This window comes from Polypterus senegalus, chromosome 2 (assembly GCF_016835505.1).
Source record: "Polypterus senegalus isolate Bchr_013 chromosome 2, ASM1683550v1, whole genome shotgun sequence".
Lineage (NCBI taxonomy): Eukaryota > Metazoa > Chordata > Cladistia > Polypteriformes > Polypteridae > Polypterus > Polypterus senegalus.
Genome location: NC_053155.1, coordinates 185,512,731 through 186,559,329, shown reverse-complemented (window position 1 = coordinate 186,559,329; position 1,046,599 = coordinate 185,512,731). Strand labels below are relative to the sequence as shown.

General features: G+C 38.3%; 4 protein-coding genes and 1 long non-coding RNA gene across 15 annotated transcripts in view; 3 read left to right on the top strand and 2 right to left on the bottom strand.

The window, feature by feature from the left end:
- The window catches only part of scml2 (Scm polycomb group protein like 2), a 216,729-nt gene extending 53,972 nt beyond the window's left edge, over positions 1 to 162,757 (bottom strand). Inside the window, exons 1-8 of one of the 6 annotated variants that reach the window (XM_039745029.1) lie at positions 162,658 to 162,757; positions 118,127 to 118,234; positions 98,045 to 98,110; positions 94,679 to 94,755; positions 86,679 to 86,913; positions 78,140 to 78,228; positions 67,575 to 67,818; positions 19,487 to 19,761 (exon numbers count right to left, since the gene is read on the bottom strand). In XM_039745029.1, the coding sequence (XP_039600963.1) occupies positions 19,487 to 19,761; positions 67,575 to 67,818; positions 78,140 to 78,228; positions 86,679 to 86,913; positions 94,679 to 94,755; positions 98,045 to 98,110; positions 118,127 to 118,148 (1,008 nt within the window). In that variant the 5' untranslated portion in view covers positions 118,149 to 118,234; positions 162,658 to 162,757. Of the gene's footprint in view, positions 1 to 19,486; positions 19,762 to 67,574; positions 67,819 to 78,139; positions 78,229 to 86,678; positions 86,914 to 94,678; positions 94,758 to 98,044; positions 98,111 to 118,126; positions 118,235 to 132,397; positions 132,443 to 162,657 lie in introns of those variants that run through there. The other 5 variants (XM_039745026.1, XM_039745027.1, XM_039745028.1 and 2 more) reach the window with 5 other exon arrangements.
- An 85,234-nt stretch (positions 162,758 to 247,991) lies between these two features.
- On the top strand, positions 247,992 to 744,883 carry cdkl5 (cyclin-dependent kinase-like 5). 3 transcript variants are annotated; one of them, XM_039745022.1, is made up of 20 exons: positions 247,992 to 248,082; positions 366,865 to 366,939; positions 406,296 to 406,521; positions 448,089 to 448,123; positions 595,077 to 595,122; positions 616,091 to 616,227; positions 638,228 to 638,348; positions 642,536 to 642,595; positions 664,222 to 664,312; positions 672,888 to 673,077; positions 689,745 to 689,825; positions 693,207 to 693,370; positions 698,597 to 699,656; positions 718,900 to 719,007; positions 719,612 to 719,717; positions 721,120 to 721,243; positions 724,737 to 724,842; positions 727,755 to 727,877; positions 737,933 to 738,190; positions 741,808 to 744,883. In XM_039745022.1, exons 3-20 carry the CDS (start codon positions 406,458 to 406,460, stop codon positions 742,177 to 742,179), a joined length of 3,246 nt encoding a protein of 1,081 aa, XP_039600956.1. In that variant the 5' UTR covers positions 247,992 to 248,082; positions 366,865 to 366,939; positions 406,296 to 406,457; the 3' UTR covers positions 742,180 to 744,883. The 3 variants fall into 3 exon arrangements, with proteins under 3 accessions (XP_039600956.1, XP_039600959.1, XP_039600958.1); XM_039745025.1 differs by lacking the exon at positions 727,755 to 727,877; XM_039745024.1 differs by lacking the exon at positions 366,865 to 366,939 and having other exon boundaries at positions 247,998 to 248,082.
- A 20,760-nt stretch (positions 744,884 to 765,643) lies between these two features.
- On the bottom strand, positions 765,644 to 816,093 carry rs1a (retinoschisin 1a). The gene is made up of 6 exons (XM_039746295.1): positions 816,054 to 816,093; positions 785,347 to 785,372; positions 784,986 to 785,079; positions 778,238 to 778,379; positions 772,390 to 772,585; positions 765,644 to 765,796 (listed from the first exon to the last, which is right to left on the bottom strand). The coding sequence occupies exons 3-6, from the start codon at positions 784,990 to 784,992 to the stop codon at positions 765,644 to 765,646; spliced, it is 498 nt and encodes a 165-aa protein (XP_039602229.1). The 5' UTR covers positions 784,993 to 785,079; positions 785,347 to 785,372; positions 816,054 to 816,093.
- Positions 816,094 to 816,658: 565 nt separating this feature from the next.
- LOC120524652 lies at positions 816,659 to 817,292 on the top strand. Its single transcript, XR_005632804.1, has 3 exons — positions 816,659 to 816,771; positions 816,852 to 816,956; positions 817,044 to 817,292. It is a non-coding gene; the product is annotated as an uncharacterized LOC120524652 (long non-coding RNA).
- A 31,775-nt stretch (positions 817,293 to 849,067) lies between these two features.
- Positions 849,068 to 1,020,608, top strand: ppef1 (protein phosphatase, EF-hand calcium binding domain 1). 4 transcript variants are annotated; one of them, XM_039745018.1, is made up of 18 exons: positions 849,068 to 849,259; positions 871,100 to 871,282; positions 884,563 to 884,637; positions 913,891 to 914,018; positions 920,564 to 920,624; positions 938,811 to 938,968; positions 942,735 to 942,849; positions 944,355 to 944,401; positions 962,997 to 963,163; positions 977,709 to 977,745; positions 978,375 to 978,524; positions 986,111 to 986,464; positions 990,677 to 990,862; positions 994,007 to 994,149; positions 1,006,177 to 1,006,283; positions 1,013,277 to 1,013,440; positions 1,017,112 to 1,017,196; positions 1,017,775 to 1,020,608. In XM_039745018.1, the coding sequence occupies exons 2-18, from the start codon at positions 871,228 to 871,230 to the stop codon at positions 1,017,963 to 1,017,965; spliced, it is 2,223 nt and encodes a 740-aa protein (XP_039600952.1). In that variant the 5' UTR covers positions 849,068 to 849,259; positions 871,100 to 871,227; the 3' UTR covers positions 1,017,966 to 1,020,608. The 4 variants fall into 4 exon arrangements, with proteins under 4 accessions (XP_039600952.1, XP_039600954.1, XP_039600953.1 ...); XM_039745020.1 differs by lacking the exon at positions 871,100 to 871,282; XM_039745019.1 differs by lacking the exon at positions 884,563 to 884,637.
- The last annotated feature ends 25,991 nt before the right edge of the window (positions 1,020,609 to 1,046,599 follow it).

The window sequence follows — 1,046,599 nt, the reverse complement described above, 5'->3', positions numbered from 1 at the left end:
AGCATTTTATTTGTTACTTCCTTTCAAGGAGTTTCAGACTTTAATCTTTCTTACTAGTAGACTGTTAATTTAAATCTCCTCCAAAAATGTGACTCAACTGTCTTATGGTTGGGAGGAAGCTTTAAACTCAATCCCAGGATTTCTTTCAACCAATAGTCAAGGACAATTTTTCATTTGTTTCAGGAATGACAGGCTAGAATGCTCTCTAGCAGATCCTGGTGTGTCCCTGTACCCGTGAGCCTTTGGTTTGGTGTAAATGCCTACAAAGCAATTCCCCAGAAGCTTGCTGTGTTGGAGGAATCATACACACCCTCTACATTTCCATTTAGGTGTGTATACTTTCTAGCAGCCAAGGAGGCACTAATCTGATTTTCCTGTTTTGCCCTAAATGGCTTTACAAGAAGAATGTCAGGCTACCCTGGTAGCAGCTGGCTACCTAGCTACGTAGTGTCCTGGGGAAATGCTACATGCTTCTTCCAAGGCCACACCTCTATCCCTCAATCTCTCTCTCTCTCACCCTAACACCATCATCAGGGCACACAACAGTAACAATGTTCTGTAGCTTTCTGTCTTCGGGAAGCTACTGTATATGCTGGTCTTCTCAATGTCCTCTACTATCCTGATGGTGCCCGTGCCCTGTAATCATAGACACAACAGAACTCCTCCCAATATAGTGGAAATAAATAAAATAAAATTATACAGACTAAACAGGCAAAGACAAAACCTTACAATTCTAATAAGGCACAATGAACGTTTGAGTCTCACTGCATACACAGAAGCAGACAAAAAATAAAGCAAACAACTTAGTTGCCCTCAAGCATAACTGTGCAAATAAACTGTCCTGATTTATCCAATAGGGTTGTTTACTTAATTAAATTATAACACACACTGTACTTGCTTCCATCAGACCATCACCCATAACAATCGCTTAGTACCATGAAGCATCTATCAAGTGGTGTTTACAATAAAAGAAAGAGGCAGTCATGATACTGATTACAAACTATGCTAATCATCACTGACATTAAATCTCTATAAATCATGCGAATGTTGCATCTACATTTAAAAGAACAATTAATACTGGCACCTGTGCTATACATATTTTTATTTTGGGGACTACAAACTCATTTGCAAAATGTCAAAAAATCAAAATAAGCAACAAGTCAGCTAAATGTATAAAACACCATAAGGGCTGCTCTCTAAGAAAACAGATGCTATACAAAGCCTTCCAGAGTGACAGAGAAAGTCAATTAACACAACTTTTATAATGGCGGTTACTGCACATTTTCAGAAACAAGCCTGGTGTTTGCTAAACTTTTTAAATCTTGGCTAGCATACCTAATTCTTTATATTTTTTTCCAAATGGAGGATGGTAGGAACTGAAAGGTGGTAATCACCCTGGAGGGAAATTTCCTGTTCAGACAGTGTGTGTCACCAAGAGTCTTGAATGAGGCTCCATAGATTGTTAGGAAGAAGCAGCATTATTAAGCTATAAGAGTTAAGATTTCTGCAAAAGATCCAGCGAATTTCAGTTAATGTATTAGCCAGGGTGACCCAGAAGTACTTCAAGGTAGACACCAGCAATCCTTATAAAGCCATACACCCTCATGCAGAATAGGATGCATTACATGTAAAATTATAAAGAATGGAGCAACAATCAGTGGTCTAACCATTATTTTGCCGTGTGGTGTTTTTTGCCTTTCTGTTACACTACCTTTCATTTCCTACATCCTGTATAGTGATGAAAGAGTGAATGAGTGTCTCAGTATCTTTCACACTGAGGAAAGAATGAAGATGAGCAATTTTGTGAAGATGAAAAAAGGCTGTCTGTACTATTGAGCTAATGTGTGATTGAAAAGTAAGAAGCTGATGACACCTAAATTACAGACTGATGCTGAGGGTTGAACCAGGATCCTATCAATGTCAATTTTTATCTTACGAAGGGTGGAGAGGACAGATTTGGTATCAACTAATACGTTTTTTCAGGACTGACTTGTAAAAAATTTTCTGTAATACAATGATTGATTTCCCGAATGCAGCCAGTCAGTGCAACAGGTGAAGATGTTGCAGTTGCAGCAACGCTTACATAAAGTTGTGTGTCATCAGCATAGCAGTGGAAGCTCGGACGATACCGACGAATAATCTCACCTAATGGGAGCATATCAATGTTGAAGGATTGGACTGAGAACTGACCCTTGAGGGATACCTTGTGTGAATGAAGTAGTAGCAGATTTGTATTCCCTAATGAAGACATAATACTGGTGATCACTTTGGTATGATGTGCACCAAGAAAGAGCGGCACCAGAGATACCAGTAGCTGAAAGTCGGGACAGTAAAACGTTATGGTTAACTGTATCAAACGCTGCTCTCAAGTCAAGAAGAACTAGAATAGCGGCAATCACAGAATCTACAGTTATAAGTCATTGGCTACCTTTAATAAAGCAGTTTCAGTGCTATGTAGGGCTCTGAATTCAGATTGAAAATGCTCAAGCAGGTTATGCAAATTTAAATCACTGAGTTGAGCAGCAACAACCTTTTCTAAGATCTTTGTTATAAATGGAAGATTAGAAATTGGGCAATAAAATTTTAGCTGTAAGGGATCTGGGACTGGTTTTTTTAAGACAGGGATTACAGCAGCAGTTTTTAAATCACTCGGAACACAGGTGCGGAAACTACAGTTGATAAAGTGAGAAATGGGGGCAGAAAGTTTGTCAGTGCAAGCCTTAGTCAGTAAAGTAGGGGCAGGATCTAGGTGGCAGGTAGATTGATTTAATTTAGATATTATTTCAGCAATATAAGGTGGTGTAGTGGAGTTAAATTTAGATAAACTATAGATTTGGAAGTATGACCAGTCGACAGAGATGAGGAATGATTAGTAGAGAAACTTTGATATATGGTCATAACTAGCAAAATATCCGGGCTTTGCAGCGGCGAAGTACTGCCTTAAAATTTTTATTAAGAAGAAAATTAAACCTTTTTAAACTGAGGGAAAATATACCAATAATTATTTGTTAAGGATCTCTTTGTATACCACATTGTGAGTTCGGCCCTCCGGTTGTAATTATGACCAAGCTGTGCGCTGAGCTTACTCTTGAGCATGCAACGTACAGTTGGCCATGTGAACAGTAATCTGGTTTCAAATCTCACAGCTTGGATTGCTGCTGTCATAATAGGTTTGAGTTTCATGGTTTGTTTCAATTACGACAGTATTTGTAGGACTTGTGTTGAAGAGACATTCGGCATCTGTCAAGCGTTGTAAGTATACAACCAGTTACATCGATAACTTCATATCCAGCTTTTAAGAGTTTAAACATTCATAAACATCAAAGTGTCCACTACTGAAATCGTCACCTGTGAATCTAAGATGTTTAAGAGGCATTGGCGGTTGACGAAAGGTGTAAAATATTTGGCCATTTCGGTACACTTGAAAGCGACAACTGAACAATTCAGCGGCAGCCATCAACTCACATGCAGATCCATAGGTGAAGGGCTTAAGCATTTCACTCTTATAGTGCTCCTGTGTAGTATAATTATCTCCTGTACCGTCATCAGTCCACACTCTGAACCTGTCCCAGTCATTCAGTACATAAGACACAATGTTCCTCCGGATATCAAAAGTGAGCCTGGGATGAGATGGGTGTGCTCTAGGTGACGTCAGACGCCAGAGACTTGGCGGAAAAATTTTGAATGAACAGCGAGGAGAATTTGGAAACTCTCCAGGAATACATTGACAGATACTTCAAGGCTATAGTCATGAAAAAACACCAAAATACACCGTCCCCAGCCAAAGACGGGACCCCGTCCTCCAAAAGAACTCGTCCAGCAGACTCCCCTGGATCAACATCCCCGACAGGTAAAGACTTTGCCGACATTCTGGATTCAATCGACCAACGGTTATCCAGCTTCGAAGCGAGGTTGTCTCTGGTCGAGATCTTACATCGTGAATTCAAATCCCTGAGGGAATCATTGGAATTCAGCCAGCAGCCGGTGGAAACACTGGCTGCAGAAAACACTTCACTACGGGACTCGGTCAAGTCTCTAACTGAGAATATGACCCATCTGAATGAAGAAAATAAAAAAATTAAAGAGACTGTCATAGATCTCCAGGCCCGCAGTATGAGAGATAATCTGGTGTTTTGAGGCATCCCCGAATCTGCTGAAGAGGACACAGAAGCTACGGTTAAAACCTTTATCAAGACTCACCTGAAAATACCGGAGGACTCCGTGAAAAACATCCGCTTCGAAAGAATCCATCGGCTGGGAGCCAAGAGGCCTGGAGCCCAGAGGCCGCGTCCAATCATGGCTAAATTTGGATATTTCAAGCAGAAGGAGCAGGTGAAGAGCTGCGGCAGGGAGCTGAAAGGAACAGACTTTAGTGTAAACGACCAGTTCCCCAGAGAGATCCTGGAGCGACGCAGAGTTCTGTTCCCGATCCGACGCAGCTTCATCCAGAAGGGCTCCCGAGCGGTCATCGCCGTGGACCGGCTCTACGTGGACGGGCAGCTCTACCGCGACCTCAACACCACTCCCTGGTTATATTAACACCAGTCCAGATAAGATATACTATTATTATTATTGTTATTATTATTTCTTTTTACTCCTCTCCTCCTATTACGCTAATCTAGCTTATCCATGTCATTTCGCTAAGTTAGTGCGATACATTATCGTCAGTCTCCACAGCGTTCAAGTGCTGATAATAATGATGTTTTCGTTTCTTTCTAGTTTTTTTTTCCTTCATCATTCCCCACTTGCCCCTTTGTACATTCCTCTTATTTCTCCTTTCTTTCACTGCACCGATCACCTGCTTTCCTACTCAGTCACACACAACATCCTATGTATTTACAAATCTGCAAGGCACGACCACGAACATATACACCCAGCGTCAACGCATCCACTCCGACCTCACAGCGCAAACAGACATACAGGACATACACGCACACTCGCTCATATCTCATTCAGTTGAGCATCACACGCAGCGTGCAACATTAGCTACACACACACACACACACACACACACATCTATGGGCACCCTAAGGTTTGTCACATGGAATGTGAATGGAGCTGGCTCCAGAGAGAAGAGGTTAAAAATGTTTAGCCAACTTCAGGCAGACGTAGCTTTATTACAAAAGACTCATAGACCTACCTCAGCTGCAGATGAACTTAAAACACCTGAGTTTCCTAATGTGTTCTCAGCCTGCTATAACTCTAGGCAAAGGGGGGGTAGCAATCTTAATACATAAAAATGTTAATTTTAAAGTAATGTCTGAGTGACATTTCAGACACAGAGATACACACTATAGCTATCAGCAATCATGCTCCTGTATCTCTAACTCTAATAAATAAGAAGGCCATTCCACCAAGTAAAAACTGGAGATTTAATACATCATTGCTTAAAGATGTAGATTTTATTAACTATTTCAAAAAAGAGTGGGCTCTGTATTTAGACTATAATGACCTGCCTGGAACATCAGCATCAGTTCTCTGGGAAGCAGGCAAAGCTGTGATGAGAGGTAGAATAATTTTATTCTCATCACATAAAAAGAAGAGAGAAAATAAACGTATTCAGGAATTGGAAGAAACCATGAAATCCTTAGGAGAAGCCTACGTATCCTCTCAGGAACAGGAAATGCTGAACAAAATATGTAAAGCAAAACTAGAATTAAATGAAATTATCAATAAAAAAACTCAATTCTTAGCACAAAGACTTCGATGGCAAAACTTTGAACATAGTAATAAGTCAGATAAATTTCTAGCTAATCAGTTAAAAATAAATAAAGAAAAAACAACTATATGTGCTGTTAAAGACTTATCTGGGGAAACAGTATATGACCCTGAAGGAATTAACATCACTTTCAGGGACTTTTACAAATCTTTATATTCACCACAGATAAACCCATCTAAATATGAAATTGACCAGTTTCTTGATAATATAACTCTTCCAAAATTATCAGATTTACAAGCAATGGCATTGGATTCTCCTCTGACCTCAGATGAACTCCAGGAAGCCCTGAATAGTATGCCCTATACAAAGGCTCCAGGTCCAGATGGTTTTCCAGCAGAATTCTATAAAGAATTCTGGACAATTCTGGCACCAATATTCTACATGATGCTGCAAGAAGCCAAGAGGGATGGCAGTCTACCACCAAATATGAATTCTGCCAACATTAATCTCTTGCTAAAACCAGGCAAAGACCCACTATTACCTACCAGCTATCGACCAATATCCCTTATTAACTTTGACCTTAAAATAATCTGCAAAGCTCTGTCAAAAAGAATAGAGAAGATAATGCCTCTCATAATTCATCCTGATCAAACTGGTTTTATAAAAGGGAGGCACTCCTCAACAAATACATGTAGATTACTTAATTTGATCGACTATTCGTATAATAAAAACCTTCAAATTACAATATTATCTCTAGATGCAGAAAAAGCATTTGATAGAGTTAACTGGAATTTTTTATTTGCAACTTTACAAAAATTTGGTTTTGGAAACTCTTTCTTAAATTGGTTAAAAATAATATATAATGCTCCAACAGCACGCGTCAGGACAAATGACCAATCATCTCCCAGCTTCTGTCTCAAGAGGGGCACCAGGCAGGGATGCCCTCTCTCTCCCTCATTGTTTGCAATTTTTATTGAACCACTAGCAGCAGCAATTAGACAGGCGGCAATGATTAAAGGCATTAAATATAAAAATATAGAACATAAAATCAGTCTTTACGCAGATGATGTGTTACTTTTTCTCCAACATTCACAAACCACGCTCTCTGAGGTAATCACATTAATAAATTCTTTCTCAAGTGTCTCAGATTATTCGATAAACTGGTTAAAATCTACAGTTCTTCCGATTAACTGCTCCTTCCAGAACTCTTCTTCCACTGCACTTCAATCTGGAAATATTAAATATTTAGGTATTAATATTTCACCTAGGCTAGCGGATTTAACTAAATTAAACCACATCCCACTTTTAAAGAAGGTGGAAGATGATCTGGCTAGATGGAAGTCTCTACCCATATCACTCATGGGAAGAGTAGCCTCAATAAAAATGATGATTTTACCAAGAATTAATTATGTATTTGCAATGATCCCAAGCAAACAAACACCGGACTGGTTTAGATCTCTGGACTCCTCCATCTCTAAATTCCTTTGGAAAGATAAACCCCCTCGTATTAGCCTAAAAACGCTACAAAGGACTAAAGATAAAGGAGGACTAGATTTGCCTAACTTTAACCACTATTTCTTAGCCAACAGGCTTCAGCACATCTCAGGGTGGTTTAAACATACCCTCTTAGATGAACCTTGGCTAGACATAGAAAAAGCACTATGCAATAAGATAGAGATCTCCGATCTGCCATTCCTTAGCATAAACATTAAACGACACATATGTTTCAAAAGCATCAGCATCTCTCTGATGGCTTGGTGGGAGTTTCTAAAATTGACTAAGTCTTCATTAATCCCATGCAAACGCACCCCCATCTGGAACAACCCTGACCTACTACAAAACAATAATATGATAAACTTCCCAGATTGGAGTTGTAAAGGTATTAAGTACTTAGAACATATATTCGAAGGAACAGACTTTATTCCGTTTGACAGATTAGTAAAACAATATGGGATTAACAAGAATAGATTTTTAGAATATCAACAAGTAAAATCTATAGTAAAAAGAAAATGTAAGTTAAATCAAATCGAATTGCAAATACCATCAGGTGTGGCAGAACTATTAAATTTCAAACCCCCTAAATTACTGTCTAAAATATACAGGACACTCTCCAAAATAGATGAATCGGTATCCCTTCCTATTTGAAATGGGAGGCAGATTTATCAATTAGCTGGGACCATAATTTCTGGTCTCAGATAAGTTTAAAAGTCTTTAAACTGATTAGAAATCCCAGTTTACAATTAATACAATACAAAATCCTATATAGAGTGCACTATACAGGTCAACGGATGTTCAGGATGGGTTATACGTCTTCTAACAACTGCTCTCACTGTCAAGGCACACACCTGACATCTACATCCATGCTCTTTGGTTCTGTCCACCGTTCAGAGGTTCTGGAGCAGGATTTGTGAAGACTTATCAAAGTGTCTGAAATGCACCATTCCAACCTCTCCTTCAGTCTGCTTGTTGGGCTTACCTAGACTGTGTCACCACGGAGATTAATACAATCCATATGGCTTATATCGCCTTATGCATTGCTAAGAAGACTGTTCTCATGAACTGGAAAAATAAAACAATCTTAATATCAACCAATATAGAGACCGTTTGTTGGACTATATTAGTCTTGATACAGCTTCTGCCACCACATTAGATCAATCTCCCTGGGCTCCTTTGATCGGTTCCATTACTTAGTGGGGGTGGGGATCGGCTCTGTCCCACTTTGGTCTTTGTTGTTGATGTGGGGGGGACATACGGGCCTGGGGCATCTGGGGGCTCACGGGGGCAGGTTTCTTGGGGTGTCAGCGTGGGGCTGTTGTCCTGGCCTGGACGGGGCATAGGGGCTCTTGGATGGTGCGTCTCTGGTAGCTGCATGCTTCGCTGGCGGAGCCTGTGCTGATGGACGGGCTGCCAGCCTGGTAGCCGTGCGCGCCGGGAGGCTCCGGGCGGGCCTGGGGTTCTGGGGCTGCTCCGCCTCTGGGCTGGGGTTCTGGCTGGGTCTGGGGGGCTTGGGTCCTGTGGGGCATGTCGCCGGGGTTGTGGGTCAATGAATGTACTTGGGCCCGGCCCTGGCGCGGGGGCTCTCAGCGCATCGGCGGAACTGGGGGCCTCGTTAGCTGGCGGGGAAGTTGTTGCCATCTGTCTGCAGGTGGTCCCTGCTTATGAGGTGCCCACTCTGCAGGCGGGGGGAGCCAACAGGTGGAGGATGGACTCAGCCTGGGTTTCTATTGTCATATGTAGTTTGGGAGTTGACTGAATGTTGGGATGGGCATAGTTTTTACATGGTGGTGGGGACCGGAGGGCTGCGCCGTTCTCCGGGTCGCCTGGTGGTACCGCTGGCGTGGGCCCTGGGCCCCCTGCCCTGGATGGTTTCTGGGGAGCGGGGTGCCTATGGGGGTCAGCAGGTGAGCTGGCACGGGGTGGGGGTGGCTTCCCCATTCTTCCTTTCCTTCCCATCCCTTAATGCTCCCCTTCTCCCGCTCCATCACACCAACACTCATGTAGGGCCTTGAGGTGCAGGTGAGTCGCTGGGGTGCAGGGGAGGTATTCCTCCTTTGTCCCCTAGTGACCACCTGTATCTCTATTTTAATTCACAACTTAGACATTCCCATTACCTACCCTTTCATGACACATACATATAGGGCCTTGGGGGTGGACACACTGAATGGTGTCAAGAGGGCGGTCTGTTCATTCAGCCTTACCTCTGGCGCCAGTGTCTACTTCTCAATTTTAAATCACACATAGACAGTGAGGGTTCTCGGGAGGAGAGGTGTTTAGAGCCATATCCTCCTCCTGTTTTAAAAGCACTTCAGAACAACACTCACCAACATCATATTAGAGCGGGAGAGGCGGGGCCCCGCTCTTTCTGTTCGCCATCTGGGGCTGGGGGCTGAGAGGAGGAGCTGGCCGTCAAGTCAGGTTCTGGGCTGGTGGGCCTCCGGACTACTGCGGGAGCTGGGGCGGTCCTCCTGGTCTACACCCCAGAGGTAAACTATACATGGGGAGTGTGAGTGTGTGTACAGTGTTCATTTTTGTATGTCTCCATGTTGGATGAGTGTGTGAGCGTTTGTATACGTGCACATGAAGGTGGGAACGTATGCTTGTGTATACGTGTGCCTGTATGTCTATGTCTTTGTGTCAGGTCAGATCTTAGACTCCACCTCACTCAAAACATCGCAAGCTCCCTCAGGGGAGGGGGCCTTTCTCTCCCCCACTCCCTGCCGGTGGATGATCCCCCAACCGCTGTTGTGTTGGCGGTTCTCGATGTCCGGGCTGGATACTCGGGTGGGTGCTGGCTCACTCCCGCATTGCTTGGCGGGACCTGGACCTCACAGCTGTGTCAGGCCCCTGCTGGTGGGCGGGGGGCTCTTGGATCCCGGGGCACAGGGCCCGCGGGCTCGCCACCATGGCCCCCCAGGGCTCTGGCACAGTGGCTGCTGGATGACCTTCCTCCGGGGCTCTCCTCTGCTCTTTTCTGAGTGGGGGCTGCAGTCATCCCTGCGTGGATCCACCTAGGACTCTTGTGTCCGGGGGTTTCTCTGCATGTCTGGGGCACGGGTCTCCTACATATCTGCTTCGGGTCCTGGGGAGCGGGACTGCTGTTCCTTACACACACTATTACACTATTAGACATTTACATGGAAGAACCTTATGAATACAAGTGCTCACATATACAGGTGTGCACACAGGTGAACACATGTGTGTATAATCAGGTAATCACAGACACACACTGTCTTGCCTAGCGGCTCCCACTAATCCTATCTTGTAATATTAGTACTATGTGCTGTTCAATAGCATTTAATATTTATAAATCACTGTGATTGATACAGATGTTGGTTGCTGTGTTTTTGCCTGTTTTTTTTTTTTCTCTCAACAGGTATTGAAGCAGATTGTCGGTGTTTTGTTTTGTCTCCCCCTCTCTCTCTATCCTCCTTTTTATCTTTTCTTCCATTGTCCACCATCTGACTCTTTCCTCATTTTCTTCCTTTTTCTTTTGTTTTTGTTTTCCCCCGGTCCTGTCTGTGACTATATCAAACCTATTTAAAAGAAAAATAAATATATATATATTTAAAAAAAAAAAAAGAAAAAAGCCATGAATGATGACAGCACAGCTACACATACAATTACATACGCATGTGTCATCTGTGTTACTGACAGGCTGAAGAGAAAAAAAAAAAAGTGAGCCTGCTATGGCCGTGCATTATGTAACAAAGAGAATGGAAAAGGTAGGTGCCATCTCCGGGCATGGAAACCACTCGGTAAGTGACAGTTCTTTGATCGATGGTGATCACCTCGATAGACATGTTAATGGGGGTACGGTTGGAATGATAAAGGAAATGAGTACCTGAACAATGTAAAGTAAGTCTAAAATACCTACACAATAACTACAATCTTAAAAATGAACAATAAAACAGCGGAGAAGTTGTGGATTAAATAAAAAGACTGTAGTTATAAGCAGGGAAACGTGAAATCACGTGGCGAAGCAAGGAAGGGAATGTAGAGACAGGAGTTGAGCATCACACGCAGCGTGCAACATTAGCTACACACACACACACACACATCTATGGGCACCCTAAGGTTTGTCACATGGAATGTGAATGGAGCTAGCTCCAGAGAGAAGAGGTTAAAATGTTTAGCCAACTTCAGGCAGACGTAGCTTTATTACAAAAGACTCATAGACCTACCTCAGCTGCAGATGAACTTAAAACACCTGAGTTTCCTAATGTGTTCTCAGCCTGCTATAACTCTAGGCAAAGGGGGTAGCAATCTTAATACATAAAATGTTAATTTTAAAGTAATGTCTGAGTGACATTTCAGACACAGAGATACACACTATAGCTATCAGCAATCATGCTCCTGTATCTCTAACTCTAATAAATAAGAAGGCCATTCCACCAAGTAAAAACTGGAGATTTAATACATCATTGCTTAAAGATGTAGATTTTATTAACTATTTCAAAAAAGAGTGGGCTCTGTATTTAGACTATAATGACCTGCCTGGAACATCAGCATCAGTTCTCTGGGAAGCAGGCAAAGCTGTGATGAGAGGTAGAATAATTTTATTCTCATCACATAAAAAGAAAAGAGAAAATAAACGTATTCAGGAATTGGAAGAAACCATGAAATCCTTAGGAGAAGCCTACGTATCCTCTCAGGAACAGGAAATGCTGAACAAAATATGTAAAGCAAAACTAGAATTAAATGAAATTATCAATAAAAAAACTCAATTCTTAGCACAAAGACTTCGATGGCAAAACTTTGAACATAGTAATAAGTCAGATAAATTTCTAGCTAATCAGTTAAAAATAAATAAAGAAAAAACAACTATATGTGCTGTTAAAGACTTATCTGGGAAACAGTATATGACCCTGAAGGAATTAACATCACTTTCAGGGACTTTACAAATCTTTATATTCACCACAGATAAACCCATCTAAATATGAAATTGACCAGTTTCTTGATAATATAACTCTTCCAAAATTATCAGATTTACAAGCAATGGCATTGGATTCTCCTCTGACCTCAGATGAACTCCAGGAAGCCCTGAATAGTATGCCCTATACAAAGGCTCCAGGTCCAGATGGTTTTCCAGCAGAATTCTATAAAGAATTCTGGACAATTCTGGCACCAATATTCTACATGATGCTGCAAGAAGCCAAGAGGGATGGCAGTCTACCACCAAATATGAATTCTGCCAACATTAATCTCTTGCTAAAACCAGGCAAAGACCCACTATTACCTACCAGCTATCGACCAATATCCCTTATTAACTTTGACCTTAAAATAATCTGCAAAGCTCTGTCAAAAAGAATAGAGAAGATAATGCCTCTCATAATTCATCCTGATCAAACTGGTTTTATAAAAGGGAGGCACTCCTCAACAAATACATGTAGATTACTTAATTTGATCGACTATTAGTATAATAAAACCTTCAAATTACAATATTATCTCTAGATGCAGAAAAAGCATTTGATAGAGTTAACTGGAATTTTTTATTTGCAACTTTACAAAAATTTGGTTTTGGAAACTCTTTCTTAAATTGGTTAAAAATAATATATAATGCTCCAACAGCACGCGTCAGGACAAATGACCAATCATCTCCCAGCTTCTGTCTCAAGAGGGGCACCAGGCAGGGATGCCCTCTCTCCCTCATTGTTTGCAATTTTTATTGAACCACTAGCAGCAGCAATTAGACAGGCGGCAATGATTAAAGGCATTAAATATAAAAATATAGAACATAAAATCAGTCTTTACGCAGATGATGTGTTACTTTTTCTCCAACATTCACAAACCACGCTCTCTGAGGTAATCACATTAATAAATTCTTTCTCAAGTGTCTCAGATTATTCGATAAACTGGTTAAAATCTACAGTTCTTCCGATTAACTGCTCCTTCCAGAACTCTTCTTCCACTGCACTTCAATCTGGAAATATTAAATATTTAGGTATTAATATTTCACCTAGGCTAGCGGATTTAACTAAATTAAACCACATCCCACTTTTAAAGAAGGTGGAAGATGATCTGGCTAGATGGAAGTCTCTACCCATATCACTCATGGGAAGAGTAGCCTCAATAAAAATGATGATTTTACCAAGAATTAATTATGTATTTGCAATGATCCCAAGCAAACAAACACCGGACTGGTTTAGATCTCTGGACTCCTCCATCTCTAAATTCCTTTGGAAAGATAAACCCCCTCGTATTAGCCTAAAAACGCTACAAAGGACTAAAGATAAAGGAGGACTAGATTTGCCTAACTTTAACCACTATTTCTTAGCCAACAGGCTTCAGCACATCTCAGGGTGGTTTAAACATACCCTCTTAGATGAACCTTGGCTAGACATAGAAAAAGCACTATGCAATAAGATAGAGATCTCCGATCTGCCATTCCTTAGCATAAACATTAAACGACACATATGTTTCAAAAGCATCAGCATCTCTCTGATGGCTTGGTGGGAGTTTCTAAAATTGACTAAGTCTTCATTAATCCCATGCAAACGCACCCCCATCTGGAACAACCCTGACCTACTACAAAACAATAATATGATAAACTTCCCAGATTGGAGTTGTAAAGGTATTAAGTACTTAGAACATATATTCGAAGGAACAGACTTTATTCCGTTTGACAGATTAGTAAAACAATATGGGATTAACAAGAATAGATTTTTAGAATATCAACAAGTAAAATCTATAGTAAAAAGAAAATGTAAGTTAAATCAAATCGAATTGCAAATACCATCAGGTGTGGCAGAACTATTAAATTTCAAACCCCCTAAATTACTGTCTAAAATATACAGGACACTCTCCAAAATAGATGAATCGGTATCCCTTCCTATTGCGAAATGGGAGGCAGATTTATCAATTAGCTGGGACCGTAATTTCTGGTCTCAGATAAGTTTAAAAGTCTTTAAACTGATTAGAAATCCCAGTTTACAATTAATACAATACAAAATCCTATATAGAGTGCACTATACAGGTCAACGGATGTTCAGGATGGGTTATACGTCTTCTAACAACTGCTCTCACTGTCAAGGCGACACACCTGACATCTACATCCATGCTCTTTGGTTCTGTCCACCTGTTCAGAGGTTCTGGAGCAGGATTTGTGAAGACTTATCAAAGTGTCTGAAATGCACCATTCTAACCTCTCCTTCAGTCTGCTTGTTGGGCGACCTAGACTGTGTCACCACGGAGATTAATACAATCCATATGGCTTATATCGTCTTATGCACTGCTAAGAAGACTGTTCTCATTAACTGGAAAAATAAAAACAATCTTAATATCAACCAATATAGAGACCGTTTGTTGGACTATATTAGTCTTGATACAGCTTCTGCCACCACATTAGATCAATCTCCCTGGGCTCCTTTGATCGGTTCCATTACTTAGTGGGGGTGGGGATCGCGGCTCTGTCCCACTTTGGTCTTTGTTGTTGATGTGGGGAGGACATACGGGCCTGGGGCATCTGGGGGCTCACGGGGGGCAGGTTTCTTGGGGGTGTCAGCGGTGGGGCTGTTGTCCTGGCCTGGACGGGGCATAGGGGGCTCTTGGATGGTGCGTCTCTGGTAGCTGCATGCTTCTGGCGGAGCCTGTGCTGATGGGACGTGGGCTGCCAGCCTGGTAGCCGTGCCGCGCCCGGGAGGCTCCGGGCGGGCCTGGGGTTCTGGGGCTGCTCCGCCTCTGGGCTGGGGTTCTGGCTGGGTCTGGGGGGCTTGGGTCCTGTGGGGCATGTCGCCGGGGTTGTGGGTCAATGAATGTACTTGGGCCCGGCCCTGGCGCGGGGGCTCTCAGCGCATCGGCGGAACTGGGGCCTCGTTAGCTGGCGGGGAAGTTGTTGCCATCTGTCTGCAGGTGGTCCCTGCTTATGAGGTGCCCACTCTGCAGGCGGGGGGAGCCAACAGGTGGAGGATGGACTCAGCCTGGGTTTCTATTGTCATATGTAGTTTGGGAGTTGACTGAATGTTGGGATGGGCATAGTTTTTACATGGTGGTGGGGACCGGAGGGCTGCGCCGTTCTCCGGGTCGCCTGGTGGTACCGCTGGCGTGGGCCCTGGGCCCCCTGCCCTGGATGGTTTCTGGGGAGCGGGGGTGCCTATGGGGGTCAGCAGGTGAGCTGGCACCGGGGTGGGGGTGGCTTCCCCCCCCATTCTTCCTTTCCTTCCCATCCCTTAATGCTCCCTTCTCCGCTCCATCACACCAACACTCATGTAGGGCCTTGAGGTGCAGGTGAGTCGCTGGGGTGCAGGGGAGGTATTCCTCCTTTGTCCCCTAGTGACCACCTGTATCTCTATTTTAATTCACAACTTAGACATTCCCATTACCTACCCTTTCATGACACATACATATAGGGCCTTGGGGTGGACACACTGAATGGTGTCAAGAGGGCGGTCTGTTCATTCAGCCTTACCTCTGGCGCCAGTGTCTACTTCTCAATTTTAAATCACACATAGACAGTGAGGGTTCTCGGGAGAAGAGGTGTTTAGAGCCATATCCTCCTCCTGTTTTAAAAGCACTTCAGAACAACACTCACCAACATCATATTAGAGCAGGAGAGGCGGGGCCCGCTCTTTCTGTTCGCCATCTGGGGCTGGGGGCTGAGAGGAGGAGCTGGCCGTCAAGTCAGGTTCTGGGCTGGTGGGCCTCCGGACTACTGCGGGAGCTGGGGCGGTCCTCCTGGTCTACACCCCAGAGGTAAACTATACATGGGGAGTGTGAGTGTGTGTACAGTGTTCATTTTTGTATGTCTCCATGTTGGATGAGTGTGTGAGCGTTTGTATACGTGCACATGAAGGTGGGAACGTATGCTTGTGTATACGTGTGCCTGTATGTCTATGTCTTTGTGTCAGGTCAGATCTTAGACTCCACCTCACTCAAAACATCGCAAGCTCCCTCAGGGGAGGGGGCCTTTCTCTCCCCCCACTCCCTGCCGGTGGATGATCCCCCCAACCGCTGTTGTGTTGGCGGTTCTCGATGTCCGGGGCTGGATACTCGGGTGGGTACTGGCTCACTCCCGGCGATTGCTTGGCGGGACCTGGACCTCACAGCTGTGTCAGGCCCCTGCTGGTGGGCGGGGGGCTCTTGGATCCCGGGGCACAGGGCCCGCGGGCTCGCCACCATGGCCCCCCAGGGCTCTGGCACAGTGGCTGCTGGATGACCTTCCTCCGGGGCTCTCCTCTGCTCTTTTCTGAGTGGGGGCTGCAGTCATCCCTGCGTGGATCCACCTAGGACTCTTGTGTCCGGGGGTTTCTCTGCATGTCTGGGGCACGGGTCTCCTACATATCTGCTTCGGGTCCTGGGGAGCGGGACTGCTGTTCCTTACACACACTATTACACTATTAGACATTTACATGGAAGAACCTTATGAATACAAGTGCGCTCACATATACAGGTGTGCACACAGGTGAACACATGTGTGTATAATCAGGTAATCACAGACACACACTGTCTTGCCTAGCGGCTCCCACTAATCCTATCTTGTAATATTAGTACTATGTGCTGTTCAATAGCATTTAATATTTATAAATCACTGTGATTGATACAGATGTTGGTTGCTGTGTTTTTGCCTGTTTTTTTTTTTCTCTCAACAGGTATTGAAGCAGATTGTCGGTGTTTTGTTTTGTCTCCCCCTCTCTCTCTATCCTCCTTTTTATCTTTTCTTCCATTGTCCACCATCTGACTCTTTCCTCATTTTCTTCCTTTTTCTTTTGTTTTGTTTTCCCCCGGTCCTGTCTGTGACTATATCAAACCTATTTAAAAGAAAAATAAATATATATATATTTAAAAAAAAAAAAAAGCCATGAATGATGACAGCACAGCTACACATACAATTACATACGCATGTGTCATCTGTGTTACTGACAGGCTGAAGAGAAAAAAAAAAAAAAAGTGAGCCTGCTATGGCCGTGCATTATGTAACAAAGAGAATGGAAAAGGTAGGTGCCATCTCCGGGCATGGAAACCACTCGGTAAGTGACAGTTCTTTGATCGATGGTGATCACCTCGATAGACATGTTAATGGGGGTACGGTTGGAATGATAAAGGAAATGAGTACCTGAACAATGTAAAGTAAGTCTAAAATACCTACACAATAACTACAATCTTAAAAAATGAACAATAAAACAGCGGAGAAGTTGTGGATTAAATAAAAAGACTGTAGTTATCAGCAGGGAAACGTAAATCACGTGGCGAAGCAAGGAAGGGAATGTAGAGACAGGAGCGACGGACAGCCTTATGGAGGCGTTGGGATGGGGGACCCAACACCACCTCACACAGTGACCGAGCTGCAGGCTATGGACGTATATATGTACGTAAGTAGGATTCAGTTAGCAGTGGGAACCCGTGTACCAAATTTCTTGAAGATGGGCCCATAAGTAACAAAGACAGTTGAAAAGTTCAATATGATGGCCGACAGTGGCATCATACCACCGAAATAAGTACATACATTAGTTTCGGTTAGTGCAGGGAAGCCGCCTACCAAATTTCGTGAAGATGGGGCCATAAATAAGAAAGTTTATCTAAAAACATCATGGAGACAGGAACCACCAACAGACATAGTGAAGGATATCTGATCAATGTTCTTGACATTACGATAGGTTATTTTAGATTTTAGACTTCTTTTAGGGAGGGAATAAGTGAAGCTAAATTCAATCAGCTTGTGATCGGAAATACCAATAACAGTATCGGATGTACAGACATTTTGGAGACCAGTGGAACATACAAGATCCAGAATATGGCCCTTAGCATGGGTTGAAAAACCAACATGCTGCACAAAATTGAAACAATCCAGTACTGAATGTAGCTCAAACAGCAGATGGACAGTCAGAATCAACATGAATTTTAAGGTCACCAAGTAAAATAACAGCAGTAGACATGCCACAGACAAGAGTGAGTATTTCATAAAGTTCAGAGAAAAAATCTAGCTGAAGCTTAGGAGGTCTGTAGATTAATATAATGTGCAGCGAAGCAGATATTCAAAAGACGTAATGTTGTGAAAATCAACAGTGGTTGCTTTAAGACAATAACGCTGAACCACCGCCAATCCACCACCTCAGCCTGTCAGACGGGGTTTAGACAGCTAACTGTACCCAGCGGGGGTAAGCAGATTTAGTTGTAAGTAATCACCTGGATTTTTCCACGTTTCTACAAGGAAGAACATGTCCAGTTTTTAAAAGTTGATTAAGTCGTTAAGGAAAGTAGTTTTATTAGTTACTGATCTGCAGTTCAGGAGAACACAGTGGAGAGTTACGTCAGATTGTAATCCTTGGTTACTCCAGTCTGGCAATTGCGGCAGGTGTCTCAGCCAATTTGTCTGCCTACTCCATCATCTTGCGGATTGTCTTTTTGAGAAAACAGGTCTAACAGACCAAATCGTGGAAATAGTATTGGTGGATACAGAGGTGATATTAAAATGACGCCGAGAGGAGCAGTGTAAATACCGTGGACAAGCAATGCCAAGCTCCATACATAAGCCGTAAGTCACCATATCTAGTCTGGAGTGCATACGGTAAGTGCATAATTGTGTTGTAGAGTAGGTAATCATCTTCAGCAAAAGCAGTAACAGCTACCACCACATTAGCCACAACCCATATAACTGAGCAGAAAACGTCAGCTAAAAAAGTCTTAATCCTAGTCAACTAAGAAAGTAAAAGACTTACTCACCCACCATGCTGGCTCAGGGAGAGTACAGGGGAGAGGGCTCGTGTAATATAGGAAGCGAACGGAATAAAACTTTACAAAAGGACCAGTATGCATCCAGTCAGAATCCGTCCAAAAAGCATGAGCAAGGCAGAGGATGTGGTAAAATAAACAAAGCAAAACGACAACGGTGAGAAGTGGCAGCCAGATCGTGCACAGCGTACTCTCATCCGGAAACCGGAAGACAAAATGTTTTCTCTCAGGGGCATTGAGAAGGTTTATGAATTCATAACAAGTATATTTGTGTTTATTGGAGTTTTACTGGAAAACTTGCTTTGATTTCAGGAACACAAAATGTTTTCTCTCAGGGGTATTGAGAAGGTTTATGAATTCATAACAAGTATATTTGTGTTTATTGGAGTTTTACTGAAAAACTTGATTTGATTTCACTTGTGTATTTCTTTATAGGCCAGGCTCAAAATTTGGTTTTATTATCTGTTGTGTAGATTATATACACAGAATATTATTTATATGACTAACAGATTAATCAATGGATCAATATTACTCTAGATAAGTTATTAACAAAGATCTTTAGAAAATAAAACATTACAAATGTAAGTGAAATTACACAGGAACTTTGCAACTATAAGCATTCTAGTTCTCTAAATATCTAATGTATTTAATTAAAATACCTACCTTGCTACCAGGTTTTGGACCTTTCTTTTTCGGTATAGCCTTCTCTGTATTTGAGGTAGTTTTGACTGAAGAACTCTGAACAGAAGAGTTTCTTTGCTCTGCTGCACTTGCCTTTATTAAGGCAGCAGTTTGGCTTTTGGGTCGTCGTCCCCGAACCCCTTTCCTGACCGGGAGGGCAGGTGGAAGGGTCACAGGTTTTTGCAGTGACTGCATGGAACGCCTTGTAGTCTTCAAAGGGGAAGAAACAGGCGCTGAGGCAGTCTTTGGATTATTTACTGACAGAAAGAAAAGGAAAAGAAAAAGAAAATAAATTAAACTCTCAGGTTGAAAAAGTCTTTCCAAAACTAATTATTAAAATACATACATTAAGTCCACAATTGAACAGTTATTTAAATGAAATCCACACATAGACTTTATAAAATCATTAGAACAAAATAATGCTGAAAGGGGCACAAAAGGAGAATACAGATATAAGTAAGAAAACTGCTTATAAACAGCTGATCAAGAAATGGAAACGGCAGAATGAATATCACATAAAAAGGGGGGCTACAGAGGCCTTCTCTTTTATGCATTTTGCTTTGTTGCAGCCTTATACTACATATGTAATCATTTATATTAATTTTTTACGTGTCAAATCATACTCAATACATTAAAATGACTAAGCACAAAAGTAGATTTTATTAATAAATGCAAATGAATTAAAACACTGAAATATCACTTTGAAGCAATTATTCAGATCCTTTGCCAAGACACTTGAAATCAGGCTCAGGTGCATCCCATTCTATTGACCATCATTGAGACATTTGTACACCTTACTTGGAGTTCACCTGTGCATAATTCAACTGACTGCTGACGATTAGGAAAGGACCGGTAAATATAAAAAGCTCCACAATTATCAGTGTAGGTTCAAATAAAAATCAAAAATGAGGTGGAAGGAATTGCCAGCAGAGCTTAAAAACAGGATTATATCATGGTGCAGATCTGGGAAAGACTAAATAAAAAAAAATGCAGCACTGAAGGTTTCCAAGAGCACAATGCCCTCCATATTTCCTAAACAGAACTAGTTTGGAACAACCATGACACTTTGATTGGCTGGCTATAAGGCCAAACTGAGCAAATGGGGTAAAAATTGCCTTGGTAAGTGAGGTGACCAAGAACCCAATGGCCAATCTGGCTGAGCACCACAGAACCTGAGTTGAGAAGGGGGGGTTGGGAAACCAGCAAAACATAAATGCTTATAAAATGACACCCAAGGGAATCTCAGCCTATGAGTAACATGATTCTCTGGTCTGATGAAACCAAAACTGAATGGTCTGGCCATCAGGGTGAAACCAAGTAATAATATTCACATGTGCAATACCATTCCAATGTTGTTATAGGGTTGTTCTGCAGCAGCTGGGACTAGGAAACTAGTCTGGGGGAGAGAAAGTGAAACAGACAAAAGTACAGAGATAACTTTAATGAAAACCAGCTCCAGAATGCTCTGGACCTCAGACTAGGCTGAAGGTTTACTTTCCAACAAGACAGTGACCCTAAGCACAAAGCAAAAACAACACAGGAGTAGGCTAAGGGTCAAATCTGTGAATGTTCTTGAGACCAGCCAGAGCCTAGAACTGAACCCAATGAAGCATCTTAGGAGAGACCTAAAAGTAGGTTTCCATTGACAGTCTCCATCCAATCTGAGCTTTAGAGGATCTGCCAAGAAAAATGGCGCAAAATCCCTAAATCCAGGTGTGTGAAGCTTGTCATATTATACAAATGAAGACGTTAGGCTATAAGTATTGCCAGTGTTACTTCAACAGAGTAAATGGTAGGAATATTTGTGTTAATGCTGTATTTCAGATTTTATTTTTAATAATTTAGCAAAAATTCCTAATGTCTTATTTTTACTTTATCCCTTTTGGTACTGAGTGCTATTTGAAGAGGGAAAAATGAATTTAACTGATTTTAGCATGAGGCTGCAACATAAAATGTGTATATAAAAAAAAAAACTATGAAGGGATCTGAAAACTTTCTGAAGTCACTATAAATTTGGTTCTAACCTTGCCTTTGGTTTACCTTTAAAAAAAAAAAAAAGAAAGGTTCATAAAAATGTATGGCAGAAGCACAGCTTCTTCAAATATCAATTCAAGAGTTTTGTAATGTGTTTGCACAATGTATTTCGTACTTGTATGTTTCGTTAGAGCAGGTGACAAAAATACAATTCAATGAATAAACAGTATACCAAGCAAAGAACAAATGCAAATCTATATCGTATATAGTTATGTAAATAGTATATATTTATACACACTGTATGTTGCAATATTTGATTTATTTTGATAGACTGTTCAGCAACTTTATAACTTATGGGTAGAAGCTATCATTGTATCTACTACTGCAAGCAACAATGGTCCTGTTCAGTCTTCCAGAAGGGAGAGGTAAGAAAAGTGAGAAGACAGCTGAGGTTTTAAATTACACTTTGTGCCTTTCTAAGGCAACAAGTATTGTCAATGCCATCAGGAAAATATTCTGTGCTGCACTCGGGACCAGATGCATGGCTTTACAATCTTGAGCTGAGTGTGCCATACCAGGATGCGATGAAGCTGGTGAGGATGGACTCTACCATGCTCCTGGAGAAGTGCAAGAGAACAGATGGTGAAGCACTGAGAGGTCTTTAAACAGCTGAAGAAGTAGAGGCTGTGGTGAGCCTTTCTGACTAGAGCTGAACTATACTGTGTCACTTCTCTGGGTATAGTCATTTATAGAAATTTACAGTTGCTCACCCTCTTCACAGTATCTGACACAGTGCATCATAGTCTGCCATTTTTCCCTGAGGTTTATAACCAATTCCTTGGTGTTGCTGACATTAGGGATGAGATTATGGCCCTGGCACCAGCGAGTCAGCAGGTAGACCTCTTCTCTGTAAGCCCTCCATTACTGTTGGAGATAAGCCCTATTATTGTGGTACCACCAGCTAATTTAATTATAAAGTTGCAGCAGTGTCTACTGACAAAGTCAGAGTAGGGGTACACTATCCTGTGGAGTGAGTGCCTGTGCTGATGGTCAACTTACAGAGGATGTGATGCCGCCAATCTGCATATACTCAAGTCTATTGGTTAGGTACAAAGTCCTAAACTGAAAATGTTAGTGGTCAACTTTTCTGTTACATTAGTATTAAATGAGGAGAAGCAGTCTGTAAACAGATGTTTGGCATAACTGCTTTTATTATCCAGATGGTCCAAGGTGTTATGGAGTACAAAGAATATGGCATCCTCTGTGAAAGGGCTGTGATAATATGCAAAATGAAAGTGATCATTAAAATCTGTTTAATGTGTCCCAGCACCAATTTCTCAAAGCACTTTTGAAGTTGGCAGGGAGAACAGATTCACTAAGTGATACATTAAAGATATCACTGTAGACATCTGCTAATTGGATGCTAAAACACAGGCTGAAATTTCCTTCTGGCCAGACTCCTTATTGACATTGACTCAATTAAAAATACTCCTTACATCATGAACAGAAACAAAAAAGAATGAATGATGTGGTGCTAAAGGTAATCAAATGATGGGTGGCTTGTTGTCATAATCAAAACAGGCGTAAAAATAATGAAGCAGGTCTGGAAGGAAAAATAAAGATACTAAAAAAGGCTTTACTTTGAAGTCCGTAAACATCCTTAATTCCTGCCAAAACTCACACTAATTGGTACACTTGCTAAACTCTGTCTCAAGTTTACTCCCATACCGACACTTAGCTAGTCCGACTCCTTTCCTGAGTTCGTATCTGCATTTGTTGTATGGTTCCACATCACCTCAATGTAATACATTGCTGTGCAACTTCAGTAAATTCCTGATATCATCAGTGATCCACAGTTTCTCATTAGGAAATATGCAGACTGTTTGTTAGGCACACAGTCGTCCACACGTTTGACCTGTTGCAATGTCTGCCTTGGGACAAACTTCTAAAATGCGCATATGTAAAAAAGCCCGAAATGTGCATATGCAACTTAATATAAAAGAAAACTGTGACCCACGTGCACACAATATTTTGAAGAAACTGAGGACACCCTTTGACCTGGTAGAGAACTGCATCCAAACGAGCTAAATGACAACTCATGCATGTAAGAATTCATATCATCAAGACAGTTTTATAATGTGCATCAACGTGACAAATATATTAAACCTCAACAGTCACAAATATGACATGTAGACTACTTTAATTACCCTTTAAGATGGTCAATGTTTTGTACTTGCACTGAAGAACGTACTTGAGCTTTCCTCAGTTTATATAGGCTATCTGTTGTCATGTCTCAGGATTAGAAACCAACGCAATCACTTATTGTCAATAACTGCAGAAAGTAAAATTATAAGTGCGAGTCAATTCCTGTTTAAATAAAGCTACAATTATCATACCCTATAGCCTATTCAAGCTTAATGGTTGGACATAATATCGCTTGTTTGGTGCTATTTAATGCAAATGGTCAGGAATGAAAAGAAAACTTTTAGGGACCTGCAGGATTTTTGTTGCCTATAATGTTGACTGGCTTATGAATCGATTTAGGCTCTTTGAGAGAATTTTCTTGAAACTATGTGCAGATTTGGGCCCCACAATACGAGGAGAGACTACCAGAAACTGGGCTATACCTGTTCATATTTAGGTTTTAACAACAGTTGGTTTTCAGGCAACAGGTACCAAAGTAAACTGCTCAAAAAAATTAAAGGAACACTTTGAAAACACATCAGATCTCAATGGGAAAAAGAAATCCTCCTGGATACCTATACTGATATAGACTGGGTAATGTGTTAGGAACGAAAGGATGCCACATCGTTTGATGGAAATGAAAATGATCAACCTACAGAGCCCTGAATTCAAAGACGCCCCAAAAATCAAAGTGAAAAAATTATGTGGCAGGCTAGTCCATTTTGCTAAAATTTAATTGCAGCAACTCAAAATTGTACGCAGTAGTTTGTATGGCCCCTGTGTTCTTGTATACATGCCTGACAACATCGGTGCATGCTCCTAATGAGACGACAGATGGTGTTGTGGGAGATCTCTTCCCAGATCTCGACCAGGGCATCACTGAGCTCCTGGACAGTCTGAAGTGCAACCTGATGGCATTGGATGGACCAAAACATAATGTCTCAAAGGTGTTCTATTGGATTTAGGTTAGGAAAGTGTGGAGGCCAGTCAATGGTATCAATTCCTTCATCCTCCAGGAACTGCCTGCATACTCTCACCACATGAGGCCAGGAATTGTCGTGCACCAGGAGCCACTGCACCAGCATAGGGTCTGACAATGGGTCCAAGGATTTCATCCCGATACCTAATGGCAGCCACGGTGCCTTTGTCAAGCCTGTAGCGGTCTGTGTGACCCTCCATGGATATGCCTCCCCAGACAATCATTAACCCACCACCAAAGTGCTCATGCTGAATGATGTTACAGGCAGCATAATGTTCTCCATGGCTTCACCAGACCCTTTCACTTCTGTCACGTGCTCAGGGTGAACCTTCTCTCATCTGTGAAAAGCACAGGGCACCAGTGGTGCATCTGCCAATTCTGGTATTCTATGGCGAATGCCAATCGAGCTGCATGCTGCTGGGCAATGAGCTCAGGGCCCATTAGAGGACATGGGGCCCTTGGGTCACCCTCATGAAGTCTTTCTGGTTGTTTGGTCAGAGACATTCACACCAGTGGCCTGTTGGAGGTCATTTTGTAGGGCTCTGGCAGTGCTCATCCTGTTCTACTTTTCCCAAAGGAGCAGATACTGGTCCTGCTAATGGGTTAAGAACCTTCTATGGCCCTGTCTAGCTCTTCTACAGTAACTGCTTGTCTCCTGGAATCTCCTCCATGCCCTTGAGACTGTCCTAGAAGACACAGCAAACCTTCTGGCAATGGTACATATTGATGTGCCATTCTGGAGAAGTTGGACTACCTGTGCAACTTCTGCATGGTACCAGTAGTGACACTGACTGTAGCCAAATGTGAAACTAGTGAAAAACAGTCAGAAAAGATGAGGAGGGAAAAAATGTCAGTGGCCTCCACCTGTTAAACTATTCCTGTTTTGGGGGTCCATCTCATTGTTGCCCCTCTACTGCACCTGTTGTTAATTTCATTAACACCAAAAGCAGTTGAAACTGATTAACAACCTCCTCTGCTACTTAACTGACCAGATCAGTATCCCAGAAATTTCATTGACTTGATGCTATACTTTCATTAAAAAGTGTTCCTTTATTTTTTTTGAGCAGTATATTTATCTACCTACCTACCTACTAGGGTAATTGTCTGACAGGCCAGGAATCTCTCAGCCAAGTCAATATTAATTAAGCACTACATTCAATCTGTATGGTGCACCTGCACAGGCCAACATAAAAGGGTAATTTGCAGCAGTGTCCGATTTTCCTAATGTAATCATGGCAATTCACAGCACTCACATTACAATATGGGCAGCTAGTGAGAATGAAGCTGCCTTTGTTAACTATATGCAGTTTTATTTTCATTAACGTAAAAATACTGTAAGCTATGATGCCAAGATGAGACTGAAACACCGTTGCTTAATGGCAAATCTCATTCCATAATTAATTTAAATTTGAGACAAAGTAGCATTGGCACATGACTTGCTGATGGTGCTATACATGATGGCTAACCTGTTTGTAAGGCAACAAGCTGAACCTTCAGTTTTTCCTATCCTATACAATTTAATTGTAACAGCAATCATGTCATTATATGTGCCAGGTGAGAGGGGTTACACGCTCAGATGCTAGCGCCCAGATGCTAGCACGCCTTATGCCTTTCCCTGACCCCACAGCACAGAGGAGAGATGGAATAATGCTATGAGGAGCGCAGCATATAACCTCTTAAATGCAGGTGGTGGTGTCTAAATGCATCACTTGGGAGGTAGTCCTACTAGGCAATGAAGGTCTGCACATTGTGAATGCATATGCATGAAGTTGATTAGCATAGTCTATACATGGTTAAATCACGGTGGCAACCAGGCAGGGTTCAAGTCACTGTCAAGTATACACATTTACAAATGATTATGATTTATAAAGGGTAAATTGCATAAAAATGTGCATTTGCCAGCTTTTATAAATCAGATTTTTTGGCACAAATTCTTTTTTTGCTGTACGCAAACTTTCACACTCAAATCTATGCAATGTTTTATAAATGACACACCTGATGAGGAATCTAAACAGTCCAATTTAGAACAATCAAAGCAGTCCTGTAGCTTTTCCTCATTCTTATGCCCAGCACTGAACAACTTGAGGAGGACGGTTGCTGTGGTATTTTGTTCTCACTTGGAATGTATAGTGCATTAATATTATAAAGTACATACCACAAAACACATTCAAAATAAAATAGAAAATCATTATATTAGCACACTGGTTTGTGTCAACTTTAAATCATACTGGATTTTGAATATAACCATCCATCCATCCATTCTCTTCCGCTTATCCGAGGTCGGGTCGCGGGGGCAGCAGCTTAAGCAGAGAGGCCCAGACTTCCCTCTCCCCGGCCACTTCTTCCAGCTCTTCCGGAGAATCCCAAGGCGTTCCCAGGCCAGCCGGGAGACATAGTCCCTCCAGCGTGTCCTGGGTCTTCCCCGGGGCCTCCTCCCGGTTGGGCGTGCCCGGAAAACCTCACCAGGGAGGCGTCCAGGAGGCATCCTGATCAGATGCCCGAGCCACCTCATCTGACTCCTCTCGATGCGGAGGAGCAGCGGCTCTACTCTGAGCCCCTCCCGGATGACTGAGCTTCTCACCCTATCTTTAAGGGAAAGCCCAGACACCCTGCGGAGGAAACTCATTTCAGCCGCTTGTATTCGCGATCTCGTCTCTTTCGGTCACTACCCATAGCTCATGACCATAAGTGAGAGTAGGAAGGTAGATCGACAGGTAAATTGAGAGCTTTGCCTTACGGCTCAGCTCCTTTTCACCACGACAGACCGATGCAGAGCCCGCATCACTGCGGATGCCGCACCGATCCGCCTGTCGATCTCACGCTCCATTCTTCCCTCACTCGTGAACAAGACCCCGAGATACTTGAACTCCTCCACTTGGGGCAGGATCTCTCCCCAACCCTGAGAGGGCACTCCACCCTTTTCGGCTGAGGACCATGCTCGGATTTGGAGGTGCTGATTCTCATCCCAGCCGCTTCACACTCAGCTGCGAACCGATCCAGAGAGCTGAAGATCACGGCCTGATGAAGCAAACAGGACAACATCATCTGCAAAAGCAGTGACCCAATCCTGAGTCCACCAAACCGACCCCTTCAACACCCTGGCTGCGCCTAGAAATTCTGTCCATAAAAGTTATGAACAGAATCGGTGACAAAGGGCAGCCCTGGCGGAGTCCAACTCTCACTGGAAACGGGCTCGACTTACTGCCGCAATGCGGACCAAGCTCTGACACGGTTGTACAGAGACCGAACAGCTCTTATCAGGGGTCCGTACCCCATACTCCCGAGCACCCCCACAGGATTCCCGAGGGACACGGTCGAATGCCTTTTCCAAGTCCACAAAACACATGTAGACCGGTCGGGCAAACTCCCATGCACCCTCCAGGACTCTGCTAAGGGTGAAGAGCTGGTCCACTGTTCCGCGACCAGCACTAAAACCACACTGTTCCTCCTGAATCCGAGGTTCACTATCCGACGGACCCTCCTCTCCAGAACCCCGAATAGACTTTTCCAGGGAGGCTGAGGAGTGTGATCCCTCTATAGTTGGAACACACCCTCCGTCCCCTTTTAAAGAGGGTGACCACCACCCCGGTCTGCCAATCCAGAGGCACTGTTCCCAATGTCCATGCGATGTTGCAGAGACATGTCAACCAAGACAGTCCTACAACATCCAGAGCCTTAAGGAACTCCGGGCGATCTCATCCACCCCGGGCCCTGCCACCAAGGAGTTTTTTGACCACCTCGGTGACTTCAGTCCCAGAGATGGGAGAGCCCACCTCAGAGTCCCCAGGCTCTGCTTCCTCATTGGAAGGCATGTTAGTGGGATTGAGGAGGTCTTGAAGTACTCCTCCCACCGACCCTAACGCCCGAAGTGAGGTCAGCAGCGCACCATCCCCACTATATACGGTGTTGACACTGCACTGCTTCCCCCACCTGAGACTCCGGACGGTGGACCAGAATCTCCTCGAAGCCGTCCGAAAGTCGTTCTCCATGGCCTCTCCAAACTCCTCCCATGCCCGAATTTTTGCCTCAGCAACAACCGCCGCGTTCGCTTGGCCTGCCGGTACCTATCAGCTGCCTCCAGAGACCCACAGGACAAAAAGTCCTATAGGACTCCTTCTTCAGCTTGACGGCATCCTCACCGGTGTCCACCAACGGGTTCGGGATTGCCGCCACGACAGGCACCGACCACCTTGCGGCCACAGCTCCGGTCAGCCGCCTCAACAATAGAGGCACGGAACATGGCCCATTCGACTCAATGTCCCCACCTCCCTCGGGGCGTGGTTGAAGTTCTGCCGGAGGTGGGAGTTGAAGCTACTTCTGACAGGGGACTCTGCCAGCCGCTCCCAGCAGACCCTCACAACACGCTTGGGCCTACCAGGTCTGACCGCATCTTCCCCACCATCGGCCAACTCACCACCAGGTGGTGATCAGTTGACAGCTCCGCCTCTCTTCACCCGAGTGTCCAAGACATATGGCCGCAAGTCCACGACACGACCACAAAGTCGATCATCGACCTGAGGCCTAGGGTGTCCTGGTGCCAAGTGCACATATGAACACCCTTATGCTTGAACATGGTGTTCGTTATGGACAATCCGTGGCGAACACAGAAGTCCAATAACAAAACACCGCTGGGTTCAGATCGGGGCCATTCCTCCCAATCACGCCCTTCCAGGTCTCACTGTCATTGCCCACGTGAGCATTGAAGTCTCCCAGCAAAACGAGGGAATCCCCAGAAGGTATGCCCTCTAGCAACCCCTCCAGAGACTCCAAAAGGGTGGATACTCCAAACTGCTGTTCGGGCATACGCACAAACAACAGTCAGGACCCTTCCCCACCCGGCGGAGGGAGGCCACCCTCTCGCCCACCGGGTAAACCCCAATGCACAGGCTCCAGTGGGGGCAATAAGTATGCCCACACCTGCTCGGCGCCTCACCGGGCAACTCCAGAGTGGTAGAGAGTCCAGCCCCTCTCAAGGAGATTGGTTCCAGAGTCCAAGCTGTGCGTCGAGGTGAGTCCGACTATATCTAGCCGGAACCTCTCGAACTCGCGCACTAGCTCAGGCTCCTTCCCTTCAGAGAGGTGACATTCCACGCCCCAAGAGCCAGTTTCTGTAGCCGAGGATCAGACCGCCAAGGTCCCCGCCATCGGCCACCACCCAACTCACACTGCACCCAACCTCCTTGGCCCCTCCCATAGGTGGTGAGCCCATGGGGAGGAGGACCCACGTTACCTCTTCGGGCTGTGCCCGGCCGAGCCCCATGGGTGCAGGCCCGCCACCAGGCGCCGCCATCGAGCCCCACCTCCAGGCCTGGCTCCAGAGGGGCCCGGTGACCAGCGTCGGGCAAGGGAAAGCGTTGTCCCAGTTTTATTTTTCATTGGAGGTTTATTGAACCGCTCTTTGTCTCATCCTCACCTAGGACCAGTTTGCCTTGGGTGGCCTACCAGGGGCATAAAGCCCCGGACAACATAGCTCCTAGGATCATTGGGACACGCAAACCCCTCCACCACGATAAGGTGACGGTTCAAGGAGGAGCGGTTCAGAGTTGTGGCTCTGAGGCTAAGGATCTGCACTGGCAATCAGAAGGTTGCCGGTTCGAATCCCGTAAATGCCAATAGGGACTCTGCTCTGTTGGGCCCTTGAGCAAGGCCCTTAACCTGCAATTGCTGAGCGCTTTAAGTAGTGAGAAAAGCGCTATATACATGCAAATTGAATATAACCTTAACATTTATTATGTTAATGTTTTCTCTTTCCGTATGAGACTTGACAATGCAACCCACCAACTGAGGATGGATGGATAGATAGATACTATTTATGACTGACTGTAGCCAGGAAGCACTTCTGGGAAACTGGACACACAAATGTGACTATAGTTTAAACAGAAACCTTGATAACCTTTAAGAAGTATCAGGATATCAAGACAGCTCAGCTATTAGCCTAATAAAAACCCTTGATAGACAGAATGGAATCCTCTCGTTTGTCAAATTTCTTATTTTTTTAAGCACAGAAGTTTGCTATATACTAGTTTAATGGTAATGTACACAACAATATGACATAGTGGGTGGCTGAACTTACACACACACACATATATATATATATATATATATATCTGTATATCTGTATATCTGTATATCTGTATATATAAAATACTCAATTAAAAGTTACAATCTAGTGATCCACCCAAATTGAAAAAAACCACAATTAAGTGGTCAGTCTGGATTTGTGGTAGTGCATGCAGCAGACCTATTGATTACATATAGTTTTACTTTTGGAAAGCAATTACAAAAATAAATTGAATAAACATGCAATGTTGCTTAACTTTTTCACTTTCTCAACTCGCATATTCTGGTACATTGTTGCAAGACGGGGAAGAGTTTACTGAGTGTTTAGGAATAACACACAACTGGACGGGAAACTAGTTCATTGTAGGACATGTATTCTTAAATCAATGTTCACTACTTCAGAGCAATGAACCTAGCATGAATTACTTTGAGATGTGGGAGTAAACCAATATACCTCAAGAAATACCCATGTTGAAGATGCAAAGAGAATGAACTAACCCCACAGAAATAGTCAAGAGGTTTAAAATCAAAAAGTACAACACACCAAAATTTTAATTAAACAAACTTGAAATTAGACCTCCTGAAGATAGTGTGATATTACAATTTTGATCACAAAACTAATGAAGAAGAAGAAAACACAAGCTCTAAAATCTGTGCAGAGCGCGACAGCTAACATCATTCCTGGACTAAAGTGAACTGAACATCTTTAATCCAGAGCAAAGACAGCTGCATGGAGACCCACTATTATTAAACTGATCCTTAAGAACTGTGTCAGCTTAACAGTGAATCACACACTTAAGGACAACAGTGAAAGTTATGGGGAAGTGCATTATTCACAGAAGCTAAATAAGCACTAATTTGCATAAAAGGTTTTGGGAATCTAAAAACAAAACTACTATTTTATGAAATTAAGGAGGGAATCTTGACAAAAATATCTTGGATATTTTAAAACAATGTAGCTAAAAGCACACAAAAAGGTTGATGAAATAAAGGAGTTTCCTATTTGTGAGACATTTTGATTGTATAAAACATTACTTACATTTTATTTTTGTCTTCGTCAAATGGTTACAAAAAATGTAAATGATATTTTTTCATAAGCTCATTAATTTAGCAACCTTGACTTCTATAATTGCTTAATTTCAAACATATTATCATAAAATTCTTATTATAAATTTCAAACTGGAATGTATTTGAGTTTAGACCACAAGAACATTGCTTTAAGATCTCATATTACATTGTATGCAAAACATACTTTCCTATTTAACAGCATTTTAGCATTACAAAGTAGTTAATATATTTAAAGTTTCAACAGTATTTCAATAATTTGACCAAAAAGTATAAGTAATTTTTTTTCAAATTAAGTACTTTATTTTTCATTAACTTTATAGTGTCTTTAAATTCCAAATCAAGCAGATTAACTGACAAACCTCTCTGTAGAACAGCCTATGACGAACCACAATAGCAAATGGGGTTTTAAAGAAGGTTAAATCACATTGTGTCACTTTAAACAATATTATTCCTCTGGTATCAATTTACAGGTGAGTTGTGTCCAACCCATCTTTCATATAATCAAGTTATCAAATTATCATGATCTGTAATTTAGTAGCATTACAAACAACTGGCATCCCTTTAAGGTTTAATACCTGCCTTGCTTAAAGCTACTATGATAAAGGATTTTACAATCCTGAATTATAACGAGGGGAGTTAATTAGCGGGAAGAAATGGAAAACTTTGATGTCGTCATTTTTCATAAGGCACTTCATATACCCCATAATCTTGAGGCGGTTCAAAACAAAGGGTGGATGTTTAGATATTTCAAGAAGGCCTTGCTTAAAAGTTAAAACAATTTTTACAACTTGACTGCCTAAACCATCAATGGGAAAAAAAAACAAAAAAAAAACAACTTATTCAGTGACACTGCTGTATACTTATTGTCAGTGTTGGGTTAGTATATCAAAAGTGACATGTAAACTTTTTAAATTGACAAGTAACCTATAGCAAAACATACCTGCATTACTTTATTATATATAAAAAAAGGCACAGATGTGATATTATAGAATATTATTCCCAACATCCGTAAAAAAATACATATGGATGTAGATATTATATATATTATAAATATAAATAAATATACTGCCTTATGTTGTAGAATTATTGAAGGTTTCACAAAAGCATTGTCTGCTGGGATTATGTGTGTATGCGTATGTTCCAGCTGTTATAAGCATGCATTTAATCCTGTATGTGCTGCAGGGTAAATACAATTCATCCAGATTATGGTCACAGGAAGCCAGTGATTACACTGCGTGTAAAGCTATAAGCAAATGTGGTGGACTGCATGCTGGTCCTTTGCAGTGCTTAGTCACCAAGAAAACGGTGTGCTCCATGTAATCCAGTAACAGAAACCTATTAATAAGTGTCAGTTTAGTTTCAAGCAGCCACTTGCTATTGATATATTGAAACAGTGTAATCTAGTGGTGCAGTGTCCAATGCTAATACCACGAATCCTCAAGGGTTGGTGCTGGAATGGAAAATAGTGGATGTTATTTCCTTCACAGCACATGAAAGACTGAACATATTCATGTAACACAAAAAATGATAAAATCTGGCTGTGTTTCTGGTCAGTTTTATGAAAGTTCATATATGGGTTTAGGATTAAATAAATGCTAACCAGTGAAATGTGTAGTTTTTCCATACAACAGAAGAAATAGTACATTAAATTTTATAATGACTATACCACTTATGAATAATGTAACTAAATTACTTTTAAAAGTAACATTCCCCAACACTGCTTATTGTGAACATTAATATGAGCAAAAGAGAGTCTGTCTGTATATTTTTGTTTTGCCTCCACAGACCAAAAACAAACTAAAAATAAATCTATACAAAATAATACAAAGAAATTAATCTTCTGATATAACAACTACATTTTTCTAATGACTCATTTCAGTGTTCAGAAAATTTTCTGAACACTGAAATGAATCATTAGGAAAATGGAAGAGTTTAAATATATTTTAAATACATTTAATATAATATAAACTTCATATACTGTGAAAATGGGAGGATGCTGCTTAAAACAACTACCTTTAGAGTGCTGAAGGTTGTTGACAGAAAAGCTAGCAAATCAAATCATACAAAAACAGTAATCATTAAGAGCAACTAATTTAATAAAAAAAAATATATATCCTGAAAAAGAAAGAAACTACTACAAGTATCAGTCATTAAGAACCAGGTTAGCCAGGAAAACTTCAGGTGAATAAGGAATTATCAGAATAAAAACTATACATCATCTAAGAATACAAAGTACACAGCAAATGTTCATTAAAATCCCCAAAAGCTGTACACAGCAGAGGATATTGTATCACAATCTAACTTCTGAAAAATAACAGAAATAAAAAAGTCATAGCACAAGATGCAAACCACTTAACAGTACAATAAAAAGGTCAGTGTCCAATTTCATAAAACAGAAGTAGATAGAAACTATAGAAAAAGCTAAAAATGACCAGAATAAGGCTAATTAATACCAAGTCAATTTCCCAGATATAAATGCAAACAAGATTCATTTGCAAAAAGTGACATGTCAGTCATAAGTCACCATCCCTTTCATTAAGCAATGAAAGCATTAAAAAAACCATGCAAAATGGCTACACAAAAGGCTTGGTAGGACACATCAAAAGAACATACCAAGACTTTGGAGATATCAATAGTTCAGTCTAGATGTAATTTGTACTATGTTTACAGTGTACTGTATTTCTTCAATTCTATTACTAGTTGTGCGTCACTAAAAATACAGACACCGTAAAACGTGTGTACAAAAAAAGATAATAGTGCCCACCTTTTCTATGTACTGACCTTTTAGCTGCTGATTAATTGCTGTTAATACATGAGATTAATTTGTGCGATTAAAATGTTAAAGATTTCTATAAGTAAATTTACCACCACCCTAAATACATTAATTAAATCTGGTTAACTGTGCTTCCCACATTATGAAGCAGCGGCAAAATAATCCAAGTCTATTAATAGTTGTGATGCTGGATAGTTTCCTATGTTGTCATCCTCAAGCACTAATAATGTTGCCACTTATCCACCATATAATGGAAAAGTACAGAACAAGATGGTGATGTCTGCTAATCCAAGTGTGCTTGTAAAAGAGGCTGTTGAGGTATAGGTCTGAGTGGAAGATGAAATATCAGTGGACCAGCTCTGTTCCTGGTGACAAATACACTTGTCATCAAGTTTTTTTTGACACAACTGGAGCGATATCTCACCTGAAGAAGTGCTGTAAATATGATACACATGTTCAAGCAGTTAACACTAGAATCCCTGAAGCCAACAAAAAAAAAAAAAGCCGTAATGCTGGGTCACCTTAAATTTCTTCGCACTTCTCCATCTTTGTTTTGCAAATGTGGCAGTCAGCACAGGCAGAAAGCAGCCTGCTATCCCATCCCCCATTAATGCACCTGAAAGTTTCCCAGCTCAAGTGTATTTATCTGGGTGTGAGGTGTTTGTATTATCTACCCTATATAATTCCATTGTTTTTTTGAATACACACATTTCATGTGTGTTTCGTATCTACAATGATCTGGGTAAATGTAGGATGGCAAGAAATGTTGAACATATAACTAAAAGAGAAACTTTTTTCATGTTATAATAATAATAAAATGCTGACAAGAAGAGTATAATGTATGTAAACTAAAATTCAAAGATCAAATACTTTCAGAAAAATTTCCCCATGGGATTAATAAAGTATCTATCAATCTATCGATCTAAAAGGTATAACAAAACAAGTGTGCCTTTATTTAAGAATATAACCAAGGAAAAAGAAATAATTCACTCACTCAGACTTTCCCCAAAGCAGACATGGTACATTTTTGTTGTTCAATTAATTGTATGTTGAAACCGTAGCCTATATTATAAAATACATTGGCCTACATATAGTGTAACCAATTAAACTGGATAATCAGTGCCAATTGATCATGCCAATATCTTCTTGTATTTGTGCAGAAAGTTAGACTTCTTTTATAATTTAAAAATTATACATTATTCGACAATGTGCAGTTTAAACATATGAATAAATAACTATCAGATACTTGTTTTTTTTTTGAGTCTATCCTTTGCTATTTAAAGCCTAATCTATATACACTTTCAATCTAATTAATGACTCCTCCTCTCCAGGTAACAGCTGTGGAGTTGACGTGTATGCATCATGCACTTAACAACAATATGAGCTATAACAGTGTTAATTGTGCACAAAATATGAATCATGATTTTTAATATTTAATTGTCTGTGTAATTGTTAGTGCTTTTGCAACACAGCAGTCCAAACTATACATACAAGATTTCCCAATATTGTAAGAATCCATGGGGGAGTTAGGGAAGGGGTGTTTAGTGGATGTTGGGCGTGGTTTTTACACAAAATTGTTCAATAAAATAACTGAAATGATTTAATACACATAGGCAAGTGATTATTAAAACGGTTTTGTTTAAGGAATTAATCACAGAGTTATTTCTGCTTTATAGAAAAAATATTAATATGCTTGAAGAAAATATAATTGTGAAGAAAACACAGCTAATTTTGAATACAAATTTTAATTGAGCAGTTATTCTTGATCAATTTTTTTAATCAAACAGCAGTCCTAAAAATATGAATACAGTCAAAATAAAGGTGTTTAGCTTGGTAAAAGACAGATTACAAAGAAATCCAACACTTTCCACCACTTTGTTACTAATATAGGTTTTATTTATTTTTTTAACTTGTCTATTGTCTAATGATCTCCCAAATTTGATTTGTGCAGTTGTTCCTAATTATCTGCATAATAAAAACTACTGGATTGAATTATTTTTTCTTCTGTTCTTTTTTTACACATTTATCTTGTTAATTTTGTCATGATTTTGCCCTACTGTGAAAACACAAATCATCACCAAATTGCATATCTTCTAGAGTTGTTCACGTGCACTTTGCCAATAGTTGCTCTACAGCGGTACTTCTAATAAGGCAACATCTGTCTAATTTTGATATCCTGTAATAATATGAATGCTACAGATGGGTCATAGTAGTTAAGTACACAGGGCACAGTAAACCCTTAATTGAGGTTTTCCAAAATATTAGAGTAGGTTAACATATCAGTATCAAAGTAGATATATTAAACCAATAATTGGCCATTGAGCATTTCAAGGTAGAAATATACAGTGTATATACATTTTTTAAATAAATAAATATGTATCCAAAGGGAATGTACATGCATAGTGTGTGTGTGAGCTTTTGTTACTATGGCAATATACAGTTTCTTATTTTGTCAGTTATTAAAAATATACATATATAGTTTTTACAGGTAAAACTTGTATTTGGATAATATTACAAATTGAATATTTTATACTACAATTATTGTTTAACTATTAAAATGTGCCACACCTTTTAAAAAATAACAAAAATGTAATTCATGTATGTGTCCAGCTTCTACTGTGCGCATATACAGTATTCTTAATTCTTTTTCAGCATATTTTACAGTGCAAACATGCATCTAAACATAGTTTGATTTACCAAATCTTAGTTTCAGTCTGAGCATGTTTTATTTTTGTTTTGTAAATGTGTCTAAATCCTATTGGTACAATACAAATGATTTAAACTATTTATACAGCTTCAATAACTATTCAATAATCACTAACAATTTATTCACTAATCATTCAGAAACATTTAATCTAATTTAATAACTGACTTAGTGGTTTTAACTATGTGACCTTAGAATTGTTCAAGTTTTAAAATGATGAAACAATAATCAACTTAAACAGAAAACTTATAACATACCTAACATAAAAGCAACCAAGAAGTCAGAGGCTTTACAAATCTGCTGGTTTATATTTTGATTTGCATTTCCACAGAATTTGTAAATTAGCTAACTGGTCCTAATTGTGGAATTGTTGTTTCCGAATAACTATTTTAATGAATGTTAACAATCAATTAAAATTTTTATAAATGATATGGTGATCTTACAGAAGAAAACTTTGAAATTCAAATATATATAACATTTTCAAACAATAAGTCAGAAGGCACAGAATCACCTTCAAAGTGAAAGAGTGATAATGTGATTTTTGTTCCTCCTAATTGCCACAAACTGTTTGCCTGCACGGTCATTAGTATGTTCTCTCTTTGTCTAGAGGTGCACTTCCTCTGTTCACCAAGGGCACTAATGAGTTTTAAATCTCTTCTCCCTTGGGCATCCTTGGCAAGACCTACTTAATATAGCTGTGCTCACACTAAACACAATCTCAGTGGTCAGATTATTATCTAACTTTTTGCCTTCTGTACCACACAGTCTATAATCTCAGAGCCTTCAGTATGCCCATGTACATTTAATATTACCTTTCCATTTTCTATACACTTTTCTTCTATATCTTTGTAAAATTAATGTTACAGCTAACATCTCAGAAAAAGTAAATAAAAGCGGGAAAATTCTCATCAGTACAAGAAATAAGTACACAAATAGAAATATAGGATTATAAACAGCCATGTTGAAAACACTAATCTCTAATTGAGCTCAGTTTAAAATGACATTAGTTTATACAGTTTTTTTAAATACTTATTTGTTAATGTAACACTTCAATAAATCATTGTTACATACCATACCGGACACCTCAATGTACAAAACAAAACTATACCGGTGTATCAAAAGCCACAGATTTTGAAACTGAACAGCTTATACTTTTAAGATCAAAAATCCTCATTATTAACCCTCTCCTATATTAGACAAAAACACACCATCTGGGATCTTATCAGTCAATGCTGATTACCTATATAAAGAAAAGAATAGTCAAGCAGTGCCATGATTTGATAAGATTCCCTAATACAAAGGTGTAAAATAGGCGGATTTAAGCTCTACAGAATTCTCTTTGTTGCCTGTGCCTTCTGTGCAACAGAATAGCTAAATACACAAATTAGAAAAATGTTAAAAATAAAAAAAAGAAAAAAAAAAAGAAAAGCAAACAAAAAACAGATGAATATGTTTGGTGTGCAAGTAATTCCCCTTCACTGAATTAAGGCAGCATATGGAGCAGATGACAAGGACAACTTTATTCCCAGTCGACCTAGTGACCTGCATTTAAAAAAGGGGGAAGGGGAACAGACACAGTAGGAGGAGTTAAGGAGGCTTCTGTGGCTTTTTGAATCCCCCCAAGCAGCAAATAACAGGGACATTGTTTTATTTTAAACCTTCTCTGCAAATATATACACTTTTTCTTTAGAACAAAATTCTAATACGCATACAGCCATTGTCAGTGTGCAAAATATATAAATAAATGTTTACTACAAGAGCAAGTTTCAGTGAAATGATCTAGCAGTTCAGACTGAATCATTGTGTACCAAAAACATAAGTATTACACAATAACATTGAATGTTACAGGAGACATGCACCATGTACAATTTGCCTATTTACAAAATAATGACAAATAAACATTACATATCACTATATATACATGCATAAACAATTTCACTTTTTTAGAAGATCTAACATAGAAAGAAAAGCTACTGACAAACCCTAAATGTTTCAGAATTCTATATAAATGCAGCCAAAAAACAGGATATACATAAATAGATACCTGCTCTTGCTGTAACGTTTAAATAATAATGTTTCATATAATGTAAAGTACTTAACATGTACTTTGAAAAATAACTGGTTGCATATTATACAATAAGCAATGCACACATTCTTATGTTGAAGTTTGCCATATTTAATATACTGCCTCATATTGTATTTTGTTTTGTGATTAATAAAATTGAGACAATAAAAAGCAGACATTGTTTTCAACATTATTTAGATGGCCAATTCATCTAATTGATAAATGTCTGCACACAAATATACAGTTTTAGTCAAAAAATTAATAAAACCACAACGCAAACTTTCATTACCCTTAAAACTACACTGGCACTTGAATAGTTTTGCACATAAAGCAGCTGCAATTATTTGTAAAATGATACATGACGTGGTTAAAATTTATAAAGCATACATCAGAAACAGATCGTAACTAAAAAACTGACATCACAATATATGTACAAACAAAATGGAACGTTCACAAAGCAACAAGTATTACACTTCCAAAAGTTGAACAGTCAGCCTTATAAAACACTCCCTAAGACTACTATGTCACTAAAAGCTGGTGTGCTTTATTACATATACACACATTCACTTTACTGTTAACTAGATATAACTGAATAAAAAGAAGTTTCTAGAGAAAATCAGTTAAAAAAAAACAAAAAAAAAAACCTCAAATATAACACTTGGTGGATTAACACACAAAGACTTAACAAAACCATTAAAATTTCATAATCTTATATTTCTCACCTTGCCTGATGAAGATGTATTTCTTTGTGAGAAGCGGATTTCAGTTAGTCAGACTCCTTTCACTGCCTTCTAATAAAGACACTGCACCTTGATTTTCCCCCTTTTTTTTTATTAAGTAGCAAATCAACAACAAAGCCCATGCTGACAGGGCAGCACTGCAGTTAACAGTGAAAGAGCACAGGATTATTTGCATGAGAGAAAGGGGGTTGATATGCATATTTGGTGACAGTGCTCATCAGTCACCTGCTCAATCCAACTCCGCCTCTGCCTTCAAAAGGGGACCAAGAGGTTAAAATGGGTCAAAGAATCCAAAGCAAAGAGAGGCAAAAAGCCTCCCAGCCGTTTGCATTAGCAGGGGCTCTGTACCCCAGAGGGGTACATGCACAGTAACCCTAGCCTATTCAAAAGTCCCTAGAGAAATAGCTTAAAATGCAACTTCAAAAAGCAGGAAACTCTAGAGGAGAGCTGAATTAGTGTGCTTTAAAAGTATGAAAAAGAAAAAATAAGAAAAGACAAGCAGTTATATGAAGACAACTCTTAAAATGTTTATTATAAAAAAAAATTTAAAAATTACCAACAATCACAGAAAAAAATATATATTTTCACACTATTTCTCAGGAATGATGATAAAGTGAAACTAATTTATCAACATCTTCAATTTGTTTTATTTATAAAAAGAAAGGTAACACAAACAATTACTTGGGGGGGGGGAAATATTTTTATTTTTGAAAAAATGAATGCCATTATTATACTGTTTTCAATAAGAGGTATTGCTAATTAGGAAGAGAAAGAACAGACTAATGATTAAAAGAAAAAAATTTCTACAGTATATAGTTATATAATATAAAACATCTTGCTGGCAACTAGCTACTTCACATAAATGATTTAGCATTTGGGCTGTCAAATTTGCAAAAAAATAAATTTCAAATATTCCAATTTAAAATATTTACATATTCGTATATACAGTATTCAAGGTTACTGATTCCGGGTGTTATATATACACATTTGCACTTTTTTATTATTATTATTACAGTAACGGCTGTAGCAAGAACAAACACAAACAGTACCAAAACATACTAGCGGTTCTCAGGAAACTGTTGTGTAAATACAGAGTAGAGTACTACAAACAGGATGCATGCAACATTGTCATAAGCACTTCAAGCTTTTCAGTGGAACAATAAGTAATGAAAAATTAGTAATAATGTAGAGAACCATGCCATGGCTCATAAGAATTTATGGTCCTGTCCTTTTCATGGCTGATTTATGTCTCACTGCCCTGACAAGGTTCAAGAGAAATACGGATTAAGACGTATCAGGGTGAGGATGGCAAGGGAAGTAAACGACCAGGAAAGGGGAAGGCAATCCGAATGCAGATTTGTTTTTATTATTTTGGAGGTGTCCAGTAAGCAGCGGCAGGGTACCATTTATGTCATGCCATTCACAATAAAAATCCAGTCGGCACCTATGTACGGTGTCCATTTTAGGACATAGTAATTTTTTTACTTCTCCAATCATCAAACATCAGTATTACTCCATATAATGCATCTGTAGTCATTTAAAACCTCATTATTTTTTATTTCTCCAGTCATCAAACATCGGTATTACTCCGTATCATATATTAGTAGTTACTCGTCACTCATTGTACATCACTGCTTAGGAGATGCTCATCATGCATTACTATTCACTTATCATTTGCAAAGTCATCACTCATAAGTACTCAGTTTTTGCTCATCAGGCAAAAGTCGTCACTTTTCATTTTCCATTTGTTTTTAAAGAAGACAAAAAGGGATGTGAAGATGACAAGGGGCATGTGGAATATAGATTAATAACATAATGGAATCCATTGGTTTATTGAAATATCAATCAAATATTTGCAGATTGTTGATGCAGCTATACTCTCATGGTATTAATGATAGGAAACACAATCATTGTAAATAAAATTTGGATTTAGTTACGAGCTTGCAAAATCAGAGACAGCTGTGAAACCGAAAAATCGGTTTCCTAAGTACAACATAATATAGCGTACACCAAAGATAATTTCTCATACATACGAGTTACTATCTCACACATAGTAATTCTTATAAGGTTATATCCTATCTTGAAATAAAATAACATTAAAAAATCTCCTTTTTCAGATATAGTAATGTTTTAATAAAGGTGGAATGAATATTTTAATTACACTTCATTGCTTTAGGTATTATGTGGCAGAGACTAATTGTGGGGAAACATCATTTTGGCTCTTCAAAGTAGGGATTTAAAAGCATTGTAATAAAGGGAAAATTAGAATTATGACCATTACATTTTATTTGTGTTAATTAGAAAAAGATCATAACATTAAACATTAAATCTGGGATATATGGGTTAAGAGTGAATAGGACAGAATCAGATGCAAAATGCTACTTTTAGGATACCGGAAAAGTGCAGAGTAGTGAGATGGGCCAAAGAAAAAAAAAACCCTACATTGTAAAGGGGTTATATGTTTTTACAAATGAAGATAACAAATTAACCATTAGAAATTATGAATTGGCTGACTGTGGAAATGATATGCAAAAAACATATCTGTAATATACTAAAGCTTTGCATAACAATATTTGCATAATACAATCGAATATCAGCTTTAGTGTTTGAATAGGACATTTTTAAATAAATTCAAATTACATTCGAATATTGAATTTCGATCTAACAGCCCTAATCAGCATTATTTTATCCTTCAAGAAAAACCTTTAGAAAATATTTTTAATATTAACTGTAAATCCTAAGAATAACTGTCTTACAGTTCCAGAGTTTTGCATCTTAATGTGTAGTTTACATATGCATGAATATCTGAGTGGATTTCTCTCTAGGTGCTCCAGCATTCCTACCATATACTAAAGAAAACCATGTTTAGTTAACAGGCTACTTTAAATTGAACCAGTACAAATTATTTCTGTGTTTGCACCTCAAGATGAATTGGTCAACCACAAATAAAAAAATGGATATATATGACAGAAAATGTATAGTTGTATATGCTTTGTTGCTGGTTAGATAACAGAAACTTGGAAGCAGCGACTACATTACATGAAGCACATTTTACACAGTTTTCATTTAAAAGCAGCCTTAAATAAAATACAAATGCTAACCATGCACTACAGTTTAAATACCAGCTGTGCTTGAGAGAGTATTACAAATAAAACATTTCAATATCCAATAAAATAATCGCACACAATTAAAAAGAAATTAAGTAAATTCAACTTATAGATTTCACCAAAGGTGGCTTAGTACCATAAAAATAATTCACAACAAATATCACTTTAAATGATTTATTAGCACAAATGCCATTACAATTTACAAAATAAATATAGCAAAACTTAAGAACAAACTAAACAAGCACCACTAACATACATACATATAGCCATACAGGGTTTTGTGACCTAAATTTTGGATTCACCTGAAAATATATTAATATCAAGGACCCAATATGGAGTCTTCATGATACTTGAAATAGTTTTTTGAATGCTGATTTAGAAATCTACATTTCACTTTGTGCTCCAGAACTTTTCAAAGGCTGAATGATGTATGGTGGTTTAAGAAACTACTCTGAAATTAACTTGGTAATGTGCATAGGGGCATTATCATTCTGGAACATCATGAGGGGAATGTGCTTACAACAAAGGGTAAATCTGTTCCAAATGGTCTAACATTCATTTGACATTATATGACCAGGAAGATCAATTACTGGACTTAACTCCAACAAAATGGCTAAGAATGCCATTATAAATACCCAACCATATTTTACAGTTGGCAACAAACATTTTGGGTTAAATGCTTTGGCTTTTATCAAATATCAACCAGTCTGAATGGAGGAAAAAAGATGAAAGATGAATAAACATCCGACCATATTAATTTTTTCCATTGCTCAGAGATCCACATTTTGTAGTCCTTGCACCATGTAACGTATCTTTGTGTGCTGGCCCTTGATATAAGAGGTTTCTGAATATCAGCCCTGCTATAAATTTGTTTTATAAAGATCATTACATTCAGTGTTTGTTGCTCACTCTATTGTGGTGGTTTCTGAGGCAGTGGCATTTAGCAACTCTCTCAGAAAGTGTCCTAACTATCATTGTTGGTGTGCTTTGATTTATAATCACTACTTCTTTATGCAAAAGCAGATTTCTTGTATTTGAAATATGATGTCATTATATTTGAGAGTGTTCCCTTTCACCTAAGAAATTACTTTGTAGTTTTTGTGACCAATACCCCCAGTTATCTGGGTACTGACTATTGGGCCTGTTTGGTACCGTTAGTTGTCTCATTTTGGTTTGAAAACACATACTGTATATCACAATTCAAATTATCAGACCCCTCTTACAGCTAACACATACTGCTAATTAGAAATTAAACCATAGGACTCAAGTTGCAGTAGCATTTGTAATTGTTATGCAGTTACTTCAAAGTTAAACTCCTTTTTCATGTGGTGTTTTCATTATTTTGTACATTCCCTATGTAAGTGTTGATACTGGAAACCACTCCAACTAACTCAATGTACCAGAAAATGTTTTGCATTTTCAAACGCAGCATGTCAAAACATCTGAACAGTAAAGTGATATGAAATGAAAGTTAACCTACACAAACAAATGTACGAAGTCAATTCTGCACTTTTGTCATTTCGATCCAGAAACACAAACACAAAGAGAATATTTCTATATTCATCAAGACAACTAGAAATAGTGGTACAGTATAGTGTAAAAATATTCCAAATGAAAGGACTGAATAAAACAAGCACATGCTTAAACAAATTATTTTATCAAATTGCCATCCAGCATACGTTTTGCCTATCCTAAAACCAAACATGTTTTGGGTCGATGCTAGAACAAGATTTTAGTTGGCTATTAAAAAAAATATGAAAAAGAAAAGCAAATTGTTTTGATAACCAAAGCAGGATGGGTGAAGTTTCAAAACTTAGCATTTTTTATATACACTTTGCATTAGTAGTGTACAGTATTCCGTTTAAAACTGTATATTTCTATAAGAATCATTTTGGATTCAATATACCTTCACAGCTTTTTCAACATTAAAAACTGTGCTTGTATATTATGAGAAAAAAACAGATATGGATAGCAGAATTAGGAACATTTTTCAGTTTCACTTCTCGCATTTCTATGTAGTTCTGCCACTTCAGAAAATAACTTTTACTGACTCATTCCACATTTTGAATGTGGTTTTACATTTGTGACTGGAATCACTATACAAGTTGGAAAACTGATAATCTACTCTGCAGAGAATCAAAAACATTAAAAGCTACAGAACACAGGTCTTTATACTAAGTAACACTGCTGCACATAGCAAACCAAACTCATCAGGTGAAACACTGTAAAAAGCGTAACAGCAGAAAGAATGAGATTGTTCTATGAACAGTATTATAACTTTCAGCCTTTAATCCACTATACTAAGAAACTTATAATTAAAAAAGAGTCTGAGTTAATTTCTGGCAATAACAAACCAATAAAATAAGGTAATAATCTGTGTGGAGTTTGAACATTTTCTCAGTATTTGCACTAGGATGTTCTCTCACATATCGAAAATGTCCCTATTAGGTTAACTGTCAAGTAGTTAACTGTCAAGTAGTGAGTAAGGGTATACACATGTACGAGTTTACCAAGATCCAGCATTAGTTTCGATCGTGAACCTTAAACCAACAGAGCAGAATCCCCTTCAACCCCAAAACTGGATTAAACAGATCTAGTATAAATAGGCAGATGGGTAAAATCCATCCTTCACATCACTCAAGAAATTTGACTGAGCTATTTTAGAATTATTTTTTTACTGTGAAGGTTAAAGGTAATGCAAAATTAAAATTGGTTCATGCACGTTCTTATTTTGTGCTTTTTCTTTTAAACTTGATGACAGAAATACAATGTCTGTATTGTTTCATATAATGAAGACTCCCTGCGTTGATTGTACTGGATAGATTAAAAAGAACTAACCCACTAACTGCACAGAATGGAATAAAAGGTTAATGAAGAAATAGTTTTTAAACAATTAAATGATTCAGCAGAATCAGGATAACTTAATTTAATTGCATTCTACAGATCATGTCATAGCTGGCTCTTGGCCACCAGTGAATCTGGGGCTGAGAGGAGGAGAGTTTGAAAAGGGAGCAACTTTTTAACTGAGTCTTGTCATCAAAAACAGAACATGTAAAACCTGCAGAAAGTGGCATCAGCTGCCAGCAGTAGTGAGTTGCTTTCTTTGGAGAAGAGCTGCAAGATTATTACTATGAAAGGAGAGGTTGCCAACAGTACTCAAAGGTTTGGAGTTATGAGTTTAAAGATATGCACTGAAGGGTTTGGCTACACCAGCAATGCAGTAGGGAGAGTTGCACCATGTACAGATGCAGCCATACAAAATAAGTGAATAATACTGTGCTACATGCAGCAGACAAAACAAAATGAAACTGCTTCAGATTTCAGTAATGTCACTGCACTTGTTTGAAAAACAATCAGAGGGAGCAGTAAAAAGCTGAAAAGACAAATAGATCACTTGAGTTGCTACCAATAAAGAGACCTTCATCTGACTCAACAATCTTTTATATTATAGAAATTAAGCTGTGCACTGTTTAGACTTTTACAGATTAAATAATATTTTATTCAATTGTGAAACACTTAGATCTACAGTATGGTCCTCATAGAAAGAAGGTTCACGTACTTCTACTTCTTCCGGGTCACTTTGCCAAGGGTGCCATCACCTTTTCGTGCCCAAACAATGTGTATAACTTGCGTGTGCAATGTAAACAACCAATCAGTCTGAGCAATGTCCTTCACTGTCAGCAGATGTTGCTGCACTTCTTTTTTGCTTAGCCATGCTGCAAGCCTGCACTACTGTTCAGTTTTATACAAAGCACATTTTAAAAAAAATAATATTTTATTTCAAGAAAACTAAAATATTGTACAATAAAATACTCTGTGTGCCACCATCACTGCACCATTGACATACCTTGTAAGCAGAATTACAGCCCAGCTGCACACAATATCATTAATGCTTATAATGGTTAAAGCATCATGCACTCACTGAAATCGACAGCTTTTATAAATGATGTTAATCATTTCTTATTGTACTTACAGTATTGTGTCCCGAATGCAAAAAATTTCGGACACATTTTCTTAGTCTGAACACCCATAATACACATTCCTATATCTCAGTCTCAGTTCTTTGTGCGCTGCTCGACTATAAGGAGCACTAACTGAAGAAAATAATTTTTTTCTGATCATTTATATTATTAGAACATGCAAAATTGGGAGGTCCAGCAAGGAAGGGTTTCAAAACACATTTTACCAGGGTCTGTCAGAGGTTACTTTGTTGTTACACTTGATTTGATTCAGTTGTGCATATTTGACTTATAGAATCAACCTGAAATTTGACATCCCTACCTCCCTGCCACTTAAAATTATCAGAGACATTGAGGCTATCACAGTAAGTGCAATTACCTAACTGATTGAGAACTCAAGGCTAATGTATAACCCCCAAATCAGAAAAAGTTGGAACAGTACAGAAAATGCAAAAAAGAAAAAAAAAAAAAGCAATGATTCTTTTATTTACTTTTACTATAATTTCATTTCAGATAGTATGAACCCAAGATATTTCATTTTTGGTCTGTTCAACCTCATTTCATCTATTCCTGCATTTCAGACCAAAAAAAGTTGGGGCGGTAAAGAATTCACCATTTCTCACAACACTTAAGATGTTTTGGCACTGAGCATACCAAACAAAGTGTTTCAGGTGTTCATTTGTCCCATTTTTTCCTGCAAATACAGCTTACAGTGTGCAACAGTATGGGGTCTTTGTGGTTGCATTTTTGGTTTCAAAATTCTCCACACCTTCTCTATTGGGGGGATAGGTCAGGACTACTGGCAGGCCAGTCCAGTACCCGTACCCTCTACTTCTGCAGCCATTCCTTTGTAATGCACATAGAATGTGGCTTTGCATTGTCTTGTTGAAAAATGCATGGACATCCCTGCAAAAGACGTTGTCTTGAAGACAGTATATGTTGCTCTAAAATCTCAATGTACTTTTCTGCATTAATGCTGCCATCACAGAAGTATAAATTACCTTTGCCAAGGGTATTGACACAACCCCATAGCTCGCCAGACTCTAGCTTTTAGATTTGTTGCTGATAACAGTCTGGATGGTTCTTTTCATATTGGTCTGGAGCACACTGCATCTATTTCTTCCAAAAAACATCTGGAATACTGGTTTTTCTACATACAATACACATTTTCATTGTGTGACAGTCCATCCCAGATGCCTCCGAGCCTAGAAAGTTGATGCCGCTTCATGACATGGTTAACATAAGGCTTCTTTTTGGCACAGTAAAGTTTTAAGCAGCATTTGTAAATGTAACTCAGTATTTTAGTGCTTGATGAAATGTTTGCCCAAGTAATTTTTTGCCCACATGGTTATATCAGCTATCGATGAGAGACGGTTCTTCATGTAGTGCTGTCTAAGAGATCAGAGATCACAAGTGTTCAGCTTAGGCTTGCGCCGTTGCCCTTTACACACTGAAATTCCTTCAGATTCCTTGAAATGTTTAATGACACTATGCACAGCAGAGGGAGAAATATGCAGATCCCTTCCAATCTTTCTTTGAGGAACATTGCTTTTAAAATTTTCAATAATTTTCTCATTCATTTGTTGACAAACTGAAGATCCTCTGCCCATCTTTGCTCGTCAAAGACACAGCCTTTCATGGATTCTCCCATTGTACTAAATCATGATTACAATCATCTTTTGACATCACATTAGTGATCCCGCGCTATATCGCGCTTTAACTTTCACAGCTTCACTCTATCGCGGATTTTAAATGTAAGCATATCTAAATATATATCACGGATATTTTGCTGGTTCGCGGATTTCTGCAGACAATGGGTCTTTTAATTTATGGTACATGCTTTCTCAGTTGCTTTGCCTAGTTGATTTCATACAAGGGACGCTATTGGCACATGGCTGAGAAGCTACCCAATCAGAGCACGTATTACATATTAAATAAAACTCCTCAATGATATACGATATGCTTCCCGTACAGTGCTTTGCATACTTAAAAGCCCAAACAGCCCTATTGATTTTTGATTATTTGCTTTTCTCTCTCTGAGGCATTCTCTGCTCCTGATGCACACTCCTTTGAAGAGGAAGATATGATTGCATTCTTTTAATTGTGAGACGGAACTGTCATCTCTGTCTTGTCTTGGAGCACAGTTTAAACTTTTGACTAAAGGGTGTTATTTCATGTCTAGAAGGCTCTAATAATGTAAGAAAATGTATTTAGAAGGTCGTGAACAGGTTTTCTATGCTCTAACTACGAAAATATTCGATTTATAAATAAAGAATCCTACTTCTCGGAAATTCATTTATCGCGGCAGAGTCTGGAACAGATTAACTGTGATAAACGAGGGTTGACTGTATTTTTTATTTTACCTCATTACTAGTCATAATTTGCCCCCATCCCAACTTTTTTTGGAATGTGTTGCAGGCCTAAAATGCAGGAATGGATGTATATTAACAAATTAAATGAAGTTCACCGGACAAAACATGAAATGCCTTTGCTTCATATGGTCTGAAATGAAATAAGAGCCAAATTAAATTTAAGAATTGCTGCTTTTTTTATTTTGCATTTTCCATACCATCACAACTTTTTCTGATTTGGGGTTGTAAATAAACAGCAGTAGAAACAATTAATAAAAAAGCTAACATAGATAAAATATATTAAAATTTTTTTTGTTATAATTATTTCAAAAATAAACATCAAAATGTACATAACAATTCAATTCCTATCACAGGAGGGTTGCCTTTTTTGGGAAATTGAATAGCCTTGTGTCTCAATAAGAATATCAGCAGGTACCCGAGATTTTGTGAGACAGCACAGTGGTGTTTTTAATTTACAGTTTCTTACGAGCGGTCACAAAAAAGGAATTGAACAAATTGCATGTCATTGAAGACAAAATAACTTAAAGCTTAAATTTAAACAAAGTCACAAATCCCAGTTGTTAAATCAAAGAAAGCTGCATTCATCAAGACATCTGGCCCTGTTAAAGATATTATCAAGCTAAATTTCAATTTTAGATATTAATGTACGATATTAATAAATGTAAAACTGTAAGTAATGCATCAATACTTATTTTATACAGCCTACCATTTTAATTGAAAGTTTTCGTGGTCTAGACATCCTGTATACAAGTGTCTAAATGCAAGATCTCAAAAAAATCTTCATGCAACTTGTTGGAAAAAACCTTGAACACTAGAATTACCAGAGCCTACGAAAAAACTCGTAATTCCGTCCCACCTTAAATTGCTTCTTAAATCCCTTCACACCTCTCCGCCAGCATCCTTTGTCTTCTAAATGTGCTGATAAAGAGAAGCTAGGAGCAGCCGGCTATTCCATCCCCCCACCAATTTAGAACATGCACGAACTTCTCTCAGCTCATGCCTTGATTGAGTATCTGGGAGTGAAGTGGAGTTTTAGAGTGGAAATAATAGATCGTTATTTGGAACACACGCATTTCATGTCTGTTCCGTTTCTACAGTAATCTGTGTCAACACATTGTTAAAACAGAAATGTTTTTTATATTCTAGTAGTAGATGACAAAATGTAGGCATAAACTATATAATGTAATGAAGCCTGAAGTCCAAATAGCAAAGAAACATTTTCACAAGAATAACACAATTGCGCTTTTATTCAAAAATATAACTGCAGAAACAAAAAGCCGCCTTAACATGCGACATTGACAGCCATTTATTGTAACTGCTTCCGAGGTTCAATAAAATCAGTTCCCGCTTGGGAATCAAAAGGTCGCGAGTTCGATCCTGTGCCTCTCCGTTTTGAGAAGTAAACTGCTCTTAGTCTTACTATCTACACTAATAAACGGCAAAGCCCTCACTGACTCACTCACTGACTGACTCATCACTAATTCTCCAACTTCCCATGTAGGTAGAAGGCTGAAATTTGGTAGGGTTATTCCTTACAGCTTCCTTACAAAAGTTGCGCAGGTTTCATATCGAAATTCTACGCATAATGGTCATAACTGGAAGCTGTTTTTCTCCATTTACTGTAATGGAGATGAGCTTGAAACCCGTGGGGGCGGAGTTTCGTGTGACATCATCACGCCTTCCACGCAATCACGCAGTACGTAGAAAACCAGGAAGAGGCCCAAAAAGCGCTTAAGAAAACATGCATTATATAATTGAGAAGGCAGCGAAATAATAAGAAGCGAGCGAGTGACATATCTATACTAATAAAAGGCAAAGCCCTCACTCATTCACTCACTCACTCACTCATCACTAATTCTCCAACTTCCCGTGTGGGTGGAAGGCTGAAATTTGGCAGGTTCATTCCTTACAGCTTCCTTACAAAAGTTGGGCAGGTTTCATTTCGAAATTCTACGCGTAATGGTCATAACTGGAAGCTGTTTTTCTCCATTTACTGTAATGGAGATGAGCTTGAACGCCATGGGGGCGGAGTTTTATGTGACATCATCACGCCTCCCACGTAATCACGCAGTACATAGAAAACCAGGAAGACCTCCAAAAAGCGCTGAAGAAAACATGCATTATATAATTGAGAAGGCAGCGAAACAATAAGAAGCGAGCGAGTGACATATAACAACCATATTCATGAGTTCTGCTACTTCGGAAACAAAGCACGATGTAAACCTACACTTTAAATTAAGTTCATAGACAGGCTGCCGCTGGCGTTTGTAATTTAGTGCCTGCCCATAAAAGGCCGTCCGTCAGCGGCAATCCAATAGCAAACTCCCACTAAATATTCACGGGTGAACGACTTATGTAGAGGAAGATGAGATGGTCAGGGTGGTGTTTGGCACAAACTCAGCGAAACTGCGAGAGAAAGTTTTAAGTGCCAGGACTAAGGTAACATTAAATACAGCCATGGACATAGCACGAGATGGCACCAGCACAGCTGGGAACCTTCGATGCATGTACACCGAGCGGCTCACGTGAACTGACGCAGTGCACAGATAAAAGCAACAGTTCCAAAGAGCGCTGAACAAAAACGAATTACACAATTGAAAAGGCAGCAAAAAATATGAAGCGTCTGATACATACAAGCATATTCATAAATCCAGCTACTGCGGAAACAAAGCACACGGTGGAAAAAGTCAATGTCCCGCTAAAGGAAGACAGTGTAAAAAAAACCTGTGCATGCAATGTGTCAGGTCTCAGATAAAGAAGAAGACGAGCTGTTTATTGATGCAGTAAGAAACAAATCGATGAATGAAACCTGTCATCTTTACAACGATTGACAAACATGGAATGTAACTTGAACACAACACATCCTACAAATACGAACCTGATTGAAAGAAATAATGATAATCAAATCCTTGATGACAGCAACACTCAGTAACACTCACAAAACAAATACTGTATATTGACAGTCATGTTACGTTATTTTTAAAATGTTCCCTTTTCTTTTTCATAGCTTTTTTAACACACTACTTTTCCGCTGCGATACGCTGGTATATATATATGTATATATATATCCCGATCTACATACTCGAATAATGGATACTTTATTCGCCATCAATGATTGTTTTGGTAAAGCCATACTTAGTGTATTCATTAGATGAACGGTAAAAGAGTAAGAGCGAGGGGAGGATGACTTATTGCGGCATGCAGGCTGTAGTGCACGTCAACTCTATCTGAATTGTGCAATCACATTTGAAAAAAATATATCTTTTCAAGTTCTATTTAGTCCATATGTGTCAAACTCAAGGGCCGCGGGCCACATCCGGCCCGGCATGTAATTATATCCGGCCCGCGAGATCATTTTATATACTGTATTATTGTTATTGATGGCCCGGGTATATGAAGCGCTGGTAACACAATAAACTACAGATCCCATAATGCAGCGCTTCAGCTGCCTTGGCCGAACACTTACCGCGTTAATCAAGTCTAGCTTATGATGCTGCAAGTTATTGCGAAGCTAGCTCACACGATGCTGAAGAGAAAAGTTAATTCTGAAAATAGAGCCTTTAAAAACCGATGGGAGGCTGAGTATATGTTTACTGAACCCGTGTGTCTCATTTGTGGAGCTAATGTGGCTGTAATTACAGAATTTAATCTAAGACGGCACTATGAGACAAAACATCACGGTAACCTGAAAGACCTGAATGCAATGCAGAAGATACATAAAGCAGAAGAATTAAATAAGAATCTGACACTTCAGCGGACGTTTTTACCCGTGCACAATCACAAAGTGATTTCAAGTGAAGCTGCTTTTATGGGAGACACAAATGCACTAGTGCAACTTGCCCCACTTTCCCTGTTGCAAAGTAATGTTAAACCAAGTCGTCACTACGGTGTTCCCAAATACGCACTTTGCTGATAAACTGAGCGCACTGAGTTTGCACAGCGCTTTGGTGACTTTGAAGAACAAAAAAAGTCCGTCTACATGCGGCTCGAACCTTGTGCATGTTTGGTAGCACATATCTGTGTGAGAAGCTCTTCTCAGTGATAAAGACTAACAAAACAGCACACAGGAGTCACCTCACTGATGAGCACCTGCAATCCATCCTGAGAATCTCCACAACACAGAACCTCACACCAAACAAACGAACCTGTTACCAAAAAAAGATGCCAGGCGTCCAGCTCTAAAATGAAATTTGAGCAAAGACAACTGAATGATTTGATTTGTTATTGCTGAAAGGAACACATTTTATTTATATTTCCAGGTTTTGTTATGCAGCATGTTCATATTTGAATTTGTATAATTTTGACAGGATATATTTTTATGGAGAGCAAAATCTTTTGGGACATTTAAAATCTAAGTTTATTTTTTATATAAAATTACATAAGAGTAAAGAAATTTGAATATTTGTTCTTTTAACGTTTACTTTATTTCTAACTTGTATAATTTAGACAGGATATATTTTTATGGAGAGCAAAATATTATAAGTTGTTTAAGGTTTGAGTTGATTTATTCACGAATAATATTCCTGTCTGTTTTTACCATTCCTACCAAAGATATTTCTGTCGACTAAATAAAAATTCCTTCTATTTAAAATTTAAATAGAACTTGAACAAATCTGATAGTTCATAATATCCACGCAGACTTGCACATAAGAGCGGGAGTTATCCGTTTTAACAAGCAGCGTACTGCACGGATACGAAATAGCTGTGTGTGTATATATGCAGATATGTATGTATATGTATATATATGTTTATATGTGTGTGTGTGTATGTATATATATATATATATATGTTTGTGTGTGTGTGTGTAAATATATATATATATATATATATATGACAGCAACGCTCATCACTCACAACAGTGACAAAACAATTACATTGACAATCATGTTACGTTATTTTCAAAATGTTTCCTTTTCTTTTCATTGCTTCTTTAACACACTTCTTCTCCGCTGCGAAGCGCGGGGATTTTGCTAGTTTTAGAATAAAGCATACATTTGATTTCAGTCTGTAACAGCTGGTGCAATTTATGATCCTTGTAAAGGTTAGCTTTTTTTTTTTTTTTTAATTCACTTTTCATTCTCTCAGTCGCGTTCAGAAACAATCCATACAACCCCATCTGACACGGCTGTTTTCACTAAAGAAGCGCTATAGCTCTGCAGTGTACCATGATGCATACTAACGTAAAGTACTACTTTTATTCAAGTGCACTTTTTCCATCGCATTTTCCTGTAAGCAGCAATGTACACACTTCTCTCTATGCTGTGGTTTCTATTACACATCTGAAAGAAAGAGACAATACATGTGAAAATATCCAGCATACAGCAACATGCGGGGACTAGCAGGAACACTCAATAAAACTGAATAAAAAGAAAAGCAAGTGACGGTGAGATACGAAGAAGGCAGCTTCGCTAGCGTTTGTGTGTCAGAACCCGGTTGGTGGGTTGTTTGGGTGGGTGGGGGCGTTAGTATGCATCGTGGTACACTGCAGAGCTATAGCGTCTTTAGTGAAAACAGCCGTGTCAGATGGGGTTGTATGGATTGATTCTGAACACGACTGAGAGAATGAAAAGTGAATTAAAAAAAAAAAGCTAACCTTTACAAGGATCATAAATTGCACCGGCTGTTACAGACTGAAATCAAATGTATGCTTTTATTCTAAAATAGTAAGACTAAGAGCAGTTTACTTCTCAAAACGGAGGGGTGCAGGATCGAACTCGTGACCTTTTGATTCCAAGGCAAGAACTGATTCCATTGCACCACGGAGGCAGTTATAATAAACTGCTGTCAACGTCGCATGTTAAGGCGGCTTTTTGTTTCTGCAGTTATATTTTTGAATAAAAGTGCAATTGTTGTGTTATATTTGAACCTTTTATGAAAATGTTTCTTTGCTATTTGGACTTCAGGCTTCATACATTATATAGTTTATGCCTACATTTTGTCATCTACTACTAGAATATAAAAAACATTTCTGTTTTAACAATGTGTTGACACAGATTACTGTAGAAACGGAACAGACATGAAATGCGTGTGTTCCAAATAACAATCTATTATTTCCACTCTAAAACTCCACTTCACTCTCAGATACTCAATCAAGGCATGAGCTGAGAGAAGTTCGTGCACGTTCTAAATTGGTGGGGGGATGGAATAGCCGGCTGCTCCTAGCTTCTCTTTATCAGCACATTTAGAAGACAAAGGGCGCTGGAGAGGTGTGAAGGGATTTAAGAAGCGATTTAAGGTGGGACGGAATTACGAGTTTTTTCGTAGGCTCTGGTAATTCTAGTGTTAATGGAGTGTTAAAGTTGGGGTGTTCTTTGGGTTCAAACCATAAATAGGGGACTAAAAGTATGATCTAACAACAACAACAACAAGTAACAAAAGTTGGACCAAGGAAAAATAATCTCAGAGAATCTAAATAGCTCTATAAAAAAACGTGATTAACAATTCATATGAAACAAAACCTATGTAAACTGTTCATCTTGATTAAATAGGTTCATTATCTGGATACGCAGATGGATGACTGAATGTTGTACTGCCAGAAGAGGCAATCATTCATCCTTTTCAAAATGATAGAAAAAGCAATTATTTAGAAGTACAGGTAATGCAAACAAAGTGAACCCAATACATCAGTTATTTTCAGAGTACAGTCAATATTAGAAAGAATGAAAATCTGTGCAATACCCTAAAATACAACTTAGAACATCAATTAAAGAAAATTATTTTGAAGAATGCCTTGTCTTAAAAAAAAGCCACAAAGAACTCAGTTTTACCATCATCGAAAATGTCTTCATTCTTCTTATCCTGATGAGGGTGTTAGCAGCAACACACTGAGCTGTTCTAATCAGGCCACCCTAACCCCAGCAACTTTTTCGAAGTCCAGCCTAACTCGATATAATTGTTCTAGCTTTTCCTGGGTTTGTTCCTGTGTCTTCTCCTACTGCGCTAGGCCTTGAATACCTCTTGCGTGTGGCACCAAGGTGACACTTTAACCTCATGCTGAAAATCATCTTAAGAAGGCCCTCTCAGTATGCAGTTCTCATCCTTGCTGCATTACATTTAACTGTAAATCAAACCAGCGTGCACCAGGGGTCACTCTGATGACACCATGAGGACATCATGTTTAAGCAGTAGAGATAAAGCCTGGAAAGTATTACTCTCCAGTTCTTTTTGACATCTTAATATCCCACCCAGGAAAGCGATGAAAAAGAGACAGCAAAACACAACCCTAGATATTTCATATCAAATTGACTCAAATGTACTACAAGTATGCAAGAAAAGCTTTACTGCAACAAATAAATGGTCTTCACGACATGCAGCAATACTGCAGGAACCCCATACTCTTGCAATAAATGCAACACCAAAACAGGATACATGGTCATAAGACCTTTTCCAAATTCAATATGAATATGTGAAGAATACAAGACTGAGACTTTGGTAATTGAACAGTGAGGATAGGTTCAGAATTAACTCTAACATTATCACAACCAACTGCCACTTCACTCTATTCAGTGTAACATTTCTATCTAAATGCTATAGTCATATCATAAGCGCATAATGTGTAACTTGGCACAGTGGTTTGATATGTCTTTGGAGTTAGGAATAACTTACATTTAAAAAGATTGTTATTGTTGTACATAAAAACTGAAGATCACTTAAGAAAACTGTAATTTGATTAAAGACTCGGCATGACAAAGACTGAGTAGACACTGCATGACAAAGACTGAGTAGACACTGCATGTAGTTTTAAAAAGTCTACTGCAATTTGTAATCTCTAGTCTAATAATCTGTTTTGTCAAACTAAACATTAATAAATAGGCACAAGATATACAATTAAGGCAACATTTCAAATATAAAAACACAAAAGTCCATATAACCTCATTAACCAAACTTCCAAAATAATAAAAGGAAAACCATTTCATGGTTACAGTCTTACAGAAACAAAATGCTTCTCTAATTCAAATAAAATGGTTATTTCATCCACCTAGTGGAGAAAATGAAGTACTGCACTCTTAATAGCTACATAAGTGTATTAATCTGCTAAATGAGCTACACCAGGGGTGCCCACACTTTTTTGGCTTGCGAGCTACTTTTAAAATGACCAGGTCAAAATGATCTAACTACATTAAAAATGTTATATGTATATCTTCACTTACAAGAAGCAGATCATACCCTTGGTTTACTGTTATTGCTATTACTGCATTAAGACTTGTTATGGACACATCTTTAACACCATCACCTGGGTTTATTATCTGGGGATATCATCTTAATGCACTAAAATTGCTGAAGATTATATGTATGTGTATATATGTGTGTGTATATATATATATATATATATTAAGTGCAAAATTCTTTTTTCTTTTTTTCTTTTTCCTCTTTTAAAGACTATATTGGTAACAGATATCTCTATCTTTTAACCTTAAAGCGCCACTGCATGGGGGCTTGATGTGCTTTGGACGTGCTCTGTCTCTGGGTATGTCAGAGGACTGGGACTGCATGAAGTGGGTTTTAGCCTCACCTGGGGAGGCAAAAAGGGAGGGTGGGGGGTTAAGGGGGGAAGAGAAAGAGAGCAGGCTTGATCTATATCTAATCTATCATCTCAATCTTTATAATTATAACTATCAACGTAATAATAAGCTGCATGGCAACAACTCTTGGGGGAATAGGAAATTAAAACCTAAACTATTTCACTTCCAGTTAAGACTATAAATGACATCAAAAACTCAGAATCAGTGTCTCCATGATGGGACAGTTAACTTCGTAAGCTGGAATGTTAAAGGCCTGAATCACGAATTAAAGAGAAAGAAAGTACTTTCTCACCTAACAGGTCTAAATGCTAAAATAGTATTTTTACAGGAAACCCACTTACTAAGTAAGGATCAGTTCCGCTGCAAAAGACTGGACTGGCCAAATGTTCCATTCTAGTTTTACAAAGAAAACTAGAGGGGTGGGAATTCTCATACATAGAACAGTACCATTTGTAGCATCAGATGTAGTATTGGATCCTGAAGGGAGATATGTGATGGTCATGGGAGACTTATCTAACTGTAAAATGATTTTGATAAATGTTTATGCACCTAATGTTGATGATAAGGAATTTATACAAAATTTATTTGCATCCATTCCCAATCTGAACACTCATAAACTTATAATGGCTGGGGACTTTAATTGTGTTCTAAATCCACTTTTAGATAAGACTTCCTCCACAGGGGAACGCAACTAACACCGCAAAGATAATTACAAAGTTTATAACTGATCACAACTTATCAGATCCCTGGAGGTTTTAAACCCAAATTCAAGAACATATTCTTTCTACTCACCAGTACATCATTGCTACTCAAGGATTGATTACTTCTTTATAGATAATAACTTCTTGCCTAAGATTAAATCTTGTAAATACGATGCTATTGTTATTTCAGACCATGCTCCATGATCTTGGAGCTGAAATTACTAAGCCCCATACACTCACCCCGCAGATGGCGCCTCAATCCGCTTCTATTAGCTGACGAGAATTGTACTGAATTTATATCCAAACAAATCGAATTCTTTCTAGAGACAAATACATCCCCTGAGATCTCTGCAGGAATACTCTGGGAAACTCTTAAGGCCTTCTTAAGAGGACAGATTATCTCATATCTTTCCCACAGAAATAAATCCGCAAGAAAGTAGCAGAGATAAAAAGTAAATTACTAAAATAGATGAAGAACATGCCAGACTACCAAGCGAGACTCTACATAAGAGGAGGCAGGCTCTACATTCAGAATTAAACCTCTTGACAACTAAAGAAACCGAACAACTAATTTACAAATCCAGACATCATTATTATGAACATGGAGAGAAAGCTAATAAGCTTTTAGCGCAACAAATTCACAAGCAAGATGTATGCAACGCAATCTCGTAATTACTAACACTAATGGAGATAAAATCATCGAACACAAAAATATAATGTACACTTTTAGAGACTACTATAAATCCCTATATACTACTGAGTTTAAAGAAGACAATATACAATCTAATGCATTTCTGGATAAATTACAGATACCACAAATTGACGCTTTTAGTGTGGAGGAACTCGATAAACCTCTGTCATTATCAGAATTACTGGATGCTATAAAGTCACTCCAAGGTGGAAAAGCAGCAGGCCCTGACGGCTACCCTGCAGAGTTTTACAAGAAATTCTCCGCTCAGCTAGCTCCCCTCCTATTAGCAACATTTACAGAAGCCAGAGATAACCAATCTCTTCCACAAACCTTTCGCCAAGCACTAATCACTGTCTTTCCAAAACAAAATAAGGACTTATTACAATGTGCATCATACAGACCAATTTCACTTCTGAATAACGACGTTAAAATACTCTCTAAAATCATAGCTAGAAGGATGGAGAAAGTGCTCCCCTCAGTAATATCACAAGACCAAACTGGATTTATTAGGGGCCGACACTTATCTTCAAATCTTCGACGCCTGTTTAATGTAATATACTCACCAACTAAATCAAACACCCCAGAAATATTATTATCATTGGATGCAGAAAAGCATTCGACATGATTGAATGGAAATACCTTTTACTATTTTGGAGAAGTTTGGGTTTGGCCCAACATTTGTACATGGATTAAATTACTGTACACTAACCCAGAAGCTTCAGTTTGCATCAATAACATTTGCTCAGACTACTTTAAACTAGAACGTGGCACAAGACAAGGATGCCCTTTGTCACCACTGCTGTTTGCAATTGCCATTGAACCACTGGCAATACATTGTCGAAATACTGATCAGATAAAGGGGATTAGCAGAGAAGGACTGGAACAGAAAATCTCATTATATGCAGATGACATGGTACTGTATATATCGGACCCAGAAAATTCTGTGCCTGCAGTCTTAGCAGCACTCACAGAATTTCAAAAGCTCTCTGGTCTCAGAATTAATCTGAATAAAAGTGTACTCTTTCCGTGAATTCGCAAGCATATAATATTAGATTAGACACCCTTCCTTTTATCATTGCAGAACAGTTTAAATACCTCGGGGTAAACATCACAAGTAAACATAAAGCTCTTTATCAACAAAATTTCGTGCCTGCATGGAAAAAATTAAACAAGACTTGCATAGATGGTCAACCCTTCATCTCACACTAGCTGGAAGAATTAACACTGTTAAGATGAATATTCTTCCTAAGCTCCTTTTTATTTCAAAACATACCAATATACATTAATAAATCGTTCTTTAAGCAATTAGATTCAACAATAACCTCATTTATTTGGAATTCTAAACATCCACGCATCAAAAGAGCGACCCTACAAAGACAAAAGGCAGAAGGTGGCATGGCTCTACCTAACTTCCAGTTTTATTACTGGGCGCAAATATACAGTCGATAAGAACCTGGACACAAATAGAAGAACATACACAGGCATGGACCGCAATAGAAGTAAAATCCTGCAGTACTTCTTTGTATTCCTTGCTTGTGCTCCAATAAACACACGCTATCGGCAATACACTAATAACCCAATTGTGCTCCACTCACTTAGAATCTGGAACCAATGTAGAAAGCATTTTAAGACGGAGAAGCTTCTTTCTGTGGCACCCTGCAAAAGAACCACCTCTTTCAACCCTCACAAACATATGCAGTTTTAATATCTGGAAAAATTTGGAATTAACTTGCTTAGAGATCTTTATATAGACAACGCCTTTGCATCCTATGAACAATTACATTCCAAATTTAACATTCCAGCTACAAATTTCTTTCACTATCTTCAAATCAGGAACTTTGTTAAACAGAACCTTCCAGATTTTCCTCATCTTGCACCCTCATCCACGCTGGAAAAATTATTGCTCAATTTCAAGGAGTTAGACTCCATCTCTACAATATATAAAATCCTTTTACAATCCCTTCCTTTCAAAGATCCAAGAGGACACTGGGAAAATGACCTCTCAATTAATATATCAGAAAAGGAGTGGAAAGTAGCAATGCAGAGAATTCACTCAAGCTCCATATGCAAAGCATACAATTATACAACTCAAAATTATATATCGAGCACATCTGTCTCGACTAAAACTCTCCAAAATGTTTCCAGGGCATGATCCAACCTGCTAACGTTGCAACCAAGCCCCAGCCTCACTAGGTCACATGTTCTGGGCCTGCACCAAATTAACATTATTCTGGACAAAAATTTTAATTACCTCTCAGACAGTCTTGGACTCACAATCCCTCCTAACCCATTAACAGCTGTGTTTGGGGTTCTTCCAGAGGGTCTTAAAGTGGAGAAAGACAAACAAATTGTGATTGCATTCACTACACTGTTGGCACGCAGACTTATTCTGATAAACTGGAAGAACCCAAACTCTCCTCTTTAAGTCAGTGGGAAACTGATGTGTTATATTATTTAAAATTGGAAAAATCAAATACTCAGTTAGAGGATCTGTGCAGACTTTTTCAAAATCATGGCAGGATCTAAACAATAACATTTTGAAATGAGTTTATAAAGCACAGAGAATTTGTTGATTTAGGTATTTTTAAAGCCTTAAATTTTACACCTTTGGCTTGCTCTCTCTCTCAAGGGTGGGGATCGATCTGTTCTTAGCATAATTCTTTTTTTTTTGTAAAACTTGATTGCTATGTATTGATTGTAATAAAATAATAAATAAATAAATAAATAAAAAAAAAAAAAAAAAGAAGCAGATCATAGAATGTTGCATAGTTTTACTGCCAAATAATGCAAAGAGTACGCAAGGACACCATGGCGGATGTTTGCTGACTTCAGGCCAACCACAAGCGGTACCCGGTAGGTAATCACCCATACAATCAGATTGTGATTCAGACTACGAATGCCATGAATGTAATTACCCCGATCTATATGCTGTCAAATAAACGAACCACACGCTGTGGTGCAACATAAAGAGGCTTTGCCACTGACGTCTGATGTTCAATCCCCGAGAGGGGGTGCAGTGAGTGTGTATGCCTGATGAGCCTATAGTTATGGTGAAACACGTGCGTCATTCATTACACACAGACTGATGTATTTCAAATGTTTATTTCTTTTAATTTTGATGATTATAACTGACAACTAATGAAAGTCCCAAATTCAGTATCTCTGAAAATTAGAATATCAATTAAGACCAATGCAAAAAAAGGATTTTTAGAAATGTTGGCCAACTGAAAGGTATGAACTTGAAAAGTATGAGCATGTACAGTACTCAATATTTAGTTGGGGCTCCTTTGGCCTGCAGCAATGCGGCGTGGCATGGAGTCGATCAGTCTGTGGCACTGCTCAGGTGTTATGAGAGCCCATGTTGCTCTGATAGTGGACTTCAGCTCTTCTGAATTGTTGGGTCTGGCGTATTGCATCTTCCTCTTCACAATACCACATAGATTTTCTATGAGATTAAGGCCAGGCGAGTTTGCTGGCCAATCAAGAACAGGGATACCATGGTCCTTAAACCAGGTACTGGTAGTTTTGGCACTTTGTGCAAGTGCCAGGTCCTGTTGGAAAATGAAATCTGCATCTCCATAAAGTTCGTCAGCAGCAGGAAGCATGAAGTGCTCTAAAACTTCCTGGTAGATGGCTGCGTTGACCTTGGACCTCAGAAAACACAATGGACCAACACCAGCAGATTACATGGTACCCCAAACCATCACTGACTGTGGAAACTTTACCCTGGACCTCTAGCAATGTGGATTCTGTGCCTCTCCTCTCTTCCTCCAGACTCTGGGACCTTGATTTCCAAAAGAAATGCAAAATTTACTTTCATCGGAGAACATAACTTTGGACCACTCAGCAGCAGTTTTGTCTTTAGCCCAGGCGAGACGCTTCTGACGCTGTCTCTTGTTCAAGAGTGGCTTGACACAAGGAATGCGACAGCTGAAACCCATGTCTTGCATACGTCTGTGCATGGTGGTTCTTGAAGCACGGACTCTAGCTGCAGTCCACTCTTTGTGAATCTCCCCCATAGTTTTGAATGGATTTTGTTTCACAATCCTCTCCAGGGTGCGGTTATCCCTATTGCTTGTACACTTTTTTCTACCACATCTTGTCCTTCCTTTGCCTCTCTATTAATGTGCTTGGACACAGAGCTCTGTGAACAGCCAGCCTTTTTAGCAATGACCTTTTGTGTCTTGCCCTCCTTGTGCAAGGTGTCAATGGTCGTCTTTTAGACAACTGTCAAGTCAGCAGTATTCCCCATGATTTTGTAGCCTACAGAACTAGACTGAGAGACCATTTAAAGGCTTTTTCAGGTGTTTTGAGTTAATTAGCTGATTAGAGTGTGGCACCAGGTGTCTTCAATATTGAACCTTTTCACAATATTTTCCGAGATAATGAATTTGGGACTTTCATTAGTTGTCAGTTATAATCATCAAAATTAAAAGAAATAAACATTTGAAATACATCAGTCTGTGTGTAATGAATGAATCTAATATACAAGTTTCACTTTTTGAATGGAATTACTGAAATAAATCAACTTTGTCATGATATTCTAATTTTATGACCAGCACCTGTACTGTATATCGTTATTTGGTACACATGCATTTCATGTGTTTTCCGTGTCTACAAAGATCTGGGTAAGTGTAGGATGAAAGTAAATGTGAAGCAAGGAATGCTGAACACATACCTAAAGCAGAAACCTTTTCCATGTTATACTAATAATGACGTGAAGTGTATAATGCATGAAGACTTAAGTCCAAATATCAAATAAACATGTGCGATTTTATTCAAGAATATAACCAAAGTAAAAGAATAAATCATTCAATTTACATGTTGCTTTTAATGAGTTACAAACACAAGCACAAATGTCAATTTGACAGAAAGGTAATAAGTATTCCTGGAAGGTGCAGTGGTATAAGGTGCTGCCTTACAACCGAAAGGCTGCAGTTTTCAGTCCAGGCGCTCCGTGTTTTGAGCAGTGAGCTGTTGTTATTATTATTACTATAATATAATAAAAACATACATCTGATTTGAGTCTGTAACACCCAGTGTAAATTGTGGCTACTTGTAAAAGTTAGCGCTTTATTTTTTATTATTCAGTTTTATTCTATCAGTGACATTCATGTGTTACAACGTATGTGTCCAAAAAGATGCAGCCTTTGATTGCACTCTGTAACAGCCGGTGTAAAGTTTAGCTGCCTGTAAAAGATATCTCTGAAGGTTTGTAAGCAGACACACTAACTTTGAATCATATCTGCTTGGTATCTTGTTGTCACTTTAATTTTTTTTTATTCAGTTTCATTCTTGAATAAAAGCACACTTGTTTCATTATACCTTTGCGAAAATATTTTATATTCCAGTAACCACTTGAAGAAAATTGGATAAATATCAGGATAGGTCAGGGAGCATGTGCTGGTACAGTACATTCCTGCATCCACCACATAATGAAACAACTCGGGATCCCAGTTGCCAATGCCCCAGACAGACACACGGTCCAGTTCCACACCCCAGAAATGACCATCTATCTGCCTCAGCCAGGAGTTACGTGGGCTTCCCCTTGGCCTAGTCCAGCCTTTCGGGTCCTAAACAAGAAAGATCCTGTGAGCTGGATCAGTAACAGAGAATCACACCTCATGGCCGTAATGTGCCATAACAGACGTTCCCTCACAAAGCAGGTAATGTGCCTCATTCAGGATTACGTGAGCAACTGCTCATTTGAGACACTAAGTCAAACCTAAGGTACCTAAGGAATCTCCGAAGAGACACAGTACTGAAGGAGTCCAGTATTCGTCTCAAGTCACTGGATAGCATTCACGTCTCATACCCATATAGCAAAACATAAAGCACCAGGACTATAAAGCCGTGGACCTTCATCCTTTATCAGAGATATCGGGAGCACCACAAACCCCCTTTTTCAGCGACCTCATGAACCCCTTCTCTCCCAATCTATCTGCTGACTTCAAAGGAAGAGTCACCAGAGACATGAATGCAGACAGACGCACTGCTGATTGCTGTGTCCAAAAGGTCATTAAAGGCCTGGACCTTGGCTTTTATCCAGGATACTCACAAGCCCAGACAATCAAACTCCTCTCTCAGTTTCACAAGAGCCCAGAGTAGGAGTAAGAACATACCCCTGCTGAACCCCAGAATCAACTAGGAAAAACACAGGGGTTCTGCCTCCACTCTGCACAGCACTCAAAGTACCATTGTACAAGCCGGTCATGACATCCAGCAACTTCGGTTTGGTTGGACAATTGCAAAGTCTTTGGGTGTCAGATCAATCAATTGAATCGAACACTTTACGATCAACAAAGGCAGCAAAGAAACTCTGCGTTTGCAATCCATGAGAACCCTTAGTTACAGGATGTAGATGATGGTATACTTCTTAGGCATAAAACCAGATTGCTGCAGTTGCTGGTAGGTGAGCAAGTGATCGCAGATCCTACTGAGGATGACCCTAGCAAGGACCTTACCCGGCACCGAGAGCAGTGTTATCCCCCTGTAGTTGCTGCAATCCAGGTGATCGAACACCCTTCCCTTTCCAGACAAAAAGTCCAGTTTTCTAGTCAGTTGGGATGACACCCATCTCCCAAATGGAAGCAAAGATTGATTGCAATGCCAGGAGGACAGCCTTATCACTAGCCTGGAGAAAGGGAGTGACTGTAAAATGGTTTTATCAGTCCTCAAGACTGATCAATTTTTTTTCAGGCATAAAGGTAAGCGGGACGCGAGGAAAATTGGGTAGATTTTGTTTAACAAAGTTACTAATTTGAAGGTAGTGAAAGAAATGTGTTGCTGGAAAGTTAAATTTGGAGTGTAATTTTTCATTGGATGCAAAGACGTTATCTATGTACAGATCTCTAAGTGATTTAATCCCTAATGTTTTCCAGACATTAAAAAGCTGCATACATTTGAGAGGGTGGAAAAAGGTGGTTCTTGTGCTGAGGTGCCACAGATAAAAGCTTCTCTATCTTAAAATATGTCCTACACTGGTGCCATATTCTGAGTGAGTGAAGCACAATTGGGTTGTTACTATATTGGCGATGACTTGTACTTATTGGGGTACAAAGCAAGGAATATAAAGCAGCACTACAGGATTTTATTTATATTGTGGACCAAGTCTGTGTATGTTCATCTATTTGTGTCCATGTCCAGATTTTTATAGAGATTAAAAAAAAAAAATTTGATACAACATAAGCCTAACTAAACAGTCACAAAAAAAAAATCTCATGTTGCCCGTGTCTATAATCAGCATATGAAGTCATCAAGTCATAAGTTCTAAATGTCCCAATACTAATACTAAAATATTTTTAAATAAGTAACTTCTGAAAAACACCCTTGTGAAATAAAAAGGAATGCGCTCAGTCTCACCAGAGTATACTGGTGCCGTCACGTAACAGCTTATTCAATGGCTAACTTTGATATCAGCAGTACTAAGCTTAATGAGATGTGTACAACCAAAAATGAAAAGTTTAACAAAAGCAAATAAACATTATTAAGATGAGAATAAGCCTCGAACTGGTGCATTTTCAAGATGCTTCAACAAGCAGAAAGCCAATTTATCACAGTAATTTTATAGTCTGCTGCTAAGTAAGTCCTAGGCAATCCATTTGTAGATGAAAACATAAATGTAATGGCTGAAGGCAGATCTACAATTCAAATGCTGTTTTGCATCTGAGCAAGTTCAGTCTTACTTCAGATGAGCATTTTCCAGAAGTGACTTACTTAATATTTTAGTAAAAACACATGTATTTGGAAAGTTGTGAGGATACAAGTACAGCCTTAAGAGTAAGCTTGTTAGCTCTACCTGTAGTTTTTTTTTTTTTTAATTTAGTTAGTTGTGAACAGTTATATCCCACCGTTGATTGTTGTTCTTATAATACATGAAAAACTGATATCATTGGATGTATACCATAACAGAAATAATTAAATACTACAACCATTCACTCAAATGCTGGAAAGGAGAATAGATAGAAGAGTAAGAGTAATGAGTATCAAGTAGGCATGTCGTTTAACAGTCCAAAGACAAACTCTGTTGCAATTATTTTAAGGAATGATAGAGGGAGAGACAGACAGCACATGTGTAATACAAAATCTTCTGATATTTGGATTAGGTGAAGTAAAAATGATTCTATTAGTTTTAACAATATCATACAGGATAGGAACAAACTAAAACTTACCACTGTTTCCAGGAGGTTGCAGACAGTGTTTGGTCAAAGAGCACCATCCTACAGGGAAAATGTCTCGGGAATCATATTTGCACCAATAGTCAAATGCACCTCTCCAGCCATCAAACATAACAAAGATTTCATCGCCTTTAACTTCACCAATTGTAGCTGGACATATTAAATAGGGATTTTTTCGATCCACTGCCTCCAACTTCATTCCAGTCTTAAAATTGTTATGTGAGGGTTTAGGAGGTTCCTTTGAAAAGAAATTAAAAAAAAAATTATGTACTACAGCTAGTTATGACTGAAATAACTGATGCATACTATATAATGAAAATTTAATAAGGTTAATTTTACTGTCCATTTAACTCTGGTTTCAAGATAAGATTTAATACTCAACCAATTCTTCAAGGATTTCATTAATTGTCATCTGACATATTTTCATAAATCTTAAGTAAACTAACCATTATTATAGAATTCAGCTGACACAGAAAACAAAATACAGCTGCTACACTATTTTTAGTAGTTTCAGGGAAAGGTGAAAAGGACTTGGTGATTAACACTCTGGCTCTAAGCCTAAAAGGGAAAAGCTAAAGAGAACACTACAAACTAATCCGCAAGGGTCTTCTTCACTCTTTCCACCTGGAACTAGCTTTAACCGCATATTGCAAGCAACACCATGTATAGTACAAAAATAAATAAATAAAAGGACATACTAAAGAAGAAAAAAAAGCATTGTAAGCAAAAGACAAATAGAAGGCACTAGCATGAACAAAATACCTTTAGAATCTCCAAATAATAAATAAAGACAATGTCAATCAATTTCAAAACAAGATCAGAAAAAAACCAACAACTCACCTTCTGTAAAATGCCTCTTTTAAACACCATCTACTATCTATGTCATATGCAGCATTAACAGCAAGGGGTAGAGTTCCTGGATTCAGTCCTGAGTATGACATTAAACTGCATCTGCACTGAAAACTGTTCTCCAATTTGCAGGGAAAACTTATGGGTGGGTGGCAGGATTGGCACTCCAGGCACCATAAAAAAAACTTCTTGTTACTACTCTGAAGATCCAGCCTAGGTCCAGTAGGCTATACCTAATAGGAGAATGAGGCCACACCTGGCCAGACTCCAAGATCAGACTGTTTGTAATGAGTCTGCAGCCAGTTTGTGTGAGGAACGTACAGACATGGGCAAGAGTGCTGATCCTAATGTGATGTGGGAGGCCTTCCATGACAAGACCCTGAAGGTTGCTGAGGATTGTTTTGGTGTTACCAGTGTGCCCAGAAGGAGGTGTTTCATCTCACAGGGCACCCTGGATATCATCAAGAGAAGTCATAGTGCACGACATGATGGCAACTCCGGTCTGTACCGGGAACCAAGAAGGATGACTATGAGGGTTCTGAAGGAAGATAAGAAGGCATTTGTTAGAGGAATCTGTAAGCAGGGGACATACTATCTGTGGTCTAGTGACCCACATCCTGCTTACAGAGGAATCAAAAAACATTAGTTATTAAGGCTGATCCCCCAATTATCTGTGAACCACCCAGTCTCACTGATATTGCACAGGTGCTGAACCAGCTGAAGAAAGGGAAGGGTGGTGGTAAGGCAGTCCTCCTTGCATTGCAAGCAATCTTTGCTTCAATTTGGGAGATGGGCAGCATCCCAAATGACTGGAAAACAGGACTTGTCGTTCCTATCTGGAAAGGGAAGGGTGATCGCCTGGACTGCAGCAACTACACAGGGATAACACTGCTAATGGTGCCGGGTAAGGTCCTTGCTTGGGTCATCCCTCAATGGGATCCTTGCTCGCCTACCAGCGTCTGGAGAAGTCTGGTTTTATGCCTAATAAGTATACCATCGACCACATCCTGGCACTGAGGGCTCTCATGGAGCTCAAAAGCGAATATGGGCAGAGTTTCTTTGCAGACTTTGTAAAGTGCTCATCTCAGTTGACTGAGCTGCCCTGTGGAACGTCCTGAGACTTCCCAGATCCCCCTGAAGTTGCTGGATATCATGGCCGGCCTGTACACTGGTACTGTGCCAAGTGGAGGCAGAACCTCTGTTTTTTTCTGGGGTTTGTCAGGGATGTGTTCTTGCTTCTCCTCTGATCAATGGTTGCATGGTCTAGTTGTTGGGCAGGATCGTGGGGTCCAGAGGCTGTGGGGCATCGGTTGATGAAGAAAGATTCACTGATCTTGAGATTGCTAACGATGCTGTGATCTTCATGGAGTCAATGAAGGCTGTGATCAGGGTGCTCAAGAGACTGATCGAGGAATTTTTAGTGTCAGGGCTTGCGAATGTCCTGGATAAAAAGCAAGATCCATGCCTTTAATGACCTCTTGGGCACAGCCATCAGCAGTGTGTATATCTATAGAGAGAGCGTCTACCTCGTAGAGAGGTTTACTTACCTCAGCACAGACATTCATGTCTCTGGTTACTCTTCCTAAAATGTCAGTAGACGAAATGGGAGAGCAAGGGGGTGGGTTAGGTCATGAGGTCACATAGGTCCAAGTCTTTAGAGTTCTGGTGCTTCCTGTTTTGCTATATGGTTGTGAGACATGAAAAGTATCCAGTGACCTGACAAAGACTGGACTTCAATGGTACTGTGTCCCGAATAAGGCACATTACCTTTATCATATGTGAACATAAGTTACGGCACTACGGCCAGGTGGCACGATTCCCCGAGGATGATTCGGCTCAGAGGATCATCATTATTGAGGATCATGTGGCTGGACTAGGCCAAGTGGATGCGCACATAGTAAAGACATGGCTGTGGCAGAGAGATGGTCATTTCCGAGGGGAGGGACTGGACCACGTGTCAGCCTGAAGGGTTGCTAACCAGGACCTCTATATATACTACTATATAATAAATGAATAAAAAATAAAAAACAAGGAAAAAAAACATGCTGCTGCTAATTCTGCCAACTGCTGGCTTAAAAATCTCTATAGTCAATAGAAAATTACCTGCATAGTTGTTAACCTTTTTAGGTTAATAGAGGTATTAAAAAACTTTCACATACTTTGAATAATTAACAGTAAACTTCATCTGTGACTGTTTAAGGAAAAGGGCATAAAATAAGTAAAAATGCTTTATCATACTAAATGTGTGAATCAATGCCATATTGATTTTACAGTGGGATTACCAAGGTTCTAAAGCAGAGATATAAAATTAGAACTTAAAGCCAAAAAAAATGTCCATACCCATTGTGGAAAAAAATAAATAAATAAATGATGCATTCAAAGTATAATTTCTTATTTCTAAAAACATTAAATGCATAGTACAGCGGGTTGACAACTTTACTGCAAGTATGAAAGCTGTTTGTTGCTCTGGTTGGAAATCCAGAAGCCCCACCAAGTCCACCTCTACTGGAAACAGCCAATTTTGACAATCTTTGTTCTGGTAGTAGTTTACTAGCCGCTGGCATCTGTCGGGTTTCCCATTCTGCTGCCACCTAGCAAACTTTTCCCACAATATGGTCAACTCTGGTCATTAATGATCATATTCCTTTTTGTTGACCAAATAAACACATCTGAACTCAGGGTTGTGAACAGCACTGCCTCATCTCCCATTCATTGGCGGAATGAAGTTCGGTTGGTTTGACAGACTAGCTGACTAGCTGGTAGTAGGTTTTCCTCATTCGTTCACAAAAGTGATGCAATGGAATGATTGTGCTTTAAACTGATGTTTCTTCCTCCTTTTCAGTTCCAAAATATCTGCAATTGTCATGGTGCCTTCTGTATCACGTGTACCATGGTTCCTCTCCAACCAAACAAGTTTTCACAGTGAGCCCTCCCTCATTCCCCACTACTGCAAATTTACTAGTATAAAGAGTGTATCATATACTGCTCTTAATTGGAAGTATATGCGGAATGGCTCCAAACAAATTAGTCCAAGTCATGGTTGTTTAAGGGCGCTCCCACATTGTCCAGGATCCTTTTTTCCCCAGCTTGACAACTCTTACTCTACTCTCTTTATACTCGAGGCTCCTCACTTTTGCTTGGATCATGATCCACTGCTTCCTTGGATTAGCCTTTGCCCACTGCTGGAACCACTGGGAAATCCAGAGGCTTTGTCTCCAAATGTAAAGGAGTTCCAATTAAAATCTCTCATCCTGAGTAAACACTTTATATTTATACAAGCTACCTGAAAGGCTATTTTAAAATATTAAGCATCTGAGTGATGCTGTTGCCCTCTTGTGGCTAAGCAGAATTTTAAAACATTTCCATGCATTTCTTTATTGTGCCTCCATACAGCAAAACCATTTGTTCATTTAGCAGAGCAACATAACCTACTTTTATGAGGAGAACTCTTAAAAGTATGATAAAATGACTGGATTCATAAAATCGTACGATAAACCTGGTACAATAAGAATGACTTTTAAATGCAGTTTAATTTTAAAAAATGTAGTTGGATAGCATTAAGCTCTTAGATTGGCTTTAAAAAAAATTAAAGTGTCCAAATAATTATTAAGAATAACAATTTTACTCGGGAACAAAAAGCTGATGACCTAATTTAAACGAAGTAAAAACATAAAAGAAAATGCAAGATATTAACATTAAAATGTACAGTATATGTATAAGCATCGATAAGCTAACTGTGTTTATGTGTTTGTAAGTAGGACTGTCTCGATTACAAAATAGAAAATTTCAATACAATGCTTAGTATTTAAATTTGATACCCATTTTCAATACCCAATACAATATATAATGTAATTCCGTAAAAAATCAAATACAGGTAAAATTCCATTACAAAGAACTCCCAGGGACCTAAAAAAATATTTCGTTGTAACGAGATTCTGTATCTGTTACTATAGTGCTTTCTTTAACTTGTGTCCAGGCATTTGCAATCACTTCAATAGCTTCTTTCGCATTCATTTTAATCTCCTTCTGCCTACAAGTTATGCGGATGAGCCTCCTATTGCCCTGTACAGATGTGGAGATCGCACTTTGGACGCTCTTCGGCATGCTGTCTAGTTGGTGGAGGTCCCAAAAGAGTTTACAAACCTCACATTTTCTTGAATGACTGCTGCATTAATAGGAACGTTTCTTGAACAAGCATCATTGAACCACATAAAAACTGCTTTGTCAACGTCTTCAAATGCAGCAGTTCACATACGTTTGCAACCCGAGGTTTTTTTTTTTTTTTTTTGTCTTTCAAGAAAGTTGACCGCGTCGATGGCGAAATTCCAAATTCACTGGCAACATCTTTTTTCTTTTTGCCACAATCGAGAGCTGCAAAAAAAATTGAAGTTTTTTTTTCCCTAATATGAACTGTTATCATTTTTCCGTTTCTGCCGTTTCTATAGGAGGGTGACAATGAGTTAAATTCCAATAGATGTTTTTCAAATGTTGATGAGCAATAAGCAAAAGGTATCACTGAAAACCACAGGAAACAAAAAAGAGGCAAAAAAAGAAACAGTACAAGGAAAGTTCGAAGAAAGAAAAAAAAAAAAAAAAGAGTGTTTCTGTAATTAACTGCTAGAACTGCTCTGTGGATGATTCATTCAGGCATTTCAAGGTCTTTTGTGCACTTCATTGTAATGAAAGTATCTGGTGAATGTACTCCGGAGTAACAAGATTTCTACAGACTTGCGTCATATGGGGAAGCTGACGGGACCATAAAAATACTTTGTTGTAATGAAAATTTCACTGTAAAGATATTCGTTGTAACTGAATTTTACCTGAAAACTACAATTCTCCATGCATTAAAATCTTCACAATGATGAAAACAAGTAGTTATTTTAATGCTTTAATAACTAAAATTTCTAACTACAGTAGTCATCAATAGCATTGCCTTTATCCTTAATACGCACTATAACCCATCACAAAAGCGTCAGATCTGATCCACCTGCAGTCATATTCTTATGTACGCAGATTTTAATTTGAACTAGTTTCAGCAAATGTATGAGGAAGCTACAACAAATCAGAACTGTCAAAGTATATATATATATATATATATATATATATATATATATATATATATATATATATATATATATATATATATATATATATATATATATATATATATATATATATATATATATATATATATATATATATATATATATATATATATATATATATATATATATATATATATATATATATATATATATATATATATATATTAATTACACACACACACATAAAAATAAAAATCACAATTACACTGAGTATTTTGACCATATCATCATTTTTAATGCGTATATTCCAACTCCAAGCTGTATTAACTTGAATGCTTATTGGATTTAAGCACGCCAGGTGATGTGTATTTGTGTAATGAGGGAAGGTGTGGCCTAAGGAGATCAACACCCTATATCAAGGTGTGCAGAATTATTAGGCAGCTAGTTTTCCTCAGGCAAAATGGGCCAAAAAAGCGATTTAACTGACTCTGAAAAGTCAAAAATTGTAAAAAGTCTTTCAGAGGAATGCAGCACTTTTGGAATTGCTAAGATTTTGGTGTGTGATCACAGAACCATCAAACATTTTGTTGCAAATAGTCAACAGGGTCGCAAGAAACGTGTTGAGAACAAAAGACGAAATTAGCTGCCAAAGATTTGAGAAGAATCAAAGCGTGAAGCTACCAGGAACCCATTATCCTCCAGTACTTTCATATTCCAGAGCTGCAACCTACCTGGAGTGCCCAGAAGTACAAGGTGTTCAGTGCTCAAAGACATGGCCAAGGTAAGGAGGGCTGAAACCCAACCACCACTGAACAAGAAACATAACTTGAAACGTCAAAACTGGGCCAAGAAATATCTGAAGACAGATTTTTTCAAAGGTTTTATGGACCGATGAGATGAGAGTGACTCTTGATGGACCAGATGGATGGACCTGTGGATCAGTAATGGGCACAGAGCTCCACTCCAACATGGAGGTGGGGTACTGGTATGAGCTGGTATTTTTAAAGATGAGCTAGTTGGACCTTTTTGCATTGAAGATGAACTCAAAATCAACTCCCAAACCTACTGCCAGTTTTTCAAAGACACTTTCTTCAAACAGTGATACAGGAAAAAGACCATGATTTTTATGCAGGCCAATGCTCCATCACTTGCATCGAAGTTCTCCACTGCGTGGCCAGCCAGTAAAGGCCTTAAAGATGAAGGAATAATGACATGGCCCCTTCCTCATCTGACCTAAACCCTATCGAGAACTTGTGGGCACTTCTTAAACGCTAGATTTACGGGGGAGAAAAACAATACACCTCTCTGAAGAGTGTCTGGGAAGCTGTAGTCACTGCTCCACAAAAAGCTGATCGTCAACAGATCAAGAAACTGACAGACTCCATGAATGGAAAGGCAAGAAGGGTGGCTATATTGGTCATTGATTGATTAGATTTTTTTTTTTTTTGAAATGTCAGAGATGTTTATTTGTACATTTTGAGGTGTTTGTTTATTATTCTCATTATAACAGATGAAAATAAACAAGTGAGATGGGAAAATTTTCATTTTTCCTTTAGTTGCATAATAAATCTGCACACTAATAGTTGCCTAATAATTGTGCGCACATATGTATTCCCCTGATGATGTTCACACTCACATTTCCGTTGTGAAACATTCAGGTTTCAGGTTTATTAACATTTTGGATTGACTGATAGCACTGTGTTTGTTCCATATTAAAATTAATCCTCAAAAATACAACTTGCCTAATAATTCTGCACTCCCTGTAATGCCTTGCCGAGCAGCGCATTCCACAATGCACCTCAAAGAGAAATGCACCACCATGCTGCATTCACGCTGACCCCATCTGTGAAGCAGCCGCCACAGCCAGCCATATTCAAATAGCTTTCATCCTGCAATTAATTTTCTAGTAAATTACCCAGAGTAGTACACTAAGGTATAGCACCACTGTTTATGCAATTGAGCACTAAAATATAATACCTTGTATTATGTAGTAAATGTTATAAAGTATAATTTTATTTTAACGTGTGCAATTTTAAAGTAACACACTAAGGCATTTCACTGCAAGGATTTAAATACTGACGGAGCAACAGAGCCCCAGGGATAAAGAGTGTTGTGGCAGAATGAACAGCACAAAAATAAAATAAAATTGGATGGCAGATAAAAGTAATTTCAGACCCCTTTCTTAATGCATTACATTTTTGACTACAAAAAGCATTTTAACTTGTAGATAAAGTAGGAAAAAAAAAAGTCAAAAACACAAGTTTACAGTATTCAGCCAGTTTATCATCATAGGGAGCTAGTGATCAATGCAGCAGCACTGGGTGTAAGGTAAGAAGGAAACACTGGTCTTTTACAGGGCTAAGTTGCATAGCCAATTAGTAAAGAGTATGCTGCATGCAAACCTACAATGTATCTGTTTAGATTAGATCCAGTTATTTGCTACTGTTAGTTTGAAACAGTATGATCTGGTGGCGCATTAGCCGGTGTTCATATGGGGAATCTTCAGAGCTTGTGTTGAGTACCAAAAAAGGTGGTGGAAGTTGTTCACTTTGTGGCACATTAAGGACTAAACATATTTTCTTAATTGAGAAGTAGCTGACCACTACATTAATATTAAAACATGTTTTTATTCTACTGTACCCAATGGTAGAAATGACATCAAATGAAATAACAGGCTTAAAATAAAGAGCACTAAAAGCTGCATAATACAATTAATGTCACTAAATCCTGCTTTATGTTTTCTTTTTGACCTGGAATGGAATAGTAAAGGTCTTATTTTTCATCCTCATATACATTTAAAAACAGCATTTTCAGCAGAATAAATCGAAGAGTAGGACTAATTTGCATTATGATGTAGCTTAAAATAAAAACTTTCTTCTGTTGACTGATTAGTGCTTCAGTGTTAATTCAATTGTATCTATTACATAAAACTGTTCAGTAACCTAACTGGAATAATTTAATGTGCCTGGAGAAGTGTTTATTAAAGCTCTTTGCATTAGAAAGCAGTTATAGTTATTTCTGCATTATAGAAAAACATTAATATGCCTGAAGGAAATACAAACAGAATTGATTAAAATTAAATTAATATGCAGTTAATTTTGATAAATTTTAATTCTGTGATTAATTGCAATTAAAGTTTGTGATTGAAAAGTAGCATTAAGTCTTTCCAGACATACAGTACTTAACCTCTATTTTACTAGGTATCACCAGATGGCCAGAGCATATGTGTTCAGAATTATCAAAGCCAGCAGCCAATGGACTTTGCAAAAAAAGCCAATACTTTTTGTAATGTAACTCACCACACGAACGTTTAGTTTTACAGGCACCCTCACTCTCTTTCTGCGTAGAAGGGTTTTCTTTTTCATGTTCAGCTGAATACAATTTATATGTGCCCTGTTAGTTTTCTGCTTTTAAAATTAAGATCAATGAAACTGAACATACCAGCATCCTTGCAGGCAGAGAGTTGGAGTGTTCCTGAAGGGTGCTAAACAGTGTTGAGGTTGTTTCTCTTTGAAAGGCTTTAAGGGAGATGTGTTGTCCATTACCTTTTCACTTACTTTAGAACTGCTCGCTAACTGGCGCTAGATTGCAAGCAGCAAGAAGAGAAAAGCTGGCAATGTTTTGAAAGGTGAGCTTTTGAGGATTTATTGAAGCGTACCAGCTGAGGATTAAAAAAGGAGCTTAAGCAAGTGTGGGAAGGGAGGTGCTGGAGCCAGGAGACGTTTGTGGGCATGCATTGACGGCGTCTTGTGAGCAAACTTAACCTGAGAAATGAATGTGTTAATCGCATGCATTAACTGTGATTAATCAGCAGTCCTAAAAACCTCCTTAGAGGTTAAGCACTTTTTCACAGAAAACCAAACTGGATGCAGTAAATTTTCAAAAGGGAATAATTGCACTTTACTGTATGTTTATTGCAATGTATCATAGTTTTCTAAATATCACACTTTCTCTAAATCATACTATTTCTATTATATGTGCAATGTAACTTATGTATTTCTAAGCAGCACACAAAGATTAAGAGTCAAAGATATTTAAAACTTTCAGTATAAAAATCTTCTTTTACTGATCTGAAAATCCCAAGATTACTGTTATTTAAAGAGTTGAAAAATAAAACACAGTTCATGAGAAAGGAGAAAAGAGAACACAGCGACAAGTGTAAAAGAGAACAGGAAAATGTGGAACTGTTGCACATGAATTATATTTTTTTTAAACCAAGCACAGCTTGCTTGTTGAAATGTGATGTGCATGCAAAACATGAGTTATGCATCAAAGAGTTGAAAGAATACCGCATGGAGGAGGGTGGAAAAACTTTAGCCCAGTCAATGTCAGTGACTGATAGACAGTTATAGGAAACAGCTACTTGAGGTTGTTTCTGCCAAAGAGAGCAATACGAGCTTTTGGAGACAAAGGTTTATACTTCATGCTCATTTTTCATTCAATAAATGATTACAAAGTCAAATTTCCATTTTTTCCCCCAAATTACATCACCTTTATCTAATAATACTGTTAAAGATAAAATGTTTACATTTCCACGTGTTAGAAAAGAAAATCGTGTAATTTCTTTTTCAAATTACTGTATAATAATTTTTTTTTTTTTTTAAACTCAGAATGATTAATGCCGATAAAGTTTTACAAAAACAAAAAAGTGAAAGAGATACAGACCTTTTTAAAAGCACTTGAAGGAGCCATTTCTGCTCCACTTAGTGTCCTCAGAAGAAACATTGGCCATGAAGATGCATTCATCCGAAATCCTGTTTGCAAAAAACAAAGTTAAACTTATAGTTGGTATTTAAATCATTTGATAATTGAGCAATAAATCTAGTAATACTTTACAACACTGCATAAATGAGTGGACCCTTTCAAAAATTTGTTTTTATTAGGGATACAATAAATTGACATGTAATCATAATTAATAGTAATGATCAGACAATAGGCTTATAAATGATAGACTACTTTTATAAGGTTAAGATATAGCCACATGTCCTAAAATGGGCAAATAACAAAAATGTCTATCATAAACAGTCATGCACAGGCATTTAGAAGCACATGTATAATAAACAAGTATATTGTTATACAATCTTATTTACAAAAATGTTGTGCACAATGTACAGTAAATAAAAAAAGAATGATGATTTGCAAATTATTTAAACCCACATTTAATTGAAAATGGAACAAATATATCAAAATATTGAAACAAAGAAATTCTGCTTTATGAAAAATATCTGCTCATAAATGAATTAGATGCCAGGAACACATTTCAAACAAGTTTCAAAGGGGCATGTTTACCACTGTGTTGCATCACTTCATTTGTAAATGCTTGATAACTGAGACAACCAATTGCAGTAGTTAGGAAAGTGAAATGATGAATTCTTACCTGATAGAGGATTTCAGCACAACCCAAATAAGAGACGATGAATATAGCACCAAACATTAAACACTACCACAGACTATAGACTGTATTGGCTACAGATGTGAGCCACATGGAGCAGTGCCAATCAAAACAAACCTTAAAGGGCACTCCAAGAGTCAGTAATAATAAAAATGAAAGATTCATTATTCTTCAAAAGATACTTCTATCTTCAAAAAAAAAAAATGCTGCATAGCATGGCCATTCAGTGTCCCAGGGATTGGAACTCTGTGAAAGCAATGATATTTTTTTTTTCCACCACCACTTTTCTCACTGCTTCAATGCAGAGTGTACCATTCTATGGCTGGCAGCACTGTCGCAATACATTACATACAAAAGGTGCACAACCTTTGTGGCCTGTAGCAGGTAATTTTGGCAATTTCTTAAATACCCTACTGTTTTCTTATGGCCTAATACCAGAAATTTAGATGGCCTCAATTTGGTTGGTGCATAACTGTATTTGAGTTATTGTGGAAATTATATCTAAAGAAACTGAGATTTTTTCATTTTGGAAATCACATGCAAGATCTCCTGTTCTGTCATTAATTTAATTCACCAAGGTGACTGTTAATAGCAGAAACATGGTATGATTTGTTGTTACTAAATTAGGAAGATGACTGTCTAGCTAGTCATGTCACTGTAAATATATTAGTATTAATTTTTGATATTAAGATATCTAATAATGGCTTTATTATTGATAGGTTACCGACTTTTAAATTTTTTCTTTTTGACCACTAGGGTTTGCAATAGAAACACAGATTAAAAAACATGTAAACTAACATTCACAACACTTTTGATTCATTGTAGGGTCGCAGAGAGCTGGCACAACAGTACCATTCCACTTCAGGGGCTATACACAAACACTCATACTCAGAATTACACTTTGGAAATTGGAAGCCAATTTAGATTACCAATTAATCCAAACATGCATATTTTAGGGACGTGGGAGAAAAACTGGAATAACTAGAGATAAACCTACATATTCATGGGAAGAAATATGAAAACTCCACAGCTTGTGGCCAGGCCAGAAGTGGGATTTAAAACTCGGGACCCTGGATCTGTTAGCTAGCAGCTTTCAAATTTAAGTTTATTATGCTGCTAATGGCTTACCCTGTAAACATTTTAATACAAACATCATGGAAAAGAAACTGACTATAGAAAAATAAAAAAGGGAATATATATGTATAACTAAGGCTTTCCTAGACAGGCACAAACACAGAAAAAGATCTACAGAGAGCTCCATTGCATGAAGTTTGAAAATTGTCCGGTATAGTCTGCATAAGAATTAGAACTATGAAAATGAATAATAATATAAACTAAAAATTATAATAATAATATAATATATAATAATTAATATTCTTGTTCTCCAGCATGAAAGTAGGCTTCCAGATGAATGGCCAAAATTCTAGTTGTCAGTCAGAAAAATCTGCATAATAGGATAGACAGTATTCCATTTCCATATATGTTGTTCTTCTATAAAGTTCCTAAAAGCATCAGCTAAATCACTGGAAGTACCATCACACACAAAACTAAATAATGGGGGTCTTATGCCATGTTTACATTACAACTTATCTTTCCATCTATCTATAGACTGGATTTTGGGGTGAAATCGGATACAAGCCCCTTTCATGTGTGATAATGAATTTCAGTTAAATTAATTAAGCCCGTATCTGATCTGAATTTTTAAAGATAAATCAGATTTTTGTTTATTTATGCGGGTTGATTACATTAGCGTGGATCCATTTTAACACCTTTCCTAGGTCTCTTCATCATAACACATGTGGAGTATAGCCATCAGAGCCATGGAGTGGAAGTAGCCATCAGAGGATGGGTACATGGTGGTCATGAAGGGATGGACATGGTCAGAAACAATGCTCAGGTAGCCCGTGGAATTTAAACGATGCCCAATTGGCACTAAGGGACCTAAAGTGTGCCAAGAAAACATCCCCCACACCATTACACCACCAGCCTGCACAGTGGTAACAAGGCATGATGGATCCATGATCTCATTCTGTTTACGCCAAATTCTGACTCTACCATTTGAATGTCTCAACAGAAATTGAGACTCATCAGACCAGGCAACATTTTTCCAGTCTTCAACTGTCCAATTTTGGTGAGCTCGTGCAAATTGTAGCCTCTTTTTCCTATTTGTAGTGGAGATGAGTGGTACCCGGTGGGGTCTTCTGCTGTTGTAGCCCATCCGCCTCAAGGTTGTGCGTGTTGTGGCTTCACAAATGCTTTGCTGCATACCTCAGTTGTAACGAGTGGTTATTTCAGTCAAAGTTGCTCTTCTATCAGCTTGAATCAGTCGGCCCATTCTCCTCTGACCTCTAGCATCAACAGGGCATTTTTGCCCACAGGACTGCCGCATACTGGATATTTTTCCCTTTTCACACCATTCTTTGTAAACCCTAGAAATGGCTGTGCTTGAAAATCCCAGTAACTGAGCAGATTGTGAAATACTTAGACCAGCCCGTCTGGCACCAACAACCATGCCACGCTCAAAATTGCTTAAATCACCTTTCTTTCCCATTCTGACATTCAGTTTGGAGTTCAGGAGATTGTCTTGACCAGGACCACACCCCTAAATGCATTGAAGCAACTGCCATGTGATTGGCTGATTAGATAATTGCATTAATGAGAAATTGAACAGGTATTCCTAATAATCCTTTAGGTGAGTGTATTTTTTTATATATATATATATATATATATATATATATATATATATATATATATACTGCTCAAAAGAATTAAAGGAACACTTTTAATCAGAGTATAGCATAAAGTCAATGAAACTTATGGGATATTAATCTGGTCAGTTAAGTAGCAGAGGGGGTTGTTAATCAGTTTCAGCTGCTGTGGTGTTAATGAAATTAACAACAGATGCACTAGAGGGGCAACAATGAGATGACCCCCAAAACAGGAATGGTTTAACAGGTGGAGGCCACTGACATTTTTCCATCTTCATCTTTTCTGACTGTTTCTTCACTAGTTTTGCATTTGGCTACAGTCAGTGTCACTACTGGTAGCATGAGGCGATACCTGGACCCTACAGAGGTTGCACAGGTAGTCCAACTTCTCCAGGATGGCACATCAATACGTGTCATTGCCAGAAGGTTTGCTATGTCTCCCTGCACAGTCTCAAGGGCATGGAGGAGATTCTAGGAGACAAGCAGTTACTCTAGGAGAGCTGGAGAGGGCCATAGAAGGTCCATAACCCATCAGCAGGACCAGTATCTGCTCCTTTGGGCAAGGAGGAACAGGATGAGCACTGCCAGAGCCCTACAAAATGACCTCCAGCAGGCCACTGGTGTGAATGTCTCTGACCAAACAACCAGAAAGACTTCATGAGGGTGACCCAAGGGCCCCATGTCCTCTAATGGGCCCTGAGCTCACTGCCCAGCAGCATGCAGCTCGATTGGCATTCGCCATAGAATACCAGAATTGGCAGATGCACCACTGGTGCCCTGTGCTTTTTACAGATGAGAGCAGGTTAACCCTGAGCACGTGACAAAAGTGAAAGGGTCTGGAGAAGCCATGGAGAACACTATGCTGCCTGTAACATCATTCAGCATGAGCAGTTTGGTGGTGGGTTAATGATTGTCTGGGGAGGCACATCCATGGAGGGTCACACAGACCGCTGCAGGCTTGACAAAGGCACCTTGGCTGCCATTAGGTATCAGGATGAAATCCTTGGACCCATTGTCAGACCCTATGCTGGTACAGTGGCTCCTGGTGCATGACAATTCCTAGCCTCATGTGGTGAGAGTATGCAGGCAGTTCCTGGAGGATGAAGGAATTGATACCATTGAGTGGCCACCAAACTTTCCTGACCTAAATCCAATAGAACACCTCTGGGACATTATGTTTTGATCCATCCAATGCAACCAGGTTGCACTTCAGAATGTCCAGGAGCTCAGTGATGCCCTGGTCCAGATCTGGGAGGAGATCCCCCACAACACCATCTGTCATCTCATTAGAAGCATGCACCGATGTTGTCAGGCATGTATACAAGAACACAGGGGCCATTCAAAGTGCTGCAATTTTGAGTTGCTGCAATTAAATTTTGGCAAAATGGACTAGCCTGCCACAATTTTTTCACTCTGATTTTTGGGGCATCTTTGAATTCAGGGCTCTGTAGGTTGATCACTTTCATTTCCATCAAACGATGTGGCATCCTTTCGTTCCTAACACATTAGTCTATATCAGTATAGATATCCAGGAGGATTTCTTTTTCCCATTGAGATCTGATGTGTTTTCAAAGTGTTCCTTTAATTTTTTTGAGCAGTATGTATGTATGTATGTATATGTATATATATATATATATATATATATATATATATATATATATATATATATATATATATATATATATATATATATATATATATATATATATATATATATATATATATATAAGAGAGAGAGAGAGAGAGAGAGAGAGATTATACATACCTGTAGATCATAAAAATTCCAAGCACATAGCTCACTGAAAATTTCTGAATGCAAACAGTTATGATTAAATTTCCTTGTATCAGCAGGAAAGTATCATATAGGACTCACAAAATACTAGACCGTGTACTGTAGGGCAGAAGGCATTCAGTTTTGACTGTCAAGGTTATCCCTTAAATTCATATCAAAAACAAACATTTGGTGTATAGTGAGTCATTATATAATTATAATGACTTGTACGTTGCCTTGGAGGAAGTTGAAAAATAAGTGAAAAAACAATCAAATCCTGCAAATGTTTTGCTAAAGACATTATGCAAAGTGTGAATACTGTTTTCTATCGTCATACTTTCCTTGGGGGGGGGTAAAGCAAAACAAACTCAAAATGTTTAAAATGCTGAAAGCTGTTTTCTACCATATTCAAACAAGCGCACAGAGAATAATTACTTTTAGCACTCTAATAGCTTACCACTGATACCAATTAACTGGGTATCTTAAAAGGCAATGGGTAAAAGGGTTTGAATGAAATATTTAAAGAAAGAAAAAATAAAATTAAATAACTGAAAATGGGTCAGAAAATGATGCACAAGCAGACCCCATTCCAGAAATAATTGTCACTGCCATTAAATATGAGCCATGATCTGAAATAGCAACTGATACAGCAGTACATGCAGGTTATCTTCTACCCTGTTGTTCGAAATATATGTAACTATATACTGTATAAGCACGACCAACAATACACAGGAAACAACCCCCTTTGAATGGGATGCTTTTTATACCGCATTGAGAGTAGTAAGAAGAAGCTGACAGAATAGGGAGTACTGCATGTAACCAAGGAGGCAACTTGTCTACTTTTAAGTTTCACAAAACTTTCATCCTTCCTCTTCACTTCTAGAAGGAGTTTTCATTTGCATAAAGTGGCAGCACCACTTTTCTGCATGATTCCTTCCTTTCCTTCGCAGCACTCACCAGAAAAAGGTCCCTCAGAGTAGCCCATTCATAAAGCATTATTACAGAGAAATATGGATTAAATAAAAAACAACAATGTTACCATATTTCAATTCAATCCATCAAGGTATTTTTGACATTTTTGGGGCATATAGTTTTTCTTATGCAGGGTGGTTTATACCTAAATATTGATATATAACAATTTCCTTTCTTTAGTGATGTCTACTGACCTATTACGATTAACAGTATTTCTTAAAGTGGCCAATTTTATTATCTATACACAGCAAAGCATTAAAGTTTATTTCTCATATACTCCTTATAAAATTGTAACTAACAAATTTAAATAGATGCATGAAATTCAAATGCAAAACTGTTTAGTTAAGTTTATTATGCTTCTGAAATACTCTTGTAGTACCACTGCATTAAATGTAAAATATACAGTGGGATGCAAAAGTTTGGGCAACCTTGTTAATAGTCATTATTTTCCTGTATAAATCGTTGGTTGTTACGATAAAAAATGTCAGTTAAATATATCATATAGGAGACACACACAGTGATATTTGAGAAGTGAAATGAAGTTTTTGGATTTATAGAAAGTGTGCAATAATTGTTCAAACAAAATCAGGCAGGTGCATAAATTTGGGCACCACAAAAAAGAAATGAAATCAATATTTAGTAGATCCGCCTTTTGCAGAAATTACAGCCTCTAAACGCTTCCTGTAGGTTCCAATGAGAGTCTGGATTGTGGTTGAAGGTATTTTGGACCATTCCTCTTAACAAAACATCTCTAGTTCATTTAGGTTTGATGGCATGGACAGCTCTCTTTAACTCACACCACAGATTTTCAATTATATTCAGGTCTAGGGACTGAGATGGCCATTCCAGAACATTGTACTTGTTCCTCTGCATGAATGCCTTAGTGGATTTTGAGCAGTGTTTCGGGTCGTTGTCTTGTTGAAAGATCCAGCCCCAGCGCAGCTTCAGCTTTGTCACTGATTCCTGGACATTGGTCTCCAGAATCTGCTGATACTGAGTGGAATCCATGCGTCCCACAACTTTGACAAGATTCCCAGTCCCTGCACTGGCCACACAGCCCCACAGCATGATGGAACCACCACCATATTTTACTGTAGGTAGCAGGTGTTTTTCTTGGAATGCTGTGTTCTTTTTCCTCCATGCATAACGCCCCTTGTTATGCCCAAATAACTCAATTTTAGTTTCATCAGTCCACAGCACCTTATTCCAAAATGAAGCTGGCTTGTCCAAATGTGCTTGAGCATACCTCAAGCGGCTCTGTGTGTGCTGTGGGCGGAGAAAAGGCTTCCTATGCATCACTCTCGCATACAGCATCTCCTTGTGTAAAGTGCGCCGAATGGTTTAACGATGCACAGTGACTCCATCTGCTGCAAGATGATGTTGTAGGTCTTTGGTGCTGGTCTGTGGGTTGACTCTGACTGTTCTCACCATTCGTCGCTTCTGTCTATCCGAAATCTTTCTTGGTCTGCCACTTCGAGCCTTAACTTGAACTGAGCCTGTGGTCTTCCATTTCCTCAATATGTTCCTAACTGTGGAAACAGACAGCTTAAATCTCTGGGACAGCTTTCTGTATCCTTCCCCTAAACCATGATGGTGAACAATCTTTGTCTTCAGGTCATTTGAGAGTTGTTTTGTGACCCCCATGTTGCTACTCTTCAGAGAAAATTAAAGGAGGAGGGAAACTTACAATTGACCCCCTTAAATACTCTTTCTCATTATAGGATTCACCTGTGTATGTAGGTCAGGGGTCACTGAGCTCAAGCCAACTTGAGTTCCAATAATTAGTTCTAAAAGTTTTGGAATCAATAAAATGACGACGGTGCCCAAATTTATGCACCTGCCCGATTTTGTTGACATTTTTTATCGTAACAACCAACAATTTATACAGGAAAATAATGACTATTAACAAGGTTGCCCAAACTTTTGCATCCCACTGTATGTACTTCTAGTCAAGACAACAGATAATGAATCTCTATTGGTTGCAACAACATGTCAAATTTACATTCTTGATAAACCTCATTGAAATAACTTATCAGAAGAAGATGCATCATGTACTAGGAAGATGGTAGAAAATTCACACAGCAGGTATCTTATGCCAACTTAAGCCTGGAGACGAATGCCTGGAGACAGCAGCAGCCATTAGAAATTAAGGCCAATCAAAATGTAACTTTCAATGTTATCAATGTTTTTGCATTTCTGGCAATTTGAACAAGGTTATTGTTTCTTCTGTTCTTTTAAACAAACTTGTTTTAAACTCTTTGTTGTGTTAAAAACCTTGAATCAATTTCTGGATTAATAATTTAGGTGCTGTGCAAAAACATTGGCCATGTCCTATCTTGCATTGTTTTGGGAGTTGCATACCTAGAGGCGGCTGTAACATTCCACCATTTCTCTCACAAGTTCCTATTGGTTGGATGTCAGATGAGTCCACCAGTCTCCAGAAATCATTCTTGTTGTCGCTGCCATCAAGTCTGAGCCGAAGCCTGGCACCCGTTACTCCCATGACGGTTGCAATACAGACAGAGGTAAAGTTGCGTGGGTCATGTGCCTCTAGCTTCATGCCTATTTTAAAATCATTGCTAGGTGGGTTCCTAGACTAGAAAGAAACAAAACAAACAGAAAGAAGAGTTTGTTCCCTATGAATCACTCATAACCTCCACAATTTATGCAGATTAAATCCATACTTTATATGTTCATTTTATAATCAAAACACAGTACAGATAAAAGCTGAATAATTCATATAGGGTGAAGTCACCAGTGCTGCCCAAAAGGTATGTTCTTGAACTGCTTAATGACTCCAACTTGTGAAATTCACAGATGACACCAAAACTGGAGACATAGTAAACACCAAAGACTGCAAAGCACCTCTAGTTGTTCTTTAACAGTGGCAAATGGATGAGGTTTCTTACTAAGCTTATTGCTTGATAAAACTAAAACGTTTTTTCACTTATCAATGACCACTGACATTTACTGCCAAGTGACTAATTTAATGAAGTTAAAATTGTGAACTTTAGAGTATTCTATGTTATTTGAACTTGCTTTTGGCAACAAACAAGTCTTTCAATTCAGATACAATATGTTCTGCTGTCTTCAATCTAAATGGCTGTGTTGGCTAAAAAAGGCAAGCTGTAGTTTGAAAAAGTCTAACATGTATGCTACATTTGAGAGAGAAAAAAATACTTAAATTACTTCAATCTAAAATTTTATACTCATATCCCCAACATTGTCAAAACAACCCATTTTAATGTCAAGGTGAAAACAGATCAAACAAAGTTAGAATTCAATGAGTGAGGGACAAAATAACACTCCTATGAGAAGGCACTTGATATAAAGTCTTGCACAGTTACAGATCATGGACCAGAGGTTAGACCTTCCTTTAAAACAAGCTGCATTCATGTCTGAACTCTCTACTTGCATTTTTGGTACTCTCTGAAATCCACTCCTCCTGAAAGCTAAAAGCTGGTGAGCCACTCTGAGAATCCAATAGTAGACAATCTATTCTCTTTGTGGACCTAAAAGCCAAGATCCACTCTGCCAAAACAAGAACTGTACGAATGGCTGAACACAATCTGAGAAGATTGAGAAGCAGCTATTACTTCAAGAAGAGTGATGCTTTTTTTTCCCTGTCAAGTTGCAGAGGACACACCAGAAAGTTTAACTGCAAGTTAAGAAAAGCACAGCACAAACAATCACATCGCAAAGAGAAACAGTGAACCTCCAAAGTGAGGAGAGGGGGTGTTATAGAGTTGAGGGTTTATAGCATTGGGTTTATAAAGAATGACAAACATGACCATTATACAATATAAGATTTATGATATTAAATAAAAGTGCAAAATTTATTCACTAATATTTTGTGATATGTAACTAAAAAAAACACTGCTTAAGGGGGAAAAAAAAAAAAACTAAAAATCAAATTTTCCATATTAAGCCACATGAATTATTGAACACCAAGGAAACACCGAACATTTGTATTTACATAAACTCTTTTAAAGCTGATTTTTTTTTTTTAACAACACACTTACAATCCAATTAATCTGAGAGTACTACATATCACAAACCTGACAAAATGATTTTTCAGATTAACACAAGAATTACAAGAGCCTACAAAAAAACTTGTAGATCCGTCCCACCTTAAATCGCTTCTTAAATCATTTCGCACCTCTCCGCCAGCTTCTTTTGTTTCTAAGTTTGCCAATAAAGACAAGCTGCAAGCAGCCGGCTATTCTATCCCCCTACCGACGTAGAACGTGCATGAACTTCTCCCAGCTCATGCCTTGATTGATTGATTATCAGGGAGTGAAGTGGGGAAATAATAGATCGTTATTTGGAAAACACGCATGCGTGTTCCCATTCTACAGTAGCCTGTGTAAACAGATTGTTAAAACAGAAACTTTTTCATATTCTAGTAGTAAATGACATAATGTTTGCATAAACTATATAATGTGTGAAGCCTAAATTCCAAATATCAAAGTAACACTTTCACAAAAGGTACAAATATAACAGAACAAATGCACTTTTATTCAAAAATATACCGTAGATCCCGTTATATAAGCCGAGAATTTCGTCCTTGATTTTTGGCTTGGAGTATGGGGGTCGGTTTATACAACGAGTATCGTTTCAGATTCAAGATTTCCAGCGCAATGCCGGTTTTGCCGATGAATACTGAAGTAATTAATGACGAAACCACAGCGCCATCTTTCAGACGAAGAAGAAACTTTGCATGCCAGTACTTTAAATTAAATAAAGAATTTATTCAAAAAAGTGTTTTAGTTGTTGATTTTATTAATAAAATTTATAATAAATTATCGGGAAGTTTGAATTAAAAATTTTTGTTTTGATTTACGATCAACATCTTGCGTTACGACCCGGATGCGGTCACGTGTATCGGCTTGCGCAATTGTAAACAAACAACCGAGAGCGTTAGTACCGTCAGTCGGAGCCCAGATACATGTGTTTGTGGATGTAATTTCTGTCATTGCAGTGATTTACCTATACAGTAATCCCTCGCTATATCGCGCTTCGACTTTCGCAGCTTCACTCTATCCCGGATTTTAAATGTAAGCATATCTAAATATATATCACGGATTTTTCACTGGTTCGCGGATTACTGCGGACAATGGATCTTTTAATTTATGGTACATGCTTCCTCAGTTTGTTTGCCCAGTTGATTTCATACAAGGGACGCTATTGGCGGATGGCTAAGAAGCTACCCAATCAAAGCATGTATTACATATAAACTAAAACTCCTCAATGATATGCTTCCCGCGCGGTGCTTGATTGTTTGCTTTTCTTTGTCTCTCACCCTCTCTGACATTCTCTGCGCCTGATGGAGGGGCTGTTTGCACAGAGGATACAGACGCTCCTCTACAAAATGCCGCTTTATCGCGGTGCTTCAGCATAGGCTACTTAAAAGCACGTATTGATTTTTTTGATTATTTGCTTTTCTTATCTCGTGCTCTCTCTCTTTGACATTCTCTGCTCCTGATGGTGCTCCTTTGAAGAGATGATGTTTGCATTCTTTTAATTGTGAGAAAGAACTGCCATCTCTGTCTTGTCATGGAGCACAGTTTAAACTTTTGACTAAAGGGTGTTATTTCATGTCTAGAGGGCTCTAATAATGTGAACAGTGTGGGAGAGTTTATAAGGGCTTAAAATATATACAAATAACCATACAAACATATGGTTTCTACTTCACGGATTTTCACCTATCGCAGGGGGGTCTGGAACGCAACCCCCGCGATCGAGGAGGGATTACTGTATATATAATTCATTAAGACCATGCAAGCAAGACACATAATTGCTAAGGAAGGAAGGAAAAGAAGGTAAAGAAAGCGATCACAATCAAAACGAAGATGGAAATTGTGTGGAAATATGCGAGTGCTGTTCGTGTGACCAATCTCGCTAATATGTACAGCATGTCGAAACCCACCATCTCGACAATTTTACAAAGAAAAGATTTGCATAAGGAGGCTCCTTCTGAACAATAACCACCTTCCTTTTCATTCTCCTCCTCCTGCCTTCCTGCAGCCCAAAGATGTCAAATTAAATGGTGAGTACAGTATGAAATTGTTGTTTCTAGAATAGAATGCCTTTTATTGTCACTATACAAATCTACAATGAGATTAAAAGCAGCTCCTTCAGTGCAGAAAAAAAGTTCTGTATAGGGCTTGTATGGTTGTTTTTTTAGCCTTAGCATAACGCCGGATCTGTGGCCCCGCTTCTGCTTACTTTCCCTCCTCCATCCGTGTCGTCTCCTAGACCCGACAACAATCCATGGAGAGCACGCTGGTCTCGCTATGTTGTGCGTGTAATGAAAAACACTCAAACAGATGTCTGGCCCTGGACACCGATGTCTATAAGGTTCTGACGGATGTAGCGGTTGTTCGCCGAACTGATTGTGCACAAACAAGGAAAAAAAAAGGACAAAAACAACAAAAAAGTGCACTGAAAAGGAGAGCCCTGAGCTGCTGCGACCATGCGTCCGCCATGCTCTAGTTTAATCTAGCCTACTTCTGGTAGGCTAGGCACTTTTTATAACTTTTTGGTTAGCACATTAGAAAAATTATTGGTGTTTTGGTAAATTATGCACATTATACAACCCTTTTTTATTATAAAAAGGTTAAGTAAGTGTTGCAGTGCGAGGTTCGGAATGCATTATGGGTTAGCCTTTGCGAACGAATTAAGTTCATAAGTCAAGGGTCCACTGTATTGCGTATTTAAGTTGATCAAATTTATAACGAATATAATCTCCGGAAATCAACCTGCCAATGTACCGTATTTGCGTATATAGTTTCAACACAAAGGTTTCACTTTACCAAACTTCTCTGCACTTCTTGGTTTCCATCAATTCTCGCCGATAAACATGATAAAAATACCTGAAGAGACACTTTTAAGGAAATTAAGAAAATTTTGCTTGGAGAAGGGGGTCGGCTTAAATACCAGTGATCGACAAATACATGTAATTTAGTAGGTAGAGAAGGGGGTCGGCTAATATACCGAGTCGGCTTGTATTCCGGAATCTACGGTTACTGCAGAAAAACAACCCACGTTTACCTGCGACATTAACATGCATTCATTATCACAACTTTGATGGTCAACAGTATCAGCCATTGACTGGTAATCTAAACTTCACGGGTTTAATCCCAGGTGAGTCAGTTTTGAAAACTGAACTGCTCGTATTCTTATTATTTTAGAATAAAAACTTACATTTGATTCCAGTCTGTAACAGCCGGTGTAATTTATGATGCTTGTAAAAGTTGGCTGTTTTTTTTATTCAGTTATTTTCTCAGCCGCGTTCGCGATCCCAACTCCCCATACAACCCCGCATTTGACACTGCTGTTTTCAGCAGTAGAAACGCTATAACAGAGGTAAGCTTAAATCATGATGACAATTCTACATCGGATCAAGAATTCACTTTTGCCATCGCTGTACTTTGTATATGTACATGGGAAGCCCTGCACTTGTGACTTAACGCTGTAAATAGGTAAATAAAATAATGAAAACAGCAGTGTTACTTAAAGTCAAATCAGGAGAGGCGGGGGGGTTTTGGTGGGTGTTAGAGCGTGATTGTCATTGACAAAATTAAACTGGAGCTTATTCAGCGCAGCCCCCCAGTCTTATTGTTTGATTCACGTTCAAGCTTCCAGACACACCCAAGTTCCAATCTGACGCCGTTTTCAAATAAAGACTCCCTATAACAGAGGTGAACTCAGATCGGAAAAAACAAAAGCCCTCCCCACAAGAAACATCCACTCACATAAAAGAACAACGCAGATGCTCCAGGCGTAAAGTCGAAAGTCCGGCATCATCCTGCCAATCACCTGTCCTTGAAAGAAACAGCACGGCTTATAGAGCTCGCCAATGCTAGACCGTCCAGATCTAAACACTAGCGTGGTGTATGTCCCCAAAAAAGACTAACTGCATTCTCGTACCATTGCTCGCGTACTAAAGTGTCAGCAGGTATTTTTCATGGCATTACACATGTAATTTGTGAGCATGCCCATGACGATCAAACAGAGGAAGCTCTGCAGTAAACTAGTGACTTTATGCTGTACGAAGTAAATAAAGTTTAACTAGTAAAACTATATACTATATAGATCGTTGTAGACACAGAACACACATGAAATGCAAGTGTTCCAAATAACGATATAGTATTTATAAAAGGTGTCATTTTGCTCGACTTCTCACTCTATACAACTCTAAGCAACTGACACGCAGGTAAACAAATTTGAGCTGAGAAAACTGTGCGGGGTGGGGGATGTGATAGCAGACTGCTTGCTGCTTATCAACACTTGTAAAGTACAAAAGACGGTGACAGAGACGTGAGAAACATTTTAAGGTGGGATAGATCTATGAGTTTTTTCATAGGCTCTGGTAATTCTAGTGTTAATGCTTGCATCACTATATAAAGAAACATTACCTGGTTAATAACACTGACTGAATAGCATCATTCAGTCAAATTAATAAAAATCTCAAATGTCACAAAATTCTCATGCTTTCACTTTATAAATTTTGCTCTTTGTGAAATCAAGCTTGTTGTTTAAAGATGAATCCCTTTAATAAATTAGGGAAAAAGTAGCAATATTTAAAGCTTTTTTGCCATTAAAGCACAGCAGGATGATCTTGCTTTATTACTGTAAGTTAAAAAAGTGGGATTTTAAAATAGGTGCAATTCATGCACTACTACACAAAAATTCAAGCCCTGTGTTATACATCCAGTTTCCTTTTCAGTGGGGCCGGGACTCTTTTTAAAATCTGTATCTATTAAAACACCATTTCATACTTCTTTTAGGTGAAATTTCCTTTGACGAAAGTTTTTCTAACTGTCTGATCAGTCTTGGAGAATCAGATAGCATTTCAACAGCATATAGAATTACCTCAAAGATTCTTCCCTTCAACAATCCTTGGGCGGGAAAAGAACCTTTAAATAGGTATCTCAGAAAAGGAGTGGGTCAGTCTATATATGCCAAGCACTCAAAAATTCAACACAGAGCAAGATCCACCTTGCAAGTGTTGCGATTTAGCTCTAGCATCACTAGGCCACATGTTTACGTAATGCACCAAATTATTATTTTGAACAAAAATACTTATTAAATAGTACTGGTGTGACAATCACTCCTAACCCATCAGCATTTATATCTGGTGTACTCAAAGATGGGCAAATTTTAATAGCCTATATCACACTACTCATACATAGACTTATCTTGCTTACTTGGAAAAATCGCAACACACATTTTATAATTCAATGAGAAACTGACGTTCTCTATTATTTGAAATTGGGGAAAAATCTAATTCTTGTTTATAGGATCTGTCCAAAACTTTTTTAAAAAAAACATGGCAAGACTTAATAAAAATATTTTACAATAGGTATTTTATTACTTGTGTAACCCCACCCCCGTTTTTATTAATTCTTTGGTGTTTTTTCTAAATTAATATTGAAGGCATTTGCTGCAAAGGTCCTGCTGTTTCTTTTCTTGATTGTATACTATGTTACTTACTTGAAATAAAATTAAAATATTTTTAATTTGTCCCTGCTGTCTGACCATGGTGTTTGTGGAAACTGACAACAGAAAATAAGCGGCACATATTTAATTTCACTTATGTTGTATAAAATTTCAAAACTTGCATTATCAAGATGAGCAATGATATACCCCATTGACTACTGTTTGCACATACTGAAAAAAAACAGGTGAAGTTGTAGCTTTAAAACTATTCAGATTTATGCAGTAAACAAAAAACAAATTTTAAATACACAGATTCATTTAGTCCCTTATTTTACTCTTCTTTCGCTCACAGCATATTAAAATTGAGTTTCAAATATACATTTGTACATCTGTATTTGAGTTCTTGGTAAACAAAGACAATTAGAAATTTTCACTTTGCAAAACTATGGTTATTTTCAAATTAAATGCTCACTTTGCCCAATCAAACTACTAACTTCTCCATTTGTTTGTAATTCAAAATAACATTCAAAACACACAATAATGTTTAATGTGTTAGTCTAAAGCAGTAAGCACTTTTTCAACACTATACAGGCAAAACCTTTTTCCATCTCACATAAAAACTAAAATAAAAAGTATGTCAAAATCCTTATTGTATAATGCAGTGAAAACACACAGAAAGGTATATGCTCCGGAAAATGACAACATTGTACAAAATTCAAATATTGTACAAGATTAAACAAACAAAATTCCAAAAATAAAATTTAAAAATAACAAACACACTTGAAACAACAAAAAAGGATTACAAATGATGTAGAAGGATTGATGCAGAAGTTAGAAATAGTTAAATTAGCTATACTTTTCTTTCATGTTTATATAAAGAAAATGCTGTGTTGAACAATGAAGAAATTAAAACTTACCTGTTTAAAACAGTGAGAAGGGGCAGCAACTGCTCCAGTTTCCTTCAAATATTTATCCCAATTGAAGCTTTCTGAAACTAAAACACAAAAAAGACAGTGAGAGATTTAATTTTTCATGTGTGTCACCTACAATTTTCCTAGAAGACAGAAGTTTGAAAAACCTGCATGTATTAAAGAATACTAAAAAGTATAATGTTTTTAAAGCACAAAGCCAACAATATTTATAGCAGCTCCACTAAAAACTGGTAATCTAATTTATTATTTGTTTTAAAAGAACAATTGTAAGAATAATAATAACTTTAGCTTCTGTCATCCAAATTATACAAGACTAAATGACAATAGTCTTGCTCCTCTGATCAGATTGCACTACAATCAGCAGCTACTAATTCCAATCTTAAATAAATACATATAAGAAACTATTTGAGATAATACAGTCCTAAAATGAATTTATTTGATTGTATTTATCTGGATTTTATGTATCAGCTGTCAGTTTGCTTCAAGTTTTTGTAAAACTTTGGGCTCAAAAGTGGACTCAAATAAATCTAAATACAGCTCCTCTGTCTCCTTCTGTCTTTCAGGTGAGGACTGGAAGCCATGACTAGGAAGGTCAAGGAGGCGACCCGCAAATGGATCCACCCAATGAGGTTTCCAGAAGGAGCAGACCGGACTATCCCTTCCAATTAAGTAATCCAGAAGAGCTGCATACAAGGATGCCCTGAAAGAGAGGTAATTAATTTTGGCTTGGCCACTGACAGACCACAAACTCCATCCTTGAATAAATGTGAGATTTGTCTTATATGGGACCATGCCAATACAGATAAAAGAATTCCCAATGAGACTGATTCAATAGAGTTGGTTGCTACAAGTCTATAGGGAAAGCAAGGATAAAACGTAGTAAAGCCTAAGGCTGTTCCTGGAATTAATGGTAATTCTAAAATGTGCATTTTACATGGTTTGGCTGCGTTTTTACTTCTCTGCCAAGTGCACTTAGAACTCCCATGGAGTCATACAATGTATTTATTTATTTCTTTGTTGATTTTAAATTTCAAAGAGTGCAAAAATAGAAAACAAAGAATGCAAATGCTCAGACTTTGGTGTCTAAAAGACTAGATGCAACAAAAGCTTGAATATACCACATGTAAATAAAGAGTTCTATAGGTAAATAATGAAACTTCAATGAACGAACGATTGTTTTATTTTTGTAAATTGAAAAAAAAAAAAAAATGAAAAGCTATGTTACCGACCATTTTGATGACCATCACGTCTGGCTGGTGTGTTTATAGCTAATCCAGGAAAACTGACAAGAACAAAGCCCACTAGCACCTTGATACACTCTTCCTGCCAATATCATAATGACTGAATCCATACAGGGATCCTAATTCTACTTGCTATCACTTCATTCCAAATAGAGATTTTCAAATATGCAATTATTTTGAGTTACACACACACTATATATATATATATATATATATATATATATATATATATATATATATATATATATATATATATATACAGTCATGTGAAAACATTAGGACACCCTTTGAAAGCATGTGGTTTTTGTAACATTTTTAATAAATGGTTATTTCATCTCCGTTTCAACAATACAGAAGATTAAAGTAATCCAACTAAACAAAGAAAACTGAAGAAAAGTCTTTTCAAGATCTTCTGTAAATGTCATTCTACAAAAATGCCTATTCTAACTGAGGAAAAGATAGGACACCCTTGCCCCTAATAGCGAGTGTTACCTCCTTTGGCTGAAATAACTGCAGTGAGACGGTTCTTGTAGCCATCTACCAGTCTTCGACATCGGTCTGAGGAAATTTTACCCCACTCCTCAATGCAGAACTTTTTCAGCTGTGAGATGTTTGAGGGTTTCTTGCACGCATACAGCCCTTTTCAAGTCACCCCACAGCATCTCAATGGGATCCAAATCTGGACTTTGACTTGGCCATTCCAGGACTCTCCATTTCTTCTTTTCAGCCAATCTTTGGTTGATTTACTAGTATGTTTTGGGTCATTGTCATGTTGCATGGTCCAGTTCCGCTTCAGCTTTAATTTTCTAACTGATGGTCTCACATGTTCTTCAAGCACCTTCTGATACACAGTAGAATTCATCGTGGATTCTATGATGGTGAGCTGACCAGGTCCTGCTGCAGCAAAGCAGCCCCAAACCATGACACTTCCACCTCCATGCTTCACAGTTGGTATGAGGTTCTTTTCTTGGAATGCTGTGTTTGGTTTACGCCAAACATGTCCTCTGCTGTTGTGTCCAAATAATTCAATTTTGGACTCATCTGTCCAAAGAACATTATTCCAGAAGTCCTGGTCTTTGTCAACTTTATCTCTGGCAAATGTCAGTCTGGCCTCGATGTTTCTCTTGGAAAGCAAAGGTTTCCTCCTTGCACACCTCCCATGCAAGTTAAACTTGTACAGTCTCTTTCTGATTGTAGAGGCATGTACTTCTACATCAACAGTAGCCAGAGCCTGCTGTAGTTCTCGAGATGACACTTTAGGGTTTTGGAGACCTCTTTTAGCATCTTGCGGTCTGCTCTTGGGGTGAACTTGCTGGGGCGACCAGTCCTGGGCATGTTGGCAGTTGTTTTGAAAGCCCTCCACTTGTAGACTATCTTCCGGACAGTGGAATGGCTGATTTCAAAATCTTTTGAGATCTTTTAAATCCCTTCCCAGACTCATAGGCTGCTACAATCTTTTCTGAAGTCCTCTGACAGCTCTTTTGTTCTCACCATGGTGCTCACTCTCACTTCAACAGTCAGGAGCACACCAAACTAAATGTCTGAGGTTTAAATAGGGCAAGCCTCATTCAACATGCAGAGTAACGATCTACTAATTATGTGCACCTGGTGTGATATACCTGTGTGAGATCTGAGCCAATTTAAGAGGGAATACATGTGAGGGTGTCCTATCTTTTCCTCAGTTAGAATAGGCATTTTTGTAGAATGACATTTACAGAAGATCTTGAAAAGACTTTTCTTCAGTTTTCTTTGTTTAGTTGGATTACTTTAATCTCTCTGTATTGTTGAAACGGAGATGAAATAACCATTTATTAAAAATGTTACAAAAACCACATGCTTTCAAAGGGTGTCCTAATGTTTTCACATGATATATATATATATATATATATATATATATATATATATACACACACACACATATACATACATATACATATATACACACACATACACATATATACAGTATATACTGTATGTGTTTATATGTGTATATATACAGTATATATGAATCCTTTATGCAATTCCATATACTGGACAGTAGATGGAGACATACACATGCTTAATATTCCTATGGATAATCAGCTTTAAAGTAATATATTAAATTGATTACCTTTATTTGGGGACAGACAAGAAGTATAATTTTTTCCTGTTTTTTCCTTTTTGGCATCTTTCTGGTCTAAATAAAATGAAACAATATTAAAAATGCACCCGGGAACTATGTATTACTTTATAAACACAATTGCACATACTGAGTGAAATTATTAAACAAATTTCAAATGTACAAGAGTCACAAATGTATCATCTGCAACCTTGACCAAGTAAAACAGATCTTGTCTAATGTACTACTAAAAAAACCTTGAAACAATAAATGGATTTCATACAAAATCACATGCTCACTTGCCTCAAAACTCTTTATGATAGCTTATTAAACCTTAAAATATCCTCAAATGTAGACAAAGCACAAATATCCCAATTCTGAAACCCCTTTTTCAGGGCCCTGGATGAAAGAGTTTTTCCACCTCAAACCTATTTTATATTGATTGACCTTCTTAACCTGAAGTACCAATGATCTTATATTTTACAGTAGGACCGACAACATTTAGGTGTTCTTATTGGCCGGGAACAAACAAAGTGCCCTAAATGTAGATTATAATCCACTAAAAAGTATGCAGTATGTCAAAATTGACGCAAAGGACAAGACACTGCTCAAAATGTGTAACAACTGTAAAAAAAAAAAGTGACATCTTGAATTCCTGTGTATAGCTTTTTTAAAAGTTAGTGTACTGTGCTCAAAGCCTCCACATTTCTGTGCTGAAAAGATTAACTTTAGGATGTTTTTAATGGGAGAAACCAAACAAACTACACAAAATATAGTGGAAATTCCATTAAGACCATGGCGAGTCCACAGTTCACTGTATGTACAGTGATCCCTCGCTATATCGCGCTTCGACTTTCGCGGCTTCACTCCATCACGGATTTTAAATGTAAGCATATCTAAATATATATCACGGATTTTTCACTGGTTCGCGAATTTCTGCGGACAATGGGTCTTTCAATTTATGTTACATGCTTCCTCAGTTTGTTTGCCCAGTTGATTTCATACAAGGGACGCTATTGGCAGATGGCAGAGAAGCTACCCAATCAGAGCACGTATTACATATTAAATAAAACTCCTCAATGATATACGATATGCTTCCTGCGCGCTGCTTCGCACACTTAAAAGCTCTAACAGCCCGTATTGATTTTTCATTGTTTGCTTTTCTCTGTCTCTCTCACTCTCTCTGAGAAAAACAGGCAGATACTTATCCATCATGCAATACCATCAGGGAGGCATATGATTGGCCCCATTATCTGCTCCTGACGGAGGGGCCATGAGCAGAGGGGCCGTTTGCACAGTGGCTGTTTGCTTAGACGATACGTACGCGCCTGTAAAAAAATGCTGAAAGGCTACCTTCACATGGATCCCTTCATTGCGCCGCTTTATCACGGTGCTTGCATACTTAAAAGCGCAACAGCCCTATTGATTTTTGATTGTTTACTTTACTCTCTCTCTCTGACATTCTCCGCTCCTGACGCGCACCTTGAAGAGGAAGATATGTTTGCATTCTTTTAATTGTGAGAAAGAACTGTCATCTGTCTTGTCATGGAGCAGTGTTTAAACTTTTGACTAAAGGGTGTTATTTCATGTCTAGAGGGCTCTAATAATGTTAAAAAACATATTTAGAAGGCCGTAAACAGGTTTTCAATGCTCTAACTGCGAAAATATTACATTTATAAATAAAGAGTCCTACTTCTTGGAAATTCATTTATCTGTATGGAGCGGATCAACCACTATAAACGAGGGTTTACTGTATAACTGTGCGGAGAATATTTATAAACAGTGTGGGAGAGTTTCTAAGAGCTTAAAATATATAAAAATAACCATACAAACACATGGTTTCTACTTCTCGGATTTTCACCTATCGCGGGGGTTTCTGGAACAACCCCCGCGATCGAGAAGGGATTACTGTATAAAAAAGAAAAATATATTTGAGAAGGTATAGTGTAGCAAAAACTGCAAAGACATTGTCTTGAGCGTGTGATAAGACTCCAGTGAAAACAGAGAGAGCCCATAATATTTGGATTAAAGAAGATCTAACAAAATAAAATCAGTCACTAATTAACTAATACAAATAAATATGCCTATGAATTTTTAGCCATGCATTTATTAAATATGCCTTCAACATTTCATTATTTAAGATTTCTATTAAGTATTAAGTAGGGGCTTGAATTTCAAAGTGGTACTACAGGTATTGTGCCAGTTATTTAAAAATCCCACAAGGCAAAATAGCCTTCAGTCCTGCCATTTTAATCTTATTTTGGAATCGGTACAGAAATTTGAAAAAATGATTAAATTATGATTTAAGTGCTTGGATAAAAGGATTTGTAATACACACAGTCATAATTTTCCATTCAACCATCATTTCATTTTCTGACCAACTTAACCGACAGTATTTTTATTTGGGGGGTACATTAGTTGGATAGAATGACTACTCCCAAGGGATACACAACAATGATCCCTGTGCTCTGCAGCACCACATGGCTAATTTGTGTGCATAATTAGCCACAAAACCAGCTACAATCTCAAAACAAGCCTTAAAAGGAGCCCTCCGCCCTCATCAGAAAACACAAGAAACCCTGCAAAATAACAAAAACAAAAGATTTACTACTGTCAAACAATACAAGTTAGGCCAACGCTACTGCTTTGTGGCATGACCAAAGTGTGTCCCAAGATTGGAATTCAGTGATCAACATTTTATTTACTTATTACTAGTATATGGATATTTGTTCTACAGGTACAATGCATCCAGAAAGTATTCACAGCGCATCACTTTTTCCACATAGTTATGTTACAGCCTTATTCCAAAATGGATAAAATTAATTTTTGGCTCAGAATTCTACACACAACACCCCATAATGACAACGTGAAAAAAGTTTATTTGAGATTTTTGCAAATTTATTAAAAATAAAAAAACTGAGAAATCACATGTACATAAGTATTGACAGCCTTCGCTCAATACTTTGTTGATGCAACTTTGGCAGCAATTACAGCCTCAAGTCTTTTTGAATATGATACCACAAGCTTGGCACATCTATCCTTGGCCAGTTTCACCCATTCCTCTTTGTAGCACCTCTCAAGCTCCATCGGGTTGGATGGGAAGCGTCGGTGCACAGCCATTTTAAGATCTCTCCAGAGATGTTCAATCGGATTAAAGTCTGGGCTCTGGGTGGGCCACTCAAGGACATTCACAGAGTTGTCCTAAAACCACTCCTTTGATATCTTGGCTGTGTGCTTAGGGTCGTTGTCCTGCTGAAAGATGAATCGTCGCCCCAGTCTGAGGTTGAAGCGCTCTGGAGCAGGTTTTCATCCAGGATGGCTCTGTACATTGCTGCAGTCATCTTTCCCTTTATCCTGACTAGTCTCCCAGTTCCTGCCGCTGAAAAACATCCCCACAGCATGATGCTGCCACCACCATGCTTCGCTGTAGGGATGGTATTGGCCTGGTGATGAGTGGTGCCTGGTTTCCTCCAAACGTGACGCCTGGCATTCACACCAAAGAGTTCAATCTTTCTCACATCAGACCAGAGAATTTTGTTTCTCATGGTCTGAGAGTCCTTGAGGCACTTTTTGGCAAACTCCAGGCAGGCTGCCATGTGCCTTTTACTAAGGAGTGGCTTCCATCTGGCCACTCTACCATACAGGCCTGATTGGTGGATTGCTGCAGAGATGGTTGTCCTTCTGGAAGGTTCTCCTCTCCCCACAGAGGACCTCTGGAGCTCTGACAGAGTGACCATCGGGTTCTTGGTCACCTCCCTGACTAAGGCCCTTCTCCCCCGATCGGTCAGTTTAGATGGCCGGCCAGCTCTAGGAAGAGTCCTGGTGGTTTCAAACTTCTTCCACTTATGGATGATGGAGGCCACTGTGCTCATTGGGACCTTCAAAAGCAGCAGAAATTTTTCTGTAACCTTCCCCAGATTTGTGCCTCGAGACAAACCTGTCTGGGAGGTCTACAGACAATTCCTTTGACTTCATGCTTGGTTTGTGCTCTGACATGAACTGTCAACTGTGGGACATTATATGGACAGGTGTATGCCTTTCCAAATCATGTCCAATCAACTGAATTTACCACAGGTGGACTCCAATTAAGCTGCAGAAACATCTCAAGGAGGATCAGGGGAAACAGGATGCACCTGAGCTCAAATTTGAGCTTCATGGCAAAGGCGGTGAATACTTATGTACATGTGCTTTCTCAATTTTTTTATTTTTAATAAATTTGCAAAAATCTCAAGTAAACTTTTTTCACGTTGTCATTATGGGGTGTTGTGTGTAGAACTCTGAGGAAAAAAATGAATTTAGTCCATTTTGGAATAAGGCTGTAACATAAGAAAATGTGGAAAAAGTGATGCGCTGTGAATATGTTCTTGATGCACTGTATCTCTTGTTTAACGTGGTTTTATTAATCGCGGGTTTTGAATAACACTCTTATTTTGATTGAGAAAGCCCATTGAACACTGTGGCTATAAATTTGATTAGCGCAATTTTTTTAAAATTGTGCGAAAGTGGAAACGAAAGGTTGCGAACATACAGGTGTCACTATCTCCCCCCCAAGCCCAGCACAGCGGCCATAATGGGCATTCGAATTCTGACGGAGTCATGAGTCACCAATTCAGTTGACAACAGTCACCATAGAGAGTCGACGTTTTTTATTGCATATTTTCACCAGTTGTTCACTTTATCTTTTTTTTTTTTTTTAAGCGCTTGTCCTTTCCAAACATGAACAAGCAAAACCATGAGTCCTCATTGGAAAGTGAAAAGAAGGAAAGAAAGCTAATTACTTTATATGAAGCTTGAGATAATTAAAAGATACAATTCAGGCGAAACAAAAGCAAACATTGGCAGGGAAATCGACTTCAGTGAATCGACTATCAGGACAATGTTAGCAAAGGCAGATACCTTAATTACTGAAACGGATCCAGATGTTGGCAGAAGTGCACTTGTCTGCCGTAACTTTGAAAGTCAAATTGCTTGCTACAGATGGATCTATGAGAGCCAGAAGAAAGAACGAACAGTCCAAACGACCCTCCATATTTTTTGTTTGCATTTTGACTTTTATTTTCTACACACAAATACAAGTACTTTTTCCATGTAGGTTTTTCACATTTTAAATGGATTAATTATATGTTTTTCCATATATTTTTATATTTAATTAGCACAGCTTTGCATAATGTGACAATATCAATGTTTTAATTAATCTCGTTAGTCAAGGGATATCTATATTTTGTTTGTGGTAATGGTTCTATCTGCATCTGTTGCAGTTTGAGGCACAGTGTCGCAGTGGTCAGTGTCTTTTGTTTTGTAAATGTGTCGATCAGCACAAGCAGCAAACAGCCTGCTGTTCCATCACCACCACCGCAACAGTCAACTCGGGCAAAAATTTCTCCCAGCTGAAGTCTTGTTTATCTGGTTGTGAGGTGCCTAGAGCTACATGCTGCTTATGTTAATCAACAAATTCACAAAACAAAAGATGCTAATGGAGAGGTGTGAAGAAATTTAAGGTGGCCAGGGATTAAGAGATTTTTCGTAGGCTTCAGGGATTCCAGTGTTAATTACTATTCTGGCCCTAATGCAAGACTTGTTGCCAGGAAGAAATGCAGAGAAATGTTCATTGGACTAGTTGCTGCATCTAAAAAATGGGTCGGGTTTGTTTGCCAAGTATAGGGAAGGGGCCCCCACTAATAGGTCCTGTGAACTTTCTGGTTATTTCCATATAGTTTATATAGTTATTTATTGACTGCTCAAGTTAAGGAACACAACGGTGAGGTTATCTGGATGTTATTGAAAGAGAGAGAGGGGGTGAAGTTATACAAATGTATAAGAACTGCCTGCTTTAAGCAAGGTTCCAGGTCCTTTGAGAAGATGTTGTATGTCACAGCTGATGCTGCAAAATAGCATCAAGATTAAAAAAAAAAAAAAGTATTCAACGTGAAAAACATAATAAAGTAGTGTCTCTCTCCTCCAAAATTCAGTACATAATACACTAATTAAATTTGCTTGAGCACCTACTGCAACTCTCTCTGTCCACATGAAACAACTCAGTCCCCCCATTAAAGAATTTTGTTGAAATGTGGCACACTTAATCTTTAAGAAAACTTGTCAAGACAGTTCAATTTTCATTTTTTTCAACTCTGTGTAAGGCAATGTTTTGCAACCACTAGGTTGCGGATTGTCATCATTGGTTCACAAGTGGGTCACCTAAGCCAATCTGTTTTGTGACAAAGGTTGCCAACCGAGTGGGTCATAGTGGGTCACTTAAGTGATCAGCATCGCTCCTTGATATACTTTCCTTTTTCCAAGTGACCTCATTTCACCAAGGGGCAGTTTGCTGTAGCTGCTAGTGGGCAGACAGTGAATTTAAAAAGGTAAAACTGGATCACAGGTCCATAAAAGTTGAGAAACACCGGTGTAAGGAAGGTGATGTGGACTGAATGTGTAAGAATTAGCCATGTGGAGCAGCCTTTACTCTGTGATTACTAATATTTTTAACTTTAATTATTTAATTAATTTTAATTTTAAATATTTCAATATTTTAATTTTTGCGATTTACTAGTATGACCAGATATAACAGGGACAGTTCAGATTTCAGGCTATGCATCTCGATTAAAAAAAAAATTGGAGAAAAAAAAAAAAACCTGAAGAATATCAAAAACACCCAGTTTTAAAGGCTGCCCACTTAAAACAGTGCTGAGCAGAGCTAAACATCTCACAATATATTTGTAACACCATGTACAACCTTTATACCATCCCCATATCCCTGGCCCTCCTCCCTCTCTTGAAAACAATAAATTTAAAATGGTGTGGTACAAATCTTTATTTCAAAGATGTTTGTGTATGTTGCAATAAATCCACAATCAATTCAATCAAGGGAATCATGGTATTTTTATGTACCCAACAGAGTCTTCTTTCAAATACAGTAATCCCTCCCCGATCGCGGGGGGGTCTGGAACGAGGTGAAAATCCGCGAAGTAGAAACCATATGTTTGTATGGTTATTTTTATATATTTTAAGCCCTTATAAACTCTCCCACCCTGTTAACATTATTAGAGCCCTCTAGACATGAAATAACACCCTTTAGTCAAACGTTTAAACTGTGCTCCATGACAAGACAGAGATGACAGTTCTTTCTCACAATTAAAAGGAAGCAAACATATCTTATCTTCAAAGGAGCGCCGTCAGGAGCAGAGAATGTCAGAGAGAGCGCTCGCAAAGAAAAGCAAACAATCAAAAAATCAATACGTGCTTTTAAGTATACAGAAGCACCACGATAAAGCGGCATTTTGTAGAGGAGCGTCCGTGTCCTCTGTGCAAACAGCCCCTCTGCTCACACCCCCTCCGTCAGGCAGAGAGAGTGACAAAGATAGATAGATAGATAGATAGCAAACAAGCACCGCGCGGGAAACATATCTTATAGCATTGAGGAGTTTTAGTTAATATGTAATACATGCTCTGATTGGGTAGCTTCTAAGCCAACCGCCAATAGCATTCCTTGTATGAAATCAACTGGGCAATCAAACTGAGGAAGCATGTAACCTAAATTAAAAGACCCATTGTCCGCAGAAAGCGGCGAACCAGCGAAAAATCTGTGATATATATTTAGATGTGCTTACATTTAAAATCCAGCGATAGAGTGAAGCCTGAAAGTCGAGCTGATATAGCGAGGGATTACTGTACAGCAATCCCTCCTCGAGCGTGGGGGTTGCGTTCCAGAACCCCCCGCAATAGATGAAAATCCCCAAAGTAGAAACCATATGTTTCTATGGTTATTTTTATATATTTTTAGCCCTTATAAACTCTCCTACACTGTTAACATTATTAGAGCCCTCTAGACATGAAATAACACCCTTTAGTCAAAAGTTTAAACTGTGCTCCATGACAAGACAGAGATGACAGTTCTTTCTCACAATTAAAAGAATGCAAATATATCTTCTATTCAAAGGAATGCGTGTCAGGAGCAGAGAATTTCAGAGGGAGAGCGCGAGAGAAAAGCAAACAATCAAAAAATCAATATGTGCTTTTGGGCTTTTAAGTATGCCGAAGCACCTCGATAAAGCGGCATTTTTTAGAGGAGCGTCTGTATCCTCTAGGCAAAACAGCCTCTGTGCAAACAGCCCCTCTGCTCACACCCCCTCCGTCAGGCGCAGAGAATGTCAGGGAAAGTGAGAGAGACAGAGAAAAGCAAACAATCAAGCACCGCTCAGGAAGGATATCGTATTTCAATGAGAAGTTTTAGTTAATGCGTAATACATGCTCTGATTGGGTAGTTTCTAAGCCATCTGCCAATAGCGTCCCTTGTATAAAATCAACTGGGCAAACAAACTGAGGAAGCATGTACCATAAATTAAAAGACCCATTGCCGCAGAAATTCGCGAACCAGCGAAAAATCTGTGATATATATTTAGATATGCTTACATTTAAAATCCGCGATGGAGTGAAGCTGCGAAAATCGAAGCGCGATATAGCGAGGGATCACTGTAAATCTTAAGTTTAAATGTTGTCTACTCTTTCCATTAGCAAAATATGCAATTTACACATTTATATACTGAGGCAAGCAGCACATCACAGCTGAGTGAAACTGTTATTATGCTTATATCGAGTTAAATAGATAGATATGTATAGATTAAATTAGGGTTAGATAGAGAAGGATTAGACACGCAGATAGGAGATCTTTTCCTGTCCCCAGAAGAAAATTTGGGTGTGTACATGGTCCAGGCCTGTTTATAGTTTTGGTTTAAATTGGATTGAGATGGTTATAGAATTAACTGAACTCAATCTATTGAGAGCTACAGTGCGTACATTTTCTAACTTGTTTTAAACAACTGTGTCCTAAAACATTAGAACAACAATCATGCTGATGGCATGCATTGAGCTGTAAAAGAATATCCATTGCTACTAAATGATCCAGTGTTTTAGACTACTTTTATTTAGCCTGACAACTTCATTCTATGCTAACAATTTTTCCCTCAACCAGCTTAATCGTTTTATTTTTTTTTTTTTTTTTAATATTAGGTGCTGTGGATTCTTCACGATCATGCATAAAATCAAGGGCTAATCAAAAGAAAATTAGGTGATAATTATGGTCAAATGCTAATATATTATTAGGACAAGGATTATATTGAGCTATAAATCACATCATTTAAAAATTATTATTCTAAATATATATTTACTATTGTATGAAATAACACTATAAAATCAATAGCCACTAACCACATCACTGACAGTCCAGCAGAGATCACAAAGACCTCATAACCACTTACTAAGAAATATGATAAACAAATCACTTGTTAGAACATTTGTCAACATGAGATACAATCTATAACTTGATATAGGCATTTCAAGGAGTGCTCTATTCAAAAGCAAGGGAAGGCTACAAAAGAATGTACTTTTTTTGGTAAAACTAACTTCTGGTAGAAAGAGACAGTTCTTTAAACAGTAGAAAAAAAAAGTATCTTTCTGCACAAAAACAAACTGACACGAGCTGCCATTACTGCACTTTGTATAAATAGAATACATGAAACAATATTTTAAAATGTTAATAATTTTAAAACTACTGAACCACAAATAATGGGCGTTTAAACAGGCCCAAGTATGTACAAAAATAGAATATCTTAATTGAAATCCACAAAACATGAAATTGACAAATTCCACTTTTCACTTAAGGAAGGAATTGCCAGGAATGATTCTGACAACATATTATCCAGTTATCTGGGTCACAATATGATATTATTGAGATGTTTGCTTTAAAATAATTGTGATTCACTTCTGCAGTATATTTCTATATGTCACTCCCTTCATAAATGGTTAAATCTAAAAGTAATATTTATAGAAAAAAAGCATCTCTTACACCTAATAAGAAAAATCTTTGACGTAACTCACACCATTTCAGTCTTTTTTTGTATTATCGACTATGACTATGGTATATTCCCACACATGGTAAACCTGAGATATACAGAAACCTAAGCAACAGTGCCAACATGGCACAAAACTGGGAGGAGGTGACAAATGACTATACCTTAATCAGTTATATATTGCAACATCTGTATCATTTCACCCCAACTAGTTTTGACCTCACTACACTTAGAGAAATGCAACATCTCGAGCAATTTACGCAATCAATTAAATTTAACAAAGTGATGCACATTTTTAATATGAAATTTAAAACTTCATTTATATTAATTTCAAATTTTTAATACCATAAACCGAACACATGCAGTTTGAATCAATTGACAACTTTAAATAGACTCTCTGGAAAGATGCATAAGAGTGCCCTGTGGTAACATATCCAGAGATGGTACTTGCCTTTAAAACCACATCTGTTGCATGATATTAAAAAAAAAATCAAATAATAAACATGACAACAACTGTTTTAACTTTGTAACTAACCAGTATAAGGAATTATATAAAAATAGATTGAGCAGACTGGGTAGGGCTGGGTCCATTTTTATAATTTTTCACACTTGTGACTGCCTACTTAAACTCTTCTTTTCAAATTCACCACCATTCATTATATGATGATATTTCAAATACATACACAGAAATCTGATTTAGCTTTTTAATTTCAGAAGCTCTGTGTGTAGACACATGAAGATAAAATATGTTCTAATCATGCTTTTCAACTAGAGAAGCAATGATGCCTTCTGTAGAATATACTACCAGTAAAAGATCACCCAACTTTTTAGCTTTTACACATGGCAATCAAGTTCATGCTTAGCAAGATAAATACAGTGCACTGGAGGCAAAGACTGCCAATATGATCACACCACGCTACATCAGCAAGCGTTTCAACTACTAATTTATATTTTAGAGGTATTTACAAATATCTAGGACTTCTTGGTAGTAATGATGGGGTGCTACTTGTGGAAATGAATGTTTAACGGTGAGAATTAAATAAAAACAAAATAATGATGAAAATGGGCGATTTCAGTACAGAGTCTGAAAAAAAATCATTTCCACTATTACCGTATGATTCCCCATCAGTACAAGTCTGCAGGCAACATAACATGCTTGAGAACCCACTGCTGCATCTCACTGAGGAAACACCAAAGGGATCAATGCATACTTGAGAACTTACTTCGAGCACAGATGCATACTTTTCCGACAGAGAATAAAGTATTACATACTCAAAATCAGCCAGGAACAAGTGGAATTGAAAAAAAAAAAAAAGCACGTCCAATCAGGCTCAGAATTAAAAGACGAAGAGTAAAAGACAAAGTAGAACTTCATAAAGATGTTCAAAAACGTTGGAGCTATACACTTGCAGAGCAGGTTAGAGATAATGAAAGCTGTGGATTTTGAAAGGTTCCAAAAAAAAGTTAGCACAATACAAATGTAGAGAAAGTTAAAGAATATGAAAGCAGGAAAATCAGAAAGCATCAAAAAAAGAAAGCAAATATCACAGTAGTGCAAACAAATGGAAATAATTATTCAAAAAAAGGGAAAATAATCACCACAGACCAGGTGTCATTAAAAAAAAAAGCAGGACAAAGCAAGGACAGAAATAAAGACAAAGAGCAAAAAAAAAAACAAAAAAAAAAAAACGTCATAAAGAGGTTAAAAAACAAGGAGGCCAAACAGATGCAGAGCAGGTAAAAGATAATGAAAACAGTGGAATTCAAAATACTCAAAAAAAAAAAAAAAACGTAGGCACGATACACATGCAGAGCAAGATACAGAATATGAAAGCAAACTAAAAAAACAAAAGTGTCAAAAAATAAAGTAAAGATCGCATTAGCGCAAACAAAGAGAAATTACTCGGAGAAATAACAAAAACGCAAATAAAGATTGAATATATGGATATAGGTGATACTATATGTCAGAAGTATGTAAATATTGTAAGGCTTTGAAGTTTAAGCCAGAGAATTTCAAAAATGGAGATTACCTCACATGTATTTATTGGTTACTTTACAAAAAAAATTATCAACTGCTGATAATGTAGATCATTATGTCTGTGCTGAAATTCCAAACAGAGAAGCCAATCCTGAATTATGGTACAAAGTCATTAAAGACGTTTCATGGAAATAAAAAGATTCAGCATGTTGGGACTTGAAAAATTCCAAATATTGGTTTTAATGAAGTTCTGAAATAAAAGTGAAACTAATGAAATAGCAACAACTCAAAGAAAAAAAAAAAAAGCTTAAAAGTGTGTATCTGGAAAACCAAACACAGGGGTTGGCGAGCAAAGGAAGCGGGGGCAAACAACCCTAGTATAATAAATTTAAATGATTGAAACAACTGTAGAGTTTGAATGTACCGCTAAAGACTGACTTAACTGAAATAAGCATCAACTAAATGGGCATAAAAAATATACACACAAGATTTACTGTATTATAAATACATTTTTATCTAAAATCTTCATCTTCCAAATTTAATTATTCAAAATAGTTAAAGGTGTAGTAACATTTTTAGTCAAAATTTGAGTGAAAGTAATACAACAGAAAAACATGTAATCAAACATGTAACATTAGGTAAAAAGAATATAAATCTGGAACTATTAGGTAATGTCAGTTTAGAAGAAGCTGAAGAACTAGAAACACTGATCACAATTCATAGTTAAGGGACCATAATTCATCACTCTTTTACTCTCATTTAACATGATTCTAGAACTGCATCATGAGAAAAGGCTCAAGACATTTTGATAAATATTTACAGTACAGCCAACCATTAGAAAGACACCAGGCAATTAAGAGTACACTACTGTAATATAAGTATAGTATAGTTAACCAACTACTCTAAAACAAAAGCTTAGGATTTCTGAAATTGGTTGCAGGGCTCATCTGTAATGCAGCTGGTAAAACAATAACCATGTCTGTAGAATATGGAATAAAAAAAAAAGAACAACTATTAACATCTGTGTCAGCGCTATTGCTTGATCAAAAATGGAATCTAGGAAGCTGCCATAGGATATTTATTTAAAGACTGTGGAATTCTCCAAACGAGCCAGAGTTGGCATATAAATGAATGAAGTTGTAATTAGATCCACTACATTAGGAAGGCAGTGTTGTCTACTGGGTAAACAATAAATGAGAGATTTCATTCTCACCTCATTAGCAATAACATATCTCAGTTGTCAGATTTACTATATCAAAAGTAAAATAGATTTTGTTACTAATTCCCCTAATACAAGGAGCTCTTATTAATGAAAAAGTGTCACTCAAAAATTAAATAATAATGTACATTTATTTATATTTCTTTGAAATGCAGACACTCAAGCAAATGATTAGCAGTCTCTCGATATACAGTCATATGAAAAAGTTTGGGAACCCCTCTCAGCCTCTATAATAGTTTACTCTACTTTTAACAAAAATAAGATAACAGTGGTACATACAGTATATCTTTCATTTCCTAGCAACATCTGAGTACTGGGGTGTTTCCCGAACAAAGATTTTTAGTGAAGCAGTATTTAGTAGTATGAAATTAAATAAAAATGTGAAAAATTGGCTGTGCAAAAATTTGGGTACCCTTGTAATTTTGCTGATTTGGATGCATGTAACTGCACATTACTGATTACTTGCAATACCAAATTGGTTGGATTAGCTCGTTAAGCCTTGAACTTCATAGACAGGCGTCTCCAATCATGAGAAAAGGTATTTAAGGTGGTCAATTGCAAGTTGTGCTTCCCTTTGACTCATCTGAAGAGTGACAGCATGAGATCCTCAAAGCAACTTTCAAAAGATCTGAAAATAAAGACCGTTCAGTATCATGGATTAGGGGAAGGCTACAAAAAACTCTCTCGGAGGTTTAAACTGTCAGTTTCAACTGTAAGGAATGTAATCAGGAAATGGAAGGCCACAGGCACAGTTGCTGTTAAACCCAGGTCTGGCAGGCCAAGAAAAATACAGGAGTGGCATATGCGCTGGATTGTGAGAATGGTTACAGACAACCCACAGATCACCTCCAAAGACCTGCAAGAACATCTTGCTGCAGATAGTGTATCTGTACATTGTTCTACAATTCAGCACAATTTGCACAAAGAACATCTGTATGGTATGGTGATGAGAAAGAATCCCTTTCTACACTCATGCCTCAAGCAGAGACACTTGTTGTATGCAAACACTCATTTAGACAAGCCAGATTCATTTTGGAATGAAGTGCTTTGGACTGATGAGACAAAAATTGAGTTAATTCATCATAACAAAAAGCGCTTTGCATGGTGGAAGAAGAACACCACATTCCAAGAAAAACACCTTCTACCTACTGTCAAATTTGGTGGAGGTTCCATCATGCTGTGTGGCTAGTTCAGAGACTGGGGCCCTTGTTAAAGTTGAGGGTCTGATGAATTCAACCCAATATCAACAAATTCTTCAGGATAATGTTCAAGCATCAGTCACAAAGTTGAAGTTACGCAGGGGTTGGATATTCCAACAAGACAATGACCCAAAACACAGTTTGAAATCTACAAAGGCATTCATGCAGAGGGAGACGTACAATGTCCTGGAATGGCCATCACAGTCCCCTGACTTGAATATCACCGAAAATGGGATGATTTGTAGCAGGCTGTCTATGCTCGGCAGCCATCAAATTTAACTGAACTGGAGAGATTTTGTATGGAAGAATGGTCAAAAATACCTCCATCCAGAATCCAGACACTCAAAGGCTATAGGAGGCATCTAGAGGCTATTATATTTGCAAAAGGAGGCTCAAGTAAGTATTGATGTAATATCTATGTTGGGGTTCCCAAATTTATACACCTGTCTAATTTTGTTATGATGCATATTGCATATTTTCTGTTAATCCAATAAATTTAATGTCACTGCTGATATACTACTGTTTCCATAAGGCATGTCATATATTAAAAGGAAATTGCTACTTTGAAAGCTCAGCCAATGATGAACAAAAATCCACAGAATCCTAAGAATTTTCATATGACTGTAGATAGTTCTTCACTAATACACAGGCATGTCAGATTATTTGCTTTGTAAATAAGCCATCAACAATGTGCTGTCTAATAACAGTGCCCTCCATAATGTTTGGGACAAAGACACATTTTTCCTTTATTTCCCGCTTTGTTCCACAGGTTAAAATAACAAATCAAACAATTCAGACATGATTAAAGTGCACATTAGTCTTTAATGTAATGGTATTTGCATACATTTCGTTCACACCACAGACAAATGACAACACCTTTTAAACACAGTCCTCCATTTCAGGGAAACCAACTTGTATGGGACATAGCAATGGTAGGAATTCTACAGCACTCATATTTAGTACGTTGAGGCATATCACTTGCATACTATGTCTGCTTGAAGTCTGTGTGTCATAGAAATCATCAGGTGCCAAGTGTCTTCTCTGCTGATGCTCTGCCAAGACACTAATGCAGCCATCTTCAGCTCCTGCTTGTTTCGGGGGCTTGTCCCCTTAAGTTTTCTCTTCAGCATATGGACAGTATGCTCAATTGGACTTAAATCAGGTCACTAGCTTTGCCATTAAAGAATTTTCTTTTTTTAAGCTTTGAAAAATGCCTCTGTTGCCTTAGTAGTATGTTTAGAATTATTATCTTGTTGTCGGATGAAGTGCCATCAAATGTGTTTCATGGCATTTACTTAAACTTAAGCAGACATTTATATACACTTCAGAATTAATTGTGTAATAGCCATGATGCAGTTCCAACATCAATGAAGATAATTGTGCCTCTGGCAGCCATTCTTGCCCTAACTAAAACACCTCCAACTTTGTTTAACAGATGAGGTAGTAAGCTTTGGATCTTGGGCAGTTCCTTTTAGTCTCCACACTTTGCTCTTGCCTCCTGAAGACAGATGCTAATCGGTCAGACAGGCATTTGGGACTTTTTCTTTACCAGAGTGAAGATTCTAATGTCATGAGCAGTGGAGGTCTTCCTTGTCCAACCAGTCCATTTGTGATTACTGAGCTCACCAGTGTGTTCTTTATTCTTACTGATATTCCAGTCACCTGATTTAGATAATCCTAAGGTTGTGCCAATATCTCGAATGGTTTTATTCTTGTTTTTCAGCCTCATAACGTTCACTGGCACAGCAGTTGCCATTGTTCAACATAAGACTCTAAAGGTATTATGCATTCACTTATTAAGCAATGAAACACACCTGAGTAATCACAAACATCTGTGACACCAATTGTCTCAAACATTATAGTACCCAGAAATGCGGTGACCATGTAGAGAAAGTGTTCTCATTTTTACATGGCGATACCAAAATGTACGCAAATAGCCTTAAACGAAAGTCTGCAATGTACGTACGTACACACACCGACACACACACATACATGTGTGTGCATGAATTCTTTCCGGATGCACTGTGTGTCCAGAAAGAATTCACAGTGCATCACTTTTTCCACATTTTGTTATGTTATAGCCTTATTCCAAAATGGATTAAATTCATTTTTTCCTCAGAATTCTACACACAACACCCCATAATGACAACGTGAAAAAAGTTTAAGAATTTTGCATATTTATTAAAAATAAAAAAATTGAGAAAGCACATGTACATAAGTATTCACAGCCTTTGCCATGAAGCTCAGAATTGAGCTCAGATTCATCCTGTTTCCCCTGATCATCCTTGAGATGTTTCTGCAACTTAATTGGAGTCAACCTGTGGTAAATTCAGTTGATTGGACATGATTTGGAAAGGCATACACCTGTCTATATAAGGTCCCTCAGTTGACAGATTATGTCAGAGAACAAACCAAGCCTGAAGTCAAAGGAATTGTCTGCAGACCTCCAAGACAGGATTGTCTCGAGGCACAAATCTGGGGAAGGTTACAGAAAAATTTCTGCTGCTTTGAAGGTCCCAATGAGCACAGTGGCCTGCATCATTCATAAGTCGAAGAAGTTCGAAACCACCAGGACTCTTCCTTCTACTGCTCTTAGAGAGAGCATTGTTTTCTGTGCAGCTTAAATGCACAGTAATATTGCAGCTGCACAATTATATCTGTTGATAATACATTAAAATGATGCGTTAATAAAACATTTAAAGAATTTCATTTTTGTCCTGCATTATTTAATAAATGCTCTGTTAGTTCTAATTTGTAGAGCATAAAATATACAATTGTGTTTAGTTTCCAAATACTGTCTTAGTAGTTAACTAAACAGTAATTAATAAAACAGAAAATATGTTATTAGAACAACATATTTAACTGACACGATTTTTTTTTATTTGAGCCAACATGGTAAGGATGGAAACCACAACTCAAAAAAAATCAATTTACATAACTTCGAAAGGACAATTTTTTTTTACAGTCTAGAAAAAGTTGCACTGGACCGATTTAGAATTACAAATTGCCTTCCATGCACATGTGGGGTGAAAATTGAACCTTTCAAGGCATTTAATTTGAACCCAGGACACTGGATCAGAGTTAGTATCACACTGCTCTACAAATTACTTGTGTCACATCCTGAGTATCATATGAGCTTGTTTTACAAGATGCCTGCTGTTAAATTAATCTGTATTTATCAATTTCATACACCATATTTTCCCAAGGTACTCAATAGACAACAATGGGATACACAAGTGAAAACTTCCTAAATGTTCTACTTTAAAGCAGCAAATCTTCTAGTGTAATAAATTATTTTTTGAATGTGAGAGACATGCTTATAATAATACATTTTAAAAACATATTAAATATATTTCTGGCACTTTTCACAGAAAAGTTTTATTGTAAATGGTGCATGTGAGAGGCAACGGGGAAACAGCTAGATGAATTCTATGGCATGAAATTACTAATGGCCCAGAAATAATGTGTCTGTATCTATTTACTTGAAAATATCTGTAAAGCTAAAATACTGTAAAACGACAAGTCAAGTTAAGTTGGGGAGCATGCACTGGTACAGTGCGTTGCTGCACCCACCACATGACGAAACAACTTGGGATCCTGGTTTGCAACCCTCAAGGTAGACACGTGGTCCAGTCCCACCCTCTGGAAATGACCTATCTGCCACAACCAGATGTTACGTGGGTGCCCCCTTGACCTGGTTCTGCCACTCGGGTCCTCAACAATGAGGATCCTGCGAGCCAGATCACCCTCAGGGAATCGTGCCACATGGCTGCAGTACCATAACTGGCGCTTCCTCACAATGCAGGTAATATGTCTCATTTGGGACTCCATGAGCATCCGCTCATTCGACAGAAAGTCACACCAATGGTACCCAAGGATTCTCCGAAGAGACACAGAACTGAATGAGTCCAGTCTTTGTCTCAGGTCACTGGATAGCATCCATGTCTAACAACCATATAGCAAGACAGGGCGCACCAGGACTCTGAAGACTTGGACCTTCGTCCTTTTGCAAAGATATTGAGGGCTCCACACTCTCCTTTCCAGTGACCTCATGACCATCCCCCATGCTCTCCCAATCGGACTACTGACTTCATAGGAAGAGTCACCAGAGACATGAATGTCGCTGCCAAAGTAAGTAAACTTCTCAATAAGGTTGACACACTCTCTATAGACACACACATTGCTGAGTCTGAGAGGTCATTAAAGGCCTGGATCTTGGTTTTTAACTCGCGAGCCCGGACACACTGACTCTTCACTCAGTCTCTCTTTTCGATATAGACCACACACATATTATAACCTACTTACTTATTTTAATGTAATTTGAAACATTTTAAATTACCTCCTGTTCTCTTTGTGGAATAGGTGTTGCACTTTTTACCTGTAAGTCACTCTGAATAAAAAAAGTCTAAATAATCATTTAATTCATTCAGTCACTTGATATAGTGTAGCTATAACCATCACTAATTTCAGCAACTTTTCTTTTTTTTATTTTGATGCTCATGTATAGTAGTAAGCTATCAGTAACACAAGAGTTTTACAAATTAGAGTCACATAGATTGAAGATATACACAGTCTAAAGGATTCATGAATGCCTAATGGCTAAAAGAAAAACAAATTCAGAGAAGTTATTGTTTAATGTGAGATGCCCCCATGTCTCAGTATACACATTTGCTCTCAAGAGAATCATGACCATTAAATATGCTGTTCACATTTACATACGCCAGTATTAAACTCTCATCCTACATCCAATGCACATTTTTGTCTGTATATCCTAAATGTGTTAAGTGCAGCTAAAAGGTGCAAGTGCTGGTGCTGTCATATCAATGGTGTAAGTGAAATGTTACATTAATATCTGACAATTTAAAAAAATAATACTTCAAAGCACTAGAACTGCTATCAAAGCATGCTTTTTACTTTAGCTTACAGGAAGATAGCTCCTATTAACCATAAAAACAGATCAGAATATTGCTTATAAGAAAGAACTTAAATGAAAAACACAAAATCACTTTGTTTAATGATGTAGGACTGATACAAAACTAGAACATGCTTTTGTAAAGCACACTGTATTAGCTGTCAAGAGTTAAAACAATGCATATTAATATTCCCAAATTTTACATAGAAATGCGTGGGTATGCCCCACTGGCATGCACTTTAGGCCTCCTAACACTAAAAATAGAGAAAATTCCACTTGCTTTACATTAGACAGCTACAAGCTAAATTCTTTGTCTATTGTTTTATAGACCTTTCCAAGATCAAGAACTTCAGTCTGTTTTGGATGCACTTATTTTGCAAAATACATAATACCTTTTTTTGACCTGATAACCAGATACTTTCACACCACTGAGCATTTAAAAAACTTTGCTGCTACTGCATTCAGTGTTTTCAAAATGGCAAATTAACTACATTCAAATTTCTAATTATTAAAATTAAAATTATTTTTATAACATGTTTGTGTCTTATGATAAAATAAAATTGTAAAATGTTAACAATGTGCCCAGGGTCTTCATTTGAAAAAGCAATGAACATGAACTAACCAGAGGCAACAAAATGAACACCAGTTGCTGGGATATGGATCTCTATTACAGTATTCATGACCAAATACGTGTTTGCAAACTGAAGTGCTTTCACTTGAATCACCTGGACAACTATTAGAAATTTTGCCAGGTGAGCAAATTCACAACTATTTCTTCAATGAACAAAAGCAAACAGTTATAATGGACATGTATAAAAGCAAAAAAACAAAAAAAAAAACTGATATCCCTGTAAAGAATGCTAATAATTAGTAAATATAGTACAGTAAAGTTTAAATCCTAGATTATTTTCCATACAAAACACTAAATACCTTGCACTCACCTTTTGCTGATGGTCTTCCCATAGTGACTGCTTGGGTCTCTTCTCTCCTTTTCCAGGAGCCACCACTTTAATGTCTTAGTACAAACAGAGACCAATGCTGCTAGCCTACTGGAAAACAAAAATGATTACCAGTATTATAAAAGCTAAACATCAAACATATCCACCATAAGTTGACAATGTATCTGTTAGATAAAGGAGAGGCTGTAACTTGATAATGGATGAGGTGGAAAGTACAAGTCTTTGTATGCCCTAAAGATTGATTTTCTCCAGACCTCATAAAAATTTGAAGGATAATTTAAAAAGTCTGCTTCTCAATAGCTTACTGCTGTTGTATGAGAATCTTCTAGTTGTGCTTTATATCCAGTTGTACTTGTCTTTATTCCTTTCCTTTGACGCTGTGCAAAAGTACAAATAATTTTTATACAAGGAAATTACAAAAATTTATTGTCTCATTATAATGTGAGCCTTACATATAGGTGTTAAAGAATTGTGATGTGTCATACAGACTAATGTTACACAGTATACTGAAGTAAGCCGAAGAAGGTTAAAAACAGGCAATACGATAGCAGAGAAAGTGCATGGGATGAGGGGATATCTTCTTTTATAGTATAAGACAATAGGAATTTGGTAAACAAGAAACTTTGACTATAAAACACACTTTTTCCCAAAAATGCTTTGTAATTAGGCTAATCGATCGATTTTATATTTCCATCCATTGCTTACTTGTAAGGAACCACAGCCTATTCCAGCAGCAGAGGGTGCAATTTAGTGTTACCAATTAACCTAGGCCTGTTTTCTCTCACACATTCCAAAAATGTGCGAGTACCAGCAGAAATACCAACCAGACGTGGAAAAAAATGTGCAAAATCCACACAGACAATGCTCAGGATAGAATGCAAACCCAAGGCTCTGTAATTGTGAGGTAGCAGCAGCGCTAACCATTAAACAACATCATGATACCTCCTAGCTTCTTAAACAAATACATTCTTAACAAAACCCAGAAAATGAAAAACAGAATGATGGTTTTCTGTTAATCTGTTGCAAAAGTGATGCTAACTGATCTGAAATAGATCTGTAGTGGGCTGGCAGAGCTAGGGTAAATGGCCTTTGTTATCAGAATCAACTGCAGATAAATAAATGTAAATTGTTACTCAGAAACAAGAAAAAAAAATTGCATTTTATAAAAATAAGTATTATAGACCTTAGGTGTTTAAAAGAGTCACTAAAACCAAAAATAGGAATAAATAGATTTTATAATCCATGCTGAAAGTCTTTGATCTTAACCTGTTAGCAAATACTTACCAGAGGCAGATTTAAAAAGGCATGTTAATGAGGGTAATTGTAATTTAGATACTCTAAACAAGAGCCAACACTGAGTAAGAACCAACAGGTAATACTCAAAAACTCAAAGGCATGTAATACAAGGCATTTTTATTACTTAACCCACTCATTTTTTAGTCCAGTATCATATGTTATCACAAGCAAATTCTGAATGTGCTCAAATATATAGTACAGACTAAACATTCAAAACTGAATTGAAAAGATTTTATGTTTGGATAGTGAGCACTCAAACTGACATAACCAAAAGGCAAAGCAGAAAGGTACACAATTTAAACTATGAGTCTCTTTCCGCCTATCACTCAAAGTTCAGTTACGACACAGAAGAAATGTCGGTAAAATTACTAATGACTGGTTAAACATCAGCCTAATTAAGATATACAGGTAAACTTCCCTTACAACGAATATGTTTACAACGAAATTTTTATTACAACGAAGTATTTTTATGGTCCCTACAGTTTCCCCATATGACATAAGTCTATAGTAATCTTGTTACTACGAAGTACATTCAGCCGGTATGAAGTTCCCTAAAGAACCTGAAATGCCTGAATGAATCATCCACAGAGCGGTTACTTCTGTGGTCGCAACTCAGTAGTGCGCAACAATTCCCAAACAAAAACATTGTTAAAAAAAAAAAAAATTTTTCTTCGAATTTTCCTTGTATTGTTTTTTTTTGCTGTTTGTTGTCTGTGGTTTTCAGTGATACCTTTTTTGAAAAACATCCATTGGAATGTAACTCATTGTCACCCTCCTATAGAAACGATAGACACGAAAAAATGCTAACAGTTCATATTAGAAAAAAAAGTAACATTTTTGCAGCCCTCGATTGCCGCAAAATGAAAAAAGATGTTGCCAGTGAATTAGGAATTTCGCCATCGACACTGTCACCTTTCTTGAAAGGTCAAGCAAAAAAAAAAAAATCTTGCATTGCAAATGTATGCGAACTGCTGCATCTGAAGACATCAAAAAAGCAGTTTTTATGTGGTTCAGTGATGCTCATTCAAGAAACATTCCTATTAATGCGGCACTCATTCAAGAAAATGTGAGGTTTCTAAACTCTCTTGGGACCTCCCCCAACTGGAAAACACACCCGAAGAGTGTCCCAAAGTGCGATCACCACATCTGTGGAGGACTGTTTATCTGTTGCCGGAGCAACAGCAGGCTCACAACTCTGCTGTGTCTCTTAACTGAAGCAAACAGAAAAGTTCTCGCTGGGTGATGCAAAGAACATTGTAAATGCAGGGAACATGATTACTTGGCCACTAACCTGGTCACAACCCTGTCTGACTGCTGTGTCTGTGTATAGAAGAGTGGCAGATCCCGCTACAATAAATAACCGTGCTGTTCCTGTTTCAAGCGGAATAAAGCTGGTTTTGCTAAAGTACTGAGACTCAGCCTCATGTTTTGTGGTGTAAGACAGGGACTTATTTCAAAACCACAACCTTTTAGGATTCGCTTCTGTGGCGCCTCACTGCACAGCAGTGAGCCTGCTGTTGCCCTGGCCCGGCGACAATCAAACAATCTTACACAGACACGGCAATCGTGCTTCAGGATGCACTTCAGTGTGACATTTCCGGTGGGTGGGGGGATCCCAAAAGAGTTCAGAAACCTCACAGTATGAAGAAGAAAAGGATGATTCAGCATCTGATTGATAACTGTGCTGCCCACAACATGCCTCCGCATTTATATAATGTTCGCATTGAATTCCTCCCATCCAATTGCACAGCAGTGCTTCAGCCATTGGATTTGGGCATCATTCGCAACCTGAAAGTGTATTATTGCAAGGAAATGTTGAGAAAAATTCTCGTCAGTATAACTTGTAGACTGGAGAAGATTAAAATTAACGCAAAAGAAGCTATTGAAATTATTGCAAACACCTGGATGCAAGTTAAAGAAAGCACAACAGCAACAAATACAGAATCTCATTACAACAAAATATTTTTTAGGTCCCTGGCAGTTCATTGTAATGGAATTTTACCTGTATTTCTGTTGCCTACAGCTACATTCCTCTGGGTCCTCAATATACCACCATTACCAGTATCTATAGAACGGCAGCACTAAAGCAGTAGCCAACTCTAAAGTGTTGATCAGTATGTTTTAATAACCTTGTTATTAGTGCTGGGCAGTATGACCAAAATTATATCAAAGTATTTTTCAAAATTATACTGGTTTCACTGTATTCAACGGTATTTATTTCCCCATGCATGAGTGGATGTTAACCACATTTTCCATTCCAATTACGGCAGTAGACTGGCTAAGAATAACCTATTCTACCGTTAAGAGAATTGTACAAAAAAACATTTTAGTGTGCACACAAGTATTAATACAGGTTTGCAGGGCCCCATAAAGTGGAGTTGGAGGCATGCTCCCGTGAAGTCTGTCATGTAAGTGCACAATAACACTTGCCCACCAATCTAGAACTTGCTCTTTGATTTTGTCTTTAGTCAAAAGTGCTGGGCGGTATGACCAAAATTCTATTTCACAGTATTTTTCTAAATTATACCGGTTTCACTGTATTGAACAGTATTTCCCCAAACACCCCCAACCCATGCATGAGTGGATGCTAACCACATTTTCCACTGCAATTACTGCAGTAGACTGGCTGAGAATAACCTATTCCACTGTCATAAGAATTGCACATTGTACAAAAAAACATTTTAATGTGAACACAAGTATTAATAAAGGCTTGCATGACCCCATAAAGTGATAGTTTTCAATGGGTGGCACAAATAAAGAGAAGAATTCACACTGCATGACAGTTGCAGTCAAAATATAGAACTATTAATTGAACAAATTTTGCCAGCATATTTTCAACCATCGCATTTAGACTTAGTAAAATATCCAAAGGTGCTTGTCAAAAGTTGTACTGCACTGAACATGTCTTAGAATAGGAATAAAAAATATTTTTTTTTAAACCAACTACACTTTCTGTTAATGTTAGTAACCTCTGTCCACTGACACATTAGCTATATGGATTGTAATGGCATTGGTTATCTCGATCCACCTCTTGCTTTTTTTTGACATAGGCAGTACCTCTAGCAAATGCGTCTACAAGTGACGTCTGACTGGAGTGTCCTCTAGCTTTACAGTTTTACCTGAGGACATAGAGGGTGTCAATCTTAGTTCCATACATTCATGGTACTCCAAAGCATTTTTGCGGCTAAGGTGGTGCAGCAAATTGCTTGTTTTGCAGCCTCCGGCGACAACTTTAGCTCAACAGCATTTGCAGTAAATAGCTGTTTGGTCCAAATCCAACCCTTTTAAAACCAAAGTATCTCCAGATAACAGACACGGCTTCTTTTTTCGGCAAAAGTTCTTCTGTGTCGTCATGTTCAACTTTATCGTCTGCTACAGCTTCAGTTTCGGAATGTCAGTCAGTCATTTTCCAACCCACTATATCCTAACACAGGGTCATCGGGGGGGTCTGCTGGAGCCAATCAATTGATCTGTCTGATTTTAATTATAATCTGTGTTTTATCTATTGTTTGGTGTCCTTGAGCGTTTAGAAAGGTGCCTACAAATAAATAAAACACACACACAGACACACACAAACACACACTAGGGACAATTTAGGATCGCCAATAGGGCTGTTCGATATAACGATATATATTGGATGACAATATGAAAACGTCTATCGCTGCACATTACGCTATCGTTTGTTTCGTGGTGTCTCAAAATAAACTGTTTACGGCAATGTTTTTTTCATTGTTTTGATGGCCACCACGTGGATGCAGACACACGAGCATGGCTGATGAAGACGAGGCAACACCAGGTAGCTCCACACAGAAGGACCTTGTTCCTAAACGAGGGGCTACCTCTGTAGTATGGAGATGGTTTGGATTTGAAAAGTCTGACACGGACCAGAAAACGGTACTGTGCAAATTATGCTACAAACCGATCGCTACCACAGACTCCAACACGACAAACCTCTTCTACACCTCCGCAAAAAGCACGTGAGCGAGCATGCAGAGTTTACAACTGAGAGGCAGGCCACGTAGGATATTACAGTTGTAAAGGTACTATTTAAACGAGCATGTTAAAAGCTTGGAAGATTAATTGCTACCAAAACAATTTGCTTAAGGCATCATTTTCCCTGCAGCGTTTGCTGTCAGCGTTAATCTTGTTAAAATTACGTTTACGCCACAACTGCATTAACACGGCAAATCTCCGTTAACGAGTTACAGCGGATCGCCCGTGCTTGGGGCTGGGCGGCATCAACACGTTAGCGCCGTCCAGTCCCACGCACGGGGCGATCAGCTGTAACTCATTAACGGAGATTTGCCACACTACGATGTGCAAATTAACATTTTACTAGAATGTAGCCTAAAAAATATTATATTTAATATTATATATTTAATATATTTTTGTCGTAAGCCTTATTGCTGCTACAGTTTGAAGTACAATGTTTACATTTGGTTTTGACAGTTAATGTTAGACTTGTATTTATTTTGTTTAAAGGGTTTATTGGCCTTATATAGTTTAGTTGTTAGTGCTTTGATCCTTTAATATTTAATATATGTTGTGAGAGTTATTGTTGCTACAGTTCACATTTTGTTTATGTCAGGCATTTTATATAGCAGTATTTTATATTGGGCCTTTAGTAATTTGTTTTTGAAAAGTGTTTTAGATTTGATACATTAACATTTTATGTTTACATTCTAAGTCAAACATTTGCTCAAATGTTCTAAATAAAAGAACAGAAATAATTACAAATTGAGTACTTCTCATTTTTGATTTTTTTAATTTAAATGAAAAAAAAAAGGAGTGGTGATTATATAAACTATTCACTGAATACAAAGAAAATGTACTATATCGTGATATGAAATATCGGGATATAAGATTTTGGTCATATCGCACAGCCCTAATCGCCAATGAACCTAACCTGCATGTCTTTGGAATGTGGGAGGAAGCCCACACAGACATGGGAGAAACATGCAAACTCCATGCAGGAAGGACCTGGGAAGCAAACCCAAGTCTCCTTACTGCGAGGCAGCAGTGCTACCACTGCGCCACAACTCTCTGTCCATTTTCACTGCACAATACCTCCACTAACTCATGCATGCGTTTAGCGGTGCATCAGTGAAAAAGGTCCCCCCTTAAACAGTTTCCCACTGACCCATACTCTGAACGTTGTTTAGGCTATTTAAACCAGTGTTGCCGTAAAAGAAAAATCCATATCATAACAAAAATAAAAAAACAGTTTTCGGTATGAACCGGTATACCTCCCGGCACTACTTGTTATTCACAGATTATAAAGATAAATTTACTGAGGGAAATGCTCAGCTGATTACATCATTCTCTTTCTCCTGGTTGCAATAATCTCCGTATTTTAGAAATCGCTACGTAGCCAAGCAGAAAACAGTGTGCTCTGTAAAATCATTTAGTTTTCATCTAGTTATCTGCTATAGATACAGTATGTTGAAACTGAGTGGTCTGGCCACTTCATATAGTGAAATCATCACTGGTACCAGCTGGGTGTCTAAAACAAGACTAGGTGTCATTTACTTCACAGCACATGAAGGACTAAAAATACTTATAAAACACAAGATTGTCATGAAAGGCTTTATGCTTGTTTTCAGATTCATGGTGGCCAATGATAATTTAACTTTTTTTGTGCAGTTAACCAAGTATTATGGCAAAAGACAACTTTAGAAAATTTACACATGTACACACAGATTTTTATGAAACCAGGTTTTACCGTTTATCAGGTTATTAAAATTACCCCAGGTTTTCCATGTGCATGTAAACACATTCCGTGGTTAATGGAATGTTGGGAAGGAGGAAGAAAGGGAAACAATTTGCTACAAAAGTTATAGTGTGTTAAGACGCTCACTGTGTTTGATGCAGGGGCTTCACAGTAGCAAATACACTGATAAACTAAAAATATACCTTTGCTCCTCCATTTGCTGCCAAAACAGCTCTAACCCACTAAGGATCTGGAGAATATGAATTCCAGAGAAACACCCTGACCTGTTCATCATGTTCCTTAAGTCATTCCCAAATAATGTGTAAAGTAGGCAGAGAACAGTACCCTGCTGAAAGATGCAACATCGATCGGGGAATACCAATGCCGTGAAAGGATGTACCTGGACTGCAACAATGGGTGGAATGCACCAAATAAATAGCCACATGAATACCCAGCATAAGTATTTCTCAGCAGAACATTTCCCAACAGCATTATACTACATCTTCTGGATTATCCACTTCCCACAGTGCATTCTGGTGCCATCTCTTCTCCCAGTAAACTACACACACATACCTGGTCATCCACAGAATGTACCAGAAAACAGGACACATCAGACCAGGCAAAATTCTTCCATTGATCAAGGTCCAGTTCCTACATTTGCATGCCCATTGTAGGCACTTAACAGTGGGGGATGGGGGAGGGGGGAGATATCATGAGCATTTTGACTTGCCTCAGGCTACACAGACTCATATACAGCAGGGTTTAACGCATTGTGCCACCTTAATCATATAACCATCAATAAAATTATCTGCAACCTGTGCAAAAGTAGCCCTTCAATTTTTTCTTACTAGATGGGATTAGGTTTTAGTGGCCCCTCACATCGATGAGTCTTGGCCACCAGACACCCCATCTGTGGTTCATGTTTTTCTTTTTGCTTCTCAGACCACTGTCTGTAAGTGGCTACCATGGCTGACTACGAGCACCCCAGAAGCTTGGTCTTTTCAAAAATGCTCTGACTCAGTCATCTGGCCAAAAGGATTTAGCCCTTACCAAGGACACGGGCCTTTACACCTGCCCATACACATGCCAATAAAGAATTATAACCAAACAAAAAAACGCATTGGTTTCTTTGAATACTATTAGATACTAGGCATGCTGATCAGAGTTTGAGATTTTTTCTCCCTCTCATTTTCAATCAAAAATCTTCCTGAAACCAATGACAAACCATGATTGTGTATTAGCTCAAAACAATCATATCAAGCAAAAACTGATGCTGCCAGTTATCAAACATTATGGTACAGGGGCTGATCTTACGGAGTCTCTGTTCTTTGAGAGGATGCACCTTCAAGAACATGAAAAGTAACATTTTCTTGCATGATTTTCTTTTAGCAAAAAACACAAATTTAATCCCACGTAAAACAAATCCAAATTGGTTCAACTATTCCACAGACACTGTAATCAGAAGTGAAGATGTATATGGTCATATAGCTTCTTTAAGCAATGCACAAAAGAAACACAGGTGCAACTAGAAAAATGTACATTTGAGACCTAAAAGATTACTTTAAAAGAAATTAATGACACTCTGGGGAACCAAAGACAGATAAAAGGGTAATTGAAAACTTGCTTTGCATCTTCCAGAATACAATAACCCATGAAGTTGAACTATTTCCTTTAGCAACAAAAGGTCAAGAGTAATATTATTTCTATATTTAATGCTTCTCGTGTACTTTGTTTCCTGTCATTAATAATTACATTTATGTCTAACATATGTTTTATTACAAGTCATCGTTGTAAAAAGGAAGTTTGATAAAGTTTTATTTATGCCATGTCATTCAGGATGAAGATTTACACAACTATGTTATAGAAGTATGAAGTGAGGCATACTTTCAGTTTTAAAATAGTCATTTGAAAGCTACAAGAGTACATTTTAGTTTAAAATTAACATTTTAGCTACAATTACATATAATATATAGCACAAATTGTATGCTGAATACTTCAACCATCAAATAAAACTATAATGCTAACAACCACAAAAAGCCTACAAATATGAAGCTAAGCTTGTTTAATCATTATTTGCAGAAATTAAAGCACTCTAAATTTAATAAAAGATCATCTGTGGGTGAGTTTATTATGTTAAGTTTTCAATGGAAGAAAAGACGAAAGAAAATAAACGCATATATTTGTACATACCAAGATGTCTTGTGAACTGAAAGTCATGATGATAACACTTTTCATGGTTTATTTCAAAGAACACATGCATACATCTGCTATGTATAAAAATAAATGCATTTAAAGTGAAGTCTCTGAACCGGTCTGGCATTTTAAACTGCCTTGCCATTCAGAGTGATATACTGTACATCTACTATAGAAAGCCAAATTTTAAAAGACATGCAATTATTTTTAAATTAGACATTGATTCAGAAGAAAATCAAGTAACACTAGAAAAATGTATCATTTAAAGAAGCATCACCATTTAACACTGTATAGTTCAAAATTTATTTTTTCTCCACAAAGTGAGGTTGTGGTAGTACATTTTACAAATAAGAAAGAAAATATATGCTCGTTCAGCCAATTACATATTTTACTGTCACTTCATTATCAACCTGCTTTACTACAGTGTTGTAGCAAACAGAGTGTGCTGGCAGCATCATACTCAAGGTAGGAATGATTTGTTGATGGCACGCCAGTTAGAAAGAATAAGCTAAATTTAAAAAGAGAATAAACTAATCCAGCATTTAGGAGATTAAAAAAAATTTCCAAGGACATTTTGACTAGTCAAGAATCAGAATTACTGTGATTCCTTTGAATTGAGAAAATGTACTGATAAAATGCAATTTTACATTTACTATTACATTTCAATATTATTCAATTGAAAAAAATAACTGCATATCATATTCTGATTTGAAAAAAGATAGTTTAGATATTTAAAATGTAATATTTATTCAAGAATATGTAAATTACATCTTGTCACGAGAATACATGTGTTAAAAATGTTAATCCATAATCCTTGGTCCTCTGAAAGGGTAATAGTGAAAGCAGTCTAACTCCTTTGACTGGAGACCCCTAGATCCTTCCTCATCAGTACAAATGTATTCTGCCATCTGTTTTTTCCTAATGCTCCAATATTTTAGACGAGCAATTAGTTGCATTCTTAAACTATTCAAACTTTTTCATTTTTGCTTAGGTCATAACATGGCCCTTTTAAAACTCAATAAAGTAACAGCCAGGTTAGTGACAATACTACTATCGCTAACAACTCATCTCCTCCTTTGAATATTGTAAAGGCCAGCCCTGACACAGACAGGCATAGGACACAAGTTTGATTTTCTTTATCCCTTGAGGGAAACAAATTCCCCAATCCCTACAAGTATAATACACAGTCTCAAGCACAACACAACACTTTTCTTCTTCCTTATCTCTTTTCATCTACAGCAAGCTTTGTCTCCCTCCTCCCGACTCTGGTTCTCGGTGAAGTGGCTGCTGGCTCCTTTTATGGCACACCCGGAAGTGCTCCAGGTGCTTGATGACTTTTTCCGGCAGCACTTCCAAATGTGGCGGAAGAGCTGCTCTGTAGGGCTCAGCAGCAGCTACAGCACCCCCTGGAGATGCCCAAAGATCCCAACAGGGCTGCACCAAACTCCAACTCCCATGAAGCCCTGTGGGAGTCCTAAGCACCGCTGCAACCCAGAGGGGCTGCCATCTAGCGCTTCGGGGGAGGCAACGCACTGGATAGGCTGGCTCCCTTGGTTCTCCCAACATGGAGGCATCCAGGCCGGGCAACAGCCCCAGTCATCTACCACAAAATGTATTGCCATTTAAAATATCAGCCAATGTTTAGCATACTAGATTATTCAGTTGTCTGGCTTTGTTTTTTGTGGTTACAACTGAATATTCGTCTTTATTTCTGAAATGGAACTGGCAATATAGACAGATATTTACAAAAAAAAAAGTCTGCAATCAGTATCAGTCTTGGAAACCAGCATCAGTACCATCCCATAACGCTTGCATATAACATTAGTCAAGATTTCATTTTGTGTGCATTTTTTATAGTTAAACAGAAAATTTTCAATTGGCCTTAGGATATAATTTATTGTTTCCAATTTTTTGACCATCATGAAAAACCAAGACAGAGCTGGATAAATTAAAATAAAGATAATACATCATTATCACTGCAAGGATTTGTTCTTCATTTGGAATTACAACACTATAGGAATTTACCCTCTAGGGATTTAACACAATGAATTAAGTTTAAGCAGCATTTCATTCAACCTCAGAATTCAGAAAAAAATGGGCTGTTAGAGAAGGGATGATGTAGTTACTACATGATATTATATAAATCACAATATTTAGTCTGAGATCTACTTAATGACATTTTAAATCAAACCAGGAGACAGGGCTAAAAATTAGGAATCAGCTTAAAAAAAAAAAATATTTTAAACCTTGTATATTTATTATGCACCTTCAAAAGGGGAACCAATTTCAGCAGAATTCTACCCATGACATAATTTGTGCAACACATGAAACAAGAAAATCTGCTGATGCATTTCACTATTTCTCTTGCTTGTGGAAATGAGGCAAGAGTTACTGAGAAAGTGCGATGGAATGTTGTTTGCCCTTTAGGTAAGCTTTCACCTAGCAGATTGTAAACACTACCAACTGAGGTGGAATTGTATATGCTGGTTCATGGTAAGCCATGTTAGCCACATACATTTTCCAAAGAGGCAGGAGATATTTCTCATGTAACCACAACCGAAGGAATATCTGGTAGGGCTATACAATTAATTGTATATTTTTCATGATTACAATGATAGCTGCTGCAATATGCTAACTGCGAAAAGTGTGGATTACTTCATTCTATTTAGTACTCCTGCTCTGTCAGAGATAGATCTAGATATATACTGTTCTACACAGCAAATGAGTGTTATATTCAAACACAAACACGTTCATGGAGCACAAGTAATTTGTGAACTAGAGGAACCAACATAATGTGAATAATTAAAGGTAATACTGAAGAACACATTTTTATGAACAGATCCCTCACAACCACCTTTAAAATGTGTTAAATTCTTTCCTTTTCTGTAGCAGCCCCCCAAAGAAATGTTGAACATACTATAGATCACCTGATACTTTAATATGTTTTAGATCCAAAATGAAGAGAATAATACAGAATATGGATTTTTACCCCCCCAATAGCAATGGCATTGATCCAAAAAATATACATATACTGTTGGTTATATAAATGAGTGCAATTCTCCCATCTACAATTAAATTACATTGTCCAAAAGACAACATGAAAGCTAAGCAAGCAGGATTAAGTCCTAGTAACATTATTTCCATGACACAAATATCCATTAATTACTTGCTTACGCTGATTGTATTCGGCATTGTGTCTACTGGTCCCAAAAAAAAATAAAAATAAATTAAGTATTCTTATTTATAGTCAGAAAAGGATGGAGGGATAGAAAGATCATGGCTACGATACATAGCTAAAATATACTTTGACAGGCTGAGGGTCTTGGTACCCAAGGAGAACTTATAACTACAACATTTGCTACTATAGCATATTTGCTACTGCAGTTCCTCCATAGTAAAGAAAATTAGCGGAGGGCAAGAATTTCTTACAGACACCTACCTAGAGACCACCTAACAGAAATGCGGATTCACCATGAAAATATTGACAAAGATCCACAGAATTTGCAATCTGATGAACAGCTGGTTATTCATGACAAGAGTTTTCAAAGCACTTGATATGCTGAAAGCTTGAGCATGTCTTTGTATTATGTTTGCATACACTATGCTTTCTAGAGATTGTAATGGATGGCCCAGTATCCCAGCCAGGATGGACCCCATTCCCTTACCTAGCTGGGAGTCCACTATAACGAATGGTCAGGAAGGGAGGCATGGAAAGACACAAAGACTGAAATCCCAGCAGCAATAATCCTGTCATGAGAGCTGAACAATACAACAACAACATTTATTTATATAGCACATTTCATACAAAAAATGTAGCTCAAAGTGCTTTACAAAATGAAGAATAGAAAAATAGAAAACACAATAAAAAATAAAAATAAGTCAACATTAATTAACATAGAATAAGTAAGGTCCGCTGGCCAGGGTGAACAGGAAAAAAAAAACTCCAGACGGCTGGAGAAAAAAAAATAAAATCTGTAGGGATTCCAGACCAAGAGACCGCCCAGTCCCCTCTTGAAGACATGCAGGACAGTGGGAGCCTTGCAAGCACAGCTTATCACAACCCCAAACCTGCCCCAAATGACTGGGTAGCAGCATCAATTGCGGCAAGTGCCTTTACAGATGCCAGCAGTAAAGCACTGGAGTTATGGACCCCCGTTGTGCTCCGCGGGGGCTGACAGTGGAGTTAGTTTCAATTGAATGCCTTGCTCCTGTTCCACCTGGCCCAGAAATGCTTCCTGGAGACAATGGTTTGGACTCCGAAAGTTCTCTCAGGTCACATATAAAAAACAGCCTTCCACTTTGCCTGGTCAGGAGATGGTAGACAATGCTTGCTTGGAGGTATGGAGGAAAAAAAAAGCACTGGAGTTGAGCGTTAAACAAGCCTATCAAATGTACATTTGGGAAAACAAACTTATTTTATTTGAACCCAGGACTGTAGTTCTGGCTGGTATTTGGGACCCAATGATAATCCCGTGATGATAACCCCGGGATTTGTTGTTTTTTTTTTTAATACAATTGTTTAAATGTTTTAAGGCACAAACTCTGAAGTACATGAAGACAATGCATGTTAAGTACATGGGAAAAGTAGTTGCAGTTATCAATAGTTCATAAGGCAATCAACAATAAACTGCTTGTGTTGGTAATCCTTTGTTACTTAACATGGACACTGAGCACATTAAATGATTTAGACCACTTCTGAAGTTATACCTGTACATTAGAACATATAATTTAAAAGGGAAGACAGCACAACGAGAGAAATTCCAGTCCAATAAAAACAGCATTATAAGCCAACAGTAACATGATACTGCACAGTAAAAAGGTTTTCTCATCTACTTTAACCCAAACTCATTAAAATACATTAGAGCAACGTTTCCTAGGAAATCTGAAGAAACTCCTGTTATACCCTTTTCTAGATCTGTTAAGCCAAGTTTACAACTGGCACATCCAGCAAATAAATCATTTCACATTAACATCTGGCTTTGTTCATATTACACATCCTTAACCAAACAGACTTACAAATTAATCACACTTGCATCTTCAAAAGCACTACTTACATTTTCAGAAACCACAGACCTGTTAGAAATGGAGGCCCCTCTGACCACAACTTACATCAAGTCTAAAATTAAAACCAAGGCAGCAGAGTTAAGAAAAAGATAAACCAAGAAAAAAAACAATTTCACTTCAAACTTAATACTTCCAATTTAAAAATTCACAAGACAGTCCAACAGATTTTGGATGGTTATTTCTCTCTGCTCTGCTTTTTTAAATCCAATATAAAAAAAAAAAGTTTTTTGCATGAGGAATAATTGGAAAATATACTGGATAAACTGAAAATATATTTACATACAGTACATACAAGTTAATAAAACAAATCTACTCAATGGCCTAAAACTATGGTATGCATTGTATAATACTAGCACACCACGTGCGCTTCGCTTCAGTCGCTGTAGTTGGAATAATTATGTATCTACATGCAACTTATAGAGCTTCTTTATATACAACATTTTTGGTTTGTCCTCCTGGAGCCAAAAATATATACATTTTCTCTATGACTAATTCGTGAACATGCTACATAAAAAATAGAAACGGGAAAAACGGCAACACCGCGTCTACTAAACACTAAAAAATACTAAGTAGAAATACTAAAGGAAAAAATACTACTCAGTAAAGTGCTGCATCTAGTAAACAGTAAATCAGTAAAGGAGAGAGGACTGAGCGAAATGAAGTGAATGAAATGAGGTGAATGGGAGAGAAGATGATCGCATGACTCCCCCACCCGCCTTAACTCTCAATCCCTCCACAAACATACAAACACAGTCTCTCGGATCCCAACTCTCTAATATATGTATAGATTAAAATATGGATAAGGTTATTTTAATAAAGAAATTGATTCTGGGCTCATTTCAACACTCCTTGGCCTTACTTGACTTCTACGATGAGGATCAGGGAACCCTGGTATTTGTACGTTTGAATGCCATTTACCATTTTCAGTGAATATATATACCAGCTCTCACCAGGCTGCAACTTACAGCTCTGATTAATACCATAGTACAGCACCCAGCACAAATGCAAGATCACATCACTCTATGGTGGATTCCAAGTACTGTACCCATTCTTCTCTTTATCTACATTTTGCTGGTGTAAGTCTGCACTGCCCTGCAGTCCTCACCTTGGTTTTAGTAGGATCTCAGGGACACTGAATATTGGGACAAAGGGAGCAATACCAGAGAAAGAAACAGCAGGTGTAGAATGCAAAAAGTGCATTTATTGTGCAAAGGTAAATACAATAAAAAAGGTGCACTTCAATAATTTTAGGTGAGAAAAAAGCACAAGAAAATTAAAAAAAAAATAATAATAATAATAATAAATATTGCCTACACTCAAATTACTTCTGGCTTGCACATGGTAAAACGGGAATACCAGTTCAGCAATCAAGAGGTCACCAGTTAACAGCTCTAGTCTCTTCACACTTAAAGGCAACTACAACACTTATTTATATAGCACGTTTTCATATAAGTGATGTAGCTCAAAGTGCTTTATAAGATGAAGAAAGAAAAGTTTATAATATATATATATATAAATAAGATTAGGCAATACTAAATACTAAAAAAGGTTCGATGGCCAGGAGGACAGAAAAACAAAAACTCCACATGGCTGGAGCATGCTAAAATAATGGGTTTTTAGCAGTTATTTAAACTTTTCCACCGTATTAGCCTGGCAAATTTCTATCGGTAAGCTATTCCAGATTTTTAGTGCATAAAAGCAGAAGGCTGCCTCACCACTTCTTTAAGTTTAGCTCTTGGAATTATAAGCAGACACACATTTGAAGATCTAAGGTTACGATTTAGAGTGTAAGGTGAAAAGCATTCCAAAATACAGGATAGAGCAAATTTATTTAAGGCTTTGTAAACTAAAGGCAGTATTTTAAAGTCAATTCTAAATGGCATGAGTAACCAATATAGTGACATCAAAACGGGAGTGATGTGGTCAGATTTTCTTTTCCTAGTTAAGATTCTGTCAGCTGCATTCTGCACTAGTTGCAACCGATTGATGTCTTTTTTGGGTAGTTCTAAGAGAAGTGTATTACAGTAATCTAGTCAACTAATAACTAATTTTTCAGTGTCTGGCAAAGCTATAAGGGATCTAACCTTTCCTACATTTCTTAATTGAAAAAATGCTGTTCAGGTAATCTGAATAATATGCGATTTAAAATTCAAGACAATAATTACCCCTGAATTATTTTACCTCTGTCTTGACTTTTAAGCCTAATGGATCAAGTTTATTTGTAATACCCTCACTATATTCATTTTTGCCAATTATTAAGATTTCTGTTTCTCCTTATTTAGTTTGAGAAAATTACTACTCATCCATTCAGAAACACAAATAAAAAACATTGGGCGAGTGAGACAAAAGATCCTGATCATCAGGTGCTATTGATAAATACAGTTGTGCGTCATCTGCATAGCTGTGGTAGCTCACATTATGCCTTGAGATAATCTGACGATTGAAAAGAGCAGTGGACCCAGGATTGATCCTTGTGGAACACCATATAGAATATCATATGTCTTTGAAGTATAATTACCACAACTAACAAAGAATTTTCTAACTGTTAAGTAAGACTCAAACCAATTTAAGACATTGCCAGAGAGGCCCACCCACTGATTAAGGTGACATAAGAATACAGGGGGTCCTCTGGTTACAACGTTTCGACATACAGCGTTTCGAGTTTACAACGCTCACTCCCATAAAAACTTAAAAAAAATTGAGACATGAGAAGGAATAAAGGTAAGGATTTTTTTACACTTATTTTTTCTGTTACTACAGTACAGTATATTTATGTCCTTTTCTTTTTTCTCAGGCTTAGATTTTGTGTTTTTAGGTTCTAGATTATGATTTTGCAAATGTGTCAAGATAGGTAAGTGACTTAGGCTAGAGTGTGTTTCGACTTACACCAAAATTCGGGTTACATCACTGATGCAGGAAACAAAACTGTGTTGTAACCCGAGGACCCCATGTACTGTGGTCAATGGTATCAAATACTGCTCTTAGATACAAGAGGATGATAACAGATGAACAGCCTCTATCTGCATTAACCCTCAAGTCATTTACTACTTTAACAAGTGCAGTTTCTGTACTGTGATTTGTTCTAAACCCTGTCTGAAAATTGTCAAGATAGAATGTTTATTCAAGTGATCATTTATCTGCGTAACAACTGCCTTTTCTAGGATTTTACATAAGAGAGGCAGGTTAGAAATAGGTCTAAACTTGTCAAAAACAGAGTCGTCGAGATTATTTTTCTTGAGCAAGGGTTTCACAACAGCAGTCTTAAGACAGTCTGGGAAGACTCCAGTATCTAATGATAATTTTACTATGTCAAGCACACTATCAATTAGCACACCGGATACTTCTTTGAAAAAACTTGTTGGTATTGGGTCAAGGACGCAGGAGGAGGTTCTCAGTTGAGAAATTATTCTACATAGATTGGGTAAATCTATCCTGGTGAAAGAATGAAATTTGCTTAAAATAGAATACCAGGATTTAATAGGAGGCCTATACTGACATCTCCTCCTCAACCCACAATTGAACTAATCTCATCATAGTCCAAAACTTCTCAACACACTAAAATTTCCAGGTATCTAGCCTGAGCCTAAGTTCATCTAAACCATGGGTGTCCAACTCCAGTCCTAGAGGGCCTCAGTGACTGCAGGTTTTTATTCTAAACCTTTTCCTAATCAGCGAGCAGTTTTCACTGTTAATTAGCTCCTTTTCCCTTCATTTCCATAACCCTGTTTTTAAGGATTCAGTCCTTTGAATTGATTTGTTTCTTTATTAAAGGGCAGCCAAACAGAAATGAGATGTGAAACAAGCCAAACAGATATCAGATAAATTGGGACGAGGGGTGCGGAAATCCAATGCCCGACTCGTCCGACACAAGTAAATCGACTGTCGGACAAGCGTGTTTTTCTGGTTTCAGTTGTCCGTGGACAAGTGCAATTTTCTGGATAAAAAAGAATTATGTGCGCTATGCAGGGCACATTTTTACCACTACTTTCAAATTTTAAACATTTGGATACGTACTTTGTGTGGAAACAGTCTACTTAGACATGTTCTTCATGTCTCAAATTGGTCTTCAATATTGTTTACAAAATGACGGATGATTTTTCAAAGGGGAAGCACTCTTACAGTCTTACATAAGTATTTTACCCTACTATTTGCACGCTTAGAGATGCGGTAATTTTTTTCATGCTGACATTATGATGTAATCTGATGCTTTTTCATTATAATCAATAACTTTTATATACCGGTATTATGTAGAAACAATGAATTTTATCAATAAAAATGTGGTCACTTACTTACAATGCAAATGTTTTCACCACATAAAGCTTGTTAGGCAGTTAATCTTTCCTGAAATTTGTGATTTCATGTAGGTTGTGATATATTGAGGGATTAAGAAATTTATTGTGTGACAGCATTTGATGAGCCGTCCATATATCATTTTTGATTAGAGAATTTTTCATATAAAACAAGTTGGTTTCACGCTGTCAGTTTATTAAAAATAAAGGAGAAAACATTCTAACGGTTTCCAAATGTTATGAAATATCTATAAAAATCTTCACTTAGACGCGATTATTTTTTCCCCCGACAACATCGGTAATATTTACTTCTTTGGAAATGTACCATCTTGCGGAATTTCGAATATGTCTTTAGGAATTCCCTGCGTAACCCAAAATGCACTGCGGGAAGAAGGGCAGGGCAATATGGCCAAAAATATTTATCACGATATAGATTTGAACATTTGCGATAACGATATAACTGATGATATGATTGACGCGAGATAAAATACTTTACAACTCCACAAATTTATTAGTGCAAAAAAAAAAAACCCCTTCAATTTATTTTCACCTAAACAAGCAGCTGGTTTTTATGTGCATTAAAGCTATATAAAAATTCAACAGTCCAATTGCAAATTCCTTGCTGACAGTTTAACCAAAAGGCATTTCCAGTGGAAATGGGCCAACATATCCTGAGCATAACCATGTATACTCAGCAAAAAAAGAAACGTCCTCTGACTTTCAACTGTTTTTACTTTCAGTAAACTTAATGTGTAAATATTTGTATGAACACTAAAAGAGTCAACACCATAAGACATAAACTAAAAATGTTCCACAATGTGTCCCTGAGTGAAGTGAGGCTCAAAATCAAAAGTACCAGTCAGTATCTGGTGTGGCCACCAACTGCTTGAAGTACTGCAGTGCATCTCCTCCTCATGGACTGGACCAGATTTGTCAGTTCTTGCTGTGAGATGTTACCCCACTCTTTCACCAAGGCACCTGCAAGTTCCTGGACATTTCATGGGGGAATGGCCCTAGCCCTCACCCTCACCCTGCGATCCAACAGGTCCCAGACGTGCTCAATGGGATTGAGATCCGGGCTTTTCCACTGCGAGGATGATCAGCTGTCCTTCCTGTCTCCCTGTAGCGCTGTCTTAGGCGTCTCACAGTGCGGACATGGCAATTTATTGCCCTAGCCACATCAGCAGTCCTCATGTCTCCCTGCAGCATGCCTAATGCATGTTCACGCAGATGAGCAGGGACCCTGGGCATCTTTCTTTGGGTATTTTTCACAGTCGGTAGACAAGTCTCTTTAGTTTCCTGCGTTTTTAGAACTGTGACCTTAAATGCCTACTTCTGTAAGCTGTTAAGGTCTTAACGACCATTCCACAGGTGCATGTTAATTAATTGATTATGGTTAATTGAACATGCATGGAAAACATTGTTTAAACCCTTTACAATGAAGATCTGTAAAGTTATTTGGATTTTTAAAACAATATTGTTGAAATACACAGTCCTGGAAAAAGGAATGTTTCATTTTTTGCTGAGTATATAATTCCACAAAACTTAAAGAGTTGCTTTGCAACATAAAACTGCAGTGTGCCAAATAAATAAGTCAAATAATAAAATTGCACAAACTCTTGAGTAAAAACAAAACAAACAAAAAACATGGATAAATTATTGCTACTGCTCATGGAAGTTTTCTACTGTACATTTCAAGTTTTCAGATTCTTTGTCAGAAACACTAACATGTTCACAGATGTCGGCTTAAGGGAGGACCTTTGACAAGTTACAACGTTTCCACCTGTGCTGAACAACCTTTCAGATGCAGAGCTAGTTGCTGGAATGCAGAGGTATTTCCTAGCTAATCTGTTGATGTGGGGAAAGTTTACTGTGTGAACTTTCCACCGCAAAAGAGGATCACACTCACTGTCTGCTGGTGGACTATTCACATAACTTCTCAGTTTTAGATAATAACCTTTCTGCAGTTACATCTGTCTTGCCACTAACTGGTCTTTTTAACAGCTCCCTGACTTGTTTGCTCTCCACAAGATGTAGGAAGTGTTTCTGGAAAACCTGTGGCTGCGCTACCCTGGTGTGACACAAGATGCTCTAGTTCACTCATGACTTGAACTTTGATGGCTTCGCTCTCACTCTCACTGAAATATCCTGTATGAAAACATTGATCAAGGAGAGAAGCCATGTTAACAAGCCTCTCTGTGACACTGTCTTTGTAGCTTTTGTTCATGTAGTCAAGTATTGCTGTTATGATGTCTTTGGTCAGCTGAGTGTCACTCTCTTTTACTTTTAACATGTCATTGTTAAACATCTGAAGAACAGGCTTAACACATGAAATGGTCACATACTCTTCAGCAGAAAAAGCATCTGTAAACTCCAGAAGTGGACTCAATGCAGTGCTGACCGAGTCAAGCACCTCAATGTCTTGCAATGTCAACATGAGGTGCCTTGTGGTTTTATTAGCAGCTAAAACCTGTGTTATAGCCTTCTCTTGTTCCAGCAGCCGCTGGATTATTCTCTGCTTTGAACCCCAACGAGTGCAACATTCAGTTATGAGTTTGAGTTCTGGTAGGCCCAGTTCTTTTTGGGCAGCCCAAAGAGCTCGCTGGCGCACCCGGGTGTGGCCAAAAGCAGCAACAATCTTCTTTCCCACTCCAACTGCTCATTCGATCCTTGGGTCCTTCACACTTCTTTCTAAAAGACATACATTTAACACTAGAATTACCAGAGTGTACGAAAAAACTCATAGATCCGGCCCACATTAAAACCGTTCTCACTTCTCCGCCATCGTCTTTTGTCCTGTAAATGTGCCGATTAAGACGAGCAGCAAGTAGTCGGCTATTCCATCCCCCACCGTCGCAGAACATTCATTAAGTTTTCCCAGCTCATGGGTGTTTGATTATCTTGGAGTAACGCAACTGCTGGTGTTTTAGAGTGGAAATAATAGATCGTTATTTGGAACACATGCATTTCATGTGTGTTCCGTTTCTACAGTAATCTGTTTAAAAGCATTGTTAAAACAGAAACTTTTTCATATTTTAATAATAAATGTTACAAAACTCAAAATCAGTGGCATTTCTGCATTAAGGGACTGCTGTGCAGAGTAATAAGCTTCCCTCAGTAATTTAACTCATTAAAATGCTTATAACCCCCCTCAGGTTTATATTCTTAACATTTTTTTCTATTTTGTTTCTAATAAAATTTACTCAGTGTAATTACTTAGAGAAAAATATTGCTTCTTTGAGTGCGTGTCTTCATGGTGAGTGCTAGAAGCCTGTTTCCAGCTAAAATGTTAAACCAATGGCCATGTAGTGTCCTCTCTATCCTTGGTTATATGTGCTTATATGCAACTTGAAATTTGCAATTTAGTGATGGAGTCTAAAGGTCAACCCCAGACAATCTGAAGATTGTTTCAAAATTATCCCAGTTGAGATCATGCAGCACAAACCATAAAACAAAGATTTAAACAAGTACTAACATTTGTTCCCTAAATAGCAGCCACTGAACTGCATTTTGATTTCCACCACCACTGAGATGGACCGTGCTAAATTTGACAAAGTCACCAAGAAAGTCTGTATGTGCGCGTTTTCTTCTTTGTGGAAAACAAGCAAACAGTACCCTATCAGACATACAGTGTGCAGATCAAATTTTGCAAGTACAAGCATTCTGCATATTTGTTCCATGTTATTGAGGCATGTTCCTTTTCACTTCAAAGCTGTTCAATTTAAGTTTGAGGTGTTGCCATTTCAATTCAAGCAGTTCACAGCCAATGGATTTTATATGGCTATATTATGTCTGTATGAATTTCAAATGGGTATTCACAATAATCTCTGATGCTGTCGAGAAAAACCAGGCCTCAGCATCCCATTGTTTAAATGACACCTGTGATGTGAATGGTGTGTGAACTTTAATGTTTCACTAGTCATTAGTAAAAGAAGGACATATACACTCACCTAAAGGATTATTAGGAACACCATACTAATACGGTGTTTGACCCCCTTTCGCCTTCAGAACTGCCTTAATTCTACGTGGCATTGATTCAACAAGGTGATGAAAGCATTCTTTAGAAATGTTGGCCATATTGACAGGATAGCATCTTGCAGTTGATGGAGATTTGTGGGATGCATATCCAGGGCACGAAGCTCCCGTTCCACCACATCCCAAAAGATGCTCTATTGGGTTGAGATCTGGTGACTGTGGGGGCCATTTTAGTACAGTGAACTCATTGTCATGTTCAATAAACCAATTTGAAATGATTCTAGCTTTGTGACATGGTGCACTATCCTGCTGGAAGTAGCCATCAGAGGATGGGTACGTGGTGGTCATGAAGGGATGGACATGGTCAGAAACAATGCTCAGGTAAGCCCGTGGCATTTAAACGATGCCCAATTGGTACTAAGGGGCCTAAAGTGTGCCAAGAAAACATCCCCCACACCATTACACCACCACCACCAGCCTGCACAGTGGTAACAAGGCATGATGGATCCATGTTCTCATTCTGTTTACGCCAAATTTTGACTCTACCATTTGAATGTCTCAACAGAAATTGAGACTCATCAGACCAGGCAACATTTTTCCAGTCTTCAACTGTCCAATTTTGGTGAGCTTGTGCAAATTGTAGCCTCTTTATCCTATTTGTAGTGGAGATGAGTGGTACCCGGTGGGGTGTTCTGCTGTTGTAGCCCATCAGCCTCAAGGTTGTGCGTGTTGTGGCTTCACAAATGCTTTGCTGCAAACCTCGGTTGTAACGAGTGGTTATTTTAGTCAAAGTTGCTCTTCTATCAGCTTGAATCAGTCGGCCCATTCTCCTCTGACCTCTAGCATCAACAAGGCATTTTCCCCCACAGGACTGCCACATACTGGACGTTTTTCCCTTTTCACACCATTCTTTGTAAACCCTACAAATGGTTGTGCATGAAAATCCCAGTAACTGAGCAGATTGTGAAATACTCAGACCGGCCCGTCTGGCACCAACAACCATGCCACGCTCAAAATTGCTTAAATCACCTTTCTTTCCCATTCTGACATTCAGTTTGGAGTTCAGGAGATTGTCTTGACCAGGACCACACCCCTAAATGCATTGAAGCAACTGCCATGCGATTGGTTGATTAGATAATTGCATTAATGGGAAATTGAACAGGTGTTCCTAATAATCCATCAGGTGAGTGTATGATCACTTAAGTTAAATATTTAAGTTATAGAAATCCACTCTAAGAATGTGCTGACCAGGTTTTTGTTTTTTCTTTTTCTTAGCGGATACAAATCATCAATTTCATGTTACTGAACTGGCAGATTCAGATTTATTTTCTTCCTTCTTTCTCCCTTTAAAAACATTTTCCACCAAGTTCTTGCATGACCAGACACATAGAAGCCATATGTTCTATTTTAAACACTTAGCTTTGGTATTTTTATAATTAAACTTTAGAGAACATGCGTTACGTGTTCATTTTTTATAAAAAAAAATTAAATTCTGTAGGTTTACTATTCAGTAACCATAAAAATACTAACAAATAAAATTCCCTTAAAAAACATACTTTAATTAAATATGTAAAGAAAATATTTACCCGTAATACAAATGGCATACAAGAAAAATAACATTCTGATTATTCATGATTATGTTATTATTATTGTGTGTGGGTATTTTGAATATTTGTTATGAACTGTTTGTCATGATTGTAGTTTTTATATTTTTGAATTGGTTCTTTTTGCTTATGTTGTACTACACTTTGGATCAGTTTAAACGGTTTTAAATCTGTTTTAAATAAAGATTGACTTGATAAATACATTACCATTTAAATTATGCATTACTTGTTTCTTACTAAAACCTATACTGTATGACACGCACACATCCATAAACACAGTACAAACCTTAAAAAGCTGCAAATAAAGAAAATGTTCATAAGAGGTTTATCAAGAAGATACTGTACAAGGCTATCATGCTTAATAAGTAAAACAGACACATTTTGCTATTAAACTAACTAAACTATTGTTTACTAATCAGCAATTATAAATTCTTCTTTATCTCTTTTTCTAATTGAGAATGTGAGCTGCTGTACTTAACACAGACTTGCACACCATCCTAACCAAAGCAAGCAGTATTCATTTTAATTGAAGAACAAAATAAAAAGATATGAATTCATTAAAGAATTCACTCACTCTGATGAAGTCTGCCTTACTGATCTTTGTTTACAGAAGTTTGCAGCAACTACCACAATACCGCGCATAAAGCAGTGCTACAAGGGGTGAAAAAATCATCTTTGTGATCATGAATCAGGTCTGCTGCAGTGAAAATAGGCAGATTTAGATCTGCAGCCGATTGATCGGAGTATTATTAACTAAAACTGAATGAAGTGGGCAGTAGTTGACAGTTGTACATTATGTCAGAAATAAAAGTTACCCCATGAATAAAACAAAGGCTGAAGCAGACACAAGTGTGACTAAAAATAATGTGCAAAATGCAATTATGAATTAATGCTGGTTATGTACAAATAAAGGACAAACACAAGAAAAGAAAAATTACTTGTTCTGGATTATTTCATTTGCATGTGGGAGGAGAAAATAAGGGAAGCTTATTTGGTTTCAAAAAGTCAACAACTGCTGTAAGTAAACAATTTCGTAATTCATTTCTAACAGTATTCTGTTTTGTAACCAAATAAAGAAGAGTCTTTGTAAATATACGAGGTCAGTCTATTAAATAATGAGACTGATGCAATAACTCCCTTTTATCTATATAACAATTCTAACGCTTGTCCCCATTCGCAGTTACGCACCGATGCAGTCTTGGCTTCCATTGCTCAAAGGCGTGGAGCAGACCAGTTTCTGTCAGCTGTTTCAAGACCTCAGATGTTTTCTTCTTTACTTCACCCATTGACTCAGAAGGTGTCTCTTTACACACCAATATCAATTTAGGAGAAACACACAAGTGCATGAGACATGCAGTCTTCCCCGTAAGCCTCAGTAAGCATTTGAAAAGATTCTGTTGGTGTTTTGCTCAATTTGGCCAAATATTTCAAACAGACACGTTGGTCCACTTTTAAACAGCAGGATTCTGACACACGAGGGGAAACACAACTGCATGAAACGGTGACTGACCAACTAAACGGCAGAGAGTGCTGTCGCATTTAGTGCGAGTTTGGTCAGGTTTAAACCTGAAAAGCAAGTGCTCAGAATCTATTCTTACTGCTTTGTTTAATAGACAGACCTCGTAATCTACAAGTAATGCATTATGTACTGTATATACCATTAAAGAAGTCTATATTGTGCTTTAAAGCTGCTATTGAAACTTGCCTTGATTGTTTACTTACTCCAATTCCCCATGCATTGCCTATCTGGATCAGACACACTTTGCCTACGTCTGCAAGAAATTGGTACTCGACTACTCGAGTCTTCCCCACAAATGCCAAAAGCACAGAGGTTAACTAATTATTCTAAAATGTCCCTGTATGAGTAAATGGGGGCAATGTGCAGAAGAGTGCACTTCAATGGAGAGATGTCAGATGCAACATTGTTTCCCATTCTCCTCCCAATGTGGTTCCCCACACTCAACCTAGGAATAGGTATTAGAAAAAGGAATGACTGATTAATGGACAAATGTAACCACATACAATACATTCAGGTAATGAATGCAAGTATGTAATTTCATTATCAGTAATAATTGTGGTGTTTTTAGAATCACTTCATTATTATTTCTCATTAAACTGCAATGTGCTTCATATCAATCAGCGTACTCTGGAAGTAGGCAGGAATCATGTATTTTTATTTTAATACTACAAAGGATGTTAAAATAAATTGCAATATTCCCACAGTTTCAGTCTGAAAATCCAAGCTTTGCTGGTTAATAAAAACTGCCTGGGTAGAGTACTGTTTATAAGCACCACCTCTCCATTTAATACCATTATTCAACAGAAATGAACACTGGGCTTTAATGCTCCTCTCTGCAACTGGATTTTTTTTCTTTTTAATTGATTCACAGTGGAGTCCATCTTTACTTGCTGCATAGTACAGTATTCTTGAACAGCACCCACTTAACTCAGGGCCACAAAGCATTATATAGGGTATTGGTGTCAGCTCCGAACATTACTGGTATACATCTCCCTTTCTGTTCAGGAGATACATCACCAGCTGCCTTAGAAAGGCCAATAGTATTATTCAAGACCTTTGCCTTTCTGCATAGTCACTTTTCTCCTTCATACTTTCTGGTAAGCAATACAAATTTATTATTAGTACTCGCATCACTAGACTCAGGAAAAGATTTTACCCTTGGGTCATAAAAGCTACAAAAACAATGGTTGTGCCGACTGCAGCATATGAATATCTAACTTGTGTCTGGATATCTGTATTGCCAGGAGTTGCATTCTTTGTTGTTGCTGTTATATTACCACTAGTCTGAAGGAGGCACATAGTTAAAATTCTCTTTGTAATATGCACATATGGCAAACTACAACTTATTTTAATAGGAACTAGAAATCTCAAAAAGGTTTAAAAAAAAAATATGGATTTAAATAAGGGTTGCTAATCAGTGTGTAACTGCCCATTTCCTATAACAATCATAATTTATGAAGCAGAGCATCTTAGGGCGTTGCTGTATTTTCAGTGCAATTATAAATGTACAGGCAGTTTTAGTTCATTCATACAGCTGTTTGTTCATCCAAAATTCAAGAATGCTTTTTTTACATGTTATGAACATAATACATATTGTATCCAGTGATGGTTTGCTAAGCCACATATACAGCAAATCCAGACTTTGCATTGTTTGTGGTTTAGCAGTTACATACTTTTTGGATTTGCCAAACTAACAATGATGATTTTGTAAGTGTTTTGTGACTTTTAAGCATAGTATAAAGAAAATAGAATAAAAAGGTGCATTACCTATAAAAAGGCATCAACCAAAATTTGCTGATAATGACATAAAAATGAAATGCAGAAAAAAAGAAAAGTGATTCACATAAAGTATATACAAAGAATAGTAATACCACAAGTTCAATAGGTTCTAAATATTAACAATTCATAAAAAATGGCTACATTATAAAACTTCTGGATGTTTTAAATATTACAGATTGGAAAAAACTTACTTATATACAAATCTTTAGATATACAAATAATTTAAAGTGGAACAATTTTACCCTCACTGATAAAACAATTCAAATCATTTTCTGTCAATATTAAAAATAAAACTTAGCTAGGATTTAAAAATTAAAAAAGCAGTGAAATGGTTTTAAATACTTCATAGCAACATTATTCAACTTCTTTTAAAAAGAGTCTTCACTGAGTCAATCAAGTCATTTTAAACACACAAATCCTATTTCCAATATACATTATGAAGTTTGCCTAATGGCCTCTAGAACTGGCAAAAGCCTATTAACTATAAATCAATCTCTCTCTCTATGCAGGCTACTCCACCACTGCAAAGTATGCCCAATCACTTGAGTCTAGGAATAAATGACAAAGTGACAGAGGAAACTTAATTTACGAGTATGCAAGACAGAAAACAGGCTATACACAATATATGCAAAATGCTATAAAATTTAAAATATTATATAAACTAATTTTGAATAATTGTACATAATGGCTAAAAGAACAACTTTTTTGGAAATTATACTGTTACTATACCCATTTAAAAAAACATGAAAAAATGCTGATAATTTTCATGAGAAACAAATTTCAAAATCAATTGCATACAGTCAAAAGACATCATTTCAAAGGGACATAGTCAGTTCACACGGCATTTATTATCCCACTGATTTTTCCGTTTTTGGCTTTTCAAATTCCATTGAAAGTTGTATCTGCAGTCAAATACTTTATACTTGCAATACTAAATTCACAACTCTTAAGTATTAATAGCTTAAAAATTAGCTCATATTGCTCCCACCAGAACAGGCACTGCTTTCTGCCAACATAAATCTCACAACTGACAGTACTACTGTATGCCATCTTTCTATCCAGTCCCAAACAACTTTTAAGACTCGGTAATTCCTGAAGTTATATATACCCAAAAATATTTGCATAAGCCCTGATGTGATGGTCCTAAATATGAGCAGCAACAACAAAACAAGCACTTGACAGATGTGGTCTTTTTACAATGAACAAAAGAACAGCATTTACCATCAAACAGTTATACAGTATGAAATATACACAGCTTTAAAGGATAAGTTCAGTAGTTTTCAAATCAAAGTTATTTCTTCACAATCACTGTATGTATTAATTTGCCACATGCAATTTAAAAAGTACCTTGTTTGTTCTTGCAGCTTACAATAAGCCTAAAAGGCACAAGGATCCACAGATGAATGAAAAACCTTAAAAACTTACCAATAAATCTACTCTGAAACAGCAAATGTTTTGATTTAAGAAAACATGTCTTGTATAATTTTGATAAAAAATATTTCTAGTTTCCTTTCATCAGTGTTTACTGGAACTATTTTTAATGAGTGAAAAATATACTGCTTGCTCTCTTTTTTGTTGAAAGCTGCCATGGTGGGTGCAGTTATGACAATCCTAACAAGCCCCCAGCATCAAGCTATACTCTGCTTTTAATCCTATTTTTGTTCCTGTAGTTGTTTTTCATTTACAATCAGGTCCATAAATATATATATAACAGTAACTCAATTTCATAATTTTGGCTCTGTATGCCACCACAATGGATTTAAAATAAAGCAATCATTATGTGATTGAAGTGCAGACATTCAGTTTTAATTTAAAGGTTTTACCAAAAATATTGTATGAGCTGTTTTCTCAGCCATTTCTCTCCAACAACGACTCAAAAGTATATGGACATTTGACTGTTCCATAGCCAGGTGGGGGCAGTTCCCTCATTTTTTTCATTAACTATTAAGCAGGGTAAAGGTCTAAAATTGACTTCAAGTATGGGATTTGCATTTGGAAGTTGTCACTGTGAACTGTCAATATGAGGTCCAATGAGCTGTCCATGCAAATCACAACAGTCTATCATTTGGCTGAAAAAACCCTTCAGAGAGATGGCAGAAACACGAGGAGTGATCAAATCAACCATTTGGTACATTCTTAAGAAAAAGAAACACACTAGTGAATTCAGCAACACCATAAGGTCTGAAGAACCACAGAAGACAACTGTGCTGGATGATTGCAGAATTATGTCCCTGGTGAAGAACCACCCCTTCACAACATTTGGCCAAACCAAACACACTCCGGGAGGTAAACCTGTCATTACCAAAGACTAAAATCAAAAGATGACTTTTGAAAAGTAAAGATAGAGGGTTTACTAAAAGGTGCAAACCAGTGATAAACCAAAAAGTATTGGACCATAGAGGAAAACGCAGCTTGGAATGGTTGAAGTAGCCAGTCTGACAGTGTTATTCATTTCTCCTTGCTGCTGCCCTGTAACGTATCTCCGGCAGATGCAGCCCAGCATTCCCGCATCAGAACTGTTTATTGCATGTAGCTATCTCAAGTGTTCTCGTGTTTTTCGTTTTGTTCTTCTTAAAGCCTTAAGATACTGTCCAAACACCCTGCACGTTCTAAGGATTCTGGCAATTAACCTAAGCACCAGAAGAAGTTTAAGACACTCCAGGAAAAGGTTGAACTACTGGATTTCCTCCAGGAACTAAAAAGTTATGCCGCAACTTCTCATTACAATGTTCCTCAAACCTATCAAGAAAAACCAGCACGAAACCCCACCAGAAGACCACCTGTCAGAAGATAAGACTCCTCCTAAAGCGCCTGAAGAAGAGGCACCACTTGAGGAGCTGTAAATCCTCTGCTTTGCTATGCAGTCATTATCTTCATTACATACCTTCGTCATACTGCACAGCTAATTCATCATCATCATCTTCAATCAATATCATTCATTATTGGCAAGTACCCGTACACATATTTACCATACAGTGGAACCTCAGTTCACGACCATAATTCGTTTCAAAACTCTGGTCATAAAACGAGTTGGTCGTGAACCGAAGCAATTTCCCCCATAGGATTGTATGTAAATACAATTAATAACGTTTCAGACCGTACGAACTGTATGTAAATATATGTAAATCTATACTAATAAAAGGCAAAGCCCTCACTGACTCACTCACTGACTCATCACTAATTCTCCAACTTCCCGTATAGGTAGAAGGCTGAAATTTGGCAGGCTCATTCCTTACAGCTTCCTTACAAAAGTTCTGCAGGTTTCATTTAGAAATTCTACGCATAATGGTCATAACTACATCATCACGCCTCCCACGTAATCACGCAGTACGTAGAAAACCAGGAAGACCTCCAAAAAGCGCTAAAGAAAACATGCATTATATAATTAAGAAGGCAGCGAAACAATTAGAAGCGAGCGAGTGACATATAAAACCATATTCAGCGGCTCACGTGAACTGACGCAGTGCGCAGACAAAAAGCAACAGTTCCAAAGAGTGCTGAACAAAAACCAAATTATACTGCTACACTCAAATAGACAAACCACACGCCGTGGCGCAATAGTAGAGGCTTCGCCTCTAGCGCCGACGTACGAGGTTCGATTCGAGAGGGATGCACGAGCATGTACGCGCGCTTCCTGATTCATTTTAGCCTCGCATCCCCTTGGTTTGAGACGTATGAAAAAATATGTGGTTAACGCAGAAAGACAGATCACCAATTGAAGCTTTATGAATAATGGATACTTTATTCGCGATCAATGATTGTTTTGGTAAAGCCATACTCAAGTGTATTCATTAGATGAACGGTAAAAAAGTAAGAGCGAGGGGAGGGTAACTTATTGAGGCACGCAGGCAAAACCACTATAGCACGTGGGCTCGATGTACTGTAGTGCGCATCAACTCGATCTGAACTGCGCGATCACATTTGAAAAAATATATCTTTTCAAGTTCTATTTAGTCCATATGTGTCAAACTCAAGGACGCAGGCCACATCCGGCCCGGCGTGTAATTATATCCAGCCCGCGAGATCATTTTATATATTATTGTTATTAATGGCCCGGGGATATGAAGCGCTGGTAACACAAACTACAGATCCCATAATGCAGCGCTTCAGCTGCCGTGCCGAGCCCTTACCGCATTAATCAAGTCTAGCTTATGATGCTGCAAGTTATTGCGAAGCTAGCCCACACGATGCCGAACAGAAAAGGTGATTCTGAACATAGAGCCTTTAAATACCGATGGGAGGCTGAGTATATGTTTACTGACATTGCCGGTAAACCCATGTGTCTCATTTGTGGAGCTAATGTGGTTGTAATTACAGAATTTAATCTAAGACGGCACTATGAGACAAAACATCAAGATAACCTGAAAGACCTGAATGCAATCTACAAGATACAGAAAGCAGAAGAGTTAAAGAAGAATCTGACACTTCAGCAGACGTTTTTACCCGTGCAAAATCACAAAGTGATTTCAAGTGAAGCTACTTTTATGGGAAACACAAATGCACTAGTGCAACTTGCCCGACTTTCCCGGTTGCCAAGTAATGTTGAACCAAGTCGGCACTACGGTGTTCCCAAATACGCATTTTGCTGATAAACTGAGCGCACTGAGTTTGCACGGCGCTTTGGTGACTTGGAAGAACAAAAACAATATGTATCCCGCATTACCTGTGGGTATGTGAAACGCCAGCGGTAGCCTGTCTATGAACTTAATTTAAAGTTTAGGTTTACACCATGCTTTCTTTCCGAGGTAGCAGCACTCATGAATAAGGTAGTATATGTCACTCGCTCGCTTCTTATTGTTTCGCTGCCTTCTCAATTATATAATGCATGTTTTCTTAAGCGCTTTTTGGAGGTCTTCCTGGTTTTCTACGCACTGCGTTGATAGTCAGTTCACGTGATTACGGGAGGCGTGATGATGTCACTAAACTCCCCCACGCCTTTCCAGCTCAACTCTATTACAGTTAATGGAGAAAAATACCTTCCAGTTATGACCATTAGGCGTAGAATTTCGAAATGAAACCTGCCCAACTTTTGTAAGTAAGTTGCAAGGAATGAGCCTGCCAAATTTCAGCCTTCTACCTACACGGGAAGTTGGAGAATTAGTGATGAGTGAGTGAGTGAGTGAGTGAGAGCTTTGCCTTTTATTAGTATAGATATATATATATGGATATGTATATATATGACAGCAACACTCATTACTCACAACAGTGACAAAACAATTACATTGATAATCATGTTACATTATTTTCAAAATGTTTTCTTTTCTTTTTCATTACTTCTTTAACACACTACTTCTCTCGCAGCTGGTATGTTGCTAGTCTATACTAATAAAAGGCAAAGCCCTCACTGACTCACTCACTCATCACTAATTCTGCAACTTCCCGTGTAGGTAGAAGGCTGAAATTTGGCAGGCTCATTCCTTACAGCTTACTTACAAAAGTTAAGCAGGTTTCATTTCGAAATTCTGAGCGTAACGGTCAACAACGTCCTCCATGTTGAACTTTCTTATTTATGGCCCCATCTTCATGAAATTTTGGTAGGCGGCTTCCCTGCGCTAACCAAAACCAATGTACGTACTTATTTCGGTGGTATGATGCCACTTTTAGCCACCATATTGAATTTTCCAACGCCACTAATTCTCCAACTTCCTGTGTAGGTAGAAGGCTGAAATTTGGTACTTATTTCGGTGGTATGATGCCACTGTCGGTCGCCATATTGAACTTTTCAACAGTCTTTGTTATTTATGGGCCCATCTTCAAGAAATTTGATACGCGGGTTCCCAACACTAACTGAATCCTACTTACGTACATATATACATCCATAGCCTGCAGCTCGGTCACCGTGTGAGGCGGCGTTGGGTCCCCCATCCAAACGCCTCCCACGTTGTTGGCTGCCAGCCTATATAAGGCCATCCGTCGCTCCAATCTCTACATTCCCTTCCTTGCTTCGCCACGGATTCACGCCTCCTGCTGATAACTACAGCCTTTTTATTTAATCCACAGCTTCTACGCTGTTTTATTGTTCGTTTATTGTGATTATAGTTATTGTGTAGGTATTTTAGACTTACTTTACATTGTTCAGGTACCCATTTCCTTTATCATTCCAACCATACCCGCATTAACATGTCTATCGAGGTAATCACCATTGCAGGAGTCCATGCTAATAGCCTTATAGCCTGATCGCTGTAAACACTTTTTTAAAAATGAGTTTTAAGCACAGGGGAAAAAAACGAACATTTGAAAAAAAAGAGAAAAGTAACATTGCAACAATTCACGCTACGAACTGAAAAATTAACTTTTGAAAAATCCGTAATACAAAAACCACCAAGAAAACTAACCTTGCATGAGTCGAGTTCTGGCATGAAGTGAGGGGGAACTGGGTGGAGAGGAGGGAGAGTCTGGCTCCGCAATGGAGGGATGTTTTCCTTCAGGTGTTTTCTCGGGTTTTTGATGTTTTTAGCTGTTTAGCTGGTGGGAGCGAAAGCCTCATGCAGCCATTCCAAAAACAAAGTCCTTGTGACCCAACCCTTCATGTTTGACCTCCACATTACTGGCAATCTGGCTTTGTTTACATTGTGCTGCTCGAAAGCACGAGGGTTCTCAAATTGGTAAATGAGTAAACTGGTAAACAGTTTTTCCACCTCTTCCAGCACTTGAAGCCTCTGCCTGGTTAACACTGTAACTCCTTTTGCAATATCAGCTGTTTTAATAGATTCTTGTTGCTTTAGAATAGTCAAAATCGTAGATTTTGACTTCTTGTACTCATCGGCAAGATCAGTAACATGAACGCCACGCTCAAACTTTTCAATAATTTCTTTCTTTACTTCGATTTCAATTTTCTTCAAAACTTTCTTCTCACCACTCTTCACTTGCTTAGAAGCCATAGTTAACTGCAAAAGCACACAAAATACTGTAGAGCACAAAGAGAGCGCAAGTAAAGCACGCACATCTGACTGAGAACAATGAACAGGGAGCGGCTCTGCTTAACACTAGAATTACCAGAGCCTACGAAAAAACTCGTAATTCCGTCCCACCTTAAACTGCTTCTTAAATCCCTTCACACCTCTCCGCCAGCGCCCTTTGTCTTCTAAATGTGCTGATAAAGAGAAGTCGGCTATTCCATCCCCACCAATTTAGAGCGCACGAACTTCTCTCAGCTCATGCCTTGATTGAGTATCTGGGAGTGAAGTGGAGTTTTAGAGTGGAAATAATAGATCGTTGTTTGGAACACACGCATTTCATGTCTGTTCCGTTTCTACAGTAATCTGTGTCAACACATTGTTAAAACAGAAAAGTTTTTTATATTCTAGTAGTAGATGACAAAATGTAGGCATAAACTATATAATGTATGAAGCCTGAAGTCCAAATAGCAAAGAAACATTTTCACAAGAATAACACAATTGCACTTTTATTCAAACATATAACTGCAGAAACAAAAAGCCGCCTTAACATGCGACATTGACACCAGTTTATTGTAACTGACTCGTGGCTCAATAGACTCAGCCCCGCTTAGAATCAAGGGTCGGGTTGATCCTCGCCCCACCATTTTGAGAAGTAAACTGCTTTTGTCTTACTGTTTTAGAATAAAAGCATACATTTGATTTCAGTCTGTAACAGCCGGTGCAGTTTATGATCCTTGTAAAGGTTAGCTTTTTTTTATTCACTTTTCATTCTCTCAGTCGCGTTCAGAATCAATCCATACAACCCCATCTGACACGGCTGTTTTCACTAAAGACGCGCTATAGCTCTGCAGTGTACCACGATGCATACTAACGCACAATCACCCACCCCGTTCTGACACACAAACGCTGGCGAAGCTGCCTTCTTCAGATCTCACCGTCACTTGCTTTTCGCTTTATTGAGTGTTCCTGCCAGTCCCCGCATGTTGCTGTATGCTTTTTCTTTGTATTACAGGACATGCAGAGGAAAGAATGGTAAAGACCAGTAACTTCGGGCGCTTATATGCAATCATCAGACACTCCCCATCTGCCCGTGTCGCTCAAGCACAGGAACATATATTGGTGTAAAAGTATAACAAAAGTGCACTTTTATTCAAGTGCACTTTTTCCATCGCCTTTTCCTGTAAGAAGCAGTGTACACACTTCTCTCTATCCAGCATACAGCAACATGCGGGACTGGCAGGAACACTCAATAAAACTGAATAAAAAGAAAATCAAGTGACGGTGAGATACGAAGAAGGCAGCTTCGCCAGCGTTTGTGTGTCAGAACCTGGTGATTGTGTGTTAGTATGCATCGTGGTACACTGCAGAGCTATAGCGCCGTTTTAGTGAAAACAGCCGTGTCAGATGGGGTTGTATGGATTGATTCTGAACGCCACTGAGAGAATGAAAAGTGAATAAAAAAAAAAGCTAACCTTTACAAGGATCATAAACTGCACCGGCTGTTACAGACTGAAATCAAATGTATGCTTTTATTCTAAAACAGTAAGACAAAAGCAGTTTACTTCTCAAAATGGTGGGGCGCAGGATCGAACCCGCGACCCCTTGATTCCCAAGCGGGGGCCGAGTCTATTGAGCCACGGAGTCAGTTACAATAAACTGGTGTCAATGTCGCATGTTAAGGCGGCTTTTTGTTTCTGCAGTTATATGTTTGAATAAAAGTGCAATTGTGTTATTCTTGTGAAAATGTTTCTTTGCTATTTGGACTTCAGGCTTCATACATTATATAGTTTATGCCTACATTTTGTCATCTACTACTAGAATATAAAAAACTTTTCTGTTTTAACAATGTGTTGACACAGATTACTGTAGAAACGGAACAGACATGAAATGCGTGTGTTCCAAACAACGATCTATTATTTCCACTCTAAAACTCCACTTCACTCCCAGATACTCAATCAAGGCATGAGCTGAGAGAAGTTTGTGCACGTTCTAAATTGGTGGGGGGATGGAATAGCCGACTTCTCTTTATCAGCACATTTAGAAGACAAAGGGCGCTGGCGGAGAGGTGTGAAGGGATTTAAGAAGCAGTTTAAGGTGGGACGGAATTACGAGTTTTTTCGTAGGCTCTGGTAATTCTAGTGTTAAATACAGTAATTGGCCCGTATGAACCAGCCAGGCAGGCACGCACAGTCTCTCTCTCTCTCTCTCTCTCTCTAACAGCCAGGCAGGCACATGCACGCACCCTCCCCCTCTCTCTCAGCAGCAGGCAGGCACGTCTGACCGAGAACAATGAAACATGTGTGGAAATCCTCGGCGTGCACAAACCGAAAGGGAAACTGGCTTGTTCATATACCGAGTGTGTGGTCGTGAACTGAGGTAAAAGTTTGGCAAACTTTTTGGTCATGAACCGAGTTGTACGTGAACTGAGACGTTCGTGAACCGAGGTTCCACTGTACTTATACCAAAGAAAAAGACAGCGCATACCAAAGAAAACGTGCTTGCACAAATTACAGTACATATAGGGGTATTTTACGTTCTAGCACTGCAGGAGACATAGCAGTATAGTACTGTACAGTATACGAGTTTACCGTTACATTCTTTTTTTTAGGGTAATGTATTAAGTGGAGTTTGAAATGAAATTAAAGTGTTTTGGGGGTATATTTAGTGGTTAAACTATACAAATAGGCATTTTTTTTTTACCACATCCAAAATTCACAGTTTTTCACAATTCGCGGGTCCTCTAGGAACATAACCCCCGGGAATTTCGGGGGTCGTCTGTATACCAGAATGTTGGAAAGTGTATGGAGAAGAAACAGCTCATGATCCAATAAAAACCACATTAATTGTGACACATGATAGAAGCAGTTTTATGGCATGATCATTCATGGAAATCAGTCACTGGTATTTATTGACAACATGACCACCGACAAAAGTTATAGAATGAATTCTGAAATGTACAGGGCTACATTATCTGCCAAATGATGCAAAACTGATAGGACAACACTTCACAGTACTGATGGACAATGAGGCAAAACATACTGTGAAAGCAAACCAAGTGCTTTTTAATGCAAAATAGTGGAATATTCTTCAATGGCTGAGTTAATCAACTGACCTAAACCCAATCAGACAGGCATTTCACTTGCTGGAGACAAAACTTATAGATAGACAGACACTTTATTAATCCCCAAGGGGAAATTCAGATGGCATACGGTCATGGCCAAAAGTTTTGAGAATGACACAAATAATGGTTTTCACAAAGTTTGCTGCTTCAGTGTTTGTAGATATTTTGTCAGATGTTTCTATGGTATACAGAAGTATAATTACAAGCAAAAGTTTCAAAGTCTTTTATTGACAATTACATTAAGTTTATGCAAAGAGTCAATATTTGCAGTGTTGGTCCTTCTTTTTTAAGGCCTCTGCAATTTGTCCTAGCATGCTGTCCATCAACTTCTGGGCCAAATCCAGACTGAAAGACAGCCCACCCTTGCATAATCAATGCATGGAGTTTGTTAGAATTTGTGATTTTTTTGTTTGTCCACCTGCCTCCTGAGGATTGACCACAAATTCTCAATGAGATTAAGGATTGGGGAGTTTCCTGGCAATGGATCCAAAATTTCGAAGTTTTGTTCCCCGAGCCACTTAGTTATCACTTTTAGCTTATGGCACGGTGCTCCATCATGCCGGAAAAGGTAATTTTCATCACCAAATTGTTCTTGGATGCTTGGGAGAAGTTGCTCCTGGAGGATGTTTTGGAACCATTCTTTATTCATGGCTGTGTTCTTAGGAAAAATTGTGACTGAACCCACTGCCCTGGCTGAGAAGCAACCACACACATGAATGGTCTCAGGATGCTTTACTGTTGGCATGACACAGGACTGATGGTAGTGCTCACCTTTTCTTCTCCAGACAACCTTTTTTCCGGATGCCCCAAACAATCGGAAAGTGGATTCATCAGAGAAAAAGACTTTACCCTAGTCAGGGCCGATCCTGGCGACGGGCAAAAACGTGCCCTGCACGTGGGCAGCCGAACTCTAAGGCGGCCGTTGAGGAGACGTGCAGCAGCTGGCGACGCTGAAACGTACGTTATGATTATGATATGCTGTTTCATTGAGAAAGTATGTACAGATTTTTTTAACACTTTGAGCCCACGTTTTCACCGGCAATGTATTTTTACATTTAAAATGACCATCGGTGGCGACGGGGCTCAAAGTGTTAATGAAATATTTCAGAAAAATTACAAACTTTTACATGTTTACTTATTGCCCAATGCACACTGACATGACATTAGTGTTTATTGTGTATATGTCACTTGTGTGAATTAGGCCCAAGATTATTACAAAATTATTATTATATTTGAATTAGCCCTTTATTCTACCTATTTTGTAGAATGTCCGAGAGAAAGACAAAACGTGAAAGCGGGTGGTACTACAAGCAAAATAGAGAAAAGAAGCAAGAAGAGAGGAAAAGTCTACAGGGAGCTCTAGACAAATATATTTTTCATCCAAAAACTTCTGAACTTTCTAGTACGAGCTTATCACACTTCGGACGACCTGCGGCTGATTATGAAGTACAGCAGGGTAACCATCTACCAGATCCAACCCCGAACACCTCCAAGGAATCAACAACTCATGAAAGTCACGAGGAACAGGAAGAAGCAACAGAAGAACATGGATGTGACAACACGGAGAGAGAAGTGGTGCCAGGACACAGCTTAGAATATTTGAGAGATCCAGGCAAGTGGCCCAATCCACTGACAACCAAAATCGTCGACTCACTTATTGAAATAGGCCCCGTACAACCTCAAGCATCAATCAAAAAAGGCAGAGTATGTGACTGAAGTGCCACAAACAAATTTGTTTTTTTTAAATAAACAATGTGTCACTCTTGCTGAAAATATGATAAAAGAACTTAGGACAATATGTTTGAGTGAACAAAGTCACAAGAGTCACTCATTCCAATTAATCCGCAAACATAGAGAATCTGTAAAACTTATGCAGATCCTCTCGCTATGATGAGGAATGACAGCTCTGTCTTTTTCTACCTGAAAAAGATGGCAAGAGCAGCAGAGGGAGGGAATAGGGGAATGGACAGAGAAAAAAATTATAGAGTATGTCAGACATCTCCCAGCTGCTAGAGTCGATCAGCCCTGATGGGTGAACTCTGAAGTGGAGTAAAGTCCTCAGCTAGCCTCCTTTAAAAATGGGTTAATGTCACAAAAATGTTTTGCTTTTTTCCCTTTTTAGAACAACATCGATATGCAGTTTTCAAATAAGTATGCAACCTGAAGATGCAAATCAATACTTGATAACATTTTTGGCTTGAAAAAAGATAAACACAAAAGAGCACAAAACTCTTTACACAGTGAAACACATTGGTGCTGAATTAGCGAGACGAGATGCTGGGTAATGCAAAGCGAAACTGAATGCTGCTCTCAGTCACTGAACCAATCAGCACCAAGGAACTTAACCGCATGCTCTGATTGGGTAGCTTTTCAGCCATCTGCCAATAGCGTCCCTTGTATTAAATCAACTGAGCAAACACGTACCAGAAATAAAAAGACCCATTGCTCACAGAAATCCGCGATATATATTTAGATATGCTTACATATAAAATCTGCGATAGAGTGAAGCCTCAAACGTCGAAACGCAATATAGGGAGGGATTATTGTAAATGAAAGCTGCTTTCAGAACACTATTCTGTACCTTGGAATAAAAATGGCATATGCACATTAAAGTAAATTTAAAAAAAAAAAAAAATGGAAACTTAATTAAAAAGTCAATTAATGAAGCACAGTTTTTTCTACAGCTAATGGAGATGTTGTTTGTCAGACCATGATAAGTGAATAAGTTGTTGCTTTTGAGTAAAAGTAATTAGTAACTTTTTTTTGGAAGACTTATTCAGAACCACTGAATACTGAGAAAGTACTCATTTTAGACTTCAAAGCTAATGGAAAGTCAAGAGTTTTACCTTGAAAGAAATCAACTTTAAATCACCTTCATAACATTCACAAATACCACTTTTTGCACGGAGTTCTGCAGAAATCTCTTCCACAACACCACCACCATGGCCGGAATATAGCAAAATCAACAGTAAGCAGCTCTAATAAAATTAGACCCTGGTTTATAATAATAATAAAAACGTTGCACACTGAAAAGTACTTGATTGGTTACATAGTACTTTTCATACATCCGATTATCCGATGTCACTATAAACGGAGGACTTTGGAAATTTCCCTGAGAAAAAAGCCAGGTAACATCCATCCATCCATCGTCTAACCCGCTGAATCCGAATACAGGGTCACGGGGGTCTGTTGGAGCCAATCCCAGCCAACACAGGACATAAGGCAGGAACCAATCCAGGGCAGGGCGCCAACCCACCGCAGGACACACACAAACACACCAAGGCCAATTTAGAATCGCCAATCCACCTAACCTGCATGTCTTTGGATTGTGGGAGGAAACCGGAGCGCCCGGAGGAAACCCACGCAGACACGGGAGAACATGCAAACTCCACGCAGGGAGGACCCAGGAAGCGAACCCGGGTCTCCTAACTGCGAGGCAGCAGCGCTACGACTGTGCCACCGTGCCACCCGCCAGGTAACATAGCTAGAAAAAATATATTTGCTAAATACCTTTGCAAAGTAAAACAATCTTGAATTAAAGGTTTCTGCATATACACATTAAACTTAGAAACAATAAAATACCATGTCCGATCACAAATGAAGAATTCACCATTTAAAATATAAACAGCATGCAATACAATGACCAGAATTTACAACACTGCAAAAGCAAAAAAATAAAAACCAAGTAACATGTAAAATATACGATATGATTTGCCAAATGTTTAGTTAATTTCACACTAGTAATCACACAATTACAAAAACAGCGTTAGTCCCCAAAAATGAAGCACCAATAGAAATAGTTACATAGACTTAAAAAGGCAAGAGTTATAACCAATGCTCAAGTGCCAGATGGTCCTACAGGGGCTTCAGAAAACAAGTGCTTAAATCCAACTTTATTCAAGAGTCTAAGTGTATTTTAACATACTGTACTTCTGCAACCAAATCAACGAACTATTACTGAGACAGAAGATCACGTTTAGATGTATTGACAACAACCAGTAAGTGTTTATTTTGAGGTCCCATGCAGAATGTTTAAGAAGTTGCTCTGTAAATATTTCCAGTGTCTTACATAATGCTGCCCATTAGTGCAAAAACCAGTATCCAATTCTTGGCAGTACTTTCTGCATCTGGAATGTGTATATATTTCTAGTTGTGAGATACAGATTTACCTTTTTTCCCTCCAATTTGAACAGTCTAAGTACTATTATTTCTGAACCAGGTGGGTTTTTTTTTCTTTTTCCATTTACTGCATAATTTCCCTTCATTAATTCCGGTAAAGACATTAAACCCTGACAGAAAATAAGATCTGTCCAATACTGTACATCTATACATTTAAAGTCGGAGTGTTTAATAAGGTGAAAGACTCATGTCCTGGTTGTTACAACCAAAGTTTTCCAAAGACTTGGTATTTTAACTTTATTATGCCCAGTCCCATCCAGGATGTTACATTAGGCAGATAGTGTAGTGTAAAGGCCAAGTCACCTTTAAACCCCAAGTTTGCCAGTTTAACTCCCAACTGTGTGATCTTAAGCAAGTCACTTGACTTGTCTGTGCTCTGCAGATAACAATAAAAAGAACTTTGTAAATAGTTGTATATCCTAAACTTACAAAAAGCCTTGGATAAAGTCATCAGCCAAATGTAAAATAATGATAATAGCCCATGAAATGTTGTTAAGTGAATCTATCAGCAGCTATAATCACAGCAACTATAGCTGAAAGGGGTCAATAGGAAAGTTTTGAAAGGGGCCAAGATGATGCCACAGCCACCAATTAGTGGACCATGTCATCACACAGACGATTGCCTTCATAGGTATTATTGCTTTTCTGACTGGATTTTGCATACAACAAATCTAAAGGATCACAGGAAATGCAAACACTTCAGCAATTTGAGCCAACAAGAGTATACAATGTGACCAGTACATTTTATTGCTAACAAGAAAGTACTTAATATAGGGATTTCAAACAAAATAGGAAAAAAAAATATTGGGAGCTGTGACAACAAACTAATTAGTTATTTTACTTCATAATAAATACCATCACATTAATTTCCTTTATGTCTTCCACATGTGTAAGTTCATACATATTCTTTCTTCCCTTTGGCAGTGCGACATAGAGATTAAGGCTGTGGACTTTAAACCTTGAGGATGTGGATTCAAATACCACTACTGGCACAGACTGACGAAGGGCAAGGCACTTCACCAGCCCGCAACCCCACAAAAACTAAATAATTTTAGATACAATCGGCTACAAAGTTATAGGTCGCATTGGATGAAGTCATCAGCTAAATAAGTAATAATAAAAGTAATTTACATTTGATACAGTTAGTTATGACTAACTGGTCCTTTAGTATTCTGGTGTGAAAAAAATGAATCAAATCTTTAGTTATTATATTTGTTTTCAACAAGGGGGGCACTCCCAAAATTTACTTTTAAAACAAACTGATCGACTTTATCATTGTCCAAGCCATAAATATCTGTCGTCACAAAGGTCAGCAAACCCTGACAAACCACTTGAGCAAAACAATGGAAAATGTTCAGAAGGAAACGTTGTTAGACCAGTACTTACTGATAATCACAAGTTTTATCACCGCACCGTTTGAAAAAGCACCCAAAAGAGTGTCTTAACTCAGATTAAAGGATTCGCACCCGTAAAGACAGAAGATGAAAAATAAATACGCCCCATGCGTAAAAGTCGAAGAATTTCACACTCCTGTTGCATTATAAAAAATGGTTACTTAAGTTTTCGTGCTGCCGATCGTTAATTCAATTAACGTTACCTTCTTATCTACCGGTATTGTTGGTCTCACGTAATGCATTTCAGGCTAGCGTAGAACCGGACCCTAACCCAGCACTGAAGCACCTCAAGGCAGGAACCAGCTTTGGAAAGGGTTACAGTCCACCACCGGATCCACTTCCACCACAATGCCAGATCAATTTGTCATCGCAAATCCAAAATAGCTGCACACCATCCGACGTTTCGAAATTTCGCACTTTTGGTAAAGGTACCTGCCCAAGTACAAATAAGCGCCGCTGGATAACAAATTCACTTGCCCCGAATATTAAAGGCACAATTATGTACCATGTGAGCCACGCGGTAACAACGGCGATAAACAAGAGTATCTCTGTAGGATGCCCGGTTGCGTTATTTTTGCTTTTCTGTTATTTAGGCCACGCTTGGAGCTTGTAAAACGTGAAGGAGGGTGCCCTTCACCTCTTGAAATCGTAGCGTATGTAAAGGGACACTATAAACTCTGCAAGATAGGTTAAAGAAGGATCGATTCCGAGGTAATCGACAGTCCCTTATCCGAAGCACGTGAGGGAGTAAAGCAACTCGACTACATCTCACTACTTCAGAGGCGGGAGGGGGCGTGTCGCCGCCGACAATCCGTGTCTAAACACACGCACGCCTCCGAGAAATAAAAAAAAACGATCCCGCTCTGTGTATATTGGTCTTATCATTGATGCAGCACACGTTCAATTAACGGAAAATAAATGTGTATCGTAATGGAATTTCTGTGTTGACGCACTCGAAGGAAAAAAAAAATAGCCTGACGAATCCAGCCATCCAGCCTTAAGTTATCCAAACAAATGCGAGTAGTTTTGTGTATTCCTTCAGGGTCCCGGTGTGCAGTGTAAGCTGCAGCTCCAGTCAACGGTATCGGGTGCGATTTCACCGCCGGCTCCCGCCCTGTTTTCCCATTATAGCAATAAAGTATATCGCCTGTGGTTCACCCCACTCTCTTGCATGGAGTATTTTTATTTGTTTGTTTGTTCTCTCATTCCTTGTATGTTTAGTTATGGAAAATAAATTCTTCCAGCAGGGTGCGGAGCTGTCCGATCCTGTCATAAGTAAACGTAGAATAAAACGCTCCAGTTGAGAGTTCAGCTCATCATCGCCACTCTGCAACTGCCCAGGCGCAGCGTATTTCATTAATATTTCTCATTCCCTTTTATTTTCATCGACTCAAGGCTGTGTGGCAGCTTTCAGGTAAGCAATCAGGCAACTTCGAAAAACTATAAATATTCGCTTAAAAGGAAAGAGGAACGATAACTGTGTAAACTTACCTTGGTTTCGCTAGCTCATTCGAGTACTGATACAGCAGCAGGCCGCCATGTTCCACTGTGCTGTGCGCATGTCCATGAGCCAAGCCTCTCCTTTCAGCGAGTCCCACATGTTTGGCTATTGTCACTCCGCCCTCCGCCGTTACTCCAGCTGAAGCATTTGGATGTGCGAATGGTCTCGTCTCTTGTGCTGAACCAGAGTGCGCATTTAAACCTTTAAAATCAAACTTTGTGTTATTTGAAATTAGCGTGTTTGTTTGACGGGTGGCATATTCGGTCATGCAGCAATTTCACGGAGAGCAGTTCTTTGCTGAAATCTATCATTCTTTACCTACGATTAGATATAAAATAACTTTATTAATCTCGAAGCAAATTGCAAGGTTACAGCAGCGGACAGAAAACGCACAAATACACTTATGCAGATTAACGTAAGTTGCCCTGATTTGGGGTGTTAATATGAAATGTAATGTTTTACTTCATGAAGTAGAAGTGCATAATAAATAAAAATAGCTCCATCGAATATTTATGTGTAAAATGTGTGCTTCAGTTTAATGATTTAAAATATAAATATTCTCGATTTTAATATAAATTTTTCACCCTGTGATAAAGGTCCAATGTGGACTAGATCCCTAGCAAAGGATCAAAAAGAACGTTGTAAGCACCGACCTTGAAATAGTCCAAAATGAAATCCCCATACAGGGCCATTTTACCAGCATCATAGATCCCCAGGCAAAGTAGTGCACTGGATCCCCTGTTTTGACAGCAAAGGGCATCAGAAACATCATGGGCACCTATGCTACTGGGGCCCCCAGCCAGTGCCTATACAGTATGTTAAGATGGCCCTGTGACCCTCCCACATGCTTATTTTTGAAGTTTGTTATTTTTAAACTTCTTGGAGTCTGGCTGGGCTAGAACCACCTTTAAAGAATCAAACATCAAAAATATCCTATTTGTGATCAGCCACCTTAAAATAGCATCAAATGACACTCCACATGTCTATACTACCAAACTCTATTTTTTTGAAGTCTTGTGAAAAGGAGTAACTTTGAGTCTACCTGCACCATTGGGGGTGAACCTCTGGAGTCAGTTGATGTGGTATGCACAATTTCAATTCCTTGTGATCATTTCTGCTGAAGAACTCTTTATCATAAGGGTGTATTTTCCTACACAAAATATGGCACAAAAATAACCTAACAAATTAGAATTTTTTGTTTCTACATTGCCAAAAATAGAGTGTATCATATGTGGGAGTTTTCTCGTACCCATGAATCAGGAGGTGCTGAACAAAAAAACTGAAGTGATTTCAAAAATGTTCATAAGTAATTTACAAAAGATTTCTATAAAACAATTAACAAAGTGTATGTATTTACTAAGTGTAAAGTGATTAGAATTACACATATTTATAAATTACAAATGTACAGTACAGGATGTCAGTCATTGGCACAGTTTTTTACAGAGCATCATTGTTAAGAAAGCAAGCAATGTGGAATAGTGGTTAAGACTTTGGACTTCAAACTCTGTGTGACTATCAGCAAGTCACTTTACCTTTCTGTGTGCTAATTGTAAAAACAAAAGAAATGCAACAAATTGTATCTCAAATCTTGTAAGTCGCCTTAAATAAAGGCATCAACCAAATAACAAGTAATAAAATAACAAGATTATTTAGTATTGTATCTGAAGTCTGAGGTGTACAGGGCAAACAGGAAGGGGGCCAGTAAAGCTCTCTTTGGAATGAGCAGTTTATTGATTGCTTTTCTATTATTCAAGCCACCGTTGATTTTAGATCAAAGGGGTTTAAGTTGAAAAATGTAAGTATTTCTGTTAGCTAAATCATAATAGTTTTATTCCTGTTAAATTCAGGTCATAAACAATGGGCCCTTTATTACCAGTTTCCTGTTACATGTCCCTGTGTCAGTGGGCTGGAGATTATGTCTTCAGCAGACAGGAATCAGCCATAAACTTGGCTGAAGTCCATCACAGGCTCATTCTTGCACACACATTTACAGGTTGCCAGTGTAAAGCTAGGCATTAACTGGCATGCCTTTTGACTGTAGAAGTACTCAAAGAAAACCCCATTGTTACACATGTGCATAGGGGGACTACTTCACAGGTTCAGTCGAGGTATGCAATAACCTGCCGAGATGAGATGGGGAGCTGCCCCTAACTTTATCTTCTCTTTCTTCCCTCACGGTGCCAAGAAACCACACAGTGAGGGCACCTAGCCCTGTCCCTTCCAGTTTGATCGCTATAAAAGCCAGGTGTCCTAGGAAGAGATGTCTTTTAAGGCCAGTGCATGCCACATGACGGAGCTTCATGCAGCCAGACCCATTTGTTTTCTTTTGAAAGCCCTAGCCCAGGCAGAAGCTCAATGATGTACTTTTTATTTTCCTTTTTTTGTTGTTTTAATATTGTACAGAGACGAATTAAAGGGAAGACCCAGTTGGCATCCCAAAAATCTATTGTTTTTGAGACTGTCATTGAACCACCCAACCGTACCATGCTAACAATATAGGAATATAAGGAAACTTCAGGCAAATAAAACAGGTTTACACCATTACATTTATAAAAATGTTTTAGTTATGAATAGTTATTTTATTTGCATTCATGGTCACAATAAAGCATATAATTAGAATGTTTCCACCACAGTTAAGTATAAAATTGAAAAGAAATGTAAGTAAAGTTTAACAAAATCACAGTTTATTCATATATACATTATTCTTCTAAAATAATTTAATATAAAGTATTTATTAAATCTAATATTTTAAGCATCTATGTAAAGAAAGCATCAGTCATATTCAATAACTTACATATAACTTCTCTAGTTTTTGTCATTTATTAATTTGTTTTGATACCAAAACTACATTTTGTGTCCATTCGTTTGTACACTTTTTCTGGTGTGTCTCTATAAATCATCCATTAGTAGTCCATCATCATACAGATATCACAGCATCTCTGGCGCCTTTTTTCCAGGTCCCTGAAATCCTGATGAAATCTTTTTCCCAGTTTTTCATTCACCACTAAAAGATTTTTAGGGAAAAATTCCAAATGCAAATCCAAGAAGTGAATTTTGAGTCTCATGTTGCAATCCAGTTCATTGAACTTAACCAATATATTTTTCACAATTGTTTTATAACTGGGCGCAGTGGGTAGCGCTGCTGCCTCGCAGTTAGGAGACCCGGGTTCGCTTCCTGGGTCCTCCCTGCATGGAGTTTGCATGTTCTCCCCGTGTCTGCGTGGTTTCCCTCTGGGTACTCTGGTTTCCTACCACAGTCCAAAGACATGCAGGTTAGGTGCATTGGCGATTCTAAATTGTCCCTAGTGTGTGCTCGGTGTGTGTGTGTGTGCGCGCCCTGTGATGGGCTGGCACCCTGCCCAGGGTTTGTTTCCTGCCTTGCGCCCTGTGTTGGCTGGGATTGCTTCTTTGAATGATACCCAAGCCTCTCAATCCAAGTCATTCATTCCACCATCAAATTCTGCATCAGAAATTAGTTTTTCAATATCAGTTCCGGCAAAAATGTCCTCTTTCAATTTTTCCTCAGACAAACCCAGAAATGTTCAGCAAATATTCATAATACAGGCTTTTGACGAACTGCTTCATTGAACCAAGTTTATTACAAAGTAGTGGTAACAGCACTTCATCTAGATCCACCAAGTTAGGTCCGATGTTTTTGGCACCCATTTGTAGCATTTTTCTAGATGGCCATTTCAAAATGAATGAAGTGTATCACAGGAGGGGGATAGACAGGTCAGACATGTCTCTAATGGCTTCACAAGCTGCTACCTACTGCTATGACTCATCACCATATTCCATTCCAGCTACATTCAGACCTTATTATTGAATAAAAATTAATTTTACTTTAATATTATAAAAATGCAAATTTAATTATCATCAATATATATATAAAACTGACAGCTAAAAAATGTGTTTTGTAAAAAAATGTTACATGATGGAAAAAAAATAGTTTTCATTTTTGAACTTTTGAATATTTAAAAATCATCTGATCTAATCAAAATAATTTTTTCATTGTATACATGTGTAATGATCGAGCCAGAAATCAAATGCAGTTCATGTTTACTGTCATCTGTACACAGTAAAATTGCATTTTTACTTGCGTGTCTCCTCTGAATGGTGACAGTGACCAAACCCAGGGACCTAGAACTGTGGGGCAGTGCTGCCAATTGTGAAACCCTTGATTAAGTTTAACTTATTGTGCACTTAACTTAAAGTACGAGTACTTATGCATAACATACATAAACTTACATAAACATAGATTTATGTGCTACCATATAGTACTTGAAAGCTAGTTATGTATTTTACTTAATTAAGTAAAAAATGGGAGTTAGTACGTTGTGAAATATCAATTAGAACTCTTTAAAATTCAGTCATTTTTCAACCAGATCAATAGACATGGGTCAAGTCCTTTTTTAATTAGAAGCCAATTTTTGGTATTATTAAAATAATTTAAAACTTTGCTTTAATATATTTACAGCAGTTTCCTCCCACAGTCCAAAGTCAATGCAGTTTAGGTAACTTGGCATTGTTAAACAGGCCCTAGTGTCAGTTAATGCCTTGCTCCCCAGTACTTACTAGAAAAGGCTCCAGTTTTCCCCCCTACCCTGCTCAGGATAAATGGGTTTGCCTCATCCAAGGCTGGTTCCTGCCTTGCAACCAGTATTGCCAGTATAGGCTCTGGCCCCCTTAGATCCCTGAACCTGATTAAGTGGGTCTGAGAATGCTGTTATTATCCAATGCATTTTACTGAAAATTAATATGTATTTGATACATGAGAGTTTTTTGCATACATGCAAGGATAACAATGAGTAGAGAATTAATTTTAAGGAAAATCATCCTAGACCTACTGTACATAATAAAACAGCACTGTAATAGTGGATGGCTGATTAGGCCAGGGTAGGGTGAGCAAAAGTATAGAAAGTCTAAGTATCGTGACTGTTGAGGTGCTTTGTGAAGATTTGTATCTTCATGAGGTGCTTGACTTTCCACAGAATCAATGCAGTTTGTAAGGTCAAAGGAAACAAGTTTTATGGCTTGCGAGCAAGAACTGAGGAACAGCATGCATTTTTAGATGAAGACTGCTGGTATCATTACCAGTAGATTTGTGAAGAGACTTGAGGTCTGAGATAGTGAGCAGTATAACCATGCAGGGTCCTATAGGCTACAAAGGATTTTTGGTATGGATCCTAAATTGACCCATCCAGTCTTCTTTGTACTCTTTTTGTAAACATCTTCTCAAATTCAAGGTCATGGGAAGCCAGTGCCTATTCTGGCACAAACTGCTGCAAGATGGAAACTGACCATGGACAATGAACCATACCATTGCTGGAGGCAGTCATCAGTTCAATTTATTCTTATGAAATGCACTTCCCCAGAAAGCCATGCATGCTATACAGAAATTAGTAATACAATATCTCTCTATTATAATAAAAAAATCCTGAGACGCGACAAGAATTTTTAGTCTGGGATGAGACATGACTTTTTCAGAGAGATACTTTCACATTCCACAAATTGAGACTTTGCGCCAAGAGATTTAACTACACCTGGAGCCAGAAATAAAAGACAAAGAATAGATGGCAAAGTAGAATGTCGTAAAGAATTCAGAAACGTTGGCACAATACACATGCAGAGCAGGTTAGAGATAATGAAAGTAGTGTACTAAAATTCAAAAGTCTCAAAAAATGATAGTAAAGATTTCATTAGTGCAAACAAACAGAAATTAATACTCAGTGAAATGATGGAATAGCAAAAAGATCGAATATATTATTCGGATTTAACCTTTAAATCAGAGACTTGTAGATCATCTAATTTGTGTTGCTATCAGGGAAAAGTAGTGTTTCTTCCCAATAAAGAGGCATATCTGCGAGGATTAAAAGATTTGTTGTTTGGTGAAAGTGAAATCCCGCGAGAGAAAATTTCAAGCCCTGAGAGACAAGACTTTATGCAAAGAGATTTGGAAAAGTCCTGCCCACATCTAAGAACATTTACAATCATGCACACGGTTCAATCATTTCTCAGTTTTGTGAATGCTATTGTCAGACACAGTTCGTGTAGAGAGAAAGAAACGATATTCACTCACGGGCAGTTATAAGTTGCTTTGTCACAATGTAATTCCAAACATGGAATCAAAATTCAATGTGACACTGACGAAAAGGTAAAAGTGAAAAAAGATTGAATATATGGACATAGGTGATATGACAGAAGTATGCAGATATTGTTTGGCTTTAAACATGCTATTGTCAGACACAGTTCGTGTAGAGAGAAAGAAACGACATTCACTCACGAGCAGTTATAAGTTGTGTTGCCACGATGTAATTCCAAACACGGAATCAAAATTCAATGCAATATTGACGAAAAGGTAAAAGCAAATAGAGATTGAATATATGGACATAGGCGATATGACAGAAAAGGGGAAAAGTAGTGTTTCTTCCAAATGAAGAGGCATATCTGCGAGGATTAAAAGATTTGTTGTTTGGTGAAAGTGAAATCCACATACGCGAGTGGCAGAGACACGAAGTGGCTGGAGCGTATCGCAGGCTGGGGGGTTTGGCGAGCAAAGCGAGCAGGTGGCAAAGCTCCCTAGTATTTAGTAAATAACACACCATGACATGCAGAAAAGTGAGCAGAAAAATGGACAAATAAATCTGTTTTGTATGGCATTCTCCCATATAGACTACTCTCCTAATGTGCTTTAATGGTACATTACAACAGTTTTACTCATTCCAGTCTAAGAAAATCATATACATAGTTGGCTAGAGTATACTTGTACTGTATGTATGAAGACAGATTAAATACTCCCCATTGTTTATTACAGCTCTTGCCAAGCACTACCTCATGAAGATTCACAAGAAATTCAGCCCAAGATTACTGAGAAGACTAATCTTGTAATGGACGTAAGGGAATTCCAATGGCAAATTACCAAAGAATACCAAAATTCAATGTAAAGAAATGCATAAAATGCTGAATGTTGTCCTTCAGAAATGATTAACCAGCTTAGGAGAAAAGCAGTCATTGAGGCCACCAAGGGGTCTATGTCAACCTTAAAGGAATTACATTGATTCACAGCTGAGATCAAGACAGGCTTTTTTTATACAACAGCCATTTCCTAGCTCTTGAAAATGAGTGGTTTTAGGAGACCAGTAAAATGAAAGTGTTTGTTTGAAAATAAGAATGCATAAAATCAAAGGAGCTTACTTGAAATTACAACTATAGTTTTCTAGAAGGCATGTGGGAGAAGGTTTTATTGTTTGTAATAACTAAAAATGAACTTTATAATGCCACAGCTCAGTGAATTATTCCATCTACCATGAAGCATAATGATAATGATAGCATCATAGCATATTTAGCTTTTCTTTGTTAAGACTTGTGTATTCAGAAGGCAAAATTAATGCAGAAAAAAGCAGAGAAAATGTAAACGGGGAAAGAATTTGCACTTTATAAGAGACTTGAGTCTTATACAATAGGAAACGTGATATTTAAATAAAATGTATTATTATTATCCATCCATCCATTATCCAACCCGCTATATCCTAACTACAGGGTCACAGGGGTCTGCTGGAGCCAATCCCAGCCAGAACAGGGCGGAAGGCAGGAAACAAACCCCGGGCAGGGCGCCAGCCCACCAGTCTGTCTGATTAATATGACTTAAATTGAATTGAAGTTATATTGTTAAAATTAAGAAAGAAATGGTTGCAAGCATGGAGAAATAAATTAATTTGCAAGTCTACTCCTTCATGTTCAGATTCTAAGTGTTTACAATACACCCTAAAACAAATGATATCGAATGGGTTTAAATGGCATCAGGGTTCATTTAGAAACACTTAGTGCAGTGTACTGTGCAATCAGAATTCACAGAGCTGCAAGATCACAATTGGGTGGAATTCAGTAAAAAAATAAGTAAAAATGAGAATCAGAAGGCATGCTGCCAAGGAGGACAGATACAGCTGGCTCAGAAGTGCACAGACATTAATATATTATCAACTCACATTTCATTGTTATAAGACAGTGTGGCAGATGGCCGGGACCCATGCCGGCCGGAATGTCCCTTTGACACTGGGACCAGGGGAGCAGCCACAGACGTGGGACTTCAGGGCTCAGACCTGTTGGGCTCTGTGGCCACCACCTGGAGGAGCTGCACAGCTTAACGAGCCTGTGTGGGCTGGAATGCAGCCACACCCGAAAATGCAGTCTAATTAGGCCAATTACAGTTTAGGATCGGCAATGCACTTAACCTATATGTCTTTGGACTGCAGGAGGAAACCAGAGCATATGGAGGAAACCCACATAGACACGGGGAGAACATGCAAACTCCAGGCAGGGAGGCGCAAGGAACTGAACCCGGGTCTCCTAACTGCAAAGCAGCAGCGCTACCACTGCACCACCGTGCTGCCCTATTATTATCCATCCATCCATTTTCTAACCCGCTGAATCCGAATAGGGTCACGGGGGTCTGCTGGAGCCAATCCCAGCCAACACAGGGCACAAGGCAGGAAACAATCCTGGGCAGGGTGCCAACCCACCGCAGGACACACACAAACACACCAAGCACACACTAGGGCCAATTTAGAATCGCCAATCCACCTAACCTGCATGTCTTTGGATTGTGGGAGGAAACCGGAGCGCCCGGAGGAAACCCACGCAGACACGGGAGAACATGCAAACTCCACGCAGGGAGGACCGGAAGCGAACCGGGTCTCCTAACTGCGAGCAGCAGCGCTACCACTGCGCCACCGTGCCGCCCCTATTATTATTATTATTATTATTATTATTATTATTAGATTCACCTTGCCCCAATGCTGTATGCCAGAGCATATGCAAAGTCACAATGAAGCATCCTAAAATAAGAATAATGTTCTGAAATCTTGAAGCCAATAACTTTATAAGATTATAAAGTTTGATTGCAATTTTTCTTCCCAATTGCCTGTCATCCCATTTGTGGGAATTTAAATAATTTAAAAAAAAGGAAAAAAACTGTAGTAAATAGTTTTATCTTATATGTATAATAAATATGATATATTAATGGAATTTATTACTTTCTATTTTTTTTCTATAATGGAAGGTAGTATGGTGTCACAGTAGTTCTTGTACTACCACACAGCTCCATTAACCTGGATTCATATAGTTCCCTGTTCACTTTCCATTTGTGCATGTTTCTGGTGTCTTTCTGCTTTTTTACTGGTTACTCCAATTTCCTCACAACCTGAAGATGTTTAGATTGATTTGATTTGCAAATCTAAAACTGACCATATGTGGGTATGTGTTTTGCAATGGACACTCCTTTCAGGGATGGTCTGTGTGTCATCTACAATGACTCAGGCTTGTGTAACACTCCAATAGCACATTCTGTATAATATTTTACTTAATATATGTACAATATCTCAAATGTCAGTTCATATGCCCTTAATTAGCCTATTTTGAGCTTACAATGAGAGTGTTCTACTACATATTAGAATTCTAGTTATTAAAATTTTTCTGTTTCAGTTTCATCTTATGCACTCATATTTGGCCTTTTCACAATATTGGATATTTGTATTGCTTTGACATGCCTTTTAGTGAGTATTGTTTGTCCAAGATGTGCTATTTTAGGACTTCTAGTTTGCCTTCATTGACGGTCAGCATTGACAGGCTGATAAATTGATATGCATGCACCTCACATTAGAGTTCATTTAAGAAAAGTACTTTGTTACTTAAACCTAATCAAACGGAAGCTTATAGATGTGGAATCAATGCCTGTACTGTGGTCAATCTCATTAAGTCTTATCGACTGAGCTTCCTTCAGGCAAAGCTAGTTTGAAACCATGGTGGGACATACTGTACCTAATGACAAGATGTCCATCACCAGACTATGAATTTGACTCAGAACAGAAAACTAAATGAGTCTAAAAATATTGTAATGTATTTATTTAACCAACATGCACATAAGGGAATATTTCATTCCAGGAGCAGGCATTCCCGAAGTGCCTAGGCATAGGTCTTTTGCCACATGTATTCTGCATGGAGGCCATACACTTTTCCTTCTTAAAGCTGTACAAAATAGAAATGAAAATAATACTCTTGTTCTTGAATTTGTTCAGATTCCAAATATGAAGGTGAAGGGTGTTAATTTAAATTAAGCAGAACTTATGCAAAATATTTGTATCTGATTTCCTGGGGACTGGGGGATATTTAAGGTTTTTTTATGATAAAGTTCACATCATTTACGTTAATTAGATAGTGTACATATCTTTACCCATGGCTAGCAAAACAACATTCTGTGTTTTCTTGACATGTTAGAGAACAGTCCCCTTTATCTCAGCAAAGCATTTGTGACTTTATGGTAGTTTTGCAGTGTTCAAGATGAGAGTTAAAAAAGAATTCTTTGAACAATTATATTTTTCTGTAAGTAATGGGTAAACAGAATTAAACATGTACATGCACCCAGTCAATCTTTAGTCATTCTTTATGTCTTCTTTCACTTTTTAGTCTGTCTTCAAATGAACAGGTTAGATTGCAGTTCCTCCAGTTGAACCTTGACTCCACCACACTTCTTAGCTGTAGCCTTAATGGCTCCTGGCAGTAAGCCCGCATTTATTTCCCTATTCAAGGTTTAACAACCCACTTGTGTAGTCAAGAGATTCTTTTCAAGGGCTTTGGGCATGTTAGCATAGAGCTTTCTGACAGCCTTGATTTCACCAAACTCTGGAGCCTCAATCAGCATTTAAAGGGTCAAGCGCTCCCAAATGGTCCTAAGCTAAGCTCTACCACCATAAAAAAAGCAAAGTTCCAGTGTTTGCCTTCTGTTGCTCGAGGCAGAATATTTCTGCTAATCTAATAAATCTCCTTCCCGTACTGGTAAAAGGGTTACTGCCCTCTGGCAGTTCTAGTGTACACACACTGCCATTTGGAGGGCCTTGCTTTTCATTAATGCGTGTAACTCTTACCTAACATACAGTATAAACAAGAGTGAAAAATGGGAACTAAAGAGACAGGACACATGCCAAGTGGCTGGGAAATCCGCAGTGTATATAAAAAGTCTGCCAATGGATAAAAACAATTTGCCAAAATCACAGATTTTGTGTAATAAAAAAATAAACCAAGATAAATTCTGTCAGAACTTATTCCACCTTTATTGCAATAATATGGTGTTGTACCATGTTAGCCATTATGGATGCAATGAGAAGTCAAGCAAAATGCCTGAAGAAGGGGCCTAAGCTTCCTTGAAAACTTGCATAAGGTAATCTTTTTAATTAGCTAATAAAAGGTGTCATTTTGCTTGATTTCTCGTTGCCTCTTTATTGCAAAATTGCAATCTATGCAGAGAAGGTGAAAACAAATCAGAAACTGTTTAGTGAAAAGTGAAGAAAAATATCATACAAACACCTCATTGTATTAGTGTGCACACCCTTTAATAAACAAGGATGTGGCTGAATCAATGAATCACAATAAGTCTAATCTCAAATAATAGTAAATATACTGTACACCTGCCATCAATTAAAGGAGCTCTGATTGATCTAAGATAAAATGTTGCTGTTCCTGTAGGATTATTCTGATACCCTGGTGGTTGCAACATACTCCAAAAGCCAAAAAGGTCCACAAAGAGCTTTTAAAACATGAATGGGATTTCATCATTGAAAGGTATCAGTCAGGTCAGGGGTACAAAAAAGTATCCAAAGCATTAAACATCCCATGGAGCATGTTGAAGACAGTCATTAACAAGTGGAGAAAATATGGTTCAACAATGACTCTACCAAGATCAGGATGTCCCTCCAAGATTAATGAGAAATCTAAGAGAAAACTGGTTAGAGAATCCACCAAGAGACCTACAGCAACATTAAAGGAGCTGCTGGATTTCCTGGAAAGTACTGGTTGTTCCCTACATGTGATAGCAATGAGTCATATTCTTTATATCTCTGGGTTGCTGGGTAGGGTAGCAAGATGAAAGCTTTTTTTCACAAAGAAAAACATCCAAGCCAGGCTAAACTTTGTAAACAGGCATACCCAGTCTCCCATAATCATGTAGAAAAATGTATTATGGTCTGATGAGACCAAGGTTGAACTATTTGGGAATAATTCCAAAAAGTATGTTTGGCATAAAATTAAACAGCACATCATCAAAAGAACACCATACCCAGAGTGAAGCATGCTGGAGGCAGCAGCATGATTTGGGGCTGCTTTTCTTCACCTGGAACTGGGGCTTTAGTCAAGGTGGATGGAATTATAAATAGCTCCAAGTATCAGTCTATGTTGGGAAAAAACTTTCAAACATCTGCTAGGAAGCTGATAATGAAGAGGGACTTCACCTTTCAGCATGACAATGACCCAAAGCATACATCAAAATCAACAAAGCAATGGATTCACTAAAGAAGGATCAATGCTCTGGAATGACCCAGCCAGAACCCAGACCTTAATCCAATTGAGACTTTCTGAGATGACATGAAGAGAGGTGGACATAGAAGATGTCCTCATAATTGGACAGATCTGGAAGTTTTTTCCAAGGAGGAGTGGGCAAAAATCATTATGTCCAGATTTGCCAAACTGATAGAGTCATACCCAAAAAGATTGAGTGCTGTAATAAAAGGTGCTCCAACTAAGTATTAGTTTAGGGAGTGTGTGCACTAATGCAACCAGGTTTTTGTAGGATTTTTCTCTTCCTTTTTTCACTAAGCAGTTTCTGATTTGTTTCCTCCTTCTTTGTATAGATTGCAATTTTGGAACTAGTTTAATTATTTTTTATACAAAATCTGTGATTTTGGCAAGGATGTGTAGACTTTTTTACATCCACTCTAGATTTCCCAGCCCCTTTATTTTTCACTTTTATATCCCTTTACTTGACAAGTAACTTCTTTTGTTATATACAATAAAATTTGTAAGGTACTGTCAACACTTTTTGCCATTCAGAGTGGCAAATTTTTTTATCAATAAGCTAAGCCATATTATGAAGAATACACAATTCAAAATCTGCCCCTCTCTGATTCCACCTGTTAAGATAGAATTTGTCTGTTGTGACAAAGGCACTATACAGGCATTGACCCAACACAGACTGACAACGGAGGCACAGGTAAAAATAAACGAAAAGATTATATTTTGTCTTCGCGGTGTCCCCCAGGCCCTACACAGCCCTAAAAACACCAAAAGAAAAACACCCAAAAACACACTCTTCTTTCCTCCTCCCAGGCAGCAGCAGCAGCAGCAGCAGCGTTGTCATTGTCGTCGTCGTCGTCGTCATCTCCTCCCAACCCTGGCACCCTGAGTAGTGGCTGCAGGCTCCTTTTGTAGCCCTCCCAGAAGTGCTCCAGATGGTAATTGGCCTAATTAGACTGCACTTTCGGGTGTGACTGCATTCCAGCCCACACGGACTCGTTAAGCCGTGCAGCTCCTCCGGGTGGTGGCCACAAAGCCCAACAGGTCTGAGCCCTGTAGTCCCACGCCTGTGGCCCTGATGTAACCCAGGAAGGCTGCCACCATGCATCCCGGGGATGTAGTGTGCATGCCATGGCTGCTCCCCTGGTCCCAGTGTCAAAGGGACATCCCAGCCGGGCATGGGTCCCGGCCATCTGCCACACTATCTTATAATAATGAAATGCGTGTTGATAATATATTAATGTCTGTGCACTTCTGAGTCAGCTGTACCTGTCCTTCTCGGCAGCATGCCTTCTGATTCTCATTTTTATTTATTGTTTTACTGAAATCCACCCAATTGTGATCTTGCAGTGCTGTGAATTCTGATTGCACAGTACACTGCACTAAGTGTTTCTAAATGATCCCTGATGCCATTTAAACCCATTCGATATCATTTGTTTTAGTGTGTATTTTCAACACTTAGAAACTGAACATGAAGGAGTAGACTTGCAACTTAATTTATTTCTCCATGCTTGCAACCATTTCTTTCTTAATTTCAACAATATAACTTTAATTTAATTTAAGTCATATTAATCAGACAGACTGCAGCGGGCTGGCGCCCTTCCCGGGGTTTGTTTCCTGCCTTGCGTCTTGTGTTGGCTGGGATTGGCTCCAGCAGATCCCTGTGACCCTGTAGTTAGGATATAGTGGGTTGGATATTGGATGGATGGATAATCAGACAGAATGTATATTTTACAATCTTGTTTCCCAAAGCACTTAGAATCAGCTATTTCTCATTATTCAATATTTTGAAATTGATTGTTTTCTGTGTTTGGGAAAAGGGAACCACTAGATCATAGCCGTAGAAGAGTACAGAGTTCTCGGTTTTCTCAGACCACACTCCTAAATGAGACTGTGAATCTAATCAAATATTGATGCTTATGAAGTTAAGTCATTTTTCCATATTGATTTCAGGATATCATAATGCCCTTTTGACATACTAATTTTGTCTAATAATGTCAATAATAGAAAGCAGACATTACTCCAGTTTCTCTGAAAATGGTGACACACTTTAATTCAATGTTGAATTTAAATATTATTTGTTTATACTTATAACTAAAAAATATATATGTTTGGGTTTTGATCCTAATTACTTACAAACATACACTAACTTCATACACTACAGCAGTCCTGTCCTGTGGACCCTGTGTAGCTGCAGGGTGTTTTTTTGACCAGATTCACAAATCAGTGGGTTATTGTGCCTCATTTAATTTTCTGATCCTTTTCATCTTTTCTTTTTATTCCACATTCAGTAAAACATGGCAGTGTGAAATTTTGCATTCATATGACATTTAGAAATATTTGTATGTTTGCTATTGCTTTAAATGCATGACTGTTTCTTGTTGTATTCCTATTAATTTGACTTTTGTTCTGAATAGTTGCTCTCTTAATTGTTTCCTTCTTATTATTAGGATACAGTCAAGGGTACATGTCACTCAGCTCTTCAGATCACTATGCTGGCTTCTTGTAGCGGCACATATTAAATTCAACATCTTGACGGAGTAGTCAGTGGACATTCACCTATATGTATGATGATGGAGACACTTCTGAGGTCCTATGATCCTTCTCGACCATTCAGATCTGCTCATGAATTGTGTCTGGTGTTGCCACCTCTGCTTGGTATCTAATCTCAGGTCAGACTCTTTTCATGTGTAGCGTCTGGCTGGAGGAAACGAGCTGCCCACCTCCATTCAAAACTCTGACTGCCTCAATGTGTTTAAGAAGCATTTAAACACTCTCTTGTTTGGTGAATTTCTATCTAATTAGCTGTTAGGGCTTTGCACTTGTGAAAATCAAATTTGTACACTTGTCCTGTAATGCTTGTTCCCAAACAGTCTCCTAGACTGATGTTACTCGATTATGTTGATCTCTTTTGTATGTTGCTTTTGATAAAAGTGTCTGTTAAGCAAATAAATGTAAATATCATTGTAGAATAAGCAACAAGACCCACTAATGTACCCATTGTTATATCATTTATTAAATACGCTGAGCACCTGTTAAAGCGGATGGAAAAATGTGATGTTGATAAAAATCCTGAAAGCCAAAAAAATCTCAATGCAATATACATAACCACAAAGTACATTCTAATAAAAATTTACCAATCTTAGTTTTGTAATTTCTACATTGATCCTCAAAGCATAGAACCTGGCCAATAACAGCGTTCTCAATTAGGCTAGGAGTCTTTTGAAAAACAGAAAATGGTGAGAGCAAAAGCCTGCAGCCATATGGAGTCCCTAGGACTGAGTTTGAGAACCACTGCATTACAGTTAATGCAGTTGCTAGAAAAAGTCAGTTTTAGTTTAGGTTCTGCAAAAATGCATCTATTACTTATTTAATATTATACACCAAGACCTTAAGAAAGGCTTCTTTGGATGTTCATAATACTTCAGAGCATATGTAGAGTGTTTATTCATCTCTTCAATGTTACCTACTAACAAAGCTTCACTTTGGAATGGTCTGAGGTAGCTTAACTGAGACACATTTCTCTTGATATTACATATTTAGTGTAAAAATTGTGACTCCTTCATATTAACAAGTAATTTTGCCATCATATCAATATGTAACACTGCGCAGAGATGAATAACCTAGCTATGCATGTTTTATAAATGTTATGAAAACCAAAAGAAGCCTTTGTTAAGGTGTTATGTAACAGTAAATGAGTAAAAGAGGCAACTTTGCAATACCTAAAGTGTTGCCAAAGCTTTTTTTCATTTATATTTTCCTTAAAATATTAATTAAAAATGATATACACAGTAATCTAAGTGTTCATTTGATGAAATTAAAGCTTAGCTAATTTGACCCGTCAGGAGCATTCAAGAGGCAATTATCTGCAGTGGTTTATTATTTCTAACTGAACGACTATTTCTCCTTACCACTACAAGTAACTGAAAGAGGTTCAGCAGATATCATGGGTAAGGTCATTTTTCCCATCACAAAGGGTATACTGACTCAAGTATGTTTTCATTCTAACTTGAGTGGTAAATGCAAGACCACAAATTTTAAAAACAGAACATCACACTGTAACTGAGTCATTTCTTTATTTGGTCTGCTTCAAGAGGCAGGCCTGTGCCTTGAAATTTACGTGATTGATTGAGTTATCCTTGGACTGGTGTTGTTCACAGTCAAGTGGTAATTTAATCTGACCTTTTAAGAACAAACCTTGAACTCATCCTTATTTCATATTAATGACTAAAGACATATATAGAGTTGCAAATGAGGCAAAAATCATTCTAGCAAGATGTAAAGTTTTTTTTCTACTTTATTAATCCTAAATTCATGGGATTCTCATCTATAGAAATGTATTTTTCACATTGATAAAATTGTAGCTTTAAACATTTTGACAGTTGTATGTCTAAGAAGTTAACTGCACACCTGAGTGTATAACATCTGTTGCTATTTGATAATAATTAGTAAACAGTACATTGCTGTGGTCTATGAAATTAACCTAATGCCCATGCATTCATGTACATACTGTATATGTACTGTACATTTATATGTACAGTGTATATGTGTATTGTGAAAGAAGCTCGGACACAGACAGACACTGAGACAGCCAGATGTCCAAAACACACACATTTAATTACAGTTCTATTCAACACAACACAGTACACAATGCACCACAATAATGCTCACAGTCCTTTCCTTTCTTTTCTTTTCTTCTGCCACCTCCACTCCACTCTCACAAGCTTTGTCTTCTTCCTCCCTACTCCGGCTCCTCAAATGGAGTGAGGCAGCCCCTTTTATGTTGTATCGGGATGTGCTCTAGGTGTGCCTCGATGAACATCCTGCTGCACTTCCTGGTGTGGTGTAAGTGCTGCATGGGCACCCGGAAGCACTCCAGGTCTATTTGGTTCCTCTTCCGGCAGCACTTCCTGGTGTGGAGGAAGTGCTGCCATCCAGGGCTCCGGGATCGTCCAGATGCCCCGTGGCAGTGGCCACGGACCCCAACAGTGTTGAGCTTCCAAGCTCCCCATCCTTCCCTTCTCCAGGCGTTCTGGTGGGGCAAGGTCCCCAGTCATCTTCCACACTATCTATCTATCTATCTATCTATCTATCTATCTATCTATCTATCTATCTATCTATCTATCTATCTATCTATCTATCTATCATGCACACCAGAGGAAAATCTTCCAGATTCTCCTCAAAAAAGTAGTACCACACCTGGATGATTGCTAAACTAAACCATTAACACTCGTTTGACATTCCAGCACGGACAACGATGCTCATTAAGAAGGCGCAATGAAGCACATCATTTTTGTTTCATTTTCTGTTTTTTGTTCCAATTGTTTTGACTGTTTGGGACCCCAAGCATTTCAGTTTGTCCTGCATCTTCTTTCACCCTGTTCCAATATATATAAAATGCTTGGGGTTGTCCATCTGTCACACAAAAACTCTCAAACCACTGGACATTGAACCTTGATCTTGGTCTTAATCAAGATCTTGTGATATTATACATGGTACCACAGAAAAAAAGATGGAAGTGTGGTTACCCCAGCAATGAAATTAGGCCACAGGTTCTTCTCACGGCAAATGACAGGGTAGCACACATCATGTCTGACAGGAACAGAACAGCCATGTGAACACACACCTTGGCTGCCAGAAAAAGAACAGTGGTAATATCCTCTAAGAGAACTATGGAATACATAATGCAGCTGCCTACACAAGCTGATGTCTGCTCAGGTCTTTATAGCAGAGTTGTTGTTTACATTAGAATTGAAAGCCATAATCAGTTTGCAAAACAAATCATCCACACTGTCATGAGAAACAACATGATCTATGACCTAAGCTCTGCATCAAGTGAAAGACAGGAGCCATTTCATTGACAGTGAACAAGAAAAAATGAGATGGCAGGACACTGCTACACATACCAAAGTGAGAAGTCAGCCAGGATATAGAGCAATTGAGCAGCTCGCTAACACTATGGCCCATCATCTTGCCGTACTGAGTGCATGGCATGAATTTAAAGGGTAACTTTCAGGAGAACTCTGTGATAGAAAGCAAGTACAGAATGCATGAACCATGTGAGGTCTGAGTGTTTCCTAGAATATATACAGTTTATTGAGTAGCTTATGCAAGTAAGAATTTCACTGCAGCCTGTAATGTGACAAGAATGTCCCTATATATATATATATATATATATATATATATATATATATATATGAACTGTAAATAATATTAGTGTAAATAAAAGTGTGTATCTTTATAAATATATATATATATATATATATATATATATATATATATATATATATATATGGAACGGAGGCAGGCAACTACGGGCGGGAGTGTGAAAGCTTGAACGCATGTAGGAGGTCTGACACACACACAAACGGACAACTCAGCTGAGTGCTATATATATATATATATATATATTTATATATATATATATATATATATATATATATATATATATATATATATATATATATATATATATATTAGGGCGCCTCCCTATTTTGAAAGCTTGAGGACAGGAGGCCAGGAAGGACACACACAGGCAACTGAACGGACAATATATATATATATATATATATATATATATATATATATATATATATATATATATATATATATATATATATATATATATTGTACCCACACACTGTTTATTTACACTATTTACAACTATAAATACGTGCACTCACAACCCCAGTGCCTTCAGCACCGATTTCCCCAAGTCCAGGCCACACAGTCCTGTACCTCTTTTCTCCTGGCCGCCTCCAGTCCTTCCTCTCGCTCAGTCCTCTTCTACCCGACTTCCGTCTCTGACTGTAGGGAGGCGGCCCCTAATATAATGCTCCCGGATGAGCCCCAGGTGTTCCCGGCATTCCCTCCTTAGCCACGCCCCAGCGTGGCGGAAGTGTCGGCTGTCCTCCTGGCAACTCTCCAGGCGCCACATAAAGTCTTCCCCCCAGCACTTCCTGATGTGGCGGAAGTGCTGGGCTCCAGGGACAATTAGGCACTGGGGCGCCGCCTGGCGGTGGCCACGGGTCCCTACAGGGCTGGGCTTCAAAGCCCCTACCCGAGGCCTCCTGCATAACCAGGACGGACGCCCACTCGGTCTGGAGGAGGCCCATGCCCTCCTCTGGTCCTCCAAGGTGTCCCGGCCGGGCTCCAGCCCCGGCCAAGGACCACACAGGATAAACCGGCATCGGGGCGCCGCCTGGCGGTGGCCACAGGCCCCTACAGGGCTGGGCTTCCAAGCCCTCCACCCGTGGTCCCCAACAGAACCAGGACGGACGCCCCCTCGCGGTCTGGAGGAGGCAGAAGCCCTCCTCGCGTCCTCCTATATATATACAGTGGTGTGAAAAACTATTTGCCCCCTTCCTGATTTCTTATTCTTTTGCATGTTTGTCACACAAAATGTTTCTGATCAACATACACATTTAACCATTAGTCAAATATAACACAAGTAAACACAAAATGCAGTTTTTAAATGATGGTTTTTATTATTTAGGGAGAAAAAAAACCCAAACCTACATGGCCCTGTGTGAAAAAGTAATTGCCCCCTTGTTAAAAAATAACCTAACTGTGGTGTATCACACCTGAGTTCAATTTCCGTAGCCACCCCCAGGCCTGATTACTGCCACACCTGTTTCAATCAAGAAATCACTTAAATAGGAGCTGCCTGACACAGAGAAGTAGACCAAAAGCACCTCAAAAACTAGACATCATGCCAAGATCCAAAGAAATTCAGGAACAAATGAGAACAGAAGTAATTGAGATCTATCAGTCTGGTAAAAGTTATAAAGCCATTTCTAAAGCTTTGGGACTCCAGCGAACCACAGTGAGAGCCATTATCCACAAATGGCAAAAACATGGAACAGTGGTGAACCTTCCCAGGAGTGGCCGGCCGACCAAAATTACCCCAAGAGCGCAGAGACGACTCATCCGAGAGGTCACAAAAGACCCCAGGACAACGTCTAAAGAACTGCAGGCCTCACTTGCCTCAATTAAGGTCAGTGTTCACGACTCCACCATAAGAAAGAGACTGGGCAAAAACGTAGATGGATATTTTGTAGATGGATGAGACCAAAATAGAACTTTTTGGTTTAAATGAAAAGTGTTGTTTGGAGAAAGGAACACAGTGCATTCCAGCATAAGAACCTTATCCCATTTGTGAAACATGGTGGTGGTAATATCGTGGTTTGGGCCTGTTTTGCTGCATCTGGGCCAGGTCGGCTTGCCTTCATTGATGGAACAATGAATTCTGAATTATATCAGAGAATTCTAAAGGAAAATGTCAGGACATCTGTCCATGAACTGAATCTCAAGAGAAGGTGGATCATGCAGCAAGACAACGACCCTAAGCACACAAGTCGTTCTACCAAAGAATGGTTAAAGAAGAATAAAGTTAATGTTTTGGAATGGCCAAGTCACAGTCTTGACCTTAATCCAATCAAAATTTTGTGGAAGGACCTGAAGCAAGCAGTTAATGTGAGGAAACCCACCAACATCCCAGAGTTGAAGCTGTTCTGTATGGAGGAATGGGCTAAAATTTCTTCAAGCCGGTGTGCAGGAAAGATCAAAAGTTACCGGAAACGTTTAGTTGCAGTTATTGCTGCAAAGGGTGGTCACACAAGATACAGAAAGCAAAGGTTCACATACTTTTGCCACTCACAAATATGTAATATTCGATCATCTTCCTTAATAAATAAATGACCAAGCATAATATTACTGTCTCATTTGTTTAACTGGTTTCTCTTTATCTACTTTTAGGACTTGAGTGAAAATCTGATGATGTTTTAGGTCATATTTATGCAGAAATATAGATGTATGTTTGATTTTCTACAAATATATTTTGATGTAGCTTAAGCTTTAGAAACTAATATAAGTAGGCATTAATTAATAAAGGTAGGCACCTTTCACCAGGACATGAGAGGTTTTCGGAATGAACAGCATGTTGGGTGGTCAGCTGTTTGTTCTAGTCACATTAAAAAGAGGAGTAAGCAAATTTTAGCTAGAGCAACATGCAACTACTTGTAAAATGTGTCTTCATTTCATTAGTGGGAACAAAGCCTGCTCTGAGAACACGAGTGCAGATTCACCCATTTATGACTTTGAAACTCATCCATGGACAACAGATAATCATCCCACAACTGTAGCTGTGCTGTACCTGTGCCTTCTGTTTTCTCTGAAGCTAGAACATGAATGAATTCAGGACCATCACTATAAATATCTGATTGTCTTGCTAGGCTTCTCTTCAGTTGTTGTTTTTTTTTAAATAAAAGCCAATTTAAAAACTTAGCTAATTATATCTGTCTATCTGCGTCTTATGTTATCTCTCTGATGTGGATATGGGGGTGGGGAGTGGAGGAATTTATTGCTTTCAGCAGGCCTACAATTTAAAAAGAACAGATGTCCCAGGAACTATGTGCCCCATGCTGGATACAAAGGCTAACAAGAAAAACTGCCCAAATGTCAGACTAACACACAACAATGTCCCTTTCCAGTACTGCTTCTTTAGCTACATGACTGATATCACTGTGATTCTCCTTGGAGACAAATGTAGATGAATGACTTTAACTGGTGAAGAACTATCAAGGTTGTTGTAGAGTGAATTCATTAACACAGGGCAATTTGCTAGAGGATGTGAAAGCGCAGTTTTATCTAGTGAAAAGAAATGACCAAATAAAAACACACTTATTGCAGATGGTCTAACCTTTATAACAGATTGTCTCATTCTTGAAATAAATCCATAAATACAAAAGAATAAGATAATAAATGAGTTTGAGAGATTTAGCATACAACCAGTAACAATCTGTTCAAATGTGTCCAGATAAAAGCACTAATAAGCTCAAAAATATCACAATTTGTGCTGTATACATTTTTGCTCTGTTCACAGAACACATTGCAAGAATACATTTTGCTTGTTCCTTAAAAAACAATTTGCTTTTAATTATTGTTCTTGTTTGGGCAGAAAAGAAATTGTATTTGTGGACAAAATGTAAAAAGAAGTATACTGGTTTTGTGGAAAATAGAGATTTGTTTGTGGTTTCATTAGATTTAAAACAAAGCTACCTGTGGTGTTGAATATTAAGAAAGACACGAGACAAGTTGCTTCTCCCTATTGCAAGTCTTTACTTTCATTTTCTTACAATCCACATCCCAGAACTGTCTTCCAACCACCAATCCCATCTGTGTATTTTAATGACCCTCCCATCATCCCACTAGCCTTTTCTTTTGTACTGTTATCTCACATTAGGATTGCACCGATGGACTGAGAGTAGGAGATCCATAAAAAGAGTCTAAGGCTATTGTAACTATTTTAGTCTTGGTCTATTTACCATCTAAGAAGTTTAGGTCAGGCGTATACTATGCAATTTTCTTATGTGTGACAACATTGAGGTTATAGTCCCCTCTCACATTTGACAACATTTAGCTGATTGAAGTCAGGCATGCACTACGTAATATTACATTCTCAAAAAGTGTTGGAAATTTTTAAAACATTTCACATGAGATTATAGATGAGACCATATGATGATGAGGCAATTTAACACTGTAAAGAAATGTGAACATTTCATTGCATTCCTGCTTTTACAGTAGGCTAACAATAGCTTACCTCTATCATTATTTGTTTAATTAGCCTTTATTTTAAGACCAGCAGATTACATTACTTAATTAAATCTGTAAAACAAACATGTATTGCTGCTAGGAACTTTTAGATGTTTAGCAATGTTCATCATTATTTCTTCTTTGAAGTCCCAGTCAAGGCATTTCTTAGAAGAAATATCATACAATGGATTTGGCATCCAATGGTTTGACATTTACAATTGTCAGGTTGCATTTGGCCAACTTTTTGGTCCCTGGTTGACGAGAATATCAACCACTTAAATAATACACCAGTTTTTCTGCAGTGGATCAGAAAGTGCCAGTTTTTGCTCATTATGTGTAATCATCAGTCAGCATATAACTTGCCAATCACTAGTCAGTTTTACAATTAAAATGTGAGCTGGGCTCATGTCACTGCACTGTACTTTCTGGCTTTACTTTATGCAGGTAAAGCAAGTAAAAAAAACCCAATGTAACGACTGGTTGCCATGCAAGCACGTAAAAGCAATGTGTGCATATAATAGGAATGATAAAAGGCCTTAAAAATTCAACAGAACCTGCAGCCACTACAACGTGTGCTGTGCAGATATACAAGAACATGTGTGAAGATGAAAAATTTATACTTCTTATAACATGTGCCAAGAGATGGCCAGCCATGAGAAAATAAAACAAAGACATTTTGCAATACAAATTTGATAAGACATTTGTAGCTGCACAACACAGCAGAAAACAATGACTCTCAACCACTTACATTACATATGATCTGGGACGTCATTAGGATTTGAAGATATTAAGGTCTTAGCCCCCTTCTGTTATTTTCAAAGAGTTTGATTTCCCCCTAGGAGTTATGCACTTGTCATACATGTATGACAGATCCAAGAACATGGAGGAGGGGAATCATGAAGATCAAGGTTCAGCAGCTTACACCCCTAAAGCCCCCCTCACGCCACTGCATAAAGTAAAAACAATGTTCTTTGGATTTGTGTTTGTTCCTTTTTGATTCTTTCTTCAAATAATTGCAATGTTAATAAAATTCAATAAACAATAATATATTTTAGTAGTAATCATTTTATTTAAATATAAAACACAAGGATCAATATTTTAGAAAGAAAATAAAGGAACAGAACATTTTATGAAAAGGATATAAAACAGGTGAGCAGGCAGAGATGACATGCACAAGCATCTGCTGTTATATTTATTTTACATTAGTTGTGCTACCAGGAAATTTCTTACGTCAATTTGCCTTGGTTAGTGTGCTGTTATTCAGATGCATCAGAAATACTATATAACTGACTACTTTTCTTATACAATATTTGTTTTGGTTTTTATTTTAACCAGGGATTAATATTATTAGTACACTGGAGCTCCTTACCCCTGAAAATGTTACATTTCTTCGTGCTGCAGATGAATTCTTGTCTTTTCCTAGTGACTGACCCTGGGTTTTATTGATGGTTTTTGGAAAAATACAGTTTTACAGTAATAGGTAATTAAGAAAATTCAGAACTGGGGGTATAAATATAATTTCACTTGCCTGTATCACATCCTGTACAAAAAGGTAGCTTCAATCAGAATATAATCTTGTACAGTTACAAAGTTTTGGAGGGATTAGACCAAAAGCAATAGAATCTGAATCATGGTTTACTTTAACTTATTACATACAACACTGTCGATTTGTCGAGGCCCGGGTTAACAACGGCCACCACCAGTACTCTTAGCCAACAGGGTGCCATCGGAAATTGGGCTACTGTTGGCCAAAGAAGGAGAAGAAGAGTGGGGAGGCATGTCCAGAGGCCGGAGAAGAGGAGGAAGGTAAAGAAAGTCGAACTGAGGGTAGGAACTTTAAATATTGTCTTTATGACTGTTAAGGGAAGAGATTTAGCTGATGTGACATAGAGAAGGAAGGTTGATATGTTGTGCGCGCAAGAGTCTAAATGGAAAGGGAGGAAGGAAGGGTGGATCAGAGGTGGTTTCAAATTGTTCTATCTTAGTGTGGATGGGAGAAGAAATAGAGCAGGGGTTATCCTGAAGGAACAGTATGTCAAGAGTGTTTTGGAGGTGAAAAGAGCATCAGAAAGAGTGATGATTATGAAGCTGGAAATTGAAGGTGTGATGATGAATGTTGTTAGTGCACATGCCATGCAAGTTGAATATGCAATGGATGAAAATGAAGATTTCTGGAGTGAGATGGATGAAGTGGTAGCCAGTGTACCCATGGGACAGAGAGTGGTGATTGGAGCAGATTTCAATGGACATGTTAGTGAAGGAAACAGGGGGGATGAGGAGGTGAAGGGTAGGTTGGTGTCAAAGGTGTCAAATGAAAAAGGTCAGATGATAGTGGATTTTGTGAAAAGGATGGAAATGGCTGGGGTGAATACATATTTTAAGAAGAGGGAGGAACTTAGGGTGACGTACAAGAGTGGAGGAAGATGCACACAGGTAGATTATATCCTATGCAGTAGGGTCAATCTGAAGGAGATTGAAGACTGCAAAGTGGTAGCAGGGGAAAGTGCAGTTAGACAGCGTGGGATGGTAGTCTGTAGGATGACATTGGAGATCAAGAAGAGGAGGAGAGTGATGGCAGAGCCAAGGATTAAATGGTGGCAGCTGAAAAAGAAAGACTGCAAGGTTGAGTTCAGGAAGGAGGTGAGAGAGGCACTGGGTGTAGTGAAGAGTTGCAGAAAGCTGAGCAACTTCAGCAGTGTTAGTAAGGTTGACAGCAAGAAGGGTGCTTGGCATGACATCTGGACAGAGGAAGAAGGAAAAGGAAACCTGGTGGTGGAATGGGAAAGTCAGTGGGGAAGAAGTGGGATAGTCAGAAAGATGCAGAAAGTAGAGTTCAAGGAAATAAGGTGTAAGGTGAAAAGAGAGGTGGTGGAGCCTAAAGAATATGGGTATAATGAGTTGTATGAGAGGTTAGACACTAAGGAGGGAGAAAAGGACGTGTAACGACTGGCTAGACAGAGGGACCGAGCTGAAAAAGATGTGTAGCAGGTTAGGGTGATAAAAATAGAAACATACTCACAAGTGAGGAGAGTGTGTTGAGAAGATGGAAATGGTACTTACAGAGGGTGATGAATGAAGAGAATGAGCATGAGAGAAGATTGGAAGATGTGGTGATAGTGAATCAGGAAGTGCAACGGATTAACAAGGAGGAAGTAAGGACAACTATGAAGAGGATGAAGATAGGAAAGGCTGTTGGTCCAGAAGACATACCTATGAAAGCACAGAGGTGTTTAGAACAGATGGCAGTGGAGTTTTTTAACCAGATCATTTAATGAAATCTTAGAAAGTGAGAGGATGCCTTAGGAGTGGAGAAGAAATGTACTGGTATTGATTTTTTTTATTGTTGTAACTACAGGTGGATAAAATTGATTAGCCACAAGTTATGGGAAAGAGTAGTAGAAGCTAGGTTAAGAAGGGAGGTGATGATTAGTGAGCAACAGTATGGTTTCATGCCAGGAAAGAGAACCACAGATGCGATGTCTGCTCTGAGGATATGTTGATGGAGAAGTTTAGAGAAGGCCAGAAGGAGTTGCATTACATCTTTGTGGACCTGGAGAAAGCATATAACAGGGTGCCTAGAAAGGAGTTGTGGTATTGTATGAGGAAGTCGGGAGTGGCAGAAAAATATGTAAGAGTTGTACAGGATATGTACAAGGCAAGTGTGACAGTGGTGAGGTCTGTGGTTGGAGTGACAGATGCATTCTTCATGGAGGTGGGATTACATCAGGGATCAGCTCTGAGCCCTTTCTTATTTGCAATGGTGATGGAAAGGTTGACAAACGAGATTAGGCAGGAGTCCCCATGGACTATAATATTTGCTGATGACATTGTGATCTGTATAGAGTGTAGGGAGCAGAGTAGGTTGAGGAGAACTTGTAGAGGTGGAGATATGCTCTAGAGAGGAGAGGAATGAAGGTCAGTCAGAACAAGAAAGAATACATGTGTGTAAATGAAAGGGAGATCAGTGTGAGGTGAGGATGCAGTGAGTAGAGTTGACAAAGTTGGATGAGTGTAAATACTTGGGATCAACAGTACAGAGTTACAGGGATTGTGGAAGAGACGTGTAAAAAAGAGTCCAGGCAGGGTGGAATGGGTGTAAAAGAATGTCAGGAGTAATTTGTGACCGACGGGTATCAGCAAGTGTGAAAGGGAAGATCTACAGGACGGTAGTGAGACCAGTTATGTTATATGGGATGGAGATGGTAGTACTGACCAAAAACAGGAGACAGAGCTGGAGGTGGCAGAGTTAAAGATGCTAAGATTTGCATTAGGTCTGACGAGAATGGATAGGAATAGAAATGAGTACATTAGAGTGACAGTGGGAGACAAAGTCAGAGAGGCGAGATTGTGTTGATTTGGACGTGTGCAGGGAGAGATGCTGAGTATATTGCGAGAAGGATGCCAAGGATAGAGCTGCCAGGCAAGAGAAAAAGTGCCAGGCCTAAGAGAAGGTTTATAGATGTGGTGAGAGAGGACATGCAGGTGATGGGTGTGACAGAACAAGATGCAGAGGACAGGAAATATGAAAAAAAGATGATCCACTGTGGCAACCCCTAACAGGAGCAGCCAAAAGAAGAAGATTACATACAACACTGACTTTTACAGGCTGAACAGTTATGTGGGACATACAATGAATAAAATGTTTTAAGCATTGTACAGGGAAAAAAACAGGCGAAAAGAAATAATATTGTAAACTATGCACAATGTCCCAGTGTTTGAAGTGAGGCCAAATGCAAATACTTGTCCTTACTCTGTCTTGCTTCTTCTTTCCTTTTGTTATTACTTTTATATGACAACATATTCATTGAATGGGAGAGAGGAATCACAGTGGTTGATGGGGTAGATGGGATATGTTCTGTCCATGGGGGATCTCCTTTACTGAGCTGAGAAAGCATTTAAATGAACCAAGGCATGCTGTCGATCCTGGCTTGTGTTGTACCCAGAGCTTGAAGTGAGCTGGTACGCTTTAGCTGCCTTTTATTGCTTCATTCCTGCTTTGACAAAAGGAAAATAGTGGTACAATGCAGTCTGACATCCAAGAGGACACCCCAGTTCTCTGTAAAACTAAATATATATTTCACCACCAAGATTCTATCATCTCTCAACCCATTGTTTAAAGTATACTGTATATACTACATATAAGCACAATCAACTATACATGGTCAAATTTGTATATATTTTATTGCAAGGAGTAAGAAGAAGCTGACAGAATAGGGAATACTGCTTGCACCTAAAAAGGCAGCTTGCTAAGCATGTCTTCTTTGAGATTCACAAAACTTTCAACTTTCCCCTTTGCTTCTGGTCATGGCCTTCACTTGCATTAAACGGCTACCCCACTTCTCTCAAGTCAAGTCAAAATTTATTTACAAAGTGCATTTCAAAAGAGCAGACTAAACTGAATTAAAGTGCTATATTTCTCTGCATGATTCCTTCCCTTCTATTTTGTTTCTTGTGGTACAAAGAAAATACGAGATGTCCTTTAATAGGTAAAGCAAAGGACAGTGGCAATCAGACTTGAGTGCAGTTGGTCCATTGGTCCAGTGGCAAATACTCTTCATTTGTCGGCTATGTCTCCTTCCAGGCCAGATGAGAGTAAGGATAGGAGAACAAGAATTTGTGTGGTTATGTATGTGTATGTGAAACAAAGAATCTGGGCATGACAATAAAAGTATTTATGTTTTAGGACAGGGTCACTCCAAAACCTTTCCTTGATAAAACAATACTTATCAACTAGGCCATGGTGACATCATGGTCACTGCTTGCTTTCACACCATGTTATCAAGCAGTTTGACAAGAGTATGCTTGAAGCCCAGTATATCATTGTACTGTATATATTTAAAAAATTCATTGTGACTTGGAAACTTTGATCCACAACAAAATACTTGTTATAGGTGAAAATCAATGAATTTGTCCAAAAATGGCCATCCTGCTCATCATAAAACACTGCTGACAAGTTAAAAACTCAAACAATAATACACAAAGTACAAATTGAGAACAGTAGTAACTTCTATTACATAATGATTTTGCTGAAAATGAGCAAGTGACTGAGGTAGGTTTGAAAGAAAAATGACCAAGAGATGAAAACACCAGATCTGGACGGAAAACTTAATTTTTAGACAGCGTTTTTTCCCCAGACTTATGTGAATGTTCCTTTTTTGCATCTTCTTTGTTCATTTTTTATTTATGTTTTATGAGTTTGTCTGTTTTTGTGATTATTCTGTTTGCTTATTATTTATTATCTATGTATAATGTGCTCCTTATATTTTGTGGGTTGAATCCCAAGAGGCAGGGCCACCTTTATGCCATTGCTAAGGGATGATATTCAGCTTATAAAATGAGGTTGGGAAGCGAGTATACTGGCATTTCATCCTTTGTTTGTTATTGGAGTGTGTAAGTATTGCATATGCCATGAGATTTTGCCATGGATTTTTTTTTAATTGCTTGCTGTTGTGCAGTGTAGGTCACCATAGACTTATGTCAGAACGTGTATTATATCCTGTGTGACAAAGATAGATGGAGTAGTAGTCACTCAACCTGACACACAGACACAGGAGGCACACTGATAAAACACAAATGCTTTATTTCTTTTTTTTCACTTGTGGCCAGTGTCTTCCCCATTTCCCACAGACACAATACATTCCCAAAGCACCAACACCACAATACACAATACTTTTCCTCTTTCTCTCTTTCCTCCTCCACTCCTCCTTGGAAAGCTTCATCCTCCTTCCACTTGACTCTGGCTCACCAAGTAGTCTCTGCTGGCCCCTTATATAAGTCACTCATTGCCCACTTCTGGCTGCACTTCTGGGTGTGGTGGAAGAACCGCCCACATGGGCTCAGGAACAGCTGAAGCACCCCCTGGTGGCACCTCCAGATCCCAACAGGGTTGTTTTCAACTCCCATGAAGCCATGCATTCTGGAGGAGGTAATGCTCTGTCCATTCTTGTTCCCCTGGACCATACAAGGAAGCGGCATCCATGCCGGGCAATAGCCCCGGTTGTCCGCCGCACCATTCATGATTTGTTTCCATGCTGCTTTTCTGCAAGGTTCTTGTTTTGTTTTGCAAAGTCTTGTAATCTATTTTGGATCCTCAGATGCCACCATTTTGATTCCCGTTGTTAGGTTCACTTTCTGCGTTTCTTGGGGTGTCGTCTCTGAGGTTGTGACCATGACTATCAACACAATGGGATAAAAGGAGAGCTATGAGCTCATTTCCTTATCCAATCTATGGATGCCAAAACCATTTAATAAAAAAAAAGAATAATCAACTTTGTTAGCTGTTTTCTTGCGAATTACTTTCAGTTGTGACCCCTTTTTGTTCCTTTGAAATTGATTTCTAGTTTGTATTGTTTTGTTTTCTTTTCTTTTCTTACACTCGTCATTTCTAATACTTTTTGGTCACTGAGCTGACAGAGCATGTCCATTCTGCATGAAAACTTGAGACTAAAAATATTTGTTGGCTATCTCTACAAACTACAGTACATGGGGTAAGTAATATATAAAAAAACTTTTTGGGTAGAGTGTTACTTTAATTAATTAATACATTAAAATTACTTTATTTAACTATTAAAACTTTATTTTAGTGGATTTTTCTGTGTTTTGGGAAGGGTTTTCTTATTTTTGGCCTGTCCATATGGGAGAGACTTTCTCACTAGCTTGAAGAAAGCAGATACTGAGCAAAGGACGGCATTGCTATCATAGCACATACTTCACACAGCTGCCCTTTTGTGGGTCTTTTTGGTGGCCTTTCACCCTTTTTACTCTTTTGTGTACACTTATTCTGAACAGGCTTCGATGGAGCATTTGCAGTCTTGCCCTTGTGACAATCATTTCCTAGAGCTTGAGTTTGTTCAGACTTTAGTGTGTTTTCTGAGTTTTAACTTTGTTTTTCTGGATTTTGAGTTTTGCTTTGGTGCTTGGCGAATGTGTTGATCCCTATTTTTCATATTATTCCATGTCTTTTGAGTAACACTTTTGGATTTGCCCTTTTCTGAGTAGAACTCTCTTTCAACATATTGTTTTTTGTGTAGGACCTATAGTTTGTATTTTGTACTATATCTTTTTTGGATTATGGACTTGTTTAAATACATCACTTTTTTGGCATATCTGCTTCCTCACATTCTCATTTCAGTTTGCATTATTTTCTACATATCGGAGGTTAGCTGTTGTAAGAAAAGGCGCTATATTGCGCCCGACCTGACACAGATTGACACAGAGGCACGTGTAAAACAAATAAACTGTTTATTTTTCTTCAGCTATGAACTTACTGCTTACTCTTTTGATCTCAGTCAGCACTTCTGCCAGCCTACACATAAGGGAGGACACGCGCTGGATTTGGTGATTTCAAGAGGTTTAAAAGTTCATGTGAGGCAGGTCATTGATACTGGTATATCAAACCATTTTTGCATATTATTTGATACAGAAATACTGATAACTACAACTAATGAGAAGCGTACTGTTAAAAAACATTATTTTGATACATTTGCAGCTTCAATGTTTGCTGATATTCTAAATAGTCAGCTCAATTGTATTGCTTACCTTAATAATGCTAATGGTGTAACCAGTAATGTGGAATATTTTAATCCTAAAGCGAGAGCTGCAGCTGACATAGTGGCCCCTGAATGCAACGCAAAGATTTTAAGAAATCCTCCAAAACTATTTTATCTTGGAAGACCCAAAGAGTGTCTGATTTAGAGAGAACATCCCAGAGAACAGCTAATCCACTATGAAATACTGAAGACAAAAATAGATATAACAACGCAGTCCACCTTAAGAGGCAGTCCTATTTCGCTAAAATTATAAATGATAATGCTGGTAATCCAAGAGATTTATTCTCAACTATTGATCATCTTCTAAACCCAGCTCTCTCAATGGAATGGATACATATTGAAGAATAAAAACACAGAATTCATTCAGATGAATTGGTGTTCTTGTAGTTTCAAGTGCACACTTCCTACAGTTCCCAAGCATTAACTGCCCAAGGTTTGCTTAGTTTGATTTTTTCTTTGAATGTTTTTCTTTGTGCTTCAAGTTTGTTTTTGCTCATCTCTTTGTACTTCTTGTATGGTCCAATCTATGTTTGTATTTATTATTATCATTATTATTATTGGCGGCACGGTGGCACAGTGGTAGCGCTGCTGCCTCGCAGTTAGGGGACCTGGGTTCGCTTCCTGGGTCTTTCTTGCGTGGAGTTTGCATGTTCTCCCTGTGTCTGCGTGGGTTTCCTCTGGGCGCTTCGGTTTCCTTCCAAAGACATGCCGGTTAGGTGGATTGGCGATTCTAAATTGGCCCTAGTGTGTGCTTGGTGTGTGGGTGTGTTTCTGTGTGGCCTGCGGTGGGTTGGCACCCTGCCCAGGATTGGTTCCTGCCTTGTGCCCTGTGTTGGCTGGGACTGGCTCCAGGAGACCCCCATGACCCTGTGTTCGGATTCAGCAGGTTGGAAAATGGATGGATTATTATTATTACAAAGATGTAGAGAAAGATGTAGACTGAAGCTCATTTAATAGTTTAAGAGTGAGAACTGAGAAGTGCTGCTCAGTTTCAGCTCAACTAGTGAGCAGGCAAGGCCTAAGCAGAACAAAAACTTTTTGCAGCGTCATACAAAGAGATCAAAGACTGGAGGTATTGAAGTACTGAGGAGCAGACCGCAAGACAAGAGTTTTGAATTAGATCTTAGCTGTAAGTGGAAGTCAGTGGGTAAAATGAGGAAGAGAGCTCACCTCTCTTCCTCATTGTACCAAGTCATTATTACACTATTCAAGTACAGTCACAAAATGTGAACTCACTCAGACAATGAGTAATCATGGGATTCCAACCCAAAATCCTGAAACTGTGGGACAATAGTGCTAGCCACTTTGCCACTGTCAAATGTGTAATAGAATGTTTTTTATTTTTTATTTTTTTTTAATTCTGCCTTTAGGTTCAAAAATATTGTGATCTTGTGCTTGTGTGCTTCCTGGTACTGTTTAATTAAAATCCTCTTAGAAGGATTCTGTGTAGATCAGATTGTCTTTGGTATTTATAACTAATCTACTCATAAGAGAGAAGCCAGTCCACCTAACTACCACTCCTGACCAGATTTTGCCTATGGTCACCTATCAAGTGTAATTAGGCTTTATACTACTCAGGGGAATAGATGAAAAGAAAATAGTCATAGCCAACCAACTAAATGAGTAGATGGCAAATTTTTTTTAAAAAGAAGAACAGCATGATCACAAACAATTCAAAGAACTGATTAACTAGAGTGTGGAAACAATTGTATTCTACCTAGGAATGGTGATAATTAAATTAACGTTAGCAGGCCCATACATTGTTAGTTGTCATTTCTGGGTTTTGCTCTGGTAGTTTACTGCCACATCACAAACAAGTGATTGCCTAGAGACATCAAGTTGGCTTTGTATCGGTATGAGTGGAGTTGTGCATCCCCATTGATGGACTGGCATTCTCACCAGGGTTAGTGCAATCCATATTTGTGGCCTGGGTGAAATAAATGGTGCCTTTTCTCAAGTGTACAAATTCCAAGTAAAAAGGTCATTCAAGACAGGATTCACCTTTTTATCACGTCTTAGTGTTATCTTGAAGTATACAGCATGAGAACACTCAACCTTTCACGAGCCATTAGTTAAACATATACATTTAAAGTTCCATAGACACACCAAACACACAACCAAGAAAACATGCTGTGAAAATGAACAGACTTGACACATGTAAAAAGATTTGGGGCAGCCACCCGTATAATGTTCCTGGCTGCAAATGTTTTATTCATTCAATACAGAGCTGTTGACAGTACAGAGTCCAAGACTGAACTGATGAGGGCTGGGAAAGATGGCGACTTTAAGTGATCAGACCGGAAGTGATGTAGGGTAGCCGGAAGTGATGTTCTTCTGGGCGCCGGAACCGGAAGTGACATTCTTGATTCAGACAGGTTTTCCCACAGCTGGTCTGTAGAGATAACAGGAGAAGGTTAAGTGTATCCTGCCCTCCCCTGGCCTGGCACGGAATTACCTTTACTTGGTCCACACAACGTCCCCTACTCGTCCCCCTACTCGTACATGTACAATGCATAGTAAACAATTGACTGCGGCAAAGAATATTTCTTATGCAATTGATTCCCAAGGTGAACAAGAATGTATAATTAACTTAAGACATTAAAACGTACAGGCGGTCAAGCTGGCACAACAGCTAAATTAATAGTGTGATAGTTGGATAGTTAAAAAATGACTGGACCTGCAGCTACATTAATTTGCCCAAGAGTGACTCGTGTTTCATACAACTTCAACATTCTTGCCACATGGGATAATTATGAATTAAGTGGCTTCAAAAGTTCAAAATGAGAGAGAGATGTTGCACAGGTAATGACACACTGTAACAGCAGTCAGCATGAAGCATTCAATGGGCTGATTAGCGAAATAGAAAATGAAATTATTTATGCAAGAGTGTCAAAAAAAGATGGAGATGGATGAGGAAAGACCTGCAGAACATCATGAAGCTCTTTAAATATACTGAGTGGTTATCTAGAGCACAGGTGTCGAACTCCAGGCCTGGAGTGCCGCAGCAGCTACAGGCTTTCATTCTAACCCTTTTCCTAATCAGTGACCTGTTTTCACTGCTAATTCACATTTTAATAGCCCCGTTAGAAGGATTCAGTCCTCTGAATTGATTTGTTTCCTCATTAAAATGCAGCCAAACAGAAATGAGACGGTAAACGAGCCAACAGATGAGCAGCTAAACTGGGGCTTCAAACTCCAACCAGTTTCATAATGAGAAGCCAATTTTTGCTGTTAATTAAACTCGTTATTTAATTCCATGGCTTGTTGTTGCTCTCGTTCTGCCACAACTGACATTTCCAAAACTGTTGATTTTCTGTTTTTCATAAGAACATCGTCAAAGTGCTTTGGTGAGTTGAGAGATCAACCTTACTGAGACCTTCACCATTCTTTATTGTCAGATATTATGTGATGGACACAGGTGAGCTGGTCATGTGGCGGCTTGTTTTGTGTCTTATTATTGTTTTTCTGCTAATGAAGGAAAAAGAAACAACTAAAGGGCCTGAGTCAAGTTAATTAAAAGAAGTAATTAGCAGCTAAAACTGGTCACTAATTAAGAAGATGGTTAGAATGAAAACCTGCAGCCACTGAGGCTCTCCAGGACTGGAGTTTGACACCCCTGAAGAGAATTTTAGATTGTTTTGGGTTTAATTGTAACATATCCTTAATCTAAAAATGCATTGACATTTTCAGCACCTTTACTGAAGTCTACAATTGTGCAGACAAATTTCTACTTAAGGAATAAGCTAGGAATTTTTAAATAATTCTTTCTATATAAAATAATTTATATAGTGCTTTTCTCACTACTCAAAGCGCTCAGCAATTGCAGGTTAAGGGCCTTGCTCAAGGGCCCAACAGAGTAGAGTCCCTTTTGGCATTTACACGATTCAAACCGGCAACCTTCCGATTGCCAATGCAGATCCCTAGCCTCAGAGCCACCACTCCGTCTATATAGTAGGCGGAGAAGTAATCTCTTCACAATAATGGCATGTGTTAATTTACCACAGAAAACTGTGTTCTAAAGTAAAGTATTTTGCATACATTTAAAAACCCCATAGCCTGTTATTGCATTTTAAAATGGTAGTGAAGGGGTTGGGGCACAAAAATGAAAACAAAAACCTTAAAACTTACCAAATACAGTGGAGCCTTGACTTACGAACTCAATTCGTTTGTGAGGGTTGGTTGTAACTCAAGTTGGTTGTAAGTCAAGACTATTTTTCCCATAAGAAATAATGGAAATACCCATAATGCGCTCCGAACCTCCCACAGCAACACTTACTTAACCTTTTCATAATAAAAAAGGGTTGTATAATGCGCATTAATTTCCCAAAACACCAATAATTTTTCTAATGTACTAACCAAAAAGTTATAAAAAGTGCCTAGCCTACCAGAAACAATTTCATACTGTACTCACCATTTAATTTGACATCTTTGGGCTGCAGGAAGGGAGGAGGAGGAGAATGAAACGGAAGGTGGTTATTGTTTAGAAGGAGCCTTTTTATGCAAATCTTTCCTTTGTAAAATTGTCGAGATGGTGGATTTCGACATGCTGTACATATTAGTGAGATCGGTCACACGAACACCACTCTCATATTTTCGTACAATTTCCTTCTTCATTTCGATTGTGATCGCTGTTTCTCAAGTTAATAATGACAGTAATCGAGCACTCAGTTCAAAGCTGGTCGTGTTGTGAACTGCTGTAATAATACACTCCAAAGCAAGCCGGTGCTGACTTAGCCTGATGACATCATCATGTGTCGTGCCAGCCCGCTAGCTAACATCCCTTAACAATCGCTTTCTTTACCTTTGTTACCTTCTCTTCCTTCCTTAGCAATTATGAGTCTTGCTTGCCATGGTCTTAGTGAATTATATATATAGATAAATCACTGCACTGACCGAAATCATGTCCACAAACACATGTATCTGGGCTCCGACTGATGCTTACGAACGCTCTCAGCTGTTTGTTTACAATCGCACAAGCGGATACACGTGATCGCATTCGGGTCGTAATGCAACATGTTGGTTGTAAATCAAAACAGAAATTTTGGTCGTAAATCAAATTGTTCACATATCAGGTCGGTCATATATCAAGGGTCGACTGTATATCAACTTTGAAGTAGCAAAGGTTTCAGTTTAAGAAAACGTGCTTTCTGAGTTTCTGGGGAGTGCTTTGGACAACAAAAGAAAACTGGAAGTAATACATTTTATTGTAGATTCTTGGTACTGTTTTCTTGAGTTACGTATATGATTCTTAGAGTAGAGTTTAGACAAATTTCAGAGATGCATCCCCAATCTGCAAAATGTCTGATGCTTCATACAACATATTAGCCTATTTTTGCATTTGCAGTTCTGCTTCTTCTACGGTTATTTTCTTCCATGGCTTGTAATGACTTATATTCTTCACAAAAGTGAGCCGAGTGTCTGATATAGTGTGTGGTGGATGGCCAGGACCCTTCCCCAGCTGGCATGCTTCTGTAGTGGAAGAACGTAGTGTAGCAAAGGGAAAGAGTTTCCCACAGCAAAATAAAAGTCTTGTGTGTTGCAGAGACTTGTGCCTGTGTCTGTCTGTGTCAGCTTTGGGGAGCTGGTTTGCCCCTTGCAGGCTACAAATCGCAGAGCTCTCAATATGCCCTGTTGATTTGAGGACAATTCAAAACAAGCATAAAATCATATTATTTTCTTATACCATGTGGACTGTAAATCGTATTTTTTATAGACTGGCACACATAGTGAATTACATAGAGATATGGTGGTTTAATGACAGATGCACACTCATATAATCTGATGAATAATTCTAAATGGTGGCTACTTTTCCTTTACCTCCTTCCTTATTTACCTCTAAAGCAAGATTCATGGTGAGTGGCAGCATGGTGCATATTAGCGACGTGTGCACATCTGAATGGATCTGATTAAACTGCATTTTATTTTTTATAAAAAATCTTTTTTTGTAAAATTCATGTTCTTACTAAGTTCACAGGGCTAATCAACACTCAGCATTATACCCATTCTGTGGCAAGTGTGGTTTGTACACACAATAGAAAAAAAAGAAAAAAGGACACAATGAAAATACAGATAATTTAAAAAAATCTAAACAATAGTGAAACAAATCAAAGTGTCTTGCTGAGTTGTTGATATGTTAATAAAAGAACTTAGGACAGCATTTTTGAGTGAGGAAATGTAATTAATAAATTTCACTGTTTCTTCCTGGTAAACACTTGCTCAAGCCGATGGTAAGGTAGTGCTTAGCAATTTTAAATAAACTTTTAATTATTTTTATCACATGAAATGCAAAACTGCAAGTGATTGTGTGACATTTCTCAGTGATTATCGTCCCATTGTCTATGGAACAGAGACCTCAATTCACATCTCAGCATAAATATTCAATAACATTAGTAACAGGCCTTTGAGATGACTTCTTGAAGTGAAACTATGTGAGGCAGACAAACAGCAAGGTGAAGTGCACAGGCGGTCTTATTTTAAAATGACTAAATCTCAAAAAAAATTTTACTTTTTGCATTTTCCTTCCTAAAATCACATGGATAAACTGGTCTGCAATATATGTGTGAATCTTAAGACACAGATTAATACTTGATAAAACTCTTGACTTGAAAAAATTGATATACAGTATTCAGTAATTTGTATGGCTTTTATTTTTACATTTGGAACCCTCTACTTGGACTTTTTAAAATATAAGAACAGTCATTCATTTTTCAACCTAGCACAGGGGTCTGCTGGAGCCAATTCCAGCCAGCACAGGGTGCAAGGCAGGAACAAATCCCAGGCAGGGCATCAGCCCACACCATGGACAATTTAGGATTGCCAATGCACCTAACCTGTATGTCTTTGGGAGGAAACCGGAGCACCCGGTGGAAACCCACAAAGACATGGGGAGAACATGCAAACTCCACTCAGGGAGGACCCAATAAGAGAACCCGGGTCTCCTAACTGCGAGGCAGCAGTACTACCGCTGTGCCAGTCATATAAGAACAGGCTAGGTATTTTTTAAATGTATGTAAAATGCTTCCCTTTATAACACACTTTTATGTGGCAAACTTATATACCATGACTGAGGAGAAACAACTTTGACTTAAAACACACCAAACGTATTCCTTAAGCACAAATATTTTGACATAATTATTAAATTAAGAAATAGACAGGGCGGCATGGTGGCGCAGTGGGTAGCGCTGCTGCCTCGCAGTTAGGAGACTCTGGTTCGCTTCCCGGGTCCTCCCTGCATGGAGTTTGTATGTTCTCCCCATGTCTGCGTGGATTTCCTCTGGGCACTCCGGTTTCCTCTCACAGTCCAAAGATATGCAGGTTAGGTGCATTGGCGATTCTAAATTCTCCATAGTAGGGTGTGGGTGTGCGCGCCCTGCGGTGGGCTGGTGCCCTTCCTAAGGTTTGTTTCCTGCCTTGCGCCCTGTGTTGGCTGGGATTGGCTCCAACAGACCCCCATGGCCCTGTAGTTAGGATATAGCGGGTTGGATAATGGATGGATGGAAGAACTAAATAGGTTACAGTTAAGCACAAAAAAATCTGAAACATTTGAAGCAGTCACCTCTGAATGAAGACACAGTACATTTAATGAGCTTCCTGAAGTTCTGCAGGTTTTTCTTTGACTTGAAAAATGATGAAGTTATCCTCTGACGATAAATGTGTTCCTTAAAACTTAACTTATAAGCCTGAAATAATCTTAGTATGTTTATTACAATCAATATTGTAATATCACAAACTTCCAGTTTGCTTGTAAGAAGTGTTGCTTTATCTATCTATCTATCTATCTATCTATCTATCATTTTTCTTTATCTAAATAATTGATTAATTTTATCAGGGAGCATGGTAATTAGTAAATCTATCTCAAAGTTCCAAAGTTAACATAATATTTTTAAACCTGCTCAGACCAATTCCAGGTCACGAAAGGGCCAACCCATATCCAAGCAGCACTGGGTGCAAGGCAGGAAAAAAGCCTGCACAGAGCACCAGTCCATCACATGGGCAACACACATACACTAATGCAGTTCTACAATAGTGTCCTTGTTTTATTACATTTCTTTTCTTGTAATTTTTTTTATTTGATCCTACACCCTTGTTTATCCTCCAGTTACATGTTTTCTGTTTTTCGTAACTCTACCCCAGCACACCCCCACACACACACACACACTATCAGATGTGAACTAAAGAGTCCTATTTAAACACTTGTTGACCTCAGTAACTTTCAGAGACGTTAGCAACATTCTCCTTGTCATTGATTTACAGTTCCCTTTGTAATTCACATATTTCTAAGTTTGTTGGTCCTGTGACCATTTGTTCTTGTCGGTTTGGTTTTTATTTCATTCTGGGCTTTATAATAATCATTTTTGCCTTGTTTCTATTCTATTTTTTCATTCTTGATCATTGGTTATTTTGAATTCTCTTGGACTTTTGATTCTTTAAAGATTGAGGCTTTTGTTGAAGTGTGTAAGTCTTATACACAGCAAACAGGGTCCAAGTGTTGTCATTGCTGGCTCCATAAAAGTTAAAAGCAGGCCTTAACCCTTTGAACCCAACAGGCCAGTTTTTGGGCTATATATGGGACAGGTATATATGTCAAAAGCTGGTATAACAGCTCATTTATCTACAGTGATATCTTTGCTGGTCTGAATTAAGGCCTTCACACAGCTGTTATGCTACACTACTGCCACACTACATTGTGCTTTAAATCTTGCAGTCCGCTGTCATTGAAGGATATTCCCAAAAGTCTGCTACACCTATCTGTCGTCATAACCTGGATGACCAGCATACCGGCTTTTACTACATTACCAGACTATGCAAATAATATACTCCTGTCTAGCTATGCTGTTACACTATTTACATTAGTTGTGCTGCTCTTTTTGTTTTTGCTGCATGGCAGTTTTGTTTTTGCTTGTAGGTTTGCAGAAGGGAAGACAAAGGATTACAGTTATATTTTATCATTGGTTTGTTTGTCTCATCATATCAAAATTATAGAAAATATAGTGATGCCAAAAAAGCGGTTGGTGGTGAAAAATCGAAATAAAAAAAATGGCATAAAAGACAGGGAGTCCGAAAACCCCAGACACACAAAACAGTTCCAAGAGCAAAACAAAGGTTTTAATTGTACAAAACACCTTCTTAATTACCAATCCATTCCACAGCCTTCCAATAAAAACTCCTCCTTTTCCACTTCTGGGTAAGCTTTGTTGTCTCCCACCTAACTCTGACTCACAGGAGGAGGATGTACAGCTCGTTTTTATGTCAGACCCTGGAGAACTTCGGGTACAGGGGTATAGCACTTCCAGGTCAGATGGAAGCATCCTGAAACAGGGAGTTCGTCTCCCTGCATTGCACTCTGAAGGCACCCAAAGACCCTGACAGGGTTGTCCCTTGGGACTACAATTCCCATAAATCTCTGTGGTGTCTTTACTCTGTCCACACCATTGGAGCATTGACATCTATCGTACTGAAGGAGGAACTGGTCTTGATATCCCAGCTCCCCCTGTTGTCCACAAATCTATCCCTTTGCATGGGATGTCGATTCAGCCCCATAACGGTTTATGCCTCCTTCCATACTGTCCTTCCATTATGGCATCCTGGATGAGAAAGGGTCCAGTGCACCCCTTACAATTTTTAATCTTTTGATATAATGGAAAAAATAACATATCAAAGATTCAAACTGAATAGGACTCAGTGTTGATCAACTGTGGACAACGGCAAACGATTTGAAAAATGTCCAAGGAAAAAAGAAAATGCTTGTGTAACTCATGTCACATAATCCATATATCCATTATCCTTTTTCACTTTCAAAATGTGCACAATACATACATTTTTTGTTAAAATAATATTAATACTGATTTCTGGAAATCTCATTTTCATAATGCAGTGTATTTAAGTTGAAATCCTAAGTGAAACCTCCATTGAAGAGGTCTACTCAAAAAAAAAATATCAACCCCCATATAAAAAGGGAATAGCTATGGAGGAAGAAGAAGAAGTGTTCCCCTGAGGTGTCTATGGAAATGTATGCGTCCATTCTGTTTTTATCCACCTAAAGGAATTTGAATCTGCCAATTATCTTTCACTTGAAGATGTTCTGAAGGTGATGAATAATTTTAGCATTATGTCACAATGTAATTTTTGTTTTATTATGGGTGGCACCATTTTAGAGCAATCACATTTGCAGCTGCTATGGCAATTTTATCCAGAACAGCTGAATGGTGCATGGCATATGATGTCAACCAGAGTGACCATATAAAGGTTACTGCCTGCATTTCCAGGTCATCCAAGATTAAGGACAACTCTTTGAGCTGGAGTGTAAATTTGAAGTGTGAAAATTCTGGTTTTAGAATTTAGCTTTTCAGTGTTTATTACTTTGATTTTTGGTCAAAGAGTTGGGTTTAATGACAGATCAGTTTGATCTCTAATAGATGGGCTTGGCAGGATTTTGACTCTGTCTTATCTCCTGATCATCTTTTATTAAAAAAAGCTTACTGTCTTACTCTGTGTCAGTAACACTTTGAAATAAGATTTATGGAATTGAACTTTTTCAGTTTAAGCAAACAAAAATTAAGAGGAGACATAACTGAAGTCTTTATAAAAATTCTAAAGGAATTAGTACAGTGGTTTCAGGCAATTCTTTTAAAGTGAAATTTTCAAGAAGAGCACAGGGACACAGTTGCAAACATTAGCTTTTCTTCATACAGAGAATATAAACACATGAAATAAGATATCACATAGTGTGACAGCTAGTGGTAATATGAGGACTTTTGGAACTCAACTTAATGTTTTATTGACTGTTATTTTCAAAACGTTTAAAATACTGTAGGGCCAGTATAGAGTTAGCAGTCAACATAACCTGTTTGTTCCTGGAATGTGAGAAGAGAACTGGAGTACTCAGGGGATATCTCAAGAAGACACAACGAGAAAGTCAAAGTTCACACAGACAATGATAGGACTGGCATTTCAACACTGGTTTATGGAGATTAAGGTAAGAGAATTAGCAGCTAGAACAACATGCTGCTCAAATTCATTAGCCACCATAAAAAGCATGAATTGTCCCTCTGGTTGCTATATTAGAATTTTACCACCTTTAATATACATAAATACATATTATATCCTCTTTAATAAAACCCCTGTGTGCGTCCAGGTGTTTGTGTGTGTGTCTTCTGGTGAAGTGCGCATGTGCAGGGCCACACGGCACGTGTTCAGTCTCTTTCTGTGCATTCCCTGTGCAGAGAGAGAGACACACACAGGTATGTGCGCGCGATAGACAGACACACACACAGGCACATGCGAGACAGACAGACACACACACACACAGGCGCACACGAGACAGACACACACACACAGACGTGCGTGAGACAGACACACACACAGGCGCACATGAGACAGATAGACACACACACACACAGGCCCGCGAGAGAGAGACACACACACACACACAGGTGCGCGTGCATTGTTGCAATGTTACTTTTCTTGGTTGTTTATTAAGTCGTAAGGCTATAGAGCAAACTCTTGCAATGTTAGTTTTCTCTGTTGTTCAAGGTTTTTTTAGTGTTTTTACATTTAGTTTACTATTACGCTGTGCATTCAATGGTATAATTAACTATATTTGTGTTTAAAAACTTTAAAAAATACATATTTACATACAGTTCATACGGTCTGGAACGGATTAATTGTATTTACATACAATCCTATGGGGGAACTTACTTTGGTTCGTGAACCAAGGTTCCACTGTATTACTGTCAGACAAAATTACAGGCATTTTATGAAAATACAAACCAGTATTACTGAGAGAGAAAATGAAAGGCACACAATACAGTGACACATATTACAGCCACATACAAGGTCCCTTGCCATTTAATATAGACTGTTCCTACTAATGTTTATGCACTACTGTTCTAGCGCCCGTTATTGTAACGGGCTTAATGTCTAGTATATATATATATAAGAAAGGTATTGTAAGAAAGGTGCTATATTGTGCTCGACCTGACACAGATTGGACACGGGAGGCACGTGTAAAACAAATGCTCTTTTATTTTTCTTCAGCTGGAGGGCACGTTTTCCCCATAATCCTTCCAGCCACAACACAGTCCCAAGCACAAATAACACCCAAGAACTATCCTCTGTCTCTTCTTCCACCACTCCTTCTCAAGCTCAGTCCTCCTCCTCCCAACTCTGGTCAACGAGTGGTGGTTTCTGGCTCCCTTTTATCAGGCACCTAGACGTGCTCCTGGTGGTTGATTGCTGGCCTCCAGCTGCACTTCCAGGTGCGACAAAATCAGTGCCCAAAAGGAGCCAGTCGTTCCTGGTGCAGCACCCCCTGGCGGCGCCTGTGCAACCCCACAGAGCTGCACAGAACTCCAATTCCCATGAAGCCCTGGGGGAGTCCGAGGCACCGCTGTAACCCAGGGATGCTGCCATCTAGTATTCAGGGAGAGATACTGGGCTTTCCACCCTGGCCTGCCTGGCAGATGTGGTGAAGGGGTGTCCCGGCCAGGCATGGGCCCCCAGCCATCTGCCACTATATATATATATATACAGTCTTTACCTGTCTCTCACAGTGAGTTCTTCAGCTCTACAAATGAATGGGCAAGATCAAATGTGAAGTGGTTTTAGGGTACACAAAAAGCATGGCGGTAAGTGATTAGGAAGAACACAGTACTTAGTTTGAGAAGCAGAAGTAACTGGCTTGTTATCTGTTAATGTGGATGATTACACAAGCTTCTGAATAATCTGTTAACAGAAAATGCATGTGCAAAGCATCCAGAATCCACAAGGGGGCATCATTGAGCCAGCTAAGCCTCTAGTTCCTTATTTCCTGGGGATTTGCAAACTGCACTGATGGTGTACTCAGCACAATTTTTCTTCGTTTTATCTGGTGACAGCAAACATGTTACCATTTTCATCTATGTGGGATGAGAAAGTAAAAAATATTTATAAAAAATAGACAAGGCAGGGGGATTTAGGGCTCCCAGTCCACATACTGATTTTTTCAGAGATACACTGATAGGACTTTGTGATGCAGCAGAATAAGAACAGGAAGAATGAGAAGAACATATGATAACCACTAAATAAGAAATTGGTAGTAGTGTACACCTTCAGACATTCTGGCCCTTAGTCTTCAAGTACTTCCATCTTTGAATGAAGTGTTCAGTAGATTGCTAGGTTTACATAGTATGGCAAAAACATATTTTAGTGTATTTTTGATGTATTTGTGTTTAAGCATATATTTCTATACATTCATAATGAAACAGCAGAGTATGAAAGGAATGGAATTTTTCCTTTTTTCGGCTGCTCCCATTAGGGGTTGCCACAGCGGATGATCTTTTTCCACATCTTCCTGTCCTCTGCATCTTGCTCTGTTACCCCCATCACCTGCATGTCCTCTCTCACCACATCTATAAACCTTTTCTTAGGCCTTCCTCTTTTTTTCTTGCCTGGAATGGAATTACTGTTCAGAAATCCATCCATCCATATTCTGAACATGCGTTATATCAAGTGTTTCCCAACCTTGGTCCTGGTGTACCCTTGCCTTCTGGTCTTCACTCAGACCAACTCTATTTTATTTAATAGTAAACACAGATCAACTTACTATATGTACTGTACTCTTTATTCCTTTCCTCCCATTGCCTTAAACCATATGGAAAAAGCCTTGAGAAAAATGAATTAAACAGATTGTTATTACCGCTTTCTTATTCAATATGCTCATACATAAATTCTCCATTTGAATGATTAGGATCACTCACCCATTGAAAGCTCTGGGATCATACTGCATAGAACTACACTGATTAAGGACCATTATTATAATAATCCATTCTACTCTACTGGCATACTTTTAACCATTTTACAATAGTATTTCTGACTGACTTTTTGATACTGCCTGGAATGGACTGGCAACCCATCTAGGAGTAGCTGCTGCCTCACACCCAATGCTGCCAAGATATGCACTAGTCCCATTGCATAAAGTCCCAAAAATTATTCAAAATACCTACTGGGGGATCACCATCACACCCTGGCTAATCACACAAAAAGAGCAACAAAGAATCTTCATACTGTAATAAAAGTTCTGTAGAACAAAATACGCTCTTAAGAGCTCAAAGGCACAGAAGACAATGTCTTCAAAAGGTAAACCCAAAAGCAAACAAAGTCCTAATCCAAATTCAAAATGTGAAGTCAAAAAATACAGAATATCAAAAGAACACAGAATACACACTAAAGAGAACTCACCACACCACAAACACATTCACAATGAAGCATAAGGTTTTGCCTGCCTTTCGGATTCAGGGAAGTTCCTCGACAGTGATGGAAAGTGGTCCCACCTGTTGGTGGATCACCCACAAAGCACTCAAAATATAAAGGAAGATGAATATATAAAGTACATAGAAACTAAATGACAAACACTATTAACGTAAAGGAAAAGTGAACATAACAGATGTTAAAATAGTATTTGAACCCCTGTCAACAGAGGAAATATAGCACATTCTCCCATGACCCTGTATTGGACTAAGCGCTTTTGAGAAAGCTATGTAATGTTGTTTGTTGTTGTGCTCTCTTCATTTTTGGCTGGTACTTAAGTGGGATATGGCTGTGCCTGTTTGACACTCAGTTTGCACCTATTGGGATTTGGCTTACTGGCTTAAACTTGAATTTTTAAAATACTAGGGGGCTCTGCTCCAACCCCCAGGTGGGCGCTATGCTCTAGCCACTTTGAGGCTCTGCTGCTCACGCACAGGGACGCAGATATACAATTTAAACAGATCTGTTATTTTCATGGCAATTGTTACATATGCATAATAGACCTAACTAGTTTACATTACAGCTAGTAATTAACCATAGTAAAACTAGTAAAATGTAATAAACTGAAAGAAAATGATGTTTCATGTTGGGTTAGAGGTATTCGTTGCATTATACATTTTCGTTCTCTTTGGCTTTGAAATTAACATGCAAATATTTTTTACACTTACACTTTTACTGTAAAACTTCAGTAAAAACAATATTTGGAATTAACTTTTCATCAATATCGCATTGATTTGATTCTGTGTTTGGAATTACATCGTCATAACATAACGTATAAACTGCCTGTGAGTGAATATCATTTCTTTCTCTCTAATAAATAAACCAAGTTTTTCTAATGTTTGTCCCTGTGATTTGTTAATTGTCATAGCAAAAGCTATTCTAACTGGAAACTGTAAACGTTTTAATACGAATGGTATATCAAGATCTCCTTTGGTGTCTAATGTTATCCGCGGAAGATGTACTACATTAACTTTCTTGTCGCCTGTTAAAAGTTTACATGTCAGAATGTAAAATGTCAGAATTGTTCGACCAATTTTAAATACAACTAATCTTGTCCTATTGCATAGCCCATCACTGATACATAAATTACACAATAACATTACGATACATCTTTCTTTCAAAGTAATTTAGCCGGTAGAAGATTGGACGGTGTTAACGGTTGTAGATATTCTATGGGATATTGTAAGTTGATTTTAACATCGTCCACAACAATCACCAACAACTGTTTCAGCATAGTCTATTGATACATCCATCCATCCATTTTCCAACCCGCTGAACCCGAATACAGGGTCACGGGGGTCTGCTGGAGCCAATCCCAGCCAACACAGGGCACAAGGCAGGAACCAATCCTGGGCAGGGTGCCAACCCACCGCAGTCTATTGATACACATTTAACCAATTTGCCAATTTCATCGTAAAAATGTATGAGTTGAGAGCACAGGAACTGTGTCTGACAAAAGCATTCACACGAATGAGAGGTGAGTGGACCGTGGGTGTGTTTAAAAATGGTTGAGAGGAGGGCAGGACTTGAAAAAATCTCTTGGCAATAATCTCGTCTCATCTCAAGATTTTCTCTTATAATAGAGAAACAAAAAGATGTTCCTTACCTGAGTTTGCATTGAATTAACATGGAGTTATGTTACAATTTGGAGTTTCAGTTGCAGGAACTGATTAGTATTAGTATTAGTATAAACCATATGCCTTCTGTTCAGAACATACAGTGTTTAACACACTCTCACTTAAAAAGGCAAACAGTATAAATTATTGACCTCAACTATCCTGCACAGTTGTATTTCCTTATTTCTGCAAAAGGTACAGGGCCATTGGCACTTGCAACAGTAGATTCAGGGATGGATTCTACCCATAGGTTGTAAGGTTACTGATCAGCCAGTCATAACAAAATATCATGAACATGTTTTTGCATACATATATTGTATATATAAATATCAACTTAGATTTAAACCTTACAGGTTACCCTTATGTTTATTTCACAGTGACAGTTATCAAGGAAGCTGATTTGATGGTGAACACACAGAGGCACATTGGTGTTTGCAGGAGTGGTTCTGCTTTTGTACTTTCCAAATATAAGAGAGAGTAGTTATAATTAATTATCAGAACAGCAAAAAATATTCATATTGAAAGAAAACTATAGAGACTCTGCTATGACAGAGTTTCTCAGATTTAGTACTGGAATTATTTTTAAATGCTTTTATTTGTATCTTATAATCATAATAAAACCACCCACAGGGGCAAAAAAATAATGCATCCTAAAAAGAAACAGTCAGTTCATATGTATATGTTTATTAGACTGATCAGATCTTCATTGTCCCACAAATCAAGTAGTCAAGCAACTTTATTAGATATAGATTCATTTAAAGAGTGGGTTCTTCGTTGAGGCTTGTTCCCATTTAAATCAAAGGGAACCATTTTGAGTTTTGATTACAAAGGAGAATTTTGTACAATTACAGGACTTAATGTATATAGAACATAAAGCATAAAAACAGGACTGTCCCCCAAAAAATGGAACCTCTGGTCACCCTAATGTTTATCATCAGATGGCTATTTTTAAAAACAGAAAATGAAGAAATAAGACCATAAGTCTTAAATAAGTTCAAGTAAACCAATTCATTAGTGTAAATAAGAGTTCCAAGTCAATGAGATGGTTTCCATATGATCATATTAAATGTAAAAACAACAAAAAAGATATTTATATTGAAATTAGAAATTCATTTAAAATGCAGAAACTCGATCCCTGATTTGTAAATTAGTTGGAATGACAACCAGAAGGCAAAGCAGTATGTCCTGGATTTTATAATACAAGTCAATTATGTGTATTGTATTTCATTTTTTTGTGTTTATGTGCCATGAATGACGGGTCACATGACCCCAATTCATTGCTTTGATGATGTCACTGGATGTCCTGGTATAAATATGTTTGTGGTGCAAGTAGAAAATATCCTTCAGTTGGATAAAGAAACACCTTTACTATCATTGTTCTTAGCAATGTTCTGGTTCACTGTTCCATCATGTGCTTAGATTTTGACAATCCATAGCCCTGTCCTCACCTTCAGTAGTCATATCAGCTCTTGTTACTCTTACTTCACACTTACTGCAGTGTGAGGAGCAGTTGAAAAAGAAGGTTCTATGCTGGAATAAAGAGGCAGAGCGAGAAAGAGAGACAAAAAAGTTCAGATTCTGTCATCTGGGACATGCTTATAGATTGTTCATCACATCTGAATGATTATGTGACGAAAATGGATATTGAATGCAGCAGCACTCTTGTTAATGTAAAATGTGACAAGGTATACAAATGCTTACAGATTACAAACCAAAGTCTAAATCACATCAGCATTTTCTCTTCAGAATGAGCATAATATACAATAAAGAAACATCACTTCCATGCAAATGCCTGTATGCCTCTAATACCACATATGCCATCCTGGTCTTTTTGTTTGGATGTCACAGAGAGCATTTTTAAATTAATGCTCATAAGACATCCAGTCCAGATAGAATTTCACTATGAGTTTTGAAAACCTGTAATGACTAGTTAGCTGGCATTTTCAGTGGCGTCTTTATTATCTCACTGGGACAGTTTGTTGTACTCGCCTGTTCCAAAAAGACAATCACTATATATGTGATAAAGAAAACTAAGGTGGACAGTCACAATTGCTACAGAATTGTGGTACTCACTGCCACTGTTGTGTAATGTTTTGAGAGGCTAATTCTGGGACATGATTAACAGTTGTATATCATTATCATTATTGACGTTAAGCAGAGAATGACATACTGTAATAAAAAACTCTCTTCTATAAAACTGAACATTTGACACTGGTGTACCATCAAAGGCTGCTCTCCAAGCACCTGATTTTGGACCTCCTAATTAGCAGAGCCCAGGATGTCCAGATTGGCAGCTTCACTGCCTCCATGTTAATACTAAACACAAGCATCTTACAGAGCTGAGTGTTGGCCCCAGCTATATGCCTTGTTCACCTTTGCCCATGGGTTCAAACACAGTACTGCTTCTATCATTAAATCTACTGATGACACTATCCATTATATTCCTAGTTGTTAACAATGATGAGACAACTTACAGAGAAGAACATCATTTTAATAGCCAGTGGTGGAAAGACATTATTCTCTACTGTAATGTCACTAAAACCAAGTAACTGCTCATGGACTTTATGAAGCAGGAGGAATACCACATTACCATCTACATTGCTAGCTTTTAAAATTGTAAAACTGGGTAAAATGCATATCATATTTGTCTGAAGGTTGGAGCATGGATAGGTCATAGTACTAGCAAATGGGCTTTTATTTAAACTTGTGTATGGGCCTCATGAGGTATCTGTGTTAATACAATGTTTTCAAATAAATAACAGAGAAGGGAAGGACCAAGAATTACATATTTGCTCCTGACCACAAAACATATAGATAATGTTCTCAGAAAAGGAAAAATCTACAATGTGATGAACATTTGTTTTGAAAGAATGAAAGCACTCATAAGCCATTTAATTAAATACCACTTTTCATTATCTGTTTTCTAATTACAAAGCTGGTGGGAACAAATACCTGCAAAGACTGCGGCCCTCCAGGACCACAACTGAGGACCTCCTGCCCTAGCCTGAAAGATGGGGTTTCACATCAACAGGCGTCTTTGACTACAATGGTGCCAAGAATGCAACTAATGGTTTGCTCATATTACGTGAAACAAAAAGAAGGAACGCTTCCCTGGACATGTAGAGCAGAGCAGAAGTGGATTAGGCTGTCATTGACCATTTCAGCAATAGATGACATAAGTAAAGATAGCTAGTGTTGCGCATTAGAGTTTATAGACGAGACAGAAGGACTGTGAGCCCCAAAAAGATGAGATTTGCTTAATCAAAATTTACTCAAGTAAATCACAGACCAGTCAAAAAGGGAAAAAAATAACAATAAAGAAAATACCAAGCAATACATAGGACAAAATAACAAAATATGATTAGATGGAATGGACTAAATACTATGAATGCCAAAAGGCAAAATAAGACAAAAATGTTTAAAAGCCAAGAAATACAAAAGGCAACATTTCAAGACCTAACAAAATCTAATAAATATTCAAAAAAATAATCCAAAATTATGGAAAGATAGAAATGGAGAGCACAACACAAATGACATAGTTCAATGTCCTAAAGGTTAGCCTGGAGCCTGTGCAACCTTTAAAAAAGGTCTAATGTCAGGCCTGTTAGTATAATTATTATTATATGTATACTCACCATAGAAAAGAGAGGGGGATAACACAATAAAGAGACATTTCCAGTAATGAAATAATAAAATAACAAAATAAACAAAAAACTCAATTATTCCTTACTCGGCCAGGAGGCCACCATACTGAATGGCCAAGAACAAAGGCAGACTGTTCCCTCCTTTACCAGGAGGTTGGCAGGAGGTGCCAGCCTCTGAGTGAATATGCTGGCGTCCCATCAGGGATGTCCCTAAGGTCCTTACCTGGGTGGAAGGCCAGTGTAACAAAGAGACTGAAGGGAGACAGCCTGCTCAGGCCATTTACTCCCTCGACTTGATGGATGGCAGCAGTCCTGGGATATGGTACTCATACTCCTATGGGTAGTCCTATGGGGCAGGCCTGTTTGGTTACGTGGCTACAACCAGAAGGTGCTGCAGGGATCTGTGGTCACTACTTTGGGGAGTTTTGCAAGATCAGGAAGTGCTTCCTAGGGGTAATGCCCTGGCACCGGAAATGCTCCCAGGTCTTCCATAAAAGGAGCTGCACTGCCTCACCTAACTGAGTTTTAGTCAGGTGGAAGTGAATAAAGCTTACCAGGAAGGAGTGAAGGAAGAAGAGAAGAGAAGAGAATTGTGGTTGAACAAACCATGTTAAGAAGCCTTTTTGAAGATATTGCTGAAATAAATCATTTATTTGCACTCAGGGCTTGAATTTGTAAAAATCAGTCTTAAAATACAATACTATAATACAATAATACAGTAAGAAAGCACAAGCATGAAAAGATAAATTAATATTTATGTAAGAGAGGATTTAAATATGTGTCTGCTTCAAGCAGGATATTATACAGTACCTATGAGGAGCATATTGGTGCAGATACTTCGGTTCAGAAGATACCTGCAATAATTGAGGTATTACACTGTGATGGTGCTATAGATCCAAAACATTTATTGAAGTGTCTTTATACAACCTAATTCATCCATCCATTATCCAACCCACTATATCCTAACTACAGGGTCACATGGGTCTGCTGAAGCCAATCCCAGTCAACACAGGGCACAAGGCAGAAAACAAACCCTGGGCAGGGCGCCAGCCCACCGCAGTACAACCTAATAATGTGATCAAAAATGTAATAGTATTGTATGATTTTAACTACCCAAATATTAACTGGGAAATTCTAATAATTAGGGGACCACACAGACAGAAATTCAACATAAAATCAGTAATAACTCAGCATGTCAGAACAACATCAAGAGTGAATGGCTGTCCAGAAATAAATTTGGTTATACTCAACACAGAATAAGGAGATTACTTGACCTTTAGGATGTGATAATGATAATATATTTATTTTTTGAAAGGCAAACTTTGGACAAGTAAGACTAAGTAAAACTGAGATGATCATATGTACCTAAATGTGTTGACAATGCTCTGCCAATAGGTTCAGAATGTATATATGGTGTCCATTAGGGCTCAGCATTTGGATCTTTAATGTTTGTATGAAGAATTATTATTACAAAACATAATATTCTCCTGTATTTGTATGCATTTGACATTCAGCTACAGTATACCTTTCTTTCAGAACAAACAAATGTTTCTTCGACAGTGTCCTTATTCAGTTGTGTAAATACAGAAAAAAATAGACATGTTATTAATTTGGGGAATGATGCAGACTTTTTAACTCAAGTTAGTCTAAACATTAGTTTTACTAAAATATCACACACCCAAGGCGTTATCTTTGACATGAGCATTGTCTTTTAAAATGGACATTATAAAACTAAGACCTGTTTTTTCCAGCTTATCAATACTGGTGAATTTAGATGAATTTTAAATATGCTGCATACTAACAAATTTCAAGCAGGATGGATAGTGCCATACAAACCATTCTATATGCAGCTCTTAGTTAATTCATAATGTTGCTTCAAGAAAAATTATAAAAAATAAAAAGTAAGAACACATAACTCCAGTTTTCATGCCTTTACACTGTTTTCAGTAAAGCTTTGGGCTGATTTCAAAATCCTTTATCTGACATAACAAGCTGTAAAAGGCTAAAGCCCTACTTACCCATTTAAACGTATTATTACATACAATTGGGGCACACAATAAGAACTGAAGATTATTGGCTACTTAAGATACCAAGGATTAATAAAATAACAGTAGGAAGTTGAGCTTTTAGCTACAGGGCCCCAAAGCTGTGGAGTGATATGTCTTCTTGTATAAAATATGCATCTTTTAAAGCCAGGCATGAAAACTCACCCTGGGTTCACTTCCCAGGTCCTCACTGTGTGGAGTTTGCATGTTCTCCCCATGTCTGGGTTTCTGTGGGTTTCTTTCCTGCCTTGTGCCCTGTGTTGGCTGGGATTGGCTCCAGCAGACCCCCGTGACCCTGTAGTTAGGATATAGCAGGTTGGATAATGGATGGATGGATGGATGAAAACTCACATCTAGCATTTCCTTATTAGAGCTGCTAATGAGCTGTTCATTCTGCATATTGATTTGTTAATCATTTGTTCATTAATACAATGATCATATCAACATATTTAGGAAGTACTGTATTACTAACCGTCATCTGTTTGGCACTTGGTGCCATTGCTGTATTTAGAAGTTGTTTGCCCATTGGAAAGATGCCAATGACATTGGGACCATTAAAATCTAAGAATGAATTTAAGGATGAAAGGATTTTGTCCTCCTATTAGACTGCATAGCACAAACGTATACTACAGAGTGTTGAGGAAGAATTAGCTGGCCAGTTGGCTGCACAATCAAGACCATGACTGATTTTGTTTGTTATAACTGACCATCTTTCTTTGAGGAATTCTCAGACTTAATGTCAATTTTAATTACGAACTATGACACACTCTTAATAGTCGGCAACAGTGTGACCTAAAAGTAAAGGAATTCATGAACCTCCTGGACTCTTTTGATTTGAGACAGCTCGTTAATCAGCCTACACATAAAGCAGGTCATACGTTAGACTTAGTAATTACCAAAGGAATAAAAGTTGATGTAAAGCAGGTCATTGATACGGGTCTATCAGACCATTTTCTTTTACTATTTAATATAGAAATAATGATAGAAAACATTCACGAGAAGCATATTGTTAAAAAACGCTTCTTTGACTCATCAGCAGCTTTAAAACTTACAAACATTCTAAGCAATCAGTCCGTTTATAGTGGCAACTATAATAGAGAAGATTATGTAAATAGTAAGGTGGAAAGATTTAATACTAAAGTAAGAGCTGCTGTTGACATAGTTGCACCTGAAAAGACAGTTAAAAAATCTTCTAGCATTGCTATACCATGGAAGACCCAAAGAGTGTCTGATTTAAAGAGAACATGCCACAAAGCTGAGCGTAAATGGAGGAAAACTAAACTGATTATCCACTATGAGATATTGAAGGTTAAAATAACAGAATACAATAACGCAGTCCATCTTGAGAGGCGCTGCTATTTCTCTAAGATTATAAATAACAATGCTAGTAATCCCAGAGTTTTCTACAATTGATCGTCTGTTAAACCTAGGTAACACAAAGGAATGCCTCCAAAATACCTCCAGTGAAATCTGTGATGGTATTGCTGTATTTTTCAATCAAAAAATTAATGATATTAGAAATAACATAGTATAGCTCCCCAACACTGCAGATCCTCCTGAGCCCCAGTACTCCGTTATAAACAAATTAAATTCTTTCACCAGGATAGATTTACCTGATTTACATAAAATAATCTCTCAACTGAAATCCTCCACCTGCGTCCTTGATCCAATACCAACAAGTTTTTTCAAAGAAGTATCGGGCGTGCTAACTGATAATATTCTTGACATAGTTAATTCGTCATTAGATACGGGGGTCTTCCCAGACTGTTTTAAGACTGCTGTAGTTAAACCCCTACACAAGAAAAATAATCTTGACCCCTCTGCTTTTGAAAATTTTAGACCCATCTCTAACCTGCCCTTCTTAAGTAAATTCTAGAGAAAGCAGTCATTATGCAGTTAAATGACCATCTCAATAAACATGCTATTCTTGATAAATTTCAGTAAGGTTTTAGAACAAATCACAGCACAGAAACTGCACTCGTTAAAGTAGTAAATGATTTGCGGGTGAATGCAGACAGAGGCCATTTATCTGTTCTCATCCTCTTAGACCTGAGTGCCGCATTTGACACCATTGATCATAATATTCTTAGAAATCACCTTAGCCAATGGGTGGGCCTCTCTGGCAGTGTCCTAAATTGGTTTGAATCCTACCTGGCAGGGAGAAAATTCTTTGTTAGTTGTGGTAATTACAACTCAAAGACACACGATATTCTATACTAGCCAACCCGCGGCGTACCATACGCCGCATAATCAGGCCGGTTTTTTAATGATTTTTAAGCACAGGGAGAAAATTAACATTTGAAAAATCGGTAATGTAATAAATCAGCAAGAAAAGCAACATTGTAACAATGCACAGAACGAACCAACACAGTGGAACAGTTTGCTATGATGCACACGGTCGTGCGTCGTAACTGAAAACTCGGTTTTTAAAGACTGCTTACTTCATTGTGTTTTAACCTCAGTTGTAAAGGATTGTTTTGAGGATCCAATGGGATACCCCTCGTAAACCATTTTACACTTTGCATATGGCAATTCACCTCCGCGAGAAACATGCCTCTATGAACAGTCAACGTGGCTCGGAGGTGCCAGGAGTTGGTGGGCGTAGCTCCTTCTGTGTGCGCCATAGGTGTCTTACTTGTCGGCGGCTCAATGAGTCCACGCCCCTTCCAGCATGCTTTCCATGGTTGTCTTGCCTTAGTGAATTATATATATAGATGGTGTCCCACAAGGCTCTATCCTGGGTCCGCTGCTCTTCTCAATCTACATGCTTCCGTTAGGTCAGATTATCTCGAGCCACAACGTGAGCTACCACAGCTATGCTGATGACACACAGCTGTACTTATCAATAGCACCTGATGACCCCGACTGTCTGGATTCACTAACACAATGTCTTACTTTTATTTCTGAATGGATGAATAGCAATTTTCTCAAGCCAAATAAAGAGAAAACTAAAATTTTAGTGATTGGCAATAATGGATTCAATGAGGTTATCAGAAATAAACTTGATGCATTGGGATTAAAAGTCAAGACGGAAGTAAAAAACTGAGGGGTAACTGTTGACTGTAACCTGAATTTTAAATCGCATATTAATCAGATCACTAGGACAGCATTTTTTCACTTAAGAAACATAGCAAAAGTTAGACCTCTTATATCACTGAAAGATGCTGAGAAATTAGTTCACGCTTTTGATTTAAATCTTCTAGATTACTGTAACGCACTCATCTCAGGACTACCCAAAAAAGACATAAATAGTTTGCAACTAGTGCAGAATGCAGCTGCTAGAATCCTAACTAGGAAAAGAAAATCCGAACACATTACTCCAGTTTTGATGTCACTACACTGGTTACCTGTGTCTTTCAGAATTGACTTTAAAATTCTGCTTATAGTTTATAAAGCCTTAAATAATCTCGCTCCATCTTATATATCGGAGTGTCTGACACCCTATATTCCAAATTGTAATCTTAGATCCTCAAATGAGTGTCTCCTTAGAATTCCAAGAGCAAAACTTAAAAGAAGTGGTGAGGTGGCCATCTGCTGTTTTATGCACCTAAAATCTGGAATAGCCTGCCAATAGGAATTTGCCAGGCTGATACGGTAGAGCACTTTAAAAAACTGCTAAATACACATTACTTTAACATGGCCTTCTCTTAACTTCACTTTAATTTAATCCTGATACACTGTATGTTCAATTCATTATAATAACTATTCATGGTGGCTCTAAAATCCGTAATAACTCCTACTATCTGTTATGTTTCTTTTTCTGGTTTCTTTGTGGTGGTCATGATGCTCCAACATTGATGGAATAAAAGCCAGAAGTCTGCATGACCATCATTATGAAGTCCTTCCGTGAGAACCCTAAATACAAAGAGGACTGTTTCATTTATGTGAGATAGAATGCCCAGAGGGGACTGGGCGGCCCCATGGCCTGGAACCCTTGCAGATTTTATTTATTCTCTCCAGCTGTCTGGAGTTTTTCTTGTTTTTTCTGTCCTCCCTGGCTATCAGCCCTTACTCTTATTCTATGTTAATTCTTCATTATGTAAAGCACTTTGAGCTACATGTTTTGTATGAAAATGTTCTATATAAATAAATGTTGTTGTTGTTGTTGTTGAGAATCCCCCAGAGGTTTTCTTTCACCAGAGATGCTGCCAGCTGGAGTTTCTGTTTTCCTTTCCTCTGTTTTCACCTGGCCACAGCTCAATGATAATATTAATGGACAGATATTTTTAAGATCCTTTCATGTGAATCAGTTTAAAATTGCTTTCTTTTACTGTGTGTTTTAACAAATTTGTATCATTATGTCTTTCCATTATGTAATTAATAATTTGTAAAGTCTGTAATTGTATTTATCTTTAATCTTGATACAGTGCTCTGGACCTGCACCCAGTAAAGAGCATTATTTAAAAATGAACTGAACTGAAATGAATCTTCTAGTTGTGGAGATGGTCTAGGATCAGTGGGGTAGATTTATCAGAGTTTGAGGGGCCATAAAATGAAAGGAGTATTCTATGGTTCTGATTTGGTAAATAATTAGTTCCCGTGTATTAAAATATACAAATAGCAAATTTCTAGCAATTACAATTTATATATAAGTTATATTATAAGTCAGCATGGATACCAAACTGCATATTATTGAATTTTTAATGCTAGGGAATAACAGACATAGAAGGTGTATTCTTGTGTAGTCATTGTGTATAAGAACCAGGCACCTTTGTATAGTATGTCACAATCAACAGATGGGTTACAGAATTCTGATATGGTAAGATGTCACTGAACGGTGATCCAAGGCCCGACTAATTTTCAGTATCAACAACAGAAGAAAATATTGCCACACTGGAGTGATGGAGAATGGAAGACTGAAATTACAGATACTAAAGTGATTAATTATTTGACCGGGTAGAACATTATTCATGAACAATTAAAAATGAGTGTGATCTGTGAAAACAATACATATCCTGAAATTTATGGGGGCATGCCATTACCTAAGATGCTTGTGTGAATCACCTCTTGAACAGAAAGCATCACTCAATGCTTAAGCACACCCAGCAACAGATTTGCAGCACATGTTAGTGAACTTTGCATACCACCTGATATATTTAGTGCTGAATTAAGGCACTGTTTTATACCAGGCCCTTATTTAAGACTGTACTTTATAGTAAAAAACACAATAGTGCATAATAACCACTTTTCTTTTTAGGCAAGATTCCTACCTTAAGCATCTTAATTACCATATATACTCGCGTATAAGTCATGCCTTGAAACCCGAAAATCGATCATAAAATCAGACCCCGACTTATACGCCTGTTCAAAAATATGACACTTAATTTTTTTTCTCCTTGCCTTCTCCAATCTCGCACCAGTTTCTCAGACACATCGAATTTTGTTGCAGCCGAGCAGTTATCAATTTCTTTCACCACCTCAGTGACTTTTAATTTTAAATCAGCTTCATATTTTCTTCTGACCAAATTCTCCATTGTAGATAAGGGATGCTCTTATGATAAAGGTGTATGAGGGTGTGAGGTACAAAAAACACAAAACAGTGCAAAAGTAGCTTCTTAATAGTTTCGTTATTACCGTGTGGACACGTAGGCATAATACATAGAAAAGAAAAAGCCAGTGTGCTCTGTGGTTACTCTCTCAGGTGGGCGTTAGCATATCATAATCTCTCGGATCAATGGCGTGAGTTTTCCGCATTCGACTTATACGACCGACATTAAAAAATACCAGAAATTATATGGTAAAATCAAGCCCATATATACAGTAATAACTGTAGCGTAGGTTTCAAGGACTGCACCTAAAATTGAAGTTCATGAAGTTTCTGTAGGGAGGTAAAGTCTTGCCTGATGATGAGGCAGTGTGGATGAAGTGTAGCAAAAGTAAGGGAGAGTTTGCATGGTGAGTTGGATTGTTTTGATGCCTGTGAGCAAATACAGGGTACCTTTTGTTTATTTATTCAATAATGTGCTCCTACAATCACGGTGATGCCATAGGTGCCCATAACCTGGCATGTTCCTATTCCCAGGGCTAAACTCATGAAGCTCAGATGTACAAGTGCAATGAGGACATACAAACAAGCAAGCACATTGCAAAGTACATTGTGCAATTTATTCAAACCAATTACATGAATCCATGTCCAAAGAATAAGTAAGGCGCAAATACTTCAGTAAATAATCTAATAAATAAGCCATTAAACCAGTGCATTTGTATGAGATAAACTCAGTCCATAAATAAATCCAAAAGAACATGAAAACAGGACTAAAATTACAATTAAATTCAGATTGCTTTTCTCTCTATTCCCAGGAAAGCCACAATGCTTCTCTCTCTCCCTCCACTCTTCCATTGGGTCTTCACAGCCTGGCTGAGACACTGGCAAGTGCAATCAACTATCATATGGCTTTTGTCCACTTTAGCTGGTCACCACTGGGAAACCCAAAGCTCAGCTCCATCATTTCATGAACAACCTGGGCATCAGCAGGACAATCTGCAAAAGCCATAGGTCACTTCTGCTCCTTCAGTGCTCAACAGGAGGACCTTGTGGATACGTCATTCCTCTCTCTCATTGTGTTGGGCCCCCCAAATGTCTTGTCACCTGTCCACTGCACTGGTTCACACTCTTGGCCTAACTCTTTGTTTCCACTAAGCTGTCACCCTCTCAATCTACTCCCAAATGTTTTCTCTTTCTGTTCTTGAGCTTTTCTCTTCATTTCTTTCCTCTCTCTCTCTTATCAATACTCTGTGGGTGGAGGTGCTTTGCTTAATGACCCACGGAGTGTCAATGAAGAAACCGGCTAGGCTAATCGTGTTTACACGTGAACATACAATCAGCCAGTTTCCCCACTACACACCCCACAGCTGCATGGCTTTCTAGCGACATATACCCACAACTACCAAGTCTGAACCAGTGCTTTTATTTTAAAAATCTCGTACCATTACAGTCCCCCCTCTATCTTGCTTTACCACAATCACCTTTCCCTTGATTTATGTTGGCTTTTGTATGTGGCAATATAAAAGTGTCCGAATCACAGAATATCCACTTTGATTATTGTGCTCTTAGGGCTCAGCTATGTTTCCAGTAACATCCATCCATGCATTATCCAACCCGCTATATCCTAACTACAGGGTCACAGGGGTCTGCTGGAGCCAATTCTAGCCAACACAGGAACCAAACCCCGGCCAGAGGGCCAGCCCACCGCAGGGCGCGCACACACACAGCACAATTTAGAATCACCAATGCACCTAACTTGCATGTCTATGGGAGGAAACTGGAGGAAACCCACGCAGACACGGGGAGAACATGCAAATTCCATGCAGGGAGGATCCGGGAAGCGAATCCGGGTCTCCTAACTGCGAGGCAGCAGCGCTACCACTGTGCCACCATGCCGCCTTTTTCAGTTAACATGCACACTTAAAATAAAACAAGGCCACAATGCATAAATAAAACACACAAGCTATAAGTAATTGGGCCAATCAAGAATTTGTAGTTGACTTTATCTAACAAAGCTCCATCAAATATTTAATGGCCCTGCTCATTCTCTCTACTATAAATTCTATTTCAGCAGTTTGACAAGGGATAAAATCATGCAATTCCGAATTCATTTGTACCTTGTACTACTGATAAAAGGTAAAAACTATAAAATTGTTTACTCTTTTAAATGACCATTTTTCTATTGCTTCATATGTTTTCTTTCTTTTTTCTGATGTTGTTCAGTTGCATCATAACAAAATTGACTAAATGAATTTCCCATTTAGAAGCGAAGTTCACTTTGACCTGGATATCTTGTTAATTTCTGTCTAATGTCATGTTCTGATGCTTTCTTATCATTTTAATTTTGTTTCATCCTTAGTGCACCTGACTCCTCAATGTTCTTGTCAAGTTCTTGTATTTGCTCTGATGAACTGGCCTTCACCTCTGCCAACCACATCTTTGTTTGTCCCTGAGCTGCACCCTTTCTTCTATTTGAGTACAAAATAAAAACACAGCTGAATGTTTCCATATATTCCATTTTAAGTCCAGGCACCAGAGCAGTAGCTGAAAGTCTAACTTGCAATGTTCAGCTTTTGATAAAGATCCCCAAAAAGTGTCAGAAGGTAGAATTAGATCTTATGAATCCTGTCAGAACAAATGAATTATTAACAGCATGAATATGAGGAAAGAAGAAGGCTCAGTGCCACAGTTTCAGGTAACAGTTTGTGATTGACCTGACTGTAAAAGAAGCACAATGATTTGGCTGAGACTTCAGAATGGATGTGTGGAATGTTTTAAGAAAATCCTTTAAAACAATTCAAGTATCATTTTTTCAGAATATAGCTAATTTTTAACAACATTCTCAAAAGTTTTACCAAGATTTAGAATTCATACGCTTGTGCAGCGCTGGTGCTTTAAAAGCCATTGGGCAAGATTTGATTTTGGCTGCAGTACCTTTGTTTAGATTTTTGCGTTCTTCCTTTTTGGATTTCCTGGCGACATCCACAATATTTTTTATAAGGTTGATTGGTGATTCTAAAAATTTCCAGTGTAATTTTGTATATTGCCGGTGATGCTCTGACATTTTATTCTGATGTTTTCTTAGCTTCTGTTCAGTGATGCCCCGAGTGAGTTTAAATTCCAGTGAACTTGAATTATTAAAGCGGGTAAGAAAATAGATTAAAAGAAAGAAAAAAACGTTATTGGTGGTATAAAAGACAAACAGTACTTTAACAGCCTAGTAGTGTAAAAGTTCTTGTATGTTTATGGAAGTAAAAATGTAACCATACACTTCAAAAATCGTACTTTTCTATATACACAAGATTATTTACATTAGTTTCTTGCAGCATACTAAACTGATATTATAATAGTCAATAATTAATGTGTTGCTATGATTTATACTTTAAATTGTTTTATGCTAAGCTAAAGGATACTCTTTATATGAACTTTTTTTATTTTAGATATTCTGCCTCATTTACTTAACCACTGAATATTGGCCTTTTAACCTTTTGCTATGACCTAATCTGAAATCTGTCCTCACAGGCCAGATTCAGAGTTCAGAGTTCATTTCTTTTGTTTTTCTGTTATAAAAATAGAAAAAACTTCCAATGGTTTTCACAATTCGCACATTTACAGTGTCAGGAAGGAGTGGACCTTGAGTAGTGTCATGGTTTCCACACTGTCAGTTGCTCTGCTTGGATGTGTCCAGGCACTCACACTCCTGGTGCCTACCTGTATGTAGAGTGAAATGGACATAAGCAGAGACATTCAGAGTCTTCAGTCTCCTTCAAAGTGTTCAGCTTGAGGAGACAAACCAAACTGTCACAATACATAGACACTATTTTTTTCTATAAAAATACGAGGGACGTTCAAAAACTTTCCGCATTTTCATATGAAATGGTGAAGGTGAGAGGAGAAGTAACTGGGCATTAAAAAGCTGGTATAAAGCTGCGAAAATTGGATCACAAAGGATGGTGACTAGGTATAAAAGTGATGTAGTTTGCTTTGAAACTCTTAATAAATAAAGTTTAAAAATGCTGAAACTTTTTGAACGTCCCTCATATATATATGACGTATATATTCATCCATCCATCCATCCATTATCCAACCTGCTATATCCTAACTACAGGGTCACGGGGGTCTGCTGGAGCCAATCCCAGCCAACACAGGGCGCCAGGCAGGAAACAAACCCTGGGCAGGGCGCAGACAATGAACACATATTTATAATTAGTGAACACTTGTTTAAAGTTAAAAAAATACACATTTTACTAAAACTTAGATAGCATGCATATATAGTCAGGCTGCCCAAGAAATGGCATGTGGACCTACAAGTCTTGCAAGGTATCTTCAAAAAATGACACATTTAGATTTTCTAATGCTTCCTATTCAGAGTTTTTAACATTGTGTATATAAGCCATTTTCTCTGCAATAATGTTATAGAGTATTAGGAGTTAAAATTAGTGTTCTTTTTCCCTCAATATTTCTAAAGCAATGTGGCTGCTACAGATCATAAATTCAGAAAATGGAGTATGATAGAGCGAGCTAAAGGAACATTGAAAAGCACTGGCTTAAAGACAATTGTGAGAGTAAATTTTTTTACAGAAGTGGAAGGAAAATAATGTCTATATATACAAGGAAAATGAGACAGGCTTCATGTAGTGAAAGATTCAGAAGCACTAAATACGCTAACAGTATTTCAGAGTTATTGAACTAAAATTAAATAAAATTAATCCATATTTCCCTATACAATCCTCTTATCCCTAAAAACCTTTATATGTGCAATACTTTATTTACAAATAATTTATTTGTTAAGTTATATATGTAGAAATTACACTGTGCTATATTTAACTGCCAATTACATCTATTGAAAACTGTGAAGCTCACAGGCTGGGAACAAAGTAGTTTTAATAGCAATGCATGTGCTGGACAGATGCTGTATGAAACATCAGTTTGCACAGAAAATAAAGACTCAGAAGGACCTGCCCAGCGCCTACAGCCAAGAAAGAATATTTTTAAGTTCAGATCTGCAAATTATTGCACATCTGGCTAAGATGCTGTTAGTAACTGATTCTGATGTTTGTGGTTGCTGATTTGCATCCTGTGAGGTGGTCTGTGTTATGTTTCAGCTATTTTTATATTTTATTTTCCCCTTTTTTCACTAATTTTGTTTAATGTATTTTTTATAAAAAAAACTACTTTTACATATTGTGTATTATTGCATCATGTAAGCTATATTATTTCTGTTTTGTAATGTTGTGATGCAGGGAGTTCCTCTTCTTCAAATTCACAAACCTTGGCAGGGGAGAAAGCCAGGAACCTCACTGGTGCACCCAGCAGAAGTACACTTGATTCTGCAAAGACCTAAAACTCACCTGCTGGCTTCAAGGGGAGCAAGCTTTAGTTTGACTCCCCATCATAATAGACAAAATAAAACTGACATAAAGCACATACTTACACAAATAATATAAACAAATAACAATATTAATGTAAATTATAGTATTAAATAAATTTAGCACGAATAAACAAAAACGACAGGGATGAACCTTGGCGTAAACATTACATTGGACTTGTTCGCCTTAAGTTGCCTTTTTAGACATGCCTTTTTTGTCTATTTTTGCTCTTTTTTCATTTCACTGACATTATTTTCTTTTATTTATCTATTTTTTAATTTAAAGAATGTTTTCTTTTTAATTCTTAAAGCCACAAAGTTTATGGTCACCCTCTCCCGTGAGGGGCTTTTTTGAGTATTTAAAGTATCTTTGAACTTTTAAAGCCAATGCCCTATTTTGGGTTTCTGTAGGACTGAAAGTCTGCCTCTTGAGTTTGGGATCTGGCTGTCTTGGGTGAGGTCTATTTTGGGGCAGGCTATTGAGGTCCTGGGCATCATTTATAACACTGTGTGGACTGGAAAAGGAAAATATGTGTATGCCAAAAAAGAGGAAAATGTGAACAAAAAAAAAAATTTATAAAACCTGCTTATTCACATTTCTACACAGCTTAGCCTTTATAAATTACAATTATCTTGTAAATGTGCATTTGTGAACATGCCCTGATGCTAATCAACCTCATATATGCAATAACAATGCTGCAGATGTCTGGCAGAACAGGCTTCCATCCTGACATCTTGGGACTCCACCACCTTGCTGTGTTCCACAACTGTGTGCAGAGATCATTCATGTCATTTTAGTGCCTCTCCTCAAATTAGGGTTATATCATATTTATGATTAGCAACCTCGAAATAGCATAAAATAACCCTCCATTTTCCTATATTACCCCCATTTTGCAAAGCATAGTAACTTTGACCCCTCAAATCCCATTAGGGGGTGAACCACAGGGGTCAGTTGATGTAGCATGCACAATTTTAAGTCTTTCTAAATTATGGTCCAAAATTGCTTTAAAACTGATTTTTTTTGGGACTAGAGGGACAAAAAAATGAAAGAACCCGAAAAAAACCCAACATCTTGAATAACCAGAGAACAAAATATGTCAATCTGTATATTATATATGGTTTTTTGTTTTTTTTTTTTGCGGTGTTGAGTCAGGAGCACTGAACCAAAAAACCTGAAGTGATTTCAAAGCATTCACAAGTAATTCTTATGAACACAATAACCAGTGTTGTACACATGATCACTGTAAGTGTCTATGGGGACTAATTTAAAGATTGACATTGGGGAGGATGTAAAACTGACCACCCAGTTGCACTGGGGACTACGGGTGCAGAGATTGGAAGCTCAACCCTGTAGGGACTCGTGGCCACCGCTAGGGGGCGCCCCGGTGCCTGAAGAACCCTGGACCTCAGCACTTCCGCCACACCAGGAAGTGCTGGGGGGAAGAAGACTGGGGACAACCGGAGGGCTTCCGGGTGTGCAGTCGGCACTTCCGCCACACAGGGGAGTGTCCGCAGAGGAGTGTCGGGGAGCAGCTGGAGCCCATCCGGGCTGCTATAAAAGGGGCCGCCTCCCTTCATTCAGAGTCAAGAGTCAGGCGGAAGTGGACGGGAGACTGGAGAGAGAGGAGTGGAGGCGGCCGGAAGCAAGGCACTGGGAAGAGAGGCCTGGACTTTGGGGGATCGGTGCTGGAGGCACTGGGTTGTGCACAGTCTTGATCTGTAAATATTTTATATAATAAATGTATGTGTTGGGTGACAAAACGATGTCCGTCTGGGCCATGTTCCACAGTGGTGTAGTCGGCAGGTTGCTCTTCCTGGTTCAAGGCAGGGACCTGCAGTTAAAAATCAGTCTATGGATGGCCCGGCGCAGCAGCAGAACCCACACACATGCAGTGGGAGCAGCGCATGCACAACCCCGCAGGAGCGGTTCTCCCCATGGACCGCCACCAGTCCACAAAAGGGCCATAATCCCCTGGTGCGGGAAAATAACAATGGACATTGCAATGCAGCGGGCTCCAGCCAGCACGCTGTTGCTGAAGACGTCCGGGATGGCATCGCAGCAAGGAAGGCTGTGCCTAGGCAAGCGCCTAGGAGAGACAGGACCCGGGAGGTGAGTGCTCTGCCCAACAACGGTCGGCCCTGCGGGGTCGGACCTATGGCTTATCTTTCGGGCAGAGGCTGCCTGGATCCACGTCAGTGGCAACGGTATGCCGATCCGCGGGCGTTCGTCGATGCAGAGGCAGCAGCTGTGGGAACTGCTGAGGAAATGCTGCAACTGGAAGAGCCAGCATGCCGCCGCACCAGGAGGAAAACAGCCGCGGACCGGAAGACCTGCCCCGTGACTGACACGGGATTGGTCGGTGTGTCTTGTGTGCCCGCCGATGATTGGATGGAGGCGTGACCAAGAAATGTCTGTCTCATGCCAGAGAGAGACCCGCTTGGGCCAGAGGGAAAGGCCCACAGGAGGCAGTCGACGTGTGTTGCTGATGGACAGGTAAGCTTACCGTCGGCTGTCTTCCTGTCCTAGCCGGTGGCTCTGCGCGAGCCGAAGGAGCGCCTTCGGCCTGTAGAGCCACCTTTGTCACAGGTGCTGAGTGCTCTCTGTGCGGAGTTGCAGAAGCTGAAGGGGAAGGCTGTCGCGTCATCACAAACGCTGTGTGCTGTGGAGGAACGGCACAACACTGGAACCTTTGGCCGGAGGAGTACGGCGGGGAAGGTGAGTACAGCCGTCCCCGTACAGCATAACGGAGAATCCGCCGAAATTGGCTGTGATACAAATGACCAGCATCGAGTAGGCGGTTCTCCGATAACAGACGCGGCGGTGCAGGCTGTGCGCGAGGTGAGGAGGTAGAGATCGCAGGGGCTGGCAGGACAAGGGCTGATGAGGGCCCTGGGTCCTAGCGCCCTGTGCTCCAAGCCCGCAGCAGTCTCCCATCGCTCTGTAGGGACGCAGACGGGATTGGATTTGAGGGTTTGCCATGCTCAGACCCAGATTGCCGACGCGCCCAAGAGGAAAAGGAGGAATCGAGGGGTGAATGCCGGTTCCTCCGATAGGAAGGGAAATGTTGCTGGGTGCACACGTCCAAGGAAGGGCCGTCCTCTGTGGAGGCATAGGGAAATACCAGGGCAAGTGGAGGAGCCAACTGTGAGAGCGGACCCGTTAGTGACGAATGGATGGGCATGGAACCCACAGAGGAGGTGCCAAACAGGCAAGTCGTGGGGTGCCGGTGGGGGGGAGAGCGCTGCCCATACGTAAATCGGAGGGACGCCCGGTGCTGGTGTCCAGGCAGTGCTTCTGGCCCTCTTTTTCTTTTCTTTGCAGGACTGGAGCCCCGTCGTGCAGTAGGACCTGCTCCATTGGGGACCTGCCCTCCTGGCACGGGCTGCTTCATGGAAGGACTCTCCACCGGCGATGGGGCAGCACCATGGCTGGCAGGGACTATGGAGGCGAGAGCAGCGCAGACCAAAAGGGCGCGACGGCCTTGGCAGGGGTGCCGAAGTGGTGCATTCCAGGGTGCCGTCTTGGGCCCTGGATACGTAGTAGGACCCACTCCGAGGATGAACCGCCCTCACAGGTTGTGTCGCTCGGACCGACGAGTCTTTGCTGGCGGTGGGGCAGTGTGGCACGTGGCTGGGTGCGGTACCCAGCTGGGACACCCAGGAGGACCGGAGGAGGGCTTGCGCCTCCTCCAGACCACGAGGGGGCGACCACCCTGGTTGCACTGGGGACCACAGGTGCAGAGCTTGGAAGCTCAACCCTGTAGGGACCCGTGGCCACCGCCAGGGGGTGCCCCGGTGCCTGAAGAACCCTGGACCTCAACACTTTTGCTACACCAGGAAGTGCTGGGGAGGAAGAAGACTGGGGACACCCGGAGGGCTTCCGGGTGCGCAGCCGGCACTTCCGCCACACAGGGGAGTGTCCGCGGAGGAGTGTCGGGGGGCAGCTGGAGCCCATCCGGGCTGCTATAAAAGGGGCTGCCTCCCTTCATTCAGAGTCAAGAGTCGGGTGGAAGTAGACAGGAGACTGGAGGTGGCCGAAAGGAAGGCACTGGGAAGAGAGGCCTGGACTTTGGGGGATCGGTGCTGGAGGCACTGGGTTGTGCACAGACTTGATCTGTAAATATTTTATATAATAAATGTGTGTGTTGGGTGACAAAACGATGTATGTCTGTCTGTCTGTTTCCGGGCCACGTTCCACAAGAACAATGGACTTCTTGATGCTGATGTTAAAGAAGTTAGCTCTGTTGCTTTGCCACCTTTAGGCTGATCAGACCATAATTTGGTAAAACTCATACCTGCATATAAGCCCATTGTCCAGAGGTTGGAAAGCACCAACAGGACTGTGCAGGAATGGATAATGGATGCTGAGAACACAGACTGGGATATGTTTTGTGAATCACATGGCCAGGACATTGATGGAATGAGACACTGTATCACTGACTACATCAAACTTTATGTGGATAAAGCCATTGTGCTGCTTTGCCAACAACAAGCCATGGATCAGAACAGATGTGAAAGCACTACTGAACATGAAGAAGACAGCCTTCTGGTCTGAAGATAAGACTGAAATCAAAAGGGTGCAGTCACAACTGAAGAAGCTGCTCCATGAGTGGAAAGCCCACTACAGAGACAAACTTGAGCACCAGTTACAATAAAACAACATGAAGGAAGTGTGGAATGGGATGAGGACTATCAATGACTACAAGCAGGCTGGAAAACATGAAGAGGAAGGGAACAAGAACAAAGCTAATGAACTGAATGAGTCTGACTCATTCTTGTCAGTATAACCCTCCATCATCACTGCTAGCCTCTGTGTGCAAAGTTAGGAGGTTCCAGAATCCCAACTGCCATCTGCATCCTGCATAACGTTCCCCTACAATGATATCACGTCTATGGTCTCCAGCCCCCTCCACTCCCTGGACTGTGTGTGACTGCTTATCAAGTGAGGAACACAGCATAAATAAGGCTTCAGGACTGGCTGGAATCAGCCCCAGGGTGATGAAAACATGTATCAGCCAGCTCTGCAGGGTCCTTCAGCACCTATGCTCCCTTTCGCTGAATTTGCTCAAGGTTATCCAGCTGTGGAAAACATTCAGTGTGGTCCCAATACCAATAAAAGGGCATTCCAGTAATCCCAAGGAGTTGAGATCAGTTGCTGTTACTTCAAACATCATAAAGACCTTTGAGAGGCTTGTCCTAAAACAGCTATGAACATAGGTATGGAGGATGCTTTCATCTATATTCTCCACAGAGCCTACTCCCACTTGGATAAATCCAGTACCATATTCTGCATAATGTTCTTTGATTTGTCCAGTGTTTTTAACACCATTTTGTTTCATTGACTGGGGAAAAAGCTCAAGGCTTTGAATCTCAATCCTCCCACAATCTCCTGGATCATGAAGTACTGTACATGATCAACAGAGAGCATTTTGTGGGGCTGAGAGACTGTGTGTCAGAAATGGTGGTATGTGAAACTTAAGCACCTCAGGGAACTGTCCTATCACCCTTTCGGTTCACTCTCTGCACAACAGTCTTAGAGCACAATTCCAGCATTTTCCATTTACAAAAATTTTCAGATGACTCATCCATCATAATTTGCATTGATAATGGAGACAAAGAGACAAGTCAGAGTACATGAAGGTTGCAGAGGACTTCACCTTGTGGGACAATAACCTGAAGATCAGCATCAGCAAGACAAAAGAGCTGTTGATGGACTCCCAGCATGCCAAGAAGCCTCTGAGAGCACTATTCATGTTGAAGTGGCGCAGAGCTACAAGTACCTGGGGGTTCACATATACAACACATATACAACAAACTGGATTGGTCTTACAACACAGTGGAGCTGTACAACACAGGCCAGAGCAACTCAGGTGTTCTAAAGTGCACAATAAGCTGCTGGAAATGTTCCACCAGTCCATAGTAGCCAGTGTGGTGTTCTGTGCTGTGGTCTTATGGGAAGCATCTTAAGCTCAAAACAAGCATAATGCCTGAACAAACTTATCAGGAACGCTTGCTCCATCACAAAGTGAATCCTGGACATACTGGAAGCTGTAATGCAAAAGACGATGATGGCATAACTGGGTTCCATCAAGAACAATCCCCTCCATTCCCTCCAGGAGGCTCCATCATGGAACACTTTTAGTCATAGGCTCATTTTACCACAGTGTGTTAAAAGGAGCCTCTGGGGGCCTTTACTACCCAGTGCTATCAGGCAATTCAATGCTTTCACCCAATGTACTTCTTTAGCTTTTTTTTATTAAATGAAGAAGTGAAACTTCTTCTTCTTCTAGTTCTTGGTTGCCCTTTAGCTGCCTATTGGAGGATGAGGGATCAGAAACTACAACTAAACTTACAGGAAATCAACATAAGAAAACATAAGATATACAGAAGTAAACTCAGAAACACAAAGAATCGTTAATTTCTGTATGCTGCTTTATCCTACGATGTGTTATGATTTTAACATTTATTAAGATGTGTAGTTTTGGCTTTTTATAACATTATGATTATAATCTACATCTTTATTATTAATGCTTATCATTTTCCTCCAATGAAATTTTGAAACTATTTGCACAGTGTGGAAACTGGCCCAGACACAGACAGGCAGACACATTCATGTCATCCAACACACGTTTATTACGAACCATATCTATACTAATAAAAGGCAAAGCCCTCACTGACTGACTGACTGACTGACTCACTCACTCACTCACTTATCACTAATTCTCCAACTTCCCGTGTAGGTGGAAGGCTGAAATTTGGCAGGCTCATTCCTTACAGCTTGCTTACAAAAGTTAGGCAGGTTTCATTTTGAAATTCTACACGTAACGGTCATAACTGGAACCTACTTTCATCCATATACTGTATACGGCCATAGCCTGCAGCTCTGTTGCCGTGTGAGGCGGAGTTGCGTCTTGCATCATCACGCCTCCCACGTAATTGAGTGCTTGCCCATATAAGGTAAATATTCGCGGGTGAAAGACTGTGCTTAGCATATTCATTAGAGCAGCTACTGCAGAAACCCTCTCTCAGCGAAAGTGCGAGAGAAACTTTTAAGTGCCGGGTCTGAGCTAAAATTAAATAAAGCCATGTACACCGCAAGATCGCTGAGAACATAGAAGGACAAGTTCACATTATACACAGAACTTGCAATGCCGGAGGCAGAGGAAAACACTAAGGTCAGATTATTCCATTATCTTATTGGAGAGAGCAGCAGAGAATTGTGTCAGGCGCTGACAGGTGATGTAAGACCTGATGAGTTAACCATGAGCTTGAGTGGTGGGCCGTCAGGGCCTGCAAGGCCTTCTCTAATAGCCTAAAAAAATATCTGAATCACAAACTGATGTTAATTATATTTTGTCCATGAATACTTATTAAATAATTCCAAATAGTCTGTTTGCTTCCTTTCATAGCTTTTCCGATGGTTGTGCTGCTTCCAGACCGGTATTTTCGTATTAAAGCATTTAACCAATCACATTTCAGCCATCATTTGTTGCCAGGCAGAGAGGCCTTCACAATCCATTCTGCAGGCCCTCTAACACAGAATAAATGTCAATTAAACTGTTACTTCAACCAATCAGATTTTGAGTTGGTGTCAGTAGGGCCCTCTAGCAGGCGTACGACAACGTCACCGTATTCAGACCCATTGATTGGATAGAAGCCGATATGAGGAACTCTACGAGGCCACTGAATGCACCGCAGGCGCTCCGAGCGCTAGATCCTAGCGCGCACTACGGCCAACTCCATGGCAGGATTCTGGACAATATTATTTGCCAGACACAGACCAGATTTCAAGACCGCGAAAAACTGATGTTTGTCACGCTCCTCGACCCCCAGAAGTTTTGGGAATACAAGAAATATTTCCCGCATGCAGCCTTCTCCAGTTTAACACAGAGCCACGGAGCAGTTTTTGATCTGTCTTGGTTAAAAACAGAACTGACTGTAATGTATGCCATGGATGATTTTGCAGGAAAATCTCCCACTGATCTCCTTGACTTCCTTCATCAGAAAAATCTGAATGAGAACATGGGGCAGCTGTACACATTGCTATATTTGGCGGTGACCATTCCCGTGTCCACTGCTTCTGTCAAGCGGACATTTTCAGCCCTAAAGTGAATTAAAACTTATGCCAGAAATATGACAGGGCAGGTTCGACTTTCAGCATTAGCTTTGATGGCGATAGAAAGGGATGTTTTGATGGAACTGAATTGCACGGATAATCTGTACGACAGAGTAATTGAACTGTTTTTGTGGAAAGAGAGGAGGATGGATTTTGTTTACAAATAATCCGAATTTTTGGTGAGTAAAATGTTGCGATTTTCCTAAATAATATTGCAAGTTTATGAGTTATTATTGATGTTTTTTATGTGTGTCGCGGCTGTAGCTGCAGTAGAAAGGAACTTGTTCACCCCTGGTTTGTCTATTCAATAAAGGCATTTATTGTGGCCACAGGAGTTAGCTATCTGAGATGCAGCGGCTCTTAATACTGTATTTCTGCATATTAATACGGTTTTTATAACCATAAATTAGTTTTTGAGGGGCGGGTTGATTCAGACGGAGCAGTACTGAAGGCCTAGGTGTGAGATGCATGGTCCGCCACTGGACATAAATTTGATGAACATTACAACCCGAAAATAAACAAAACTGTAGAGGGGTTCAGATTATACTTCTCCCAGTGCGTCTCTCTAAATCCTCCGTGCGGGAACATTATCATAAGGCTTAACAATCCTATTGTTACACCTTCTACGTGCAACGAACCGTCCTTATTACGAAGTCTTCCTTGCTTTACCGCTGGCTGCTTCTTTCCATTCAAACAGTTTTCCTTCTCACTTTTTCCGCTCCTTCGCTGTCTTCTCCCTTTTCGTTCAAAAACGCGCCTCCTATCCTTTTTACAGTCAGCTCCCCTTACGTCACACCATGGTACGTTTAGCACAAGTTAATACCGGGAATGCCTGTTAAACATCTTACATTCACGAGTAGCGATTTGTGTAGTGAATACTTCAATGAATGAAACCTGTTATCTTTACAATGGTTGACAAACACGGAATGTAACTTCAAAACAACACGTCCTCCAAATACGAACCTGATTGAAAGAAATAATGATAATCAAATCCTTGATGACAGCAACACTCAACAGTGACAAAACAATTACATTGACAATCAGGTTATGTTATTTTTAAAATGTTTCCTTTTCTTTTTCATAACTTCTTTAACACACTACTTCTCGGCTGCGAAGCGCGGGTATTTTGCTAGTTTACAATAAAGTGCTCCCAAACCCCACAAGTCCCCAAAGTCCTGGCCACTAAGCACAATGCCTTCACTTGTTCAGGCCGCCTCCTGCCTCCTCCATCAACCTCTGTCCGCTTCTCTTCCAACTATTGTCTGAAGGTAGGCGGCCCCTTTTATAGCCACCTGGATGTGCTCCAGGTGCTTCCCGGCAATCTCCCACCGACACGCCCCAGTGTGGCGGAAGTGCCGGCTGCGTACCTGGAAGCACTCTGGGTGTCCCCAGTCTTCTTACCCCCAGCACATGGCGGTGACCATGGGCCCCTACAGGGTGGAGCTTCAAACCTCTGAACCCGTGGCCTCCAAAGGTACCAAGGCTTTCGCCCCCACATGGTCTGGGGAAGGCGCAAGCCCTCCTCCGGTCCTCCTGGGTGTCCCGGCCGTTATTTCCCGCCTGGCTCTGAGACTCACATGTTTTTTAACGCTCTGTTTGTTTTGCTCCTATAACGCTTCACATTCTGGTCAATGCTGATCTTCCTTCCAATTTTGAACTCACTTTTCTCACCTCAGGGCATTTATAAGATCTTACTTTAAAGCTAGACTTTCAAATCACTGTTCAACAATGGACAGATTAGGTGAGCGTTAACTGACAATGGTGGGTTCTTATCAAAACTTGTTCTTGAGGGTTATTAAGATTTTGTCTGTCTCAAATATTACAGGCAACTGCATTGTCTTTGTATTCCGATGTAAATCTAGCTGGCTAGCACAGATTATTACTAAAAATTCAGCATGCCACTGAGTGTGCAACATTTTTTTCATTTTTCTTTAAACCTACTTTATTAGTCACTATCTCCTTGCCCTCCTATTCCTTTCTCTGTCATATATAAGAGTTGCTCCAAATAATATGTGTCAGAGCCAAGAGCATCTTTTGTCTAAGTCTAAATTATAATGCTTAAGCATAACCTCCTCTTGATGGCTGGGGAGCCATTTATAAAATACTGTGTGTGTGATGTAGATTTAAGGTGGATTTTCAGTCAGGAATAACATTGAATGATGGATATTACAAATTCACATTCTCTTTGGCCTTTTAAACACTTTTTACATTTGAATTTTTCATGCTCCCTGCAAATCCAAGTTAGTAAACCGTCACTTCTTGTTAGTGTTATTGTTTTGCTGTGCTCAAAGAAAAATAAGTTAAAATGTATTTTCATCTGCTATAATAAGATCTAGCACAGGTAAAGTAACCACTGACCTAGTTAATATAATTGATATTTATATTAGTAAATTAATTACGTGTCATTTTCAATGTACTGTTGTTGTTATATAAATATGCTTACAGTATTTGTGTTAATTTAGATACAATCCATGTATATTATACTGCCTGAATCATTTAAGACATGAAGTATTGTACTCTGCTGCACAAGTCCTGAAATTACTATTGAATGAGTAGGACATGTTCCTGAGGAACATCAAAAACGACATACACTGCCATGTCAGTGCAGGTGGAAGACACAATCTATAAACTGGGTGAACATTTTGTAACAGGCACAATGACACCACAATGGCCCCATCCTAAAAAATAGCAATGTACACTACTGGTCAAACCTTTAAGAACACCTTAGTTATTCCAGTTTTTATGGAAATGCATGCAGTTTAATGTCTTAATGTTTCATGAAATAAAGGCATAGAACATATAAACAATGGCAAATAAAAAAAAAGTCAAAGAATCATTAAGTGTACAAATTTTTGGTTCATCAAAGTAGCCAATTTATACTGATATAACAGCCAAATTATGGTAACCCTTTTTTATTCAGAATACCAGAAACTTTATGTAAGTCACCAACTCTGCCTTCAGCAAAAGATCCCCAGACCATCACACTTCCTTTTCAATGTTTGGCAGTTGGTATCACACACTGAGGAACCATCATTTCAGCAACTCAACAGCATACATATACCCTATGTGATGAACTGAAGATCTCAAATTTTGATTCAGCAGTCCATAAGACTTTTTTTCAGTCTGCAGTAGTCCACAGCTGGTATTTCAAGGCCTTATTTTGTCCTTTAAGGAATGGCTTTCTTACTGACACTCGTCCTGTCAGAGTTCCAGCACGGTCTCCTCTTCACATTAGGAACAGAGACTTGCTTTTTTCAACCAGTGTTAAGCTGGGCTTGAAGCTGTTGTGCTGTGAGGCACATATAAAACAAGCTGGTGACCCTCAGAAACTTGCCTTCTGATTGGGTTCTGACTTTGGGCCTGCCAGATCTCTTCCTATTAGAGTTTCTTCCAGTTTCCAATTGCCTTTGGATTGTGTAGGACACCATACACACTGAGACTTTGATTTTTTTTGCAGTTTCTCTAAATGAAAGGCATACATTTCTAAGGGTAATAATGCTATGTCTCATTTCATTTGTTAGTTGCCATTTTCTTGCCATTATCATTGGAATGTACACCTTTCTAGTGTGAAGAGTTTATAGTAACATTGTCTGTTCCAACTCTGCTTTAAGACAGATAGAGGGTTTTAAGTAATCAACAGAAGTTGGGACACCTGTGCAAATTGTTTACTTCAACTTGCAAGGCTTCAGTAGTTTGTAACCTATTAGTTCTTCCCATTTGTAATATTCTGAAATTTCCTTTTTTCGGTTTTTGCTAACCTAAGCTTTAAATTTAAACCTCTGCCTTTTCACCTTTTAGGTCATTCGTTGTATTTCAACTGATTAAATTTGAAAAAACAAACTGGAAAAACTGAGGTATTCTAAAACTTTTAACTAGTAGTGTAAGCCTTGAAGGTTGCAAATCTTAACTATGCAGACTATGCATGCGGTTTGCACAATGAGGAGGTATGGCTGGTACATTGTAGAGCAACTGTGTCCCAAAGGGCGGTCTGCTTGTGGTGGGAACTTAATGAACGACATTATCTTAGCCCTTAGCCCATAATCTAATTTCCAAACAATTCAAATTAACACTTTATTCTTTAGAATAATGTAGAAATTTGTATTTAATTTGTATTATTTTTGAGGACTGGGCCTGCATATAACTTAAACCACAGAAGATCAGAGTGGGTCTGCCTTGTTCACTACCACATTGACCCTTCATTTATTTCCTTAAGCAACACTTTACAGCGTAGTGTAATTGGTAGGTACAGCCTGTCTCTACATGGCCATCAGCAAGGCTTGAATTGAACTGCAAATCTTTGTAATATACAGTAGGATGAAATGGGATGCCTGAAGTAAACCCACACAAACATCAGAGTTAATCACTATCTTTCCTTGTCAGATGTCTAAGTTTTTGTCACAATTCCACCACTGCAGTTCTCTCTTCTTTATTCTCCAATCAGAATCATGATGTTTATAAAAATCAACTGTTTGAATACTCATTTAATCAGTTACACATCTGCCAAAATGAAAACCCAATGTCTCTAGTCCTTATCCTGTATCAACCCAGAGGACAACAAGAGATCTTCTGTCATCAGTCTTTTTAATGATCCCAAATATTTAGCACATAACTCTTATTGAATGCTCTTTTAGTTGTATAGCAACTGCTCTATGATTCCATGCCTAGTTCTATTTGTGTGGCTCAATCAGATTGTAAATCAAGGCTGAAAAATCACTTCTTCCCTCTTCCGTCATAAAGCTATTCTTCATGTAATCATATTACAGAACAGGATTTGCTCATCTTTACTCCACCAAACATACAGCATAGTTTATGCATTACGTCATTTGAAGTCAACTTTTTGACATCATAGTGTCTACCAGAATGCTATGGGAATAGCATAAAGAAGATCTACTTTCACATTAATGATATTAGAAATAATATAGTACATCCTCCCAAAGCTGATCCTCTTAAACCATGGTATTCCATTTTAAGCAAATTAAATTCTTTCACCAGCATAGATTTACACGGTTTACATAAAATAATTTCTTAACTGAGACCCTCCACCTGCATCTTTGATCCAATACCAACAAGTATTTTCAAAGAAGTATCTGATGGGCTAGCCCTGCAGTGGGCTGGCGCCCTGCCCGGGGTTTGTTTCCTGCCTTGCGCCCTGTTTTGGCTGGGATTGGCCCCAGCGGACCCCTGTGACCCTGTAGTTAGGGTATAGCAGGTTGGATAATGGATGGATGGATATCTGATGTGCTAACTGACAGTGTTCTTGACATAGTAAATTCATCATTAGATATCGGGGTCTTCCCAGACTATCTTAAGACTGCTGTTGTTAAACCCCTGCTCAAGAAAAATAATCTCGACTCCTCTGTTTTTGAAAATTTTATACCTATTTCTAACCTGCCTTTCTTAAGTAAAATCCTAGAAAAGGCAGTCATTATGCAGCTAAATGATCACTTGAATAAACATGCTATTCTTGACAAGTTTCAGTCAGGTTTTAGAACAAATCACAGGACAGAAACTGCACTCATTAAAGTAGTAAATGATTTGCGGGTTAATGCAGATAGAGGTCGTTTATCTGTTCTCATCCTCTTAGATCTGTGCCGCATTTGATACCATCGATCACAATATTCTTATAAATCGCCTTAGTCAGTGGGTGGGCCTCTCTGGCAGTGCCTTAAATTGGTTTGAGTTTTACTTGACAGGTAGAAAATTCTTTATTAGTTGTGGTAGTTATACTTCAAATACACATGATATTCTATATGGTGTTTCAAAAGGATCTATCCTGGGTCCAATTCTCTTTTCGATCTACATGCTTCCATTAGGTCAGATTATCTCAAGGCATAACGTGAGCTACTACAGCTATGCTGACGACACACAACTATATTTATCAATAGCACCTGATGACCCCGACTCTCTTGTCTCACTGACACAATGTCTTACTTGTGTTTCTGAATGGATGAGTAGTAATTTTTCTCAAACTAAATTAGGAGAAATCGGAAATCTTAGTGATCTGAAAAAATGGATTTAATGAAGGTATTATACATAAACTTGTGATCCATTAGGCTTGAAAGTTAAGACAGTTGTAAAGAATTTAGGGGTAATCCTTGACTCTGACCTAAATTTTAAATCAAGTATTAAAAAGATTACTAGGACAGCATTTTTTCACTTAAGAAATACAGCAAAAATTAGACCCCTTATAACTTTGCAAGATGTTGAAAAATTAGTTCACGCCTTTGTTTTTAGAATAGATTACTGCAAAGCACTCCTCTCAGGGCTACCTAAAAAAGAAATAAATCAATTGTAACTAGTGCAGAATGCAGCTGCCAGAATCTAAACTTAGAAAAGAAAATCCGAGCACATCTCTCCAGTTTTGACGTCACTATATTGGTTACCCATGTCATTTAGAATTGACTTTAAAATACTGTTTATGGTTTCCTCTGGGTACTCCGGTTTCCTCTCACACTCCAAAGACATGCAGGTTAGGTGGATTGGCGATTCTAAATTGTCCCTGTGTGTGTGTGTGTGTGTGTGTGTGTGTGTGTGTGCCCTGCGGTGGACTGGTGCCCTGCCTGGGGTTTGTTTCCTGCCTTGCACCCTGTGCTGGCTGGGATTGGCTCCAGCAGACCCCTGTGACCCTGTAGATAGGATATAACGGGTTGGATAATGGATGGATGGAAATGTTTATGGTTTACAAAGCCTTAAATAATCTCACTCCATCCTATATTTCGGAATGCCTTTCACCTTACACCCCAAATCGTAACCTTAGATCTTCAAATTACTGTCTGCTTATAATTCCAAGAGCTAAACTTAAAAGAAGTGGTGAGGCAGACTTCTGCTGTTATGCACCTAAAATCTGACTAATACGGTGAAGCACTTTAAAAAAACACTAAAAACCCATTACTTTAGCATGGCTTTCTCACAGCTTAATTTTAGTGTAACTCTGATTTTCTGTATATGCATTAAATTATCTTTTTTTTCATGTCTTCAAAATCCATACTAACCCCTACTTTCTCTGCTGTTCTCTTTCTGGTTTTCTGTGGTGGTGATCTGTGCCACCACCACCTGATCAAAGCACCGTGCAGTCCCTAAATTAATAGATTGAAGACCAGATATCCACATGACCATCATTGTCTAATTCTTCTATGTGAAGATTGAAAACCATGAGGACTGAGTTAGGTAGAATGCCTAGTGGGGGATGGGTGGTCTCATGGCTTTGGAACCCCTGCAGATTTTTTTTTCTCCAGCCATCTGGAGTTTTTTTCCTGTTCTCCTTGGCCATAGGACCTTACTTTATTCTTTGTTTATTATTATATTAATAAATTTGTATGCATTTTTTTTCTTTATTTATTTTGTAAAGCACTTTGAGCTACATCATTTGTATGAAAAAGTGATATACTGTATAAATAAATGTTGTTGTTGTTCACATTAGGGGAAAGAATGCAGTAGTTGACACTCTTTTTAATAGAAACAGGTTATAGATCATACAGCTTTTACTTTTTTTGGTAAACATCTAATGCACAAGATTTAATGGTTATATACTATACACAAAAACTATTCTCATGTTAATTTATATGACTCATGTTAACATATATGACTCAGGTGCTGCCACGAGTGGCAGCCTTTCCAGCAGCTCCGTGTACGACTTTGTCTTTCTACCTTTTTCTCTATTTCACTGATCACTCCTACCACTTTCTTTTATGTGAACTTGTTCCCTGGACACTTTTTACTACTTGGACATGGATTTTTACACGCTGAGACTCGTCTATTCAGGAAGTCAACTTCAAGTGCTGAGAACAAAGGCCCATGCTGGTGTGGTTCCCTATTTACCTGACGAGGTAAGAAGGCGGTATTGTGGCAGCAGAGCCAGCGCTAAGCTAAAAGCTAAGCGACTAACGAGAAAGTGACGTTACAAGCCTTCGGTGCCTTCTGTGATCCTGGGAAATGTGAACTCACTACCAAATAAGATCGACGAACTGGCCGCGCTGGTAAAAAATGTCAGGACCTATAGAGAATGCAGTTTGTTGTGTTTTTGTGAAACGTGGCTAACAACTAGCATCCCAGATGCTAACGTGGAGCTACCAGGGTTTAGCACAGTTACAGCGGACAGAGACACAAATACCTGCGGGAAGCGGAAAGGAGGAGGGCTCACTCTCTCTGTGAATACAAGGTGGTGCAATCCTGGACATGTAAACGTTGCTGCAGGGACATCGAACTGTTGGCTGTAAGTCTGCGTCCCTATTACTTGCCCAGAGCGTTTGGACACGTCATTGTTTATTGTTTACATCCCTCCTCGGGCGGACATGGAAATAGCGGGTGACATCATCCATTCCACTGTTGCTAAATTACAAACACAGCACCCCGAGGCGCTTGTGCTAATCGCTTGACATTTTAACCATGTGACGCTGGACAAAACATTACCTGCCTTCTCCCAGTATGTGGATTGTAACACCCAGGGTAATAGGACTATTGACCTACTGTATGCAAATGTTAAAGATGCATACAGCGCCACCCCGCTGCCTGCAGATCATAACCTGGTTCTGCTTCAGCCTCACTACAAACCAAAAGTAAGGGAGCTACCTACTACCACACGCTCATTCAGGAAGTGGTCCCCTTAGGCAGATCAGGCTCTGAGAGACTGCTTTGAAACTATGGACTGGGATATCCTACAGGGTCACATAATGAGAACATTGAGGAGGTTGTTGACTGCACTACTGACTACATCAACTTCTGTATGGACATTGTAGTTCCAGTAAGAACAGTATGCTGCTATGCTAACAACAAGCCATTGATTACAAGTGACATCAAGGGCCTTTTGATCCAGAAGAAAAGGGCTTTTAAAGGCGGAGATCAGCATGAGCTCAAGCATGTGCAGAAGGAACTCCGAATCTAGCTCAGGGTGGCGAAGGAGTAGTACAGGAGGAAACTGGAGCAGATGTTGCAGAATAACAGCATGAAGGAAGTATGGGATGGGATGAAGATCATCACTGGCTGCAGCTCGAAGCGGGGTGCCACTATCGAGAGAGACATGGAGAGAGCAAACCAGATGAACACCACCTTTAACAGGTTTGACCACCCTAACCCACTCTCACCTTGGAGCACTGCACCCTCCACCCATCCTTCTGCTGATACCAGCATAGGAGAGAGTTTTCCTCCCACCCACAATTACAGGAGCCCAGGTAAGCAGAGCTGAGGAGACTTCGAGCCTGCAAAGCAGTGGGTCCAGATGGAGTATCGCCACGGCTGCTGAAGGCCTGTGCGTTGGAGCTGGGGAGTCCTCTACAGCACATCTTCAACCTGGGCCTGGAACAGGGGAGAGTCCCGAGGCTTTGAAAAACATCTTGAATCACCCCAGTCCCAAAGGTATCATGTCCTAGTGAGCTGAATGAGTTCCGGCCTGTCGCTCTGACGTCACATGTGATGAAGACCATGGAGCGGGCTTCTTCACCACCTGTGGCCACAGGTTCGCCATGCTCTCGACCCTTTACATTTCGCATACCAGGAGAAGGTGGGAGCGGAGGATGCCATCATCTATATGCTACACCGATCCCTCTCCCACTTGGACAGAGGCAGTGGTGCTATAATAATTATGTTTCTGGACTTCTTTAGTGCCTTCAACACCATCCAACCTCTGCTCCTTAGGGACAAGCTGACAGAGATGGGAGTAGATTCATACGTGGTGGCATGGATCATGAACTATCTTACAAACAGACCTCAGTATGTGCGTCTCGGGAACTGCAGTTCGGACATTGTGGTTAGCAACACAGGAGCACTGCAGGGGACTGTACTTTCTATGGTCCTGTTCAGCCTATGCATATCAGACTTCCAATACAACTCGGACACCTGCCACGTGCAAAAGTTCGTTGATGACACTGCTATCATGGGCTGCTTCAGGAGTGGGCAGGAGGATGAGTATAGGAACCTAATCAAGGACTTTGTTAAATGGTGCGACTCAAACCACCTACAACTAAACACCAGCAAAACCAAGGAGCTGTTGGTGGATTTTAGGAGGCCCCTCATGGACCTCGTGATCATCAGAGGTGACTGTGTGCAGAGAGTGCAGACCTATAAATACCTGGGAGTGCAGCTGGATGATATATTGGACTGGACTGCCAATACTGATGCTCTGTGCAAAAGAGGAGAGAGCCGACTATACTTCCTTAGAAGGCTGGCGTCCTTCGACATCTGCAATAAGATTCTACAAATATTCTATCAGACAGTTGTGGCGAGTGCCCTCTTCTACACAGTGGTGTGCTGGGGAGGCAGCATAAAGAAGAAGGACACCTCATGCCTAGACAAAATGGTGAGGAAGGCAGGCTCTATTATAGACATGGAGCTGGACAGTTTGACATCTGTGGTAGAGCGACGGGTGCTTAGCAGGCTCCTGTCAATCATGGAGAATCCACTGCATCCACTGAACAGTATCATCTCCAAGCAGAGGAGCAGCTTCAGCGGCCATCTGCTGTCACTGTCCTTCTTCACTGACAGACTGAGGAGATTGTTCCTCCCCCACACTAAGGAACTCTTCAATTCCACCCGGGGGGGGTAAACATTAACATTATACAAAGTTATTGTCTAATATACCTGCATTTTAATTAATCTTTAATATTGTTTATTATCAGTATGCTGCTGCTGGAGTATGTGAATTTCCCCTTGGGATTAATAAAGTATCTATCTATCTATCTATCTATCTATCTATCTATCTATCTAATCTAATCTAATCTAATCTAATCTAATCTAATCTATCTAATAGTTTCCTGAATATTCTAACTTCTAATAGTTTCCTGAATAGACAATTTTTGGTTGAAAAGAATCTTCGAATTTGATGTCCTATCATGGGAAATCTTATTTGTAAAAAGTAAAAGTGAGTACAATATTTAATTAGACAGTGTTTTTTTTTATTTGCTCTGTACTCTTTTTAAGAAGTATTTCAAGAAAAGAAACTATATGCCCAGTAGAAAGGTAGTAGAACCACTGCATACCAAAAGGTCTTTGCTACATGGGGTGCACAACAAGGATCAAGCTTATATACAGCAGTCCTTCAGAAAGGTATGGGAAAGACTAACATCCAGATGTGTAGACTTGTGCCTCAGTGGTTAAAGCAATAGTCTGTAAATCATATAGCTGTTTGTTCAATTTCCACTACTGCTAACTGTATGTCAACTTGTAGGGAAATTCAGGGGTTGGTGGTAGGATTGGCACTCCAGCCACTGTAAAAAAACTCACAATATTCCAATCCATTCAAATTATTGTGGTGTTGAGGTGTCACCCATTGCACAGCTGCGATCAGGTCCTAATTTGGGATCCAAAGGCAGTTCGTCATGTGGTGAATGTGGCAACGCGCTACATCAGTGCATGCTCCCAACCTCTCATTCTCCCTTTCTCTGTCTCTGATTGTGTCACCATGAGCAAATCACTTAATTAGTCAAACTGTACAGAAAAGAACAACAAAGTGAATTGCTGGAATGATGAGCATGTCTTAATATAGCAAGCTTTCAGTCCAAGACAGAGAATGCTACAGTACATGAGAGCCTAAATCAAAACTTCATAACTCCCAAATTGATTAATAAACATTGAATTACACACTTGCAGACTGACAACTCAGAGAAAATAAGAAGCTCTTTAGGAATGGAAAACAGAAATGACTTCTTTACATAAATTATTGTGGGAATCAAGAACAAAAATTCAAGTCATGCAGCTAAAGTGGAAAACCTGATGAAAGTTAAAAAATGTTTGGATGGAAAATTGGCAAAATGAATGTTTCAACTAACCAAATGACCTTAATTGAATGGTATCCTTTCATTTATATTGTTATGCTCTAGTACACTATCAAGTCCAATACATCTATTTTCATATAGAATAATAATTGTTATCATTATAAAAAAAACAAAATAAAAAAAACTTAATATTCACCAACCCATGGCTGTGGGGTGTTGGAGCCTATCCAACAAAGTCAGTGCTAGGCAGAAGGCAAAGATACCAGCCCATCATCACAGGGCCTGCTCACGAACACATCCGCTCTCAATTAACTTGACCTCCATCTGTCTGAGGATGGGAAGGACAACCCACAAAGGTACTGGATGTACATATCAGTTTCACAAAGACAACAACCAGGTACAGGATGGTAGATAAGTGGGCACCAATGGTATAGCCATTAAAATATGCTGGCAAAACTTATCTGAATTCCAAAACCTTGCACATTCACCATCCAATGCACAGATTAAAAAAAGTTAAAAGGGTATGGATGTTTTCAGGCGTAATCATTCATATAGCACCTTTAAAGGGTTTCAGATAAAGGGTACACTGTGAAAATACTAACAGTTTCTGGTTGGACATTAAAAAAGCCTTGACAAATAATTAAATGTATATAGCATTGAACAGATCTTTTAATTCATAAAGCCCCATGCGTATGGAAAGAGTAATATGACAATAATGAGGCACATTAAATATTCCTCAAAAAATCATATATAAGGCAATACAACATCTGTTCCTGAACTATGGTGCTTAATAGTCCTTGGGAATTCCCTACGTCTGGTTAACCTAGACTGACCTCCTATCTAGACTGTCAAAAATGTTATGTCTTATCTCCAATCATTTTCTAACTTGTTTTTCTAGTTTAGGGTTACGGGGTAAAGCTACCACCCACCGGACATGATTGGGACCAACATGCAGCGGAGAATACCCTCACGTACCGGCACATACACTCTCATAGCGAGTCGCCAATTTCCCTAACACGAATGTTTTGTGCTGTTGGAGAAAAACAGGAGTAAACAGATGTATCCTCACAGAAAACGTGCAGTAATTAATGCAACACGTCACAACATGCATACATGCTTGGTCTCAACGGATACAGTAAAGAAGGTAGAATAGGTCAGTTGCCCCTTTTCTTTCTTTGATCCAAGGAATGCAGTGCACTGAACAGCATTTGCTCTTATACGAAAATGAAATAAAAAATGTACTGAATAAACGTTGAGCGTAACTTGTTATTGCTCCGCCAAACAAGCCAAGCCGCCCCCACTAGTTTAGACCCGGCTTGCGCCCGCGCACACCCCTTGGCTCTCGCTCCTCCGCTCCTACCGCAACCTACCAGCGCGAGAGAAAAGTGGGTGGAGAAAAGTGGGCGAGGCAACACGTTGGGAACTGTCAAACTGAAGAGTTTCTCCACCTCTCATTGGAACATATTTGAAAGAGGCGTGAATCAAAGAAGTACAGCTTTGGCCTCCTATTGGCTGAGTCCTCTAGCATTCACTTGGTGCTTGATGCAGGTTGCTAAGCTGAGTAGGTTGTAGCAGTGAAGGGGTTTGGTTACTGTTGCTGCTGCAGCAATGAGAACATCAGCGAGAGAGGAGGCGAGGGGAATAAGCCTGCAACGTTAAGAGCGCTGAGGTGAGTACTGTATCGGGGGTTGGCATCTGTTGCCAGCGCACAGTCTCGGCCTCTTAAGTAATACAATTTGTTCAGCTATGTATCAAGCAAATGTAGTGCTTAGTTTTTCCACTAAAATAAGACATTATTGCAATATCCATATTGGTTGCTTGTTTTACAGATTCTGCGTGACTAATATATTATTTGCGTTGTATTTGAGAGTTGCAATGTAACTAAAACAGTTTGCTTCTGTCTTTAATGGAATTTTTTAACTAAGCACACTATTTTTTTTATTAGCAATCAGAGTAACGAATATTGATCATCGATCATTCCAACCACTCCTGTTGCCTGGTGCCCGAGTCTCTTATGTAGCATCAGCCAGTCTGCATTTTCAAATCAATGTGTCACGCGTCATGCAATTACATATATAATAATGAATAAATAAAACTGTTAAAGTCAAAATTGATCATAAAAATGACAAGTAGTCTATACAGCTATCATCGGAGCACCGACCGCTTTGCGCGTTTTCGTTTAGCAATTGTTTGTTTTTTTGCGTGCAAGGCGCTATATAACCACACTTCCCCATCTACCACCTTGCCATCCCACCTATTTGAGGAAAATGAGAGAGGGAAAGAGAGAAAGAGTGAGAGCAAACGACAGGAATCCGATGCTTACAAGGCTGTGTCGATGCTGCATTTTTGCGTCACACATAAGGTAGATAGAATGATGACTGCCTGGGTGGTGGACCATTTTGTTGAATTAGTTTTATAAGATGTTCAGAAAGGTGAACATTGTCAAGAATAATCAACATGCCATCGTATGCAGTGTGTGGAATTGGAAAGTCGTAAATGAGTAACTCTTTAAAAGGGGCAACTGCTGCCCTGGGCACTTTTCCTCCTTCTACCATTTTATGCATTCCTAAGTACATGTAAAGTGCATGTTAATTATTTTAAAGGCTCAAGTTTGCTTCCTGAAGTAAAACTCGCAACTCTAATTGCCAGCAATGCCCAGTGTGAGGCAGTTTGGTTCTTTAAAAATTTTAGCCTACTTAGAAGTATTAGTAAGTTAAAAGTTTTGACAGCAGTGCCGAAGTCATATTAAAAAAAAAAACCATAAAACACATTTACATTATTTAGAGATTGCTGAAATGATTTTTAGACCTTAAACTGTAATAATAATATACTCGTACTACTTAACCAGTGATTCTGAACTCAGTCCTATCAGCTTTTTTTTTTCTTTTTTGCATGCATAGCTTTAGCCTGGGGCCCTTAGAAACTGTAACAGAGGGCCACAGGGAACCAGCAATGCCCATTTTGCACCAGACAGTTTTTGGCTATTGCTTCTGTTTTCTTGTCACCATTCGCAGTTGCCTGAAAAAACAGTTAAAGGGAAAGTTTTTTTTCCAATAAATTTAAAAGCAGTCAGTGCATTTAAATCCAGGAATAATTTATATTTTGGGATAACTAATAAATGCTGTATTGGTTATTTATGATCTGCAACATGCAATTTGGAAGAAATCATATAATATGGAGAAATGATGGTAGTATAACACTCTCAGGCTCCGTAATTAAAAAAAAAAAAAAATTACTTTTGACTCAAACTGTATTGTCATTTGTCCGTGAGTAAGTTGAAACTACTGTTTACGTAGCTATAATTTGACTTGAGAATCTGGCATACAAAATCTAGGGGTAATTTGTGAGTAGGTAGACTTCTAAAACAAAGAAAACAGAGAATACTTTCATATTTGCAGTTTTTCATTACATAGTAATATGTATCATTTATTTATTATTACAGTAGAATTAAAATACATAATACAATTTTATATATCATATATATTAATAATAGTATTACAACCATGTATGCAGCCTTGACCAGTAACTAAAACATTGGACTGTAAACTACCAGCTAGATTTGATCCCCAATACTGATTTACTGTTTGACCCTGAGCAAGTAATTGTACCTTCAAGAGCTCAAGTATTAAAAATATCCCAATCATTCAATTATACTGCTTCAGTTTAGGGACCTGTTAGAGGTGTCAGTGAAAGGCGCTATATTAAATAGAGAATCATTGATTGGATGGTCTCTCCTGTCTGTGTGTTTCAGTAGCTTAGGCAGTATACAATAAACCTCAAGGCTGCCAGTTCAATTCCTATCAATGAGCCACTTAACCTGTACACTAATGCAATATGCACTAACCATTTCTACTCTGCTTTTAATAAAAGAGTCAGCTAACAATGGATATGTATAAAGCACCTCATTTTTTTCTTCCAGTCTATATTTCGGTTTGCTGTCAACTTTTGGAATTTTGAAAAAGAAACACATAAAAATGTATTGCTACTTGTACCAGGATAACACGTGATGAATGTCATATACTTTTATGAAGATACCATAAATATTTTAATGGCTGATTAGGCATTTCCCGGAGCACTAGCCTTAAAAAGATGAGCCCATACCATAAGTCAAAAGCCACTATTGGAATTAGTCAACCCCATTTTAGCCTTTCATACTTACAATATGTTTTTGGTGACAATAGTAAATGACACTGTTTGTAGTTGTGTTTTTTAGCCTATACAATCCTGTAAAATCCATTTGCATATAAAGATTGTTGTTAAATCGTAAAAGCTTAATACTTTGCACTTGCTGTCAATCTGTAACAGCACTTCGTTTTTTTAAATATGAATTTTTCTACTAAAATTTTAAGCTTGATTGAGTTGTTACTTCTGTTATATTACCTAAAAACTATGCATCATCACAACGAGCTGTCAAATTGCATTTATACAGTAGTTCCCTTTTAAAGAAGACTTCATCAGATAGTGTTCAGAAAGGTGGCGCCAAAGTTCACGAGTATTAATAACGTAACAAAAACCATTACTGGGTCTCCTGCACTCATGCTTTGATTTTTGAACTGTGAGCCTCTCATTAAATTGGTTGTGTAAAAATAGCAAAAGAATGTGTGTCTTTATGTTCTCAGTTTTCCCGAAAATTTAGAAGAGTGTCAATCATGGAGCATAATTGCCTTAAGCTTATGTTTTCTGTGTGAAATTAAAATAAATAATAATGAATAATGTTTTGAAAGTTTGTGATTAGGCCCGGTGTTAGACCGACAACCTGTCTAGGGTTGATTCCGTCAATTGTGTCATCTTCCATAATTCTGATCTGGATTAAATGAGTTTGACAGTTGAAAGATGGGTAAAACTTTTTTTTTTATTTTGCTGTAGAAGTATGTAACAGGAATGAGACATGATCTCTAAAAGGCCACAGTGACTGATAACGTTTAATTGCTAGCTATGCCTTTTGTCTTTCTGATAAATGAACACATTGTCCTCTTGCCTTTCCACTTCCAAAGGTTATTTGTTTATTTATTTATGCTAGATTGCAATGTGTGCTTTCTCCTTTTTATAGGCATATTAATTCTTATTGTATATTGTTTTGTAACATTTCTTGTCCCAGATAGTTCTTCATTTCTGCCACTTTTCTCGGTCTAAAAATAAATTTTGATGTTGCAGAGACACAGGTGTGAATGACAATGCGCTGTACTTAGGATCAGTAGTCACATTGTCACACATCATTTAAATCTAACTACTTAGTGCTCTTCTAAATGGTTCCAAGCACGAACCAGCTGTAAACGGAAGAGCGTGAGTGGGGGCATGAACTCAAAATGCTAAACAAAAAGTCAGATCTGCACATATTTCTTAAGAGAGGCAAATTTAATAATTCAAAGCATTTCTGAATGTGAATTACCGTAAATAAAAACAAGAAATTAGTTCAGCCCCAGAGAAGTGGCAGACACACTAGAAAAGATTAACAAAATCACCTTAGACAAGTTCATCAACCTGAAGTGACATAAAATTTTACATGAATTTAAAAGGTTTGAAATATACATGTAGTATTTGATTAAACTCCTAAATCTTGTTGTATGTTAGTGTATTTTCTATAAGGAGTTTTCATATTCTGTCCAAGCATGTGGTTTTCTCCTGGTTCTTAAGTTTTTCCCCACACCCCAAAAGGTAGGTGTTGATTCTAAATTGGCCCGGTGCGAGTAAGAGTGTATACATAAATTGGCATTACAATGGACTGCAGTCCCATCCAGAGTTTTGTGCTTAGTGTTGCAGGGACAGGCACCTTCTTCCCATGACCTTGATTTTAATAAATGGATCAGAAATTGGGTAAATGGTTGTCAGAGCTAACTTTACAAGACCAGTTTAGAAAATAATTTGATTCAAAAAACTTTTTTTTTTGATATATTTAAGAATTTAGAACACTTAATCTGGACCAATATCTTCAGTGTTTTGCCTAAAAGAATTAACAGAATGACGTGCTTTTATGTGGGTTGCTTATCTGTTCTGTTTTTTATGTGTTTTTTTGATTCTGTCAAACTATTTGCTTGCGTTAATGGTGGGCTGCTGAAGCATTTGCGTGGTTTAACATTCATCCAGCTCCTGCTGTAAGATATTTCTGGCAACAGGCTGTAGATTGAAGAAGAGATAACATCTCTGGCTGCAGAGATATATGAATTAATCACCAAATGTGATTCATAGTCCTGTGTGGAAGCAGAAAATACAGTGTAAGAATGCATCTTGTACATATCTTAGTATTAATTAACTGCATTATTTTTTGTATTCCTTATGTGAAAAATGAAATACGGTTCCATCTGTGATCAGTTTTTGTCTGTTTGGGTGTAGTGTATTATATGGGTTCTGCTACTCGATTGCATCTATTTGTTATATAACACAATGTATTGATATTTTGTCTAGCTTTATACGTTAGAATCCAGGTATTAAACATGTGTACAAACATTAAATGTTAACAAATACACTAAATGTTAATACATATTATTATATGCATAAACATTTTATTGACTGTACAGTTAATAATAATAAGTTACCATTAAACATGAAAGTCTGGAAACATCTTACTGTTATTTTTCATTGTTTTATATAATGCTGAAAAGAATGGTCATATGTTTAATAAGATGGAGACCATAAAGGAGCTTTTTATAAGGATAACCTATAGTTAAGTAATACCATATATTTTTGGTATGTGGATCTTTATGTTACTGTTTATTTGAAGGAGCTAACATGTTGTACCATACCGTTTTCTAAGTCTGCTTAATCTTAAGCAGGGTTACAGGGGGCTGGAGCCTGGCCCTGCAAGCACAGGGCACTAAGCAGGAACAATCCTGTAAACAGGGTGCCAGTCCATTGCAGGGCGAATACACTCACATACACATACACACACACGGGTCAATTTAGCATTGCCCATCCACTCAGCCTGCATGTCTTTAGACTGAGAAGACGTGGGGATAATATGCAAACTCCATGAAGAGGACCCAGGATGTGAATTCTGCCTTCTTACTGTGAGGTGGCTGCACTAATACTGTGCTGCTGTGCCCCCCCATTTCAGGGAGCTTTGCAATGTAATGTATAGCTGTGTCTAAAATATTGCATTAGATTAGTCCAAAAAACAAGAGTGCTGTACAATCATGGGGGTAAGTTCGGCAATTGTAGGGAGAGACTTAATGAAAATTTTTATTGGGTGAAATTGTGTTGCCTGTCTTTGGAACCTTGTGATCTGCCATTTAGGAAACCCAGTACAGTATACCATTACAATTGGAGTTGCATAAGCCTAGACTTTTTAAGTTTCAGGACCAGATTAGAGTGGACAATTATGGTGAAGGCAGACATACAGTATGGCAAGTAGCATCCTTGCATAGGGGTAATGTCAATGGCATCAACCATTTCGCACACACATAGGAATGGGTCTGAAAAACCCATCAATAACTTTTCCAAGCATTCTACATGCTGAGAGGACTAGAATGCCTGGGGGTTACAGTTATTAGTGAGTGCTATTTTTGTTTACTTAGACAAAGTCTCTGTAGAGGTTAAATTAATTTATTGTGAATACAGCTGATTACGTTAATCCATATTCATACTTTATGGAAATATGAGTTAGCTGTATAATTCACTGGTATGTTTAAAACCTAATCATATTTTTTACTGCTGCATTGTTTATAGAATGGAATGTGTAAATTATCTTACCTCTGTTTGACTTGTTCAACCTGTCCCATGATGCTCTCTTACTTTTTATATATACTGATATATTTTTTTAGAAACAATGATTTATTTAATTTTCTAAGTTAGTTTTTTTTATATGAATTAGCATTATCTGAGCTGGAGTAAATAGTGCCCTTGTTAAAAAAAAAAAAAACTGCCATCACCTAAATAACATAACTGTTAGGGTTTTGCTAGGGCTTGGACCCTGACATTGATGATGTTTTATATTTTTAATTTCTTAATTGCCTTCTATCATTTTTCTTCTTTTTCACAATCGTTCTACTTGTTTTTGTTAATTTCTTTGTGTTATTTTTTGGTTCCATTTTTGCCCCAATTAATGTTGTAATTCCCAGTTACACTAGTGGACTGTCACTGGGGCAGTGTGTGTTTTCATCTCCCCTTTCCTTCATTCTTAATGATTGCCCCTTTCTTGAGTTTTGCACTCAACTCTCAGTAGGAAAATTATTTTGAAGGTAGAGTTCTTCTTTTGGGTTTTTCCTCCTTTTTTTTTGGTTTATTTTCTTCATGTGACAGGTTTGAGACCTGTTTTAAATTTTTTTAAATATTAGAAAACCGAAAGAAATGTAGCTTATTCTGTCTGAAATGTTGTACGTCACCTTGGATAAAGGCGACTGTCAAATAATAAGTAATAATATTATTAGGTCACTGGAGCTGCTTACTCTTCAACATGATATACACAATTGCCCATGAGCATATCATTTCTGCAATACAGTAATCCCTCCTCGATCGCGGGGGTTGTGTTCCATTTTTAGGCGAAAATCCGCGAAGTAGAAACCATATGTTTGTATGGTTATTTTTATATATTTTAAGCCCTTAGAAACTCTCCCACACTGTTTATAAATATTCTCCACACAGTTATACAGTAAACACTTGTTTATCACGGTTAATCCGCTCCAGACAGATAAATGAATTTCCACGTAGTAGGATTCTTTATTTATAAATCTTTATTTATAAATATTTTCACAGTTAGAGCATATAAAATCTGTTTACGACCTTTTAAATACGTTTTTTTACATTATTAGAGCCCTCTAGACATGAAATAACACCCTTTAGTCAAAAGTTTAAACTGTGCTCCATGACAAGACAGAGATGACAGTTCTTTCTCACAATTAAAAAAATGCAAACATATCTTCCTCTTCAAAAGATCTTCAATCTTCTAAGCAAACAGCCTCTGTGCAAACAGCCCCTCTGCTCACACCCCCTCCGTCAGGAGCAGAGAATGTCAGAGAGAGTGAGAGAGACAGAGAAAAGCAAACAATCAGAAATCAATACGGGCTGTTAGAGCTTTTAAGTGTGCAAAGCACCGTGCGGGAAGCATATTGTATATCATTGAGGAGTTTTATTTAATAAGTAATATGTGCTCTGATTGGGTAGCTTCTAGGCCATCCGCCAATAGCGTCCCTTGTATGAAATCAACTGGGCAAACAAACTGAGGAAGCATGTACCATTAATTAAAAGAGCCATTGTCTGTAGAAATCCGCGAACCAGCGAAAAATCCGTGCTATATACTTAGATATGCTTACATTTAAAATCTGCGATGGAGTGAAGCCGCGAAAGTCGAAGCGCAATATAGCGAGGGATCACTGTAGATCAATTCCTGTTTTTCCTAGTGATTTGGTTTTTGTTCATGGTCATTGCAAGAAATAAGCAATGATCCCTGCAAACCAGGCATACACTCGATGATTTTCTTGTTAGGTCCGATTGACATGTCACAACGTGGGTGCTCAGACAATACATGTACATGGCTCCAATGGACAACTTTAAAGTTGACAGTTACTTTATTCTTTATTTGGTATTTTTTATTATTATTAATTTTTCTTATTTTTTAACTAATGATTTAATATTCACTTGTTTTGGGACATTCACAGTATTTTCCTTTATACCCCCAGCTGATTAAATAATATTGTTTAGCCTGCTTTATACTTTAAAAAAATAAAATCTTATTGCCATAAACAACATGACATAACATAATACTGTCAGACCTGTTCAAGGAATGTGAGACATAGCAGGAAGAAAGCTGCCTCTCAGTACCTTTCAGGTTGTAAAAAATCAGAGGGCCATTACAGATGGGGTGTATTTTTAAGGGAAGAAAAAGAAATAGTAGATAGTGAGATGGTAAATTACACTTGATCGGAAAAATTAAGCATTATGAAAGAGAACTGGACAGCAGACCAGACTGTATGGTATTTTCTGCCCTGTTTGAATGGTTGTGGAGAGTATTCCCTAGATGGCTTCACATAATAATAGGAGACTGCCAAGTGGCAAGAGATGGTGGCTGTGGTACAAGCTCCTCCCCATAAACCCACTCCTTTTATATTAAGGAGCCTATTGTGTTGACAGAGGCACCTGGGGCTGCCAGGGGAGGATTCTGGTGTATGGAGTCCAATAAGTACATCTTAGGAGGGCAGATGTGATAGTGAAAGGGAGGATAAGAAAGAGCTCATTTGGTGAGATGAAAGAGGAGCAGGAGGAATAGGAGGAGGAAACACTGGAGTATTGGAGTAAGGCTAGAGGGAGGAAGGAATGGAACATATGTGTACAGTTAGGTACTAAAGGAGTACAGTCTTCATTTTCATTGTCTTTATTCATCTTTTTTTACTCCGTCCTGTTATTCCCTTCATGGACACCCAATATCTGCTTTGAATAAAATTGTCTGCTAAATGCATTTTGTTGAATTCTGGATGAGTCTTTGAGTGTAAATCTGGGTGTTGGGCTATCTCAAAACCACCACCCCCCAAAGTACTAAAATAGTATTTTATATATTCAGTCAGTAAGAATTGATATTCAGCGATAAACTTAAATAGAAAAAATAGAAAAGTATTCAATTTAAATAATTGATTAAAAACTAATAAATACATTTATTTTCAAAAGGGCTTATAGCTCCATTTGTTTCTAATAATGGCTAAGCAGAGCACTAGAGCTTTTTTGCAAAAGCATTGTGTGGAATCACATTTTCCTTTCAAACTTTGACAAATGTCTACCTTCTTTTCTTTTAGTAGCAAAGAGTTAAAATACAACTAAGAAAAGGATTCCCAAACCTCATTGCTTCAGATTGTTTGTTGCCTAAAATAACTGTCCTAAGTGAGCGCATCCTGCCTACTGTAGTCCTGCTGTGTGAGATTGCAATTGAATACATTTGTTTTCTATAAAACAGCATTATTCCAAGTAAAGGAGTATGCTGAGGGTGACTATTACACTGAGAACATTCTCTTTTATAATATTTTTTATCTTAAAATGAAATAGGTGATAAATCACCAGTGGTAGGACTGATCTAAAAGATGAGAACTGCGATATCAAACAATAAGAAGCTGATGTTATATGAAGAATTTTGGAAATTTTGTAGCGTTAGTACAGTATTTTGACATGTTTTTATTTTTATTAATATAAAAATTTAAAAATTGGAAAATGTGATAGTCACCAGACCTGATGTACTGTATGATACCAGAATTCGCTAGGTCCTCATCAGTGAATAGACAGACAGGGATAGAAAGATAGATAGATAGATAGATACTTTATTAACCAGGGGCAAATTCACATACTCCAGCAGCAGCATTCTGATAAAAACAATATTAATTAAAGAGCAATAAAAAAAGCAGTGCAAGTTAAAAAAATGCAAGGTGGAAAATATATAACAAGTATAACGGTCTATAATCTTGTATAGTGTTAACGTTTACCCCCCCGGGTGGAATTGAAGAGTCGCATATTGTGGGGGAGGAACGATCTCCTCAGTCTGTCAGTGGAGCAGGACAGTGACAGCAGTCTGTTGCTGAAGCTGCTCCTCTGTCTGGGGATGATACTGTTCAGAGGATGCAGTGGATTCTCCATGATTGACAGGAGAGGACTCTGTCCTCTCTTTTAGTACATGTTTTAGTAAAATTGTGGTCTTCAGTAAAGAAGAGTTTTTGAGGAAAAACTGCAAGATTGATAGAAAATCTTCGTAGTGTGTTGATCCTGTCAGATCATAAAAATATGGTTAATGTTGAAAAAAAAAAATGGTCACAGATTGCAGTATAAAACATATTTCTGTAGATGCTTAGAAATTGTCTTGGAAGGCAACTTTGTAATCACAAAATTTACTGTACTTGGGGCATGTGCAGGCAGAGCACGAGTGTGCATTTGATGTCCTCAGGTTAGCTGAGATTGATTGAAGATTAAGTTGCCTCTGCAGCCTCTCTGATATGTTAGCATTTATTCCAGATCCAAACATAATTTAAAAGCAACTGCTGTCTTATTGTTAATATGTATTTCCTGTCTTTGTCCTCTGCCCGAGAGTTAAGTTGTGACACTGAAGATGAATAAACACACTTTTTATTTTAAAGTCATTTAATGATATATTACATATATTTCATTAATGCTTTCAGAAATAGAAATATCTCTTTTTTCTTTTCATTTCGTGCCAGGTTTAAGAGTTTTATGATTTGTTTAATTTGTTTGGCTGCACTACAAAACATTTTTTGAACATTTTTATATTATTAAAAAATACCCATTTTTAAACTTGAGTTAAGCAATTAAAAGCTGTCATTTTGATTGAACACTTTTATTTAAATGATTTTAAATATGCAGTAGATTTTGATATATAATGGATTTAGTTTTAAAATTTGTTTGGAAGAACAACACATGCACAATATATGAAAACATTGTCTATAATAAAACAGTGATTATATCAATTAGCTTTGTTTTATTAATGTACAGTTCATTCACTTGTAATGGAAATGTGTTTTTTTTGTATTTTTTAACAAAGATACAGTGTATTTATTCAAATTAAAAAGACATCCTTTATTCATAATTTTGAATTGTCACCATTTTAATTAGAGTGTTATTGTTTAAAGATTGTATTATTTTTGTTATCGTTTTATGAATTTAAATGTTTACAACACCTGATAACTTAGTGCAACATTTTTTTTTCTTTAGTGTTATTGCTGTTCATTTTAGTTTACATTGAATTTTAGCATTTTCCATGATTAGTTGTTTATTTTGTGGGATAATTAACCTGACTCAATAGAAGCCAGAACTACAATGCAAATGATTATAGGCTGAATATATGATTATTGTGAATTCTTTAGGTTCTATAAAGGGCTGTTTAATGTAAAGTCTCAAACTGCAGCTCTTCATAAAAGCTGTATGTTTTTCTTTCATTCATAAAGGGAGGTTATAGTATGTTAGCATATATTCTTCAATTAGTATTTAATAGAGAATGCTTTAAAGAATATGGACTTATACTTGATAGCTGAGCATTGGCTCAAAACACTATCTCCATGCAGTTATGTCATGTGTATGCTGGATATTTTTATGCATTTTTTTTCTTTAGTACTATTGAGTTTTGCTATACTTTAGCATAACAATAGTTCAGAATGTTGGCCCAGACAATGAACATTATTCTAGTTATCTTATTATTTGTCACCACAGTGAGGATGCAGAATGTTAACATCAAAGATGAGCTCCTTTCATCAGGTAGCATGACTTACTCTCTTTTTTGTGTGTTCTGTTTCATTGTTTCTCAGGCTGCTCATCTTCATTCTCTCAGGCTACTCATCCTCATTCTGTCTTTTCTAGAGACATTGACATAGATCTTACTCTATATCTTCGTACTGTATTCCCTTGTTTGACAAGTGGGAGGCTTTTTTACTTTTCTTCTTGAAGACACATCTTAGTCAGGTGTAATCATAAGAGACGTGATGCTAAAATGTAGTATTGTTTTGTAATGGCTGTAGATATCTGGAAGCACCAAATACTGATGTCAGTGCAAAGCACTTAGATGTCACTACTGTGAATCTCTATGCTTAGGACTTCTTCATGTTTGCTTAATAGAATGTCACTGTACTTAATGTGTCTACAGCATTTTAGTGAACCTAGTGTTTGGAGTTCATATTGCTTTTTCAGAGTTGTGATATCCTTACATACAATTCCATTTGCCATTTTTTGTCCAATTCTTGAACATGTATAAATATAAAGTAGGCTTAATACCTTTATCCCAAAAAACTCAGTACATCAGAAAGTGGATGTGCCCAATGTATCTGCCTATGTTTAATATGATTTATACATAGATTGATAGATAGAATTTTGTGTAGTGCTTTGTTGTAAGTACATTTCCATAAATGCATGATTTAGGGTAGGGAAAAGTGCATTGAAATTCACACTAAGTAATCTGCTTTCATTAGGATTTCAGCAAGAATTGTGATAAGGCTACAGTTTATCAACATTACTATGTTTTCATTTAAAAACGGTATTTCTAAACAAAAGTGATCTCCATCCATGCTAGCATTTTCTCATCATTTATCAAAGTATCTCCATCCACACTAAAAAACATAAAAAAATTGCATATTATATAGATGTTTGCCTACAATGTGCTTTTGCACTTAGGTGGAAATATCCTTGAAGGGATTGTAATGGCACCAGCCAGAGGATTTATCATAAAACTATAGTGAATGGTAAATTATTTGCCTTTTGTGCATGTGCACAGCATACAGACTGCAAAAAACAAAAGTGCCGTAAAAAACAATTCTTCTATGTCTGCTATGAGGGAGTATGATTTTCCTCCATGAAGGGTGACCAGTTAGGGAATGAAAAATTGTAATGAGCAGGTTCCAATCAGGGAAGGGCTACAGAATAAGCAAGAGCAAATCAGATTGATATTAGAGTTGATGTTTTTCGAAGTGTGCATTTTTGCCCATTCACATTGCAATTTTGAGCCAGCATTTTCAGAAGGGCATAGATCTGCAGAGCGTTTTTAAAACTCTTGGCTTTTCGGCCAGGTGGAGCCCTCCTTGCAGCATGGAGGTTCCCAGAAGACCAGCAGGGCATCATGGACAATGGAGTTTTTATGCACCGCCCTGCTGGATGCCATGGGGGCCACAAGAGGGAGCTGCAGGGAGGACCGAAGATTTCTTCGTACCCTATGACCCGGAAATTCGTCATAGGAAGAGCGACGGGCTTCCGGGTTGAAGAAAAGAACTTTTACCTGACCCGGAAGTGATTGAGAATCACATGGACTGGGGATTGGGAACACGTCCGGGTCAGGAGATATAAAAGGACTGTGGGAGCTCCCAGACGGCGAGCTGAGCTGGGTGGAAGGGTGGCAACGCGTCTGGGAGCTGGAGGATTTTATTATTGTGTTTATTTGTGATTAATTACATGAGTATTTTTCAGCCGCTTGTATTCGCAATCTCGTTCTTTCGGTCACTACCCATAGCTCATGACCATAGGTGAGGGTAGGAACGTAGATCGACTGGTAAATTGAGAGCTTTGCCTTATGGCTCAGCTCTTTTTTCACCACGACAGACCGATGCAGAGCCCGCATCACTGCGGATGGCGCACCGATCCGCCTGTCAATCTCACGATCCATTCTTCCCTCACTCGTGAACAAGACCCCGAGATACTTAAACTCCACTTGGGGCAGGATCTCGCCCCCAACCCTGAGAGGGCACTCCACCCTTTTCCGGCTGAGGACCATGGTCTCGGATTTGGAGGTGCTGATTCTCATCCCAGCCACTTCACACTCAGCTGCGAACCGCACCAGAGAGAGCTGAAGATCACGGCCTGATGAAGCAAACAGGACAACATCATCTGCAAAAAGCAGTGACCCAATCCTGAGTCCACCAAACCGGACCCTTCAACACCCTGGCTGCGCTAGAAATTCTGTCCATAAAAGTTATGAACAGAATCGGTGACAAAGGGCAGCCCTGGCGGAGTCCAACTCTCACTGGAAACGGGCTCGACTTACTTCCAGCAATGCGGACCAAGCTCTGACACCGGTTGTACAGAGACCGAACAGCTCTTATCAGGTGGTCCGGTACCCTATACTCCCGGAGCACCCCCACAGGATTCCCGAGGACACGGTCGAACGCCTTTTCCAAGTCCACAAAGCACATGTAGACTGGTTGGGCAAACTCCCATGCATCCTCCAGGATCCTGCTAAGGGTGTAGAGCTGGTCCACTGTTCCACGACCAGGACGAAAACCACACTGTTCCTCCTGAATCCAAGGTTCGACTATCCGACGGACCCTCCTCTCCAGAACCCCCGAATAGACTTTTCCAGGGAGACTGAGGAGTGTGATCCCTCTATAGTTGGAACACACCCTCCGGTCCCCCTTTTTAAAGAGGGGTTCACCACCCCGGTCTGCCAATCCAGAGGCACTGTCCCCGATGTCCATGCGATGTTGCAGAGACGTGTCAACCAAGACAGTCCTACAACATCCAGAGCCTTAAGGAACTCCCGGCGTATCTCATCCACCCCCGGGGCCCTGCCACCAAGGAGTTTTTTGACCACCTCGGTGACTTCAGTCCCAGAGATGGGAGAGCCCACCTCAGAGTCCCCAGGCTCTGCTTCCTCATTGGAAGGCATGTTAGTGGGATTGAGGAGGTCTTCGAAGTACTCCCCCCACCGACCCACAACGTCCCGAGTCGAGGTCAGCAGCGCACCATCCCCACCATATACGGTGTTGACACTGCACTGCTTCCCCTTCCTGAGACGCCGGATGGTGGACCAGAATCTCCTCTCCTGGCAGCTGAAATAAGTTTCCTTCGCAGGGTGTCTGGGCTTTCCCTTAAAGATAGGGGAGGGAGGGGCTAAGAGTAGAGCCGCTGCTCCTCCGCATCGAGAGGAGTCAGATGAGGTGGTTTGGGCATCTGATCAGGATGCCTCCTGGACGCCTCCCTGGTGAGGTGTTCCGGGCACGTCCAACCGGGAGGAGGCCCCGGGGAAGACCCAGGACACGCTGGAGGGATTATGTCTCCCGGCTGGCCTGGGAACGCCTTGGGATTCTCCCGGAAGAGCTGGAAGAAGTGGCCGGGGAGAGGGAAGTCTGGGCTTCTCTGCTTAAGCTGCTACCCCCGCGACCCGACCTCGGATAAGCGGAAGAGGATGGATGGATGGATATATGAGTATTGTGGTGGAGAGAGTGCTTTGTACACTGTGGCGATTGAATAAAGTCAAGGATTGGACTTTTACCTGGTGTCTGGGGTCGTGGACGGGGTTTCAAGGGAGCGAGAGCGCCCCCTATCTACCACAGGGGTTAAAAACACAAGGTGTAATGCTGATGAAGTTGAAAATGGAGACTAATGTCTGAATTTCCAAGCAAAGATCTAGTAGTGTTGACATTTAGCTGACAGTTTACTCTGAAAAAGTATCATTGGGTCACAAGGAAAGATGCATACAATTAGCCATTGTTTGATTAACTTACAAATTTAATTTGATTAATTGTATTGATTATAAGACAAGTTTTACTTTGAGGTTTGAAAATCTAGCTGCCTTTTTGTAGTGGAACACCTTATAAAGAGACCTATTTTATGACATTTTCATTTAAATCAACAGTTGTAGGCAGTATTTAAGCTGCTGTTGAACACAACAGATCACTTTGCATCCAGAAGAAGAAGAAATATTTAAGCAGCATATCCACAATGCATTACCACATATAAAACAATCATATTGATGTCAGACTGCTACAACCTATTGACAAAACAATTGGAAAAAAACTGCTGGTCTGAGGAAATAACACAGAGGGTACATACAATGATTAAACTATAGTTGTTACATATCAACATAGATGACAGCAAATACTTTCAACAACTATACTCTGATCAGTTATGTTGAGCCAGGGTACCACATTCTACCTAAAGACACTGTCAAAAACATTTTACCTGAAAGACCTATCTAGCCACATGTTTAAACTCATACCTGACATTTAGATTACTCTAACAGTTGAAAGCTACATCAAAATAATGTGTCCCTACACAGATTTGGACTGAAAATAGCAGTACTACAGACATAATATTTCCCAAGCCAAAAATGCAGCTGACAATATTCTTGAAAAGCTAACTCCTGTATGGGAGTTACACGCAGAGTGTTTGCACTGTGTTCATGATAACAAATGAAACATAGTGGCAGTTTCTCTTCCCCTGTGAACTGAGCTTCCGTAACATGTGTCGTTCATAAATTGCAAGTTGCAATCAGAGATGGATTTAACTTTGGCGAGAGACTATCTGGGAATATCTGTAACATCAGAACATCAGGATTGTCATGCAGATATTCTTTAACAGACTGTTCATACACCTGATTCCTGAGCACGCCAATATGCTCTAATTCCTAATCTCATTAAATGTTTTTAGTAACTAAAAAAACAGTTTGGAACATATTTTCACTTAAAATGTTAGAAACATTTTTACTGTGGAATGTAAGACACTTGTAAGTCAAACATACACAAATGAAGAAAATTTAAGACACAGTAACTACAGTAATCCCTCGGTATATCGCGCTTTGACTTTCGCGGTTTCGCTCTATCGCGGATTTTATATGAAAGCATAACTAAATATATAACGCTGGATTTTTCGCTGCTTCGGGTTCTGGACAATGTGTCTTTTACTTCCTGTACATGCTTCCTCAGTTGGTTTGCCCAGTTGATTTCATAAAAAATTGGGATGACTGAGAAGCTATTGGCAGATGACTGAGAAGCTAACCAATCAGAGCACACAGTTAAGTTCCTGCTTGCTGAATGCAGTGTTAACCAGGAAGTCTCGTCTCGCTCATTCAGCATCAACGTGTTTCGCTGTGTAAAGAGTTGTGCTCTTTTGTGTTTATCTTTGTGCATAGTCAAGCCCTTCATTATGGCTCCAAAACGATCTGCTACTGCTTCAGGGGCCGTGCCGCTAAACGGAAGATGTTAACGATTGCCGAAAAGGTAAACGTTTTGGATTTGTTGAAGGCTACGATTCTTTTTATTTAAAAAGTAGGAAAGGAATATAAAATCTACGGCCGCAGTGTCCTTTTAACCAGGGTGCAAAACAAGTTGTAAGTGGATGTAATAAGGCAGTAGTCTGGATGGAATCTGCTTTAGGGATTTGGATTGAAGATTGTCAGAAGAAGAACAACGGCAGTGCTACACAATCGCCTGAAGTGGCTCCTTTAAGGGCTGTAACGCTCTCCTTTGTTGTGCAGTTAAATAAAACTCATTGTTATCGGACAAGTCATCGTGTCATTGTTGGTGAGTAACCATAATTAATTTTCTACTTACAGTACTTAGTACATGTACGTACGTTTAGTGTCACTGTACACACAGATTTACTGTATACTATTTTTGTTACATTGTACGAATTTATTGCTGGTGGCATGTCTATCGTAATGGCTGTAACATGTGATATCGGAGACACTAAGTATCTTTAAAATAATATTTAGCTTTTACTGTATATAAACAGTGTGTTTATATACATAATTTCAATGAATCTTACCTAATATCTAAGAAAATACAAAGGGATTATGCTTTATAACTCTGCGGGGAATATTTATAAACAGTGTGGGAGAGTTTATAAGGGCTTAAAATATATAAAAATAACCATAGAAACATATGGTTTCTACTTCGCGGATTTTCACCTATCGCGGGGGGGTCTGGAACGCAACCCCCGCGATCGAGGAGGGATTACTGTATTCTTATATATAGTAAATTTTCAAAATCAGCTACAGAGAAGTGTTTCTTAACCTTTACTGTCTCACAAACCAAGTTTTACGTTTTCATGTTTATTGATGACTAGCAAAATACCCGCGCTTCGCAGCGAAGAAGTAGTGTGTTAAAGAAGTAATGAAAAGGAAACATTTTAATAATAACGTAACACGATTGACAATATAATTTTGTTGTCATTGTCATGAGTGTTGCTGGCATATATATATATAGCAAAATACCCACGCTTCGCAGCGGAGAAGTAGTGTGTTAAAGAAGCAATGAAAAAGAAAAGGAAACATTTTGAAAATAACGTAACATGATTGTCAATGTAATTGTTTTGTCACTGTTGTGAGTGATGAGTGTTGTTGTCATATATATATACATAATATATATATATACACATACACACACACATATAAACATATATACATATACATATATATCTACATATATACACATACATATACACACACACATAAATACATACACACATACACACACATATATACACACAAATACATATATATATATACATACACACACACATATATAAACATATATATACATATACATACATATCTACATATATACACACACAGCTATTTCAGTATCAGTGCAATACGCTGCTTGTTAAAACGGATGACTCCGCTCTTACGTGCAAGTCTGCGTGGATATTATGAACTATCGTATTTGTTCAAGTGCTATTTAAATTTTAAATAGAAGGAATTTTTATTTAGTCGACAGAAATATCTTTGGTAGGAATGGTAAAAACAGACAGGAATATTATTCGTGAATAAATCAACTCAAACCTTAAACAACTTATAATATTTTGCTCTCCATAAAAATATATCCTGTCTAAATTATACAAGTTAGAAATAAAGTAAACGTTAAAAGAACAAACATTCAAATTTCTTTACTCTTATGTAATTTTATATAAAAATAAACTTAGATTTTAAATATCCCAAAAGATTTTGCTCTCCATAAAATATATCCTGTCAAAATTATACAAATTCAAATATGAACATGCTGCATAACAAAACCTGGAAATATAAATAAAATGTGTTCCTTTCAGCAATAACAAATCAAATCATTCAGTTGTCTTTGCTCATATGTCATTTTAGAGCTGGACGCCTGGCATCTTTTTGGCCACAGGTTCGTTTCTGTTTGGTGTGAGGTTCTGTGTTGTGGAGATTCTCAGGATGGACTGCAGGTGCTCATCAGTGAGGCGACTCCTGTGTGCTGTTTTGATAGTCTTTATCACTGAGAAGAGCTTCTCACACAGATATGTGCTACCAAACATGCACAAGGGTCGAGCCGCATGTAGACGGACTTTTTGTTCTTCAAAGTCACCAAAGCGCCGTGCAAACTCAGTGCGCTCAGTTTATCAGCAAAGTGCGATTTGGGAACACCGTAGTGACGACTTGGTTTAACATTACTTGGCAACAGGGAAAGTGGGGCAAATGCACTGGTGCATTTGTGTCTCCCATAAAAGCAGCTTCACTTGAAATCACTTTGTGATTGTGCACGGGTTAAAACGTCCGCTGAAGTGTCAGATTCTTATTTAATTATTCTGCTTTCTGTATCTTCTGCATTGCATTCAGGTTACCCTGATGTTTTGTCTCATAGTGCCGTCTTAGATTAAATTCTGTAATTACAGCCACATTAGCTCCACAAATGAGACACGGGTTCAGTAAACATATACTCAGCCTCCCATCGGTTTTTAAAGGCTCTATTTTCAGAATCAACTTATCTCTTCAGCATCGTGTGAGCTAGCTTCGCAATAACTTGCAGCATCATAACTAAGTGTTACGGCAAGGCAGCTGAAGCGCTGCATTATGGGATCTGTAGTTTATTGTGTTACCAGCGCTTCATATACCGGGCTTTAATAACAATAATACAGTATATAAAATGATCTCGCGGGCGGATATAATTACGCCGGGCGGATGTGGCCCTGCCCTTGAGTTTGACACATATGGACTAAATAGAACTTGAAAAGATATATTTTTCAAATGTGATCGCGCAATTCAGATAGAGTTGACGCACTACAGCCTGCATGCCTCAATAAGTCATCCTCCTCGCTCTTACTTTTTACCGTTCATCTAATGAATACACTGAGTATGGCTTTACCAAAACAATCATTGATGGCGAATAAAGTATCCATTATTCGAGTATGTAGATCGGGTATATATATATATACATATATATATATATACCAGCGTATCGCATGAGAAGTAGTGTGTTAAAAAGCTAGAAAAGAAAAGGGAACATTTTAAAAATAGCGTAACATGACTGTCAATATACAGTATTTGTTTTGTGAGTGTTACTGAGTGTTGCTGTCATCAAGGATTTGATTATCATTATTTCTTTCAATCAGGTTCGTATTTGTAGGATGTGTTGTGTTCAAGTTACATTCCGTGTTTGTCAATCGTTGTAAAGATGACAGGTTTCATTCATCGATTCGTTTCTTACTGCATCAATAAACAGCTCGTCTTCTTCTTTATCTGAGACCTGACACACTGCATGCACGGGTTTTTACACTGTCTTCCTTTAGCGGGACATTGACTTTTTCCAACGTGTGCTTTGTTTTGGATTTATGAATATGCTTGTATGTATCAGACGCTTCATATTTTTGCTGCCTTTTCAATTGTGTAATTGGTTTTGTTCAGCTCTTTGGAACTGTTGCTTTTATCTGTGCACTGCGTCAGTTCACGTGAGCCACTCGGTGTACATGCATCGAAGGTTCCCAAGCTGTGCTGGTGCCATCTCGTGCTATGTCCATGGCTGTATTTAATGTTACCTTAGTCCTGGCACTTAAAACTTTCTCTCGCAGTTTCGCTGAGTTTGTGTCAAACACCACCCTGACCATCTCATCTTCCTCTGCATAAGCACAGTCCTTAACCCGTGAATATTTAGTGGCAGTTTGCTATTGGATTGCGCTGACGGACGACCTTATATGGGCAGGCACTAAATTACAAGCGCCAGCGCAGCCTGTCTATGAACTTAATTTAAAGTGTAGGTTTACATCGTGCTTTGTTTCAGTAGCAGAACTCATGAATATGGTTGTATATGTCACTCGCTCGCTTCTTATTGTTTCGCTGCCTTCTCAATTATATAATGCATGTTTTCTTAAGCGCTTTTTTTTAGGTCTTCCTGGTTTTCTATGTACTGCGTGATTACGTGGGAGGCGTGATGATGTCACACGAAACTCCGCCCCACGGCGTTGAAGCTAATCTCCATTACAGTAAATGGAAAAACTGCTTCCAGTTATGACCATTACGGGTAGAATTTCGATATAAAACCTGCCCAACTTTTGTAAGGAAGCTGTAAGGAATGAACCTGCCAAATTTCAGCCTTCCACCCACACGGGAAGTTGGAGAATTAGTGATGAGTCAGTGAGTGAGTCAGTGAGTGAGTGAGGGCTTTGCCTTTTAATAGTATAGATCCATAAGCCGATTGGTGAAAAGAGTGTAAATGTAAGATTGGGGGTATTAGGAGTATCCTTGGAGAAATGCATGTTAATAAAAGAACATGGGGTTTGGGGTGCCCATTTTTGAGATGAGCCTGAATGTGAGAGTGGGGGATGCGGTGGTTTCCGTTGATGAAATGAACATGCAAATGTAAAGATTAATGTAAGAACCACCAATGGTAGCCCTCAAACCCAAAGTGGATTATGAACCAGTGTTTGAGAAACACTGCTATAGATCAACCTAATGCCCCAGAGAAACTTAGGATCACATCCAAAGATCCCCAGACTTTACTTGCTACTGCTGACATTTTCAGGCATCAACAGTAGAACACAAGTAGAATGGAAATAACATTCTTTGGTTTAACCACAAACAAACCTATTTGCTCTCAAAAAAACAACAATACTACTTGTGCTGATTTTTTGTTGAATTCGTATAGATTTCTGTAAGACTTTTTTGTTTAACTAGACTAGACTTCCTTATGTGCTGCTTTTGACACTTACAACCGCATCACCCACTTAAGGAAAATGTAGTATAATGCTTGACTAAGAACATCTTTAGATAGATAGATAGATACTTTATTAATCCCAAGGGGAAATTCACATAATCCATTTACGAGTGTTGCTTCTAATGCCACATACAGTACAGTCAGTTATCTTGAAGAGTAAGTCAAGGTCTTTGCAAACTCTCTACTCTCAAATGTCTGCTCTTGTTCAAAGTCTTTTAAATAGTTGGACTCTTTTACTGGGCTTTTTAATTTGCCATTATGACCTCATGTTCATCTCATATGCTGAGTATGCCAAACCTTATGTCAAAATCACTACCATATACACATCTGCCAAAGAAATGATAACTGTCTGCTTCACTGATTTTCTGTGCCTGAATATCAGCCAAGTTCCTCCAACTCAGTACTACCTAAATTAAACTACTTCACATGTAAATCACCTGACTAACTCATGAAGTGTGATTCTTTTTTATTAAATGTTCTCAAAAATTATTATTCTTTGTGATCATCAGCCATTGACTCACATTTATAGTAGCATGACCTTTGAATTGCACATCTCAAATGTAGTCAAAACTAAATTTTATTATGTATAAAACATCACCACTGTCTGACCCTAACTCATTAGTGCTGATTCTGAAGAAATCGACCAAGCTTCTATCATTGTGTCAGGACTGTAGCAGTACTCTTTTAAAGGTCTTCTGGAAGAAAATGTCAGCAAGCTGTAAGAAATTCTGAACGTTATTGCTGGATTCTATACTCAACCAATCTCTGTAATCACTCTGTACCTCAGCTTGCCTATGCATACCCCTTTATGTCTATCTATCTATCTATCTATCTATCTATCTATCTATCTATCTATCTATCTATCTATCTATCTATCTATCTCTATCTATCTGTCTGTCTGTCTGTCTGTCTGTCTGTCTGTCTGTCTGTCTGCTGGCTCAACAATCTACTTAAAGTGGCAGAAGAATAGCTGTATAATTACTGTATTTTTTGTAAAGTGACCAATGGAAAAACACCACTGAAATTGAAATAAGCAAGAAGAGCTCATTTTGAGAGTTGCAGTAGTATTTTTGGTGAAGATTTTGTTAGATGTGCAACATTGTTTGGAAGATATAGCTTCTGTATTGATCTCGACAAAATAGCTACAAAGTAGTAATTAGTGATGTGATTTCCAAGTGTGCATCTGCCTGCTCATGGGTATGATAGTACCACAGAAGGCTTTAAAATAAACATTCTAACACATATTCCAATGCTTCAAAATGTAAACTAAACATGAAATAATTTAAATAATACATCAGTGTCAACTCCAGTTAATGTTGGGTGTTATTCTTAGGATACAATTAGGGGGGCAAACTCCGCAGAAAAGAGTTGAATTAATAGGAAAATTAAAAAAGACAATTAAAAACCTGCGGTGGGTTGGCACCCTGCCCGGGATTGGTTCCTGCCTTGTGCCCTGTGTTGGCTGGGATTGGCTCCAGCAGACCCCCGTGACCCTGTGTTTGGATTCAGCGGGTTGGAAAATGGATGGATGGACAATTAAAAACTTAAGTCTATTGTAAAACATGATTTTTTTTACTTTCTTTTGAAAGTAAATCTTACACTACTGCTCTTTTTTAAAATGCAGAATAACAGATGAAAGACCAGCTACTTAAACAACAAAATCAATTAGAGGTAAAATGATTCACTGATCACTGATGGGAGACTAGTAGAACAAAAACTTCCAACCAGAGGGATCTCCCAGGACTGGGATTTATATATATATTTTGTGGACTGTACAAGGCGCTTCAACTCCCCAAACCGAACACAGACAGGCTCAAACACCTGTATTAAATGAATAGGGAGATTCATGGGAAATACTTTCTTTGTGTTTCCTAACACATCTACAAGTACAAACAATGTAGCAGAAGCACAGTACAACAAGCACACAACACATTTTTGCCTTCTTCTTCTTCTTCTTCTCCTTTCTCTCTTCAACACCTCTCTGCCTCCCCCCTCCTCCTGGCAAGCTTTGCCCTCCTTCCTCCCAACTCTTGGCTCCCGAATGAAGGCAGCAGGCGTCTTTTATGTTGCGCCTCAAAGTACTTCTGGTGGGACGTTAGCATGGTCCAGAAGTACTTTCCGGGTGAGTTGGAAACTCCATGAAGTAGGGCTCTGCAGTTCCCACATACCAGTCAGAAAACCCATGCTGACCCTTGTCCAATGGCAATGGTGGAAGGTGGCCTAGACTGATGAGTTACATTTTCATTTAGATCATGTGGATGGCTGGGTGCTTGTTCGTCATTTACCTGGGATAGAGATGATAGCAAGATGCATTATGGGAAGTTGCCAAGCCGACAGAGGCAGTGCGATGCTCTGAGCAATGCTGGGACGCCTTGAATCCAGGCATTAATGTGGATATTCCTTGGACATGTACCACCTACCTACAGATTGTTGTAGGTACACCCTTTCATGACAACAGTATACCCTGAAGGGAGTAGCCTCTTTCAGCAGGATATGGCACAAATTGGTTGAGAATGGTTTGAGGAGCATGGCAAAAGTTCAGGGTGTTGAGTTAACCTCTTCATTCTCCAGATCTTAATCTGATCAAGCATCTGTGGGATTCCCAAGAAAAAAAGTCCAATCCATGGAGGTCTCACCTCACCGTTTACAGGACTTAGATGATCTACCGCTCACGTCTTGGTGCCAGTTACCACAGGACACATTCAGAGATCTTGTGGTGTCAGAACTATTTTGATTGCATAAGGGGGCCTACACAATATCAGCCAGGTGGTTTTAGTGCTGTTGCTGATTGGTGTATCCATAGTGAATGAGTATATATAAATATAATATAGCTTTTCTTGCCAGATTCTTAAATAGATTTCTCTCCATTATTAGGTAGTCTGCAAAACTCTAATTTACAAAGTTTACATCATTTAAATCCTGTAGACATTTGGGATTTCCAGTGCTGGCTTCTTACTGTGCCAAAATGCTGTTATGTACCTCTTAGGAAGTGGTCTTCCAAGTTTGTCTTTTCTGGATATTTAGAGCTGAACAGAAAATCCATTTGGTCTTTTTGACTGTTTTATTAATGTGCCTTTATTTATAAACTTTCAACAATCTCTGAACTCAGCTGACAATTCAATATTGTAAATGAATCTGGAGTCTCTACAAATTTCTGTTTTGCAATTATATAATTTAACTGTGTTTTGTTTGTAAAGCTCCTTTGATGTATTAAAATCTGCTGTGTATACTCCCAAGTTGCCCCCTAGAATCTGACACTGCTGCACTTTTAGTTTTCACTTATACAGTTAGGTCCATAAATATTTGGACAGAAGTTCTCTAATTTTGGTTCTGTACATTACCACAATGAATTTTAAATGAAACAACTCAGATGCAGTTGAAGTGCAGACTTTCAGCTTTAATTCAGTGAGTTGAACAAAAAGATTGCATAAAAATGTGAGGCAACTAAAGCATTTTTTTAACATAATCCCTTTATTTCAGGGGCTCAAAATTAATTGGACAAATTAAATAATTGGAAATAAAGCGTTAATTTCTAATACTTGGTTGAAAACCCTTTGCTGGCAATGACAGCCTGAAGTCTTGAACTCGTGGACATCACCAGATGCTGGGTTTCGTCCTTTTTAATGCTGTGCCAGGCCTTTACTGCAGCGGCTTTCAGTTGCTGTTTGTTTGTTGGCCTTTCTGTTCAAAGTTTAGTCTTCAACAAGTGAAATGCATGCTCAAGTGGGTTAAGATCAGGTGACTGACTTGGCCATTCAAGAATTTTCCACTTCTTTGCTTTAATAAACTCCTGGGTTAATTTGGCTGTATTTTTGGGTCATTGTCCATCTGTATCATGAAACACCGCCCAATCAATTTGACTGCATTGAGCTGGATTTGAGCAGACAGTATGTCTCTGAACACCTCAGAATTCATTCGGCTGTTTCTGTCCTGTGTCATAACATCAATAAACACTAGTGTCCCAGTGCCACTGGCAGCCATGCACGCCCAAGCCATCATACTGCCTCCACCGTGTTTTACAGATGATATGGTATGCTTTGGATAATGAGCTGTTCCACTCCTTCTCCATACTTTTTTCTTACCATCATTCTGGTAGAGGCTGATCTTGGTTTCATCTGTCCAAAGAATGTTTTTCCAGAACTGTGCTGGCTTTTTTAGATGTTCTTTAGAAAAGTCCAATCTGGCCTTTCTATTCTTGAGGCTTATGAGTGGCTTGCATCTTGCAGTGCACCCTCTGTATTTTCTTTCATGCAGTCTTCTCTTTATGGTAGACTTGGATATCAATACGCCTACCACCTGGATAGTGTTGTTCACTTGGTTGACTGTTGTGAAGGGGCTTCTCTTCACCATGGAAATGATTCTGCGATCATCCACCACTGTTGTCTTCCATGGATGTCCAGGTCTTTTTGCGTTGCTGAGTTCACCAGTGCTTGCTTTCTTTCTCAGGATGTACCAAACTGTAGATTTTGCCCCTCATAATATTGTAGCAGTTTCTCGGATGGGTTTTTTCTGTTTTCGCAGCTTAAGGATGGCTTCTTTCACCTGCATGGAGAGCTCCTTTGACCGCATGTTTTCTGTTCACAGCAAAATCTTCCACATGCAAGCACCACACCTCAAATCAACTCCAGGCCTTTTATCTGCATAATTGATAATTACATAACGACAGACTTGCCCACACCTGCCCCTGAAATAGCCTTTGAGTCAATTGTCCAATTACTTTTGAGCCCCTGAAATGAAGGGATTGTGTTAAAAAAATGATTTAGTTGCCTCATATATTTATGCAATCTTTTTGTTCAACTCACTGAATTAAAGCTGAAAGTCTGCACTTCAACTGCATCTGAGTTGTTTCATTTAAAATTCATTATGGTAATGTACAGAACCAAAATTAGAAAAAAGTTGTCTCTGTCCAAATATTTATGGACCTAACTGTATTTGCTCTTTTATTTCTATTGTATGGATTATGTACTTCCCTATACATTACATTTTTGCATTGTGGTATTTTACTGCATATTATGTTTTTATGTTGTACTTTTGTATGCTATTAATGCTATTAATAATAAGTTAATGATAGATTGATTACTGATACTTCCCTTGAAACATCTAAAACCTTGCTTACAGCTGTGGCAAGCTTTCAAATCTTCTCATTATGCTTCCACACAGTCAGGCTCTTCTCTTTCTCATACTGCTGACTAAATGGTCTCCTACCAGACAGTTCAGTAATGCGCATCCTTTCAGAATCATTCTTATATTTTCCTGTTTATTTGCCTCAAACAACATGGTAATTAATCTCAATCCTTGCACTATTGTATTAGATGGGAAGGGTTATTATCTTCACTCATTTCTTGTTTCACATGGTGTTACACAAATCAAATTCTACTACACCACAAAACATGAGAAACCTATCATCTTCAACATTTCTTCTTCCAAGTCTGAAGTCCCTTATAGCCATTAGCAATGACTTCCACATGTGTATTCAGGGCTCATTGTAAGGCACCCCTGATGTCATCAGCAAAAATATGTCCCCAACCCCATATTCAGTGTTTCTTACAGCAGTGGACATAAGCAACAACTATGCTCATCATGAAATATAAAACTGTCTTCCTTTACCTCAGCTGCTTTGTCCCTTCATTTTGTGAATTTAAGCATACCACCTCTCTACTGCTATTAGTGCTATCCAGATAGAAAGAACTACTTAAACTTCTGGCTTTGTTTGTTGTAAGCACATAGGAATGTCCTCAAAGTGCTTTGCTGTATTTACATGCTCTTGGAAATTTTAGCGTTGCTATTTGTACATCGCACCTTCCATTTCAATTCTGTTCATATGAATTTAATATCAGAGTCTTGAGAGAAATGTCAGGTTATGGATGATTAGCTGCATAAACTGCACAAAAGCAACTAAAAAGCACCTTTATTTTTATTATTTTAAAAATAAAGAGTAAACAAATTGCATAAAGGAAGAACTCTTTGCTTCAGATGCAATGAGAGCATCAAATACCATTTGAAGTTATACATGCTGTTGGAAATAGATCTGATTATGTTTTATTTACATAACGGAATGAGATGAGTAGTCACTTTAACTTTACAGCTCTGTGAATTTGTGTAAAAGATGTTACTCCAAATTGCCTAACTATTAACTACAACCCTACTCTTACTTCAGGTATGGGAAACTCTTTTGGGATGAGAAATATCACATATGCAGTCATGGCTGTCGGTCAATCCAACAATGACGCTGTCCATCCATTTGTCCATTTCTGTCACTCCCCCTCCTGTGTTTACACTGATGGGAGAGCAGGCCAGTTCAGGAAAGGCACAACCAAGGGCATGATAGACAATGGAATTACCCCCCAGGTGCAGTGGGTTGGTTTCAATGGTGATGTCTTGCCATTCTCCTCTCAAAGTGATCGATTCTTACATTTATTGTTCATCTCCAAAGTGTTGCGGTCCTCAGCAAGTGTCTTAAGCTGCATATGTAGAATGGAGCAGGCCTTGAGAGAACACTTCAAGTAGTCCTTCTAGTGTTTTTTTGGTCCACCTTGAGGTTGGGATCCTTCAGCGAGTTCACCATACTGGACCATCCGGGGAAGCCAAGACTCATCCATGTGGATAATGTGCCTGGTCCTGAGCAGAATGGCCTCAATACTAGTTGATGACCAGCATTCCAGAATTTTAGTGTGTGGAACCCTGTCCTCCCAAGTGATGCCCAGAACCTTCTGGAGGCAGCAGATGTGGAACAGTTCTAGTGTGATGATTAGCTTGCGGTAGAGTGTCCAGGACATGCATCCATAAAGGAGTGTTGATATACATACTGCATGATTGGTGCTATGAAGAGATTTTTGTTACAGAAGACGGCCGAATGCAGAGGGTGCTAGTTGGAGACTGCTTGAAACTTCCTTAATCACAGAAGCATCACTAGATATTATGCCTCCAAAGTTAGGGAAGGATTGTTTGTTTTCCAGTATCTTGTTGCCGATTTTGAAGTCTGTGGGAGGGTCTGTATGCTGGAAAGAAATCTGAAGGGTCAATGTCTTGGAGGTGCTGATTTCTTTGGCCATCCTAGACTAGGCAGAATGTAATGACTCAATGGTCCTCTGAAGGTTTTCTGGGTGAAGACCTATGCCGGCAACATTGTTAGCATACTGGAGCTCCTAAATTATTGTTGAGGAAGATTTTGAGTGGGCTGACAATCTTCGGAGGTTGAATATATTGCCATCTAGTCTGTACCAGATTTGCATTCCATCACTGGCATCCAACGCATTTCTAGAAAGAAGAGTGACAACGACAAGGTGAATGTTTAAAAGCACTGGAGCCAGGACACAGCCTTGCTTGACACCAACAGTGATTTTGAAGGGAGCAGATTTTTCCCTGCCAACAAGGACCTTTGTCCTCATTCCATCATGGAAGAAATCAAGCATAGTGAGTTTGGAGTTCGTGGAGAGTTGGACACTTATCTAGTTCAGGGACCGGGGCAGTTTGGGGATCTTCTTAAGGACTGAAGGATTCATTGGATTCATTTGGTTCAACAGTTCTTGAAAGTGCTCTGCATTCAAGATATTTTGCTTGTCTTTGAGGATTGTCACGCCATCTGCAGTCTGGGCTTTAGCTACATTACGTTGAGAAGGACCATAACTCCTATGATGGCATTGTAGAACTCATAGGTCACATTTTCATCTGCGTAGCGTTGGATTTCAGTGGCATTGTTAACCTGTCAGTTGCTCTGGATTTCACGGAGCCTGCTTTGTGTAATTGATCTAGTTTTTTTCCACTTCTGCAGGAGGGAAACTGATGATGGATTTAGAAGATGAGCATGGAATACAGCATTCTCTGCCTCTAGGAGGGAGAGAATCTTGTTTGTGGCCTTCTCAAACCAGTCTGAACTCTTCCTCTTAGAGAATCCAAGGGCTTTCTTGGAGGAAGACTGTGGGGCTGTGGTTGGGTTCTGGATATGTTCAGGCTGCTTGTGAAGATGACTTGTCAGTGCATTTCTGATGTCAGGGGTTACAAGTGATGTAATGCTGAAGTGCGGCTTGGGGAATTTTCTTCTGACAAGTCTATAGTCTATCTAGCATTCTTCTCCTTGCAACGCTTGTGTGATCAAGACATGCTGTAGATCACACCAACAGACAATCATATAGTCCAGGAGGTGCCAGTTGTTTGATTGAGGATGCATCCCTGTCATCTTGTGTTTGTTGGGGAGCTGAAACACTGTGTTGGCAATGGACAGTTGGTGCTCCATATAGAAGGACTAGCAAAATACCCGCGCTTCGCAGCGGAGAAGTAGTGTGTTAAAGAAGTTATGAAAATGAAAAGCAAACATTTTAAAAATAACGTAAGATGATTGTTAATGTAATTGTTTTGTCATTGATATTGAGTGTTGTTGTCATATCTATCTATTTATATATATATATATATTTATATATATCTGTATATATATCTGTATATATATATATATATATATATATATATAGCAAAATACCTCGATTGGCAGGAGAAGTAAAAAGAAAAGGAAACATTTTAATAATAACGTAACATGATTGACAATGTAATTGTTTTGTCATTGTCATGAGTGTTGCTGGCATATATATATATAAATATATATATATATATATACATCTATACACATATATATACACAGTTATATATATATATATATACATATACACACATACATATATATACATACTGTATATATACATACTGTATATACACATATACATATCTACATATATACTGTATATACACATTTATATATACAAATCTACATATATATATCCACATATAAATATATATTAGGGGTGGGACTCGATTAAAAAAATTAATCCAATTAATTAGAGGCTGTGTAAGAATTAATCTTGATTAATCGTATGTAATCGCACACGTAAATTTGCCCCAAATCGCAAATGTTTTTTTTAATTTAAAAGTGTTTTAGTGGGCGACAGAATCAAATAATAGACATGTACATGAATATTGTAAATCGAAGCTTCTCAGCTGTGCTTGTGCTAAGAAAGGGAAAATTTTAAAAATAACGTAACATGATTCTGCGTTAACCGAATATTTTTTCATACGTCCCAAACCAAGGAGATCGAAGGTAAAATGAATCAGTAGCGTACATAGTCAGTACACCCTCTCGGAATCGAACCTCGAATGTCGGCATTAGAGGAAGAAGACTACAATTGCGCCACAGCATGTGGCTTGTCTATCTTGAGTATGTACTGTAGATAGGGTATATATATACATTTAAATATATACCAGCGTATCGAGTGGAGAAGTAGAAGTTATGAAAAAGAAAAGGGAACATTTTAAAAATAACGTAACATGATTGTCAATATACAGTAATTGTTTTGTGAGTGTTATTGAATGTTGCTGTCATCAAGGATTTGATTATCATTATTTGTTTCAATCAGGGTCATTATTTGTGCGATGTGTTGTGTTCAAGTTACATTCCGTGTTTGTCAATCGTTGTAAAGATAAGAGGTTTCATTCATCGATTAGTTTCTTACTGCATCAATAAACAGCTCGTCTTCTTCTTTATCTGAGACCTGACACACTGCATGCACGGTTTTTTTACACTGTCTTCCTTTAGCGGGACATTGACTTTTTCCACCGTGTGCTTTGTTTCCACAGTAGCTGCACTTATGAATATGCTTATCAGACGCTTCATATTTTTGCTGCCTTTTCAATTGTGTAATCGGTTTTGTTCAGCTCTTTGGAACTGTTGCTTTTATCTGTGCACTGCGTCAGTTCACGTGAGCCACTCGGTGTACTTGCATCGAAGGTTCCCAGCTGTGCTGGTGCCATCTCGTGCTATGTCCATGGCTGTATTTAATGTTACCTTAGTCCTGGCACTTAAAAGTTTCTCTCGCAGTTTCGCTGAGTTTGTGTCAAACACCATCCTGACCATCTCATCTTCCTCTCCATAAGCACAGTCCTTCACCCGTGAATATTTACCCGTGGCAGTTTGCTATTGGATTGCGCTGACGGACGGCCTTATATGGGCAGGCACTAAATTACAAGCGCCAGCGGCAGCCTGTCTATGAACTTAATTTAAAGTGTAGGTTTACATCGTGCTTTGTTTCCGAAGTAGCAGAACTCATGAATATGGTTGTATATGTCACTTTCGCCGCTTCTTATTGTTTCGCTGCCTTCTCAATTATATAATGCATGTTTTCTTGAGCGCTTTTTTGAGGTCTTCCTGGTTTTCTATGTACTGCGTGATTACGTGGGAGGCGTGATGATGTCACACGAAACTCCGCCCCCACGGCGTTGAAGCTCATCTCCATTACAGTAAATGGAGAAAACTGCTTCCAGTTATGACCATTACGCGTAGAATTTCGATATAAAACCTGCCCAACTTTTGTAAGGAAGCTGTAAGGAATGAACCTGCCAAATTTCAGCCTTCCACCCACACGGGAAGTTGGAGAATTAGTGATGAGTCAGTGAGTGAGTCAGTGAGTGAGTGAGGGCTTTGCCTTTTATTAGTATAGATAAGAGATGAAGCCCGTTGGTGTTTATGTTTCCAGTTCCATGTTTCCCAATCACATTATTCAAAACGTTAAAGATTCTTCCAACTTGTACATTGAAGTCTACAAATAAGGCGATCTTGTCTGAAGTAGGAACATTCCGGACTGCTTTTTTAAGGGAAACACAGAAGTTGTCCTTTTGTTCCTCTTTTGAATCCAGCATACGAGCATATGCGCTAATGATTGTCAGATGAGACAAACTTTGTTTAGGTCACCTTTTATTGTCCCATCTCCGTCAGAGGTAGACAGTGCCAACTTTGAAAAAATGCTGGCAGGACATGGTCTCAGGTATGCATCTGAATGATCATGACACCAACGCCACCATACGTGTGGGTTTCATACTAAAAACATAAACCATCATCCAATGGTAGTTCTCTTCATCTGTTGCCCATCACTGTAGGAATTTGATGCAGGAGAAAGGATGAAGTGTGTTCAAAGGAGTTGTTGATATCGGTTGTAGTGAGGGTACGCAATCCTTAATCACACTGCTTCACTTCCTGTCGGGAATCAATGTGGCAAGGAAGTTGCACCACTTTGAAGGGACCCTTGGTGAATGGGGTGTGGGTGGCTGAGTAAGTCTTAGTCACGACTTCACCTCTGATCTTGCCACCATGGGTGGCCCAACCAGGAGTACACAAGTCCTAATGCTATTGCTCAGTCAGGGGATCATTGCATCACGCAAACCACCCTGCCACATTAAGGCACTGACACAGTGGAGGGACATATGTAGTTCTGGAGATTTTAATGTAGTATTTAATTTCTGGAACTTTCACAGTTATTTGTTGTATCTACAAAAGAATACATTCCTAAAGGATCGCTCCATTATTTTACTCATTCTACTGTGAAACAGAGACAAATATGAATCATGTCCACATGTTCTAATTATATTTGTAAAAATATTTAATGTGCTCTCCAGTGTTAACTGGTGCCCTTCAGGGCTGTTTCTTGCATTGGCCCCATTTCTTGCTTAAACCCCTTGGCAACCCTCAATTGGATTAGGTAGGTTTTAGAATGTTATTGTGCATTCACTACATTTTTGGCACGCAGACTTACTCTGATAAACTGGAAGAACCCAAACTCTCCTCTTTTAAGTCAATGGGAAACTGATGTGTTATACTATTTGAAATTGGAAAAAATCAAATACTCAGTTAGAGGATCCGTACAGACCTTTTTCAAAACATGGCAGGATTTAATCAGTAATATTAAAATAAGCTCATGAAGCACAGAGAATTTATTAATTTAGGTATGTTTACAAGCCTTAAATTTCACGCCGTTTGCCTTGCTCTCTCTCTCAGGGGTGGGGATCGATTTGTCCTTAACTCAATTTTTCTTTTTGTAAAAACTTGATTGATTTGTATGGGTTGCAATAAAATTAATAAAATAAAAAAAATAGAATGTTATTTTGTGTTGCCTGTGCTACCTACTCTTTAAGGAAACTTGGGTGTTATAAAAATTACTGCAAATTTTTACATTTTTTAAATTCCACATAAAGCAGTTTCTGTTTTGCAAGGGATCTTCTGGCAGCCTTCACAAATTGGCTAAAACTTCCACAAATGCACATACACATCTGTAAATAGGGAACTGAAGAGCAAAGCTCTTAAACTTTAGATAATAAATTAGCAGTTAGCTTTCAATTCTGTTTTTTGAAAACAAATAACTGTCAATGGAGAAGCATACAGAACATCATGAGAATAATAGTGTCTGGTACAGATGGATCATCTGTTATGAATTCTTGGCATTTTAGGTGTGTCTAGATGACTTGCCTAGACAAAATGTCCAAAGTCTGGATGGCTTTGTGAATTACAACAGGACAGCATTACTAAACTATTGTGATACAATAGAAAGACAGCCAGTGAGTGACAGGGTATTTTTATAATTTGAATCAAATATGGTTTACATGAATGAGTCCAGAAATGAATAAAATGCCCTAAATATTTTGACATATTTTTGGTTACTTAAGAGATGCTTTAATGACCTTCACTTCTGCCTTGTTTTGTAATTTGTCATTTCAAAAAAGATTTGTCTCACCACCTAAAGAGTATTTTGATATAGTGTCTGCATTAATTAATAGGCTTTTACTTCTAGAATCTACATTTTTATGTGCATGTAGAAATGCAATATAAAGTTTTTTTGATTAAAAATGTTAGTGTAGCAAAAACACAGGTTACATTTTTATAAAACCATGTGAACCATAAATTATAGGGATACCCAGATTATTGATTACATTTGCAAATGCATTGCAGAATTTGGTTGTTTTACTTCTTTTAATGAGGCATGCTAAATAGTTGTTATTGATGGTACACATTGTAACCTGTCTAACCTTGCAAAGAAATCTTTCCATATTCATGTGAATACATGTTTTTTTTTTCCTAAAGAGGATTTATTGCTTTAAGCGCAGCATGCTTATTTTCTACTTTGAAGTTCACATTATGGGATTTTACAGTAATTACCTATGTATCTCTGAAGAATGTCCCATCCCCTCCATCTTCTCCAATTTTTCACAGGCACTTTGCCTTTGTATCTGTGAGATAAAGTGCAGTTCATACCAATCTTTAGAGCTCATATCTAGTCGTGTTCAACTCTTCAATTTCATTTTTTGCATTGTGCACCTGTAATAACATTGAACTATTTTTTTATTTATGCAAACTTTAGTCTCTTTATATTAGGTCCAGCCTAATTTTCTGAATTTTAAGTATGTGTTCCACCAGGCAGATTTTAATAAGTCTAAAAGTGAATACATTTGCAAGTTTAAATCCACCATCTATGAAATGTCCAGCAATAGGTGAATAGTAAAATAAAGAAAAAAATTGCTTTTTGATCAGATGTTATGCTATGCTGAAAAACATCCCATCAGCAATTATTAATCTGGGAAAATTTGAATTGAAAGGCTGAAAATATTCACAAAATTTGTAATTACTATACATGATAGTTTCTGTCATCAATACACATTCAAGAAAATGTTTTTGTACAACCTGATTCTTTTAAGAATTGAGCACAAAGTGAATCTTTAATGGATGCCTTAGAACTAGGGCATACAACAGGTGATACATAGACCATCTGCTATTTAATCTGTTTAATGTTAATAAGAGGATGTTGCCAGTGGATAGCCAATATCTACTAGAGTGCTGTTATGTGCCTGCGAGTGCAGTCATTTAGTTGGACATTGCTAAAATAATTTGATTTGCCTGATCAAGAATTGTAAACCAAGCACACTGTTTTTTTGTGTCCTGTTCAAACTTGTGTAACAGTCATGCAATGCATTTGCATCAACAATTGCATCAAAATGTATTACTGCCTTTAATCTTAATGCATTAAAATTTCTACATAAACATTAGCAAATTTTTCCAGGGACTGGTGGGGGGTATGGGGGCTAGTTCGGGGCGGGTTCGTAGGGCAGTTTTATACACAATATACATTACATTTCTATTATTATTAAGTTATAATATTGTAATAGAAATTATACATCAGTGGGAGCCCTGAGCTTGTTTTCCTGCAACCAGATGACCCCACAAGGCAAAAGCGAAGTGTGTTAATTATGTTCAGTCTACTCTGTAATCTCACTTTGGTTGCTGTCACTGCAGAAAATGCTGCCTAACAAAGATAGGATGTTGGAAATGGGAGCACACTTTTCAGTGCTTTTGTGGTAACCTTAGGATATTCTTTCCTTGACTTTAATCCAAAATGTATGAAGATTTGAAGTTGTTTCAAACATACTTTTAAGCCCACCATCATTTCCAACCTCAAGCAGTTGATCCTCTTCAAGCACAAAGTTGATTCACCTGGCTTATTCACAAATGAAAGCTGAGATAGGTGATCATACACCAGCTGGGAGAAAAAAGGCCCTGGCTTGGTATCTTTAACAAACTCTGCTAATGTTTGAAACATATCAAAATTCCCAGTGTTCACTCGACTGCCCCATAAATCAAGTTTGGCTTTGAATGCAGCCACTTTATCTGCCAACTTGAACAATGGGTATCTTCTGCCACTGCTCCAAGTGGTGCTGCTCCATTGCCGTCTCAGATTTTAATCCTCAGGCTCCTCCAGCACTCCTCCAGCCTGGCTGGTTATTGAGTCTGCAGAGTGGGTAAAGGTGGGGGGCCCAATAGTGCCTGTATGCCTGTACTGCAAATATAGATAAAATTCCATTACAACAACCTGCCAGGGACCTAAAAAAGATTTCATTGTAATGAGATTCTGTATTTGTTGCTATAGTGCTTTTTTTAACTTGCTTCCAGGCGTTTGCAATCATTTCAATAGCTTCTTTCGCGTTAATTTTAATCTTCTCCTGTCTACAAACTATGCTGACTTGAATTTTTCTCAGCATTTCCTTGCGATAATACACTTTCAGGGTGTGAATGATGCCCAAACCCAATGGTTCAAGCACTACTGTGCAATTGAGGGAGGAATTCAATGCAAACATTATCTAAATGCGGAAGCATGTTGCGGGCAGCACAGTTATCAATCAGAAGCCAAATCATCCTTTTCTTCTTCTTCATATGGTGAGGTTTATGAACTCTTTTGGGATCACCCCCACCCAAAGGGAACGTCACATTGAAATGCATCCTAAAGAGCGATTGCCGCGTCTGTGTAAGATTGTTTGTCTGTTTTCGGTTCAGGGCAACAGCAGGCTCACAGCGCTGCAGTGAAACTCCATAGAAGCGAATCCTAAAAGATCGTGGTTGTGCTATAAGTCTCTCTCTTATACCCCAAAACATGAGGCTGAGTCTCAGTACTTTAGCAGATCCAGTTTTATTCAGCTTGAAATAGGAACAGTACAGTTATTTATTGTAGCAGACACAGCAGTCAGACAGGGTTGTGACCAGATTAGTGGCCAAGTAATACTGTTCCCAGCATTTACAATGTTCCCTGCATCACCCATCAAGATCTTTTCTGTTTGCTTCGGTGAAGAGCCGCAGAAGAGCTGTGAGCCTGCTGTTGCCCCGGCAATGGATAAACAGTCTTCCACAGACACGGTGATCGCACTTCGGGACGCTCCTCGTGTGTTGTCCAGTTGGGGGAGGTCCCAAGAGAGTTTAGAAACCTCACATTTTCTTGAATAAGTGCCACATTAATAAGAATGTTTCTTGAACGAGCATCACTGAACCACATAAAAACTGCTTTTTCAACATCTTCAAATGCAGCAGTTCGCATACATTTGCAGCCTGAGATCTTTCTTCTTTTTTTGCTCGGTCTTTCAAGAAAGTTGACATTGTTGATGGCGAAATTCCAAATTCACTGACAATGTCTTTTTTTGCTTTTTGCTGCAATTGAGAGCTGCATAAATTTAAAGTTTTTTTTCCAATATGAACTGTTATCGTTTTTTTGTGTCTGCCGTTTCTATAGAAGGGTGACAATGAGTTAAATTCCAATGAATGTTTTTCATATGTTGACTAGCAATAAGCAAAAGGTATCACTGAAAACCACCGATAACAAAAGCAGCAAAAAAAACAGTTTGAGGAAAGTTTCAATCAATCAATCAATCAATCAACATTTATTTATATAGCACATATTCATACAAAAAAATGTAGCTCAAAGTGCTTTACAAAATGAATAGAAAAATAGAAGACACAATAAAAAATAAACATAAGTCAACATTAATTAACATAGAATAAGTAAGGTCCGATGGCCAGGGTGGACAGAAAAAACAAAAAAAAAACTCCAAAATCTGGAAAAAAAAAAATAAAATCTGTAGGGGTTCCAGACCACAAGACCGCCCAGTCCTCTCTGGGCAATCTACCTAACATAAGTCAAACAGTCCTCTTTGTATTTAGGGTTTTCATGGAAGAACCTGATGATGATGGTCACGTAGACTTCTGGCTTTTAGTCCATCAATGTTGGAAAGTTTGAAGAAATACATTTTTTTTACAATGTTTCTGTTTGGGGTTTGTTGTGTAAATGTGTACAACTGAGCTGCAAGTACAGAACTAACTGCTCTGTGGATGATTCATTCAAGTATTTCAAGGTCACTTCGTTGTAATGAAAGTATCTGCTGAATGTACTTCATAGTAACGAGATTTCTATAGACTCGTGTCATATGTGGAAGCTGTCGGGACCATAAAAATACTTATGAAAATGAATGTAATGAAAATTTTGTTGTAAAGATATTTGTTGTAATGGAATTTTACCTGTAGTATGTGCTTGTATCTCTCCTCAGCTCGGTCTCTCTTCCTTCTCTCCGCTGCTGCAAAGCCCCGCCCGCCTAGCGTTCTGAAAAGTGTTCTCAGTGAAGGGGGCAGCCATTTTGCTGTAGCCCTTCACTGAGTGAGTCTCCGTTGCCGGCAGTTCTTTCGTGGCCCAGCTGTTGGGGACCCCTGCCCTAGATCATTCATCAGCTTGAGTTTGAGAAACAAATTAATTCAGACATCACTTTAATGTTTTAGGGAGCTGCTGAGTGCAGTTTTTCAGTTCTGCATCCAGTCAATGGAACGTTTTGCTCCTGCATAATGAGTAATGGAAATGGCTGATGTAAGTTTTGTCAAATATCCCACAGCATTACCTACTCAGAACTCTTCCACTTCTGTATCAATCTCACAAGATTAATTCCAAAAACCTGAACCAAACAGCAACTTTAAAAGAACACACAACTCAAATTTTCTCAGGTATACAGTCAGGTCCATATGTATTTGAAATGTGACACGATTTTCATAATATTGGCTCTATAAGCCACCACAATGGATTTGAAATGAGGAAATAATTACATGATCGAAGCATAGGCTTTCAGCATTAATTCAGAATGTTTAACAGAACTTTTTATAAAATGTCCTCCAATTTTCAGGGGCTGAAAAATATTTGGACAATTGATTGGCAAGCTTTCCAAAGCCAAGTGTGAGGACATTAAATATTGAGCAGATAGAAGGTCTGGAGTTGATTCCAAGTATGTGAATGTGTGTGTGAATTTGCATTTGGGAGCTGTCACTGTGAACTCTCGATATGAGGTTCAAAGAGCTGTCCATGCAAGTAAAAACAATCCATCATTAGGCTGAGAAAACAAAACAAACCCATCAGAGATATAGCAGAAACACCAGGCGTGGTCAAATCAACCATCTGGTACAGTTTTAAAGAGAAGGAACACACTGGTGAGCTCAGCAACACCAGAAGGCCTAGACAACTATGGAAGACAACTGTTCTGGAGGATCACAGAACAAGCAGCAACTGATGACAGCTGCAGTAAAGGCCTAGCAAAACATCACTAGAGTTGAAACCCAGCACTTGGAGAAGGCCATATATTCTGGACTTCAGGCCGTCATTGACTATAAAGAATTTTTGACCAAGTATTAAAAATAATCATTATATGAAAATGTGGGGGCCATATATAAAAATGTCTGTTTTTTCTAAATGGATCATGCAAGGTTTTTGACAAACGCCTTAAATTAAAACTGTACGTTTACCCTTAAATAACATCTTGATTGCTTTGTTTCAGATCCATTGTGCTAAGAGCCACTATTTTGAAAATTGCATCACTGTCCATATACGTATAGACCTAATTGTAGATTTACCATTACCATGAACCGTGACAAACAATGATCATTATGTGTTATCTGTAGTGTGTTACTACCAAAAAATAGCATAAAATCTTCCTGACTATAAACACATTTGGAAAGAAAGCATGGGACTAATCGAGATAAATTGCTTGAGTTTTTAAAATGAAAAGATGAAAATCTTGAGGCTTCACAATAAACAATCTATTGTGTTTGTACATTAAGTCAACAGGCACTCTGGGCTTCTTCTTCTTATATGAAATTGCCAAACAGCTCATATTTGAGTTAGTATTAAACACAACCTGTCTCAAGTTATTTTTGGATAAGTAATCCTATGTATTACTGTTTATTGTGTATGCAGTATTTAAACTTTGGATGTGTTATTTATTGTTATTTGCTAATATGTGCTATTTGGGGAAAATGTTGCCTAGTTTACATTAAAAATACTGCTAATGAATGGTTGTTACTGACAGAAAACAGGTACAATTGGATTCCAAGGCCAAAAAGTTTGAAAACCAATGCAAATAATAGCTTGTGAGCCTTTCAAAACTCCTTATCTTCTACATTCAGTTTGCCATTTAGGTGGAAAAGTGAAACTAATGTGTTTTAAGTGGCAGTAAATGGACTGAAATGTATGTCTTCTGATAATCAAAGTTCTGGTGCCAGTTGCTATAAAATTATTCTCCATGAAAAACACAGTTTCACCAACCTCCCTCATTCAGGTAAATGAGTCACCGAATTAGGAATTAAAGTAGCAACTACGCATTGATTATGTAGGGTTTGTACTAAAAAAGATTAAATGTACAGTCAGATATTGTAATCTTATATGTCCATTCACATGCAGCATAAAAATGAAGGTGATGACATAAAGTGAATATTAAAAAGGTGATCATGTTAAAGGCCACAGTTGTTGTATCTCCCATGGATGTTAAACATTTTTGAAGAAGTGTAGTGTGAACAGGGCATTAGAGGGGGCTGACGCTTTTCTGTAGCTTACAGTTGATTGATTGGCTTACACTATTACTGCAGTTGTTTTTCAAATGCAAAGCAAGTCTAAATTTCAATAAAGATGAACTGAAAACTTGCATTCACTTCAGCGCTCAGAAATGTCTTAGTTAATTTCTTGATTAGTTATGTGTGGTTGTCAATACCTATTGGATAGTTGGGATAAATGCCTAGCAATGTTTTCATTTTGATATTTTACAATAAAAAAATTAAATTTCCAGCTCATAGTCCCTGAGACGCCAGTGTTGTTCAGAGACAGGAAGCTTTATTATCATGTAAACTTGTACTGTATTGTAGAGGTTATCACCTGTATGTAATTAATATCCCTCCACTTCAATTTTCTGCTATAACAGATTAGCTGCAAACAAATGGGATTTTGCAGACAAACGAGAAATCTTCTAGAGTGCTGCTAAGTAATTATACGTTATGTGCCGGATGTAAGGCAGAAAATGGCCTCTATAATATAGAGCTGAAATACAAAACTGTCTCCAGTTACAGACTTAACCACAAATAACATTAAAATAACCCATGTGTATTAAAATAAAAGCATGTATGACCCTTGTAAGTAGCACATTGTTTCTAAGAGCAGAATTAATGACTTTTTTTAATGAGAGGTACTATTGTGTCTCATTTTTTTACCTTTGTATTTTACTCATTATTATTCATTCAATTATTCTTGGGTGGTATGTTGGCTCAGTAGTTAGAACTGCTGCTTCAGTGCCGCAGTGTCCAGGATTTAAATCCTGTTCCCAATCATTGTTTTTTTGATTCCTTTGTCTGTGTGGGTTTTACTGATTTACTGCCTACATCTTTAAAGGTAAGTGTATTCATTGGTGACTCTGCATTAATCCTGGTGACTGCATTTATACTAATGTAATGCATATAAATGGACACTGACCAGAGCTGTTTTATACTTTGTGCCTAGTGCTGCTGAGTTAGGTTCCAGTCCCGCCTACTGGGATGAAGTGAGTTTGAATATATTTTGCCCCATTATCTAATTTACTTCTGCTAATTAATAAATATTTACTTGTTCTTCTCCACATAGGCATGCTCCATAATAATTATTGAATTACATATATAAAACTGTTAAAGTACAGAAAAAAGCTTTTGGTCAGTCAATTAATTGTTTTTATAACATGTTCTCTCTGACTTTTATAATGTCCACTTCTTCATTTACAAGTTTTTTTAATTCCTGCTAACCTAAATGAGATTGCACTGTCCCTCCTGCACTGTACAGTATGTTAGCTTTGTCTGCTAGCCTCAGAGGCTCTACCTGTAATATCTCAATTTATCCTGTTATGTTACTTTGGAGTTTGGACCCAGCTTTGCAGGTACAGTATATACTACAGCTGACCTTTATTTGTATAGTTTCATTTGGTATTTGCTTTTTAAATTTGTAAAGGATACTTCCAAAGTCCTTATGATATCTGTTGTTGCTGCATTTTCTTACATTTTATATATCTGATACTGTAAGGTTATCTTGTTTACTCAGTAATACACCTTGAAGGTATTGTATACTGTGGATGGTACTATATAATATAAAGAATGTATGATTGAAGGTTCCCTACTATTTTTTCATTTTAAAGAGTACATTGCTTGTTCATTCTAAAAGTTAATAAATTACCAGAGAACTTTAGTTAATTCAGAAACCCTAATGAACATACAATCAAAAGTATTAACCGCAATTCTGTATGTCTTATTTTTTATGATGAAAAATAATGAGAAAATATTATTTCATACATCATTTTGTATTCTGTGCCCTTTTTGATCCTGAATTTAATATAAGCTTCTTTAAAATGAACTGTAATGATTTTTTTTGTCTGAGGCTAATTAAAAAGTTATGAAAAAAGTATACAAAAGTTGAACATCTTCAATAGCTTTGAGGGTTTTTTAAGGAAAAGATGCATATGGCATCTTAATATCCCATACATTTGTTTTCTGCAGGTGAAGCTTGGGCACCCACCTGCAAAGAACAGTGAACCGTGAACTACTCAAAGCACAAGAATCCTACAAATTGTGCCATTACTGGCCTAACCAAACAGTACAGTCAATGTTATCTGCGTTGGGGGTGGCTGCACATTTTCTCCTGCATACCACATGATAAGAGTATTTCTCTTGCCACTAAAGCTATTTAGAGATCAAGGCACCTGATTGGAATATTCAGATAACCCAGTAAATTAAAGTGAAGTCTTTCCTGTTGGGTCCAATGGAACTGGGAAACTGCTGCCTAAAACATTTAACTTAATGTTAAAGGTATACTCCTCCTAAAAATTATATATTTAATTTTAATATGTTACTTCCCATGGCAAAATGCTGGTTCAGTGGTAGTGCTGCTGCTTCTCAGTAAAGGGACCAGGGGCCTCATGTATAAACGGTGCGTACGCACAGAAATGTTGCGTAAGAACTTTTCCACGTTCAAATCGCGATGTATAAAATCTACACTTGGCGTAAAGCCACGCACTTTTCCACGGTACCTCATAGCTTGTCGTACGCAAGTTCTCCGCTCGGTTTTGCAAACTGGCGGCACCCAGCGTCAAAGCAATGGTACTGTTCTTGTGTGATTACTCATTATTTTCATGACGGCTTTATAAACACACAGAAACTAACCGCATATTGTTTATTAGTGTAATGCATCTGATTGTAATTAACTCGTAACAATATAATGGTCCAGGGAACAGCCATAGTATTCCAAATACCATAACTGCTTTAGCGTTGTTACTCTCACTTCTTCTTCTTTCAGCTCCTCCCGTTAGGAGTTGCCACAGCGGATCATCTTTTTCCATATTACTCTCACTGCACGACTCAGAGTATTTATATCACTGTATCTGAGTGTGAATCACAGCAGCAGCTGATCGGAAAGAGAATTATCGGTATACAGCTTTAAGGACACGCTGTCTCAGCCACTGCAAAATGTTTTAAAGCCTTTCCTGTACAGACCTCGCGGTTCAGAAACAGTTTAATCCCAAGAACTTTAAATGCACTCAATCAATTGCTCCTTGTAGAACGGTTTGTACTTATAAGTACAATCACCAGACTGTAAACTTGCACTACAGTTATAATATCTCACAACCTGGGCCACTTTATAAAGCGTATTTACATATGATGACGATATCATTTTTAAGGTGAAATGCAGCAAAATATGTTTGTTAAATTATACACATAAAACTTTAACTTCATTTAAATAATCTATATTCTTCACTGGGAGTGTCGTGAAGGATAGAATAATTAAACATGTACTACGAAGATATTTCAATGTTCTTTAAGCGTTTTGAAGAATCGGCGCTAAGCTTACAGATGGCTTAACGTCTATTACAGAGCTGATTGTGTGGCGATCGGTTACTTGGGAGAGAAAAGCAAGGACTCTTGGGCGCACCAATATATATTGAATATAAAACAGAAAGAGAAAATAACAACACAGCTAAAAACGCAGCTACAAATTTCGACAAAAGATAAATGCTTGTCATGAGCACGAGGCTCATGAAACACATGTTTAATAGAGTGCTTTAGCTCCTATCATCATGAAAATGACATCACGTATACATCTCAGTATTTTAGTTATTCAGAGAGCTGTAATATCACAAATGTAATGGACTCTGTGTCCAGTTGGAGGAAGAGAGCCAGTTTAAGAAGCAAGTAGTGATTCACACACATAGATCACATACGAGTAGAAGATCAAATACAAAACAAAGCATTTAACGTGCTACTTTAATTACGATGTGATTTGAGAAACTGGTTAATTAAACGATTTTAAGATGAAGTTTATAATGTTCTACTAAATGACAAAATAAACTACGTGATTAAAGTGGAAAATTCGAGATTAAAGTTGACATTTTGTGCTTTTTCCCCACCGTGTGCCTTTTTTCTCTGTACCCTAATAAGCTTTCATATGACACTCAGACAGTGGGCTTACAACTCGGCTTTCCACGGCAACTTTGATATGTGACTTCTTTTTTATTTCCGGCACTGTGCGATTTTGTGAATGTGAGCTTTCAAGTTTCTCCAACACGCTATGTCACTCGATCAACTTCATTTTGTTGATTATACCACGGTTTATTTGAACAAATAGTATGTTTTTCCTTTGCCTCCACTTGGTATTTGCTGAAATTCTTATATTTTCCCCGTGCTTTTCCCATTGTCTTTTCACAGAAGGCTGCGCTTAAGTGCGATTTATATTGATTTGCATATTCAAATAGGCGTAATTCTGGGAGGATTTGGGGCGTTACATAAAGCGCGTGCACGAGAGTTAGTTTTCACGCTGATCGGGATTTATGTAGCGGAAGAACGTGGAAGTTGGAGTACGCACAGATTCCTGCATCTGGATTTTTCTGTGCGTAAGCACATTTCGGCTTTTGTGCTTACGCCATGTTATAGTGCGAGTTCTACGCACGGCGTTATACATGAGGCCCCAGGGCTAGTGTTCCAGGTCCTCCCTAAGTTTGAATGTTCTCCCCATGTCTGTGTGGGTTTCCTCCCACCATCCAAACACATTAGCTTAGGTGAACTGGCGATGCTGAATCGACCATTGTGTGTGTTTGGTGTGTGGATGTGTGGGTGTGTATGTGTTTGTGTGTGTGGTGTCCAGGGTTTCTTCTTGCCTTGCACTCTATGCTAGCTGGGATAGCCTCCAGCACTCCCCACAACCCTGCTCTGGATTAGGTGGGTTAGAAAATGATATGACATGTTACTTGCTCCATATAGTTTGTAATGATGACAGAGAAATATATTTAATCCATTTTTTTTGTGGAGAACGAACATAACAATGTTTCAGATAGAATGCAACCCAATAGTGACCAAAGCCAGTCAACAGCAAACCATACCAAAAATGTTCATAAAACATGCCACCTTACTCATGTAGCATAATACATAAGTCACCCAGTTGTATGCGCACAATGGGCAAAAAGCATTTATCTATCTGTATAAAGCACTTTGAGTAGCTAGAAGAATGCCATATAAATGTAACTAATTATTATTATTAAAACATGGTTAAGTAATAACTCTGGAAAATTAAAGTAGTTCACAAACAGGAAGCCCCTTCGAAATAGATTGTGTTTTTGAATTGAAGATCCACCCATTCCTTCCTCTCATTCTTTAGTCAAGAGTCCAGTCTGCAGTTCATAAGCGTAATCATGTGTGAAGTGGCTTCCTGTTTGTAGGCTACTTTCATTTTTCCATTTGCATTTTTCTAAAATATTTACCAACACAATAAAACATTTAACAATTCAGTTATGGCACACAAGTAATGTAAGATTTTTTTCTTGACTTTTGTGATATTGTTTATTTACTGTTATCTGGCGTTAGTCACCATTGGAACTGGTTTTATCAAAAAATTTTATATCCATTCTTCAGGAAAACATGAAATTAAAAATTTTCCTCAGCTATGACTACAAACGACATAATGGGGTAAAAATAACATTAAAAAATTGTTTTGGGAGTATTCCTGTAACAAGGATCGTAATCAGCTAAAGTAATATTAGCAAACATAGAGGAAGATGTAATAATTGCTGAGTTTTTAATTACTATTTTTATTATAAAGGTGTTTGCCCTCTTTCTTCTTCCTGCTATTCTTGCCAAATTTTTGACAATCAATGTTACAGCTTTGATGGATTGCCTGGCAAGTGTTTGTCAGGGTCCAGTGCATCACAAAGATGGCACAGTACTGGGATATTATCGATACATTATTGTTCAAATACCTTTAGAGTTTAAATTGAATAATCTTAACAGTTTCACTGTGTCAAAATAGTATCCACTCTTGTGGAAATTTTCAGATTTTATTGTTAGACAACATTGAATCATAGTGGATTTGTCTTTTTTGACACTGGTCCAATAAACTAGGTTCATGGAAAAGGCTTCGGGCAGTTTACCACTTGCCTCGAGACAGGGTTCAACATTATTTCTAGAAGCACCTTTGCCTTCCTTATAGAAAACATTTAACAGGCATGCCAAAAAAGTTAAAAACATTAAGATAACCTTGGACAATAGGCTAATTTTTACAACTGACTTTTTGACTGCACTGACATTTCTCTTTATCACAGTATTATGGCACTAAATAGAAGAAAGATGATAGATAAAATAGAAAATATTGCATACACAATTTTACATACAGTCAAGACATTTTCTGAGAAGCCAACTGCTGCTGTGTAGACATGGGTACTCACAGGCAAAGTGGTTATTTGTGTAGTTATGATACCATACAAAATATTGTGGCTGTGAATTTATCTGTCTCATTGAACCAAACCTTGGTAGCATTTTTTTCTTATAAACTTGAAACGTCAGTTGTTGGCACATCTAACATGCATCTTAACTGCAGCAATAGATTCTCTGTGTATATCTGTTACATTGGTGCTATCAAAGTAACTTCTTGGTTTGGAATGTGAGATAAAAGGGTGCGCACATGACTCCCAAGCACATCAAAATGCACCCAATTCTAAACAGAAACGTATGAAATGCTCTTAACTTTTACAGGGATGGTTTATGAAATGCTTTCACCCAAAATTAAAATAAGCTTGCGTATGTAATACACAAATAGTACCTTTCTTGGAATGTTTAATCTTGCATTATTTTTTTGTTATTAAAATTCATACATTTTTAATGATTAACAGTTATTAATTGAGGAAAGTAATTTTTTTTGATAATTATGAAATAGTAGGAAAGGTTAATGTTCCAGGCTCAGTAGTGTGTGAGTACAGAAGGTTGCCACACCACACATGCTTGACGGCAGAGGATGCCAGAGTTGTCATTCTTCATCTTCCTATCATGTAATCGGCTTCTGCAATTTGTACATGTCACTGCCATGTCGCTTTCTTGACCAGTGTTCCTATGCTGTTTGCCGTAGGAAAGAAGCAAACCCAAATAACTTAGCAGAGGTTTTCACCAGCCACAGTTTTTGCTTTACCAGCATGTATCACATCATAAGCTTTCAATTAAAACCAAGAACAAGTTTCAAGGCCCGGTGGTTTGTGAGTAGTGGGACGACAGACAGACAAAACCCTTAGCATTTTATATATCTATCTATCAGTACTGTTTTTCAGTCACTTGTTGATGCCAGTGGGTTGCGGGTGTGCTGCTTTTTGGTGCCTGAGTGGGTTGCGGTGGGTCACGTGTAGGTAGTGAGGGGATGCCGCTGAATGTCCAAAAATGTGTAGGAGGAGGACAGGCATCCCGGCTGGGAAAGGGGATAATTTTGTACCTGGATGGGAAGCCAGAAAGAAATGACAGTCAGAATGTCTGGCGGAACAAGATATAACTTTGTGACCGGCCGGCATGCAATAATGGAAGGACCAAAGATAACCGCAAGTTAGGAGCAGTTCAGCCCCCTATATGCCAGGTGGCAGTGGTCCTTACATGGGAACCCAATCAGGACAAGCGCAGGGATGCTAGGGATGTGGAGTCTGGAAGCGCAGCCTTGTCGGGGTCTCTATGTTCCAATACAGGGCACTGTCGGGGAAGGACTTCCCTACATTCGTTATGTTCTGGAAATGCTTCCCAGAAGATATTGCATAGCCCCAGAGGCATTCCCGGGGCTGGCATGAAAGGGAGCCCACAGAAGAAGTTTTATTGTTTATTGTATCATTTTGACTGATCTTTAGAGATGTGATTGTGGAGAAGTGTGATTGTTGAAATAAATATTCTTTATTTTTAACTCAAAATTGTTCTGGTCATTACTGTGTCTGTGGTTTGGGGCTCAGGGGTGCCCCCTACAGGTTACACCAACTGTTACAGTTGCTCTTATTACACCAAGGGGAACCAGACAATGTTACGATCATGCTTGTTTCTCTGAGGGGGATTTCTCTTCTGATCACACCAAGGGGGACAGACCATTGTGAGTCGTCAGTGAACGATAAGTTAAAACTGGGTTCTGATTACCGTAAAGGTTGAGAAACACTGCACTAATGAACCACCACTACATCATACAACATGGTGTTGTTGACTCCCTGTAGCACCTGTACATCCATACTGTGTGTTTCTCTTGCCACTGTGAAGTATAATACCGTTCCAAATAGATTCTAATACTTGTCAGTGCACTGTAGTTACCTGTGTCTGCATTTGAAACACTGACAGATTGCATATCATTCCCAGACCATTTTAATGTCAATCTTTTTGTTAATCAGATTCCAGTCTTGTTTGTATTTTGATGACTTCTGTTTTGAAAAAGAAGGTAAGACATTTATTTGTACATGGTATTTTTTTTTTGCTGCATGTGTTTAATTTTAAATGAAATACATTTTAGGCTTCATAAATATTAAATAATGAAACAGTAAAGCCATTGTAACCCATTACAAGGGTACTCAGTTTCGCCACTTCATTGTGTTTCTCATAATAGCATGAAATGAAAAATTTCTGAAGGCAGACACCCATCTAAAATGTTTTAATGACATGCATTAGTTATCATACGCTGCAGATCCACTAAGGATCCAATTATATTTTCATGGAAATAGTGTTTAACATGTGCAAGACTTGCTGTCAGACAGAGTTTGTGCATAGATTCTATGTCATCCTGAGCTTCTGGCAAGTATGTATATGTAAATTTTCAGTACTAGATTGCCTCACTGCCTTCAAGTTAATGCATTTAAAATCATTTACAAGTTTTACAATTGTTGACCTTGGCATTTGACTTTAAAAATGGATGGAAACCCTTGAGTGTTATTTTCTCTATAAATTGAATAGACTCAAATTAGAGTTTTTCCTTTACCATTTGACCTTAAATTATTCTAGCTTTAATTGTCTTTATATTTTTATATTATCTTTGTGTAGTTTGTGCCTTCTTCACTTGTTTGTGTGGGTATTTGCCAGGTGATTCTGTTTTTACCTCCCACATTCCAAAGAGAAATGAGTTGTATCTATTAACAAATCTAAATTGGTCTTGTATAAATCAGTGTGGGTGTGTGAGGCAGTGTGCCCTGTGATGGACAAGCACAGAGTTTGCACTTAATAAACTTTGACTCAGTTACGCTTCATTGCTTTCAGGCCACTGTGAGACAAACATTTGATACAGCTTTGTTCCTTCCTGCATTTAAAATGTACATTGGCTGACATGCCATGGTCCTACAAACTTGCACTTCTGCTTGTACCAGGCATACTAACATGGACAAAAGATTCTGCTCCATGTCAAAAATAAAAAATACAGGTGTCCCTTTACACTTTGTTTAGCAGAGTCTATGCTAAAGAACAATAAAATAAAAATGTAAGTAGTCCCTAATAAGTAGTTTTGATAGGACACATGACTAAAGAAATTGATGGCTTTAACGGTCACTGGAAAAAAAGATGCTTACAGCCAGGAGACAGAGAAGATATCTTTGAAGGCAGTAGCGATGCACTAAACGAATCAATCTCAAAATCAGGCAAGAAGAGTTAGGAATGAAGTGATCATAGGAACAGTGGTTTAAATACTGCACCATGAAGAAAAGCTTTCTGTTGCACATTTCCTATTTTTGATTCTGACAAACACAGGGTGCACTCCTTAACTTGTTAATATTTGCTTTGTGGGTATGGGCTGGATGGACTTATCTTGCTTAGTGTGAAATCATATATTCCTGTGTTTAAAACAGCTATTAATATGCAAAAACAGTGTTTGATCATGCCTGCTGTAAGACCTCTTTGTGATGTTATTATGTTTTCAGGCTCATCCTGGAGGTTTTTTTTTCCCTCATTTGTATTAGTGTTTCCTTTGCCTTGTTGTTAGGGCTCTGTTCCTGATTTTTTTTATCATTTTTTTTTGTTTTCCTTTTTATTTGTGCATTTTTTGTTAATTTTGTTATTGAAACATTTTGTTAACTACATTTTGTGTAATTGCTTTTCATTAAGCTTTCTTGTTTTTATATATCATCTTGTAATTTTATTTTATTGTAAAGGCATGGTTTGTTTGTTTTAAATATCATGAGTTTAATCAGCCTAGAAATGAGTTGCATAGGGAGAAGTGAAATCCAAGAGTTAAGAATTGAGGAGGCCCAGAACAAAAGGGATGAGCAAAGCCACAGTGAGCAAGAAAATAAGGTCAACAACACTTGACAAATTTCCACTTGGAGACACATAAAGTTCTGTCTGTCAGTCTGTCTATCTAGAATAATTCATTGATAAAGAGCAGGTTTGTTTTATTTAGTGATTAAATGGAAAAGAGGATGGTGACAAAATTGGTTGCCATCATAAAAATCGCCTACATCCCCTCATGGAGGCACACTTTCTCCAAAGTGTGCTATGAATTCCCTCCTAGGATCTTGTTCTGAAATCATCAGACTTAATGCTGACATACAGTTTTAAAGGTTTCACTTACCATTTTCTGTACCATCGTTTTTTATTATTTTTATTTGCATCTATTTTTTTGTGGAGTGGATGCTGAAATGGACAGACTGGCATCCCAACTGGACTGGACTGCAGTAGCTTTCCTGGCTGGGAGGCATGATGGAAGGATCACTTGAATGGAGATGCAGTCCGGCTGAATTGGTTCCCAATTCTAATCCAAGTTAGGGTGAGGGAATAATGGATGGATTGGAGGAGTCTAAATATTGGGGACAAATCATCCCTCAACATGAGAGGTGTCCCAGTTTTGACACCTGCAGGTTTGCCTGGGACTTGTAGTTCAGAATGATGACCCTATTGTGGTCCCTGGTTGCTGCAAGGGATGTTGCCAGGAGAGGACTGTTTTGCCAAACTTTTGTGTGACTCAGAAGTGTTTCCACAGTGTAATGCCATGACACCGGAAGTACTACTAAGTCCAACATAAAAGGAGGCATCTCACCTCTCTCGGAGAGTCAGAGTCATGAGGAGGTTGGATGACACTCGCTAGAGAGAGAGGAAAAGGAAAGACAGAAGGAATTGCATTTAGGGAATCCATTCCCGGACAGGTTTATCAATTCCTGGGAATCCTGGGCATCTCACATGTGAACGGTTTTAGAACAACCGACACTTATTTTTAATAAAACTACTGCAATATGTTGACGCCAATAAAAGACTAACCTTATCTACAAGTAGCTCATGCTGTTATATAAGTACATGTATCTAGTTCAGGGGTGTCCACACTTTTTCGGCTTGCAAGCTACTTTTAAAATGACCACGTCAAAATGATCTACCTACATTAAAAATGCTATATATATATATTTATATTTATATATTTATATATTTATATATATATATATATATATATATTGCATAGTTTTACTGTCAAATAATGCAAAGAGTATGCAACATGTGTTTCGCCCTTTACATTGCGCCACAGTGTGTGGTTCGTTTATTTGACAGCATGTAGATCGGGGTAATTACATTCATGGCATTCGTAGTCTAAATCACAATCTGATTGTATGGGTGGTTACCTACCAGGTAACGTTTGTGTCAGCAAACATCCGCCACGGTGCCCTCTTCAGTTGCGAGAAGCAGATCATATAATGTTGAAAAGTTTTACTGTCAAATAATGCAAAGAGTACGCGACATGTGTTTCACCCTAATTCTGGGCTCATCAGGCATACACATTCACTGCACCCCCTCTCAGGAAGTGAACCTCGGACGTCAGCGTCTGAGGCAAAGCCATGGCGTGTGGTTCGTTTATTTGACAGGATGTAGATCAGGGTAATTACATTCATGGCATTCGTAGTCTGAATCACAATCTGATTGTATGGGTGCATGTGGGATGACCAGTGTGTTAGAAGAAAAGAGATCTCAGACTGGCCGCCCTGTATGTCAATCAAGTGGCAAATGCCATAGGGAGGATATATGATAGACTAACGTTTAAAAAAAATTTTTTTGAATGCAACGCGATCTACCTGATCAGATACTGATACACTTGTTCTAAACAACGCCCGCGCTTGCTGTTGCTCTGAAACACTGCCATTTCAGCTTTTACTGATGCATCCTGTTTCTTGTCATCATTCTGTGATGGCAAGTTTATTGGCACAGATAATAAGGATGCAACAGACTGACGCATTGCAATTTCAAGTTGCTGTTCAAAGCTGTTGTCTGACAGACATCAATGAAGTCTGCCCTGTCCCGGCATTCGTGAGCTGCAGAGTGCAGACTCTTCCCAGTACACTGTACTCAGTCTTAGTTGGAGCCGGGAGACTGACGACTGCTGCTGGTTGACTGAATTAATCTGCAACACACTACACTGTGGGCCAAAAAAACGTGCCACTTAATTATTTTCAACTGCAACTCTGTTATTTCTTGATTGATTTTTACACTTTTACACGCTATATATGCGAGCTTTGCCATTCCCGGTTTCCCAGGAATTACAGTAGTTTCATTCCCGGGAATGCGGGAATGAAAATGTCTGGGAATCCCGGGCTCCCGATTCCTGTGTCTGGGATTCCCTAATTGCATTAATTGTATGGTTTGCCAAAGAAACAAACCTGTGAAGGTAGCTTTGTGAAAACAAAATCACTTAGTTTAAAGCTGAGAGTGTCTTGGAATTGTTGTTGTGTTAATTGGGTTTGGGGTGCTGTTACACTCTTTACAGGTCACAGTCGATGGTTGAACCATTATGACAATGCCACAGTAATCATTGTGCTTGCCAATTTCTTGACTGGGGGAAAAATTGACTTTATTTGGAGGAATCTACTCAGTTTTCCTTTTATAAGAAAACATGTTGCATTTTTTTCATCTTTAATAAGATCTTGTAACCAAAAGCCTTTCAGTAAAATTCATTTAATAATAATGTTTAAAGGCTTGATTGTGTAAGTGTTTACATTTAAAATGGAGGTTCAGACTGTGTTCATTGTTAGCCAATCACATTCCAGATCACATGCAAAGACAATTTGCTTTTATCTGACATCAGTTGTAGTGATTAGATTAGCTCTCAATTAAGTCACCTATTGCTGTAGGACTTCCCTGTAGATTCCCTGCTTTCATAAAAAAGTCAAGGGTTAGATTCCAGCTCTAATGTTGATATGTAGCAGCATTTGCCAGGAAACAGTCTTTCCTGGTAAAGATGGACCAGTTTTCTTTTTATTAGTTCCTTACCAATTGATCCCTATTCCTTTGATACTAGAAAAAGTAGACCAGTACCTGGATACTTCTTTAGTGTTGCACCAGTTGGTAAACATCTGTCAGTGTTTGTTAAGATTCCATATGACATATGTTAGGAATCTGCAGGAAACTGACTCATTTTATAAAGCTTTTTTTAAAGGTGACTTGGAAACCATACAGTTTAAGAGGCATAGTAGCCTGGATTGCTCCATTGAGATGACAATTTAGAGTCAGCATATTTTGACAATTTGTTCTAGTTTTTATTTTTAGCTGAAAAAACTCTTTAAAGTATTCCTTAGAAACGTTGAATACCATTCATATACATAATCTTAAATAATTTTCATTCCTGTCATGGATTCATTTTCCTATTTCTGCAGCCAGTAAGGCTGCCTTATGACTGTTATAATCAAGAGCCATTGTTGTTATGCTTTCCTCAAAGATACCAACATAGAGCCCTTTCCACTCAGATCAGAAGAAGAAAATGATTGTTTGGATTGTATCCATACCAAGCCTGCCAGTGAGTAAAAGGTGTGTCCCAAATTGAGTGCAGGGCAGTGTTGATAATTAGAACTCAAAATTGATGCCAAAAAAAACTGGAATTCTAAGAGCATATTGAATGAGATAAGAAAATCATAATAATAATAATAATAATAATAATAATACATTTTATTTATATAGCACCTTTCCCATGCTCAAGGCACTTACAGAATATAAGAAAGAACGGCAGGGTATACAGTATATGGCATTGTACAAACCAAATAAATAAATAAAGAAGATTAGGACAGTAAATTCAGAGAAAGCCTAACAGACAACACAATTGGTGGTCTAGCACACACACATACAGGTTACATGAGCATCTTGACAGAGAGGTAAACTGAGAGAAGGGTAATAAAGTCAAGTAGAGCTAAAAGCCTTCCTGAACAGATCAGTTTTGAGTTGTTTTTTAAAAGAATTCATGAAGTCAGCTGATCTGATTAATTTTGGTAGGTCATTCCAGAGTCTGGGCGCTATACAGCTGAAGGCCCTGTCACCTATGGAGTGTAGATTAGTGTGGGGTACAACAAGATTGCCAGAATCAGAGGACCTTAGTGGGCGGGCAGGCACATAGTGATGGAGAAGGTCAATGATATAGTTTGGCGCAAGGTTTTTTAAGGCTTTGTAGGTTATTAGCAGGATTTTATATTCGATTCTGTAAGACACAGGGAGCCAGTCAAGACGGAGCAGGATAGGTGTTATGTGCTCACTGCTGCTGGTTCGAATATCAGCTAATTAATATTTTATTTTGTACCTTATGAACTGAATTGTTTATTTAAGCAAAAATATATTCCCACAGTTAAAGAATTTTTTTTAAATAATAATAAATGTTTGTCCATTTTAAATGTAATTTAGTTGACTTTCAATTTGTTGATTCTGCTTGAATAGCTTCTGGTTCTCCATGATTATTAAGTTATTTTGAATATGATTTCACTGAAGTATGATTACAGGTAATGAACAGATTTTTATTTAAAAGAATCAAAATGGTGGTGCAGTGGTAGCGCTGCTGCCTCGCAGTAAGGAAACCTGGGTTCGCTTCCCGGGTCCTCCCTGTATGGAGTTTGCATGTTCTCCCTGTGTCTGCATGGGTTTCCTCTGGGTGCTCCGGTTTCCTCCCACAGTCCAAAGACATGTAAGTTTGGTGCATTGGCGATCCTGAAATTGTCCCTAGTGTATGCTTGGTGTGTGTGCGTGTGTGTGTGTGTGTGTGTGTGTCCTGTGGTGGGCTGGCGCCCTGCCCAGGATTTGTTCCTGCCTTGTGCCCTATGTTGGCTGGGATTGGCTCCAGCAGACCCCCATGACCCTGTCTATAGGATATATATATATAAAGTGCATCCGGAAAGTATTCACAGCGCATCACTTTTTCCACATTTTGTTATGTTACAGCCTTATTCCAAAATGGATTAAATTCACTTTTTTCCTCAGAATTCTACACCCCATAATGACAATTTGAAAAACGTTTACTTGATGTTTTTGCAAATTTATTAAAAATAAAAAAACTGAGAAATCACGTGTACATAACTTTTCAGAGCCTTTGCTCAATACTTTGTCGATGCACCTTTGGCAGCAATTACAGCCTCAAGTCTTTTTGAATATGATGCCACAAGCTTGGCACACCTATCCTTGGCCAGTTTCACCCATTCTTCTTTGCAGCACCTCTCAAGCTACATCAGGTTGGATGGGAAGCGTCGGTGCACAGCCATTTTAAGATCTCTCCAGAGATGTTCAATCAGATTCAAATCTGGGCTCTGGCTGGGCCACTCAAGGACATTCACAGAGTTGTCCTGAAGCCTCTCCTTAATATCTTGGCTGTGTGCTTAGGGTCGTTGTCCTGCTGAAAGATGATCCGTCGCCCCAGTCTTTGGTCAAGAGCGCTCTGGAGCAGGTTTTCATCCAGGATGTCTCAGTACATTGCTGCAGTCATCTTTCTCTTTATCCTGACTAGTCTCCCAGTTTCTGCCGCTGAAAAACATCCCCACAGCATGATACAGCCACCCCCATGCTTCACTGTAGGGATGGTATTGGCCTGGTGATGAGCGGTGCCTGGTTTCCTCCAAATGTGACGCCTGGCATTCACACCAAAGAGTTCAATCTTTGTCTCATCAGACCAGAGAATTTTGTTTCTCATGGTCTGAGTGTCCTTCAGGTGCCTTTTGGCAAACTCCAGGCCTGGCTGCCATGTGCCTTTTACTAAGGAGTGGCTTCCATCTGGCCACTCTACGCTGTGAATACTTTCTGGATGCACTGTGTATATATATATATATATATATAAGTTGTCTGTGAGCTACGGTAGCAGTCTGGCAGTTTTCTGAGGATCAGGAATCTGTGGTATCTCACAGACTGATATCTCTCACAGATGCATGATGTTTGCAGCTCATGGCTGTCTATTCCGCAGTAGGTTGGACATTTCTCATATTCCTCAGCATGACGTGCAGGTCTAGGGCAAGATGTTTGGCAGTGGTACCACAGATCAAATTACTGGCAGAGAACATATTGTTTTTGCTCTCTGGGTTTTTTTTTTTTCATTCCAGAAGTGTGTAGAAACTGGGGTGGTACAATGGCTCCCAGTTTGACGTTGCCCTTGAAAATGTATTGCCTTCAGGTTATGTGCTGTCCTGTCCTGTCACTTGGAAATGCCTTTTGACATTAACCAGCAACTTTCAGGTTATATAAAAAAAATGATTGTTGTGCTGAGCAGTATCAGAATTTTGTCATCCCTTGCAGACAGTTAATCTTTTCCAGTGTTCCTCAGGACATTTTCTTCCATGTTAACAGTTGAATATCATGAATCAATCTTTGATAGCTACTGTTTCCTCCTTAACTGTTCTCTTTCACAACACCTCCAAAAGAATTGTCATGTTTCATTTTTGTTTTGTGTTCTTGATACTCAGATAAAGAGAGCACCTGATCTGCCTGCTGTTTAGTAGTAAGTTAGTCCAATTAGATAGATTATTTTTTGAACTGACTCAAAAGACCCAAATGAGTTATAAGGATGTCCTGGGAACTACTAACAGTTTAATTCTGGAGGAGATTCTGTTGTATCTAGGATAAAGATCAGGATGTAGAATTTTTATGTGGCCCCTATGTCTTGCTAACGTCTTGCTAGTGGCAAAGCCACAATGATCTGTGACCAAAAAGTGTTTGTCACGACAACAACCTCAGAACCCATTGATGAAAACGTTTGTTGCCAGAACATGTCATGGGTGCAGCAAACGAGTCCACAGGTTTGATTTGGAAGCCAAGAAGATGCATTTGTCTTCATGTACAAATCAAGTACCTATGTATAAGAGGAGTTTTGTGAGGGTAAAAATAGTCATTTTCAAGTGGCCTCAAATAGATAATGACAGGCTGTTCAATTAATCATAAAGAGTAGATAATGTGTCACCCAGGTTTTTCATTATTAGGTTGGAGTAAATGTTGACCATTCTGTGAATTCCTTTGACAGTTTGAAGGATCAGTTTCAGGAAATTATGAGCTTTTTCGATGCACCCTTTTTTGAAAGACATATTATTTGAAGCATCTGGTAAGATAGTGTTTATTTTTATGACTGTCCCTTTCTAAAAATGAGGACCACCCCAATCTGCCGTTCCCTTTCTTACAACGTGTGTGAGCCAGAACACCCCCACAATATTCAAATTGTGAATTGTTTTGTGTCTGCCCATATCTCCAGACAGCATAAGTCTTAAGTTTAATTGAAGCACCCAAGCCACCCGACCAGTACAGTGATACAACTGTAGGAAGTGGGTAGTAATAAAGTGGTAGTTAAATACTTGGACAAGGTATATTTTGTATGTGATAATTTATTCCTATATTCTCACCTGTTTTCAGGAGGTTTGGTTAGTGACTACGATGAGATTGCAAATGCTAATGCTATGTTCATGTGCTAGTAGAGCTTTTAGAGTTCTCATAATTGTGAAGTTTCACCTTTCCACTTCAGTGCCTTATATGAGTTTCTGTTTTTTTGGCAAAAAAAAAAATTTTTTTACTTGATCTACAAAAAATAAGTTAAAGTTACTTTTTTGTGAAAGTAAAGAGAAAAGTAAACACAATAAAACTATTGTGTCACTCCAAATATAATTTGATCACAAAAATTCATTTTCTGGCTGCCCAGGTTATATTTTTTATTTTATATTATTGTCTGAGGTGAAAGGTCAGTGTTACATCACATCTTAGAGAATTTATGCTGGATTGTCTTCTCTGAAATTTCTGACTCAAATTCGTAGCGTGTTCATCTGACTGGGAAACTTGTATTTTATCTGAACAATACCTTTGAACATGGCACAACGGTTAACATTACAATTCAGGGTAACAGAGAGAGAACCTTCACAATCTAGGAGAACTTCAGAATAAAGGTGCCGCATCATCGGATTTCAAAGACCCAGATGAAGTTATTTTGGCATTCAGTGAGGATATGCCCATGTGCGTCCCACAGAAAGTATAGTGGGTACAGATCATTGTGATGAGCACCAGGCCAGACCAAGAGCATATCTATCAGCTAGCCTGGGAACAGGAAAGATGTTCCTAAGAGGTTGTGGTGATTGTTAGTCATTCTACTAAAACTGGTGTGTGACCACAGCAAAGAAATAATTTCAGAGCTGCCAGTGAACAAATGTTATTGGGGTGGATTAACTAAGCTCATGTCACTTTTGTGTGGCCCCTACCCATTTGCATTATTTAGCAAAGCAGCTGGCTTATCAGTACATGAAATAGCCATTATTAATAACAAATCTTGTAGAGATTCATACTGCAGCATTAATCATCTTGAAGTGGAAGAGCAATGGGGCCCACATGAAAAGAAAAAGTTGGTTTTGGAGCTGCATTCTTTGTCCACCTAGAATTCATAAGCCCTTTGACTTGCGTTGGTTTCTTGGAGACTTTTAAGCCCCACAGTTCAGTAATATTGACAACATTGCACCAGAAGTAATTAAAAAAAATCATGCAAAAAATGTAGCTGGATAGCAGGCACTGAGTGTGTAATTTGCAAATAAACTTTCAAGTCCCAAATACAGTTGCAACATCCCCACAAAGGTGAAGGATCACAGTCACCCTACTGCTTGTATAAGCTACGTGGAGCACAAAAGACACAGAAGACGTTGCCTTAAAAATAGCCAAACAAGTCCCAATGCACAAATCCAGAGAGTGGTTAAAACAGAGCAAAAAGGGCAAAATCCAGTACATCAACTGGAAAGCAAAGCAATTATCAAAGAGAATGCACCTAAGAGACTTGTTTTTGTCATAGTAAAAGCATTACTCAGCCTTGTATATATATATATTTGATTGAATGCAGAAGTATCAGTGTTAGAAACTATGTGGTTTAAATTATTTCCTTCATTCTCTGTAATGTTTTCTTGGCTAGTAAAGAAGCAAATGACTTAGCTGTCTATTTTAAATGTGAACAGTAGGGATAAAGACAACTAATGAATACGTGTATCCCTAAAATAAAATGAAGTAATGGATAGGAAAATGCAAACTGGTCATAAATACTTCTTTGTATTTGGCTTGAATACACTGTAGTATGCAGATACAACAAAGAGTAACTTCTTTCAGTATTATGCATATTATTGGTTTATTTATTATTTCCTGCTACCACATACCAGAGATTTTTACATGTGGCATGATAGGAGGAGGCCTTCTTGGCAGTCCTCCATAACCAAAATAAATGCCAAGAAAGGGGGAAGGGAAAAGAATATAGTATGTCCATCCATCCATTTTCTAACCCGCTGAATCCAAATACAGGGTCACGGGGGTCTGCTGGAGCCAATCCCAGCCAACACAGGGCACAAGGCAGGAACCAATCCTAGGCAGGGTGCCAACCCACCGCAGGACACACACAAACACACCCACACACCAAGCACACACTAGGGCCAATTTAGAATCGCCAACCCACCTAACCTGCATGTCTTTGGATTGTGGGAGGAAACCGAGCGCCGGAGGAAACCCACGAGACACGGGAGAACATGCAAACTCCACGCAGGGAGGACCCGGAAGTAACCCGGGTCTCCTAACTGCGAGGCAGCAGCGCTACCACTGCGCCACCGTGCCGCCCCGAATATAGTATGTTTTCTGAGAAATTAATACATAAAGATTAGGGCAGTAGAAATTAACAGAAGACAGCAACAGAATCTCTGAAGAAGCTGTCTGCGTATGTGAGCTTTGACATTTGCCTATCAGATGGGGTGGTTCAGGCACTTGCCCGCATCCAAAGTAGCACTAGGGAACACTCCCTTCTCACCTCATGACATACTCTCTTTTTTACCCATTTTTATTTGAATGCAAAACATTACAACAGATCTCAACTTACTCATGTGTCTTTACTCTGGTGCTTTCACCAACTCTTAAATTTCCTCCTAGCTCTAAACTCAGTGGGATCTCCTGTTTGAGGTAGCATTAAACCCCATTTGGAGTCACTTTGTCCAAATATTGGGCTGATTATCAATATTGTTAAGGCTTTCCTTTTGCATTATGTTCACCAAGTAACAAGTTCTTCTTAAGTCACCTTTCATTTGCTCTTATTGTCCTCGGTGTCCAAGGCAGTATTGTCCCTTTCATTAAACGAATATCACACACATCACATAGAATGTGTAGTGACCTCCATGGGTTACGTAAAAGAAGGCTGGCCTCTTGTCAGTCCTTCCTAACCTTTCTACTGTCTTTTTCACCTTAACCGTGGTGTTTTTTCTCTGGTAGTCTCTTTCCAAGCAGATGCCCCTTCATATTGGGTTGCAAAAATACAAACCGGATTCCAAAAAAGTTGGGACACTAAACAAATTGTGAATAAAAACTGAATGCAATGATGTGGAGATGGCAAATGTCAATATTTTATTTGTAATAGAACGTAGATGACAGATCAAACGTTTAATCCGAGTAAATGTATCATTTTAAAGGAAAAATATGTTGATTCAAAATTTCACGGTGTCAACAAATCCCAAAAAAGTTGGGACAAGTAGCAATAAGAGGCTGGAAAAAGTAAATTTGAGTATAACGAAGAGCTGGAAGACCAATTTACAGTAATTAGGTCAATTGGCAACATGATTGGGTATAAAAAGAGCTTCTCAGAGTGGCAGTGTCTCTCAGAAGCCAAGATGGGTAGAGGATCACCAATTCCCACAATGTTGCACAGAAAGATAGTGGAGCAATATCAGAAAGGTGTTACCCAGCGAAAAATTGCAAAGACTTTGCATCTATCATCATCAACTGTGCATAACATCATCCAAGATTCAGAGAATCTGGAACAATCTCTGTGCGTAAAGGGTCAAGGCCGTAAAACCATACTGGATGCCCGTGATCTCCGGCCCTTAAACGACACTGCACCACAAACAGGAATGCTACTGTAAAGGAAATCACAGAATGGGCTCAGGAATACTTCCAGAAACCATTGTCAGTGAACACAATCCACCGTGCCATCCGCTGCCAGCTGAAACTCTACAGTGCAAAGAAGAAGCCATTTCTAAGCAAGATCCACAAGCTCAGGCGTTGTCACTGGGCCAGGGATCATTTAAAATGGAGTGTGGCAAAATGGAAGACTGTTCTGTGGTCAGACGAGTCACGATTCAAGTTCTTTTGGAAATCTGGGACGCCATGTCATCCGGACCAAAGAGGACAAGGACAACCCAAGTTGTTATCAACGCCAGTTCAGAAGCCTGCATCTCTGATGGTATGGGGTTGCATGAGTGCGTGTGGCATGGGCAGCTTGCATGTCTGGAAAGGCACCATCAATGCAGAAAAATATATTCAGGTTCTAGAACAACATATGCTCCCATCCAGACGTCATCTCTTTCAGGGAAGACCCTGCATTTTTCAACAAGATAATGCCAGACCACATTCTGCATCAATCACAACATCATGGCTGCGAGGAGAAGGATCCGGTACTGAAATGGCCAGTCTGCAGTCCAGATCTTTCACCTATAGAGAACATTTAGCGCATCATAAAGAGGAAGGTGCGACAAAGAAGGCCCAAGACGATTGAACAGTTAGAGGCCTGTATTAGACAAGAATGGGAGAGCATTCCTATTTCTAAACTTGAGAAACTGGTCTCCTCGGTCCCCAGACGTCTGTTGAGTGTTGTAAGAAGAAGGGGAGATGCCACACAGTGGTGAAAATGGCCTTGTCCCAACTTTTTTGGGAGTTGTTGACACCATGAAATTCTGAATCAACATATTTTTCCCTTAAAATGATACATTTTCTCAGTTTAAACTTTTGTTCTGTGATTTATGTTCTATTCTGAATAAAATATTAGAAGTTGGCACCTCCACATCATTGCATTCAGTTTTTATTCACGATTTGTATAGTGTCCCAACTTTTTTGGAATCCGGTTTGTAATTCAAAAATAGGAAACTGCAATTGATGATATAAATGGCTTTGGTCTTTACCAATTCTAATTCTGTTAATTCCCAATGTAGTCAGTGCACATAATACAGTGCTCCCTTGCTATATCGTGCTTCGACTTTCGCGGCTTCACTCCATCGCGGATTTTAAATGTAAGCATATCTAAATATATATCACGGATTTTTCGCTGGTTCGTGGATTTCTGCGGACAATGGGTCTTTAAATTTAAAGTACATGCTTCCTCAGGTTGTTTGCCAGTTGATTTCATACAAGGGACACTATTGGCGGATGGCTTAGAAGCTACCAATCAGAGCATGTATTACGTATTAAATAATACTCCTCAATCATATTCGATGTGCTTCCCGAACGGTGCTTGATTGTTTGCTTTTCTCGGTCTCTCTCACTCTCTCTGACATTCTCTGCGCCTGACGGACGGGTTGTGAGCAGAGGGGCTGTTTGTACAGAGGCTGTTCGCCTAGAAGATATGGACGCTACTCTAAAAATGCTGAAAGACTACCTTCACATTGCTCCCTTCTTTGCGTCTGCTTTATCGCAGTGCGCATACTTAAAAGCCCAACAGCACGTATTGATTTTTTGATTGTTTGCTTTTCTATCACGCTCTCTCTCTCTCTCTCTCTGATATTCTTTGCTCCTGACGGCGCTCCTTTGAAGAGAAGATTGTGGAAGCTGGCCCGGACACACACAGACGGACATCTTATGTTCACCCAACACACGTTTATTTACAGTACTATTTATAATATTTACTTCAGTGCACTTCCCAGTGCCTCCAGCACCGTTCCCCCAATGTCCAGGGCACACATTCAAATCGCCTTTCTCCTGGCCGCCTCCAGTCCTCTCTCCAGCTCCGATCTCTTCCACCCGACTTCCGCTCTCGACTGAAGGGAGGCGGCCCCTTAAATAGGAACCCAGATGGGCTCCAGCTGCTTCCCGGCACTCCTCCGCAGACACACCCCAGTGTGGCGGAAGTGCCGGCTGCGCACCTGGAAGCCTTTCAGGTGTCCCCTGTCTTCTTCCCCCCAGCACTTCCTGGTGTGGCTTCCAAGCCCTTTACCCATGGCCCCCAACATAACCAAGGCAGTCGCCCCCTCGAGGTCTGGAGGAGGTACAAGCCCTCCTCCGGTCCTCCTGGGCGTCCCGGCTAGGCTGGATGCCACAAGATATGTTTGTATTCTTTTAATTGTGAGAAAGAACGGTCATCTCTGTCTTGTCATGGAGCACAGTTTAAACTTTTGACTAAAGGGTGTTATTTCATTTCTAGAGGGCTCTATTAATGTTAACAGTGTGGGAGAGTTTATAAGGGCTTAAAATATATACAAATAACCATACAAACATATGGTTTCTACTTTGCGGATTTTCACCTATCGCGGGGGGTTCTGGAACGCAACCCCCGCGATCGAGGAGGAATTACTGTAATCTAAATTAGCCATAGACCTAAGATGTCAATTGTTGTAGTACTGTTGTGGCTTTTTAAATTATTACTCTTCTGCATGCCATTTATTTGCAGTGATGATGTAGTCAACTTGCATTGCTTAGCATAGAATTAGATGTTTGAAAAGAGTTCTTTTAGCAAAAAAATCTGTGCAATCCAGTGGGAAATAAGTAGGAGAACATCCTCTGTTTTCGTCATGCCATCAAAATAATTGTTTGAAATTTTGGCTGAGTTTCAGTTATACAGTAGCTTTTAACTTATACTCGGTTTGTTTCTTTTGTATTGTTGTTTATTGACAATTTAGAAGTTATGTGGCCTTTTGCATAACGCTGTTTTCTTTTATCAGCTCACAACAGCGAGCTTCAGACATCATAATGTTACTCCTACCAATATCTCCTCGGTAAAACTGCACTTACATTTAGTTTAACGTGGATTGTAATTACTTGATTTGGAGATCATTTAGTCAAAACCGGCAGGCACAAGTTGGGAAAAGAATACGGATCCTTTTAATACAGTGACTAACCTGAAACAGCATCAATTAACTTTAACTTTAAGTCATATTTATTGTGTGTTAAACTGAAAAACTATAATACATTTAACATACACTCACCTAAAGGATTATTAGAACCACCTGTTCAATTTCTCATTAATGCAATTATCTAATCAACCAATCACATGGCAGTTGCTTCAATGCATTTAGGGGTGTGGTCCTGGTCAAGACAATCTCCTGAGCTCCAAACTGAATGTCAGAATGGGAAAGAAAGGTGATTTAAGTGATTTTGAGCGTGGCATGGTTGTTGGTGCCAAACGGACCGGTCTGAGTATTTCACAATCTGCTCAGTTACTGGGATTTTCACGCACAACCATTTCTAGGGTTTACAAAGAATGGTGTGTAAAGGGAAAAACATCCAGTATGCGGCAGTCCTGTGGGCGAAAATGCCTTGTTGATGCTAGAGGTCAAAGGAGAATGGGCCGACTGATTCAAGCTGATAGAAGAGCAACTTTGACTGAAATAACCACTCGTTACAACCGATGTATGCAGCAAAGCATTTGTGAAGCCACAACACGCACAACCTTGAGGCGGATGGGCTACAACAGCAGAAGACCCCACAGGGTACCACTCATCTCCACTACAAATAGGAAAAAGAGGCTACAATTTGCACAAGCTCACCAAAATTGGACAGTTGAAGACTGGAAAAATGTTGCCTGGTCTGATGAGTCTCGATTTCTGTTGAGACATTCATATGGTAGAGTCAGAATTTGGCGTAAACAGAATGAAAAACATGGATCCATCATGCCTTGTTACCACTGTGCAGGCTGGTGGTGGTGGTGTAATGGTGTGGGGGATGTTTTCTTGGCACACTTTAGGCCCCTTAGTGCCAATTGGGCATCGTTTAAATGCCACAGGCTATCTGAGCATTGTTTCTGACCATGTCCATCCTTTCATGACCACCATGTACCCATCCTCTGATGGCTACTTCCAGCAGGATAATGCACCATGTCACAAAGCTCGAATCATTTCAAATTGGTTTCTTGAACATGACAATGAGTTCACTGTACTAAAATGGCCTCCACAGTCACCAGATCTCAACCCAATAGAGCATCTTTGGGATGCGGTGGAACTGCAAGATGCTATCCTATCAATATGGGCCAACATTTCTAGAGAATGCTTTCAGCACCTTGTTGAATCAATGCCACGTAGAATTAAGGCAGTTCTGAAGGCGAAAGGGGGTCAAACACCGTATTAGTATGGTGTTCCTAATAATCCTTTAGATGAGTATATCACTTGTATGAGTGTGTGCTAGACCATCAATTGTGTTGTCTATTCTCTGAATTTACTGTCTTAATCTTCTTTATTTATTTATTTGGTTTGTACAATGCTATATACTGTATACCCTTGCTGTTCTCTCTTTAACTCTGTGAAATGCCTTGAGCATGGGAGAGGCGCTATATAAATAAAATGTATTATTAACTTTAGAAATAAGATTACTGGACAGCTTTCTGGGAACACAGATTTCTAAAACATGAATTACAAATATTAATGTATAAGAAAAAGGTTCAAAATTTATCAAAATAATTTCTATTGATACCAGACACCAGAAGGGTGAATGTTTCAGAATATTAATACAAAATCAATAAAAAAAGAAATCCTCCTCAATCTCTCTGTCTAACATGTAGATCTGTCCATTTTGCAGTTTGGGTTTATTTTCTCTTTGCATGACTTTAAAGGGCTTTCTTCTGTCCCTGCACCCCTTGTTAGCAGAGAAGCTCTCTTGTTTTCAAACCTGAGTAAGCATCCAAAGCAATTTTTAAAAGCAGGACTGAAAGACCATGGCCTAATGTAATATGGTACTTGGGTGCATAATGATATAAAAATAACTTAATTATTGCAAGAGTTATTTACTTATATATTTTCATTTTTGAAGACATTGACTATGCTACACCCATGGGTCATTAAATTGTGCTGTTGTGTACTCATCTTCTGTTTTGATATTATATGCCTTAAAACAAATCACGGCAGCATTCTCCTGATAGCCAGCCAACATGACCCTTTCATCAACTTAATAGGCGAATAAATTAAACTGGTAAAAAATATGCCCCTACTTTTTAAATGGCAAATTTTAACATGATGTAGAACAGTATAGAATAGTAATTTCTATATCCAAACAACATTTTATGTTTTATTCAACAGGTTTCACTCCCTTTGCCCAAAGAAATCTCACTATAGCACGTTGTTCAACAATGGAGAAATTTTACAGCAGAGCATCCACGTTCAGTTCACCTTGGCTTCAACTAGACTAATAGCAGAGCACTACCCATATGCCATTGTGAATGTATTATATTGTGTCAGCCTCTATCTGTTGTGATTACCGTGTGCCCTTGAATATTTAGGAATGATAACCAGATGTCTAGTTGTAGTAAACAACAAAAAGAATGAATGAGGAATGTAGAGTAAAAAGTGTACTTGTGTATAGTACTGCAGTAGTGAATGTAACTGTTTCAGGCAATAATGTTTTCATTTTCTGGTATGTCAAATCATCATATGAAGTTTTTGGAAAAGTGTATCATAGTGGTAGCTACTTTCACCTTGGGAATGTGCAAACATGTTTTGGGAGTGATATATTAAAAAATATAAATATGTAACTAGTAGCCAGAGGTTATGAATGATAATGCATTATCATGCACGATGCCTTGGCTTTTTATAAATGTTCTTCTGCACTTCCTATGGGCCATTATTACCTTTCAACTATAAAGTTTATGACATATCCCATGTATAATTCTAATCTCTGTTTGGCAGTCATTGTTTGTAATGTATCATACCGTTGCCTGTTGTTGAGTACTTAAAATGATCAGTTTTCCATTTATTAACTCAAAACTCTCTTTACAGTAGGTTTTAGTTCAATTTTCATTATGCAAATTATGACATGTTTGAACATTGAAACATGTATTTCGAAGGGATGTTCTATAGTTTAAAGATAAGTTAACAAGTAATAATATACTTACATATTGTTCATTCATATAATATATGCAATACATTTCATGATTGGGGTGTATCCAAGTCCTGCAGCACCAAGCACAGAGTGTAACACAACTCTGGACAGAGCACCATTACAATATAGGGCCTGCTCTTGTACAGATCCACAAAGCACAGGGCTCATTTTGCCATTACCTATTAACTTATCATACATATCAAAATTAACTTCTTACAACTATGTAATAGTGAGGAAAGTTTGTGTTAAAATGAAGAAGATGTGGATGAATATCAACATTTGTCCATCTGAGCAAAATCAGTGTGCTTGTAAGGAAGAAAAGAAGTATGCCACACTACTCTGCAAACTTCAAAGAGTAACATAACTACATTAAAAAATAATGCACCTTAATGTATTGCGCTAATATTTTTCCTCAGTATCATGTTTTAAAATAAGCCAATGCAAAAAGGAATCATATTCACTAAATACAAGTCTATGATAAAAATGTACTTAACTTAATGGGCAGGAAGTGACATGGAATATGGTGCTGACTACTTTTTGCACCAGGGACCCACGTTATATTTCGGGCCTAGCTTGTGGAGCCCTATATTGAACAAGTAAAATTTTATAACGTAAAATGCAATCAAGGTAACGAACATACAAGTTCCACAGTACCTTCCTTCTTCACTGTCACAATGACTACTATAACAGAAAATCATAAATGAACAAGCAATGCAGAATACATTTTTGTTACGCCTATGTGCATGCGATAATAATGGAACAAAGTCATTTTTAAGAAATTATTGGGCTACCATTGGTTTCGGTTAACACTAATAATGTCAGTGGGAAGGATGTGCTTGCTTTGATTTGCACAAACTGTCAATTCTTGGTGCAACTTTTGAAAAGCTCACACGCAAGTCACTTTCAACAGCCAGTCTAGAGCTGTACTTGCTCTTCATATTCGTAAGTGCTGAAAATGCTGTTTCACACATATATGTTGTCGCAAACAGTAACAAAATCTTGACTGCCTTGTCGGATATCAAGGGATACTCGGAAGCCTTATCCAAAATGATGACAGTGATTGCTGCTTGAACTTATTTCGTAAGCTGCGATCGCAATTCAGCTAACTCCTCCTGCTCACGCCCAGCGAGGTCAGTCAATTCAACATCAAAGGGACTGTGGACCCAATCAAAATTAGCAATGTTACCATTCAAGAAGTGTACATCAAAATGGTCAGCCAGCAACTGCAAATGCTGCTCGATATCGCAAATTATGAGATCGGCATTGATCAACGAATTGTGGCAGATGTAATCATCCAAGACTGGAAACATGTCTAAAATCTTCTTGTTAATTCTGGTTTTCCATATACTGAGCTTGTTCTTAAATGTTGCAATCTTGTCGTGACTTCTTAAGATGTTTGAATCTCTTCCCTGAAGTGACAAGTTCAGCTCATTTAGTAAGTTGAATATATCGGCCAGATAGGCAAGTTTGTCTAGCCAAATGTTATCAGCCATGACTGAAGCTAGGTCAGCATTACATTCCGTCAGAAATACCAGTAGTTCTTCTCGAAGTTCAAATACACACTGTACTATTTTGCCTCGTGATAGCCATCATACTTCTGTATGGAGCAAAAGATTTGAATGCTCAGCCCCCAACTCTTCACAAAGAATTTCAAACTTGCAAGCGTGTACTGGTCTGGTTTTAATCAAATTTATAACTTTGATGCAACCAGCCAAGACTTCAGATAGTGATTGTGTCATGTTCTTCGCTACCAGTGATTGCCCATGAATCATACAATGTGTCGCTATGATGTTAGGTGCTTCTTTCTTCACATGCGCCACAACTCCAGAATGTTTCCCGATTAATTAATGGATATTTCACAACACCCTTGCGGACCCCCGCTGTATCGTTCCACAGTTTGAAAACCGATGGACTACAGGACCATTAGAGTACCCATAAAGTTTTCTGCTTTTTTTAAATTTCTCAAGTTTAGGTCTGGGTTTGTTTTATTTCAGTCACAAAGTTATAACTTTGTAGACAAACAAGTTTTATTTATTTATTTATTTATTTTTAGCACACAGCCAATGAACTTAAGAAGGAAATTCAATTTTTTATAAGATCTTTTAGATACTCACTAGTCATCAAGTTTTGAATCTATCATGTTACTTTGATCTAATTTTAAGTTCACTATTTTACACATACTGGCACAAAATTATTTTATATTTTAGATGCTTCTTGTCTATAATTGTTCTCTGTATTTTCCTGAGCATAAAATTGTTGCATAAATGCATACTGTGTCTCCAGAATGCAATGTTTTGAAAAAGTCATTCAAGTAGAAATACTGTTAAAAGGTAGGAAATAATAATAGACTAGGGGGCTTCGCCCCGTGCTCGCTTTGCTCACCCAACAAGCTGTGCTATGCGCCAATCACTTTGCATCTCTGTCGCTTGCGTTTTGAAGAGGGGGACTGAACACACCCCAAGGAGATACGATCGCTCCTCCGACACCCCGTCTTAAATGGTGATACAATGGGAAACACATACATTTTTTTTTACCTCCTCTTTGCTCGAGGCAGCTGTGCTGCGTGATCTGCATTTTGAGCGGCGCACTTCTGTCATATAACCTATGTCAATATATTTGATCTCTTTTTATCAATATCGCATTGAATTTTGATTCCGTGTTTGGAATTTCATCATTACTACGCAACGTATAACTGCCTGTGAGTGAATATCGTTTCTTTCTCTCTATAAGAAATGTGTCTGACATAACCACACAGGACTTTTCTAAATCTCTTTGCATAAGCTCTTGTCTCACGGGGATTCTGTCCCCGTGCATGGTTACATCGTTTGGGACGAAGAGTGTTATCGCGGGACGTGAAAGTGTCTCTGAGACAATCATGTCTCGTCTCCTTTCAAGATTTTTTTTTATAATAGAGAGAAATGTGTTAATTCTTTTGTGCTCATAAGAATTAGTTATGGGCACTTTGAAATCAATTCTGACTCATCTTAATGTTAATTTATGCAAGATGGGGTTCTTCCCTGTTTTTGTCACTTCATTTTAGGCCCTTTGGTGAACGAAATTTAACCCTTAAGATAAAGAATAAATCAGTAGGTGTCTATACCAGAAATGATCAGATGGATTTGAAATTGTATATGCCACACCAACTGACCCCAGGGGTTCACTCCTTAATGGAATACAAAGTTACTGCTTTTCACAAACTTCAAAAACACCGGGGATTGGTAGTATAGGCATTTCTGTTTTCATTTTATGTTATTTCGAGGTTAATTATCCTCAATATAATATTTTTTATATTTATTTTTTTACTGTTAGTCATAACCCTCCCAGAGCCACTGCTAGAAGGCTAAAAATGACAAATTTCTAACATAAGCAATGTTTTAGACTATTTCAAGGTCAATGATTACAAATATGTTATTTTTGATATTTGCTCCTTTACAAAGTATCTTGTCCTCTGTGGACCTGTATCAAGGGCGAAAAAAGTCAAATTTCTATTACAATTGAGAATATTTAGATTTTGAACATTTAAATTGAAACAAACATTTTAATATTTTAGATTTTTTTTGCAACTTGTGTATTATGTACTTCTGCCTAATGAAGTAAAATGTTACATTTCTTATGAACACTACACTAATGATGGATATTTCACAACACCCTTGCGGACCCCCGCTGTATCCTTCCTACACTTATGATGACCTACACTAATTCAGAAGTTTTTGATTTTGCATCTAAAATTATTATTTTTTATTTGTTTTGTATAATTTGTGATATAATACATTATGTTCATTGAAGTTATATTAAGTACCCAATAAAAATTTTGACACTATTATTACACATATGGTGCCTTCATAGAAAGACAAAGGACAAGTTAAATTAATGATTCTGGGCACATTTATTCTCTTCACACATCTGCATACAGTTCTTAACATGTGAATGTAATCTATGAATTTTCAGTATATAAATAGAACTTACATGTTTTCAAGCAGTCTTCACAGTTTTGGGGGTTTCTCATAATTTTAACATTTTTACTTTTTCTGTAAAGTAAAAGTTGCCAAATGAAACAAGTAGTCTTGTGTCAGCGCAGGTCCTTTTTCAAGCAACCTGCTCATAGAAAAATTTAACTTTGGAAAATGACAAACAATACAGTGTTGCAGTTGGTATGTAGTTGTTGTGTAGTTGGATGCTGTTGTTATCTTGTATAACCAGCCTGGGATGCTCTTGTGCAATCCCTGTAACCAAAACAATGTCACAAGAGTCCAATCAATGAACCTAACATGGGAATTATACAAAATAACTTACACACCAGAGACCATTATAGCTTCATGTCTTTAGACAGTGGATGGAACCCATGTAGACATAAGGAGAACATGCAAACCCCACGCATGGATCACCCAGGATGTGAACCCCAGTGTCCTGGTTGTGAGGTAACAGCATTATCACTGTGTATTCATGACCTTTTAGACCATCATCAAGGGTGTTTTGTTGTACGATAAACTGATAAATTGACAAAGGGTTGAAGCTGGTATGTTTGCAACCTCACTGTAGCTTATGTTTCTCCCTGTGTTTCTGTAGAATTCCAGCGCAATATCTTATTTCATCCCAAAAAATCAGCATCTCTAAATTTCACTGGTGTAAGTGTGTTTGACTGTGTTTTAGTATATCATTTGATAAACACCATTTTCGGCCTGGATAGGCTCTGGCTTACTAGGTTAAAATAATGGAGAGATAGAGGAAAGGATTTGGTTTAAGCAGACCTACTTTTTGCAGTTTCAGATTCAAGTATTGGTTTGGAGGACTGTGTGGCTGCAGCTTCACAATGGTTTCAACTGGAGAAAATGCACTCTGTCTAGTGATCAAAGACATGGGGTCAAGCTAATTGTAAGACACTAGAAAATAGTAATTTTGATGAGAAAAGAACATTCAGTCCAACATACCCTTTTAAGCCCTATTCATGTCACCTTTGCAGTATATAATTAACTCGACATTTCAGTGTTTCCAAAGTTCTCCTATCTACTACTTTTAAACTAGTAACTCTACATTCTAGCTGAAGAAGTAATCTTTAGTAACAGTTGGCAGCCACTGTATTCATTCACTTTATAATGTTAAATACTTCAATTATGTCACCTCTAAATCTCATTTTGTTTCAAATGAAAAGGCTCAGCTCTTTCAGTCCTACCTTGTAGATCGTACCTCACAGTCCTGAAATTAGCCTAATCACTTTTCTTTGTACTGTCTTTAATATAGATACATTTTTATAATGTGGGCATCAAAATTACATAAAATATTCTCAATTCACTAGTTGTGTATGTCTTAAGAATGCAGTCTTGTGCTTAACACATCATGCTTTGAAACTCATTATATAGTTCCATTCTTAATAGCATCTTCATGTGCTGTCTCACTGTGGACAGTGATCTCTAAGTCTTTCTCATAAGTACTTTCAATGGTGAAACCTTATGTTGTGTAAATGTACGTAATACTGTTACTTCATACAGTACGTGTAAAATTTTATTTGTATTGGACTTCATTTTCCCTAGTTTGATGTATTTTCAGTTCTATCTATTATGATTTAACCGACTTAGTGTATGCTGCCCCCTCCCCCCCATAACTTTTTGACAGCTGCAGACATAACTAGCTGATAGTTAATTATACAATGTGATGACATCTGCTGGCTTGTAATCAGTAGTAATCTCCCCACTTATCTCTTTTCCATCTCTGTTCCTGAAAACCCTTTATAAGATTAATCTTCATAATGCAAATAATATTAATTTAAATGTAAAACAATTTTAAGTATCCTCTAGCCTCAAAACAGTCGCATTTCTACTCACAACACAAAGATACATGAAAATTGAGCACAGTTTGATCTATACTAATAAAAGGCAAAGCCCTCACTGACTCGCACACTCACTCACTCACTCATCACTAATTCTTGTGTAGGTAGAAGGCTGAAATTTGGCAGGCTCATTCCTTACAGCTTACTTACAAAAGCTGGGCAGGTTTCATTTCGAAATTCTACACGTAATGGTCATAACTGGAACCTATTTTTCTCCATATACTGTAATGGACTTTAGCTCGATGGCCATGGGGGGGCGGAGCTGCATGTCACATGATCACGCCTCCCACGTAATCACGTGAACTGACTGTGAACACAGTACGTAGAAAAGAAGGAAGAGCTCCAAAGAGCGCTGAAGAAAAAGGCATACAAGCTTATTCATAAGTGCAGCTACTGCGGAAACAAAGCACGGTGTAAACTGTAAGTTTAAATTAAGTTTATGGACACGCTCCCGCTGCCGTTTGTCATGCCTTCGTCGAATACTTTATTTGCGAGATACAAGTTTAATGAGAAGACATGAGGTATAAACGAGACTTTGGATTACTTTGTAACGGAGTTAAAATTGCTGTAGCGAGAAACTTTTAAGTGCCGGGTCTTAGCTAACATTAAATAAAGCCGTGGACATCGCAACATCACACAAGAGAGCAGCTCACGTGAACTAACTGAACGCAGTATGCAGTGATCACTTCCATGCATCAAACCTGTTCAAAAAACACATTACACAATTGACAAGGTAGGAAAAGAATATGCTCCGAGCTGAGCTCCACAGCTAACACGGTCTTTCGGAAGTAACTTCGTCACGCTGCCACCAAATACTCACAGAAAAATCCACAAGTTAATACACACGCTGTCTCTAGAGTTTCTCCACACTCAATGTATTCCTCGCATCCCCATTATACCCTCTGATCTCCCATTTCAATTCAGATGCCTCCAACTTCCAGTAAGGCTCTGCTTCGCGATGACAAGTAATAAGTCTCAGGGACAGACCCTACAAAAGGTTGCCATTGATTTCAGGCAAGATTGCTTTTCTCCTGGACAACTATACGTTGCATTCTCAGGAGTGACTTCGTGCAGCTTCGTCATATTACAACCGGAGTGCTGAACTGTCAACGTGCTATATAAAGAGAACTTTAACAATTGTGATAAACGAACAATAAAACAGCGGAGAACCCGTGGATTAAATAAAAAGGCAGCTTCCTTGGCAAAGCAAGGAAAAAGGGTGGCCTTATATGGCGTTCGTTTATAAAACAGTGGAGAAGCTTTGTAAAGGCTGCTTCACAAAAAACCAGCGGAGCGCCTTATATGAGCAGGCAGTCAGCTAAAGAAGGGAATCAATAAATATCTATAATCGTAATAAACGAACAAAAAATAGCGTACAAGCTTTAAATAAAGGAAATGGGTACCTGAACAGTAAAGTAAGTCTCAAATAGCTACACAATAACTATAGCAATCGTAATAAACAAACAATAAAACAGTACAGAACCGCGAAGCAAGGAGAAATGACGGCCTTATATGGCATTCGTTTATTTGTACGTTGTTACCTGAAAAAACAAATTTACGTTAAATGTATATGTGTGGGTTGAACACAAAATTCAATATCTGTGAAGACTGACTTTTGCTCATTTATGCCACTGACATATAGAGGTGTTTGTGAGCCTTCTTCACAAGAGTTTTATGCCCATACACAGTTGTTTGTGATAGTGACTGCAAGACATTTGAAACTGCTGACGTTGACACTTTTCATGGAATCCCCAACCATTTACAAAGAAGTATGATATCTCTGCTGCTTCCTGAAATTAATGACCAGCTTGTTGATTTTACTGAGATTAAGGGTGATTTTTTTTTCTGGCACCACTGTCACAAGAAAAATATATGCTCTGTAAGCCATCTCAACTTTGTTGGCGATCAGGCCTACAATAGTGATGTCATCAAATTTAATGATGGAGTTTGAGCTGTGTTTGGCCACACATTGAGTTACAAACAACAAGTGCAAAAAGGGGCTCAGCATACCACTGAGTGAAGTGCCAGTGTTGACAGTCATCATGGAGGACATAATGCAGACAATCCCACCATAATGCAAGGTCTACAACTGAAGAAGCCCAAAATCAATTTACAGAGAATAAGCTCTATGTCCCAAGAGCCTTGATGATACAAAAGTCAGAACATGCCTGTGAATTACCCATAAGTTGGGTGTATTCACCCAGTAACACAAGTTAACATATGTCAAGAATGCTTGTATGTAAGGGCCCAAGCTCCATCCCCTTGCCCCCTTCTCTGACATGCTTTCTTCTTATCCATTTTGGCTGCTTTGCCTGGCAATCATGTTGCAATGTTCTGATTGATGTGGCAGAAAAGCAGCACTTCAGCACTGACTTGGATCACTGAACTAAGATATCCCTCTTCTGACTTAAAGTCTCTGGCATACTCCTGTGTTTTGCATTGTTTAATTTAGAGTTTAGTACCTTTGTTTAGTCTTTTTGCATACATCTCCCTGTTCTTTGTTTGCCCTCTCTTGTTCTGACATGTTGTTAGCTATTGGTTTACTTTTTCCATTGTGGATTTTAATAAAAATGTTTAATGTGTGTATTTTTTACCTGCTACTATCATAGTTTCTTCTTTTGGTTGTCCTGATTGTAAACCCCACCTTGGCACTTGCTTCCCACAAAGCATTATTTCGCATCATTCTGCTCTTTACTTTCAAGGTGCATTATGAAAAATGATGTTAGGTGGTGTGGTCAGACAGTGCGAATTGACAGAATATGTTCATTTTTGTTATTGCTTATAGACCAAAAGAGTACACCTCAGTAGCAACGGGATAATTTTATGTAGAAGGTATAACATTTCAGGTAAATAAATATTAATATACAGAAGTAGGCAGGCAGTATGGCCTAAGGGTTAAAACTGTGGATTATACATTATTGGAGTTTGACTTACTTTATGATTTGGAAGGAATCACTTCATCTGTCAGTTCTTCAGCTCTAGAACTGAGGAAACAACCCTGCTTTGGCATTGTAATTTATAAGTAACATCATTTAAAAATAGATAAATAATATAACAATGTGAAAGTTGAGATTTTGTTTCAAGTCCACTTAATTTCATTCAAGGTCATGGTGAGCATATATCACAAGCACAGTGCACAAATCAGGAAATAACCCTGGCCTGCTTACACAAACATCATCAATTTAGAACTAACGTAACATGCATTCATTTTTTCTTAATTTTTGTTATTTTTGTTAATTATCATCATTGATTTCTTCTATTTTTTTCCAACTTGGCAATTTTTTGAATTTTACATGTTTTATAAAAAATGTTTTAATGAAATGTTAAGCTTTTCATTATTCTAATAATGACTTTATCACAAAAAGTCATGCATGCTTTTAGGGCTAAAGGATAAAAACTAGAGTACCCAAAGGGAGAATTTCCAGGCAGGAGTAGGGCACAGTGTTCAAACCCAGGATATGGAATTCATAAGGCAGCAGCGCTAACTGGCATGCGACCATGGTGACCATGGGATAAATAATCAATTGCAAATTTAATATTAAAATGTTTCTCTACTCTTAAGAACACTCAGTGCTTGATTTGATTCATCTAGCAAAGCAAATTCTTTTCTAATATGATTTATGATGAGAGGTGCTATTGTGTATAAAATAAAGATAGACTGATTGATGCCTTGTACCATAGGGTAGCCTGGCATGTTCTTTTACATCTTACATTTTGCACGACACAGGGAACATCACGTGTATTAACACTGGAGTGAGTTGGAATTGTTTAAATTGCTTTTTCTTAGAACTACATGGTAATTGAAGTGCTGTGTGCAATCCCAGTGCAGCGAGCAGCACAGCAGGATACAAAACTGCGCCCACGTTTAGTTCAATTTTGCAGGAGGCTTGTATGTTACAGCTTTAGAAACTAGTTGTTTTCTACAATATTCTTGAAAAGTACTTGGGGTGAACAACACCGTGTTTGTGAAAAACTGACCCAAGAAAGAAGAAACTTTTTGCTTGTGTTTTAGGCTCTTGAGCTGCATTATCTTAGTGTCCAGCAATAAGTCTCTGGAAGTCTCAATGATTGTTTTAATCACTGTGATTTCTAATGTTAAGAAATTTTCAGCTTTATTTCCATGCCAAATTAATTTAAAATTAAAGAGCGTTTCCATAAACCAGCCTGTCCACCTGAATAAGTGGTCATATATTTTATATCATGAAAATATGTACTCCTTTAAAAACCTACAAACAGTACTCTTTACAGTCTAATGAAAGACTAAAAGACAGTCTAATGAAAGACTAAAAGAAGGACGTAATGTCTGTTACATACTTATTTAACTGAAAGAAGGCTTCATTTTAATTAATAATGAATATTAAATTTTTCAGTAAGAGCAGATAAAAATTGCAAAATGGTATCTTAATAATGTTCATATTTTTTTTTTCTTTAAGTAAAGTGCCTCTACTCTTACGGGTGCTTTGTCCATCCATCCATTATCAAATCTGTTTTAATTCAGTTTAAAAACACTTATACCAGAGCCTATTCTGGTAGCATTAGGCATATGACAAGACCACAGCCTATTTGGGTTATCACTGAATAAGTTTTTACTTATAACATTTTAATTTATATTTCCATTTTTCTTTTACAATTGGGTCACGGTGGCTATAAAATAGATTAACAAGACCATTTATTTCAAACCATCATGCCTGATGGTTGATTTTGCTTCCTGAATTGACAATATTAATGAGCTACATTTTTAGTTTTGTTTACTGCTGTGATGGAATCCCAATAGACCCAACTGGATGGTGAAGATGTCCAGGGGATGCCTAGTAAAGTGCTGTGTTCAGGATGAGTTCAGCTGTTGCCTCTAGAAGTGCTTGTCACACATTTTGTGAAGGTCAGTGAACTGCAGCTGAAATAGATCCTGTTGAAAAATAATATGGACGTTTTAGTGAGCTGTGTGACCCTAGGACCCATTTGGTGGATGCAAAATTGAAACTGAACTCACATTTAAGAAAAAGGCCTTTCTGTTCAATGTTAGTAGGACCAATTCTGAATTTAAATTAGGGATTCTACCTTTCTGTATAGGGCAGCAGCCGTGACATTTACAGAAATAAAGATTCATGTATTTAAAGAGATTAATGATGCTGAATTGCTGAAAACATTGGACATTGCAGTGGTGTTTTAGTTAATATCTATCTTAAACATCACATGAAAAGAGGAGACTATCAAATGAGGTTGGCATATGGATCTCAGTTTTTAAAAAAGGATACAGGAAGTCGTCAAGTCTCATTTTAAAGCATAAACATTTAAGTCAAATCTGAACATATAAATTCTGCTTGAACTGCTATTATGGTGGTTTCATATTACTCTCTAATATTGCGTTTTAATTAATTGTAATAATTATTTATGATTTGCTATTCCAGTTGTTTTTCTTTTCTCAGTTTCCTTTATAGAACTTGACCTACCTTTCAGATGTTTTCTGTCTGAATGTTTTTCAGAATATGTTTGACCTAAGACAGTTACAATTTAGATTTAAAATAACCATTCTGTGTACATGTATAGACAGGGCCTTGAAAAAGTTTTCAGCCCCGAAAACTGTTTTCACTTTTTATTGTCTAAGATGTTAAACTTACAATATATTGAAGTCAGAGTTTTTCTGAGCTGATCTAGAAAACAGTCTATATCAGGCATGTCAAACTCACTACCATTGGAGGGCCGCTTCGACTGCCATACGTGCATCAGCGGGCCGCACTGTAACAAATACTATTATACTATTATACAAAGTTACTGTAGCTTTCTTTCCAATACTGAAAACTTTAAAAACTTAAAGTTTAAAGAAAAGCAATTTATTTCCATACAATCTCCATAAAACAGCATACAATTAGAGCCTTAGCCTCTTAGCTAAGTTCTTATATTATTATATTATATTCATTGCTTATATAGGAGTCTTACAGTGTGAGATTTATTTCTTTTGTCCGGACACTTGGCAACTCTTGTTAGTAACCAGTTTGTCAATATCAGACTTGAAATCTTGTGCAGCTGCAACTTTTATGAGGGATGAAAAGTGCTCGGCAGTAAGTCTAGAGCGATGTGGGGTTTTGGTAGCTTTCATTAACAAAAACAATTGCTTACAAAGGTAAGTGCATCCGAACATAGACAGTACTCTCGATGTCAGCTTATGGATCTGCACATACGAGGGTGGCAGGTAAGCATACAAGCCTGGCACACCAACTTCGTTGTGTTTTGCCATCAGAATAGAATCTGAGTGCAGTTCAATCAGTTCCATTTGGATATTCTCAAGCGCATTCTCAATGTTGTAAGAGTATGGTGACGTAAACAGCACAAAGTCCTGTTCGTGTGAACTGAAGTTGCGAAAACGCTTACTGAATTCATTGCTCAGTAATACATGTTGTAAAACAAATCCTCCAAAAACCTAATTTTACTTTACTAAGTTTACTTCAAAGTTAATATTGTAAAATAAGCCGATATGCAAAAAGCCCCCTGACCTACACTAATTATACAATCTCAAAATCACAAAAATCCGTTAATAAACAACTCACCACCTTCGTCCACTTCAGATTTTCAGTTGTAGTCTGCACTAACTGTTCGTTACAATACTAGCACAAAATTACATAAAACTAGAGCAAAAAAACGTGAAAATATGTGAGCTATTACTACTCGTGATGGTCAGTTCTGCTCAGTGGCCAGTCTCAGCAGCCCAGCCAGTAGTGTAGCCCAGTGGTCCACAACCTTTTTGACACCAAGGACCGCTTTACTAGAAGCAAATTTTTCCAGGGATGGGTGGGCTGTTGGAGGTTGGAGTTTGTGGGGTGATTATGGGCGGGTTTGTAGGGCAGTTTTATACACAATTTACATTACATTTCTATTATTATTAAGTTATAATATAACAATAGAAATTATACAGCTTACCATAATGCAGAATCAGTGAGAGCCCTGAGCTTGTTTTCCTGCTACCAGACGATCCCATCTGGGGATGATGGAAGACAGTGACACACGAAGTGTGTTGCTTATGTTCAGTCTACTCTGTAATCTCATTTTGGTTGCTGTCACTGCAGAAAACGTGCATCACAAAGATAGGATGTTGGAAATGGAAGCAGCTTCAATAGCTTCTTTCGTGTTAGTTTAATCTTCTCCTATCTACAAGTTATGCTGACGAGAATTTTTCTCAACATTTCCTTGCGATGATACACTTTCAGGGTGCGAAAGATGCCCAAATCCAATGGCTGAAGCACTGACGTGCAATTGGGTGGGAGGAATTCAACGTGAACATTATCTAAATGCGGAAGGTTGTGAGGTTTCTGAACTCTTTTGGGATCTGGGACCCCCTCCCCCCCCACCTAATGGTAATGACACGCTGAAGTGCATCCCAAAGTGCTATTGCCACGTGTGAGATTGTTTTTCCGGGTCCCAAGAGAGTTTAAAAATATCATATTTTTCTTTTCAAAACGGCTTTTTTGGCGTCTTCAAATGCAGCAGTTCGCATACGTTTGCAACCCGGGATTTTTCTTCTTTTTTACATATAGCAAGTATGCCGTTTCTATAGAAGGGTGACAATGAGTTAAATTCCAATGGATGTTTTTCAAATGGAAATAAGGAAAAGGTATCACTTAAAACCACACAAAACAAAAACAGCAAAAAAACAGTATGAGGAATGTTCGAAGAAAGAACATTTTTTACAATTTTTCTGTTTGGGGATCGTTGTGCAAATGTCCACAACTGAGCTGTGACCACAGAACTAACTGCTCTGTGGATGATTCATTCAAGCATTTCACGGTCACTTCGTTGTAATGAAAGTATCTGCTGCTGAATGTACTTCGTAGTAACGAGATTTCTGTGGACTCGTGTCATGGGGAAACTGTCAGAAACATAAAAATACTTTGTTGTGATACTCTCTCACCGTGGTCTTTCTCCTCTCTCTGCGCTGCTGCAAAGCCCCACCCGCCTAGCGTTCTGAAAAGTGTCCTCAGTGAAGGAGGCAGCCTTTTTGCTGTAGACCTTCACTGAGTGAGTCTCCGTTGCTGGCAGTTCTCTCGTGGCTCGGTAGTGGGCCGAGACCGCAGCCTAGCACTTCAGTTGCGACTTCGCGGCTGCAACTATACTAGCAGATGACGTTTCCGGTACCATAATGCCATGGGAAAACGTGCTTTTGTCAGAAGGCAGAAGTAAGAAAAGTCAATAAGTAACACCGAAGATGCAGAATGATTCAATTACAAACGATAGTAATCATTTTGTACAAGTTTAGTGCTAACTAGGATCTGTCATGCTGGCCGCATGTGGCCCGGGGGCCGCGTGTTTGATATGCCTGGTATATATCATGTTAAATCAAAAGGAACAAATTAAAAGGAGAAATCAAAATGTTGAGATTTAATAAGGTGATTCATACCTTTTGTATATCCAAGGCTAACTTTGCTGAGGTCAGTATAATACCTTACCAATTCACTCAATTTGTTTATGGTCTAGCGCTGTGTAGGAAATACATGGATCATATGTTTTCAGTTAAGTTATTAGGTTAAATGTCGCATTCCTCTTTAAGGTCCAACATTATGTTAGAGATTTTACAAAAAAAAAAGACAAAAGAGATTGAACACACGGTAGGGATCTAATTAAAGTGAAGCAAGAACTAGTCAAGGGGAAAAGACCAACTGAATGACATTGATCATACTGTGCCTTGGAGCTCAGTGCAGTCCACCATACAGGGGTGCAAATATGAAATTACAGGCACATGCCTAGGATGGGCAGCTTCTCTAAACCTAAACAAGAATGGCATCTTCACTGAGCTACACAAATCAGTTACTTCCACTGGAGTGGATGTTTACAGCTCATCAGTCTCAAAGGTAGTGTACAAAGCAACCAAAACTTTTTGCAAAAGTAGCAAGGAAGAAATCCTGAACAAAAAATAAATCTGTCCTTACTCATAAAGAAATTGCAATACATCTCTAGGAAGATACTGCAAAGATCTGATAGAAAGTCTGGTGGTCTAATGAGATTAAGTGGAACTTTTTGTCTTGAACACAAAGCACTATGTATTGTGTAAAAGTGACAATGCATATCAGCCTAGCAATAACAGTCCCACTGTCAAATGTGGTAGCGGCAACACTGTGTTGTGGGGATGCTTTTGAGGATTAACGGGAACATGAATGCTAGACAATACAGACAGATCCTGGGGTATTTCCATGTCAAATCATAACACTTTTGGACCCCATCGTCACAGATTTTTTTTTTTTTTTTAATTAATTTTATTACAATCCATACAAAACAATCAAGTTTTTACAAAGAGAAAAATTAAGTTAAGAAAAGATCGATCCCCACCCCTGAGAGAGAGAGCAAGCCAAACGGCATTAAATTTAAGGCTTGTAAACATACCTAAATTAATAAATTCTCTCGCTTTATGAACTTATTTTAAAATATTACTGATTAGATCCTGCCATGTTTGGAAAAAAGTCTGTACAGATCCTCTAAATGAGTATTTGATTTTTTCCAACTTCAAATAATATAACACATCGGTTTCCCACTGACTTAAAAGAGGAGAGTTTGGGTTCTTCCAGTTTATGAGAATGAGTCTGCGTGCCAACACAGAATGAGTCTGCGTGCCAACAGTGTAGTGAATGCAATCACAATTTGTTTGTCTTTCTCCACTTTAAACCCATCTGGAAGAACACCAAACACAGCTGTTAATGGGTTAGGAGGGATTCTGAGTCCAAGGCTGTCTGAAAGGTAATTAAAAATGTTTGTCCAGAATAATGTTAATTTGGTGCAGGCCCAGAACATGTGACCCAGTGAGGCTGGGGCTTGGTTGCAGCGTTCACAGGTTGGATCATGCCCTGGAAACATTTTGGAGAGTTTTCGTCGAGACAGATGTGCTTGATATATAATTTTGAGTTGTATAATTGTATGCTTTGCGCATATGGAGCTCGAGTGAATTCTCTGCATTGCTACTTTCCTCTCCTTTTCTGATATATTAATTGAGAGATCTTTTTCCCAGTGTCCTCTTGGATCTTTGAAAGGGAGGGATTGTAAAATGATTTTATATATTGCATATATGGAGTCTAAGTCCTTGAGATTGAGCAATATTTTTTCCAGCATGGATGAGGGTGCAAGATGAGGAAAATCTGGAAGGTTCTGTTTAACAAAGTTTCTGATTTGAAGATAGTGAAAGAAATGTGTAGCTGGAATGTTAAATTTGGAATGTAATTGTTCATAGGAGGCAAAAACGTTGTCTATATAAAGATCTCTAAGCAAGTTAATTCCACATTTTTTCCAGATATTAAAAACTGCATATGTTTGTTAAGGTTGAAAGAGGTGGTTCTCTTGCAGGGGTGCCACAGAAAGAAGCTTCTCCGTCTTAAAATGCTTTCTACATTGGTTCCAGATTCTAAGTGAGTGGAGCACAATTGGGTTATTTGTATATTGCTGATAACGTGTGTTTATTGGAGCGCAGAGCAGGGAATACAAAGAAGTACTGCAGGATTTTACTTCTATTGCGGTCCAAGCCTGTGTATGTTCTTCTATTTGTGTCCAGGTTCTTATCGCCTGTATATTTGCTGCCCAGTAATAAAACTGGAAGTTAGGTAGAGCCATGCCGCCTTCTGCCCTTTGTCTTTGTAGTGTCGCTCTTTTGATGCGTGGATGTTTAGAATTCCAAATAAATGAGGTTATTGTTGAATCTATTTGCTTAAAGAACGATTTATTAATGTATATTGGGATGTTTTGAGATAAAAAAGGAGCTTAGGAAGAATATTCATCTTAACAGTGTTAATTCTTCCAGCTAGTGTGAGATGAAGGGTTGACCATCTATACAAGTCTTGTTTAATTTTTTCCATGCAGACGGCGTCACAGATTTTAATGAAACTTTCATGCTGATTTGGTCATTTGAGTAACCCATGGAGCAGAAATTGAAAGTGTCTTGGATCTGTATTAAGGGAGATTTAATCTAACAAAGTTTTAATTTATTTGGGGTAATTATGACTTTGACTAGCTATATCTCCCTAAATATAAGTTGCACAGAAATGTTTTCATATTGTTTTAAAGCTCCTTTCCAGCTCTATATTTTACCTAAATTCTTTGCTATCTGCAAAATGAAAAATGACTATGTTATGAGTCATTATAATGTGAAAAATTAAATAGCGAAAATAGTATATTTTAAAATTGGTCAGTTTTTTACTAAAGCTAACTTATAATGTAATGAACATCTCCAGAAAATTTGGTCTTTGATTTTTGAGTTGTTTGCTAAGCTATCATTACTTATACATGGCATCACATGGTTTGATATCACTGCTGGGCCTTTTTTATAGCAGCCATATTGACTTAAAATAGTATGGCAAGTGAAGGTGTCACTAATGACATTAATGAAGCTTCTGTTCAATTTCAGTGTAGCATAATTGGAACCTCAATTAATGAGGATACGGCAAGAAGGATTATCCACAAAGAATTTCACTACATGGCCATAATGCCGTAACTAACGCTCCCTCTCAATTCAGGTAATGTGCCTCATTCGGAACTCCATAAGCAATCACTTGTTCCACACAAAGTCAAACCAGCTGTACCCAGGGATTCTCTAATAAGAAACAGTGCCAAAGGAGTCCAGTGTTCATCTCAGATCACTGGATAGCATCCATGTCTTGCAACCATATAGAAAAACAGGGAGCACCAGAACTCTAAAGTCTTGGACCTTCGTTTCTTTTGCAGAGATATTGCATCCTTTCCAGCAACCTCATGACCTAAAGTATCAGCTAAAGCACTTCAAAATCAGTTATCATGTAAAACACAGGGTGAGAAATTTCAAGATAAACTAGTCATTGAAATTAAGTAAGCAGTTTGTGTCAGCTTTATTTATATAGATACACTGGTATTAGACCCTCTGTGACCTACAATCTCCATGTAAAAGAGGTAGTTTGAACAATTTCTTATGTGTTAATGACTGATTCAGCAAAGATGTTAATCTAGTGTATGCATTTGTCAAGAAAATGCAAAAGCTTTGAACAAATATTCAATGATATTAGTAGTTTTCCTTTCTTGATATCAAAAATATTCTTCAAGATTCAGTAATTCTAATACACACATACCAAATAAGTTGTATTTTGTCTCAAACAACTACTTTAACAAATAAGTAATTGCAATTAACAAGTAACGTTATACAGCAATACTCTTTAAAAAAAGCACGAATAAATATGAATATGGTTAAATCACTAAAATTGAGTAAAATCCTCTTTGTTTACTAGATTAGTTTTGATGCTTCAGTTCTGTCAACAAGATACTAAGATGTTGCCATTCAAGTAACAGTTATTTAATAATCACCTGAATTCTTTACTAAATTAAATAGCAGTTCTGTATTTATGGTTATTATCATATTAGTGAAAATGGTTCACATTATTTGGCTGCACGCAGTTCTCCATTCATTACTCTCAATTTTGTTTTGTCTTTTTAAATTTGGATGTTTTATGCTAATGTTTTTCTTGGATTGTCCAAGGAATCTTGGTTTAAGACTTTCTATTTATTCTTTTTTTTTTTTTTGGATGTGCACTTTACTTATAAGCTCATATATTAATTGCAAATTGCAAATACAGAATATTCAGAATACAGTACAAAATGATATACAACCAAAGGATAACATAACGCAAAATTCTCAGACCTGCTTAATCAGATTCTGAGTTGTGAAAGTCAAGATTTATCCTGGAAGCATTGTGCACAAGGCAGGAAAAAGTCCTGGACAGGGTGCCAGTCCATTGAAAGAACCAACTCACAGAAGAAGGCAGAAGTTGTAATGTGTGTTTCTGGCGTTTTTTTTTATATGAATATATATGAATACTGTATTTTTTGTGACCACCAGTGTGCGCACCAGCTCCCTGAAACAGACAGATGCTAGGCACAAGTCCAGCACAACACACATTTTATTTACACTGGGGAGACACTTTTCCTTTGTTCCCCCACCAATGCACAGTACAATAAAGCACAATATAAAGCACTCTGTTTTCTCCTTTCTCTTTATCCCAGTCCTTCTGCCGTCAACCCTCTTCCGGTAAGCTTCGTCCTTCTTCCTCCCGAGTCTGGCTCCTCAAGTGAAGTGAAATGGCTCCTTTTATGCTGTACCTGTGAACACTTCAGCTGGCTCATCAGCATTATCTGGAAGTACTCCCAGTTGTGGGGGAAACCTAAAGTAGGGCTCTGCAGCTCCACCTGGTGGCACCCATGAAACCCAACCTGGCTGTGCCAAACTGCAACTCCCATGGAGCCTTGAGGGAATCTGAAGTGTTACTGAAACCCTGGGGGCTGTCATCTAACACTCCGAGGGAGGCAGTGTCCTGTACACATCTGTTGCCCCAAGTCACAGATCAGAGGATGATGAATTTACTGGGCACCCATGGAAGCCAAAGGCAGTTCATTCTCCCACATGATAAGTGGTATTATCCCTCCAGGCTGGTCCTAATTAGGACTCCCAGGGTTGCGTGGGAGTTATAATGTAGAAGAGTAGCCCTGGTAAGGTCCTTGGGTGATACAAGAGGGCACTGCCAGGGAAAGACTGTTCTTGTTTCCATGTGACCCAGAAGTGCTCTGGATGACAACTACTACAACAACGGAAGCATTCCTGGGTAAAGTTTTCAAGAAGCCCGCCGCATCTCCTTAGGGATGTCAGAGTCCCGAGATAGTGGGTGACACTCAGAGAAGTGAAGGGGAAAAGAAATTGCTTGGTTGTTATATGTATGTGTTCATTTTGGCTGGTGCTCCGTTGGAAATGTGTTGCTGACAAATAACGTTGTTTATTTGAACCTGGAGTTATATATAAAGAAAGAAATAAAGGACCTAAACAAGAAAAATGAGAAACAACATCAGGATATAAAAGACCTGGAGAAACGTTTAAATACTAAGTTTGCTACAGCTTTTACAGAAATTGTACAAAAAATAGATGAAAAAATACAGGAAAATGTGAGTAAGTTAGAGAGTAAAATTAGAGTACTTGATGCTCAGCTTGAAGATGTTAAGCAAGCGTTTATGACTCATATTGAAGTAGTTGAACAATTAAAAAGCAATGACTGCAACATCAGAATGCAAAGTACTCGCTGACAAACTGTCTACATTGGAAGATAGATATAGAAGGAACAACATCAGAATTGAAGGTCTCCCAGAAAATCTTGAAAGTCCAAACCCAGTGAAATTCACAACTGAACTGTTCTGTAACAATTGAAGAGGACTTCAAATTGGACACCGAGATCTCAGTAGCCTACCGTATACGTGGATTGAATGCCTCAAAACCAAGATGCCTAAATGTATGTTTCGACAAACTACAGATTAAAGAAAATTTCTTGTCTCTTCTCAAACTGAAAGAGAAGATTATATTTTAAAATAACTGCGTTTGGTCTCGTCCGTTGCAAGAGATGGACATCTGAAGTGGAGCTCCGCTAGCAGGGGTGTTATTTTTCATATTATCTTCTTATTATCTTGAGATATCCTGTATTTTTCCAACCTGAGGACACTACTACAGTATATGCAAGCATATATTAACATGGCCAACAAGAAAGGGGTTCAGAAAGAAACGAAAGAAACGAAAACTAAAGCTACATCCAAGCTCAGATCGGCAAGCCCAAGTTCAAGGTGCGGCCTTTCAGAGACTGACATGGATCAAATGGGCGAAAGCCCAGACTCCTCGGGACCATGGTCCGCTACATCGTCTTCAGCTGAGAGTGAAATGGGGAGCGAATGTACGAGCGTGAGTGATGCAGGTCACGATAGCTTGCCGATTGGAGAAGATCATCTGAAACTGGAAAAGGCCTCACAGTCCGCGCTTTCAACTACTCCACGCGAGCCGGGAACACTGGCTACAACAGAGCCTGCCACCTCACCTACGGTGCAAGAAAGCAGAATTGATCTGTCTGAACTGAAGGTGATGATCGCTTAGCTCATTCAAGAGATAAAGAAAAATATAAAGAAAAGTGAGAAGGCAAATGAGAAGGCAAGAGAAAAGGCAAATTAGAAGCTGCGACTGGTGCTGGGTAAATTTAAAGAGCACATTCAGGAAACCTCGTTTAAACTGAGCACACTTGCTGATCAACTGGAGGATGTCAAGGAGACATTAACTACTCGGATTGAAACAGCCGAAAATCTAGCTGCCATTGCTGAAGAAAAAGCAACAACTGCCAACTCCTAATGCAAAAAACTCGGAGACAGACTTGCTGCTTTGGAAGATGGAAGCAGAAGGAATAATATTAGAATCGAAGGTCTACCTGAGAATCGAGAAAGTCCAAGCCCAGTGAAATTTATCAAACAGCGGTTACAGCAAGCCAATATCAAATACAGCCTCTTGTATCCTGCCAAAGTGAAAGTGGAATTGCAAGGTCAATTCTATGTCTTCGCCAGCAAAGAAGAAGCAGAAAAGGAATTAAGAAAGCTGATCCCGACACTATTCTGAAACACAATAGTGAGTCGTAGCCTGTTGTGACATGGCAAGGATAAATAACCTACTGCTTGATCTATTTGTTAAGATACGGGTTTTTATAATTATATATCCTTTTTATTACTCGGACGCTATCTGTCAATGTTTTAATTACAGTTACAGACGTTTGTGCTTAATTTCTTTTCTTTTTTTTTCTCTACCCTAAAGGAGACTGTTTAAAATCATACCCTTGGTTTATTGCTATTGTTATTACTGCATTAAGACTTACTGTGCTTATTCTGGACCATTTTCTAACACCAATCCCTGGGTTTATTACCCGGGTTTATTATCTTAATACATTAAGAATGCTGAAGATTATATAAATTTTAGGTTCATAGCTTGTCAATGATTATATTTTAGGCATATAGTATTTAGACTATATCGGCAATGGATATTTCTATTTTTTAATCCTAAAATGCCGCTGCGTGGGGGCTTGTTTTGCTTTGGACGTGCTCTGTCTCTGGGTATGTCAGAGGACTGGGACTGCATGAAGTGGAGTCCAGCCTAACGTGGGGAGGCAATATGGGAGGGTGGGGGGTTAAGGGGGGGAAAGAAAGAGATCACGCTATATCTATATCTAATCTATCCTTTTAATCATTATAATTATAACTACCAACGTAACAATAAGCTGCATGGCAATAACTCTTGGGGAAATAGGAAATTAAGGTTAAAGCTGTCTCACTTCCAGCTAAGACTACAAAATGACATCAAAAATTTAGAATCAATGTCTCCACGATGGGACAGTTAACTTTTTGAACTGGAATGTTAAAGGCCTGAATCACGAATTAAAAAGAAAGAAAGTACTCTCTCATCTAACAGGTTTAAATGCTAAAATAGTATTTTCACAGGAGACCCACTTACTGAGAAAGGATCAGTTCTGGCTGCAAAAGGACTGGACTGGCCAAATGTTCCATTCTAGCTTTACATAGAAAACTAGAGGTGTGGGAATTCTAATACATACGTAGAACAGTCTCATTTGTAGCATCAGATGTAGCATTGGATCCTGAAGGGAGATATGTGATGGTCATGGCAACTTATCTAACTGTAAAATGATTTTGATAAATGCTTATGCACCTAATGTTGATGATAAGGAATTTATAAAAAATTTATTTACATCCATTCCCAATGTGAACACTCATAAAATTATAATGGCTGGGGATTTTAATTGTGTTTTAAATCCTCTGTTAGATAGGACTTAGATAGGACTGTTAGATAGGGGGCGACATCGAACACTGCAAAGATAATTACAAAGTTTGTAACTGATCACAACTTATTAGACCCCTGGAGGTTTTAAAACCCAAACTCAAGAACATATTCTTTCTACTCATCAGTACATCATTGCCACTCAAGAATTGATTATTTCTTTATAGATAACAATTTCTTGCCTACGATTAAATCTTGCAAATACGATGCTATTGTTATTTCTGACCATGCACCTCTCCCAAGCGAGGCTCTACATAGGAAAAGGCAGGCTCTGCATTGAGAACTAAACCTCTTGACAACTAAAGAAACTAAACAACTAATTTATAAATCCAGACATCATTACTATGAACACGGAGAGAAAGCTAATAACGCAATCCCAGTAATCAACAACACGAACGGAGACAAAATCATCGACCACAAAAATATAATGCACACATTTAGAGACTACTATAAATCCTTATATTCTACTGAGTTTAAAGAAGACAACACATATACATACAGATACATTACAAATACCACAAATAGATACTTCTAGTGTGGAGGAACTGCATAAACCTCTGCGTTATCAGAATTACTAGATGCTATAAAGTCACTTCAAGGCGGGAAAGCAGCAGGCCCTGATGGCTACCCTGTAGAATTTTATAAGAAATTCTCCGCTCAGCTAGCTCCCCTCCTATTAGCAACATTTACAGAAGCCAGAGACAATCAAACTCTTCCTCAAACTTTTCGCCAAGCATTAATCACCGTTTTTCCTAGACAAAATAAGGACTTATTACAATGTGCATCATATAGACCAATTTCACATTTGAATAATAACGTTAAGATACTCTCAAAAATTATAGCTAAAAGGATGGAGAAAGTGCTCCCCTCAGTAATATCACAAGATCAAACTAGATTTATCAAGGGTCGACACTTATCTTCAAATCTTCGATGCCTGTTTAATGTAATATACTCACCAACTAAGTCAAACACCCCAGAAATATTATTATCATTGGATGCAGAAAAAGCATTTGACATGATTGAATGGAAATACCTTTTTACTACATTGGAGAAATTTGGGTTTGGCCCGAACATTTGTGCATGGATCAAACTACTGTATATCCAGAAGCTTCAATTTGTATCAACAACATTTGTTCAGACTACTTTAAACTAGAATGAGGTAGCAGACAAGGATGCCCCTTGTCACTGTCGCCATTAAACCACTGGCAATACACTGTCGAAATGCTGATCAGATAAAGGGGATTATCAGAGAAGGACTGGAACAGAAAATTTCTCTATATGCAGATGATATGGTACTGTATATATCAGACCCACAAAATTCTGTGCCTGCAGTCTTAACAGCACTCACAGAATTTCAAAAGATCTCTGGTCTCAGAATTAATCTGAATAAAAGTGTACTCTTTCCAGTGAATTCTCAAGCATATAATATTAGATTAGACACCCTACCTTTTATCATTGCAGAACAGTTTAAATACCTCGGGGTAAACATCACAAGTAAACATAAAGCTCTTTATCAACAAAATTTTGCTGTCTGCATGGAAAAAATTAAGCAAGACTTGCATAGATGGTCAACCCTTCATCTCACTCTAGCTGGAAGAATTAACACTGTTAAGATGAATATTCTTCCTAAGCTCCTTTTTTATTTCAAAACATTCCAATATACATCAATAAATCATTTTTAAGCAATTAGATTCAACAATAACCTCATTTATTTGGAACTCAAAACATCCACGTATCCAAAGAGTGACCCTACAAAGACAAAAGGCAGAAGGTGGCATGGCTCTACCTAACTTCCAGTTTTATTACTGGGCAGCAAACATACAAGCTATAAAACCTGGACACAAATAGATGAACATACACAGGCTTGGTCCGCAATAGAAGTAAAATCCTGCAGTACTTCTTTATATTCCCTGCTCTTTGCCCCAATAAATGCAAGAAATATACTAATAACCCAATTGTGCTTCACTCATTCAGAATCTGGAACCAATGTAGAAAGCATTTTAAGATGGAGAAGCTTTTATCTGTGGCACCTCTGCAAGAGAACCACCTCTTTCAACCTTAGCAAACATAAACAGTTTTTAATATCTGGAAAAAATTTGGGATTAACTTTCTTAGAGATCTTTATATAGACAACGTCTTTGCATCCTATGAACAATTACATTCCAAATTTAACATTCCAGCTACACATTTCTTTCACTATCTTCAAATTAGGAACTTTGTTAAACAGAACCTGCCGATTTTCCTCATCTTGCACCCTCATCCATGCTGGAAAAAATATTGCTCAATCTCAAGGATTCAGACACCATCTCTGCAATATATAAAATTATTTTACAGTCCCTCCCTTTCAAAGATCCAAGAGGACACTGGGAAAAAGATCTCTTAATCAATATATCAGAAAAGTAGTGGAAAATAGCAATGCAGAGAATTCACTCGAGCTCCATATGCGCAAAGCATACAATTATTCAACTCAAAATTATACATCAAGCACATCTGGCTCACCTAAAACTCTCCAAAATGTTTCCAGGGCAAGATCCAACCTCTAACGCTGCAATCAAGTCCCAGCCTCACTGGGTCACATGTTTTGGTCCTGCACCAAATTAACATCATTCTGGATCAAAATTTTTAATTACCTTTCAGCCTTGGTCTCACAATCCTCCTTACCCATTAACAGCTGTGTTTGGGGTTCTTCCAGATGGGTTTAAAGTGGAGAGAGACAAACAAACTGTGATTGCATTCACTACACTTTTGGCACGCAGACTGATTTTCCTTAACTGGAAGAATCCAAACTCACCTCTTTTAAGTCAGTGGGAAACTGATGTGTTATATTATTTGAAATTGGAAAAATCAAATACTCAGTTAGAGGATCTGTACAGACCTTTTTCAGAACATGGCAGGATCTAATCAGCAATATTTTAGAATAAGCTCTTAAAGTACAGAGGAAGCAATTATTTCTGCATTTCTTTTTCTTCTCCATTCATCTCTATTGGCTTATCAAACTCATCAATTTAGGTATGTTTGCAAGCCTTAAGTTTTACTCCGTTGGCCTTGCTCTGTCTCTCTCAGGGGTGGGTCTTAATCCTACTTTTTGTAAAAATTGATTGATTTGTATGGAATGATTGCAATTAAATTAATAAAATTAAAAAAAAAAAAAGAAAATAACTGCATTCGTATTTTCCCAGATGTCTTCCCTGCAACACCTGCTAAACGAGCTGCGTTCTCAGCTTTAAACAGCGCCTATGCAGAGCTGAAATTAGATACAGACTTGTGCACCCTCCCAAAATGAAAGTAGTTATTTCTACATTTTTACAGTTTTACATTTTTTGCTCTTTGAATGAAGCAGTAAAAGAGCTAAGAAGACGATCCAGACATCTTTTTGAAACACGATCATAAGTCATACCGTGTTCTGGCAAGGCAAAGAAGATTCTGATTGCAACTTGCAACTTGGACCATTTGTAATACAACGTTTGCCGTAATTATACATTCTGTTTCCTTTTTCGGCCACTTTTCTTCTTTTTTTTGTTAAACTTGAGTTATATTGAAATTTCTTTCATTGAATTTAAACGCATTTTGGCAACCACAAAGTAACTAGCTAATAAAGTGTTTTTTTTTGTTCACTCATATCCTTGGTGTATTGTATTTGTTTAAAATAATTCCCTAGGATTAATGTATTGTGACAGTTTAAGATCATAACCTAGGTTTGTTATATTCGGACTGTACTTTCAAAAGATCTCTCAGTTATAACCTGTTCTACACCACTGCTGAAGAGTTGGTTTTGTTCTGGACGTGCTGTGTCTCTTGGCATGTCAGAGGACTGGGACTTCATGAAGTGTGGTTTGCCCCACTTGGGGAGGTAGTATGGCAGGGTTGGGGAAGTTAGAGAAAGACATCATTGCTACCGTTTTTACTCTTGTACCACGCGCCCTTGTGTAATACGCTCACCCTAATTTTTACAAAGAAAATCACGAAAATCGTTTGGCCTGTGTATGACGCATGTTGTGATTGTATAGGAAGCGTTTAGGGCACGTTTTCTGTGAAATGCCCTTCTGTTTTTGTTGCTTGACGCAAGTTTTTCTTTCTTCCGTCGCCAATCTCGAACACGTGACTCTGGAACACTGTACTTGCGACCTGCTGCCTGATTTCCTATCTTCTCTGCTTCCAAAATCACTTTTAGTTTCTCTCCCACCATGAAGGAGTGTAAGCACTTGCTACTATCCATGCTGAATGACGACGCCAAACTGATTCAAAAACAAGAGTGAGAGAGAGCGAGAGCGAGTGAGGCCAATCAGAAGAAGTAAACATTACAGAATTACACTTCCTCGTGTATGACGCGCACCTGATTTTCTAATGCTAATTTTCGGGAAAAAATGTGTGCGTGGTACATGCGTAAATACGGTATTTCTGATTTATCCTTTCTACCCCAAAAACTGTAAGTGACAACATAACAATAGGCTTCATGTCCATAACACCTGGCAATAATATGAAATCTTTGTGAAAGCTATTATATATAACAATGTACTACCTTAACGTAAGACCACAAAATGTCAACAAAAGTTCACTTCAGTTGAACTTTGTGAGCTGGAATGTCAAAGGTCTCAATCATGAATCGAAGAAAAAGAAAGTAAGCAGGCTCACTTAATACCGTGTTTCTCTGAAAATAAGCCCTAGTATGATTTTCAGGCTGCTCTGTGATATAAGGCCTAACCCAAAAATAAGCCCTAGTCAAGATTGTCAGCTGAAAAGTAAGGTGCCTAAGGCCAGGTTTATACTTCATGTGATGCAACGTGTGTTCCCGAAACATCCATTAAATTCCAAGGACACCTTGCCACAATATCTCTGTAGTGAAAAGTCAAGCAAAATGACACCTTTTATTGGCTAACTTAAAAGATTACAATATGCAAGCTTTTGAAGCAAGAAGAAGGGGCCTGACTTGTCTTGAAAGCTTGCATGTTGTAATCTTTTTATTTAGCAAATAAAAGGTGTCATTTTGCTTGACTTTTCACTACATTCATAATTGCTAACACAGTACAACACCCTAGTACTACACACAATATCTTTGAAAAGGATGTTTAATGATTACATCTGTCAATTTGGGGATGCGCCCATTCCAGCATCAGCGCAAGACAGAAACAAAATCTCTGGACAGGGCATCAGCTCATCGCAAGGTGAACACAAGCACACACATACACTGGCTTAATTGTTGCTTCACCAAATCCCCAAACCTTCATGTTTTGAATGGAAAACTGAGCATACTGTGGAAACCCACCAGGAAAACATGCACACTCCAGGCAGGGATCACAAGGGATGTTACTCCCTGCGAGACAGCAGCGCTACCACTCTGCCACCATGCCACCCCATATGTGTAACTTCAGTCATATGAAAAAGTTTGGGAACCCCTCTTAATTTTTTGGATTTTTGTTTATCATTGGCTGAGCTTTCAAAGTAGCAACTTCCTTTTAATATATGACATGCCTTATGGAAACAGTAGTATTTCAACAGTGACATTAAGTTTATTGTATTAACAGAAAATATGCAATATGCATCATAACAAAATTAGACAGGTGCATAAATTTGTGACATTAAATTTATTGGATTAACAGAAAATTTGCAATATGCATTTTAACAAAATTAGAAAGGTACATAAATTTCGGCACCCCAACAAAGATCCTTAGATCAATACTTAGTTGAGCCTCCTTTTGCAAATATAGCATCCTCTAGACACCTCCGTATAACCTTTGAGTGTCTGGATTCTGGATAGAGGTATTTTGACCATTCTTACATAAAAATCTCTCCAGTTCAGCTAAATTTGATGGCTGCCGAGCATGGACAGCCTGCTTCAAATCATCCCATAGATTTTCGATAATATTCAAGTCAGGGGACTGTGATGGCAATTCCAGAACATTGTACTTCTCCCTGTGCATGAATGCCTTTGTAGATTTCGAACTGTGTTTTCGGTAATTGTCTTGTTGAAATATCCAACCCCTGCATAACTTCAACTTTGTGACATGCTTGAACATTATCCTGAAGAATTTTTTGATACTGGGTTGAATTCATCCGACCCTTGACTTTAACAAAGGCCCCAGTCCCTGAACTAGCCACACAGCTCCACAGCATGATGGAACCTCCACCAAATTTGACTGTAGGTAGCAGGTGTTTTTCTTGGAATACGGTGTTCTTCATCCACCATGCAAAGTGCTTTTTGTTATGACCAAATAACTCAATTTTTGTCTCATCAGTCCAAAGGACTTTGTTCCAAAATGAATCTGGCTTGTCTAGATGAGCATTTCCATACAACAAGCGCCTCTGTTTGTGGTGTGAGTGCAGAAAGGGCTTCTTCCTCATCACCCTGCCATGCAGATGTTTTTTGTACAAATTGCACTGAAATATAGAACGATATACAGATACGCCATCTGCAGCAAGATGTTCTTGCTGGTCTTTGGAGGTGATCCGTGGGTTGTCTGTAACCATTCTCACAATCCTGCACATATGCTGCACCTGTATTTTTCTTGGCCTGCCAGACCTGGGTTTAACAGCAACTGTGCCTGTGGCTTTCCATTTCCTGATTACATTCCTTACAGTTGAAACTGACAGTTTACACCTCTGAGATAGCTTTTTGCAGTCTTCCCCTAAACCATGATACTGAACAATCTTTGTTTTCAGATCTTTTGAGAGTTGCTTTGAGGATCTCATGCCGTCACTCTTCAGAGGAGAGTCAAAGGGAAGCACAACTTGCAATTGACCACCTTGAATACCTTTTCTCAAGATTGGACACACCTGTCTATGAAGTTCAAGGCTTAACAAGCTAATCCAACCAATTTGGTGTTGTAAGTAATCAGTATTGAGCAGTTACATGCATTCAAATCAGCAAAATTACAAAAGGACCCACATTTTTGCACAGCCAGTTTTTCACATTTGATTTAATTTCATGCAACTAAATACTGCTTTGCTAAAAATCTTTCTTCGTAAAACATCCCAGTACTCAAATGTTCCTAGGAAATGAAAGACATACCACTGTTATCTTGAATGTCTTTATGTTGAAAGTAGAGTAAATTATATTTCATATGATTGTATTAGCAGTATTAATTATTTACACAAAGTTAACGATTTATCTGTAACGTGTAACATACATATTTTTAATGCATTTCAAAAAAAAAAAAAAAGACAGCATAGAAGATGGTATGTGAGACTTTTAAAATGTATCGTGTCATTACTTTGGGGAATATGCGACACTTGAATATCAAAGCACCACAAATTCATTTGTACGTTGGCATTTTGCTTCACCACATCAAACCATTCATCAAACATCAAAGTGCGCACCTTGACCCTGGAGGATCCTAAAAGCGGCTGGAGTAGCAAGAAATTCAGGGTTTGAATGCGGAGAGTTATGATGACATTCCAGAAGAAGATGACATGACTGTATTTGGAGAAATGTATATTGTTGTACATGAATAAATATAAGATATTAATATAAGACCCTGTCTTATTTTTAGGGATACACAGTATGTAATGACTAGTTCAGTTGCAAAGGGAGTAGATTGAGCAAATGTTTCTCTACAGCTACTTGTGTGAATCTTAATACACAGAACAATTCCATTTGTAGCGTCAGACGTAAGCGATATGTCATGGTGAAGGATAATTCATACTAAAGTGATTCTAATAAATATATATGCAACTAATTTGGATGATATAAATTTTATTCACAATGTATTCATATCTATTTCTAATGTGAATATATCATAAAATATGCTCTAGCTTCATATGCGCAAAACACTCAATCATTCAACTTGAAATCCTCTATCGAGCTCATTTTTCTCATTTAAAATTATCCAAAATATTTCCAGTTCAAGATTCAACCTGTGAACATTACAATCTAGCTCCAGTCTCACTAGACCACATATTTTGGGCAATCACCAAATTAAAATTATTTTGGGCAAAAATATTTAAATGCCTATCAGACAGTTTTGGTGTCAGAATCACTCCTAACTCATTAACTGTTGTGTTTGGTGTACTCTCAGATTGGCTTATAGTAGAGAAGGACAAACAAATTGTAATTGCCTTTACCTCACTACTAGCACGTAGACTTATCTTGCTCAACTGGAAGAATCCCATCCCACCACTTTTAAGTCAGTGGGTAACTGATGTCCTATACTATTTGAAATTGGAAAAAAATCTAATTCTCATTTAGAGGTCTGTTCAAATTTTTTTTTAATAAGGCAAGATCTAATTAATTTAGGAAATAATGAATGGACCAGCAGAAGCTGAGATTTGGGAGTTGTTCCGTCCCCCATACACCAGGTTACAGTGGTCCTTATATGGCAACCCAGTTGGGACACCCGCAGGGTTGCCTGGGAATTTGAGTCTGAAAGTGCAGCCCTTTTGGGGTCCCAGGAGAGGACCTTCTTACTTTCTTTATGGACTGGAAGTGCTTCCTAAACATATGGAATGGCACTAGAAGCATTCCCAAGTCTGAAATTAAAGGAGCCTGCTGCCTCAGTTCCAGTGAATTAGAATCAGGAGGCAGTGGGCGAAACTCAGCGGGGGTGTAGAAGGAGAGAGAATTGTTAGTTTATTAGTCATTTATTATATAATTGTGGCTTACATTGGGATAAGATTATGGAAAGTACCTGGGCAAAGAATAAAAATCCTTTATTTTATTCTGTTAACGTGTGGGGTATTGCTGGGTCTGTAGTTTGGTGCACTCTGGCATCCTTTGTGGTTACATCTTCTATACCGGTGAAAAGGATACTCTTCCTTCCTTGCTGCTTTTAAAGATTTGCTTTGTTGATTGACTCTTCTCTCTTTATTTTGGGTGGGTGTTGAATTTTGGTTTGTTAAGTTTGACTTGATTGTATGGATTGTTATTTGCTTTTAATTAAAATCAATAAAAAACAGAATTGACCTAATGATTTAAAAAAGCTATATACTAAAATAATCAATTCACATTTACAAAACATTGCTCCTATTTCTTTGTAGGTAATTTTCATTAAACGTGATGTTTCTCTGAAGGTAATTTTCATTAAACATGATACGGATAGTGTAAAATGTAGGATATAGTGCATAAAAAATAACTTTTTAGTTAGCAGCTAAAATGAGCTTAACAAAGTAATTGTGAATTTTAAAGGAGTGGGTTTAGTAGTGGATACTGTTTTTGAATGGTCAGGAAAACAGACTAGTGTTCTACTTTTTTAATGCTGAAACAGTATTGTACTAAGTAAATTTCACATACCTAATTAAGTTTAGATTGTGAACAATATGAATGAGATATGATTTTTTAAGGCAGCAAAGAAATAAAGTTTTAAATGTTCATATATTTCTGTAAAATATAAAGCTTTTGAAAAAGTATTTAACAAAACAGAGCTAATAGAATTCTTGAATTTAATAGTACAGTGTTTCTAATTTGTAGTGTTGGTAAATTTAAGTGGTAGTTTTACAAAGGTATTGTTTTAGTATTTTAACACTATATCAGTATGTCCCAAACAATGCTATATTGTTCTTTTAATAGTAACTCTGTAAAATGCTTTGCAGCACAGACATGACTTATAGATATCTGATAATATGTATATTTCTAAATATCTTAAATGTATTTTTAGCTATCTTAATCTTAAACTGGCATCCTGGTCACATTGAGATGTATGAAATAATTTTTCAGATATCTCAGATGTATTTTGTGATATCTTGAAATAATTTCCATTGCATTTTTTCATAACTCAAATACACTTTCGACATCTTAAACAGCAATTATATGCATTTTGAAATGTATAAAGTCCAACTCCAGAGATCTCAAAATACCCAGCTGTAAAATGTTTTCAATATAAATTTCCTATTTTTGTCTAGCTTGAAAAGCTTTTTAGTTATATTGTGTATTACACAGGTGTTATGCAAATATTTGGGAATGCATTTCAAAAATCCCAAAATGCATGTGAGATATCTCAAATTGGTCTGGACGTGATTTCCTGATATTTCAAAAAATGTCATCAAGATGCCTTAAAATTCATTGCAGATGTCTTCACACTGATGAATGTTTGTGGTATTTAGGGTATATTTTATATATTTCAAATGTGTTTCCTTCTTCAAATAGATTTCTGCCCCGTTTCAGGTTTTTCTAAATGTACTTCAAGATTACTCTGATTTTATTGCAACATACGGTATATGAAATACATTTAAATAGAAATAGCAGTTGCTACCTGTCTAACATGGGCTGAAATCTAAGTAATCAATGTGGACCTCAGCATTAATGTTTGCAATGCACCATTCAATTCATATATCTCTGTTATGTGCCATTTGGTATGAGATTTCATTAAAGTAGTGTTGATGGTTGTGATGTGCCATCTATTGGAATGACAAATGCAATGCACTTTTACTAAAGATTTCTACAAATTATTGTGACGCTCCATATTTTGGAATGAGGGGAACATAGGAGCCAAATAAACACAAAGACACTTATCCTTTTATTAAAGTGGATTTAAAAAGACAAGGTTATTTCAGCATATCTGAATTTAATTTGTAGATTAAAATTCCTTTAAAGATGTCTCAGATGTGTTTCCACAAATCTCAATTCCTGCTCATTATGTAATATTTTAAATGTATTTCAATATGTTTTAAAATAGACAGGAAGTCCAATTAAAGGGATAGGAAAATGTACAGTAAGTGATTTCAAGATATGTCAAAATAAATTTCAGATTTCTTAGGCACAAGTATGTATTTGAAATGCACACAGTGTTATTTTGAGATATCTGAAAATATATATGTATATGTATATGAATTGAATTTCAGATATCTGTAAAGCAGAACTTCAATTTAAGATATCTGAAATTTATTTTGAGATGTTTCTAAATGTGAATCCAACTTTCCATATGGGAATAACCTGGCAACGAATTAGACCTTCTCATTATTAGTAGATTTTACATAAGAGTACATAGAAATAGATTCACTGTATAATTATATAAAATTATAATTAACAGTACAGTCAGGATAAGTTTGTTTGCTTAAAAGTCCTCAACTTTGATATAAGTAGATACAATAATAGGAGATCTAAGATTCTTCAAATAAATGAATGCATTTTAAGCATAATGCCAGCTTTTTCTCAGTGGTACCCTACGGTCAGACCTGGGGAGAGAAATGAACAGTGTGTGGGTAATAAACCATTATGGGCATTAACTTTGCATAAAGCGTCTTTGTGATAGCTTTCGAAAGTCCTTCATGTCACAATCAGTGGTGACAGGGTTGTTGTTACTTTGTATTTTCTTGTTTCACTTATAATATAGTAGCCCAATTTTTAAAGATTGTTTATGGTGGGACGGTTGTGCACTAGGTGTTGTTTTGACTCAAAGATCTGTCATCCTGGACCTGTTCTGTGCCTAGAAATCAAACATGGATTTTGTAATTCTTTACAATTACATATACATTTTCCAAAGCATTCTGGTTTTCCTCACACATCCTGAAAGGCATGCAGGTTAGGTTAATAGGCTATACCAAACTGGCTTGTGCATGTGTGGATATTGCTGTATGCATGTTTGGGCTCAATAATTATCTGATACGCGGTCCAGGGTTATTTCCAAACCTTGTGTCTACTGCTACTGGAATATACTTCAGCATCTGTAACTCTGAATTGGATTAAGTGCGTTTGATAATGAATGTTGAGTTGCTAAGCGTGTGCTAATTTTAATTTCAATAGCGTTATTCTTTGGCAATGCAGTTTTCATGTATTGCTGTCTGGTTTTTACAGACAACCTCGGTTATATTTTTGTGTCCAAACATTGTGTTTGGTAAAATATAAAATATAATACAGTGTAATTACATTTCGTGTCTTCTTTATTTTTGTACATTGCTCTTCACTAGTTACAGGTTCAGACTGCTTGCATTAATGTACAGATTTATTGTGTTTATGATAATTTGTTAATCTTTACCACATTAACATACGTGAGCACTCTAAATGTTTTCAAACACATGGTAGAACAACACAATTTCAGTTTAATTAACATAAACAATTCATGATGACATAAAGTCCTTTATGAGTAAAACATGGAATGAAGGACACCACACAAAGACTAGCATCCCAGATGGAGCTGTGTGGAGTTCCTTACCTGGCCAGGATGGCAATGACATGGAAGAATGGGGGAAGTCAGCTTGATCAGGATATTATCTCCCCTGAGCCACTAGATAGCTGCACGCTGGGTTATGGTGCCACCATGGATTCCCACAGGGCACACTGGGAATTGGAGTTTGTTGCTTTAGTCCTGGTCTGTTCCGTGGGTGCTCCCTAGCGCAGAAAGGACTAGTGAGCCCTACTTCATCAGGCTCCTGCCTTTCCTGGAAGTGCTCCTGCACTACATCTTTGGGACACTGGAAGTACTCATGGGTTTAATATAAAGGAGCAGCACCACTTTAATCTGGGAACCAGAATTGGGAGGAGTAGGACAAAGCATGTGAGAGGAGCAGAGGAGAGAGAAAGAGACAACTGCAGAAAAGAGCTGATTTGTGATTGTGGGGTGTGAAACTATTACCTGTAAGAGTTTCTCACAATAAGAACCCTTTCCTATCACTGGAACTTGTGTCCAAGCCTGTTGTGTTGGGAGTTTGGGCAGCTGCAGAGGAACACACAAACTCCTTTAAACAGCAGTTTTAGAGAAATAAAACCTATGTGGAAATGTCTACAGTCAGAAAAAGCAGACCCAGTCGCAGTCAAAGTCATATAGAGTTATAGTTTTGATTATCTTGACAAACTGGCTACGCTACCCTTTTTAGGAATTCTGTGTTATCCTAAGTATAAACTGAACAAGTATAAAAGGTCTTTATTCCAAGCCTGGGAATGTGTTAGGTGCTGCACTCCATGGGCTGGATTAGTAGCTTATTAATGCAGTAGTGGAGTGGCACCAAGTGCCACAATAGGATACCAAGAAGAGAAACAGAAAAATTGTAGCCACTAAAAATCCATAACAGTTTCCAATGTCTGAACTTTTTTACAAAAGGTTAATAGAAAGAGTCTAATCAGGAGATGCTAGACTATATGACTGATTATTTAGCCAGGATTTAAATGTTGAGACTGATAGGGTATCCCTTACATAAGCAGTCATATCACTTAACAGGTTTGGGTCTACTAGCTAAAGGCATGACCTCTCACAGTGGTTTTATTTAGTCTAGGAAAGTTTAGGACACCAGTGCCTTGAGATCATGATGTATTTTCCAGAATATTTGCACTAAGTGGGGCCAAAGCCATTTAAAAATGTATCTGAAGAAGGACTTTGGAGTTAACCATACACATACCTGGTTGTTTTTCCCATTCATGTTCTTCCATATGTTACCATCAGTCCCTACATGAGTGATGAAATCTGCCATTTGGAATACAGAATTTGCAGCTAAAGTCATGTTTTAACACAACCCACAATGTACAATAGTCAAACATCAGTTAGGTGCGCATACAAACAAAAGTCAAAGACCTAATAATGGGCCTAAACTCCAGTTTCGTTGTATACATCTGGGAGCTTGCAAGTATGAGCCACCTTTTTAAGAACTGTCCCATGTGTAATGCTTAACTGAGAGAGATCACCATGATGAAAAGTCTATTTCCAGGGCCAATGCTATTTGCTGAGATTAGCTTACTTTTTAAATCTTCACACATCTTTCCCATCAATAAGCTCATTTTTCTACATACGAACATTTATAGGCTCCAGCATCCCCTGTGAACCTGCTCAGGATAATTGGGATTGGAAAATGGATGGATGGATCTTTTGTTCTGAAAACTAATTTTAGATTCAGGGTCTCTTTTGCTAAAATTAGATATACAAAGTTTGATTGTTACTCAAGTGATGGTCTTTCCACCCCAAAAGGATATTTAATTGTTTATCATTAGTAGTAGAACAAATGCTTAGCATTATACCAGCTGGCAATATTACCATATCTAAAAAGAGAATGTTAAAGGTCCCATAACACATCCTTGTGGAATATCATATTTCATTCAGTGAGGTATGAATCTCTCTGAGCAATTCACACATATTAAAATCTGCTTTTAAAGTTCAGTCTTACCCATTAATCAAGTGTTTTTAGTTGAAGCAGGAGCCGATAATCAAGGGTATGAAATGCTGCACTCAACTCAAATAGAGCAAGGATAGAAGCTTTTCCAGTCAAAAGATTAAAAAACAAAGGAAACTGTCTCAGTTCTATTGCCTTGGCAGAATCTAAATTTATATTTTTCATAAATATTGTTAGCCATATGCATGCCTTATAATTAGGCAAACAGGATTTTTGACTGGAAGAGTAGACTTTTAAGTAATTGATTATATGTTTTCTAGTCTGCAGAATCATGTGTTTTCTTGCAGTCTTTTGCACAGAAGAGGATCTATCTTTTTATCTCCAAAACTGCAATATGGTCGTATATATTATTCTTATTTATATATTACAGTTTGCTCCCTGGTAGCCATGGTATCTCATAGTAAATTAGGCTTTCAAAACATGAACAGTTGTGTACTGCAGTTATGTTAAACAATGTATGTGTGCAGTGGGTCAAGAAAAACCGGCGTAATGACATGAAGAATTAAAGGATACAAGTGTGAAACATTTCTTCGTCAAAAAATGATCTACCCTTCCCAAAAACATTCAGTTATGCACATTCTAAATAAGATTTCACTCATTCTTCCACATTATATCACTACAGAAGAGGTAAGGTAAGGTTCTGGTGATCGCTTAACAAAATATTTTATGTGGCCAGTTGATTAGTCAAGCCTAAATCACATCTCAGATTAATTGCTTAAGATGAGGTTTCTGCTGATCCAGTGTTTTTCTTCTTTTGCTGGCTATTGTAGGACTGGTGCCAGTGTGGAATGCTGTAAACCAACATTCCACTTGAAAGACTGAGGGCTTTGCAAGTTTGTTGACGGTTGTAGAAATATTTGTCTGTGGTTTGTATGAATGTGTTGCTTTAGTTTTAAAGCTGTCGTTCGACCAGCTCCAGTGGAAACTTCATATCATTTAACCTACCGTCACTCCTACTCTGTGCTTATACAGTATATTATAGTGTAACAGATCAGCATGATCTGCTCTGCACAGTGGCACATTGATGAATTAAAACCAGTTTCCTATGTTGGACTGGGAAGAGGATCACTGGAAGGGGAGAGGCATTGCTTATGTCTGTATCAACAGTGCATTTATAGACCTTTTCATTTGTTTTAGATCGCTTGAGTGAGTGTGTGATTGTCCAAGAATTGTAAGGCTGTCATAATGTCTTATCTCGTATACAGTTGTTGCCCTATTCCTCTCCATCTGTAGCTTACCTTCAGGCTGTGACCTGTAGTAAGTGTGAAACACAAATCACTGAGCGTCACTTGATGCACAAAACATTGTTAACATACCAATGCAAAATTTTTATAGACCATTATAAAATGTGCACTGAAACACCACTGTTACATTTGGACCAACCATATAATATCTGCAACAGTGACTGGAGAAATAAAACACTGTAAGTCAATTGGATGCTCCATAATATGAGCATCAAGGACATTCCCATTAGTGAACACTATAGTTGTTTGCTGTCTGGCACAATGCAAATAGCACAACAACAAAATAGAATAATAGGGTTATATTCCCATATGTACAGAGTACAGTGAAGTTGTTAATTGTGTGTGCTAATCAACATACAGAAAGTTGCCACTCTGTAGCACCACAATTAGTGAATACTATTATCTCACCTCAAACTTCCTTACCACAAAATGTTTGTCCTCCTTATATGAAATGACTACCTTACATCAAAGTGGAACTGTAAACTGCAAATTTCACATTTGACGGTGACGTATGACAAAAAGCAACCCATCAATAACAGGTTATCACATTTTGTAACAAATCCGAAGAAATGCTGCCATGAACCCCCCTCCCCTTCTTATGCTAAAAAATGAGGGAAATAGCCTAAAGCCGTTGTTTTTCTTCTAAAGGAGGGCCCTGGTGTTAGTTGGGCCGTAAGCTACAGTTTAGAATAAACTATGTGGTAAACACTGTCTGTGTGTCGAGTGGGAGTATAAATGCAGAGAAATATGTCTTATTTCTTTTATAAAGAGTTGTCTGTATTCACTTACCTCTTTGAGAACCCACTTGGTTACTATAGCAATTCTGTGGAGAAAAATTTGCCACAAAATGATCTGAAGTATAAAATGAAATTCCCCAAATCCACACTTATTACAGATTTGTGATTCTTTTTGGAAAATATAATTTTGTAACCATGTGACAATCATGAGCACATAATTATAAGTATGAAGTGGCATATTTCCCAGCTTTGCATCAAAAAGCACTGTTGTCTTCTGTTTGTTGCTTTTTGATTTAGTTAGTAAATGTAAAACAGACATTACACTTTTAAAATAAAAAGACCATTTGTGGAGGTGGTGTCTATCCAACAAAAATATTTATTTACATTAAAAATACAGAGGAAGGAGCGGGCCTCCACAAGACTGCAGGTCAGCTAACAGTAATGAAGGCTGCACCTTTATACTTTACTAATAGCGTATGGCTTTCAGGCTACGTATATGCTATGTTTTGACCACTCATCTTATGACAACTGTGGAAATAAAAATGCAGGTGCTATTGTGTAATCTTTGTGTACCAAAATACATCATTCCAATATAGTCCATAATGAAGCTAATGATAAAATTAAACCCCCATGTGTCTGCATGCATGAGTGAGCATGTTAAAGAGCATTGTCCTAGTTCTATCAAACTTAAATAGACTGCGGTCAGAATCTGTGAACTAAATTTCAGCAAGGGGAATGTCAATGAAAAGTGGAGACCATAAGAATAAGGGCACAAGAGAAATAGCAATTTTTCAAAGTCAGTGAAAGGGTATGTTGCAGAAATATGCTTCATCTGCTGCTTAAATTTCTTTCCTCATCTGCAGCTAAAATTCCAAATGTAATTTTTGTCATAAACATAAAGTGTTAATAATGTGTTACATGTATTTATCAGCAGTGGAGCGTGATGTTATTTTCATTGAACTATGGAAGTCACAGGTACCAAGTAAAATTGTTTTTATGTTTACCTAATTGGAGTGTTGCAGGGTCACGCAGTGAATCAGAGCTAGAAATTGAACCGACAACACTAGGGATTAGGACTTTCAAACCTGATGGACTGAATAATCTCCTCTTATTTGTCATTTTATATTCTTAGCTCACTGAAACTAATAATTGAGTTTCAGATATTTCAATAACAAAATATGTTCATATGAATATATTCGTATATGAGTTAAAAAAAAGCTCTTGGACCTACATTTGTATTTCTGTTTGAAGTTGTCATCTGCAATGAGATTGTTAGTGTATTGTTTTAACAGTAAATTATTTATTAGGGTTTCATGCAGGCCAAATACTTTTTTAGTTCTCAATACTGATAAAAGTTCCAGTTTAATTAACCCTCTGCATCTAAGTATTTTTTTTTTCCTCAAAGTTCTTAAATACCTTCCTCTCATTTGCAGGCAGTGCTTCACTGCAGATGAGGCCTGCTTTTATCTTTTATATGAAGCTGAAAACAGCTTCAACGAAGTAGCCCATTACATTTTGTAAGTTTTTTCTTGAAAGACTGCTTTCTTTTTTCTTTTGACAGATTCACGCAGCTTTTTTTGAAACTGTGGCATATAAAGCAGTATTAGAACAGGTGCAGACAACATATACAGAAGAAATAAAGCTAAAAACTATCCCAAAAAATTGTAAGGAAAATTAATTGAATCTGTGAATTGTAATAAGAAATTGCAAAGATGGTGGAGTCAATACCTCGATGGCTCAGAGCTGTTTTGGTGGCAAAATAGATTGTAGCAAACATATTGTTCATGTTTGCTATGCTATTGCCTGTCATGTGATGTGAAGAGTGGATGATGTCAGTGCTCATCTATTTAAGATGGTAGAGCTATCTTCACCAGCAATTTTTTTTTCACTGGTTATTTGAATTTTTTTTAAGGGTTTCATATCTTTTCTGTATTTGTTTTGACTTTGATTCTGATTTATATACTGTTCATTGGCTTCCCTGGTCCCTGTGCAAAATATTTTTCTTTGCCTTTTTCTTCTGTTGCATAACATAGCTATTACCTGATACTCAAATGAAATGTGATTAGACCACAGAAATAGACAAAAATAATAATACTGCAGCAAAATAACAGGGAGGTGATGATAGAGTGATTATAAATATTTTGTATAATATTTATAAGAGACAGGAGATAGACATTCTTGCTTTCTGTGGAGGTTTGTCCATGTCAGCGCTCAATTATCATGCTTTCTTTCCTCCCTCTGACTTTCTTGCTCTGTGTCTCTGATTTACATATTTGCTTCTTCCAGGGAGATTTTTTTACCTGTCTCCTGCCTAAAGGCATCACTTTAAGCCATATTCCAGCCTCAATTTTAGGGCAAGCCTGGGTCAATGCATGCATACAGAGTTGTGGTTCCACTAGGCCACAATGTGCTCAGGTATTCCCTAGAATGATTGGAATGAAATATTATATTAACTGGCTATTGACTGAAAGGTCAAGAGACTCTTGAATGCTTTTTCTGCTGCCTTCTTCTGTCTGAATAATTAAATGATCTATGCTATGCTTATTGGTATCTATCTCCTTAATCTGATGCCTTTCTACTGCTTTGTGGCCATTTTACCCTATTCTTTTCAAAAATATAATGTTCTTGTTATGTTGTATTAACAAGTATACAGTAGTACAAATTATAAGAGTTAAAGGAGAAATAAAAGTCAAACCAAAATAATATAAAAAGAAGTATGAAGATAATTCATAACTCTAAATTATTTTGCAATTTAGTTTTAAGCCTTTTATTCTTAAAAGGTTCTTGCATTTTGTGAATGAAAGTTTTATTTTAGAAGATAGACTGAATGCTTAATTAGGTGAAATAACTGTTTACAATTGAATAATATTTGGGGTACTTTTGAGGCACATTTCATAGGAGCCTACTAATAATCCTCAGTTTTATGAAAAAAATTTGAATCATTTAGAATTCTTGATAATTCCTTCAGTTAGGACAAAACTGTGCTATCAACATAAAGCTGCTAGAGCTGATGGTGTTAACCCTTTGGTAATAAAGGATTGCACAGGGCAGCTATGTATAGTTTCGCATCATATCTTCAAACCTAGTCTGATCCTGCAAAGGGTTCCAACTGTTTGGAAAACATCTTGTGTGGTAAAAGTCCCCAAGGTAGTGCTACCTAAAGCCTTAAATGACTACCAACCAGTGTCTCAGACCCCCACACATTATGAAGACCTTGGAAAAGCTAATATAGCCTCACTTGCAACCCTGTGTTAGAACAAAAATGAACCCACTGCTGATTGCCCACTAGGGCCACATTGGGATGGAGGCTATCAACTACAGTGGAACCTCAGTTTGCGTGTAATTTGGTTTACGAGTGTTTTGCAAGACAAGCTAAAATTTTTAATACATTTTGACTTGATAAACGAGTGAGGTCTTGCAATATGAGTAGTATGGATATGCTTTGTCTGCTGAGCGTCATGTGATCACAACTTGGTTGTTCTCGTGTGCGCGGGTGTGTATGTCTCTCTCTGCATGTGTGTGTGTGTGTGTGTGTGTGTGTCTCTGCTACAGCGCTGGGAGACTGCGATTGCTTTGAGATGCTCTTCCGCGTGTCATCCCGTTGGGTGGAATCCCACAAGAGTTTAGAAACTCACTCACACTAGCCATGATTCTTTTCAAAGGTAAAGTGCAGGTTAATTTGTTTTATGTATTTTTACTTTATATTTTATATTAATCATTTTTATATGAAAAGTTTTAGGTTGATTTAAGTTTCAATTATTTCTTATGAGGAAATTCACTTTGATATACGAGTGCTTTGAACTGCGAGCACGTTTCCGGAACGAATTATGCTCGCAAACCGTGGTTCCACTGTATATGCAGAATAGAGTCTACTTCCATCTGGAGAAACATGGTAGCAGGGTAAGTATATTTTTTGTTGACTTGTCTAGTATGGATTGATGCTACCACTGTGTACTGGATAATTGACTACTTAAATGGGAGACCACAGTTTGTCTGGCTAAAGAACTGTTCATCCTGTATGCTCATGAGTAGCACTCCGGTTTCGCAGGGAAATGTACTGGCTCCCTTTCTGTTTACCCTCTGCACATCTGACTTTATGCACAATACTCGGTCATATCATTTGCACAAATTTTCCTATAACACTGCCATATTTGGATGCATTGGAGGTGGGGAGGAAAATAGTTACAGGACAATTATAACAGTCTATGTTGAATGGTGGAAATGAAACCACCTGCACCTCAACATCAGTAAGACAAAGGAGATAACAGTAGACTTCAGGAGGGCCAAGCCCACTCTGCTCCCGGTTCTTATTCATGGTGAGGATTTGGAGGTGGTGAGGACATACAGATACCTTGGCTGCATCTGAACGACAGGCTTGAGTGGAGTACCAGCACAGAGGCTATATACAAGAAAGGGCAGAGTCACCTCTAATTCTTGAGGAGGTTAAGGTTGTTTGGTGTATGCAGGCTACTCTTGCATGTTTGTCTACCAGTCTGTAGTGGCAAGTGTTATTTTCTATGTGGTAGTATGCTGGAAAAATAGCATTATTGCAGGTGATGTCACCACACTAAATAAAGTGATTAAAAAGGCTAGTTTAATCTTGGGAGTCAGGCTGGACTCACTGGAGGAAGTGATAGAAAAGAGATAATTTACGAAGCTGCTTGCTATCCTGGACAGTGACTCTCATCTGCTGTATGAGGTCTTGACCAAACAACGGAACACATTTTAGTAACAGACAACTGTGTTGCTGCAAAGAGCATGATTTAAGGTTGTTTCTACTCTCAGCCATCAAGCTCCGTAAAGAGTTGCCGTTTGGCTGAGGAGCTATGGTCCCTTTTGCACTGAATGGTACAGAGGGTGGTCTACAGACAACTTAACAGATAATTTCACTATGTGCAATAAACTGTGCCAATGACCAACATCTCCATCCATCCATCCATCCATCCATCTATCCATCCATTATCCACCGCTTATCCGAGGTTGGGTTGCGGGGGCAGCATCCTAAACAGGGAAGCCCAGACCTTCCTCTCCCCAGCCACCTTCTCCAGCTCCTCTGGGAGGACCTTGAGGCGTTCCCAGGCCAGCTGGGAGATATAATCCCTCTAGTGTGTCTTGGGTCTGCCCCGTGGCTTTCTCCCAGTGGGACATGCCCGGAACACCCCCAATGACCAACATCCAATATGTAAAATTGTAACCCATGTATTGTATGTGTGTTTAATTCTAATCACGTTGCACTTAGTACATTCCTACGCTTTACTAATTTACTTATACATAGTTCTTGTTATATGTGTATACAGTGAATCCGGAAAGTATTCACAGCGCATCACTTTTTCCACATTTTGTTATGTTACAGCCTTATTCCAAAATTGATTAAATTCATTTTTTTCCTCAGAATTCTACACACAACACCCCATAATGGCAACGTGAAAAAAATTTACTTGAATTTTTTGCAAATTTATTAAAAATAAAAAAAACTGAGAAAGCACATGTACATAAGTATTCACAGCCTTTGCCATGAAGCTCAAAATTGAGCTCAGGTGTATCCTGTTTCCCCTGATCATCCTTGAGATGTTTCTACAGCTTAATTGGAGTCCACCTGTGGTAAATTCAGTTGATTGGACATGATTTGGAAAGGCACACACCTGTCTATATAAGGTCCCACAGTTGACAGTTCATGTCCGAGCACAAACCAAGCATGAAGTCAAAGGAATTGTCTGTAGACCTCCGAGACAGGATTGTCTCGAGGCACAAATCTGGGAAAGGTTACAGAAAAATTTCTGCTGCTTTGAAGGTCCCCATGAGCACAGTGGCCTCCATCATCCATAAGTGGAAGAAGTTCGAAACCACCAGAACTCTTCCTAGAGCTGGCCGACCATCTAAACTGAGCCGGAGAAGGGCCTTAGGGAGGTGACCAAGAACCTGATGGTCACTCTGTCAGAGCTCCAGAGGTCTTCTGTGGAGAGAGGAGAACCTTCCAGAAGGACAACCATCTCTGCAGCAATCCACCAATCAGGCCTGTATGGTAGAGTGGCCAGACGGAAGCCACTCCTTAGTAAAAGGCAGCCCGCTTGGAGTTTGCCAAAAGGCACCTGAATGACTCTCAGACCATGAGAAACAAAATTCTCTGGTCTGATGAGACAAAGATTGAACTCTTTGGTGTGAATGCCAGGGGTCACGTTTGGAGGAAACCAGGCACCGCTCATTACCAGGCCAATACCATCCCTACAGTGAAGCATGGTGGTGGCAGCGTCATGCTATGGGGATGTTTTTCAGTGGCAGGAACTGGGAAACTAGTTAGGATAAAAGGAAAGATGACTGCAGCAATGTACAAAAACATCCTGGATGAAAACCTGCTCTAGAGCGCTCTTGTCCTCAGACTGGGGCGACGGTTCATCTTTCAGCAGGACAACGACCTTAAGCACACAGCCAAGATATCAAAGGAGTGGCTTCAGGACAACTCTGTGAATGTCCTTGAGTGGCCCAGCCAGAGCCCAGACTTGAATCTGATTGAACATCTCTGGAGACATCTTAAAATGGTTTGTATCTAACATGTTGGACAAGTGAGATTAGGCACACAAAATACCAAGAGAAGGCTCAGGGACAAACATTAGAACAGGTGGGCATATATCTCAACCAGCTGGTGTTTGGACATGACCAACTATATGTGGCTATATCAAGAGTCAAAGAGAAGAGAAGATGTGAAGGTGATGATAGCTGTTGAGGAAAGTAATAATGATTGAAGAAATATAATATATAGAGCAGTTGTATAGAGTCAGAAGTAGAACAGGGGCTGGGTGGATAGTGTAGGGGATATAGTAGCAGTAGAGTTTGGTCTCATTTATGTTAAGTTATAAGTTGGTATAGAAGTAGTCATACATAGTGTATTTAATAATATTGTTTGCTAAAGAAGATAAGTAAAAACTGTATTTTTATTATTTAAATACTAAGTATCCATGTTAATCATTTAAAAGATTAATTATATTTACAACTACAAATTATAATTTTAATAAAATATCATATAAAATATTAAAAATCTATTTTATAACCTGTTTTACATGTTACGTTTTGATTCTGCAGTATATTGCAATTTATTATTCTGTTTTATTTGACTGAACTTGAAACCATACCTCTAGAGTCAAAAAAGTTTCTTTGACACCTAATACGATAAACCCTTAACCTCAAAGATAAGTTTGGTAGTTTTCAATTCGAAGTTACTTCTAGACAAATATGGTATATATGCATTTACCATGTGAAATTGTTTTCTAAAGTTTTGTGTTTTCTGTAAATTCTAAAAAATATCTTCCCCACACTGGCGCTTTACAATGGAGACTAATAGGACATGGTGCACCACTGGAAAATAAAAACCTAAAACCTTATTGAATACGTCCAAGACAATTGTTGAGTATTTATCCACATATTGCAATTAGAAACACATTGTAAAATGGTTTTTACATATCATTTGAAAAAAAAAACAATATTATGAGATTCAGCCATTTTGAAAGAAGACCAGCTATGCATGCCACCTCAGCATTTGTCTTCTTCCACAGTAATTTTCACTCCCCAGTTTGTTGCTTCCTTCTGAAAGACCAAAATTACAGTAATTTTTTTTGTATCACATGGTTGGTTTTGTTTTGATTTACTTCTGCATTTGCAGTATGTGAGAACTCATACAAGCAAACAGAAAATGTATCCTTTTCACAAGAAAAATAGTACCAGGTATATATAATAAAATTATTATTTCCAGATCTCTTTTGTGCTCACATCCATGAATTGGAAGGCATGTTTTTGTATACCCAAACTTTTGCTGCTTCATCGGTAAGTTTTAAAGGTTTTTTATTTTGCAGTGGTGCTCTATCCCCCTTTTTCCTCTATTGTAACGTGCCAGTGTTGGCAAGATATATTTTTTTAACTTACAGAAAACACTTAACTTTGGAACACAGTTTCGCAAGGAAAATGTTTAATAGACCATGTTTGTGAAGAAATAACTGAATTGAAAAATACCAAACTTATCCTTTAATGTTCATAGTTAAGTTTCTTTTTCACTTGTGGAAATTGATTTCAGGTAACTGGAATAAATTGTAGTACATAACATACAGTACATCTTTGTACAATATATTGTCTAACCTGCCCTTTCTGAGATTTCTAGTGAGAATAGAACATTTTATATTTAAAATACATCAATGCAAGGTATATGAATATGTGTTTAAAATTCTGAGGGTCCATCAATGCTCATAATATTGTGTTGCGTATGTAGTCGTTTACATTTAGTATGCAAGCAAAACCATTTCTCAAAAATTAACTGAAATTCCATGCTAATTAACTATGCTGAGCAGAGGCCTTCTTTTGAGGCTTTTGCCTTTTCTTTTAAAATTTTTAACCTTTTTTCTTTTTTTCGCTGAGCTTTGGTGCAGTGTAGGTCAGATGCACACATTGGCTAACCATGATCAGGTGAGCAAGACACATGTGAACACTGCAGTGGATTCTGACAAGAGTTTTCATTTGACATTTATCCTATAGCATTAACTTTATTTATTTATTTATCCTATAGCATTGCTAACTGTATCAGTACACTATCTGTGAGAGTACAGAGACCATGTACTGCTTATGTGTCACCATAGATGGAACAAAAATATCTAGTTACTTGGGTTCTGATGGCAGTAATTGTGTATTATTGATATATTGTGATGAAATACATTGCAATACTACATCTATCAATATGTCCCCCCCTCCACCAATGTTCTAGCCTATAACTGATGAATTTCACTAAGAATTTAATAAGCACTATACATAATTAAATTAGTAAGGAGCCACAAACAGACATTGTTGAATGAAATACTCTGCTTTTATACTAATTTTATTTATTTATTTTTTTTATATAAATTGTTATTCAGTCTGAAAAAAACAGGTCACTGCAGCAAATGTGTTTTGAAAGGAGGTAGCGATTTTTGTTTCATTAATTTTAATTAAAAGCAAATGACAATCCATATAATAAAATCTAACTTAACAAACCAAAAGTCAACCCCCGTCCAAAAGAAAGAGAGGAGTGCCAGCCAACAAAGCAACTCTTTGAAGCAGCAATGAAGGAACAGTGACCTTTCCCCCAAAAAAGAAACTTATTCTAAAGTGTTATTGATTAGAGCCTGCCATATTTTAAAAATGTTTTGAACAGATCCGCTGATTAAGAACGTATTTTTTTCCAATTTCAGATAGTATAGGACATCAGTTACCCACTGAGTTCTTCCAGTTGAGCAATATAACGGGAGTTTTAACAGTTTACCAGTCTCAACATTGGTAATGCTGTGCAAAAGAGAAAAGAATTAGAGAAAAGCTGGGGGAAGCAAAGTGGGAGCAGGAAAAGGTTATGGTAATGAAAGAGGCAGTGGAAGAGTATTGCTGGCTTTGAGTGATAATGTATTCAGAGGCAGGTGTAACTACAACTCCAGAACAGAGGAGGAGACATTTTAAGTGAAGAGAGCCCAAGTAACATTAGACTTATTGCATGCAGCTCTGTATCTCACAGTTACTGAAAAGAAGCCTTTAAGCATGATTTTCCAATCTCATCAAATGCACCTTGAAATCATTGTGTAATCCTAAATCAAAACTGACAAATACCTTTACTTCCTTTTCTAGCCCAAATGAGACACAGAAAACCAGTGAGCTGAATATCTAAATATTTTTTGTGTCTCTAAGGGAAATGTTAAAATGACAATGCTTTAATCTAAATGTACCCATTTTCTAGTAGTTGCTTCAGGCAAAAGTACATTATAAGCATTGCATAATAGGATGTTAAAACTGGCCTAGATTGCACTGAGACTGACATGAAAAAGCACCTCTGACGTACTTTCTTCAGTAGTTTTGTGATCAAATCCTTGCAGATTTGGACTTTTAAAATAACCAGCCCAAAAATAAAAGCTAGTTTTCCGTAAAGGTCCTTTAATTTGAATAGTTTTTATGGGCTTTCTGTTTTGCAGTGTAATCTATAAAAATCTGAGCCTCAATTCCTGATGTATTCCCCCAACTCTTTTTTCATTTGAGGTCATTTGAAAAATCCTTTGAACGCTAAGGGACACACTTTGAAAAATTATCTTTCTTACCTCTTAACAGTGCATCTGTTTTGATAGAAAGAATATGAAGTACAGAAAGGTAATACTGATTTTCTCTTTATTTTAAATCTTCAGAGATGTTGTAGCTACCAAAGGGCATTACTGCTTATTGTTGCCTATCAATGGCGATCATTACCCTAAGTGTTTATAAAGAAATTAAATTTGAGTGAGCTTTAAGATGAAGGTACTGTATGTATTAGTCATATTCAAAAATAGACAGAACATGTGTGTTTCTCTGGGCCTCTGGTGCAGCTAAGAAAATCTTTATTCATTTTATCTGATTTGATGACAGTGCTGCTGTTTTATGAAATATAAAGTAGTTTGGATAGTGTAAGTTAACAGCTAGAATGTTGTGATTTATACTGCAGTGAAAGCATCAAGGTCTAGGGCAGCGTGTGGTAAAATACCTAATTGGTTTGATTCTTTGTATGTTTATACAAGTACACAGTTTGTTTTTTACTTGTTTACCATATATATGTATATTTACAGATTTCTTCTTTAAAACTAACATTTGGACAACTCTCTTTCACTATTATCATAAGTGGAAATCCAGCCAAAAGTGTATTTTTTAATACATAATGTTTGTTGTTCTTCAGAGTCTTTAACTAATTAGTAGTTTGCATTTTTTTATTAAATGATTTAACTCTGATACTAGCTTATCAATTTCCTCTTTCCACCTACATGTAAAAAAGTAATAAGAAATGTTCCCATTCTGCTACTGCACAACTTGTTACCTAATGATACAATTGAATCACCTGGAGAACAGAGTAATCATAACTTAGAACTGTCATTTTTAAATTTCCCAGAAAAACATCTGTCTAGATAATGATCAAATGGCAATTGGCTTTTAGCCTTTGATTAGACTTAAGTATAAAAGGAAGTGTGTGGGCAGCAGTTCTTTTACTTGAGGCATGTTCCTGAGCAGCTCATTGTGTGCTTTTAAAATATCTGTAGAGATCACTTTTTTAGACCTTTTCTTTGATTCTTTTTCTTAAAAATTGGAAAAGCCCTTAAAATAGGCTTACCTGGTAGTCTACCAGTACTTGCTCATCATTCAACTATTTAATTCCTGAATTTCAAGGCATTCATCAAATTCAATCCAAGATCTCTCATTAAACATTGTACATAGACGGACAGTATTATAAGTATTACATGGGGTAAATTTTGCTCTGTTTTCTTACCCGTATATCAATTATCTAACTATTCACAATTTTTTCTGTGTTTTACAAATAATTTTGTATAGGAAGAGTAGGAAAAAGTAACGTAATTAAAAAAGTTAAATAACAGTTTAAAAAATAAGTCTTCAATATACAGTATGAAAGAACTTTACTGCACTCTGTATACATGACAATCCTGTTACGATATTCCCTTGCACATAATAAACACTATGTAGTTAAGATTTTTTATTTTATGTAGACCAAAAGGTGGTTTCAAAGGTGATTTGTTTTGTCTTCTTAACCATTAGTTGTAGAATTTTAACTATCATTTCTAAACAGAGCATCAAGTTGGCATGCTATCAACTTGTATCTTATTCGGAGTTTATTCCTGCCTTGTATTGGTTCCTGTCATGATAAGTACTGGCTAAATAAAGTAAAGTTCTGTATTTTGACATCATCTTGTCTATCACTGCATTGGTGATTTGTAAAGTATTGCATGTTGGTTAGACATAAAAGAAAGAATTTCATTGTACTTTATGTGCATTATACAGTACTACTTCTACTAGACAAGAAACACAGGGGTTTTATAATATCATTATAATGGTCAATCAGAGGTCTAGTGAATCAGGATCTGTTGCATTCTTGGCTGCTGCACCCGGCTGTCTATGGACCTTACTTTCATCCTTTACCTTGTGGGTCGTGAGGTGCTCACCAATAAACATCTGCATCCAGGCATGGGCCTTGGTGTCCTTTCTCCATCTTTTTTCAGTGGTTTTCCATGATTTGGTCAAGGTTATCATTAGGGTCATTAATGAATTTTTCTTTTTCTGGGTCCTCTCTATAGAACAATTTGCTGTGGTTACCCCTATCAGGAGCACATACCTTCAGGCAGCATAATTTTAAACTTGTGAGAGACACACACATTTCCACACCATGGCAAGGTCACAAACCTAGGAGGACCCTTTGCAACTACTCACTGCTTGCCTGAAATAATAGATAATTTCTAAATCCAATTTCTACAAAATATAATATGAATTATTACATTTATTGCAATGTTTTTGCATTAATTTAACTATTTTCTGTTTTTAAATTCGTTAGATATTAAATTTCTTGATGTAATTATTTTTATCTAAATTTTGTAACTTTAGTACATCATACTTAGGTTGTAAAGTTATTATTGGGACTTAATCTTAACATTGGGACACGCTCTTATTTATCGGCTGGAGAAACTGGTAAATATTATTTTAGATTTATCATATTTCATGCTTAAATGTTTCTATCCTTGCTCATCATTTATTCATATTGCTATTTAAATTAATTTTTGTTAAGCAAAGTTAAAAAATTACAACATGCGGTTGTTCATGTGGATTTGCAGTTTTGTCAGAGACTTGATTATCTCTAAAGTCGTATCTGTTATCATTAAGAAAGGAAATTGCCAATAGTGTATTCTGTTCTGTGGAATTGGAAAAAACCAAGAACTCTTACCATGGTGAAACATAAAGCTTTTTATTAATGCCAGTAAAGTTCAAAGTTAAGTTTCAGTCTGCAAATGATCCCATTTGTAAGCCTATATAATATTGCCTGCTCTCAGCAGATGTCAAAGAGACTAAGATGCTTAAAGCTTTTGGTTTCCTTAATATTTGGGATCTATATTAGAAATTCCCTTGACTGAGTTAAGAGGATTTCTTTCCAAGTAGTTTCTCTGATGTTATTGCTGAGTCAGTCATGATTGTTAGTAAACTGCCTTTTACAGCTAATGTGCCATATTTTGTGCTTTTTAAAAAATCCAATTTATGTTACTTCTAGTTTGCTTTTATAATCAATTATTGTTTCATGGTATTTTTTTTTGTTTAACAGCATGCCTCAACATGGACTCTGTTATCATGTGTGACAGATACAGTAAAGGCTAGGGCCGAATGTACTGGATACTGAGTAAGTAGTACTCTACCCTTATGTACTGCAGTTGTCTGCTGAAGTCAGACAGAGTGTCTATTAGTAAGGTTTATTATTAGATGTATTATATACACTAAGCCATATTTTGGAAAATATACAGTATGTCTTGCTTTATTACCCTCTCTTTCTACTCCTTTTGTATTCTGTAATAGAAGCAACATAATATGAAATTTTTAGATTGTTCACAGGTTTTGAATCATGAGAGATAAATACTCACAATAAAATCATGTCTACAATCACCTGGCTTGGCTGTTGTCTGACATTTTAGTACAAACTTCAGCCTGTGTGTAGGTGTTAATGACTTTAACAGCACTAATCTGTTCATGGATAGGCTCTTCTATTATGGATGACCTCTAAACTTTTGTAGTGGAAAATCAGTGTGAGACAATATTGCTCAAAGTTCAGATGTTAAAATTTCCAGGTGCTCACTGTGGTAATGCCCTTATCTGACAAAATCAAATATACTAAAATTAAAATAATATTACTCGTTATATAGCTTAATGTTCTTTTTTGGGAAATATTTTTGATATATTGTATGGCAATTATTATAGCTTCAAGGCAAGAGCAGGTATTAGATCATTCAAAATAAAAAAATCAAATGATTTTATGATCTGTATTAGTGGTTATCAAACTTAGTGAGGTGATTTGTTTTACAGATACTTGAGAAAATGACACAAATTGCTGAAAGGCTGCAACCACTTTTGTGTCAGAGCCACTAATTTGCTCATTGGTAAATAATGGAGTAAATATCCAGAACACATGGAAAAGCACAAAGCAAAAATCATGATGAAAATCTTAAAAACCATTTTGAAAAAAACAAACGGTAAATCATCCTTAAGTAACACACATAAGTGATTGGTACACTCTAATAAAAATTCACAAAACTTGGTTTTTCAGTTAGTACATTGACCCCAATACACTGAATCTAGGAAGTAATAAATTACTCAGTTAGACTTGGAGTCCAATTCTGAACACAACGGTGGTTGGAACAAAAATGAGCAGCCATATGAAGACATTGTAAGTTGGAGAACCACTGCTCTACATGTTAAAGCAGAAAAGGATAAAATCTATCATGTGACTGAGTTCTCATTAAGCAAAAACCAAAACTAATAGTTTGAAAGAATTGTGCACAATTTTTGACATGAAATTGTGAAAATTTTCTTCTGTAGTAATAAAATGTAGTCCTACACCTGTCTTCCATGGTTTAGTCTTCTGCTATATTTTGCATAGTTTCTTCATTCTGCTATTTCATATTTTTCATTTTGAGAAATATTCAATAGTTGACTGAAGATTTGTCCTCCTTTTTTGTGCGCTATTTCAAAACAACCACCCTCTCTTGCAAAGCATGAGCAGACCACCATACATTGATCTGTTCTGTGTTTAGCTTGTGCTGGTACAGAGATACTGACTTCACCATAAAGCTCTTTTGTTCATTACAAAAGAATGTTGGTGCATAAATGCCATTGGTAGAGAGGCAAAATGAGCTAAAACTAAAACAGGACTCCTTGTGCCAAAACGTGTTGCAATTTTTGTGAGTGAAAAAGGTAAATGCTTTTCAAGGGACTAGAAGATGAAATGTATTCAGTATAAACAAGCAAGGGTCGAAACCAGAAAGTCAAAATATACTATCATCAAGGCCAAATAAAAATCCTAAATTCAAGCCAAAGGTCAAGGATAATGTTCTTGTACCAGGATGTTTTTATCCATATATCCATAACTTTAAATACCAGGAAGTGAATTATGCCAACCAATAAACTGGTGAACTAGCGAGTCACAAGTTTCAGCCTCCAAAAATCACACCTCTTAACAATGGGTCACTGCATCTTGGCAATAAATCCATAAAATGGCAGTATCTATAAAAAAACAAAACAGTGTCGGAAAAAAACATACAAATAAGTAAACTGTTTAAATACATTTTGAATCAAAAACGTATCCTGAGATTTAGAATCTGGGTATTTCAAAACCCAGGATGGTGACAAAACATACTAGAAACATATAGACAAGTCCACCTTATGGCAGTAATAACCCGCATCCACCTAACAGTGGAGAGGCGTAATAATGTGCATTCATTCAGCCAAACTGCACTCTTACTATATGTGGAGACGCCACCAGAAGTGTTCATGGCTTCAATGCTATCATTTGGTGCAAAGTTTCCAGTCCTGACATGACATTGCATTGGTTGTATGCAAATCAATAATCCATACAAATGTAATGATTTACTGATTCCAGCCTCTTTAGTTTGACAAACATCACTCAATTTATACAGAAGAAATTGGTCTACTTTTAGGGAAGTGCAGATGGAGGCCACAACAGTGAATTGAAGGCTTGAAGTCTTTGAGGACCACTATCCCAGTAATTCTTTTGAAAAATTACAAATAATGTAGTAGAAAAAACAAAAGTGACTAAATTTCCTAACCTCAGTGCGAGCCAGAGCATATTTTTGTTTTCAGTTTTTATTCTTTTTGTATTGACTAAAGTACACTTTACAAAGGAAAAATGATAATAAAAGTAAGGGTACTATTTTGTGCATGGTGTAAAGCTGAAATTTGCATTGAGCCACAACAAAACTCTGTTTAGTAGTTAAATGAATAGATGAATGGATTGGGCATCAATTCCCCTATAATGTTGTTTTGTCTAGAGTGTATCAGATTAAGTTCAGAGCCTTCCTACTGATTAACAAAGCTAATAATGCACCAATCATTGTTACTTTGTCTTTTGTACCTGTCAGATAGCAGAAATCCACTGACAAGCTGTTGCCTAATTTCAAAGAGTGTGTCTACCATTTTTGGTGAGCACCCTTTCAGCTTTGTGGTTTCTACTCTTGGGAACTCTCCTCTTACGGTATATCTGTTTGTGAAGTGCCATCAATGGATTCTTTCATATTTTTCTTAAATACTCTAATTTTCTCACTTTCACTTCAGTCATCTTGACTGTAATTGTATTCTTGTTTCATTTGTCTGTAATAACATACTGATTCTGATTCTATCATCCTGTCCTCTTGGGGTTTTCATTTACTCCATCCCACTATTACGTTGTTCTTTCTTACTTACTGTATGTACACATTTTCCTGTAATTGAAGCATGTAAACAAAATCTATTGTACCTATATTTACTGTTTATTTTGAAATGTATCCTTTGTCTTAAGAACAAAAAATTTATGAATGGTGCTTTATAAAACAAAAATAGATTGATTAATTGTTTGGTAAAGGTTTGCTTTGATAATTATTGAAAGGTATGCAAATGTAAATAGTTCCTACTCATCAGCCACCTTCTTTTTAGAACCCGAAATTGGCCTTTTGTGCAGTTATTTTTAAACTTGGTAGCATGCAACTGCAGAAAACAAAACAAACAAAAAATAAAGCTGGCGACATAATTTTATTATTTATTTTATTTATGTATTTTTTTCATATTTGTTTTAATTAGTAAACACATGCATTTATTAGAAATGCTATTTGAAAGTGTGAGCTCCAAGGGGCTGAGGTGTGGGTGAGGATGCCATCTGCACAGCACTGCATGATGAAAACATTGAAAAGGAGTGTGTACTGATCAAAATATTTGTCACAGAAAAGCCTTGAAATGTTTTTTATGTGTGTATCTTGCAGTGAATTACACAATTTTTATATAGTGTAACCACTAGGGTGAGCCACTGAGCCCCAAACACAGTCCCAGTTTCAAATAAAAGATTTTATTTGTCATCAACACATTTCCTAATGAACACAGCCCAAATACACAAGTACAAAACACGGAAACCAAGGCAGTCTTCCCTCGACAGCACCCTCTTCCGGCACCCAATTACACCAACAGGGCTGCTGTTCTAAACTCCAATTTCCATGCAGCCCTATGAGAATCCTAACAGAGACCAGTCTGGAGGGACACTGCCATCCTATTGTGTGGGGGAATGAACTGGCTCTGGCATCTACATTCAGGTCCATTTGGACAGTGATACAATTTTCATAATTTTGGCTCTACATGCCACCACAATGGATTTGAAATAAAGCAATCATTATGTGATTGAAGTGTAGCCTTTCAGCTTTAATTTTACCAAAAATATCACATGAGCTGTTTAGGAATGACACCATTTTTTTTGTGTACCTGCCCCCACGCATTTCCAGGGGGTGAGAAGTATTTAGACAGTTGACTGACAAGCTGTTCCATAGCCAAGTAGAAGCAGTTCCCTTCATTATTTCATTAAGTATTAAGATGGTAAAAGGTCTGGAATTGACTCCCATGTGTGGAATTTATATTTGGAAGCTGTCACTAACCAGGTTTCCATCCGAGGAATATTTAGCACTTCAAATTTTAGCTGATGGAAATGCTAATTATCGATAAAATGTTGTACATGTCGACATAATATTTTTCCGTTTAACTTTAGCGCATAAATTCCATATCGATACTTCAGATGTCGCAAAAACTACATTGGAAACACTTTTTGTCAGAAAAAAAGGGCTTTAACGCAAATAAATGTGTCACATGATACATTTTCATCACTTGCAATCAAAACGAGAATAGCGGAGCGGTTCGCATGGTCTGATGAAAAGCCTCATTATTTCTCGTGATGAGCCAATGCAGTAGCGGATAGGCTGGGTCTCCTGCTACTAAAAGGGGTACCTGAACTCCCTCCACATCAACTGTAGCTTGGGGGTGCCTCTCAGGATGTCTAAATAATACAAAAACCGCAAAGGTAGTTTACTGTCCCAGTCAAAATATTTAATAAACCGTGTGTTTCATTATCTAAACATTTTTTTCTTCTTATTAAATGGCAGATGTTTTAGCATATATGAGAAATTCTCTCATTAATATTAACATTATTTTGTATTAACTCAAATTTCAGTTTTAGTTAAAAACCTTAAGAGAAGCAGGTTACAGTACTAATTCAGTTGTTATCGCACAGAGAAGGGATGTTGAAAGGTAGGCTCACCTGTACAGATCCGATGCTGCAAACACAGCTGCATCATGGGCACTTCCAGGAGTGACAACGCAAATGTCTCGTATCATGCACCTGTCATCAACAAGGGCCTGGACAACAATAGATGGCCACCCTTTGCGATTAATGTAATCGCGGTAGCCTTCCATCGGGGGAAAGATAGGCACATGCGTGCCATCCAGCGCACCGTAAATCTGTGGCACAAGATGCACCAAGGAATTGCGGTATGCAATTTCATTGGCCTCCGCTACAGTCGGAAGTCTGATATAACGGCGCATTCATTTTTCTTTAATAGCGGTGCACAGTGCCCTTAATTTCGCGAACAGCTATCTCCCAGACAGAGACAGGAGCTCAAGCAGCACAGAGGTGGTAAGTGAACAACCATCGGACCTCTCTGATTGCCATAGTGACTGACCGGGGTGATCGTCCGTGAGCGACCCTACAGACTCCGGAGGCAAAGAAAGTAGAAGTGGAACTGGAAATCAAGCGAATGCTGGCACTAGGAGTGATCGAGGAAAGTAGTAGTCCCTGGTCCAGCCCCATCGCTTGATTGCTAAGCCTGACGGCAGTTGGAGGTTTTGCAATGACTTCCGTCGACTACACTTGACATGACAAAGGGGTACTGGCAGGTTCCTTTACGGAGTCCGAAGGAAAAACGCGCTTAGCACTCCTAGCGGACAGCATATACACATCGATGGACGGTAGTTTTACCAACCCCGAAAGTTTCTCCAACTACTCTATACTCGGCGCAGGTTGCCAGCTTGTAAAGGGCGATGGCAATCCGCTTTTGGGTTGGAACCGGTGGTCGGGGGCAACCTGTGATGGCCGCAACATCAGGACTGATGAATCCACACAACATCTCAAACGTCGGCCGTGTCATTCTAAAATGTTGCAGCCAGAGATTTTCTGTAAAGTGTCTCTCCACCACCTCCTCCCAGAAGGTCTTATTCCGTCGTCTCTCCCATATTCGTGGGTTTCGTCGCACTGAGGTACTTTCTTCGAGCTCTAGGGCTATCAGAAAAGCAACTGCTTCATTCTGCTGTCGTCTTCGGATATTATGTACAATTCCAATTATTTGTGAAACTGAAATAACAGTAAGCTGGCAAATTTCAAAAAACTGTCTGAATAATCTCTCCATTTCTTTGTTTCTTTGTTTAGTGGAGGGGGTGTAACGTGGAACACAAAAGGTAGATAATTTGTGACATACACAAAATTATGTATGGAAACGGCTCAATGGCAGATTTTTTTTCGCGATACAACAAAACTTATGCGACAGTTCGTTTTGGGGGTGATGACGTCATCACGCACGCCATTTTATCGATAAAAAGCCAGTTGGATGGAAACAGGCTGGAGACAGCAAATTTCGCACATTCTTTTTACGTATATTCTGTTTGTCAATAACAAAACGTCGCAAAAAACTGGATGGAAACTTGGCTATTGTGAACATTCAGTATGAGGTCCAAAGAGCTGTTCATACAAGTTAAAACAGTCCATCATTAGGCTGAAAAAAACAAAACAAACCCTATAAACAAGTAACAGAAACACCAGTAGTGGTCAAATCAATCATTTGGTACATTCTTAAAAACACACTGGTGTACGCAGCAACACCATAAGGTCTGGAAAACCACAGAAGACAACTGTACTGGATGATTGCAGAATTCTGTCCTTGGTGAAGAAGAACTGCTTCACAACCTTTAGCCAAAACAAACACACCTCTCCGGGAGGTAACCTATCATTGCCATAGACTACAATCAAGAGAAGACTTCATGAAAGTAAAGACAAAGGGTTTACCACAAAGTGCAAACCACTAGTAAATCAAGTATAGGAAGGACAGATTAGACTCCACATTTCTAGTTCTGGAACAATTTTCTTTGGACAAAGGAAAGTAAGAACAATATGTCATATATTGAAAAGAGAAGAGTATGAAGAACATGAGAAATGGCTCATGATCCAATGAATATCGCATCATCTGTGAAATATGGTGGAGACAGTTCTATGGCATGATCATGCATGGCTGCCAATGAAAGTAAGTCACTAGTGTTAATTGAAGACATGACTGCTGGCAGAAGTAGCAGGATGAAGTCTGAGTTGTATACAAGGCTATACTATCTACTCAGATTCAGCCAAGGGCTGCACAACTGATAGGATGACGCTGTTACAGTACAGATCGGCAATGAGCTAAAACATACTTTAAAAGCAAATCAAGTGCTTTTCAAAGCAAAGAAGTGGAATATTCTTCAATGGCCATGTCAATCAAGTGACCTCAACCCAACTGGACATGTATTTAACTTGCTCAAGGCAAAACTGATGGCAGAAAGTAAAACTATCAAGCAGCAACTGAAGACAGCTGCAATGAAGGCCTGGCAAAGTATCGCTAGGGTGTAAACACAACACTTGGAGATGGCCATGGGTTACAATCTTTAGGCAGTCATTGACTGTAAAGGATATTCAAGCAATTATTGAAATGATCATTATATTTATGATATTTATGATTATGTTAGTTTGTCCAAATAACTTTGACCTGCTGAAAACAGGGGGACCAAGTACAAAATGTCTATCTTTTCCAAAAAGCTCATACAGTAATTTTTTGAATCCCTTGAATTAAAGCTGAAAGTCTACACTTCAATCAGAACTTGATTGTTTTGTTTCAAATTCATTGTGGTGGTGTGGATAGCCAAAATCCTGAAATTTGTGTCACTGTTCAAATACTTATGGACCTGACTGTATGTTTGCCCAGTACATCCATTAGTATTTTACCCCAACTGGGCTAACGATTGCCAACCATCCCAGCCTGTTTGCAGCTCTTTCCATGCTGTCCTTCCATTATGGCATCCTGGCTGGGTAATGGTTCACTCGCCATTCCAGTCGGGATGTCATTCCATTTGCCTTGGCATCTACAATGGTTAAACATTTTCCTTGGATTGCAACATTAAGGTCATTGTTTTAATTTCATGTCATATACTACAACACATGTTGAAGTTTGGACAGGGTCAATAGTATATAATAAATGAAATAAAGAAATAATTTTTCTTTGACAATTGGAATTAACTTTTTGTTTTCTCTATTTTAAAGCACTATGAATATCTTTGGCTATTTCCCTATTTTTATTTTAAAAATTAAAAGTATTCATGAGCTGAACCTTCACATTATTATGTATGAACTCTTGACTTAAGGAAACATGCATTATATTTATGGTACTATGGGTCTGGCAAATGCATTGGTGAGCCATTGTTTAAAACTGGAGGCAAAAATAAATCAATACACACAATCAATCACTATGTGCAGTACATACAAGTGAAGGTCCAGTGCATGTAATGTAATATTTTAATGATGTGTTTTGTTTACTGAGTTCTATCTGTTAGCACCTTTAACATTTATAATTAGGCATATGCTAGATATGAGCTCAGTAAAGTCTTTTTGAAATCAGCTCCAGTGCCTCAAGTCTATCCTTAATGTATCATTAGAAACACACCTGGTCAGTGGTCACCTCTAAACCTTGAAAACAAAATCTGAGATTGTTTGAAAATAATCCATCCATCCATCCATTCTCTTCCGCTTATCCGAGGTCGGGTCGCGGGGGCAGCAGCTTAAGCAGAGAGGCCCAGACCTCCCTCTCCCCGCCACTTCTTCCAGCTCTTCCGGGAGAATCCCAAGGCGTTCCCAGGCCAGCCGGGAGACATAGTCCCTCCAGCGTGTCCTGGGTCTTCCCCGGGGCCTCCTCCCGGTTGGACGTGCCGGAACACCTCACCAGGGAGGCGTCCAGGAGGCATCCTGATCAGATGCCCGAGCCACCTCATCTGACTCCTCTCGATGCGGAGGAGCAGCGGCTCTACTCTAAGCCCCTCCCGGATGACTGAGCTTCTCACCCTATCTTTAAGGGAAAGCCCAGACACCCTGCGGAGGAAACTCATTTCAGCCGCTTGTATTCGCGATCTCGTTCTTTTGGTCACTACCCATAGCTCATGACCATAGGTGAGGGTAGGAAGGTAGATCGACTGGTAAATTGAGAGCTTTGCCTTACGGCTCAGCTCCTTTTTCACCACGACAGACCGATGCAGAGCCCGCATCACTGCGGATGCCGCACCGATCCGCCTGTCGATCTCACGCTCCATTCTTCCCTCACTCGTGAACAAGACCCCGAGATACTTGAACTCCTCCACTTGGGGCAGGATCTCTCCCCCAACCCTGAGAGGGCACTCCACCCTTTTCCGGCTGAGGACCATGCTCTCGGATTTGGAGGTGCTGATTCTCATCCCAGCCGCTTCACACTCAGCTGCGAACTGCTCCAGAGAGCTGAAGATCACGGCCTGATGAAGCAAACAGGACAACATCATCTGCAAAAAGCAGTGACCCAATCCTGAGTCCACCAAATAATGAAAATAATATTTAAACCATTTAGTAATTTATATGGTCTTATCTTAGGTTCATTAATTACCAAATAAAACATACAGAGACGTAACTGACCATTTTGTACTGTATTGGACAAAGAGTCTCATGCAGCTTCTGTATTCTCTGCAGCGTTCTTTCTTTTCTTTATTACTCCACTCCTTAAGAGCTTTATAATATGGTCTTGGTTTCTTTACCATTTAATTTACCACTGGAAAATTCCTAGTAACTTTATCTCTGTGTTATGTTACACCAGTAAAATGTATGCAAAGTATGAAAGCTTTCCAGAATGTAAGATGTAGTGCAAATATGCTTTTTTGAAAATAAATCTTCTTAAATTTACAATGTACACATTATTAATATTATGATAAAGAAAGTTTCACTAATGCATTCTTAAATATTTAACAGTTGTTCTGGTCAGTGCATGTGAGATATGTCTAGATATTATTTCAGGATATTTCAAAATGGAATTAAAATACCTTAAAATTCATTTCAGATATCTTTCTATAGATTCATGTTGAGATATGTGAAGTACATTTTTAGATATCTGAAATTCCATTACTGATATCATAAAATAGTTTTTTGCTACACTATAGATTTCTTAAAATGTATTTCAGGATATCTTAAATTTTATTTCTGAAGTATTTTTCGACATAGCAATAAAAAGACATGAGGTTATTTGAACATATCTGAAAAACATTTTTCAGACAGTTAAAAGTACAGCCAAAATATCACAGAATAACTTCCTGTGCATTATGAGATATTTTAAAATAGTCAGGAAGTCCTATTGAAAGAATAAAAAAATTTACAAAAATCAATTTTCAGTTTTAATGAATTTCAGATATCTTAAAATGCATACAATGCGAATTTCAAAAATCTTGAAATGCACAGAAAGCCATATGTGAGATTTAGAAATCTGAACATCTATTTTAGATATCTAATAAGTAAAGGTATTTATTTTGAGTTATCATGTGCTCTACTAAATTAGTTCAGTGATGTTTTAAAATGCCTAAATTTCACTTCGAAATATATTAAATATTAATTTGCTTTCCATAATACTGGCTGTAATTCATATAAATATCCAGGAGTAATTATATGAGGCTGCGTTTGAGGTTGTTTAGAGTGTGGGATCCAGTAATTCAACCCTTCTTACCTGAGATTTTCAAAAGATATTTTCAAAGCTGCTTAGTCACAATTGTTGCTTGAAATTTGTTAATTAGACAAACAAACCATAAAAAGACAAATGTTTATAGTATTACTGTACTTTTTAACTTAAGAAATAATAATACTTACAGAAGCAACTCTTATAACTGCAGTATAGTATGTAATCTGTTTAGCTATTTTGTATAGCAGAATTCATTTAGCATTACCAAAATTAATGGACTATGTATTTGACCAAATCAAGTGCTTTTCAGTGTTTTCTTTTTTCTTTTTTTTACCTGAAGAAATATTTTAGCTTTTAGCTTTCATGTTTTTATAATATTATTCATCTAACTATATGTGGTGCCTCATTGTGATTGCAAACTATGCCTGAATGTGACCATGTATATAGATTACTAGTCAACTCTGCATGTTTTGTCTGTATGCAATGTATTCTGTGTAGGAAAAGTCAATTAAAAAGGGAGAGTAGATGTATTTCACCATTACAGCTCAAAAATGCTGGTAATGCATATATATTTACAAAACAAAATTGAAAAAATTATAACAATTGTATAATAGATAACTTAGTAACAACTGTATTGACAAGTTCCTTTAGTGGAAAGTCCAAAGTGTAGGCAAATGTTTACAGAATCTGAAGAAGAGTCAAGGAAAAGAAAGAAAAAATGAGAAAGCAAATGGTTTTTAAAGAATATGATATGATAATAAACATACAGGTTCTACACAATTATTTTTCCAAATTTTGTGTTTATTAGTAAAGATAAAGCATTGTCCATAGAATATCATAGTTATTGTATTGTGTTGATTGATCATTAAGGGACAGTTGTTGGCATTTTGTTGTAGATTTTGAGGTGTGTTTAAGATCAGGACCCATCCTCTTTTTAACTTCACCTTTCTTACAGATGGTGTGACGTTTGCTTCCAGAATTTGCTAGGATTTATTTGAATCCACTCTTCCTTCTACCAGTGACATGTTCCTACTGCCACTGGCTGAAACACAAGCCCAAAGCATGATTGACTAGCCAGTATACTTGATAGTTGGACAGGTGTTCTTTTCCTGGAATTCTGCACCCTTTTTCCTCCAAACATACCTTTGCACATTGTGACCAAAAAGTTCTCTTTCGACTTCATCGGTCCATGGGACTTATTTCCAAAATGCATCGAACTTCAGGCACTACATTTTGTGGCTAGGACACAGGAAAGCTTTTCTTCTGCTGATTTTAACATGAAGGTATATTTGTTCAGTTGTCGCTGCACAGTAAAACAGTGCATCACCACTACAGAGTCTTCTAAACCTTCCTGAAGGTCTTTTACAGCCAAGTGGTGGTTTTTATTTGCCTTTGTATAGCATTCCATTGAGCAGTTCTTTCAGAAAGTTTTCTTGGTCTTTCAAACCTCAGCTTGACCGCTATCGTTCCTGTTAACTACCATTTTTTGATAACATTACAAACTGACGAAACAGATACCTGAAAAACGCTTTGCCATCTTCCTTTAACATTTTCCTGTTTTGTGAGCATCAATCAATTTTCAGAGTGCTAGGCAGCTGCTTAGAGGAGCCCATGGTTCCTGATCGTTTGGACAAAGTTTGAGGACTCACAGACTTTTTATAGCTTTGCATTTGCATTACCTGGGTTTTCGTAAAGATAACTGTGAACAAGCCATAGCCGTAATGAGTTAATTAAGGTCTGAGACCTTGGTAAAAGTTAACTGAGACGTCAAAAATCTTGGGATGCCCAAACTTTTGCATGGTGTTCCCTTTCTTTTTCCACTGTACAATTGCAAAAAAAAAACCAATACACTAATCTTGCATAAAATGCTGAAAAGAAAGGTGTCATCTTTAACTTTATGCCTTTTGATAATCAGTTCATCTTCTGCTCATTTAACTATTCACAGTAACAGACATTTTAAGCAAGGGTGCCCAAACTTTTGCATGTCACTGTTTATTCCTGGAGGCTTCACAGGCTTAAATACCTCAAGTTTTACACTTATTTTTTTATATTGTAGGCACAGATAAGAGGATATTTTGGGCTAACCTCCTTTTTACCCTACTCAGGGAAATATTACAGATAATCTCCTGAGTCCTCCACTCAAGAAGTCTAGTAACACATTTTTATAAAGCAGAAGCCCAATGTTACACTTGAGTGATATCTAAAAGGAAATTTAACATGTCTGTATGGCCAGTTAAAGTCAATTTGAATCTAGAAATGTATGATGGGGATCATTGATACACAGACAATTTTAAAGGCTCATCAGTATTTCACAGAGAATAGTTTGTCTTTGACATTTGTGCAGGCATTTATCTCCTTACTTGTTAAACTAAATTCTAAAGTTTGAATCAAAAGTGGTTATTTGCTAAATGTTCAAACATTATTGCCAGTAAAATTAAATTTATTTTACCTAACCAGGGTAGAACAGATGCTGGGACTCAAGTTTTATTTCATTAACCATACAGGATGTTTGTACAGTTTTCTAGCATCCATATCTTACTCCCATAATTGCAAACACACAAGATTAGTGAATTATGAGCTATAACTTGGAGCAGAGTGACTGTGAGTGATTGAGATGTGTGTATAAGTAATGCCTTGCAATAAATTGGCATATCATCTAGATATAATTCTTGCCTCATACCTAGTATGATGAGAAGAGAATTTTGGCCTGTAATGTAGAAAAGCATGTTCACACTGTGTCTGAATGGGTGCATAGAAGAGGCTAAATGCTTTTAAAAGTCACCTTATAATTTGGGATTAAGTCCAGGCAACCAGCCAACAAAACAAAGAACACTGGTGTTAGTCATTTGATTCCTTGCTGCAAAATAGTTGGTGTTCTTGTGTTTTCTCTGTGCATTTTTGTGGTCTCATTTTATTAGCTGTGAATGAAAAAAGTGGGTGATCATGAATGGCATGAATGATACATACTGTCTTTATTTTTGTTATTCTTATGGCTTTAGCTGTTTTTTGTGTTACATGCTAGGCAATGATGTTGGTTACTTTTATATGTATTTGCTTAAGCAGACATTTTTAGCAAAAGTGACTTACAAAAAAGAGGTCAATATAATTCTGGGGACAGTTTAGGGACAAGTGTTAAAGCACAAGGATACAAAATGAATCAATACAAAATATAAGTTAGTTACAATTCCTTAGTTTCAAGAACCAATCAAAACTATTATCTATTAGACAGACATTCACTGAACAGCAGATTTTGAAATGCTTTGTAAATGCTTCTTGGTTCATTTGATTTTTTTCGTTGATTAAAATTGAGTATGTAATAGTTTGATTTGAGAATGCATACATTTAAAAAGGCAAGTAAAAGACCTTTTAAAAATATTTCAAATATTACTTAGAGCAGTATCAGTCAAAATTGGAAAGCTTTAATGGAATAATCTTTTAGGAGAAAATAAATTTTATTTTCCTTAAAAAGTTTGGCAGTTTAAGAGAGAGCATACTTGGCTTATATAACAACAACATTGTCAGATACAATTTAGGGTTATAACACACTCACACAGGGCCAATATGAAATCTTTGGAACCTGCACATACTGTTTTTAATGTCATTAAATGCACATCTGGACAGGTCTAACCATCTTACTGCCACCTACAAGCCTGTTACTGACAACAGAATCTCTCCAGTGTCTAAGGCAGAAGTTATGTGTCTTATTTAGAGGAATGTTGTTTGTTATAATATGTGTATATATATATATATATATATATATATATATATATATATATATATATATATATATATATATATGGGGACTAATAAAATTATCTATCTATCAAGGGAAAACGTGCATTACTTGATATGGACAGTAACCATGAGCTGCTGCAGCAAGAATAATTCCAAAGAGACCAAAATATGCACAGGACAAAATAATAATATACATTTCAGGGAGGACTAAAAATATAAACAACACACAACAATTAAATGCTGTGCACATTACCACCTTGGGCTTACATAGTAAAATATTATATGCAGTAATTAAGTATTTCCTAGATTTGTTTTTGGATAATGCCGTTTTAACGGTTTAAGATTAATAAACAATACATGAAAAGTCTTTGTATTAGCTGAGAATTTAGGAGATGGCATAAGCTTCCACAGTTTTCCTTTTTTCACAAAGCCCTTTGAAAAACAGTCAGGACAGTTCAGTCTTTGATTGTTTACCAGTCATAAGACACATTATTCTTTGTTTAATGTATGAGCTGCATGTTTTCCATTTCCAACTCAATTAAGGACAGAAGAGTATTGTTATTTTTCGCTTACTGTATATTTTTCTGAAGAAAACAAAAAGTATTTTTTAAGAATCACTAATTTGTTCATGTTCTCTTTATAATAATTTAGTTACAGTTTTGCCTCAGTTTTGCTCAAACACTTTGCCTTCCAATGTGCAGTGTGATGATGGGGGACAACAAGCATCCTTTGTTTTTTTTTTAGTATAGAATGAGCAATTTTATTTGGAGTGTGGCCACCAGGGGGCACTCCAGCTCCCAAAACACCTGGCACAGACACTCTCTGACACAAGACACAGCAAACAAGATTTTTTTTTTGTGTTTTTTCATTGGAAACTCTTTCTCAATTGTTTCCTACAGCACCAACATAAGTGCAGCAATAAGCAGCATACAACAGCAGTTTCTTTTCTTCTTCTGCTCTCTCTGTGTCTCTCTGCCTCCTCCACTCCTCCCATCAAACTTTGCCTCCTTCCTCCCGACTCTGGCTCCTGGGGCAGTGGTAGGCAGCTCCTTTAATGTGAAACTTGGAAATACTTCTGGTGTCCGATTATCGTGGACAGACAAGGTAGGACTCGTTAGTCCCCACAGCACCCTCTTGCAGCATCCATGGAACTCAACAGGGCTGCCTAAAGAGCTCCATTTCCCATGAGGCCCTGTGAGAATCCGTGGTGCTGCTGCAGCCCAGGAGGGCAGCCATCCACTCCAGGGGATGCTCCGGGGGAGACAATGCCCTGCGCACACTAATTCCCCTGGTTCTTCCATTCTGAGGGTGTCTTGCTTGGGTAGGGGTCCTGACCATCCCTCACAGAAGAGATGTTAGGACTTCTTTTTATTTGGGAACATTAAGAAATTGATGAAGTTATTAAGTTGTTATTGCAGATACATTTGGAAATGTCTAGGAGTTTAGATAATTATTCTCTTTGGTGCACTTAAAATATAAGCGGTTATGTTCATAAAACTATAAGTTCCAAGTTTTTACATTATATTGTATATTACAATTAAATGAATATTTTGTGCAGATGTGGAAATAATAATGAACATTTATTTATTTTATAAATGTTTTTGTGTTAAAGTGTAATTTTAGTGAGTAGATTTCCTCACTGTAGTGCATTCTGTGTCCTGAAAGGTTCTGTACTACCACAGTATGATGACAGTTTGACAGTACCCTTGCAGCTTTGTCACTATAGAAGCCTGGTAAAGGTTTGTTAAGCATGATCTGCTGTGAGTTATCCCCCACTACTTTTAATAAACAGTGTTTTCTGCCTGAGCTAATGCACTCATAGCAGTTTTTGATTTCCTGCTCTGTTTATCATTAAGTGGTAAAGAGAAAGAGTTATAAGCCCTAACTGCTAGGATCCATATCCATCCTAAATCTAGAAAATCACAAGGACTCTACTACAAATGGAAAGAAACATGCTTCAAGCTTAATGTAGCCACAATTCTGTTTGCATGTCTGAGTTACACTTCACATATGGAAATCGGTAGGCAGCAGAGAAATAATGACCTATTAAAGAACAAGTACAGATTTGTGCACATTTCAATTGTCTCTGCAGTGCATTTGAGCCATTGTGTCTTCTTGCTTACATTTCTGTACTTTAACAGGGTTTGCATATATCAGATGTTAAGTGGCCTGTACTTGTCAACTTGTCACGTGCACCCCTTCATTTTTGCTGTTTTTTTCTTGTCTTCATCATTCATTTTGAGAAATGGCCTTTAGAAGTTTATAACATTAAGTTATGAGTCATAGTGAAAGGCACAATTGGAATGATTGCAGTCACAGCACTAGTTAAATAATCCACCTGTCATACTGTTGACATAGACTTGAATATTTGTCATAGTCTGGCAAAATTGACACTTTTTTTCTTTACTGGAAAAGGTCACAGCTTGTTTTTTTTTTGTGTTCCTTATGTTCATCGCGCTCAGTTTTTAGGATCGGAAATGATGTTTAAGCCCAAGTGGGTTTTGCTTTTGTGTGTGCGTGTTGTCCTTTTTCTTTCATATCCTAAGGCTCTTACTTTGAACCTTTTTCTTACCTGTAAGACCTGCTGCATTGCTTTCTTCTGAAGGTTAAGGCAGGATGACTTTTTTGATTCATGTTTTTCCTAATTTTGCTGTATGTGTATTTTCTCTGTTTTTCACTTTAAAACATAGCACCCAACACTCAAGTTTGAATCAAATTAACATTTGTTATAATTGATTGCTATCAAGTGAAATAATAGTGCAGTTGTTTAATAGCACCCAGTGGCAGGAAAGAATCTTAAGTATGAAAACTTTTTAAAACCATATTCATGCAGCATTTTGTCAGGTTGTTAACAGCACTCTTGAATGCTTCTTACTGATATTTCATATTAACAATCATTATGCATCTGTCAATCTCTTTTTGGTGCCAGCTACTGTAATGGGGATGGTGCTCTTTTTTAAAACCTTATTAGAACATTTGAAAGAGAACTGGCTGTTCTGCCTAAAACAGTTAGCCAGTCCTATTCACTTTATTTCTCCATTGACATCAAATCGAGTTGTTATTGTCCTTAAAATCTTACTGTTTACCACACTACTTGGTAACTTATTCCATGTGTCTATGATTCTTTGTGTGAAGAAAAACTTTCTAATGTTTGTGCAAAATATACCCTTAACAAGTTTCCAATTGTGTTACAGTGTTTTTGTTGAACTCATTTAAAAGTAAAAGTTGCAATCTACTGTATTAATTCCCTTCATAATTTTAAACAATTCAATCATGTCACCTCTTAATCTCCTTTTGCTTAGACACAAAAAGCCCTGCTGTTTTAACCTTTACTCATAACACATCCCCTGCAGTCCCAGAATCAGCCTAGTCACTCTTCTCTGGACTTTTTCTGGTGCCACTATGTCTTTTTTATAGCCTAGAGACCAAAACTGTACACAGCACTCCAGATGAGGTCTCACCAGTTTGTTATAAAGCCTGAGCTTAACCTCCTTTGACTTATACTCAACACATCCTTCTATATAGCCTAACATTCTCTTATCTTTCTCAATGTCTTCTAAACACTGTCTAGCTGTTGACAGTTTCAAGTCTACTATGACTCCTAAAACATTCTCATAACGTGTACTTTTTTCAGACCTCTCATTATGTATTCAAACATAACATTTTTATTTTCTATGAGTAACATCTTACATTTACTTATATTAAATTTCATTTGCCACAAATCTACCCAATCCTGTATGCTATCCAAGTCCCTCTGTATTGATAGAGCGGATTTTAGATGATCTGACAGTCCTTCTAGCTTGGCATTATATGCAGACTTAACCAGCTTGTTGTTTATATTCCACTTCAAATCATTTATACAGTATATATTAAAAATAGGAGCAGCCCTAGCACTGACCCCTGTGGGACACCACTCTTAAATACATTCAATTCTGATTTGGTTCCTTGCACCATTACCCTCTGCTTCCTGTGTTTTAGGCAATTCTGCACCCATCTATGCACTACGCCCTGAACTCCCACTTCATCAAATGCTTTCTGAAAGTCCAAGATAAAAAATATATGCACTATCATCATATTCTTTTGTTGCTTCCTCATAGAATTCCCAGATGTTAGTAAAACACAACCTCCCTTATGTGATCCATAAAACTCCCATTCTTACCATGTGTTTCTCATCCTTAATAATTCCTTCCAATAACTTGTCTGTGATGCATGGTGACTTATAATTACTTGGATCTGTCTGATTACCCTCTTTATATAATATAATAGTATTTACCATTTTCCAGTCCTTTGGAATTTCCTTAGTGCACAGTGACTTCCTAAAACTATGTGTCCAGGGTTTATATATTGTAAAATAGGCACAGAGACAAAGAAAAAGTTTTGGGGATCCACCCCATATACTTGAAAATGGTTGGTGTGAATGATAGGTCTTTGCAGACGTGAGCTCCAAACGGTACTGAAGTTGATTACAAATTGGCTGCTAGATATATGTGACAGACAGGAAATTATGTCAGAGATGGGTGTCATCTTGGAAGCGGAGGTGATGTCATGAGGAGGTGGAATCTGGTGCCATAGAAGAGGAAGTGGTAGGTGGAGACGTCTTTGGACGGTTTTTCAGTAGGTCTGCAGGGGCACAGGAGGAAGAGTTAAAGGGTAATTCCAACCCCCGGTTCAGAATGGAAATACAAGAATTTGAGCCCATAAGCTGTCTCACATGTGCATTACAATATGTTCACACTAACTTCATTAAATCAGATATTTTCTGGTCCTAGTGGTTTGCTTGATTTCAGCTTATTTAATCTCAGCAGTACTTCTGTCTCTACAATTTCCAAATCACTCAGTACCTCCTTAGTGGTCCCCTTTAACCCTGGGAGGTGACGTTCTCTCATGTGAAGAGATCAGAAAAATGCACGTTTACAGCATCTGCTATTTCACTGTCTTATTTTTAATTTCTCTTTACTATTCCCGATACCCTTCACCTTCTCCTTAACTGTTCTTTTACTACTAAAATACTGAAAGAATCTCTTTGGGTCGTCTTTCTCCTTATCTGCTATATTCCTCTCTAACTGCCTTTTAGCAAGTCCTTCTTAATGGTTGCCCTTTATGTTCATTCTCATTCTTTCAATCACGTTTGAGTTTCCAGTATTAAATGCCTTACAAGGCTGTTTTTTTCCTTTGCAGCTTCTTTTTCATCTCTTTTTTATTTACTACTAATTTTAATTTTTGGATTGTACCTGCTCTGCATTATGTGCAAAACATTTTTAAACCTGTTCCGCAGCTCCTTGGGGGTGTCTATAGCACACTCCCAAAATGAGGCTTCTTTCCGTAATGCTTTTTGAATTCATGCCAGATTAATTCAGATGTGCTCACTAAAATGTGGTTCATCATCCAAGTGAAGAAGACCTGCATTTAAGTTGTGTTTGACATAAACAGCAATCACCTACCCTGTTCTGTTTTGTCAACCTTTCCTAAAAAATGTGCACCCTATTTGTGATATTTTGCCTCTTCTGTATTATTCTCTGATAGAATATCACAAATTTGTATGTTTCTTCAGTGAAGTAATAACATGTAGGCTATAATGCAGGGTTTACTATGGGTACAAATAAGTTAAACTACTTCCTTTCTAGGCCTACCTGTTTGGGTCTGAAACTCTGCCTACCAGATCACACGGAATTCTGACTTATCAACAGAAGACCATCACTTTTGTTAGTTCCCAGATGCCCTGCCCTCAGTACTAAAAACATTGATTCTGTTCCTTACATGACAGTCTCACACCACCTATTGAAATGGAGGACTTATTCTATTCTGCTGTCCACCCGCTTTTCCCACTTCCTCTGTTCTGTGCCCTTGAAGTAATTACATGGCACTTTTTTCCACATGTATGTTATATTGCCCTCTGGCAAATTCATTATTCCTATGTTTGTATGAAAATCCTGAAACTTCATTGAATGAGTGCCTCTGTAGGTTATAGCCCTACTAGGCACTGCCCCTCTGTGATGTTGCTTTCTTCTCTGTCTGATTATATTGATCAAAATGTTGCGGTTTTATTTATTTTTGGTTATTTAAGGCATTCTTTACTAATGAACACATGTGGGTATAACACCAAGGCATTTTATTATGTTCCTCTTGATGAAGCTAGTGTTGTATCCTATGATGCTTTCAAGTTCAAAGTTTATTGTCATGTGCACAGTAAGGAAACACGTTTCCCTGTACAATGAAATTCTTTCTTTGCTGTCCACACCAAATGACAAAACCAACGTATAAAGATAAACATAAATAATAAGTACCAGATAGATAATATGTAACAGAGGCAGCATAAAGTATAAAAACAGAATAGAAATCTAAAGTGTAATGTGCAGGTAGGTGTGTGATGGACAAGTCAAATACAGTTGTGTGAGGTAGATAGAATGAGGTGAACCATGGTTATAAACTCCAGTCAGTTATTTAGGAGTCTAATGGCTTTGGGAAAGAAAGAGTTCTTTAGCCTGGAAGTCCTGCATTTCATACTTTTATACCTCCTGCCTGAGGGTAGAAGTGTGAACAATTCGTGTTGGGGGTGGGTGGGGTCCCTGAGTATTGAGGCAGTTCTCCTGCGGACTCTGCAGTTGTAGATGCTCTGCAGAGAGGGCAGTGGGGTCCTGGTGGTATTCTCAGCAGTCTTTACCACTCTCTGCAGGTGTTTGCGGTCCATAGCAGTAGTGTTGCTGTACCACACGGTGACACAGCTGGTCAAGATGCTCTCAAAAATGCAGCTGTAAAAATTGCGGAGGATCTTAGTCGACATACCAAACTTCCTCAGCCTCCTCAGAAAGTACGGCCGCTGTTGAGCCCTCTTGACCAGCTGTGTGGTGTTAAGTGTCCAGGTGAGTTCCTCACTGATGTAGACACTCAGGTATTTAATGCTGCTCACCTTCTCCACTTCAAACTCTCGAATGAACAATGGCCGGTGAGGTCTTCTCTCCTTCCTCATGTCCACTATCATCTACTTCGTCTTGTCTGTGTTGAGGGTGAGGTTGTTCTCCTCACACCCTGACGCCAGACTGTCCACCTTCCTCCTGTAGGCCGTGTTATCCCCACCAGTGATGCGTCCAATCACTGCGATGTCATCTGTGAACTTTAAGATGATGTTATCTTTGTGGGAGGCGACACAGTCCTGGGTGAACAGGGTGTAGAGGATGGGGCTGAGGACGCATCCCTGTGGGGTGCCTGTGTTTGTGATAATGGTGGCTAAAATCCTATTACCAATCCTGACAGACTGGGGTCTGCCAGTCAGAAGGTCTAGGAGCCAGTCACAGAGGGTGGGGTGATGGCCAAGTGCAGACAGTTTATGGGTGAGTTTATGGGGGATAACCGTTTTAAAGATGGAGCAGTAGTCAACAAAGAGCATCCTGATGTAGGAGTCTTTGTTCTCCAGATGGGAGAGGGAATAATGTAGTGCATCTGTGATGGCATCTGAGGTGGACCTGTTGGGCCGCTAGGCATACTACAGGGGGTCCAGAGTGCCCGGTATGCTGCTCTGAATGTGGGCCAGCACCACTCTCTCAAAACACTTCATGATGATTGGAGTGAGTGCTACCAGCCTGTAATCATTCAGGCAGGTTGGTGGGCTTATTTTAGCAAGGGGGACGAGGATTGTAGTCTTAAAGCAGGACGGAATGATGCGCTGACTGAGGGAAAGGTTGAAGATGGAGCAGAGAATATCAGCCAGCTCGTTGGCACATGCTCTGAGAGTCTGCCCAGGGATGTTGTCTGGTCCTGCTGCCTTACTGGGGTTGATCTTCCTTAATGCTTTATGTACCTGACCTGAACAGACCTTTGGGGGAGGGGAGGGGGGTTGTGTGGTCCAGGTGTGTGTGTGCCTCCACTCTGTGCTTTTGCTGGATGTCTAAAAGCGGGTGTAGAAAATGTTGAGATCATCTGGCAGACTGTCTGTGGAGCTGTTTGTGTTGGTGGTGGTCCTGTAGTCTGTGATGTGCTGTAAGCTCTGCCACATACATCCAGAGTCAGCAGTAGAATAGAAGCCCTCCAACTTCTCTCTGTACTCCCTCTTGGCTGCTGCGATGGCTTTTCTTAGTCCGTACTTCGCACCTTTGTACTCCGTCTCAGTGCCTGATCTAAATGCAAGAGAGCGGGCATGCAGCATGTGGCGTACCTGACTGTTTACCCAGGGCTTCTGATAGGGGAACTTCCTGACTGGTATTGTGGGCATGATGTTGTCAATACAGGTGCTAATGTACTCAGTCACGTACTCAGCATAGTCCTGTATGTTAATAGAAGAGTCCTCTAGAGTGGCTGCAACCCTAAACACATCCCAGTCTGTCTGAGCAAAACAGTCCTCAGGGTGCTCCGGTTTTCTCCCAAAGTCATGCAGGCTAGGGGAATTGGTGACAATAAATTGGCCCTAGTGTGTGGTTGGTGTGTGTATGTGTGTGTGCTTGTGTGTGTGTGTGTGTTTTCCCTGCAGTGGACTCAAGCCCTGTCCAGGGTTTGTTCCTGCCGTGCACCCCATGCTAGCTGGAATAGACTCTGGCCCCTGCAGTGACCCTGTTCTGGACTAAGTGGGTTAGAATATGAAAGACGAACTGACTGTTTTGTGTAATGCATATTCTTGGGAAATTTGTAAAGGGAGGCTATGAATAATCAAAGATGGAAAATACAAAGGCATATTCAAAGGATGTGCAATTCAGGAAGTTCAGGAAGCCAGGGAAAAGCAAAATAGCGACAAATGTCAAAGTCCAATACACAAAGCTAAAGTCAAGATTAAAGGAATAAAGAAGAGATCCCAACATTAACTTGAATTCCTCCGCCTTAACTGTATTGTATAAAAGAAAAACTGAAAAGATGTGTTATTTGAATTTATCTAAGAATCCCAAACTAGGAACCAACAACTTGGAGGCTGATGACATCATGGTTTAAATATCATGTGGCAAGCAATGAGGTAATTTCTACAGATAATACAGCAACACCAAAATTCACAAAATAGCAATTATTAAACAAGAAAGTCGTTGAACAAATTGGCATCACACTGATATAATCATAAAAATATATGTACAATTAAACAACTAAAGAAAGTATGTAACACATGCAAATATATTCCATCATATGTCCAATCAAGTTTCATTACATAGTCCAACTGAGAAAGTAACCCTGGACGAAATGCCTGTGCATCACGGAGTCTATATATACTCACCCTCATGGGGCCAGTTTAAAACTGTCAAATAACCTCATATACATGTGCTTTGGATATTGGAGGATAGCTGAAAAAAACCTGCAGGAAAATACAAATTTTGGGAGAATGGGATTATGACCCACAGAGGTGGATCAATGACGCAGCAAAACTAAGAACTGTGCTACTTGTTCCACCTTACTGCCCTTCTTATAGAAGCACCTATATTTAGATTAGATTAAATTAGATTAGATAAACATTATTAACAAAGCACTATCATTTTCAGAATCATTAACCAGATTTTTAATGGCTGTAGATTAGAAAAAATTGCCTCAGTTCATCCCATTAAATTTTATTACATTTGTCACTGCATTATTTACCGATAAGTACTGACACTCACAGAATTTATCAAATTTGGGTAAAACTGAACAAAACTGCCATTTTGATCAGCTTCTTTCTATGGTTGATAATATGGAGTAGTGGAGTATTTGAGGAGACATGTAAGAGCAATGTTTAATGCAAAATTTAAAAATCCATTTATGTGTATTGAAATGTCTAAGACCTATTGCTCCAAAAATCAAATATCCATCTAGCCAGTAGTCCTTTCATCAAAAAATATTCAATCACTGAGCGATTAAAATCTGATTTCATAAAAAAAAAAAAAGGATTTCATAAATCAAACTGAAAATTACAAGAGCAGTTGCTGTCTCCAAGAGCTGTGAAGCAGCAGCACTAACCACTGAACCACAGTGCTACACTTAATGCCCAAGCATTCCACTCGTTTTGGGTTAGGTTCTACAGTTAGCATAAAGTATTTGTTCATTCAAGTTGTTGCAAGTCTTCTCAAAAAACATTCCACAACATGCAGCAATATATTCATTTCAAGCTTGTACTGATTTATCTACAATAATCTCTCTCTTTCAGGACAAAGGCAATTATTTCTGTTACTTAATTACCACAGCACTTACTGAAATTTAATTCCAAAATCATGCTTTGCAAAATGCTTTGAAACCTAGCAGGACAGAAAGAAAGATTTAGAATATTTTGTTTAAAACACAAAATAACAATTAGCTCAGCGAGTGGTGTCAAAAATCTCATTTTTTTCCTACTATATAAAACATCTAGCCATATTGAATACAGTGGTGGTTTCTCAGACTAGCAGAGTCATAAATTTAATACTTCATTGATTTTGCTTCATGTCCCACCTTGATGACTTTTAGAGCATATTAATAACAATACAAATATAGTAGCTGTGTTAAGTATGTTTGTATGTATGTATTGCATAGCAGTTTGTTTTGGTTTTCATTGCAACTCTGTCAACAGTGTACTGAACTTGAATTTAATTGAAATTTCCAGGCTCTTCAGGGTTTCATATTTTCTTATATTTGGATTATTTTATAATATCCTTTGTATTTTATTTTGCTTTGTATTGTGCTTTGTAAATTATCTTAGGAAAATGATTACTGTGAATGGTAACATAACACAATATAACAATCACAGACCTGCATAATCTATTTCAGGATTGCGAGAAGGAGAAACCTATCCCAAAAGCTTCAGATACAAGGTAGTAAACAGCTCTGGATAGGACACCAGCCCATCTCAGTTTTGTAAATGGTAGTAAAAGATTTTATGCTGTATCTGTGTATACTAGAATTCATTAGCTCTATGAATGAACCAAGTGCAATGCTGGAAAATTAATTGTAGAAAGGTTGTTCTGCTTATAGTGCTGCTTCAGTGCTGCATTATTTACCAAACTAATGAAAATGACAACATAAACCAATGACAAAACAAATAATACTTAAGAAATTAATTAAGGATCATTTCTGTGTCCATTCAACAATAGGCACTGCCAGAAGACCTTCATTGGATAATGGGTAGGTGAATATTGCTGCAATACTCTGTGTCTGTTAGCTGAGACACACGTGGTATGCTGGCTGTTGTCTTGTCTAAGTGTCATCAGAATGGAAGGTTATGGAAGGCCTTAATTCAAAAAGTCCAAGGTTGTGCAGCTTAGTGATTATGCTGCTGCTACAGCATGTTCAGGTTTCAGTGGTTATGGAGTTCATAAGTGCCAGGGTGTGGTAGCACTTTTTTTTTTAATTTAAGATAATAGTTTTTGAAGCAATAAATTAAACTGTGTCTAACTAGGAGCTTTAACCCTCTGGTCCCTAATGCACGCTGAATCATTTCAGGTCCAGCATTCTTCCCGAGGCTGAGGTTCATATATCTCATATTTGTCTATTTGGTTTATGTTTTATGTTACCAGTGTGGATTATTTAGTTATGATATGTCAATGTGTATTCTGCTATGTTTCTTGTGTTTTGCGTGTGGTTCCTCAAAAGGCAGGGTCACCTGGCCATCACCACATGGGACTGCCCTCAGTCCTATAAAGGCTGGAGAAAACCCACAGTTTATTCTGTGCTTCTTGTGATTTCTGGATATTTTGAACCCTTGCTCTGTTTTTTAACTTCACTTTCTGAATTGTGTATTTGGACATTATTTGCCTCTGGTTTGCCTATTTTTGAAGGCATTGCCTTCTGTAACTTTGTGCTCCTCTGAGCTGATTTTCGTTAACAGAGCTTTCAGAGCAGTATTTCTCTACTAGTGGGCATTTTTGAGATTTTTAAGATTTTCATGCTTAGCAACTCTTTAGCTCATAACACATGGCGCATGGCTCTCAAAGAAGTTCCCAACCCTTTTCCTTGTTCTGTATGTTAAAATAAATACAAAAATGCATGAAAAAATGTGTTTGTAGCTTTGTAGCCTTGTAGCACAGAAGGCATCCTGGATTTGATTTATAGGCAGTGAACTCCTTGGTTTAACATTTTCATGTTTTCCTGGTATTTAAGCAGAATTTCCTTAGAATTCTATGGATTTCCTCCCCAATCACCAAAGACTTGTGCTGTAGGTTAGTTGTGACTCTAAACTGACCCCAGAGTAAGTATGAGTGTGAATGTTTGTGAGTTGGGCCTGTGATAGACTGATACCCATTTAGGGTTGTTTTCTGCCTTGTGCCTTGTGCTGTCGGCATAGTTTCTATCTTCTAGATCCCTGAATTGGACTGAATTGGTTTAGGATTACATGAGGCTATTTATTACTTTTTCAATATCAATTTTATCTGTTTATGCTGTAATATTTAGTTCTTCTCAGACATATACTGTACTGCAAACATTAAACAATTCAGTGCAAATTGAGTGAACTGCAAAATAGTTTGTATGGGTTTGTAAATCTTTCTACACCTGTATGGTTCACATTTCTATCTTTTTCATAGCATACTTAGAGTAGTTATTTCATTCTTGGTTGGTAGTATTGATAGATAACAGATGTGAAGCCTTCTTATATGTTTTCCACTTGGGTAAGTGAGTGAGCCTCTTCAAGTAGATGAATTGTCTTCTTATTTTGGCAGTCCATCGTGGCTTAGCTTGTTCTTTGAGTAATGTATTTGCAGAAAGACAAGCTTTTGTCCTAGTTTTAGACATTTCCCAAGCTGCAGTGTATTGCCCTTGATGATTTTAAAATCCAGCTTGATTTTCAGCCTTTTATGTTGGGTATTATAATGCTACCAGTGTTATGCTTGCCAGTAAAATGATTTTATCAAGGTAATAAATTATACTAGGTATAAACCAAATATGTAACATATTTATACCAGAATTTTTTTATTACATTCCATTTTTTTATTCCAAAATTTTTGGCACATATTTGCAATATCATAAACTAATCTTACTAGTACTTTGTTGAATTTCCATTTGGGATTTTAACTTTCTTTCCTCTTTGCCATATATTGCATACATACAGTGGGATGCAAATTTTGGGCAACCTTGTTAATAGTCATTATTTTCCTGTATAAATCGTTGGTTGTTACGATAAAAAATGTCAGTTAAATATATCATATAGGAGACACACACAGTGATATTTGAGAAGTGAAATGAAGTTTATTGGATTTACAGAAAGTGTGCAATAATTGTTCAAACAAAATCAGGCAGGTGCATAAATTTGGGCACCACAAAAAAGAAATGAAATTAATATTTAGTAGATCCGCCTTTTGCAGAAATTACAGCCTCTAAACGCTTCCTGTAGGTTCCAATGAGAGTCTGGATTGTGGTTGAAGGTATTTTGGACCATTCCTCTTTACAAAACATCTCTAGTTCATTCAGGTTTGATGGCATGGACAGCTCTCTTTAACTCACACCACAGATTTTCAATTATATTCAGGTCTGGGGACTGAGATGGCCATTCCAGAACGTTGTACTTGTTCCTCTGCACGAATGCCTTAGTGGATTTTGAGCAGTGTTTCGGGTCGTTGTCTTGTTGAAAGATCCAGCCCTGGCGCAGCTTCAGCTTTGTCACCGATTCCTGGACATTGGTCTCCAGAATCTGCTGATACTGAGTGGAATCCATGCGTCCCTCAACTTTGACAAGATTCCCAGTCCCTGCACTGGCCACACAGCCCCACAGCATGATGGAACCACCACCATATTTTACTGTAGGTAGCAGGTATTTTTCTTGGAATGCTGTGTTCTTTTTCCTCCATGCATAACGCCCTTGTTATGCCCAAATAACTCAATTTTAGTTTCATCAGTCCACAGCACCTTATTCCAAAATGAAGCTGGCTTGTCCAAATGTGCTTGAGCATACCTCAAGCGGCTCTGTTTGTGCTGTGGGCGGAGAAAAGGCTTCCTCTGCATCACTCTCGCATACAGCATCTCCTTGTGTAAAGTGCGAATGGTTGAGCGATGCACAGTGACTCCATCTGCTGCAAGATGATGTTGTAGGTCTTTGGTGCTGGTCTTTGGGTTGACTCTGACTGTTCTCACCATTCGTCGCTTCTGTCTATCCAAATCTTTCTTGGTCTGCCACTTCGAGCCTTAACTTGAACTGAGCCTGTGGTCTTCCATTTCCTCAATATGTTCCTAACTGTGGAAACAGACAGCTTAAATCTCTGGGACAGCTTTCTGTGTCCTTCCCCTAAACCATGATGGTGAACAATCTTTGTCTTCAGATCATTTGAGAGTTGTTTTGTAACACCCATGTTGCTACTCTTCAGAGAAAATTAAAGGAGGAGGGAAACTTACAATTGACCCCCTTAAATACTCTTTCTCATTATAGGATTCACCTGTGTATGTAGGTCAGGGGTCACTGAGCTTACCCAGCCAACTTGAGTTCCAATAATTAGTTCTAAAAGTTTTGGAATCAATAAAATGACAACGGTGCCCAAATTTATGCACCTGCCTGATTTTGTTTAAACAATTATTGCACACTTTCTGTAAATCCAATAAACTTCATTTCACTTCTCAAATATCACTGTGTGTGTCTCCTACAGTGGTGTGAAAAACTATTTGCCCCCTTCCTGATTTCTTATTCTTTTGCATGTTTGTCACACAAAATGTTTCTGATCATCAAACACATTTAACCATTAGTCAAATATAACACAAGTAAACACAAAATGCAGTTTTTAAATGATGGTTTTTATTATTTAGGGAGAAAAAATATCCAAACCTACATGGCCCTGTGTGCAAAAGAATAAGAAATCAGGAAGGGGACAAATAGTTTTTCACACCACTGTATATGATATATTTAACTGACATTTTTTATCGTAACAACCAACGATTTATACAGGAAAATAATGACTATTAACAAGGTTGCCCAAACTTTTGCATCCCACTGTATTTTGAGTAATTTGCAGAATAATGCCTTGTATTAGTAAAGAGTTGAGCATACTCTTTTTATATAATTAAGTGAATATCATGGACACCCAGCACAGTGGCATCCCTCCATTTCCTCAAACTGGCTTGCTTAGTTTAATTGGTGTCTTTTATTCTGCACTGTACAAGGGAGTGTAAGAGCATGAATGTGTATGCCTTGTGAACGAATGGTGCTCCATCAAAGGATGGTTCCTGCTTTGCAACCAGTGCTTATGGGATAGACAACGTAAACTGTAAATTAGAATAAGGAACTTTTCAAATGGTTGTGTTCATTAAATTGATGATTCAGTAAACCTAGTAATAACCTTAACATTCTAAAGCTTTACCTTTACTAATGAAGGCGACAAAACAAAATGATTAAGATGACCATTCTTAGTTTTAAATCTGCACAAAGCTGTATCCACATATTTAAAGGATATCAACTAACCACATATCCATATAGTAGGAAATGTTTTTGTTTTGAGCTAATGTATAAATCAATCCATTCATTTTTGTTCTTTTTTGGCGTAGTGTTCAGCATCTTTGGGCACACAGCAGATAGTAACTCTGATCTTGGCACACTTATTTATCCACACTGGGGCACTCCACAGTATCCAGTAATCTTAAATTTCTATCTGTGGATTGTTGGAAGAAATTCTGTGCTGAAAGAAGGAGAATATATTTTACAATCTACTGTACACAGAGTTGTTGGGTGGCTGGGATTCAGACCCAGTGAGGTGGAAGTGATAAACACTTCACCACCATGTCTTTCTTTCAGCGAATTCAAAATTTTAAATAAAAGGGTTATTTTTCATGATGTAATAGATTTTACACAAAAAAGTGTCAATTCTTTCTGTCCCCGAACATTTGAATATACCTAAATCAGAAAGTGACTATTTTTTCCTTTATACTATATTTGATAAGTGATTAATACACCTTTTACTAGGCTCTTTGTCTTCTGTTGTCAGACATTTTGCTAAGCACATAAGAAATGAAGCAAACAGATAAAGAAGACACACATGCTACAAAAGTAAGTAGCTCCACATCCATTATTAGTGTGATTGATACTTTGTGGAATGACGCAAAAGGCCATATGTTCAAGGCTGTGGCCTGATTCCATATGCTGGAAGTAGAGGGTTTACTTTAAGCAATTCTTGTTGTTTTCCCTGCTTTGAGTCAAGAGAAAGACATATTACTTTCATAATGCTTACCATTCAAACAGACAAATACCATGCAGACATTCCAGACATGTTATTTACTTTATATGGCTCATTTCATAACAGAATCCTAACACTAATAACACTCACTCATCCAGTATTGTTTAACCAGTCCAAGTTTCTGTACCTACTTATTCCTGGTTAGTGCCCTTGGCACCATAATTGTCACGTAACTAAAATTTAATCTTAACTCTTGCTTCACATGTGTTTTGCTGTTTAGCTTCATATACAAAGGTGGATTTAAATGTGAGTTTATTGTCAAATTTGTTATCCTTTTCTACCAATTTGGACACTTAACTGTCAACTGTGTGCTTCATTATAATGTGAACGCTGAGTAACTGGAGGCATCCAAACGAATAGATGGGGTGCCTACTTTGCCACCTCGTTTAACGTAAGTCAGTCCAAATAAAGAAAAAGTACAAGCTTCCAGTGGTACAGTTCAAAAACTGCCAGGAGCAATTTGTCTTAGGCTTTCCAAGCTGAGGTAGCTCTGAAAAGTGAATCTTGTTTGGGAGCTTCATCCTGCTGTAGGTTTGGGGCAAAAGCTGACACCCTCCTTCTGGAGATGGCCTGTTTTATATGGCTGTAACCAGAAGGGGCAAGTTTTCGCTTGGCATTGGGCATCTTCTCAGAGCTGTGGAGGGAAGAAACAATACTGTTAGTGACAGTGTCCACTCTTGTCCTGGGGTGGTACCAGCTACTTGTGTTAAGCCCATAAGGTGATGCTCAAACACTCATGTGCAACAATAAGTACACATATAATGGAGAATTATGAGTCTGTAGTAAAAAATAAGGAAGTAGTCAGTTTGATACCATTACATTGATATTCCATATACTATATGCTAATATCTATTCATAATGCATATACAGTAAAGATACAGCTGGAAAAAGTTGAATATCGTATATTGTGCAGTTCCTAATACTTTATCTTGAAGATTCTAAAAGTTTTGAGTGTGGTATGCTGCCATGTATAGTATTAAAGTGATCCCTCGCTATATCGCGCTTCGACTTTAGCGGCTTCACTCCATTTCGGATTTAAAATGTAAGCATATCTAAATATATATCACGGATTTTTCGCTGGTTCACGGATTTCTGCGGACAATGGGGCTTTTAATTTATGGTACATGCTTCCTCAGTTTGTTTGCCCAGTTGATTTCATACAAGGGACGCTATTGGCGGATGGCTTAGAAGCTACCCAATCAGAGCATGTATTACATATTAAATAAAACTCCTCAATGATATACGATATGCTTCCCGCGCGGTGCTTGATTGTTTGCTTTTCTCTGTTTCTCACACTCTCTCTGACATTCTCTGCGCCTGACGGAGGGGGTGTGAGCAGAGGGGCTGTTTGCACAGAGGCTGTTTGCCTAGAAGATACAGACGCTCCTGTAAAAAATGCTGAAAGACTACCTTCACATTGCTCCCTTCTTTGCTGCGCTTTATCACGGTGCGCATACTTAAAAGTACAAAAGCACATATTGATTTTCTGATTGTTTGCTTTTATCTCTCTCTCTCTCTCTCTCTGACATTCTCTGCTCATGACACACATTCTTTTGAAGAGGAAGATATGTTTGCATTCTTTTAATTGTGAGAAAGAACTGTCATCTCTGTCTTGTCATGGAGCACAGTTTAAACTTTTGACTAAAGGGTGTTATTTCATGTCTAGAGGTCTCTAATAATGTTAAATGTTAACAGTGTGGGAGAGTTTATAAGGGCTTAAAGTATATAAAAATAACCATACAAACATATGGTTTCTACTTCGCGGATTTTCACCTATCGCGGGGGGGTCTGGAACGCAACCCCCGCGATCGAGGAGGGATTACTGTATTTGTTATGGATCTTGCAACATTTACTTGACCTTGCGTCTTATTTTGACAGTTGTGCTATTTTATTCTGTAATCTCAAAAATTTAAAAAACTAGGGGGCTTCACCCCCAGCTAGCTTTGCTCGCCAACCCCCCTACCTGCGCTACGCGTCAGCAACTTTGCATCTCTGCCTCTCGCGGATGTGGATTTCACTTTCTCCAAATAACAAAACTTTTAATTCTCGCGGATAGGCTGCTTCATTGGAAAGAAAACACTACTTTTTCCTGATGGCAACCCCAATTAGATGATCTACAAGTCTCTGACGTAAAGTTTAAAGCCAAACAATATCTGTATACTTCTGTCATATCGCCTATGTCCATATATTCGATCTCTGTTCGCTTTTACCTTTTCGTCAATATTGCATTGAATTTTGATTCTGTGTTTGGAATTACATCGTGACAACGCAACTTATAACTGCCCGTGAGTGAATATCGTTACTTTCTCTTTACATGAACTGTGTCTGACAATAGCATTCACAAAACTGAGAAATGATTGAACTGTGTGCGTGGTTGTAAATGTTTTTAGATGTAGGCAGGACTTTTCCAAATCTCTTTGCATAAAGTCTTGTCTCTTAGTGCTTGAAATTTTCTCTCGCGGGATTTCACTTTCACCAAACAACAAATCTTTTAATCCTCGCAGATATGCCTCTTCAATAGGAAGAAACACTACTTTTCCCTGATGGCAACACGAATTAGAAGATCTCTAAGTCTCCGACTTAAAGTTTAAATCCAAACAATATATTCCATCTCTTTTCTTTCTTTTCTTTTCTTCTTTTTGAATGCCTTGTTGTCTTGTTTAGATGAAGTTAAATCTTGGCTATCCCAAAACTTCTTATCCTTAAATGAAGAGAAGACTGAGGTGATAGTCTTTGGCCCTTCTGAACATATGAAGGCCCCGGAATTTGACCTGGGACCTTTATCAGCTTTCAGGTCTTCACAGGTTCGGAATCTGGGTGTCCTGTTAGATGACTCATTAAAACTTGACAAACAAGTCTCTGCCGTGATCGGATCGAGCTTTTATCAGCTTCGCTTGCAAAAATTAAACCTTATCTCACTGACAAGACCCTGGAGATGGCCATACATGCTTTTTTACATGGACTATTGCAACTCTCATGGCATCTCCAAATCCCAAATTGCCCGTCTTCAATTGGTCCAGAACGCAGCTGCTAAACTTCTTTTAAAAAAGAAAAAAATGGATCATGTGACTCCGCTTCTGAAGTCCCTTCATTGGTTGCCTGTTCAATTTAGAATACATTTTAAAATCTTATTATTTGTTTTTAAAACACTACACCAACAAGCACCCATCTATTTATCTGAATTGCTTCACCAATATACCCCCCTGAGAAGTTTGAGATCCGGTGATCAGAACCTTCTTTTAATTCCACACTCCAGACTCAAGCGTAGAGGTGACCGTGCTTTCTCGGTAATTGGGCCTCGTCTTTGGAATGATCTGCCTATTGAAATCCGAATGGCTCCTAGTCTGACTATTTTTAAATCTATTTTAAAAACACATCTGTTCTCTCTGGCTTACTAGGCTTTATTTTGCCTACCTAGATGTGTGTAAGTGTAGATATATGTATATGTATACTGTAGATATATTTATACAAATTATTTTTATGTGTTTCTGCTGTGCTTCTTTTGGCTAAATCGTATATTTCTATTTTATGTTGTTGTTTCTAAATGTACAGCACTTTGGTCAGTCGTGTGGCTGTTGTAAATGTGCTATATAAATAAACTAAACCTAAACCTAAACCTTTTCGCTGTTCTGTTATTTCACCGAGTAATAATTTCTGTTTGTTTGCGTTAATGCGTTTTTTTGAGACTTTTGAATTTTTGTACTTCCATTATCTCTAACCTGCTCTGTATGTGTATCGCGTTAATGTTTTTGAATTCTTTACAACGTTCTACTTTGTCAACTGCTCTTTGTCTTTTATTTCCGGTGTTGGATGTGGTTAAATCTCTTGGCATAAAGTCTCATCTCGCGGGACGTGAAAGTGTCTCTCTGAGAAAATCACGTCTCATCTCTCTTCCCAGATTTTTTATTATAATAGAGAGATGTATTTTCAACAGCCCCAGAGTTGTTGTACTTAAACTTATATTTAATATAGTCATTATCATCATTATCATTATCACTGGTTTAACTGCCATTTCCTGAGTTTACTCAGGTTAAGTCTATTCTCCATGATCCTGGTCATTTTTTGTTATGTGACCTATTGTTTTATTATAGAATCCTACACCTCCAGGCATGTCTTCTTCAGCTTCTATCTTGGCCTCATCCCCTCCACTTCCATTCTGGACTTGGATGTTATTGCTGAAAGAAAGAGAAAAGTATTTTACTTCAGACATTGTCTTTATCTTGCTTTTAATATCATGTTTATTTTCTTAATGAAACAGAAATTTTAATGGACTTCCTTAAAGATCAGAAAATAGCATAGTTTTCCTAATGTGCACATATAGTCTCTAATGAGCCATATTATTTTGGAGTAGTTTGTCTGCATGTTGCCAGAAGATAAGACAGCCTGCCTATTGTGAGCTACTAAACCATCAATGAATACATGCATTTTATGTTGCTATTATTGTATTTCAAGTTTCAAAATGATTATCTAAGGTGTCTTAAAGCTGTAACATAAACAGCTGGGAAAAGTAGGACAGCCATAAACAATTAAATTCTCAAAGGAAAGCAAGGAACTGTAATCATTAGACAGACAGTTATTGATGTTCAAATTTTATGTGTAAAAGTCTGCAATGGGTCAGACATGTTAATAAACGAAAGCCACTACACAAAGCTCAACCCGTTCCCATTTAGCACATATGTAACTAATAATAGGCATTCTGAGAAACTCACCCCCCCCATATACCACATACAATCAGATAAACATGGAAGTGGAAAAATAAATGGGTGACATAATATTTTTTTTCTTTTCAGCATAAATCTGGAGTGAAAGATTTTGTCCAGAAAGTGAATTTACTTATTGTAAAGATATAATTTGAAGCAGTAGTTTTTAAAATAATTATTTCCTTTTTATTTGAACACATGATAATATAATAAATCACTTTCCTAATAAATTGGGTAAGTTAAAGCTCTAGGTTTTGCATTTAAATGGGCAAAATCAGTCATTAAGTCTTTGTTAAATTCCAGTTGCTGTGAACTCATTGTAATATGGTAAAGCTCTTTAGTAAATTTATACTTTTTGAAGTTACATAGGAAGACACCTAACAAAAAGCTCAGTATTGGGTTTTCGTGTCTGTTTTACTTTTGGCAAATAAAAATGTGAGTCAGACAGTAGGATATAAGCATTAGACAAAACACACTCTTGCTCCATTTGTTCAAGATTAGGGTTAATTTTTTTCAACATTTTGCATCTCACAGATGTCTCCTTCTCTCTCTCTTTCTCGACGCTTATTGCCAAAAATATACCCAGATTAGACCATACTCGTGAGAAAAATCTTTAATGCCTGCTTCTCTTGGTTGTATTTTTCGCCTATGACCTTGGTGTACACTTTCCTAGACTTCTGCTTTTGCTTATTTTTTGAATACCATACAAGGTTTACATTTTCCTTGCTTTTACTTATTTTTTTATAATAATACTGGATGGAACACCATTGCTTTATAAATACTATATCCCCGTAATTATATTAAAGTCAGAATGCAATGTATTTTACTACTGTAAATCAAATTAGAAATTATTCAGTTTGTGGTGGCACTTTATCAATTGTATTTTCTTTTTGGAAAGGAAGAGATCATGAATAGGCTTTCTTATAAATGTAACACAAAGTACAACTCTGCTGGTATTTCAATAACTTGTTCTTTTAATGTTAATCATATTCCCCCAAGGGATTAATAAAGTATCTATCTATCTATCTATCTATCTATCTATCTATCTATCTATCTATCTATCTATCTATCTATCTATCTATCTATCTATCAGACATTTGAAAATGGCAATACACAAGTTGTAATAACCTCCAATGAGGTAAATTTGAAAGAATTAATTGATCAATGGTTGAGGTAACACAAAATATTTTTGTGCTTTAAGACAAACAATTTTGAAAAATCGGCAATGCTTTTAAAAGGAAGGTTTTGGAAGGTTCAAGAATGTGTACCATGCACTCTATTCAAGAAATTGCAACTAAAACTGAATTTGTCTTCACGGATAAGTGTTCCAAATTTCAAGTGGAATCTGTCCACTGGACTCAGAGATGTTTGATGCCGACAGATGAATGGAGGAAAAGATGGACAGACACACATACAGTATATTCATGACAATGATAATAGCTGCTTTTACATTTTATACAAATGTTCTTAAAAACATTGTTGCCCAGTCCATAAAATATCTGTTATTTTGGCTATGTTAAGCAACTATGATATGTGATTTGAATGTGACAGTCAGTATGCTTGTGTTATTTTCTGTTGGTTTTGGTAACTGATGGGAAACAAGTGGTAATTCTCAAAGATAATCTTGTTAACACAACCCTGTGGGTATCCTATGGGGCTGCAGTTTTTCACTACTTTTTATAAGAAAAAAGAAAAGTTGAAGTGTATCGTCACAGACTATGAGTTTGTGTTTAGGAATATAGTAAAAAAATAGTTTTAAACAGGTGATTTTACACTACTCAGAACATGAGCTGGTGGAGCTTACATTGGCATCTCAGTAATTATTCTGATGTAAAAAGTTTCAGATCATGGGTTCCTGTAAGAATAAGGGAGGTACAGTATGTGTCTTGTTTAGAGAAGAAGCACATTCTTCCAGGATGCCAGATGACAGCTGAGACAAGTTTAGTTTACTTACTGCTGAATAAAGTAGTACCTCAAGAGGATGGTAGTGGGACCCCTGGAGTTAATTATTTCTAGGTCAAAAAAGAAGGCTAAGAGCAATGAGAGCTACAGACCTACTGACAAAAGTTCCTCAGTCTAGCAGGAGGCAGCCTGAGGGTTCTTTATAATTCATTACTGCTTTTCTAGGAGGATAGATATCCTGCATTTAATCTAGCCCTTTAAGTAAGGGCTAAGGTTCAAGATTGCAGAAACACCTTGCATCACTAGTAGGAGGTCTTGCTGGACTGTGTGAGGAGCTTTAAAAACCAGTCTTAACCTGAGAAATCGTGGGAAGAATTTGCCTCAGAAGAAGTATCTGGCTGAAACCGAAAGTGCCATTTAGATGTAACTCTAGTGAGCTTGGAGTTGGGAGTGGAGTGAGAAAGAGGGACTTGACTATGCATACAAGAAAGTCCAAGAATAGTGAGAGGGTTGAAGATATGAGTGGGGAAAGACCTTAGAAGAAGTTATGTTAAAGTAGGCAATGCAGCAATTAGGAACACCTCTGTATAGGCAGGCCCAAGTCGCCTAGAGGGCTTTTTTGTGCCTGTTGTGTCTTTTGGCTCTTATTGTCTGTACCTTTCTGATTATTAATTTATTTTGTTTTCTAATTTTGTTAATCTTCTTTGGCTTTATTTCTATCCAGGGAGTTCTAAATAAAATGGTATTGACTATTAATGTAACAAAAGAACTAGTGGTGAACTTTTTAAAAGGTTAAAGAACACTAACTTTTTACATCAGCAAAATTCTCTAGGGTCTGTTCTGTCTGGGGCAATAAAAAAAGTTAAGAGTACCACATAAATTAATGATCCTTCTCTACAGATCAGTTATTGAAAACGTTTTGACCTTCTTCCCACTGTGTGATATTCCAGTATCTCAGCTGAGGATAAAAATGACCTAGAGTGGTGTGCGCTGCTTCTAAAATCAAGTTCAACTTCAAAAGCATTGGAATTTGTACAGTGATATTCTTACTTGCTTTTATGATGCCGTTTCTCCCTCTGTATTCATTCTACTCTTAGAGATTGACAAATAAAACCCCAAACACTATTACCTGACCTGCTCCACTGTATCCATCCTTTGTTTACTGTCCTTCTTTATAGCAATCTGTGTGTCTACTAGGTTTTATAAGTTTACCAGTAACGGCAAACTGCACAATACAATTGACTTGAGCATTCATAGTTTACATACTCTATCTCTGTACATTTAGCATTCATTTGCTCAGAGATTGATGTGCTTACTGCTTCCTGAGCAGCTCTTCTTTTCTCCACCCTAGCAGCCCGCTTCTTATCTTCTTTCATCTGCATCTTTTCGCATTGAAACTGATTAAGTCAGTGTTTGTGTTGCAATTACTAAATACATTTTCCTTAATTTTTTACATAAGCTGCCACTTGTCTTTAATCTGCCTGAAGAATGATGTAAGATATGAAGAGTTAGGGGAAGTGATGGCAAAGGTGGTAAGGAATGAGAACAGTGCCTGTATGCATGCGCCGATAGTTGATTCTACAATAAAATAAAATAAAATAAAATAAAAATAAAAAGAGGAATGCCTTAGAGGTCATTCATTACCTCAAAATCAAATAGTAAATTTCATGCGGTATATGTTTACCAAATTTCAGGTCAAAAGTTCAAATGGTTTGCGGGCTACAGGTGATTTAAAATCCTGAACAGACAAATGGACAGCCACGGTAGCATATTATATAAGAAGACTGGCGAGCTGCATTAACGTATCATCATAAATTGACAGATTACTTTGATGACTGCGTCTTTAATTATTTTGTTAAACTGAATAATGTAGCCTGTTGGAGAAACATTATTATTCTTATACTTAAGTTTATATATGTGTTGATAGTTTATTTATATACGCTTCAGCCAGTCAAGCTCCATGCGACTAATCATGTCATGGCAATAGTAAAAGTATATCTGTAATTAATTTGCTCACTTTCTTTAAGAGTTATATGATATTAATTTAGTTATGGTAAAAGAAGGGAACTGGTTGGGATGTACTGTAAATTAGTGACAATTATTTCAGCTTATAAATTATTGTGAATAACTCGAATCTGGAACTGTTCAAATGTCTATGTCAGATATTCCTTAATCTTTTTATTTTGTGAGGTAAAGTTTTGCAAATGGTATCCATTCTTAAAACATTTGGTTCTGAGACTTTGATTCTATTGTTCTTGCTTCTCAAACAGTTTTTGCAATTAATTAGCCTGATTATTTCATCTTCTTTAATATGTTTGCTCTCACTCTTATGAACACATAATGTATCCTATTACTATACATTTGTGTACTGCATCTTGTGTAATAGTATACCAACGTGAGCCTAGTGTGTGTGGTGTATTATGCTGTAACTCTTATGTGATGGTCTAATAATTGTGTATCTTTACTAATATATTTGTGAAAACTATCCAGTACATATAATTCTTGTGTTTTTGTCTGTTTCAGGTAGACTCTTTTAAGATCTAGATACTAAGAACTGCTAAGTATGAAGACACTCCAAGCAGTCAAAGTGATTTTTTCAAAGGCAACTGGGCCCTGGTTACTACATTCCTAACACCCAACACTGAGCTGTGCTTGTGGACGTTATTGCAGCTGGAATTTGTATTCATGAAGATTCCTGACATTGGTAATGTGATGAATAAATTTGAGGTCCTTGGGATTGTAGGTGAAGGTAAGTGCATGCTTTTTATGCTGTAACTGATTGAATTGACAGGCCCAGATTTTTACAATCCTAATGCCCTGGAGACCAAACTATCAATACTGGTCAAGGTGCTTCAGGATATCTTGTTAATTAGTTTTATGACTTTCTCTGAGCTCTGGGAGCAGCTGGTACAGCACAATAAATTGGACTTGCCCTCCCTGCATTTTCAGAATTTACTCATACTCTTCCATTTTAGAATAATAATAAAAAAATCTAATAATAGAATACTAGGTCACATTCCTCTCAGTCTCAGGTGTCTTGTCCCAGTTCTAAATGACTGGTAAATTGAGGAGCTTTAAGTCTTTCTTTCTTTCCTTGAACTAAAATTTTACAAGATATAGTAAGAGAATGAAGTAACTTGTTATATAGCAGTGTTTAGGCTGAAGTATTTCATGTTTCTGTATTTTTTTTTAAGTAAAATGAGTCACTAAATATTTTCCATATATTAAAATGACCGCTCATTTTTGTGTGGATCATTACATAATGGATATTTTATTTACTGCATTTGGACTGAAAAAAGATGATTAGGGGCTTTTTACATGACCCCTGGAAAAATAATTTGTCTAAAAGGTTTTGGCAGTGGTTTCCTAGAGTTAAAATGTTCCTGGCTTTGAATTAGAGTCAATATTTTATTTGTGTCTTTTTTTATTTCTTAATGAATATTTTTTCCTTCATTATTTATGTCGAAATGTATCCAGAAAATGTAGACTATGAAGCATTTTGCTTCACCGCATTGTAATAAAAATGTACCTATTTGGTCTCCACTTCCTCCTTTCCATTTTTAAACATTTGAAATCTTTATGTATTGACCATGAATTAACTAATAGTCACTCAGCAAGGTTTTTTTTTTAGTATTGGACTGTAAAACCTATGCTTTATCACACATTGCACAAAAATGTTTTTCATACTGTAATATCTGGTAACTAATTTAATTTTACCAGTTTTCTTTAGAAACATAGAATTTCCAGATTATGGGCTTCATAGCTGTGTCTCTTCATCAACACATTTTTGCCATTTGGTGCTGATTCCTGATTACCTGCTGCTAACAAATTATTCACACTGAGTTTTTAGTGTCTTCAGCCTGTTCATGCATGTTGCTTCAATGCTCCAGGGCTGTTATACTTGCTATTCCAATCCGTCTTTGACCTTAATTAAAAAAAAAACAAAAACAGAGCAAGAGAGGGAGAGACAGAGAGAGATGTTCAGTGTTCATCTTGGTTTTAGTGCCTTATAGCTTTTGCTACTACTTTAATTTGGTATGAGTACATGGGAAGAGAATGCAAGTGCAGTGCCTGTGCAAGCCTGGTATTAACTGGGTAATTTAGTCTTGTCAGCATAATGCCAGCTAAATCTTTAGAATCAAATATGTTTTCAGGACACCAAGACTCAGTCTGAAAACAAAAAAAAAGTAAAAAGTGTCAGAAAAGAACAACTGATATTTATGTGGTATAAGTATCAGCCTTTTATTAGCCTCAACACTGAGATTACCAGAGAAGAATCCCTAAAGTACACTAAGAATAAATGAGTGGATGTACATTCTTTAACTCTTTGAAATTTGGAAACACCATTTAGAAAAGTACAAACATTCAGTGGTCAGTGTACTATATGCTTGGAGTGAGTTCTAATTATTGATTAATCTTCAGACAGTGTCAGTGTCCCATGCTTGGTAAATCAAATACACGACAGCTAGTAGTTGTCATTTCATTTCATGTGTGCTCAGGCAGCTCACTTTCATACCCAACTGGCCACACTCATATTTGGGAAAAAGTGACATTTGATTTATTGCTTTTGGGCAGAGTAAAGAAATTTCTTACTATAAACCAGTGTCAGACTCATCATGGACAATGTCAGTGGATTCATTACTTAAAACTAATGTCAAATTGTTATATACTGCATAGATTACTGTATATAGGTAGCTCTAAATAATAGACATTTACTGTCTTTTGTCTGAAGATAAATGCTATCTGCTAGACTACAGAGCTGAGAAAGTCTTATATTAGAGATGAATGTAATAAATGCAGCTACTATATACGTTATATTACAAGACTTGTTTTCAATAGTTTTACAAAATTGTTTGACATTACTATTTGTCACCTTTGAAATCCTGACTGATTATTATTTACTTCATTTTTGGATTATAGGAGATTGTGCTTTTTTCTCCAAAGTGTTTTTGGCTTTAACAGTCACTTTACTACAAAGATTTTAGAAATGATTTCATTAGCTCTCTTTTTGGGAACTCCGTCTCTCTATTTATTATTCCTGCCATAAAATGTATAAGGTTATTATATCTAATAGTAGTCCTGCATTAGCTAAGCTCTGAAACTGATCACAGTGAGTGTCTTTTTGGGTTGGCCTCACTATATAAATTCTTATGACAGCTAAGATCTTCAGATAAAGTTATTTTAGCTAGGGATGCTCCTGTCAGGTTTTTTAAGGCCGATACTGATCACCGAGTTCATGTTACTTGATTGGCCGATTCTGATTTTTTTCTTTATTCCTTGTGAACGGAACCCGGGCACAGACAGGCAGACATGTTGTTTTCCACCACCACACATTTATTTACAATACTATTTACAATAAAGTTCAGTGCACACAAACCCCAAGTCCCCAAAATCCTCTCACACATGTTGCATTTCTTCTGGCCGCCTCCACTCGCTTCTCGTGCTTCGTCCTGCTTCCACCCGACTCCAGCCTCGAATGAAGGGAGGGGGCCCCTTTTATCTTCACCCGGATATGCTCCAGGTCCTCCCCAGCAATCACCCGCCGACACGCCCCCATGTGGCGGAAGTGCCAGCTGTACTCCCGGAAGCATAATGGATGGTTGTATATTTATCCATAATATATATCAGGGTTCGCCAACTCTGATCTTGGAGGACCACCGTGGTTGCAGGTTTTCATTCCAACCCTTTTTTTTAATGAGTGCCTTGTTTGTGCTGCTAATTAGCTTCTTGTGAATTCATTTTAATTGAATTGCTTTTTTAAGATTTGTTCCTCTGAATTGCTTCATTTCTTTCCTTACTTGGCACCCAAAAAGAAATGAAATGTGAAGTGAGTGAGCAAACAGAATACCAACTAAGTCAGGGCCTCAAACTCCAACCAGTTTTTTAATGAGGTGCCAGTTCTTGTCATTAATTAAACCGTTCTTTAATTCCGTGGCTTGTTGCTGCTCTCATGATGCATTAGCAGACATTTCCGAAATTGTTGATTTTCTCTTTCTAAGGGGACTGTTAAAATGTTTTGGGGACCCGAGCAGATCAACATTCGTGAGACCCTTCATCTTTCTTTATTTTCAGATACTGTATGATGGACACCAGTTGTTTTGGCTCTTTTTTGGCTCTAATTAAGGAAAAAGAAACAATTAAGGGGTCTGAGTCTTCAAGAACAAATCAATTAAAATGAGTGCCAAACAAGTTAATTAGCAGCAAAGATAGGTCACTCATTAAGAAAAGTGTTAGATTGAAAACCTGCAGCCATGATGGTCCTCCAGGACCAGAGTTGGCAACCCCTGATATATATAGTATACAAGAAAATAATATTCTATAATTACAAGCTGTCATATTGTTTATTTTTTTTATAATATACCTATACAAGGCGTAATTAATAAAAGTAGTTTTCACAATTTTGCTAACAACAACAACAAAAAAAATAAATCTGATCACCAACAATGATGAGATGTCTTAGAGGGAAGAGGTTTGCCTTCTGCCACATTTTTGCCAGGACAGTACGTTATCCCTTATTATCAACGAAACCAAAGAGATGGTCAAAGACTTAAGGAAGGAGAAAACAGGCCACACTCCCATCTGAATCAGGTGGAGATGGTGGTGTGGACAGCAACTTGGAGCAAATTTCTTAGAGTGACTTATTACCAATGACCTGAAGCAAGCACAACACGTCTTAAATGTTGTCTAGAAGACAAAATGCTTTTGCTTTCTCAAATGTTTATGTAGTACTAAGGTGTTATACCATGCTAGTCATTATGAATGTAATGAGAATTTAAGCAAACTTACACCTTTTATTGGCTAAAAGGTGTCATTTTGCTTGACTTCTCACTATATTCAAAGGTTTATGGAAAGACTGTCTGTGTTCATCTTTGTTCACCAGCTTTTACAGGTTCACAGTGCACTTTCAGAGCTTTGTAAACAATATCACTCCCAACATTTTGAGGTCCATTTGTTGGTCTACATTTATGTCATAATTATTTTTTTTAAATCCTTAAGTCATAAAATAACTCAAAAGAAGGTAGTTTTGTGCCCTGCATAAATAATCTGTACAACTGAAGAAATGTGAATTGCATGAGGCTTTAATTTTTCTTGAGGTTATGAAATTTCACAATCAAGTACAGTATTAGTACAGGTAGTCCCCAGGTTATGGACATCTGACCTACGACATACGAACGGGGCTGCAGCTGTGACGCATGCACCTCAGTAACTGTCACTCCGTCATCTTCGGCCTGGTGATGCTGCAAGCAGTGACCCGGTTGTGGGGGGCGATTTAGCTTCTTGCGCAGTGTAGTGTCCCTCAGGTAGCTCCCGGCGGCAAGCGATTTCACTGCCCGCCCACCACACACGGCTGACCCCTTCAATCTCGGCGGGCAGCTGGTAATGCTGCAAGTGGTAACCCTGTTATGGCTGAATGGTGACCATTGAGGGTAAATGGGGCGGCGGGGGGTAGCATTGCACTGTGCCTCGGATGGCTACCTGTTGAATGGGGGCGGTGGTGGGTGATTCTCAACACGCCTTTCGCCACACTTTGTTTGTTCTCGGTGGGCGGACGCTTCGGGCAGCATACTGTAATGGAGGTGACTGTGAGGTGGGCTGGTGGTGAACCGCCCTCGCTGCCCCCATTCATTCTCAGTAGCAAACTTGTTTGTACTGTTATGCACATAGCAGGAAATTGTCTCTTGTCAGTACATCAGACGTGTTGATGACGGGTGCCTTCCTGCTGTGATAGCGTGGACAGTGCTGTGTAGAAGAGCTCATCTTAACCTTTTGTCTTCACCCTTCAAGAATGTCTCTGAAACACAAATCTGATGCAAGTGCTGGTGATACAGTAAAGAAGAGAAAAACCATCACCATTAAAAATAAAGTAGAAATAATAAAAATGTCAGAGAGAGGTGAAACTCCATCATCCATTGGCAGAGCACTTGGTTACAGTCGGTCAACAATAGCATTTATTAAAATAATGTACCTATTCCGACTTACATACAAATTCAACTTAAGTACAAACCTACAGTCCCTATCTTGTATGTAACCTGGGGACAGCCTGTATTGACAAAGCAAAGGTAACTTCAGTTTTGGATTTTAATTTCCCAAAAAGTCTTAAACAGTGTAAGGGTTTGCTGGGACACCCAGAAAATGGACAGACCTGAGGAGAGAGTTTGCATAGGGCATTATCTTCCCTGGAGCATTAGATGGCAACCCCCCTGGGGGTTCTGTGACTCATTCCTGTTTGGTGTTGTGGGTGTTGCCAGGAGGTGCTGCGGGGACTGGGGAGCCCTACTTTGTGGGCACCAGCCTTACCCGTACGTGCTCCCCGGCCAAGCCTTCAGGACACCAGAACTACTTTCGGACATTGCTTAAAAGGAGCTTCCTGCCACTGCTTCAGGTGGCAGAGTTGAGAGGATGATGGACAAAACTTGCTGGAGGAGGAGTGGAAGTGGAAAGACAGAGGCAAAGAGAAGATAACAAGACAAAGTGCTGAGAGCTTTATTTTTATTATTGTGATTGTGTGCTGTGCAGTGCAGTTGGGAAATGATTGGGAAGAGTTTCCCATTGCGAAATAAAATTCTGTGTTGTGCTGGAATTTGTGTCTGCGTCTCTTTGTATAGGTTTTTGGAGCTGATGTACCACCTGTCGGCCACAACAGGTTCAGCTTTTCATGAATTTTACTAACTGTTACTTCACCTCATCAAATATTTCAGTTAAAATTTCAGTTCCTAAGAAATCTACTAGAACTATTTGCTGGACTCCCAAAGCTCAGCAAGCTTTTGAATCATTAGACACCCCTATGGTAGTCCAAAATAATTTTCAGGTGAGTACAATAATATGGAATGGTTCAGTTACATTTTTGTCCCTTTTAGGTTGGAATTCAGTTCTTTGCTTTCATTTCTGTTTGATCACATAAAATTGTTTTTGTCCAAAATTAATACTTGTTTAACACTAGAATCCTTGAAGCCTACAAAAAAACTCGTAATCCCAGCCCACCTTAAATCCCTTCGCACCTCTCCATCAGTGTGGATTCTAGTGTTAATGCCAAGGATGCATTGCAAGTTAAGTATAGTAGAACCTCAACACATTTCTGCTGGACAATTTTAGGCATTCAGCATGAATATTGGCATTAAAGTGGCAACATTGCTTGGAACCCATTTTCCCCTTTGTATTACATATTTTCTTCTTAATTATTCCCTAAAATAATTTAGCACTAAAAAATAGGTACTGATGAAAAACTCTAACACTGGTATGTTTCCTGTGTATCATACCTGCCTCCTAATCCATCTGTCCTTAAACAGTATTAGTGAATATCAGGCTGCAATGAAGTTTATATTAAACACAGATTTTATAGATTAAAATCATTTCATAATGTTACTTTTTATAAAGTACAGATGTACTTATTTATTTTGTACACGTATTTGTTTGCTTTAGTAATCTGAACATATTTTTTCATTGCTGATTATGAGAAAGGTGTTATTGTTTTTGATTTACTTTGTTAACATTACTGAAATTGCTAAGCCATGTGTTTTGTCAGATCTGTGCTTTTTATGTTGTGGTTAAAGTTAATTATAGATTTCAGAAACCAATAAATCCTGATTTATAACTTTCAAAGTTAGACACATTCTCTTTGTCTTGATTACGCATGACTGTCAGAGGTGTGTCAGACATAACCTCAAGTGCTGAGATGTTAAGTTCACTTGGTGTGATACAGGGGCAAAGCACACAGCTCATTTGTAGAAATTGCAACATTTATGAGAAGCCCCTGATGTGGAAAATTGTCTTAAATTAGCAGTTTTGAAAATAACAGAAAAAAAATTATAAATTACCAGGCAAATTGATATGGGGGGAGGTCTTGCAATTTAATAAAACACAAGTAATTTATTATATGTACAGTACAACTAACCAAGAAATTCTGAAGGCATCTTAAAGAAGACAGATATCTATTCCACAAAAATAATTCAGAAACCAAGAAGGCATCAGAGTTAATCAGTGAAATTGCAAGAATAGATCAAGAACACACCAGGTTTCCAAATGAAGCACTTTATAGGAAAAGACAGGTTTTGCATTCAGAACCAACCTCATGAGAACAAAAGAAACAGAACAACTAATTTTTAAATAACAACATCAGTACTATGAAAATGGAGAGAAGGCTAATTCGATCTTAGCACAACAGATCCACAAGCAGGAAGTTTGCAGTGCAGTATCAGTAATTACCAACACAGACAGAGACAAAATCATTGACTATTTAGAGACTACTATAAGTGCTTATATTCTACTCAATTTAAAGAAGAAAAACACCATATTATGTGTTTTTGGATGCGTTACAGATACCACAGCTACCCACTCTCAGTGCAGAGGAATCAGATCAGCTTCTGACACTCTCAGAATTACTTGATGCTGTAAACTCACTTCAAAGTGAGAAAGGAAGAGGTCTAGATGGCTACCCTGACGAATTTTATAAACAAATTTCAATTAAGGTAGCCCCCCCTTTTATTAGCAACATTTACAGAAGACAGAGACAACAAGCATTAATTACCATCTTTTTTAAGAAAAATAAGGACTTATTACAATGTGCATCATACAGACCAATCACACTTCTGAATAATGATGTTAAGATACTCTCCAAAATTCTAGCTAGAAGGACTGAGAAAGAGCTTCCTTCGGTTATATCACAAGACCAAACTGGATTTATTAAAGGCAGACACTTAGCTTCCAATCTTCGATGTCTATTTAATATAATATTCATCCATTTTCTAACCCGCTGAATCCGAATACAGGGTCACGGGGGTCTGCTGGAGCCAATCCCAGCCAACACAGGGCACAAGGCAAGAACCAATTCTGGGCAGGGTGCCAACCCACCGCAGATTTAATATAATATATTCACCCACAAAGTCTAACACCCCCACGATATTATTATCGTTGGATGCAGAAAATGGATTTGATATGTTTGAATGGGACTACCTTTTCACTACATTACACAAATTTGGGCTTGGACCGAACATATGTGAATTGATCGAATTACTGTAAACCAGCTGCGGTGGACTGGTGCCCTGCCCGGGGTTTGTTTCCTGCCTGGTGTTGGCTGAGATTGGCTCCAGCAGACCCCCGTGACCCTGTAGTTAGGGTATAGCAGGTTGGATAATGGATGGATGGATAGATGGATGGACTGTATACCAGTCCAGAAGCTTCAGTTTGTATTAACAATGTTGTTGTAGACTGCTTCAAACTAGAACATGGTACTAGATAAGGATACCTCCTGTCACCACTGCTATTTGCAATCACCATTGATGCTCCTGAGATAAAGGGGATTATCAGAAAAGGACTTTAGCAGAAAGTATCACTATATGCAAATGATATGGTACTACATATAGATTCACAAAATACTGTGCCTGCAGTCCTAACAGCACCAACAGAATTTCTAAAGGATTTCTTGACTCAAAATTAATTTAAATAAAAGTGTGCTTTTTGCAGTGAATATTAGGTTGGACACCTTCCCTTTTATCATTGCAGATCAGTTTAAATACCCAGAGGTAAACATCACAAGTAAACATAAAGCTGTTTATCAACAAAAGTTTGCTATCTGCATGGAAAAACTTAAGCAAGACTTGCATAGATGGTCTACCCTCCATCTCACTTTAGCTGGAAGAATTAACATTGTCAAGATGAATATTCTTCCTAAGCTTCTTTTGCTATTTCAAAGCACCCCCATATACATTAACAAATCATTTTTAAGAGTTTTAGATCAATCATAATTTAATTTATTTGGAATTCAAAACATCCACGCATTCAAAGTGCGACCCTACAAAGACCTAAGGCAGAAGGTGGCATGGCTCTACCTGACTTTCAGTTTTATAACCTGGTGGCAAATATACAAGCTATAAAAACCTGGACACTGACATAAATAGATGAACGTGCATAGTCTTGGTCTCAAATAGAAATAAAATCCTGCAGTACTTCTTTATATTCCTTGCTATGTGCCCCAGTAAATACACGTTACCATCAATATACTAACAACCTGATCGTGCTTAATTCACTCAGAATATGGAACCAATGTATAAAGTACTTCAAATTAGAGAAGCCTTTATCTGAGGCACTTCTGCAAGATAAGCACCTTTTTTCACCCTTTCAAACGTACACCGTTTTTAATGTTTGGAAAACATACAGGATTAAATCACTTAGAGATTTTTACATAGATAACATCTTTGCATCCTATAAATATCACACTCCAAATTTAACTTTCTATTAACACAATTTTTCCACTATTTCCAAATTAGAAACTTTGCTAAACAAAATCTGCCCAATTTTTCTCACCTCCCATGTACTTCTATTTTGGAAGAAATATTGATCAGTCTTGAAGACAGCATTTCTATAATATATAAAATCATTTTAAAGTCCCTTCTTTTTAAAGATCCAAGAGTACAGTGGAAAAAGGATCTCTTACTCAACATTTCAGAAAAGTAGTGGAAGGCAGCCGTGCACAGAATTCACTGTAGCTCCATATGTGAAAGCATACAATTATTCAACATAAAAACTTTTATGAAGCTCATCAGTCTTGTTTAAAATTGTCCAAAATTTTCCCATGGCATGATCCAACCTGTGAACGTTGCAATCAAGCTCCAGCCTCATTGGGCCATATATTTCGAGCATGCACCAAATTAACATAGTTCCGGACCAAAATCTTTAAATTCTTTTCAGACAGCCTTGGTGTCACAATCTCTCCTAATCTACTAATAGCTGTGTTTGGTGTACTACCAGATGGACTTAAAGTGGAGAAGGACAAACAAACTGTAATTGCCTTTACTTGACTATTAGCATGTAGACTCATCTTGCTCAAATGGAAGAATTCTAGTCCACCTAATTAATGTTATATACTACATGAAATTGGAAAAAATCTAATTCTCACTTAGAGGATCTGTTCAAACCTTTCTAAAAACCTGACAAGAGCTAATCATTAACATTTTAGAATATACATTTATATTGGGTAAAGGAATTCTCTCTTCCTTTTTTTCTAGTCTTAAAAGTTTTACTCTGGCTGTAGGCCTTGTTCTCTTTCTAATGGGTAGGGAATCAATTGAATTTAGTTTTATCAAGTTTGACTTGCTTGTATGGAATGTTACTTGCTTTTAATAAATTCAATAAAATGGAAAAAAAATAAGATGTTTCCTTTCTTCATTATAATGTACTTCAACTACCTTCACAATTACAATGAGATTCTGAGTTCAAATATTACGGCACATAAACAAACTTATGTAATTTTGGGAAATTCTGGTGTTTATTTGAGTGGAGGTTATTGTTTGCTGTAATATATTATTTATAGTAATTAATTATTGAACTTCATTAAAAAGTCAAATTATCCCCTCAGGACAAATAAAATTCTATCTATCTATCTATCTATCTATCTATCTATCTATCTATCTATCTATCTATCTATCTATCTATCTATCTATCTATCTATATATCTATCTATCTATCTATCTATCTATCTATCCAACTATACAAACTCACCAGACCTTGCTTTAATGTACTTTTGTCACTGTCTTGCTCCACTGACAGACTGAGGAGATCGTTCCTCCCCTACATTATGCGACTTTTCAGTTCCACCCGGAGGAGTAAATGCTAACATTAATTTTAGTTTTTATTTTTTTCATTTTTAATTACTATTTAATTTAATATTGTTTCTTTGTATCAGTATACTGCTGCTGGATTATGTGAATTTCCCCTTGGGATTAAAAAAGTATCTATCTATCTATCTATCTATCTATCTATCTATCTATCTATCTATCTATCTATCTATCTATCTATCTATCTATCTATCTATCTATCTATCTATCTATCTATCTATCTATCTATCTATCTATCTATCTATCTATCTATCTATCTATCTATCTATCTATCTATCTATCTATCTATCTATCTAATGTGCTTGGACACAGAGCTCTGTGAACAGCCAGCCTCTTTAGCAATGACCTTTTGTGTCTTGCCCTCCTTGTGCAAGGTGTCAATGGTCTATCTATCCATCCAACCATACAAACTCACCAGACCTTGCTTTAATGTAAGGAGTGCACTAGAACAGAGTACTCAATTTTGGTCCTGTCCCCAGTAACTGTAGGTTTTTTTTTTATTCTAACATAGTTTCCTGTTTAGAAGTCCATTATTGCTCAAGCAGCATTGTTGTGCTTCATTATAGTTTACTTGCGGGTTAAGATTCACAGTTCTTCATTTTTTCTTTTAGTCTTGAGTGGCTTCAATCACTATTTTAAATATTTCTTGTTTTCTTAACCAGCTGCACATTAACTATGAAATAACTATGAGATACAAATAAGAAAGGAAACAGCCACTCATTAATATGGTATCATTTTCACATGTCATCTTATGTATCTGTTTTGATAATATGTTTGAAAAAAAAATGGAAGAGATGAAACTACAACAACAACAACAACAACAACATTTATTTATATAGCACATTTTCATACAAACAGTAGCTCAAAGTGCTTTACATATTAAAGAATAGAAAAATGAAAGACATAATTATAAAAAAATAAATCAACATTAACATCGAATAAGAGTAAGGTTCAATGGCCAGGGGGGACAGAAAAAACAAAAAAACTCCAGACGGCTAAAGAAAAAATAAAATCTGTAGGGATTCCAGACCATGAGACCGCCCAGTCCCCTCTGAGCATTCTACCTAACATAAATGAAACAGTCCTCTTTGGATTTAGGGTTCTCACGGAAGGGCTTGATGATGATGATGGTCACGTAGACTTCTTCCTTTTAATCCGTCCATCATTGTTGGAGCATCATGAAGCTTTGAGTAGGTGGAGGTGGCGCAGGCCACCACCACAAAGAAACCGGAAAAAGAAACAGAAAAGAGAGTAGGGGTCAGTACCGATTTTAGAGCCACCATGAATAGTTGTTATGATGAATTGAACATACAGAGTATCAGGATTAAGTTAAATTACGATTAAAATGAAGTTATAAAAAGGCCATGTTAAAGTAATGTGTTTTCAGCAGTGTTTTAAAGTGCTCTACTGTATCAGCCTTAAATGCACTACAACAAACTAAAACTAAAAAACTGAAGAAAATAATCTGCTCTTGGCTTCAAATCATTTGGATGATATTCTTAGAATAAAAAAAAAAACTTTGTGATATGAATTATCTGACATTGCAAAATGAAAAGATAAACAAGCCATAGAATTAAATACATTTTGTTATTGGCAAGGATTGTCTTTTAATTAAACAGTTGTGTTGGAACAAAACTTGCAGCCACTGTAGTTCTTCAGGACTAAACTTGAGCATCCTTTCTCTAGAGGTAACAATGGTTGGCCCTTAGATTAAACATCATTTTAAAAACAGAAACATAGCCATTTTGTCAACAACAGGCTTGTTTACACTTCATTGTTTTAGTAATATGGGTGGTTAAATTATGTCAACTTTTACATGGAGCCTAATATTCTGTCAATAATCCTATTAATTATTCATTTTAATAAGTCTCTTTCATAAAAAGGTCATAGTTAGTACAGAGCTGGTGTAAACTTCTGCTATATCACTAAATTAGGGGAATATTATCAAGGTTATGACACATAATTGCCGTTGCCAGTTTCATACATCTGATGCATGTAGAACAGTATTTTAGGGCAGTGTAAGAATATTGCTTCCATCAATTAATCCTATGATCCGAGGGCTGCAATACGGCGTTTTGATTTATACTGCGATTGGAGATGTTACATTCTAATTTGACATCTAGCCATGCTGTCTTATTAATGACATTTTTTTTATTAAAAGATATTCAGATATCATTATAACCCTTTTGTGGATGTCAAGCACAGTACACTTTACAGCTTCTGAAATTATGCACAGTAACACTCTTTATCATCCTAAAAGTATAACACTGCTATTTCAAATTGAATATGCTGCTGATGTGTTCAGTAGAAAGCATTCTTCTTTTCGTCAGATAGAGGATAACATTTGCTTTCTAACTACCTTTTTGCAGTGGTTTTTCAACTTGATGTCCTACCTTTCAGTGAGGATTCAGGGTAGTAGAAGGATAGTACCAGGTTTGGCAAAGTGCAAGAAGATATTTTAAAGCTAAGTTGTAGCTAACATCTTTTTCTGCAATTAAGGGTCAATATTGTAAAGTACTAGTTGAAGTCACCAGTTATTACCACAAAGCACAAAATATTGGCCTTTTTTACAGCATGCATTGCTTTAAAGGTCAAAAGAAAGATTTCCACATGTATTATGAGATTCTTAAATGCACTACAACAAGCATAAAAGAAAGAGTTATTCTTTAAGAATGTATATTAGAATTAGAATTAGAACAATCTAGACGAGAACAGGCCATTCAGCCCAACAAAGCTCGCCAGTCCTATCCACTTGCTTCCTCCAAGAAAACATCAAGTCGAGTTTTGAAAGTCCCTAACGTCTTACTGTCTACCACACTACTTGGTAGCTTATTCCAAGTGTCTATCGTTCTTTGTGTAAAGAAAAACTTCCTAATGTTTTGCGAAATTTACCCTTAACAAGTTTCCAACTGTGTCCCCGTGTTCTTGATGAGCTCATTTTAAAATAGAAGTCTCGATCCACTGTACTAATTCCCTTCATAATTTTAAACACTTCAATCATGTCACCTCTTAATCTTCTTTTGCTTAAACTGTAAAGGCTCAGCTCTTTTAATCTTTCCTCATAATTCAACCCCTGTAGACCTGGAATCAGCCTAGTCGCTCTTCTCTGGACCTTTTCAAGTTCTGCTATGTCCTTTTTGTAGCCTGGAGACCAAAACTGCACACAGTACTCAAGATGAGGCCTCACCAGTGCATTATAAAGGTTGAGCATAACCTCCTTGGACTTGTACTCCACAGATCGTGCTATATAACCTAACATTCTGTTAGCCTTCTTAATGGCTTAATTTACTGACATTAAATTTCATCTGCCACAAATCTGCCCAAGCCTGTATGCTATCCAAGTTCTTCTGTAATGATATAACGGATTCCAAATTATCTGCTAATCCACCTATCTTGGTATCATCTGCAAACTTGTTACTTATATTCCTATCTAAATCATTTATATATATTAAAAATAGCAGCGGCCCTAGCACTGACCCTTGTGGAACACCACTCTTAACATCGGCCAGTTCTGATGAGGTTCCTCGCACCATCACCCTCTGCTTCCTGTGTCCGAGCCAATTCTGCACCCATCTAGAAACATCACCCTGAACTCCCACTTCTTTTAACTTGATGCCCAACCTCTCATGTGGCACCTTATTAAATTCTTTCTGAAAGTCCAGATGAATAATATCATAAGCTCCACTTTGATCGTATCCTTTTGTTGCCTCCTCATAGAATTCCAGCATGTTAGTAAAACACGACCTCCCTCTTCTAAACCATGCTGACTGTTCAGAATAACTCCTGTCCTTGTCATGTGTTGCTCAATCTTATCCTTAATAATTCCTTCCATTAATTTTCCTGTGATGCTTGTTAAGCTTACTGGCCTATAGTTGCTTGGATCTGCCCGGTCACCCTTTTTATATAATGGGATGATATTTGCCATTTTCCAGTCCTTTGGAATCTCTCCAGTGCACAGTGACTTCCTAAAAATATGTGTCATGGGTTTATATATGTACTCACTAGCCTCCTTAAAAACACGAGGATAAATATTATCTGGGCCTGGTGATTTGTTTGATTTCATCTTATTTAATCTGAGCAGCACTTCTCCCTCTACAATTTCCAAATCCCTCAGTACCTCCTTAGTAGTTGCGTTTACCTCTGGCAGGTTATCCACTTGCTCACTTTTTATGTGCTCTTCATAAAACTTTTTCCACACATTGTTCTGATTTCCTCTCATTTTAGTTATCTGCGCATTGACATTTCTGATGATATCCTTTTTCTTATAGAGAAACCCAGGTGTTATTATTTTTCAAAGCTCACCCTTTTCTTTAGTGAATAATTCCGCTTATATTAATTGCTGCGTCAAAATTAGCATTCTTCTTGCAAAGTTAAATTAAACAGCACATTCGCATGCAGGCTTCTTCTTTCAAGATGTGCATCTTTATCACTGGGCATATACAGTTCCATCCAGTAAAGGTTTGGTTTGAACTCCACTGTCCTCCACCCTGGTTGTGATTTTGTGTTTTGCCTTTAATTGCTACTCCACCTTTTACTCTGTAAATCTCTTCTAATCACTAATGTGTGGCAGGAGATCTTTCCAGAAAGTAGTCAAATATTGGCTGGAAAATTATATTTCACAATGTGAACCAAGTCTTCTAAAATTGTGGTCATCACTATTCGTACTATTGTCAAAGACTTTAATTATCATTGCTCAATTTGCAGGATATGTACACAGACATTGACCCCCTCTGTCATATCTGTCGGCATATAGCTTTTGACACCTTTCTACTTTTGCTCTGTCTCTGTCCTTCAGTGTTTTCCTTTTGACGAAGTGTAAACTTTTTCCTCTGTCAACTCCTTTCGTTTTCTGTTCCTTACTGCCATATATTCATTTTGCCAAATCGAAAGCCTTTTTGTCATAAGAATCAGTGGTCTTATTCCTTTATCCTCTTGCATTAATCATCTTGTCACATTACTGTTAAACATCAGCCCAGAATCCCCTGTGTAGGAATATCACTTTGGCCATTTGTACAAGCAAGTTAATTTTTTCTGTTCCTACATTGAGATTGTGGTCATAGGTGTGGATAGCTAAAACCCTGATTAATGTTTTGCTTTACTAACTGCTAAAGTTTATTATTGTTAAATCCTGAGGTTCATAGTCTTGTTTTCTTCTCTTTAAAATCTAATTCTTATAATCAGGAGTTTACAGGAAATGTTTATTTAATTTTAAAACATGGCTTTCTATACAGTAATTCTTATTCTTGTAGGTCAAAGTTGGTTTTGATCTTTATTGCAGATGTCTAATGCATAGTCTCCAGTCATCTGTACTGTATTCATTGGATTAAATGGATCAAAGAATGTTATGTTGTGTTAAATGCTTATATTTGTGGAGCTGGCTCAGGTACAGCTTGAAAAGGTGATCAGGAAGAATTTCCTGCTTCAGTAGACTTGGATCAAAAATTATCTGCTGTAATTTGAGGATCCAAACAATAGAGATTAATATTCTTGTTGGGGAGTAAAGTCAATCCTGCTCTTATAGTATATCAGTTATGGTTTTGCTCCCATTGGAATTAAGATCTGTTTTCATTGTTTTTGAAATACTTGGTTAAGGTAAGAGTATGTGGGTGCTAACATTCATGGTTCTGTCATTGGAAGTTTATTTTTTGTTAATTATTTTTTATAACTAACATTTCTTTTTGTCCAAGTACACTACGGTTATATGCACAATGAAGAGAGTAACCTATAACAGGAATCTAATAGATGTTATTTAATAGCTTCCTGCTTCTTTTAAAATTCAGTTAGATTAGGTGAAGATACTCACTTCTTAGTTTAGGTGAAGATACTCACTTCTTAGTTTGTAAAAACATTATTGTTATTAAATCTTTAAAGATTAAACAAATTATCTGAAAATAATAGTTGACATCTTTATTTGCAAATAACAAAAACAGGGTAGATCAGTAAGAGATGTTATTCAGGTAGGATAATTATATTTTAATGTTTGTAATTAGTATTAATATATTATATGCCAATGAGGGGAGCATGCTGAGTGAAACTAAACCTGCTTACAAAAATGATAACACATAAGGCTAAACATCTAGATTTATAATGAAATACTTATGAACTAGAACATACTTATTATGTCCACATTTGTTTTCATTAGTCAGAGGTATTTTTAAAGGAATTTTATGTAATATGTGAATACAAGCATAAAAGAAAATGTTAAAAGTGCAGTTGTCTAACGCTATGTCAAGAAAATATGTAGAAAATGAATTCTATTATAGAATGCATTCTTTCTGATGCTGGGCAGAGACTTGAACTGAAGATGATAGCATAGTCCATAAGAATAATTTAAACATTTAGGACAATTATGGAAAGGTGATTTGAATAGTAACTTATTTTATTCTCAAATAATTGCTCTTTAGGATATTCTCCAGACCATAGCTCTGTAATTTTAAATTATAAAACATACATAATTAATTATTTAGTTCTGCAGCAGCAGTTATCCATAATCTCTTTGCAGGACACTCTAAACATGGTTTGTTCCTTCTAATTCAAAATGTACTGAAAGTATGTAGATCATACTTAGATTTAATTATAATTCAAGTGTTAATTTTCAAAATATATTTATACCTCCATTTAGGGTCACTAACTGATTACTTTTGATCTGATTCTACTCTTAAAGTCAGTAGTTAATTATAATTACAAAGCCTCTAAATAATAATAGTACCTCAAAATTTACTGATAGTCTGAGAATCACCAAATCTAACCTTTGAGATAAATACTTGTAAGTAAATGTATCTTATTTAAAAAAAAAAAGAAGTTCAAGTTAAAAGAGAACTGCTAAAGCTAATGTATCCATACTCTTTTAAATGGCAACTCTGAGCGTAAATTGAGAACAAAGAAAAAAATTGCAGTTTTGCCAGTCTGTATGGAATAAACCAGTGGTTCATTAGTTCAGTTCTAGTTTAGCCCCCTATGGTTGCAGGTTTTTGTCCCAGGCAAGTTCTGATTTTCACTGGATTCCAACCTTGATTACGCTAACAGTTATTTCAAAGTTTCTTTAATTTGGTGCTATTCCAGAAATAATAATTATCTTTGCTAAATTTTTGTTGAAATGCAGTAAAAATATATATGTTATACATAAAGATAATGGTTTTGGTTTAGGTTTTAAGATTTTCATAATCATTATTTTCATTCCACTTTTCCAGGTGTTTTGGGTATTTTAAGGCATTATTTACTAATGACAATACTACTGTTTCTGCTCCTGATAAACAGGCTAGGAGGCTAGCTATAGCCTTTCAACGTTCAGTGGCATTTGCTTTCGCATCAATTTGATCTGTTAGTCATCTAAATATTAATTGATTTAATTATAATATATAAAATAGCATACTGTACAGAAAAGGCAAATTAATAGAATAGTCAAAAAAGAGAGACAAGCATCTAAAATGTGAACATTCCTAAATATCTTATAAATGTAAATACAGGTGCCGGTCATAAAATTAGAATATCATGACAAAGTTGATTTATTTCACTAATTCCGTTCAAAAAGTGAAACTTGTATATTAGATTCATTCATTACACACAGACTGATGTATTTCAAATGTTTATTTCTTTTAATTTTGATGATTATAACTGACAACTAATGAAAATCCCAAATTCAGTATCTCGGAAAATTAGAATATCAATTAAGACCAATGCAAAAAAAGGATTTTTAGAAATGTTGGCCAACTGAAAGGTATGAACTTGAAAAGTATGAGCATGTACAGTACTCAATATTTAGTTGGGGCTCCTTTGGCCTGCAGCAATGCGGCGTGGCATGGAGTCGATCAGTCTGTGGCACTGCTCAGGTGTTATGAGAGCCCATGTTGCTCTGATAGTGGCCTTCAGCTCTTCTGAATTGTTGGGTCTGGCGTATTGCATCTTCCTCTTCACAATACCCCATAGATTTTCTATGGGGTTAAGGTCAGGCGAGTTTGCTGGCCAATCAAGAACAGGGATACCATGGTCCTTAAACCAGGTACTGGTAGTTTTGGCACTTTGTGCAGGTGCCAGGTCCTGTTGGAAAATGAAATCTGCATCTCCATAAAGTTCGTCAGCAGCAGGAAGCATGAAGTGCTCTAAAACTTCCTGGTAGATGGCTGTGTTGACCTTGGACCTCAGAAAACACAATGGACCAACACCAGCAGATGACATGGCACCCCAAACCATCACTGACTGTGGAAACTTTACACTGGACCTCAAGCAACGTGGATTCTGTGCCTCTCCTCTCTTCCTCCAGACTCTGGGACCTTGATTTCCAAAGGAAATGCAAAATTTACTTTCATCAGAGAACATAACTTTGGACCACTCAGCAGCAGTTTTGTCTTTAGCCCAGGTGAGACGCTTCTGACGCTGTCTCTTGTTCAAGAGTGGCTTGACACAAGGAATGCGACAGCTGAAACCCATGTCTTGCATACGTCTGTGCGTGGTGGTTCTTGAAGCACTGACTCCAGCTGCAGTCCACTCTTTGTGAATCTCCCCCACAGTTTTGAATGGGTTTTGTTTCACAATCCTCTCCAGGGTGCGGTTATCCCTATTGCTTGTACACTTTTTCTACCACATCTTGTCCTTCCCTTCGCCTCTCTATTAATGTGCTTGGACACAGAGCTCTGTGAACAGCCAGCCTCTTTAGCAATGACCTTTTGTGTCTTGCCCTCCTTGAGCAAGGTGTCAATGGTCGTCTTTTGGACAACTGTCAAGTCAGCAGTCTTCCCCATGATTGTGTAGCCTACAGAACTAGACTGAGAGACCATTTAAAGGCAGGTGTTTTGAGTTAATTAGCTGATTAGAGTGTGGCACCAGGTGTCTTCAATATTGAACCTTTTCACAATATTCTAATTTTCCAAAATACTGAATTTGGGACTTTCATTAGTTGTCAGTTATAATCATCAAAATTAAAAGAAATAAACATTTGAAATACATCAGTCTGTGTGTAATAAATGAATCTAATATACAAGTTTCACTTTTTGAATGGAATTACTGAAATAAATCAACTTTGTCATGATATTCTAATTTTATTACTGGCACCTGTATCACACAATTATGCTTTCTGGAGAATGAGGCCACCACTTAAATGATGAGATCAGTTCAGGAGAAAATGACTGTTTAATTATAAAACTGGCTAGAACCAAATTATGTGGCAACAGTGGAACCTCAGGAATATACTAGAGAACCATTGGAATACGCTTTTTAATAGTACAGCAAAGTTTGTTCTAACATCTACTCAGATTACTACTATAACTGATGACAACATTTAACATTATTTAACCTGACTAATAAGAAATCAGAACATTCTGACACAAATCAATATAATGTTAATTTCAGTGAGTGTTTGGACTTCTTAAATGTGTGGTTTTTTACACATAGCTTTTCATTCTAGTCATTCTGTCTTTATAATCATTTCCCCAGATCTGACAGATTACTAAAACTCTTAATGGCAGATTGCCTTCTGAGATTTTTCTTTTAAGGAAGGCAGGTAACGAATCAGGGTACCAATGAGTGGTGAAGTGTTGGTTAGTACATTTCACTGTACTCTGTATAAGTGACAGTAATGACTCTATAAATCTGTAATAGGTTGTCATCTGCTAAAATTGGAAGTACACTTCATATGAATAAATAGAAACTAGCCATTCATTTTTGTAGCATGGGTGTTACCATAAAATCTATTCCTTATGGAATTTTCTAGTGTTTGGTGGTGATCAACTGACAAAAATATCTTGTCTTGTGGCCAAAATCAAGATAAATCAAAACATGTTTAACACCAGTAAAAATATGCTATAATCTACTGTGGCTCTTCTGAAAATTTAAAGCTCTAGCTGCCTTTAAAAATTGCACATATTCTTTGGGAACATTGAAATAGGGTTGCCTTTAGACAATACCGTTGAAGTGTTTCTTGTAATTGTGTACCATCAACTTTATACCTAGATGTAAACTGAGTCCCCTAACCTCAAAAAAATTGTTATAATCAGTACTAAAGGAACAAACTCTTACTTATTTGACATATGCCTACAACACCACTGGTATAAAAGAGAGGAAGATCTTAAAAAACACATGACAGCAAAAGAATACAAAAGCAAAAATATTCCCTGTCCTTAAACCCTAACCGGCCCTGGATTAGACATTATATAGAACAGTCTAAGAAAAAGCAGTCATATTTTGGTTAAAATGGAAGGAAAGTAATGCTAGTTTTAATGCTAATGCTAAGAAAAGTCAAAAGTTAAAGGAAAACAGGTACAAAGACAGGTACAAATGAAGAAAATGATGGATGGATAGTATCATGGAATTATGGAAGATGCTACAATGCAACACTTAAGCATTGATAGACAACATTGTTAACCAAGACGCCTACTCACCTAGAACTGGAATTGACTAAACACATTAAGCAACAACAATTCAAAGATGATGTGATGGGAAAATAGGTGGGCTATGGCATGCCAGGTAGGAAACATTATTATGAGATGAGAATACAGCCCTGAAAAAGACATCAAAGAGAATGTGTGTGTGTGTGTGTGTGTGAGAGAGAGAGGGACAGATAGAGGAGATCATGTTTTGGCCTTGTTGATGCACATCATTATGTTACTGTGAAAGGAATGGCTCTCCTGCGTTGGGTTTGCATGTTCTCCCCGTGTCTGGATGGGTTTCCTCCTGGTGCTCCGGTATTCTCCCACAGTCCAAAGACATGCAGGTTAGGTGCATTGGCAATCCTAAATTGTCCCTAGTGTGTGCTTGGTGTGTGTGTGTGTGTGTCCTGCGGTGGGCTAGCTCCCTGCCCAGGATTTGTTCCTACCTTGCACCCTGTGTTGCCTGGGATTGCCTCCAGCAGACTCCCGTAACCCTGTGTTAGGATATAGCAGGCCGGATAATGGATAGATGGATTCAATGTTAACCTTTTAATAACATGCCAAAGGTTCACGGTCACCCTTCCACTTGTAGGACTTTTGTGATATATTTTGAAATTGTTATAGCTGTTTTACTAGCTCCTCATTTTGGGCCTAATCTAGCTGAAAGCAGCAGGTAGCCATGGAGCCTGACTGAAGTTAAGGTTGTCTCTGCTGGGCAGACCTGGTAGGTTTCTGGTCTGCATCCGAGATTCTTTTTAGAGGCTTTATCATTTTTCGCTCTGGAGGAAACTATGTTCATGACCGTCAGTATGCCACAATTATGCTAGGATTGTCCTGGACATAATTACTCAGTGGACATGATAGTAAAATAAATGAAATGGGACTGGTTGAACCTAGACCAACAGGTGATAACTATGAATTTCTAACTGGCCATATTATGAGGAGCAGCCAGCTTGAAGGTAAAAAAGAACCTGAATAAATTAGTAGCTTGGGCTATTAAATGCAGAAGTAATTATAGTTCGCAGTGGAACACAGTGAAGAAGGCCCTGGAAATTCAGAACTAATTTTGGGGATTGCCCAATTAAATACCTCCCCTCTCAGCTGGGTTTTAAAAGCCACTTGCTGTGAGAGGATGAAATGCCAGGATTATGACAGTGGATAAGAGAGATAGGTAAAGAAAGAGGCAGGAAAGCTTATTGTAGAACTGGGCAGGCAAGCCAGTGGCAGGTTACTCAGCAGTACATATAAGCCCAGAAAGGTAGAGGTGTTCTTGTTTTCTTACTATACTTAACCCCTTCCTCTCCTCATTCAGTGTCTGATTTATATTTAATAAACTCTACAACTTTTATAAAATATAGTCTCTTTGACATTACCATCTTATAGATGTCTTATATAGAGGGAGATGCTTGAGCCTCAGTCACAAACCCCACCTTAAATAATAAAATAACTCTTTAGAGGCGTATCACTTCGCAGTCTTTTCTATAGGCTTGTCACCATAGTCTTAGTATAGGTTGGGAGTATGCGCTGATTACAGCATGTTGCCACACCCACCACGCGTATATAGAATCCTACAAATATTTATATTAACCACACAGGATTTAGTGAGATTTGTTTGATTAGGTTTTTGGAAAACCCAGTAATTTCCATTATAAATATCAGTCACACATCCCAAAGGGTGTGCTAAGGTTTCATCACCCTTGACGTATCTCTTTTTATCAAAATAAAAATACTGTGGGGAGCAGCAGTGTACCAAATGGTGAATTTGTTCTTTGAATGGTGTTTGTTGTGATATTACCAGCTGATGATACTCAAAAATGGTAGTAAGCTCTGTTTTTCAATAATTTAGCCACATAAGCATAGGTGTCAGCAGCAATAGTAAGCCTGATCCCCATTCTTAAGGAAGCAGGCTTGCATTTCTAAAAAAAAAAAGGAAAGGAGAACCATTAAAAACCCTGGCCTAAGTAACAAAAACTATTTTCTGAAATACGTAAAGAATTATTATCAAAAAGGATAAACAAGTTCAGAAATGGGTCACAGAAAAATGGCAAAATTAAGAGCTACTGAATCCAAGTTCATGATTCAGTAACCAGAGAGAAAAGCAAAAGTTCAAAAAGCTGGAAAGTAAAAATAAAAAACACTTACAAAATCTAGAATCCAACGGTGCACTGAAACACACAGGCCAGAGAAAGATAGCTAATGTCACAACACACAAAATGAGGAATCAAAGGCTGTATGAAGGGTGAGAGTGGTCCCCACAGCTTTAGTGTTAGGAGGCCTGTCTTCCTTATGTTATGTATATGAAGAATAAGGAACCATATGTAGCAATAAGTGTTTAAAAACCCACAACATATTAAATGAAAATACCTAATGATGGGAATTAACAAAATATTTACATTGGAAAATAACTAAAGACAACAAACAGCAAAAGAAACAAAGCTAACAAAAAGAAGAAGAGGCCAAGGATGAAACCCTGGTTGACCCATATTGCTGTAGGTAGGCACATAACAGACCATCTCTTTGAACCTGAAATGTTTCCATCTCACCTTAGATATACAGTAGCTCCCTTATGTCAAAGTCCGCCCACTTTATAGGCACTTAAATAGCTAGCAATGCAAAAGAAAAAAACAGGATTTATAAATCAAACAATGCCATAGATATTTGTTTGAATTTCCTCAATTCTTTTGTGTTTATTTGCATCAGTGTTAGTACATTTTGCTTGTGGCCAATCTAATATTTTGTGTGTTTGAGTTAACAATTTTATTGTTTTAGATTTTGGCTCTCTCTCTGTAACTACACTGGACTAATTAAGGATAAATGTTACTCTTCTGCAATCATCATTGCCTGTTTATTATACTGTATATAGTATTCATCACTATTGGGGGATCAAATGTGTACTTCTGTTTCTAAATGCAGAAAAGTCATTTAGTGTAAATGAGTGGGCTACTTGTTTAATGTAATCAAATAAACTAAAATGACCGAAAGATACCTATGTTTTAAAATAATGATTGTGTTAATCACAGAAAAATAAATACAATGGAGAGTTAAAGAAAGGGCTAAACACAGAGTACAAAAAAATAAAGAAATAGAAAACAAAACTTAAGTCATTTTTTGGAAATCCTGTCTGTCTAACAGCGTGGCTCATCCACTTTCCCACTCATCACACATGTACCAGTACAGCTTGTCTTTTCACTTTCTTTCTTTCTTTCTTTCTTTCTTTCTTTCTTTCTTTCTTTCTTTCTCTCTCCATCCCAACAATTCTAGCTTGCAGCTCTCGCTCTCTTTCTTACGAGAATACTCCTTCATACTAACGTTTGAAGGTACTTAGCACCCCTACAGTGCATACTGCCCTTTGCTATTTGCCATTTATAGATTCTTTCCTATGACCATTGTGCTTTTTTCGTCCCATACAATTCTGTACAGAGCTATCTTGTCTTTTTCTTGCCCCTCTTTTCTCTTGTCATATTCGTGCAAGCTTATGACCCAATTTCATTATATAAAATTGGGCTCAGCTCCAAGTTATTCATTTTTTTCTATATTTATTCTAAGTCAAACTTCATATAATTAACAGGTTTCTATTCTAGGTGGCTGCATTAGAGAGTCTTTATAAGATTTTAAGATGTAACATACATGTAAATCTGGGCAAAAGCATAGTTTTTCTAGTGAAAACATCTTATGTAGTTATTAAAATTACTTCAACTTTTGAAGATGTATTTAAACTTGAGCTTAAAAAACAAATTCTGTCTTTAGTCAGAAGAATATATGTTTTTTTTCTGAAGCTTTTGTAGCTTGTTCAATGTATTCCCAGGTACCTGACTAAATTCTTATTAAAAGCATAGATAGGATAATTATTCTCATTTATTTGAAATATTAAATAGCCACCTTATAAATGTTTCAGAAGCACATATTTGCAGGGGATATTGGTGTCCAGATTTCATTTTTTTCCGTAGCTAATACTAAAGGTCTTTAATTTTTGGATAATTATCTATACCAATCCATCTACATCAGCACATCTTGTCATTCTCAATTGTGTGAACATCTCAACATAAATTAGAGCACATTCAGAACTCTCTGAAAATTTCAAATCCATATACTGCATCAAAAATTCAATTTATGTGAAAGTTTAATTCCAGTTCTTGCTTGTCTGTTGTGTAATATGAGATGATGCATATTTTCCTTCTTTGAAATAATTCGTGTACAGTGCTCGGAGTATTCATGGCATTACTTTTGAAAATGTTTGCATTGACAATGTCTCTACATTATTTTGATTGCTCGTATATAAATGTAACATCCAGCAATACCTTTTTATTCCACAGTAACTATCTGCTTCTCCCCATTTGTTGGTCAACAGTCTTATCTTCAATTAAAAAGAGCATCCCCATATGACTTGCATTTCCCATTTATGATGTGAGCTGATTTTTCTGGCAGAAAATTTTTAACAATATTTTAGTAAAAATGCATGTGTTTTGCACGTTTTGAGCATAGGAATGGATAACTGGTACTTGGATTATGGTACATGAGTAACGTGAGTTTTTTCTATCATTTCTATTGTTTTTGCACATTGTTTGCCATTGTACAGTATTGGTCACTATTGGCTTATATCATGATGATTGTATCTTCATTCTGCATGAAAACATGAGATAAAAAAAATTTCCTAAGCCATGACTAAAATTTACATGGTGTAACAAACACAGGAAGACATTTTTGGGTGGAGTATTCTGATTAAATTATTAGATAATAGTGAGAAAACCATTTTAATTAAAATTCAGTGTTCTTCAATTTGTCCTAAACATGAGCTAATATAATTCAGAACTACATAATGTTTTCATCTTTCAAAGCTAACACTTTACAAACTATTAGAAAAACTACTTAACCTAATGGACTGGAAAAAGACATCACAGCCCCTCATGCCTATAGGTCATGGCTTGGTCTCTGGTAGCCTATTGGGAAAACATTTTTACTTTTCTCTCAAATGCTCTAAATGCCTCAGCTGTTATGGTTTTTGTGTGTTATTAATTAGATTTTTAGATAATTGTTTTAACAGTTTTAAATCATGGAAAATTCAAATATACTTTGTTTCTTTTTTGATCTTGTTTATTTTGATTATTATTATTATTTTAGAATTTCTTGTGATGCAAATTTGTTTTATAGCCTGTGTAGCGATTTTAGTTTAGTTGCTGCCATGATATAACGGTTGTTCCGGATGTCGTACAGCATAACACAGTTGGAATGCAGAATGCATGTACTTCAGTGTCTGTGGATAATTTCTAAAACTTTTGTGTAAGTGCTTTTGGTAAAGATTAGTTGGATCTGACTTTTCATTAGGGAATTGTAATTTATGATTGAGGTTTTAGTATTGGCTTTGGCACATATAATTCAGTTATTTTGGTTTTGGTCCTCATTTTATTTTGTGGTTAGGTTTCATCTCCTTATCTGTTGTGCTTTCCAGCAATATATCCCAAATTGTGGCAGAACATCAACAGATCCACATCCACTTATAGCTCTTGCTCTCATAGTCATGCCAGACGGAACTGAGTTATGCAGCCTTTTGTAACCCTGATTACTAAGTGGAACCTTTGCTGAACTAGTGATAGATTCATCATTTTTCTCATCTGGGTAATTGCTAGATTTAGAATTCCTTGAAATTAAGCCTAAAGTTTGTTGATCTATTTGGTAAGTTAGAAGCAAATGCCTGGGATATTGTGCATGCATTAAAGGGGTTATTATGAGATACAGAAAGCTAATAAATGCAGCAACGTTTTTGCCTCATTTAAAAAGCATTGGTGAGATCTGTGTTGTCAAGCGTGATCTTTAATTCTACTTTTCCTATTTGTAGTAATTCAATTAATTTATAAATGTGCAAAAGAAATAATCAAAATGACTTACAAGAAGTAAACCATTCTATACAATATTCAGTTAGTAACCATATTTTTATTTTTTATTTTCATATAGTTTAGGAAACGCCTCATTTTAGGCAGAGTACAGCTTAACTGTTCCAGAATTGACGTAGATGAATATAAACGATCGGCTCTCCTGACACTTTGAAAGATGCAAAGCGCATTATACATAGTTACACCTAATCAAAGGCATAAGCTGATTTTTTTATGTGCTCTGAAAAGTGAATTCAAACAAGCCTTGGTACTCATTTAACAAGAATAATGTTTGTTGACAGTCAAGAAGAGGACAGGATCCATTTTTTAGTATTAGCATATTTTTATTCTCTCTTCCAAAATGTTTTTGATTTATATTAGACAGCTATTTTTTTCTTTTTCAGCAAATTCTTTGTCTGTTAATTATACACCGGCAATACATTTGGAGCCACGTCATTCATGAAATCAAAATGCTTTCCTGCTTCCTTTAAACTGCCTGCCTGTGTTCCTGCATTTACTCGCCTACGTATTCATAAAGCACAATATTCAAAGAAAACTATTAAGAAAAATGAAAAGCTTAAATTTTGTACACGTTTCAAGTTAGAAAGCAATTCATTTAAAAGCCTGGAAAATTGTATTTAATAATTGTATTTTTGCTTCTGGGAAAAATGTAAGCTCATAATTAAGACTGCAACTTTTGCATTCTTCTTGAAAAAATTTAAAAAATTGTCAAAATTTACTCTCAATTATTTGGGAGCTGTGTTAATGCTGGTACTCTCTGATATATGTCTCTATCGAGAGTATTAAAGTAATTTTAAGATGCCTTTGTCTTTCTCGACATCCCTATGAAAATCTTTTTATTTAATTTCCTCTATAGGCCTTTTCTAATTCTAGCAAGCACTTGCTCAGCTGGTTTTAATTTGTTCACTTATTCACCATCACAGTTAAAACGTGATGTTTCAAATAACAACTCTCTTTGCATGTCTCTTCAGGACTCTTCATGGAGCAAACAGATCTTACACTTCACCTCTTTCTTAATTTATTATCTGTTACCCTCTCCTGAGAGTTTTGAGTTTTTGCTCTTCTTACTTTTCTTCCTTCATGTGCCATTAACTTTAGTGAATTTAACTGAGATAAATATTAGCTCATTTACTGATACACGATTTACCTTCTTCTCCACAATTTGTGACCATTGTATTATAGCTGTTGCAAAAAATGCACGCTCTCATGGAAAATATTGTTCTTGTGTTGATACATAAGTAGCAACAAACATTGAGAAAAAAATTGCATAAAAAATTTAGAAGCAAGTGCATGAGATGAAACAGTCCGAGTGACGTCACCATGCAGTCCAAATCTCTTTCAATTTTATCTTGAGCAGTGTGCATGTAGTGCATCACCTTAAATTAAAATGTCAGCCAAATATATAAAAATAATAATAAATAATGGTCCATAAGAATTACTTATAAGGTTTATAGGGTCATTATTGTCAAAAGTATAGAGTATAGTAAAATTCTCACTTTCATTTGCATTTGCCAGTCTCAGGTGCCCTGATTAGTAAGTATAACTATGTCACCCAGAAACTACTACTTTCCTTACTTAAAATTTCATAGAACACATTTGTTATTATACATTTGTTAAGAACCTTGAAAACAACACAACTAATCCTGTTTTCATTCAGATATGTAGCTCAACATGCTTTTCAAATGGTAAAGTGGTAATTACAAAAATACAAAATACAGTTGTAAACACAAAAATAAGAGTGTGTGGCCTGCAGATGGTGCTCACCTCCCCAAACCTGACACAGACTTATGCAGACACAAGTTCTTTAGCACAACACCAGCTTTATTTAGTGGGAAATGCTTCCAAAATCATTTCTTCCCACCTGCACAGCATAGTAAAAAGTACAATAATAACAATAAAGCACTTTCCTTTCTTCTTCTTTGTTTTTCTGCCTCTACTCCTCCTGTAGCAAGCTTCGTCCCTCTTCCTTCCGACTCTGGCTCCTAGAGCAGTGGCAGCAGGCTTCTTTTACCCTGCACCCGGGAATACTTCTGGTGGCCCATTAGCATGGCCCAGAAGCACTTCCAGGTGAAGTGGAAGCTCAAAGATGTAGGGCTCTGCAGTTCCTGCAGTACATCCTGGCGACCCCCACGGAACCCAACAGGGCTCTGCCGAATTCCAACTCCAAGGAACCACCGCTGCAACCCGGGGGCTTGGGGCAGCAATTTAGCACTCTGGGGGAAATAATGCCCTCTACAAGTCCTCTCCCCAGTCCTTCCACTATGGAGGCATCTCAGCTGGGAAAAATAGAAGAATCATGAATAGAGGGGGAGCTGAATAGAACAATAGCTAAATTCAGGTAATCTTTTGCAGGTTTATGGTGAACAATCTTTTTCATTTTAGACTTTTAGAATTCATCCATCCAATTTCTAAGCTTGCTTTGTCTCTTATGAGGCCGTGGAGAGCAGAGGTCTCATTTTTAAAACTTTGTGTGGATTCAAGTGTAAGAGCATGTGTATGCCAAAAAGCAGGAAAATGAAAACCTATATTAGCAGACAAAATAAAAGAAACGTTTTTTCAGTACAAATACGCAACATTGGCCCTCTTCAAAAAGAACTAAAATTGAGTCTATACATCATATTAATCACTTTTGAGGTTTATTATGTTTATCACAACACATCATAAATTGGGTTTCTGTCTATTTTTCTTTTATAAATCCCGATTTTTGCTTTGAAAGTTATGTACACAAATTTTGGGCTTAATTTTGTTCATACTCAGGTTTTCTAAATCTGACCCCTGCAGCCTATACTAATTGCATAATATGCAAGGCATGAAATAACACTTGACTGGATGCCAGTCCATCCTTCAAAACAGGCAAATACAGAATTTCCGGTTAACATGCACATCTTTAGAATATAGGGATATCATTACCATGCTTATAGAAAACCCATTTCATTCAAAATCATGTCTTTTGGTTCCATAAAGTAGCACTGTTAAAAGCTGTGCCTCTAGATCACTGGGCATATAGGCAGTGTTGAATAAAAATAAAATATATTCTTCTCAAACATCCCCTAGTAAAACCACATTTGGATTATTGCTTACTGTTCTTCTCATTTGCTCTTTGAAAACACATGGAAACACTACAAAATTTTCAAAGATTTACAACCAGCAGTTTGTTTTTTTTTAATTAAAGGGTTATCACAGACTAAGGGAATTAAGCCTCTTCGGCTATAAATGCTGAAGACTACATGGGATTTAATCCAGATCTTTAAAATTCTGAAAAGCATCAACAAGGAATTTAAATACACAGAAAGACTGATAGGGAAACTCACAAATTGCTTGAAATTTAGGGAGAATATAGTGTGCAGCTTTTTTCATGGAAATCTAAAACACATTAGTTTGTCAAGTATTTATCACAAACTCCCTAGTAGCATTTAGGAACTAGTCCTTATAAATAGTTTTCTTCCGTAATGAAATTGTGCTAGATAATAGTGTCATTCATCTTATTAGTATTACTATTTCCTTGTGTTACTTTCATTGCATAATTATGCATACATAACAGGACATGGTGAAAGTGTAACATATTCCAGAATATTTTGCATACTTATCAACAAATCAAAAGCTGCCCGCATTGTCAGATATCTAACATTAACAGATTGCTTTTTGCACCAACTTTTCAGCAGAGCTAAGCTGCAATCATTTTGATCTACCAAGTCTATCCCAACTTTCATAATTTTAAAGTAATCTTCTTGTGTAGGTAACAGGAGTTGATGTATAGTAGTTCAAAATAGCTGCCAAGCAGACCAACTGTGCCACACTCGTAATGGAAATAATTTTCCAAAATTAACATTTCAGACTTTGATTTGAGTGCTAGAGTATGCATTGAGAGAATTCATTGATGATTTACAGCAGTGTAGCAAAATTTTGATTGATTTGAAAAAATAAATGACATAACTAAATTAAGATTTTAATGTTAGTGTTTGCATCTTTTAATTTTGAACAATAACTTGAAAATATTTATTGAAATATTTTTATTATTATTAGTACTGCTGGTTGGAGTGCAAACAATTTATTTTGACCTGTGTTTCTGTGCCTGGCAGCTCTATACTTAGCATCCTTCTCCCAATATACCCAGCATCTCTCCTCTGCACATGTCCAAACCAACGCAATCTCGCTTCTCTGACTTTGTCTTCCAACCAATCATCTTGAGTTGACCCTCTAATGTGCTAATTTCTAATCCTATCCATCCTCGTCACACCCAGTGCAAATCTTAGCATCTTTAACTCTCCCACCTGTAGCTCTCCAATCCATATAACATAGCTGGTCTCACTACCGTCCTGTAGACCTTCCCTTTCACTCTTGCTGATGAAAACAAGATAACATACAATAACATATAACTTCACCCTGCCTGCACTCCCTTTTTCACCTCTCTTCCACAATCCCTATTACTCTGTAATGTTGATCCTAATTATATAAACTCATCCACCTTCACCAGCTCTACTCTCTGCATCCTCACCATTCCACTGACCTTCCTCTCATTCATGCACATGTATTCTGTCTTGTTCCTACTGACCTTTATTCCTCTCCTCTAGAGGAAAAAACTTGCTACCAATTTAAAATAAAAAAAAGTTTATATTTTAGGATGTTTTTCCTATCCATGAACAATGTTGTCATTCTCAACTTGTTTATGGCAAAAGGCAGTGCTTACAATAATACACAAATGTGAAGTGTACTGTACTTCATAAATCAGTATGAATCATGACATTCTATTTTGCAATTTCTGAAAAAAAGAATAATCATTGTGCCTGTTGTGTTTGTGTCAAGCAGCTGTTTCTCTAGGGTGTGTTGCTTGCTGAAAAAAAGTAAAACTGGCTACATGTGACTCATGCTTGGGCTCATTCAGACAAATGACAAGAGCTGAGAACATAAGTAGGAGACAATTTATATCTGAAGTGGTAGGCAAAAGAGCAGGTATGCAGTTCAGGCAAATAGAATAAAAAATAGAAGACATACAAAATGCTGAAAAAAACAGAAGCACACAGGACAGTCACAAGGGTAAATCACCTAATGATACACCACTTAATAACTGAGACCTGCTTAAATATCCACACTCATTCCAATAACATTATCATCTAATGATCAATCAAAAAGGCTTGAAAGTTTCAACAAGTCTTACTCTGTGAGCCCTCCATAGCCTCAATTTCTCTTTTTCACCTGATGTTATATATTTTTATAAAAGACTGTAGTATCTCTCTTTCTCTGTATTGCTTTAGTCCCCCTTCTCATTTTACTTCTGAGACAAAATTCTTTCTCACACTGATGTGTCTTAAAACTGACAAATGACTCTTCAATTGCTCAGCCTACCACTGCATGCTGCTAATAAGTGCTGTTAGTTTAATGTTGCCTTAGAGTTACAATAAATGCTCTGCTTTAACTGACCAAATGAGTTCAATATAAATCCATCATTATTTTTCTGCTGTCATTACAATGGTTCGAGATTTTACAGGTAACGAAGACAGATGTTTCAAGGTAAAACAGCAAACCTCCAATCATGGCGATGTTGATTTGCACATGCAAATAAGATTCACTGGACACGTACATGTGACAGTAATGACCCTTTAACTCAGTAAACCTGTAGTTGCTCTTTCTCAGCAATGAAAATCTCTCTATCTTAGACATTTCATGGAGGAATTTGCCCTGTCTTTTATTATTTTGGAGGTTCCTTTGCCTGTTGCAACTACTGGCCAGCCAGATACTGCTGGTATCTTCACCTCAGAGATGACAGAAGAATTGCTGTTGTTATCTCCAAAAAGACACAACAGCATTAGACAAGTGTAGGGAAGAGAAACTTGACTGATTCCAGAACTGCAATGTATGAGCTGTAACAGAAATTGAGGAGTTGAACTTTTTCAGGTAAAGCAAGTGAACATCAAGTTATTTCATTAAAGACATTAAAAAAACTAAGGAAATTAGTATGGCTGTAAACTGTTAAATGTAACTTATAATAACAAAAACACACCCAGAATGAGATAATGAAAATGAAAAAGCATATGTGCAAAGCCATTCTGTCGTTAGGAGGAAACAGGGGAACACAAGCTTCAACTACAGATCAAACCAGAATATACTGTGAAAACAGAGAGTACTTAAAAGTCATAACAAAAAAAGTGACCTGTTTTATTAATCACATAGCACAGTGAAGTTTTTCTTGGTGTTAATACTTTTTTGCCAGCTCACAGTTTCCCTTTTATTGTAAGTTAAATTCTTTAATAAACATCTTTGAAAAAAAAAAAAAGGTTAATTGGACATAATGTGCATTCTTAGATGTGTGTTTCCTGTAATATTTGTTCATACTGTATGTTTGTCACAGAGTTTGCCTTTTGCTGCTGTCAGGTTATGATGCTTTGTATTCATTGTTACATGGCAACCCTCAAAGACAAAGAAACTATTCATCATTTCAGAATTATAGATGATAATTATAAGCTGTCTTATCACAAGTATACATTTGCAAATGAACCTGTGCACTTGGCCATCTTTATGCCTTTCATATATTACATAGTGTCAGATTAGTGCCATATTGTCTTGTCTTGTCTAGGATAAAATCCTGTTGTATACACATTTGCCCACAATGCTGTCTGACATGCAGTATGGCAGACAAATTCAAGTTCTGATTTTAGATTTAGACTTTGTTTTCTGCTCTTTGCCTTTTATTTCTGACTTCACTTTTTCCTGCTGTTTTTTCAATTACACCTGGTCCTGATGGTTAATTTCCTTTTGTTTGCACTAATGCGATCTTTGCTATCTTTTTTGATACTGTAGCGACTGACGTAATAAAGTGTCACAAAAGGTTTACTTGAACAATTGCCGACTTTGTAACCCCAAACACAACTTTCTAGCACACTCTCCAACCCCTCATCCCCCGGGTCTCGGGTCCCTTACCGCATCAATCAATACCCCACTTTCAGTCTTCCGTGCTGTACTCCGCCCTCCCTCAATCGGACCTAACAGTTAAAACAAAAAAGGCTTCAACCTGGCTGGTATGCTACAATACTTTAGAATTTTACTGCTTTCATATTCTTTACCTTTCTCTGCATATGTATAGCGCCATCGTTTGTTTGAGCCTTTTGAATTCCACTGCTTTCATAATCTCTTATCTGCCTTTTTTTCTCTCCAACGCTTTTGGGTCTCTTTTGTCTGTGCTGCTCTTTCTTCTTTGCTTAGTTGTTGACATTTCATTTAGAACGTATTGTCCTTATACGCTTTATATGTGCTGAGAGCACAGGATCTGTGTGTGCTACGTGCCTTTACACGACTGAGTGTTTTGCTGGCCATGCTCTTAATTGATATTGTTTGCGTCTCGCAGGTCTTTTAAGTGTCTTCCGAGAACTTCCGAAAAGATCACGTCTCGTTGCCCTGCTTTTCCTTTCCAGGATTTTTTTTTATAATAGAGAGAAATTAAATAAAACAAGAATATACAGTACATTGTTAATAAGTGCACCAGTAATTGTCATATTTAGGCTATTTTTACAGAAGTTTATTCTTTTTTAGATTTGGTAATTGGTCTTTTTCAGGTAGCAGTTGCTTTTTTAATTTATTTTTGCTTTTGTGCAAATTAACTTAATTATTTTAGTTGTTTTTTATGAAGTACGTTTTGTAGAATCACTAAAATACCCCAGTGCATTCTCTGTCCAATAAAAACAACTAAAACTCTGTTTGATAACGTCTCACCTTTTGGGGCACAGCTCAAGCTACAAAATTCACTGCTACAAAACTTGCTACTGTGTGTTTTTTGACTTCTTTTGATTTGTATATGTGTTTTTTTTTTCCACAAATAGATATGTCAGTTAATGTAAGCCTTAGTGTGTCTTAAAACAATTTTATTGATTCAGCATGTTCAGGATCTATCATCTACCACCATATACTTTTTATTAAGACCATTTTTCATTGTTTCTGTTAAAATATGATTTGTATTTTAGGTCAGAATGTAAAAGTAAAAAGTTATTTATGTGATATCTAATTGCTATTCAGATTACTGTGTTTAGTATCTGGCCTGTGGCATCCAATTATTTTATGCCATTTCTAGCAGTCAGTCACAGCTAAACCATAAACTTGACTCTGGTGGATTTGGTTTATAGTAATTATTCTCATGCTTGCCATAAAGATAAGCAATCTAGTAGATCTACTAACCATTTAATATTAACCTCTGTCCCTACTAGGGTTTAGTGGGTTCTGATGTCCTTACTTTAAACTGTTGTAGATTCTGTAGCACTGATGCACAGAATTTGGAAGCTGTCAGGATAGTAGATTCTATGTGTTATATTCTATGAAGTGCTTTCATGTGAGTGTTCAACTGAATTTTCCATGGCACATGATTAATATGTATCAACCTCATCATACCAATGCAAACTCTTAAGATCAATTATTAATTCACTGCTGTTTCCTAAAGCAAAGTAGCACATAAAATCTTTTGTAATCTATGTATTCACTGGCTTACTTATTAATACTAATTTCTTCCTAAACTGCCTACCACTTGCACCAAACTAAGTGATAGGCAGAAGTCACCAGACAGAGCACAATAAATTTCTCTGCAAATTTAGAATACTATTATTTATATTTGAATAAATGATACTTTCATTCACTGCTTCATCCACTGTTCTATTCTACATCTGTAGCTATGAGGATAATGTCACTATAGAGAAGATAAACATTTTTGCAAAAACAAAACCATGGATGAACAAAGAAATGAAACATCTTTTAAAAGCATGTAACCAGGCAATTAGATTTGGGGATCCCATAGCCTACAGTATTGTCAGGTCAAACCTGAAAAAAGATATAAAAGGCCAAAGACATCTACAGGAAATACGTGGAAGATCATTTTACAGCATGGATACCAGGGGCATATTTTATTTTGTCATTGCACTATTTTTGTCATCTAATGGGAAGATTATTGTTTTGTGGAGGAGTTGCACATTGAATATCATTGTACAGCGTACAATGACAGTAAAGGAGTTCAATTCAATTAAATTTTTACCAGTTGACAATTGTAACTTAACCCCAGATGATTGCTAAGGAACAATGCGACACATTACTAAACCTGTAGAATAGTGGAATGTAATATAGGCATATGGAAAATGTACTTTTACTGTCTTTATAGTCACTGGCTGGCATTAGACATTCACCTAAATGGTGATACACTCTGAAATTTGTATCTGCAGTGCTCCCAATGTGGAAAAAATATAACAGGCCAAAAACACAAAGGAAAGGACCAGGAGAAGTCTGGAAAGCAAGGTCATAACCAAACATTCTTAGAAAATGGATGTAACCCAAATTAAATCAAACTCTTAGTCGAAACAAACTTGGAATATTTTCCGTTAACGGGAAAATCAAAAAGGAGAGTAAGGTGGCATACCCTGAGAATTGTTTGTTTTATCCACAACTTTGGATGCCAGCTGTAACATGTCACTGTCTTGAATATTGGTACACCACTGATGTCATATACTGTGCCTTCTAATGAATTGAAGGATAGCAACTGGAGTGTTGTTTGCAAAACAATGATGTCTGCTGAGAAAACAGAATACTGTATTTCAAATAGTAGTAGTGAAAAACTTAATAAGTATAAATAAAAAAAATTGACAGGTTCAGAATTGCTGTTTTTATTCTCTAATGAGTTTAAATACAATTGATCTGTGTAAGTGTTGCTGGTTATATAACCTGCTGGATGTCTTGGGTGTGACAATGCCTAGTCTGCTTGCATTTGTATCCTTCTTTTGGAGATATAAGTTACCTTTATCTACTGATCTACTGATCTACTCTAGACATCAGTTTTTAAATTCTCTTTATGGTGATTACAGTTTTTCTCAGTTGTTTTGGTGCATTTCTCACAACAGAATTGCAGTTCTCAAAACTGCTCGTTCAATTCCCACAACCTTTAGTCAGTTGTGCACATCATAACAGCAATTTCTGGGTGTTTTCATCATTTTGCAATTGCTTTAGCTCACTCAGGCAGATGCTTATGTGCAATTCTCAGCTGTATCATGCATCAGTGGTTGCTCATGTCATGATGATCAAAATGCATTGTGTAGCCCTCTTTTGCATAGTCTTACACTCCCGACAAACTTGTCATTTTCTCATTGTGTAAGTCATTGCAGTTAAAAGTGTTCAACAAGATATCATTGGCTGTCAAGTGTATTTTATAGGTTTGTACAAAACTTTTTTTGTTTGTATTCACAATACTAATGATTCCTGCACCACCTTAAATTGCTCTCAGGTGACACATTATTCGGGGCAGGTGTGAGATCTTGGATCAATCAGTCTCAGTTGCTTCGGTGCATTTCTCACAACAGACTTAACATTTGCATAACAGCGAGTGCATTTCTCAAAACACTTAGTGCAAATGGCAAAACATCATCAATGGCAAACAACATCAAAATACAAAACACATTTCAGTGTGTATACTGTATATTGTTTTCAATGTTGTAATTTTTTTTCCTTCATTTCATATGTTATGCATAAAGTATTGAAATGCATTTTCTTGCTAGACTCCAAGTGCAGTGCATGGTATGTCACCATATGCCTGTGCAATCAATAAAATATTCTTCTTGAGTCAATCTCCTGCAATCGGTGTTTTGTATTTTTATGTTTCCTGCCCTTGTCATTCAGATGTTTTGTGCATCAGAAAATGTTTAGATTGTGCCAATTTTATATTGATAACATGACTTTACATTTTGTCTGTCATGTCTGTGGACGATGATTCATGGACTTGGCATTTTGATGGCACTGACATATTCGGCGATGTAAATACTTGCTTTTGAGGCATGGATTAAGGATTTTGAAGAGGTTATCAGCTTTTGCTGGTCATCCATGATGTTTTGCGGGATGCACTCGCTGTTATGCAAATGTTAAGTCTGTTGTGAGCAATGCACCAAAGCAACTGAGAAAAACTGTAATGTACGGACAATTTTGATGGTAATGAGTCAACCTGGAAATGTCCAATAGTATTCACAATTGATAAATCATTTTTTGCATCATTACAAAAATAATAATGCAACATATCTTAAATAATGATGCAACATATCTTATAGAGGAAAATTTCATAATCTGTTTTTAGATCAGGTTTTGAAATACCCACAGTATATTAAACATGTTGTCTATTAAAATCGAAGGAAAGGTTGCTCATATTAAAATATAATGATTTGTGATTTCCTAAAGTAAATGTCAGAACTGGGTGCCTATTTTACAATGTTTTTGGCAATGCTTTCTCACTTCTTTAAATAAAATTTACTTATATTTTACTTTCTCACATCCTTTTTGTCATCTCTCTAATGTTGTTCAGTATAAGCATTTCTCTGGTCCCTATGGGTGCTCTCCTGTTGTAGTGCTGCTTGATTTTTCCTTATTTAGAATCGGGGTGCACAGTGTTTTCTTGTCCAGTCTTAAAAAAACAAAGAAACTCTCTTGCAAAAAGATTTTTTAAGAATTTCATTTTTCCAAATTAAACTCTTATTTTTCCCCATCAGGAAATTTCGCCCAGTCAATTTACCCTTGCTTGTTTCTTGATTTCTGTTCATGATTAGTGTACCTTAAACACGGCTTCTCAGAAAAAAAAAACATGTTATTTGAATGGAAAGAAGTACTTATTGGTTAGTGAAACATTGTAGAGCCTATCATGTGAATAATGCTTGTTTTTTTTGGTGTACCCCATTTATATTGTCATTCCTGCCATTCGTATACTGGAAAATTGTTGCAAAGTATCTGTTTTTCACATTATTTTGATTATTTTAAATTTATGACCCTTGCTGTTTCTTTATGCTTGTGCATTTTATTTAAGTCTAGTAAATTTAATCAATTTGATTGCTAAAATACTGTAGGGGATTTTTTGCATCATAGATATGTATGGTGGGGCCAAAGTAGATCCACAAGACAAAGCATTTTTGAGACTGAGCTTCTCAAAACTCAGTCTACATATTCTTATGCATCAGATCTTCTAAAGAACTGAATGGCTGTCATCAGTGTATTATAGCTCTTGGTCAAATACATATCATACTGTTTTTTTGACAAGACAATTCCATTCATTACAAGGCATAAATCTGAATGAACAAGGCAGTAAGTGTCAAGTTCAAAATTCATAACCCCCTGTGACCTATAAACATTTCATGGTGTCCTTGAGTTAAAGGAACTCATCCCTGTTAAAATTCAGTAATATGCTAGTACCTGCAGTTTATTAAAAGGCTTGGAGATTTTAGAAAGATGAGTGCTGGCAAGATTAAATAAGCTAAAAGGAAATAAATTACTTACACCAGAAAATATTTACCCTGCAGAATTTAAAGAGCTTGTATTTACAAACCCCAAACCAGTTTAATTCCCCCAGAAGTCAGTACCTTCCAAGTAAATGTCTAAACACTGTGCTAGCTAATGTTTCACGTCAGTTATAAAAACACCTTCAAATGTAACATATACTGTACATCATTGGCAAATGAATGAAAGCACAGGGAAAACTCCACAGACGTTCTGCTTTCTATTCATATTTTGTTGGAATGGGTTCAGCAAACTAAAGGATTGGAAGATGGGGTATCAGCTATCTAGTACAGGTATATTGGAGGATAGTCAACATGGGTTAAGCTAATCAGACAATAAATTTTTTTTAAAGCAGACACTTTTAAGTTATCAAAGTCCCTATAGAAGATTCATTTCAATTAAAGACCAGGGGGCTTTGCCCCCTACTTGCTTCGCTCGCCAACCCCTGGACCTGCACTATGTGCTAGCCTCTTTGCGCGTATGGGGATGCGGATGTACAATTTAAACAGATCGATATTTTCATAAGAATTGTCACATATGCATAATGTAACTATTTTACATTACAGTGCATAATTAACCGTACGTATTAAAAAATAGTAAAACTTAATAAGTTTAAAGTAAATTATGTTTCATGTTGTGTTAGAGTCATTCATTGTCTAATGCGATTTTGTTTTGTTTGGCTTTGAAATTAACACGCAAATACGTTTTTGACTTAGTTTTTACTGAGGTTTTACAGTAAAAGTGTATTTTTTGAATTAAATTTTCATCAATATCGCATTGAATTTTGATTCTGTGTTTGGACTTTCATCGTGACAATGCAATGTATAACTGTCCATGAGAGCATTTTGTTTGTTTCTCTCTAATAGATTAAACAACTTGTTTGAATGTTTGTCTCTGAGATTTGTTAATTGTCTTTGCAAAAGCTATTCTAATGGGAAACTGTTAACGTTTTTAATACGAATGGCATATCAAGATCTCCTTTGTTGTCTGTTATCTGCGGAAGATGTACTACATTACCTTTCTTGGATACATCCTTCTTTCTACAGTAAATCGTGCGGTTGAAGACCTGACAGTGTAAACGATTGTAGATATTCTTAAGGATATTGCAAGTTGATGTTTTCATCTTCTGCACAGTCACCACCAACTGTTTCAGCATAGTCTATTGAGATGCATTTAACCAATTTGCCATGTAACCGATTGACAATTTTAGCGTTAATTTGTTTGACTTCATTGTTTCTCGGTGCTAGGATTGCCCATGTGATCATTTCTTCTGTTAATAATCCTTTGTGATGAAATTCTTCAACAAGGTTTGGACATAATACATCTTCTTTAATTGGGAATGTAAAGTAAGGAAAGCGTAAAAATTTATAAGCGCTGAGAGCGCAGGAACTGTGTCTATGAAAAACATTCAAACGAATGAGAGGTGAGAGGATCGTGTGCGTGTTTGAATATGGTTCAGGGGAAGGCGTGACTTGATAGAATCTCATGAGACAAGACTTGAAAATATTTCTTGAAAAAAGTCTTGTCTCTTCACAGGATTTTTTATATAATAGAGAGATTTGTGTAGCAGATGCAATAAATGCATTTGTTCACATGGATAATAAAATATTAAATGTAATTACATAATGGGAAAGTTGTGTTAGAAAGTACACCTTATGAAAAGACTCAGGAATCCCAGGTAAGTCATTGCTTATCACAAACGGGCATTTAAAAGGATAACAGGACTTTGGGTTATTTAGCATGATTGAAATTCTGTGTCTAGATTTTTAATACCCTTTAATAGGTTTTTTAAAAGTTGAGTTGTAGTATTTGACTCACTTAGTCAATACGCTGTGTACAGTAATGTGTATGGATCATGCGTCTGGTTTCCTGACTGGTCTTTTCAATTGTCTTTTGGTTATTTCAATGACCCTGAACATTAAATTCATGTTTACGCATATCTATTACATTGAAAATTAAATCCAATTATTACTTTCTCTGCTACAAATAATTAAAATTAGAAGTAATACTTGGTGATGGAGGGAAACTGGTGGTTAAATCATGTGACTTTTCCAATATAGAATGCAAGAAATAGAATTAGGACCACTTAATCCAAAACATGTCCACCAATCATTTAAAGATTTGCTTGTTTTTTACACTACTTATACACAAGCACAAAAATAAAGATTTTTTTGTATTCTTTTTCAGGAGCCTATGGTGTGGTATTAAAGTGTCGGCATAAGGTAAGAATTTTGTCTTCTGCCATTTATTTTCTTTTAGGATGTTGTGCTGTATTTGAAATGAGTATTATAAATTAAATTATTGGATGCAAAAGCCATTGTCATAGTATTTTAATTGCACTAAGGATGCCTGGCAGAAAAAAATGTGTGGAAGTCTTTTGCTTGTCAACTTCACGGGTGGGCAGTTTGACTTAGTGATTAATGCTTTGGACCTCAAACCCTCACACTGAAAGTGTGTTGTCATGATCAAGTCACTTCACTTGCCTAGGCTCCAACTGGAAAAACAAAATAAATGTAACCAACTGTATCTGAAAATCGTCAATTACTTTGAAAACAGTAGTCAGCTAAATAATTACATGTAATACACTATTTGAGGGGTTGTCAACCTTTTTTTGGGCATGGATGGTGGTGTTTTTTGGAAGAGGATAGTGCAATTGTTGATAAGCTGTTCATGGCAATGGATATAATCTATAATGAAGTTTCAATGAAAATAATGATAAACATCCCATGTGATCTGAGTGGTGTAGACACTCTCTATTAAGTAGAACCACACAATTCCACTTGGTTCCTATTTGCCTCTTTGCACAAATTATATTGTTGGTTGAACACTCATTTTCTGCTGGATCCAGCCAAGATACCTTTTCCTTACAGAGAGTATCGAGATCTTGATGTGTCCTTGACATTCTCACTGGTATTGAAAAATATGTCTAAGGGAAACAGCTTGTGCAGCATTATACAGTGGATTATTTAAAGAAAATAATTAGGTGTATTGTGTTATGGTAACAGAATTTGTTACGCTGAAGACACTTTTGACTAATGTTTAAGTCCAAATATGTGACTGTCTCAGTTGCTTGAATTACTTCTGTTATGTGTCTGTAAAGCTTGTGGCTTTTGTGGCACCTCACAAAAGCAACCACAGTCTTGAATTTTGTCTTGTTCAGTGAATGAAGTTATATAACATTTGATCAGCTCCCTCTTGTTTTTAGCTACATTACACCTTTTTAAATAACTTTACTGTTAAGGAGTTAATGTTAATTTTAATGGGTGTGAATAGATAGCCTATTCCTGTTAACCTCTTTGTGAAACATACAGACCTTTTGTGAAGGTCTAAAATTAGCAAGTTGCTTATAAAGTGTTATATTCCAATATAGAAACACTCAGCATCAAACATTTTATTTGGATTTTCATATCACTTTTAATGGACATATCTTGCTAATGAACAAGCTATGCGTGAAAGACATCATGACAGTTGTTTTATTTCATATTGGAAAGTAATGTTTTCTTGCTTCCCTTGCATTTATTGCAGAATACTAGAATTACTTTTGTGAAGTAGTCAGAGAGGTAGACAATTAGACACAGGGGATTAGGGAGCACAATGGATGAGGCCATGATTGGCAATTTAGTCAGGACATTTGGATAAATCCTACAGTTTTCAAAAGATGCCCAGGGATCTTTAATGACCACAGAGAGTCAGGACCTTGGTTTTAGGTCTTATGCAAAGGATGGCCCCATATTTACAACGGTTAGTGTCCCCATCCCTGCTGCATTGGGATTGACACAAAGACCCCAGGGTAAGAGGCCCTTGGCTGCCTCACCAACATCTCTTCTATCAGCAACTCTAGCTTTTCCTAGGTGGTCTCCCAACCAAGTACTGGCTGGGTCTGAACATGCTTAGCTTCAGGTTGATGACCTGTTCTGAAACACAGGTGGTGTAGCTGCTAACCAAAGACAATTTTAAAGGCAAACAGAACTAGTAGATTGTCTGGAAGGAAGTTAGCAACTAATAATACATTTGTTATTTTTGGAAAGACTTATTTTTTTTTAATTTTCTTTAATGAAGCATCTGTTTTCTTACACATGTTTACCCACATTTTAGTCACAGACACCCAGAAGCTGTCCTGTCTGCTCTGGAGAGAATTCCAACACATGACTGATGAAAGGACAGCCACTAACACACTCATACCTGAGAAATTAGCAACATAACTTGATGGTACAAAATGTGTTGGGCAAGAGATAAAAAACTTGAACCTCTTGAGCAAACTGATACAGAGATGGAGAGAATATTAAAACAATACTCAGAGGGCACATAAACACAGTCACTGTGACAAAGCTACCCACCCACACAATCTCAGTCTTTAAGTTGACATATATAATTTAATTGTCATGCTGATAGTTGATTATGTTGCATTTGATGCTGCTAAAACTGGCTTCAGTACTTTTTGATTAAGTGGGTTTGAGATGTTATGCTATCCAAGTTTTTATAGAAAAAAAATAGACTAAGAGACACTGCAATCTGTTCTGCATCCTACTAAGCCCAGTTCACTATTGTTTTATTTAGCCAGAGACAGTTTTAAAACTTTAATAAATATCAGGCCTTGGTGTTTCCTCTTTTCAAAAGACTGCAGTTTGTAATCTTATGGAAGTGGTACATGTTTGTCTTTTGAGACTGAGCAGTGATCCTGGGATAGAAATGTTTGGTTATAGCATATTTGGCATTACCTGTATTTATAAGCAAAGCTGGCAGAAGAATTTTGAAAGGAAGCCCTGTCTTCAAAACCTGTAATCTGGAAAGTGAATACTTACTTATGTATTTGGAGCAGAGATTCACAAGCATTCTATTAAAGCTTTGTTTTAAAGTGTTTGACTCCTCCTCTTCCTCCCCCTACTGTCTTCAGTACTCAGGCAGCATCTTTTGGTAGGTGTTGAGGCCTTCAGAGAAGAGATGTTTTGTTAAGCTTCTGGTAATTACAAATATTATCAGATAAATTATATATTTTAAATTTAAATTAAGATTTTCTGAAACCTGAGAATTTCTGATGTAGCATTTCAGCTATGATATGTGTTGCTATTATCAACTTAGAAAATACTAAACATGTAGTAAACATATATTTATTTCCTTTTATTGTAAAATTCTTTCCAAGTACTACTATAGTACTTCTTCCAAAAATGTCTGTCTGGATAAATATTATGTCAGTAAGATAGTGTTGATTATATCACCATGTTATATCCTGATGAACATTTTAGTCCTGTTCTGTATGTTGTTACTTAACCACTTTTATACAGTGTCACATTTGACATTGACTTTGTCCTCAAAACTCAGTTCCCATTAATGCCATTTGATGCAGTACAAACCTGCAATACAACATACTATATTTATGGTTAAGGGCTTGTTTGGATTTAGGATAAAACTTGCTTTCCTCATGATATCTAGCAGCTTTACTACTGTACCCATTTTTCACTGGCCATTAAATCAGTACACAAAGCCTATTAAACCTCGTTAAGAATTTCTTCAGTGTGAATGTAGCTGCAAGACTGAGAGATAAAATGTACTACAAGGAACTAATGAGTTGAAGACAAGCATTTGAAACATGTTCTTCTTTCTCAGCCTCAGAAACTGTTGTCTGTTAGTCAGGCAATCCACGATCCAGGAGATTGTGGGGGCATCAAGATTCCAAGCCTTGATCTTTTTTAACCAGTCAGTGAGAGCGAGTGGTGTTAAAGACACTGGAAAAGTTAAAGAACATGATCCTGACTGTGGTGCCAGCTTTGTCCAGGTGGGAGTAGGCTCTGTTGAGCATGTAGATAAGAGCATCTTCCACATCATTATGTGTCCGACAGGCAAACTGTAGAGGATCAAGGTGTTCTGAAATCAGGGGCCATAGTTGTTTTAGGACCAGCCTCTCAAAGGTTTTCATGATGTATGAAGTAAAAGCAACTAGCCTGAACTCCTTGGGATCATTGAAATGACCTTTCATTGGCACTGGGACTACACATGATGTTTCCCACAGCTGGGGAACCTTCAGTAAATTCTGGGAAAGGGACAATAGGTGTTGTAGAACCCTGCAAAGCTGGCTGGCTCATGTTTTCAGCACCTTGGGGCTGATTCCATCTGGCCCTGAAGCCTTGTTTATACAGAGTTTTCGTAGCTGCCTTTACTTCATCAGTAGAGACACAAAGTCTGGAGAGCGGAGAGGAGCTGGAGACCACAGGTGATGTCATTGTGGGGGAAAGGTCATGCAGGGTGCTGGTGACAGTTCGGATTCTAGAACTTTCTCAGCTCACAGGCTGTCAGTGTTCGGGAGAGCTGTACTGACAAGAATGAGTCAAATCTATTAATGAACTGGTTAAGTTCATTAGCTCTGCTATTGTCCCTTTCCTGTCCATGTATAACAGCCTGCTTGTAGCCAGTTATAGTCCTCAGACCCATTCTACACTTCCTTCATGTAATAGGTGATTCACAAATGATTTTCTCTTTTTAAGCAACTCTTTTCTGAGAATCATATGAACCAATTCGGGAGCATGAATTAATCGATTCTATGGAGCTCAATGGGAGTGCTAAAGTGCTTGCGTGTCCTTTCTTTATGATGTCAGCAGCATCTTTCTTTTCGCGGATACTGTAGCTGTTTAAAGTGCATGTGAAGGAATTACCTGAATCATGAGTTTTGACTGTTTTGATTTGTGAATGAGTTACTACTTGAGAATCAGTCTAAAGATTCTTGTTAATTGGATTCATGAACAAATCATTACATGAGAACCAGTCTGATGACTTTCGTCCATCTGATTCGTGAACGAATCATTATGAGTCTCATTCACTTATGATTCTGTAACAAAAAAGGGTACTTTAATTATGCATTGTGATAGATGGCCGGCAATTTATCCCGGCCAATACCCCCAAGCCACCAGATGGAGCCCTCACTGCAACATGGAGGTGCCCCGAATTCCAGCAGAGCATCATGGACCTTGGAGTTTTACTTCACAGCCCTGCTGGATACCGTTGGGGGCGCCAGGGGTCGCTGCAGGGAGGAACAAGGACTTGTATTTTCCGTATACCCCGGAAGTACTTCCCAGTCATGGGGACAGAGGAAATGACCTTCTTCCGGGTTGAAGAAAAGAAGGAATTTTCAGCTGACCTGGAAGTGCTGTGAAATCACATGGACTAAGGGATAGAAGCACTTCCGGGTCAAGTACTATAAAAGTACTGTGGGAAACCCCAGCAAGCTGAGCTGAGTTCGGAGGAAGGGTGACGAAGTGTCTGGGAGTGGAGGATTGTTATTATTGTATTGAGTATTGATTGTTTATTGTGTATAGTGGAGGTGCTTTGTGCACATTATTATAATAAAAAAGTCATTATTGGGACTTTTACCTGGTGTCTGATGTGTGGTCTGAGGGTTCAAGGGAACAATAGCTCCCACTATCTGTTACAGCATCTTAATATTATCGTTAACAAATTCATATGAGTTACATTGTTAATTGATAATTATACATAAATGAATATACAGTATATATTTATATATAATTAATTATATATAAATACAGTGGAACCTTGGTATACGTCCTTAATTCGTTCCAGACCCTTTGACTTATACCAAACAGGACGTATACCAAACAAATTTTTCCCATAAGAAATAATGGGAAAATGATTAATCCGTTCCCATGAAAAAAAATCCTATTGCTATTGGCATATTATACATTGATGGGGTTGTATAAAATAATTTAAACACTGCTTAATACTAAAATACATAAATACAAAAGCAATTAGATGAAATAAATGAAAATTTTACCTCACTTTACTTTTTAATAACATCTTTGTTTTTCACAATCGTAGATACCGTCGTTCTCGGCAAACGGTATGCAACAGCCATGTCCTGGATACGCATGTCACCTTCATACTTTTCAACAATCAATTCAAATTTACATGAAAAAAACACAAAATCACGTTGTGATGATGCAGGTTTGCTGTATGCTACCGTCTGCTGCCGGGGAGCCCTTGAACCCTACACCGTTGGTAATGTGCCTCACTGCTAACCTCATCGGTAACAACAAAGCAAGGGGATGGTGAAAAAGTGCAAAGTGCTTTTATTAAAACAATTAACAAAACAAGGTGTTCAAATTAAAGTGCAGTCTCGAAAGTTCCAATAAATAATCCATAAAATCAGAAGTGAAACGTGGAGGTTAAAAACAATAGAAAAAAGTCTTCTTAAAAACAATGAAGTTAAAATACAGCAGGAAGCATTCTTTAAAAATAAAAAAATAAAAAACAAGAAGAAGCCCGGTGCCTTTTTCCTGGCGCCCCCCCGCTTCTTTCTTTTTACTCCCCTTCAAGCCAACTTGCGCTTCTGTTTATCAAGATAAGCAGCCCCAGGAACAATCATGAATGCGGACGGTCCCTCACAAGTGCACTTTGGTGAGAAACGCCCACATCGCTAATCGCCCTGACAACCTTCAGCCACATAACCACCACGCCCCCTCACCAAGCTGCGAGCGCAGTGATTATTTATTTTAAAGCTGGACTTTGACAGGAGCTGTGGACCCGCTATATCACACACGTGAAAGTTCACAGAGAGTTATAGTGCGGGTTGTTCACTGAATGCTAGCAACTGGCGCACTAACGCTCGTGGGCAGTCGTGGCTTTGTCTCGAGAGAGGTAAACAAGGTTAGCACGCGAGTCGTATTTCAAACAAAGGTCGTATACCAAGCAAACTTTTTCGTGTCCAAACAGGACCTATACCAAGTTGGACTTATTCCAAAGCAGACGTATACCAAGGTACCACTGTAAGTATATATCATTAATTACATATACAAGTTAATAAACAATTATTATATAATAATGCAGCTAAAAAGTATTTGGCATCCAGAGGTGCATTAACCCCCAAGTATGTGTCGGTTTAAGGGTTAACTATCATTGTCAAAACCACATTATAGTACAAACATCAACATTAACACGTGACACTAACTTTACTCGCTAAAACTTACCTCTCAAGAGACGGCGGCATCACAGCTCCAGGATGCTTGCGTTTCAGATGCTCATGCATTGCAGTGGTGCTGCCGTGAAAATCTGCATTCAACGTTTTTTTCTTTTTCGGTGAAGTGCTCCCACACTTTAGAAAGTTTCTGTCTCAATTTTTTTCCATCTCCTTCCCCCTCCTCTAGCCGACTTGCCATTGCAACCATGTTTATTTTCCTCTACATTCTTCTTCTCCTCAGACGTTCTTCTTCGTTGTGCACAGTCTTGACAAACAATAACAAACGATACTGCCCCCAGACGTTCATGTAGTGCATTGCAGTTACTAAAACCAATGTGGTTCTTTGTGACTGGAGCCTCTATTGAAGGTTCTGTTTATGACGCGTTGACAATATAAAATCCGTGTCAATGTCGACTAATCGTTGCAGCCCTAAAAAAATAATACCAGTTAATTAAATGAGATCAGTGTTATCAGGCATTGTCACTGATTAGGAATCAGGTTGGAACAAAAACCTGCAGCCACAGTGGGTCCCCAGGACTGAGGTTGGGACACTGGCCTAAACTAAAGGATTACCAGTCATACATTTGTAATGCAATCAGAGGAGACCCTTTTCCCCCATCAAATATACACCAGACTTTAAACAAATCAATTGAATCAAAAGAATTGATTCACTTGTTTGAAAGAGTCAAATGTGTGAAGTGTGAATTGAAATGCCTGTCACTTTTAGGCAGTTATTTAAATTAATATCTTAGAGTATCAGACGGGACTTCCTCCTTTCTGACAATGAAGAACTGAAATAGTGTAACTTGTCTCCAGCACCCCCAGTGTCTTGGAATCAACCTTATCTCAAAACATCTTTCTTCTTTAATTTATATATCTACCTCTGTCTCCTTTCAGCTATCGTTTTTTTCAATAAGAAGGTGTTTCTTTGAGCAAATCTCTTGGCAGAACAATGTTATCTTATGTTAGTCTCAATTACTTTGATAACTTACATGCAATACACGCAATAGAAGTATAGCTGTTGATATGTTCAAAACTAATTTACAGTGATCGCAACTGTTCACTTGATATGAAGGTGGAAGTCTAACTGGGACTAGAGATGTAAATCAGGTATGCCTTCCTAATTAAGCCTCCCAAATGAATGACAGCATGTGAGAAATTTAAAGAAGAGAATGGAGAAGTGATAATCTTCAAAAGTGAGAAACTGCTTCATGGTCTGTAAGCCTAAGGTGCTTCTTAAACAAAGCCCTCCCTGTTACCGTACTATTACTATGTAGGTGCCGTAGGGCATAGTTTCAGAAACTGTATGGTCCCTTCCTATTGGATTTCTGCTCAACTTTAAATTCTGCATGCCTCAGGAACAACACTCTCAAACAAAGCATGAAATATTTTAATACCTATTGTCTGGATGAAATTAAACAGCGATTGAGAAAAGAAAATGAGCAGGTATCCGGTGGCAAATGCTCTTTGGTGTTTCAGGGCTTTTTATGGTTTTGGTTGAATGCCTGTGCATTACCAAAGTTAAGCACAAGTGAGATTTCTGATGCGGATATGATATATACAAAAAGCAGTCCAGAAACACATCTGTTTTGAGGAGGGTTTGATGTTTTGCATGCCTTCTATTGCACATTTTCTGGAATACTTGAAAAAAATGTAACTTGACACAACCTTTCTTACTTAATATGTTCAATTTGAACCAAAACTGGTATGGCCTCTTAAACTGAAAGACTGTCCTTACCTGACCCCAAAGAGATTTAAGGATATTTGTGTTTGAGCAGAACGAAACAAGATTGGAAGTATTATATTATGAGTGATAGGGGTGATAATATACAGCTTTATAACAGTATTATCAAAAATTATTTTGGACTGGGATATTATTGTAGTGGGTGAGTTTAATTGCTCAAATATTACCTACTAAAGCTAAAGAAATATTGAAGTAAAGGAACAGGAGTTTACAGATGTGCATCCATCCATTTTCTAAACCAGTGTGTTCAGGGCAGGGTTATGGTGAAGCTTGATTCCATCCCAGAAAGCATCAGGTAGAAGGCAGGAATAACCTCTAGACTGTATGCCAAGTGATAAATTTTCTCTTTGCTTTCTATGTCAAAGCACCAAGAAGATGAGGGTATTGAACTGTTAGAATCTAGTGAATGAGTAGTAAGTCGCACAGTGTTTGGAAGACAAATGTGATAAAGAATAGGATTAACATCTAGGTGTTGAGAAACAGGAGTGTAGACTTCATACAATGTAATACAAATTCCAGAATTTAATTACAATAGGAAATTTTATAGGCTTCTGTAGTGGATGAGTAAGAAGGATGTTATATAAGAATACTCTTAAGACAAAAAACCTCAGCAGTAGCCATAATGTTTATGAATACATGAAAACAGCAGTTAAAGGGAATAAAAAATACAGACAGGCACTTCGAGAAGAAATGTCTTTGAAAATGCATAAGCCCGCTTTAAAAGGTTCTTGCAGTATTTGTGTAGTTATTACAACAATCAACCAGGTGTGTATTAACAAATATTGAGGTTGAAAATATACAGAACAGAAAAAAGCAAATACTACAAACCTTTTTACTTACTAAACAGCTTGATATAATTGCCAAATTAAGGTTTAATGTACAGTAAATGAAGGAAAGACTTTCCTTATGCAAATTAAAAATATTAAATTTGATTACAAGGAATTGGCGGATCATAGGGGACTGTCTAGAAAGAAACATAATTGTACAAAAATGATTTACAATGCTAGTAGAATTTTTGAATGTCAAAACATCCTCTGTAACCCAAATACAAATCAAAGAAGATAATACTAAAATGATACTGTATGATGCACTAAAATTTTCAGATCTGGAAAGTTTGATGTACAGTACTTTTGGTTTTCCTAATACAAGAAGAACATCAGAGCACTGAACACAAGAACTGCTATACTCATTACAGTACTACTGCGAATGAGCTGTAAGGAACAATTGAAGGAGGAGAATATTTAAACTTAGTCAGAGATAACAAAATAGCAAGTTGAAGATTATAAAGGAAGCTATTATGGCATATGCTAGCTGTTATCTAAAGTTTTCAACAAGAACACTAGGCTCAGGTAAAATCTGGTTATGAGTAAATTTTTACACAAGCATGATGAAATACATTTTCATGCAGGTATTTTTAGAATACGTTTATCAAGCAATGTTGTTGATAGTACTTGTGAGACCCTCTAATTTCAACTGGGTAATATTTTTACACATAATAAGTGAATAAAGGTGGACAAGCTAAGTTAGTGCTTCTCAGATTCTCAGATATTCAGAGGCACTGAATTTTGTGTCCAGAGTAAAGAATTCCCTATTAGCCAAAAAAATTACCTATAATCTGACATTTTAATAAAGTTCTGTCTGTGTACAGGATGTAAAGTTATATACAGCAGCTTCTGACTGCTGACATTAAAAATGAGAAAACTGTTTAATAGGCATGAGCTTATCTTATTGGGATTGGCAGTGCTCAAAAATTCTTGTATAAAATGCCACCATTTCAGGCTATTTAACTGCTTGGCTGGACTTGAATTAACTGTCATTGTGCTTTACAAATGAATGAAAAAATCATTGCTTAGCTATGGCCTCCAAACTATATGACTCACCTCAGGCTAAGAACAGGACATTTAAATAATTTTACATTTACAGTGGAAGAATATTCTATGTTTTAGTCTGCATTATTTTAAATGCTAAATGTGGATGAGAAATAATATTCCCTTATAAAATGACTAGCATTAGGGTTAAATTTATCATAGAGAGCTTCATTAACAAATGCATAATGAGTCTTTTTGTATATACTTAGAATGCTCTGAAAAGTGGGTATATTAAATATGCTCCTAAATATATTGTCATGTATGGTGTAAGTGCTCGAGAGGAAGGATAGGCATCCCGGTTGGGATAGAGAATGATTTCATGAGGGTGGGATAGGACTTGGAGTCCAGAAATACAACCCTGTCAGTGTCTCAGTTGGGCTGAAGAAACACTGCCACTTACCGGGTGGGGGAATGAAGTGCTCCAGGCACTCATGTTCACCCAATCTAATTATCATCCTTCACTCTTTGCCGGGATGATAAATGCAAGTTATTCCTACCAGGCTGAGTCTCAACTTCCACCGTTCTTCCACTATGACCTCCTGTTCAGGCAAGAAATCATCCTCCACCCTGGCTGAGATGCCTGTCCTTCCTCGTGGCACATACATTGGGTATTTATTCTTCATTTCAACAATATTGATAGATAAAGATGATCTAATACAACAAGTAACAATGACAAATACCATTTGCAATTGTTTATTCAGTAAAAAAATGAGTTATTGATTTCTGTGGGAAATGATAAATACACTCCAGGGTTAAATAATTGGTGCTGCCCCATTCTTGTAGGCATCTCTTCTTGTTGGCTTTTCCTCGCTTCTCCTTTGCAGAACTCTTTCAACTGTGTTATGTATGAAGACTTCCTTGTATGTAGTGTTTGCTTCAAATCCTCCTACTTCCCGCCCAGCATTTTTATGAGCTGTAGATCTGGGATTGTCTGGGTTTATTTCCAACTCTCCATTTTATTTTTTGAGCTGTTGATTTGTGGTTTTGCTTATATGTTTTCAATCATTGTCTTATTGCCAGTTTCATATAGAGATCAGTTGCAGCTTTTTAACAGATGGCCTCATATTCTCCTTAGATACTCTGTAGTACAATGTGAAATTAATGGTTGACTCTGTGATGGCAAGTTGTTCAAGCCCTGAGGCAATAAAGCATCCCCACCTCATAATGATTCCGCCACCATTCTTTACAACTTATATGAGGTTCTTTTGGTCAATCACAGTTTTTGGTTTTTGACAAACATCATCTCTTCCATTGTGGCGAGTCTGTTTGTCTCATCTTTCCAGAGAAAATTGTTCTAATAGAGCTTTTCTTTTACTTGGAGCTTATTGTCAATCAGACTTCATGCATCTACAGTATATTCCTCTTGAGAGCAGAAACTTCTTTCTTCCTGATGTCACGTGTAGGGCAATGTTATGCAGTTTCTTTTTGGTGGTTCTTTATGTTGATTTAGATAGTGAAAATGAGTGCAAAAAGTGGCATTTCAGTCTTATTTTTTAATTAGATACCTACCAGCTAAATTGATGATCAAAAATTGTTTTGTCAAAAATGTAAAAAGGGAAATATGTTTTCATGGATTGTACTTACTTTGTCTTATCACTATAGTTGACATATCTGACTTCTTCTGAATTCATTTTATAAGACAAATATTTTATGCTATGTATTACCATATTTGCTTAACACTTTGTTGATTGTCTTGTTTGTAGCAACTTTTGTGTCCTGGGAATATTTTTACTTTTATATTCAATCGGGGTTTGCCAACACACTGTTTTGTTTCCTTGACATTTATCAACAAGAAATCACACTTTAAATTACTGAGCTATAGCAATTCAAGCCTTGACAGTGTTGCATGGTCTAAAACGTTAAATCTTTCTGTACATGGTGGGATTGCTCCATTGGATTTTGGTGAGAGGCACCTTGCTGATTAAACAATACTGGTGGCGGTGAATCAACAAGCAAGGTGGTGGATTACAAAGGCAATAAATACAAATTAAACAGCACCTAATAGCATGGCCATTAGCTCCCCTATCAGGATGCCAGGTAAAACAAATCTCTCTTATTATAGAAATAAATCTTGGAAAGAGATGAGACATATTTGTCTCAGAGACACTTTCATGTCCTGCGAGATGAGTCTTCGTGCCAAGCGATGTAACGATGCCCGGGGGCAGAAGCCCCGCGAGACAAGAGCTTCTGCAAAGGGATTTGGAAAAATCCTGCATGGTTATGTCAGATACCTTTCTTGTAGAAAGAAAGAAGCGATATTCACTCACGGGCAGTTATATGTTGCATTTTCACGATGTAATTCCAAACACGGAATCAAAATTCAATGCGATATTGATGAAAAGGTAAAAGTGAAAAGAGATTGAATATATGGACATAGGTTATATGACAGAAGTGCGCCACGCGAAATGCAGATCACGCGGCACAGCAGCAAGGAGGTAAAAACAAAAAAAAAACTGTATGTGTTTCCCATTGTATCACCATTTAAGAGGGAATGTCGGAGGATCGATTGCGTCTCCTTGGGGTACGTTCAGCCCCCCTCTTCACAACACGAGCAGCAGAGACACAAAGTGGTTGGTATGTAGTGCAGGCAGGGGGGAGTAGGAAAGGTGGGTGGGCGAGCGAAGTGAGCAGGGGGCGCCCCCTCGTATTGGAAAATTGAAATTCTTAGAGACAAATTGTCCTCATTAATAAAAGGACAAGTACAGTATCTCTGTGTGTGTATCAGTTTATCTGTGTGTCTATCCACTTGCTATGTTTTCTGGTGCCCACAAGAGGGCAAGAATATTTGATGAACAAAGGCAAGAGATTTGTGTAAGATAGTAAACTATGTAACATACCTCCATGCGTTTGGCATCCACAACAAGTTGCAATATTTGACCAAGAAAGGCAACAACACACACAATGAAAGGGAGCTGTTAGTGTTTGCATAACCAATGAACAGAGGTTCATAAATGCATGACATGATTGAAACAGACAGACTTACCATGTTACCGAAAAGCCTATTTCTCTATGCTTGTCATTAATAGATCACGACACTTGCTACATTAATTGTTACTTTTCCTATTTCCTCTATCATTTAAATAGATATAGATAGGTATTTTGTGAATTGTGTGTGACATAAATTTGTTGTTTCATCGTTACTTATCTTCTTAGCAAGCTGAAAGAAGCAAACTATGCACAGTGTTTGATTCTTTAATATTGAACAGATTCTAAATGTTTGCCACAGCTCATTAAGATGTCAGCGTCCATTGGTCAGCCATCATTGTTTGGTTTACTCTTCAATATGCTTAAGGAATACAATACTTAACCCAGAGCTAACAATCAAATATTTAAGTGAAGGCCCTTTGATACTGATTCTTATCAGATTTTCCATATTGGTACACTGAATATATTGTATTTTTATTTAATACAACTTTCAGCTAAATAATCCATGTCTATATACTCTCCCATAAACCATTGTCAATTCTATGAACTAACGTCTGAGTCTATACAATCTGGCTACCCTCATGTAAAATTTATAAACAAGACATTCATGTACTAGTTCACCCAAATGCCAATTTCATTGTCTTCAAACATGGTATCACCTTTAGGCTGTGCATCATGACAGAAAACAGTAAAGCATTGAATGAGGCACGTCTATTTAAATAGTAGTGCTCTGAATTTCACTTCATCAAACTTCATCAAATTTAGAAATTTTTATTTTCAAATTCATTTAGCATACTTCATCAGTTTTTCAATTTTCCCTCGATGTCCAATTCTATTGGCCATAAAGCTTGACCTTTTGAAATATAATGTCAGTACAGCTATTACATGTCTGAGGTCCGTAGTTCATGGTATTCTTCTCTCTGACTCCAGGCATTTGAATCAAGAACTAGAATGCACCAGAAATTGATGCATTCCAAACTTATAATAGTTTCTCCTTAAAATTTTTAACAGGCATAACATGGGTACTTGTACTGGGCAGACCAATATTAACCAGTAAACTAAATAGAAAAAATGGTAAACCTACGTTGACCACAGTTTCACTTTTTAATAGTGCATTTACACTTTGTTTAATGGGCTTGGTAGGAAGTGCATCTGCAGCAATTTTCTTAGTGCATAACAGGAGTTGGGCTGTGGGATGCCTGGGTGTCATATACAGTAAAATGAGAAAACTACTGGTGCTTTCAATTTCAATGACATTGGGCCACTATTGATATGGGGTTTGTATGCCCCGATACTGTGCAACTTCTGAGGCTCTAGTATATGTCTAGGGCACTGAGATTTGATGGATAAAATGCCTGAGTTTCCAGTAGGGAGACTGTTCTTCTAAAATGTGTTTCCTGTGCTCCACAGTATGATGCACAAGTGTGTAGTGGGGTTGACTGGTTAATAATTTTGCTACACGGAGATCCATGTATACAGGGAAACTTGGGCCTGGGGAAGTTCTGTCAGGATAACCAGAGGAGTACCCTTTGTCTTTTTTGACCCTGGAAGGACCCCCGAATGAAGTCATAGGCTGGGATATAAAAGACCCTTTTAATCACATGCCAGTGGAGTTAGCTGGAGAGTGGAAAAGACTTCAGCTTGTTTGACTTGTTTCATGCAATCTGTATATTGTTTTTTAAAATTTTGTGAATTTCCCCTTGGGATTAATAAAGTATCTATCTATCTATCTATCTATCTATCTATCTATCTATCTATCTATCTATCTATCTATCTATCTATCTATCTATCTATCTATCTATCTATCTATCTATCTATCTATCTATCTATCTATCTATCTATCTATCTATCTATCTATCTATCTATCTATCTATCTATCTATCTATCTATCTATCTATTGTAATAAGCTAGTTCAGCCAAGCCTATGAGGTGTTTTACTGCTGCACCTGCAGGGATGTGCCTGCCATGCAAAATCACGTTCTCTTTTTCTGACTTGATTGTGCTACAGCCTGTTATTATGGTCATGTAATTGCTGTTCTGTGCCTGTTTCAGTACGTTTCTCTTTATTTCAGTCCGTAATGCATCCAATTAACTTGTGTCAGTGTGTCATGGTCATGTGTCTTTGATACATTCAGGCCATTCCTTTTCAGTAGTACAATTTGAGAACTAAATTTAGTAAATGGTAATTCTTCAAGAGCAATAATAGCAACCAGTGTGAAGTTCATTTTCAGCTCTTTTTCTGTCTTCTTGTCTGGCGTGAAACAGAGATTGGGCTAACAGCATGTGCCGAGGTGCTCTTTTAGCAGTCACATAGTAGCTATCTTTATATAGTGTGAAACACTAATAAATTCAGTTCTTCTCACAATATTTCCACCCGCTTTAGGACAAAAGTTGCAAGGCATTGTTTGCTTCTTTGTTTCTTACATAACTCTCGCCAGCTTCTCCAGCAATAATGTTTTAAACATTTGACCTGTATGTCATGGTGGTTTATGTTCAGTTTCAGCCTTTAATTCACTCTTTATGTCATTTGTTGAGTTTGTCATTGATGCTGTCACAACAGTATTTCTAAAAGGAGACACCCAGGGTTTTTCTTTTTCTTTTGTGATCAATTACATATTTACCAAAATATAACAGACAAAAAAACTGAACCATCAAGAGAACAATGCAGTACATGTGTAACATCCCCCTGCCCTCAAAACATCCATCAAACATCCACCTCCAAACCATCCTAGTCTACTGAATCTCTGACTTGGATTAAATGGGTTTGGGATTGCCAGTAATTGGAAAGGTGAAGGAGAGAAATCGTGGAACTTAGCAAAATTCATTTTACTAATGAACAAGCATAATAGGAAGGGGTAAAAGCTTTGACCTCATTAAATATGCAAGGATAATTATGGGAAACTATCTTGCAGGTTGATATGTGATGTCTAATCCAAGATACAGTATCTAGAATAATGGGTATGTCAGAAGGGGCATTACTGATATAAAGGAGTATATAATGTGCATAGAGAGAATTATAGCTGTATTTGGAGATCAACAGCTCTGAGCTGAGAATCATTGTAGTCAGTAGTTCAAGGGATAAATTGAAAAGGTCGGGGAGTCAGCACTGTCTAGCATCTTCTCTCATGTTAGTCTATTGATAGTAAAGCTGTGCCTCCATTTCAGTTTATAGGGATCTTTCCTCTCTGGCTGAGGAAAATGATGACAATGCATTATTATTCTCATTCAAGGGAATACTGCTCAGGACATAGATATCATTCTTAGTTTTCTGGTGTTTGCTTTGTGAGAACATGTTAAATTCCAAAGCTGAATCTCGTTTTAGAAAGCAAATCTTAATACTCAGTTAAATGACTGAAAGCATTGTATTTATTTCTAGAAAGTTAAAAACATCACCTCTGCATTATTAATTCATTCTGTTTTTGAGATTTATTTTCTTATAAATGGAAGTTCTAAAGACACAAAGACTTGCCACATTACTGAATATTTGTTCATGGCTAATGCAGTCTTTGATGGTTGTTTAAAATGTAAGACTTGGGAGAAACACAGAAGAGGCGGCTAAATCTGTGTCTGCTGTTAAGGATGCATAAAGCTCTCAAGCGCACATCCTGGAAAACAATGACTCATTACGTTGGTGGGTAGTCAAGGGAAGTGAGATGTTAACACTTGCTTAGACTGAAGTGCTCCAAATTGAGTAACCATTTTGTGGTTGTGTTGCCTGTGTAGCAGAATTATAACACAATTGTTGTCTTGAGTGTTTCAGATTTTATTTTTAATTTCTTAAGCCTTTGTGGTGCTCCATTTAAATGTGTGAATAAATAGCAATACATTTCATTCTGAGTATAATGCAGTACTTCACAGAAGGAAATCCAATAGTTGAGGGATGCACCGTTATGCCCCAGCAGTTAACACTCTCCTTTTTCTCCTTGTCATCTTTTTAATTACATGTAATTAAAACCACAGAGTCATCCATCAATGTAAATAAATAATATTAATTTGCCTCTGATTATTTCTAAAAGAAATCATTTTTTTAACCAATATATTCAGAAGAATATTGCAGCTGCTTTCGTGACAGTGTTTGTTCTCTTATTATTTAACATGCGGGTTACTAAGCAACAGGCAGCTCAGATCATCAAACCTAGCTTGAGCACCGGGAAAGCTGCAAAGTCTTTATTCATGATTTTTAAAAACACCATTTAAAGAGATAACCCTCTGATGATCTAAATGTGAACACCTAGTATGTTCCCTGGCTAAAGACAACATCTACTGCAGTTTCAAGAGGATGCATTTTTAAGTAGAAACACCATCAACAGGAAATTTCAAGGGTGGGACTGGATTTCATAAAAGTTGTGTTTGATGTAAAGAAATAATCTTTGATGGTTTTGGCTACCATCAGAAACCTGAGGTGACAGGTTAAGGAAGTCACTGATACTCAGGGTGCACTTCATAAATGTTAGTAATGCTCAGTTGGCAACATTATTTAAAAAACTGAATTAATGAGCTGGCTAGACAATATGAAATTGTGAAAAAACGCTGTTGGTTAATTTTTTTGGACAAAAAAATTCTATATTAGCATTAGATAAAAATCAAAGGTGAACTGAATCACAGCTCTGAGCTATTGTCTAAATGCCATTGTGATAAGGAACATATGCTCAAGGAAGAGCAGACTGGCTGGTTTCTTATCTACATTTTACATATTTATTGACTAAATCTGATTTTTTAATATTTTTATTATATCTTATAAAGGTAGCCTTTTCCAAGGTTGACCCTTGATTACTGTACAGTATTGAATTTATGAATCACTTGCTCTATAACTTTAGCTGATCAAAGACAAGTGGTATTTTTATTAACAATTCTGTCTTCATTTATTATTCTCACAATGTTATGAAGTGAAACTTTAGATACAGTAGCAACAAAGTGTATCCTGTAGGAAAATGAGCGAAATAATACTTTCACAGGAAAAGCTGAAGTACAAGGGTTGCTCAAAAGTTTTCAGAACTGGGTATATTTGTATAATGGGTTAAGGCAAAGAAATTAATATTTACTTATTTATTTATTTTTTTAAATGTTGACCTTTTGATCAGTTCTGGCTGAGGTTCTAGTGTCCCACCCACCATCCACACTACCTCTCTTAGTTATAACTATCAATTTCTTTGTTCTCACAAGTCGAGAATTTGTTTGTTTTGTATATGATTGGAATCAATAGTTGCTCTAACTTCTTAACAGGTTTGAACAAAGAACAAAACTTTTTTGTACTGTATATCCTGCATTACTGTAGTGTGGTTCTCTTGAATATAGATTTAAATCCACATTAATAAACTGGATGGCTTGTTAAGTAATTGAATCCATGGACTGCTTAAGCATTTAAAGTAGAAGGTGGTGGGGGCGACTGGAGTTTACAGTGTTTAGGAGTTTTAACTGTATTTAAGGGCATTTGGAGATGGGTACATTTCTCCTTAAGGGTTTGACAAAACTGTACATGCTTTTTGGGCAAGTTTTTTTTTTTCAACATGGCTAAACACAACCTATGATGAGACATTAAGACATACTCATAGACAAAAGCTGTAATCCAGTTAGAAAATGAAAGTTTTTATCCAAATCAGTTGAGAAGAAAATTCTGTACTTGTGGTCTTAGGTCAGATCCTGCTTTAGCTGGTTCAAAATTTTGTTTGTGATGATACTGGTATCTTTCCATCAGTCCCATCTTCTCCTGCTGCATGATAGGAATAGTAGCCTGGTTTTGGTTGCACCCACTTTACAGCCCCTCTCCCCAATATGCCATATAGCCTATATTTTAAAGTTGTAACAATGGCAATGCACAGGCAGAAGTTTGTTAAAATTGATTCAGCAGTTTTATGTGATTGGTGAACAAACAAACAAACAGAAATACAAATAGCTTAAAGTTTTATCTATAGAGATGTATTATCAAGCTGTTTGAGAATATGCATAGGATAACGTGATGATGTGTTTGCCCGCTGGGCTGGAAGCCATGAACTGACTGGTGAGCTGCTACATTTAGTTTTATTTGATGTAGGGGTATTAGCCAACATGAAAATACAATTTGCAACAGTAAGCCATTTTCCTAATGTATCTGGGGCAATTGATTGTAATCACATTGCAGTAAGGGCACCTAGGAAGAAAAGTATTGCTTGTGTTAACCATAAACTTTTACATTTGATTAATGCACAAATCATCTATGATGCCAAGATGAGACTGACAACTGTCATGACTCAGTGATCTGTGTCAACCCATAATTAATTTATTTTGAGGCAAGTAGCATTGGTATGTTTGGTTTATCCCATTTTTTTTGTTTGTATTGTGTGTAATGCTTATTTAGGGTAATATTTTTTACTGACTGTATGTAGTGTTTATTTGTTGAGGGAACGAGGGAGGGTAATTCTTGTAGTCTATGTGAATAGTTGGTTGTTTTTCTTATTTTTTTAATCTATACTAATAAAAGGCAAAGCCCTCACTCACTCACTCACTCACTCACTGACTCACTCATTGACTCACTCACTGACTCATCACTAATTCTCCAACTTCCCGTGTGGGTGGAAGGCTGAAATTTGGCAGGTTCATTCCTTACAGCTTCCTTACAAAAGTTGGGCAGGTTTTATATCGAAATTCTACGCGTAATGGTCATAACTGGAAGCAGTTTTTCTCCATTTACTGTAATGGAGATGAGCTTCAACGCCGGGGGGAGTTTCGTGTGACATCATCACGCCTCCCACGTAATCACGCAGTACATAGAAAACCAGGAAGACCTCAAAAAGCGCTCAAGAAAACATGCATTATATAATTGAGAAGGCAGCGAAACAATAAGAAGCGAGCGAGTGACATATACAACCATATTCATGAGTTCTGCTACTTCGGAAACAAAGCACGATGTAAACCTACACTTTAAATTAAGTTCATAAACAGGCTGCCGCTGGCGTTTGTAATTTAGTGCCTGCCCATATAAGGCCGTCCGTCAGCGGCAATCCAATAGCAAACTCCACTAAATATTCACGGGTGAAGGACTGCGCTTATGGAGAGGAAGATGAGATGGTCAGGGTGGTGTTTGACACAAACTCAGCGAAACTGCGAGAGAAAGTTTTAAGTGCCAGGACTAAGGTAACATTAAATACAGCCATGGACATAGCACGAGATGGCACCAGCACAGCTGGGAAACTTCGATGCATGTACACCGAGCGGCTCACGTGAACTGACGAGTGCACAGATAAAAGCAACAGTTCCAAAGAGCGCTGAACAAAACCGAATTACACAATTGAAAAGGCAGCAAAAATATGAAGCGCCTGATAAGCATATTCATAAATGCAGCTACTGTGGAAACAAAGCACACGGAGGAAAAAGTCAATGTCCCGCTAAAGGAAGACAGTGTAAAAAACCCGTGCATGCAGTGTGTCAGGTCTCAGATAAAGAAGAAGACGAGCTGTTTATTGATGCAGTAAGAAACGAATCGATGAATGAAACCTGTCATCTTTACAACGATTGACAAACACGGAATGTAACTTGAACACAACACATCCTACAAATACGAACCTGATTGAAAGAAATAATGATAATCAAATCCTTGATGACAGCAACACTCAGTAACACTCACAAAACAAATACTGTATATTGACAGTCATGTTACGTTATTTTTAAAATGTTCCCTTTTCTTTTCTACCTTTTTAACACACTACTTCTCCGCTAATACGCTGGTATATATATATGTATATATATATCCCGCTCTACATACTCGAATAATGGATACTTTATTCGCCATCAATGATTGTTTTGGTAAAGCCATACTCAGTGTATTCATTAGATGAACGGTAAAAAGTAAGAGCGAGGGAGGATGACTCATTGAGGCATGCAGGCTGTAGTCTTGGCGTCAACTCTATCTGAATTGCGCGATCACATTTGAAAAATATATCTTTTCAAGTTCTATTTAGTCCATATGTGTCAAACTCAAGGGTCGGGCCACATCCGCCCGGCGTAATTATATCCGCCCGAGATCATTTTATATACTGTATTATTGTTATTAATGGCCCGGGTATATGAAGTGCTGGTAACACAATAAACTACAGATCCCATAATGCAGCGCTTCAGCTGCCTTGCCGAACACTTACTGCTTACTAGAGTTATTGCGCACTGAGTTTGCACGGCGCTTTGGTGACTTTGAAGAACAAAAAAAGTCCGTCTACATGCGGCTCGAACCTTGTGCATGTTTGGTAGCACATATCTGTGTGAGAAGCTCTTCTCAGTGATAAAGAATAACAAAACAGCACACAGGAGTCGCCTCACTGATGAGCACCTGCAATCCATCCTGAGAATCTCCACAACACAGAACCTCACACCAAACAGAAACGAACTTGTGGCCAAAAAGATGCCAGGCGTCCAGCTCTAAAATGACATATGAGCAAAGACAACTGAATGATTTGATTTGTTATTGCACGTAAGAGCGGAGTCAACCGTTTTAACAAACAGCGTATTGCACTGATCTGAAATAGCTGTGTGTGTATATATGTAGATATGTATGTATATGTATATATATGTTTATATAGGTGTGTGTGTATGTATATATATATATATATATATATATATGTATTTGTGTGTATATATGTGTGTGTATGTATGTATATGTGTGTATATATGTGTGTGTATATATGTAGATACTGTATATATGTATGTATATATGTGTATATGTATAGATATGTATATATATATATGTTTGTGTGTGTGTGTAATATATATATATATATATATATATATATATATATATATATATATATATATATGACAACAACACTCATCACTCACAACAGTGACAAAACAATTACATTGACAATCAGGTTACGTTATTTTCAAAATGTTTCCTTTTCTTTTCATTGCTTCTTTAACACACTACTTCTCCGCTGCGAAGCGCGGGTATTTTGCTAGTTCACTTTATATTTTGGGATGCTGTTATCTTGTATCTGTTGTCTTTATTTATATATTCATTTTTCTTTACAATATGAATATATTTTGTGTTTTCTGTCTTTTCACTGTTGATTGTGGAAGTAAGATTGTGGGATTTGAGGCAGTTGCTACAATGTAAAATTTGAATTAAATTAAAATACAGTATTGTCTAGAAAAGTAGCTACAGTGAGACAGCTTCGTACCTGGGAAGTACACAGAGTTTCATGGTTACCATTTTTTATATTCACTATCTTGTTCCACGCTTAAATTGTTCTGAGTGAACAAAACCAAATTTCTGAGTTAGCTCTATCCTTGTAACTACAAAAACAGCATTACATTTAATGATTTTGTTGTTCAGGATAATGCTGTACAGGAATTGTACTACTGCGGTGGGTTGGCACCCTGCCCAGGATTGGTTCCTGCCTTGTGCCCTGTGTTGGCTGGGATTGGCTCCAGCAGACCCCCGTGACCCTGTATTCGGATTCAGCGGGTTAGAAAATGGATGGATGGATGGAATTGTACTAAAGTGTTTTTCTTTGAATTTGAATGGACAGTGCTATCTGTATGCAATTGAAACTGCCATATATGAGCATTTTAAAAACGTCTCTGTCTTTCACCCGTTTTCTGAGTATTTGGGTTTCCTGGATTATATCAATCCAGCATCAATTGGTGGTCTTGTATGAATTTCATTTGATCGTCTCAGTCTTGTTTGTGCGAGGCTGTAAAATTCTGGATTATGCTTTTGCAACATATTCTTGTCTTGTCATTACAATGCACTGATCAACGAATTAGATTTGCCTACCTCTGTCTCTTTTCATGTTACATCTGCTGTATTTTATTCTGTTGCTGAGTTGCTACATTTGTTATTGCAAATGTACTTTTCCTGAAGTTCTGCACATTTATTTAGCTTAAAGAGAAGTTTACCATTTTAAATATGTGCCTTGGAGTAATTTTTAAGTAGCATTGTTCAACCTTTCAAACACCCAGATTATGACCAAAGTCTGGTCTGGGACTTAATACCAGCTAATTATTTTATGTGTCAATTTCTATACGGGCCACATTGACTTCAGATTAGGCTGCTTTTAAAAAACACAGTATTACAATCACTCTACTCTGGAATAATTCTGTAGCTATTGAAGACAATTTATTTGTAAATTGTGTTGACATTATGTGCTTCATTCTCACATGACAACATCCCTAAAAATGCGTTTAACCTAATTAAGATGCTGGCATTACTTGCTGTAAAATCATACTTAACCTAGTTTATTGCCCACTTTCAGAAATGATGGATCCTTCTGTGATCCAGTTAATATTTTTAAATAATTTAATTTTAAAACCTGTGGTTCCTTAATTATTGTTTTTTTCACATTTCTTGGCTTCCAAAGGTCTTCCATGTTTCTCTGTGAACAGCCAGAGCTTCAAACTAATAATATCTGTGTAGACTTTGAACACTAAACTTCATTTGAATGATTTGATTATTTGTAGGTTAATTTTCCCATTCAAAGTTGTGACCATATTCTGAATGCAGTTTTTATTTTTATTCAAAAATATAATTTGAATAGTGTAATGACTGTCTAAGCCCAGATATATGCAGGTGGATGAGCTTCTGTAAAAATTCAAATCCCCCCCGGGGCCAAATAAATTTCTAGGCTTATGTCTTTTATCAAGTCGTGTCAAGTCAAGTGGCTTTATTGTCACACCATCCATTCATAGTATTGAAACATACCGTGGCACGAAAATAACATTCTCCAGGACCACGGAGCAGTATATACATAAACACAGGACACGTGCTAGACTAATAACTAATATTAAGAACTAACAATGAAAAACAACAGTAGCAACAAGTATAACTGCATATAAATTAACTTCTAGGAGCAGATCTGAGGGCAGGGGGGCAGCACAGAGTAAAGGAGTCTGGACAGCAAAGGGGTAGAAGTTGTTGCTGTTGCTGGACTAGTTTGGATGCTAGAGTACCTTCTGCCAGATGGAATTGGGACGAAGAGACCGTGGGAGAGGTGGGAGTAGTCCTTCACAATGCTGTGGGCTTTGCAAATGCAACACCTTTATTGTCTATTTCCCATAACAATGGCACTTTGGTGAGCACACAGACACTTGTAAAAATATGAATTCTATAAATGCCATTCATGTTATGAATGTGATTCATGATTTTTCATTTCTCATCCTTTCTACATTGGTTGAAACTGACCTTGCTAGGAGTTGCATTACTTTATTTTTCCATGTATGGCCTTATTGTCATAAACATCTGTTTAGGTGTTGCTGGCAAAGTTACCTGGTGATGTCTGGGTGAAAAATTGTGTTATAACAACATTTATTTATATAACAAATTTTCATACAAAAAATGTTGCTCAAAGTGCTTTACATGAAGTTAAACAAAGAGTCACAATTACAAAGAAAGCAGATAAATAAATTAGTACATAAATACATACAAACAAAGTAAAAATAGAAGTGTCCCTATTAAAATTAAGCTTAACTTAAACTACTGTTACATACAGTATTCTCAGTTTTATGCCTGTAATAATTATAATGTTTAATGACAGAGTCTGATGCTATGGTCAGATGACCATGGAGTGAAAGAAACCAAAAACACAAGATTAAGATTTACAAAAAAACACTTTAAACATATCTCTCTATTATAAAAAAAAAAAATCCTGACTAGAGAGACGAGACATGATCTTCACGTGAAGATCACGGAAGACACTTAAAAGACCCGCGAGATGAAACAGATTGGCCACGGAGCGTCTCGCGAGGACCTTAAACATGAGACTTTGCGCCAAGAGATTGACCCAGGACCGTCTCATGCGGACATAGAACATGAGATTCTCGCAAGACATGCCCTACTTACAACGAATATCAAATAAGACCATGGGCAGCAAAGCACTCAGTCGTGTAAAGGCTTTGAGCACACACAGATCCAGGGCTTTCAGCGCATATAAAGCATATAAGGACTATACTTTATAGATGGAACGTCGACGACTAAGCGAAGAAGAAAGAGCAGCGTGAAGAAAAGAGACTCAAAAGCATTGGAGAGAAAAAAATGCAAAAAAGAAAAAGAATAATTTAGGTGCAAATTTAGAAAATAAGGAAAGTAATAATCAGCCCAGAACAAGTAGAAGCAAAAAAAGCACATCCAGTCGGGCTCAGAATTAAAAGACAAAGAGTAAAAGACAAAGCAGAACTTCATAAAGATGTTTGAAAACATTGGCGCTATAAACATGCAGAGCAGGTTAGAGATTATGAAAGCACTGGAATTCGAAAGGCTCAAAAAAAAGTTGGCCCAATACGAATGCAGAGAAAGTTAAAGAATATGAAAGCAGGGAAATTAAAAAAGTATCAAAAAAAAGAAAGTAAAGATCGCAGTAGAGCAAACAAACAGAAATTATTACTCGAATAAAGGGTAAAATAATCACCATGGACCAGGTGTCACTGAAAAAAAAGCAGGACAAAGTGAGGTCAGAAATAAAAGACAAAGAGTACAAAAAAAAAGTAAAACGTCATAAAGAGGTTAAAAAACAAGGGGGCCAAACACATGCAGAGCAGTTTAGAGATAATGGAAACAGTGGAATTCAAAAGACTCAAAAAAAATGTACAGTATGTGCGATACATATGCATAGCAAGATATAGAATATAAAAGCAGAAAAAAATGAAAGTGTCAAAAAAAAAGACAGTAAAGATCGCATTAGCGTAGCCAAAGAGAAATTATTACTCGGAGAAATAACAAAAAGGCAAATTGAGATCGAATATATGGACATAAGTGATATGTCAGAAGTATGTAAATATTGTATGGCTTTGAAGTTTAAGTCAGAGAATTTCAAAAACAGGGTTTACCTCAAATGCATTTATTGGTTACTTTGCAAAAAAATTATTAACTGCTGATGATGTAGATCGTTTTGTCTGTGCTGAAATTCCAAACAGAGAAACCTATCCTAAATTATGGTACAAAGTCATTAAACAACTGTGTCTCACTGACCTTATTAAAAAGATTCAGCATATTGGGACTCGAAAGATTCCAAATATTGTTTTCACAGAGGTTCTGAAATAAAAGTGAAACTAATGAAATAGCAACAATTCAAAGAAAAAAAAATTCTTAAAAGTGTGTATCTGGAAAACCAAACATGGGGGTTGGCGAGCAAAGTGAGCAGGGGGCGAAGCCCTCTAGTAATAATAAAGTTAATATTACTGTACTGTACTTTAAATAGCAATACAAATAGGTATTTACATAATCTTGACCTTATACATCCTATAGGTTTTGATACAGTGCTTCATGGAGCTGGAAAAAGCATAGTAATATGTTCATTCATATTTGTGGAACTGCTGTACATCAAGACCTACATAACTCCAGACACAACTATATTACCTACATTGTTAGAATTGGAAGGCTTCTTTGTATACAATATTTTGTATTTTCCTTCTGGTGCACTACAATCACAACCTCTGTGGTGGTGCTTCTCTGTCACAGTAGTTTTTCATGACACCTGATGTTACTAACTTAGAACACTACTAGGTAGAAAACTGCACTGGCCATGACTGAGTTTGTAAAAGAATTTAAATGATGCCACTACAGACATTAAAGGAACACAGTCTCCTAAGAAAAAAAATAACAAACTAGTCCAGCCTGTCACTGATGTGGACCCCCAAGCGTTTGTAGCAGTGCACCACCTCCATATCTACTCCCTAAATAGTGATCAGGTGTAGAAGCCCTTTTGATGAGGTTAAAGTCAATAACCAGTTCCTTGGTTTTGCCAATGTTAAGCTGCAAACAATTCATTTTGCACCAGGAAACAAAGTTCTTCACCTGAGTACTGCACTCTGTGCCTTCTTGCCTCAATACACCATATTAGTGCAGAATTATCTGATCTGTTGTTATATTTTTAAACTGAAGTGATCAAGGTGAACAGAGAAGCTGAAAGGACTGTTCCCTGTGGTGTTTCAGTTTTCCTCACATCCACATCAGAGACATACTGTTTCAGGCGTATTAAAACTGTCTCCTAGACAAATAGTCCACCATCCAGGACACCACAGAGTCATCCATCAGCATATCTCTGAGCTTACCCTTTAACAGGGATGGCTGGATGGTATTAAAGGCACAGGAGAAACGCACTATATAAATGGAAAATCCTTTATCTATATTTCTGTCATTACTATTATCGGTTTTAAATTTAACAGTTTAAAAAAAAAAATATTCCAAGATGGAATTCCCTAAACAGAAAATATACTTTTAAAGTCTGGGTATGGATAGATGGCCTAGTCAACATCATAGAATATCAGAAATAAATATAGCATTTAAGAGTATATGTATGTTTTGATCTCACAGCTTGCACGGGTAATTGTTCAAATAAAAATGAAAATGTTTTTGAAATTGAATAACCATTTGCTTAAATGTTTTGTAGATTAAAGTAACAGGTGACATCGGGGCACTCTACCTTCTCGATTGTTGTATACTGTAATTATACTGGAATACTTATACATACATATTATCATAAAAAAAAATTGAGCTCTGTCATAGATAGTAAAATGTTGACAGGTATACAACATGAATTCTATACAATTTGACAGCACTAAAGAAAACTGTGTTTTAGATTTGTAAAATAGTGCTCATGTGGATATTTTTGGAAAGAAAAACGAAATTTTTGTTTAAAATCTCAAAATGGTGAAAAACTAAAATTAGCTAAAATCTAAAAAATAGAATGAAAAACTGAATAAAACCTTAAACTAGACAATGTGAAAAACTAAATAATAGCTAAAAATAAACTAGAAAAGCACTGGTCATGATCTGGGACATAAGGGTCACACATCAGTACTCATTAGGTGATGAGATGCCTGCCTTTTTGGATCTGGAATGATGCAGGATGTACTACACTACAGCTGAACTTTCTGGTGCCTTAGTGACAGACTTAAATGGAAAAATGGCTAGACGGACTGATACATGTAGGAGATGGATTAATGGAAATTTTCTCCTTTAAAGTATATATTAGTGTTACCTTCATGTTTTCTAGCATGAGTAGCGGTTTTTGACTTATTACATACACTGGCCTTGAAAAAACACATAAAATTTACAACTACACTGTTAGACAAGTATACTGTAGCTTATGGCCTTTGCTGGATGTAAGCATTGTTTATGGACTGGGTGGCTTCAGTGGTCCAACAGCGTAAAGAGTAGAAAGACGGGAAACGTTTCAGAATTTTTGCCTCTATAAAAATCCTCCAAGCTCCAGTACAGTGCAGGTGTCAAAATACTTATTTTTTTATACCTTAGAGTGAGAATGTAGCTGTGAGAATTGAGCCTTTGATAGACATGAACTTACATTTATGCATTTGTAGTAATATATTCCCAAGTGTTTTAGGACAGATTGAAATGAAAATTGATATAACCTTAGGAAGCTGCTAATCTTTCTAAAGCATTTAATCTCAGAGTTTTCATGTGTAAGCTTAAGATAGTGACATCTACCTTCCTGCTAAATTGTCTTCTTGTTCATGTTTCATTGATGTAAAGCAGCATTAGCCTGTCAGTTGTGAAAAGCCTGCTAGGACTAATCTTTAATAGAGAATACAAAAAATAATGTGACTATTCTCTGTATAGCTTATAAAAACAATCATAATTAATTATCATTATCTTTTAGTTATTGTAATTAAAACACATAATGTAAAATATGTTTTTGGGTTAGCACAATAAGTGTAGGGATGGATGAACAAAATAGGTTTATAGGTCATTGTCACATATACAGAGCACATTGACATTTTTACTTGCACGCTTTAATCAATCTGTAACACTTAGTCACTCTCTTGAGCCATAATTACTGAATATTTACAGCAATTACATTACCTGAAAAACGTCTCTCTTCCTTACTTGATATAAAACTGTGCCCTCCTGGCTGGGATTCGCATTCCTTTTTTTATGTCGTCCTTGTTAATTTTTTATTCTTTTGTTTGTGTTAGTATTTATTTTATTTATGATCTGCACTGAACTTTACTTTTTATATATTTGTATTCATTCCTTTGTTATGTGCCTTGTGTTTTGTGTGTGATTCCCCAAGAGGTGGGCCACCTATTCCATCAATGCAAGGGCCGGCCCTCAGCCCTACAAAGATGGAGACAACTCACAGTCTCTTGCAGTTCATTTGAATGTGCTTGGGAGTTGGTGAGTGTTGTGATTATTTCTATACTTTGTTCTTCTGCAATTTATTGGATTATTTAAACTTTTTTGCTCTGTTTTTGACCACTCTTTGGATTTTGTATTGGTATTTTGTATGCCTCTAATTGCCTTTGATGGATATTCGTCTTTGCCTTTTTGTGATCCATGGAGCTTCATGTCATTACAGAGCATTTTCATAAAGAATACATATTGTAGTGTATATAAATCTTGCATTTACTCTTGTACATAGCTGGGTTTTCATGGATTCTGGCTGTAATGGGCATTTTTAGAATTATTTCGGACTTTGTACATGAGAACTCTCAAGTTGAAACAGCAACAAAAGCAGCTAAACATGCTATTTGTAAAAAAGTATTTGTTCATTGATCTTATTTGTACACACTTATGAGAGTTTATTTTATGTTATGTTTTAGTGAGTATGTCAGTTGTTAGTGAGTACTTTTTTCTTTTCATGCCACAGTCTTGAATTTGTATAATTTTTAAGATTGTTTTAAGGTTAATATTAGCATTTGCTGATATTTGTATTTTTACCTGATTATTGCCTTCAAAGGTGCAGTATATACAGTGGGATGCAAAAGTTTGGGCAACCCTGTTAATAGTCATTATTTTCCTGTATAAATCGTTGGTTGTTAACGATAAAAAATGTCAGTTAAATATATCATATAGGAGACACACAGTGATATTTGAGAAGTGAAATGAAGTTTATTGGATTTACAGAAAGTGTGCAATAATTGTTCAAACAAAATCAGGCAGGTGCATAAATTTGGGCACCGTTGTCATTTTATTGATTCCAAAACTTTTAGAACTAATTATTGGAACTCAAATTGGCTTGGTAAGCTCAGTGACCCCTGACCTACATACACAGGTGAATCCTGTAATGAGAAAGCGTATTTAAGGGGTCAATTGTAAGTTTCCTCCTCCTTTAATTTTCTCTGAAGAGTAGCAACATGGGGGTCACAAAACAACTCTCAAATGACCTGAAGACAAAGATTGTTCACCATCATGGTTTAGGGGAAGGATACAGAAAGCTGTCCCAGAGATTTAAGCTGTCTGTTTCCACAGTTAGGAACATATTGAGGAAATGGAAGACACAGGCTCAGTTCAAGTTAAGGCTCGAAGTGGCAGACCAAGAAAGATTTCGGATAGACAGAAGCGACGAATGGTGAGAACAGTCAGAGTCAACCCACAGACCAGCACCAAAGACCTACAACATCATCTTGCAGCAGATGGAGTCACTGTGCATCGTTCAACCATTCGCACTTTACACAAGGAGATGCTGTATGCGAGAGTGATGCAGAGGAAGCCTTTTCTCCGCCCACAGCACAAACAGAGCCGCTTGAGGTATGCTCAAGCACATTTGGACAAGCCAGCTTCATTTTGGAATAAGGTGCTGTGGACTGATGAAACTAAAATTGAGTTATTTGGGCATAACAAGGGGCGTTAGGCATGGAGGAAAAAGAACACAGCATTCCAAGAAAAACACCTGCTACCTACAGTAAAATATGGTGGTGGTTCCATCATGCTGTGGGGCTGTGTGGCCAGTGCAGGGACTGGGAATCTTGTCAAAGTTGAGGGACGCATGGATTCCACTCAGTATCAGCAGATTCTGGAGACCAATGTCCAGGAATCAGTGACAAAGCAGAAGCTGCGCCGGGGCTGGATCTTTCAACAAGACAACGACCCGAAACACTGCTCAAAATCCACTAAGGCATTCGTGCAGAGGAACAAGTACAATGTTCTGGAATGGCCATCTCAGTCCCTAGACCTGAATATAATTGAAAATCTGTGGTGTGAGTTAAAGAGAGCTGTCCATGCCATCAAACCTAAATGAACTAGAGATGTTTTGTAAAGAGGAATGGTCCAAAATACCTCCAACCACAATCCAGACTCTCATTGGAACCTACAGGAAGTGTTTAGAGGCTGTAATTTCTGCAAAAGGCGGATCTACTAAATATTGATTTCATTTCTTTTTTGTGGTGCCCAAATTTATGCACCTGCGTGATTTTGTTTGAACAATTATTGCACACTTTCTGTAAATCCAATAAACTTCATTTCACTTCTCAAATATCACTGTGTGTGTCTCCTATATGATATATTTAACTGACATTTTTTATCGTAACAACCAACGATTTATACAGGAAAATAATGACTATTAACAAGGTTGCCCAAACTTTTGCATCCAACTGTACAATATGTATATTGTAAAGCAGGTTGCCAATGGCAACCACTCAAGTAGTAAGTTGCAGGGCAGCCAAAAGACTAAAAGGAGACCATTCTCACACTGGCAGTAAAGAAAGATCTATGCATGTTGACATAAAAACACAAAGGTTACTTGACAAAGGTAAGCTCAGTTGCAACAACAAGAAGGGACACCAGTTTAGAAAGGGAGCAACTGTGGCCAAGGAGGGCCATCAAGAGATTGCAAAACAACTAGGCTAATTGGAGGTTGTTTGTGACCCCTAGCTGGGACACTGTAGACCAGACTGCTAATTTAGAGAAGTTAGGGAGACATTCTAGGAGGCCAGCAGAAGCATAATATTTTCCCATCTAAACACAAATGGAAAAACAAAAAAGTCACTGATTAGGAGAATGAAAACCATGTTTTACCTTGTAAGAAATGAGTCACCTGTGGATATTTTAGCTTAGTTATAGAGCATCCCCTGACCATACATGTACTGAGTTTATAGGAAGTGACTACATGAGGAGAAATGAAACAAAGGCTCAGTAAACTGGAGGTGCAGGTCCAGTGGATAGGGAGGTTATGGGGCAGAGTTGATGAGGTTGGCTTCTGCATCATGGCTGAATCTACAGTATTTCATATGATACCCTCACAGTTGTGGTAGGAGTCAGAAGAGTCATGAAGTTCCTTTTAGCACAGTTTGAGAAGCTTCTGCTTACTTATTTGGAGAACCCATGTAAGGACATGAAAAACACAAAGGGTTGGACCCCAGAGCAATTTCTCTCCTGAGACAGAGAGAGAAAAGGAGGAGAGGAAGGGATTGGTTTTGTGGGATTTTAATCTAGTCAGCTGAGCAAAGGTCTCTAAAGAATAGATGAAAAGTCAACATACATTGGGCAAGAGGGTTGTTGCTTTATCTGTTAATTTTGCCTGTTTACTCCCTACTGTGTAACCGACACTTGTGTGGTTTAGTTTTAATAAAAGGACCATTTTGCTATACTTTTGGTCTCCTTGGCATTACTGAGTGTAACACATGGAAGTATTGAGAGTTACTACAAGTGGGCCCTATCCTGTTAAAATATTTATATCAATATTTATAGTGCACATAGGCAGAGTGAATCAACAGTTAATTTAATTAAATATTAATTTCAGTGTGACATTCTAGGCATTTCACAGTGCTAACATTCATTTGAAAACCGTATTTCCTCTACCTTGCATACAATCCTGCTTTTGGATTTTGAGTGACTACTCCAGTTTCTTTTTATTTCATGAGACTTATAGGTGTTTATGTAATTGCTAGTTTTTAATTGTATTAGATATATGAGATGATAAAAACAATAAAAACATTTGACACCTAGACTGGTTTTTTTTTTCTCAGCAGAAAGAAAACCCAACCTGTGTGACATCTTATAGTTAGATGGTCATGGGATAAAATAGTAATGTCTGCAGTGAATATATCATTTTACAGGCCATTAATTTTTTTTTTAGCAATTTTAATAGCCTGTTAAGACTACAGAAATCCTGGAAGGACTTAATAAAAATAAGATGTACAATAAATATAACATAATGCAATACCAATAGGGTTCTGCTTATTAATATATATTTATATAAATAACATTGCACCCTTAAAAATATTGAGCAGCTCCATTAGGGAAAGTATGATGCTAGGGATCAGCAATACTGCTAGCCTGCTGTGCTGAAGTTAATTTCTGTTTTCTTATGTAACTGGGACAGAAGGCAGTCAAATCGCAAGCAAACAGCAAGACTTTGTAACTGACTTCCAGAGATTTAAGTGCTATTGCATGCATCAACATTTTTTTACTCAGACATACACAAGCTTTTTGAAGTCTTTTCTTATTAAAACCCCACACAAAATGCCTATACATCAATATATACATATTTAGTATGATTATTTATGTTAATATTGTTCTATTCATTTATCATTTAGTCAAAATGTTTAATGTATTATTGTTTTTGTTATGTTCAAAAATATTTAGGCACTATGTCATGCATACACCTTCCTGACAGAGAAAAGAGATACCACTCCAGGACGAGTGGGGTGCATTTTGCTAACAGTAATTTTTCCTCCACCAGCACCCCCGAGAAGACACCCAATGAGGGCACCCAAGCCTATCTGTGATGCTGTGAGTTGGGATGCCATAAAATTGGAAGGTTTGGAAAGTTGGCAATTGCTTCACGACCAGAAGTACAGTCTGAAGGACCACCATGTAAACATCAGAGTGAAATGTTTCAGAAAATGTTGTGCATGCTGATTTTAGGTCAGCTGCCTTTTTAGGTGTGTCACAGTGCACTTCTTTTGCTTTTGTTTTGTATACGCAGTAAGTGATGTTACCGGGTTAGTAAACCAACAGTTTTTACTGTCTTGCTCTTGTCTGTCCACTTCTCACATCCATTTCTTTAAATGTCTGAGTACCTTGTGTTTTGTGGGTGGTTCCCCAAGAGGTGGGGCCACCTTTCATCTCTGTCAAGGAAAAGGCTGAATGGGTTTGCAGCTCCTAGCCATTAATTGAATATACTTTGGAAGTATTTTTTAGCAGTGCTATTTTATTATTCTTTGCTGGTTATTTTGATCTTTTTGCTTCATTTACTATGTTCGATTATGATTTGGAAATTCTTTGCTGGTACTATTACTGGAATATTATCCAAATAGCCCTTCAGAGGGTGTAGTAACTCACTCTGTTCCAACAATCCTGTGTTTTTAAGTAATCCAACAGAGGTTCGGACACCTGAGCAAAATATCTACTTCTATTTGCAAGGCTTAATTTACTTTAATTTCTGCAGAACATCTGTAGGATGTAACCTATTAGTTGTTGCCAAAAGAAGACCCATGTCTAATATTATGAAATTTTCTTTTTTTTAGTTTTTGCTAACTTTAACTTTACATTTAAACCACTGGCAGTTTACTACTTACCTTTCCATTGATTACATTTAACGAAAAAGTGTAAAAACTGATGTGTTTTGACAGGGGGTGTTTGTGTGTGTTTATATATATATATATATATATATATATATATATATATATATATATATATATATATATACACAGTGGTGTGAAAAACTATTTGCCCCTTCCTGATTTCTTATTCTGTTGCATGTTTGGCACACAAAATGTTTCTGATCATCAAACACATTTAACCATTAGTCAAATATAACACAAAATGCAGTTTTTAAATGATGGTTTTTATTATTTAGGGAGAAAAAAAATCCAAACCTACATTATATTTCTTATATTATTTATATTAAATATTTCTTTTGACAAATATCAATGTTAGTATTGATGAAAATAACAGATTCTACACATACAGTAACTATGACTGAGTTAAGTGGGTCAGAAATGATTACATGGATTACCATTGTATACAGTATTTCCAGTAATTATTATACTTTGTTATAAAAATACATCATGCATAAGACACAGAACTTTTTTCTATCATTTTTATTAACAAAGTTCACCTAAAAACACCACAACAAACTGAGAGCCAGTGTACTGGAAGATGCTTAATGCAATATTTGAATTCTCGATGTTTAAGCAGGGAGTGCACTGAGAATGCAAAGGACAAGGATTAAAGTTGCCAATGTGCATCTACAGTATATGTGCTATTATATTATTACTTAGAATTCACTGTATTTCAAAGCTGTGTGATTTATGACATTACCTCTCTTACTTCTTTGCCAGTTTACCTTTTGATTCCTGAATGATCTTAAAGAGAAGAATGACAAATTAAACAACCCATGCACATTGTTATGCTTCAGTTTGCTTTTTTTGAATCATTATTTTACTTGAAGTTTCTCATTGGTGTTTGTCAACGAATAATTAAAGAACTGTTTTTCTACTCATGCCTAAAAAACACCCAGATGGTAAAATAAGCAGTTTCTCATTCTCTCTTCAAACTGCGGCTGGTTCGAAGTACAGAGGGATATGACTAGCAGTGGATATTTTTCACATTTATGTAACTTGCCATTCTGTTCTGTGAATAAATATGCACACTTGAGAAATGACATACTAGGGCAAAAAATATAGCTGGAAAATACAGTATATGTTAAATGATACTGATGGCACTATTTTCACTTTTATACAAGCAAATGTAACTTTGATTTCATCTATCCATGTTTTGTACTTTCCTCCTGATCAGTGTTGTGAGCAGCCAGATGGACAAGCTCTGGACGGGATGTCAGTCTTTCACAGAGTAATCTCACTCATACTGGGCAAAGCTTTTGTGATTCTTATAATAATAAAAGCAGTTTTCTACTTTTGTCTAAAAATGGTCAAATGTTTTGTAGATTTAGTGACCCTTTTTCCCATTATACCATCTTTAGTATAGCTTTTTTAGTTTAATGATTCTTTTTCTTTGTTGCCCTTGCTATTTTACATTTCTGCTGCTGTATTAAGTCAATTTTAAATGGGAAGAGAGCATAGTGCATGTGATTATGAGTCTTCAAAATCTAAAATGATTTTGGATTAAAACGCATTACACACTATTTTCATGGTGTGCTTGCTGGCAGCTATGATACTGTCCTTCGGGTTGACTTATACAATGTGCTTAGGCTTTCAGTTGCATTTAAAATCGGATTACTTTCTAACACCTTACAAATGAGACTGATTAGTATTTGCAGCTATTTTTCTACCTTATAGTTATACATTTATATTGGCTACACACAATTTTTGATGCATAATTGAAATCTGAGTCAGTGAATAATCAGTCGGTGTTGTTTTGTTATTCATGGCATTAACTTCTGTTTAACATGAATGAGTACAACAGCCCTATTCTCATTCACCATTATATGTCAATGTCAAGATAATTCAGAATAGCAAAAATCTTTCAGATCATAACACACAACTTTATTAAAAAAAGGTTTTAGTTCCCATACTTGTATTTAAAAGAAGAAAACAAAACAGTGTACGGTTCAGTCTTTTCTCGCTGACAGTTAACCGTTTCAAAAAGATGGTATTCAATGTCCATTAATCTAATGTGCGTAATCCAGTTAACTGTTACTGAGGCCAAAGTGTATACTATACCTGCCTGCCTGCTTCATTGGGAACTGTGGAGAAACCAACCGTGAACAAACACTTTCACACACTAATACACACACATATTCACTCACACTAACTCATAATCAGACTGGTATAAGTAAATCTAAATGGCACATATTTGGAATGTACAAGGAAAACCTATTCAGACTCCTGGAAGATGTACACACAGACGGTTCCTCAGTTGCTGTGAGTTAACATCATTAAAACCACACCATGTTTAATGCTACATGAAATGTATATCATCACTTGTCTGTATGTAACTTTACAACTTTAGACTTCTACATAAAAAAAATTACTGCAGTGACCCAGCTGAGGTGTGTGAACCTTCAGAGTGTTTTAGTTTACAGTCCAATGCCCTAACAACTAGACCATGCTACTTGAAATTTATATCCTTCGGTCAATTGGCTGCCTATCACCTTAAATGACTCAATTGGTGATTATTAACTTAACCAAACTTAAAAAAAAACAACTTTTTTTTTGCATAATCTGCTTTTCTAAGATTTTCGATAAATTAATTTTAGGGCTCATGAAAAAGAAGCAGTATGGTTACTTAGGAATTGCATGTGTCATTTGGCTGCCAAACTACTACAATCAGACTTCAGAACATAGTTGCTAGATGGGGCTATGTCACCTACATTTGGGCTATTTTTAAGTCGATTGTGCATCAAAATATCATTTTGGTGTGACTCCTCCTTTTGGCGTATTTTACTTGAATTGTGTGTGATTTTGGAAAGAATAAAAATGTCTGTTTGCATTTCCACACCCTTTTAAGCTATGAAATTGGCTGCTTTTCCTTCCATCTTTATGACAGTGAAATGCTGAGCTATAAAGTGTAAAAAGTCTCGTTTTCACAGTTTCTTACAGTTCATTCAACCATGACCTGACAGCCACAGCTTTTTCTTCTTCTTGAAGTTGCTCCATATCTACCTGTCCTCTCCATCTTGCTCTGTTACACCCATCACCTGCAGGTCCTCTCTCACCACATCCATTAACCTTCTCTTATGCCGTCCTCTTTTCCTCTTGCCTGGTAGCTCTATCCTTAGCATTCTTTACCCAATATACTCAGCATATCTCCTCTGCACATGTTCAAAACAACACAATCTCGACTCTCTGACTAACCGTTCAACCTGAGCTGATCCTCTAATGTACTCATTCTTATTTCTATCCATCCTCATCACACCCAATGCAAATATTAGCATCTTTAACTCTGTCACCTCCAGCTCTGTGTCCTGTTTTTTGGTCAGTGCCACTGCGTCTCCAACCCATATGACATAGCTGATCTCACTACTGTCCTGTAGACATTCCCTTTCACTCTTGCTGATACCCGTCTGACACAAATGACTCCTGACACTCTTCTCCACCCATTCCACCCTGCCTGCACTCTCTTTTTCACCTCTCTTCTACAATCCCCGTTACTGTGTACTGTTGATCCCAAGTATTTAAACTATAAAAACTTCATTCCTCTCCTCTCTATAACATATCTCCTCTTCAGGGTCTCCACAACCTGCTCCCTACTTTCACTATAGATCACAATGTCACCAACAAACATCATAGTCCACGGGGACTCCTGTCTAATCTTGTCTGTCAACCTGTCCATAGCCATTGCAAATAAGAAAGGGTACAGACCCGATCCCTCATGTAATCCCACCTGCCAGTCCTGACTTTTTCATATACTACCACAACTCCTCTTGAGGCACCCTGTCATGTACTTTCTCCAGGTCCACAAAGACACAATGCAACTCTTCTGGCCTACTCTATACTTTTCCATCAAAACCCTCAAAGCAAACATTGCATTTGTGGTGCTCTTTCATGGCATGAAGACCATACTGCTGCCCACTAATCATCACCTCCCATAATCTCATGCTGTGGTTCATCAGTTTGATCCCCCTGTAGTTACTCCAGCTCTGCACATCCCCCTTATTCTTAAAATTTGGTACCAGTACACTTCTTCTCCACTCCTCAGCTATCCTCTCACTTTCCAAGATTCCATTAAACAGTCTGGTTTCCAATGCAATCTCTCCTAAACACCTCCATGCTTCCACAGGTATGTCATCTGGACCATTCTTCATTTTCTTTATAGCTGTCCTTACTTTCTCCTTGCTAATCTGTTGCACTTCCTGATTCACTATCGCCACATCATCCAACCCTCTCTCTCTCTCTCATTCTCTTTGTCAGCCTCTCATTGTATTCTTTCCATCTGCACAACACACCCTCCTTGCTGGTGAGTATGTTTCCATCCTTATCATTTATCACCCTAACCTGCTGCACATCTTTCCCAGCTTGGTGCTTTCGTCTAGCCAATCAGTACAGGTCCTTTTCTCACTTCTTCTTTGCCAACCTCTTCATCTGCATATACTTTTGTATTTTCCCATTCCACCACCAAGTTTCCATTTCCTCCTTCTTCTTTCCAGCTGTCACACCAAGTACCCTTTTTGCTGTCACCTTTAGTACTTCTGCTGTAGTTGCCCAGCTGTAAGGTAACTCTTCATTGCCACCCATTGCCTGTCTTACCTCCTCCCTGAACTAAACCTTGCAGTCTCTGCCCTCACTCTTCTTTTCTTTTTGATCTCCAACGTCATCCTACAGACCACCTTCCTATGCTGCCTAACTGCACTTTCCCCTGCCACCACTTTGCAGTCTTCAGTCTCCTTCAGATTGACTCCACTGCACAGTGTATAATTTACCTATGTGCATCTTCCTCCACTCTTGTATGTCACCCTATGTCCCTCCTACTTCTTAAAATACATATTCACCACAGCCATGTCCATCCTTTTCGCAAAATCCACTATCATCTAACCTTCTTCATTCCACTCCTTGACACCATACCTACCCATTACCTCCTCATCTCCTGTGTTCCCTTCACCAGTATGTCCATTGAAATCCATTCCAATCACCACTGTCTGTCCCTTGGGTACACTGTCCATCACTTCATCCAACTAATTTCAGAAATCTTCTTTCTTATCCATCACACACCCAAGTTGTGGGGCATATGCATTAACAACATTCATCATCATATCTTCAATTTTGTAGCTGCATAATCATCACTCAGTCCGACACTCTTTTCACCTCCAAAACAATCTTGACATACTGTTCCTTCAGAATAACACCTACCCAATTTCTCCGATCCACCTGGCCTTACTCCCATTTCATTTTGTCCCTTTCACTCACAATATATCAACCTTCCTTCTCTACATCACATCAGCTAACTCTCTCCCTGTACCAGTCATACTGCCAACATTCAAAGTTCCCACCCTCAGTTCCCCTCTCTTTACCTTCCTCCTTTGCTCCTGCCTTCGGACATGTCTCCCTTCTCTTCTTCTCATTCTCTGGCCAACAGTAACCCAATTCCCACCAGCGCCCTGCTGGCTAACAGTACATCCTCGACCATTCCAGTATGAAAATCTGCAGTGTTGTCTGCATATTGATCTGGCAGAATTTTATTCTGGATGCCCTTCGTGACATAACCCTCCCCATTTATCTGGAATTGGGACCAGCACGATGGACCAGACTGGTTTGTGCATCCCCTGTATCAGTCACAGCTATTTCTACCCGATTATTGATAAAATTGCGCAATGTAATGTGAATCGACCAATTACATGTGGTTAAACACTCTGTTTAAAAAAAAGTAAAAGCACAAAAAGGTATTGAATACAGGGATATCAGCAGTGCAGAAAGTATTTTTATGGTAGCTCAACTACTGTCCGATCATGTTTTGTAAACGTGTAGAAAAACATACAAGATTAAAATGGAAAAACAGCATATTAAATGTGTTACCCCTGTTGCTTCTTTTGCTTGAGACACATATGAAGGTTAAAGCATAACTGGCATAGCTGGTAAGTAATTCTTTCTTATTTGACTGCAACATCTATATATATAAAAGTCAATGTGTGTATGTCTGTATGTATGTATGTATGTATGTATGTATGTTCCAGCATCAGTTCCAAACAGCTGGAGCGATTATCATGAAACCTGGTACACATGTTTCTCATTGGTCAAGTAAAAATACTGTAGGGTGAAATCAACCCTAAACCATCCCCTTCTGGGAGGGTTGGGGAGTAGATCTTGTGATCTTGTATGCATGTTATCATCCAGTTGACACTCGGAACAACCACCAGAGGGTGAACTGGTGGTGACTGCCAGCATTCTTTATGTTTGAGCACCACTGCGCGCTCCTGTTGCTTTTGAAATTAAATAGAGTTGGCCAGTTCCGGGTGTCAACTGGATAATAACATACATATAAGACCGCAAGACAAGTACATTAATGAGTCTTCATTGTTTGTTAAATTATTTTTATTTTTAAAGTTGTATGTGTTTTTTTAATTATATTTTTCTCGAGCAATTAAAAAAAAGAAAAAAACACTTTATTTTCCTCCCGGGCCACACTGGGTATTTCAGCTAGTTTATAATAAACCATTAAGCTGTGTAACAATGATGAGGCAATCATAAAGGTTTGGTGCAACCACCCATATATTGTTCCACTGCTGCAAAATGGATTTAAATATGAACAGAGGTGCTCACTGATCTGAGTCGAAAAACAGAACTGATTATATGGAGGCAAGATGGCGGCTTTAAAGGCCAGTACAGGAAGTGACGACATAATTGGTGGCAGAACTGGAAGTGAAGTCATAGTTGGGGTCGGAGGTGATGTCATCAGGACTGGAAGTGACGTTGTCATTGTTGATGTTTTTTTTCTTTTAAAAAAAAACACCACACCCACCCTTACCTACCCCCACCTCCCATCCCCGGATGATGTCATTGGGACCGGAAGTTACATCATAATTGGGGCCTCCTACTCGCACATATGTGACAGCTGTTAGAAACATTTATGCATTTGGTAGCATATTTTTAAAATGAAGAGTCCCGTGTGAAGAAAATGTGTTATATTTCACCATGATTATTGCTTGGTTTTAGCAGTGTCACGTTTTTCTAATAAGAAACAAAAACGTTTAAAGATTATATTCATACTGAACAAGACAGAAGGCAAGAGGCAAAACTTCTCACTGACACTCCTGATAAAGGCGATACTGCCAAATCATTGTGTCTCTTGCCTTATTTCTTGTTCATCATGGAAATAACTTTTTAACTTTTTTCCTTTTAAGATGCATGCAGTCATAGCGTTTCACTCTCCGTAATGTTTTACCTGAATGCAACACACATAGATAAATGAGCTCCAGTCATATCTTTATACACTGTAAATCAGTATTTAAAGAAATCCTTTTAAAGGCTTTGTTCTGTGAGTTGTACCCTTGGACAATAACCATTTTGGAAAAATAGTCCTAAAATGTAACTATTTGGCCCTGCCCACTCGTGCAAATTAAGGACCAGTTGGACAATTAGTGGAGTGATGTTCCAGGATATTTTTAGCTTGGAGGTTGGATGGTTTATTTGGGTGGCAATTTTCTTGCATAAAATGGCTAGTCAATATTGGGCGGAATTTTGACTGTAATTAGGCAGTAAAGTGCCTGTCAAACCTGGCAATCCTGCTTTAGATGAGTGTGAAAGTAAGAATTTTGCCTTTTACATTAAATAAATTGGACCAATAAACTGAGAAAAAGAATGTAAGAAAAGTGAGGCAAGTCTTTGGCAGAAATGTAAAGATAATGAGTTCAGATGTTTTCATTTTGTTTTGTAATTAAAAAGGACAGTCCTTGTCTGAATGTGGATAGTAATCAAACTTGTATTTAGTACAGCAGCTCACATTTATAATTAGAAGAACAGATTAAGAAGAATTTGCCCTTACTGTGTTAGTAGTCAGTAGGATATTTAACTTAACAGCCAAATATGTCGATTTTATATGTAAACTTGTTAAGCTTGTGTGGACTATGGCTGGCCGTTCATCCTTGGCCAATACCCTCGCGCCCCTATATGGAGCCCTTCCGGCAGCATGGAGGTGCCCTGAATTCCAGCAAGGCATCATGGATATTGGAGTTTTAATTCACAGCCCTGCTGGATACCATGGGGGCCACAAGGGGACGCTGCAGGGAGGCCCAGAGACATTGGTGTTCACTACAATCCGGAAGTACGTTATAGTCACGGGGACGGAAGGACCAACATACTTTCGGGATGAAAAAAAGAGGCCTTTTTATCTAACCTGGAAGTGATGGGGAATCATGGACTGAGGGATGAAACACTTCTGGGTTAAACAGTATAAAGGACTCTGGGAAATCCCAGACAAACGAGCTGAGCTGGGTGGAAGGGTGGCAATGCGTCTGGGAGAGTGGAGGATTGATTATTGATTGTTATTGTGATTGTTTATTTATGAGCATTTTGGAGAGATGGGTGCTTTGTGCACTGTATTATTATAATAAATCCAAACTTTGGACTTTTACTTGGTGTCTGACGTTTGATCCGAGGGTTCAAGGGGACGATAGCGCCCACTATCTGTCACACTTGTTAGCCTTGTATCCTCATGTTAAACATAAACATTTTATTAGAAGTGTGGCTTGTAATTTTGATAAAATATTTTACTTTCTTTTATAGCATTTGTATTATCTACTATATACTGTGTTATCTACTGTGTGTCCAGTCCCTCTAAGCAATCTGATTGGTCAGTTTGGCTTTGGTGAGAGGCAGTGCAAGTGAAAAAAGCAAGAGGAGGAGGAGGAGGAGAAATAAAGATGTAGGATGCATGCTGAGAAACGCCTTCAAAGACAGGAAGTATAAGACCGGACAGGACGCGAGAAAGGCGCCTCGAAAATAATGACAGAGTCAGAGAGCTTTATGGGAGTGTGCTCGAGAAAGGAGCGTCAGTGAAGAGAGGTTCAGACACACAGAGGAGAGGTGCTGAATATACACATAGGGCAAGAAATAACACATATTTTTAAATTATTCTATTTTACCTAAAGGATAAATATTTCACTATATGTTTCATTATTGAGTTTGAGAAAAGTATGTTTTAAGGGGATTGCATTTGGTTTAGTATTTTTATGGTCACTGAACAATAAGTATACAGAATTTCATAGGTAACAGGTGACACATGTAGTCTACAGTTTAATTATTAAAATACCACTTTAATAAAGAGCATAAGGCTTCTCCATTTCTGGTTAAGCAGGAGCTTAATGTACAGAAAATTAAAAGGATAAAGAAAACAAATTTGAATGATCAGAATTGGCCAGTACTAGTCATATGATATCTGTGATCAGCATCAGCCTTAAAAAAACAGATTGGAGCAACCCTAATATGCAGTGTAGTGCGTATCTTTTTCCAATGAAAGGTAGGCAGTTTGGGGTTTAACTGAAATGGCTGCCTATACAGTATTTTGCTAAATTTATTGAAGTGTCTGCATTTCCCATTTCTTCCTGCGTCACTGCACTATCTTACATTAAACATGCAAAAGTTGAACTGATTGAGTATTATATATTTTACTATTATGCCTTCTTATTCTTCTTACTAAAGTACCTTTTTGGCTTCTAATTTGGGAGAGGTTATGCCCAGTAGGCACATTTGTCATCTATTTTTCAAAAAATCCTCTTATTATAAATATGTCCTTGTCAGTGCAGCAGACTACCTAGATGGTTAAATAGATTAAAGAAGAATCACTCAGATATCCCAGGGCATTCTTTTTCACATTTCATTCTTCTTTTGCTCCATCATTTTTCACAGCTGTGCCAGAATTGCATCCACGTGGTAGCCAATATATCTACCAGCGCACATGAATTGGCATTTTTGTTAGCAGTAGTGTAATTGCACAAGGGCAGTTCAGCTACTGGAATTGATTGCCTGAAAGGTCATCTCAAATTGTGCAGCCTGTTACAACACAGAGGGATTGCAGGCATTTTGGCTTTGCCTCAGTATGTCACACGGGCACTGAACCTCATCATGCTGAGCATTAATGATCTGAAATCAAAGCTTCTAGGTTATGCACTTTTCTTCGCTATAGTGCTGAAGCCTTGCTGCAGTATAGATTTATAGGGAAATTTATTTTTTTTTTTTTTACACATACCGTTGTTGTTTGATGTGTTCATATGTTTATGAATTGAGCATATTTTAGATATCTTTTTGAAGTCTTTCTCTGCATGTTTAGTTATGCAATGTTTCAGTTTCGTCAGTTTCAGTAGAATGGTAATATGTATGAAAAAATCAATCTTTACATTGAATGCTTTTGGAAAATACTTGTCTGGTGTTCTACTCTTTTGTTTTACAATTTATTTTCTATTTGTGCCCATTAGCAGCACATCATAACATTTGACATAATTTAACGATCCCCAAACTACTAAGTCCAATTCAGCATCATGTAGACTGGAGTCTCTCCTGGTAGAAACAGGTGTAAGGAGGGAATTAAACATGGAGGAACACCAGTCCACTGCTGTTCCCACTCATTCCCACAATCCAACTAACAATGAACCTATTTTGAAGTGTCATTTAACCTGACATACTTCAGGATGAGAAAACCTGATTAACTGGAGATAAAAACACAGGCACAGGGAGAATGTCCAGATTCTTCATGGACAACAACTGGGTGTGGGCATCAAACTCAGCATGGTGGATCTGTGGTGGCACCTACCTTACTGCCCCAGAACTAAATACTACATGTAGTGTGTTTCTTTACAATATGTAAAAATGTTCCTTTTGTCTGAAGTCTTTCTTTTCTTGTCAGTTTTTACTTTCTTTTTTGCCTTTCTGGTAAAAAAAGTAATAATTTCAATTTCTACAGTTTTATTAAAAAAAAAAAACTTGAAAGGTTTTAATATTATAGTTTGGCTAATTAAGTGCACTGGTTCTTTTTTGTTATAGACAGTAAATTAACATATTGCATACAGTAAATTAATTAAAACTATTCAACAATTGTATATTTCTGAGCATTATATAAAAATGCACAAAATGTATGGAGATTTTCTCAGTTTACTCTGATTTATGCATCATCTTCCTCTTGGCAGTCTTAAGGGAGTCAGCTAGTGACAGCAGACAGTTCTGGAGGCAGTCACGGTGTTGCACATGATAGCATTTGGTAATAACCTGGCTACAAGTTTTGATGAGTTTATTGTTGAGCTGTCCTTCTAGCTTTCCCAGACATGATGATAAAGATCCTGTCTTTGTTGTTCAGTAAAAAGTATTGGAGGGGTCACAAAGGCAGGAAATGAACCGGATCGAAAATGAATACACGGCCAGTACTGTTAACCATTCAGGATATGTGCTGCTGAAGTGCTGTATTACATTTTGATACAACCTTACCTTGAAAATGATCTGCCCTTTGTTTCACCTTTGTGCCATTAGGCTCACTCTCTGTTGAAGGTTAATGAAGCTGTGAAGTGTTACCGAGTAGATGCTGCATTTTGGCTGTAATTCTGTCTGTATTTTATTCATTGGAAGTAATTTTAAAATTTGCTACACTCATTTTAGATAATTGAAAAGCATCGTCCTTGTCATATTTGGCTAAGATTTTGGAGAAGGACAACCTGTTCAAAGATGTCTTGTTCATTTCTATACACTTTAATTGATGAAAGTCTGAACTTTCCTTTCTCCTAGTATGTCATCTGCATCAAAGCCTTATGTTTTATATTAAAACATTGCCTTTGGTATTTTTATAAGTTAACCATAGATCACAGGTGTTAACTGTTTTTTAGTAATGAAATGAAATTCTGTAGACTTATTGTTCATTGACCATAAAAATACTAAAATAAATAATTTCCTTAAAATACATACTTTAATAAAACTTGTAGAAAAATATGTAACCATAATACATTTTACTAAAATGCTTTTTACAATTAAAAGCTGTCATATTGTTTATTTTGTCTGCAATGTACTTATCTAAAACAAGGCTTAAATAAAAAAGTACTTTTCACAATTTCTCTAACAAAAAATATATATTTATATCTGATCTGATCACAATCTGATATTTGGGTGGTTACCTACAAGGTAATTCTTGTGGTTGGTGGGCCAGCCTGCAGACATCTGCCACGCCATCTCAGTTACAAGAAGCAGGTCAAACTCAGGTTATATAATCCAAAATGTATATAGTAATAATTGTATTGTATATTTTATGTATATTGTGTGAAAGATGCCCAGACACAGACAGACACGGAGACAGCCATGATGTCCAAAAGCACACACATTTATTTATACAGCTACACAAACCAGCACAAGAACAGCTCACAGTCCTTTTCTTCTCACTCTCTTGCCACCTCTGCTCCACTCCTCACAAGCTCCATCCTCTTCCACCCGACTCCGGCTCTCGAATGGAGTGAGGCGGCCCCTTTTATCATGCCCCAGATGTGCTCCAGGTGCTCTGTGATGGTCTTCCGGCAGCACTTCCTAGTGTGGTGGAAATGCTGCCCTTGCACCCGGAAGCACTCCAGGTGTACACAGTTTCTGGTTCGGCGGAAGTGCTGTCCTGCAGGGCTCCAGGACTGTCCAGGTGCCCCCTAGTGGTGGCAACGGGTCCCCACAGGGTTGAGCTTCCCAGCTCCATCTCTGTGGTGCTGATGGAATCCAGGGAGGCTGCCCTCTTACGCCCAGGGAAAGATAGCACCCCTCTCCCGGTCTATCCTTCTTCCAGGCATCCCGGTGGGGCAAGATCCCTGGTTGTCTGCCACAATTGTCATTTAAGCAATGTTTATTTGCCAGTATTAGTTAATTGATTGTATGAGAATATACTGTACTTTATCTACTACCTGCCAAATAATACAAAGTATACGACATGTGTTTCACCTTAATTGGAGCTCATCAGGTGTATGCACTTTTGCTTCCCCTTGCGGGGATTGAACATTAGATGTCAGCATCTGAGGCAAAGCCTCATGTTACGCCACAGTGGCTGATTCTCTTACTTCACACCATGTAGATTGGAGTATTGCATGCATAGGTCTGATCACAATCTGATATAATAATTCAAAGAGTATGGCAGGTACCATATAAAATGTCTATGATCTGCTTCTCGCAGCTAAAAGGGCTTGGCGTATGTCGGCCGACTGGCAGACCAACCACAAGTGTTATGTGGTAGGTAACCACCCAAATATCAGATTGTTAGATATTGTTTTTTGCTGTTAAAAGCTTGACATTTGTAATTCTTGAGGTGCAATTCTAAAATTTGGATTTGCATTTTAATTATCTAGTTCTTGTTTCTTACCAAAATGTAAACTGTAAGACACAGAGAAATAAATAATATACACAGTATAAATCTTTAAAATGTTTTTTATCAAGAAGACACAAAACTAACATGCCTAACAGGTTTATAAATAAAAAAATACTTTTTGCTGTTAAGCTAACATACCTATTGTTTACTAAACAGCAATTTCAAATTCTTTTTTTATCTTTTCTTTTTTCCAGTTACAAATGTAAGCTGCTGCACTTAAAGCAGTCTAGTTATTCAAACTGAAATGGTGTCTGTTTCAAGCACAGATGACTTCTCCAATTCCCTTTTCTCAGTTTATTTCTCCACTTTCTTTAACATAAAGGCTAAGCTCTCTGATAAAACAAGCCTTGACTGCTCTTTATTTACACAAAGTAGAAAACCACACTGGCTCAACTACCGTATTACCTTGTGTAAAGTAAAATTACCGTAACACTTAAAAAAGCAGGAGTTGAAAAGATTGATGGTGTGATCAAGGGGTCTTTTTTAGTAGTGATAACTGTTAGATCTGGAATGGCGGCTGATCAATTGGTGCATCCCTAAAAGAAGGGAAAAGTAAAATTAAAATGAAATGTGTTATCGGGCCATATTCTTTTACTCTATGGTAAAGCCTAAAATGTCTCTTAACTGTGGACTTACCAGCAGATTGGAGAAGCAGCATCATCATGCTTTTATGGCATTGCTGGATTTACACAGTTTTATATTGTTAGAATATTCACGCAGATGTCTCATGTGCTGTTCTGCTTTGGTCAATTGCTTTTTTCTTGTATGCTGTACAGTATCAAGTATCTGGCCCCAAAATCTATTATGCTGCGTTTTTCTTCTCTTTTGCTACAAAACATTTTTCATAACCTGTTTCTTCTTATTAGCAACTTTAGTGTTTAGTTTAATGTCTGTGTAGCTTAATGCTAGGTAAAACATACATTGTATTCATCATGTCCAGTCTGAAGTAATGTTTTGTGTGTCACCATAAAAAAGAATAGAATTTGGGAAACATTTACCAGGTTTGATGAATATTTATGTTTATTGCTTGTACACAAAAGACTATACATAAACTATCCTGTTGCTTAGGCCTTTTTAGACAAGTGATCAGCAGTGCTATTACATTTAAAAAAAATGACTTCCTGATGAAGAACGTGTGAAATGATATTTTTAAGGATTTGGTTGACACTGTGACCTTATGCTTAAAAAGGCAAGTAAATAATGAGATAAAATGATTTCCTGTATGCCATAGCATGACTAATAGGCATGTCAGATATAACAAACTTTCATTAATGTTACTTGGATATTTATTTTTAAGGATTTGCTATAAGTATTGGCTTTTTTCCTGAAAATGTTCTGATTTCAAATGTAAAGCAAGGGTACTCAAACTCAGTCCTGGATGTCCACAATAGTTGCAGATTTTTGTTCCAGCCCAGTTGGTTAATTAAAAGCCAGTCTTTGCTGATAACAGAACTTACTTCATTTTATATCTTTTAAGAACGTTCATTATTTTACACAAGGTGATTCTTATTTTGCTTATTTTTCCTTGCCCAGCATATCATCTAAATGCTTTACAGCTCAGAGCAGATAAGTAATTCTCAGTCCTTCACATTTTTCTCATCAATTTCTTGCATATATGTTATTAGAACAGAAACATCATGTTTACTTGTTGCTTCCTTTTTATTTCCTTTTCATTTGTAACTGACATCTGGTTAAGAAAGCAAAAACCTTTTAAAAGCAGAAATTGTTGCTACTTATGATTGAAAGGACAAATTCACAGTCGAGAATCTTTACAAGCAAGTTAACTAAAATGAAGCACAAAAATGGTGCATGAGAAATGACTGAATCATTTGATTCTGATTCCAGGAATGAACTTGAGCATCCCTGGAGTAAAGCAAGGAAAAGTAAAGCAGGAGCCTTAAGAAAAGTCTCATCAATAATTGTCTAACTCAAAAATAAATATGATAATAAAATAATTTCCCACACATTTCGAGAACTGGCAGAGATAAACTGTCGATAGGTTAATTGATTAAAGGAGGTTCATTAACTGGTAACAAGAAAGGGAGTTTCTTTTCTACATAATTAGTTTTGTGTACATATTTTAACTTTAGCATAGTACTGGATAAAGTAGGTTATGAAATACTGAAGTCTTAATTCAAATGTTTAAACTTTATTAGAACCTTTCAGTGTGGTTTTCTTACACATATACAGGGTATTGAGTCAGAAGTCTTCTTTTTCATAAAAATTATAGTACTGTTTCAACTCTGATTATGTAGTGTGGTTCTAGCTTCCATCTGAGAATGAACACTTTCCCAAATGGGTTTTGATTAACTGTGTAAATGTTTTAACATAAAGCCCAGATGCCAATGAGTTTGGCAGATATGGGGACATTCCCCTCCATTTTTGGGACAAAATATTTGCCAACTTTAAATTATTTAAAAATACGCCTCATGGTCTTTCCTGTTTGAAATAAACCTCACTGTCATTCCTGTTTAAACATTTTTGCATTGAAGCACAGTGGAATTAACTGCCTTGCATTGTTTTCCTCACTGTTTCATATGTATAAGAAAGTATAACAATTTGGATATTTACACTTGTTCAGCTGATGTTGTCTTAGTCTTTAATTTGTAGTTTTGATTAAAATGCTTGAATCTTACAATGTGTTTATGTGCAACATGCATTTCTTTAAAAAATAGCTTTGTTTATAGTCATATAATCATAAGAGACAGTACAGGGTGGCCCAGATCTAATTATGCAGATCCAGATCGTCTGGATGACTTTAATTTATGTGGGGATGATTCCAGTTTGGTGCCAAGACGATTCTTCATGTTGTCAGTTCGCACACTTCTTGATGGTCCGGGATTTTTTGGGTGATTTTCTATGTAATAAACTTAATAAGTTTTAGAGTAATGAAAATTGCATGATTAGATCTGGACCACACTATATAGTCGTAGAAGAACACAGCTAGTTTAAATATGCTATGGATAAGTAGTCAAGAAATAAACACAGCAATCAATTAGTTTTAAAATCAGTCACTTGAAATATAGTGGCACAAAATTTAAGGCACTTATGATTTCACATTTGAGTGGCTTAGGTATTAAGTTACAACTGGCGTATACACTCACTGGCTGCTTTATTAAGTACACCTTGCTAGTACCAGGTTAGACCCCCTTTTGCCTTCAGAACTGCCATATTTCTTCATGGCATAGATTCTACGAAGTTTTGGAAACATGCTTCAATGATTTTGGTTCAAATTGACATAGTAGCATCACTCAGTTGCTGCAGATTTGTCAGCTGCACATCCATGATGTGAATCTCCCATTCTACCACATCCCAAAGGTGTTCTGTTGCAATTAGATCTGAGGACTATGGAGGCCATTTGAGTACAGTGAACTCTGAAATTAGCCATCAGAAAATGGGTATGCTGTGGTCATAAACGGATGGACATGGTCAGCAATAATATTCAGGTAGGCTGTGGCATTTAAATGATGATGAATTGGTACTAAGTGTGCCAAGAAGATATCCCCAACATCAATACACCACCACCACCAGCCTAAACCATTGATACAAGCCAGATTGAATCCATGTTTTCATATTGTCGAGATCAAATTCTGACCCTACCAATGTCGCTGCAGAAATTGAGACTCATCAGACCAGGAAGTGTTTTTCAATCTTCTCTTGCCCAATTTTGATCAGTCAGTGCAAACTGAAGCCTCAGTTGACTGTTCTTAGCTGACATGAGTGACATCCAGTGTGGTCTTTCACTGCATTAGCCCTTCTGCTTCAAGGTTCAATGTGTTGTACGTTCAAATATGCTCTTCTGCATATCTTGGTTGTAACAAGTGGTTATTTGAGTTATTGTTGCCTTTCTGTCAGCTCAAACCAGTTTGGCCACTCTTCTCTGACCTCTGGCATCAATAGAGTTGTTTTCACCAAGACAACTGCCACTCACTGGATATTTTCCCTTTTTTGGGCCATTCTCTGTAAACCCTAGAGATGGTTGTTCGTGAAAATCCCAATAGATCATCAGTTTCTGAAATACTCAGATCAGCCTGTCTGGCACCAATAGCCATGCCACATTCAATGTCACTTAAATGATCTTTCTTCACCATTCTGATGGTCGGTTTGAACTTCAGAAGGTCATCTTGACAATATCTACATGCTTAAATGCATTGAGTAGCTGCCATGTGATTGGCTGATTAGATATTTGAGTTAACATGCAGTTGAACAAGTGTACCTAATAAAATGGCCGGTGAGTGAATATATTCATATTAAACAAAGAGTGTTTATTGTTTACTGCGGTGGGTTGGCACCCTGCCCAGGATTGGTTCCTGCCTTGTGCCCTGTGTTGGCTGGGATTGGCTCCAGCAGACCCCCGTGACCCTATTCGGATTCAGCGGGTTAGAAAATGGATGGATGGATGGATGGATGTTTATTGTTTATTGGTTACCCTGTTTAATTGTATTATTGAAAGTGGCTTGTTTTAAGCAAGAAGGCTCAAAATATTAGTGTGTAGTCAATAATGTCGATCCCAATAATATTTTGTCAGTCCCAACCTGGTTTCCGTTACCTGTGTTATCTTTATGAGGGTTGAGATCTAGGCGGTGTGGACACGGCCCGGGCACAGACAGGCAGACATGTTGTTAATCACCACCACACGTTTATTTACACTATTATATGCAGAATAAAGTCAGTGCACACCCGAACTCCCACATAGTCCTGGCCACACAATGCCTTCTCTTCGGGCCGCCTCCACTCTCCTCTCTTGCTTTGTCCTGCTTCCACCCGACTCCAGCCTCGAATGAAGGTAGACGGCCCCTTTTATTTCACCCCGGATATGCTCCAGGTGTTTCCCGGCACTCCTCCCTGGACACGCCCCAGTGTGGCAGAAATGCCGGCTATTCTCCCGGAAGCTCTCTGGGTATCCCTGCTCCTCTTCCCCCCAGCACTTCCTGTTGTGGCGGAAGTGCTGAGGTCCAGGGTCCCCAAGGCATTGGGGCACCCCCTGGCGGTGACCACGGGTCCCTACAGGGTTGGGCTTCCAAGCCCCCTACCCATGACCCCCATGTGATCCAGGGTGGGCATAAACCCTCTTCCGGTCCCTCAAGGTGTCCCGGCCGGGTTGTTGCCCCTGGCATCCCTGACAGCGGCTATACTGTAGAAAGACATTAATTACTTTAAACAAAATAATCCCACTTTTGCCTTGATTATACAATTCCCCGTACTAATTTTTACAGATGCCAAGATTTTACCTGTCAGGTAGATGCATACTGCTTGCTAAAAAAATCAAGATTGGTAGATTATAAACTCAAAACTGTTATTTTAGCACCCACAATTGCTATCTTGTTGTTTTGTAAATCCTCTTTGTACATTTTTAACTTCATATTAAAGTAAAGAAAAGAATATCTGTGGAATTTCATTATCATTTGTTTTCCAAACTGCCTTTTTCTGTTTGTATAAGCGCAGATGCTGTTGCAGTACCTGAAGCAATGTGCTGCAGCAGTGTGATATGAATTTCCGGATATTTTTAATAAGTAATTGTTAAATCTAAAACACAGTTTTCTGAGCAAGTATCAGTTGCTTTTGGTTTTGAGAATAACTACCTTACCAACTTGTTCATTCATATTAATCAACATTGTGTTTTAGTTTGGTATTTAAACATGGCAGCTTGTTAATCTTTGAACTGAGAGATACACAAGAGCAGCCCTGTGTTTGTCAGGTTTGATTACTGTAATTATATGCTTACTTATATCCTACAATGTCAAGAAAGCTACATGGGTAAGGTTCAGATATATTTTGTAATTTGCTACATTAATTTTTTGCAGCTCAAGAAAAAATTCTACTCTTTTAATTGTGTCTAATCAGCTGAAGAAAGCTTGTGTTACTGTAAGTAATGATCCTTGATAATTAGCTCTTGAAAAACCCACTAAGGACAACGTTATAATTCAATATTTGTTGTTGAAATGCCAACAGTGACATACTTACAATACTGTAGTTTTTTAATTAATGTTCAATCAAGTATGGTATAGTTTTAATTATTAATTTTGAATAGCCAAACAATTACTAAAAGTAAATAAACATTTTTTTCATTTTACTGGTCATGGTTACAGGAATTTGACTATATAGGGAATTTGTGTCACTTAATGAAAAAAGTGCCACAGTTCTTACCTCATTGCTGTTAGCTGTCATTTTGTAATGAATTTGATTTTTACTGGGTGTCATTCGTTATCAGAATCCCTAAGTTTCATCTATGTATCAGCATATTACTTTGCCACACTGGTGGAAGATAGTCAAATATAGTGAGGCTTTTACACATCACTCCTATAACATAACAATATTCATAAGCATTAGAAAGTAAAGTTGACGCTGCAATAAACATTTGCACAACTGGCTCACCAGATTTATAAGAAAACCCCACGCAATCAATGTGAAATAAATCTGTTGTGCTGTATTTGCAGCAAAGTATAATATTGTTCAGAGTTTCACTAAAGTATTATGTGTATTGTGGATGCTTCCTGGTGCATTATATAAGGTTTCTATAAAAACCTGAGTAACTGTTTTCTGTTTGACATCTGAGCAAGTCTGCAGTGAAAATATCAGTTTTTTCACAAGCAAATTTGATGGTGGCCACAAAGTTTTGGAGTAACTTCAGCCACTGTAAAGAAAATGACAACAGGGAGACGATAAAGAATTGGCGACCAGCAGGGATCCCATTTAATGCACAAGATTGACTAGAAAAAGTGATGTAGGGTGTTAGTCAGTGCCTCTCTCTCAGGCTAAATTTTCAATTGGCTCTTGGCTGCGAAGTTCCATTCTCTTATGTATTTAGTCCAGAAAAAAAGCAGACGTCCAGCGCAGTAGCGCTGTTCTTTAAGTAGTGGTCGTAAGCAGTCATTGCAGGGTTTGTCCTGTGGTTTGCAGGCAAGAGAAGGAAGGCTTTTAGCGACTGTGCTTTCCCAGGAGATTGTGTTGTTGTGCTTAATTTAATAACGCCAATGGGATGCTCCTAAAACACATGGATGCAATAGCATATGTTAAATAAATAAATGCAAAACACAGAATTTTAAACAAGCATTTTTCATGTTTTGTATACACAACAAAAAAAGAAAATTCCCAAAATAATAGCTTGTTAAGGTCAGATTTACTTTTAATGTAATCAAATAAATATTGGTGAAAAACTAAAATAGATCCTAAAACTAGACTTTAACAGTCATTTTCCAAAGAGTATCTCAATTTGTATGATTGACTCAGTCCAGTTCGGTGATAATTGTGATGATTCTCTGAGTCATTTTGTATTAATTTAAAAATTTGAACTACTACATTTAATTAATACAGATATTACACTATGAAGACTTGGGAGCAATTCATATTAATATAACTGAAAAGCACTGGTCAAGACATGCAAAGATTTGTAAAGTGAAGGAACCCCATAATTTATGAACAAATAAAGGTAATAGTTTAGACTAGTGACAACTGAAGAAAAAGATATGAGTCAAGGAGATCATTAAAAACCATCTGTAAAGAAAATCTAATGGGAGACATTACATATGCAATAACTATTATTTTTGGGTGTTTAACAAATCTGGACATCTTTGAAAAATGAATGCTATTCTTGAAAAACCAAAAAAATCCCAAAAGATCAGGATTACTGTTTGTCATCAGGGAGAAACTGAAATTAAATTAAGAAGATTCTTTGGTCTGATTAAATCAATTTTCTGTATGTTTGTCTCAGTATCAAGTGTTATGTTTTGAACAGATTGTGTAATACAGAATATCATCCTGAGATGGTGAAATTCTTTTAAGAGAATGATTCTCTTCATCACTTCATAAACACCACATACTTACATTGAGGTTCAATGTCAGGGGTTATCATTTATTAAAACTATTTGCGGATTTGAGCATGAAAATATGAGCACAACAAACAAAAAAATAAAGGATTAAAATGCTTATGCCAAATAAAGATTTATGAAAACCTGGAGTATGCACATTTACATACAATTCATCCTTTATAAATCACAATCCCCTTGTAAATGTGAGTACATAAATGCACCTCATATGCTGCCCTGAAATATCCATATATGGAGCATGCTAATCATCCTCATACATATGCAGTCACAATGCTGCAGAACATCATTGGCTGGTAGAGCTCCCTCCCACCTGACACATTGAGACGCCACTACCTGCATTCAAATGTATCTTGCAATGCTCCACAACTGAGAGACCACAATCATTTGTGGCATTATAGTGCCCCCTCTCTGCATTCTGGAAGTCAGGGAAAGGTGTAAGATGCCAGTGTCTGAGCAGGTAACTGCTATTACTTGGCGCATATAATGACATGATTGCGGTTACAATAAATAGTACAAGCTTTATGAAACACTGAAGGTTTAGTCAGTTACCTTACCAACAAGCCAGCCACCAAATACAGTACTAACATGCCAGGTAAAGCTATTTTGCCTCAAAATAAATAAATCACAGTTTGACCCAGGCCACCAAGCCATGGCGTTTATCAGTGTTATCTTGGTAATAGAGGTGGCTTGTGTATGTACATCAACACCCAACGACAACTGGATATTGTGCCTCACTGGTCGATTAATGGCTTCCAGCACAGCAGACAATACAAGTAAAGCTTGGCTGAGACGTTCCTGATAATCCGTTTCCCTAATAAATAACAATAAGTAGACTTTATAAACTGAAGAAGCACCAGAAAAGTTCTTCAGTGCAAATACACAGCATTGGTCCTTTTCAAGGGAACTAAAATAGTGTCTGTACATCATAATTATCACTTCTGAGATGTAATGTTTGTCACATTAGTGCTTTTCATAACAGCCCTTTCATTAGAATCATTATCTGTGCAAGTTGTCATTTAGCTGATTTGGCTACATTTCTCTACTTCATCAATGGTGTCATCATTTCACAGTTTCTCAGAAATGTTGCGTACACATGGGCCAGAGCTGCTTTGTTCTCTCTTCAAGTTTCCTTTTATAAATCCCAATGTTTTTTCATGGACAGTTGCGTATACACATTTCAATCTTCTTTTTGTGTGTATGCAATCTTTATACATGAGGCTGTAGGTCTGCAACTCAAAATTAATGGCTCTTCTTTATTTTATTTTGTTTTAGCAACATTTGACCTTATGACAGTGAAATCTCAGTAGGGAGTTTATCAGTGCTCAATAACATGAAGAGACTCTTAATTGAGTTATGGATTTCAAGCTTTTTGTTTCGCCTTTTTTGTTTCTAACCAAATCTTGTTCAAATCACTATCTTGCTTCTTATCAGTTGATCTTTGTAACAACTCAATATTAGTCTGTGACCCACACCCATAAAATAATCATGGTGGCCCATCTTCACACTCTTTCCAGCCATTACCCTTTCATATTAGTGGGGCATTAAGCCAAAAATACACCTAACAAGAGCCACTAGTGGAAATGGCTGTCGGGGAGGATTCAGTCTCACAGCTCTCTGAAAACACAGGTTTGGAACCCATTGACATTAACATAATTAACTCAGAGAATTCTCAAAGAAGAAATAACATTATTGTTAAAAACTTGGCTAACCCTCACAATGTCTTCATTGCTGACTTGATACTGTGCCTCACAGGTCTTTTTTTGACCTAATTGTGAAACCCTTTTAAGGTGCCTGATTTTTCAATGCAGACCTATTTTATATTGACTGATCATCTTAATTAGGTTTTAGAACAGATGACATTTATGTGGTTTTTAATGGGTAAGGACCAAACAGAACACCTTAAACCTTCTTCTTTCGGCTGCTCCTGTTAGGGGTCGCCATAGCGGATCATCTTCTTCCATATCTTTCTGTCCTCTACATCTTGTTCTGTTACACCCATCACCTGCATGTCCTCTCTCACCACATCCATAAACCTTCGCTTAGGCCTTCCTCTTTTCCTCTTACCTTGCAGCTCTATCCTTAGTATCCTTCTCCCAATATACCCAGCATCTCTCCTCTGCACATGTCCAAACCAACACAATCTCACCTCTCTGACTTTGTCTCCAAACCGTCCAACATGAGCTGACCCTCTAATGTACTCATTTCTAATCCTGTCCATCCTTGTCACACCCAGTGCAAATCTTAACATATTTAACTCTGCCACCTCCAGCTCGGTCTCCTGCTTTCTGGCCAGTGCCACCGTCTCCAACCCATATAACATAGCTGGTCTCACTACCGTCCTGTAGACCTTACCTTTCACTCTTGCTAATAACCGTCTGTCACAAATTCTTCATCTCTCTTCCACAATCCCCATTACTCTGTACTGTTGATCCCAAGTATTTAAACTCATCCACCTTCGCCAACTCTACTCCCTGCATCCTCACCATTCCACTGATCTCCCTCTCATTTACACACATGTATTCTGTCTTGTTCCTACTGACCTTCAAAACACCTTAAATAATGAAGAAAATTCATTAAAGTATATGGTAGGTTGAAATTGAACTGAAGGACATAACTGTATTCAAAATGTGTAGCAATTATAAAAAAAATGTGACATTTGGGAACTTGTTTGCTTTTTGTAAAGTTATGGCAATTTACTAAAAGCTTTTACATTTCTGAGCTGTAAAGATTACATTTAGAATGTTTTTATGGGTTGTGGACAAGCTGCCTTAAATGCTGTGAAAAATACATTAAAGTCAATGATGGGTTAATTGGGTTTTTTTGGGTTAAAATTAACACAGAATACTAATATTTTTTTGGAAACTGTACAAAGTTTGGGATGTTGATATATTTGTTTTTACTGTTCATTAATTGTGGGATTTCAGAAAAGTTGTAAAGTTTCTTCATGAACTGGTGATATTAAAAGTGATTTTACTGATTTCAAACACAAAACAGAGACAAATTTAATACTGATACATTGACAGTTGTGGGTTCAGCAGGAGTCAATATTGAGGTCCAAAAGGTTGAAAGTACAGTTAATTGAACAATCACACATAACCAGAGAAACAATGTTTTAATTCATTATAAGGCACTAGGAGAGCACGTAGGTGATGATGCTAAACCAAGTCTTGCTGGGCATTGTGAGTGATCGAGGGTGTAACAAGGCAGTTTTGGCCTGTGAGACAGCCTGTCTCCTGGGGTCTCCTCCATGCTCTTGAGACTGTGTTATGAGACACAGCAAACTTTCTTGAAACTGCACGTGTGCATGTACCATAGTGGAGGAGCTGGACAACCTGTACATCCTGAATCAACTACAGTTACTGCCTCATGCTACCAGTGATGACAAGGCCACTAGAAAAACTCAAAGCTAGAGAAGAATCAGTCAGGAAGGATAAAGAGAGAACAGTTATCTGTGGCCACTACCTGCAAAACCATTCCGTTAATGGGGATTGTCTTCTTGTCGCCTCTCCAGTGCACCAGTTGTCACTTGCATTTGCACCAAAGCAGGTGAAGCTGTTTCCCAATCTCTTATGCTTCCTAACTGGACAGATTGATATCCCTGAAGCTTAATTAGACTTGGTGTTATACTATGATGATTAAGGGTTCCCTTTATTTTTTGTGCAGTATATATTTGCTGTAAACATCTAAAAGGATTTGTTCTGGAAGTCTTTTAATTCTTCACATCTTGGCAAACAAATTCAGCTAATTGCTTCAGTTATGAGAACTGTTGTAGGGTTAAGGGGCAAACTGTTAAATGTTAAATGAATGAAAGCAAGAGAGAGCCTGTCATTTTTCACCAAAAGAAGCAGATTGTGTAATACTCTACTGATTGCTTTAAGACTTATTCCTGGTGAAAGTCAAATGCAAAGCAATTTCTGAAAGGTACAGCTAATGGTGTTATGAAAAAGCTGAGGGAAGAAATGTGTCTTGATTTTGACACTAAAAGTGAGATGGATTTTGACAAAGATTCAGTACGTATTCACTGACTTGAGCTATTCTGTTCTTCTTTGTATTTGAATGAATGGCTGCATGTTATACTGTAATAATACTGCCTTTCTGTTCTTCTGGGGGAAAAAAAATAAGCCTGCACCTGAAAGAAATGTGCAACAGGGCTGATTTGGTAAAGGGCTAAGCGTAAGTGCCTATGTTCTAAAATATGTAAATTACAAGTTTCTGTCTCTTGTGGTTTATAGTCTTTTTTTGTTTGATTCTGGAATTTTATATTTTGCATGTGTTTTCTTTTTCTATTTATTTACTTTTTTTTGGAATCCATTTCGCATATTGCAGTTGCTGCTATTGTCATTGTTTTTTGCCATGGTGATAGCCATATTGTCATACACACTGAGCATCTGTAATCTGTAATGCTCCAAAGTGCAAAATTAAAATCTCTGTTGTTCAATTATGATGATAGTGTAAGAGGTACATGTAAAATGTAAAGAACTGGCAGATATGATTATGTAAATATGATTTGAAAAATTGTGAGTGACAAAGTTATAGAAACAAACATAGTGAGAGCATTTCCACCCACCTTCCACTGCAGCCTGGACAAATCATCAGTGATGTTATCTTAGGTCATTGGGTGTTTTGGGTTTTTCGAACATCATACACCTTCACCCAGGTGACCCAACCAGAGTTGATCAAACTCCAGTTTGTGTCCTGGTAGCCTGCGTACTCTGTGGATCCCCCCTCTTAATCTAAAGCCATTGTGAAGTGTTCTGTGCTGCTTCGGTGATGTTCTTCCTGTTGTTTAGTCCTGTATTCCCAAATATCTTGAGGGCCTGGTATAGAGACTAGCCTGCAAAACCTGTAGCATTCTCACCAGTTTACTTGAGCACTTGTGTTCCATTTCTGCTCGCACCTCTTTCTGGATCAATTGACGTCTCCGCTTGCCTAGTGTTTTATCATACGGTGGTTTTAGATCCAGACACCAGTACTCGCATCAGAGATTATAGCCGTGCTTTAGCCTGGATGACTGCCTGGTGGGCCTGCCGTTTTCGATGCCTGCTGCAGAGACTTTGTTGTCAGTAGAGCCTCTGTACAACAACAACAACTCTCTTGCACGGATTATCCTGAACTCTGACAGGCTGCTAAAAGGGAGCTGAAGAATGTTATGCCCGTACAAGGCTATGCAGCTAAGGCTCTGTGCCAGGCCCTACCACCTTCTGGTGGATACCATCTAATGAAAAATGGTACGCCGTTGCCAGCTGAAACTCTACAGTGCAAAGAAGTAGCCATTTCTAAGCAAGATCCACAAGCTTAGGCGTTGTCACTGGGCCAGGGATCATTTAAAATGGAGTGTGGCAAAATGGAAGACTGTTCTGTGGTCAGACGAGTTACGATTCGAAGTTCTTTTTGGAAATCTGGGACGCCATGTCATCCGGACCAAAGAGGACAAGGACAACCCAAGTTGTTATCAACGCTCAGTTCAGAAGCCTGCATCTCTGATGGTATGGGGTTGCATGAGTGCGTGTGGCATGGGCAGCTTGCATGTCTGGAAAGGCACCATCAATGCAGAAAAATATATTCAGGTTCTAGAACAACATATGGTCCCATCCAGACGTCATCTCTTTCAGGGAAGACCCTGCATTTTTCAACAAGATAATGCCAGACCACATTCTGCATCAATCACAACATCATGGCTGCGTAGGACAAGGATCCGGGTACTGAAATGGCCAGTCTGCAGTCCAGATCTTTCACCTATAGAGAACATTTAGCGCATCATAAAGAGGAAGGTGCGACAAAGAAGGCCCAAGACGATTGAACAGTTAGAGGCCTGTATTAGACAAGAATGGGAGAGCATTCCTATTTCTAAACTTGAGAAACTGGTCTCCTCGGTCCCCAGACGTCTGTTGAGTGTTGTAAGAAGAAGGGGAGATGCCACACAGTGGTGAAAATGGCCTTGTCCCAACTTTTTTGGGATTTGTTGACACCATGAAATTCTGAATCAACATATTTTTCCCTTAAAATGATACATTTTCTCAGTTTAAACTTTTGTTCTGTGATTTATGTTCTATTCTGAATAAAATATTAGAAGTTGGCACCTCCACATCATTGCATTCAGTTTTTATTCACGATTTGTATAGTGTCCCAACTTTTTTGGAATCCGGTTTGTCTGTCAATATCACAACACCAAACACAACCAGCTGCATGTATGCACAGAGGTAGCAGCACCTCCAGAAATATGTTCTGTCTAGCAAGTTAAGTACAATAGTATCTAAGGTAGCAGAGTTAGAGTTCATTTTCGAATGTAAAAAAATTTATGGCAATAATAAATTAATTTTGTGTTAATAATTGGTGTAAATTGCCATACTAAGAGGATGTTATATCACCAAGGATTAAAATAGAACCTACTGTGTATACAACTGTGATATTGATTATAATGTATTTTCACAGAGCCTCCCACAGTTTATGGTGAATTGTAGCCTTAATGGGCACGTATGTAACTGCAGGATCTTTGTGTCTGGGTTAATGTTTCTAGTGCCAGAAGGCATATCATCTTACTCTCTCTTTATTATTGTTATTTTTATCAACAGTGAACACTGTTTGCATTGGATAGTAGGGGTGCTTTGTTTTGAGTTTATATATCTCCCAGAGCTTGTTAAGTTTTCTCTTGTCGCTTTAGTTTTTTTTAAAATACTCAAAATGCATGTTATTTAGTTTTGATAGGGATAGACAGGATCTTTAAAACACATAAATGTTAAAACAATTTTGACAAAAGCAGGCTACTTAGCCCAACAAAGTGTGTGACAAGTATCTCATAAGTGCCTTTTGGTTTTTGAAAAAACTCTTTGTATTTAGATACCTTTTGGTAAAATAGCATATCTGTAATAGTATTTTACTTTTTGCTCACTATAAACATTTAAAACACCTAGAAGCTTCTGACTGCTCTCAGACAAATATCATCTGTCTGCTGCAGTCCCTGTAGAACCTTGCCTTTTTTGCAGCTATTATTCTCCATCTGCTATGAAGAATTTAATTTTGACAATCACGCATTATTTGTATGCGTTTATTATTGTATTTGGCCTATTGCTATGCATTTTAGCCTGAACTGCAATCATCTTGCTTGCATAATGAAATGCCTGAGGATGGTGCTTGCAGTGAATGGCTCTGAACAAAATGCAGACCAATTGAATGGTGGAGTGCAATTTTTACTAAAAAGCAGTGAATTACAAAAAATAACAATTTACATAAAATAATGAAGGATAGTGTTGCCTCATAGCTGCATATTACTGTCTGAATTCTGATCTGATTCCTGCATTTTCTTCAAATGTCTGGTTTTTGCCCAGCTCCTCTGGGTGTTCTCATCGCAAGGATCCATTTGTTAAGCTCATTGGCGATTCTGAGTAGGCCTGATTTGAGTAAGTGTGACTGGCACTCCTTCCAGGGGCAGTTCCTTACTCTTGTCTTGTACTTCATACATAATCTCTTGCTCCTCTTGAACCTGAAGTAGTTTAAGCAAGTTCAGAAAATCTGCGGGTAGGTTAAGAAAATAGTTTTAACACCAAACTAACACCCTCTTTGAGTCTATTCTGGAGTTTCCCTACGTAATCCCCTTCCAAAGCTGGAGAGCCATTTTAGCCCTTTTTTGTGCACCTTAGTTGTAATTGATAGTTGCTTTCAAAGCCTGCAAATTACATTCTGACTCTTGCAATTTTTCAATGTTAAATAAACAAAGGCATCACAATTGTGAAGTCTGATCAGAATATGCTTTAGAACAGCTAGTTTTATTGCATACCAATAGGATTTGCATTCAAAAGATAGAATTGTGTGTGAATTAAATAGAAGAATTTTAAACATGCAGTGTAGTTCGTTTTTTCTTGCAAGTCAGTAAAGGATAGCCGTATCACATAATGTAGAAAATTAATCTTTGTACAAGTAAATACAATGTCTTCCCCCTCTGTGTGTAAAGCCTTCTGGGCATGTTATTTCTAACTGTTTTCACAGTAGCATTATATCTTTGTGTGATACGGTTTAAGCAGTTAAGACCTTGCAGTTGTCATTTCTCATGGTGCTGGTGGATGCAGTGATCAGCTGATGACCTGTGACAGCTGCAGTTAGCTACATTATGTTACCTGCATGCCTGAGGTCCAGCTGAAAAAAAAAACATTCTCTCATTCCTCTAATTGCAGAACTGAAACCAGCCATCCAAAATAATTTGCTGCATAATCAGCTCTGAGATGTCTTTGCTGTGAAGGAGAACCAATGGCACTGTGTACACAATTAAATCAGTGAGCCCTGATCCTCCCAGTAGCAGCTGTTTGTATATAATCGGACTTGCTCTGCACTATTCAAATTGTTTTACAGTGTTTTTACCACCCTCAAAGTTAATTCACCAGTCTTTTGATGGCTTATTACACAGTCATATTCATATATCAAAGATTCAGACTCAGTGTAGATATGCAAGAAATGAGGGTGCATTTAGTGTTACAGTGTTTTCTTCATACTTGCTTTCTGTTTGTTAGTGATCTAAGCTATGTTATTCACAAAATGGTAGCTGGCAACTAATAAACAGTCAGTATGAAATGGAGCCCTTTGTAAGTGTAAAGAAAAAAAAATATTTTGGAGGAGGGAAGTGTAATGGGTGATTCCTTATATAGGTCCTGGCAAGGTCATGCATTAGTCGTGTTTAAGAGGACACCAAATGACAGTACCATGGAACTTTGTCACAAAGGCCCCACTTATCTATTTCTTTTGTTACACACACCTGTATACAGTTTAAATTATGACATATAGCAGCCCTATAATCTGGAACATTGTCGATGCCAGTCTGAAGCTTTACAGAAAATTGCAGTATTTATTAGGACAAAAAACATTGGTGGAGTGGTGGCTCTGAGACTAAAGATCTGTGCTAGTATCTGGAAGGTTGCCTGTTCAAGCCCCATTACTGCCAAATGGATCCAAAACAAGGTCCTAGCAACGCCGTTAACCTGAAAATTGTTCCGGGGTGCTAAACAATGGCTGACTCTCTGCTCTGACCTACAAAGGTCATAAGAAAAACACAGTTTTCCTGCTGTTTCGTTACCTTTTTTATGTTAGCATTTTTGATCATTTAGTTTGCATAAGTCTATGTACTGTATCTTTGTCTACGTAAAATGTGTTTTGTGGATGGTCCCCCATGAAGCGAGACTAGCTACCCTTAACCTTTGCTGAGAAAAAGCCACAGTCCCTTGTGGTTCATTGAATGTGCTGGATCATTCAATACACTGGCATTGAATTGTTTTGTTGGATTTTTGATTAACTGTATACCTTTGTGGATTTTTGGATTTTTTACTCCTTTGTTGTTCTTTCAGCCATTCTTTGTATTGTGTGTTGGGACTTTGTGTGCTGCAGGATTGCCCTTTTAGGCAACTTCTTTAGTTTTTGTGTTCTTTGGAGCTTCTTTGTGATAACAAAGCATTTTTTGTTTAATAAATATTTTCATTTATAAAGATTCTATGTTTACTCTCTAATTACTAGCTGGGGTTTGAAGGTCCACCCCCCCCCCTCTAGTGGGCATCAAAAACAAAAGAAATTCCTCAAAGATGGAGGACAATACAAAATAAACTACTAAATTAAAAGCAAAAATGGCAATTCTAAGTGAGTACAAACAAATCTGCTATAGGAAAAAAGTGAGTTGAGACCAGAAATCGAAACACATGAGAGAGGTGGAAAATGACAAAGAATTGAAGGTGTTGACTTGGCCTCCAGTTTGTCTGTATCTCAATCCAACTGAGCATCTGTAGGATGTGCTGGAAAAACAAGTCCAATTCATGGAAGCTCCACTTCACAGCTTATATGACTTAAAGGATTTGTTGCCAACATGTTGGTGCCACAGAACATCTTCAAAGGTCTTGTGGAAGCCATGCCTCAACAAGCCAGAGCCATTTTGGCGACATGAGGGGAACTATACACAATATTAGTTAAGTGGTTTTAATGTTGAAGCTGATTGGTGTATAGTATAATATTTTTCAAATATATTTTATTTTTAATTTAGTAATCTTTATGGTGAGATGTTAGCCATCATGGGTGGCGCAGTGGTAGTGCTGCTGCCTCGCAGTTAGGAGACCCAGGTTTGCTTCCCGGGTCCTCCCTGCGTGGAGTTCGCATGCTCTCCCCGTGTTTGCGTGGGTTTCCTCCCACAGTCCAAAGACATGCAGGTTTAGGTATATTGGCGATCCTAAATTGGCCTTGGTGTGTGGGTGTGTTTGTGTGTGTCCTGCGGTGGGTTGGCACCCTGCCTGGGATTGGTCCCTGCCTTGTGCCCTGTGTTGGCTGGGATTGGCTCCAGCAGACCCCCGTGACCCTGTGTTTGGATTCAGCGGGTTGGCAAATGGATGGATGTTAGCCATCATGTGTTTTTTAAAATATTTTTCTCTGCTTTGTCATATGGGTGCCATTTTTAGGATTTGGCTGCACTAAAGAAGGAAGAAATGCATGATTATGTTGTGATTTTGCCTAGTTTCAGAAACAATGTCCTATTTTAATATTTATATGGTATGATCATTTATTATTATATACGCTGTATTTTTTTTTCTATCATGGGCACTTTTATTGTGTAGATGATTTTTCATTGGCACCTCCACATTGTTAGCGGCTGCACTCTATTGTTGTGTCTTGACTCTTATGTGAGGTGTTGTATCATTGCTCACATACTATGTAAAATGGTGGCTCACATCTCTCTTCATACAAGTTTTGGAATAAAATGCAAACATATTGCTGATTTAAAGGAAATGTCTTGCATATCTTCAACTTTGCGTATGGTTTGACTAAGATGCAGAGGTGGAGAAAGTAGCCAAAAATTGTACTCCAAGTAAGAGAAGTGTTACTTTAAAATCATATTACTCAAGTAGAAGTAAAAAGTAGTCATCCAAAAAATTACTCAAGTAAGAGTAAAAAAGTATTTGGTGAAAAGACTACTCAAGTACTGAGTAACTGTTTGAACATAATAAATGATTTATTTTTTAGAAATGTTGTGATAAGACAGACACAAATATAAAATAATGTGAAAGTTCTGCTATTTCCAAATAATAAAATAAAAAAATTAATAAAAATAAATAACATCTTTACAAAATAAAGATGCACAAATAACACAAAGTTCCAAATCTCAGTTTTTCACAACAAAGCTTTTGAAGCCAATACCTAAAGTAGGTAACATGTATGTTTGAACAGTGCAAGATATCCTGTACACTGACAATATAATACTGTATATTCACTTTGTGGTGTAGTGGGTCTGCGGCTTCAAAAAAAAAAAAAAGGCCAGTTTCAAACCCATAAAGCCGTGTCACTCTCCGTGGGCGCAATTGCACGACTGTGGGGAGTTAATGAGGTAGTTGGAGCAAGTTGCACGTGCGGTGCGATTGTTCTAAGTTGCTTCATTGGCTTCCTGCGGTGTGTGATTAAGGCCCACAGAGATGGGAGTGTATATACACTGTATATGGGTCAGCACAAAAAAAGAAGGACAAAAAAATCAAAAAAAAGGACAAAAGAGCCAAGATGGAAGTCGGCCGAAAGGAGCTTGTGGCTGCTGAGTCTCCACCGGCTACACGAGCAATGGATGAGCCAGGAGAATGAGAAGGAGGTGGGCTGTGATTAGGAGGAGTTAGTCTGCATTTTAACCTTGGATTTTTAACAGATTTATTTATTGATTTTTTTTTATCCTTACATTTCACAATGATTTTTATGGATTTATATATTGTGAACGCTGGTGTGGCGGAAGTGCCGGGCTCCCGGGATAAACAGGCACTGGGGCGCCGCCTGGCGGTGGCCACGGGTCCCTACAGGGCTGGGCTTCCAAGCCCTGTACCCGAGGCCCCCTGCATAACCAGGACGGATGCCCCCACTCGGTCTGGAGGAGGCACTCGCCCTCCTCTGGTCCTCCTGGGCGTCCCGGCCGGGCTCCAGCCCCAGCCGAGGACCGTACGGGATAAACCGGCATCGGGCGCCGCCTGGCGGTGACCACGGGCCCCTACAGGGTAGGGCTTCCATGCCCTCGACCCGTGGCTCCCAACAGAACCAGGACGGACGCCCCCTCGCGGTCTGGAGGAGGCACAAGCCCTCCTCACGTCCTCCTGGGCGTCGACCACAATATGTATTGTTTTTTAGAACACTGCACCATTGACACTTTTGTTGATTTTATTTTTGTTTTGACTGGTATTTAATAAAAGCACTTGATCACTTTTTCCACCATCCTCTGGCCTCATCAGTAAATTATCCTCATATGTCAGCTCATCTCGGTCATAACTATTGACGGTGTGGGTTCAGCAGACTCCCATGTGGGAAGAGGGAGTCTGTGGGGGACCAGCATCGTCACACACTTGCCCTCCAAATAGCACAGCTGGTAGAAAATAACTTTAGAACAATACAGCTTGTGCACATACAAGAAGTCTCACTTTACCATGACTGTCTGTGTCTGTGCATGTCTGGTTAAAACGTGCTTGTTCTTCACTCAGTGAACTGATGGTTAAGCTTCTCAAGGTTCTTGTAGTGAAGCTGTGACTGTTTAGCAGTGAACAGGAGCCCCGCATGGCTAAAAAGTCTCTCGCAGGCTGCAGACACAGGAAGTTTGTGTGTGGTCATGCGACTGCATGGCTACGTCTGATTGGTGAAACAGAGTCCTGTGATTATTGTTGCTAAGTCTGATTAGTGAAACAGTCATGCAGTAGATCAACTGGTGACTTTTCTCTGGCAAAAATATAGTGTAATGTATTAAAAGTAACGAGTCGAGTGCTGCCCAATGTAGCAGAGTAAGAGTAGCGTTTCTTCTTCACAAATGTACTCAAGTAAAAGTAAAAAGTATGGTGCAGTAAAATTACTCTTAGAAGTACAATTTTTTTAAAAAGTTACTCAAGTAAATGTGATGGAGTAAATGTAACTCGTTACTACCCACCTCTGTTAAGATGGTCGATTAATTTTCACCTAGCACCTGACCCTGCCTGTTTTCTGACCTTGCACTTTTTTAAACCCTTTTGGTTTTTTGATCTTATTGCATTCCAGGTTTTTAAACATGCATACAAACTGCAGAACGTTTGAGCCATGCAGACTATGAGCTGTCAATGCAGGTGTTATTGGTGTGGCTTAATTTATATAAAACTAGCAATAAAAAAAGTTTCTCAATCTTGTTATCAAATCATCAGCATTAGTAGTAGTTTTAGTGGTAGCAGTACTTTTCTCATATAGACAGAGTATAGTGATATTCTTACTTCCATGCCTGATCAACATGTAACACAACTTCACTCCCCAGTGCGATGATAAAAAAGATTTATTAAAATGCACAACTCTGTTGCATTTAATAGGAAACACAAGTTAACTGACCTGATGTACTCCTTACTCCTGTTTCTAGATAGATAGATAGATACTTTATTAATCCCAAGGGGAAATTTATATAATCCAGCAGCATCATACTGATACAAAAAAACAAACAATATTAAATTAAAGAATACAAAAAATGCATGTAAAAACAGACAATAACTTTGAATAATGTTAGCATTTACTCCCCCGAGTGGAATTGAACGGTCGCATAGTGTAGGGGAGGAACGATCTCCTCAGTCTGTCAGTGGAGCATAACAGTGATAAAAGTCTGTCACTGAAGCCTGCTCCTCTGCCTGGAGATGACACTGTTAAGTGGTTTCTATACTCTTATTTCCTTCTAGGGTGGCCGGACTTATAGAACATGTTTTATAGGTACTGTAGCTGTGGACAACTGAGCAGACCTGAATCTTCAGTAGTACAAGGCAATCATCTCTAAGACCTGTAATATTTGGAACTTGTGTCATCATTTTCAGTTAACTGTTTTGCATTCATTAGGTTTCATTTAATTGTAGTGTCATAAGATGATGGGCGATTTATCAAGCAACATATATGGTCTTCAAATGTGTCCAAGAGAAGCAATAACTAAATGATTTTCATGCTGATGAAAGGAAGACCAACCTGCAAATTAATATGGACTAGGAATAGGAACCATGTAGATAAGGTAATATCACACTAATGAAGGTTGTTGTCTCTGATCCATATTCACTTTAACAGCCAAAGTAAGAAAAGTATAGCTTGTGTGGAACCTGGCTTGGACACAGACAGGCGGACATCGTTTAAAATCACCCAACACACACAAATAGTACGAAGGGCACAACCCAGTGCCGCAGCACCAATTACCCCAGTCCAGGCCCTCAATAAAATGCCTTCTCTCTCAGGACCACCTCCACTCCTCTCCTTCGACTTCCATCCTCTTCCACCCGACACCAGCCATTGAATGGAGGGAGACGGCCCCTTTTATATCCACCCGGATGTGCTCCAGGTGTCCTCCAGTACTCTTCCGCCGGCACTCCCCTGTGTGGCGGAAGCCCCGGCTGTGTACCCGGAAGCACTCTGGGTGTCCCCGATCCTCTTCCCCCTCAGCACTTCCGCCACACCCAGTCTAGGGCTCTCCAGGCATTGGGGCGCCCCCTGGCAGTGACCACAGGCCCTACAGGGTTGAGCTTCAAAGCTCTGCATCCGTGGTCCCCAACGCAACCAGGGCGGTCGCCCCTCGTGATCTGGAGGAGGTGTAAGCCCTCTTCCGGTCCTCTTGGGCATCCCGGCTGGGTACCACCCCCAGCCGCGTGCCACATTTTCTTAAGCTAGAAGAATGGGATTTTGCATATTTAGACACAGCCTATCCGAACAAATGTAAAAAAGATATTTCTATATTAAGTTAAAGCCTTTCCAACAATTGATATATAAAATATCATGATAGTGAATATTGAGAGATTTTGGGAGACTCAAAACCTAAACCAAAATAATAATTTTCTGCAAAAGTAAAAATACACAAGTGTTAAATATTTTACTTGCTTTGGAATGTATTTAATCAGAATTCAGTAATGGGTATCCTCTTACTGTACATCACAGTTTAAAAAGAGCATGTAAACTAAAGTGTATGTAACTCTTTCAGTAGACACTGCTCATTTACATAGAATCGTCAACCTGACACAGTGAGGAGTTCTGCCATCTCATGGATCTAACATTCCAGATTCAAATTCCACATCTGTGCAGGTTTTCCTATGGGTATTCCTTTTTTTTTTTTTTACAAAAGCTCTGAAGATGTTCAGGTTGCATTAACTGGTAATTCCAAATTGGACATCAGTAAGTTCAGTCATGAGTCAAGGAGCATTTTTCTGCCAGGAGATGGAAGTATGACAAGCCACAGAGGCTAGAGTGCAGGTGTCATGAACTGAGCCTAGACAATAAAAGTGCTAATATAACCCCACAATGCCCTGGCCATACGGTTTTTCTTTAAACAATTTATACTCTTAAATGTATATAAACAAACAATGCTTCAAGGCAAATTCTGTAAATCCAGGGGAATATACAGTATTATTTGATTCAAAAGGAAACGGATGGTAACAGCAATGACTTTTCCCCCTGCACAATCATAGCACAAAGCAACCCCCACAGTACAAATAATCATATGTACAGTAAATATAATCCCCAGCACCTCCTGAAGTACCCATAATAGTCCAGATTTTTAATCTTATTTTGCTGCGTGGACGATTTGTATGAGCTAGTCATTCTAGTAAATGAATCAGATGTTTAAATGTGAACTGACCTAACAAATAGTAATATGCCATATTAATGAAACCACAGTAGACTTACCCAGGACAGAAAATGCTCCACACTCCTTGTTCTTAACATTAATACATACATCAGTGCAACTCTTAAAATATTGCCACCAATGTTTATCCACTTCAAACACTGCTTTGCGTATACATTCACATCTGCGGACATTTAGACTACAAACAACTCATGAAAAACCAAAAAAAATACTGTACTTGAGCAAACGGTATAAGCAAATGAAAATTGTAAATAATAAAAATATGTTCAAAATTCACATTATTTTTACTGATTGCTTGTTTTAATTCAAAATAATGCAATTTCCTGTAAAACTGTGTTTTGCAATGTCCATCAACAAAAGCCAAGTCGCTATGAAAAGCAGGAATTGATCTAAGGCAGGAATGTTTTACTCATTAACAATTATATATAGCATGTTCAAGACTAAGCAGCTCCACTGATCTAATATTAATAATTGTTATTTGACTGATGCCTTTTATTCAAGGCAACTTGCAACATTGAAAATACAATTGTTTGCATTTCTTCTTTTTTTTTTTTAATTTGAGCACAGGCAGGTGAAGTGACTTCCTCTTCATCACACAGTGCTAGTACGACAACCTTAGGATTTGAAATCCAAAGACTTAACCATTACAGCACACTGCCTATTAATAATATCAACCCTTGGTATAAATAAATAAATAAATCTATTATTAAAAAAAATCTTGGGTCGAGACATGATTTTCTTGGAGACACTTGAACATCCCGTGAGACAAAAGGACAGCTGCTGTACAGGCTTTTAGATATTCGAAGCACTGTATGACATGCAGATCACGCGGCATGGCACAAGCAGCAGCAGCAAACCAGCTGATTGAGCAAAGAGGAGGTAAAAAATATGTATTAGTTTCCCATTGTATCATCGTTTAAGAGGGGGTATTAGAGGAGCAACTGCATCTCCTTAGCGTGCATTCAGCCCACCTCTTCACAAGGTGAGAATCAGAGACGCGAAGTGCCTGGTGCATAGTGCGCTCTGGGCTGGGGGTATTGGTTTGGTGAAGGGGGTGGGCGAGAGAAGCGAGCAGGGGGCTAAGCCCCCTAGTAAATAAATAAATAAATAAATAACTACAAATATTGTATACAGATAGCACTTAGTTGCATAGTATTTCTGATACATTCAATTTACCATCAGCACTATAACTGACGCCCATTGTAATGAGAAAATTCCTGGCTTACAGCTAGTAACATAAAACCAAAAACAGTGAAAAACTAAAAAAAAATGCTTTAAATGATACAAATATTTACAAATACAAATATGCATTGGCTGCTATACTTACCTTATTAATATGAGTCTATGCCTAATTTTACTGCAGTTAAATAAGATTATAAGTTCTTTGACACTTAAAATGCTACATTCATAGCAAGTAGCATGGATCTTAATTCTGACTCTGATAGATTTGTGATAGCTGTGCTTCTCTGTATAGCTCATGCTTCTCTTGCTGGTAGGATATCTGATGGATTTAATTTAGAATTAAGATTATTCATCAGGATATATTTAAAGTTTTGCACCTATCCACTGTGTTTATTTTCCTGCCATTACATACTTTTTCATGATTGTAGTCTTGTGTAGGAACTGACTTTTAAATTTCTTTCCAAGAAGCCAACAGTTCCATTGTTTGATTCATCTTAGTATATTTTTATGCCATACAGCTTTCTTCCTAGAACACAGGAACAGAGAATTGTATTTAACATTTTCAGATTACATGTAGGACCAAGTGAACATTATACTTTTATACTTGTGTTTTCTGTGGTATACTGTGCATTCTGAATTAATACAATAGAAATGAAATACTAATACAAAGCCTACTTTACCTTCTTTCTCCAGTCAGCATTTCAGATTTAACAAAAAACTTACAAATTATTTCTAAATTGCTGAACTGCATCAAAACCCTTCTTTGCCAAAATCCCAATATTATTGTTGTTGTTTTAGACCATCTTCTCAAGTCTGGGTTTGATCATTTTGCTTTTACAGAATTATTTTTTTGCCTGATACTGCCATAGGTAAAACTCATTTCTTTGATTGTTAGGAGCATGGTAGTGAAGTATAAGAAAGTAAAATATTGCTTCATGTTGACTCCTCTTGAAACAAATTGTGTTACATCTAAATATAAAAAAGGTCTTTTGTATCTTTGGATTGCTGCATAGCCTTATTGTTATTCTTGACTCATTATTATGAACCATTTAGCGGCTGCCAATATATTAATTGAAGAGTCCTGTCATTCCTCATTCTGAGAGCATCAAATACTCCTAGTACAGACTTAAGCAAGAACTTATTTTTTTTTATGAGGAATTGAGTAGTTTCCCCAGTTTCCATTGCTTTTCTAAATGTCTTTATCCTAGGAGTTTTTTGTTTTTCTGTTCAATGAAAAAAAGAAAAATATATTTTTGTTTTAAATGCATGTCTTAATATTTCCAGAAAAAAGCAATGGCAACAGTGTGAGAAGCCTAGAGTTAATAATACTGTGCAGAGGGCGCGTGGGTAGTGAAAATTAAGTAAGGTGCTAAAATATCCAGTATTTTAATTTTTTTTTTGCAAGAGCCTATACACATGATACAGACAGTAAATCATTACAACCCTTTTTCAACTAAAAATATGCTGTAAGGAATTCAGATGTTTATACCAGTAGGACAGAAACAAGCTAGGATCACAAAACTGTCTCCTCCATGGAATTAATTGCCTTGCTGTCTTTTTCCCTGCTGTAATGCAAAACTCATTGAGTGTAATTGTATGGCAGTCACTCAACATGAATACAGTGATGAAAATGGATGGTGATTGCTTTGACTGTGAGGAGCCATAATAAACAATAGGTGGAACATTTTGTATCTGTCATGAGTATTCATTTGTGCAGACCCTTTATGAAATGGTTTGGATTTTTCAGTGATTTCTATAGATATAAATATAGATGTGCTGTAGATATGAGGCTATGGAATCACCTTTGCAAGTGTCATCCATGTTGCCAGCCCTTCTGTCCAGAATAGCTTATGTATCTTAAGAAACATTGACCTTCAGACAACATTTGCAGACTTTATTAAAATTTGTAAGTTGCAAAATTAGGCTAAAAGGGATATAGTACATGAGCCTTGCATTCCTGGACTGGCAGTGAATGGCAGTTTGGGTTTTTAGGCTATGCTGAGGGTGTTTGTGTTTGTGTAAGCAGTGCCTTGCAATGGTGTTTGACCTCATCCCTTTGTGTATTTTTTAATGGGAAACACCTAATACATATTATAGCAATTAGTTTTCGTTAAAAGTTATATTGTGTAATAGGTGTCCTCCATAGAAAAAAACTACATTTCACCTTTGCCTGAAAACAAAATCAGAAATCTCTAGAAACAACACTTTGTGCAGGCACCTTTTGCTAAGTGTTTAAAGTCATTCATCTTTTTGGACAGGTATCTGTTAAATATAAATCTGTTAAATGAGTGTATGTGTTTTCCTTCTTCTTGACAAATTTTCTCAGCAATTTTCAAGTCACAGAATTTCTGACGGATTGAAACTGGGGCATTGACTGAAGTGCTCCAGGTCATTCACTTTATTCTGTTTTAGCCTTCATGCCATTGCCCTGGTGAATTCCAGTATTTTAATCAAGCAATATCTCTTTAGAAAGCTGAAGTAGTTTCTATTTCTTTGCTTTCTTTGTACTTTTTTTAATCTTAATTTTAGAAAGCCCTTCCACTTCTTGCTGATAACACATAGTTTTACTTTCTAGGCTTTGCAACATGTATGTATCAGAAAATTCTAATCTGCTGTCACATTTGGTACATTTGTGGTACGACATGCAGGAATGTTTTATGAAAATTCATTTCTTCAGCAGGTGCCCCTTCTCAACATTATGCTCTTGTAGTTGAAACGTGAAACATTTGATAGTGGTGACATGTTATTGCTGTCTTACTGTAGACTTCTGTATCTGTTTCTCTGTTACTGTGGCACTTTAAGTAGCAGTTGTATCTACTCTTCATTCTGACTACACTCTACTTTTGGTAATATTAGAATTTCTTATAAATCACTTAAGACACTGGCCTCAGCCATTGATTAACCTTTTTTTCTAAATCCATACAAGGTTGCATGGCCTTGTAGCCTATCCCATCTGCAGAGGGAACAAGATAGAAACCAGACCAGGGTGGTACTCAAACTGAAACAATGAACTACTATTGAAACTGGGTTCATGTTTAGAGACTGTAAGGTAAATCAAGACAACCTTATAGGAAACTATAGTTACCTCTTCAAGAGAAATGACCATGGGAACATGCCTTTTAGTGTAGACAGTTACTGTGGGCTTTAAGAAGAACACAGGCATACAATTCAGAGCATCGAAGTAATGGTTTCGAGAACTGAGGTTTAATCATAGAGGTTTTAAGGGAATTGAACCAGTAGCTCTGTATATTCAAGCTCAATTCCTTATCACACTAAGTCACACTAGATGGTGGCATGAAATCCCATGATCATTGCCCATGTAAAAATCTGCACATTCTTCTTGAGTCTGTGTTGGTTTTCCTTCAGGTACTACTGTTTATCTCACAAACTCATACACATGCTGTTGTCAGATTAGTCAGTGATTCTAGATGAGGGTGCATAAGTGGGATCTGTGGTGGAGAGCCCACTGGCCAGGACTGTTTCTTTTTTCTTGTATTGTGTGCAAAGATAAAGGGACAGGTTGAGGCCTCCCATGTCTCTAAATCAAATTAAGTGGGTTGGGGAACATTGGTGTGTGCAATTTTGTCCAAAGCGAGAAATGCTACACTGAAAAGAAGTATTTATGATACAGATTACAGACAATGTAGGAGTAGCCTCCAGTTGGCCTGCAGTTGGACTCATTTTTACAATATCACAGCCTTAGTGAGGAACTGAAGGAATAAAACGTATAAAAGAAACAGAGGCAAAGTTTTCAAATATATTTTTACAGGCAGTTTTGTATTTTCTTGAACGTTTTCAAGAAATCTGTCTTCTTGCTCTTTGGAAAAATGTGATGAATGAATGTTGACTGAAATCTCTAGGTTGATGACAGCAGAGAACATTCACTTCAGGTTTCCATGACCAAATGCTGTTAAGTACACCATACAGTGCTACAGTAAATCTGCCAAGTTCAATTTTGTTTCTCTAAAGTAGATAACTTGACTTGCAGTGTTGGGTCATGTTGCTGTAGGCTTAGGCTGAAATTTACCTCACACAAACCATGATTTTCTGCTTTTCTTTTTATTTCCCCCCATGCTCCCCCTACTCAACTCAGCTAGGCAAGATGATAAAGAAAATCCAGGAGGGCATTGATGGACAAACACTTTGGCAAATAATAGATTCACACAGTAAATTATAGCTTATTTGTTTAAAAAAAAACAAGCATTACTAGTGTGTTTAAGGTCATTGTCATGTTGCAAGGTTCAGTTTCAGTTGAGATTCAGTCTTTTGACAAATGGTCTCATATAACCTTCAAGCACCCTCTGGTACATTGAAGAATTTATCAATGGTAAGCTCCCCCTGCCCTGATATAACAGAGCAGCCACAGACAATAACTTTTCCACAACTATGTTTTAAAGTTTATTTCAGGTTCTTCTGATCAAATGCCATCTTTGGTTTTCACCAAACTTGTTTTCTGGTACTCAGGGTAATTAACTTTATCTTTAAATCATCTGTCCAGAATAGAATGCATTGTTCCAGAAGTCCTGGGGCCTCATATATAACACAGTGTGCAGAATTTACACTAAAATATGGCATATGGACAAAAGTGGAAATGTGCGTAGATACTAAAAAATCCAGATGCATAAATCTGTGCATACACCAAGTTCCACGCACTTCCCCTTTACAAATCCCAACGAACATGAACTTTAACGCAGTGCCTACACTGCCACCCTGACTCCTCCCAGAATTTAACATATTTCAATATGCAGTTCAATATAAATATCACTTTTTCATTCAGTGTTTGGTTAAAAAACAATGGGAAAGGCACATGAAAAAATTTGCTGGCTTAAGCAGTGGTATAAGAAACATAAGTGTGGTGGAGACACTCAAAAGTTCAAGTTCAGAAAGTCACACAGTGCCCAAAAGAAAAATGATATTACATTCAATGTTAAAATTCTGTTTCAGACAAATTACAAAAACTGACCCCCATGCGATGGCCATGTGCTGATGATGATGCTGCTGTGCTGAGCACATCTTCAGGTGCTGGCTGCGCACACACCTCTGCCTCAGAAACCGCTAGGAAGCCATCTGGCTGTGTGCTGACAGACTTTTCTGGAGTCAGATGCTGTAAGAGAGGTGGCCAATGAACTAAGAAATATAAGGGCTATACTATGTGACATTGAACACAAATTAAATGAATTGGTTAAAAAATAAATGCTGCATCTGATTTTTACATTCAGCTAATTAAATTCAAATTAAGTTGTAACACTGGCTGATCATTTGGTGGGTCATGGTCAGGTTTATCACAGCACATCTGTTCAGGTACGGGCAAGCCGCGATACACTTTCTGTGGACTACAGAGTGGTACATTAATAGGGTGGAAATGCTTTCCGTTTACGCAAGCAGATTCATTCTCTGAAGTTGTCTTTATAGCGTAGTAATGACACTGAGTGCCACAACGGACTGATTCTCTGCTCTTTATTTTGAGGTGACTCGCTATCCTTAAAAGGACTGCTTGCCTTTTACTGCACAAGTAGGAAAAAGCACCTGTGTCTGTGTGGAGCTGTTGCTTTTATAGGTTTTCCAGCTATATATGATGTAATGTCAGCCCATTCTTCTCTATGCAGTTGACCGCTTCGCTTATATTTGGAAAAGCGGAAGTTGCTGCAGATTGCCATTTTATGTTTGCCAGTTCAACCACAGTGTAAGGAAATCTTATTTATCTGGATGATAAGCAGATAATACCATCCTATACAGCTGGCATGGCACGACTCAGTGATGTTTCTGAAATTGGTTAGCCAGTTCATGTCGAAAAGCTTCTGTGGCTAAAAACCAGAGAGTGGACAGAACCTGCAAAGGAGCAGGTAGAGCACAATTCCTCAAAGTCTGCCTTTGTAAAGCCGACGCTAGTTCAGCACACAGCTCCAGGAGGATTGCTGTTGGAAATCGAAATCTATTTAGAAGCCAGTTGTCATCATCTGTAAATACACGCTCTCTTCTAATTCTTATATTTGCAATGTCTTCTAACAACATTAAAGTAGCCATGGTAGTTGGAATAGTTTGGTCATTCCGTGCACCATTATATTGTTACAAAGTCATTACAAGCAAGTGCAATAAATTTGCAAACAGTATGCAATTAATTTCAGTGTATTTGATAAAACTCACATCACAGATATGAATCTAAAAATGAAAAGTAGACCACAGAAACAGTAGCTCTGCTTTGATGCTGGGTGCCACCAGATTCCAAAACCGAGGGGGATCCTGCCATGAAAATGTATGTGGCTTTACAGCAAGTTTAGGGCGTGGGAACAGGTGTACGCAACATTTTCGTGTATATGCACCATTTATACATGAGGCCCCTGGTTTTATAACTAGTAAGCAAAGATTTGTTCCTGGTACACCTTCCATGTGGATCTAATTTGTGTGGCCTCTTTGTAATGGTAGACTCACACACTTTGACATGATGATGAAATTCTGGGATTCTTGGAGACTTCTTTCATAATTTTGCATTCTATTCTTGGACTGAATTTGCTGTGGTAACCTAGCCTGGACTAGTTGGCAGTTATTTGAAATCTAGTACATTTGTCGATAATCTTCTGGTCAGTGGAATGGTTGATTTCCATATGTTTGGAGATCTTTTTAAATCCCCTTCCCCTTGCACATCTATAACATCCTTTCTGAAGGAGTCAGAGAGCCCTTACAATCTAGAAAGTGTGATTAAAGACACTTCAACAGTAAATAAATGTCTTCGATTTAAATAAAAATCCAAGATGGTCTCTGCTTACTGACCGGAAAAGATCATCTGCAAGTTGAGGAGTTTTCAAACAACTGCCAACTTGTCCAGGCAAGCAAGTTCTGACCGAGAACAGAACAGTACTGTAGCTCCAAGTATCTTTTGGCACTGTTGATGTCAAAGTCCATGATTCTACAATTAGAAAAAGGCTTTACAAATTAAATATACATGGTGTAATGGATGGCCGGTTTCATATTCCGGCCCTCACCCCCAGGCCGCCAGGAGGAGCTCTCCCGAGAGCATGTACGGGCCCCGAATTCCAGCAGGGCCTCATGGACTATGTAGTTTTTATGCACAGCCCTGCTGGATACCTTGGGGGCCACTGGGAGTCGCTGTCGGGAGGCCAGTGGACTCTTTTGGGCACTATGACCTGGAAGTTCGTCACAGGAAGAGCGACGGGCTTCAGGGGTGAGGAAAAGCATTGTTTACCCTGACCCAGAAGGAATAAGTACTTGTGGACTGTTGGATTGCGAACACTTCCGGGTCGGGGAATATAAAAGGACTGAGGGAGCTCCCAGAGAACGACCTGAGCTGGGTGGTAGGAGGGCAACGCGTCTGGGAGTGGAGGATTGTGATTTATTGGATTGGTTATTGTTTATTGAGGATAGTGGAGTGGTGGTGCTTTGTGCACTTTATTATAATAAGTAATAATTATTGGACTTTTACCTGGTGTTTGGCGTGATACCTGAGGGTTCAAGGGAGCACTAGCGCCCCCTACTGCGACAATGGGAGGTGTGCCAGTAATGAACATTTGCTGTAGAATTTCAGCGAATACCAATTGGAGGCAAGGAAAAACGTACTATTTGTTGGTTTAAACAATGGTATAAACAACAAAAGGAAGTTGATCGAGTGACATAGCGTGTCAGAGAAACTTAAAAGCTCAAGTTCACAAAGTCGCACAGTGCCAGAAATAAAAAAGAAGTTGTTAGATATCAAAGTCGCCGTGAAAAGGCGAGTCATAGCCCACCGTCTGAGTGTCATATGAAAGCTTATTAGGGTACAGAGAAAAGGGCACGAAATGTCAACTTTAATCTCGAAATTTCCACTTTAATTATGTAGTTTATTTTGTCATTAAAGTAGAGCATCATAAACTTCATCTTAAAAATGTTTAATATACTAGTTTCTCAAATCCCATCGTAACTAAAGTAGCACGTTAAATGCTTTGTTTTGTATTTGATCTTCTACAGTATGTGCACTATGTGTGTGAATCACTACATGCTTCCGGGCTTTCTCTTCCTCCGACAAGACACAGAATCCATTACATTTGTGATATTACAGCTCTGTGAATAATTAAAATACTGAGATGTATACGTGATATCATTTTCATGATGATAGGAGTTAAAGCATGTTATTAAACATGGGAACACGGTGGCACAGTGATTGTTTATGTCTCACGCAAGATGCTTGCTGCGCCATGCGCGACCTTCGATGAAATACTTTATTGTAGCAGTACTGTCTCTTTCAAACGTACTAACCTCCAATTCCTGTCCTTACTTTTCTTTCTCCAAATACCCAATCGCCATACAATTAGCTCTGTAATAGACGTTAAGCCATCTGTAAGCTTAAAACGCCGATTGTTAAATTATTCTATCCATCTATCCTTCCAGTGTCGCGTCAGCACCAGTAAGAATACAGCGCGAGGCAGGAACAATCCATGAACGAAGCGCCAGTGGCTCGCTAGCACTGTGGCACCGTGTAGTTAAAGTTAAAGTTTTATCTGTATAATATAATAAACATATTTTGCTGCATTTCATCTTAAAAATGATATTGTCATATGTAAATACGCACTTTATAAAGTGGCTCAGGTTGTGCAATATTATAACTGTAGTACAAGTTTACAGTGAGGTAATTGTACTTATAAGTACAAACAGTTCTACAAGGAGCACTTGATGGTCTGATTAAGTGCGTTTAGAGTTCTTGGGATGAAACTGTTTCTGAACTACAAGATCAGTACAGGAAAGGCTCTGAAGCATTTGTCATATGAGAGCAGTTCAATAGACAGCATGGCTGAGGCAGTGTGTGCTTGATGCTGTATGCCAATAATTATTTTTCTGATCAGCTGCTGTAGAGCTGTGATTCACACTCAGATACAGTGATAGAAATACTTTGAGTGGTGCAGTGAGAGTAATATGGAAAAAAATGATACGGCAACCCCTAACTGGAGCAGCTGAAAGAAGAAGAAGAAGGTGCAGTGAGAGTAACAATGCTAAAGCAGTTATGGTATTTGGAACAGTTTGACCTTTCTGTGGACCATTATATTGTTACAAGTTAATTACAATCAGATACATTCAACTAATAAACAACATGCAGTTAATTTCAGTGTATTTATAAAGCCGTGTGAGGGATGTGGATCTAAAAAAGAAAAAGTAACCACACAGGAACAGTAGCACTGCTTTGATGCTGGGTGCTGCCAGTTTGCAAAACCGAGTGGAGAACTTGCGTACACCAGGGTATGAGCTGCTGTGGAAATGTGCGTGGCTTTACGCCAAGTTTCGATTTTATACATCGTGATTTGAACGTGGAAACATTCTTATGCAACACTTTTGTGCGTACACACTGTTTATACATGAGGCCCCAGGAGATCTGGAACAATATTCTGTGGTCAGAGGGCAAGTTATTTGGCTACAGTACCAGAAGAAAGGGTTGGTGAAAATGACAGAAATGGCATATCTTTTAATTTGTGGTTTAATTATTGAAAAGTCCAAATTTATTGTCCATCTCCAATTACATCACCTTCACGTGACAGTGTTTGCCCTCTGTCACGTATGGGAGCCTCTTGAACTCACCACCGTTGATGGCCATAACTGAGATGAGCTGGGCAGATGAGGAAACACACATACCGCAAGGGGTAGGTGCAAAAAAGTGATTAGTGCTATTATTTAAAATTTTAAATTATTTAAAATTCATTCAAATCAAAAACAAAGGTGCTCAATAGTGCAGTGCCATCTCCAATCATTAAATAAATAATTCAATAAAAGTCAATGTGATTGAACGTTAAAATCCAATAAATAAAGAGTCCATTGAAATCGAGATTAAAATCACTAGGCAGGACAGTCTATATAAAAACTCACAACCTTGGTGCCTCTTCTAAAATAGACGTCTCCTCTGCTTACCCCTTATCGGATCTTGTGGCAGAGGAGACACCCAACTGACAGGTACTGCTAACTTTCTTTTTTCAGGCTCAGATTCCTGCTGTTCATGGCTCCCTAGCTGGGCACCGTGCCAAGCCTCCCTTTGCTCTTTCAGCTCCCGCTCCCTTCCCTGGCTTTACATGGGCGCAAGCTTCATATCACTCTACACTTCCAGAAACACTCACTGAAAGTGACCCTCTGCAGCCCCAGGCATCGACCTCACACTTCCCCAAGGGGCTTTCCTCCCAGCTGCCTGCTTCCTCTCCTCTACAGCCTGGATTCTCCCATTCTTGCCACGTCTCTCTGTTTCTCTCCCTTTCCTACCATCTTTTAGCATCCCACTTTTTTCTGTCTCCCCATTCTTGCCATGCAGGTTCCTCTTATATTGCATGCCCAATCGGGCACAGGTGTGAACATGTTGCTCCCCCCGTGGTAATAATGAGGCACATGACTGATGCTCGCATTAACATGTATATGTGTGATCAGCCAGGCACTCCAACCGTCCCTGGAGCAAATCGTGTTTGCACACACCCACACCCAATTCCAAACCTGCATGTGCTCGGGCACCATTCTTTAAAATTTTCCCTGATGCCACAGGCGACTTATCACACAGATCTAAAGGTACTGTATAAATGAAGATCAAATCTTTATATGCTCTGCGCATGTTATAGAAAAACCATTTTTACATTACTGTATCTCATTTTCACAATGTTGCTATTTGGGTATTTCTCCATTTTGCAACAGCCGTTATTTTCCCACGACAAACTGATTTAAATACAAAAAAAAAATCTTGGTCAGTTCGTAGGCAGTCTCAAACAATGAAAGGAAGCATCAGGCATTGGACTGTGCATTTATCATTGGAGATGCCAGTACAGCACCATCTATTGATATGTGGTTGCTCTTAGCTGGCTTCCAGATTACATGGATTAAAATCATACAATAACATAACATTCTCAAACTCAGTTTATTCAAGTCTGGGTCATGGGGGTGGAGCCAATCCATCTGGTTTATTAGTTAACTTCCAATAGGCTTGATGTGAGAAGAAGAAAACAGAGAGCACTGCAGAAGCACCTAACCCAGTTGTTCAAACTTCTCAAAGGCATAAGCAAATCTGACCCATCAGAATTCTTTTGATTAAACAGAGAATCAAATTGTCAAAGACAGTATTTAAGACTAAAGGCAGGAAGCACTTCTTTACTCAGAATTGTCACGTGAACTGTTGAGTCATGTAATTGAAATGAAAATCTTGGCCACTTTTAAAAACCATTTGAATGGAATATTGAGACAGCTCATCTGTAAGCTAACCATACAGTGTGTTATAAATGGGATCTTTGCATTCTTTCAGATTTGAAGTAGTTGTCAGAGGTGGATCCTCATCCCACTACTTTAAATTCATTTGCAATTTGCAAAGACAATTTTTCCACTTTTTAATGCATTATGCACAAGCCTCAGTTGTCACTGATTTTTTTTTCTTTCTCTTGTAGCCAAATCACGGCTGCAAACATACAGTGCCATCTTTATTCATGTTTTTATGCTGAAAAGATGACTTAAATTACAGCAGTCTTTTGATGCTTTGTAATTGTGTGGTTAAATTCTGTATCATTAAGAGATCATTGACAAAAAACACAAAATAAGAATGCACATTGAAATTCTGTAGACATTTCTACCCTTTTATTGAAAGATTTTTACTTTCTTCTTGCCTTTGCTTTTGCAGTCACCTTTCCCTACATCAGTCAACATAAATCTGAGTAGAGTCGACCTTGGCAAATGTGTCAACAGACTGACACTTTGTCAGAATTGTGCTAATTTAGAGCCACTAATTTGCCTAAATGCATGTCTTCTGACTGAAGGAGGACACCCATAAAGACACAGTACAACATGCAAATTAACTTCAACCATGAAATGAATCCTAGCATTTTGATTTGGCTTTGTTTCCTGATTGGAAACCAGTCCTGGTTACATTTTCTTGCATAAATTATTTTCAAACTTACTAAACCCAATTTAAGGTTGTAGGGGGCTTGAGCCTACCTCCCGTTGTGTTGGATTCAAGGCAGGAATCAACTGCAGACATGATGTGGGTCCATCACAGTATCCATTAACCCACACAGCCACACAGGGAAATTGCTAACACTAGGCCTGATCTTTTTCTTTTTTTTTTTTGAGACTAGGTGGCTTCACCCCCTGCTCACTTTGCTCACCAAACTCTTGGGCTGAACGCACCCCAAGGAGACATGGCCACTCCTCCGAAACCCCTCTTAAACGGTGATACAATGGAAAACAAATAGCAGTTTGTTTTTTTTTTACCTCCTCTTTGCGCTTCAAACGTTTAAAAGCCTGTACAGCAGCTGTCCTTTTGTCTCACTGCCTTGTCTCTCTTCTCCTCCAGACATCCTCAAACAGTATTCGATCTCTTTTCGCTGTTTACCAAGTAATATTTTCCGTTTGTTTGCGCTAATACAATGTTTACTCTCATTTTTGTGCGATTTTCGAATTTTCTTACTTCCATTATCTCTAACCTGCTCTGCATGTGTATCACGGGACTTGCTTCCAAAGGTTGTAGGATGTGAAAGTGTCTGTCTCTCTTCACAAGATCTCTCTTCAAAAGATCACGTCTCGTTGCAAGATTTTTTTTTTATAATAGAGAGATTTGGGCTCCCCAACATGGAGAAAGCATACATGAAGATCTGGACATTTAAAGGTTTAACATTGAATAAAGCAGCAAGAGAAGTACAGACTTAATAGAAGGTCTAGAAAATGGGATTGTGATGAATTATGGTTACTCGTTACCCTCTGTGCATTATCAGCACTTTTAATGAGTTAGTTTGGCTCTCCAGCCAACTTGTACAGTACTTATTAGTTTAGATCCGTGTTTTATTTCACTACTAGCTATGGTACCTGTCGAAGACAGTTAATAGAACAACTTAAAAAACATTTCTCTTGCCCTCCATATACCTTTAGCATCCTTCCTCTGTATTGGTGTCTGTGAACCTCTAATAACCGGAACTCCATATGTTGAGTGTGTTCCCATAAAGCCTGCTTCTTAGATTCTTATTATTTTCAAGGCTCCTTTCTCACCCCATGTCCAGTTTTATACTCCTTATCTTTAATGGCGGCTCGAAATTCATCGCATCATCAAAGCCAAATAAACCTTTCAGATTATTTAGAGCAGCGGTTCTCAACCTTTCTAGTGCCGCGACCCTTTAATACAATTTCCCATGCTGTGGCCACCCCAACCGTAAAATTATTTTCGTTGCTACTTCATAACTGTAAGTTTGCTACTGTTATGATTCGTAATCTAAATATCTGATATGCAGGATGTATTTTCATTGTCACAAATTGAACATAATTAAAGCATAGTGATTACTAACAAAAACAATATGTAATTATATATTGTGAAATATTTATTTCTAATTAGAAATAAATGAAATTCTGTCTTTATGACTTATGTTTATTTGTTTTTCTTCATTGTGTATTGAGCTGTATTCACCGTATTCAAGTGGTGTACTTATTTGAAAATGTGAAAAGCATGGTGTAGCATGGGTAACAGTCTTAATATAACAACAGTAAACTACATTGCTACAAAATTGTTGCGACAGTACACGTAAAAAGCCAGTGTCAGTGCAAAGGTTGAGGCTGCTTCTTTCTCACCAGATCAGAAATTCTCGGGGCAGTCTTTGCAAGAGCACAATGAAGATCATCTTCTGCAACAAGTCTACTTCTGTATTTAGACTTGATAACCAACTAGCTGGAAAACCCTGTTTCGCAAAGATATGTTGTTGGAAATGGAAGAAGTGCGTAAATCCCTGCAACAGACCTCACACCGTTCGATGTACAGTAATGTAAACAGTTAAAAATAATAAAGTTACAATAATTAAAACGTTTGAAATTATTCTGATTCAATTGTCTGCAACATCTATCCTCGAATGACAATTATAGTAAAAAACTTGTAACTACCGATGGAAAAAATTTGTACAATAACAAGTTTTACACATTAGAATAGACAAAACCCATATTTCCAATGGTCTTAGGTGACCCCTGGCAAATCGTCATTCGACCCCCAATGGGGTCGTGACCCACAGGTTGAGAACCGCTGATTTAGAGGGACTGGACACACAGACCATAGTGTTTAATTTTATAGTAGATACTTATATTAACCAATGTGCTTGCAGGGTAGTGTGTGTTTTCAACAAATTCTTCTTTGAGAATCTTAAAAAATAAAGTGGAAAATCATTGAGATTTGATCTATTTAAGGACTACAGATAAGCACCCATTTTGAGATTAATTTCATTTTGTTATTCCAAAGTTATTTATAATGGTGTACCATTGAATTGGCTGGCTTTCAGAATGCATTTTTTTTAGGAGAACTAAATGTATCTCCACAATCTTACTGTAAATTAGTAACGGCTCTTTTTATACTTGGTATGTCAGCCCTGAAGTTGGCAGTTGGGTTCCAGATGCTTTTTTTTTTATTAAAGGTATTTTTTATAAAATCCTGAAATTGTCCATTAAAATCACAAACTGTGCACCTCTGGCATTTAAACTAGTCCAACATTTACTTTATCACTTCATTGTTGAATTACTTTGTAGTTCTTCTGCTGAGATTTGTTTCATTTTAGACATTGTGTGTCCAATATGTGACCTGTGGATCACCTTCTCATCTTTGTTTTGTGCTATTTTCACTCAGTCTTACATCTATCCATGTTTGTTCTGATTATACTTGCACCTTTTCTTTTGATTTCTGCCCCCTGCCTGTACGGTTGCTCCCAAGTAGCTTTTGTTGTTGTCAGCTTTAATCTTTTCATGACTAAAAAAAGCTCTTCATGTCTGTGGAAGATATTGCCTCAGAAATGAGCGAGTACATCCAAAAATACTCATCTTGTTGGAGTACATAATAATTCTTCTGGTGGGCACTGCTAGATCCTCCTCCTTATTTGCCATTACTGTTAATGTCAGTCAGTCAGTCATTATCCATCCATCCATCCATTTTCCAACCCACTGAATCCGAACACAGGGTCACGGGGGTCTGCTGGAGCCAATCCCAGCCAGCTCAGGGCACAAGGCAGGAACAAACCGCGGGCAGGGCGCCAACCCACCATAGGGCACACACACACAAACAACCACACATCAAGCACACACTAGGGACAATTTGGGATTGCCAATGCACCTAACCTGCATGTCTTTGGACTTTGGGAGGAAACCAGAGCACCTGGAGGAAACCCATGCAGACACAGGGAGAACATGCAAACTCCAAGCAGGGAGGACCCGGGAAGTGAACCCAGGTCTCCTTACTGCGAGGCAACAGTGCGGCCACTGTGCTGCCCCCCTACTGTTAATGTGTGTGCTATAATTCTACTGATTTATTTTATCATCTAGCTCAAATAACATCATGCATAACTATAAAGACTTAAAAATTGCATATAGCAATAGTTGTCTAGGTTATACTTAATTCTGTTAGAGACTTTTCCATTTTTATACAGGCATCTATCTGTGTTCTGTATATAGACATAAATATATAAAACATACGTACACAGGAAGTGATGGATGTGACGGGTTTAGAGTCGAGGCACCGGAACCTGGTGGGATTTCCCGGGGAAGGTCTGCAGGAAACTCAGAAAGAAAGTTAGTGCACCCTGCTGCCCCCTGGTCGGGTGAGTCAGTACTATTCTCTAAGCCCGTTAGTTGCCTCCTACTTGCACGTGTGTGACATTAAATAAATAAATAAATATTAGGGGGCTTCGCCCCCTGCTCGCTTCATTCGCCAACCCCCGTGTTTGCTTTTCCAGGTACACACTTTTAAGATTTCTTCTTTGAATTGTCAGTAAACCCTCGTTTATCGCGGTTAATCCATTCCAGACTCTACCGTGATAAATGAATTTTCGCGAAGTAGGATTCTTTATTTATAAATCGAATATTTTCGCAGTTAGAGTATAGAAAACCTGTTTACGACCTTCTAAATACGTTTTTTAACATTATTAGAGCCCTCTAGACATGAAATAACACCCTTTAGTCACCATTACACTCGTATTACCCAATATATTAGACAAAATAAGAGAAAATAAGACATATTAGATGTTACAAATATCATATTACTAGGCGCACTCGCCTTTTAAGGCGACCGACTTTTATCCTCGATTTTTGTGCCCTCCATGTGTACATCAGGCATGTAAGTGTAGGGAATGAGAACATCAAAGTGCCCATTCATAACATCTCCCGAAAACCGAAGTTTTTTATCCCTTCAAGTGTCTGTCCAAAGTCGTACAATGTCAGCCCGAATCTGTACCGCTAAAGATGGAGTTTCATGCACTAAATAAGCTATAGATGAGAATAAGCAAGCACCATCTCTCCCCTGATATTTACTACGTGGTGAGGCATTTTTACTCCATCAACATTAATTATTTCCAGTGACATAATTTTGTCTATTTTTCCAGCCTATCACGCACAAAAGCAAGGGAACGATGAGAGCAGCAGAACTCTGCTCAAATCGCGTCGCTTCGTACCTCAAACCGCAAGTAGTAAGTCTGTAATAAGCGGAATACCGCTACGCTTTGCACTCACGGGACGGAAGGACAATCCCGAATGCTTTTATATAGTAGATTATTGTACTGTACATTTAATTGCACACAACCACTAACCTATGAAGGCACGACCTCAGTAGGAGAGTCTTCAGAGGTGGTGCAGTATCTTCAGCAGGTGCGTTGTTGTCTTCAGTGAAGAAGTACTAGGCCGCGGGTGTCTGGGTGCGCGGCTGAAGAACATCTCGATAGGCAGTTGCTGGCACTGTCTTTTCATATGCGTGAGGAGGCTTTTGTAGGGTATTGCCATATTTAATCATATCCAAGAGTTTCACCTTCTCCTGGATAGTAAGCATCTTCCTCCGGCGCTTAGTTTTATTGTCAGAAGGCTTAGAAAAAGCAGCATGTTTAGGAGCCATCGAGTCCCAACGTGCTGAATCTTTTTAATGAGGTCAGTGAGACATGTGTTTAATGACTTTGTACCATAATTCAGGATAGGTTTCAGTGTTTGGAATTTCAGCACAGACAAAATGATCTACATCATCAGTAGTTAATATAATATTTTTTTTTTGCAAAGTAACCAATAAATGCATGTGAGGTAAACCCCATCTTTGAAATTCTCTAACTTAAACTTCAAAGCCTCGCAATATTTACATACTTCTGACATATCACCTATGTCCATATATTCAATCTCTATTTGCCGTTTCGTTATGTCTCTGAGTAATAATTTCTCTTTTTTTGCGCTAATGCAATGTTTCCTTTCTTTGTTTTGACACTGTCGTTTTTTTCTGCTTTCATATTCTGTATCTTGCTCTGCATGTGATTCACACCTATGTTCTTTTTGAGCCTTTTGAATTCCCTTTATCATTATCTCTAACCTGCTCTGCATGTGTTTGGCCCCCTTGTTTTTGAACCTCTTTATGACGTTTTACTTTGTTTTCTACTCTTTGTCTTTTATTTCTGACCTCGCTTTGTCCTGCTATTTTTTCAGTTGCACCTGGTCCGTGATGATTATTTTCCCGAGTAATTATTTTTCGAGTAATAATTACCTTTTGTTTGCGCTAATGCAATCTTTACTATCTTTTTTTGATACTGTAGCGACCTCCGCGTCCGGCTCAAAAAGAGAGATATATGTGTGTGTGTGTTTGCGTATGTATAAAAAAATATATACTGTATATAGTTATATATACTGTATATATGTATATGTGTGTATAAACAGTATACAGTATACTGTATGTATATATGTTTGGGACAAAGACACATTTTTCCTTGATTTACCCCTCTGCTCCATAGTTTAAAAATACAAATCAAACATTTCAGCCTTGATTAGAGTGTACATTGCAAACTTTAGTTTAGGGTATTTACATACATTTTTAAACATGGTCCCCCCATTTCAGAGCACCATAATATTTGGGACAATTGGCCTCACAGGTGTTTGCCATCAACGAAGCCTCCTTCATCCATTGCTCTGTGGTCCTGTTGTGACATTAATTTGTCAATTGTAAGGACTTTCTGCGCTGGACAGGGTCAGCATGAGCACTCAGACCAGTCTGTGGTTGTGTAGCTCCATACCTAGCAATCTGCAATACACTCTGTGTCCTGACATTTTTCTTGCATGGGCAGCATTGGGGTTTTTAGGAGTTTGTGCAGCATGGCATCGGGCCAGGTGGTCTAGCCGTCACTCCCTACTTGCATCAGTGAGCCTTGGGTACCCGTTACCTTGTTGTCGGTTCACTGGGTGTCCTTTTTTGGACCACTTTTTGTCCTGCCGCATACTATGTGTCTCTAGTGTTCTGAAAGTAAATATTTCACGGGAGGGCAAATTAAATTCTTCTTGAGGCTTAGATTATATACTGTTATGTTAAAAATTTGTGGCAAACCCATTTAAACACAAAACATGTCTGGTTGCAAAATGTGCAAATCAGTACATGCAGAAAGAAATGTGAAGCGAAATGGTAATGTTGTGTGTGGACTTGTTTATAAACTGTATGTAATAGGTGAGAGCACACTTTTAAGAATATTACCCAGTGTGCTATGTGACTCATCCTGATTTGTGAGTAAATGCACATGAGAAGAGTGAGGACAGGAAAAAGCTGTGTCTTGTGCTGAGTGAGAAGCTATTTGTTTGTCATTTCAAGACAGAAAGGCAAACACCTTCAATGGAATTTGTTTCAGTAACAGAGTGTTAACATGCTTTTCAACATATAAGAGGTGTGTCTGTGTGCACAATTACAGTGCCTTTGTTTTAAATTAAAAATTATGTTTCAGTCCGAAATGTATATGCAAATACATTATACCAGCATGTACTGAAACCTTCAGAAATTTTACTTAAACAGTGATATGAATTTTTGGTCATTCTGCCTAATCCTAACTGAATTTTGCCTTCATGATTGCCCTTAGTCACCCTAAAAGCAAGAGACAAGCTGGCTAGCACTTTCCTGAGGGCATTCATCCTATTTGAAGACAGAATCATAGATTTTCAGCAGCAAACACAGACATTTGTAGTCATCCATTGCTTCTGGTTGGCTTATGGGGCGATGAACTTGGATACAGTGATGTCATCGATGCCCTTGCTGATACATCTAGCCATGGAATTTGCATCCTCCTCTAAGTTAGTGAGATGGTCATAGGTAGCAGGCTCTTTGAACATATTCCAATATATGTCCATCTGTAGCCAAAGGTTCGAAGTGAGCCACTGTGATCTCCAAGTTTTATTCCACATTACATTATTTTACTTAAGACTGTTAACTGATGCCATGAATAAACATAGCTAAAGCATATATGCCATGTAAGCAAGCTGACAGGGAAAGGGGAAAACAGAAATAAATATAAACAAATGGAGCAACTCAGACAAGCTTGTAAGAGAGAACAGGCATACCACTTTATTCGTTGATGGTCAATTTATGGCCAGTAATTATTGTGTGCTATTTAAAATTTAACTGTGCTAGACAACAGATTGGTCCTCATGATTTGAAATTGCATGTTCTTATTTTGGAACCAAATACCTTGGGAGAACTATAAAGCTCTTGTAATTGCACTGGAAATTGAAGCTCACCTACGGATGGATGAAAGACATTGCTTCTGCCTTACCTTGGAAAATGCGCCCCGCACTCTCAAAATGGCCAGAGAGGATTGCAAGGAATCTCACAACTGCATTGTGCTTTGCCAGGAGATTCCTTTAAAATAAAAGTATTATTATTATGAGTGTCAGCCATGTATCCTTTCGTTAGTGTTTTCTTCTTCATCATTATTGCTTGTACCACTAGAAAAGAATAAAATAGCTATTAATGTTTATACAGTGGGTATAAAAAAGATTCACTCCCTTCGAAATATTCCCATTTTTTTGCTTTACAGTCTCAAATGTATTACTAGGGTGTTGTACCGTGTTAGCCATTATGAATGTAGAGAAAAGCTAAGCAAAATGACACCTTTTATTGGCTAACTAAAAGATTACAATATGCAAGCTTTCGAGGCAACACATCTTGCCTGAAGAAGGGGCCCGAGTTGCTCGAAAGTTTGCATATTGTAATCTTTTAGTTAGCCAATAAAAGGTGTCATTTTGCTTAGCTTTTCTCTACAGCCTTAGATGAAAACACACACAAAAAATATTTCTTTCCAGCTTTAACTTACTCAATGCAACCTATGACATCCAAGTGAAAGATATCACAACTACAGTTCAGAAAAATTATAAAAAATCAAAAAGAAGAGATACTGAGATTAATAATGGATTACAACCCCAATGTCAATGTCATTTTGTTGAACTACCTTTTGATTTAATGACAGCCTTGAGTCTGTCGGGATACTTCTCTATCAGCTTTGTACACCTAGATTGAGCAATATTTGCCCATTCTTCTTTACAGAACTGTTCAAGTTCGGTCAAATTGGATGGTGAGCGTTGGTGGAATCTTCAAATCTTTCCACAGATTTTCAATGGGATTTCGGTCTGGGCTCTGATTGGGCTACATAAGGAGATTCACCTTTTTCTCCTTCAGCCACTTCGTGGTCAATTTTGCTGTGTACTTCGGGTCGTTGTTGTGTTGAAAGGTGAACATTCTGTCCATCTTCAACTTTCTGGCAGAGTAGCAGGTTTTCCTCAAGAGTATTTTGCCCCATCCATTTTTCCTTCTAACCCAAAGAGAGCCTGAGGCCCTGCGGCAGAGAAACACCCCACAACAGGATGCTGCCACCTCCGTGCTTTACTGTAGGTATGGTGTGTTGTGGATGGTGAGTTGCACTGGATTTCTACCAGGTGTACCGTTTGGTATTGAGGCCAGATAGTTTGATTTTGGTCTCATCTGACCATAAGACCTTTTTCCACTTGGGATCAGAATCTTCAAGGTGCATTCTGGCAAAGCTCAAACGAGCCTGAATGTGTCCCATCTTGAGAAGTGGCTTTTCCCTTGCGACTCTCCCGAACAAGCCACAATTGTGGAGTGCTCGTGAAATTGTTGTCACATGCACACAATGACCACTCTTTGCCATAAAATACTGTAACTCCTTCAAAGTGGCTATTGGCCTCTTAGTAGCCTCCCTTACCAGTTTCCACCTTGCTTTTCCATCCAGTTGGAGGGACGGCTGGATCCAGGGAGGGTCCTAGTAGTACCAACCACTTCCCACTTCTTTATTATGGACTTTACTGGGCTCATTGGGATAGATAAAGCCTTTGAGATTTTTTTGTATCCATCTCCTGCCTTATCTTGTCTGTCCACAACTCTATCCCTGAGATCTTTTCAAAGTGGCTTGCCACCCATAGCCACTTGTTTGCTGTCAGTTGCACTACCAAGCAAGGGAATGAATGCTCCAGGAACATCTTCACTAATCACACTGATTACAGTTGATCATAGGTGGAAGCCAGTAACCATGGTCTATAATGGAAATGGTGGGCACTTACAACTGATTTTGCATCTTCTACTGGTCTTCCAGTCCTAAACTGTGTGAAGCATATTTGGAAATGAATGATTGGGTGAAATTCCATTCAGTAGCAGCAAACATAAGACAGGTGCCAACCCTGAACCAAGCATCATTCTATGACAAGATACATTCACACACACACACACATGTACAGCCACTTACTTAGTTAGTCATTCAGTGTGCGGTGGGCTGGAGCTTGTCCCAGTAGTCCTGTAAGCAAGGAGGTAAACAGTCCTGAACAGGGCACACATTTATAACAGGCAACATTTACTCATAGAGCTTCCTGTGGTATGTAGGATGGTCAATTGAATATCAAATCAAAAACACACTCAGATAGGATTTAAACCCAAGACTGATAAAAAATGCTTTTCCTTAACTTTTTACTTTGGTGTGCTTAGTTTAAGTCTGCTATATAACATTAAAATGGCATATTAAGTGACATGATATAATATGAACATATTGTATGTGAAGTCCTGAAATGCTACTAGTAAGTTTGGAATATTTTGTTCTAAGTGAAACAAGTAGAACATAAATGAGTAGGCATCTGAAATCTGCCCCCAAGAGCTGAACTAAAAGCACAATATCCGCTGAACAGCTCTGCCTGTAATTAAACTGAAGTAGAATGCAAATGACAAGTTGAACAGTTCAATGATATTTCTGGGAAGTAGGAAATAATTGCTATTTTAAGAAAAATGTAGGAAACCCCCTTTTTTAGTGGTGCCAGAAAATTGTTGAAGTACTAAAGTCTTTTTATTCTGATTTATTATAGTGTGGCCTTGATCTGTCTTTCAGCAATGTTCTGACTGTAAAAGTGGCAAAGTCTCAATGCTTTAGGGAAAGAAAATGCTCCAGGAATAATTTATTTTGTCTAAAAAATTAAAGCTATTGTTTAATTATTAGTCTTGAAATAGCCTGAAACAGAGCAATTCTTGTTTGGCATGTTTAAGCAGATTGTTAAGAAATGTATTCATCATCTATATATATATATACAGTATACAGTGCATCTGGAAAGTATTCACAGCGCATCGCTTTTTCCACATTTTGTTATGTTACAGCCTTATTCTAAAATGGATTAAATTCATTTTTCTCCTCATAATTCTACACACAACACCCCATAATGACAACGTGAAAAAAGTTTACTTGAGATTTTTGCAAATGTATTAAAAATAAAAAAATTGAGAAAGCACACGTACATAAGTATTCACAGCCTTTGCCATGAAGCTCAAAAATGAGCTCAGGTGCATCCTGTTTCCCCTGATCATCCTTGAGATGTTTCTGCAGCTTAATTGGAGTCCACCTGTGGTAAATTCAGTTGATTGGACATGATTTGGAAAGGTACACACCTGTCTATATAAGGTCCCACAGTTGACAGTTCATGTCAGAGCACAAACCAAGCATGAAGTCAAAGGAATTGTCTGTAGACCTCCGAGACAGGATTGTCTCCAGGCACAAATCTGGGGAAGGTTACAGAAAAATTTCTGCTGCTTTGAAGGTCCCAGTGAGCACAGTGGCCTCCATCATCCGTAAGTGGAAGAAGTTTGAAACCACCAGGACTCTTCCTAGAGCTGGCCGGCCATCTGAACTGAGTGATCGAGAGAGAAGGGCCTTAGTCAGGGAAGTGACCAAGAACCCGATGGTCACTCTGTCAGAGCTCCAGAGGTCCTCTGTGGAGAGAGGAGAACCTTCCAGAAGGACAACCATCTCTGCAGCAATCCACCAATCAGGCCTGTATGGTAGAATGGCCAGACGAAAGCCACTCCATAGTAAAAGGCACATGGAAGCCTGCCTGGAGTTTGCCAAAAGACACCTGAAGGACTCTCAGACCATGAGAAACAAAATTCTGTGGTCTGATAAGACAAAGATTGAACTCTTTGATGTGAATGCCAGGCGTCACGTTTGGAGGAAACCAGACACTGCTCATCACCAAGCCAATACCATCCCTACAGTGAAGCATGGTGGTGGCAGCATCATGCTGTGGGGATGTTTTTCAGCGGCAGGAACTGGGAGACTAGTCAGGATAAAGGGAAAGATGACTGCAGCAATGTACAGGGACATCCTGGATGAAAACCTGCTCCAGAGCGCTCTTGACCTCAGACTGGGGTGACGGTTCATCTTTCAGCAGGACAACGACCCTAAGCTCACAGCCAAGATATCAAAGGAGTGGCTTCAGGACAACTCTGTGAATGTCCTTGAGTGGCCCAGCCAAAGTCCAGACTTGAATCCGATTGAACATCTCTGGAGAGATCTTAAAATGGCTGTGCACCGACGCTTCCCATCCAACCTGATGTAGCTTGAGAGGTGCTGCAAAGAGGAATGGGCGAAACTGGCCAAGGATAGGTATGCCAAGCTTGTGGCATCATGTTCAAAAAGACTTGAGGCTGTAATTGCTGCCAAAGGTGCATCGACAAAGTATTGAGCAAAGGCTGTGAATACTTACGTACATGTAGTTTCTCAGTTTTTTTATTTTTAATAAATTTGCAAAAACCTCAAGTAAACTTTTTTCACGTTGTCATTATGGGGTGTTGTGTGTAGAATTCTGAGGAAAAAAATGAATTTAATCAATTTTGGAATAAGGCTGTAACATAACAAAATGTGGAAAAAGTGATGCGCTGTAATTCACAAAGGGCAAACAAGACAGTGAGCGCACGCAAGACAGTGTGCGCAAGTAAGACAGAGAGCCACGCCCGCCAACTCACAGAGCCCCGCCCACCAACTCTAAGACCATGATACGCTTGACAGAGCCCCGCCCACCAACTCTAACTAAGGGCACGCAAGAGAGAGAGCCACGCCCGCCAAAGCCTGCCCACCAACTCTAACTAAGGGCAAACAAGACAGAGAGCGCGCGCAAGACAGAGAGCCATGCCTGCCAACTCACAGAGCCCCGCCCACTTTCTTTGTGGTACAGAAAGTACAGCTGCAGATGAGTGTCAGTCTGTAGGAGATCAGTGAGGTTGTGGAGAACTTTAAATGTTAAGAGCGGTATTTAGTATTGTATTCTGTAGTTAACAGGGAGCCAGTGAAGTTGAGAGAGAATAGATGTAGTATGTTTAGTGGATTTAGAACAGCAGGTTATTATCCTGGCAGTAGAATTTTGAATAAATTGTAAGCGATGGATACATTTTTGTGGGATGACAGATAGAATACCATTAAAGTAATCTATACGTGAGGTGACTCGGGCATTAACCGATACTTTTGTACTGTGTTGCGTAAAAACAGGACGAAGTCAAGAAATGTTTCAGAAATGGAAGAAAGCAGTCCGAAGAATGTTACTTATACGGGAAGAATTATTTACTGTAATAATAATAATAATAATAATAATAATAATAATAATAATTATTATTATTATTACTATTATTTATTATTTAATAATTGCTATTATTAGTATGTAAATGGATATAAATAATTGCATGCAAATGATTCGCCAAAAATCTGTTGTATGTAAACGATACTGTTTAAAACGTTATTGTTTTTTCATCAGAAAACACAGTTTCCATGTCTACCTGTATTAGTTTAAATGGCACTTTTACCACTCACAACAGGGCGGACACGCTGACTTATCGTGTCAACTGGGCAACACAGTGAATGCAGTGTCTATCTATATATGTCTATATTTTCTGTAGCCTGCTACAGGAAGGTACTCTCTTGACCATTGGCATTGGTTTCGCTCCTTGCTATTTTCGTTATACTGCGACAATGGTTTCCTAAGCCTTTGTTATACTGAATTCCTTTCTCACTGTTTTCCATTCCTATTCTTATATCGCCATATGCTACGGGGGGCTTCGGCTAGTAGTCTATATTTGATTCTGTGTCAGCACTGGCTCATCCTAAGCTATGACCAGCTTCCTGAATGGTTCTAATCACTCTGTCACTCTCAAACAATACTCAATGTTATTTTGCTGTAAATTGCCGTGTTTCTTAGGATGCTTGAACAAGAAGCTTATTTTCTGCAAACTCTACATCAAACACAACACTTTTTCAAAATCCATAAGGGTCAATATTTAAACCACTGGAATCCTCACCAGGATTAGTGTCAACCTTCACCTTGTGGCTCTGTATTGAAAAAGAAGAGTAAAAAAATCAATGATTGGACTATATATTTTTTTTTTTTGTCTGTTACCACCATATACGCTGTAATTAATATGTTTTAGTCTACTTTACTCTGTAAAGTGTCTAATGTTAGTGCACACAGTTATTGGTGCTATACAAAATAAAGATTGATTACTATTGGAGAGTATAGAGGTGACCACTACTTTAACCCACTAGTTCAGATCCAGGGTCACTGGTGGGCAGAGCCGCACATTTTTGGAGATGTGAGAGAAAACTGGAAACATTGAAACATAACATATACAATCACAAGGACAATGGAGAATTGTCCACATGGGCAATGGTATGACACAGAATTCAAACCCAAGATGCTGGATCTGTGGACCTCTCTACTACCTTTACATTATTATTATTTTTTTTTTTAAACTGGCCCTAAATAGGTAAATATTGGTGTGTATAATATAGCAAAATACCCGCGCTTCGCAGCAGCGAAGTACTGCCTTAAAATTTTTATTAAGAAGAAAATTAAACCTTTTTAAACTGAGGGAAAATATACCAATAATTATTTGTTAAGGATCTCTTTGTATGCCACGTTGTCGGTTCGGCCCTCCAGTTGTAATATGGCCAAGCTGTAGCTGTGCGCTGAGCGTACTCTTGAGCATGCAACGTACAGTTGGCCATGTGAACAGTAATCTTGTTTCAAATCTCACAGCTTGGATTGCTGCTGTCATAATCGGTTTGAGTTTCATGGTTTGTTTCAATTGCGACAGTATTTGTAGGACTTGTGTTGAAGCAGGGCTCTAGAGTGCGACCAATTTGGTCGCACGTGCGACCTAATTTCTCAATGGTGCGACTAAAAAAAAATCAAAGGTTGCACCGATGCGACCAGCCGTTCGAGGGGGAAAAAAAACGAAACTCCGTGACTCTTAAAGTCTCCCTGTTGTTCAACAACAGACACACATTAGGCCCATATCGTGGTCTAAACCAATCAGAGATAGTGAAGGGCGGATCCCCCCTCTGATTGGCCGTGGTCCAGATATTCCTGTACGTGTGTGTACGTTTGAAAATGCATGTGATGCAGTCAGACAGAGAGAGGTGAGTAGCCCATCAGGTAAACAGTGGATGTAGCCGCGGATTATGAGAGAAGATGAAAAGAACAATTGACAGCTTTTTCGTTAAGAATGTTAAGTTAGGGCCTGATCCGTCCGAAAATCATAACCAATGCTCTGACACGGAGCCATCAACCTCCCAAGTTATAGCAAGCCCTGGTCCGGAGACGGCATTAGATAATGAGCCACATACGATCGAGTCCGAGCCCACTGAAATTAAAAGGGGTAAAGTGTATACATTTCGAAAAGAGTGGCTTGACCAGTTTCCCTGGCAAAGATACAGTAAAGCCGATAATATAATGCACTGTATTTACTGTAAAGAGTGTGGGAAGACCATGGCTGGCAGTAGTGCATTTGTGACTGGTTCTAATACATTTAGAATTGAAACGCTGAAAAAGCACAATGCATCTATAAAACACATTACATGCCACAATAAATGCACTGCTCAAGTGTCCCTCTCCCGCTGCCTTTCAGCGCAGGCAGCAGCAAACAGATCATCAGACGAGGCCGAGATGATAATTAAGTTTAACGTTGCCTACAATATTGCAAAAGAAGAACTTCCCTTCACTAAATTCAAGTCCGAAATAATTCTTATGAAGAAAAATGGCTTGAACGTAAACCCGACGTACAGCAATGATGTCGCATGCGCCCAATTTATAGGAGTTATCGCAGGTACATTGAAAAAAAAGACGTCTGTGCAAATTGCGAACAGTGCGTACATGGCATTCCTGATCGACGGAGACACAGATATCGCCACAAAGGAATGCGTCATTGTGTACGGTCGTATCTTCATGGAGAGGAAGACCGTGAATATACTTATTGGACACATTGAGGTCGAGCATGCTCATGCCCAAGTCTGGAAGATTTTGATGCTAGAGAGAGTGTGGCCAGCTGGTTTAGTCAAGGCCAAAGATCAAGAAGGCCAAACTACAGGAGTTGGCCATCCGAGGGCATGTGACTGCAATGGAGGATAGTCCATAAGACATTGAGCCATGAGATGTTCAGTTTGAAGCCCTTAAAACACTTAATTTAGATTTTCTTTTTAGTTAATTTATCTTGAGATTTTTTAAGTTTAAATTTCAGCTCAGTAAAGCACTTTAAGCACCAACACTTTTTCAGTAAGTTACCTTTCTTGTAGAATTGTGCTTGCCTTCAAATAAAGAACTTTATATTGACCAGATTGTTAGTTAATCATTTACAAGTCAATAATATTGACTATATGGACAGCGATTTAAAAAAAAAAAACAAATAAATAAATAAAGTGAACTTGTAAAACTGTGGTGTTAAATGTGATGCGGTTGAAAATTTGGGTGCACCTAACTTTTGTGCTGGTGCACCTAAGAAAAAAAGTTAGGCGCACCAGTGCAACCAGTGCAAAAAGTTAGTCTAGAGCCCTGTGTTGAAGAGACATTCGGCATCTTTCAAGCGTTGTAAGTATACAACCAGTTTCATTGATAACTTCACATCCAGCTTTTGAGAGTTTAAACATTTCTAAACATCAAAGTGTCCACTACTGAAATCGTCACCTGTGAATCTAAGATGTTTAAGAGACATTGGCGGTTGTCCAAAGGTGTAAAATATTTGGCAATTTCGGTACACTTAAAAACGACAACCGAACAATTCAGCGGCAGCCATCAACTCGCATGCAGATGCACAGGTGAAGGGCTTAAGCATTTCACTCTTCTAGTGTTCCTGTGTAGTATAATTATCTCCTGTACCGTTATCAGTCCACACCTTGAACCTGTCCCAGTCATTCAATACATAAGACACAAAGTTCCTCTGGATATCAAGAGTGAGCCTGATATGGCCGTGCAATATGTAACAAAGAGAATGGAAAAGGCAGGTGCCATCTCCGGGCATGGAAACCACTTGGTAAGTGACAGTTCTTTGATCGATGGTGATCACCTCGATAGACATGTTAATGGGAGTACGGTTGGAATGATAAAGGAAATGGGTACCTGAACAATGTAAACTAAGTCTAAAATACCTACACAATAACTATATTCGTAATAAATGAACAATAAAACAGCGGAGAAGCCGTGGATTAAATAAAAAGGCTGTAGTTATCAGCAGGGAGAAGTGAATGCTGTGGCGAAGCAAGGAAGGGAATGTAGAGACTGGAGTGACAGACGGCCTTATATAGGCAGGCAGCCAACAACGTGGGAGGCGTTGGGATGGGGGACCCAACGCGCCTCACCGTGACCGAGCTACAGGCTATGGACGTATATATGTACGTAAGTAGGATTCAGTTAGTGTTGGGAACCCGCGTACCAAATTTCTTGAAGATGGGCCCATAAGTAACAAAGACCGTTGAAAAGTTCAATATGGTGGCCGACAGTGGCATCATACCACCGAAATAAGTACCAAATTTCAGCCTTCTACCTACACAGGAAGTTGGAGAATTAGTGATGTTGGAAAGTTCAATATGGCGGCTGACAGTGGCGTCACACCACCGAAATAAGTATGTACATTGGTGTCGGTTAGCGCAGGGAAGCCGCCTACCAAATTTCATTAAGATGGGGCCATGAATAAGAAAGTTCAACATGGCGGACGTTGTTGACCGGTATGACCGTTACGCGTAGAATTTCGAAATGAAACTTGCTTAACTTTTGTAAGTAAGCTGTAAGGAATGAGCCTGCCAAATTTCAGCCATCAACCTACACGGGAAGTTGGAGAATTAGTGACATTGGAAACTTCAATATGGCGAGTGACAGTGGCGTCATACCACCGAATTAAGTATGTACATTGGTTTCGGTTAGCGCAGGGAAGCTGCCTACCAAATTTCGTGAAGATGGGGCCATGAATAAGAAAGTTCAACATGGCGGACATTGTTGACTGTTACGCGTAGAATTTCGAAATGAAACCTGCTTAACTTTTGTAAGTAAGCTGTAAGGAATGAGCCTGCCAAATTTCAGCCTTCTACCTACACAGGAAATTGGAGAATTGGTGATGTTTGGAAAATTCAATATGGCGGCCGACAGTGGCGTCATACCACCAAAATAAGTACGTACCTTGGTTTTGGTTAGCGCAGGGAAGCCACCTACCAAATTTCGTGAAAATGGGGTCAGCCTTCTACCTACATGGGAAGTCTGAAAATTAGTGACGTTGGAAAATTCAATATGACAGCCGGCAGTGGCGTCATACCATCGAAATAAGTACATACATCGGTTTCGGTTAGCGCAGGGAAGCCGCCTATCAAATTTCGTGAAGATGGGGCCATAAATAAGAAAGTTCAACATGGCGGACGTTGTCGACCGTTATGACCGTTACGTGTAGAATTTCGAAATGAAACCTGCTTAACTTTTGTAAGTAAGCTGTAAGGAATAAGCCTGCCAAATTTCAGCCTTCTACCTACACGGGAAGTTGGAGAATTAGTGATGAGTCAGTGAGTGAGTGAGTGAGTGAGTCAGTCAGTCAGTCAGTCAGTCAGTGAGGGCTTTGCCTTTTATTAGTATATATATATATATATATATATACAGTATATATATATATATAAGTATGGTGACAGGCTACCATCCCATCGAGAGTGTGTTCTTGGCTGTCAGGGTTAATTGCTGGTTCTCTACAACCTTATAGTGAGAAAAGTGGATTAAAAAAGAGGATTTATTAAGTATTTGGTAATCATTGTAATAGTCCTAGTGTACATAGCAGCAGGTGACTGAGAGAGAGCTGATCCTGATGTTACAGTGCACTACACACCAGTGCACTACTTGCAGCTTAGAAGTGGTCTCTTCCATAGGCCAGTGGGCAGTCATCCTTTGTATCTCCATGATACAAGAGCTCCAGGTTTCATGACTGACAGGGCTACAGACACAGAGTGAATTATAGGACTGAGACATTAAAGTTCAAAAAGTAAATAGAAAATATTCTAAAGAACTCAACCTAAAGCAAATACTGCTACTGCTTAAATTCCTTTTATTATAAATTACGTTACCTTGAGTACAACTAGGAAGCACCTTTACTCCCATTGCTAATTGATCTGTTTCACACACATACTGTAGCACTTATAATATACCATGAGACATGAGATGTCATGTGAATTTAAGAAAAGATATGGCAGGTTAAAAGGAATTTACTGACAAATAGTATTACAGATCTCTTTTTAAAGAGAAATTAAGTACATGGGAACAATAAATGGATACATTTGAATCTTTTCTTTACTACTTTACAGTTCAGAGGGGTGCCAAGGAAAAAATGGAAGGGTCTTATTATAATTTAACCTGTGCACCACGTTTTATCTTTCTGCGGTAAAAAGTGTTACCTCTGTGAAGCTCCAGTAGCACCACATGTTCAGATTATTGCTGTGTCTCACCCCACACCACATATGTTTGCAGTTTTCAGTTTCCTCTGCTTCATTCTTTTTGTTCTGTTTTCTGTTGGCCTTGAGGTTGTATTTTCTTTCCCAAAATTATGTGTGTCTGCTGTATGTAAGGGCAAGGGCATCTTACCAGTTAGGATTCTCAGTTGCTGTTATTAACTGAGAGTTATATATAGAACTCAATCAAAACGCTGTGGCATTAGCAGTGGCCTGGTGCCATGGTGTTTGGCATCATCTAAAGCTTTTCTAGGTTAAGTGCTTTTTTGAATTACAGTCTGAGGAACTTTGATTCTTTCAACAATATTTTTGCGCTATAATTAAGAGAATCATTATTTTGAATTTGCCACTCTTCTGTTATATAAAACCATCCATGCTCTAAATTGCCTGGTTTCAAAGTGATGCAATTTCACCATCATGAAAAGTTGTACTGAATAGCACTGACATCTCTGTTATTGTGTCTCATAATTTATTGTATTTGTTTTTATGACAATTTCTGTAGGATAGACCCCAAAATGTGTCACAAGCACACATTTTCTTCTTGTAGAACCTTGAATAGGCAGGAAACTATTAGTGTTGCAATCAAGTGTGTTCAATGTACTGTAGTGAGTCAGGCTCAGAAAAAATGAGGGGGCTGAAGATGAACAAAATCAGCAGGTTTTACTGCATGCAGGATGACAATTCATATGGCTTAGTGCAATGCTTATCACTGTTTAAAATGTTAATGGCTTCTATATCAAATCTTCGTTAATAGGGATGAATTCTCTTATAAGTGGATCATTTTGAAAATTAGTGTATTTGCTGAGTACAGTGTTGCCCTATATACTGTATTACTGTCCATTGCTATCTTCTAAATGAATACAAACCCCTGACATGGTGCAGACAGATTCTGTGTCAGCTTCTTGTTCATTTTATTGACATCTCGCTCACTGTGGATTTATGGTATAGTGAAACTAGACATAAATGACATAACAGGTATACTTCAGTCAGTTGTTCATTCTGGTTTACTTTATAGACTTACTATGAATGGTTTGGCTGAATGCACATCCCTCATATGTTTATCCTAATCTGTTGTTTCATTTGTTTCTTCACCTTTGTCTCAATTTCCTTTAAACTAAATTTGCTTTCAGTGCTGAATGTGTGCAACATATATATTCATAATTTTTCTGATTTTATTTATCTAGTATAAGGTCACAAGGTCAAAAGCGTATCCTAGCTGTGCTGGACACAAGGCAGGTGCCAACACTGGTCAATTTGCAAGTCTGTCACAGCACACATTTATAGAAACACCCACACTTGCACCATTGGTCACTTAATTTCTCTATTTTATTAAAAAAAATCCTGGGACGCAACGAGACTTTTCAGTCTGGGATGATACGTGACTTTTTCAGAGAGATACTTCCATGTCCCGCGAGACGAGAGTTTGCGGCAGAGATTTAACCACACCTGGGGCCAGAAATAAATGACAAAGAGTAGATGACAAAGTAGATTGCAAAGAATTCCAAAACGTTGCCGCGATACATGTGCAGAGCAGGTTAGAGATAATGAAAATACTAAAATTGAAAGTCTCAAAAAAATGATATAAAGATTGCATTAGCACAAACAAATGGAAATTATTACTCAGTGATATAATGGAACAGCGAAAAGAGATCAAATATATTGTTCGCATTTAAACTTTAAGTTGAAGACTTGTAGATCATCTAATTCGTATTGCCATCAGGGAAAAGTAGTGTTCTTCCAAACGAAGTGGCGCATCTATAAGAATGAAAAGATCTGTTGTTTGATGAAAGTGAAATCCATATACGGGAGCAGCAGAGACACAGAGTGGTTGGTGTGTAGCACAGGGTGGGGTCTTTGGGGGATTGGGTTGGTGAGCGAAGCAAGCATGGAGCAAGGCCCCCTAGTTATGTAATATTTCAATAATGATATTAAGACTGATAGGTCATTTGAACCTTGAGTTAACAGGACTGTTTATTGTTGAATGACCTTTCATGTGCAGCTGAAGGGAAAGTTTATATATAGTGACCAACTAGGGCTGCTCTTGAATAAGCCCTTGATGCAGAATATTGTTAGACAAGACCACACACACAAAAACACACAGGAGAATAACCACAGGGAGATGGATACAGGGCAACACACAAGGAATACAATTTTGTACATTTTATATGCATCACCATACAGTTGAGTTTTCTGTATTCTTTTATCTGTTCAAGCAATCACAATTCTCCTGATGAGTCGCATCCTAGGAGCTGACCCGTGAGTACTGTGAATGTTAAAAGGGATGTAACTGAGAATCATTTCTTGGCCAGCTGAACTCTTATAGAAATTAAAGATTTTTGGCCCCTGGGAGTCCTCTGCCAAGATGGCCACCTGTACTGCCTGAACTAGACAAAAATATTTTTGAAAAGGACTGGAAGTGAAATTGTAAATCAGAGATCTTCGAAGGTCAGAAACCAGGAGAACATCCCCTCTTTCATTAAAACAAAAGGAAAAAAAAACTAATTTGTAGTGAAAAGTTATTTATTTAGCAGACAACTTTATCTAAAGTGACTTACAAAGCAAGTTAAATGCAGTACATACAAGAATGAAGGTACAAGTATTAAAAGCAACAGGTGGAAGCTGAAGGAAGTCTCACTATGAGAGAGAGTTGCAATAGTCCAGCCAAGAGAGAACCAATGCCTGAATAAGGAGTTGTGTGTCATAATTTGTGAGGAAGGATTGAATCCTCTGAATAATATGAAGAAAGAACTGACAGGACTTTGTTGGTGAAGATATATGTTTTATGAATGTAAGTGAGGTGGCCAGAGTCACACCAATATTCTTGATAATGACTAATGGGTGATACTCCAGCGAGATGCTTACAGACAAATCTGAGGAAGAAAAACCAGAGGGCAAGTAGAAGATATCTGACTTTGAAAGGTCAAGTTTAAGGTGATGATTATTTATCCATGATGAGATTGCAGAGAGACAACTGGAGATCTGGGCTGAAACCTGTGGACAGTAAGAGGGAAAGGAGAGGAAGAGCATAGAGGTGGTAAGGAACCTAAGGAACAAATGTACAGAGAAAAAAGAAGTGGACACTGTGCTGATCCTTGAGGCACGCCTGTAGAATGTTTCCATGGAGAAGACAAGCAGTTAGACCAGAGTTTGAAACTTAGACAAAGTCAAGAAGAAAGAGGTCTTTTTAAACCAGAAACTTCAAAGAAATGGGCAAGAAAGAATTAACAGGTTTTGATCCAACCTGGGATACATTAAAATTAAAAAATAGCAATCCTAAAATAGTTGAGACAACGACATCCTGGTAAATTGTGGGAAACATTACCCAGGTAATGAACAGAGTGAAATCCACAAAGTAGTGGCATCCATTGCCCATTGGTGTTGGATCTGTACTAAAATGACTTTGGTATCGATACTAGCTTTTGACCTTAAGTACCAGTACCAAAAGTGTACTGAATAAAGTAGTGCACAACTATCCCTCACCCCAACTGGGTCACACACTCACTGGCCTGCCCGAGGCTCTGCATAAATGTGGGTTGCACCTGTTGTATGCATAGACTTTACTCCCCACTACTTTGCTACATGCTAAGGATTCTCTTTGAATTTTCCAGGTCAGGTCAGGTTGGGGAATATTCGCTGGTACAGCATGTTGCCGCACCCTCCACACAACAAAACAGCTCAGGATCCTGGTTGAGAAGCACCCAGGCACACACACGGTCCAGTCCCACCATCCAGAAATGACCATCTATCTGCTGCAGGCATGTGTTATGTGGGCATCCCCTTGGCTTGGTACAACCGCTCAGGTCAACAACAATGAACATCCTGCAAACTGGATTACCCTCAGGGAATTGTACCACATGGCCATAGTGCCATAACTGATGCTCCCTTGCAGTGCAGATAATGTCTTATTCAGGACTCTGTCTTATTCAGGGCTCTATGAGCAACTACTTATTCAACACAAAGTCATACCAAATGTATCCAAGGATTCTCTGAAGAGACACAGTACTGAAGGAGTCCAGTCTTCATTCATCTCAGGTCACTGAATAGCGTCCATGTTTTACAATGTAGCAAAACAGGAAGCACTAGGACTCTAAAGACTTCAACCATTTTCCTGTTGTGCCTCACACCCCTTTCCCTTTCCAGTGACCTCATGAATGCGCTTCGAATTCATCTACTGGCTTCATAGGAAGAGTGACTAGAGACATGAATGTTGCTGCTGAGGTAAATAAATCTCTCAACAAGGTTGATATTCTCTCTACAGACAGACACATTGCTGATGGCTATTCCCAAGAGGTCATAAAAGGCCTGGATCTTGGTTTTTACCCAGGACACTCACAAGCACAAACACTGAAGACTCCTTGCTCAGTCTCTAGAGAGTCCCGATAAGAGCCTCCATTGACTCCACAGAGATCACAGCATAATCTGCAAAGTCAAAATCAGTGTATCTTTCTTCAGCAACAGATGCTCCACAGCCACTAATACCCCACAAACCCTCCCCACCACCCAGTCCATTCAAGCACTGAACAGAGTTGGAGTAAGAACACACCCCTGACAAACCCCAAAATTAAATGGGAACAATGCAGCAGTTCTGCCTCCACTCTGCACAGTACTTACAATACCAGTGTACTGGCCAGCCATGACATCCAGCAACTTTAAGGGGATCCCACAAAGTCTCAGGATGTCACACAGGGCAAATCAATCGGCTGAGTTGAATGCTTTATGAAAATTAACAAAAGCTAAAACTCTGCTGATATTCATATTTGTGCTCAATGAGAACCCTCGGTGCCAGGATGCATTCGATGGCATACTTCTTAGGCGTAAAACCAGACTGCTCTAGTCGTTGATAGGTTAGCAAGTGATCACGGATCCTATTGAGGATATCCCTAGGAAATTACCCGGCACTGAGAGCAATGTTATCCTCCTGTAGTTGCCGCAATCCAGGAAATCACCCTTCCCTTTCCAGATAGGGACGACAAATCCCGCTTTCCAATCAGTTGGCATGATGCCCATTTTTCATTTGGAAGCAATTCCAGGAGGACAGCCTTACCACCAGCATGGAGTTGTTCACCCCAGATATCACAGATACTTGCAGCCTTCACTTCCTTCAGCTAGTTCACCACTCAGTGAGATTGGGTGGTTCTCAGCTAATTGGAGGATCAGCCTCAAGAACCGTTGACCAAGAGGTTTCCAACATGCTAGCCAGGGGATCAGCTTTAACCAGCTGCTCAAAAATGCCAGCCCAGCAGGTGTCAACTACAGCATCATTCGTAAGGACTGTTCCATTAACCACCCTAACTGCAGCTCTCCGAAGAACAGCTTCGGTAGTGCATAATGCCCTATTCCTCTGTAAGCACGACATGGGTCACTAGGCCATATTTGTTTTGTCACTTGTTCACAGATTCCATTAACAAAGACACCCTTATCTGCCATCAGAGCCTTTGCAGCCATTCTTCTCAGTTCCCAATACAGACCGGAGTTGTCATCAAGCCATACGCTGCATCCACTTTTTGTGACATCCAGAGTGCCCTGTGAGATGAAACACTTCCTTCTGGGAACGCCAGCAACACCAACACAACCCTCAGCAACCTTCAGAGTCTTGTCATGGACTAAACTAAAGATGAATACAATCATATTATACAGTAGACTAGCCTGGCCAGCCTTATAGGCATACTGTTTTCTGGTGAGCTGGGAGGGAATGTATAGCCTCTGTTTGTAGCCCCCAGTTGTCGTTTCTTTTCAGATTTATTTCATTTATTTTTGATTATCGTTTTGAGTTTTTTTAGATAACATAAATTTTGGCTTAGCGACCAGTGATCCCTCTCTTCCTAAAATTGGAGGTAATTGCCTGTTACTGGTGCATTATGCTGTTTTGCAAAGACTGAAGAATGCCAGATATTTCAGAGTTCCCAAATAAAAAAGAAGCAGGCTTTATTGAGTTTAAAGGTGAGTATAGTGTCATGTGTGAATAAACCCAATTTATAATCCAATTTACACCATACTCAGACTGTAAAGCACATCACCACTTGTAATTGTCTGCAGATTGAGGTTAAACCATGAGTGCATGGAAATCCAAGACAAAAGAGTCTAGTGAAAAAGTAAAGTTATTATTTTTGTTTCTGTTACACATATTATACACATTTAATGTTAATATAGTACATCTCTTACTGTTATGATTTGTACATGTGGAGAAAGTGAAAGCCCTCTCATTTAAATAAATCAAAGGGTTAAACAAATACATGGAGGAGTACTCATCAAGAAAAACACATTTTAAATATCAAGAAAAACAAGAATAAAAAATAAATCCAAAACACAAAGAAAGAAAACAAAGAACTTGAAAAAGGTACAAAACGGATACAAATAGGAAGTCAAACTTTAAATAAACAAAAAACCTGAAGAAATACAAAATTCCAAAAACAGCAAAGACTACTAATGTTAATAAAATAGGCAAAGCAAGATTCCAGTTCAGAATCCTGAGACAAAAGCCAGAAATGATCAGAGACTGCAAAACTAAATGAAATGAGACATAAAGAGTGAAAGCAGAAAAACCCAACACTGGGTTAATGGCACTGCATTTGAGGCAGTCACTGCTGAGACCTTTAAATAGCCCCCAGACATGAAAGTATTGCTAATTAATGCAGTCTAAGTAGTGGTCTCACATATTGCAGGATTGACCATTCAGGTGAATTGGGTGCACATCCTGTGGGCCTGCTGATAAAGGGACCTCAGCATATGGGAAAAAATCCTAATAACAGAAAAAGTTCAAGTGTTCATTGACAGTACACACCCAAACCCCAAATTGATTCTCATGATTATAAACCTGTCCAACCAGACCTAAATGTAAAAATTTAAAAAGAAAACAATGAGTTCTTATTGGTCATAGCCAGAACAGGTGTCTGATAGGTCCGTCTATAAGACTGTACATTGGATGTTTTACTGTGCTGTAAAAGAGAAAAAGTCCACATGGCCTGTCATTCAGAAAGGCAGGCTGATGTAGCGAAAAGAAAATAGAAATTAAACACAACATTTTCCTGAAAAACCATACCTGACATCTGCAGTGGGCTGGCGCCCTGCCCAGGGTTTGTTTCCTGCCTTGCACCCTGTGTTGGCTGGGATTGGCTCCGGTAGACCCCCGTGACCCTGTAATTAGGATATAGTGGGTTGGATAATGGATGGATGGACTATACCTGACATTTTCGAAAAATAAGTCAAATATGGATTTGAACAAAGACTTTGAGCAGGCTGTACATGCTGCAGTTGAAACTAATAAGAGTGGCCAATTCTATGGCGTCCCATAACACCTACATAGAGTTGAGCAACAGTGTGAAGGACAGCAAATACACTTTAAGGAATAAAAGGATAAGACACATCAAGAAACACCAAACCTGAATGAGATGTTTTTTATTTTATTTGATGCAAATATAACATCCCAAAACGCTGCATCACATTTCACCTTTTTTGCCATGAAGTCTCACAGACAAAAGTTTTGTGGATGTTGGTTAACTTGAATTCCCACAAATGTAGTGTTGCACTCATCAGTTAGTGTGTTAAATTAATTATAATGTGCAAATAAATAAAAAAGTTAGAGTTGGCCCAATATAAATTCAGCCTATTGAGAAAATGTGTGAGTATATGCATGTGCCTAGTGGAGTAGTGAGGTGAAAGGGGCCGTTCAAACATCCAATTCCCAGGTGTCTGAGAGGGACTTAATCTGGCCTTGGTCTCACCAAACCTCCATCAAATGATATAAGAGAATTAGTAAGAAACAGTGGGAACATAGTTATTTTAATTAAGGAACTTAAAAATAGAAAGTTAACAATAATAAAATTAACAGAAATAACAAAAACAGAACTTTGAAGTAAAAAGAAAAGAAACAGAAAACAAAGAGAACAAATCTCAAAATTCTAGGGCAAGATCCACATAACCCTGCACTTCTGCCTTTTCTCATTTTCCTCCTTTGACAACCTAAAAGTATTTTATGCCCATTATGCAGTATTTGCTGAATTTCAAGCCAGCACACACCCCACCAGAACCAGTAATGTGGGCTTTGACAAGCTGACCAAGAAACATTTGTGCCCAGCCATTAGTGGTGTTGTGATCTGTGACTTTATTAATTTTGATGGGATTTCCTGGATGGATTTGCACAACCTATAATCTAGGGGTTTTTAGAACTTGGGGATTATGATTTGTTCAGTTTTTATTATTGGGGTAAGTTGAGAAAGTTCTAAATATTTCCCTTTACGCAACAACGCCATCTTTGTGTCATATGGCTCATATGGCTCCAGGGTTTTTGAGGTCTCCTATTGTTTTAGCTGTTCTTCCACTCTTCCATGGGATGTGTGCCAACTGTGATGTCATCAGAGCTGGGATTTAAAGGTCATTTGAAACATCTCCATAGTACAGATGGAACTTGTGCTCAAATCTTTCTAAACCCTTTGTTACTTTTGACTTTTTTGAACTATTGCTCATGGTTCTGACTTCTGATTTTGGATTACACGTCTGGTTTGTTTGAAAGATAGGACTGAATTTCATCTCTGACCTTATCTTGCCTTTGACTATACGTACTGCATCTCCTGGTCCTCAAAATTAAAAATGCAGCTGTCTCACTCAGAGTCTGTATAGTTGTTTTTTTGTTTTGAAAGACACATACTGTATTTTAAAGTTTTCATCACCAGGTAAAGATTACATTTGTTTTGACAGTTAATTGTCTTGAAATCATTGAAATAACACCAGAGATACCCTAAAATACCTGCTAGTGCCAAGCACATTCTGTATTTACTGTATAGAATGTCTGCATTAAATGGGTTTCTGCCTGGTTTTCAACAGCTTGAAAATGTTGTAGTTAGTTCTTTACTAATGAGAACATTTTCTTTTTAAGGTAGTAATTTATTTATATTTAATCCTGATATTTTCAGTTTTTGATAACTGTAAATTCAATGAATTCTAAATTACACAAGAGATGGTAAAAATTTTTAAGTACTGCAGCAGAGGTGAGCACACACAGGTTGCCTAATGTTTGTGTAGGCTAAAATGCCATCTGCCTTTCCTTCATATGTGTAAGCTCAGTGGGGGTGATTTTCTTCTTTTAATTGTGTCCATGTGCTACACAATTACAGTATGTGACAAAGGGACATGGAAGCAGGCCGCAGTGGCATATAAGGTGCGACAGTTTAATGACCAGAATGGCTCATGTATTTTCAATTCCGGTTCATTTCGGGCACTAAATTGTCGCACCTTGTGCAGTGGGACATATTATTGGTTTATATAAAGCACCATGCACTAAGCAATGCAATTTTTACAAGAATTAATATCATGGACAAATAAGTGTTGAGCTTTATGTGTGCCATAGTGACTTAAAAACCTTTGCCTAAAAAGTCACTGTGTGACCCTAAGCAATTTGCTTACCAACTATGTGTAAAAAAGTAAGTAGCTAGTTGACCAATGTATCTGTACCAGTGTAGATGTGACACATCCAGTAATGCTTAGCTTACTGTATAATCATAGATGGAATTAAATATTCCTTTAATTTAAATAAAATTAAATATATTTTCATTTTTTATGCAAAAATAGAGTTGAGTTCTAATAATGAAAGTGTAACTTAAGACAAACCCCTGCATTCTAACTGAGATACTGTAATGTAGTAATTCTCAACCAGGAATATAGCTGGAAAATACACATTCTTACCGGTGGACACATTGTTAGGGAGCCAGGAGAAATATTTGGGGTATCAGCTGAGCTTACCTCTTTAAGTAACAGACTTCTAGCTTCCACAAACAAAAGAAAGTCACTCAAACTGTTAGAATAATTCAACAGAAATCTTAGCAGGTCTGGAACTTATGAAAGCATAAAGCAACAAGGTTGTTATCAACAGATGCTCCATCTCCATTGGCAGGGGTTCCAGTCCGAGCCATCATCTTCCAGGGATGGTTTTAATTGCATCCAGACTGGAAAGGGAGGGGAAAACTAGGGGGAAAGGCAGGCACTAGGTGTTTTCCTGGGGCTGCCCATCAGAACTATAGGTGAGAAAGAAGATGGTTTTAGCAACAGCACCCCCTCTTGTCCTGGGTTAGTACCACCAGGCGCACATGTGTGACAACATCATATTTTGCTTGGACAAGTCATCAATGTGATCTAAAGTCGTTCAAATCATCGCAAAATGCCCAAGTAGTAGTTTGATGCTTCATCTAAGTTTGCAGTACTGGCAATGTGTCGTAAGGCAGTTCTTGTCGGGAGACCACTATTCTGATAAATATCTGTGGGTCAAAAATATTTTGTAAGAAAATGGCATAAATCACTTTAAAGACTTGATGTGAAATTTTGCAATACATAAGGCTGTTAAGCTGATCTAGCCACTTTTTTCTTCTTATTAAAGTGATATACTTCAAAGCATGTAAGACCTACCACTAAAATCGTCCTACTGTTCTTATTTTAGAATCATCATGTTTATGTCTTTTTGATGTTCTGTTTTACTTTTTTTGCGTCAAGGGATCTTTATTGAGTTGCAAATTCCATTTAAAATAAGATACAATAGGTAGCAAATCCAGATGGCTTTATTCACGTAATTCATGCATTTTCAAGCCCACTTTACTAGGGGACCTGCCCATTACAGAGAGTCCTTTCACACACATCTGCACACATTTGTATTGGGCCAATAAATTGTGTCTTTTTGAAATCCTGCCATTCTTTGTTTGCACAGCCTGATTAGACTGGGCATGTTCTCTTTTAAAAAAACTAGTGAAATCATATAGCAGATAGAAAATCGATCTTAGCTTCTACAGGATATCTCCTTTTGAGAATGTAGCTACACATTTGATTTCTTATATTTAAGTAGGAATCCGCTCTGAACAAAACAAGAGCGTTCTTGTTTTTAATCCTCTATCTGTTGTAAGTATCACACATTTTCCTTACGATTAAATGCATTGTTTCACCTCTTGATTATTTTTGTTTGACTCATTAATTTTATTCATTTTCTAGTTCAGCAAAGATGCTATTGCAGCAAGCCAAATGTGCTCTGCTTTTCAAACAATATAACAATCTACAGTAAACACCTTTCTTGAAAATTTCATAAGTATCGATCAGCTGTAACATTATGACCACCCACCTAATATTGACTAGTAACACCCCTGAACTGTTAACGTGTGGACTCCACTGGACATCTGCAGATATGCTCTGGTATCTGACACCAAGCTGTCAGCTGCAGATGCTTGAAGTCCTGTAAGTTGCAAGGTGGGTCCTGTACTCCCACGGATGCTCAATTGGATTAATATCTGGAGAATTTGGAGGCTAAGTCAACACCGCAAACTAGTTGTTTAGCTCTTCAAACCATTTTTCAACAATTTTAGCAGTTGAATGGGCATCTTTCTGATACAGAGAGCAGTTTCTTAGACAGTATGTTACACCGCATGCAGAAACAGAAGGCTCCTTTTATGTACGCCGGTGCATCCCTGGGAAGCTAAATCAAAAGAAAGAGTGATTAGAGTTTTCAAATTATGTAAATTGCTGCCTCAAAGCATGTACAAACCTTAGTGAGAGAAAACTGTTAAAGTTGAAAAATAAGTTAATTTAGTTACTCTATAGTGTATTTAATTTCTTTTTTATGTCTATTCTACACTAGTCTGCTACATGTCAGGTGTCATGACTGGTTATTTTTCATAGTTTCATTGTTTTTTTCACAGGATTTATTCAGCTGTATACATTTTTTAGGTCATTGTTGCCATTCATTATGACAGTTTATCAATTTCAGGTAGTTTTAGGATATTTATTTATTTGCACTTCTTATGAAAGCATTTTGTTTTGCATGAGAGTCGCCATTTTGCATAGTTTTATTTGCTAGTTACTCTGCAGTGTGCCAGTAACTTCATGAGAGGTCACTGGTTATAATGTTTGTTTCCTGGGTTCACTTAATTGTCCAAGTAGTGCAAGAGTTATCAAATATTTTTACATTTATTCTATTAGATAGATAGATAGATAATCCCAAGGGGAAATTCACATACTCCAGCAGCACCATACTGATAAAAAACAATATAAAATTAAAGAGTGATAAAAATGCAGGTAGAACAGTCTATAATATACTTTTAACGTTTACCTCCCCCCCCACGGGTGGGATTGAAGAATCGTATAGTGTGGGGGAGGAACGATCTACTCAGTCTGTCAGTGGAGCAGGACAGTAACAACAACTTGTTGCTGAAGCTGCTCCTCTGTTCAGTGGATGTATTAGATTCTCCATGATTGGCAGGAGCCTGCTCAGCGTCCATCACTGCCACAGACGTCAAACTGTCCAGCTCTGTGCCTACAATAAAGCCTGCCTTCCTCACCAGTTTGTCCAGGCGTGAGGCGTCCTTCTTCTTTATGCTGCCTCCCCAGCACACCACCATGTAGAAGAGAGCGCTCGCCACAACTGTCTGATAGAACATCAGATGTTGCAGATCTGTTGCAAATGTTGCAGATGTTGAAGGACGCCAGCCTTCTAAAGAAGTATAGTCGGCTCTGTCCTCTCTTGCACAGAGCATCAGTATTGACAGTCCAGTCCAATTTATCATCCAGCTGCACTCCCAGGTATTTATAGGTCTGTACCCTCTGCACACAGTCACCTTCGATGATCACGGGGTTCATGAGGGGCCTGGGCCTCCTAAAATCCACTTTCGGCTGCTCCCATTAGAGGCTGCCACAGCGGATCATCTTCTTCCATATCTTTCTGTCCTCTGCATCTTGTTCTGTTACACCCATCACCTACATGTCTTCTCTCACCACATCCATAAACCTTCATTTAGGCCTTACTCTTTTCCTCTTCCTTGGCAGCTCTATCCTTAGCATCCTTCTCCCAATATACCCAGCATCTCTCCTCTGCACATGTCCAAACCGTCTAACTTGAGCTGACTGTCTAATGTACTCATTTCTAATCCTATCCATCCTTGTGACACCCAATGCAAATCTTAGCATTTTTAACTCTGCTACCTCCAGCTCTGTCTCCTGCTTTCTGGTCAGTGCCACCGTTTACTACCCATTAAAACATAGCTGGTCTCACTACCGTCCTGTAGACCTTCCCTTTCACTCTTGCTAATACTCGTCTGTCACAAATCACTCCTGACACTCTTCTCCACCCATTCCACCCTACCTGAACTCTCTTTTTCACCTCTCTCCCAGAATCCCCATTACTCTGTACTGTTGATCCCAAGTATTTAAACACCTTCGCCAACTCTACTCCTCGAATCCTCACCATTCCACTGACCTCCCTCTCATTTGCACGCATGTATCCTGTCTTGTTCCTACTGACCTTCGTTCCTCTCCTCTCTAGAGCATATCTCCACCTCTCCAGGGTCTTCTGAACCTGCTCCCTACTATCTATTATCTATTTATATTTTTCTATTAGCTTTTTATAAAGTAGTAAATAAAGTTTGCCCAGTATGTCACAAAACTGTAAAGCAAATTTTTAGAAAGTAAAATGCAAGTTATAAAGAAAATGAAAGTAGGAGAAAAGAAATACCATATAGCAGAATCATTATTTCATGAAAGGAGCTCCTTCAGAGTGTGGAAGAATAGGGCAGGGATAGGAAATATTTACCTGCAATCACTTCAGAGGTGCTTCTCTTTTGCTAAAGTTCAATAGAGTGGGTGCATGGCCACTGGTGAGTTTTCTAAAGGATTCTAGTTTGGATCAACTCAGAGTTGAGGGAAGTTAGGCCGATGTTGTTGCCTCTGAGTCCAGGTGAGGTGCGAGGTGCGAGGTGCAGCCAACTTGGAATAAATTGCTTAGCAAGTGATCTAGGCCATTGAGAGCATGTGGAGCCGCATGGAAAGAGCCGTGTAAAATCTGAGCACCAGCAGCAGCATTGTAGGCTGCCCAAAGAATAGATAAAAGGTGGCTTTAACCTCAGTTAATGGACTAGAATCCCAAAACACATCTACTAAGTAATCCAACTTAAAACAAATTGTATCAGTTGGTATACTCCTCATTCTTGGCTAGCTTTTTTAACACTCTAAGCACCTTTACGGCATTAAAGGCTTAAAATAAGTCATTTATAGCCTGTCAGCATGCCCCATTTTGTGTCTCAGACTTGCTAATAATTTCAAGATTTTTGATTGTCCTGTGTTCTTAATGTTTCTCAGTCTTTTTAAGGGCACATATCAGTGATGAGAATGCATGTCTAGAGATTGGCCTTCACTGTATTTCACTTAGTCTAAAATTCTTGCTGAAAAGACAGGAGGAGATTTTAATCCTCAAGGTATGATTTCAATGAGTTTGCATGTCCTAAATTAAGAGCATGTTTTAGAGTTGTAACGGTGCATGTGATGCTGCTTATCTCTCATTGTGAGTTCATTTATGCTTTTTGGCTAGTTGTAAAATACTGCAGCAGTGTGCACCCATTTCAATTCTTATAGTAGGTTTGGTTGAGTGGGTTTTCAGAAGTCAGTTTTAAAAGGTGTAGGTGGTCTTATTATGTAATTATAGCTAAAAGCATGACATGGTGACCCTTTGGATTTTAGGATGACTCCTGAACCCAATCATGTGCTTCCATGTATGGTAGATATTAAGGAAGCTGGAAGTATATGAGGGTCAGGAGAAGGCCAAGTGTGTGTAAGTGCAGTAACGTCAAACGAGTGAGGTGCAATAATAAGTGTTTGGAGACTTAAATTCCTTTACTATAGGGACCAATAGTCACTCACTCAGTCTTTTTTCTTTATGCTTGGTTACTGGTATGTTTGTTTATGTTGTCTTTTCTCTGAATTGTCTCAAGTCTGGTAATACAAGAAAGAATTGTTTTCCTTAACTGCCTATTGTCTGAATTAGGAGTGCATATCAAAGTAATTTTTATATAACTGGCACATCATGTGTCTGACATTTAGCACTAGTTTTAAATGCAACTAGGATAAGGAAGCTGCCATTTTAAAACCATCATCTCATTTAGGGCTCTTATTATCCCATCAGTAAAACTCTTCCTACAAGCCTAGACTTGCTTCTTTTTTTAGCTGGAAATTTTTTATGGCAGCATTTTCTAAGGGCTACCCCTGTCAGATGCACTGGAGTGAGACTCCTGCCGCTTCCTGTCAGCTGTTCTTTTGTCAGCTGTTGTGGATAATGAGAGCTCAACAGTCTGTCATTCAAATGGGTTATTAATATCCTTTCACTTGACAATACTTTGGCCCTGTGTTCCAGAAATCTGCCAGCTTCAACAATAGCAGCATGGTGTCATTGCTCATAACTTCTTTTTTCTCCTTTTGGCTGCTTCCGTTAGTTGTCATCTTCGTCCATATCTTTCTGTCCTCTGCATCTTGTTCTGTTACACCCATCACCTGCATGTCCTCTGTCACCACATCCATAAACCTTTGCTTAGGCCTTCCTTTTTTCCTCTTCCCTGGCAGCTCGATCCTTAGCATCCTTCTCCCAGTATACCCAGCATCCCTCTTCTGCACTTGTCCAAACCAACCCAATCTCGCCTCTCTGACTTTGTCTCCCAACTGTCCAACTTGAGTTGACCCTCTAATGTACTCATTCCTAATCCTATCCATCCTTGTCACACCCAGTGCAAATCTTAGCATCTTTAACTCTGCCACCTCCAGCTCTGTTTCCTGCTTTCTGGTCAGTGTCACCGTCTTCAAGCCATATAACAGCTGGTCTCACTACTGTCCTATAGACCTTCCCTTTTACACTTGCTGATACCCGTCTGTCACAAATTACTCCTGACACTCTTCTCCACCCATTCCACCCTGCCTGCACTCTCTTTTTCACCTCTCTTCCACAATCCCCATTACTCTGTACTGTTGATCCCAAGTATTTAAAGTCATCCACCTTCGCCAACTCTACTCCCTGCATCCTCACCATTCCACTGATCTCCCTCTCATTTACACACATGTATTCTGTCTTGTTCCTACTGACCTTCATTCCTCTCTGTTCTCTGTTAAGCATATCTCCACCTCTCCTGGTTCTCCTCAACCTGCTCCCTACTATCGCAACAGATCACAATGTCATCAGCAAACATCACAGTCCACGGGGACTCCAGTCTAGTCTCGTCTGTCAACCTGTCGATCACCATTGAAAATAAGAAAGGGCTCAGAGCTGATCCCTGATGTAATCCCACCTCCAATTTGAATGCATCCGTTGCTTCTACTGCAGAGCTCACCACTGTCACACTTCCCTCGTACATATCCTGTACAACTCTTACATACTTCTCTGCCACTCCCGACTTCCTCATACAATACCACAGCTCCTCTCGAGGCACCCTGTCATATGCTTTCTCCAGGTCCACAAAGACGCAATGCAACTCCTTCTGGCCTTCTCTAAACTTCTCCATCAACATCCTCAGAGCAAACATTGCATCTGTGGTGCTCTTTCTTGGCATGAAACCATACTGCTGCTCACTAATCATCACCTTACTTCTTAACCTAGCTTCCACTACTCTTTCCCATAACTTCATGCTGTGGCTCATCAATTTTATTCCCCTGTAGTTACTGCAGTCCTGCACATCCCCCTTATTCTTAAATATCGGCACCAATACACTTCTTCTCCACTCCTCGGGCATCCTCTCACTTTCCAAGATTCCATTAAACCATCTGGTTAAAAACTCCGCTGTCATCTCTCCTGGACACCTCCATGCTTCCACCTGGACCAACAGCCTTTCAATTTTTCATCCTCTTCATAGCTGTCCTTACTTCCTCCTTGCTAATCCGTTGCACTTCCTGATTCACTATCTCCACATCATCCAACCTCTTCTCTCTCTCATTCTCTTCATTCATCAGCCTCTCAAAGTACTCTTTCCATCTGCTCAACACACTCTCCTCGCTTGTGAGTATGTTTCCATCTTTATCCTTTATTACCCTAACCTGCTGCACATCTTTCCCAGCTCGGTCCCTCTGTCTAGCCAATTGGTACAGGTCCTTTTCTCCCTCCTTAGTGTCCAACCTCTCATACAACTCATCATATGCCTTTTCTTTAGCCTTCGCCACCTCTCTCTTCACCTTGCCTTATCTCCTTGTACTCTTGTCTACTTTCTGCATCTCTCTAACTATCCCACTTCTTCTTTGCCATCCTCTTCCTCTTTATACTCTCCTGTATTTCCACCACCAAGTTTCCTTTTCCTCCTTCCTCCCAGATATCACACCAACCACCCTTCTTGCTGTCACCCTTACTACATCTGCTGTAGTTTCCCAGCTGTCTGGTAACTCTTCACTGCCACCCAGTGCCTGTCTCACCTCCTCCCTAAACTCAATGTTGCAGTCTTCCTTTTTCAATTTCCACCATTTGATCCTTGGCTCTGCCCTCACTCTCTTCCTCTTCTTGATCTCCAACGTCATCCTACAGACCACCATCCTATGCTGCTTAACTACACTTTCCCCTGCCACCACTTTGCAGTCTTCAATCTCCTTCAGATCAACTCTTCTGCATAGGATGTAATCTACCTGTGTGCATCTTCCTCCACTCTTGTACATAACCCTATGTTCCTCCCTCTTCTTAAAATATGTATTCACCACAGCCATGTCCATCCTTTTGAAAAAATCCACTTTCCTCTGACCTTCTTCATTCCTCTCCTTGACACCATACCTACCCATCACCTCCTCATCTCCACTGTTCCCTTCACTAACATGTCCATTGAAATCCGTTCCAATCACCACTTTCTGTCGCTTGGGTACACTGTTTATCACTTCATCCAACTCACTCCAAAAATCTTCTTTCTCACCCATTGCACACCCAACTTGCGGTGCATATGCACTAACAACATTCATCGTCACACCTCCACTTTCCAGCTTCATAATCATTACTCTGTCTGACACTCTTTTCACCTACAAAACACTCTTGACATGCTGTTCTTTCAGAATAACCCTTACCCCATTTCTCCTCCCATCCACACCATGATAGAACAATGTGCATCCCCCGTGGCTGGCATATACTAGGCTTCTAAAATTAATTCATTTCCTAATTGCATCCACTTACAGAAATGTGTGGTATAGCAGGGAAATGTTTTAAAACGTGGAATAAAGATACTGTTACAACAGCTTTGATTTTATATAACTTTATATATATGTATGTGTGCATATGTGTATATATTGTATATATAATTTTTTTTTTTCTGTGGGATTTTTGTTTAGGGTCATGTGTATGTCTTCTCTTAGTTTAATGTATTAGGCCAGGTTTACACTTAATGTGTCGCGTGCTCCAGTGGATGCTACTGCTATGCAAGCGTTGTACTGTTTATACTTGCACGCACACTTTACGTTAATCTGGAAGATTCCACCTGGTGACAGTGCGAGATATCATCACAGTGAGAACAGGTTCGGCTTCACTGTGTTGTGAATTGCCTGAAGCACCCATTAAATTCAGAGGACATCTTGCCTCAATATCTCTGAAAAGGATGTTTAATGATTGAATCCATCAATCCAGGGATGCGTCCATTCCAGCTACCATTGGGCACAAGGCAGAAACAATCCCTGGATGGGGCATCAGCTCATCGCAAGGTGAATACAAGTACACAAGTATACTAGCATCATTTTAGCATCTCTAATTCCCCAAATCTGCATATCTTTGGAAAGAAACCAGAGCACACTGTGGAAACCCACCAGGGAATCATGCAAACTCCAGGCAGGGAACACCAGCGACGTGACTCCCTGTGAAACAGCAATGCTACTGCTCTGCCACTGTGAAACCCCCAAATGTGTAATTATTAACAGTACTCATTATTTAAATTAAGTTAACGATTTATCTGTAAAATGTAACATACATACTTTAATGCATTTCACCATGAAAGTGATATCAAGTATACATCTAAGGATTCTAAATGTTCAGAGAGTTGGAATATCATAAATTTAATGTGTTCTGTATGGCAATCACTGCCTGCCGCTGCTGTCAGTTCAGGAGGAAGCCCCAGCAGCATGTAGCTATTAATAAGTGGGTTAGTTTTAAAATGACGTTCACATCGGTCTACTTTAATGATAAAGTAAACTACAAGGTTAAAGTGGACATTTCGAGATTAAAGCCAATATTTTCAGAATCACAAAATAGACCTTTTCACCATGTTCTTAATTTTTTTCCTCTATTGCTAAAATATGCTGGCGTACGTTCTGATGCTGTTGTGAAGGTACAAAAAAAAAGATACGGCACAGAAGATGGTATGTGAGACTTTTAAAATGTATTGTGTCATTACGTTGGGGAATATGCAATGCTTGAATATAAAAACACCACAAATGCATTTGTATGTCGGCATTTTGCTTCACCACATCGAAACCATTCATCAAACATTGAAGCATGTACATCAATCCCAGAGGATCCCCAAAGCAGCTTTCTGGTCATATGTAGATAGTAAACATAGACTCTGACGTCACATTCTGACTTTTATTAGACTACGCCCCTAATCTTTTTGCTGGTACTGCAACTCGCGCATGTGTCACATTAATTTCTGAGGACGTGCTCAGAGGACGCATCAAATGAACACTAGGAACACGTGGCAGCCATAATGCGTGCGCATATGCGTTCTGACCGTGAATTATAAACAGGCCCTAAGACACCTCATGGTTTCAGTCCATTTATGGCTTTACACCTCATCTTCTGAGATTATCATCCTGAAAGGTTAACCTGGTTGTGGCACTCACAGTCCATTATTTCAGTTAATATATTCAAACATTATCATTCACTCTTAATCTAAAGAAAAATGGCCTCACAAATCTTTCCACTAATTTAAATTCTTGTAGTATTCTTTTGCACGTTCTGCTTGCCTTTAAGATGACTATAAATTGTGGCCAACAACTACTATACCTACAGTATTGTATATTTAAATTTCTAATAACTTATACTGACATTTTAAGAGGTATTGTTCATTTAAATTGAATCTCTTCTCATTTTCGCTCAGCTTTTCCTGATGTGGGTCACAGTGATAAAAGACTGAGTTGGCCAGAGCAGAAATCTCCAAAGTCACCAATGCCAAAGTTGCTAATGGTGCATTATTAGGCCAAATGAGAGGAATGACCCCTACAGTGTGCCCCGTGTCTGTCACTGTACTGTGCCTGGTTCGCCTCCTGTGAAAGACACCTGGGAGGATTCTCATTAAATAGCAATGCAACTCTATTAAACTCTGCTCTAAATGGCCCCAGTTTGAGGTCTTCCATCCCATCTATTGTTCTTGTTTTTAAATTCTAAAGTGTATGTGTCTAAGGTTATAGCTGCAATCAGTCTGTGATGTTCTTGCTTATGGAGAATACAGGCTTCCATGTGCTTTGGGCATCTCTATGCCTCACCGAGCCTGGCCTTGAATTCATCACATAAAATTTTAATTGTGGACATTGTGTTCTCAGGCATGAATGTGTTATGAGGTGTTCACTTTGAGAATTTATTTCTCTTAGAAATAGTTTTTCTGCATGTAAGTATACATGAGAATACGGGTTTCTTTATGTTGAGTACAATTCTGGGCAGTTACCTATCACACTGGGAAATATAATGTTTTTGATCATAGTGATTATTTAATTCATGGTGCCGAAACATTATTTTGTTTTGTATATGGGAGCTGTGTTATCATTGCTGTTACTAGAGCTCTGCTCCCAGTTGCCAATGAATGTGGTTTTTAAATGTGCGGTGTCTTACATCTTCAGCATGAAATCTTTATACTGGCAAGATCATTCATTTGTATCTGTGTACCCAAAGTGAATTAAATACAGATTACTTTCTTGAATTTTTAGTTTCTGAACTTTTGATTTTCCCCCTGACATTGAAATCTGATTAGTAGTTAGGATTCAGTGCAAAAGGTTTCATCTTCATGGTTTTAACTTGTTTCTGGCTTTAACAATATTTCATGTCCTGTTCCTCTTCCAGCCCTCAGGCATAATACAATGTAAAACATCTGGCTAAATCAGATAAGATTTGCACTGAGCACTCAGTTGTTGTCTCTGCCTAGGAAATGAATTTGAGCTTGTGCTAATACTCATGTCAATTTGCCAATGCAACACTCATGTGGCTGTACAAGTTTCTGTTGCCCGTATTGTCATGTTACTGTGGCAGCTAGTGAAAAAACCAGTACATCATTTGTTATGGATGCTTCTGAATAATCAAGACAAGAAGCGCCGATTTTGAAATCACTGGTTAGAGGTAACCATGCTGTCAGGTTGCCATATTGTTTTATGAGAGGTGGAGGAAGAAATGCCAGACCCTGGGACCAAAGAAAAGGACTAGGAGATAAAACACACAAGAGTTTGTTAACAGAACAGTCTATATTCAATATCAGTCCCAAAATGGCAAGTAAAATTGATGGGAAGTCAAGCCTTTAGTAAAAAAAAATGTATCATTTGCCTAAACCCAAAATATTAAACAAAACTCATAGTCAAATATTCAAAGCGCAGGTGAAATTCAGAAATCAAAAAGAGCAAAAGAGAAGTTGTGCTTTGAACATTTTATCCATAACCTTGAATAACCTAGGAGTGCACAATACTGATCTTTTGCCACTGTGACAATCACATTGTCATGAGTTCATGAGTGTGAACTTTTTAAAATTTTCTCGTGACATTACTCCATATTTATGTATTCTTTCTTTTTTTTGAAATTTTAGAATATGAGGAATCTATTGGTCTTGCATTTTGTTTATTTTCAGTTTGTTAAAATTTTTTGCATTCTTTTATGGATGCTATGCCTGTTGCTACCAGGTGACAAGAGGTTGTAACGTTTGATGTCACTAATGTAACAATATAAAAGATCAGCATTTCACTAACTAACTAACTTACTCTTGATTTGGAGGCTGTGAAGTTTGTAACCTTATTGCCAAGAGTAACTCTATGCAGGAATCTTATTTTGTCTGCTTGTCTTTACACTCTCATTTTTTCAGTCACTATCCAAAGCTCATGCTCTTAGGCAAAAGAATGAAAATTCACTCTAATAAAAGGATATTTGTCTGCGTGTCTGTCTGGTTGCTTTGTCTCTGTCATTCCAGTAAGCACATCAGAAACATTTGTAGGAATAAAATGCATCGAAGATGTCATTCCAAAAGATGGCACATCACAAACATTAACACTGACTGCTTTTACAAATTCCACACAAATGGCATATAACAGAGACATATGCATTTCATGGTGCACTACAAATTTTAACACTGAGGTCTACATTGATTACCTAGATTTCAGCTTGTCTTAGATGGGTAAAAAAGCTAATGAAACTATAAAACTGCAAGTGTTGTCCTTGGACTTGGTACTGGAGAGTGGTGATGAATTAGAGAAGTACTGCGGCTGCCTCACAAATCTCCTAGTTCATCTTTACTTTGACTCTTGAACATGGCCCAGAAGAACTTCAGCTCACCCTCATGTGGTAGCTTCTTCTTTCTGATCTCCAGTGATCAAGCCACTCTTATCCAGGAGGTGACCACATATTTAGATTTGAAAGTGCTGGCTCCCATTCTGACCTAATCTATTAAATCTGACAACTCTTAAGATAATGTCAGAGATCATATTAAGATGAAGCCAAGAGAACCTCTTCATCTGCAGATACCAAAGATTGAACCATCCAGTACTTATAGTTTATAGTCTGTAAGCTTTAGTTGCACATTGAATTTGAAAGAGTAAAGAAAATAAGACACATACTTGAAGGAGTCCTTTCCCAACCTTTAAGTAAAATCAGTGTAATGCTAAATATTCAAACAGAATTTTTGTTGACATAGTCTTGGAATACGTTTGACAAGACAGTTAGGCTACATAATCCCACGACTACTGTATGTCTACAAAACCTTAATAGATACAGTAAATGGGTATAGCAAATTTCCATATCCACAAACACCTGGTCCACATGATTATATCAATTAGTCGCTTTAGTAACCAGAAGACCTCTTCATGGCCAAGCCTTTTTTTATGTTTACCCATTGTGAAAAACCGCAGATTTTGGATGTGGTTAAAAAATGCACATTTTTAAATGCAAAGTTTAAACCCTAAATATGCCCCCAAAACACTTTAATTAAATTTCAAACTCAGCTTAATACATTACCTAAAAATAAAGAATGTAAAGGTAAACCCGTTTACTGTACAGTACTGTACTGCTATGTCTCCCGCAGTGCTACAATGTAAAATACTGATGTTACCGCTATATACATATACTTGGGGTTAATGTATTCCTGGATGGCAAATACTTTTTTGCTGCAATTTAAGTAAACATCACAATTAACAAAGAAAAAGTGAAATTTTAATGGAACACTTTTTTCATGCAAACAGAATCACAATTACTGCAACACTGATCATTTTACATACTACTAATGAACTGTAAAAACTTTTTTAAAAACTACTGGAACAATATGTATAAAGTGCAACGCTTGGGGCACAGAATTGCACAGAAACACAAGAGATTGTAGAGACAGGGACTTTATTCAAACACTTCAAACAAACATGGCTCTTTCAGGAGTAAGAGGAGCTCAGTATGCAGTTAGTTATCGATTAAACAATAGACTAACATCATAGAAGAGCACCACCCCCAACAGGAGCAGAGAATGTCTGGGGGAGGAGAGAGAAACAAAGCAATCAGCCAGAAAGGACAGGTGCTGTTCAGGCTTTTATGTAAGTGTAGCGTTGCGTGAGAAGCTGCAATCGAGAAAATGGTGATTTATTTATTTTTATGGTGGAGATTCCAGGGACACACCCAGCCTTGACCCGACCCACACACACTCACAAACAGAGACAAAAACAAAGCAAACCGGCAATCAAACAGCAAATAAAGAATGTAATGAAAACAAGTGAAATAAGAAAACAACGATACCACCCTTGTTCCTCTTATGGTGGTTACACATTAAATACAACAAACAGAACACACAGAGTAAACCATGAAAAAGTTCATGAAAAACGGCAACGGATGAAATGTAATGATGAAAATAGATAGTCCAGACATCTGCATGTTGAATGGAAATGTAAAGATAGTCCTACCGGTAGTTCCTGAAATGGTGAAGACGGGTGGACAGGTTCAGGAGCACTCTTTTCTTTGCAGGATGGCCATGAATCCACTTACAGTCCTCATGTACACAGGTAGACGGCAGACAATCCAGACGCACAAAACAATCCAGGACAAAATGAATAAGTACAGATAACCCAACAGAAGGCAGACAAACAGAAACTTGAAACACAAATTACAAAAACTTTTTTTTTTGCTTTTGGTCACCGGCCCCCTTTTTAAAAGCCGCGCTGACATCCTCAACAGCCCCAGCACCCTCAGCAGAAGACCAATCAGAGCCACTTTAGGGACTGCTGGGAGTTGCACCGTCAAATTCTATTGGCTACTTTTAACTTCCCAAGTCACGGTTTTCTCTACAGCTGCTTCCTGTTCTCTCTACAGTACAGTATTGCCATGAAAGAAGCCATAAAAATTGTGGAGGATATTTGCGGTTTCTGCTAACGATTATTAGTTAGGTTCTAAGGAAAAATCCGCGAATGACTGAGGCCGCGAACTCTGAACCGCGACTTTGCGGGGGTCTACTGTATTAGAATACTCACACCAAGCAATCAACACAAAGCTCAACATTAACTGCAGCGAGGCACTGTATCCTCTTTTCAAGCAACACTGAAGCTAAAATGTCCAGTGATTTGAGCATTGCAGGTGGAACTCAAACACTGAGCGTGTTAAAAGTATACATCAGTGATGTAGCAGAATGACAGCAAAATAAATCTCTCTCACTTTTTGGAACATTCCATCAAGAAAGAATTTTATCCAGATTGTGAAAATTGTTGAAATAAATCTGCATCCACTGATGCCTTCTGAAACTGAGTTTGAAACCCACTAAAACTAATCAAAATGTTTTGAAATGAAAGATCCTGTGATAGCTAACTCCTCTAATTACAAGAAATGTCTCTTTGGATGTCCATGAATGTACTTAATTTTGAATCCCTTCTAATGCATTCTAAAAGCAACATTCATAGAGTTAGGCTACAGAATGTTGCAACATTTTTTTCTTGTCCTGTTTTATTAACCTTTTGGACCAAACTGAAGCTGTTTGTATCTCTACCTCTATTGCATACAGTGCATCATTTCAATTTAGATTAATTGTATATTTCTTATAATGCTAATAATTTATGTCTTAACAAGACGCTATGTCAACATTAAAGATGTGTTTGCAATCACATGTGATATGGCAGGAAAGAGGCTGTATAGGTCTGTAATGAATTTTAAAGAGTTAAAACTGGTTATTTACGCTCATGCTAGCAATATTTTAGGATTAAAAGAATTCATTGTTTTATTTTATTGAGTTAACTTTCCTTTTTTGCTTTGTAATTTTAGAGACGTTCTCAAGCAAAAATGTGATTTATAACTTACCATATTATTCTGGTTTCACTAGATACATATTAATCACTTAATGTATTCTGTCTCACCTCATATTTACTTTTGAGACATATGTGCTTATTAGCCATAATGGACAGGAGCAACTGTAGCTCACTGTTGATAATTATGCTTATAGGCATTCAGAATTAAGAAAAGCTTAGAGATTAAGTGTGCAGTGTTGTTGAGGCCCTTTGAAAACAGCAACGCAGAACATTTAGTTTGCACTTAAATGATGTCCAAACACTAAGTTAATGTGTTGCTACAGCAGATGGAACCTTCTTTTACACATACTGTATGTAGCATTCTATCCTACTTTATTTGTTATCATCCTTTATTCAGTATGCATAGTGATTTTTAAATCAGGCCACAATTACATAAAACATTCATCTTCATAAACTTAGGAATATGCAGCCTACCTATTTTCCCCTACAACCAAACTGTCAATATATCTGATCTGCATCTCTACCTTATGTCAAAGGGATTACCTGCATTAAATATCAATTGAAAGCTGTTAATTATCAAACGTAACATGTATTCATCTGTGATTCTCCTCTTGAGAGGCACAAAAATATGCATACAAAACTAGATTTGATCAGGTAAAATCGTTTCAGGTTGCATACTTTTGTTTAGATTGGAACCTTAGATGACAATTTATGAACGTTTTAGTAAGAACCTGGTACCTACTGGGGCGGCACGGTGGCGCAGTGGTAGTGCTGCTGCCTCGCAGTTAGGGGACCCGGGTTCGCTTCCCGGGTCCTCCCTGCGTGGAGTTTGCATGTTCTCCCCGTGTCTGCATGGGTTTCCTCCGGGCGCTCCAGTTTCCTCCCACAATCCAAAGACATGCAGGTTAGGTGGATTGGCGATTCTAAATTGGCCCTAGTGTGTGCTTGGTGTGTGGGTGTGTTTGTGTGTGTCCTGCGGTGGGTTGGCACCCTGCCCGGGATTGGTTCCTGCCTTGTGCCCTGTGTTGGCTGGGATTGGCTCCAGCAGACCCCCGTGACCCTGTATTTGGATTCAGCGGGTTAGAAAATGGATGGATGGATGGTACCTACTGTATATATTGCAAATTTGATTGTACTGGAATAATTAACCACTGTTTAGAAAACAGCAGTTTTCAGGATTGATATGATTATTGTCTTTTTTCTCTTTCTTCATTTCTTCATTCTACATTGTTTGTATGAAATTTTGCTATATACCGTAATTAAATTGTGTTGTTGTTGTTGTTGTAGTAACAGTAAGCATGATGGCAACAGTTGACAATGAAAGAAAAACAGACAATTCTCAGAATTCTTTTTACAATTTTGATTGAGGTGCTCAGTTTGTTTGATCCCCTGATTTTGACTCCTGCTTTATTTTTTGGTGACTCTTTCATTTGTCAAATTTCTTATATTCTTACACTTCCCAAATTTATTTCCTTTCTTTGTGGATCCTTCATAATGGCCAATATAGTTAATAGTATAGACATTTGTTGTCATTCTAATAGACATAACCCATGATTTTGTGTAGGATTTGCATGTGACATCTGTGTGTTTCTGTTATTAAAGATGGTGGAGCACAAACTCTACTATCAAAGGATTTGATCTCTCTAACAAAAGCAGCAATTTTTGAGTAGAGCAAGTGCTAAGGATTTAAAGTTAATGTTAGGACATTTTGGCTTGTCTTTTTGGGAACAATTTTAGTTTTTTTGTGTTAAATTCTGATGTTTAGTTTTCTCACATTTACTTTTGGCTGCCAAGAATGACTGGGAAATGAAAAATGTGTCCTTTGTACTGCAGATTTCCAGCTAGTCATAAAAACTGCATGAGTGCTCATGGACCAATACTACATTCAAGAAGAGGAGAGGGAGGATGAGTGACTGGATGGATGTGGTCTTTCACAATGCAGTGTGCCAGTAATATTATTCAGTACTTTTATTTTTTTAATTATTGCTTTGTACCAAGTAACTTAAAAATAACATGAACATAGGGGTGTGCGATATTGGAAAAAAAAAATCTCAATATTTTCTGGGACTTTGACGATAACGATAATTCCAAGATAATGTAATGTATTATTTGAAATTATAAAGAATCATATTTTTGTCATCTATAGCTTTACTTATCAGGTCTTTTTGCATTTTTAAATGTCATAATAAATAAGATCAATTTAACCTAAACTGCATATTATAGAGGAACTCCAAATTACTCACCAATCGCAATATGAAGCTTCTTCCAGTTATTAATTCGTAGTGCACTGACAACGTTAGCCCCGCTGTCTGTTGTCATGCAAACCATGTGGTCTTCTCGCAGTGACCATGATGCCAGCGCATCTTTCAGACCTTAAGCAATGATGTCTTCTGGGAAGTAGGATGTTTGCAAAGAGAAGCTTTGCAGTTGCCAGTTTTCGTCAATGAAATGCACCGTCAGGGAGAGGTATGGCTCAGATGTTCGGCTTGACCATAAATCCTTTGTTTTGACAAAATGTGAAACCTTTTGCAGTTTATGCATCAGAGTTTGGCGACACAAATCATACAACTTAGGCAGAGCTGTTTGACTGAAATATTTTCAGTCAGGCAGTGTGTACCTTGGGTCTAAAGTATTTAAAAGTTGTTTAAAACCATCTCTCTCAACCACTTGAATCGGTTCCATACTTTTTGCGATGTAATTTGGTGACGGCGTTTGTTATGTCATGCCATCTGTTGCTTTTCTTGTCGTAAGGCACTTTTTTGCAGAATGAGTCCGCTAAAGTTTGCGGAGTGTGTTTTTGTGCTTGTACCTTGGTTACTTTAGACTTGTGCCGGACAGTTGACTCCTTAAGCTTTTCGTATTCTTCGTATTCTGTGCGGTGGTTAGTTCGCAAATGGTGAAACAAGTTAGTTGTCGATCTGTCTTTAACGGCAACCGATTTACCACATAGTTTGCAGATTGCCGTCTTTTGAGCAACATCAGTCTTTTCAAAACCAAACCACTGCCATGCGAGTGAGAATGAACGACGTCTGGCAATTAACTCTGACGACGTAGATGGCGAGGCTGTTTTATCATCTGGCGCTGTTTGTTCACTCATTTTGAGACAAGGAATGATGCTAACTTGTGGCTTGCTGGACATGCAAGCCTGGGCAACTCGCTTTGCGCACGCGCAGGTGTCTATACTGTTGCATTAATGATTAGTGAATGAACTGTTTCTTTTTTTTTGCAAAGCGAGTTACATACTCGATAATTTAATCTCGCACATCTTTAAAACAGCAATTAAGATATAATCATAAACGATGTATATCGCACACGCCTACATGAACATAGTTTAGTTCTTTTTGGTTTAGAATAACTTGGTCTTATTCAGTAGTGAGGTTTACCCTGACAAACATTAAAATCCCCACAGGCCAGTGGGTGACTTAATGAATGGAGCTGCTTAACAGAGAGTTGATCATACTGTAAACAGTGTAACATGTGAACACACTGTCGTTTAATGTGTGCAGAGATTCAAGGGAAGAGGGTTTTGGGGTTCTTTATAGTATGAGGACTCCTGATCATTTTATTGACTTCATTTTTGATGACTTTGGCACTTGGAGGGAGGATTGTGAATGGTGAAAAGGCCCCTGGCCATCACAGGCCCCGGGCATGCACCCAGAATGCCATGATGGTAGATCCTTCCATGGCTGGGTTCCAAGTCCCGTGTTTTAGCCAAAGGGGGACTACACTGTAGGTGTAGTTGAACGTGTTTTCTTGGTCAAAATGTGTGTTGCTTGGTTGGACTCTGGCTGTATCATTTAAGACTAGTCCAGAATAGAGAGTTACTGTCTTATAGATGTTCAGTAATTCAATTAAGGGTTAAGGAATTTGTTAAGAAGTATTTCTTCTAAGATAAATGGGTATAGTCAATCACTAGAGCTATTCTGCAAATTAAACACATTTTCTGCTGTTTAGCTAAAATGTCAAAGTGAAAGCTCCGCTTAAAGTCAAGAATAATTTGAATGTTTATAATGAAAATGAATGGCAGCATTTGACTGGATGAAAAAGCTTAAGACAAAATGAATTTATGTGTGGGACACTAAACTTTTTTTTTTTTTTTGACTTACGTCCTTTTATTTTAATCTTTTGATAGTCAGGCATCTGCAGTGGGCTGGCACCCTGCCAGGGGTTTGTTTCCTGCCTTGCGCCCTGTATTGACAGGGATTGGCTCCAGCAGACCCCCATGACCTTGTAGTTAGGATATAGCGGGTTGGATAATGGATGGATGGATAGTCAGGCACGAACTTTAAAGCAAATAAAACTGGGTTTCAACAAAGAGAAACATTCATGTACAGCCGAGTACGTTCAGAATCATATGTGACAGTTTTGAAATGCAGCAGTCTTAGTACATAGTGATTTAAGGGACACGACAAAGCTTTCAGAGCTGAAATCAAACAATAATTTTAATGTGGATGATACTTGATGGCAGCACATAAAGTACCATGGACCAGGTAAGGCATTGGCTATCAATATCAAATACAAAGACACATATTGGAGCATTTGTTGTCCTCCTACTGATTCATCAAAATACAAATGTATTTAAATGGAGTTCAACAACAGAGCTGGTCAGATTTGTATTTTTCTTTCACTAAGCTGCAGTTGCTACTGAAATGTTTACAGATTAAGTGCCACCAGCCTCATCTGTGGTCTGCACTTCAGAATCCTTGTAGAAATTATGGTTTGGCGTTTTCATGACAGTCTATGACCTTTTATCTGAGTAATAGCTGTAACAACTGTCTCACTTTTAGGCTTAGCTTGTGTATGTGGAATAATTACATGGCTTTTGAGCTTGTTTTGCTTCATGTCTATCCAAAATGTTTAAACCTTAGGCCTTGCTGGTGACGGTAAAGAATTTTAACACATCATTGGTATTTGCTTCAACATATTGTTAAATTTACATTTAGGCCTTATGGTGTTTTTAATTAGTTTAAGAAAAAAAGTAATTATTTCTGGTTTAAGTGTGTTCTGCTAGGCTTAAAATTCTATGGAACAATGCACCCTACAGATTTTAAGTTTAAAACAAAAAAGTGAGCAATTTTTTCTAGCCCCAGGAATGAAATGCCAAACAAAATCATCTCTCTATGTAGAATAATATCCTAAACTTATGATGCTGATGTTCTGCTAATATTGTAGGCGTTTCAGTGTAAAGGGCCAACTCTGTCTTTCTAACAGAAAACACTCAGAGAATAGCATTACATGTTCAGCATCATTTGTACAGGCCTGTGTCCTTAGTTAAAGTTAACTGACGTTTATTTATGAGTTGGCTAATGTATATGGCATATTTTACTTGTTTTAAATAAACCATTGTAGAGCAAACTAATAAGGTGCCATTTAGAATAATTTGCAGTCTGTTAATAGTCACATATGTGATCCTTGGTTTATTTTACATTTTTTTTTCTTTAGAAACAAAACAAGCTTCCCACATGTTGGCCTACTGTAAGTGAGGCAAATGTTTTTTAGCCATGACTAATAATATTCTTACTGTGCTGTAGTAAAGCTATAGTCGACCATTTGCTCATGTATCTCTTACAGTTGGTTCTTATCCACTTTCAGTTTCCCACTGCTTCTCTCTTTCTGTCTCGAATTCACATTCTTTCACTGTTCATGTTTTACGTTATGTGTGTTTATGTTAAAGAATGTGTCTTGAAAATCCCAATTGGGCCCCCACATAGCCTTTTTATTTTGCAGAAGCACATGCCCTCCATTCCTTCTCTGGACTTGGCATGTCTTTTATAAACTGACTGAAAATCAGTCAGAAGGGTTTTCTGGAATTGGTTTATTTAACAATATTTTAGCAAAAATATATGTGCTTGGAATGTTGCAAATGCCAAATTTCCCCTTTGAAATCTATCTATCTATCTATCTATCTATCTATCTATCTATCTATCTATCTATCTGTCTGTCTATCTGTCTGTCTGTCTGATGAATTAAGTGACATGAGTACATAAAAGTTTTTTCATGAATATTTCAGTACTGTTTGCTGTTTTTCCAGCATTGATCCCCAACTCAAGCCTGCTACAGTAACATATAAAAAATGACCTTTTTTGATCAGAGTATTTCTTTAAGAGAAAAATAAGTCACTAAGTTAATTACCAAATATATCATTTAAATCATGGGTTCATAATGTTTGACATCTGAGGACCCAAATAAAAAAAAGGTACCATATTGGGACCTAAGAAGAGAAATATTACCATAATGAAAGCAGAGCTATAAAAAGACACAAACAATGTGTTTTTATTTCCATTCAAACATATTTTTCATCTGAACATTACTTAAAGTGAAAAGCAAATATATTGTTAATAAAAAAAAGGTATCGTTAAAAAAAAGAGAATTGATTCATGAGCTATATCACTACTAATGTCATGTCATGTCATTGTCCAACCCGCTATATCTTAACACAGGGTCACGAAAGTCTGCTGGAGCCAATCCCAGCCAGCATAGGGTGTCAGGCAGGAACAAACCCTGGGCAGGGCACGCACACACACACCAGGCACACACTAGGGACAATTTAGGATTGCCAATGCACCTAACCTGCATGTTTTTGGACTGTGGGAGGAAACTGGAGCACCTGGAAGAAATCCATGCAGACACGTGGAGAACATGCAAACTCCACACAGGGAGGACCCGGGAAATGAACCCAGGTCTCCTTACTGCGAGGCAGCGGTGCTACCCACTGCGCCACCCTAATGGAAATGCTAATTGTAAATTGTAGTATAGATAAGAGAAATGAATTGTTTGTTATAAAAAGTGTGCCATCCTGATGTGACAGTTTATGAAAGGATAATATAATTGGTTGGATTGAGTTAGCAAACAGCAATGAGGTAGACAAAAAAGTTATTGATGCAGTTTATTTACTTCATCGTATATAATATTTTTTAAAGTTAACATTTTTCAAAATAGCTCCTCCATTAGCAATACATTCTTCTAAGTTCTAAATTATTTTGCACATTTTTCAGCATGTCTGAGTTTTTATTTAGCAAATTGGTATAATAAAAACAAACATTGAGTCACAAAGACAAGAAACAGCAAATAGCCCTGGACAGGGCACAGTCCATCAGAGATTTGGCTCATGAACCTGACAAGAACATCTTTGGGAGTGTGTGAGATGAAACATAAAACCCGAAGGAAAACACAAGGAGAATGTGCAGATTCCACATGGACAATGACTGGATGTGGAATTTCATGTCACCATCCAGTGTAACCCAGTGGATAAGGAGTTGAACTTTAATATACGGTGCTGTTGGTTCAATTCCGTCAAAACCTCTTTGATTAAATCTCAGTTCTCAAAACCTTTATTTTGATGCTCTGAATTGTATGCTTATGCAATAATAATAAAAGCCTATTGTGATTGTCTATTGTGAAAGATATGTTCCCACAGTAGTTTCTTTTAAATACACTATTTAAGTTTCCTCTGTGTGTAAACGCGAATCTAGTTTGACCAGTGCCTCTTACTTGCAATTCTAGATGGTGCAACAAACACATCTTTTACGTTATTAATATATTGAAATGTATTAAGCTACTTTAAATTAGTGTTATGAGAAGGAATTCTTCCTCGCCAAGTAATGTTAAACTTGATAGGAGTTCATTTTCCTTGTAACGCTGTTACAAATTTCAATTCAATAACTGCTGTAACAGTGAATGCACGATGAGGCACCAAGCAGTTGTTCATGACCACGAGACTGCATTTAGTCTATAACACTGCCATAACACTGTTTCTGTACCCTATTCACTCCTTCCCCCCTCTCCAATATCCCAAAAATTGTCATATCCACGTTGTGCACTTTGATTTTTTTTTTCTCCAAATATTTTGGCTGCTTTTCTCTAGCACTGATCTGTGTGGTTTCCTCACAGTTATGTTTTTTGAATGTTATGAGTAATTATTCACAGTACAGTGACATTATTTTGATTTACAATCCGGCGCCTTCATGTTACTTATTCCAGTTACTTTTTAAAAAAATTTGTGCATAAAATGTACTGTAAATGCACTTATTCTCAGAACCAGACAATCTAAAGTTTTTCTTGCAAGAAACAAAAGTCCTGGCTCTCTCCTCTAGTGTTAAGATATGGAGTCGTGTTTATTTGCAACCCAAACAACTGTTCCTCTTTAAATGTGTGGATGTGTGTGACCCAAAATGATTGGCACCTTATCTATATATTATTTCAGCTGCTGAGATAAACTGCAGTTCTTTACAACCCGGCGATGAATAAAGCAGATTCAGAGAATATACTGTGTAATAGCTAATTGTGAACCCCAGTAATAGAGAATTATGCGGAATATTCCAGAAGGAAACGTAGTCACAATACAGCTGGGTGACAGGCTGCAAAAATCATACGTCTCAAAATGTGGCCAAATACATTATGGTATGCACTTTAAAATAAACAGAAAGAATGTAGAAAAAGGTTTGGGTTAGCCACCCCGTATGCTTGGTAGCAAAAAACAGCAATATGTCTTTACAGACTTGAGTCCAAAACAGAACTGAGGCAGGAGAGATAAGATGGCCGTTTATATAGGTGACAGACAGGTAAGAGGAGGGCTCAATGGGGCCGGAGCTGAGAAGCGGGTTCATGGATACCAGAAATAGAAGTGATGTTCTCTAGGAAGCAAGTTGTTTTGATGGTCTGCAGAGGGATAGAGGAGAATGTGTTAGAATACAGCGCCAATCCCTGGTCCTGTGGTGAAACACGTTTATTCGAGCCAGTCAACTGTCTCCCATACACACGTGTGACAGCACATACCTTCTGATTCTAATTTATATTTTATCTAGTTTATTTAAACTACAGACTGATTTGTTAATTGCACAGATGACTCATTGTAAGAGGCTGAAAATTGCTACTTTTCTTGATAAACATACAGTGTCCTTACATCTGTGTCTAGCAAGAATCCTTAACAACATTTTGTTCCCTACAATTTTTTTTTTTAACCAAAGTTAAATGCCTTTCTTTGAGCTCCTAATCTACAGGCTCTGTAAAATGCATTTAATTTGGTTATGTTGGCCAATATATGGTTCTTGGTGGATGAAGGAACAACTGGTTTATACCCTTTACCTTTTTAAAGATTTCTTATAGATCTCTTGTGAAGTTGTCTGCAGATTTATTGTGTCATGGGCTGTGAGCCATTTTGCTGAACTTACAGTACTGTGGATCTTTTCAAAAGTTATGTGATTTACTGACCCACTTAATCCAGAACAGGGTTGTGGGTTTGAGGGTCTATGCCTATCCCAGTTAGCACAGGGCAGAAGGCAGGAAAAAAACCTGAACAGGGTGCCAGTCCATCGCAGGGTGCATGTACACACACACACACACACCAAAGGATCAAGTTAGCATTGCCAATTAGCCTGACTTGCATGTCTTTGGACAGTCAGTGAGAGGAAACCAGAGCACCTGGGGGAAACCCACGCAGACACAGGGAGACCAAGCAAACTCCAACCAGGGAGGGCCCAGAAGGCGAACCCTGGCCTCACTATTGCAAAGCTATAGGACTACCAGTGCTCTAACCCACCCTTTTTTAAGGTGTGCAAAGCAAAAAATTATATATTAGAAAATGTATAATGTAACTCAGGTTGTGATGCTGAGAGTGAAATAGTTTTAGGCAAAGGTCAGATGACTGCTCTTTGTAATAATATTTTAATCTCTTACAGTAACATTAACACCATATTTACATTACATGCTTCACTGGTGGGACCGAGCTGTCTATGTGTTGATTTTAGTTCTCTGAGCTTTTATTGCTGCTTCAAGCCGTGGGTTGCAGATACTGCTCAGTGTGTCAGCTTCATTTCAGACTGCCTGCTTGTTCTTTGTTTACCAAATGTACAAAGACACTCCTTTGTTTTTATATAACTGTGGTTTATTATCTTTCTTAGATTTGAAATATAGTACCAAACTCTTATCTCATTTTTCATTTTGACTTTGACTTCAGTTTGAAATCCTATTACAGTATTACTCTTTGCAGGTTAATATTTTATTCCTTAATCACATTTAGTGTTTTAGGGTGATTTTCGTCTTTTGCTGGTTTTCGATGGTGTCTTAACATTTTACAGTTCTCTTTAAGGGTTTTCCTAAAAGCTGTCATTCTTCAATACACATAGGGATACAATGATGTTACTGCCATACACGGGTTCACCATGAGCCTTATTCCATGAATAGTTACAGTTAACACCATAATTTAAACATCAGGTAAATGGGGAAATGTTTAGATTATGAAAGTGTAGAAGTATGGAGATGGTTACCCAGCCATGTTGCTGAATCTAATATGCTCTTTGACTTCAGTTAAAAACTGCATGAAAGCATTAGGTCATTTTGTTAACAGCGCTCATGCACTTTGGTTAGCACTCTGTTGTTCATTTTGGTAAAGTTTATTCTTTAATAATTACACTTGTATTAGGAGCCTGTATCATGTACTATAAAATATTAAAGGAACACTTTTTATTCAGAGTATAGCATCAAGTCAGTGAAACTTCTGGGCTATTGATCTGGTCTGTTAAGTAGCAGAGGGGGTTGTTAATCAGTTTGAGCTGCTTTGGTGTTAATGAAATTAACAACAGGTGCACTAGAGGGGCAACAATGAGACAACCCCAAAAACAGGAATGGTTTAACAGATGGAGGCCACTAACATTTTTCCCTCCTCATCTTTTCTGACTGTTTTTTCACTAGTTTTTCTTTGGGCTGTGGTCAGTGTCACTAATAGTAGCATGAGGCGATACCTGGACCATACACAGGCTGCATAGGTAGTCCAACCTCTCCAGGATGGCACATCAATACTATCCATTGCCAGAAGGTTTGCTGTGTCTCCCAGCACAGTTTCAAGGGCACGGAGGAGTTGCAGGAGACAGGCAGTTACTCTAGGAGAGCTGGACAGGGCCGTAGAAGGTCCTTAACCCTTCAGCAGTATCTGCTCCTTTGGTCAAGGAGGAACAGGATGAGCACTGCCAGAGCCCTACAAAATGACCTCAGGCAGGCCACTGGTGTGAATGTCTCTGACCAAACAATCAGAAAAAGACTTCATGATGTTGGCCACAGGGTCTGATGTCCTCTAGTGGGCCCTGTACTCACTGCCTGGCACCATGGACCTCAATTGACATTTGCCATAAAATACCAGAATTGGCAGGTCCACCACTGGCACCCTGTGCTTTTCACAGAGAAGAGCAGGGTCACCCTGAGCACATGTGAGAGATGTGAAAAGGTCTGGAGAAGCTGTGGAGAATGTTATGCTGCCAGTAACATCTTTCAGCATGACCGGTTTCATGGTGGGTCAGTGATGTTCTGGAAAGGCATATCCATGGAGGGACGCACAGACCTCTACAGGCTAGACAACGGCACCTTGACTGCCATTACGTATCGGGATTAAATCCTTGGACCCATTGTCAGACCCTATGCTGGTGCAGTGCACGACAATGCCCAGCCTCTTGTGGCGAGAGTATGCAGGCAGCACCCGGAGGATAAAGGAATTGATACCATTGACTGGCCCCCACGCTCGCCTGACCTAAATCCACTAGAACAACTCTGGGACATTATGTTTCAGTCCATCCGACGTCTCCACCTTGTGATGCCCTGGTCCAGATCTGGGAGGAGATCCTCAAGACACCATCCGTTGTCTCATTAGGATCCTGCCCAGACATTTCAGGCATACATACAAGCACATGTGGGCCATACAAATCACTTAGTACAACTTTTGAGTTGCTGTAATGAAATTTCGGCAAAATTGACTAGCCTGTGGCATCATTTTTTCACTTTGATTTTCGGGGTGTCTTTGAATTTAGCCCTCTGTAGGTTGATAATTTTAATTTTAATCAAACGATTTGGCATCCTTTTGTTCTTAACACATTACCCAGTCCATATCAGTATTGATGTCCAGCATGATTTTTTTTTCTCATTGAGATCTGATTTATTTTCAAAGTGTTCCTTTAATTTTTTTAAACACACACACATATATATATATGTATAATAGAAAAAAAGCATAATTACAAACACAGTAACACCAACCAATATAAACACATTGTAATAATAATATGCCAAAGACATCATAAAGGTTTGGGGCATCCACCCATATATTGTTTTTCCCAGCTGCAAAAGGGTTTGTTGTATTATAAATCTCAAGTGCATTTCTCAGAGTCCAAACTAGAACTGGCTATAGTAGCCCAAGATGGAGACTTTAAAGGCCTGGAGAGGAACTGATGTCATCAAAATGGCCGGAACCAGAAGTGACGTCAGCAAAGGGGCCGGCTTCGGAAGTGGCGCCAGCAAAGGGGCCGGCTTCGGAAGTGACGTCTTCTGAGGCGCCGGAACCTTGCAGGATTTTTCGGGAAAGGTCTGTAGGGAACTGAGAAAGACAGTCAGTGCACTCCGCCACCCCCTGGTGAGATGTTTCATTACACTTACTCAGGCCCTTTAGCTGCCTTCTACTCGCACGTGTGTGACAACATCTGTAAATCAAGGAATATATTATTCATAATTTGCCTAAATTTTAGTGATGAATGGGGAAATTCTGAATATATTGCAATAAGACTGACTGGCAAGAAAGAAAAAAAAATGAGAAGCTCCAGAATCCATTTCCTCTTGGTTAGCTGGTTATCTGGCCATTACTGGATTCTCTAACATTTGCGCCATAGTAAAAAAAATCAAATACCAGTGAAGACAGAAAAGAGTTGAAATTTTGACATTCAGTGTTTCATGATGACACATTGAATTTTATGACATTTTTAAAAAACCAGGAGGGGCAATGCTGTCAAAATGGCACTGACACCAAATTCCACCAATAAGAGAAACGGAAAACTCAGTAACAATTTGTTAAGCTCTAGTGCATCAGATTTATTCTGTTGATTTTTATTTTGCAGTTGTCTGTTTTTGTGTTTTTTCATATTCTGTATTCCCTTGAAATACAATGCACCTTCTTTTGTTTTCACCTTTAAGGTTTTTCGGTTAATGCAAGTGACTTTGATAATTACATTTTCGTATTCGAAAGCAGAGTAATGCGTGTGATTAAAATGTATTTTGTTAACAAAGATTAGTATAAGTTTTTCAGGTCATTATTGTCCAGGGCACAGTGGAATTCTTTGTTGCATTTTCTAAGAACCATACAACACCCTGCCACTCTCTGGCACCATGATTAGTGTGTAGAACTACCTTATCTTGAAACTTCTTTCATTGTTACCTGAAAATATGTCATAAACAGACAAGCAGGTTAAGGACAAGCATATGATACATATTAGGGTTCACTTCTCTTTTTTTTTTTGCGTAGCACTTGTTATAATCCAATTACTGGCTTTGGGGGTCAGTATACTCTGCTAGGATATGCTCTGACAACTAAATTGGAAAATGTGGGGATGGATAGAAAAGTGACAATGTAATATGTTTTTTTTTAACAGTAAAATGAAGTAGCCACATTTGTTATTGTTACTCCTTTATTTGGGATCTCTTTTCGTTATGCCCAACAGATTATCACTTGTTTAATTCTTTAGGATAAAGATGTATATAATCATCACCTTTAAAAATCAGTTGTACATGGCAGCAAGACTTATAAGAGGAGTTTTCCGTTTCCTGGGAAAACTAGAGATAAATACAACATTCAGAACACAGCAGGCAGCAGTATAAGACTGGGGGCGGTAGGGGGCGGTGGGGGGTTTAGGATAACAGAGTGCATTCAGATGCCCTAGTTTACTAATGGCTCAGGACACGTGTTCAAGTCGGAGAATCAAACCAAAAGAAAAATGCAGCTATAGCAACGGTAAAGACTGAGAATGAGCTTGAAATTACAGGGTATTGTTTGCCTCCTTAACTCTTGGAATACAATGCATCTTCTTTTGTTTTCACCTTTAAGGATTTCTCAGTTAGAGCAAGTGACTGCTGCTGGAATTTGTTTTTCTTGCTTGAAAAAAAATATTTTTGAACCTGATAAAGTCCTCGGATTTACCAGCAAGGTTGCTAAGCAGCCGTCTAATTGGTCTCCTGCTTTGACTAAACACATTTTTTATTGTCTTTGAATGAATGCTTTCTCTTAGAGAGCTTAATTATTTCCTTCTGTTCTTATTTATTTATTAATTCATTCATTAATTTCTTCATTAAATTATGCTGGGCTAATGTTTACTATTTGCATATGTCCCTTTGTGATTAGTACCTAGAAGCAGTGGTCCTCTTCTCATGAGGACTAGCAAGGCAGGCCTAAATGAGACATCCAGACTAGAAGGTCACACTTGCCACTAGAAGACTGTGCTTGAGGTTCTCTATTAAAAGGCTTTAAGCTGACAAAGTCAGATCATGGTAATACCAAGAATACTTTAGTAATGTTTTCAGCTGGACAAACAAATGAACAGCTTGATGGGGACAAAGGTGTTGGTCCTCACAATTCTGCTCAATCTGCCTAAAATATTGCAGCATGTTGTGCTGGTTATCCATTTGTGACAGTGGGATAATGCTGGTAAAGATCTGACCTATCTTCAAGGATGTGGGAGACTCATAGGAACATAATCATTTCAAAAATTAGCAGATTCTTTGGCAGACAATCAAAGCATGTACAGCGATATCAGTGCCTCCAACGTCAACAGAGGTGGAGTTTCCTAAATTAATCCCAGGGTAATGTCTCATAATAATGGGTTGTGAAATCCAAAAACAAAAAACAAATGAAAAGTTTGGGGTTCCAAATTTAACCCTGTTTAATATATGTTTTACTTTTCCAATTCAATGTAGGTTCCATCTGTGTGCTTTCCGGTCTGATCAGGGTTAGATGTTATGGACTGGTGGGAGCGCGGTCAGAGGCTTACTGCTCTTCTTCCAGGTTGTTGTTCTCTTGTCTGAGATCAGAAGAGGGAATGGAGTAAGAGACAGTATTACGCCCAAATCCTTCCCCTCTGCCCCCTTCAGACTATTCCCTGAAAGAAGAACAGTACGCCTATATACATGACAAGTTTTCCATTGTTAAGCTTGCTTAAGGGTCATGAAAGCCAGAGCCTCTCCTGGGAACATTGGGCATGAAACAGGAACTAACCCTGGATTTGCATATTAGAGGTTTGGTAAATAAATTGAAACACACGTTGTAGCTGTTTTTAGGCACATCCCACCCTGTCTATATGAATTAAGGGAAACAAGACACAAGGAAAATGAAACAGGTTGTTTGAACATTGAAAGGTTATCCTAGAGAAGTTGACGAAGTTATAGTAGTATTTCTTGGATATTTTAACAAAAAATATCAAATAATAAATTTCCAACACAGCGGTAACTGGTTGTCTCATGTGTCAGTGGCATGGTGGCATAGTAGCTAACACTGTTTTACTCATTCTCCCTGTGTCTGTTTGGGTATTCACTGTATACTGTATTTCAGATTTCCTCTCAGATTCCCAAAGACATGTTAAATGAAATGGTGATTCCCAACTAGCATTCTGTGGGTATGTATGTGTATGTGGTTTCAATGATGAACTATTTTCCGGTGTTGGGTAGGTTACTGCCTTGTGCCTGAGGTTGTTGGAATATACTCCAGCCCTATCACCCTGCATTGGATTAATTGGTTTGGGAAAGTTATGTTATATTGGCTTTTCATTCTGACATGACATAAAGGAATACACCACTCAAAAATGTACATTTATTTATTTGTTACTTAACCCGCATTGTTTGTCTTAATAGCCAAGAAAAAGTTTAAATCTCATGTTTTCATTGAGAATGGAGATAACAAAATAATATCAAAACATCCATGAAAAAAATCTTATTTTATTTGTGCCACATAATCCACAGGTTGTTAGCTCCAAACATGCATAATGTTTGGCGGAATTATTGTCATATAAACCACTTGCGGAAAATGTGCACACTCACAAAAGAAATACATTAAAATGGAACTGAGCTTTTCAATCTGCCTCTCCTCATCAGTTCATTGGTAAGCCACAAATTCAGGGTTTTTCATTGGCTGTTTTTCAAACTGCAGTGGTGAATTGATCTTCAGTTATACACAAATATGAGGCATTTTTCGACCTAATAATTCTTTCATTTGCCTTTCTTTATCTTTTAACCTCTAGTTGTAATGTGACATAGATAGTAGCCATTGATTGAGCTCTTACAGGCCAGGCAGGACCCCATGACCAAGGGGCTACATATCTAAAGCACATTTTCATTTTAGCGCACATCATTTTTGTTCACAAGAGGATGTCATCCTTTGTAACATTTTCAGTATGCAACTACTGTACAATATAGAAATTGTGTGACACCAGTAATTTGATATATTTTTGGATATTTTAATATTGCCTACTGTTGTTCAGCACAGATCCCCATTGACGCTTACTGAATTTGTAATTTTGTTATCTCTATTTTCCGGGAAAAATGATGAGATTAACAATTTAACTTGGTCATAACTACAAACAACATGGGGTAAGTAATTGATGAAAAAGTGTTATTTCTGGGTGGAGAGTTTCTTTGACGCTACATGGGGAATTTTTTATCAGAGCAGAAATTTTGTGTCAGTTCTTTTTGATGGCAGTGTCTTGCACATATAGTAACAGAGCATGTTATGAGTGAAATGACCAGAGAGCTTATTTTTCTTTTTGCTCTGGTTGTTAGTAGTTGTAACGCTGGTCTTTGATTAGGCATGGCCCTGGCTTTCTTTTTTGGTTTCAAAACACAAGTAGCTTATTACATCGGGTCTGGCAGACCATAATCAAGACTAATCAAAGGCAGCTACTATGTTAAGTCTCTGTTGGCAACTGCTCGTCAGTGGATCTTGTTGGCATTAGGCTGCAGGCAGCCAAGAATTGAGTGAAGTTAATAAAAGACAAAAGTAAATTATGTGAAATTAGGCAATAGTTCCGAGTTGGCATTAAGAAAAGGTTACTTAAGAAGCAAATTCTGTTTTTATTTGCTTTAACAGTGATGTTGCAGACTCTGAGCAGATATTTCATCACAGAATGTTAAAAGTAAAATGTCTCTTATGTAATTTTGATTACGGATGAATTTATAAATTCTGATCTGAAGTTACTTGGTGGCTTGCAAAATAAATGTTCTCAGTAGTTAATATTAACTATAACTAAACTACAACAGGTGGTTGCTGACATCTGTCATGACTGGGTGATTTAGAGAAGTTAACACTTATGTAACTGGTACTTCTAAAATCATGTTGTCACAGCTCCATGTCTTAGTGTTTGTTTGGTTTCCTTTCCTCTGTAATAATCCACTGAAGATTTACAAACGCTAATGCAACTTAAAATAACATTCGGCAAACTGGTTAACCATGTTTATACTTGCTGGTGAGCCAGAGCCTGTTCTGGCAGCTCAAGGCAGGAACAAAGCTTGAGAGGTTGCCAGTCAACCACAAGGTCAATTTGGGATTGCAAGTCAATCTATCTTGCACATCTTTGAGATGTTGGAGAAAAACTGAAGTACCCAGAAGAAATCCCATGTACCCGGAGGAAATGCCACGCACACACAAGCAGAATGTGCAAACTCCACGCAAACAATGGCCAGACGTGGGATTAAAACTCAGGGCACTGAATCCATTAAGCATTAGCACACTAAATGTAATGCAACCAAGCTTGCCTCATTTATAAATCTTGAAAATAGGTTATAAGTTACTGAATTAATTTTGAAAGTGGATATGAACTTGCACTTATTTTCTCAAGTTTAACTTTCATGTGTTCAAATGTGTTTTAATAATTACTTTTTTCATTTGTTTTAGTGTTAAAAAGTACTTTCAGGGTACTTATACACTCTTTTTGATGCCAATTTTGATTTTGTTAATTGTTTAAATTTTATCTTTGCATTGTATGGTCCTAAGTATATCCATCTTTCTATGTTATAAGGTTCCTTTTATGATCTATCTGTATATCGGTCCATCTGTATTAATTATTTTTTTATTTTTATTGAGGGTGTGAATGCCTGATGATAATATGATACAAGGCAGTCCACTTTCAAGAAACCTATGTCCTTACAGTTTATAATTAATTGACTATGCTCGTATTATAAGCTTATAAATAAGTACAAAGTTACAGTGTATGACAATATATGGTGAACAAAAAAGAACAATGCATTATAACCTCCTTGTGAATAAATTAAACAAGACACTGCTACCTGCAAAAATGCACTTGTTTTTTAAGTAGCATATAGTAGCCTGCATCACTCACCCATTTCGCATCCGTCATAATAGCTGGAAGTTCTTTCCTTACACATTGAAGACATTCTAAGGATAAAAAGCGCCATAACTGATGATGCGTACACCTTTTAAGTCTTTGGTTATATTCCCTTAAATTGTGATAATGTTCTGTTCAGTTCTATAGATCACAGCCTAGCAGGTTATTTGTCCACCACAGAGGCAGTGTCTGTGTTTCTTCCATTTAGTAAGTTCACACAGCATAGGTGAGTTTAAGTTCTGGACCTATCAGCAAATGCAAAAAAGAACAAAATAATAATAACAAGTGTTCACTTAGCTAGCCTGTGCTATTTCATAGTTGTTACACATTCACAAACAGAAAGGAAAATCAAACTGATTTGTACAGGGGACAGTGTGTGTGTGTGTGTGTGTGTTTTTAATCTCATGTTTCTGGTTGTGCCTTCACAGTATGAAATCTGCAGTTTAGTAACAAACTGCATGACTATAAGATTTCAAGGATACTACCTTTTTTAAGTCATCAAATTGATTGCAATTTCTAAGATTGTATTCTGTTTTGTTTTAGGAGACAAATGAAATTGTGGCAATTAAGAAGTTTAAGGACAGTGAAGGTAAGATACCGTAGTTTCCATTTTCTAAACAGAATTCTGTCTTGTCTGAAGGTATCAGACAGTGCATGTTTCTCGCATATTTTGTTTTCTTCTGTACCTTTATATTGGAAGAGGAGTCTTAAATTCTGGTTCTTATGTTGTGTGTTGTGGTTAATTGTGACATTAGTTGTACAAATGAATGTTAAGATATTAAATCTGTTTGTACATCTCATATCCAGTATCTGGCTTGTGGGGGACTGTTACAAAAGATGGAAATGGGTTCCTCAATACGACATTGCTTAATATTAAAAAAAAAAAAATTTTGGTACTGATTTAAAATGTATTTCTATTTTTTTGTAGTTTGTTGGTTATATTTTAGTTTTCTTTTTTAATTTAGAGTTGATTTCCGTAAAAAAAAGTCCCTGTTAAGGGACTGGTTAACAATGATCATATATTGTGGCATAGTTGTTTATTGATGTAATCAGTTCTCCTGTAACTTTCCAAATGTAAGACAGTTATTGACAGGATAGCATTTTAGCATACCAATTAAAAAAGCCAGGCTATTTTGTTAAGTTTGTAGTGTCAATTCATAAAAAATTGTTAAACATTTCCCATTTACCTTTATGCTGCTTTTGTTAATGAAAAGCTTTTGAGTGGTAGAGCTGTGGCAGAGAGTCAGCTGTTGTAGTCACACTTATTCACTCTTTCATTATTTGCCAGAGTAAGACATCACAGCTCATTGTTTATGATTGTTAATTCATGTAAAAACCAACCTTTTGGTCATCTGGAAAAGACAAAGTGGTTATCATTTTCAAAAAAGCATTTAGTATGTTACCTGCAAAAAACAGAACTGAAGAATCTAATTAACTGAACAAGGGAATCCTTTCTACATGTGCATGGTGCCTAGCAACACATTGTGCACGCTGTCACGTAGCTCACTTGGTCGGGCTGAGTCAGTGCTAGGAACTGAGAAGGTGTAAGTGCACTTCTAATTTGGTCATGTCACTAAATTTGTTCATACATTAACCATATATAAACCTTTCTTTTATCTAGCTAAAATTCTGTAAAACATTGCTTTGATGCATTTTTGAAACCCTGCACTAATGGATTGAATTTTACAAAAAATGTATGTGATGGATTCATGGAATATTAACTAGATACCTAATTTAGCAAAAATCAAAGATTGTATTCTTTTCTGTTGAATCAAAATCTCTTCTTACCGTTCATTTAACAAAATATATATGGAAGTTATTAGAAAACAAGATAAAATTTTAAGTGGAAAATGTGACAGTGTTTTGGAGTACTTGCACATGTGCTGTATTTAAAAACTCCCAGAATCATGCACACATAGTAATTAAATTGAATATAATATAAGCTGAAAAATAAATGACTATATCATTTTATATGTGGTGATTATATTTCTTACATTCCCTGTGTTTCTTTTATTTTTTCAGTTCTTTATAGCATTCCATTTTGATTTCAGTCAGTTCAGTTTTCAGCATTAAGTATTGTTCCTTGAAAATAATATTACAGTATCGCAGCATATCAATCTCTACTTCTGCATCCATTTTCCTTTACAGTGCTGCAAGGTGTCTTAGTCAGTTCTGTCAGCATCAAGGCAATAGCCTGTCTATTTCATGGCCACTCGTACACATCCACTCTCACTCATAGCCAAACAAAGAGTCAAGACATAACCTACCTAACCATATTTTTGGATTAACTCAGCAAACCATTGACTTGAACCAGAACCCCCACCCCACCTGGTACTCACTTCCTTATCACCACAAGGTGTCTGAAGGTGCAGCACGCATCATGGCCAAGTCAGGCATCAAAATAGCACACAAACCCACAAACAATCTGCGGATGGTCCTCTTTAATGCTAAAAACAAGAAATCAACAGCAGTAACACGAAATGCAGTTTATAGCATTCCATACAGTTCTTGCCCGGTGGTATACATGGGACAAGCATCAAAAAGAATCGCAATACGTATACATGAACATTGCAATGCCGTCAGAAGAAAGGACTCACGATCACTGATCTATACACATACTAAATCAACAGAACATATATTTAACTGGGACAATGTACAGGTAAGATTCAAGGCCAGTACTAAAAGTGCCAGAGAGCTGGCCGAATCTGGCTATCAAACGAGAACGCTATCAACAGACATTTGGACATAAACCCAGCATATGCAAACTTAAGAAGAACTTGTTCATAATAAATAATACTTTACATCCAATACCCCCCTCCTGATCACACTGACTTAGCCCCACCAACCCACCTCACTACCTCCACGTAATTTTTGCTATATATTGCCTTTGATTCTTGTAAGTCTAAGCATTATCCTCTGATGAAGCCCCCTGGCAGGGGCTGAAAGTGTGCAATAATTGTTCAAACAAAATCAGGAAACAGCATTCCTATGTTGTTTTAAATATGCTATATAAATAAATTGACATTTACGTTGACTTCCGGGTACCCTCTAAAAAGCGCCAGCTGCCACTACTCCTGAAGCCAGAGTTGGGAGGATGGGAGACATAGCTTGTTAGAAGAGGAGTGGTGGCAAAGAGGAAACAGAAAGTGCTGTGTGCTGCTGACTGTGCTTATAGTGCTTATAGTACTGTACTGTAGGAAATGATGACCTTGTGTCCTGGTGTCTGTGGTGTTGGATGTTTGGGGAGCTATGCTATGTTCGACAATGCATGTGTATGTATGTATATATATATATATATATATTTATTGTGACAGATTAGGGCTTTGTCAACCCCTTGAACCCTCAGACTATACATCAGACACCAGGTAAAAGTCCAAAAGTTGAATTTATTATAATAATAAAGTGCACAAAGCACACTCCTCTCCACAATTCTCATATAAACCAATAATCACTAATAAACAATAATCCTCCACTCCCAGACACGTTGCCACCCTTCCACCCAGCTCAGCTCGCCATCAGGGAGTTTCCACAGTTCTTTTATAGTCCTTGACCCGGAAGTGTTTCCCATCCTTCAGTCCATTATTCCTTATTACTTCCAGGTTAAATAAAAAGTCCTTTTCTTCACCCCAGAAGTACGTCACTTCTGCTGTCGCTTTGCCTGTGACTCACTTCCGGATTATAGGGCACAAACGACTCTCTGGTCTCGCTTACCTGTACCACCGCATTTTTTAATACGGGAGGCTCCAGACTGATCTGCCGCAGGTACTCGTTTACCTCCCGTATCGGCGCTTCAGCCGTATCTCCCAGTTCACCAACGATCTTCTTAATCACCTCCAATGTCTGCAAAATACTCCGTATGGGCTTGATTAATGTTTCGAGTTCCCGTATCTCAATAATATCAGTTAATTCGGCCTGGAGGCAGGTTCACTTCCTTACACTCCTTACCTGTCGGCCAGGAGCCAATGAACACGCCCGCTCCTGGCATGTGCTCTAACGGGTTCCGCAAGGGAGCATGGGATTTGGAGTTCTTTACGGAGGTCCACGGTACTGCTTTTGGCTGACTGCGATCCTTCGGTCTCAATTTATCGACGGACCAATCGGTCATTTCCCGGTCCTCCTTACCTTTTTGTAGGGACAGTGGTGCTTTGCTCGCCTCCCCTTTCCCCTTCGGAATAACCAAGTCCATCTTTTCCTGGGTGAAGCCACAAGCAGCTGTACACGGACCTTCTCCTTCCCACAATCCTTCGGGGTGGGTCACGTGTTCGTCGCCGGCACCAGACATCCGGAAGTCCTTTGTTTTACTGGTTTGCCTGAACGAGAGCGCGCCATCCCCTTTGGGATTTTCTTCTGCCTCCCGCAGAGACTCCGGGTGGACATCTGGGAGGTATGTGCATGGGACAAAATGTGTTATTTTAAAAAAAATTTTCAAACCCTTCCCCAGCATATACCTCCTTGAAGTCGTCCTCTTCCGGATGCTTCTCCCGATATGCGTAGCCGCTCCATGACTCGTCTTGAGCGTAGGCAAAGTTGAACATAGAACCTCCACTTAGGCTGCCGCTCTGCTTAAGCTTTTTCTTCCCCATGATGTCCTTGGTAAAGGTGGGATTTGGCGATTTTTCCTGTGTGTGTTGTGATGCTGTCTTCCCGGGGTATTCTGTCCACAGTAAATTTTTAAATACAGGTCCTCTGCCAAACCGACAGCCAGAGAATCCTGCCAAGACTACGCCGACTGTGACAGATTAGGACTTTGTCGTCCCCTTGAACCCTCAGACTATACGTCAGACACCAGGTAAAAGTCCAAAAAGTTGAATTTATTATAATGATAAAGTGAACAAAGCACGCTCCTCTCCACAATTCTCATATAAACCAATTATCACTAATAAACAATAATCCTCCACTCCCAGACACGTTGCCACCCTTCCACCCAGCTCAGCTCACTGTCTGGGAGTTCCCACAGTTCTTTTATAGTCCCTGACCCAGAAGTGTTTCCCATCCTTCAGTCCATGATTCCTTATTACTTCCGGGTCAGATAAAAAGTCCTTTTCTTCACCCCAGAAGTACTTCACTTCTGCTGTCGCTTTGCCTATGACTCACTTCCGGGTTATAGGACACAAATGACTCTCTAGGCCTCCCTGCAGCGTCCTCAGATAGATGGATGGATGGATAGATAGATAGATACTTTATTAATCCCAAGGGAAAATTCACATAATCCAGCAGCAGTATACTGATACAAAACAAAAATATATTAAATTAAATAGTAATAAAAATGCATGTAAAAGTAGACAGTAACTTTGAGTAATGTTAGCATTTACTCCCCCGGGTGGAATTGAAGAGCCGCATAGTGAGGGGGAGGAACGATCTCCTCAGTCTGTCAGTGGAGCAAGACAGTGACAAAAGTCTGTCACTGAAGCTACTCCTCTGCCTGGAGATGACACTGTTCAGTGGATGCAGTGGATTGACAGGAGTTTGCTTAGTGCCCGTCGCTCTGCTACAGATGTTAAACTGTCCAACTTTACTCCTACAGTAGAGCCTGCCTTCTCAACAAGTTTGTCCAGACGTGAGGCCTCCTTCATCTTTATGCTGCCTCCCCAGCACACCACCGCATAGAAGAGGGCACTCACCACAACTGTCTGGTAGAACATCTGCAGCATCTTATTGCAGATGTTGAAGGACGCCAACCTTCTAAGAAAGTATAGTCGGCTCTGACCTTTCTTACACAGAGCATCAGTATTGGCAATCCAGTCCAATTTGTCATCCAGCTGCATTCCCAGGTATTTATAGGTCTGTACCCTCTGCACACAGTCTCCTCTGATGATCACAGGGTCCATGAGGGGCCTGGGCCTCCTAAAATCCACCACCAGTTCCTTGGTCTTACTGGTGTTCAGGTGTAAGTGGTTTGAGTCGCACCATTTAACAAAGTCACTACTGATGCATCCCACAATAGCAGTGTCATCAGCGAACTTTTGCACGTGACAGGACTCCGAGTCATATTGGAAGTCTGACGTATATAGGCTGAACAGGACCGGAGAAAGTACAGTCCCCTGCGGTGCTCCTGTGTTGCTGACCACAATGTCAGACCTTCAGTTCCCAAGACGCACATATTGAGGTCTGTCTGTAAGATAGTCCACGATCCATGCCACCAGGTGTGAGTCTACTCCCATCTCAGTCAGCTTGTCCCTAAGGAGCAGAGGTTGGATGGTATTGAAGGCGCTAGAGAAGTCCAAAAACATAATTCTTACAGCACCACTGCCTCTGTCCAAGTGGGAGAGGGATCGGTGTAGCATGTAGATGATGGCATCCTCTGCTCCCACTTTCTCCTGGTATGCAAACTGCAGAGGGTCGAGGGAGTGGCGGACCTGTGGCCTCAGGTGGTGAAGTAGCAGCCGCTCCATTGTCTTCATCACATGTGACGTCAAAGCAGCAGACCGGAAGTCATTCAGCTCACTAGGACGTGATACCTTTGGGACAGGGGTGATACAAGATGTTTTCCAAAGCCTTGGGACTCTCCCCTGTTCCAGGCTCAAGTTGAAGATGCGCTTTAGAGGACTACCCAGTTCCAATGCACAGGCCTTCAGCAGTCGTGGCGATACACCATCTGGACCCGCTGCTTTGCTGGCATGAAGTCTCCTCAGCTCTCTGCTCACCTGTTCTGCTGTAATTGTGGGTGGGGATGTCTCACCTATGCTGGTATCAGCAGAAGGATGGCCACTGTGGTATCCACCAGGGTTGTAGAGGAAAACTCCATCGTCCATGGTTCCCTGCTGGCATTTGGGGCACCTCTATGCCACAGGGAGAGCTCTACCTGGCAGCCTTGGGGTGCTGGCTGGGATGACAAGCTGGCCACAGACCACTATATATATATATATATATCTGGTTAAGATATGTTCTTAGGCTTCTAATAAATATAGGCCTCATTGAGAAATAAATCCCATATTAAGAAATACGTTTTTTGCATAAAATCATGAAATCATGGGTTTTAGGCTGAACACACAAGGAGATGTGGACGGATCAGCTGGTGCTGCTCCTGCTGTTGAGCTGCGTGTTTTGCTTGCTGCGCTGCGCATCAATCATTTAAAAGCCTGTACAGCAGCTGTCCTTTTGTCTCACTGCTTCTTCTTGTGGGACGTCAAAGTGTCTTCCTAGAAGATCACGTCTCAATCAAAGTTTTTTTTATATTATATTATAATTATATACAAACATTTTAGTATATCAGTATTTAGAGGAACTCCCCCCACAATTGAAAAATTAAATACCCCTTGATTATAAAAATACTTTAACTGATTTAATTGAAACATGAAAACATCATAGAAAGAAGAAAATTAGTGGACCCTTGTTTTTTTATTTGTGAGTAATAATGTTGTAACAAGTGGGCTGTTGTTAGGCACCACATCCTTTTTCTATCTCAGTGCAGAGAAATGGGGCTTGCAGTCCATGCAAATTAACACCACTGCCAGAAGCAAATTGAAAGGAAGACGTGCTTATGAAGTTGCGTTACTGAGTACACGCAGTACTCCTTGTTTTGTTAGCTTCTTCAGTATTGCAAAGTACTAGGGTGTTCCCTTGGAGAGTAGTCCACATTGTACCACTATGTTCCTGTTTACAAAGCCGGCACAGTGCTGGTACAGTGTATCAGACCACTTCATGCCCTGGGTGCAACTCAAATTGGGAGTGATGGCATGCCTTGGTAAGTTGTGCAGCTCAGTTAATGGTTATACCAGGACAAAATATAGAGGAGGTGGACATTTTACATAGTTCACAGTATTATTTCTTTTCATTTGTTCTTTTTTGTACAGTGCTTAAAATGTTCAATTCATTTTATGGGTCCACATAAATGTGCAGCTTGTAGACATCAATGTTGAGGCGTACATTTTACATTTAGAAAAGGATTGTGTCTTAAAAATCTAGTAGGCTCTGATCATCCACCATGCAGTATTAAAAAAGGGTGCTCATCTTCAGTCCTGGAGGGCAGCAGTGTCTGCAGATTTTTGTTTCAACTCAGTTTCTTAATTAGAAGTCAGTTATTGCTACTGAATCTAGTATTGCTCAAGAGACAATTTTTGTACTTTAGTTAACTTGCTTGTTAAGAATGACAACTTGTAATTGCTTAATTTAGTCATAAACAGCTGCATTCTCTGTTTTTAATTGCTTCTTGTTTTCTTAACCAGCTACCAATTATCAATGAGATGCAAATGACAAAGGAATGAGCAGTTCACTATCTAATCTGGTCCTATAATAAAAGAAAGCAAATTGACAGACTATTCTGTTCCGGGCCATAAATCATTTGAATGATCTCAGAAAGAAAAATGGAAGATTATAAAAATGATCTGAGTGGCTGAATGAAAACACTAACAAGCCATAAAATTAGATAACAAATTTTATAATCAGCAAGGATTGTCTTTTAATCAAGCAATTTGGTTGGAAAATTAACCTGCAGCCTTCCGGTACCACACTTGAGCACCCTGTATTAATATAAGCAATGCAACATGCAGGATGGTCTTTGTCAGTTACTTTGAAAGACATAATAACAAATATAACTTCTAGGTGATTGATTAATTTGAAAGCTTAGTGATTACAGTTTTATGCAGTCATGCATATATGCTTTAGGAAGATAAATCATTATTGGAAGCTAAGATTTTTCTGAATTAAAAATATATTCAATTATTTCTGTAGAATGTCTTGTGAAATTCTCATGGTTAAAACATTTTTTCTGTGTTAACTGGTGTGTGCTATGGCCCTAATATTTTAGGCAATCTTGCAATATTTAGGCAAAACCTATTTCACTTTGTTTTCACCTGCCTTGGTTCTATTTGTTCTTTTTTTGGAATTCTTTAATAAAATCTGTAATTATTTTTTTTGTTAAACCAGAGTTTAATATTTTCCTTGTCCTCCATTCCTGACATTTTGTAAACTTATTATTTAAAATTTTTAGCCACGTTTCTGACTTGAGTTTGGGGCTAGCCTGCCTGAATTGGCACCACTTTTTGACATATAGTACCTCAAAAAACAATTCTTAATGCATAAATCTCCCCAACATTCCAGTTACCCAGAAGACGAGTTACTAATGTAATTCTTTATCAAGGGCATAAGATACCCTATGCTTGCTCACACTCCACCATGACTTTCAACTTCCTGGGTATATTCTAGTTTGTAACAGAGGTAGTTTAGTGACAGACTAAGAAACAGGCAAAAAAATGTAAAGTACAAAGCAGTGAGTTCTTTATTTACAATGAAGCAATCAAAAATATAAACAATCAACTTCCCAGGAGAAAAATATTTACAACAAAGATTCCTTTCTTTTATTCAGGAAACTGCTCATAAAAAAGGGTCTTGAGGAAAACTCTGTACGAAATCAACATAAACACACTGCTCACCCAAAATGACCCTACTATGCCATTCTGGGGTTTTTTGCATCTCTCCCATGGCACACTCCTCATTTCCTTTTTATCTACAGTACAGAGGTCAAGTCCCCTCCCACCAACCCCAGTTCGACCATCTCCACTGTCATGCGCCCACTCACATTCCCACAAGCATCGTTCTCTCTACCTCCGTTAAGCATTTACAACTTTCCTCAGCCCATCTTTCTTACCTATACACCATCCCACTATAATACCTTCTTTCATAACTTAGGTGTTTGATTGTCCAGTATGCAAATCCATGCCATTGAATCTATCTTTTTCATATTTTGGTCAGATTACCCATTTATATGAGGAAAAATTGTAGGCTGTTATTTGCTCTTGAATTTAGTCTGTGCCATTCCCATGCAACAGCTGTATACACCGATTATCCCCAATATTAAAACTCCTGAAAAGTTAAGTGAATTACATTAATTATCTTTTAACATTGGTGCCTGTCAAGGGTTGGAACATATTAGGTAGCAAGTAAACAGTCAGTTCTTTAAAGTGATGAGTTGGAAGAAGGAAAAATGGGCAAGCGTAGGGATCTAAGTGACTTTGACACGGGCCAAATTGTAATGGCTAGATGACAGGGTCAGAGCATCTGGAAAATGGAAGGTCTTAGTACCTACCAAAAATGGTCCAAGGAAGGACAACCAATGAATTAGTGACAGTGGAGGATAGCCCATACGGTCCTATCCCACAAAACATCTACTGTAGCACAGATTGCTGAAGAATGCAATCCTGGCCATGAGAGAAAGATGTCAGAACACACAGTACGCTGCAGCTTGCTGTGTATGGGGCTGCGTAGCCACAGACTACTTATACCAAATGTGCTTATGCCCTGTCCATGACCAAAAGTGCCTACATTGGCATATGAGCATCAGAACAGGACAATGGAACAATGCAAGAAGGTGGCCTGGCCTGATGAATCATGTTTTCTTTTAGATCATGTGGCTGGCCAAGTGTGTGTGCATTGTTTACCTGGTGAACAGATGGCAGCAGAATGCAATACAAACTGACAGAGGCATATGATGCTCTGGGCAATGTTCTATTGGCAAACCTTGTGTCTTGACATACATGTGGGTGTCACTTTGACATGTACCACCTTTCTAAAGATTGTTGCAGACCATGTTCACCCCTTCATAGCAATGGTATTACTTGATTGCAGTGGCCTGTTTCAGCAGGACAGTGCTCTCTGCCACACTGCAAAAATTATTTAGGAATGGTTTGAGGGACATAACAAAGAACTCAAGGTCTTGACTTGGCCTCCTAATTCCACAGATCTCAGTCTGATTGAGCGATGAAATTCATTGAAAAAGTCAATTTCTTGGAGGCTCCACTTTGCAACTTACAGGACCTAAAAGATCTAGTGCTAACGTCTTGGTGCCAGATACCACAGGACACCTTCAGAGGTCTTGTGGAGTACAAACCTTGACGTGTCAGCTGTTTTGGTGGCATGAGGGGAATCTACACAATATTTGGCAGGTGGTTTTAATGTTGTAGCTGATCACTGTATACATACTATATACGAGGTAAGAAACAAAAATAACCGGAATAGGCTTGGGGCTTTCCTGGAAAACTGTCTGGAGGTCGGCTGAATGTGAATCATAGAACTATATCCCCTCCTACCTATCCTCTCAAACTGCCGACCGTGGAGGTATATCCTGTGAATAGCCCAGTCAGTATCTGCACAACAATCGCTACACGTGTTGCCACTATAATGTCGGGTGAAAAAAAAACGGATCAACATCAAATATCTCGCGAAATCGAACAAAACGGCCACAGAAACTTGTGAAATGATAAAAACAGTGTACGGTCATAACAGTTTGTCTCGCACATAAGTTTTTGAGTGGCATATACATTTCAAGGAAGGACAAGAAAATTTCATCCATGCTCACCTTGGATGGATGAAAACATCAAAATGGTGAATCAAATTGTTTCAATTGATCGTACTGCTTTTTCCGTAAAGCAGTTTTTGACTGACAAAAACATTCCTGTCCTCGATCATCCTCCCTATTCGCCTCGTTTAGCTCCCTGTGATTTTTACTTGTTCCCGAAAATCAAAAGTGACCTGAAGGGAACACATGTTTCTTCAATGGATGAAGTGAAGACAGAAACAGCAAGCCTTTTGAAGCGCCTCAAGCACTGTTTCAATCAATGGAAGATACGTATGGAGTGGCGTAGAGATCAGGAGGGAGAGTATATAGAAGGTGACAATGTTTAGAATGCTGTAATTCAGCAATAAATACATATTTTTTACAAATCCGGTTATTTTTGTGTCTCACCTCGTAAGCTTATATAGGCCATACAAGGTTCTAATACTGCAAATGGTGCATATGCTGTCATTGAAATATTTTTCGCCGAGCCAGTTTGAAATCAGGGCAGTGCAAGGTGGTGGCATTTGTGCTGGGTGCAAAGATAAGTTCAAAATATTAAAGTGCCATTCAGTGAAGGCAAGAAGGGAATAACAGAAGTGGCAATACTCGCTGGGTGCTAGAGCTCTCCCAGGAAGGAATGATGTCACTTAAATAGATCAAGTTGGCAGCTGTGAGGCTGCTTGGATGTTTAAATCCCAGTGAACAGTTTGGGTACAGGGACCTGAGGAATTGCTAGGCTGCACTCTAGCCTATTGTCCCATTTACATTTATATGGTCATCCTTGTTTTCAGAAGTAATGCGAGGTGCTAAGTGGAGGTGATCATGTGTTAGAGGTTAAAGGTTGGTTAAAGCCAGAGAAATTTTGTCATAATTCATCAAAGAGAAAGAAATGAAACATTCTACATTGCTGGAAAGGAGGCAAGCCAGGTATCAGAGTGAGAGACAGAAGATAAAAGTATTCTGTGTGATTCCTTTTAATGGGCAATGAGTGAGGCACCTCACCTTTTAAACAGGGTTTTAAGACCCATTAACGCAGAATCAGCGTTGCATTAGCATTTTTGTATCCCTCTATCTATTTGGTGCTTTGAGTCCTCCCAAAGTGATTCTTTTCTTGTGTGTTTGCATAATTAAAAAATTGTACATCTTGGTTAAACTTCAGTTTTCATTGGGTACATGGCTGCTATGAGAGTACAGTATATCCAGTATCTATGTCTTGTGGACACCAGTGGGCACTCCAGCTCTCCAAACACCCAACACAAGCCGGCACAGGCACACGATAAAAGCCAAAAGAGTCTTTATGTGTCGGGAAACTCTTCTTTTTAAGCATTTCTCACCACCACAACCACAAGTACAACAAGCACCATATAGCACATAATAATTCTTTTCTTTTCTCTGTCTTTCTCTGCCTCATCCACTCCTCCACGCAGGCTTTTTCCCTTTTTCTTATAACTGTGGCTCCCTGATGTGAGGCAAGCAGCTCTTTTTATCCAATCCCCTGAAGTGCTTCCATTGATAAGACGCTGCAGTTCTGAAGCACTTCTGGGTGAGGTTGGAAACCAATGGAGTCCCCCAGGACTACAATGCCTATCATGCTTTGTGGGCACCCATGCAGGGATCTGAATCTGGGCTTGCTGCCATCTAGCATCTTGGGGGAGACAAAGCCCTGTGTAAGCTGTCTCCCCTGTCCTTCCACCTCGAAGGCGTCCCTCACACTGTCTATATCTTTATAAAATCTATATAAATAGATATATATATATATATAAAATGTTAAGGTTTATGTCTGTCTGTCATGCAATTACTTGCAAGGCACCGGGGCTAGAACCTTGATCTTGTTCTTAATTGAAAGCTTATGATGTGATCTGCAATGATGAAGGAAAAAATGTGGACCCTCCTCAAAGTTAACCTTGAGATATGTCTATGTTACGGCTAACTGCTCAAGAGGGTGATGTGGCAGAAAGGAAAACACAGCAGTGACATCTGCTGAGCATGAAGTACATTACTAAGGCTGCTCATATGAAGAAGAAGCTACACCATCTGTGTCAAATACAGGAAACAGAATGCACATGTAACAAACACAGACAAACACCTGCACAAACTGAACCTGTGCTCCTTTTCATGCTACACGTCCTGATGGCCTTACAAATAACTCCAGTGGCAACACAAAGTTCAAACACAGGAGGAGCTTCAGTGACTCAAAATAAGCCTTAATATAGAGCCATGGAGAAGCTGGCTGATATATGATCCATGCCAGTCTTTCTCCATAGTACAGAATGCAAGAATAATGGCAGCAAAGATATGTATGCTCACAAATGGGAAGATCGTCAAATGCTTACAACTTCCACCCATAGGAATATTTTGCTCTTCCATCCTTATATCATTGCTTTGTTGAAGAGTACTACTTTCCAAAGTTAGATAGATGATGAAGCTCATTGTGGGGTGACATTTGTTTATGCTGAAAACAAAAGAATGTATGGCCAAAATGGAAGTGTTCAGCTTCAGCTGCTGTATGTAAACCAAATTTATTTGAGGTCTATGTATTTCTTAGTGTGTGTAAATATGATCACCGTCAGTTTATGTTATTTAAGCCTCTCAAAGGAATTTAATTTCTTTTATTGTCTACTAGCCATATATATTTAATAATATTAATGGAAAGATATTGTTAAAATACTTTACTGTGAATCAATTTGTAATTGCTTTATTTTAAACTAATCTGTGTTTTTATGTTTGTGTAATATGTAATTAAGAGTGATATAGAAAATAATTTAAATTGAAATTGAATTTCAGCCTTTTTAATCAACAGTAAAGTAAGCCTTCTGTTTTAGCAATTTCCAAATTATTTAGTGTTCCATTAATGGGTTTCTGACCTATTCATAAGTGAAAAGATAAAAAATATTAAAATATTGTGAGCATTTGGTATGTTTTTTCTGTGTAATTTATTCCTCCCTGACTGTTCCTAATACACACACCTCCTCCTTAACAGATCTCTTCTGCCATAACCAAAAAGTGATTTTACATTTCTGTTGCTTCAAATTTTCCTATTTTCTTATCCAACATGTTTTGAAGTATACCTTTAAATCTAGTCCATTGCACCTCAAGTGTCCCCATTGCTAAACATTTGTACCATCTCATTTCTTTTGGATCTCCTCATATTAGCTAAACAATGCCTTATTAAAAATTAAATCTACAGGCACTTACTCCTGTTTGAGTTTGCACATACTATCTTAAGAAACAATCCCAGATTACGTTTATTAACTCCTGTTGTTGTGGTATATATTTCAGAGTAATTAAGATCTCCCCATTAAGGTGACTTTTAAACTTCATTTTCTATACTTGCTGTTTTTTTTTTTTTGTTTTTTGTATTTGTTTGGGAGAAGGAGTTCTCTGTGGCCGTGCTTGCAGCTTTCTCATGTGTACAGTATTTAAACATCTTTAAGCCATTTTACAGCTGCTTCATTACCTAACGCACATACCTTTGGGATATGGAAGGAAAATAACTACATTAAAGACTAGGGGGCTTCCCCCCCTGCTCGCTTCGCTCGCCAACCCCTGTGTTTGGTTTTCCGGATACACACTTTTAAGATTTTTTTTCTTTAAATTGTTGCTTTTTCATTAGTTTCACTTTCATTTCAGAACTTCTGTAAAAACAATATTTGGAATCTTTTGTGTCCCATTATGCTGAATCTTTTAAATGAGGTCTGTGAGACTTGTGTTTAATGACTTTGTACCATAATTAAAGATAGGTTTCTCTGTTTGGAATTTCAGCACAGACAAAACGATTCACATCATCAGCAGTTAATAATTGTTTTTGCAAAGTAACCAATAAATGCATGTGAGTTAAACCCCATTTTTGAATTCTCTGACTTAAACTAATTTTCTTTTGTTTGCGTCAATGCGATCTGTGTTATCTTTTTTTTTGATACTGTAGCGACTGACGTAATAAAGTGTCACAAAAGTTCTACTTTAACAATCACCGACTGCATAACCCCAAACACAACTTTCTAGCACCCTCTCCAACCCCTCCACCCACAGGTGTCGCCTCCTCCTTACCGCATCAATCATCACCCAGCTATCAGAATGCCGTGCTGTACTCTGCCCTCCCTCGAATGGACCGAACAGTCACTTAAAACAAAAAAGGCTTCAGCTTGGCTGGGACGCTAAAATACTTTCGACTGTAACTGCTTTCATATTCTGTGCCTTTCTCTGCATATGTATCTCTTTTTACTACTCTGCTCTTTCTTCTTTGCTGAGAGTGTGACTTTATATGACTGAACGTTTTGCTGGCTGTCCGAGCTCTTAATTGATAAGAAGAGTGTGTCTTGCAAGGCTCTTATGTTCCACTTCCCCCCGAGACTGCCCTGGGACAATCTCTTGGCACCAAGTCTCATGTTTATAGTCCCCGCAAGATGCTCCATGGCCCGGCTTTGTTGTCTTGCGGGTCTTTAAAATGTCTTTCGAGAACTTCCGAGAGTCTCGTCTCCTGGCTTTTACATCCCAGGATATTTTTTTATATATAGAGAGAAAGTTTCTTTCTGGTTTTAAGTTTAAAGAGGATCAAATTTTATTAATGTTATGTAGCATTTTGTTTTTCATGATCGCTACTATTCTATGGCACTGTTGTTGTGATGTGACAGTCCTTTGCTGGGGGCACGGTTCTGGAGATCATACACACAATGCTTTAAAAGCCATTGCCGCATGTCTTGTAGCAGTCAGGATTGTGGATATGCACTAAAGAGAGATAGTTTTTATAAGTTACCTGACATTTTTGCTAGGCTCAACTTCAATTTTTGCTTAATATTTTGGTTTTGGTGATTGTTCATTTGATTAATGCTATTGTTCTTAGTTTTTGCACATCTGCTGATCCTTTTCTCCTTTGTCCTTTTGACCCGACACCTACTTTTCTGCTGGCAGAACACTAGCCACCTCTTTGTGTTTTCTTCACAAGTAAAAATAATGGGAGCACAAGGGTATTGTAAAAAGCACAGGCAGGTATCCACTTATGTACACCAAGAGAAGATACTCGGATAACCAGCCATATCAGCCACCACTTCTTTCTCAAAAAAAACAAAACCACATTAGATCAGATACCAAAGAGAGAAGATGAACTTTATTCGATATTAAAGCAAAACTTGAAAAATAAAAAAACAATTGCTGAACAGGGCAGTGATTATATTCAAAATATATAAATCAACTGTTGACATGCTTCCAAAAAATGTTTGAAGCCCTGGGGCATCTTTTGGTCTTCCTAGCTGCCATCCCTTTCTCGTTCCTGTTCTCCTCAATTTTATTTCTGGAAATATAATAGCATGGAACTGTTTGGAAATTAAGCAGTACATGATTGACTGTCAAATGTTGATTTATATATTTTGAATACAATTCCCTCAGACTGTCACCACACCTGTGTTTTTTCCTCAGTACCTACAAATACAATCACGATATTTCTTCTGTCTTTGGTATCTGCTACTGAACGATGACAGAAAATTGTTTGCATCTATGCCTGGATTACTTTTCAACTCTACGTTGTGCCAATGTCCTGTAGACCTGTACTTAAAACAAGGAGTTTTGATATTGAATGAATAAACAAGTTAAAGAAAGTAATGTGTTTATGGGCAGTCTCACTGTAGACATGCAGTCAGCGGCCTTAACTGCATTTCATGCCCAATTTCCATCTTCTTACTCATCAGCCGTTTCTTTTAGCTACACTTTCGATCAGATAGGCTATGTTTTCATCTTCAGTACTTAGGCACAATAACATTATCAAACGTGCAAAAAGAAATCAAAACTGATCAGTATTTTGCAGTTGATAAGACAGGGAAGATGACATTTGGCGTGGGCTTTCACTGGTTTCAGATTAAGATGTAAAGCTGCTGAACTGTCTGAGCAGTGCTAAAAGCCCCCTGGCCTTAACCAAATTGTGTTTTTGAGAGGTGTGTTTCCTGCTATAAGTAGCATTAAGCAAGCAAATGTAAGGAATTGTACTGAACTTGCGTGTGAACATTGAAAAAATTCAACCCTGTGGTTTTGTGGCTGATTAAGGCTCAGTACTGAGTTGACACTGCTACAAAGTACGGTAGATTTGTTTTTCATTAAAAATAGAATTCTTCCTTAAAATAACAGTAGCGGATAGGAGGATTGAGGAGTACCTTTGAAAATGAGATAAAAAAAAATAACAAACCCGCTCACAGCTCTGATGTGCATATGGCAAGATATAGAGTATTCTGAAAGAATTGGTGTGAGGACTCCAAACAAAGACTGGGAAGTAGGCCAACACCTTGACTAACCTCACTTAAACTCAGCCAGGCCCCAAAGACAACCTGTTGGCTTCAAAACTGGACCCCAAAAGTGGGAAGCTGGGAAAACAAGAAAATGTCCACAATTCCTACACAAAGCCCTACAGGAAGGAGGATATCCATCAACTGCTGGCGTGTGGATAAAAGGGCAACTAAGGATATTTATAAAATTTTAGGTGAAATTGAAAAAAATGCCATAAAAAGGCTCAAAGGCATATGAAATACAAGTGTTGCATATTCCTCATTGTAATGATATGACACATTTAAAGGTCTCATTTGTTTTGCACCTTCACAACAGCATCAGAATGCAAAGAATTGTTATCTTTAACATCTTTCTTCCCTCAACTCACAACACAGTTTTCCAGTTTTCTCACCTTGATGATTTCTTACACTGCCTCCTGGTGGAATCCTCCATATTTACTTAAAGTACGTGTGCATAGCAGCAGTGTCCTCAAGCGCATGCGTCGCATAGCATTAAGGATATCCCCATGTGAATTTCCCCTTGGGATTAATAAAGTATCTATCTATCTATCTATCTATCTATCTATCTATCTATCTATCTATCTATCTATCTATCTATCTATCTATCTATCTATCTATCTATCTATCTATCTATCTATCCATCCATCCATCCATCCATCCTAACAGAACGTTAGGTTACATAGCAGGATGTGTAGAGTACAAGTCCAATTAGATTATACTTAGGCTTTATAACACACTAGTGAAGCCTCTTCTGAAGTATTGTGTAAAGCTTTGACCTTCACGTTACAAAAAAGACAAAGCAGCACTACAAAGTCTAGAGAAGCCTGAGAAGTCCAATTCCAGGACTGGGAGGTTTGAGCTACAAGCAAAGATTAAAGGAGTAGAATGTTTTCAGTTTAAGAAAATGGAGATTAAGTGGTGACATAAGTGACATTTTCTTGAATTATGAAAGGAATTAATACAATGGATCCAGGCATTTATTTTAAATTGAGTTAAAAAAAACAAAAACTTGGGAACATTTGGAAATGTGTTAACGGTAAATTATGCACAGACATTAAGTTTATCCTAAGCTCAGTCATCCGGGAGGGGCTCAGAGTAGAGCTGCTGCTCCTCTGCATCGAGAGGAGTCAGATGAGGTGGCTCGGGCATCTGATCAGGATGCCTCCTGGACGCCTCCCTGGTGAGGTGTTCCGGGCACGTCCAACCGGGAGATGGCCCCGGGGAAGACCCAGGACACGCTGGAGGGACTATGTCTCCCGGCTGGCTTGGGAAAGCCTTGGGGTTCTCCCGGAAGAGCTGGAAGAAGTGGCCAGGGAGAGGGAAGTCTGGGCCTCTCTGCTTAAGCTGCTACCCCTGTGACCCAAACCCAGCTAAGCAGAAGAGGTTGGATGGATGGATGGATTAAGTTTATCCTTACATAGAGAACAAATGATTGATATATAGATTGATAGATAGATAGATAAATAATTCCAAGGGTAAATTCACATACTCCAGCAGCAGCATACTAATAAAAACAATATTAAAGAGTGATAAAAATGCAGGTAAAACAGACAATAACTTTGTATAATGCTAACGTTCACCCCCCCAGGTGGAATTGAAGAGTCGCATAGTGTGGGGGAGGAACGATCTCCTCAGTCTGTCAGTGGAGCAGGACAGTGACAGCAGTCTGTCTCTGAAGCATGGAATAATTAATAATAATAATTTATGTGAATTTCCCCTTGGGATTAATAAAGTATCTATCTATCTATCTATCTATCTATCTATCTTGTAGTGGCCTAGACAGTAGGATTTAGAGACCTTCAAAACTCAACCTGATTTTATTTTGGAAAGATTAGGTAAATAGGATTGGCAAACCTTGTTAGGTTGACTGGTGTGTTCTAATGATTGTTTTTTAATGTTCCATTTAATTTAAAAAAGAAAAAAACGCAGCCGGTGAATTCGACATGCACAAGCTGAACGGATAGTTTGCAGAACAGGTTGCCAGTTGAACACTGGCCATAAATAAATAACATATGGCAATAAACTAAAATCAATTTCTAACTTTCCCTTTTTACAGTTCCAGCAAAAATGCAATACTGGTGACCTGAATGCTTTATGTCTTAGGACATTGTGTGTCAAGTCAGTCTGTTTGAATCTGTATATAAACTGTGCTGTAGGCTATCATTGAAGAGGCTCTTTAAAAGCTGTCATAATAACAAAAGGAAAATCAGAAATGCGCTAGTCATGTTCCATTGGTTTTAATGAACAAGAAATACTGCTTTTGCTTGCTTTGATGGATTCTTGACACTTCCAGCACAACTGCAGCAATAGGTCAGAGATCTCAGGTTTAAGAGTAGAAGTCTGTTCTGTAGTAATGAGACAAGCTAACTGGTAGGCTTAAACTTTCTTTTTTTTTAAATCCTTGCCCTCTGTGACAAACTTTTTTTGATGGTAGCAAAATACTCTTTGATTGGCAGTGTAGCATTTTCATTTCTTTTTTCTTGTTCTCTTGTATTATTTTGGCCTTTCTTGAGAACTATTGTATTTGGATTTTATTTGTGCCTTGAGGTTGGCGCTGTTGGGCAGACTCTAGGCTAGGTTACTTACAAGTGGATTAGATGTATTCAGTGAATGGATGGATGAAACATATTACTATGTATGTTTTAAAAATATTAAATACATTTCTGATTCTTAGTCATTTTTGGAAGTACAGAATTCGATGGCTTCCAGATTCAGGTAACACAATGATATGATTTCTAGTAATTTTAAATCAACTTCAGATTTTATTTTTTTAATATTATAATTGTCGGCAATGCACTGATTCAAAAAGTATATAGCCAGGTTACCTGTACATTATTTACAACATGAATGAATTAATAAATTGAATAGAAGTGAATTGTATAAATGAAAGATTTATTTATATTTATACATTCTGCAACACATTAAAGTTATTAAATATGAATAGATAATTATATTGAATAATATTAAGTTGTGCTCACTGGGCGATATTAATGAAAATGTTGGGTCACATTGCTCGATGTGTTTATTTTTTTCATCAATGAGCAGCATGGAGTTTTTGCTTTCTCCTTCTCCCTGGCCATCTGACCATTTTTTATTAATCTGACCATTTTGGTTTTCATTTCTACTCTCTGAAATAACTGTTCTTTAATTTTGATGTTCACTTTAAACTCTTTTTAACTATCATTATTATAAATCACTTTGAGCTTCTTTCATGTATGAAAATGTGGCATTAATGATATAAATTGTTATTGTGATAATTGGAGCTTTCTGTAATGGTTCTATTATAGACCACAAAAGTATGGAACAAGTCCTAAATTGTGGGGGGCTTATTACTGGGCTGAAAATAATGCAGATTTCTTTTTTCATTTCAGTTGTTGTGATGTATTTTGTAGTGGTAACCAGTAGCTCATGATTTCTTATGTCGCTTTCATCCCCGTCAAATTTTCCTGCATCTTTCTAATTTCACTGTATAGTGCCTTTTATCTTGGGTACCTCCGTGGCCACATGCTTTCCTTCTGGCTGCACCTTTTGGCCTTCATTGCCTGATTGAGTTGTCTCTTCTCATTTTACCATTGCTCGATTACCAAATCACCTCTTTTGTTTTATGTTTCTTTGTTATACTGATCTGTAGTTTTTGGGGATTTTTTAGCTTTTACTGTTGTGATTATTGTTCTACCTTATTACCATTATCTCACCAGTACTGCCTTTGCCACCTCTCACTGTATTTCACTGCCTTCCAGCAAGTCTTATTTTTATCTCACTGCCACTTCAGTTCTTTTTTCCAGCATATTCTATGATATTCCTGTATCATGTAGCTCACAATTTCACACCATGACACTATATAATTCAGACCTGGTAAACACAATGCATTGCTACTTTTCTCATTTGTGTATTCTTGCATTTCCTGTGAGGCTGCTCCAGTGTGATTGGTCCTGTGCACTGGGATGTACAGGCTACTTCCAGTATTTTGCATTGTCCTGGCATCCAGTAATTCTATCTTTGGTTTGTACCAATAGAAAATGAAGAGGTCAAAGAGACAACGCTTCGGGAACTTAAGATGCTTCGGACGCTGAAGCAGGAGAACATCGTAGAATTAAAAGAAGCCTTTCGCAGACGAGGGAAGCTCTACCTGGTGTTTGAATATGTAGAAAAGGTACGTTTTAATTAAGAACCTTTTAAAAATCTTGCGGTTATGCCTTATTCAATTTTTGCTTTGACCTAGTTATATTCTAATCTCAGAGCAAAAAAGCATTTTTGCTTAAAATTATTTCTAATTCAGCATTTTTACAGTTGAGAGTGTATATTTTTATGGTCAAAATTGTAAAAGCATACCTCATTTCTTGAGCTTTGTGAAAGGTGTATTACTGGAATGAAGTCATATATTTATGTGGGAATGCTGTTGTTGTCCCATGTCTTTATTCGTACATTATTAGACCTGGGTATAGGTAGAATCTGACTTTTATTTCTTTATTTATGTTAAAACCCTTTCACTATCACTACTCCAGGGATGGCTAATTTCATGTGCAGTGTTTTACTTATACAAATGTTTAAGGTTAACTTTAATAATTTTAGGTACAATCAATGAGAGCAGGTCCATATTAAATTGGCTAAACCATTGAGAGATGAATAAATCTAGTGCTTAAAAGGATTTGCCAATGAAAAATCTGAGCTGTTAGAAACACGGACCAGCTGCAAGGACCAGCACTGCATGCCTCACCCATTGAAATGTTGGATCTAGTATTCAACAGTTGACTTGTAGCCTGTTAAATATGGCGCTATCATCAGCTGTCTAGACATTAGGTATGAACGAAGTGAGGAAAAGTGAAAACAAGCAAGGGATAAGGCAAAGGTGAGGACACAACACTAATCACCAATTTCCTCTATTCAGCATTCTTTTGGGCCAACATTCAGTCACTGGATAGGCTTCATCAAGACGCATCTGGAACTACTTGCTTTTCTGAACCATCCATAAGACACCAAACATTAGAAATCCCCTCAAGTCAACAAAACCTCTGTGTTAGTTGTTTCATTAGGGAGAAATCTAGCCCACTGCCAGAAAATGTAATTCAAACACTGGTAACATGTCCAAGTGCAAGTCAGCAACATCATGGTTCAAGTCCTGCGAGTATCCCTTTTTTATTGCATTTAATGTATGTTTTTTTATTTAATGATTGTGTTGCTTTCACTGTTTGTTGTAGCTATTCTACTGTCAGTAATCTGTGGGAGACATGCAAGTAAGAAGTATGAATTTCAATGTATTGTGTAATTGTAACACTAAATTTAAACGTGAAGTCGAACATTTGCTGATAATAAGAATTGTGGTTTTCTGTCTTCATCTTTAAATCGTTTAATTTACTAGTTTCTCAAATACTATCTTAACTAAAGTAGCACGTTAAATGCTTTGTTTTGTATGTGTTCTATCTGCTATAGCTATGTGTGTGAATCACTACGTGCTTCTTAAACAACTGGACACAGAATCCATTAAATTCATGATATTACAGCTCTCTGAATAATTTAAATACTGAGATGTATACTTGATATCATTTTCATGATGATAGGAGTTAAAGCATATTATTAAACATGGGAACACAGTGGCTCAGTGATAGGGACGAGCTGGCGCCCTGTCCAGAGATTGTTTCTGCCTCCTGCAAGATGCTTGCTGAGCCATACGCGACCTTTGATGAAATAATTTATTGCAGCAGTACTGTCTCTTTCAAACGTACTAACCAATTCCTGTCCTTCCTTTTCTTTCTCCAAGTAACCAATCACCACACAATCAGCTCAGTAATAGATGTTAAACCATCTGTAAGCTTAGAACGCGATTCTTCAAAACCTTTAAGAAACATTGAAATATCTTTGTAGTACATGTTTAATTATTCTATCTATCTATACTTCCAGTGTCGCACCAGCCCCAGCAAGCATACAGCATGAGGCAGGAACAATCCCTGAACAACGCACCAGATTGTCACTAGCGCTGTGCCACCATGGCCTCACATGTTTAATCATTAACAATATAGATTATTTAAATGATGTTAACATTTTATCTGTATAATGTAATGAAAATATTTTGCTGCATTTCATCTTAAAAATGATATTGTCATCATATGTAAATAGGCGCTTTATAAAGTGGCTCAGGCTGTGCAATATTATAACTGTATCGCAAGTTTACAATGAGGTAATTGTACTTATAAGTACAAACAGTTCTATAAGGAGCACTTGATGGACTGATTGAGTACATTTATAGTTCTTGGGATGAAACTGTTTCTAAACTGCGATGTCCCTACAGGAAAGGCTTTGAAACTTTTACCGTTTGAGAGCAGTTCAATAAACAGTGTGGAACATGACCCGACACAGACAGGCAGACATGTTTGAATCATCCCACACACATTTATTTACATACTCCATTATGTACAAGTGCTCACCACAACCGCCAAAGTCCCCAAAAGTCCTGGCCACAACTATGCCTCTTTAGGCCACCTCCACTCCTCTCCTCCAAGACGTTGTCCTTCTCCTCCCGACTCCAGCCATCATATGAAGGGAGGCAGCCCCTTTTATATCCACCTGGATGTGCTCCAGGTGTCCTCCAGTACTCTTCCGCCGACACGCCCCTGTGTGGCGGAAGCACCAGCTGTGTATCCGGAAGCACTCTGGGTGTCCCCGATCCTCTTCACCCCAGCACCTCCGGGTGTGGCAGTAGTGCTGAGGTCCAGGGCTCCAAAGGCATAGGGGCACCCCCTGACAGTGACCACAGGCCCCTACAGGGTGGAGCTTCAAAGCTCTGTACCCATGGCACCCAAAAGAACCCTTGTGGTCACCCCCCACATGGTCTGGGGAGGACGTAAGCCCTCTTCTGGTCTTCCTGGGCGTCCCGACTGGGTCGCCACCCCAGTCACCTCCGACAACAGCATGGCTGAGGCAGCGTGTGCTTGCTGCTACATACCGACAATTCTCTTTCTGATCAGATTGCACACTCAGATATAGTGGGATAAATAGTCTGAGTGGTGCATTTAGAGGAACAATGCTAGAAGCAGCTATGGTATTTGGAATAGTTTGCCCATTCCGTGGACCATTATATTGTTACAGGTTAATTACAATCAGATGCCTTAAACTAATAAACAATATGCGGTCAATTTTAGTGTATTTGATAAAGCCACGTCAGGGATGTGGATCTAAAAAAGAAAGGGAAACCACATTGGAACAAAAACACTGCTTTGACGCTGGGTGCCACCAGTTTGCAAATAAATTTAGCGTGAAAATGTGCGTGGTTTTACACCAAGTTTAGGTTTTATACATCACGATTTGAGAGTGGAAATGGGAGTACGCAACATTTTTGTGCGTACACACCATTTATACATGAGGCCCCAGGTCATTCAGCCAAAGTCCTAGCTACTTAATTCTTCTAAAAAAACATCAAGTCTAGTTTTGAAAGTTCTTAAAGTCTTACTGTCTACCACACTACATGGTAACTTATTCCAAGTCTCTATGGTTCTCCTTGTATGAACATGAACTCTATCAACATTTGGTGACCTAGCTGTTAAATCTTAATATGTTGCCATAGACTAGTTCCATGTTTTCAAGCCCCTGCTACATGGACACATCCAAACACAAAATTCTGCTACTGATCAAGACATCCATGTGCCCTGAGGGAAAGTGAGATCGGCATTGTATTGTAACTATTATGATTTTTCTTTGTGAAAATATTACACTTTTTAATTACTTTTACAGTTATGCTTTATATGTTAAACATCTTGGATTTGACATATATCATTTATTGTCTATAGAACATAATTTGTATTAAATAATATTATTTACCCTTTTGTTTTGGCTATTTTCCGAGATGCCATTTTTGCTTTAAGCAGGTTCTTACCTGAGTACTGCTTGCCCAGATGCAATGGCTAGTTGCTAGGGGGCTATTGGAAGTTATGCTGAGTAACATCATATACGTGACTATATATATAAGCCAAATCCAAGACTTAAACTTTGTCCAAGTGTGTAGATATCTCAGGGAAGTGTTGCTGTTTTTCATTTGTTTGTTTGTTTCCTGGTTCACAAATGAGTTTTTATTTACTGTCTTCAATTCTCTGGTTTTACATTCTGACGAAAGATATTCTTGATTTACTGGCTCTGATTTTCTGACTACATTGAATTTCATAGTCCGCTCCTTTTTTATTTCCTGCTTACCACTCTGAAGGAAGTAGAACATGTTGTACATGGAGTGGAGTTGCTGTTTGGGTAGGATTCATTTGTTTTGAAATAACACTGAGGTCCACTGCTTTAAGAATGTACCACTTTTATAAGGATTGCAAGAACTATTAAAGTTCTTGATTTAAGATCACTGCGGTGGGCTGGCAACCTACCCAGGATTTGTTTCCTGCCTTGCGCCCTGTGTTGGTTGGGATTAGCTCCAGCAGACCCCCGTGACCCTGTAGTTAGGATATAGCGGGTTGGGTAATGGATGGATGAATGGATTTAAGATCAGAAAGCAATTACTACTACTCCCTGTTAACATTGTATCTGCACTTCAGAAAACATCAAAAGTATATTTTAATATTTTTTATGAAGTAAAGTAAAATTAACTCAATTTTTTTATTAACTCAGATTACCAGAATCCAGTAAGTATAGGTGCTTGTTTATGTTTTTAAAAGCCAAATCTAAAGCTAAGTTCACTCTAGTCAGATTTTTTGCTCAGATCAGATTTTACTATCTTGGCTGTTCACATTCACAAGTACAAGTGACCTGTTACTAAATGTAATGCGATCTGTGCATTAATGCAGATGCAAATAAAATAACAGTACTTTTTCTGTTAGACCTGTGTGCAGCATTCAATACTATAAATCATGATATTCTTATAAACTGGCTTAGGCAGCGGTTAGGGCTTTTGGGTACTGCCTTAGGCTGGTTTAAGTCTTATATAACTGGAAGGAAATTCTTTGTCTGTTATGCCGACTGTGCATCAAAAATAGATGATATTCTATATGGTGTGCTGCAGGGATCAATTATGGGACCATTATTATTTTCACACTACATTCTTCCATTATTCCAGATAATTTCAAAATGTAATTTAAATTACCATAGCTATGCTGATGACAAACAACTTTGTTTATCCATGGAGCCTGATGATCGCAAGGCTCTAAACCCTTTAATCCACTGCCTTACTAGTATAACAGAATGGATGAATATGAATTTCCTTAAATTAAACAAGGAAAAAACAGAATTGTTAGTTTTTGGCAGCAATAAACAAAGTGAGAATCTTAGAAACAAAATTAATCATCTGGCCTTGCAAATCAAACCAGAGGTCAAGAATTTAGCAATTATTATTGACTCTGACTGTAATTTCATATTGCATATTAATAATATTATCAAGATTGTTTTCTTCTATCTAAAGAACATAGCAAGAATGCGATCTCTTATAACATTTAAAGAAGTTGAAAAATTAATATGTGCTTTTATATTTAGCTGACTACATTACTGTAATGCTCTCCTATCAGGACTACCTAAAAAGGACATAACTAGACTACAGCTTGTCCAGAGTGCAACAACAACAATTTTAACTAAAAGGAAAAAATATGAGCATATATCTACAGTACTAATATCTTTATATTGGCTGCCAGTACCCTTTAGAATCGATTTTTAAAATACTTCCACTTGTATATAAGGCTTTAAGCAATATTGCCCCTACCTACATCTCAGAACGCCCATTTTCTTATGTACGAAATTGAAGTCTTAGATCTGCAAATTCTGGTCTGCTCGTTATTACGAGCGACCCTGTTCAGGACTAAGCACTTTGGAAAATGTTGTAACAATAAAGGATTTGTTGATTTCTCCTTTACCACTTTATTTTTATACATACTTTTGTTTCTTCTACATAAGTAAAAATATGTGTTGTCCTGTGGTGCTCTTTATATTAATTAACTTATTGTAACTCCCAGCCTAACATGTTGCTCTGCTTTAATTGTAGTTTCATGGATGATTGAATTGTGTTCAAGACTACAGTAGTAAAACGCTAGGTAAACGTGCACAGCAATAAAACATATTTAAATTATAGCCAGTGTGGATTTGGAAAGGGAAGATCCTACTAAATAAGTTACGGGCATCGCACAAATTTCAAAGTTCCACTTTACGAAAATGTGTGAATATGAGAAAATGTCATAGTTTTGAAGAGTGTGTCTGGGATGATTTTCACACATAAGAAATAGCGACAAAGCAGGCCAGCACCTTCACTGGCCATTCCAGCTAGTCACCCAATGGCTAGCTGCTGGCTTACAGCCTAGTAGGCCCAAAAATGGGAGAACTGGCCTTTAAAGTTCAAAACTTTCTTAACAGTGTCAGAAAATATAGAAATGCCTCAGCAGAAGGAGAAAAATGGGGGAAAGTCTGGTTTAAAACCAAATGGCAACACACACTTTTTATAAATGTATATATCAAAAATCAAGAATAACAAAAAGAATTTGAAAAGAACAGAAAGGAGTTGCATTAAAAGGTAAATGCACAAACCTAGAGAATTATCCAAAGACCAGAGTAGAAAATAGTCCAGTAACTTCGATACACCACTGCCTTAGCATCCTTCTCTTGGCGAGACAGAGAGTTCAGGAGTTGTGACATCAGGATGGCCCTTACAAAAAAATAAACAAAGGTGAGATTAATCACAAAAATACATTGGAAACAATTATTAAATTTCAGCAAATATAACAAGAAAACATAAAATACACACAAACTCTAGCTGATACATACACCTGAACTCAGAAGCTTACATACACTTTGGGTGAATTCACTTTATAACCCCTCTACAGATTTTATACTAACAGAGTATAAATTTGGCATATCATTTAAGACATCTACTTTGAGCAGGGCAAAAATATTTTTTCCAACAGTGTTCATAGACATAGCGTTTCCCTTTTTATTGAGTATATCACAATTGGGCTACAGGTTTGCATACACTTTGTATACTATGCCTGTTAACAGCTTGGAAAATTCCAGAAAATTATGTCAATCCTTTAGGCAAATAGACAATTAACTTCTGATAGCCAATTAGCCTAATTGGAGTCAAAATATGGATGAATATTAAGGCCTGCCATCAACCTCACTGCCTCTTTGCTTGACATAATGAGAAAGAAAGCAGCCAACAGACCAGAAAATAAATTGTGGACCTCCACAAATCCGGTTCATCTTTGGGAAAAATTTCTAAACACCTGAAGGTTCCATGTTCATCTGTACAAACGATAATACAAATAGTATAAACACCATGAGACCATGTAGCTCTCAAACCACTCAGAAAGGAGACACATTCTGTCTCCTAGAATAGAATGTCAATCCCAGAACAACAGTAAAGGAACTTGCGAAGATGCTTAAGGAAACAGGTAGACAAGTATCTATAGCCACAGTAAAACAAGACCTATATCAACATAACCTGAAAGGCTGTGCAGCAAGAAGGAAGCCACTGCTCCATAGCCACCATAAAAAAGACAGATTCCAGTTTGCAATGCAACTTACGGACAAAGATCTTAACTTCCGGCGAAATGTCCTCTGGTCTGATGAATCCAGGATCAAACTTTTTGCTCATAATGACCATTGTTATTTTTAGAGGAAAAGGGGTGAAGCTTGCAGGCCAAGGAACACAATCCCAACCATCAAGCATGGGGGTGGGAGCATCATGTTGTGGGAGTGCTTTGCTGAAAGAGAGACTGGTGCACTTCACAAAATAGATGGCATTATGAGGAAGGAAAATTATGCAGATATACTGTAGCAACATCTCAAGAGCTCAGCAAGGAAGTTGAAGCTCAGTCATAAATGGGTCTTCCAAATGGACAATGATCCCAAGCATACCTCCAGGGTTGTGGCAAAATGGCTTAAGGAAAACAAGGTCAGTATATTGGAGTGGCCATCACAAAGCCCTGACCTCAGTCCGATTGAAAATTTGTGGGCACAACTGAAAACGCGTGTGCAAGCAAAGAGGCCTACAAACCTGTCCCATTTGCAAACAGTTGTGTCTGGAGGAATGGGCCAAAATTCCTGCAACTTATTGTAAGAAGCTTGTGGAAGGCTATCCAAAATGTTTGCCTCAAGTTAATCAATTTAAAGGCAATGCTACCAAATATTAACAAAGTGTATGTAAACTTGTGACCAACTGGAATTGCGATTTGGAAAAAATTAATTTTGCCCTGCTCAATGCAGATGTTTTAAACGATATGCCATATTTATAGTCTGTTAATATAAAATCTGTGGAGGGCTTATAAGTGAAGAATTCGCCGTAAATGTATGTAAACTTCAGCTGTAACAGGGTCTGTGTTTGCCCCTGAGAATTCCAGTTTATTGACAGGACTTGAAGACTACAGCCCTTTAGCATTGGCATTAAAATGAAGACTGCCTTTTTTTCACAACTTTTTTTAAGCCGGGGACGAAATAGGAAATGTGCAATACTCTTTGCTTCCACAGTGGTAGCCACAGTAATATGAAAAGGAAAAGAAAGTGCAGATCAATATGAGGAACACATCAACCACAATACATAACACTAGTTTTTGGCTTTTCCAGATATTTCATGATTCTGTTTTAGCCAAGACCCTCAAGATAGTGTGAGAAGAATACACAAGCAACAAACATAAGAAGCTGACTGAACCACCATATGAATGCAGTGCCGGCTATGAAAATGACTGAGACTGTGACTGAGCATCACAGCATAGTGCACTTACAGTGATTGCAAAGATGACCTTGTGGTAGTACTAGCAGTGCAAGTGTGAGAATCTTCCAGACACAGTCTTCATAACTGTGAAATTGTAGCCTTATCATGGTTAATAAGACAAAAGATGGTATTGAATGATTTTCTTTGTATATCTGATTTATCATAAAGTGGTTTTGTTCTAATTCAGGGGATGCCCATATAATGATATTATTTCTCATCATAAAGTATGGAATCATCATATGTTTTCTTTAAGATTCATTTGTATAGAGGATGAAGTGAATAGATCATTTATGCAAACCTCATTATGTTCCTTTCAGCAAAGATAATTATGACAGGATATTGAAAAGACAAACCCGAAAATACAACTGCCATTTCAATTTTGGTAAGGTAATGGTGAAGCTGCATTTGGACATGTTAAGTAGTACATTAACCTTAAAATGCAGTAGATGTTTGCCAGTACCCCAGTCCTTTAATTTATTATAATGATTCCAAAGACAGTAATGGTTCCCGAGTTTTTATGGGAAGGATGTATGGAATTGGTGGGATATTTTGTTGTTTGTTTAGAAGAGCTTTACATCTTCTAAAAAGTAGCTTTGAAAGCCAATCACCGTATTTCTCAGGCTGTTAAAAATGTTTTAAAAGATTTAATCACAGGCATTGTGTCAAGTGCCATATGGTCAGAAGGTATCAGAAAAGAAGAATGTTCGGTATGAGAAAAAGGAAATATATAGACCTTGTGGCAATCAAGCGTTACCAACAGTCAAAAACACACTGATCATGACTTTGGCAACATTTTTCTGTCCACATCACAAGCATAAGTCCAGAGCTAAATTTAAAAAATAAATAAATAAATAATCATTATTGAAAGTAATTAGAGCTGGATTTGTTTATGGTATCACTAAAGCCATGCAAACATAAAAAAGTATTTTTTATTAAAATCTCACCACTTTCTTCACTCTTTGAAGTAACTAATGTAGAGTTTCATGTACCTAATAATGCCAAACTACTACGTTTTCACATCATTCATGAAATTAACTCTGTCCACACTACAACGACCAAAAGCGCATATGACGTAGATGTTCACCTACACTAAAAATGCACACATCAGCAAAAAAAATCCTTGAAGAGATGTTAACACCACCGGCCACAGGATTTATCGCAAAACTGAAGTGATTTGTAAAATGTTTGCCTTTCGTGCATGTATGCCTTTATTCAAACTTTACAAAACACAATTTTGATGCATTCAGGAACGTAACACAACAAGTGTTATGGAAAGCAACCCTTTTATTCCCTGTTATGTTGGAATATGTTTTTGTTCCATGAAGGGTTAACAATCAGGGAAGGGCTGCATAATAAGTTCAAACCAATCAGAGTGTGATTAAAGTCAAAAATCTACATTTTTACCCATCCACATTACAATGCTGAGGCTACATTTTTAGAAGTATATACTGTAGCTCTGAAGAGCATTTTCAAAAGTCGAGAGTTAAAAACTCTGAAGTAGTTGGATGAAAGGCGAAAATTGAGACTAATGTCTGTGCTCTTCAACAAAAATTTAGTAGCGTGGATGGGGCCTAATTTCCATCCATCCATCCATTTTCCAACCCGCTGAATCCGAACTCAGGGTCACGGGGGTCTGCTCGAGCCAATCCCAGCCAACACAGGGCACAAGGCAGAAACCAATCCCGGGCAGGGTGCCAACCCACCGCAGGACACACACAAACACACCCACACACCAAGCACACACTAGGGCCAATTTAGAATCGCCAATCCACCTAACCTGCATGTCTTTGGACTGTGGGAGGAAACCGGAGCACCGGAGGAAACCCACGCAGACACGGGGAGAACATGCAAACTCCACGCAGGGAGGGCCCGGGAAGCGAACCCGGTTCTCCTAACTGCGAGGCAGCAGTGCTACCACCGCGCCACCGTGCCGCCTGGGGCCTAATTTAATCTGAATAATATCCTTCCACATCTAGGATGCAAAATGATTTAAACTGATGGGATTGAGGTCAGACTCATTATGTCTTAGCCATCTTATTTTTACAAGTTGATGTCAAAAAGATTGAGCATCTAATTTCACAAAGACTACCTTCGACCCTTAGTGAGCAAATTAGTAGGATTGCTGAATTACGGCCAAGAAACTGGATCTTCTCGGTTTGTTGTAGGTCTTTTTTTTATAAACATACTGTAACCGTTATGGATGAAACAGACCATGACCCCACAATTGAAATAGTTTTAACAAAGACAATGCTTTAATGTCCTGGGGATGCTTAGTGTTACAAAATACAAATGTCTAATTTGCAATTTGTGGAAAGGTAACACATTTTACTGGGTCATTTTGTATTGTGCTTTGTTACTTAGTTTTACTTTCATTTTTAAGTTTTTATAAATTGTACTATTGGCTTCGTTTCAAGGTTTTCATCTTGTGTTGCACATTTTACTCAGATAAAGCATAATTTATACATTTAGAGGTGTTCAACACAGGATATTTCTTCATTTTTTTCAGTTTAAATTCACTTAAAGATTATTAACATCACATATTTGCATATATTCAGCTTAAGCACTAAGTGTTTCTTTTGAAAGGCTTTATGTATATTAGCTTGTGCTTTTTAGTCTTTTTAAGCTTTAGGGACTAATTGCTCAATTTAAAGGCCTTTTTCTTCACTACTTATTTCAAGGTCTTTTGGCACTTTTGTGGGCTCACTTGTATATTTAAGATAGCTTTTAAAATATGTACAATTAATGTAATATACTTAGTTTACCATACATTTTACAAAGGTGTTTCTTTTCTTAATTTAAAATGGCATGCTAATGCTTGTTCAGGCCTTGGACAAGGGTAAGCATTTTTTTCGTATGGGCTTCTGCATGCATAGAGAAGGTAGTCTGTTTCCTTCTGAGAGCTTTTAGAATCATTGTCGTCGTGTCCCTTTCTTTACACTATAAAAATTATTACTGTTTTATAATGACAGCACTTGTTACTTGGATAGTAAACCACACGTCAGAGATCACGCCGTATCTGGCAGCGTATGCAGCACTAGACTCTGGTCATGCCCCACCTGGACTACTGTAATTCCTTACTAGCAATAGTTCCTGCATGTACTGCCAAGCCAATGCAGATATCTCCAAAACAAAGTGGCACATCTTGTTATCAAGCAGATTTCCAGGTCGTACCACTGGCTTCGAATAGCAGAACACATCTTGTTAAGTCTCTAAATACTTTCCTACTGAGTAGTTGGTGGATCGGCACCAATTTATATGGCACACTTATCACTTGTTTAGCTCGATATTGTAACCTAGCCTTGTAACACTTTTTTCAAAACAGACGATGACTTGATTATGTTAATCTCATTTGTAAATTGCTTTGGATAATTTGGATTGATAAATGTAAATGCTCATCCATGTATGTGGCTGCATTATTAGTTATTACTAGTGGCATTTAGTCCATTGTGAATGCCAGGGTTCCATCCCACTAGCAAAAACTTACTTGAAAGTGAATGTTTGTTCTTTATAAATAAATACATTCCAAATAGCGTATTTGTTCAAAAAGTAAAAAAGAATCCACATTTATAAATTACAGACAGTCACAATCTGTGCTAGGTTTTTACATTTGTGCTGTTGAACGTCTTCTAACAGTGCCTTGAGGGGATTATTCCACATATACTGACTTGATTTAATGCACTTTTTATTAGCCAATCAGCATTGCAAAAACGTATAAAAGTTTTTGGCTACAGCTGTGAAGACAGTGCTGTGAATGGCATAGTTTATTTGGTGACATTCTGTTTGCATGAGGACAAGCCTGTTATTGTGATGAACCTGTGCCAAATATCACAAATAGATCTTCAGTTCTTATTAGCCAGCTGGAGTACATAAGGGTCAATAGGAGGAAAGAGTCAGCACACAGTTAGCCGGTGTTCAGCAGGAGGAAAGGATTAGAGTGTCGTCTGCATGTTCACACACAATGACTAGGTGTCCATGTGTCAATGTGGGTTCTCCATTTGATGGTCAGAAGTGCAAGGTCACATGGCTTTTGTTTGAGGAGTTGCTATCCATTGTAGTAAGGAAGGACACCAGACTTTGCAAAGGTTTGGGGTAGCCACCCATATAATGTGTTCCTGGCTGCAAAAGTAAAAGAAATTTAGAGCGAGTAGTGTTTTCAAGACAGAGTCCAAAACAGAACTAAAATCCAGTGGAAGGGAGTGAGGTTTTATAGGGAGTCTGGAGGAAATGATGTCGTCCTCGGTGCTGGGACAGGAAATGATGTCATCCTCGGGGCCATGACCGGAAATGTGTCCCCTGTTGATGTAGAGGCTCCTGGTGGGATTTCCTGGGTAAGATCTGCAGGAGACTTAGAAAAAGATTCAGTGCACCCCACCGCCCCCTGGGCAGATATGTTACTACCAGTCATTAAGCCCTTCAGCTGCCTCCTGTTCACATGTGTGTGACACCATGTATGATGTGATTCATCTACTTAAGATACAGTCATATGAAAAAGTTTGGGAACCCCTCTCAGCCTGCATAATAATTTACTCTACTTTCAAAAAGGAACATCTGAGTACTGGGGTGTTTTCTGAACAGAGATTTTTAGTGAAGCAGTATTTAGTTGTATAAAAATTAAATTAAATGTGAAAAACTGGCTGTGCAAAAATTTGGCTACCCTTGTAATTTTGCTGATTTGAATGCATGTAACTGCTCAATACTGATTACTTGCAATACCAAATTGGTTGGATTAGCTCATTAAGCCTTGAACTTCATAGACAGGCGTCTCCAATCATGAGAAAAGGTATTCAAGGTGGTCAATTGAAGAGTGACAGCATGGGATCCTCAAAGCAACTCTCAAAAGATCTGAAAACAAAGATTGTTCGGTATCATGGTTTAGGGGAAGGCTACAAAAATCTATCTCAGAGGTTTAAACGGTCAGTTTCAACTGTTAGGAATGTAATCAGGAAACGGAAGGCCCAGGCACAGTTGCTGTTAAACCCAGGTCTGGCAGGCCAAGAAAAAATACAGGACCGGCATATGCGCAGGATTGTGAGAATGGTTACAGACAACCCACAGATCACCACCAAAGACCTGCAAGAACATCTTGCTGCAGACGGTGTATCTGTACATCGTTCTACATTACAGCGCAATTTGCACAAAGAACATCTATATGGCAGGGTGATGAGAAAGAAGCCCTTTCTGCACTCACGCCACAAACAGAGTCGCTTCTTATATGCAAATGCTCATTTAGTCAAGCCCGATTCATTTTGGAACAAAGTGCTTTGGACTGATGAGACAAAAATTGAGTTATTTGGTCATAGCAAAAAGCGCTTTGCATGGCGGAAGAAGAACACTGCATTCCAAGAAAAGCATCTCCTACTTACTGTCAAATTTGGTGGAGGTTCCATCATGCTGTGAGGCTGTGTGGCTAGTTCTTGTTAAAGTCGAAGGTCAGATGAATTCAACCCAATATCAACAAATTCTTCAGGATAATGTTCAAGCAAGAGTTGTATATTCCAACAAGACAATGACCTAAAACACAGTTCAAAAAAACCACAAAGGCATTCATACAATGTTCTGGAATGGCTGTCACAGTTCCCTGACTTGAATATCATTGAAAATGTATGGGATGATTTGAAGCAGGCTATCCATGCTCTGCAGCCATCAAATTTAACTGAACTGGAGAGATTTTGTATGGAAGAATGGTCAAAAATACCTCCATCCAGAAACCAGACACTCATCAAAGGCTATAGGAGGCGTCTAGAGGCTGTTATATTTGCAAAAGGAGGCTCAACTAAGCATTTATGTAATATCTCTGTTGGGGTGCCCAAATTTATGCACCTGTCTTATTTTGTTATGATGCATATTGCATATTTTCTGTTAATACAATAAGCTTAATGTCACTGCTGAAATACTACTGTTTCCATAAGGCATGTCATATATTAAAAGGAAGTTGCTACTTTGAAAGCTCAGGCAATGATAAACAAAAATCCAAAGAATTAAGAGGGGTTCCCAGACTTTTTCATATGACTGTATGCATATACTGTACAATACCAATCTCCAAACTTGATTTATTGTATGTTCCATAGTACCAGATTAAGACTGTAATTTTTAGCCAACAGTGATTTGTAACAGGACTCTCTGATTACTAGAAGGTATTTTGAAAATACTTTGAAATCCAGTAATTTTAGGTATAATGAGGGCTACCAAATGTACTGTATTTCTTGGAAAAGTCACATATTTCCTGCCCCATTTTGGTGTCCTGATTTGTTTTATAAAAATCCTCCTTTGTCCCATATTTTAAACATGACTAATTTCCCAGTTCATCGACAAAGTAGTATGCAAGTTGTTATAGAAAGAGCACTTTAAAGCATGCATCCTTCAATGTATTAAAAATCATCAGTCATTACAAAACTATTCAAAACAGGTAATATCAGTCCAGTCAGATATTCTATATTTATGATGCGAAGCTTATGAAGTTGGAACTGCACAAGTGCAATATTCAAGTGCTTAGTTCTAAGATGGCTTGCTTTAGCTTCATGCTTAATCTGACAACATAACTATGGATCTGTTTAATGAAGAAATTGAGTGAGAATTTAAACATCTGATAAAAGATGAATTTGCAGTGCAAAACATGGAGGTTAGGGTTGCCAGATTAGAAAATGAGAAATACGGGACACTCTTAAAATCTCCCTCTATATTACTATATACTGTATATAAATTTATACATGCCCCCTACTCTCCCAGACCAATATATTATATAAAAGTAGAGACATAAGTTAAAAACATAAAGCAAGGATTTTAATGGGTTATAAGGAAAACAAAAGTAAAATCATTTGAAAATTATTTAATACAAGCTAAAAAAAATTCTGTAAAAGTGAAATCATTTGAAAATATTTATTTAATACAGACAACAAAGAAATATTACTATTATTTAATACAGGCAATTAGAAAAAAAAGTGGGCCGTGGCAAGTAGTAACAACACACTTTGTTGACACTGTATGTTGCAATGCAGATACAGAACAGTGCAGCGCAGTAAGAGTGTCATTGTCCTCAGCCAACCATAGCAACTGAATAAGTTGCAAACAGGCAGCAAACACTAGTTTCCTCGTTACATTTGGGTTATTTTCATTAAGGGAATCTGAGAAAAGAAAGTATAATTACTTATAAAGTTACAACTAAGTACCGTAAGAAGGTAATTTAAAAATGAACTAAATACGGGACATTTGGGTGTCCTTGAAAGGTCAGTATGGGACAGGGGACAAAATTATCAAATATTGGACATGTCCCATATATAAGGGACGTCTTGCAACCCTAGTGGAGGTAGATGTTCTGTTTTCCATGGAGGACACAAAGATTCTGCTCAGCTTTTCAATTCCAAAATAAAATAGAGATACCAAAAAGAGTAAATACGTCACATCACGCCACACCACACCAGGACTTGAAGCAGGCACAGTTTATGTAAACGCAGGGCTGTTCGCAAATCATTCATCAGCATAAATAAAATGCAATCTCAGTGATTGTATAGGAATTTATAATTCAATTGAGAGGGCTTTACAATAAGTTGAGTTACTGTATGTGCAAGCTTTGTCAAAGTGCAGTGGAACTTTGGGTCACGACTGTAATTTCCCCCATAGGACTGTATGTAAATACAATTAATCCGTTCCAGACTGTACGAACTGTATGTAAATATATTTTTTTAAAGATTTTTAAGCACAAAAATATTTAATAATACCAAAGAATGCACAGTGTTATAGTAAACTAAATGTAAAAATATTGAATAACACTGAGAAAACCTTGAAAAGAGAAAAAGTAACATTGCAAAAATTCAAGCTACAGCCTTACGAACCGCTCACTGTAAACACTTTTTTTTAATGAGTTTTAAGCACAGGGAAAAAATGAACATTTGAAAAATCCATAATCTAATAAACAACCAAGAAAAGTAAGATTGCAACAATTCACGCTACAAAACAAAAAATGAACATCTAAAAAATCCGTAATACAAAAACTAACCATAAACTAACCTTGCATGAGTCGAGTTCTGGCATGAAGGAAGTGAGGAGGAACTGGGTGGAGAAGAGATTACAGTTTTGAGGTAAAGTCTGTGACGATGCGGGTTCGCTGCATGCTCCCATCTCACTTCCGGAAGCCCTTAAACCTGTCACCGTCGGTAATGTTACTGATAAGCACAACAGTGAGGCACTACAATGGAGCAATCGGATGGTGCAAAAAGTGCCAAGTGCTTTTATTAAAATCAACAAAACAACAATCTAAAACAATGTACAAATTAAATAAAGTGCAGCGCTTTCAGAATCCTTCAATAAATAACTAATCCTATAAAAACAGAAGTGAAGTGGAGGTTAAAATCCAATAGAAAAAAGTCTTCATTAAATACGAGATTAAAACAATGCTCGAAGCAGTCTCTTTAAAAACATGCCCGGTGCATTCTTTATCTGCCTTACGCGGCCAGCCGTCCTTCTTCTGGTCATTCCAGGTCCTTGATCGCTCAGCTGGAGCGACTGTTTCCTTCTGCCCCACCGAGTGTCGGCCAAAACAGCCCTGCTTGGGCTCACTGCCTAGCTTGTTCACACCAGTTCTCCCCACACTGCTTCCTGTTTACTTCCTCACTCCGCAACCTCTGTCTTTCTCCTCCCTTTAGCTGCCTTGTGCTGTAGCAATCAACCACCACGCCCCCTTGCTAAGCTGCAAGCATGGTGATTATTTATTTAAAACTGGCCTCTTGACGTGAGCCGTGGACCCACTGTACCACAAAGTCCCTCTGCGTGATGCACGTCTAATCGAGAACAATATACTGTACAGGGAGAGACCGAACACGTGCGTAAATCACCTGTGCGTACGAACCGGAAGGGAAACGAAATAGAGCACAAAGAGTTCACAGCGAATGCACAGTTAGAGACTGAACATGTGCGGAAATCATCATCACATATAAACCGGAAGGGAAACTGGCTTGTTTGTCACCCGAGTGTGTGATCGTGAACAGATGCAAAAGTTTGGCAAACTTTTTGGTCGTAACCCGATTTGTACGTGGTCCGAGACGTTCGTGACCCGAGGTTCCACTGTAGTTGTAGATAGCATTGTAACACAGCAATGCATCTCCGGCAAGTGCATAAGGTGTTGTTTAAAGTAAACAAGTAATCATTTTCAAACCCAATTATCCTGAACAGGATCATGGGAAAGGGGTAGCCTGTCCCAGCAACATCAGAAGCAAGGCAGGAATAAACCCTGGAAAGGATGTCAGTCCATCACATAGTGGACACACTCACACATAAACATACACAAGTAATAATGTACCTTATTATATGCATGGCTTTGAGGGCTATATTTGTTTTGTTTTATTCTTTAGAGTTGTCGTGTGTATGAGAGGTGTAAACATGTTTGTATATAAAGCAATTTTAAAGTCATAATACACCCAGTCCCAACTCTCCAATAAGCATCCGCTTACCGGGAGGGACCGTCCCGTATTCATTGGTTACACATTGACTAACTATACCACCCCACTGGGTAAAGAAACCACACCACTGATTATTAGCTTTATACATAATCATTAATGCCAGTGTGATGTTTATTTAAAACATATTCGCCGACCCGCAGCATAGTATACGCCGCATAATTATTCATTGATAGGTGAACACTTCCTAAAAGACACAGTTCAGCAATCCCCTATTCAACATCGCGATAAGGCGGTGGCCATCACTCCGGGTTCGGTGTTGGTATAACAAAGGAAAAAAATAAGGGGCATAGAAACAACAGGGAGAACAGAAGCTTGCGGGGACAAAAAAAGATGGTAGCAATGAGAGAGACCTGTTAGCAAAGCAAAGCAGCACGAACCCGAGAAGAACAATGAAAAGTCAGTGTGGGTCAGAGGGCAGCAATGAGAGAGAGAGATCTGTTAGCAAAGCAAACAAAGCAGCCGGAACCGAAAAGAACAATGAAAAGTCAACGTGGCTCAGAGGTGCATGTGGACTGTAGCAGAGACCACAGCGACTGAGGATGTGTTTGGTGAGGTGTTGGGGGCGGGCACATGAGCAGGCTGTGCGCATGCCTCGAGAGCGGGGGTGGGTGCGGGAGGAGGGTTAGAGTTGGCGGGGGTGGGATGCTTCGTGCATACCCCATGGTCGGGCGATTTGGCGATTATATATATATATATATATATATATATATATATCTTCAAGATTTACTTTCAATTATAGTGCATTTAAGATTTTTTACTTAGATAATACAGTTTTACTTACACTTTTGAAATTTACAGTTGACACAAAAACTGGAATAATAGCAAATACTAAGAAGACATTTGAAAAATTCAGAAAGCCCCTCAGAATCTCCAGAAACCTGTAAAAGCTCCACTTTTTTAAACTAGAAGTTTTGCTAAACAGAACCTACCCAATTTTCCTCACCTCCCAACTACTTTTATTCCAGAAGAAATATTGATCAGTCACGAAGACTCAGATAGAATCTCTACAATTTATAAAAACATTTTATAGTCTTCCTTTCGACGATCCCAGGGTACAATAGGGAAAGGATCTGTCACTTAATATATATATATATATATTTTATTTTTAACTATTCTAAAGGAGACTGTTTAACATCATACCCTTGGTTTATTGTTATTGTTATTATTGCATTAGGGTTTACAATGCTTATCCAGGGCCACTTTTTAACACCAATCCCTGGGTTTACTGTCTTAATATTTCAAGACTGTTAATGATTATATTTTATGCTTATAATCTGCTAATGATTATATTATATGCTTATAGTATTTAGACTTAATTGGCAATAGATATCTCTACTTTGTAATCCCCAAATGCCACTGCTGGGGGGCTTGTTTTGTTTTGGACGTGCTCTGTCTCTAGGTATGTCAGAGGACCGGGACTTTGTGAAGTGGGGTCCAGCCTCACGTGGGGAGGCAAAATGTGGGGTGGGGGGATAAGGGGGGGGGAGAGAGCAAGCTATATCTAATCTATTATTTTAATCCTTATAATGATAACTACCAGCGTAACAATAAGCTGCACGGCAATATCTTGTGGGAAAATTGGAAATTAAGGTTAAAGCTGTCTCATTTCCAGTTAAGACTACAAAATGACATCAAAAATTCAGAATCAATGTCTCCATGATGGGACAGTTAACTAAGGCCTGAATCACGAATTAAAGAGAAAGAAAGTATTCTACAGCGTAACAGGTTTAAACGCTAGGATAGTATTTTTACAGGAGGCGCACTTACTAAGCAAGGATCGGTTCCGGCTGCAAAAAGACTGGACTGGCCAAATGTTCCATTCCAGCTTTACAAAGAAAACTAGAGGTCTGGGAATTCTCAAACATAGAACAGTCTCATTTGTGGTATCAGATATAGTATCTGATCCTAAAGGGAGATATGTGATTGTCATGGGCAATTTATTTAACTGTAAAGTAATTTTGATAAATGTTTATGCACCCAATGTTGATGATAAGGAATTCATGCAAAATGTGTTTACATCCATTCCCAATGTGAACACTCATAAAATTACAGTATAATGGCTGGGGACTTTGTGTTTTAAATCCACTCTTAGATAGGTCTCCTGTCACAGTGGGGATGACATCTAACACTGCAAAGATAGTTACACAGTCTTTAACTGACCACGACTTATCAGACCCCTGGAGATTTCTAAACCCAAACTCAAGAACATATTCCTTCTACTCACCAGTGCATCATTGCTACTCAAGAATTATTTATTTCTTTATCTATACTAATAAAAGGCAAAGCCCTCACTGACTGACTGACTCACTCACTCACTCACTCACTGACTCACTCATCACTAATTCTCCAACTTCCCATGTAGTTAGAAGGCTGAAATTGGGCAGGCTCATTCCTTACAGCTTCCTTACAAACGTTGGGCAGGTTTCATTTCGAAATTCTACTCGTAACGGTCATAACGGTCGACAACGTCCGCCATGTTAAACTTTCTTATTTATGGCCCCATCTTCACGAAATTTGGTTGGAGGCTTCCCTGCGCAAACCAAAACCGATGTACGTACTTATTTTGGTGGTATGACGCCACTGTCAGCCACCATATTGAACTTTCCAACAGTCTTTGTTACTTATGGGCCCATCTTCAAGAAATTTGGTACACGGGTTCCCAACGCTAACTGAATTCTACTTAAGTACATATATACGTCCATAGCCTGCAGCTCGGTCGCAGTGTGAGGCGGCGTTGGGTCCCCCATCCCCACGCCTCCCACATTGTTGGCTGCCTGCCTATATAAGGCCGTCTGTCGCTCCGGTCACTTCATTCTCTTCTTTGCTTCGCCACGGTATTCACGTCTCCCTGCTGATAACTGCAGCCTTTTTATTTAATCCACGGCTTCTCTGCTCTTTTATTGTTCGTTTATTACGATTATAGTTATTGTATAGGTATTTTAGAGCAGTTTCCATGCCCGGAGATGGTGCCTACCTTTTCCATTCTCTGTGTTACATATTGCATGGCCATATCAGGCTCACTCTGGATAACTGGAGGAATATTGTGTCTTATGTATTGAATGACTGGGACAGGTTCAAGGTGTGGACTGATGACGGTACAGGAGATAATTATATTACACAGGAGCACTATAAGAGTGAAATGCTTAACCCTTCACCTATGGTTCTGTATGTGAGTTGATGGCTGCCGCTGAATTGTTCGGTTGTCACTTTCAAGTGTACGGAAATGACCAAATATTTTGCACCTTTGGACAACCGCCAATGCCTCTTAAACATCTTAGATTCACAGGTGACGATTTGAGTAGTGGACACTTTAATGTTTATGAATGTTTAAACTCTCAAAAGCTGGATGTGAAGTTATCGATGAAACCGGTTGTGTGCTTACAATGCTTGACAGATGCCGAATGTCACTTCAACACAACAAATCCTGCAAATACTAACGTAATTGAAACAAACCATGAAACTCAAACCGATTATGACAGCAGCAATCTAAGCTGTGAGATCTGAGGCAAGATTACTGTTCACATGGCCAACTGTAAGTTGCATGCTCAAGAGTAAGCTCAGCGCACAGCTTAGTCATATTACAACCGGAGGGCCGAACTCACAATGTGGCATACAAAGAGATCCTTAACAAATAATTATTGGTATATTTTCCCCCAGTTTAAAAAGGTTTACTTTTCTTCTTAATAACAATTTTAAGTCATTTTAGATAGAAAGCAGGATGCACTTCTCCATCCTTGAGAAGAATGAATAAAGTACATATTTTATTTGAACATGACAGCTTAAGAGCAATCTCTCTTGACTTTAATCTTTGGTTTTTTTCCCTTTTATGAAAATTTGCTTGATGGATCATCTCGCTTGTTTTACATTTGCAGTCATAAGTGATTGTGCTCAGACCTTTACCACTTGAGAATTTCAAGGAAATGCATCAAATTACTTTGAAAGAGGTTGTTGTTGGTCATAGTTTGAAAATGAAATTGATTTTGCCTATCTGCTTGTTCACATTTACCATTATCTGTATTTTTCAGAACATGCTAGAATTGCTTGAAGAGATGCCAAATGGAGTTCCACCAGAAAAAGTCAGAAACTACATTTACCAGTTAATTAAGGCCATTCACTGGTGCCACAAGAATGACATTGTCCACCGTGGTAAGCATCCATCAGTGGATTGGTGAAATTGTTTAAAGAAAAATTACATTGTGGACTGTGGAATACAAATATGTGTTTATGTTCTACAGCAATTCACTCACCAAAATATTGAGTGTAGTTCCTATTAAAATTGTAAGAACATATTCAGGATACCCTGAAAGATCACACCCTAATACATTTTATGGCTATTGTGTGTGTTCCCATGCACAGGATGTGGAGCCCCTAAACCAAGATACGTCCATTCTACATTAAGCATGCCGTTAATTTCAGGGAAAATTGTTAGCTTAATATGTAGTAGTAAAGATCTTTAGGTTATATATTTTGATTGACTCATTTCCAAATTACTACTTTTTTATTATATTTAATGGGTTTTTCTATTGAACAAAATTCAAGCATTCTTGGATGTGTGTTAAGAGCACTATAAAAAATATTATGATGATTGAAATTAAGGTTCAATGCATTACCTTGATTGTTTTTAAACAAGACAAGACTGCATAGCAGACACAAACAATACCTAAGAGTATGTTGCAGTAGGTTGTTCTATTTGTACTGTCATTTCTTACTTGATTAATGTGCTCTTTTAAAGGAATCTTTCTTTTTTTTTTCTTGCATTGCACATATACGCCGTTCACATTTGCACTTAAGCTTGCCTCAAACACTGCTTACCTTGGGTGTGAACATACAAAAACCTTGAGGCTAGTTTCTGAGTCAGCACAATTTTGGCGTTTTCTTAATTACAGTATCCATGACAGCTCCTTGCTTTTATAACAGTGTATTTGATCAGATACACAGACCCTTTGACATATAGTTGAAAAATATGAAAAAACAAAAAATACAATTATACCTCAGGTAAAAATGCTACTTAATGTACAGAGTCTATAGACATTTTGATACCATGTCAAAAAGATAAGATTTTCTGGTTTAATATCCTTACCCTAAATTGATACACAGCATTAATTCACATTGGTTCCCAACTTTTTCTATACTCCACACCCCTAGAAAGTATTTGATTTCTGTTCGCACCCATTTCAACATTATTGCCACATTTGAAGATGGAATCAAGTTTCTAATTTTTGAAATTTCTAATTTTTGAATTACAACTACATAAGCTACTGCAGGTAAACAAATTGAACTAAAAATAAGCTTTTATTAAACAGAGGAATTTACCTTTAAAAATCTCAATAATCTTGTAAATGTGTTCCCCATAAATGTGAAGCATTCAATTGATTATCCCAGGGTTGGAGTGTCCCGCAAAGCCTCCAGTGGCACGTGGAAATGATACATGATACACAATCAACTATCAAAATGTTTGGAGGATTAGAGACTCCCGTAATGCAACTGGTGGCTTTCGCACTTCTAAGCAAAGAAAAACACAATCAATAAGCTTTGTCCCCCAATAACGCCCACACTGCAGTTCAAAAACAAATGTGCTGCACAGTTAAAATTGTGGCATCCAGTTCAGTCCTCCTCATCCCCCCTTGGCAAACATGTCAATCAAACCTCGAAATCAGTGACATTTCACAATCAGAACTTGTATAGAAATCAGTACTAGACCTCACCATTCTCAAAGGATCATAGCAAGGTCCAAATCCCATTCTCTTGGAGAAAAAAAAAAAATTATTCACCTTTACAAATGCTCCGCATCCGGTGGATTATTCACAGGTGACAGTTGCCCGCATGCAGTTCTTGAATCTTTTCATATCACAGAACAGGAACACAATCACACACTACAAGACACAGACTGCACCACGATAAAGTCAAGACAATGCACCTCACTCAGTTCTGGTAAGTCACAACACAGCCTTTCTCTTTGTAATACCCCCTGAACTGCCATCTTACAAACCCTGGAGGTGCTGGCTCCCCATGTTTGAAACCCTTGCTGTAGATGCTGCAAATACCTTATTTTTGAAAATGTGTATTTAAACTAAAACAGCAAAACAGGTTGGACTTTCATCAAAAATTGTCTGCATTTTGCCACATGTAGTAAACCCCCACCCCCGTATCTCCGGTTTTCCATTCTCCTTCATCCCTGACGAGTTCTCTTTTATCCCCACACTCCACTCTTAAGGTTGACTGACCAATCATAACCCTACCACCATGACACTCATTCCTGGGATACCATCAGATTGTGCCTTCTGGAATTTTAAAACAGCTTCACTGCAAATAATGAAATCTAAACAAGTGGAAAAGTATTTATATCATGACATTATATCTTGTTTTCCTTATTGGAAAAAATTGTAAAAGATTTGTATTTATGATTATTTAGTTTTCTTTAAGAACTCTTGTCAAGTAAATTTTGCGTACCCCATTGGCAGATTTTTTTTGCTAAATGAAAGCAAAACAACTCCCATTTTCTGCAGTGTTGGCCATGTTGAACCGCTGTTCTTTCACCTTTCATTATAGTGCTGGACACTAAGGGGAGTTTTGGTTTGCCCACCTTTTTCTGAATAAAGCAATGTCCTAGTATTTGCCTGTGGGGCTCTCATAGTAACACATGTATGCATTGGAAAAACGCTGCTCTTCCTATTGTAAGGTGCACCTTATGTTAAAGTTTATGCTACACAAGAAAAAGACATAGGGGAAATGTTCTGTTCCAGATCTTCACTACACACAGTATGGCCATGGTGATATTCTCACATATGGCCTGGCACTAACTACTTAACTCCATTTTCTGACCTAATTTTTTTATCTCTCCCTTTTGGGGATTTCTTTCTCTGTCTATGTGGAAGTTCCACTCAATATTTCCGTCATAAATAATAACACTTGCTATAAGAATAATAATGTACCCAAAAAATCAGTATTAGTTTGAAAGACAAGGTGCAGCACTTCTGATGGAAAATGTGTATTACCTTTGTTTATCTAGTAAATGAAGGTGATAAAAAATCCTCTTTCTACATATTAGATGCAACAAACAGATGTGTTCCAGTAATGGTGCAATCACGTGCTTCTTCCTCTCTCCTGAAACATCCCCACTTATTATCAGTATCTTTTGACTCGCCATAAACCAGTCTGCCGTCTGTGGATGTAGACCTCCTTAATCATGAACCCATTTAAGCTGTCAGAAAACTAGAAAAACAGGACAAAACTAAGGCAAGGCCTGATGAGTGTCAGTGCAATCCTGTTGAACCAGATACATTTCAATTAGATACACACTTTGAATCTGTTTTTTTCATGTATCTTTTTCTTATGGTGCTTTGCATTTACCGAAGGATATCACAACATGTAGCATTCTTAATTGATTAAGCTTCATGATGTACTCATTTGTGTAGTTGGTATTATTGCCAAATGGTTTGCAAAGCAAATTTGAATATTTTGACACATCCCCCACAGAGTTTTTCATGCTTGGATATGGCAGGAGACGTAAGGACAACTTTGTCCTCTTGCGTGATTTCAAGATTGTTTCTTGCAGTTTTCTGGCACCCTTGCTTTTTCTCTCAAAGTACAGTAAATATTAAGTAAGCTGTTAAAATAAGTCTCTGATTTTTTGTAAAGAATATTCATCCAACAGTTGAAGACAAAGATATTTCAGATTTATTCTTTTCTAAGCCCACACTTTCAGAAATCCTCATATAAAGTTAACAAAGAGTAAAACAAACTGGTTCAAGTGAAAGCCCACAGCAAATGAATCTCTCGAGGACTTGTGATCTTAATTAACAAAGCCTCTCGACTAATTGTTTTTTCTCTTCTTTTCTGTTCATACTGAAAGCAGATACATTTTTTAAAGATGAAACATGTCTGATTTTAATGTACAGCATGAAGTTTGGTAATATGCATGTGAAGACATTTTTCCCCCTTTGTTTTCATTCCTGGATAATTTATTCCTACTTCAAGGCTTTTCTGAAGTATATAATTTTGGCTTCTTTGGTGTGGTATGGTAACCTGTTTTTAATTATATATTGAATCTATGCTTCCTTTCTCATATGCTAGGAATCCAAGATTAAACTCAAATGATTTATGATAGCACCCCTAAATAATATCAATAAAAATGCATTTTTTATAGTGCTCTTCACAGATAGCTGGCTGGGAGTGCTGAATTAAAAAGGATCACATTATCGTTCTACTGCTTCCTGTGCCTTGACAGTTTTGAGAAAAAAGGTCTTAATATTAACACAATTAAATATGCTATAGTTCTGAAAATTCCCTCTAATTACTTCCTTTAATTATTTCATTTTGTGGTTTTATTTCAGATATTAAACCTGAAAACCTCCTAATCAGCTACGATGACATCCTTAAGCTCTGTGATTTTGGTAGGAAAATTCTACATTCTACATTCTAACAAGTTCTTTTCTTCTCCGTGAAATTACAAATAAGTTAAAAAACAAACAGAATTACCTGCTATAAGACTGTTTTGTTATACTGTAATGTAAAAACATGTAATTAATGGCCTATAAAAGTTGTTATTTCTCAAACACAGCCAGATCTGTTGAATATGGTTTGAGTTTTATTATTTATGTGGGGAAGCACCAGCACACCAGATGGAAACATTAGTGTAAGATGCATGTCATGTCATATGCACAATATTTCATGTGTGTCCTCTAATTTGCCATGTACTAACTTCAAAATAACCTTAAAATGAATGCAATGGTGTGTGTAAAAATAGAGTACTTTACTTTTTCAGGAAAACAATCTACAGTATGTAATGTATCTGTCAATTTATCTGTGTATATGATATATATATCATATCATATATATATATATATATATGTATCATATGGTTTATAATAATTGGTTTACATATATCTGTTAAGAGATGTACATTGCTTTCCATTGATCCATTCAGAGATGTACAAATTGGTTTGAATACAGCCAATAGAATATTTAAAAAATATTCACCATCTGTTGCCCTATGTGTACCTTTCCTCTGTATTCAAATGTGTCTGAACAGCTTTTCACTGGTGCTCCTTCTCTCAAGTGTGTTCCTGTAAAGTCTGCTTCTCAGACTTGTCATTATTTTCAAGTTGCCTTTCTTTCCTCCTGACCAGTTTTACACTTCCTATCTCCTATGTCTTTTCTCTCCTCCTTTTGTGTCTAACACTTGCGCTTCCTCATTTGATTACATCATCAAGGCCAAACTGACCAATCAGATTGCTCTGATGGACTAGCCATACACACAGACCTTAACGTTTTATTATATAGTAGAAGATACATTTTATATATATATACTGTATATATATATATATATATATATATATATATATATATATATATATATATATATATACACAGTACTGTGCAAAAGTTTTAGGCAGGTGTGAAAAAATGCTGTAAACAAAGAATGCTTTCAAAAATGGAAGTGTTAATCATTTATTTTCATCAATCAACAAAGTGCAGTGAATGAACAAAAGAGAAATCTAAATCAAATCAATATTTGGTATGACCACCCTTTGCCTTCAAAACAGCATCAATTCCTCCAGGTACACTTGCACACAGTTTTTGAAGGAACTCGGCTGGTAGGTTGTTCCAAACATCTTGGAGAATTAACCTCAGATCTTCTGTGGATGTAAGCTTTCTCGCATCCTTCTGTCTCTTCATGTAATCCCAGACACACTCGACGATGTTGAGATCAGGGCTCTGTGGGGGCCAAACCATCACTTCCAGGACTTCTTGTTCTTCTTTACGCTAAAGATAGTTCTTAATGAATTTGGCTGTATGTTTGGGGTCGTTGTCCTGCTGCAGAATAAATTTGGGGCCAATCATACGCCTCCCTGATGGTATTGCATGATTGATAAGTATCTGCCTGTGTTTCTCAGCATTGAGAATACCATTAATCCTGACCAAATCTCCAACTCCATTTGCAGAAATGCAGCCCCAAACGTTCAAGGAACCTCCACCATGCTTCACTGTTGCCTGCAGACACTCATTATTGTACCGCTCTACAGCCCTTCGATGAACAAACTGCCTTCTGCTACCGCCAAATATTTCAAATTTTGACTCATCAGTCCAGAGCACCTGCTGCCATTTTTCTCCACCCCAGTTCCTATGTTTTTTGTGCATACTTGAGTTGCTTGGCCTTGTTTCCACGTCGGCGGTATGGCTTTTTGGCTGCAACTCTTCCAAGAAGACCACTTCTGGCCAGATTTCTCTAGACAGTAGATGGGTGTACCTGGGTCCCACTGGTTTCTGCCAGTTCTGAGCTGATGGCACTGCTGGACATCTTCCGATTTCGAAGGATAATAAGCTTGATGTGTCTTTCATCTGCTGTTTCCTTGGCCGACCACTGCGTCTACGATCCTCATCATTGCCTGTTTCTTTGTGCTTCTTCAAAAGAGCTTGAACAGCACATCTTGAAACCCCAGTCTGCTTTGAAATCTTTGTCTGGGAGAGACCTTGCTGATGCAGTATAACTACCTTGTGTCTTGTTGCTGTGCTCAATCTTGCCATGACATGAAACTGTCTTCATGAAACATGAAACAGCATTTTTTCACACCTGCCTAAAACCTTTGCACAGTACTGTATATATATATATATATATGTATATACACAGCACTGCAGTGGGTTGGCACCTTGCCCAGGATTGGTTCGTGCCCTGTGTTGGCTGGGATTGGCTCCAGCAGACCCCCGTGACCCAGTGTTTGGATTCAGCGATTTGGAAAATGGATGGATGGATGGATATATATAGCACTTTAATCACATTATGGAGGGCACTGTATATAAAATATACCTGAAGAACAACTGAGATAATGATACAGAATTATATTTCATTTTTCATAGATTGGTTCAGATTTACAGGCAGCACTGCACTGGCTGACAAAGTTTAGCATCTCTGTTTCATTTCATGTTTTATGCCAGAATTCTGTATCACTTGGGTGTATTTTATTTGCAATTTCATATTGGTTGCGTTTATTGTACAGAACACTTTTTTTCATTATTTAAGAAAATGATCAAATCCTTACAAACACAGACCCCACATAAGCACCTCACTGACAATGTCTGCTTGTCTTCTACCTCCCATCCTTCTCTTACCTTATATCACCATTATAACCTGGGGTCATTTCCAGATAAAGGAATGACATTTTAAAATAATTTTGTCTTTTTTCTCAATATACCAAACCAAAGCCTGAAATAGTTTACATTTTGACAAATGGGGCATTGACATAATTTAGTTAAGCTCACATTTCCATTTCAGATTACATGTGTAACCCACTCACGACGTTGGATGTGTCTAAACACATCTCTGAGTGAAGACGCCAAACCCTTTCCACTCCAGTGATACGTGTAATCCTACTTTAATAGACAACAGAGGGACTCAAATACACATCTGCTCTTCTTCCTGATTCTATCATTAGCTCAGCATGAATACTTTAAAAATATACTCCTGTGTGAACTGCAGACAGCTTCCTAATTTTTCATCAACTATTACATGAGATAAAAAGAAAACATTTGTTCTTTCTTTTTTGTTATGTTATGGAACTATTTAAAAAACATTTGCATCACCATACAATGTCAAAGCCAGTTATGCCAGACCTGTTCATCTGTTTCTAGTTTCTTCACGAACCTGACTATTGATTGTTGATTGATTTTGGTGGCCTTAATTATTTTCAGCACACCGCAGCATTGCCCATATGTCCCTGTTTATAGGCAAGGACCCCTAAACATAACATTCAAAAAGCATTTGGATGCCACTGGCATAGACATGTGAGCCAATCGATCAGCCTGTCTGTACTGTTTAGTCAGCGCTTTCTGGCAAAGAAGAATTAACACATTTGTGGGCATTACTGGAGCCTAGGGAGAACAAGCTGAAACAAATCAATAAACTACCACAGTGGCTCACTAAATTAGAGCCAGACGGTCACCCTAATCAAACTAAGTTGTGAACAAAATCTAAATGGCTGTGGCTGGTTGTGGACTGTTCAGGGCTGCTTGTGCTTTACAGCCCAAATCCTTCATTCGACTATCCCTTTACAAGTGACACAGCATATAATGTGTCGGACAGAAGTGCAGTGCTCATTGCTAAGTTTTATGTTCTCCAAACCTTATTCTGTGATTTATTTGATGTCACCTTAAACAGTGTGTATTTATAGTGCTGAACCATCATATAATTGTGTCTTCTCATGGTAAAATAATTATTAGTATTTGCCTTATGCATAGTAGTGCCTTACTTTGTTTGTGCTTCCTTTAAAAACTACAATATACTTTTAGTTTGCAGAATGTTGTTTTTCTAGCTTTAATCCTTGCAACTTCCTTCTTAGCAAGGTATTTACACTGGTACTAATAATCGGAAACTGTACTTGCTCAGTTTCCCACTATTAAATCATATTGATGCTTCTCAAATGGACACCTAGTCAGGAAAGCGTGTATTCTTTGATTTATTGTGGTGTTGACAAAGTGGAGTTTTAATTCACTCTGCAAGTGGTCCCTTTGGATCATCCTACAATGTTAGCACTCCTAAAATAGAAGCAATAAATATTTTTAACTCAATCTAAGCTGATCATATTGTCTTTTGTAATTAAATCCTTAATTGCTTCATGAGAACAGCATGCCTGGCAGATTTCCAAATTCCACATTTTGCTGCACTGCATAAAAATGAACTGCGGGTTTAACTGTACATTTCAGTTAAATCTTTATAGTTTAATGTGCCACTAAACATGAGAAGAATTCATTGATCCTTATTTTATCTCACTTTTCCAATTCAGTGTCAGTTGTTGTCCATTGATGAAGCATCAGGCACAACACGGGAACCAGTCTCTGACTGGGCACCATCCCATGGCCTATACTAGAGCAGTTTTTTCAGCATATTGTTAACCTAAAATGAAGGTTCTACTAATAAATCCAGAGTACCCAGTAAAAAAGACAGAATCTTAAGTTTCATTCAGGCAGTGCCTCAGTCCAGCATTTAAACACAAGACATGGTAGCTGTGAAGCAGCAGTGTAAACCAGTGCACTTCCATTCTATTTTGTTACGAAACAGTGAATAAAAAACGCACATAGATTAATTAAATGTATTATTATACACTGAGATAAAATAATTTAGGTAATGCATACATTTTCAAAATGCCAAACTAAAAATTACCCTAAGAATAATCTCATCTCAGTATGTAAAAGAATTGAAGAGTGTTTCACCTTGAACCAAGGAAATCTTGCTTCTTTACTGAAAAGTATTATAAAGCCTTGTTATGAGCAATAATGTAAGCCCCAATAATATTGTGAGCTGGAGGGGAGATGAACATAACACAGAATGAGTGTACAGTAAACGCAGTCAGAAATATTCTGAGGTCAGAAGAAAACCGAAACGTTGAATTCAACAGGCAAAACAAGCACAAGTGAAGGTCAATACTGAAACGAAAAGAAAAGAAACTGAGCTAGGGAGATTGACAATAAAAGGCTGAGAAAGGCAACAATATATAAATTCAGAATCGGACAAAACAAAAACTATGAGGTTGCGTTGAATGTGGTCTGGTCTGTAATAAGACAGGTAGGCCTAGGCATCAGTAAATTATGATTAGGAGAATGAGAGATAACATGGGAGACACTGAAATGAGAGAGGTTATCGATCTCTGCTGCCATCATGGGCTTCAAGAAACGGATTAAATAGCTTCCATGTTAATCCAGGGTAAGAAACTAAATATCGCATTTATTCCACTCCTTTACTTTGCAATCACTTGTACTATGTGGATGTAATGGATGATATGCATTAGGACCATTACACTCCATTGTTTCTGCTTTAAGGGTTTATTTCTTTTAGTTTCATTATTTGTTAAATTTGTTAAATCCACATAAACTTATAGAAATCATTTTATTAAGTTAGTCATTTGGCTTTTTTTTCAGTTGGTGTTATCCATGTAATAAATACACGTCACATTATTACATTGGAAACAAAGGATTTAACCCTGTGTACATTTTTGTCCGGACTCTCTTCAGGATTCACTTTAATGTAATTGTCCTTAGTATTTGTGTCTGTTTCTCTGCTTCAGCTCTTGGGAGCTTTTCAAGTGCCTCTGATTTCAATGCTTTTCTAAGGTTGCAGTACGTCTCTGCACTTTTTTTCAAGTGATATTGAGTTGATGGTGGAGACAAGTGTGGGACTGGGAAAGATGTGTGTGTGTTGTCATTTGACTGCTGAGCTTGGCGCAATGATTTGAGCTTCACCTAATAGGAATAAAAAATTGCTTGGTAGTTAAAACCAAGTTTAAACAGTTGTGAGCAATGGACAATAATAAACAGCAGATGCTTGTTGTTTCTTGGGGGGCAGAATGAGCTAAAATAATAAAAATTATCTACTGTATATATTGCTTCTGTTGGTTTAAGCAGTAGAACAGAGCAACTAAATAGGTTTTGTTGGTTTTTTTTTTGTTTCTGTATTATTATTTTTACACTTCACAAGTATTTTCTATAGATAAGTGGTTTCATTTTATTAAACTGCATAGCTCTTGCCAGAAACATACCTATTCATTTTGAGGGCATGCAAATTTGCTGCATCTTTTGTCAGTGTAGTTTTTCTTTTAAGGTATCCTTCTCATTCTGATTTGTGACTGGGACTTAAAAACATTTCACTTCTGCTTTCATTTTTCAGTCAGGAGAGTGCAAATTAGTAGCTCTGCTGCCTCAGGAAACAGAGTCTGCATCCTGGTCCAAGTACTGTCTCAGTCTGCCTGTGTGGTTTTCTTGAAATGCTGAAAGACATCATGAAAAGGACATTTAAATGATCAGTTGAACAACAGCAACTGACCCTGTATGAGTGAGCACAAGTATATAAGTGATATAAATGTGCCCAGTAATGAATTGGACTCCTGCACAAGATTTCAAGTGATACTCAGATTCCACCTTCCTGTGGCCCTAAAATTAGATTATACAGGTTTGGAATAAATACTGTACCTGTGCAAGCCTTCATGTACAATGAAGTATATTAGATTTCTATTATCCTTGTGTTGCACAGTCAATAGTATGAATTTCTGAGGTCAAGGGTTAAAAAGAGTGGACTCTCGCAGTAGAGGCAGAGTGTCCGCCATTAGTTAGAAGCAGATGATTTTCTGACATTGTTACCTTATTGATTCTCAAAATTTTACAAACTGTTACTACAGTGAGGCATCCAGCCGGCCAAGACACAAAATCATGGACCACATTTTTCCCTGAAGAGCAGGAGTAGACTTACTAAATTAAAGACATAGTAAATAATCTACTGGAACACACTAGGTTTGCACTGAATTTTAGTCTCATTTGCAAATTCAGTAGATCAGTTTGTTCTATCTACTCTAAGTCTACCAGGTCATCTGTGATCGCTCCAAAATGTCAATTATTGAGCAGACTCCTTCGTTTACAGGATTAGAGTCCTCTTTCCATAGAGGCAATTAGTACTACAGTAGTTTGAGCTCCTTCTTTTATCATTTAATGAAGTTAACATCCAGCTCCCCATCTGGTTTCTCCTTTTATTAGGGTCTCCTGCAGCAGGTGACCAGAAGAGGCTATTCTCAGCTTCACTAGGCTGTCCTCACTCCCACGTTCCTCTGGTTCTCTTACTGAGCATGTCCATTATGGGCTATTTTCAGTACTGCCTTAGGAAAGAGAACAACACCCTTTGTATTACCTGGAGATCCTTGCCTGTTTTTCCAATGTGTTTCTCAGGTGTCACAAATGGAGGAGGAAGAGGACTGAATAGTGACAACACATGTATGCCATCATCCTTCTTTTTAGTCACTACTGTGGTTGATGCCCACAATAACAGTTTTTAATGTCCCCATCTATTTGCACTTTCAGTACAGGTCACAAAGAACAACACTGAATGCCCCCCTTTTGAAGATAGATTCCTTTTTAAAAACTTGAACACATAAAAAAAGAATTTCAGTTCTTTATAACTTTTGACTGGCGCACTGGTAGCGCTGCTGCCTCACAGTTAGGAGACCTGGGTTCACTTCCCGGGTCCTCCCTGCGTGGAGTTTGCATGTTCTCCCCGTGTCTGCGTGGGTTTCCTCTGGGTGCTCCGGTTTCCTCCCACAGTCCAAAGACATGTAGGGTAGGTGGATTGGTGATTCTAAATTGTCCCTAGTGTGTGCTTGGTGTATGTTTGTGTGTACCCTGTGTTGGCTGGGATTGGCTCCAGCAGACCCCCGTCACCCTGTAGTTAGGATATAGTTGGATACTGAATGAATGGATAACTTTTGACTGTAATTCTCTACATCTTGATGAAGGGTCTGAATTATTGGTCTAAATTACACTAACCATGTCAAAAGGATCACTACGGACTCATCTCACCCAGCTCATCACTTGTTTCAAAAACTACCCTCTGGTAGACATTTCAGGTCAATCAAAACTAAAACTAACAGACATCTCAATAGTTTTTTTTCCCCAGAGCCTTAGCTCTCTCAAACCAGTAATTTAGCTGGTCTTCTTGGTATATTCATGTGTTTTGTCATGCACTGTATGGAGGTGTGTGTGTGTTTGCAGTTATGTACATGTATGTGTGTGCACGTGCATATACACTGTACACTCACACATCATCATTTGCACATCTCCTTTATAAATGTACTATTCCACAACTTTGTCTGAAGTTTTTCTTTTTAACTTACGCTATATTTGTTATTTGTACGTGATGTTATGTTTCATTATAAGCAGCTCCAATTGTGCCAAGTCAAATTCCTGTACATTAAGTACCGGCGAAAAAAGTGATTCTGATCCTAATTATTGGTGTTAATAAGAAATGTAATGATTTACTTCATGAGGTAGAAGCACATAGTAAAGAAGAATAGTTGCAAATATTTGAAACATTTTTCACCCTCTGGTACAGGTCCGTAGAAGTCTTGATCCCAGGTAAAGAAACAGAAATCAAAAATAACATATTTGTAATCATTGACCTTGAAATAATTTAAAACTATACCCCATATGCTATGTTTGAAATTAGCCATTTTTAACCTTCTGGTAGTGGGTCTTAGAGGACTAGGACCACTGGTAAAGAATTAAATATCAAAAATATTATATTCATGATCAGCAACCTTGAAATAGCATAAAATGACAGTCCTGGGGGTCGTTTGATGTGGCATGCACAATTTCAAGACCTTCTGACCATTTTGGTAAAGATACCAACCAATTTACTCTTTATCATATGGGAGTCGTTTCCTACACTAATCATGGTCTAAGATGGCCTAAAAATTAGAGTATTTTTGAGTCTAGAGCAGGGATGTCGAACTCCAGTCCTGGTGGGCCGCAGTAGCTGCAGGTTTTCATTTTAACCCTTTAACGAATCAGCGAGCAGTTTTCACTGGTAATTAACTCATTTTCCTTTCATTTTAATAGCCCTGTGTTTAAGGATTCAGTCATTTGAATTGATTCTTTTCTTCATTAAATGGCAGCCAAACAGAAATGAAATGTGAAATGAGACAACAGATGACCAGCTAAACTAGAATTTCAAACTCCAGCCAATTTCACGCCAACCTATCTCTTAATGAGAAGCTGATTCTTACTGTTAATTAAACTTGTTATTTAATTCCATGTCCCGTTCATGCCCTAATTCTGCCACAGCAGACATTTCCAAAACTGTTGATTTTTCTGTTTTTTCTAAGAACTCAATCAAGATGTTTTGGTGTCCTGAGAGATCAGTTTTACTGAGACCTTCACCTTTCTTTATTTTCCGATATTGTGTGATGGGCAGGGGTGAGCTGGTCATGTGGTGGCTTGTTCTGTGTCTCATTGTTTGGCTGCTAATTAAGGAAAAAGAGACAACTAAGGGGTCTGAGTCAAGTGAATTAAAAGTAAGGCAAAATAAGTTGATTAGCAGCAAAAACTAGTGATGGGAAAATTAAGCCTCATGAAGCTTTCAGGCTTTCTTTCTATTTGTGCTGAAAAAGATTTGAAGGTTTGAAGCCTCAGCCCTAGTATGAACAGCGATATCTGGTGGTTGACTGAGGTCAAGGCAAACTCTCAAGAGTGAACTCACTGTTTCAGTTTCATGTCACCAGTGAAAGTTCAGAAAAGTTCGTGTTCATTTTATTCTGCTAAGGAACTTGTCCATTTATACTGTTTAACTTTTGAATGTCATTTTCAGCTGTTAGCCGCCATATGTCACAAAAGCTCTCCAAATCTCTCTCCTCACAACCCAACATTGCATTTTATATAGGCTACCTGTTAATTTAGTGCCAAAGATGTCAAACTGATGAAACGCTGTCAAGTCAATAAAGCGCCCTGTGAAGCACTGATGACGTTTGAAGTTTCAAACGTCACGGGTCAGCGGTGTTTTGACCCAAACTCCGACACTGTGATTGTGCTCACTGTGCTTCAGATTGACTAACACAAGCTTTGATGCTTCAGTATCATTTTCCCATCTCTAGAAAAAACAGATCGCTGATGAAGTAGATGGTTAGAATGAAAACCTGCAGCCACTGCAGCCCTCCAGGTCCGGTGTTCAACACCCATGGTCTAGAAGGACAAAAATAAGGAGGGGGACCCCATGAAGCTTAACACCTTCCATAACTAGACATCAAGATGAGTTGAACAATATGCATATGTGGGGGTTTTGTTGTATCAGTAAGACAGGAGGTGCCAGACTAGAAAAAAAAATCTCAAGTGATTTTAAAGTGTTTATAAGTAATTTGTTTGAACACAATAAGTAAGTTGCATTAAATACTCTCGAGTCCATGAAGAAGATTTCCTGAGCACTTGCTGGTTACTGTTTTTAGAAGTTTAGTTTATAGCATCTGAGTAGAAAACTTTCCATACTCTCTGGAATATCCATAAGTAAATATTTTTCTTAAGGTGTCAAGCATTCCACAATCCTCCTGTCATCTGAATTTCTTTATGATATGTTTTATCAGCATTCACCATTTCTAATGACAACAGAAATTTTACTGAAGAGAAGAAGTTACATTTCTTTTTACTGGCTTCCTGTCCTACTGAAAGAACCCATGCCATAAATAACATAGGGCAGATATAGTAACATGTTATGCTGTCTACAGTAGCATAAAGAAAGCATATGTGTGACTTCAGAAAGAACTGTTTGTTAGGGCTTGTTTGACAGGAGCTTCTAAGACTAAGTCTGCAGTACGTACTGATGTTATACAAGGGAACGGTGACTAAAGTGATGGTGCCATAGAGGATATAGAATGACTGTATCACCTAGGGGTAGCAGTGAATGACAGTCAGACTACTTGCCCAGGAAGTGTGAGCATTGATGGGATATGCAAGGAAAAACAGAGAGACAACATTTGCTGAGAAATTGTCACTCAGTAATAAAGCTAATCCTTTGAGAGTGTCAGTCTAAACTGAGAATTGGAAAATGTATCAAAAAATTCACAGACATGGATACTGTTGTCGGATGGCGGTGAATAATACCCTTATTACACCTTAAATTATTTTTTTAGTTGAAATCGTGCAAAGACCAAAACCCTATGTAGTGAACATGGTCACCTGTTTGCATAGGGTCCCTCCATTTGTTCTGAGCTAGTGGACGAGGACATGTGTGGCATGCTGAAGCAAGAACTCAGAGTTGAAACCTTGTTTTTTAAAGCAAAAGAGTCTGGGTGCTTCTAGGGTTATTTGGGTTGTGTGCCTCTGTGAAAGGTGGCACCCAGAAATAATGACATAGTTGTAACAAATAATTGAAGATTGTACTTTTACAACAAAACAGTAATTGACATTTTTTTAAATTAAATTGCAATAAAGGCACACCCACAAGAAAATACATGCAAATTTTAAACTGAATCACATTGACCTATTAATGACGCATAGAAAATGCACACACATCTTTAATTGAATTACATTTTGTAACTTTTTATAAGGCCGGGGTCAGAACACTGTTGTTTGCTTTGCATTGTAAGTTAAATTATTGGAAGGAGTGAGAATTGTGGGAATTCATTTGTTCTGAGAACGAGGAGGGGGAATCACATCATTGCAACAGGCAGGGTCAGGTTTATATCTTCAACCAACTCACAATGAGTTTCGATGGAAGGCATGTCACATTTAAAGACTGCAGTTGCTCCTCAGTCACATTAAATTCATTTCAAGATTGCTTCTGGGTTTTCATACTGAGTTCCGTATTGCAACATGAATATAGTGCAAGTTTAAGGATATTTTAGTAGTCAATTGATGTGTACTGTGAAGGTAAAGAAAACACCATGGACAGCTTGTGCACAGTGTGCACTCCTTCAAATATTCACAGTTATTTAATACGCTAATTCATTTTGCTTTAAGATTAGATGCTGTAATGTCTTTCCTGCCCCATCCAGAGTTAGCACCTACAGATTACTCGGTTAGTTATCAGGATTACTGGGTGGTCCTGGCCACTAATATTAATGGTTGGATGATCCTTGAGGTATTTAACAGTGAATACAGAACAGTTCTGAGTGACCACATTCATTTTATGGTGAGGCATATCTACCCTGATAAAAATTAAATTCTCAAGAACGACAGCACTGGAATTGGTCAGTGATGGTTTAAAAAGCTTTACAATGTGAGCCAGCATTTGAGGGGATGTTGTACGCTGGTGGCTGAGGAAGAGTCTCCATCATCCTAATCAGGACAGTTAGTGGTGGAATCATCTATTGAAGACCAGTTTCAAATCCACTCAGTACACTTCATACACTTACAAAATCAGCACCAAAGCACATTAAAGCTGGTGGAAAGGCTTGTAGTGGATCAATACCGTACTTAAACAAATCACATCGGTACTTCATTTATTTTGCCAGTTATTTCTATTTAGAATTTAGATAACGGATTGATTGGTGTATGTACTGCATTTTTAATCTACTCAGTGCCTGTACCACCCTGCCCAAGCACTCAAATCTCAGATACATTCATCTTCACAAGCAGACTGTCATGGTGGTGTCTCCTTAGAAAACTGAATAATACACAGAATGTATGTATATTGAACTGATTATACATGAGGTACAGTGTACACAGATTTGTACTTTGTAAATAATCTCTCTAATGAATAGATATGACCATCAGCAGTTTATTTTTTAAAACATTATTATTGTGCATGGTTCGGGGCAATAATTATAAAATGTGTTATGCAGATACTGCTTTTGTAGACCTTATGGAGTAGATGGACTAACCTGTCTTTTATACCTGCAAAACTAAAAGATTGCAAAGGTTGCTCATTATTTTCTTTACTTAAGCAGTGCATCTTTAGACACAGATTGGATTAATTTCCTGAATAAGTGGTGTGTTTCCTTTATGAATGTAATTCCTGGTATTTATTTGTTTTCCTAGAGGCATTGAAGATACTTTTGCCATCTTTGTTACCGAGTCATCTCAGAAGAAAATAGTTCTTTGCCTTCTTTTTCTGTTCCTTTTTTTGAAATGTGCTTGATTTGTGCTCACAATGCACTGAAGAAGCAAATTCAAAAAGCACACTGCCGCATGGCAATTACCGCCAATAAACAATGCGCATCCTAAAATATCGGCTGCCACTCATTTTGTTGAATAAACTAATTGTGGTTTTCTTTACATGTACCCATTGGCATGTATAGGTTTGTTCAAAGTCTTTCGGTTTCCTCCCACAGTCCAAAGACATGTAGGGTAGGTGGATTGGTGATTCTAAATTGTCCCTAGTGTGTGCTTGGTGTATGTTTGTGTGTACCCTGTGTTGGCTGGGATTGGCTCCAGCAGACCCCCGTCACCCTGTAGTTAGGATATAGTTGGATACTGAATGAATGGATAACTTTTGACTGTAATTCTCTACATCTTGATGAAGGGTCTGAATTATTGGTCTAAATTACACTAACCATGTCAAAAGGATCACTACGGACTCATCTCACCCAGCTCATCACTTGTTTCAAAAACTACCCTCTGGTAGACATTTCAGGTCAATCAAAACTAAAACTAACAGACATCTCAATAGTTTTTTTTCCCCAGAGCCTTAGCTCTCTCAAACCAGTAATTTAGCTGGTCTTCTTGGTATATTCATGTGTTTTGTCATGCACTGTATGGAGGTGTGTGTGTGTTTGCAGTTATGTACATGTATGTGTGTGCACGTGCATATACACTGTACACTCACACATCATCATTTGCACATCTCCTTTATAAATGTACTATTCCACAACTTTGTCTGAAGTTTTTCTTTTTAACTTACGCTATATTTGTTATTTGTACGTGATGTTATGTTTCATTATAAGCAGCTCCAATTGTGCCAAGTCAAATTCCTGTACATTAAGTACCGGCGAAAAAAGTGATTCTGATCCTAATTATTGGTGTTAATAAGAAATGTAATGATTTACTTCATGAGGTAGAAGCACATAGTAAAGAAGAATAGTTGCAAATATTTGAAACATTTTTCACCCTCTGGTACAGGTCCGTAGAAGTCTTGATCCCAGGTAAAGAAACAGAAATCAAAAATAACATATTTGTAATCATTGACCTTGAAATAATTTAAAACTATACCCCATATGCTATGTTTGAAATTAGCCATTTTTAACCTTCTGGTAGTGGGTCTTAGAGGACTAGGACCACTGGTAAAGAATTAAATATCAAAAATATTATATTCATGATCAGCAACCTTGAAATAGCATAAAATGACAGTCCTGGGGGTCGTTTGATGTGGCATGCACAATTTCAAGACCTTCTGACCATTTTGGTAAAGATACCAACCAATTTACTCTTTATCATATGGGAGTCGTTTCCTACACTAATCATGGTCTAAGATGGCCTAAAATTAGAGTATTTTTGAGTCTAGAGCAGGGATGTCGAACTCCAGTCCTGGTGGGCCGCAGTAGCTGCAGGTTTTCATTTTAACCCTTTAACGAATCAGCGAGCAGTTTTCACTGGTAATTAACTCATTTTCCTTTCATTTTAATAGCCCTGTGTTTAAGGATTCAGTCATTTGAATTGATTCTTTTCTTCATTAAATGGCAGCCAAACAGAAATGAAATGTGAAATGAGACAACAGATGACCAGCTAAACTAGAATTTCAAACTCCAGCCAATTTCACGCCAACCTATCTCTTAATGAGAAGCTGATTCTTACTGTTAATTAAACTTGTTATTTAATTCCATGTCCCGTTCATGCCCTAATTCTGCCACAGCAGACATTTCCAAAACTGTTGATTTTTCTGTTTTTTCTAAGAACTCAATCAAGATGTTTTGGTGTCCTGAGAGATCAGTTTTACTGAGACCTTCACCTTTCTTTATTTTCCGATATTGTGTGATGGGCAGGGGTGAGCTGGTCATGTGGTGGCTTGTTCTGTGTCTCATTGTTTGGCTGCTAATTAAGGAAAAAGAGACAACTAAGGGGTCTGAGTCAAGTGAATTAAAAGTAAGGCAAAATAAGTTGATTAGCAGCAAAAACTAGTGATGGGAAAATTAAGCCTCATGAAGCTTTCAGGCTTTCTTTCTATTTGTGCTGAAAAAGATTTGAAGGTTTGAAGCCTCAGCCCTAGTATGAACAGCGATATCTGGTGGTTGACTGAGGTCAAGGCAAACTCTCAAGAGTGAACTCACTGTTTCAGTTTCATGTCACCAGTGAAAGTTCAGAAAAGTTCGTGTTCATTTTATTCTGCTAAGGAACTTGTCCATTTATACTGTTTAACTTTTGAATGTCATTTTCAGCTGTTAGCCGCCATATGTCACAAAAGCTCTCCAAATCTCTCTCCTCACAACCCAACATTGCATTTTATATAGGCTACCTGTTAATTTAGTGCCAAAGATGTCAAACTGATGAAACGCTGTCAAGTCAATAAAGCGCCCTGTGAAGCACTGATGACGTTTGAAGTTTCAAACGTCACGGGTCAGCGGTGTTTTGACCCAAACTCCGACACTGTGATTGTGCTCACTGTGCTTCAGATTGACTAACACAAGCTTTGATGCTTCAGTATCATTTTCCCATCTCTAGAAAAAACAGATCGCTGATGAAGTAGATGGTTAGAATGAAAACCTGCAGCCACTGCAGCCCTCCAGGTCCGGTGTTCAACACCCATGGTCTAGAAGGACAAAAATAAGGAGGGGGACCCCATGAAGCTTAACACCTTCCATAACTAGACATCAAGATGAGTTGAACAATATGCATATGTGGGGGTTTTGTTGTATCAGTAAGACAGGAGGTGCCAGACTAGAAAAAAAAATCTCAAGTGATTTTAAAGTGTTTATAAGTAATTTGTTTGAACACAATAAGTAAGTTGCATTAAATACTCTCGAGTCCATGAAGAAGATTTCCTGAGCACTTGCTGGTTACTGTTTTTAGAAGTTTAGTTTATAGCATCTGAGTAGAAAACTTTCCATACTCTCTGGAATATCCATAAGTAAATATTTTTCTTAAGGTGTCAAGCATTCCACAATCCTCCTGTCATCTGAATTTCTTTATGATATGTTTTATCAGCATTCACCATTTCTAATGACAACAGAAATTTTACTGAAGAGAAGAAGTTACATTTCTTTTTACTGGCTTCCTGTCCTACTGAAAGAACCCATGCCATAAATAACATAGGGCAGATATAGTAACATGTTATGCTGTCTACAGTAGCATAAAGAAAGCATATGTGTGACTTCAGAAAGAACTGTTTGTTAGGGCTTGTTTGACAGGAGCTTCTAAGACTAAGTCTGCAGTACGTACTGATGTTATACAAGGGAACGGTGACTAAAGTGATGGTGCCATAGAGGATATAGAATGACTGTATCACCTAGGGGTAGCAGTGAATGACAGTCAGACTACTTGCCCAGGAAGTGTGAGCATTGATGGGATATGCAAGGAAAAACAGAGAGACAACATTTGCTGAGAAATTGTCACTCAGTAATAAAGCTAATCCTTTGAGAGTGTCAGTCTAAACTGAGAATTGGAAAATGTATCAAAAAATTCACAGACATGGATACTGTTGTCGGATGGCGGTGAATAATACCCTTATTACACCTTAAATTATTTTTTTAGTTGAAATCGTGCAAAGACCAAAACCCTATGTAGTGAACATGGTCACCTGTTTGCATAGGGTCCCTCCATTTGTTCTGAGCTAGTGGACGAGGACATGTGTGGCGCATGCTGAAGCAAGAACTCAGAGTTGAAACCTTGTTTTTTAAAGCAAAAGAGTCTGGGTGCTTCTAGGGTTATTTGGGTTGTGTGCCTCTGTGAAAGGTGGCACCCAGAAATAATGACATAGTTGTAACAAATAATTGAAGATTGTACTTTTACAACAAAACAGTAATTGACATTTTTTTAAATTAAATTGCAATAAAGGCACACCCACAAGAAAATACATGCAAATTTTAAACTGAATCACATTGACCTATTAATGACATAGAAAATGCACACACATCTTTAATTGAATTACATTTTGTAACTTTTTATAAGGCCGGGGTCAGAACACTGTTGTTTGCTTTGCATTGTAAGTTAAATTATTGGAAGGAGTGAGAATTGTGGGAATTCATTTGTTCTGAGAACGAGGAGGGGGAATCACATCATTGCAACAGGCAGGGTCAGGTTTATATCTTCAACCAACTCACAATGAGTTTCGATGGAAGGCATGTCACATTTAAAGACTGCAGTTGCTCCTCAGTCACATTAAATTCATTTCAAGATTGCTTCTGGGTTTTCATACTGAGTTCCGTATTGCAACATGAATATAGTGCAAGTTTAAGGATATTTTAGTAGTCAATTGATGTGTACTGTGAAGGTAAAGAAAACACCATGGACAGCTTGTGCACAGTGTGCACTCCTTCAAATATTCACAGTTATTTAATACGCTAATTCATTTTGCTTTAAGATTAGATGCTGTAATGTCTTTCCTGCCCCATCCAGAGTTAGCACCTACAGATTACTCGGTTAGTTATCAGGATTACTGGGTGGTCCTGGCCACTAATATTAATGGTTGGATGATCCTTGAGGTATTTAACAGTGAATACAGAACAGTTCTGAGTGACCACATTCATTTTATGGTGAGGCATATCTACCCTGATAAAAATTAAATTCTCAAGAACGACAGCACTGGAATTGGTCAGTGATGGTTTAAAAAGCTTTACAATGTGAGCCAGCATTTGAGGGGATGTTGTACGCTGGTGGCTGAGGAAGAGTCTCCATCATCCTAATCAGGACAGTTAGTGGTGGAATCATCTATTGAAGACCAGTTTCAAATCCACTCAGTACACTTCATACACTTACAAAATCAGCACCAAAGCACATTAAAGCTGGTGGAAAGGCTTGTAGTGGATCAATACCGTACTTAAACAAATCACATCGGTACTTCATTTATTTTGCCAGTTATTTCTATTTAGAATTTAGATAACGGATTGATTGGTGTATGTACTGCATTTTTAATCTACTCAGTGCCTGTACCACCCTGCCCAAGCACTCAAATCTCAGATACATTCATCTTCACAAGCAGACTGTCATGGTGGTGTCTCCTTAGAAAACTGAATAATACACAGAATGTATGTATATTGAACTGATTATACATGAGGTACAGTGTACACAGATTTGTACTTTGTAAATAATCTCTCTAATGAATAGATATGACCATCAGCAGTTTATTTTTTAAAACATTATTATTGTGCATGGTTCGGGGCAATAATTATAAAATGTGTTATGCAGATACTGCTTTTGTAGACCTTATGGAGTAGATGGACTAACCTGTCTTTTATACCTGCAAAACTAAAAGATTGCAAAGGTTGCTCATTATTTTCTTTACTTAAGCAGTGCATCTTTAGACACAGATTGGATTAATTTCCTGAATAAGTGGTGTGTTTCCTTTATGAATGTAATTCCTGGTATTTATTTGTTTTCCTAGAGGCATTGAAGATACTTTTGCCATCTTTGTTACCGAGTCATCTCAGAAGAAAATAGTTCTTTGCCTTCTTTTTCTGTTCCTTTTTTTGAAATGTGCTTGATTTGTGCTCACAATGCACTGAAGAAGCAAATTCAAAAAGCACACTGCCGCATGGCAATTACCGCCAATAAACAATGCGCATCCTAAAATATCGGCTGCCACTCATTTTGTTGAATAAACTAATTGTGGTTTTCTTTACATGTACCCATTGGCATGTATAGGTTTGTTCAAAGTCTTTCATTTTTACGATTCACTGCTTGCTTCAGAGCATCTTTTTGGCTGATTTGTTAAATTGAAACAAGTTTGCTTAATAATGAGAGCAGGAAAGTATGAGCATAGATTTTGAAATCTATTGTCGTGCTTTACCTAAAATCAGGTCAATGCTTGTTTAACTTTGTATTCTTATAGAAGATTGTGCTTCATAATGACTTGTTACCATTCATAGGAAGCCATAGGAGGTGCCTGCATTTAAATTCTCCTTTAATATAAGTAAAAAATTCTTCCACTATATTAACTATAAATGATAAACATCTACATCTTTAAGTACTGTAAATAGAATGTCTCACTTTCAAAAGACAATTTTTAAATTTGCCAGTTTATGCCAAATACTGAAAAAAATCCTTACAGCTGAAATTTTCTGCAAAGTGTATAAAAGTATAAAAATCATGGGCAGTATGCTTCCTGAATCTAAAAACTGAGATTTTGCTGGTTATGGGCTTGTGGTAATTTACAGTTTATATTGGCACCACAGTAAGCATTTTTTAAACAAAATAACAATGAGAAATAGCTTTGAAGCTACTTCTTCTGATTAAAAGACTTTTTAAATGGTAATTGTCATGAATCTGCATATAAAAGACAGCAGTGCACAGCTTCTGAAAGTTAGTGTTGAATTTGATTAAAACACACACACATACACACACACACACACACACAGAGACTTTGCAGTAGAACAGGTAGAAAAAAATTCCCAGTTAGCTTAGTTTTTAAAGCCAGCAGCCATACCACCTATATTTGCTGCAGATGGTGTATCTGTACATCGTTCTACATTACAGCACAATTTACACAAAAAAATTTACACAAAAACATCTGTATTGCAGGGTGATGAGAAAGAAGCCCTTTCTGCACTCACACCACAAACAGAGTCGCTTCTTGTATGCAAATGCTCATTTAGACAAGCCAAACTCATTTTGATACAAAGTACTTTGGACTGATGAGTCAGAAATTGAGTTATTTGGTCTTAAAAAAAGTGCTTTGCATGGTGGAAGAAGAACACTGCATTCCAAGAAAAACACCTGCTACCTACTGTCAAATTTGGTGGAGGTTCCATCATGCTGTGGGGCTTTGTGGCAAGTTCAGGGACTGGGGCCCTTGTTAAAGTCGAGGGTCAGATGAATTCAACCCAATATAAACAAATTCTTCAGGATAATGTTCAAGCATCAGTCACAAATTTGAAGTTGCACTGGGGTTGGATATTCCAACAAGACAATGAACGAAAACACAGTTCAAAATCTACAAAGGCATTCATGCAGAGGGAAAAGTACAATGTTCTGTAATGGCCGTCACAGTCCCCTGACTTGAATATCATCGAAAATCTATGGGATGATTTGAAGCAGGCTGTCCATGCTCGGCAGACATCCAGAATCCAGACACTCATCAAAGGATATAGGAGGCGTCTAGAGGCTGTTATATTTGCAAAAGAAGGCTCAACTAAGTGTTGATGTAATATCTCTGTTGGGGTGCCCAAATTTATGCACCTGTCTAATTTTATTATGACGCATATTGCATATTTTCTGTTAATCCAATAAACTTAATGCCACTGCTGAAATACTACTGTTTCCATAAGGCATGTCATATATTAAAAGGAAGTTGCTACTTTGAAAGCTCAGCCACTGATAAACAAAAATCCAAAGAATTAAGAGGGGTTCCCAAACATTTTCATATGTAGCCACCAAGAGAGAGGGGGTTAGTCTTTTCCTTCATATACCAATGAAAAATGGCAGAGAGAAAGGGACAGAGAGACCAAATGTATGCCAATCCTTTGGTTTCCTGTCTCACGTCATGGAGCAATATGGTAACATTTTACAGAGTGACTCTCCTGATTCTTCAACAACCAATCCTAATCAGCCATGACCCAGTTCTCCAATGAAAAGTGGAATAAGTCAACTCTCTACTTCATATTAGTTCTTGTTTCAGCATGACCTGCTTCCCTAGCCCAACCGTTCTTGCCCTTTCATCTCAGGTTGGCCTGGCCAGTTTCAAAGGTTTACTTGTTCCTTCCTGGGGGGATGTCTCATAGAATGTTTTTGTAAAAATGGTTACAAGTAGCTTGATGGATGTCTCCAACCTCAAGACCAGCAACAACATTCCCCAAAGTAGTGCTTAAAAAATGTTATCTGTGATGGCATTCCTAAAACTATTGGGAAGTTGACAGTAACTTGTGTAAATAGATCTGTTTATTTCTTTAAGTCTGTAATAATTCTTAAATAACCATTTACAAACAATAATCAAAAATTTAAATATGAATCTACATTACACCACTGTTATCATAGAATAGAAACTACGCAAAAAGACATGCAAAAACTCTCCTGGGAAATACGGCTACATTTTCGTCTGTATTTTCAAAACTGAATGCTGAATCCTCTGAGTCTGGAAAAGAATAATCTCATCATTTAAATGTTTAAGATAAGTATGTTTTTGTTTAGAAGTAGCTGACTATCCGACAACAGAAAGTTTTAATCAGTGCATGTTATAAGGCTGTGAACTGTCTGAAACTAGATATTCCTTAGAGACTTAGCTTGGTGAGGAGGTGCAATTAAAACAGGAAACAGAAGTCTACAGCAATGGAGACTTTAGTAGGGATGAGAAGAAACTGACAAGTGAGAATTTTCCAGTATTAGATGCACATTATCCACTAACAGCCTGGTCAACCAGTGAGAGGCAGTTATTGCTAATGTTATGACTTGTGAAAGCTTGGGCAGCTTGAAATAGTCTGTCAGCAACACACAGAGAGATAATTGGGGGATGCTTTTTAAGAAACCTGGGAAATGGTAGCTGCTGATAAAAGTGTTTGCAAAAATGCTGGTGACAAGGCCACTAAGTCACAGTGTATGTATCTTCATTCTGGAAATTCATGCAGTGTTGGTAGATTTGGCGACATACAGAAAACTCCCTAAGCTAATTCTCACCTGTTTGTTCACTTCACTGCAGGATTTGCTCGAAACTTGTCAGAAGGCAGCAATGCTAATTATACGGAGTATGTGGCCACACGATGGTATCGTTCTCCAGAGCTGCTCTTAGGGTAAGTTTAATTTGTTGTAGGAATGGAGAATTGATGATCTTGGTTCTTTTTTCATAAGGGAACATATTCTGTGTTGAAGAGCTAATAGGAAAACTTTGGATAGCACTAATCTGCAAAGACTGGAAATTATCATGGGTGATGTACTGTACATTCATAAGTACAAGTCACATAAAGTATCATTTTTTATTTCAGCACTTATTAATGACAGCAAGGGGTGGGATGGGATTGCAAGGTGTTGCACTTCCCAAAATTAGATGTTTTACCATCCCAACATATGCCTGACTGGGGTTGAGCTCAATAGAAACAAATATTCACCAGGCTGGTGGCATCATCCTACAGCAAGGGTTAAGATTAACGGAAGGGTTATATTTAAAGGAGTCCCAGCGACCCAGAGCATGGTAGACACCAGGAATATCCTTGGGAGCAGCCTTATGAGAGCATCCACCACCTCAGTTAGAGGAGAGGAGGAAGAGGAAGAGGAAGACAGAGCAGTAGGAAAGAGTTCTTATGTTTTATTTATGGGTAGTTATCCCATAGGTATATATTAAGGAAAACAGGGGCAAAGTCTGTGTTATTTTGGTTGCTATTTGCCTTATGTTGATCTTTTCTTCTTACCCTTCTTTTTATACTTTGTTTCACCCTTTCCATAGCTTTACTAGATTTGTGTCTTTCTGGGTATGATGTCCGCTAAAGAATACCTCACTTTTTCACACAGAGTTGAAGCACACAAGGACATTCTAACGAAAAAGGGACCAAGACAAACATAAAATGGTTAAAAAAACAATGGTCTCTGTAATCCTGCACTTATAGATGGTGTTTTACAGTAGCTTGTCTGCATACTTATCAAATAAACAACCACTATCTCTCCAGACAGGGTTTGCCTCTGTCTTTCTACCTCAAATCTAGCTGGCAGCTTTTGAGTGGTTCTTTTAAATACATGGAGACAGCTGACTTGTCATAGTTGACTTGAATATTTTAAGGTGTAAAGTGAAACAGCTAAACACTCCACAGGAAACTGATGCTGGCTGGATTAAAACTATACCCACTCTAAAATTATTTATTAGGAATGGCAACCAAGGTATGCTAATCGATGTTTGCAGAACACGAGATGTTGATAACTCTAACAGATGATGGCGTGTGTTTGTCTATTCTGTTGCCACACTCATTACAATGTACAAATTAATTATTTTAATTTCCTTGTGCTACTGAACTCCTGAATTGATAACAGCAGTCTTACCTGTCTATTTTCTCTTAGCATCAGGTTTTTGTGTTCACTCTATTTTTCTCTCTCCCTGCCTTTGCAAAGTTATTTCACATATTTTTCTAATACATCAGTAGAAATGGAACACCCTAGCCATTTAAAGTGCACAGACTAGAGGAAATTAGGGATGGGTTTTTAAGAATGAACCCTATGGGTGGAGCCTTGTGCCACAGTTCACTACAGGCCTTTTAACAAGTTGACCCCAGATGTGCATTCTCATTTGAGAATCACATCTACCCCTCGAGACTAGTGTTGCAGTGGTTGTCTAGCAAATTCCAGCAACACTGGGAGGCCTGAGACTAAAGTCTGCTGCTCACTAGAAGACCCATACCATTGGTAGTTGCTTGTAGAAGGCCCTCCATCTCATAAATGTAGCACCAGTGTCTGAATGACTTGCCTCAAATTTCAATGTAAGCAATACATTAGAAGGAAGCCCCTGATTTATTAGATATGGACTTCTACCAAGATCCTTAGGTAAGACTGAAATGAAAATAAATAATAATAATAAAGCAAGATTTAAGAAATGCTGTTCTTGTGTTTGGAGTAATTTGTTTTGTTGATTCTTGATCAAAAGAAAAGCAATCCTTAATTGTGGAATGATCTTTTTTTTTGTTTATGTAATTTTCTTTTGAACACTATGGTAATTTAAATACACTATTAAAAAAGGTGTGTAATATCGAGATAATTCAGAGGATAAAAAATGCTATATTGCACTGCACTGCTCTCTTTAAACATACAGCGTCAAGATAAAAGAAGAAGATAACATTAATAGTTTATTCGTTGGTGTCAAACAGAAAGAGCCTTGTTTAAGAAAAAATCAATAACAAGTAAAGTTAGAGAGGCCCATGTAACTTGAAGAATTACTAAGGTTTTATTATTGATGTTCTATAGAAATAAATATGTCTGTCCTCTGATTTTTCCAATAACCTTTTTCCCAATTTATGGTTGTGACAAGCCAGACTATCCCAGCAGCCTCAGGCACAAGACAGGAACTAAGACTGCTGTAATGGAGGCACCACCACCAAAGAGTACAATACTCAGTCTGAAATGAACACATAAGTGATGTGTGCATCCTAATTAAACTCTCTAGCAGTTTATACTACATCCCCAGATAACGTAATCTTAATGTCATAATATAAATGATTTACTTTCTGCTCCTGCTGTCTTTAACTGATGTTACTGATCTTTAACTATTTCAGATTCCTTTTTGAAATGAATTGCATGCACATAAGAGAAAAAAAATGCTAATTTCTTTTTACATTTTATTAAAAAATAGTTTAATTCAATATCCTGTACATTAACCCGATGGAGGAAAAACACAGCTTAAAAAGTTATGGAGTTCTGAGTCTGAGGCATGAATTGTTTTATAGTACAGGGTGGGCCATTTATATGGATACACCTTAATAAAATGGGAATGGTTGGTGATATTAACTTCCTGTTTGTGGCATATTAGTATATGTGAGGGGGAAAACTTTTCAAGATGGGTGGTGACCATGGTGGCCATTTTGAAGTCGGCCATTTTGGATCCAACTTTTGTTTTTTCAATAGGAAGAGGGTCATGTGACACATCAAACTTATTGGGAATTTCACAAGAAAAACAATGGTGTGCTTGGTTTTAACGTAACTTTATTCTTTCATGAGTTATTTACAAGTTTCTCTTTGTTTACAGCCATTGACATGTCGCAGAGGTTAACACGTGAGGAGCGGATAGAAATTGTGTTGATATCTGGTGAACGCAGTAACCGGGTCACCCTACGAGACCACCCATCTCCCATGCTACAGTTAGCAAACTGCTTACTAAGTTTCGTGAAACTGGTTCAGTGTTGGATTTGCCAAAATATGGACGCATGAAAACTGTCATTAATGAAGAAACATCAGTGGCTGTCCTAGCTTCATTCAGCAAAAGCCGACAGCGTAGCACTCGCCGCATGTCACTGGAGAGTGGCATTAGTCAAACATCCCTTCGGCGGATATTAGCTACTCACAAATGGCACCCTTACAAACTCCAGCTACTGCAGCATCTCAACGAGGATGACCCAGATCGGCGCACTGAATTTGCAGAATGGGCAAAACAAAAACAGAAGCAGGACCCTCAGTTTACGCAGAAGATTTTGTTCAGTGATGAGGCAAACTTTTATGTGAATGGTGAAGTTAACAAACAAAACCACTGCTACTGGTCTGACACTAACCCATATTGGATAGATCCCTCCAAGACTGTTGGAACAAAAAAATTGATGGTATGGTGTGGTATATGGGATACAAAGATAGTGGGGCCATTCTTCATCAATGGAAACCTCAAGGCCACTGGATATGCGAAATTGCTACATGATGATGTGTTTCCCTCTTTATGCACTGAAGCTGGCACGTTCCCTGAGTTTTTCCAGGCAGATGGTGCACCACCACATTATGGGTGTCAGGTCCGAGAATTCCTAGATGAACAGTTTCCTGGAAAGTGGATTGGTCATCGTGGGCCAGTTGAATGGCCCCCAAGGTCTCCCGATCTGACCCCCTTAGACTTTTATCTTTGGGGTCATCTGAAGGCAATTGTCTATGCTGTGAAGATACGAGATGTGCAGCACCTGAAACTACGGATACTGGAAGCCTGTGCTAGCATTTCTCCTGTGGCGTTGCTATCAGTGTGTGAAGAGTGGGAGAAGAGGGTTGCATTGACAATCCAACACAATGGGCAGCACATTGAACACATTTTATAAGTGGTCAGAAACTTGTAAATAACTCATGAAAGAATAAAGTTACGTTAAAACCAAGCACACCATTGTTTTTCTTGTGAAATTTCTTTGATGTGTCACATGACCCTCTTCCTATTGAGAAAACAAAAGTTGGATCCAAATGGCCGACTTCAAAATGGCCACCATGGTCACCACCCATCTTGAAAAGTTTTCCCCCTCACATATACTAATGTGCCACAAACAGGAAGTTAATATCACCAACCATTCCCATTTTATTAAGGTGTATCCATATAAATGGCCCACCCTGTAGTGAAAAAAGGGACTAGCAACAACTTATCTTGTTATAAACCTTGAGTAAATTGTCTCTTTTTAGCTCATTTCTTGCAACACTTTATATCAAAGTCATAACTGAGCACTTATGTCACACTATGTCACCCATACTGAGGAAGCATAAATATACAAAGAGGTGGATCACCAACTGATGCAGACCATCTTGACGCAACACATAAGGAAAACTGAGGAATGTGTCAATAATAGTCATTCTAATCATGTCTATTAGGAAAACATTTTTCAGTACACAGCAGTGCTTAACCCAATTTGAAGAGGGCTACATAGTTCATTTTGCTTTAAATTGAACTCCACAGTTTAGGAAGATTTAGCAAGTGAAAGATGGGCATTACATTGATATGTCAGAATGATGCTGGCACAATGTGTTAGACTTCCAGGCCCACTTGTCCTGCCTATGACTGGGAGACCACACTGCTAAAAAACTTTCTTTTTGCAGAGGTTTCTAAATATGCACGACCTACCATAAATTACGTTTGAACGATATAGTGCAAGCCAGGAGCATATTGGATTAACAACAGTTGTAATTTACCAGTAGTTCACTGTTGATAAATACATATAGTGCTGTGACAAAGCTGCACTTCCTGATTTCCTCTGTTATTACAAATTTATGTTATTGACTGTTTTGAGTCCTTCAGTCACAATCTAAAATTAGTGCAAGGACACTTGAATGAAGAAATAGCACATTTGTTGAGTGAAGAATGCTATCCAAAACCAAATCGAACTATGCAAAAAAGTCACTGCCTGCTATTTACATCAGTCTGGTTAAAGCGATTACCTGAGTGAACACATCCAGACTTCCTTCCTTCCTTCCTTCTTTCATAATAAACCTCATTCACTTTGACCCTTGCAATCTGAGTCAAGTCATTAACAAAGATTCAGAAAGCACATAATACTATGATCAAAGGAAATTCCTGAACAGACTATGAAGGAACTGGCCGATAATATTTGTCAGTCTAGAAAGGGATACAAAGCAATTTGAAAGGTTTTGGGACTTTCCTAAACCACTGAGGGAGCCATTATCTCCAAATGGAATGCATGTATTTCATGACACCGAAATATAACATTTTCACACTTACTTTATCTATCTTTGGGTCACAGGGGACTGGACCTTATCCAGGCAGAAATGGGAGCAAGCCAGGAAACATCCAAGGGGAAGACAGCAATCTATCTTAAAGACTACTTGTGCAAACACTGGGACCAATTCTGAATTGTTGAGTTAACCTATTACACTCCTATTTGGGGGTGTGGGAGGAGATGCAGAATGCCCAGAGTAAAACCCAGGCAGAAACAAGGAAAAGGAATAAGCTCCAGTTCCTCTGTCGCCCAAAAGATGTACATGTTATATTAACTATCAAATGTAAAAGTTGTGCCTGATTGGGGATGTGTGCCTCATGTTCTAATTTCTCGATTTCTGTCTTGTACTCATTGTTTTTGGTATAGATACAGAAACTATATCAAACAAAGTGGTTTCAGAAACTCAATGGATGGGTGAGTGGGTGTGAATCCCTGAGTGCACATAGCATGGGCCTCTTTTGTCTCCCAGGACATTGATAAACATAACTGAGGATGGGCTTCAGAAAGTGAGATTATAACAATAGTTATCAGTCTAAAAGTGCAAAGTGCATTTTATTAACATCAAAAGCTGTGTTCAATAAGTGCAGTGCAGGTCAAAAGTCTTCAATAAACAGTATATAAATTAACAGTGCAGTGAGAGTAAAAACAATAACTAAATTCAATAAATAAATTAAAGCCAAAAATGAAATCAAAATCAGCATCGGCTCCCTTTATCACATTCCATGTGCTCCAAACTCACTGTCTCTAGTCTCCCCTGCTCGCTCTTTAGTATACTCTACAGCTGAGATGCTGACAAACACCATCCAAAATCCAACTTCTTTACCAGCTACCTCCTTCGGTCACTGCTAGGATGGTCCAAGCCCACATCCCTCTTTGTACCACCTTTCATCTGTCCAGGAAATCCCTGGAGCCCACATCTCCCTCACTAAAACAGCTCTAATTATCTTCCTCAGTGGGTAATCTCAATAGCTTCTCCCTCATCTCTCAATCACTTGCTTGCTTGCTTGATTCTGTCTTTCTGTTTTCAATATCTTGGTTTTCTTTCTTTCTTCCTTTTCCTTTTCCCCTTCCTTGACCTTTTCTACTCGGATCTTTTATACACTTGGTGAGTGTAGATGCTCTAAACAATCTGCAGAGCACCAATGAGGAATAATTTTGCTGACTGTTCTCACACATGTGAATGAGCACTCAGCCAACTCCACATTTAAGTACTCTGCGGGTGCTCGTTTCTGCCACGCACACTTACATCCAGGTAATCTGAGACAAGGTATTAAAAATGAAACTACACAAGTCAGATGCACTAATCACGCCTTAGATCTGCCTTATCACAGTTGGTAATGGACTCTGTTTGCTCTATGCTGCACACCTTTTTTCTTGGTGCCATAACTCCTGAAACTGCAAAGAGGAAAACTCACCATTTGTGTATTGGTGATTAGCAAAGCTAGACACTCCACAGGGGAATCTTCAAGCGTCCTTTGCGGTGCTAAACAGTAAGTACCAGTTACACAACACAGTCCAGTACATCAGGTGTAGATGACGACGATGAGTAGAATGAAAAACCCCTGTGAACAGTACTCTGAATGAAATGTGTAGTTTTGTCCTACCAGGTTCCAGTTGTTACATCAAGATTTGGTGTGATTGGGAAATCTCCCCAGATGAAGACATATTCAACCAAGACAAAATCTCATAAACAAGTAGGCATAGGACAAGTATATAAATCCAGAAAGAACTGTAATCCATGGTGGTTCTCTTTGTAATTCAATAGAGTGTGAAGCGTAGAAATAAATAGACACAGAGGATCGCAATCTCTTTCAGTGTCTATCAGCTTCTTTTTAAAGATAGCACCTAATCGTCCTTCTTCCCAGCAAACCCTGCGCCACTCTGAAGCTGCCCAGTGATGTAGTACTATCGGGACTGTTGGAATTTCTAGGCCATTTAAACAATCCTCAGCTACAAATATTCAGGTTGACATGCATGAGTTTATTGAGTGCATATTGTATTATAAAGTAATTCCTCAACCAAATAATTATCATCTTTGCACCCGTTGCTGAGCCCTAATTCTTTATTGTGATGGTTAGAGAAAGCACGTTGCCACACCCATCACACGACAAACTACCTGGATTGGAACCCAAGTGCAGCTGTGCAACAGGTGACACCTCAGCACCACACTGGAACAATGTGGCATTTTTTTACAGTGGCTGGAGTGCCAATCCTGCCACCAACCCCCAAATTTTTCCTTGCAAGTTGGAGGGCTTGCTTGCAGGGCTAGATGCAGGTTAACATCATACCCAGGACGAAGAGGTTGCAGGTTAAGGGGCTTAGGAAAAATTGATAATTTCATGTGTCCATGGAGAATGAACATAACAAAACTCCTGATACTTCGGGCTTCAGTGTGGACCCAAAATGAACAATGGCAAATAAAACCAAAACATCCATGGCAAAATCTTGTGCCGTATAATACAAAAGTCAGGTATCTGCTCATGCTTACAACATCCCTAACTTGGAATTTTGCAAAACTATTGTAAAATGATATACTGTACTTCCAGAAAATCCTCACATACACAACAATAAAGCACACACAAACGGGAAAGATCTTTTGAATTAAAGACCTGCCAACCCCTCATTCATTGGTCAGGAATCCCACCCAGTAGTAGCTTGTGCATTGGCTAGCATTGCACTTCACATGATATCACTGTTACCAAGTATAGGCTGAGACAGATACATAATTAGAGATTAAAAGTTAAAACCGAGTGAAAAAATTATTAGCTGTACAATATTTGTTATATTTGTGCATATCCCTGGATTTTCAACACGCAGAAGGCTAGTTTGGCAGTGTAGCTTCAGAAAATGCTGTTGAAACTCAGAGGCCCTGTAGCTATGGCCCAAATAGTCAATCAAAATAAATGTGCAAGAAAGAATAGTGTTTGGGACATGGTAACCGTACTACTGGATACCAAACATTTGGATTATATAACATGAGTAGTTTCATTAAGTTTCATTTTGATACTTTTTGCTGTTGTTCAAGCTGGGTGTCTATTAAAGCTCATTGCTTCAGTATTTTTGTTATCTGCATTCTCCACTGAAACCTGAGAATAAACACTGCAAACAAAGTGGGATGAGTAGCAGATGTAAACATTTTTATGTGGACTATTCTTTTTAATAATTTTGTTTTCTTTCATATTTTTGTGTTTGTCTCTTACTATAGAGCTCCTTATGGCAAAGCTGTGGACATGTGGTCTGTAGGATGCATCCTGGGAGAGCTCAGTGATGGGCAACCACTTTTCCCAGGTGAGAGTGAAATCGACCAGCTATACACGATCCAAAAAGTACTTGGACCATTGCCACCTGAACAAATGAAACTTTTCTACAGCAACCCTCGCTTTCATGGCTTACGGGTAAGTTTTATGTTGATTTAGACAGAATGGGTTAGGCAGACTCCTTGAAGGGTGGTTAACTTGAAACATCTTGGAATGACTCCATTATGGGTGTCGATGTAAGTGTATTCAAGCTGTTCTTTGTAGCAATCATATATAAAAGTATAAGTTAATCTAAATGGTTTACAGTGTTGATTTCTTACTTTTACTGCAAGTTTGTTTACATTTATTTTAAGACAGTTAAAATACATGTGAAAAGGGTCATCTGCCTTTTATACATTAATATAGCTGTGCTATTCATATTCACATGTATTAACAAAAGGAGGAGACAGTATTTGAGTGCATAAAGCAGAGCAGGACAAAACAATAATTATAACATTCCATGTTACAAGTATACTAACTTACTTAGAGCTCAGATTGCCTCTTACCTTCACCCCAATATCTTTCCCTCTAACCTCTCATTCGTTTCTACTTCCTCTTGTAAGACAGTCAAAGCCTTTTGCCCATCTAACTAACGGTAAACGGGAGCCCGGGATTCCCGGACATTTTTCTTTCCCAAATTCCTGGGAATGAAATTGCTGTAATTCCCGGGAAACCAGGAAGGGCCAAGTTCGCATGTATAGCGTGTAAAAATCGATCAAGAAATAACAGAGTTATAGTTGAAAACTGAAGACTTCATTGACGTCTGTCAGACAACAGCTTTGAACAGCAACTTGAAATTGCAGTGCGTCAGTCTGTTGCATCCTGATTATCTGTGCCAAGAAACTTGCCATCACAGAATGATGACAAGAAACTGGATGCATCAGTAACAGCTGAAATGGCGGTGTTTCACAGCAACAGCAAGCGCAGGCGTTGTTTAGAACAAGTGTATCTGTATCTGATGACTGTGCTGCCTACTTCAGTGGAGGCAAAGCGTGCTTTTTCAGCAGCTGGCGTACTCTGCACGAAGTATTCTTTCGCCTGGACGACCGCACACTGGACAAGTTATGCTTTCTACGCTCCTATTACCGCAACTAACTAGATCGGGTGCCCACAGTTTTTCGGGTTGCGAGCTACTTTTAAAATAACCAGGTCGAAATAATCTGCTGTGGTAGATAGGGGGCGCTCTCGCTCCCTTGAACCCCTTTCCACGACTCTAGACACCAGGTAAAAGTCCAACAGTTGACTTTATTTTGTTGCCACAGTGCTCAAAGCACACTCTCCACCACTATACTCATAAATCAATCACAAATACTAAACAATAAATCAATCCTCCAGCTCCCAGACGCGTTGCCACCCTTCCACCCAGCTCAGCTCGCCGTCTGGGAGCTCCCACAGTCCTTTTATATTCCCTGACCCGGAAGTGTTCCCAATCCCCAGTCCATGTGATTCTCAATCACTTCCGGGTCAGGTAAAAGTTCTTTTCTTCACCCCGGAAGCCCATCGCTCTTCCTATGACGAACTTCCGGGTCATAGGGCACGAAGAAGTCCTCGGTCCTCCCTGCAGCTCCCTCTTGTGGTCCCTATGGCATCCAACAGGGCTGTGCATAAAAACCACATTGTCCATGATGCCCTGCTGGTCTTCTGGGAACCTCTATGCTACAAGGAGGGCTCCATCTGGCAGCTTGGGGGTATTGGCCGGGATAAACGGCCGGCCATCCTTCACACTACCTACATTAAAAAGTGTATGTATATATATATATATATATACTTGCATAACTGAATAACCTTTATGGCACAATAACAATTCAATACATTTATGGTCACTACAGTATTTGGATTTAATAATCTTCATGTGGGAAAAGGCTGACTCACATAAATAAGTACAGCCGAATAATGCAGTCAAGGAGCTTTTGAATTCAGCTGAGTGAAAAATGACGGCTGTCCAATTAACTGCAATTTTAGTTCCCTCTCTTTTCTCTTTCTCAGATCGCTTTTCGGAAGGAAGTCAGTTTCGTAGTTTTTATGAACAGTTCGAAAATGCCTTTCCACATGTTCCTTCTTTGGAATAACAATGATAGATTGACAGATCAGACAAACGCACTTCGATTGTGACATTGTGAGAAAAAAAAATCCTCTTCTAATTACACATAAAGCCCATACCCTCCCCAAATAATTTTTTTTAAAATCCCTTCTTTAGATCACAGCTGGAGTTTTGCAGTAGCTCGCACGTTTGATCGTGCGTGCAGGGTGACCAGTGTCTTAGAAGAAAGGAGATCTCAGACTGGCTGCCCTGTATGTTAATCAAGTGGCAAATGCCATAGGGAGGATATATGATAAACTAACGATTAAAAAAATTTTTTTTTTAATGCAACAAATGTACCTGCACTACCTTTGCGATCTACCGGTCGATCGGCGCATTGGGCACCCCTGAACTAGATAACATGTACTTATATGACAGCATGAACTGCTTGTAGATAAGGTTAGTCTTTTATTAGTGTCAACATACGGCAGTAGTTTTATTAAAAATAAGTGTCGGTCGTTCTAAAACCGTTCACATGTGAGATGCCCGTGCACTGTGTCATCCCGGGAAGCCCGGGATTCCCGGGAATGACATGCAGGATTCCCAAATTCCCGGGAATGGATAAACCCATCCGAGAATGGATTCCCTACATTTAACCTCATGGTTCACCAGACTGTGAGCTAGTGGCAGCCATTTTTTGCTAGCTGGGGTCATCCAGAATAGGCTCGTGGCCTCCCAGCATTGCTACTTCTACAATAATAGTCGAACCCTGTAGTTCACCAATACAATTGACATTTTGTCTAAAAATTATGCATTAGAAATTTGTCTTGAGCAATTTGTCATGTAACAGATTAACTGCAAAGCTTCCAGTTAGTGGAGATGCCTTGAACTCTGCAACAAGAAAAAGTACAAGGGCCACGTAGCCATTATTATACTTATCGATACAGACTGAAAGTTTCCCGTGTTCAGAGCAAAAGTTATGATTGCTGTCAGTGCATAAATGTGTCAAGCCAGATTGCCACTCACTCCTCTATTGAAACTGTGTTTCTCATATCTCACTCCCAAGTGCCCAAATTCTTGCAGTGTGCAAACTATGAACACTCTGTGCTTTCAGCTCTGAGTCAGAGATTTTCTGTTATTAGCCTGGCAAATCTTCTACATGTCCTGGAGCTTTCTGTCCCTTTGCCTTTGGGTTGGTAGCAACATATGTCCATATGCATGTGGTATGAGCCTAACATAAGGACTTTTTTTCCTAAAGGATGCAACCAGAAGGCATTTTGTGTCAGTAGTTATTGTAATTAATGTGAAGAATTAGTTACTTTATGCCACAATACCAGCTATCTCTTTTATTTAGCTTAGTTGAATGTGATGTCCAGATTACTGAATATTCTAAAATTCTGAGTGCTTTTCATAATATTTAACGTACTGAAGCAATGTAAAATATGTAGAGTGTTTATCAAGTTCAGCACAGTGATTGAGTTTGGACCTTACTTTGAAGCTTCTGGATTCTTCCATCTTCAATCAAACTAGTAATTACAACAAATGGGCAGTATTTAATTGAAGACATCATGACCATATTTATATCATCATATGGCGTCTTGCAAACATTCCGGTATTGCTCTTGTTTGATACTAGTCTACTCAGCAAACAGTTTTTATTTTTATTCAAGTATATTTTAGTATTTTTTTTAGTTCTGTAATATGAATTTACAAATTTGCATGAGCTTTGTCACAGCATCCTGAATGAACTTTTGCTTTGCTCAACATCCAGCATATAGTGCTTCATTAGCTCCAAAAAGCCACAAAACACTGTTAACATTGCCTATAATTGCAAAGACCCCTCACAGTTTTCTACACAATTACTATAAAGTAGTCTGTTTATAGTGGTCTAGTCTGAGCAGAGGGTGGCATAGTGATTATCTTTGCTGCCTCATGGATGTGGCATCCTCAGTTTGAATCCCGTACCCAGTCCTTGCCATTGTTGAGTTTGCATGTTCTCTGCAAGGTCCGAACTCCAAGCTGAGCTGTTGACTTCCTGAAAGGAGCTTGTAAGCCCAAGGCCAGGGACAACTTCTGAGACAGGAGTACACAGCAGGTTGTCTGTCCCTTTCATTTAATAGTATAGGACCTTCTATACCACAGAGGGACACCCTTGCCACTAACATTTGGATTGGGAGAACTCCTGCCTTAATGTGTTACAACATCCTTCCTTTTTAAACTACCTGACAAACTGCCACTTCCAGTGTTCTTCGTACAGCTTCCCTGCCTGAGCACTAATTATTAATAGTGGATTATCCAACCCTATTAAGTAATAAGTTGACTATCCTTTAGGATCCATTGGAAACGTTCCACTCTCAAAGTGGTGTCCTACATAATTATGGAGCACAACAACACTAGAGGAAGGCAGTCAGGTTCCTCTAGTGGATTCTTTGCCAGGTTGTCTTAAGGCTTTGATGCCCTTTCTAAACTGCATTAAAATGTTAAGGCTCCAGTCCCAACTGTGTCTCTCTTCATGTTCCTAGCTTATCAACACATATCTAGCTAATAACATTCTGAATGGCCCAATGACAATCAAATTCCTTGACTAAAATTAAAGACTCTTAATTGGTTGCAAGGTCAATAAAGTAAGGATTCCATAAATCATGGCATTTGTTTAAATATTATTGAGAAAAGATTTAACTACTGAAGCCTACAACAAAAGGAGCTTAATTGCATTTTCCTGACTCCTGCCTCCACAAATGCTTCACCTCAATTGATATGCCGTTTGGATATGCTTAGAAATCAATTATCTTTATTTATCAACTATCTTTTAAGTGGTTCAGTGTTCTATATTTTCTATAGTAACTAAATTACTTTTATAAATATGCAAGTGCTATAATGCCGTTCACTAAAAAATGCGGCAAAGTAACACAATGGCATGTTTCCTGTAGTGATGTATTTTTCTCCTAAAAGGAAAGAGGATGTTTAAATGTTTGTTCTATGAATTGGTTTCCTTTTGTTACGGTTGTGACCTTGCTTGAGGATCCTACTGCTCTGCATCTCTAAAAGAGCAGATGTTATTTTAATCCACGTTAATTGCACTTTTCTGCATGACGTTTGCTTCAGTTTTATGTAGAGTGCCTGCATCACTATTAAAAGCACCCTACAGGATAATGTCTGGTGGTCTCATTTAGCTGAGAGATGTGACAGAACCATCATTTGTGCTCATTGCTACCCTGAGGCTTAGCTCACAACTTTGTTTTTTGGGTTTGTGCCTCTAGGATGTAATTTGTAGGTTCTGTCTAAGCGAAAACAAGTCGGTTACTGTGTGTGGCTGTTCCATTATCCAATTAAATCCAGAACCTACTACAGCAAACAAGCCCCACATCACCTAACATGATAGACAGCAGCAAGAATTATTCAAATAATAACTAAACAATCACAATGGAAGATAAAATCCCAGTGAAGGCTACACCTGTTTTATAAGGGTTATGTTATGCAGTGATAGGTTTTGGCAATGTCTCAATATTTAACTCTTGACAAAATAAAATGGAGTTTATAAAATTAGCTAGAAAGTAACAGCGGGATATTATATAATATAGTATAAGCAGTAACGGCACACTGTACGATAATGTGCAGTAAATACACTTAACTTGAGCATTCATAGTTTTCATCCTCTTTCTTTCTCTGTACGTTTAGCATTTGTTCGCTCAGAGGTTGATGCACTTGCTGCTTCCTGAGCAGCTCTTCATTTCTCCACCATAGCAGCCCACTTCTTCTCTTCTTTCATTTGCATCTTTTTGTGTTAAAACTGATTAAGTCAGTGTTTGTGTTGCAATTACTTAGTACATTTTTCTTAATTTTTTACTTAAGATGGTACTTAAGTCTTCAATCTGTCTCAAGAATGATTTAAGATATGAAGAGGTAGGGGAAGTGACAGTGAAGGTGGCTGAAACTCAGAGGCCCTGTAGCTATGGTCCAAGTAATCAATCAAAATAAATGCGCAAGAAAGAATGTGTTTGGGATATGGTAAGCATACTACTGGATACCAAGCATTTGGATTATATAACATGAGTAGTTTCATTAAGTTTCATTTTGATACTTTTTGCTGTTGTTTAAGCTGGGTCTCTATTAAGGCTCATTGCTGACAACGGCTCCTATATGCAAGCGCTGCACAGCCTCCCTGGTGCGTGCTGCTGAGAGTTGATTCTACAATAAAATAAAATAAAAGTAGAAAGTGGAATAACCTTGGAAGTCAATCATCACCCCAAAAGCGGATAGTAGACATCACATAGTATAAAGTGCATCCAAAAAGTATTCACAATGCATCACTTTTTCCACATTTTGTTATGTTACAGCCTTATTCCAAAATGGATTAAATTCATTTTTTTTCCTCAGAATTCTACACACAACACCCCATAATGACGTGAAAAAGTTAACTTGAGGTTTTTGCAAATTTATCAAAAATAAAAAAACTGAGAAATCACATGTACATAAGTATTCACAGCCTTTGCTCAATACTTTGTCGATGCACCTTTGGCAGCAATTACAGCCTCAAGTCTTTTTTGAATATGATGCTACAAGCTTGGCACACCTATCCTTGGCCAGTTTCGCCCATTCCTCTTTGCAGCACCTCTCAAGTTCCATCAGGTTGGATGGGAAGCGTCGGTGCACAGCCATTTTAAGATCTCTCCAGAGATGTTCAATCGGATTCAAGTCTGGGGTCTGGCTGGGCCACTCAAGGACATTCACAGAGTTGTCCTGAAGCCACTCCTTTGATATCTTGGCAAGTAAACTTTTTTTATGTTGTCATTATGGGGTGTTATGTGTAGAATTCTGAGGAAAAAAATGAATTTAATCCATTTTGGAATAAGGCTGTAACATAACAAAATGTGGAAAAAGTGATGCACTGTGAATACTTTCCAGATGCACTGTATGTGAACCACATTTCAGGTCAATAGGTCAAACGGTTTGCAAGCTACAGGTGATTTAAAATCCTGGACAGACAAACGGAAAGCCACAGTAGCGTATTATACAAGAAGTTATTTTATTACATGACTTTAACATTCACACACGTAAACACTGACACCCTTAACAAAGTTGATTTTGTGGGGTTCCTTCTAATTGTGGGACAACCTACCCACTTTACCATTTATAATATAGATTTAATAGCTAACTATGAAAAATCCACTTCTCTTGTTTAATGAATTACTTTATATTTCCTCACCATCATCAGCTACTATAACTAAATAAGGGCAGCTTTGGAAGATTTATTGATATTCTGAGAGAATCGCACCTACTGTATGTTATGAGGCTATTGGAGCTCAGCTTACAAGCAAAGACAAGTTAAGAACTGTAGGCCAGGTTGCAGACATACCATTTTTTACACATTTTTCTGATACTTTTGAAATCTTACAGCTTTAGGCCTGTCTTAAACAAAGCATAACATTTATGAGTAACTACACTTCCGGAGAGCACAGAGAGATTGTTATATATTCTGATGAAATAAATGCTGCATTCATTAAGATTTTCGACTTAAGTGTGGTTTTCAACTGATCCATCAAGAAATGTTGTTCGTTGGATTCCTTCATATTTAGCACTTCCTTCTCATTTTGAAGACAGAGTCCTTAGGGACGCCATGCTGCGACCATTTATTTTTTGCTTTATACTGAATGTTGTCATTAAGAGATGTAATTTGGAGCCATAATATTAGTTGTTGACACTTATCTACTTGTATCAATCAAAGCAGATAACAAGTTTAAATAATCCAGTTATTTTACAGAGAAATAATTTGGAAAACATACACTCTTTTAGTGGTTAATTCTGCAAATAGCAAGACAATTCTGACAACTTGTAATGTTAAATGGCTTGAACTTTAGAGTGATTGTTCTTTGGTTGTATAAATCCCTCACTAATACTCCATTTCTCCTGATTAGAAAGTTCACATTTCCATTATATAGTTAGGCTGTGCAGAAGTGTAGTGACGGGACAGGCAATGGCCTGGGACTCCCAAGGACATCCATTTACATAGATAACGTCAAAGCTGTGGAAACCCCTCCTTTAAGAATAGCGTTGACACAATACAACAAAACAGTCAAAACCCACCCTAAGCAGGGGAACCCAGTCTTCATTGCGAGTGTATATGATGAACATTACGTTTTTAGTAATGGTAGATGTAGATGCACCATTTTCATAAATCATGAAGAGGAAGCAAAGAAGAAGCAGGACAGTGATAAGTAGTGATTATGTGTGCCTAGGGCATCCTTAGTTGGAAGGGGTATGGAACTGAATTGCCGGACAGGGCTGTTGGAGTAGAAGCAGAAACACACAAGCACCACACACACCCTGAACAAGTGAACAGAGTGTTTTACAGCAGCAGCTGTCATTGTTGCTTCTAATGAGAGACGTTTTTCATCTCTAAATAAACCTTCCTTGAGATCTACCATGCGCTAGGAGGGGCTTTCAGCTTGAAATGTAATTTCAGTAAAGCGCAATGTTCAAAGGTCTGTGGACCAGGAGAATGTAGTGACAGCAATTGCTGAAGCCAAAGGCTGCTGCACTCAGTGATTTTGAAAGTTACAGTAATACCCTAATGAGAGATTTTAAATTTTTTTCATTTCTATTATGTGTACTTTTTATTTATGTTTTTAAATATTACAATGTGTAATTTATATTTAGTTTATTACCATGTGCACCGGACATTTTAATTACTATTTTTTATGTTTTCTCCACAAATTTATTTATTGTGTGGTTTATATGATGTGTTTTTCACAAAATTAAAATAAAAGATTTGTGTTTATTGAATTCTCCCTGTGAATCTTATTAATTTAGACATTGCGTTAAAATAATAGTAATACATTTTACTATGTTAGAATTCTGAGAATGGTGAGTTGGAGGGCCCCATGAAGTGGTGACATGCTGCCATGTAAAATGTGGCTGGTATCATACACCTTGTTGCCATCATATCCACAACACAGTATTGTCAAAAAGAGGAGCTGACCTCCAAAAGACATGAAAACTCAGAGCCAGGATTTAACTGGTCTGCCTAAAAATGGCCTACCCTAGGCAGTCCAGTCACAAACTCAGTAGGTGCCTTTCAAGACCCAGTTAGGCCCAAAATGGAGCTCACGTTTGTAAAATTCAAAGATACTTAACTATACAAAAATGTCCTGCAAGAGAGAGAGAGAAACTGTAAACCTGTGGTTTTTGAGGTTAAATAATTTGTAGTTGTTTCTGAAAACATGTTTTCAATTTTTCATTATGGGTTACTGAATGTGGGTTGATTGGCAAAAATGGCAGATTTATCCTTGTAAGATTTAATTTACAACGCAAACTGTACAGAAAGTGAAGCGGCCCGAATACTTTCTGAATCCACTGTGTGTCTGGGTAAATGAAACTGAACATTTTTGTTGTAATCTAATTTGCGGTATTGCCCTTGTGTATCATGAAAATATCCTTTTATTTATTTTCAGTGTTTCACTACCACTAGAGGGCAACAGATAACAACAGTCAGTAATAGTTTCTTCCAGGATTGACCAACAGGTTTCCATCCATCCATTTTTGGGAGGCTGTTTTATCTGTCCTGCAGATTTAGGATGTTTGAACTTATCCTTGTAGTACGGGATGGCAGTCCATGGCAGCAGGCATTCATCCACATACCCACCCGCACTAGGTCAATCTACTGCAACAAGAGTGAGTTGGGATAGTGTGAGGTAACAGGAGTCATCCTGAGATAAACAACGGAAACATGAAGTACACAAGGAGACCCCACTCAGAATATCCTTCTGTTTAACAGCCAGCCAGACACACAGTCACAGTATAATCCAAAATTAAAGCTGTGATAAAAAGGGGTTTCTAACTAGCAGACACTAAATCTGCAAACTGTGACCTAGCATGAGCCCTAAGTTAATAACATGTAGCAAAACTGCAGTAGAATTATTTGTATCCTTTTTGTTCTTTGTAATCTTTTTGGCCTATGTACAATAAATTTCCTGGCCTTTGATTTTTCTCATTTTTTTCTTCAATTACTTTATGAAATATTTATGGAACAAATTGCAATAGAAATCTAACAAAATTGGTGACATTCCCACAAGAAGAAGGGTGTTTAGTCTTGTCTGCAAGCTTTTATGTGCACAAATTCGGTATGTCTGCCTGTCATTTAGTATTTAGAATAAAGATCTCTAGTAAAAAAAAAAAAAGTTCAACTTACCCATTTCCTGTTACATGACATTGTTTTGAGCTGCCAGACATGCTCTGGTACTGCAATCCTCACTTTGTTAATTGTGATGACAATTTTGATGATTGCAATCCTGAAGATGCAGAGAAAGCAGAAAAGAAAATTAAAGCTCCACAACACTTGGAGAGTGCAAATCTTCAGCTTCTACTGCCGGTATCAAGGAACTGGCAGAACTAGCGTTCTGGCATAGTTTGTCCGATGAAGAGAACCAGAGGCGACTGCTCTAAGACTACAAGGGAAGCTCCGCCTCCTCTAAAATGTCACCAAAAATTGTCAAGTTTGTACAGTTGTATTTACATAGCTATAACAAAGTGCATACTAGAACGTGTTCAACTTCATAGCTAGTTCATTCAGAATCAGCAATAATTTCTTGCGGGTCGTCTAATGTGATTTTTTTCTTATACATTCCCATAGTAGCATGATCCATTAAAAACCATTGAAGTGCAGCTTCCCATGACTTCAAAGGCATTTAAGAAAATAGTTTGTTTTCAGTGCAGCAAAGCTAGATGATTATTGGACAAATGCTTCAAAACGTCATTTCCAGGAAAGCTCAGCGTCTTTGGAAGTAAATGGGGCAGTGGGCTGGTCAGGATGCTGGGCTGCTGCATGATGATTGGAGGAACTGTCAAGGTGGCTGGACCTCTTTTTTGATTGACAGCATTTTGGCAGCTGAGCATTTCAAGTTCAGTCCCATGCGGATGTTTGGTAAGTGAAGTCGTGAGATAAGCGGCAGCTTATAGTCTGTTATTTGCTAACGATATAGCACACCATTTTCATTTGTACGTATCCTATTGTAACATAAAACATAATATTAGCTTTCTTGAGTTTGCTCCTTGTTTCATTTTAGTAAAGTTTGTTAGGTTATTTCAAACTAAGTTGTTTGGTGGGTGGGACTAGCCAGCCAGCCAGCCAGCTAGCTAGCTGCATAATGGCAGACGGAGTTATTATTGTTGACCTGATTTTGGCAAAGCCATTTGATAGTCTTCCTTATGAAGAAAGACTCAGAATTAAACAGCTGGGCAGATCAGTGCCCAAGATTTACTTGCTTCAAAAGTCAGGGAAAAATAACTGGGGCCTCATGCATAACGCCGTAAATAGAATTTGCACTATAACATGACGTAAGCACAAAAGCCGAAATGTGCTTACGCACAGAAAAATCCAGATGCAGGAATCTGTGCGTATTCCAACTTCCGTGTTCTTCCTCTCCATAAATCCCGTCAGCGTGAAAAGTAAACTTGTGCACACGCGTGCTGTCCCACCCCAATTCCTCCCAGAATTACGCCTCTTTTGAATCTTTCGGCCATGCCTCCTAACAAAACCATCTCAGGTTGTTTGGTCAGAACTGGACTAAGTAAAATCATGTCACTTAATTTTTTTTTTAGATTTCTATTAAATATTTTTATAGTAATGAATCATATTCAAAAATAATAGCGATAATAGGATGCAATGACATTAGAACATTACAACCTTAGAACAATCTAGACATGTGTTAGTAGACTACACTAAATATGTGCTTTTAAAGAGCACTTTACAATGAAGTTTAAAGTGGAGGCTTACTGGGGCTCAGTAACTTTTATAGATGGCAGTGAAAATGGCATTTATTGATGTATGCTAGTGGTGGAGGGTTTTTGAAAGTATTTTTTTTTTTTTGAGTATTATCCAATAATTAGCATTTGAAAAATATCTGTTATTATAAGATGACCAATACCAGCATAAAATCAGTATCTATATTTAAAAAAAATGCAAAAGGTAACAGTGATCTTAACAAGGCTGAAGAATAAACTGCGAATAAGTAACCAATATAAGCACCATGTAATCAAAGATTTTAATTCCAATCGGAGGATACAAGGAAGAACAGGCAGCTCTTCACGTATGATAAACCACACCACGTGCTTAGTTACCTTTGTGTATTTATACCACTAAGTAAACAGTACCATCCTTGCTATTAGTGACCAGCATGGTCCAGTCTTCTGTCTGCAGATTAATTGCAGTTCCATTTTCAGGGGTGTCTGTAGGATTTGCAGGGATTCACAGTCTTACCTCCTCTGTTATTGTCATGCAGTGTTACACAGGGATAAAAATCTGAAGCGCAAGATGTTACAGGACTCATGCATGTTTGTAAAATCCGTTCCCCTTGGTGTTTTGCGTGAGTCATAGGTGTGTCTTAAATGAAACATTTACCATTGTAAAGTTATGTTGCATGCAAAGGGCAATAAGTATTAGTTATGACAGCAGTAAGCTAACAATGCTGGTTTCTTACATTAATAATCTGTAAATAATATTGTTCAATTAATGCAGTCTTATTTATGGTTACATAATTGCTTTCTCCTTCCATTTATTTATTTATTTATTTATTTTTTGTATGTCTATGTTTATCTTATCAGAGCAGCAAGAAAAAGGTGTTGCTGTGTGAGCTGTTTGTGTGCACTCTGTGCACTGGATGACTCTCTTGCATTGGGCATCTGAGTGGTGTCAGACAAGTAAAAGATGAATATATGCCAAACAGACAAGTCCAAGCAGCTGCTCTCATGGTGAAATTGAAATAGTAAACTCATTTGTGGCTGAAGTTGCACAGAATGTTTCTCTGTTTTAAAACTAATGAGTTTGCAAATTTGCCAATGCTTTTCAATGGGATACTTAAAGATTTCAAAACCTTGCACAGGGTGAACTGTTGGAGCTATCTGAATGATAATTGAACTCTTTGTCTCAACAAATTTCTTTGAAGAATAAGCAGGCCACATTTCAACAAAATTGAGCCACGGGGGGCTGAGTTGTTACGTGCGAACAGACAGGCAGACATGGGCTATTGCAATAGGTGCCGCATTATATGCAGACGCACCTAAAACACACACCACATTCACGGTGATGTGAACTAGGAGCTTGAAAAACATTGAGTTTATTGTTGTGTGGCAGACTGCCTGCATTATACAGCTTCAGAGAAGAGCACAGGTAAACACAGAGATGTGAGCAAATTTTTTGGGAGCAGCGTTCCTTGTTTTCAATCCAGAACAAACTCTTAAAACCACCAAAAAAATACTTTCTCAATCGTGAAATTGCCTTAAAACAATTTTTAGTGTCAGTTTTGTGAAAACTTTATGCAGTTCAAAACTTTTCTGTTTCACTCATCACTACTTATTACCGTTTGAGCAAGTTTCATGATTGATCCTAACATTCAGTATTTATAGTATAATGCAGCAAAATAATACTGTGGATTAAGGCTGGAAATATTACAATAATATATTGCCATATTGCCTGTGTATGTCTAACCCACATTGCATGTTCCCCAAACCTTAAAATATTGCACGGTATGAGTAGATCTATGCCAGCTGCCTCCCACGTATGACACGCCAGTTGAGCTCCCCTCCATCCATCTAAATTTATATATATTTTTTTTAATCTTTATTTTGGAAGTTTCTGCACATCAATGTTTTTAATTAAGAGAGCAGAAAACAAAAACCGAGCAATCAGCTGGTGGTTACTGCCTTTGCAGTATGTACACATTTTGTTATGTTTGCATCAGTTTCATTAAGAGATTTAGGTTGCTAAATCAGTATTGGTATCCAAACAAATGTGAGAAGGATAAGCAGATTCAAAATAGATATTTTAAACAGATGTTGAACATTTCAGTCAGTCCATACATGTTATAAATATAAATAGGCAAACAAAGTAGTATGGTGAATGTTGCTGCATCACAACACCTTAGGACAGTTGTAATTTGTACATTCTGTTAGATTTTCTCTGTGTATTTTGGTTTCCTTTCACATCCATAAGACTCGATGAATTAATTAACTGCTATCTCTACAAAGACTCAGAATGAATGACTGTGCTCATGTACGTGTGGTCTGGCTCCTGCTTTCAACACTACTGGGCTAGGGTTTGAATTTTTCTCACTCTTTGACAGACAGGTGGGGTCAAAATTGGTGAATATTTAGTATTATTAGTATATTATAGTTTAAACTGATAAAAAATTACCTCAAACTGTATAAAAGGATAAAGAAAACAGTTGTATAAGTTGAAATTGAGCATGAAACATTGACATTATATAGGAGGTAAGATATGCGTTTGTAGGGAGGTAAGGCAACGCTGCACCATCTTGGCATGCATTTTTTGGTTCTGTTCAGGGCTTTAATTACTGTTGCATGTATAGCAAAGACTGAAAGACATCTGTACAAAAGTTTATAAATCTAATCTTTAGAAATAGCTGCAGAAAGTACAACACAAGGTGAGCTGCTTATAAATCATTCACAGAAGCAGCATTTTCAGGACTTTTAGTGACAGTTCCATTTCAGCACCAAGGATAGCACCTAGTAAGTGCAGCAGTTATCAGCCACCTCCAGATAATTGCTTTCTGTTGAATATGCTTTACCTTGTAGACTTTTTGATCTCAGATTAAAGTTGAACACTTATTCTTTCTTTGTATATACATTATCAGCACTTCCACTATAAGTACTGATAGTAGACAATCCATCTTGTCTGGTTTGGCAGACTGTGATTTCAGTCAGGTTTTAGCTTAGTTATTTTGTTAATATCTTTAAATTAAAAAAAAGCTTATACTCTTTATTTGAATAAAGAGCTGCACTGAAGTAGCAATCTGAATATGACAGAAAATCACAGCTGTCTGGGTAGGCTTAGTCGGATTGCAAGATTACATTATAATGGCTGATAGAGCTAACTGATTTGAGCTGACAAATGAGATTAACTGTCCATGAGGCAGGGGTCAAGCCGGTACACTTCTAAAATAATCATGGCTTACGGGTAGACAAAGATCTTTTAGTCTCTGTAGTTATCTAAAGCTAAATAGCATCTTAAGTAATGCATGCTCCTTTAAAAACTGATAAAATGAAGTTGAAGTAAATCCTGAATACTATTCTTATAAAAGTTTTTCTTATATGTACATTTAAAAGTTTTCAAAACTTGATATATTCTTTAGTTATTTCTGTAAGTTCATGACCCAACAGAAAACAAATCACTTAGATGTTCCTGTTAAGAATATCTTTATATTTTTGAAGTTGTATTCTGTCATGACATGTAGTCATGTTGTTTTAAATCTGCCCCTCTTGTCATTTGACTTACAACACTTTTTGTGCAGTGAGGTTTGGTATGAATCAGTCAGTCATCATCCAACCCGCTATATCTTTACACAGGGTCCGGGGGTCTGCTGAAGCCAATCCCAGCCAGCACAGGGCGCAAGGCAGGAACAGATCCCAGCCCACCGCAGGACACACACACACTAGGGACAATTTAGGAATGCCAATGCACCTAAGCTGCATGTCATTGGACTGTGGGAGGAAACCCACGCAGACACGAGGAGAACATGCAAACTCCAGGACCCGGGAAGCGAACCCAGGTCTCCTTACTGTGAGGCAGCAGCACTACCACTGCGCCACCGTGCTGCCCTGGTATGAATCAAACCTGCTTAATTTGTGTGTCCCGAATCTCATGGTATGAGGTTATTCCTTTACAACACTTTTTGCTGTGCTTTTTTGATGGTCCAGGCTTCATAGCTGGATATTGCTGTTGTTTTAACTAGTCCTACCTTTTTTTATCATTTTGTCTCATGTTGTATTATTATGTCCAAGTTTGTCATGGCTTTTATATTTGAAGGAGTTCACCTTGGTTTGTTAATACAATTTTTAAGGCAACATGAACAAATTAGGTCCATCTGCTATAGAATTACAGTTCCCAATCCGAAAATTCCAATCTTGATTTATATCATGCCTTTTAGAACTCTTCTGGATAAACAAGCCATTTTATGCTTTTATGAAACAGAAAACCAACAATGTCATTTGTCATAATTAAGCACACTTAAGGAGAATTCCCATAATATTGGAAGAAAATAACATTGTATGATAAGGCAAAGAGCACCCACACATTATTAACAGAAATTACTCAGACTGTCAACCAAAAATCTTGAAATAAAATATGTAAGTAATCGCTTCAGTATTATTTGTTTAAAGTGAGAAATGTGAAAAAAGTAGAAACACTGAAACTGTGAGGCCTTGAAGTCTCTGTGCTCTTTGGATCCTGCTGAGCTGTGGTAGGCTACACGCTTTATGTCCTGATTCTGTCAAAGGATCTTCCAACTGCCAACGATACAGTCATTTTTTGTTGATTTCTCTTGAGTATGTCTGTTACTTTGGATGGTATTCTTAATTTATTGGACTCCATTTCTATACTTTGAAATTAGTTTTTACAGTTTTAATTGTTACATTTATTCTTCTATATCTGAAAAATTAATATCAAGAAAGCAAAAATAGCCTTAAAGCTCTCCAGCTTTCCATAAGTTAATAACTGAATTCGTAACATCTTGGCTTTTTGACGTCGTACTATTTTTACATAGTTTATTTTATTCCACAATGAATGCTTTTCTTTGCAGAGGATTCTCTTACAGTATATCACCATGAATCCTTTCAATTATTTTGGATCTTATTTTTTGGAAACTTCACACCTTCAATTTAGCAATTAATGGAACAAATATGAGTAAAATTGAGTAAAATGTCTCATTATGTTTTTATTTGTTCACTTCATCTAGTTCCCAGCAGTTAATCATCCACAGACTCTAGAAAGAAGATACTTGGGAATCATTAGTGGTGTCATGTTGGATCTTATGAAGGTACGTTTTCCATAAAGCTTATTTTTATCATTTTATTTAAGTGACAAAACCTGAGTGATTATAAGTGATGCGTGTTCAAGAATGCAAAACTCTTTTTAAAGCCAGTTGATCCTCTGTCCAAGAGGACTATAAGTGGATGCTGATCTTTAATGGGAAAGTTACTAGAAAAACATCCATCCATTTTCCAACCCGGTGAATCCGAACACAGGGTCACGGAGGTCTGCTGGAGCCAATCCCAGCCAACACAGAGTACAAGGCAAGAACCAATCCCGGGCAGGATGCCAACCCACCGCAGACTAGAAAAACAGATATATTTTTTACACACTGCTAGTTATTTTCTAGGATATATGTATACAGGTTTCTTTTCTTTCAAGCATCTCACTTTACTAGATGGCAATACTGTATCTGTGATCATTTTCAGATTCGTGGCTTGCTTGAATCTTTTTAGACAGATATAGCTGGTCAGTTTCTGATAAAAAATAGTAATTTGTGAAATTTATCTATATCCTTAGCTCTGAAAGAATGTGTATATTAGTATTCACACATCTTTTCAAATTCAAATTCGTTCTGAAATAGAGATAAGACACCAGTTATAAGTTTTAGAAAATGATTACAGTTCTCTGCAGTGGACTGGTGCCCTGCCCAGGGCTGGTTCTGTCCTTGTACCCAGTGCCGCCATGATAGGCTTCAGCCCCTTAATACCCTGAAATGGATTATGTAGGTTTGAGACGGTTGGGTTATGACATAATTACAGTCCTGTCAGTTTTGCCATGGCCAAATTACATATTTTGATGATATTAGAATTAAATCAAATAGTAAATACAGTGTTGACAGCAAATAAACTAAAGTAAATGTGGTATTTGCAAAACGTGCTGTTACTCTTTCAGTTGTACTGTCTTAGAACTTGTTAGGTCATTCAACTAGTCAAGAATTGCCATTCGGAACTGTCAGCTGATGACAATTCTAATGGCTCATAAATCCCTTGAGTCTTCACACATTGTGCAACACTCGGTAACCCTGGGCTTTTCTAAGCAACTGAATGAAAATCAGAAAGTAAAACTAATTGATGCCTACAAAATGGGGAGGCAATTTAAAGATATCAAAGCACTTCCAGCTGGCAATTTCGACAGTCCTAAAGGACATTAAGAAATGGCAGTTAAGAGGAACTGTGGCGGTCAATACAGGCCCTGGAAGACGAAGAAAACTGACAGGTAGAACTGCTTGTCTGAATTGCAAAATCTGCACATGACTCCAAGGGTCCTGCAGGCAGGTTTAGCTGATAGAAGGAAGAAATGGAAGAGCCATCAGGAGGAAACTTGCAATCTCACCAAAAAAAAAAAACATCTGCAAAAGACACAGGAATTTTGGAAACAAGAGTTTTGAAGAGATGAATGTAAAATCAAACTCTTCAGCAACAACCACAAAAGGTTTATCTGAGAACAAAAATTAGCAGCACTTAAAGAAAAGGACACCTTGCCAACTGTGAACTATGGAGGCGGATCTGTTTGTTATTCTCTGGGTTTGTGTGGCAGCTTACTGACACATGGAGCTTTGTATAAGTACTGGAAAACTGAAAGCTGAAAAAAGGCAGCTTCTGCAGCAGGCAATGATCAAAAACACACTACTAAGAAGTACCTCAAGAGACATAAGGTGAACATTTAGGAATGGCCTTCACCATCTCCAGACTTAGTACATTTATGATCTACTCACAGATTTTCAATGATGTTTGAGTACACAAGAGAGTCCAAGGGTATCTCAACGCTGGAGGTAATCAGCAAGGAAGCACAGGGACAAATCCAGAACAAGTGTTTTGACCCTGTTTTCCCAATTAGACTCTTTATTGTGTAGACTTTAACAGAATGCCCCAATCCCAGATTTTTACTGCACTGTCAGGACTGACTGCTATTGTAGTTCAACACTTCCACATTTCTTTTTCATTTACATAATCCCAGGCAACTAAGTAGAGTACCACAACGGTCAGGAGAAAACGTTGCACATTTATTCATTTATTAAAGATAATATACTCAAAATATAGGCAAGCAGGCTACAAATGTAAGTGCCAGGAAAATAGTAATAATATAGCCTGAGTAATAGGCTGCCAGGTGCCTCTCTGTCTTAGTATGTTGTGATCTCTCTCTCTGGTCCGACATGATCTGGCATCGCCTGTGGATGGTGTGGAAATGGCCCGGACACAGACAGGCAGACATGTTGAAAGTCACCACCACACGTTTATTTTACAAACTATTTACAAGAATCAGTGCACACAACCCCTTCAGTCCCCAAAGTCCTGGCCAAACAACACCTTGCCTTTCTTTGGGCCCCTTTTATCCGCACTCGGATGTGCTCCAGGTGCTCCCCGGCAATCTCCCGCTGACACGGCCCAGTGTGGCGGAAGTGCCGGCTGTTCTCCCAGAAGCTCTCCAGGTGTCTCTGCTTCTCTTCCCCCCATCACTTCCTGGTGTGGCAGGAGTGCTGAGGTCCAGGGTTCCCAAGGCATTGGGGCGCCCCCTGGCGGTGACCACGGGCCCCTACAGGGTTGGGCTTCAAAGCCCTCTACCCGTGGCCCCCAAAGCAACCAGGGTGTCGGCCCCCATATGATCCAGGGCAGGCATAGACCCTCTTCCGGTCCTTCAGGACGTCCCGGCCAGGTCGTCGTCCGTGGCATCCCTGACAATGGAATGATAGTAACAGGAAGAATAGCCATCTGCATGTATGGAGCAGGGGAGACAGGAGAGAGAGAGTGAGTGAGCGAGCAAGCAGGCCTCTAAAGGCCTCAATTTTATCCATTTCTAAAGGTCCTTGACACACCTCTTGCACCACAGGGTGTGAAGTTCCTAAAGACTCAGCATAGGTAGACTCAGCTTCCCTCCAGTCCAGCGCTGGTCCATCAGCAGTCAAGTTCTGATTTGGTATTTTCTGATAGATGCTAAACATCTGAATGCAAAGACTTAGTTCAATCTGGTAAGTCATAAATGTCCCCAAGCAAGGACTGACTAATACAGCTTTGCTTAATTTTCTAATTCAGTTGTTATAGACATTAACTTTCGTGTCAGGTTAAACATATTAAAAATAGGTATTGTATGACATGAATTGAAAAAAATTATAATTTTATATCGCAAAAGAATTCAAAGACTCATTGCTGGCTGCAACAACCATTTGCAAGTTGTGATTTCTGCTAAAGGGCTGTTACAAAGTATTGACTTAGTAGGGTACCCAAACTTTTGCAAATGCCACATGTTACAAGTAATTAAATCCTTAGTAGCTAATTGATGTTATTTTTGTTACACCCCTTGAGTTACTCTGTATTTTAGGTTTCAGTTTTCCCATTGAGTATACTGCTGCAATACTATAACACTTCCTCTCTCCATTTTTTTTTTCAAGAATTTGCTGAAGTTAAATCCATCAGAGAGATATTTGACGGACCAATGTTTAAATCATCATGCCTTTCAAACGCAGCGGCTACTGGATCGCACTGGGGGCTCATCACCTTCACGCACGTCCAAAAGGAAATCATATCATGGAGAGAATAATGCCCCTTCAAGCAGGTAGAAAACAACAAAATGGTCAGGTTATATTAAACTTGACTGTTATCCATCCATCCATTATCCAACCCGCTATATCCTAACTACATTATGGCAGAAATACTTTGGCATGCAAGTTTTAAACTTTTTATTTTGCATTTTTCTGAAATCTCTACATGTTTTTAAGGGTAAGATATTATCATTAATTCACTTAATTCAAGCAATTTGTAAAAGAAAAAAACACTGCACGCCCGGAAACGGCTATTATGCTTTCCTTATACTTGCCTTAACAAGACAACTCCATGAAAAGACTTCTGAGCAACTGTTGTGTTCAATACAGTCCAGCTGCAGAAGAAGGCATCAATTTATGGACCTCATAGTGTCTGAAGTGCTTGGATCTGTCCGATACCTAAAACTGTCCTGACTGCAGCTGGACACTTCTCGTAATGTTTCCGAGTCCATACACATGCCTAGCTGAACTGGAAAGGATTTAACAGAGCAAAAGCAGACCCATTTGAAAAGTCTGCAGTTTCTACATGATAACAGATTGTGTTATAGATATTCTTTCTGCAAAAGTGTCCAGCTCTTAGTTTCACATTAGCGTTATGTACATGACTTTGAGCTCCTACTGCTTGTGGTTCAGTCTGTACACTTAAATCTTTTTATGCTATATTCTATATATATATATATATATATATATATATATATATATATATATATATATATATATTATGCTATATTCGTATTTCTTGACTATGATTTTTTTTTCTTAAAAAGACATGATCTCATCTCATAGTGAATCAACTCTTGGTTTCCCAAAGCAACAAGTAGTATTTAACCTCACATTGTCTTATACCACATTGGTCTCTGAATTTGATCGAAAAAATCCCAACCTGCAAAGAGAAACAGCAAGTTGATGTCTTGGGGTGATTTTAACATCAAGAAAGCCAACATCTAAAACATCTTTTGAAAGCATGGTGTTTAGAGCATCAAAATGATACTAGCATACAAAATAACTGAGTGGGACGCAGGTTTTCATTGTCTGTGATGCTTCATTAACTCGACTTCAGCTTTCTCAAGAGATTAAACGCATCACAGCTGTTTCAACAAATCTTTGCTCTCTGTTAGTCTGAGTTATTTTAGCATTACACATCTGACCTGTTCAATTCATATTTATGCTTGTGATTCACTGTCTTGTACAGTATACGAGGGGACAAAATGGGAACCCACTAAGTGGAACTGGGTATAAGCACTATATAAAATTAGTATTTTTTCCAGGAAATAATCATCCAATTCCATATAGAGATTCTTTTATTAACTGTTTTTATTACTTGTCTGCATATACCATTATTGGAAATATTTAGCAAGACAATTCCAGGAAAATTAAAGGGAGTGCCTTACTGGTGTTTCCCAACCTTTGTGGTTTGACGACCCAGTTTTTCACATGGGATCACAAGCCACGTGTAATTTAACAAGATCTCCTCCTGAGGGGGCGTGGGTGTTATTATGGGGGAATTTAGCACAATCCCCAGAGCGTTAGATGAGTCCAGCTCAATCGTCAATGCTTTTCCTTCATGGTGAATTGTGCATGAATGTCAGAGCTGGAAAGATCGTCCAGGATCCATCTGCGATGCTGCCTCTATGAATCGAACGTGATTGTCGGGGCCAGGTTTTGAGGGTAGTACTCGGGGGTAGACAGGTTTTCAGCTGGGGTCAGCCACAGCCCACATGCAATGCAAGGCATCGCTGCCTTGGACAATGGTTGAACATGAAGAAAGAAAGTAGACCCCTTTTTCATATACAGTACTATGTATACCCCATCTACACAGCATATAAAGGGAATATCCTGTGACAGGGTCAAAATGTTTCCAGCAGATTTACATGTTTTAGGTATCCCTGAATGTGGTTGACTATTTTTAGAATGGTGTAAAGTGCTAGAAACCTACTTATTTTGAACAAAAGCATTCTCATTCGTGTTACATATAGTTAGGTACACATAGAGGAGGCATTTACAAAAGAAACCTAACAGGGTCAATTTTCAATATATTTGCATGTTCTAGACATCTTTGAACATGATTTCACCACCTTTGAAGTGATCTGTCTGTGTATCACGATGTGAGCCTGTAGATGCAATAACTCCAAACCAAATAACTTAATCTAAGTGATTAAGACAAAAAAGGACAGATTTGAGCACCAGCAGGTTTAAGGCCAGTTAGTTGTAGTGTAAAATAAAAAAAAGAAAAAGGAAATGCAGGATACTTAAGGCATGGTGTCTTTCCTGGTTAGTCTCTGCTTTTTATAGACGTGTGTGCACTTGGAGCATTTAGTCCAGACTGACAAGGACTCCCATGGACAGGTGACTGAGGGGAGAAGATGCAGAAGTGATGTCATAGGTCCTCCAGATAGTTCTCCTCCATTCTAAAGCAAACAGAATCGGTGTTAATGTTGATTTTACAGTCAACTTCTTCCCTGTAATATTAGATGAGACATGCCCTAAGCTTGTGGGTCTTACTGAGATTATAAGAATAGAATTCAGTTAAGGATTTCTATTTTATGCAGTGTAATGTGGTCAGTTTACCCAAGTATGCAATAGATATACAACAACAACAACAATTTACAGTATTTCTTGTATAGAAAAGGAGTCGGACAAGTTCTGGAGACCTCGACCAACTGGCCACCCCAACCCCAATGGCCATTCTACAGCCGAGTCAGTGTTGGGCCCGTAAACAAAAAGCCACATCTTTTTCTATGTCTTGGCCCACTCCTCTTCTTTCTCCCTTATTGCAATATATTATATGCATCCTCATATTTACAGACCTTTGTATATTTACAAACCCTTGAGATTCTAAATCTTCACATTGTCAAGAGGTTATGGGTATAGAGCAAAATAAGGTGGAGTCAGTGGGGTGAGGGTCCCGTTTTTATAATTTAAATGGTCAATTTTCAGTATTTTAGTTTTTTTTTTTGTTAAAGTGTAGAATAAAAGTGTATAACACAAACTGTTTTTTGTCACAAATTCTCATTGTAGACTACATTACTTTTTCCTTTATGTTGTCTCTGCATTCATACATTGAAATATGTTTTACTTTTAGGAGAGTCAAACAGAAAAATGTTGCTAAGCAAGTTAGTTTAATAATTTAGATGAGTGGAAACTGTAAAATAAGCAAAGAACAAGATAAAGATTTGGGGTTGCCACCATGATAACCCCTTACACTTGAGAACATAGAGCTAAAAACAGAATTGACAACATATGGAAGAATGGCAGATTATAGGACCGGATGGCAGGAAGGGAGGGTCCAGAAGGAACTGGAACCAGGAGAGATGTCAATGGCGGAAAGCTGAGTCGGCTGCTATACAAAGGGAGAAAGAGAAAAAGCACTAACCCGTGGTCTGGCGGGTAATCATAGTTATTTGAGACCTTAAGCTGTCTTCCATGTGCACGTGTATGATAAAAAATGTAATGTAGCATATTGCAGTGTTGCCTTACAGCACCAGAATGATGGCTTTGAATCCCAGCTCAGTTTGTTTGTTTTCCTTATGCTTTTATGAATTCTTCCTCCCACATTTCAAAGATTTTTGTGTTAGGTTAAATATCACTCTAAATTCACCCAGTGTGACTGAGTGTGGGTATTTGATGGACTGGCATTCTATTCCTCATTGGTTACTGTCTTGCATGTGTTGTGGCCTAAATCGGCTCCAGCTCTCCACCTCCCTGAATTGGAATACGTACATGCAGAAAAGAAACGAATGGACAGATTTTTCAGAAGATCATTTAAATGCAGTGCCTTAATGAACTGTTCACTAAACCCTGACTATGAATCAAATGGACACTCGTATCAAGTATTCAAAAGCTGACTTACAGTGTAGAAAATGTAGTGTGAGCACATTCATTAGCTTCTCAGCATAGCTTGTAATGAAAAGTCTGGATAATTGCATTGCCTCAATGTTCCACTCCGGGATGGTGTAAACTTGCTTCTTCTGGAATTAAACTGAAAACAGAAAACTCATAAACACATATACAGACAGGAGGAAGCAGGTATGGAAGAAAAATATAATGACTGGTTATTTGTGATCTTTATAAAGGCTTTAAAATGTGTCCCTTCGACTTGTGCTGCTTCATAGTCGATAAAATCATCAGGAGTCTGCACAAGAAAATAATTGAAAAAACTGGTAAGCTAATACTAGACTCTAGATGGCTGTAATGAATATAAATCCTGTCACAAAAAGGTAGCGCAAGGTGAGTCCTGGATTGACAATGCAGGCGTTGCTCATTAGCTTTTAATACTTTAAAGTAGAATCTGGGAGCAGTCATTGTAAAGAAGCATGTTAAACGATAGGAGATTGTGGTGCTCAAGTGCGTCTATAGCAAGCACTGCATCTGTTGCTTAACATCCTGAACAGATGACAGGATTTTTATGCAAGTGCCCTGTGACATTATAAGTCCTTTGTTTTTTCTTCAAGTGTATGAAAGCCTGTTAGAAAAAAAGCATTTAGTATGCAAAAAATAAATCTGCATAAATCATCTCTGCAGGCTGTATAGGGTACATTCAAATGTCTTCTTTTTGCAATACTAGGGGGCTTCCTCCTCGACCTGCACTAACCACTTTGCGTCTCTGCCACTTGCGAATGTATATTTCACTTTGACCAAACAACAAATCTTTTAATTCTCGCGGATACGCCTCTTCATTGGGAAGAAACACTACTTTTCCCTCATGGTAACACGAATTAGACGATATACAAGGCTCCGACTTGAAGTTTAAATCCGAACAATATATTCGATCTCTTTTCGCTGTTCCGTTATTTCACTGAGTAATAATTTCCGGTTGTTTGTTGTAATGCAATCTTTACTTTCATTTTTTTAAAACTTTCGAATTTTAGTACTTTCATTATTTCTAAACTACTCTGCATGTGTATCACACCAATGTTTTTGAATTCTTTACGACATTCTACTTTGTCATCTACTCTTTGTCTTTTATTTCCGGCCCCGGGCATGTTTAAATCTCTTGGCACAAAGTCTCATCTTGCAGGACTTGAAAGTGTCTCTCTGAAAAAGTCACATCTCCTGCCAGGATTTTTTTATTATAATAGAGAGACAATTTTTAAGAAATAATATTAGGAAAAAGCATGTTAGCACTTTTAGTCAATGTGTCTGAATGTAATTTTGCTACCTGTGCTTACTCTTTGTGCTGACACCATTGTAGATTTGTCTGGTTCATACAGTTCTGTGCTTTTGCTTTTTCTTCCTCCTAGGAGCCATGGTAGTAAAAGTGGAGGGCTACAGTCTCACCACAGATCGAACAGCAAGGATGCTCAGACTCTAGCATCCAGCCTGCCCCGAGAAGAACACCATCAAGCTGCTGACGCCTTTCTCAATGGTAACCTGCCACCTGCAGCTGCACTCAGTCCCACCATGCACCCCAAGAACTATCAGCAGCAGACTCTCAGCCGCTCAGTGTCAAGCAACAAGGACCTGGCCAACAATAATTTGCCTCATCTTCTTAGTCCAAAGGACACCAAGGGAAAGACCGAATTTGACTTCAACGTGGGATCCAAAGCTTCTGAAGGCCCTGGAGCAAAATACCTGAAGTCCAATATTCGTTCACTACAGAACAGACATTCATTTATAGAAGGGAAAACGGGAACTCTGCAATCGGGAGAGAAACACAACCGACATAGCTACATGGATTCCATGCACAGCTCCATGCCTCCTCCTTCCAAAAACTCCCCTGCATACCTGACACTCTCCAAGAGCCACGGAGTCCTCACAGACTCAAAGTCTGTTGGAAATCTTAGCGATGCACGCATGCACCTTGAAGACCCTAATTCCCGCTACTTCCCGTCCAGCTGCATGGACCTTAATGCTCCTACGAGCCCATCAGCTCCAAGGCATAGCGACAGCCGACCTGTGATAAGTCCCTCTGGGCGCACTAACCGAATAGAGAGTGGCACCCTGGACTCTCGAAGGCCATCAACCCGACACTCCAAAGCTGTGGATGAATTGAAGTCACCTGACCATGTGGATGGTGGTGGAGGACACGCTCATTCACTTTCTGCTCCCCATGAGTCTTTTCCATATGGTCTGGGTTACACTAGTCCTTTTTCATCCCAGCAGAGACCTCATAGACACTCAATGTATGTCAGGAGAGAGCGACCGAGAATGCAGGGCAACGAAGGAGGCCTGGTTGTTGGCCAGGGCATGCAGTCCCGTGCCAGTAGTCTCCAGCTTCTTTCTCCACAAGTACAGCATCGAACTCTTACAAGACATTCTGCAGGATCCTCAAGGGAAGACTGCAGTGATGAAATGGCCAGGGTCAGTTTGGTGAAACTTTAGTTCTGCATATGGTATTTATTCTAACAATAACACATAGCAGAGTATATTTAACTGTTACAAATTGAACATGTGGTTAGAGGGGTTAAGTTGACAGTAGTGAGATGTAAGTAAGCAGTGACAAGTTTAGTTGGTACGATCTCTTAAGGTATTTAATAACAGAGTCCTGACATATGTGAGAATTATTTTAAAAAGTTTGAATATCCATTTTGTACTGCAGCTTTACACTATGAAGAGTAAATTATGTTATGAATTGGTTTAATCTTCAGAGGATGCTTTACAGTGTCCCGTACAGGACCCCCACTTGCATCAATTGTACACTTTCACTTACAGCTATGGAATGAAATGATTTAAAGTTCCTTAATGGAGGAGCTGTTTCAGTGCTCTCCAGCATACTCACATTTTCAATGTGAAAGATAGTTAGGGAGATATTCAGAAAGTAATTTAACAGAAGTCTTGATTTCATATGTCATGAGTCTTTTTTTTGCAGCAACAACAACATTTTTTGATTAAAAGACCATCAATTTTGTGTACCCATAGGTGGTATAAAATATCTCAGTCCTTTTTCAGGTTCACTTCCATGCCTTCAGTTCTAGGTCTGGGCTATTTTGAGGACTTTCGTTTTTTCTGTGCCTAATCATTACATTGTTATTTTTTCCTTTGTTTAAACAGGTGAATGTTTTCTGTAATTCCAGATCGTTGGCTGTCATTTGCATTCATTTATTAGATATGTTGATGCAAAGGGACACAGAAATGTAAGCATGGATGGACTATCCACCTAATAAATCATAATTAAGGGATTATGGTATTCTGCTCAACAACATATAGCACAGGTCAAATTAAACCAGGAGTAAAGTAATGCAATATTACTTCACATATCTGTTATATATGAATATTAGCAATTACAATTTAGGTTAGGAGTGCCTAAACATTTTTATGTTTTAATACAAATCACATCATATAGTCTTGTATAGTACATACATAAAAATACAAATTAGGTCAAATACACAGCAAAACAGAGCTGACAATCGTTAAGAGGAATAAGCTCTGCAGTGTGAGGTTTTCTGTTCTATTCCTTGATTCCAACAAGGTTTTCTTCACAGCCTGCCAAGGTGTAACCCCACACATCTTATGCTCAACGTTACAAGTCCATCTTCGCCACACTAAAGCATCCCCTACGCTATATCTTTGGCATTATGATAGCTGGGTGAGGTGCATCGTTTGGTTTATACCATGCATATCTCATCATACTTAAAACATTAAACTCATCAAAGGAATGCTCCACCCAATAATTATATTATTTTTATTTTACTTACCCCATGTAGTTTGTAGTGATGACTGAGAAAAAAATTTAATCTGATGTTTTTATGGAGAATATAAAGTTTATAATATATACTAGCAAAATACTCGCGCTTTGCAGTGGAGAAGTAGTGTGTTAAAGAAGTAATGAAAAAGAAAAGGAAACATTTTGAAAATAATTTAACATGATTGTCAATGTAATTGTTTTGTTACTGTTATGAGTGTTGCTGTCATATATATATATATATACACACACACATCCATCCATCCATGTTCCAACCCGTTGAATCCGAACACAGGGTCACCTGGAGCCAATCCCAGCCAACAAAGGGCAGGGCAGGGCAGGAACCAATCCCGGGCAGGGTGCCAACCCACCGCAGGACACACACAAACACACCAAGCCCAATTTAGAATCACCAATCCACCTAACCTGCATGTCTTTGGACTGTGAGAGGAAAGCCACGCAGACACGGGGAGAACATGCAAACTCCACGCAGGGAGGACCCGGGAAGCGAACCCAGGTCTCCTAACTGCGAGGCAGCAGCACTACCACTGCGCCACCGTGCTGCCCACACACACACATAAACATATATATACATTGTGGACTTGAACCCGGACACAGACAGACGGACATCTTAAGTTCACCACACACACACGTTTATTTTACAATATTTACAGTGCACTCCCCAGTGCCTTTTGCACTGTTCCCCCAATGTCCAGGCCTCACAGTCCTTTGTGCCTTTCCTCTTCCTGGCCGCCTCCAGTCCTCTCTCCAGCTCTGTCTCTCTTCCACCCGACTTCCGCTCTCGACTAAAGGGAGGCGGCCCCTTAAATAGGAACCCGGATGGGCTCCAGCTGCTTCTCGGCACTCCTCCGCAGACACGCCCCAGTGTGGCGGAAGTGCCGGCTGCACACCCGGAAGCCCTCCAGGTGTCCCCTGTCTTCTTCCCCAGCACTTCCTGGTGTGGCGGAAGTGCTGGGCTCCAGGGTTGTTCAGGCACCGGGGCGCCGCCTGGTGGTGGCCACGGGTCTCTACAGGGCTGGGCTTCCAAGCCCTTTACCCGTGGCCCCCAACATAACCAGGGCGGTCGCCCCCTCGTGGTCTGGAGGAGGCACAAGCCCTCCTCCTGGGCGTCCCGGCCGGGCTCCACAACATATACACATACACATATATACATACACATATACATACACGTACATATATATATATATATATATATATATATATATATATATATATATATATATATACACACTTACATCCACATATATACACATATATATATATTCATATCCACATATATACACACATACATATACACAGACATATATATATATATATATATATATATATATATATATATATATATATACCTTTTAGCGTGCTGAGCAGCTGTTGCTGGGGGTGCCAGAATCCATCGAGGAAGAAAAATGAAAAACATTTGTACAAAATCTTAATTTATCTATCCATTCCTAAATAATTAAATAGGCAGGCTATTTCTTATCAGTGCAATATGCTACTTGTTAAAACGGATGACTTCCGCTCTTACGTGCACTTAGTCCTGCATGGGTATTATGAACTATCATATCTGTTCAAGTTCTATTTAAATTTTAAATATAAGTAATTTTTATTTAGTCAACAGAAATATGTTTGGTACGAATGTAAGTTAAATTTAGTCATCATTACATAAATTTTTCTTCACCATAGAAATTTAAAGACTAAATTCAACTTACATTCCTACCAAAGATATTTTTGTTGACTAAATAGAACCTACTTATATCCAAATAGAATTTGAAAAGATATATTTTTTCAAATCTGATCACACATTTTAGATCGACTTGACGCGCACCACATGGAGCCCGCGTGCTATTGTTTTCTCGCCTGCCTGCCTCAATAAGTCACCGTCACTTCGCTCTTACTTTTTTACCGTTCATTTAATCATGGCTAGTCGCGAAAAAATTTGAAAATGGAAGGAGGATTACACTGAGTATGGCTTTACCAAAACAATTATTGATGGCGAATAAAGTATCCATTATTCATAAAGCTTCAATTGGTGATGTTTTTCTGCGTTAACCTCATATTTTTTCATACTTCTTCTCAAACCAAGGGGGTGCGAAATCGGCATCGTCCGTCACAGGGGGTGTGAGGGTAAAATGAATCGGGAAGCGCTGATACATTATGTATATGTGTGTGTGTGTATATATAATGTGTGTATATATATATATATATATATATATATATATATATATATATATATATATATATATATATAAATAGTTTTACTGTCAAATAATGTAAAGAGTACGCAACATGTGTTTCGCCCTAATTCTGGGCTCATCAGGTGCATCACTGCACCCCCTCTCGGGAATCGAACCTCGGATGTCAGTGCCACGGCGTGTGGTTCGTTTATTTGACAGTATGTAGATCGGGGTATATATATATAAAATACCCGTGCTTCGCAGCGGAGAAGTAGTGTGTTAAAGAAGTTATGAAAAAGAAAAGGGAACATTTTAAAAATAACGTAACATTATTGTCAATGTAATTGTTTTGTGACTGTTATGAGTGTCAATCAGGTTCGTATTTGAAAGGATGTGTTGTGTTCAAGTTACATTCCGTGTTTGTCAACCGTTGTAAAGATAACAGGTTTCATTCATCAATTCCTTTCTTACTGCATCAATAAACAGCTCGTCTTCCTCTTTATTTGAGACATCACACACTGCATGCACGTTTTTTTTTACACTGTCTTCCTTTAGCTGGACATTGACTTTTTCCACCGTGTGCTTTGTTTCCGCAGTAGCTGCACTTATGAATATGCTTGTATGCGTCAATCGCTTCATATTCTTTTGCTGCCTTCTCTATTGTGCAATGCGTTTTTTGTTCAGCGCTCTTTGGAGCTCTTGCTTTTTGTCCGCGTACTGCGTTCACAGTCAGTTCACATGAGCTGCTTGGTGTGCATGCATCGAAGGTTCTGAGTTGTGCTTGTGCTATCTCGTGCGATATCCGCAGCTTTATTTAATGTTAGCTAAGAGTTTCGCTGAGTTTATGCTAAACACCACACTGACCATCTCATCTTTGTTTACATAAGCACAGCCCTAAACCCACGAATATTTAGCGGTAGAGTGTTTCTATTGAATTGCCAGTGACGGACAGCTTTATATGGGCAGGCACTCAATTACGTGGGAGGCATGACGATATGAGACGCAACTCCGCCTCACACGGCGATCGAGCTGCAGGCTATGGCCGGTATATATGTACATAAGTAGGTTCCAGTTATGACCATTACTCGTAGAATTTCGAAATGAAACCTGCCTAACTTTTGTAAGTAAGCTGTAAAGAATGAGCCTGCCAAATTTCAGCCTACTACCTACACGGGAAGTTGGAGAATTAGTGATGAGTGAGTGAGTCAGTCAGTCAGTGAGTCAGTGAGTGAGGGCTTTGCCTTTTATTAATATAGATAGAGGCTAATAGTGACCAATGCTGTACAGCAGCAAAAGATGTGAAAAATGCCTCATGTGATTGACTTTTTGTACTAAAGACTGCACTCTTGACCAAATAAATTCTAAACTTCAATCTAACACCCTTAAATATAAAGGTGGTTCTCCAGAGCGATGCTATTGCGAACCATTTTTGGTTCCTTATAGAACCATCCGCATGAAGGTCCCAAAGAGATCCTTTGTTCATTTTACTCTGTAAATAACCACAAATAGATGGTAACAGGGTTTGTGAAATACTATTTGAGCTCACTGTTTTAAAAAGGCTCTCCTGCAGACAACAACACAGGCTAAGAACAGGTTTTCTTAATCTGTTGTATACTGCTAGGAAGCCTACTATACAACTATACATTAAAGATTTCTGTCTTGGACACATATTATGATCCTTTGCAAGGTCCAAAGAACCAACTTAAAGTGCAAATAACACCTCGTGAAATAAAATGGTTCTGTTTCAACCAGTGGTTCTACGAGGAGCCACACAACACCGTAAGGGGCCATTAAAGAACTGTTATTTTTAAGAGTACATGAGGTTTTAGTTTCCTGTTAATGAGGACCGATTATTCCAGAAGTAACAATTTAAGAATATTTTGGTAAAAAAGAAAGTGTTTAGCACGTTTTGTGCATATGACTGGATAACTGACGCCTATGTATTATGAGACATGAGTAACGTGATATTTTTTTTCTTTTCTCATTTTCTTGGTTGTTTTTTGCAGTGTTTGCCATTTTACAGCATTAATCACAATTAGCTTCTATTATATCAACATTTTTACTTTCCATTTGGCATGAAAACATGACATTAAAAATTTTTCATGGCCATCACTGCAAATTACATGGGGTAACTAACATTTAAAATAAATATCATTTTGGGTGGCGTATGCCTTTAATCTGAGACCTCTGTAGTTTCCTTAAATATTTCTCACAACTACCTCCCTAAGTTTTATGGGTAACCCGCAGATATTGGCTTGAGGGTGAAGTCTTATCAAGGCAGGGGTTTTTAGCTGCCAAGCTGTTTCAGTGATGAACCTGACGGCCTAATGGTTATTCAAAGATATTAAAAGTTTCTTCCTGCTGCTTTCTACCAATTTGTATCATTCAGTTAATTTGCTCTGAAGCGTCGGCACCTTGTTTGACATGTTATATATCCTTTGCTTCTGAATTCAAAAAGAAAAAAAAGTAAATCTTCATCCGTGAGTACTTATCATGTTAACATGAAATGGATAAACAAATCAGAAAATGGAGGGATGAACAGGTGAATACAATTGTTTGTCAAATGTGGATTTTATGTATCTTTTCAATGCAATTTGCAACACTGTTTCATAACTCTTTGGCAAATGATGCAAGTAGTGGGGCAATTAAGGTTTTTAATTACTTTGTGAATACTTCAGCATTTTATTTTTCACTTTTAAAGTGTGAAGCAAACTGTTTCTTTAATTAATCAATTTAGTTACTAAGAACTTGTTCCAGTTGATAATGTAATTTTTGTTTTTTATCTGTCATTTTAAAAAGGAAACCAGTATGAAATGTGGTCTTAGGTCAGGAATGTTTGCCTACACAATGGGAATACATGTCAACTATGTCTTCTCATCATGTGACTAGATTTCAGATTGCAGATTTCATGGCTACAACAACATAATACATTCGAGCAATGCTATTTAGTTTTTATATTTAATGTAAAAGAAGTCAGAAGTGTAGTTGTCCCTCAGTCTAATATAGATGTCTCAACTAGTTGTATTTCGGATTCTTAACACTTCACACACACATTTGATTGCACAGTAGGCTTGAATGGCTCCCTGTGTGAAGGCTTCATGGCTTCTCATTTTTTCAGTGTCTTTCCTTTTGAATGTTTTGCATGTTTTCATTTCAAAGTCCGAAGGTAACTCCATATTTTGCATCTGTATATAATCCCAGTAAGAATCTTTACAGGTGGTTAGCAACACAGTGGTACTTCACCTATTGTTGAGTTAGCCACCGGCACCTCACAAGCCTGAACAGAGAAAATGAGAAGTAATTGTGTACAGGTATCCGGCCTCTCTCAGGACATTTTCCAAGACAGTGGGCCTTTTTTATACTGAGGATGTATCAGACGTACTGCACTATGTAAATAACAGTACATTTCTGCATGTGACATCTATCTATCTATCTGGGATAATTTTTAGTCCAGTGTAAGCTCCTAACCGTGAACATGCTACAAAAAACTGGCCGTGAGTAAAAACATCCCTGCCATAGATCAATTCTTGCCTTTCCTTCTGAGTAAATTTGGTTTTTGTTGAGTCAAACACATAATTAGTAGGAACAGTGAGAATTTTGGGTATTAATATAATGTCACCCTTTGGGATATCCTATAACAATTATAGCTTCAATCAGAACACACTTGATACACTTTGATCTGTACAGTTGTGCCGTTCTGAAGTTTTGAAAGATTTAGATCGATAGCAATATACACTGCATCACGCTTTACTTGAACTTATTAGACTTATAACATTGACCTTTACAGGCTGCACATTTACATGGCAAGTGCAATGAACTGAACATTAAAAGCATTGTACAGAAAAGAACAGGGCAAAAGAAATATTACTGTGATCTGTGTACAGTGTCCACCTCTTGTATGCTCTGTCTGTGAGAAACCCCTTTAGTGAGCTTTGCATGAACCTAAACTGACCAGGGCATGCCGTCATTCCTGACTTATGTTGCACCCAAGGGTTGAAGTGGGCCTATATGTTGTACCACCACTTTCTAGTTTGTACTCTGAGAACCATAGCATAGCAGCACATCGCAGCCTGACCACCCCAGTTCTCCACAACAGTGCATGTATTTCTCACCAAGGGCCATCCATTCCCACACCATTTTTCAAAGTAATTATAGATAAGTGATAATCCAAGGGGAGCAGCCCCATAAATTTGTATGTGTTTATACTGCGTTGCAAGGAGTCAGTAGAAGCCAACATAATAGGGAGTACTACGTGTACCAAAGAACACAACTTAGGAAGCACATCTTCTTTGAGCTTTGCTGAACGTTTGTTCTTCCACTCTGCTTCAGGTAGCGTCCTTCATTTGCATACACCAGCAGCCCCATTTCTCTGTGCAATTCCTTCTCAGCGCACAACAAATACATAAACACAAGTCAGTTAGTTTTCTTTTTTCTATAATGTCTAAATCACTATCGTTCATGAAATCCTAGAGATCAGATGATCCCATGTTACTGTAGAAGTCTGTCATTTTCTAACCTGCTTAGTCCTAAACAGCTTCTTGGGCAGGGCGGTTCTGAAGCCCATCCCAGCCAGCATAGGGCACAAGGCAGGAGCAAACTGTGAACAGAGCACCAGTCCATCACAGGGCTAACACACACATCACACACAGGCCAGTTTAGCTTTACCAGCCTGCAAGTCATTGGACTGTGGGAGGAAACCAGAGCACCCAAAGGAAACCCTCACAGACTTGGGGAGAACATGCAAACTCCACAGGAGGACCCAGGACTCAAACCCTGGTCTCCTTACTGCATCGTAGTAGCGCTACCACTGTGCCATGGTGCATAATGTTACCGCAGGTTCCCAAGAAGGAAAAAGAGAAGTGGCTAATAACTAATGATAACATTAACTGTCACAAATTTTATTACACATTTGAGTGGCTGCTATATGTGAAGAAGGAACCCGTAAACCTAGCTCTGCTAAGCAATCTCAAAAGTTAAAGACATTTAAAGAATTAAAGTTTAGTTTTTTTAAATGAGCTGATGATACTATTGAAATGATCAAAAAAAATTAAAACACTGTTTTAGGGGGCTTGCTAGACGTGTCTGTATTGGTAAAACCTTCCAATTATTTGCAGCTTTTAAACAGGCAAGCCACTTCGCCCGTCCTTTTATATCTTGTTTTAGGTATGTTGAGGAGGCCAGTATTTCAAGATTGGAGAGAACCATTTGAGATATGCAGGATAGAGAAAAGCAGTCTTAAACACATGGCAGGCAAAAAGTTGTTAGATGTCTTGTACTTTATGTACTGTAATTAAGACTATTTTAAAATGAGACCCAGAGCACACTGGGAGCCTGAATGCAGTGCAGATAAAACTTGTGTGGTGTGTTTGCTCCTTGGTTAGAACTCTTGCTAATTTCATTTGAACAAGTGGTAGCCTATTAATGTTTTCTTTGGCAGTCTGGTTAGAAGTGAAGTGCAGTAATGTAGATAGCTAAAAACAAAACCTGGCAAACAAAATTCTTAGCATTCTACAATGACAGAAATGTTTGAACCCTTGCAAAGTCATGTGGGATTTGAAGTTTAGTTCAGAATCAATGATGGTACACAGATTCTTTGTTTTAAGTTTTCTTATTATTTTGTTTCACTCTAGCCTGTTAGTGGCATTTCATTTTTTTCCTTGTCCAGCTTAAGTAAAGTACTGCTGTCTAACTTTGTGGTGCTAGTGAGGATTGGGTCATTGGGGGCCACTGACATGTATAGTTGTGAGTCATTCCCCATACCTTATACAGTACAATGATAATAGTAACAGATTAAATATTGGTCTTTGTAAAGCACTTTGACAACTTGGCTATTTAGCAAAGGTTTTATTATTATCATTTTGGCACACCGTACTATATATTACATATTTCTGAATAAGTGTCTAATCTTTTAAAGAATTTCTCCCTTTTATATATGACAGAGACCAGCTTAAAGCAGGTCCAGAAAGGCTAATGCACGGTTTTACAAGGCGAATAAGAATACTGTGGTGTCCCAAACGGCACTCCAGTCAATATTAAGATGCCAGTTATCTCAGCATTAGGTCTACATCATTTACTGTACTACTACAACTAAAGTAGTTTCATTTTCTTATTTGCCCGACACTTTTACAACATTTATGAAACAGTTGGTTACATTTCTTTTGGTTTCCCAATTGGAGCGCAGGCAGGTCAAGTGACATGCTCATGGTCACCAAGTGTCAGTAGCAGGACTTGAACCTACAACCTCAAGGTTTGACGTCCAAGGCCTTAATCACCACTCCACACGGTTTGCCTGTTTCGCCATTATGATTAGCTTTAAAAGCTGACTGATACTTTTCTACAACTGATTATTCATTCAAGTAATCGCTGTTCCAAATCACATTTTCTAGAAAAAATGTCTCAAACGGTCTTAAACTGAGAAGTCAAGATTGCTCTTCTTAAAGACAGTTTTAACAACAGCAAATTTTAACATACATCACTAGGAATGTATTCAGATCACATTCAGGAAAACATGAAATGTATAAATACACTGAAACCTCAAAGTTGAAATTCTGACACCTTAAGGGTACTTTCTCTAAAGATATATTTCCGGTATTCAGTACAAGACACCTCCAATTGATTACACAGGGCTGTATACGATATATTTAGATGTCATTTGTTTGCCCAGCTGAGGCAGCAGCTTGCCTCCTTTTCCACAAGCCCACAAAATCACCTCCAGTTCTATCTACTATCACCTATTAGGAAATCCTCTCTTCTCTTTTAAATTTATGATGATTCCTCTGGTCACAAATTGCATCCTGGATGACTTTATAATTTTTGCATTGCTTGATAGATACTCAGTATTAGCCCTCTTCTTCTGTTAGTTGGCAGTCAGCAGTATGGGCACAGGCAGTTCTTGCACCACTGTACCCTGGTTATGCCCTTACATGAGTGCTTTCCTCTAGCATAGTAAAGCTGTTCCTTGTATTTCTAAAATCCTAATGCTGACCCTAAGCCATGTCTCTTAGTCTTTTCTAGAACAGGAAACCCATACGAACAGTTCTGGAAACATCTCATGGATGGATTATACCATGATGGTGTGTACACAGAAATGCAAAAGGATTATTCTCACACTTTTTATGTTTCAAATTTTGTTATACTGTATCTAAAATCTTAATACCAGCCTGTTTTTCCTTGCATGTTATAGAAATGTAAAAAAAAAACAAATGCCAGTGCCACACAGGACCTCCAACGTGGGCTGCTGCCCACAAATGTTCAGTTTCACACATTTTATTAAGATGGGTTAACCCCACCATACAGACTCGAGAACCTTACACGTACTTGTTCCTGTTGTAAACCATTACTGAATTCATCTTCATTCTTCTGACAGATTAACTTTGTTGTCCTCTCATCATTTGCTTGACTGGTATATTGACTGCCACATAAAGTCAAAACATGGAAGGCATTAATGAGGAGAGGGCGTGTTTAAGCAAGTCATTACTTTTTTTTTAAATCCAACTCCCTGGAAATATAATATTTGTCATAAAAGACTGATGTTACTTATTAACATTGATAAGTAAATAAAATCTACCCAGGATTATCTGTTTTATTTACAGTCAGCATATAAGAATATCAGAAATTTGACAAAGAAGAGGAGACCATTCAGTAGATCAAGCTATATAATCCGTTCTAATATTGCATCCAGATTTTTCTTAAAGGCCCTCATGTTTTCTGCCCTTACTACATGCCTTGGTAGTTTGTTATAGATTCTGACAGCACTTTATGTAAAGGAGTGCTTCCTGCCTTCAGTCCTAAATCTTCTTCCTCTTAATTTCTATTGGTGTCCTGAAGTATGTATTTTGCTGTTAACTTGAAAGAATTCAAAGACCTGCATTAAGTCCCCATGCAGTCTCCTCTCCTTGAGATCAAACAGCTTTAATTCTCTGAAGTCTTTGGGCTGCTCTTGGTTGCTCTCCTCTGCTCAGAGTCAAGTGCTGCTGCGTCTTTCTTGTAGTGTGGTAACCAGAAATACACACAGTTCTCAGATGTGGTCTTGCATGGCTTATATAGTCTGAGCATAAAGTCCATTGATTTATATTATGGTCTCACTAGTGCATTATATACAGTGATCAATGTCTCTTGAATTATATTCAACAATTTTTATGGTACATTTTATCTGCCATTTTAATTGCTTCTGCACATTTCTTAGACCAGGGGTGGGCAATGTCAGTCCTGGAGAGCCGCAGTGGCTATAGGCTTTCATTCCAACCCAGTTGCTTAATTAGAAACCAATCCTTGCCAATTTCAGACCTTATTTAATTTTATGGCTTATTAGTCTGCAATGCAAGGTTCTTGATTCATAGATTTATTTCCTTTCCAAAGATATCATCCAAATGATTTGATGCCTTAAACAGATAATTTTCTGTCTGTCACATTTTTCTATTAAGTGTTTTATTAAATCAAACAGTGCATGATGAACACACACAGATATAAATGGAAACAAGTTACATGCAGAACTGCTGGCTGCTTTGTTATTTACATCTTATTGCTAATAAGGAGACATTAACACAGCGAATGCAGCTTTTTAAGAGTGACATAAGAAATTAAGGTTGGGGACCCTTAACGAGCAAGACCACTAAATTAAAGCATCAAATGTCACTTGGGCAATAAGTGCTTCATCAGCAATAATTTTTTTCTCATTAAGAAACTAGGGCTGGAACAAAAACCTGCAGCCATTGTAGCCCTTCAGGACTGACATTGCCCATCCCTGGCTTAGACAATGAAAATGTTGTATCAACATCCATCCATCCGTTATCCAACCGACTATATCCTAACTACAGGGTCACGGGGGTCTGCTGGAGCCAATCCCAGCAAACACAGGGTGCAAGGCAGTGTAAGAACTGGAGACCAGAGGCGTGGAAAGGTTTGGGGCAGCCACCTGTTTAATGCGGTTTCCCGGCTGCAAAAGTCTTTGAGGCATTTTTAAACAGTGTATCACAATAGGAGTCCAAAACAGAACTGCCTGCCAGAGCAAAGGCAGTGTGCTTTATAGCACAGAGGGCGGAAGTGATGTCGTCCTCTGGGCCGGAACTGGAAGTGACATCATCCTTGGGGCCGGAACCGGAAGTGACCTCATTCTTGGGGCCGGAACCGGAAGTGATGTGTCCTTCCTGGAAATGGCGGGTCCTGGTGGGATTTCCCGGGTAAGACCTGCAGAGAACTCAGAAAGAGCGTCAGCGTACCCCGCCCCCCCCCGGGCAGATGTATAAACAGTATTGTCTAAGCCCTTCAGCTGCTTCCCATGCACACGTGTGTGACAAGACTCCCCCCTCAGCCCAGACCCGTCGGGTCGGGCGACCTGCACCGAGGTCGTGGGCCGGGAGAGGGCATCGGCGTTGGCATGAAGGGACCCCTGTCGATGAACGAGCGTATATTTGTACTGCTGCAGGTCAAGAAACCACCTCGTGACCCGTGGATTCGACTCCCTGTGAAGGGCCATCCACTTCAGAGGCGCATGATCCGTCACCAGAGTGAACACGCACCCAAGAGGTAGTACCGCAGCTGAGTCACCGCCCATTTGATCGCCAGAGCCTCTTTCTCCACCGCCGCGTACCTGGTCTCCCGGTCCAACAGTTTCCGGCTCAGGTACATAACGGGGTGTTCAACACCGTCGACGCTTTGGCTCAACACGGCTCCCAAGCCTGTGTCCGAAGCGTCCGCCTGGAGGACAAAAGGAGAGAGAAGTTAGGGGAGATTAAGATAGGTGCTGAAGTCAGAGCCCTTTTTAAGTCACTGAATGCAGCCCCCGCTTTATCAGACCATACCACCGTATTAGGAGCTCTTTTCTTTGTCAAGTCGGTCAAGGGCGCTCTCTCGAGAAGCGAGGCACAAACCGGCGGTAGTACCCGCCAAACCGAGAAAGGATTGGACTTGCCGCTTGGTTTTGGACGGGCCAGGCCATTATGGCTTGCAACTTGGAACACTGTGGCCTCACAGTACCCCGGCCCACTAGGTAGCCCAAATATTTGGCTTCTCTCAATCCGAAGAAACATTTCTTGGGGTTGATGCGGAGCCCGGCCTCTCCCAATGTCCGTAATACTGCTGTGACCTGCTGTATGTGCTCCTTCCAGGTGCTGGAATAGATGACAACGTCATCCAGATAGGCAGCACAGAACGAGTTATGGGGCCGGAGCACTTTGTCCACCAGACGCTGAAAAGTCGCAGGCCCGTGTAACCGAATGGAAGGACACGATACTGCCAGTGTCCGCTAGGAGTGCTAAACGCGGTTTTTTCCTTCGCGGACTCCGTTAAAGGAACCTGCCAGTACCCCTTTGTCATGTCAAGTGTAGTCAAGAATTTGGCTGGTCCCAGTCTCGAGGAGGTCGCCCACGAGGCATGGGATAAGCATCAAATCGGAAACTTGGTTGAGCCGACGGAAGTCATTGCAAAACCTCCAACTGCCGTCAGGCTTAGCAATCAAGGCGATGGGACTGGACCAGGGACTACTACTTTCCTCGATCACTCCTAGTGCCAGCATTCGCTTGATTTCCAGTTCCACTTCTACTTTCTTTGCCTCCGGGAGTCTGTAGGGTCGCCACGGACGATCACCCCGGTCAGTCAATATGTATGCGCAATCAGAGAGGTCCGACCTGGCTGTTCACTTACCACCTCTGGGACCGAGCGGATAGCTGCTTGAGCTCCTGTCTCTGTCTGGGAGATAGCTGTTCGCCGAAATTAAGGGAACTTACTTCCACGAAGAGAGAGCAGGGCTGTCCGGAGGAGGGATCGGGATCCCTCTCCTTCCACGGTTTCAGCAGGTTTACATGATATATTCGCTCAGCTGGTCGGCGATTGGGCTGTTTCACCAAATAGTCGACCAATCCCTTCCTCTCCTTAATTTCGTAGGGGCCTAGCCAATGTGCGAGCAGTTTAGAGTGTGAAGTAGGAACCAATACCATGACGCGATCCCCCGGTTGGAACTCCGGAGAGTCGTGCCACGGTCATACAGGCGGGCCTGTGCTGATTGTGCCTCCTCGATATGACTTTTTAGAATCGGTCTTATTGCATCAAATCTATCGCGCAATTGGGCATATACTCCAAAATATTAGTGGAGGGCTGTGCCTCCCCTTCCCAGCCCTCTTTTAAAATATCTAATAAGCCCCGGGGCTGTCTTCCGTATAGTAATTCAAAGGGAGAGAACCCGTAGAGGCTTGAGGAACTTCCCGGTAGGCAAAGAGGACAAGGGGGAGGAGTTGGTCCCAATTCCTCCCATCCTTGCTGACTACCTTACGTAGCATTTGCTTGAGAGTTTGGTTAAATCTCTCCACTAGCCCATCGGTTTGAGGATGATACACCAGGTTTTAAATGCTTTATTTTCAGTAACTTGGCAGTCTCCTTGAGCGTTTCCGAGGTGAAAGGCGTTCCTTGGTCCGTCAGGACTTCTCTAGGAATGCCCACCGTGAAAAGACTCCTACTAGTTCCGTGCAATATTTTTAGTGGTAGCCGAGCAATGGAGCGGCTTCAGGGAATCGGGTTGCATAATCCACGAGGACGAGTATATATTTATATCCTCGGGCTGAGGGCTCTAGGGGTCCTACTATATCCACCCCAATCCTGTCAAAGGGAACGTCAATAAGGGGAAGGGGAATCAGAGGAGCACGGTCCTTCCTAGGAATTTGCCGCAGTTGACACTCCGGACAGGAAATGCAAAAGCGGCGAACCTCCTCATTAATCCCCGGCCAAAAACGGAGCTTAATGCGCTCTAATGTTTTATCGGAGCGAGATGGCCTCCAAGAAGGTGGAGTGTGCTAACTTCGCAAACCTGCGCCGGTAGGTCAGCGGGACTAGCAACAACTTCGGACCTTCCCCTCATGTTCAGCAACCCGATACAATAATCATTATCATGACAAAGTGAGGTCCCTGTGGCATGGGCAAATCGCGCGTTGGCGTTAACGAGAACCACTGCATTCTTTATGTGCTTCAGAGAGTCGTCATTCCACTGTTCTCTCTTGAAAGAAGCCGGTGTTGCTCTAAACTGAAAGTGCAACTCAGAGAGGGTCGGTCTGACCTCAAGGGGCGGAGAATCCTCCCTCGCTGCGGGCGCTAGTGGATGGCGTAGTAGCCCGCGACGGTCCGGGAGTGCTTCGTCACTCTCTTGGCCTACCGCCCCACTCCCTGTCGGCTGATTACACGGTGTGGAAGCAGCTTGAGATGAATCTTTATCATCTATAACGAGGCCAAAAGCTTTTCGGGGAATGCTTTCTAAACTACCGCGGTTACTGTCAGACCAGTCCCGCCCGAGGATTACGGGAAACGGAGGATCCGGGTGTACCGCACGTAAGCTGCGAAGGGTTCCTCCGAGACATACGTAACACCGGGCGGTATTGTACGGCGGATATCTCCGTGTATACATTTTAGACTGGTCTTTTCTTAATCCATTGTTGCGGTAGAACAAAGCGGCGAGCAACGACAGACACGTTACTGCGGAATCAAACAGCGCTGTTATCATATGTCCATTAATAAGAAGCTCTCCCGTATGTTTATCCGCCAGGGATTGCTAAGGGCACACAAACAACCCGCCATTGTCCCCTACGGTCCGCCTTGTTCCCCGACAGGTCGCAAGCCAGATGGCCCGGCGACTTCGGAACAGGCTCTGGATTGCGTGGAAGGGACTGCTTTTGTAGGACATAACTCCCGGGTAGTCCACAGAGCGGCTGTTCTGCCTTCCCGGGTTTCACAGCCGGCCTCTGGGATTGCAAGAGCTGTAGCAGCTCGTCCATGGATGGAATTCGCCCAGGCGGCTGGGCAAATTCCTGGGGTATCGCTGTAGCAGCAAAAACAGGCCACTTGCTGCACTATTTGCAAGGGGTCAAATCAAATGGCGTAGCCACTCACCCACCTGTTGCCAGAGAGCCATAGCCTGCTCTGACAGCCCTTTGTTGGGTTAAACTCCCAGTCTATTATATTCTTCACCTGCCGGCCTGGGGACAGCCCATCGTTAACAGGGACCTTGGTCCCGATGGGGCTCGGCTTTCCTACCCAGAAGAGCATACTGAGCCACTCGTGTGTTTTCCCCAGAAGCCAGCCCACGCCTGTGGGTCCCCTCTACCTTCTCCACGAGATGGGTTGGTAGCCCCGGGTTATGCTCGTGGAGCAGAGCCTGCACCGCGTCCTTCCTGACCCTCCGGCGCACTCCCTGCCCCGAAACTCGGCCCCGGTACTCACCCACCTGGTTCCTTGAAAGTTCGTGTCCCGGGTTCTTCGGGGACACTATCCTGCCGACTACGCCACTGTAAGAACTGGAGACCAGAGGTGGAAAGGTTTGGGGCAGCCACCCGTTTAATGCGGTTTCCGGCTGCAAAAGTCTTTGAGGCATTTTAAACAGTGTATCACAACAGAGTCCAAAACAGAACTGCCTGCCAGAGCAAAGGCAGTGTGCTTTATAGCACAGAGGGCGGAAGTGATGTCGTCCTCTGGGCCGGAACTGGAAGTGACATCATCCTCAGGGCCGGAACCGAAGTGACCTCGTTCTTGGGACCGGAACCGGAAGTGATGTGTCCTTCCTGGAAATGGCGGTCCTGGTGGGATTTCCCGGGTGGGACCTGCAGAGAACTCAGAAAGAGTGTCAGCGTACCCCGCCCCTGGGCAGATGTATAAACAGTATTGTCTAAGCCCTTCAGCTGCTTCCCATGCACACGTGTGTGACAGCAGGAAACAAACCCCTGGCAGGGCACCAGCCCACCGCAGGGCATACGCATCCACTCCAAGCACACACTAGGGACAATTTAGGATCGCCAATCCACCTAACTTGCATGTTTTTGGACTGTGGGAGGAAACCGGAGCACCTGGAGGAACCCACGCAGAGATGGGGAGAACATGCAAACTCCACGTAGGGAGGACCCAGGAAGCGAACCCAGGTCTCCTAACTGCGAGGCTTGTATCAACATCTCAATTGTTTTAAAAGGTTGCTTCCTATAGGACATTGTCTCTCAACTTGTATGTGCAATTGACATTCTTTTTGCCCATGTGTAGCACTTTGAACTTTTCTGCGTTAGACTGCATTGTCCAAGTGTTTGCCCAGTTCTGTCCAAGCTTTACTGAATTGTTTTTGGTGCCTCCTAAGTCTCAGCCATTTGTCTAGTTTCAGCAGCATCTGCAAATTTCACAAGTTTACAAACCAAATGTCATTAATATAAATTAGAAAATGTAATGAACTCCTGAGGGACTCTACTGATGACCTCACTCCACATAGAGCATTCACCTCTTATCTGTACTCTCTGCCTTCTGCTGGTTAACTAATTTAAGATCCAAATTTGCAAGTTACCTCTGATGTCTACAGCTTCTAGGGGATAATAAATTTACTCTGCTCCATTTTAAAACTCACTGTATTAGTCAGCTGGTGATTATTTTATCTGTTTGGTCTAAGCAACCACTCATTTGTAATAATAATACTTACATGCTCTGTGTCTGGCTTTCTTATGATTCATCATTTATATATTTTATAAATGATCAAGTAGCTCAACATTAATAAAAAGAACAGTAGCTGAAGTTCACAGAAGTCAACAAGGAATGTGGCACATGAACAGACAGCATTTGACAACCCAGTTATGCAATGTGTGTTCACTCCAGTTTGACTTACCCTCGTCCAACCTTATAAAGTAACACTAAGCAGGTTTAGAAAAGGTGAGTTACCAGCCAGGTAGGAGTGAGAATGTAAGTATGGATGCAGCTGATATCATTGATAAATATTTTAGAAGGTCACTGCTGTAGCTAGCATACTGCCTTGGAGATCTGGAAGCCTGGATTCTGATTTCAGCATAGAAATAGTCTGGTTGAGTGGGCATATTCCCTTGGGTCTAAATGATATTTCTGTCTGGGGGCCTTACAAATTGAACAGAAGTGCATACTGTATTAGTTGGCACCTCTAAAGTTGCCTGGAGTGGATGCATGTGAGTGTGCTGCATGGTGGATTGGTGTCCCACGTAGGACAGACCCCTGTCTTGTGCTCATTGCTATTCTGATAGTCTCTAACTTCATTCATCTCTGTATTGCAGTAAGCATGCTAAAAATACAGGAATTTGAATTAGAATACAGATTTCCGTGTGTGTGTGTGTGATAGATGCATCCAGAAAAGTATTATCGGTATTTGTAATGTATTTTTGTCAGTTTAGATGTTAGGGATAGACTATTTTATTCTAGAAGTAATATCTTACTGGATTTGGTATAATGTGGTTTATTTTTGAAGGTTGCCACTTAGACTAAGCTGAAAAAGAGGGCTCTGCAGTTGCAGTTGCTCTTCAAACTTGACAACATTTTCATAGTTTTTGGAATTCTTCTATTGGAATTGTTAAGGGAACAAAACCTCCATGTATTTAGAAATTAAAAAGAAAAACGGGGGGAATGAATGTCCTCACGTATGCCAAAATCAACACTTTTACTAAATTTGTTAAGAAATGAGCAACGATGTTGTATTTCAGACCTTCATGTCTATCTAAGGTCTGATCTAAGATCTAAGGTGCCCCTAAGAAACTAATAACTATAAAGTAATGAGTTGATTGGAGTGAAACTTGACCATAAAAATCTTTCAGAGGAGACTGATAGTTTTAGGGTTGTTGTCTGTTTCCCTTTTTAAATGAAACTCTTTAGATGTTTAACAGCAGATTAATTCTTTTGCAACTGAAATTTTAAACACCATACTTCTTTTTTTCTTAAAAAAATGTACATGTTGCTACAACATATGTTCTGCCAACAGAGTGACCAGTCTCAAACCGAAGTGAACCATTCACGACCACCCATTAAGGATTCTACCAGGGATAACACAACGTCATTCCATTCACAACGGCAAAAATCAGACGTGCCGGTATGTATTATGTGGTGAAACTGCTACTGCTGTTCTTTTCAGTTTTTTCTAGCTGTCTCTCTGCTTGTAAATAACTTAAGATAATGGATCCATAAAAGTCTGTCTTAATCAACAATACAAAATGCAAATCCTTATTCCACAGTATTTTCAATTTGTAGCTAGTTTAGGCTTCCTCCATCACATATTGGAACACTTCGTAATCTAGGAGTGCTTAAGCAACTAATTGGTACCACTTTTGTTTTTGCCATGGGCATTTATCTAGACAGACATGATTGATACATATTAATTAGCAATAATACTGCAAAGGCAAGATTAATTGCTGCCTTCCTTGAAGGAGAGTGAGTTGACAAGCAGCTACTATGTAATATGTTTATTTGTGGGTTTAATTTAGCAGTCATTTGGGAAACAGAAGTATACGCTTGATGTCATATTACTAGTGTAATTATACCAGGATAATTATTCTGCTCCTAACAGGAAGACTGTGAAAGAAACCTGTTTTCTGAATGTGTGTACGCAGAGAGCATTTGAATATATGGAGATGCTTTGCTATGTCAGATGTTATGTAATACTGAGCCATAGGGTATCATGATTCAATTCATTTCAGGTCGGAGTTTACCATGAATCTCACCCTGACGATGGAGCATCATCAAAGGAAAACAGAATAATATATACTGACTCTATCCCAAGAAGGGTTGGAAGTTTTTATAGAGGTATTTTGAAAAAACTATACATATGCTTTTTATGTATCTTATAAATACATTTCAGTAATTGGCCACTTCAGAGCTTGAATATAACCTATTGAACACCTCTTATATTATCTAATAGCAGAGTAACAAGAATCTGTAGTAAACTACAAAGAATTCGTTTTTTTTTTATTTAGAAAAGTGTTTGTAGGAGAGAATAAATATTTAAGTTAAACTAAGCCATAGCGCTCTGGTCTATCATACAGATATCATATTTTAGTTACTCATATGGCTTATTAAATCCCATTTGAGGGCAAAGATCATCAGAACTGTTAAATAATAATAATAAATGTAAAGAGAACAAATATTGAAAAATCTACATGAGAACATAGTGTTGACAAATGAGAAGAGACTATTCAATGCATCAAGCTTGTTTGTCTATGTAATAGCTAAGACATCTCATTTAGATACTCCTTAAAGGTTGTCAAGGTTTCTGCTTCAACGGCATGTCTTGCTACTTTGTTCCAGATTCCCACAACTCTTTGCATAATGAACTGCTTTCTCGCTTCAGTACTAAATAAATTTCTCTTTAATTTCCACTGGTATCCCCGAGTACGTGATTCACCATCTAGTTGCAAGAATTTAGATATATCTATTGTAGTGTTGCCTTTGTGAATTTTAAATGCCTGCATTAGGTCCCCACGCAGTGTCCTCTGCTTGAAACTAAACAGGCGTAATTCTTGGAGTCTGTCATAGTACGACATGTCCTTACATTCTGGGATGCACTTGGTTTTGGTTGCTTTCCTCTGCACAACTTCAAGTGCTGCTATGTCTTTCCTACTGCCTGTTGACCAGAACTGCACACAGTACTCCAGATGTGGTCTCATTAGTGCAGTACATAGTCTGATTATAACAACCCTCAGTAGATTTAATGACAGAATCTAACATTTTATTTGCCTTTTTAATTGCTTCTGCACATTGCTTAGATGAGAGTGTTGTGCAAACCGCTATGATTGTTGGTTAAATAAAATTGGACATAGAATATTTGATTTTTTGTAACTCTTGTGATTCCACAATGACCCTCACCAGCACAAAAAAATAGAAAATATGTTTGTGAGTTGCTATCAGTTTTGCACTAAATAGAAAGTACACCTTCTGTACTGTATGTATAAGTTACTTCCTGGCCTTTCAAAAATGTATATATCAAATAAATATGTGCTTAATTTTATCATCTTTTTAGAATTCACTGTTTGTTCATTTTCATTGTTTTCTGATTGTTGCAAATGTTAAGAACTTTGTGTAAAAATAAAACAAATGTGCCGTTTTAGTTTATAACAAAGTAAAAGCTTGCATTTCAGAAGAACATTATGATATTTCTCATTTTGAAAACTGGCATATTAAAAAATGATTGCTGTTTCTCTAACCCTAGTTCCATCACCCCGACCAGAAGCAACATTCCATGACAGCGCAGTACAAAGCCGTGTGTCTGCTGTTCCAGGAGATACTAATTCAATGTCAAACCACCCAAAGAGACAATCTTCTTTTGATCCTTGGTAAGCTGATTTATTGTTTCAGAAATATCAACAATTATCAGCATTTCTTGCAGTCACTGATGCAAATTTTTTTTGCAGTGGAGAACATCAAAATTTTAATAAAAAAGATATGACTGTTAAATATTCTGTTACCAGATGTGAATCTGTATATTCTGTAAACAGCTACCATGGGACACATGCAGCACTGGTCCGCTAATCATGTCCTGATAGAAGAATCCTCCTTTTTAAAACCAACAGCATCATTAGAAAACAAATCAAATCAAATTAATTAATTTTCTATTTAAGACTCAGACCCTTTAAATCAAGGATGAGAAACATCAGTCCTGGAGGGTCGCAGTGGAGTCGGTTTTTTGTTCCAACCCAATTGCTTCATGAGAAATCATTCATTGCTGAGCACTTACTGCTCAAGTAACATTTTTATGCTACATTTTAGTTGTCTCGGTTGTAAAGATTTTGAACCCTTTATTGCTTATTTTAGTCTTAAAAGTCTGTGTTCATTGTTTTAACTGCTCCTTACTAGCAATAAGATGCAAATGACAAAGGAATCAGCAGTTCTATATCTTGCTTGTCTCTATTTCCACTCATGTGTATTCATCATTCGCTATTTCGTTCAATTAAGTACTCAGAAGGAAAGTGAAGAGAAAGTGAAGAACTGAAAATTACTCATCCATTTTAGGCTTCAGATCACTTGGATGATACATGTATCATTAGAAAGGAGAAAAGAATATGATTTAAGAATAAACTAACATGGTAGACTTAAAAAACTAACAAACCATGAAATTAAATAAAATCGGTTATTTGTGAGGATTGGCTTCTAATTAAGAAGCTGGGTGGGGAAAAAAACCTGCAGCCACTGCGGCTCTCCCGGATCGGAGTTGGCCACCAAGTGAATGCACCCCTAGAAGACGCGGTCGCTCCTCCGAAACCCCCTCATAATTATATGGTGATCAAATGGGAAACAAATAAAAAAATTTTTACCTCCTCTTTGCTTGATTATTTGCTGCTGTGCCACGTGATCTGCTTTTCGCACAGCACTTTGAACATTTAAAAGCCTGTACTGCAACTGTCCTTTTGTCTTATTGCCTTGTCCCCCAGACATCCTCTGCTTTATTCTTTATGCTTTATTATGCTGTTTACGAATAAAGTTTGTTTCTTAAAAACCCTGAATGAATCTGTGCAACTACTTCAGTTACCTCTTGTCATGCTTGGGTTATACAGTTGCACATATTCATTCAGGGTTTTCAAGAAACATAAACTTTATTCATAAACTGTAATGATTGTGATTAAGCACTGATTTGAACAGTTTAATGCAAATACATCAAGGTATCTTCAATGGCATCACTAACGCATTTTAACCAATTCAACAAAATTTTCTGTCTCAAACATTTCCAAACATTTTTTTCAATAAATTAGATTTGTTTAGGTAAGAGTTGCCATTTTAGCCAATACACTGTTCACATCAGCAGAAGAAGAAATATGTTAGATATAAGGAGAACTAGATCCTGTTCCTTTGGGCCCTTAAGTAAGTCTCTTAACCCTAAAAATGCTTTGGAGGCACTGACTATGCACTCTGACCCCTAAAGGTCATGCAAAAAGACAATTTCCCCTCTGAATTAATAAAATATGTCATCATCATCATCGACTTGCAAGGGGACATAACCTTGCATGAAAAGTAAGTTGAACTCCCACTGTTTTTCTTAAGCTTGTATTTTAGGCCATCCTTAATTGTCACACATGATATGTAGCTGTTTTGCAATTACCAGGTTGCAAAAATGAAAAATGCTTCCATTTTTCAGTCAGGTGAGTTATGTAAAGACAATGCTTATGCATTTAGACTGTCAATTTCATTTAAAATTGCAATTGTACATGCAATTTTAAATAAATTTAGAGTATTTTCTGTCTACACTTAATCATATTAAGAAATGATTGTGTGGAAGTTGTAGTCTTGGTGCTTGGTCCCAATCTATATATACTGTATATAAAAGCCAAATACCACTGATTCACTCATCACGAAATCTCCCGGACCATAAGGACTTGGGACTTGAAATTTGGAATGTAGGTTACCCTTGGCCCATAGGTGCTCGCTAGGAAACGGTTTTAAAAATTTCATGGTCCAAGCGTGAAATTTCTTATAGTTTTTTGTCTGTCCGCTTTTCACGAGAGAACTACTTAACAGATTTAGATCTGTTTTTTTTGTATAATTTGCTTGAGCATTCTGTTGATTTTGCAACTTTCTCATTGCACTAAGTATCATAGTTCACTTGCGGTAACGATTTATTAGCGCAAATCCGAGAGAGACTCATCGGGGGTGGGGGGATGCCCTCCTCACTCACTCGTCTGCCTTGGGGCATAACCTTAACTCCGCTTAGTTAGCGAACAAGATAACTGCTTAACTGATTTAGATCATTTTTTTTTCTATAATTTGCTTGAACATTATTGTTGATTTTGCAACTTCTCTCATTGCACTAAGAATCATAGTTCACTTGCAGTAGCGGTATATTCACACTAATCCGAGACAGAGGCTGTGGGCCGAGGGGAAAGGAAAGAGTGATGTCAAGAGTAGAGCGCTGGGCTGGGCCCTCCTCACTGTCCTGTTTCAGTAATACACGTGCAAAGCCGCGAAGGATGGCTAGTTAAAAGATAAAATTAGGCTTCTGTGGTGGCCATAGGTGCACTGCAACACCTACAGCTTGACATGTTTAACAAATGAGAGCAATGGCAGACTGAAGGTACTGCTTCTGTCCAAGATTTTTTTAGATAGATACAGTAGATAGATAAATAGATAGATAGATAGATAGTGTAACAAGGCGCTATATAAGCGTCCGACCCAACACAGATTGGACACGGAAGGAACATATAAAATCAAAAGACTTTTTATTTCTCTTCACCTGTGGGGCACGTCTTCCTCGTAATCCCCACAGGCACAACACAGTCCCATACAACACACAAACATAAATCATCACACTCCTCTCTTCTACCACCACTCCTCCAAGCTTTGTCCTCCTCCTCCCGACTATGGTCACTGAGTGGTGGTTGCTGGCTCCTTTTATGGCCCACCCGGAAATGCTCCAGGTGCTTGATCATCTGTTTCCGGTTGCACTCCCGGGTGGGGCTGAAGATTCATCCAGTTGGGCTCAGGAGCCCATGCAGCACCCTCTGGTGGCCACCTCAGATCCCAACAGGGCTGTGGAGAACTCCATCTCCCATGGAGCCCTGAGTGAGGCTGAGGGACTGCTCCAACCCAGGGGGTATTGCACCGTCCAGGACTGCTCCCCCTGAATATATAGTGAAGGGGCATCCTGGCTGGGCATGGGACCCAGCCGTCCACCACGATAGATACATAGATAGATAGATAAAGATAAGGAGTATCTGATCACAGATAGATAGATACATATGGAATTACTATAGACAGATAGGTACATCGGTATAAACATATTTGTTACTGAGCTTTTGATCTTGTGATGTTCTACATAATGTCCATGTTTATTTTCAGGAAAAACTCAGAGAATGTAAGTGTCAGCCCTCCAGAGCCATTAAAAGAGAAAGAGAAACAGGGATTCTTCAGAGCAATAAAAAAGAAAAAGAAGAAGTCTCAAACGGTATTCTTACAGTTTATATTAAATTAAGTTTTATAAATTAATTATGTTTATTCTTGCATTCTAAGTAAGAGGCTTGTCCTGACCAAAATATTTTAAATGTTTGTATGTTCTCTGGGCATTTAAATTTAAGGTATGAATGCAAATTATCCAAATTCCTAATTTTAAAAAAACCAACTTGGATGGATATGAATGTTATCTTTAAACATTACCTGATGTTCCATAAATCAAACAGTTTGACTGTACCACAAGTTTATAATTGGTTCTTATGGGTGATTCATGAAAATTTTAGATTTAAGAACCAAAATTTATTGGAATCAACCAGTGCCCCCCATCTGTTTAAGTATTTTCTAAGTTTAAGTGGTTTAAAGTTTAAGTAGTCTCCTCCTCCAAACAGCTAGTTACATGGCTAAAGGTCAGTATCTAAAACATGTAGGCTTTGAGTTCAACAGTAGTTGCTTTTACAATAGGCAAGACCTACAAATAGGGGAGATGCAACAGCCCTTTTGAGAGAAAGAGCATGAACCCAATAGGTTAGTAGAGCAAAGTATGAATGCTTTTGGAATGGGAGAAAAATGTCATGGAGTAAAGCTTACAGGCCTTGGATGACAGAGAAATCGGGATACCTGGGCCACTGAACAGGATGTGTTGAGAGTGCATATGAGAATGTAGCTGCAGCAATCGAAGGGCAGACTGAACATCACATTGGTATACTCAGCAATGGTTGAAAAACTAAAGACAGTTTGCTAAAACACGCATTGCCAGTAGCTACACCACAGGAATTAGTACAGTGGAGCCAGGCTGTTATTTTAAAACAAGTTTATAAAGAACACAGAGAGACAGGGGTAAACGTGTTTTGGGTAAATTTCACACAAATATTGGAAACTTCTTCTTCACACCGAGAATGGTAGATACATGGAATAAGTTACCAAGTAGTACGGTAGAGAGTAAGTCTTTAGGGACCTTCAAAACTTGACTTGATGTTAATATGGAGAAATTAGATGAATAGTACTGACAAAGTTTGTTAAGCAAAGTGGCCTGTTCTCGTCGAAATTTTCCTTTTGTTCCAAAACCCCTGTTGCTGATTAATAGTTGAGAGGGTTAAGGATTAAGGGAGAGCCGGCCAAATACAATAAATAACACAAAGACATCTGAGTGTAGTGAAGTGTCAAATTGTAAAATGTGTCTGAGGACCTGTGCAGATTATGCTTGAATCAAACAGAAGGTTGAGAGTGGGGTATTTGTCAGTTTAAATGACTGAGGCGGAATGGTGGTCTTCCTTAAACAGTTAATGTAAATGCTGTCATGCTCTTAATAGTATGTTCCATTACAAGTTGCTTTACAAAGAAAACAAGATTACAATAGGATGACAAACTGAAACCTAAGAATAAAATACATAAACAAACAACAAAATAGCCATAATGACAGTACAGCATTAGGACAAATGAGACAGTTTCACCAATAATGACTACAAGTAGTAGCAAGTAGATACAGGAACATGGTTTCGAAGTTACTAAGTAAAGCTAAAGAGGGGGCAGTAAAGTACAATGTGACCCAACAGTTCATGGAGGAAGTTGTGAGATACATCTTATAGTTGCGTTGGTACACATCATCAGTGATGTGACCTGGGGTCATCACTGGTGTGTCAGGCCTTCCAACCACACAACCCATCAGCAACTCACCCTAGGTCTGCCCTTTTAAATGACAAGAAACTAATGGCTCCCTCTGCAGAGTCCATAGACGATTGTAAGGCCTTCCTCTTCACCTCCCCTGAGATCCTCAGCAGCATTAGGGCCTTGCACAGTGAGCATGCCCACAAATCATTGCCACCCAACCTCAATGGGCTTGCACTATGATAGCCAGCTTTGCCTCTGACATCTGAGAATATTTACAAGTACTTTGAAAAGAATGGTTATTAAATATAAGGAAATAATTGACAGGATATGTGTTAGATTATATCATTGTTCCTTGGCGTCGAAGTGTCACAGGTTGGATCATAAGGTTTGAAGCATGAATATTAGGTGAAAGGTCACTATCCTAAGATTCACAAATTGTGTGTGTGTGTGTGTGTTTTAAATTGCTTATTTTATTTTGTGTATGTTATTCTATGCACAGTATAACATTTAAATCCCCTGCAGGAATTGGACTCCATGACATTAAGGGTCAAAGTGCCATCCTATACATACTAATTGGTTGGTGGGCAAGTTAAGGTGATGCAAACAATAAATAATAGGTGACATAAATAATAATAAAAGAATTTTCATTTCAAGTGACCACCTATGAAGAAGCAAGAAAAATCTGAGTGTGTGTCACTGTTCAGAGCCTGTTGGTCCTCAGTGTTTATTTATGTCTTCTTGCAAATTGTAAAGATGCCACTCTATCTTCACAGTGTACAGATGGTGATGTTTGTCTTGTCACGTGTTCAACTCTCTCTGGTGTTCCTGCCTTGTAAAAGTAATGGAAGACCGAATTTGAATTTGCTTCAAAGCAAAAAAGAACCTGCAAACAAAACACAGTGATTAAAGGCCCTAGGAGACTGATGTCACTTTGTAGTGGCATTTTGTGCAAGCTGAACTACTTAATGTATTATAATGATCAAATCATTTATTTAGATAATCTAGTCAGAATGTTTTTTTATTGTATAGTTTTCACTGCAAATGTAAGCAATACTTTAGCCAAGCATCTAATGCACATATTTGTACTCAGTACCTAACATTTATAAAAGTCAGTGCTGTTGTACTTTCAAAAGGATTCATTATGTTTTGTCTCAGTGACCATTTTTGTAATACCATTGTATTCTGCATTCATGTTGTTTTGATGTTGTTTTGCCATATGTCTGCTTTTTCAGTAATGAAAAACCTTTGTTAAGATCTGTTTTTGTATGCCACTAGTGTGTTTTGCATCTTATATTGCAGACGGAAAGCGGCGATGGAAAGAATCCAAGCATCAAGAAATGCCTATTTCCTCTTTTTAATTCAAAGAATAATATAAAGCATAGCTCCTCTTTGAAAGCTCTACCTGTAGTCACTTCACCCATGGTATTTCATTTCAATACTGAACCCTAACACTCTCCATTACTACTCCGTTTTGACTGATAATGCATGTTAACAGTTTTATTACTTTGACACAAACATAATTAGTTGCTTTGAACAGCCATGACCAGTTCCATAAAACATGTCGCCTGCTACTCTCAGAGTAGGTCTTCAGGTACAGCTGATAAGTCTGTTTGTTTTAATCTTGTAAAATATGACTGATATTTATGCCACAATTTTTTTAAATTAAGACGACATACAATGCTTTGAAAAAGTCTTCAACCATTTTTTCCACAGCTATTGCATCAAAGTAGTCTTTTTGGATAAGTCCTAATAAATTTTGCTCTGATAAAGATTTGCTCTGCCAGGTTATTTAGGAGTGGCAGTCGACAGCAATTCTGAGTTCTTACCACAAATCTTCTATGGGGTTAAGGTCATTACTCTGCCACAACCACTCAAGGACATCAGTTTTCTTCATTTTAAGCTACTCTTTGTGTTTTTGGTCATTGTCCTGTTGAAAGACAAACTTCCTACTCGGTTTAAGCTTTCTTCCTAAGGGGAACGGGTTTCCTTCCAGCATTCCTCTTCCTTGTAATGCTGGCCACACTGTCAGTCCATGCTGCTGAAAAACATACCCACAATACAATGCTGCCACCAACACATTCTACAGATGGAATGGCAGTACCTGACCAATATGTAGAGTCAGACGTATCACACACATACCACTTGGTTCCATATCTTTGCAAATTCTTTACAGGTGATGTCATGTTGATTTCTTTTTTGACACTCTTCCATAAAGGCTGTTTTGGCTCAGTGCCTTGGAAGATGTTAAGCCAGTTGCAGTCACTGACTTTTGTCACTTGGTCAGAATAAGAATCTCTCACACGTGTCATTCTTGTTCCATGACTAAGTTTAGAGGGGTGGTCTGACTCAGACAGTGTAACTGTAGCTGCATATTTATCCACGTCTGTATGATGGAGTACACTGAGCTCCGAGGTATGTTCAGTGCCCTTCCCAAATCAATGCTTCTCTTTAAGTGTGTACCCCTGACTTGTTTCGAATGCTCTTCCATACTTTTGGAACTTAGCAAGAGAGGGGCATTTCTCATCATAAATTGAGAACAGGTGATCCACCCATTTGCTACAGAGGTGGAGGCCATCAAGAAATTGGGCAAGATGGTAAAGTAATACACTGCACCTGAGGTAGTAAGCCTAACGTTCACAAAGGGATGTGCACTTGTTTTGATTGTTGCCATTTTAGCAGATTTTGAGTTAATTTCTTTGAATTTGGAAATATGTACACTGTCTTGGAGATCAGTTAGAAATTCTTACTTTAATAAGCTTAATAAGTATAGAATATTGAGATGCTAAAATGTGAAAACAGTTTTAGGGGCTGAATGCTGTTTCAAGGTATTGTATATTTAATGTAAGTATGGCTTTTCCTGGTTTGCTGTAGATAGTCGGTGTCCCCTAAATATATCCATCCATCCATTATCCAACCCGCTATATCCTAATTACAGGGTTACGGGGGTCTCCTGGAGCCAATCCCAGCCAACACAGGGCGCAAGGCAGGAAATAAACCCCGGGCAGGGTGCCAGCCCACCACAGTCCCCTAAATATATGTTTTATATAATTTCTTGATGCTTTTAATATCTCAAATTCCTGAGTAAACATTTAGAAATAATTACCACAAGGAGATCTTTGGAATCTAGATTTTAAAAAGAACACAATGAAGCTGACCAGAGACATAGACAAGAAGTTTACCATAAAGGGAAACAATTTCTTTTGCTTATGCAGAGAAACTGATACGTCAGCCACATAGTCAGTGTTTATTTAATATATCGCTTTTCACTGCAAGCACCAGCTATGCTAAGCCAGCAAAACGACAGGTCAGCTCACCACATCAGAACGTAGGCAAGAGGTAGTAATAAAGATGATGAAATACTGCAGTGCATCAGAGGTTCAAATGAATATGACATGACATAACCTAACACTTTTAAACCTGCTTAATCCAATTCAGGAGCCCAGACGCGCTGGGCACAAATCAGGAAACTGGACGGGATGCCAGTCCATCGCAGGACCAACACACATACCAACATCACACTCTTGGCAGTTTGAAACCAAGTAACCAATCACACTGACCCACACATCTTTGGAGATGTTCATGGAAAGGCAGAGTATCTGGAGGGAAACCTACAAAGACACAGGGTGAGCCTGCAAAATCCACATTGTTAACAACTGAGAATGGGGATTGAACCCAAGATGCTGGGTCCATGAACTATTCAAATAAACAATAATACAGTATTTCTATTACGTGAATAATGGCAAAAGAATAAAATTACTGACTGCCTTAGCCATGCTGATGACATTAAACCCTTTCATTTTATGCATAGAAAACAAAGGGTAAAAAACACCAGGTCACAGCACAGTGAGAGATAAAGAAGGGCATCTCAAGTTTAAACACATTTTAAATATAGTCTGCCTTGACTGTTTTTAAAATAGTAAAGCCATTATTTGATATGGAGATAAACAGACAGGAATAAGTAAGAAAAAAAAAAACTCAGGCTGTCACTGTGTCCTCCTGATCCCATTCACAGAGTGTCCCTAACTAGATCTGAGGCTTTATTTTTCTGCTTGCAGTCTATGGCTTGATGTCTGCCTTGAATGTCACTTTGAACGCCCCATCGTAATTGATCTTGGTGTTCTTCTTATTTAAGGACATATTTTAGTTACAGCATTTTTTATTTTATTGAGACCTTATTATGGCAATCTTAACTAACTAACAATCAAATCCAATAAATCTTAAGTACTTAAATCTGGTGAAAATCTCTTGATTTTCTCTGTTTGCATTCCTGCAAGCGGTACAAAATGCTTAATATAAAGCAACACTACATTTTATCTCCTGGGGGTACATTAGGAGCACAAATATTGTGGAGCTGGTTGTCAGATGGCCCAGTGTTCACATCCAGATGCCTTTAAACCAAAGTTTCAACTGCTACATATGTATTTCCACATTCACTGTTCTACCAACCAGTTACCATCCACCCATCTATTCGCCTTCTATACCAACTGAATTTGGCATCATCAGGCAAAATGCAGGAGCCAAACCTGGACAGGATGCCAGTCTTTAGAATTGATTCCCTTGCAGACACCAACACTCACTGATTTACACAGCTATTTAGAAAATTACTAGCACTGTGCCATTGTGCCTTCCAACACATAGGGCACCTTATTCTAACCAATATGTAATCTTTTAAGCAATAATCTGATTTAAAGGTTAAGACCTTCTATATTTATTCTTGAAATGTGTTGGCTATCAGTTCAATTAGGACATATTTTTAGTTCCAGTTTTTCAGAATTCGTACATTTTACAAATGACGTTTTGCTATTATGTACAGAATCACGACCTAAATTGTTTAGTACTAATTGACTGCAGGCTGCATTTGTATTTTTTCTCATACGTTCACGTTTAGGATTTAGCTTTTAAAATAATCTCAACACATAAATGGGTCAGTTAATGGATTTCATAAAAGATTAATAAAATGTTAAGCCATGTTAAAAATATGTCATGGGGCGTTATAGTCTAACACCACTGTGACCATCCTTGGAGGACTTTGTAGTCCAACCACAATAAAAAGTGACCCAGTAACTCTTAAAGCTTTCCAGAAAGGGGAAATCCTATGTGTCCCCAGACAAAAGGACAGTCCTGCTGTAGCCAGCTAAGAGAATTAAATTGCTTTAGTTTTGAGCAAAGCCGGATCTAATAAACAGTGTTCAGATTCTCAAATTTATAATGGAGTTGATCCAGCAAAATCCCTGCAATTAAACAGTGAATCACATACTTGGGCAATATAGTGTAAGGTAAGCAGTAAGATTGAATTTTTCAATGAGTGAGTTAAAGTTAGTTAGGCATATAAAGCTACATCTCAGTTCAGATCACATACCCCCCATCGTCTTTTGCTGTATGTTTGTGTTTGTCGGTTGTTGAAAAAAAGTGTGGAATCTGAAAGGAACTACAGAATGATGTACTTAAAGTAAAAACCACAAAACTGAAATAAAAAAAGTCTGGTATAAACTACACTATGCTTTGAGGGGCGGGCTTGGCACTACTTTCTGCTGTCAGTCCTCAATGCAGCCCCAAGGGAGGTCTGTGAGTTTCACTGCATACCTCCACTTGTAGCAGCTATGATTTGGCAGGGTTCAGTCTTCTATTGATGAGAAGGATCATAAGAGGCAGTAAAATGTATTGCTTGTGCTGTATCTAGGTCAACCAACTTCACAGCTTTAGAGGTGAGAAAAGTGTTTCTGGAATCCTGCAGTATGGCCTAGCTTTTATTACAGCAGCATGTGTTATAAATAAGTGTAGCTAACTTTAAAGTAACTTCACATGCCATTTTAAGCAAATCTCATTATGTTCTGAGCCACCTCTTTGTCATGAGTGGTTATACTATTGTATAACAGGAGGATGCCACAAATATGTCAGAAAAATAAACATTTAAAAGTGTATGATTTATTATCCAGAATTTTCTCCATTTCCTTAGATGTTAATAGTGTTGTTTTATTACCTTCTGCAGTATAATTTCAGTATCACTATCAAGTGTTTGCTATCTGTAACCCAAAGAATTTGAGGCGGTTTACATTTTTCACTATTTCTCCGAAGCTGCTGACTAAAATATGGCTCCTGCTGCGTCTCCTAAAATGTGCAATAAGTTAAATTTTTTTGTGATGTATAGAGGTTGTTGGATTAGTTCTGTCAGATTTACTGTGTATCACATAATTTCTGTTTACAGTCTCCAAGTTGTTGTTGGTTCATCAGCAAATCTGATGATGTGATTGCAACCATGTCTGGCCACACAGTCATAACACTTATATTGCATGTATGAACTAAGTTAGGATATTTCCCAGAGCATTACATCTCTTACAGTCAAAGCTTATTATCTTTACACCAATCAAAAATCAAAACTCCACAAAGTAAAACGCTGCACTTTGGTTAGAAAGTCCAGCAATGGTGTGTCATGTAAACTATGCTATTTCACATTTGGCTTTTCCATAATATCAAAAGGTACAATAAGTAAAGTGTCTTTGGAAAGTGCTTTCTTAACTTGAATGAAGTAAATTGTATTGTAATCGACAAAACCCGTGGTTATCAATGATTTTCATTCCTGAACAACAATTTAATTAAAGCGCTTTAAGTTCATCAGACTCAAAGGTGTGCAGTACATGCCGCCTAGAATTCTGTGGGTTGTGTTTTTGGGTTCAAGAATGTTGAAGACTTATATGCTATAGTAAATCTGTATACAGTAGAGTCTTGCTTATTCAACATTCCGTCCCACCGCAAAAAAAAAAAAAATATGCATCAATCGGCAACAAGAACTGCAAGTTGTGAGCGTGAGCGTACTCTATTCTTTGTTGCTCTCGACTCTGCCACAGCTAATTACAGTGGAACCTCGGTTTGCGAACATAATTCGTTCTGGAAATGTGCTCACGTCCAAAGCACTCGTATAGTATATCAATACGAATTTCCCCATAAGAAATAATTGAAACTCAGATGATTCGTTCCATATCCCAAAACTATTCGTATAAAAACGATTAATACAAAATATAAAGTAAAAATACATAAAGCAAATGAACCTGCACTTTACCTTTGAAAAGAATCATGGCTGGTGTGAGTGAGTTTCTAAACTCTTTTGGGATTCCACCCAATGGGACGACACGTGGAAGAGCGTCCCAAAGAAATCGCAGTGTCCCAGCGCAGTAGCAATTCGACGTAAAAGCCAATCCGAAAAGATCGCAGACATGCTATAAGCTCCTGCCGTTGATGGGTGATACAAGGAACATTATAAATGCGCAGGGCTCAGTATTACTTTCCCCCCGACCCTGCTTGACTGCTGTGTCTGTGTATAGGAGAATGGCAGATCCCGCTACAATAGATAACCGTGCTGTTGCTGTTTAAAACTTAATAAAGCTGGTGTTGCTAAAAGTACTGAGATTCAGCTTCGAGTTTTCGGGTGCAAGACGGGGACTTGCATATCACAGCACAAACACGCAGTCACAATGCTGTAGTAAACAGTATACGCTCGTACAGATGTTGAATATATTAGTGACGGAGTTAAGGCTACAAACTGCAATTAATTACATTGAGCAACAAGAAAGAGTTACAGGAATCGACATAATGATGCTGCAAAGATGGCGAGACTTCACAGCGAAGAAAAGGCACTTGTCAGGAAAGCAGACTACGATCAAAAATATCTTTAAATCATCACAGACGGAACTTTTTAAGTACAGTACATACTGTATTTAACGTCAGACAATTCTGTAAGTTCATTTTTTAAGTTAATTTATTCTGTTATTTTGTTGTAAAGCATGATTATTAGGTTCGTAATGTGTAAAATTATAACATAGTTTGACGTTTAATAGGCTTTTTCTTAACACCTGCTATTATCCAACATTTTCACTTATCCGACATTTGGCTGGCCCGTTTATGTCGGATAAGCGAGACTCTACTGTATTTAGAACATTTTCAGTTTTTATGTCTAGCCACGTAATTCTTCATTACTTAAATTAACTTTCTAATAAGGCAATATATTGTATAGATATAAATATATATATATATATATATATATATATATATATATAATTATAGTACAGGCCAAAAGTTTGGACACACCTCCTCATTCAATGTGTTTTCTTTATTTTCATGACCATTTACATTGGTAGATTGGCATCAAAACTATGAATGAACACGTGGAGTTATGTTCTTAACAAAAAAGGTGAAATAACTGAAAACATGTTTTATATTCTAGTTTCTTCAAAATAGCCACCCTTTGCTCTGATTACTGCTTTGCACACTCTTGGCATTCACTCGATGACCTTCAACAGGTAGTCACCTGAAATTGTTTTCACTTCACAGGTGTGCCTTATCAGGGTTATTTAGTGGAATTTCTTGCTTTATCAATGAGGTTGGGACCAGCAGTTGTGTTGTGCAGAAGTCAGGTTAGTTGGACGATCATTTATTTTTCAACAGGACAATGACCCCAGACACACCTCCAGGCTGTGTAAGGGCTATTTGACCAAGAAGGAGAGTGATGGAGTGCTGTAAATGGTCATGAAAATAAAGAAAACACATTGAATGAGGAGGTGTGTCCAAACTTTTGGCCTGTACTGTGTATATGTATATGTATACATATGTACAGGCTGAATCCTGGTTATCAAATGAGAACGCCATCAACAGACACTTGGACATAAATCCAGCATATACAAACTTAAGAAGAACTTATTCTTAATAAACAAGACTTTATATAGACAGATAGATATATGCATATGTACATATACACACACCCTTAAAATAAAGGTGCCAAAGCAATTCTTCAGAGTGATGCCATAGGAGAACTATTTTTCATTCCCCAAAGATCCATTCACATGAAGGTTGCAGAAAGAACCTTTATTTGTTTAGATTCATAATAAGTTCCATAAATAACCATGGCAGAATGTTAACAGACTTGTGAAATACCAGTGGGTTCATAATTTTAAAAGGATCCTTACTGCATGCATTAACCCAGGCTAAGTTCAGGTTTTTGTACCTGTTAGTATCGTACTAGGTAGGCAATAACCTATTACAGATTTTTGGCTTTGTCCACATATTTGAAACCTTTTGAAAGCCTCAAAAACCAATTTCATATGCAAAGAATCTTCTCTTGAATGAAAGGGTTTTTTGCCAAACAATGGCTCTATAAGGAATCCCATAACCCAGTAAAGAATTACGTTAGAATCATTATTTTTAGAGTGCATATAAATATTGTAGACTGCTGCAGAAGATCTGCTGTGCATTGGTTTAGAAAAATTGCATGTAACATATTAGCTGTTACTCTGTATCTTGCAGAATCAGAATATCTTTACTGTCATTGTAACAAATACAACAAAATTAGGTACAGTCCCTGCAGTGTCAAAATATAAATAAATATAATTACAAAAAGATAAGAAAAGATAAGAAGAAACAAGGTAACACAAACATTCAACATAAGACCTTAATTGCACATTAACACTATTGCACAAGATGTCATGTATCGCACTGCTGCATTGGAGGTGATTAGGTGACATTCAGTGCCCTAATAGCAACAGGTTAGAAACTGTTTTTCAGTCTATTAATCTTTGTTTTGATGCTCCTATATCTTTTGCCTGATGGTAACAGTTGGAACATGTCATGAGCGGGGTGTGAGGAGTCTTTTAAGATATTTTCTGCTTTCCCGAGGCAGTGAAAGCTGTGCAGTTCATCCAGAGAGGGTAAAGAGCAGCCGATGATCTGCTGGGCAGTCGTTACGATCCACTGAAATGTTTTCCTCTGCGCTGTTGTGCAGCTGGAAAATCACATGCAGAGGCAGTAGCACAGGATACTCTCAATAGAGCAGCAATGGAAGGACACCAGCACTTTTTGGGGGATGTTATTTTTCCTGAGGACTCTCAGGAAATAAAGTCTCTGCTGAACCTTCTTCGCCAGCTCAGCTGTGTTCACACCCCAGGACTTTGTTTTTGTGACTGCACTATAGATTTTAGACAAACATTTGTCACTCAGTGATTTGGACAGACCATTTTAGGCCACATACAGGATACAGAGTAGACCTTGGCAGACTAAGGTCACCTCCATCAGTACTGTGAATATTTGGCAGTGTGTGATTTAAATTACCCCTACAGCATTTTCTGCAAGTTTGAAAAATATGTTACTGCTTTATGTAAGCTCATGCAAAACCTTGTTGTGATTAATGATCTCTTAAAGTGGTTGCCTCATCTATCTGCCCTAAAGTATCTGGGCATCCCGAGGATGTTGCATCAGATCAGAAGATACAGTGTTGCATCGCAGGTTTGGAAGGTTTAGATCATAATGCATGAAGATGTTTTTTCTTGTATTTTTGGAGACAATATTGCAATTGTAAGAATGAAATATATGAAATGAATCTTGTAGTGACATGTACGGCACATGTATTTCATTAGTCATATCAAACTTTAAGATAAGAAAAATGATGGTGTATTGACTGAAGGAAAAAAAAAAGCATCCATTCACACATTGTAAATAGTTTTGGATTTTGTGGCTGTGACCAGGCTCTGACATGCCTGACTTTATACACCATCCGGAAAGGCGGTCATGAATCTTAGGGTTGGTTTGTGCAGATGTAATTGGATTCTTCGTAGTCCCCACTTTATAGATTAAATGTCTACAATGTGACACCCAGCCCACAATGATTCAGCTTGTAAATATGTGTGATGTAAAATACTTTTTATGGAACTGGCTCTTGGTCTACAAATGCAACTTTTCAACCAACATGGAATGTGAAATAACAACTTATCAATGCGTTCCGTATACTTCATAACATTTTTTTTCTTTTCCAGCCACTCAGTTAACCGCATGTAAAAGGTTATGGGGATGCAGATGTTTATCGGTCGTGCATGGTATCTTAATCACATGACCCAAGCTTGCAAATCAGAGGTGCACTTTCCTACGCTTGTATTGCCAAATCATGTTTAGAAGCCCATCTGATCCGGGAAAGGAGACAGTAGACTCTTCTTTTACTACCCTGCAGTACAACACAGCTCCTTGGTGGTACTGCGTCAGCTACTGGTTTATGTGAGAACCCCTCCCAAATCTTGGGTCATGTCCTGCCACAAGGATGCTAATATCTTTGGATTTTGCCAATAAAGAGTAGTGACAAACATATTAGAAATAGGTTGCTGTTTTGGCAAAAATACTAAAAGTATACTAATGGCTTAGTGAAATGATAAAATCCTGAGAAAATGTCTTACTGTAATACAGGTGGTCTTCCAAAAAATTAGAATACCATCTATTATTTAAAGTGAATTGTTTAAATTTCTCAGTATGTTTATTAAGGCCACGGGTTTCCATACTTTACTGAGAGCCATGTTGTTTTCACTTTTCCTTCTCCGCACTCAGTTTGGGCTGTTCTAGGAATTGGCTAAATATGATTTGGAATAAGGTGCATTGAAAACAGTTTGTTTGGCTTTTTGTGCTGGCCATCATCACTATACTCAAATATTCCTCCTGTTCCTGTTCAGGTACCAGGCACTGATGCTCAAGACCCTCTGCCAGTACAAAAGGCAATCCGATCTTCAAATCACCAGGGCAGCAGACACAGGAACAGAGATCGAGATAGAGACAGAGATCGGGACCGGGACCGAGACCGAGAAAGAGAACGGGACAGAGACCGGGAACGAGAGCGGGATCGAGACCGAGAACGAGACAGGGAGCGAGACAGAGAAAGGGACAGAGAAAGGGAATGGCTTCCCGAGAATATGACTGAAGCGCATTCTCAGGTAAACTGAATAAGTGGCATTTACAAGAGTACACCTCAGCTCTTCACTGAACTTAACTAACTGTCCAGAAAACCATGAAGGGACTCTGATATATTGCTTCTGCATCACAGATATGTCCCATACTTCTGCCCATACTTTCCATTACCTTACCTGGCAAAAAAATTGAGATTAAACCTTTCCTCAGAATATTATGATAAATCACTATTCCAAAAGACAAATTACAAATCACCTTAAAAGAAAATTAAGATATTCAAATATTTTACCATCTGCAGCAAAAGAGAGAAACTTGGAAAAAAAAAGACAAGAAGGACAATACTGAAAAATAATGCACCCTGTGTGGGCAAAGCAGTACAAGTGTTCAACCCTGTTATGTAAATTTTTAGATTGTCTTTGCAGTGGATGTGTAGAATGTCTTTCTGGGTCTGAAATAGGCGGCAATAAAGCCTAAATGATACTGTATAACACCATATTTACAAAAACATTACGTAAAGTTCTTTTAATTTCTATCATTTTCTGACTTTTATCAAGAGAAAATAATACTAATTTTTAATGTAGCTTCTATGGATAATGGTAGATGGTATTTTAATGTTGTCAGATTACATTCTCAAAGAGAGGAAGTTCTTCTTCTCCAATGGATTGTCTTGAAACAAACACCAAATATAAGTCATGGATGAATTCTCTGGATGCCAGAAAAAAAGAAATTTTCATAAGCTTTTAGCAAATTGAATACATTCACGAGTATTCATTTCATATAACACGTAAAAGATTATTTAAGTCCAAAAGTCCTTAGTACTTTACAGAGGCAGTGATCTGCCCAAAGATTTTCCTGATCTACAGCAATCATAGAGGCAGCTATCAAGCTCTGAACAAAGAAAACTTTACCAAAAGCTACTCATTCAAGTACGTGGTAGGTCTTTCACATGATAGTAAAAGGTTCTTACCAGTTCTCAGTTGGACAAACAGCAGTACACGGTCTGAACAAAAGGATCTGACTGGTTGCCAGTTGTGATGCCAAAAAAGGTCCAATGACAGAATGTCTGTTGCAATTTAAAGGAAGTTCTTTATCCCCAATGCTGTCTTGAAAAATCACCAACATATGTAAACTCAAAAGCTTTGAAAAATGCAGGAATTCCAACTTAGTATTTATAAGGTTTCTAAGTTCAGAAATTAGTTAATTTACTATACTACAGAGTTCCAAACACTAAACTGAAACAATTTGTCCATAAAGACCCTTTACTTCCTAATGGAGTATTAACACCTCAACATTCTTATTTCACAAACAGCAAGTCATTTTTGATTGACACCATTTTTTCTCCAGCTTAAAAAAGTAGAGGAGCATCATCAGAGACAAAATTCCTGATCTTACTAAAGTGCCAATCAGCTGCTCATCCTTCAAAGTCATCGGTGAGGTGTTAATCGTTGGTATGTTTCTTCTCAGAGTGCCTGCAGTGTAATCTACTCTTTAAAGCAGCATATCCTAACATTTTAATGGCCCCCTATTCATAATAATGTTCACACAGTCACTTTCTTTGAATATTGGAGACATCCCTCCACTGCCATAATGAAACACAAAATAGATTTTTCTTCATTTGCGTTGACCCCGATCAGCAGTTGAAGCAGAAAAAGGAACTGACGCTACTCTCTGCTCTTTTGGCTTCTTCGTCCTCCCCCTACACACAGTGTATAATGTTCATCACAGAAGCACTGCCGCTGTCATAATCACTTCAGAAACCGTGAGGAAGAGGGTGGTCACCACTGGAAAACTGAAAGCATTCTAATATTTTTGGAGAGCTTTAGTTGCACTCCTTGGAAGTCTGAAAGTGCACTGATATTCAGATGCAGTTTATTTTACCCCAGGTTTACAACCATTTTTTTTTTTAATACGGGTTGGTAGTGGGGCATACATTTAGATCCTCAAGGAAGGAAATACATTTATTTACTAAAGACACCATCTTTTAACAGCCTAAAATTTAGTTATCCTATACAGTAATTTAAAAACATTCCTCCTAAAAGCTTTACTGCAGTAAAATAAGCCCACTGATGAAAATAACATCCCAGTATTGAATTATGACAATGGTTAAAATTGTTTGTTTTTTCTAGCCTGGCTATTGCCATGAAACCACTGGACACTTTTCACTAAGAGCATAATGTATGATAACATAGTGTACAATTCTCCATAAAACCAACTCAATGATAGATGGCAGTATCTTCATTGATCCTGGATATGGCTCTGAATGTTAAATAAAATTGAAGCTCCCGACCACAAATACAATACCCTCCTGCCTACACTAAGGTAAGAAATTGTTCAAAGCTTAGAGAACATTGTCCTTTCCTCCACTTCATACATGGATTTAAATGAACGGCAAGCTTTGTCACCCATTTACACTTAACCTTTCAATAAACATCCTTGGGTTACAAGGTGTGGAATAAAAGATAAATCAGCAAGGCCAATAACAATAGTGTTTCATCTCGGTCACTGCCATCCACATCTGTGTGAATGTCCACTATAAAGAACATTTTAGAACATCTGAAGAAACACAAAACATGGATAGCAAAAGAATGTTAAAGTTAGATAACTATTAGGACAATAAAACAATGTGAAGTGGTCTTCTTTATTTTTTAAGATGTAATTTTCCCCCTTTCATTCCCAGTGCCATGCATTGTCTTTTGAACAGAAATCGGACACATTTCTGAATCTGCCAATTATTCATCAATCCTGATACTTTGTTTCTCTTATATACATTTCATAAAAGGTGTGATTCTCCCAGTGTTGTCCATCCATCCATCTATTATCCAACCCGCAATATCCTAACTACAGGGAACACGGGTGTCTGCTGGAGCCAATCCCAGCCTACACAGGGTGCAAGGCAGGAAACAAACCTCGGGCAGGGCGCCAGCCCAGTGTTGTCACCTCCTTCAATCTGAACTCTTGTAGGAAGGTCACTCGTGAAGGACTAGTCATTGTCTTATCCTACCTCGTCCACATTATTTATCCTGTGCTAACACACTTTTATTAGAAAATTGTTTTATAGCCCACCCATCAAACTGCAGCAATTTTGCATTTTTAGAAGTAAATGAGTATGACTACTAGTAAATGACAACATGAAACTCATAGTCAGAAGCATTTCGTGGGTCAAAACTGGGAAGCAAACATAATGTGTCAAAACATAAAGGGCAGAGAAAAATCAAAATGAGCAAGATAACAAAGTCAGCAACACTTGTCAAAGGTTTCCTTAAGCCAGTCTTGAAGATCAGAAGTTTTGTTTGTTTGTTATCCAACACTTAGGATACAAGAGGCTGCACACCACCGTCTTTTCTAGCTGTGGCCTGATGGAGCCAAAATTCAGTGACAGCATCGTTGGTGATGTGGCAACATCCAGCATAGACATCATCAAAAACATTTCTACAGCCATAGGGAAAACGCACAATGCCACTGGGGACAAAAATAATAAACAAAATATTATTTTCAATACATTAAATGCTATAATATAGGCCAAGTAAGGTATTATTCACAACACAGACTGTAGCAGTTAGGTGTTTTGTTATTGCTATTGGCCATGTTATCTATATTGATATTAATAACACTTCTTTTGGATTCTTCACTTTTTTCCCTGCAGAGCCAGCCATTAAAATCCTTAAGGAAACTTCTTCACCTATCTTCATCCTCTAACCACCCTACCACATCAGAACTGCGCTTCCAGCCGCTGCCTAACCAGCCATCGAAATCAGGGTTTGGAGAAGGACGTGGGCATCCAGGTGGTGGTGGCAGCAGTGGGGTTCCTTCACAATCCAAGAGCAGGCAGGGCTTCCAGCTCCCAGGACAGATGGAATCCAGCTGGCATGTGCCCCCTTTAAACCGCACCGGAGGTGATGGGACCCCATATTCTGACCAAATGCCTCCAAAAGGCAGCCAGAATGGGCATGGCTTTAGCCGATCATCTCGTTCCCGGATGCCAAATCTCAATGATCTGAAGGAAACAGCCCTGTAGTGATTACCATTACTGCTCCTTCCCTTCTAATGGAAAATTTCCAAAATTACACTGTCACGTCTGCTGCCTAGTAGAAACATTAAAATAAAAGAAAAGAAAAAAAAAAATAAGTCAGGTTTGTGAAGCAGGTGTTCCCTTTTCCCCAAAGGCTCACGTTCTAAATGTATGTCTTAATTTTTTAAGCTTCCATATTTGATAGAATTTGTATTATTTATGATGTTCTGATTATTACTTTCTTGTTATATGGTTATTATGTCACTGTTAAAATGGCAATTTAAAAAAGTGAAAAAAGTGCTGCAGCTTTTGTTTCTATACAAAATATGAAAAACAAATCTCTTTCCTGTATAACAATTATATATTTCATCAGAGCTCTTTTATTCTGAATGTCTTTAAATATTTCCCTGGGACTTAAAAACTCAGATTTGGTGTGATGATATTACGCCATGCTTTGTTTTTTTTATTTCACTCCACCTTTTTCTGATGGTATTTTCTAACTTGAACACAGTGTCTTAACATTTGTGGCTTAAGGGACCTGTTTTCTGTCCAGACTGGCAGATGGGGAGTTTTGTGGCTCTGAATGGGGAGCTAGGCACTGACAGTATAAAATAAGCACATTTTATTAGGTGGTTTTATGGATGGTGAGGTTCTCAGGAAGACAGATTATAAAAAGAGAATTCATAAAATTACCCAGCTTTAAATATGCACAATTCAGTCCAGTTTATGAGGTGTGACACCTTGTCAGGTCGATTGTTGTTTTCACATTTATATGGTGTCAGTATAGACACATAAAAGCTGGCACTGACGGGACATTCTTCATCCTGAACACTGCCTAGAAGTGGTTAACAACATGGCTACTGATTTTCATCATTTGGTGTTACTGTACTTCACATAGAAAAAAAAAAAAACAAGCCAAACACCTCTCTATTTAACCTTAACAGACACACAAACCCACCAATCAGCAGGCATTGTGTTATTAAATAGTTGATAAAGTGACCTTCAGGACTACCTGCTGCTTAGATTCCTCTTAGGGATCTGAAAATACAGTAAAATTTATTTCAGCAACTGCATTGTTACACACTTGTGCAGTCATGTAAATGATGTCAAGGGCGGATGACGCAAAACAGAATTCAGCATGGCAGATAAAGCAGGAAAGTACTTTGCTTTTCTGTCCTACTATGTGGACTGTGCTTCAAGAGGTTAAAAAATGAGCAAAACTTTCAAACAGTTCAGAAATATCCAATGATTACTATACATTGTACACTAATTTATTGTGGTGTCCTAATACAACTACACTAATGTAGATTTGGGGTGTGCGTAACCAGTGTATGTTCTTTATAGACAAAAAAAATATTTTTATATTACAGAAACCCAATTCTTAATAAAATATCCATTCATCTATCCTTTCCCCAAACCAACTTTCTTCATTTCAAGATCACATAGGGAGCCCGTGTCGACTGCATTCCAGGACCAGGACCAATCAGGCACCCATTCATCTTAACCTGGCACTTAGGGGGGCTAATTCCAGTCATCAGTCAGAGAAACGTGCACATCTTTGGAATGTGAGACCGAGGTCAGCGGACCCCCCTTGAGTATTTTTTACAAGTTCTAATATGCAATCCATTGTTGCATGGCTGGGTGTGCAAAGGCAAAAATCATACATGAATATTAAAATTGTGGCCATCTGTTTGTGTGACCTGGTAGCACATTATTCTGCATACTCTCTTGCTCTCCCTCTTCATATATAAAATATATATATATATATATATATATATATATACAGTAAAGAGATTTATATGGGGTAATGATCCATAAATAAGTGCCTATTAAATCCTTCCATACTGCTTCATAATCATGTTTCAGATCATGGGGGTTAAAGTCTATTTAAACTCATCAAGCAGAACCAATCCTGGATGGGGCACCCATCCATCTCAGGCCACACTTTCACTCACTCGTGCATGGCCAGTACAGATTCGCCTATCGACCGCAAGTTTGATGGAAGGAGGAAAACCCATGCAGTTACATGTGCAAACTCCACAAAGATAATTGCGCAGGTCTGGCTTTGAACCCAGAGCTGTGGAGCTGTAGGGCTAACCACTAAACAAGCGCAGTGTCTAACAGTGCAGTTGCTAAATCAAAGTGGGACTAGAAACGGGTGACACAAGAAGAACCGTCCGAGAACTCAGTGTCCAGTGTTGTAGGCCCATCTGCTAATGAAGTGACCTGTTTGTGACACACATTAAAGGTCGTGTTCAGACTTGCTTTGTTCAGCTGCTCTTTTTCCCTTTTTTTTCTTACAGTAAAGCATGGATGTGGTTTGAGGGCAGAGAATCACATTTGTGTCTTAAAAAAAAGCCATGTGAGTCCAGAGCACAATAAAGTGTATGCTTGTTCCAGGTTGAGCTTATCAGCGATACAGGAGTGATGGACATGTACTCCAGTTTCTTTTATTATTATTTTAGAACTTTTTTTGAACATATTTGCAAAAAATATTCATTTTGTGTTATTTCCTTATTTTGCTTTTCTAAGCAAAAAAAAAAAAACAAACAACTGAAATCTTATTTGGAATGAAGTGGAATAATGTGAAAAGCAATGCGTGAAAAGATTTTATTCACTCTTGTTGATGGGTAAGATTTGGAAAGATAACTGGAACTGTTCAGAGAATGTTTGTTATCATAAGATAATAATAAATCAAGTAATATCTCTATGCCTCTTTCAGTTCTCATAGTATGAAAATTCATTATTTTGGCACCTTTGCAAACATCATAGATTCCTTTATTTTGCAAAAAAAAAAAAAAGCCAATTCTAACAAGTTACTTTCTGTTTTGAGTATTCTTTTCAGCTCGTATACCAACTGGAACTGAAAATAACAGGGATTTCTTTCATATTTACTGTTCCTTATGGTTTATAATCATTTTCTTCGACAGCCAACATGTTCCTGCACAAGTAGAGTGTGCTGTAGATTTCCCTTGTCAGTATGATGCTAGCTCATCCTGTACATTTGTAATACAAGCTTAACTTGGATATCTTTTTCTAGTTGTTTTTTTTCTTTTACATGCAGTTTTAGGATCCATTAGTTCAGTATACATGGTGGTGTAGTGGTAGATGCTGCTCCCCCTTGGATGCAGATTCAAGGGATCAAATTCTGCAACCATAAATTGCCTGTTTGTTTCTTCCCTCCCATATCCCAAAAAGACTGGGAATTTTGGCCCTTTTTAGCCTTCTGCCTGATGCTGCAGAGATGAACAGCAGCACCTCAATGACCTGGCATTTGACAAGGTTGTGTGTATCTCTAGGAATGAGGAACTCGGTAACACTGCAGCTAAGCTCAGAATTAATTACTACTTTACTTTTAAAACTGTTCGTTCTATGGGTTTCTATAAAAAGTAAATTGTGAATGAGGTTACGAGTGACTTAAATACTGGAGTTAAATTCAGAAAAGGAATGTTCAAGAACTGCTTCTTTGATGATTTGTTGTCATACTGGATGAAGCATGGCATTCTCAACTCCTTTTAATCTAATTCAGGATTATGGGGGGCTAGACTCTATTGTTGTAGCACTGGGTGGTCGTAACTATGCAGGGGGAGAAAAAGTTACATTATAGTCCACACAGGCAGCAGCTTTCCTTGGGATTTGAAAGCAGAATGCTGAATCCACACAAACCACTGTGCCACTGTACCACCTTCATATGGATGTGATCTATCTAAACAATCTATAGTAGTCAATCACATTCACAAATCAGCAATTAATAAAATATAAAGAGAACTATGTGCACTACTGAAATTACCTGCCAGCACATCAGTTAGCCACACTGTTTATGCTATGCCTACATCTGTGTGGGTTTATCCTCCATGAACTTGTTTATTTCAACCTCCCAAAAACATGCTGGGTTGATTGGTGCCTCTAAATTGGCTCATTGAGAGTGAGCTGCTCTTTGATGGACTGGTGGCACAGTCAAGGTTGGTTCTTGCCTTGCACCAAATACAACAACTCATTATGGCTGTACTACAAAAATTGGTTTGAACAATACATACATGGATAGCAATACAAAAAAATAAAAAGCCCGTCATTTAACCCTTTAAAATGGCCAAAACATCATCATATGTCATTCAATACAGAATACATGTTCTATATATTAAAGTAAAAGGCAAACTTTTTTTTCAATATATTTAATATATATTATATTATATACAGGTATATATACTAGGAGGCTTCGCCCCCTGCTCGCTTCGCTCGCCAACCCCCGTGTTTGGTTTTCCGGATACACACTTGTAAGATTTTTTTTTCTTTGAATTGTTGCTCTTTCATTAGTTTCACTTTTATTTCAGAACTTCTGTAAAAACAATATTTGGAATCTTTCGTGTCCTAATATGCTGAATCTTTTAAATGAGGTCTGTGAGACTTGTGTTTAATGACTTTGTACCATAATTTAAGATAGGTTTCTCTGTTTGGAATTTCAGCACAGACAAAACGATCCATATCATCAGCAGTTAATAGTTTTTTTGCAAAGTAACCAATAGATGCATTTGAGTTAAACCTCGTTTTTGAAATTCTCTGACTTAAACTAATTTCCTTTTGTTTGCATCAATGCAATCTGTGCTATCTTTTTTTTGATACTGTAACGACTGACGTAATAAAGTGTCACAAAAGTTCTACTTTACCAATCGCCGACTGCGTAACCCCAAACACAACTTTCTAGCACCTTCTCCAACCCCTCCACCCACAGGTGTCGCCTTCTCCTTACCGCATCAATCATCACCCAGCTATCAGAATGCCGCGCTGTACTCTGCCCTCCCTCGAATGGACCGAACAGTCACTTAAAACAAAAAAGGCTTCAGCTTGGCTGGGACGCTAAAATACTTTCGACTGTAACTGCTTTCATATTCTGTACCTTTCTCTGCATGTGTATTGCGCCTTGGGTCTCTTTTCTCTGCGCTGCTCTTTCTTCTTTGCTGAGAGCACAGGATCTGTGTGTGCCACGTGACTTTACATGACTGAATGTTTTGCTGGCTGTCTGTGCTCTTATTTGACAAGAAGGGCATGTCTTGCAAGACTATGTTCCACGTCCCCATGAGACTGCCCTGGGACAATCTCTTGGCTCCAAGTCTCATGTTTACGGTCCCCGCGAGACGCTCCATGGCCAGTTTTTTTTGCCTCACGGGTCTTTAAAATGTCTTTCGAGAACTTCCAAGAAGATCACGTATCATCGCCTTGCTTTTCCATTCCAGGATTTGTTTTTATATATATATATATATATATATATATATATATATATATATATATATATATATATATATATATACATGTCACTATTGCAAGCTGCTATATAAGCACTCTCAAATCTCTTTTTGTTTACTGTAGCTTACAATAATAATGCCAAATATCCAGAATTGTGTTTTCCTGTTGTATCACCTTACTGAATTGAAGGAGGGTGTCTCAATGCAAGAAGCTCGACTTTCATGTGGAATACACTACTGGGAATCAAAGTGAATTTTTTCTTCAGTGCTAATGCCCTCAGGTTTACATTACATTCTTTGACTGTTTATATTAAGTTGACTTTTTATTTTTTTTAATTTTTAAGATTTAAATTGAAACTATCTTAAAAAAATCTTCAGAACATTTATGATAAATTATAACTCATATCTAAAATGTTTTAATACATCTCTCGCTTGGGATGAGAAAGTTGGCATGTGTTATGCTTACCAGCTCACTGTATTTTATATTATTGCCTGACCACGTTACCCAGATGATTATTAATTTCTGCATCCTTACCTGAAAAGAGTTATAACTGTAGCAAGTTAAGCAGAGTTAAAAGTGTGAAGATGAAAGGGATTAAGTGTTTAAAAACATACACTTTTCTTGAAAGTAAGTATGTTGTGAGAAGCACTTGTCTCTCTGCTTTGAATTCGACATTGGATTGATGAAGCATAGCTTTTAAAACTGTATGCTTGTTGTCGAGCATATGTGTATAGGGTCCACCCAGAAGGCTCTGGTAAGCCCAGCAATACCACTCCACAGCAAGAGGGGGCGCTGTCGCTAACCGTATCTCCTGTTTCCTCAACAGGCAAGCCCTGAGAGACGATGCCTAGTACCGCCCCTTCTGGCCTCAGACATATTTAAACAGGCAAACTGCAGCGGGAGGTTGTCATTCTTGGACCCAATAGTGACATTGTTTTTTTTTTAGCCTTGAGCCTAATTAGGATGATTTTTGTTATTAATTGGGGTGATCCAACCTGGTACCCTGAACTCTTCTACATATGTCCTCTGAGTTTCTCATATTGTATATTTGATAAGGTGACTACAGCCATTTTCCATCATGCAGGATAAACAAAAATCTTTCCGGTGTTCTTCTACATTGAGTACATATGTGAACTAAGGTCAAAAAGATATTCTTAGAAAAGCAACCTAGAAACTTGCCACATCAAGGTCTATGACAAACATAGAAATGGCAAGTCAAACAAGCATAATGTCATAACAGTCTTCATTAAGACACACAGAGTAGCTTGATGCTTTTCATAGACAGGCACAGTTTATTCAATAAGGATTGAATGAACTTTGGACCTTGGGAGATACACTCTCTCTGAGCTGCATAAAGAAGTTGCTAATCCCAGGTGTAGATGTTTAAATAGATCAGGCAGCACATGAATTCAGTGGAAAAAGGGCTTTGGAAAGTCTCAAGAGCACTCAAAAGACTGTTTTTGCTTTATGCGGGACTTGGCCATTCTACAATTCATCTTCAATTGGTTTTATGTTTCTTACATATCTTTGTGTCTCAGGTAAATTTTTCTCAGTGAAGAAGGAAAGAAACCTACAATGGTGGTCATGGATCCGTTATGCCAATTCCATGTCCACCACTCTCCTTTACATAGGATTAAATGCTCTCAACATTGAAACATGAGTTGCCCTAAGATGTGAACCTGGGAGTTCTAGTCAATTCTAAGAGTAGGTTTGGCATGTGAATGAGGCATATGATTAAACAAAGAAAGGCTAACTATATGAAACTTTCACCAAAACCAAAATGATGAAGTGCATAATCTTTCATTATGTAATGGAATGTATGTTTTCAGATACTGAGAAATGATTCATTTTTCACAGCTCAAAAGACTGACGACAAACAAACTGTCTGCTCCCTGAGAAAACATTCAGTGTGGCTTCTGGTGTGAGGATATAAAATGCGAGATAAAACTGTAGGGACAATTTTGAACAAAATATAGATAATAATGTTCCATGTTAATAGTACTTTTAATAACCTTAAGGAATGAACAAGTTAATCAGTGAATACTGATACGTTATATAGAATTTGTCAGGAGCCTGAATTCAGAAGAAGAAATGGGAAAAACTTTTAACTTGCAATAACTGCAAAAAATCGTTGTTTGATGTATTACTATTGCAAAATCGTTATTATTGAAAAGTGAGTTACAATCAGTCAGGTCTTTGGATAAGATGATTTGTTTGCATCATACACGGTGTACAAATGCTTCGTATGATACATTCGTTTGTATTATTGCTGAATACTTTCTTTTTTAACATACTAATATTAACACACATTTTGCAAAAACATGTATATGTGTCAATAAATACAGTACTCTATATACTGTTTGCATATATATATATATATACACACAAACATACACTTTTCATTCAATATTTATTGTTTGTAGCTCTAATATACATTTAGAATTAGAACGACTGGGAGAATCCCATGAAATTCAAGCACTGCTGCCAAGCTCTTCCACCTTTCTCTAATAGTCTGTGACAAAAAGCAACAACTAACCAAGTGCTTTGATTTTTGAAATAAGTGATAAGTAGTCTCTGTTTTTATATATTTTTATCTTTTTTTAAGATAAGTGTATCTTAATAAAACTGTTTAGTATTTTACCTTGAAAATGCACTTTATAAACAGTTCTAGTAGAGTCCAAATAGTAAACTTATGTATCTTTGTATTCCACGCTTATAGATCTGTATAAACAATATATATTGAGATAATATCTAAAATTAACAAAAATAAAAATATAGCCACTGCCTAGATATCAATATATGACAAATGTGTACTTTGTGTTGTGTGTATTTCAAATCTGTAAACTGTTCATCGTTTGTTACATTTTGCAGGGTTAATGTCTTTTCTCATTTCTGGACTTGTTCTGTTTCTTATAATAGTACTGATGCATGCTCATATCTTTAGGAATATTTTCAAACATTTCTAGAGGAACAAGAGTATGCAAATGATTTGAAATACAACTAAAGTGTTCTTTTTATTGTAGATTGTTTTGTTTTGAACTTTTTGTATTTATTATGGGTTTTTGTTTTGCTGTAAGTAGTCCTAAAGTAGTCATAAATATGCGTGGCTGTTGAAATGGTTTTTTCCCGGTGTCATTTTTAAGGAGATTGGACTCTTAGAGTCAATGAACAGCCTCTCAAAGCACTTTTGTAATGACGAGACTTTGAAGGAATTTTCTGTTTACATTCAAGCAGTTCTATCATATTTCTTTAGTGAGAAGTACAAAAACAGATTGTAACAGTTTGTTTTTTGTTATTTTCAATGTGCAGTTGCACAGCCTGTTCAGGGTTGGTTTCTGCTTTGTACCACATCTCAGAGATTTGTGTGTGTGTGTGTTAGGTCAACTGGTGACTTGTAATTGGCCCAGTAAAGTGGAATGTGCCAAGCAATGCCGCTTCTATTGGCTCTGGCAGTTTTATTTATGAATTGGTAAGGCAGAGAGTGGATGGATGGATGAATAAACAGATGAACATACAATTATATTTGAATTTTATATGTAGGTTTTGTAGGCCAATGTCTCATTTTTCTCAGGAAGAGATTGATTCTTAAAATGTGCTGTGGCTGAAAAGCTGTCTGCAGTTATTCACTGCTGGTAATACAGCAACGTGAAAGAGGAAAAAACAGAAGAAGCAATGGTCCACCACCAGGTTAACTGGAAACCAGTTCAGAGAGATTAAAACGTACCTTAGTAAAATATTCATTTCATGGAGTCCAGAGCTGAGAGTGAGAAACACAAAAGATCCAATAGATTTCAGAATGTAAAGTCCTTAAATGATAAGGTTGGCATATCTGAAGTCAGTTATTTTTTTCACAGTTGTGGCATACATTTCTTTTCCTCTAAAAGATTACGTTGTTAAATGAAACTGCACTTACTAACACAACCAAAACATTAGGATCCCTTAAAAGATTACAATTGCAGCCAAAGTTGCACCAGAAGAAACGTGAACTAGAACCATGAAACATTTCTTTGAGGAAACAAACATTCCAGTTTCAGAAAACACACATGCCACATTTCAGAGGTGAATTTCTGAAGTTGAAAATAATAATTTATCACAGATTTTTGGCACTGTCTTTCCTGAGTGATGGATCTGTGTTCTTATCTCACAGAGACTAATGTGGGTTTTATTTTCATGTAAGTAATGTAATCAGTGCTATGAAGGAACACTACAAAGTAAGGATGAATATTACTATTAATCCAAAGTATAGCATGTGGTTGTAGTTATGTAACACAAAATTAGATCATTATAACAATCTAGACGAGAACAGGCCATTCAGCTCAACAAAGCTTGCCAGTCCTATCCACTTAATTCTTCTAATAACATCAAGTATTACTTTAATGGTCCCTAACGTCTTACTTACTGTCTACCACACTACTTTGTAGCTTATTCCAAGTGTCTATTGTTCTTTGTGTAAAAAAAAAACTTCGTAATGTTTGTGCAAAATTTACCTCTAATAAGTTTACATCTGTGTCTCCGTGTTCTTGATGAACTCATTTTAAAATAACTGTCTCGATCCACAGGACTAATTTCCTTCATAATTTTAAACACTTCACTCATGTCATCTTCTTTTGCTTAAACTGAAAAGGCTCAGCTCTTTTAATAATTTTTCATAATTTCTTCATAATTGAGTCTAGTTGATCTTCTCTGGACCTTTTCTAGCGTTGCTATGTCTTTTTTGTAGTTTGGAGACCAAAACTGCACACATTATTCCAGATGAGGCCTCACCAGTGCTTTATACAGCTTTAGCATAACCTCCTTGGACGTGAACTCTACACATTGTGCTATATACTGTATAATCTAACATTCTGTTTGCCTTCTTAATGGCTTCTGAACACTGTTGGGAAGTTGATAGCGCAGAGTCCACTACGACTCCTAAATCCTTCTCATAAGGTGTACTCTCGATTTTCAGACCTCACATTGTGTATTCAAACCTAACATTTTTACTACCTATGTGTAATAATTTACATTTACTGACATTAAATTTCATCTGCCACAAATCTGCCCAAACCAGTATGCTATCCAAGTCCTTCTGTAATGATTTAACGGATTCCAAATTATCTGCTAATCCACCTATCTTGGTATCATCTGCAAACTTAACCAGCTTGTTACTTATATTCCTATATAAATCATTTATATATATTAAAAATAGCAGCGGCCCTAGCACTAACCCCTGTGGAACACCACTCTTAACATCGGCCAATTCCTCGCACCATCACCCTCTGCCTGCTGTGTCTGAGCCAATTCTGCACCCATCTAAAAACATCACCCTGGACTCCCACTTCTTTTAGTTTGATGCCCAACCTCTCATGTGGCACCTTATCAAATGCTTCCTGAAAGTCCAGATAAATTATATCATATGCTCCACTTTGATCGTATCCTTTTGTTGTCTTCTCATAGATTTCCAGCATGTTGGCAAAACACGACATCCCTCTTCTGAACCCATGCTGACTGTTCTGAAAAACGGTACTTGTGATGTGCTGCTCAAACTTATCCTTAATAATTCCTTCCATTAATTTTCATGTGATGCATGTTAAGATTACTCACCAGTAGGTGCTTGGATCTGCCCTGTCATCCTTTTTATATAACAGAATGATATTTGCCATTTTCCAGTCTTTCGGAATCTCCCAAGTGCACAATGACTTTCTAAAAATATGTGTCATGGGTTTATATATGTACTCACTAGCCTCCTTAAGAACTGGAGGGTAAATATTTTCTGGTCCTGGTGATTTCTTTGATTTCAGTCTATTTAATCTGAGCAGCACTTTTCCCTCTACAATTTCCAAATCAATCAGTAACTCCTTAGTAGTCATGTTTACCTCTGGGAGGTTATCTACTTGCTCACTTGTGAAGACCTCCTCAGAAAAATGCAAGTTCAGAGTGTCTGCTATTTCACTGTCTGTATCTTTTAATCCCCCTTTACTATTCCTGATGCACTTCACCTCCTCCTTGATTGTTCTTTTAGTACTAAAATACTGAAAGAATCTCTTTGGGTCATCTTTCGCCTTATCTGCTACTGTGTATTCCTCTCTAACTGTCTGAAGAATCCCTAATATCCTTCGTAGTGGTTGCCCTCGTGTTCTCATACGCCCTATGATTCACATTGGTGTTATTAGTCTTATGCACCTTACACGGGTCTTTTTTCCTATGCAGTTTCTTTTTTAACTCTTTATTAACCCATTGCAGTTTTTTTTAAATTTCCTATTAATTCCAAATGTAGGTATGTAACAGTCCTGTATTATATGTAAAATATTTTTAACCTGTTCCACTGCTCCTCGACTGTCTCCATACTTAAAAGCTTATCCCTGTCTATCCTCCTTAGACTTTGCTGCATTTGCTCAATATTTGCTTTACAAAAGTTAAACTTAACAGTTTTAGTTTTTGCATCTGAACTCTTACATAACACTCCAAAATCCATTTAATCCAGAGCAGGGTTGTGGGGAAGATGGAACCTATCCAAACAAGCACTGGGTGCATGTCAGAAACAACCTCTGGAGAGGTGCCAGCCCATCACAGGGTGCACACACAGCATTGCCAGTTTACCTAACCTGCATATCTTTGGACTGTGGGAGAAAACTGGAGCACCCAGATGAAACCCATATGGACATGGGGAGAACTTGCAAACTCCATGCGAGGAGCACCCAGGATTTGAACCCTGGCCTTCTTTTTACAAGGCAGCAGCATGCCACCCACAAAAATATATTTCTATGAAAAAGATATGTTTACTCATTTTTACAAATACAGTATACAGTATATGGGCATTCTCATGATGTGACTCCAGATGCATGGACATTCTCAGCTTTAAATTGGTTATATTTGGTAGTTTTTATTATTTTTGTTTCACTTTTCCTTTGTTACACCCACTGGCAGCAACTATAAGCCACTGGAGAAGACATTTTTTAAAATGTATAACTACAGCTTTACTGTAAAAAAAATGTACTCCTGTGCCAAATGAATGTATGTCCTGCATATAGAAAAAACAATTCTTGACTTCAACAATGCCAAATGTTTCTTTAAAACATATGAGACGATGCCCTTTTATCTCATTTTAAAGTTGGTCCTGTTTGATCACTGGAGGCAGTGGATCCATGATAAATGTTATGAACCAATTTATGACAGCCTCATTCATTTCATTTCATTACTTACTGTAATTTTTATTGATGAAGACCTTGCAGCCAACTATACATTTTTTAAACCTGGTTATCTAATTGCCTGCCACAGCACAAGAGCAAGAACCATCCCTTGGCAGGACACCAGCCCACCCCTCGTCATACTTGTTCCTAGAGGGCCAGTTTAGAATATTTGTGGGAAAACAAGGTATGGTATAAGGTGCTATATTGCACCCGACCCGGCACAGACTGACCCAGAGGCACATGTAAAAGCACAAAGACTTTTATTTTTCTTCACCTGTGGTGCACGTCTTCCCCATGAACCCCACAGGCAATACACAGTCTCAAGCACTTAAACAAAACACACAGTCCTCCACCTTGGCACCACCACTCCTCCCAGGCAACCTCGTTCTCTTCCTCCCGATTCTGGCCCTTGATTACCTGTTACTAATTGCACTTCCGGGCGGGGCTGTAGAGGGGTCAAGCAAGGCTCCAGGATCCATGCACCACCCCCTGGTGGCCACACCAGATCCCCACAGGGTTGTGGAGAACTCTCCCATGGAGTCCTGTGGGAAACTGAGGCACCAACGTCACCCAGGGAGGCTGCCACCAAGTGTCCCGGGGGAGGTACTGAGGAGCCCATGGCTGCTCCCCCGGAACATATGCAACAGGGGCGTCCCGGCCGCCCATTACACTGGATAACAAGGAGGAAAAAAAAGACATGGAGAAAACACACCCTACAAATAAACTCTGTAAACACAGTGAGAAACCAGATGTAGCATTTGAACCCAGGATTTTGGAGCCCTGAGGTAGCTTGCTTTATTTCTTATAGATCTAAACTTTGCAAGTGTCAATTTAACAACTATACATACTATGGACTGTGGCACAGTCATTGATGCTGCTGTTTTACTGAGGTTTATAAATCTTTTTCAGAAAACTGCAGCATTTCTTGGCTTATGAATTTCATGATACTTTAGCTTTATCGTTTCAGCCATTGTTCAGATAAACATTTTCAGCATTTTACTCTATCCATTCTTCAAAGCCCTGATGTAGAATACTATCCATAAATAACATGACTACCACTGCCACATCTCCAAATAGGAGCCAGTAAACAAAAACAGACATGGTCCTAGATAAGGCTAACTCAACGGAGCTCATGCAGACTTTACTTGTTAACTAAGGATATAAACTGTGTGAAGTAAGCAGACTCATGACTGAATGTCTTCATCACTGATCTTTTGGTTTTAGGTGTCCTGTTTGATCACACTCATTTTGAGTTTCTGGCCAGTCTATTATCAGGATGAAGCCTACTCCACTAGACAGTGGAATGCCCAAAGATTATGTTTTGAGAATTCACTGCACCCTGACTCCCTACTTGTCCCCACTGCTTCAATCTTTTGCAGATGGTCGATCCTGGAGTGTGGTGTCCCAGAGCTGTAAAAAATAGGACTTGTTAGAGCCATCACCTTGTTTGAAGGTCTAAATGGCCCTTCTTCAAACTGAGCCACCCATGACCACTTGGTATACTACACGTCAGCATGTTAGAATGTTCTTTAATAAAGAGACTCAAATATGCTTTTTAAATTTTTTTGCACATAAATGCTGGAAGAGAATAAGAGTCTTGAGTCTCATCTTGCACTTGTGCTTACCTCCCAATTGATAAACTATGTTTCTGTATTGCTTTACAAAGGTAATTACAATGCAGTCACCGGAGATCTTTTTAGCAGTTTGACAGCCTTACATTTTATGTCCTGCTTACATTTTCTTCCTTTGTTTGTGATTTTGCCACTTTGGGACAGTCCAAACATGTTTCTAATGTGTTTATAATGTGTACACTGCAAAAAATGAAATCGAAGCAAGTGAAAAGTATTTATATAATGACATTAAATCTTGTTTTCCTTATTGTAAAAATTGTTGATTTGTCAAAAAACGTGCATTTAAAATTATTTAGCATACTTTAAGAAATCTTGTCAAGTAAATTTTGCTTACCCCATTGGCTTATTTTTTGCTAAATAAAAGCAAAACAACTCCCATTTAAAGTTTTTTGTCTAGTTTTTGCAAAAGCATTTTTTGCAGTGTATTGGGTTACCAAGTCATAGGTGGCCTGTATGAGTGGTGCTGGACAGAAGAAGGACCCACCAAGTGTCAACACAAGATTTGTACTATCAATTGGAGAGTTCCTCTGATTGTGGACAAACAATGACATCTACGAACAGTATGCGCAGTCATTGTAGGGTGAGCCAGAAAAGGAAATACTCCACAAACACCCCTGGAAAAAAAAGGATCATGAGGCAACTGAATGAGGCCTACAATATTCTGCTGGGACACTACAGGGCAGGTAACACAGCAAACAACAGATTAAGATTACCCTATTTCTGTTTTATAAGATCATTGGTTCCCAGTGCTGTTAATGACAGTGGTCAGAGATATTTCAAGTAAGAAAGACAGGAATTCTGAGGCAAGCTGCTTACAATCACTAATCTGGTTGTCAGAGTGTGGCGACATAATGCATGTTGATTAGTACAAGCAAATCAAAATGACACTGCCCTCTGTACACGTTAAAAATGGGTTATATAATAAATAAGGCTGGATGTGTTTGTCTAGTATGCCAAGCCACACTGTTAAACCAAATTTTGCTCCGATTCCTCACTTATACACAGGAAGCCTGTATGCTTTGCTTCGCTCAGAAATCTGACCACATCTGAGCTTTAGGGAAGTACACCAGGAGGTGCTTTTATACCTTGGCACAGATAAGCCAAGTTGCTCCCCACAGTGGGTTTAATTTTTAAAATATGGGGCCCCGATCTAAAATTTCCCAATCATGGAGAATTTATTTAGTGACTGCACCTGCAATTTTTATATACCACAGGCAGTACTCCTGCTAATAAACCTGTAAGATCTTGGAAGACTTGGAGAAGGAGAATGTAACGTATCTATGTCAACAGGTTGGCAGCACAGAAAAACTGAACAAAGGGATGAGTTGAACACTAAAGCTTAAAACAAAGAGAAAGTGACACAGAAGCTACGCTGAAAACTTGTGCTTTCTTAAGACAACCTCTTAAGTAGAGGTTAAAGGGTGAAATACTGCTAAAAAAGCAGATGTTATGACAAGTGATAGTCATGCCAATGAGTCACCAAAAAGGAGAGCCATGATACTGCATAAAACCACTGAGCCAGTGCAGATTGTGAATAAAGAGACAAAAAAGGACATCTATATAAAGAACACATTGTAGATATAGTATTGGCACAGATTCATCATCTTTCCAAATTTCATAAAATAAAACCTTAATTATATTTCAGAGAGTAAAGGCCTAAACAAATCCAGATCACAACCCTTGGGTGCCACTACCAACTTCATGTTTTCTTGTCTTTTGTGCTGTTTCTAGGTTTACTTTTTACTATAAAAATAAACAATGTGGCAAGAAAAAGTCCAAGAATTCTCCCCAATCATCTTACTCTAAATGTGCCAAAGACCACCACAGAAGGATACAATAAATGAAAAAATGGATTAAGGAAGCACCTCAGGCATTCCCCAGAGTGATAACAGTTGACATAATTTTAATCATCCTATACAGCTAATTCATCAATTCAATTTTCTAAATCTAGTTTTTCCATGATTGGACTGCTGTGGCTCAACCAGGCGCACTCATGCACAACAGACCATATTAGGGTTGACAATCAAACTAACGTTCATATTCTTGGGATGCAAATAGAATACTCAGAAGAAATAAAATAAAATAACCCAGGAAGAATGTGCAAAATCACACAGACAGTCACATGGTCAGACCTTGAACCCTGGTTAACCAGCCATTTACCTTACTTATTTTTAGACTATCTTGTACAAGTAAAAGCTGGCCTTGTTGAAGTCTGGTGTGTGGGGTGCTCCCAAAAACAGGCTGTGTTACTGGGCCACTAAAATGGCAGATGATTTGAAAAACAATAGTCCCATGTTTATAGAGGCTCAATAACCTGGCGGTAGTTTATTTTTACAGTTTAGTAGACATCTATGCAGCATTTCTTAAGGGAGATAAACTTTGTCATAATAAAGTCATTGTAAATGAGACATGTGTAGACTTCAGCCAATGGACTGGTGTGGAAAAAGTAGGGACCGCCTAACTGCTTTCATATTCCAGACCGGGTTAGAAGTGGATGTTTCATCCATTATAAAGGTGACTGGAATGCAAGTTCAGACTTTATACTTCATAAATCTGTGAGATGTTCCCACAATATAGTTATAAAGAGAAGATATTTCTTCAATGCAGAGTCTCTTGACATGCTGCTGCTTTCACAGCTCTGATCAAAGTGAGTGGTCCTCTGAAAACCAAGCAGATACAGTGGGCCAAACTCTCAATCAATCTTTATTTTATACAGTGCCTTTTATAGTGAACCTCCTTTACAAAGCAGATGAGATCACAAAACATAGCAACACAATTTCAAATACGAGCTGGACACTTAAGTAAATCTACTATATACAGTCAGGTCCATAATTACTTGGACAGCGACACAATTTTTATAATTTTGGCTCTGTAAGCATCCAAAATGGGTTTGAAACAAAGCAATCAAGATTTGATTAAAGTACAGACATGGTTGCCATATTTTCAGTGGCTCAAACGTATTTGGACATTTGACTGACAAAACTGTTCCATAGCCAGGTTGGAGCAGTTCCCTCCATTATTTTACTAACTATTAAACAGGTAAAAGGTTTGGAATTGATTCCAAGTGTAGAATTTTCATTTGTAAGCTGACACTGTGAACTCTCAATATGAGGTCCAAAGAGCTGTCCATGCAAGTAAATGCAGTCCATCATTAAACCAACAAAACAAAACTGACCTATCAGAGAGATATCAGAAAACATTTGCCACATTCTTAAAAAGAAGGAACACACAGGTGAATTCAGCAATGCCAGAAGGTCTGGAAAACCACAGAAGACCGCTGAATGCTGGATAACTGCAGAATTCTGTCCTTGGTGAAGAAGAACCCCTTCACAATATTTTGCCAAACCAATAGGTAGGTAAACCTATCATTGCCAAAGTCTACAATCAAGAGAAGACTTTGTGATAGTAAAATCAGTGTGTTTACCACAAAGTGCAAACCACTGGTAAACCTCAAGAATAAGAAGGGCAGATTAGACTTTACCAGAAGATAATATATACCAGAACAATGGAAAGAGAAGAGTATGGGGAACAGAAGAAATGGCTCATGATTCAATGAATACCACATCGTCTATGAAACATGATGGAGGTGGGTTTATGGCATTATCATGCATGGCTGCAAATGGAAGTCGATCACTGGTGTTTATTGATTATATCACTGCTGGCAGAAGTAGCAGGATGAATTCTGAAGTGTTAAGAGCTATACTATTTGCTTGGATTCAGACAAATGCTGCAAAACTGAGAGGATGAAGCTTCACAGTAAAAATGGACAATGAGACAAAAAATACTGCAAAAGCTAACCAAGTGCTTTTCAAGGCAAAGAAGTGGAATCTATACTAATAAAAGGCAAAGCCCTCACTCACTCACTGACTCACTCACTCACTGACTCATCACTAATTCTCCAACTTCCCATGTGGGTGGAAGGCTGAAATTTGGCAGGTTCATTCCTTACAGCTTCCTTACAAAAGTTGGGCAGGTTTTATATCGAAATTCTACGCGTAATGGTCATAACTGGAAGCAGTTTTTCTCCATTTACTGTAATGGAGATGAGCTTCAACGCCGTGGGGGCGGAGTTTCGGGTGACATCATCACGCAGTACATAGAAAATCAGGAAGACCTCAAAAAAGCGCTGAAGAAAACATGCATTATATAATTGAGAAGGCAGTGAAACAATAAGAAGCGAGCGAGTGACATATACAACCATATTCATGAGTTCTGCAACTTCGGAAACAAAGCACGATGTAAACCTACACTTTAAATTAAGTTCATAGACAGGCTGCCGCTGGCTTTTTTAATTTAGTGCCTGCCCATATAAGGCCGTCCGTCAGCGGCAATCCAATAGCAAACTGCCACGGGTAAATATTCACGGGTGAAGGACTGTGCTTATGGAGAGGAAGATGAGATGGTCAGGGTGGTGTTTGACACAAACTCAGCGAAACTGCGAGAGAAAGTTTTAAGTGCCAGGACTAAGGTAACATTAAATACAGCCATGGACATAGCACGAGATGGCACCAGCACAGCTGGGAACCTTCGATGCATGTACACCGAGCGGCTCACGTGAACTGACGCAGTGCACAGATAAAAGGCAACAGTTCCAAAGAGCGCTGAACAAAACCGAATTACACAATTGAAAAGGCAGCAAAAAATATGAAGCGTCTGATAAGCATATTCATAAATCCAGCTACTGCGGAAACAAAGCACACGGTGGAAAAAGTCAATGTCCAGCTAAAGGAAGACAGTGTAAAAAAAACCCGTGCATGCAGTGTGTCAGGTCTCAGATAAAGAAGAAGACAAGCTGTTTATTGATGCAGTAAGAAACGAATCGATGAATGAAACCTGTCATCTTTACAACGATTGACAAACACGGAATGTAACTTGAACACAACACATCCTACAAATACGAACCTGATTGAAAGAAATAATGATAATCAAATCCTTGATGACAGCAACACTCAGTAACACTCACAAAACAAATACTGTATATTGACAGTCATGCTACGTTATTTTTAAAATGTTCCCTTTTCTTTTCTAGCTTTTTTAACACACTACTTCTCCGCTGCGATACGCGGTATATATATATGTATACATACTCGAATAATGGATACTTTATTCGCCATCAATGATTGTTTTGGTAAAGCCATACTCAGTGTATTCATTAGATGAACGGTAAAAAAGTAAGAGCGAGGGGAGGATGACTCATTGAGGCATGCAGGCTGTAGTGCGCGTCAACTCTATCTGAATTGCGCGATCACATTTGAAAAATATATCTTTTCAAGTTCTATTTAGTCCATATGTGTCAAACTCAAGGGCCGCAGGCCACATCCGGCCCGGCGTGTAATTATATCCGGTCCGCGAGATCATTTTATATACTGTATTATTGTTATTAATGGCCGGGTATATGAAGCGCTGGTAACACAATAAACTACAGATCCCATAATGCAGCGCTTCAGCTGCCTTGCCGAACACTTACCGCGTTAATCAAGTCTACCTTATGATGCTGCAAGTTATTGCGAAGCTAGAGTTATTGCGCACTGAGTTTGCACGGCGCTTTGGTGACTTTGAAGAACAAAAAAAGTCCGTCTACATGCGGCTCGAACCTTGTGCATGTTTGGTAGCACATATCTGTGTGAGAAGCTCTTCTCAGTGATAAAGACTAACAAAACAGCACACAGGAGTCGCCTCACTGATGAGCACCTGCAGTCCATCCTGAGAATCTCCACAACACAGAACCTCACACCAAACAGAAACGAACTTGTGGCCAAAAAGATGCCAGGCGTCCAGCTCTAAAATGACATATGAGCAAAGACAACTGAATGATTTGATTTGTTATTGCACGTAAGAGCGGAGTCAACTGTTTTAACAAACAGCGTATTGCACTGATACTGAAATAGCTGTGTGTGTATATATGTAGATATGTATGTATATGTATATATATGTTTATATATGTGTGTATGTATGTATGTGTGTGTATATATGTGTGTGTATATATGTAGATATATATATATGTATATATGTGTATATGTATATATATATATATGTTTATGTGTGTGTGTGTAAATATATATATATATATATATATATATGTATATATATATGTATGACAACAACACTCATCACTCACAACAGTGACAAAACAATTACATTGACAATCAGGTTACTTTATTTTCAAAATGTTTCCTTTTCTTTTTCATTGCTTCTTTAACACACTACTTCTCCGCTGCGAAGCGCGGGTATTTTGCTAGTATTCTATAATTGGCAAAGTCAAACAACTGACCTCAAGCCAACTGGACATGCATTTCAGTTTCTGAAGACAAAACTGTTGGCAGAAAGTCCAACAAACAAGCAGTAACTGAAGACAGCTGCAGTAAAGGCCTGACAAAGCATCAGTATGGTGGGAACCCAGCACTTGGAGAAGGCCATGGGTTCTAGACTTCAGGCAGTCATTGGCTGTAAAGGATTTTCAACTAAATACTGAAAATGGTCATTACAATTATGTTAGTTTGTCCAAATACTTTTCAGTCCCTTTTCTAAACAGCTCATACAATATTTTTATTGAACATCTTGAAATAAAGCTGAAAGTCTATACTTCAATCACATCTTATTTGGTTTGTTTCATATCCATTGTGGTGGTGTACATAGCCAAAATGATGAAAATTGTGTCACTGTCCAAATACTTATGGAACTGACTGTATGTTATTTATGCTTTCTGTGTTCCACTATTGACATGACAAGACAAAGCGAAGTTCTAGAAAAGCATCCATGAAAATAACTGTTAAACAAGATAACAACAAGTCCAAGAATTGACTCAGCAGCCCAAAGCACCAGCCTCATGTAATGCACAATGATTTTCAGTTAAAAAGAGCACAGACCTTATGAGTTTCAGGTCATAATGCAAACGTGTTTAGCAATAGGCAACTTGAGGGAAACCTCAGGAAAGCAGCATGCAGGGCAATGATTTCATAAAAAGAGTGAAGAGAAGCATCGTATTCTTCAGCCAAGAGAGACAAATTTAAGACAGCATTCTATCATGATGAATAAGTACATACACCCAGGTATCCCACCACCCCTGAACTGTCATTTTCAAAGGAAAAAAAAGGAATATTCCTGCCTCTCAACCTTCTTGATCCACACGGTGCTAGAGCCTATCCCAGCAGGAACCCACAGCAAACCATCACATTCACTAATCCACTCTCAACCCAGGGATATTTTATAGTAGTCTGAGATATGGGACTAAACCAGAGTACCAAGTGAAAAGTCCTATGTAGATATGGGTGAAAAATGCATTCAACACAGGTAATATGTAGCCAGGATTTGAACTTTAATGACACCTAGAGCAGTACTAACCTGCTACCTCTACACCAACACACATAAAAAACCTTGTTCTCAAAATGCCTTACAAGCTTGTTTATCAAAGAATTCCTTTTTAAGCAATTTGATTTTCTTCCCATAGTCCAAATGTGAGGTTAAATTGTTATTCTGAATGAACCTTGTGAATTTCAGTTTGATTTAATATAAATTAATCCCACATCCAGGCTGGCATTCTGCCTTTAATTTAGTCCTACTGGGATAGACTCCAACTCCCCAAGATGCTGAATTGGATTGAGCAGGTTCAAAAGTGGATAAATGTATTTATTTTATTGACAATCTTATTCGAAGCAACAAACAAATTGAATATAATTTCAACAAACAAATTGAATATAATTTCAATATTGCAACAATTTGAGCTCAAGCAGGTTAACTGAACTGCTCATGGTCACACACTGAATCAGCGGTGGAAAGTGAATTAAATACCTTGTTGTCTACAGTTCATATTCTTACTCACTAGTCCCCATTGACTACATTTTGCAACAGGCAGGTGCATTTGCTTCTTCTATACCGGATAGGCTGGATATTTTCTAATGACTATTTAGACAGAAATAACAGAAAAAATCTTAATTAGAAAGCTGACTTATGAATACAGACCACTGTGACAATTCAAGGCACACATGTACTGTAAACCTTTGATAAACAAGTTAGAAAAGGGAACCTTCTGGCATAGTTCTAAATGCACATACTCAAAGAAAATTAAACAAGAAGTTTAATTTAAAGACAGAATTTCTGCCTCTATACTTCATAAACAAACACATTTGCTTTTGTAACTACTGTTATTTAGCACTCTTCCATGTTCTGACAGTATTTGCTGCAGATCAATTTATTGCATACTTAATGCTTTGAGTTTCCTTCTTTTGCCTATATGATGTGATCACTTACACTACTGTAATGCTGCTTACATTGCATTCACTATGAAAGGAGCTACATACAGTATAATAAAGTAATCAAAGCTGTTTTTTAAACAGACCAATATTTTGCATTATGGCATTACTGGGGATTTTTCAACATGTGCCCTGGCCTTGGAGAAGTATTGCACAGGGTCTTGAATGTGACGAACAAAAGTGGTAGTAAATTCAGTGAGAACTCCTATTTTAGTTAAATTAATAAGACAAATGTTAATGTTGAAAAACATTACAAACCATTCAATTTGAGATAATGTGCCTTGGGCTAAATCGTGGACATTTTCAATGAGTTCTGCTCTACACAGTAATTTCCAAACTTTTGACCGATTAAGCCTCCTGATGTGCAGACAGATGTATTTATTTACTTTATTAGAAAGGTTTTCTGAAAAGGTTAAAAAGACAATGACACATAAAAATGGGAAGATTTCATTAAAATGTGATACAGGACTTAAAAATTTCCACATTCTGCTCTGCCCTGAAGTGGGCTGGCTCCCTGCCCGGGGTTTGTTCCTGCCTTGTGCCCTGTGCTGGCTGGGATTGGCTCCAGCAGACCCCCATGACCCTGTGTTAGGGTATAGTGGGTTGGATAATGACTGACTGACTTTCTGCTCTAAAAGTTTTTTCTAATGTCTTTGATGGATTTCCAAGCAAAAGAAATTAATGTGATAGACAGATGGCCAATCTGGAAAGAGGCTGCAGTTGAACAAACAGAAACAATTTCATTTAGTTTTGCTAATAGAAAAGCAGCTGTCATACTTTGCCATACAGTATATTATTGTACACTATCCATTTTGTCAGCAAATTTGGAGGAACACCAACCTCTAGTGTGTATAAAGTTCTGCAGTCTAAACAGCCATCCCCCAACTTTGAATTTGCTTTTCATACATACTGGAAGAGCAGATGTGAGTTCATCACAATTTTAAATCTCACTGTATACCATTACACAAACAGAACATACAGCAACAACTACATTTGTAGTAATATATGTTTTTTAACTCAGAAAATAAGTTCAAGTCTCTTTGGAAACCTGGACCAAGTCTGTACCTCTTATCTAATGAGTAAGTAAAACTGTTTCAAAGATTTTATTTTCTTATAAGGAAGTCACTGTTTGTTACACAAGGGAAAAATGTCCAGTTGAATTAGGCCTAAAGCCACTGGCTCAGGGGCATTTGCTTATGCACTCCAGCAATTCCATGCGTACAGCAATACGTGTGTGCCAACCCAGTGGCAGGAGCCGGATGTACCTGGCAATGATGGGTGGACGAAGCAGGTTCTGCACTGATGATGATCTATCTGAGTTTCCATAAAACACCTGTTCAGACAAAAATTCTTAATTAATGCAAAAACATTTTTAAATATACCAGCTACATTTATTCTGTACTAAGATATGGCCCAAACATAAACAGAAAATGTACCCAGTTCTTTTAAAAGACACAATTCCAAATTTCCCAGAGGGACAAATAAAGTTCTAGCTCTAATTCTAATTCATTTAGCTGAAAGAAATGTATTTTTAATGGAAATTATTTACTGTGCCTGTAGAAAGACTTAAATTACTTAATTTTCAATTCATTAATTGCTTAAATTACTAATCTCTTAAATCATAAGAGTTATGAAACTAGCAAAACTGTGGTGTTAAGAAATTACTCAGTCCTTATATTTTTTCTGATGTTCTTGTCCTTCAGTACATAATCTTTTTGCTTTTAGCTGAGATTTATTTGCTGATGGCCAACACAAAACATGACTAATGTCAAACTTAATATTAAATTCCACAGATCATTCTAAATTATTCAAAACTATAAAATAGAAAATAATATATTCATTAAGAATTTACCTTTTCTGTCAATTTGGTAGAAGCACCAACAACTGTTTTACCTAGCTGAACAAAGAAATTTGTTTTTTCAAAGAAATGCCATTGCTGAAGAACAGATTTCAACTGCTGTCATAAATTATCGACTGGACTGGCCCCTTACAGAACCACTTTATTTTTACACCACTGCAATTTTGCTTTGGCTGCACATTTTGAGTCACTGCTCTGCCAGAAGTTCAATCTTCTACAAAGGCACAGATCTCTTGCTGGCTGTGGTGGGTTTTCCTCCACAACTTCTTTCTACTTCTCTGTATTACTTTCACATTCTAGTTTCACAAATCTTCCATTTAGAGGAGAATTCCCACAAAATAATGCATTCACCACAAGGCCTGCTCAGAACAGCATGCTCAGAATGATCTGCTTCATACAAACAGCACTTAGCACTGATGCCAAAGTTGGACCTTATCAGCACATGTAATAATCTTTAGCTTGGCCACAGAGTTCCCCATAAGCCGTCTGCCAAGTTGTGGCCAATATCTGGTTCAAGCTTTTTTCAATGGCAACCTTACTGTATTTTTCTCCTTAGAAATCAGTTGCACAGAACTTTCCGTTTTAGTCGTGTTTTTCAATAATTGTTGTCTTACATTTTCCCTTTTCAATGCAATGAATGAAGGAAATTCAAACGATCTGCAAAAGTTTGTTTTCACAATTTAACCAATAAATGCATCAGAACTTAGTTAGTTGTGTTGCAGCAAAGGGCCCCTTTATACCTGTTGTAAAATATACATTGTTTTAGATCCAATGACGACTAGAAAGCATTCGCCCAGACTAAAAGCCAGATATAAATGCACATGTGATCGGATTATGGCCACATCATAGAAACCCCAGTCGGAGGTGGTCAGAAATGTACTGTGACCACATTGATGAATTGTAAATACTCATGTGTATTTTTTTTTTGTATGAGTAAGCAGATGTTGATTTTACATTTGAGCGCACTGCTGACAAAACATATGCATTTTTAAAAACAGGTGCAAATGCAGGCTAAATTATATTTAACCAGTAACGGCGCACTGCATGATAACATGCAGTGAATACACTTGACTTGAGCATTCATAGTTTTCATACTCTTTCACTGCACGTTTAGCATTCGTTTGCTCAGAAGTTGATGTGTTTGCTGTTTCCTGAGCAGCTATTCTTTTTCCACTCTAGCGACCCGCTTCTTCTCTTCTTTCATTGGTATCTTTTCACTTTAAAACTGATTAAGTCAGTGTTTGTGTTGCAATTACTTAGTAGTTTTCTTTGATTTTTCACTTAAGCTGTCACTTAAGTCTTCAATCTGCCTCAAGAATGATTTAAGATATGAAGAGGTAGAAGAAGTGAAAGCGAAGGTGGTATGGATGAGAACGGCCAACTCTTGCTGCCAAGAGTTTATTATACAATAAAATAAAATTTAAATAAAAAGAGGAATAACCTTGGAGGTCAATCATCACCCCAAAAGCAGACAGTAGCGGTCACATAGTATATGCGTGCCAAATTTCAGGTCAATAGGTCAAACGGTTTGCGAGTTGCAGGTGATTTAAATTCCTGGACAGACAAACAGACAGCCACGGTAGCTTTTTATATATAAAAATACTATTCAGATACAAAATACTTGTTCTATGTAAAGTACAATAAGCTAACAGTCACATTATCTTAATATATTTCTTCTTCAGTTAAATATCTATAGAAAATATTTTATTGCACTTTGGAAATGTATTGTTACATCATACATTATTTCACATTAAAAATATTGAATAGATAAATATGTGTACAAATCTTTTGTCATGCAGAAAAGTATGATGACTTGCATGGGGATTTAATACTTTTGCATGCCACTGTATAGTTACCAAAAGCAAAATTAGAAAAAGCAGCTATTATTTGTTTTAAAAATGGATAAGTTTGGCATTTTTCAAGTCAAAGTTATTTCCTCACAATCATTTTATTTATTAGTTTGCCAAATAAAATTGTGTTGTAAAGTAAAGAATTTTTTACAAAAATTTTTAAAATATTTTATCTGTTCTTGCAGCGTACAATAGGGATGAAGGATACACAGGTCCATAGGTGACAGTAAAAGCTTTAAAACTTATAGAATAAGTCAACTTGTCAAGCCAAACATGTTATCATGTATTGATCTGCATCTTGAGATTATATATTGAAAAACAGCATATCTCTATCATTTAAAAAAGGAAAAGAGAAAAACATTGTTTTAAGCAATTCACTTGCTTTATTGTGTCCTCCACTGCAATGACATTTCAGTCCAAAAGGTGTGGATTCACCCTGGAAAGTAATTGAAGTTACAATCCTTTACATTTTTATATTATACGGAAGCTTATTTCATTATTTTGTAAATACTGTATATACTGTTACTGGACTGATAATGGATGCATGTGTTTCAGTGATAGAGAATATTGAGCGAGCCCATACATATAATAAGAACTGAAGTGACATTATAGACAGTGCTTAAAGTGAAACCAAACTTCTAGCTGTACATTGTGTTGTTGGTGTCTTGGTATACAGTATTATTAACTTTACTTTTAAGCCCCCACAGAGATCAGAGCATGTTGACAGTAGTATATAATAGTATATAATATTGAGAAGGATGTCCCCTTTCAAAACTAGAGCTCTTTGGTATTAGTAAATGATATTACAGAAGAGATTGGATCAGATGGGAGCGCAAGATGCCTGTACGCACCGTTAAGCTACTTCAAGCTCTTGTTACTGGCTTACATCCATCCATCTTCTTAAACCATTTATAGAGGGCAGAATCATGGAGCAGGAACAAGACATGAATGATCCTTGGCCAAGGTATCAGTCCATCTCAGAGTGAACACACACAGGCTAAGGTTAATTTAGTAACAAGTTACTAAAAGTTTAAGAAGTTTAGTACTTATATTTTAACCTGGGCAACAGTTATAGTGTGTTATTCCAGCTGTAAAACAATAGGCCTGCATGACTTTTGCTTGTTTCCAATGCCTTTATAGATCAATTGGCATGTGTGAATGTCAATGAGTTTTCTCATGTAAACTTAAAATGTGGCATAACATTACTGCCACCAGTCGAACACATTGTTCTTAATTTTTTTTTATCACCATGGCCCCAGCAGGAGCCGCTCCTCTTGCATTAAAAATGTCAATAGTTGGTTTATGGCACTTCAATCTGCTCACACACTCTTACTTTTTTCAGAGAAAAGAGGGCTTGACTCTTTCAGAAATCTAAGACTTTTATTAAAAATACAATGTAGTGTAATCAGTTCACTTCAGATTTAGTATTTTCTGTAAAAAGTACAATGAAAGTCTTATGTGATCTTTCACTATGCTGCCTCTTGGCATGCATGGGTGAAAAATCAGCTCCATTAGAAAAAAATAATTATATTATTTAAGTGCACATCTGTCTGTTATTACAAGCCAAGTCAGGACATAACCGCTGATGAAGCAGAATTGCAGAAGCAAAGGATATTAAGTATAATATAAAGGTAGGGGTGGGCTGTCATAATTCTGAGCTGTCAGGCCAACAGGAAATGTATTCTTACCTTGCGAAAAACAGGACCAAAAATCTGTGATAAAATAGTTATTTCTAGTTTCCTTTTATCACGCACAAGGATGTCTTATAAACATGAAAGGCATGTTTTCTTATTCAAAACCTTTGCTACTTCAAAGTGGATATATTTGGTATGTTTTAGGGCTTTTCCTATCACTTATGGACCTGTGTACCCTTAAGCCCCATTGTAAGCTGCAATAACAGATAAGGTATTTTTAAAACCCTTCAGTTTAGAATACAGTTTTATGTGTCAAATTACAGGTTGAGTATCCCTAATCCAAAATTTTCGGACCAAAAGTATTTTGGATTATTTGGACTACTTGGTATATTTACATATACATAATAAAATATCTTGGGGAAACGTAATCAAGTTGGGAAATGCAGCCAAACCAGCTAAATAACAACTTGTGCATATGGTATAATAATTCATATCACTTACAATAATATATTTGACAAACATATTAAACATCACAAGTTATGAATATGATGTACAGACTCTACTGTAGTTCTCTTTTAACAGGGAAAATGCTGCATATCTGCACTGATAAACTTTCTATTTTGTTATCAGTTCATATAGGCTACCTGTTGCCACTTTCATGGAACTGGCCAGTAGGCTGGAATATTTCAGCCAACCTTCTCTCCATCATACCTGCTGTGCTGGAAGCTATTAATCTGACCAACATGATGCTACATTCAGTTTTTGTATGGGGTGTACTTAAAACATATTATGTTTTTGCCAACATAAAAAGGTAATTTGCAGCAGTGTCTGTTTTCCTAAAATAATCAGAGAAATTTACTGCACTCTCATATAGCAATAAGGGTACCTAGTAAGAATGAAGCAGCTATTGTTAACTGTAAGCAGTTACATTCCATTAACTCACAAGTTATCTGCAATAACATTATGAGTTTTGAGGCAGGTTCGCGTATGCACATTTACAAAATGATTGTGATTTATGATGATACACTGCAGAGAAATGTGCATATGCCAGGCTTTATAATTTTTTTTTGCATATGCATATTTTTATGGTTGGATCCAGGAAATTTTTTATTAATAGAACCCCTGTGTGCAGTTTTCCACTTGTTGCATCCTGTACTTTTTTTTTTTTCCTTTTACTGGCGCTGTGCAGCACTTTTGAAATGCACCTCAGATGTTATTGTTTTGCTCCCCAACAGCTTGTGCAGCACATTGAAACTATTGCACACCCTCTTCCTGATAGCTGATGGAGTGATGGTGCTTCATGCTACTTCACAGAAGACAATCATTTTACACCCACATGGTTGTCGATCATGTGTTGTACCTTTGTGGTATCCAATGCATCACAGGGGGCCAGGCCTGGCCTCAGAATAAATAAATCCATTTTGAATCTGCATATACGTTTCCCACATCTGTCCAACAGTAAAAAAATTTAGAGGCAACATACAAGTAAGTAGCATCATGTTGGCACTCTTAAAGTTTTTGATTTTTGTAGCATTTCAGATTTTGGAATTTCAGATTAGGGATACTCAATCTGTAATATATAACATGAATGTGAAGAACTTCAATTTGAAAAATATTAAACTTATCCTTTATGTTTAATCTGACCAGTAGGATGAAACTGTGTACACTCTTTTAATTTTTTCCACATTACCATTACACCTTGTTAAATTCCATGGGAAATGTAGCAGCACGATGATGTTTAATGGAGAAAACGAATATACTGCCAGTCATTTCATGATTATTTAGAATAGAAATAATGAAGCAAGTTGAGTCCAAGCAATCAAATGACAAGCTGTAGGACAGTTATGAAGGAAGAACTGACAGGACACATTTAAAAAAAAACAGTCCAATTCATTTAATGTCATGCATTATAAGTCTGTCTGAACTTGTACAGCCAACAGTGCCAAATAAAAACATGCACATAATTGGACAAGATGCCTGTTTATGTTTGCCAATTTTGGATAATTCAATCTTGATGTAATTTTATGTTAATTCATCAAAATAATTTATGCACACATGCTGCAATATATAGGCAGTTCCCATTGTACTTATGCTTAAATTATTCATTTAATTAATAAAGATAAATACAATTAAGTAACAAATGTTTAGAGTGAATATTTTAATAACTACATTTTCATTTGAAAAGTGAAACCTATGATCTCAAAAGTTCAAGTAAAGAGATATTTTTTTGCTATGATGCAATTACCTTTACGATTAGAGATAACATAACAGTTAGGGGTCAGAGCATATCCTGAAGTACTGGACAAAGTGCCAATTAAAAGATACCCCCTAACTTGCAAGTCCTTGGTTATTTATGAAAACTGGAATTTCCGGTAAAAACTGGAAACACATGCAGACACAAAATCAAGTGCAAACTCCACAAGGGCATAATTTTACCATTACTAAATTAAATTCACAAAATTTCCAGGAAGTATTAAAAGAAGGGACTCTGAAGGTGAAATTGCAATGTACAATCTCCTAAATTTGTATAAACTGATGTCATGTTATTCATGCCGTTATTGTCATTTTAGGTAAGATTACCTACCCTGTTGTTGCCAGTTTGGTCTTTGTAGTACACCCAGTTTAGATTCTCATCAGAGCGATACTGAACACTATATTTGGTCATCCATTCATCAGCATCACAACGACCTTGGGTGAGTATTCCAGAGATTACCTTGACATCTTTCAAGTCAATCTGCAGCCACTGACTAGTGTCCTGAAATTTGGACAGCCATGAACACCTGCAAATCCAATCAAAGAACAGAAATTGACAAAAACTATACCACTTACTGTCCTAAATGCCAAAGAGAGTGTTCTGTTTAAAATGACATTTACCAAATGTGACAAAAATACTGTGACTTTTGACATGAAAAGATACAGTATTGTAAATGCTAACTCTAGATGAATATTTTGATTTTTGCTTTCTCTGGGAAAACACATAAAAAGTTTATGAAATTAGCAGATGGCGAATTCAAAACTCCAAACATTAGTCATGCTCAATAAACAAATCTATATATATATATATAAAAGTCAATGTATGTGTGTATGTATGTATGTTCCAGCATCACTTCTGAATGGCTGGAACAATTTTCATTAAACTTGGTACACGTTTCTCATTGGTTGACTAAAAATACTGTAGAGTGAAATCAACTCTAACCCACCCCCTTCTGGGTAGGGTGGGGGGTGGTCTTATGGTCTTAAATACATGTTATCATCCAGTTGACACACGGAACGACCACCAGAGGGTTAACTGGAGGCAACTACCAGCATTCGTTATGTTTGAGCACCACCGCACCTCTGTTGCTTTTGAAATTAAATAGAGTTGGCCGGTTCCGAGCGTCAACTGGATGATGATTCATTGTTTGTTAATTTATTTTTATTTTAAAAGTTGTGGATTTTTTAAATTGTATTTTTCTCAAACAATTAAAAAAAAACTTTATTTTTCTCCCGGACAACACTGGGTATTTCAGCTAGTATTATAATAATATTATATTATAATTATAGCCCATCCATACATTATTTTTGTTAACATTTTACTTAGGCATTCGATTTGCATTTGGTGTTAAGAGTTTTGCTGAAATTAATTACATTATAGCTCTTCATCAACATTTGTGGATATTTTGTGAAACTCTGGAAATTCTGGAAAACAATATACAGTAGATCAATTCACAAATAATTAAAATGCATCTCTGAAAGAGACCTTAGATACACTAGTGCTACTCAAAATAAATATGAGTTAGAGCACAAGGACCATTTATGCTCTTAAATTAGAAGGCTAACACCTTAAGTGTACATGGAGAGTAACACACTTACCGGTATATGTCTTTGAAACTGAATGGACTGAGCAGATTAAATGGTATAAAAAGAGCTCTTTTTTCTGGTCTGCTCTGAATACTATAAATTAAAACAGAAATTACCCTTGTGTGCTATTTAGAACAGTTGCTAATTCAACAAATGGGAAACCTGATCTGACATTGCAAAAATACAACAAATATTAGCAACATAGATTTTATTAAATTCTTTAATCATAAAATTAATAATGTAAAATAACAGCCGTCAAAGTTATCTTTTACTAGCATCTATATATATAATTCACTAAGGCAAGACAACCATGAAAAGCACGCCGGAACGGGTGTGGATTCACTAAGCCGCCGACAAGTGAGACACCTATGGCGCACACAGGAAGGAGCCACACCCACCAACTCCAAGACCATTGGATACGACGACAACTCGCAGGGCCACGCCCACCAACTCGGATGCGACGACACAAAAAAAATGGCGTCATTTATGTTCGTCTGTCGTAGAGGCCACATGCAGTGCAGGTCAGGTTAATGTCATGTACCTCCGAGCTACGTTGACTGTTCATAGAGGCATGTTTCTCGCGGAGGTGAATCACCATATGCAGCGTGTGAAACGGTTTGCGAGGAGTATCCCATGGGATCCTTAAAACAATCCTTTAGAACTGAGGTTAAAGCACAATGAAGGAATCAGTCTTTAAAAACCAATAAGCCCTGTGCCTCTATTTCATTACCGTCTCTCCTGCTTCACCAATGCAGGCCCTGCAACAGTCGAGACGCTCTCAGCAGCTGACCTTCTCTGTGCCTGACCGGTTCACACAGAGGCAGCGCAAGAGAAAGCCGCGCCAGAGACAGACAGAGGCACACACACAGGCAGCTGGTGGGCGGCTCTCCATGAGTTTCTCTTGCGAACGGACACATGACCAGGTGGTGTGTATGCTTCGAGAACGAGGCTGGATGCGGCTTGCGACCGGGCACATGAGCAGGCAGTGTGTATGCTTCGAGTGCGAGGGTGGACGCGACAGGACCATCTAGGAAAAACCATGTCGCGGATGTGATTCGCTGTATGCAGTGTGTAAAACAGTTTGTTTGTCGCAGATGTGAATCGCTGTATGCGGCGTGTAAAACAGTTTGCGAGGGGTATCCCTGTGTCTTTCCAGAAGTGTTCAACCATCAATAAATAATTATGCGGCGTTTGTTATGCCGCGGGTTCACTATTGTGTTGTATTTTGCTCTCTCCAGAGTTCCATCTTTTCATTCACTTACTGTTGTATTCTCACACTAAACTGTTTTAGACAACCATGTCTTTCCAGAAGTGTTTACCATTCAATAAATAATTATGCATGAGATTGAGAGTGTGTCTAGGCGTGGGTAAGCCGTTGAACCCCATTCGGGCTGCAAACCGTGGAATTGCCACTAAGTGCGACTCATACGCTCCCACTGTTTTCGTCCCTACCCTTTGTACACACCCCCCTCCCACACGTTGACTGTTAATAGAGGCATGTTTCTCGCGGAGGTGAATCGCCATATGCAGCGCGTAAAACTGTTTGCGAGGGGTATCCCATGGGATCATTAAAACATTCCTTTACAACTGAGGTTAAAGCACAATGAAGTGAGCAGTCTTTAAAAAACGAGTTTTCGGTTACGACGCACGACCGCGTGCAGCATAGAAAAGTGTTGTACACGCTACATACAGCAATTCGCATCCGCGACAAACATGCGTCTTCTTAGATGCTCCTGCACTTTGTACACACCCCCCTCCCACCTCCTCGCCGCACGGACGATTGTGTGTTGGTTCGTTCCGTGCATTGTTACAATGTTGCTTTTCTTGCTGATTTATTACATTACCGATTTTGCAAATGTTAAATTTTCTCCCTGTACTTAAAAATTATTAAAAAACCGGCCTGATTATGCGGCGTATGGTACGCCGCGGGTTGGCTAGTAACTATTAATGTACTAAAAGTGACAGTTTTCTTGCCATTAGTGAAAAAAGGGAGCTAGACACAAATATACTTAATAATTATAGTAGTGTTTCAAATGTATCTTTTCTCTCTGAAGTACAAGAAACAATCTAGCTTTCATGCTAGTCATAGAACAGAAATTGCAATTGTTTTGTCTATGACTTTGTATTGTCTTTTACACTATAGTTAGTATGTATTATCTATTCAGCCTTTGATGATATTGACCAGTCATTTTCTTATACAGGCTTGAAAATGTTGGGCTCTCAGGTGCTCCTTTGCATGGTTTAGTTCATGCTCGTTAAATCAATTTCAGCAGGAACAGAAATGTGATGATAATGCCCAGTCTTTAATTACTAAATCTACACATTGTGTTCACCAAATCTCAGTACTCACACCGCTGTGTTTTTTGCTTTACATGCTACCAATGGGGAAATTTAGTTAGAAAACTCAACATCCTACTCAGCTGTATGTTTCCCTTTGACAAAACAATCTTTTTATTATTGTATCCTTAACTGAGTCAACATGTTAGAATACTGTATGACTGATACTTAGTTGTCTTTAAATGCAGGAAAAAAACTTACAATTGGTGGGAATGACAGCAACAAGGCCTTGTCACTTTTTAAGTCAATGGGCCCAAACGTTACTTTTACTGAATCAGCATGGTATTTAGGTGTTACCTTTGACACTTTGGCTTAACAATATGATAATATTGAGATCCTTTCTAACTATGGAGGATACAGAGATGTTCATTCATGCATTACTTTCTAGTGGAGTTGCATAATAAGTTATTCACTGGTTCTATTCGTAGCTGTCAGTTAATTCAAAATGCTGTAGCAAGAATCATTACTTAAAGTATAATCACATGAAACCTTTGCTTAAACTTCCATGTACAGTCAAAGTTAATTGCAAATCCCCTACTCTTGCATATAAAGGTTTTTATAGCCCTGCTTACTTATATGAACAGTGCCATGAATGCTTACCAAAACAAACATTATGATCAAGATGTCATTCTATGAACGTTCCAAGGAATAATAATAAAGTAACAGTGGGAGTTGAATACATGGTCGCAAGAGGTGTAGAATAATCTATCTGTTTATGCAAGAGATGCTCCATCAGTCTCAGCATTTAAATTGAGCCTGAAGACCTATTACTTTATTTATACCTTTAATTGCTTTTTTTTGCAGATCAAATATAACAACAACATGGTGTTTCTCAAAAAAAAAAAAAAAAAACTTGAACCAGAACTCATGTGAATGCACTGAATTGGAAAGGTAAAATCTCATAAATTGGAGCTTTGAAAACTGTGAGTGCACATAAACAGAGCGTAAAATATTATTAGCTTTTCATATTGCATTCTTTATAAACTGTTACTAACTTTTCTGTATTCTGTTTATCTTCTTGGTATCCTGCTATGGCACTGGGTGGTAATGCCACATTATCTTCCTTCTATTTCTGAAAAAAACTGGAAGCAATACAGAAATAGCAAGAGACTTGTGATCCAAGAATGTAATAATTTAATCTTCTTATTAGACTCTGTAGAATATATTCTTAATCGTTGGGCAGCCAAATTGCCTAGGTCACCAGAGCTGTGACTTTAACTAACCTGTGTAAAAATCCACCATGAACTCACAGAGGTCTACTGCCCTAGAAAAACCTTTGACTGGAATTTGTGTTTTCCTCTCCTCTGTTGTCAAATGGACACACTGCATTAGTTATTATGTTAATTGATGTACTGTTATGACTTCATGCTAATCCATTTGAAGTGCTCTGTTCTACATTGTGTTTAAACTAATCTTTTAGAGTTAATGTGTATAAATGATATTTGGTTTAAAGCATTATAGTAAACTTCTGTAAGCACTCTTGGCCAGTACTCAGAGAAAACAATTACACAAAAATAAATTGAACTGAAGTCAGAATTACAAATAAGATGAATATACCAGAAAGTAACTTTATTTCAACATTGTTATTATTGTTATTATTATTGCACAGTTAGCTGAGGACCGCATCCAAGAAATATGATTTTTTTTTCTAAAATTCAGTATTACAAATTAATTTCATATTTGAATATGCTGTAAATGTATGCTATCAAAAATATGCACCTATTTTAAGTTCAGTTTCATATTTTTGAAAATACAGTACTGTATTTTCTGAATGGCCTCCTTTTAGGTATCTCTCAAAATGAATGTATTATATCCCAAGGGTATGTTAATAAATTTCAGATTTATTTCAGGTGCCCAAAAATACATCAAGACAAGAAGTGCCATTGATAAGATAAGGGAAATACATTTGAATTTTTCTGAAAGGAACAGAAAATTATGTTCAAATATTTCAAAATTACACTGAGATATCTACATTACAGTGAGATATTTTAAAATAATCTGCATGTATCCTAAAACAGAGAAGATGCATCAAGATTTCTTTAAACTAATTTTAGATATCCTTAAATATGAATTTAGCTTGTTATATTTCCAATGGCAATGAGCAAAGGCTGAAATGAACCCCTCTATTATCTTATTGATAACTGGTTATCACATAGTGACAATAACTCAGTTATTTTAATTGTTGCCAGTTAGGGGGATTTTTAGAGAAAATTAGTAGGTCATATTGCACATTAGGCACATCAGTCTAGGCTTACCCAAATCCTTGTCCATTCAGCCTTGCCTTATTAGAGGTCCAAGACGAATACCAGCCCACATACTGATCTTCATTTGAGCAACTGATCTGGTCTGCAGTTACTGCTCCAGATTCAAATCCAAGTGGCCTGTGATATGGACATTCTAGAAAAAAAGCAAGCCATTACTAAAGTTAAATGCACAAGGCCTGATTCTTAAGACTTCACAAATCTATCTGTAACATATAGCAGGATGAACAGTTTCCTACAGTAAAATGCCAATACTGTATTTTTTTTTAAATGTACCCATTATGAAAGGTTTTGTAATTAAAAAGTAAATTATTTTTTAACAATTGCTCTATGTTGACATTTTTACTGGAAAAATGTTTCCTTTTATAGCCACCAAACAATTTCAGAAACAGTCATTTCTTTGCATATGAGTAACTATTGATCCTTTCAATCCCAAAACCATCTATTCCACTTTATTGTTGTAGGGAGCTGGTGCAAATTCCGGTAGCACCAGGTGCGAAGCAATAAACAGTTCTGGACAATGCAGCAGTCCATCACATATGACATTTATACATGCCAAGGTGACTTACAGCTATTTTTGGAAAATGGGGAGAAACCAAACACACACCCAGGACTAACATAAATTCGCACAGACATTGCCATGTCTCCTTGAGCTGTGAGGCAAGAACATTACGCTTTGGTATGTGGAGTATGTATAATATGTTTTATAAAATTAGAATATTTTAGTATTTGAATTTATAAAGGAAAAAGTAAAAAAAAACCTTTACACTTAAATAATGGTATTTGAAATCTATATAAATAGTTAACTCTTGAATTTTACTTAGAATGATTGCTAAGCTAACCAATTAGAAACTGGAACTGTTCAGCAAATTCACTTAACATTAGTAGTAATACATCATTTTTTTCAACAATAAAGTAGACAATTTAAGATTATAGATTTGTCATAGAGCTACTAAATATTGTACTATTTGTACAAAGTACATTTCTAAATTTAGTCTAACAGCTTTGCATGTTTTCCTTGTGGTTGTGGTGGATTACTTTGCGTACTCACATTGTATTTCATATTTGATTAAATGGTGAACCCATTTGGTGAACCTGTGGTAGTGTGGCAGTATATGAATCGGCTTTATGACAGACTACTGCTGTGTCCAGAGTTGTTTTCTTATCTTGCACGTGGTGCTGCTGGGTTTGGCTCTTGCCCAGTATGACCATAACTTAGATATAACAGGTCGTTGAATATTATATATTTTTAAGATAAATTCAACTGACTAGCTGTGAAATAATTCTTGCACAAGTAACTTATGCCTATTTTATACATAATTAATAAATCATTACTAAATGTCATTCAACTGATTTCAATAATTATAAACCTGATGTGGAATATACAATTACAGTATAGTTAAAAAGTACATTTGAAAAATTAAATTACATGCACCAAAAGCAAATAAAAAGATATGTACATTTTTTAAAATTATTTCTCCTAAAAGTAAAATTACTTTAGCTTAATACTGCTGGTTTCAAGATCTTATTAAAGGTGAAAATAAGTCTAACATAATTTACTTTGATTTCAGCATTTACTTCAACAAACTCTGAAGTCTCTGTCAGGCTGTTTTTTAACATTCTGACGCACACTGTATCTACTCTTTTTAAATACTGGTAAGACTCGAATTTCATTAAAAAGTCCAGTACTAGATTCAAACTGTCCTACATCTGCCCTACACCAGTTTGGACACACTAAAAGGCAGCACAGTGCAGAACAAATGATTTCAGCAAAATCTTAAAACAGATCTATCACTGGTGACAACAGGCCCACATCACTGTCTCTGAAGAAAAGAAATGTAATTTTAGATGGTTGAAAAATTCTGTAAATAGTAACTTAATATTAACAACTCCTAAGATAACAAAGCATGAATCATCTTGGCTGAATCCACAAAGAAATAGGATGTTATCATGGATAATCATTCAACAATTTCCTAAATCTGCTATTTCCAGTTTAGATATACAATATATACTGTATAACAACATTCTAAGATAGGCTTAATTTAATGCAGGGTTGCAGGGAAACAGCATCTATCACAGAGGTATAGGGTGCAAGGAAGGAACCAACACAGGATTGGATACCAGTCCACTGCAGGATCCACTCACGTTCACTCTCTCACTTATACAAGGCCAATATGGAATCACCAATCAATCTAACACACATTTTTAGAATGTGTGGGAAAAAAAAAGAACTGATTACTTCGGCTCTCTTAACAGGTAGAGAGTTCTTATATCCTGGGGGTTTTAGACCCACTGTCAAAACCTATTAGTTTGGAGGACCTCTAGTTTACTTTTTCCCTCTTAGCTAATAGGTTCTGGTCTTAAGGTACTGGAGTCCCCTTTCCTCTGATGCTTTATATGATGCACTGCCTAAGGGTTATGAACATTAATGTAGGAAGTAGGGCTTGCTGGCAGAGCTGCTCAAATGACAGATTGCTATTCCTGACTTTTAATAAGCTTTTGAGATCAGCTGCCTCCATCTCACAGAGGACATTTACCAGCCTTAACCCACTTACCAGCCTTGGCCAAGCCTTAAGCCAAAAACACTGAGAAAGCTATTTGGGCTACTGAGAAAAGTAAAGAGATGGACAGCAATGACAGTCATGCAGATATAGAGAAAAGAATGATCAGATGGCTGGTACACTTAGAATTAATGGAGGAAAAAAGGAAGGTAAAGAAGGTTCATCAAATGATGTCTTGTGAAATGAGACAAAACACCTAAAGAAAAGAATGCTAGATGGTGTGCAAAGAAAAGAACGAGACTGGCTACAGACAGGTCCGGATTAAGCAAAGGCGTGCAAGAGGCTCAGGTCATAAAGGGCTTGTAAAGCAAAAAAGTGGAAGGAAGGAAAGAAGCAAGAAAACTGGAGTAGCTGGAGAAAAAATGAAGAAAACACAGGAAGAATGCACAAATTCTATCCCAGTATGCTGAATTCATGAGGCAACCACACTGAAGTAATTACTAAACACTTAATGTCTATAATGACCACAAACAGAACAAGGAACAGCTCAAAACTACTACTCTATACTACATTGGATCAGAATTAAATGTAGAACTAATAATAAAATTCCCCAAAGAATAAATAGACCTACTGTGTTTGGTAAATATTTGCCAGGGTTTTCCCATTACCATTTATATATTTTACCAACACATACCCCAGTGGGAGCTGCCAGTGAGTTTGTTCATATATATTACAATAGTTTTGCCAAATATTCTGGTCCGATCAGAGTATTTATCCTTCTCCTTCTTGTCTATTTGTCCTATGGTGGCACTTGTTCTTGCAACTTTCACAAGATCTCCCTCCTGGTTTTGGAAAAGAATCTCAAGACTGATGGAAATTGATCATTTACTTATCTTACTGTACAAAAACTATACTAAGGGGGGACTAGGTGGCTATTTGGTTTCCATTAGTTGCACTTTAACTTTATTTTTAGGTTTTCAATTAGTTCTAGCTTCCTTCACATTGGAACAGTTCCATAAGTAAAAAATAAAGTGAATATACTGTATGTATTGGTGGAAACTACATGCCTAACAAGATTTTACTATCTTTCATTTAATAATTGATTATACCGATTGATTATAAAAAAAAAACAGTGTAAAGAGTAGTGAAATATTTTGCAAAGAATGTAACATTTACATGGTTTAGAGTGCTGTTTTGCTTCTTGCTTGAACTGCTTAGGTCATGTATCAAAAATGGAGCCTGAAACAGATTCTCTGACAGCTCAGAAGCACTAAAGCAGCAAAAACATTTATTCAAAGTACATGAAACATCCGTTATGGAATGAAATGGTGGCCTTATTCCAAAAGGGAATATCAAAGATGTTGTAGCAATTAGGCACATTTGCTATAATGAAGTGGGCTTGAGAAGAGAACTTGTAGGTGCTTTCCCACTGGCAAGGTGGGCAAAGCATTTGTTAGTCCATGCAAACTACAACAAAGATTGATCAAGCTGTCTTCATACAATAGACAACACCTTTTCAATAAGGAGAAAATGCTGATTGAAAAACTTTCCTAGCAATCAAAAACATGCTATGGACCAATGTTACCAAGATGCAGTATAAGTGCAAAAGAAAAGTGAGAACCAAAAGCAGTCTTTAAACTTTTAATTGGCAAACACTTAAACTGTACTGTAGTCAACAGTTTACTTCTGAAATAAAAGCTCATAAGTAAGAGTCTGACTGAACTTTTTAAAAGATCACCTTCTCTACAAATAAAAAACAAAGTTCACTTGAGAGAAAGAACAGCTTACTAAAAGTAATATAGGTGGCACTTACTGAAGATTTATGACTATTTGCATTATTACAATCTGCAATGTTTATTATTTCACACAAGTTAAAATGCTGGCCATATCTTTAGATTTTAATTATCTGAAATATGACTGATTGTTAATTCTTCAAGTTTAAGTTGTTAACTTTAAAATGATAAAATTCTCAGAATGATTGGTGTCTAATTGAAACCTAATTATTGCCTTGCACCCAACCTTCTGATTAAGGGTATGACCTTAATGATGCTGCAATGAAATAAGCAGGTTTATAAAAGGAATTCATGAATGGATTACTAAAGTAAGAACCCCGTTCTCAGCTAATATGTATTCACTTTCCAACTCACTGTCAATGTCAAATGACATGGAGCCTGTCCCAGAAGCACAGTAAACAATGCAAGAACCCATCCAGGATAGGATTCTAAAGCATAACAGACATTAGCATCTTTATTCACTGCCCAGTTAACTGGTGAACCAACAGAAAACCTATGTGGACACAGGGAAAGTATGAAGACTGCCACTCTTCTATAACTACATTATTTTTCAATAAACCAAGAGTGATTTGGTGACTAATAAAACTGAATATAAAACATCATCAACAAATCTCATCTGTAAAGCCTGAAATATCTTTCCCATGCTAGAAGATAAATGAGGATTTCCTTCCTAAGTTTTACAAATTCTAATGACTGGTCAAAGACATAAGAGTTTTAGCAGTTCTAATCCTCACAACGTTCTGTTATGAGGAGATAAACAGTTCACATTTGAGCACTACCTAAAGTACCAAAAATATTTTCCAAATGCTAAACAAAGGCTGCCCATCTCCCAGAAAAAAGTACAACAATGAGTTTCATATTGATTTTGAAAATGCTTTGTTTTGCTTCAAGGAAGAAAATATGAATGGTTATATTGGAATGTAGTCTGTGCATATTTGAATTATTTTCTGATATATTTACATTTGGTGGTCTGTTCAATACTATCAGTCACATTTACCATAATACATGTTTCAGTGTTACTTAAGCTTTTTTTTAAATGAACCTGAATCTACAACAGACAGGTACACATCTCTTTATTTGAAAATAAATTACACATTGAAACCCCATAGCAACACAAAAAGAATGTGCACACTAATACTGACTGGGCCATGAACCAAGCCCAACATCTTAGGGTATGTGCCAGCACCTTTAACCACCAATTAAATGTATTAAATGACTATTCAATAAGTATTAATTGAACAAACTCATTTTTAATAAGAATTTATCCTGTTTAAATGTTATTATAGTAAGGATGATAACAATAACAAGTGATCTTTGACTGCCATTTTCATATTCTAAGTTCAAAATGGCTGTGAATTAGTACTACACTTAAAAATGTATTAAAAACTTTTTCGCAAGTTGAAGTTTTCTGTTAATACCAGGTTTGCATGTTTACTATGATTGATGTGTACCATATAAAGATGAAGCAGCAATGCACTTTTGTCAGCTGCAAAATGTGGAAACAATTATATGAGATACCTGAGTCGCCTCTGGTATAAAATTACCTTTGCATTAGAGATGACCTGAGTTGCTAGGTACACCTTCTCTTTGCACTGTACAAGGTTTTGCTGAAGTAGATTCTATTAAGAGTTTACCTTATTTTAGTAATTTTACGTAGCTAATTGTATTTTACCAAGAAATACACCTTGAAAAAAATTACTTCTCTCACAATAACACCTACTGACTTATTTATTGATCTAGATATATTTTGTGTTTAAACGCAAGTAGAGATTTTAAGTTCTATATTGAAGGTTCAAATGAAGTATACAAAAGAAGAATATTTAATGTACTTTGCAGGATAAATGGCTTGGAACCTTTACAAAAAAGTAATCAATATGTTGTGTTTCTTTATTTTGTCTGGAGCTATCTATTATAGATCTGCATGTCTCAAATAATAAAACATCATGTGCAAAGGTCATTCCATAGCAGATATTACTAATCTTGTGACACATTTTATCTTACAAATTTATTTTAATGTAGTCAGGCCCTCTCTGTTACTGGCTTTAATAGTGTATTACATTATTAAGAGAAAAAAGTAATACTTTATAAAATAGCAAATTTTATACTCCAGAACCATGATGAGAAAGTGCATTTGCCAGATAAGAAAAAAAAACTTCCTTATACAGAAAGTGGTGAGAAGCTTGTGGTTTCTAATCATCTTTTTCAATTTGAAATTAATCATAACACCTTTTTTCAGAAAAAAAAACACATTTACAGTGTACAGTATTGTTGTTCAACAATGATTTGTACACACACAATAAATATAATCAAAAGTATATATGCCCTATTGTCAACAATGCAGCATTGCCTATTGTCAATTTCAAATGTGTCTTTAAGTAAGCACTGATTAATAATAAAAATAAGGATTTTCTGACAGTGTTTAAGACAAGCCTGTTTAATAATACTCACCTGGCATGCATCTGCTGCTCGTCCATTTTAAGGCAGATCCATTTGGACATTCATGCCTGCAGGCCTTCTCTTTTTCTTGGTCTGAAATGCTATCCTACATCATATAGTAAGAAAAGAAAAACTCAAAGTAAAATAAAATGTCAAGATTATTTTGAAATAATGGTGTCTTAGTGATCAATTTCATTTTTCCCATTGTTACACCATCAGTCAACTTTATGTGATTTTACCTAAAAGGTCCCCATATCTAGTAATAGGTAAAACATACTAAATTATTAAGAGTTGTATAATTTTTTATCTGCAATTATCAAAATAAAAATACACCTCTTCAAACAATTAAGTGTAGAATATGTAAAACACGTACCTCTTGTGCGTACAGTATACATAATGCTGTTCCAGGAGTGTGCATATTTAAGAAGGAAAACAAAATAGTATTATTAAAAATATTAACAAATCAGATTAATGGTTATAGGTTACAAGAATCACCCTTGGCTTTCTGTTTTAGTGGATCTGTACATACTAAAATACAAACAACTTAAATTTAAAAGTAAAATCTTGAGAGCACAACAAAATAACATGGTTACCACCCTCCAACCAAATGGAAGAATACAGAACATACATTTTGATAAGACAAGAGCCAACAGAATGATATTCCATGTCTTCATCTTCATCTTGCACTCTTGGTAATAGCACACAGTGAAACAACATCTGTTAGAAGGCAATTGGATTACCAAAATCCACACGTCACTAATTACCTTATCTTGTTTCAATTATCCTTTACAAAACCACCACTGTCTTATCCTGGGTCTAATTTCCTGATTGTGATATACTGTATATTGGCTGATAATGATAATGTGCCACAATTGGAAGCACATACACGTACATAACTATATACCTGTAAAAGTGATTAATACAAATTTAGTAACAAGAACTGCTGTATATATACCATATATATACCAAAGCTGCTGGAGTATGTGAATTTCCCCTTAGGATTAATAAAGTATCTATCTATCTATCTATCTATCTATCTAATTTTAAGGAAAAAGTAGAGTTTTTAACATACTGTTGAATAGTTATATGGTATTTCAAAAATATAACAAAAAACTCTGCATTCAATTGTTCAAAGGTTATCCTGCATATCCTCAAGACAACCTGACCAGGAAAAGTAGAATCTAGATATGTTAGAATAAATTAACTTTTGAAATGTTGGGAAGATTACATTTTTTGAAGATGGAGGAAGAGCTGTGTAGTCAGTAATATGAATGAATACATTCATAAGTATGTCAGCTCATTTCTTCCAGTGAAATATTACTTGCATGCCTGACCTAAGAATACATTTTTTATGAGAAAGAATCTCACAAGGTGAAATAAAGTTTCATTATTGGGTCATCAGGACTCAAACAGATGCTTAAATATATAACAATGGGAAACTTTTGTTTGTTAACTTTGGTGTTTCCTCCTTAATTCCTTTTATTCTTTAGATGAATAATTAACTTCACTTTTAACACTGAGAATCCTGACATACATGGGGATTGTATCTACTGTAACTGTTATAATAAGATCATGACACCTAGCAGTTATAAAATTCTTTTTTTTATTATTTTATTGAATTTATTAAAATCAAATAACATTCCATACAAACAAGTTTTACAAAACTAGGTTTGAAACAAATTAACCCCCACCCATGAGAAAGAGAACTAGGCCAACAGAGTAAGACTTTAATAGAAGGAAATAAAATAAATAGAGTAAAAACTGGGAAGAGAATCTGCTTCCTCGATTTACATGCTTATTCTAAAATTTTATTGATTAGATCCTGCCAGGTTTTGTACAGATCATCTAAGTAAGAATTTGATTTTTTCAAATTTCAGATAATACTGTATATAACATCAGTTACCCACTGACTTAAAAAAGGTGAGTTACGATTCTTACAATTGAGCAAGATAAGTCTATGTGCCAATAGTGAAGTAAAGGCAATTACAGTTTGTTTGTCTTTCTCCACTTTAAGCCCATCTGGAAGTACACCAAACACCAGTTATGAAATTCTTAAACCACTGTTTGTTTCCAGAAATCCATGGAAGTATAGTGGTTAGCACTGCTATGTCATAGCTCCATACAAATAATCACAGCCTTATAACTCTGTGTGGAATTTGCACGCTTTCCCTGTGTCAGTAAATAGTTCTCCCTGTATAATCCAGTTTTCCTTCCACATTCCAAAGACATGCAAGTTTGCTTCTTTGTTAGCATTAAACAGATTCCGTATAAGTGAAATGAAATGTCAACCCGTTCCAAGGCTGGTTATTTCCATGCACCCAGTGTTTTGGGGATACATGTACTGGATCTGTAGTAGAGGGAGTGTGTAGGGGTTTAGAGGTGGTGAACTTTATTATTAGACAGTAACAGTATTCAATAATATTAAAAATATGATTCAAATTTAAAATTGCTACAAATCACAATGCTGTACATCAAAGCATAAAATTTTAATTGCTTGGTCTCGTCCATTAAGGGAGATGGATGTCTGAAACGGACCTCCGTTAGCAGTGGCTTTATTTTTTTCACTTATTTCATATTATTTTGAGGTATCCTGTATTTAACCGACCCGAGGGGTTTCCACTACAATATATAAATATTAATAACAAGAAAGGGGGTCAGAAAGAACTGGAAAGGAAACTTAAAGCTACATCCACGACTAGACAGACATCAAGCCCAAGTGAGAGGGACGGCCCTTTTAGAGACTGACCTGGAACAGGCAGGCGAATGCACAGACTTCCCAGGACCCCGCTCCACTGCAAATTCTCCAGTTGAAAGCAAAAATGGGAGTGAAAATGGGAGCAAAGGTGCAAGTGATGCAGGTCACGAGAGCTTGCCGATTCCAGTAGATCACTTGAAGCCAGAGCATGAAAGCCGAAACGATTTCTCCGAACTGAAGGAAATGATCACAACATCGGCCATGGCAATAAGTGAGCTTAAGAAAGACATTCAGAAAAATATGAAGAAAGATATTAAAGAACTGGAAATGAGTCTATACAATCGTTTTGACATGACCTTTAAAGGTATGCTGGAGAAAATTGAGGAACACATCCAAGAAAATAAATCTAAACTGAAGAAACTTGCTGATCAGTTGGATGACGTTAAGCAGACATTCACAACCCGAATTGAAACAGTGGAACAACTGGCATCTAACGCCGATGGAAAAGCTTCAGCTGTGAATTCTAAATGCAAGACACTCTGAGACAGACTTGCTGCTCTGGAAGATGGATGCAGAAGGAATAATATTAGAATTGAAGGTCTACCTGAGAATCGTGAAAGTCCAAACCCAGTGAAATTCGCAATTTAACTTTTCTCTAAAATAACTGGAGAAGACTTTAAATCAGATAGCGAGATAGCAGCAGCTTATCGCATATGCGGATCTAATACCTTTAGACTTAGGTCTTTTATTGTCTGCTTTGAGAAATTATTATTTAAGCTAGATGTGATGGCACATCTCAGACACAAGCAAGATATTATATTTGAAAATAACCACATTCATCTTTTCCCAGATTTCTCTCCTGCAACAGCTGCTAAACGTGCAGCCTTCTACAACATTAAACAGTGGTTACGGCAAGCCGATATCAAATACACCCTCTTGTGTCGTGCCAAACTGAAAGTGGAATTGCAAGGTCAATTCTATGTCTTCGCCAGCAAGGAAGAAGCAGAAAAGGAATTAAGGAAGCAGATCCTGACACTTTTTTGAAACACAATAGTGAGTCACATCCTGTCATGGCATGGCAAGTACTGTGGATATCACCTGCTGTCTGATCCACTTGTAATGATACGGATATTATAATTATACATTCTTTTAATTATGTTTTACTTACAGTTATAGACGTGTGTGTGGAAGAAAATATATTTTTTTTTTTTTACTGCTCTAAAGGAGACTGTTTAACCTCATACCCTTGGTTTATTGTTACTGTTATTATTGCATTTGGATTTACTATGCTTATTCTGGACCACTTTTTAACACCATTCCCTGGGTTTTTATTATCTTAATACTTTAAGATTGCTGAAGATTATATTTTATGCTTATAGTTTATTAATGATTATATTTCGGCATATAGGGCGACACGGTGGCGCAGTTTTAGCGCTGCTGCCTCGCAGTTAGGAGACCTGGGTTCGCTTTCCGGGTCCTCTCTGCGTGAAGTTTGCATGTTCTCCCCGTGTCTGCGTGGGTTTCCTCTGGGCGCTCCGGTTTCTTCTCACAATCCAAAGACATGCAGGTTAGGTGGATTGGCGATTCTAAATTGGCCCTAGTGTGTGCTTGGTGTGTTTGTGTGTGTCCTGTGGTGGGTTGGCGCCCTGCCCAGGATTGGTTCCTGCCTTGTGCCCTGTGTTGGCTGGGATTGGCTCCAGCAGACCCCCGTGACCCTGTATTCGGATTCAGCGTGTTAGAAAATGGATGGATGGATATTTAGGCATATAGTATTTAGACTATATTGGCAATAGATATCTCTACTTTTTAATCTTAAAACGTCGCTGCGCTGCGCTGGGGGCTTGTTTTGCTTTGAACGTGCTCTGTCTCTAGGTATGTCAGAGGACCGGGACTCTGTGAAGTGGGGCCCAGCCTCACATGGGGAGGCAAAATGGGGCTGTGGGGTGATAAGGGACGGAGAGAAAGAGTGCAAGCTATATCTAATCTATCCTTTTAACCCTTACAATTACAACTATCAATGTAACAATAGGCAGAATGGCAATAGCTTGTGGGAAAATTGGAAAGTAAGGTTAAAGCTGTCTCATTTCCAGTTAAGACTATAAAATTACATCAAAAATTTAGAATCAATATCTCCATGATGGGACAGTTAACTTTGTGAACTGGAATGTTAAAGGCCTGCATCACAAACTAAGAAGAAAGAAAGTATTCTCTCACCTATAAAATAGGTATAGTATTTTTACAGGAGACCCGCTTACTAAGCAAGGGTCAGTTCCGGCTGCAAAAAGACTGTACTGGCCAAATGTTCCATTCTAGCTGTTACAAAGAAAACTAGAGGAGTGGGAATTTTCATACATAGAACAGTCTCATTTGTAGCATCAGATGTAGTATCTGATCCTGAAGGGAGATATGTGATTGTCACGGGTAACTTATTTAATTGTAAAGTGATTTTGATAAATGTTTATGTAAATGTTAATATCAATGATAAGGAATTCATGCAAAATGCATTTGCATCCATTCCCAATGTGAACACTCATAAAATTATAATGGCTTGGGACTTTAATTGTGTTTAAAACCCACTCTTAGATAGGAATCCTGTCACAGGGGGAATGACATCTAAACACAGTTAAGACAATTACACAGTTTGTAACTGACCACAACTTATCAGACCCCTGGAGGTTTCTAAACCCAAACTCAAGAACATATTCATTCTACTCTACAGTACATCATTGCTACTCAAGAATTTATTATTTCTTTATAGATAATTTCTTGCCCACAATTAAATCTTGCAAGTACAACGCTATTGTTATCTCCGACCATGCACCTCTGATCTTGGAGCTACAGTCATTATGCCCAACACTCTCACCTCGCAGATGGCGTTTTAACCCGTTTCTATTAGCAGACAAGAAATTTACAGAATTCATATCCAAACAAATCAGTTTTTTCCTAGAGACAAATAAATCCTCAGAGGTGTCTGCAGGAATACTCTGGGAAACTCTCAAGGCCTTCTTAAGAGGACAGATTATTTCATATCTTTCCCACAGGAATAAGTTAGAAACCAAGAAAGTATCAGAGCTAAGAAGCAAAATTACTCAAATAGATGAAGAACATGCAAGGCGTCTAAGCGAGGCTCTACATAGGAAAAGGCAGGCTCTGTATTCAGAACTCAACCTTCTGACAACTAAAGAAACTGAACAACTAATTTATAAATCAAGACATCAATACTATGAACACAGAGAGAAAGCTAATAAGCTTTTAGCTCAACAAATTCACAAGCAAGAAGTTTGCAATGCAATCCCAGTAATTACCAACACGAACAGAGATGAAATCATTGACAATAAAAACATAATGTACACATTTAGAGGCTACTATAAATCTTTATATTCTACTGAGTTTAAAGAAGACAACACACAATCTATTGCATTTCTGAATACATTACAGATGCTACAAATAGACACTTTTAGTGCGGAGGAACTTGATTTTTAAACCTTTGGCACTAGCAGAAATACTAGATGCTATAAAGTCACTACAAGGCAGGAAAGCAGGAGGCCCTGATGGCTACCCTGTAGAATTTTATAAGAAAGTAGCAAAATACCTGCGCTTCGCAGCGGCAAAGTACTGCCTTAAAATTTTTAAGAAGAAAATTAAACCTTTTTAAAATGAGGGAAAATATACCAATAATTATTTGTTAAGAATCTCTTTGTATACCACATTGTGAGTTCGGCCCTCCGGTTGTAATATGACCAAGCTGTGCGCTGAGCTTTCTCTTGAGCATGCAACGTACAGTTGGCCATGTGAACAGTAATCGTGTTTCAAATCTCACAGCTTGGATTGCTGCTGTCATAATTGGTTTGAGTTTCATGGTTTGTTTCAATTACGACAGTATTTGTAGGACTTGTGTTGAAGAGACGTTCGGCATCTGTCAAGCATTGTAAGTATACAACCGGTTTCATCTAGAACTTCACATCCAGCTTTTGAGAGTTTAAACATTCATAAACATCAAAGTGTCCACTACTGAAATCGTCACCTGTCAATCTAAGATGTTTAAGAGGCATTGGCGGTTGTCGAAAGGTGTAAAATATTTGGCCATTTCGGTACACTTGAAAGCGACAACATGTAGAACCATAGGTGAAGGGCTTATGCATTTCACTCTTATAGTGCTCCTGTGTAGTATAATTATCTCCTGTACCATCATCAGTCCACACCTTGAACCTGTCCCAGTCATTCAATACATAAGACACAATGTTCCTCCAGATATCAAGAGTGAGCCTGATATGGCCGTGCAATATGTAACAAAGAGAATGGAAAAGGTAGGTGCCATCTCCGGCATGGAAACCACTCGGTAAGTGACAGTTCTTTGATCGATGGTGATCACCATGATAGACATGTTAATGGGGGTACGGTTGGAATGATAAAGGAAATGGGCACCTGAACAATGTAAAGTAAGTCTAAAATACCTACACAATAACTATAATCTTAATAAATGAACAATAAAACAGCGGAGAAGCCGTGGATTCAATAAAAAGGCTGTAGTTATCAGCAGGGAGACGTGAATCCCGTGGCGAAGCAAGGAAGGGAATGTAGAGACTGGAGCGACGGACGGCCTTATATAGGCAGGCAGCCAACAACGAGGAGGCGTTGGGATGGGGGACCCAACGCCGCCTCACACGGTGACCGAGCTGCAGGCTATGGACGTATATATGTACATAAGTAGGATTCAGTTAGTGTTGGGAACCCGCGTACCAAATTTCTTGAAGATGGGCCCATAAGTAACAAAGACCATTGAAAAGTTCAATATGGCGGCCAACAGTGGCATCATACCACTGAAATAAGTACCAAATTTCAACCTTCTACCTACACGGGAAGTTGGAGAATTAGTGACAACAGCAACAATAACAACCTTTATTTATATAGCACAATTTCATATAAAAAAATGTAGCTCAAAGTGCTTTACAAAATGAAGAATAGAAAAATAGAAGACACAATAAAAAATAAAAATATGTCAACATTAATTAACATAGAATAAGTAAGGTCCGATGGTCAGGGTGGACAGAAAAAACAAAACAAAACTCCAGAGGCTGGAGAAAAAAAATAAAATCTGTAGGGATTCCAGACCAAGAGACCGCCCAGTCCCCTCTGGACAATCTACCTAACATAAATCAAATAGTCCTCTTTGTATTTAGGGTTCTCATGGAAGGACTTGATGGTGATGGTCATGTAGATTTCTGGCTTTCAGTCCATTAATGTTGGAGCATCAAGATGCTTTGAGTAGGTGGTGGTGGTGCAGGCCGCCACCACAAAGAAACCAGAAAAAGAAACAGAAGAGAGAGTTGGGGTCAGTACGGATTTTGGAGCTACAATGAATAGTTATTATGATGAATTGAACATACAGAGTATCAGTATTAAGTTAAAGTGAAGTTATGAAAAGGCCAAGTTGAAGTAATGTGTTTTCAGCAGTGTTTTAAAGTGCTCTACTGTACTAGCCTGGCGAATTTTTATTGGCAGGCTATTCCAGATTTTAGGTGCATAACAGCAGAAGGCCGCCTCACCACTTCTTTTAAGTTTAGCTTTTAGAATTCTAATGAAACACTCATTTGAGGATCTAAGGTTACGATTTGGAATATAGGGTGTCAGACATTCAGATATATAAGATGGAGCGAGATTATTTAAGGCTTTATAAACCATAAGCAGAATTTTAAAGTCAATCCTGAATGACACAGGCAACCAGTGTAGTGACATCAAAACTGGAGAAATGTGTTCGGATTTTAGCAGCTGCATTCTGCACTCATTGCAAGTGATTTATGTCTTTTTTAGGTAGTCCTGAGAGGAGTGTGTTACAGTAATCTAGAAATGCTGTCCTAGTGGTCTGATGAATATGCGATTTAAAATTCAGATTACAGTCAACAGTTACTGTTTTTTACTTCCGTCTTTTAATCCTAATGCATCAAGTTTATTTCTGATAACCTCATTGAATCCATTATTGCCAATTACTAAAATTTCAGTTTTCTCTTTATTTAGTTGGAGAAAATTACTATTCATCCATTCAGAAATACCAGTAAGACATTGTGTTAATGAATCGAGAGAGTCTGTGTCATCAGGTGCTATTGATAAGTACAGCTGTGTGTCATCAGCATAGCTGTGGTAGCTCACATTGTAACCTGAGATAATCTGACCTAACGGAAGCATATACAGGGTGGGCCATTTATATGGATACACCTTAATAAAATGGGAATGGTTGGTGATATTAACTTCCTGTTTGTGGCACATTAGTATATGTGAGGAGGGAAACTTTTCAAGATGGGTGGTGACCATGGTGGCCATTTTGAAGTCGGCCATTTTGGATCCAACTTTTGTTTTTTCAATAGGAAGAGGGTCATTTGACACATCAAACTTATTGGGAATTTCACAAGAAAAACAATGGTGTGCTTGGTTTTAACGTAACTTTATTCTTTCATGAGTTATTTACAAGTTTCTCTTTGTTTACAGCCATTGACATGTCGCAGAGGTTAACACGTGAGGAGCGGATAGAAATTGTGTTGATGTCTGGTGAACGCAGTAACCGGGTCATTGCAGCAGATTTCAATGCAAGACACCCTACGAGACCACCCATCTCCCATGCTACAGTTAGCAAACTGCTTGCTAAGTTTCGTGAAACTGGTTCAGTGTTGGATTTGCCAAAATATGGACGCATGAAAACTGTCACTAATGAAGAAACATCAGTGGCTGTCCTAGCTTCATTCAGCAAAAGCCGACAGCGTAGCACTCGCCGCATGTCACTGGAGAGTGGCATTAGTCAAACATCCCTTCGGCGGATATTAGCTACTCACAAATGGCACCCTTACAAACTCCAGCTACTGCAGCATCTCAACGAGGATGACCCAGATCGGCACTGAATTTGCAGAATGGGCAAAACAAAAATTGGAACAGGACCCTCAGTTTACGCAGAAGATTTTGTTCAGTGATGAGGCAAACTTTTATGTGAATGGTGAAGTTAACAAACAAAACCACCGCTATTGGTCTGACACTAACCCACATTGGATAGATCCCTCCAAGACTGTTGGAACAAAAAATTGATGGTATGGTGTGGTATATGGGGTACAAAGATAGTGGGGCCATTCTTCATCAATGGAAACCTCAAGGCCACTGGATATGCGAAATTGCTACATGATGATGCGTTTCCCTCTTTATGCACTGAAGCTGGCACGTTCCCTGAGTTTTTCCAGCAAGATGGTGCACCACCACATTATGGGTGTCAGGTCCGAGCATTCCTAGATGAACAGTTTCCTGGAAAGTGGATTGGTCATCGTGGGCCAGTTGAATGGCCCCCAAGGTCTCCCGATCTGACCCCCTTAGACTTTTATCTTTGGGGTCATCTGAAGGCAATTGTCTATGCTGTGAAGATACGAGATGTACAGCACTTGAAACTACGGATACTGGAAGCCTGTGCTAGCATTTCTCCTGCGGTGTTGCTATCAGTGTGTGAAGAGTGGGAGAAGAGGGTTGCATTGACAATCCAACACAATGGGCAGCACATTGAACACATTTTATAAGTGGTCAGAAACTTGTAAATAACTCATGAAAGAATAAAGTTACGTTAAAACCAAGCACACCATTGTTTTTCTTGTGAAATTCCCAATAAGTTTGATGTGTCACATGACCCTCTTCCTATTGAAAAACAAAAGTTGGATCCAAAATGGCCGACTTCCAAATGGCCACCATGGTCACCACCCATCTTGAAAAGTTTCCCCCCTCACATATACTAATGTGCCACAAACAGGAATATCACCAACCATTCCCATTTTATTAAGGTGTATCCATATAAATGGCCCACCCTGTAGATTGAGAACAGCAGCGGACCCAGGATAGGGCCTTGTGGAACACCATATCGGATATCATGTGTCTTTGAGATGTGATTACCACAACTCACAAAGAATTTTCTACCTGCCAGGTAGGATTCAAACCAATTTAAGACACTGCCAGAGAGGCCCACCCATTGACTAAGGCGATTTCTAAGAATATTGTGATCAATGGTGTCAAATGCAGCACTCAGATCTAAGAGGATGAGAACAGATAAATGGCCTCTGTCTGCATTTACCCGCAAGTCATTTACTACTTTAACGAGTGCAGTTTCTGTGCTGTGATTTGTTCTGAAACCTGACTGAAATTTATCAAGAATAGCATGTTTATTGAGGTGGTCATTTAACTGCATAATGACTGCCTTCTCTAGAATTTTACTTAAGAAGGGCAGGTTAGAGATGGGTCTAAAAGTTTCAAAGCAGAGGGTCAAGATTATTTTTCTTGAGCAGGGGTTTAACTACAGCAGTCTTAAGACAGTCTGGGAAGACCCCCGTATCTAATGACGAATTTACTATGTCAAGAATATTGTCAATTAGCACGCCTGATACTTCTTTGAAAAACCTTGTTGGTATTTGGTCAAGGACGCAGGTGGAGGGTTTCAGTTGAGAGATTATACTATGTAAATCAGGTAAATCTATCCTGGTGAAAGCATTTAATTTGTTTATAATGGAGTACCAGGGCTTTGGAGGTTCTGCAGTGTTGGGGAGATATACTATGTTATCTCTAATATCATTAATTTTTTGATTGAAAAATACAGCAATGTTCTCACAGGTTTCACTGGAAGTATTCTGGGGGCATTCCTTTGTGTTACCTGGGTTTAACAGACGATCAATTGTAGAAAATAAGACTCTGGGATTACTAGCATTGTTATTTATAATATTAGAGAAATAGCAGCGCCTCTCAAGACGGACTGTGTTATTGTATTCTGTTATTTTAACCTTCAATATCTCATAATGGATAGTTAGTTTAGTTTTCCTCCATTTACGCTCAGCTCTACGACATGTTCTTTTAAATCAGACACTCTTTGGGTCTTCCATGGAATAACAATGCTAGAAGATTTTTAACTGTCTTTTCAGGTGCAACTATGTCAACAGCAGCTCTTACTTTAGAATTAAAGTTTTCCACTTTACTATTTACATTATCCTCGCTATTATAGTTGGCACTATAAACGGACTGATTGCTTAGAATGTTTGTAAGTTTTAAAGCTGCTGATGAGTCAAAGAAGCGTTTTAACAAAATGCTTCTCATGAGTGTTTTCTATCTTTATTTCTACATTAAATAGTAGAAGGAAATGGTCTGATAGACCGATATCAATGACCTGCTTTATATCAACTTTAAGTCCTTTAGTAATCACTAAGTCTAACGTATGACCTGCTTTATGTGTAGGCTGATTAACGAGCTGTCTCAAATCAAAAGAGTCCAGGAGGTTCATGAATTCTTTACTTTTGGTCACACTGATTGTCGATATGAAAGTTAAAGTCGCCGACTATTAAGAGTGTGTCATAGTTCGTAATTAAAATTGACATTAAGTCAGAGAATTCCTCAAAGAAAGACGCGTTATATTTAGGAGGTCTATACACGGATAATACTAGAACGTGAGAATCTCCACTCAAAGGACTTAAATTTACCAAAACTAACATCTTTACATTTTAACCGGCTTGAGTAAATGTATGCCAAGCCGCCCCCCTTTTTTCCCTGGCGGTCTGCACAAGTAAAACTGTAATCCGGAGGCGCAGATTCGATTAAAACAGCCGCGCCGTCTGAGTTAAGCCACGTTTCACTTAGTGCAATAAAATCAATGTTTCTATCACTAATAAGATCGTTTATAAAAATGCCTTGTTAGTTAAAGCTCTAACATTTAATAGTGCCATATTTAATGTTTCGGAGGGGCAGAGCTGAATTCTATGCGCGTTATTAGTATTCGGAACAAAAACTAAGTTATTTTTGTTAATGCCGCTCTGTGTGTATTTTTTATGTAATCTACAATCTGTTTTTATAGTTTTAATGCATTGTTGATCTAAAGTAGTAATTGCAATTAAATTAGTGGTGTTTATGCCGCACTGCCTAGATTGTTTATGTGCATTAAGATTGGTTATTAGATTATTAATATTGTGCATTTTAACGGAAGACTGTGTTAAGCCATTATGTCCTATCAAAGCAGTAGCGGAAGGGGTTTAAAGTAGAAGTAGACAGTCAAGATAGACGAATTACCTTAGCGATGTTTTCGGAGAGGACCCGGCCAAATCTATTCGGATGCAGTCCATCCTGCTTGAAGAAGCACGTCCTTTCCCAAAAAAGATCCCAGTTGTCAATAAACCCGATGTCTTGAGTCTCACAGAAGCCTCTCAGCCAGTTGTTTAAACCCAGCAGACGACTGTAGTATTCATTCGATCGTCTGACGAGAGGTAGTGGACCCGAGATGAAAATTTTTGCAGACGTTGGAAAGTTCAATATGACGGCTGAAAGTGGCGTCACACCACCGAAATAAGTATGTACATTGGTTTCGGTTAGCGCAGGGAAGCCGCCTACCAAATTTCGTGAAGATGGGGCCATGAATAAGAAAGTTCAATATGGTAGACGTTGTTGACCTATATGACCGTTACGCGTAGAATTTCGAAATGAAACCTGCTTAACTTTTGTAAGTAAGCTGTAAGGAATGAGCCTGCCAAATTTCAGCCTTCTACCTACACGGGAAGTTGGAGAATGAGTGAGTGAGTGAGTGAGTGAGTGAGGGCTTTGCCTTTTATTAGTATAGATTCTCCACTTAACTAGCTCGCCTTTTATTAGCAACATTTACAGGAGCTAGAGACAATCAAATTTTACCTCAAACTTTTTGCCAAGCATTAACCACCGTCTCTCCTAAACAAAATAAGGACTTATTACAATGTGCATCATACAGATCAATTTCACTTTTGAATAATGATGTTAAAATACTCAAAAAAAATCATAGCTAGAAGGATGGAGAAAGTACTGTCTTCGATAATATCACAAGATCAAACTGGATTTATCAAAGGTCGACACTTATCTTCCAATCTTCGACGCCTTTTTAATGCAATATACTCACCAATAAAGTCAAACATCCCAGAAATATTATTATCACTGGATGCAGAAAAAGCATTTGACATGATTGAATGGAAATACCTTTTCACTACATTAGAGAAATTTGGGTTTGGCCTGAACATTTGTGCATGGATCAAACTACTATATACCAATCCAGAAGCTGCAGTCTGTATTAACAACATTTGCTCAGACTACTTTAAATTAGTGGTACCAGACAAGGATGTCCCTTGTCACCACTGCTATTTGCAATCGCCATTGAACCACTGGCGGTTCACTGTCGAAATGCTTATCAAATAAAGGGGATTATCAGAGAGGGACTGGAACAGAAATTTTCTCTATATGCAGATGATATGGTACTGTATATATCAGACCCACAAAATTCTGTGCCTGCAGTCTTAACAGCACTCACAGAATTTCAAAAGATCTCTGGTCTCAGAATTAATTTGAATAAAAGTGTACTCTTTCCAGTGAATTCTCAAGCATATAATATTAGATTAGACACCCTACCTTTTATCATTGCAGATCAGTTTAAATACCTAGGGGTTAACATCACAAGTAAACACAAAGCTCTTTATCAACAAAATTTTGCCATCTGTATGGAAAAAATTAAGCAAGACTTGCATAGATGGTCAACCCTTCATCTCACTCTAGCTGGAAGAATTAACGTTGTTAAGATGAATATTCTTCCTAAGCTTCTTTTTTATTTCAAAACATTCCAATATACATTAATAAATCATTTTTTAAGCAATTAGATTCAACAATAACCTTATTTATTTGGAACTCAAAACATACACGTATCCAAAGAGCAACCCTACAAAGACCTAAGGCAGAAGGTGGCATGGCTCTACCTAACTTTCAGTTTTACTACTGGGCAGCAAACATACAAGCTATAAAAACCTGGACACAAAGATGAACATACACAGGCTTGGTCCACAATAGAAGTAAAATCCTGCAGTACTTCTTTATATTCCCTGCTCTGTGCCCCAACAAATGTAAGTTATCGCCATTTTACTAATAATCCATTAGGCTTCACTCACTCAGAATATGGAACCAATGTAGAAAGCATTTTAAGATGGAGAATCTTTTATCTGTGGCACCTCTGCAAGAGAACCACCTCTTTCAACCCTCGCAAACATATGCAGTTTTAATATCTAGAAAAGATTTGGGATTAATTGCTTAGAGATCTTTATATAGACAACATTGTTGCATCCTATGAACAATTACAATCCAAATTTAACTTTCCAGCTACACATTTCTTTCACTATCTTCAAATTAGGAATTTTGTTAAACAGAACCTGCCCATTTTCCTCATCTTGCACCCTCCTCCAGGCTGGAAAAAATATTGCTCAATTTCAAGGACTTAGACACCATCTCTGCAATATATAAAATTATTTTACAGTCCCTCCCTATCAAAGATCCAAGAGGACAATGGGAAAAAGATCTTTTAATCAATATATCAGAAAAGGAGTGGAAGGTAGCAATGCAGAGAATTCACTCAAGCTCCATTTGTGCAAAGTATGCAATTATTCAACGCAAAATTATATATTGAGCACATCTGTCTCGCTTAAAACTGTCCAAAATGTTCACAGGTCAAGATCCAACCTGTGAACGCTGCAATCAAGTCCTAGCTTCACTGGGTCACATGTTTTGGGCCTGCAGCAAATTAACATCATTTTGGACCAAAATTTTTAAGTGCCTTTCAGACAGCCTTGGTGTCACAATCCCTCCTAACCCATTAACAGCTGTGTTTGGTGTTCTTCCAGATGGGCTTAAAGTGGAGAAGGACAAACAAACTGTGATTGCATTCACTACACTATTGGCACGCAGACCTATTTTGCTAAACTGGAAGAATCCGAACTCTCCTCTTTTAAGTCAGTGGGAAACCGATGTTTTATACTATTTGAAATTGGAAAAAATCAAATTCTCAGGTACAGACTTTTTTCAAAACCTGGCAGGATCTAATCAACAATATTTTAGAATAAGTTCTTAAAGCACCAAGGAAGCAGCTCTTTCCGCATTTCTTTTTCTTCTCCATTCATCTCTATTGCCCTTTTAAACTAATCAATTTAGGTATGTTTACAAGCTTTAAGTTTTACCATGCTCTCTTTCTTAGGGGTGAGGGTTAAGTTGTTTTCATCCGATTTTTTTTTTTGTAAAAATTGATTATTTCTATGGAATGATTACAATTATATTAATAAAATAAAAAAAAAAATTCAATTGCATCATCAAAAAATTGACTTGAGTAAACCGGGGCACCAGCGAGCCCCAAACCTCAAAACAATCACACAAATGCAGTACCAAGTTCAAATAAAATGGATGTTTATTAACCCCAAAGAAGTAACCAAAACACACTAATCTCTCTCACAATCTCTTCACAATTCCTCTCCTTTCACCAATGCACTGCCCTCCTCCTATTAAGTGATGCCTTCCTTCCTCCTAGTTCCAACTAGTCTGGATAAGGGAGTGCTGTCCCTATTATTGTCCCTATGCTGTCCTGGGAGTACTTATAGTGTCAGGATTGCTTCCTGTTGGAAGTACTTCTGGGTCATATGGAAGTCCAACAAAACATGAAGCACATCTCCCTGGAGTGCCCTCTTGTGGCACCTGTAGACCCCAGAAGGGCTGGGTACCAATATCCAGGGCCGCTTCTATCTCTGTATCTCTGTATTTCCCTCTGCAGTTCGGATACCAGGGGCCTCATGTATAAACGGTGCGTACGCACAGAAATGTTGCGTAAGAACTTTTCCACGTTCAAATCGCGATGTATAAAACCTACACTTGGCGTAAAGCCACGCACTTTTCCACGGTACCTCATGCCTTGTCGTACGCAAGTTCCCACGCTCGGTTTTGCATACTGGCGGCACCCAGCGTCAAAGCAGTGCTACTGTTCCTGTGTGGTTACTCATTATTTTCCTGACGCGGCTTTATAAATACACTGAAACTAACCGCATATTGTTTATTATTGTAACGCATCTGATTGTAATTAACTTGTAACAATATAATGGTCCAGGGAATAGCCATAGTATTCCAAATACCATAACTGCTTTAGCGTTGTTACTCTCACTGCACCTTCTTCTTTCAGCTGCTCCCGTTAGGAGTTGCCACAGCGGATCATCTTTTTCCATATTACTCTCACTGCAGCACTCGGAGTATTTATATCACTGTATCTGAGTGTGAATCACAGCAGCAGCTGATCGGAAAGAGAATTATCGGTATACAGCATCAGGCACACGCTACCTCAGCCACGGCAAAACGTTTTAAAGCCTTTCCTGTACAGACCTCGCAGTTCAGAAAAAGTTTCATCCCAAGAACTATAAACGCACTCAATCACTGCTCCTTGTAGAACTGTTTGTACTTATAAGTACAATCACCCCACTGTAAACTTGTACTACAGTTATAATATTGCACAACCTGAGCCACTTTATAAAGTGTGTATTTACATATGATGACAATATCATTTTTAAGATGAAATGCAGCAAAATATGTTTATTATATTATACAGGTAAAACTTTAACTTCATTTAAATAATCTATATTCTTCACTGGGACTGGCGTGAAGGATAGAATAATTAAACATGTACTACGAAAATATTTTAATGTTCCTTAAACTTTTTAAAGAATCAGTGCTCTATGTTTACAGATGGCTTAACATCTATTACAGAGCTGATTGTGTGGCAATCGGTTACTTGGAGAAAGAAAAGCAAGAACTGCATGGGCGGCCACGTCAATATATATTGAATATAAAACAGAAAGAGAAAATAACGACACAGCTAAAAATGCAGCGGCAAATTTCGACAAAAGTTAAATGCTTGTGTCATGAGCACGAGGCGGCTAGTGTCTGCAACGGATGTGGCTATCCGCCCGGCATAAGCTACCTCACTGACATTGGCGGCTTAAGGAGCCACGATTCTTTTTCTGCCCAGTGCCACCATAAACCTAGAGCCGCCCCTGATACTGCTGCAATAAATAATTTCATCGATGGTCGTGCACAATCGCTGCGCTGTAAAACCCATGTTTAATAACGTGCTTTAACTCTTAATGATATCACGTATACATCTCAGTATTTTAGTTATTCAGAGAGCTGTAATATCACGAATGTAATGGATTATGTGTACAGTCGGAGGAAGAGAGCCGGTTTAAGAAGCAAGTAGTGATTCACACACATAGATCACATAGAAGATCAAATACAAAACAAAGCATTTAACGTGCTACTTTAATTACGATGTGATTTGAGAAACTGGTTAATTAAACGATTTTAAGATGAAGTTTATGATGTTCTACTTTAATGACAAAATAAACTATGTGATTAAAGTGGAAATTTCGAGATTGAAGTTGGCATTTCGTGCTTTTTTTCCCCACTGTGCCTTTTTTTTTCTCTGTACCCTAAAAAGCTTTCATATGACACTCAGACGGTAGGCTACGACTCGCCTTTTCACGGTGACTGATATTTGAGCTTTCAAGTTTCTCCAACACGCTATGTCACTCGATCAACTTCCTTTTGTTGATTATACCACGGTTTAATTAAACAAATAGTATATTTTTCCTTTGCCTCCACTTGGTATTCGCTGAAATTCTTATATTTTCCCCCGTGCTTTTCCCATTGTCTTTTCACAGAAGGCTGAGCTTAAGGGTGATTTACAGTATATTGATTTGCATATTCAAAGAGGCGTAATTCTGGGAGGAGTTGGGGCGTTACCTAAAGCGCGTGCACGAGCGTTAGTTTTCACGCTGATCAGGATTTATGTAGCGGGAGAACGTGGAAGTTGGAGTACGCACAGATTCCTGCATCTGGATTTTTCTGTGCGTAAGCACATTTCGGCTTTTGTGCTTACGCCATGTTATAGTGCGAGTTCTACGCACGGCGTTATACATGAGGCCCCAGGAGAAGGTGGGAGCGGAGGATGCCATCATCTATATGCTACAACGATCCCTCTCCCACCTGGACAGAGGCAGTGGTGCTGTAAGAATTATGTTTTTGGACTTCTCTAGCGCCTTTAACACCATCCAAACTCTGCTCCTTAGGGACAAGCTGACTGAGATGGGAGTAGACTCACACCTGGTGGCATGGATCGTGGACTATCTTACAGACAGACCTCAGTATGTGCGTCACGGGAACGCAGGTCTGACATTGCGGTCAGCAACACAGGAGTGCCGCAGGGGACTGTACTTTCTCCGGTCCTGTTCAGCCTATATACATTAGACTTCCAATACGATTCGGAATCCTGCCACGTGCAAAAGTTCGCTGATGACACTGCTATCGTGGGCTGCATCAGGAGTGGGCAGGAGGAGGAGTACAGGAAGCTAATCAAAGACTTTGTTAAATGGTGTGACTCAAGCCACTTACACGTGAACACCACCAAGACCAAGGAACTGGTGGTGGCTTTTAGTAGGACCAGGCCCCTCATGGACCCTGTGATCATCAGAGGTGACTGTGTGCAGAGGGTACAGACCTATAAATACCTGGGAGTACAGCTTGATAACAAATTGGACTGGTCTGCCAATACTGATGCTCTGTGTAAGAAAGGTCAGAGCCGACTATACTTCCTTAGAAGGTTGTCGTCCTTCAACATCTGCAATAAGATGCTGCAGATGTTCTACCAGGCGGTTGTGGCGAGTGCTCTCTTCTACGCGGTGGTGTGCTGGGGAGGCAGCATAAAGAAGAAGAATGTCTCATGCCTGGACAAACTTGTAAGGAAGGCAGGCTCTATCTATACTAATAAAAGGCAAAGCCCTCACTGACTGACTCACTCACTCACTCACTCACTCATCACTAATTCTCCAACTTCCCGTGTAGGTGGAAGGCTGAAATTTGGCAGGCTCATTCCTTACAGCTTACTTACAAAAGTTAAGCAGGTTTCATTTCGAAATTCTACGCGTAACGGTTATAACGGTTAACAACGTTCACCATGTTGAACTTTCTTATTTATGGCCCCATCTTCACGAAATTTGGTAGGTGGCTTCCCTGTGCTAACCAAAACCGATGTACGTATTTATTTCAGTGGTGTGATGCCACTGTCGGCCGCCATATTGAACTTTTCAACGGTCTTTGTTACTTATGGGCCCATCTTCAAGAAATTTGGTACGCGGGTTCCCAACGCTAACTGAATCCTACTTACGTACATATATACGTCAATAGCCTGCAGCTTGGTCACTGTGTGAGGCGCCGTTGGGTCCCCCATCCCAAAACCTCCCACGTTGTTGGCTGCCTGCCTATATAAGGCAGTCCATCGCTCTACATTCCCTTCCTTGCTTCGCCACGGGATTCAAGTCTCCATGCTGATAACTACAGCCTTTTTATTTACTCCACGGCTCCTCCGCTGTTTTTTTGTTCGTTTATTACGATTATAGTTATTGTTTAGGTATTTTAGACTTACTTTACATTGTTCAGGTACCCATTTCCTTTATCATTCCAACCGTATCCCCATTAACATGACTCTCAAAAGCTGGATGTGAAGTTATCGATGAAACTGGTGGTATGCTTACAACGCTTGACAGATGCCGAATGTCACTTCAACACAAGTCCTGCAAATACTGTCGTAATTGAAACAAACCACGAAACTCAAACCGATTATGACAGCAGCAATCCAAGCTGTGAGATTTGAAACAAGATTACTGTTCACATGGCCAACTGTACGTTGCATGCTCAAGAGTAAGCTCAGCGCACAGCTTGGTCATATTACATCCAGAGGGCCGAACTCAAAATGTGGTATACAAAGAGATCCTTAACAAATAATTATTGGTATATTTTCTCTCAGTTTAAAAAGGTTTAATTTTCTTCTTAATAAAAATGTTAAGGCAGTACTTTGTCAGCTAAGCTGGTATTTTGCTAGTGTATATATATATATACTAATAAAAGGCAAAGCCCTCACTCACTCACTCACTGAATGGTTCACTCACTTATCACTAATTCTCCAACTTCCCGTGTAGGTAGAAGGCTGAAATTAGGCAGGCTCATTCCTTACAGCTTACTTACAAAAGTTGGACAGGTTTCATTTCGAAATTCTTCGTGTAATGGTCATAACTGGAACCTATTTTTTTGTCCATATACTATAATAGACTTCTGCTCGATGCCCGTGGCCACGTAATTTAGTGCCTGCCCATATAAGGCCGTCCGTCAACGGCAATCCAATAGAAACACTGCCGCTAAATATTCATGGGTGAAGGACTGTGCTTATGCAGAGGAAGATCAGATGGTCAGGGTGGTGTTTGGCACAAACTCAGCGAAACTGTGAGAGAAACTTTTAAGTGCCGGGTCTTAGCTAACATTAAATACAGCCGTGGACATAGCACGAGATGGCACCAGCACAGCTGGGAACCTTAGATGCATGTACACCAAGCGGCTCACATGAAATGACGCAGTGCACAGACAAAAAGCAACAGTTCCAAATAGTGCTGAACAAAAACCGAATTACACAATTGAGAAGGCAGCAAAAAAATATGAAGCGTGTGATACATACAAGCATATTCATAAGTGCAGCTACTGCGAAAACAAAGCACACGGTGGAAAAGGTCAATGTCCCGCTAAAGGAACACAATGTAAAAAAAAAAAACCTGTGCATGCAGTATGTCATGTCTCAGATAAAAAGGAAGACGAGCTGTTTATTGATGCAGTAAGAAACGAATCGTTGAATGAAACCTGTTATCTTTACAATGATTGACAAACACGGAATGTAACTTGAACACAAAACATCCTACAAATACGAACCTGATTGAAAGAAATAATGATAATCAAATCCTTGATGACAGCAACACTCATAACACTCACAAAACAATTACTGTATATTGACAATCATCTTACGTTATTTTTAAAATGTTCCCTTTTCTTTTTCATAACTTCTTTAACACACTACTTCTCCGCTCCGAAGCGCGGGTGTATTATATATATATATATATATATATATATATATATATATATATATATATATATATATATATATATATATATATATATATATATATAAACTGCTCAAAAAAATAAAGGAACACTTTGAAAACACATCAGATCTCAATGGGAAAAAGAAATCCTCCTGGATATCTATACTGATATAGACTGGGTAATGTGTTAGGAACGAAAGGATGCCACATCGTTGATGGAAATGAAAATGATCAACCTACAGAGCCCTGAATTCAAAGACGCCCCAAAAATCAAAGTGAAAAAATTATGTGGCAGGCTAGTCCATTTTGCTAAAATTTAATTGCAGCAACTCAAAACTGTACGCAGCACTTTCTATGGCCCCTGTGTTCTTGTATACATGCCTGACAACATCAGTGCATGCTTCTAATGAGATGACAGATGGTGTTGTGGGGGATCTCCTCCCAGATCTGGACCAGGGCATCACTGAGCTAATGGACAGTCTGAGGTGCAACCTGGTGGCATTGGATGGACCAAAACATAATGTCCCAGAGGTGTCCTATTGGATTTAGGTCAGGAAAGTGTGTGGCCAGTCAATGGTATCAATTCCTTCATCCTCCAGGAACTGCCTGCATACTCTCACCACATGAGGCCAGGAATTGTCGTGCACCAGGAGCCACTGTACCAGCATAGGGTCTGACAATGGGTCCAAGGATTTCATCCTGATACCTAATGGCAGCCAAGGTGCCTTTGTCAAGCCTGTAGCGGTCTGTGTGACCCTCCATGGATATGCCTCCCCAGACAATCATTAACCCACCACCAGACTGCTCATGCTGAATGATGTTACAGGCAGCATAATGTTCTCCATGGCTTCTTCAGACCCTTTCACTTCTGTCACGTGCTCAGGGTGAACCTGCTCTCATCTGTAAAAAGCATAGGGCACCAGCGGTGCATCTGCCAATTCTGGTATTCTATGGCGAATGCCAATCGACCTGCATGCTGCTGGGCAGTGAGCTCAGGGCCCATTAGAGAACATGGGGCCCTTGGGTCACTCTCATGAAGTCTTTCTGGTTGTTTGGTCAGAGACATTCACACCAGTGGCCTGCTGGAGGTCATTTTGTAGGGCTCTGGCAGTGCTCATCCTGTTCCTCCTTGCCCAAAGGAGCAGATACAGGTCCTGCTGATGGGTTATGGACCTTCTATGGCCCTCTCCAGCTCTCCTAGAGTAACTGCTTGTCTCCTAGAATCTCCTCCATGCCCTTGAGACTGTGCAGGGAGACACAGCAAACCTTCTGGCAATGACACGTATTGATGTGCCATCCTGAGAAGTTGGACTACCTGTGCAACCTCTGTAGGGTCCAGGTATCGCCTCCTGCTACCAGTAGTGACACTGACTGTAGCCAAATGCAAAACTAGTGAAGAAACAGTCAGAAAAGATGAGGAGGGAAAATGTCAGTGGCCTCCACCTGTTAAACCATTCCTGTTTTGGGGGTCATCTCATTGTTGCCCCTCTAGTGCATCTGTTGTTAATTTCATTAATACCACAGCAGCTGAAACTGATTAACAACCCCCTCTGCTACTTAACTGACCAGGTTAATATCCCATAAGTTTCACTGACTTTATGCTATGTGTTCCTTTAATTCTTTTGAGCAGTATATACAGTATATATATATATTTATATATATATATATATATATATAGTGAAGTATAATGGCCCGGACACACACAGGCAGACACTGGTTTAGCCATCACCACACATTTATTTACAAATATATAACAAAGTCAAGTGCACCGCCACCAAACCCCCCAAAGTCTAGGCTCTCAATAGCCACTGTCTTGAAACACAACACACTCGGGCCTCTCCTCGCCTCCTCTGCCTCGACCTTGTCTTCCTCCTCACCCGACTCCAGCCTTGATTGCAGGGCGGTGGCTCCTTAAGTAGGTAGCTGAATGGTGACTACACCCAGCCACCTGCGACAATATATACCCCAATCTACATACTCTCAAATAGACAAACCACACACCATGGCGCAATGGTAGAGGCTTCGCCTCTAGCGCCGATGTCCGAGGTTCGATTACCGAGAGGGGGTGCACTGAGTATGTACGCGCGCTTCCCGATTCATTTTACCCTTCCATCCCCTTGGTTTGAGACGTATGAAAAAATATGCGGTTAACGCAGAAAGACAGATCACCAATTGAAGCTTTAGGAATAATGGATACAAAGCACGTTCCTAAGACTGATCAGAGGCAAATTTCATTTCAAAAGACTACCCGCCGGAAGCCTTGATAAAAGCGTGGTTTTGTGCAAACTGTCCAAATACGAACCTGATTGAAAGAAATTATAATCAAATCCTTGATGACAGCAACACTCATAACAGTCACAAAACTATTACACTCACAATCATGTTACGTTATTGTTAAAATGTTTCCTTTTCTTAACACAAGCACAGCTGAGAAGCTTCGATGCATGTACTCCATAACGTGTTAAAAAAAGTAACGCATTTAATCACACTTTCAATTCCAAGCAAAGGGGAACTTTTGCCAATGCATCATTTCCTGGTAAATCGATTACTTTGATGCACACATCAGAGCTACAAAAATGTTAGAGTCGGAATAAAGTGCGTTCCTACGACTGATTGGAGGAAAATTTCATTTCAAAAGACTACCCGATGGAAGCCTTGATAAAACCATGGTTTTGTGCACACTGAAAAGCAAGCAAAATTAGATGCATTACAGAAAGCGGACTTTGTGGCTCTTACTGGGGAACATTGGACTTCCGTGACCGTTATTAATTTTAATTACATCTAATTACAAAATGTTCAATGATCACACTGTTTTAGCCTAATGTACAAAATAATTTTGGCTAAGGTTACTCTGAGTTTAAAGGTGAAACCGGTCAAATTACCTTTTATGTTTCTGCCTTATTTTTTAAGAAGAAAAACTGCAGTTTATGTTGAAATTTTTGTTATTATTATTAAAAGACAATACCATTCTGAAAATGTAGTTAAAGTACTTAAAATACCACTTTATTTTTAAGTCTGCCTAATTTTAGCCAGGGATGATATTTTTGTTTCTGTTTTGAATTGAAATGCAGTTTAAAAGCATTTTTTTTTTCAGAAATTAAAAGAGCTTGAGTTTACAATATTCATGTCCATGTCTATTATTTGATTCTGTCGCCCACTAAAACCCTTTTAAATTAAAAAAAAAAACATTTGCGATTTGGGGCAAATTTTCATGTGTGATTACATACGATTAATCAAGATTAATTATTACACAGCCTCTAATTAATTAGATTTTTTTTTATATTATATATATATATATATATATATATATATATATATACATACATACATACAATACAGGCCAAAAGTTTGGACACACCTCCTCATTCAATGTATTTTCTTTATTTTCATGACCATTTACATTGGTAGATTCTCACTGAAGGCATCAAAACTATGAATGAACACATGTGGAGTTATGTACTTAACAAAAAAAGGTGAAATAACTGAAAACATGTTTTATATTCTAGTTTCTTCAAAATAGCCACCCTTTGCTCTGATTACTGCTTTGCACACTCTTGGCATTCTCTCGATGAGCTTCAACAGGTAGTCACCTGAAATAAAACCATTTATTTCAGGTTAACAATGGCTGACACCAATACTGGTAGCTAACAGGGTGCTGACGGAAATTGGACTACTGTTGTCTGAAGGAGAAAAAGAGGGGGAAGTGTGTCCGGTGGCAGGAAGACAGGAGGAAAGTGTAAGTCGGGGTAGGAACTTTGAATGTTAGCAGTATGACTGGTAAAGGGAGAGAGTTAGCCGATATGATGGAGAGAAGGAAGGTTGACATATTGTTTGTGAAAGGGACCAGATGTATAGGGAATAAGGCCAGGCATATTGCAGATGGATTCAAATTGTTCTCCCATGGCGTGCATGGGAAGAGAAATGGGGTAAGGGTTATCTTGAAAGAACAGCGAGATAGTGGTGATTGGAGCAGATTTCAAAGGACAAGCTGGTGAAGGGAACAGAGGGGATGAGGAAGTAGTTGGTAATTATTCTGTTAAAGAGAGAAATGCAGAATGTCAGATGACTGAGGATTTTGTGAAAAGGATGTACATGACTGTGGTAGATACATATTTTAAGGAGAGGGAGGAACACAGGGTGACGTACAAGATTGGGGGAAGATGCACACAGGTGGATTATATGCTATACAGGGTCAATATGAAGGAGACTGGAGACTGTAAAGTGATGGGAGGAGAAAGCAGAGTTAGGGAGCATAGGATGGTGGTCTGAGCCAAGGATCAAATGGTGGAAGCTGAAAAAGGAAAACTGTAATGTGGAGTTCAAAGTGAAGGTAAACAGGCACTAGGCCTAAGTGAAAAGTTACAAGATAGCTGGGCAACTACAGTGGAAGTGGCAATGGAGACAGCTAGATTTGTGCTTGGCATAAGGAGATATGGCATAAGGTGAAAAGAGGGGTGCCAAAGGTTAAAGATAAGGTGTATGATAAGTTGCATGAAAAGCTGGACACTAAGGAGGGAGAAAAGGACCTGCACCGAAACAGAGAAACCAAACAGGGAAGGATGTGTAGCAGGTTAGGGTGATAAAGGATAAAAATGGAAACATACTCACAAGCGAAGACAGTATGCTGAGCTGATGGAAGGAGTACTTTGAGAAGCTGATGAATGAAGAAAATAAGAAAGATAGAAGGTTGCATGATTTGGAGATAGTGAATCAGGTAGTTTAACGGATTAGCAAGGAGGAAGTAAGGACAGCTTTGAAGAGGCTGAAGAATGGGAAGGCTGTTGGCCCAAATGACACACCCTTGGAAGCATGGGGCTGTTTAGGAGAGACGGCAGTAGTGTTTTTAACCAGATTGTTTAATGCAATCTAGGAAAGTGGCAGGATGCCTGAGGAGTGGAGACGTGTAGTGGTACCAATATTTAAGAATAAGAATGATGTGCAGAGCTGTAGTAACTACAGGGGTATAAAATTGATCAGCCATATGGGAAAGAAAAGTGGAATTTTGGTTAAGAATGATGATTAGTGGGCAGCAGTATGGTTCTGTGACTGGAAAGAGCACTACAAATGCGATGTTTGGTCTGAGGGTGTGGAAAGAGAAATATATAGAAGGCCAGAAGGAGTTGCAGTGTGTCTTTGTGGACTTTAAGAAATAATATGACAGGGTGTCTACAGAGACGTTGTGGTAGTATGAGGAAGTCTGGAGCGGCAGAAAAGTATGTAAAAGTGAAACAGGATATGTACAAGGGAATTGTGACAGTGGTGAGGACAGCAGTGGGAGTGATGGATGCATTTAAGGTGGAGGAGGGATTACATCAGGGATCTGCTCTGAGCCTTTTCTTATTTGCAATGGTAATGGACAGGTTGACAGACAAGATTAGACAGGTGTCCCGGTGGACAAGATGTTTGCGGATGACATTGTGATCTGTAACAATAGAACATTCGAACAAGCTAGACAAGCACAGATCAATCACCCCAACATAGCTTGTCAGTCATGTCTACCTAATTCTTCTAAAAAAACATCAAGTCTCATTTTGAAAGTCCTTAAAGCCTTACTGTCTATCACACTACTTGGTAGCTTATTTCAAGTGTTCTCTATGTGAAGAAAAACCTCCTAATGTTTGAATGTTTGTGCGAACTTTACCCTTAACAAGTTTCCAACTCTGTCCCCATGTTCTTGATGAACTCATTTTAAAATAAAAGTCTTGATCCACTGTACTAATTCCCTTCATAATTTTAAAAACTTCACTCATGTAACCTCTTAATCTTCTTTTGATTAAACAGAAAAGGCTCAGCTCTTTTAATCTTTCTTCATAATTCATCCCCTTTAGTCCTAGCTTCTAATGAGATGACAGATGGTGTTGTGGGGTATCTCCTCCCAGATCTGGACCAGGGCATCACTGAGCTCCTGGACAGTCTGAGGTGCAACCTGGTGGCATTGGATGGACCAAAACATAATGTCCCAGAGGTGTTCTATTGGATTTAGGTCAGGAAAGTGTGGTGGCCAGTCAATGGTATCAATTCCTTCATCCTCCAGGAACTGCCTGCATACTCTCACCACATGAGGCCAGGAATTGTCGTGCACCAGGAGCCACTGTACCAGCACAGGGTCTGACAATGGGTCCAAGGATTTCATCCTGATACCTAATGGCAGCCAAGGTGCCTTTGTCAAGCCTGTAGCGGTCTGTGTGACCCTCCATGGATATGCCTCCCCAGACAATCATTAACCCACCACCAAACTGCTCATGCTGAATGATGTTACAGGCAGCATAATGTTCATCTGTAAAAAACATAGGGCACCAGTGGTGCATCTGCCAATTCTGGTATTCTATGGCGAATGCCAATCGAGCTGCATGCTGCTGGGCAGTGAGCTCAGGGCCCATTAGAGGACATGGGGCCCTTGGGTCACCCTCATGAAGTCTTTCTGGTTGTTTGGTCAGAGACATTCGCACCAGTGGCCTGCTGGAGGTCATTTTGTAGGGCTCTGGCAGTGCTCATCCTGTTCCTCCTTGCCCAAAGGAGCAGATACTGGTCCTGCTGATGGGTTATGGACCTTCTATGGCCCTCTCCAGCTCTCCTAGAGTAACTGTTTGTCTCCTAGAATCTCCTCCATGCCCTTGAGACTGTGCAGGGAAGTTGGACTACCTGTGCAACCTCTGTAGGGTCCAGGTATCACCTCATGGTACCAGTAGTGACACTGACTGTAGCCAAATGCAAAACTAGTGAAGAAACAGTCAGAAAAGATGAAGATGGAAAAATGTCAGTGGCCTCCACCTGTTAAACCATTCCTGTTTTGGGGGTCATCTCATTGTTGCCCCTCTAGTGCATCTGTTGTTAATTTCATCAACACCACAGCAGCTGAAACTGATTAACAACCCCCTCTGCTACTTAACTGACCAGATTAATATCCCATAAGTTTCATTGACTTTATGCTATACTCTGATTAAAAAGTGTTCCTTTGATTCTTTTGAGCAGTATATTTTCTGGGCCTGGTGATTTGTTTGATTTCAGCCTATTTAATCTGAGCAATACTTCTCCCTCTACAATTTCCAAATTAGGGTTAAACCTGGCCGGTCCTAAACTCCCTGCCCCCCATTCCTTAGTTTAAACAATTCTCGTCTAGCCTACTCATATGCCCCTTAAATTCATTGGTGCCCCTTTGGTTCAGATGTAATCCGACGTGGCAGAACAGGTGACAGACAGGTACTAGCAAGAGTGAAAGGAAAGGTTTACAAGACAGTAGAGAGACCAGCTATGGAGGTGGCAGATTTAAAGATGTTAAGATTTGCATTGGGTGTAATAAGGATGGACAGGAGTAGAAATGAGTACATGAGATGGTCAGCTCAGTTTGGAGACAAAGCTAGAGAGGCAAGATTGCATTGGTTTGGACACATGCACAGAAGAGATGCTGGGTATATTGGGAGAAGGGTGCTAAGGATACTGTTGCCAAGCAAGAGGAAAAAAGGAAGGCCCAAGTGGAGGTTTATGGATGTGGTGAGAGGGGACATGCAGGTGGTGCGTGTGACAGAGCAAAATGCAGAGGACAGGAAAATATGGAAAAAAATGATCTGCTGTGGCAACCCCTAACAGAAGCAGCCAAAAGATGAAGAAGAATAAAATTCCAATGCACATTTGACCAAAAAGCACTATATTAGCACTGTTCTGAAATATACCCTGTACAGAGTCTGTAAAATATGACATCACAAAATATAACAGGTACTGATGAGCAAAAGAGCAGAGCTTCTTATCAAATACAGTTTGGCTAAATCAATGATAAAATTTATTGTTCATTCAATTTCACAAACATGAAAAGTTTTTTTTTAAGTATTCACATTTTTTTCAGGAAAGAAAGAAACACACGGCACCTGCAGGGTTTAGAAACACTGTACACCCCTTTTGGACCCGTATTTTTTTCTGGAAAGGGTCCAAAAACTGTATTTTGAAAATTCAACATGGCTAAACACAATTCACAATAAGACAAAAAGATTTATGTTCAGAAAAATGATGTAATACAAATTAAGTGAGAACAAAATGCTATAGCTTCAGTCTTATATGAGATCCAGTTTTTGCAAGTGATATTTAAACTGTGTCGCAGATGAGATGAAAACACAATGGGTAAAAGGGGTTTTACATATACTGTACTAAATACTTTTCTTCCTGGGTTAATTCCACAAATTTCAGTGGTCATGAAACATCATAGTTTTGCAATTTTAGCATTATTTTGCAATTTGCTTGAACAGCTGGCTTGTCACTAATAATAGGCAAAAAGTACGACCCCCTCCACAAACCAGGTTCCACAATTGATATGGGGAAAAGCTATCGGTCTTTAGGACAAAGAAGATTTCAGAAAGTTTAAAAACAGAAGAAAGAATGTTTCTCTCCACACCTCGTGTTTGGCTTTTATGTCAATTTTTTTTTTGTCATTTTAAAATTAACACCTTTTAAAGAGATGTACTGTTATCTAATATTAATTTTATTATATAAAACACTAAATTTTACAGCAGATTGGTTTTTCCAAAATCATTTATTAAAATAATACTCTACCCTCAAAAATGATATTTTTTTTTATTTGTTACCTACCCTACGTTGGTTGTAGAAATGGCTGGGAAAAATTCATAACAGATCTAAGAAAGTTTCTCATATAATGGGATACTGCTTAGGACCAAACCGGACATTTGCTGGGCAACTGCAAACAATATTAAAATGTTCATAAAAAATCTAAAGTTATTCATATCTCATAATTTGTCAGTTTTCCAGTCTTATGCACCCAACGTCTAAAACATTTATTTTACAGTAGTGCACACAATTGTGTGTAGAAGCAAATCTGAGCTTTTGAATTAAAGCTAGAACTCTTGTGCAATGAGAAATGTCATGATGAAATAATAATAACTAGTATTATTAGAGCAAGGAGGTCATATACAAAAAGAAGCAATATTGAGGATCAATTCTGAGAAATGATAGACAGATAGATAGATATTTGTATGTGCAAGAGGAAATTTAGGTTTAACAGAAGCTCAGTATAAAAATTAAATATTATAGGGTGCTTTCATAGGGGGATTCATATCTACCACTAACTCCACCCCTAGTAATGTAAAGTGAAAAGCCACAAAAATCAAAAGACATATTAATAAATAAACAGTGGTCTCAAGTCATAAGAACTTTCGTTATATTTATGTTTAAGTGAAGATATTACTAAAACTTAATATGTAGAGAGATAACTCACATTGGCATTTACAGTATATTGGCTTTAATTAAATGAAAGCAGCAGGAAATTACGTTACCATCTGCAATTCAGCAAATCAGCCATCTAAACAAAGTATACAAGATGCAGTTCTGCCAAAATCAAAATATTCTACAATGGAAAAAAGTGTTAACAAAACTGCTAAATTGCCAACTACTTGAATACAGTATACTGTTACTCAGTTAAAAAAACATGCAGCAAAAAATGATTTCACATCACAACAAAGAATCTACTTTAAAATGATGTAATACAAGCTGTCAATAAAGCTCTGTGGCATTTGTTATTCAGCTACTCTTTTATTTTTACTATCGTTCTCGTATTTGTATGGCGTGGTAACTACCACTTGATTTATAATTTACCTTTGAAAGGATTTATCTGGTTTCTCTTTTACGTCTTCACATACTTCCATCTCTTTTTTTTTTTCATACCATAACCACATACGAATTCTCATTCACACCAGGCCAATACAAATTAGCCAGTTAACATAACCTGTTCGTCTACTGAAGGAGAGAGCAAATCAGGGCGCCAACTAGAAATTCACACAGATACATGGAAAATGTGCAAACTCCATCAAGACCGTGGAACAGACACAGTCTACAGCTAATTACCTCATTCCGCACTTTTATTTTATTTGGATAAAAACATTCAATAATAAGATAAATAAATAGGGTTAATTGATCACCATTTATATGATGCCTCATCTAGGGGTAGTTCCCAATGGAGATTGCCTCCAGCCTAGGAAACTCGAAAAAACTGAATAACTAAAAAAATTAACTTTAATCAGATGGGAAACATGAAGGCCCACGCGCTCTAGCACGTGCCATAATAATGTTCTCAATCAAGCACATACACGCTCACGATTTAAAGACCATTTTCACGCAGTTAAAACATGAATAATCTGTAACAGATGAGCTTATTTGTTTGAGTGTTTATTGTGTTCAATGGTTTAATTGGAAGGTGAGAATCAGAGTTGCTGCGCTCAAGTGGCACTGACATAAAAGCTCGCTGAGTAACTAAAGTTAAGTACTCTTCATCAGTGAAGAACATCAAGTTTTGAACAGTGTCGGAGGAGCAAACGTATGAGGTTTTTTCTTTATTATTAAAATAACCACTGTCTTTTATTGTCTGTAATATATGAAGGGTGCTTTATTTTTAAGGAGGCGCTACCTGAAATGGCAAGAAGTGTGTTTATTTCGGTCCAGAAGCACATCGAAAAGAAGAAAGGAGTTTATTCTAGCCGAATTTATAAAGCTGTGAAGCAAGTAAGATTTTATGTGATGGCTGAATTGAGTCTTTTTTTTTTCTAGTCCACAAACCTGCGCCTTTTCTTCTACTCGTGCATTTTGTAGGGTTCTGGCATCACCGGCATTCTGGCGAAAACTACAAGCCATTCGGGCAATGACTACCTGCGCCTTGTAGCCTCTGAAGCCGCCCGTTTGGCCTTGGGGAACAAACGAAGAGCCATTACGTGTCGGGAAATACAGCGCGCTGCTCGAACCCTGGCACTTAAGGACGCCAAGTTGGATTCTGCAATTTAAATTTTAAATTTTGTGTGTGTGGTTTGTGTCCATATTTAAATAAAGCTTTTTATTTACTTACTCGTTAGTAGCTTTTTTTTTCCTCCTTCGGCTGTGTGCGCTCCATAGTGGGGAGAGTTGCAAATTAGTGTACTGCAGCAGGAACGTTCATCCTCGATGGGAAGGTGAAACTGAAAGGTCAACGGCGTAAGACCGGAGCAGTGCGCTTTAACTTTTTGTCGGGTTAAGTGTCCATGGAAAGCTTGCCCCACTATCAAACTAGTGCTGTGCGAATTTTTTTGTGATTCGGTTCAAAAATCTTAATTACTGATTGTGTTCACTTTAAAACCAACTGGCTATATTCTAGAATATTGCAACAACTTTAACCACCAAACAATATAGAAAGCAACAATTTTACACCTTTATTGAAATTTGACAACCAGACCAACCTGTGAGAGCCCTAAAATATTTGTAGTTTAAGATTACTCTTCCTTCTCTCATATCCCATCCTTTCTGAGGCAATCTGTCATATATAGTTCATTGGTGAACTGTGCCTCTTGTTTCTAGTTTGTGCACAAACATGCAATGGAAGAGTATACTGGTTCATTCAACCAGTTGGTATCCTGAGATGGTCCGAGTGAACTGATCAATGAGAGGTGCTTGGTGTCCTCTACCAAATCGGTCATTGGCTAGTTGTGTGTTTTTATTTTTTAATACGGAGTTGTATTTTTGCAACGATGGCTGCAATGTAAGTGAAGTTAAGCTGGAAGCTCCAGACTGTTGTGGAATGCTATATAAAACAAGATGCTGTGCCTGCCTTGAAGATTTGTTCTTTAATGTCAGTGGACAAGTACATTTGTCTAGAGACCAAATACAAAATGACTAGTTTGTTCTCTGCACATCACTACATTAGAATGACTTGGGTACACTCTCTGTGGCCTTGGGGGTTTGTTTTTTTAATATAGCCTTAATCCAGCTTTGCATCCATGTGCTTTTTGAATTATCTTGTGGTAGGCAAGAAAAATATACATTTGTGGTTTTCTTGTGAGGAAGGTTCCCTTGACCACCTGGGGCCATATTTATTAAACTTAAATACACAAAAAAAGCTGAAAAGCGTATGCAGCTTTTCACGCAAAAGCAAGGATTTTTAAAATAAAACTTGAAAGGGAAAGCTTGTGTATATTTGACCAATTTGTACACATTTTAAGTCTGGTACCTCATGTACTTGAACATTTTGGTGAAACTGTGAAATGCCAACACCCTTGATCAAGTAGAGAAATGCATCTAAATGACAACTCTCATGTAATTTTTTCTCAATTGCTTACAAACTATTACTAAACTTAAGTAAAAATCCCAAACTATACAGCCATCTACCAAATATTTTAATAAATGTAATAATTTAGCAATTCCAAAGTTGCAAACAGAGAGTCAAAATTGTTCACACATCAGTCATTGTCTTAGATAAAAGGGTCATGGGTCAGTTCATTTGATTTGGAACTAAGGATCAACCACTACAGAAAGAAAGATGAAGAGGACAGGGGAGGTAGAAGAGGGTAACAAGGAGACAAATGGTTTCAAAGGAAATTTGTGCCACTCTTGTTGGTGATGATCAATATGGTTATTGCCAACAATGCAATTCACTTGCAGTAGATACAACAGAAGGTTATTGAGGGCCAAGAATTTTTCTGAGGGATTGATGCAGTTACCATTTCCACAATTGACAGTTTTCTTTGAAAGAACAGGTTGATGATGAAACAGGATAATTGTGTTCCTTTTGAAAGAATCTCCAATGGAGTTATAAACCAACATTTGGAATATGTGCAGACATGATTTTGTTTTACTGTGTGAACTATCTGAGCATAGGTACAGTATGTATTACAGTACTATAGCACTATATCATGTAGAACAAAATGTATTTGTGACCTTTTTTGTATACTCTAGCCATGTGTTTAAGAGTAGTCATTTACTGTAGTCATCTTTGGTAGTGAAGCAAGACCCACTCCTCATTAGCTCATCTTTGATGAGGCAGGCTTCAACCTCACTAAAAAGAGGATGTGGGGGAGGAACATAATTGGCCAATGGGCCATTGTGAATGTCCCTGGCCAGTAAAGGGAGAATGTGACAGTGTGTGCCGCCATTAGCCAGAGAGGGCTCCTCCACCAGTATGCTATTAATGGTCCATACAACCCCATACATTTGTTGGCTTTCCTTGATGGTCTCCGAGATCACGTATACCAACTTGACCAGAACACCCATGCTATGTAGTAATTCTACACAATGTCAGCTTACACCGTGTTGCTCTGATTCATGACTGGTTCACCAACAACCCCCAATTCAGAATCATCTTTCTGCCTGCAAATTCTCCTTTCCTAAACCCTATACAGGAGTTTTTTTCCAGCGTGGCACTGGAAGGTCTATGACTGAAACCCCTACAATCATGTTCACCTCCCCCAGGTCATTGAGGAAGTTTCTTTGGACAGCATAGTTGATGCTTGCCAGGGATGTATAAGGCATCCAAGAGGTTTTTTCCCCCCACTGCCTGCCTTGGGCTTATATTGCATGTGATGTCAATGAGATTCTCTGGCCTGGCCCTGACCAAAGAAGGGATGCTGCAGGTGACTTAAGAATTCCATTTTCTTTACAATTCTTTATGTATTGTGTTGTACATTAATCATCTTCTACATTTGTTGTTTATATAGTATTCGTTATGTAAAGAGACAGTGGGGTGTGGGGGGCATAGGTAACAATGCTCATTGTAGTAACAGGCTTTTACAGTAGTCTTTTGCATTGATCTCAGCATGGGGGGTAAGCCTATGTTGCAGTGTATGTGTTTTGAGGGCCTTTGTGCAATGCCTGAAAGGTAAAGTTTGATTTTTATATAAGATTTCATTGTTTTGAGTAAATATTTGGTTTTGACCTGAAAGTTTGGAGTTGAGTGTGCAGTTATAAAATTGTGTTCAGAGTTTTGGGAAATAGAGCTTATTTTCAAAAAATGTGTCTAAACAATTGAAAAAAACTATAATATCACTGAGCGTTAATGAATATGATGTACTGACTTTAGTTCTCTTTTAAGATAGCCGATGATGCGTACTTGCACTGAAAATCATTTTTGTTTGTTCATCAGTTTATATTGGCTACCCTATTGAGTTTTCCTACCTAACTCCAACCGGGCTCTGTAGGCTACCTGTTATCACTTCACAGTGCACTATAAACAGTGGCAGGATTCTCTCCAGAGTTAAATATAAATGAATACAACATATGTTTAGTCAGTGGATCACCACTTTGTGCTAGATAACTGGTTGCGCATACTTGCATTTTGCAATTTTTTGTAAAATAACGCAAGTTTGTTTTGTTTTTCACTTATCACTGATTATGTGTTTATGTTCTTCTGTGTAGAATCCTGGAATTATTCAGGAAGCTGCCTTCTACATAGAGAGCCCAGAATTGACCTCTTAATTTACTTTGCTGCAGAAGAGAATGCAGCCAATATGTTTGGTCCAACTCTGATACCTCCAGTTCAATATTGTGATCACCAGGATTACTTGTATAATACACTAAAGTCATAGAATACATTCTGGAAACACAACAGTCACTTTACAAAATGACAACATCTCACAACCTCCAAAATGGAAATGATGTCATATCTGAAGACTATGCTGTTAGGGACCTGTCTTAATTTTTTGTCTATGATGATGACTGGCTTATAAGCTGATTTAGACTTTCAAGAACAATTCTCTTGGAATTATGTGTTGAGTTGGCCCTGGCATTAGAAAGACAGGCTGCCTGAACTGGAGCTACACCTGTTCATCCAGGTTTTCATAATATTTGGCTTTCTGACAACAGGCATCTACCAGCAACATCTGGCCAGCTGGTCAGGGATACCTCAGCCAATCTTCAGCTCCCCCATGCTCCTTTTGTTGGTAGCCAAGTCCGACAATGTGCTACATTCAGTTTTCACATGGTTTGGCTGTACGTGGCAACATAAAAAGGAAATTTGAAGCAGTGTCTGGTTTTCTTAACATAATAGTGGCAATTGACAGCACTCATAGTGCATTAATGGCCCTCAATAAGAATAATGCTGCTTTTATTAACTCTTAGCAGTTATATTTCCATTAACACACAAGTCATCTGTAGTGCCAAGATGACTTTATGGCATACGCATTTTCCTGTTTTTTTTTGGCATGCGCATATTTTCACACTCTAAACCATGCAAAGTTTTATAAATGAGATCCTGTTCCAGAGCCTGCATCAGAAGGTAAGACTACTGAATTATTTGCATGGTTGGCCTCAAAAATTAAGTGATTCTGTTATCATCTGTTCCAGAAACATGAGTTTGCCAAAATCCTGGTTGTTTCTGGAATAGAAATTAACTTGATTGCTGTGGATCATAAATTATATTAGCTAGATTTTTACAATAATCCTCCTTTCTGAGATTGACATCAGCAATCCTATTATATGGTCACAAACAGAGTACATGAAAATGTTGTACTGCTTTTCATGCTACAGAAAGGACCCATTTCATGTAGGTGACTTTACAGAACATTGCAAGCTCTGCTGTGGGAAGAAGCATTGTGTTTCAGTTCAAATTAGACAGTAGATGTATCGGGCACATTTCATTTTACTATATGATGTTGCATATTTAAACTTAAGTAATATGCTATGTGAATGTGACCTTTATCTATATATACCTTTATCCTATAGCTGCATTTTTTAGTGATTAATTGCTGTCCAATTCATGAAGAAAAAAGAGGTGCTAAGCTTGCTCTTATTGAATGGTACATGTGCATCTGTGAATTGTGTTAAATCTTTATGTATTTTTATGTTGAGATTGCCTGATGACTGGCCCAACCACAGGCTGCAGACATTTTACTCAAAATACACGGAATTTACTGTATTTAGATTGGTCCCATGTTTGATCGCCTTCATGCCTCTTGCAAGTCAAGCTTGGTACATTTCTGATATCACAGTTTCTAAAGGGCCTGGATCTAGTTGTTCTGGTCTGCACCAGAGTGGAATTGCCATTGTCACATCTTCCTAAATGAAACAATTTTTGAAACTCCAAATGAACTAGGCATAAAAACACCTTTATATTCTGTTTCTGGTGAATAAGTGTAAGTATTTTTCAGCTTTTGGGATTGAATGCTGTTAGAAAGTAGGCACATTTTTTCATCCTAGTATATTGTTAATAAGGCTTTAGCTCACTGCCTCTTTTATCTGAGAATGGTCTCAGATGCTCTGTACCAGTCACAACAAAATTTGCTTTGTCTTGGATCTGTTACTGTAGTTTATTTTCTTGCCCTACATCTGTGGCAGATGCACATGAGGGTTTCTACAGCTAGTTCTGTTCTGTGAATTGGGTTTGAATTTCTGACACACTTGATATTTACAAAGTTTTTATGGATTGGGAATGTAGAAGGAAGACTGTGACATTTTAAACTCCGTATTAACAAACTAGTACCTCCCGTAGTTGTGTCCATGATTAGAGTCAAGCGCCTTATCATCCATACTGAAATTTAAGAAGATTCTGGAAATGTGTGATTTTATATCTTTTCTAAGCTACAAAGCTTGATAGTGAAATCAAACAAAATATAGAAGTTTCATTGACAGGAATTTAACTTAATGCTTCAACTGAAACCAGATCTCCCCAGCTCATAAATATTACTAAATGAAGGTGTATTCTCAATATTTTATGTCCACATTTTTGAGTGTGTGGGTTAATTTTGGTTATAGTAATGTTATAGTGAAGAAGCCAACATAAACATGTGAAAATTGATTTTTACTGATTTTTTGCAAAAGTGAAATCCCAGGTGGTCCCAAACAGAGTGGCCAAAAAATGCCTTTTCCTGATCTTCAGCAAATCAAGACAAGCAAAACAAAAAAACGTTTAAGGAAAATGAAAGCATCACAGATTCCACCCTATTTCATAATTGATATGGAACTTGTAATACAGGCACGGAAAGTGATAAAGGTTTGGGGAATTTGTACTCTGTATACTTGAAAATATGCAAAAAAAGTGATGTCTTTACAGATAAGTTCAAAACAGAACTGACATAAATAGGCAAGATAGTGAATATATATGTTGGACAGGAAGAGGTGGGTGCTGGTGGGACCAAATCTGGAAATGATGTCATCAGGAGGACGGAACATGGTAAGTGTTAATGTTGTCATTAGGAGGCGGGATCTGATGAGGGTCTGTGGAGCGAATAGAGGAGAGAGTATTACTAGACAGTGCCACCCCTTGACTCAGCTGAGAAACTATTTTTGGGATCTGTAAACTGTCTCCTAATCACGTGTGTGACACTGCCCCCAACCTCAAACACCCCCCCCCAGCCCAGACCCATTGGGTTGGGCATGCTGAACCAAGAGATCATTAACCTGAGAAAGAGCAGCATTGTTGGCTTGGAGAGATCCACAGCAATAAATGTCAGTAAACTTTAAAGGATGTATTTCTAAAAACCACATTGTGACTGCTTGTGCACTTCCATCCACTGTAAAGCGGCATGATCAGTGACCAGGGTGAACTCACGGCCTAGGAGGTAGTACTTCAGTTGTGTAACTACCCATTTAATCGCCAAAGCCTCTTGTTCCACCGTCACATGCCTGTTTTCCTGGTTTAGACATTTCTGGGTCAGGAACAATGCTTTGGCTCAACACGGAACCCAGTCCTCTGTCTGAAAAGTTAGTCTGGAGGATGAAAGACAAAGAAAAGTTAGTAGCCATCAAAACAGGTGCCGAAATCAGGGCCTACTTAAGGTCACAAAATGTATCTTATTTGCTCTTATTTCTCTTTGACATCTGGTAAAGCTCTTTGAGCTACATTTTTTGTATAAAAATGTGCTATGTAAATGAATGTTGTTGTTTTTGTTATAGTATAGCAAAAGCTTTCAGAATTCAGATCTTATGATTTCCACCTAAATTTTAAGGTACACAAGAATTGCCACATAGTGCTTTCTGGAGGCTGCATATGCAGAAGCTACAAAATGGTAATATCTGTTACTCAGCCATGGTACATCACTTCCAGAAGCTTGCTGTCTTGGAGAAATTTTATATTCACCTTTCTGTGACACAAGCACTCAAGAACACTTGCCCTTTTAACATCTGATCACAGAAAATAGACATTCTGGTAGGTAATCGAAAAGGTTAGCCATCACCAAAGTGTCATAGATATGAAAAGTATGTTTACAGTAGGTGACTAAGGAAAAGAAGGAACAGAAGACAGGGTATTACAGTCATCACATGCTTCAACCCTAATCTCCGACCTTATCTCATAGTCTGCATAGAAAATAAAACAAAAAAATAGAACAATCAGTAAGGGTCAGAAAAAATGCATGCAGACTTAACACACCACCACATTGTGTGCAATCCAGATAAAGAACAATAATCTATTATGTAAGGGTGGAAGATAGATGTAATAGTTTGTGACTGTCCTTTAGCTTACAAGAGCAGGAACCATAACAGTTTTGCAGACAAAAGTCTTCACCTTTTGTCATCAGAAATATTCTAATGTGCACCTTAAATAAAATAATAGTTGACATATTTACTCAAGTACTCCACTAACACCTTAATCGGCATTCTTCTATTTTATAAGCGCATGCCTTGAATTTTGGATTCTTATGTTCAGTTGAGTAAATCCACCTTCTGAAGTGACAATGCAAGAAGTTGTTTATATTACATTCATAATGGAGGGTTCATCAAAGAGGGTTTTGTAGTTCTGACAGCACCAGACTCTTATCTTGAGTCCCTTTGTCGTTGGACGTGCACACCACATCTCGTGCCCACTTATACTTCTCGTTTTAGCATCGTTTTGATGAGATGTTTAAATGTGGTCCTATGTCAGATCACATCATTTAGAATTGGGTCTCTTAGCAAGATTTTTAGCAGTGGTTCTTTGCATCCATTTTGTGTAAGTCCCACACTTTGCATTCATAGATCATCACTGGTATTATTAGAGTGTTAAAGGTGTATTATTTTGCCTTGGTCTTCTTCATCTCTCTTTCTATCAGTTTCTCATATTGTAGTACTTTCATTTCAGGTTTAGGGCAGAATGAGTTGTGTATATGATGAACTTTCTTTTTTTTGATCTTTAGACCAATTGTTCTACTCCACTCATCAAATTCATTCTGACATAATTCAGCTTGCTTGATGCTTTAATTGCCGATTACATTGTCTATGGTGAACCAGATAGCGTGAGCTTCTCACCATTACTATTCATGCCTCTGTCTTGCCAGTTTAGCCCTTAGAAAGCTACAGAACTTTGAATGTTATGGGGAGCTTTGTGAGGATCATGTAACCTTGGACACTTTGACCATCTGGTACAGTATCTGCTACAGTGTTGATTGATCTGCAGATTACCATATGTTGGTTGAGCAGTCTTTGTTGACTTGGGGAAGAGAGCATATTTTTGTCAATGTCTAAATGCCTCAAGGTATTTTGTACCATTATTGTGTCTTTACTATTATACAAATATGCTGGCTTGTAGTCAGCTATCTTGGGTCATAGGGGCATGTGGATTTCTTATGCTCATTCAATCAACTGGTTAACTTGTTTGACAGTTGAGTTTGTTTCCATGGTGGTGCTTGTGTAGGGATTTTTGTTTTGTGTTCAGTATCACACAATGAAAAGCTTATAGGTCAAAGAATGCTGGCAGATTGGATGATAGTTGAACTTTCAGTCACCTTTTTGTACAGAAGAATTGTCTGAGGTTTTGCTCTGTTGATCAGCCTCACCTGAGTCTAGACAGTTATTAAGCAGTTTGATCAGTTAATTCACAAGGGCTAATCTGCTTTTGCAGTACACTTCTGAAAAGATTCCATCTGTCCCTTGGGCTTTGCCTGGCTTCACCTGTTTTTTATGATGATGTCTTCCACACAATATTTCATGAATGTCCTGGTCAATGATATTTCAAGACAAAAGCCTATGAGGTGCAAAGGTAGATGCAACAGCACTAGCATTCTTTCTCAATTTCGAATCCCTCTGTTACGGTGGTGTTGTGTCTTTATTTGAATCTTTCCAGAGCCATCTCTTGTACTGCATTTTGTTGTGGCAGAATATAATGTGCAACCTTCTCTTGGGCATCTTTACTGCTGCAATGCCCTTTGTTTTTTTGATTAGCTGTTTGAATTGTTGGGTTAATAACCTTTTATCCCTCCAATTTTATCTCAGGATTTTTTCTTAGATTAGAGTCATATCTATCATGATATTTCTTGGAACTCATAAGGAAGGGAGAGTCATGAGTTTGAGTGATGTTCTGGATGGTCTTGGGAGGCTGCTAATGTCAAACTAGTGCAGTACTTTAAGATTTATGAAGAAATTCAGATGTTAACGTTGGTTATATAGTTGATATCTGCATTTGTGTTTAAGTTAGCCACTTCACAGCTGGCTTGTCAAAGTAGTTGTTCATCATGCACATCCACTGTGACTCCATGAAGATCACTAATTGTTCACCCCTCTTATTACATTTATCATTGAAATAACTGCCCAAGAATCTCTTATCTATTTGCCTTGAGCCCACATGAGCATTTAGATACCAAAATAACCTCATTAGGGTTATGCTCCATAAGTAGTAAATTTAAGTATAAATAAAGATTGTAAAGAACTCAGAAACCTTCCAGCAGTCACTGGGACTATCAAGGAAGTAGTCAGTGATTTAAAAATGGTAGCAAGAAAATTATACTTGGATTAAAAAGGCTGTAATCAAGCAATTGCTGGGATCAGAAGACATTTATCCTAGACTGTTTAGGAAGGTAAATGAGTGTATGCATATACTGTATAGTATACAGTATATAAACACTTGAAAAGATTTTTTTTTAAATCAATGTACACTGGAAAAATTGACACAGATAGGAATGAATGCAGCAAACATTGGCCCATTACATAAAATTTGGATGTGGGGATCAGTAGGCTTTGCGCCCTAGTATCCAAGTTACCCGAACTATTCTATTAAATTTCAGTAATTACTGCTCTGATGATGATCTTTCTCATCATAAAATGGGTCATTACAATAGCAATTGATGAGATGAATTAATAATTAATTGCAGTATTACGGTATTTGAGGGTTCTTCTGGAGTGCCTCTTTCTCTTGCACAGTTTGGCTCAAAAAATAATGAGCACATCATCACCTCATAACAGGCTTAAGTTTTGAGTTTGGCATTTTTCTGTCCAGCCATTTTAGCTCTAGATCATCCTCAAGAAACTGTGACACACAGACAGACACACACCCATCATTGAGAGAACAATGTTTTCGGTATCGGGGACCCTAAAATGTTGAGATCTGTGGAAAACAGGAGATTGAAATTTTTGATGAATCTAAAGCTTTTGCTCCTCGTCCATAGACGATAGGTTATGGTATGGGCAGCACAAAGCAAAAGGTGTTTGGGCTGCTCCAAGTAGCTAAAGCCAATTAAACTTAATAAGCATCAAGGGTAGTTGAAACAATTATTATGGAAAAGATTGAGCCACACATATTAAGAGCATGAGTATTAGTGAGTAGTCAACATACGGTTAAGGGGCCTTTTCTCTTTTTAGTGTAATGTAAAAATACACAAGGGAAGAATAAGAAGAGTTGGGATATAAGCGGGAACCCTGTTTAATGTCTGGAGATGAGGAACAGTACAATAAAGAAAAGATGGTGCTTTTGTTTGGCATATCGGAATATCAACAGGTTAGGAGAGTGTTCAGTAGATGTGGCTCAGATGAAGGTCCAGTCTCAAAATGGCAAAATGTTTATAATGGATTTTTATGGTGTTGCAGAAGGGAAAGTGACGGAGCAGTTGTCATTCTTGGCGGAAGTGACATTATCAGTCTACTGGATAGTTCTCTGCCATTCTAAGGCAAACAGAAACTGGGTTAGTCGCGGTGTCACATACATGTTAAATCCTTCCCTGTAATAGCAGTACCCCTGACACCTATGAGACACACCCTATACTCTTCTGCTTGACAGTACATTAATGATCTTGGTAAGAATATAAATAACATTGGCTGCACCTCAAGTGAGTCACATTTAAATTGAGTCATTTTTTCTGATATACACTTGACAAATCTCAGTTTAGAATGTAACATCAACTAATAAAGGTGAACTTGTTTTCTCATAAATGTGTTCTTAACAAACTGAAGCAGAATTGCATGAAATTGGTTGTAGATTTTGAGGAAGATTCAATATGTGGGTTGCATCATTCCTAATATTGTCCCCAGGTGGCTGAATGGAAAGGTGAACTGACAATATTTCTCAGTTAACTCTCGTATAGTTTAATAGGACAGTCTTTGAAGGTATCCAAAAGTTTTGTATACATTTTTTGGTAGTTCTAGTGTAGACCAACACAAACATCTATATGTATTTTGTAAGTTGCTTCAGTTAAATAACATAATGCTTTTACATATACAGTAGTGTTTCTACAGTATGTGCCTGTCATGACTATGTTTTTAGTAAGTGCATTAAGAGTTTTATCATGTTTATTATTGACCCATGCATTGGTGAGCTCTGAAGCCCCATGGGTACAGCACCCATATTTGAGTCCTGCACCTGGTTTCTGTCCATATGGATTTGTATGCTCTCCCTATGTTTGTATAGGTTTTTCACCATGAATTAGATTTTGGTCCCACAATTACAAAGACAAGCTGGTTATATTAATTTCCAAACTGGTTATGTATGAATGTGTGCATGAATAGGAACTGTGTTGGACCAGCACCCTGTCAAAAGGTCTTTCCTAACTTGTGCTTAGTGGAGCTGAACTAGGCTCCAGCTCTCTTTGGCCTTGATATGGATTAAGCAGGTATAAGAGTGTTATGATTCTGTTTTTTCCTGTTTAATTTACTCTTTAGGTCAACCTAAAACAAATTATAATAATCATAAGTAAATTTCCCAGACGAGAAGGCTTTTGCATTCAGCTTTAGTTTTATTCATCACAGTAAAAGGTCATGGAGGTTCATTTTTTGCACTTGGCTGCCCTCTGCTGAGCTTCTTGAGGAGGCACCGAAACACTCTTAATACAAATAGTTTAGGTGCCTCCTCTTAAGAGCTGTGATATTTGCTTAGAAAAAAAAAATCACAAACATGCAATACTGTAATGTCATTTAATTTAAATAAATGACAGTTGACTGCAGAAAGAATGTTTCTTTTTGACACCTCTTATGCAACTCTAATGTGGTATACTGTATATTCAATGACTTCTTGGTATCCTTATGGATTTTTTATGTGCATTATGTGAGAGAATGTTTGGAGAAGTTGTACAAGGCTAGAACAGACAATGATTCTAAAAACTATACCATAATTTAATAATGTATTTCTACACTGAGAAAGGAATTACGTTTTGTATCACAATATAATTCTTTTCAGAAGAAAAGGCTTCTGACAAAAAAAAACTCCCTTCTTTGTCCAGGCTAAAGGAAATTTGCAGAGTCAGAAAAAAGAAATCAAATGATGAGATCATCTCAATCAACTGTAGTAAATGCAGGTAAGTACTTCAATTGCATAAATGAAGTGCAAATCCAAGTCTACCCTGCTTAGTAGATGACTCAGACACTGTAGATGGTACTGAACTGGGGTCTTGGTGTAGTTTGAATTTCCTAGTGGAATATATATGTTGTGTATATATATATATATATATATATATATACATATACAATGGACGCTTGACTTACGAACTCAATTCGTTCGCGAGGGCTGGTTGTAACTCAAGTTGGTTGTAAGTCAAGACTATTTTTCCCATAAGAAATAATGGAAATACCCATAATGCACTCCGAACCTCCCACAGCAACACTTACTTAACCTTTTCATATTAATAAAAGGTTGTATAATGCACATAATTTACCAAAACACCAATAATTTTTCTAATGTACTAACAAAAAAGTTATAAAAAGTGCCTAGCCTACCAGAAACAACAATTTCATACTGTACTCAACATTTAATTTGACATCTTTGGGCTGCAGGAAGGGAGGAGGAGGAGAATGAACCGGAATATGGTTATTGTTTAGAAGGAGCCTTCTTATGCAAATCTTTTCTTTGTAAAATTGTTGAGATGGTGGATTTCGACATGCTGTACATATTAGCGAGATCGGTCACGAACGTCACTCTCATATTTCTGCACAATTTCCTTCTTCGTTTCGATTGTGATTGCTGTTTATCAAGTTAATAATGACAGTAGTCAAGCACTCAGTTCAAAGCTGGCCGTGTTGTGAACTGCTGTAATAATACACTCCAAAGCAAGCCGGTGCTGACTCAGCCTGATGACATCATCATGTGCCGCGCCAACCCACTAGCTAACATCCCTTAACAATCGCTTTCTTTACCTTCGTTACCTTCTCTTCCTTCCTTAGCAATTATGCGTATTGCTTGCCATGGTCGTAGTGAATTAAATATATAGATAAATCACTGCACTGACAGAAATTATGTCCACAAACACATGTATCTGGGCTCTGACTGACACTTACGAACGATCTCGGCTGTTTGTTTACAATCGCAAAAGTGGATACACGTGACCGCATTTGGGTCGTTACACAAGATGTTGGTCGTAAATCAAAACAAACATTTTGGTCGTAAGTCAAGTTGTTCGCATGTCAGGCCGGACATATGTCGAGGGTCGACTATATATATATATCCGAGGTCGGGTTGCGGGGACAGCAGCTTAAGCAGAGAGGCGCAGACTTCCCTCTCCCCGGCCACTTCTTCCAGCTCTTCCGGGAGAATCCCAAAGGCGTTCCCAGGCCAGCCGGGAGACATAGTCCCTCCAGCGTGTCCTGGGTCTTCCCTGGGGCCTCCTCCCGGTTGGACGTGCCCGGAACACCTCACCAGGGAGGCGTCCAGGAGGCATCCTGATCAGATGCCCGAGCCACCTCATCTGACTCCTCTCGATGCGGAGGAGCAGCGGCTCTACTCTGAGCCCCTCCCAGATGACTGAGCTTCTCACCCTATCTTTAAGGGAAAGCCCAGACACCCTGCGGAGGAAACTCATTTCAGCCGCTTGTATTCTCGATCTCGTTCTTTGGTCACTACCCATACCTCATGACCATAGGTGAGGGTAGGAGCGTAGATCGACTGGTAAATTGAGAGCTTTGCCTTACGGCTCAGCTCCTTTTTCACCACGACAGACCGATGCAGAGCCCGCATCACTGCGGATGCCGCACCGATCCGCCTGTCGATCTCACGCTACATTCTTCCCTCACTCGTGAACAAGACCCCAAGATACTTGAACTCCTCCACTTGGGGCAGGATCTCTCCCCCAACCCGGAGAGGGCACTCCACCCTTTTCCGGCTGAGGACCATGCTCTCGGATTTGGAGGTGCTGATTCTCATCCCAGCCGCTTCACACTCAGCTGCGAACCGATCCAGAGAGCTGAAGATCACGGCCTGATGAAGCAAACAGGACAACATCATCTGCAAAAGCAGTGACCCAATCCTGAGTCCACCAAACCGGACCCCTTCAACACCCTGGCTGCGCCTAGAAATTCTGTCCATAAAAGTTATGAACAGAATGGTGACAAAGGGCAGCCCTGGCGAGTCCAACTCTCACTGGAAGCGGGCTCGACTTACTGCGGCAATGCGGACCAAGCTCTGACACGGTTGTACAGAGACCGAACAGCTCTTATCAGGGGTCCGGTACCCCATACTCCCGAGCACCCCCACAGGATTCCCGAGGGACACGGTCGAATGCCTTTTCCAAGTCCACAAAACACATGTAGACCGGTCGGGCAAACTCCCATGCACCCTCAGGACTCTGCTAAGGGTGAAGAGCTGGTCCACTGTTCCGCGACCAGGGCCGAAAACCACACTGTTCCTCCTGAATCCGAGGTTCGACTATCCGGCGGACCCTCCTCTCCAGAACCCCGAATAGACTTTTCCAGGGAGGCTGAGGAGTGTGATCCCTCTATAGTTGGAACACACCCTCCGGTCCCCCTTTTTAAAGAGGGGGACCACCACCCCAGTCTGCCAATCCAGAGGCACTGTCCCGATGTCCATGCGATGTTGCAGAGGCGTGTCAACCAAGACAGTCCTACAACATCCAGAGCCTTAAGGAACTCGGGGTATCTCATCCACCCGGGGCCCTGCCACCAAGGAGTTTTTGACCACCTCGGTGACTTCAGTCCCAGAGATGGGAGAGCCCACCTCAGAGTCCCCAGGCTCTGCTTCCTCATTGGAAGGCATGTTAGTGGGATTGAGGAGGTCTTGAAGTACTCCTCCCACCGACCCACAACGTCGAGTGAGGTCAGCAGCGCACCATCCCCACCATATACGGTGTTGACACTGCACTGCTTCCCCTCCTGAGGCGCGGACGGTGGACCAGAATCTCCTCGAAGCCGTCCGAAAGTGTTCTCCATGGCCTCTCCAAACTCCTCCCATGCCCGAGTTTTGCCTCAGCAACAACGAAGCCAGCGTTCGCTTGGCCTGCGGTACCTATCAGCTGCCTCCAGAGACCCACAGGACAAAAAGTCCTATAGGACTCCTTCTTCAGCTTGACGGCATCCCTCACGCCGGTGTCCACCAACGGGTTTGGGGATTGCCGCCACGACAGGCACCGACCAACTTGCGGCCACAGCTCCGCTCAGCCGCCTCAACAATAGAGGCACGGAACATGGCCCATTCGGACTCAAGGTGTGAGTTGAAGCTACTTCTGACAGGGGACTCTGCCAGCCGTTCCCAGCAGACCCTCACAACACGTTTGGGCCTACCAGGTCTGACCGGCATCTTCCCCCACCATCGAAGCCAACTCACCACCAGGTGGTGATCAGTTGACAGCTCCGCCCCTCTCTTCACCCGAGTGTCCAAGACATATGGCGCAAGTCCGGCGACCGACCACAAAGTCGATCATCGACCTGAGGCCTAGGGTGTCCTGGTGCCAAGTGCACATATGAACACCCTTATGCTTGAACATGGTGTTCGTTATGGACAATCCATGGCGAGCACAGAAGTCCAATAACAAAACACCGCTCGGGTTCAGATCGGGGGGCCATTCCTCCCAATCACGCCCTTCCAGGTCTCACTGTCATTGCCCATTTGAGCATTGAAGTCTCCCAGCAAAACAGGGAATCCCAGAAGGTATGCCCTCTAGCAACCCCTCCAGAGACTCCAAAAAGGGTGGATACTCCAAACTGCTGTTCGGCGCATACGCACAAACAACAGTCAGGACCCTTCCCCCACCTGAAGGCGGAGGGAGGCCACCCTCTGTCCACGGGGTAAACCCCAATGCACAGGCTCCAGTGGGGGCAATAAGTATGCCCACACCTGCTCGGCGCCTCTCACAGGGGGCAACTCCAGAGTGGTAGAGAGTCCAGCCCCTCTCAAGGAGATTGGTTCCAGAGTCCAAGCTGTGCGTCGAGGTGAGTCCGACTATATCTAGCCGGAACCTCTCGACCTCGCGCACTAGCTCAGGCTCCTTCCCCTTCAGAGGTGACATTCCCGTCCCAAGAGCCAGTTTCTGTAGCCGAGGATCAGACCGCCAAGGTCCCGCCGCCACCACCCAACTCACACTGCACCCAACCTCCTTGGCCCCTCCCATAGGTGGTGAGCCCATGGGGAGGAGGACCCGTTACCTCTTGGGCTGTGCCCGGCAGCCCCATGGGTGCAGGCCCCGGCCACCAGGCGCTCGCCATCGAGCCCCACCCCCAGGCCTGGCTCCAGAGGGGGGCCCCAGTGACCAGCGTCGGGCAAGGGAAAGCGTCGTCCAAGTTTTTACTCTTCATCAGAGGTTTATTGAACCGCTCTTTGTCTCATCCCTCACCTAGGACCAGTTTGCCTTGGGTGGCCCTACCAGGGGCATAAAGCCCCGGACAACATAGCTCCTAGGATCATTGGGACACACAAACCCCTCCACCACGATAAGGTGACGGTTCAAGGAGGATATATATATATATATACATATATATATATATATATATAGTGGGGTACAGCCCGGACACAGACAGGAAGACATGTTGTTTCACCACACACACTTATTATTTACACAAGTGAGCACAAACCCAGTGCCACAGCACCAATCACCCCTTCAAGTCCTGGCCTCTTCTCAATGCCTTTACTCCTCTCAGGTCCGCCTCCACTCCTCTCCTCCAAGCTCTGTCCTGTTCCTCCAGACTCCAGCCATTAAATGGAGGGAGGTGGCCCCTTTTATGCAAGCCCGGATGGGCTCCAGGTGCTTCCCGACATTCCTCCGCGGACACTCCCCTGTGTGGCGGAAGTGCCGGCTGTGCACCTGGCAGCACTCCATGTGTCCCCAGTCTTCTTCCCCCCAACACTTCGGGTGTGGCGGAAGTGCTAAGGTCCAGGGCTCCGAAGGCAGCGGGGCGCCCCCTGGCAACGACCATGGGCCCCTACAGGGTTGAACTTCCAAGCTCCCTACCCATGGTCCCCAAAGCAACCAGGGCGGTCGCCCCCACATGGTCTGGGGAAGGCGCAAGCTCTCCTCTGGTCCTCCTTATATATATAAACTTATTTTAAGATTGCGCTAAATATTCTACAAAATTAAATTCTGTATTTATGTATAGTGGGCAGTTTGAAGATCTCATTTTTTGACATATTTGATATAGGCAGTAATCTTTTATATGACAGATAGAAAAGTGATGGATGAAGTACAGAAATGTCAACAGCATTATTTGTGAAGCTACAGTAGTAAGATGATCCAGTAATTGAAAATACATACTAAAGCAAAACAGCAAATCTACAAGCATTGAGCATGCAGCCTTGAAAATATGATACTGGATAAGATTACATGCAAACAGTCATTCATTTTTCATAAGTGTCATAACCAGTTCTTTTGAAGGAATAGGACATATCAGTCACTGTAACATTGTTAAATAAGGACACCACCACGTGAGAAAGATCCATCTCCTATGCAGCATGGCTCTGTAACAAATAAGAGGAATGTGACTGTCTTAAAAATAATATTAAGGAGACACAAAATTGTTTCCACAGTGTTGCCTGGGTGATCGAAGAAGAGTAACTAAATTCTGTAAGAGGTATTAAACCATACATGAGAAGTACGACTTAAAGATTACTCCTGAAAGATCTTATTTCATACACTTGAACTATGAGTAGCTCCCAAAACAGCAAACAAAAAAGCACCATATAACTGAAAAAGGAAAAACACAGCAAATTCAATCAAAAAGAAAAACAAACAGTTGCACAAAAAGAAATATATCATGTGTTCATAAAATTAGGAAAAATAACGAGCAAATATATGGACAAAGAAGTAAATTTTATTTAAAATTTATTAATCTATTTAAATTAGAGCATCAAAATGTTTTCATATTGAATGTCATAAAGACGAAGAACATACAGGTAATGGTTCAAAATCTGAAGTGACTTAATACAGTGTGGCATCCCTGGTTTGCAGTGGTGCCTTGGACTCCCGCAGAGTTTCATTGGAGTTTGGTGCAGCCCTGTTGGGTTCCATAGGCGCCACCAGAGGATGCTGCAGCGTAAACTGCTGGGCCCTTGTGGGCAGTATTTTCACCACACCTGGAAGTGCAGCTAGGACTCGGCAATCAAGCACCTGGAGCACTTCCGAATGCCTAATAAGAGGAGCCAGCGGCCACCACTCGAGGCCAGAGTCGGGAGGAGTAGGACAAGGTTGCTTGGGAGGAGTGGTAGAAGAAGAAACAAGAAGAAGAGTGTGCTTTACTTTGTGTGGTGTTTTACTTTTGGTAATGTGTTAGGGCTTAGGGACACGGGGAAGACGTGGACCTCAGCTAAAGAAAATAAAAAGCATTTTTATTGATTTTAACGTGCCTCCATTGTCAGTCTGTGCTGGGTTGGGCGCATATATGGCACCTTTTATCACAACAGCTTTAAGCTAGTATATGCCACCAAAACAAAATCTATGTTCCATGCCGTGTAATTTCCCAGCAATTGGAATTTTGACTGTTGTACTATTTTTGCTGAAGAAGTCTTATTTATTCCTTTTTGCTGAATGTGAAAAAAACTATTCTTCTATGATCTCTCATAAATTCTTGGTTTAAATCTGCTCTGGGAATTGCAAATGACATAGAATGTGAACAATTTCTTATGATAATCAAACTGGTGAATGCGAGTATTACTGTCATTCAAGAAGTCTGCAGAAATGGTAGGCAAGGAGATAAAAGTAATCGCTCAGAATTAAATAATTAGTAGCACCAAGTTTTTCTATCTTAGAGAACAAGTGCAATCAAACTGTACCTTGCAAATACTAACCGTATTGTTATAAAGTGCCAGAAATCTTGACTAGTGAAACCAAAAATGTTTATGGTGAACAAGATGATGAATAACACTTTTTACAAATGGTCATTGCCCAAGTGTTTCTTAGTCTGTTGGTCTGTTGTCTGTATTCAGTAGTACGTTTATGGCATCATTCTCTGCATGATCCCCAATGGACAACTGGTGAGGAAACTGTCTGCTGCTGCCATAGACTGTAATTTACAGTTTACAAATGAGTCTATAGTACATATTGCATGGTGTTTTACTGCGTGATATTTTCTGTTTTTGTTTAATATTATTTTGTGTTTCAACTATATGATATTCTGTGATTGACTGGGCCCCTGTCCACGTTTTGTTTGGGCCTTGCGGCATATGTTAGCTGGGATGGCTCCAGCAGACCCTCGTGATCCTGTTCAGTAAAAGCGTGCTAGAAAATGACTGACTGGCTGACTGTATGAAATTTAAAAAAAAAGGAATTGTGCTCTAAGTTAATAATAGTGAAGTGTGCAATATAAAATTTATTAATTTAGCATTACTGTACTTTCCTCTTTAGTCTTTCACCTTAAACTAACATCACAGCCCTGGAGCAGGTGCTTACAGCCACATTTGCCTTTTGCTGATGACCGCCTACCCTGTGAGTTCATGACAAAAGTCAGCCTGAATGTTCATCTTTTTGAATGTCTTTCTCATTGATGTTCTGCAAAATGTGACTCCAAAATTGTCCTACTTTTCACAGTGTTTTATACAAGAAGCAAGTTTCAATCTCGTTAATTAAAAGCAATTGAATACACTGCTGCCATAATTTTTTTCCATTTATTTAGATTACACTTTTATCCTTATTAATCAAAAACATTTAGTGCAGTGATTTTTGTATTTTCACACTAGGCCAGCCTTAGTGTTGGCGGCATCCAGTGTAAGCACGCTAGTTGGTGCCTCCTACGCCTCTCAATCAAAAGTATGGTAGAGTGGAACATTATTTTTCTGATGGCAAAAAAAGATACATGTCAAGTGGAGTTTACTATTATCAATGACCTATTTTCACTTAGATTTATTATTATTTTACAAACAACTTAATGAACAATTTAACATTAGCATTTAACATTGAACAACATCTTTAAAAGTGTGAAGGGTTTATAATTATTTCATTTTATTCTCTGTTGGATATTTCTAGCTATCTACTCTATTTTTGATTTCCTATCTAAATTATTACCAATCCCTGTTACTTTGGGTAAGCACCACAGTCAGGATCATGTTTTTTGACATTTCCAGCACTTTTAACACCATTCTGCCTTATCGACTGGGAGAAAAGCTCAACGCTTTGAATCCTGATGCCCACACAACCTCCTGGATCATGGAGTACCTGACCAACAGACAGCAGTTTGTGAGGCTAAGGCACTTTGTGTCAGAAATGGTGGCATATAATACTTTACCCTTTACACAATAGACTTCCAGCACAATACGAGCATTTGCCATCTACCTAAATTTTCAGATGACTCGTTCATCCTAGGCTTCATTAATAATGGAGATGAGTCATAGTACAGGAAAGTTGTGGAGGATTTTGTCTTGTGCTACTGGAAAAGCAATCTGCAGCTCACCATGAACAACACAAAAGAACTGGTAGTTGACTTTAGGCGTGCCATGGAGCCTCTGAGACCATCCAGGGGGATGATGTGGAAATGGTGCAGAAGTACAAGTATTTGTGACCCGAGTTTTCATAACAGTTTTAATCGCGTCCCCCCCCTAACATTTTTTGAAATGTAGATGCATATTTTATTATACCTACTTAACTTTTATGGACATTTATCTAACTCTATCTTTATTGTTCAGAATGTAGTTTAAGTTAATTTGTTTTGGTTTCAACCGCTGTTTTTTTCATATTTTTAATCCTTGTTTTCTTTTTTTCACATCTTCGCGCCACCCTTTTTGTTACTTCGCGAACCCTAAGGGGGGCCCGCCCCACAGGTTGAGAACCACTGACCTAGGGGTCTGTTTTGTCTTGGAAGAGTAATATTTTACTCTACTTTCCCCTTTTGTATTATTAATATGTAGCCTTTGTCAGAATGCCTCAACTCTCACAGACCTACCACTGTTATTGTACCATATAACCTCTCCTCACATTCCCTTCTACATCTATAACCCCAAGCAATTAGGTGTAGTAAAAGACAAGAAGGAGTTAAGTTACTCTTTAAAAAATGTATTATTGATTAAATTCATAAATTATAACAATATGCAAAGTACATTTGAATATTGGCAACCATACAACCTGATAAATGGTGATGTGTAGTTTTAGGCGGCACACAGGCTTGCTAGTTACTTAAAATGTCTCTAGGTAAGGTATCATTTGTGGTCAGCTTTCTTCAGAACAGGCCACATTGCTATCTCAAAATTGCTGCAGAGCAGTGCTCATCATTGAATTGTCCTTTTCAGTTAATGGTGTGTGAGATGGTCTTTCATCAGTTTGGTAAGAGAGAGAGTGAGGTAAAATAAGCAAATTTATAGATTTTTCTGTCCAATCCCTAGAACCAATAGGGCATCATGGTACTTAAAGGCTTCTGATACAAGCCAGTTCCAAACAGCCGTACTTCATACCAATGGGAGACAGAATACCTGCCCTCCAAACCATGTGTTAAGGTAAAACTTGGCAGTTAGGCAGACTGGCTTTCCTGTAGGGATTGACTGAGGAAACTTCAGCAGAGAAATATTGACCACACTTGTTTAAGACACTTTCCCCAACCCTGCTGTAAAATTACAAAGGCCTCACTCTTAAAATGGAGAAGGGTTCTTAACCATCTAACCATTGCTGTTCTTACAAGTTACTGATAAAGACATACAAAATATTTATCAACTTTTATGCAAAATTTCACATCACAACAGGATCCATATAAACAAAAAGCCGGGCTGGTCTGACAACACAGTGGCACTGTTAAAGAAAGGCCAAAGTAGACTGCACCAAGGAGACTCAGGTCATTTGATGTGTGCACCAAGCTGCTGGAAATGTTTTCTCGGTCCATAGTAGCCACTGTGTTGCTCTATGCTGCGGTCCCCAGGGGAAGCAACTTGAGCTCAAAAGAAGCACAATGCCTGAACAAACATATCAAGAAAGCCTGGGTGAATCCTGGACTCAATGGAAGCTGTTGTAGAAAAGAGGACATTGGCAAAAGTGGATGCCATCATTAAAAATAAACCCTCCATCTCCTCCAGCAGGCTCTATCTTGGAACATTTTTAGCCACAGGCTCATTCCACCACAGTGTTTTAAGAAGCACCTATGGGGGTCTTTTCTGCCCAGTACTATCAGGCATTTCAGTGCTTCCTCTGAGGCACTCATTAAGTTTATTTTGAAATAACTGAACAAATATACAGTACATTTATTTATTTATTTATTTATATGTATTTATATTTATGTATTTATTTATTTTTCTTTACCTATAAATTGATTGATTGCCTGTATTATTTGTTTTGTGAGTCTGTATCCTTGTTTTTATGTTTCTGCTTCTGTATGCATGTGAATTTCCCCTTGGGATTAATAAAGTGCCTCTAATCTAATCTAAACAATGTACTTCAGTACTTATTTTTAATTCTTTAAGCTGTTAGTTAATAAGTGAAAAGGTACTTGAAACTGTTGGAAGTGAGATACAGAAAGTTTCCTTGCTAACTAAATGTTTTAGATATGAAAGTCTTCTATTTCACAGAACTGTTAGGTAAAATTTACTGAACTTGCTGTCATCTGAGCAAATTAAAAAGAAACCAAACAAAAGAGCAATCACTTAGTTACAGGAATCTAATGAACAATTCAATGCAAACTACTTGGTAGGAAATATTATTGGCAATAGTCAGGGTAAAGGAAGCTTTTATGCACAGTATAAAAGTAAAAGTTAGCCGATATTGCAATAGGATCTTCAGTTTATCCAAGCTCTCCTCCTCCATATCACTGGGGACAGCTGAATAGCTGAACTCTTGATGCAGTCCCAGCCCACACTGTTTCAGCTCATGCAGGGATGCAGTTTCCAGTAACTTGAAGAAGCAGATGCATCCACTGACTTCTTATCATGAGCCTTTCTTTCTCTCTGTCTCTCTCCATGTCTATTATTCAGTGACATCCATGGCAGGTCTTGCAAGGAAGGGAAGTGTGGTTTACTAGAAAAAACTGCATGGCAGGTCACTTCAATATACTCCATAGGAACATTATAATACTCAGATGTTGATCTTTGAGACTTTAAAAAGATTCTCATTTATATTTTATGTAAGACTCCTTTAGACAAAAGGGAGATAAGAGATACATCTGAGGTAAAAGGAGTTTGAAAGGCATGTTACATTTTGGGAGTTCTCTTTCTAATCTAGTTTTCATCTCATTCAAGATATTTTTTTTACTTATCATTATACAGATACCTTTTCCCAAGGTGTCTTACAACATCTGATATGTAATTGGTTCATTTCATTTTACAACTGGAGCACAGGCTGATGAAATGACTTGCTCATGGTCTCATTGACAGGATTGTGCAGGGTTTGCAATCCAACATCTTAACCATTATGTCACAATGCCTGCCTTTTCTCCCACAATGAGTATGACCTAATTGGAACACTGCAACATAAATTACAGCAACTAATAGTATTATGCACAAGTGAGGACAACAATTTTGTAATCATAGTAAACTGTTTTATTACCAAAGGCAACTGTCCGTACATTTCACTATACAGTGGTACCTTGAGATACGAGTGCCCCAACGTACAAGTTTTTTGAGATAAGAGCTGTCACTAGGTCGATTTTTTGTCTTGAGTTACGAGGCAAAATTCGAAATACAAGCCATCAAAGAGCTTGTCCCCGCACATTCCGAGGAACTGACGACAGAGGAGTTGACGGAACTACAGACGCAGCAACATACGGAGGTTCTGCAGGAGATCGGTATTGCGGAGGAGGTTATCTCTTAAAGTGAGATAAAGGAAGTGTTTGCAATGTGGGAAAAAGTTTCGAACTTTAAATAAAAGAAACACCCTGAAAAATTTACAACTGATCGTACAGCTGCGCTATTTAATGACACTTGCCTAACACTTGACTTTACTGAAAAGAAACTGATTGTGCAGCAGCGCTATTTAAAGACACTTGCCTAACGCTTGACTTTATTGAAAAGAAACTGATCGTGCAGTGGCGCTATTTAATGACACTTGCCTAACGCTTGACTTTATTGAAAAGAAACTGATGGTGCAGCGGTGCTATTTGATGACACTTGCCTAACTCATTTCAGAAACATTCTAAAGGGGAGCACTAAACAAAGCTCCTTGGACAGATTTCTATTGAAACGCCCTGGGAATGAAAGTGACGAAAGCGTGGCAAAAAAGAAAAAAATTAGTGAAGAAGAAAATTAAGTTAAGCAAAAGTGAAGTGAAAGAAAAAACATTACGGTACGCTAATCAGCTTCTCCAACATCTGTTTATTTCTTTAGATTCTCTTTTATGTATTAGGTTTTATTTTGTTTGTATACAATATTTATTCATTATAAATAGATTTTTCTTATGTTGAAAACATTTAACAAAAAATCGGGGTGTTTTTTGGGGGCTGGCACAAATTAATCTCATTTCAATTAATTTCAATGGAGAAAATTGATTTGAGATACGAGCATTTTGACTTACGAGCTCTGTCACGGAACAAATTAAACTCGTATCTCAAGGTATCACTTGTATATTGCTGAGCACACAATGCAAATACTTTCAAATTGTAAAAAATGTCAAGACACTTCTTGGGACATCTAAGCCCATGGTGTGACTTGGCTGAGATCTCTGTCTCTATCAGGAGAAAAATCACAGAAGCTTGAGACAAAAGAATATGCCTCAGTTTTATTTCTTTCTGATCTAATTTTTGTGTTGGATAAGCCAAAAAGATATTAAGGATCCCTTTTTTGATTTTTTATTCATATACTTGTTCTCGTATTCCTATACTCATTTCCTTGAGGGGCCCTTCTTGTAAAAAAAAACGTTGTGTTTTCACATCTGAAGCACATCCTAGAGTAAGTGTCTTACTGTATTTAGCATCACAAAGAGAATTAGTGGTAGGAGATTGAATTGTCAACTTTAATTCTGATTGTCCAATACATTGGTCATTACACTACACTTCCTAGAATAAAATGGGCTGCTTTGAATTAAACAGCAGTATGGGTGTGAAATGCTTATGTATGCATCAATATACTGAGCAGTGAAGCAGAGCCTGAATTTTCACCTTGTAAAATTGGTTTCATGTAAAGGAAGTCCATACAAAATGCATGGATTAGAGATCACTATGTTATGTTAATCCTCCAATTTTTTCACATTGTTATATTTAGTATTTTTGTTAGTCCGTGCATTTTTAAACTTTAATGTCCAACAGAGTCGTGGGATCTAACAGCTGTCTCAGTAGCAAAATATATAAGGCAGATATTAGTTCTTAATATCTTAATTTCTATTAATTGTATGTTAAACATAAATATGATCTTATCAGTGGCAAATTAAAGATGCCTTTTTGTCTAAGTGCATGTCTTCTAACAGTGGGAAGAAACCCACACAAATATAGTGAGAATATGCAAACTGCATACAGAAGGCACTCCATTTGTGGATCAAACCAGTGTTCAAGCAAAAACAAATGCTGTGAAAGGGAGCATTTGGCACAAATGCCATTCCCAGTTCTAGTAATGTTTACAGAATTTCTGAATCATTTCTCTGGCATCACACTTCAGAAGCTCTTGGCTAAGAAATAATCTCTGAATGCGGGTGCTTCTTAGAATTGGGATTGCAGGTACAGGCAGTAATTACAGTCCACATACTGTAAGTGTAATGTTGTTTCATACTCTTGTCTATCAAGCAGTACAGAGGACTTGTACAAGAGGGCACATTTTAATATAATTAATGTTAATCAAGAATGGCTCCCTGCCTGGGGTTTGTTCCTGCCTTGCGCCCTGTGTTGGCTGGGATTGGCTCCAGCAGACCCCCGTGACCCTGTAGTTAGGATATAGCGGGTTGGATAATGGATGGATAGGTGGATGTTTTTCTTCTTCATGTGGTTCATCTGTTTCAGATCTTGCTTGTCAAGTAAAAGCTCCAATAAATGACACAAAAATCTGATGTTCATGTGACCTTATCATAAAGGTAAATGGCTGCCATGGCAGCCTGGTTCTTTTGAGCAAGATTTAAAAAGGGGAATTCCAATATGTCAGAGTGATTAACAGGCTTAAAGAAAGGGGTGGAAAATTTATACTAAAAATCTAAAAGTGTGGGGTATAAAAAGGATTTGAGATTTTAGCAGGATGTTTAGGTCTTCAATGCAAAAGCTCAATCATGTTGGAGCATACTGTAATGCACAAAAGGTTTTTTCTAGAAACAGTTTATTTAACATTGCATGTATCTGAGACTTTATGAACATATGATTAGCTTTCTCTGACATTTGAATCATCTGACATAACAAGTTTTCTATTCTTTCATGGATGTATTCATGGAAGATTAAAATTTTTCTTGGAAATCATTTCAAATGAGGTGGGGTAAGTAACAAACAGAAAACGTATGATGTTTCTGTGGAGTATTCCTTCAACATAGATAGGAAGCCCTTGAAGAGAAACTATACATTATTTACAAGGAGTACCCTGTCTAGTACCCTGTACAACAGCATGAAGGAAGTGTGGGATGGGATGAAGATTATCACTGGCTGCAGCTCGAGCGGGTGCCGCCATCGAGACAGACGTGGAGAGAGCAAACCAAATGAACAACTTCTTTAATAGGTTTGATCACAGTAAACAACTCTCACCTCGGAGTACTGCATCCTCCAACCATCCTTCTGCTGATACCAGCATAAGTGAGACATCCCCACCCACAATTACAGCAGCCCAGGTGAGCAGAGAGCTGAAAAGACTTTGTGCCAGCAAAGCAGCGGTTTGGTGTATCGCCACAATTGCTGAAGGCCTGTGCGTTGGAACTGGGGAGTCCTCTACAGCGCATCTTCAACCTGAGCCTGGAACAGGGGAGAGTCCCAAGGCTTTGGAAAACATCTTGTATCACTCCTGTCCCAAAGGTATCATGTCCTAGTGAGCTGAATGACTTCTGGCCTGTTGCTCTGACGTCACATCTGATGAAGACCATGGAGCGGCTGCTGCTTCACCACCTGAGGCCACAGGTCCGCCACGCCCTCGACCCTCTGCAGTTCGCATACCAGGAGAAGGTGGGAGCGGAGGATGCCATCATCTAAATGCTTCACCGATCCCTCTCCCACCTGGACAGAGGCAGTGGTGCTGTAAGAATTATGTTTTTGGACTTCTCTAGCGCCTTCAACACCATCCAACCTCTGCTCCTTAGAGACAAGCTGACTGAGATGGGAGTAGACTCACACCTTGTGGCATGGATTGTGGACTATCTTACAGACAGACCTCAATATGTGCGTCTTGGGAACTGCAGGTCTGACATTGTGTTCAACAATACAGGGTGCCGAGGGACTGTACTTTCTCGGTCCTGTTCAATCTATATACATCAGACTTCCAATATGATTGAGTCCTGTCACGTGCAAAAGTTAAGCTGATGACACTGCTATTGTGGGCTGCATCAGGAGTGGACAGGAGGAGGAGTACAGAAAGTTAATCAAAGACTTTGTTAAATGGTGCGACTCAAACCACTTACACCTTAACACCAGCAAGACCAAGGAGCTGGTGGTGGATTTTAGGAGGCCCAGGCCCCTCATGGACCCTGTGATCATCAGAGGTGACTGTGTGCAGAGGGTGCAGACCTTTAAATATCTGGGAGTGCAGCTGGATGACAAATTGGACTGGACTGCCAATACTGATGCTCTATGTAAGAAAGGTCAGAGCAGACTATACTTTCTGAGAAGGTTGGCATCCTTCAACATCTGCAGTAAGATGCTGCAAATGTTCTACCAGACGGTTGTGGCGAGTGCCCTCTTCTACGCAGTGGTGTGCTGGGGTGGCAGCATAAAGATGAAAGACGCCTCACGCCTGGACAAACTTGTTAAGAAGGCAGGCTCTATTGTAGGATTAAAGTTGGACAGTTTAACATCTGTGGCAGAGCGACGGGCTAAGCAAACTCCTGTCAATCATGAATAATCCACTGCATCCACTTAACAGTGTCATCTCCAGGCAGAGGAGTAGCTTCAGTGACAGACTTTTGTCACTGTCTTGCTCCACTGACAGACTGAGGAGATCGTTCCTCCCCCACACTATGCGACTCTTCAATTCCACCCGGGGGAGTAAATGCTAACATTAATTTTATTTAAATTTTTTTCATTTTTATTACTATTTAATTTAATATTGTTTCTTTGTATCAGTATACTGCTGCTGGATTATGTGAATTTCCCCTTGGGATTAATAAAGTATCTATCTATCTATCTATCTATCTATCTATCTATCTATCTATCTATCTATCTATCTATCTATCTATCTATCTATCTATCTATCTATCTATCTACTCCTGAGAATATGTCTTTTTGCAGAATTGAAAACTTCTGCCATTTAAAATGGCAGAGTTCTTCAGTGTTTGAATAAATGGCTTCTTACTTTGTGACACATTGGAAGCTAAAACATATGTCCTTCATTTAAAGGATCTTTTTAGTTTCGTATCAGAGCAAACATCCAGAATGTTAAGGCCTTAGAATGCAATCAATTTCATAGACCACAATGTTATAACTTAGAAGAATGTGCTATTAAAATGAAATGCCAACAATATAATGATTAGGAGTGGAAACAGATGTGCACAGGTGTGGTCAATCAATAGAATTAGATACTGCATTGTTGTCTGTGAGACTAATCTATATGAATAAAATTGTAAGCTATTTTTATATTAATTTGTTTGTTAGCCAATCACGCAAAAACTGCTGAAATGATTTGCACGCCATTTTGCATGTGCGCTGCTGTCGCTCCAACTTAAAACATAGACTATCTGGCATATCAGGTAGAAAGGTTGTAATAGGAGGGGGTTGACCCAAACTACAGCACCAATGCGAGGACGACAATTTCCATCAGGCAGCAGGAGTGTACTGGGTCTGACGGGAGGAAATAATCAACAGCACGGACAAACACTTGTACCAGACAAATCACTATTTCATTTAAGACCATAGATTCAGGGTTTTCAACTCAAATAATTTTGATAACAATTTCATTGTCTTAGAATATGTCATTTTGTTCCCATTATGGGTTGTGTTTAGCCATATTGAATTGTGTAAAGATTGATTGTCCCCATCTTATTTGCTTTCTTATCTTTACCCGTTATACAAATTTGTCTAAACAAGTTTGGGTACTGCAGCTAGTTTAATGCATACAAATGGATGACTTACCATGCAAAAACTTTAGATACTTACTCAGTGTTTTAATAAATCTATGGCCTTTTTATCAAAACATTAGAAGGTTTGTAATTTTTAAGGAAGTTAAAGGTGTTATATGGAGGATACAGATACTTGCGGATAAATTCTCCCACAGATAAGTCGGAGCACACTGTCTTTTTTATTCTGTGTATTGTGACTACATGACCACACGGTAATACCCAAACTATTCTGAAGCAACATTTACAATGTTTTGTGTGTCTCACACCCTCATACACCTTTATCATAGGAGCATCCCTTATCTACGATGGAGCGTTCGATCAGAAGAAAATATGAAGCTGGTTTTAAATTAAAAGTTATTGAAGTACCAAAAGAAATTGGTAACTGCTCTACTGCAACTAAATTTGATGTATCTGAGAAACTGATGCGAGATTGAAGAAGGCAAGAAGATGTAAAAAAAAAAAAAATGTAAGTGTAAATAAGAATCCCCTTTGTGCATTCAAAAAATTAAAAAACAGTCACACTAAAGTGAACCTTGTAAAAATTGTTTTTAATTTCTAGAAACTGTTTGATGTTTTCAACTTTACATTTTTTCATATTCACCCTAACACAGGCTTTTTTTTAGAGCTTACTGCACTCGGTAGATACCATTCACTGATCTGTTTGAATTAAACTGAATCATTACCAACAAACATACTGCATGTTTCTCATTCACTTGATTCTCAAACTGAATCATTACCATCAAATGAGACACATAATTCTTGTTCACTTGCTTCTCAAACCATACAAATGAGCTGCATGATTTTCTCTTTTCCTAATCCTTTAGAATCTAGACTGAGTTATTATTCAAGAATGAATTGCACAATTCTCATTCACTTAATTCCAGTAATGTCAAAAAGGAGAGTGTGCAAGTTCATCACAACTAAAATAAAGTGAATTGTCCACTCATTTTTGATTATTAGTAAATGTGTCTCTCCCTCGCAAGTGCAATAAATAATTAAAAAATTCCACTATGGTAGGTATAAATCATTGTGATTTTTCCATAGGAGGATGGGCCCAAAAATCTTTTCCTGGCACCAGACCCACGTCCTAGTTGTGCATCAGATAAATCAAATAAATCGATTCAGAGAGTTTGAAAGAGCCAAAATCAGTAATGTTATTTGTAATGCCCATAACTAATGTTGAGGAGATTATAAAAATCAAACAGGTATAGAAGGATATCCTCCAGTGACGTATTCAGATCCTCATTGACTCTGTGCCACGTTGCACTCTTGTGTGCTATTCAGCTAATGGTGGACATACCGATTGGTGACTTTTTTGTAAATGCTTATGGAAGGGACCACCATCCATTTATGTTATGGCAGTTCATTATGAAAGCGGCCAATTGTCAATTTTTAGTCAATAGTTAATTTAATGGCAAGTCTTTGGAATATTGGAGGCAAGTTGTAGTCTCAGGATAAACCCAAATGATATATGGGATGTCAGGAATCACACTTATTTCCTGTTTCTAGAACTAATGATTTTTCTGTCCTTTACAAAGACCTAAAATTTGGTTTATTTTATCTTGACTCCATCTTGCAAACTGAGAGCAGGGTCAAGGGGAAGTTGGAACCTTTCCCAGCAAGTATCTGACACAAGGTAAGGCAGGAACAATCTAAATTTGAACAAACACACACAACCAATTTAGCCTCGACAATCCACTTAACCCACATATCTTTGGAAAGAAGCTGCAACACCTGGAGGAAATCCATGTGGAAACAAGGAGAAAAATCCACACAGGAAGCACCCAACGCTTGAACACTGGCTTTCCTGTTACAAAACAGAAATACTATAGTAAGTAAAATCTGTTTTGTTAGTTGCTGACCAAAGCTGAATGCATCTGTCTTTAGGACAAGGTGAAGACTAGGTAACTCTGATGTCTAAAATCATAAAATTAAAAAACTATGTACTAAGTGCTTTGACTTAGCAATGTGCCTTTTGGCTCAATGGCAATACACGCATTCTTCCTTCCCACTGTGATAATTTAATTCACACTTTAATAAGTGAAGAATAAGAAATCATCCCAGCATGCTGCATAAAATTTATCTAAATGTCCATGTAGAAATATTTATATTAGAGTTTAAGCACTTTCCTTACAGCTGTTTGAGTAAAATTACTCTCCTTCTTGATATCCCTTTAAAGTAGGGGTCCAATAGATCTGGACTCGAGCATCTGCTGTGCTGAGCTAATTTATTATAAACAAAAAAGATGGCCTATATTTGTAAGGCAGCTACAGTACAATACAGCCTCTGGGTGGGGGAAAAAAAAATCTTATATGCAAAAGCATAATTACTAACTCATTTCGAGCTGTTGATTGCTTGTACTCATACAGCACTAAAGATCCTTCAGCTTTTGGTTAGTAAGGAGCAGCTGTGGAGATCAGCAGTGTTTTCGAAAGAGAGACAACTGTCTGCATCACGAGGAGCAGGAGGAGGAGGTGGAGGTGGAGGATTAATAATGCAGCATGAAAGCTCAGGGTGGTGAGAGGGAGATGTAGATTAAACGAACACAGCTGGACTCGTAGAAGCACCTTTGATTAAACGGACTTTCCTAATCTGCTTAGACTTAAAATGAAGGTAATTGATGCAACTTGATTCTCTCTTCTTTGTCCCCAATCTGACTCGAGTATTTTTTTGCTAGCAGTTCTGTAGATTCAGAAATAGATACATGCTGGGGAGATAATCTGTCTCTTACCTGAAAAGTAAACAATGAATGTTGGGGAGATTATGCTGTCTATAGCCGGTTTAGTAGTTGTGTTAATATGTCTGGATTTCAAAAGAGAAAGAAGGCAAAAAACAGCTTTGGCAAAAGATTAATTCACTTTGTCTGTGTTTAAATGTAGGTGATAAGGCACTTGTATTTTCTACTGTCCTTCTTTTCTTCCTTTATTTTTTAAAATGTCACGCATAATGCTGTCTGTGCAGTCATTTGCTATCGTGCAAAACTGAGTTTGTACATTTCAATTTTTAAAAGGCATTATGTAAACTTTGTAATGAAAGTGTAAATATACTCCTCCTCTGAGAAATGGGTGTGGCAAAGTTCTGTTGGAGTGTTGATTGGTTAGCTACACAATATTTCAATGAATGTGTCTTTTGATATACTGTACAAAAAGATACAATCTGAGAAATCGAAAAACGTTTTTGAATAGGTAGGCAATGCTAAACAAATTAAACTGATTAATTCTTTGTCTTTACTCTCTTTGATGGCATTTATCTTTGCGGGAGCATTTTTAGCATATTGCATTGAGAGTAACATGCAGAACTGATTAAGTCAAGGTTAGGGGAGGCAGGCATAAATACACCCCTGACCTGTTGGACTGTTTACAGGTTTAGGAACATAGGAGCTTAATACCTGACTTTTAAGTCCAGCAGGACCGAGATCTCATCTGGGTGTTCTTGCTTTGGCCAGAAGTTTAGAAAAAAATGAATTTAGAATTGCTCTTATGCAGTGCTTCTGTGATACTTCACTTTCATTCTGTTCAGAGTCAGACTAGTGTACTCTTCTAAATGTAGCTTCTGCTGTTCAGCATAATTTCAGGATATTGTCCATATAATACATGTTAGGAATCAACTACTTTCTAAGACCTCCATAGCTCTAACAGATGAAACAACAATTACAGCATTAAAGGTCAGGTACATTAAAAAACTGAATATCTATGTGATTGCACCATCTGGTTGATCCTGGTAGTTGCCCATGTGCCTCACTGAATGTAATAATGCAAGTCAATTAGACAAACCGTGGGACAAACTTTCTGCACAAATTTGTGCATTCTAAAATGTATAGTGCAAATGATTGAGCTTTATTGGGATATTGTTCTGTACATGTCTCTGTTGAGTTGGTATGGAAGTGCAGTGGTAGCATTGATGCCTCATGATAAGTTTGCGTGTTGTTCCTGTGTCTGTGTGAGTTTGTCCTGGTATTCTCCTGGAGTCCATAGATAAGTGAGACAAATTAGGTGAATTGATGATGCTAAATTGACCCTAATGTGTGGCTGTGGGTGTGTGTAGGTGTTTGTGTGTGTATTCACCTGTGTGTGTTAGACTGATGGCCTCTCCAGGGTTTGTTCCTGCTTTGTGCCCTAAGCTAGCTGGAATAGGCTCCAGTATAAGGTGACTGAGGTCTAGATTAAGCAGGTTATAAAATGACATGAAATTCCTTGTACTGATTTCCTTTAATTTAGAGAGGTAGAAGAAAGAGAACATTATGGAATATGCCCAGTTCTAATGTGGGTCAACCAAAGATTCTGTTTTATTGACTGATAAAGATGGGCCTGAATGGTACAGCGGTTTGTTTACTATATGAATGCTCTCTCGTTTACCAGTCATTTTCATAACAATAAATGGTGTAGTTGAGGTGTACAAGGTGTGTTGTTCTGGAGCACTCTAGAGTAATGCATGAATGCCCAGAATGTTTAACCACCATTGCATATAAGGTGTCTCCCTTCTTGAGAGCATTAGGATGTTTTTGCAATGCTAATTTTGCATATGTATTCCTTTTTCTAACTCTTTTTGGGTTTTTGAGGTTTCACATTTGCTATTAAATCTTTTGTTTTAAGGTGGTTAAAATATATTTATGTTTTCCTTTGACACCATCTTGAAATTCTGTGTGTGTTGCTCCTTTGTTTATGCATCTTTAAGGAGTTGCTATGGTGTGATATTCAATAGGTGACGTCATTCATCCTTCGGTAGCTTCTTGTCCATTCTAGGGAAATGGAAACCATGTTAGAGACAGTGTTTCACTCTTTCTTCTCCCACAGTGAGAACCCCAACCCAAACCAGTGAGATGCTTAACAGACTGGTGTGTGTGATTTAAAAACAGTAAAAAGAAAAGGTTAAAATGGGCCAGAAAACACAGACATTGAAGGGTGGATTTCTGGGAGATTTCATACTTTTGCCCATTTTAATCTTTTCTTTTTATTTGGCCATTTCAGATTTTTTATTTAAAACTTGGACTGTAAGGCCAGCATCTCAGAGTTGTCTTTTTTGTGCTGCAGATGACAACCATATTTGTTGTATATTTAGGGAAGCAGCCAACTGAGCACATATAAGACGTCTGTTTCTTAAGCTACACACTCTGATGTTCTTATTCTCTTTTACAGTTGGGCATATGGCTCTTTTACCTCTTCTGTTACCTGCAGATTACCCTTCTCTCATAACAGTACTGGAAAGCATTGAATGGATTCACTTTCTTTTTTTTTTGCCACATCTGTCACATGGAATAACCTTATATTTGCAAAACAACAATAGGTTGATGTGTTTCATGAGAAAGCTGTTTTAATGTTGCCCATTTTAGAACCCAGATTTGAATTTTAGGAATGCCAGTACATTGAAACCCATGGAAAGACAACTGACTTGATTTAATGAACAGAATCGCATGTTTCAGCGGTGCTAACACAATTACAAAGGTTTCTCTAATAACCAATTAGCATTTAGGCATTATTAATTACGGATGAGCCAAAAGAATTCACCATTAGGACACTGGAGTAGTGGCTTCTGATAATGGGGCTTGCAGTCATATGTAATTAATAAATTATAAATCAGTAAATTCAAAAAATAATAGCCATTTGCAAATTAGCTATATTTTAAATAAATATAATGATACCTTTATGAAAAAAAGCATTGATTTCTATCAAAAACATGTAGTTGTGTTGTACTGTGCTAGAAATTATGGATGCAATGAGAAGTCAAGCAAAATGACACCTTTTATTGGCTTTCGGGGCAACTCAGGCCCCTTTTCAGGCAAAAACATGAAAATTTCTGGGTGATTCCAAGCTTATGACCACTAGCGTGTGGACGTGTCTGTGTGAGTGTGTAAAGGGTGGGCAAAACTAGGTTTATAGTTGTTAATATTGAAAAAGACATGAAGGAATGATTATTACAATAACTAACTCAATGGCTTTATTAACTTTATTAACTCAAAAGAATGGCACAATGGCACAGTGCACTCAGGCATGGTGATTGTAAATGCTCAGATTACTGGCCTTCATTATTTACATATTCTTGTAGTCTACTGGCTGATAACAACAATAATTATAATAATAATAATAATAAGAAGAAGAAGAAGAAGACAACAAATAATACAAATACACATAAAGAATACAATAATGAATAATAATACAAGAATAATATATATAATTATATAGATTGTGAAATAATCAGACTTGACACACTTAAAAAGCTTTGGGGCATCCACCCGTATAATTTCACTGGCACCAATGGGTTCTGAAAAAAAGACAGTTGTGTCCTGAATGGTGTCCAAAACAAGAGTGAAGATTGCTGGAAAAAATGGCAGTTTTGAATGCCAAAACCAGAAGTGATGTAGTGGACCCGGAAGTGACACACTTGATGGCGTTGGAAGTGGAAATGACAGAGTCAAATTAAATCAGCTAAATAAGCCCATTTGCATATCTTTAAGGTGATAATCAGACACCGAGTTCTCAGAGACACAGTCACCCAGATATATGAACAGTGTGTAAACTCCACACAGGCAGTGACAGGGAGGGCATTGAAACTCTGCAGCTGTAATTTAACCACAAAGTGCAAAATGAACCTTCACTCTTATTAGAAAAAGGTTTTCTGATAATTAAAATATTTATACATTAAAGATGACAGTAAAACAACCAGATCTACTTAATATATCTAATATATATATATATATATATATAGTAATAAATAAAGAGTCCTTTCAAATAGAAAAAGTTTTGGGGTTTTATCCCCGTATATTGTCGTCCAGACAACAATGAAAAGAATGATCCAAATATGACTTTTTCAGTACACAAAATGAATGAAATGCTGTAACAAAATGGCGTTTATATAGAAGATGGGATGATGGGAGGAAGTGGTTGGCAGGAAGTGACGATTGGAGGCGGGACCACGTAACCAACGTCACCAGGAGCAGACTGAAGTAATCGAGTGGGAACCGGAAGTGACGTCATCAGATGGAAACCGGAAGTGACGTCTTCGCGGCCATTTTGGATTTGTGCTTTTGAAAATGTTTTACTTGTCTTCCGGTTTTCTGTAGATAGAGAGTCAGGTAAGCACCACGTGATAAACCCTTGTCTCGCGAGATTTCACTCACCTTTAGGCTCTTTGACTGCCTCCAACTCGCACGTGTGTGACTATATATATATATATATATATATATATATATATATATATATATATATATATATATATATATATATATACTGCTCAAAAGAATTAAAGGAACACTTTTTAATCAGAGTATAGCATAAAGTCAATGAAACTTGTTTAACTTGGTTTAACAGGTGGAGGCCACTGACATTTTTCCCTCCTCATCTTTTCTGACTGTTTCTTCACTAGTTTTGCATTTGGCTACAGTCAGTGTCACTACTGGTACCATGAGGTGATACCTGGACCCTGCAGAAGTTGCACAGGTAGTCCAACTTCCCCAGAATGGCATCAATATGTACCATTGCCAGAAGGTTTGCTGTGTCTTCTAGGACAGTCTCAAGGGCATGGAGGAGATTCCAGGAGACAAGCAGTTACTGTAGAAGAGCTAGACAGGGCCATAGAAGGTTCTTAACCCATTAGCAGGACCAGTATCTGCTCCTTTGGGAAAAGCAGAACAGGATGAGCACTGTCAGAGCCGTACAAAATGACCTCCAACAGGCCACTGGTGTGAATGTCTCTGACCAAACAACCAGAAAGACTTCATGAGGGTGACCCAAGGGCCCCATGTCCTCTAATGGGTCCTGAGCTCACTGCCCAGCAGCATGCAGCTTGATTGGCATTCGCCATAGAATACCAGAATTGGCAGATGCACCACTGGTGCCTTGTGCTTTTCACAGATGAGAGGTTCACCCTGAGCACGTGACAGAAGTGAAAGGGTCTGGTGAAGCCATGGAGAACATTATGCTGCCTGTAACATCATTCAGCATGAGCACTTTGGTGATGGGTTAATGATTGTCTGGGGAGGCATATCCATGGAGGGTCACACAGACCGCTACAGGCTTGACAAAGGCACCTTGGCTGCCATTAGGTATCAGGATGAAATCCTTGGACCCATTGTCAGACCCTATGCTGGTGCAGTGGCTCCTGGTGCACGACAATTCCTGGCCTCATGTGGTGAGAGTATGCAGGCAGTTCCTGGAGGATGAAGGAATTGATACCATTGACTGGCCACCACACTTTCCTGACCTAAATCCAATAGAACACCTCTGGGACATTATGTTTTGGTCCATCCAATGCCACCAGGTTGCACCTCAGACTGTCCAGGAGCTCAGTGATGCCCTGGTCGAGATCTGGGAGGAGATCTCCCACAACACCATCTGTTGTCTCATTAGGAGCATGCACTGATGTTGTCAGGCATGTATACAAGAACACAGGGGCCATACAAAGTGCCGCGTACAATTTTGAGTTGCTGCAATTAAATTTTGGCAAAATGGACTAGCCTGCCACATAATTTTTTCACTTTGATTTTTGGGGCGTCTTTGAATTCAGGGCTCTGTAGGTTGATCATTTTCATTTCCGTCAAACGATGTGGCATCCTTTCGTTCCTAACACATTACCCAGTCTATAGCAGTATAGATATCCAGGAGGATTTCTTTTTCCCATTGAGATCTGATGTGTTTTCAAAGTGTTCCTTTAATTTTTTTTGAGCAGTTTATATATATATATATATATATATATATATATATATATATATATATATATATATATATATATGCGGTGTGCTGGCGCCCTGCCTGGGTTTGTTTCCTGCCTTGCGCCCTGTGTTGTGTGGGATTGGCTCCAGCAGACCCCCGTGACCCTGTAGATAGGATATAGCGGATTGGATAATGGATGGATGGATATATATTTATATATGTATACACTTTGTATACATTAGAGCTGTTGGAATTAATGCATTAACACACATGATTCATTATAAATGGTTTAATGTGTTATTTTTCCTTAATTATGTTAATTGCAACTCCTTGCTATCTAAGCAAATGGTTTTCAGACTGGGGGCATGGTCCTGGTGAGGTTAGTACAATTATAAAGATTGTCTTTAAATTGCCTGTTTTTTAAATAAATATACAGGTAACTGAAAATGTTCTGTGGTTGTCACATAAAGCAGTCATATATCAAATGGGTGTCTGGTTGCACTTGAGGGAACAAAAAAGAGGCTTAAAAAGACCATTGGTTACACAGCAGCTGAACTCTGGTGTTCACATTCAGCTTGCTTCAAATCCACCATGCTGTCTCATGACGCTCTGCCAGACTCCACTCCTGTCTTTCTAAATCAAAGCCATTCATTGCTCCCTTTGGCTCCAAGAGAACAGGCTCCCTTTCTCTTTTACTCCTCACAGCAGTGATTATTTTCAAAAAAGAGCCTTTCAGGGGAGTGCTGCCTTCCTCAAACACCCCCAAACCCCCCTGCACAAGTAGCCTGTATATTCCTGTCTTCCATTGTTAGATAATTTTTAGTTTTGGTGAACTTGTTTTTTGTATCTTCATTTTTAGAACAGTTTTTGATACTGTCAGACTAAGACAGAACAATATACATTATAGATTAATTTTTAACAGTTTTGAATTATACAATACATATGTCTAACATTAGGGTGACACGGTGGCGCAGTGGTAGCGCTGCTGCCTCGCAGTTAGGAGACCCGGGTTCGCTTCCCGGGTCCTCCCTGCGTGGAGTTTGCATGTTCTCCCCGTGTCTGCGTGGGTTTCCTCTGGGTGCTCTGGTTTCCTCCCACAGTCCAAAGACATGGTGGATTGGCGATTCTAAATTGGCCATAGTGTGTGCTTGGGGTGTGGGTGTGTTTGTGTGTGTCCTGCGGTGGGTTGGCTCCCTGCCCAGGATTGGTTCCTGCCTTGTGCCCTGTGTTGGCTGGGATTGGCTCCAGCAGACCCCCGTGACCCTGTATTCGGATTCAGTGGGTTGGAAAATGGATGGATATATCTAACATTACATTTTAGTATTATTAATATTAATCAAGAGCAGAATGCTTTTGTTTCAGACAGAGTTACCAGTGTTTGGTTTCCTTCATCCTTCCTTTAAAAATAAAGACAGGAGTAGGTTAAAGTTAGAAGCAGAGCTATGCTTAAAGTTATGAACACTAGAACCTGAAATTGACAATTATGACCATATAACATATACAGTGGTGTGAAAAACTATTTGCCCCCTTCCTGATTTCTTATTCTTTTGCATGTTTATCACACAAAACGTTTCTGATCATCAAACACATTTAACCATTAGTCAAATATAACACAAGTAAACACAAAATGCAGTTTTTAAATGATGGTTTTTATTATTTAGGGAGGAAAAAAAATCCAAATCTACATGGCCCTGTGTGAAAAGTAATTGCCCCCTGAACCTAATAACTGGTTGGGCCACCCTTAGCAGCAATAGCTGCAATCAAGCGTTTGCGATAACTTGCAATGAGTCTTTTACAGCGCTCTGGAGGAATTTTGGCCCACTCATCTTTGCAGAATTGTTGTAATTCAGCTTTATTTGAGGGTTTTCTAGCATGAACCGCCTTTTTAAGGTCATGCCATAGCATCTCAATTGGATTCAGGTCAGGACTTTGACTAGGCCACTCCAAAGTCTTCATTTTGTTTTTCTTCAGCCATTCAGAGGTGGATTTGCTGGGGTGTTTTGGGTCATTGTCCTGTTGCAGCACCCAAGATCGCTTCAGCTTAAGTTGACGAACAGATGGCCGGACATTCTCCTTCAGGATTTTTTAGTAGACAGTAGAATTCATGGTTCCATCTATCACAGCAAGCCTTCCAGGTCCTGAAGCAGCAAAACAACCCCAGACCATCACACTACCACCACCATATATTACTGTTGGTATGATGTTCTTTTGTGAAATGCTGTGTTCCTTTGACGCCAGATGTAACGGACATTTGCCTTCCAAAAGTTCAACTTTTGTCTCATCAGTCCACAAGGTATTTTCCCAAAAGTCTTGGCAATCATTGAGATGTTTCTTAGCAAAATTGAGACGAGCCCTAATGTTCTTTTGCTTAACAGTGGTTTGTGTCTTGAAATCTACCATGCAGGCCGTTTTTGCCCAGTCTCTTTCTTATGGAGGAGTCATGAACACTGACCTTAATTGTGGCAAGTGAGGCCTGCAGTTCTTTAGACGTTGTCCTGGAGTCTTTTGTGACCTCTCGGATGAGTCGTCTCTGTGCTCTTGGGGTAATTTTGGTCGGCCGGCCACTCCTGGGAAGGTTCACCACTGTTCCATGTTTTTGCCATTTGTGGATAATGGCTCTCACTGTGGTTCGCTGGAGTCCCAAAGCTTTAGAAATGGCTTTATAACCTTTACCAGACTGATAGATCTCAATTACTTCTGTTCTCATTTGTTCCTGAATTTCTTTAGATCTTGGCATGATGTCTAGCTTTTGAGGTGCTTTTGGTCTACTTCTCTGTGTCAGGCAGCTCCTATTTAAGTGATTTCTTGATTGAAACAGGTGTGGCAGTAATCAGGCCTGGGGGTGGCTACGGAAATTGAACTCAGGTGTGATACACCACAGTTAGGTTATTTTTTAACAAGGGGGCAATTACTTTTTCACACAGGGCCATGTAGGTTTGGATTTTTTCTCCCTAAATAATAAAACCATCATTTAAAAACTGCATTTTGTGTTTACTTGTGTTATATTTGACTAATGGTTAAATGTGTTTGATGATCAGAAACATTTTGTGTGACAAACATGCAAAAGAATAAGAAATCAGGAAGGGGGCAAATAGTTTTTCACACCACTGTAAAGGCACTCAACCTTCATTCACAATTTCAGTTACTTATAACGGGTTATTTTCTGCTTCATTTGATGTTGATTCATATGTAGCTGTATAATTTTTTTAAATTAAAATTATGGAAATTTTAGGCTTTACATTTTTTCCTTATTATACCTTGCTATTGTTCGTACATTAAAAAATAATTTTTTTAAAAAGTATTTGAACATTAGAGAAACTAAAAGACAGACACAACCAAACAATAAACTCTTTCTAAGTGACAGGGGTTTAGGAAATCTCACTTTTAGAATTAAAGTACTGAACAATTTAAGACTAAAAGGAAACAGGGATACTTTAAAATATTTCAATTCCTGGAGGTGGTATGCCAAGAAAAAAGACTGAAAACCCCTGCCCTAGAGATATCATGTGACGTTTAATCGCATATGTGTCAATTGTCTGATGTTCTTAAGGATATGCTTTGATTAACAGGTATACTATTATATAAAATCATGTGGTGTGACTACTCTTAGCAATAACTGAAACCCAAGAACATGCCCTACTTCATCATGTTAGGTTTATATTAGTGGGAGCCCTGACTTGATAATACTGCATTTTGGAGGGTCTTGACTTAAAGGTTTGGAACCTCTGATCTAAGCTACTGTATTCATTAACAATGTCTGAGAAAGAAGAAATTTATGATGTTTGCTTTTGATTTAAAACTCTCCCAGACACTTCAAAGGACAAAATTGTTGATTCTTGTAAAATTAGTGTGGGCAAATTTAAATATCAGAGAAGTGTAATGTCCTCGGCTTATCACTTAAGAGCAAAACTTCCCTGTTGCTGCAGTTAATAACTGTAATGTTAGGCAACAAAATCTGCAGCAGACTGCAATCCGTGAATGTACAATTTGACATTAACCACCACTATTTATTGTAAAATGGATCACATCAGACTGCAGGCCACTAATTATACAAGTAGTTGAAAATACAAGACTGAGAGACTTCATTCAGTGAGGTCTGACAAGTCTTACTCATTACCTTCACCGCTTTACGTGAGACGATTATGTCACACGTCAAGGATTTCTAGTGAAAGACACAAGTCTTTGCAGTTTGTGCAGGTAAGACGTTGCATAGCAGTCACATTCACAGGGAACTACTGAAACTTGTTGATTGACATTTTGCGATTAATTGTGATTTAAAAATGTAATCATTTGATGACACTGTATGACCATGAGGAAGTGACTTTGGACCTGCCTGTGCTCCAACTGGAAAACCAAAAGAAATGCAACCAATTATATATATATATATATATAAACATCCATTATCCAACCCGCTACTTCACAGGGTCTGCTGGAGCCAATCCCAGCCAAAACAGGGCACAAGGTAGGGAACAAATCCCGGGGAGGGCGCCAGCCCACCGAAACACACACACACACACACACACACACACACCAAGCACACACTAGGGACAATTTAGAATCACCAATGCACCTAATCTGCAAGTCTTTGGACTATGGGAGGAAACCCATGCAGACATGGGGAGAACATGCAAACTCCACGCAGGGAGGACCCGGGAAGCGAACCCAGGTTTCCTAACTACGAGGCAGCAGCGCTATCACTGCGCAACCATGCCGCCCTATATATATATATATATATATATATATATATATACATACACAAAATGCCATTCAAAAATTTTGTTTAAACAAACTGTATAACACAGAAACACATTCCTCACATCGTTGGATAGAGGAAAGTTCAAAGTTTGGTCCTATGGTCCTTCAGGTTGCATGCACTTAACATGAGCACCATGTGTAGCACGACAAACATCAAAACACTAGATCATTTCTTGCCACACACGAGTCAACTGGTCCCTATTTACTGAATTCACAGCTTCCTTAATTTGATGCCACAAAGCGGGCATAGGTTGAACAAACACTCTTTCTTTAATGTATCCCAATAGATAAAAATCGCATGTGGTAAGGTCTGGAGACCTGGGAGGCCATACAATGACCAAGATCTTGTTGTCCACCTCTTCCAATCCATCGTCCTGGAATGGTTTTGGTCAGGTAACGGCAGACCTCCAAGTGAAAATGGGGCGGGGCACCATCTTGCATGAAAATGAAGTCAGCGCTCGGTGGCATTCACTGGTACTTTTAGGCAGGCTTTTAAACTTTGAACTTTCCTCTATCCAGTGATGTGCGGAATGTGTTTTTGTCTTATGCAGTTTGTTTGAAATATTTTTTTGAAATCTGCTCTTTCATTTCGAATTGCCCGATATATTAGGTGTGTAAGCCCGTGCTGTAAAAAACCTGGGCTCCTAGAAACCATGGATCTGGCACTTCTGGCACAATCAATTAATCACATCGGTTGTGCATTAGCGGCTAAGCAAGTTTCTCTCCCTTTGGATGTTTTGTTTTGCTGATCTGCTTGCCTTGCTTGTATTAGCGGCTAAGTGAGTTTCTTTTTTTGCAGCAGTTTCACTTTAGTGACAGAGTCACTTTCTTTGAGCTTCATGCTATAACCTCGCTCTTTCGGGCCGGACAGACAGGCAGACACAGTTCTACACGTTTATATATAAGATATATATATATCTTGTAACCAGTAGGGCCCCAAACCTCAGATACAATCACACCCAACAGAGTCATAGTGACAAATATAGTGCCCTTTATTAAGCACAGTGCCTTAAGGAACAGGCAAACACAGCCAAAGTATCACAACCACAGATAGTTTAGAGATCCTTCTCTCTCCCCACACTCCTCTGACGAGATCCTTCCTCTGCTTTCCTCTTCTTCTTTTAGAAGAAAAAAAAGTCTTTAGGCATAAAAATCAAAGAAAGCACTAATTGACAAAAAAACTTTCTACTAAAAGTTACCTTGACTATGGGTTATCGAGAGTATTCTGCAGACATTTCTTGTTAACTTAGTGTCTGTGCTTTTTGTCTGAGTACTAGATAATTTCATGTTTCATTTTAATTTGCTTCAGTTTTTAGTAAATTCTTGTTTCCAGTACTGCCGAGACCTTTATTTTAAAGGTTACATATGGCCTTGTCTAAGTACTCAGCTCCCCTCATTTTCTGCTTTAAACATTTACAACTATTTGCTTGGCAGACATTTTTATCCAAAGTGACTTACAAAGGAAGTAAACATAATCAAGGAAAATTAGGCTGGAGACTATTTGTTCAGCAAGTGTAATAAGACAGTTAAGAAAGCTTATTGCCACAAGTGAAAAGATACAATAATTAATACATTTTCAATCATAGATTAACAATCAATAAAGCAATTAACCTTAATGTAACAACAAATCAACAGTATGAAAGAAAGTTTTTTTTCTTTTTAATCAATTAAACAGATATTCACAGAACAGATGGCTCTTCAATTGCTTCATAAATACATTCAGGGAGTCAGCAGTTCAGATGGACAGCTTGTTCCACCAACTAGGAACTACAAAGGAAAAGAGTCCGGATTAAAACTTGATATCCCATAGAGGTGGCATCACCCAGACGCTGTTCCCTGGTAGACATGAGTGGGTGAGAAGGAGCATTGTACCTCACCAGTGTCTCCATATACACTGCTGCTGATCCATTGTCTACTCTGTAGGCAAGCATCGGGGATTTGAACTTGATGCGTGCTGCTACATGGAACCAATGTAGTGACCTGAAGAGATCTTGGCTGGTTAAACACAAGATGGGCCTCTGCATTCCAGACCATTTGCAGCGGCTTGATAGCACATGCAGGTACTCCTGCCAGAAATGAGTTGTAGTAGTCCAGACATGACAGGACCAAAGCTTGGACCTGAGGTTGTGCTGCATATTCCGTCAGGTGAGGCCTGATCTTGTGGGTGTTTGTGGTAGAAATTGACATCTTAATTAAAGAAAGAAACTTGTCCTCTAACAAGATCTGATAAAACCTTTGAGACAGTAATCAGGAAGGAGAAAAGCTTATCCATCTGCGTCATTTATTACACCTGTAGAACCATGCTGAGGAGGGAGCATCTCTCACAGCATGATGAGAATGGTTGCAGAATAAAAGCAGAAGCTCATACTTACTGATAACTGAATTTACATAACAGGGCTGATTGATGCTTACATATCATACTCTGATTTGTTAAAAGACATGAGGTACTTAGCATAGAGCACAACAAGCCTAAATGAAAGTCTTTCTTCATTATGTCCTTGTTCTTAAACATCTCTTAGTTCAGATATTACCCTTGAAATCTCATTTCAAGTGTGTGTGACAACTGCCCAGTTTTGTTTACAAAATATCTGCTGATCTCTTAATCATAAATTTGTTACCCACTTGATCTTTGCCTGGTTTACTGATATGCCAGAACAGGTTTCTGACATTTAAAAAAAAAATTATACTTCTAAGGTGTGTGCTACATTTTAATATGGAAAGCATATCAAAACACTTTATCCTAAATGAATATGCAACCCCTAAGTCTAATTTTTCCTCCATATGTTGTGCAGCGTGAACCAGCATGAATGAGAAACAGTAGAAATGTGGTCAGAAAAAGATAGCTGCTCATCATTCACCTCCCCAAGATTGCATACTGACTTGGCAAGTGTTAGCAACAGTGAGCCAAACTGAGCCAACAGAGATGGGGAATTGAACAGACTGACTGGCCTGGATCACAAGAAGTGCAGTTTTTGCCAGGTTGAGCTGTAGCTGGTGGTCCTTCATCCAGGATGAGTTATTAGTAAGGCATTCAGAGACTCTAGCTGATACTGTGTTGTTCTGAGGAGGGAATAACAGGTACAGCTATGTATCATCAGCATAACACTGATAACAGAACCCAAGGGATTAGATTATGAAGCCCAGCAAGGTGTTGTAGAGTGAGAAAAGTAAAGGACCAAACACTGATCCTTGGGGCACCCCTGTACATGTCTGATGTGCTCTTGACAACTCTCCTCACCAGAATACACTGTAGGATCTACCCGAGATGTAGGAATCCGGACATCTGAGAGCTATCCCAGTGATGCCAAGGTCAGAGAGGGTGGCAAGAAGGAGGAAAAGACCTGGTTAGAAACAGCACATTCAAATGTTTTGGAAAGAAAGGAGAGAGACAGGCTTGTGATTTTTAACTTGGGATGGATCATATGTTATAATTTTGAGAAGTGTGGCTATCAGAGCATGTTTAAAAATGGTAGGAAATGTGCCTGAGCTGAGTGAGGTGTTAATGATGTGGGTAAGTGCAAGATCAGTTGAGGGGAAGATGGCCTGAAGGAGATGTGAGGGGATAGGGTCAAGTGTACAGGTAGTGGGGTGATTGGAGAGGAGGTTGGAAACATTAGTAGCAGAGAGTGGAGAGAATCTTGGGTAGTTCTTGGGAGGAGGCATAATAAGTGGTAGTGATAATGAAAATTGACTGCTGATTGCCACCTTTTTTGAGGATAGGGTGGCAGCAAAGTTGTCAGCAGATGACAAGGTGGATGACGATTAAGAAAGGAGATGAAAGGGAGAACAGAGAGCATGTGTCAGTGGAGCTGTTAGTTCTGGTCTGATAGAACCTTACCTTAGCATTGATGGTAGCAGAAGAAAAGGATGCAAGAAGGGATTGGTATTTAGCCAGGTCTGCCCGAGTCTTTGACATACTCCATTTCTTTTCCGCTCTCCAAAGCTCAGCCCAATGATTGTGTAGTTCTTCAGAAAGTACTTCCTGCCAAGGACAGGGAGGTTTTTTGTGTGCAGGCCTGGAAGAGAGAGGACAAACATTGTCAAGACAGGAGGACAGAGTCAAGCATAGGGTGTCTGTGGCAGTATTGGAGTCAAAGAAGGAGAAGTGGTCAGGAGGAGGGAGAGCAGAGGATACTATGAAAGAGAAATGTGTGGGAGAGAGAGAGAGAGAGAGCAGAGGTGATGGTGGAAGAATACAGTTGGGGGAGAGAGAGAAGAAGAAAGCAGCAGAGAGAACTAAATGAAAAAGTGGTCAGACATGTGTGGAGGAGTGACAGTTGCATTTGTGTGAGTGCAGTCTCCTGAGAGAACAAGGTCAAGCAGATTGCCAGCCTTGTGAGTCGGTGGGGTGTGGAGCACCAAGATGTTGAAGGAGGAAAGAAGAGCAAGAAAGTCAGCAGCAGGAGGGCAGTTCATGTGGATTTTCAGGTTCCCAAGAATTAGAAATGGGCTGCTGTCATCTGGGAGGGAAAAGAGAAGTCTAACCAGCTTAACAAAGAAGTTCCTGAGTAAACCCAGGGCTTAATAAATAACAATGTTCACGTTAATTGGAAAGGAGACAGTAATTGAATGGTATTCAAAAGTAGTGAAGTTGCATACATTACTGAGGGGGATGAATCTCCAGCTCTTGGTTTTAAGGATACCGGTCATCCCATCCTCACCAGTGGAGCAGCAGGAGTGGGAGAAGCTGAAGGCAGAGGAGAGTAACGTTGGTGTTACTGCATTTTTCAGTAAAATTTATGTCTGTCAGAGCCACTACTTGGAGACTCCTTTGGGTAGCAAAAGCTGGAATGAAGTCTGCTTTGTTGACTGTAGACTTGCAGTTCCACCAGCCAAAGGAGAAGAGGGTGTCTGAAGTTGTGGCTTGATACAGCAGGTGAAGGTTGTCTGGATTACTCCCTGTGCTGATAAAGTGGCACGAGAAGTATCTTCTTTTCAATAACAGGAATGTATTGTTGACACATGCTCAAGACAATATTGAAAGGAAAGGAAAACATAGTACCTTAGTTAAGTTGGAGTGTCCATTACCTTGTCTGGTGTCATTGCTCGGTGGTCTCACACAAGTAGGTCTCCACACAAGGAGGGCTGCAAATGTGGACTGATCTTGTGTGACAAGAGTCTCCTTAAGTTGAAAGTAGCTAAGTGAGTCCAGCTGCAAGACTTGAAGAATTAGCAACACAAAGCAAGGGGGTGGTACTCATTAAACAGATTGAAACTAAGCAGTAAGCGGACAAACAGAGATGCAGGTTGATTGGTATACTTTAAGCAGAACCTTAACAGTAAAATCAACTTAATAATGATAATAATTAAGCACAGATCACCATTTGCATTGCAAAAGTACAAGTCACTAATAGAAACTCAAACCTGAAGACACTTACTTCTGTTGATACAGATACCTATACACCCAGATATGAACAGTCTGCAAATGACCAGCTTTTATGGCTCACTCATACACCACTGGCTGTCTAGTTCAGATGCAATAATTCCAAGTGACATTGTTCTTATCTTCACAAAAGCCACTCCAGTGCCTCCATTAACCTGTTATGCACCAGTGAAGTCAGTCCTGGGTGGCCGTTGTGACTGCAGGGTTTTGTTCCAAACAAATTTCTTACTGAGAAGTCAGTTACTGCAGTTGAACCACTTATTGCTCAAATAATGTTTTTATTATGCTTCATTTCAGTTGTTTCTCCTGTCAAGATTCTCTCCCTTTTGTTGCTTATTTTAGTCGTAAACATCTACATTCATTCTTTTTATTAGTGACAAAGTAACCAACGGTTGTCCATCTAACTTGGTTCCATTTAACCCTGTGTGTAGTCATCCTTAACTATCTGGTTTAATTAAATATTTTGGAAGGACACTGAAGAGAAAAAAGTGAAGGACAGAGAATTACTAATCCACTTCAGGCTACAAATCATTTAGACGAGTGGTTCCCAAACTTGGTCCGAGGGACCCACTATGGCTGCAGGTTTTTGTTCCAACAAGATTCACAATCGGTGATAATAATCGATAAAAAGTGATCTCATTTAATTAGCTGGTCTTTTTTACTCTTCTCTTATTCTGCATTCAGAAAAACACAACAGTAAGATTTTTACATTTATAAGACATTTAAAAATATCTTCATTATTTTCTAAAGCTATAATGCTTAATTCTCTTTTGTTATATTCATATTATTTTCCCCTTTTCCTGTATAGTTTGCTCCCTAACCCTATTAGTGACAATTAATAACTAGCACAGCAGACACCCAGGATGATGAAAGCAGCAGCAACTTCAGTGTCAGACCAGCTAATTAGTAAATAATCAATTAAATAACAGAGCACCTGGAAAAACAGAATGAAAATCAGGAAGAAGATGATGTTAAAGACTTAAAAAAAACCTATATATTCCCCTTTTAACTGCTTGTTACATTTTATTAAAAATCTACCAATCTTAGTTTGTAATTTCTATATTGACTCCAAAACTCAGAAACTGGAAAATAATGACTCACTTAATTAGGCTAAGAGTCCAATGAAAAATGGAAGTTGGTTGGAACAAAAACCTGAAACCATCGTAGGTCCCCAGGATTGAGTCTGGGAACCACTGATTTAGACATATTCCTTGGAAAGGAAAAAAACCTACCATATACGAATGATCTGACATGGCAGAATGTAAACCCTAACAAGTCATAAAATGAAATAAGATCGAATATTGCGAAGGATTGGTTTCTAATTAAGCCATTGAGCTGGAACAAAAAAAAATGTCTCTACTATGACATCCCAGGACCTCATTTGCAGACCCATTGTCTACACCAAGAGTTCCCAAAGTGGTCGATATTGACTTTTTTGATAAAAACACATTACATACCAAACTTGCGAACGAAAAGGTAAAATGTGTCATTAAAAGAGTCACACGTAAGAATGCATGAAAATGCATGTAGCACAAACATGTCTGTGCATTGTCTTATTGAACGTATCAAAGCAAGTGTGGACGTAAAAAACCGTTGCATGTCCGCACTTGAACGCGGTGGGACGAGGCGATGGATATTCGATATTAGCAGAATCTATCAGTCTTGTACGGTTATGCAACGTATGTTAACGTAAGTTGCTAAGTTACTCTTTGTCCCTACACCAACAAGGATGGACACTGTGGATTTTGTACTATGTGATATTGTATATTATTTACAATATCATGAAAATGATGGGACGGCACGGTGGTGTAGTGGTAGCGCTGCTGCGGGGAGAACATGCAAACTCCACACAGTAAGGAGACCTGGGTTCATTTCCCGGGTCCTCCCTGCGTGGAGTTTGCATGTGGGTTTCCTCTGGGTGCTCCGGTTTCCTCCCACAGTCCAAAGACATGCAGGTTAGGTGCATTAGCGATTCTAAATTGTCCCTAGTGTGTGCTTGGTGTGTGTGATTTGTTCCTTCCTTGCGCCCTGTGTTGGCTGGGATTGGTTCCAGCAGACCCTCGTGACCCTATAATTAGGAAATAGCAGGTTCGATAATGACTGACTAACTGACTGAAAATGAATGTGTTGACAGACAAGCAAGGCATAAATATTCATCCTTTATTTACACTTAATCTACTTCATGGGCACGAGGGACAAGATTTTATCTGTAATACTTTACAGTTTTAATATAACATAACATTCATGCATTTCGGATGTGGGGAAAAACTGATGTACCCAGAGAAACCCAGTTGTAGACTTTGTGAAACAGTTCAAACTCCACAATTATAAACTGCTCAAAAAATTAAAGGAACACTATATAATCAGAGTATAGCATCAAGTCAATGACACTTCTGGGATATTGATCTGATCAGTTAAGTAGTAGAGAGGGTTGTTAATCAGTTTCAGCTGCTTTGGTATTAATGAAATTAACAACAGGTGCACTAGAGAGGCAACAATGAGACGACCCCCAAAACAGGAATGGTTTAAAAGATGAAGGTCACTGACATTTTTACCTCCTCATCTTTTCTGACTGTTTTTTCATTAGTTTTGCATTTGGCTATGGTCAGCATCACTACTGGTAGCATGAGGCGATACCTGGACCCTACAGAGGTTGCCCTATTCATGTACAAGTAATTGTAAATGATATATAATTTGAAACTAAACACATTTGGTCAAATGAAGTAAACAAGCTGCAGAGATAGATTGGTACAGGGGTGGCTTAATGCCTCTGTGCATGCCCTCCTTTGCAGATCTAGGAGTGTTTATGTGTACGTGTATGTGTGTTCATTTCTTCCTGTTCATCATCCAGCATGTGCTCTGCTACGGGAAACAATTGCTTCTTTAATTGTGTGAGTTCATGTGTGCGTGAGCTTCTTTATGCCTCTGTATGTGTGCACATGTATATTTCAATACATTATGTATCTCAAAATCATTTTGCAAGTCAATTTCCTGTTCCAACTGTATGTTTGAACAAAGCAGACTGCAAAAATCCGGGGTAAATCAAACAATTTCTACAGCAGTTATCTTTAGACATAAGTCAAACTGTTTTTGAAGGATAGAGAAATAAGTACCGAACCAAACTGGAACAAAAATAACTTGGAACTTGTAATAACGCAAGCACAATGCAATTTGTTTGATAATGATTTTTGGAGGATATCATTGAACATAGGTTTTCATAGTCACCATGCTAAAATCAGCTTTTCGCAAAGTTTTGAACATCATAGAATTAACATTTGAACTTCACTTGATGGCAATCTTTTGGCCCCATTAGGAAACATCCATTTATCTATACTAATAAAAGGCAAAGCCCTCACTCACTCACTCACTCACTCACTCACTCACTCATCATTAATTCTACAATTTCCCGGTTGAAGGCTGAAATTTGGCAGGCTTATTCCTTACAGCTTACTTACAAAAGTTAAGCAGGTTTCATTTCGAAATTCTCCATGTAACGGTCATAACGGTCGATAACGGTCGACAACGTCCGCCATGTTGAACTTTCTTATTTATGGCCCCATCTTCACGAAATTTGGTAGGTGGCTTCCCTGTGCTAACCAAAACCGATGTACGTACTTATTTCAGTGGTGTGACACCACTGTCAGCCGCCATATTGAACTTTCCAACGTCACTAATTCTCCAACTTCCCGTGTAGGTAGAAGGCTGAAATGTGGTACTTATTTCAGTGGTATGATGCCACTGTCAGCCGCCATATTGAACTTTTCAATGGTCTTTGTTACTTATGGGCCCATCTTCAAGAAATTTGGTACGCGGGTTCCCAACGCTAACTGAATCCTACTTACGTACATATATACGTCCATAGCCTGCAGCTCGGTCACCGTGTGAGGCGGCGTTGGGTCCCCCATCCCAACACCTCCCACGTTGTTGGCTGCCTGCCTATATAAGGCCGACTGTCGCTCCAGTCTCTACATTCCCTTCCTTGCTTTGCCACGGGATTCACGTCTCCCTGCTGATAACTACAGCCTTTTTATTTAATCCACGGCTTCTCCGCTGTTTTATTGTTCATTTATTTTACGATTATAGTTATTGTGTAGGTATTTTAGACTTACTTTACATTGTTCAGGTACCCATTTCCTTTATCATTCCAACCGTAACCGCATTAACATGTCTATCGAGGTGATCACCATCGATCAAAGAACTGTCACTTACCGAGTGGTTTCCATGGCACCTGCCTTTTCCATTCTCTTTGTTACATATTGCACGACCATATCAGGCTCACTCTTGATATCCGGAGGAACATTGTGTCTTATGTATTGAATGACTGGGACAGGTTCAAGGTGTGGACTGATGACGGTACAGGAGATAATTATACTAAACAGGAGCACTAGAAGAGTGAAATGCTTAAGCCCTTCACCTATGCATCTGCTTGTGAGTTGATGGCTGCTGCTGAATTGTTCGGTTGTCGCTTTTAAGTGTACCGAAATGGCCAAATATTTTACACCTTTGGACAACCGCCAATGCCTCTTAAACATCTTAGATTCACAGGCGACAATTTCAGTAGTGGACACTTTGATGTTTATAAATGTTTAAACTCTCAAAAGCTGGATGTGAAGTTATCAATGAAACTGGTTGTATACTTACAACGCTTGACAGATGCCGAATGTCTCTTCAACACAAGTCCTACAAATACTGTCGCAATTGAAACAAACCATGAAACACAAACCGATTATGACAGCAGCAATCCAAGCTGTGAGATTTGAAACAAGATTACTGATCACATGGCCAACTGTACATTGCATGCTCAAGAGTAAGCTCAGCGCACAGCTTGGTCATATTACAACCGGTGGGCCGAACTCTGTGGTATACAAAGAGATCCTTAACAAATAATTATTGGTACATTTTCCCTCAGTTTAAAAAGGTTTAATTTTCTTCTTAATAAACATTTTAAGGCAGTACTTCACCGCTGCGAAGCGCGGGTATTTTGCTAGTATGGAATAAAGTACTAAATAAGTAAAATTAGAGTTTAGATTCTGAACATCATATAGTGAACTGCATCATTGTGGTTGCAGTTCTACAGCCTACCGCTCTCACATATTCAACTCGGCTTGACTGTCAATGACACTGAGATCATTTAGGCAGGTGAAAACGTCACAAAAAGTTGAACTTGAAGTTCTGGGATTAGGTGTCATAATTCTCCTAAATGCACAAGGTCGGGTACATATCATTTTTCAGGATCACTTTAAAAATAGGTGTGGCATGGTTGTGCATTGGTAGTGCTGCTACCTTGCAGTAAGGAGACCAGGGTTAGCATCCTGGGTCATCCCCACGTAGACTTTGCATTTTCCACTTTCCTTCTACTGTCCAAAGACATGTAGGTCAGGTAAATTAGTGATGCTAAATTGGCTGGGTATGTGTTTGGTGTGTATGTGTGTGTCTGCTTTGCTATGGACCCTGTCCAGGATTTGTTCCTGCCTTGCACCCTGTTCTGGCTGAGATAGGTTCCAATACCCCCACACATGAGCCTTGTCTGGATTAAGTGTGTTAGAAAATGACATGGCTTTAAAAATACACAATGACAAGCTTAACCTCCCCTTTTGTAGTGTGTATTCAGTGTTACCTGTAAAAGTGTAAAATATCTACTGTTTATTTGATTCCAACATGGTTTTTTAGGGACAAGACTAGCTCTGCAGAATGTATCACAAAGAACATGAAATGTGAAAAACTGAAAGAAATATTTTTTCTGGACTGGAAAGTAATGGAGTCAACACACTGCAGATGAGCACACGGCTGCTGTCGTCATGGGATGTGGCACATCTATTGCCACTCAGCGACAAGGAAAAAAGTCGGAGAAGGGTGAGCTGTTGTCTACTTTTGTATCTTTTTTTCTCTTCAGTTCTGAAGAACCTGAAAAATGTAACAATTTATTACTTTGTTTATTTTGTTTTTATAAGTTCCAGAGGGTCTCATAAATTTCCAGACAAATATGAACCAATACAGGTAAAATTCCATTACAATGAACTCCCAGGGACCTAAAAAACATTTTGTTGTAATGAAAACTTCGTTGTAATGAGATTCTATATTTGTTACTATAGTGCTTTCTTTAACCAGTATACAGGCATTTGCAATCATTTCAATAGCTTCTTTCGAGTTAATTTTAATCTCCTCCCACCTACAGCTTATGCTGACGAGAACTTTTCTTAGCACTTCTTTGCGATAATACACTTTCAGGGTGAGAATGATTCCCAAATCCAATGGCTGAAGCACTGCTGTGCAATTGGGTGGGAGGAATTCAATGCAAACATTATCTAAATGTGGAAGCATGCTGAGGGCAGCACAGTTATCAATCAGGAGTTGAATTATTATTTCTTCTTCATATTGTGAAGTTTCTGAACTCTTTTGAGTCAAATGGGAATGACACACTGAAGTGCATCCTGAAGCATGATTGCAGCGTCTGTGGAAGATTGTTTGTCCATTGCTGGGGCAGGGGAATAGGAGGCTCACAGCGCTGCAGTGGAGCGCCACAGCAGCAAATCATAAAAGATCAGGGTCGCACTATAAGTCCCTGTCTTGCACCCCAAAACACGAGGCTTAGTCTCAGTACTTTAGCAAAACCAGCTTTATTCAGCTTGAAATAGGAACGGCACGGTTATTTATTGTAGCATGATCTGCCACTCTGCTATACACAGACATAGCAGTCAGGCAGGATCGTGGCCAGGTCAGTGATCAAGTAATCCTGTTACAGTATTTGCATTTACAATTACAATTGAGATCTTTTCTGTTTTCTTTGGCAGAGAGATGCAGCATATCTGTGAGCCTGCTATTGCCCCGTACAGATGCAGAGATCGTACTTCGGGACACTCTTTGGTGTGTTGTCCCGTTGGAGGAGGTCCCAAGAGAGTTTACAAACCTAACATTTTCTTGAATGAGTGCTGCATTAACGAATGATGAATGAGCATCACTGAACCACATAAAAACTGCTTTTTCGACATCTTCAAAGGCAGCAGTTCACATACAGTACGTTTGCAACCCAAGATTTTTCTACTTTTTTAGCTCTGTCTTTCAAGAAAGTTGACAGTGTCAATGGCGAAATTCCGAATTCACTGGCAACGTCTTTTTTTTTTTTTGCCGCATTTGATAGCAGCAAAAAATTAAAGTTTTTTTTTTCTAATATGAACTGTTATCGTTTTTTGTGTCTGCCGTTTCTATAGGAGGGTGACAAGAAGTTAAATTCCAATGGATGTTTTTCAAATGTTGATAAACAATAAGCAAAATGTATCACTAAAAACCGCAGGAAACAAAAACAGCAAAAAAACAGTACAAGGAAAGTTCGAAGAAAGAAAAAAAAATTACAGTGTTTCTGTTTGGGGATCGTTGTGCACAACTGAGCTGCGGCCACAGAACTAACTGCTCTGTGGATGATTCATTCATGCATTTCAAGGTCTTTTGTGCACTTCGCTGTAATGAAAGTATCTGCTGAATGTACTTTGTAGTAACGGAATTTCTATAGACTCGTGTCATATGGGGAAGCTGTTGAGACCATAAAAATACCTTGTTGTAATGAAAATTTCATTGTAAAGATATTCGTTGTAATGGAATTTTACCTGTATTAACTAGGTGAGAAGAGATTACAAAAGAAGATAAGAAGATGGCTTTTGTTTCCAGGGTTAAATTCCATAAATCTCATCTAATGAGTATTTTAGAAAAAATTACACGTTATAAGGAATACAGTATATGAAACTCAAACGGACAATTGCACACGTTCGGTTGATTGGCAACTCTAATTTGGTTCAGTATTAGTGAGTAGGTGTGTGCATGACTGTACCCTATGAGACACTAGAATCCTATCCAGGGTTTGTTCCTTTCTCGTGATTGATTGTTCTAAGATAGTATCTGTCACTCCACACTCTTCACCAGATTAAGTTGTGACTTTCATTGTCAGGTTCACATTCAAGATGGAAACTTGTGCAGTCTGCAAGTTGAATTGTTTCTTTATTCTATTTACAATACAGAGGACAATACATACACTTTTACTCAACTGCCATTTGTTTGCACACTGAATTGTCTGTGATTGTTAGTTATTACAAACATAAAAACTACTGATACTTCCTGCACTGTGTTGTTTGAATGTAGCATATTGCCATGTGGCTAATGATACTGTTTGGGTTGTCAGATCAGTTACAGCTATTAAAATACACCGTTAGTGATACTAACCAATCACCAGTAGAACAAAGCCACTGTTTCTGAATCTTATATAAATGTGAATATACAATGATCTATATTTATTGTGAATTCACTTGCAACAGAACTGAATTTGACACCGGACATACTCCAGGTTACATTTTACTTTAGAAGTACTGTATGTGCTTTCTTTTCCATATAACCTGTTCTAGAAAATGTCTGGAAAAAGGATATTTAGCTTGGCAGTGGATTAGGTTTAGGCCAAGCTCTAAGGGGTCATTTAGCTGTGCTAATCTAACCCCACATATGACCAGCCCCACAACCAAGCTGTCAGGTATAATGTTACTTGTTAGTTTTTTAAGACTTTATCACATCATACCCAACCAGTATTTCAGATGCAACCCCTTAATATTTTGCTCTGGAAATAGAGCTGATTGAATTGCAGAATGGATAGATCGGCTATTGCAGTAAAATCTTTCCTGGTCAGTCTTTGCAGATGTAGCATCATTTTTGTTACATTTCTGTTAATGTTAAACATGTGCGGGCTTAAATGTCAAGGCAGATATACATACTGTAATATAAACTATCACTCCTGGGTGAGATCTTAAATGCTTGTTTACATGCAGTGCACATCTGTACAGCCCTTTTCTGGAATCACTGCTCAGTATTGTCCGTTTTAAAATCCATACATTGATTCCCAATCACAACATTTTGTTCCATGCTTTATTTAGGTATTCAGGTTCACCTTCTTGGTGGCATGTGTAATTATTATAGAGAACATGACTGAGAGTTCATAAAGACTACCTATCAATCTGGGTCAGAGTTAGACCTCTTTTGAAGTGGATGCATTTCCCACTCACAGACCTGCAAACATGATAAAGTGTCTTTCAAATATAGACTATTATAAAGGCCCTCCATAATATGTTCATGTACTGTACTTCAAATGAGTAGGTCAGTCTCCCTTTGACAGATCAAGTCAAGTCAAATCAAGTCAATTGGCTTTATTGTCATTGGCACAAAATAACATTGCCCATGACCATTGAGCAAAAATGCTATAATAGATAAATAACTAATTAAAAAGAAATATTAGGTAAGCAAATAGTTAGAAATAATTCATGTAGATAATAATAAATAAATAATTAATCATTAATAACAGTAAAAGTAATAATAAAAAAACAGCATTAGTGACAAGTGTAACAAATGTACTACAAATAAATTTGCTACAAGGGGTGGATGTGAGGGCAGGAGGGCAGCACAGGGTTCAGAGTCCAGACAGCCAAGCTACACAGAATATGGCAGAAAAGCTACAGTATCTTCTACCAGATGGAATTGGGACAAAGAGACTGTGGGAAGAGTTGGAGCTGTCCTTAACAATGCTGTAAGCTTTATGGAATGAACCCTTTACAAATATGTCTTCAACAGAGGGAAGAAAGGGCATCTTCAATTTTTTTCTGCTATGTGCACTATCCATTGTATGATCTTACGGTCTGAGACACTGCAGTTCTCTAAATCAGACAGTGATACAGCTTGTCCGAATTCTCTTGATGGTGCCTTTGTAGAATGCAGTGAGAATTTGGAAAGGTAGTCTTTCCTTCTTCAGCCTGTATGGACTGTTTGGGGGTCTCTTTGTCAAGAAATCCAGGATCCAGTTACATAGGAAAATGTTTTGCCTAGTAGACCCAACTTTTTTGTGAGCTTCTGAGGTATAGTGGTGTGGAAAGGTGAACTGAAGTCAATGAAAAGCATCCTAGTATAAAAGCCTCTTTTGCCCAAATGGGACAGGCGCAGATGTAAATCAGTTGATATGGCAATATCAGTGGAGCGGTTCAATACGATTACATTATGTTGTATATGGCTGTCACTTATGGATGTGCTTTAATTCAAAATAAACTCATTGTGTATTCCACCTCTTCTGGGGAAGCTTGAGTCTGAGGAGGCATCCTGGAGTTATAAATCAATATAAAGTCTTATATCTTGGCTTAAGTTTATTTTTGGATTAAGAAATATTGGTCCAGGTCTCTGTCATCTTTCATATGGTTAACTTAACTCTCCTATTAAATTTTCTTTCAGTGAAAAGCACTAAGAAATGGTATTTGTAATTTTAGTGTAGAGTCTTAATGTGTATCAGAAGGTTCTCTCACTGAGCCCCTCAAGTGACATACAGTAGCTGCATTGGATTCTTATTAGTTTCTCTGTTAGCATTAAAGCTCTATTACATAATGTTAATAAAGAGCCCTGTGATCAAATGTCCAAGAATACTTTTTCATTGCTTGCACAATATAATGAGATGTTTTGAAGCCATAATCTGAATAATCTGAACAAATGTTAATCCCTCCTAATGGGGACTCATCTCTCTCAGTAGACCAGGTGAACACACAGCTTTAAATATTATTACCTAAAAATGAATATTCTTATTTTATCTATGTTATCAGATTTTTTTTCTTTCTGCCCTACTTTTTTCTCTCTTGATGTACTGACTGTGTCACATTTAATAATTTATATAAGATTTCTGTGCTTTGCATTCTAACTCTTCCACAATTGCAGAAAGTTGTGAAAGTAAATGGAGTGGTACAATGGCACAGTGGTTTCCACACAACTTCAAGAGAATGGATTTGAATCCCAGTTAACACACTGTCTACATGGAGTTTACATATTATATTCATGTAATTATATATTTATGGGTTGATCTTCTGGTTCATCAAGGTATACATCCACAGTAGGTTAACTGGTAACACTAAACTGGCTCTAAATGTTTGGACGCATGAGTGTGCTCCTGACAGACCAGTGCCTTTTCCATGGTTCCTACTTTGTGCCGGTGCTCTCTAGATAAATTCTGGCTCTATAGCAACTGTCCACTTCGGATTCTCCTGTGGGCATTGGGTGACTGTGAAGACCAAGGTGTGACAGCAGCATCCTGGGAAATTCAGAGAGCTAGATTGCTGCTGTCTCTATAGTGACATTCACAACTGAAATGAGACAGGCTTTTGTCCACTGCTATTGTTGGGCTCTAGACTTTTCTTTTCATAGAACTCGTATTAAGAACCCTAGGTTCTTCTCCCACCCTGATGGTCTACCAAGAATTGCAGTTCAGGTGGTGAGGTTGTTCTTGAACTTCTTCATGGGTTACTGACAATCCTGGTAATATGTGCCCTCTGGAGGATCTTGATGATGGAGAACCATTTATCTTGTTTACTCCCAGGATGGAGTAGAGCTTGTTTTGGTGGAATCTTTCCAACTCTTTTAGATGTCATCAGTATAGTGTCCAGGTCTCTGGGTTGTAGAGGATTGTGCTGAAGACAAATGCACATTAGAGTGAAAGCTACTGTAAGTCTTCATTCTTAGTGTGTGGTTGCACAAGACCAGTTGCGTTTCCCATACATTCAGAGGGATGCAAGTATCCTGCTTGTGATATCCTCATTGATGGTGAAGGAACAGGAAAGGATGCTGCTGATGTAAGTAAAGTGTGAGACCTTTTCTAAAGGTGCACCATTGACACTAATGGGCACCTCATTGGACAACTCCATCCGGCAATTGCTTGAAGTGTCTTAGTGATCTTAGTTTCTGTATGGTGCAAAATCTCAGCTTAATAACACACATCTGTGGTAAGCTGAAGGTACTGCATTGAGTGGCTGGCAATGACATTGTAATCTGCATACTGTGCCTTGGTGAGTTCCACTGTGGAGACATTAGTTTTTGGCACATGATGGGCTTAATTGAAAAGGCACTAATCCAAATGGAAATGCAGTTGGAGTAGAAAAATATTTTTTTCGAAAACTATGTTATTGATTAGCAAGATATAGGGAGAATGAAATTGCTTCAAACCAGTCTTGACTGGGAAAGTAGAAGACATTTTTCCATGAAACATGACTTGCCCCTTTATGTCGGGCCTGGATGATCCCATTCATTTTGGGAAGGATACCAAAATATCAAAGGACCTTTAAAGAATGTTGTGGACGAAGGTTCAAACAAATAGCAGGCAGACACCAATTCTAATAAGCAGAATCTTTTATTTCTGACTTCTTGGTGAGCAGAGTGGCTTTTCCTTACAGAGAGAAAATGCAAGGAAGGCCCCCGACAAGGGGGGTTCAGCTGCATTTATAACAAAATCTTCAAAGAGAATGGTTAGAAATAAAATAGAGCATTTCCATCCAAGGCCACTGAACATTCTTTACAAATTTTGCTGATTACAACGGAAGCATAAATTCTAGTCTTATATTTGGAATGAAGCTTATCAGAAAACCTGCCATAGTCACTGCTGAAACAGCTGGGAAGAGTCAAAAACTGCATTCCACACCAGCAGCTCTACCCTAATAAGCACACTTCTGTTAATAATAATACCTAGCCACACAGAGAACATGCAGATTTTCATACAGAAGCTAGCAATAGATTTTAAATTCCATTCCACAATGTCATAGCAGATTGTGTTAAAGGCTTTCTCCATTCAAGGACTATCAATAGAAGAGTATGGCAGTGTTCTCTGGAATTCTCTTGAATCTCTCAGACAAAGAATATCATATCCATGGTGCCATGGGTGCATCGGAATCCATTTTATGTTTCTGAGTGAAGTTTCTTGTCAACTGATGACAACTGATCATTGAAAATTCTAGGGAGTATTTTCCCAGTGATTGAAAGCAGTGAAATGTACCAGTAATTGCCGTAGAAAATCTTGAAATTGGGTTATAACAGTAACACATCAGAAGTCGGCAGGTTTTTGAAACTGTTCCCTTACCAGGGGGACCAGATGATGCAGTTGAGAAGCAAGGGATTGAGTGCCCACCTTCAGGACTTTCACTAGAATGTTATCAGGACCCAGTGATTTGTTGTTTTTCATTCCTCACATAGTGATTTTGACATCATAAAGGCTGGGAGATGCATCAAAGCACAGGGTCTACTGAGTTAGCCAGTTGATAATAGTGCAGTCGACTCCAGCTGTGCAGATCAGCAGTGCTTCAAAGTACTGAACGCACCTTTTAATAACTGACATATCAATCTAAAGGATAGTGGTCCCATCTGTACCTCAGCCATACAAAGTTGCTCAATGAGGCATAAGAGATGGATTTTATGAAAGTGTAGAAATTTTCTGATGGGTTTGATTGTATGCCTTGAAGCTTTTATAGTGGTCTCTCTTGGATAATGGATCATTCTCTTCTTAAAGCCTTGGCACATATTTCTGGTTGATAACATCAGAGATCTCATTGTTGCTTTAAATGAACAAGTCTAGATATTTTCAAGTCTGATACTCAAAGCATTCAATTGGGGTCTTTGTCATGGCATTCTTCAAGATGCACCAGTGCTAGCTGATGGAAGCTAACAGAGGTGGTGGTAAAACCTAAGAAAACTTGTCCTTAAGTATAGAATGAAACTAATACCTCCAAATGTTTATGTGCAAGTAGGCAATCATAACTTTTCTACAGATTGCTGTGAAGTTGTGGGAGTGCTAATATAGCTTCAGCTTCAGGCCAAGCTTTGGAAAGATCATTTGTTGATTCATCCAGCTGTCTTCGCTGTCCTTATCACTCAAGTGGTCATTACATCAGAGTAGTCGTGGTTTTCATGTTATAGTCAAGTAGATATCAATACCTTGAACTAAGGTGCTTCAGAAACATCTTATGTTTCTCTTTCAGTCAAAACATAATGTTTATAACTATCAAATTGGGCTCACAGTTCAATCTCAGAAGAAGAAGGCCAGATCAAGCTTGCAGTGTTTCTTGTTGACACATGCATTGAAGTCCCCAATAATGAAGACCTTGACTTGTTAACTAACATTACAGAGAACTTGCTGGAGGCTGTGGTGAAAGGAATCTTTGGTAGCAGTATCAAATTCTATCTTTGGGGCATAGACACAGCAGTCATCTGCTTCTGTCCAGTGAGAGGAGTACAAAGGGAGATTGTGACATCCTTTTGTTGATGCTGTTGGATGCAGGTTGAGGTCAGTAAAAAAAGATCTTAATGTCAAATCCTACCTTTCCAGACAAAAGTGTAGCTAGCTTTGACTTATCTTTGTTGACCAGTATCCATTAGTTTAGTTTTGCTGATGGCTGTTTGTTGAAGGTAAACCTTTATAGTTACCTGGTTGCAAGCATGGAAGATTTTCCTATCATTTCTGTCAAGAAGAATTCAGGCATTCCATGTCAGCAGAATACCTGAAGAACTGGAGTGTTTAAAATCCATTTGTTCGTACCACATAAAGTACAAAATGGCTTGGTGAGGCAACCCAGTCAAGCTTACTTGAGGACAACTTTTCTAGATCTTTTCTAATATAAGGTGAGTTCTGCTACACCTGTATAGTAACAATCAGCCATGAAAGCTAAACACAGAGTCCCAGTGCTGCCTCAGTTTATTGTCATTGTGCCTTCACCGTCAAAGTGCACACTTTGTCCTATGGGGTTTCTGTTGTCTCAGTCGCCTTGTATCTGTTGGCCTTGTTCTTTTCAAAAAAAGACATAGAGGACTTGAGGAATAGGAAGGTTGTAATACGTTGTTCACATTAATAATGGGGTTGGCTGGCTGCAGACTCCAGGACTCTATTAACTTCATTGTATAAACTCTGGATCCAAGGCACAGATGTGATTTCAGACAACAGAGGCTATCCACAACTCCAGTAAGTTGCTGTGATTTCATTTCTGCTGGGACATTGGTTCTGTTCATGTTTTCCTCCCAAATGCCAGAATAGATTACCACCTCATTCAAGCAGCTGGCATTGTAGATATTGTGGGGTCTTTATCCACCAAACGCTGGAAGACGGCTGGAGTCCCATGCAAATCACCTTGATGGACATGGTACTGCCAGTGTCTGCTAGGGGTTAGCATCTGAGAGATAAGGGTGTATTACTGTGTATATCTAAATGCAAATATACCATGTAATAATATGACAGTAACGGACACTTTTCACATTTCTGGCTGAGGCAAAGTAAACTACAATTTAAATGAACTGCAGTACTTATAGTATATGTTGCTCTGAATATATAATGAATATAAATTTGCAGTTTTAGAAAAAGTGTGTGTCCAAGCAAGTGGCTTTATATTGAACTTGAAAAATGGTTGTCAGAAATGCAGACTTGTTTGTAATATCAAGATATATGTCTTTTTTCTTCCACTTCTTTGTGGGGTCGATGTGTTTGATCAACTTTTTCCAAACAGCTTGGTCCTGCACCTCCTTCTCACTCAAACCTGTTACCTTCAGTTCTTCTTTAACTTTATCCATTCACTTCTGCTTTATCCTCCCTCAATTTCTTCTCCCCTGTACTTCCATTCCCATCACTCTTTTACCCACAAATTCATTGTTTCTCCACATCACATGTCCAGACCACTTCAGCCTACTTTCCTGTACTTTCCGAGATCTCTCTCCCACTTTTGTTGTACCTCTGATTGTCTCATTTCTTATTCTGACTTTTTTTTGTAATCCACACATCCATCTCAACATTCTCATTTCTGCCATATCTAACTCTTTCTCCTTTGCTCTTTTTACTTCCCATGTTTCAACTCCATGCATCATTCTTGGTCTTACCAGTGTCTTATAAATCTTAGCTTTAACCTTTGCCTTAATTCTTAGATCACACAATACTCCTGATACCTTCTTCCAATTGTTCAGTCCACACTGCTCTCTATGGGTTATCTCTCCATCAAATTTTCCATCATGGGTTCCCTCTGATCCTAGATATTAATATTTATCCACTCTTTTCAATAGCTCCCCCTGCTCACTAACTTTTGAATCCTGATCATCATTAAACCTCATATATTCTGTCTTCGTCTTATTTAGCTTTAATCCTCTATCTTCCAAAGCCCTTCTTCATTCTTTCAACTTCCTCTCCACTTCCTCTTTTCTAGTGGTACACAACACAATGTCATCAGCAAAAAGTATGCACGAGGGAGATTGGTCTTTTATTCCATGACTCAGCACATCCATAACTAGATCAAAGAGGTAAGGACTTAAAGAAGATCCCTGGTGCAGACTTACTCAAACTGGAATCTCATCTGTTACCCCAACACTGCTTTTAACCCAAGTCCCCATTCCCTCATGCTTATCCCTTACAGTCTTCACATACGTCTCTGGTACTCCTTTCTCTCTCATGCGCCTCCAGACCTTTTGATGTGGCACTCTATCCTAGGTTGTCTCCAAATCAATAACTACCATATGCAAACCTTTCTATTTTTCTTGATGCTTCTCTATGAGATATCTCAATGCAAGGAACGCATCAGCTGTTCCTCTCCAATGTCTGTCTGTCTGTGGTAATTTGCCTTCTAGACACCATCACTTTAAAGAGAAAAAAGGCCTAAAAATTGTGGACAACTTTCCCATAATAAAAAGAGAAGCACTTACCTGTTTAAATTGTTGAAGTGCTGAGTTCATTTTTGTTAGGATTTGAACTATGCCTTCAGCAGTTAAGCATGGTGCAGCGCTGGTACTCCTCAAGGTCAGGCCTGCTGGATGACACTGTAAGAACCCTGTCATAAAGGTAAGTGTCTCCCTAGCCCCTGCCATTAGCAAAGAGAAAAGTGAGGAGTGTTTTACTTTGGTTTAGTAACTAATTTTGTGCATGCATGCAAACAAAAAGTAACTTACATTTGGAGAGTGCACTTGTACTCATACTCGTGCCTGCTCACATGCATGTGAGGCTGCTAACCTATTTAATAAATGCTTTGCAGGGTCTGAGTGTAGCACCTGTGCAGAATGCACCTGTATCAGTCATGATTGGTATAAGTGAGCAGCGTGTCACAGGATTGGCTGTAAGATTTGTTCCTAGAGTATAAGAGGCTTTTCCTGCCTCTAGTGTTCATCATTAGACTCAGTGGTGTGGATAGTGTGGTCAGTATAATGTTTAAGGTTTCTTTATTTATTTTATTATACCAAACAGCAGCTTGGGCCTTACTTGTATATATCTTCTTTTGTTTAATAGTATAGATATCTCCAAGCTATTGTATTGTTTTGGTGGAGGTATTTATCTAGATTTTGGGATTGCGGCGCAATTTGCTTTTCCTGTAAATATTTTTTTGGGATTCTTTGAGCTTTTTGTGTGTAGTTTCTTCCTGATTGTTTTCTTTTTCCAGGAAGACTACTGTTTTGTGTATATACCTGTATATTTTTGTATTTATTTTTCATTTTGGGACTGGCAAAATTCACAGTAAATATTATTCACTATTTTTTATTGGGACATTATTTTTTTGTGTGTGCACCTGTAAATAAAACCCACTTTTGTTTGGGAAAATACCACCTTTTTGTGTCTGTGTCTCCATGTCCAACTTCTCTCAAGTCTGATCCTGGTCAGTCCCAAACTACAAGAAACCCAATGTATAGTCTGGTGCCAACCTTGCCACTACATGGGATGTAACACTATGTATCAACATAAATTAAAAATAATACTCAGTATAAGTTTAGTTTAGGTAGTGCAGAAATGCATCTTACTCATTTACTCTAATAGGTCTTCATTACACTTATAAAGCATAAGTAAATATGTTTTCATCTGTGTGAAGTGTGGCATATCAGGGGCCCTTGATGCACTGGAAAAATTACTTATGAATATGAAGGATTCACACTGAAACATGCAATACCAAGAGGACTATGCCTCAGTTTAGTCACTTCTGACCATTCTAAAGTGAAGTTATTTTACTAGTCCACACTGCACAGATGAATAACCACTTTCCTGAAGCATTGTAAATGTTATTGCCACCTAAAGAATCCTTTTCTAAGGTCTTGTTACATAAGAGCAGATTAATAATGGAGATGTTCTTGCATTACCTAAACTAAATTGTTATCTAATACTCAAATGGTATGTTGCATATTAGAAGATTAATTTACTTTACATGTTATTCTTCTACAAATCACATGAAGAAGATTAAAGAATATAAGTGTTAAAAACATGAAAGTGGTAAGAGTAATGCATTGATTGAGGTAATACAGAGTCAAAACATCTTTTAAAAACTTAACTTCAAGAAAATGATTTGTTAATTTGAAAAATGATGTTATATACAGAGGAGAAATTCTACTTTTACATTTAAGGAAAATACTGAAAAAAGCCAGAATCAAGGAAATGATGAAAGCAATCAACAGCATGTCTATTATCACTAGGAAATCCAAAAACTCATCTTTTCGTCCATTGTTTAACCTATTTAGAGTCAGAAGGAGCCACTACCTACTGCAGGAGCACACTGCAATGCAACAACCAGCCCTGCTGATCCCATTCACAGCTATAAGTGAACTTGACCTATGATTCTTGGTATGTTTGTGGAAAGTTAGAATCTGTGGAGAAAAGCTCATTGAGAGAAGATGTCAACTCCACACACAGAGTGACTGGACTGGGATTAAAATACAAAAATCTGGAGTTGTGGAACAGCAATACTAATTACTGCATCGCTATGCAGCACATTATTCCAAATAGATAGATAGATAGATATTTTTGCAGATTTTACTTGTTTTTCAATCACAATTAAATATATGTGATTTCAAAGTATTTCTCACAGTTACACTAAGTATGGCCACATAATTACAGTTTCCAAGGGTGTTCTTCCATTAAGGTTTTACACAGTGGCTCAACAGAACAGTAGAATAAAGGGAGCAATTGCTTTCTTGAGTTTACGCTGATGGTATGATTTTCTCCTATAGTAAGTAACTCATGGGATAATATGAAGAGAGCATTTCAGTGACTGGCAGTGCACCATAAATGAGCAATGGTGCTCATTTATTTTTCACCAGAGCTCATAACCATGTATTATTAATGTCATACAATAGTTTCTGAATAGAGTAAACAGATGCTCGGGTGATTATTAACACTTCAGGTTGTTAACACAGAAGAGGAGTGGTGTAAAATATTATATACGTTTCTTTACTTAAGCAAATAAAGTAAATGTGCAAAAACTGCTTTGTACAATGTATCAACACATTATCCATGCTGTTTCCTGTGTTCTGTTTTTGGTCATTCGTCTGTATCCTATTAATTTCTTCTTCTTTCAATCTCCTAGCACTGTCTTTCAAATTCTTTTATTCAATAATGCCACATGCTGATGAAGCTCTCAGGACTCCTTCTCCTGCAGTAGGTAAGAGGCTTTTCTGTTTTCTCTCAGCATTTATGGTACATCACGTTTTAGGACTCTTAGATTTTTCATTATTTTATTTTTTAGTCATCCTCATCATCAACACATTCCCATTGTTTCGACAAACACCATTTTGAAAGTATGTATGTTTAAGTTCTTATGTTGGAAATAAAAACCTTTTCATGCTGCACCAAAGTTCTTGTTATAGAAATGAGACATTTAATTTCTGCATTCTTACATATTGTAGTAAGGAAGATCTCTAATGGAGGCTTACTGTGGTTAGAATGACACCAAGTAAATCAAAAGTACATAAAGTTTGGTGCCTTTATTGACTAAATAAATAGAGGAAAGCATACTCAATAGATAAAACAAAGTACAAGGATAACATTAAAACCCCTCTGGAACTACTAGTAGCTGATGAACCCTATTTACATGTTAAAAGCGTCTCCTACTTTCCAACTTAAATGGTACCTTCTCACTTTCTTTCACTTAACCTTTTGCTTCATTCTCTCCTGCAAAATCCTGACTCAGAGATACCTTGGGGCTATTAGTGTGTTTTGCTCAGATTTTGATCATTTCTAGCCAAGCCCTGGAAACAGTTCTGGTGTCATCAGGAGTGTCGATTTTACTATAGAGCTGCCAGGCTGAGACTTCATCTATGAAAGGATCAAACCTGGGCCTTCAGTCATCCTTAAAGGGCTTTGTCTGTTAAACAGGAAACACAACCCTTACCTTTCCAGTCTGGGAGTATGTGCTGCTACTGGCCTCCTGCTGGTCTCCAACGCTGTTCCTAATTCATGTTGCTGAGGCAATGTGCTTCCTCGAGTCTGCCATGTGGTGTTCTAAACTCAGATCATCCCAGTGTGATTTTACTAACTTTCTAAGTATAACACCAAGTGCACATAGTGTCTGCTGCGTCTGCTGTTTACAGCATGCCATGCACCCTTTCACAACATACACTTTAATGTACATATACAGTATATTTTGCATGATAGTATGTACAGATAGTAATATGGATTAAAATGAATTATCATTAAGTCTTTAATTGAAACTCTTAAAAACAGCTCAACAAGTTCTTTGAAATTATTTGAAAGGTTGGTGAAGTTGTCACATACTCTTTCCTTGGCACAAGCTAGTAAATTTTAACATTATCATTTCAGAACTCTTCTAAATTAGGAATAAATGTACTGTTCTCTTTCCATTTGGTGTCCCTGGAGCCCTTAGGTGGGGATGCACAAATTTCTTTGGAAGTCAATCCAGATGCTGAAACACTTTTTGGAGCAAAGACTGCAGAATTAAATTATATTTAGCTGGAGGTGCTAAAGATTTTAGAAATTATTGAGGTACTATAGGTAAAATGTGTTATCAGTGATACATGGAATGTGAGGATGTCATAATATTGGCAAATGATGGATTAGGGTGGTGGTCCCCATTTTGGAAAAAAAGGGATCCAGGGAATGTGTTGTTGAAGAAGAGATAGTTGCTCCCATAAGCAAATAGCAAAACAACATCCTGTATGTGACAACAAAATGAAGGACTTTTTCTTTGAAAGTGAGACTTCGAAAGATTATAGAAATGTTTGAAACATTGCAATACAAAGAATGGCAGTTAATGGGGCATTAAAAGTAAACAATGCTTTAGTAAACACTTGGAGGGCACACAGATACTGCAGAGCAGTGTAAGGCCAACTGTTAGCTCCACTTAAGATACACATTCTGCAGAGCTTTGGGTTGAAAATGAGTACAGTATCAGAACAGTAGAGAAAATCTGAACAAATCCTATGAAATATTTATTTATGCATGTATGTAGATACAAGGAACAAATTGCAAGACTATTGTTACTTAATGTATATTGATCTTTGAAGATTTTCTTTACTATGTTTGCCACACTCATTCCTTACTTTAGTATTTTAGCTAATTATATTTATAATACTCTATACTGTACTTTACTGATATTATTTGTGCAATTAAATATTAGTGATATATTGATTTGCTTTGCATTTTGTTAGCTTAATCTACTTCTACATACCAAACAGAAAAGAGAAACCACTTCCCTTTTATTCTACAGTTCTTCCCTCTTGACAATATTTAAGAAACATTAAAAAACTTTAGAAGAGAACAGGCCCTTCAGCCCAACAAAGCTTGCCAGTCCTGTCCACTTAATTCCTCCAAAGTAACACCAGATCTAGTTTGGAAGGTCCCTAAGGTGCTACTGTCTACCACACTACATGGTAACATATTTAATGTGTCTGTGGTTCTCTGTGTGAAGAAAAACTTCCTAATGTTTGTGCAAAATTTATCCTTAACAAGTTCCCAACAGTGTCCCTGTGTTCTCGATTAACTCATTTTAAAATAACAGTCTTGATCCACTGTACTAATTCCCTTCATAACTTTAAACACTTTATTCATGTCACTTCTTAATTTCATTCTGCTTAAACTGAAAAGACTCATCTTTTTTAATCTTTCCTCATAATCTGAATTCAGCCTAGTCGCTTTTTTCTGGACATCCAAAACTGCACACAGTACTCCAGATGAGGCCTCACTGGTGCATTATAAAGCTTGACCACATTGTTCAATATAACCTGACATTCTGTTTGCCCTCTTAATGGCTTTTGAACACTGTTCGGAAGTTGATACTGACGAGTCCATTATGACTCCTAAATCCTTCTAATAAGGTGTACTTTCAATTTTCAGACCTCCCATTGTATATTTAAATCTATCATTGTTACTTCTTACATGTAATACTTTACATTTACTTACATTAAATTTCATCTGTCATAAATCTGCCCAAGCCTGTATGTTGTCCAAGTCCCTCTTTAATGATTCAATGGATTCTAGATTATCTGTCAAGTTTGGTATCATCTGAAAATTTACCCATCTTGTTATTTATATTCCTGTCAAAATCATTTATATATATTAATAACAGAACCGACCCTAGCACTGACCTCTGCGGGACACCATTCTTAACATCAGCCAATTCTGATAGGGTTCCTCACACCAACACCCGCTGCTTGCTGTGTTTTAACCAATTCTGCCCCCATCTACACACTGCACCCTAAATGCCTGCTTTTTTAGTTTGATGCCTAACCTCTCATGTGGGACCTTATCCAATGCTTTCTGAAAGTCAAGATAAATAATATTATATGCACTGCTTTGGTTGTGTGCTTTTATTGCTTCTTCATAGAATTCCTGCATATTCTATAAACACTGCAGTGATCTTGGGATGCCTTTCAGATTATTTACATAGCTCATTGTACTTTGTACATTCTTACAAAATTAGATAGACAATGCCAGTAGTTAGACATCAATGGATGGGTCAACCCAACAGAGTTTTAGCTTGCAGGCATGGTAAGGCAGCCATATACACAGACAATCCTTCTCCTAAAGTCTTAAATGCATGACCATTGTCCATGATACAAGATATGTGTGCATCTTTAAATGGTGTAGTAAAGGTGATGCTCTTTCCATGGTAATCCAGACAAAATTCAGTTCTTTTTCTAGTATTATGTAAACCTATGACATCTATGGTTGTTATAGTTGATTTGTTACAAGGAAACCTGTTTGAAGTTGTGCCAGTTTTATTTAGGAATGTTGGATGATCATTTTGGATGGTGCACTTGAGGCATTCTGTAAGTTTGTGTTTACATTGGTTTTAATATGTGCAATACCTTTATCTGCCAAGTGAGAAAACCCTAAACTAATAAGTGGATGCACTTTCTGGCAATCTGTCCGTAGCAAAAAGGTAACCCAACCCTTTAGTACTGGTGTGAGTGGTCACCCGTGAAAATGGCTACAAGGAATATAAAGTACTACACATGTGCCTAAATGGCCATTATAAAAGAAAGAGCGGAGTGTGTGGCTTTTTGCAGTTTAGGAAACAAGCAATCGTTTTTTTTTTCTTTTTTCTTTAGTGCCTTGGTTTGTGATGGGGCACCTGACTACATTTGTCCAACACTGTTTCACAGTTCCTACGAGTAATATCTGAATATTTGAGTCCAAAGATTTGGTGACCCTGGGATATAACTTCTTTCAACCAACCTAAATGATCTCTTACACCAGGATGCAAAATTGCCTCTTATAACATTAGGGTTGGCCATAATGAACATTTGAAAGTTTTTAAACATGCAGAGAGGCACTATATGTAGCTCTGCATTAGAAGCCTCTTGTACAATAGAGAAATGTGAAGTCTGCTATATCACTGTGACAGGCAGTGGCAGATTTTAAGTTTTAGTTTTATTGTTGCAGGTAGTTTAACCTCCATAATAATAAACCTATAGTAATGGGTTTGTGCTCTTGGCCAGTCATATTCTTCAAAGTATTGACAGCCATTATACCGTGGAGATTAAAAGGCCTAACTGCACTCCAGTGCTAAGCAACATTTATAGAAGTACCCATCACACAAGTGCTGTCAGATTTTCCAGTCCATCATGTATCTGTAAAGAATAGTGCCCAAAATAACAACTAAGGCATTTCATATTTCAGGATTAGACTTTATGATGACAGGATGTGACCATGTGCTGTTTAAGCATGTATGCTCTCTCGTAGTATGCCAGTCTTCATTAACAGAAAACTTTATTATTGAGGCATGTAGAAGTAACACTAGGACACAGTCGAGCCAAAAAAGATGCTGATGTTGAGTCTGACGAGAAGATGGGAAGAGAATCAGCTTGTGAAGAAACTTAAAAGTTTCTCTCGCACTTTCGCTGAGTTTGTGTCAAACACTATTCTGTCCCTGACCATCTCATCTTCGTTTGCATAAGCACAGTCCTTCACCAGCAATTTTAACTCCGTTACAAAGTGATCAAAAGTCTCGTTTATACCCTGCATCTTCTCATTGAACTTGTATCTCGCGAGGCAGTCAACTACAAAGTACATGGGAGGCGTGGTGATGGGTGACGCAACTCTGCCTCACACGGCAACCGAGCTGCAGGATATGGCCGTATATATGTACGTAAGTAGGATTCAGTTATGACCATTACAAGTAGAATTTCAAAATGAAACCTGCTTAACTTTTGTAAGTAAGCTGTAAGGAATAAGCCTGCCAAATTTCAGCCTTCTACCTACATGGGAATTTGGAGAATTAGTGATGAGTCAGTCAGTCAGTCAGTCAGTGAGGGCATTACCTTTTATTAGTATAGATTACCGCCACACAGGAAACCAAAGGCTTGCTCATGGATAGCCCATCCAAGAAGACATGATGAATAAGGATGTCTGACATTGTGGTCTGGTTTTTTGCAGAGTTATCACTATAGAGTTTGCATAGGCTAAACAGCAAATATTTGAAGTTAGCCCAGCCTAATGGAATAGGCCCAGTCAATGTGAACAAACACATTGAATTAGGCAGGTGTTGGATCTCTTCATCAACAAATATGGAATTTTTTTTCCAGTATTGCTACAATATATTTAAACAAACGTTTCCCTGATAGGGTCATTGGGTTTGCAAGAAACATGTTTCATACAATATGTTACCTTGGTCAATAGCAAAGCAGAATGTCATATAGCAGCCACAGGCGTTAAATGAACTGTATTGTCTGACTTGTCTACCACAGAAAAAAGAAACTGACTCAGAAAATGGTGCAATAGGAACTGAATCTCAAGTGGTTCCATAATTTGGCAAATCCTAACATTTTAGTTAATTACAAGATAATCCAGTGATTAGTTTGCATGCCAATATAATGTAAAGTTTTAAACTCTACATCGTGGTAAGCACTGAAAGGATTGGCTTGAACCCTTAATGACTCTCTTTTGAAATAAATGGATTATAGAATAAAAAATAAGGATTATATGGGTTATAGGTTTACACTCAATACTGCCAGGATAAACTCTGTGCACCTGTGATCCTGTATTGGATGAGGTAAATTTGACAAAGAAACTTTATGCTATGTAAATGTGGCATAGATTGGCTTTTGTTGGGGTTTATTTCATTAGATAGTTTTGGTGTAGTGATTACAAGTGCTGTAGTAACCTTATGCCCAGTCTCCATATCAGTGTTTCTATAGGAAAAAAATGGATTTTGCCTGATTAATATCTTTTGATACTCTAGCAGATTTTTTAAGGTGATACAAGCATAAGAGAAATCTAGTGTACTAAAAGAAACCCTGTACCAATGTACATAATGTTAATATGCAAACCTATTACAAGCAATGACTGAGTCAGGAACTTCAACTAGAATTTAATCTAAGGAGTTGTGAATCCATGGTGCCCACCATTCAACAACGTTAACGTACCTAAAAAAGTAACAGTTATGTTAATTTAGTCTGTTTTTCTATACATGTATCATCCCTGTCAGTTGACAGATTTTGCAGTCTGGTTCAGTTCCTTTACTTGTTGCTTTTCTTACCAACCTTGGGTTGAACCTCATTCACATTTGACTCTCCTGATGGTCTATGAAATGCTCTATTGTTAATGTTATTTCTTAGTTTTAAAGGGTTTGTATAGAATTGGTGTCATCATTGTGAGTCCAAATTGAATTTACTCAGTAATCCAAAGATTTACTGCACTAATCTAAGTGAATGGTAATCCTGATGTTTGTTTCCATATGTTATGCACAATCTTTTATAAACTCAGACTGCTTTGCTATTGACAATTTACAATATTTACTAGAACATTTTTTCCCATTAGTTAAATTCAATTCCTTTTGCACATGATCTGATTCACAGCTATAAATAATGGATTACAATTAATCAATTAATTTACTATAATAACTCCTTTTAATTTCTGCCTCATGTAGAAATATATACGGGGGAGGGGGGCACAGACATAAAATGATGCATTTTGTTAGATGGTGAGTAAATTAGCTATAAGAAAGGATAGATAATTTCAAGAGAACATGACAGTTTATGAGAAAGTGAAATATCAGAATCAGAATACACATACAAATAAGAAAATTACAGATTTTCTGTTTACATCATATCTCTTTCATTAAAGTCTTACGACCAAATATCAAGAGTGCCTTATACCATAACTGTTTATATTATATTTTGTTCGATTAGCTTAGAAAGTTGTGATAGGTGATTATTAGGTTATCCTTGACAAAGATAAGGAAATGTTCACAGCATGCTGATGAAATCTGAACCCCGAAAGTAATGTAGTATGTAGACTCCTCCATTGGGAGTTTGCAGCATCAGCCTAATATCTTTGACAGCTGCTAAGGTTAAAATGTGGAGATTTGTTTGACTCATCAGATGTTGTTCTCATCTATTTAAGGACCTGAGAGACAAGAGTCTGTTTACACGTGAAGCATGAAACATACAAAACAGCTTGAGGAAGAATATTGAGTTCATACTAAGTGCAACACATTATTCCACCTGTCACACCCTACATGTAAAACTGCCTTGTAACAGAATATGCTGTACACTCAGTATGATAAATGATCCTGGCAGCAAAGGAGATGTACACAGGGGACTACCAAAAGCCTTTCAGGTTCAATTAATTTTAGACCACATATCATGAAACAATTACAAATGTGGCCGAAGACCATGCTCTTCGAAAAGTGATCCTCACTGATGCATTATTTTATTTTTTTAAGAATCAGTTCTTACTCTTTTCTCTCTAAATACCTTTGACTCAGATATTTCATTGTCTTGTGTTTATTCCATTAATTTCTCTCTAAACATGTCCTGCTGTGTCTTTGACTGCTTTGAATCATGTTGTAATTTTTGTTTTTCTGTTCTTTCCTACCTCAAAAGTTTTTAACTCTAACTGTTGAGTAATTAAGGACACAATTTATGTGCACTAAGAAAATGAAGACAGGCTATGAAGATATGATATGAAAGCATAAAGTTGTGAACATGTGCTATGAAAATATGCTATGAAAACAGGCATCGATAAAGGGGTGAAGTATTAAAAGTTAAAACATGCAATATTCACTGTAGCTGTGACATTATTTTTGAGGGGAGACATTTTACTGTATGTTAGTTTTTATATAGTGTAAAGCAGGACATTATTCTATATGCAACCAATCATATCATGTAAAAAATAAATGAATCCCCATTTTGTTATATTTAACATCAAACAAAAATGTAGCTTTTGCAAGAATTGTAATGTTTCCACTGGCAAAGCTCACCGTGCCACTGGATGCTTTCATGAAATATCGGATGTGTTTTTTAAAATTCATTTTTCAACTGAAAATAGGTTGTTACTTCAACGAATATACAGTAGATAGACTGATTGGTATCTACTGCACCATAAAGATCTATCTAAAGTGCACCCATTCGTATTGAAATTTCAAGTTTGGAATTTTGAAGTTAAGACAGATAGTGTCAGAAGTTACATAATTGTGCAAGTTTACCACCTCTGTGGCTGATAATTAGAATTAATCAGTGAATTTCGCCAATTTGCAAAGTTCGCGTTTGCAACATACTGTTATGTTACATACTGTTAATTTGACCAGTTTAAGGGAACTTTTTCCCCAGCATCCCATAATGATTTGTGAGGCCAGTGAGGCTTCCTTCGGAGTGGTAACAGCCAACATTGGATGGAAACAACCCCTTAAGTATATAATGCTGATCATTTGCATTACAGACTCTGTGGGACATAGTTAGCTGTAGAACAGATAAGTAAATAATGCAGGTTCTCAAAATTTTATTTTTATGAAACAGATACAGCATAAATAATACGTTATCTTTGCTTATCTCCAAGCCTTCAGCTTGACTTCAAAGAAGGACTTCAAGCCAATGCACAGTTTCAATCATGACGTGCCACTTTGAATTTTCTGCCTTTAAAAGACCTACGTATTTTTCCAGACTTTTGACTACAATTTCGGCATTTCCGCTTTGTTTTGATGAAATATATGATTGCACATCTCTGGTTGTGTTCTTTCTTCTTTGATCTCACAGAGGCACGGTGGTGCAGTGGTTGGCACTGCTGCTGCACTGCTCAGGTCACCTTTTTGGCCACAATAATAGGTCTAGTATAGTTGGCAAATATTTCCCTAGCCCTCAGGGACACTTTAAAGATGACTGCACCACTATAATTTGGACAAATCTAGTTCAGATAGTCCTACCCCACCGACTTCAATGCATTTTGCTGAGTTCAGCGATATTTGCAAACATTTCAGTGATTTCTCTGAATTCGAGGCGAGGTGAACACTGTGGAGTTTGCTCATCACTACTGATAACAGACAAGTTTAGTTGTTGGGTTGTATGTCTGTGAGATCTGCATCCTTCTTTTTATAATGATCACCGGCCTCCTGTGAAACTGAATTAAAGTAGGCAGGTCTGAGAAAATGATGTTATCTTTTAATTGAATGAATCAACAAAAAACAGATAATTATTTTTTTGTTGCGCTTACAGACATTATTAGGTTGTTTCAATATGTGATGGTGTTGCTACTTTATGAATGCTAGGTTTTTCTCAGGTTCTATTTCTGTTTTAACCTGGTGTAAAGTCCATCCATTTTCCAACCTGCTGAATCCGAACACAGGGTCACAGGGGTCTGCTGGAGCCAATCCCAGCCAACACAGGGCACAAGGCAGGAATCAATCCCAGGCAGGGTGCCAACCCACCGCAGGACACACATAAACACACCAAGCACACACTAGGGCCAATTTATAATCGCCAGTCCACCTAACCTGCATGTCTTTGGACTGTGGGAGAAAACTGGAGCACCCAGAGGAAACCCACGCAGACACGGGGAGAACATGCAAACTCCACGCACGGAGGACCCGGGAAGTGAACCCGGGTCTCCTAACTGCGAGGCAACAGCACTACCACTGCACCCGGTGTAAGGTCTCCATGGCTTTATTTAAAATACTTTTAATTATTAACATAGTGACTATTTTCATACCCAATTACATACAATCAGAATAAGTAATCACTCTCTTAATTTTTAAAATGATATTGGACGGGTTTATGATTATTTCTCTAAGAATGTTTTGCAACGCAAAAGTGCATAGGAGAAACCAAAATACACAGTCAGATTTCACATTTACACACAAAAAACATGTAAACTCATTACAGGCAATAACCAAATCAGGAACTGAACCCAGATTCGTGGAACTGTTTTTGTGCTAACTACTGCACAACAATATCACCAAGAAAAGTCATAGTTATGTTTAATCCAGTCTGTTTTTGCATAGTGTTCTATGAAATGGACAGACAAAGAAGCCTTGTTCAGTTCCTAATCCCACTTTATTTGCTGTATTTCCTACCAGCTCAGGGTTGAAACTCATTGGGGTATCATCCCCTTTTACACTTGACACATTTTGTGCTTAATTTTTTATACACTTTAATTAACACTTCATATAAACACCTTTTGTTCTGATTACAATAGTAAGTCTTAGTTAGGTCTCTATCATTTTAGCACGACCGGATTATGCAATTTTATCTCGCTCTTCTTTCACAAGAGTTCATCCTTTCTTTAATTTTGAGGGGATGACCTGCACATTGCCCTTTGTAAAAGACTCTGCTGATGTTCTTTAGAATTGAGAGTCCAGGCTTTGACAGGGGTATTCACTAATGGGTGCTGGCATCTTTAAACATATTACATCATGTGCAGGGTGACAGATTTGTTTGGAGGTGATCAAGGAAAAAAAAACACTTTTAAAAATTATAGAAGAAGACCAGTCTTCTTTGTCCTCCAGCAGATCTCTATTTACTCCTACAAAAAACTTGCTTCATCCAACCTTATCCTACAGAAGCTAGAATTAACCACCTGCTTGTGATATTTGGCTCCGATGAACAAAGGTAAATAGCAACAACGTAAACAAACGAAAACAGCATTAACTTTTTTTTTTTTAAGTTTTTAACTTTTTATTTAAAGCAGAAACAAAAGCCCAATGATACTTAAACCAACAGTCTGGGACAGGGCCACAAGCAGCAATATGGTCATTCTTTCCACAGTTGCAGAAGTCTTAACAGCCTACTGCTACAGACTGGATGATTTACAATCTTACCATCTCTAACATCACTTTTGGTGTCAATCCACCTGTTCTCGCTTCTTCCTGCCTGGCCTGTACCACTACCAAATATGCCGACACTTGCAGGTCTCAGGAATCGCATGGGGTCATAATCCTAGAAACTTTGGGGCAGCTGAATGAGTAATTCAAATACACAACCAACAAAAAAATGAAAAGAAAAAGTACCAAGTAACAGAGGCAATACCTTGAAAAAAGAGAAATCTTTTTTTAAGCCCTTCTTTAGTTGATTTCCCCATATACTTTACAGTATTGTCTTGCAGAAAGGTGAAATTCAAATATTACCTTTCTGGCATGATGAAGCAGGTTTTGAGTCAAACGTTACTGATATCTGGGAAATTCACCTTTTTCTGTAATTTTAAAAGAACATCAGTAAGCAGTCCCATGTCATGATGTTTCCAATAGCATGCTTTACAGTTGGGGATGTGTTGTTTGAATGATGAGCTGTGTTGACCCTATGGCACACATATCTTTTGGAACTAAGGAAAAAAATAGTGCTTGCGTTATATTACACAAGTTCATGGTTTTGGGAGGGCAAATGTGTTTTTTGTGAAGTTTATATAGGGATGTTGTTCTTTTTTGTGAGAAAAGGCTTCCACCCTACTCCATAGAACATGCATAATCTTTAATTTTCTTGGACTGGCCAAACAATGACATAACTTCCTGCAGTTCCTTTAAGATTGCTAGTTTGCTAATTGGCCAATAGTAGGCATCTTAGAAGCCTCCCTCATGACCATAGTCCTTGACCATCATGAATTTTGCCATATTTCCTCCAGTTCTTAATGATGGTCTTTACAGTGTTCCATGATATTGATATCGATATGTATTTATAAAAGTAAAATTCTTTTATGTTCCTCTTCTGATCTTTACTGTTTAATAAGATCATTTGATTTCTTGTTAACTCAGAGTGGAGTATGGTCATCTCTGCAGAGTAAACCAGTAAACTTTCATGGAAATCATACAGGAACAAATGATGTTATTCAGGTTAATCAAAATCACTTCATTTCAAGCTAAATTACTTTTGTTCATGATTTGATTTGAAATTGGTTAAATCTGAACATCGTTACAACCCCCATTATAAAGGATGTTCACTTAGGCCACCAAGGCATGAAAAGTTTTATTTTTACTTTTATTCCTAGAATACACCCACTTCTTTTTCACTCAAGGCATTTTCTTACTCATGGTCTGTTTGCTTTGTGCCAATTCAGGAGATTATTAGTCACTTTGTTTCAGCCTAACCAGTCACACAGTAAACTTTCAAGTGTGCCAGAAGTAACAGTAAACAATTAGGTAAAAACAATTTTATCATAGGAAAGTCATCATGAAGCGTCGACAACAACTGTGCTTGTGTACCACTGAATTTGTATGAATTGTGTGAGTAGTTTACTAAACACAGCTCTGTGAACTGTGCCTGTTGCCTGATAACAAGAAGAGTGTAAATTATGGCTATTTTGCAAGCTACAGAAAGAACACATTTCAGCCAGGTGACTCTACAAGAAATGGCAAGCTCTGCTAAGGGCATACAGTGATGTACTGCAGTGTCATTTAAACAATAGAGGGGGTGGAAGAGGAGGTTGAGAGCATGCGCTGATTACAGCATGTTGCTGCACCCAGAATAGACATATCAGGTAAATTTAACTTCTCTGTTTGATGCAGTGTAAATATCCTTTAATAGTCTTACTATGTAAACAGCACGTCTGTTTGGTTTTGTTTTTTGTTTTTCTTGCACACATCATTCTTTTGTACTGGCTATGTTGTTAACAATGACAGCCCATTGTTAGTAATTAGTAGTGGCCATACAGTGCATCCGGAAAGTATTCACAGCGCATCACTTTTTCCACATTTTGTTTTGTTACAGCCTTATTCCAAAATGGATTAAATTCATTTTTTCTCTCAGAATTCTACACACAACACCCCATAATGACAATGTGAAAAAAGTTAACTTGAGGTTTTTGCAAATTTATTAAAAATAAAAAAACTGAGAAATCACATGTACATAAGTATTCACAGCCTTTGTCATGAAGCTCAAAATTGAGCTCAGGTGCATCCTGTTTCCCCTGATCATCCTTGAGATGTTTCTGCAGTTTAATTGGAGTCCACATGTGGTAAATTCAGTTGATTGGACATGATTTGGAAAGGCACACACCTGTCTATATAAGGTCCCTCAGTTGATAGTTCATGTCAGAGCACAAACCAAGCATGAAGTCAAACGAATTGTCTGTAGACCTCCGAGACAGGATTGTCTCGAGGCACAAATCTGGGGAAGGTTACAGAAAAATTTCTGCTGCTTTGAGGGTCCCAATGAGCACAGTGGCCTCCATCATCCGTAAGTGGAAGAAGTTTGAAACCACCAGGACTCTTCCTAGAGCTGGTCGGCCATCTAAACTGAGCGATCGGGGGGAGAAGGGCCTTAGTCAGGGAGGTGACCAAGAACCCGATGGTCACTCTGTCAGAGCTCCAGAGGTCTTCTGTGGAGAGAGGAGAACATTCCAGAAGGTCAACCATCTCTGCAGCAATCCACCAATCAGGCCTGTATGGTAGAGTGGCCAGACAGAAGCCACTCCTTAGTAAAAGGCACATGGCAGCCCGCCTGGAGTTTGCCAAAAGGCACCTGAAGGACTCTCAGACTATGAGAAACAACATTCTGTGGTCTGATGAGACAAAGATTGAACTCTTTGGTGTGAATGCCAGGCATCACGTTTGGAGGAAACCAGGCACTGCTCATCACCTGGCCAATACCATCCCTACAGTGAAGCATGGTGGTGGCAGCATCATGCTGTGGGGATGTTTTTCAGCGGCAGGAACTGGGAGACTAGTCAGGATAAAGGGAAAGATGACTGCAGTAGTGTACAGAGACATCCTGGATGAAAACCTGCTCCAGAGTGCTCTTGACCTCAGACTGGGGCGATGGTTCATCATTCAGCAGGACAACGACCCTAAGCACACAGCCAAGATATCAAAGGAGTGGCTTCAGGACAACTCTGTGAATGTCCTTGAGTGGCCCAGCCAGACCCCAGATTTGAATCCGATTGAACATCTCTGGAGAGATCTGAAAATGGCTGTGCACCGACGCTTCCCATCCAACCTGATGGAGCATGAGAGGTGCTGCAAAAAGTAATGGGTGAAACTGGTCAAGGATAGGTGTGCCAAGCTTGTGGCATCATATTTAAAAAGACTTGAGGCTGTAATTGCTGCCAAAGGTGCATCGACAAAGTATTGAGCAAAGGCTGTGAATACTTATGTACATGTGATTTCTCAGTTTTTTTATTTTTAATAAATTTGCAAAAACCTCAAGTAAACTTTGTTCACGTTGTCATTATGGGGTGTTGTGTGTAGAATTCTGAGGAACAAAATGAATTTAATCCATTTTGGAATAAGGCTGTAACATAACAAAATGTGGAAAAAGTGATGTGCTGTGAATACTTTCCGGATGCACTGCATGTCTGAAGTCACTGAGCCTCTGCTATTTAAACATAGTCTTCCTGGTGCTCAAGCTTGGGATTCATGTCTTAAAAATAACCTTTGATGATAGTGTAGTTAGGGAAAGAAAGTCCCTTGGGTTGTTTTTTTTTTTCAAATTAAAATTTTGAGTGAAGTATTGTGTTTTGATAATCGGTTCTCTTAATTGCTGTGGTGGGCTGGCGCCCTGCCCGGAGTTTGTTTCCAGCCTTGTGCCCTGTTTTGGCTGGGATTGGCTCCAGCAGATCCCCGTGACCCTGTAGTTAGGATATAGCAGGTTGGATAATGGATGGATGGATGGTTCTCTTAATTGTTCATGGATTCTTGACTCCAGCCTGTTGTTTGACTTCTCCCTCAGGTTGTTACCAAATATTTTTTCTTCATTTTGTGGTCCATCTTTCACAAAAATAAACAGCCTTTTGTCTTGATTCTTTTCATCTGACATTACAAAAGCATTACAAAGAAAATAAATCCTTGATGTCCAGCTTAGTCAAAATAAATGGCAGCATGTCAGTCTGTTACTCACAAGATTTTAAAACTCTTCATTTCACCTGTCAGCCTGTCATTTAGCAGTCTCATATCCATCACCTCCTTTTCAGTTGGTCTTGTGCTGTCTACCCAATTCCAAATTCACTTTTGCAGTTGGCAGTGATCACTACCAGACCTGTTTGTGGAGTCAGTTTTCAGTTCAGTGGCAACAAACTAGAAGTCATATTTATTTCTCAAGTGCACAAAATATGTTGTTTTATGATCCTGTATCTGGTCAGAAACAGGGAGAGAAATTCAAAGGAAATATAATTTGGTGCTAAAACTGTAAATTGGGCCAATACTAGCATGATAAAAGCATCTAAAATAATTTACGACAAATCAGCAGGAGATTACATTATTACCCTGGCCCTATATAGCCAGATAGAAGCACTAACCAATAGCATCTAGCTCCTAATTAACACAAATAAATGCAACCTTCCTAAAAAATGAAACAAAGAAACAGAAAAAAATCACAGAAAAACTATACTTAAATTTGTTCAATCATACCATGCAAAAACACAAAACAAATACATTTCTATTAAAATAACAAAAGGACAAAATGCCAACATTTCTTTTTTGCTTTTCAAAGCACATTAGAGCAGTTGACAATTTTTGACACAAACCCAGGCTGCCAATTATAAGCAAAAATTACCCGTTATGTTACATAACAACATGGTTGTGCCCTCAACCCTGCACCATCTCAGGCATCTTTGATTCTAGAAGGCCATGGAAGTTCATCAGTAAAATGAAAACAATCTGGAAAAGCAAACCAAAAGAAAAATAATGTATAAAGCTGTGTGAAATACCATGCAATTTGGTGTTGAACCTGACTAACAGTATTACTGCTGTTAGCTCTCTGTATGGACACTTGAATTCAGTGTTTTCCATGTATCAGACCACCAATGCCTTCTGCTGCTTTCAGGCAATCCTGCTAGCTTTGTGCCTTTCATAGTCTGTCTTTTGCTCCCAAAGATACAGTTTTGTGTTATCCTCTGTAAGTAAATAGATCAACACCACCACAGTTGGCCCTGCCTATCCACTATTGCTACTTTTTCTGTCAAGTGAGTTCTTTTTACAATGGGCATTTCCTGTTAGGCCTGTTTGGCCATTTTCTTCTTGCAAGCCTGAAGTACTGGTCACAAGACAAAAACATCTACTATTTTATAAACATATAGTATATAATAAAATGAACTAAAACGTAATACAGAACTTATAGGTTATTTTTTATTCTAGCCCACATTTTACAATAAACATGGTCAAATATTACTGGGAGAGGTAGTTCAATGCAGTTGAAAGAGCCTGCCACTGAGTGATTTAACACCTCTCAAGTTAAAGTAGAAGTCAGAAGCCCTCCTGTTTACCTTTACCTTTAGCTGATCTGGATGAACTGATTTTCAGTCTCAGTAGTGACAGTTGAAAGCTCTTCAGGGGTGACTTAAGTAAAGGGAGAGGGAGAGTAAACCTGTAAATATGAGCAGTGCAAGAATTAAAGAAAAATAGCATGAGAGCTCATACCGTTTGATATGATGCAGCAGAAGTTAGAGGGCCACTTGCTCTGTTGAGCAGGGGGACTTCCCTTAAGCTAAATATAGATAAATATTGACCTCTGAATTAAATGTGCAATTGAATGAGCTGCAGATTCTGTTCTTCAGACCCTCAATACGTGGCAAGCCAGTCCGGGTGAGGGTTTGAAACAGAGAAGGGCAAAACGTTGAACGTTTCCTCACCTGTGTCAATTGTATTAGACCTTTATATACATAACAGATGTTTTCAGTAGAGTGACAATGTGTGCACTGTTTCCTTTAACGTATAGACTAAGCAAGTCAATAAGATGAAGATTGTTATGATTTTAAACTCTACCTGATGGAAAATATAAAAGGGACTGTAATGCAGTGTTTTAGAGTATAAAATCACCATAAACTGAAACTGTACACTGCTTATAGTAAGTTTTAAGTTTGCTCAAATGAACCAGGATGAACTGTAAAGGAACTAATTTACAAAGGATTTCACCAGTCCCTTAAGGTAATTTACATTGAGATCATCCTCTCTTATACAGTCTTCCTGTTTTGTAATGCATCTGTTTCTGTCAGTTTACAACTTAATGGTAAAACAGATAAGCACAGGATCAAAGCCTTTTAGCAAAGGCATCCATCACAAGAATAGCTAGCCAATCAAATGTGTGTAGTATCCCTCATGGGATTTCAATAAAAGTAATGTCTGAAGGACTGAAGAGACAATATAGGAAGCGATGTCAGAGACTAAGAAATGTTGGAAAGACAGAAAGTGACCATCTCATCTAGATGTCAGAGAATGTACACTAATGCATCACGCAATTGCTGATTTAAAAAGCCACTCATGACAACATCCACCCTTGACATGGCAAGTTTTAAAAAAGCTTTTCTATGATGATATCCAGAATTTTGCTATTTTAGTTTATATTATACAGTGATCCCTCGCTATATTGCGCTTCGACTTTCGTGGCTTCACTCCATTGCGGATTTTAAATGTAAGCATATCTAAATATATATCACAGATTTTTCGCTGGTTCACGGATTTTTAATTTATGGTACGTTTCCTCAGTTTGTTTGCCCAGTTGATTTCATACAAGGGACGCTATTGGCGGATGGCTTAGAAGCTACCCAATCAGTGCATGTATTAAGTATTAAATAAAACTCCTCAATGATATACAATGTGCTTCCTGCGCGGTGCTTGATTGTTTGCTTTTCTCTGTATCTCTCACTCTCTCTGACATTCTCTGCGCCTGACGGAGGGGTTGTGAGCAGAGGGGCTATTTGCACAGAGGCTGTTTGCCTAGAAGATACGGACGCTACTCAAAAAAATGCTGAAAGACTACCTTCACATTGCTCCCTTCTTTGCTGCCGCTTTATCATGGTGCGCATACTTAAAAGCCCAAAAGCACGTATTGATTTTTTGATTGTTTGCTTTTCTCTCTCTCTCTCTCTCTCTCTGACATTCTCTGCCCCTGACACGCATTCCTTTGAAGAGAAGATATGTTTGCATTCTTTTAATTGTGAGAAAGAAAGAACTGTCATCTCTGACTTATCATAGAGCACAGTTTAAACTTTTGACTAAAGGGTGTTATTTCATGTCTAGAGGGCTCTAATAATGTTAACAGTGTGGGAGAGTTTATAAGGGCTTAAAATATAAACTGCTCAAAAAAATTAAAGGAACACTTTGAAAACACATCAGATCTCAATGGGAAAAAGAAATCCTCCTGGATATCTATACTGATATAGACTGGGTAATGTGTTAGGAACGAAAGGATGCCACATCGTTTGATGGAAATGAAAATGATCAACCTACAGAGCCCTGAATTCAAAGGCGCCCCAAAAATCAGAGTGAAAAAATTATGTGGCAGGCTAGTCCATTTTGCCAAAATTTAATTGCAGCAACTCAAAATTGTACGCAGCACTTTGTATGGCCCCTGTGTTCTTGTATACATGCCTGACAACATCGGTGCATGCTTCTAATGAGATGACAGATGGTGTTGTGGGGGATCTCCTCCCAGATCTGGACCAGGGCATCACTGAGCTCCTGGACAGTCTGAGGTGCAACCTGATGGCATTGGATGGACCAAAACATAATGTCCCAGAGGTGTTCTATTGGATTTAGGTCAGGAAAGTGTGGTGGCCAGTCAATGGTATCAATTCCTTCATCCTCCAGGAACTGCCTGCATACTCTCACCACATGAGGCCAGGAATTGTCGTGCACCAGGAGCCACTGTACCAGCATAGGGTCTGACAATGGGTCCAAGGATTTCATCCTGATACCTAATGGCAGCCAAGGTGCCTTTGTCAAGCCTGTAGCGGTCTGTGTGACCCTCCATGGATATGCCTCCCCAGACAATCATTAACCCACCACCAAACTGCTCATGCTGAATGATGTTACAGGCAGCATAATGTTCTCCATGGCTTCTCCAGACCCTTTCACTTCTGTCACGTGCTCAGGGTGAACCTGCTCTCATCTGTAAAAGCACAGGGCACCAGTGGTGCATCTGCCAATTCTGGTATTCTATGGCGAATGCCAATCGAGCTGCATGCTGCTGGGCAGTGAGCTCAGGGCCCATTAGAGGACATGGGGCCCTTGGGTCACCCTCATGAAGTCTTTCTGGTTGTTTGGTCAGAGACATTCACACCAGTGGCCTGCTGGAGGTCATTTTGTAGGGCTCTGGCAGTGCTCATCCTGTTCCTCCTTGCCCAAAGGAGCAGATACTGGTCCTGCTGATGGGTTATGGACCTTCTTTGGCCCTCTCCAGCTCTCCTAGAGTAACTGCTTGTCTCCTAGAATCTCCTCCATGCCCTTGAGACTGTGCAGGGAGACACAGCAAACCTTCTGGCAATGACATGTATTGATGTGCCATCCTGGAGAAGTTGGACTACCTGTGCAACCTCTGTAGGGTCCAGGTATCGCCTCATGCTACCAGTAGTGACACTGACTGTAGCCAAATGCAAAACTAGTGAAGAAACAGTCAGAAAAGATGAGGAGGGAAAAATGTCAGTGGCCTCCACCTGTTAAACCATTCCTGTTTTGGGGGTCATCTCATTGTTGCCCCTCTAGTGCATTTCATTAACACCACAGCAGATGAAACTAATTAACAACCCCCTCTGCTACTTAACTGACCAGATTAATATCCCATAAGTTTCATTGACTTTATGCTATACTCTGATTAAAAAGTGTTCCTTTAATTCTTTTGAGCAGTATATAAAAATAACCATACAAACATATGGATTCTATGTCGCGGATTTTCAGCTATAGCGGGGGCTTCTGGAACGCAACCCCCGCGATCGAGGAGGGATTACTGTACTTTCTTCTATTAGCATTATTATCTATACTAATAAAAGGCAAAGCCCTCACTGACTCACTCACTCACTGACTCATCACTAATTCTCCAACTTCCTGTGTAGGGAGAAGGCTGAAATTTGGCATTCTTATTCCTTACAGCTTACTTACAAAAGTTAAGCAGGTTTCATTTTGAAATTCTACACGTAACGGTTGATAACGGTCGACAACGTCCACCATGTTGAACTTTCTTATTTATGGCCCCATCTTCACGAAATTTGGTAGGCGGCTTCCCTGCACTAACCGAAACCGATGTAATTACTTATTTCGATGGTATGCCGCCACTGTCGGCCGCCATATTGAACTTTCCAACGTCTCTAATTTTCCAACTTCCCGTGTAGGTAGAAGGCTGACCCCATCTTCACGAAATTTGGTCGGTGGCTTCCCTGCGTTTTTGAATGAGTGAAGTAATAAAGTAAATATTAGGGCAGCTGGTGCAGGGCAGATTGCCATTTTGCTCATCCTGCAGGGTTCATCAAGGCTGAGAGGTCACAATTCAATTGAAGAACAAGCTGGACCCCATCAGTTGCTAAATGACATATAACCAAAGGGTGTTAAACCTTTGTGTGTTTTGTAGACACCCGTATGTTTGTTAATGGTGATGATAGTGAGTCCCTATGTGGAGTACTGAGGAGTGACAGGCATGAAGCATCACTTTTACATACTCTTGTGAATGGGATTCTATGTAGAATACTACAGAGTGACTAGTACTTCTGATACGTAATTGTGTATATAGGATCTCTGTGTGTGTATTGTGGCCTGTACGGGGTACTCCAGCCCCCAACACAGACATACACTGGCACAACTCCAACACAACACAGGCTTTTTATTGCATTCTTTCTTGGGAGACTCTTCCCCAATCTTTCCTACAGCAGTAAACACAGGCATGATCACAATACAAAGCAAAGTCAGTACTCTCCTTCTTTGTCTTCTTCTTCTCTCTCCACCTCGTCTTTCCTCCAGCAAGCTGCTCTAGGAGAATTTGACAGGGCTGTAGAAGGTCCTTAACCCATCAGCAGGACTGGTATCTGCTCCTTTGGGCAAGGAGGAACAGGATGAGCACTGCCAGAGCACTACAGAATGACCTCCAGCAGGCCACTGGTGTGAATATCTCTGACTAAACAATCAGAAACAGACTTCATGAGGGTGGCCAGAGGGCCCGATGTCCTCCAGTGGGACCTATGCTCACTGCCCGGCACCGTGGAGCTCGATCAGCATTTTCCATAGAATACAGTATATACAGTATATATATGTATATGTATGTTAAGCTTAAGGTTCAAGAGTAGACCAGCCTAGTAACAAGCCTGTTAAGTCTCACAGATCCATTGATGATACATACAGCAACATAACAATTGTCATAACTGTCCCTTTTGTTTCCTCCAAATCATCAACTCACCCAATATTTCACTATTGCCATGTTTATCATGCGCAACATTGAAACTTTTTGGCAAAAGATGAATTTCAGAAAACACTGGGAGAATGCTGAATACCCTTTTTCAATTATTATTTGTGCATTTCTTTTTGTGCCATTGCATAAGGCCGAAATTAAATCAATTTCACTTTTGAATTATACTTTTCAATTAAATTGAATTATAAAACATTCATTTTGATGAAAAACTCTTTTTTATTATTGAAGGCAGTCTTTATAAAGAGGACATATTAAACAAAAAAAAACTCAAGAGAAAATACATTTCTTGGCTGGTAAATCATATTGATTCACATTGCTTATTAAACTCAATTTGTTTAAATAGCACTGTACATTTGGTATTTTTACTGACTGGTTCAATACCAAAGATAAACACAGAAAAAAACAGTTAATACAGTATAACCAAAATATCCCAGTAACTAATATTTTCAGTTGTGTTAACCAGCTTCTTCAGTTCGGACGACTAGAAAAAACAGAATGCTTACAGTAGCTAAACACTTTACTCTTATAGCAAGGGTTCAAGTCAAAAGGTTTATGTGTCTAGACTGCACAAATCTGAAGTTACAGAAGGATGGCTATATTAGGAAAACATCTGGAGGTTTTCCTAATGATGGAAAATGCAGATACTGCGTCTATGATCTCTCAAACCTTATTTTAATAACAAATCACGTCAGAGATACAGTATCCACAGGTATTGGCTATCCTGAGAGAGAAGGACTGTAATAAACATTATGCTAGGCTTCTCATTTGCAATGTACTGTATATACAATGTCATGCTCCAAACAGGAACATTTACTTCAGTGTGTTCTCAAAATTCAAAATTTACCATATTATTTCTTTTTGAAATCAAGTTCTATAAAGCCTACTGCTTTATAAAAAATCCATCAATTCATTTATGAACATACAGCTACTTTGAGTGCAAGACAGGAGCTCTTTCTGGGTGAATAGAATGATATCAAGAATTGCACAACCTTTTGAATGGCTTAGGTAATCTAGCAAAATGTACACATAAGAAATGTATCAATCCTGAAGTGACCCAGTCTTCCAGCATGGAACTACAGATGTTGCACTATTAAGGTGGCATCAATGTTTGAATGTTTATCCATGATTGTTAAACTTTGTCATAGCTGAAAAAAACAACTAATGATCTGTTGCTATGTGTGAAATTAAGAGAGAGGCAATTCACTGCCATTGTCATTGTCTTATTAAAAAAAACAGAACTAAACATCCACTTGCCTTATTCAAAACAAATTTTCAAAGCTTAGATTTCATCAAGGTTGCCCAAAAATCAATCAGTGCACAAACTGAAGGGACACATACTAGCATCTATAATAAGATAATGGCTTTTGGACCTAGTAATGCTCTCATCTGATTCCACAACTAATACAAACCATCCTTTGGAAAATGTTGAGATTCATGATCCACATGATATTGTTGAAACATTCACATCTCCACTCAGCTTTAGATATCTGTTTGCTGTGTTTGAGTTTAACATTTTGCTGGATTTTTACCTGTCTGCTCAAGGTCCCTAATGTTCAGTCAAATGTGGAGACCATTCATTGTGCTTATACATCCACTGTTGCTTTCAGCTGGCCTGGTTTCTAGTTCTTGCCACACTATGCATCAGCCATGTCTTCCCTTCTTCAGCATCTAACAAAAGGAGGTGTTCTGGATTTAATCATCAGGCCATCAATGAATCTACAAATATGCTTACTACTCCCTGGCCTTGATCCATATTCACTCAGACAGTCAAGTCAGAATTACCTGTGATGTGTCTGTTTCTACACTGAAGACTATCCTTTTTCATATGAAGTTGAGAAACAATTGGGCTTTACCTCCGCTGGACCAAATACTACTTAAGTAAACTACTCTTTTGAAGAGTGGAAGGCAGTGGCGTGTATTTGGGCTTTTGAAAATTGTGCATGAATTACTTATGCAGTTACCTATTTACTTTAACCACTAACCACTAAGCTGTTTTATTCATAATTTGTTCTTTTAGGGCTAAGGCCACAAACTACTGAAAATGTACTGATGAATGTCAAGAATCTATGTTGTTTTGATATTTTAAATTGTATTTATTTTTTGGTTTGAATTACTTTGACTATTTAGGTATTTAGGTTTTGTCTGAGGGTCATGAATGGGGTCTGCCATATAGCTGACAGCAATGATAATCATTCACATGACCTGGAAGTCATATGAAGTGTGTTGTTGTCTCTGCTGAGAAATACACTCAGGGTGTTGCTTCCACCTCACAGAGATGATACTTCTGGGAGGCAAACTCAGGACGTTGGAATTACAATCAGCAAGTTCTACTATTGAGCTAAATGAAGATCAATGTTCATCCAGAGAGCAATCTCCCTGCTAGTTGTGGAGAGGCTTCTCATGGAACCGTGGAGAGGCTTTGCAGCTCACACCCCCTGCAATTACCGCTGAGTCTCCAACTGAATGAATCCAAGTCACAACCCAATTTTTCTCTGCTGAGGATTTTACTCAGGGTGTCATTCCATCCATGCTGCTAGGCTTCCTGTGGTAGCATTGCTGGGACTTGAATTTGGGAGTATAAGCCAAAGGTTCTACCATTGTGCCAAACAGTCTGTGACTCAGTTGTATAACTGCCCATAATTCCAAGATCATGCATCTGCATCCCAGTAGGGGCATCCATCTCAGAAAGGACAGAAACTAGGAGAAGGAGCAATACCCTTAGCAAATTCCTAAGCAGAGACAGATGTCCCAAATGCTGTTGTAAAGAGAGCAAGGAAACATCTTAACTTTGGATTAAAACAAAGAGAAAACACTAGCTTTAGTTTTGGTTAAGAGTTATTAAAATAAAGAATAATTAGAGTTTTTTTTGGCTTTCATTTAATTTTGATTTTTGCCTTTGAGTTGTGATTGACCATTTATTTTTTTTTGGTAACCTTCATCCTATCTCCTTAAGTAATTACTATCCTTTAGGAAAATCCCCAAAACTGCACTTCATTTATTTCAAAATTCACATGGACGCATGAATATAATCCTGAACTGATTACCTCAGCTGATATAACATTTCTCATTAACCTATTATCTGTTTCATTAATAATACTGTTACATCATTATTATTTGATAGGAGCTCATGCTGATTCATTCTAGTACATTTGTGGAATTACTACTGTTGTTACTTTGATGTTATTAATTTTTAAAATTATTATCATTCCAGTAACAGTTTGTTTAGGCCTTTTCTGAGAACCAGTGCCATATTGTACATGTCAGTGATGACTATTGCTAGCAATATCCGCACATGGTATTGTGCATGAAATCACAACAGGACTTCACATCACTAAAAGAAACAGCTTTGATAGCTTGGTGCTAAAGAACCTCATAAAAGAAAGAAACAATATAGTTTAGTTACTTTGATTTGATCTTTGACTAAAATCTTGCCTAATGCTTTGGTTTTGGTTAAAGACTTCTTCATACAAGAGTACTAAACTTATAGCTAATTTATGATGATGCTCTAGAACATCCCTAAAGCAAAGATGATTTATCTCTGCCACTCAGAGCACTTTTAGGTTTATTTGAAACAATGCAGTAACATAGAGATGCAGTTCACTCTGGGATGGGACGATGTAGTGGCAGATGCGACAGTCTGTTATCTGATAGCCTGTCACCTCAACTCACCTTTCACTTGGATTTCAACTGCTTATTTAAAAACATAGTATTGCTTCAACAGCTAGCATCCGTACTGTATGTCACCATTAAATGCATCTGTCGATAAAAGCTTTATTGGCACCGATGTTGAGAGTGTTAAACCAGAGTCATAAACAATAAACTTCCAGTTGAAAATAGAGGATAGGAAGGTGTGTGATAAAACAGAATGTGATAAAAAAATAACTATTTACTGCATTTTAGAGGTGGGAAAGAAGGCAGTGATGGTTTAACAAATGTGCAGGTAGACAAAGAGAAGCAGTAGATTTGGTATTTTCCTTTATTTTGTGCTTTGTGTCCTTCCTTTCTTCCTGACTCCCTTGAATGTTTTGAATAATTAATACAAGTCTTGTGTACATTATCATATTTCTTTGCATTAATCTTGGTAGGGCTGTCACTTATGTCAAACGGTTTATTTGTTCTTAGTCATACCTAAGCTTGCTCATTGCAATATTTTGGTTAAAGAAGAGATTGATATACAGTAAGAGTAGGTGTAGAAATGTACTATTGCATACCAAATGAAATAATGCATGTCTTAGTGTATTTCACATTTTGGTAAATCCAAAGACTGAGCAAACATAGCATTAAACTGTATTTTTCATGTGTTTGTCCTACAAGGTTTTACAGGAGTTTCTGAATTTGATTTGCTGCTTTAATAGTATGTACAGTCGATTCCTGTTAATTGGACCACATTGGGACACGATCATTTTGGTCCTAATAACCGGCTGGTCCGATTACACGAACATGCCCTATACAGGTGCAACCAAGACGGGACGTGCTATAAGTAACATTTTAAAATGTCACTGTGACTTTTATTGTGCTGCATACGCGTATGGCCAATGTGCAAACAAGAACTACGTACATGTACATGTACGGTTGCTTACAACTTTGTTTATTGAAAAAGAAATCTACAAATTCAAATGATCTACACAACACTCAGCATGCGAAGCACAATAAAAAAGGTTACATTACCAAATTCCAGTCAACGTTTGAAGAACTTGTCTAGTGTGATCTGACACATTCTGTTTACGCACTGCACTTGTTTACACTCGACTTCATGTCACCGGCTACTGGGCGGTCCGTTTTAGGAAAGAAAGGGCAGGCATGTTCACTCCCAATGGTTTGCACTTGGTACAAATTATCTGACTTCCTGACCTTTGATAAAAGCATACATTCTCCTGGGGAGCTCAGAGATCCTCCTGATGTCGCTGACCCGCTTTACATCCGCTTTCCGCGGGTGACTTGTGGCTTCTTTTTCTTATTCTCTGTCACGTTCTTTGGTCTGATTAAACAGAATTTTGGTCCAAATAAGCGAACAATATTAGGCTTATGTACTATGATCAGTTTCGGTCTGAATAAGTGGCTGGTCCGATTAACCGGTGGTCCAATTAACTGGAATCGACTGTTGTTATCCAACCCATTTTTGTGTTTTTCAGAAGTTTACACAGTATTTTAGAATACATTTTTATCAATATCAAAATGACATTATCTCTTACTCTTAATGGCATATGGCATCAAATTAACTGCTTCAATGCTGTCTCCATTAAGAGCTGAGTCATGCATTAAGTCAATTCAAATGTTTCATTAACATCAAGAATCGGCTATAAATTAACTTACTTTCTTCTTTATGTTTACTTATATAAAAGTAGTCCCGACTGCATTGTTTATCACTATAATTGCATTGTGAATTTCTTTTATATATAATAAAGTAAAATTGTATTCGAATTTTATCCATGTTAATAATAAGCAACTTAAAAATGGGAGATTTTGCAAGTTCTTGACTAGTCATAGAAACCTAAACCTCAACATCTAATTCTGATGCTCATATAGTTTTGTAATGCTTTTTATGCAAGACACATGGACTGATTCCCCCACTCTGACATGCTTTAAGTGTTTGTAAAGCATACCCACAGATACTGTATCTCTGGAATTAATTTGATGTAATGTTTGTCAGGTAATAATAATGAGTTAATACACTAGTTATAATTGGTACTAATGGAGCTTGATAGTTTGAGTTCCAGAATAAAAGAAACATGGTCAGAGATAACAATGGTATCCTAACTGCCATCTTTAACAGAGGTCAATAACTAATTATCAATAAATCAGAACTTAATGTTTCTGAACCTATATATTTGAGACAATATTTCTTTTATGTCAGTGCATCATATAGGGAAATAAAGCAGAAATGAATTAATGAATAACCATGATGCATTGATGTCAAAGGAATATTGTTTCAGATACAGGTGGAAAAACCTCCATGGTTCCAATAGGTTGGGTTCCTGGATATCTTTCTGTCAAAATCAGAACTTAATATTTCTCAACCCATATTTGAGATAATGTTCCTTTTACTTTAGTCATCATAAAGGGCAAAAAAGCAGAAATCAGTTTATGAATGACCATGATGCACTGATCTAAAAGGAATATTGTCTCAAATAACAGTAGAAGAACCTCCATGGGTCTAATAGGTTGGGATCCTGGATATCTTCCCATCAAGGGATTTCATCAGTCTATTGGAGTCCAGACAGAGTTTCATTTACTTATCCTTCATCACTACCAGGATTCTATGTAATGAGGCAAAATCTTCCTTTAAGCTCTGCAGGACCGAGTCACAGTGCGCAATTGAGTTAATTCCTTGCCTGTCTAGTGATGTATTTGAATTTGTAGTGTGATGAGCATGCTTACATTTTGACTTGTCTCATTTACTTCCTTTAAGGTAATCTCTGCCACTCACAAAACACAAAAGGTGTGCTGTTTAGATCTTACTTCTTTTAGGAAAGATCTAAACAGGTATAGTAAAATTTCTGATCATTTAAAAGTGAGCGTGCCAGGGAATAAACTAAAAGATGGTTGTTCTGCACAGTTAAATAACCTACATACCCAAGTTTCTGAACTTCCATACAGTTGGCATGAAAATTAGAAGTTTTGAAAGCTGTACTAGAATTTAAGAATTGGAGCTACTATAACAAAAATTCATTATTTAAAAAGCATCAGTTTCTATGTCTGTAGAGTTATGCATGTGATCCCAATAGTTACTTCCTTTACCAATGTGCATTGATCTTTGACTCAACCCACTTCTTTCCATTCAGATAAAGTATGTGTTCAAGGACAACACTTTGTATCTCATATTTGGCACAGTTTCTATTCTCAATTGTATTTCAAGTTAACCATTACATCCAGATATCAACCTGTGTCCAATGATCAAATTAAAAGAGCAAAGATATGAAAAAATAGTTGTGGTCCAAAAGTATGTGGTTTTACTCAAACTAGAGTAATACCTTAAATTGGAAGAATGTTAGATAAATGATTGTGCTAGTAGATGTTCTGTGTGAATATGTTTGAATAAAAACTACTAGTTTTATGAATATCATTTGAGTCAGTTACTGTACATGATTTTTTGGACTATTTGCCTAATCTTAAAATAGTACTGCTCCTTAAACTATGGGTTGCCGCCTTTCAGTCAAGTAAGGTCATAACTCATGATTACATTTAAATGAAATGAGTCACAATGGGTTGTTTATGCAGTTGACATTGCACTGCTAGGACATCCTGAGGCGAATCTCCAAGAGGGACAGTTCACAGTTGTCATGGACTGGGTCTCAAAGACACAAAGAAGGACAAGCCTGGGTCATGAGAAAAAAAAATTTAAGAAAACCTGGGCTGGAATATGTGAGAATTTAAAAAAATATATTGTTTGAGTAAAATAAATATATATATATACTGCATATACAGTATGTATGTATATATATATATATATATATATATATATATATATATATATATATATATATATATATATATATATATATATATATATATATATATATAATAGTTGATGCTGTAGAGAACATTGTAAATATGAAATTGGTCAAAAGGTTTGGCTGTCTGCAAGGGCCTCCAGTTAAAGGATTTTTTGCTAAAACTATCCCCAAAATAATAGGATTTCACACAAAAAAATACAACCAATGATACACATTAGTATGATCATATTTATGCATTGCTCATCCAGTTGAAATGGTCTCTTTAGTCCAGAGATGCTATGCTGGTTATTTTGTGACTCTCTTTCATTGTGCTTTCATTTTTAGCCTATATTGAACCACACATTTTGAGAATGTTGGCTATCTGCTTCACCTATAGCACTAAAGGGTGTCATGTCTGTTAGGAACAATGTGACAACTGAAGGATTTGTGTTTGTGGAAAACTTTAACACTTAATCAAAATAATTGTCTGTAGTCCTCAAAAATATGGAGAGGTGCAAATTATTGTTTTCAGGCTAATAATGTGTAAAAACTCCCTTTTACTTCTGAAAAGATGTGAAACACAAACAACCTTAAAAGTTTCAAATGAAATTGTAATCTTGTCTTATTTATGCATTCTCTTCCACTCTCTCATAGCATTAAAAGCAGCAATTCTGATTCAGCAATGGTTTCGGCGTTATATGGCTCGATTAGAGATTCGGAGAAGATACACCTGGAGCATCTTTCAGTCCATAGAATATGCAGGAGAGCAAGACCAGCTACAGGTTAGTTGCATTGTTTTTTTTTGTTTTTTACAGTTGCTTCACATATGAACCATCATATTACAAATAGAAAAGAGGTTTAATAAACTTACTTTTGTGAAGAGTTATAATTATTAGTAATTATTCATTTTTATTCTGACATTGAACTAGTACCTTTTTGAGTGTTGATTCCTGCTTTGGGCCCAGGATTGTCAGGATAAGCTCCTGCCCTGATTACATAAATTTGTATGATTATTAATAAATAATCAGTATTATAATACAAAATGGTCTGTATGCTGTAAAAATCCAAGGCAGAACAAACCTAACTTTAAAATCATTAAAATGCTTTGAATTTTTAGTTTAGTATGATTTGCACATGGATGCTGCTACTACAATGTAATGAGATGCCTTCTCCACAGTTTCAATTAAATTGAATGGATTCATTTTGCATAGCTCTCACAACACTAATAAAATAGCAGAAAGTTGCAAAAACTTATAATACATTAACAATACTCTTACTATGTTAAAAACACAGTTAAAACAGCACTTTCTGTTTGGTTGTATGTTGATGTTTCTTTGAGTGTATGCTGTAACAGTCTAGTACCTGTCCATTGTTAGTTCCTTCTATACAGCCAATGCTACCAGAGTAGGCCTTGGCCTGTAACTAGTGATGGGAAAATGATACCGAAGCATTGAAGCTTGTGTCAGTCAGTCTGAAGCGTAGTGAGTCAAATCACAGTGACAGAGCTTGTGTCAAAAAACTGTTGTCACATGACCCATGATGTTTGAAGCTTCGAATTTCATCAGTGCTTCACAGTTTGCTTTACTGGTTTGACAGGGTTTCATCGGTTTGACAGCTTTGGTGCTAAATTAAGAGATAGCCTATATAAAATGCATCATTCTCATTCAAAATTGTTGGGTTGTCAAGAGAGAGAGATTTGGAGAGCTTCGGTGACAGATGGCAACTAACAGCAGAAAACGCCGTTCAAAAGTTAAATCTCTCTATTATAAAAACAAATCCTGGAAAGGAAAAGCAGGGCGACGAGACGTGATCTTCTCGGAAGTTCTCAGAAGACATCTAAAAGACCTGCAAGACAAAAAAGACTGGCTACTGAGTGTCTTGGGGACCGTAAACATGAGACTTGGTGCCAACTGATTGTCCCAGGGCCGTCTCGCAGGGACGTGGAACATTAGATTCTTGCAAGACACACCCTTCTTATCAGATAAGAGCACGGACTGCCAGCAAAACACTCAGTCATTTGAAGGCACATAGCACCCACAGATCCTGTACTCTCAGCAAAGAAGAAAGAGCAGCATGGAGAAAAGAGACCCAAATGCATAGGAGAGAAACAAAGAGAAATAAGAGATTATGAAAGCAGTGGAATTTGAAAGGCTCAAACAAACAATGGCACAATACACATGCAGATAAAGGTACAGAATATGAAAGCAGAAAATTCGAAAATATTGTAGCGTTACAGCCAAGTTGAAGCCTTTTTTGTTTTAAGTGACTGTTTGGTCCGATTGAGGGAGGGCGGAGTACAGCACGGAAGACTGATAGTGGGGTATTGATTGAATTGGGCGAGACCCGGGGGATGAGGTGTTGGAAAGGGTGCTAGAAAGTTGTGTTTGGAATTATGAAGCCAGTGATTGTTCAAGTAGAACTTTTGTGACACTTTATCATGTCAGTCGCTACATTATCAAAAAAAAAAAAACATAGTAAAGATCGCATTAATGCAAACAAAAGGTAATTAAACATCAGAACCAGGTGTAACTGAAAAAATTGCAGGACAAATAAAGGTCAGAAATAAAAGGAAAAGAGTGGAAAACAAAGTCTTTAGCCTTCGCATCATTCAATGCACAAAACGTGGATTTACACAATAATGGACCATACCCTATGAGAATCTGTGGTCCCGCACCAGTCAAAGCAACGACATGTTTAATTTCATAGAATACACAGTCAAGTCAGGTGTATATTTATAATCACGGAGAAGCAATGTAAATTTTAACAGGCGACAAGAAAGGTAATGTATATATTCCACGAATAACATTAGACACAAAGGAGATTGTGATATGCCATTCGTATTAAAATGTTTACAGTTTACCGTGAGAATAGCTTTTTCTATTAACCAAACAAAGGGGTTGGCGAGCGAAACGAGCAGGGGGTGTAGCCCCCTAGTAGTATAAATGAACAAGGACCTTAGAAAAATAAAATGAACACCGACTTTTCTGACCTTTTACTGTACTGGTGACATGAGACCTAAACAATGAGTGCTGCTTCACTTGTGCTCTTGAGAGTTAGCCTTGACCTCAGTTAACCACCAGATGTCGTTGTTCATGCTGGGGCTGAGGTTTTAAGGCTTCAAATCTTTTTCAGCACAAAAAGAGCTCAAAGCTTCATGAGGCTTAATTTTTCCATCACTACCTGTAACATAATGAACTGGTTTATCGGGGTTCAGTGCTGATCAGTGGATGGATTAATGAATGGACAGCATTAATACAACTTATTTAGCGACTGATACCACCATTCACTGTACTCAAGCAAACTAAATTAATGTTATCTGTCACCAAGAACCCAAACTATTAGCACAAATGGTAAGTGGTTCATTTTCCGATCCCAGAGCCTATTACAGAGCCTATTCTATCAGCATTAGATGTCTTTATTTTGAATACCCATACTCACTGACCCAGGTCCATGAATTTAGACATACGATTCAATCTAACCTGCATATCTTTGGGTTGTGGGAGAAAAACTGGAGAAAACAGAGAAAAAACTCTTGGAGATAAACTTCAAGACAACAAAATCTAATAAAGCATCTCTGCGCTTCTCAGGGCAGTATTGTGATGTAGTGGTTACTACTGCCATTGCTGCTTCACTGTTTCAGAGGATAGATTTTGAACCCTGGCCAAGACACTGTTTATTCAGGCAGTAATTGGACATGGGGTTTGAACCTGCAATGCTGGAACTCTGAAGCAACAGATTTTTTGTTACAAGTTTTGAAAACTGTAATTTATATGATTAACTATGATTACTTTTGAAAATGGACTAAGTAGGATAAAAGAGAATGAATAGAACATTTCTACAGTGCTTGTGTTCATTTATTCATCAAACATTATCTAATCTTGTAAGTTTCTAGTACAAGTGTACTGTATTATTTAAACACTTAGATACTGATCACTTAAACCTAACTCTGACTAAGTACTATCACAGTATCAGGACTGATATGATAACTAAATAATTACAAAATGAAAGAAAGAACATTTTTGGTTTATAGTTACAATTGTTTAAAGACTTATTGTATGGTTTGTCTTTTACATTCCATGGCTAGAAAAGCAATTTACACTTCAAACCTTGTTGAAAGTAATATTGTGGATATATATTTTTCTTTTTTCCAAATGTTTTTTTTTTCTTCCCACATCCCAAAGACATTCTGGTTAGGTTGAATGTCAGCTCAAAATAATCCCAGTGCAAGTGACTGACATTATATATTTGAGCACACATAGCAATGGACTCTATGGTTGCTGCCGTATGCCTAGTGCTGCAAGGATAGGCTCCGACCCTGACACTCTGATCAAGTAAGCAGGTACAGTAATGGACAGATGCATTGCTACAACAAACTTGTTTAGTTATTGGTGATTTAATTTTCTGCCACTGCAACAAGTTAAATCTAATGATCTATAATTTACTTTTGGTTTGATCTATGCAGTCTTGACAGTGAGTGTGATCTGAATGAATTACACTTTTAAAAAAGAATATCTGTCAGCTTTCTTCTAAGCTGTATGAAGCAATAACACAAAATAGGGAGATATGCTACAGTCCAATAAATTGACTCATTATAATAAAAATATTTTAAAAATTATAAAACAAAAATAATTGAATGAATTATTAATGCCATAAGACCTAGATAAGTACTTTAACCCAGTCTAGGTCTATTCAAAATGAGGCTGTTGTTTTTATTTATTTGCAGTATTCTTTCTTTGATAAAGAATACTCAGCTGGATGAACGTTTGGAATTACTACTTCATAAAGTGTGATGTACAGTGGTGTTGACCCCATAGCAGAACAAGATTTGTCAGTTTAATAGTTGTAGAATGCTGTCTTTGAACTGGTACATGTATTGTTGTGAACCTTTAATAAAGTTACTTTACAGCACCCCATGTGTACAGCCTGATCTGCTTGTGGACAGCTGCTTTAAGGAAGCAGGACATCTCAACATAAGCAGACCAAATGATTAAGCTAAACCTGTTCCAATCACCAAAGCAGGTACCGTACCATGGGTGTCAAACTCCAGTCCTGGAGGGCCGCAGTGGCTGCAGGTTTTCATTCTAACCATCTTCTTAATTAGTAACCAGTTTTAGCTGCTAATTACTTCTTTTAATTAGCTTGACTCAGGCCCTTTAGTTGTTTCTTTTTCCTTAATTAGCAGCCAAACAATAATGAGACACAAAACAAGCCGCCACATGACCAGCTCACCTGTGCCCATCACACAATATCTGAAACTAAAGAATGGTGAAGGTCTCAGTAAGGTTGATCTCTCAACTCACCAAAACACTTTGACGATGTTCGAAAAATTGAAAATCAACAGTTTTGGAAATGTCAGCTGTGGCAGAACGAGTGTAACACCAAGCCGTGGAATTAAAAAACGAGTTTAATTAACAGCAGGAATTGGCTTCTTATTATGAAACTGGTTGGAGTTTGAAGCCCCAGTTTAGCTGGTTCATCTGTTGACTCGTTTCACGTCTCATTTCTGTTTGGCTGTCATTTAATGAAGAAACAAATCCATTCAGAGGACTGAATCCTTCTAACAGGGTTATTAAAATGTGAATTAGCAGTGAAAACAGGTCACTGATTAGGAAAAGGGTTGGAATGAAAACCTGTAGCCGCTGTGGCCCTCCAGGCCTGGAGTTCGACACCCGTGCCGTACACCATGTTGCTTTTATTATTGGAGGCATCCTACCTTCAGCCACTAAACCATGTGGGATTATCAAATCACCTGCACCAGGTGCTCTGATCACTATATTCATAATATATTATTATGCAGATTCCTGTGTTTGTTATTTTTCACTTACATTATAATTACTGTTAACTATGTTCTTTATATAAGTGTTAGGTATATCACTTTATTGCACCCCATGTATACAGCCTTACCTGCATGTGGATGGCTGCTTCAAGCAAAGAGACTCACTAGCTTTGAACAAGCAGACCAAACGGTTGCCTTCAGACGTGTGCCAATCTCCAAAGCAGATGCCCACTCACCGCACTGCTTTCTTTTGAAGACGTCTCTTCTCAGCCACTAACTCCTGTGAGAATATGGCAATCACCTACACCAGGTGCTCTTAACAATTTACCTTGTCCCAATCAAATAATATGAAGCCAACACTGTTATAAAGCAACATTAATAAAAACACAGTAAAATCGATAGTAGCAAAAGTACGAAATATGTTTGAAAAGAGTCTTAAAAAGTTAGGAAATGTATTTGAAAGAGAGCCTTATTAAAAAGCTTCAGATTTTCTTTAGCCTGCAGGGAGTCTGACAATTTCTTTAGATTCTTTTTTCTTTTGTTGTTCCCTTCTCTGTTCTCCATGCTTTGTTTTCTCTGGGCTGCTCAGCATGCATCTTGAACTTAAAGGCCTCGCTTGAAGTGGAATTAACAGATGACTACAAGAATAATCAATATGTGTTTATCTTTCTCAGGCTGATTGTCCATTTTGATCCTAATTACTCTGGGCTAATAAATTACAAAATGTATTTGTAGCCATTTGCTTTATTGCACTTTAAAAGAATGATTTAAAAGATACCCAATTCAAGTCAGTAAAAACACAGAGTTTAAAATCGATCTACTGCATAGCAGTCATTTAAAAAGTTACATAAGAGTTTGTTTGAAAAGAGTCTAGGGCTTAAAACTTTATGGACGCTCTGTTGAAGTAAAGAAAAATGTCTGTCCTAATTGCTGTCAGGTCAATCAGTGTTAGCTCACACAGTCTCACACTTGCTTGCAGTCCAAGTTCATATTTTACTGTATATATTGTTTAATTTACAGTATAGTTCAGTATTGTGAGGTTTGAACATTTGTGAAGTCGATAAATGGAGTCGAGAGGAGCCAAATGAGGTGTTTCAGGCATCTGATATGGTTGCGTCCTGGAGGTTGATTCCCTGTTGAGGTCTTTTACGGGTATGACCAGCTGGGAGGAGACCCCATGAAAGACCCAGGGATGGCTGGGTGGATTATATCTCCCAGATGGCATGGGAACACCTTGGGATTCCACAGTATCAGTTGGCAAGTAAGGCTGGAGAAAAGGACATTTGGGCCTCACTGCTAAGACTGTTGCCCCCATGACCCAGCTTTGGATAAGTGGTGGAAAATAAATGAATGAAAATCAGTTTAAAATATAATATAGAAAATTTGTTTGTGTGATTATTCATAAGTAAAACATATATGCTTTTTCAGTACTTGTATTGGTGTAATTCTATTTTGTAAGAGTTATTCAGAATATTAAATGGCATGAGGTACAGTAAATGTTTTCATCCAAATACACATAATGAAACATTCCAATGTTTTGTTTCTTCACAGCTATCTAGCTTTTTCACCTTTATGCTGGACAACTTCACTCACCTCAGTGGCGACAGTCCAGGTAAATTCATGATGTCCTTTCATAACAATGCTGTTTATTATACCAGTGACACAAAGTGCACTATTAAATTGTGTGCTAAATGGTATTATTTTGCTTTACTGTTGAAATGTTTTTATTTTCTCCCCTGTTAAGGTACCATGTGCAGGAAGTTCACATATCATTTAGGAATAACTAGCATAATGAGGTTCAGGAGAATATACTCATTCACTAAGAAGGAGCAGCTGTGACAGGTGCATAGGCTTATGAACAGCTTCAAAAGTTGGTAGAGAAGGAAGAGGCCTCAAAGTGGTTTGATAATCAGGGTAAAAGTCAATATGTACAATGGGAAACAAACTACTTTATGCAGCTTAACTTTCAAAAAGTGTCCCATAAAGAGATAGCAGGAATATGCCAAGGGGGAGGTAGTGGCAGAATGATTTTTTTTTTTGTATGCACTCGCAGCTGGAAATCAAAGGAAGGTATGAATGGCTTATTTGTCTCTAAGCTATCCTGGATTTAGCACTGTCGAGATGTTGTTTCGCTTCATTCCATGTATCTAAATACAATATTTTTATTTTCATTACTATTATTATTTTTATATAATTATTTATTTAACTAAATACATTTTACAGTTTTATCCAAGGTGACTACCAAGTTTAGGGTACTTTATCATTTTTAATATGTATGTAAGTTTTATAACTGGATCACATGCAAGCTAAATGACATGTGGTCACATGGCGATTTGAATGCAGAGACTGAGACTGCAATGTTGTGCTATAAAAGTGCAATGTCCTGGCCACTGTTTTCAATGAACAAGATGATGTATTCAATTTCTGCTGTAGCACAGGACCTCCTGTCAAGTGCAAATAACTTAATAAATTAACTTTCAAACTGAGAACTATACAATCAGTGTATGTGTGTTCCATCTTCCATTCTATTGAATTGTAGGAATAAAATGCTGACAGCGTGTATGTTTAATTTTTCATCTATAAATGACACATATCTTTTTTTGTTTTGGTAAAACTGGATAATCCTAGAAAATTGTTATTTCCTTTTTCCACTGTTTTCCAGACAAGGGGTTAAAACATAGCTAATAATAGTGAGTAATTAATCTCTGACCTATAAGCTTATATTTAAAAAAAAAACGAGATAATTGACTTTTGTACTTTTAAAGATCAAACCCTAAAGCACCAACTCCATGCACGTTTGAGAACACAGTTCATCATTAATGATAATATACAACAGTTCAATGAAAGTGCTCAAAATACTTCTATTGCAATGTTATAATAAATATTAATTAAGAGTAGATATAGGGAAAGTGTTGCTTAGCAACTAGTATTTTGGGCCTGATTTTACCAGGGCAGTCATTTGAATTGAATTCTGCTCCAGATTTACAATTAATTTATTTTCATTGCCACTGAGTACATAATCTGTAACTTTGTGAAACCAGAAGGAAACACTTAGTACACATGAATGTGACAGCACTGCATCCATAATTTTTTAATTAATTTTTCTTCTCTGTGGCCCTAATATAGTTATGTACAAAAAACACAGAAAATAAGCAAAGATGTAATATTTCCATATAAAGATGAATCATCAAGTGGTGACCCAGACTGAAAATCAGTCTGGGTTTTAAGTGTTATTTGCTTTAAATTGGTTAACTTAATATGTAAATATATATACAGGTGAAATTCTATACTATTATGACCAGCGGCTCAAGGATAGCTTCGTAGCTGCTCTGCTGCATCTGGTAAACAGTGAACCAAGAGCAAAGTGTCACACAATGTTTAACACTGAACACTCAATCTGGACTCATCTTTCTGTCTCTAGTACTGCTAACACAATGAACCAAGCTTGTCAATACCTATATAAAAAATAGGGATTCTTAAACTGCAAAAAATATTTTATTTCAGATATAACTTTTTTTAAAATAGAAATACAGGCATGAATACAAAATGAAAATTAGATATTAGATGTAACTTTTCTTTACAGAAATACAAACATGCTTCTAATGTTATTTTTTTGTTAAGGCCCCCAACGCCTGATCTTTAACTTCTTCTGTTTTTTCGATCCTTCAAAATTGTTGACAGTGGTGAAGGTGCCTATTCTGAATGCTTTTGCCACGTTATTTGTCTTCATTCTGGAATCAATCTTTTCCAGGATTATTAATTTTTCTTTCAGCATAAACTCACTTTTTTGTTCATCGCAAAGAAAACTTTGAGAAGTGCTATGAAACTGGGACAGTACAGTATCCGCACATGACACAACAACTTATACAAATGCTCGGTGGAGCAGTCAGTCAGTCGGTCATTGTCCAACCCACTATATCCTAACACAGTGTCACAGTGGAGCATCCATCCATCCATCCATCCATTATCCAACCCACTATATCCTAACTATAGGGTCATGGGGCTCTGCTGGAGCCAATCCCAGCCAACACAGGGCGCAAGACAGGAAACAAACCCTGGGTAGGGCGCCAGCCCACTGCACACAGTGGAGCACTGACTAAGAATTCAGCTATGTGTATGATGTCGTGCCTACATGCATCAGGCCTCACTGAGACTGCCTGAGACTAGAAATTTTACAATAGACTGTCAATTTCTTTTGGTGTAACAGGAAAGAGACAGCCTGTCACAGGTTTACGGAGACTCTGTGAAAATGTAGGCACGGTATTAAGTATTTTTTTCATTGCATTATAATCTTCTGTGGCTATTTTTGGTCAAAAAAACTTTTGTTATACTGAAATTTCCATTTTGTTAAAACAAACCCTGTTTAACATGATATTGTATGAACATTTGTTCAGGTCAACAAAAATGGTTTGTTAGTTCTGTATTTGACAGATTTGACCTGTATGTGTTCAGCTAAAGAGCTGAAATTTGGCAGAATAATACTCCTAGGGTTGTAGGTATCTGCTAAGGACATTTTGATATTTCTAGCATATGGGACATTCTAATAAACTGCATCCCTACAGCACTGACAGCAATCGCATGGAGAAATGGGACGTGTTGCTGTGGTTCGGAACATAGTCAGTTTAGCGCCACTAATCTAGTAAAAAATGTACTTAGCATATATTTCCCTATCTTATCTGCAACATTGTGACAAATGGTGATGTGGGGACTACAATTCCCATCAGTCAGTGTGCTCCACATGATTTCATCAATGCTGTCAAAGCAATTTTTCCACAACCAACACCCATAACTGTATATTACTTCTTTTCAACTGCCCTTTGCCATACACTGCTTATATGTTTAAGTCATTGCATGTGCCATGTAAATGTCCATCCTGTAATCATCTTTACTGTTTGTAATACACTCAAGTAGAGCACAACTCAGCCATAAACCATATTAATAAAATGATATTAATAATACTACTTGTTTAATTGTGTGCATCACCTTGTTTGAATGTTTGCATCACCTTGTTTAATTTTGCGTGTCACATCGTTACATTTTTTGTCACTTGCTCTTCGAGGCCACCGCATGGTAACAAACTTGAACACAAATTCCTGAGTGAGCAAAGTAAAATCCCACTTTGGAAGTTGAGTTTAGTTTAGTTTGCTTGCTACCATTGTATGATATGTACAGTACTTAGTGCTCATTACAAAGTTAGGATTTTTGGTTTGCTCTAGTTTTTAGTTCACTTTACATCATCTTCCATTTTGTAAGTTTATTTGGGTTTATTTCAGTTCTTACTAGTTCCATTTTTAGTTCCCCAGTTCCTCCAAGATAAGCTGTTGTTCCCATAGACTAGGCCTATTTCAATTTGTGTATTACTTTTGATGTAAATTTTCCAAAATGTTGTAACGCTAGAAGATTTCAGAGCGTTATATTCAAATCTGATTTAAGCTACCATTTTCACAGAGTGAGATTATATTTATACCAAATATTCCTATTTTTCAAATAATTACTTTTTAAAATTCAAAAGAATACAGTTTCCTCTAAAATCGTGTTTTGCAATAACCACCAACAAAAGCCAACATCAATCACTAAGAAGATCAGGAATTGATTTATGGCAGGTATATTTTACTCTTGGGCAGTTGTACGTAACATGTTCAAGAGTAAGGAGCTCCAGTGAACAAATAAATATGAGCTCCAAGTAAAAAAATGCTAGAAATATTGTGAACAGAAAAGTACTCAGTTAGTTACATAGTAATTCTGATACATCTGATTAACTGGTGCCACTTTAACCGAGACCCATTATTTTCTGTCTTCTAGAATAAACACCATCTATCCTGTATTGGATTCAATAATTGATGGGAAGATGTTTTTTCCACTTTTATATTAATGTTTGAAACTGCCCTTCTGATTTTCTTCATATGCCACATACAGCATACTATAAATGTAGCACATTATTTGAAAAAAAAGTGCATTGCAATTTGTTCAAAATTAAGGAAGCATTTAAAGACCATTCATTCAACTGTCCATCAGTTTGTTTTTCAAAGGCTTTGTCCAGTTCAGAAAGGAGGGCGAATGTCCATCATGGAACCATCAGACACAAGGCAGGATACCACGCTAAAAGAGATATAAAGTTTGACTCGTTAATTTTTAGTGTTTCACTTCACAGCCAAACAGGAATATTAAGATTCACTCCAGTACAGCTTGTCTGGTTGGTGAAATGGGCATATTCAGTATAAAGGCCATTTAGCATTTGACTATGTAGGCATGGTGGCACAGTGGGTAGCGCTGTTGCCTCACAATTAGGAGACCTGGGTTCGCTTCTCGGGTCCTCCCTGCATAGTGTTTGCATGTTCTCCCCATGTGGGATTCCTCTGGGTACTTCGGTTTCTTCCCACAGTCTAAAGACATGCAGGTTAGGTGCATTGGCAATCCTAAATTGTATGTGTTTGTGTGCACCCTGCGGTGGGCTGGGATTGGATCCAGCAGACCCCCGTGACCCTGTAGTTAGGATATAGCGGGTTGGATAATGGATACCATAAATAAGAATAAACATTTACCTGAGATACATTTACCTTGTTTGAGTCTATAAATGTATAGCTTGTGCACTTTAGGTAATGTACAAACCAAAAGTATTTTTTATAGCACATTAATTGTATATAGTGAATGCCAGCCTAGGGAACATTACAGTATAGAACCTGAAAATTATTGTTTACACATACATTTTTGACATGTATGTAGCTTGCTTAAGTTACACAGTATATCAGAAGTGGAGACTAAACCAGTAGCCTTTTCCAGTGCTTCAGTCAATAAGCAATACTGTGACCTATTATATTATACTAGCCAACCCGTGGCGTAGCATACGCCGCATATAATTATTTATTGATGAGTGAACACTTCCTGAAAGACACAGTTGTCCAAATAGGGAGTGTTTGAGGATACAACTGTCAGCGAATGAAAAGATGGAACTCTGGAGAGAGCAACATACAATTGTCCGTAAATGAAAACAGGTTTTGGCAGATACAGGCATATTTTTTTGAAAGTTTGTCCTTGTGCCTTATTAATAGTCATTGCAAACGCCAATCTAACAGGAAACTGTCTGCGTGTAAAAGTAGAAGGCAAATTAGAATCTGATGTGGTCAGGGAAATCCGGGGAAAAAGGAGAGTTTGTGAGGTAGTAGATGTGATAGTCTTACACACCAGTACATTGGGGTGAATGCTGGTAACAGAAAGTCTAGTGCCATTACAGAGTCCTTTTGCTGGCATGAGGTTCCTGAGAAGCATGATGACTGAATCAATTTTAATTTTGAGTTTAGGCGGAGGCATGCCAGTGGAAGAGAGTCAACGCTGGTGAAAGTTACTTCACCATTAGGAATAAGTTTCAGCACCTGTTCATTAAGTTGTAGTGAGTCTTCGTTGGTGATGCTTAATATAGCTCGTGTACTGAGTTGTTCCAGAGTGACAGTTGAGAAGTCGATGCCGCCACATAATTGCCTCGGGCGGGGCCTTGTCGTGCATTCCCCATGGCATGGGAGGAGGGTTAGAGTGGGTGTTCGTGGCTCTTTTGTGCGTAGCCCATGAGCGGGGCTCTGTTAGAGTTGGCGGGTGGGGCTCTGTGAGCTGGCGGTCGTGGCTCTCTGTCTTGCGTGTGGTGAAAAGTCAACGTGGCTCAGAGGTGCATGTGGGCTTTTGCACAGACGAAAGCGACTGAGGCTGTGTTTGGTGAGTTGTTGCGTCCGGGCACATGAGCAGGCAGTGCACATGCCTCTAGAGTGGTTACAGTTGGTGTGCGTGGCTCTGTCGTGTGTATCCCATGATGCGGTAGGAGGGTCTTAGTCTTAGAGTTGGCGTGTGGGGCTCTGTGAGTTGCCGGGAGTGGCTCTCTGTTTTGCTTGCGCTCACTGTCTTGCGTGCCTTTAGTGAATTATATATAAAGATATAGAAATTTTAATATAAATATTCACAGTGTGCAGATGGAACAAAAAGACATTTATTATTAATCACAAGATTTAACTGTTGTGAAATGGTGTAAGATGACATCATGAAAATAAGGATGAAGTTGCCTGGCACCTTTCTATCCAATCAGATCACAAACCTGAACATAGGCTTATAAAATCATAACAGTAAATTCATAAAGAGATATAAAACTGGGACTCAAAGAAGTCATTTTTTGCAAAGGTCACCAAGCTGTTTGAAATCTGTAATATTTTATTGTTAGCTTAGTGTTTCTATTTTTGCACACAAACAAGACTGCATTAATCAAATTGCACAGTGAGAATGAGTCACATCACACTCATTTGCTGCCTACTTCCTTCTCACTGCTGAAGAACAGTGCAATGTAGAATATCTACAGTTAATCTGTGGTACGCTCCATTTATAGTTGAGAAGCCATCTTAAATTATTTTGATTTTCCTTAATGAAATGTTTGGACGGGCAAGCGTAAAAACACTGCTATTGGCTGATGTAGTTTAAGTTTGTAAGACTACAGGGAAGCTCATACAAAGTATCTTATTGTCTACTGTGCTGGCATATTGTGAAATTGTACGTCAATCCATCCATTGCTCCCACTCAATTTAATTTTAGGTTTGTTAGCAACAACATTTTAACTCCACTGCAACAACAACAACAACATTTATTTATATAGCACATTTTCATACAAAAAGTAGCTCAAAGTGCTTTACATACTGAAGAAAAGAAAAATAAAAGACAAAATAAGAAATTAAAATTAAGACAACATTAGTTAACATAGAAAAGGAGTAAGGTCCGATGGCCAGGGTGGACAGAAAAAACAGAAAAAAACTCCAGACGGCTGGAGAAAAAAAAATTAAATCTGCAGGGGTTCCAGGCCACAGGACCGCTCAGTCCCCTCTGGGCATTCTACCTAACATAAATGAAATAGTCCTCTTTGTAGTTAGGGTTCTCACGGAGTCATTTGATGTTGATGGTCATACAGACTTCTGGCTTTTAATACATCCATCATTGTTGGAACATCACGGTGCTTTGAGTATATGGTGGTGGCTAAAGGATACCGGAAAAGGAAACAGAAAAGAGAGTAGGGGTTAGTACAGATTTTAGAGCCACCATGAATAGTTATTATAATGAGTTGGAGATATAGAGTATCAGGATTTTGATTACACTGAAATTATGAGAAGGCCATGTTAAAGTAATGTGTTTTCAGCAGTGTTTTACACTGCTCTACTGTATTAGCCTGGCAAATTCCTATTGGCAGGCTATTCCAGATTTTAGGTGCATAACAGCAGAAGGCCGCCTCACCACTTCTTTTAAGTTTTGTTCTTGGAATTCTAAGGAGACACTCATTTGAGGATCTAAGGTTCCGATTTGGAATATATGGTGTCAGACATTCCGATATATAAGATGGGGCGAGATTATTTAAGGCTTTATAAACCATGAGCAGAATTTTAAAGTCAATCCTGAATGACACAGGTAACCAGTGTAGCGACATCAAAACTGGAGAGATGTGCTTGAATTTTCTTTTCCTAGTTAGGATTTTAGCAGCTGCATTCTGCACTAGTTGCAAATGATTTATGTCTTTTTTGGGTAGTCCTGGGAGGAATGCGTTACAGTAATCTAGTCGACTGAAAACAAATGCGTGAACTAATTTCTCAGCATCTTTCAGTGATATAAGAGGTCTAACTTTACTTATGTTTCTTAAGTGAAAAATGCTGTCCTAGTGATCTGATTAATATGCGATTTAAAATTCAGATTACAGTCAACAATTACCCCTAAGCTTTTACCTCCGTCTTGACTTTTAATCCTAATGTATCCAGTTTATTTCTAATAGCCTCATTGTATCCATTATTGCTAATCACTAAGATTTCAGTTTTCTCTTTATTTAACTTGAGAAAGTTACTATTCATCCATTCTGAGATACAAGTCAGACATTGTGTTAGTGAATCAATAGAATCAGGGTCATCAGGTGCTATTGATAAATACAGCTGTGTGTCATCAGCATAGCTGTGGTAGCTCACGTTGTGCCCTGAGATAATCTGACCTAACGGAAGCATGTAGATTGAGAATAACAGCGGACCCAGGATAGAGCCTTGTGGAACACCATATCGGATATCATGTGTCTTGAGTTGTAATTACCACAACTAACAAAGAATTTTCTCCCTGTCAGGTAGGATTCAAACCAATTTAAGACACTGCCAGAGAGGCCCACCCATTGACTAAGGTGATTTCTAAGAATATTATGAACAATGGTGTCAAATGCGGCACTCAGATCTAAGAGGATGAGAACAGATAAATGGCCTCTGTCTGCATTCACTCGCAAATCATTTACTACTTTAACGAGTGCAGTTTCTGTGCTGTGATTTGTTCTAAAACCCGACTGAAATTTATCAAGAATAGCATGTTTATTGAGGTGGTCATTTAACTGCATAATGACTGCCTTCTCTAGAATTTTACTTAAGAAAGGCAGGTTAGAGATGGGTCTAAAATTTTCAAGAGCCGAGGGTCGAGATTATGTTTCTTAAGAAGGGGTTTAACTACAGCAGTCTTAAGACAGTCTGGGAAGACCCCCGTATCTAATGACGAATTTACTATGTCAAGAATATTGTCAATTAGCACGCCTGAAAATTCTTTGAAATAATTTGTTGGTATTGGGTCAAGGACGCAGGTGGAGGGTTTTAATTGAGATATTATTTTTTGTAAATCAGGTAAGTCTATCCTAGTGAAAGAGTTTAATTTGTTTATAATGGAATGCTGGGGTTTAGGAGGATTAGGGAGATATATTATGTTATTTCTAATATCATTAATTTTTTGGTTGAAAAATACAGCAAAAGCCTCACAGGTTTTACTGGAAGTACTTAGGAGGCATTCCTTTGAGTTATCTGGGTTTACACTGCAGGTACCATTGATTGGAAATATTCATCCTTCCATTATCAAACATGCTTAATTCAGTTCAGAGCCAGAGGAAACCAATGTTTACTTCAGAAGCAGGACCCAGCCCTGGATGGAACACCACTCCATCACAGAACACATTCACTATCATACATATAGAGACACAAATTTACCTACCATAAAAAAATATATATTTCAAACATGGCAGGAGAACAGGAGTCCCAGTAAAGACATGGGGTAATTTCAGGGCCGTCTTAACGCATGGGCACACTGGGCAGTTGCCTGGGGGGCCCACGAGCATAAGGGCACCATACTACTCTGTCTGTTTGTTGTGACCTGACCTGAGACCTAGGGGCCTCAGTGCACTGCTTTGCCCGGGGGCCTATAATGCTGTTAAGATAACACTGGGTAACATGCAAACTTTATTCAGTCAATGCCCAGGTGGGAATTTGAATTCAGGAATCTGAATCTGACCACCAACACTAATATGAGAACCACTGCCTTTTGCCTCTGATCATACACTCAATTAAACTAGGTGTCCAGTTGTGGTCCTAGGTGTGTCCCACCCTGGAATATACAGTAACCAAGAAAAGCGTCTCTAAGGCTGTTTAAGGTAATGTGCACCCCTAAGATGCCCTGTACATGGTGCCTCTGTTCATGGGATTAATGTGGAAATTTTATGCATGATTAGTATATTAGAATAAATATAGAACTTTACATGAACCTGATTCCAAGGGCTTAGGTCCATAAAGTTAACATAAATGAGTGGAAGTTAAATAAACAGCAAACTGAACCTAGCAATAATAACGTGGAGCAGTACTGTATGAAACACATTATATCATACTGTATTCTTACAAAAGTGTTTAATAGCTTAATCTAGTGTACTGTTACTACATATTGTTTATTTGGAAATACCTATAATATGAAATGTTGATTATTTTTGTTTAATTTTCACTGGATACAACCATTTATGAACGGAATTCATTGAATCATTTTTATCAAATGGCTTGACTATAGTAAACTGAATAAATGTACAAGATAAAACTATGTATCTCTATACAGAGAGGCAAAGGCAATCCTTGGTGAAGAGGAAATGAACATATGTAACACCATTAGCATATATCTAACATCATTTACTTTAACCACATTAATGCATCAATTCAAGCTTCCTCCTTGCTCACACAAAAGGCAATTTCCTGAAAGAGGCAAATACCCTGATACCTGTGTAAAAATGACATATGTCAAAATGATTTATTTTAATCACATTAACTCTTCAATTCAAGCCCTGTCTTTCCTCACACAAAAGGTAATGTTCTATCTGTGTAGAAATGTAATATTTCTGCCTTTGTTAAGAGAAAGCAAAGGTTATCAGCTAGTGCCTGTTTAATTCATTTAGGAATCACACTAATGGATTATGTGTGAAAGTAGCTAATAATTACAGGCTATTAACAAAAATGTTCTGCCTACAGATATCTATGATATTATTCTGCAATTCCCATTACCAGTTTTTTTTTATTTTATGTTAGCCAAATAACCAAGGTCTGCAGTGATGGAACATGAATATTTTTTTTGGCTTCCATCCATCCTCTTATTTTTATTTCTTTGGTCATTTGTTGTTAACTTTCTTTAAAAACAATGGCTGTTATTTCACTGTAGCCATCATTGTTATATTATATGGACCAATTCACAGTATTACTTTTAAAAAACAATCCAGCAACATTTTGAAATATAGTTCCCCAGAGGTTTAGTCTAGTCATCCTGTTCACCAGGTTTGAATGAGTTTATTGGAAATCTCAAAGCTTGTTTCACATATCCCTTTTGAGATATGAAGCAATTCAGTCTATCCATTCCTCAGCATTCCTCAGTTATCTGAACCTGCTTATTCCTTTATGGAGCACAACCTTGGATGGAACATAAGTCCTTCACAGGGCACACTCACACACAATCGAACTAACCCATGATCCGGTCAATTCAGAGTTGTCAGCCAGTGTAACCTGCACATCTTGGGTATGTGCAAATGTATTGATAATTACTGTATTTTATACATCAAGATTAATGACATCTTTTAAAAGGGGAAAAAGAGTTCCACAGAAAGCAGCAACATTTATTTCTGTAGCACATTTTTATACAAAAACTGTAACTCAAAGTGCCTTAGCTACTATAAAATAAGAATTACAAGCAAGAAAGCAATACGTTAGAAATAGATTATAAATGACTAAATAAATAATATATATTAAAAAAATGATAAAAAAAAATCAATACATACTTACATAACACAGATATACCAGTGTTAGAATCCATCCATCCATCCATTTTCCAACCCGCTGAATCCGAACACAGGGTCAGGGGGGCTGCTGGAGCCAATCCCAGCCAACACAGGGCACAAGGCAGGAACCAATCCTGGGCAGGGTGCCAACCCACCACAGTATTAGAATCCTAATCCTAAAAATATTATTAAGTCCATTAAGATATGTCTGATCAATGATCTGAGGGCCATGGAAAACAGAAAAGCCAAAATAATCTCAAGATGTTAGATGATGGAAAATAAACAAAATCTGCAGGAGTTCCAGGTCTAAAGACCACCCTGCCTCCACTGGGCATTCTACCTAACATAAAGGTGCTAAAGTCAATCTTATCATTTTTTTAATCTCCATGTTAGTCAATTCAATACAGTTGGTCTTGGAGACAGTTAGAGTATCTACTTTCCTTCCATCATCACAAGTGGCTACACAGTACTTTCATAAGGTGGTTGTGGTGTAACAGAGAGACCGGAAAACAAAACAAAAAAAAGTAGGGATTAACAATGATAGCACTTCCATGAAGTATATGACATAGCAATGCATATATAATCTATCAGAAGTAAAACAAAAATTAATTAATAAAAGGCCAAATTGAAAAAGTGGGCTTTCAATAGTTTTTTTAAATTGATCAATGGTATTAGCCTGGCATATCTCTTATCGGTAAAGTATTCCAAATTTTTGGTGCATAACAGCAGAAGACCTCCGCACCACTTCTTTTATGCTCCACTCTTGATATAATAAGCAAACCAATGTTAGACGATCTGAGGTCATGATTGGGAATGTAAGGGGACAGGTACTCCAAAATACAATCTGCAGTATATGTGTGAGTAAGATTATTCAGCGCTTTATATACCATTAGCAGTGTTTTAAAATCTATTCTAGAAGACACCAATGTGCTCAGGTTTTCTATTGTGGGTTAAGATTCCAGCTGATGCATTTTGAACAAACTGCAACCCGTTAAAGTCTTTCTTAAATTGTAGGAGAGCATTACAGTAATCTAATCAACTAAAAACAAAAGTGTGAATACATTTTTGACTTAATTTTTATAAGTGGTCTAACTTTTGCACTATTTCTTAAGTGAAAAAATTCAGTCCAAGTAATATTGGTAATTTGTGATTTATGGTTTGGATCAGAGTTCAGGATCACACCTAAGTTCTTATTTCTGCCTTGACGTTTACTGGCAACAGTCAAGTTAATTTCTCAGATTTATGATTTTTTCCTTACTTAGCTTGAGAAAACTACTATTCATCCATTCAGTGATACAAGACAAGCATTTGATCAAAGAACACAGAGAGTCAGAGTCATCGAGTGCTATCAATAAGTAAATCTGTGTGTTGTCTACATAGCTGTGGTAGCTCCCTGTGTTTTTTAAGATAATCTGGCCTAACGGGAGTAAGTAAATTGAAAATAATAGTGGGCCCAGAATAGATCCATGTGGCATCCAATATGAAATATCATGGATCCTTAACTAACAAATTTCCTGTGTGTTAAATAGGACTGAAAACAATTTAAGACATTACCAGAGAGACCCTCCCATATGCTAAGACAATTAATAAGAATGCTGTGGTCTACGGTGTTGACTAACAGAAATGGCCTGTGTCAGCAATAACTCGCAGGTCATTAACTACTTTAAATAATGTAGTTTCTGTACTGTGATCTGGTCTAAAACCTGACTGAAATGTGTCAGGAATGGTGTGTTTATTCAAGTAATTATTTGACTGGTTAAAAACTGCTTTTTCTAGAATTTTAATTAAAAAAGACAGGTTATGTGTAAAATTGATAAAGACAGAGGCATCAAGAATAAAGAATGGTGTAAATGGGAGCATTTTACATTTAAAACTACACTTTGTAATTCAGACATTGAAACTTGGGCTGTAAGCATTTCTCCATATTATTTGCCTATGGAGATGAATTAGATACAGTGGTGTGAAAAACTATTTGCCCCCTTCCTGATTTCTTATTCTTTTGCATGTTTTTCACACAAAATGTTTCTGATCATCAAACACATTTAACCATTAGTCAAATATAACACAAGTAAACACAAAATGCAGTTTTTAAATGATGGTTTTTATTATTTAGGGAGAAAAAAAAACAAAACCTACATGGCCCTGTGTGAAAAAGTAATTGCCCCCTTGTTCAAAAATCACCTAACTGTGGTGTATCACACCTGAGTTCAATTTCCGTAGCCACCCCCAGGCCTGATTACTGCCACACCTGTTTCAATCAAGAAATCACTTAAATAGGAGCTGCCTGACACAGAGAAGTAGACCAAAAGCACCTCAAAAGCTAGACATCATGCCAAGATCCAAAGAAATTCAGGAACAAATGAGAACAGAAGGAATTGAGATCTATCAGTCTGGTAAAGGTTATAAAGCCATTTCTAAAGCTTTGGGACTCCAGCAAACCACAGTGAGAGCCATTATCCACAAATGGCAAAAACATGGAACAGTGGTGAACCTTCCCAGGAGTGGCCGGCTGACCAAAATGACCCCAAGAGCGCAGAGACGACTCATCCGAGAGGTCACAAAAGACCCCAGGACGACGTCTAAAGAACTGCAGGCCTCACTTGCCTCAATTAAGGTCAGTGTTCACGACTCCACCATAAGAAAGAGACTGGGCAAAAACGGCCTGCATGGCAGATTTCCAAGACGCAAACCACTGTTAAGCAAAAGAGCATTAGGGCTCGTCTCAATTTTGCTAAGAAACATCTCAATGATTGCCAAGACTTTTGGGAAAATACCTTGTGGACTGATGAGACAAAAGTTGAACTTTTTGGAAGGCAAATGTCCCATTACATCTGGCGTAAAAGGAACACAGCATTTCAGAAAAGAGCATCATACCAACAGTAAAATATGGTGGTGGTAGTGTGATGGTCTGGGGTTGTTTTGCTGCTTCAGGACCTGGAAGGCTTGCTGTGATAGATGGAACCATGAATTCTACTGTCTACCAAAAATCCTGAAGGAGAATGTCCGGCCATCTGTTCGTCAACTCAAGCTGAAGCGATCTTGGGTGCTGCAACAGGACAATGACCCAAAACACACCAGCAAATCCACCTCTGAATGGCTGAAGAAAAACAAAATGAAGACTTTGGAGTGGCCTAGTCAAAGTCCTGACCTGAATCCAATTGAGATGCTATGGCATGACCTTAAAAAGGCTAGAAAACCCTCAAATAAAGCTGAATTACAACAATTCTGCAAAGATGAGTGGGCCAAAATTCCTCCAGAGCGCTGTAAGAGACTCATTGCAAGTTATCGCAAACGCTTGCTTGCAGTTATTGCTGCTAAGGGTGGCCCAACCAGTTATTAGGTTCAGGGGACAATTACTTTTTCACACAGGGCCATGTAGGTTTGGATTTTTTTCTCCTAAATAATAAAAACCGTCATTTAAAAACTGCATTTTGTGTTTACTTGTGTTATATTTGACTAATGGTTAAATGTGTTTGATGATCAGAAACATTTTGTGTGACAAACATGCAAAAGAATAAGAAATCAGGAAGGGGGCAAATAGTTTTTCACACCACTGTAGATAGATAGATAGATAGATAGATAGATAGATAGATAGATAGATAGATAGATAGATAGATAGATAGATAGATACTTTATTAATCCCAATGGGAAATTCACATATTCCAGCAGCAGCATACTGATAAAAAAACAATATTAAATTAAAGAGTGATAAAAATGCAGGTATAACAGGCAGTAACTTTGAATAATGTTAACGTTTACCCCCCCGGGTGGAATTAAAGAGTTGCATAGTGTGGGGGAGGAATGATCTCCTCAGTCTGTCAGTGGAGTAGGACAGTGACAGCAGTCTGTCACTGAAGCTGCTCCTCTGTCTGGAGATGATACTGTTCAGTGGATGCAGTGGATTCTCCATTATTGACAAGAGCCTGCTCAGTGCCAATCGCTCTGCCACGGATGTCAAATTGTCCAGCTCCATGTCTACAATAGAGCCTGCCTTCCTCACCAGTTTGTCCAGGCGTGAGGTGTCCCTCTTCTTTATGCTGCCTCCCCAGCACACCACCGCATAGAAGAGGGCATTCGCCACAACCATCAGATAGAACATCTGCAGCATCTTATTGCAGATGTTGAAGGACACCAGCCTTCTAAGGAAGTATAGTTGGCTCTGTCCTCTCTTACACAGAGCATCATTATTGGCAATCCAGTCCAATTTATCATCCAGCTGCACTCCCAGGTATTTATAGGTCTGCACCCACTGCACACAGTCACCTCTGATGATCACGGGGTCCATGAGCGGCATGGGCCTCCTAAAATCCACCACCAGCTCCTTGGTTTTGCTGGTGCTCAGTTGTAGGTGGTTTGAGTTGCATTATTTAACAAAGTCCTTGATTAGGTTCCTATACTCCTCCTCCTGCCCACTCCTGATGCAGCCTACGATAGCAGTGTCGTCAGTGAACTTTTGCGTTTGGCAGGACTCAGAGTTGTATTGGAAGTCTGAATTATATAGGCTGAAAGTATAGTATAGTATAGACCACAATGTCAGACCTGCAGTTTCCGAGACGCACATACTTAGGTCTGTCTGTAAGATAGTCCATGACCCATGCTACCAGGTATGAATCTACTCCCATCTCTGTCAGCTTGTCCTTAAGGAGCAGAGGTTGGATGGTGTTGAAGGTGCTAGAGAAGTCCAGAAACTTAATTCTTACAGCACCACTGCCTCTGTCCAAGTGGGAGAGGGATCGGTATAGCATATAGATGATGGCATCCTCCGCTCCCACCTTCTCCTGGTAAGTGAACTGCAGAGGTCCGAGGGCATGGCGGACCTGTGGCCTCAGTTGGTGAAGCAGCAGCTGCTCCATGGTCTTCATCACATGTGACGTCAGAGTGTCCTCATGTTACGCAGTCATGAAAAGTATTCCTTTATATTCTAATCAAAAATACTCTAAAAGCATTCTGAAACATGAAAGGTTGTTCATAGAATTTAGACTGGTAATTAGTAGTGGCTTACATCTTTACTCAATATTTTCTCTGCCATTCAGACAGACCCAACCACTGACTCAGAAATTGAGGATATTAATCGCTTATAAGTATCATATTCATTTGCACAAAGTATAAATGAATGAAACACCAAAGTATTTGCAGCTTATTGTAGGTATATAATGCTAGACAATACATAAATATAATGCATAATTTTCTTAATTCAAGGAGAAAAAAATACTAGGCACCAAATGAGCAAAGACTCTGGACTTTAGACATCCAGCTGTCAAACGTAAGCTGTAAGTGACAGAATTCTAATAGCCACCTATGCAGTGTTTAGAAAGCATCTGCATAACATTAAAGAAACATGTTGAGTATCACTACATGAAAAAAAACCACATTTGTCTTAAGCAGAAGAAATGTAAAATGTCTTACAAGAATTTACATTATACCTCCACAAAGAAAAATGAATGAATGATGCAAGATAAGAAAAATATCACTAATGCTTTTTGACAGAGTTATGATTTTAAGACAGTTTTGGACAAAATTAGAATGCACAAGATAAATAAATAGCTCCAGTCCCTGTGATTGATAGGTTCTAATATAATAAAAATGTAAAAAATATCTGAAAAGTGTTGAACAGAACAGGCAACTCAACCCATTATCTTGTCAATATTTTGAGATTTAAATGTCTCCAAAGCATTGCCTGTAATCTGCATGTAGCCATGGTTCTCTGTTTTTGGAAGTACTTTCCAATGTTCAATCTGTACTCTATATACGTAATTCAGCCTTTTCTTATATAGGGATATATTTTGTCTCTGAATGGCATTGGTCACATCTGAATATGGATGGAGTTTTTTTATATACAAACTACTGATTTCATTAAAAACCTCTTCCCCATCATATAAAAATAAAAAGGTGATTTTGAAAGGCAGGAAGTTACATGAACATATCTAAACATTACATATACATATAAATATACTGCACATATAACTTCATACACATTTTTATATATTTATATACTATTGGGAGAAGGATGCTAAGGATAGAGTTGACAGGAAAGAGGAAAAGAGGAGAGGCTAAGAGAAGGTTTATGGATGTGGTGAGAGAGGACATGCAGGTGATGGGTATAACAGAGCTAGATGCAGAGGACAGGAGGATATAGAAAAAGATGATCCGCTGTGGCAACCCCTAACAGGAGCAGCCGAAAGAAGAAGAAGATAAATATACACATACACATATACTGTAGGTCATTTGTGTTGGTTGAGGTTTCTGGCTCTACACAGTATTCTGTTCTTTTCAGAGTTGTAGATTTTTATTGGAACATTTTATTACTCTTTCATTCACTTAAATAGCTGTTTCTAGTCTTAGAAGTTGCATTGTCAGAATCAAATAGAGACTTGCAGTTTTGCTATTTCAATTGAACGGTAAAGTACAGGAATTCCAATATGTGACCGACTGTATCACCTTTAGGTTTCGATCTGTGAACTGTGCATTCAGCTGTACTGTACTTATAAAATAATGGCAAATCTGCCCTTGCCAACTCAGGTCCCCTGTTTGTTTAACTTACTATTTTATGCTGCTGTATAAATTATTACTTTTATCTTCTTCAATACATTCCTTATTTTTTTAAGTGAAATTTTGAAGAGTACTCATTTGAATATTCTTCATCAATTATATAATTCAATCCATTTAAAAATAAAAAGCTTTCTTTACCAGATTTAATCTCCCATGTTTTGGATCCAAATAATGAAGAGGCCAAGTTAGCAAAATATGAGAAGATTGAAGTTCCAGATTCCTATGCTGGTCCACGCCTTTCTTTCCCTCTTACTGTGGTACACACCAATGCTTTGCTCAGCGGGTTCAAGCAACAGCAAGTAAGTAAACAAATGGTGTCGATAAAATTATCTTCATAGATTTTCAGTAAAGGACATTCAATAATTACTTAACTAGCTGTGATACCTATTTAAGACGGGTTGAAATCTAAGTGGTTAACGTAGACCTCAGCATTAACGTTTGTAGTGCACAATGAAATGGCATTTGGTTTGGCACTCATAAAAGCAGTGTTAATGTTTGTGATATGCCATATATTGAAATAACAAATGCATGCATGTTAGTACTAAAAATGTTTGTAATATGCCATCTTTAGGAATGACAGAAACATAGCAACTGGATGGACACACAGATAAAAACTTAATCTTTAATTTAGGTGGATGAGTGTTATTATCTTCACTAATAAGGTGGTAATCTGTTTTGTGCATGTTCAAGCCAAAAATCAAAATTAGTCTGAAGTCAAAACTGCAGTATTCTGTCTTTTTACCTTCTATAATAATAAACTTTTCGTCATTTAGCCATTTTGAATTGCTCTGAGGCTAGAGATTTGCACTGGCAATCAGAAGGTTGCTGGTTCAAATCCCGTAAATGCCAAAAGTGATTCTTCTTTGGTGGGCCCTTGAGTAAAGTCCTTAACCTGCAATCGCTCCGTCCTGGGTATGACGTTAATCTGCATCCAGCCCTGCATGTAGGGAACCTGCAGGGAAAAACCAGGCGGTTGGTGGCAGAATTAGCACTCCAGCCATCATAAGAAAACTCACACTGTACCACTCCATCTGAACTAGTGTGGTGCAGAAGTGTCACCCATTGTATGCCTGCACTCGGGTCCTAATCTGGGATCCTGAGTTGGTTTGTCATGTGGTGGGTGCGGCAATGTGCTGTATCAGCGTGTGCTCCTAACCTCGCTCTCCTCTATTTAATGGCATCAGTTATGAAAAATAAAGAGGATATATATTCACATATGCAAATATACACACATATCAGAGTGCTGCTTTACAATCCCTGGACATCAGTTACGCTCTTAGTGCTTAGAGTTTACATGTTATTCTCATGATCCTAAGAGTCCAAAGACATCTAGTTAGGTTAACTGGCAGCCTGATATGATTAAAACGTGGAGATAGGCAGATAGGGCCCAGTTTCTCAAATGCCTTTCACTGGTGAGAGTGGACTTAGACTCAGGAGGAGAGCTTGCGAGACTAACTGACTTTCTTGAAACGAGTAACATACAAGATCACACTTTGGAATCAGTGTATAGAAGCTTTCGAATGGTTAAATCTATAGGGCAATTTTATTGGCAGACTCAAAAATTGTTGTTTTACTGCTGTGTACTTAAGACACCAAAATATTCTTCATCAGACAGAATGAATGATGAATACAAACAGTATTTAAAATACATATCGAAAGAATAAGTGACAAGGAAATGTAATTTTGTGTCTTTGTGTCCAATCACCAACTTGTTACACATTATTTAAATTAAATCAATATGTTCCAGCTGATATTCATTTATAATTCCAGGGTCTTAGAGCCTAGTCATACTTTAAGGTTCTTTACATTGAACATCTACGTGATTTTGCTAACTTTTTTATGGATATTGTGTCAAAGTGGACTGGGAATACCCACAATGCCTTCATCTAAGCCATTTTGATAGTTTATAGAAAGGTAAGAAAGTGCAAGTTTAAAAATGGTATTTATTGACATGTGTAACTAACTCTCAGACAGCGGCCCAAAGAACAATATGATTCAGAATATTAACATACAATCAGCTTGATAAATGCAAGGTATGGACATCTATGCACAACTGTATTGAAAATGTGCCTCCACTGCTGTCAATGGCATCAGATTTTCACCTCAGCCATACTGCACTCCGATTGTTTTGTGTGTTATTCTGCACAACATCAATACTAGAGCAGGTGTAGCCTGCCCAGTGCAGAAGGGTGGTTGGGGTTAGAAATACAAAAATTGAGTAGAAGGTCTTTACCAGGATGGTCATACTACCATTTTAAGATCATTATTTTGTTTTGTTCACTAGTTTCTGTTTCAGAGGCTTTGTTCGAATTTCATGTTATTCCATATATATTTGAGAAATGAACATGGTGTATACCATCCAAAGATGTGTGGGAATTTTTAATGCTGACTTTTGTTGCTCATTGTCACTTTCAGGTTATATAAATTAAATACATACTGTGACAAATAGGGGGCGCTATCGCTCCCGTGAACCCTTGGCCAAGACGTTAGACACCAGGTAAAAGTCCAATAATCGACTTTATTTAAATGCTACAGTGCACAAAGCACCCTCTCCACCACTATACTCATATAATAACTCCAAATACACAATAAACAATTCCTCCACTCCCAGACACATTGCCACCATTCCACCCAGGTCAGCTCGCTTTTTGGGAGCTATCACAGTCCTTTTAAAGTCCCTGACCCGGAAGTGTTCCAATCCCCAGTTCATGTGATCCTAATCACTTCCGGGTCAGATAAAAAGTCCTTTTCTTCATCCCGGAAGTACATCTCTTCTGCTGTCGCTCTGCCTATGACGCACTTCCGGGTTATAGGGCACAAATTACTCTCTATGCCTCCCTGCAGCGTCCTCTGTTGTCCCCTGGGGTATCCAGCAGGTTTGTAAGGGAAAACTCCATAGTCCATGATTCCCTGCTGGCATCCGGGGCACCTCCATGCTGCAGGAAGAACTTCATCTGGCGGCCTGGGGGTATTGGCCGTGAAGACAAGCCGGCCATAGACCACAATACATGAACAATTTACAGTTTGCTACCAAGCTCTCCAGGTGGTGTCTGTGTGTCTAAAAGAGAGTAATGTTAGGTTGTGATATGTGATAGGTCTTTTTCCATCCTGAATAGCACCTTAGTTGGGTAAATGCTGAGATCAATTTGAAAAATGTGACAACCTTAAAAGTTTATACTTCTTGAGATTAACATATAGATGTGTTCTTCTGAGTCATGAAAGACACAGAAACGTTGAACATGTGTAGGAAAATGTAATGTCTATATTAATAAGCACACGTTTTTCAAAATATCCCCGAAAATATCATTAACAAATGAAAGGCCTGGGATATTTGTCACCCCAAAAGGCGTAACCAAGTACTCAATGTCTCAATAAATTGCTAAATGCCATATTCTATTTGTCACTCTCTTTTATACATCTAGAGCTGTATATGCTTCTCAAGTCTGACTTGGTAAAATCTATAGTACTGGTTACTTGGTCAATTAAAAATGTAATTAAATAGAGAACACAGCTTTCTTAAAATTAATTTTATTTACCACCCTATAATACTTAGCCCCATCTTTTTTGTTCCAATTGGGCTGCTGGAGGGACAGGTGAAACAATTCTCAGTGTTCTCCTGAAGATAATCTTCTATGTCTTTTGCCACAGATTTTAATAATATGTGAATTCTACCTTTATGGAGAGGAAACTCTGTTATTTTTTGAATTCTCAAAAATAACCTTTTTCTTCTGGTAGTTTCCATTAAATAAATTGGCCAATGTGACATTATGCTCCAACTTATGCACTCACACAACTGGACTTGATATAACATTATAGTAATGGCCACTACGAGCTGAGAGTCAGGTGCCATCACTGTCACATGAAGTTCAGGTATAAAATGTAAACAGAATAGCAATAGAAATGAATTATTAGAATGAAATTAAAAGTGATAGCTTACCCTTTTTGATTTATTGCATTGAATAGCCCTGGAAGATATTATAAGTCATATCTGGTCCCAGACAAGACTTAATCTACACACTTATGAGTCTTCTAGTTTTGGTATTCACTCATAACCTTTTTTTTCAGACCCTCCATCCACGATATGTTCTGCAATTGTTACATGAAACAAAGAAGTTCCTGAAGCACATGCCAAATATCATTCATTTATCAACCACCTATACCAGGCAAATAACCGTCTGTGGTAGGTAACTGTGAGACTTTACACTGCTGCTATGTAATTTTACTTTTTCCTTAATTGGTAGACTTATTATTTGCTTTAGGAAAAAATGTTCTGAATTTTTTTTTTTTTTGAACATCAGTTTAATGGGCTCTCAGTGGCCAGTTGCTTTGGAAATTTATTCAGAACCAACAGTGTGACAATTAAGTAAGCACAATTGTACCTGGAGCAGTGTTGGGGAATGTTACTTTTGAAAGTTAGTTAGATACGTTACTCATTATTTGAAAAAAGCAACTAAATATGTTATATAGTTTCTTATTATAAAACATAATGCATAACAAATAGTGTGTCACTTTTCCTTCTTTTGTATGAAAAACTACACTTTTCACTGGACAGCATTTGTTAATAAATCCTAAGTCCATATATGAACCTTTATGACCAGAAACACAGCCACATTTGTCAATTGTCGTGTAGTTTATTTACTTGCCGTTATTCTTATTTAACATAAAGTAGAGATATGAAACCCACACTTGTAATCATAATACATCTGTTTCCGTAAACAATGAGAAAATCAAGAAAAAAATTCATGTACTTCTAAATTCCATGTAATGATGATAATATAAAGCAGGATTTAATTATATACATTTTTTTATGTAGCTTTTAGTGCTACTTATTTTAAGCCTTTTAGTTCTACCAATGGGTACAGAACATAAACTCCAATAATGTTTATTTTAGATTTAAATGTAGTAGTCAACTACTTTTTAATTAATAAAGTGTCAGTTTAGTTTTAAGCCAGATATTTGCCAGTGTTCGTATCACATATCTTTATGAGCTTACGTTGAGGATGGAAAAAGGGCATGGATGTTATTTACTTCACAGTGTTTGAAGTATGTATTTTCTTAACTCTTTGAGTAACAACACCACTGTATGTCGTTATAAGTCGACACCCACCTCAAAAGAGTTAATATGTTTCTGTTACTGAACTGCCTGCAAAACACTCTATTCTGATTGGCTGTGCAATTATGCCCTGCAAAGGAGACATACCCTGCGTCACATTTGCTTCTTGCCTTACAGTGCTGCTGCAATAATCACTGGCTCCCTGTGACCCTAAACTGGGTTGATTAAATTTACCCCCAGCACATGTAGGATTAAATCTATGCCATTAACTTTTGTTCAGTTATTTTCAGTTGATTGCATGCTACACATCTGCTTAACCTCTTCTTCACTAGCTGTCACCACACAGTTAGATCACATAGTAACACTATAAAGCATTGCTGATTTTTTTAAACAATGCAGATATTTTCACTTTAGTAAAATATGTATTACATTAAGTTACTCGTTGCTTTAAAAAGTTGACTATACATGCATGTTTCTTTTAACACATTACCCTAATACTTGCCTGGTGTGTAACATCCATCCATCCATCCATCCATCATCCAACCTGCTATATCCTAACTACAGGGTCACGGGGGTCTGCTGCAGCCAATAGTGTAACATTGTACATAATAATATTGTTTTTCTATCTTCAGGTGATCTACACGGAAAACTTGATGACTTACTGCTTATATTTTACAAGGTAAATGATTTGTGTCCTTTTTCTTGTCTACAGTAGGTATAATTTAACCAGACAGCTATACAAAGTCTTTTATTAATGGATAAGATACTGTATATTATTACTGTTTTTCTTCCAGAAAAGGTGCTGTCCACACACTCACTTTTCACTAAACCTCTTCAGGAACATTTTGATGTCAGGCTAAATATAAAAACACTAGCCAACCCACGGCGTAGCATACGGCGCATAATTATTTATTGATGGGTGAACACTTCCTGAAAGACACAGTTGTCCAAATGGTGTGGGTTTGAGGATATGACTGTGAGTGAATAAAAAAAAATGGAACTCTAGAGAGAGCAAAATACAATTGTCCGTGACTGAAAACTGGTTTTGGCAGATACAGGCATATCTTTTTGAAAGTTTGGCCCTGTGCCTTATTAATTGTCATTGCAAATGCTAATCTAACAGGAAATTGTCTGCATGTAAAAGTAAAAAGCAAATTTGAATCTGATGGGGTCAGGGAAATCCGGGGAAAAAGGACAGTTTGTGAGGTAGCAGCTGTGATAGTTTTACACTCCAGTACATTGCGGTGAATGCTGGTAACATTCAGGCGGGCAGGCAGGCGGGCAAGCCAACAAAAACACTATGCTCTTAGTATGTTATGAATCAGGTTTTTGTAGACAAAGGTTTTCCCTGTTCCTGCAGGACCATCTAAGATGAAGCATGTTTGTCGCAGATGGGAATCGCTGAACGCAGTGTGTAAAACAGTTTGTGAGGTTGGACGCGGGAGGAGGGTTAGACTTGGCGGGTGGGGCACTGTCGTGTGTATCCCTATCCCATGGTCTCTGTCTTGCGTGCCATGGTCGACTTAGTATATAGAAAAGCAGCCGGAACCGAAAAGAACAATGAAAAGTCAACGTGGCTCAGAGGTGCATGTGGACTGTAACAGAGACGAAAGTGACTGAGGCTGTGTTTGGTAAGGTGTTGCGAGCGGGCACATGAGCAGGCAGTGCGCATGCCTCGAGAGTGAGGGTGGATGCGGGAGGAGGGTTAGAGTTGGCGGGCGGGGCTCTGTCATGCGTATCCCATGACGCGGGAGGAAAGTTAGAGTTGGCGGGCGGGGCTCTGTCATGCGTATCTTATGGTCATAGAGTTGGTGGGCAGGGCTCTGTGAGTTGGTGGGCGTGGCTCTGTCGTGCGTATCCCATGGTCTCTGTCTTGTGTGCCATGGTCGGCTGCTTAGTGAATTATATATATAGACTAGCAGAATACCGCGCTACGCAGCGGAGACGTAGTGTGTTAAAGAAGTTATGAAAAAGAAAAGGAACATTTTTAAAAATAACGTAACATGATTGTTAATGTAATTGTTTTGTCATTGATATGAGTGTTGTTCTCATATCTATATATATATATCTATATCTATATATATATATATATATACACACATACATACAAACATACACACAGGTATATATATGTGTATATATATGTATGTGTCTATATGTGTGTGTATAGCTTTGGTCACTGAGTGCAAGGGAAAAATAATAAAATGTAGTCTATAAGTTATTAAACAGTAAAACATTAACGTTTTAAGAAGTACAGGTACATTGAGCACTACTGGAGTGGTCCGGGTAAACTACATTTTAAAGACTGTGTAACACAACAGTTAAGTAGTACTAACAGCAGCTAAAATATATATGGATCATCTCTCGGTAGTTGATCCCTTTTGAAAGGCGCTACACGACGGCTGTGGTATAGAAATTACATTTTCTATGTGAACGTTCAAACTTCTGCCTCTGGTAATGTGCCTTACCGGCATTTAAAGAAAATTAGTTTTGTGTCCTCTGCAGTGTTAAGAGAGAAAGGCTTTGGTTTGGGATAAAAGGAAAAAGGTGTAAAGAAAGGAAAGTTGCCTTTTTCTTTTATATAGTATAGAGAGATGTGTTCGCTGACGTTCGCGGTGGGTCTTGTGTAGACTGGTGAGACGTCCCTGCCATTAATCGGCTGTGATGGCACTGTCAGTCCTCCACTCCTGTGCGTGTCTTCATAATCCGAGCTGACGACCTCATAATCGTATGCGTGCAAAATAGAAAGTGCGAATTGCCTTAATATTAGTTTGCGCGTGTAGAAAAGGGGTCCCGTGTTTGCACTTGTCTGGGCTATAGCTCAGGGGAGGATGAAAAATTAAAAGTGCTCACTTTGACTTAAGGCAGAAGCGCAGTCAGCGTCTCAAAGGCCGGCAGAGCTATGCACGCGCGCCGGCTGCTCGACTTTTGCTGGGCAGGAGACCCCAGCTTTTGCAGACACGTTCACGATATCAAAAGTCTCAGCGCTCTTTGGAGGTCATTCATATATATATATATATAGCAATATACCCGCGTCTTGCAGCAGAGAAGTAATGTGTTAAAGAAGTAATTAAAAAGAAAAGGAAACATTTTAATAATAACGTAACATGATTGGCATTGTCATGAGTGTTTCTGTCATATATATGCCTGCCTAAATAAGTCACCCTCGCTTCACTCTTACTTTTTTACCGTTCATTTAATCATGACTAGTGGCGGAAAAATTATAAAATGGAAGGAGGATTACACTGAGTATGGCTTTACCAAAACAATTATTGATGGCTTAATCGATTATTCATAAAGCTTGAATTGGTGATCCGTTTTTCTGTGTTAACCTCATATTTTTTCATACTTCTACTCAAACCAAGGTGGTGCGAGGATAAAATGAATCGGGATGCGCTGATCAATGTAATCGGTGTACCAGGAAATCATGCATTGACAAAAGTTCCCTTTGCTTGTAATGCAAAGTGTTATTTAATGCATTATTTTTTAACGCGTTATGGAGCACATGCATCGAAGCTTCTCAGCTGTGCTTGTGCTAAGAAATGGAAAGATTTTAAAAATAACGTAACATGATTGGCAATGTAACCTTTTGTAAGTAGTGCCTGGAGGATTCAGTTTGGAAAAACTCTAGAGACGGCGTGTGGAATAACTTGTGGATTTTTCTGTGAGTATTTGGTGGCAGTCTGACGAAGTTGCTTCGGAAGACGGCGTTAGCCGCAGAGCTCAGCTCAGAGCAAAATGAGGTAAATGGGAGGGGAGATGATGACGTGACTCCCCCACCTGCCTTAACTGTCAATCCCCCACAAACACAGTCTCTCGGAATTTGCATAAGCACACCCCTTCACCTGAAATTTTAACTTAGTTACAAAGTGATCAAAACTCTCGCTTATATCCTGCGCCCTCTCATTAAACTTGTATCCCGCATTACCTGTGGGCATGAGAAACGCCAGCGGCAGCCTGTCTATGAACTTAATTTAAAGTTCAGGTTTACACCTTGCTTTCTTTCCGAAGTAGCAGCACTCATGAATATGGTAGGATATGTCACTCGCTCGCTTCTTATTGTTTCGCTGCCTTCTCAATTATATAATGCATGTTTTATTCAGCGATTTTCGGAGGTCTTCCTGATTTTCTACGCACTGCGTTGACAGTCAGTTCACGTGATTACGCGGGAGGTGTGATGATGTCACACGAAGCTCCGCCCCCCACGGCTTTCGAGCTCAACTCCATTACAGTAAATGGAGAAAAATACCTTCCAGTTATGACCATTACGCGTAGAATTTCGAAATGAAACCTGCCCAACTTTTGTAAGTAAGCTGTAAGGAATGAGCCTGCCAAATTTCAGCCTTCTACCTACACGGGAACTTGGAGAATTAGTGATGAGTCAGTGAGTCAGTCAGTCAGTGAGGGCTTTGCCTTTTATTAGTATAGATAATACAATTACTATATTAGACAAATATTACTTTATGTACAGAATGTGTGACATAATGTGTTCTAATAGAATGCTGCATGAAAGCTCTGTGTGAGCTGGTTAAATTAGTAGTTTTTGCTGTATGGCGATCCAATATAGAAGAAGGATCCCCTTTTGCAGCTCCTGTTGTTGGCTCTATTATTGAATTCAGATACTATAATAGTATCATTTCCTTTTTAAATGCTGTAGATACCCCCAATATAATGTTTTTGGTGATTAGAAGCCTGAATTCATTGTTCTTTTTCAGATTGAATACCATGGGAGAACAGCCTTGAAGCCTTTGTTGAAAAAGTGTAGCAATGGACACCCTATCTTGATAGATTTAAGTGCTTTGTAGCAGCTAACATTATCAGAGATAACAAAAAGTTAGCAGTGACGCACACTGTTTTGAAATACAAAATTTTAAAATTGGTTTGTAGTCAAATCATGGCAGAGGCAGTAGGAGAGAAAATTTACTGTATGCTTGCATGGCAGGAGTGTTACGGGTATTTTGTTCTCCAAAACCACTTGTCATCATAGAGCAGTTTCATTTCCACAGAAAAAAGCAAAATAAGGGGGAGGCAGTGGCCAGTATGTGGATGAAGCCACACCAAGCACCTTATAACAGAGGCTACACTCACATTCTGGAGACAAGTGGAGATACTCAGTGGCCTCACTGGAGACAGAACCACAGGAGTCTTGGCAACTTAGCAGATTGCCAAAGGCAGACATTATTCCAGTGCCTTCAAGTAAAGTCAAAATAGGTGTACAGGTCGTGGTGAAGCAAATCATAAATCATATCGATGAAAACCAAAGGTGTACATAACATGTGGCAAGAATGGAGATATTGGGTGTGTTTGGAAACCTAAAAAGGTTATAGTGAAAGAGAATAAAATTGGACAGAAGCCAAGAAACAATAAGATAAATGGCTATGATAAAAATAAATGTGTTGTAAAGAACAGACACAATAGCGTTAAACAGTCGAGGCAGCACGTTGGTGACCCCATATAATTGCAAAAATAGAAAACACAAAAAAGACATCCAACAAGTTGTGGATGCGTTTTTTCAGATGAGAGGTCAAAATAGAACTGAAGCCAACACGGCCAGTTCCGGGGGATATATGGTAACTCGATAGGAAAGAGCTGGTGCAGGAGGACGGAAAACAGAAGTGACTTCAGCAGTGGAGTGGGTGTTAGTCTTCTGTTTTGCAGTTGGAGGAAAAGAGAAAGCATTAGTCCAAAGCAACAAACCCTGGTTTGGTGGGTAATTACCATCACCAGAGTCCTTAAACTGCTTCCTATGTGAATGCGCATAACATTGTCTACTATGTGGAGACAAGCAAAATGATCAGTGATTCTGAGTTCACACTGTGTCAAGTGTCATACATAACAGATGTGACAGATAGGGGGCGTTGTTGCCCCTTGAACCTTGAACCCTCAGACAACACGCCCTGACACCAGGTAAAAGTCCAAGAAATTAATTTAATCTATACTAATAAAAGGTAAAGCCCTCACTGGCTCACTCACTGACTCACTGACTCACTCACTCACTACTAATTCTCCAACTTCCCGTGTAGGTAGAACGCTGAAATTTGGCAGGCTCATTCCTTACAGCTTACTTACAAAAGTTGGAAATTCTATGTGTAATGGTCATAACTGGAACATATTTTTGTCCATATACTGTAATAGAATGCAGCTTGATAGCCGTGGGAGGCGGAATTTCGTATAAAAATATTTAACCAATCGCATTTCAGCCGTCATTTGTTGCCAGGCAGAGAGAATAGACTGCAGCTCGATAGCCGTGGGAGGCAGAGTTTTGTATTAAAGCATTTAACCAATCACATTTCAGCCATCATTTGTTGCCAGGCAGAGAGGCTTTCACAATCTGTTGTGGAGGCCCTCTAACATAGAATAAATGTCGATTAACCTGTTGCTTCAACCAATCAGATTTTGAATTGGTGTCAGTAGGGTCCTCTAGGAGGCGTACGGCAACATCACCGTATTCAGACCCATTGATTGGATAGAAGCGATATGAGGAACTCTCCGAGGCCACTGACGCCCCGCAAACGCTTGCACTACGGCCAACTCCATGGCAGGATTCTGGACAATATTATTTGCCAGACACAGACCAGATTTCAAGACCATGAAAACCTGACGTTTGTCATGCTCCTTGAGCCCCAGAAGTTTCAGGAATACAAGAAAAATTTCACGCATGCAGCCTTCTCCACTTTAACACAAGAGCCACGGACCGCTTTTTGATCTGTCTCGGCTAAAAACAGAACTGACTGTAATGTATGCTATGAATGATTTTGCAGGAAAATCTCTCACTGATCTCCTTGACTTCCTTCATCAGAAAAATATGAATGAGAGCATGGGGCAGCTGTTCACATTGGTATATTTGGCGGTTAGCATTCCTGTGTACACTGCTTTTGTCGAGCGGACATTTTCAGCCCTAAAGTGAATTGAAACTTATGCCAGAAATACCATAGGGCGGGTTCGCCTTTCAGCATTACCTTCGATGGAGATAATAAGTGAGGTTTTGATGGAACGGATAATCCGTACGACAGAGTAATTGAACTGTTTTTGAGGAAAGAGAGGACGATGGATTTTATTTACAAATAATAAGAATTTTTGGTGAGTAAAATGTTGCAATTTTCCTAAATAATATTGCAAGTTTATGAGTTATTATTGATGTTTTTTATCTGTGTCGTGGCTGTGGCTGCAGTAGAAAGGAACTTGTTCATCCCTGGTTTGTCTATTCAATAAAGGCATTTATTGTGGCTACAGGAGTTATCTTTTATATTTATATATATATATATATGTATATACACACCCCGATCTACATACTGTCAAATAAACGAACCACATGCCGTGGCGCAACATGAGAGGCTTTGACTCTAGCGCTGACGTCCGAGGTTCGATTCCTGAGAGGGGGTTCAGTGAGTGTATACCCCTGATGAGCCCAGAATTAGGGTGAAACACGTGCCGCGTACTGTTTGCATTATTTGACAGTAAAACTGTTTCAATACATTCTATATATATATATATATATATATCAGCGCTTCCCGATTCATTTTACCCTCGCACCTCCTTGGTTTGAGAAGAAGTATGAAAAAATATGAGGTTAACGCAGAAAAACAGATCACCAATTGAAGCTTTATGAATAATGGATACTTTATTCGCCATCAATAATTGTTTTGGTAAAGCCATACTCAGTGTAATCCTCCTTCCATTTTATAATTTTTCCGCGAATAGCCATTATTAAATGAACGGTAAAAAAGTAAGAGCGAAGCGAGGGTGACTTATTCAGGCAGGCAGGCAGGCGACACCTCAATAGCTCGAATTTGGATATAAGTAGGTTCTATTTAGTTGCCAGAAATATCTTTGATAGGAATGGAAGTTGAATTTAGTCATTAAATTTCTATGGTGAAGAAAAATTTATGCAATGATGACTAAATTTAACTTAGATTCCTACCAGACATATTTCTGGCGACTAAATAAAAATTACTTATATTTAAAATTTAAATAGAACTTGAACAGATACAATAGTTCATAATACCCACGCACAACTAAGTGCACGTAAGAGCAGGAGTCATCCGTTTTTAACAAGCAGCTTATTGCACTGATACGAAATAGCCTGCCCATTTAATTATTTAGGAATGGACAGATAAATTAAGATTTTGTACAAATAATGTTTTTAATTTTTCTTCCTCGATGGATTCTGGCACCCCCAGCAACAGCTACTCGCATTCCAAAGGAGATATATATATATATAGATATAGATAGATAGATAGATAGATATATACAGTATGTGTATGTATATATATATGTATATATGTATGTGTGTGTGTATGTATATATATATATATATATATATATATATATATATATATATAACAGCAACACTCATAACAGTGACAAAACAATTACATTGATTACATTGACAATCAGGGCGGCACGGTGGCGCAGTGGTAGCGCTGCTGCCTCGCAGTTAGGTGACCCGGGTTCGCTTCCTGGGTCCTCCCTGCGTGGAGTTTGCATGTTCTCCCGGTCGCGGGTTTCCTCCGGCCCGGTTTCCTCCCACAATCCAAAGACATGCGGGTTAGGTGGATTGGCGATTCTAAATTGGCCCTAGTGTGTGCTTGGTGTGTGGGTGTGTTTGTGTGTGTCCTGCGGTGGGTTGGCACCCTGCCCAAGATTGGTTCCTGCCTTGTGCCCTATGTTGGCTGGGATTGGCTCCAGCAGACCCCCGTGACCCTGTATTCGGATTCAGCGGGTTAGATAATGGATGGATGGACATTGACAATCATGTTAAGTTATTTTCATTACTTCTTTAACACACTACTTCTCCGCTGCGAAACGCGGGTATTTTGCTAGTATTTTTTTTTTATTTATTAATTTTATTACAATCCATACATAGCAATCAAGTTTTTACAAAAAAAAGAATTATGTTAAGAACAGATCGATCACCATCCCTGAGAGAGAGAGCAAGCCAAACGGCGTAAAATTTAAAGCTTGTAAACATACCTAAATTAATAAATTCTCTGTGCTTTATAAACTTATTTTAAAATGTTACTGATTAGATCCTGCCATGTTTTGAAAAAAGTCTGCACAGATCCTCTAACTGAGTATTTGATTTTTCCAATTTCAAATAATATAACACATCAGTTTCCCACTGACTTAAAAGAGGAGAGTTTGGGTTCTTCCAGTTTATCAGAATGAGTCTGCGTGCCAAGAGTGTAGTGAATGCAATCACAATTTGTTTGTCTTTCTCCACTTTAAGACCCTCTGGAAGAACCCCAAACACAGCTGTTAATGGGTTAGGAGGGATTGTGAGTCCAAGGCTGTCTGAAAGGTAATTCACTAAATTTTTGTCCAGAATAATGTTAATTTGGAGCAGGCCCAGAACATGTGACCTAGTGAGGCTGGGGCTTGGTTGCAACGTCGAGGTTGGATCATGCCCTGGAAACATTTTGGAGAGTTTTAGTTGAGACAGATGTGCTCGATATATAATTTTGAGTTGTATAATTGTATGCTTTGCGCATATGGAGCTCGAGTGAATTCTCTGCATTGCTACTTTCCACTCCTTTTCTGATATATTAATTGAGAGATCTTTTTCCCAGTGTCCTCTTGGATCTTTGAAAGGAAGGGATTGTAAAATGATTTTATATATTGTAGAGATGGAGTCTAAGTCCTTGAGACTGAGCAATATTTTTTCCAGCGTGGATGAGGGTGCAAGATGAGGAAAATCTGGAAGGTTCTGTTTAACAAAGTTCCTGATTTAAAGATAGTGAAAGAAATGTGTAGCTGGAATGTTAAATTTGGAATGTAATTGTTCATAGGATGCAAAGACGTTGTCTATATAAAGATCTCTAAGCAAGTTAATTCCAATTTTTTTCCAGATATTAAAAACTGCATATGTTTGTGAAGGTTGAAAGAGGTGGTTCTCTTGCAGGGGTGCCACAGAAAGAAGCTTCTCCGTCTTAAAATGCTTTCTACATTGGTTCCAGATTCTAAGTGAGTGGAGCACAATTGGGTTATTAGTGTATTGCCAATAATGTGTGTTTATTGGAGCGCAGAGCAAGGAATACAAAGCAAAAGGCAAAAGGCAAAAATGCTAGTATTTCTATAATGTGCACAAAGCACCTCCACCTCCACAATAATTCCAATAATAAACAATAATCATAATAAACAATTCAATCCTTCACTCCCAGCAGCTCAGTCACCCTTCCTCCCATCTCGACTCTCTTGCTGGGTTCTCCCACAGTCTTTTTATAGTCCTTGACCCGAAAGTGCTTCTGTCCGTCAGTCCACGTGATTTCATAACACTTCCGGGTCAGGTGAAAACTCCTTCTTTTCTTCAGCCCGGAAGTGCTTCATTTCTTCCTTCCCCATGATTAAGGAGTACTTCCGGGCTATCTAGAAAATACAATTCCCTGTTCCTCCTTGCAGAGTCCCCTGGCGGCTCCCAGAGTATCCAACAGGGCTGTGAAGAAACACTCCAAGGTCCATGATGCCCTGCTGGAATTTGGGGCACCTTCATGTTGCAGGAAGGACTCCATCTAGCGGCGTGGGGGTATTGGCCAGGATAAACTGCTGGCCGTATACCACACAGAACATTCACAAATCACTGTAAGACCTAAAATTGATGGGTGTTATAACTTGCCTAGCACTCTTAACTCGAAAAAATGGTGGATTTACATACCCGGAAATCATGAAACACGGTTTTGGCCTGCACAGACCTACTAAACAGGAATAAGGGCTTTTATACTCAGAAAACCATGAGTGGAACGGTAACCCCTCCGATTCTAGTGACAAATAAGCAAAAATCAAAACAAGTCTACAATAAAGAAAACCCTTAATTTTAATTAAGTTCAATTTCAAACACACAAAATAACAGAAAAGAAACACTTACAAAAAAGATTTAAAAAATTAACTAACCAATGCTGAAGTACCTTACTGCAAGACTTGCAGGCTTTTACAAAACAGGAGTAGGTTACCCAGCTGTGGTGCCAGGGAGTCCTGCCAGTTAGGCACAATGTAAACACAGCAAGGTGTTACATAAAAAAATAATACATTTATCATTAACATAATAAAGTAAAAGGTCATAAAAAAAAAATAGTTATAGAAAAATAATCCTATATAAACAGAAAGAAAACTTAAAAAGAATTTTCAAAATAAAACTAAAGCAAAATTGAGCCTTCCTAGAAACAGTGAGATTCCATCAGAATCAGGGATATGTGGGGAAAATCATCATCCATTTGGGATTGTTTCAGCTCCAGCTCTACTTCAGAGAGCTATGGATCAGATGTTTGAGAGGCTACCTAAGATGCACTACAAGACAGAACTTTCTCATGCTAAGCACAGAGAACATTTGGATGCAATTGGCACATGCCTTGAAAAATATGAGTTGTAAGTTGATGAAGGAAAACCTGACTTTTTCACAGATTCTTTGGAATACCTTGCTTTTGAAGCTGCAATTGCTTATAAGACACCTGAAAACATAAGGACAATAGTCAAGATGCAATCTCCATACTACCTTACTCAACTGATATCTTTCCTAGGTCTGATTCAATACTATGATCTAGTAATGCCTAATCTGACACATCTATAATAATAAAAGGCAAAGCCCTCACTGACTCACTCACTGACTCACTCATCACTAATTCTCCAACTTCCCGTGTAGATAGAAGGCTGAAATTTGGCAGGCTTATTCCTTACAGCTTACTTACAAAAGTTAAGCAGGTTTCATTTCGTAATTCTACACGTAACGGTCATAACGGTCAATAACGGTTGACAAAGTCCGCCATGTTGAATTTTCTTATTTATAGCCCCATCTTCACGAAATTTGGTAGGCGGCTTCCCTGCGCTAACCGAAACTGATGTACGTACTTATTTCGATGGTATGACACCACTGTCGGCCGCCATATTGACCTTTCCAACGTCACTAATTCTCCAACTTCCCGTGTAGGTAGAAGGCTGAAATTTGGCAGGCTCATTCCTTACAGCTTACTTACAAAAGTTAAGCAGGTTTCATTTTGAAATTCTACGTGTAACGGTCATAACGGTCGACAACGTTCGCCATGTTGAACTTTTTTATTTATAGCCCTATCTTCACGAAATTTGGTAGGCGGCTTCCCTGCGCTAACCGAAACCCATGTACGTACTTATTTCGGTGGTATGATGCCACTGTCGGCCTCCATATTGAACTTTTCAACGATCTTTGTTACTTATCGGCCCATCTTCAAGAAATTTGGTACGCAGGTTCCCAACGCTAACTAAATCCTACTTACGTACATATATACGTCCATAGCCTGCAACTCAGTCACCATGTGAGGCGCTGTTGGGTCCCCCATCCTCACGCCTCCCACGTTGTTAGCTGCCTGCCTATATAAGGCAGTCCGTCGCTCCGGTCTCTACATTCCCTTCCTTGCTTCACCACGGGATTCACGTCTCCCTGCTGAAAACTGCAGCCTTTTTATTTAATCCATGGCTTCTCCGCTGTTTTATTGTTTGTTTATCACGATTGTAGTTATTGTGTAGGTATTTTAGACTTACTTTACATTGTTCAGGTACCCATTTCCTTTATCGTTCCAACCGTAATCCCATTAACATGTCTATCGAGGTGATCACCATCGATCAAAGAACTGTCACTTACCGAGTGGTTTCCATGCCTGGAGATGGCGCCTGCCTTTTCCATTCTCTTTGTTACATATTGCACGGCCATATCAGGCTCACTCTTGATATCCGGAGGAACATTGTGTCTTATGTATTGAATGACTGGGACAGGTTCAAGGTGTGGACTGGTGACGGTACAGGAGATAATTATACTACACAGGAGCACTATAAGAGTGAAATGTTTAAGCCCTTCACCTATGGTTCTGCATGTGAGTTGATGGCTGCCGCTGAATTGTTCGGTTGTCGCTTTCAAGTGTACCGAAATGGCCAAATATTTTACACCTTTGGACAACTGCCAATGCCTCTTAAATATCTTAGATTCACAGGTGACGATCTGAGTAGTGGACACTTTGATGTTTATGAATGTTTAAACTCTCAAAAGCTGGATGTGAAGTTATCGATGAAACCGGTTGTATACTTACAACGCTTGACAGATGCCGAATGTCTCTTCAACACAAGTCCTACAAATAATGTCGTAATTGAAACAAACCATGAAACTCAAACCGATTATTACAGCAGCAATCCAAGCTGTGAGATTTGAAACAAGATTACTGTTCACATGGCCAACTGTACGTTGCATGCTCAAGAGTAAGCTCAGCACACAGCTTGGTCATAATACAACCGGAGGGCCGAACTCACAATGTGGTATACAAAGAGATCCTTAACAAATAATTATTGGTATATTTTCCCTCAGTTTAAAAAGGTTTAATTTTCTTCTTAATAAAAATGTTAAGGCAGTACTTCGCAGCTGCGAAGCGCGGGTATTTTGCTAGTTTCATCATAAAAGGCAAAAGAACAGGTTCTTTCACAGAATTATTGACTTACTATTACACTGACTGGCAAGAGTGGCAGCATTAATACTTAGAAATAGAATACTTAGAAATTGAAATCAGAAGATAAAGCGAGGCCAAAAAACAAGTTAATCTAGTCAGGAATGTAAATAAAAAAGCCCAGGACATGCAACAGGAATTGTAGTAAAAGAAAAGAGTAAGAGGGGCAAAAGGCAAATTAGTACACATACAGTAACTTAAGTTTGGAACTGGCAAGACAGGGAAGTGCAGCAAAGTTTTAAGAACTGCACTCTTTTGATTGGGCATAGGAAGACAGTCCAGTGGAGTCAGGAGGTGTATGTGAGCATGAACCAGCGCCATCTCATGAGCAGGTGGGCATGAGCGTGCAGTTAACTCAGTTATTTAAAGGGACTTGATACACATGACAGGAGACTCGGTGACCAGGTCACTTGTCATTTGATGGCGGGAGAAACTGGCTGAAACTTATAGAACATGGGTTCCCAGTGTGTTGATCGTGATCGACTGGTAGATCGCAAAGGTAGTGCAGGTAGATCGCATTGCATTCAAAAAAAAAAATTTTTAAATGTCAGCCTATCATATATCCTCCCTATGGCATTTGCCACTTGATTGACATACAGGGCGGCCAGTCTGAGATCTCCTTTCTTCTAACACACTGGACATCATACACTCAGGATCAAACGCTTGAGCTACTGCAAAACTCCGGCTATGATCTAGTTAGCCTTCCAATTTATATCGACTAAAGAAGGGATTTAAAAAAAAAAATTTGGGGGAGGGTATGAGCTGGATGTGGAATTGGAAGAGGATTTTTTTCTCACAATGTCACAATCGAAGTGCGTTTGTCTGATCTGTCAGTCTATGATTGCTATTCCAAAGAAGGAAAATGTGGAAAGGCACTTTCGAACTGTTCATAAAAACTACGAAACTGACATCCTTCCAAAAAGCGATCTGAGAAAGAGAAAGGGGAGGGAACTAAAATTGCAGATAATCGGACAGCCATCATTTTTCACTCGGCTGATTTCAAAAGCTCCTTGACTGCATTATTTGACTCCACTTATTTATGCGAGTCAGCCTTCTCCCACATGAAGATTATTAAATCTAAATACTGTAGTGACCATAAATGTATTGAATTGTTATTGTGCCATAAAGGTTTTTCAGTTATGCAAGGTACGACAACATACATTTTATGTGTAAAGTATACTCAGTATATATATATATCTATATTAATAAAAGGCAAAGCCCTCACTCACTCACTCACTCACTCACTGACTCATCACTAATTCTCCAACTTCCCGTGTGGGTGGAAGGATGAAATTTGGCAGGTTCATTCCTTACAGCTTCCTTACAAAAATTGGGCAGGTTTTATATCGAAATTCTACGCGTAATGGTCATAACTGGAAGCAGTTTTTCTCCATTTACTGTAATGGAGACGCAGTGGGGGCGTAGTTTCGTGTGACATCATCACGCCTCCCACGTAATCACGCAGTACATAGAAAACCAGGAAGACCTCAAAAAGCGCTCAAGAAAACATGCATTATATAATTGAGAAGGCAGCTAAACAATAAGAAGCGAGCGAGTGACATATACAACCATATTCATGAGTTCTGCTACTTCGGAAACAAAACACGATGTAAACCTACACTTTAAATTAAGTTCATAGACAGGCTACGCTGGCGCTTGTAATTTAGTGCCTGCCCATATAAGGCCGTCTGTCAGCGGCAATCCAATAGCAAACTGCCACGGGTAAATATTCACGGGTGAAGGACTGTGCTTATGGAGAGGAAGATGAGATGGTCAGGGTGGTGTTTGACACAAACTCAGCGAAACTGCGAGAGAAAGTTTTAAGTGCCATTTCTAAGGTAACATTAAATAAAGCTATGGACATAGCACGAGATGGCACCAGCACAGCTGGGAACCTTCGATGCAAGTACACCGAGTGGCTCACGTGAACTGACGCAGTGCACAGATAAAAGGCAACAGTTCCAAAGGGCGCTGAACAAAAACCGAATTACACAATTGAAAAGGCAGCAAAAAATATGAAGCTTCTGATAAGCATATTCATAAATGCTACTGTGGAAACAAAGCACACGGTGGAAAAAGTCAATGTCCCGCTAAAGGAAGACAGTGTAAAAAAAAAACTGTGCATGCAGTGTGTCAGGTCTCAGATAAAGAAGAAGACGAGCTGTTTATTGATGCAGTAAGAAACGAATCGATGAATGAAACCTGTCATCTTTACAACGATTGACAAACACGGAATGTAACTTGAACACAACACATCCTACAAATACGAACCTGATTGAAAGAAATAATGATAATCAAATCCTTGATGACAGCAACACTCAGTAACACTCACAAAACAAATACTGTATATTGACAGTCATGTTACGTTATTTTTAAAATGTTCCCTTTTCTTTTCTACCTTTTTAACATACTACTTCTCGCTGATACGCTGGTATATATATATGTATATATATATATCCCGCTCTACATACTCGAATAATGGATACTTTATTCGCCATCAATGATTGTTTTGGTAAAGCCCTACTCAGTGTATTCATTAGATGAACGGTAAAAAAGTAAGAGCGAGGGGAGGATGACTCATTGAGGCATGCAGGCTGTAGTGCGTGTCAACTCTATCTGAATTGCGCGAGATCATTTTATATACTGTATTATTGTTATTAATGGCCCGGGTATATGAAGTGCTGGTAACACAATAAACTACAGATCCCATAATGCAGCGCTTCAGCTGCCTTGCCGAACACTTATCGCATTAATCAAGTCTACCATATGATGCTGCAAGTTATTGCAAAGCTAGAGTTATTGCGCACTGAGTTTGCACGGCGCTTTGGTGACTTTGAAGAACAAAAAAAGTCCGTCTACATGCGGCTCGAACCTTGTGCATGTTTGGTAGCACATATCTGTGTGAGAAGCTCTTCTCAGTGATAAAGACTAACAAAACAGCACACAAGAGTCGCCTCACTGATGAGCACCTGCAATCCATCCTGAGAATCTCCACAACACAGAACCTCACACCAAACAGAAACGAACTTGTGGCCAAAAAAAGATGCCAGGCGTCCAGCTCTAAAATGACATCTGAGCAAAGACAACTGAATGATTTGATTTGTTATTGCACGTAAGAGCGGAGTCAACTGTTTAACAAACAGCGTATTGCACTGATACGAAATAGCTGTGTGTGTATATATGTAGATATGTATGTATATGTATATATGTTTATATATGTGTGTGTGTATGTATGTATATATATATATGTATTTGTGTGTATATATGTGTGTGTATGTATATGTGTGTATATATGTGTGTGTATATATGTAGATATATATGTATGTATATATGTGTATATGTATAGATATATATATATATATGACAACAACACTCATCACTCACAACAGTGACAAAACAATTCAGGTTACGTTATTTTCAAAATGTTTCCTTTTCTTTTCATTGCTTCTTTAAACACTACTTCTCGCCAAGCTGGTATTTTGCTATATATATATATATATATATATATGAGAACAACACTCATATCAATGACAAAACAATTACATTAACAACCATGTTACATTATTTTAAAAATTTTTCCTTTTCTTTTTCGTACCTTCTTTAACACACTACTTCTCCGCTGCGAAGCGCGGGTATTCTGCTAGTATATATATATATATACAGTACAGGCCAAAAGTTTGGACACACCTCCTCATTCAATGTATTTTCTTTATTTTCATGACCATTTACATTGGTAGATTCTCACTGAAGGCATCAAAACTATGAATGAACACATGTGGAGTTATGTACTTAACAAAAAAAGGTGAAATAACTGAAAACATTTTTTATATTCTAGTTTCTTCAAAATAGCCACCCTTTGCTCTGATTACTGCTTTGCACACTATTGGCATTCTCTCGATGAGTTTCAACAAGTAGTCACCTGAAATGGTTTTATTCAAGAATAAATGTCTTTGTTCCAAATATTATGGAGGGCACTGTTTAAATTGTTCCCTATTTAAAGAAATACTGTTAACCAAATAACAAGTTTGCTCCCATTTCAGTGCACACTAAACCTTAGTAACACTAAACGTCTTCAGCTATTCTCCGGAAATTATTACAGGTTTTTGGGTCTCTCCCCATAGATTGAAACAAACTGAAAAATTTTGCGGACTAGAGGAGAGCCTTGTTTACTTACTGAAGGTGCCCCAGAGAACATCTTAAGTACTGCACATACCCATTAACTGGTACCCTCTAATCAGGAATATCAGCTTGCAAAGCTTTTTATTTTGTTGCAGAGGTTCATCTAGCATATGTTTTGCACACTACTGATATTTTGTGTTCATACAGTAGATATGGAAGGAAACATTCACGAATTGTTGAAGTCCACAGCTTTCTGTGAAAACCTAGATCCTACTTCATTACTACCACATAGTTTACCTATAATGCTTAAGTTACTACACTACATATTGTTCAGTTTTATAACATCCTCTGCCTTCCATTGTGAGCAATGCAATAAATACATTTCTCCTTGTCTCTTTTGTTGCCTCATTACTTGCAAAGAGCATATATTTTTTTCCCAGGAGAGAATCATGACTTTAAATATGGAGATGTTGATTCTGATCCCCAGCAGATAACACTCAGCTATAAACTACTACAGTCAGATAAGGCCACAAGACTAACATCTGGGAACATTGCAGATGCATCCCTTTTTCACCAAATAGAGCCATGCAATAGATACACTGTATAGCTCAACTGCACTTTGATATGCTGTTTGTTGATATCCTGTTCCTAAGGTGATTGTAAATTTCACAAACAGAAGAAACAAACCACACCAGAAATTGGGAAGTATGGGAGCCTTAAAACAACTGGATGGGCAAGCCATAAGCCATTTTTAAATTCTAAAACGTATTGTTTACTGTAACCAAGTTCCAGCTTGCCTTGGTTCTCCTTGAAGTTTAGAGCTGCTGGAATCATTGGCAATTGATCTAAGGTCTGGTTGGGCATGTCCTCCTGGAGGTGAGAGTCTCAAATGATTGACCATTTTATTTAAGTTGGGAACATGGGCTTTACTATCCTAAACACAATCGTAATCAGTTCGAGTTCAAGTTTGTTATCCTCAGTACGGTACATAGTACAATGAAATTCTAACTTGTATTTCTCCTCAGAGGAGTGATAATAATAGAAACCAGCAAAGGACAAATACAATCACATAAAAAATATTTAACTGTCAGCTCTCAATTGGCTGGATGTGAGTGAGTGTATCCTTTTTACTGTGTGTGACCCCTCCTTACTTCTTCACTTCATATCACAACAAAATGAGAATGCAAAATTAGTAAATATTCCAATTTATTACTAAATTTAGGGAGGAACAGTGGTACAGTTGTTGTACTGCTGACTCACTTTAAGAAGACCATATTTCACATCCCAGATCCTTCCTTCATGGAGTTTGCATGTTTTCCCCGTGTCTGCATGGGTTTCCTCTGGGTGCCCCTTATTCCTCCAACAGCCCACAGACATGCAGGTTAGGTGGATTGGTGATGCTAAATTGACCCTAGTGTGCACTTGGGGTGTGCGTGTTTTCACCCTATGATGGACTTGTACCATGTCCAGAGTTTTTTCCTGCCTATGGTAGCTGGAATAGGCTCCAGCACCCACACGACCCTGTTCAGGACAATGTGGTCTAGAATGACATGACATTATGAAACTTATGCTTAAGATTGTAGCATTTTACTTGTGAATTATTTAGCACAAGCCCATGTCATACATTGGTCTCATTTGTCTAATTTTGAATAAACAACAATACTTACAATACATTTTCTTTTTTGTTCTTCATCTCTACAGAATGGTCTGCCCTCAGATGAAAATCCTTACTTATTCAATGGAGATTTTGTTGATCGAGGAAAGAAATCCATGGAGATCATAATTATACTATTTGCCTTTTTATTGGTCTACCCCAATAACATGCACCTAAACCGAGGAAACCACGAGGACTACATTATGAACCTGAGGTAGAGTAACCAAATGGTAGAATGTAAAGTCACTTATGCTAGTAACATCTTGAAGCCCCCATATTTCTGACAGGTGAAAAATCCTGATTCTCTTTAAGTAAATCAGGGATGTGCATTTCTTTTCATAAATGTACTGTAAATGATCAAGTAATTGCTACAGTACATTCAAGGTTAACTAATACACCAAATATATTATTAGAAATATCAGCATTTTGTATTGGATATCTGATTCTCATTTACTCATTTAGCAGCAGACTGCAAAGCCCAAGTTTTATTTAATGAATTAATCTGTTTTATGATAAAAATATTTTTCAGCATCACCATGAAAAATGTTATTTTGCTTTCTCACTATAATTATTACAAATTGAATTTGCAGAAAAATAATGTAATACCATCTTGTACTTAACAGGGTCAGAATTTGAAAGATAGAAGCTCATTTGTCACTTGCTGACTCCTTCAGTATTTTTGTGTCATTTGCGATACAAATCATCACAGGACAGGTGTTGCTGCATTATGATAAATGATATAACACATTTGTTGGTTGTAACATATAAGTTCACGCTCCAAATGAAACTTATTAAGATATTTATTTTTCAGTTTTATCTAGTACATCCAAAACAAATAATTTTAATGCTGATTAATCCAGTTAATGGTCACGAGGATCAACAGCTTGTCCACGTAGCTCTATAAGAAAGGGTTTTAGAAAGTTCAATTCACCCGAAGGTACAACAAAATCAAGAAGCTGTTATATCTAAGAAGCAAATGTAATACTCTTTTATAGTAAAATTAATCAGTTTGAGTTGTGATGCAGTAGGCAGGGCTCATTCTATGTTTCAACATCTTCCCCGTATTTGTGTGGGTTTTTCCAAACAATCAAATGGAGCAAGTTGGCCTGGTTCCAGGTTTATTTTTTCATTTAACAGAAAAGGGTGGGCTCTGGGAGGGCAAAAAATCGAAGTGACATTAGCAGTAGAGTCGTTGTACGTCTTTCATTCTGCAGTTGGAGGATGAAAGAAGGAATTGGTCCACAATGTCGCCCCCTCAGTGGGTAATTACTATCACCAGAGCCCACAAGCTGCCTCCCATGTATGAAAATATAATCAGAGAATCATCAAAAAATAGAGAAGAAAGTCGAAAAACCAGAGATCTAATAAATTAACAAAATCACAATAAACACAATTACACTTAGCAACTCCCTAGTATATTCACAATGAACCACCAGGAACTGTGGGACACCCTCCAGATTTATAGGGTGGAGTGCAGTTCCTGGCAGGTGGCCCCACCCACAAAACACATAGAAGATAACATACATAAACAAAATCAAAAACAAAGAACAATACACATAATCAAAAAAGTAACATGAAACACAATCAACATAAATCAAAAATGAACAAAAGAAACATAAAATATAGAATTTTGAGCTCCAGCCAGGGTTCTTCCCCTTGACATGACATTAACTGGATTAAGTAGGTTCCACGATTTTATGTTACGTTAACTGTTTTCAAAAGTTGACTATTAAGAAAACTCAACAATCATTTATTTATACCCTCCCAAAGATATTTTTAATTAATATACCTCCAATCTTTCTTTCACATGGCTAATATGTTTTTGTATTTTGTGAGAAAAAATAAGGTTTGTAAGCCTTCATTAATTTTAATTTTGAATCAATGTCCAATTTTACATAAATTGTAAAAATCTTGAAGCTGTTAAATCATGCCAGTCATAACTAACTTGAAATCCATGCTTGTTTTAAGAGACAAGTAGGTTAGTCGTCTGGCAAAAATATGGAAGTGCTGTAAGGGGCAGAGGACCAGCTGCATGACAAAGGGGAGACTTGTCAGGGTATGTCACTTAAGAGAAGAATTTAAAATATCATCCCATTATGTCAGAGGAACGTCCTTTTTTGATGCCAGATATATTGCAGTGGTGAAGAAGATGAGGAGTCGAAAATCAAAATTATAAAAAAAATTAAATTGGAAAGTTACCTTAAAAGCTGGCTAAGGCATACACACAGCTGGCTTCCTCATTTATGATATGAATGCTTCTGGCAACAAGACAAAAGTATACGCTTCTGTGTACCCCAAGCTGGATATTCAATGTACTAAGTACAGGTGAAGATTGTATTGTAGCTCTTGTTGTTTCCAGCACATTTTGAGGTATATACAATTAACTTTCATGTATTTATATTTGCTCTCTTCCTCTATAGCTTACTGCACATTAAAACAGTCTACTATGAGCAGCTAAGTAACTCACAGTTACATGGAGGTGTCCTTGTGGAAATCTTATCACAACCTATTACACACGCAGTGAGTCACAGGAGGCACAGCAGATTTCCTGAAATGTATGCAGTTTTATAGAAGATCCAGAATAATGAGTATCAAATGCAAGGCATTATCCATTTCATAATTGAGCTTTCATCTCCCACAACAATGCGTTTTTGTTATTTTAAAAAGGGCAAGGGCTATTGTACAAAGGGTGCATTAAAGAAGCAATGCACCTGGACTCTGAAAAGGGATTCCCCCTCACAAATACCCTGTTTTACAACCTGTTTTATTAATTATTAAAATTGGTCATCATTATACGGAGTGTGTTTTAAAAATTAATTAAGGGACTATATCTGGACCAGCACCTTGTACTTTGTCTGACACTTTCATCTATCTTACTGAAAAGAGATTTTGTTTTACTTTATTTGATTTTATGTTTTACAATCTATTCATTTTACAATGCCGTTTAACCCATTTTTAGGGTTATGAGCCTATTTCAGCATAATAGGATGCACTATAGAAACTGACAATGGAAGCGCATGCATCCACTCACGCTTAACTCGCAAAGGGTTATTTAAGAGTTATTTAAGAGTCTCACTGGAATGTAAGCAGAACACTGACATACTCAGAGAAGAAAAAGCACAAAGATTCAGAGAGCAGATGTAATTTCAACACTGACATAGTCTTATGGAATTTTAAGCAGTACTATCGCACAACCCCGTATTATTTTTTTTATTTTATTATTATGATGTTAAGAAAAAATGCTGTAAGTCTGAGCATAATTGGAGGAAACCTAAATGAAATACATAATGAAATATTAAAGGCAAATATAGTTGAGGAAAACAATGTAGTTTTCTAAAATTATAGTTTATGCTGGTAATCAAAGAGTTTTTTTCAACTATTGATCATCTTCTAAATCTACTTCAATCAATAAAATGTGTCCTGATAACTTCTAGTGAAATGTGTAGAGGTTTTGGTACAAACACAAAATCTTATAATAAATGTTTATTAGAAATATAAGTCATCCCTCCAAAATTATTATTTATTTATTAATTTTATTGCTATACATACAAAGCAATCAAGTTTTTACAAAAAGAAAAATTGACTTAAGAACAGATCGATCCCCACCCCTGAGAGAGAGAGCAAGCCAAACGGCGTAAAATTTAAGGCTTGTAAACATACCTAAATTAATAAACTCTCTGTGCTTTATGAGATAATTTTAAAATATTACTGATTACATCCTGCCATGTTTTGAAAAATGTCTGTACAGATCCTCTAACTGAGTATTTGATTTTTTCCAATTTCAAATAGTATAACACATCAGTTTCCCACTAACTTAAAAGAGGAGAGTTTGGGTTCTTCCAGTTTATCAGAATAAGTGTGCGTGCCAAGAGTGTATTGAATGCAATCACAATTTGTTTGTCCTTCTCCACTTTAAGCCCCTCTGGAAGAACCCCAAACACAGCTGTTAATGGGTTAGGAGGGATTGTGAGTCCAAGGCTGTCTGAGAGGTAATTAAAAATTTTTGTCCAGAATAATGTTAATTTGGTGCAGGCCCAGAACATGTGACCCAGTGAGGCTGGGGCTTGGTTGCAACGTTCGCAGGTTGGATCATGCCCTGGAAACATTTTGGAGAGTTTTAGTTGAGACAGATGTGCTCGATATATAATTTTGAGTTGTATAATTGTATGCTTTGCATATGGAGCTTGAGTGAATTCTCTGCATTGCTACTTTCCACTCCTTTTCTGATTATTAATTGAGAGATCTTTTTCCCAGTGTCCTCTTGGATCTTTGAAAGGAGGGATTGTAAAATGATTTTATATATTGTAGAGATGGAGTCTAAGTTCTTGAGATTGAGCAATATTTTTTCCAGCATGGATGAGGGTGCAAGATGAGGAAAATCTGGAAGGTTCTGTTTAACAAAGTTCCTGATTTGAAGATAGTGAAAGAAATGTGTAGCTGGAATGTTAAATTTGGAATGTAATTGTTCATAGGATGCAAAGACGTTGTCTATATAAAGATCTCTAAGCAAGTTAATTCCAAATTTTTCCAGATATTAAAAACTGCATATGTCTGTGAAGGTTGAAAGAGGTGGTTCTCTTGCAGAGGTGCCACAGATAAAAGCTTCTCCGTCTTAAAATGCTTTCTACATTGGTTCCAGATTCTAAGTGAGTGGAGCACAATTGGGTTATTAGTGTATTGCCGATAACGTGTGTTTATTGGAGCGCAGAGCAAGGAATACAAAAAAAGTACTGCAGGATTTTACTTCTATTGCGGTCCATGCCTGTGTATGTTCTTCTATTTGTGTCCAGGTTCTTATCGACTGTATATTTGCTGCCCAGTAATAAAACTGGAAGTTAAGTAGAGCCATGCCGCCTTCTGCCTTTTGTCTTTGTAGGGTCGCTCTTTTGATGCGTGGATGTTTTGAATTCCAAATAAATGAGGTTATTGTTGAATCTAATTGCTTAAAGAATGATTTATTAATGTATATTGGGACGTTTTGAGATAAAAAAAGGAGCTTAGGAAGAATATTCATCTTAACAGTGTTAATTCTTCCAGCTAGTGTGAGATGAAGGGTTGACCATCTATGCAAGTCTTGTTTAATTTTTTCCATGCAGACGACGAAATTTTGTTGATAAAGAGCTTTATGTTTACTTGTGATGTTTACCCCGAGGTATTTAAACTGTTCATCAATGATTAAAGGTAGGGTATCTAATCTAATATTATATGCTTGAGAGTTCACTGGAAAGAGTACACTTTTATTCGTTATTTATTTTATTCATCCCTCCAAAATTAATCCTGTTGAATCTCAGCATGCTCTTTTCAGCAAATTCCCTTTCTGAAATAGGTTTACCTGAACTATTTAGAACAATCTCTCAGCTAAAACCTTCCACTTTTCTCCTTGACCCAGTCTCAACAGGCTTTTTTTTAAACAAGGCTCTGAGGTGTATAATGTGCCATGTTGATAGTGTACCTAACATAGTTAGCCCATCATTAGATACAAGGACCTTTCCAGATTGCATAAAGGCCCGGGTATTTAAACCGTTGTTTAAGAAAAATAACCTCAACTCCTCTGTATTTGACAACTTTAGACTGATTTCTAACCTACCTTTTTAAGTACAGTTCAACAAAAAGAAATTTTTCTGCAATTAAATGGCTATTTAAATAAACATTCTATCCCTGATACATTTCAGTCAGGTTTTAGAGTAAATCATAACACAGAAGCACTGGTTAACACAGTAAACGACTTGTGGGTTAATGTTGACACAGACCACATACTGTATCTGTTCTTATTCTATGAGACCTGACTGCAGCATCTGACACCATTGACCACAGTATTTTTATAAGTCAGTGAGTCGACCTTTCTGGAAGTATCTTAAATTGTTTTCAGTTTTATTTAACAGGTAGAAAATTCTCTCTTATCTGTAGTGTTTGTAGTTCATGATATTGTACACGGGTGTTGTGATAATGCAGGTTCACCGCATGCTCCCACTCAGCTTTTGGAAGCCCTTGAACTGCCACCGTCGGTAATGTTACCGATGAGTACGGCAGTGAGGCACAACATAGCAAGGGGATGGTGTAAAAGTGCAAAGTGCTTTTATTTAAAAACAGCAAACAAACAACAATCAAAAACAAATAAATAGTGCAGTGCATTCATAACTCTTTCAAATGAATAACCCATTAAAACATGTGAAAGGTGGAGGATAAAATCCATTAGAAAAAAATCTTTAAAACAACGAGGTTAAAATAACGGCTGAAAGCTGTCCTTTTAAAACAAAGCCCGGTGCATCCTTCTTCTACTACTGGCAGCTCCCCTGCTTCTCCCAAACGGCCCCCGCAACAGGGGAGTCACCCAGCTGCAGCTGACCTGCTCTGCTTGCTTCGGCTGATCGGTTTGCCTCACCAACCCCTGGCTCCGGTAGGCTCCTCCAAACAGCGACTTTGGCTCCCCAGCGACCAGGGTGCCCACGCTGGGGAATACACGTCCCGAGTCCCAACTCCCTCTGCCTTTCGTGACCTTACGTGGCGAGTCATCCGCCTTTTGGCACTCCCACTCTTCACAATAAACTCAGCAGGAGCGACCACTATGACTTCTTCCTGGTTGTCGGCCAAACACCCAGGCTCCATGCTCGATTGCACGCTCGCTCTCTCCTGCACTGCTGCTTGCTGCTGCAACCTCCCGTTCTATCCTGTTCTCCTTCACCCCATCCCCCCCAGCCGCCTTGCACTTCTATTTATTAAGAGGACGTGGCAGCTGTGGCAATCAGCAGCTCCTGGGAATAATTATGGATGCGGACCGTTTCTCACCTGTGCACTTAAGTGAGAAACGCCCACATCACAAACTCCTCAGGAACCGCTTCGACCACACACCACCACGCCCCCTCGCTAAGTCGTGAGTGCGGTGATTATTTAATTAAAACTGGCCTTTTGACGGGAGCTGTGGACCCGCTATACCACAGGTGTACCATAATGATCTATTCAGGGTATGCTGTCACTTTTAGTCTACTTGCTCCTGTTAGGCCCAATTTTTTCAAAACTAAAGATGAAGTACCACAGCTATGCTGAAGACATGCAGCTTTATTTATCTATAGCACCTGATGACCATGACTCTCTGGGGTCTCTTGCCCTGTGTCTTACTTGTATTTCTAAATGGATGAATAGTCATTTCCTCAAACTAAATAAGGAAAACAGTGAAATCTTAGTCATTGGTAAACACAGAAATAATGAGGGTATTAGAAATAAACTTGATCCATTGGCATTAAATATCATGGCAGATGTAAAGAATTTAGGTGTAATCATGGACTCTGACCTAAACTTTAAATCGCACGTTAACAGGATTACTAGGAGAGCATTTTTCCATTTAAGAAACATTGCAAAAGTCAGGCCTCTTATAATATTGCATGAAGCAAATAAATTAATTCATACTGTTGTTTTTTATCACCTAGATTACTGTAATTCACTCCTAACTGAACTAAAAAGAAATACAGCAATCAGTTGCAATTAATGCAGAATGCAGCAGAATGCAGAAAAAGGCAAATCTGAACACATCTCTCCAGTCTTGGCATACTTACATTGGTTATCTGTACTTGACTTAAAATACTACTAATGATATATAAAGCCTTAAATAACTGTGATCTTTCCTATAATTTGGAATACTTATCTGCATTCTAAGTGGTAACAGTAGATCTTCTAATGGTGGTTTGCTTACTATTCCAAGAATGAAGCATAAAAAAAGTGTGAGGCATCTTCTTTTTGTTATGCGCTAAAAAATCTGGAATACTTTACCAATTGAAATGTGCCAGGCTAACGCTGTGAGTCATTATGAAAATTTCCTAAAAATCCACTTTTTTAATTCGCCTTTTCTGTGCCTACATTTCAGTTCTGCTCATAATAAACTATATATGCTTAGAATTATTATATTTTTAATCTTCAATAACCTCAACTTTCCTTTGTTTTCTTTTCCATTTTTTTGTGGTGGGGTTTTGCTGTTATGTGATGTTTGCATGAAAGTAGATACTCAACTTTCCATGAGACCTACTGCCTCGATTCCCATAAGATGAAGCCTGGAAAAAAATATGAAACAACTTAAATGCATTTATGTTAGGCAAGATGCCCAATGGGAGCTGAATTCACTTTTAGCCTTGGAGCCCCTGTAGATTTAGTTTTTGTTTCCTCTAGCTTAACTGGAGTTTTTTTGCATTTTTTTCTGTTCTCCCATTTGACCTTATCATCTGACTCATCTTTAGAGACTTGAAGCAATTCTACTATTCTATTCATTTTATATTGTGAAGGCTACGGGGTGCCATAGAGCCCCCAACCCCACGAACCCACAAACACAGTTCCAGGTTCAAATAAAGGAGGCTTATTATACAAAATATCTTTCTACAAGCAAATAAACAAATATTTTCTCTTCTTACCCTTGCTCTCTATATATATATATATATATATTGCACTGGTTTCCTCCAGTCGATTGTTGCCTTTCTTCCTGCCAGCTCCAACTCTTCTGGACAAATAATAGGGAGTGTATCTCCCAGCAGCCCCCTCCTGTGGCCCCCATTGACCTCGGCAGGGCTACGCCACTGGACCACAATTCCTGGCATTCCCAGACGCTTTCCGAATGGGCATCAATATCCAGGGCCACTGGCATCTAGTTTCTTGGGGGAATAAACATCCCCTAGTGACAGTCATTCCCTGTCCTTGCCTTTTATCCCGATCAGGGAAAGTACTACAAATATACGCAGTCGGGACAGCTATCCAGCTGCTTGTGCTTTCCCGTCCAGGTTAAGGAACTTTCCTCTTCTTTGACTGGGAGGTCCGTCCATCCACATGGGGAGTCTCGTTCAGATTAGGCATGTCTCTCTCTGTAGGCTGGGATGCCTGTCTGTCAACCTGGGGTCTCCTGTCTGGGTAAGGAATCATCCCGTCTCCTGTTTGGAAATCCCATCCATCCCGTGTGGCACTTACAATATCTATTTTATGTAAGTGTGCATTATTTATTTTTTGTATGTTATTTATTCTTTATTATTCTTCTCTAATTTTAATTTGATTAGTTTTGTTTCTTGCTATTTTAAGACATCTTTTAAAGCACTTTGAGTTACATTCTGTATTTAAAATGTGCTATAGAAAAAAATATTTTTGTTGTCATTTACTTCTGTTCTTGATTTTTAGTGTTGAATTACGTGTTGGCATTTGTTTGCTATAGACTGCCTTAGGTGGGGCCTTTTTGCCATATTGTTTCAGCTTTTTGTGCTTCTTTTGTGACTTTTAAATAAATATCTTTATATATTTATAAAGATTTTGCATTGGCTTTGTCCTTCCAAGCCAGAGGTTTTTAGGGTTCCCTCTGTTGAAGGGATTTTTTCTTACATTTTACAACATTTAATTTATTTTTAAACTTTTAAAGGCACTATTTTTCGGCCTGTGTAAGTCCTGGCTGTAGGTCTTTTGAGTCTTCACACACCTTTCAGTATTTGAAATAAACTCACAACGTCACGTCAGTGTTTGACTGACGTAACCCAATTGACCTCTTTGTCTTTTCTGGACATCTTACACTGTCATACAGCATATGCTAGGGGTTCAAGACTGTGGTGTGATATTACTGAGGGGTTCCTAACCAATCCGTTGTCTCGTTCCATGGCTCCAACAAAGCTGCTGTGATAGTCCAACAGCAGGATACTAACAGGAAAGAACAACAGAAAAGTGTTAATAACAGCAGGTAATAATGTCTTCCACCATTTTAATTAAGAAAAATAGCATTTATGCAACATTAACAGTCAGCTACTCTAACAAAAACAAATTTTGCTAAAGTAGTGAATCTTCCATCAGGTAGTAAAGACTGTTGGATCATCTTTTATAGTAGCAGGCAAATCAGTCCAAGGTTGGGGTGTCTTATCCCTAAATATTTGAATCTCTATAGTAACTTTATTAATCTTATGAATTTTCTGAACACAGTCATTTTATGATTGCAAAGTATGTAAACTGTATTGGGCAGTGTTCATAGGCTGGTATCCCTGCTGTTATTGGCCCCATTTCCTTAACAGACTGGGATGCCAGTACAATGGAGAGGTCGTTTGAGGCTCTGTATCACGTCTCTATGCATCCCCCTACCCACAACATGGCAGCATCCTTGTGCTTCAGCACTCATTGGACACCCACAGGGTATCCTGTGAACTGTAGTCCAGTGGGGCAGCCCTGTTGGGGTCCGTGGGTGCTATCAGGAGGTGCTGCAGGGAGTTGCACTCCCAACTTTATGGGGCTTCCTTATGACCCAGAAGTATTTCAAATGGGCAATACCCTGGCAGTGGAAGTTCTTCCGGGTTTTCAGTTTAAGGAACTGCACTGCCTTATCCAGGCAAGTTGGAGTTGGAGTCGGGAAAGGTGACAGGCAACACTGATCTGGGAAGAGTAGCAGAGAAAGAAAGAAGAAGAAAACAGAACTATATTGCTGTGCTGTGGTATTCTGTTAAATAAAAGCTTGTGTTTTGAACTTGGGATTGTGTTAGTGAATTCATGTTTGGGGTTTTGGGCTCTGTGGCTCCCTCTGTTGATCACAAAACATTACTAAATTCTGCTAAGTAAAGAGGCCGAAGTTATTTAAATCTTTAAATAACAAAAAGAGGACAAAATCTAACTAAAACCTAAATGGAAGTTAAATTAGAGATTTATGAACCACAAGTCTTCTTCCTACTTCTGGTAATGTTTCCTGCAGCAGCATTTCTTATTGAAATTAATTTTATTTCCATCCATTATCCAACCTGCTATATCCTAACTACAGGGTCAGGGTCTGCTGGAGCCAATCCCAGCCAACACAGGGCACAAGGCAGGAAACAAACCCTGGGCAGGGCACATCCACACACCAAGCACATACTAGGGACAATTTAGAATCGCCAGTCCACCTAACCTGCATGTCTTTGGACTGTGGGAGGAAACCCACGCAGACACGGAGAGAACATGCAAACTCCACGCAGAGTGGGCCTGGGAAGCGAAACCAGGTCTCCTTACTGCGAGGCAGCAGCATTACCGCTGCGCCACCGTGCCGTCCTTTATTTTATTTGAAAACCATAAATAGAATAATTGCAGCAGTCTATAAATAAGAAATGTTAGTTCTACTTGGGGGCGGCACGGTGGCGCAGTGGTAGCGCTGCTGCCTCGCAGTTAGGAGAACTGGTTTCGCTTCCCAGGCCCACTCTGCGTGGAGTTTGCATGTTCTCTCCGTGTCTGCGTGGGTTTCCTCCCACAATCCAAAGACATGCAGGTTAGGTGGATTGGCGATTCTAAATTGGCCCTAGTGTGTGATTGGTGTGTGGGTGAGTTTGTGTGTGTCCTGCAGTGGGTTGGCACCCTGCCCAGGATTGGTTCCTGCCTTGTGCCCTGTGTTGGCTGGGATTGGCTCCAGCAGACCCCCGTGACCCTATTCGGATTCAGCGGGTTAGAAAATGGATGGATGGATAGTTCTACTTGAAACAAGTAATCAGTTAACGTCTCTGTATCCTGCGCAATAAGAAAAAGAGTTCATTATTTTATATTTCTTAGCTGGATAAAGCACTTTTTCAAAAGTAGTTGGTGTCAAAGTACTTAAGCCTATGATTTGAAAGTATATTGTTGCTTTTAATTTAATTTTCAACTAGTAATAGTATTTTCTTTTTCAATATTTATTGGACATGCATAACATTTCTTGTCATCATTTTCATGTATTAAGTCAGCTAAACAATTTATCTATTTAATTAAAGTTTCAGTATTAGGCCCTGAGTGACCCAATGTCTAACTTCCAAACTTAATGATGGAGTGCACTAGTGCCTCTTAATTAAAATGTAGTATATTTATTTTTCACTTTGTTTTTTAAGTGTAAGGTATAAATATGCACACTATTATATATTAAGCAGGTCTAAAAGAAGCTAAGGAAAATGTACTCTCCCTGGATTTTAGGCTAATAAGGTCACTATTATAAAAACTGGCTTGGGTAAGCTATATTTTAAGTCAGCTGGGACATTAGTAAGGAGAGAGCCAGGTGGAGAGTCTACAGAGACGGAGAGAGTCAGGAACGTATTGGAGGAGCTATTGTGTAAGCTGTATTAGAAAACATATGTTTATTTACCCGTGGATAACAGTCCAACAAGGGTTTTTTAATGAAGATAAATGTAGTGATTTCTTCTCTCAGACTTTCCCATACTTTACATCAACATCTGCAGTCAATACCATGGTTTCTGTAACAGAAATGCAAAAAAAAATATATATATATATATATAAAAATGATGAAATGTTCTTAAAACTGTACAGAAACTAAAATGATAATGAATTGACAAGTGAAAATAGTATAGTGACAGAATAATTTAAATAATTGGACTAAAATAATCTTAGTACGATATAAAGATATAAAAATGGGATTTGAGTTGTAATGGAGGCTTATTTCCAGAGGGGAAGACAAGGCAAAGAAGATGATGTGAGAATGGATGAGAGAGACAGAGACTGAGAGAAATCACTTCACCAGAAAGAAAATGACTACATCTCTGCCCTAAGGCACTGTGAGACTACTTGTCTGGTGACCAAATGCCACTCTTTTACCAGAGCAGTCTAGCTAATGAGCTGGGTCCCTTGAAGAACTGCAGCAAATTTGCTGATTATCCTTCTTCCACTTCGAAACACATTGGTGTCCTGTTTTTTGTTCTAAGACAGGCAGAATGAGGAATCAAACCTGTGTGCACTGTGATACAGTAACAATACCCCACCTGCTACCTACAGTATATCCATCTATCCATTATCCAACCTGCTATATCCTAACTACAGGGTCAAGGGGGTCTGCTGGAGCCAATCCCAGCCAACACAGGGCACAAGGCAGGAAACAAACCCTGGGCAGGGCGCCAGCCCACTGCAGCTACAGTATATCACTTATGAAGTTTTCAATCTGATAAATAAAATGCCATATATTGATTGATAAAAAAGATATAACTGCCTTACTTCCCATATTCTAATGAAAACACCAGTTGGCAAAGAAGGACAAGACACAATTGAGGCCAATTCATTCTTTTTTTTTTTGGATTTTATTAAAATCAATCAAGTCATGCTTAACAACTAAATTCAACCCCCACCCAAGAGAAAGAGAGGAAGGCCAGCAGCCAGAGTAAAACTTTAAAAGTACCAAAGAGGGAAGAGAATCCTTTTCACCAATATAAATGCTTATTCTTAAATGATATTGACTAGATCCTGCCAGATTTTTAAAAAGTTTTGAAAAGATCCTCTAAGTGAGAATTCAATTTTTTCCAATTTCAAATAGTGTATAACATCAGTTACCAACTGACTTAAAAGAAGTGGGCTAGGATTCTTCCAGTTGAGCATTCCATATAAATGAGGTTATGACTGAATCTAATTTCTTAAAAAATGATTTGTTAATGTACATGGGGATGCTTTTAAATAGAAAAAGAAGCTTAGGAAAGATGTTCATCTTGACAGCATTGATTCTCCCTGGGGGCGGCACGGTGGTGCAGTGGGTAGCGCTGCTGCCTCACAGTAAGGAGACCTGGGTTTGCTTCCCGGGTCCTCCCTGCGATGAGTTTTCATGTTCTCCCCGTGGGTGTGCTCCGGTTTCCTCCCACAGTCCAAAGACATGCAGGTTAGGTGCATTGGCGATCTTAAATTGTCCGTAGTGTGTGCGCACCCTGCCCAGGGTTTGTTTCCTACCCTGCGCCCTGTGTTGGCTGGGATTGGCTCCAGTAGACTCCAGTGACCCTGTAGATAATGGATGGATGATTCTTCCTGCTAAAGTGAGATGTAGGGTTGACCATCTATGCACGTCTTCTTTAAGTTTCTCCATGCAAACAGCAGAATTTCTTGAAAAAGCACTTCATATTTACTTATGAAATTTTCCCCTAGTATTTAAACTGATCTGTGATAATAAATTGGAAGGTGTCCAATCTAATATTGTGTGCTAGAGAATTGACTGGAAAAAGCACACTTTTAGTCAAATTAATTTTAAGCCCAGACATCTTTTGAAATTCTGCTATTGCTGTTTGAACTGCTGGCATGGAATTTTGTGGGTCTGATATATACAGTACCACTTCATCTGCATATCGTGATATTTTTCTGTTCAAGTACTTCTCTGATAATCCCCTTTATTCCGGAAGTGAACAGCCAATGGCGCAATGGAGATCACAAAGAGAAGTGGTGATGAGGGCATCCTTGTCAAGTACCACAATCTGGTCTGAAGAAGTCTGAAACAATGTTAATACAAAGTGAAGCTTCTGCATTGGTATAGAGTATTTTGACCCATGCACATATGTTCGGGCCAAACCCAAATTTGTACATTCTCCCTATGTCTGAATTGGTTTCCCTTTTTTGGTCTGGTTTCCTCCCACAGTGCACAGAGATGGGCTAATGCCCTGTCCAGGGTTTGTTCCTGCCTTGTGCCATATGCAACCTGGGACAGGCTCCAGCACCCCAAGAGCCTGGTATGAATTAAGTGTGTTAGATAATGACATGACATACAAAAACAAAAAAGAAATCCCATTTGTCTATATGTTAAAAATATGGTTACTTCAGCAACATGATTTGTTTTCACTGGACCCTTTCATTTATCCTTTCTTTATGTGGTTTCTGAAAATCTCATTTAAAAGAATTTTGGAGTATATTAATAATGAAAAAACAAATTGTAATGACAGTTTGTAATAGCCATTTTGTTCAAAATTTGTAAGGCCTCCTCATATTTATATTCAATTTCAGATACAAGTTAGATATTTCAGCTTCTTACTGTGCAGTGATTGATTCAAATGATGTTATTGCTTTTACAGATATGGATTTACTAAAGAGGTTATGCAGAAATACAAGGTAAATAATTACATAATTTAAAAAGGCTTATACATAGTATGTTTTGGAGATGTAGAGTACTGATCATGCCTCTTAACGTCAGGAAAAGGTTATTTGGTTAAAGTGTTCAGTCTGAGACAGATGACTGTAGCCAGTCAGTCATGAGAATTTATTTTCCAAGGTTTTAAATAATTATTTTGCAGTGTCATTTTCAGAAACTGACATAATGAAATTGCAGTTTGAGTAGATATTTCAATCAGATGTAGCAAGGACAGAAATGATCATGGTTGTTTTTCAAGTCAAAATAACAATTTTTGATCATTTATTCAGTTGCCTTTGACTCCAATGCCATAAATACATTAATAGCTCTAAACCCATAACAAAATATAGAAACCATTACTGGTTGAGATGCAAATACTTTTGTGGTAAATGTGATTATGATAGTTGCTATGATACACTGTATTTCAGAGTCTTGGATATTTTGAAACTGAAAGGATGAATAGATGTATTAAAAGAAAACTTACAACAGCACTTCTCTTTGGGCTACAAAAACTGCTATATTTTAATAAAAAGATTTTGTATGGTAACCAAATTAAACATTAATTTTCACAATAAAACCATTGATAAAACTTTTTGATTACTTATTTCAGACCCACGGGAGAGAAATCCTTCAGCTCCTGCAAGATGTCTTCAGCTTTCTTCCAATAGCAACAATAATAGATAATAAAGTTCTAATAGTACATGGAGGAATATCAGACTTCACTGACCTTGATGTTCTGGCTTCGATTGAAAGACACAAAGTGAGTAGTTGACATGATCCACAATTAAATGTTATTTTATAGTTCACAAGGAGTTAGAATTTGTGTTCACGTTGAAAAGAACTTACCGATACTTACAGATAAGTCGGGACATGATTTTATCGTCTAATTTCTGGTATTTTATGATGTTGTTGTATAAGTTGAATGCGAAAAGCTCATGCTATTGGTCCAAGAGATTATGATATGCTAACGCCCACCTGAGAAGCACAGTGCCTTTTTTTCTATGTTGGTGTGGCAATGTGCGGTATCAGCGTGTGCTCCTAACCTCTCCCTCTCTCTCTCTCTCTCTCTCACTCTGTTGTGCCTACGTGACCACACGGTAATATAAAAACTACTCCAAATCCAACGTTTGCACTGTTTTGTGTGTTTTGTATCTCACACCCTCATACACCTTTATCGTAAAGCAATCCCTTATCTACGATGGAGTGTTCAATCAAAAGAAAATATGAAGCTGGTTTTAAATTAAACATCATTGAAGTAACGAAAAGAAACTGGTAACTGCGCTGCTGCAACAAAATTCCATGTGTCTGAGAAATTGATGCGAGATTGGAGGAGGCAAGAAGATGTAAAAAAAAATGTAAGTGTTGCATTTTTGAATAGGTTATAAGTCGGGGTCTGATTTTGTGATTGATTTTTCGGCTTTCAAGACCCGACTTATACGTGAGTATATATGGTACTTGATTCAGCTGACTTTGCTTGAAAACACAGTATTGGCTATAGAATTAAACTTCTTGATTAGGTTGGTCTATCTTCTCTTTGGGAATTTCTGCCCCAGGAATGTGTGAGTGGCCATAAGCGACTTCAGCCTGCACATGGAGAAGATCTGACTTTTGTTTATGTACTTTTGACCACTGTCTGTGCAATCCTGCTACGTAATTTTAGAGGTTACGAAATGGAAGTGGTGGAAATATCAGGCCCAATTACTGAGTGACCATAACAAACAGCATATTCAAACAAAATGTTGCTTTTGCATGTGTAGCACACTAATACAAGCCAGACCACTATGACTAACTTTGTAATTGTGTCATCGGATCAGAATCTGTATGTTCTTTTGTTGAGACAGGCAGTACCTGATAACTGACCACCATTTGGTAGAGAGTTGACTCAAACAATCAGGATGTTAGCTGTACAGATCCAGGAGACCGAAGTGAACAATATTGTCACGCTTGGGTCACAGATTTGCACAGAGACACAGGTGGTTGTAGAAAACAGGAATTTTATTCAAACACTGCAAACAAACATTTGTTTCTTTTTCAAAAGCTTAAACGTGCTCCATGACAAGTCAGAGATGACAGTTCCGCTAGGAGCAGAGAATGTCAGAGAGAGAGAGAGAGAAAGAGAGATAAAAGCAAACAATCAATTCCAAAACTGACAGGCGCTGCACAAGGCTTTTAAGTCGGCGGAGTACCGTGCGAGGTTTGTATTACACATTATAGTGCAAGGATAAGGAGCAATGTGAGGGTAGTCTGTGTTTCAGGGTTTGTGGTTTTCTTAGGGGCGTCTGTATCTTCTTGGGGTGCGATCAGCACTCCAGCTCACAATATAAAAGGTGGGAGAGGTACCTGACCCTATCTTTGGATCAATGATCTTTTTTTCGTATAATGCATGTTGAGTCGCTGTTGTTTAGAATGTGGTATTGAAAAAGGATACAATTGAAGAAAGTGTTTGAGTCACCATAAATTATTAGTAATTTTTATGGTTTCTTGTCAGTGGACATTTATTCAAGTTGATAATCCATCCACCCATCCATTATCCAACCTGCTATATCCTAACTACAGGGACACGGGGTCTGCTGCAGCCAATCCCAGCCAACACAGGGTGCAAGGCAGGAAACAAACCCTGGGCAGGGCGCCAGCCCATCGCAGGGCACACACACCACTCACCAACCACTCACCAAGCACACACCAAGCACACACTAGGCACAATTTAGAATCACCAATCTACCTAACCTGCATGTCTTTAGACTGTGGGAGGAAACTGGAACACCCAGAGGAAACCCACGCAGACACGGGGAGAACATGCAAACTCCACGTAGGGAGGACCTGGGAAGTGAACCCAGGTTTCCTAACTGCGAGGCACAAGTTGATAATATGATGAGGTAATTTTGCTTTTAGACCTTAAACTTTGAAATTATAGAGTTGTAACTTTGAACATATTTAAATTAATTTGAATTATTTTTTTAATAATCTTTGAAACATTACCAAAAAGCACAAGTCCTGCATTAATCTCATTGTGTCCAAACCACAAATCTTTTCCATGGACTGTACTCTGTTCATTTCCATGTTTACTGATGCAGCAAAATGAGAAAGAGACTGACAGATTAGAGAAGCATATTTTTTTAACTCATGTCCATGCTGTCTCATAGTATGAACTTATTCATCAAGGATCACATAAACTGTAATCATTACAGAAAAAAATTACTTGTAATTGTCATCTTCTTTACTGTCTTGTGTTTGGAGAGAAAGATGCATTCTGTGAAAAGCTGCAGAAGAAAGTAAAGAAAACTTCCCTACATGAATTCAAATTGATTAACATCCACTTTGGTAAAGATGTGTGCACACATAGATGTTGTAGCATAAATGAGAACAGAGAACAACTTCCTTCGTTCTGCATCATAAAGAGTTTTATCTGCGAGGTACCCTATTCCCATATCTTGACATCAACCAACTGATATAGAGAAACAGAACCCAAATTGACTATTTGTTTATTGGTGGCACCTGGAGATGCTCAATGCTTGATGTCAAAATGATGAGAGGTGCCGATGTTGGTCATAATCAACAGCTTTTAGCAGCTTGTCAGAAACTGAAACTAATGTGTTCTTGGCAGAGAACTAAATTACAGAGTCATGTTGGTGCTGGTAAGTTAAGGGCCACTAAAGTAAAGAGTGAATTAATTCTTCTAGGTGAAAAACAAGCTTTAGGCATTTTAATACCCTGTGAATAATGTTTGTATTAGTAATGGCATCAACAAGGAAGTGGGAAAGGATAGTAGTATCAATGTACATCAAAAGCAGCAAGAACTAATAAGGATATAATACAAAAAAGAAATACAAAGAGTGGATCACATTGAAAACATGGAAGGCTAGCAACAGAATTTGTAGATAAACCTGTGGAATGCCAAGTCAGCAACACAATTGTAATGCACAATCAGTTATGAAGAAAATGGCAAGAGCAGACAGATGACTGTTTTTGGACCGCACTGCATTACAAGCAGAGGAGAGAACTAGTGCATAGGAACCAGATTACCAAAGTTACTGTATGTGTGGAAATTATAAAGCAATAAATGAACCAAAATTCAGGCAAGATTTCCTGTTTGAAGGAAAAAAGAACTTTGCCATTTACAAAAAAGTGTGCAAAACTTGTTATCAGTTAAATTCCTAAGGTATGCAGTATACCAAAAGGTTCAAATATCGTAGTTAGCAGCCGAGTTAGTTCACAACAGACAGTGCATTCTAAGCTTTTGAAATGAAAAGAAGGTGAAATTATTGGTTGGACGGAAGAGTCAAAGGTTAGCTTTTACATAACAACAACAGCTTTTGTAAGTGTTGGAGAAGCAGGGACAGAGCCAAACTTTAGAGACAGACTGATGAAGGGTGTGATGAATGGAGGAGGATCATCAGCAAAGCACAAGTGGAGGGGCTGGTACTGGACCCAGAGAGTTGGTGGTAGTTCTAGAATGAGTAAGAAAGTCAGAGGCTTCAGATAAAAAAGCAGGCTTTTCCTTGTGGTGAGTTGTTGTTGACCTTCTTTAACTTTGAGATTAACATGGCTTGGAAGGAGACAACTATTTATACTGTACGTTTTACTCGTGTTTATGTTCAGAACACCCCCAGGGCTTCTTACATTGGTCTTTGGACATGTAGAATTGCTATTTGTTTCCCGAACACTCTGGAAACTGCTTATTGACCACTTGCTTGTTTTTAACTAAGGGCAGCCCTTAGAGGAACTGGCATGTTATTTTGCCAGACCACAAAGCCTTCCCCATTGTGTATTGCCTCTTATATTTTCAACTTAATGCAACTGATTATTAATAATGAAACAGTTACATCAGTTAACAACAGTGAGTTTAGACTAGACACTGTGAAACACTTATATGTATATTTATATAAAACCATTTTAACATGTGTCCCCTAAGAACAACTCTTGAATGAGTTAATAGGGGTGCTTCTTCCTTGCTCTGATACATACTATATATTTTCCAATTTTATATAGATTTCCATCCTCCTGACTGCACAAAACCTTCTGGTTTTTCCAAATGTCAGGAAGTAAAATAACAAGCATGACACAAAAATGCAGCAGGATCAACACATGGACAGTCAAGTTGTTCAATTTAGAAAAATTGGCTGTAGGACCCAAGTGCTTCAAAATGCTTCTTGACAGACTAATGAAGTACTCTTACATTGAAATTGCCCTGTGGACTATTTCCGAGAGCAGAATACTAATTTACAACTTAAAATGTTGTAGCTTGACTGATTTGATTTTTGAAAAACCAAACAACCACTTAGCATTCCTCTGAGGATCTGTTTTATCTTAACACCATAAATGTATAGTAATTGGAAACAATGATGTATTACAGTAACTTAGATATCCTTTTTTTATCACCCTGTCAATGTTTCTCTTCCCCTCATTCCCTTTGACATTATCTCTCCATCCATCCATTTTCTAACCTGCTTATATTGACAAATGTGCATCTGGAACTATAATGCATAAGGCAGGTACAAGCACCTGATGGGTTGCCAGCAAATCTCAGGGCATGCAATCACAAAGCATGAGCCCTGTGTTGAAATTATAATGCTAGTCAATGGCTAACTGTAAATCATAAAACTATGCAAACACCATGAGTAGAAAATAAGTTAAGATGACATTAATTCCATTGCCGTTTTTTTGATTAAGGAAATTCCGTATAACTGTTCTAAAATACACTCTTCAAACCTATGACAGCTTTGTTGAACTAAACAGTATGGGAGGCCATGTAGCACAATCTGTACAGTACATAATATATAAAGTACACTGGGTGTTATTTTGCACCCTTATAATTTACATTTCAGTCTTTGAATACAATGTTAGCCCACTTTTGCAGGATTTTTAATTTTAATTTGGTGGTTAATGTAGGGGTGGTGCAGTGGTAGCGCTGCTTCCTCTCAGTAAAGAGACCTGGGTTCGCTTCCCGGGTTCTCCCTGTGTGGAGTTCGTGTGTTCTCCCCATGTCTGCGTGGGTTTCCTCTGGCCTTACGCCCTGTGCTGGCTGGGATTGGCTCCAGCAGACTCCCATGACCCTGTGTTAGAATATAGTGGGTTGGAAAATGACTGACTGACTGACTGGTTAATGTAATAGATTCCCCAAAGTTGGTACCTTGTACTTTTTGCTGTGGAAAAAGAAAATATAAGTAGAATGCACCAGATGCCAAAATCCTTGCTGCTTTTCATTACTGCCACTTCTGGCACCTTAATACTTCTTGTTCTTGGTCTGGGAGAACCTTCATGTTATATTTGTCTACACAATGGTTTTGTAACTCCCAATATTCAAAAAGATTTACATTTTCAGTTAATAAGAGAATTGTCCCTGTATGAATGAGTGTAGGTATGTATGTGATTGTGGCCTACAGTGCTATAGTTCCCCATCTAGGTTTGGTTTCTACCTTAAGCATGATGGTGCTGGAATAGGCTCTGACATACAGTAAAATGAACAGATGGGTGGATGCTTATCTAACCTGCACAGTGGCACAATTATTAAGACTGTTGTTTCTTAGCTAAAGGAATTTACATTCTCAAATCCTGTAGCCACTTGGTGAATATGTAAACTATTCTTGGAATGGTGTGGCTACAGTGCAGAATTCTCAGGCATCGGAAATATATGATTCTTTGATTGTGTCCTGGGAAATATCACGGACCTTCTCTTTGTGGCTATGCTTGTACGATTTCTGTGGGTGAGTGTCAAGGAGATCTCCTAGCTACATACTTAAACCAGGTCATCTGGCTCTCCTTGAATCTAATAAAAACTGATGTCCTGCCATATTGCTGAAGTCCTAAGCTTTTTTTCCGGCTTATGCCCATTACTGACAGTGAGAAAGCAACCCACCAAAGAAACCTTTTATCAACCATTTCTACTTGTAATCGCATTATCTTTATCATTACACAGAACTTGTGACCATTAATAAGAATGAAAATGTAGACAGGTAAACTGAACTTTGTCTAAGGAATTCCATTTTAACATTATAGTAAGATACAAAATGTCTGTAAACTACTGCTGACGCTGCACTGATTTATTAGTAAGTCTAATGAAGGACACATAGCAGCAACCTAGAAGTTATTTAATTACATAGCACCTTCCAAATGATACCACAAAGTACAGAATTCAAATACCTGTACCCCTGTTCCACACCCTGAAAAAATCTGTATTGATCATTCTTAATTTGAGGTTCAACTATTGGATGGTGTCTAAATTATAGTATCCTGCTGTGGGCCTTGGGCCTTGACAGGGAGGCGGAAAGGTGTGATTTCCTTGATAGCTGGAACACATTCTTTCTTCTCTTCCTTTCAAAGGTTGGGACAATACCCAAGTGTCCAGTTTTGAGACACAATTGTCTTCTTTCACACAAAACTAAAGATGTGTGTCATTAAAGACACCTAAAATATCCAATGGTGTCTTCAATTTCAGTCTGATATCTTCCAACCTTGCAGTTAATGGGACTTGATATTATACTTTGAAAACATTATGTTTGGGCACAAAACAATAGTACTATGCCACTGAATACATCACTTTTTCCATGAAAGTAAATGCTTATTTTTGTCACCAGAAGCCTACTAAAATCAATCTTTGATTCTGTCTTAGTATAATTTAATTCACCACACAATTTTAATCCAAGCTGACATATGCTTATATAATGAATTTGAAAGCTTTCCTAAACTGTAGTAGTCCATTGTTATGGAGCCATCTGGTAACCCTAAATCAAAACTTAACACAGTATGAATTGCACAGAATGTAAATCTCCATATACTGCCATGTATTTTTTGATGAGCTGCACATTTTCCTGTTTTACATCTGGAAAACATGAAGCTATAAACCTTATTTGTTTTTTTTAATCAGTCTACCTTTCTCTCCATTAGTTTTAGTCAATCAAATATTCATCGTTCCTAAAATTTTATGAAGTATTTTTTTGTTTTATCTGAGGTTGGCATGGTATCCCACAAATGTAACATTTAGGATGCAAATGCTCAGTCCAAAATTTGTTCTTCCTGTGTTTGTGTAGGTTGCCCAATCAGTACTAGCTGTACAGGATGTGTAAGGTTCATCTCAAACTGAACCTGTGTGTGTATGGGGGACCCTTGTGATCGACTGAGGGCCTACCCTTGGTTAGTGCCTTGGGCATAATGTTACTTACAGTAGTCTAATTCTTCACAACCCTAACTTGGATTAAGTTGGTTTCAGAATGTTATAATATTTCTGATGTGTTAACTGAAGAGTACTGCATTCCTCAAAAGACATAATCTTTGAATATTGCAATGACAAAAACGGGTTTTCAGTTCTTTTTATAATCTCAAAATTTTCACGAGTCTTCTCTTTTTCAGTTTAAGTCAGCACTGCGCCTGCCCAAGCTGAACACAGATGACAGTCCAGATAAAGGCAAAAAAAGAGTCCAGTTTTTTTCCCAGTGTATTGGAGTTGGCGGACTGAATAAAAATCAGACTACATTTCAAAGCAATGGTTTTCTGCCTTCCTCTGACCACTGTTCTTCCTTTCATACTAAACAATGCAAACCATGTTACAGCAAGGAGAAAGATGTAATGACAACTGGTGACGAGCATCATCCTCCATCACAGAGATTATTCAACCCCAGTGCAATACTAGAAGTACCATTTCTGGATTCTGGCATCAACTTTGTCGCTGAACAGCCAATCAGAGAAGAGCTGGAGTGGAAACAGGTTGGCTGCTCTAATGCAGTATAGAATAAAAAAAACTGAACAGCCATTGTCAATCTTGAAACATGTCCAGTATGTTATCAAATCCATATTTGTTTTTAAGCTTTAAAATATCTTATTAACAGTGTAATGAGGCAAATTTATTTAAATTTTATGATGTGGTGTACAATTATTACTTGCTGCAGTGAGTTTTTTTTTAAGTTTACCACAAATAACTGTAGTTTTAAACATAGGAAGGAATATCTTACATATGGTGTAGAAAAACAGTATTCGTGAAGTATTTTAAGGAAGTCTAATAAACGTATTACTTTTTAAAACCTGATGGTGTCCAAAAAAATAAAAAATAGGATCATTGTAATTATACACCAAGAAAGAGCTTACCTAAACTATTTAAAGCAGGTTTGTGGTTTCCTCTGTAAAATATTTTACAATTTCAGTCTCACTTACAAAACATATATTATATACTGTGGAACAACAAAGAAGAAAGTCCAAGCAGAGTAAATAGCATTATTACCAGATATACTGTAGATTCCGAATAAGACTGATGTTGAGCTGTATCAACCACTGCAAACAGAAACTTTCAGAGAATAAAGTGTGCAGAAAAATTAGGTAAATTAAAAAAAAACTTGATATTGATATGTTCAGCATTTTCTCAACATTTACAATTATATACTGCTCAAAAGAATTAAAGGAACACTTTTTAATCAGAGTATAGCATAAAGTCAATGAAATTATGGGATGTTAATCTGGTCAGTTAAGTAACAGAGGGGTTGTTAATCAGTTTCAGCTGCTGTGGTGTTAATGAAATTAACAACAGATGCACTAGAGGGGCAACAATGAGATGACCCCCAAAACCGGAATGGTTTAACAGGTGGAGGCCACTGACATTTTTCCCTCCTCATCTTTTCTGACTGTTTCTTCACTAGTTTTGCATTTGGCTACAGTCAGTGTCACTACTGGTAGCATGAGGCGATACCTGGACCCTACAGAGGTTGCACAGGTAGTCCAACTTCTCCAGGATGGCACATCAATACGTGTCATTGCCAGAAGGTTTGCTGTGTCTCCCTGCACAGTCTCAAGGGCATGGAGGAGATTCTAGGAGACAAGCAGTTACTCTAGGAGAGCTGGAGAGGGCCATAGAAGGACCATAACCCATCAGCAGGACCAGTATCTGCTCCTTTGGGCAAGGAGGAACAGGATGAGCACTGCCAGAGCCCTACAAAATGACCTCCAGCAGGCCACTGGTGTGAATGTCTCTGACCAAACAATCAGAAACAGACTTCATGAGTGTTGCCTGAGGGCCCAAATGTCTACTGCGCCCTGTGCTCACTGCACAGCACCAGGGAGCTCAATTGGCATTTGCCATAGAATACCAGAATTGGCAGGTCCACCACTGGCGTCCTGTGCTTTTTACAGATGAGAGCAGGTTCACCCTGAGTATATGTGAAAGACGTGAAAGGGTCAGGAGAAGCCGTGGAGAATATTATGCTGCCTGTAACATCGTTTAGCATGACTGGTTTGGTGGTGGGTCAGTGATGATCTTGGAGGCATATCCATGGAGCGACTCACAGACCTCTACAGGCTAGACAACGGCATCTTGACTGCCATTAGGTATCAGGATGAAATCCTTGGACCCATTGTCAGACCCTACGCTGGTGCAGTAGGTCCTGGTTTCCTCCTAATGCACGACAATGCCCGGCCTCATGTGGCAAGAGTATGCAGGCAGTACCTGGAGGATGAAGGAATTAAAACAATTGAATGGCCTTCATGATCCCCTGACTTAAACCCAATAGAACATCTGTGGGACATTATGTTTCGGTCCATTAGGCGCCGTCAGGTTGCTCCTCAGACTGTACAACAGCTCAGGGATGGCCTCATACAGATCTGGGAGGAAATGTCACAAGACACCATCCGTCGTCTCATTAGGAGCATGCCCAAACGTTGTCAAGCATGCATACAAGCTCGTGGGGGCCACACAAGATACTGAAAAGCATTTTGAGTAGCAGAAATGAAGTTTTTGAAAAATGGACTAGCCTGCCACATCTTCATTTCACTCTGATTTTAGGGTGTCTACACAATTGAGCCCTCTGTAGGCAGAAAACTTTTATTTCCATTAAAAGACTTGGCATCCTTTTGTTCCTAAGACATTGCCCTGTCGTTATTTGTATAGATACCCAACTTCATATTGAGATCTGATGTAACTAATGTGTTTCTTTAAAGTGTTCCTTTAATTTTTGTGAGCAGTGTATATTGTTAATAAAAGTTACTTTCTTGGTTTGTATTGTACCAAGATGTTAACTATCAGGCCAAACACCCCAAAAGAATAGTAAAAGAATCAGGAGATGAAACAGAGCATGTGTTAACACTGGGTACAGAAGTTTGGAATGGAAGGAGAATGAGGAGAAGTTGCAAAATCAAAATAATACAAGCCTAGGGTCGTAACCATGAAAATATTAATAAACTAAACAAAGCTCAGGATTTGAACTAAGAATCATAGGGTTAGTGTGGAAGAATCATAGCCAAATAGAGAACACATAACAAGAGGAAAATTGACCAGAAAATAGTTGTAGTAAAAGAAAAAGAGGATAATTTGTAATAGAATTACACTAAGAAGAATGCTCCGAAGTTTTCTGTAGAAAGAATTCACAGTCTTGGATGACCAGGAAATGTACAACCCTTACATTATGCTGTTGTAATAATGACAGTCCTTGTATCACACTCCGAGGCAGCTTGCTTACCAATGACATAGCAACTGTCAACGAAAATGATGGCACCCATGACAAAACAACATGGCTCAGTGGAGAACAGAAAATAATTATTTATAAAATTCTGAAATAAAAAAATTAAACTTAACCAAAAGATACCTTGGTGTTCAAAGTTTCGGAAATAATGTTCTAAGATTTTGATGAAACCAAGGAACTGTCAGAAAAAATTAAAATCACAAAGCTAATTGTGAAAAAATATTAGAAGGTAGAAGGGGTAAAGTCAAAAGATAATGAAAAAACAAAGCAAAGGTTTCAGTACCCAAAAAGAGCATAACTTCCAGCAGCAAAAAACAAAACATTACAGAAAAGACGTATTAAAAAAAGTAAACTCAGAGGTCATAAAGGTTCTCTGGCAAAAAAACAAAGTGACAGGCATTCATTTATATAGTTAGTTTATTCCAAAGACGTTATTCCGGGAACTGCACACTTGCAACTGAAATGATATGATAGCCCCACATGCGTGATGTTATGGCACATGTCATGTCCATGTGACTTGCAATGAGCATTGTAACTATACACAAGATGGCGGAACACAAAATGGTAGCAACTTCACATCAAAAACAGAATATGGAAATAATTCCACACAATAAAAACAAGAAGCCCAAAAATGTCATTCGCAACTTCTGCTCATGTAAATATTTTGTTTGGGGGATTGTAAAACATTCATAGTTTTGAATGAATACTAAGAAATCTGGACACATCATTTATAGCACATTTCATCTTATGGCTTCTTAGCAGGCAGCCAGAGCTTCACCCAAAAAAGTAGTCAACAACTACAAAGAATGTCATCACGTCGCAGAACCTATTCAGAGTAGTCACAGTCACAGTAACATGAAAAGCACTTGTCTTCTACCCTGTGTTTTAAATTAATGTCATGTTTGCAATTAGTATAACATCTTGTGATGTTTTATAGAAGATACACTGCTTGCAGTGTTGGCCTTTGTAACTACATTAAATGCATAATATACATAATCATATTAACATGTTAAATGTACAAGAATAAGATAACACTTTTATATAAGCCAGTGCATCTTAAAGTATTTTTTATAAGTTATTCTGCTTAAGCATGTAAATGAAAAAATCAAGTAAACCAGTCTTAGTCAGTAAGACAGTCACACATTCTCTTTGCTATAAATGTTTAACTATAACTCATTAAACTCTTAAGATTATATCCACAACCTTGGATGATATGTCCTAGCACAGATACACTTAAATGCAGTAATGCTGATGACACCATATGATACATCTTTTAAACATGACAAGTGGCCATTTCATCTTGGCAATGGGAACAATGTCAACAAATCCAAAACAAGTTAATTTCTGTAACACTAGAACAATATATATAAGTCTGAAAATGCTATGAGAACTTCTACAATTTTTATAATAGATTTTATTTTAAAATAGAATTTAATTTGTTTCAATTTATTTATCCAGCTTTTCTTTCCTGCAGATTGTGGATTTGCTCTGGAGTGATCCCAAAAACCAGAATGGCTGCATCCCAAACAGTTTTCGTGGAGGTGGTTGTTACTTTGGGCCAGATGTCACTCTTAGGTTACTGAAAAAGTATAATTTGCAACTGCTAATAAGGTCACATGAATGCAAACAAGATGGATATGAATTATGTCATGATGGGAAGGTAAACAATTTTATATATTTGAAGCACCCATTTGGATCTTTTTCCATCCCAGGCCTTGCATCTTTATTTATCGTTAATTTGGGATGAATTTCTTGGTGAGCACTTAAATGTCCCAGCAGAATCATTAAGATCTATTCCATTGAATCATCTGCAGATTGTCAGACAACACACTTGATAATTTAACTTAAGAGATTGCTGTGCTATTTCTGCTTCTTAAGTAAGATATGCTTAACTTAAAAAAAAAAACTGGGGGCTTAGTTTAAAGAGTTTTGGGACTATTTCATTTTAGAAGTTATAGTTAGAATTACAATGCCTGTTATAAACTTGTTATAAAAGTCAGAACATACAAGGAAATAGTGTTTAACTGCACAATAATACATTTTACAGATGACTTGAAATCTCAACCTGATCTTGTACGTCCATCACATTGAATACTCACATGCACACATACCAAAAATCATTCAGTTTAGTCACAGATTATCTTAAAACATGCTGCTTAATGTTTATTTAATGCTAATGAATTTGGAAACCTCTGCATTTCAGCATAGAGTTTTCCAACCTCCAGTGTTTCTGTAAGACTTATTACACTCTATAGGGTAGTCCAGATCTAACTATGCAATTTTCATTACGCTATAACTTAAGTTTATTACGTAGAAAACCACCCGAAAAATCCCAGACCATCGAGAAGTGTGCGAACTGACGACATGAAGAATCGTCTTTGCACCAAACTGGAATCGTTCCCTCAAAAATCAAAGCCATCCAAACAATCTGGATCTGCATAATTAGATCTGAACCACCCTGTAGTTTAATCTTGCCAACAACAGGAATATATTTGAGCTGGTTAGTGGAATAAATTGTTCCAGCTCTGTCCTTTAAAAATCTCAATAAATTCGACTTTCATCATTGCAGTCTTGTTGCCACTACTTAAATCTGAGAGATCAAGAAACAAAATATGTTACTAAAAACCTCTGGTAAAAAGTATTAGTTAACCTTTCAGTCTGCAAATTTTTTTTATTTATTTCTCAAGCTCCAGGTTTCCAAACCTCATTCACAGACATAGTTTGGAATGGAAAAGATGTGGAACAATAGGAGATCTTGCCCAGAGTTGAAACCTGCCAAAATCATTCTAAGGGAAAAGTACACAATCATCCATCATGTCACAAATATTCAGAAAGCAGCATTCATAAATGTAATATTCATGGCTGCATCCTCAGGAAAATATTCCTGGAAAAATTGGATCGCATTATTGTTTTACTTGGATATTGTTTAACCGACAGCAGCTCCATTACTTTACACACATTGTTCTGACCTTTCATCAACATTGTGTTTCAGTTCATTGAGCTACATTGGGTAAGCACTCTTTGGACGGTGACCTGGTCTCAACAGAGTTAACACTGTCACTGTGAAACCATCAGCAACGTGGTTGTTCCTGATATGCTCATGCTAGGGCATCAAGTACACCAATTTGTGCTCCATTCAAACACACTTAAATCTTCAGGCACACATACAAACAGTCGATACCTAACTATCTGCTTTAGTAAGGTTTTCAAATATGATGACTGAGAAGTCAGTTTCATTGGAGTACAAGAGCACCTACTAAACTGGACAACTGTATATTTTTATTTATTAATGTATTAGTATTAAATGGTGTTTTATATTTATTAGGTAGATTTTTTTTTATCTACTGTATATTTGGTGTAGCTGTCTAAGTTTGTACATGAAAAGTATGCAGCAAAAAATCAAAGTGACTTGTGAGGGATCTACACATTTTATGAAATAAAGATGTACATATATTGACAGAGACGTTTTAAAACTTTTAGTAAGACTCAGTTAATGAGCTTTCCATATTAAGCATTAGTGTTAAACATCTCCCATCTATTCAAAACTAAATGTGGCTTACCTCCAAAATTTTACCCCAGGCTTCAAATGAGGCCTAGTGAGCAACGACAACAAAAAAAATCTGTCTTACCCCAGACTTAAGAAGCAGGCTTTTGGAGTGACCAGACCTAACAAAAAGGGGTAAAAGCTTCAATCACAAAAAATATAAGAAGTGGAAGAGAGGAAACAACAAAAACCTCTGGTTAACAAAAAAGAAATAAATCTTCCTTTAATATTTACAGTTTACTTACAACAATGAAACAAAAACAAAAAAGGCAACAAAGGGGAGGCCGAGAAGGGTAAACCTATAACACCCAGTCCTCAATCTAATAAAAAAAGACGAAACCACAAAGTCAAATTACGAAAAAAAAAAATGATCAAAATACCAAAAATGCAAACCAGAGCCAACAGAAAGACCACCAGTACATGCCTGTCATGATTTGATTTTATATAGTATTTTCTAGCACTTGAATTTGGTTTTTTGAGTTCAACGATTCTGTTTCTGTTTCTTTTTTTTTTTTTATTCAGAATCCTTTATGGTTTAAGTGCTATGTTTTGTTTTTGCAACATCTTGGACGCCATTTTAGGTCCACCATTTTGAGTTTCCGTTGTGAGGTCCACTGCTCTGCATTTCTTAAGGGCATAGCCTCAGAGGTTGTGACCAGTTCTTTATTGGAATAAAAGAACGTCTAGCGGTTCTTTTCCTTATCCAATCTGTGAATACCAAAATTCAATCAGAAAACCATTGTCTAAATATAATTATGTGTTTCGTTCAGGTTTGACCTCTTGCTTGCTGTGTAGACTTTGTCTCACATCTTAGCTTCGTGTTCTAATTGTGATTACTCAGCTTATCCCTTTTTTGTTTTCTTATGTGCTTCTCCTGGTGATACTCGAAAAGTTTACCTGTCAGTTTGTTGTCAGGACAATGCCAAAGCAAAGTACTGAAGCTTATAAAGAACTGGAGGCAGCTGAAGCATCAAGAGGTCCCACCTCCCAGGCTCAACATTTAAAACACAAGGAATATACAAAAAAAAAAACCCTAATAAATACATAACCAACAGGAAACAACAAAACAATACTAACTAAGGAATTAAATAAAACTAAAACATCAAAATATTTCAAAGACAATATTCTAAATAAATTAAAAGACAAGACTCTTGAGCCAGGAATATAAACCTGGATACACCATAACAACTACATAGGAAATTATGTCATTCTTGCTTAATTTGTTTATTAATCATTTACATGATTCTATTTTTAATACAGGTGATTACAATTTTTTCTGCTTCTAATTACTATGAGGAGGGTAGCAACAGAGGAGCATATATAAAGCTTGGACCGGATTTAGTACCACGCTTTTTCCAGTATCAAGTCAGCAAATATACCCGTAGGCTAACCATTCAACAGAGGCAAGTGAATCCTGACTATTGAGTTGTTTTAATAATCTAATGGGTGCAAAGAGCTGCATGTTGTTCCTGTCTCTATAGAAACTAACACATGCACATTTATCAGTTTCTTCTTTCTCATCTCAAATACAGCAGGCTGCATTTTTCATATTTTCTGCCTAACAGCAGATAATTCCCAGATTTAAATCAGAAATGAGGCCCTAGATAAGATGGTTATACTAGAGAAAGGATAAATTAAGTACTGGTTTGTAGAGTATTGGTGTATTTGCTAATTATTTTATTGTTTTTATTCATCCTTCTTTTCTGTTCCTGACTAATAGTTTTATGTGCAAGTTCACGAACAGTAGCACTGCCACATAGCACGCATAACTGGGACCCTCCAAAAATCCCAGGTTAAGTCTTCCCTGCTTTCATCGTTCACCTCTTTTTCATATGATGTGAAAAGCACTTAATGCAATTGGCATGTTTGCCTGTCCATCTGTCTATTGGCACGCTTATTCTTCAAGGAAATGTTCAGGAAAATTCCATTTTCACTGAGATATCTCAAAAAATAGTGTGCTGTAAACATTTTTTTTAAGCATTCTTGTCTATCTGAAAACAGGGGAATATTCTGTGTGACTACAGTTATGAGCTACTTTACTGTTTCAGATTTACCTTGAGAAAGGTTACTTCAACTTGTGTATTCTGTTTATTTTCTTCTTTTGCTTGTCTGACAGCCACTTCTAAGAGAAAAACAGGTCTCCAATGCAAATCAGTTACTTATCTCTGGTACACCAGTTCACTTCCTCTGCTGCTTTAAGTAACTTACATCCATCCATCCATTATCCAACCTGCTATATCCTAACTACAGGGTCAAGGGGGTCTGCTGGAGCCAATCCCAGCCAACACAGGGCGCAAAGCAGGAAACAAACAAACCACAGGTCGCACATACACACCCCAAGCACACACTAGGGACAATTTAGGATCGCCAGTGTACCTAACTTGCATGTCTTTGAACTGTGGGAGGAAACCGGAGAACCTGGAGGAAACCCACGCAGACACCATGCAAACTCCACACAGGGAGGACCCGGGAAGCAAACCCGGGTCTCCTAACTGCGAGGCAGCAGCGCTACCCACTGCGCCACCAGTAACTTACATTTAAAAGTAAAAAATAAATGTTACTTAATTAGAAAAGAATGTAAGAGGTAAGGTAAACATTTCTCTGTAAACAAAGAGGGAACAAATTTGTACTCAGCATTTACTATATGTTAGACATAACAATCTCACAGATGCTTTATCTGCACATAAATCAGCTTTTCTATGACTGTATAATTTATTGGTTTCTTATTGTGGGATTTGTGAGACTTACCATGTCCGTTTCCTAGGCCGGTCTACTCCCTCTCCTTAAGAGTATTATGCACACAGAAATATGCACATAAACATCTTAGCCAGACAATGGCTGAGATGATACCGATTGCCAGTCAGTCCACAATATTTCACCTAGGCCCCCTTCACATAAGTACGTATAAGAGTGATTCCGAATGCCTTTCCCTCCTAGTACTCAACATAGGGACTCACTATCACCAGCACTAAGAAACATATGGGTGTCCTCGGGACACACAAAGGCTCAACACTTTTTAGTTATATGCTAAAAACAAACCAACCAATATCTTACTTCTGCCACAGTTGTTTCTCATATTGAGGTGCAACCTCTCAGCCTTGATAACCCCTTGGGCAAGAAAACAGCAATCTCCCGGCTTCTGGTGCTGTAATATTTATTTCAATCACTCAAGATAACAAAGTAAAGATGTAAGACAAAGTGGCATTTATTAAAAGTATAATACCAATTGAACAAAAGTATAACAGAAAATGCAGGGTGCCGACAAAAACACTCCTTGATTTTAAATGGTTACAAAATCAAAATTTATTGGAATATTCTTTCACCTTTGAGGCTACAGTTTCATCAACTCATAAAGTTTTATATGGTATCTGTTGATTACATACACTCAATGTGCGTCCCACCTGTTACTCGGCAAACTTCAATGACATAATTGAGCTCGGACCAGACTCTCTGAAGCACATCCGGCGTGATCGCATTTATAGCTTCAGTGATGCGTTCCTGCAGATCATCCATAGTTGCGGGTAGTGGAGGTACGTACACTCTGTCTTTCATATACCCCAAATGAAAAAGTCACAAACAGTAATGTCTGGTGATCTCGGGGGCCACTTGAGGAACACCTGGTCATTTTGTCCAACGTGACCAATCCATCTGTTTGGCAGGCGCTCTTTGAGAAAATTACAGACAGCGAGATGCCAGTGCAGTGGTGCCCCATCTTGTTGAAAAAAGTAGTCACCTACGTCAGTAAGTTGCGGAAAAGGAGAAATGTTTTTGAGTTAATGTATTTGCTCTCATCTTATTTATAAACATATTCCAATAAGTTTTGATTTTGTAACCATTTAAAATCAAGGAGTGTTTTTGTGGCCACCCTGTATAATAAATAGAAGAAGTCTGGATATAGCCTTAAAAAACTTATTATCAAGGACGGATGTTGTCCTGGGTGACTTTTTAATTTAGCAGTCGGCATTATGTATAGGATACATCCAGATCAGATGGTCTTGTGTCTTGATCTTTGATGTAGTTTCTTACAATGTTCTGCTTTTGCCACCTCCTCTAGTCCCACGGATGAGCCATATTTATGTTAATATTTCATGTGGGGCTTAGGAACATATGACATAACACACATTTGATTTGTTGGATGTCGTTATGATGCATGATTCTTCTCAAAGTCTTTGATCTTTCTACGCACCTCGTACCATTTCCCTTTCCCAAGCTATAAACTAATTAAAACAACTTCTGTGGCATGACCTTGTTTTACATTCCTTCTATCATTAAGTTTTTAACCGACTGAAACAGATGCATTAAAGTTATAAATTACTGGTGTAGTACAGGAAGAACGTGCAAGAAAGCATGCTTGCAATGTTAATTGGTCCTGCAGTTAGACTGATTTAAGAGACTGATAAATTCAGTTCTTCCTGGTTTGTTGGAGCAAAATTAAAACTTAATAAAAGCAGTCTGTAAGATCAAAAATTGAAGATTTTAAACTCCAGGACAATTGGCAAAGCTCCAGACCTGCTGTCCAAACTAACTAGCAATTTTACCTGGAGATGTAAAAAGATTTGAGATTTGGGTACATCTATGTTTAAGAAATTTGAACTGTAGAGAATTGTAGACCATCCACAACCAAAAACTAACTGGATACATCAATCAATGTTATTTTCACATCACTTAAATTGGAAGCTGCTGTCTGTGGAAATTCTTGAACTACCACTAGAATGTTTTAGGGTATATTTTATGTAGTACATGACAACATTGTAAAGTACTGTTAAAAAGCATGCTTTTAATGTAATCTTCTAACGCATGTAATTGCATTTTATTATAGCTGTTACTTTTATTATGGCTAATTGTTAGAAAAATCTGATAACTGAATCCTTAAATTAAATTAAAAAAAAATTAACTTTTATGTTATTTGACCAGAGGCAATGTGCGGTTTTACTGAATGTGAGAAGATGTGACCATATATATACAGTATAATATATTATATATATATATTATATATATATACAGTATATATAATATATATATATATATATAATATATCCTCACTCAGGTTTAATATGTGTAAAGACATCCCTGTCTCATTCAGTAACCTGTGAGATGTTTATAAAATAGATCCATGGCTGATGTTCTCTACTTAATTATTCACAGGACCTTAATTCCCATGACAATTCTACATCTCATGTCCACCACCTGTAAAAGTACATATACACCACTTCTATGTGTAAATATATCATGGAACAGTTTACCACTCACGAGTTAATATACTGTATGTCCTTCTCCTTTTTTTCAGACCTCATATCAGTCCTACTGCTTCACCTTTATCTAACATTTGTCAAGCAGCAGGCTCAAGCATAATGTGATGAATGATAGACATGAGAGTGCTTTTCTGCACTCAGACTCTTGGCTTATGTGAAACACTAGCTGTGTTACTCATGGAAGATAGGTTGAAATCTAGTTAGTCAACACAGACCTCAGTGTTAATGTTCGCAGTACGCCATGCAATGCATGTTTCTCTGTTGTATGCCATTTGGTATGGGATTTGTTAAAATAGTGTTAATGTTTGTGATGCACTATCTGTTGGAATGACAAATACAATGCATTTTATTAGTAAAAATGTTTGTGATGTGCCATCTTTTGGAATGAAAGAGATGTAGCCATGGGACAGACACTAATGCATTAATTTTATTAAGGTGGATAATAGAGCAGAAAACATCTTGAATAACAAGATCCAAATATATTTAATCATTAGACAAGCTCAGGACCCCAATCCCAGGGAATCATCTGCTGCTGCGCTGTTACCTTTATGTTAGCCCCTTTAATACACATGGTTCCCTGAGATTAATAAGTTAACCATTCCACAAACATACTGGAATATCTCTGTACTGGTGCAACTTTGCAGATTCTTAGGCTAACACAGTATCTTTCATGTGTGAAATTCCAGTTTAAAAGATTTTCTCACTACTGACTGATGGGGAGTCTTTTTTTACAAATTTGCATTGTTATGTTTATTTAGTTATTTTGAAAGAAATAAAGTTATTATTGATAAAAAAACAAATAAAAGTAATCGAACTACAAATTAAAGTATGTGAAGAAATTTACACCTGCATTTTAACTCTTCCTAAAAGGTGTGTAGTGATCAGTTTCCACCACATAGGTAAAAAACAGTAGGTCAAGAGGAATGGTGGCACATTGGACCCTGGACTAGCAATTTCCCTCCTTAATGTGGATGAAGGAGAGTTCCTTTGTTTCAAAATCCTTCCAATGTCCAGTATTTTAAAAGAAATAAATAGCCCCAGCAAAACAATTAGGCTACTATCAGGAGTTTCATACACTTATTCACAATCCATTTTCTGCAATTCTGACATTCAAACATGCGAAAAACACTAGAGGGGGTCACAAGTGATGCCTTTTGGTGTAAAAACACAGAAGACATCTTGGGCCTTTGTGTGCATGAACATGATTTAGGAAGAATATATCGCAAAGGCATGTTTTTTAGATCATGTCATTTTTGGAATCTGGTCTTAATTGTTTTAGAACTACTAAGATATAGCTCTTTTTAAAGATGAAACATTTAACCCTTATCCATGAATGCCATTTTTATAACGTTTCCATGAATGGGGGGTCTTGCAGACCCCCATCTTGCACACCATTTTTAACTGGTTAAATCTGCCTAAAAAACAATACAGTAGCTTCAGAAATTTTTATTACCTCTGAAATGAAGTAAATGTGATGTAAAGTTTTAATAGTTTACATGTTACCATTGTAATAGTAAATCGTGTTTAGTGTTGACCAAATCATATAAAATACAGTCATAGTAGCACTAAAACAAGACGTCAGTTCCACGTCTGATTCGCATACAGAACAGTCACTCAGAATCTGCCTCAACTTCAACTTGTTTGCAGGCCAGACACACAAGAGAATGCTCTGAATGTCCCTGGCAAACTGGAAGTTTGTACTGGGAGCAAGCGCCTTTTATCTTTCTCTCCTTTGTCCTTGGGCACATGTGACAGTGTCGCTTCTTAGCTACATTTGCTGCATCTCCACAGGGCTGTTTCATCATCAGTTTTTGTTTCCTCATCACTTGACGCAGTGTCACTTCCATCATCATTGTACTGTTCATTTGAGTATCGAAATCTGACTACTCCTTCATTATTTCAGCCAGGGCTTCACTTGCATTGAATTTCTTTGTTGGCCGTTGACTCATTGTTCATAAACACATCATCTGGACTTGCTCCTCAACAAACTATACACCAGCAATGTCTCAGGCAGGACTAAGAAACTCTAAACCAAAGAAATACAAATTTAAATAGAAAATTCAAATATAAAATATAAAACAAAGCAAAAATGCTCATACAAAAAAGGTAACGTTTCCATGAATTGGGGTCTCGGAGACCCCCAACTACTTTGTGCTACTGTAGCAATTATTTGCACTAAGCTATTGAGAAATGGATTTCGGCACATTTTTGAAGACAACACAAAATGAAAAGACAGAAAATTTCATGGCCGTCATATTACTTTCAAAGGGAAAGAAGTTGAAAATCTGCGATGGGGGTCTTGGAGACCCCCTCATTCATGGACTAAGGTTAAAGTGACATCAAAATGACAATCATCTGAGATTTCTCATCTTTTTTGCCTGTTTTCAGCTAAGTATGGTATACTCTGTAGTCCTGCATACATTGTTGTGTATCATGGCACTGGAGACTGACAACAAGTGGCCTGATGGTTGGACATGCAAATAAGAATTTCACTGTTCCCCCGAACACATGACAATACCTCTGCTACTTCTACAATACATTAATACATACCATATTTAAGTCAATTGCAAAAGTTAAAAAAAAATGCCTTTTTAGAATATAATTTTGTTTGTTAGACTTCCTCAGTTCAATAAATGATTGTGATGTTTTAGTCCAGTGCTGACTGCCATGTGAAAAAGTGTCTATCAGTCTAAGTGAGCAACGGACATGACATTGGTCAGCTACAGGATACATTTAATATTGTCAATAAAATACAATTCTTTGTGTGTGTATAGTTAGCTATTTTTCTTGTATAAACAGCCTCCTGTTCTTGTAAGTGATGCCCACTTTTGATGTAAAAGAAACAACTCCTTCTTAAAACATTTTTAAATGATGTGAATATATAAAGTTTTTGGGTATCTTGTATATATTCCATTAGGACTTTGGAATGCAAATTCATTTCAGGAAATGTCCATTCATAATTTTTGCATTTTGCTGTAACATGGCATAAATTGAAAAACCATTAGATCCATGCCTGTGGACCTTTAGGTCCATAAATATTTGGACAGAGGCAACTTTTTTCTAATTTTGGTTCTGTACATTACCGCAATGAATTTTAAATGAAATAACTCAGATGCAGTTGAAGTGCAGACTTTCAGCTTTAATTCAGTGGGTTGAACAAAAACATTGCATAAAAATGTGAGGCAACTAAAGCATTTTTTTAACACAATCCCTTCATTTCAGGGGCTCAAAAGTAATTGGACAATTGACTCAAAGGCTATTTCAGGGGCAGGTGTGGGCAAGTCCGTCGTTATGTCATTATCAATTAAGCAGATAAAAGGCCTGGAGTTGATTTGAGGTGTGGTGCTTGCATGTGGAAGATTTTGCTGTGAACACACAACATGCGGTCAAAGGAGCTCTCCATGCAGGTGAAAGAAGCCATCCTTAAGCTGCGAAAACAGAAAAAACCCATCCGAGAAACTGCTACAATATTATGAGGGGCAAAATCTACAGTTTGGTACATCCTGAGAAAGAAAGCAAGCACTGGTGAACTCAGCAACACATAAAGACCTGGACATCCACAGAAGACAACAGTGGTGGATGATCACAGAATCATTTCCATGGTGAACAGAAACCCCTTCACAACAGCCAACCAAGTGAACAACACTCTCCAGGTGGCAGGCGTATCGATATCCAAGTCTACCATAAAGAGAAGACTGCATGAAAGTAAATACAGAGGGTGCACTGCAAGGTGTAAGTCACTCATAAGCCTCAAGAATAGAAAGGCTAGATTGGACTTTGCTAAAGAACATCTAAAAAGCCAGCACAGATCTGGAAAAACATTCTTTGGACAGATGAAACCAAGATTAGCCTCTACCAGAATGATGGCAAGAAAAAAGTATGGAGAAGGTGTGGAACAGCTCATTATCCAAAGCATACCATATCATCTGTAAAATACGGTGGAGGCAGTGTGATGGCTTGGGCGTGTATGGCTGCCAGTGGCACTGGGACACTAGTGTTTATTGATGATGTGACACAGGACAGAAACAGCCGAATGAATTCTGAGGTGTTCAGAGACATACTGTCTGCTCAAATCCAGCTCAATGCAGTCAAATTGATTGGGCGGTGTTTCATGATACAGATGGACAATGACCCAAAACATACAGCCAAAGCAACCCAGGAGTTTATTAAAGCAAAGAAGTGGAAAATTCTTGAATGGCCAAGTCAGTCACCTGATCTTAACCCAATTGAGCATGCATTTCACTTGTTGAAGACTAAACTTCGAACAGAAAGGCCCACAAACAAACAGCAACTGAAAGCCGCTGCAGTAAAGGCCTGGCAGAGCATTAAAAAGGAGCAAAACCCAGCATCTGCTGATGTCCATGAGTTCAAGACTTCAGGCTGTCATTGCCAGCAAAGGGTTTTCAACCAAGTATTAGAAATTAACGCTTTATTTCCAATTATTTAATTTGTCCAATTAATTTTGAGCCCCTGAAATAAAGGGATTATGTTAAAAAAAATGCTTTAGTTGCCTCACATTTTTATGCTATCTTTTTGTTCAACCTACTGAATTAAAGCTGAAAGTTTGCACTTCAACTGCATCTGAGTTGTTTCATTTAAAATTCATTGTGGCAATGTACAGAACCAAAATGAGAAAAAAGTTGTCTCTGTCCAAATATTTATGGACCTAACTGTATATTTTTTCAAATCCAGCATTGCCTGTACACATGCAAACTCTAGGTTCATACCATTTCAGAAATCAGAAACAGTATTGACTACAACAGTTCAGAAATCTGTAATTGGTTTACTCACATGAACTTTATTGCAAAGTGAGGATGCCATGATGTTTCTCATTGTTTACCTGGTAATATTTTGACCTTGTCCTCACATTTATTAATTCAGAAAAATAGTTATAGTAGAACTAAAATTTGAAAACTGTCAGATCAATATTTTTTAGATTGCTGACTCAACTATACTTAACACATGTCCTTCACTCTACATTCTGTAATATGACATTTGGTGAGTTTATTTATGACATAGAAAGATACAACACAGAGTTCTACTGTACAGTAGTCATATTCATTGCTGGGGTCTATTCCAGAAAGCTGGATTTGTGCGAAATATGGTTAAAATAGCTTAGTATATATGGAAATCAGGTTAATTCCGTTCCAGAAAACCTGGATTTAGCCAAACCCATGTTTCCAGAATGGATTAAGCCAAAATAGCCAAAGACATTGATTACTCACTAATCCTATTTTTTGGAATGTGGTCAGGATTTTCCAGTTCTAGAAAGAAAGATTTGACAAAATCTAACTCAGTTACTGAGACAATCAATGCTCTGAAACTAACCTGCAAATCAGCAGGTTTAACATGAAGGATTAAAGCTTTGTGGCTGCAGCAGAGCATCCAACCACAAAATCAAAGTTCGTAAATGTCCTTTCAGAAATGTTTATCTTAGCTGCACTATTTAAGAAGCAGAAAAAGTTGAGAAACAGCTGAAAATGTCGTGTCCTTACCTGAATGAGCAACCGACACAGAAGCACAACTCCTTCACCAAATTCTGCCCATAGAGGACTGTCTGCATGAACGCTGTCATTGTACATTTGAGGCTTTAATATATATGAGCAACCTTTCAAGATGTGACATGTCTACAAAGTAACACATTGTGTCTTTTCACTCACATCAATACAAATCATGGACATTTAAAAGAAATTGCAAAAGTATGCCTAACTTTGAAGCAGCGTCCACACACACATGTGCTATGCTCCCAAAACAGAAGTAAAGCACAATGAAAGAGGAATTCTACAGGCAGGGCAATCAATTTTAAGCAACTGCGGCACTTCTGAGCAATAATAACTGATAATATACTTGCTGGTGGAACAAACTACCCACCTTCATCCACTCTGCGGAGTCCTGCTCCCGCATTTTAAGAAAAGTCTCTGAAGACACTCTTCTTCATCATGCATCTGTACCTGATATGCTTATTAATGCAGTTTCAGTTCAGAGTCTGGTAATGGAATAAGGAGGCACTATGACTTGTCCATTGTAATGTAGTTCATCTGGATGATGGCAGGATGAAGACTGTCTATCAAATAATCAGTACAAATATCAATGTGCCCTCATATCCATTCTTAAGATAACATGAGATAACACACACATAATTATAAATGTTGAGGCCAAATATTTGGTGTCCCATAGGGCAAGTTACCGTTTAAAGAGTGTACAGTGAGTCTTCTGCTGCTTAGTTGTACATGCAAGTAATTAATCTTTGCTTCCTTTTGGATTCAATCACAGTATTGAGCTCAGGGCAACCAGGAGAACGTTCCACATCTCTCACAATAATGGCTAGAGCAACTCAATGTATGCTGAACACTTATCGCCATGGGACTTTTTTGATATCATTAATATTGCAAAAATGGAATCTAATTCTTTCTTGAGGGCATATAACATTTGAAGTAAAGTTATATCGCCAGGGGTGCAAGTTTAGACAGATTTCACCAATTAACTATTTTACACATTCATCCTTTCAGTGATATTCCTCCAAGCTATCTCTCTTTGCTTGGCAGCTGCTGCTGCTTGGTTGCTCCCCTTTTATCGGATGTGCTGATAATCTTCATGCACTGTCTCCATCACCTTTTGCTCTGCTGGCATGAAGGTTGTCCCCATTGTTTTTCAGACTTGTAGTCCTTGGATGATCATATGTTCAGTGTTCGACTCATCCGGCTTTGTAAATTTTACTGTGAACATGCATTAATCTGGATCATTGTATCTAGGCTTGCCTGAGCTAATTAAAATCCAGTGTTCTGGAAATGGCTAATCCACCGTACAAAATTGCACTAAAGGATTCATTCTGAGATTCAGGATTATCTAATCTCTGTTTCTGGAACAGAACCTTGACCTGCTAGTGTGATTTCATGTTACAGTCTTAAATGCAGCATATAGACAGCGGTGTTAAAGTGCTATAAAATAATCCTTCACATGTTACCTTTGACCCCATAGTATACTGGTAATCTCCTGGCATAATAATAGGAAATTTCTTGTAATTACAAAATGATGGACCGAATGGAACATCTGGTAACTTTTCACTACATGTCACTCAAATAGATACCCTTTTAGGAAATCTTGATATTAATAGAGGGTGGCACAGTGCTAGCGCCTCGCAGTTAGGAGACCTGGGTTCGCTTCCCGGGTCCTCACTGTGTGGAGTTTGCATGTTCTCCCCGTGTCTGCGTGGGTTTCCTCCAGGTGCTCCGGTTTCCTCTCCCACAGTCCAAAGACATGCAGGTTACTTGCACTGGCGATTCTAAATTGGCCCTAGTGTGTGCTTGGTGTGTGGATGTGTGTGTGTGTATGTCCTGTGGTGGGCTGGCGCCCTGCCTGGGGTTTGTTTCCTGCCTTATACCCTGTGTTGGCTGGGATTGGCTCCAGCAGACCCCTGTGACCCTGTGTTCGGATTCAGCGGGTTGGATAATGGATGGATATTAATAGAATGTAATTTAGCAGATATATTCAAAGTTTAATAAACTGTAGTCTTGCTGTTAGCACTAAACAATTATCAGATTTTTTTAATTCTTTCTTCTGTGTGTTTAAAAAAACATTTTACTTCAAAGAAATGGGAAAGATTAAAGCTTAGTTTTAAAACCTATTTTAGGAGACCTTAACAGTCTTCACTGGTTCTTTGAAAAAATCTTTTTTGTTCAAAATGCTTGATAATGCATTGTGGAGATACCACCCAGTGTGTCTGTCTTGTGGAGGCTATGCGGTCATTGTGTTACTTGCACTGCCATTTTCACAAAGTTTAGCTGTATTTTTAGGTACATTTTTAAAATGAATTAAATTGTAACAGTGCAAGTACATAGTTTTAAGCCATTATGATCATATTGTTAAAATTATAGAGGAAGCAAAAGACTTGCATGTTCAAGTATATTTCCTGAAATCTTATATATTTGTAATTGTGCCTCTGATTATTTTAGACCTTTATTCAAAGTGTTGCACGGAGTATTACCAAATGCTTGCCTTATATCATATGACAAAAAGCTCATATATAGGTATACTGTTTGAAGTTTAAAAAATACATATTTATTTTTTTCTACTCTAAATCTGGTAATCATGTCCGCTCTACTGCAGTCATTGATTATTCGTGTTTTTTCAATCTACAGTACATAGAGCTAAAGTCAGTTGCTTTTGTTTTCTTCACAGTGTGACTGCTGCTGAAGGTTCCGCTCTAAAATCCTTGAGAGAAAAGCTATATGCACACAAAACAGATCTGATTGCAGCATTTAAAGATTGTGACAAAAATAACACAGGTAAGTGAGGGATTGTGTAATATGCATCCATAAAAAACATCAGTCCTCCTTTAAAATATTTATGCATTTTTAAAAAATATGTTCTGTACTCGTTTTGGACTATTTTCAGAGCAATGTAATATTTTTAACCTTTCTGTTTTTGTGTTTTTTTTTTGATTGCTTATGGTCATTTTGTCCTAATTGTGATGATATCAGTTGGTTTGCAACGGGACTGTATTTGTGTGGACATATACTTGTTGCTGTGATGTTGCTACAAATGTGTTATTTGATGATGTGTCAGTTGCCATCTTTTTTTTTTTTAAAGAGTTACTAGGGGGCTTCGCTTGCCAACCCCCCAGCCTGCGCTACGCACCTGGTGCTCGAGTACGTGGATTTCACTTTCACCAAACATCAAATCTTTTCATTCTCGTGGATAAGCCTCTTAATTGGGAAGAAACACTACTTTTCCCTGATGCCAACACGAATTAGAAAATCTATAAGCCTCTGACTTAAACTTTAAATCCGAACAATATATTCAATCTCTTTTTCACTGCTCCGTTATTTCACTGAGTAACAATTTCCATTTGTTTGCGCTAATGCGATCTTTACTATCATTTTTTGAGACTTTCAAATTTTAGTACTTTCATCATCTCTAACCTGCTCTGCTTGTGTATCACACCAATGTTTTTGAATTCTTTACGATGTTCAACTTTGTCATCTACTCTTTGTCTTTTGTTTCCGGCCCCGGTCGTGGTTAAATCTCTTGGCACAAATTCTCGTCTCATGGGACATGAAAGTGTCTCTCTGAAAAAGTCACATCTCGTCCCTATTTTTTATTATAATAGTGAGATATATTGTGTTAATTATTAGATCAAACCTATTTAAAAATAAAGACTATATGTGAAAAATTATTAAAGCATGTTTTTTTTTGTTTGCAGGATCTGAATCTAGATATCTTTGTTACTATTTTTGGATTTGCCCATTTTCAATGTTCACTTGATTGTATGGCTGTAATCATAGTGTTTGGTGTTCAACCTCTGTCACCCATGAATAATGAAATGAAATTCTCATCTATATACTTTTGTGTGACAGATGAGCTTGATGCTCACAAAAACAGTAAGCAAAGACTCACATATAATGTAGTTACGTATATGATAGATCCTTAGTGATAAGCAAACCCTGCTGAATTTGCTTTGTCTTAAATTTGTTGAAAATTTGGAAATGTTTGGTAATTTCGGCAAACTCATTGAAGTCAATTGGCAAGGCAAAACAATAAGGATCTTCCAACTATATTGTAGCAATTACTACGCTAAAAATATAACCTGAGCTGTGAGGCAGCAGTACTAACCACACTATGCCTCCCTGAAATGAAATCATGTCACATATCAGGGTGTACTATCCCTTTCTACAGAAAGTTCAGTAACAAGAAAACACACTTTCACACAGACAGAAATCGAAGGAATGTTACATCAACCATGCTTACACACAAGTCCCATATCTCATGCAATGACAACCTTAATAAGTGATTGAATGCATGATGCAATCAGCTTTACCTGTCTGAGATGGTTGCATTGTGTGGTCAGCAGGGGGTCAGCTCTCTACAAACTGTACCCAAAAGGACACTACAAGAAGCATAGAGATGGAATAGTTTAACACTAGAAGCGCAATTGTCAACACCAATTGGCACTGTGTTTTTAAATTTTTAATAATGTCATCAATATACATGTCCCCTCCTGTCCTTTGTTGACTTTTCCTAAATTGATGCCCATGTTGTTGTAACTCTGAAATACTATTCAGAAAACAGAACTGATTATGATTTATTCGTTTGTCCATGAGAGACCCCCATTAATGCCACAAACATTGTTACCCAGGTATAACTCACTTTCTCTCTTCTCCAACTCACACTTGAAAACTATAAACTATCAACAAAAAATGTCAATCTTATAATCACTCACATTATTTCACTATGCGTGATTGGAACAAAAAACAAAAACCTGAAAATTATCAGTGCTCTGGTTATATTAGTTAGGTTAAAAATTACTATAAACTCACTTGAAATGACATTGTAGTGTTTTTCAAACACCGTTGAATACAAAGTACACAACCAACACAACTTTGTTGTGGGGAAAGAATATGCAAAATGGTAAATAGTGGACAGAGTGGTCATGCCACAAATGAAAAACAGCAGCACACACACATTTTCCCAGACACGACAGACCCAGCAATGACAGCAAAAGAAACAGTGAACCTTTTTTGTGAAACTGTAAGAACCAATGAAACCAAGTTAAACATACTTGATCATAAATAAGGCACCTTTTAGCAGAAAAAAGGGATTTCAGCACAGCTATATTGAAATGTTGGTGCATGTACTGACAGAACATACACATACAATCACAAATATTCAATTGCATACAGTGGTGTGAAAAACTATTTGCCACCTTCCTGATTTCTTATTCTTTTGCATGTTTGTCACACAAAATGTTTCTGATCATCAAACATATTTAACCATCAGTCAAATATAACACAAGTAAACACAAAATGCAGTTTTTAAATGATGGTTTTTATTATTTAGGGAGAAAAAAAATCCAAACCTACATGGCCCTGTGTGAAAAGGTAATTGCCCCTTGTTAAAAAATAACCTAACTGTGGTGTATCACACCTGAGTTCAATTTCCGTAGCCACCCCCAGGCCTGATTACTGCCACACCTGTTTCAATTAAGAAATCCCTTTAATAGGAGCTGCCTGACACAGAGAAGTAGACCAAAAGCACCTCAAAAGCTAGACATCATGCCAAGATCCAAAGAAATTCAGGAACAAATGAGAACAGAAGTAATTGAGATCTATCAGTCTGGTAAAAGTTATAAAGCCATTTCTAAAGCTTTGGGACTCCAGCGAACCACAGTGAGAGCCATTATCCACAAATGGCAAAAACATGGAACAGTGGTGAACCTTCCCAGGAGTGGCCGGCCGACCAAAATTACCCCAAGAGCGCAGAGACGACTCATCCGAGAGGTCACAAAAGACCCCAGGACAACGTCTAAAGAACTGCAGGCCTCACTTGCCTCAATTAAGGTCAGTGTTCACGACTCCACCATAAGAAAGAGACTGGGCAAAAACGGCCTGCATGGCAGATTTCCAAGACGCAAACCACTGTTAAGCAGAAAGAACATTAGGGCTCGTCTCAATTTTGCTAAGAAACATCTCAATGATTGCCAAGACTTTTGGGAAAATACCTTGTGGACTGATGAGACAAAAGTTGAGCTTTTTGGAAGGCAAATGTCCCGTTACATCTGGCGTAAAAGGAACACAGCATTTCAGAAAAAGAACATCATACCAACAGTAAAATATGGTGGTGGTAGTGTGATGGTCTGGGGTTGTTTTGCTGCTTCAGGACCTGGAAGGCTTGCTGTGATAGATGGAACCATGAATTCTACTGTCTACCAAAAAATCCTGAAGGAGAATGTCCGGCCATCTGTTCGTCAACTCAAGCTGAAGCGATCTTGGGTGCTGCAACAGGACAATGACCAAAACACACCAGCAAATCCACCTCTGAATGGCTGAAGAAAAACAAAATGAAGACTTTGGAGTGGCCTAGTCAAAGTCCTGACCTGAATCCAATTGAGATGCTATGGCATGACCTTAAAAAGGCGGTTCATGCTAGAAAACCCTCAAATAAAGCTGAATTACAACAATTCTACAAAGATGAGTGGGCCAAAATTCCTCCAGAGCGCTGTAAAAGACTCATTGCAAGTTATCGCAAACGCTTGATTGCAGTCATTGCTGCTAAGGGTGGCCCAACCAGTTATTAGGTTCAGGGGGCAATTACTTTTTCACGCAGGGCCATGTAGGTTTGGATTTTTTTTCTCCCTAAATAATAAAAACCATCATTTAAAAACTGCATTTTGTGATTACTTGTGTTATATTTGACTAATGGTTAAATGTGTTTGATGATCAGAAACATTGTGTGTGACAAACATGCAAAAGAATAAGAAATCAGGAAGGGGGCAAATAGTTTTTCACACCACTGTACATTATTTGATGGCAGATGCATAAACATGCAAAGAAAACCAATGCTTATTTTTGTATTTCTACTATACATTGTCATGTGAAAAACATTAAAGTCAATGGGGAAGGAGAAAAAGAATTAGTTTTAATTGAATTATAATGGTGCAGTAGTCTTTAAGTGTTCCTGAGGGCTAGGGAAGGGCTGGACTTGTTATTGTGTCCAAAAATATAACCTGAGCTCTAAAGCAACAGTGCTAACCACTGTGCTACTATGAAATAAAATTATTCTCCGAGTCCTTTATCTCTCACTGTCTCCAGTATGACTAACTAACACTCACAGAACCTGTGATGCATGGGATCAGCATTATATACTTTGGGCTGTCCCTGTCACTACCCAATGTGTGCTACATAGTGAGGAGCATAATCCAGAAATGAAGACACAACATACAATTAACCTGTGAAGAACAACAAAGTGTTTTCATAATACTTTCATTCAGTCAGCCAATTTACCTCTCAAATTGAAATATTTCATTTTTTAATGCATGCAGGGTGCAAATCCAGCTAGAATACCGATCAGTTAGTGACATAACGCATGTGTGTATACTCCTAACAAAGTATCAAGGGGCACTGGGAAAAATATTATTCTTTGGATTTCAAATGTAGTTTTCTGTCAGTCACACTATTTTTATTCTAAGGAAACTTAGAAACTATCATCCTTCTTACTCTTTACTGTGTCTTTTGTCCATTCACTAATTCATCTATTTACTGAGTTTGCTAAATAAAATTCTGTGCCAGAGCCGTAAATATATCAACAAGAAATAAATCAGGTAGCAAACTTTTTTGGGTCAACAGTCTATTACAGGGCCCTCTCATCCTTTTTCCATACCCACTTAGAGATGGCAGTTCTAAAGCCAGTTCACCAAACCCCCACATTTTTTGGATGTGGCAAAAATTCTGGAGTACTCAGAGAAGAGCCCACACAGGCTTGACGGGGACATGCAAACTTCATACAGGGTGCAGCAGAAATAACTCCCACATTTCAAAAAATCACTGTGGGGTCCCCAAAGCAGGTAGAGGGGTGTGGTCCATTCCGTTAGGTACGGTACATAATAAAGTTTTCAGTCGTGGTTGGGTGAGCATCGAGACTTTGTAGTGGAGGCTTTTTTCAAAAATGGTGAATCTGTAGCTGCGACGCAGAGGGTATTTAGCATGTGGTTCGGTTTACGTGCTAATGAAAATGTTCCAGTTCCATGGCCACCGCGCTCACCTGATTTAAGTCCCTGTGACTTTTTTCTGTGGGGGTACCTCAAGGCCGAAGTTTTCAAACATCGTCCTCGGTCTTTGGACCAACTAAGGGAGGCTATTCAAGAAGAAATTGAAGGAATTTTGTCTAATATGCTAGTGAGAGTGATGGAAAACTTCCAAGAATGGCTCCAAATGTGTATCAGCCATCAAGGCCACCATTTGGTGTAAAAAAAAAAGTAAAAAAAACTTTTTTATATCTACATTTGGGAAATAAAAAGTTTTTGGTTATACCTCGTAGCATTTTTTTTTCAATTCCCCTTTGAAATATGGGAGTTATTTCTGCCGCACCCTGTACATGTGTGACGATGCGGGTTCTGCTCCATGCTCACATCTGCTGTTCAGGAGCCCTTGAACCCTACACCATCGGTATTGTTACTGATGAGCTTAGCAGTGAGGCAACAACAAAGCAAGGGGATGGTGTACAAAAGTGCCAAGTGATTTTATTAAAACTGATAAACAAAGAACGTGTTCAAATAAATAGTTCAGTGATTCAAAGTTCCAATAAATAAGTAATCCATAAAAGAAATGTGGAGGTTTAAAAATAATTACAAAAACAATCCTTTAAAACCGAAGTTAAAATGTTGCTGGAAGCAGTCCTTTAAAACAATGACAAGCCAGGTGCTTCTTTTACACTAGCGTCTCACCTGCTTCTCCCGTTTGGGCCCTGCAGCAGGTGAGACGTTCTCTCTGGAGCTGTCCTTCATTCTTTCATCAACACAGGTCTGGAGGCCTCCCGATCCTGGCTTCGGTCGTGCACTCACACCAGGCCCGAGAACTGGTTTCTCTCCAACGGCCGGGACTATCACACTGGAGCTTATCCTCCCAAGTCTCCCGACTCTTACTGCCTTCCCGGCCTTACGCAGCCTGTTGCCCTTCACTTGTCAGTCCCGCTACTCGATCACTCAGCAGGAGCGACCACTACTACAACTCCCTGGTGTTGGCCTAACACCCAGGCTTCCGTACAGTTGGCTGTGAACATTCACTCGCTCACTAACCAGCACTGGCTCTCTTTCTCTCTCTCTCGCTTGCGTCCTGCTTTCTCCAGCCACCTCCGTCTTTCTTTCTCTCTCTTTCTTGTTCATTTCTTGTTTTACTCCTCTTTTTTTGTTCTACCTCTTTTTCTTTCTAGCTGGCTCGTGCTTCTAAAGAAACTCCCACATCGCAAATCGCCCTGAGAACTGCTACAGCCACAACCACCACGCCAACCTTGCTAAGCCACGAGCGCGGTGATTATTTAAAATGGGCCTTTGCTGAGAGAGCTGTGGACCCGCTGTACCACAACATGCTGTGGACTAATGTTCTATAAATCATAAAGAGCAGAAAAGTCACTCTGATAATGTCCACCTCATATCGAGAAAAGTAATAAACTTATGTCAACTTTGTAACAGTCTGGAACTGAAGACATTTTTATTCCTGATCACATTGTTTGTCTTGTATTGCTTTACTTTTTAATGAACTATTCTGAACCTGTGATAATATCTGTCCTTTTTTCATGTAGATATTTATTTGATCAATTGTTCACTTCTTTATCTCAGGTTCAGGGTCATAGTGTCCCAGAATTAAATAATTATTGGAAATTACTGACACAAGTTCCATGACGAATAATGAATATATGTGTTTAACCAATAAAACTGGTATATGCAGTATTATTTTCAGTGAAACTGTGAAATGCTTAAGTGTAATGTTGCTTTGTGTTTTGTCCAGGAAGGATTTCAACAAGTGACTGGGCTACAGCAGTAGAATCAGTCCTACATTTAGATCTGCCTTGGAGGACCCTGCGCTCCCATTTAGTGAAACTAGGTCCTGATGGGAATGTTGACTACCTCTCCTGTTTTGAAGATCTGCAAATAGAACGTTCCATTAAAGAGGTTAGAGCAAGAGGTTTGATGCATCTGTATGTATCAATCTATCAGTTTTCAAATCCATTTCATGCATGTGGTATCCCACATGCAATCTTGACAACATTTAGTGCAAGCCAACATCCAGACAAATTCAGGGTATACTTACAAAGACACAGTCACTCATACTATGTAAGAAAGACAAAATGAATCCTTAGCACTCCACTGAGCCTGCCTTCACAGATTTTAGTCTACAGAGTTGGTAGTTTCGTTTTTTATTCTGCTAAAGCCATTCTTTCTAGCCTGGCTGTTTCTCACATTAGTGAGCCTTCCACTAACTCATCTTGAAGATTCTTGGTTTACCCAAACAATAACGCCACTTTCATGGTTAATGGAGGTCCTCACTGTTTTGAAGTCACTTGTCTAGTAACCTTTCATGGTCTCTGAGACTATTAACAGTTGAATATCCATGCAGCTTCACCCTAATGGTTAGAAGGTTCCCAATTAGAACAGAAATACTTGTAAAGCATTGTAAAAGCCCATTTGTGAAGAAATGTGTTTTCTAGAGGCACCTGACAAGTTTTAAATCTGGGAATAGTTTGAATAGTTAGCTTCAGAGTAAAAACTATGAAAAAGGCAGGTCAATGAAAGCATCTTACTGAAACATTTAAGGTTTCTTTATTTAGTCATGTTTACACAAGAAAACATGAAATTAGTATTTAGATGCCATATTTATATGCCAGGGAAAGAAAATAGTGTTGAGCTGAGCTGTCCAGAGAACTGTTGCTCAAGATGAAACAGAAAATCTCCAAGCACTGAATTCACTGAAAACCAGTGTTCTAATGTAAGAGGGTGAGTACTCTGATTAAACAATGGTAGGTTTCTATGTGTTGTAGTTAATTTTGTGAGTTTGTTTGAGAATAATCTAACGATTATTTCAGAGACACAGTATATGTCAACTGATTGATGTTGTTATCCAAAATTAAGTTTAGTTTCTCAGAATATCCAAAAATTATAAACAGAGTTTGAAACAATTGCGCGGTTTTTAATTTAGTCTGCACCAGTATTTTTAAAGGCAACGACAAGAAAAGTGTAACTAAGTAGTAATCAAAGACTATTTAATTTATTGCAGTAGCACTTTTGAATGTCAACTCCATAAGTAATAATTAGATTTTGATTGTGACAGTGAGCCACCCTAGTGAGCTTAACACACAGGTAAAATATTTGCTAAAGGTGCCAGTTTCTACATCTATATGAATATCAAACTCTGACATCAACACTACACTATCAAAATGTATTGCTAAGTTAGATAAAAGGCTGCAACATTGAATAATAAATAACAAATATAGCCTAGGTGGTCTGTAAATTAGAACTAAAGTTTTGCTACATTCTACTTCTAACAACTAATAAAAGTTCCTTAGTTCATTACACACAGTTATTCTGAGTCCTTAGTTCATTACACACAGTTATTCTGAGGCTTCCTCCCCAACTAATATCTCTTGATTTATGAACAGATGTAAAACCCTTTGGTTTTGCCTCAACTAAGGACATAGTGTCAGATTTAGCATATATAATAATGTTTATTTTAGAAGTCAATATTATGAGACACGGCATGCCATCAGCACGGCACGCAGATAGTCCTTAAGATCACACCCTGCATATGTAGGAAGAATTGCAGCAAGGGCGTCCCACTTTCTTGGCCTCTCTCGCAATTTTGTCGTGGTGATTTTGTCGGCGCGCATTTGTCGAAAACCAGTTAACGAGTTTGTCGGCGCTCATTTGCCCGTCGCGGTTTTGTCGGGGCGCATATGTCTATCGCGCTTTTGTCTGTGAACCAGAAAGAACACTACAGGATAGTGGGCATCATGAGAAGAGAAAAAGTAGGAGCGAATTCCTATTTCCTATTCCTGTTCTCAAGAACAGATTCTTGAGAACCGGGTAGAGCAATCTAGAAAGTGGGTAGCAGAACGAAATAATCCAGTATTTATGGTAGGGGTCAATGAAAAATATTACCTTGGAGAGTGCTAAAGAAAGGTAGAGATCATGGAGAAGCAAGAAGAAAAGAGAAAGGAAAAAGAAAAGTGATCTGCGACATGTGGCACTATGATGGACAAGTGGGGATGAAGGCTAGATTATTTTTCAATTGATATTGGGTGAGTGATTAAGAGGCAGATAGATTAAAAAGGAATTAGTAGAGGAGAACAATGAATCCATGTGTGCTGTAATGATCTTTATATTACATTCAGACAGTATTAGACTGATGTGAGAGTAATATTTCTAGCTTTAGAGTACATTAAGGTGACTTCAATTTATTTGGATATACATACATGAACATACCATTCTTATGTTCATTATGTACTGTAGAAGATCAGCCCGGCTAGAGACAAACACCAAGGACACACGATGTCCAAAACACACACGTTTATTATACTCTTCCTTATTTACACCACACCATGCATAAATTGGCACAATACTCAGTCCCTTTTTACTTCTCTTCTTTCTGCCACCCCCACTCCTCCAGTCGCAAGCTCCTTCCTCTGCCTCCCGACTCTGGCTCCTCCACTGGAGTGAGGCGGCCTCATTTATACTGCACCTGGAAGTGCTCCAGGTGCTTTCCGATTAACTTCCGGCAGCACTTCTGGGTGTAACGGAAGTGCTACCTGTGAATCCAGCTCCTCTTCTGGCAGCACTTCCGGGGGTGGTGGAAGTGCTGCAGACCTTGTTCCTGGAGCTGTCCAGGTACCCCATGGCGCTGGCCATGGACCCCAACAAGTTTGAGTTTCTATGCCCCAAGACCATGGCCCAGATGCAACCCAGACAGGCTGCCCTCTCATGTCCCAGGGTATGAATTGCCCTTCTCCTGGTCCCCTACTTTCCCGCGATCCCCAGCCATCCATCACAGTACTTGCACATATTTACAAGAACCTTATACTTGTTTCAAAAGATAATAATTTGTCAAATACCATGGAGCAGTATATAATAGGTTTATGTTCTGAATTTATACAATTTATACTATATATACATGCTGTAGGGGCGACTGGAAAAGCAGACAACTCGAGATGCCAAGGAAAAGTTGGGGTACCTTCCTGGTAACCTCTTTTAATATTAACAGAAAAGAGAGCTTACATCATATGGCCGTGTGCTCATGATCTCTATATCTTCACGAGTGTCATTTGGTTTTCTGATGCCACCTTCCAGGAATGGCTTGACGTCACAGGAATGATACCGGAAGGGGCAGAGTTTCCTCTCAGTGATGGGGTAGGGTCAGACGACCTTCTTGGCTGTCTTTTCTTAGCTGTGGAGGAGGAAGGAAAAGATAATGTTAGGGTCAGTGCCCCCTCTTGTATCGGGCTGGAGCTTCTTACCACACCAGAGCCAGGAAGGTGGTCCCCAGATACATATGTGTGACTATATAGAGTATATAGAGTGATACTAGCATATAAAATGTTAGCTTAATCCTTTCTGTTACCTGAGTGGAATATTTGTTTGTCTGTAAAGTTCGAGCAACTAAAATAAATGTTTTAAAATACCAATGTATATCATACATGGAACAGCAGCTAAAGAACTGTATTCTACTCCAAAAAGTTGATACTTCTTTCAATGAAAAACAAAAAAAAATTATGTAAACATTTGTCTTAGGATAATGCTTTTCATATAAATATCCTGTATAAATAAAGGTTACTTGTATAACCCTTTTTAAGGTTACACCATGCTTGATGGAGACCCTTTATAGATATCGAACTGATCTGGAAATCATCTTTAATATAATCGATAAAGATCATTCAGGTGAGTTTACTTGTTGAACACAGACTGTGTAAAAATTTGCAATAAAGAATCAACTTACCTTTATCTGTCATCAGTGTAACTTTAATTTGCAACCTACTTGCTGTAGTTGCTCTTATTATTATTTTTTTTTTATCTCTGTGATCACAGGCTTCCCGTGACTCTGAATTCTCTTTAATATAGATATATAAAAATTTGCAATTGGAAGAAATGTATTGTAATGCTAGAAGGAAAATAAAACAAGGCATCCTGTGAAAGACAAATGTAAATGTTGAAAAAGCTTTATTGAGATTAATTAGTGCATCATCACCATCACATTTATACACATTAGACAAAAAGCCAATAACTGCCCAGTTAAATGTGGTTTACTATACATTCATACACAACATTTTGAAGGAAATCTTGCAATCAGTATCAGCTCCTTGGTGTATGTTCCATGAACCTATCATCTGGGTGAGCAGGAACAAACTCCTTTGTGTGTTCAAGAAGATGGTCTGATGATGCTGCGGCATGAATCAGAGCTAAATAGATCTCTGCATTCACCTTGGTATTCATAATTATCATATGTTCCTCATTTGTAGGACTAATCTCGATTGAAGAGTTCCGACAGACTTGGAAGCTTTTCAGTTCTCACCTCCACATCCCTATTGACGATGAAGCTATTGATGACCTGGCCCGGAGCATTGATTACAACAAAGATGGCAGCATTGACTTCAACGAGTTCTTGGAGGCATTCCGTGTGGTACATAAACTGGACAGCAAAGAAAACTAAACAAAACTTTTAACGACTAAGAGTTCTTCAGTACTCCTGCACCTACTTTTTTCTTCTTTTGAAATCTGCAGTTACTGTATATTGAGCTTATTATTACGTGGTGCTCTTCTGTGAAGACACGGTCAGAGCGATGACACAGGTCTATTAATATAAACAATAACAAAAAATCTCAAAACCATGCAACATGTACAGTAGGAAAAATAAAGAACTACTTGGGCATGTGGAATCATAGAAGTGAGTATCAGTAGGTTTAATGAACTTGATGATTAGGCTGTTTAGCCTCTTCAGTGGAATATTAGACCCTCTAAAGAAAGTGTGCTGTCTGAAAAGTATGTGCTCAATCAAACATTATATATTGGAACATATTTTATACATGTTTACAAGTATTTAATTTTTTTTCAGTTGCTGCATTTTTCAATGGATTTGCTTGATAACGCTAATGGAGGATTTTAACACTGAAACCTTCAAAGAGCTAGCTAACTGTAAGCCCGTTTATTAAAGCTGGCTAACCGAACCTAGCATTTTATAAAAGCCATTAGACTGTTCACGACAATCATATTGTAATGCATGCAGAAATGCATCCATTATTCGTTTTTCTTTTTTTTTTGTTTGTTAGTGAATGGTAATTTTTATGCTTTAACGTGCATTTCATAGTTTAGCACATCTTGGAATTGTGTGCCTCATGAAAGTGCCCTGACATCTGAATCATCCTCTTGTGTTATGGCAGCATTCTTCTTGCTGCATAACAGATGATGATTACATCTATAATGATAATCTCTTTAATCTTCAGCACTTTGTATAGCTTTTCTTTTTTTTTCTATATGTTACCACACTGTGTGCTTCCAGCTAGTTTGGAAAGGCTATATCTTTAATGCAAGCTTTGATGGAAAGCTTTTGTACTTCAAACCTTATTTCTGAGGGAAATTTTCTGCATCAGCCATTTAGCACAAATATCGAAAATCTTTCCTAACTGTACATTGATTAAAAACACTAATATTTCTTTAAAATGTCTTAAAAGCTTTATGTTCTTTTACCATAAAATGTCTTACCCTGATACAAATTTGAATCACACACTACTCCATTTCTTGTTTCTTGGCTGATCACATTCATCGCTGCCACCCTCTAGTCTTCTAAGACCACCTACAGACAACGTTACATGACCTCAGTGTTACACAGCAGTTAGTGGAGATCAGGACAGCTTGAATTTGGCATTTGGAATGAATCAGAGCAGGAATTCATTGCAGGGCATCTAAAAAGAAAAAGGCAGGTTGCAAAGCTTGAGTCAGGTATTTAGAAAACATATAGTTTAAAAAAAAACAAAAAAAACGTGCAATAAGATTTAAAGAAGTCAAACCAAAGTAATCAGGCATCCCTAAGAAAATCAGTAAAAAAAAAACTGAATGTCCTCTGACAGAAACTGACCAAAAGATGTGCCATCTTTCTGCTGGTTGTAGTGGCTCTACCAAGTGAGCTAAAGGAACATTTCTGTTGCTTGGTTGCTTGACTCAAGGGGTAGAACACAGAGCTAGACTATGATCCCATTATAGTCCCCAATCATTTACAATCATTACTTAACTTACTTTTGCCTAAAAAGATCAGTATTGCTATTTCATCAACTCCTTTGACACCACTTAGCAAAAGATGATAACATTTTGCATATATTTTGCCCATAGAAAATCATTTCCAGTAAAGCATAAGCACAGTCTTAAGCAAGGAAGCAAGCTATTTAATCTGCCACACTGCTTTAAAATGATGGTCTCTATGTACCCTGTGACTGTTCACCATCCATCCACTCATTCATTTTTAACATATTCATCCAGTTCAGGGTAGTAAGGAGTTGATATATTTCACAATTTGGCTTATGGTACAAACCAACTACAGTCCATTATGATCAACATTTTATTATGCAATCATTAATATTCTTCTCAAATACTTATTCATTTGTGGTTGAAACACCTCCTTTCAGAAGTTTCTCACAGTTCTGGGTTCTTGTCACTTGGATTTACCGGACAACAACTCACATTTTTAACTACACATATGAGAGTTAATTCATAGCATTTCCTTACCCTGTAGCTGATGGGCCTGACTTACAAGCATTCTGGTTCAGGAGCCATTCTAACTGTCAGGACCATAGCATAAAGGGCATGGGGCCTTGCAAAAAGCTAATAGAGCAGGGCAGGATCTCCACTGGCCTGTTCTCAAGAGCCAAACCAACACTGCAGACTGCAGGCTGCAACATAACCTGGCACAAAATGAGGAAACTGCCCTTTAAAGTTACAAACTATTGTAGAAGCCTTTCAAGTGAAATTAAAGAATTAAAAAAAAAAAAAAAAAAAACAAACAACTTTAACTTGAAGAGACAATGCAAACCAAAAAAATCTATGAATATGAATACATTTTTCAAAAATAGAAAAGAATACAAAACAATTCCTACAGTGTCTCCTTCCAAATACAATGCACCACTACTGAGATCTTTAGGCAAAGGGAGGTCTCAGCTGGAATGACATCAGGGTGGCAGCACCTCCTAAGGTACCAGCCATAGAACACAACAGACATAAGAGAACATCTTACACATAGAAAAATAATTATAAATAAATATAACAATATTAATAGAAAATACATCATTAGAATAATAATTATAAAAAAATAATTTAAAATAAACCAAGAAGCTGCGGTGGGTTGGCACCCTGCCTGGGATTGGTTCCTGCCTTGTGCCCTGTGTTGGCTGGGATTGGCTCCAGCAGACCCCGTGACCCTGTGTTCGGATTCAGCGGGTTGGAAAATGGATGGATAAACCAAGAAAACGTGAAATTGGATCATAAACATTAGCCAGGGAACACTGTCCTTTGGTTTCTTTTTTTCTTTATGTTTAGCAAATATGACACAATTTAGGAGGTCTCAGGATACATTTTTCATTTGGTACACAAGAAATAAGGCAGAGGGATAAAAGGTCAGCCATGGAAGAGCTCAAACAAAATGGAAAGCAAGGAAAGATATAGAAAACGCTGAAAGTGACTTTTATTTTATATGCAGTGTTGTACCATTCAAGGTGGTTCAAGTTGAATTAATTAAAGGCCTTATACTTAATTTGTGAATTTCCCCTTGGGATTAATAAAGTATCTATCTGTCTATCTATCTACTTCATCACACATAACAGCACTGCAGAACAAGAACTATGTCTCCTTTGTCTTCTGCCCAAATCTGATCATCCTATTTCACAGTTTAGCCATCACTGTTTTTTCTTAATATAATAATATTAACATGCAAATAGAACACGAACAGCCTCCATACATTATAAACTTGCTTAATTCAGTTCAAGATCATGGGGACCGGTGCCAGTGTCAGCAATGTTGGGCACCATGTCTGTGGACAGGGAGCCAGTATGTCACAGAACACTCATCCACACACTCACTCTCATTTGGACATTAGAATAATGTTGCCCCTTTAGCCCAACAAAGCTTACCAATCCTATCTATCTAATTTCTCCAAAATAACAAGCTGAGTTCTGAAGGTACCTAAAGTCCTACTTAGTAATGTACGCCATGTGATTATGGTTCTCTGTGTGAAGAAAAACTTTGTATCATTTTACTAAAATTTACCCTTAACAAATTTCCATTTGTGTTGCATTGTTCCTACTTAAAGAAAAATAATAATAATTTTAAAGTAACAGCTGGGATCTGCTGTACTAATTCCCTTCGTAATTTTAAAAACTTCAGTCATGTTACATTTTAATGTCTGTTTGCTTAAATTGAACTCGTTTAACTCCTTTAATCCTTCCTTATAACTGTTACCTTGTTGTGCTGAAATCAACCTAGTCACTCTTCTCTGCACTTTTTCTAGCACTGCTTTGCTTCACCGGTGCATTGTAAAGCTTAACCTCATTTATCTTGTACTCTACATATCAAGCTGTATAACCTAAAAACCTACATATTATTCAAACCCACTTTAGAAGCTCCTTAGAATCTCACCTTTTCTGCCATATTTCTGTGTAACTGCCCTTTAGTTTTTATAGCTTTTTCAACCATTGCTGTCATACTCCCTAAGGTTAATATTGGAGTTACTAGTCTTGTCTCTTTATAATGCATAGTTTTCCTTAAAGTTTTACTGTTTCAAAATTTGGGGATTAAGTTGCTCCATATTACTTGAATTGGGCCTTTACAGTTTATTCCATTTCAGTGGCTGAGTATTTTCACTAACCATCACCATTCGTTCCCGCATACCTCCTTCCCATCACTCTTTGATACGCTTGAATCCCCATAAGGGACCCCGAGTCTTTGTTGTAATGTACAAATAACAGTGCGCTCAAAACTCTGAGGGATCTCCCCCACCACTTCATTAGTAAATAATATAAAATTTATATCATGAGGAGGAATGAGAGGAAAACTGAGAGTACCAGCAATTATTTGGTTCCACTGCCGGGACTGATTATATGTAAAATGTTTTTAAACCTATTCCACTGCTCCGTGACTATCTCCATACCTAAAAGCTTTGTCCCACTTTATTCCTTTTAGACTTTGCAATACCTGCTCAGAATTTGCCCTGCTAAAATTAAACCAAAGCCAATGTCACAATACACCGCTTCTCGTAGTAGGGTATGTCAGATCTCCTGACTGTATTGCTGATTTCATCACCAGACCATGTAAATTAACTTGACTGATTATTTCTGGCAATGTTAAAATTTAGAGACTGCATGCTATCATTCCAACGCAGTTGTGTTTGCCCCCTTTTGTGACAGCAAATTATGTGCTGCCTGACAGAGCCAGTGCTGTACTGAGTGTTAATGGGTACTGCAAATTCAGCCACAATCACTGCCGTTTCTCTTGTTTCCCTTCTATTGTGCCATTTAAAACACAAGACATCAAATAGAGAAGCTTCTGTTCTATTTGTAAGGTCCAAAATAGTGCCTGCCTCTATGACTAAATACAAAATTAAGCCTGTTTGGTTTTGACTGTGTGAGTCGAAGACTACTTGAATTGAGTTGCTTGGTATGTCACAACGGCCTCCAACTTACTAAGATAATGTAAATAACAGTTATAACTGAAAAACACTGGAAAAGTCACATAATGTGACATGGCCTTTAACAGTTTTAGTTTTTGTTTATTCTCTCTGCCAAAACATAGTGAAATGTACTGGTTCAATCACCACTTCACCCAGATTTATATCCTGGTTATTACAAAATGCTAACTCTAGACATGCTTCCTCTCTTGTTGGTCCTAAACATACCATGTTAAAAATAGTCACTGATTATGTCTATAAACTCCAGCTCTTTGTTCCATGACTAGCAAGGCTAGTCCAGTTAATATTTGGGTAATTAAAGTCCACCATAACTAGAGTATCCTCCTGTAAACTTGCCTTGTTAATATTACTAAAAAGTTCACATTGAATCTACTGTCTGCATTTGGGAAATTATAACTCATTCCTAATATCAGGCCTTCATTTGTATTGCTTTCTAGTTGAATCCAGATGTCCTCACTAAGATGTGCCTCATCATTCATTTGAAGATTTGCATTTAAATTCTTTTTGACATCAGGCAATTTGTAATGTATTACTTACTTTACTTTGGCACTTTAACTTTGGGTTAGAAATTAAGTTGCCGTACATATTTTGTTATCCCACTACTGTTCATGTACAATTCTAAACCTGGCCTTTCCTAAACTCTCGGCCTTCCATTCTCTAATTTAAATAATCCTTGGCTAATTTACTTATACACCTCCTCAACACATCAGTACCCCGTGCTTCAGATCTAACCCTTCATGGTGAAACAGGTCCCATTTGTTCCAGAGGGAGTTCCGATGTCACATAAACCTTTGCCTTTCTATCCTACACCAAAATTTATGCCATACGTTAAACCTTCTAATCTCCTTAGTCTTACCTGGGCTGTCACTTGGGACATGCAAAACTTTGGAGAGCACTACTTTGTCAGTTTGGCACCTAACTGTTTCAATTTGGACTACAGAACTGACAGCTTATGCACCTTTTCAGGGAGTTCTGTTACCTGTGCACTTGGTAGACAACACGCCTATCGAGGCTCTGTCTCTGGAGCCAACTTGTTTCTCTGTCCCACTTATGATTGAGTCTCCCGGTATCATTACCTTTCTCTTTCTGGGGACGTGTTTAGTGGTGATTTGTTGGGGCACTCATACTTTTCTATTACCTTAGAGCTATCATTGTTTACGTCCAGCTACACAACTTCTTAAAAGAGGTTTGACACTTCAAGTTCTGCAGTTGATGCCCTTGTGATGCACCCTTTACATTGTGGATTACTTTCAACTGTGATCCATGTATCTCTACCTCTCTGGTCTTAAATCTCTTCCAATGCCACCTTGCGGGTACTCACCATCTCCCTGAGGGACACTTGGGTATGATCTGCCAATTCTCTACAACAATGCAGGTTACACACTTGTTTTTCAACTTTAGTGACCTTGAACTTGAGGTGCTGGATCAGCTGGCATCTCCTGCATATGTAGGGCTGTATGTGGCATGGCTTATCCAAGCAAAGGATGTGTATTGTATTGGCCTCATTATTAAAATTTCAATTAGTTAAAAGGTCAATCCCTTTTAATCAAAATGTAAATTTAAAATAAATGATTTAAATTAAGAAGTTAAAATGTAAAGAAACTTCTGCAGTTGTTTAGCTCCTTAAAACTCCTGTAATACTATCACCCCTGGACTGCCTGCTGTGTGTACCTCTTTGAAGTTACTAACCTTTCCTTTTCTTATGCTTGCTACTGTAGTTGACTTTTTCCTAACTCTGTGCCCCTCTTATTACTTCCTTACTTACTAGCCTGGTGCCACTGCCTTCATTATTTGTACTTAAAATAAAACTGTTTCACCCAGTTAAAGAACACTTACACCTTTGTTCTTATGCAAGTGCTAATGCTCATTGGTATGAGTGCTATGGACTGCTTTATCTAGCAATCCTTTCTTCTTATGCTGTAATTGTCACAATTATAAGATGATGTGCTTACTTTTTACTTTTAGCTGCTATAACTCTGGGTATTTATTTATTGTACTGCCACTTGCTCTGTTCTCTGCCTGTGATGCACAGCATTTTAGGTCTCCCACATGCTGCAAACACTCAGTTTGCTCCTGTGCAAGTGAAAAAGACTGCAAAAAAATCCTTCTAAGGATGGAAAAAAGCCACGAAGAGTTCTTAGCAGTCCAAAAACAAAGGATTCAGGAACAAACATTGCTTTGTAGTTAACTCCCACTCAGAAATAACATGCAACACTCTGCAAGCACTTCAACCACTTCACCAATCAAGGAAGATGTCAGCATTTATCTTAGCCACTGGGTGGCCACTTTAGACTTAGCTGAATGAACAAGTTTGGAGAATGGAGAAAAACGGCCTGAGACAGAAGAGCTTATTTTATTTTAATTTTGTTTTCATCAAAGTGTTTGTATATATTTCTTTTCTCAGAAGACAGATTCAGAGAGTAATGCACACATTCAAAAATGCAAAATAGAATCGGAAAATGTTACCACCACAAAACATACAGATTCAATTAACTTGAATTCAATTAAAATGAGAGGTGCCTGCATATATTTAAACTACAATGCAACAGTAAAAAACAAACCATGCAACTTTAGAAAACAAGCTAAAACTGAGAACATTAAAAATTAGCAAGTGGAACACGGAACAGGTTTAACACTTGTACCCATCCATAGATACTCTACAGTCAGTGATATCAAGTGCTTTTGTTTGAGTTGGATGCCATGCCAGAATCCTTCTAAATAATTCTAAATAATTTTGACAGTGAAAGAATAAGAGAGGGTCCTTATCAACATCCACCAACCCAATTATGATTAAAAAATCTGAATGATTTTGCATAAGAGCATAAGAGGAGCTGATTGAAAGACAGAATTAATTCAGATGTCATCAGAATCAGAATTCACTTTATTGCTAGCATGTAAAACATACCAGAATTGACATCAACTCAGGACAACACTGACACTGCAAATCACTTTACAAATAAGAGCAAAACATTTACAAACTTCAATAGTTAACTCAAAGACATAGAAAAACTATTCAAAATAATATAGATATGAAATAGTGCAAGTTGAAAAGAAAACAGGGTCAATGTACCTAGACTTATTCTTTCTAAATACATAAAATTTCATTTCTTAAGTCATTCTGTACTACTTCTAAATTTAAAAACTACAAAAATATAAATTGAGAACAAGATTTGGATATTTGGCAATGAAAAAGGAGAAGAATACAAAAAACATGCAAAAATTACAGTTTTTTCGAGTTCTGGGAGAAACTTAATTGTTGGAGGGCCACGGATATTTAAAGAGGGTCTGACTAGTTCAGTCAAGACCAAACCGCCCCCCCCATACCCACAACCCCATTTTTCAAATGACAATAATAATAGTTTAATGGGAATCTTAACTTCTTAAAATATGTATAATGGCTTTATTTTTTTCTTCCATTTTTCAAAAAAGACTTGTTACCATCTACACCACAGTTTGGTGACCATTAAGGTCCCTGCTTCTCTCTCAAAGAAAGGGGATCCATGCCATTCCTGTGCTTACCTCCCTTTTTTTTGCTTTAGTATTAAGATCAGACACAGGTGTTGTAATTTCATTTTAGCAGAATGAATTTATTAACGGTCTGAATAAAGATTCTGCTAATACAATGCGAAACAGTATCGGCACTGCACAATCCTTCAGTACTCTGGATATCACAAAAAAGAGGAATAATCAATCAGTGCTTATTATAAATAGTACCATTTACAGCTGGGAACCTCAAAGGCTGTTTTTCAAAGCAAGAAAAGAATGCAATACATAGAAACCAAATGAAAGATAAAAGTGTTTGATCAACAAAGATAAGGCAGAGACACTTTGTGTCTCTTCAGATCCTGCAGACTCACTTCACTAACACACCAAAAAACAAGCTGCTGCAAAATTTGAAGTGAAGACCTTGACCCATTCTACAGGAGTGGATACACATAGCCATTTATTTTGGATTTCCAACAGTTGCTGCCTAATTGTCATTGAGTTTGTGGGCTGTGTCAGTCTCCATGGATTAGAAATGCCATTTACTGATATCAACAAAACTAGATTAGGAGAGGTACAGGAATGAGATGGGATTTGGACTTGGATGTGCTAAACGTGGTCTTGGTAATGGATGTGTTATGTCATTGTTGTGCTGTTATTATGTACTATACATAATTATAATTGTATCTCTCTCTCACTCTCTCTCTTAATACATACATACATACACACATACATATATATATATATACATACACACACATATATAAACATACTGTATATATACATGTACATACATATCTACATATATACACACACACATATATATACATATATATTCATATATACATATATACATACACATATATATACATATATATTATTATATTATATATATATATACTCTTTGGGGTGCGAGCAACTGTTGCTTGGGGTGGCAGAATCCATCAAGGAAGAAAAATGAAAAACATTATTTGATACAAAATCTTAATTTATTTATCCATTCCTAAACAATTAAATGGGCAGGCTATTTCGTATCAGTGCAATTCGCTGCTTGTTAAAACAGATGACTCCCGTGCAACGTGCAAGTCTGCGTGGATATTATGAACTATCATATCTGTTCAAGTTCAATTTAAATTTTAAATAGAAGGAATTTTTATTTAGTCGACAGAAATATCTTTGGTAGGAATTTAAGTTAAATGTAGGCATCATTGCATAGTTTTTTCTTCACCATAGAAATGTAAAGAGTAAATTCGCCTTACATTCCAACCAAAGATATTTGTGTCGACTAAATAGAACTTGAAAAGATATATTTTTTCGAATGTGATCACGCAATTCAGATCGAGTTGACACTCACTACGTTGAGCCCATGTGCTATTGTGGTTTCGTCTGTGTGCCTCAATAAGTCACCCTCCCCTCGCTCTTACTTTTTTACCATTCATCTAATGATTACACTGAGTATGGCTTTACCAAAACAATCATTGATGGCGAATAAAGTATCCATTATTCATAAAGCTTCAATTGGTGATCTGTCTTTCTGCGTTAACCGCATATTTTTTCATATGTCTCAAACCAAGGGGATGCGAGGGTAAAATGAATCGGGAAGCGCTGATATATATGTATGTGTGTGTATATATATATATTGAAATAGTTTTACTGTGAAATAATGCAGAGTACATGACACATGTTTCGCTCTAATTTTGGGGTCATCAGGCGTACATACTCAGTGCACCCCCTCTCGGGAATCGAACCACAACGCTAGAGGCGAAGCCTCTACCATTGCGCCACGGCGTGTGGTTTGTCTATTTGAGAGTTTGTAGATCGGGGTATATATACTGTATACATATATATATACCCGCGCTTCACAGCGGAGAAGTAGTGTGTTAAAGAAGTTATGAAAAAGAAAAGGGAACATTTTAAAAATAACGTAACATGACTGTCAATATACAATATTTGTTTTGTGAGTGTTACTGAGTGTTGCTGTCATCAAGGATTTGATTATCATTATTTCTTTCAATCAGGTTCGTATTTGTAGGATGTGTTGTGTTCAAGTTACATTCCGTGTTTGTCAATCGTTGTAAAGATGACAGGTTTCATTCATCGATTCATTTCTTACTGCATCAATAAACAGCTCGTCTTCTTCTTTATCTGAGACCTGACACACTGCATGCACGGGTTTTTTTTACACTGTCTTCCTTTAGCGGGACATTGACTTTTTCCACCGTGTGCTTTGTTTCCGCAGTAGCTGCACTTATGAATATGATTGTATGTATCACACACTTCATATTTTTTTGCTGCCTTCTCAATTGTGTAATTCGGTTTTTGTTCAGCACTCTTTGGAACTATTACTTTTTGTCTGTGCACTGCGTCAGTTCACGTGAGCCGCTCGGTGTACATGTGCTGGTGCCAACTCGTGCTATGTCCACGGCTGTATTTAATGTTAGCTAAGACCCGGCACTTAAAAGCTTCTCTCACAGTTTCGCTGAGTTTGTGCCAAACACCACCCTGACCATCTCATCTTCCTCTGCATAAGCACAGTCCTTCACCCGTGAATATTTAGTGGCAGTGTTTCTATTGGATTGCCGCTGACGGACAGCCTTATATGGGCAGGCACTAAATTACGTGGGAGGCGTAACTCCGCCTCCCACGGCCATCGAGCAGAAGTCTATTATAGTATATGGACGAAAAAATAGGTTCCAGTTATGACCATTACGCATAGAATTTCGAAATGAAACCTGCCCAACTTTTGTAAGTAAGCTGTAAGGAATGAGCCTGCCAAATTTCAGCCTTCTACCTACGCGGGAAGTTGGAGAATTAGTGATGACTGAGTGAGTGGGTGAGTGAGTGAGGGCTTTGCCTTTTATTAGTATAGGTTGTAAATAAAGAGACACAAAAAAGATGGAGAGTTGGGGAATTCCAACATGGTATACTCTGTATACTTGTACCAAGTATGCTTAAGACAGGACTTTTCAGAAGGAGCTCAAAACAGAACTGATTATATTTGTTAAAATGGTGGATTATATATTTGGGGGAAAGGCAGGGGCAGGTCAAAGGGAACCCAAAGTGACATCATCATGGGAGAAATCAGTCAGCTGGCTAGATGAGATGGAAAGAGAGGATGCATTACAGTACAGCGCCAACCCCTGGTCCAGCGCAGAATTACAGTTATTCAAGGCCTTAAGCAGTATAGAGATAGAGAGATAGATAGATAGATATATGTATGTATATATTTATGTGTATATATATATATATATGTTTGAATTCACAGCTGCTTTGTAAAAGACTGAAAAGCTGCCGACTGCAAACAACAGGCTTTTAAGCTTGTTGTGACCTATTGATACTTAAGACAGAAAGATCACTAGAAAGGGAACAGAGGTGACACCTCATTTTCTGTCTGCTTTCCCTGGTGAGGATTGTGGTTACAGATAAGGTGAACAGTAATAGCTATAAACATCCAGAGTGCAATAGCTGCACACTGGGATTTTTTAAGAATGAAGGAAGTTTAAAAAGAGATGGAGAAACCAAATGAGACAGAAAAGATATGTAGTCAAGTCAATAACCCAATAATCAAGCCTTCAAAACCAGAATTGTGGTCAGAATAAACAATAGAAAACCTCTTGGTAATGGTAAATTCTTAGCCCTTGCTAACACTAATTCATATAATTTTGTCTTGAATTTGAAGAATAATTTTGACTCCCACTTTCAAAAACTTTCACCCTATTATTTGACATTTTTCTTTAGATTGCTCCAATGATCCATTAAGGCAAATAAAATGGTCTGTATCAAAGTAATGGTCCAAACAGTTGGGTTGAACTCATACTGCAACTCAAATGGGGAAAAACACATCGCAGTTGCCATTAGTGTGTTGCATGAAAATTCAGCCAGTGAAAGGAGCTCCTTCCAGTTTCATCATAAAAATTTCTCCAAATCATGACTTACCTTTTAGGTCTGACCATTACTCTGAGGTTGATAACCAGAGGAAAGGTTTAGTTGTACATCAGTCATGGAACAGATCTTTCTCCAGAACTGAGTGGAAATCAGAGGCCCTAACCTGAAATGAAAGATTTTAGAAATCCACAAAGCCTATGGTATTCCTTAACAGTTTTTTTTGTTTCTATACTGAAGGCAACTTCTTGAAAGGAAGAAAATGAGTTGTTTTGGAAAATCGACCTACAACATAAAGGATGGTACAGGTTCTAGTGGAAGGTCTATCATGAAATAATTAAAATGGCAGTGCATGATCTTCTGGTGAAGATATTGTTTTTAGAAGGCCTGTATATGGCTACCAGCTAATGCTAAAGTTTCCAGGATTTTCTGCCAGTACAGAGTTATTACAGCCCTACTGAAGAATAACCAAGGGAGTATAAGTGGGAGAGCGGATTGGATAGAGGCTCATCAGATGGTGCTTCAGTGAAGTAGGATAAATTCTATCTGAAATTCTGAATTTGGTGTAGGTTGAGGTTTGTGGATCAATATCTTACATTGATGAATATAATATCCAATCAGAGTGAAAAAGAGAAGCAAACATCTTTGAACCAAAGTAAAAATACAGGGAGAGGTTTGTACAGTACGTGCTATGCATTGTAATGAGTAAGGGGTGGAAATAAGTGAGTAAGGACAGGATAGAGGGTGCGGAGGGTGTTCTGACCACTGACTGGAGTTGTAGGTAAAAAAAGAAAGTTGTACTAGGAAAATTTAAATCTATATATTTTAACCATAAGGGGGCACCAGCAGCTCCAAACCACAGACACAGTAATACCTCACACAATTCCTGGTTCATATAAAAGATATTTGTTCAAACACAGCACCTTTCCAATGATCACCCCTCCAAAGACACGTCAAAATACACAAATCATCCAATCACAATTCCTCCACCTTCTATCAATCAATCAATCAACATTTATTTATATAGCACATTTTCATACAAAAAAATGTAGCTCAAAGTGCTTTACAAAATGAATAGAAAAATAGAAGACACAATAAAAAATAAACATAAGTCAACATTAATTAACATAGAATAAGTAAGGTCCAATGGCCAGGGTGGACAGAAAAAACAAAAAAAAACTCCAAATGCTGGAGAAAAAAAATAAAAATCTGTAGGGGTTCCAGACCACGAGACCGCCCAGTCCCCTCTGGGCAATCTACCTAACATAAGTCAAACAGTCCTCTTTGTATTTAGGGTTTTCATGGAAGGACCTGATGATGATGGTCATGTAGAATTCTGGCTTTCAGTCCATCAATGTTGGTGCATCATGATGCTTTGAGTAGGTGGTGGTGGCGCAGGCCGCCACCACAAAGAAACCAGAAAAAGAAACAGAAGAGAGAGTAGGGGTCAGTACGGACAGTTCTACAAGAGTGTAGCCCTCTGCCTCTCAACTCTGACTCAACCATGTATGGCTGTATACTTTTTGTTGAACTTAGGGGTGTTTCCGGTACTACGTCATATTCTCTGGGAAACACTTCTGGTCCATAAGAAAAGTAAGGAGGTCCTCCTCCCAACAGTGCCCTCTATCAATACGTATGGACACCGACAGAGCTGGCACTTCCGCACTCCAATTGCCAAGCCTTCCTGCTGGTGTCCCGACGGGCTCCCATATGAGGACCACTGCCACCTAGCATACAGGGGATGGAGCAACTCCTGATTCCTGGCTATTGCTAATCTATCTATTATTTCCTGCTGGCTAAACACAAAGTTATTTCTCTGTTCCACTGGCCAATATGTTTTCGCCCTTGCTTTGGCCTCCCATCCAGGTAATGTATATTTCCCTGTCTCACCCAAAGTGACTGACTCACTCACTCATTCACACACTCATCACTAAAAACACTGTTTTCTGTTTAGATAAAACAATGAAATCTGGCAAGGGGGTACATCTGGGACAGTAGATATTCACCAAGAAAAGACATTTAAGGACAAATACATTTTTGGGGTTAAAAAAAATAAATTAAAAAAATAAATAACTGAACATCTCAAAAAAGCCTTGGCAGATTTGACTGTAATTTGATGACATTATGGAAAACAAAAACATTTTTTTCTTTGTTGATAAATTTAGTTTTTTTTGATATTTATTAATATTATGCTAACTTCTGTGCTCTTCACTGTGCTGAGAGAGCGCTTAATGCAAATGAAGGAAGAAGATGAAGTGATTGACAGGCAATACAAAGACCACCATTAGCCAACAGGGTAGACAGATGACTGAAGACAAGAAAAGGCGACATGATCACATTGCAAATGGAACAAGAATGTTTGGTGAAACTCAAAAAAAATGTAAAGCTCAATGGTTAGCAAGAGCTGCTTTTAGTTGATTTCAGCCAGCTCTCATTTTGGTTATTTGTTTTAGCTCCCAGTCTTGGCCCTGAAAACTGACCCACCGCAAAAAACAATGGAATGGCGGGGGCCTGTTGTTCCAAGGCTCCCCTTTGATGAAACAAATGTGAATGGAAGAGCAAATGGAGCGAGAGTTGGTTCCCCTTGAGTGAGGTTCGAGACAGGGAAAAACATTGTGCAGCACTGTGGGGTGATCTGGCAGACCAGGAAGGAGGAAGTGTGTTCAGAACATCTCACTAACTGAAACAACTTCTTTTTCGCTTATGTGCTTGCAACCCAGCAATGTCCACTCGCATCCCACTGATGGCATCCCATAACCAAAGAGTGGGCCGCCAGCCATTGGTTGAGAAACACTGATACAAAGTTTCAGTACTTAAGTACTTTTATATATTCACTTCAAGCACTGCTTTGCATATAGTGTACATTCCCATCAGTGGACTTTAAATGGGAACTACGTGCAACTGATGAAAATCAAGAAAAGAAGAACGAATGCATAAACAAATGAAAATCACAAACATCTAATAATGATAATAATACATACTCAAAGTTCACATTATTCCTACGGAAGGTTCATTTCAATTCAAAAGAATACCCTATCCTTTAAAATTGTGTTTTACATTGACCATCAACAAAAGCCAAGTAACTAGAAAAAAAGCAGGAAATAATCTAATTCAGGAATGTTTTACTCATGGACCATTGTATATAGCATGTTCAAGACTAACCATCTTCGGTGACCTAATAATATTATTATTATTATTATTATTTGTCTGATACCTTTACACAAGGTGGCCTACAACATTTGAGATACAATTAATGACATATCTTTTGGTTTTTCAAATGGAGTACAGGCAGGTGAAGCAACTTTCTCATGGTTACACAGTGTTTGTAGCAGGATTTGAACCCACACTCTCAATATTTAAAGTCCTAAGCACAAAGCCTTAACCACTACACCAAAATGCCCTTGGGTAAAGAAAAAAATAAAATGAAAACCTACAAATATTATGTACAGAAAAGCTTGTCATCAGTTACGTTACACTTTTGTTACATCTGATTAACTGATGGCTCTATAACTGATGCCTATCATTGTACGAAATTTTCCTTGTGAAACTGGGTGACAACTAGTGAGCTAATAAAGATTGGAGCAACATAAGATGTGAACAGATAACAATAGCAAGAGACCAATTCATAAAAAATAGGATTGGTGCTCCAGTTCATCATAAAGGGCAAGGTCAGGGCTCTATACAGGCCACTCAGATTCCTCCATGCGAAACTACTCAACCCATATATTTATGGACCTGTCTTTTGCTGGAACAGAACAGGGCCTTCCCCAACCTGTTGTCATGAAGTTGGAAGCGCAGAATTGCCTTAAATGTCTTTGCATGCAACCACATTAACAGTACCTTTCATCAGAACCAAGAGGCCAAGCCAAAACACTAAAAAACAACCCAGACTTTAATCCTTCCACTACCAAACTTTACAGTAGGCATATGCTGTCCAGAAGGTAGCGTTCTCCTGGCATCCCTTATAGCCACATTGGGTCATCAGATGGCTAGATAGTAAAACGTAATTCATCTGTGCAGAGAGCATGTCTCTACTGCTCCAGAGTCCAATGGCAGCCTACTGTACAGCACAACAGCCAATGTTTCCCATCATGCATAGTAATTTAAGGCTTGTGTGCAGCTACTCTACCATGGAAGGACATTTCATGAAGCTTTCGATGCACAGCTCTTGCTCTGAAGTTGCCTCCTGAAGCAGTTTAGAGTTCTTTTGTGATTGCTTCAGCATTAATTGTTAAACCTCTTATATTTGTTTACAATTTGGATTTGGATTTCAATTCTTTAAGTTCTTTTTTTTTTAATATTATTATTTTGATGAATTTTGTCTTTCTTAGGCTTAACATTTTTTTTTGATTAAGCCCAGTTTTTGTTCTTGTTTTAGAATATTTTGTAATAATTTGTTAAACGTAAAGAAACACAATGTTTTGGGGGTTATACTGTTCCCCGCTTATCAATTCTGCGCTTTGTTGTTGTTTTGTTTTTACTTACCCCTTTTTGCTGAGCCTGTGCAGGCCAGAAGCCTGATTCTAGAGTTTGGGTTAAGGCTTCCCTTGACAGTAGGGGTCTGTGGAGCTTTGAGGCTTACCAAAGGAGGTTAAGGCTCACTTTAAATTGTATTTGCCAAGAATCAAAATGTAAACAATATAAGAGAATTTAAACACAAACTGTAGACAGCAATGAAATAATTTAGTAAATTAAAAAATCAAAGCATGCATCTCAAGGTCCGAGTTGTCTCTGGCAACCATGTCCTCCTGATCAATACGTTTCACTTTTAATAGTGAGAAGCAAAACAGACAAGTTTCCTTTTTGCATGCAGTTTTGTGAAGCTGATGCTAAAATTCATTTTCACAATTGTAGCTCTCACTAAAAAGAATTCTTCGGGAGGTTTTTTAAGTTTTAGACCTTGCTAGCTGGCCGATGCTGCTGATCAGTGGTGTATCAGTAAAAGCAATCAAATTCCATGCAGTGCCACCCTAGCTAAACTGGGGCCCTAAGCAGAACCTTCTTCTTGTTGCCCCCAACACCTCCCAAGTGCCCGTCCTTGAATCCACCACATTAGTGTTTCTTATAACAGCTTTAAATTGAACAATAAATACTTAAATATGTATTAAATAAACAAAGTAGCACCCATCACAAACTTAACTATAACTTTTGGTTTGTTTCTTAATAAACAAGGGCCTAATTTGTGATAGATAGATAGATAGATAGATAGATAGATAGATAGATAGATAGATAGATAGATAGATAGATAGATAGATAGATAGATAGATAGATAGATAGATAGATAGATAGATAGATAGATAGATAGATAGATAGATAGATAGATAAATACTTTATTAATCCCAAGGGGAAATTCACATAATCCAGCAGCAGTATACTGATACAAAAAACAATATTAAATTAAACAGTAATAAAAATGCATGTAAAAGCAGATAATAACTGAATGATATTATCATTTACTCCCCCGGGTGGTCGCATAGTGTGGGGGAGGAATGATCTCCTCAGTCTGTCAGTGGAGCAGGACAGTGACAAAAGTCTGTCACTGAAGCTACTCCTCTGTCTGGAGATGACACTGTTAAGTGGATGCAGTGGATTCTTCATGATTGACAGGAGTTTGCTTAATGCCTGTCGCTCTGCCACAGATGTTAAACTGTCCAACTTTACTCCTACAATAGAGCCTGCCTTCTTAACAAGTTTGTCCAGGCGTGAGGCATCTTTCATCTTTATGCTGCCACCCCAGCACACCACCGCGTAGAAGAGGGCACTCGCCACAACCGTCTGGTAGAACATCTGCAGCATCTTACTGCAGATGTTGAAGGATGCCAACCTTCTCAGAAAGTATAGTCGGCTCTGACCTTTCTTACATAGAGCATCAGTATTGGCAGTCCAGTCCAATATGTCATACAGCTGCACTCCCAGTTATTAATGTATGCATTATATTTATTTATTAATTTATTGTAATATATTAATAATAAGATAGTGATACAATTTCTAAATAGCTGGGACACTGTGTAAAATGAAAACAGTCCTCAATGCAACAACACTCAGAGCACTTCAAACGTCAACTAACGTTAGCCGGCTTTAACAGCGTGTAGAGGTCCTGAGGGTTAAAATCTTAAATTTTAAATCACATATTAATCAGACACCAGAACAGCATTTTTTCACTTAATACAGCAAACGTTAGATCCCTCCAAACTTTGCAAGATTGTGAAAATTGAGTTCACGCTTTTGTTTTTAGTTGACTAGATTACTGTAACGCACTCCTCTCAGGACTTCCTAAAAAAGACATCAATTGGTTGCAACAAGTGCAGAATGCAGCTGCTAGAATCGTTACTAGGTAAAGAAACTCCAAGAACATCTCTCCAGTTTTAATGCCATTACATTGGCTACCCGTGCAATATAGAATTGACTTTAAAATACTGCTTATTATTTACAAAGCCTTAAATAATCTCGCTCCATCTTATATTTGGGAATGTCTGACACCTTACACTCCAAATCGTAACCTTTGATCTTCAAATGGGTGTCCGCTTAAAATTCCAAGAGCTAAACTTAAAATAAGTGGTGAGGCAGCCTTCTGCTGTTATGCACCTAAAATCTGGAATATCTTAATTAACGGCAGGCAGTCCAACAGATAAATGTAACACACAACGCACCAAAACAAACAAAACTTTTTTCTCCTATTGGCCCCCTGCCCTCCTTTTAACCTCCTTTGACCACCTTTGACCCCAACAGCCCCTGCAAGGACTGCTGGGAGATGAAGTTCTCACTTAGTAGCACTGCTACACATTTCTATGAAAATGTGCTATGTAAATAAATGTTCTTGTTGTTGTCTGTATGGTGGTAATAAATAATCGACAACTATGTGTCAGCTCGGTACTATAACATCAGATAATGAACATTGAACACTCAATATCAACACTATTACTCATAATGTTATTATTTTTCTATTGTTACTTCAGTAAACCACTAGCTTTAATGTAGTGGTAGTTAATGTTAGGTTAGCTAGCTTACTGGAAAATTGGACAAATTTAGATTTATACTGAATGTTCAGCACAAGCTGCTTTTTCATGCTTTCATTGTTTTTTCTTTTTGTTGACTTGAAGCCATCTCTCTGCTCATTAATGGAAAAAGATCACAACAGGTGACTGTAAATGACGTTAACTTGGTGATTCATAACACAGCAATAACATCATTAGCAGGGCCCTCCTCCTATCCGTTCCTCAATCATCATGGAGAAGTGCAGTGTGGTTTGAAAATGTAATATGCTCCATGTTTTCTGCACGAAGATGTACCAAAATATTAAAACGTCATAGAAGAGAGATACTTGTGCCATTCTGTAATAAAAGCCATGGTTGACATCACCATCAGGGAGAACCATATGATTACCACTATATGCAGTTTGTGATCACTTAAAATATACAATGATGCCAAAGCAGAAATGAAGCAAAAACTCTGGTATGGACCGCAAAGTTTTCTCTTTGCTGGAGAAGTAAATCTACTGTATACCAGGTTAAAGTTTGCTAAATGCATGAAGTTGTGTGTATGGCATATGGCGACTCTAAACTGGACCGGTGTAACTGAGTATAGATGTCCTCAGAAATAGACTGGTCCATAGGGATACTCTCTGAATTCTGCCAAGGTATTAACTAGGATTAGAAAATGGACAGCTGGATGAATCGAAGGAAGGCAAGAAGGAAGGAAGGCAGGAAGTGGTGGTGCTGCCAACATAAAAACATTAGGGACATTACAGCATGTGTTTCAAAAATACAATTTTAATTACATTTTCTACCACATATTCTGTATACTAGACAGATAAATGTCATCTTTTGTAAAACTCTTTACAAAGAATTCAGCTCCACTATATGATCATGTAAAAAGAGATATCCAAATACTAAACAAAATCGGTTATAAAATCTTTTCCTTATTCAGATTTTTTTTCTCCAAGAACTGAACAAACACCTTATAGCTGCAGTTCAGGCGTACAGGTTTAGAAGTCCCACTAAAAATGAAGGGTTTTGAAACGTTAGACATGCAAATAACGACACACCAAAAAAGTTTTGTATTTTGAAAAACAATACAATGAAATGGATATGAAGGCAGAAGTACATAATCACAATTTTACCTTCAATGTTCCTGTCCAAGACAAATTTGCAAATTTTAGAGCAAAGTCACCTGTCACTTGCAATCATTAAGCATGAGGAGCTCAGTGACACTTTCTGACCCAGTCTTCGAGTTGTTGTAGATGCCCTGATATTTTCAAACAGGTTTCTCGACATAAAATTCTGGTATTGTGAGCAAAAGTATGACAAGTAGAGCAAAGAAAATCTTTAGTGATAACAGCTTTTCCAGTAATGGCCTCTTCTCCGTGCTGTGATCAGGGCAATGTTACAACTGCCTGAAGACCACTTGAGAGAGAATGAGGAGAAGCTTCTTTCCACAGTCCATCTACATCCTAAATGAGGACAGAGTCTATGTTTGATGATGTCACTTCCGGCACCGGTGCCATTGATGACACAACTTCCGCTACCAACGCTATTGATGATGTCACTTCTGGTCTCGAAGACGTCACTCCTGGGTCCGGCACTATTGATGATGTCACTTCTGGTCCCAATGATGTCACTTCCTTTCCTGGCCTTTAAAGCCACCATACTTTTGAATTCAAAGCAGTTCTGTTTTGGACTCTGACTTGTGAACATCTCACAACTATTTACCCTTTTGCAGCCAGGGCATATTATACGGGTGACTGCCGCAAACCTTTTTGATGTCTTTTGGTCATTTTTGTGACAATGTATTGATTTTTATTGTTTATTGCCTTTTGTATTCTTCTTATAATGCACAGTAGAGCAAATGCACACTTCACTATCATCTCTGCGTGTAACTGTATGTGACAAATAAAATTTGATTTGACTTGACAGCAAGAGTAGCAATGAGCAAGAGCCAATGAGAGGATGCAAGGAAACAATAGGATTATAGGTCACTATGGTTAGAATCCAGTGAAATTCTCTACTTTCATGTACTAATCAACATGTGGCACATTGCAGCTCTCCAGCATCATGATCAGTCTCCTTTACCTCGAGACTTCTGCCTTATCTAAAAAAGCGTCAGGAGGGGTGAGATGGAAGAAAGTTCCAAATAACTTCAAAGAAGACCTCCCCACAGTCACTAGTGAAATTCTAGCAAGAACACAAAGGCGTATATAATGTGTCATCAGAAAATGATCACACCCAGAAATCACCATGACATGCATATCTTTGTGGTGACACAATGGAGTTTTGGAATGGAACACACTTTGTCAGAGATCCTTCCAGGGGAAAAATTTGGTGTAGGTTGTACAACATTAGATTGACAAAAGCACTGGTTATAAAAAAAGAATTTGGGGAATGTGGGCTTTTGAAAGTCATGTGGTGTGATCTTCCGCTGAAATAAAATGACTCCAGTAGACTCCAGATATTCTGATGTCCTCCTCAAATTACAAGATGTATAAATGCTTAGTAAATCCCTGGCTTCAGTGACTAAATTTAAATGTTGTCACTTGTTGGTTTTTCTGTATTATGTATTTTTACTTTTGATGTCTAAGGCTGTTCGGAAGCATTTCTGCATTAAAGGATAAGTTTGGTATTTTTCAAATGAAGTTATGACTTCACAGTCTTGTTATATATTAATTTGCCACATAAAACTGTGTTCTAAAGTTAAACTTTTTTTTATAAAATTAACAATAAAATTAACAAAGGTCTATAGGTGACAGAAAAAGCATTAAATGTTTTAGTTACATCCATTTTTCAAGCCAAAAATGCTATAAAGTATTGTACACATATAGCCAACAGCACAAGAAAGAAAAAGGCAAGCTGCTGTTGCGAGATTCAGCCATTTTAAAGGAGGACCTGCTGTGAGCCTCAAGTGTTCATCAACTTCCCAGTTCGCCTTAGTCCCCAGTACCCTTGCTGTCTCTGCTCTGTAAACAGCTTGACAATAATAACAGAAAAAATTCACACTTAAGATCGCTTAAGATACTGCCTGCTCTGGCTGGGTCGATAAATCTTGTGTGTGATTCAGTGAGAGAGAATTTTGAGCTGGCAATGAAGTGACAAGAACTGAGCAGACATTGTAGGCATAGGTCAAGTGCTTGAACAGGAGAAAGCCAGCATGGCATGTCCGTTGAGATCAAGCCCTGCATACACCCACACATCCATCTTCCTGACCTGCATATCCAGGGCAGGGTCCAGTTTGATTCTATCCCAGCAGACATCGGACACAAGGCAGGAACAATCTTCAGAAAGGGCATCAGTCCACAGCAGAGCTCACACACAAAGTGGATTCAAAAACTGGTTATATCTGGTAAGTTTTAAGGCTTTTTTATAAGATGTGGACGCGGGGTTACATAGTGCTCCATCGTAAGCTGCTAGAACAAAGTATTTTAAAAATTAAAAAAAAAAGCCTCACTTTAGAACTCAAGTTTATGTGGAAAATAAATATATACAGTGATTGTGAAGCAATAACAGTATCACTTTAGATTAGGTGTCCCTAATTACGCTGTACTTACCATGTAATTACATCTTGCCTGAAGAAGGGGCCTGAGTTGCTTCGAAAGCTTGCATATTGTATTCTTTTTAGTTAGCCAAGAAAAGGTGTCATTTTGCTTGGCTTTTTTCTACATTCATAATGGCTAACACGGTACAACACCCTGGTACTACATGTAATTACCAGTATAATTACAGAGTAACTAAGTTATTACAGTGTACTTACTGTGTAATACAGTGTAACGCTATAATTAAGTACTCAATTGTAATTGTTATTCCACTATTCTTATTAGTACTTATATATATAAATTGCAGAATAATAATTACAATTAAGTGGTTAACAGCAGCATTACATTGTGCTACACATTATATGTAATTACACCTAGTTACTCTGTAATTATACAGGTATTTACATGGTAAGTACAGTGTAATTAGGGACATCTAATCTAAAGTGATGCCGAAATAACTTGAAAAATACCAAACTTATCAATTAAGAGAAGGTGGGTCATTGCCCCCATTCTCCCAGCAGATGGCACTGTGGTGCAAAAATTAAATAAGTAATAAACATGTCTTAATACCTTACTGTGTCTGTTTTTAGCAAAATCTGCTGTTATTTATGATTAAAGGTTTCCAGTTTTCCATGATATGCTCAGAACACTTTATTATCTAGAAAAATATTTGCTTTTGTAGTATGTGAAATTTTATTTGTGCCTGCTGCCCCCGGTTTGCTTTCTCAGGTTGCTGTGGCAAGTTCTTCCACCCTGCAGTGTTCACAGCATAGCTTTGTTCAGATGTGCTCATGCACTTTGGGGCCTTCAGGCCAGAGCCCTTTTAAGAAACCTGTAACTTGATTTGTTTTGGCACAACTTAAAGTGTACATACTGTTATTTATTATGGAATACTGTTTATTTTCTATGGAGTAGTTCTCATAATTATCTTGACTCCTGTGCATTACTTACCTACAGCGGCGGTTATCAACCTGTTGGGCACGCTCCCCTAAACAAAAAAGGGGGCGCAAAGATGTGAAAAAAAGAAAACAAGAATCGAAATTATGAAACATACATCTATTGAAACCAAAACAAATTAACTTAAACTACATTCTGATACTAGAAAAATAAATCTAGAGTTAGATAAATGTCAATAAAAGTTAAGTAGGTATAATAAAACTTGTAGCGGTGTATCAGCAGCAAAAAATATAAAAAAATGTTAGGGGGGGCACAATTAAAACTGTTATGAAAACCCAGGTCGCAAATACTTAAATGTTGAGAAATGTTGACCTACAGTACAGTTTAGCACTGCGCATTGAACTAAAGCTGGAAATGCAGGAATAGTCATTTGTTTTTATGCTTTCTTTCTTGTGTATTTGATATAGAGCTTGAAATATCTTGTAATACTGTCCTTTGGTAGATTTACACTATGACAATAATATTTTGCTAGATCTACATTTTGTGTGTCTGAAGAGGGATGCATGAATGGATAAAATAATATGTAAAATGACCTGTAAGTTGTTACTGGCCAGCAGCACTCTTTACACATCAAGTATATGATAAACCTACTCTGCTTTTGTTCTCTGATACAATTCCAGGATTATGACTGGATGTCATTCAAATGATTGTAGATTTTTAGGAAATTCCCATAAAATCTAAAAACAGAAATGTTATGTCCGCACCAGTATGAATTGGTGATATTTTATATTGCCACCTTCTTCATCATCTCTGTAGTATTGCAGATCACAATACAGATCTCTGTTTCTGTTGCCCCTCCACCACTGCCACTAACTTAACTCCTCTCGCCTTGATGGTTCCACAATCTTAGAAGAGACATCAGAGAAATGATCCTTTAGCCTGAAAGCAAATGAACCCATTTCAGGGATTCCAGAGCACCTGAAACTCAGACCCACTAGCAATAATAAATATACAGTGTGGCCAGAGGAGGCTCCAGCTCAACCAAACACCTGACACAAGCAGCCTCTGGACTCAAGTGCAGTAAACGAGAGGATTTATTTGGAGAAACTGTTCCTCAGGAAGCATTTCACTTAAGAAACAAAGCAAATGTTAGATCCCTTATAACTTTGCAAGATGCTGAAAGTTTAGTTCACGCTTTTGTTTTTAGTCAGCTAGACTACTGTAACACATTCCGCTCAGGACTACCTAAAAAAGACATCAATCGATTGCAACGAGTGCAGAATGCAGCTGCTAGAATCTTAACTAGGTAAAGAAAATCTGAGCACAACTCTCCAGTTTTGATGTCACTACATTGGTTACTCATGCCATTTAGAATTGACTTTAAAATAGTGTTTATTATTTACAAAGCCTTAAATAATCTCGCTCCTTCCTGTATTTCAGAATTCCTCTCACCTTACACTCCAAATCGTGACCTTATTTCTAGGCGCAGCCAGGGTGTTGAGGGGGTCAGGTTTGGTGGACTCAGGATTGAGTCACTGCTTTTTGCAGATGATGTTGTCCTGTTTGCTTCATCAGGCCGTGATCTTCAGCTCTCTCTGGAACGGTTCGCAGCTGAGTGTGAAGCGGCTGGGATGGGAATCAGCACCTCCAAATCCGAGACCATGGTCCTCAGCTGGAAAAGGGTGGAGTGCCCTCTTAGGTTTGAGAACAAGATCCTGCCCCAAATGGAGGAGTTCAAGTATCTCAGGGTCTTGTTCACGAGTGAGGGAAGAATGGAGCGTGAGATTGACAGACGGATTGGTGTGGTGTCCGCAGTGATATGGGCGCTGCATCGGTCTGCCGTGGTGAAAAAGGAGCTGAGCTGTAAGCCAAAGCTCTCAATTTACCAATCGATCTACGTTCCTACCCTCACCTATGGTTAGTGACTGAAAGAATGAGATTGTGAATACAAGCGGCTAAAATGAGTTTCCTCTGCAGGGTGTCTGGGCTTTCCCTTAAAGATAGGGTGAGAAGCTCAGTCATCCAGGAGGGGCTCAGAGTAGAGTCGCTGCTTCTCCACATCAAGAGGAGTCAGATGAGGTGGCTCGGGCATCTGATCAGGATGCCTCCTGGACGCCTGGTGAGGTGTTCCGGGCATGTCCAACCGGGAGGAGGTCTCGGGGAAGACCCAGCACACGCTGGAGGGACTGTGTCTCCTGGCTGGCCTGGGAACACCTCAGGATTCCCCCGGAAGAGCTAGAAGAAGTGGCCGGGGAGAGGGAAGTCTGGGCCTCTCTGCTTAAGCTGCTGCCCCCACGACCCAATCTCGGATAAGCGGAAGAGGATGGATGGATGGATGGATGGATGGATGGATGGATAAATGAATACGGTGGAGCACTTTAAATAACTGCTAAAAACCCATTATTGTAACATGGCTTTCTCATAGCTACATTTTAGTGTAATCCTGATATTCTGTATATGCATTTAATTATCGTTATTATCATGGCTCCGCAATCCATACTAACTCCTACTTTCTCTGCTGTTCTTTTACTGGTTTTCTGTGGTGATGACCTGGTGGCACCCATGTAACTCAACAGGGCTGAACCAAAGAACTTCATCTCCAATGATGCCCTATGGGAATCTGGGGTACCGCTGCTACCCAGGGGGGGGGCTGTTGTTTAGTGATCTGGGGGAGACAATGCCCTGAACACGTTATCTCCCCCGATCCTTTGATTCAATGGGTGTCCTGGCCGGTTAAGGATCATGACAGTCCATCCCAACAGACATCATTCCAATGCAAGTTTGATTTATATAATGTATGTCAAAATGAGCACTATGCCAATGTGCTTTATACACAGTATACAAAGTATATATTACAACAGATTTACAGATTTCTATATTAAAAACTGCAGACACAGAACTGATAACATTGTGGTTTACAGTGCACTTGCCTATGAAATCTAGGTGCACAATTCACTTAACAACTTTATGTAAAGCAGATGGCCAAGGTTTTCTTAACTACAAATTATAAGTATATGGCACCATCCTGAGAGACCCCCCATTGCTGCCAGGCAGCTGTAGTTAACTTCTCATTGGTCTTGAGTGAGTGCAACTTTGCCAACGCCCACAGCAGATAAACAGGCTGCAAATCAATGGCCTCCATGTTTACAGTTTAGGGAAGGAAGGCCCGAGATCTCCTGAGTGAAGATTCTCAGTAAGCACGTTAATTTAGGCCCCCTTTGAAGTTCACTGTTATGTCTCCTTCATTTCAGTCACTCTCCGCATGCAATGCTGTGAACTGCAGTGCCAGATGTGCTCCTCTGGAGGATCGACTCATTCATCACTAATTAGAGGGTTCCTCTTGTAGTAAAGCGCTGCTGTCTGCAAAGGAACTCCAGGGGAAGGCTGCTGGTGGAATTACAGCTTTGCCAATAAATGACAAAACATGATGGCGGCCTAATTCTTCACTCTTCTTATATAAAGGCAGTGGTTGTACCAAGCTGCTTTGCAGTCGCAAAGCCAGGCAGAGCTGCAGGGCTTGGTGATGCCTACAAAGCTCTACTCGGCTCTGAGAAATGATTGGGAGATTATCTCACGTGTTGCACACCATTCCTCTAAACATCCACACACTGCTACAGACAAAGTGAACATACAGTCTTCTAGGGTGATTAATTCTCCAGCCACATAATGCAATTCATAAAAAGTCTGAATTAGTGTAAGACGCTGTAATTTGGGGTGTTCATAAGAAATGTAATAATGTACTTCATGAGGTAAAAGAACATAATTGACAAGAATAGTGGAATCAAATATTTAACATATTAAAATGTGTGTTTCATTTAAAAATTTAAAGACTATCACATTTTGTAGGTAGAGCAGCTCTAATCTGTATACCCCTCATGCCGTGAACACATCAGCCAACTCTCCTTATTTGAGTCTAAACACATACCCTATGTGCTACTCCACTAGCAACTGATGAATTGTTACAATAAATGCAGTATAGTGAGGACAATTCCAGAGACGCATGGTGCAAGAACACATTACATTTCCTTCAAACTTAATACATGGCCCCTGGTTACTATTAGGTTGGGACACCTAAAGTTAAAGGACCACTAGCCAGTGAGGCAGGAGCAGTCAACTGTTTATCTCTGAAATTGGTGGGCAGACATCTCAATGCAGTGGTATGCCTCTGTGTACTTTTAGACATCACAGACAGCACCTTCAGGCCAGGGAAGGCATCTTAGCTCCTCGAAAGATTGACTATCCCCCTTGTTAAATGTGATGGAAAGTGTCAGGAGAACATACTTTCAGACCACAATGGGGCACATGGCTTAGGATACTTTAATGTGGAAGGCAGTATATCTGCATCTTTGGTCAGCCCAGGGATGCCTGGACACCAAGGGCTACGAGGAACAGTAGTGGGCTTGAGTCTCTTCTAGCACTGTAGGGCTACCCTCACTGGGGTAAGCTGGAATTATTTTTGTTAGGGCCTTTGAGGCTAGCTCATTGTGAGAGCCTTGGGATTGTGGAGTGAGAAGAAGAGACGATGTGAGTTATGAGACTGCACAAAAATAAAGCAATGAGAGAGAGGAAGGGGAGGTGGAATCTTAAGAAGGTGGGACACAAAATTGGCCATCTCATCTGGTTCAAAGGGAACAGAGTGAGAGGTTCATGATCTACTCCTGCCCATTCCTAGTTATTGTTATTGTGGTTCTCTTTATGTTTGTCCCTTTTCCCTTTGACCTCCTTGGAATTATTCTGTGTTCAGGCATAATAACTTCATAATACTGTATAGAGATGAATAAGGAAATAATGGAGCACATAAAGCAATGAAAAACAGAAACATGTTACTTTTCAC

Bases quoted from the DNA above. Each gene is read 5' to 3' on its own strand.
- ppef1 (XM_039745018.1), top strand. From the start codon at position 871,228: ATGGGATGTGGCACATCTATTGCCACTCAGCGACAAGGAAAAAAGTCG. The intron at 986,465-990,676 runs GTTGGCTGCTCT...TCTTTCCTGCAG, and splicing joins AAGAGCTGGAGTGGAAACAG to ATTGTGGATTTGCTCTGGAG. The intron at 1,013,441-1,017,111 runs GTTAGAGCAAGA...ACCCTTTTTAAG, and splicing joins TAGAACGTTCCATTAAAGAG to GTTACACCATGCTTGATGGA.
- rs1a (XM_039746295.1), bottom strand. The intron at 772,586-778,237 runs GTAAGCCTAGAC...TTGGATTTGCAG, and splicing joins CTGAATGGACAAGGATTTGG to GTGTTCATGGCTGTCCAAAT. The intron at 765,797-772,389 runs GTAGGTAATCTT...TTGTCTGAACAG, and splicing joins ACCAAACTGGCAACAACAGG to GTGTTTTATGGAAACTCAGA.
- cdkl5 (XM_039745022.1), top strand. From the start codon at position 406,458: ATGAAGATTCCTGACATTGGTAATGTGATGAATAAATTTGAGGTCCTT. The intron at 689,826-693,206 runs GTACGTTTTCCA...TTTTTTTTCAAG, and splicing joins TCATGTTGGATCTTATGAAG to AATTTGCTGAAGTTAAATCC. The intron at 719,718-721,119 runs GTATTTTGAAAA...CTCTAACCCTAG, and splicing joins GGTTGGAAGTTTTTATAGAG to TTCCATCACCCCGACCAGAA.